Here is a 1,153,433-nt window from a genome sequence, read left to right as displayed (position 1 = left end):
GCCTAACACAATGTCTTGGTAAAGGCCAAATCACGGGAGTCATCTAGGAATTGGGACCAAGTGGCTGCTGGAAGTCAGCAAATGCTTTCACAGCAAATTCAAAATAGCATGGATATCAGTGAAGGCAGCAAAGATTTCAAAATACAAGAATTCAGTAGAGAAAGCCAGCCTATAAAAACATAGCAAAACATCAGCTATTATGAAGCATCTCTGTAAACAAATTTTTCAACTAAAGAGGTAATAAAATCAGAGAAACATGGTGCAGAATTTATCACATCTAAGTTCAAACATCAGCCATTAAGATGTCTCCCATACAACCCAGCTATACTAAGCTTGCTTTACAATCAGTGGGAAGAAGAGACAAGATTCATCTCACTTATTTGAGACACCTGCTTTAGAATGACATGACTTGTGCCCTACTTGTACTTGTTTCTCTCCATTTTCTAAGAAGGGAGTTTCAGTGATTAGCTCAGATGGAGACATCTGCATGTGGCCTCATAACTCCCAGCCAGGGAGTCGTCTTGTGTTTTACCTCCCATTAAGCACCATGCAGGAGGTTGATTGCCATTTTCATATGTTGAAGGCATTTTTTCCCAGACAGCTAAAGTGGCACACGATTATATGGGGCTCTTTTTTCACATACTGTCTTGTAATCAGGAGGGCTGGATTTGGGGTTGATTTAGAACTGTTGGATTGGCTTTTAGTGCACTTCATTCAAAATGGTCCAGGGGAGGTCACTAAGTCAGCAGACTAAAATTTTGATCATCATTTTTACCATGATTTAAAATGGTAAAGAGCTACACTGGCTCTATCTTTAACAGCAGTTGTAGCTCTTTCCATCTGCCTCTCTTCCACATGCTGTGTGCCCCAACGTCATCAGATGGATAATGGCTTCCTGCAGAAGCCCTCAGCAGGGTGGAGGGCAAATTCTTTCATGGGGGATGTTGGTGCCCAGTGAAATCTGCATGAGACAACCCTGCTGGATTATTTACAATACCACGGGAAAGTCTTTAGCTGCAACTATTAACCATATTACTTCTAACTGCAGTAGGGTGTCTAGGTCTCTCCTATCAGACTCTCTGCTGCACAATATTAATGTAACAGAGGAGCAACAATAAGAGAAAGTGAAGTTACATTAACTTAAAAAACAAGTTTATTACAAGTTAACAGTCCTTTAATGCACCCACACAAAGTTCAAATGTTCATAAAGAAAATTATGTGAGGTCAAGTGTGCTATTTTTAAAATATAACAGCGTGATAAACCTTGAGCTAATACCCAAGGACAAAGCTGGTACTGAGATGCTGAACATTCCAGTGAGGAATTAAATATTAATATCAAAGGCTATTGGTAGTTTCTTACAGGTCTTTACTGAATCTTGCAGTAGCAGAGCTGAGAGGCAGACCCTGTGCTCTTTGGTTCCAGACCTCCCCTTAATTTCAAATGGAATCATCCCTCTGTAAAGACTGAACAAAAATAGCAGGACATGGGCCTTGCTGTATTGGAAACAGTGTGAAAACATATGGAAGCTGATAAGTCTGAGACAGTTGCCTTTAGAGCTCCAATTCAAATCTTCCTTCACAAAAAGAGTCGGTATGCTGGGGTTTTCATATACTAAGGAGAAACTTGAAGTAATATGAGTCTTGCAGCATTTTACAAGACATGCTTAACATCTTCATGTGTGTCATGCAAAGATTAAGAGGCAGTGTTATTGCTTGCAAAATCACCTGCTATTTCCAGGAAACAGTCATTTGCTGGACCCATCCTTGTCACTGGCATAAATGTAATGCTTTTCATAATCTCCCATTCCCTCAGTGATGTGTTTGCATCAAAGTGATGGATATGCTATAGCTGCAGAATTTTTTTAAGATCTGCTCATTTCTATCTTGTTCTTCTGGTGCCATCTAGAGGTCTTAGTCTTAAATTCTACAGAACAGAAATAAAGTGGTTTACTGTATTTCACAAATTTTCCTTAAAAACTGTCTGTGCATTAACATCACGTAGAGTACTGTTATCACTGAACCTCTGTCTCCATACAAGAGCAGATTAATAAGGTGTCCACAGTTTTTTGAGTTGTGGAATGCAAGTGAAGCTTATGGGCCAGGAAAAGAGCTACACTAGAGGCAAATACTGTCATAAAAAAAAAATAAAATCTTTTCCTCATAAAAAGCACCTGTAAGCTGGCCTTGTTCTGAAAACAGAACTTGTTTTCAAGAAAATACACAGTAACATATCAAAGCTGATTTGAAGGAAGCAGGTGCTTGGAGAAAAGAAGGCCTGCCAGCCTTGTAGCAGAATGCCAACACGACAGACACAGCCATGAGTTTGGTCCGCTGGCACCTGCCTACCGTGACAAGTCAATGATGCTCAATTTCACGCTAGCACTGTCTAGAAAAGCGCAACATGAAACTCAGAAACGCAAAACTCACCAGTGTGACAGAAAAGCATTCTAATAGAAACTTTTCTTCTTAAAGGTAGCAGAAATAGCTAATTCACTGTAATGGGTGCCTGGATTTGTAAAAATAACAAGCTGGATTCACATCCAGTGTAACTGAGTTAATCTCCCTTGACCACAGTGTAAGTAGGATAATTTGGCATTAGACCTTCTCCAGCGAATCTTGCTTTCTTCTCTTCCCCCTTCAGAATGGTTGTTAATTAAACTAATGCTGAAGCCAAGTCTGTGGAAGGGTGTGTGCAAACACTAATATGCCTCATCATGTATTCCATCTGACTTGATTACCAGAGCATGTTATTTGTCCCTCTAATATGCATGCAATTGTATTGCCCCTCCAGACAACTAGATGCATGTTTGCTCTGAAAAGATACTCCTTTTTAAACAGAGTTGATCCAATTCATTTTCTAGCACTGATAGCAAGATTTTTAAATGTATTCAAAAGAATCAAAGGTACACTGAGCACTGAAAAATGTGAAACAGCTATAAAGAAAGTCTTTTGAATGAAACGTTCTTGTGAATTATAATTTCTGTACTTCAGCAGAGGATTAACTGTCATAATAAATTATTTCTCTTTGCCCAGAAGGAAATAAGTGAAGCTTGCTTAACTAAGAAGGCCAGCTAACGGTACAACTAAGATGAGACTAACCTTGTCTCCTGTGCCCAAGGATACCTCTGAAAAGCTGCCATAACATGCAATAATTTGATAGTGTCAGCTAAAATTAACCTGTGTACTGTAGAAGGAGATAAGAATAATATTAAATTCTTGCTGATACTCACTTTGTATGCTCCGGAGACTGGCTCTGATGTTTTGTAAGCCTGCAATTGTAAGATTTTGAAAGCCTTACAGGCCTTTAATAAGAAATTAGAGTACAAAAGAAGAAAATTTGAGTTATTTTATTGGAAGATTTTCTGAAGGTCTTGGGATGAAAGACTCATATATGAAAAATAAACTCTTATTTTGATAGATTATTCGAGGAAAAATCTTTGTTTGCTTTGTTTCATAAAATTTCCTAATGAAATTATCTTTTGGCAATATCATGGTCTTGAGACTTTAGCCATCTTGGGCACTTTCTTTCAATGAGCAGACACAGAATGTGGTTCCATAGCCACAAGAATTTTTCACCCAGAAGAAGCTTTATTCATCACTGCTCAGTGTAATTCCTTGCTGTTTATACTGTACTTCAGTATAAAGTCACTGTTCATTGGCTCTAAGTAGAAAAATCTTTCAAAAGCTGTTTATTTAAAATCAAAGCATCTTTTAGTAAAGTGTGACTAAAGTTTATTTCCTTTCCAGAGCTGGCCTGTTGTTTTTTATCATAACTACTCACATATATCAGTGAGTTGCAAAGGATCCTTGCAGTCTTTCTTACTTAAGGAATTTGAAACTACAGTGAATCCATCCTCATCATCATCTGTTCATTATCAGCTTCTTAAATCATCTACAGGACCACACCCTCAATCCCTACAATACTGAAAACTCAGATAAAGTACAAGAAATGGAAAAAACTTTGTAAATCTAGCATTTAACATGCTCATGTGAGAAGCAAGCTTCCTAGGTCTGGTCTCTTTTTCAGTTTACTTAGTCAAACTAGTGAAAAAAAAAGGATAAATAGAAGCAGCATTTCCAAATACAGAGAAGTCTGAGGATTAGTACACTGCATTTGGTGTTAAGAAATACAGGTCCAAATCCCCAGTGATGGAGAGGAGGGGGAAGGGTAATGCTGCTTTCCTGTCTTCCAGATGAGTGCTCCAAGCTACTGTATCTCACAGCTTGTAAATTAGCCTCTCATTACCTTTGCTTTTCATCTGTCTCAAAAACTAAAACATTTTTTGAATCAAGTGAAGTATTTGCTTGCCAGACAAAACGATGGAAGGTCTATGTCACTTAGATGAGCAAAACAAAAGAAAAAAAACTGAAACTGTTTGTTCTGATAGTTGTGCCAAATACATTCATCTAGCTTGTCCAGTGAAGATCTTGCAGAGTGCAATTTCTCTTATCCAAGCGCCCCTCTCTCCCACAGTGCTCCTTTTCCCACACATTTATCCTAGAGTCTGCGAGAAGTCAAAAGAGAGGAAGGCTGCATCTGGGATGTTTGTACCATCAGTGTTACTTACCATTAGAAGAATTCTGCTGGAAGCTGAATTACAAAGGTTCATCTAGGTAGATAAATGAAATTCTCTTGAACAGGGAACCTGGTGTGAAATAGCCAGTGCTTCAAGAACTCGTGTTGTATGACAGATGATACGTGAGTAATCTCACTGAAGTCCATTATATCTGATCAATTAATGATAAACATATATAGAAATCTTTGCCTAGCAGGATATAAATTCACCCATGGAAGAGAGTAGAGGAGAATCAAAGACATAATTATCTTAAGTGACTGAATTGTATACATGTCTTTTGGTACCAGTTTAAGCTTGCATCTTGACCTGTATTGTAAAGAGTAAATTAACATCAGAAGTGCCATCCAGTGACTGTGATTAACCATAATTTTTATTCTTTATTGAAAGTTGATAGTCTGCATGCTGCCAGATGTGAAATTGTACAGTAAGTAATAATTAAACAATGAAAGAGAGTAAACAGAACTTGTTAGGTGTCATTTGGAGCAGTGAGTAGCAAAGGTGGCTTTTTAAGTTTTATTATCACACAAAAAAAGAAAACCAACATACAACCATGTGACCTATGCTACAACTACAAAACAATGGTATCACTACCAAAGAGGTGCTACCCACTAGACTTACAGGATCAGAGGCTTCAAAGCCAAAGGAACTGTGTCAAATAAAGCAGGAACTATTTCTGAATATTACCTAACTGAAGTTCTCTACTGATGGGACTTTTTTTGCAGAGGGTGATTGAGTTGTTGGGGGTTTTCTGCAGACGGTTGGGGAGGGTGGAAATGGAGGTTTACTGTAGGTTTGCACTACTTGTCTTTGCATATGGTAACCTCTGGCAGGCTTTTTGCTATTTGTAAGTCACACCCTATTACATGTATTCAAAATGAGACTCTTTCAAATGTATACAGCACCATAGCACAGCTACCTCCTAAAGCAAACTCTTAAAAGCTCAGTTTCCCTCTGGACATTACCAATAAGTTTTGTGAGGGAATACCTCAACTAGAGCTCATGTATTCTATTTTGTTTGTCAAACATAGCATCAAGCTTTTCTTCGTACTGGATGCCGCATTGTCCTAAGGTTGGAGGACTTCCTCTGATGGTGGTATTGGGCTGGGTTTAGCAAGCTGGCCAGGCTTAATTTCAGGCATTTTTTCACCATGTCTGTACACACTTATAGTGACATCCACTTTTTCCCCACCATACTTGTTCTTAACATGGATGCTATATTTGCCTGAATCTTCTGAGGTCACTCCCTTGATTGTTAAACTGGCATATTTCCCTTGTTCCAGTGAAAAAGCATAGTGCTCATTAAGTTCAAAGACCTTGTCATTCTTGAACCAAGTCACTTCGGGGTCAGGATTTCCAAATACAGTACAGGTCAGATTCAGCGTCTGAGGGAGGAAAAATGAAGTAATTTTAAGGATCAGTCAGATTTGTTTAACCAGAATATTCTCAGTATTATTTTCAGGCACTTCTTATTCCTAGTTCATTAAAATAAGACAAGTATCATGTTCCTGAAGACTGAAAATTAGAGGGTTTAATATTTTTTCCTTTTTTGTTTTGTTTTGTTTTTAATTCAGTCTTTCCACCATCATAACAGTGACTGTAATGCAGTAATAGCCTCAGGGTAACATTGCCTGAAGATGGTAAGTTGGACTGTCATTTCAGCCCTGCCTCCAGAAGACTCCTGACAACCCATTAGTCCCACATGAGCTTCAGGCAATGATAGGTTTAAAAACATTCTTGATGTTTCCCTGTACACAACAGGGAGGAGAACTGAGGGAATCTTTTCTGACCAAGGCTTCCTGAGGTTATTGCTTGAGATGATTAAAAATAAATCACTTAAAAAACAGAGTACACAATGTGAATCATTGGACATTGACTCCAGTGCAACTGACTGGTAAAATGGAAATATTTCACAAAGAATAAATAATACATAAAAGTTATAAAAAATGTTACATGCTTAGTGAGAGAATAGCTGAAATGACCTAGTAGTCCATCCTGGTATTTCAGGTATTTTCCAAGGACTGAACTGAGATTGAAGAAGCCCATAAAATTTTCATGGTTGTTCTTCAAAATTTTTATAGTTACTACTGAATCCCATTTTGACCTCCATATAGCGATGATAGAATAAATAACCATTTGAAAAGTAGCACTGATTAGTGCCTACTTTGTCCACCTTTGCTTGAAACTCATTCTGCCTAAAATTCTGTCCTAGATAATTAAGTCAACTTAAGAATTTCACATGTGCACCATTGTGTTGGGGGGGGGGGGGGGGGGGGGGGGGGAAAAAAAAAACAAAAAGCCAAAACCAAAGAAAAATACCACAAGCAATTAGTAATCCAAAACTGATAGTTTCTACCAGAATGTTTCCTTATATTCTCTCCCCTCCATATTCCCCTTTAAGTTTTTCCAAATCCTGACCCAGAGGGACAGAGGAAGTCCATCTGTGTGCATACATGCACGCTTCCATGCAATATTTTTCTTGGATGATGATGACTGAATAGTTGTGATGTAACTCAGAGGGAAAAATGAAACAAAAAGACATTCTGAATGATCAAAAAATTCGTATATTCACATACAGAAGCAGCCTTGCATACTACATGCCTCCAAGGTCAGAGGGGAATGTTGAAGGAAGATTTACTTGCTCTGGTTACAGCCTACAACCTAGTGACAGCGTAAGTGTGTGAGTACTCTTAAAGAAATTATATGATGTAAAGGTAACTAATAGTCCATAGGAACTATCCTTACTATAAAATATTTAAAGGTTTAATAATGCAAACATGAAAATAAAATTTTGGGAAATCATACTAATGACTAATATCATGAGTTTAAATCTTACTGTCCATTCTGTAACTCAGGTCACGTTTCATGACTATTGCCCTTTCAACGTGACTTCATTTGAAAGCAATTAATAATTAATAATAATTAATCAAGTATTAATAAGTTAATATTAAAATCTTACCAGAGAGAATATATATTCCACAGTCATCTTAGATCATTTTGGGCTTGTTCTAATTTATTAAATTATAGATGTGACTTAAAATCATTTATAATATCTTAAGAAGCACTAATAAAGCTTTGTGTCCATATACTTGTTTAGTTATACCATTCCACTGCATGAAGAAAACTTTTTTTTTCTTTTTTTTAATTTTATACTTCTCACACTTGCACTTACACAGCTCTTGCAGGGTACCTGCTAGCATTTAATTTAAAGATGATTTTAAAGTCTCACTTCCTTGTGATCCGTTCCTTTCTGCTTGATTGCAAAAATCAGAGATTTTCTCTTCACATATTCAGTTATTTAATCCTCAATCACTAAGTCTCCTTTGAAAACTTCTGACTCTACACTTTGTCGCATTTCTTTAATTTAAAGTTGTAGGTTTTAAGGTATGACTGTAAGAGGAAACTGCAGCTAGTGTGTGTCAGGGGTGACTCCACTGAGTTGTTTACTTACAGTTAGGCTGTTTAAAGATGTTGTTGCAAACTGCATTACATATAACCTCCTAAAAGACTAGCTCCCTGCTTTCTTGCTGTGAGGTGCCTCTGTCTACCACAATAAGAAGGTCCCTCATGCAAACCAGTATTAGAGACAAAGGAAGGAATTAACCAAAAGGAATATCATCTTCGTATGGTCCAGAGTTGAACACCTTTCAGCATCCAGTATAAGGTCCACATGTTCCCTGTCGTCCTAAAAGGACTGCTCCTGGCTATCCAGAAAATGGCCAGGTACACGAGAGTTAGAAGAACTGTGTGCAACCTCTTACTCCGGTGCTAAGAATTTCCATACAGAGCAATGCAGCTGTAGTCTCTGAAGACTCACTTCATACAAGAGACATAAACAGCCTGATCAACATGCTTTTGATAGCCAGCAGATAGAAAGAGTCACACTGGCTCATGAGCTGATATGCTGTAGTCTGTTGGAATGAAAGTCCATATAGCTCTTTTAGAAGTCAAAAGCAACTGCTTAAGAGAGTACACAAAAATACAACGGGTAAATAACACGATCCTATTCCCAGTATACTTTCCTGCTTTCCACAGATTGGTGACTTTCAAACTTGTTGTAAGACTGATTCCTACTGAGACCGACCTTGCTTGCCTAAGATCTGAATTGGGCTGTGCTTCCTCTCACTGTACAGACAGCTTATAGTACCTTTGCTTACTTATAATTTGCATGTGTCTTAATTAAATGATTACTATTACGTGGTTTAAATTATCTTCCTTTGCTTTCAGCTTCTATGAAATCATCTGCATTCCCTCCCCTTTTACCATAACAGCAAACTTCTCACCAGTCAGCATGATTCTTTGACAAAAACTCTCCTTACCTTCCCGTCCATTATAGTAACGACATCAGGCAAACCACCAATGACTTTACCACGATCTAGAAGTTAAAGAAAAATATGCGGGCCATGTAAGGTTTAGAGTAAGGTTTAGAACTCAAAATTATTCATTTCTTACTAATTTTATGACTTGGCATCATATTAGTCACAACTTTTGTTGAAACTTATCTTTTAAAATGCTAGTTCCTGGATAATTAAATGTATAAACCCACAACTTTTGTGATATTTTGTGTTATTTCTTCTTAATACATTTTATTTTCTCTCTTTTTTTTTTTTTTAGCTGAGATTGTGCTATAGCATTCTAAACTAATACACATAACAACCTTGAAGCTACTGCTGGGCTTGACAGTTTGTGCTTTGGGCACAGAGCAAAGCTAGGAGGATGTTTTTAGCATCTTGATGATATCTAAGATTGAAGCAAGATTTGTTCTGCCATTCTCTTTGTGGACAGAAGCATCTTGTCATTACTGGGGGAACTGATATCAAAGTACCAGAATTCCTAAAGCCCTTAACAGTAATAAGGTTCCCTACTGTGTGCCTCTCAGCAAGCACTGCCCAACAGGAATTAGCAGCTAATCTTTTACTTCATAGGTAGATTTAAATATTCGATATCAGCAGCAGCTTTCAGAGTCAACACTTCCTTATAGCTTACAGTTCACAAACATCTGCAGATACAGGAAGATACAGTGAAGGTTTTCGAAATATTTAAAACTTTAGTGGGTTGCCATTGGAATAAAAAACAAATAAATCCACAAATTAGTATTATTGCAGTATTATATGCCAACAGAGGATTTCTGCAGCCACAGAACTCTGAAAGCTATGGCAGCATATGATGATGGATGCCTTACAGAGAACACTTGTCTAGATTGTAGAACATTTTTGATAAAATGTAAAATAAACTTACTCTTCTCAGCAAAAGCAGCTGCCCTAAAATTGTTGAGGAAGGGGAAAAGAAATAATTATTGTTATTAATAAAATTATTAATGATTTTTTTTCTTGCAAGTAAAGACACTGTTGCTACAGCATTAAAATGCAACAGATGAAGCACTTACTTGAGTCTCTGGAATTCTGCAAATGCATCATCAAAAGCTGTAACAAAACAATTGAGAGAGTTTTGCCCATTAACATAACTTGCACTTGGGGCTCAGTATAAACATTTAAACAGATATCCATGTTAAAGCTCTTTTAAAATCCATACAGGGTTACACAGTAGCAAAACGGAAAACCAAGATTCTGAAGCCCCATGCCATTTGTGGTAGAAACCGATAAAATCTAAAATTATCATAACAGTTATTCAACTAAACTACAACAGGTTCTGACCACATGCCTTCTGGTTTTACCATCATTCCTCACGTTCTTGCCAGTAAATTCTGTTTAATCCAAAAAAAGTCACCATAGAAGTATGGTCTTCTAAATGTACCTTGCCCAGACAGATCAAGTGTGCGTTTGTAGGATTCCTTGTTGCCAAAGATCTCAATGGTATAGTTCCCCTTATCCTTTTCAGTGGGATCACGTATCTGCAGCCAGGCAACATTCTCTCCACCTCCAATCTTCATCTTTTCACTAGAAGAAATCTTAGATTCCCTAGAAAAAAAACAGAAATGTTTATGAACATTCTTCTAATATATATATTCTCCATAAGAGATCATCTGTAAATTACAAAGAATAGCATCCCATTCCTAATCTACAAATTAGGAGCAATTTCCCAGAAGATTCATTTCTTTCATGTAGGGGTATAAAACACTTTGGAGGACTAGCTTGAGCTTAAATGCCAAGGATTTATTTGTTCATCTTCTGCTCATTACCCTTCTCTCCATATATACAATCAGCTTTGTTTATCTTATTGCACATACATGTGAGTATGTGCATAAATTTAGAGTTCTGTACATTTCATACACATTAACATAGAATACATCACAGTAGCAAACTAGAAGCAAAACATCTTTTCTGATGAGTAAAAAAAAACTTTAGCTTTCATTAACTTCAAAAATTAAGAAAACAAAATATTTGCATAGAATGTATTTCTCTTGCATCAAGTCAAAATATAACTTTGGTGGGTTTTTTAAGAACAAGAAGCAAATTTTCTAACTGAATTAATAAAAAGGTTTTAAAAAACAGTGGCATTATATTGACTTAGTGGCATTATATTGACTTATCATCCCTTTCTCAGCTAAGAATATAAGAAATGCCCTACTGATTCAGATCAGGGGTTCTTCTGGTCCATAATCTGTCATGTAGAGTGGAAATAGAAAAAGCTATTTAATGAGAGCATGCAAAGCAGGACACTTTTAACGCCTTGAAGAAAAGTTCTCTTCCACTCACTAACTAAAGAAATATTTCTTTTATCCTTCCTCCCCAAGCATATTAACTGGAATTTTTAATAGATGAAGTCAGCATTAGTTTCCCTTTGATCACGTTTTTTATTTGTCCAGACAGCGCTGATTTGGCTTCATAGCAAAAGTGACTTTGATAGGGAGGGGAATTTTCACTATTTCCTCTTCTGTAAGATGACTGTATTGAGTTTAGCGTACCAAATTAGATACCTGGAGAGAAACTACTACCTTAGAAAATACTAAACATAATATTCCCCAATGTGCCTTGAGAGGATGATCCATGCTGGCTTTAGGACTTGTATTATGTTCCCTGTTATGCAGTGTGTTGGATGATTCAAAACAAGCTAGAAATCTGCATGTTGTGTTATATGATGTGCAGATAATGGTAAAAAAACATAGATTGTCTAGCCTTTCATTTAAAAATAAATTAAATAAAAAGTTGCATAGAACCCCTTTTAAAAAAGCAGGGAAGTTTGGAGAGGCTGGGGGTACTTGTTTGGTTTGTTTGTTTTAGTCTTTGTTTTAGCTTTAATAACTCTGGCTTATAATCACTGTATTCAAGGAAGGACTGAAATTTTATTGGTTCACAATTTGTGTTGAATGATCTTCAAGATCACCTCAAGGGAGGTGTCTGTATGTAAACATATATATGCATACTAATATTTCCAGGTAAGCCATGTAACGTTCTCTGGTTTTATATTTCCATGAACTGGATGGTGGCATGATCTAAGTCACTTTTAAAACTCAAGCAGATATTGTAAAAGGAAGATTTACTGAAAAAAGAAGCAGAACCTACTGAATACAAAGCCGGAGTTATGAGTACAGCTGCACACCCTTTCAGAAGTGTTCTCAAGTTCCCTGAATCTGATAGTCACTGACACTTTTCTGGTGTTCCTGCCTTCGTAGAAATTAAGCGCTGGACAGCATTGCAAAACTAGAACGACATGCTGACAAACCAGCCTCTTCCTTGTCCAAGTCAGACCAGTTCACTGTGTGTCATCTTTGTATGTCATCAAGGAATGTGAAAGTTGAAAATGAAGAGATTTTAAGTCCTTCCAAACCTTAGATGCAGTTTCAAACAAATGAGGGCCTGTCATAGCTAAGCATTTGAGCACACATTTAACTGTAAATACACAGATGAGTAGAGTGCTTCTAAAGTCAAAGATTAATTTAACATGATGGTGGACAAATATCGTGAACTTTAATTTCTGGTTGTATTCTCAGCTCAGAGGGCTACTCTCAAAGTATTTTGTGCCCCACTGAATATTTTTTTGAAGAGGAACAGAATTAAGATATTTTTAATATATCTAAATTAAGATATTTTAGAATCATAGAATCATAGAATAGTTAGGGTTGGAAAGGACCTTAAGATCATCAAGTTCCAACGCCCCCTGCCATGGGCAGGGACACCTCACACTAAACTATATCACCCAAGGCCTCGTCCAACCTGGTCTTGAACACTGCCAGGGATGGAGCATTCACAACCTCCCTGGGCAACCCATTCCAGCGCCTCACCACACTAACAGGAAAGAATCTCCTCCTTATATCCAACCTAAACTTCACCTGTTTAAGTTTGAACCCATTACCCCTTGTCCTATCACTACAGTCCCTAATGAAGAGTCCCTCCCCAGCATCCCTATAGCCCCCCTTCAGATACTGGAAGGCTGCTAGGAGGTCTCCACGCAGCCTTCTCTTCTCCAGGCTGAACAGCCCCAACTTCCTCAGCCTGTCTTCATACAGGAGGTGCTCCAGTCCCCTGATCATCCTCGTGGCCTTCCTCTGGACTTGTTCCAACAGTTCCATGTCCTTTTTATGTTGAGGACACCAGAATTGCACACAATACTGCAAGTGAGGTCTCACAAGAGCAGAGTAGAGGGGCAGGATCACCTCCTTCGACCTGCTGGTTACGCTCCTTTTGATGTAGCCCAGGATACAGTTGGCTTTCTGGGCTGCAAACTCACACTAAAGCTGGCTCATGTTCATTTTCTCATCAACCAGCACCCCAAATCCTTCTCTGCAGGGCTGCTGTGAATCTCTTCTCTGGCCAACCTGTAGCTGTGCCTGGGATTGCTCCGACCCAGGTGTAGGACCTTGCACTTGTCATGGTTAAATTTTTTGAATTTTTAAAATTAAATTTTGTGTTACTTAAAACTATATCTGTTTGGGAAAAAAAGTCCTTTCTTAATATAGGCTTTTAGTAAACTGTGAGAGCAGGTCTTTGGTATTCACCTAGTACCAGAGGAGAATTTAATCCATTTAAAGAAAAGGGCAGCATAGAAAACTATGCTCAAATAGATTACTATCTTTGAACCATACAGACAATATAGTGGACGACAAACAATCTCATGTTGACTAAGAGGCTGGAATACTGTAAATTCTTTTTTTTCTGCCTACTACAATCCTCCTGATAAGTGTCGGTTGGCTGTCTGTTAATATTTGTCTTTTAATATTGGCTGTTAATACTTCTTTTTCGGAGTGTACTATCTATGTGAAAAGAGAATGGACAGAAAAAATCATTAATGTGGTCTAGTTACTAAATAAATGGCACACTGCAGTAAATCATATAAATAAAACCAGTAAAATTGCATAAAGACTGATTTTTTCTCATATAAAATTGAAAAAAATATTCTCATGTACCTGTGAGACCAGTTGATTTTCATTTCTTCATTGTAGTACTTCAAGAAACACTGTAGCGTTATTCCTTCATCAGTGCAAAGGATCTTCAGTGGAGAGGCTGACTTACCTATGTGAAATAGGATATATACAGATCAAACAGGATAGTGGAATGAAAAGGGGAAAGTCAAATGGACTACTTGTACTGTCAGGTCAAAAAATGAAAATAAAAATCTGGACGATTCTCAACTACCTCAAAGAGACAATTGTTCATGTCTCTCAAAGGAGATCTGCTGGTTTATATCATGTGAAAGTTTGGTATAAGTTTATGGTTTTATTGTCATTTACAAGCATTATGACTAGCAAGATCTGTTGTGAAATAAGCTAGTCATGTAATTGCCATGAAACTGTAGTGTCACGATTCTAACTGCACAAAAATTTTCTCCTTGTGCAACCCCTGTTCCTTCAGTGGAATGCCACCCGACTTCTCACTGGGAGCAGGATCAGCATCTTATTCTCTCTGTATCAAGGTTCACTTAGTTATGGGAAGAAAATTACTGCTACAGCATTGTCACAGTATCTAAATCAAATGATCCAGGTGGAATAATATGTTGATCCCTTTAAATAGTGTCAATTAGCAAGGTCAACTGCTAATTCAGAAACTTAATAACATGTATGTAATAATATAAGCATTATGACTCTCAGAGATTTCCCACTTATAATAAAAATTGTCTGCCTCAGGCTCAGGTGACTTTAATATAAAAAACTTATAAGGAAATCCAAGACAGCATTTACTTACCACTGACTTCGCTCAGTGCCAGAATTATATCATCATACACTGAGGAGAAAAAAAAAAAAAAAAATGCGCCATCAAAATTCAATCAGAACATAGTGTTGTTATGTAAAATTTAATTAAAGAAACACGGGAAATTTGCACATCCTTGGGTAAAGAAAACCATTAAAATTGCAACAGGCATATGGGGCAAATTACAGACTGAGTACAACATATGAATTCTGTGCTGCGTCACTCAGTATCTGCACTGTGTGTGGAGTGAGCTGACTGCTGTCAAATCTTTCTCTTTTTCTTTGTACCCCTCAGGCCAGGAACAATAAAAGGTCATTAAAACTGGATAGCTCCCATTCAAAGGACAGTAGAGGGGAAATAGAAATTATGACATTCTAGGTGAAAATAGTTTTCACCTGCTCCCTGTAAGACAGCATTTGACAAATGTAAACCCCTTTAACAGCAAATGAAAAAAATGTCATATTAAGCTTTTGCAATATCACACAGCTGATGGGCTTGCAGGAGGGGAGAACCCTGGAGACAGGGGCGGAAAAGCAAGGGAACTCTTTCACAGCAGCAGAATCCTATTCAATGTCACTGCATAAAATGGAAAGAGAGAAAAAGAAGTGCCATAATCTGAAGAATACATATTCAAGGCTGAAGAATTCTTATAAATAGGGGCAACAGTGAAATGCATGAAGTTCAGAAAATGTTACGTGTATATTTGGTCTGTATTGGTCCCCATCTGCACATTATTTATCTTTCCTAAAATAAATAGTGATTCAGTTCTGTAACCCTCTGCAAACTCCAGTATGCTTCTACTGGCATATTATCATGAGGACATGAATCGCATACTATATACACATTACATTACAGATGTCTGGGAAAGTGGGGTTATATTACTCATGCTGTCTAAATTGTAGTTTTTTTCTGAAAGAATAATGGGCAGAATTTTTACAGAGGAAAAACACCTGAAGGACTATCAAGTGATGATAACCCTTCTGAGGTAAAGTCTGAGTTCTTAAGCTGTAAAGCCACAGGTTAAGAACTGTCTGATATTCATCTTTTCCCCTTATTTCAGGTATTTCCCCAACCTCCTAAAAAAAAAATGTGAAGATCTTTGGTAAACTGAGTTAATATTAAAACATGCCTTTCTCCCTCTATTAGGACTCAGCAAAAAAATATTCATTATTTAGGTCACATGTCTACATGCAGATGGGATGTAATAAGGTTCATTTTGGACTAATTAGTGGGACCTAAGCAAAGAAGCAAAGCTGAATAAAAATCATTTATGTTGGCTACAGATCAGATTTTGTTATAGACTCAGAAGTAAACTAAACTTTTGTTTTAACTGGACATATTTAGCTAGATATAGAAATACAGTAGATCACTGTAATATGTGATAACATGTTAAATGTTATTTATATTACTATCATTGGTATATTTTAGACTAGATTATCTTACCTTTATTTGCATTTGTCTTCATTTGAATATCAATACATACTGAACTTGAACTAACCAGCTCCATAAAATATGCAGTTTTCCAAGGCCCTGTTCATATTAAACTTTTCTGCTTATCTTTTACATATCAAGGTTAATACCACCTTTTAGGAGGCCCACTGTTTGATTTAACACCACAGTTCTCGTGGTTTTGCTGGCTGACATTTTCAAAGCCTTCTGGGGCTACAGAATTAGGCACTGAATTCTCTAAATAGGCATTTCTCAATATGGCAAGACTGTACATTTCCAGCACAGCAGTCTTGCCATAGTTGAAGTATAGACTCTGGAAGCCGGAAGCACCCCGGACCATAAGATGGAGAACTGCCATGCTTTTTTATTATTCCAGTGGTCAGGATATTCCTTACTTGAAAATCCATAGATTAAAGGAATGATATCTGTGTATATCAAAGGACAGGAAGGGAGGAGGTGGCTAATGAGGATGTCCTGGATAGTGTGGGACCTGAGCACCATAAATGGTATGGAAAAAAGGATGGAGATGGTCATTGTTTTGGCTGAGTTAGTTTGCTTCATAGCAGCTTGTATGGTGCTGGGTTTTGGATTTGTGGCTAAAACAGTATGGATGACACACCGATGGTTTTGTTATTGCTGAGCAGTGCTTACACAGAGTCAAGGCCTTTTCTGCTCTCACATGCTCCACCAGTGAGTAAGCTGGGGGTGCACAAGGATTTGGGAGGGGACACAGACAGGACAGCTGACCCCAGCTGACCCCAAGGGATATCCCAGACCATGTGGCATCATGATCAGCAATAAAAGCTGGGAGGAAGAAGGGGGGGTGTTCGGACTGATAATGTTTTGGCTTCTCAAGTAAGTGTTATGCATGATGGAGCCCTGCTTTCCTGGAAATTGCTGAACACCTGCCTGACAATGGGAAATGGTGAATGAATTTCTTGGTTTGCTTCGCTTGTGTGTGTGGTTTTTGCTTTACTCATTAAAATGTCTTTATCTCAACCCACAAGTCTTCCTCTTCCAGTCCTCTCCCACATCCCACCAAGGAGATAGAGGGGAGAGGGGTAAGATGGGGGGGAGAAGGAAGGTGAGAAAGCGGTTGTGTAGGGCTGAGCTGCTGTGGAGTTAACTCACAAAACAGCTTTAGGATTTTACAATCAAAACAACTCTCAATCCCCATTGACAGTCCAATATCAACATATTGAGCACTTTGGTGCTTTAGGGGTTCTTGTAGACATTAAAGCTTAAAAAATCTGAAAGAAAGAGAGCTCTCTACAAAAGATCTCATATAAAAGGGGGCATCTGTTTTATTACAAACTTACTTAATTTCTTGCTTGTTAGAATGATAGAGATTAATCATTACAGTGCCCAGTGTCTCCTTTCCTAAATTGGTGATATGCAGTTCAGGCCTCTATAACTTATGAAGAGAACTGAAACTCAAAGCATCCCCAAAATAATTTGCTAACTTGCTTTTTGCAAGGATAGACCTTTGACACCTCTTGGAAACATGTGATCATTATTTCAATATAGTAAATTGAACGTTACCTTTTCCTGATAATTCAAGAGTAGATACATCATGACCTCTATCATCTGATAGCGTTGCTTTATAAACTCCTTCGTCCTTGCGAGACAGCTACATGGAAAATACAAGATGTTTACTGACAAACTTGATAATACTACAACATTTGCTCAACCCCTGCATGATTTCCTAAATTAAAAAACATACATTGGCTTGTACATGCTTCTTTATGGACCTGCATTTAGTTTTTAAGCCTAAAACATATTCTGATTTCAGTTCAATTGCCTTATGGAACTCTGTTTTTACTCTTGTTCCAGAAAGACAAACAGGATTGATCCTGGTCCATAGAAACTACAAGTAGTACAGTAAGATGTAACAGAGGACAACTTTAACCAACACAAACTTTAGAAGTGCAATTTTTCTTTAACCAAAACTATTACTTTTTTCAATCAATCTATCTATGTAAAGGAAAACAGATTTATACCCTTTAGTTGTCCAAATATCATCTCAGTAGTTTCCATTCAAGCAGCAACTGTAGTAAAATTATATCTATATCAAGTAAAGAATTCATTACCCTTGGAAAGCTCACATTCTTAAAATCTAACACCATGATACTGTGTTTAAGGCAGTAGGAGTTTTTGGTTTAGGTGGGTTTATCTTAATTTATTTTAAAACCTGAAGGAAAATACATGACATTACATATTACATATAGTTTGGATCTTGTCTAATTAATTTTTAGACTTACACAAATCTATAAGCAAGTAAATCATAGTAGAAACATCATATAATTGAATGACAAATAACAAGAGCAATTCAAGACAAGAGGAAAACTTCTTCCCTCCAGAAGGTCTGCTCAAGAAAAATGAAACCACTGGAAAGTCAGTGTCCATTTGCAGGTGAAATAAAGGAAAGAAATTAGAATAATAAGAAACCAAGAAATAAAATAAATATATCAATTAAATGGAATGCACATTAAGCAGAAAATTTCAGTCCAGGGAGGTGCCGGACTTTGAAGACAGCAATTATGCAAGTTAAGGCTTCAGACACCTAACAAGTCAGGTTATCCTGTTTGCATACAGATAAATCTTAAATAGGCATATACCTTAATCCTATTCATTTAGGGCAATAAACCTGAAACACTGTCAGAACTAAGGTGCTTTAACAAACTGAAAAATTAAAGAGTACTAAGAAAGAATGAGACAGAGTTCACCTAATGACACTGAAGCAACTTAAGCATGAACTGTCTGAGCTGATAACAAAAATAGATACTTTTTCACTAGCATTAGTTACTTACCAGATAATTGAAGGATAGCAAATATGCTTTTTCTTAAAATAGTTCACAGAAATCATGATAACTGGTTTAGTGCTCTGCCTGGCAAATCTATAGCATGTCAAGCAGAAACTATCAATTCTAACAGTAGGTGATACTGTACCCCGGGGATACTGAAGTGACATTCTTCCTTCTGCATATCAGGCAGAACATCAACATCAATCCCAGAACCGTCCTTATACCACTTGAAAACAGTCTCCTTCTTCGTGTTCGCAACCTGTATAACAAAAAAGGCACATAAAAGTGACTATGCACTAAAGAAGGGTATCACTCTGTATGTAGTCACACAGGTACTTTCAACAGAAACCAGTGGTAAATCTAAATAACCCAATTTCAACAGAGCCCTACTAAGCAAATCATAGTTCTACAGTATATATTTGCAGGACAGAACTGGTCAGAAGTATACAGCTTGCAGCTCCATAGCCCTGCTAAATCCTTAAAAGCAATCATAGAATCATAGAATAGTTAGGGTTGGAAAGGACCTTAAGATCATCTAGTTCCAACCCCCTGCCATGGGCAGGGATGCCTCACACTAGACCATGTCACTCAAGGATCTGTCCAGCCTGGCCTTGGACACTGCCAGGGATGGAGCATTTACCACTTCTTTGGGCAACCTGTTCCTGTGCCCCAGCACCCTCACAGTAAAGAACCTCTTCTTTATATCTAACCTGAACTTCCCTTGTTTAAGTTTAAACACATTACCCCTTGTCCTATCAATCCTGTCAATCTCTCTTCTCTTAAAGGTTTTTGCACTCTGATTGTAGTTTTTCTAGAAATATCTGTAAGAAGTATCTTTGAAATTAGAGTTCCTAAACTCTCTCCTTTACCTTTTTCTGTTTGAATGTGTCTCTAGAGGGCAGTGTACAGAATTTACCCCTATCTTAGAGAGTCTTCAGTCAATTTGCAGATTTATCCCAGCTATCTAAGCAATGTCTTTCAGGGCTAAACTGCAGAAAGCATCTGGAATTACTATTCTGAAAGCATTTCAAACTTCAAAATTGCAAGCTGCACCAGAAATCCTCTTTTTCTACTACATTTTATAATATGGGAAGTATAAACACTTGAGGAATCCTACAAACTGCAGTCTCTCCCAACACAAAGGGGCTCAATAATACAGTGAAAATGCAGAGAAGTTGCTTGAAAGCCAGGATTTTGCTATAATAGCAGCAGCTCATCTAAGCAATGCAGAAACAGAATACAGCTATACCTCAAGTACTGCTCTAATTTAAAAAAAACCACATTTTATATTGGTGTTGCTTAAAATAGAGCTGGATAAATGACCTCAAACTGTGAATTCAAAGAAATTAAAAGCCCAGTTCTTTCTAGAAACCTTGGCAATATATATATTATTTTTCTCCCTTTCTGAAACACTATGGTTTATCTGACATCTCCATACCCTTCAAAAATCACAAAAATATGATGGCATTTCTGTCTGTAGCCTGAATTCTCAGTGAGCATGGCTTTGGTAGAAGGACAAAGCTGGCAGTACATTTCTCAATCTCCAGGCAGTTGCTTTAAAAAGCCTCCTTAAAAAAGAACCGAACAAATGTATAGAGGGCAGCCCAGAAGTTAATACAGATCTTAAATAGTTTCCAAGTGGCCTGCTTGGAGGAAAAGCATGCACCAATTTCTAACCCCTTTTCATTAGAGAAGTCATTCCATAGGTGAACAGCTCTATGAAAGTTCTCTATAGAGGTGACTAGACAAATAGGGGGCCACCCATTCTCTTTCCTGGGCATCTCTATAAAACCTGCTTAAATTATATATATTGCTGCTTAATAAGCAGTGTGGTTGCTATAGAAAGACTATTTGGGATCACAACCTGGCCCAAAGCAATGCCTTGGTTGAGAAAAAGTGAGCAGCGTTTTACATTTACCAGTAACTAAAAGTGACTATTCCTGTGGTCATGTGACAGTGGTGGCAATTTTATTTGAACAAAGCCTGAAGGAACAAGCCTTTAATGCTTTTCAACTTTTTTTCATCAAAGACTGTTAGCACTCAACCTGGCAATAAACAGACTGAGTTTCAGACACATGCAGTTTGCAGTGCCAAAGTTATTTCATGTTGACATTTGTTATGAAAAGTTCCTTTTTTCACTGTTTACACACACATCAAAAAATCTTGCTTTTAGCAGACACAGTACAAGTAAGGGTCAGAGCTAGACAACAGCAGGTAGGTTCTGAATATTATGCAATTTAGAAATACTTAAGGAAAAATTATAATAGATACTGCCTTATGGAGAAAGATAAACACACAATAAAAAGCAACCACCATCAGATTATCATTCAGATGGACAAACACGGTCTACTAGCATGCAGGGGCTACAATACCGAGAACAAGGCCATCAATTCCAGCTGATTCAGAATCAAATACTAAGTCAATCAAAAGTCCATCAGGTGCAATCACGTAGAAAATAAGCAGTACGTGGAGTGATGCATATTACTTTTGATATACTCTTTGTTCATCATTATTTTTATGGACCTTGATCATACAGTCAGACCTCTGCCCTATACAAGCTTCCAGTTACCCTGGTTTCCTAACTCCCCTGTTTCAAGCCATGGCCTTTGAGAAAGTCAAGAAAAAAGCTTTCTTTTGTAGGTACTTCTTTCACATTATCCCAGGCTCTTTCAAGAGACAAAAACACCTCCTGTGCACAGGAACACTAAAGAGAGCATAGAAGAGACCAGGCCAAGTGCTATGAATATGGCTTGGGGAGGTAGATGCTTTTATTACCATAGAAATAGCCCAGGGCAGCCACGCTTCTAACTTGAATGTCAGGTGTCTGAAGTTCATAGGAAAAATACAGGCTTCATTTTTCAAACTCTTCTTATGTGCAAATATCAGCCATAAACAAGCATAACAGTACCAAGTGAACCTAATAGCCAGTCACATACTAACAGTAACAAACATTGTAAGGGCAATGGCATAGTTAAAATGATGAGTGTGCAAACAGCACACATCCTAGATTTCATTTACATAAAATGTTCTGACCTTATGAACAAAAAGTACACTGGTGAAAAGCATATAATCAGACACTCAGCTTTTCACAGTTTCATTTGCATAAATAGTGTCCACAGTAAATGAAAAGGATAATTTCAGATTAATTTGTAGACAATTAACACTAGTATAACTGATTCAGCAACGTTTAGTTCCCCATGTGAATGAAAGGATAAGCAGGGTTCATGCCTGAAGCAAATCACGTCGAAATTATAAAGTACTCCAGCTATACAGCCTCATACCAGCAAAGGCACCATGTTAGCTAATGGGGGCAGGCAGGCAGGCAGGCAGAATGACAGATTCACCACCCAGGTCAGTTCTGCAGGGAATAAACTGAGGTTAAAGGTCTCCTAATTAGTGATCAGGAAAAAAAGAAGGAAAAAAATCCCACAAATGTGCATGCAAATTACTCATAATGAATGACTCAAGTTAGTCTAGTTAAAAGCCAAGAACTTATTCAAAAGAAGTGGAGAAAATTAACACAAAAGTGTCCATATTACAGGAAAAGGCAACAAAGAGGAGTCTGATGCATGTTGAATTCAATTAACTCAGTTACTCTGGCCTCTAATTAGTCACTCTAGAAGAGCAAAAAAAATGACAATATATCAGTTTATAATGTCATATAAAGATGTTAATAGCAGAAGTTACTCTGAATTCCATGCACATTTGTTAAGATTCAAAAGTCATTAGTCAAGCATAATAAAAAACATGTTTTATAACTTTAGTTCTAGAAGCCTTTTTTGCATGCTTGTTTTCAGGTGATTAAATAAAAGATGTTTTGTGAGAGAAACCTCCAAATAAGAAAACAGTGAAGAAAGAGTTTGAACCCCATTTTTTTGTGGCAATTTTTTGAAGAAGGATGAAGGACCATTAGAGGATGATCTTATTTATTTTTTTATTATTTTTATAGCTCACAATTGTAACAAATGTTTAGATCACCTAACACATTTGTTAATGTCCTGTTTTGTTTTTTTGTTGTTGTTTTAATGAATTCTACTGCTGAAAAGTAGTAATTGAAGTGATTTTAAATATTTCTAAATAAAAAGTTTTACTATGAAACTTTTAATTTTAGATATCAAAAACTTTCCTCACATTTTCCTACCTCAATTTTTAATCAACACATTCTAAAAAAAAATTTCAAGCATGTTTCCTCACCTTACAAGTGAGTAAAACTTCACATTCCTCTGAAACTTTCCAATACAAAAACTCTGAGAAGTGAGGACCTAAGAAACAAAATTGCCTTGAACATGTGGTAGAATAAAGAGTACCAGAAAGATGCAGTGAAAGAAAGAAAAAAGATGACAGTTGTAACATCCTGACACCAGAAGGATGATATGTAAAACAGTGAGACAAATGAGTTTTCTAAATATGTTTATGCCCAACTGCAACTAAGCATAGGAAAGAAACTGAGTAGTTCCAAACAAGTTTACAAACAATGTCTTTAATGCAAAAGGAACTGGAGAATAAACAAATGTATCCAAACACCTAATAAAATGTTAAAAGCAAAAATTCCATGCCAGACATTATTTGACCAAATTCTATAAAGTTAAAAAATGTATTAAACATTATGAACAGGAAATATTCCTTTTACACACTGAGGCTCCAATCCTATGAATACACATATACTCAAGTAAATTAACTGCCGTTCACAGCCTTCTAAAAGTTATTGTGATTACTCATGTCAGGAAATTTATGTTTTAGTGTCTGCAGGATCAGGACCCAAAATTGTAATATCCAGATCAGGAGGTAGCGAAGTCCCAGACTTTCCCTTAAATCACTGAGAACTGAAAGATCCTGTGAGCTTATGCAGTAAGTGTTTTGTTTGGTTTTGTTTTTTTAAATCTACAACTTACACCCCCCCCCCCCAAAAAAAACAAAAAAATAGAATTGCATCACTTATGTAGAGAATCTTAAGCTATTTATAATAAATGTTTTTAATTATTATTGCTGCTTTCATCCTAAAAGCTATCTGCTTGCCAAGCAAAAATTACAAACTAGAGCTCAAACTCAATTTTTTATGGATTTCACAGTGATAGAATTCTGAGTTAGATATCCAACAGTACTTTAATCTGCAAACAATATAACGAGTATATAGCAAACTCTGTGCAGCAGCTGTGCAACTCTGTGCAACAAATATATATTTAATTCCTCAAATTTTGCTTAGACAAAAACCACAGGAACAGGTTTTTAATATTCCCTGACTGACATTATGTTGTCTACTCTTCCAACGATTATATTGAAATGACAATTTGTATGCTTAAAACTAAATGTGTTGAAACATTCTGTTGGATCAGACCCTACAGTAGGCACACTTTTCATAAATAGCAAGTAAAAATAACCTCTTGCAAGTACTCCCACTTCATTTCTTTACTTCGTGGAAGTTCAGCCACTACTTGAATGCATCATATGATAATGTTAGAAAATAAGATCTACCAAGGGTTGAATGTTTCCTCACATTGTGCAGTATATTCGTCTTCTAATGAAATCATTGGAAGCTGGAAGCATTCAATATTCATTAATACATCATTAGCTGCAAACTGTGCCTAAAGTCACCCATCTACTCTGTCTTACCTTGTTTCCTGAGAAATTCCTTTTGCTGGAGCTGAGATTCAGCCAATACTGCCTTGAATGCTAAATTTGAGAAGAGGTGAATGAAAAATGAGTTAGCCGCAAAATTACTCAAAGAATAATTGAAGTTCATTTCTTCATCAGAATTAAAGTTTCAATGTTTCAGTGAACATACCATCTCCGATGAGAACTAATGAAGACTGGTTCTTGGCCTTTCCATCTTGAATCTGCACTGTGTAGGTACCTTCATTGTCAATTGTAAATTGGTCCATCACCATTTCTATAATGCCATTTGAACGGTCACAATTTATTTTATGCCTCTGAAATAAAAATGTAGTAACTTTAGTATAATGCAGATTGCTCATTATTCCTTATTGAATTAATCATGTTTCACACCCTTGCCTTCACACTCAACCCTTTTCATTTCCTTGTAAATTGTAAACAATAGAAACAGGGCTGTGCTTATATACGTGTTGTACAACAAGGTCCTACTGGTGACAGAAACCTCTGTGTGCAGCTGCATGTGGAATCCTCAAGTCATGATAATACCACTGGTTTGGATTTTAAAATAATAGTTTATGGCACTATGCATGTTTGAAGAAAAGCTTTCACATCCAGGCTTTAGCTGCATTACAGCTTCCAGTTCAAGAAGGGGTTTTGCTAGGCTGAAGCAGTATGCCTAGCAGAGTCCAGAAATAGTTGGAAGCATTATGTTCATAGATACAAACATGGACCTCCAAATAAATCCATCACAACAATTTCAAAAGGTCATCACTACTAAATATCTCTGACTCATATGTGGCAGCTCAATATGTGATATTTTTTTCTCACTAAAAAAAAGCTAAATTTAGGAAGGGTATAATGATTTGCTCATCTAATGCTGGTTATCCTTTTCAAAACACTAAAGTGCAAGGCCATGAGGACAGTAACTTGTGCAAAACCAACAAAGTTTCTGGGAATGAAAAGGATCAACCAAGTCCAGCAAAGGAGAATTAGAATTCATCAAAACATATAGTTACCTATTAAACTGCTTGCAGAATACCCAAAACATCAAATATTGACTTGAATTCAGAGTTAAATATGTTGTTCATTGTTTGTGTCCTTTTTGTGTTTGCTTTCTATTAAATATTCCAGAAAGATAAAATATTGGCAGGCATACTCAAGGAAACAGAAAATTGTAGGCAAATATTGGACAGTACTTGCAAAACACGTTTTGAATATGCAAGTATTAGTTTAGATATGATCACCTTTTACTAATAACCTCTTTCATTTGGTGAGTAACAACCATGAAGGCTGTGTCCTACTAACAGTGATGGTTGAATATCAACTAAAAAAATTCCTAAAGCAAAGTAAAAATAATCCACAGAAGTTCCTTGATGAATACTTTTAGGTAAGCATTGTAGCCAAGGATATTGCACACTAACCATTCATGATGGGACCATATAGATGTAGTTCTACACAGTAAATAATAGAACCTGTTACTGTTAAAAGGAAACATGTTGCCACATAAACAGAATGTTTTGGTTAACCTTTTTAATGGACTCCAAACCTAGAAAAAGCTAGTGGAAGCCACAGGTAAATAAAGTTTAGGAAAGGGGGGGGAAAAATGGAAGAAAAAAAAAAAGCTAGTAAAAACCCCACTTATTAAACTTTCTGGGACCACATCCCTAAGTGGGAGAAGATTTAAGTACTGATTCAAAATCAGTAGGAATGAGCCCACAGATATATCTGCTTCAGGTTTGAGGGACACCTCCTGACCAGTCTCGAAAACAGATTCACTCTGGACAACAAGCCTGGAAGAACAGTGTAGACATAGTTATGATATTCAGCATTCATTGCTGGTACTTTCAAATATACAAATACTACTAGTTTTAATCTTCATGGGGTAACTGAAGAATGAAGAAAGATGAAAGATAATGGAATTAACAGAATAAGAGCCAATAGACTGATCAGGATTATAACTTTTTAAATAAATTATTTAGAGGGAAGAGACTGAGGTATAACATTTATATAAAATAGCAGGGAAAAATACTCATATAATTTGGGTATGCACTTTCCTATATATAGTTCAAAGAAAGATAATGTCAAAGAATAAGAAAAGATTTAACTAATCAGGAAATCAGCAGCAAAGTTACTTATATGAGTTCATCTGTAAGAGTTGAGGAGATAGGCATGGTAGGTTAAAAAGAGAAGTCATAGACGTCACAAAACTATCAAAAAATGTAAATTCAAATTCTTCTTACAGAATCTTGTCCACAGAGGTCAAGGACAACAATTGCATTCATTTCATGAGTTTTCAGGAAGAGTGTTAAATTGAGATTTGCCAGAAGCAGAAAAGGAAGAGCAAGATGTATGTTTTAATCTGATCCTTTATCACACTTCTAGAACTTTTTTTTCATTTCTTGCTTTTGGGTAAAGGGAAAAAATATTAAAAGATTAAAATGACAACTGATTAAATGGGGGCTAGTTTATTCCTTTCTTAGATTATTTTGAAATCTTACAGAAACCATTCCTTGTTAGGGCTTACAAGGAAAAGTTTTTCACTTCAGCCAATGTCAAGAACCAGGCTACAATTCACTGGCATATAATGGTCTATTGAACATGTTCAGTGACTGTAGCCCAGTCTCCAGGCAGGCTTTAGAGTGTAATTAGGCTTCTAACTGTTGCCATTATGCAGCAAGATGAAGTTCAATGATTTTATGGGCACCATAAATACTCGGGTTTTATGTGACTTTCCACAAAAATATCATCAGTCTCCAAACGTAAATGTCACCTGTGGGTTACTAATTAAAGAGGTGAAATAATGCAGCTCCCCTTCAAGACTCTCTCTGATGTCAATGCTTTCAAAACATATGCTAACTAAAAATAGCTAGTTCTGTTCCACTAGCATTACTAAAACAGAATATTGTCATTTCAATTAAATCATAGTCACTAATATTCAGGTTGTCAATGCTATAGTTTATTACTTCTTAAAGTAAGAAAAACAAAAAAGTATTTTACTCAGAAACACTTCTTTTTTCCACATGTCACTATATAATTATAATTATAGTAAATGCTCTCTGCTTTATTATGGTATAAAAATGCTGATAAGCTTCTCTGGCCAAAACCAGGCTTTGCATCCTCAGGAATAAACTGAACCTGTCAAATAGCTGCACTGGAGATGGATTCCTCACAGGAAAAGATATTTCCAGCACTTTATGCCCAGTAGATGAATCGTACTCCAGCCCTGAAAACATATGACCTTGTTTTCCTCTCAGCCCAATCTGATCACTTCTTTGTTTCTTTTTCTATGAAAGGTCTTCCTAGAGCTACAAAAATGAAGGAAGGTGGTGGCCTGTCCTTTCATCTCCATTGTAGCCATTTAAAGCCCTTTTAATGTCCAGGCCAAAATAAAAAAAATAAAATAAAAAAATAAAATAAAAAAATGGAAGTAACACCATCTAAAAACTGTATATTTATGGGCACTCTTGCATTTCCAAGTGCCTCCCACTTTCTATGTAAAACTAGTAGCATTATCCTCATAGAGAGGGTCTCTGGGAATAGCATGTGTTGCCAGTTTGGAGTTCAAAACTTGAAACAGCTCTTTTGGTTTGAGATGTTTTCATAAAATATCTATGCACTATTTTTAATCAGGTGTGTTTAATACTGGACTGTGTCTCATTTCTTCTCTATGGCTGTTGGTCATCTACCTACCCAAAATGAATACAGAATTCTGAACCTTAAACTTTGTTGTTTTTGTTTTTTATTTTTGTATGTATAGTCTCACTCTGCAACAGGAAATTAATACTGCAAAAAAGATTCAAGTTAAAGAATGACATTCCTCATGCTACCAGGCCTGTCAGCCTGACCTTGGTGCCAGAAAGGGCTATGGAGGAGATCATCTTGAGTGCCATCATGTGGCACAACTATGTATACAGGACAACCAGGCGATCAGTCCCAGTCAGCATCGCTTTATGAAAGGCAAGTCCTGTTTGACTAACCTGATCTCCATCTATGACAAGGTAGCCTACTTAGTGGATGAGGAAAAGGCCGTGGATGATGTCTACCTAGACTTTAGTAAAGCCTTTGATACTGTTTCCCACAGTACTCTCTTGGAGAAACTGGCTGCTTACGGCTTGGGTGGCTATTCTCTTCACTTGGGGAAGAGTGGCTGGAAAGCTGCCCAGTGGGAAAGGACCTACAGATGTTGGTCAACAGCCAGCTGAATCTGAGCCGGCTTGTGCCCAGGTGGCCAAGAAAGCCAATAGCATCCTGGCCTGTATCAGAAATAGTGCGGCCAGCAAGGCCACAAGAGTGATTGTCCACCTGTATTTGGCACTGGTGAGGCCACACCTCAAATCCTGTGTTCAGATCTGGGCCCGTCCCTACAAGAAAGACATTGAGGTGCTGCAGTGTGTCCAAAGAAGGGCAATGAAGCTGGTGAAGGGTCTAGAGCACAAGTCTTATGAGAAGCAGCAGAAGGAACTGTGGTTGTTTAACCTGCAGAAAAGGAGGCTCACAGGGAACCTTACAACTACCTGAAATGAGTGGTGGACTTGGCAGTGCTAGTTTAACAGTTGAACTCAATGTTTATAGAACCATAGAACAGTTTGGGTTGGAAAGGACCTTCAAAGGTTATATATACCAATACCTCTGCAGACCTTTAAGGTCCTTCCCTACCTAAATGATTCTATGGCTCTATGATGAAAACAGAACAACTATTAATGCAGAAAGGTTTATTAAACAAAATCACACATATATAGTACTGAATATATACTTACATCACTGTTTTCAACTTCTCTATCATTAATAACAAATCTGAAGGTAGAATCTGGTGATAAGCTTTCAGCCTGAATCCAGAAACGAACTTCTCCTTTCTCAAGAACCTCATAAGCTAATTCTGATTTCAGAGGTATTGCTGCAGAAAGAAAAGCAATCAAAAGTCAATAATGCATGAATTCTTGTGAGAAAAAGGACTACTATAGTAAAATATTAGTGTTTGCCTATTATTTATGGAATGCTGGCTATAGAATAAATTTAATGCAGGGAAAATACATCTAAAGCCATCTTTGGCTGATTTGTAAATTGATTTCTCAAAGAAAGAAAAGAATTTGCAGCTTGTAGTTTGCACATTTTTGAAGGAATTGGCTAGCAGCAACCTAGATTCTCTCGTCAAAGTTAAACTGCAAAAGACTTGTAGGTAAAGATTATTTTATTCAGTGTAAGCAATTTATTCTTCTAAATGAATGGAAAGATAAGGAAGCAAGTTGTTCCATGAAAAATGAAGCTGCCATTGTTTCAGGAAGAATCGTTTTGGAACTCCAGCCATTAGTATGTTATTATAATTCTTCTAGAAGTGTCAAATAGATTGAGATCTTCAACTTACTTGGATTCTTTATCTCATTGCTTAATGCCATCAAACGTTCAAACTCTGGAATGAAGAAAAATACTCATGTTTTAATTTATTCTGAAAAATACAGTCAGAGAACAAATATCAAAGAAGGTACATATCAGCATCAGCATATAATATCCTTAAGTCTTATACGTTAAATACCCAACTGTCTTCATAAAATGATGACTAAATAGAAAAAATAATAATATTTGAGAAACTTAAAATTCTGATACATATAGAAAATTTCATTCATTTTTATGCACACCCTCTTATGAAAAATAATATAAACAAGGGATGAAACCTATTTTAAGCTTTCTATTGGTTTTAAACAAAAGATGGGAGGCAATAGCTTCTGAATGCATGAGGTTTCTTTATCTACTGACTTTCTTTCTGACACTGTACCTGAAAAGCTTGTTTTACTGTGGCAGAAAATAAGATTGAGTGCAAGTTAGTCTGAAAAAAGGTACAGAAAGTTCTATTTAAGCCACTGAATCCTAATAAAATCTGTATGAGAGTCTAGAAATCACTTCATTAGAATTTCATACTAACCCTATTTATCGTATTCATTAGTAATAAAGATTTGTAAGATGAACATTACGGCCAATTGCAAATTTATAGATAATGAAAAGACTAGAGGAAATTAGCAGAAATTTATGATATGGCAAAGAATTTAGCAAAATTACAAGAGAATTTATAGCATTTGAGGAAGTAAATGGGGAGTGAAGAAATGGGTTTTGGTGCTAAGATGAATATATGGCACTTGTGCAAGGATCCAGTACAAATAAAAGTGTAATTTTGAATGACAGATATGACAAGGAAAGACATGGGTTAAGTGTTGGATAGGAAGCACCTTCAGTGCTCTTCTACAAAAAAAAAACTTCCACTGACAGTGGCAAGACTTACAGACAGGTTTCAGAGAGATACTTCAAAACTAAACCAAAGGGAAGTTCTCATGATCAAATGTATATCTGCCTTTTCCTACAGTACTCTATGGAAAATAAAAAATATTACAGTTTAGCTTCCCTAGAAGAAGCAGATATTGGTAATAACCAGGAGTCCACATCAATGGTCCATGTCCTGGAGAAACATATTTTTTGTGGCTGCACATGGGTTTATTCTCAACACCTATTATGGGTGGGAGGTTTGACATGGTTCATACAGTGATAAAGCCCGGTCTGCTATCAGGCTCACATTCAGTCTTACCTCGTCTCCTTAGAAAGAAGGTAAGTAGAGGGAATTTCATGCTTAAGGAACTCGGCATACCAATTATAGCCTGTGGACTGGGAAAGCACTGAAGTAATTTTTGCACTATTTGAAATCAGAAAAGTCCCCTGCCTTGCCTTTCATCTCAGCACCTCTCTATGGTAAACCAAAGTCAGCCTAAAGCAAAATTCATTGCAACTCAAATGAAACAAAAAAGCTACAATGAAATAAACCCAAACTGATTTAAATTTAAACCAAAGGGTCATTCAACCCAATGTATTCAGATGTTAAAGGAACATCCTTTTTCTCACATTCTTCTCGCTAATTCTCTGCACCTAAGTTTTATGAAACTATACCTAGATCCGCAAGGTCTGTCTCTATATTGGGCTCCATGGTAAACAAAAATCTGATGGTTACTTTAAAGCTAACAGAGAACCAATTATTATAAAATGTAAAAAGATATAAAGTCAAAGCACAGCAAAAGCAACAAACCAGAAAAAGAGATTCACAAAACAATCAAAAAACTGAACAATTTCAGACATATAATTGAAAGTGTAACAGACATTTACAAACAGCATTATATCCCAGCATAAAAAAAACAATTCTAATTGGACATATTATTTTTTTTCTTTTTTTAAGAGAATATTGCCTTAAGTTATGCCCATTTCCATTATTGTGATAATCAGAAAAATAAGTACTCACACAAAGCTTGTTGTGCATAAAAAAGAACATGAGAGTTGTGGGATTTTTTTTTTCTTGGACAACTTTTAAGGCAGTTGAGGTGATAAAATGAAGAAAGATTTAGCTGATAAAAACCTTACCTTCATCATCCATAACAAAGCTGGATGAAACTCCATCTGTGTCACTAACTGAGATAGAATAAGTTCCCAAGTCTGATTTATCAGGATTTTTGAAGTACAGCTTTGAACTAAAATCACCAATAAAGGATATAATTAGCAAGCTTTCTCATGTTATTGGGATGTTTAACATGACAAATGTCTAATAATTTGGTAGACTGGCAAGACTTACCAACTTCCTTCTGTTTCAATCTTAAACTTATCAAAATCATCAATCTCCTCATATGATTTACCCCACGTAAAATGAGATGCATCTGTAGCTTCTTTGCACTCAAATGCCAGGTAAATATTACCTTCATCATCCACACCTGAAAAGATTTCTTTTGTTCCTGCAAAAAAAGAATCTACTCAAATATCAATGTTGCATTTCTTTTTCGAACTACAATTCAGAAATTACTAAAGCCCATGCAAATTTTGACCATTTTCACTAACAGGTACTTGCAGATCTTACTTGCAGATCTTGAAGCCTGTTTATGTCATATGCTGACTCAGCATCACAAACTAGCACTATACAAGCAAAAAAAAAAGGAATCTTAAAAATAATAAATTCTTATTGAGAGGCAAATATATAAAATGAAAATTAATATGAGATATTAACAGTTTAAATAAATTAATTTCATTATCACTCTTGAAGTTTTAATAAATGTGTAGTCATACTTCTTTTTACTCACAGCAAGTAAAACATGAAGCCTTGAAGACCTCTGTATCCACAATATTTTTTCTTTAAGTTTTAAGGCTAAAAGCTTCTTAACTCTTGAAATACTTGTCTATGCTACAATATCAAATCAGATTGATTAAAGTCATTTCTAAGTATTTCAGTATTTCAGAAGCAGAGGGGGTAAAACAGTTCATTACCTGGCCGTGCCTCGACAAGCACCGGTTCAGATATTTCAGATGACTTGCCTATCCCACCATCATTTACACCACGAACTTTGAAAACATAGCTATGACCCTCTTGTAAATTAGTGACCTTGAACAAGATAAAGAGCAAAGCCAGTTTAAAAATAATCTAAACTCTTATGTTTGTTTATATGAAGATGTTAGCCAAAGTCCAAATTCAAATACACACCTTTGCTGCACTCAATTAAAGGGTTTTTGAACTCAGTTTTGAATTAACACTAACCAATGAAAATATTACCTTAAAATAGCGCTTTGGAGTAGGCTTTTCATTAGCAGTGATCCAGTCCTCTGTATCTACTTCCTTATAGTCCACTAAATACCCAGTAATAGGGCTTTTGCCTTCATACACCGGAGCTTTCCACAGAAGAACCAGGGATGTATTTCTAACTTCACAAATGGTGAGATCATAGGCAGGACCTAAAACATTTAAAACATAGGAAGTTCACTGCAATATAATAGCATTCTACAAACTGGCCATGTAGAGGTCAATTTTGTTTTGACTGTGTTTGCTTTCCAAAATCTCATCCTTTACAATAAACCTGGTGTATGTGGTATTTAGGTCATTTTTCCCTCATGGCTGTATACAGCAATACCTGCTTTATGCAGTGACAGACATTAGTGTTCTGAAGCACACATTCTTAGCTAGATCTCAGTAACTCCATTTTAAGGCAAAGCTAATCATGCAGAAAATCCATGCAGTTTAAAATTTTCCAACAAGTACTAGAGGTTGCTTGTCTATTAAATAATTTCACCAGTCCATATCAAAGTTGCTTCACTGAGCCTGACTCAGGTTCATAATTTATCATCAGGATTTTTATTTTTTGTTGATACACTTGAACCATGACCCTTCAGACTAATCCGATACCCGCTGGCACCAGTGGACTTTGGATCAATCTTCCCATTTCCTGACAGAAGATGATGTGGATAATGATAACCAAGAAGAACTTGTCAAGATGATACATAGTAGAAGAACTATTTACGCCTATGAATAAGTGAGAGCTCATAATTTTGTATCTACTGAATTATGTTCTTCATACTACACTTTCCTTTTCCTTCATTGAACTGTTCCAGTGCCATTCAGTTTAACTTGTGGCATTTTATTTTTTTTTTGCTATAATCTGAATATTTATTTATACTTGTAGACTATAAAGACAGAATTTTATCAGTTTTCTAGAGTGGTGAAAATATCCATGACAAAATACTGATATTTGGTTCAGTTATGTGTAGTTGGAGCTTGCTTCTTGTGCTTTAAATTCAGAGTAAAGAAACCTGAAAGCACCTGAGACTTAGGGATTTTCTCACTGTTGTCAGTTTGGCCAACTTCTTCAGAACAACTCTCACCATTTAAAATAAATAAGAATAAAAAAACCTTCCAAACAAAGCTGATTGCCATTACAGCCTACATGATGTTAATCAATGTTGAATGAACATGAAATTTGTAACGCACGATATTAAGCACATATACAGCAAAAAGGAACCGTTTTCTTTTTAGAAAAATTTTTCCCCATACTAGACAAGCACATTTCAGAAAACAACATTTAAGTACCTGTTACAGACCTTATAAGGATAAATAATAGATTTCTGATGGAAAGACTGCAAGTTTCAAGGAGTCTAAAGCCTTCTTTCAGGGCTCTTAAAAATCCTAATATGAATGTCTATATAGTCACCGATAATTAAAATTCCACTGGCAGATTCACCTGCTAGAAATGTAGACAGTATAAGAAAATGTGTAATGAAATATGTTCTATTCTGAGGATTCTGAGACCACAGATGGTTTATTTTTTCACGTCATGTAAAATATTTCATTAGCTATCATTGCTAACTCACAGAGGCTCAGAGATACCTAATACTAGAGATCTGCAGAAGGATGAAATAATTATGGGCTCTGGGCAAGGAATCCATTACTTATGCTGGAAATCTTGCAAGGGGTTTTGGCCTTTCTAAGGAAATCTCCCTTCCACATCAAGAGGTGGAAGAATATTTCGTTGACATTGGGAGTCTATTGCAGTCATATTACATTAGTCTTCAGTATCTTTGGTAAGCCGGAGAAGAGGGTCAGCCTCTTTCTCTCAGTCTTAAATCTTAATTATTTCTTTTCATTTTTGCTAAGATATTGTTTGAAAACTTATTCTAAAAAGGGCTTGTGAAATATTTTAACAGGTTTGGTAATTTGGAGAGGGATGGGTGGTTGGTTTTCTTAAGCAGGAAGAATGCAATACTCTCTGTTCAACTAGTTTCATAATGAGAACAAAGTAATCAGATAAGGAGTAGAAGAAAGGTCAGATTGTTCATTATGAAAATGGAAATTTCACTCTCTTCATTTCCTGAAAGTGCCTTTTACTTTATTTCTTTATATATACTTTAAAATGAAGTATAATCTTCACTCATTTAAACACTCAGCAGTTTCACTGATATTTTGAAAACACTGTAGAGAGGACAAATCGGAGGTCCTTTAAGGAAAATAATTATTCCACTGAGGATGCATTTAAACTAAATATTACAAGATTATAAGAAAATGTAGCTAACACAAAGGGAGTTAAGGTCAGGAGATTAAACATTTTGTTATTGATAGCTTTGTCATGTCATTAAATCCCGAAGATAAGATATATGAACTCAGAAGAATTTAGCTGGAAAATGTGGAGAACAACTCTCTGACAAGGTTTTGCAGAAAAGAATGTGGGTATTAAAGAAGCAAACTTGGAACTTAGAATAACAGTATGAAATAAATTAAAAAAAAAAAGAAAAAAAGGCAAGTAAAGGATTTGTAAGCAGGCAAACAACTGTGGCGTCTGGAGTTACCATTTCTTTGATCAGTGTTGAAAAATCTTTATTTGAAATAGTGACTCCAGTTCATGCACTGCCATTGGAGAAAGACATGAGCCAACCAGAAAAAGTTCAAATATCAGAAAATTGTTCACTTAGAGATAAGAAATACATGATGTATGAGAAGGAATGCATGAACTGGATTTTGTCAACTTAAAGGGGAAAGCTGTGAGTCTGGAAGTCTTTAAACACAGAGAAAAGTTATTTCAAAGAGAAAAAGAATAATCTCTTCATCATGCCCTTGGTGAACAGGACAAGAAGCAAATTGGCTTAGATTGCAGGAAGAAAGGTTCACGAATACTAGAAAAACTTTTTAAACTGTAAACATATTAAGATTAGGAATATAGAACCTGGACGTTTTCATGGACAGAAGTCTTTAAGGACAAATTAGACAAGCCTCTGTCAACAAGATGGGTATAGCTGATCCTGCATGTGTATAAGCGGTTGAATTATATGACATTTGACATCTCTTTCCTGGTAAATTATTCCATTTGAATCAGCTCATGATCTTACTGAGCTGTTGTTCCAGGCAAGAATTACTTTCTACATATAGCATAATTTTTACATATAAAGAAGAAAACTGACATTTTCCTGCCACGTTATGCTAATTATGCCTTTTTGAAATCACTAAAAATTCCAATAGTTTTGGAAAACCAGATTTAGGGGTTTGATTTTTCTTTTTTTTTTTCTTTGCCAAGAAAATAACTGCATGTACATTTAGGCATGAAACAGATGTGTGCAGGTGTCAGACAGCTACTGATGACATATGCAAGTATTAGAATGGATCCTTAATTGCATGCCAAAACTCAATGTCATAAGTACAATTTGATTTAACACCACAGCAATGTGATTTATTTTACAGCATTTGGGGGAAAAGAAGGAGAAAATATATTAAAGTGGTAGGTGTTTGTGTTTTCATCATGGGCTGTATGGTGACATGCTTTGTTTAGGCAAGCCAGTACCACACGTCAGAAACAGTTTCAGCAAATGTGTTGCTCACTATGGGTGAGGGTCCTAGAGTGTTACAAAATAAGCAGCATGGGCTTTTCAAAACCCTTTCAGAGTTTATTTACAGAACTCAAGCATTACTGATCGGAACCAATTCCCTCTGTGTCTAACACAGATTTAAATGCTCATGAGGTAGACTAAAATTTAACTTTCTTTTTCTGAGGGTCCTGAATTCACAGTAGTTCTTATTTAACATTTTCTATGAAGTCAGTGTTGCAATTAACGGTCTGTAGCTACATGTACACTGCTAAACTACAGCCAGTCTAAACACGGGTTTGAGTATTAACACATAGTCATTCCTACTGTATGTTTGTTATCATGTTTGTTATGTGTCTAATAATCTCTCAGGTAACACCTAGGTATAATCTAGGGGAAATTCATGAATCAGGGCACACTAGCTGAGACTGAAGACTTTAGCTATAAAGTGTGAGCCACACTGTACTACTCGCCTCTATGTCAAGAAACAGGCCCATCCAGCAGAGTTTGCCTGGAACAATACACTGACTGTGCTTTAAGGAGGATGAATTGAATTGAATTTCATCAGGAACTAATAGACTTACCAGGTTCTGGCATAGCCCATGCTTTACACTTAAAATGCTCACTGGGATCTGAAGGTTGACCTATTCCAACCACATTTGCAGCAGCAACTTTGAATTCATAGAAGGCATCTTCTATCAAATCCCCCACCTTTTTTGAGAAAACAATTCAATATATCAAAATCCATAATTTATATTATTTTAATAAACACTTTAAAATGAGCATTACTTAATTAGTTATCAGGCCTTACTGCTGTGCTGGAGCACTGGAAGGATTTATTTTAAAGATTTTACTCTTAAACAGAGTAATGCAGAGATCTACATTGTACTTCCATGTTTCAGCCACATCATCCTAAGAATAACAGCACTCAGTATATTGGCATGAGAGGCTTTAAAAGCTTAGAGCAAAGGTCCAGGGAGCCCAATCAATGAATAGCAACTAGTAGATACTTATGAGTGACTGTTCTAACATGAAATGTCTTCTTGCATTTCTTATGAGTGGCTATTACTAAGCCATTCACTTCAGAAAGAGTTTAAATGGTGTTCTGGTCTAAAGAGTTCACTGTGGACATACCAGGGAATCTAAAGGAAAAGGCAACCCAGTTACTTCCACAGTGTGCTAATATAAGCTTGGGAAATATTCTCTTGGTATTTTTTTCTGGCTTGTATGCATCTTTCTCTTAATATTGCTTACCATTACAAAGTGAGGAAGTAAGCAGTGGAAACGGGACGACCGGTACCCGTGCTATACCTCTGCAAGCATCCCTGGTAAATGAACCCTGACTTACCTAGTAAGTCCATCACATCATCATCTCAGATTTTGAGGTCAAGGTATATAAGTCATGAGCTTCTTAATACACTAAGCACCACATGATAGCAACCCACTTCCATCCTTCATTTTCCAGACTGTCTAAATAAATAAACAAGTCTTCTACACCTCAGTCCTCTGCATAAGTTTCCCAAAGTTATATCTAGTCACATGTCTCAAGAGAAAGAGACAGCTGAGGGTAGATCACATAGTGGAGATATGGAACAGTTTTAGATTTTCATGAATAAATAAACTATCACTATATTCACTGGGCAAATGTAAAAATGTGAGATAAAAAGGAATTTTAGTATGCTTTTTTTTAATGGTAACAAACATGTGATGGGATGATAACAAATATATGATGGTAGTATCAAATACAAGACCAAAGCAAACAATGTAAGCTAGGAAAAGTCAAACACTAGTAAAATTTAGGCAGAATTCCTGAAGACATAGGGCTGTAGAGTGTAATTCACAAGAAAGAATAACAGTTTAGCCTGTAAAAATTATTTCAAAACCTCAGGTTGTTAAAGGAAAGAATATTTGTTGGGTTCCCACAGACTAATTTAATCAGAGAGGGTTAAGCCTTCAGTGATTTCTGAGTGCTCAACTGTATATCTCAGTGCCTTCTCTGTTTGCAGTATGTCATAAAATATTCTCTGCTACTAAAAGCTGTCTTACTTTTATTTCCCATCAGTATTTCAGATTCCAGTCATTCAAACTAATGTATGAAGATGCACCTTCAGGCACAAATATAGTTACTGGCAGGTATGCAAATTAAATATCCAATTAATTAAACTCTGAATGGTTTGCCTTAATTTACATTACTCATTTACAAATGCATTAAAAAATGAAAAGATCTGAAGAGCATTGATTTACAGTACCCTTTCATGCCTACCCTCCGTGTCTTTTTTGATTTCTTAATACCCATGCTCCATCTGCTATGTCAGAGATGCCAGTTATAAACTCACTCACAAGCATATATACACCTGAGTACTGCCAGCTGTGCATGAAACTTTCTTCCTGAGCTCATCTGCGGTATTATTTTCTAATTCAGAGTCAAATATCTGCTAAAAATGCATTTCTGCCTTGAGGTTTACAAGAAAGTTGCTGACTTGAAGAAATACTTTTAAGAAACATTTTGGAATAAAATCTGATTAATTTAAAAAGTATCAGAATAATTAATAAGTTGTTATATTCTATATTCTTAACCTTTTCTCATGGAAGTTCACATCAAAATTTTGCTATTTTAAGGAACATTGAATACATTGCAAGTCCAACTAGAAGTAATTTATTTTAAAACTAAAATTATTACTCTGGAGAGGAGGCAGGAAAACATATTGCTAAGTTTATTAATATACTTCCCTTTCCAGCTGCAGGCAGATTTTGAGGGTAAGAACAGGGACAGATACATTTGTTCACAGCCCATTTGCATTTCACTTGCAAGTCTTCAGTTCTACAGAAAGTGTGGTCATCTGTTCTGAAAGTGCTTCCATCTTTTGTCTGCATGTTATTACAGTAATACATATAGTGCTCATTAATGAATATAGTTAATGAAGCATTTTATAGCTCATCTTGTTCTTTGTGAAGAATGTGCTTCACACCTTTTTCCACAAACATAACCTCTCTGAATTGGTCTCAGAATGTCTTAGCAAAGGAAGCCATTAATTCCCTACAGTTTATAGGCATGTTGCACTCCGAAATACATAATGAAGGGCCTGGTTTTACTGTAGTAAGTATTTAAAGAATTTCTCTGCAAGAAAGTAAAACTCTGCCAAAAGCAAAGAAAGAATACAAATCAGCTCCAGAAATGTAAGTAGTAAAAAAGTACCAACCGTGTAAATTGTCTGGGTAATAAGGGAAGAATTGACTTCGTGCCAGTTTTGATGATTAGCTTCCCGTTTATCCATATAATAACCAAGGATTGGTGAACCTCCACTGTACCTTGGTGCTTTCCAGCCAAGGGTCATTGAATGACCATCGCAGTTCAGAAGTGTGATACCATGAGGGTATGATGGACAAGCTATAAAGAAATAAGCAATCTGAGAGTTAAGACAGAGTCTAAAACATGGCACTGTATAAGCTGTTTAGCACTTCTTATATTCTTTCTGTTTTCTGCACTGTACTGCTATCAGTTGCATATTGGTAACAAAGTAGCTGTATAGCTGCTAATCAAAATTAATTTTATTTCCAAACATAAATGTGGAAGCTTTTGAAACATCCATTTAATGCGCTGCCCATTCAGTAGACAGGAAGAAGGAAGAGATAATCTCTGGTATAGAAATGGTAATGCCAGTGAAAATGTTTTCAGACCAGATATTATTGTAGGAGATTGAAAGGGATCTGAAGAGCTTTTCCTACTAAGAAACCAATAAACTACTCAAATACTTTTGGAATATGGTAAGACCCACACAATGATAAAAAAAAAAAAAGTGCCTATAAACTTCAATGAAATTAAATTATATGACTGTCTTATCTATGGCCTTCATGGTTTTCCCCTCCTATGCCCATATTATATTCCTGCTTCACACTGAGAATGCTTTCTGCCCTATAATGAACAGAAAATATTTAGATGATCACTAGCTTAACCTTTGCTGAGGCAAAAAAGACATTTCCTTAATAAGTCTACCTGTATAAGTTTACTTCCATCTGTAGCAGAAGGAGAAATATCACCCAGGCATCTTCCTAGAGATGCATAAAACTGTTTTCCTTAGCTTTTTACACCCCTACTACTAGCAAACACCCTTTCCACAAAGCACAGTTTTGTATTTGCCATCTGTGCATGAAAGTTTGCCTGAAGATACTCCTTTCTTAACACTGTAGTGCTGCAGCCAGTACAGGCTAAGTTCCTGCCATTAAAGCTCATTGGATATTTTCAGTTGAATTACCAGTATACATTCAGAGAATGTGACTTACCTCATTCAGAACAGAATACGTTAGCAGAGGCCCTTAATACAATTCCTAATTTGTAGCTATACTGGTGATCAGCATGAAAACAGATAGCAATCAGCAAAACTGTCATTTTGTTCTGTTTTCAAAATGCGGCATTATACTGAGAGGCCATAAAGCATGGCCTTTGCAATTATTACCACTTCTTGGTAAATAAGAGCGACCACAGCAAACTCCCAAATGCCCTTAAAATAATACTACAGAAAGATTCTGTCTACTCTAATACAGGTCACCTTTAAATAGCCCTGTGAAAATCCTGTTAAGTCTACTGAAATGGATAAAAGCCATCCACATCCCATAGCTGTGTGTAAGATCCATGTGCTCTGTGTTGAGTGACAAACACCATGCAATCCTCATCTTCAAAACACACAGTGACAAAATAAAAGGTGCAAGTGCATTTATGACATAGGGGTGATATATGTTCAAGTGTCCGTGCACCACCTACCCATATGAGATACACTTTGCCCTAAAAAAATCAAACAGAGTTTGATTGTCAGTAACATCTCATCCAAATTGACCTTATAATAGCCATTCTGAATTATAAACCTGTTAGAAAACTATTTCTGACAAGTATGCCTATGGTCTTCTTCTCCAAGAAGAAGAGGCCACTCAGGTGGGGAAAAGGTGTTCTACTTTAAAATTTTCAATATGAAACTGAAACTGTGCAGAAATGAAAAATGGGACAGAGTAGCCCAGATGTGTGTACTTTTTGTTCTAAGTAATTATCCAGCCTTTCAGTCAGCATGCATCCTACCCACTGAATGTTGCACAATGGATTGTTCTTACAGTGAAATTTTGTTTGCAGGGTGCCAGAGGAGGTAGATTGCTCCAACCTGGAGCAGCCAAAGGGAATTTTCTCTTTGTTTCAGCCACACAGCAATAAATTTTCCTGAAACGCTTCTAAATGAAGCAGATTCTGTGCTGAACCAATCTGCACCACTCCAAATTAGCCAGAAGCTACTTGTCTAACTTAACCAAGACTTACCATTTCTTTATGACAGCTGAGGAGCAGAAACCAACTTGGTCATTACAGTGAATCTGACCCAATATTTGCAACAGACATTATGCATAACATCTTTGGTTTCTAAAACAATTTTTTTTCTCTAGAACACATCCCAGAGCGCAAATGTCACAAAGATGTACTCATTGGCTGCAAAATGTACTGTTACACAAATGAGACCAAAGGAGTTGATTGCTGTTACTCATTCTTGAGTAACAAGAATGTTACTCATTCTTCCATCCCGAACCATTCTATGATTTTATGATTCAAGAAACAAGAAGTGGAGTTGCAGAGATTCATACTTACTAAGGGCTGCCTGTACTGTTATAGCCTCTGACTCCTGTGAATTTTCACTGAATCCTACAGCATTCACAGCTTTCACACGAAAGATGTACTGCTGTCCAGTTTCCAAACCATGAACAACAAACCTGAGTTTAAAAAGAAAGGTATATGTTTTACAGGTACCATTCTGTTCTGTAAAATGAAATCTGGGCAACAATCAGAAAGCTCAGCATCATGAGTGCTTAACAAAGGAAAATATTTCCAAGAGGGAAACCATAATACAATGATACAATGTAGTACAATGCAGTTAGATGGGATGCTGGAACAAAACACAGTACTTAAAGTTGCTATCACTGATCTACCACTTAGAGTCAGATAAACTATAGTATGTTCCCTCTGAAATTTGGCTCACTGAGTTATAATTGGGTTAAAACTTAAACAGGGGAAGTTTAGGTTGGATATAAGAAGGAAATTCTTTCCTGTTAGGGTGATGAGGCACTGGAATAGGCTGCCCAGGGAGGTTGTGAATGCTCCATCCCTGGCAGTGTTCAAGGCCAGGTTGGACGAGGCCTTGGGTGATATGATTTAGCGTAAGGTGTCCCTGCCCACAGCAGGGGGGTTGGAACTAGATGATCTTAAGGTCCTTTCCAACCCTAATGATTCTATGACTCTATGATTCTATAATCTGTTCTTGGAAGGGACTATATTTTTCACTGTGTTTTCATAGTCACTATCAAAAATAGGTTACAGTTTTGATCTGAGGTTCTAGGTAATTATTGTAGCAGATAGAACTATCCTATTGCAGGATATGTTCAGATAAAGCAAATGTTTTGTTTTGGTTTGCGTTTTCTTTTTTTTTTATTATTATCTTTGTGCTCTCCCAGTCCCTTTTATAAGGAATTATTCTCTACTTTTTCTTTGATCAAATTTCTTGACTACTTGATCAAAGGATTCAGCAGAATACAAAGTCACTCAGAATTAATAACTGACAAAATACACTAAACAACATAATGTGCTTGTTATATACCCATAAGAAAATATAAATTGCACATCTAAACTTTGCATTTGGTGAGTGATTCCAGCAAAAGTACGAATGATTGTCACAAAGGAAATTAATTGAAGAATCACATTACAAAGTGTGATGTTTTCAGGAGGGAGTAAGAAACCATCAGAAATACAGACAGGGCTGGCATCATGAAAAGGGAACTACAAACAGGGGCTATTGTCTTTTACCCATAGATGTAGCAGGTCAGGGACCCCTATGTTTCTGGGATGGGACATTTGGATTTCCTGCACAGTAGTATCAGCAGCTGCAGCACTTTCCCTACCATGTTTATAGCAGACATGGCCTGCCCTTTTGGCCTGATGCTCATGGGCTATGGGAAAGCTTCTGAGTTCCCTTTCTTTTTCACACTCTTCCTCATGTGCACCAGGGCTGTTTACCCTGTAATATATTTTAGATTTTAAGAAAGGCATTTATTTTATGCTTACTTATGTCAACACAGAATCATGACTCTATAACCTGCTTTTGTAATTCAGAGTCATGCAATAGAGAAAAGATGGAAAAAAAAAAAAGGGGGGGGGGGAAGGGGGAGGGAAAGTCTGCCCTGCAATCTGAAATGCTTAGCTCTGAGAGTCTGCAGAATGTTTTATCTCACATTCATTCAACATTCATCTTCCATGATAACATCATTGCTTACCATGCAAATTGGCTTAAAACAATCCTACAGTTTTCAAACCTCCCCAAAATATAGAATTATTGTCAATACCTGTTATATTTAATAGGTTTATGGTTACTAGGTTCCCAGTGATTTGATCCCACCACAGAGTAGTCAATATAGTAGCCATATAAATCCTCTTCATGCTTTGGTTTATCCCATTGAACCACAACTGATGTTTTTGTATTTCTTGTAGCCACTACCTGACCAGGTGTAGATGGAGCAACTAAGAAAAAGAGAGAAAACACGTACTATTATGAAATACATAAAAATAAATGGAAGCTGAAGTGAATGAAACACTGTATACTTTCATCATATTTCATCACTACAGACATGACTTCTCCTACCATATTAATATTGCTATATGAGATATATATTTTAGTATATTTTTTTCACTGTAAGTCTGCATACTTCTATATATGTGGGTACAAATATATTTATTTTTCTACTTGTTTTCTTAGAGTAAACTTACGCTAAGCTATGAGTAAGCTACTTCTCTGATTTTATACAGGTTTCTGAGGAGGGAGTTATAGAATCATAGAACAGTTAGGGTTGGAAAGGACTTGAGATCACCTAGTTCCAACCCCCCTTCCATGGGCAGGGACACCTCCCATTAACCATGTCACCCAAGGCTGTGTCCAATCTGGCCTTGAAGAGCATATTTTCAATATCAGTGTGGATAAAGGCATATAGGTATGAAAATGTTCGCTCTCAGAAGTCCTCTCTCTAATATTCTCTCTCAAATAAAAGATTTGTGTATAGCTTATACCCCTGGAGCACAACTGCATCAGTAAGAAATGCACATAAACTGTAGAGGTATTATATAAAGAGCATTAAGAAATAGTGCCTTCCACTCAAATAACAACCCCAGTTCAGAAAAGGACAGCTTTTTAAGGCAGCTTTAAGCATGTTTGAATGCTAAGTGTTTAACTAATCTTAGCTAGATGGATTGCACAAAACCATACGAACACTAGTTAAAAGGGATCTCTGGGGACCATCTAGTCTAACCTATCACTGAAAGTGAGATTATCACTAACACTAAACTGGATTGTCAGTCATGAGTTTGTCTAAGTCGTGAAAAATTCTGACAGCGGAGATTTCACACCTGCCCTGCACAACCTTTTCCATCATTACACTTTCGCACCTTTTTCACCAGAAGAGTCCAACCCGAATTTAGTAAGCTACAATTTATGGCTGTTACTTTTTTCTTCTTTTTTTTTTTTCTATCATTTGGCATTTCTCAGAACAGTTCAGCACAGTCATCTTTGTAAGTCACCAAACGAAACAAGCCCAGCTACCTCCACCTCTCTCCACATCTCACAGCCTCTAGTCTCTGGTTGTCTTGGTTGCAATCCAGTGGACCTCTCGAGGTCCTCTACACCCATCCCTCTAGACTAAGGAAGCCAGAAATGGAATCAATATTCCAGAACCAACCTCAGCAGCACTGAGCAGAAGTGGATAAAGCTTCCTTCAATCTGTGGACTACAGTTCTCCCAACAGTAGGCAGTTCACTTACATGCAATGAAAGTTTAGTTTATATGGAACTAAACACTCTGAATGTGCACAAATAGAACCAAAACCATCAAGATCTAAATGGAAAAAAAATCTTAATTAGGGCCAACACACAGTCTCTATGCTATAAAATATCTGTCCATAAGGAACTAAGGCAGTGTCTCAGTTTTCCTGATAGGTTGAGACATCCAGCACTTGCCTATTGAAGATGGTTTTAGTTTCCTTAGACAATATATTGTGGAGAACTACAAGCAATACATAACAAAAGAAAGGAAGCTTCTTTTCTTTTATTTAGTCTTTCAATCTCAAAATAAAATATAGTACTTATACACTATTGTACTTTATGAAATAAATCTGTAAGATTGGAAAGATTTAAGACATCTCTATTTAGGGCTTTAAGTGTGTCTGTACATACATGTTCTACATGTTCTTAAGCTGCCATTATAGTCAAAGAGGTAGCATTTATTTCAATTACCCAAACAGATTAATTTAGGGCCATTTTAGAACAACTTAGACTTCTACATGGAGCTGACATATAAGACTGAGTACGTACACTCCTCTGAAACAGCAAACTGAAATCATCTGAAAAGGTACTAGATGTCTGTTTGGTCAATTAAACCAAACCTCTGATCATTGGTTGGTAGAGTCCTGAAAATTATTCATCTCACCCCAGTGTAGACATTCCATAGCTAGGTGCCACAGGGCAACTTATGGCAGCACCAGCCACCTTATCCTCCAGACTCCAATTGCCACAGTGAAAGCAGAGACATCTATAACACCTGTCGATGCCTACATGGAAACACCTAAATTTAGATGTTGTTTTCAAACTGAATACTCTTTTACCACTCAATTCAATTGCATAATATTTCATCATTTTGTATGGCTTAGAATACCTCATCCTTATTTCTGCTCAAGAGAGAAAGCTACCCACAATTCTAGTGTAATGATTGCCCTCAGTATGAAGTTACCCTCAGGAATGCCAAATGCTGAGATACCCTTAGCTACCCTCAGGAATGTCAAATGGTGCTACGTGCAGGCTACTAAAAGGAGCTATGTGCTTCTGATGTATTTTAGCTCAGGTGGTAAACTCCACCTCTGAAAAACTGCATTTTCTCTTTAAATATCATCTTCTGCTTTCTGCTTTCAGCTATAGCTATGATTTACTCAGAATGTCTTGTGTTAACCCCTAAGGGATAGCCTATTTTCTGTACTAAGTGAAATAAATACAGTATTTTTCTTCTCTACCTTGGGGAATGTTGAATGGTTTAAATAATTTATATGCATTAATGAGACATCAAATCAAGAGTACATAAAAGCAAAAGATGCCTTTATTTTATCATGTATAGTTACAGATCAAGCTAAACGTGATGGATTCTATTTTTTAAAAATTATAGCAAACGTTTAGAAGGCTATATCTACCAACATTAAGAGAATTATGGCATATCAGATACTGTAAATATTTCTTATATTTTTAGCAAGTGCAGTAGTATAACATATATGTTCTTAAGGTTACAGTTGTCAATACATGGGGCTGTTTCATATGACCTCTGCAAAACAGTAAAAGCAAATCAGATATTTGACAGATGAGCTGAGAAACCACTCTCTAAATTTTCACTTATGTTTATGAATGTGGCCCCAAGATAAACACTTAATTTTCATTTGGAAAGTTACCAATGAATATGCAGATGTATCTTCTTCTGTCCCTGAAATCTACTAATCTGCATGCCCTGGGAATTCTGCACCAGCAGTAATTTGCAACTTAGAATACTGAGAAATAAATTAAAGGATAGCTTATCTATCTGAAACTGTAGGGAATTAGGTAGTATATAATTATCTAAGCCAGACAGTATAATTACCCAAATTGGCAATTAACCTGTATTTTCTTATTCTTTGACAAGTCACATTAATAGAGCACTCTGTAGAATGAATAACTAAAAATAATTTAACTTTTTAACAATTATTGGTCTCAGCAAGGAGACTCGTGGTCATCAGGAAAATATTTGAATGTTTCTAAAGTTTAGCACCTTGGTCTTTCTGAAATCCTTCACAGTATTGAACAACAATTGATTCAATTAGTATTATTGTAGTTATACTAATTTTATTATAATGAGTTGTCTATTTCCATTTTGTAAAATAACAATTGAATTTAACATTGATGCCATAAAGTTTATCTCTTACCAATGGTATCTTCTGGTTGAATAGGTACTGTGATTTCAGATGGATCACTGATGCCATGCTTGTTTGCTGACAAGACTCGGAAAACGTATGGTTTTCCTTCTGCAAGGTCAAACACTGCATAGCGAGGAGATTTTACTGCAACCTGTGCATTGACTCTTTGCCAGCTTCCACTGCCAACCATGGACTACCAAAAAAATAAAATAAATAAATAAAAAAATAAGTGAAAAAAGAAGCTGTAAGTCACTTCTGTAAACTGTAAAGAAGTGAACATATTGCTGTATTGCATTCTGTTACGAATTTATTTAAAACTATGAGAGAAGGATCACTCAAAATGTCTCACTCCACACATGCAAATTCTAACAGCTTATACATTCCATTACCCTACAAAAATGTCTGAATACCTCACTGTCTCCCTGGCTGAGTAGACCTCAATATATGCACACTTGTACATACAGCTAGCCTTCAGTTAGGGCCATGACTGTTAGCTGTGACTGGTTCCAAAAGAATTAATTTCGTGCCATGCAAAACTCACTTAAATGCCCAAAGGTTTGATATAAAGCAAGAAGTTCTAATCCAAATGCTACAGAAAGGTAGAGAGGGGGATGTTAACTTACACAGTGATTTATCTTTATGTAGTTTGGGTTTTTTTTTTAGTAAGGTCAAGTCCCTAAAAGCATTGATCAAATGGAATGATTACTTCTAAATATTCTCAATGCAGCAGCTGAGCTAATCATCACTACAACTGTGCATGGAAGAGAGCCAGCAAACCAGTACTCTAAGAGGTCTGCTGTCCACTAGGTTCCCCAGATAAACTGTTGACCCAAATCAAAAATTAAATATTGCGGAAATTTTAGTCCAAATGCTCAGTAAATAGCTTACATGAAATTTCCTTCAAGCACAGAAAGGTGCATACAAGGTAAATGCTTATAAAATTTTGGAACAGAGAGTCTGGGAACAAAATCTGATAGACTGTGAAGTTCTTAATGGAGGAACAGTGTTGGAAGCTACCCTGTATATAAGAGGCCTACTATAGATATGTAATTAAAACACAAACAGCTGGAGCCCATATATCAAAATCTATTTCATAGATAACAGAAATAATAGCCATACACTTTATTCATAAAAAAAAGATGGAAAATATGAAATAAATATTATTTTGCCGTACATTCTACTTTTGGGCATGAAAAATGTTAATTGTTGCATTTTATTTTCACAGAGGAGAACCAACATCATGTTTAATTCTGTAGTTTCATTTGATTTATCTGTTAAATAATGACTTTAAGAGAATATGTGTATACAGCAGAGAGAACTCATTTTCATTTTGTGTTTCCTGAGGCCTTTAAAGATACATTTTTACTCTTCAGAACTGATGCTTCTTTATTTGAAATAAATTAATTAGAAATCATGCTTTTCTAGAATTGTGCTTTTCTAAATTAACAGATAACTATAGAAAGCAAAAAACCAAACATTCCTCTACAAACTGAGCTATTCATATATATAAACCATTTATATACAAAAAGATTTTAGATTCAGGTATTAATTAGTATAATGCATCATACTTTTTTTCCCCCTAATAATAACTTTCTAGTCCTCATTCCCACTTTCCCCTGCTATGTTTGGCATTTAATTAATTCTTGTTTGTTCATTACTGTCATTGCTCTATACTGCTTTTGGAGCTATATAAAGCTATTCCTGTAAAACAAGCAGATATGCATCTTTTCCAGTTCATATGAAATTCAACTAAGCAAGCGTAGGTGTATTCTCAGCAGAAATCTACATCTGAGCTTTTGGGGGGCTATTTCTGTATATTCTGGAAACAATGAGGTATTTTCATGCCACCAGCTGGTTGAAAATCCTGAAGTCAATATGCTTGAAATTTATAGATAACTGCAGATGTATGCAACTGGGAATAAGTACAAGGAAGACACTATTTTATTGCATAGAGAAAAACCCAGATATTTATATCTATGGAAATATTCATTACTTCTTCTGAATGTGAAAAGGAGAGTGGGAGAAAGCGCAGACATACTTGCTGGAAAATTTAGCTAGTGACTGGACTTCACTTTACACCCATTGGCTCTACATCCAGCAGGTAATGGATGATGAAGAATGCAGAAATGAGATAAAAAGGTCTTTTGAAATTGAGATTTTGATGTTACTGAGAAGGAAAAGACAAGACGGGGGCTGTAAAAACAGAAGTGATGTGAACAGAATGGCTGGCTGAGAAACGAATTTTGGAGGAATGTGCTGAACAGATGTGCTAAGAAAAAAGATTGCATGGTAAAGGCCTGAGAAAAGGCTGCCACAATACTGAAGATGCAAATTGAATGTGTGGTAGTTTTATGGACAGTTTTAGTGCATCATTAAGATGCATATGCTAGAGGCATAATTCATAAAAACTAAGTATAGCTTGGCATGTAAGGGTTTTAGAGGTCAGGTATGAGGCCCCATTTACCTACTGGGGAAACTTTGCAGTAAGGAGAAGAGATTATGACCTCTGGCTGTAATCCAACATACTTAATTTAGAAACCTGGCTCTGGGACAGATGTATCTAAATCTTAGTAGTTTAAATGGGATAAGAACAAACCTCTCCTACTGGGATGACTGAAGTGCCCTGTCAAGTCAAAGGGAAGAGAAAGGCAGCCATTAAGACTGCCAGGGAGCAGTGAACCTGAGACAGGCATCTGCCTCGCTGCTGACCTTACAGGGAATAAATTGGAAATGTCAGGGTATAGCAGAGAGTGCTGTAAGCCTGCAAAAATGAAAATAAGGATCAAATTATGAGTCACTGTTTATTCCTAGATTTTCCACAGGACTACCAGAAAATTCCCTTTAATACAGGCAGACTGCAAACTTCCAGACTTGCCTGTAGGACTGCAAAATCTTAAAATGGTTCTTTTCCATTAAGCCGCTGCCTTACATGTGTAGCTTGTTCTCATTTTAGACATCGGTACGGAAATAGCACAGGGGTGTCCTTTCCCCTGGGCCTTGAATTTCAATGCTCATTAAATCACATAATAAGACATTTGATTCTCCATATTTCTCTGTTATCCCATTACCAAATCCTGTGAGACCACAGAAAGCGTTAGTTTTATTGTTCATTCTGCACTTCTAAAAATTAATTGAATGCAATTGCATACAACAATGAAACACCTTGCAGACAAATGCCAATGTACAGTACAGTACCTTCTCAATGAAATACGTCAGTGGCTCCCTGCCACGGGGAACAGGTGGATCCCAGCTTAGTACAACATATGTTTTGTTGATTTCTGAGGCATGTACATTGGTGGGAGGGCCTGGAATCTGAATATCACCTGGAAGAGTAACAGAGGTAGTGACTGTTAAACAGCAAATCAACCCCTGGGTTAGTACTTATGCTACAGCTCGTCTTTCTGAACTCATACCCTGCAGTGCAATGCTCAGCTATTAGGAGCTATGATATTATCTGCGCAGTTTACTTGCTCACTTCAATTAAATTTTGAGAAATAAGCCATCAGTTTTGAAAGCTAGTTATGTACTTTTTCAGTAAAAGTTATATATGTCCCCTGAAAACCTGTGCATTTGACACATTTTTTATTTTGATCACATTTGAATTACTTCTACCTTCTGGACAGAATGTTGTGGAAAAGAAAATACTCACTATATGCAAACAAGAGATATTTTTTGATCAAAGACAGAAGTCTAAAGAGCTATTATGAGAAATTAGAATATGTCCCCAGCCTTCTGGTGACTCCACCAGCTAGCTGGTTTGGCTTTCTCCCCAGTCACTCTGCAGGGTTATCAGAAACATAGGGCAGAAGCTGTGTATCATGGACCAGGGTGGAGGATTTCAGCATGGCCCTTTGTGACCAACTCATCCACCCAGTGTGTGAAAAAGACAGTTTCGTTATCTGAGGAATTACAACAGTGCACTAGGTAAAAGAGGCTCAGACCTATGATGGACCACTTCAGGCATAGCTACACAGCTCTGAAGAAGCTTCCTTTTGGAAATGGGCCAGAAGTAGCAACTCAGCAGATAGAATCATAGAATCATAGAATCATTAGGGTTGGAAAGGACCTTAAGATCATCTAGCTCCAACCCCCCTGCCATGGGCAGGGACACCTTACATTAAATCATATCACCCAAGGCTTCGTCCAACCTGGCCTTGAACACCACCAGGGATGGAGCATTCACAACCTCCCTGGGCAACCCATTCCAGTGCCTCACCACCCTAACAGGAAAGAATTTCCTCCTTATATCCAACCTAAACTTCCCCTGTTTAAGTTTTAACCGTTACCCCTTGTCCTGTCACTCCAGGGGCTGCTCTCAATCTCTTCTCTGCCCAACCTGTAGCTGTGCCTGGGATTGCTCCGACCCAGGTCTAGGACCTAGCACTTGGCATGGTTAAACCTCATGAGGTTGGCATCAGCCCACCTCACAAGCGTGTCAAGGTCCCTCTGGATGGCATTCCTTCCCTCCAGCGTATCAACCGAACCACACAGCTTGGTGTCATCAGCAAACTTGCTGAGGGCACACTCAGTCCCACTGTCCATGTCACCAACAAAGATGTTGAACAAGACCAGTCCCAACACCAATCCCTGAGGAACACCACTCGTTACTGGTCTCCAACTGGACATTAAGCCATTGACCACAACTCTTTGTGTGCGGCCATCCAGCCAGTTCTTTATCCACCAAGTTGTCCATCCTTCAAATTGATGTCTCTCCAATTTAGAGACAAGGGTGTTGTGTGGGACAGTGTCAATCACTTTGCACAAGTCCAGGTAGATGACATCAACTGCTCTACCCCTGTCCATCAGTTCCGTAGCCCCATCATAGAAGGCCACCAAATTGGTCAGGCAGGATTTCCCCTTAGTGAAGCCATGCTGGCTGGCACCAAGCACCTTGTTGTTTTTCATGTGCCTTAGCATGCCTTCCAGGAGAATCTGCTCCAAGATTTTGCCAGGCAGAGGTAAGACTGACTGCTCTGTAGTACCCTGGGTCATCCATTTTCCCCTTCTTGAAAATGGGGGTTATATTTCCCTTTTTCCAGTTGTCGGGAACTTCACCTGACTGCCATGATTTTTCAAATATGATGGCCAGTGGCTTAGCAACTTCATTTGCCAGCTCCTTCAGGACCCGTGGATGGATTTCATCAGGTCCCATGGACTTGTGCACGTTCAGATTTTTAAGATGGTCTCAAACCAGATCCTCTCCTAGGGTCATCATTCTCATAGTCCCTGCGTCTGCCTTCCATGACTTGGGTGGTGTGGTCAGATCCTTTGCTAGTGAAGACCGAGGCAAAGAAGTCATTCAGAACCTCAGCCTTCTCCAAATCCTGTGTAGCCAGGTCTCCCAAGAGCTTCCTGAGGTGTCCTACGTTCTCCCTAGTCTGTTTTTTATTTGCTATGTACCTGTAGAATCCCTTCCTGTTATCCTTAATATCCCTAGCCACATTTAATTCTAACTGGGCCCTACCTTTCCTAATCTGGTCCCTCGCTTCCCAGACACCATCCCTGTATTCTTCCCAGGCTGCCTGTCCTTGCTTCCACTTTTTATAAGCCTCTTTTTTTTCATTTGAATTTTCCTCAGGAGCTCCTTATCCATCCAAGGAGGTCTCCTGGCCCTCCTGCTGCACTTCCTTCTGGTTGGGATACAACACTCCTGAGCTTGTAGCAGGTGATCCTTGAATATCAACCAAGAGTCTTGGGTCCCCCGGCCCTCTAGGTCTATATCCCACAGAACCTTCCTAAGCAGGTTCCTGAAGAGGCCAAAGTCTGCTCTTTTGAAATCCAGGGTAGTGAGCTTGCACACCAGTATATTTTCTTACATCCTGTAAAGCCCCAAAGCTGGCATGATTTGTAATGGTAAAACATGATGACACAGGCTGCTATCCCAGAATAGCACTAAAAAAGTAAATCCACTTGTGATCTATAAGATCTCTTTTTCAGAAACTCCAATATAGCAGATGAAAGTAATGTCCTATATAAGCAATGATATTTGCATATCCATGCTCCTTTATTGAATTTGCACATTCATGTAACTGAATTCCAAATATTATTCCTGCCTATGCCAGAGTGGCCATTCAATGCCTCTGATCACTTTCAGGCCATCCTGAGAGCAGGAGTACATTCTGTGAAGCCAAACAAGCCACACAAATATATTCTTATAGTATAAAAAGATTCTGATCCTGTAATACCCATATTATTTCACCTAGGGTACCATCTCTGTAAAAGAGAGAAAATTCATCTGTCCTGCCCATGCACTGGGGAAAACATTTAATGTCTGATTCTCCTTCAAATTACACCTGTTCTCACATGGTTTCTCTTTTAGTATGCTATTTTTGGAGATACAGCTTTATAACCTCTGTGGAAGAGAGTAGACAGCCTTATTTTTTAATACTGAGCCATTATAGCTAATGTTTTTGACAGTTTAAGTGAAAAGAAGATCATTATCCAAGCCTAAAAATTATCGTCATATATAGAAACAACCAAAGACAGAAGAAATTGAGGATTTATCTTGGAAGTTGGCAGTGATCTCTTCAGTTTTCCTGAGGAAAAACAATATTTAGTGTATAACCTTAACCTTATGCACAGCCTCTCTACTCAGAGAGATATTAATTAAAGAATTCAGATGGACTGCAGAAGTTTTCATGAAAATGGAAATAACCTGCTCAGATCATCAAATTCAGTATAAATAAGCTATATTTAGCTCTCAGAAGTATAGGAGAAAGGGAAATGTGAGCAATCAGATGCAGTGTTCAGCTGTTTAACTCAGCTTAGCACTAGCCAAAGCAAAAAGGTGAGGAGATGCTGTCAGTATGCTTTTGGGTATGTGATGTTCTCTGTACTTTTAGACCTCACCTTTCACTTGTGTTTTCTCAGCCTTGCAAACCAGAATATCTGTCTTTATTGATTATTACAAAGAATTTACCTACTATGTGGATTTTTTTTAAGCTATACTTCTAATTATAATGCTAAATTCTTGGAATATAAACAGGTGGACTGAAGTCATTGAAATGCTACATACCTTCTAGGTCGTCCTTACTGATCACAATCTTCCGCCCTTCATGCACATGAATAGCTGTTAATCAAAATATTCAATTAGATTCTTGAACCAGTTTAATAAATTTAAAGATTTTGCAAATTATTGTCCAGGACCTGTTCAAAAGCCCATATACCCTGTTACTAAATCTTTCCGAGATGGTTTCAACTCAATGTCCTACACTGGTTCATTCACTTTCACAGAAAAACAGAGTATGAGAAGTACTGTTTAAAGATGTACTTAAAAGCAAGAGTCATAACCACAGTAGATGGATTCAATTCTGCGGCAGATTAGTAAATAGCTGTATCATAAACCTGACATTTTTTTAGGAATTAATCAAAAAGCTAATGGAAACACAGCATATTCATCTCAGATTTTACAGGCAACATTGGGGCAGTGCTCTGCAGTCTTCATAATGAGTTCAATTCCCCTCTGAGTACAAGGAGGACACAAAACAGAAGGTGTGCAAGAACACAATATACACAACTTGTACAGGGGTTTAGGACAAAGCTAAATCAATAAAACTACTCCCCAGAGCAAGCCAGCTTACTCTGTTCATGGAGAAGCTCTCACAAGGCTCCTTTGCAGAATGCAGTGGCCTTGAGCACAAAACCAGCTTTCAGAGAGAGCTTGTTCATTAGATAGATTGATTCTCCATCTGCTAGAAAAGTCACAATCTCAGAGATCCCCCAACCTGTAACACTGGGGGCCTTGTGCCGGTACTGGCACTTCAATGGGAAAAAAGGATGTGGATAAATACAACAGCATGTGAACCAATGTATTCATGTCAAAATCTTTGTTTTTTCTTTAACTAAGACATACTCAATAGCATTTTCAAAAGTTACTATCAGCACACATAGAAGTTTATGGGATCTGGGGGCCCATTTGCCAGTGCAAATGATAAAAGCTTCCAGGTACTTCTTTTGAAAACATTTCTCCTTGTGATAATGAGTATCTAAATTTAAAGCTAAGGAAAAACAGCCATAATTAGATGGAAGTCCCCAGGCCCTGTCTGTATGGAACTTGCCCTTGTAACCACATCCCCCACCTTGAAAGTAGTGAGATATTCAATGAAAGGAAGAAATAAACTCTGCTTCTTAAGCTAACTAAGCAAAGAGAAACATAACAAATAAATAAGTATTAAACGTCTGTTTCAGCCTTGCATAACCTACTTTGTGTTCTCTCCAGGTCAACAGGGTCAAGAGCTGCAACTGGTTCAGACACTCGAGAAGGCCTGCTAATGCCAGCACTGTTCACTGCTCTCACACGGAATATGTAAGAATGTCCTTCGTAAAGACCAGTCACAGGGTACTTGCAGATTTTTACAGGAGCATCATTGCACTGGACCCAGTTTTCCAAACCTACTTCACATCTTGTAATAACAGAAGGCAACATTTATCAGTATCATTCCACAATAAATATATACCATTCTACACAAAATCACACAAGTCATAGTCACTAAGGAGAGGAACTAAACCATACACCTTATTAATGAAAGTCACACACCTATACACTCGCCTGATCAGGCAACCAATTCCCACCATGCTAATATTTATTCATAATGCAATTGCAAAGGTCATTCTATGATTTTTCTTGCATGTTTTTGGCCTTTTCAACTCTCTGCTTCCCTTCCACTTGGTTCTCTTCCTTGTCAGATAAAAACCAAGTTATTCACTTTTATTTTTAATATGCATCTCCACAGAATATGCTGAAGTTGTAACATTCACCCAATCTTTTCCATTTCTTTCTTGTCATATTTTTAAGCAAGAATCATTATGTTTTTCCCTCCAACAATGGTTGGGCCACTGACTGCAGGAGTCATCAAGAAGCAGAGTGATGTTCTCATACTGACTCCTTTGTGTATACATATCTCTTTTGTGTCCTACTACTATAAACTTTTGTGGAGATGACTGCCCTGTGCCTTGGCAGTACCAGGAAAAATAGGGTCATGATCAAGGGCTCCTTGACACTGCAGTAATCCAAGCAAAATGTCAAAAGGCACAGCAGACTAAATTACATATAAAACAGGTGAAATACTCCCACGATCTATGCACTGCACCAATTAGATATAAGTGGTAGAGTCCCCAGGGCTTAAGTTAATTTCCTCATACTGACTGCCACTCATAAGCCAACATTTTCTAGCAATTCCCAGACAGTGGTCACTGAACTAGACCAAATTGCAGGGTAGCAAATAGCAATGAGCTGCAAATGTTGCTTTTAAGTGTAAAGCAGTGTACATTATGAAATCATTTCAGTAATGTTTTTGCTGACTGACAGTTTCAGACACTAAGGATTAGATGTTCTGCTCTGCTTACAAGAGGCAAGCATGCACTTCAGTGGAAGAGAAATGCAAAACAGTGCTTGATCCCCTGTTCCCTGGCTGCCTTCCCTCAGCTGAAACACCAGCAAAGTGAAAAGCAGACTTAAGGAGAGAGGATTGCTATTCTGATTTAAACCAGCAGCTCCTGGGAGCTCCTGGCATACCACAGTTAAAGCAGAAATAAAAAGGTAATGTAGTAACTCCTAGATTTCAGCTTTTGCAGTGTACAGATTAAGGAGACTGAATGTAATTGAAGACGCCTGAAGATTCTGCAATTGAAGATTCTGGCTTCTATAAACCAGTCAGGGCTTATTCTCTGATTTGGCCACATCCATACTATTGAACATTTTTAGTGTCTGATAAAAGGTGTCTGCCTGCACCTGATTACTAGGAATGGCCCCCATATCTTGTTAACTCCCAGACTGTACCTGGGAAAGTGCTAGAACATCTGGGCTACAAGTTTGCCAAGTAATTTAACACAGTAGGCAGCTGAGTTCCAGTGCCAGTGGTTTGTGAAAATATATCTAAAGAATCCACATATTGAATGATATAATGGTAATTCTTTTGTTCTTCAGTGCTTATATGGTTTTGGCAATGAACAAAATTAAATAAATCCCAGTGTTTACTTACTTGTCAACAAAATACCCAATGACTGGGCTCTCGTTGATTGTATTTGGTGGTTTCCAGGTAACAATAACATAGTCTCTGTTAGCATCATGGCATTTAACATCCATTGGTGCCCCTGGTGCTCCTGCGATCAATGCATCAGCATCTGAATCACAAATAAAAATCAATCAGTTTTGACCTCCCTTGATGAAAGGGAAGATTTCCAGTTCACTGTGCTATTTGTTTATATGAATGGGAGCCCAAGGATTTCACTACACACTAATTCACTGCACTAATGAATAAGGTCCATAATATCTACATCTCCACATAGATAAAGATCTTCAGGGATATTTTTGAGGACAGAAAAGCATCTTAGGTGTAAAACACCTATTACTTTTCACGAGAATTAAAAGCCCATGTGGTTTTGATGCTCTTTCCCACTGAAAACTGTGGCTCGGTGGGTTTCTGATCAGCTCAAGGTACTCAGTAAAGAACACGTAGCTGAAGAAAATAATTCTCTTAAGGAATAAAATCTTTGCAAACTCTTGGTATGCTTCTAAGTTTGCTTATTATTTAAAGTCTTACAATATTAACAGGCATAAATAATCTGTGTTCCACCATTAAGATACCCTTCTCTGGCTTCATTTTGAGATGTATTGACTGATGTGAATCTACAATTCCTAATGAAGTCTACTAACAGGTAAAGTTCTCTCTCTTCAAAGAAAGATTTCTATAACACAAAAATACTTTTATGAACTCTAAAATTATACAGCCTAATTACAATCAGTTCTGAGGCGTCTGGTGCACACTATCACATCAGAGGCTACATGAATAAAGGCAAGAGGAAGGCCAACAGAGGACACTAGAGATTCCAGAGGACATAGCTCAAGTCTAAGGTCCTGTGCATGCAAAAGGATCAGTCATAATATAAAATGGACAAATACATGTACCTAAAATAGACCCACCATTATAACAAAAACTCATAGGAAAGTTATTATATATTAGTGGGTCTTTTTCACCTGAGTACTTTCTTTCTTAGAAGGTAATTGGGAAATAGAGAACTGCAGCAAATTGTTTCCAGTGAGATTAGGGTGGCAGAGTGGCTTGTTCAGGGCATACTGCTAAGTTGATGAAGCCCTCATGAAGTCCTGTGATGAATATGAATATCAGCCCCCTGACAACATATTCATGTCCCTCCACTTCATGCCAGTTGTCTGCATGACAGTTCTGCAAGACACATATGTTCCAATACATTTCCAAGAACAAAGTTTAAAATTAATACAGCTCCAACGACTTCAGTAGGGCTGCTCCAGTTTGCCAGCATCAAGGAAGATATATTTAAGAGAGTGAAAGAACTGCTCAACAAGAGATATTTCAGGCTTTCAATGAAAAAATTAATAAGTGAAGACTGGGTTCTGCTCTTAGATGCATCTGGAAGTTCGTTCTCACTTCAGAGAGTTGTGCATGCAAATGTGAAGGAAAATTCTGACCTTTATTCTATTTTAATACATTTATCTCCTCTTCGCTATGTCCCTTGTGAAAAGTGTAATACTTCAGTGAGTTAATTTCTTATTTTGGTTCTTTTCTCTGATTATTGTGGTGACTGTGAGTGGTAGAGTGGTAGGAATATTTCTTTTGATTTCTTCTGTGCCTCCTCCTAAGGCCAGGCACAGGATATGAGAGTCCCCAAAAAGGCTTATTCCTAGTTGGCAATCTCTAGAACTAAAACCATTACAGTGAGGACTGGTAGTATGCAAAGTTGTTTATTTCCTGCAGGGAAAGGAGATGGCAAAGAAAGAAACAAGCTGTTTCATCAAAAGAAGGATTTCTATGGTTCTTCAGGAAAGAAAATGTCCTCAGAAGTGTGCTCTTCTTGAAGCCCCCCATTTATTGACTGATTTTAATAACACAGACTGCTATATATAAATCAAATGACTATGAAATACCAGAAGGCTGGATTTCTTTTGTACTTCCGTCATTACATGGGATTTTTTTAATAAAACTAACCTTTTCACTGTTTTTTTTTTTTTAATTTCTCCTCAAGAAACAGGTGAAAAACTTACCTCTGACAAACAGGTATGCACTGTATTCACTCACGCCACCTCTTGTTACCATGCGCAGGGTGTATAAACCTTCATCATCTTTGTTCAGATGGCTAAAAGAAAGAGCTGCCTGGCCTTCTCCAAAATACAGCTTTGTCCACTTGGAGTCCTTTATCAACACATCTGGAAGAGAAAACCCATCGGACACATTATTATGCTGGCCAGAACAATCTATGTCCTAGTGCAGCCCTGCGCTAATCACCTGCACAAACTAACCTTTATGCTGCCTTTATGCAGAATGATGGTGCTTTGATGTTCTGAAAACTCTACAGAAAGTAAGCTGCATCTCTCTAAACTTATTTGGTCATTGAATTTCAGAGAATATGAGGTCTCAGACTACCCTATGAAGTGCCAACAACAGAATTTCCATCATTATAATTTTTTAAGACATTGGCAGAGGAGGACGTTGCCCACATTTCAAAATAATGGACATAAAAATCTGACATACCCTGTAATGAATGCAGGGTGGAACTTTGTTTCATGTTTAAAGAAGTTTTGCTATCTGTTCAGGTCAAAAGTCAGATTATTCAATTTCTTCCACCAATTTGAAGACCAGATTTCAGTTTAATCTGAAGACTGCTATAAATATGCACCAAAATTAAACCTTCAAGGCATGCCTGTTGAGCAGTGAGTAAAATTAAATCTGAATCTCTCACAGGTGAGAGGTGGTGACCCATGATTAATGCAAATTAGTCTGATTGCTTAGTGGAACCAGAGCAAATGAATGAGCAGGATATTTTATGCTAGCCAAGGGACTTTCTCATACCACCTTTTTTAATAACTGATTGGATTATTTTTTATTTTTAACTTCCTAAGACCTATTTCATACTAATTTATTGTAATCAGTGCAGCAGAACTGTATTTAAAGGAGCTGAATATCTCTAAACGTTTATTATTCTATTGCTTAAATACACTTTGGAGCAGACATTCAAACAACTGCAAAGGAATCAGTTTTCCCACTTACCAGCTGAATTGCATAAGAAGGTTTAAAAAATTACACACATTACATTACACAATAAAGCATCTGGAAGACACACACTACTAAAACTTACAGCAGTAAATTGCACAGTCAGCTAAGCATACAGTTGTTTTCTGAGAAGTGAAAAAAAAGTAAATTTCGTCACACCCCTTCCCATGAGATCCTTAGTAATGAAACCCTTACCTAGAAAACCTGCATGTCCCCTTTCTGTCATGCAAGTCACAGTCGTACTGAGAGACATGTAGGCTCATGAATTACTTTAAATTAAATCAGTAAACATCTTAATCTAGAAACTTCAACCAATTCATGAGTTCTGTGCAAAATCCTGAAGAAAAAATGAAGTTCAGTGAACGGCACCTGAAAAGCTTGAGAGGAATGGTAGAAACTCTAGTTTGAACATACAGAAACTGTAGACAAGCCCGTATTGTCTGTTGAGGCCAGAATCATCCAGTTCCACCCTTTATGTGTACCTGAGACTAGAAACTGCAGAAGCAGTCATGTTCGGTAAGAACAGAAAATCTCTCCTTTACACGAGGCCAAAGACCCACCAGATCCCCTAAGAAACCAGGAGCTCTCTTTTTTAATGCAGTCTGGACGCCTTTCTAGACAAGCCAAGAAGAAGAGTAAATTTTGGACGACACAAACATATTCAGAAGTACTAATAAAGCAAGTATTCATGCACCTGCCATCACAATAATATTACAATTACAGGGTCTCACTATTGCTCTCAATTTCCCAGTCTATTCACTTGTTGGGCTATGTCATTTCTCCTAGAATTTACCAAAGAACAAAATTCTAGAAGACTAACTTGGAGGCATGCGACTCTAGCCTTACATGCTGTTTTAAGTACGTGAGATAATTTTCCTAAAACATCACTCTACTGAAAATTCATATAAAAAACAGGGCATTACTTGATACTGAAGCTTCTTTTCATCATGTCTGCTGAAGTTTCAGCTAAATTCAGCACTCCATTTTTCCCTCTGAATACAATTATTTTATTCTAGCTGACAGTATTAATGGTTGCAGAATACTGGTGCATATAGCTGCATAATGTTTATTTTACATTAGAGATCAATAACAGAAAGCTCCTGCTACCAGCTGAGCTCATATCTGGATTAGATATGCATTTCTCAAATAGTATTTTGATTTAGTTCTTTCAGTATCTTAAATTGTTCTAAGTGGGCTATGAATTATAGATATCATATTTGTGTTTATAAAATCCCAAACCACTTTAGAGGATTTGATTCAGTTGATTTATATTTCCATAGGAGTCTAGTAGATATCCTCAATAAGGCTCATTTGCGTGAAGCTTATTAACGCTGAATGAATACATATTTCTCTTGTGTACAATTATTGGAAGTAAATCATACATATCTATCTTAGGGCTTCAGCTATTATTATTTGATTAACACAAACTCAAAAATTTTAGGAAAAATGCAGTTTGTCTTAATGCAAGAGAGAATTAAGCACTACCTTTCAAAAAGAAAAAAAAAAAGAATATCTAAACCACATGATTTTGAACAAATTATTAACCTTCTCATTGTTCAAACTTCTGCATTGCCTCCAGCTTTCATACTAGTTAACACAGGGAACTGTGCAGCACATAGCAAAGGTTCATAGTGCATGAATTCTTGCTGTGTTTAGGAACAAGTTTGCCAATTGATGCACCTATATACCTCTTGAATATATTGCAATACATGTATAAGCAACAAAGGACAATTCTAAGCTTGTTTGTGTTATTTCATGTAAATATAAGTAAAATAATGGGATGAAAGCCTATCTGACTCAGTAACAAAAACCTATTGGCTTCAAAGAGACCAAGTTTTCATCTCAGGTTTTCATACAGAAAGTGTGTGAAAGGTAAGGAGGTGTGTGAAAGGTAAGAAGGTGTGTGAAATGTAATAAGATAAACTTAAGTCAAATAAGGCAGAAAACAAAGAACATGATACTGTTATACATCAAAAGAGAAATGCCTTGGCATTAGGAAAGGTTAAACTGAAAGGGCTGTAAGCTTTTGTTCACCTATCCACAGTGCAAGAAAAATTTATGAATGAAACATGAAACAATATGGGACAGCCCTTGAAAATTAGCAGTTTGTCATATCTGCAGTTCCAAACCCAAAATTTCAGAGGTTTGGCACCCTGAGAAACTGGGCACAGTAAGAGACAAAGTAAAGGTACTGATGGCTCACCTCAGAGTGAGGTGAGTATTTATGGTGATTACAAATCCCTGTACTTTTCAGTGGCAACAGAATCTGGGTTCATGGATGAGCCTTAGATTTCATGCTATTCACCAAGCCATAAAAAAAGCCATTCTGACCAGCTCATCTTTTTTGTTTTAGTAATGTCTAATAGTTCCCACTGTATCCACAGTGATAGACTAATAGGAATGAAACACTGAGTGCTGAGTAGCAGTCACTCCCTGAAGGATCAAATGGGAATCCAACTAAAACTACTGTGCATATGAAATAAAAAGCATAATTAGCAGCAATAAAAGCATCCTTTTTCTGATTTTAGTAACCTTGGATTCTTTTGACTGTCTTATTAATCTTATAGTCACTTATTTCATGCATTACATTTTTTCAGCTACGGAAGTTTCTGCCTCTTTGCCTAGGACCAGTCTAAACATTAGTCTTAGGAGTCCACCATTCTCAAATGTGGTCCTTTTGGGGAAAGGTCTCACCGTTCACAAATAACCAAAGCTTTCCTTAAATCCTCAGGCAAAATATTTACTTTAGAATCCTACACAGAGATTGTAGTTGGTTAAAAGTGTTAAGCTAAGCTCGTGCAGCGTTTGAATACCATCCACCAGAGTATTTGATATGCTTCAGTTTTCGGTACTTCCAGTTAAGACTGCTTCACGACGTTACTTTCATGGACAAAAGAATCAAGGAAAACCTACCAACATGGCATTTAAACAGAAGAGTAAAGGCATGTGTTCCAGGCCTAGTTTCTATAAGTATTTCTTAACTATGCATTAAATTGATTTCAATATAAAATTCACAATAAATACTGGAATAAGATGCAAGTGGAGGCCTGTGCACACACCTCAGTGCTTCAATCTTTACTATTCTGTGAGTGCCTTTCAGCTAAGTGGTCACAGCATTCAATTATAAATCATGGTCAAATCTAGGAAGTGAGCTTGGATCTCCACCTAGTCAGTAAATGTTTAAATACTGTGTTTAGATAATATGAGATTGCCCCTGTTGCTGTAAATGTGTACTCAAGAAAAGGTTGACCAAGTGATTTAACTGAAAGAATGTGGGTCTATGAATTCTAACCAGAGATATTTGTTTGCTCTATTCCAAATATAATTATGACAATCTTATGTTCTAAGCCTGATCTGTGCCCTCAGTGTTTCTGCCAGCATTTTCCAGGTAGCTTCTACCCAGTGTACTAACTTACCATCTCTATACCACTCAGCACGAGGCTGTAGTCTTTTCAGGTCTGGGGTGATCAACATCGAACACTTCAGGGTCAGTGTTTCACCTTCAGTTGCAAAAGTGACTCCAAACTTCTCCAGAAACTGGACATCAATGTGGGTGAAGCAAACATCATACGACAGGGGTACTATGCATGACAAAATGAAAACATTCTTGAATATAATTGTACTTGGCACAAACAGATTACTATCCAATCTGAACAGGAGGTGGAGCTCTCTATTATACTGAACTCTGATCTAGAAATACAACCCGATAAGCAAAAGGGTCTGGACAGCTCCTATTGTAACTGAATGCTTAGAAAGAAAAGTCAGAAAAAGCCAATTCTTTCATCTGTAAAACATTAATCTGATAAGAGTACATAAACTACCTAAGGAAACCAAAACAATGCTTACAGTGGAAGGGCATTATCCCAGCTGGGTGAGGCTCTTCGCCTTCTCTGTACCCTATAAGATAAACATACAATAAACATTTAATGACATGAGCATTATATTTCTGTCTTGTTTTAATCATGAAGTAGGACTTACTTCGCACAACCACAGCACAATTAGTTGATGCCTGCCCGTGGACATTTGTTGCAACTGCTGAATAGGTAGCAGAATCATCAAAATCAGCTCTGAAAAGGGAAAGGAAGAAAACAGATGGCTCTCTACACAAACACAAATTCTCTTAATGATTGATATTACAAAACAAGTTATGTTGACCCCAAGGAAAGTGTACAAAGCTCTTTGCTGTTGTCACACAATGCAAGAAGTTGATGAAAGGCAATCAGAAAGTGGTGCTGATTTTTACCGCAGTCTTATCACAGTTTAGTGGCAGGCTGCATTAACGTGAGTGAATCAGAAATGACCTTTAGAGGATGATCAAAAGGACATAGCTGGAGGATGCCAGTCTGCTTAGTCCTTTTCTGTATGTAACCTTTTTCCTTAAGCCATCTTGCCCTTCTGCCACATACTTCAAGATGAAGATGTGAAAGAAAAGTATACGTGATGCTTACAGAAATTTCTCCTTCTGTGGCGATTCCCAGAGTGGAATAAAATTTCCTCAATTTTTATGAAAGAATTTAGTCTGAATGAAGTAACAATTTTGGAAAAAAAAAAGCATGATATTTAATTTTTACATTTCAGAATGAATCTTAAAAAAAAAAAAATCAGAATTCTGCTTTCTTCGCATAAACATACTAACTACTTTAATAGGAAAGAAAATACTTTGGGTTTTAATCAAAATACTTTTTATTTGGTCTAATTCAGTATTTTTTCTTGAACTTTTCCATTAGTTATGTATTTTACAACATGTCCATCAAACAAAATTGTTGATTTCTTTTATTTCTTGTAATTTCTATTAATTTTAATTATTAGATAATCAGAGTGCTTTCTGAAACACACACAATTAAATCCTGCCTGTGTGTAGCTCATTTAGTAATGAATTTAATGGAGGTGATTCAGAAATTCCCAGTGATGAGATACAATGATAGTCTGCATGCATACATTTAGTTTCCTCTCAGAAGAATAAATCTGCATTTTCTTGGCAACTGCCATATGAGAGGGATGAGATTCTGGTTCATTTGTCTTCTAAGAGGTCATATATCCCAACTGTGGGAAAAGAAAGCATATGTAAGAGCGTTTGAGGTAAATTGCATAATGGGATGCCAATTTTGGAATATGCAGCACCTGTGACAGGCACATCAGACACCTATTTTGCAGCTTATGCATATACTCTGGACAGTGCCATATCACAAAAATGACTGCCTGTACTGTAATGTCTAAAGCACAACTTGATAAAAGCCCTATTAAACTGAGATCTCTCTCTCCAAACATACAGGGCTAACAGCTCCTCCTGGAGGGAAATCTTCAGACACACATTTCACAAAATAAAGCAGTAAAATGCAAACTTTATCATACAATTAATTAACAAAGACACACGGGTAAGTCCTAAAATTAGGCTATTTAATCAAAAAACCTGCAGTTGGGTATGAGGCCTTTGAGTGCCCTACTACAGACTGGACAGTCAAAGTCTGGGAAAAAAATTGGGCTTGATACTATTACATTTTTTGTTTTGGTTTTTTTTTTTAGGAAGGATTTTTAAAAATGCCACTACCTGTTCACAGATCTATATAAAGCTTAACTGATTCTGGACTTGTCTGAAAGCTGCCAGACTTGACATTCCCTTGCACTAGCTTTCTTCCTAAAAAAGAAGACCTTTCTTATTATCCCAGTTTCACATTATTTAACACTTGGGTGATAAAAAGCCAAAAGCAAGGTAAAACTGCAGTATAGGCTTTTATCCTAAGTCATATTATAATGTCTCTTACTGAAATGCACTTAGTTCATACATTTATCACAGCTCAGTACAGTGCCTTGCTATAATGAAATAAGCTAACAACAAATGAGGCATCCTGGAATTTTCTTACAAGAAAGGGCATTGCAGAATTAACTGTACTGGAACTGTAAGGTTTTCTCTGTACCTCCTTACCTTAAGGAGATATTTATAAAGTAAATAGTACATACTATACAGTATACTTTATAACTCATGTTATGTATTAGCAAATTAAACAGTGTTACATCGTTTGTCCCCAGAAACTGGATCTTGATCACCTTAGTGCTAATGTGTTACAACAGCACTTGGCATACTTCGGCATGCACCAGCTTGTCAAAAGGATGGCAGATACCTGATTAACTTTTCAAAGGGATACATAGCTGTGCTTATTTTGTCACCTCTCCGTAAGGAGCAGTAAAATACATGTCTTGATGAGATCTTCCTATTTGTGGTGGTTTCCAAGGTACAGAAAACAGAATAGGATCCTAAAAGTCTCTAGAAGAGACAGGAGATTCACAAAGGTGGGGTTTTTTTTTAGCCCAAGAAGTTCAATGTCTGAAAGCAACTATTTGACAAAAGTTAGTGATGGAATGATAGTACATTTTCTCAGGAAGAACAAAAGAAAGAAGTTACTGATCAAGCTACTGACCACACTCTTACAACATCCTTTGGTTTCATGAAGAGAAACAAGGTACTTACAGTTATTATGAACAATTCCCCAAGCCAAGCACTTTCTGCTGTTTAAGATCTCTACCCATATTCTGGAGGTCACTGCTTTGAAAGTAATTTACAAATCCTTGCTATGACCTCTAACCTGACACTCGAGAAATCAAACCATCTCACATCACCTATTATTCAGTTGAATGCTTTCAAATATGTTACTAGAAGAGTATAGAGTTAGTGGGTAAGAGCTACACAGCATGTTTGTTTAATACCCACTCTGAAGAAAGTTGAACAGGATGGCAAATCGCATAGGTCCTGACTCTCCTTTCATGCCAGATAATGCTAAGACTGGGGATTATTCTGGCAACTATCTACTTCCCTAAGTAGAGGGTGCTAAACCCTCTTGATTCCCTAAATTGCACTGTAAAGCTCATTGAGTCAAGATCAGTTAGAAATTATATTTCAAGTACCCAAGATGTAAGGTATGGTCTCTCCAACAGTTATTCTTCATCACAATGGAGAATGTGTTTTCCAACCTTTACAAAGGTCAGATAAAATATGCATAGAATACATTTAGATAGCATGAAGTGTGAGTGCAGAGCTGTATCTATCCCAAGGTACTAATATTTTTTTGTGAAAATTAAATTGCCCTGAATCCACACGAGGTTCTGAAGTGCTAATATTTGTGCAGGGAATATTCCCCAGGCAGATACATCTGTTTAAAATGCATATATTCATCCATCTGCCTAGTGTAATTTTAAACACAGGAGTTAAGAGTGAAATAACATTTTTCCCTGAATTGGAACACAATTCAGTGCGTGTCAAGAACAGGAAGCACTGCATAGTAAACTACAGAGTTAAAATTTCCTCCCTTGAATCCAAATGACAAAATTTTCGGTGTTACAGATATATGACATCAAAATGTGGAAATACTGCATGGAATTACCACCTCATGCACTAATTCCCCAGACACACTGAATCTGACTCATCCTTTTTGTTTGGTTGGTTTTTGTTTTTACTGAAGAAGGGACCTCTGTTATGAGGTGGCCACTTCACTACTATTGCAGCTTACAATGGACAGTGACTCACAGGTCAGAAGATCACAGACTGAGGGCTGTTGCTTGCATTTCGGCAAGGAAAGAAGAGCAGGAGTTCAAGCCTGCTGCCTGTGCACTCACTGGTACTGCATACTTGCAAAGCCCTGGGAGCTGCAGTTTATCACCCAATTAACCCTATTCTGCTCAAAGAATCTTCTTTCTGAACTGGAAGACTGCCTTTGCTGCAATGCCTCTGCTCTACAGCTACTTACAGCAGCAGAAAAAGCAGGTCTCACTACCTCTCCGCTCAGATTAAATCATCTCAAATCTTTTGTGCCTAATCAAACTAAAATAGCGCTGCACTGACTGCACAGTGTCATTTGTTAAATAAGAATAGTTAGAAGAGAAGATTCATTCAATTTTTAAGCTTTTTTTTTTCTTTAAAGCCATGCTGGTGGTGCTGAGCGGAGAGCCTGATCTGGCGGCCAGCTCTGCCTCCTGGCAGCAGGTGTTACACTGCACTCTGCCGGCTCTATCACACATTTCTACTGATGCAACCACAAACCTTTTCTGCTGTAATTGCAAGCACTTCTTAAGCGATGGCTTAATGAAACAGGAGAGGGCCCTATTAAAAGACAAAGGGGGTACCAAACTTTGAGCTTTGTATAGGTGAGATTGTGCAATCACATCACACTCACAGAACTCTGGAGAACAGAACCTCCTCCTTTGCTCCTTCGGCTGACCAGCCTTCATCAGCTCCCCTGCCTGCGCACTGTGGGGTGGGGGTCAGGAATGTCCTCAGACAGGAGCACACTGCTGTCCCCTCTGTGCCCCAGCGGATGTACCAGGAAATGCAATGTAGCCATTCACAGCTGCATAAATCTAAGTGATTCACGTCAGGAGTCATCACAGTAAACGAACAAAAACCAAAGCCTGTTGCTAAACAAGTAGTGGCAACTAAGAAATTCAAAGAGCTATGATTTTTAATGACTAAGTAAGTTATACAGTAAAGCAAAATATATTTTGAAGCTATGCTATATAGCAGCAGGACATCTTCATCTCAACACCTCTGATACAGAAATCTTGTATTATATTCCCTACCTATAGTTAAATTAGGTGGGATGAAGAAATATACTTTAAACAAGCCCTCATATTCTCAGATATGTATCAATCACTCCAACTACCAGTAGCCTTCCCTCAGAGGGTTCCTCAGTATTCTCTGAATCACGTATCAGAAGTGAGATGAGAGATGGAATGAACGACTACCCCTGTGCAGGCTGGCAATCTCTTCTCCTATAATTCTGAGATGTGTGAAAAAAAATAGTGAAACTCCAAACCCCTTTTCTTTACTGCTCAAGGGAGACCTTAAGCTCAAGCTTCCATTTGATGAAGTGTAAAAGGAGGAAGAAAGAGGTGTTATATGATAATGACAGTGCTGAATGCATGCAGAAAATGTAAATTGAGTACAGAGCATCATGAAAATATGAGACAGAGAAATGAAAATGATCTGGTTACTGTATAGGCTGATGAACCCTGGAAGACAACAAACAGAGGGCATGAAACTGTGTCCAGTTACTACTTTAAGTTGATGAGGTGACGTTCTGGTTTTGGTGCCTCAAGAATTTTTCCATTGGTATCAAGGAATACTCATAGGAATAAATATCACACTTGCATCAGAAGGAAAAGTTCACTCCTGGAGCCTCACTGAAGGGCCAGAAAGGTAGCCAAGAAATTCCAAGGCCATTCTGAGTGACTGCAGATCAGATGACATGCAGCTCAGCACTTTGGTATGAACGGGTGAGAAGAGCACAGAAGTGGATAGGTAGAAAATCCCAAGAGTTCTACTTTACAGAAAAAAAAAAAAACTACTCCAAATACATGTGCAGAAAGATACGTATGGAAAATTGAGAGCAAATTGACACATGCTTATATAAAAACATTACTTATATATATTTTAACCACTGCCTATACATCCATTGTTTTCAATACACAAATCATCTAATGACAGTAATGCACTATCAAAACATTAGTCCATTTTCTGCATGTTGATTTTCTGTCTTTTGGGACAGAAAATACAGCTGATAGTCAAGTTTTGAGATAAAAAAAAGATTAGTTGTAAATAAACAAATTTAAGGTTAGAAACTTGAATTTAATTAACTGTATCAATCTGTGGTAAATAAATCATAACAGTCCCCAAGGTATTCTTTTAAGAGAAGATGGGAAACCTGGAAGAGAACAGCTAGGTATCTTTAGGTGGCAAAAAGGCCACACTGACACACAGAAGGAAAGAGAAATGGAGCAACGGTCTCTGAAGATGGCAGCTTGATTCAATGCGAGGGAGCCTGCATGAATACCTGAAGGCCTGAGACTAATAAACAAAGGGTAATGATAGGTGGGTGTGGGAACCTGAGTAGGTGCCAATAAATGACTCTGTGGTGTGTCTGATTAAATATGGCTGGGTCTGAACACTCCCAAAGCTGATTGTGGATGGTGACTGAATGACTGATAACAAGCACAGGAAAGAGAAAAAACAGCACCAAGGGGATGTAAGCCACTAGTACTCTTCAGCCTGATGGTTACAGAGGCTCAGAAAGGATCATCAGCACTGATTCTCATGTCTTCAAAAAGCCATTTACTCCCAAAATGTCACAAAAGGAACCTACATACGACATATCCAGCATCTGGACCCTACAAGCAGTTGCTCATGGACACTAACCAAGGGAAATAAACACAGTCAAAGACACCGACTGACTGTGAGTCACAGTCACCAAAGTTTCATCTCCTGACTCACTCACAAATCCAGACAAATGAATTTTCCCTTTTCCCTGCTGCAAGGGAGAGGATTGCAAGAGGACAACCTGGTTTTATCTTTTAACCTCCTGCTCTTATCTCCAAAAGAAATGTTGGTGGGAAGGATCAGCTGTGTTGAGACATCTCATGGATGCAGCAGTCAGCAAGTAATCCATGTCCTAGGGGCAGAAGATTACATGAGTGTTTTAGAAGTACCTGTAAGTACTACTACTCCTTGAGAAACATCCCTTAAGAAGCAGCAACATAGTAATTCTTGCTACCAGCTTCTGTACAGAGGTACATTTCTCCCATCCTGAACAATGAAAAGGTGGGCAGTTGGGCTGACAGGTCATCCCAGACTGCTACAGGACGAAAGGCAAGTGGTCTTTCCCGAAAGCACTGTACTAATGCCACAAGACCGTGCTCAGGGCTGCTTCCACTGGGGACAGATGGAGACAGGATAGAACATGAAATGTTTGGCTAACAAAGTGTTAGCCACAAATATTACAGCTGTTTCAGCACAGCTGATGCTCATGTTCTGGATAAATTAAAAGTGAGGTTTTGTGTCTCTGCTCTACATATTAGCTTTCTTTTTAAACACCACAGTCATATCTTCATTTTTCTTTGGGTTTTTACACTTTTACAAAACCTTGTACCAAGTCACATGAAACATTGTTTAGGACAGCACGGGATTAGTTTTGGGAAGCTGTTCTACCCCAGCATTTTCTATACCGCATTATTTTGAAAAATTAAATTAATTAAATTAGAACCTTTTTAAAAACTAACTTACACTTCCTTACTTTTTGGAGAACAAAAAAATGGAGACCAAAATGCAAACTTACCCTAATATATAATACTAATAACTAGGTATCCTTGTGTGATCAGCTAAATTTTAGCTTACCTTAAAGAACTTCTTCACGGCAAGAACATAAAACACAGACATTTTTCCACTTTGAATGCTGAGAACATATAATTCTAATAAGAAAAGGAACTACCATTCTTCATCTACTTCCTTCGCTTTTTTTATCTTCTTATAGATTGCTGGAGTTAAATAATTGAAATATCTAATTTTTCATTTCATTTTCATGATCTAATATGCAGCAGCTTAGTTAACCTTCTCCAGCCTAAATGTGAGTACCACAAAAAATTGTGCTGAATTTAACAACTGTCTTGCAGCCTTTGTGTGAATTTTTAACTGTATTTGATACAAAATGCTTTGCTTACAGTATACAAAACTGTTGTACATCCTAGAATAATCTACCTGTTTATATGCAACACATGTACTCCATATTTGCTTTCAATTCTGTACTTTGTTGGATCACTTGCAGGGCTAATCAATTCTTCATTTTTGTACCTGAAAAATCAAGAAAAAAAGAACTAATATCTATTAGTCTTCACTGCATTAGCTTAGTAGATTTTTACATCCAGATATCATTCACTATCATCTGAGCTCTCTCTATAAATCTTCTCTACTTGTATAGAGTATTTTCCAGATAGTTACACACTGGGCCATGAAGGCAAAAGGGGGACCATCACTCTAGTAAGCAACTGGAAAGAGAAGATGTGCACCTAAATCGGAAAAGCAGGCAGTGAAGGAGAGAGAAGATGGCATGTGACTTGAACTTTCCAGTCCACTTGCCATGACATGACAAAACACAACACGAAAGGAAACTTTGTCTTAGATCACAGTAAAGCACTTCATCACAAATAAGGGAAGCTGCAACAGGATTGTGCCTCAGGTTAGATTTTCTGTCTAGCCTGGGCCCTCGCATATACAGGACAGCATTTGTCCAGAGAGTAGGGCAGCTTCAGAGACGTTACATTAATGTCCACCTCAAGAGAGGCTGACACAAGCTGAACACAGTTACAGCCCATGACAATAATGTACAAGTTTACACAGGCTTAGCAAGTAGTCTGTCTATTTTGCTATTTGCTACTTCATCATGAGGGAATTCAATGGCCAGAAAGACTGGAATGCCTTCCACAGCCTGCCTTCTGAAATACTTGAGTTTGCTTCTCACATTGCACAGGGCCATTCAGCAAGTTGTCCTCCCACTCCTTCTACTGCAGTATCAACTGCTACAATCCAGCACATCTATGAGGATTATAAAGGAGGTTTAACACAGCCATTATGTATGTGACACTTATCAGTTAAGCCATAACTTACAAATGAAAAGAGCTTAACAACATTTTTAGAGGGCTAGGAAAGTCTCTTACCATTGTACAACAGGGGTGGGAAATCCTTGTACAGTGAAGCAAAGGCTCACAGACATATTTTCCCAGATAGTGTGAGACCTCAGACGTACTAGTATTTCAGGAGCTCGACTTATACTTTCCTCAAGAGCGTGTCTTTCTAGAGCCATGTTTTCTTCCACCTATTAAACACAGGAATAAAATTTTAAAAAAAAACAAAAACACATCTAGCAGAAGACTCAAATAGGGTAGAAAATCTAATCTCGAATCCACAAAGTTAAAAGATGGCAAATCATTATTGCTGTTTGAAACACAGGCCTCAGTTTCAGTATATCTTTTAATTCTGCTTGGATAGGAACAAAAAGGTTTGGCACCATACCATCCTCTGTATTTCAAGTCTGTCCAGATGTTCTCTAGCACGGTGCCTGGCTGTGTGAATCTCTTTTTCCAAAACAGACAATTCATTGGCAAACCGTATTCTTTTCTCTTCACTTGCATGAGTCTTTTGTTCATGGGTTCTGTAGGACAAGAAAACATATCAGGTAAGATTAATTGATACGAAGCTTTAAGACTGTCGTTCATACACATTAGGCAACTGAGAACTCTGAAAATGTGTCAGCAAGATGTAAAACTTCGTTTAAGAAATATTCTTAGAGCCTATTTGCCTATCTTAATGAGCATGTGAAATGAATATGAATTTTCTTTCATTGTCTTTTACCCTGTATATTGGTGCCATAGACAGCTTCAGATTTTGAAAGCTGGCATGATCACATTGATGATGTACCCCACAGTCCTAGTCCTCTGATAATTGAGATCAAGAACCTGCCTGGTTTCCTTCTGGCCCCTAATTTTCCATCCCATCAACATAAGAAGGCAGAGGAGTGCAGGCATGTTCTGTGCCTGTTTGTATCCTAGTAAGTGTTGGGCCTTGCTTATGGTGTGCCTCTGGCCCTAGCAGCTGGGATGCTCTCCATGGGCTGTATCAGCTGAGCTCACCTGAAAAATACAGACCAAGGAGTTCACAAGGATTTGATGAAATCCATGCAAAAAGGCTGTCCCTGGGCAAGAGTAACCAGGAAGTATTCTAGAAACTACCAAGAAAAGACAGCGTTTTGAGAAAATTGTGGGTTGTTCTGTGAAAGTCACGCTCCCTAGATTTCTCAGAATTCCTAAAAACACCACACCCAACTTGCATGCCACAAAGCAAATAAGAAGACTTGCATGAAGTGCAGTGAACAGTGGACCAAGAAGTTATTTGTCCAGTATTTTAAAAAATATTTCTTTTTACCATTTCAATGTATTTTGAATATCAGCCTTGCTCTGCCACATTTTTCTTCTCAATTGATAAAATTTGAGACAGTTTCTTATAAAATAGAGCATACAAATTAGCTTAATTTTCCTAGAACATTCAGGTTCTAAGATATATCTTTCAAAACAATCAAAGTACCAGAACCATATGAATGTATATGATTTTCACAACACATTTTCTACAAATATGGCAGAAATTGTTCTTGTAGTATAAATTATCTATGTCTTTGGTACTGTTACAGGAGAGCATGGCAGAGTACAGTCAAATTCTCAAGCAGGAACACTGCCATCAGCAGCACACTTACTATAGGACTTCATATCAAGGCTGTAACTGAGATGTGACAGTAAGAATTCAAAAAAGTTTAAATTGATTCAAATCAGAAATTTAGGAATAGTGGAGCAGATCTATTCAAAAATTGGTTTGGAATCCCAGACAGATTCTAATTTATTTTGGTTTTAAAGCTGTTTTCAAAGGTCAGAGAGGAGATTAGAGGAACAACTCTGGGGTAAAATATGAGACTGAAAATGGCACTCAGTCATTTAGTACTTACTCCAGGCAAAATAGATTATTGAAGAACAGTGATAGAGAAGCTTCCAGACTTGTCAACTTTAAAAAAGCCCTGGTAGAAGAGCAATATTGAATGGGACCAGGCCCACTACACAGGTCAGGTGGGACCAACAGAGCTTTACCTTTTCCTAGATTCTTGTATTGCTTCATGAGCCAAGCTGCGTGCCCTCCTGGCACATAGTCTGCATGTTGTTTTTCCTAGGCCAGGTAATTCATAATAAGCAGCCCGTCTGGAAGCAGCCCTTCAAATATAAAAGGCATTGTTATAACCCAGTGATTCTGGTAAAACACAAACTTGCAAAAGTCAAAGAAATTACCTTAAATGAGCTGAATACTGTGACTGAGCACAGTTCAGTGAGAAACCCACTTTGCATTCCTCACTGACTGCACTAGGGTTCCACTTCCACTTGTTCTTCAAGGGCCCATCATTATCTGTCACTGGGGATTATCAGGCATTTCATTCTATTAAATTTATATTTATCTCAGTCTCTAATCATTCAAGTTCTACTATAGCACTTCAGTGAACTATGAGTACAAGCCTGTCTAATACACAAGTCACACAGAATCCCTAAAACATTATTTCTAAATATTCCTGCCTTCTTATACATCACAAAACCTTCTGTATTAACTCTTCTCAGCCATAAGGTAAGCTGGACAAGCTAGACAGCTAGCTAGGCTAGCTATGCATCTTTACTGAGAAGGGAGGCCAGTGATTCTTAAGCAACCAAGATCCAATGCTCCAGACTGGGATACAAAGAATGTGTATCTTGTGACTAAAACTCTGATTTTGCATGTGAGAGGAGTTAATCATTTATTTAATTTTTAAAAAGGAAATTGAATGACAAAACTATAATTATAAATAGCCAACTTTAGAAGAAATGTCCTCATATCATATGGAATAATGGGTAAAAAATTGTTTCTGTGATTTATAGTAAATTTCATGGCAATTTTTCTAAAGTCAGATTTTCAGAGTCTAAAGGGAAGAATTTCCAACTTGGAGGTAGAAAGCAGGACAGATCCTGAGCTGAAAAGTCTGTGTAGGTGTGCTGCAATGTAACTAGAAAGTCTAGCTATGCTGGTGGGAAACTACAGACAAGGAGCATCCCAATGAAAGGAACTGGAAAAATATCAGAATAAATTCTGATTTATTCAGAATTAATTCTTAACAAATAACAACTGGGGAGGAGGAAGGAGAACACAGGAAGAAGCTTACTATCTTGATTTTAAGAACCAAAATTAAAAACTCTCTATGCTCTTTATGTGAAATACACGGTACTTACTTTCTTGCTGCATATTCCTCAAGGACGTATCTTGTCTGAATGTTGCGGTAGGACTGATCAAAGTGCTTGTGCCTCCTCTGGTAAAATGGCACTGCTACTGAAGACATATTTCAGTGTGTTACAATCAGTAATTCCTACAGAGAGAGAAATCACATTTAGCCATATATTTCAGACACTTATACTGATATTTTTCTATACGTAGACATGTATGTGTATTGATGAATATATGTGGGCATGTCTATATGTAGACATGTATGTGTATTGATGGATAAAATTCCATCCATTTATGACAAATAAAACCATCAATGGTACACGTGGGTCTCAGGCTATACCTTAACAGACAAGCACTGTAAACTAAGGAATCGTAGATGATCGAGCTAGGAGAGAATTTGTTGGATCACTTTTCCCCTTCTTTGCAGATGTCATTTAACACCTCTGTAGAAATTTCCAGAGATGGAAATTTGACCTTTTGGGGTATTTTTAGGTGTTTCAGCTCTCTGCTCTTCAAAGCTTTTATTTTTTTCCCTGTTGCAATTTGTGCTGTTTCTTGTCCAATTCACCATGACAACAAAAAATAGACTGTATTCACCCACTTTTGCAGAAGCCTCTTGATTTTGCTCACATTTCCTTTTAGCTCTCTTGTTTAAACTAAACAAAGCTGGCTCATTCAGCCTTTTCTCATGGGTTATTTTTTCTAGACCACCTATCCTTCTGGTGGCCTTCCTATGGGCTTTCTCCAAAGCATGGAATAGTTTGATCTGTATTTGGATAGAAGGTTCTCAGAAATGTTCAGGGAGGTCCCAGAAGCAGTGTGGGTTGGAAGAGTACATTTCCCACTGAGTTGGAGTTAAGCAAATTCCCAGCCATGGCGAAAAGAACCTGGAGGAGACCAAATCCCTTTGGTTATTAGAAATCCCTTTGTGCTCATTAGAAATATGACAACTTCTTGCAAGTGGGGAATACTACCAGCTGTGCCCTGAGTAGGTGCCAGCTTGTGTAACTACAGCCTGCTGAATACATCCCATTTACAGTCACAGTGGGATGTGGGGCTTTTTATTCCTGGGCCACTTGGCCTGAATAGTGGTGAGGGATGCCAGGGGGCAACTGAACAGCCAACACCTTCCCCATGAGATGTCTGCACTTCAGTGACAACGGAAACAAATTGCACGTATAAAGTCTATAAGCTTGGGCCAAATCCTGAAGTTTTTCAGTCAGGCAAATTCCTGCAATAGCAATCTTACATTCTTCTTTCTAAAAATATGATGTGCTGTATAGGAAATCTAGATCTCATATTTCAAGAATAAATTGCTGCAATGAAACGTAGAAAATTATTTTTTCTGCATATACAGTCTGGCTAGTAACACAATCAGAAACAACATTAACAAGTCACACTAAAAAATCATGAAAAAGTCTTGATAATATTTGTAATTTTTCAGAAATTTTATCATTGCTTCCCATTCTCAAATGGGGATTTTACAGAATAATTTTTCAAAACATGAGGCGCTAATAAAATATTTCCATTATGTGACAAAAAACATTGTTTTCAGAAAAAGTAATAAACATTTAGAAACTTATTTTCAGCAATATTTTGTTGAAGTACATTGATTTCATGTACTTTTCACAAAGTAAAGATTACTGAAGTAAAAAAAAAAACACAAAAAACAACATGGAATTTGAAAGCTGGCAATGACACAGTGACTGAATTTCTTCAGTTTTGAACTAGATCTCATTTTATCAGAAACCACCTTTTTCCTGAACCAGGAAACTTTAACTGAATTGATAGGAGAGGAAATGAAGGACTGAAATTCTGAATTTAGCAAGTCACTTCATTCTTCATTCATGCTTGTTTGGCATTCTTTTCTGAACTGTATAAAATTAAACTAAAAAAAAAAAAACAAACCCCCCCCCCCCCAAAAAAAAAAAAAAAACGCAACACCCCCCCCAAACAAATAAAATTAAAAAAAAAACAACAGCATGTTTTATGGGCTAAGAAATTGAATCTTTAAATGCAGTAAAATACCCATAAATGCTATATTTTCAGCATATAGTATTTGCCAACAAAAGGAAATACTGGTTATTGACTAAGTACAGTAATATATTTCAGCTGTGTTTAGTTTTAGGTATTTAAAAGTAGAGTCAGATGCCCCCAGTCATGATGTCATGTTTACATCAGCTAGTTTTAATTTTCCAAGAAAAAGGTCTCTGCAGGAGAAGACATTAGACATATTTAATAGCAGGTATATCTTATTAAAAGTAATAAGATCTAAACAGATGAATCTTTACAATTTATATCCTGATAGCTGCATCTTCTGCATAATCCATATTTACCATATATGTTACCTTTCAAGTCTTTTTCAAGAGATAAGAGAATGGCAAATCACACCTTCAGGAATGAGAGCTTTACACAAAATACCAGAAGCTGCAAGACAAAACCAGAACAAGTTTATAACATTACTATGGGACACTAATGAAGTATATTACCACATTTCTAGAGGAACATGAGAGTTAACGTGACCCAAGATAGTACAGTACGGTGCAGCAGCTCAAAGGGATGCTAGCTTAGCTAGGTGCCCTCATGCAATGCTGAGCTGACATGAACATAATGTTAACTAGTCATACGACATGTCTTAGTTACATGACACAGTTACACAGGCCTGTGACTAGCCTTGGCTTCTCCTAGTTTTGGTATCTGTACATGACATTAGGTTATACCTGAAGACATTAAATAGTGGTTTTCTTTACGCTGTCTAACTGTGACTATTGTGTATATGACATTTGACTTCCCCCTTCGTTCATACATCAACTGGTCAGTTAATGGTATAATGTTCCCTCTTTTCTATTTATAGTTAAACTTTTCACCTAGATGAAGGTGCAAAGGGCAAACCAATAGATTAAGGGGTAGCCTCAGCTGTTAAGTGCTACTCATGTTTACATGAGGCCCAGTTGAATAATTCTGTGAATTTATCAACGTGCAATTTATGTGTTGCTATGTATATAACTCCTGCTGAGATCTGACACAGAAGAGTTGCAGAGTAGTGGCCATGTGTTTGGAGGGATCACAGTCTGGGTTATTTTCGTTTTTGAGATAGGAGAAAATATCTTTGCCATTTTCAGTTCAGCCTTTTCCACTATATATAAAATTTACGTTTTAATTGGTGTTTCTTCTATTAATCAGCACCCAAGATTTATCAAAATTGGGTTCAGATGTTTTCACATTTATCCAAACATCCTTCTAATAGAAGCAAGCGTTGCATCCACTTGCAGCCTCCATACAAGCAATTAATGGAGCTTACTAGCAGCCAGACTCGTTTTGCCTTCTGTTAACACAGAGGGGAGCTGCTTGGCAACAATTCCAAATATAATAATCATCACCAGTTAATTACAATGATGCTTGCAGAGTACATATTTAATACTTAATACTGCTTCAAAGACAAGTATCTAAAGAGCAAAATCACAGCCCCACTGCAAAACCAGCTTCAGCAGTCTACAGAAGATGTGGGGTGCCTTGACTTTATAATAAGAGAAGTTTCTATTGTCTTCCTAAGAGGAATGTGTTGACTACTTTCTCAGTTTTCCTCTAATACATATTAATGTGAGATGTTTGAAATAGATATTAATATTTAGTCGACCTTCCACTAACACAGATAACATGATACGCAGGTGACAGCTTAGCCTTACTGAACTTATTGATTTAGGTGAACCATGATATTATTACTGGCAGTCATTGGAAACCTAATTATATTGGCAAGTCACTTGATGACATGACCCAAAGGGAAGATGCAGGCAGTAGTCTGGAAAATGCATTGTGAAATAATGACCAACAATATTTCCCCATGGGAAATTGAAAATTTAATAACAGAAAGAAAGGCATAAATAGACCAAGAGAAAGATAAAATAATTTTCTGGATAATTGTAACATATATATGCCCTGTGTTTCACAAAAAAACTTTGAACTTCATACATGCAGATCCTATTAACATCCTTAGATTTCAAGAAAAAAGCCTGGAGTTACAAGATAAAATGGTCCTAAAATACTTAGTTTCTCACCCAACCTTTATTTTTTTAGTGGAACAGAGCACCATTGTACTCCTACCTTTATTATTATTATTATTATTACTATTACTATTACTATTTATTTCTATGACTGTGAATGCTGGCGACATCAGAAGGATCTAAACTGCACTAATCTACGTACTGTAGAAACCACTCAGTATTAAACCTAAAAAATAATTCAGTCAGTCAAAATGTCCTTAAGAATTAATGATATAAAATACAGATGAATTAGACTGTTCAAATCAATTTACACAAATATACATTTCCACATGCTTAGCAGCCTGTACAATAACAAATTATACTTGGCAAGCAGTTAAAGGTGGAGTTCCTGGCCCAGGATATGTATAGTTTCATGCCATAGTAATGCTGATATGAACAGAAAACAATAATCTAGGACCATGTGACAGCAGGCCACATTCTTGAACAGGGAAGCCAAAGGTCTGATATAGACATGGTTAGTTTGATGTGAGTTAATTTAAGATTTAAAGGACAGGCAGTAAATTCTAGCATGATGACACAGCCTCAGACAGCAGGCACACAACCAAACAAATTGATGGATGGGATTCACAAATGCCATAGGAAGAACATGATTGTGCTCACCATAGATAAGAAACTTGCATTCCTAAACTCAGGAGACTCCTGTCATGAGCAATGCACTACGGCATGTACTTTCTCTGCCTGACCTGTCAGTGCTGTACCATGCAACATGCACTTTCATCTCTGTCCTTGTCCATCAGAAGTGTCAAAAACAATTCATGGGCTCTTGCCTGACCTCATGCTGCCCGTCCTCCTCATTCTGGCTGAAAGATCAGTACATCCTGCTCCTACACATGTATCCTCATTCTTGATCTTCCTCTGTATCTCACCCTTCTTAAATAGCTTTGACCATTTGTATTGACTTTAGGGTTTGTCCTGGTTTTCCCATGATGCCGTCATTGTTTCCTCTACCCCTCTGTAGTTCTGCTGCTTGTTCTCAATATTGTTCAAAGTTAAGTATTTTTAGGAAGTCTTGTTTCACCAACTTATATTTCTATGGTACATTAAAGCTTATGATATTTAGCTGATAAAATATATAACATTCCATACAACCTATATACCACAGTGAAAGATAAACAAAAGGAAATACTGATGACCTTCTAGTCATCAGCTGATTCTGCTGACCAGCTTAAAGAATTACTATACTGCCTCAGAAAACATGTGGTCCTTTCCAGACGGTTGTATCAGTCCTGTAGAAATTGCCATAGATAAAAACATAAGAACATTTTCCCCCAGGGAACTTACTTTGGTGGAAATCTTGTAAAAACAGCATGAATCATTATGCAGCTCATAGATGCTGCAGTCTAAAACAGAATGGGATGTAGAGGGTCTGATACCATCTTTCTCATTTTTGTAACAAACTTTTAAAATGCTAATATATCTCTCCAGCCTTCTGTTTCTGTGCACGTGTGTATTTAGATCTCACACAGAAAATCATGTTCTGTGCATTAAAAAGGATGAACTTAAAAAACACACAATATACTGGCATTTTAAGATGCTTCTGTCCTTTCTATTAAAGAGGCTTTTTCCTTCTGCATAATCAGAATTCAGTTTTAACTTTTTTGACAACAGAATACAAACCCTTCTAAAATCAAAAAACATATGGAATTCTCATTTGCTTAAACCCCACTGAATTCCAGACATTACTTAGCAAGCTTGTCTTTTCTGACATCTTTAGCTACATCACAGCTGGTCTTAAGTTTTACTGATCATATTTCCTTTGTATGGGAATAGTATTATCCTAGTTTCACAAATCAGTTTTAAACAGAAATCTTGTGGACAAGTTCAATCTGGTTCCAATTATCCCCAGAAGTGCATGTATTACTTTCCTCAGTAAACCTTAATCTGGAGTTCTCTCATCTAATTCCAGTAATCCAAATACCCAGCAAAGCACCATTTTCAAGCAGCTGACAATACTGGCCATCACAGATGTGTCTATTCTTTATTAATAATTTTCTAAAAGAGCTTTCTTATGAATTCATGATCTTACATGACTGGGAATTAAATGAGGCTGAATTTGCGCAAATTGAATTGAAACCTTGCCATCCTAACATTGCAAATGCACAAGAAGTTACAACATGTTCCAATGAATTTTTAAGATTTCCCTTCACTTGGCAACTGCATTACATCCCCTCAAATGGACAGCAAGGAATGTGAGACAATGAGATGATGAAAGTCACTTCCCATCATCCCAAATTTCATTATCCTTCATTACAATACTTTCACTGACTCATAGGTATTATCAACACACAGGCATATTTTCAAGAGCACAAACACGATTTCCCAAGGCTCTATCAGTGGTATTTAGCTGGAATTTTCATGTGGCACAGAACACATCACATAGCCTAGAGCAATACAAACACCAGAAATGCATCTTCTGAAGACATGTGATCAGAAGTATGGTAGACAAAATATTAAAGCAGAATTTTTTGTCCTAGCTACATCTTATTCTTCAGCATGCCAAATAGTTTTGCCAGCTACTATAGGATTTTATGCTTGATTATTTACACACATACTTCAGATAAATCATGTTTTGTCTTCTTACACAGTATAGCATACAAGAAAGTTGCATTGCCAATATATGTATAGTTGTGGAAGCTCATATACCAAGAGAGCAATGGATTGGCATTATGTAGATCTTTATATGTAGAAAGAACATAGGAAATGTAATACAGAATAAAATCAAGCTTACTATACACAGAAGGAAACAATTTTACTTTATTTTTTTCCTTATCTTTTCATAAATCAATCTATGTCCTGTTTATTGCTTGCTTTCCCCAAGGAAGGTAATTCTTTTTTTTTTACAGAGAAGTACCCAACACCTCCCACAATCACCCTCATTTGTTCTGAACAAGAAAAACCTAGATGAAAAATGGACTTACCAAGGGATATAGAAAAATTTCAATGCAGAGAGGAAGACCAGCCTTTCCCAGCTTAGTAAACTCTGGCTGAGGAACACAAAAATAATTCCTCTCTCTAAAGGCTACTGCCCCTTCACTCCCATTTAAGGGAAGATGCAGGGCTATATTTAGAACTAACCAAGTGATTCTCCCAAAAGTGAGGTCAGCCTAATAGGAAATAAGGGTGTCATATAAAGGCAGAAGAAAAGTCCTACACCATGTGCAGTTCTACTCTGTGTTTTAATAAAAGATAGACCTTGATCCTAAAAGAAGTTGTTTATATTAAGAGTGGGGTTTCTTTTCACAGCAATATCAAGTACATTGGAAACATTTTAATGTCAGAAAACAGTTTAAACTTTTTATTTAGAAATCATTGATGCTTTAAAATAATCATTAACTTAGAAGACCAGTGAGGAGACAAAAACTCCAGAATCTTATTAGCACAGACATGAGATCCTCTTGGTGTCTTAGGCTGTAAAATGAGCCTCCCTGTTGCCTCATTAAGAGCTCCCTGAATTTGAGAACATGGTTGCAATATGCAAAGGCATAGCAACTTATTGACATGAATTTAAATAAAGACCACTTTCTAATCACTATTTCCATCTCCATAATGTCACCAGTCAACTTGAGAGAGACTTTTCTGTTTTGCAGGTAAAGGAGGAAGAGTTAATATGCATAGAGACATATACAGGCAGAGATAAAAAACACAGCCAAAGCACTAAATTCTCTGAGACTCTGATGGTCTCTGATTACTGCCAACTAAAATGGAGTTTTGGTGTTTGTAGGGCTCCAAGATTTCTATCCAGAAGCTCAAAGGCACTGCTGTGGTGACTCTGACATGTTCAGATGCAATGGGCTAGTGGCACTTTCAGATCTGGTGAGTGAGGGCTCTATCTGCTCCATTCTGGTGATATGCAGCCCCATAGGGATTTTTCCCATTATATGAGCCCCTGTGCAGGAAGAAAAAGAAAGGGAAAGGAAGGGAAGGGACTCTGACAAGGCTTTGTGACAAGCATAAGGAAATAATCACATTCCTCTTATTCTGTCTAGAAATATGACAACATGTCTGGGAAAACCTGGCTATATGGCAGACCTAATCAACCCACGTCTTGGACCATAATGACTCAAATATCCAGTGAATCAGCAATATACAATAAGTAGGGAATTCATTGATATTCAAAGTATTCAAAAATAACAATGTCTATTGTCAATTTACTTATACAGGAATGCAGTCAAGACCAAAGTCACTAAATGACAACTAAGATCATCCAGTGCTTGGTATAAGAAACTTTGATACGTGAACAATGTTCTTTGAAGTCATGCTTTCTTCTTATGCATACACATATGGGAAGAAAAGCAAAATGTGGAAAAGCCTTTAACAAACTGATTCATATCACATCCACAGTATTCATCCAAGTTTTCTAAATAGCTCTGGTAAGGATCTTCTTACTTTCTTATTGTCTAGAACTACAGTTTGCTTGACACAGACTTTTCCCTTCCTCCCATTGGTCTTAAATTATAACTCAGTCTGACAGAATTAGATCTACAGAGACAGACACAGTGGAATGTGTGCATATGCACTGAGCATAAATGCTGCTTCGGAGCAGCTGTCAAAGTAATTAGCATGTAATAATCCAGAGCAAACACACTTTGCTTAACTCCTTCTTTCCTACTGCCTTTTCCCGTGGGAGGTAAAAGGTCAGTTTGCAGGAAAACTTTAAAGTTCTGATTATACTCTCTGCTCTTAATTTCTTGCTCTATATTGGTTAAAGAACTGAAGGAATGTACAGCCTGCTCTGTCTGCCTTTACACTTGATCTCTCTTCTATTTAAAGTTCTTTCTTCAGGGTGTGGATGGATGTCAAAAATGTTAAAGTGCACCCTGAGAGCTCTGGGGAACACACCATAGGCAAGAACAATCCATGCAATGGGGCTAGTCTCAGGTTGTCTGCAGGTAAGTCAATAAATAAATTCTCCTTCTCTTCATAAGTACTCACAAAATAGGATAGAAGAGAAAACTGCACTATTGTGTTATTCAGTGGTGTTGAAATTTAGTCAGCAGAGCACCAAAAATTATCCAGCATTTTAATCACTAAATAATTTGTGTTACATTCTCAAACTTCCTGCCTGACACTAAAGGCATCTTCTGATCCCACTTCCCAAATAGAAGTTCTTCCCTAAGAGGTGGTTTTTTTTAAGCAGAGATTTAGCAGGGTATCAAAAGGATTATTCAAGTGCTTAAAACTGAGCATGTGCTAAAATCCTTTTGTAAATGTGGTATTTTAGAATTATTCTTTATCTTATACCAGTCCTTTGATGTGGGATACAGGCTTGAGTAAGGACTCAGCTACTCCAGTAAACCGGGAGACAAAGACCTGAAATGGAGCTCAGAAAAAAGATGCATTAGCTTTTTAGCTGCTGGAGGAAACATCCATATAGTAATGAAATGAAATGTAAAGGTGTTAGAAGAGGTAAGTTTTTAGCCTGTAAGAGCATCTTAATAGTGGCTTGTGCTTTGAGCTTTATCCAGTTCCAAGAAAACCTGATGCATCTTTACATGGCAGCTTCTGAAGTCCAGCTTTGTGATATGTTAGCTCTTGAATTCTTCAAATGTTTGAAGCATATATATGGTTTCATACAAATTAAAAGCTTGGTAACTAGCAACAAAGTTCCTCAACTCTGAAGCAATCCTAATTATTCACAAAACCCTAGAGTAAAGTTTGCAAGCCATGCTAGAACAATGGATACTGGGCAGTGGTGATCATAGACAAGTCTCTTGGATTTCCCTTACAGCTACCGAGGTCATAGCATCCTGCTTGGTGTTACAAATGAAAGACAAAGCAATGCATGCATTCAACTATTGCTCCTTCCTCAGTTACTGCTTCTGGTCAGAAGTTCAGGATTGTCAAGTATGAGATCCTTATATGTACCAAATAGGATGTGTGATATTCAAAAGAGAATGCTACCTCCTGAAACAAAACATTTTTGGAGGCTGTGCACCTGCTTATAAAGATTAGCAGACAAGAGAGCAGAGACAGATGCACTTGGCTGCTGACAGTACTGTACATGTGTTCATGCAGCTGAGCACAGATCCCCACAGGAAAACACACCTGACTGCCTCTTGTGGGGAGAGACCAACCCTAGCTCTTAAGAAGCTTAAACCCTTCTCTCACTACCTCCTGCTTTCTGCTTATTTTAATTTTTCTTGATGTATTTTCTCTTCCTCTATTAGAACCTTTTAATTTTCCTTCTTGGTACCCAACTTGCAAGTATTTTAAAGCCACATGCAACTGCAAACTGCCAAAAGCTAAAACTCTCCCCAGAAATGAGGATAGGCCATGTGGACATGAGACCACAGAAGAGCCAAAACATTTTGAGCAGAAAAAGGAGGAGATACTTGCAACCAAGAGAAGGCTGTGGAACTCCCAGGAAAGAGGACAATGGCAGCTGAACAAAAAAAAAAAACACTTGCTAGAAGCTGTTTTAATCCCCAGACAGAGATATTCAAGCAGCTATTCAACAGGACTAGACTGAACTGCATCCATTACGTCACTCACTCCTAGTACAAGCCATTGAACCAATACTAAAATACCTGAAAATACAAAATGTTGTGACATTTTTTTTCCACTGCAAGATAAAATAAAGTGAATCTCTCAATAAGTATCCTTTTTTTTATATGTAAGAAGACAAACATACCACTAAATTACAGTGAGTCAATCACTCAGAATATATTTAAACTGTGTCACCCTGCTGCCCAAGGACCCATTCTCAAGCACATCAGACTCAGTGGTAAGGTTTTAGTGACTCAGGAAAGCCCTAATTTATATCCTTCTTAGTTTAATGCCTCCTTTAAAAGTTGACAGAGGGTTAGTTCAGCCACAAACAGAATATACAGAGTTCCCTGTTGCAGCAGAGTGTTTCAACTGCTGCTTTGGTGAGTTACTGCAAGTGGCAACAAGAGTATATTTTCCACTGCTTTGGACAGCATAAAGTACTCTAGAGTTGGTAATAGACTGACAGATATACTTTAACTAAAACTGGGGTTTCAGCCAGTGGGAATGCTTAGCTAAATATGCTTTGCTAAATTTTAAGGTGAGACAAGCAAATTACAGTCTCTTAACCAGTGCTGTGAAGTTATGGCTCAGATTTCAAATGCTGGTGTTTGTTTTTTGTTTTTTGTTTTAATTTAATGAAATGTTTTCGAAGTGTTTCTGATAAAACTTAATGAAAACAACAGTACTTACTACAGTTTACTAACTGTAGTTAGACAAACCATACCATAGGAGATCCCACTATCAATATATCAGCTCAGTGGGACCTCTTCACTTATCATTACAATGAGATCTTTTTTCCAACTAGGTGCAAAGATGAGGACCATAAAGATTTTTGTCTTACCCTTGTATATTTATGCAAGAGTCACAGCATGCTCTGCAGATATCTGCTGCAGCAACAGTTATCTCTATCAACTAATCTCAATGTCAGCAACAAGAAATTAAATCCAGACACAACCACAGGTTGTAAGAGGGAAAGACAGGAAATACATAAGCAGCAGTCATGTGGTGCAGAGGCTTCACCACCCTGGGAAGTGCAGGCAAGAGTTACAAATACAATGCTGGGTACCACCATGCAAAGTCTATTTTAATGCCTTCAGGCTTTACTTGCTGCCAGCTGTAGGGGTTACTGCTCATAACAGCACCTACATACAGGACTCACAGCAGATATAAGCACAAACAAACCAGTCACAGAAGCACAGGATGGTTGAGGTTAGAAGGGACCTCTTGTTGCCATCTTGTCCAGCCCACCTGCTCAAGCAAAGCCACCTAGAGCTGGCTGCCCAGGACCACGTCCAGATGGCTTTTGAGTATCTCCAAGGATGGAGACTACACAACCTCTCTGAGCAACCTGTGCCAGTGTTTGGCCACCCTCACAAGTGAGAAAGAAAACCCACAAATGGGTTTCATGGTGTTCAGAGCCCCTGTGTTTGTTTGTGTCCATTGGCCCTGGTCCTGTCCCTTCTTCCTTTTGGGCTGGCAGACACTGAAGGTCACTAGTGCAGGCACATATATGACACCTCAGGTTCACAAGCACACAGACATTTGCTGTCTGGCCACCTACTCTCTCGCTCTCTGACCTAGGTCAATGCCCACTGCAAACAGATGCACTCACTCATACACTCATCCCACAGGCATTCGATATCTGCAAGTGTCTTCCCCTCCACCAATACCAGTACCTACACGTAGTGTGTAGGAGCACCTACACTCCCAGTCTGACTCCAATAGCTGGCACCCAGTCCACTCTTGACAGTCCCTGGCACTCAGTCCATACACCGCTTACACACATGGGATGAAGATTGAGATTACACAGAGAGATAGTTAAGAAAAGTTTTAAAGAAGATAGGACAGCCTGTGGTAATGAGGTGCAGGGCTCAGCCAGGCAAGCGTACTGACTGGCCCTAGTTTACATCCTTTCCTACCCCTTCCTGCCTGTTCCTCTCTTTGTTCATTCCCCTAAACATTTCTTCATCTCTTTGCACAGATCTACCATTGCCCACTTCTCTGGTCCTCTTTATTCACCCTACCCCAAACCCTCCAGTTATAAACTTATCAGTTTATAAGTTTATAAAAACTCATAAAAGTCCAGGTTAGCTTTTCTGGAATAATGCATCAATTAGTGTGATGAGCAAGGTTTGTTTCTTCTCATAGTATCCGTCATCGTCAGGTCTGTGCCTCTACGGTTTTTGCCTTCACCTTTTCTTATCAACCTGATTTTAGGTGTTCCTTGATCAGATCACTTTTCTGGAATAAGCATTCTCACACTCCACTATCCTTATCAATTAGTGCCACTAACCAAGTTTGTTTCTGGTTATGGACTTTGTTATCACTACTCACTCAGGTTGTTTGTGTGTTCAGCTCTCCCCTTTTCCTTATCATCCCATCTGACACAATCCTTGGTCAGATAATCTTACAGAAAAAAAAAAACATTCTCACACTCCACATATCCTCACATAGATGTCATGGAAATTATCTGTTCCTGTTTCACAGGGAAAAAGGAGAAGGAAATAAATACATAACAGATCACACAGCAGATCACCTGTACGATGAGCCCAATGTGAGAGCTTGAAGTGAAAATGTCAAATGGTATCAAGTTCAGGTATATACAACTATTCAAAGTTATTGAACTTCGTGTGCATACGTCACGTGTAGCTATGCTCCATACGATCTGTACCATGCATGGTATATTATCTGACTTATATATCATCATAAATGTGCTCTAGAGCCTTTAGTGTATTCCTGGAAGCACATAACTCTCATTAGTAAAATGATATCATTTGGCTTCAGGGCTGAATCCACAACAGCTTGAAGGAATGATATTGTGGATGTCTGACCAGGTTTCACTGTAAATGGACAAGAACTATAAGGAATCCAGCCCAGGCATGGTTTTCTTTAGGGACGATTGCAACTGGATCCCTTAATCTCTGTTCCTCACTACTGTTGGATTTCTTTGACTCTTCAGTTGTTATAACCAAAAGGACTGAGCTCACCACAGGTGAGTACCATGGGAACTGTGCTAAGACTCTAAGCTCCAGGCATGCCTCAAATTTACAATTTTTTAATAGTCACTCTTTTGCAGAAGTGCCAGTGAGTCACGCTGATCTTTCTTCAATGGTAGCTTCTCCTCCAGGTCTTCAAGAGCAATGCCATAGTGCATAAAACAAAGCAAAATTTCATTATAGAAAACAGACTGAAGAGTCCTACCTGCTTGTTCCATCCCAGCCTCTAACTACTTTTTCTTTCCATGGTCCATATTCTGGTGCTTCAAATCAAGCTACATTTGGAGGTCACCAGTTGTCACCACTACCCCATTATCTGCAAGTGTTCCTGACAGGGACATTTTGCTGAATTCTTTGTCCATGCCATTTAACTATTTACTTTTCTCACTCTTTGGCATTCACTTGTCACTAAATCAGTCTCCCACTAGCACCATTGGTCCTCAAGTTAAACACTCATTTGATTTCAAAGGGTGCTTTTACTCAAATAGACTGTAGGATTCCCCACACAAAAACACTTCACATTCAAAGACACTGTCTCACGTGCTGGGCTTGCTGAGTATTCCTCAGCAACGATAATTTTATCACAAGGTAATATTTGCACTGGCAACTGAAAAACTTTTTACAGATGTAAGTACATACCTTTTGATTCCCACCTTACTGATATCCAAATCAAAACATTTTTCCATTATTCTTAATTTTAATCTGAAGAAGCTATGGGTCCCAGATAAACAGCTTGAGATAGCAATTTCTTTTCTCTGTGGGCAGTATAGAGACTGTTTCTTTTATTCTGAATTCCTATTGCAATCAGGCAGCACTAAGTACCACTCTGGATTTTACTGTAATATATCCTAAATAATATGTAGGTAGATTCAGAGAGCTTCAAGACCAAAAAAGGCTTTCTTCCAGCTTAATAAATATCTTGAGGCCCAGGTCACATCAGAGCAGTACAGAATGTAAAGCTTTGAATGCTTAGGACAGCTGTCCTCCCTCCTTGCCTCGGTGGCCTTTCTGCTTACACTTGTACCCAATCTCACCCACTGGCAGTGTTCCTCAAGTGACACAAATACTATAGCAGTGCAGGAGAGGAAAAAATCTTGAGCTGAGAGCAGTCGTCAAGATGTCTGGGCATTTACGAGAGGACAACAACAGCAGAAACATCATAACATTACAGCAACCATGGGGCTTGCTTGGGACACCTCAGGGAGTGACAGATCGTTGCTCCTTCCCAGGAGACTGAAATAGCTGCTTGGAGTTTCCAATGCATGGGAACTCTTGGCTGGAAGCATAAAGTTTGAGGCCAGAAGGGTCATCCTGACTGTCTTATTTATACCTCACAGCCTATTCAGTTATGTTTGCTACTTTTGTGCAGTGACACCACACAATTAATAGAGCATGTGGTCAAAATACCACCTGGCTGAAGCATTTGTTCAATAGAAGGAAATCTGTCTTAATTTGGATTTATCCATGGATTAATTCTTCCCCATTGCTTGTACCTTCCTTCAACTCAATTATATTTAGTGTAAAAAAAAAAACAAACACAGAACATTTTTTTTCTCTAATCAGAATTTGCCTACCAATACCTTACATTCAGTAGCTCTTGCTGGCATCTCAGATTAAAATAAATAAATAAATAAAAGTAATATTTTCTTCTCCTGAAGGTGCTCACACACTAACCCTCACACTGCGCCTTCACACTACAATTGCTAGAGAGAGTATTTGTTTCTGACTGTATCATGCTGGTACAGCCTGCTAGTACATAGCAGTCAGGACTTCTGTGAGCAAGGTAGAAATGACCAGAGAATTAGAACAAGTTTGGTTTGTTGATGTTTATAACTGTCATTTTCTAGACATGGGAGAAAAGAGAGTGATCGCTTAGAAAATGCTAAAAGTAGACAATGAAATAACAAGGAATGGCATTATGGGTTGACTTTTGTATAATCAGAGATGAGGGATAAACATAGGTCATGACAAACATGAAGAAATGGAAGAAATAGTTTGCAGTGGTACATTACAAAAAAATAAATCATCTAGAAATAGGAAGTTTGCAGAAAGGGGAAGCTTAAGAAAAGGACACCTTAGAGTTATGATGTTTTTGGAAGCTTTCTGGGAAATACTAAATGAGCAACCTGCATTACATTCCTTATACTGTAATATAAAAACTTCAACTTGAACTTCAGCTGTATGTGTATAGAAAGACAAATATACTTTACAGATGGTTTTTCCTGCTTAATCATATGTGGAATTAATATAAAGATGTAAAGAATGTAATGCTGATTCTGATAGCTGCTGTTTCAGATGCCACCTGACAGCTTGGAAGGTTGTGTCTTCATAGGAATCATGAAAGGAACCAGCAAACAGAGGTATGTGGAAGGAAAAGTAAGAGCTCTGTTCTAGTCTCGGTGAGTTTAGGTGGGCAACAAAAAATGGTGTCTGGTTTTCTTTGATCTGATCTTTGATCAACCACACACTTTAAACTCATGCATGATACATCAAACAGAAATACTGCCTTCGTTTCCAGGTTTTAAAAAAACACAGCACTGAAAGGAGAATATCTCCCTACTAAAGGGGAGATGCACATGTGCGGTGTCACTCCCTTTCCAATGGAAGTATGCCAGCAATTTCCTAGTGTGTTACGTGCCCTGGGAAACAATTGTGCCTCATGAGAGCCACATGGTAATAGTCCATTAAAGCTCCAGCCTCAAGTAATATAGAGCTGCTGTCTTGATAGTTGGACTTCTGATTTGGTGTGCCTTGTTCATTACTTCTATTTTGCTATTCCTCCTGCCCTTTCCACCACCACCACCACCACCACCACCCCACCCCCCACCAAAAATATTCACATGAAGAAAGAAAAGTGAGATGTCCAGATGTCACATTACTAGTGCCAGCCCAGGGAATAAGAGGAAGACAATGCTACCAACTCTCACCAGTCACAGAGACACAGAACAAGCAGGGTTATCTATAACTTACCAGCATAATCATAGAATCATAGAATTGTTAGGGTTGGAAAGGACCTTAAGATCATCTAGTTCCAACCCCCCTGCTATGGGCAGGGACACCTCACACTAAACCATCTCACCCAAGGCTAAATGGCATTATCACTAATGATGATGCCATCCATCAGTCTTCTGATGCCATTGTTTACAGTCACATACCCTACTGATGGACCCCATAGGCACTTGGAACACAGTGGGCTAATGCTGGTCCTGAAAGCATTCCTCACAGCTGCAGAGGTACTATATTCCTCTCATAGAGCCCTTGACCTGAAATTGGATGAGAGGATAGAAACTACTCTGGGGAGCTGCCATAACACATACATCTGGTTTGTTCTTTAAATCCTTCCTGGGGACCTGCCATTTGTCATAGACAGGGAGAAGACACTAAAAGTACCTCTAGGCCTGGTCTAATAAAGTCATTCTTATTTTAAGACAACACTTATAAAATATGCACCAGGGATCTTAAAGAGGAAAAGGTCATAAAATTGATTTGCATTCCAGAAGCTAATGAACATTTTCTTGGTGAATGTAATCTGTTGAAAAAAAAGACTAGGGAACAGCAACTAAGTAAGAAGGAAAGATAAATCAGAGAATGTATAGATCAGAAGAGGATCAGAAGGATCAGAGGATCAGAAGAGATCAGAAGAGAAGACAAGTACAGTGACATCTTTCTAGGTAGAAACATTACAGTTAAAGATCACCAACAAAGTTCAACAACACCCTCCAGGAAATAATTTAAACAGTACCTGTCCAAAGATCGGACTGTCTATATGAGGTGTTTAATAATACTCAGAATCACCTAAGATTTCTTTAAACATTCAAGGAAGTTTAATGACTTCATAATTTTGGCCACTATCATCTGGCATTTCATTTACAATCTTTGGATTTATGGTTATGCACATTATTAAAATTTATATACATAAGCATTTACACTGAAATGCCATGATGATAATTAAGAGATTAGAGCAACTGACACACCAGGAAAGTATGAGAGAGCTTGACGGTTCAGCCTGGAGAAGAGAAATCTCTGGGTATCATATGAACATGTATACATACCTGAAAGGAGGGTGTAAAGGAGATGAAGCCAGGCTCTTTTCAGTGGTGCTCAGAGCTGGAGATCAGCACTGCTCCGTCATCACAGTGGCTGGGGCAGATGGCCCGGGACATGTTGAAATGGGGCCACGGGCAGGGTAGGGGAAGCCCTTATTAACTCCAAAACTACATGTGATAAAGAAATTTGGTAAAAGCCTCCTCCATGCCTCTGGCTTCTCTTCAAACACATTGCATAGTGTTGGACACCAGTAAAACTGCATTGATTAGGAAATGTCTATTGCCTTATAACACAGAATATAGCTTTTATGAGTAAGGAATCAGAAATAACAGAGCACTGTTTCCGTGGTAGTGAATTTGCACTTAGACAATCGGGCCATTAAGCTGGCCAATTTTCTTTTAAAGCCTCATTTAACTTCTGCAATATATTATAATTCACAAAACCTAGTTTCAAATAGGCAGGTTTCAATGAGGTATTATTTCAGTATCACCAATTATTTAAACTCCATGCTGCAATATATGTCAGAAATATCAAAGTTCATACTAAATTTAGTATTTATATTATATGAAATATTAGCTTCCAGTCAACAGAAATTACCTCCACATAAGTACATCTGAGTATATGCTACTGCTAGGAAAGGCTTCTCAGGTCCAAGCAGGAGTTTCAGGCTACACTGAGGATGTATTTACATTGTTTATGAATTCTTAGGCTACACTTCTGCCTTCCCTTTCAGACTGGGAAAGCATAGGATAGCAGATTAGCCCTGGGTGCAGGGGCAGACCTGTAACCAAGCAGTTTGAGGAAGATATGAGAGGTCAGACACAAACCAGGCAAAGGACTGGATATGAGGCTGCTCCCACCAGCCTTATAGCTGTTACTGCTACTGGCTCACCAAGCCTGAGCCCAAGGTCCGAAGATCTTCCTCAGCATAAAGGAAGCATTAGACCATTTTCCAAAGGCATCCTTAGAGGCAGCCTGCCCTGTGAGCTGAGAGAGGAAACAGCCACAGCCTTTGGCCATGCAACTTGAGACTCAGCACTCCACCCTGCATCTGACCATCCTCTGCCCACAGACCCATGTTTTCAGGAGCACCTCTTCTCCTCCTATTAACTTCTGCCTGGATTAAAAAAGGGATTAAATCTTCCCTCTCCAGATGACTCTTTCTGACACTGTGCCCAGTTTCTCTGAAATTTGAATAGTCAAATATCAAATAGAAAATGTTTAGCCAGGAGAACACACAAGAGCCCAAGCCCAGGACTTGACACTCAATACGGGCAAGAAAAGGACTTCCATTTATCACAAGTATCAGTACTGCTTCAATTCAAGAACTTTTTCTGGAACACAGAAATCATAGTGAAAAAGACATTCACCCAGTCTAGAGTGGGATACGGGTGTAACACAAAGGTTCTCTTGCAAATTGTGTTTCCTAAACACCTTATCAGCAGTTACCTCTGTCAACCCTTCATGCCTGTTCCGGGGAGCTGAGCTAGGATGATTGTTTGTCAGTGCAATGGATCTTACGGGACCATTCCAGCTGATGGAACTCTAGCACTGAGCTTCAGATTGTTTATCCTGAAAGTCATTTTTTCCAGGATCACATATTTTGGAAACCATTTTAGGGGCTACAGGCTGAGAAACACAATGAAAAAAAAAAAAAAATAGAGCTTCTCCACACCAGAAATGAATTTAAAGCTTCTCCAGGATTTGCACAGCTAAAGATCTTACTCTCTGCATGAATCCTGAGACAGTGTAAAACCAACCTAGCTATCAAAAGAGGGAGCTATAAGTGTGCTGCAAAATGTAGGATGGTTATAGAAGGCAAAGGACTAAATGAGAGGCTGAAAACCAATATAAAATAATACAAATGGATATGATGTCAGTAAGGAAAAAAATCACTTGCCCATCACTTTCACACAGAGACACACTCTGACACATGCCTCCTTTAAAATTTTTACTCCTTTATAAACAATAAACTGAAGAGTCAGATTTTCAAGGCATGCCAAACTAAGGCAAAGAGGAATGCAAGATCATGGTTCACCAGTTTCATTCCCAACAATACTCTTGTTATTTTAGTCAGACTCTCATTTGTCTTCCAGTATCTCTACCTTGGGAGCTTCATGCAGAGTTTTTAAATAACCCTGCCATGCAGCTTAATGAAAATAATCAGCCTATCCTTTATGAAATACTTTTTTTCAAAATAACCTTGTTATAGAGATCCAGAAGTCTCCATCCCTTAGGATCCTCTCTGAAGACACAGATAGCACAGAAACTCTTCAGAAAGTGCTTTTGTCAGGGTTCATTTAAAATTGAAAGACTGCAAGATAGGTATAGTTACAGACACCCTCTTGCAAATAGCTAGTTCTGTAAAACACATTTGCCAGAGAAAACAGCTTAATCCTTACCAGACAGTTTAGCTATTTTCTTCGTTCTTTTCCTTTTTATTTAAAAAGCAAAAACCAAACAAACTCAAATTTTTAGGCAGCTAGGGCCATATACTCTGTCTAGCTATCCATCTTACTTCCTTGGGTTACATTGAACAACGTAAATGCAAGCAAAGTACAAATTTGGCTCACTAAATTCGTTTGACAGATGGACTAGAAAAATGTCATTTGTAAAACTAACTTGGATATAGCCATAAAACCTTGTTCCACTTCTCAAGCCACTTTCTTGTACATAAATATGTACAACAAAAAGTTCATGTCTGAACATATTTACCGTTTTAACAATCTGATACATGAGCAGTTCTGTCAAGACAAAATACATATTTTAAAAGTTTGGCTCTGACAGACCTTGAAGTGCTGCTGGAATGCTTCCTATTTTCAAGGTTACCTAATAAGCCTCTTAACTTATGGATGACTTCACAGTTATGTTATGAAAATGCTTCAGCACATAATGCCAAGTAACATCATCTGTATGGAGAGACACAGAAACCAAGTATCAGCAGGAGAAGAATGAAAACACAGTGATTTCATTTGCGATTATTAAACTCCGTAGGGAATCTTCAAATCAGCTCCTTTCACTGCTTTTTATTTCTCAAAGCAATACAAATCGAGTCGCTCCTAGTGCTGCTCAGTGCAAGCCACTACCCACTAGATGGGGCCCCAAGGCAAGAAGTTCTCAACTCAGAACGCCGGTTCCGCCCTCAGAACCTCCATTTCCAGAGGAGACTTAATCACAACGGCAAATAGTCGTCTGAAATATCAGAACCACAAAGGAGTGTTCGTAGTTTATATACTGGGCGGGACGCGCTGCGGTATGGAATACCCCTTTGGCTAGTTTGGGTCGGGTGTCGTAACTGCTTCTTCCAGGCTTTCTGTGACCCTCCTCACTGGCAGAGCATGAGACTAAAAGTCCTTGATCGGAATAAACATTACTTAGCAACAACTGAAACCCTGGTGTTACCAGCGTTGTTCTCAGGCTAAAGTCGAAAACATAGCACTGCACCACCTACTAAGAAGGAGAAAAACAACTGTTACAGCTGAACCCAGGAGAGGAGTTTTAAGAGTGCAAGCTGAATTTGTAACTTGGCTCATAAGGGGACTTAAATTCTACTAATAACTGAGCCAGAAAGCAAGCACAGAACCTCTAGCCCCAATTTCTTCGGGATCTACTCCTTAAAAAAAAAAGAAAAAAAAAGTCCCTGCATTCTACCAATAAAAACCAGAAGGTTTTCACATAACTCTGACTATATAGAACTACAGCTTCACCTACCCACAGCAGAGGACATGGACAAAATGAGGTGATACAAGCAGCATCATGTATTTCCTCCCTGTTTGTACAGACAACAGCAATGCCAACATCCCTCAGGAAAGTGTTTCCAACAAGCAATAGTCCTTGGAGACCTCTCAGTTCTGGCTTGGTCTGCTTGGGTGCTCAACCACTCACAGAAATCCATCAGCTTCCCTGCCCTGTTTCTGCTTCATAGATCCACATCTACAGAAAATGCTGATCTTCACCTGTACACAAGGGGTCAAGAAACAAAAATCTCTGCACTTCACAGACAGAACCATAACCACTGATCCAAGACATCATTCTGATTTGTATTCACTTTGACCCACAACTGTTCTTCATCTAATCCATTCAAAGTTGATCCTCAGCTGATGATGTACCATTTTGTAGGACAAAATGCTGTTATTATGTAGCTTATCCCCTCATTTGTACCTGAACTTGTTACTATGGGTTATCTTCACTGCCAGGGGAGAAGGCCACCTCACAAATGGAATTCATCCCACTCTGAAGTAAATGTCTGAAAATTATTTTCCTAGGGTAAGTAGTTTGGATATAGATGTCAAAGTTACAGAGGTCCTAGAGGTAGGCAAAATGGTCCCTGCATCTGCTTCTCAGAGGAGACACATTTTCTTAGCTTTGTGTTTAACAAAATATGCAGTAGTCTTCTGAGGAAAAACATAAGCTTATCTCTCAGGTTCATTAGATTTGTAAAGCAACTTTACAACCACCTACCTGAAAACATCAGACCTTTTCCAGGAGCCTCCCACTGTTCAAGTGACAAAATTTCAGCTTTAACTTAAATGTATAAGCCTAGAGTTACAATGATAAGCCAGAAAGTATTAATTGCAAAGGCTTCAAAAGTTTGAAAGTTTGGAAAATGTGGGCTGGGAGGTTATCAGCACAGTAAACCTCATGCAGGAGAGAGAAGCATAAACCTTGATCTCTGAAGTTAACTATTCTAGGAAAACTTGGTCACATTATGGTTAGACAGTGCCATAAACTGTCCCACACAACTCCATGGTCTGTTTCTGCGCTTATGAAAAATCAGACCCCTGATGTTTACCAACTTGCAGGAAAATTAATTTTTCATATCAGCTCTGCACAGGAGCAAGCATGGTGAGGCTCAGTAGCCCTGCTAGATGAAGACAAACTAGACTTGCTCATGACAAAAAGGACAACAGCCAAGCCAAGGTTGGCTGAGTTGTTAGCCTGTTTATGTCTGCCTGGATCAGACCCTGGAGCACCAGCCTTCTCCAAAAGCAACTTATGAAGGCAGAACACACTGGCTACTCATGAACCTAACCAGAAAGCATGTTAATTCAGTCATCAGTACTGTTACAGTGTTCCTTGGCACCTTTGGACTAGTCCAAATGGCACTTTCGCAGACAATTCCTGAGCAGAGGAAGGATTTAACCTAAGCAAGGCATTGCCCATGGAGGTTTGGATGTGGCCCTCTTGTTCTGCTAGTTAGGATATAGCTTTACAGTGCAGACATGGCCATGCCAGTAGTTCTAGGGATCAGCCATGACAGCCATACCTTGTTAATTTTATTAGTACATATATATGGCTGGTAAGCACAGAACGTGGTAGATTTAAAAATGCGGCACTTACTGAAAATTAAAAAACATGAAGCAATATCAGCATTTGGAGGAGGTCAGGGTGAGAGATGCATCACAGGAGTAGCATGGAGGTGAAGCAGCTTGTGCATGTTAAGGAAAGGTCACCGGTAATCTTGGAAGCTTGTAATTGGAGCAGGGGAGAACAGTATGTTGTAGGATAACTAACAGAATAAAACAAAGGAATTGAGTCATAAACATGAAAATTCAGGATTCAACTGGAGGAAAGAAACCAAAGCAGAGGAGACTTTTCTATGTCCACACAGGCTGTCACAGGAGAAGGAACATGAGCTCCAGATACCTCTGAGTATTTGTGGTGACCAAAATAGGAAACTGCTTCTGAACAGGCAGGCGTGGGGACAGCCAATGACTTATGATAACACTAAGTCTTCCCCATGAGCTGGGAAGGTCAGGTCCAGATTAAAGAATGCTTTCTCCTTTACAGTTCTTTCAAACTAGATCCACCACCTATCCAGTAATTTAAGGAAGGGGGAAGGAGATCTATTACTTCATCCTCATGTATGTTGCAGCTTTTCTTTGCTGCCACCTACACTTCATCTGCCACTGCTTTTATCTGCCCACTCTCTCACTTCCACATGGCTCTTTTACAGCTCTGTTAGGAAGAAATTCCTTCATCACCTGCATGCCTCACTTTGCCAGGTCATTTTCTCACACTCCAGCAACAGTTGCTCCTCCCCACAGTATCTTCAGACTTTTTTTTCATTAATCATTTCATCAATCAATCATTCTCCATGTTTATTTTATTCTCTTTGAGGGTTCTTGATTTTCTAAGTTACTTTTCTCCTGTGTTTTATTAGAGTACAAGCATGTTTAGCTCTCTCCAAAGCTGAGACTCCAAGTTCTCAGACAGTGCTCTCAAGTTAATTAGAAACATAAATTGTTAGAAACATGACATCTTTGTTCAATTTATCTAGAAATTGCTCAGAAGTCCTGTGTGGCCTGAAGATACTTCAAGAATTTACAAAACATAGAGTAAGTGTATCTAAAGCACATTTCAAGCACTGAATTTTTTAGTAATTACCTAACAAAGAAATGAGGATGTTGTGAATCCTTAGGCATGACTACTTTAACAAACTTCTCATAGTACCCAGCCCAAATTGTTTTAGCTGCAGTGTAAGCAAAAATCAATCTGATCTCTTCTTGCACTTCCTAAACGAACAAAGAGAACAACTGATCATTATCTTTAATAGCAACCTTTTACATAATGAAAGACTTCTCATGTTCCCCACTCAGTGTTTCATTTTCTAGATTAGACACAGACAGTGCTCTGAGCCTTTCTTTACTTCCTAAACCTCATGTTCCCTTTGCTGCCCTCTGAATTCTCCCCAGTGAGTCCACATTTCCAGTAAAGGACAATGCCTGAAAGTAGGTGCAGTATTTCAGCTGGTCTCACCCCTGCCAAGAAGAGCAGTGTAATTAATCCCCATTTTACAAATAATGCTGCTGTTCAGACTTTTCCTTAAATAGCAAATTTCTCTTTGGTACATAACAGAATCCCACAGTAAATCAATATCCTTTCCTTTCCAAAATCACCCCAGGGGACTTGTTGGGATTCTGTCACCTGGCCAGCTGCTCCCTACCTCCATTTCACATTTAGTTCTTACCCATAAGAGCAGCATTTTGAGCCATTCATTGTTTTTGCTTAAGGTGTGAGGGAAATGCTCTGCTTTTTACTCCACTTAGGAATAGCCCACAGTTTTCATGCCTGACTTGAGGCCACTTGCTTTCTGCAATATCTAATCACTGCATGACTCCATCCACAGAAGATGCATGCTGTGACACTTTGTGTGATAAAACAGCTCTGAAGAGCAAACTCCCTGTTGTTGTCATGAAATTCATTTTTATCCCCAGCCACTGGATATGGGACAAAAAGACACACTTGGCCTCCACGTGGGTGACGCAGAAGGCAAAATCTGAAAAGGAAGCAGAAGGAAACTGATACCAGAGACAAGCATGAGAGAGACCAAACGGTTAAAACAGGCATAGGTGTTCAGAATCTTGTGGAAGAAAACTAGCCTTTTGTTATGTCCAGGAGATGGACAACTTTGTTCTGGCAGTCTCAGGGAAGAAAACTCACCTTCCAGTTTTTCTACATTTACTGTTTACCATCTTTGTGCTACTTCCCCTTGACAATATTGCAGTCAGTTTGTTCAAGTCTGTCCTGCAATTTCCTACACAATTTCAAGACATTCTGAAAGAGAAGGTAAAGCCAAGGCATTTCATTAAATTCTAACCTGTTACAACAAAGCCCTCCAGAAAAGGCACATTTTTAATATCTCTGGCAGTCATTAAATGAGATTTGCTCCCTGAGGTATTTCTCTTTCTGTGCTTGTTTGCAAATATGGCACCAGTGTGGCACTGACATATGCTTAGTTTCTGCACAAAATAATGCCAGTGAACCCCATGGGTAAAATTCTATTCCATTACAGTAAAAAATGACCTGTTCTCCATTGACTCACCTGGGTATGGCATTTAATAAGTAAGACTATGTTAGTACAAAAAGTTAAGCTAAGAACAAGAGTGCTGATACAGCAGGTATTCTAGTTAAAGTTTGAGGAAATTTTATATGTATTTAGGAAGAAAACTAGTGCATGTGTATGGTACAATACAATAATCTAAAAATTTTTATAGCTATTCAAATGCAGAAAAAAATTAACCATGTTACACAGAAAAACATACTTTCATGAATTGGTTGTGGTTTTAAAGAGTCGGTGTATTTTATATAAGCTGCAATGACCCCTTTGAACAGCAGAGGACATTTAGTTACTCCAATTTGTCCCTTGAATGGTATCCAAAGGGAAGAACAGTGGGAACAGTGAGGAAACTCAGCCTGGGGACGGGCAGAGAGAAAAGCCCTTTTGTGCAGCAGCAGAGGCAGAATCCCACATGCTCATTTTCACACACAGACAAAGGAGGAAGGGGAACATTTATCTTCTCTGGTTTTCTAATTTTTTTGCAAAGTCTGAAGCACAAAATACCCCCCAGGAAAATTAACAAGGAGGAAGCATCCTGCATGGATAGAAAGCGTGAGAATTCTCCTAGGAGGGATACCACTGTCTTGTATGTGCTTAGTAAGGGTCATGACTGCCATGAAGAAATGTGGGGAAGACAGAGTGGTTGGGAGGGGTTCAGGGCATCAGAGGTTTTGCATGCAGCAGGGAACTGCAGCTTTCTGCATAACTGGGCACTCTTGGCATGTCTGTAAGAGCTGATCTGCTTCAGATATAGCCCAGAAAGTGGAAACAGTGTGGAAAGCCAGTAGATTTGTTATCCTGTATATAGGATGTAGAGCTGTAACATGGGCTACAATTCTGTCTTTCACCATGCAACTGAACAAGCTCTCACAGCCAATGTCTCTGCTACTATAGCCTAATCCCTCTCCCTGCCTGCTCTCCTCGGTCTCCACTGCCCACTCCTGATGTGGCAGGAGCTAATGGGAGCAGTACTCAAGGCAGTTAAATGAAGCCATGAGGAACAAGAGAGAGGAAGAGCAGCACACAGCATGAATGTTATGCTATCAGTGCTTTTTAATTTAAATTAAGCCTGCAGTGGCTTATGCAGTGGATAATGCTCAATGATGTTTTGCCAGGGCATCCAAAATTACAAACGCTCTCAAGTCTTCCAAATGGTGAAAAACAAACTATTTGCATTTTTGTAAGCATTTCAGGCTTTCCTCCACGTCCTGATCTGAAACCACAATATATGAACGCTGTGTCTTCTGATGCAACAACTGATTTCAAGGAAGCACAACAGGCAGCAGCAACCAAATAGGTGACCCGGGGGAGGCTGAGCACAGCTCTCAAACACTCAGACATCCATCTGTCACTCTCAAGCTTCCACTCTGTTTATGCTAGAGAGGCATTAGTAGAGTAGCAGTTAGCAATGCTGGCAAAGGAAACTGAAAGCTGGGTGTGGGAACACTCTTCTGTCTGAGCACAGTTCTGATCTTCCCTTGATGCTTATGCTCCCGTCACGTCTCATCTACCCAAGAGATTGTTATCCCCCCGTTCCTGCCCCAGCGCCTCTGCACTGCCAGTATCACTGCAGTATTTGTCATCCAGCCCATGAGTTCACATGTTTATGCACATGTCTTTTGCTTTACTATTGCTTGCTTTATTTAAATTTATATGCCACCTACTAGCAGCAAGGCAATAGTTTTGTTTCCTTCCATAATAAGTAATTTAGTTCTGGGAGAACTTTATTTTTAACAGTGGGAGGAACATTCGTCAAAAGACTCAAAATACTATTTCTTTGTCCTGAGATATTTTAGACAGATATTCCCCCTCTTTTTGTCTACGTCTAGTTCAGTTCCACTGATGCTTGCAATGGTCAGATAGACAACCTAACTTAAAATACTACCACCAGTGCTTGAAATTCAGTCTCATGTGGATCTCTTTGAGCTGGGTTAGCAAGCACAGTACGTACAATCCCAGAGGCCTCTTGGAGCTCTCTGGGCTAGATATAAAACCCCACTATCATCATCATGAATCAACCAGTGATTGTAACCATGTGATATTTTATTTTAAAGATCTTGCAGTACATGCAGTCACTGTCACCTAGGAGATGCTGAACGAGTAGGAGTTTAGCCACCAATAATTATGAAAAGTCATATTTTGCAGGGTGAATCAAACGGTCCTTTCCTTAGCTGGGAAGCTTTGCATGTGACTGTTTTAAAACAAAACCTTAGAATAATTTCACCTGAAAATGTATCTGCTTACAACTGTGCTCACTTCTGGCACTGTAAAAAGAGCAGTAAAAGGAGTTGGGTAAAAGCAGAAAAGAGAAGAATAGTGTAAGACGGAGAAGTAACACAGACGCTAAGGAAATGACTGAAATCATAGTTGCTTAACAACAGACATAGAAGTGAAATTTATGGTTCTTATATATAATTATGTAAACTATTACCACTGGTGCTGTGCCCATAAAAACACCAGAGAATACAACAGGAAGTGTCTTGTGTGTGCAGTCTGCCTAGACACAAACTCCTTGGGGGGGGGGGTAGGAGTAGGGAGGTAAGGTATCCTTTAAAACAAGGTACATTATAACCTTAAGAAAGGGTCATATGAAAAATGTCTTGTTCTTCCAAATAGAATAAAAAGGTGAGGAAAAAGCAAGCCCCTAGGCTTAGCTTTGAGTGTCAACATAAACATTGCCCTGTAGACAAATCTTTGCCTACTGCCCCTTAATTAAAGGAGCTGTCCCACAGTTTTTTTAGATCAAAGAGAGAAACAGAGAAAATAAAACTATATAGGGAGAGAGAAAATAATGTGGTCTCTGTTTCCTTCATGAAATTTACTGGGGGAACTGCATTTCACAGCAGGGCCATAGGCCTTTTCTGTTTACAACTCAAAGCCCAGAGTTAAACTTTCAAAGATGCTTGTGCCAGGTTCTGTTTCCAATTACCTGCACACTGTGCGGTTTCCTAAGTGGGGTTTCTGCTGAAAGCATAATCACTCTAAAGTAAGTAATATCTACAAATGCTGGCTTGGATCAACAGGCTGTCTCCAGCAGCCCCATCCTGCCTGCAGGAAAATGCCTTCTTTACTATGAAAAGAACCCAGCTAAGCTTAGATATCCTCGTGGCCCTCCTCTGGACTTGTTCCAACAGTTCCATGTCCTTTTTATGTTGAGGACACCAGAACTGCACACAATACTCCAGGTGAGGTCTCACAAGAGCAGAGTAGAGGGGCAGGATCACCTCCTTCGACCTGCTGGTCCTGCTCCTTTTGGTGCAGCCCAGGATATGGCTGGCTTTCTGGCCTGCGAGCGCAGAACCTTAATTATGAGCAGACTGCAAAGCACTGAATATCATTTCAGATTAAGGGAGCAGAGAAGAGACTATGAGGAAGAGCTCTACTTTTTCATCCCACTTCTCTCCTGACTATGTGTCCTTCTCAGTATAAAGTATATGGGCAAGAGGTGAAGGTGGAGGAATGGTCTCAGCAGCAGTATTACCACTCCCAAATTGTGTATGTCTGTGCAGTAACTCACATTGTTTCTCCACCACAGATAATCTGTATAGACATCCTGCTGCCTTTCCAGAACCCAGGAGAGTCCTGGCTTCGGGGACAAAAGATCACAAATAGGGACCAAAGTAGGAACAGTTTCACTCCACTTTTACACTGTTCAGCTCAACAAGAAGAAAACATTCTGTTCACATGGAGCAAACACAGTAAAACAATTAAACAGTAAAATAACGCACTCTCTGATAGCACCAACATTCCCAAGGTGCTTTACTGTACTGATGAAAAAAAAAAAAACAAAACAGAAGAATTTATTTCCACTGCCTGGTGGGATTAATCAACTTCCCTTCCATCACCACCCTCACTTTTCAGAGAAAACTGAAACAGCTTTTCTTCAGCAATACATGGAAGTTTATGGCAGAACCAGAAATAAAACCAGGTCTTCCTCATGACTCTTCTTCCTAACGGAAGAGCAGCAGAAACCAGCCATAATTCCATAATTGTATGATTCATCACTCATACAATTATGTCTTTTCCTTTTTCAGACTGAGAATGTGCACACATATGTAGGAGTCAGAAAAAATATATCAGGGAACAGTTTCCCAGGTAATCTGCACCTATGATTTCTTCTTGCTGAGAATGCTTCACTCAAGCCTCCTTTTGCTCCACGCACCTTTTTGACCTTCTGCTGCCGTCAGCAACGCAAAGGATCTCTGCCTAGCTCTGAAAAATGAACTCTTGCAGTCAACTCAACTGGCTGGGCTCATTTGCCTTTTCCAATATCCTCAGAGAGCAGGGCAAGTTCAGAAGAAGTGAACCTATTGCCTGGATCCCTTCACATTTAGGTTGTGCATGAGGAAGCCTTGGGGCTGGTGAGGAGACCTACAGTACATTCCAGCTGTTTCAAATACAGTAGCAACATCAAGAATAGCCAATGCAAATACTGATTTTTTCCACTGCCCCTTCAAAAATAACTTCTTTTACGAGCTCTTTTTTACCACATGTAAGCCGAGCTATTTTCTTGGCTCTTGGGAATGAAGGGCAACCTTGTAATTTGAGTAAGAGAAAGCCTGGAACTGCGCTCTCCCTGGAGACCTACAAACAAGTAACAACTGAGCCGCTGCACCTCTCTTGTTCTTGGGAGAGGGAATACAGGGCTTCGCGCCGTTCTGTGGGCACTGAGACAGGCAGTCTGGTCAGGAAAGCAGTGGAAGCCAGAACAAATTGTGTTTCCCATGTCCTTCCAGTCATTGCTTACAACAGGGAGTATGAGGTGAGCAGCCTCTGCTCCTTCCTCTTCTCTCCTGGAGGCACAATGCCCCTTTCTAGACTGGGATAAAAGCATAATATAGGCATATATAGTGATCAGTGTACAGATATATGCCTACATGCTGACAACCCATTTGAAAAGTCTAACATAGCAATGACAGCAAGGATGTTACGTTAAATGGTGGGATGTGCTCCTTGACACTAACACATCAGACAGCTGCATGAGAGACAGCTATACTTGTATGGACTGGCCTTTTCAAACAAACATTATATACATCAATATGCAGTATCGACATACCTTTATACTCCAACCCTGGGAAAGGCAAGCCAGAGTTGGACATAGCCAGAATCTACATTTCAATAGCACTTAATTAATTGAATTAGTGCCTAACAAGGAGATATGAAGGAAGCTGCAGGTGAATTAAGGGGTTTCTTTAATTTTATTTCCTTAGTATTTTAACATTTCATTTTGTTTTAGGATAGGGTGATAAGAGTACTGTACCTCCAAGGTATTCTATCAAATCACAGTATTTGCTTTCAAAAGGAGCACAAAACTGGAGTAAGAACAGAAAGGAAAGAGGTTCAGCTTCTGTCAATTAGCCTATGATTGTTCTCAAATCACACTGCTCCCAGGCCAGGAGATCTCTCATGTACCTGTGCGATTTTGAGTTTTCTTAACAGCCTAAATCGCATTAAGAAGGCTCTCTGCCTGCTTAGAACTTCATTATGATCTAAAAGCAGACTGGTAATGATGGCAAAAATTGATTGTCTTACTTGCATTCCCTAAAGTTATTATTAATCTCTGCTTTTATTTCTCTGATTCTAATCAAGATTCAACTTTTTTTTTCTTTAATTAGAAAAACTATGGAAGAGACATAATCCATCATTGCAGATGACAGATTCATTTACCCATGCAAAATGGGAAAAAATTGCTACAGATTTTCTACTTACAAACTCTGCAGTCATTTTTCACATGTGCAAAGAACTGCAAAGCAGCAGGGGGGACACGCAACACCCCACTTCATCTGTAGTGCACTAACAAGCTGTTAATAAATTAGGACCCAGCCATGGAAATAATAGTTTCTAAATGGTGTGGGAATTAACTGAATTCTACAGCAGTTTATGCTCTTGTTTCATTCCTCATAGCCCTCCTACATGGTCAATATCTTAATCCTGCAGTTAACTTGTTCTTTGGCTGCAGTGTGCAGTGACAAAAAGCACAGGTAAGCTTAACACAGGGTGCAAAACTGTTTCCCTGAGTCTGTATTACAAGTAATTTAATTGCTCACAGCTTTGTTTATTACCTGAGGAAGCAAACAGCTTCTGGTTTATTGTAGTTTTCTGCCAAGAAGCAGATGGATTAAGTCTTCCCCACTTCATCTAACCAAGGGCTTTATTAAGGGAAAAAATTAGCAGGCTAGGGAAGGAAAGTCTGCTCCTGAGGAAAGGAAAAGGAGTTTCACTGGTTTCCAATAGGTAATTTTTCCAAATTCGCAACCCCTCTGTATGACCTATTGGAACATTCAAGCAGAGAGAGAAATCTGAGTAACATCTGAGAAATCTGTCACATCTAAGTAATAAATGCAATTGGGGCATGGAGGGGAGAATAGAGAGGGGTGAAAAAGAGGAAGGGGGAGGAGAGAGGATGACCTGAGATAAAAAAGGAGAAAAATTAAAAAATAAAAGGAAAATAGAAGGGAAAAAAAAAAAAAGGAAGAAATTAAAAGAAGGAAGAGAAAAAGACATGACCTTCAAAACTCTCCATGAGCAACCTACTCACTGGGGAACTGGGGAATTCATGAGAACTGGTGCTGCCAGCACACTGAGAGCACAGCAATGAAGGGCATGCCATAAGACTGCCAAGAGTACATTGTTTTCTCTCTCCTGTCCAAGGACTTCTAAGAGCTGTCTGACTCTTGGTCAGACAGCTCTCATTCAGAGAAAACTCACTTACTCAGCTCCTTTCTGTCATTGCTAACTACAGGAGAGATCTGACAAGCAGGTATCCCAGTTGTCAGACCACACTCCCTCCCCTCCACAGCTGACCTGACTCACTAATAATTGCTCCTGGTGGTATTTATCAGATGCAGATGCTTTTCACACTTATTTAAAAATGGAGCATGCAGGTACTATCACATCTGAGTAATAAATGCCTGTTGCTCCCCTGACCCACTTTTAGACACGTGGTTTTATTTAGTCTATGAATTCTTTCTTTTGTTTTTACAGGTGCCTAGAATGCACAACCTTGATACGGAAATCAGATTTGTTTCTAGGCATGGTCCCAGTATTGCTAGTTACTAAGTTGGTTGCTTTTGTCCCCACTCACCATGGGTGCATCTGTCCATAGGCTGTAAACACAGGTTTGAAGAGAGTGTTAGAATCATGGAATAGTTAGGGTTGGAAAGGACCTTAAGATCATCTAGTTCCAACCCCCCTCCCATGGGCAGGGACACCTCACACTAGACCATGTCACTCAAGGCTCTGTCCAACCGGGCCTTGAACAGTACCAGGGATGGAGCACTTACCAGTTCTTTGGGAAACCCATTTTAGCACCTCACCACCCTCACAGTAAAGAACTTCTTCCTTGTATCTAACCTGAACTTCCCTCCTTTAAGTTTTAACCTGTTACCCCTTGTTCTATCACTATAGTCCCTAATGAAGAGTCCCTCCCCAGCACCCCTATAGCCCCCCTTCAGACACTGGAAGGCTGCTATGAGGTCTCCACACAGCCTTCTCTTCTTCAGGCTGAACAGCCCCAACTTTCTCAACCTGTCTTCATACAGGAGGTGCTCCAGTCCCCTGATCATCCTCGTTGCCCTCCTCTGGACTTGTTCCAACAGTTCCATGTCTTTTTTATGTTGAGGACACCAGAACTGCACACAATACTCCAAGTGAGGTCTCACAAGAGCAGAGTAGAGGGGCAGGATCACCTCCTTCGACCTGCTGGTCACGCTCCTTTGGATGCAGCCCAGGATACAGTTGGCTTTCTGGGCTGCAAGCGCACACTGCTGGCTCATGTTAAGTTTCTCATCAACCAACACCCCCAAGCATCAGCCCACCTCACAAGCATGTCAAGGTCCCTCTGGATGGCATTCCTTCCCTTCAGCGTATCAACCGAACCAAACAGCTTGTTGTCATTGGCAAACTTGCTGAGGGTGCATCAATCCCACTGTCCATGTCGCCGACAAAGGTGTTGAACAGGATCGGTTCCAACACTGACCCCTGAGGGACACCACTCATTACCTGTCTCCAGTTGAACATTGAGTAGTTAACTGCAGCTCTCTGCATGCGGCCATCCAGCCAATTCTTTATCCACTGGGTAGGTCCATGCATCACATTTACATCTTGTTTTGCAACTTCATTGTTTTGCAACTTCATTGTTTTGCACCCTAGACAATTACTGGGTATGACACGGAAGTTCCCAGGTACACATGACCTCCCTGCTTGTGCTGCCTAGGAACTGAAGCAGATTTGTCTTTCCAGCAAGACTTCTCCATGGGAATGCAAGTCAACACCATCTACCGTCAGATGTTTTCATATGAAATCTTTTGTAATTATTGAAGTCCAACCCATGAACACAAGTGATGCTAACCGCAGGCATTGTACCTGGAAACAGATGAAAATGGGGGATCCTCCATGCCCAAACCAAGAGGACTTTGAAACCTGAGTCCTTTGTGCTACAACTGGTGGTTTCAGTGTTTGAGAACTGGAAAACGAATCTTGTGACATGACACAAACTAGTGGATCGAGCCACATCATTTACCAGACTCTGGATACACTTGAAGCTTGAGCCTGGGGCCCAAGCATCTGGAGAGATGTAGATCCAAAATGGTGAAGGAACCAAGCATGAGTATATATTGGCACTAAGCTTCCCAGTGTCTAGTTCTCAGCACAGAGAAAAATGACACAGTTAAAGAATTTACATTCTGGTAAAGTTAAAAAAAAAAATCCACCACATTCATGTTAGTGACTGCCCAAGTTTTACTCTTATCTGAGCTTTTCTCTTTTCCAGTGAAGGCCCCCAGTAAATTACAAGAGACTCCAAACTCTGGCTGAATGGAATATGTTTTCTCACAGTCTAAGAGATTTGTTTGAGGTATTCCAGAAGGAGTTCTACTCCTGGATTTAAACCACGACAGTTCTTTTCCCGGGCTGCTTCAGCAGCCGCTGGCTCCCAGATTCGCTCCCCTTGGCTCTTCCGCCACCTTCTCCTGCTGCTTGGCAGCCGCCTCCTTCCACTCAACAACCGCCCTGACCTCCCTGGCAGAGCTCCTTCACTCACTCCTGCCCCCCTTCTTGCCCTCCCCCTAAATGACTGCTACTGCTGAACCCAGGACACCTGCCTTAACCAGTGGCAGAATTTGGCTGTTCTGAAGAAGCGTAAGAAAGCTGAAACAGGTAGAGCTTGCGTGTTGGGGCAGCTAAGGAAGTAACGGAAACGACAGCAGGTCCAACCCCACTTGGGTCTCTCTATGGATTGTGGAGTTTTCAAACAGGTGATATGATTTCATTTCAAGCAAAATATCTGATGAGAAAATATGTATATGTAGGAGACAAAGTACAAAATTCAAGTTGCGTCTGATTCTGCTTTTACTTACAATGCTGTAACTCTACTCCAGACAAAAATCTGACATGAAGTAAGATGGAACTGTGACATGAAGATTCCCTTTTGCTTAGCCTTAGAAGCATTTCCTAAACATTTTACTTTTATGATAATCCATATAATTTTGTCTTTGCTTTATAGGAACAAATACAATATTGTAACTGATTGGACAGATGATAAAGAAAAAGCATGAGTTACCCAGAAATCCCTAAGGAGGAGCATAAGCTTTTTGTATGTATTTATTTTATTACAGCACAAGTCTGAGTACATAAAAAGCTCTACCTATATATACTTCAAAAATGAAACTGTTAATACATCAGTTACACGTATAATTCATCTGAATTGTGAACAGTGTCTAAAGCATTTGCATTAGTTAATCTGTTGTCAGTGGCAGCATCGACATTGTTACTTCATGATTTCACAAATTTGCCCAAGGTTTATCCACTAAGATGTAAAAGAAAGCACAAGACGCCTACAAAAATTGTGGTTGTTTGCGTTGTAGGTGCAAAATGGTAACAGTAACAACATAATGGATGTGGTCTACCTTGACTTCAGCAAAGCATTTGACGCAGTCTCCCACAGCATCCTCACAGCTAAATTGAAGTATGGTCTGGATGATCAGGTAGTGAGGTGGACTGTGAACTGGGCGAAGGAGAGAAGCCAGAGAGTTGTAGTCTATGGTGCGGAGTCTAGTTGGAGACCTGTAACTAGTGGAGTGCCTCAAGGGTCAGTACTGGGACCAGTATTATTTAATATATTCATCAACGATTTAGATGAGGGAATTGAGTGTACTATCAGCAAGTTTGCTGATGACACTAAGCTGGGAGGAGTGGCTGACATGCCAGAAGGCTGTGCTGCCAACCAGCGAGACCTGGACAGGCTGGAGAGTTGGGCAGGGAATAACTTGATGAAATACAACAAGGGGAAGTGTAGAGTCCTGCATCTGGGCAGGAACAACCCCAGGTTCCAGTATAGGTTGGGGAACGACCTGTTAGAGAGCAGTGTAGGGGAGAGGGACCTGGGGGTCCTAGTGGACGACAGGATGACCATGAGCCAACACTGTGCCCTTGTGGCCAAGAAGGCCAATGGCATCCTGGGGTGTATTAGGAGGGGGGTGGTTAGTAGGTCGAGAGAGGTCCTCCTTCCCCTCTACTCTGCCCCGGTGAGACCGCATCTGGAGTATTGTGTCCAGTTCTGGGCCCCTCAGTTCAAGAAGGACAGGGACCTGCTGGAGAGAGTCCAGCGCAGGGCAACTAAGATGATTAAGGGAGTGGAGCATCTCCCTTATGAGGAAAGACTGAGGGAGCTGGGTCTCTATAGTTTGGAGGAGACTGAGGGGGGACCTTATAAGTGTCTATAAATATATAAAGGGGGAGTGTCACGAGGATGGAGCCAGGCTCTACTCGGTGGCAAACAATGATAGGACAAGGGGTAATGGGTACAAACTGGAACACAAGAGGTTCCACTTAAATTTGAGAAGAAACTTCTACTCAGTGAGGGTGACAGAACACTGGAACAGGCTGCCCAGGGAGGTTGTGGAGTCTCCTTCCCTGGAGACATTCAAAACCCGCCTGGACACATTCCTGTGTAACCTTATCTAGGTGTTCCTGCTCCGGCAGGGGGATTGGACTAGATGATCTTTTGAGGTCCCTTCCAGTCTCTAGCATACTGTGATACTGTGATATTTGGAAAAAACTTGGGCTATTTAAAAACATTTGAAAAAATCTGTCCCTGTAGTCATCACTGACTCAAGTACTAACTCTGGTTCCCTTCCCTACTGTTTGTTTCAGCTGGATATAGAATAGGTATTTTTTACTCCTAATGCTTCTCTTCTATCCCTCTGCCCCACGCTCCTGTTTCTTCCTACTAATCTATGAAAGGTAGAGAGTCTCCAAAATAGCCTGCTGTCCTGGTTTAACCCCAGCTGGCAACTCAGCTCCAACAGCCACTTGCTCACTCGCCCCCTCTGGGATAGGGAAGAAAATAGAACTGTAAAAGTGAGAAAACTCATGGGTTGAGATGAAGACAATTTAATGGATAAAGAAAAAGCTTCACACACAAGCAAAGCAAAAGAAGGAATTCATTCACCACTTCCCATTGTCAGGCAGGTGTTCAGCCAGGAAAGCAAGGCTCCATCACACAAGGGTTACTTGGGAAGACAAATGCCGTAACTCCATATGTCCCCCCCGCCCCTCGCCTTCCTTCTTCCTCCTCCTCTTTATATTCTGAGCATGATGCCACATGGTCTGGAATATCCCTTGGGCTCCCTAGGGTCAGCTGTCCAGCTGTGTCCCCTCCCAACTCCTTATGCACCCCCAGCTGGTGGTGTGAGGAGCAGAAAAGACCTTGACCCTGTGTAAGCACTGAAACATCCCTGTGTTATCAGCACAGATCCAAACCACAGCCCCATACCAGCTACTGTGAAGAAAATTAACTCTACCCCAGCCAAAACCAGCACACCTGCTGATTCCTATTTTTGACAGATTCGTTCCACCAGCTCTCAGCATTCAGTAGGCCAAAGCAAATAAAAAGTGTGTGATTATAATATTCTGAGTGCACAATTTTCTTAACTTGTGTGTCAGTCTCTGCCTTTATTAACAGTTATGTAAAGCCAGAATAGTTCCAGTAGTCTACTAAATGTGTGGAACTGTTACAAACTTGCATTAAATTATCTCAGAGTAGTAGCTGAGGCAGTAAATATACTTAAATAAAAACATATTTTGCTACAATAATACCCAGGCTCATACTCCTAACAGCTGCACAGCGATGTTCTGTTAAATCCAGTGCAACTCTAGTATGCAGTATAATGGCAGACAAAGAACCAAATTCATTAAATCCTTGTTACTACAACTGCTCAAAGGTACCACTATATCCCTTCTTGTACTTTCTTAAGCTTCCCAGGAGCAATGCCACTGAAAAACAAAAGCCCAAAGATACAATTCTGTCTAAATCTTATAGGTTCATTCAAGTAGAAAGCACTACATGTCAGTGGAGACAAAAAGCAAATCACTCTGGTACCACTGTCAAGTTCTGCGATAATGAAGGGTAACACAGCTATGGAGCAGTCAATGGAATGGACCCTGGAAAGCTGGAAAAGCAATAGCTCCTCATGAATAGCAATAATGGGAATACAACACTGAGAACCAATCAAACGGCACAGGAGAGTTACAGCTTCATGTGAATAATTTATTCTTTTATCACTTTAAATTTTACCAGGTACTTACTTACTTACATAGAATTTTTTTGTGGACAGAATTTACATCACCTACTGCACAACTGTATTCACAAATAGGGTATGATTAGCATCCTTCCCATGTTGCTTAACAGTGCCTCTCTTGATCAAATAGGGTTATTCTTTTGCCAATTATTCCTTTGACTTAGTTTCCAAGTGTAAACAGAATTTTTACACGTGCCTTTGTTGCAACTAAAATCTCTTTTTATTATGGAAATACTTAAGTTCCATCTGTTATTAGCATTTGCTAAGATGGCTTGTTTCTATGTTGAAACGGGGATTCAGTTTTAGATGTGATGAAGGCTTTCAGCATTTCCATGTCAGGCACTGCAGTGCCTCTTTACCAAGGTGTCAGCTATGAGAAGCACCCCAGTTACCTGCTTGGCCTTCCAGTGCAGTGCCTGGCATTCCTGCTCAGACTGGCAACCCTAAATACAGAGCCTGGAAAAGCTTTCCCCACAAGAAAACTTGCCCAATTGCAGTAACATGTACTAAATGTGTCCTGAATTACCCACCAAAGAGCTGGAGCCTGGAATCTACCCAGACCTTGCTGCGCAGAAGCCTATGCGCACTTTTGGAGAATTTGCATGAAAAAGAGCCACAGGAGGCGGTCCCAACACTCCTCTTCTAGTCATCTAGAGTTAAGAACATACACACATGAAGTGGGAGGCCTGAGTTCAGTCCTTACTCAGCTTGCGGGAATTCAAGCAAGCATCCTGTGGCAGATGACCATGAAAACAGGAGTACTCTGGGAAGGAGGAAGCAGAAAAACTCTTCCGCACATCCTATTAATAGTGGGAGAAGGGGACTAGATTCATGGAGAAGATAGACAGTAGAGAGGACTATGTCTCTCCATCTAGTTTCAGATCAGTCAGTGAGGATGAGGGTTTGAATTCCCCTACCTCAATGATTTCTGAGATTTTATGTTCCAATGCAAACACAGTAGCCTTTGGGCTAGTAGATAAAATAGCTCTGTTTTAAAAGCAACATATATGCAAACACAATTTGGGGGGGGAGGAGAGGGGGGGGGGAGGAGAAGGAGCGATGGGCTGGCCCTTTAGCTGGCACCATAAAACCATACTAAACCAGAAGCTTCCAGATCCCATCTAGTCTCAAAGGAGTTGAGGCAGTAGCTTGATAGGTGGGTAACTACTCAGAGGTGAGCAGCTCTGTATGGACAGAAGAGAACCTTTGCATGTCAAAGAGATAGTGGTTGTGAAGAATTCTGGAATGACAATGTTGATTTTCAAACACCTGAATTTCTAAATTCTCGTGTTAGCACCCAGGTTTGGTGGGGGTTTTTGGATATGCTGAAGATATAGCTAGGAGAAAAAAACAACTCAGCAAACCTGCCTCAGGCTCACCAGGGAGAAAACAGAGGCCACACAGTAGGAAACCTGGCTAGCAACATGCCTCTGTTGTCAATCATCAGGCTGTGATTATGCAGAGAACACACAAAGGAAACAGGTTTGACAGACAGCTACTAATGAAGACCAGACTCTGCCCTCATTTACACAGTGTAAACAGTGAAAGTGGGTAAGCACTTGATTCAGCCTTTTCTAATAACAGGAGCTAGCAAAAATACTAACCACTGCAGGTTCACAGAATGCTTATTACTGCAAAGATTATTTCCAAATTTGTTCTTCATGGTGTACAGCAAAAAAATACTGGGAGAAAGGATATATTTCATTCTTTCATGGATGTCTGAAAGAGGGGAGATGTAGATTAGATATTAGGAGGAAATTACTTCCTGTAAGGGTGGTGAGACACTGGCAGAGGTTGCCCAGAGAAGCTGCGGCTGCCTCATCCCTGGCAGTGCTCAACGCTAGGTTCAAGGGGACTTTGAGCAATCTGGTGTCATGGAATGTGTCTCTGCCCATGGCAGGGGGTTGGAACTAGATGAGTTTTAAGGTCTCTTCCAACCCAAACCATTCTATGGTTCTATAGTTCTGTGACATACTTTTTGCAGTTTAAATCATGGTGACTTCCCAAAACTCATTTTAATAAATGCTTAATAGGAATGCAACAGCTGGCTTGATTCATCACTATGTTGTAGTATAAGAACTATATAGTACGTAGTATTTTGAACTATGAAATTGTATTACGTTGAAAGATAGACATTTCCTTGTGTGTTCCTGGTGACTCTGCTAATTCAAAATCTGGACTAGTAGGCGCATAGTTAAACTGAAGACATACACAAGTGTTTCACTACACAGCTTGAAATACTTTCCACAGTTAACATATTGAAGGCAAACACAGATTCTCTCTCCTGCTCAAGCTACAATGCTGTAATTTAATTTAGAGTCAATATTTCCAAGATTTTTTGTCTGCGAATTAAGTCCATCATTCAGTGAATGGTATTAAATTCCGCTGCACCAACCTGTACTGAGGCTAAGTTAAGCATCATACTCTTCAGGCCTATAGCTCTTACGTAGCTGATGCTTTAGGTAGCCCACTAGGAAATAGGTTTGCTTGGCTAAGAACTTTTAGGAGTAGACCACTGTTTTCTACAGGATGGCTAACCAGCTCAGCTGCATTAAACTCCCATGCAAGACAGAGGAAAAGAAGAAAATTAAAAAAAAAAAAACACATGAAAGTGAAGGAAGGAAGTACCTGTAAACTCCACTATTCTTTTTTGTGATGATGGTGTCTCTTAGGACAGAGCCTGCTGCCTTCATTTGGAACTAGCAGTAATGTAAAGGAACACTAATGTCCTGTTTAACAGAAACATTGTCATAAAACATAAAAAGAACTGCTTTTTTTGATGTAAGGTCCCTATGTCATTCTAAAATATGAATCTATGCTACAGCTTTGAATATAAACAATTCCCTTCCACAGTGCGTGCCAGTTCCAGGCTGAATATATAGCAATATACCAGCAAAAACATTGATTTTTTTTTTTTTCAGAAAAGGTTTCTCAGTGATTTACCATAAAGATAAAACATTTGCCTTTCCTATGGATTTTTTTCTTATATAAAATGTATAAAATAAATCCATGTGCCCTTTTCAATATAGTCTGTCTGTGTAGACGGTTTACATGGTTTACACTTTTTCAGTTCTGAGTAACATGACAAAAAGTACACCCCCACTTCCCACAGACAGCAAGAAGCTTTGTATGGTTTCATCTCATTAGGATGGTACTCCACAAACAGTGCTCTTGGGTGGTTCAGAATCTCAATGACAGCATATGCTGTCAGCACATACTGTAATTAATGAGTTACTGATTACAGCAATCATTGGAGTGAAATAAATAAAGCAGTCTCTTAACCAAAAGATAGGGAAATAGCATCATGCTAGTGCACAATACAATCAACATGTGTAGCACATTCCTGTTTTCCATGTCCTTCTCTGATGGTCTTGCAGTAAGTTGGAAAAGCCTCTTGACACAGGATACTTAACACACAGTGAGATATTTAAGCCGTCTGCAGTCAGTTTCAAAGAATTTACATTTGGTTTAGGTTAATCTTCCTTGACCTGCAGTTAATTAAAGAGCAGCTTGAAGTACAAAGTATTTCTCCCAGTTCTAATGGCATACATGGCCATGTCAATCAGTTGCAGTCTGAACAGCTTCAGTTCTTTTCTGTTATAATTTAAAATCTCTGATAAAAAAGGTAATAAAATTATGACTTTCTATACAGAAACCATTGCCTGTTTCAAATAAAGAACATATCAACATTTCATATCTGATATGCCACATTTTAAAAAGGTAACTTGCCTTTTTCTGTTTATTTTTGTTTATTCCAAATATAAACATGTGGCACACATTTGTGTTACTTAAAACTTTAAGTCTGGTATCTGTTAAATCATTTTGTGGTTGAAATTCCTGGGACCACACAGTGCCACGTCTTCCTTAAAGCTTCTATTGCACCAGAAATGAAAGGCTGTGATGGAGATGTTCTTCCTATACTTTTCTAGCACAGGAAATAGTTGGTTTAACCTAAAAACAAATGCAGCTAAACTATGCTGTGTTTATCCCTCCCTATAATCCCAGAAAGAAGGAAAACAAATGGCAGAAAAAGCTCCAGCCCAGACTGCAATTACGTGTAAACACGCAACCAATACTATCAGTAACATCCCATTATGACACTGTTGTCAGGAATCTTTCAGAAATCCAGGTGTAAAGAAGTTGGTTTGTTTTTTTTTCTCAGATTGGGAATTGGGAATTGGCACAAACATAACCCAGAGGTCATCCTTTTTATAGCAGCTTTTCCTTTCATGTGCTTGGCTTTTCACACAAAGCACAGCAAATACCAGATGTGTTACAACCAAGTAGCTCCAGTTCAACATCTTGGGAGCAGAGAGGAGAAAAGGGGGAGTCCCCTCTCTCTGCAACATGGCAGAGAGGGTCCCCTCTGCAGGGGGGAGTTTGTACTCCCCCACAGCTGCAATCCCGCTCCCCACTTGGGAAGCCAGAACCAGGCTGGCCACCTCACAGTGGGAGGGAGCCCTCCTGGTCCCCTGTTTTGTCCAGCCTCTCGGGGAGAGTGAGCACAAAGGGTAGGAGGACACCCTTGGCATCCAACGGAGCTTTAAGAAGCTCTCCATCAAAGGTGCCCTTGAGCCCACCATCTGCTTCCACCTCACCATCCTGGGCTAGGTTGAAGCGGAGGGTGCCGGTCCGGTTGACACAGTAGATGGTGTTGCCCAAGGGGGCACAGCGGAAGGGCTGGATGGGGCCACCACTGGGCCGCAGGCTGGCACACTGTCTCCAGCGCTTGGCCACTGTATTGTACCGGAAAACTTCAACACCACCGCCACTCCCACCACCTGGGCCCTGCTCCCCACCACGGCCACTGCTCACATCGAAGCGATAGATGAAACTCTTGAAGGCCACCATGTCAGCAGAGCGCCGGCGGCTGCTGTTGTAAGGGCACTCCTGCCACTCATCACGTTTGGGGTCATACTTGAGCAGGCGGTAGAAGAGGGAGCCTCCTGATACATAGATCTCCCCGTTGCAGGTGGTGGCCTCATGAGCTACGGCGAAGGCACCCTTGGGCAGGGGTGCCACAGGGCTCCAGCGGTCTGCCCGTGGGTCATACCTCTCCACAGTGAAGAGGCACTCACCCCCCACAGCATAGAGGTAACCGTCCAGGGCCAGCAGCTTGAGCTGCGAGCGGGGCTGAGCCAGTGGCCGCACCTGGCTCCAGGTATCAGTTAGGGGGTTGTAGCAGAAGACCTTGTCAGAAAGTCGGGCCCGGGACTCACCACCTGCTGGCCCCACCATGATGCCCCCAGCTAGGAAGAGGTAGTTGTGGAGGACACACATGGCACAGCCCTTAGCATTGGCCTCCTCAGGCAGGCGCGTCAGCACCCTCCACTCACCACTGGCCTCCTGGTAGCAGTGGATGAGGGAGCCACTCTCCTCCAGTGACACCACGGAGGAGGGGCTCTGTGGCCGGCTGCTCTCCCGGCTCTGTGGCCGGCTGCTACCACCTGGCCGCTCAAAAGCATCGCTGACCTCGGCCACCAACAAGCAGGGCCGGCCGGCTTCCATGCGCCGCTGCAGGATAAGGTCCCGCTCAGTGCCACTGAGACGGCCGTAGACACTGGGCTCCCGCAGCACCTCCAGGTAGTGATCGCTCATGAAGCGGTAGGCAGCTTCCCGCAGTTCCGCCAGCCGCTGCTTCTTGGCCAGGCAGAGGAGCTGGTAGCAGTTGCTGAGGCGGAGCTGGGCACGCATGGCCTCGGCGGCACAGTGCAGGGCACAGGGCATCTGGAGGACGCGGGCGCCGCTCACCACCTCGGCCAGGTTGTCGTGCCGCACCTCGCCCATGCGGGCCGTGTACACATAGTCGATGAGGAGCCGTAGTGCCCCGTAGCTCACTCCCTTCACACGCAGGACGTCCCGTGAGGCGCGGGCACGAAAGTAGTCACTCTTGGCCGCCAGCACCGACTTGTGCGCCCGGATGCGACGCCCCGAAACCTCGATGACCAGATCGGGCTCCTCCGCCGGACGGTCTAGCGTCCCTACCGCCTCTTCCTCCTCCTCCGGCTGGCAGGCGGCGTTGTTGATCTCCCACTGGCTCTCCACCACCCGGCCCCCAGCAGCAGGCGGCTGCGGCTCGGCTGCGGTGGCGCTGAAGCAGAGGGAGGAGCTGAAGCCGCAGGGGGCGGCCGGGGTGGGAGGCGGTGGCGGCGGCGGGGCGCCGGGCCCGGCCCCGCTCTCCTCTTCCTCCGCGGCACTGCTGCCCTCCATGGATGCGCGCTAGCTGTGGCGGCGCCGAGCCGCGCCCGTGAGGAGGGCTCCGGGCCGCAGCGGGGCGGCCATCACCTGCGGGGAAACCGGAGAGCGCTCAGCTTCCCGCAGCCCAGCCCGCCTCCCCGCTATTCCGGCTTAACACAGAGCCGCCGCTCTCGCAGGAGGGGCTGCGTCTGGTTTCCGGGGCTAAACCCGCGTTTCTCCTTTCCCTGGAGGATCCGTCCTGCAGGTCTGCCGCCTCCCGCTGCCCGGGGCTAACTGCACTAGGTCACCCCCGAAAACACGGCCTCTTTCTGGGGAGGGGAGGGGATATCGCCCCGATGAGCACCCCAACAGCCTGAAAAGCAATTCTCGTTTTCCTGTTGCCATGGAAAAATGTGAAGCAGTTTGTACGCACTGCATCTTTTTCATGGCAACTGGTCCCTACGCTGCGCTTGGCAATGAGGAAAAACATCCTTTACAGGCAGGTACTTGGGAGTACCGTCATAATTTATTCACCTTGTGCAACTACTTCAGTGGAAGGTAGTGGCTGCAATCTGCTCTGGAAGGAGATTCCCCACTAGCCAAGTTTTTCTTTACATGACCTTTGTGAAGGTTTCTTCGTATCACTGCTCCTCATACGCATTCTCCCTGTTTAAAAGAAAGTTTAAAACAGCTGATTAGTTTTAAACTTGATAGATTTTCAGCTCACTCAGAAGTTTAGGACTATTAGAGCCATGTTTCTTTTAACAGGATATCTACAGTATCCTAAAGTGACCAGAGTATGCTAATAGATTCAAACTGTTTACAAAATACATCAAAAGGTTTTTTGTGTTGTCATGACAAAAGCAATCTGGCATGTACATAACAGTGTGTGTAGCTGTAACGTATTAGTGACATGTAAATCAGACTTCATAGGGACTGGTTCATGTCTGAAAGACGTCTGAAAGATTTCTGTTAATAAAAAGTAGAAGCGAGCAAAAATTACAATAGATAATTAGAACATGAAGTTTCTTCTGGGAAAATGGCAGGGTACAGGGCATGACTGTGAGTAGGTTAGTCCCTGTCAACACAATCACCACCCAGTTGTATCACCATTTCACAAATGTAGCTTTTAGAATTTCACAAAGTGCTGTTTGTTTGCCTCGTTGTTTGTTTACACATTTCCCAGGCTCGGTTTAAGTTTGCATGAATGATGCATGAAAATTGTCAAATTGTACTTAATTTCATTTAATAAGTATCTGTAGCTCTGATTCTTTTTTAAAGGAGGTTACTAATTTCCATTAAGATCCCTGTTGACAGGTTTTTCCCATCCTCAAGGAACACTCATTTCTATGTAAAATATACCTTGTGAGTTCCTTTCAGCAGAGAGGATTTATTTACCCTATTAAATTAATATTAGGAAAATCTAACTTTCTGATTTTTCTTAATGAAAGCATAATTGGTAAGTGACATTGTCAGGACACTCATGACATTGACATAAAACCTAGAAGCCCATACTTGCACAAGCAAACTTCACTTAAATGACAGGATCAGTTTTCTTCTTACAGGTTTTTATTTTTTACACTTGCCCTGTGAAGGACTTCCTACTACATTTGATCACATTCAGTTAGCCAAGAAATCAATACTGAGGTTTGATTTCAGGATATTAGAGCCCTGGAAACCATAACAAGGTTTGAACAGCATTTAGAAACTCTTTACTTGAATTAGTAGATTTCACAAACCTTGTATTTCTCATCCAGGTGTTTAAAAAAAATGGCATTTTGGAACTTTCTGTGACATTTTATGAACTTTGGAAAGCCTTAGTGGCATATTTTCTGAGGTCCAAACCAAAACTCGGTAGGTTAGGTTTTGCTGACTTTTCTGTAGCTTTAACTAGACAAGGAGAAATGCAGTGATCTGTGTAGACACTCAGTGTGTCTGTGGAAGATATACTGATTCATTAATACTTTAAATGGGGCAACATCCCTGTTGATGTGATTTTGGTTTTCAGTAAGTCTTCACAGTACTGAATTCACTATGTAGTCATTTTAATCCTGATGCATTATGCTGCAGACATTGAGATAAATCTGCTTTCTGCTCCAGGCCTTCTAGAGCCCTGATCTAGCTTTGTTCAAGAACTGCTGCTGTAACTGACAGTGGCAAAATGACAAAGGCCAAATAGAGATGGTTAGAAAAACACCTAGAATGATGTGGTGCTGCTCTGATGTCCTGTTACATTAAGAAAATTGCTATCAGTATATAATTTGTAACATAAGCAATTGAAACATTTTACATCTCCTCTGCTCTTTCTTGGGCTGAGTACCCTGATACTCAATCCTTACCCTGCTACAGCTCTAGAGAGCCTGCCCTCAATTATGAACATGCAAAGAGTGCTAACAGACTTTCCCCCATTGCTCTCACTGTCTTTCCTGGATTCAGACATCCCTCACTTCTGAGACCACTTCTGACTTCTCCTACTTATGTACCCCCTTTACAAGAAGGAAGGAGCAGCTTCAGATAGTGCCAAGCTCTCAGTCTACTGCTTGATTTTACAGGAGAAACAAGAAAGAATGAAAGAGAATGCTACCAAAAATAAAAAGCGTGAGTGACTACATGTAAGAAGTCAAAACCAGTAGCTGTAATCCAATAGTGTCTCCAAATGGTGAAATGTATTTCCTGCACTGTATCTCGAAAGAAAATCACCAGTTAGATATCAAAGTTGTTAAAACCAGCATCCAGAACAAGTGATCTTTTCAACTTTCGTGCCTAATGAAAATAAAAAGGGCGAGATCCTTCACAAACACACTAATCACACCTTTTCCCATATTCAGATGTCTGCTCTGCTTAGACGTCTTCCTTTGCCTCGACACTGAAATGTTATTAAGAAGCTTTCCACCCACCACAGTTAGTCCTTACAAAACACCTTTGTTAACATCTTGAGGAATCACAAGGAGGAAGGACTGATGGTACTGCTTGCTAATGGCAAGCAGCAGAATTCTGAAGAATAATATCTTCTGGTATATTTAAAGCTAACTACCAAGAGTATGTTGAAATTCATGTTGAATATGAGAAAGACTCAAATCAAAGCACTGCATGCAATTTAGGCAACAAGGAACTCTAGAGGGAAGCTTGAAGACTTAGGAAAGATGTAAGAGGGTTTGGAGGACTTTGTCAATGACAGAGCAATGACTGCTCCAGCAATCTCAGAACTTTTGTCTAGCTGAAAACAAAGTGCAGGAATTACACAACGATGAAGCTGAAAAAACAATTCAGAGAATGGTGGAACCTTCCCATTATTGAGCAACATGGCCGATCTGAGTTAAAAGGTCATGGATTTAGTATAAAACAGGAAGCTGAAAGAGGCTGATGGAAATACAATACTGAACTCCTTCATTTGTTTCTTATCAACAGAGATCAAAGAGTTGTAGTGCTGTTCTGGTGACACAGAACACTCAAAAAATACAGAATCACAGAAGATACTTGATAGCTGTGCTGATTCAAAACAATCTGAGCTCCTAACAATCTCATTTGGCTTAAAACAAGTTTGACTTTAGAACCTTTATCAAAAATTCCCAAACAGAACTGGTACTGGAAAAGGAAGCAAGCTGTTTAGAGTACAGGGCATCTGTGGACTGATGTCACCTTTTATACTGGGGACTTTTAAGTCAGAAGCTGAATTACTTGGACTAAAACTGTTTTCATTATCATGGGTTTGGTCTAGGGATGATGTAATATTAATGGACAGAAGAACTGCCAACAGACATGAACTATATTTACAGACTTGGCAGTGACACACAATATCCTGGATGTGTGGCCCCAACCTCAGATGCTGTGAGACATTGCTCAAGTAACAGCACAGATAAAGCCGCACAGCTTTTTCTGACAGAGCAACTGTAATGAAGAGCTGCAGGTAGTTTCCTGGCACTGCATTCATTTGGCAGTTCTGATAAAATCCAATTAAATGCTTGTTTTTTTTTCTTCTTTTTTGTTCTTTTTTCTTTTTTTTTTAATGCAGTGCCAACAACCTTTGACCCTGTCCTCTAGCAAGACCCACTTTCTCTGTGGAATATGCACGTGTAGGAGGGATTGAGTTACTGCTTTCCAGTTCACAAATGAAAACTGCGTTGACTCAGTCTCAGGGTTAATGAAAGTAGTGCTTTCCCTACCATAACTCGAATTTACATAAGCAGGCTATCTTCCCCAAGAGACACTACATCAGAACTGACAGAATGCCATTCTGCTCCACCTCAGTCCAGGAAATGCTTTTTGCAAAAACTTGTTCTGCCAAATTTCATCCCAGTAGAGAATTTCCTCAGGACAGGAGCATCATCTGATTGAGATGACTAAGTAATCCAAAGAGGTAGGATAATCAAAAGAGAGAAAACATTGCTTGTATTTATTTTAAAAACTAGAAGATGACTGTTAAAAGTAGAACTGGCCAGTGCAAAGACATCCAGCTCAGCCTTGAATGCTGGGTCTTCTAGACTTCTAGAGGGCACAGTCAAGTGTAGAGAGGTTTGCATAATTATAAATACATTCTGGTTTTATGCTGCCCATTGAGCAGATCTTTGAAACTTGGGAGGGGTAGGGGGGGGGAAATGGTCTCTTCATAGTCTTCATCACTGGAGAAAACAGGAGCATTGAGATGGGACTTCTCTGAAAGGGCCTGAAGCACTTGAATACTTGCATCCTATTACGCATTTAAACTCTAGATCTTGACTGCTTGATTAACCTCCTGCTTGTAGGAAAGAAAGAAAGAATTGTCTTTCAGTGCCACACCTTAAGAAAAATTGCAGGAAATAAATTCCTTTTTTTTTTTTTTTTGTTGTTGTTGTTTTGTTTTTTCCCTTTTTAAATTAGGGGTTCTCAAAGTTTGGGTTACAATACAATCCTAGTGTGGATGGATGTATGTCTTCTGTATCCAATACTAACTTGTCTACGCAGCTTCCTTGTGACATCTCAAGGTGCTGTCATTTTCTCACATGTAATGGAGGTATGAATGTTTTTATCTCTTAACTGCATTAATTTTCATACAACCATAAAGATAAATAAACATTTAAGAAATACAGCTTATGATTACAGGCCATACAAGAAATATGTGGGCAGCAGTTTTTCATCAGAAACTCAGAGGAAGAAAAGTCTGTGTGTGTCTGGACAGGGAGGAAGAGAGAGAGGAAGTAAGTCATAATAAAAATATTATTGAAAGCCTGATGAAATCAATATTATAGTTAGCAAATCTGAACTAAAAATATACACGTTCTAAGCAGTCATTATGATCAGAGAAAAGGTTTCTTAAGAGTACTATCAATAGAGACAATCTCTAAAAAGGAAGCTATCCTTTTGAGTTCCTTCCAGTTTAGACTCTTCACAAGTAGGGAGGAGCAGTGTCTCTCAGGAGTTCACACACCAAAAAGGAAATAACACTCCCACAAAAGCAAGCATAGCACAGGTTAAGTGCAAGTCCTCTCCAGTATCTCTTAGAAGAAAGAAAGACTAACAAGAAAAGAACAGTCATAAACAAGATTTTGAGTAATTACAATAGCTTCAGGGAAAACTCCAGGGCTGATGTGATGTCTTCATCACCAATGTGCTACAGATCAGAAGATAATGGCACAGCAATACCACACTGCACAAAACAAAACCTTTCATGGAGAACTGGTGCTACCTCTAGACATGACCTCCTAATTACAGTCCTAGATAATGAGAGAGCACGTGGTTGTGTCTGTGATAAACCAAAGACTGGTTACTTCCATTGTATCAGGACGCATCTAACATTATATATACAGCTGTGTATGCTGTATAAAGCTCTGCACATACAGTGTACAGCTGTGCATAACATACCAGCACAATGATACAGCTGAAAAGATGGATGCAGTCCTTGAATGTGTATACTGGGAAAAGGTTACCTTTCACCTACAGATGGATGGATATTCTAGGCTTTACATTTTTGTAGTAGCATTTTGAAATCTGGGAGGATTTCAGACAGATAAAAGTACCAAATTATTTGAGAGCTATAGAAAAACACTTCAGTGAGAGACTTGCAACAGCACTCTGCAACCAGACATGAGCTTACTCTGTCTCCACATAGTGTACACCACTCTTGAGCCAGCTCCCAAGCAAAAAGATGATACCTACCTTAGGCATCAGCTCACAGTTGATGCCACAGTTCCACAGCTTTGGAGAGAAGGCTGCTTGTGCTAGTAGCTTGGAGAACAGGTAGAGCAAGCCTTAGTAAGCCTGAGAAATGCAGTGCTGACACTTCAGGGTTGGTATGCTTGCTCTGTGACTTGATGAGGGCGCACAAGTGTAGGCACATGAAAACTCTGCATACTAATAGCTTGCTTAGGCTAATGGAGAAAGCCTTAAACAAACCAAGGGGGAGAAGCATAGCATAAACAAAGCAAAATATTTACACTACTGAGGGACGAAGTAAAAAAAAACAACCCTACCATAGCATATTGTGGACACTGAAATCCACATTGACTAATGAGAAAGTGAGGAAAGGGCTCGAGGAAGGCAATCTATTTAAGTGACAAAATACATGCTAAACTCTAAAACTGTGTCCATCTTAGTAGGATCCTGAAGTGGAAAATGGTTAAAGTATTAATATTCAGAGATGAAGCAGTATCCCACGAGGAAACACATATTTTTACTCTGCTACACACTTATTTCAATACTGGATTATGGTCCAAGTGTGAGGCAGGACATTAGACTAGAAGGACATTTGATCTGATATGGGAAAACCCTTATTCTTATGCGATGAAGCAGATCAGGAGTGTGTGCCTTGCTGGAAGGCACTTGGGAGTACAGGGGGAATGAAATTTGACAGGAGCAGACTAGTTGATCTAGTGATTCTTTCTGACCTTGAATTCTGGAAATTGCCATACACCAGAACTACTAACCTCAAGCAAAGCATCAGCTTGTGCTGATTAAAAGCCTTGAGTGTTAGTGCAATTAACTGCTGTAATGTCTATAGCAGAAATGTTTCTCAGCATTAAACTGCATTGTCAACAAATAAATAATTGCAAACATGTTCAGAGTCTCCAAGAACACTTTGGCAATGTTGGTACTAATAAAGGGGGATGAGAATATCCACTGAGAGAAAAGTCAAACAAACCAGCAGATTTCTTCAGATAGATTTTTGCAAATAACAGGCTTGGTTTTGTAATCCAGAAGAGCATTTGATCTCCATGAACATACCGCATTCTTGCAACATACCTGCTATGTTATGCATTTGATAAAGAAGATGGGCCAATTAATTTGATGGAAATTAAGTTCCTTGTTTTAAAATAAAGCTGGATTTTGCTTTTAATATCATTATGGAAAAGACATACAGATTAAAGAGCTCAAAGCACCAGAAATCTGCCAAAGTATGTCACCACTGAGCTTGAGAAAGACAGAATTTAAGAAAACAATAGATTTCAAAGGAAAGCCAACATTATGCCTAGTAAAAGAAAGCAAAAGGAAAACTTCTATGAGAGGGAATAATTAAATCACATCTTTTCCCAGGCAAACTTGGAATCAGGTACGTAAGAGAAGAAAAGACTCACTTTTAAAGACTGAACAGGCTCATTCATTTCTTGATGAGTTAAGTAAACAATGCTTAGAAAGGCAGAGGTCCTTCAGATACACAGTGAATGGTACCCTTCTCATTTTTGGAGATCATATATTGTTTCTTTGCCCAGATACTTTTTCAAACTTAAGGTTTACAGTCATTCTAGCTGCAGATAGAAATTACACTACATCTAGTTAGATTTACAAAATAGTTCCAGGTTTCTGCAGACATTATCTCTACACAGACTTTGGACTGGTTTCAAAGATGGAGAGACATGCTGCAATGGTAAGCATGGCAAAGGCTGACTCTGAGGGAAGTTTTATCCAGCAGATGGTAATGCAACAGAAATACAAGACCTAAGACAGCCAGATGAGATAGCAAGAAAAAACTCCAGCATGACAGCCCTAATCTGGAAGGAGGAAAAGATTTAGCTTGCATAGACTTCTTTCTGCTGCGGCATAAATGCTGCTGGTGGAGTTTCCTGTTAGGCCTCTAACTGCTAACTATTACTCATGGCAGCTTGACTTCTTTTATTTATTATTTCATGGAAACCAGGCCAATGTGGAGAGACATGGGGCCATATTCCTACACAGAACTGATCCCAGAGGTGAGTGGGATGCACTTCCCAGTTCTCCTGCAAGGGCAGAGACAGATGTTGTGTGTCTGAGCTGTAAAGTACTGCTGATCTACCTGAAACCAGCTCCTGGAATGGAATCTGGAACACATGGACAGGTTCTGTACCCTTATGCATTGTGTGGGTACAGTTTGATGCCAATTGGTTGGCATCTTCAAATAATGGCATACAAGAACTACCAAGGGCTAGCCAGTAGAAAAACACCGAAGACTATGGTGATGAAATGCTTACCTTTTGTGGTCAGGAGGTGTCAGTTCTTGCTTTGAGTACCTCAGCCAAAAATCCTCTCAAAAATAAACCTAAATTATTTTAAAAGACAGCAGTACTGACTCTTGTTGCTACTTCACCTTTCTCTACAATGGTTAGAGCTCTGACCATGCCCCATGAGAAACCTGATGATGCTCCTTCCTTTGTTTGAAAGGATTAAAAGCTTCAAATGTCAACTCAGTGCCCAAATCATCAAGACAGTGAAAGAAGGGTTACTGTCCTTCAGACTGAAACCGTATTACTTTTCACAGAAACAAGAAAAAAAGAAGTTACAGAGAGAGAGAAAGAAGTATCCTGGGCTCTGTTCCCTGATGAAAAAGAACTTCCCGTACTTATTCCCATTGTCTTGGGTGGGGCAGGGCTCAGTTACACTGTCTGGAGATCCAAGCCATTCTGGCTTGTGCTAGGACTGAAAAATGCTTTTGCTGATCTCAGAGCAGACACACATGCTAGAGAGTCATATGTACTTCTGTGGCAAGACTTTACTACCAGAAGTACCTACAGGCTGTCAGCACAGATCTCACCAAGCAATGGGAATGCTTTTAGCAGCACAACAGCTATGTATCTAGGGGCTTAACAAAATACAAGGCAACATGTGGTCATCAGAACTGAACAGGGGAAGAAGAGAAAACTGGCTGTAATGGATGTTATTTACATTGCTAGAAAGTAACAGTTGCTGGTCATTCAAAGATAGAAATACAATGGGCTTCTATTAAAATACTGTTACTGCTATGGCCTGACACCTTCTGCATTGGACACATTTTTTTTTACCATAATATGAATTTCATATGCTGAGTCTGGGTGTTCAGGCAAAGACCTTCTGGCTGCACTGATTTCTCTGACTATACCGAACTTTTACTTCTAGAAATCAGTGCAAGCAATTTAATACCTCTGGCGATTTTTTTTTTTTTTTTTCTTAGCAGGCCAGATAGGTAACAGTTCAGATGCCTGAAATTAAAGGACAGAAAAGACTGTCTGGTTAGCTAATCTTATTCCTGCAAGAACAGGCCAAAGAATTTTACTCTTGTACCAAGCCAATAACTTCTGGCTGAATTAAGTCAAAGCATTGTTCTGCTCAAGAAGAACAAATCATCTGTCTTCTTGTTTAGTTTTATGATTGTGATTTGGGATGTGTGAGAAGCAGAGATTCAACTATGGTTTCTCTTCTCTCCGTTTCCTATATTACAGTGTAAACTTCTTGGGACACATGGCACTAACTGACTGTAAAAATCTCATAGACACTCTGTTGCCCAAAAGCAACAAAGAATACATTGAATTTTATCAGATGAATACACATGAACACTCTTCTCTCCGTGACATTTCACTTTATTTATTGTTTCTGTATCTGCTGTGAAAACCAAACTCCTTCAGAACTCTTATTATCAGTTGTTACTAATCAAGAAGGTATCTGTGTACTGCCCACTTCCATGGCTTTGGAGAGAATGAGGCTTGTGCTAGTAGCCTGCAGCTAGAAATTTCCACCTAAGTTTCACAGAGCTTTTTGATAAAGCCAGAGTCTGACATCACTTTAAATCCCATCCCCGTTGCAGTCAAGGGAAAATTCCCATTAACTATATGAGCATCTGGATTTCCTACAGTGCTGTACTGGGTTTGCATGGCAAGGTTTTGGCAGCAAGGGGGTACAGGGGTGGCTTCTGTGAGAAGCTGCTATAAGCTTCTCCTGTGTTCAACAGAGCAAATGCCAGCTGGCTGGAAGATGGATCCACCAATGACCAAGACCAAGACCATCAGCAACAGCAATTAACACCTCTGTAGGAGGACCCCATGCCAGAGCAGGGCTGTGACCCCTGGGGAAGTCCCCACTGGAGCAGGCTCCTGGCAAGACCTGTGGCCCAGTGGAAAGAGGAACCCATGCTGGAGAAGTCTGCTCCTGCAGGACTGCACCCTGTGGAAGGGACCCACACCATGAAGAACTGTAGTCTGTTGGAGGAATTCTGGAGGACTGTCTCCTGTGGGAGGGACCCCAGGCTGGAGCAAGGAAAGACTGTGAAGAGTCCTTCCTTTGAGGAGGAAAGGAACAGCAGAAACAATGTGTGATAGACTGACCCCAACCCACTGCACCACTTGGGGGGAGGTAGAGAAAACTGAGAGTGAAGTTGCGCATAGGAAGAAGAGGGGTGGGGGGAAGGTGTTTTTAGATTTTTCATTATCCTACTCTGATTTCATTAGTAATAAATTACATTAATTTCCCCAAGTGTGTTTTGCTCATGATGGTAACTGGCGAGTGATCTGTCCCTGTCCTTATCTCAACCCACGAGCTTTTTTCTTTCCTCTGGAGAGTGACAGAGCAGCTTTGGTGGGCATGTGGCATGCAGCCACGGTCAACTCACCACAACTGTACAATCAAATGTGTATGTACGTGTAGCTTTTTTTTTAACTGAGGCAATGGGGGGAGCTGCAGTAAAGGAGAGCTGAAAGAAAGCTACAGGATAAGAGAAGAGCTCTACCATAAAAAGATTTGTCTTTGACTGACAGAATCAGAACATCTGTTGTTCACACGCTGTTCCTGTAGCAAAGGGCTGGCTTTTGGTTCTTCCCAATACTTCAAAATATGGGTCACAGAAATAATAGTTTATCTCCAGAGCTTGGGGACTGTTCTTCCAATCTACTTACAAGAGAGGGAGAGGAAAGCAGAGCTGCTTCCAAGGAAAAAAACAAAAAAAAATGGAAAAGGAAGAAAAACACTGCAGATCTCTGACATGTTGATGGGCTGAAATGATTCAGGAATCCAGGAGCCTTCCAGCACTTTGAGATCCATATGCAAACCTTACTCCTCAAAATACTTCTGGAGGAATCAGTGTCCAGAAAAACAACAAACAGCTTGTGCTAATCTGTGAATGTGCACGTGTAAGGTAACTTCAATACTATTAATTAATGCAAATCATGTTGTGACAGACAACACAACAGCATGGAAACCGCTTGTCCAATTTATGTGGATTTGTATGGAAAGGTTGTGGTTTCTGATGTGTTTGAGTGAATAAAAAATGGTTGTCCACCTGTCTGGTTTAGCCAGAGGCATAGCAATGGCAGTTCATGAAACCTTGCACCTGAAAAGCATTTATGGGACACATCTTTCTTCTCCCTGCCAGAGTGCAAAATCCGTGGAACTACTGGATGTTTTATTTTAGCTTGCCTTGCATTAAATAAACTGATCTAACCGATCACGAATTCCTACTATCCTCACTGATGATGAGTAAGACTCTAGAAAGTACCAAACATGCAGTGCAGAACGAAGGACCCAGCCAACTCTTTGTTGCATTAACACTCAATCACCCATATACAATAATGACCCAGTCCTGTAACTTGTTCAAAGCCAGAATTGATGGTTAGCATCCAAGTAGCATTTTAGGATAAGGACAGAAAAAATGCCACTTAATTGCTAACGCTATCTAAGGAAAACACACACCAATGTACGGTACTGATCCTGCAGAGTTACATGCAGATTTAAATGCTCTGGTCACAGGACTAGGACCACCACTCATAATACCAACATTGACATATGTCAACTTGAGTGCTTGCTTCATTAACTGCAGGAGGAAGGCAAAATCTCTATCCATTCACTGTACCATCACATGGTTACTAGTGCCGGCACAAGGAAGCTGGCAATAATGTATGTCCCAGGCTAGGGAAGGAGCAGGATCCCTTCCCACCCAGTGACAGATCAGTCATGCATTAGGTTCATCTGGTTGTCAAATCCTGAGCTACCATAAAGTAATTCTTTGTCAATGAAAGGAACTAATCATGCCTGTTCTCTGACAAAACAACACTGAGACCAAAACAGAAGCAGGAAAGAATAGATGATGACAATTCCATTGAAAAGTAACCCAGCAGATATAAAAGTGTCATGTCCTGAGAAGACTAACGAGATCAAAACACAACGAAAATGAGCTCATTTTTTTACATGGGCATTTTCAAGGATGTGAAGTGGTATAAAATAACTTCTCAAATTCTGTTCACAGGAAAGAGATAGCCTAACTGCAATGCTACAGAAACTCTCAGAAGGGATAAATAGCAAAATTCCTGCAAAATCCATACAGGATCTCACCAGGAAAAAAAAAAGAAAAAATGTTAATTCTACATTAGAAGAAATTGCAGGATTTCCTTTCTTGTTTTATTACACCCTTCTTTAGCAGCCAGCTGCCCCTAATACCCTCTTGCAACAAGATACTATAGGATGCCAAAACCCCTGCTAAGTAGGATCTGGATCCAGTCATCTAACCACATCACTGTCTTTATAGTAACCCAGGCCAGCCCCAATACTATAATCCTGCTTTATTATAGTAAAGCCAGTTAATGGCTTTCATTGAATGTTCCTGCCAAGTAATGGTGCTCTAATATTTATGGACATTTCAGATCTGTCCATCTATTTGGACGATTTGTTACACTGAAAAGCAATGCAAGCAAAGCATTCATAGAAGAAAGGAAGCTATTAAGGATTTCAATCTTTTGATATTAACAAGGCACAGTCCTGTGAGCTCCATCTCCTAAAAGAGTCACCGTGACTTCAGTGTCACTACTGCCAGGAGCAAGGCCATGCAGACTGGGGGGAACTGGGGCAGGCAAGGGACCAGTCCTGGGCTCTTGGCAGGTTCTCATCAGAAACTGCCATTAGCAGTGGATGACTGGAGGATCCCACTGGCATGCACTGGATGTCCTAATTAAAGAGTGAATAAATGCTCTGTGATGGGTGCTGGGAAGAGAAGAATGCAGAACAGGCAGGATGAGCCAGAGTTAAACCAGGGGAGCACATATTGTTTTGTCAATACTACTGACAATATAATTACTATTTTCCATAAACATTCCATTTAATTTCTGGGAGACAGATGGTTAAGTCTGAAAAACGGAGCTCTTTAGCTTCTCAGATCATATAAAAAGATTGCTCTATTTTATTGCTATTCTATTTTTTTATTGCCCTACTTTTTTCTAGCTTTTTGTTCTAATTTTCTATTGATGTGGAAAAGCTTTATATAATATTATTTCTAGAAGGTTTTATTTCTCCTAGATAGGTGAAAAAAGTTGGCTATAGGATCTAATACTATCAATTTCTGCCATCTGTAAGTTTGGGTCTGGGAGCTGTCTTTTGCTTTTTCTTTTTTTTTTTTTGCTTTAAAGGACCACACATAAAAAAAAAATATGAGCTTTGGACAAACGAAACTCAGTAGGACTTTTATTCAAGCATCTTCCACCCTGCAAAGCCATGCACTCGTGTGTACACCCAGGGCTCACACCTCTCATGTGTTTTTAATAGGATGGGGAAGCACGCCATGAAGAATTTATAGCGGGAAGCAATCTGATGCTGTTAAACATTTCTATACGCTATTGTAAAGAGTCATTCAGATTTTTAGTAGGTCAGCAGGAAAACAAAATACGCAGGCATCACGTTTGGCTCCTCTGCGACATACAGAGAAGGGATACGGATATATGCTTGGACTTCTCTTCCAGGGAGATGGTTTAAGGGGTACTGAGGGAAAAGCACTATTAAACCTGAGGGTGCTCCGAACCTCCCCACACGGCTACCGTTCTCTCCGCGGCGCCTATTTTACCTCAGCTATGGGCAGATACCGGAATCGATTCTCCCCGGAGGCTCCGAGGCGGGGAGCCCGGAGGGGGTCGGGCATGTCCCGAGTCTGCAGCCGCGGCCCCCCGCCTCCTAGACGTGTCCGACCCCCTTCCCGGCCCGCCGCCGCGCTGCCTCTTCCTTTTCTCCCGGCAGGCAGGGGCTTACCTCTGGGTGACGGCCGGCGAGCCCCACGTCGCTCTGGGGAAGCTCCCTCCACGCCGCCTCGCTGCCTGCAGCGCAGCGGCGGTTGGAGTCGGAGCTGGTAGGGGAAGCTGGGAAGGAGAAGCGGTGCTGGGGAAGCGGCGGTGCGATGCCAGGCGACGCAAATGGCTGAAGCACAGGGGCCGGGCGGCCGCTGCGTGGAGGGGACGCGGGGCCGCGCTCAGCCCCTTTGTTCGCCTGACACACTCCCGCACTGGCGGAGGGAGGAAAAAGCACGGACCTGTTGCTCGCAGCAGCGCCCGGCAAGGGGCAGCCCCTGAAGCGGGAAGCGACGGCGCTCCGGGCCGGGTGTCCGCGCTCCCTCGCTGCGGTGAGGCGGGGCAGGCGGCAGAACGGCCCCACCTGCCCCTGCTGAGGAGAAACTCCCTCCTGGCGCCGCCGGGCGGCGAAACGGCGGGTCCTCACCTCATAGCGGGGTGGGGAAAGCAGTTCCTGAGGTAACTGCTGCTCCCCTTCCTAAGGCAGGGCCCGTGTGGTTTGCTGCAGCGGCGGCCTGATGGGCACGGCGGCCCGGCTGACCACGGCCCCTCCGGCAGCCCGGCCTCCCACCTCGCCTGGGCGCTCCCCGTCTCTCGCTGCGGGAGGGTTTCCAACCGCAGCTGTTGGGTTGTTCGGGTTTCTGCCCGCGGAGACACAGCGAGGTAGAGGCCAGGTGGGTTCCGTTTGACTGCAGTTTGTGTCAGGCTCCCATTTTGTCCTGCTCTTCAACGCTGAGGCCGTCATCGGGATTCCCAGAATTAAACCCATTTCCCAGTTTCTTGAAAAAAGCCCTCGTGTTATATTACTTGTACCCTGGATCTGCACCCAGTGCAGTCGCTGGTACTTAGCTCAAGTCCCACTGCGGGCCACAATCTGACTTCTACCAGGGTAGTAGGCACTGACACTGTGCTATCTAAGCCTTTCTGAACCATTGCTGGTGCCTGGATGTATCATGTTGCCATTGCAATGTATAGTTTTCCTATGATACTGCTGTCTCCAAACACTGTTCATCTGCAGCTTTTCTTTTTCTCTCATTCCACTGACTCCAGGGTCCCGTCAGACTGGTTCTCCTGCAGCCGCCCAGCAAGTGGAGACACTCCTGAGCAGACTTGCAAAGCTACTAGTCTCCTCTCTCAAATTAACCTGACCATTCATTTCCAAACCTGACCGTTCATTTCCAATGTGTTGGCAATGTAACCATTGGGGGTGTATGTTCTTCCAGCATCATAGTGGTGATGGTTAAGCATGATTGGGTGTCTTCCCATTCATTTTGTCCCATTAATCTTACCTTTTTCCTTTAGTTGTGCTAAAACTCATAGGTGTTGAGTTAGCCCTTAATACACTCAAGTGCTTGATATCTAGGTCTTATATAATTACTGTCTAGGTTTGATTGTAGTAAGGACAACAAACAAGAACAAACACACAAGTACAGAATGACTAACGTCAAATGGGTGAGTGTTAAATACAGCAGGTAACTAAAGGGGAAACATGAATAATAATGCAGCCTATTTGAAAGAGAAAAACAGATAAGCTGAGGGGAGAAAAACCTGAAAATGAGAATTCAAGAAACCTCAAAATGTCAGGACTTCATACACCTAAGTTTTGGGACTTCTTTCTAAATAAAATATGTAAACATTTTTATGATTTGACTGCAGCTACATCTTCATCTGTCAAGTCAAAATGGTCTTTATAAGACTAGGCCATCTTGCCTGTCTCCAGACAGCCTTCCAGGAGTCAGATAATTCATATATACACAGTACTTGTACACCGAGTGTACATACTCAGCAGATGAGATACTGGGTAACTGTAGCCACTTGAAACCTTTGGCTTTGTTCATGTTGTGCACTTCAATGCTGTGCTTAACCAGAAGGCTGATTTTCAAGCTGAGGTCATGTCTCATCTCTACTGAGAGAAGCCAGCATGCTTCTTGGTGCTGTAAGATAATTAAGAATCATACAGTATTGCAGGGATCTTAGAATAACTGGTGACCACAACATGTGGCTTTGGCATAATTGTGAATTTCCTGCTGTCCCCTAATTAGGCCCCATTATATGATTGGACTGTTAATTTCTGTATGTGCTTTTATTCTTAACTGGCTGGAAGAAGTTTCCATGTGATGATTTCACAGATCCATTAAAACCTGCCAGAAATAATTCTTCTCTCCTGACGTCAGGAACTAATCTTCCTGCTGTTCCATGTTACTTTAAATACCATATATTTCAAGATGACACTGAAATTAGGCAACTGATACAGGTCTGGGAAATTATTTTCACTTTAAAAATCCCTGTTGTTCTATTCCTCTGTGGAGGATCATGTCCCCTTGAGGTGCCTGACTTCTGTTCAGAACTCTGACTGCCAAGAGTTATGTGACTGTAGCAGCAGTATCATATCTGAGACCATTTGAGATTGTTCTGACTCATGCTTTCTGAATATATGATGATTTTCAGCACAGACAGATTTGCTTAGCTCCTCTTTGGGTTTAACTGGCACATCACATTTCAGTCCATGTGTACACAGAGGTGTCTGAGCAACAGTTTCTGTAAAGGATTGGAAGTCAATGGTGGATAAGAAGCAGCACACTGTGTGTTTAGAGGCCATACTTGCCCCTATGGCTGGAGCCAGTAAAAGACCTACACAGAATCCAGGCTCCATGGATGTCCTAGCCTGAGAAGTCATTTAGCAGTCAGCTGTTGCAGACTTTATCCTCTGCCCTCACTGGACACAGCTAGAAGCAGAGTGGGCAAAATGACCTCAGTTCTGCTTTCTTAAAGTTTAACTTTGGGCAGTGATTCCCTACCTTTGTGAGCCTCAGTGTGCTGCACCCCCTCTTAAGTTTCTTTCTGGTACCCTATAACCCTTTGTCATCAAACCTTTCAGTAAAAACACAGTCAGTAAAAACACAAGTTGCTGACCTATTAGCACAATTTCTCTGAAATACTGCTCCGTCAGAAACCTGTGAAGGATAAGGCTGCTCATCAACTAGCCTTTCAGTTTTCAGTAGAACTGGAGATGATGCTAAAAACTGGGATACCTGTTGTAGAAATCATCTCAGTTCTAGTTTGGATTCCCTACTTAACTCGAGTTCCCTGAAGCTCCATTTATAATTAATGGAAAATGAATAACCCTGTCTGGAGGGCAGTTTTTCTCACCGATCTTAGACACCTTATCTTAGGATGAGGTAAATCATCCTTTGATATTCCTTGTTTCTTTCCATTAGCTGTAAAGTCAGACTGGTGTAGCTACAGACAGCTGTAGAATGATTGTCCCAGACCTGTCCTAAAGAAATCGGGTAATCACACAGCTTACCTAATACACAATTTGGTGTCTGTCTTGTGCTTCTGTAGCCCAGCCAGCATGAAGAATATTCAGAGGGACTAACTGCTTCTAACTGTTGCTACTGGCCATCAACACTTGCTAAGATACCTGTGTTCTGCAAGGGGCAATTAGCCAGGAGCAACAACAGAAGAGTGGTGAGCACAGTGAGGTGAATAAAAGCAGGAAGGGGAGTGTATTCTTTGTCCCAGAAACCTTAGTTCCTGCCCAGTCACACACAGCCCATCCTGTCTTTCACATACCAGGAGAAATGCTCAATATTAAAAAGGGATTACAGTTTGGAACAAAAAAAAAATTATCAGATGTTTCTCTGGTAAAAGAAAAATAATAAAATCCAGATGAAATATGAATAGCAATGTTTTTTCATCTTACACCTTTCTGTCTGTTCAATCTAAATCAGGCAAAACAAAAGATTTGGAATTTCTGCTTCCTAGAAGATGTCAGACTGTGATGACTCTGATGCTGAAATGGACAGTAAAGCAGAATGCCATTCTCACGATAGGGACACCAAATGGCATCCTGAGCCAGAGAGATGTACATCTCCTCAGCGCTTAGCAGGGTTCTGCTCTTCTTGGGAGAGGTACTGCTTTTCTTTTCTTCCTCCCATTGGTTGCAGTAGCAGCTTCATTGCTCCGATTCCCAGCTCTGAGGCTGTTCTGTAGGTCTGGCCTACCTGTTAGCTGGAGCAAATTCTCTGCTCCTCAGTAAAATTTGCCAGCAGATCACATTAAAAATTAATTAGCCTAGTCTCAGGGGGTTGATTCTTGTCAAGTGAAGCTACAGAATTTCTTGTTTAAGAGGGTTAGGAATCATTTAACAAAATTGTTATTTCACCCAAATGAAACACTCAACCCATACCCTATGGACCAAGAGGCTTTAAACCTTCCTAGATAATGGGCTCAGAATGTAGCTCACACACGGGACATGCAGGGTAGCTTTTACAAGCAAGCAAGCAAGGTAGAACTGTGCAGGTAGTGTACCCATGGCATGGAGCTGAGGATGGCGCCATGCTCAGTTATTTACTCGGGCAGTTAGATGGACTTTGCAGCCTTCACTCACTGAGTCCATGACATTGTGGGCACATGTCTAGCACACGAGGTAGGACTGGTGTGCCTACACAATCTAGACTTGCTGCCAGTGTCTATGCAGATGCATAGCTGTTGGTAAGCTATTCTTTTGTGATTTAGATTGGCACAAGGCTTAGAAAAATAAACATTGCAGCATCAAAATTCTGAAACTGGCATAGATGAAACTCCATAGCATTCCACCTGTGCATACCAGAGGATCAGACACATAGTGGCAGTAGCTGGTGGTGGTGGTTCCTGCAGTAGCTGGAGCTCAGGTCCATGTCCAAAAGTCAAAATAAAAAAAACAACCCAAAAGCAAACCAACAACAACAACAAAAAAAAAAAAACAAAAAAGCAAAGCAAACAAACAAAACAACAACAAAAAAACAAACAAAACCCCCCAAAACAAAACAAAAAAAGGCAACAAAAAGCCCAAACAGAAAACCCAAGTCATTTTGCTCACCCTGTGTTTGACAGCTGAACACTCCTACATGAAATGCTTTTTGGTATTATAACACAACATCCTCAAGAATTGTTTTGATGCTATTGCTGCACAGACAAAATGGTTATTGTATTTCTGCTGAGTAGCCAAAGATGCCTAAACTACTTGTGTATTTGCAATACAAAAACCATATATGCTGTAGGTGTGTTAGGTAGGCTATGTTGTGTACACTCAATGCTAACCCTGGCTGATCTGTCTGTGCGTTAGTTTTCACACATCCTTGTAAAATACCCAAATAGTAGAATTGAATGGAAAGAGCTGGTTTTGCATCAGGGGCATTATCAGCTTGTAGCAGATAATTCCCAAAACAAATAATAAAACCCCAAAGAATTTGAAGAAAATAAAAACAAACCCTTGCTCTGTACAGTGCTCTGAGATTATCCAGCCATAACCAGCCATGGGTTGTCCCACCACCTGTCTCATCAACATGCATCCATGACTATGAATTGTGAGCAAAACACCTTGTCATCAGCACATTTCTCCCAGAATACTGGTGTGACAATGAGACCTTCTCGTGTACAGGTGTAGGCTATAGCCACCTTTGTGTGCCCAGACAGCAGGGTTTGTGCAGGGCATGGACTAGCACACGGATCTCACCTGACAGAGCCTCTGGATGTGCATCAGGAACATTCCAAGTGCTCTTGAGTTCAGCAGTGTAGAAGCAGCTTAAGTTAACTGACAGTGTCAGTTGCTTGTGATCAGGATTAAGGGCGTCAGAGACTGCTCTAAGCAACATTGCAGAGAAGCTGTGTTTACAAATCTTGTCCAAACTAGGGGTAATCCTCATTAATGCATGTAGTCTGTACTACCCAACTCTCCAGAAGAAGAAAATAAAAAACACAACAAAACAAACCTCTTCAGTAAGGGAACATTAAAAAAGCATTTAGTGCAGTCTGAGAGGCACATTCTGCAACCTGAAATGCACACAGAAAGAACAAATCAGAAAAGCACACAGGAAACAACTTCTGCCTTTTGCTTTGGAAGTCATGGGTCAATGCATTTTTTTGTGCCAAAATTCAAGGCAACCCTGATGCTTAAGGTGAAACCCCTAGAATTTCTCTCCAATGTGGAATAATAGAAAGCAAAATTAAAATTCTGTAACCGTAGCAAAGCTGTAAATGGTTTCTTGAATTCAAAACCTTTCTTTTTATCTTCATTTGGGCATGTAGAGGTTTTAGTGGAAATTAGGTATGTTGGTGCTTGATAAAACTTTGCTGGAGGCTCACCTGAATCTTTTGATGTCAAAATACTCCTTAAATCGTATTTCCAGTGAATTCTTACAATGATTTCAGCTCCCCCAAGGTGTGCCATTTTAATCCTAGGTGTTCTCACTCATCTTCCAGGTTGGGACACACGTTAATAATAACTATGATTATCCCTGGAGTATAATATATACAACACGAGAACTTGCAGTTCTGCTGTCAAGGCCTGTTTTGCTGGAGGAAAAAAAAATTCTCTTTGAACGCCTTTGAAGGTCATGCTGTGAAAGACTAACTGCCTTTACAATGTGGTTTATGGAGCTTGGCCAATGCACTTGAGGTGTTTTCGGTCATACATCGACATTGTTGCATTTCAAATGGAGGCACACAGTAAATCCTCATTTGCCTAGGAAATTTTCAGAACCTTTCATCTGAAGTTGCTTCAGTGTTGCTATTTTGATTCTTTCTTTTAGGAGACAAAGAGTGTTTCTGGCAGTTTGGTAGCCAGGCGTGCCTTTCAGGAAAAACGCTAGGATCAAGTAAGCACAAGTACAAGGCAGCAGCATATAAACCAATTGGGAAAAGATATTGAGCTAGACTTCTTAAATCAATAGCAGATAGATCCGCATTTGTGCGGAAATGGGATGTAGATTCTACATACAACTATAAATAAACCAGAATTTTGAGCTGTGGCATGGTGCATGCAGCTGAGCTATCACAGAGTAACAAGAAGACTCCTCATCCCAGCCACTGGCACACGTATGTACTGGTATCAAGTCTATGCTCATATGTATTTCTGTCTCCTGACCGTAAGAGACTGGTCTCAAGTTCTAGACTGCTGGCAACCTTCCCATATGAAGTAGCTTGTATAGATACATGTCAGGCCACATTAGCATCAAGACTCCAGAGGCAAAGCGCCTATTATGCAAGTGGGACCACACATTTTACATTCTTGTTGTTAATCAGTACCCAAAATATCCCAGATAAGCAGCCTTGTCAGTGCTGTCTGATGGGAGCAGCCCAGACCAGGCTGAGTTCCAGACAGCCAGCTACTGACTATGATCATAGATCAGTGCTCCTGTTGCTGCCCTTCTCCTGGCCAGTTCACTAGCACAGTCTCAACAACCACGCATACAGGATGCCTGCAAGAAGGAGGCAGTTTAAAGGGCTAATCATGGGCTTAAAGAGCAGTAGTGGCTTTAATCTGTGTACTTTCACAGAGTCATAATGCAGCTTCAAGTCAGGCAAACATTCTTCAACTCAGCTTCTTCCTAGCTACAGATTATATTAATCTGCCTAACAGGACTATTATGTGAAGTATTATTACTATGAATATATATAAAGCAATCTAAAAATACTATATCAGCTCCATGGTATCACTCATTGCAATACAGATGAACTCTTACAGAGCCCTCCAATATAGCTGCACCTTTCAAACCACAGATTTTTCCCCCAAATGCATTTTACAAAAAAACTATTTGTCTTTACGTGCTCAGAAAATTAAACAGGAGGAGGAACATTGAAGTTTAAGCACAGAAGCGTAGTTCAGGAAATACTTCTCAATACTGTCTTCTCTCCAATGGGCAATGTTTAGCTCTCAGCCTCAAACCCATAAATAATGAGCAGTAAATTCCCTGTGGGACAGAATCTGCCTTCAGATGCATGAACATACACTATCCTGCACTCTTGTGATCTGACATTTTTCAGAACCATATATTGAAGAGATGTGTAAGAACGGGAACAACAAGGCAGGCCTCACTAGCAACCATGCACAATCAGTAATTCTTCTTGTTTGTTTATAATAGTGCAGGTACACGCAAAAAAGGCTATTGCTGACTCTGATGAATACAAGTCTCCATATTTAAACACAATCATGGGGCTCTGTATATACTCTTTAGGGCAGATTAATTAGAAAGAATTGCCAGTTAGCAACTGAAAATTAATTTCCTCTGTTAACACTCTGCTGTATTACACTCACTTGGAACATTAATTCCTCTCATTTTTATGCATCATACATGCTGCCCAAATTCAATGTAGACTGCATAGCAGAAATTCTACTGCTTAAACATTATTTGGGTCCACTGATACACCGGTCAAACTTATTCTAAGAGACTGAATCATTTTGAGAAATTCCATTTGCTGGCATTTAAATTGTAGAAACTAAAAACCTAAAAAGATACATCCTCGTTGTCCTAATCACATACCTATTTTCCCTTTCATGAGTCCATTAATATGTATGTTATTCATTAACGCATGGTACAAATTCTAGTCTCCTAGTTAAAATGGTGACCCAAGAAATGTATTTCTGAAGTTAATTTTTATCACATCTTTTATTAAACATTTCTCTCAGTTTATACTTTGAACATAAATACACAAGTTGTATGGCTGATGTTATAAAAGACATTATTATGTGTTAGAAAACATATATAGATACCATAGTGGTTACACTTGCTCCCCTCTTTTCCTAGTATTTTCTATAACTTCTATTTATCTAGAAAAGCAGTATCGGAAAGCAAAATCCAACCTATCTAGCAGCACAGTCTACAATAGCTATAAGGACTATTTGCCAGCTGTAAGAGAAACTTTGGTTCCTGCCTGTTTCCATAATAAGGTAACACCAGTTAGCTAAGTATTAGAAAATAAACATTGCACCTTGTGCTCAGTTAGTTACTAAAAATCTAGTTCATGTCAATGTATATTTATAAAGACATACAGCTTCTTTTTTGCTTCACAGGTAAGATAAGTAGATACATATTTTCAAAATGGCAGTTCTGCTCTTACTGAAGTCATACTGGCAACAGAGGAGCAGATTTATACTTTGTTTCTACTGTTATTGATAAAGCTGAAGAAACTTACATTTCAGCCAGTAGATAGGATGAATTTCACGTTAAAACTCTCATGTGTTACTCCTAGCAGATCCTGTACTAATGCCATGTATGTATTTCCAGTTGAATGTATGGTGGACTCTGCTTACTGCTCCTAAAGATCCACAAGAGTAGTCCCAAAGGCACAGATGTGGAATCCCACGTCCAAGAAGCATGCAGAAAAAAAACTATGGTCTTTTTACTGCAGTGTAGCAAAGGGATACTAGGTTATATATGCTTTATACACAGAAGAATCTTTTAACTTGTTTTTCAATATACATACATTAAACTGTACAAGGTAGTACTTCCACACGGTGGGCAAAGAGCAGCTCCCAGGGCCATAGCTATGGAAGAGCGTAAAAAATGCAACTGGCCTTAATCCCTCAAACTGGGCAAGCCCAGGCAGTAAGCCAGGGAGAAGAGGAAAAGTTTGGGGAAATGTTGCCAGCTGCCTGGCTTAGAGGCACTCTGCCCTATTTATTTTTTTTTCTTGCACCAGGACTCATGCCAATCCTAAGCCCATGCTAACACTGACAATACCCAACTGAAGTCGCAAGATACACAGCAAAAGACACAGAATAAAAGCACAAAACAATAATGAAGACCCTAAGCCTACAATCCCATCTGTAACAAGTGTCCTTCATGACTCATTGAAATTTGTGCTATTATGGCTCAAGAAACCTGTTCTCATAGGAATGTAGGGTGTGGGTAAAACCTCTAAGATGAAACCAGGGTGCTGATCTGATATTTGAAATGCCTGTCTTGGTGCCACCTAGAAGGCAAAGACTGATTGTGCTGGCATTCCCTCTGTCCCATGTACTAGTTGGCAGATGGCAGGAAGACGTGACCTTACTCTGGTGTTCTGTCAAACTTACTAAATCAGCCCAGCCAGTGATTTTGGGGTCACCTTGGTAGAAGTTTGCTTATTAGAGCAAACAGACTGAAAATTTAAGATATACACAAATCTGCTGCAAAATAAAGAAAATAAATTTCAGCAACACTTAATAGTAAAAAACACTACAAAAAAACAAAAAAAAAAAAAAAAAAAAAACAACCCCCCCCCCCAAAAAAAACCCCAACCCAACCAAAACTTTATCTCATATCAAACAAAATAATTCAGTCTCTAGTACTGTTTACCCTGAACTGTCTCATGCTGGGAAACACTCTAATTATGGTTGATGTTGATTTAAACTAGGCAGATTGAAACAAAACATGGTGGAACCAAGGAGCTTGTTTTAGAAGTAGCAGAAATAATTTCAGTGGTACCAAGTAACTTTCCTTAACGGGATATGGAATAATTACGGTAGCAAAGCACCCAGAAGTTTTACTTGATTCCACTCATTGCATATATCTGACAAATGTTCTGCTTCAGATATATTTAATTTGCATTTTACTGTTGGGCAGTATTAGAGTTCTTCACATATTCAGCGGAAACTTAATCATCCTCATTTCTCTGCATTTTTCAGTCTATTGATGAGGGAAAAGGATGTTTCCAGTGACTCAATTCAACATGTTATCTGTATTAAACATATTTTGACTGCAGGATGTGTCTCATCACAACATCTTTGTGAGCTGAAAGCTTTGTCTTGTATTTCACATGTGCAGTCAGTAGCGCAAAAAGCAATTTCTGTAGGAATCCCAAATTCAGAGTTTCTTTTGGAAATACATCGATTCATTAAGAAATGACAACTAGGTCTCTCTTTAGAACTCAGCCCTCTAACACTACCAAAGCAACTGCTTCCTCAGCTGAGTGAATGAAGCTGTGCATGCTATTTTCACAATATCTATTTACATGACCACATTTTGCTGAAACTCTGTCTGGAAAGAGGTGACCACCACTAAGATATGACCATATCTCTGCTGTTGTGCTGTGACATTATTTGACTGGCGTTTGCCTGAGGACACAGCACAAATCAATTGATGTAGGGCCTACACCCACAGTAATTACCCTGTACTTCCTATAGATATTCCAATATTAGTATCTTTCTCCCCAGTTAAAAATTTCATTATTAATTTACTGGATGTGCATCTGCCTTAAAAATGGCATAGTCCATGTCTAGCTTTGGTACTGAGTTGCCGGGGAGAATGGGTTAACAGCACTACAATGAACAGTGGCCCTGTACCTGTATTTTCTGTTTTCTGTAAGCCATAGCATCTTTTGAACTTTCTCTGTGTAATGAAGGTGAGTCACAGATACATTGCACCTACCAAGAACATGAATTTGCATTTTGTACTGCAACATTTTTAATAATACTGAGCATTAGAAATATTAATAATAATTAAAATCTATTTTCTATGTTGAAATAAACAAATACCAATCAATTAATATAACTGCTTTTGTCCAGACCAAACTCTGGCTTTTGATACAATGTTACAAACTATTCTAGTAATTACCAAATTATTATTAGCTTGCATTAGACTATTTATTGTTTAAAAATATTGGTAATTTGTTAAAATCTACAGTCCATGCAATATGCCAAATTGGAAAATGAAACAACAGCTGATTTACATCGGCAAAAACCTGCATGAGACATGGCATGTGTTCCTTGCCTTCTCTAAGTGCTATAGAACATAATTATGATATTTATAAATGTGAATATAAATAAGGTACAGATTCTAAAACCGTTTAAAAGTGTCTAACAGATCCTTTTTGTTCTGAGTATCAAGGACAGCATCAATTGCTGAACATTTTCCGATACCTTAATACTGCAGAATATTCTAAGTATGTAAAGACTATCTTGCAACTCTTAATCCTGTGATCACAGCCTACTGAAATTGCTTCCAGGTGCATAAAGTCTATCCATTTGGGTCCTAAGCTGGCATCTGCTGTAAAAGGATATCAGATTTTTTTTAACAGCAGAAGGTGTCTTGGATTTAGTTCAATTAGATATTTAATAGTGGGACTTGCCAGACCATCACTGAAGACACTAGTTCATCTTGTCGCTGCTGCTTGGTCTTCTTGTTCACTCTTCTGTGTCCTTGGCCACCAGAAATGACTAATACTGAACTTGCTTTCATTTTCTTGGATCTCTGTCTTTTACTTTTAAATGAGATATTTCGATCTTTCAAAAGCTCATAAATGTTACTGTCTTCTGGCCTGTGTTCTAGGGAACTTGATCCATGAGACATTGTAAGGGATCCAGAAGATGATGACAAGTCACTTTTTTGTGCAATGGATCCTACTGAACCCCCCAGCCAAATTGCCGTGTCATGGGCATTACTAAGGGAAGAACCTAGTCTTTCATTGTGCAGAACGTTCTTTTGGTCATCCTCTTTAGGTTCGGAGCCAGAAGGCAGGCTGTTCCGCAATTTGTTTCTGTTCTTCTTGTTTAGAGATGCAGCCAGTACAAGAAACTTGACTGGGCCATTGTGTGCATGATACGACACTATTCCTCTTCCTGAAGCCAAAAGAGAAAGACAATTAAAGAACATTATTTTAGCACATTGTTTCACCATGATTAGTGAAATTTTCTCAGAATAGCGCAACTCTTAAAACCCTATTCTGCCTTGTGTGTACACAATTTACAGAAAAAATAAGCACAAAAAAGTAATTTAATGTACCACAAGTGATTTAGGACTGTACTAGTAAATCACCTGAAACATGGTGTTATAAATTTAATTTGACTTACCTTTGTGCTCTGTTCTCACAAATGTAACACTGAGTTTTCTCCAGTAATCCGTGTTTTTTAATTAATCCTCTTGTCCCTCTGTACCTCTCCAAAATAGAGAGGAACACCTGTTTCACTGTAATAGACCCCTCCACACTATGCAGCAGGAATTAAAACTCATCCTCGAAATGGCTGTCTAGTTACCATGTCAGATTCATAAGGAAATGACCAAACCATTATTTTTCCCCCCCTTTTTTTTTAAAAAAAAAAAAAGTATTTAAACAGTGGGATGTTTGTGGTCCAAGGAAGATTTACACTGTGCAAATCATTAAAATGTATAAAACCCCCAAATTGTGTATGGCCAAATTCAGAAGCTATAACAATATCAGTATGTGTGGCTTTTACAGCAAAAAAGAAGAGGAAAAAAAGTGGGATTCTACAAAATAGCTACAATATGGGAAAGAGCTAGGCTATCAAAGGGAAAACCCCATAACCCTACAAATCACTCTGTCCATCCCTAACTCCCTAATGCATTCCAGGATGTAATAAAACATATCCTGCTTTTATGGGAAGTGCAATGATGTAAAGATGAATTATCACTATTGGAAGCAAAACTGGAAAAATTCACAATTTTTCAGTTCAAATTCCAAACACAATATCAAAGAGTATAAAAATAGATCTCTAAATGTAACGTTGATGGATCTGTGAAATATGACAAATTTTAATCCAAAATAAATGCAAGGACATACAGATGATATAAACCACAACAATGAAAATAGACAATGAAAGAATAAAATGACAGATTTTCTGATTCTGCAACTATGCATTTTCTTGTATTGCATTTATTTTCAACTAACATAGAGGTTCCATATTTATCCTGTGTCATACTGGATTATCACTGCATATTTTGCTGAACACAGAGGATTTAGTTTTCATTTTGCAAAGTTACATAAGCTCTTCCCTCTCTCCAAAGAAGTTTCAGACAGCTTGCCTCAAAACCTGCCAGCTTCCCACCACAGTGCAAAGCTTGAGCAGAACTGCGAACCCTAAACATCCAAAACACTGGTGCAAAGCCCCTACTAACCAGACGTCTAAAATCCTGCTTCTCCTAGTACCTTAAACATTTGCAAAGTGATACAGCAGCATTCATGCATTTGTATTTCAAATGCAGTAATATGAAGTAACTCAACTCTCCAAAACACAAAAATCTTGATCATTGTCATAAAAATGAAAGATATATTCTTATATATTCCAGGTCTCCTGTCTGGGGAGAAAGGGCATAAAACCAGTTTACTGAATAAACAGCTAGACAACACACTATGTTTTCAGCATCTGTGTCTCTAAACCTAATGCATCTATTTTCCCCAATTCTGGAAGAAAGGTTATTTGCATTCTCTTTTCATCCCCATATATTTGACTGTACTCCATCAGGATTAATGCCTATCCTATTCTTATGCCCTAAAGAAAAACAGTTGCTCCGGCTCAAACAACTGAGACAAAACTAGACAAGTGTCTGGGTATACTGCAAAGCTCAGGAAGAACAACAAATATCATTTCATCACAAAGCTCAGATATATATCTAAACAATGCAGACAATTTGGTAGGTTTACTTAAACTACTGTCAGAAGAGAAAATAAATCTTAAGTATAAAACCACTGGACTTGATCTGTTTGAAAATTTCACTCACCAGTTACTTTGGGAATCCCCTGCAAGCGTGGCACTGGTAACGCTACTATTATACCCAGGTTTGTTCCAACCATCAATAAGCCATGGCACACCAGGAGGCTGGTCACAGAAATACGTTGCTGCCCTGCAGAGTTCAGGAAGTGCTCTGTTACCTTACAGCAATAATCTTTGCCTAGATCAAAGTCACTTCAGACACACACAGAGTCAGCTGCATCTTCTCATTCAGCAAAGCACTTATCAAAAAGGGAAATATTTTGCTGGATTGTGGTACTAGAACTTTACATACATGAAAATTTAAATACTATTAAATTTCTGAAATATTCTTCCTAAATCTCTAAACCACAGTATCTAAAAATAGACATAGATTACTCTTAGAAGTACGCTTTTATACATAGACTTTGTATATTCTCAGTAATAAAACTGAAAGGCATTTCACTTCACAGTACTCAACAATATATTGCCATAACACATTATACTCAAGACTCAAAGCTGTTCACAATTACTTTTTTCTCCTAGTTTTTATTCTGTGAAACTGTATCACAAGTCCTGTCTCCCCCTGTTTGAGTTTGGGTCCCCCATACAAGAATGGCATCAGCATACTGGAAAAAGTCCAGTGGAAGGCAAACAAGGCAAGGAGAGTGGAGCACATAGTGTACAAAGAAAAGTTAAAAGAAGTGCTGTCTGCACCTATGTGATGGGAGGGTGTGCAGAAAACAGACAGATTCCATTCAGATGTGCACAGTGACCCAATCAGACAGATCAAATTTGGAATGTGGGAAATTTGGATTGCAAGTAGGGAAAAGCTCCTTCTTTATAAGGGTGGTCAAATACTGCAACACGTTGCTCAGAGGTTGTGGAATCTCCATCCTATCCAAAGATACTAAAAATTTGACGGGACAAGTCCTTGAACAACCAGACCTAATCAGGCCTGCTCCAAGAAGGATGGATGAGATGAACTCCAGAGTAACTTTCCAGTCAAGACTGTTCTATGATTCTGTGATTTTCTACAATATATTATTTATAGGATTGTTATTTTCCTAACGAAAACAAAGGTTTTGCTTGCAATGCTTACTAAATATGTTCAGATGGATTTTCAAAATGGCCTTGACAAGTTTCAGAAATGGAAACTACAGCTCGCCCAATTTTTTTGCCATGGCCTAAGTTTATGTGGAGGAGCATTTAAATTCTGCTGGAATCCTCCAGCTTCAAACCCTGCATGTTCTTGCATTTATGATTTTTTTACATGCAAGAGAGGAGTCATTCCCATCTTCATCACAACTTTCAAGTTGTTAATCACTTCATCAGTAAGTAGGGAATTTGGATTCCACATCTGATACAACTTGGATGAACCCACATGTTCCACACTTTGGAAAAGGACCTTAATTATGGTGTATCAGAAATAAATGCATTTTCCATCTCATTCCTTGAAGCTGAGCCAAATCGCATCCAAGAATATATGAATCACAGACCCAGTGGGAAAGCAGGGGAGGAGCAGCTTGACTGAAGCCCAAAGCACTCAGCTGGAAAGCAGAAGGAAGACCAGGTCAAGTTTTTCCTCACAGAACTTTACAATTAACCCAGCAATGGTGTGTTGTAAAATACACATGCAGGGCAAGACTTGGAATCCCAGCTCTGTCTACTCAAAACCACATCCTAAAATACTCTAAAGGCATGATGATTAAGTCACCCTCTGCAGGTGTAACAAGCACAAGTAAGCTGAAGAGGTTCCATCTGCTCATGCAGACCTTCACAGATACCTATGTTGTTTTCCATAAACTGTAGGTGTTTATGCTGGAAGGACTGCATCATTCCTCCTCAGCTAAACAGTCATGGATGGTCTATGTCTATAGTAAATTAGAAGCCTTTCGAAGTTTGGAATTTGCTTTTTGATGGGGTCTTTTGGTTGGTTGTTTTGTTTTTGGTGGTGTTCTATTTGGTGTGGTGTGGGTTTTTATTTGTGGGGGTGTTTGGGGCTTTTTGGTTTGTTTTTGGTGTGGGTTTTTTGTTTTTTGTTTCATTTTGTTGGGGTTGGGGGGGGAGAATTTGGATTTTTTAAGATATTAATGGGATTAATCTAGTTTCCAAAACAAGGCACAAAAAGCACTCCCTCCTTCAGCACAAAAGGAGTTCAAACCGTGATGCCCAAACACTTCTGTACACTGGAGTTTTCAAAAACTGGTATTTGAATTCCATGGTTTAGAGCTCAGGCTTGCTCAAGTTACATATGACATGCGAGTCCTCTACCACAACCAGTGCCACAGCAAGTGCAAAGTAACTGCAGGTTACCTTACTCTCACTCCATTTTACTTAAAGCTTGTTTTGCAAACTACAAACAGATCAAAGTACAATTTTTAAGCTTTTTTCAAAAGCTCCAATTGTACTGTTGCCTCTCAAAGCCCACACAGAAGCATGATGCTCACAATTTAAAACAAAAGATCTTTAATGCTTTTTTAGGCATTTAAAATGTAAAATTTTATACATTATTTCATACTCCAACCCTGAAGCAACTTCTAACCAATAATTTTTACCAGGTAAAACTGGTTATATGCATTACTGTTTCCATAGGTGAAAACAGCAAATTATCAGCCAGCAACTTAGAATTTTAAACATTGAGCATAACTGCAGGCATAAACCATCTATAGTGAGGTCAAAAGGAAACCACCTGCTTTGAAATCCTGGAAAGGCAGGAAACATCTGCATCTGGAAATATACTTTGAAATAGCATGTAACAACTAAAAAATATATATAAAAATATTTTTTTTTTAAAAAATACTGTAATACTAGTTCAAAATATTAATTTATCTGCTAGCCAAGGTTTGAAATCATATTCTTTAGTTTGGGTTCTTTTGTGACTTTCTGATATATTTCAAATTCGGAAAAAAAAAAATCCAATTCTGCAGAATGCATTATACAGTAAGCACAGAAATTAACAAAAAGGGAAAACGTTAAACCTAAATGCCAAAACTAATCAAATACTCTAATCTTTAAAGGACACTTTTTAGATCACATTGTCCCAATGCAGACAGCTGTTAAACGCTGCAAATGATCTGACCAGAACAACTTTAGGAAGAACAAAGCCAGCAATTACACTTATACATGGACAAATGGCTTTATTGCCTATGTTTTGCTCTTTGTTCAACTTTCTCAGGTCTCAATTACAACCACCACCAGACTGGGTAAATCCTCATGTGTTCCCATATAGATCTTCTGAAGCCAGCCATAGGTGGGTAAAAGGGCATACTGGTGCATACCCCCTTACATGACCATGCTGCTTTTACTATATAAAAAGTAAGCCTACTGTACAGGTCAATTGGGCTGACCTAAAGTTTCCCCCAATATTTTTATCATTTCCCAGTAGTAAAATCATAAACCCACTGCATTTTATGGTCTGACATCTGGTAGGGTGGGGACAAAAGCAAGCTGTAAGCTTCAAAGTAGAGTTTGTTTTCCACGCAGAGGAAATGATACTTCTTTATTTTCTTTGCCTTTCTCATCTGTTTCCAGGAAACACACATACCATTAGGGGATATATGGATATAAACAGAATACAGCACCTTCAGCAGAAATGACCTCTTCGTTGAAAAAGTAACCTGTCATCATCCATACAAGCAATTAAATGATATGTATCAAGGTCACAATAAACACTTTAAAAGGACAAACTCTCTTAAAGCTGAAACAAAAAACATGTTCAAGGATGTTCTTGAATAACGAAATATTGAATGTGACTATGACAAAACAAATGGGCAGCCTATTCATATACAGCATGATTTTGGTTTTGATGCACTGTGATAAAGGCAGCAAAAAGCTGCCTTTGTGGAGATTTCAACCACAGATCACAAAAGATCATAAACACGAAGCATAAACTTGCTTTACAAATGAAGTACACTGCATTAGTAGATATATTTGACTTCAAATGTTAATAGATTTGGGTTTTTTTTCTGCTGTTCAGTATGCCGTCTATTCAGCTAGGAGAGCTGCACTTGGCCACTTGTACTGTTGTTTACTAAATAGTAAAATAAACTGTTACCTGGACCGATAACAATGACACTGCTCTTTTAACCATTCTCTTCATTTCTCATATAGCATTTGTTCTTTTTTGCCGTTTTGTTACAGAACACGAGCTTCTTATACATTATTAGAAAGTATTTCTGATGATATATGAAGTAAAGGTACTGCAGACTGCTCTGGACTAAATATCTACCCCACAGTTACCTCCAGGACACTGGTTTAATTTCCAGTCCTTCATTCCTACACACAAACTTCCCATAACTCCAGAAAGCAAGAGCCCTTCCAGCTTCATTCTTCATAAGTAGACTGCCACAGATTTACAAAGTTACATCCAGCAGATAAAAGATTCTGCCAGACACAGGCCTGCTTTTTGTATTACTAAACCTTGACAAATTGTAAGGACAATCATGCCATTTCCCTTACACTTCATTCCCCTGTGATTCTATCCTGTGGGATTCTCTTCCTCAAGAGGAGAGGTAAATTCCTTCCTCTCCTCTACAACAAGGAGAGCAGACAGTGATATTTAAAGCAGCCCTCTCCTAAGAACAAAACTAGGAAAATCTAATGCTATGAGGACTAGTTACTAAGGTTATGGGAACCTCCTACTCCTCTATCTTAATTAGTTAGTACAGCTGTCCTTTAAATACAGAGCTGCAATTCACAGTGACCATTCCTGACAGCAACGGGATTTTTTTATTTCTACTGTATAACAACAAAATTATTCCATCAACTTCAACGAGTGATACTCCTCTTATTTATTTACATTGCTTTAAATGAAGACACAAACAACATCTCCAAGTGGCCTATCTGGTCAACATTACATAGTGTTGTTCCTACTAAAATCTTGGCAAAATAAGTCCAGCTTATTTGGAGTTATACCAAAATCTTACCCTTTTAAGACTCTTAGCAATATTTTGACACCAATTTCTTCTCTTTCATTTTGATAGAAGTTGAATTTTTACTTGTCTGTTATTTTTTTTGCATATTAAAGAATTCCTGACGGATTTCAGAAAACTATCAGAGCTGTTTCCTTTAAAAATAAAAGTTCTGTAAGTCCTCAGTAAAGGCAAATATGCATCTTGTAAATACATGTCTATTTAATTCCTTTTCTGTTTCACTTTGGGGGTTTTTTGATGATTTTGTTTTTGGTTGTTTTTTTTTTAAATCTCAGAATATACTACACAGACCTTGATTTATTTTTTGGCTGCTTTTAGTTCCCAAAGGTCCTTACTGCTGCTTTATTATGTAAATCTCCTAGTCCTCTGACTTTTAGCTTTTGTTGTTGCAGCACTGTAGGGATCATACAAACAGCCCCAAGAGCTGCTTTGAAATAACTGAATTTCATTTTTAGAATGGATTCTCCCTTGGAACGTTTGCTGTAATAATATTCTACTCCTGAAATAGATTTCCATTTCCATTCATGGCATGCTGTCTGTAAAGATACTGAGGGAAGAAAAAAAAAGGAACTCAGGTAAAAGTGAAACCAAGGAGATATAATTAGCTAAAACTTTCTTAAAGAAGATGGCTTTTTACATCAGCAGTTTTACTGCCATGGCAGTGAACATTAAAGCTAATTTTTATGAAGTTTTTATATGCAGAAAACACGTAAGGGAGGCCCTACTTCCCTTCCCCCCCCCCCCCGCTATAAACAGCAGAACATAATCAAAGTTAATTTTTTTTAATTTTTTTTTTTTACAACTGATTTTGATTTCTTTGCATAACTGATGATTTAATTAAATCACTTATTTGAAGGATGGCCCTTTGCTGCTGCTCAGTGTTGGAACTACAAACACCACACGTAAAAAAACACCCTGTCTAGAACGTAATATAAACTGACACAATTTAAAATAGACCTTATTGCAAAGCTAATGCCATCTGAAAGAAAATATGAAAAGAAGACAAAGACTGAGGAAGTGAATCACTTTTGAAGCAAGATTTATAGCTAACTGTTGTTAGAATATAATCTCAGTGTGTGAAGTGCCGGCTTCTCCTAGAAACAAAGTGACAAAGCTGGTGCACACACTGCCCATAAAAACTGCAGCAGCTCTGTCCACTGCAGTTTATAAACAGGGAGAAACAGAGAGAATGGTTGTCATCTCATGGAGAACTTACACTCAGCCACGCCAGCACCACTTTTCCGTCTATCCCTTTTGCTAGCAATGCCACAGCTCCCACCTGATGTGCTTGCTGATGCTCAGGTCCTAGCCATTCATTTTCAAAACTGATACAGGCCAGTGCAACTGTCTCTAATAAGCTTCTGTTTTAAAACTCTTAAAGATCTGTTAAACTTTATCCCAGCAACCACAGGTTCCATCTTTACTTATAAGATCAACCTCTTTATTCAACAAATTAAAGTTCCAACCAGCAAAACACTGAACACACTCGAAATGGCATCATGTGAGTGCTTCAGCTGAGTTCACTGGGACTACAGATATAGCTAAAATTAAGCAAGTGGGTTTTGGTCCAAATCCTAGGCAAATGGACTCCATTATAGTAAGCTCCAGATGCAAATGCTAAACTCTGCAAAGCAAACACATTTTCATGGTAGATTCCATTGTCCTGCTGCTTCAGCCACAAAAAAACACCCAAAGCCCCTACTTGAACAGAAGAATCCACCTGCTTATCTGTATAATTACATTTATAACCTCTGAGGAGGACAGCTGCTACTCAACCAGCTCACTGCACACATTGCTCTTCTGGGCAAGCAACAGGCTGTGATTTATTAAATCAAATAGTCATGGGACGGTTATCAGACTCAAAGTCCTAGATAGACCTTCTGATTCTGTCCTAATCTACAACACTCTGGAGAGTGTTGTACATAACAGTGATAAAGACAAAACAAAAATGTTATCACGTGATGTGATTCAGCTACCTGTTAACATATTGTGAACAGGTGTGGCAATGTTAATATCTTGGAGGTGTTTCAGTGTCTCAGTGTGGAAGAGGCGAAGCGTAGATCCAGATGTGAAGGCAATCCAGATTCCCACTCCAGCAACAGCCATGTGGGAGATGACCATCCCTTCCTCTTGATGGGCTTCAAAATGGCTCTGTAAGAAAAACAATGACTCTGGGGGGAACTGAGGAACATCACTCAACCTTCTTTATCAGCTTTTTAGTGCATGCATTGTATCTCTGTCCTCCATGTCAAGGGCATGTGTCCTCTGCTCAGGACACGTTTTGACTGTGTATGATGTTTTAATTTTCATCTTACCCTTATTTGAAAATAGATCGTCATTAGCATGGAAGGATTCTCAGCCTAAAGACAGAGTGACTTCACAGCAACTTAGATACTGTAATTATTAAAGTTATTATATGGTAGGGGCTGGCAAGCCTGCAACAGCTCAAACTTAAAAGGCAGTTTTATTTCTTTATTGATACTCCTTTGGGAAAACTACCACAGATGAGGTACAGATGAGTGGGCAGATTTCTTCTTAATACGTTACTTTGATCTACAGCAGAACTCCTCTTTAAACAATAAAAAAATTTCTTGTTCTGTTAGGTGGTCTTTTCACAACACAGATAATAGAATCAAGGAAAAAGTAATTTTCAGAAATAGTAGATAGTTTATGAATATAAATACACAGTTATTTGCTCACCTATGTGAGCCTTAATACTGTGGCTTGCTTTTTGACTCAGACACTTCTGATTTTCAATAGTATTAGTCTGGTGTTTTTTTTTCTGTCCTTCAAAATATTGATACTTCTCATTAGAAGCAACAAAATCCACCTGAAGGTGGACTTTGAGGATAGATGTTTCCCTTGGTCTAGTGCCTTCCCAGTGAAAACTTCTGCAGGGCTCTACGAAGGCCAAAACCTTTCTACATGTCCCTGTTAATGTGCAAGATAGATCTGTAGCAAAGTTCTTCAATTATTAACAAAAAGTAGGGATTTTTTTTCCCCCAGTTTTATATTGAAAGTAAACTGGCTCTGAAGTTAAACACAGCCTTTTAATGTTGTGCCAGCTATTATCAAATACAGAGAGCTATTATGATAAGCATAAAAGTTCTTTGGCTAAATAAACAACAAACTGTTCCTTGGACAGAAATCTCTTTCTAAGGGATATGAAAGTAAATATCTGCTCCAATATTCATACTACATAAAGTACACCTAAATTTTCTATACATTGTAATTTAGAGTTACATTTAGTCATTTTGCATCAAAATCAAAATTACATGTTGCTCGGGATAAGCTCTTAGCCTAAGGCAGCTATATTTTGAGTATATTAGGGTTATAGATACACTGTTCAAGTTCTCCAGCTGAATTCAACAACCAGGCTAAGATCATAGATAAATAAGAGAAGTTTAATCTTTCACAAAGTGTAACTTTTGATATTATATTTAGTAGGCACTTAATATTCTTTTCATGCCTTATTACTCCATAAAGTAGTGCTTTCCACTGAGAAAGTGGCTGCTTAAAATTAAGAGGATTTTTTTTTTTTTTCTTTTCATCTGTTAACACTTCTGCATAAGTTCAGGTTTTAGTAAACGAACAGAAAAGTTTCTCTTCAGCTATTAGGAAGCGGTTCAAATTCCGAGTGTTACTATATTACTTCTTGACTCTCTGTATAACACCACTGTGGAATGCAAGGTAAGCACATCTGGCAGGCACATTTATATTCACTGTTTTCCTCATTCTTTACCAAATGATATACACAATTTGAAAATCATACGATTTATTCAACAGAAGAGCTCACCCGTGAATAACATCTTTCAAAATCAGTAACAGCTCTTTTGACTAAATTTCCTGATACTTTCATGATGCAAAATCCTTTTTTGTTGAAAAAAAAGGTTTTTAAGGACTAAGTTCTGTTTGCAGACTCACACATCCCTACAAAGATGACCAACTGACTTTTGAAAACTTCTCAGGGACAGATCCCAGGCCACTGAAGTGAACCTGACCAGCAACTTGCACTGTTTGAAATTATAAGAAAAACAAAGCGGATCCTAAGAAATTAATTTTCTCTGGAGCTCTCTGACCACAGCTGACAATTCTGCTGGTGCCACTGTAAACAACTTGTACATGCATTTTTGTCACATTCCAATTTATCAGTCAAGTCATTATACTCCCACTTAGTCTGTCCTGCCGTTGTACAGCTGTCCTGGGTTCAGCAGTAGCAGTCATTTTTCTTCTTCTTTGTAGCTGGTGCAGTGCTGTGTTTTTGACTTTTGGCCTGGGAACAGAGCTGATAACACTGATGTTTGTAGGTGTTTCTAAGTAATGTTTAGTCTGACCAAGGACTTTCTGAGTCTCATGCTCTGCCAGGGAGGAGGGGAAGCTGGGAGGAAGCAGACACAGGACACCTGACCCAAACTAGCCAAAGGGGTATTCCATACCACAGCAAGTCATGATCAGTATATAAACTGGGGGCAGTTATCCAGAAGGGTTAGATCACTGCTTGGGTTGGGCTGGGTATTGGTCAGCAGGTGGTAAGTGGTTGTATTCTCTTGCCTTGTTATTTCCCTTATCATTATTTTTGGTGGTAGCAGCAGTGATTTGTGTTATACCTTAGTTACTGGACTGCTCTTATCTAGCCCGTGGGAGTTACATTCTTTCAATTCTCCCGATCCCTCCAGGAGCTGGTGGGAGGAAGGGGGAGAGGAGAGAGAGACTGCGTGGCTGAGTTTAAGCCATGACAAGAGCTGTCTGCTGAAACACATAGACACATTTAAAGTAAAACTGTCAACATCACAAGAAGCATGTAAAAAGAACTATTCTTCTCATTCAAAAGGACTTCCAATATGGAGCAGGAAGATACCGCAAACTTGTATATTCTTTTACAAAAGCACAAGTTTTTGTATGAAGGGTAACTTTGACATATTTTAATTATGTGTCAATGTGAAAACCAGTATCTGGCCTTTTTCTTCATTTGTTTTCTACTCATAACAAGAAATACAAAGGGAAAAAAATGTTAGTCCCTTTGTTAAAAGAAAATTTAAAAAACAAGTAAATTGAACTTAATTTTTCCTTTCTCTTCTAGTTTTTATACCTACATTCCTCTCTAGTCAGAGACCAGCTTTTTCTCCCTCAGGCTGCCTCTTTCAAGCTCTGTAGCAACCGGAGAGCTGCAAAAGATATTCTGGATGCCACAGTCGGCCTGCCCAGCAGCACAGCCCCACTACTTTATAAAGCTCACTATTGTTTCAGCAGCACCAGGCATAGCTGGAGTATTTCTTCTGAGGGGGTGCTTGACTGCGCCAAGAACTGAAACGTGATTTCTCAAGCTTCACAAGAGATGCATAATGGTACCACTGTCCACAAGGTAAAACAAATGACTTCTTTAAAGAAGTTACAGTACTCAGGCACCATACACTTATGTTATTGGGATTTTCATTTGTTTTGTTTCTCCTACTGAACATTTCAGAGGAACTCATGTATAGTTGGCCAAGTTTTAAAAACAAGACCAAACAAACCAGGATGGAATGCCATTCAGTTGGTGACTTTATTCTGTTGAATACTCTGGCATTATCTGTTGTTTTTAAAAAAACTCATACAGCCTTTGCAGAGCATAAGGGTCTACAGGCACAGAGACCACTATTGGATCAAAGTCAGTACCAAACAGCAATACAACTGTCGGATCTAGGTACAAAACTAAGGACTAATTTGTTCTTCACAGGGAGAGTGAAGATATAACAGCAATTGATGTGTTTCTCCCATGTCCCTTGGCAAGGAGATTGAGGCATTGTGCCAGTTTGAGGCACTGTGCCAATAAAAGACATTTCCTACAACATTCTCTTACAGTAACGTATCATTAAAACAAGTGAATTGAGAGCCTTATCCATATCAGAGAAGATAAAAACCAGGAAAAGTGAGTAACATCCAAACCTAATATATAGGATTCCAAATCTGGTATGGAATAAATAAAAAAAAAAAAAAGAAAACCTGTGCTAAAACAGCCCAGCCCAATCTGCAGCCTTACCACCAGATCTAGGAAGAGCTTTGTGATAGGATTAGGCCAGAATTGCCAAACTTATTTACACAGCTCTGGCTGTATGTAACCGCCTCACACAGGAACAATCTGGCTGCAATCTCCTACTGTCACTATGTATTTCTTAGTAAGAATCAGAGATTCATCATCCAAGTCCGTAGGACAGTAACCAGGTGTCCCAGCAGCTACCCTGCCCCCCCCAACAAAGCTAATAAAATTCTGTTTCAAGCACCTACCCACATCACTTTCAGAAATTTTTCCCTCATCATACCATTCAAATTATCAACAAAACAAGCCTTAAAGAAAAACAAAGTAGGAAAATAAATGTTCGGAGCATCTGCTTGATGAAACAAATCCCTCAGAAAGTACAGATACAGAGGAATTAGGATGTTAGCTATTTCCCTGCAAACCCATGACAATGACTCACAGAATCAATTGTACCAAACAGACAATTGTTGGGAGAAAACGCAATCATCAATGAAACAAAAAAGCAGCGACAAAGCACACAAAGAAGGAGGCTGTGAGCTCATCACAACTCCCATTTGAAAGAGCTTCATGGCTGTAAACATCATGCAACTCAGTGTAACTGTACTGTAGGTTGACGAGAGATTTAACTTCTAATGTTTCGTAAACTCTAAACGTTAGACCACTAAGACACTCTTTTGGTGGAGGCTGTAGTTTTGACAGAAATGAGGGCTTAACACTTGCTGGAAAATGTGGTGACAAACATGAGCCTGTATCCTTAACACTCCTCTCCTTCCAGAAAAGCTGACATTTTAATGATTATTCATTGGGATAATGTTCTTATATAAAGCAAATTTTTGTAGCCTACTGAAATGCAAAACTCTGAAGAAATATACTGTGAAATCATCGCAAGGTACAAGTAACATCTAACTATGTAGACGCTGTCTCTTAATTAAACCTTCTTCTGGAATTAACAGGAATTACTACAGCCACCCACTTCTTTGCTGCCTTTACTCAGAACTCATTTTAAGCTCACCTCTTGCCCCAGATACTCTGCAAGTTCTAAGCACCTTATGGAAACCTGGGGGAAAACAGAAGCAAACCTAGGTCTAATGAGGCATCAGCAGAGAGCACTATGGCAGAATTTCAAACTGGAGAGAGTGGCATTTAACAGAACTGAAAACATTTTCCATTAAAAGCTTTGTGAATTGTAAAGCTTCTTAAATAGATTTTAACATTTAAAATATACCACTTACACTTAATAGCACAGTATATGAACAATGATTTTAAAAGTGTTTACCTCTATGGAATGTGTCACAGTGCTGATTATAAAAATTTGCCCACCACATGCAGCCCAAATGGTCTCCTCCATCACAAGCAGACTTCTAACAGGTAGAACCCCCAGTTTAACTATCTTCTGAGGTTCCGCGTTCCAAGTCCCATCTTCAATAAAAAAGAAGAACAAAGGTTATTCACAACAAAATGGTAATCTTTGTTTTAAAACAGTTTTGAAAACACTACCTCTGCAAACCTACCTACTGCTCAAACCTCTGCAAGCTGCCACTTCAAGCTACACTGCTCTTTATGTGTGTTTAATTTTAGCTTCCATGGCAAGTATGTACGGGTAATACAACATTAAAGGGAAGAAACAAAGCCAAACACTCATGTATTTGTTTCTTAACAGATTTTATCTGGATTAATTGATAAACAAGAAATCCACATTGCTGTTCTGTTTTCCTTTCCAGAGAAAATACAGCTGGAAAGCCATGGTTGATATAATTTCCCCCCACTCAGAAGGAGTTCACAACCAACCTATTTCAAGTTTCTAACTAGGACAGAATCATCTTTCATGTGAAAAGTAGTCAGCAAGATTTGTGCTGTAGGCTCTAACGAGCTCAGAGGACTCTCTAAAAGTACATGGATGGAATGAACTTCCTCCTGCTAGATTAAAACTTATTTTGCACCATATCTTCGCTTTTCCTGCCATCTCCCCCCAGCCCCCCACCCTCACTATAGCTCACACTGTTTTCTGTGGAGTGTATTTGGCAGATCCAAATTAAATTATGCATGAGTATGTGGTGCAATCAATTATTCAGAGACCTGATAAAACCTGCACACCATGTCTTACTGCTCTGGTCACTCTCACTTGACATTTCTTTGAGCAAGGATTAGCAGGTTATTTCTCTCCAAAATTTAGGAGCTAGCAACACAGGCTTCTTGACATAGTTGCAGCTATGTCTTTTATAGACACAGATTGACAGACTAAATATGTGAATAACAATTTTAATACTTTTAGTTTATTTCTATTGTAAGCACTCACTGACATAAGGTCTCAAAGGCTGCATTTCTATCCACTATACTTTAGTAATATCAAAATCTGTTGAAGTATCTGTTTTTTAAATTGAGATAAATATGTTAAAAGACCTTATATCCTCTCTTTAAAGCCTTCTACCCGCATAAGCTAAAGAAATTTTCCATCAACACTGGTTTCAACTCATTAACTGCTTACATTTTGATTGACGACACCAACATAAACACATCTTTAGTCAGGCACTGAAGTAAAAGGTTTTTTTTTATTCCCCCCCCCCGGTAACAACTGTATCTTTTATTATTTGCTTAGGCAAAGGGGTATGAAATTTCCTGCTTCACAATAACAGCAGAAACAAACGTAAGAAGCCTCAGTTCTGGAGCACTTCTCATTGCTTCTGCCATCTGCATGATACATCCTTCCCTTAGTCATTCTCAGGATGTGGCTCTTCTTTAAGCATCTTTGTAAAAATGACATTGAGTTTCAGGCTATCTAAATAATTTTCATGATTTTACTTTGCAAGTAAGAAGAGTGCTTCCAGTTATTAGCCTGAAACTCTCCCAGCAATCTCAAAGTCAGTCTGTGTTCTTCATGACTCATATGTACCATTAGTAATAAAGAAACTTCTGAAAAGTTTTCATTTGCTAGCAACCACATTATCCTCAAATTCTCAAGTGGAAGCTGCCCATACCCTACGAATGCTGTAACCACTGTAGGCAGTTCAGTGCAAAGCCTTCAGAGAGCAGAGCTGTGTGCATGTGTGTAGCATAACTTAACAAAGTCAGGATGACTGCAGAAGTTGTAAATGCAACCAGTACATAGCACCCTCGTTTCCTTTTTAGGATAAACCCAGCATAACTCTAGTACATTCTCATTGTATCTTCTGAAGGATAAAGATTCTTCTGAAAGATAAAGTTGTATTTTCACACTGAACACCACATTAATGTACAGAACAAAAAAAAAAAAAAAAACAACACATTAATGGAACTCAACAGCTCTCTTAAATACCTTCAAGCTATACATTAATCTATAAGATACAGTTGATACCAAAGTGACAGGTGAATAAGGATTCTCAGGATCCCAACTGTGGACTCAGACTTAAATTTTATTTAAATTTAATTTTGAGCATCTAATTTCTTTATTTTTATTTTTTAAATCTGGATCTTTGTGCCATTAATTTCCACGCAGCTCCTCAGATGGCTGAGCATTAGGCTGTTAATGTTGATCAAGTCTTATTTAAAAGTATTATCTAACATATGTAATAATTTTGTGTGAAAAGGAAAATTAGTAATGGTGCCAGGTGAATGTCGACTGCAAAATAAAAGTTCTAAAACAACACTGCAAGGTAAGAAGATGAGTTCAATATCACCAGTGTTATGAATGCTATCAGTGTTATGAATATTTGATTCAAAAAATACACGTATCAAAACTCATTTCACACAAATCCATTTTCCGTTGGTGCTGTTAGCAGAGCACTTAAATTAGCTTTCAGAGTTCAGTGGGATTGGACATATGAAAAGGGTGAGATAGAGATCTGTCTTTCCTGTCACCATAACTTCATGTGGAGAAACTGCAATCCCACTTGATATATCAGCTCTGGAAAAATGCAAAGATACCCAGACACCCTAGCCATGTGATAAAATTATTCTGTAATACTTTTTTATTTCTTCCTGCAAATGTTGCTGTCTTCCAGACCAGACAGCATCTGAGACAAATGAAGGGGGGGGGGGGGAGGGAAGCCAGGACAGACAGGGGGAGAACTCTCTAGTCTGGTAATTAGGGCAGTATTTAATGATGGGTCAGCTGTATTCTGGTCCCTGCCTCAGTGAAAGCTTAATTAAGTATACAAAGTGGAATGGCACCAGGAGGAGAAATTAAGCACTGTGTATCTCTCTCCTCTTATTTTGTGGCAGCCAGGGAAATCTCTTGAGATTGGGAAGCACAAGTACAAATCCTCTCAAGCAAGGCAGGGGATTAAGCCTGGTAATCCAACATACTTCAGTGAACACTTTAACCACAGCTGCTGACTAAAAGCAAGATCGTAATTTCATGTTGCTGACCAAGAATTTTATCACTCATCACCAAAACTGCTTAGCAAATATGTGTCTAGTTCACAAGTTGATCCAAGACTATATAAACCACACCTTTAAGAAAACATAATACTCTTCCATCTCTCTCTTCCACTCTCTGCAGACCCCATTCAATACCTGCCTGCAGAGACTTCATGTTCTATTTTGGCCATTTCATGTTATATGTCTGATACAAAGTTCATTGCTTCTAAAATCTAAGTGAAAAGAAGTATTATCTCTACTCTACTTGTGCAAACACCTGGAGGTGCAAGATACGCAAGCAGGCTCAACAACTGACACTGTATATGTGTTTAAAATTAGGTGCAGCACTTGCAAAAGATATGGGACAGCTTTGTTTGATGTTATAAATCTTTGGTTAGTTACAGATTTAAGAAAAAAGAAAAGAAGCAAGAAGAGCAGCTAAAACTTTTGCCAACAAAATCTCAAGGCATGCAATAGGACAAAGCCAGTGCAAGGAGCCAAGCAAAGTATTTTTGAAAAGAAGGAATTGAGTAAAAGAAAAATAAGCAATGGAGATGTATATAATGTGGCCCCTGGAGACCTGGCTGGAGAATACCTACAGGATAGCCCACAGAAGTGTGGCTTGTCTTAAATTCTGTGCAACTGATGCCTTATGTTCTGTAAATAAGCACAGTTTTTATGGTCATCATTGTTTCTAGAATGCTAAAAAGCCATAGACAATAAAGTCTTCTAAGCATATAGATACTGAATGAGATGCAATATGCAGCACATATATCCTATAACCAGAGGCTAGTCTGTATGTGGAAAAAAATCAGTAATCTGCACCCTGAAAAAATACAAGATTGAAGCCTGACACTGGTGGAAACAGGAAGGAAACAGTGGGAGAAGAGATAGGGGTTTTCCTTCTACTTTGTTAGGAAAGCTCATACAAGTAATAACAACACATAAAAATTACTTGCAAGTTTTAGTTGACCGAGATCTTAACCTGACCATGTCAAAGCAGGTAAGGACTCTTACTACAGATACACCAAATACATAGTACACAGGACATGACAATCTCAGGCAACTTCTATAACATGAATGTAACAGAATACAGGCATCTATATGAATTGTAGGTACAGCTATTTCCAGGAATGACAGGCATCTCCAAAATCTGAGAACAGGGTCAAATACAAAAACAATTCTAGGGGCTTCTAGAAATAAGATATCATAACTGCTGATATGTGGTTTTTAGATAAATACTTAAAACATGAGAACACAGTTTTTAACACTGTTCTGTCAATGCGCTAACAGATCTGTGTTATGCCATCATTTGTGATATCCTTTGCAAGTTCTAGCTCTCCAACAGTTACGTGCCATAGTTTATACTCCAGTGTTGAATAGTATCTTGCAATGCCTGTATTGGACATCAAAGTAAAGTACCTTATGCTCATAAAATATTTCTACGCCTTTAAAGAATAAGGACATTATTTCCATTAGTGCATTTTGTTATTAGTCTTGCGATTTTTATGAATTTTAGAAAATCAGTTATCCTTTTATTCATTTACATTTAAACAGATAGCAAAAGTTTTAACCAATGCTCATTTGCTCATTTTATGGGACAGAATGTTGACTATTTATCTTTCTGTGGTTTGCTTCCATAAAACTTAAGGGAAATATTATTTTACAATAATTTATTTAAGAGTTTACCATTATTTAGAATTTTTAATTAATATTTAGTATTCTAAATATTTGATGGTGCTCTGAAGTCTGATAATCGAATAAAATACAGTTTATCTGTCAAAATTTTTTTAAAGTTTGCAGTAGTTTTTTCTTTGCGGTTTCAATTGAGCTGAAACAAACATGCTTTTTTTGTTGGTAGTTCCCTCTCTTGCTTAGCAGTGCTATTGATGCTTTCAACAGGGCTGCCAATACAGCCCTGGGAACAGTGGTTGTTGGATAATTTGTGCAGTGGAGCACAAACATTTTTTCCATCACATGGCACATAACTCAGCACTGTTCAGGAGTAAGATGGTAGCTACAGAAGTAGAAAGTTTAGCACATTTGGAAGTACGACGAGACACTTGGGTCTGCTCTTCTAAACAAGGTGTAACCAGGAATTCCTGTGCTACACATGCATAGAGTAATTCTTTCCTACATATGCAAAAAGTCTTCATGTTAAACAGCTGACAGAGCTCTACCTAAAATTGTAAAGAGGGGTGGTGCTGGATGTTCCAGCATGAGAAACACAAATAAAACCAACAGAATTGTCAACATACTTCTGGTAACAAGTATTAGATGATACTGCTAACAGTGATTACACAGTCAAGACAACAGTATTTATTTCTTTTTCAATATCACTGCTGTAGTCCTCTCCCTAATGCCATTCCCTACTTTTCACAGCAATAGCTCTCACCTTGTCTACTTTAAGTGGTAGATCATGTGCCAGAACCACACTCTTCAGACATGCTGGAAAAGTGCATGGATCCACCCAAGCTCTGAAGATTGGTATCAGTATATGTGGTATTACATTCCACATATTCCTTCTTTTCCACATTGGTCAAAGTACACAATTGTCTTGCCAAATGGATCGAGGTATCTTGCTACTGAACTGACCTACTACCCCTTCACTGTTGTAACTGTTTCCCCCTTACTACTTAATTTCCTTTCAGTTTTGGTCCTTTTCCTTTTTTATTAATGCTCTGATGGAGACAGAGCCTCTCAAGGAAACCTGCTCCTGTGTTTGGTCACCTGCGCAGTGACAAAATGTTTCCAGATGTTCAGAATGAACCTCCTGTGTTTCAGATTGTGCCCATTGTTTCTGGTCCTGTTACTAGACATCACTGAAGACATCCTAGCTCCATCCTCTTTCCACCTTCCTTTCAGATATTTACGAACACCGACAAGATTCCTCTGATCTTTCTCTTCTCTATGCTGAACAGCCCCAGCTTTCTCAGCTTGTCATTACTGGAGAGTCCTCCGTACCCTTCATTGTTGGAATGGCCCTGTGCTAGACTCTCTCCAGTATATCCATGTCTCTTAACACTGAGAAGCCCCAAAATGGGACTCAACACCCCAAGTGCAGCTTCACCAGTGCAGAGCTAAGAGGAAGGATCACTGAGCACACGAAGCACTGTGAAGTTAATTCTGGGGGTGAATCTGCAAGGACTTGCTGTGGGTGCTCTACACACGAGTGAAAGGCTTCTCGTGCCAAAGACGTGCTGAAAGGATAGCTATTGCAATCAAAGCAACATGTCTTTTTTGTGCATCTGTTCTCTGATCTTAATTAAACTCTTTCTGAAGTTACCGCCATTTTAATTTTTGCCACAATCATTCTGAGTTTTTATTTTCTTTTTCCTGTTCCTCTCCATACTCTTTACAAGACTTTATGGAAAGGAAGTAGCTCTTCTATCAGCATACAGAAGGAAGGAAGCAGCTGGAACTGACTACAGAATATCAGGAACAATACACCTATATTATATAAAGATTGTGGTTTCCCTTTCCTAAGATACTGTTGTGAATGGAAGTCAAACAAGCACTGACCTTTTTTGCTATTACATCACTCAGAAAACACATCTGCTGGGCTGTCTGCTATCATCACAAAGGGGGTTTGTTATGTTTTTCAAACAAAACCAGTACAATTACTTTTTCCTTAACATCTTTTAAAAGTGCTTTGCCTGGAAATATTCCTAATAATTAGCCTGAGGCAAACATTAAATGCACAATATTTCAGACTGGTAACTGTGTAAGAGTTAATAGCAATGTAAACAAGTAGTATCAATGTAAACAAGTTCAAGTCAGAAACTTTACAACCAGCATCGCCATCACTCCTGTTGTATATAACAACATTTAATGCATTAGCTGTTTCACCATGCCTTAAACTAGTCTTCTTGCCCACATAAAGTTAAAGATTATTGAGCATAATTATTAGGGTTCCTATTTTTAGGATTAATATATTGGCTGACCTACATCCTAGTCTTTCTGCAAAATTTTCACAGGACTTTAATTTATATTCAAATATATATTCAGGCTTAAGTACTTTTTAACTGGTAAGAGGAAATCTAACTGTGCACCTTCAACTTCCCCACTAATACAGCATGTGTTCCTCAGTTTACTAGACATACTTCCTAGTTTCCATTTTAAATTACTTCAAGTCAAGACTTACTGCAGTCAGCACACTAGTGGCTGCTGATCTGACAGTCCTCTTGTGAAGAAAGTCAGAAGAAAGTGCCTGCTGTTTGCAAACAAGCCAGATATTCACATGCACTGAGCCATCTGAAAACAGGAGGAATTAGAGCTATTTGGGTACTGAACCTGAATGACAGAAGTCATGGGTCTTTGGCTACATACATGAAGGCATCATTGATCCACTACACTTTCTGCCCAGAGAGGAAGACACAAGGATCACAACTCTATTAGAGACTGCAAGGTGGACTTTCATCCTAGAAGAAAGATTATCCTTTTTCATACATGCAGGCCCACACAGGCTGCACAACCATTTTACCTGTGCATCCTATAGCATTTATACTTCTCAGGCTTCAAATAAAGAAGCCTTGTAACACAGTGACCATATTTCACATTGACTTCTAAGTCATCCTTTAATTTCCTTTATGCTGAGAGTCCAAAGCCCAAGTTGAAGGCCATGACTGGAAAGTAACTCCTCTGTAGAACAGAAGGTGACCCTCACGAATTGCACAAAGCTCTCTGGAGGCTGCATTCCCCCTTCCTCCTGTTTCTCCGCTTGGATTCCTTTGTTGGGTAAAATAGGTCAGTGCTCATAAAAACAGCCCTCCAGGGCTCACTGTCTCACATGACCACCACAGCCACCTCTAAGGAATATCAGCGTTAACACAGGAACAGCTGACGTGCACAACTTTCATGAAGCATGTAGAACTTAAATAACACAGACAGACCCAACTGTAAGGAAAGGCACTACAAGATGAGTCGGAAAAACATGAATGTTTATTTCCCATCTCAGAGCTTCAGCAATCCTGATATAGAGACTGCTGCAGTCTCTGAATACCTAGCTGCACAAAACTCCAGCGCATAACATAATTCAGTCTGGTTAACAGCTATGCCCCATGCTTAACATCCTCCATAGATATGCAACCCATGCACCCTTTCATACCTATACAGCCAAGGATGCCACTTGTGGTTTTAAAGTGGTCTTTTCTGGAAGAAGTTGAGTGACAGCAATTACAGTCTTCAAACAGCTTAAATATACCAATCCCTTTCAGACAGGATGACAGATTCACTTTACTACCCTATCCAAGCACAAAAACTGAAACATCAAAAATGATGTTACAAGAGTAGGATCAAGGCCTCACTCTGTGCCTCCAAAACAAAGAAACAGTTACTATACAGTGGTAAGAATAAATAAATTAAAAGGAACTGGTATTGTGCCACTCAAATACAACTGCACTGTTACAGGGCTGTCGTGGTTTAAACCCAGTCAGGTAACTTGTTCACTCACTCCCAGTGAGTGGTGCCGAGCTGACAACAATCGAGGTCCATGTCCCCCCCCCACCGGGGTTCTCCCCTTCCCCACTCCCAGAGGAACGGGGAGGAGGATCGAAAAAGTGCAACTCCCACAGGTTGAGACAAGAACAGTCCAGCAACCAATGTACACAAATCACCATCGCTACTATCAACTACAACAATGATAAGGGAAAATAACAAGGGAACAGAATACGATACCACCGGCCAAGAAAACGAGTTCCACCCGGAAGCCCCTGTCCTTCCGGGTAACTCCCAGTCACCCCCCACCCCGGCCACGACGTGCTGTGGTATGGAATACCTCCCTGGCTAGCCCAGGTCAGGCGCCCCGTCTCTGCTTCCTCCCGGCTTCCCCTCCTCTCTGGCAGAGCATGAGCCTCACAAAGTCCTTGGTCAGGGTAAACATCACTTAGCAACAACTGAAAACATTGACTTCACCAACACTGTTCTCAGGCTGGAAGTCAAAACACAGCACTGCACCAGTTAACACAAAGGAAAAAAAAACATGACTGCTACTGCTGAACCCAGGACATTATCCACCCCTTATTCCATACCATTCACGTCGTGCTCAGATCCCACATTTTCAATACACCATCGCTCTCCCACATATATACATCCACATACATACAGACCAAGAGGAAAAGATCATTTTCTTAGTGCATGGACCAATCCCTATAATGCTGCCGAGTCCATTCGGTCCATGATGTTCAAAGTTCATTCTCTGTTGGGATGATGGCTGGAGGGAAGTCAGGGCCAGTCGCTGGTGACCTGGAGACATCTAGTTGATGGGCTATAAAAGCATTACACAGCAGGCAACAGCACACAATTGAGTTCACTGGCTGTTTTCCCCTAAAATCAAATCCCCTTGAGGTATACATCGGACTTCCCCATCTTCCCGCATTACCCACCAAGTATATCCAGGTCCCTGAGCAAAAGCAATCCCACGAGTGGGTTTGCCTTTACCTGAAGCAGGAATAACCCAGACTGTCTTCCCCAGCAAATTCTTCATATGCACCACGGGAACTCTGTCCCCCTCTACAATATGTAAAAGTTCTGACTGGGCTGGGCCAGCCCTGTTGGCAGATCCTCTGGTGTTGACCAACCAGGTGGCTTCTGGTAAGTGCGTATCCCAATGCTTGAAAGTTCCCCCACCCGTTGCTCTCAGTGTAGTTTTTAACAGCCCATTGTACCGTTCGATTTTCCCAGAGGCTCGTGCATGGTAGGGGATGTGATATACCCACTCAATGCCATGCTCTTTGGCCCAAATATCTATAAGGTTATTCCGGAAATGAGTCCCGTTGTCTGACTCAATTCTCTCTGGGGTGCCAGAAGGAGCTGTGGTTTTTTGCCAATCACTTCCGAAGCAGCTCGAACCCCTTCATAGGCTGCCAGTATCTCTTTCTCAGTTGGGGTATAGCTGGCCTCAGATCCTTTATATCCCCGACTCCAAAAACCGAGGGGTCGACCTCGAGTCTCCCCTGGAGCTTTCTGCCAGAGGCTCCAGGTAGGACCGTTCTCCCCAGCTGCAGTGTACAGTACATTTTTTACACCTGGCCCGGTCCGGACTGGTCCAAGGGCTACTGCATGAACTATCTCGCGTTTAATTTGCTCAAAGGCTTGTTGCTGTTCAGGGCCCCATTTAAAATCATTCTTCTTCCGGGTCACATGATAGAGAGGGCTTACAATCGAACTGTAATTTGGGATGTGCATTCTCCAGAACCCCACTGCACCCAAGAAAGCTTGCGTTTCTTTCTTGTTAGTTGGTGGAGACATTGCTGTTATCTTGTTGATCACATCTGTGGGGATCTGTCTACGTCCATCTTGCCATTTTATTCCCAAAAATTGAATCTCCTGTGCAGGTCCCTTGACCTTACTCCGTTTTATGGCAAAACCAGCTTTCAGCAGGATTTGGATTATTTTCCTCCCTTTCTCAAAGACTTCTTCCGCTGTATCGCCCCACACAATAATGTCATCAATGTCTTGCAGGTTTCTGGAGCTTGCCCCTGTTCCAGTGCAGTCTGGATCAGTCCATGGCAAATGGTAGGGCTGTGTTTCCACCCCTGGGGCAGTCGGTTCCAAGTGAACTGGACACCCCTCCAAGTAAAAGCAAACTGTGGCCTGCACTCTGCTGCCAAAGGAATGGAGAAAAATGCATTGGCAATATCAATCGTGGCATACCACTTGGCTGCCTTTGACTCTAGTTCATACTGAAATTCTAGCATGTCCGGGACGGCAGCACTCAATGGTGGTGTGACTTCATTCAGGCCACGATAGTCTACTGTTAGTCTCCATTCTCCATTCGACTTTTGCACTGGCCATATGGGGCTATTAAAGGGTGAGCGGGTCCTGCTGATCACCCCCTGACTCTCCAGTCTACGGATCAGCTGATGGATGGGAATCAGGGAGTCTCGGTTGGTGCGATATTGCCGCCGGTGCACTGTTGTGGTCGCAATTGGCACTTGTTGTTCTTCGACTTTCAGCAACCCCACAGCAGAGGGATCTTCTGAGAGACCAGGCAAGGTGGACAGCTGCTCAATTTCCTCAGTCTCCAAAGCAGCAATATCAAAAGCCCACCGGTACCCTTGGGTCTTTGAAGTACCCTCTCTTGAGGTAGTCTATGCCAAGGATGCATGGAGCCTCTGGACCAGTCACAATAGGGTGCTTTTGCCACTCCCTCCCAGTCAGGCTGATTTCAGCCTCCAGCACAGTCAACTCTTGGGATCCTCCTGTCACTCCAGAAATATAGATGGGTTCCACCCCTTGACAGCTTGATGGCATCAGGGTACACTGTGCACCGGTATCTACTAGAGCCTTATACTTCTGTGGGACTGATGTGCCAGGCTATCTGATCCACACAGTCCAGTAAATCCGATTGTCCCCTACCTCCACCTGGCTGGAGGCAGGGCCCCTCTAATGGTCGTCACAGTGTTGGACACTTAAGTCGTGGTGAAAGGGATTATTCTTCGTTATCACAGGAGCTGGAGTAAAATCAGCTCTTCCATTCCATCTGGGAAACTGCTCACCAGAGACTGAAGCTGTAGCTCTCATGGGACGATCAGTCTTGGCCCTTGCTCCCCTCTTCAGTTCACTCACCCGTTCCTCCAAAGCTGAAGTAGGTTTTCCATCCCACTTTGTCATGTCTTCTCCGTGATCCAGCAGGTAAAACCATAGGGTACCCCGTGGCGTATACCTCCTGTATCTCCTCTCTCGAACAATAGGACGTCTTTTGTTAATAGCTGAGACGTGTGTTGGTACACGTGAGGAGCTGGATAAATCAGATAGATCGTCCCTCAATTGTTCGAGGTCCTGGGACAGTTTTTTCACAGCTGAGATGATGGAAGGGGTGAGATTGTCTTCGAACTCTCGGAGTTTATGAACCATTTCATCCACTGTTAGTGGTACTATGTCATTCCAGGTCACTGTTGCCAATGAATGGGCATATGATGACGGTGCATTCCGTGAAAGTTTTCGCCACATGGGTTGTGTACATTCAACTTCATCTGGATCTATAGGTGTATCCCCGTTATTCGGCTTGATGTGATAGATCATCTCTACGATGGCCGATTCCCTCAGAGACTGGATGCCTTTGTCTATAGTAGTCCACTTGGCTGAACGACTCGTAACATCGTCCTTGTACGGAAACCTTTCTTTCACAGCTGCCAAGAGCCGCCTCCAAAGGCTGAGGGACTTTTTCTCTCTTGCAATTGCTTTGTCAAGTCCCCCTTCTCTAGCAAGTGATCCCAGCTGCTTGGCTTCTGTACCTTCCAGTTCGTGACCATTGGCCCCATTGTCCCGGCATCGGAGTAACCAGGTGATGATGTGCTCCCCTGGTTGACGGGTAAAATCTTTTCACATATTCCGCAGCGGGGTTGAGGTCCGAGGTCGAGAAGTTACCTCTTCTTCTTCTTCTTCGTCATGTGATGATGACTCCTGATCAGATTCTGGACCGGGTGGTGAATTCATTGGTTCTTCATCTTGCTTCACCCTTTTTGCCTCCTTTTTGCTTGTTCTCTTGCGTACAGGGGCAACCGATATTGGTACGAAGTGGTCCTCTGGTTTGGCTGCAGTGATTATCACTGTGGTTTGAGTAGCGACTGTACTTGTTGCTGGGGGTGGTGTAGCTGCTGTGCTTGGAGCTGGGGTAACCGCGCTGTCTGTTGCAGTTGAAGTTTGAGCAGCTGCTGTACTTGCTGCTGGGGTAGCTGCGCAGTTCATTGCAGCCAAAGTTTGAGTAGCGACTGTTGCTTTGCCCTCAGATCCACCGACATTCTTTTCCTTTTGAAGGTGCTGGATAGTGTTGAACAAGGCCCTGTAAGCATAGGCCAAGCCCCAGCACTTTGCCATGATTTGTCCATCTCTGGTATGGCCAGAATGACCACACACCTCATTTAAGTGTTTTACTAATTCTCCTGGATTTTGCAGTTGTTCGGTAGTGAAATTCCAAAGTACTGGAGGGGCCCACTGACCTAGATACTTGCCCATACTATCCCACACACCCTGCCACTCATGGCTGTCCAGCCTCAGGGAAAATCTCTCGGTCCTCCTACATCGTCGTTTGACCCCAGACAAGACCCAAACCTGAATCTGCTTAACTCTTGAAATCAGTAGTGGGCCAAACACACTCTGTATGCGTGTTAGCATGGTGATTCCCATCACCATCAGCAAACAAGTCTCAACAGCATTAAAATGCCATTCAAAAAATTCAAAACTCTCAAATGTAAATGGTCTGGGGGGACGACTAGGAGGGTAAAAGGATGTCTCCTTCACAGGTTGAGCACCTGAGAAGGAGAAAAAAGATGTGTAATTGCTAAGCACCTCCATCATATACCTCCCAAAGTATACAGGTGGTGACCACACTGGGAACATAAGCCAGATCAGTTTCATGATCAATGATTCTATTGTATTACAAGTCATTACCATAAAGTACAATGGGACAAAAACCTTAGCCCAAGCCCCACACTTGAAAAACACTAATACAGCAAATACCGGATGGACATAAGATATGATATACTGAACCTGTGAGATCAAGAGGAACAACCTTGAGAGCCAATAAATCAGCATTGTGACGAGTGACTATCAATCCAGTCAGATCTGTTCTTATCTCAACCCCTCGTGCCCCACGTTGGGCGCCAAAAAGAACTGTCGTGGTTTAAACCCAGTCAGGTAACTTGTTCACTCACTCCCAGTGAGTGGTGCCGAGCTGACAACAATCGAGGTCCGTGCCCCCCCCCCCCCCAACCGGGGGTCTCCCCTTCCCCACTCCCGGAGGAACGGGGAGGAGGATCGAAAAAGTGCAACTCCCACAGGTTGAGACAAGAACAGTCCAGCAACCAATGTACACAAATCACCATCGCTACTATCAACTACAACAATGATAAGGGAAAATAACAAGGGAAGAGAATACGATACCACCGGCCAAGAAAACGAGTTCCACCCGGAAGCCCCTGTCCTTCCGGGTAACTCCCAGTCACCCCCCACCCCGGCCATGACGTGCTGTGGTATGGAATACCTCCCTGGCTAGCCCAGGTCAGGCGCCCCGTCTCTGCTTCCTCCCGGCTTTCCCTCCTCCCTGGCAGAGCATGAGCCTCACAAAGTCCTTGGTCAGGGTAAACATCACTTAGCAACAACTGAAAACATCGACTTCACCAACACTGTTCTCAAACTAGAAGTCAAAACACAGCACTGCACCAGCTAGCACAAAGAAAAAAAAAAACATGACTGCTACTGCTGAACCCAGAACATGGGCCCACTTCATTACAAAAGTATGACAACCATTGTTATGCAGCTCATGCTAATAAGGTACACCAGATCTCTGCTGGCTCTGTACTTTACAAGGTTAGGTGTCTCTGTCCTAACATCTTAAATACTAAGGTTTAAAACTTTGAGTAAAGCCTTGCTGATTTTGAGCTAACTATACATGTATTTGTTACTGCAGGAAAGTTAGTGAGATACACTGGAAGTACACAGACAGCACCCAACAAGCTCTGGAAAATACAGTTCTGGTACAGAAATATTCTGTGATTCTCCTTTACTCAAATTATTTTAGCCAATTACTTAGCTAGATACAAAATAATACTAAATAACAACAACAACAACTGTGTTGTTAACGGAGAAGGATTTCTACTGTAAGTGGCATGAGCCACGCACACAGAAAAGACTTCCATCTGAACAGTAAAAATGGAGTTGTCAATTCAAATGAGATATACAGGAATCTCCACTAACAGGAAACTTTTGTCTTTCATTTACACTGATCCTGAGTAGTCAAGTGGAATTAGCATTGTGCTGTGTAAAATACAGTATAGTGTCTCTTATCACAAATTTCTGGACTGTTGTAACACTGAAGACCTTAGGCTTTAAGCTAAGGAGTGCACACCAGTTTTCATATGTATCATATGGTAAAAGTAGGAAGAATATCAAACTTTCTACTGTCCTTCAAAACAAGAAAAAAAGTCTTTTCAGAAGTTCTAACATGTACAGTAACCTTAATACAGCAGTTTTACAGAGAATTTTTGGAAAACATGAGTGGGAAACCACTTCTGCCAAAATACAGAGACATGTGAGTTCCTCAGGATGCTATCAAATGATATCACTACATTACCTTCTGCTTTTGTGTAGATTGAAATGTTTCCATTTACCAAGCCAGCAAACAAGTATTGAGACATATATGTTAAGCTCATAACAGTTGACTTCTCAGGAGTGAAGAAGTGCTGGAGTCGAATTTTCTTTGAGCCTTGGCAACTTTTGTAAATAGAAATACTATTAAAAAGAAGCAAGAAGAAATAAACCTGTGAAATGATGTTTTATTCAATTCTTATCAGTATATGCAAAAAAGAAGTTTAGAATAAAATACTGGTGGGGAAAAAAAAAAAATTTCCTTCCCTTCATAGGAAGATGAGTATGGAAAGGAGTATCTTGACTCTCCAAAATGTCTTATGGAGACAATTTGCGATTACTCAACATTGACACATGACAATACTTTTATATTATCTTGTCTAGAGAAACATGAGACTTAATAAAAATTCTGTTGAAAGTCCTTATTATGAGTCTACTCAAAACTTTCTATGAGTTTAAAAAAAGCCAAATAAAACTTCTACTAAATGGCTTATATATAATAAATACTAGAATAAATACTAAAATAGATACTAAATGGATTAAGTATTACCTGGAGTACTAGGGAAGAGAGAAGAAAAGCTTACTACCAGACATCAATTATACTTAGAATTCCCAACCATTCCTAAAGATTATTACCATGGGTATGCTAGGAATATTCAATAGTTAAACATGGAATTAATTGCACTTCACAAGCAAAGATAATCTGTACAATTAGATGCTGGGGTTTCTGGAAACATATTCCTTGGAGAATTTGTTCTCCTTCATTTATACAGGCTAGCAACACCTTCAGAAATCACATGTAGTTACATACTTTTTGCCCTCACTAGCTATAACAAGATCTGTTTTCTTACTGACCTATAAGTTTAGCTTTGTTCTTCGTTACAAATCAAGTGATGACTCAGTAAGGTCACCAGTTCAAACAGAGCAAAATGCTTCATGTCAACAGTTCAATAGTAAACAGCAATATTATTTATTTGCATGACAAATCCTGGACAGTATCACAGTGTAGAAGGTCAATGGGTTCCTCATTAACACTTCGTCATCCTGAAAATTTTCCAATAGCTAAAGATTATGTTGTAACATTATAAAAGTAGTATTTATATTTCTCAAACATGATGTGTGATGAATTAATCCTTTCAAAAATACACATTTTAATTTCAACTACTATACAGTATATTTTAAAATCATGTAAATATATTTCTTTATTTAGATGGAAAGGATAAATTGAGGTCACTGGGATACCACACAGATACTTTTTTTTAAAGAAAACTGTTTTTGGAAGTCTCACAGAATTTTGCTATAGAATAGTGAACCTAATGAGTAAATAATACACCATACACTAAAAATAAGAATTACCTTCCTTCTTCCATGCCAAGGCAAATAGTAGGCATATTAGCAGTTTTTGCAAGAACATTTTCCAAGTCTAGAGCCTTATTTTGCTCTTTCAGTTTCTCCTCCTCTGGTATGTAGACCATGCAGAGAATCCGTGATTCCACATTGAAGCACTCAATAACCTTGGGGCTGGAGTTTTGAAATGAGACTATTGCAATCTGGCCCATTTGATTAGTACAACTGCCAATCTGAATTGGATAGAGGAAATAAAAATAAAATAAAGAATATAAAAATAAAAATACAAAAGATGATCAACTGATACTTGTCTTCAGGAAGATAAGCGTTAATAAGAAGGAATGACTGGAATGTTAATTGAGGAACACATCTCAAGTTAGATGCGTGAATATGATTTTTCATGCATTAAGACATAAGTCAATAATTCAGCACAAATACAAGAGACATCAAAACATTATATACACAAAATTCCCCTCTATAGTCACAAAACCAGTTCTTTTTTGAAAGAAGTAATATTATGTCCTATTCTGATGTCTTACTCATGTATATACATAATGTGATGCAATTATAATAAGCAATGGTAATATATTAATAACCAGTGTTCTAAGTCATCTCAGACTCTTAAAACAAATAATATAGCTGAGGCCTGTCCTTTACACAGTTACAGGTCTACAAATAAATGCTCTGTCCCAACAAAGAGGGATTAATATAAACCCTTTTGTAAAGTTGCTGAAATAGAGTCCTAAATTTCATCCTGATCCAGAACTAAGTATCATCAATATGTCCACAAATCTGTACATTTTAGAGACCTGGGAAAAGTAAAAAAAAAAACCAACAAAAACAAACAAACAAACAAAAAAAAACAAAAAACCACAAAAAAGCCCAACAAATAAATGTCTGCCCAAGCAACAGTGTTTTTATATAGCAACTCTTTCCGTTTATATGAAATGAGAACACGCAGCAAACAGAAAGAACATTTTGTGACAGCAGAAAGATTTTACTGGCATATAGTTGTGATAATTGTTTACAAATAACAAAGCAAAAAGAAATTACATGAATCACCATGAATAAGACCACTGACAAAGACTATTTCTAAATTCTACGTTTATTTCACAAGGGTTCCCTTAAAATTTCAGTATTTTAGTAACAAGAAAAGCTACTGAAATCATTAGGGTTTTTTGTTGTTTTGTGGGTTTTTTTTTTTTCAAGCATTGGCTATCTCACTTTGCTGGAATATCTGCATATATGGGGCTGTTACAATATGCCAGAATATGTTTTTCCTATGTACAGACTTAAACAGATTATTTATGGCTAAAGCATTTTTTAAAACATGAAAACAGACAATAGGACAGTGTGAGCTCATATGGGTTTTAGCAGCCCTCATTGTAAATCAGAACATAACTCACTCCTGAATGTGCTCAGCACTTTGGGATTCATTCTGTGCCACACTAATAAATCTCACACACATACACAACACCCTACAGAGAACAGGGAGATCCCATGGACAAAATTACTAGGTATCCTTTATAGAAGTCCATCTTCAAACAAACAAAACAGAAAAAAAAAAATCCCAAAATTTATTTCAGATCCATATGTTGTGGCGAGTCACAAAAAAATAAAAAAAAAAGCAGAGGAATAGGAGACAGCCCCCTTTTAGCTTTTAAGATTACACTTACCCAAAGAAAACCATGTTCCATGGCACAGGAGTCTGACTCCGTTTCTCCAGAGAGGTATAGTTCAGGGTTATAAGCAGCACATTCAATCTTCAAAGGAAAAGAGAGCAGTCACCACATTAAGAAGATGTGCCTGTTTCTGCGCAATTTAGTCTGTAATTAACTATGGCATTTAAAGATATCAAAGAATCACAAAAGAACCAATCCACCCTAATATCATCCTTGCCATGATCATTAGTCTGTTACTTCTCATCTCTGCCACCACATACCTCCCTTCTGCAGTGTCCTTTTACACATGAGGCTGAAATATCTTGACCCTGTGCGAGTCTCTCCTTCTGGACTATCAACTATTATCAACTAATTACATTTTAAAATTTAAGAAAAATTATTTTTAGTTCTTTATTTTAAATTTTTTTATCATCCCTTTTCCAACTGGCATCTCTCCGGCAGATAAACTGGCTTCATATACTTGAGAGTGCAGAACTTTCTCACTTCAGCAGAGCTGTTAGCAGCAATACATCATGAATATCTCTTCTGAAGCTTGTACACATCACATTGATTATTTTCTCTTTGTAAAAATATTACATTCTTAACCAATCCTTAGCCTACTGGCTTATGAAAAATTAGTTTTATAGACCTTCTACTCAAACACCTCCTTGGTCTGTACTTGTGAAGCTCTTTATTTCTGCCTGAGCATGCTTTGTGTGTCCGTCCTACTGACTATCAGCCCTTCTATTTTTTTATGGTTTTCCTCAAAGTATTTCTCCAGGTGTGTTACTCATTTTGAATGTTAACACCATCAACCATACTACTCCAATCCCTTCCCAACTTCATGTTATCATGTCAGTAAATTAATAACCATACTCATAATCTTATTATGAAAGCCATTTAAGAAAAATCTGAAAGCAACACCAGACTCGATGTATATTTAAATCCACCCCAACTCTGAAAATCATTCAAGCACCAAGGTTCTGAAAACAGGCATTTTTCTGAACAGTCGTAGATTTCTATTTTCCCCAATATCCATGGCAGAGCTCCCTAAAGCTTACATAAGCACTTTAAAATATATAGTATCAATTCATAACTGTGTAGAGAATAAAAAGGTTTTGGATGAGGTGTGACACCTATTTTTAGACAAAATTCTCTATAATTAACAGTAATGTTCTTGTCTTAGACATCAATGTCATGGTGATTATACTGCAGTACTAGAGACAATTTGGTTAGCATTAACTTAGACATCTTCACCATAATGAGCAGGTTTAAGTTAAGGTTTCTAAATTCCCAGTTTACTTAATTTTCAGAAGTGCAATTCACTAGAAGGATAAAAGATGGAAACCAATAGATGGAAAAAAGAACAAAGCACTATCCATGCCAGTCGTAGCATGCCTCATTTAACAGATGCTGAAGCTATTTACTCATAGTGGTGATTTACAGTAGTTGTGACAGCTAAATACATCACTAGTGAAAGACAAGACGGCCTGCATGCTGGATATTTCTTGGGCTGCTTGTTGCTTCTCTGTGTTACATTGCATCTTAGTCAAAACCAGTGATGCGTTTCCACAGTTAAACCCTCATAGTTTAACTTTCAATCTTGAGAGAAGCTCTTTGCCTTGGGGTGTAAACTTGCTCTTATGGGAGTTGTAACACGCTCCTTACACTAGCAGCCTGAGCAGCATGCAGATATGTAACAAGCCAAGAAAAGTGTCTCTTCCCACCCCAAGCTGTGGGCTAACCCCAAACCGTAGCTAAGGCTGAAGGAAACCACCAATAATACTTAGATCATCTTTTTCAGTAATATTGAGGATTTAGGAGAATCAGGCATTATAGCTGGGCTCACACCCACATTATTTTAAGGAGCTGTAAAACTGGTAAAGTTGACTCAAAGCTCAGCTAAATACTGCCACACATTGTATTCTCCTGAGGTGACCAAAGCAAAGGCCATGACCCAACAGTAGGGACCACAGACATGCCTTTCCTTTCAAAAGAAGGAGATCCTGTTGTAACCTGATTACAGGAGTTTAGCCTGGGTCTTCAAGGCTCCTGGCATGGAGCTACAGGACTTACAAACACATAGGCTCTAAGAAGACATAAACATTTTAAGTTTCTGCAGAAAAATAAATTAGCTGGGTTATTTCACCAGTGGTGCTTTTAGAAAGTATTCAAAGCTGACTGTTCAAAAAGACAAGAATAACCATGGTTGTATGGGAGACCAGAGACTCTCAGTAGACTTTGGCTGTTGTAAACAACAGTTCTGCTCTGAAAACCAGTATCAAAGGAATGGTTTGATTTAACACTAGTACACATTTCAAGTGCATTTGCAGCTAGAAATCATTTTCCCCCAATATCCAGGCCTGTATACTCATGCTGGAAGTGAAGCTGCCAGCTGAACTTCCCTCCTGTGTAGGCTGTCCTAACAAAGAGGTCTGCAGACTTACTGCTCTAAGCAGTATCCATGCAATGATGTCAATTTAACATTGGGATTCTAGCCATATACAATTTTACTACCATTAGTGTTATTGCACAAGCTTGACTGATGGTCAGTAAGAAATCCTGATGAAGAATTGTTGAAAAGAGTACCTAGCACCATTCCCTTGCATCTGTTGGTCTGGATATGCTGTACTTATTTTCAGCATTAAAGTCAGGTCAATATGACTTCAAATTGACATATTACCTTAAAAAATGAACCATTAAGACTATTTCTGTATGTTCTGAGTTTAGCAGTAGCAGTCAATTTTTCTCCTTCTTAGTAGCTGGTGCAGCGCTGTGGTTTTGACTTTTGGCCTGGGAACAGAGCTGATAACAATGATGTTTTACTCTGACCAAGGACTTTGCAAGTCTCATGCTCTGCCAGGGAGGAGGGGAGGCCGGGAGGAAGCAGGGACAGGACACCTGACCCAAACTGGCCAAAAAGGTATTCCATACCACAGCACATCATGCCTGAGGAGGTAACTGGGAGTTACCTGAAAGGGCACTCTCAGTCGGGCTCGTTTCGGTGGGTGGTATCTTATCCTCTTCCCTTGTTATTTCTCTTCTTATTATTATTGGTGGTAGCAGTAGTGGTTTCTGCTATACCTTAGTAACTGGACTGTTCTTAACCCATGGGAGTTACATTCTTTTGATTCTCCTCCCCATTTCTCTTGATCTCACAGTTTCAGTATATCACACCTTACTTAGAGCCAGTATTTGCTGTGTTAGCATTTTTCAAGTGTGGGACTTGGGCTAAGGTTCTTGTCTCATTGTACTTTATGGTAATGACTTGTAATACAATAGAATCATTGATCACGAAAGTGATCTGGCTTATTTTCCCAGTGTGGTCACCACCTTTATACTTTGGGAGGTATATAATAGAAGTGCTTAGCAATTACACTTCTTTTTTCTCCTTCTCGGGTGGTCAACCTGTGAAGGAGACATTCTTTTACCCTCCTAGCACGTCCCGCCTCCCCCCCCCGACCATTTACAGCATCATTTGAGTGTGCTAATGAAAATCAGAAATTTGAGGAAGATACTGTAACACAGTCACACGAGTACAGGACAGCTATCATGGACAACAGATTCCTGCACTTTGTAAACTGCAGGACAGTTTGGAGCCTCAAATAAGCACTTGGAAACTTGGAGACCAATTCATAACTCCCAGCAGTTCTGCTTTCATTGAATGATGAGCTTACACCCGAAAAAAGATTATGTACTATATGAAAGTCAACGCTATGTTTCCCAATGCTTCAAAGATTGCAGTATCTTGCATTACTGTAGCCCTCTTGGACCTTCCATTGCAACTGGTTTTACATCAAAGTAGTAACTCAAGAGAAATAATAAATATGAACTAATAGATGTATTTACAATATGGTTTTCTTTAGCAGTTATATCAAAAAAAAAAAAAGCAAGGGTAATCTCATATAGAAATTCTGTTCACCTTAAACTCCTGTTGCTTGGCCATCATCACTGGCATGTGTCTAACAAGAAGAGGATGTTTCTCCTTTTTGATTTGATTTCCATCATCTTCTACACAGAACCAACCTAACAGGTTATCCTCAGCTGCAATGGAAAGAACAAACAACAAATATTCCACAATGCTTACACTGAACATTCACCTACACCTCTCTACGGAAATAGAAAAGAATTCTGTCAGGATTGGTTAATACTGATCAGGCTGTTCTTCTGCCATATATGCATGAATGACAGCATAAAAATATGAGCAAAAATTCAATATAGTAGATCAGATACATATTGATACTGCAAAAAAAGAACCTTTCACTAGGAAAACGTGTTCTCTTAATGATCTTGTCAACCAGGTTATTAAAATAGGACAGAAAATCTCAGGAAATCTGATTTGCAAATAGCATTTCTCTGCCTGTGTGACATCACTACTAACTACTAATCATAACTATTCAAAACTACAAGGATTCTCCTCCTGGAATGATGTAGACATCCATTCTTTCTTATTTTTGTTATTTTGCCAGCCTTCACTGAAATACCATTGAAGTACCATACCACACTGTATTTTGAGGATGTGCTGGTGAACTTTGCTTTCTAGAAAGTGCATAGCCTTCATCTTTCTCAACATGGACATTCAAAATCCCAAGTATCTTTGGAAATTTATGCCCTCTGTGCAAACACAGGGAACTAATAACATCACAGGACAGCACATTCTTTACTGCTCCCATTTAGACCAGGTTTATTTGTGATAATCCTTCTAGTGAAGACTACAAACTTATGTTAAAATAGAAAAACTCCCCCCCCCCCCAAAAAAAAACCTCAAGTTCTACATATCCAACTACAGAAGTAGTGCATTATATTAGAACTACACCCATGAGTTTATTTCCCTTTCAGAAAGCTAACCAAATGAACCCATTGGCTTTACAAGCTAAAATCATTGAGCTAAAACTCAGAAATGTGAATCTGAAGTTCCAAGTTTGTAAAGTTCGTAAGATCTGAAGAAATAAGTTTATAACAGAATAATTCCTCACCTATCCGTCCTATAGGGCATCTCATTCTTTTAAATTTAGATATAATAACTAATAATGATTACCACATTATTAAAGTACTATAGAAATTCTATTCCTTCATAACCCCCATCCTACATATAACATCATTACTTTGTAGTGATACACAATCACTAGTATTCACTGTATTGCAATTTTATTATCTGCAGATAAATTTTTCTCAAAGTAATTTTTCTAAAAAATAAAAATAAATAAACCCCAAACAAACAAACCCTACACTACACACTGAGAGCTTCCTAAACTTGACAGGAAATTTAAGTAACTAAGAATTACCAAGGGCCAGTTTAGCCATTTGTAAGTTGCTGATCCAGGACTGTTTGATGGCAGGGGTAAATGTATTGAACACAGCTGTAAAGAAAGTGGGCCGCCCAGACCTGCAAGACAGAAAAAACCCAAAACAATAAGCCACTGTAAACCCATTGAGTATGAGATTCAGTCAAGGCTAGAAACACTGAGTAAGATGAACCTTCATTATTTTCTAATACTTAGGCAAAGACACAGCTCTGATATAAGCATTCAGGCTATGATTTGCTATACACCCATCTTCTTACACTTTACATGACATGGTACAAGAAGAACACTCCCTTGGTGAAAGAATATAACGGTGTTGCCTGTGAGATGTCACTGTCACAGTTGTTCTCTTCCTGCACCTGGAATGCAGGGCTGAGGAACAGAAAAACTACAATGCTGCCCTGGAACATGCAAGTTTCCAGCATTGTGGCATGACAGCAGAAGTCAGAAGCTAACTGTGGAGACAGAAAAGGGGTAAAACTAAAGACTCCCAAATACTCCCTGATACTTCTATGTCTAATACATAAGCCCATTTAGAAAGTTTTGTAATCAAGATTACTACTGACTTGTCTTGTTTTCCTGGGAGTTGCAGCTGAATTCTACAGCGATCTGCCGCTCTGATTTCATCTTCTTTTTTCAAAATCAGTTTTTGTAAACCTGAGGTCCAGTCATGGGCTACAGATTGGTTTAAATTCTGAAAAATTAGAACAGCTAAGATTCAATACCAGCCTACTGGCCTAGTTCCATCAGGCTAAGGTGATGCCTGCATATAACAATTTCTGGCACCTAGGCCTCACTTAATCCACATTTTAATCATGGAAAATTTAGCCATATTTGAAAACACATTTCAAAAATATCTGTAAAAAAAATTCCAACATATCTGATCTGATGATTGGATTTCACATTGCTCAGTTTGATGATATACAGATGACACTCCCAAATGTTTTTCAGATTATGTAAAGTTGCATCAGATGTACACACAACACTTTTACTTCATTTCAGTGGGTTGTACAAAACCCACAAATCCTGTTTCTAAAGAATATCTCATTAAAACATCTACAAATCATACTGCCAATATGTTTTTGTTCAAATCTTTGATCTAAAATGTTTACAGAGCCATCATGAAAGCTGTCTGTGCAGCTGGAATCTGTTTAAATACGATGCTGAACTAATATCCTGAGTTAATAAGCAAGCAGAGTGGTTGGTCACAGAAGGCAAAAGGACACCTGGGTGACACTTAAAGCATCAATAGTAACAGGTATTCATACACAAAAGTACACTAATTTTCCACAGTCAGAATTTTGTGAAAATCGAGGTCTTTTTCAGAAATAAGGAAGCTGACCTCATTCCTCAACCACACTGTTCTAATTATCTCATATCTAATTATCAATAAAACATCTCTACCTGGAAACATTGATTGAATTTTAAGTTTTCAGAACATAGTTGGCTCTGACTAGAAATACAGGCAGAAAGGTTTTGTATATCTTAATAGAATAATTAGGGTTGGAAAGGACCTTACGATCATCACGTTCCAACCTCCTTGCCATGGGAAAATGGGTAAGGCTCTGACTAGAAATACAGGCAGAAAGGTTCTGTATATCTTAATGGGTGACATCTTATTGTATCTCTGCTGTACATATTCCCAAAAATGCAGCTGAAGTTTACCTTCAGATACTTGTGAAATTTGTCCAAAGACACTGTTTCCATAAACTTCCTTCACAGTACATATTTTCACAAAACTTTGTTTTATTTAATGCCCTTGATTCTGAAGACAAGATATCCCAAGAGAAACTCAGCTTCCATATACATATTCACACACATATATTTACAGCCTGTGGTGGCAGGTAAGAGTTAAAAATTGTGCCTAAGCATACATAAAGCAAGTAAAACGAAGGGCAAAAAAGCATACATACATATATTTTTATTTTTAAGTCTTCAGACTGTGGATAACTTATTTTGAAATTCACTGTTAAATTATTGCATCCACTTGCCAGAATATAAGCTAAATAAAAGGAATGTGAAGAAAGCCAAAGCAAATTACTTTCGAAGTTCCCTTAAGAATCCTTTTCATATTTTTGTGATTTGCACTCAGTTTTAAGAACAGCTCGTCCCCATAGCCAGGATTATGAGCTCAGATGGGCATCAAGAGCTCCCTCCAAATAACCACCCTTCTATTACCTTGTCTAACTGCAAGAATGCATTTTCATAAGATCAAAACGTAATTGTGTTCCCATATAAGCTTATCAGCTACTGAGCAAATGCAGACACTTGTTTTTCTTTTTTGTTTTTAAGTGTAAGTGGATACTACAAGATTAGAAAGACCACTATAATCTACTCATAATGCTAAATAGTTTAAAGTGAATTAATTACTAGAGGTAAAAATTATTACAGTCTACAGAGAGAACTAAAAAATGCCTTACACAGCTCCTAGGGAGAGACAATTATGGTACCTTACAACAGGAACATATTTCAAAAATAAATCCAGCTTTATTTATTACCTGATAGTTTCCTTTAAGGCTGCCTATTAATTGACTAATTTGACCAATTACGGTCAAGTCATGTAAAAGGTTCTGCAGATCATGGTACAGTTGCCCTGGTCCCATATAGAGCTTGTCTAAAATGAATAAAAACATAACGTTATATACAAAGATATAATTCTTGGTTGAAAGAGGAAAGCATGCAAAGATAATATTAACATATATTGCTAATTCTTAGCACTATGAAAAGCAAGGTTAACAAAATCGGTGATGCTCATTTTAGATTTTAAAAGCAACTAACACACCAATGTGCAGCTAGGGTCTTCATTGCGCCTAAAAATCAGAGTGCTTTGTTTATACACATATCACTGATATTCCATTTTAATATCCCTGCAGACAGATAATTGGAAATGCATCTCGGGAAAGTACAGGTAGTAGTATTTTATTTATAGCTTCACACATACAGGCATTCCCATAGACATATCCTTTTAGCTCACCTTACTATTGCCTTCCACAGCTACAACGACAATTCATGTTTGTTCATCTAGTATGACTGAGAGCATTATATATAGTTTTAACAAGCATGCATTAGAACTATGACAAACATTGAAGCTTCACTGGCTCCAGAATTTCCTGCTGACATGGAAGTTTTGCTTAGCACCAAGCAGCAGACGTGCTGTTATTACACCTCAGTTTAAACATCCTTCCTGAAGGCTGCTTTTGGTCACACAGCAAAGCCAAAAAAGCTATTTGTATCCTTCACTATGGTGGTTGAAAACTCAATTTGTTTAATCGATTGCAAGGCAGTTCTGAATCATATACCCACATCCTAACTCTAACATGAGCCTGCAATTTCACTGAATCACTTGAAATTTTATTGCAACCATGGTCAAGTGAAAGAAAGGATTTTCACTGAGACCAGCAACAAATCTTAACAGCAACAGAAACATTTTGCTCTAGCCATCAATAAATACATGTGTTGAAGATAACGTTCATTCCAAAATTATACTGATAGTAGGATAAACTGTCTACTTAAAATGCACAAAGCTTCTTGCTAATACACTCTGACTTACAGACGTGATGTTAGGAGCAGGATGGGTATATAATTCTTGTGGAAACAGCACTCTCTCTCTGTAAAGAGCCCCACCCTGTTTCATACAGAGTCAGCATGTTTCCCTTTGGCTATATGACAGGAACTGGGCTAGATTATCTTTCCAGGAAACCCCCACAGATTATTTAGCTCACAGAGCATAGTATCCAAACTAAGATGCTTCATCCTTACCACAACTTTGGAGCTAATTAGGGGTGGCAAATTTCCCTGGAGCAGAAGGATTTCAAACCTGTGTTGGCAAGAATCTAAATATGATGCTGGCTACCCACTCTGTAGACAGATCAGGAGCAGGGACACAGGCAGGTCAGTGCTGGACTCAGGACAGCTGCCGGCCAAGACATTTTGAGCACCTATGTTTCGTATGTCTGCTACAGGGCCCAACGTATAAACCAGAGCGCAACAAGCCAAACACAAAGCTATCAAAATAATGTAAGCTACAATAAACACGAAAAATAAACACACACAAGACAATTCATCTTAAATCATTAGTATGTTGTCAGTTACATATCAAAATAACTATTTTCTGAAGAAATGCCCCTATTTGGAAGCATCATACAGGTTGAAGACATCACCGGATGGTTTTCTTTAACACAACTCACTGTATTAAGGGAGGAGTCTGCCTTAAACCTTGAAGAGAACAAAATTTAAAGTCTAAAGGAAAATGTTACGGGTTACTTTATCTCTGAATTTTTCACTTCACTGCAGGAAAATGCAACATTAACCTAAGCAGATGAACCTAAACACATTCCCATAAATTTTCAAATTACTCTCTTGCCTTTAAATCTTCTGTTAAATTGAATCAATGAAAGAATTTCTGTGTATTGCCCTTAAGCACTAAATAGGGGAGTGACTTACTACGGCACTTACTACTATTTACCCAGCCAGAAAATAGACGCAACTTTCATCCACCCTTCTTTGCCTGTTCTGAAAGTTAATTAAAAGAACAATCCAGCCTTTCTTACCCTTAAAACCAAATCAGTCCATAAAAAAAGATCATCACATTTATTCCACACTATGAAAAAGAATGACTGCAAGGTAGACCCAAGAGGACTTTATGCCACGGTCTTCAAAGGAGGCCATAAGGAAAACTTTAACTATTTACACAGATGGACTTGCCCTGTGCAGTGTATATATATTTAGCATGCCTGAAAAGAGCTGTCCTCTACAATCCTCTTCCTGGAGCTACAAATACTCTTACAAATATCCTCATTCCAGATTTGGGAATAAGGCATAAATCTTTACTTTCATTCACTAATTGTCATCTGAGTCTATTTTGTCTCCACCATGCATATTTTATAAGCTTTTTATAAGTCAAGATAAAAAGGATGCAAATAACAGTGTCAAAGCAGATAAACTAACCTGGCATCTGAAATTCTGTCACACAGAAAAATGAAACAGAAGTCACTTTAGGCTCATTCATTAAAGATCACATTGGCAGCACAGGAAAGAAAGCCAAAAAGCAGATCAATTCATAATTAAAGGAGCCTGGCTCCATCTCTGATGCTCTACAAAAGAAATGGCCAAATTAAGAAGAAATTTTAATAGTCAGTCAAGGACTAGATCAACAGCTACGGCTCATATTGTACTTTCATGGAATTCCTTAGTGGGCACAAAACCGGAACACAGAAAAATCACTAGGCTTCAGAGATCAGCAACGATGGACTCAGAGGACTGCTGAGAACTGTCCATGTGGTTTGTGTCTGGATAATGAGTTACAACAATTTCATCTGTGAACGGGGTCCTGTAAAGTTACTCTTTACACATAGGATTAGCTTCTTGGTGGTTAACGAAATGTTGACTCCTAGTTAAATAGCTGAGAATTGTCTGATGGAGGGTTCTTCTGGGGTGAAGGAGGTGGGGGCACACTAATCTGTTCATCAGATGTGTTTCTCAGTTCAAAGCCAAAGACTGGCTGCTTCAGCCCACACATGTTCCCTGACCATTTGATTGCTGGCTATCTTGGGGTGGGTGTTCACCTTTTTTTTTTCCCCTTTAGAAAGCACTGAAAAACTCTTGGCTTCACTCCAAAGCAGTTAACGTGGTTGGCTTCTTTTTGTACTTTGAAATGTTTCACAAATGATGCAGCCATTTCCTTCCTATTTCTAAGCTAGTCTTGCTGATTATCAAGCTCCGAAACAATTTATTTTTCCAATGTGAAAAAAGAAAACAAAACAAACCAACCAACCCCAACCTTCCATGAGTTTAGAGGAAGTTCTCCCCAGCTCGACACATCCTATGTGTTACAGGGGACAGTGTGCCCAGGGAGGAGAACACAGTGTGCTGTAACCAATAACCACATCTGGGGTTTTGGAGGCAACATTTTTTGCATTCCGCCTACAGATCAAGGGTGAAATCTTGGCCACATGTAAGTTAGCAGGAATTTTTTTCATCAGCTCCTTTGTTGCTACGATTTTACCAGAGGAATTCGTGCCTCCCTGCAACAGGCAAGATCACTGCCAAACACCAGTAATGCATGCAAAATACCTAATTCCATGCACAGCATTATTGTGAAATATATTCAAGGTTAAAAAAGAAAACAAAACTGCCACTTGCTTTAGAAGGAAGAAAAGCGGTCAAAGTTTAAACTGATTTTTGCTGCTATGTAAAATTGCTCCTTAGCCAAGATACATTTGAATACAGTACTAAACACTTATTTACCTGCTCATTTCCCGGAGTTACTTTCGGCACAGCAGCTTTAAATTCACTAGTCCTGCCTGGTTTGAAGTAATTGTTATTGAAACAGAAGCGATTTTAGCCCATTTACATCCAGGCATTTTCAAAGCCTGCAGCAAATTCCCTGGGTGTGGTTAAAGTCAGTTGGTTTAGGCAATATACGGATTTGGGAAGTTGTGCATGAATACACACAGGTACAGAGTTGTGCATGAATACACACAGGTACAGAGAAGTACCTGTGTGCTAATGCTCGGGTATGGGCAGAGGGGGAGAACTCCCCCCTTTGGCAGCAGGCTGTTTTACTAGGGAGCACAGCCAGCAGCTGAGCTCTCTTCCTGCACAGAGGCAGCTGCTTTAATGGGCACCGGCAGAGCAGCCTCTCCCTTGGGACCGCTGCCTATCCGGTTCCTCAAAATTCTCAATTATCATGGGCACCACAAGCATATTGGATGTTATAATCCTGCGCTGATCACACCCTATCCTTCCTTTCAAAGAATTACTAAGGGACACATCTATTTACCATGGTGATTTGCTACTTGTACACATTTTCCACTAGCTTTTGCTGTATGTTCTGATCCTCACTCGTGAATTACTCATTTATCACAGATTTATGTTACAAAACGGGAAAAAAAAATAATGTTGCAACGCCTAGAGTAGATGTAGTCACCTACATGTCTATTCCTGGGTAAGCAAACACAATGGCTCAGGTGGTCCCTTCCTGTATTAAACTCCTGTTTATTCCCAATTAGAAGGATTTTTTTTTTCATGTAATAGCATTACACAAAAACAAGTGGCATGCAAATAAAATAAAAGCCTCATTCAGTATATTCTCAATATCACAACTATTCTTGCAAGCATTTCTGTATTGTATATCGTGTTAAAGACAAAGGCTGTTAATAGATACATTCGTGGGTATCTCTTTTACTGCAAAGCAACCAATCCTGACAAGATCTGCCTTGAGTATTATTATAGTAATGACCTTTGCTCCACATGGTTCAAAACCACAGTACATCAATACAAACTGCTTTATAAAAAGCCATACTGACATGAAGTGAGAACTGATGCATCATGGGAATTCAAGGTCATTTGAAAGATTACTTTATTTCTGAGACACACAGAGCCTTGAAGTCAACTAGGTGTTACACAAAATAGAAGTTCACAAATGCTCGACATGTGAAAACCGTAACTAAAACTGAGAAAAGCTATATTGCTGACTATAATTCCAGCATTACTGAAGGGTACCACTAAACTACTGAGGAGATTGAAGAACATGCCAGGTCCGAAGGCTACTCTGAAAGGCTGGTAGATCCCAAATTTGACTTGCCACTTGCAATCTGGTCTTTGAGCCTGAGCAAATTTGTATTGCTTCCTCCCACAGAGCCATCTGTATGCATCCAGGCAGCATACTGAAACACCAAGTGTTTGAAGGGAAGAGATTTGGAAAAGATTCAACCCTCACGTTGGGCACAAAAATCACCTGGAGTGGGGGAGAAGTTATATATGTGGGAGGTGACTTCAAAAGTTGCTGTGTCTGAACTAGTACTTGTATTAGAATTACTCACTCAGAACAAATAATAAAAGATTAGGCCCCTTCTGCAACACGTGTCTAAACTTGAGAAGCTTGTACAGTGTTCTGGAAAGCAAAGCATCACAATACCAGATGAATTCTTGATCAGTTCATAATAAACTGGGCAGATGTCATGAGATGGTTAACATGTTTAGGTTAAACTATGACAATGTAGCGTATTATATTTAAAGCTACTTAAGTGCAGTTAGAAATATTCAATTATTTTGTTTTAAAAGTGACTTTTTTCCTGGAAATGTTTCACTGATTTTTTTTTTTTTTCCATCAACCAATGATGGGCACCCCACTGCTCAATTTTAAGATACCCACCTTCATGAGGGACAAGAATGGAGACAGTCTGAGACAGCGTTATACCTGAAGTTAAATAGCTTCCTGTTCTTTGAAGATCTTGATAATTAATGTAAAGAAAGAAAACCAGAAACCATTAATAAAGGCCAAGATTTTATAGCTGCAATTGAAAAATTCTTCCCCTACACTTGGTACTGGATCATGCTCCTGGATCTGGTACACAAAACACACAGGACAAACACCTTGAAGCTGCTCTGGGAAAGAGAACTTGTCAAAAGGAGAAAAGCATTCTTCCTGAGGAGGTCTAGTGGAACTGATTGCCTCAGTGAAAGTGGAAAAGGAGATCTTTATGTGGCATTTCTATATACAAACAATTTATTTCAGTAACAGTTAAAAAGAGCTGGCAAAAAGTTTCTGAATATTTGGAATACCTGGATTCCAATGAATTGTCATTCATTTAGCACTTGATACTGATGCCCATTCTTAAGTACTATTCCCTTTCTCTTTACAAAACCCTCTACATCAGAACACCTAGCTTTTTCTGGAAGGCCAGTGATGAGGATCCCCTGCTGCACCAAAACCTTCTCTTGCACAGAACTTGACAAATCCAAGCACCAGCACCAGAAAGTGTATTTGACAAGGGAGTTGCTCTGTACCTCCGACACCTTCCACCTGGAAATTCTGCATGAGTATTAAAGCCAGTGACAAAGCAGATGAGATTTTATTTTTAGATGCTGAACAACAAGCTTCCTGCACGTTGAGTTATGTAAGCAAAGCCCCTGACAGCTCCTTCAGCACCACCCTCCTCCGATTTGTGTCCTTCCACTTGCTCACTCATGCTGATCCTGTTTCCATAGACACCTCAGAGAAGCATGTGGGTGGGTTGTTTTCTCGTTTCTCCTTTGTGAGAGCATTTTAATGGCCAACTGGAGTTTCAGTGAAATAAATAATAATTAAAAAAAAAAGGTAGTCCTGTGAATCCAAAATCCTAGTTTAAGATGTAAACAAGCCCACAGGTCAATTTAAAGTTCATAAGAGAAAAGCAGACTTTATGCCTTACCCATTTTTTCTCTTTCACATCAAATCCAACTCATGATCTCCACATTTGCACGCACCCAAAATATCTGAGCCACCGTAGCTCAACTGTAGCTCACCTGACTCTCAGGTCCAAACTACACAAATATTTAGAGAGCATACCAGTCTCCAGGTTTGGAAATTGAAGCAAATGGGAAGTCAGGAGCAACCTCAGAAGACAAGTGGCAGCCATAAATGAAAAGCTTAGCAGCTACTCACATGTAACTTTAAAGCATAACCCTAAATTAAGCTTAGTAACTCAGTGCAGAAAGAAGCAGCACAAGCACATACACAATATTAAGGGATAAGCAATAAACCCCCGGAGTAAGCAACCCTAATTAACAATACAGTCAGGACCCATCATCATCAACCAACATGAAGAGCATTATCATAAACATGAAATGACATTATTTAGTCTAATCGTATTTTAATCTTGTACTCACCTAAAAGTAATCTTTGTAAGCTTAATTACTGAGTTCGATATCTGAGCCTCTAAAACTCTTTAATGTATTTATTCAAACTGCCATGCAAGACAGGGAGTTCAAGTCCTGATCACAAAGAACCAAATGCCACCCAGTACACATAGAACAGTGCTGGGAAACAAACCTCCCAAGTCTCAACTCTTACAAAGTATTTTAACAGGCTTCACCTCCCTGTCAGCTGCTAATACCTTGCTTTCAACGGGTAATTACATGAATGCTGAGACCTGTCTCGCTGTATGCTCACTGTATCAGATCTGAATACCGAAGAAACAGGTTGCACAAAAACTACAGTTCAACCGCAAACCTGCTTATTCACACAGTTTGAGCACTATAAAGATAAAATCAACAGCTTGCAACTACAAATACTGAATAAGGTATTAAGTTCATAATGCTATACCATTTGTGAGTAAAATAATGCAAGCACACCAAGGAAATGCAAAGCCTCTTGAGATGGTGACAAGTAGCTCATACATTAGGAACATGGCTTCAGGATTATATTAAACTCCAGTTAATCCTGGCCAACAGGGAATTTCACAGATAAAATGCCATAAATATTTTTCCTGCTGACAGAAGCAGCTGTACTGTACCAGATATGTTGAAGTAAGCAAAAGCAGTAGGGGACAAGAGGGAGAAACACAGGAACCCAAATACGCTGACAAATGCAGACTCCATAGCCCAGCTCCTCAACATCTCTCTAGCCAGGCCAACAGTCAAGTGTCTTCCTGCACTAGGTGCTGACTGCAGGTATGGATCAGAGGAACTCCAGCTCCTGCCTCTATTCCCATGAGGAAGGAAATCTTGGAACCAGAGAATTTAAGAGTGAAAGAGATGTTATGGCCCTTTCCTCTCACAGGTCCCAAAATGAAAGGCTGAGGACATCATGGACCTGGAAGCTCTTGCCCTCTCCCACAGAGGAAGAGGGGCTGTACAGGATCTCCGAGGTGCACCTGCATGGGCATGAAGGGCAAGAGAGGAACCAGATGCAAGAAGATAAGCACTGACTTAAACAGGCAGTGAAAGTACACATATGGAGATGTTTAATGATCAAAGTACTGCAGGGATTTCAAGACAGGTCTGCCGGTGATCGTAAACTGGCCAAGTTGCTAAAGGTTTTCCCTAGAGTTCCCAACAGACTAGTTATAACAACTCAGGCGGAAATTGTGCTGAGGAGCCTATCTCCCTAGTCACACTCGCTTGCTTATAGCTTGGTTTCCACTCATTTTACTACTCTGTCAACTCATCGACAAGACCCCTAGCAACACAGAAAAAGGCTTATAGGAGGTGAACATCAAGCCCTATAACTACACTAACAAATACAAAAGGCAAAGAGAAGACTCTCATCCTAAGTGGGTGAGACAAACATGTAACACCTAATTTATTCTACACCCAAGCTGCCAACTAGAAACATATATCTACTTAACAAGTGAACTATTTAATGTCACCCAGTTGAACAGGCCAAGTTGGTGTTATTTAGATCTCTGGTTTTTTGTTAGTATATGGGCAGAGAAGAGATTCACAGCAGCCCTGCAGAGAAGGACTTGGGGGTGTTGGTTGATGAGAAAATGAACATGGGCCGGCAGTGTGCGCTTGCAGCCCAGAAAGCCAACCGTATCCTGGGCTACATCAAAAGGAGCGTGACCAGCAGGTCGAAGGAGGTGATTCTGCTCCTCTACTCTGCTCTTGTGAGACCTCACTTGGAGTATTGTGTGCAGTTCTGGTGTCCTCAACATAAAAAGGACATGGAACTGTTGGAACAAGTCCAGAGAAGGGCCACGAGGATGATCAGGGGACTGGAGCACCTCCTGTAGGAAGACAGGCTGAGGAAGTTGGGGCTGTTCAGCCTGGAGAAGAGAAGGCTGCGTGGAGACCTCATAGCAGTCTTCCAGTACCTGAAGGGGGCCTATAGGGATGCTGGAGAGCGACTCTTCGTTAGAGACTGTAGTGATAGGACAAGGGGTAACGGGGTCAAACTTAAACAAGGGAAGTTTAGATTGGATATAAGGAGGAAATTCTTTACTGTTAGGGTGATGAGGCACTGGAATGGGTTGCCCAGGGAGGTTGTGAATGCTCCGTCCCTGGCAGTGTTCAAGACCAGGCTGGACGAGGCCTTGGGTGATATGATTTAGCGTAAGGTGTCCCTGCCCATGGCAGGGGGATTGGAATTAGATGATCTTAAGGTCCTTTCCAATCCTAACTATTCTATGATTCTATGATTCTATGTCAATGCTAGTCTATGCTTATGAACACAGTAGATATCCTTTAGTGTACAGTATTATTTTTAATAACTTTAACATAAAAATTTACATTATTACTCCATACATATTTCACAGAGGTGAAAGTTAGTTCAGCTAGCAATTCATGACACATCATCCTTTTAAAACCTTATCACCAACACTAGAGTTGATATGCCTAGACATTGCATTGCATTTCTCCAGCCTCAAAGTGATGATAAAGTTGACAACTTTAATGAGAAATATAGACTTGGGGAAGACAAACCAGCAAAACCGCCTCACTTTAATAGCGATGGCAATCACAGCAGCACAAGCTCCGTTTTTGAGAAATGCTGTCCTTCCACTGAGCAAGACATCAACAGAAACACATGAGCACACTACAGCCCATCAAACATCCACACCTGTTTCCTTGGCAACACTTGCAAACCTAGAAGAAGTAACTGCATCACATAGAAGGAAACTCAGATGAGAGGAATCATGCCTGCACTTCAGGGTTGTGTCACTACTACACTGACAATAAACAAAACCCACGGAGATCAAAGCCACAGGTGAATGGAAGCTGGAGTACAAATGTATTCCTGCAAGTCTGACCAGGAAAGGAGAGAAGCCATGGTTTAGCAGTGCTGAGGTTTGATAATCAGTTAGGATTTATAAACCTGTGAAGCAAAAAAATACCACTAAAATGCAGCCATAAACACGGTAACCCTTTTTTTTTTATTTTACTGTTATCTTGCATCTAATGACTGCATGATACATAGTACAGGTGGGTCTTTTTCTCTTTCAGCCTTTAGCCATATGGCTCAAATTAAACAGTTCTTTGTTTAAGTCATAGGCTATGCTGCATATGTGTCATGATCAGCTGTATAATACTGCTGACAGGCACTGGTTTCCTACCCAGAAATGGCAGGATGCTTAGCTCTCTCCATTTGCTTTTATAGACTCTCTAGTCTGGTCTTCTTAAATAAAATCATTGTGAAAAACTTTTACAGCTCACCCCTTTTGTTCTTGAATGGACAACTTGGGGTGGCTGCTTTCACTGCAGCACCAAAAAGGTAGGCATCCATCTCAGCACAGAAACCACATTTCATAAACCATCAACAGTTTGCATAAAGTGCTGCAAAATCATAATAACAGATGTCAGGAGTCCGAGAAACTGAATCTCTGGAAAGTATATATTGCCTCAAAAGCCAACTAAAAAACCCCAACCCTCTAATAAACCAAAAGCCAAGCAAATAGCCAGCAGATAAATCCCTTCAAGTACTAAAATTATTCAGGATGAAGCAGCATATGTTAACAAAAAAAAGATAACAAACATGTTAATTTGCTTTAAATGCTTACAGCATCTAAAATAAGAAAGACAAAATTAATTAAAAAAATATTTAGCAATAACCTAGTATTTGAATGGTCACTGATTCCTTTTTAAATTCATCTATGAGGTAACATGATATTTGAAGATCCCAGTTACCTATGGACATGTTTAAATGATCAGTGGCCTCCATTAACTTCCCTCTGGACACATTAGATGCTCAAGGTGCTTCCAGTGTTTAGGGTTTCTACCCAGAGCACAGTTTATTTTATACGTGGCGAAACTGAGGTACAGAAGTAGTGAGACTCACCCACAAACATGCAAGCAAGCCCATTACAGTGTAAATACTAAAATTCAGAATAGAGGAGAACAACAGGAATAAAGCAAAAGCACATCAAGGACAGGAGCAGCATAGCAGAATACACTCAAGGAAAACTTTCCTGCTTTTCCCACCATATCCTCAGTCCACACAGTTTCTCCTATCAAAGGACAAAGGGCTTAAAAAAGAAAAAGTGAATTTAACAGCCGCTGAACGTGTTCTCCTCTAGAATTCAGAGACAAAAGACCGGTATGCAAAGCAGAGCTGGGTAGAAAGCTGCAAATTGAGGATTTTGCCTAATAAAAGCCAAGTTCACATAGCCCTTGCTTTCCACCTTAGAACAGTACTAAAGCATGTCCTTGATTTATATGTACCAATAAAACCTATCAACCTTTCAGCAGCTGCATATTACAGCTTGTATGAGATTAATTAAAATTCAGCTATTAATTTCTTTGTAGCATGCAAAGTAAAGTTTGCATCTTTAAAGTATACTATTCTGCCAGAAAGCAGAAGCTCAAGATCGGAGCGTCCCGACACGTAGGAAGTCAAGGAAGAGGGCCAAGAGACCTGCGTGGCTAAATAGGGAATTGCTGGGTATGCTCAGGTGGAAGAGGAGAGTTTACAGGTCATGGAAGGAGGGGCTGGCCACTTGGGAGGAATATAAGGCTGCTGCTAGAGGATGTAGGAAGGCAGCTAGGAGGACTAAGGCATCCTTAGAATTAAACCTGGCAAGAAGGGTCAAGGACAGCAAAAAGAGCTTTTTCAAATACATGGCAGACAAAACTAACACCAGAGGCAATGTAGGCCCACTGATGAACGGGATTGGTGCCCTGGTGACAGAAGATACAGAGATGGCAGAGTTACTGAATGCCTTCTTTGTCTCTGTCTACTCTGCTGCAGGCAGTCCTGAAGAGCCCTGTACCCCTGAGACCTTAGATGAAGTCAGGTCGACGGAGCGGTTTGCCTTAGTCGATGAGGAATGGGTTAGAGATCAGTTGAGCAATCTGGACATCCATAAATCTATGGGTCCAGATGGGATGCACCCGTGGGTGCTGAGGGAACTGGCGGAAGTCATTGCTAGACCACTCTCCATCATCTTTACCAAGTCTTGGGAAACGGGAGAGGTGCCTGAGGACTGGAGGAAAGCAAATGTCACTCCAGTCTTCAAAAAGGGCAAGAAGGAGGACCCGGGTAACTATAGACCAGTCAGCCTCACCTCCATCCCTGGGAAAGTGATGGAACACCTTATCCTTGGTACCATCTTAAGGCATATCAAGGATAAGAGGGTTATGAGGGGCAGTCAACATGGCTTCACCAGGGGGAAATCATGTTTGACCAATCTCTTAGCCTTTTATGAGGAAATAACACGGTGGATGGATGATGGCAGAGCGGTGGATGTGGTCTACCTTGACTTCAGCAAAGCATTTGACACAGTCTCCCACAGCATCCTCACAGCTAAAATGAGGAAGTGTGGACTGGATGATCAGGTAGTGAAGTGGACTGCGAACTGGCTGAAGGAGAGAAGCCAGAGAGTTGTAGTCTATGGGGCGGAGTCTAGTTGGAGGCCTGTAACTAGTGGAGTGCCTCAAGGGTCAGTACTGGGACCGGTATTATTTAATATATTCATCAATGATTTAGATGAGGGAATTGAGTGTACTATCAGCAAGTTTGCTGATGACACTAAGCTGGGAGGAGTGGCTGACATGCCAGAAGGCTGTGCTGCCATCCAGCAAGACCTGGACAGGCTGGAGAGTTGGGCAGGGAATAACTTGATGAAATATAACAAGGGAAAGTGTAGAGTCCTGCATCTGGGCAGGAACAACCCCAGGTTCCAGTATAGGTTGGGGAACGACCTGTTAGAGAGCAGTGTAGGGGAGAGGGACCTGGGGGTCCTAGTGGACGACAGGATGACCATGAGCCAACACTGTGCCCTTGTGGCTAAGAAGGCTAATGGCATCCTGGGGTGTATTAGGAGGGGGGTGGTTAGTAGGTCGAGAGAGGTCCTCCTTCCCCTCTACTCTGCCCTGGTGAGACCGCATCTGGAATATTGTGTCCAGTTCTGGGCCCCTCAGTTCAAGAAGGACAGGGAGCTGCTGGAGAGAGTCCAGCGCAGGGCAACAAAGATGATTAAGGGAGTGGAGCATCTCCCTTATGAGGAAAGACTGAGGGAGCTGGGTCTCTATAGTTTGGAGAAGAGGAGACTGAGGGGGGACCTTATAAGTGTCTATAAATATATAAAGGGGGAGTGTCACGAGGATGGAGCCAGGCTCTACTCGGTGGCAAACAATGATAGGACAAGGGGTAATGGGTACAAACTGGAACACAAGAGGTTCCACTTAAACTTGAGAAGAAACTTCTACTCAGTGAGGGTGACGGAACACTGGAACAGGCTGCCCAGGGAGGTTGTGGAGTCTCCTTCCCTGGAGACATTCAAAACCCGCCTGGACACATTCCTGTGTAACATTATCTAGGTGTTCCTGCTCCAGCAGGGGAATTGGACTAGATGATCTTTCGAGGTCCCTTCCAATCTCTAGCATACTCTGTGTGTGTGACTCCAAGCATGCTATAAACTTCATTTAGTGAATAGAAAATAGAGATATGCTAATGACAGTTGGCTCCTCATAAAAAGGATTTTGGCAGAGAAGAAACTACCATGATAAGAGAAATATAACTAATGACCAGTAATTCTAAGGACATAACCAGAACCCATCAAAAATCCTTGCTAACCACAGCAATACTGTGAGAATACCAGCCTCACAGGGGTCAAGTACTTGACTTTCCCCTGCTACTTAACGCTTTTACACAGAATCATCATTATTCTTTCTCTCTTCAGTTCCTGCAAACTGGAAATGAACTGAATAGAAGGTTTGAGACATGGATCTACATCATCGAAGGAAGATTTTGCTTGCAGCATCCCAAATTGTTCTTGATCATTAGATATTATTAAAACCACATATGATGAGGCCACTGGGATGTGCTTTGCAATTTGTGGTAAATACCCAATAGTCTCACCAACAATACGATAATAAAGATTGTGTCATCATCAACTATAAAATGCAGCATCTTGGTATATGCAAATTAACAAGCAACAATGGACCATTACACAAAGTCTTACCAGTCCCCTTCTCTCTTCAGTAAGGCTGTACTTTCTGAGCTTCTGTAATCTTTAGCAGCCAAGAAGACTGAAACTAAGGGGCAACTCTATAGAATAACTAACACAATGAGGTGTGTATTCAAACTTGTCTATATAGGCCAATTAGACAAGTCTACATTCAGAGTAACAGCTAACGCAGACGTAGCAGTATGTGCAAATGGCAAGGCTATGCTTTTCTGCTTTCATGATCGGTTATATTAATTTTAGTTGGGCCATCTGGCAGAAATGTTTGACTAAAGCTGAGGGAAGATTTATTCATTTGTATAACCAGTATCCTTCATAGCCTTTTTATTTCTTATCTTTTGTTCCCTTTTATTAGAAGGCTGAATACAACAATCAGAACTTACCAAAAGAACAATTAGTTCAGCTCATCTTTTACCTAACTGCCATTTAATCTGAAGGTTGAGGCTACAAATGATGTACAAAGTGTGATATTGTCACTAAACATCATGAAGCTGAAAAAACCTCAAAGCCAAGAGGTTAAATTAGGTTCTAAAGGAATATTTGGATAACAGTTATTTTCTCTCCCCTCATGCTCCGTATCCCCATCTGATCTTGCTGACAGAAAAGGATTTGGTATAATCAGCTGTGAAGCCACTGCACAAAGTTGCAGCAGGAATATTCAACAAGCTGTTCCTCCCACACTCACCTATGAGAAAGACTCCCAGTTCTAAGTAATATGCTCCCTTATTAGACTCCTCTCAGGGTCATGAATACAGCAGCTGGTAAATGATAATAGAAGAGCTTTAATATTGTCAGAGTAGTCCATTAATGCTAAAAGGAGTTGCAAGAATGAAGTCACCCTTGAAATTGATACATAAGTACCTACAAAAATTTTCTATGGCTATTTACAAAGGGAGGAGCAAGAAGACCTGAAAATAACCATCCTGGAGAATACGTGGGGTATTAAATGCTGCATCTGCACCTCAGGCCATCCTGAAGCATAACATTTATGCCTCCTTTCAGCACAACTGTGGGAAAATTCATGACTCCAATGCTGCAATGTTAAAGGAATATAGTGTGAAATAATTCCCTGAGCTAGCACCAAAATTCATGTACCTTTTAGTCCATTAATAGGGATCATAATCTAAATATATTAAATGCACATAAAAGTACAGTATTTAGGCAAAATACAGACTATAAAAATAACATTATACATGAAAGGCTAGCTACCAAGTAAGTTCTTGAAATTCATACATCTCCTGAGGGCAGTTGGCAGGCTTGTAGGAGGGATTAACTACAGAAAGAACTTGCAAACTTCAGAGCTTGAGGTCATTTTTGGAGAGAAACTTGGAGGAAATTACCTATTGGCATATTGCTTCAAAAACATTCATTAAAATGAAAATTCAAGTTTTTTTTCTGAAACACTTGTTATTATGTTGTAAGGGTACAATACTATGTATGGGCAACTTCTACCTTGTCATAACTATTTGTGTCCAGACTCTTATTTCACAGCAATAGGGTGGCCAGTCATTTTTATTGAAACTTCCTTTCTTTAACTATGGGATAAAGAACATATGCATGACCAGCTACCATAGAACAGCCAGCACACAACACCAAAATAACCTTTTTGCACGCCCACACACATTCATGCTTTAAAACTCTATATGCATTTGTGCATCAAACTCTGAACTAGGACAAATAAGAGTAATTCATGTTTCAAGGAAGAAGACTTGCTACCAGTTTATGGATTCAGAGTTTCCAAAGAAAGAAGTTGTATTACGGTTCACGTTACAGAAGTCTTCATGCACAAAATGCTTTCCTTTGCTTTCAGTAGCCCATTGAAATTCAAATATGATTTTAACAAAAAAGTCTGTAAGAGTCAGTAACTCTTGTCACTTACTTGGCTTTGAGTTAATGATGACATTCTCAGCAGAGTGCTGGGGTGGAAACCTGCAGTTGTCTCCTTGGCCCTCACTGCTGCCATACTCTATGACTTCCACTTGTCCCAGTGGTACACTCCACTTCAATAAGTACCTCTGGCCAGTTGTCACGGTGCCACTGCTTTCATAGGAAGAGCTGGAAGGTGCACAAATTACTGCTGTGACAAGCAACTATGTTTAATGCATCCTATTTATTATCTTAGCTTCTAAAATCTGCTGTTTATCAGTCTGAGTGCCATGCAGAACTTGAAACAGATACATGCATCAGGCTGACTTTTGAGACTGACCTTTCCTGAAGTGCAAAGAGCAGATATACAGGTGCAGATAGTCTTGCTTACAAACAGCATAGGACTGCCAATAACAGTCCCTACATTTCTATAACAAAATATAAATGACCATCCTGTAAGACCAATGTGCATTTTGATATCCTAATACAAGTGCTTAGGATGATACTTTGGCTCCATATTTTCCTAATTCTTTTGAAACAGTGTTCAAATGAAGTGACTGCTATGTTTAGAGAAGTATGAATGATGGGACCTTTGAATGACTACCGACAGTAGGAAGGGCAACATAACCCCCCAAGGGCTTATGAGCCAACGTTTCTGCTGAGCCTCACAGCCTAGGATGTCCTCTACAGAAGATCTGCTGTGGCTTCTGAGAGTAATCCCATGTGAGCTGCTGCTAAAGGAAATGTGTATCACAACAGGCATTTCAGAGGGCAGAGCACACTGGAGTAGCTCACTTGGAATAGAAATGGCATTAATACACCTCTTCCTTTGTTTCCTTCATTCCCTTATGCACATTTAAGCACATATATTTGTCATAAAGAGATATTTGTCACAAAAGAGATATTAAAGTGAATAAAAAGAGGTCTATTTCACAGAAAAGAACAAAAGTTAAATGCCTGGGAGAAATCAGCAAAATGCATTTATTGAGAACAGTACCTAAATGCTAATGTTTAGGTTGTTAGCTACCTATTCACAACAGTCATACTTTTGTTTCAATGAAGAGGCGAGTATGAACAAAAACCACAAGTGCCACAGCTTAAGTAAATATTTGTAAACTTTTGATCTAGTTCAGAAGAAAGAAAACAAGACTAGGCAGGACACAGCTGTTCAATCACTAGGGACAGCATGCGCTCTGTCCAACTGCTGCTACTTAAAAGTTGGGTCTCCAGTTTGAACCAGTCATCTAGGCTACATGTGAAGAAGGAGCTTCTGAGGATCATGTACTCTGTAGAAATACATGTCTTTGCCAGCTACAGAGGAACCAGTAGAGGTCCTCAGGCTGCTGGTATGTTGACTGTTTCTGTAAGGGTTGGACAAAAGGTGGTTAAGGGAAGTGAGCTGATACATACTGTGCAGCTACATGTACATGTAAAGCTTCTGAGGTCTACAGCTCCAGAGGAAATCTGCAGGCATGCACCCTGAAAACCACTGTTATAACAGAAGCCTAGCTTAGGTAAGATGCCTAACCTCTATACGGATAAAATGAAGAGAAATAAAGGTCATCCTGCGTGAGCCAAACAGGCAAGTGGCACACTCTATACCATACACTTATTAGAACAAAAACTTCTGTACCAGAAAAAGGTCATGTCAAATCTGGCACATGATTTCCTTCAGTTCCTAACTGTATTTTGCATCACAAAATGTCATGGACACCAGGACACAAAGGTAGTTTCTTCCACCTTAAAAGCAATCCATGAAATCATGAAGGAATACACACACACACCTTGCAGTTGGAACCCCACTCTTTTGCCAAGAAACTCACAAACCTTTGCTAGTGAATAAAGCTAAAAGTGCGTTTAACTACTCTAAAAACTCACTGTTATATAAACAAGCAGGTTTGAAAGCAAACCTTAACTGCTAGAGAAAAACACTATTAAACTTTCTTGGAGTCAGGAAACCCCCATGACACATTCATGCACAATTACCATCCCAAAGGAAGTTGTTCATAACCAGTTAATGTACATAGGAACAACAGTGCTGTGATAACTGGAACTGTTGACTTCATAAGGAACCCAAAAACTTGGCATAACCATGAACTTTTCACATAAAGAATGAAAAGAGACTGCACATTGCCACTTCAGGGACAAATACAGAAAATCCGAGACAATAATAGTATAGAAGAAGATAAAATATGAATGGTTAAAAGCAACATTCTTGCAAACAGCCATGAGAAAATATCCAGGTGGTACTAAGCAACTGAAGAATTTGTAAAGAATTACAGGATAATTTACATAAGCTTGTTAATTTTCTGAAGTGCAGTTATTACATGCATTTCTCACTAACATGAAACCAAGCATTCACATGATTACAAAAATCTGTACTGTATTCATACTTCAGTAATAAATTAAGATACCCACCCATATTATGCTTAAGAAAAGATGTTCTTGGAATATTATTAATGCTCCACATTTTCTCTGTCAAAATGCACCATCACATAAAGCACTTGAATGCGAGTGTGACCTTGGCATGCACAGAGATATAGTAACAGAAATACAGCCAACTAAAACACAGAAGATGCTATGAAAATAAGCTTTTTTCAAAGCACGTCAGCTTTAATCCTTCAACGTTTGCTCTCAGAGATAAAAGCTTTCCCCAGCTGGAACTCTGCTACTGAGTTCCAGGTTTGTTCTGGCCACATGCATTAGCTTTGCGTTTTGTTTTGTTTTTTTTAAATTTGCAGATTATGTCAACTTACAGATTTGAGAGTGTGTGACAGTATGAACTTAAGGAGGAGAAAAATCCTACCTTGGCATGCCTGTGCTCTGCTAAACACTAATACACAGCAATAACTAGAGACCGCAGAGCACTTCTATCTTAAGGACTGCAACAAAGCTGGTTATCCATTTATTATGCCTACTCCTAAAAAGATCATTAACCATAGTAAAAACAACAATAACAATTTTTAAAAAAGCGTTATTTTTTCCAGCTGAATTGGAATGCTCATTTAAAAAGTATGACTTGTCTTACCGAATATTTACTGTTGCACACATCAGCACATCATTTAACATGAAAAGCCGTCGTTCTTTGGTTTTGATAATTTCTCCTTTGTCATTGTAAACCGTCTCAACCATATCATCAGTCCGGATGAGGTATCTGTTTCCACTGCTGAGTAGCTAGATTTTAAAAACAATCAACATTGTATATTATGCAGGGCACATCTAACATCTGGTGCAAAAAAAGTAAAAGAAAATACAGTGGGTTATCACTTGCCATCCTCATATAAGTGCCCACAGGTGGATTTGCCAAGTGAATTAAGCCTCTTTATTAATTTGCTTTTCATTTAGAGAAATAGCAGCTTCTGCTGCCACCAAAATGGCCTGCAGGGATTTTCAGTCTTAATATGGAATGTAATTGCTCTGAGAATCTTTCACACAGATAAAGGTCCCCTAGCAAAAGAACAAGAAGAAGAAAAATTTCCCGTAATTTCTGTGGTTTCCTTCCCTCATCCCACCTTTCACAGCCCATTTAAGTGCTAAATGTGGTTCTAGCTGTCCCAAAATGGGAGGTCAGGGTGGGAGGATCAGACTGCCAAAAAGATCGTATGTACAAGAGATGCATGGCATGTAAGTATCTTCTGCTGTTGGCCTTCAAGGGCTGAAGATCAGCACTGTGTGCAAGTATGAACTAATCCCTCACAGGTCAAACACCACCTTTGGTAGTGGCCAAGAGAACAAAATGGTCCATAACTTCCTCATTTCCTATGCACCTTCTTCACCGCTTGTTTCACTCTGCCTGGCATTGTTCCAAAACTGTGCACCCTTTTCTGATAAATACCTTAAAACAACTGTGTTCTGGTTGACTACTATTATCCTAAAAACTACACTTTTATGCATCACAAAAAAATCCTCCTTGCACTCCTTCAGCATGCCCCCACTACTCCATCCCAGGATGAGTGCAGTGTATAATCATCTGTAACCTCACAAAAGCAATAATTGAAGCATTTATGCCCCATCTCATAGGAAAGGAGGAACCATTTATGATGGAAATAAGACAAGCATATATATATATCTCCACAGTACACATAACTACTAACAAACTCAGATGAAGAAGACTGTTCCTTCCTTCCTACTGAATGCCTTCTACAGTTCTTTAAAGACATTTCTACTGTACGATCCAAATGCATGAGTGAAGTAGACTGGGAAGTTCCTTTAAACAAGACAGCTCTTGGACACATTCAATAGCACATCTGGAACTGACCCGTAGTTGGAATCAATAAAGTATAAGGAACCGGTTCCATCCTTTACATAGGAGTAATTCCTCAGTTCTGGGGTAAATTAATAGTTGAATTTTTCCATGCAGAAAAATGCATAAGACTTTTCTATCCAGCACTGCCACAGAACACCAATACTACTGCTGCTATTTCAGCATGCCACTCACTCCAGCACACAATGGTTTAAGGAGGGAGTCTCTTCAAGGTCACATCTCAAACCTACCACTAGAATGACCCCATGTTGTTGACATTTACGTAAAAATCCACAAGTATCTCTTTCATGTCTGTTTTGGAGATCTCTCAAGGCCCAGAAACTAACTCTTCCATCACACACTCCTACTTTTCTCACCTTGTTCAGATAACGTTCATTCACTGCTTTTGCTATTTGTTTTATTTCACAGCGCTGATCTGCATCCCTTTTCCTTTCATTTAACTTCTCTGCCAGTGTTTCTAGTTCTGTAAGAGCCATCTGTAGAGGTAATCTGTCAGGATGTCCTTTATTAGTGTTTTTCAACATATCCTGAGAGGAAATGATAAAACAAACAAAAATCAGATTTCATTTCAAAGTCAAGTTCAAAAGATTACAGGATGTACAGTTTACCACAATGTTCTTTACCTGAGTACACTAACGAATAAGACCAATGAACACCTAATGAATATTCAGACAGCACATTGCTTACTGTACTATCTTAATAGTTCTTGAAAAAGATACTAAATGGGGTCACATACAGCTAATTTATAGGGCAAAATTACAATGAAGGAACTTGAAAACGAATGTAAAAACTGCAAATGTAGATATAAATGAAAAAAAGAACATAATATTAAACACAACTTGAAAATCAGTATTATAGTATAATATGTAGGTGTCCACAATGACTTAAAACTTTTCTGACATTTACTGTAATAATAATATTGTATTATCTTTATTACTGTTATTATTCCAAACTAACACATTGACAGCATGCTCATCCTCAAGTAGAACAAACCAGTTCATGGTGGTCACAACAATTTCTTAAAGTCTTTCCCTTTTGTATGGATACAGTAGGAACAATTTGAATTGTATTTTTTCTCCTTTCCCACAGCACTTAAAAATCTCCGTGTATTCACTACTGCTTCCTGCTACAATTAATTCCATCTCTTCCGCTACCTCAAAAACTCTCACCATGGCTTCCTCTCTGCATGCTCCTCCCACAGCTACCTCTCTCCCACAGTAATTTCTGGACCTACACCACAAAGCCTTCTCTCCTCTATGGCACCTGCAAAACACAGCTAACTCTCAGCGCTCACTGGGATGGACCTGCCATGATGTGGACAGAGTTACAAATGGCCTAAGCTGGTCTGGAGCAGGTCTACACTGGCGAACTGTGCTGTTTCTGCAGCTTAACTGCCAGCTCAGACAAGACCTGAAGACTCCCTGTCAAACCCTAGTTTTCATGGGAAGGAAACCAAGACGTTGCAGATCAGAAGGAATCTGTACCACACTGAAGCAGATCCTCTGAGCAAAGCAGCCAGGGAGAGAGTGCACTTTCAGTCTATATCCCACATATATTCTGAACTATCTGAAACATGAATTACATCCTTTTGTGTTTTTCTTATATGAGAAGTAATGACACAAAGTCTCTAGTGGTGTTTTTAAGTGTGATTAGATAACAAACTGTTATGAACAAGTAGCACATTTGAACTACGGTTTTACTGCAAAGTGATTTAAAAGCTAAATCTAACCTATCAAGTAACCAAGTGTAAATCTAGTTTAGTAAGATTTTCCTGCTGTGTATTTACTGCCTGTCCCTGTAATCAGACTATTTATTTATCCTTTACCTGCAATAGTAGAATGAACTGTGGAAAGCGCTGGATAGGTTTCATCATTAAACCATACAGTGTAATTCGATCTGGGCTTGACTCCTGGCACTGCTGCAATGCAAAAAAGCCACACACACTGTTTACTTCCATGAATGTATTTTCATCAGTAACAGAATGAAAGTTATTCTACATCATTTATACAGTGGTACTGTAAATTTACTGTTATTTACTATAAAGATTTTATTTTCAAATATTAAATCTTTTTTTCAAAATCACTATTAAAATGTGGCACGTCACTGGCCTGAAATACCTCCTAAAATCAATACAGCTGGGATAAAGCCACACCAGCAATGCAGCACCCATGCATATATTGATACAGTACATTCATGCTTTTTAAATAAGCAAGGCATTGAAACGTCTGCTTAACTTCAAGCACAACAAAGGCAATGAACTTGCTCAAGTTTGAAAAGTGTGATCTGTTGATTTATTGACTGCAATTTACTATTGCTGCTCTATTTCTTGGGGCTAAAAGATTATAAATCTCTACCTACCTATGTGTTTTTAAAAGGAAATCTAAGAAAAACATCATAATCTCAGCGCTATGCAAACAAAAAGAAATTTTCATTTTCTTTATTAAAGGTAACTAAGGAAAAGAACATTGATTTATGCCTCGAAAGAAAAACATTAGAATCCATTACTTTGATTATCAGGACTGGTAGATAAAACCAAGCAAATTTCATCTGCTTGTACAGAAAACCCCTGTTTGTATAATTCGATTCAACATTTGGAAGTATTTTAGCCATAATCACAGCTGACCCAGAATAAGGAGAGTAGAGGAAATATTCAAAACCAAAGCACCCCAAACAATACTGAACTGCCATTGTGCTTAAATTGCCATTATTGCTACAACTATCAAGCTTCACTGCAATTTGTTTCCATGCAAACAGGTTTTTTTTGCCCAAACAGCAGTAGGGAAGATTCTGGTCTTCAATACTGGTGGGCACACACATACAAAAAAAAGAAGGTGTAGAAACATCTTCTGTTGTCAGAGTTCAGCTGTCAGTCCCCAACTCTGAGTAGCAACAGCACCAGCATTGACAAGCAGCGATGAAAGGTATAAATTATGCCTCTATTGCAACAACTCGCTTTTAACAGTGCAAGAGTTACGAAATGACAATGCGCTCATAGAGAGTCTGATCTTCCTGGGGCCAAAGGCTTCCAGCATATGACCCTGTGGAGTGCTGGCCACACTCCAAAAAGCTGTTGGTTAGTTTTAAGATCTGAAGACGTATTAGGAATCAGTCCTCTTTCTAGGCAACATAAGAGCTTCACCATTTGGTTTGCCTAGGGCACCCAATTTCCATGTTTGGTGGATCACTGCAACAGACCTGACAGGGTGCCTCTGAGAGGCACAACTCAATCCAGGACTCTTGGGGAATGGAACAAGCAGAGATTTCAAGCTCCCAGCAGGGTCACAGGTAGCCTAAAAGCCTTGCACTGGATTTTGTATACCCTCTGTAAGATATCAGTCCTAGAGATTCACAGAACTTCTACTGCATGTACCAAGCGCTCTGTGCACATCATCAGAAGCATCATGTTCATCAGGGTAGCAAGTATTCTGCACAGAAATTTTAAATTTCAATCCCAAATTGGAAACACAATTTCTAAAATACTAGGAAATTGTTATGGAACTGAGATCTAGTTACACTACACAAGTTAGAATAAATCACAAATAAGAAGAGGCCTCATACGTTGAACTATTATTTGAAGCTCACCTGACAGCAAAAGAGGGATTCCTTCACAAGTAGTCATGCAAACACCAATAAACTGATCTGAACAACAACAAAACTACTTTGCGCTTCAAAATACATCCTAGATCTAACATCATGTTATTCTCTGAAAATACAGCAGTGGAAGTGAATTCTTTGGGGAGGGTTTTTGTGCCAAATCCATAAAACATGAAACCAAAGTTCATAAAACCAGTGTCCTGGGTTTCAGCAGTAGCAGTCATTTTTCTCCTTCTTGGTAGCTGGTGCAGTGCTGTGTTTTGACTTTTGGCCTGGAAACAGAGCTGATAACAATGATGTTTTGGTTTGGCCAAGGACTTTGTGAGCCTCATGCTCTGCCAGGGAGGAGGGGAAGCCGGAAGGAAGCAGAGACAGGACACCTGACCCAAGCTAGCCAAAGAGGTATTCCATACCACAGCACGTCATGCCCAGGAGGTAACTGGGAGTTACCCGAAAGGGCTGGGACTGCAGGGCTGGAGGAGGTATCGGTTGGTGCTTGGTCAGGCTGGGGAGGGGGGGGTGAGTTAGCAGTTGGCTGGTGGTGAGATGCTGTATTCTCTTCCCTTGTTATTCCATTTATCATTATTATTATTGGTGGTAGCAGTAGTGATTTGTGTTATACCTTAGTTACTAAACTGTTCTTATCTCAACCCGTGAGAGTTGCATTCTTTTCAGTTCTCCTCTCCGTCCCTCCAGGAGTAGGGGGAAGGAAAGAAAGAGGGAGGAAAGGGGGGGAGTGAGTGAACAAGCTGTCTGGCTAGGTTTAAACCACGACAACCAGTCACACAATATGCAGGAGAAAATTTGACAGGTAATACTAACTTATAATTTACACTGTCTTTTTTATATCAAACGCCCAGCTGTTTTAAGATTAAACTCACCTTTAAAAAGTCTAAAAAGGCAGGTTTGGTGGCACATGTTTTCTTGAGAATCCCTACCGCTGTACTGAAGTTGTTTACATATTCACTGTATGCATCCAATACCATAGATTTAGAAAACTGAAAAGAGAAAAGGGTAAACCTTAACTATAAATACAAAAGATCCCCAAAAGCTTAACTAGACAGAATTCAGACTGTTAAGGACTCGCCTTGCTCACAGTTAAGGACTTTGCTTGGCTTAGTGCTAGAGCTACAGCAATACTGGTGATGTTCAAAATACTCTCTGTAGAAGACAGTCTGGAAATCTAAAGATGTAACGGCTGTGAATGATGAAATGTAAATTTACAGAAATAGCTCCATCTTGGCTACAACACTAGGGCAGAGCCTGAGGACTATAGGCAATCAAAGGGCATCCACTGAGATTCAAAGCAGCTGCTGGGATGCCCTGACAATCCCATGTCTGCCTATATTCCAGACTTGGTGAACCAGCAAAGTCCCAGGGCCTTCAATGCCCCACCTTCAGCTGGTAAGGGTTTACCAAGAAAGCAGACAGATTGTGTGGCCTGAAAACAGCAGCATGAAGGGCAAGACTGCTGCCCATTGCCTTAGTAATCCCTTTCTTCTGCAGAGCTAGTCTCGTTAACAATACTTAACTTTCTCAGTCAAAACAGGGCAGGTTTGCTTTAAACAGCAAATCTTTACTAACCACTTCATTTTGACTGAAATGGGGTCAAAGCACTCAGAGATACATAACTCAGCTCTTTTAGGGCAGGCATGAAAAGGTAGTAAACTAGCAGCCAGGCAACCTTTTCCATCCACACACCAGTGGTAGGAACAATGTTGTTCTATCAACCAAGAACATTTCTTGTTCTCTGTAATTCAGTCCTTTACTGGACAGACTTCCATTAAGAGTGGGATACTGTTTTACAAATACTCTTTACCTGTGTCCCAGTCTCAGTTAAACCCCAAGAATTCATGACATCACTTAATATGTTTTTTTCTACTCCCAAAAAGCATACTATGTATGACTACCGACTTTTTAAGAGATGCTAAGCCTCAGTCTCACCTTAATTTTGTTGGGTTTGTGAACCTATTTTCCAAAAATCCAAAACTGTTTACCTAAATGTCTGCAAGCTTGATCAAAACCTGAAATTTCTGCCCTTAATTCTTTCACATCTACCAACCAAGCCAAAGGCAAGTGCTGGTGTCAGTTTCTTTACCCGTATGGTACACACATACTCTGACAGTTGCCACAGGCATTGGAGAACACAGGAATTATGTGGCCAAATTAGACAGAAAGATAGGGAGATAGAACAGCAAGCATAAAATAAAAACAGATTATCTAGTTGGATGCATATGCTTACTGAAGCAACAAAGACATCACCAATCAGTTCCACAGAGTCCCACTCAGATACACGACTCGCCAGCGCAATCTGAAACATGGAATGGCATTGAAGAATTTCCTTAATACGATAAAAGACCATTTTGAGTTTTCTTTCACTCAGTAATTTTGGCTCCATATCTGAAAGGGGCTTCTCATATTGCTGTGGGGAAAACAACAACAAAAAAAGACTTAAATGAAAAAAAACAATTCATGTAGCAGTACACACACAAAATGTCTAAACATTTGGCACAAAGCATCTGTAGCAACATCTATGAAAGTCACACTACAGATTCTTTAAAGATTTGATTATTTTTTCAAATTTCCAAATTACAAAATTAAAAAGATACTAAGGTACCTCCAGGATTCTTTTGAGAGCATCCACATAATTTTTCTCACTGTCAACTACAGAGCCCAAAATATACCTTCTCACAACCTGTAGAAGAAACAAAGGCTTGTCTGAGACTCTAATCAGGTAACATGTTCATCAGAGTTGGGAATGCTGATGATAAAATTCTCACATTAACAAACCACAAGAAACACAAAGCAATAGAAGAAAACTAGAAGAACTGCAATAAAATACCACCATACCTCTTCAAAAGTAATTAAATTTACTATTACTCTAAAATTATTTATTTAAAGAACACAACAGTTATTGTATCTGTATCTATAAACTTTGCCAACTGTTGCAATTCCAAGCTCTACTTTTGAAACTTGTCTTTTAATTTTAGATGTATAAATTTAGGCATTAATATAAATAATAGGTATAAAAATGATGTTGGCTACTTCAGTGAACTGCTGCAATAAAAAAGGTAACCAGTTTTCAGTCAGTCTTCAAGATTAATACTCTTTTTTTGTTAATATGTTTTGTTTTAGAAATTCATTAGGAGTAGCCTGAAGGACAAAAAAGGAAACATTAACTGCCTTTTGGCAAGGCCATATGAACTGTACCACTGAGAAAGTATCTAAGTAAGTCAGCATTCTTTTTTGGGCATTACCATACAAAAGTGAAAACCCTGTCTCGTCTATATTCATACCTACCGACAAAGTAGTAAGAGCTTCAAGAAATGCTATCATATTTCATATTTACAAACTACAGGCTATTTATCACACCTTTTCTATCTCCTGCTTCTGTAATTCAGCTGAAACATACTTTGCATGCATGCGCAAGTGACATGACAGAAAGGACTAGAGAACCATTCTGGTTTAAAATTTAAACTTCTGTTATTGCTGGGTTTAAGGATTTGTGTTCACCCCATCCATTTCCTAATCCAGCTCATTCCAGAGCTTTAAAAAATGAGACTCTGATGGAGAAGACAGCACAAGAGCAGGATGAAACCACTCCCAACAACTGCAAGGGAAAGGAAGGCAAAACTGCCTCTTTTGCTATTTTCAGCTAGCCTAAATGACCATGAAATTCAAGTCTCAGACTTGCTTCTCTCTGCTCCTTATTCCGTGGCCTCCTGCCTTCCCTATCACAGCTGCCTTTAATTCTCCACGATTTGCATTCTTAAGTGCAGGTTATGAGAGGATTTTCTTTTAAGTATTGGCATTTCAAAAGAAGACTTCAAAATTATCTCAGACCTTGCTTAAAAACATATACAGTAAAATTAGTTGGTCTAATTTGTGTTTAAAATGGATTTAGCAGTGTTTTCTTTATTATATCAGCTGCTCTGGTAAAGGAAACTACTTTTAGTCATAGCTCACTCTTCTGAAAATAACAAACATCTGTAGAAAGTGTTTTGTTTTTTTCAGGCTTTGTAATACACAAAATAGATACTTGATAGCGCCTGCAAGTTACTGCAATAGAAAAACAGAACGTACAAGAGGCTTGCATGCAAGTCTTAAATTTATACTCACTTTTTTGCTTGTAACAATAGCACACAAACATAAAAAACTTATGGTAAGAACTAGGGTCCCAGGAGCAGAGGTATCACAACTGAGACCAACCTGGGACATAGTATTTGAACAGGCACCAGATTTTAAACAAAAGCGATCGTGCCACCTGCTGTTTAAAACAAGCATATCCGTAAAGTCTGCTTGTTCGTGGCCGAGCAGCCCAGGCTGGAAGGCGCTCCTGGCCTTTACCTTCTCCACCTGGAATGCCCAGGCTGAAGTGGTTTCCACAGTGACTACGGAGTTTGAGGTGCAAAACTGCAAAATCTACTCTTTGCGTAGACTTGACTTTACTAAAGACAAATTACTTCTTTTTTAAATCAGAAGAAACCTTAAAATACAGCGAGAATACAGGATATTTTCTACATTTAAAATGTAGAAATGTAAAATGATGTCCCACAACATCTACAGAAATGTCATCTGACTCAAAAATGCTTAAACTCTTTTTCATTCAAAATCACTACATTTAGTTTAAGTGTTCAGGTAATGAAACAACATAATTATTAAAATTTTATACTGCAAAACAGCATTTTGCATGTCTGGCTGTGTTCAGGACTGATACGACCATATGCACACATACTAATTTTAAACAAACTACTTATTCAGTTCCGAATTTGATGTCCACTTAATTTATGTTGAACACCAGTATGTCTAAAGAGCAAGGCACCTGGGAGACATGGATATAGAGCAGAAGGGGAGGAAAAAGAGGCAGAAGACCATATTTCTAAAAGCCTACTACCTGCTGTTGTGATAATCCTTCAGGCATAGGAGTCATAATTGCTTCTGTATGCATACAGTCCACGTCAATAAATAAATTTAGCTCCTCTTCTTCCAGACATGATGATCTATGGTCTACAAGGAATTGAACAACCAAAACATCAACTTACACAACGTGCAGATTAAATGAAGAAGAAAAATAAAAATAAAAGATCCTATCATCCAAGCATAATAATTACACAGTCTTATTTTCACTCGCCAAACAAAAGAAATTTCCCAGCACTTCTGTATCACCTGTGAATCACAAATACCATCACTGATAGGCACTCTAATACAGAGCATCTTTCAAAGGTATCCTGACATCCACTTGGCATGAGACAGCCTATCTTTTGCTTGACCTCTTCTCCCTGTTCACAGCCACAACAGGGCTGTCCAGAGTGCAGGGCATGATAACTAGGCTTAAAATATTGCTGCAGTATTTTAACCCTTGTTGTTAAAGGGCCAGCACTTTTGAAATAAATGACCTATGGGAAGAAATTAAAGACACCCACGATATGATCCAGCTTAAAAATTCCACACACCCTTCCATAACTGAACTAATGTAGGTAACCAAATGTACCAAAATGTTGGCTTTTATCACAAAGGAGAATAGGGGGCTCTGCATTGCTCCTCATGTGCAAATTTTACGCAAACAGCAACACCAAAGTGCAGTGACAGGTGGCAGTATACAGCCAGCCAAACAAGCAGACAGGAGCAAATGAGGAATAGAGAACAGTATGAGAAACTGTTTCAGAACAAAAAGGGAAGGGAAGCAGATTTGTCAGCTGGAAGGAATTTGACAAATTTGCCACCAGCTCCCTGCTGATTTGGTAAATGGCTGCGGGTTTAAACCATCCACAGATACACTGTGTCTGCTACCTAACCTCTAGAAATGCAAGGCAGAATGCCAGGTTCACTCAACACTGACCTGCTGAAGCTGATAATTTTCTCCAGTGCAACAGCGAGACACTAAGGATACATTTTTTGATCGCTGAAATCTGTGCAACTAACTTTCTATTTTCTGTCTGTGAATTAGGCAAATTCAGAAGAAGTCAGAGGTCATGACAGGGATATAAGGTGTGTCCTGGTCCTTACAGATAGGATGCAGCTTTATGTCAGCTTGCTTACTAAAAACATCTTGTTCTAGTCTTGCGGCTTTAGCTTCCTAAAATAGTACTCTGAAGTTACAACCATTCAATTAGTTGTGCAGAAATGTGAAGGAAATACATACTACCTCTTGGACTTATCCTAAAGAATGAATAAGTTTGTATTCAGTTACTACCCCCTACCTCTTGCAAAACTTAACTGTGGACTGCTGCTGCTGAGGCTCATGACAAAGGGATGATGTTTATTCTTAACTAGAGAAAGAATAGAAATACTTTTAGCTTTTTGACTTCAACCCACTTTCTGTTTTCCCAATCCAAACTCAGCTTTCATCAGAAATCACCAAACAGTGATAAAGCAGAACGGCCTCTTCCCCCTACTTCAACTCCTTAGCACAGAAAATGTTTGTTATTCCTTGACCACAATAGACTTTTTAAACAGTCAGCTATCACTCCACTAAAAACCATGTCATGACAGCAAACTTTCCTGACGTTCAGGAGTTGCTCAATGGAGGGAACTGGACAGACTTAGTACCTAAACATAATTTCCATACCCCCATATATCAATACCTAGATAGAACCTATGGCACTGTTTTACTGGGATTTTGTTGTTTTTAAGTGGATCCTTCCCTGTGGTCCTCAGGTTTCTCAGACCACTCAGATTCTTGCCCCAAACGTAAAACTGCTAAAGATGCACTGACCGTATTGTCATCTGAACTAACTAGTATACTATCCTTTACTGATATAAAGCTGATTTCATGCATCCGGTACTCACCTCCCAGTACAAAAACCTACTAGGCTACTCACTTACTGTCTCAGAAATAACCAGAAAAAGTAACAAACACTGTAAATGGCACATACCTTGAGAAATGAAAGATTTTGTTCTAATGAAAGAACGACCCTTTTTCACAGCTGCTTTTGTCTTCTCAAGCCCATCTTTGGTACCTTCTCTAGCAGCTCTCATAAGCTTTTGCATCTGTTAAAAAAAAAAATACAGTCTACACGTTCAGTGAATAATAGGAATGCATTTTAGCATGCACACCATGCAAAATACGTTTGATCAAAATACCTTTCAAAAGAACACTGTCAAGTATTTTAGGCTATAAATACAGCCCAAAGTCAAAGTAATATACTGCAAGTACACAGATCCATCAAAGCTCAGATCTGAGCACCTGTACTTTCTCTTAAAATCAAACCTGTAGAAAGGCATTTACTTCACGGCAACGTTGTATGCAAGCCTAAAATAGCAGAAATGCTTAAAAATTTGCACCAAAAATCTGAACTCAAAATAGTCTTAAATGCTCAGATTTACATTATATAATAAACAAATGAACTGTGAACAGGTCATTAATTGCCAGGGTTCTTTCCCATCTTCCAATGTCCTACTAACTCTGCCAACATATTTCTGATCTGAAGATAATTCCCTAGACTCAGGTCTATATTAATTATATTCTTAAACATTGTTCTGAAGAAAACTTCAGAATAATTTCATGACTGAAATAAGTTGATTCAAATTAAGAACTGCATAATTTTGTAGTACATTACTACAGTAAAAAAGGATTCCTGTTGCTTTGCTAAGAAATGTTTATTAAAAGAATTGCTTGGCACTTTTGTTTTTCCAAAATGCCACAACATCAAAAAATCCCCACTACTGCCAGAGCTGTGCTGACATCATCAGTGACATCAGAACACACACAAAGTTGTCATGCTGTAATCAAGCAATTTGTCTGTTTGAGCTGAAGCTTTTAGCAAAACCCCAGTCTTTTCATGCTGGCTCCATTCAGAATGGAGAGCAGGGAGATTCTGACTCCCACAGTTTGATCCCACACGGCTAGAGAGCCAGGGCCAGGCTAACTCTTGGACCTCACTCAGAGCTGTACGCCTTGCTCATGCTCTGCAGTAAGGGCACTGGTCAGCAGGGAAGGACAATGATGCCCTATCACATTTTCTGAAACTGTTACCATTAAAAACAAGCATGAGAAAAGGTCCTTGACAAAGTACTTTTAAGATAAACTGCATAATAATAAACCAGCACTTTCAGAATTAGTTTCATACAAATTATTGCCTGCTTTCTCAAATTATTATTAAAAGAGACAACATTGCCTGTGTTGGAAAAGCAATCAGTTAAATGTAGCTAGTTATAAAAATCAACTACCTTCAGCTCATGTTTTTGCTTTAGTTGCTGAATCTCTACTGCTCCCACAGTGTTTGCCATCAAATCTTTCATCTTTTTCTCATAATGCTCCTTTAAACGTGTTAGGTCATGTGAAAGCTACAGTGTATAAAAAGACACAATCTTTTCAAAAAGCCTGTAGTGCAAACTTCATGCTAAAGCACTCAAGTATATCATGCACATTGCCCCATCTGCCTACTGATACACAGACAACTGAGGGAAAATTATCGTGTAGGGAAGCTCCAACCTGACAAATGGACCATCACTCCTGTGCATCACTGAACTTTCTGAAACCCAGGCAGGCACTTTTCTCCTATGCTGGCAACTATGTGAAGAGAGGAACAGTCACTTAGGCTAAGCTAACTGTGTGTTAACTATATTGTGCACATCTCATAAACTGTATGGAAATAATGCATCAGCTTTAACCATGAGCATCATTTGTTGGAGCACACACTCTAGTGAGCACATTTCTGACTGTCCTTCGAAACAGTGAATTGGAAGAATTCTTAAAGTTTGAAGAACCTGAGGTTGCTGGTACCTGAAAAGATGGAGACAGACAGTGAGTCGGGTAAGGAGATGCTAACAGAGGAGGATACACATTTGTGTAATTTCATCTGTCATAGCCTCATTGTATGACCATGGGTGTAACCATCTCATACATGAGTATATCCATTTGCAAAATAAGGAAACCATCACAGAGAAATGCTCTGGAATACTAATTAATATTTGTTAAAAGATTTTGAGAAGGCCAGATATAAGAGGTTAAAATATAACCAGAAAACCAATAAAAATATTTGGTGTACCCTATGTACCCTATAATAGAAGTCCAATGGAAACCCCCTCAACTTGATGTCAACAGAATCATTTGGCAAGAGATGAAAGCACGAGGAAAGAGAAGGCCTACTGAGTTGAAAACAAGTGGACAGGTCCAGCATTTAGCTCAACTAGGCTGGGTCAGGATGCGATTACTTCCAGCATGAGGATTTTGGCATTATAGCAGTCTAATTAAAAACAGCATCTGGTTCACAGATTAGAAATATTGAATAGAACAAAAGCCTTCCCACCCTTGAATAAATAAATAAGAATCCTAACAAAAAAAGTGATTTTAAGGAAAGTCATACCAGGACTTAAAATCAAATATCCCACCTATAACCTTCCCATACTTTTCAATGGACACCAGTAATAATAAGCAAGGCGAGTCCCTCATAGGCTCTGAAAGGCTATAGAAGGAGATGGATGTTACAGTATTTTCCCAGCGCATCATAAGAGCTGAGAAGCAAGAGTTACTGCAAGGAACGGAAGAGAAAAGGTATGAAATGGAGGGGTTTCCGTATGTGCTGAAGTGCCAGTGCAGGGAGGGTTGAGGAGTTTGTTTTTTTTTTTTTGCATTTCAGCAGTCCAAAAGTTTACATCTCTCCTCACTCTCCACCAAACCCCTTTTCTAGTTTCCTGACTTCTCTACTTCCCAGTAACCCATCTAGGTGCAGCAGCCCCTCTGACTTCTCCATCCACCAAGTCATGTGTTCATAGGCTCCTCATCCCCATCCTCACAAGGCAACCCTCAAAACCTGTTGTCACAGGCTGGAAAAGCCAGCTGCAGGGCAGTACCCCGCAGTACACCTCTTTGCTCCACCACTCCTCAGTCTCTTACTCAGACACTGTGCCTGATCCTAGCACCATCACTCTCAACCGACTGCCAACAGTTTCCTGTGACAGATGAAAGTATATTTACAGTGTTAAAAAATTGCTTTAAATCTCACTTTGTGCACATGTGTAAGTAGAATCCTATGACTATGGCCAAAGCTGAAGTTACAGATAACAGGAAAATATTTTAAAAAACACACCAAAACAAAACTAGAGGATGATCACTCAGCTTACAAAGTGCTGATTTATGTGAGCTCAGGTCTTGCAGTTAACTGCTCACTCTCCGTTTTCCAAATGGTGGGCAACAGGGGATGGAGGTAGGGAGAGAGCAGATAATGTGTATTGGAAGGATACACAGACAATGAGGCTTTTATTGTCATCACAAGAGACTGCAAAACGAAAATAAGGGTATCGCAGAAGAATACCCTGGCCTCTACCCCCACCATCCTCCAGCCACAGGGTGCTGGAGCAGCTAACAGTATGTGGCTGTGAAGTGGTTAGTGGGTATCTCTCCCTAGCCAGCACATACCGGGGGGCCTTGAAGATTTTGCAGTGACTGCCTGTCCCCACTTGTTCCCTGCACCTCCATCCTCCAAGTGTTCAGAGCAGGGGACCAGCAGCAAGAGGCTGCCCGCTGCCCAGGCAAGATTTCCTTCTCACGGAAAGGGCAGAAGGAGAGGAGCCAAAGCAGTGAGAGCGTGGGAGCCTGGTGCTCCTCCCAGTGTATAATCAGATATATGCAGCAAGGGCAGGCACCCACGCCATCAGGGTCTTCCTGCCTCCTGCAGCAGGGACGGAGCCAAAGATGCTAGACCAGAGGTGTGTCACAGACAGATCATTTTAATCAGGCCACCTCTGTTTTCTCTTAATAAATGTTACAGACTTCTCTTTGATCACAAAAACCTTTTATTTTGGGGTTTGTTGTTTTTTTTTTTTTTTGTTAAGCTCAGCTGCCTTCAAGCAAGCAAGGTGATACAGATTTAACACAGAAAGATAGGGAACACTGGTGAACAGTTTTGTGACTTTAAGTCTTGTCAGGCTTACCCCATTTGTTCTTCGCATTGTTTTCCACACTCATTTACCACTTACACTAACTCAGTAGCTGCAAAAGAAGAAAAGGTGAGGAACTGCCCACAAGCAAAAATAATTGTTAATTTCACTTTTATCCAGTCTGAGTTGTTTATTTTTAAGGAGCTTCTGTTGAATGTTTTCATCTTTTCCCCATTACATTTGTTGTGGGCTGTCACACCCACACTGATTCATGTCTCTGTTAAAAAGATGCTGTTGGTATTTGAAACTGAATTGAGACAGGAAATAAAGGTGAGAAAGGCAAATATTGGAAATGAGGGTAACCTCAGTGACTCAACAGCACTGCAGGATACATACATGTCTCTTGTGGTTGCCTCGCAAAAAGGAGCTGGGAATTCCATTTTTACACTCGGAATCACTCTGCTCTTCATAGCTTTCAAACTCACTTGAACTCCACCCATATTCCAGTGAGCTGTTTCCACCATCGTCACCATTTTCAACATCATCATAAATCATTTCCTCTGCAAGAATTAAACCAAAATTAATAATAATAATAATAATTTTAAAAGCCCCATTGAAATTTGTTTGTTTAAACATAAGAAAACTTGCTCAGGATGTACTACAAAGAACTTTAAACTTTGGTACACACATTTTAAAATATAAATTAATTCCAATAATCAAGCAGGCAAAGTAGGTTGCCTTTGTTGAAACAGAGCATTGAAAAAGGGTAGTGTTACAGGTACACACCATGATCCTCATAAAAACACGCCCCACTTGAACTGCACCATTATGTCCACGTCCCACAACATGTTTTAGAAGAAATTCAAAGGAAGTTCAAACTGTAGCTATGAACACACATCTGAGCTGAGAAGCATCCTTCCTTTTGAAGGCTTGTTGTCTTAGGGACATCAGCAGCAGCAGCTCAAACAACAAATGCTAAAACATTGCAAGAATCAAATGAAAATGTCACTACTTCAAGACTAACAGATCAAACTAATTAGAAAATACACTGATATTTAATGACTTATCATTCCTTTAACTCCACCAGCCACTAGGAGTCTCCCATATCTGCAGGTTACCTTGCCCGTAATCCAGCCTGATACTAAAGATTTAAAGAGAGAAAATAAACATACTCAAAAGAACAGCTGACTTATTTTACACATCCACCTAAAGCCTGGATTCTGGGACTAAAAAGTACATTTTTACCAATTATATCATTTTAATATTAATTGCCTTTGTCACAGACAAATATCCTCTAATTTGGAAGAATGAGATCTTCAGAAATTTTTTAAACCTCTATGTATATCAGACTGTCCTTAAAGGGCACTTACTGAAGAAAACATTTTAGTGGCAATCTAGTACAACAAATAGTCATGCACCATAGTAAATAAGTCCTGACTGAGCAGCAGCAATGCAAAGATGTCCTTGCCCACAGCAATGCAGCCCACTGTGGGACCTTCCAGTAATAAGTCACAAATCTAACACAACGACTTCAAATAATAAATTAAACAAATTTCAGTCGTAATTTGTAAACCACCTTGCCTGCACACCACTAAGGGCAAGAAATGAAAATGTTACAGCTTAAAAAATAAATACAGTTTTCATAGAAGAAAGCTGAAGTGTTTTCTTGAATCATTACAATTTCAGTATCAGACTCCTACATCCTCTGAGAGCAAGTAGATACTGAGTTCCCAAAAAGCCGATCTACTCAAACACATCAGTTAATAGCAACCAATCTTTAAGCATAGTTTTCACTATAACCAAAAACTGAAAAACAGATCTGAGTGAGAACTCAAAATAAGCTTTTTGAGCCTCTGCTCCACCATTCCCAATAAAGGTAAAAATATTGGCTCCAGCAACAACTTTAGGATCTGTTCTGTCCCTTGCAAACATGGTCAAACTATCAGGGACTGGATCACTTCAAAGCTGAAATAAAACATTTCTGTAACATCACATTCAGGGTGGTAAAAAGCCGCGCTTCCATCTATCACGTATTTTTATGTTGAAGGAGAACATGCAACAGCATTTTTCTGTACAACCATGACAATGACACGTTATCATACATTATTTAGCTATTTAAAACATCCTTTTCCTACCTACCTTGCCTTCTTTAGGTCACTACAGCTACAACACGCAACACTAATTCTCTAATATAGGGAATTCTCAATCATTTGGGACAGTATCTATAGAATAAAGTGTAATTCAGCTTCTGACAAGAGTGGTGTAGGAGACCTGCTGAGATAAAGGCTTTCAAGCGTTAGTTTAATTCTGAATTTCATAAGACCTACTGATTATGGACAGTCTTTAGCCATTTACATATATTTTAACTGCTTAATTAACACACCTATTGAGTATACACACACATAATTCTGTATTACCCTGCTTTCAACAAGGCTATATTACAAAAACCTCAAACCTGGTTCAGAGTCTGAATTTTCTCTGGGCACGTCATCGTAAATTACTTCATCTGGGTCTAAAAGTAAAATAGAAAAGAAAATAAAGCAAACAACAAATGAGGAAACCCCCTGGAATTTTAATGGGACCAAGTAACAGTGTTTGAGAGGCATTTGGACAATGCCCTTAATAACATGCTTCAGCTTTTGGTCAGTCCTGAAGAGGTCAGGCAGTTGGACTAGATGATCATTGCATATCCCTTCCAACTGAAATATTCCATTCTAAAGAATCAAGGTTATACTGGCATATGTGAATACAATGGAGATACGACTCAAATTCCACTAGCACTTGCCATTACATCCAATCATAAATTCAAATAATACAATAACACACAAAAACAGCATAAGGAATTTGTGAAATTTCACACTATTTTATCTGCATAGTTCATTATGACCTTTGGTAGCCTGCAAAAAGAAATGCAATTCAATAGCAAATATTTCTTTCTCCTTTTACAGCACTATGTTATGTTCTGTGCTTGTCGAGGGCTGCTCATTGACTTACTGAACAGCTGTAGAGAAGCTGTAACAGACTTTTTTTAAAGACCCAAAACTAAATAATGTAACGATCGCTGTGGCACATAAAGAGGTAGAATAAGGATGCAAATTCTCCAGCCCTGTGGAAAGAGCTGAGAACAGGCAGGAAAACCTGCCCAACCACATGGTCTCTATTTTGGTTTAAAGCACAGCTGCCAGCCAAGGGCACAAATCAAGAAGAAGTATCAATTCCTTCCTTTCCACCTTCTCCAAGAGCGTATTTATCAATTACTGCATAAGATATATACAGCCAAAGAGCAGACTCCGAACTGAAGCAAATTCCCACTATACACGTATTGATGGAACCAAATGACTTCCTTAAGACAGTGAAGAATGACTCCGGACTCAAAAAAGCACTCTATGGAAAAGTAAATGTTATCTTTATTCTAAAAGACACACTTTTATTACCATCAAATGTTTTAACTGGTATAACTTGGCTCTGGAACACATACATGCGCATAAGATACACAATGATTTTAGTACATTCTCCTGTAGTTGTACTTTGGTGCTCACTGATACTTACTTTCCATCCATGCTGTATTTGCAGGATCTGCAACCCACTTGGCCAGTGCATCATCCTCTCTCTTAGCCTGGTTATCGTCGCTTGAAAAAAAGCCCATAAAATAAAAACATTAAAAGCTACACCACAATGTTTTTAAACAACTGTGAAGACAAGACAAATATCTTTCTGGCTTTCAGTTCCCACTCTGGAGCTGCTGATTACTCAAAAATGCTGCTGCAGCAGCATGTAATTAGGAAATTATTAATCTATTCTATTTAACAGTCTAACAATTTAGCAAAGGAATTGAAAATGCTTCCTTTCCCATCTCAAGAAATATTTTGCTTCAGAGTTCCTCTACCAGAACACAGAAAATTCAGAAAGCAGTGAAGTGCCTTCCCAGCACTCCCGTTCTAGAGAGCTGTGGAGAAACTGAAGCTACCTCTTGAGAAACCATGGAGAAATTGGACTTGGGGACTAAAGCATAGAAGACATGAGGCTTATTTAATCTGGTGAAAAGGATGCTATGGGGTGATCCAACAGCAGCTACAACTATCTCAAAGACAGCTTTAGAGGTGATGGAGGTGGGGTTTGGGTTTTTTGGTTTGAACTTGGTTTTGAGTTTTAGGCTGGGTTTGTTGAGGCTTTTTTCAGTGTCAGCTGATACACAAGGGGGAATGGTCAACAAACTGCACATTGAAAGACTTGGTTTGGACATTAGCAGAAAGCGCACCAAAGGGTAGCAGGGAAGACTACCCAGGAAAGCTGCAACATCTATATCCTTGGATGTTTTCAAGACTCAGCTACCAAGGCCATGGCTGATCCAACAAAGTGTTGGCAGTGTTCCTTCTGAAAGCAGCAGGCCACACTAAAAGATCTCCAGCAGTCTGTTGCAGCTGACATTGCTGTGACTAAAATTAAACCTAGCTCCTTCAAAAATATCATGCACATTTATACGTATGAGAGCTCCACCAGTGCTGATTTTGGTACACAACCAGAGTTACAGAGTTAGGAAAAAAAAAGTAAACATGGAAGTGTCACACAGTAAAAATCAGGTATTTATCAAGTATAAGCTTTCTTAGGAGTTGAAGCTTTGTAGGTAGTTTAAACATGTTGAATTGACAATCACCTGTTTTGAGGCTCCTCCAAGTTTACAGAATTATAATGACACTCTTCAGTTGCTGACTGAGTACCTGTTAAGTAGAAAAACATATATCATCACCAAAATGTCAGCATGGTTCAGAAGGCACATTTTAGCGTAAGGAACTGATTTTACTAGTTCATTGCTAATGAATAATCTAGTTCTATACAAGATTAAGAAGTTTCTTCAACAATCCATTTTCGCAAATGAAAGAATTCAGAGATGTAATGATTTGGCATACGAGCTGTTAGGAGGAAATTACCATGTCTAATGCATTTAATTCTAACCTCTTAAACGTATATTCCTCTACAGGTAATAACAACCATTTGCTTTTATTTGCCAATATTCCTGGTGGTGATAGACAGCAAAGGTTATATTCAAAATACAAGAAATAAAGGGGGGCAGGGGGAAAGGCAGGATCTGGGGAGCTTTCTGTTCTTCCGGCTCTCTTGAAATTAAGTTGTCAGCTTTGCAAATTCTGGTTAAAAATAGGAGAGCGTTCCTTTTTCTGTAACAACACACAGAACAAACAGAGTTTGTCAAACCTTCAAGGAAAAATCCCACAGCAACACTAAATCCACAAGGACTGGAAAATAAACAAGCAAACAGAAGTGCATATAGGAAAGATAAAAGGGACAGGATCTCTGCCAGGACCCAGATCAAGCATGGTAAAGTGGGAGAGGAAACCACTTGGCCTGAACTATGGCTCTGGAAATTATTTCATTACTTTAAAATGGAATTAGCCTTAACATTCTTAGTGTTAAGGTAAGACAGAAGTCCTCCCTTGTACTATATATGTTGTAATACAGTGCTGGCAAAACAAACCTTTAATGAAGGGCTGAAGAAGTGACAGCGCACATTCATTTTTTCTTATGGAACTTTACTTGGGTATCTCAACCCTTGCACAGCAAGCAGAGTCCTGTAGGAACTCTTTTAAAATATACTAGCATTTTCCTTTCAGGTCTGACAAGAAATTTTAATTCATACTGTAGGAGAGAGTTCTTTTTCTATTTTGACACAAAACTTCCCACGCATATCCAGGCTGAGTGCTCCACAAGAATTTACACAAGCACGTACAAAACGGCACAGGCACCTGAAGTTAAACAAGGATTCCCCTTCAAACAAAGTAAGTTGGGTAAGTACAGTACCTTCTTCTTCTACAGAAACACTGCGTATTATGACAGGACTGGAGTACGCTGGCAGTATCAAAGGTAAATTAGATGGCACAGCATAGCCACAGGGGACAGGAACCGAATACCCACTGAAGTTTGGACTTGCACATTCTTCTTGAGGACTGGGTTCTGGCGATGAGGATGGATCTTTGTCTTGTACTGGTGAAATATTTATGACCGAGTAGGGATTGACTTTGGGTGGAGTGGCTTCTGCAACAGCTTCTGATGTTCGCAGCTTCTCACTGCTTTCTAAATTACCAGCACCTTTAGTTGAAAAAAAATCACACAAAAATTAGTATTTTATTTTTCATACCTGTTCAAGCTGCTTAACATTGCTCTTTGCAAATACTCTAAACACTGATATGATCCTTGCTATACAAGTTGCTTTCAATAGGCAAACTCATAGAATTCCCACACAGTAGTGCTATCCTCCCCATTTTACAGATAAAGAATGCAACAGCAGGGAAGCAAGCTGGGTTGCAAGCATGCCTATGGAAAAACTGGTTTCTAAATCCTGAATAGGAGGATTTCTGACAACTTGTCAAGGTCCTCTTGTACTTATCATAAGCACATGTCTCAAAACAGCCTTAAACCCTGAAGGTTAAAGTCTGGATTCTAGATGAATTTGAATCTTATAAACACAAATTCAAGAAACAGTTTAGGAATAGCCATGAAGAGAGAACAAGGTCACTAGGACAGTCCTCAAAGAACAGTCCTGAAAATTCTCTGTTGAGAGAAGAGAAAATAAAATAATCTTCCAAGTTTTCCACTGTGAAAATAAAGTTTCTGGTATTTCTTGAGACAAGCTAAGGTACAGCAGAACCAAAGGCCCCTCTGAAGCAAATTGTGATCAAAGTGATCAAAGTTTTTGAGCTAAAAGTACAACTTCATAAAAGCACAACAAATTTTCATGGAAAGGGGTATTTAACTTCCAGGCTTTCAAAGTGCATTGTCACCTGAAGAGTTATCCATCTTTAACTGCCATGAGCAAAAATGACTCTGCTTGCAACAGGAAATTGGATCAAAGTCAGCAAAAATCAGCTGTAGTCAATTTGAGCAGAATACAGCAATTTCCAGACTACACCTCAGCACTGAGAACATTAGCATGCGTTGTAAGAAATGCTTTAATAAAATAAGACTTCTGCTTATGAACAAAAATCATACATTCAGACTCCATTTATTTTTTATGCATGTCATCTTAAGATCAGCAACCAGCAAGCTTAGCCGTGAAAGCAGCTTATCTTGAGCCATCCACATGACATTAGAGCTGCAAGGGCATAAAGTTTTCCTGTAGCATGACACTGTGACCGAGCCCAATCCATTTGCTTGGATGCCACACTTGGATGGGAAACCTCACAGGAATTGCATGTGATGGCCATTTGCCTTGTCAAATCTACTATGAGTATAACCAGCAGGAATATTCAGAACACTTGTACGGTATCTCCATGGAAACCTCTTCTTACAAGTAATTTTATTGCATTGTCAAGAAAAGGCATCCTATAACCAACCTTGTCTATTCAGCCTAGTGGAGGCACAGCCCAACAGGCTGACTCACCTGTGGCATTAGCCTCTTGGTGCTCTATGTTATTTCCAAGACCAGCAGAAGGTGGCACAAAGGCTTGCCTGTCTGCTTCTGGTATATCGTCTCCACTGTCAAAGTCAAACTGCTCTCCCTCATCCTCCTCTTCAGCATTTGTACCCACAGCTTTTGGTTCACGCTCTAGAACTGTGCAGAAAGATATTCTGTTGGTTATTTGCTCTTGATAATGATTTCATGGGACCAGTAAGCGTTCCACATTACAAATGAAGCTTATACAATGAGCCCTTCAATTTTCAGGTTACTGGAACAGAACAAAAGCTCCTTGACATGTTGATAACCTCATACAGCTTTCCTTTAGTGTAAACAATTAAATGACTTGGAAAACAATTCAGAAGTGATAATGCAAATACACTTGCTTTTGCCATAATGAACCAAAAGCAAAACACTTGGAAAAACACTTAAGTAGCCAATTCTTTAAACAAGAAAAGTTCACAAATTGATTTATTTGTATAGGGACTTTGGGACTGTATACTTTCACGTCATTTTTCCTTTCCAACTGAAACTTCAAAGTCTATTATTTCTTAACAGTGTCAAAATGACAGTAACTTTTTTCACACACATCACGAGACACCAGCAGATTGGTTTTCCTATTCCAGCCTGAGACAGTTTTAAACCAATGACTTTATGAAATATGCCATTAGCCCTACAACCACACACAAGATGCGCCTCACTGAAGGTAAGGGGATTGATTTTTGCAGTTCTTACCTTTGAAGAAGTAAAGGCTGAAACAATTACACCCTAATACTGCACAGGAAGTGGGAGTGTGGAGTTTTTTTGTCCTTTGCTTGTAAAGACCCTGCAGCACAGATTTGCCACTGTACACTGCTGGGGAGCAGGAAGAAGTGCAGGGCAGTTTCCCTCTGTGCTATTGTTCTTAACCACAGGAGCCTAGACAACTATGAAGATTTAAACCCCCTCATTGCCTTACCTACCATTGTTTTTGCCATGCATTCACAACACAAGCTTGCTCACAGCATCCAAACCTTCTGTCAGAGACACTGCACAGAGGAGTCAAAGGAAAACAAGGTACAGGGAGGGATTCCCCAAACCCACCAGCCTCCTCCCTCCTTCCAGAAGCCTTCACTGCAGCTCCCCAACACAAAAGGACTTCATCCATCCCTCCCTCCCTAGGCCTGCCCTAGCTGCTTCTCTTACCTTCTGGAGGAGAAACTCTTACCAGAGTTCCCCTTGATGCAGAAATGTCATCTGAGGAATTTTTTGGGGGCAAGCTGACCTTCCCCTCAAGCTCTTCCTCAAACCCACGATCAATACCTAGCTTTTACACAGGTGTTAATGTATTTAAAATGTTAGAAAAAAAAAAAACAGGTAACCATAGCATAAAAATATATATTAAAATAAATATGTAAATACACCAATATGCTACAAAAAGATACATGAAGTTGACAGGGTTCCCCCCACCCCTCTTCATGCAGCACAACAGAAAAACACAAAGTCTTGGAAGGACAACTGGGTCTCCTGAGTCATGACGATATTATCAGCTACTCTACCATCCAGGACACTTTTTGTATTTTTATGATAAAACCCACACAAACCATAGCTCCAGGCTGCTTAGATTGTCACGGTAACCAGCATTCCTGCCAAGGCTTCTGTTTCTTCAGGCAGGCTGAGCCAGCATATTTTATCACAGCCACACATAACAAGATCTTTCATGCAGCCTCTCTGCAGGAGAAAAAGTGAACTAATTGCAGAAGTACTAATGAACAAAAAAGGGGTTATCCTACATATATTGTCATGGTTTATGGCTGAGGCAGCAGGACATTTAATTAAATGTTAATGCTTTTTAGAAAACCTTCTGTGCAAAGTCAGCCTTTGGATTAAGGCTTCTCAGTTTTGCTTTTGTCCAATTTTTTTTTTTTTCCCCTAAAAGATGAAAAAAAATATCCTGCAGAGCTCTTCCAAGTGATTCAAGACAATCACAGCATTCTTCCCAATTCAGCATCCATCTGACCAGATTGTACTACTTGCTGTTTGACAGTAATGGGAAAAAGAAAGAAAAAGGGGGTGGTAGCGTTGATTTATTTCTGTTGTTTTGTTTGTTTTCCATTTCTTTGTTTTCAGTATGCCTGCATATACTTGGAAAATGCAAACTTGTGTAATAGTAGTGCTTTTGTGATTACCAGTGTGTGAAATGTTGATAAGTCATGCAGACAAGGGCAAATAAGTAGGTAGATGGCAGTCACAAGAAAGTAACAGCCACAAGCCCAGAACTTCCCAGGTATATGCACTGCTATCTGCCACTCCTCCCACTGTACTATATAAGTGAACCACAGCAGCAACCCCTTCAAATACATAAAGTAGCACTGTCTGCACTTTGTATAGTGGGAGGGGGGAAAGATGAGGTTACAGGAATGAGCTGATCACTCCTGCAGGATTAGGCCACTCGGTACACTGGGGCACTGCTGAAGCAAGGCTCAGCTGAGAGCCATGAACCCACTGGAGGTGAATTCTAGATATCAGCAAAAGAAAAACCATGTACACTTAACAAAATGTTTGAGCCACACAGGGAAAACTGCAGGAGTAGCAGGCACCTCTGAGCTAGGTTAGGGAGCTTCTGGATGCAAGTACTCCCTGAGGGCATATAAAGGTAACTTAGGTATCAGACACCTGACAACTCTCTACTCCAGTACTTCTACACTGATACAATTCCCTAGGCACTCAAGTCCAGTGCAGGGCCATTTGTCAGAGACAGACAAGACCTGCCACTGGCAGAAAAAAGGTAATTTGAGATACTAAAGGCAAAAGGAATGACTCGGGACCTAGGAGCAAAACCTGGGCAATTGATGCACAAATCCCCTTCAACATGCCCGGCCCCCCATTGTCTCTAAAAGAGCAACCGACCCATATTTTATGATTGTGGGAAGAAATCTTAACATAGGAATTTATTTTCTCAATTTGGGTAATTTAAGATGCCACCTAATCTTTTCCTGTTATGGCTGTTAATGCTGCCCTGTTTCTGTTTGTTCAGAAACCTTTACTTTACATCACAAATCAACAAGATACAGAACCCCGTAATTGGGCACAACAGCCTGAAAAGATCTCCTAAACTGGATCACTGATGGGACAGTGGGATAAGATTACAAAGATTATGGACAGAGAGATAAATTCCTTTCTCAGATTGCATGTCCTTTAGAAAGGGCACACTGGAGACAAACACCCCCAACTTCAGAAAGTTTTAAAAGTGTATTTCAGCTTTGCACCACTTCTGCATTTTCTCAATTCTGCAGGTATAAACTTAAACCCTTTAAATTTACTGATCCCTTCAGCCTCATACCTTACAAAAATATTCTCCTTTAAGCTTTTACTCTCAAGGGCATACTATTTCATGAGGGAAGAAGTAGTTTCATAACAAAGGGGGTGGGCAGCTTTTTGCTCCAACTGAAGAGGTGCCCAGCACCTCAGATAAATACCGATTATGTCATACATCTTGCAGAATTTCATGCTCGTGAAGAAATCCCCAGTTCTTCCAACCCTTTACCTGTAAATCAAAAAGATCAACACAAAAAGTGCACTTCCAAGCAACTGTGCTTGCAGAGAAAAACTGTGGTGAAGGGAATTCCCAAAGACAATCCCTTGCCCGCCGAAGTCACACGGAGAACAACTTTTTTCATTTTACCCAATTTTAAAATGCATTTTTATTAATTTTTTTTTGCCAGATTAATAATCAGAAGGCTTGGCAGTACATAGCCTACCAAGAATTACTTTGAATAATTAAATTAGTTACTAAATCGAATTCGCCCTTTCTCCACTACTCACATCCTAAACTTCACATGTGCCAAACAGAGCAATGAGAATACAATAACTGATTAAACTTTTTCATCTTATGCCAATACCATTCTGCAGCATTTGCTTTGCTAATACTTCAGGGAAATTCTTTTGTTTCTAAAAATTTCTATTTAGAGTTTTAAAGCATGAGAAAAATATCTGATAGAGGGGAAAACTTTCCTTCAAGTTCAATTAAGTGTGAAAGTACAAGTGTAGAAGATGGAATATATACTTTCATAATTATTATTACAACACATGGGTTTTCAAGGTTTTTCTGTGGTGTTATTCGAAGAAATTACTTTTTCTTTAGCTTACTTCAAAACCAAGCTAATTTAGGCTGTGTTTACAGAGACCTGCTGGGGCATAAGCAAATTTAAACAAAAATCTGCCAATTGCAAACCATTGTTTGCACCATCTGTTTTCCCATTTGCCTTCCTTAAATTATAGTTCACTGTAATACAGCTAAAGAGTTAGAAGAGTACCATTAATTTTAAAGCTGAGATTAAGTTAGTGAAGCTTCAATAGTAGTTTTCTTCAACAGTTTATTTTAGAGAAGTAAGACAGAATAGCTCTGCACTTACCAAGTGCACTTTGAACACAGTGCAATCACAGCAGGGAGGAAACAGGGGGAAGCATCCTAAAACTGTCCTCTCTTGCAATTGTATAAACCAGAGATGATATTCAAGAAGTCAGCTGAATTTCTTCCATGGAAAACCACAATAAAGGAAGAAAGAACAGAACTCCAAGCATGAACAGTTCAGTTTGGAGCACAGTAACAAACCTGGAAGCCCTAGACATAAATAGGCACACTGCCATCAAAGAATATGAATATTTTATGTTACATTTTAAGGTTTGAAAGAATCGAAGAAAGGCTTCTGTATAATTAGGAATGTCATCCTTGCAATCAGTTGCAGTCCCATATTTTAAAGTTAGCAGGGAACTATGGAACAAAATGAGGAAATTCATCTATTAGATTTGAAGGAATCCATAATAAACAATTTTCTAAAGATTACAGGATATGGCAAACACGCATGTCCTCAGAAGGGAAAACTTTTTCCTTTTTCTCATCTAACACTCACTTTTCTTCCAACACACTTTTGTTTTCTGAGGGGGAGGGGATGGGGGTGTCCCTCTAAAGTATAATCTAGCTTGTATATTCAACAAATGTCAAATTTTCTTTTTTTTTTTTCCTTAATGATAAATATTTTTAGTCGCTTTTACCATATCACCACATTACACTGAACAATGAAGAAAATCAGTGCTTCAGATGGAAAATACATAATTATTATTTAATGGAAAAATATTGACACAGTTGAAACTAAGCAGACGGGCAGGAGCTGCTTGTTCTTATTCCAAAGTGCACTTAAAACATCTGTCTTTTTTACTCATGTATTTTGGACTGCAACAAGACACTTGGGATTGCATGGACCCACCTTCCTTTAAACTCAATTCCCCAAATATTTCAGCTTCTTACATATTCTTGAGTATCTCTTGAGTATCTTGAAACAGGCAGAACTTTTCAGTATAAAAAAATAAAATTTTCCTATCTCAGAATACTTATATGTATTATAAAATTTGATAACTTACAAAGATTGTAAATCAAAGCAAATGGCTAGGCATATCAATCTGAGTACTTATCCTTCATACATTCCAGAGACCTCTCAGGTGAGACGCTTGCCTTTTCAGACCCTTATTTCTAATGGGTTACAATCTGCCCAGCTCTTTATGTAGCGTGCAAGGCACTCAAGAAATGGAAGTATGCAGATACCACGATATAACTTCATTCTTAAAGTTATCATGACTTTTGTAAAACTAACCACTTGGGGCCTAATATACCATGCTGACTGTGCTTCATGATGAATGGGCTCTCAAGCTTTTCACATTTTATTTTGGATGAAATTTTGTAACAGAGGCTTAGCATTTGCCAGGAAGGTGAACCTTTTGCTAGGAACACCCATGCATGCAGACGTTCCCATTTTGACTGACTATGTAAACCTCTGGAAAATGATGGCTGATTCATATACAGCAGGAACTTGAAAAAAAAAGGTTTTAAGAGACTTGATCACCACTTGGACAGCTTCTAGTTTCAACCTGCATTTTAGCACTGATTAGACTGCATTCCTGCAGCTAGAAAGTAACATGGTATTTTCGACCCACTCGCATCTCCCACTTGCTACCACCACTTCAGTATCAGCAGAGGAAGCTAAAGTTAAATAACAGAAGTATCACAGATTGGTTTGGGTTGGGAGGGACCTTAAAGATTATCTAGTTCCAACCCCCCTGCCATGGGTAGAGATACCCTCCGTTAACCAGGTTACTCAAAGCCCCATTCAGCCCGGACTTGAACACTTCCAGGGATGGGGCAGCCACAGCTTCTCCGGGCAACCTGTGCCAGTGCCTCACCACCCTCACAGGAATTTTTTTTTTCTTAATATCTAATCTAAACCTACCCTCTTTCAGTTTAAAACCATCCCCCCTTGTCCTGTTACTATATGTCCTTGTAAAACATCCCCTCCAGATTTTTTCTCCAGGCTGAATAAGCCCAGCTCTCACTCTGGTACCCACACCTCTCTTCTGCCCTTCCCCAAATGACAACTCTACCAGCACCTGCTCAGGGAGAGGTGTGAAGTATGCAGGGTGACAAGGCAGAGCAGGAGGGACCCCATAAAAGCAAACCTGGCTTTCAGGAGCAAGTGCTCCTGCAGACACTGCCCTTCACTGACACTTTCAAGTCACACCATGAGACCTGCCACATACGACTGGCATCCATAAATCAGCTCCTCACACAGTCACACAGGTACAAAGCATCCTTTTTCCTGGGGAGAAGAAACATCTGAAGCAAAACTGTGTATACAAACACACACAGGTAAGCAGTCTTTCCCATGGAAGCAGATTGGAAACAAGGACTTTCATTCCCCTTTCACCTGCAGTTGTGCTAAGCTGGAGCTGCAGGAAACCCAGGTCCCTGGGGTAGAGGCACGCTGCTAATTACAAACAGCTCATGCTCACATCCAAGGCATGACCACAACGTCAGTGTTACAATTCTCTGGGGAAAACAGCGACAGAAAAAAATACAACAAAACTAAACAGTACACATTCATGCTAAAAGTGTTTCCAGTGATGGAAACAAAAGCAAAACCACATGAATTAGTAGGCTCTCCCTGCAAATAAACAACAAACAAACCAGCAAAATTGTCTCTCTAGTATTTCATAAATACATACATTACATACTAATTATGTTGTCAAGCATACACAATAGATATTATTCTTCTGGATAAAAAACAAAACTCAAAATTGAAGTCAAAACCACAATGAATCTACCTGCTCAAGTATCAGAGAGTGACTGCTAACAACAGCATGCCTAATACTAAAAAAACCTTATTTCTTGAAACAAAGCCCAGATCTGTAACTGTTGAGAAAGATTTACAAATACCAAAACCATTGCACCTTACAAACTACTCACACAGCTAAAGATTAAGCCTAAATTTGGCTAAAAATTAAAATAATCAAGTTGAAAAAAAATCACAAGTCTGATCAGAAGTTATCAGAAATAAAAACATCAGATATGAACCAGGCTGCCCAGAGAGTGGCAGCAGCAACACCAGACCAGTACACCTTTAATTCCACAAGTTGTTTGTTGGTTCTGGCTATGTTATAATCAGAAAGGCTGTTATGTAAAAATCAGCATTTCATGACCATTTACTTGAACTGCCCTTATACTTGGCACACTGGTGACACTGGCATTGCCAGCCACAGCCAAAAATGTAGGCTGAGCCTAATCCTGAGCATGTCTTTTCCACCTCAGCACCATATTAGTAAAACCTGCCACTAAAATTTCATCAAGAAGTGTTGCTGATGTGCAGCAACCAAAGGTCTTAAAAGGAGATACTGTAAAGAAAGTATGTACACCCATTATTTGGAAATCTGCATAAATACATGACAGATCCCCACCTATGCCAAAAAAACAATCACCCATAGTAAAAGCTATTAGCTTTCCATCAGTATTAAAAGGCTGTGTGGAGACCTCATAGCAGCCTTCAAGTATCTGAAGGGGGGCTACAAGGATGCTGGGGAGGGACTCCTCATTAGGGACTGTAGTGATAGGCCAAGGGGTAACAGGTTAAAACTTAAACAGGGGAAGTTTAGATTGGATATAAGGAGGAAGTTCTTTACTGTAAGGGTGGTGAGGCACTGGAATGGGTTGCCCAGGGAAGTTGTGAATGCTCCATCCCTGACGGTGGTTGAGGCCAGGCTGGATGGAGCCTTGGGTGACATGGTTTAGTGTGAGGTGTCACTGCCCATGGCAGGGGGGTTGGAACTAGATAATCTTAAGGTCCTTTCTAAACCTAACTATTCTATGATTCTATGAAAACTGATACACACAATACTTAATAGTACCAAGGTTACCACTCTGAATTAGTATAAATGCCACCAGGCATCTAACATGTGGTATAGCAGCCAAAACACAAAAGCTGCCTTTCTGTATGACATGTCTGTTGGTAGAGATAGGTGCCAATGTTGGCCATGTAACCAAGCACAGCATCGGCTACTGTGCATATGAGCTGCTGAACTCACCTAGGACATGCTGCCAAATGGACAATCCACACACGGAACGTGAAAAACACACAGCTATAATAAAACAGAAATGAAACAGCAGGATGACTACAAAGTCATTGGGAAAATGAAACATCCAACTCCAACAGTGCAGGGATGGAGCACGTTGACTAACCACAGCATACAAGTATCATGTGAAGAAAAGGAAAATTTTCTAGAAAATGCAGTTTTGACCATGCAGTTGATGTATTTGTGAGCCAACAACCATTTTAAAGGAAAGTTCCACCAGTGGGAGCAGTCTGGTGTGTTACTTATTTCTTCACATCTTCTAGCAGACATCATTTATCAGTACCTAGTTTTCCAAACAATTACTTTTTACTTTGAAGCACTTACAGTTCAACGGTATGAGGAATATGCATTTTTCTAATAGTCTGTTTCATTCTAATTAGCAACATGAAACTGCTGTATCAACTGATAATACTTTGGGCTGCAAAGACTGCAAGAGTAATTGGGAGTCCTGTGAAGCAGGAAGTGGCAGAAAGAGACTGTGGAGATCTAAAAGAGGGAGTATGAGATTCCAGTTCTACAGAAAAAAAAGCACAGGGTTCAGGTACATCAACCATATATCATACTAAAAAAAGCTGAAACCAATCCAGAGCAAAAGCTTAAGTATTTGGCCTTGGATTACATCTAGCAACATCCTTCTACCAGGCTGACACACTTTTGGATATGAAGTAGCAAGGGATCCGACTTCATTTTTGGATCATGTTTGTTTCCCTACCTTGCCAACAACTGTACATAGTTCCCAGACTGAACCTTCACACGACTTAGGCAAAGGGATAAGTAAATTCTGGGTCATCAGTCCAGGATGAATAACTCTTTATCTAGCAATGTCAACAACTGAAGCACTTGCTGGCACTCCCCAGAGCAGCACTTTGAACACCTAAAAGCACCTGGCCTTCCTTATCAGTATCAGAGCTGTTCATATGCTCAGACTCCTTCTGTGGCAATGGCCCAGCCTGGGCTCAGAAGATGCATGCAGCTTCATGGCTCAATCTATCTTTTTGGACACACTGTCACAGGTTCCTTTTTCCACAACAGTAACTCCATCTAACACTCCCAGAGCACTGCACACAATCTGTTAACATGCTTAAAAATAGCTTAGATTTAACTACTTGTGTTTTCTCCTCAATATATTCTGAGCAAGGAAGCAATCTAGAAATGAACTGTTACAGCAACTTACAGCATCTTCTACTACAGAAGATATTATAGACTGGAACTGAATGGTTGTGTCTTGTAAATCCAGGACAATACTGAAATCTGGTTTCTGACCTAGTCATTTCTGCCATTACCCCTTCACCCAACACTAAACAGATAGACTGATTAGTAAACAAAGTTTAATACATTCAAAGCTTGACAAATCCATTATCCCAGCAACTAATGGGGAGCTTTATAGCATCCCCTTTCTTAGCATTTGTTTTAATTATGTTTTTAATATGTCTTGCTCTTCTTTGCCCTAACGTACTATGGTCCTGTTATACACCTGTGGAATTCAAGTAAACCCAAGAAAACAGTAGCTCTTACATCAAGACTCACTAACTGAAGTCTCCAAAATCCGGTTTTACCGTACCCTTTTAACACAGCATCTAACAGAAATTCTATCACCTTAGACAACATTGGCTTGAGCTGGGCAGTGATGGCATTTCCTTGACCTTTCAGTCCATCAGCCTCACAGTCCTTCTCATTGCTTCATTTTGTTAGGCATCCAGTGGGAAGGAACCCCTCTCCTGGTCCCAACATTGCCCAAAGACAACCACCACTACCAAACTTCATGAACCAGAGCTTCAGCCAGTCCACATGGAAGTCAGGGAGAAATTTCTTCCAACAGGAAGAGCCTTCTTAAGAATTTGGCTTCTTAAGAATTTGGCTGGCAACTGTTCTTCATATGCAAACAAGTGGGTCACCATCAGATATACAAGTGGCAAAAAGCAGTAACAGCCAAAGTTAATTTTACTTCTGCCTTTCTCTGCCATCCAGCAGACTGCTAAGATACTCCAAACATGTTACACTGAACCAATTCACTGCTCCCAGGAGAGCACCTGCATTTCCCTTTGTCTCCCTCAGACATACTGAACTGGGAAATACAGAGACTGGGAAGCCTCCTATCAGTGTCAGCATTCCTGTGGCAGAGGAGCACACGTCCTTCTTCAGCCCCTGAAGAAAACTGTACCAGCATAACAGAAGACTCTTTGCAGGAACTATTATACTTTCACCTAACCAAAGGTATTGAGCTTAACAACAGAACATTTAACAATGAGGTGTATTCCTGCAACAAACTTTCTTTGACAGACAAAAATCACCTTCTGCATTCATTCAGATGAAACTGACATGGCCACATTTCCTGGAAAGATTGTTTCAATGAGGAATCAAAAAGAAAATCTATAGAGGGAGTTGGAGAGTTAAAAAGATGCTTATCAAGTATGGTTTCCTCATACTGCTTGGCATAGTTTCAGTTCCTCTCTGCAGCAAAAGCAAGCAGCACCTAATAAATGTTTCATTCATTAATTCAGATATTTTATTTAACTTATCATAACTCAGGTTTTTACCGGTGCTCATGAACAACATAAAAGAAATAGAACAATGTGTAAAAGCAGCTATTCTCTCAGTAGATTGTAAAGCAGAATCACTACAGAGGCTTTAGTCATGGTTAGTGAATATTTACTGGGATCAGCATCAGCGAAACAGAACTTGAAAAAAGCCACAAAATCCCTCAGTTATTTGGCACAATCTATCCTGGCCAGTTAATAATGCTCAAAAAGAGTCCTAAAAAGGCAAAAGCACAAGAGAAAAAAAATAATTCTCCTTATATGTTGGCTCACTGTCCAAAATTAAAATCCCAGAACTTAGCTTACACAAATACCCATTGAAAGAATACCCCAAAATCACTACAAATTCCTTTGCAATTTGTATTTAAAGCAAACAATACTAGTTGCTCCACACCAAAGGGCTGCAATCCCTTGGAAGCCCTTTATCTCATCCTGAATTGCTCTTTTCGATCAACTTGCCTGAGCCTTGTCCCTGCACACACAGCTAGCACCATCAGTAGAGCCACCTTACAGAGCAGCTGAGTGAATAGGAAAACACAACTGTAACTTACTATTCAGAAAGAAAACACCAAATACTATCAAAGGATGATGTCAGACTCTCAGAAATCTGACAGTAAACCACATTTGATCATTTAACACATTATATTTATCTAGCGAAGACTTTACTGTACTACTTAAAAAAGAGTAAGATATAATTACATTTAAACTATTTTCTTTGTAGATACTAAAACCAGAAATAAGTTTTTAATTAACCTATTCATTTTCTTATTATATCTTGTTTTTCCCAAGGCTCAAATACACTTGGCTAGAAGAAAAACCACATAATTAGGAGTGACATGTGACACCATAGCTGCATTCCTGCAATGGGAATTTTCTTGTTAGCCTTTGTTACACAGCTTGTCTGAACTGTCACACAAAATAATTGATCCTTACCTTAAACAATACATTTTCCTTTATTTACTGAGAGAAATGTGATCTTTAGAAATAAATAAATTGTTCTGTTACAGATGGGCTGTCAGACACCAACAAGCTACAGCCAGCTTGGAAAACAAGGGACCATTCATAACTACAATTCATATGCTGTTCTCATTCTTCTGAAATCTTGGCTCCCCTTTTACCATCATTTGTAACTGTCTGTATGCTGGAAATAGATATCTAACAAACAATGCTGTTTAGCCCAAGAGGAGCTCCATTTTCAGCTACATTTTAATTTAAGCAGTGTTCTCATTTCAATCCCCCAATCACAGTAAGTAGCATCTTTTTATTTTACTTTAGTCTGAAATACAAACTTAGGTTCCCACAGAGTTCTTCACTTCCAAAAAATAAACTGTAAAACATACAGATGCTTTTCTTGCCAGTATCATAAAAGCCCCAATTGAATCGTTTTGTCTCAGACACAAAATTAGCTTTTTAAACAGTTAAAACCTAAATAAACTACGAGATCATTCACTAAACAGCACAAAAGGTAACTAAATAATACGAAAGAAACACATACATGACAGAGAAATAGTGTCTCTACAGCAAAACATGGCAGCCATCCAGCAGCTCCCTATTAAGGTTAACCAAAATTTTTTTCCAAAGTTGTTGTTTTTGTTATTGTTGTTAGAATATGTAAAGTCATCCCAATTGGAACTCTTCCAAGAGCACCGTTGTTCTTATTTCACTGTTATGCCTAGACTCAAGCCAGACTTCCTTCTCAGGGACAGAGGAACTATGACTATTTTAGTGCTCCGGCACTGCCAGGCAAGCAACAAAAAATAACCACGGAAAGACAATCACAGCACTCGATCACATACAGGATATCCAGATTTAAGTCCTTGGCCTCCTTGCTGTGTCTCAGCACATCAGGAACAAAGAAATATGCCACTCACAGCCCTAGGGAGCTGAACATTTACATATAAAAGGTGTACAAAAGGCTTTTGTGATCAGTGTCTAGAAGATACCCTCAGTCTATTTTCAGTTCAAAAGACCAATTTAATTCTATTGAAGAACATCTTAAATCCCAAATATCAGCAGAACAATGTTTCTCACCTACTTTACCCATGGTATTTGGGACACCGGTGTGGGTGACTGAACATCAGCACTCCATGGTCTTTAAGGGCACTTCATACTTCCAAAATGAAGAGTTACAAGTGATCCTCTTTCAGGTGAGGAGAGTATTTGGCAGTAATACAAACACTTTGCTATCAAATTAATTCTCACAATGTCCTTGTATGGACACTAAAATTTCAGTATTTCAGTTTAAAAATTTAATATAAATAATCTGTTAATTCCTATGAGAAAAGTATACTATTTGTTCAGGATTCAAGAACTATACTGTGATGCAGCCGTACTCCAAATCTCACTACCATATACTAGCCTACCTTGATAGGCTCAATTATAAAACAAAGCTTAAAGCTTATTTTAGGTCTTGCAACTGTAACAGACAACTCTGTGTAGGACAACTGAGATGAAATCTTCACAAGTATACTCAGTATGAGGAAAGACATCCAACATTTTCTAACACTTTTCAGAGAGAAATCATACAAGATGTACAGCCATGTACCAGAAGTAGAGAAACAGGCATGTTCAGAAACGAAAATGCAAACCAGAAGCCTATCTGACACAGAGATTACACCCCACCCCAGCTTCCCTTGGGCAAGAATCTGTTTGTCAGGCATCCATCCTGTTGAGCAAAGAAAGCTGGTTTTCCGCTTGAAACAGGCCCTGATAAACACCTCACGCCCATACCTAAAGAAAAGGACTTCCACTTTGCAAGATACTAAGATGCTTTTAAAGTAATGAAAAACAGCCAGAGACTACATATCCTAATAAAGCAGTAATAGCACAAGCACAGGCACACATAAACACCAACCTACCATTAAACATCCAGGCTCCAGTACCAGCTAGCGCAGATTGTTCCTCTACAGGAGAAGCAGTGTGATTCCTGATTCTTGGAATTATCAACTTTTTAATTCTTCCCTGCTTAGTCTGCAGTGCACAGCATACCCTTTTTTGTCTAAAGGGGTTTGGTTAAGGACACACCATGACAGCAATCAGTTACAAACATAATTATAACATACAGCCATGATAAAATTTGCCATTTTCATTTAACTTTTTAAAAACTATTATTTCATAGTTGTTGCTGAGAATAGTAGAATTGTCCTCTATTTTACAAAACAGCCATGGAATTTTTCTTCTAGAATCATAAAAGGGTTTGGATTGGAAGGGACTTTAAAGATCATCTAGTTCCAACACCCTTGCCACAGGCAGGGACACCTTCCACTAGACCAGGTTGTTCAAAGCCCCATCCAACCTGCCCTTGAGTACTGCCAGGGGTGGGGCACATGCAGGACCTTGCATCTGGTCTTGTTGAACTTCATGAGATTCACATTGGCCCACATCTTGAGCCTGTCCAGGTCCCTCTGTATAGCATCCCTTCCCTCCAGCGTGTCAACCACACCATGCAGCTTGGTGGCACCATCAGACCTGCTGAGGGTACATCAGTCCCACTGTCCATGTCACCAACAAGGATGTCGACAAGCACCAGTCCCAGTAACGATCCCTGAGCAATGCCACCTATCACTGGTCTCCTCTTGCACATCATATAATGTATGAAATCTTAAATACCAGCACTTTGTGCATACATTTATATGCACAGACACACTAAAGAAGGGAACACAAACTAGTACTATCATCTCAAGTGTCAATTTTTTTGATTATGCTCTTAGTCAAGGAAGTCTTTGCATCCAACTGCTCCTGGGTTATTAACAAATAAATTCATTCAACATATACAGAGAAAAATACCAGGGAATTTTTAATCACAGCTAGAAGAAACAACTCTTTAAAGTAGCCTGGAGGAAGGAGCATAAGGGCATTAATTTTTCTAAAGTTACTCAGTACTTTACTTTGCTGTGGGGTAGGGGAATTAACTAGCACAGACTTGCCACTACCTAGTTAACAATGCATGAACGGAATGTCCAAACAGCTATGAGCAGATATGTTGTGTAAGCATAATAAATTAATTAAATAAAGGTAAAATATATTATTCCATTCCATTATTTTAGCTCACGTAGTTTTTCCCAATCAAGAAGTGGAAGAAGAAGCCCTGCTACTGACTCTAACTGTACCTTAACTGAAACAAGGTATAGATTCAGACAGTTATTGTTAATGAAAAGACATTATTTAACATGAATTTAATTGCACAGCTTTCATAGACATTCTCACAACATCCCCATGGCAAAGTTGAAGGCTTACCATTAGTTTTCCCCTTCAGATACATTAGGATTGATACAAATAAGTTTGCAGAATTGTTAAAACTGCAGAAACCCACTTGACAAGAATAAAATTGAGATTTACAGTTCAAGGTATACAGCCATAAATGGAAAGGAACCCATGTGACTTTCAATAATGCATCTAGATTTGTTAGGACAACAAACAGGTAAGAGAAAAAAATTCCCGTGAGGTCACAAGAAATAAATAAAAAAATATAAAATAAAAAAACAACCAACCAAACAAACAAACAAAAACCCACACCAAAAAACCCCCCAAAACCAAAAGCCACATTGATTTCATTTGTGGCACCAGTTCAGGATTTTTAAATGATTATGTAAAAGTTAAAAATATTTTTTTATGATGCTGGGTCCTGCACCCAGCATAAGCCTCATCCTCACTGTGAGCCACAATAACCCACCCATGAACCCACCTCTCAGATAACACTGGCTTCTGCTGCTCATCCCTTCTGAGCAGGGACTATGGGTTGCCAGTGTCTATGTATGCCAAAAAAAAAAATCCCTCACTCATTACAAACATCGCACATGTTTCCTTCCTTCAATCGTTATGCGTATTTGCAGTTGTACTTGGCCCTGAAATCCTCACTTATTTTCCACCTGCAAAACGGCTCATGAGAGCTACCTAGGAACTGAACTAAAGTGTATTTTAGTATCCTTATTAAAACTTATATTCACTGATATCCCCTTTATTAATATGCTTTAAGAAACCTAGCGATGGTAAAGTAAAAAAACACAACATACAAGTTCCAGTAGTTTCAAAGCTTTTTGAGATGACAGGGAAAGCATCCACTGACACAAGATCAGGTAGAGCAGAATATTTATGTTAAATAAATTATTTATTTAACAGCCTATTAAGGAGTGACATTTCTGAAGGTAAGGACACAATACACATAGTTCAGCATGTTACAAACAGCTTTGCAAAGAAAGGACATGAATTCTGGAATCATACTGAACTACATCACCCAGTTTCTGTCACAGTCACACACTGACATGCTACAGAAAGCTGGAGCTGCTGCTGCAATTATTAGCTGTCTTTGAAATATGGCAGCCCCTGCTCAAGTGGAAATATTGATTCTTTAGGGATGCCTCTTACCCCACTGCACTACATTGCTTTGGAGATGGATAACCCAACAGAAAGAGTTTCACAGTAACTGTCACTAGACAAAACAGAGCTAAATTCAGGGTCCTGACCACAAGGATTAAGGTAAGGACAGGAAAAGCATTTTTGTCAACAATAACCTCCATGATATCCAATTGAGGTTATTGACAAAACTGTACATAAGGCTGGCCAGAAATCCAACCCATTAAAAGCTGATTTCATAACTTTCTGCTTCTTTCATATTACAAATTTCCTAGGTAGCATCTAGTACAAGATCTCTGTCTGTGGCAGTGTCTAAGACAGAGAGAAAGCAGTTTTGATCTATGATGAAAATTCCCAAACTCCTAACAACAAAACTAAGATAAAGCCTCTTTCATACTTAAGTGGCTTCACATAGGTATAAGTTCTGTGTGAACAACAACTAAAATGTCTTATAAGCAATAATGTATATCATTTATATGTATACATGCATATATCAATATATATAATAGAGTGAAAGTCCATAAGTAATGATGTCGTATATAAGGGACAGATCAAAAATTTATGGGAAAGTCACTACCTGTACAAACTGTGCTAGCACCTTTACCAAAATAAGACCAGCTGTACCAGGTTCAACCACAGGCCTGCAAAACTCATGTCTCCATAAAATTGTGCTTTGGGATGACCATACAATACTTCTCCTAAGGAGTCTCCCAGCGTCTACCTACCAGAAGCCAAATGCTTTTAAGATTTAAAATGCATAATAACAAGCACTCCATAAAGGTGTGTTTACAGGAAATCAAACAGGAAAAAACTGCCACATGCAATATTCTCCTAGAGAGAGCATAAACACTGAAGACAATGACACAGTGTCTTTGCAGATCCTACACTTGTGCTTCTGAAACCTGGGCCATGCCAGTGGCCATACAGCTACCAGCATATAGAAGGCAAGGGGCGCCGAGTACTAACTTTACAGAGCCAGCTCCATAGTCCAGCATACATAATACTCTCCCAAAAATCTGTGTTCTACCACACAGAGGTTCATCTGTGCATGCTTCCCCTCTGCTTCCCATGGGAATGCTTGTAGCTAGAGAACTGCAGCATCAGAAGAAGGTCCTTCAGCTACTGCCCTTAGCAGGCATTGCCCAGATTAAAGTATGCTTGGCTGAAGCAGCACATGCCCTAACAGAAAACAACTTGCCCTCTCTGTCCTCTCAATTCAGGCTCCAAACTTGTCCAGGCATTTGAAACACGGGTCCAAATATCCTGCCCATGCCAAAGGCTTCACTTGTTTTTTCTCTACAGGGTACCACATGCATGAACACTTGAGAATGCCACAGCACATGACAAAGGTGCGATGATGTGGTCCACACAGAAAAACATGTATTTGCAGATTTGGACTATAAGGACAAGTCACTCCCCAGGTTTCTTCCATCATGTTCTCACAACAGCAGCAAGCAAGGTCCAAGAACAAGACAGTAGATGACCGGAGATCATGTTTCAATAAAATATCACTGTGACCAAGTCTTAAGATGATACGGGGAAATGGAGATTTGGGAGTTAAAACAGTTTGGAAATCTTAACAAATGGTTACAAGAAAATTGGCTTTAAACCCCAAGCAACTGCAATTACCTTCTGGTGGTGGTGGAGGGAATTCCTCTGTGTCCATCCTAGTATATCCACTATGCCTTTAGCAGACTGAAAAACCCTGCAGAAATGAAGGGAACATGTTTGTAGATTAACATAGTTTCCAAATACTGAGACACTCCTTTTCAGTTTGGCCAAGCTCATGCATATTAGCTAATATTATTATGGAAGAGAGGAAATGTGCCTGGCCTCTGGCTTCAAAATGCATTTAGTGCAATTTTTTATGTACACAGCCCTCAGTACTGGAGCCAATTCTTTTAATGATCTCAATAAGCCAGCTGAAGAAAGATGAAGTTTTCAAAACTAGTTGGTACTCTGCAGTTCCCATTGTGACAATCACAAGCAGATCACTAAAACATGTTATTTTAGTGCCTGCTTGGAATACATACACTGTTTCAAAATCTTCATGAAGAGGAGAGGGATAAAAATTCTAAGAAACTCATCAGTTTTGATAAAGCTTTTCTCCATTTGGCAAACAGAAATCACAAGCTTTAGGTATACATTTTATACATATAATTAATAGTGATAGTCTAGTGTCATCTGGAAGTAAAGACTGGACCTGCTATGGTGAGCAATGCACACACTCTGCCCCAAACCTATTTTCACTCTAACTCAAGAGACTGAGAGTCAAAAACATTTCAGAACAAGGCTGAGGGGGTAAAGTAAGTTTCCAAAAGCTGTCCAAGACAGTGGAAGAAACAACGCTGAATTTTCTGTCCTACTCTTGCACAGCTCATAGATATTAACCTCAAGAAGCTACCACATCTGCTGGCTACAGCACACAGAACAGCTCTAGCCCTTGGAAAGTCCCCATAGTCAAAGTATAAAACAGTAAGTTGAAGGACATAGTGAAATTCAAGGAACAGTGGAGAAATAATAAACTAAACTCCCCAAGTCATGGAAGGCAGATGCAGGGACTGTGAGAATGATGACCCTAGGCCCACTGTAGGAGAGGATCTGGTTAGAGACCATCTTAAAAACCTGAACACACACACGTCCATGTTGAAATCCATCTGCAGGTCCCAAAAGAGGTGGCAAATGAAGTTGCTAAGCCACTGGCCATCATATTTGAAAAATCACGGCAGTTGGGTGAAGTTCCCAACTGGAAAAAGGGAAATATAACCCCCATTTTCAAGAAGGGGAAAATGGATGACCCGGGGAATTACAGAGCAGTCAGTCTCACCTCTGGGCCTGCCAAAATCTTGGAGCAGATTCTCCTGGAAGGCATGCTAAGGCACATGAAAAACAACAAGGTGCTTGGTGACAGCCAGCATGGCTTCACTAAGGGGAAATCCTGCCTGACCAATTTGGTGGCCTTCTATGATGGGGATACAGAACTGATGGACAGGGGTAGAGCAGTTGATGTCATCTACCTGGACTTGTGTAAAGCGTTTGACACTGTCCCACACGACATTGGAGAGACATCAATTTGATGGTGGATAAAGAACTGGCTGGATGGCCACACACAAAGAGTTGTGGTCAATGGCTCAGTGTCTGGCAGGAGACCAGTAACAAGTGGTGTCCCTCAGGGATTAGTGTTGGGACCGGTCTTGTTCAACATCTTTGTCGCTGACATGGACAGTGGGATTGAGTGCGCCCTCAGCAAGTTTGCCAATGACACCAAGCTGTGTGGTTCGGTTGATACCCTGGAGGGAAGGAATGCCATCCAGAGGGACCTTGACACACTTGTGAGGTGGGCTGATGCCAACCTCATGAAGTTTAACCATGACAAGTGCAAGGTCCTACACCTGGGTTGGAGCAATCCCAGGCACAGCTACAGGTTGGGCAGAGAAGAGATTCACAGCAGCCCTGCAGAGGACGACTTGGGGGTGCTGGTCGATGAGAAAATGAACATGAGCCAGCTTCTGTGTGTGCTCACAGCCCAGAAAGCCAACCGTATCCTGGGCTGCACCAAAAGGAGCGTGACCAGCAGGTCAAAGGAGGTGATCCTGCCCCTCTACTCTGCTCTTGCGAGACCTCACTTGGAGTATTGTGTGCATTCCTGTGTCCTCAACATAAAAAGGACATGGAACTGTTGGAACAAGTCCAGAGGAGGGCCACGAGGATGATCAGGGGACTGGAGCACCTCCCGCATGAAGAGAGGCTGAGGAAGTTGGGGCTGTTCAGCCTGGAGAAGAGAAGGCTGCATGGAGACCTCCTAGCAGCCTTCCAGTATCTGAAGGGTGGCTATAGGGATGCTGGGAAGGGCCTCTTCATTAGGGACTTCAGTGATAGGACAAGGGGTAATGGGTTAAAACTTAAACAGGGGAAGTTTAGGTTGGATATAAGGAGGAAATTCTTTACTGTGAGGGTGGTGAGGCACTGGAATGGGTTGCACAGGGAAGCTGTGAATGCTCCATTCCTGGTGGTGTTCAAGGCCAGGCTGGACAGAGCCTTGGGTAACATGGTTTAGTGTGAGGTGTCCCTGCCCATGGCAGGGGGATTGGAGCTAGATGATCTTAAGGTCCTTTCCAACCCTAACTATTCTATAGTTTTATAAATGAATTGGGATACAGGCGTCAAATCAATAGCCACTTACACAAGATGTGGCATTGAATAGAAGGAAGTGCCTCAGAAAAGGATCCAGTCTTAGGAGGTACCAGGCAATTTACCTCCCTGACATCAAGCATGCAAGGCCAAATTATCAGGGCAGACATGCCAGGAATGATAACAACTCTGGTAGCTCAAGATCCTCATATGATGAGACAATTCTTAACAACTTGCATTTTCTGAACATACAACATTCCTCTTAAATTGTCTAAAGCTTTGTTAATTTTTAAATCAAATAATTAATAAATCTAATAAGTAATATTTAAATAACTTTTTAATCCAGACAAAATCAAGTAGTTTCAGAGCCAAGGCTCAGAAAGGATTCATCCACATTTACAACAATGTAACGCAAAATATTCCATTACAGGCTTCCACTGTACAGTGCCCCTTCTAAAGACTCCCTCTGCAATTTACATCTGCAGAGCTCAGAGGCGTGTTCCTGCTTACAAATGTCTGGAATGTGCCTTGCCACACCAAAACTGTCAGCCAAAATGAGGGAAAATTATGGTCTGAAGAAAATGTGATTGTTCTTTATTCATTTAAAGTTGCATCATCAGTGCGACATAGATTTTCAAGTGTGAAACATGCAATAACCAGGAAACCTGACACTTCAGTCTCAGCATCTCTTCCACACACATCTGTAAGAGTAGCTAAAAGGCCATATTTTTATTTAAATGTAGGGTGCAAATTTCTAAACACCTGTGGAAGTTAACTTCAAAAATGACTTTTAAAATAGGCTTCTTCCTCACTAACAACATGCAGAGCTATGGCAGTTTTCAGCTTGTTTTCTATTTTGATCTAGCTCACAGTGACATGCTTCAAATTACACAAGATTTGTGTCAAGGAAAGACACAGAGCCAGTGTTGGAGCCCTAGGCACTGACCTGCTTGCTCCCATCTGAACAGTGCAGTTATTCACAAGAAGAAAGATACAATTTCTCACTTAAGAATGCCTTAGGTGTTGACTTATGCATTGCATTAATTCATCTTGAAGTTCCACATATTTTTCTCTACTTTTTAGATGCTGAGGAAAACACTGAAACAGCAAAAAGAGCTTGGTATTGTACATTCCAGTAATACCGTCCATAAAAATAATTGACATTTTATGTAGCAGATAGCTTGTTCATGAATGATCTCTGACAGAACCTTATTTCAAAGAGAAGTTTTTCACTCTTCTATTGAGAGGCAGGGGAACTAACTCAAGTCGAAGATGTTTAAATCAAGATTAAGATAAACGATTTAACTTGACTAGCAGCATATGGCACAGTTTGCATTTGTTACTCAACTGGTTTCCCCACAGATTCTGCTGCTAAACCAGTTGCACACCACATAGCTACAGAGGTGCATTCAGAAAACTATCATGGAAATTACAGCTCAAAAGAAGCTGGAAGGGACCTCTGAATGTTCTCACATACGGGTAGCACAGCTGTCTTCAGAAATAGATCAGGTTGCTCAAGGCTTTTTCCACACTAGTTCTGAAACCCAATGAAAGTGGAGATTTCACCCCCTCCCTGGGCAGCCCACTCCTGTGCTGTTCAGACACTCTGGAAAGAGTTTTTCCCTTATGTCCAACTGGAATAACCCTTGCAGCAGCTTGCAACCATTGCCTCTCCTTCTCCTGGTGTGTACCCCTGACAAAAACCTGACTCCACCTTATTTCCAAGCCCACCTTAGGGAGCAGAGGTCTGCAATTCAACCCCATTCAGGCCTTTCTTCTCTAAACAACACAAACCCAGTTCCCTGAGCCTCTTCTGACCTATTCTCTCCCACAACCATGGTGGTGGCAATCACTGGACTGGCTTCAGTTTGCCACTTGTACTGGGACCCAACAGTGAGTACTGAATTCCAGATGCAATGCCATGACCATTGAGTAGATGTTATTTACTTTAACCTAAATTTATTTAGGAAATTGAACAGCTATGTGCTTTTAAAACACAATGCTAAAATTTTGTTCCAAAGGAATTTAGAGACTGCAAATAGAAAATATAATCTATTAAACATGAAACACATGAGCTATTATTATGTTCATGTGTACTGCATTATAAAAATGTGAATCTGAAAACTGAACAACTGCCCTGATGTACTGGATGTGCAAAGCCTTTTTCCCCATATAAAACTTATTTCTCAAAGGTAGTATAACCTCCATTTAATGACTCAAACTGCTCCTTTCCCAGAGAGAAGTCCCATGCAGTTGAAGGAGTCAGACCTCAAATGGCACTCACACTGGAAACCAGGATCAGCTGACTATGAAATGATCCCCAAGGCCAGATCCCCAACACATATCAAAATTTCCACCTTTCAGCCCTCACCTTCGTCCATGAAAGCTAGTCAGACTTCCATGGAAGGAAGTGGAAGCCTGCAATGTCCCACAGCAGACCTTACAGTCTGAGAGTGCTAATAACCATGTAAGAGAGGCTAGTGCCCTGGCATCCATTAGACTAAAATCCCAATTCCACAGCAACAGGCAGTTTTAGCAAGGAAACAAAGATGCCTGCATGCTTGGCCAAAGACTATAGAAGAAAACCAGTGTTTCGCCCTGTGACTCGGTTTCGCCTCTCATTACCTCTGGTAACTCCTTCTGCCTTCAGGGCTAGGCTTCTCAGCTATGGCTGCACATCAGATTTCATTCAATAGTTTCCTCTAATTGTGGGACAAGCAACAAACCACCAGTTCTCAGCTACAGGAATACAAATACTGATCAACATCTGCATTTCCACTTGATCAAAACTATTTTTCAGGAGTCATTACTTGTACAATAGTCAATAGGCAACAGAAACAGGACTGATGCAAACTCCACCAAAACAACAATACAGCACAGCATCCAGACCTCGTGGCACAGGACCTACACACTGAGCTCCCAAGGGGCACACGCTGCCAAGTTTTCCAGCTCTACCATCCTAAGAAATGAAAAGGCAACATACCTTCCCTTTAAGGAGTGTGCACTGTAACTGCAGTGACATTGGGATTCTTCACTCAACACTGCAGAAAGAATGAGCCAGTGAGCGCTTTTTAAAACAAAACAGAAAAATGAAAAGAGGAGACTGATTTCCAAGGAACTGTGACTCATGGAAAAAGCTTAGCGCAGGCAAGCTGCAAAGTCCCTTCTCTGAGAAAGCCTGAAAGCCTACAACTTAAATAAGTAAAGATTAAAAAAAAACAAACCACAAACTGTGAAGACAAAGCCCATAAATGTCTAAAATCCTCCTGTGTTCATGTCACTTACTGAATATTGCTGTGTAATGCCCAGCTGAGTCTTCTTCCAGCTGTAACTACAGAACTCCCACTGGGAAGTAAATCTGGCTGAAATTTTATATATGGACAGTTTTGGGGGTGCAGAGAAGCAAGGAAGGAAGAGAATGAAGGAAAAAAAAAAGAAAGATGAATTTCCTTTTTTCCCCCTGTACCTCAAGAAGCTTTTGTTAAACAGAAAAAAAATTTAAAAATTAGGGTTTTTTTTTACAATTTATTCTCCACTTAAGACCATTCCTCAGAAACACAAACTGTAGGGTATTTTTAAGAAATGTTTTTATACTACAGTGGGTGTGAATGAAGCAGGCATTTATATTATGAGAGCCTATCATCACTGCAAACCATAGAATGAAGCTGTATCAAGGCTGGACATTAGTTCTTTTAATGTATATTTGGTTTTATCCATAGGTAAAAGCCCTATACTGTACTGATTTTATTCTTCAGTTTATAAAAAAAAAATTACCTAAATTATAAGCAATGGAATGATAAGGAACTGCATTCATTCAAGTAGAAAATAAATACAAAGCCCAGTTCCTCACTCAAAGTCAGGGGAAATTCTATTACCAGCTGCAACACAAACAATGTCAGATGCACAGAAAGATACATTTTTCAGACTGCATGCTCAATCCACTTCCCGAAACACTACTTCACTTTATTTTCTGCCACCCTTTTTCATACCAAGCAGCATCCTACTCGAAATTAGAGAACAATGTGGCAGCAAACCCTGGACAAGCAGCAGCAAACCCCAAGAACATGGCTGAAGATTGGTTTTCTATTCCTTCTTTTTAAAGGGTATTATTTGCAACATTTCTTCACCTAAAGCTGATTCTTGCTCAGTACATCATCTGAAGGAGGGGAAAGAAGGAAGAAAGCAAAGACTGCATTTTCAGATATGCCTGAGGGCTCCTACCCACAATACAAGCAGAAGGCACTATGGATTTTTTAGTGTTTATGTTCTTCCCCTCTACAGATTATTACTGCAAGGCAAGATACGGAATCACTGCTTGACAGACTCATTCAAGTTGACAGGTACCATGTAGTCCAACCTGCTGCTCAAAGCCAGGTCATCTATCAGGTGAGACCAGTCTGCTTTATCTACTGAGATCCCAAAAATCTCCAGAGACTTCAAACCTTGCCAGGCAACACATTTTCCTGCTTGGTCATCCTCCTAGACAAAAACATTGCCTTTATACCTAGTTAGAACCACCCTTACTTCTGTTTATGACCATTGCCTGTTGTCCTGCCACCTTCTTGATAACCTGTCAGCAGGCAGATGCAGGCTGCCATAAGGCAGAACAAGCCCAGCTCACTCAGCCTCTGCCACAGGGCAGGGCTACAACCCCTTGACATTGTGGTGGCATTGTGCTGACCCTGCTCCAGTTTATTCACATCTTTCTTGTACTGGGGCAGGGTGGGGTGTGGATGCAAAGCTGGATGCGATACTCCAGGTGCGGTCTGAGAAGCGCTGAGTGAAGGGGAACCTTTCTGTTGGAGCAGCTCCTCTTCCTACATGCACAACCTTGCCTTCATCATTCTGAATTTCACAAAGTTCCTGCCGGCCAGCTCCTCCAACCTGACCATGTCCTCCTGAGAGACAAGCCTTTATCTCAAGCACATCCATTGCTTACCCCTTCTCCCAGTTTGGTGTCACCTGCAAATTTCATGAGCAACTGTAGATTGCTCGACCTGCAATTCACACATAGCATAAAACAGGACACATCTGTTCCAAACAGCAAGGCACACCACCGGTTACCAGCCTCCATGTAAGTTACAACCAACTAGTCATCTCTAACACAATCGCCCCACCAGTTTTGACTCATCTAGTAATACATCTTCCCAGATCATAATGACATTCTGCAGACCTTGCTGAACCCAACATGAACATTGGATTTTATTAAACTCAGTAGCACTATATTTAACTTATAGATGGGAAAGCTGAGACCTACAAATATTCATGGAATGAGAGAGAGTATGGGTAAAAAGTTACTGAAACCAGAGAAAAGAACAAGTTCCTGAACATGTACATAGGGCACCTGAATTCTAGTGAATAAGCCTTTGCTTCTGCCTTTTGTGCTGGCAATGTTTGAATACCCAAAGGAAGAAGAGGGGCACCACCCTGGGTTTTAGAGGCCATCCTGAAGATCAAGTGTACCATAACAATCACAAGCATCCAAAGAATTAAAACTGAATGGTGTCATCACATACTGTTAGTCAGGACTGGTTTAGAGTTTTTCTTCTTGTTCTGTGTCACACAAATTAGAAGACTGCATCACTAGTTCAAGATCATAATCTGTGTTGCTCATTTATTTTATTGCAAAACAAAATATAAATGAATACTAAGAGCATTTCCCTTAGTTTGCTCTAAATTTTACTGCAATCAAGTAATTTCATCTGGAAAATCATATTTGTGAAATTTCCTCTTTTAAACTTAATCGAGACTAGACCCTTTCAATATTGTAAACCAAGTATTACCTTAATTGGAAACATCCTCAGCAAGATTTCTGTCAAGTCAGAGAAGATCCTTCAATGTGGCATAACACTTCAATTGTGTTATAAACCTGCATACGGATCAGCTGCATAAATATTATTATACATATGTAATTATAATGCAGAGATTTATAAATGCTTTTTAATTAAAAAATTGCAAAAAATAGTAATTTATTCTAGTAATTCTGATGAGCCTTCTATGCAAATTACAGTATTTTTGTCAAAGGGAAAATGACCCCTCATGAAACCTATTTTGATTCCCCAGTAAATCAAGTTCTTAGCAAAAGCAGAAAGTCCTAGTCAAACCTGCATTAAATCCATGACCCCTAGTTCTACAAAGAATGGGTTGTCTTTCAAGATACTGATGACAACATGAAAATTTCTATCAGAAGCTCTTTCCCATGACACAAGTGAAATGATACACCAATCTGAAGATCAGTCTTACCATCTTCTGCAAACCTAATCTTGACAGAGACACTTAATACACATTTTCACTTCTTAGATACTACTGTCCTTGAAAAAGTAATCATAGCATTTCTCATCAAGGACAGCCCATTACATATGATGATTACAGAAGTGTCCAATTGAACACATTTATTTCACCTGGTGAATAAAGTTATTAATACAAATACAAAGTCTTATTCCTGTGTTCCTAAAGTATTTGAGTAAAATACTGAAATACATTTCTAATCATACAGTCATAATGCATGCTCTAGAAAAATAACGATTTTCATTTATTTTCTTTTTGTAACACCAAAATATTATGCAAATAAATCAGAAACCAGGTAATGCAGCCATTAAATCATCAAGTAAGAACACCTGCACAAAACAGACTTCAATTTAAAAAAAAGTATAATGTATAAAGCATTTTTCCATGGAAGCCTAAGTTCAGCATCTAGTCCTAATATCTGCCGTCTTCATTCTCCTGTTGATTTGGAAATGATTAAGTAAACCTCTTCTTCACCTTTTGTAGTCCAAAAGTGAAGTTTTAACGACTCAAATTAGTCTGTGGTTTGCAACATTAAATATTATGTACAATAATATTTATTATGTGGTCCTAGAAGGAAACCTAAGTATTGGCATCTACTTCTCTCCGGTTTTAGAGATGAGAATATAATGTTTATCCCATTTCTTGAAGTTTCTGAGATGTATTCTCTATCTCTAAGGAAAAAAAAAAATTCTGCAATCTTGCTGAAAGCATTTTGAGAAAAGAGAGTACATAACAGAAACAACAGTGAATGTTTGACCTTGAGCTTGTATCCTAATAGCCTGCATTCATGGTTCAGTCCCAAGTAACAAGTATTGTACAGTACAGCAAGTCACTGAAACAGATTTTCCCAAGATAATGCCCCTATTCAGCACCACATAAGTAGAACAACTTATTTTCTCGTTAACTGCTTCACCCACACATTTGACATTAAGCTTCAGGCTTCCTGACTGAGCAGCAAACATGCAGGACACGGATCAATGTTGCACAGTTATGCATCACTTCCCACACTGAATCCTGCTGATTCAGGCAATTCAGAATAAAATAGGAGTTAAGTTCTTGATCTAAAAACCACACATTTGAAAACATACTTTTCAAACCTTTTTTATCATTACTTGTCATCACTCCCTTTAAAAGCAAGTTGTACTTCTACACATCCCTGGCTTCAAAATAATCTGAAGTATTTTGGCATTAATAAAATCCAGATTCTTTACTGTAAAAAAATGTCCAAGTGGTTTAAATCTCAATAGGTGCTAATAATGCAGCAGTTGCCTTTCATGGATATGTGACAGATCTTGAGTCTCAAGATTCTGCTCTCTGCAAACCACACGTGCACAGAACAACATTACTGAGAAAGATGTGAAAACATAAAGTATGAAGACAGTTGTATACATCCATAGTGATAACTTCTGTTTATCTTGCTAATGTACCTCCCACCTCCTTATTATAAAGAGTGCCTCCTTACTATAAAGAGCACCTTCATAATATGCCTGCAGTCTCTGTAAGGAATTCTCAGGCTTCAGTTTACAAATCCCCACTAACTTCCAAGCACCAAGGCTTGCAGCTTTTCCACGCTTTAAACTACTTCTAGATTCAGAAACAAAATTACCAATATTAATTTTTCACTAGCAGGTGTAACAACAAAGACTTTAAATGAACAGGAACATGAGTGGAAAAAATAGCTATAATGAATGTTGATTTTAGCAAAAGGTGGTCTTGGATATGGAAAAAGCCTCACCCACATGTTGCAGAATATATACAAAATGAGACTAATTCATACCATTATCACTGAAGCTTCATTTACTGCCCCATCATAACATAGAAAATGTTCAAAAAGTAAGACACATTCAACAACTGCATTCACAGTGTTTAATTTACACTGTAACTCAAAGGAAGTTTCTCTAAGGGAAAACTGCAGCAACAGATATTCCATAAGAAACATCCAAGGACAGTAAGGAAATGCACTTGTGGCTGTAAAAGACAACAGGAAGCTGGAATGACAGTTTCAAAATGTCTTATAGCCTCTAGATGTAAAGACAATTCCCCATGAGATTCCTTCTAAAGTTCTAACCTAAAACTGTAAAATAGAAAGACCTTGACATGCTTGTAAGGTGGCTGATGCCAACCTTATGAAGTTTAACCATGACAAGTGCAAGATCCTACACCTGGGTCAGAGCAATCCCAGGCACAGCTACAGGTTGGGCAGAGAAGAGATTCACAGCAGCCCTGCAGAGAAGGACTTGGGGGTGCTGGTCGATGAGAAAATGAACATGAGCCGGCTTCAGTGTGCGCTTGCAGCCCAGAAAGCCAACCGTATCCTGGGCTACATCAAAAGGAGCGTGACCAGCAGGTCAAAGGAGGTGATCCTGCTCCTCTACTCTGCTCTTGTGAGACCTCACTTGGAGTATTGTGTGCAGTTCCTGTGTCCTCAACATAAAAAGGACATGGAACTGTTGGAACAAATCCAGAGGAGGGCCACGAGGATGATCAGGGGACTGGAGCACCTCCCGTATGAAGATGGGCTGAGAAAGTTGGGGCTGTTTAGCGTGGAGAAGAGAAGGCTGCGTGGAGACCTCATAGCAGCCTTCCAGTATCTGAAGGGGGCCTATAGGGATGCTGTGGAGGGACTCTTCATTAGGGACTTTAGTGATAGGACAAGGGGTAACGGGTTAAAACTTAAACAGAGGAAGTTTAGATTGGATATAAGGAAGAAGTTCTTTACTGTGAGGGTGGTGAGGCACTGGAATGGGTTGCCCAGGGAGGTTGTGAATGCTCCATCCCTGGCGGTGTTTGAGGCCAGGCTGGATGGAGCTTTGGGTGATATGGTTTAGTTTGAGGTGTCCCTGCCCATGGCAGGGGGATTGGAACTAGATGATCTTAAAGTCCTTTCCAACCCTAACTATTCTATGATTCTACATCCCTGCTCATTGCAGGGGGACTGGACTAGATGACCTTTGAAGGTCCTTTCCAACCTGAACTATTCTATGATTCTATGATTCCATAATTCAAGAAAAAGCAAAACATGAATCATAAGTCACTTTACAGAAGAAGAAAATTGTTACTCTACATATGTAAAAATGAACAAAATAAGTATTACACATGGCTCATTTCTCTACCACATACAAAACTGAGACCAGTGTAGTATTATAGATGCATGAACAAACTGACTGCAGCTCTGTACATCGTATAAATTTTAACCTGAAAGTCTGAAACAAAACTACTCTTTCTCCTCCTGGATTGCAGAATTTGCTTCCTGGCTTCTTCAGAAATAGACTAAAGTTTATAATTTTTTTACAATGGGTTCTAAAAATAATTTCTACTTTACATAGAAGCAGTTAATAGACTTCCTGTTTTACAAATGAGTAATGCACTATTCTCAGATGCATTACATTCCATTAACAACTATGAAGTTTGACAAGAGCCTTTCAGGTTTTAGACAAGCTTGTTGTCTTCCTTCAGCTACGTAAGGATTCCTAAACAGCTGAAAACCAACCAAAAAACTATAAAATAACCAAGAAAATGCTGTTAAAAAGAGTAACTTGCTGCTATATCTAACATTCAGCCTACTCAAAACTAAGGCTATACCTTACTGAAGACTGGACTCTTCATTAGTGACTGTAGTGATGGGACAAGGGATAACAGGTTCAAACTCAAACAGGGGAAGTTTAGATTAGATATAAGGAAGGAGTTCTTTACTGTGAGGATGGTGACCCACTGGAATGGCTTGCCCAAGGAAGTTGTGAAGGCTCCATCTCTGGCGGTGTTCAAGGCCAGGCTGGATGGAGTCTTGGGTGACATGGCTTAGTGCAAGGTGTCCCTGCCCATGGCAGGGGGGTTGGAACTACATGACCTTAAGATCCTTTCCAACCCTAACTATTCTACAATTCTATGCAGCTACTAGGTTTAGGATAATCAGAACCTTTTATATTTGACATATGACTAAAGTAAGTGCTTAAACTTGATATTTCAAGCTGGTGTAAGTCAGTACATTTCCACTGAACTTAATGGGCTAGAAGGAAATAAACCAAGAAGCTGAGGTACCTTAGTTTCAATTACAATAAAAATCAGAATCTTAATACTATCTATGTAATACTCTGGATTTTTAAAGTTAAATCTCAATAAATGCTACATCTTGTTTCACATTATTCTATTCTAGGAAATGATTGCCACAGTTTACTGATGAGCAAAACCATATCCCACCTGCTGGGAGTAACCACTTGCTACTGAGAAGAGGACTCCTGTGCATGGACTTTCAGGGAAGCAACTGCCTCCTCACTACCTGGGTGTGCTCACCACTGACCTGTTGCAGGGAGTAGCACATGACTTGTGCATTTGGTCTCAATGTCTCAGAGCTGTGAGACCAGCCTGCACACACCCATCACGTAGCACTACACCTCCTCTCTGTATCCTGTAGTGTATGAACTCCCTAAGCCCCGGTCTACAGGGTCCTGCCAGGTTCTTGCACTCAGCAGGAGCTGACAGACAGCACATGCCTCAAGCATCTATCTGCTTCCACAATCTCTTCTCTCACCACATCCACCCGTGGGTATCAGCCACGAAAGCCAGTGCCTGCCCCATCACACGACACCTGCTGCCACTCACATAGTAAGTCATATCTCACACACAGTACAACAGGGAAGCTCAGAAACCCATGGACTATATTATAGAAGTCTTGAAATCTCACTGTAAAGCCTTCAGAAATATCAGATTTTACTGTAGCACCTAAAGCACTAATGTTCATAACCAGACAAACACATGTAACTAGCTCATGAGCTACTGAGCCCAAGGGTGGAAAGGAAAGAAAAAGACAAGATGGATTAAACAAAGCAAGTCAGAGAGATTATCAAGATCAAACAGATCACCCAAGTGAAAAGAATGACGAGCCCATTGAAGAACATAGCTGAACAGCCAGAACCCCTGCCTGAATAATGGGCTTGCAGTTCCAGCCGCCCAACAAGTCCCATGTTCAGGCAATAAATCTGTGTCGCTTGAGCACCAACAGAAAATTTGAAAGATGTAATACTTCATTTCTGCTGCAGAACGGGACACTCGCTGGGGTTCACTAAGCACAATAATGGCTTTGGGAAAGCATTATTATTGCTTCTTTACAATAACAACAGTCACAAACTAACATACATTGGTACATCCCCTCTGTGCTTAGTCAGCAGAAGACAGTTGTTAAACAGTCAATCTTTCTTATTTCCTGACTCATGCAGGAAAACCCTACACCATTTATGGTAGCAGTTAAATTGTACAATTGAAAGAATTAAAGAAGATACTTTCTATGTTGTAATTATACAACTTCAAACCTGCTAGCACAATAAAAGCCAGGATCCTTGTAGCTTTGGGAAAAAAAAGGGAAAAAAAAAAGGATTGTACAAATTCTTAAATGAAGGAGGAAGGAATTTAGGATGGATAAAATAAGCCTTTAAAATAAGCCTTTACTATGGGCAAATTATTAATAGCTGTCTTTCCAAGCACTCGGTATAGCCTACTGACAGCTAACTTACTGGCCCAGGTGAATGACTAGCCAGCCTTAAAAGCTGCTCTTGCCTTACAACATGGCATCTTTGAAGAATAACTATATGGTCTAGGATCACCACAAGCAACTCTGTAACTCCTCCAACAGTTAAAGTGTTAATTACAAAGAAACCAAGGACAATTTAAAACCTTCTTTAAAAAAAAAAACAACAACAAAAAACAAAACCATAAATGGACATTTGCTACTGTGCCGAAGTATTTATCCCCTGTTTCAATAAACCCAGTTTAGTTGAAGATGCCATCTACACAGCTGGTGTTGAACGCAGTTTCTGAGAAAGGGGATGGAAAGAAACTCACGTCCCCGCAGGAGTTTGGATTTTCAATAGCCTTATCCATACCTGCTGAAGAGGGGAGAGGAGCTGGACCCAGGCAGCTCCCGGTGCCGCGAACACGAAGAGGCAGATACACACAAGAGAAAACCCCAGCGAAAACCCTGGGGAAGAGACTTCACCAGGGATCAAGAGCTGGAAGTTCGAGAAAAGAGTATATGCGCTTGCTAACGATCCTGGCAGCCTCGCTCCAGCAGCTCGCCAAGCCGCGTTACACTGGCAAAACCCGCTTCATGATACATCCCAAACCCCGCGTTTCCTCTCCTCCTGCACCGAGCCGGGCAGGGCAGCCCCTCCGAGGCACCCGCAGCGCCGGGACGGGTCAGGCTGCCCCCACCGAGCCAGTCTCAGAGAACCGGACTTCCCGTGACTAACCCACACCGGAGCGAGCCCCGGCGCTCCCCGCCGGCTGCAGCCCGCCGCAGAGAGAACGAGCACCCACCTCCTCCGCCGCGAGCAACGCCGCCACCGGGAGCTCCGAGGCCGCCACCCGGCCCCCTCCCCTCCGCCCCGCCGGAGCTCCGGCGGCTCCCCCGCTCCTGGACACGTCACCCACCCCGCCCGCGGGCCGCCGCCGAGAGCAGCTGCCGAGTCCCAGCGAAGACCCGCCCGCCGCCGCCGCCGTTGTTGTTACCGCCTCCCCGGGCAGCCGCCGCCGCCATTGGGTCAGCGGGGGACGCCGCCGCCTCCCGGTTGGCGCAGCAGCCCGCCGGTCGCGGCGGGGCGGGCGGTCACCGCCTCCACACACACCGCCCGCTCCCTCCGGACCCCCGCCGCATTCCTGCATCCGCACGTGATGCCGCCGCCGCCGGGGCCCGGCCCCCACGGGCACCTGCGGGCGGAGGCAGCCCCGTGGGAGGGAGGGGAGAAGAATGGGGACACGCGAGACAAACCCAGCGTGCGAGGATGCACCACGGCCCCGGTCATGGAATTGTATCTCATGTTCCACGTGAAAGTCGCTAATCTTCATAGAATCATAGAATGGTTTGGGGTGAAGGAACCATAAAGAGCATCCAGTTCCAATCCCCTTCCACTAGACCAGGCTGCTCAAAGCTGCATCCAACCTGACCGGAAACACTGCCAGGGATGGGGCAGCCGCAGCTTCTCAGGGCAACCTGTGCCAGTGCCTCACCAGTCTCACAGGAAATTTCTTCCCAATACCTAACCTAAATTCATTCCCCCTTGTGCTACCACTCAATGCCCTTGTAAAAAGCCCCTCCCCAGCTTGCCTGTAATCCCGCTTTAGGCACTGCTTTAACATCTCCCCAGCCTGAACAACCCCAGCTCTCTCAGTCTGTCTACATAGAGAGAGGTGCTCCAGCCCTCAGAGCATCTTCACGGCCCCCCTCTGGACTCATTCCAACAGGTCCACGTCCTTATACTGGGTGCGCAGAACTGAACACAGCTCTGCAGGTGGGGTCTCATAAAACCAGAGCAGAGGGGAAGAATCACCTCCCACAACCTGCTGGTCATGCTCCTTTTGCTGCAGCAGTCGTGAAACATGCCCAGGTATACTAAATTCATTATCACTACATGATATGGAAATGGTGGCATTTCAAATGATGCTTGATTAATCCACCTTTTTCCTGCATTTTTTCATTCTACAGTTTGTGAATATGAATGTATGTTAAGTAGCCCATATCTTCATGTGGGTTTATACAACCTGAATTACAAATTAAATATTAAAAAGTATTACTTTCCAAAATGCTTTCATTTTGACAAAGTTACTTCTTTTTAATGTAGTTCATCATAGAGGGAACTTAACATAATTCTCACATAGCTCTATAGGCTCTACAAAAGAAAGAGAAGGGAAAATTGGGTCATATGTAGAGGTGGAGGCCAGGAATACCACTATGGCATTCAGTTCAGTTTCTGGCAGAGAGACCACTTTATCCTGCTGTTTGTGTAATTTTGTTTAACATGTTGCACTTCACTCTCCTGCAGGTATCATTTCAGGAGCTGAAATGGCTGGGAATCAGTCTTGGGCAAACTGTTTCATGACTGCTTATCATTAAAGGCCATGATAAAGAACAGGTACGTATCTAGACTAAGTGCAACTAACTCAATTCCATGATTAAAAATTTACTAGCGATATCCTTCTCCTTTTGGCAGCCAATTCATTATCCATGTGCATTTGGTTTTCTCGTTCATAATTATCTTTCACTGCTAGAGAAACTTAAGATTCTTCCTTTATTTCTTCCCTGAATCCTTTTGATCTTTGACAACAACTTCTTTGATTCTGGTCATCATACATAAATACCCTGTAATTCTGATAGAAGGTTCCTGCGGAAACCTTGTTGGGCAAATCCGACAACAGCAGATCAGCTCATAAAAAACCAAAACTAACTTCCAAAATAAAAAAACTGCAGGAAGAGTGCAAGTTAAGGCAACATCTAACAGCAGTCATAATTAATACCTTAATCATTGCAATTAGAAATTCATTATTTATCCACTCATAATTATGTGTCGATAGCCAGAATTCAGATAACAGCTCTCTCCAGGGTTAACATGATGCTTTTCATAACCAGCTCCTAGGAAGATGATGTTAAAATTTGTTTTACTGGTGATACATATACAAGACCTTGCCAGAATTTACTTCCTGTCATCGGTGCTTACTGGGGCTTCACAGAATCATGGAATTGTTGGGGTTGGATGGGACCTTGAAGATCACCTAGTTCCACCCCCCCACCCCCCCCTCCATGGGCAGGGATAACTACCATTAGACCAGGTTGCTCCAAGCCCCGTCCAACCTAGCCTTGAACACTTACAGGCAAGGGAAAGCAACAACTTTCCTGGGTAACCTGTTCTAGTGCCTGCTTCCCTGTGCAACCCATTCCAGCTTCAGCAAAGCTACCTTTCTTCTCCAAGCTGCCACAGATCCTATAACTACTCCAGCATGCATTCTGGGCATCTTAAGGACACCACAGACACTGAGCAGTGTCCTGGCCCCATGTGACACACTGCTGTGAAAAAGACAGTCCTTTTTTCTACCTCCGTGGAGACTGGGGTGATTGAATGTAAACTGAAATTTATGATGCCTAAGAGTATACACCATTCCTATGGCTTGCTTTCCAAAATGTTGCATGAAATCTGAAGAAAGCAACTAAAATGTAGGTTGCCAGGTTCTCCAGTGCAGCCTGATTTTCTTGATTTCTTCCTTCTCCTTACAATCAGCATTTTCTCTTAGGGAGTTTTCATTCATCCACTAGAAATAAAAAAACCTTATTTCTCCTGTTCTCAACTATCCCCCACCACAAAACAGTACGTCATCTGCTTACCATAATCCTTCAGAAACCACTGAAAGCCAGGACTTCACAAAGCCTTGCTTAACTTGAGCTCATGCTGGAGCCTTGTAAAGTTACAGATCCCCTCTACTGCCCTTACCAAACAAGGCTGAGTGTCAATACTTTTTTAAATTTATATATAAATTTATATATATATATACACCTATGTTCACAAATATTTTAAAAAACAAACCACACAGCTTTCTTAAATTCACACTAGTACATCAAAATAACATTTGGTTTTATAAAAGCATTGCTCACTTACGTTCTAATCAGGTGCTCACTGCTGGTCTGTTGTCCAGGTCTCCCTGAAGAACCAGCACCCCTACTGGGAGAGTTTGTAAATTCTGAGCATACCAGTACAGGTTAACCTGACAACTGAGTTTTATAATACTGTGATGTTTTACCTGCACAACTTCTTTCACAAACGCCTTTAAAAGGTCTCTGCTTACGAGGAGACTTCGCAAGTCGAATTCTCAGACTGCCAATTCAGGCAGACTAGGAAAAAATTTTCCTAAATTTCAATATTCCTTAGCACCAGAGTCCTTATGTCACATCAGCTCCTCATTGTCATGGGTGGTGCACGAGCAATAGTACAGCTGATGCCACAACCTCTTGTGGTGGGTTGACCTTGGTCAGCAGCTGGACTCCTACCCAGCCACTCTCTTGCTCACTCCCCTTAACAGGACAGGGGGAGAAAATAAGATGGAAAGCTAATGGGTCAAAATGAAGACAGGGAGATCACTTAGCAGCTACTGTCATGGGCCAAACAGACCCAAGTTGGGGAAACTGCATTTATTGCCGATTAAAATTAGAGTAGTACGGTGAGAAACAAAGACAAGAGTAAAAACACCTCACATACACACTTCTCCCAGGCTCAACTTGACTCCTTCATTCCCAGCTCCTTTATCTCTCCCACCCCAAGAGATACAGTGGGATGGGGAACCGGTGCTGTGGTTAGTCCACAACAGCTCCTCCCTGGGCTCCTTCCTCCCCACATTCCTTCCCTGCTCCAACGTGGGTCCTTCCCACAGGCTGCAGTCCTTCAGGATAAACCTGTTCCTCCCTAGGCTCCTCCAGAGACCGCAGGGGAATCTGCTCTGGCTCCTGGAGCACTGCCTACCCTTCTTCCTCCTTTCAATACAGTGCCTGCAGAGTTGGTTCTTTCACTTTTTTCCTTACTTGTTTTGCCTGTATCATGGTTTTGCTCTTTCTACATATGCTTCCCCAAGGTACCACCACCTCGCGTGGGGGGCTCAACCATACCCTGCGATTGGACCATGAAGCATTAAGGTCATGCAACCGTGAAAGACAAATGCAGCCTTTGGCTGAGACAGAGCTATTTCCAGTGGCAGAAAAGAAGTACAAGCAAGGTTCTGAGAAGACTTTATATGAAGTACTGTGTATGACTCTAAGCCACCAATATTTAAGGAAAAGGAATTCAAGTAGGAAAAGTGGCAAATAAAAAGTATTAGGATAATAAAAAGAAAACAATAATAAAAAAGGAAAATAAAAGGAAAATAAGGAAAATAAATGAGCAGATTCATCTGTACTCATGAATACGCAAAAGAGACTCCATGGCTAAAATATAATTGTGTAAGATAAAAAGGCAATGATAATACAAGAATACATTATTATAGATTAGAACACACTGTTGGCTCCTTCAGTCTTGGGCAATATACTGCTTGGGAACTTTGATGTCCTAAAAACAATCCTCAAATTTTTCCTTAACCAGTGTCACAGAGATTCTTAAAGCAGTATGCTACTGACAAAAAAAAAGCATTAAAGCATCTCACAGTCTACGTTTATAATGTCTAACTGCAACCTGCTCAGCACTGTACAATGTAATAGTCTCAGCTACCTCATCCCAAAACATCCTAATTTTCTTCATATTTATATCCTATGACTCCTAAGTAAGGCTACTGCTGCTTTCTTCCTGTAAACATGACTGACAAGACAAGATGATCAAGCTGGTGTCAGATGCTCCACGTGTACTCTATGCAAGCCGCTTCTCTGTACTTGTGTAGTTTGGTTGCATGGCTTTGTTTCTCAAGGTAGTGTAGTAGTCACCTTGATTTACTCTTACTGCCCAATCCTGACAGCAGAACTTCATGGCACAGAAATGTAGGAAAGCCAACAAAAGTCCCCCAACAAAATTAGCACTTCTTCAGGTGTATTTCCCCCCCTGCTCAGTGCAAGCCCCATGCTTAAACTTCAGTGAGCACAGCTTTGGTGACAAAATGCAGTGCCCACATGGTAAACTGATTTTGGCAGCAGAAGCAGTAACACAGGAGAAGGAAATTGCACATCTATATAGCAACATAAAAGTCAGTCTGAGTGAGTACCTGGAGCTGCCACAATCAATTATTGGTACTAAGACAAGGCACGTCCTCACTCTAGTCTTGACAGTAAAATGTCAGAGAACATACTGGTGAAAACAGTGTCAGAGGGCTTATACAGACCTCTACTATGAACTAAGCCTTCAAAGGAGCAAAGGCAGCTAGAATCATGAGGAATAAATATTTCAAAGTACTGCATCCTATATTTCATAAAGCTAGTATTAAATTTCCACTCTCTCTGCTCAGGTCATGTCCTTAAGGACTCAGAAGTGACCTCAGCTGACTCATCAGAACATGCACATGCACAGAGCACAACCCATTTCCTTGCTTTCTTTGTGGACATGTGAGCAGGCCCTTCTCTTTTCAAGAGAGGGCTGTCTTCTGCAACCTTGAATACCATTATGTCCTTACACATTCGCTGCATCACTATCTTTTTCAATCTACCTCACTCAGCATGGTTTTACTCAATGGAAAGAGGAAGGCTCTATGTGCTGCACAAACACTTGGTTTCACTCTGTGACACCACTGCTAGCAGAACATGCTAATTCATCAATCAGATCCCAAGCATGTAATGACTCTTCCAACACTGGAAAGCCATCTGGATGATGACACCTACAGAAACAGGAATCATTTACTTTAATGACCATCAGTTACTTTTTGTGCCATGACACGAGACTGAAAAAGTGTAATTGCTGAATAACCTTGCCTGTGTAAGTGTGCTTTTCTGGGAATACAACAAGAGCTATTTAGTAAAATATACTTACCTGTTAACTGAAAACATCTGACTAGCAAAACATCAGTAACATTTAAATTCCTTTTACAGATTGTTTACAAAAAAAAAAGGACTTTATTCATACAAATACTAGCATGCATTCTTCTCATCCCAGTCTGTACCCACACACATTCCACAGTGGAGCTTTACACATGAACATCAGTTAATCTTGGGGCTTCACTACAGGAGCAACTAGCAAAATCATTCCAGCCAGTTGCTTACACAATGCATTCTCAGAATAATAATTAAAAATGCCAGTATCAATGCTTTTTTTAACTCATTAATACTAAAAACCATCAGGAATTAATTCCTTCAAAGCACCATACAATACATAACATTTAACGTTTTAAACTGTATTTTTTTATTTAGCAATGAAACAAGTTTGGGGTTTTTGTTTTGTTGCTTTGTGGGTTTTGTTGTTTTTAACTTAAGGTGGCCCATACTAAAACATGCAGTGTCATGTGGTACCAAATGAAGTGTCTTCACAGTTAGAGCCTAACAAAAAAATGGAACCCACACTTCAAAGAAACAAGTCATAAAGATCACTTCCAAGTGATTCTTTTAAACCATTTTTAATACATACTTACATATGTCACAGCTTCTAGTCATGTAACTAAACAAGCTCCTGTGTGTTAAATATTGTATGTTAAATATGTTAAATTTTGAAGTTTACAAAGTTTCATAGCTATTTACATGGATATGATACTGCCTTTGTCAAGTTTAATGAGTACTTCAAAACAAGTCATTGTTTTAGTGTGTGCACTGCAAAAACTGTTAAAGTAACAAATAGCAAGCAAAAAATAGACATTGTCATGAGTAAATAAAACTCAGGAGACAATTATTCAATAAAATACTTTTATTTATGTACACAGTGTAAAGATGCTGTACCATTCAACAAACTTTTATTATATAAGAGCAAACTTGAATTTGCTTAATACTTCTGAATTCACTTTGAGTGGGAGTCTCCCTGAGGTTAAGAAAGGTGTCTTATTACTGTATGTAACAGCAATACTTAATCAGTGTTACCAGGAAAAAGCAAGAAAACCTGAAAGACTTGGACACTGCACTTAGTGGAGGAAGGGCACAATAGTACATGCTGAAAACTATCAGACAGAGATATCACTGTAGCAATGTGCCTGCTTCAAGATCATGAACTGTACTACAAGTGACAGTAAATATTACTGAAAGATTGGTGGAAGGGAAAGGATGATAGGTTTTGGAAAAAAACTAAGACAGGACACAAATGGAAGCACATGCAAACTGTGATTTAGGAATGCTGTGTGAAGATGGTAAAAATAAGATGTCTGGCCAGGGTGTCTTAGATCAGGCATTTTTCTTAAATACAAACAAAAATATCAGCCCCCGCAACCACTCCCCCCCCCCAAAAAAAACAACAAACAAATGCCAAACACCCCCATCACAGTTTATTCTTTGTTGTGGGTTTGGTTTTGCTTTTTAAAAAGCTTCAGCCAGAAAGGTGACACAAACAGGACTCCTTGAATAGGCTTGTTCAAAAAAAAAAAAAAAAAAAGCCTTTTCCAAATCATGGCAGCAGCACACCTTGTGACCTGATGCAGCCACTACCGAAGCCAAGTGTGAATATTTCAACATCAGATTGTAGACGAGGCATTACAAGAGAGGCCGAACAGGACTGGGGTTAGTTTCACATTAACAAAATTTATAAACAAACTATGGCTAGTCTCCTTTTGGGCTGAAAAGCAGCACTTATTTATACAGGTAATTAGACACCAACTCCCCCAGTTAGAGAACTTTTTTGAGTCTTGTTTCAGAGCAATGAGACAATCAGCCACAATCACAAACCAGAAAATTCCCTTAAAGGGAGCAACAAAAGGCAGGAAAGAAAACACTCAAGTATAATAAAAGTCCCTGTGTAACAGAACTGGTAACTCCAACTCCAGGCCATCAAGATGAAGAATTAAGGTTGGCTGTATTTTATGTCCTGTTGTATTTTTAGGTGGACTGTAAAGGTGCACTCAAACCAACAGAAATGAGTGCTGTTATTTGCTTTATTGCATAGCTCCCTTTTTCTAGTAGATCTAGCAATGTTTAAGTTAACAGGTGATCTGGGGTCAACAATTACATAGTTGAGACATGAAAAAGATTTGAGATATGCCATAACAGTCTTTGCATGAAAACAAATCTTGCTAAGATGCACACTAACCAAACTTCCTTACTGTAGTAATAAAAAACACTTTTAATGAGATATTTAAAATCCACATTAACACTACACAAATTGATAAAACAAAGTACTAAACTTCAGAAGCCTGGTGCCACTCAGATCACACTGAATTTCAATTTTCATTCCCAAATTCACTACTAGCCCCACCCCTTCATATTCTCTTATCTTAGCACATAGAAACTTTACCTCCTTCAGCCAGCCACTATAAGAATCACATACTTGGCCAAAATCTACTTTTCTTTTAATGCTTTCATTTTCTGCTAGGATTCTTCAGAATTCCATAGCTGAAATGTTCATAATTGTTACGTAGTGTCCTGGGTTCAGCTTAAACCACAACACCTAATTTTACTGAATCCAAACCTTCCAGTTTTAAGCTGCACAGAGTACACCAGCATTTTGATACCTGGTGACTTAACCCCTGCCTTCTCCTCTGGAACTCCTGTAAGCGATGTTTGGATTCTGCAAGGTATGTATTTGGATCACATATTTGGGTTGTTCCCAAGGAATCCATCCCCTGCCTTCTTCTAAAGCACTTTCAACATTACTCTCCCACACACAGCTCCTCAGGAGAAGCACATAGTTCTAAGCTTTAGAGAACCCTTTTCTCTGTAGAATGGCATTCATATAGGCTATAGTGCCAAAACACTGTGTTGTGGTTTAACCCCTGCCAGCAACTAAGTGCCACAAAGCCACTTGCTCCCCTCAACCCCACTTCCCCTTCTGGCCTGCTTAGAAGAAGGTAGCCAAAATATAGATTTCTTTATTGAGTATCAACAGAACAACAGACAGGGTTGCTGTGCAAAATTACTACCCTGGTTCTGAATGGTCAGTTTCAGACATTCACCACTTCATCATTATCAACAACATCTAGCCTTATATTTGTGACTTAATAGTGAGAAGTTTCCTCTGCCTCATAGAGCAGCTCTTTAACTCTGTGCTTACACGAACTAAATTAGGGAACACAGCAACCTGACCACTAGTTTCCTCCCTTCACTCAGAATCAAATCAAGCACATTTCCACCAAAAATTAACAACATGGCACTGTTTACACTAAACAGTGCTTCCCTTACATGTTTAAAACGTGCTCCACTACAGAGCAGCACATAAAGCCTCTAACATATGCCTTGACCTAAAATTCTTCATAGCTCGGGCTTGCCCAGTCTTATTGCTTTGGAAAATAAATCTGTGTAGCAGTCACACCACATTATAAAAGTTTCAAACGACAGGCTTTTTATCTCCCTAGCTCAGTGCACAAAACTACTTAAAAGCCTTGTCATTCTCCTGCCACTAGGCGTCACTGTCTTCTGTCGTGATTATTAGACCTTCACCTGAGGTCCAACACTTCACCCTGGAACCATCAGAGAAATGCTATTGAGTGGGAGAACACTCACCACAATTTGCCAAGTCCATATATCTGAAAAGGGACCCTATTCCTTAGGTCAAGGAAAGCTTTAGTGATGTAGCAGATAAAGTGCAAAGGACTGTTAGTGTCACTTTGTATGGTCTTTGAAGTAAAATAAATCAGTGGAAGAACAACTGAACTCTTAAAGGAGGCAATACAGGCTTTCCCCCACAGAGGAGCCTCCCCAGGTTCTAAAACCCTCTGTAACTAAGAAAACTTCAAAAAATAAGAGGAACCACGACAGAAGTACTAACAGAACTAATTACATGACCCCTCACGTGGGACCTACAAAGAAAATAATTTTACTAATCAACCAGCAATCTTTTCAAGCACAGAAAGGGAGCCAAACATTCTGTTGTTGTCTTTTGTATTTTATGGACTTCAAGTCCAGAAGTGACCACTATGATCGCCTGGCTAGACCACCAGCATAATAAATGCCTGCATCCCCACATGCATCTTTGTGGTGGATATGAACTCCTCCCATACTAAGGGCAACCTGGAAACTCACTTTTACAGCGAACACTCAATTATCTTCCTTTTCCTCAAGTGCGCTTAAAATAAGGAAAAAAGAACCCAAAACGAAAAACAGAAAAAAAACCAAACCCCACACTCCAGCCGTGACTGCATTCTACCACTGACCAATTCAGTCACTTGGAATGACTAAATGGCACACAGGAACTAGGTACCCATGCATACCTAACTCACATCATAATTGATCTTAATAAACAATGTAACTTCCATTAACAGTATCTCTGACATGTATGAAATACGATTCAAGCTGAACTTGATTCAAGCTGAGCTTAATAGCCAAATTAACTGTAAAGCCTCTTGGAAGCATTAGGACAAAGGATGCCATTAGAGAGCACATCACTACTAGATCATGAAATATTGTCCAACCTGACAAAATTTTGGTGTATATCTTAAGAGGTTGACTATCTTGTGTGTATGCACATATGAAACAGAAAAAATCCATTAAAATACTTCTGGTGCACACAGAATCCTACCAGCAAAGAAGCACTGTGTTAATGAACTTCATGCAACAGCTTCTATTTCACAGGCAAAGAATTACTCTGCATTGTATTCGTTTGCCACCCTATAAGGAAACAGCTGTTTCAGTGTCACATCCTCTTCTTTTCATGTGTTTCACCATTTAATTTTCCGTTTTCCACTGCTTTATTTTCAAAATTCCAGTCAGTTGGGTTCAGAAGTTGCTGCGTTTTTTTGTACGTCCAGTATGGGTTAAGTATTAGCGTAACAGCAAATAATCCCGAGAATAGAACAGCAAAATGAAGAAGTCCCAAATTTTCTACCACAGAATTCCAATTGAAAATACACACCCACCACATGTGGTAAGTAAGAATCATGCGGCAGTGAAACAGGTGGATCATCACCCACTGGTTTGCTTTCCAGAAAAAGGTGTTAGCACAGCCAGCCTAGAAAAACAAGAATAGAAAGTATGCAGAAGTGAGATTGTTACTTCAACATAGTGAACTGAGGAATCTCTAGAACTAATGCAAATACCCAGCTTTCATGAACACACACTCTCAGGCATTTTTTCCATGCACAGCTATGATTTTCCACACGCATACCACACCCCAAACTCAGAACAGATCTATACCATCTCACTATCCACATGCACACGTTATCGCACAAAAAACCTGTATGAAGGACTACAGAAATATCATGATGACAAAAAGAAGGTATCACAGTAACATGGGTCCCAGTTATATGAATGCAGTTTTACTTAAAAGCTACCTAAAAGAACTGCACAGATTACCTGTGAAAAGTGAGATACATGAAAACTGTTACAAACAAAATTACCATGGTCTTACCTTCAAAAGCATCCAGGAAATGCATGTTGAGGGAGTACTCATCTCCAGCAACATTCCCATCAAAGGCAGATAATGTCCAGATTTCACATTAATCACTAGACCAGCCAAGCCACCAAAAGCTAGCAAGTGATGAGCTACCAAGAATGCATCAAATGTTCTAAAAATAACATTGGACACGTGAACAGCTACATTTTCAAGCAAGAAAAATCCAGCAGCTATTAAACAGTTAAACCAACTCCAATTTTGCTGTGAATACACTTTGTCAGCATGAAAAACAGGATCTACGAGCAAAGCCCATAGCCCAGCAACACAACTCTGAAGTCCGAACACACCACGTGTGACTGCCATATTCCAAAACACCTTCTCCTTTGCATACAAGGCATGATAAGTGGTACTTATCCATGAAGACAACCAGTGAGACAGAAGGAATACTCCCAAATAGATTAAAAAGCCAGCAGCTAAAAATGTCAAGCGAACTTCCCATAAGAGATAGTCCCATTCAAAAGTGGTCCCAAACACTGGATCAGCATTTGTAGGATTCATTTCTTCTTCTTTGACACTTCTCACCCGCACTATAGTCTCCTTTATGCCTATTCAGCCCCTGCTATTATGCAAATCAGAAACCACGAACTCTTCCATCTGGAGCAAGGAGGAAAAAAAAAAAAAAAAAAAAGTGAATTTCTAAGTCATCCATATACATAGGTTCTAAACCATAGAGAACTCACTTCCCCTGCAGTTACAACTTTAGTATTGTTGCATTAGGTACATTCATCCCAAAGACAGGCAGACAGACAAAAAAAAAACAAAACAAACGACAAACTTAAGTGTGTTTAACAACGCATTTAACAATTGGTCTGCAAAATCTGTATTAGCACAAAGTAGTGCACTGAAACAAAAGCTGAGGAGGGCAAATTAGGAAGGCAAGAAAGAGGAAAATACAAAGAAGTAAATACAAAGAAGTAAGCCCTGTTTTCTTACTTACGGAACTTTTACTTCAACAGCAACAAGCAGTTATTCACCTATGCCATTATTCTCCTACTCCCCTGCTTTTATCTCACTGACTTTCCACCACTTCCTATGGCTTTGGGTGCAATTCAGATACAGACCTAGGATATAAAACTAAAAACTTAATTCAGTGAGCAGGACCATGTACATAGAAAAGGGCTTTCAGGATCCTATCTCAAACCAAGACTTTGCAATCAGTCTCTGAACATTAAACCACTTTCCAACAGAAAACATATTGCAAAAATGCAAGAGTATGGAATGCAGACAAGCAACATTAATGTGTATTATTAACAACATTCGTGTCATTAACTGAACAGCCCAGCAGTAAGTGCATCAAGTTACCTGAAACTTCCTGAATACACTGTAGTTCAAAAAACAAGGATTTGTGGGGAGGGAAAAGCCAGGTAATAGACCCACTCAAGTCTGTAAACGCTCCAAACTGCAACGCGTTTGGGAGTTTGGTAGGAGCTAGATGAAAAAGCCACAGCGACCACCGAGTTCAGATCCCCTGGTGAGATGCCCCAGCCTTGGTTCACCATGCAGCAAACGCCACCATCAACCCACACCCCCGTAGAGACCTGTACTCGCAAATGCCTCTCTCCAAGACAGGGGAGTTGGCTGGCAGCTTCTGTCTGAGGACCCCACTCCCGCCCCAGAGCCTCACACCGGACTAGACCGACTCGAAGGTGGAATCCCAGTAGCACCCTCCTCCCCCAATCTCCGGAGAAAAAACAGGGTAAAACACGCCAGTCCGATGGCAGGAGCAGGCCCTGAACAGCGCGATCCACCGGACCAAGCCCAGCTGCAGCACGGCGGCGGCAGCACCTGCGTTCCCACGCAAACACCGGCACAACAACCCCGTCCCCACCCGCCCCGACGCCGCCGAGCCCCTCACGCAGACCTGGGGTGCCGGCCCAGGCGCACAGACCTCGCTCACATCCGCAGTTCCTCATCCACAGCGCTGCCCGAGATGGGGGCCGGCCGTTCCCGGCTCCGGGACTGCCCCGAGCGGCAAAGCCGCCCCCACCGTCTCCCCGGAGCGCCCGGCCCGGACAGACCCGACCAGCCGCACTTCCCACAACCGCCAGGGATGGGGCAGCCACAGCTTCTCTGGGCATCCTGTGCCAGTGCCTCACCACCCTCACAGTAAAGAACTTCTTCCTTATATTAATGTAAACCCACCCTCTTTCGGTTTAAAGCCATTATCCCTTGTCCTATCCCTCCATGCCCTTGCATGAAGTCCTTAAGATTTTATTAAGTCTCTTTAGGTAGTGGAAGAGAAGGGTGCTATAATGATCTTCCCCCAGACTGAACAACCCCAGCTCTCTCAGCCTGTCTTCATACAACAGGTGCTCCAGTCCTGGAAGTCTGACATGTGCTCGGTTTCTAGGTAGGGAGAGGGAAATCTCACCATTCCCTGTGGAAAGCTGGGTCCAGCCACAGTAGCAGGATAACTGGGCAGGAGGCATTTGTGCATTTGCTTGTGATTGCTAATGTGATACCCTGTCCCTGATGGACCCTTCTGATCTCTGTGAAAACTGACATCTGTTCATATGCCACCTCAGTAGTTTAGATATGGGCAGCCAGCCTCAGCAGTGTATGGGAAAAGCCTGGAAAGAAAGTCTACTGCTCATGTCTCCCTTTACTGTGCTGGATGTGGGGCATTACACCTTTCCTCCTAGCTCCTCTGCAGACAGCCCTAAGGGACACCAGGGTTTGGCTGAAGCTGTGCCCACACACCTGTGTGTCACCGCTGTGAATCGTAGGCAGAGCACACCTCCCACTGCACTACCAGAAAGCTCTTCTCTGTCCAGCACAGCAGGCCCAGGCTCAGCAGCAAATACAGGGAAAAGAAATTTCAGCCAAAATACTTATTTAAGGCAGAGACCGCACTCATGATCAAGTGACAGAGATCCTAATGATGTGCGCTAGCAAGCTGGCCAAATCCTCATAGAAGGATTTGTCTTTGCACAAAATGAGAGTGGATTCGTGTGAAGCTTTTGGATATGGTCAGATTCATTTACTAACCCTGAAGGGGAAAAAGGGCTGTAGGGCCTGAGAGATCACTGAGCTGGTAATCTTCCCAATAGAGGATGAAAAATCTGCTGTTACTTAAACTTCTCAAAAGGTTTTAGCCCCCTATTCCCAAAGCTTTAGAAAGCTTGCACATTTGCAGACACAGATCCATGCATATATGAACAACTTGTGCTGACCTGTCATGTAATCCTATATTTTCAGTGACATGCTTCTTGAATTATTTTTTTAAACTGAAATTTGATTGCTTACCACTTATTAATCTGCAGTCTGCATTCAAGTTTATGGGAGTTTACTACTACTTGTGAGAGCTTTGCTTCAAGTCTGTGGGAGGCTTACTACATGCCTGCCTCAAGAAACTTTGTGGCAATACCAAATGTGTAATCTCACTTTGTTAATGTTTTACACCTACCCTCAAAGCTCTCCTGATTCTTGTCCAACAAGTACTTATGCAGTATTCCTACATGCAAACTACAGTTACTCCAAGGAGCACTTTGAACATGCTGGTTTTAGGCATTTTTTCCTATCAGCTAGTAGGAAGCATACTTGACTTCTTTCAGAAAACCTGTATTACAAGGCTTTCATGTGTGCCAAGGATTCAGAAAGACTTTATACTGCATAACCTATTAATCTACCCAGGCTGGTTTGCTTTCCTCAGTACTCAGAGATCAGCACTGGTGTATGCAAACTCTTTTTCTATTTTACTTATGGTCAGTTTTAAATGAGTTAACTCCTTATGCTCCAGAAAGGGAGTGATGATAGTTGCCTTGAAGCACTTGGTAGTCTCAAAATTAAAAAAAAATTCAGTTTGATGAGCATCCAGACTTTGATCTACCAGCTGTGGGGAAAAACTGCAGCTTTGAAACTGGCTGTTTCTACCAGTCTTTCTAGATAATTAAAATAATGTGTGAGAACTGGAGATTTTTTGCTCAATCCGTCTCAAGATTACCCCCTATTTCTCTTTACTTTATGAACAGATAATGAAAATGCTGGAGGCATACAACCACTGTTGAGTAGTGCCATATTTCCCAGTCTCACTAAAAAAGCTCTCTTGGGTGTAGACACAGTTCAGGATGTGTGTCATGCCCATGCTGATTCTGTGACGTCTGGCCATTCCCTGTCCACTATTTAATTGAACCTCACCAAGTACAGCCTTTGGGCAATTATTCCTTCAGTATTTCCTCCCTTCTCATTCTTTTACTTCCTTTCAAGGAAAGATATCCAATCCCTTTTTCTTCTAATCCTGATTTATTTCTGGTTTGATACAAGACACTCTCAAGATCGCTACTGCGTGTCAAATAACTTCTCTCAAGAATTCCTCTAAATCTCAATTTCTCTCTCCTGTTAGTCCTGCAATTAATCTGCAACGCATAAGATGTTGCTGCTTCACCTCTTCTTTGCCCCCTTAAATTCATACCTCACTGCAAAGCCTTCTTAGTCTCTTTCCATTTTGCACGCTTCTCTTTAAGTTCCATGTACCATAAATATGTCTCTTGAATCACTGCTTAAATATGTTTAATCATAGAATTTTTAGTTTTCGTCTTCTTCCTGACTCTATTAGAGCCCTGGTCAGTCAATGGTTCTTCATGCTCCTCCCTGAGGATTTTCATCTCCTAGTGTCCAGCATCACTGGTGTCACTATAACCACTTATTTTACCTTGTAGGAATAATAAGTGATACCAACTGTATCCAGTCCTGGTTATAAATACCTCAGTTGCTTCTGGTTGGCTTCAGGTAACTAGCATGAGGCGATGATACAAGCTTGGGTTTGCAGTTGAACTTTTTTATTCCTCCCTCACCAATCTACATGTCTTAACAATGTTCACTGTCACAAGTTATTCTGCCTTAGTAGTTAGGCTCTTGCTTCACAGCTGTAGTCATGAAGGTTAGTCTAACTGGTGTTTCCTGTTTACCCAGAATCTCTAGTCCTTCTTTCTCATTTTTCACACAGGTGTCTCCAGTGCCTCTTCAGGAATCAAAAGAAAAACCTGTGTCTGTCTTATGGAATGTATGCTTGAAATTTTTGAGCTTTATTTAGGTCCAGGTAGTCTCGCCTAAATAGAAACTAGGGACTTTACCAGCAGGCAAAATGATGTTTGTCAAGTTAAAGCAGCCAGTGATTGGCATACCAGTGTGCATCTAGCAAAGGTTTGATCCCAGATTACAACTCAGACCATCTTTCAGTGTCATGGTTTAAACCCAGCCAGTAACTCAGCACCACACAGCTGCTCACTCAGCCCCTTCCCCCTTCCCCAGGCAGGATGGGAAAGAGAATGGAAAGAACATAAATCCCATGGGTTGAGATGAGAACAGTTTAATAACTAAAGCACAATATACTACTACTCCTAGTAATAATAATAATATTAATATTAATGATAAGGGATGTAACAAGGGGAGAGAATATAAAATTAAAAGGAAATGCACAATATAATTGCTCATCACCTGCTGACTAATACGCAGCCTACCTGAGCAATGATTGCTTCCTTCTGGGTGACTCCCCCTGTTTATGTACCGGGCATGACGTGCTGTGGCATGGAATATCCCTTTGGCTAGTTTGGGTCAGGTGTCCTGTCTGTGCTTCCTCCTGGCTTCCCATGCCCATTCTCACTGGCAGAGCAGGAGAGACTGAAAAGTCCTTGGTTAGGGTAAGCATTAATGAGCAACAACTAAAACATTGGTATATTATCAGCATTCTCAGACTAAAGCCAAACCGCAGCACTGCACCAGCTACTGGGAAGAAAATTAACTATCCCAGACAAAACCAGAACATTCAGTAGAATCCATAGACAGCTTCAAGCAAAAACTATCACGTGAAAACTATCTGAGATGAAGTTAAGGACCTTACAATTACTGTTTGGCAGTGGTGGGCAGAACCCAGGAACATTTCTGTGGCCTCAGCCAGCAATCTAGTAAGTTTAATTTTGTGAATTTCAGTAAAATGACAGAAAATCCATAATGTTGACGAGGTTCTCAACAGCTTAAATGACTTTTTGGGATTAGCAGTCCATAGCAGTGAAGAGGATGGAAGGTGACAAGCTAATTTCCTGTATTCAGCTTCATCCAAGTGGAGACATTCAGCTATATTACAAGTTGCAATACTGTGTAATAGTGACAACAGTATAAAGCAACGATTAATATTAGAAATGGAAAACAAATGGAAAGAAAAATAATTTTTGTTAACACATATTGCTAAGGGTAGTTGGAAGAAATGTAAGATATGTTTAATACCAGCTGAGAGTGAGCTTCCTTTATGTCAGGTTATTCTAGACTTGCAAATGATGTAAATTTTTTTATGTATCCTATTTAAATTTAGAATAAGAAGATGCTAAGTGTTTACCTCAGATACTCCTAAGAAAATTCCACAACCCCATATTAATGTAAGTAAACAGCACTTATCCAATCTCTTACAATATTTAATACAGTTTTTAATTTAACTAAGCTTCTGGTGCTGAAAAACCTTCATAATACCTCATTTCTCCCCAAAGCTAGCTTTATAGGCAGTGGACAGTAGTCAAGCACTTAATGTCTGCCACAAGTCTGTCAGTGTTAAATGAGCCTAGAGTTTTCATCATTGTCTGCTATTTACTTCATTATAGCAACTGTGTGGTGTGATGAAACAGAAGGCATCATCCAGCACATGACCAATGAACTAATTTATACCAGTTTGTGGACATGCCCTGTGTACGCTTTTTCCATTTCATTGTATTCCATCCTTCCTGAATTTTCACTTTCAGTAAAATGTAAACTGGCCTTTGCACTATTTCACTAGACTTTTGCATACTACTGTAGGTTCACACAGTCTAAGATGAAGGGTAAAACTTTGACAAGAGTCATATCCACAGAGGGGAAATAATATATTTTAAGGGTGAGAAGAAAAGAAAGGAAAATATGCAGAGAATTTGCTTCCAAGTTACTCTTTCCTGTTTCTTGCAGGCTTAATCAAAACACCACTGAAATAAATCCTAACAGCTTATGGATATAAACCATTATAGTAGCCTTTAGAGCATTTTAAGGAGATTTAAAGGAAAACACACAGTCAAGAGATGGCAAAATTTTAAAGAAATAAGGTTTTATGTAATGTTACCATTTGCACATCAGCCAACATGAGATTTTCATAGTCCCTTTTGAACCAGTTGGCCAGCATCATCCAAAGCTAATATGTTCTTCAAAGTTTCATAAAAATTAGTTTAAAGGAGCTGCTGCTTAGTACCCCCATGAAAAGAAAGGCTGCACCACAAAACAACGGTTCTGTAGCCTGTTTGGCTACAGGCTCATCAGTTATCACAGGTGGCCCAAAACCCACGGCACCTTGCTAGATGCAGCCACAAGGGCAGCTTGCTCTGCAAGTTGCTAAGAACCATGCAAGACAGCTGGGAGTAGTATGTTGCAGAAATATGAGAGAAATTTATGGGGGAAGAATCATAGGAAACAAGCTTCTGTTACCTTGCTTCCCTCAGAACTATTTGATTTTGTGATTAGCAGTGGCTACTCAGGAGCACAAACAGGCTTTTCAAGCCTAGTTCTTAGAGTAGTTCACACTCAGCTTTATAAAGATTTCAGTGGGATTCCTCACACTGAAAAACTGGAGTCAGTCTTTATGGACTGAGGCTGCAATCTTTTAAATCTATATGTAAATATTTCCTCATGTTCAAAAGGTGTCGTGGTTTAAACCCAGTCAGGTAACTTGTTCACTCACTCCCAGTGAGTGGTGCCGAGCTGACAACAATCGAGGTATGGCCAGAATGACCACACACCTCATTTAAGTGTTTTACTAATTCTTCTGGATTTTGCAGTTGTTCAGTAGTGAAATTCCAAAGTACTGGAGGGGCCCACTGACCTAGATACTTGCCCATACTATCCCACACACCCTGCCACTCATGGCTGTCCAGCCTCAGGGAAAATCTCTCGGTCCTCCTACATCATCGTTTGACCCCAGACAAGACCCAAACCTGAATCTGCTTAACTCTTGAAATCAGTAGTGGGCCAAACACACTCTGTATGCGTGTTAGCATGGTGATTCCCATCACCATCAGCAAACAAGTCTCAACAGCATTAAAATGCCATTCAAAAAATTCAAAACTCTCAAATGTAAATGGTCTGGGGGGACGACTAGGAGGGTAAAAGGATGTCTCCTTCACAGGTTGAGCACCTGAGGAGGAGAAAAAAGATGTGTAATTGCTAAGCACCTCCATCATATACCTCCCAAAGTATAAAGGTGGTGACCACACTGGGAACATAAGCCAGATCAGTTTCATGATCAATGATTCTATTGTATTACAAGTCATTACCATAAAGTACAATGGGATAAAAACCTTAGCCCAAGCCCCACACTTGAAAAACACTAATACAGCAAATACCGGATGGACGTAAGATACGATATACTGAAACTGTGAGATCAAGAGGAACAACCTTGAGAGCCAATAAATCAGCATTGTGACGAGTGACTATCAATCCAGTCAGATCTGTTCTTATCTCAACCCCTCGTGCCCCACGTTGGGCACCAAAAAGAACTGTCGTGGTTTAAACCCAGTCAGGTAACTTGTTCACTCACTCCCAGTGAGTGGTGCCGAGCTGACAACAATCGAGGTCCGTGTCCGTCTTCCCCCCCCCCGCACCGGGGCTCTCCCCTTCCCCGCTCCTGGAGGAACAGGGAGGAGGATCGAGAGAGTGCAACTCCTACGGGTTGAGACAAGAACAGTCCAGCAACAAATCACCACCGCTACTATCAGCTAAAACAATGATAAGGGAAAATAACAAGGGAAGAGAATACGATACCACCAGCCAAGAAAGCGAGTTCCACCCGGAAGCCCCTGTCCTTCCGGGTAACTCCCAGTTACCCCCCACCCCGGGCATGACGTGCTGTGGTATGGAATACCTCCCCGGCTAGCCCGGGTCAGGCACCCCGTCTCTGCTTCCTCACAGCTTCCCCTCCTCCCTGGCAGAGCATGAGCCTCACAGAGTCCTTGGTCAGGGTAAACATCACTTAGCAACAACCAAAAACATCGGCTTCACCAACACTGTTCTCAAGCTAGAAGTCAAAACACAGCACTGCACCAGTTAACACAAAGGAAAAACATGACTGCTACTGCTGAACCCAGGACAAAAGGTTAGACTGTGGCTTAGCCTCACTGCTGACCAGTGGGCTATGGAAGTGGTCTGAAGGCTGAGGTGTGCTATACTTACATACCTATTCTCCTTTCTTTGAACATGATGATGCTACAGCACAATGCTGTATCTGCTTACTAGGTGCACACAGTATGCTGGAGATGAGTGTTGGGTACTGTTTGTTGCATCTTTTTATTTCAGAAGACTTAGGCATTTGAAAATACAGCACAAGGAAAATTAGACTATATTCTGCATAATTCTGCAGTTTTACACTGACAGAGACTCAAAAGTAAAGTGGAAGTTTACAAGGGAAAAGCCCCACTCAGAGACAGAGGTCTTCACTGTAACCAGATGACTTTTTTTTTCTACAAGGATGACAGTCTGGACTGAGCTTTGTACTCAAGTTGCTCATTTTGTGAATTGACAGAAAACTGATACCTGCTTTACCAGCAATTTGGAAAAGAAGACCAAAACCCCTGTATGTCAGGCATATCTTATATATAAGAAATCCAAATGAAATAATTGTCTGGAAAAAAAAAAAAAAGAGAACAAAAAGAGAAGACCTCAACACCTCTGTTATAGGGAGACAGTTTGTCAGTGGCGAGGTGCAGGATCTTTGCTGTTCCAGCATCTCCAATGGAGTCTGTTATCAGAATCTAGATTTTAGCTGCCAAGTTATTCTGATTTGGTCTTGAGGCAAATTCAAGTTTCCTAAGGGAACAAATAAAAGATCCCTCAGGAAATGTTTTTACAGCTCAGGAACAGAAAGGGGTGTAATCTAAATTTACCTACACTACCAGAATTCAAACTGACTGCCAAGCAGATAGCAGGTGTGCTCATGAAATTGTTGTAGGAGAGTTTGCTGAGCATTCAACCCTTCAGCACATATAAAGAGGCTCTGCATTGACAAGGCAATAGATTTCTGTTTGCTAAGGTTATAGTTTCATTCTGCTGAAGTCACTGGATTTAAAGCTGCATGCCAAGGGAATCAGATTAATCATTACCACTGCTGAAGAGGATAAACTCAAAGACAAAAAAATATGGTGAGTACTTCAGAATGACAGATTTCTGAGGAAATCTGATCAACAACATATTGCAACAGAAATAAGTAATAAAATACCATCTTTGCCTGAAGCCCAAACAAAATGATCCAGATACACACTTCTTATTTTACCCCATTTAAGTAGTTATTCATTCACCATTCTCTGTGCTGTATGGAGCTGGCATTTGTAGCTGGAAGCACCATGAAAGAAGTGAGTGAATACATTGGTCATAGCAACAAATTACTTAAGTGCAATCTATTAAGGCTTTGTGACTTGAGTTGTTGTGGCTTGAAAACTCATCATCTATCACATAAGGTAAATTTTCCATGAACAGACCTGAAGAATGGAAGTGAGAAAATACCTCCAGCTTCTTCCGAAGTAACAGTTAGGAATAAGTTCAAGTACTAATTAGAGTGGTACTGCTGCATAATAGAAATCGCAATATAATCAAGACCAGTGTCTTTAGAAGTGAGTGGGAAGTCAATAGTGAATAAGAACAAAGAAGGGAGTTTTTAGAGAGCTCAATGAGCAAATTAAAATTCAGCATTAATAGCAAGGTATGCAGATGAAATTGGATAGGTAGAAGCTGCCAGAGGAAAATCATACTTCCTATTGCTCTCCTTATTTTAGAGAGATGAGAAATCAAGCAAAACTAAACCTGGGGCACATGTTCACTTGAAGCTCTGGCTTTGCTACCAGAAGCTGTTGTCTTTAGCTGAACACCTCTCTTTTCCCCTACCATCTGTGTTGCAGCTTCCTGCACCTTCTGATCTGCTCCTGAGTTGCTTATATGCCCATCAAAGTGAGCTGGGTTACTTCGAACAGTACCCCACTTCTGACCTGTCACATTTAAGTCCATGTATGTAAGGAACAATTCCATAAGCAGCTCAGCTAACAGCTGGGAGGGAACTATAGCAGCTGGCAGGAGAGCCATAATGGCCTTCTAGCTGACATAGCCTGGAGCTGGAGAAGGAGCTGTGTGCGTTGTCTGTCTCTCCACAATTAATGGTGACTTCTGTGACTGCTATTTAGCATGATTTCATATGAAGAAGATTCATTAGCTCTTAATAGCAGAAAAAGCAGTGTAAAAGCTTTACAAAAGAGAAATCCTTGAGCAAATCTGTACACCATAGACCTTCTATTAGGCCAATGTGTGATGCAGCTATAACTGGCAGAAGAAAAAAACCCCAACTTTGCACCAAATGCAACTAGCAGTAAATTGAAGCAGCCTTCTCCCTGAAAATGCAATTCTTATTACTTATACTTGTTGGATGCAAAGCCAGTATCTGCTAACAGATAACTAAGGAAAGCAAGATAGAATTGGGAGACATCATACTGATAAAGTATACACATAAACATAACAGTCCAGTAGCTCACCACATGACCATGTTAATGCTTTTGTCCAATTCCCCAAGCTTCAGTGTATCATTTGATGTATAAAAATGGGATATACTTTCAGTCTTACGAAATGTCTCTTTCTCAGACTAAAGATGAGTTGTCTTTGATGGTTCTTGGCACACAGCAAGTCAGCTCGTGACAAAAATGCTTTTATGCTGCTTGTTCAGTCATCACCAATACAGGTGAAAGAGAAGTCACTATGCTGGTCTATGTGAAATGCTGAGACATAACTTCAAGTTGCAGTGCACTAACATAACATAACCTAATGTTCCAAACCTGCTAGAAAGCAGATTATTGTTGTCATTTGACACATAGTCCCAGAAAGGTTAAGTGTATCACTCGCAGCCAAAAGAAGGCAGAGTGATGATTAGGCTTCCAAAATACCTGGCTGTGTATTAACAGAGTCATGCTTAGATGTATAGTGTCTCGACAAATGAGCACATTGTTCCCAGGCTGCGCTGCAATGCATTTTAAAAGGTGCAACAGTAATAAAACCGTCATGGAACACCTTTCAGTAGGATATAGTTACAGCCCCAGATAATGTCACCTTCTCTGTATTCCTTTTGACCAACAGTGAAAATGTCCCTATCTGATCCCAGTATGATCTCCATGAGGACTCATTGGCAAAGGTGGCAGTAGAATTTAGAGGACGCGATGTGTTCCAGTGGTCAATTTTAGGGTTGTTGCTGGCTGTGGGAAGAAGAATGAATCCTCTGCAAAGGATGTCTTGATATTGTGATTAGGAAAACCAAATCAAGACCTAAGCCTTGTAAGACATAACCAAGCTATGATGTTGTTATTTGCAGTGGATAAAATGAAGAACTCAGTGATTAATATGGCTTTACAGTTATTTATTCCAGACTTTTAAGTAACACAGGTCATTGAACATCCATTAATTAATTTGCTTCAAGCCCAATAGATGTTGCTGAATTAAAGCATGTCTATCAAATAAAAAATTCAATGTTGATTTAATTCTTTTTAGTGATGAGCAATCTTTGATAGATTATTTCAACAGTTAATATGCACACAGATAACTAATGAGAGCATTATTTATGGTCTGAATTAGTTTAGCTTCATCTCCCAGCCACTGAATCTCATTATACCTTCAACAACTAGATTGGGCATTTATAAATTGTGACCAAGGGGCCTTTAATCTTTGATCATTTACATAGATCAAGCTTTTAGGATGATTAAGCAATCTATGACAAGTTTTTGTAGTTTCCATCTTAATTTTTTTTTGAATCTCCATCCTTTTGGACATAGCATTCTTGTAGGTATTTTACCAGCAACCTATAGAAAAATACTATGAAAAGCAATTTCTATTTTCTAACCCCCTGTTTGCACACAAAGATTAACAGAATGCTCTCCAAATTTCTTTCTACAGTTCTGTTTCCTGAACATTATTTTGGAGGTATGTCCTACATTCTTTGTGCCTGGAGTCATAATCTTACTTCTGACTAGGGTAGCTGTGCAGGCATTCCCTATGTGATCAAGCTGTTGCAGCAACCACTTGACAGAAAATGTTTATGCTGGAATAAACCAGTTTTAGCTGTCACTGAACAGTGATTACTCAACAGAAAGAACAGCTAACCTGCTACTGCAAACATTTCTTAATGTGCACCATCACACTGTCAGTAGCTGCTTGCCCAGGAAGAAGGTGTTGGGAGGGTGCTTGTGTGTGCATGGGATGGGCATATGTCATCAGTGTCATAAGGCTTGTCTAACACTCCTGTCATGTCTGCTCCCTTCTTCCATTTTGCAATACCCTCAGGCCTGATGCTCAAACCCCTCTCACCTCACTCCACTGCCCACCTCCCATCTCCTGCTATTGCAAAGTAATACATCCTCAATGATTTTTCTCTTCTGGATTGTTATGTCTCTGGACAACAATCGTCCAGCCTGTAACTCTTGTCTTCCATGTGCCAATCCCCAAATCTCTGCTGCCAAACTATGACCGTTTTCTGTTACAAGGCCCTTTATCCAAAGCTGTGTGTTTGCTCCTGGGTGTCCTTTTCCCAGCATCTCCATGCCATAGTCTTTTAATCTTTTGCCCTGGTATTCCTTTCCTATGATTTGGCTTGCTCACACTTGACAGGTCAGGTTGTATAAGACTACTTTGAAAGATGGAGAGAGAGTGGCTTAAAGATTGACTTCTCAGAGCAGGCTATGACAGCTTAATTAGTAGTATGTTTGCTTTCCTGCTGACAGGATAACAGCTTGAGATGGTCTGAAGGGAATCTTTTGTAGCTAAATCTTAAATCTTCTAAAATTAATGCTTAAAAGAGCTCCTTCTTCACATGAAGAACAAAATTTAAGCAACAAGTGAGGCCTTACTTATTTCTTATTTAGCATTTCCCAACAGCTAAGTGATGTTTCTCCAGGGACTGACAACCCTACAGGAGCAAATGGCTTGATGCTGTATCTGTTTTTAGCCCAGACATCTTGCCAGATGCGCAATAGGATGGCAAAAGATATCAGAAGATAATTCAGCAGAAATGTATTAAATTCAGGAAGAAATATGGAATTGAGCCCATATAAGTCCATAGACATAAAAACATTTATGTGCCCAGTTTTATGAGCTCCTGTGCAATGGTTTCCTTAAGCACCATTTGAGGATTCTGAAGGCTGTACCACACATGATTTACATCATACTTTTCACAACTGCCTGACATAAAGGAGAGAAAATACACCCTGTAAAATTCAAGGAGATTTTGAATTGGAGAGTATTTAAAATACAAATATGTCTGTGTATGAAGACCAGTGTCAATATTTGAAGAGAGTATAGCTGAGAGAACAGAGGTAGTGAGCAGAGCCCAGATAACGTGGTAGAGTCCTCAGACTGTCAGGCAAATGTTTAATGTCTAGGGTTTAACATCTTTTCTGTTCAATACATTACAAGCCTCTGCAGAGGAAAAATGAAAACAAAAAAAAAAAAAAGAGGAGACAAAACTGATTCTGAGGAAAAAAGCCCCAACAAACCAACCAAAAACCTAAACCAACTGAAATGTATTTTAGGCATAATAAATAAAATATCAGTTTTAAATATGTGAACATTTATTGTGGACTGCCTCATTGCAGGGATTTGTATTTAATGTTTCTATTTCTGGTGTGGAAGAAGCACTCTAGAGAAGCATCAGAAAAACAAAAAGAAGAGTAGGAATTTCATTTTTGAGTTTGCGAAGAGTTTCTATATATGGAACTTGTTTGTCCATATTAAACTTGACAGTTGCTAGAAAACAAGTGCAAAATTACTTCAAAACACCCTTTCACACCCTTGTCAGTGTTGCACTTTGATGCCTTATTACTCAGTCTTGCTTTCATATTATAGTTAATAATTGAGATTATGTTCATTGATGTGTCTTACAGAGCCTTAATTTTCAGTTTCTTTATTATGATTTAGTAAATATGCAGAATAAGATAATGTTACAAAATATTTATTACTGAAGTTTGATGGTCTGCTTAGACTCTGAGAAAGCATTGTTTGCCAGCCACTTGCTTTTCTACCACAGGTTTCCCTAACACGTGTTAGCTGTTTTGTTTACATGTTAGTTCGTTTTAATAAGTATATCTTAAATCAAGCATTGATGATGCATTGCACTTTGCTTTGATATGAAAGCATGGTTTGTCCCAGGTAAACAAAAAATGATATGAGTTCTTTTTATCAGCATTTTTGCTTCATTTATCAGTTGACATTATGGAGTTTTCCTTAAGCTAAGCCATGGGCATACACCTAGCAGGTGGAAAAACAAGTAGAAATGTGCTTGTGATTTCTCTCATTTGAATGCATGCTTCAGGCACCTTCTCTGTAAGTGCAACTTGAATATATACTTTTTATAGGAAAGATTGGTTGAAGTAAAGAAAAGGCACAAATCTTCACAGGTTGGTTTTGCCTTTAGACAATTGGTGAGTGGAGGAGAAAAGGAGAATAGAAATCCTAGAGGCTTTCAGGAAGGTTATTAATGGTGTCTAACTCAGACTGATGACCCTTATCTCCCCAGTTTCCCTCTAGTCAATGGAGAGAAAGTGCCTTCTGTAGGAAATGTTTCTCAGCAGCTGAGCTTTGTGTTATCTGGGTCTCAAAAGACACAGAATTACAGAATTATGGCATGAATCATAGAATCATTGAAAGGTTTGGGTTGGGAGAGACCTTGAAGGTCATCTAGTTCCAACTCCCCTGCATGGATAGGGACACCTTCCACTAGACCAGGTTGCTCAAAGCCCCATCCAACCTGGCCTTGAACATTCCAGGGATGGGGCAGCCACAGCTTCTCTGGGCAACCTGTGCCAGTGCCTCACCACCCTCACAAGTAAAAACTTCTTCCTAATATCTAATCTAAACCTACCCTCTGTCAGTTTAAAGCCATTCCACTTGTCCTATCCCTACATGCCATTGTATAAAGTCCCTCTCCAGATTTCTTATAGGCCCCCTTATAGGTACTGGAAGGCTGCCTTAAAGTCTCCCTGGAGCCTTTTCTTCTCCAGGTTGAACAAGCCCAACTCTCTCTGCCTGTCTTCATAGCAGAGGCACTCTAGGCCTCTGATCATCTTCATGGCCCTCCTCTGGACTAGCACAAACAGGTCTGTGTCCTTCTTATGCTGGGGTCCCCAGAGCTGAACACAGCTCTGCAGGTAGGGGTCTCATAAGAGTGCAGTAGAGGGAGAGAATTGCCTCCCTCAATCTGCTCGTCATGCTCCTTTTGATGCAGCCCAGGATGTGACTGGATTTCTGGTCTGCAAGTGCATATTGCTGGCTCATACTCAGTTTTTTATCCACCAATACACCCAAGTCCTTCTCCACAAGGCTGCTTTCAACCTACTTATCTTCCAGCCTGTATCCATGTTTGCAGTTGCCCCAACCCAGGTGTAGGACCTCACATTTGGCCTTGTTGAACTCCATGAGTTTCTCACAGGCCCACCTCTTGAGCCTGTCCAGGTCCCTTTGAATGACATCCTTTCCCTTCAGCGTGTTGACCACACCACACAGCTTGGTGTCACTGCAGTCCATGTCGCCAACAAAGATGTTGAACAGTGTCAGTCCCAATGCCGACACCTGAGGGACACCACTCGTCACTGGTCTCCACTTGGACCACAACTCCTTGGACCACAATTCCTTATCCACTGAGTGGTCCATCCATCAAATCCATGCCTCTCTAGGTTAGAAACAAGGACATCCTCCAGGACAGTGTCACATGCTTTGCACAAGTCCAGACAGATTTACATCAGTTGCTCTTCCCTGATCCACCAATGCTGTAATCTCATTCTAGAAGGCCACATCAAATGATCCAGCATCACATTAGAAGAAGAGGTGACACTTCACATGGATATTTTAGGGCACAAAGCAACCTCCATGACAAGATGGAAACAGCTGGAGAGATTCATGACAACACAGGAGCAGAGTGTCACAGCAAGGCTGAGGAAGAGGGAGAAAGAGAGGTCCTTCTCCCCACCATCTCTGAGGACTTCGGGATTTCAGCCCTTTTCTGGAAGAGATGATTGATCACCAGCTGTACTGAGACTATTTGAGAGACAGAATGAAGATAAATGTCACTTTCATCTGGCACTCCAGATAGCCGTGGACCTGTGGTTGCAGCCCACAGTGACTGCATGTCCAGTAGCCCACCATGCTGTTCAGACTGGCTGGGAACATATCAGGACACATCAGCTGCAAAGCTAATGTGGTTGGCACTTCATCAACTGCCTTGAATTCTCTGTGTACTTGCCAAAGACAGCTTGAAGCAGCAGCTGTTTCTTAATCTACTTGGATCTGACAATTAGAGGCTGAAGAAGAAACCAGCATGATATTATACCTCTGATATAGGAAGCAAAAATCAGCTCATTCTCTCTCACTTTCTCTGCTGACATTCCTTTTTGCCTTTAGACTAATCTGCAGACTTCTGCAGAGTTCTGGAGGTCACTCCAGCTGCTCCAGGCTCTTGGGATCCATAGAGAGTATGCCATCCTGCTCTCCTGAAAGCACAGTCAGGTGCAAGGTATGGCTGGGATAGGACCTGCCAAAGGAGAAGTCTGAGCTCTGCACACACAGCTGATGTGTTGGAGAAGAGCGTAACTCAGGAGACTTTGCCAAGGTAACAGTGCAGTAACAAGATCAATAGCTCCTTAGCTAGCTCACTTGTATGCTCTTAAATAACTTCTTTGTCCAGTTAATTGAATATTTTTGTTTGTTTGATGTGCTTTTTTTTTGTTTCGTCTGGAATTTCTGAGGCCCTTGCTACCTCATTTTTGCCCCTCCTTAGTCTGGAGCAGTGCAGAGGGTAGGTGTCTCTCTTGTGAATATAGGGCAAAGGGTCCAGTATTCAGGGCATAGCTAGTACCAAATGTGTATCTCTGTGGAGAAGGGGGCAATGGAAACAGATATCTACAATGGCTCCATCCTTCAGGGCTTCAGCCTTGTATCCATCAGGATCCCAGGAGACCTTAACCCCCCTAAGCAGGGGTTTAACTACATGAAGATGCAGGCAGAGCCACAGCACACACAGATGCCTTCATAGCACTTAACATTTGTGTCCATGGTGGAAGAGGGCCAGTGGGCCAAAAGGGTCAGCCAGCACAGTCTGCTGATCAGCTGGCTTCCTAATGTCAGGAGTCTTTATCTTCCCATACCACCCATTCATACACCCCACAGCACCGTATGGATGGAGGCTGACTCAAAGCTGAAGCTTTAGAATTCAGACTCTGCTGGGAAGGAAGGAAGCAGCTCAAATTAACATTTTTTTTTCCACGTTTTGTTTGCTTTCTTTAATCAAAATAGATTACTCACAAATCGTACTGCAGCAGCCCCAGATAAAGCAAGTTAAATTCTTTCAGAAATTAAGGTATTCAGAAAACCAAGAGTTTAACATTAATAGTCCAAACTCATCCATGGATATATCTCACAGCTCTTCCAAAGGCTCCCCTAATGAAGCCAAGGGGGCTTAGCATCCAGCTCCTGGAAGCAGCGTTCCTGAGGGATGACAGGAGCTGTGCTCCCCAGGGAAGGTATGACCAGTCTGGGTTTCTGGGTGCAATTTTGGTAACACAGTTCTTCCTCCACCCTGTGGTTGCATTTGGCTTTACAGGCTCTCCCTAAGCAGCAAGGGAGCAGCTCCCATGCCCCTTCCAGAAGCAGTAGGGCCAAAGCCCTCTTAACATTGCCCACCTGGGGCAGGAGGTAGGAGCACAGGAACAGGTTGGGGAATGCGTCTGTGGAGTCCTCCTCTATACTCTCATGTCTAAGTCTACATCTGGTTTGAGGCAGGTGTGAGGGATGCTGCTTTGCCTGGTGGTTGGTTGTGAGGCATAACATCCATCAAACAGCACAGGGTCTGTGGGGCCCTGCATGGCCATGGAGACAAGCAGCCACATGTTGTTCATAAGTGTAATGTAGTGTTACCTGAGAGAGGCCAGTTAAATTCCTGTACAAGAGTTCTGCAATTCCTTTCTGTCACTCCTGAGTGGTCAATTTTGCAAGTTTGTATAATCTAAAAGCAGCCTATAAGAAACATTAAAAAAAAAATAATAATTAATAGTTGCCCTACTATTGTTATCCACTAATGGGTTAAATGCATGATTTGTAATTATTACAAGTAAGGTCAAGCACAGGGCAGGACTCAGCTGTGTAATAAAAGCTTCATAATAAAAACTATCAAGAGCTTCTTATTAGAGGTGGCATAGCTACCCTATAAAAGTAAATATTTAAGACTGAAACTCTTCTGAGTGTCAGTACTCAGAAATTCATTGCTCAGAAAGGATTTGGGTGCTGTTTCCAAAGAGTATTTTGGCTATGAAAGACTTTTCTTGCTATGTCTCACTTGCTAAAGGTTAAGACATAATTTTCAAAATGGCATTACAATACACCACAGCAAGAGAGGTTAATGGGTAACTAAGTGGAATGGGATGGTGTCTTCCAGGTGGATACTTGGTTGTGGCATTCTCTTTAAAAGGCCTGACCCTTTTGTACATCTCTTCATGGGGTTTGTCAGTTTTTGGCAAATTTTCCTTGCCCTAAATTCTCACTGTAGAAGCAGCATTTGCCAGTGGATTCCAGACAGCCACAGCACCCAAAAGCAGCTGAGGCCCTAGGTCACTTTTTGAAGGACTCACCTGAACTCTCAGTTTTCACTGTTGGATTTTTTATTTTTTTTTTTTTTGGGGGGGGGGGGTTGGGGGGAGGTGTTGTTTTGTTTTTAGGGTTTTTGTGTGCTTTGTTTTTTTTCCACAAACTGGTTTCGGTTGGAAGGGACCTTAAAGCTCATCCAGTTCCACCGCCCTGCCATGGGCAGGGACACCTTCCACTAGACCAGGTTGCTCAAAGCCCCATCCATCCTGGCCTTGAACACTGCCAGGGATGGGGCAGCCACAGCTTCTCCGGGCAATTTGTGCCAGGGCCTCACCAACCCTCACAGGGAAGAAGTTGATAATTCCTAAACTAAATCTCCCCTCAATCAGTTTAAAGCCATTCCCCCTTGTCCTGTCCCTACACGTCCTTGTAAAAAGTCCATCTCCAGCTTTCTTATCGGCCCCTCTAGGTACCGGGAGGGGGCTGTATTTGTAGCCTTAGTATTTTTTAATTTTAAAACCCGCTTCCGAGTACAGAAATGAACTGCACTTTCCTCGGCGCTGCCCGGCGGCGCTGCGGCCCTGCCCGTGCCCGGCGCGTCTCCCCGTTGCTGTCTGTGCCGAGAGCAGTGGACCCGGGACGAAGGAGCGGAAGGAGGGACGCGACGACGGGGCAGCGGGTGGCGCAGGGAAGGACAAACAGCCGTAATCCGACAGGACTGGTGTCGGCTGTTTCCCAGTCTCAGCGTTTTTTCCAGTCCGCCAGGAAATCACAGTGCTGTTACTGGAGGCAGAACGCCTTAAACTTCGGTTTAATGCTCAGCAACTGCAAAGCCCCCGGGAGTATTCTGCAGCGCTGCTTGTGTGTATGCAGAGGGATAGAGGGGTGGTGTGTGGATATGATACTCTCTCTCCGTGTTTGAACATAAATCCTGGCTTCTTACAATGAAAGGAGAAAGGATTTGTTGGCACCGGCCCCAAACGGTGAATCAGGGTTGCATCTCTTAGTGGTTCGCAGACTCCTACCGTGGGCCAGACTCATCTTTTGAGACACTGCAGGCTAACTTTTTGATGCCTAAATCAAAGCGCCAGCCTGTGGAGTTTTCAGGTGTGAGTGTAACCCATCTCATTCCAGCACTTTCCTGGTGCCTCAGGGGATAGGCCACTGCTGCCCAGTGTCCCACTCCCCGCCAGCACCCTGCACCATCTGGGCAGCCAAGACTGCCTTGTCTTCCCCAGGCTCTGCAACAATCTGGTGCTGGGAAGGATGCATGAATGTTCCTATCTGGAAGATAGCAGTGCTGCCAGGGTAAGATCAGGACTTATTCAGAAAGCATGACACCAGACACGTGGATATTTAGAAAGCCCCTGTCTAAAAAGGACACAGATCCGCACTTCAGAATGACTCCCCAGGGGAAATAGCACTAGCACTGTTTCTTTGCATCACTTCAACACTTCTCAAGTTTGCCACAATTAACAAATCTGCTTTCTCATTAAACTTAACTCAATGGTAGAAATCATTCAGGAATGGGAGATGCAGTGGGAGGTTGCTTTGCCAGCAGGTATGGTAATACTGCTGAAGAAGATGTAGCAGGCAGTAGGCTAGTGTAGGACATGGATGACACAGATCTGCAGAATTTAAATTCCCCTACTGTTTCAATCAAATAAATAAGCTTTTAAAGCAAACAGTTACTTAAACATCCCTAGTGTTTATTTGTTGGTAGAACTGAAATGAGATCTGAAGCTCCTGAGGAGTCGCTAAAAACTTGTCATTTATCCCCCGTGCCTAAAGCTACAGCATGTACAATGAATGTCTGTTATTTCTGTGGACTTTGTTATGTTAAACATAATGGCCTCAGCTCTCATTTTTATTAATGCTATATTATTGTCAGGGGTTCGTACAGTGAATTCTGTTTCTTATCAAGGTTTAGGAAGGTAGAAAATAGCAAAGCAGTAATAGGCACATGGCAATTTTCTCCCTGTTTTCTGAAGAAAAACATAAAATGGAGAAGAAAAAGAAGGATTTGCTGAATTCTGATCATCACACTGGAATCAAGTACAATGCAGTATTTAGTCAGAGTATTTAAGGATAGATGATATCACTAGAGCGTGTAATCTAACCTCCTGCACATCACAAGCCATTAATAATCACACAGTTGTTCCCTTTATCAGGCTTCATCACTTGAGTTTGACTATGCTTATTTTCAGAAAGCCGGTTATTCTGCTTTTAAAGGCCAGAAGAACAGAAGAATTTGCTTCTTTTATTAGCAGCTTGTTCCAATGACTAATGTCAGTTTTAAAATGTGCACATTTTCCGCAGTTTGGAGCAGCGTAGCTTCCCTGTCCGTGTTGCCTGCTACACTTTTCCTTGCTAGATCAAGAAGTCTGTTAATTCCCAGCATTTCCTCCCTTGGACAATACTGGTATGCTGTAATCAGGTGACATGCCAGTTTTCTGAGTTTGGGTAGGGTGGATTAGATGGGAATTTTTGCATAAACTAAACAGATTATTTTTATGAGCACCTGAAGCGTTTTCTGAAATTTAATATGACTTGCATGACTCTTTATAGTTACATTACACTGGCAAACATGAATGCAAATTGTTCATCAAAAATATCAAGGAACGTTTTTTAAGCTTAATTAAAGATGAACTTACTTTATTACCTGTTTTACATTGTAAATACTTGCTTTAAATTGGTTTTTCTTTTCATCATTCTTTTCATTCCATCAGAATATTCTGATTCATTGGTGCTGATGATTTGCAAAACTGGGCTATTATAGGAAGAAATTAGTAATGGATTGGACAATTCATTGTGGAATGGTTTTTTAAATTGTATTTGTTTCTCAATCTTTGTTATTTTTTATGGTGTAGACAGCATTTATCCAAATAAAGAGGTGGTAATTTTAACGCAGTGGCACTACATTAATCCATCATGGTGCCAGAGAATGGAAGGAAACTTCTGTCAAGATTTTATGGAAGATAACATCTACAGATGGTGAGGAATATCCTTTATCCTCCCTACTCTCAACTAGGATGCCCACTAGTATCCTGGTTAGCATCAGACTCCAGTAAATGATCCTTTATTAGTGCTTTGAGAATCCATTTGTAGCCCATTAAAGTAAATCTTGAACTGTTCTGTGTCTTTTCTCTAGGTGGATAAACACAACAGATTCTTAATTAATGTTTCAAGAGTGGGAACAGCAGATTTTTCCAACCCCAAGTATACTGAATGATGTTATTCTCCTCATTAGAGAAAACCTACTCAGCATGTACTGAAACCAGCCAGTGCAAAGCTGCCTTCAGTGATTCTTCTGCTTGGCCATTGCCTCTGTAGGTGCCCTGGAGCAGAGAGGAGGGGCAATTGCAGCCTTGGAGAAGATATTTCTTCATGCCAGTTTTCCTGTTGTCACAGTTCGTCCTGATTTTTACCACAAATTTTCATTCTCAGATTGTACTTTTTCTTCCCATATGAAATTAACAGCATTTCCACCCCAGTATTCAGAAATGTCTCCCAAATGCTTCTGACACAAGTCCTCATGCAGTCCTTTCAAACAAATAAATGCCTGTTTGTTCCCTAGATCAAAGCCTGAGTGACCATGTACTTTTGTAGCATCTGGTATACCTATCTTGACTTATGTTCAACAAATATACTCCTGGCACTCCCTGACATACTATGACTGATTATGCATTACTGAAATTAAATTACATCTGTGACATTTTATAGTGGGTTTGATCTGTTCATCTTATTTTTCCTTTTAAAGCATTAACAAGATCTATATATTACCTACACCTCTGAGTGGGGTGCTTTTCATAATATGAATGAAAAACAACAAATAAAACAAGAAAAAATTGTTCTATGATTCAGCATTCTTGATGTTTTTATTTATTTATTTATGCTTCTTTGCTTGTCTTCTACCTTGTAATGTGTCTCCTGGCCATTAATTAAAATTATTGAAGTTCCTCTGTGTTGGGATAGGAACCTCATTTAATTTCATTATGTATTTTCTCACTTGCTGTATTGTAAATCTCTGATATTACTTGTAGCTTCTCACACTTGCACATTACATAGCAAAAGCAAAAAGGAGGGAGAGTTCTGAGGAGCCCTCCATGCCCTCGCCGGGAGCTTGCTCATCCTGCTCTCTACCAGCTCTCTTGGCCTAAGGAGAAGCCTTTATTGGGTGAGTGACAGGTTTTGTTTTCTGCTATAAGCACCCTGCAAGTGGCTTTCAGTGCAGTCTACTTAAAAACTCCCATCCCTTCTACCCCCCAGCTAAAATCCATTTCAGTATTTAAAAGGACTTAAAATTCATGTCCTGCCAACATTTTTGCTGGCATCCATGGGAGCTGGTTTCTTAGGAGCACTGAGATATAGCTGAGTACTGATGTATTGTTTTGTCTGAGGCATTGGCTAGGAGTAGCTTCACGTTTATGTTGAGCAGCCCTGGAGTCAGTTTGGGCCAGGGAGGAAGGCCTGCTCCAACTCAGCAGCCGACCTTGGCCACCTTCAACACTTCTTTCACATCTATTTCTGCCTGTTCCCTGGAGCATAACCTTCCTACCCGCTGGCTCTTCTCCTGCCCCTCCGCTCCAAGCTTGCTCCCCTCCCTCAGTATGAGCGAGATTTCTTTGAGTCCTGGGCACTAGACAGCAAATCACAAAGAAGGATGCCCACAGAGAATCCCTGTCTTCTGAAAGCTCCCCAGTTCCTTCCCAGTCTCTTCAAAACTGGGAGAAACAAGTAGAGGGAAAATCCTGGTCTCCCATCCTGCCCTGTGCTGGGCCCTATACGGTTTTTGTGCCCTGGAGCTGCCAAACTCCAGCATCCCATGAACAAACTGCTTGTGTTTTGCTTTCCACACATGGCTCATGCAGAGCTGAGCTTTACTCCAGACACACCATGCAGTTCCTCAGTGCTACGGTGGTGGTGAAATGTTTCTCAGGATGACCATGAGCCAACACTGTGCCCTTGTGGCTAAGAAGGCCAATGGCATCCTGGGGTGTATTAGAAGGGCGGTGGTTAGTAGGTCGAGAGAGGTCCTCCTTCCCCTCTACTCTGCCCTGGTGAGACCGCATCTGGAATGTTGTGTCCAGTTCTGGGCCCCTCAGTTCAAGAAGGACAGGGAGCTGCTGGAGAGAGTCCAGCGCAGGGCAACAAAGATGATTAAGGGAGTGGAGCATCTCCCTTATGAGGAAAGACTGAGGGAGCTGGGTCTCTATAGTTTGGAGGAGAGGAGACTGAGGGGTGACCTTATCAGTGTATATAAATATATAAAGGGGGAGTGTCACAAGGATGGAGCCAGGCTCTACTCGGTGGCAAACAATGATAGGACAAGGGGTAATGGGTACAAACTGGAACACAAGAGGTTCCACTTAAACTTGAGAAGAAACTTCTTCTCAGTGAGGGTGACGGAACACTGGAACAGGCTGCCCAGGGAGGTTGTGGAGTCTCCTTCCCTGGAGACATTCAAAACCCGCCTGGACACATTCCTGTGTAACCTTATCTAGGTGTTCCTGCTCCGGCAGGGGGATTGGACTAGATGATCTTTTGAGGTCCCTTCCAATCTCTAGCATACTGTGATACTGTGATACTGTGATATTTAAAAATACAAACAAAATGCACTTTCTTTTCTTCCTTGTCCTGCTTATAGAAATGGATTTTGTTGCTTAAAAATGTCCTGCCAGATAATTTCATCACGTGCTGACAACTGGCATGGGAAAACTGATCCTGAACTACAGTAGTGGCAAACACTTGTGTAAAGGGAATTTATCATCTATACACACACTTGGTTTGGGGTGTGTGTGTGTGTGTGTGTGTGTGCTGGTGTCTGTGCACACAGATGCAAGCCTGATGTGCATAGCTGTTATAGCAGATGAAGCTGAAGGGAGGAAATGAAATTGAAATTAAAGCAAAGGTGTTTGAATAGCGGATGCGTGGTGCAAGGAAACACTTGCAGAACTATATAACAACCTGAAACCCCCCAGACTCTGAGAAAGAATGGAATCAACACCATTGAAGAAAATTCTTGAATTTGGTGCCTTGCATCGCACCAGCTGCTGATATATTGTTTTGATGCCTTTTTTGTTTTTGCAAGCTCTGTCTACAGGAAAGCAGAATCCTTTATCACAGCAGCATACACTGACTGTCCAGGTATACCAATGCAGTCCTAAATGTAGTATCCTTCTCATCTCATTTTATAGGAATCATAGCTCCCATTGCACCTGCCTGCAGGTGCAGTTGCTCCCAATTGTGTGGTATAATGTATCTTGTCAGGCAGTGGATGCTCAGCTTCAGAGGTTATGAAGACCTGAATTTTTATTTCTGCCCCACTGTGACATGCTGAAAACATCTGGAGCAAAACCCTTGTGGCAGAGGGACAAAGATGAGGCCAAAGTATTCTTGGCTGAGAAAAAGCATACACTGAAAAGAGAATCCTATGTGTCCTGGGTTCAGCAGTAGCAGTCATTTTTCTCCTTCTTAGTAGCTGGTGCAGTGCTGTGTTTTTGACTTTCAGCCTGGGAATGGCGCTGATAACACCGATGTTTTTAGTTGTTGCTCAGTAATGTTTAGTCTGATCAAGTACTTTCTGAGTCTCATGCTCTGCCAGGGAAGAGGGGAAGCTGGGAGGAAGCAGAGACAGGACACCTGACCCAAGCTAGCCAAAGGGGTATTCCATACTACAGCATGTCATGCCCACTATATAAACTGGGGGCAGTTACCTGGAAGGGTGAGATGACTGCTCAGTTGGGCTGGGTATCGGTCAGTGGGTGGTGAGCGGTTGTATTCTCTTCCCTTGTTATTTCCTTTATCATTATTATTATTGATGGTAGCAGCAGTGGTTTGTGTTATACCTTAGTTACTGGACTGCTCTTATCTCAACCCGTGGGAGTTACATTCTTTTGATTCTCCTCCCTATCCCTCTGGGAGCAGGGTGGGGGGAGGAAGTGGGGGGGAGTGAGCGAACAGCTGCGTGGTTTCTGTGAGACAGGCTGGGCTTAAACCATGACACAATGACTCCAGTGTCTGATCACCCTTTGCCTTTGAGAAGCATTTCCACCCTAACCTATGCAGACACACTTCAGAGCCTGTTATTCCCAAATGTACCTGTTTGCTGTGATGGAGAGCTGGGATTCCAGGAAGGGAAATGTGCTACTGCAAATGAAACCTGTTCATCAGGAGTTTGCTATCTCTTTTGGGCAGATGTGCTCAGGTACAACAATGGGTGGCAGTATAAACTTCTAAACCACTGAGGGCTGTGTTCAGAAGCACAGGTCGAGCTGGCTGGACACAGCAGCTGCACTCTGCCTTCTGCCAAGCCCCACAGCCCAACTGCAGCAATTCCACTGCATGCAGCCTGCATTTGGAAAGACACCCAGGAGGGCAGGTTGGGAAGGAGATGTGGTGTATTCCTGTCATTCCTCATGCTTTCCAGACTAGCAAAATGAAACTGATGAATGCTTCTTCCCTCCTATTTGACGTGTCCAAAAAGAACTGAAGAACATAGTGCCTCCCCACGATGTCCCTCTAGATGGTGTTCAAAGGCATCCTTCAATCTGTTTCTGTGTTTCCTTCTTGAAAAAGAAGAGTGGGAGAACCACATGCACACTGGTTTATTATACTGCTTATACTGGTTCAATGAAAGAAGCAGTGAGGTTCCTTCCAGAACAAGGTAAAACTAAGCAAGAAAGGTCAAAGGAGGTTTGCTGTTAACCAGAGCTGCACCGGGAGGGAGCTCCCAGGCCCCTGATAGTGTCTGTTTGTTTAGAGCAAGAGAAAATAACAGTTACACCTCTTGAGAGCTCCAGAAAGGGAGCAGATGAGCAGAGAGAGCCCAGTGGTGTGTCAGGGGGTGAAAGGGCTGACAGCCCCTCTTAAGCTTTCTGAAATCCAGATCTCCCAGGGGGATGTAAGTTAATGCAAGACAATTACAGCAAGTTAGATCCTATTTTGATTACAATCAGCTTTCATTTTTAGCTACTGGAAATAAGCTTGTGACTGAAGAGCAGCTATTGTTCCCTCCTATCCATCTCTGACATCTCCCACCCACTTCCCCATGATAGATTTACCCCATATGTTTTACCTTGCAAACTACACCCTTTCATGAATTGACTCACAGCTATCACTCATCTTGTCTGTGAGCTCACCTAACCTTTCCAGACAGGTGAAAATACAACAGCAGCGTCACCAGAAGCCTTTAATCTTTCTTCACAAAAGTCAATGGTCTCAATGAAGCATCTGACACCAGATAACAAGATATATCATCACAGAAGTTGTTAACAAGTATTTCATTTGTGGCAATAAAGACAAATACTGAGCAGTCCCTGGGCTAGCTATTCTGCCTGCTTTCCAGAAGAGAAAAGTTTGGTCCCAGACAGAAGCCAAGGAGGGGTTGCAATCTGTTAGGTCTCACAAGGTAAGAGTCATGGAAATGAAGCTCTTCACAGATAGTAAACACGCCTCAGAGGATTCCTGCAAGAAGTCTTTCAAGTGGCCATGAAGTGCTGCCATCTGCTCCTTAGGGTCTCCCCTGCACAAACCCCAGCCTTCCATTGTCATAACCTTGCTCTCCTCCAGACATTCAAGGGAGAACCACGTAACCCCTGACTTACACCATTTTGATTATACTTATTTACTTTGATGTTTGGAGACAAGCAAGCGTGTTGCACATGTTCTGTCACAGCTGGTACACGTGGCCTTAAATGACCCTTCAGACTGAATAGATAGAGATTCACATTTAACTCCAGGTATTAGGCTTTTTTCTTCTTTGATTTGGTCTTCAAAATGTAGAATCTAATGGAGTATTACAGCTTCTTACTAATTGTTGCAAATGAGGATGCTCTTGTAAATTGTGTTTAATCTATGTCACATTAAATAAGTCTATTGTTAAAACGCATTTTGGAAACATGTTGGGAGAAGGAAGTCAAACTGAGTGGAGGAATAAAAGATCTTGAGTTATATAGGAGTTTGTCTCTAAAAGGATACAACTACCTGTCCTAATTCAGGCTGAAAGGTGTCAAAATGCATGAATTAGCCCATCCCTCATGCACAGACTGCTTGCTGACACAATACACATGTGTGTATTCAATTTGGGATTTGCCTGTAGAAACAGACGCACAGTGTGAATCAACCCCAAAATGCTTTTTCACCCTGAAGCAGAATTATGGTAAAACCCTGTTTCAAATCAGCTAAAGTAATCATATATTCCTAATAAGCAAAGAATAAGGAAAGTAGCACTTATATTTGATTTTATGTATAGGTTTTCCCTTTCTTCAGCCTTATTCTTCTCATGCACCTTTTCTGGTTCCACTTTCCATAACTTACACAAGCAAATGGTTTTATCCTGAGACACAGACATGCACAAACCAAACCAAATAGAATCTTTTTGCCATTTAAAAAAAAAAGTAAATATATATAAAATTTACAGTTGATTGTCTTTTATTTCTGTATGGATAAATATATACATACATATTATATATATACATATACATATGTATATATATACACATACACACATACAAAACCACATAAACTCTTACAAATATATAAACATTCATAAAACTCTAAATGCCAGCTTTTTTGTAAGATGTTGTCAATGCTTCATAAATTTTGAAATATTTTACAAAATTTACTTTGACATATTCAAACCCCAAAGCATAGCATTCATCTGATTCCCTTACTGCTCACTCGTGATTTATTTCCCTTACTGCTCACTCGTGATTTATTTCCTATCTAGCAAACCTGATTTATCACCGCTATTGTGATTGCTTTTATGTCACATTTTAATACTTGGAATCCTCAATTCTTACCAAAGCTAATTTCCTTTTTAAATTTGTTTGAAGCAGTCTATTATCATACACTCCTCAAGGATCTGCATTTAAATTGATTTGTCATTATTTTCCATTCCATTGACCTAAGCCCTGTCCTCCTCAAGCATTTCAGTGCCAAGCTCTGCAGTGAGTGGTGTGATAAGGTTGACTTGCAAGGAGATGAACCAAGTACAGCAGCGATGGTTGCACAGTCCTTCTGACAGCAAGCCCCTCTGTGTCTTTATGCACTGTCTGCAGGTGAGTTAGTGTGGATCATGAGGAACAGAATAACCACAAACAGCCACAAGGACTTTCTTGGTGATTTTGGCTGATCATGTTAATTACTTCTCCACCTGGTCAGGACCTGAGCTTCCATTCAGTGGTAAGGGCTGAGGTGATGTTTCTCCTCATATGGAGCAGAAACTCTCTTTTGATTTTTCCCTTAATTGCAATATCTCAAGCAGTCCAGTGCCTGCTAATAATGAAAAAGGATATGAACCTTGTGATGAGGAAAGGATGTTACTGACTGAGCAGCTATCACCAATTTTCTACAACTCCTTTACTTAGTATGAAGGTCTTTTATGCAAGGATGGCTCAGCTTCCTCCCTTTGTGATCTGACAGATGGCCTAATATATGGGAGAAGTGAAGATCCAGCCATGCCCCCCTGTGCTGAGGCCTGCAGAGGTAAAAGCAAGCAAGGCGATGCTGGGGAACCAGCCACGGCTGCTGTCGAGGCTAGCCTGGACCTGCCTAAGGAAAGCTACAATCACAACTTTGGTGGGTGAATACCTCTTTTACACTTGCAAATGACCAGTTGCTTATAAATAGGATCATGAGCTAAGTGAGAGGAGGGGACCAGTGATCTGGGCACATCTCTTTCAGAGCATGTGTGCAGCCCATGGAGTTCTTGTGGCTCTCCAGGGGATTCTGACATGTCAGATACATCTGCAAGGTTGCATAGGGTATGCTTGTTACCTTGTGTTATTGAATCCTTGGGCTAAACAGTTTTTCCAGGATTCACTACCAAGCAAACAAACAAAAAGCTAGAATTTTATGGTAATTATAATAATAACCTTCCAGGGAATGGGGAAACAATTACATTAGCAGTTCATAACTGCTGTGTTGAGCCAATTGAGTCTTTTCTTGATCATTTTCTGAACTCTGTTTACTTAGGTCATGCTTTCTAAATCTTTTATAATCCTTGTTACTTTCTTCTGAATTTTCGGTACATGCTTCTCCACTCCTTCAAAACAGGATTTAATCCTCTAACTAATACCTTACCAGTACTGAACAGAGTGAAGCAAGAACTTCTCTGTAGCATACAAGAGAAGTCCTTACACCCCAAGAATCTGGCTTGCCACTTCCTCAGTGGTGTGACTGAGGACTGAGTCAGTGACACTTTTAGATATTCTGAAACACTTCTGCCTATCTATCTCACTTGTTAACATTTTGCATTTGAGCATGTGCCTGAGATTCAGCGGGTAATATCTGCCATCTCAGACAGGACTTGAGTAGAAGTGGCTAAGATGATGGTAGCAAGATTCAGAGAGTTTGTATTCCATCATTGCCCAAACATGACGGTCTGATTCCTAAACACAGGCAGTTCAGTATACAGGAAGCACCCTGCCCTCTGCTGCTGCCCTGTCATGGTTCAAACCTGGGGTGGAGACATGCACAATCTCCACTCAAGTCCTGAAAGGGGCTCAGCCTGGTCTTAGGCACTTGACACAGAGCAAAATGCAGTGCCCATGGCGATGGCTACTGAGCAGCCTGAATGGAGGAGGATGAGCCATGCCTCAGATACCCCAGTTTGATTTTTATGGATCTAAAGACCTCTTCCTTCTATGGGTAATTTGTTTCAGCTTGGCTTGCAATGTCAAGGCCAATAATGTGTGTGTGCCACAATTTAAGATTGTGTATACATGGATGATTACACAGCACAATAATTTGTTAAGCCACGCTAATTTAATGATACACTGATACACTCACTATTAGATTTCTCCTTTCCTTAAGACCATGTGACTTATCTTGTGTTGATTTAGCATCAGGTTGAGTCTCATTTAGCTCATGATCCACCAGAGCCCACATCTTCCTTGCTGTACTCAAATGGATATTCTGTGACAGTGGAGCTTGATCACATCTTTTCAGTATAGCATTTTGCATTTTTTCTTCACTGAATTACATCATATTGTATTTAGAAAGTGTGTCCAGTTTTTTGGGATCATTGAGAATTTTGATCATATCTTTTATAGAACCTGTACCTGCTCCCAGGTTGGCATCACATGATCGATTCAGTAAATCATCAAAGTTTTCAATTAAATTCCCAACTAGTACTGAAAGCAGGTTAGATTGTTGTGAGATTCTCTTTTTCCCTCTCACTTCAAAAGCTTTTCAGATTTCATCATGGGTCAGGGATATTTGTATATGCATTTTCAACTTCATCAGATTTAATTTTCCAGCAATTTTATTTAGGCAATATTTTCCTAGTTTTATATGAAATTGTAACACTAGAGCTGTATCAAAAGCCTTAATGAAGTGGAGCTACTGTTTTTACCTAATCCAGTAGGCCATTCGTCCTGTCAAACAAGAAAATTTAATTGGTTGATGTGACAGGATGTTGGCAAATCAATGTTGCTTGGTTTTTATCATCGTATTATCCTCTAGCTACTCATAAATTGATTTTTTAAGCAATTACAGCAGAATCTGTCCAGGGATTGTGTTAGGGCTTGAATAGGTTATGTAAGGCACTTGTCTACATCTTAGAATTTTCACACTTCAGCTGTGCTGCTGTGGCTTAAACAATAACAGCCTTCCACAAACCCACTAACAGAGTCAGTGCAGTTCAACTGGAATAAATATGCTAATTTCAGAACATGTACTCTGCACCTGATTATTTGGTTCAGCAATTGAAACAAAATATGCCACATGTATGCTTCAGCTTTGCTTGACCTTACTAGTTCATCAGCAATGACTGTCAGCCATCTGTAAAACCACTGTACAAGAAACAGCTTGTTTGTTAGTCCCGAGATCCTTTCCAGACTGCAGGAAGGATCATCTTATTTTAGGGAACTCATGGAGGTTAAGACAAGCTAATGGTTATTGGAATTTCAGCTAGAAGTGATCAAGGCCTTTCTAAGTTGTAACTGTCCGTACAGAACTGCTGTGAGTGATGCTGCAGCTAATAACATCTACTGTTAGAGGACAGACAAAAAGAAGCACTAAGCTGCTCTAATGACCTCTCTAAATTTCATTTTTATTGGAACTGCTGACATGTAGCTGGAAAGTTTTGAGTCTTCCACAACAGTATTAAAGATGAAAATTCCTTTATACATATGGGCCAGCAGAGTAGTGAATCTTTAACTTTATTGGTCTTACTGCCAAGACCTTTAACATTTCTTCATATTTCACCTGTCCATGGTGTCCCGAGCATCATTCATTAATTACAGAGATGTCAGCTTCTACCTCCACTTGACTCATGATGACAAAATTCGTCATCTCTGTGCTAAACTTTCAAACACCTTTCTTGGACTCCCTTCTTGGGAAGAGGTCCCTGAGGGTATCTTCCAACCCTCTTCATTATCCTCTCTTTTCCTGGTGCCTATGAAATGACTGTCAACTGATGCACTGCTAGGATGCTGCAACTACTGCTATTCATTTTAGCTAATAGCATCTCTCTTTTTCCCGTTTTCTCTGCTCTATCTGCCTGTCTGTTGTTTCTCACCTAATAGTTAGGGTGTATACTTTTTTTTTCTTTTTTTAAGGAAAATCTCTTACTTTTGTAAATGTGCAAAGTTATCTTGGTCCATAGCCAGGATTTCTAAGTGTTAGAGTAGTATACATAATAAATGAACAATAAAAATACAATGATTTATACAAGAAAGCACTTTTGTATGCCAAATAAATTTGGATTTATCATAGTAATTTTGGTACCTCCTTTATTCAGACTCAGAGACTCCACACATCTTTGTTTCATGCCTGTTGTGGCTTTTGTCTTAACAAGAAGTGTGGCCAATGCAAAGAATTGATCAAATTTTCTGCTGAGATGCTAAAGTCATTTGCAATAGGAGACTTGTCTGTTCTGGAAAGAGCTAAAAAACATAAAGTGGGCTAAAAGGTCTTCTGATTATTCTGTTACAAATGGCAAAAACCACACAGAGAGGCTCCAGGATTCACCTTTCCAAATCAAATTCTTTCAGTTACTTCTGCCCAATAATGACAGTTTACAAATAGAATCATAAATAATTCAATTTTGTCTGCTTTACATGCAAAAGAGGCTATTATTCTTTCTGTTAACTACACACAATGATCTGATTCAAAATCAGTGCATGATATTCTGTACTTATAGTACTAATGACTATAAATCAAAGTACATCAATGGCAATATATAGTTGATTGATTCAGTTGTTTGCCAAATTCCTTCAGATTTTTAACATGCCTTACTTTGAATTCAGAGAAACCCCTATCAAACTTGTTTTATTGGAAATGAGTTTCCTGACACTCAAAGGGCTACGTATCTAAAGTAATGACTTAGTGTGGTCTACAATTGTCTGACTGGAAATGGCATATTTTAACTACTGCAAAATTTAAAAGGTAATAAAGAGTGTACTCTATTTTTCTCAAAAAATTTAATTGCAGAATTATTTACAGGAGATGAACATAAACAATACATAAACCAATTGAAAGAGGCAGCTTCATAAAAGAGCCATGGGGCAAAATAGTGAAGCACATTTTCTTACAATCAGCTGGAGGTGAGTAGAGAACCATGAAAAAGAATAACTCAATAATAAACCAATTCTCAAATATGTCTTCAAAGTAACAAATAACATTCTGGTAAAGAAGATATTACTGAGAAGCAAGAAATTATTGTAGCAATGAAACAACATTCTGTACATTCAATTTAGGTATCCTGCATGCTACTAAATAGAATTTATCAAAAGAACCATAAAAGCATGAGAAAGAGAATTACATAAAATAGTTTAATTCTAGTGAAGTGTAGCTTTATACAGATGGTGAATATTTGGCACTCAGTTCATCCTCATTGTTGATATGATTTCTTATGTATATATTTTTTATATATATTTATATATACCTTTAATGATAACTAAACAGCTAGTTTCCTGGTTCTAACATTCCTTGAAATTCTATAGGAGGCATTTAATTTAGTCCTTAGGCCACACTTGAATATTTTGGCATGTCACATGGTAAATGGAAGTATGAGTTTTGTCTCTGTACAGAAAATTCTGCACAGTCATAGTGGCTTTTCTTCAGGAAAGAACAGTTCTAGAGCAGTATAAGTCAGGCTACTTGAAAGGGAAATTTTCTTAATTCATAAAATCAATATATAAATTGAACTAAAGAATACATACATGCTGAGCCCTTTTAAAATGAGATGGCCATACTATTAAACCTCAAAATGGTCAGTCAAAGCATGGATATGAGCATGTAGATTCCACAGGTAACTATGAACAAAGCTAGTAATTCTTTGTGAGGACAATCATCAGACACTTGAACCTATTACCAAGTCCTCTGCTTGATTGTGACTTACATGAATGGAAGAACTGTATCCTACAAAGTAATTACACACTCTCTAACTCAAACAGTGCATCCTTTCTACCACAGCAGGACTTGCTGAGTCAGGTATTGATCTCAGTCATACTGATCCAAATCTTACATTTCTTTCTTATTTCAATTTCTTAGTATTGATTCTAAATCAACTGACATCAGAACTTAGCCTGAAGCTCTGCAATAATTTATCTCATTTCACAAAAATACAAACCTGTATGACAGTTCAGCTTTAGGAATTGGAAATGCTGTGTTGAATGGAACAAGAGTAAGTGAAGAAGGAAAATCCTCACTGATGGGCTGTGTTGGTGAATAATGACCATATCTTCAAATAAACCTCTCCCTCATTTAAGTTTAGGTGAAAATGTTCATGGGTTTGTAGTAGAGAAGTAAAAAAAACCTGTCCAACAAAACCAGTTTATAAAAATAATGATTTGGCCTTAATGAAATAGAGAATTAAATTGCCAGCTAATGAAAACTGTTTTGTGTTTGCTAATTTAAAGAGCAAGCCATGTAGACGTACTAATTTACATTATCTACGATCTGACTTTAAAAGCCCAGTTCTGTTTCAGCAATGAAAAGCAATGGGAGAAACACCCATGTGTGGAAAGGTGGGACTATGAACATGGAGTTTTCTTCTGTGATCATCATTTATGAAATGCTATTTGCATTTAATGACAAGGGATCTGGAATATGGTTTTTAGATATAATGAATGCCATGGCTTCTTGCAGCCATTAGAATTTTATTTCATTAAGAGGAGCTGAATCAGCCTAAATATGCTGGGCAAATCCTCTTTTGGGCAAGTTTTCATTTCAATTTCAGTTTTATACTGTCTGTCCTGAACAGCCCATTATGTAGTTAAACAGCTGCAGCATTACGCCATAGAGATATCTGCATTTCAGAGATAAATTAAGCCATTTCTGTATTTCTATACAGAGGGCTTAATTCCTGCCAGGCATCTGTGTGCATGTGAGTATGCCATAAAACAGCTGTTCCCAAAAGATGGTCCCTGGAGGTGAAGATGGTGAGCAGTTGCAGATGGGCTGTGGGGCTGCACTGGGCAGTGGACTCGCCATGTGTGTCTGTGCTGAGACTGATCTGCAAGAAAGTGGCATGGTCTACAGGAACATGAGTGTTGATTGTGGCTCCTGGGTCCTACTGTCTGAGACCATGACACCGACAAATTGTTATATATATATCTGTAGGTGTGTATATATCGCCTTCTTGTTAACTACAGTATGAAATGGCTGCCTGTAGTCGGCTGATCCTGACAGTGAAGAGAGGTATCGCCATTGCTCTGCCATACAAAGAACCCTTACGGTTAGAGCTGAGTCTCAGTGAAGAGAGGCTGCCCAAAACAAAGCATAATCCTTATGCCTAAATCCCACATTAACCCTCCTGTTACATTGTCTAGAGGGCAGACCTGGAGAGACAACACGGTGCTTGGCAGTTGTGCCACACAGGAAGGCTGCTACTGCAGCACGTGCCCCAGATGGATCTTTTCCACTAAGAGCTAGGAGGAAATGAGCTTGTGAAGGAGAGACTTGCCAAGATCCCCTGTGAGAGGGCCCAGCTGCTGGTGCCACCAGCTCCTGCCTCTGGAGGTGGCCAGGGCTCTCCTGCAGCACCCTCCCAGAGGAGCTCCTACACCACAGGGACCCTCACTGCCATCGCCATGGATGGAGAAAGCAGGTATTGTTCTGGAAATTCAATTTGATGCTCTCCATTCCCTGCCTACACCCTGGAGGGACAGTATGAGCCCTGGCCTTGCCTCTGCTGTGCTCTTGGTTCAGAGAGTCTTTGCTTCTCTTCTGGCACAGCCTCAGACCGTAAGGGTCCTCCTGGGTGCTGGAAGAGTGGTGTGGAAGGAAACTTCCCGGCAGGATGGGACAGGTGGGAGAGCCCCCAGCATCGTGCTGTGCTGGCTCACCAGGCCGTGGGCAGGGTAACCTGCCCCAGCTGCAGCTCAGCCTGGAGTTTGTGTGCTGGCTAATAAAGTGCTTGGAGATCCTTCTGGATGAAAGGCACTGTATAAATGTGACAACCTGTCATACACCAGGAAGCAACTCACTAGACATCAGGGGATTTGCTGATATGCCTCACCTTGAACACAGTTCAAATGCAGGTGCAAACATCGTAAGATGCTCTGGGAAGAATAACGAGAGTACTGCTGCTTCGCGTTTCATTTAAGCTAATACTGAGGCTCCTGCTACACAGGATTTCACAGCTTTTCAGCGCACACAGCTTGACACCTGGGGCTGCCAAACCAGCTTCAGACCTCAAATTAACATGCACAAACCACCGCTTGATGGGTCAGCCCCCAGTGTGCTTCCTTGCCCCCAGCCCGAACACTGAAATGTCGAGGAGGATGTCAAACCCACCAACCAGGCAGAGCAGGCTCAAGGCTTTGAATGCAAAGGGCTGAGATGGGCCAATCTGGAGGCATGCTGCTGCTGGCGAGGGGGGCCGAGATGGACCTGCCTGGGGAGGCCCTGGCAGAGAGCGGTGGTGCTGCCCACGGCACATGGGGCCAGGAGCCTCTCAGGGGCATAGCTCCATCAGGGCAGGAGGAGACTGCAGGTCATGAATGGCACATCATAATATAGCAGTTACTTCTTTTTCTTGCAAAACCACCCCAAGACCGAGCAATCCCTCACTTCATAGTAGATGCAATGCTGAAGAAGATGAAACTGGAGTACTAATTTACTGATACAGCAGGACATGGGCTTATTTTAAAACAAATAATTTCCATTATATGAGGTGTATTTTATACATATATATGAAATCCACACACTTTCCTATGCAGGCTTTAATTCCTTCCCGATTGATCTCAAATCTGTCATAGTGACAAGGTTCAAGCATGAATTAAAATGTCAGGTTTTGGTATTAAACTGTACAACATTATTAGTCTCTGCACGCTGCCAAAGGCCATTCTAATCAGGTCAACATGAAATAACAAACCACTTGATAATGTACTTCAGCAATTTACAAAGAATTTTAAATCCAAAAAAATACACAAAGCAAAAATAAGTATGGTGAATATCAACAATTTTATCAGTCAGGTCTTTTTCTTTATTTAAATTTTCATAATTCTGTTTATTATACTTGTGTTTCACAGGTGATGAAGAAATGAACAAAGACTTTCTATACTTTTTATCTGTGAAAATATATATCAGTCCAATTAGTATTTAATTAAACACTGGACTATTTTGTTATATCCAGCTGTTCTGTGTGGGTCTACACCAAGAAGTCTCTTTAGTAGAAAGCATTCCACTTTCTATCTTTGCACTTATTTTTATGTTCCTCCTACGCTGGTTCTGTAAATGAATTATATTTTTATGATGTGTGGTCAGATTACAATTGATCTGTTTATACGTATATTAGGATACCACGTGCTGTGTTTCTCATGTCAGGGACTGAAGCAATTTGACTTTGATTTATTTGCAACACAAGTATGATAAGCATAATGTTATTTTTCTAAACTGACCAGATGTACAACATGTAAATTGAAATGGCTTATTTGCCTTTAATGATAGAATGTTACCTGTACAACAGTTTAATATATTGCACTTTGAAATGTAACATGCACAGATAACATCAGATTTTTCAGTAGGCATCTAGTTAACATTTGATTCTTTTTTCTTTTGGGGGGACAAAGGCAGAACCAACAGAAATCAAAGATATGCAAAGCTTATATTGAACATTTCTCCCATAATGGCATGGGAAATGGGCTGACATCATTCACGCAGGCCTGTTTTTGCCAGAGAACAACCAATAAAATTTCAACACATAAAAAACCTTATCAAAATATGATTCTAAAATAAGGAGTTACATGGACTGCCCCAAGGCAGCATTATTAGGTCAGCTGGGATCTAAGCTTATCTGTAATCTGTTATTTTTACCATTTGTCTTTATAAAGTCTGATTAGTGGCAGGATCAAATACAGCTTGTCTTAATCACATGACCCAGAGCTGTAAGTGGGGATTTTCAAGCGAGTAAGTCAAGTGTGATTTCTCCTTGAATTGTACAGGAAAATTAGACAATATCTATCAGCTGCCATGTATGTATAGGTGTGTCTGTGTCTATTTTAAATTTCTTAAATCTAGGAAAGACACTGGCTTTAGTTTTGTGTGGATATTCCTACTTAGCAGCTCCACTTTGAATAAGACATCAGTTTCCAAGATTAAAGATGCCAATGTCTGCAGGTACATTTTTATTTAAACTAGTACAACAAATACAGGAAGCAGCATCGATATTGTACACTACCTAGGATTCAGCTCTTTCCTTAATAGAAAATGCCTTGAAAACAGGAGGGATGGGAAATATAATGTTTTCATCTATAGAAGAATATCTCAGGGATTTCTTTTTTTTTCTTTTTTTATTCTTTTTTTTTCCTTTTTTTTTTTTTTTTTTTTTGCGTTTTGGAAGGATATACATTCGTCTTGGTTTTTGCTTCCAAATATAGTTTAAGGCTATTTGGTAAAGTATATACCAGATATCAGGCTCGATTTAGAGGGTTTTCTCCTCACAGAAATTTCTCAAAACTTCATCTCTACAAATTCATATCTTGAAGCTAAACATGCCTTATCAGCTGTGCTCCAAAGACAGAACTCATGCTTAATACTACACACTGTAGGAAAAAAGAGAAGGAAAAAGGAAAAATTAAACAAAACAAACCAAAACAGATTTGAAGCAATGTCAGATCTGCATAACCTACAATACTTCATGTTTTCAGTCATCCATCGGGCTGCAGGGTGCATGGGATTCAGATTTAAAGTGCTCATCAGGTGAAGAACCAAAGTGCTTGAGTAGAATTAAATAGCTGTTCTGCCTATGGCTAAATACATTGCATTTGTTACAGCAGAAATACAGGGGATGTGATAGTTGGGGCTGTCTGTCTCACTGGGTTTGAACTGTTTTGACCTAAAGTAGTGCTCAGTAGGATTCAAACCTTGGAATTGGGGGCTGTGGGATTCTCGTCTTATTGCGTCTTCACCTGAAGACTTCTAAGTGCTGGGTTGCTCAGTTGCTGTGGAAGGTAGGTGAAGTGGAATAATTCTGTCTTAATTTGTTTTAAATTAAAGCCTCTTACCTGTGGCAGTTACCACTTCTCTCTTCTGACAATGTGAGGCTCAAAAATATATGATTTTTCCTATATTCCATAACTGGAAATGACTTATCTCTTCAACCACATTTTTTATTTTTTATGTCTGAAGCAAGCAAGAAGCTTCTTCTTGCCATAAATGATACTGCATAGAAAAATAGTTCTAAAAAAAAAAATACAGCTGTAAACCACAGTTCACCTTTACCTTAACATAACCATTTAAACTTAGATATACTTACCACTCACATTCATATTTCTTAAACTGTTTACAACATCACAACTGGCATTTTAAACAAGCAAGATTTTTTTTTTTTCTTTTTTTTTCTCAAGGATACCCTGGAAACTCAATTGTTAGAACATTGTGAGCATTTGAAATATTCCATGTAGCACAGCTCTTGAAATGAAAGAGAGAACATTTATAAAATAAAGGTTAACACGGAAAAGAACTGTTAAAAATGCAATGAGTGTTCCGAAGGAGCGAGTATAACTTTTTCTTTACACATCTTGCTACAGAAGATCTAACTTTTTAAGGCTTCCGTTTTCCTTTCACCCATCACTCAAGTCCTCTTGCATTATAAATTTGCTTACGTTTCAGAGTGTCGTTATACTGCTAACAGCAAACGTTTCTCAGTGGGCATTCCCACCACCACCAGACTTGTACGCTTCTTGGTTTCTGATGAACTTTGGAGTTTTAGTGGCTGGATATCCCTGTTCATCTCCAGAAACTTGACATGACATGAGAGGCCTAATGTTATTCTGCAGTAACAAAGATGAGAAGAGTGGCAGAGCACATGGGTAAATATGTTAGCTGGGTTCTAGGAAAAGAAACTGGAGGTCAGAGAGATAAATGGGTTCTTTCTTTCCTGCTCTTTACATTTGTAGCACCTTCTACTTGGATTAGCTAATGCCTCTAGTGAATGGTGAGATGCACCCATTTATAGTTTGTTATTCTTATCCCTAATTATCACACATTTTATAAAAATATAAATAACAAAAAAGTAAGCTGGGTTCCATCTCAAGAGGTGTTTCTTGTTGTCCTCTGAGAATATATTGGATAAGTCAGGTCTCGACAAGCCCTATCCATTGTAGCTGATTGTAAGTCAGACAATAAATACAAAAAGAAGTCGTTCTTGCGGTGAGCTCAGCAAATTCTGAGGAAATCAAAAGCATTCCACTGTGCTTATGGCACAAAGAACACAACAGCAAGGGCATATTTAGTGGAGAGAATGAGACAAAAATTACCAGGTAAGTGACAAACTGTACAAGCATTTGTTTAAAAAAGGAACTCTGCAGCATTCTGTCTTTAAAGCCGGGTTTGAGCCTCTGGGATATATATCTCGATGCTGTCTGCACGCTCTGTGGCTGAATTCTGCCGGAAAGAGGCTGCTCTCTTAGCAGCCATTAGCCGTCTTCTAGCTTCTTGTCGCTGTCTGTCCGGTAGGTCCAGAGATTTTTCTCTTGTGATAGGGAATTTTCCTTTTGGGGGCTTCTTTGGTACAGGAGGAGGAACTTTTCTTTCTTCCTGCAACAGGGTATTAAAACTGAGGGTGAACTGCGTGCAGAAGATACTGTCAGTAGAGCATGCAAATCAAAGACATGAAATGCAAAATACTGGCTACATACATCAAGCATGCTCAAGTTGTGCTCTCCAGTCAGCTGACTAATAGGTTACATGAATAGCTATCTGCACTAGGGATACTGGCAACACCCTGTTGTTTCAGCAGCCATCACAAATTCTGCAGTCCTGTGCCTTCTAAAAAACTTCTTCTACTGGCCTTGCAGGTATCCGGCACATGCAATCTACATACCTCCCTTTCATAAGAATTTATGAATTTTTAATTTTAGCTGACACATTATTACATCCATTATAAACAGAAACACACACTGGCTCTCCAATAAGAATTCAGCGCATCTGTGTGGTCTGATCAAATGAAAAGACTGTCTAAGATTAGCAGGACAGCATGTTTAATTAAATTAATCATACTGAGTTTAGGCTCAGCTGGATATGAGATAGCAGCTGTGTATTAGTTTAGTCTCCTCCATGAATTGCTGAATGGAAACATGCAACCACCAGCCAGAGAGGGAACATTGGGCTAATTGTTCTGCTTGCCAGCCTGGACCATTTAAAAGAAAATTATAGTGAAGAATTATCAAATTATAAAGTGAGAGTCAGAAGATTTTGGTACCAAAGTAGCTGTAAATTGCTCTGCAGATTTGAAATGAAGAATTGTTTTGAAGTATGAAATTGATATTTTACTCCATTTAGATGGTGAAATATGAAATAAGAGCCTTGAAAAAGATAACATAGAATCAGATGTAGAATCATGCAATACTTTTCATTGGAAGGGATGTCTGGAGGTGATCTTGTACAACCCGTATTCAAAACCCACTTGAAATTAGATGCAACTTTGAAGTTAAAGCAGGTTTTTCAACATTATATTTAATACTGGACTGAATAGCTCCAAAGATGGAGACTCCACAACTTCACGTGTACAGTATTGTTATTATGATCGATTGCTATATCACTTCTTAGAGTAATAGCAATAGTCCAGAGTATGGGCTGTTCCTTATGGAGAACACAGTTAATTTGATGCACAGCAGGATTCAAATAATACAAAAATGGAACTGATTCACCTATGGTTTACACTGCTCAGTGTTCGGTCTTCTTTTTTTTAAACTAATTCTGAGTCTATTGCCAAAATGCTTTAGCCAAGTCTAAATAATTAATGTTATTTAAGAACAGAGTTCTGCAGTCTCATCTCAATAGGAACAGTGCAGCAGCCTAAGATGCTATTCCCCATGACAGCCATCTCTTCCAGCATTAATTTTCTTTGTTTCCTGTTTTCAGACAGGAACATAACGGCTCCATTCCTGCTGTCCCATCATTTTTTTCTTTTTTTTTCCCCTTCACTTTTAGTAATTTCCCTCTTAGGAACATCACTGTTGCTGTCACTATAATAATTTCTTACTTCCAGTTGTCACTAGTAAGCAAGAGTTGCAAACTCACCATCCACCAACCCGTTGGCTGAAAATTAAAATCCAAGAGGAGCATGAAGAAATGAAAGAGTTGTCAAAATGCCTCCTAATTCCTCCCAAACCAAACAAGTATTCACCTGAGGCCAACAGTACTGACTCAAACCAAATGCTGTCTTCATCTGACTGATAAAATACTCAGGAAGGATAATGGGATAATCAAGGTGAGGGGCTGAGCTCTAGAAAGGGGAAGACAGTTTCAGAATTACATTGCTTTTGTGGGCAATATGCCACCTTCGGTTTGTAAGCATCGTGGCTGGGGTGTCTCCCAGGTGGTGGAGTTTTAGGGCAGATGTGCAGGAATGACTCTCTGTCCCCCAGTCTTTGTGGGCCAAGACTTAGTATGACTTGTGCTATGTTTTGCCACATGCGTTTAACTCAGTCCTGTTCTAGTATCAGCTGTGTCGTGCAGGCAGGATTAAACAGTGTAGTGCTCAGATTTGAGCTGCCCCAAATGTAGAACAGTGCTGAGTTTACCTTGATTGGATTCTTGGGCTGTTGTCCTCATTCTGAATTAATCAGGACATATTTAAGTTCTAGTCTTTAGAATGCAAATCTAAGTAATTTGAACAAAAGTGTTACGGAGTAAACTAACTTAGTAAAATCCATTTTATTTGTTACACAATTCAGCTCATCATTGTTAAAAAGAAAAAAACCCTCACATCTGATGAAGGTTTCCACGTATAAATTGGGCCGTACCAATTAGATACTTTCTGGAGTTAGAAACCTATTGTATTCACTGTTGTATTTAAGACAAGGAGACTGCAGGACTACAAATGGGGAGTAAATGGTATTGTCCATGGTCTGCTTACCTTCCTTTCAGGTGATTCTATTATTTTCCATTCATTGAGTTTCAAATGGTGCAGTTCATCAAACTTCATGCTGACGTCTTCAATTGAGAGCTGCAATAAGTCCCAGAAACCTGCTAGGTCCTGGGAAGTTGGCCTCGGCATGGCACTCGGGTCCTGTCACAAAGGAGACAATCTGAATAAACCAGAAGGCTTTAAACAACATGCTTTGAGGCAGCAAAGGCATCACGCCAGATTACATTGCTACAGTACTGCTCAGTGCTAAGTCTACACGCACTTTACAGCCTGGAGCTGTGACTGGAAAGTTGTGCCTCCTACACAGCCCAAAAATGAATGAGTTGGATGTCTTACGCTAGCATTCCTGATTCCATGCAGCACGGGAAGCTCCTTAGCACCATATGCTGTGCTGACCTGCATTCCTAAATAGGAGCAAGCAAGCCTCTGCCTGGTGATTATTAAAGGAAAAGGGAACGTGGTTCATATTCTAGACAGCCTGAAGTCTTTCTGGTTAAAAATTGCATTCATGGTAGCTGATCAGAAGGTAAAATAATGCCACGAAGAAGTAGTCAGCTTATGCTGAATTCAATGTTTGCATTGTTTTGCATTTTCAAATGTATACATAAGGCATGGAATTTTGATGGGGGATGGTAGACTTTTGTTCTCCAGAGAGTCGAATCATGCTCAGGCATTGGGAAGCACTACACACAGGTACTGCAATTAAGTGGCACTATGTGCACAAGACTTAATGGAACAAACAATGGTGGTAACAATTAGCAAGGTGAACCTCCATTTGACCATTAACCTGGTATCAGTTCTGGATAAAAAAGACAATTTTGTATGCAGACTTAACCCTGTGCTCTGTATTGGTACTTGTTCAAGAAGACAGCTTTGTCATTTTAATGAAATAGGGCTTAACTGGTCAACACCTCTGTGAAGATGATGGAGAAATGTCTCTTCCCTTTCAGTGCAGAAGGGAGCCATCAAAGTGTCTACAGAATGGATGGAGTCAAAATCAGGCCAAAGGGACTCTGTATCTCCCCTTTTCTGGGTGAAAGCTGTAATGACTATTTTACCGTTAGAAACACTGGTGTTATTGCTGAAGCAAGGCTCTGTACCCCATCTTTCACAAATGTAGTGGACAAAGAAGCGTTTTAGATATTCAGCACAACTCCATATAGTTGCCTAAAACCCGGCAGGTAAGTCAGAATTTCTGTTGAATTTCTCCCTTGAATATAAGGGTCTTAAACTAGGACTTGCTACTCAAACTTGGTTTGCAGATGCCAATGTGGGAGCTGAGTACTTGGAGCTGGGCACTACAACATGAAGTGTGACCCATACCTAAACCCTTTTAGGAATCTGGGCCAAGAAGCAGCCTAAAAACCTATCCACTTAGAAGTCTTCTTTACTAGAAGAACATCTCCTTTTCTTAGGAAGCTTCAGGGACTCAGCAGACCTGTCCATATAGATTATAACAGACTTCTGGGAAACATGATACATCTCTAGATTAGTGTTCCTCAAAACCAACTTACTTGGGTAGATCCCAATTTGCTCCAAAACCATTTAAAATTTATGTCAGTGTATTAGTTACTCTACAGAGGTCAATATCTCAGGCTTCAGGAACTGACTTTCTGTGCGAAATCTGCCAGGATAGTCCCATAACATTGTATCTTACATTGCAATCTGTTCTCTCCAGCCTGGTCTTCTCATTTCCTCTTCCCAGTTTCCTCTAAACAGTCATGAAATTATGCCACTCATTGAAATGTCATTGCCTTCTGAATCAAGGCCAATTGTTTTCCTGTACCTCTGTTCACCCCACTCTGCTCATTGTGTTTGGGAAGATCGCAACCTCCAGCGCAGCTGCTTGCAGAGGAGTGTGCCATGCATTGCGTGGACACAAGAGGGCTGCCTCCTGCTGCTGTTTCTTATGGATCCGCAGACCATGGATAAACCCTGGCACAAATGATTACTATTACAGCTAACTAAGTTTTGAAAAGATTGGCTTAAACCAGTTCCTTCTCAGAAGCTGCTAATTTGTTTGTACCTTCTTTGGAATTCAGCTCTGCAGCCCTCCTTCTGAAGGAAGCCTAAAGCACTTAAAGCCTAGCAGTATCTAGCAGGTGCTTGAGATGCTCTGGTTTTGCCCAGAACCATGACATATTGAGTGATGACTTCACGAGCTGAGCAGGATCTGTGCTGACTAGAGTGTATGGAGGAGGATATGTCAAATTAAAAACAGGGTGTTACAAGAGATAATGTGAATAATGCAGAAGGGAGTAGTGATTTTTTTTTCTCCAGCAGTTAGTGGAACAGTACGCTGCAGGAGACAGCCAGCCAGATTCTTAAAAACAACTTCATCAAAGCTTATATTTCTATGGATTTACCCTAAGTGAAAATCTTTGGTAAGAAATCTTAACCCACTACATAATCAAATGTGTCACTTGAAGATCCCATGACCCTTTAGAAAAAGTCCATAGATGATGGGCGAGTTTCCTGGTTAAATTTCAGTATAAGTAAGTATATTCCTCTTCCTAAACTACTGCTGCATTTTGAATTGGCATAAGTAAACACCATTGTTCTTTGTCCTACTTTTATGCTTATTGCCGTTGAACAGTGTTAAGAGAAACTGCTGTGTGGTAGTCCCGTAAGTGCTACATGTTTTCAAATGGGGGAAAGGTGCTATCTGGCAGCGCTACTGTGAGGCACAGAGATGCTGCCTTAGGAGCATATATAAAGCCTGCTCACTAAGTGACTATTTAACAACAAACTCAGCTGATAGGCATAGGAAGAAAAGCCTCAAAACATGAATGAGATAAAAGTCTAGTTCTGCAGTTGCTGCTTTCTGCAGAGCCCACTGCTGATTTAATGAAGCTAAGGAATATTCAGAGCCTACATCTTCAGAGTAGGATAAAGCTGCTGTTACGGAGTTCAGAGGTTTATTGTCCAAATCAGAATGAGAGAAGTAAAATCTTGCCAGTTTTTTGGTCATATTGTCTGCAAAACTGTAGATTTTTCAATGTGCTCCTATTGCTTTTGCTGTAATGAATTGCTCACGCTTCCAAACCTCTGACAGCCGTGCTGAGCAGGAGCTGCCCTTGTTATTACAGTAATGCTCTTGAGCACAAGTGCTGGACTCACTTGAAGATAAATGAAGTGGAGAGGAGGTTAGGCTCTCCAAATCTTAGTTTGCATAGCTTAATCAATCAGGTAACGGAGGGCACTTTGAAATTTGCAGTGAGAAACTTTTAGACATTGATGAAGATTTCCTCCTTTCGCTATGAAACAAATGACTAGATAGGGAGCAGACATAATGTATTTCATATTTCAAAAGTGGTCATCTCCTGCTTGCCTGACTTTGCATATTTCCTCTGTCACTCTGTAACAGCTATTAAAATTCTTGTTTTGACAGAGTCTTTGAAGTGGATAATTGGATTCTTTCCTAATGAGGACCATATATCTTACCATTTTCTATCAGAGAGTAGGACATTTTTGGCATGACTTTCTCAGTAATATTTGATTGCATTTTCAGGAATTCTGGACGTTTAATTTTATGGATGGGAAGTAACAAGTAGGTTTATGAAGAATTAACATTTTGCCTTAAGAAGTTATGTGGCAAATACTAGCATGTAAAGAAATGTATCTAACCAGACATAGAGGTCATGTCTGCTATCATGCACACAACAGAATTCAGCCCTTTTAATACATAATGGTGTAAGGGCAGCCAAAAGATGAAAATTACACTTGATTTCCAAGTGAGCCAAAGAAAGGTGCTCTACCACTAGCTGTAGTTAGATGAATTACGTTCTTCTGTTGATTAGTATCATCTTGCCACAATGAGTGTATCACGGATGGCTGCTGTCATATTAATGAAGATAACATTTAGAATTGAATTAGTCTCTAATGCACTTCCAGAACAATAGCAGTTAACTCTCACAAGGAATAGACTGCATCTGTTCTTTCAGCCCTAGGATATCTTATGTATAATTGGCGATGCAAATTATGAAACCCAATTTTATTAACATTATCTATATTCTTGTTTCCAAGATCAGTCCTATTTTCAGACAGGTAGAAAGCTGGAACATGCATTCTCCCCTAATTTGCTATTTTACTGTTCTCCACTTACTGTAGTGCTAAAATTTTCTCCTTCATTACCAGAAATACAACTACTATTTTAGGTACTGCAAAAATAAGCCACAATATTATGTATCAGAAAATTTGCATTTTTTCCTTTCTCTTTTTTTTTTTTTTTATTTTATTCTCAATAAAGGCAGGAAAAAAGTAAAAGACAAAACAGCCAGGCTGAAATTCTGAAATTACGAGTTTTTTTTTTGAAAAATATATAAAAAAATATCCTAACAACATACTTTAAATTAAAAAAAAAACACAAAAAAGGAGCAGTAAGACAAAGTTTGAGACATGAAAATGACATTTCAGAATGCTACTGTTTGGGTACACTATATGTGTTTTTGTTGTTGCCTTTGATGTAAAAATAGTAAATTCTAAAATTTAGTTATATTCTGTGGAATATGTATGGATGAATAGCATTAAACTCTTCAAGAATGGCCAGGCACAGTTACTTACCAGATTTTGCTGACAAAGCCAATAAAATTGCTGGAATTTCTGAGACATGAGGAGCTGAGCACTTCCAACAGCACTGCGGATCTTACCTAGGACTAAGCATGCAGACAAATTATTACCAATAGGTGTTTTTTTGGCAGTAAATGCAAAATGCAGCTAAAAAATTATGTAAATTACTGTTTATTTTATAAGGGAAGTAAATACTTGTTTTTGTTGCTTGCTATTATATATGTAAAATACTTCTGAAAAAGATGGAGATATAGGAAAGCTCTTACTCTTTGGAAAAAGAGATATAGGAAAGGCACCTTATTCTTTGGCAATAACAAATGATATATTGATGTCAGAACAGCTAAGACTGTATTTGCTTAAGGAAGCAGAAAAGGGAGTACAGACAGATTCCTGAAGTGAGCACACATTCATGTTTTTGAGAACAACCTTAAATTTCAAAATAAATTACACCCCCTGCCCCTCCATTTACATTTACTCATGTAAACTGAAATCAGTTGAAATAGTCTTGCCTCAAGAATCAGTTAGATGCCTGTTCCCTCCAATGTCAAAAAGCACTTTACATGTACTTTAGATCTTCTAGTTCTGTAGTCACAAATGACTTCATTCAGTTGCGTGGATGATCCCTGGGTGAGCTGTGTTCTGGGGGTAGGGCTAATATATTACACTGTAACATAAGATATTCCTACCACAAGGATGAGTTCCTTAGAGGAATCATGTCTCTGAAACATGTCTTGGTACCAGCATCAGCAGTTACAGGTTGCCTATCCAGGGAAATACACAAAGTCCTAAGCATAGGAGCTTCCAACAAAGTAGGACAAAAATGAGTGCTTCAGGTCTTTGCTGGATCATGATCAGACCCCACAGTACCTTGAGCTTTCCCTACTGTCAGTGAACTTGCAATTTACAGTGTGCCTAAGCATTGGAGAAAGGGACAAAATTCATTTTACTTGATTTTACTTCCAAGAGTCATCTGTCTAAATCAATATTTCCGGGTGCTTTATGATCAGCAATCCAAGCTCATCAGCTCCTCCATGTTTGTTAGGCACTCACTTTCAGATGAGCTGAATCTTTTACTGGAGATGCCTGTTTCATTCTATTGGCTGGAATGCCTAAGGGGAGTGGCTTATCCCTAGGAATCTAACTCCTCCTAGACTCCCACATTTGCTGGGATAAATACCATAATTTGTAGGTAGCAGTATACTTCTCTACACTTCCTTCCTACATGTTCTTTCCTACACTTCCTTTCTTCCACATCCATCTCTAAGCTGAAAAAAAGCAAAACTTTAAAAAGCATTATAAGCTGGGGTTTCAATAGAAAACTGATTTTTTTCTGGAGAACTTCCAGATCTTTAAATAATAGTTAAGGTAAAGCCTGAGAAAGGCAGAGGTAGGTGTGAGACAGGAATTACTCTGACATCTTTTAATTTAATTGGAAGAAAACAAATTGATAATTGAAACAGGATGCAGAGGGTGGAATGAAGATACAGATAGCACAGCAGAATGGATCTACAGCCTGTGATACAGAAAACATTCAGCTCTGGCAGGGCTTTACATTTTGTTGTTATTTAGAATAAGTACGGGTGGGGACTGAATGGCATGTGGAAACAGTAGTTCTGTTAGAGGTATTAAGTTTTTATGTTGCTTTTCTCTAAACTAGTGAAACATCTGCTTAACCACAGGTAGCAGCAGGAGATAAGCTTTAGGCACAGAAGTTTTAGGCTCAAGTTCTGTAGAAACAGACTCTGTAACTTTCAAAACGTGTTAATATGTAGAGCTGTGGTTCTCAAACTCTATTCCATTTTTTGTTAGACAAACAGTACAACTGCACTGCATCATTAAACATCAGTATGCCTAAATCATCAGTCCCATGTGTCACCTTTTTGTGAAAGGGTGAAGTTGTTCAGGGCTGAGTGAGTAATTCACTGAGGTTTGGTTTTGCTTTGCTTTGCTGGCCAGCTGGAATAAAGCATTTTAATTGGTTTGAGGTTTTTGATCACTAAACCCCTCATCTTCTTCTACAGAGTTATTGGTATACGGAAAGCAATGTTTTGGGTGTTAAAAGCTGAACAAACATACAAAAATCTAAATAATAATAAAAAGAAGAAGAATAATAAATGTTTCATTCTATCTGAAACAAATTGCTTTAATTTGGTTTTTAGTATTTTTAATAAAGGCACAGACTTAAGTGGCAAATAGCCTTGTATTCCACTTTCCCCTTGGTGCTCTGTAGCTCAGGACATAAAATGAACTCCCAGCGTGGGGTCTGAGTCCCTTCTTTGCCAGGATGGGGAATTGTGCTGTAGCAGGTCCCTGACATTGCCTGTTCCACACTGTGTTCAGCTGTTCACTGAGCAGAAAGAGACTGAGGATGATTCTGTAGGCTGATGATTGTAGTGCTTGTTTCAGAGTGAGTAAAGTTCATTTTTAGTATCCTCCACTGAATTTTATAGTCCATAGCTCAAATGCATAGCCTGAATAAAAGGCAGTGTTTTTTGCCCAACTGCAGAAAAGTTGATCTTGACAGAATATTTTTGTGAATCTCACAGTTACCCCAACCCCCATATTAAATAAACATTTGCTTTATCTTCATTATCCTGAAGGAGAATGTTAACAAACCCTGCTGATTTAAAGCCCAGTCAGACCAGACAAGACTTAGACTGGCAATGCAGCATCTTGGTGTGATCATAGAATCATAAAATCATAGAATAGATAGGGCTGGAAAGGACCTGAAGATCATCTAGTTCTAACCCTCCTGCCATGGGAAGGGACACCTCACACTAAACCATGTCACCCAAGGCTCTATCCAGTCTGGCCTAGAATACCTCCAAGTGTGTAATACACATCAGTTGGGAATGTAAGAGTAGTTCTGGGCTACTTGCATGTGTCACTGAGTCACAGCAGTGAATACACATCTGTAATTACAGCCCGACCATTTACTAAAGATCTTTTTCCATTTCAATAAGTAAATCAGATGTAAGAAAACATAGAAGTTACAATCTCTCATATTCATGCTACTCTGCTTTGCTGTAATTAAATTGAAGTATTAAAACACTTCAACTCATAATCTTTAGCACAATGTTAATAGACAGCCAAAGCCTTGTTATTAATTTCATGCATTGGGGAATTATGCTGATGAGTGCAGATTGATTATCTCCATGAAAGAATGATGTATGTTAGAGGCTAGAGAAATTGAGATGTTTGGTAATGCCTAGAAGAATTTGCTTATAGATAAATGAGGATAAAATCTACCAACACACACAAATATATATAACTTTCATATAATCCATATCCTCCCTCCATTAAGATAATGTATTTACTTGAACGTGAGGAGAGTCACACAACAATCATTCTGCTCTCTGCAGCATATGAAGCACTTCATTTTTGTTGTGTGGTCCTGTATGGCTTCTACTCTGAAAACGTACAAAACCCTGCCCGTGACTTCAGTAGAAGCAGACTCAGGATTTATATGCAGCATAGAGATTTTGTAAATTGCCTGTATGCAACATGCACAATTAACACAATGGGGTCTCTTCCCCTTCAATAAGTGTATTACAAAATTGCAAGTAATATATATATATGTTGTATTGGTTATGGAATGCTACAAAATCTTGTAATTGAAAATGGTTTCTTATCACAAAGGTAGAGGGGGGGAAACTAGATCTATGTTGATGAATCAAGATTATAGTCTGATGCTGTAACTCTATTCTTGACAGGTTAAAAGCTTTGCTCAATTGTGCCACTGCTGCACCAGCAATAAGAAACTACTAACGATAAATCTGCTTCTGGCATTCATTACTGCTTATTTAAATGACACGTTTTAATTTAAATTTTCATTCCATTTGATTGTTCCATTTTTTTCTATACTCTTAAATAAATTTCCCCACAAACAATCGAAGTATATGTGCTTGGAAAAAATATTGAAACTGGCAGGCATTTAGTTTATCCTCCTAACTCAAAGCATGGCATAATATTTGGCTAATCTCTAAACCTAAATTAGTAATCTTCAGAAATATATGTCTTACTATCAACACAGCAAGTAAGTGCAATAATAAATGTATAACATTCAGAGTGAGATGACATTTTAGGATGGCACAGCTACAAGTTTGCAATGCTCTGGAGGGCAGGTCAGGCAATGGAGTCTTTGCACACCAATGGGACTTGGTGCAGATTTTCTTTTTACCTTAATGGAGCTGAGATCAAAGAGAAGAAAATTTGAGGAGAGCAATACAAATGTTAGGAGAAATTATCAGATTCCACACTATGGAACTTTAAAGACTGTTCCAGGGGAATTAAGACATTCTACAGTCATTCGCAACATACCAAATATAAATTTCAGTAGTTCCTGAAGGACAGGTTTGCAAAAAGCATTAGGAAATCATGTCAATCACTTCTCTTTGGTTAAAGGATCACTTATATTTGGTCAAACACCTAAGAAAGCTTCTATGGATGACTGATGAATATATTAAAATTAGTTGTAGGCTTTTTTTTGGGTGAGAGGAGGCGGGAGGGTGCGGGTTCTCAAAGCATGGGAGATTTAACTCTATGTTTTCTGTTACTTTTTGGCTCTGTTATTAAAGCCCTTGCAATACTGTGGAAATATAAGCCAAAGTATTACCAAGGAAAAATACAGCATCCACAGAATGAAGGGGTAAGGGGAGAGGAGGGTGATATTTTGAGCTCCCACTCTAATGCCGATTTTCTCCCACTAGAGTTCACTTTACTATGCCAGCTATTCCAGTAGAGCTCCTGACCATAATGCAGATGATACCAGCAAAATATCTTTCTGCCGGCATACTTTATACTATGGTTGGTTTTGTTTGTTTTTTTTTTTTACCTACCTTAGGATTTTTATATAAGAGTAAACTGTGTGGCTGTTCTCCCTTTGAACCATGTACTGAAATACTTCAGTAGCCAAGCATGTGACATTCAGAAGCCCAGCATGTCTCCTGCTTCCCTCTGCTAGATGTTACCTACAAGTTGTGAGCAGGCACTGCATCTCCCTGGGCTTGCCTGCTCTCCCCCTCCCTGCTCTCATCACAGAGCTTACAGGCAGGTGTCAGAGTCCTGCCCCTTTTGGCCTTCAATAGCTTTGTGACAATTGAGAGTGTTTTTCTCTTCATCACTGATACACCACTAAGAGCCAAACACAATTTTCAGGATGTAAAGCCAAAACTCCAGTCAGGACCCTTGAGAAACACGTTATCTTTGCTTGAAGCACCCTGCTAGTGCAAATCATTGGATGACTTACCCTGGGAACAGTTACAGCCACATATATGTTTTATATATCTATATATGTTATAATTAATACTGACAACACAAATAACTGCTCCCACAAACAATATATGAACTCTGAAAGGTTCAAAAATACAATTCATGGCACCTGACCAAATAAGAAAATTCTGTGAAAAAAAGATGTTATTTTTGCTGTAAAGATTATCTTCTCCTTTCCTAAGACCTGATGAGTGAAGGTCTTAAAACAACATTATGGGAGAAAAGCTACAGTGAAAGAAAAAATCAATACAGCAATCAGGCAGCTTTCTGTGATCTCAAGGCTATTGTGTTAACACAAAATATGGAATTGTTTTCTAAAATACAGTTCTATTTTAACTCTTCCCATGCTTAAAACAAAATGGAAATTGTGTCATAAAGACAGCCTTCTCCTAAGGGGTGCAAAGCTATATTTGGTCTTCAGGTACAATTAATATAACCAGGCCAAAAATAAACGATTCAGCATCAGCAATGACAGTCTGAATGTGCAAACTTTGCTGTGAAGTGTTTTGGGAATAGTAGCTCCTGCTGGAAGATGGGAAAACACATTCAGTTGCTTCTGCCTCCACCATTTGCGTATATTTTCTTCAGGGAACTGCCAAATGCTTAAATATGTCAAGATACATTTCATACTGGGATATTGTTAAACTTCAGTTTTCATGGATACATACCTTTCAACCTTCATAGCTCAAACTGGGGATATAAAATATGTCAAAAGGAAAAAAAAAACATTCACACTGAAATTTTAAAATGCTGTGAAACCTATTCCCTTAGTGAAAATAATTCTTTGATAACTTAATTTCACTTGATATAAGCTATATTAGGTTTATATTGGAGCCCATTTCAAAGGCAATGTAATTTGGAAATTATTTGAGGAAGATCTCTTGAAATGAGTCTTATCAAAGGGAAAATCAGAAGTCTTTTGACAATCAGGTGAAGACAAACTTCTAGTTTTGCATATGCTATATAGACCTATTCTATAATAATTTCTTTAATCTCTTAGGGAGGTCAAAATGTTGCCCCAAACACAAGTAATTAACCCATTTTGATTAGTTTAAAAAGGGAATTTCAAGGGTCTATTTCCATTGTACTTTAGTAACTGTGTATCAGGGAATTGCACTTTCTTCTTCTCTTGCAGTGTAGAGTCACTCTGCAAAGGGGGAAATATAAAGTCCTGATACTTTGTTTTCTGACTGAAATGTTCCAGGTTAAAAGGGTGTCACTAACTTCAAATGTCAATAAAAATTACCAAAATCCAATTTGTCTTCATGTCCTTCTGTACAATTTCCTGAAAACTCCCTTCCTAATTTCCATTTCCCCATGCAGCAAGGCGTTTCAGACTATTTCTGGAGTGCAAGAGCATAGCTTCACATGATGGGAGGGACGGTTCTGCATCTTGGAATGGGCAGTCAGCTAAAACCAGCTCCTCCAGGTTTTCTTAACGTAGTACAGTGTCATATTCAATAACACAGCTAACTCCTTCACTGTGCCTTCTAGTGAGGAAAGAGTACTGACATTATAGCCACATTTCATGTGGCTGCAGGTTTGATTAGGGCTGCTCATGAGAAAGAGCTTTCAGAGAGAGGAGGTAGGAAAAGCCCACACCCTTGCCTGCAGACTCCCCACTGGTCTCCTAGGGAAGGAGAGGGGCTGACTGGCTGTGTGTTTCTCCCCTTGGCTCCCTAATAATTTTACTCTTTCCAAAGAGATCAGTCTTGTTCTTTGAACTGCTGTGTCCGATTGTAAGCACTGATATCCCTGCATCAGTAAAAAGCAATGTTGGAAGCAGGTGCTTTGGGATACTTAATGATGGCACAGAAATGTCAGTATTCAGCAGTGCAAAGTTTTGGGGATTGAAAAAGAAGTTGCATGCAGTAAAAAAAAAAATTGTTAACAAAATAACCATTATGAAAGAAGGCTTGGAAATCCTCACATTAGCTAAACAAAGCAAAATATTATATTATTTGTACTATAACAGCCCTTAGGAGGGTTTTAGTCTTCATAATACCAATGCAAAGGGAAAACTGTCAGCTCAGCTCTGCCATGATGAAAAGAAGGACAAAAACCACATTCCAGAAAGCAGAGGAGACTGAAGGAAGAAAAGCAACCATACGCTCTCCCAACCCCTATTCTTGTGTTGGCAGACTTGTACATAACATACCAGAGAAATATGACTGTAAAATAAAAAATGATGAAGTAAAAACCTAGACATTCTTCCTTTTGAAGAGGTCAGTGCAAGAAAAAGAAATTGGCCTTTTAGTCACCATGCAGGCCTGACTCAAGACCTGAGGGTAGATCATGGCAAGAACTCATTGAGGGGAAAAGAAGACGATTAGGAAAGAGTATTCAGTGGCAATGGTGAGATTTGTGAGAGTGCAGGAAAAGATGCTAGTAAGAAAACTTAATATGAACTAATTTGTGATCTGAGAAAATCTCAGATGAGACAATAATTCAGATTGGCAGGGACTGAAATATTTATAAAAACTGAGCCTGAAGAGCAAGGATAATTGACCTCAGAGGGAATCACAGGGAGCTGGCTACTGAGTACTAGGACCACTTTGATATATTACTATCATTAGTGCTGGCTTGGATCTTGTTCCAAAATAGTCTACATTATTTTTCACTTTATCTCATCACTCCTTTCACGATGTTCACAGGATGTGAGAGAGTAATAATGATTCCTGACAAAACTATAATAAGAAAATGCAGCTGAACTATCTAACAGCACATATACCTGTGTAACTGCAGAAGTGCTTTAACTACTGTTTTTGCCTACTCCTTTCTGTACTTCTAGCAGACCCTTTATGACAGGCGGAAGTGCCTGTGTAGAAATGAAAAGATGTTAAAAATGGCTGATCATTAATAAGAGGCAAATGCTCAGGTTTCAGGAAAATGGCAAAAAAAGATGTCCATGTAGGACCACCTTGTGTGCTCTGGCAGAGAGTCAAGCACCGAAGGCATGAGTGGGAATAATGTGTCAGAGGTGGAGCTGTGGGTGGAGCTGTTGCACCATTTGAGCTGTCTCTAATGCCCAGACTTCGATCGTGCACTAGATGCTACAGTTGGCTCCTCAACTGCTACAGAACCTTACTCCAGGAAAAGACAGTTTGTATCATCAGTTGCAGGACATGGATCTTATATCTTTGTTACTACAGAATGAGTAAGGAAAAGATACAGCCTGCAACTTTACCCTAACAGATTTCTTACTGTGGCAGACATCTATAAGAAAAGATACTGAAATATTCTTACTTTCTTCAGAAAGATCATTTTCTTCTGCTTCTCTTTCCATTTCTTTACACCACCCTTCCATTCTCTTAGTTTCAGTATGCAGCAACTTCATAAACCAAGATCCATCCCGTCGACAAGGAGACATTCGACCAGTCTCTACTGTCTCAATGGCAGGCTCTAGCCAGGGTTCTGGTGGTGGAAGGTTTGAGGTGTCAACTGGGGTCCTATAATCTTCTCTGTAACTGAACAGTCCTTGTGTCCGTACAGTTCTTACTGCACTGTATTGGGTGGGCGTGCTGGGCTCTGAGTGCTGCTGGAATGAGGAGCCAAACTGAAGTCCCTTGTCCTCCATGGTGATGTGTCCTGGAAAGCCCTCCAGTTCCAGATCAGCCTGGACAGCTGCTGTTACGCTGTTTGAGCGCTTGAATCGTCCGTGCCTTGGTGAAGAGGGAAGAAAGAAAAGAGATTAAGACATAGAAATACATGTGTGATTATACAGAGACACAGAATGATGTTTCAGTGAATGAATTCTGGTTTTCTCCTTGGACTTTATGTTAAATATGTTTCCTTTTTGCATACCTCACTAAAATAAGACAGTGAGTAGCAACAGAGAGGAAAACCAAAATGCATAGTGGCATCATTGATCTGAGCAAAGATACAAAAGAAAATCATTTAAATTATATCTGGAAGCAAAAATTGATTTATTCTTATACGACAAAGTACCATGTATCACTATTAAATGAACTGGAAATAACTAGCAGAGCTGCAAGGTTACATCTTCTGATAGAAGTCTGTAAAGTACATATATAAAATACTTCAAAAATTAAGAATTATAATTAGGTAAATTCTGAAAATCTGAAAAACTAATTTAAGACTATTACTGTTCTATTTTTACTTGTCTCATAGGGTAACCATTAAATGTTGGTTTTCTATTGTGATATGCCACCAAATAATGACATTTTAGGAAAACTTTATGTTAAAAAGTTAGATAGAGAAGCAAAGATTATTTGTGAAATCTTTTCACATCTGAGCCTATTGTTTCAAATTACTTTTAGTCAATGAAGGTAAAAGCCAATTAGTATGTAGATACTGTCTGACAGCTGCCATGAAATGAAATAATGGTCCCAGTCCAGCACTTAAAGGCTGTGCCTGACAGGGATAACCTGTAGGTTAGTACATTGGCCAGCAGTTTTAAAAAGGTAGAGAAGAAGTGTCAAAGACGATTCTAGTTTAGGATAAAAGTACCATGGGTTTTATCCTAACCATTATCTCCCCCTGTGTGGACTGGAAAAGCCTGGAGCAGCATGAGGGGTCCTATCAAAGGAAGGGTATTCCAATATACAGCTCTTTGTTCTGCCAATAATGAAATTATATTAATCCACTACTTAAATGTAAGACTTTCACTTCCTTCCCTCCAATTAAAAACTGCAAAGTTAACTAAATATTAAGCAACTGCTAAGTAATCACAACAAATTTTGCCAAATGACTGGCATGCATAGAAGAAATTTGTCTCGGAATTATTTAGGGGCAGCACTTGCCAGATGTTTGTTATTAACTCTGTTTACAAATGTGTGCTGTGTTATAAAACACTACAGATTTTTGTACATGCTTGAATTACCTTTTTTCATCTTCCACTTGTACTCCAACAGAGTGGTATTCCCGTAGGCCTCTGCTTTCAGTATCTGAATCAGTTGCTGTTTCCACCTAATTCAACACAAAAAATACATCTGCAGAGTGAGCGCTGACAACTCAGCACTATTTCTACCTGCACTCATTCAAAATTAATGATGTATTTCCTCTCTTACCACTAAGAAACACCTAGCACAGTAAAATAAATGAAATATGCATTCAGACTGGTATCCCTGTTTTGGTGCTGTGTTTGATGAAGCTTTGCACAAGTACTTCTGTTCTGCTGTGCAATTCCTTATTTCAAACCTAAGCAGATGCAATTACTCAGTTCAGTGGAGGCAGGGAATAAGCTTAGTCTGGAAGAGCTGTTCTTAGAATAAGGAATCCACAGGATAGCCCCTTTTTATATTATTATAAAACAGTCTCATTATAGTCTTGATTTACAAAATAAAATAAAATCTCAAGTAGCCTGATAAACTTGCAAGTGATAAAAAGAAACGCTGCAATGAAATTTTATCGACAACTGTGTGGACAAATATAGAACCATTTAAATGATGTGGGGGATACAGCAGAATGCCATATCTCATTTCTTTTAATGACATGGTCTTGAAAATGCTATATCAAGCAAGTAATTTATGCATTTTTTTATAGTATTCTCATTTGAAGCACAGTTACTGAAATATATTCACAGTGGAGTTTTCTTCATAACTAAGACCACATTGCTTTTGCAAGTTTCTGTGGGATTTTATATAACACTCCCCACCACTGCACCACCCCCAAGTCTTTGACACAGACATAGCGAGTGCTGCAGAATTCAAATTATACTGAATCAAGAGAGTCAGGAAAAAAGAAAAAGACTAGGACTGACTTTTTCTTTTGAACAATATTTTCCCTGTTAAATCAAAAAATACCAGCAACCAGTTTTTCAATACATACACTCCACATGTGGATTCAAAGAGTATATCCTGTGATGAAGACAACATAACTTTTCCCCTTGCAGCAGTCACAGGCACCTCTGGAAGGAGCCCAATGGCCTTTGCAGCTGCTTTCAGCTTCATCGTCCCAATCCAACCATGTTTCTGGAAGGATGCTGAGAGAAAGGGGAAGGATGGTGGGAAATGAATATACAGGTGGACCATAATTCTTGAAGAAGCTTAGGTCTCTGTGCACAGCCTCACATGGCAGTGCTTCTGACAAGGTTTAGTGACCTTAAGATTGTAGCGCAGATAGCATGATGAAGTCAGCACACCTGGATTGCTCTAGCTGACAGCTCGGAGTGTGTTGAATAGCCAACATGGCTTCACTAAGGGCAAATTGTGCCTGACAAGTTTGGTGGCCTTCTACAGTGGAGTTACAGCATTGGTGGATAAGGGAAGAGCAACTGACATCATCTACCAGGATGCAATACAAAGCATTCGATACTGTCCCTCATGACATCCTTATCTCTAAACTGGAAAGACATAGATTTGATGGGTGGACTCAGTGGATAAGAAATTGGCTGGATGGTTGCACTCAAGAAGTGTGGCTCCCTATCCAGGTGGAGACCAGTGACAAGTGGTGTCCCTCAGCTGTCCTTATTGGGACCAGTGTTATTTAAAATCTTTGTCAGGGATGTGGACAGTGGGATTGATGCATCCTCAGCAAGTTTGCCAATGACACCAAGCTGTGTGGTGCAGCTGACACACTGAAGGGAAGGGATGCCATCAAGAGGGACCTGGACAGGCTGGAAAGGTGGGTTTGTGAGAAACTCATGAAGTTTAACAAGGCCAAGTGCAAGGTCTTGCACCTGGGTCAATGCAATCCCAAATACACGTACAGACTGGGATGAGACTGGATTGAAAGCAGCCATGAGGAGAAGGATTTGGGGATATTGGTTGATAAAAAACTGAATATGAGGTAGAAATATGCACTTGCAGACCAGAAATAAAGTCACATCCTGGGCTGCATCAAAAGGAGTATGACCAGCAGGTTGAGGGAGGTGATTCTCCCCCTCTACTCCATTCTCATGAGACCTGCAGCACTGTGTTCAGTTCTAGGGCCCCCAGTTTAAGAAGGAAACAGACCTGCTGGAGCAAGGCCTGAGGAGGCCACAGAGATGATCAGAGGGGTGGAGCACCTCTGCTATGAAGACAGAGTTGGGCTTGTTCAGCCTGGAGAAGAAAAGGCTCCAGGAATACTTTAGAGCAGCCTTCCAGTACTTGAAGGGAGACTGGAAGAAATCTGGAGAGGGACTTTTTACAAGAGCATGTAGGGATAGGACAAGGGGGAATGGTTTTAAACTGACAGAGGATAGATTTAGATTAGATATTAGGAAAATATTCTTTGCTTTGAGGGTGGTGAGGCACTGCGTTGCTCAGAGAAGCTGTGGCTGCCCCACCGCTGGCTGGGTTCAAGGCCAGGTTGGATGGGGCTTTGAGCAGCCTGGTCTGGTGGAAGGTATCCCTACGCACAGCAGGGGGGGTGGAACTAGATGATATTTACGGACTATTCCAACCCAAACTATGCTAAGATTCTGACCTATTCTATGATCCTACTGGACTGGGTCCAAAGGAAAGGACCAACATCTTTACTTGTGGGATTATTGATCAAGGTTCTTGAACTTGTTCTGATGAACTGTAACACCATATAATAGTGTCAATGATGCAAGACAGGCTCCACAGCATTACAATTCTGAGAGTTTGAAAAGGGAAAAGAACTTGGTAGGTGTTAGTAGGTGTTAGAAAGCAGCTGAGAGCAGATGGGGACACAGGGCTTCCTGCTTATTCACATGTTTCAGCATGGAGGGACAGTACACTGTGTGTCAGACCAGATCTGAGCTGAAGCCAGACAAAAGAAGCCAAGCTGACATTTCCCCACATGTCAGTCTTCACCTTTAGTTCATAGAATGGTTTAGGCTGGAAGAGAATGCACTTCCTTCATAGACCAACTGCATTTCCCTCATAGACTTCATCTCCTTTATAGTCTTATATCCCTAAAATTACCATTTCTATATCCTATGCTCCTTGGGACCTACTGAATGAATCCTAGGGGATGAAGGGAAGGCCAGATTGCTGGATGTGGAAGGTCAATGACACCATACTTGCGGGGCTAACATACAGCTAGTAACACTGTGGAGGTGAACAGTGGTCAATGGACAGAGGAAAGACATTTGCCTTTCACAAGGATGTCTAAGCAGCTCACAGTGCTGCTGGAAACATGATGGCCCAAAGATATAAGCAAGCAAAGGTCCCCATGAAAAATCAGTTCGACCAATTGATGTTGGTGGAACAAAGCAGGAAGACTGGCAATACACACTTTTCTTCCACAATGCATATCAAAAGCCTATCTGTTTTTGCCAGCTACTTTGTCTGTTTTAGTAACAGATATAGCATATCTCCTTTTGAACTCTGCTTCTGATGTGTGGAGACAGATTTCCCTTTTATGTTTTGTATGGGCTGGTATCTTTCCATTGATTCAACATACTGAGAACTCACGCAGAACTAGTCTCGAGGAGAAAAGACAAAGTAGAAAGGATAGCGCCCCGCCTATACCACCCAAGGAGACCTTTCGCTGTGCTTTTTGCAGCTGGATTTGCCTATCCCAAATTGGCCTTTTTAGTCATCAGCACGCTTGTAGTAAGTGTGGGTAAAGCCCTTCCCAAATTTTTGTTCTCAAAGTCAAGCCATGGTGATGAACATATTGAGAAAAAGTCTTTTTCATCTACTTGTTTTCAAGCACTTCCTTATTGGTATTTCACCAAGATGTATATCCTGACTAACTTGCTCAATATGCAATCGACACCTAGACTTTACAGGCATAAATGAAATAATCTGTTCTAAAATTTTATTAAAAAAAAATTATCAGGAAAATGATGGCCCAGGTATCAAAATAAAAATGACATTAGTTAACTCTAAATATGAACTCTTGCCAAATTATCCTTCCCTTCAGCTTTCCAAGGCTGACACTGACTAAATGGTCTGATGATTGCCTTAATATTTTAATGCTTTCATTTCCTCACTGTGCCTTGTAACAGCAGGAGAATGCCAAATTTTTTTGTGTGTGTAACCTAGGTTTTCAAATATTGTAACAACCTCCATGACCAACAATGACAAAAATCTGGAAAAAGGAGGCAAATACCAACACAAATAGAAAAAAAAAAATTACTTGCATTCACAAAGTGAAAATTGAACAAATAAATTGCATTTCTGAATGACAGGTATTATGAGACTCCTGCTAGAAGACAGCAGGAAACTCTTTAGATTTAATCAGGTTGGCCAGGCTAGATTCAAATGAGCATAGAAGAAAAAGTAATACATTTGGTTAGATAGTGTAGCTCCTGAAACTCAAATAAGTCTTAATGAATCTGGTGTTATTCTCTGTGATTCATTATTGTTTTAATACTTGCATGGGTTATAAAGGGCTTAACATTTGCAAATTGTCCCACAATCTCAGTAAAGAAAAATGATGTGATGAATTATATGTCTATCTAAAAAATAGCCAGACACTGACCAAAAGCAGAAGAAAGTACAGATCTAATATAGCAGGTCATTTTCCTCTCTCTTTGCAAATGAAGAACTAAAACTTCTTTAAAAATGTGGCCCTTTATGCCATGAAAAATGTTGGTTTATGGATTTATAGTATGCCTATAAGGCTTATAATATTCATAGTAACCATAAGGGAGCATTTTGAGATTATTTCTGTCTTATTGGTCTTACCTGTCACAAAGGCATAATACTCCCCTCCATGTTTTTTGCTGCCAGTACAAGGAGAAGACAATACTATTACTGTGAATCCTCTGTGATCAGTCACTGCTGACTGAACCAGCCCAAAATCTGAAAAGTAAGTATCAGATACTGACACTGCCTTGGTAATAAATGATCCGCAAATAAATTATATGAAAACAAAATTATTTGAATAAATGCAAATCATTATTGCAAATAACTTGCTTGTAATAATCAATGGTAGTTTGTTTATAGGCACTCATTCTAGAAAAGTATGCATCAACTAAATTATTCCTTCAAAGTATTTACTAAGCTTTTTTTAGCTGCAAATTTTAACTACTTAAAAAACCTTTATTTCTGCATTAAAGTATTATTCTGCTCTTAAACCTGAGCTTTGCAACATAACATTTTAGTGTCCTATAAATTCGAGTCCAAGCTTCCATATACATACTGTTTCTAAGGGAGGTCTGAAGTTAATATATTCAATGCATAAGAAAACAGATTTAACCTGGTGTCTTTTTCTTCCCTCTCATAAGCATCAGTAATAAGAGTCCTTCAGGCCACATTATCTCTCCCCATGCAACTTCACTGCCCTCAATGGGTTTTCACTGCTGTAACGGATTTGTTCTATAATTAGAATTTAATAAACAACCTCTGTGATGATGCACAGGAAGGGAAAAAATTCACCTTTCCTCTCTTACATAAGCTTCTTAGTGATAACAAGCAAAAAAGGAAAAAAAAACCACTACATTTGACACAAGATCAAGTACATGTAATTGTGAATGCAGATAATCATTCTTGGTCACAGGGAGATCTCATTTGTATGCAGTGACATACACAGTGAAGGTAGGGAAAATACTTCAAATAAAACCATAGTACTAACTGCTACTGCTTTCCTTAGCTGATGGAATAATTTTATCAGTCAAAAAAAAAATCACATAATATTTCAAAACAACTTTTAGGAACTCATCTGAGGCCAGGTTCGACAGAGCTTTTAGCAACCTGGTCTGGGATGAGGCATCCCTGCCCATGGCAGGGAGGTTGGAACTAACCCAAACTATTCTATGATTCTAACAAGCCACCAAACAAACCTACACTTCCATGCCTGAGCGATTTTTTTGTGCCTCACCACGGGGCTTCCTTTTGCAACTCCACTAATTCCCAGCAGAACACCTGGACAGATCAAATAGGTTGTGTGGCACAGTAAGTGCTAATTACCACAAGAATATCCTACAATGGAGTGAAAACTTCTGACGGTCTTTCAAGAAAGCACTAAAAATGCATGCCAGAGTTAGGAACAAGATTTGAGTCATGCTAATATGGGATAGTAACAATGAAATAACGCACGCAGCAGTTGCTGCTCCTAACTTTTTTGGTGCATTTAATGCTAAGTGGCAAATTATTCTGAACAAACAAATATTCTGCAAGGCACCAGTTTGTGTCTTCCCCACCTTGAATGTTTCATTAAGCTAGATGGCAGTTAAGAAAACAAGCAACAGTAATTTGTGAAAAGAGTAAAAATTAAGATGTCTTTAAAATAGCCATTGCTTTAACTTGAGACAAGGAGGCACAGAAGTACAAAATGTACTTGTACAGTTCTAAGTAATGTTAAGTTTGATGGCTTTGTAATGGAAAATAACTGCGGTACTTGAAGGTAGTTGACATAGTTTCAGGCTTTCAGGGCCTCAGTACAAAAGGTGTGAGAAAAGCAGAATAGAAGGACAGGACCTGGGATGGGGAGTATCTGGGACTAGCAGATGTCCAGGATGAGAGCAGTTCAACTAACTGGTAAGTAGAAGGCCAGGATGATCGCTATGTCTGTAACGTTAATTAAGCTTGTTGGGAAAAGTAAACGACCCTTAAAGACCACCACATTTTTGTATGCATGCCGGAAACGTTTTGGAAAATGACGTAATATGCTCAGTGACCATCTAAGGATGACCTGCACAGCAGTCCGGGGACGCACGTTAGGAGGAGCTACCCCCCTTGTCTCCCGGCGCCGCAATAAAGAATACCTGCTTGTCAACTTGAAACTCTGCTGGCAAGTTTGTTCCTGGAGTTTTCTCCGAATCAAACTGTAATTCCAACTGCTAAGCTTTTTGACAAGTAAGGAGACCAAAATGCAACCGCTGGTTGGGAACTCTGCTAACCAGCTAAGCCTGTGAATCCTGACTCATATATATATACACTGTATAGGTCAATGTTAACTATAAACGCTAGGTTATAGCCTCTGTGCCACAGAAAAATTATCAAAACTTTCACTCACTTCTGCAGGCCAAGGATTTCACTCAATGTTCTCACAGTCTGACAGTGTATTTATGAGGAGAATGAACAATGCTTGCCTCTAAAACTTTCGATCACTTATGATCCAAAGACCAGTGTAATCAATGTTAATATTTCTTTTGATTGCTATGTGTACACTTAAGTAGAGCAATGACAAGGATGATATAACCTAAACAATGTAAAGAAAATGTAGATGCTCATCAAAGTAAGTAATGCCATGTGGGTAAAAATGCTTTGCCTTAAAGAGAAATTCCAGCATGAGACTGCAGAGTTTCTTTGACAAGTTTTTATCTTACAATGTTTATAATCTCATTAAATATATATAAAAATACTATGCAGAAGATCCTCTTTTGACACAAAATATTAAGAAGGTGAGTTATTACACTAATCCTCATGAATACAGCTTTGATTTATAAGAACGATTTTTTTAATGAAGATTCCTAGATTAAAAAAAAACTTAGATATTTTGAAACATGATCTCCTGACAATAAATGAAGATGACAGAGTCCATTCTCTATGCTACAATTATCTCTAAAATGTGCTTATCTCTAAAAATACCATCATGAATCAGCCTTCACATTTAAAACCTTTGTTTGCATCTCATCTGCTTCCAGGATTTCTGTTCATTTGAGAAACCTTGATATCTTTTAAATGGAGAAGAAACAAAGGACTGCATGTTTTGAAACACTTGAAATAAATAAGAAGCATCTTCTTGACAGGTTTTCTCATATATTTCACAATCCAAATTCTTTTAATAACAAATGGTTTATAACTACAGCAGTTTGAATGTTAAATATTAGCATATATATAAGACTTTACAAAAGAGCAAGGAAAATCCCTGAAAATATATTAGCAATAACCTTGATTTTGACTTAGTGGTTATTTTACTCTAGACAATCTCTACCCTCCAGTTTAATTCAAATATTTTGATTAGTCTTCTGTTGTCATGATAGAAGACATATGAAGACTATAGCCACTAGAATTACTAGAGTTTCATTCTTTTTTTTTATATATGTATTTTTAAGAATGCTGATTAATTTTTTAATCCCAGAATCAGTATTTCACAATGCATTTGAGTTTAGGCAACATTTTTTCCAGTGCCTACTGACTTGTCTGACAGTATTCCTTTTGATTTAAATATGGCAGTGAAAAAACCCAGCCAAAAGCCCAGCAGCTATTTTCTCGAAAAGCTTTGTTTATAAACCTTTTTTGTTCAAAATTCCCACCTGAAATAGGGCTAATATACTGTGGGTTGGATTACCATATATGTGCTGTTCTCTGTCCATGCAGATGGGATGCTATGATCTTCATAGTAAGTCCTAGTTGCTTGGGCTCCCCATGTGTGTGAGTTCCACCCCTATAGCACATGTCTAGTATGACAGGACTTTTTAAAAGGACTTCTATTCCTTACATGTACACTACAGAAAGTATATATACCAAAGACATGGGAGCCCTAGGCTGTGTGCATAGCAGTTGCACAAGGACAGGCATCGCTGGTCATTCTTTATCTTCATGCCTCTCTGTTCCTGTAAGAAGCTCCATTGGCAAGCATTCTAACACCAATGTGTTAAAGGAATGAAACATTAAAAAATGCTCAAATTAACCATCCTGATAGGAAATTAATTAATGCAAATAAATGCAAATTCAATGCATTACCCTGGCATGGCATGCTAATGAGAAAACAAGTAATTTAGTCAATCAAGGAAATATGCAAATAAAAAACATCCCTTTCTAAGGTGCTTTGATGCAGAAGTCTAAAAGAAATTAAACTCTTCAACTGTGTTTGGGGGAATAAATTACTATTTCTGTAGTTTGTAATAAGAATATTCTACCTTGTATTTTTATTCCTTACAAACCTGGCAACAGAAACAACAAAATGCATTTTCTGCTTAGCAAAGCACAAGGGAGTGAAAGGCATTTTTCACGTTAATGTGAAATTTGAAACTTACTGCTGAAAAAAGCCCGAAAAACTGAAATGTGGCCTCAGGATACTGTGTTGAGGGTGATTTTGCAATTTTAACCTTATCTAATGGCAAATGTTACAACCAAGCAGTTTATACTTCTCAAAAGATAACAAACAACTCACTCATCCTTCTAAGGCCTGCTGTTGCAAAATGTATTTGCCTTCTTCAACGTGTGCACCTGAGGACCAGTATTAGGGGCCAAGTGTTAGGTGCAAAGTTGCTACAGAATATCCGCTGCCTCCATGGAAATCATTGCACAGATGTTTTTGTGCAATATAAGCATGCATTATTAAACTAACCACATACCAAGAAGGGTCAGAGCCCAGTTTAAAGTTACTGGTCATTACCTGCAGTAAGAAACAGGATCAAGTGATGCAATCAAAATTTCAGAATCAATTGCTGAAATACCAGGACTGAAGAAAGACACCAACACTGTTAAATGCTACTGTGCACAGCTGCTGAATAGAAGAGATAAGAACAACGCTAGACACTATTCCTTTTCTGAAGAGAGTTTCAGGTTAGGGGCTAAAAGGTGCCAAAAATTATTTGTTACTTCTTTGAGCTTTTCACTGTTATCTGCTAAGCCCCTCTCTGAACAATTTAGGATACACTAATTTCTTTATAAAACATTTGAAAAGTAGACATCTGAATATTTTACCATTGCTGTTAAACTGCATTCTATTCTTCTGCATCTAGAGAAGATGAAGCAAATGCTTTTTATGTCACAAAATGGACTAGCAGCTTGCTGGCAAAGCCTGTGCCTTCCTATCAGTCTAATACATTGTGGAACCACATAATTGTATCACACTAAGATGTTAAACAATGAAGTTCAATCAGTAGCTGTGATGTGCTTAACCCAAAGACTTTTCTCTGATGCTTTTGTGAAATTAATGGAAAGGGAATTACTACTGTTAAAGAAAAATAGTATGCTTCCTAGTAGATGAGCACTCTCTCACTGGGCTTTGTTACATTACCTTCTCAAGGTCTAAGTTGCTGTCTTCCAAGATCTATGTTACTGTCTCCACACTACCTGTAACAACGCCAAAATGCATGGCATTTTCTCTATAGTTGGTCTGGCAATAGCAGAGGTTTTTAAGCACAGAACTGAACCCAGTGCTGTAAAAGGGGTTATTCACCTACATTAAATATTCAGCAGAAGAGAAGCCTAAATTTATCTCTGCTCCTGTGTCTCAAAGGACTTCACATTCCTCGAAATTCTACTTCCTGATTTTTAGTACTACCTGGTATTTCCTAGAGATTTATACAAATGACCATTGCTACCTATCTAGTGCTTTCCATTTAGTAGAAGGAGTAGCAATCAATCAAAATTTGCATTTGGAATTGCCTTATTTCATTTGGCTGAAACAATACAACGTGACTGAGCTTTCTGCAGTCTGACACATGTTATGTCAGGTAAAGTAAATATTGTGTGTTTTGATGGACAAATGGACGAATGCTCAAAGACTGCTTTCATCAATGTCATTTCATTATTTGCTGTCTGTAATTATGCTCTATCGGCACTAGCACATTTCTTTCTCTTCCTTGGTACCTTCTTCCCAGCACAACTAAAAATAAGGGAGGGACGGGACTCTTTTTAGGTAGAGTAGCTTTAAGATCCAGCAGCATTACACATTTTCCAAGGTCAGAAGAGAAAGATAATGGGAAAAATACAGTCAAGCATTTTAAAGCTGGTGTAATTCTATAAAAAGGACTGTGAATTCATGGAGGGAAGGAGATGAACATGCTGTTCACCTGTAGCTCTGCAGTATAATTTTCATATCAAGTGTTAATGACAGGTAACCTCCTAGAGATTTATTCATTCATTTTCTTCCAGGTACAGAATATCAGCCGAAGACTTTTCTGCACAGCCATGCTGCCATGATGTGAATTACAATTCATGCTAAGCAGCCAGGGGTTGGTTGTTAGATTATTAGAGCCAGCGAAGCTGAACGACTCATTCTATGCTATTTACAGAAAGAAGGCAAGCAATTCATCACAGACAGATGTTATGATAGGTTACCTGGATCCCTATAGAGGAACGTCGACTCTTAAGAAACTCCTCTGCTTTTGACACCAAAATGGCCTTGTCACTGGTTCGTATTGAGGTGCTCTGGCTCTCGGATGCATGGCGCTGCGCAGCTGCAGTTTCCAAGGCAAGATTCATGGCCTTGTTACTGTCCAAACTGTCAGTGGAGTTGTACATCCCTCGCCCGTCCTGCTGCCATGGGGAAATCCTCTGAGTCCGGCTGTCATGATATGCATCTTGGGTGGATTCTGTGCTGCTCTGTGCTGTGACTGATATCAGTGGCTTGGAAGTGGTACGAGGGGGTACCGGTGGCGGTGTTTTTTTGTAACTTGTGTAAGTTACAGCTGTAGAAAGAATTAAAAAAAGGGAAAAAAAAAAAAAAAAAGGATTAATCTGACAAACTTCATAACAGAAATTACCTTAAGATTATGCTACTTAAAATGAAGACAGTGTAACATAGCGCTCTGTGAACTGCACTACTAATTGAAAATGTCCTTTGGAGTCAGATGGGTATTCACGGAAACATTTTATTACTTTATTTCAGCTATGAAACAAGGGGTGCAAATGAGAGTCTCAGGTTACAGTAAAGCTGAGAGAGTCAGTAAAGATTTGTGTGTGTTAAGACTTGCACTGGGCAGGTGCACACTAGGGCTTCTGAGGTTGTTTCAGCATGGGGTAAAGCTGATAAGAGAAATAAAGGAAGATTTGTTTTTTCCCCTTTTGTTATCACCTGAACTATGGGCTGTGTACTGATATAGTGTATTAAGAAAGTAGCATCAATATACTGTTACGAAACTATTCAGAAACTTCTACTTTATGGTATGCAATACTTTAATCTGTAAAAACAAAACACCTCCAGGTGTACTGGCTGGAATTAGGCAAGATTGGCTACTTATACAAGAAGCATATGTTACAAAATTATCCACAATACAGTTAAAAAAGGAATTCCAGGCATGCAAAAAATGTTACATTATATGCAAAGCTGCTAGATACCTGGACAACAACAAGCAAAAACTACAAGGAATACCAAAAGCAGTGACTTTTTATCTACTATCCTACATTAAGCCTTAAATCCTTAGAACATACACTGAAGGGGAATAAACTTAAATGGCGAGAATATGGAAATATAGATATGAAAATAGGTTTGGAACAGTGGGAGAAATGAAGACACATGAGCAGAACTATGATTTTTAGTCTGATGACCAGAACAGGTCTGAGGCTGGTTTAACACAGATTCTGTATTGCAGCAAAAGGCTCAATAAAACATCCAAGAAAGCTCTACAGATGCAGAATTGTGCCATTAGTGCTTTCTGACAAAATTTTAGAGATATCATAGAGATAGATATTTAGTCATTAATATTACACAGCTGAATTTTCTAATTGTCTAAGCCCACTATGATTTGTTGGTATTAATGTGAGCATTTCTGTTATGCAAGTGTTTTTCCCCTAGCACATATAATCACAATTCATAAAATTAGAAACTGATACAAAAATGTGTCATGGTATAGCTGTATGTATTCCTGTACAGGAAAATCAAGTCCAATTAATTTCCCGTGTAATTGCAGGAAGATAAAGAAAATTATTATGCTTTCCCATATCAATGATAGTGAAATAGCATAATGTATACATGCATAGACCGGGATAATGAATGACTTAAGGAAAAGGTTTGCCTTTTTCTGGTGTTGCTAAATGCACTGGACATGGCAATAGTGACTCAGGTAACCTTGGAACTGTGTTTTTGATATAAGGCTATGTTGCAGCTCTCTGGAAAGAAAAAACAAGTTTAGGAATTTGCTAATAATCTGGGACTGCTGGGCCTGTGTTGCCAGGCTAGGCTGTGGGAAAAGTGAGCCTAGACAAAAGATCTCTTAAATATTCATTCTTGATAATCATAAATGAAAGGGTGATCATAAATAAAAGAGAGTGAGGCAGAGCTAGGAAGTGAAAACCTTCAGTTGAAGCGTGTTTTAAATTACTATTGATGCTGCCCAATTCTGGTAGAATTGAAAGGAAGTCTTGCTCTGAGCTAAATTACTCTAAGGGAGTGAAACGTGAAAACATGCTCTTCAGTGTGAAACTGTGCTTTTTTTGAAGTGGTGTTTTGTTGTCCTATCACCAATCTTATCTCTTGTCAGTTTTGTAACCAGCAGTAAAGAAGAGGAAAAACCCAATGTTTTTTAGATGCTTTAGGGAATAGAGAGCGTTTAGAAAGAAGGGAGAGGCTCTAAAGCTTGGATTTTAAGACAGTGTCGTATGAGCTCAAGCAGTAGTTCTTAGCGAATTATTTCAGTAAGAAGAAAGTTGCCATAATACTGCTCCTTCCCCCTGCAGATATAGATGCAAGTGATCAAAGTGCTAGGAAACATCAGAAATAGAGACCATAGGGTAAAATAGGGTGAGTGAAATTCAGAACAGGAAGCTATTTTTACCTATAACATAAGACAGGTTATCACTGTTATACTAATTTGCTTTTTTTTTTACTCTCTGTCTTCATGCAGAAGAAATAGCAGTGAATAATGAAACATATGGTAAATGTGATAATGAAACATCACAAGCAAGTCTATCCCTACTACTTGGGCAGCAGATCACTTCTCTGCCTAATGAATATAAATGTTAAACTTCTGTTGCAACCCTTCATAGCTAACTTAATCTTCATTTACATTTCTAAAAAGGAAAAATTCTCCTTGTGGCAAAACCAAAACTGTCACTTGCCTCCCTCCCCATCCCCAAGGACTGAATACTTTATTCTGGATATTTCTGATTGATTCTGTGGAGTGACATGTCTTAAAGCAGCAAGTATTACAGTTACTGCAGTATTCTGGCAAGCATTTGATCATGAGCACTAAACAGGAATTGAAAACCCCACAAAGGTTCACTAAGGAGAAGAAATCAGAAAGACGGAAAGTTTGTGAGAAACTGGCTACGTATTTACAGTGAAATATGGTAGGAAGAAATGCAATTAATTTGTAAGCTACAGTCCCAGAGATCAAATATTGAGCAGGGAATAAAAATTTTATCTCTACCAGTTAATGAGTTCATATCTGGAACAAGTTTCAGAGTCTCAGAAATCTGGGACTAATTGGAGACTGTAACAAAATCACGTAAGAGGATGGAGGTTTGAATTCGCGAAGCAAACCTTGCCACCCAATTTTATTTGCTTTAATCACTCAAGCAGTTCTAGTGAAGTAAATGGGATAACTGAGATGAATAATTTGATCAAAATTGTCTTAGATAAACTTGGTATGTGTTGCTGACTTAAGTTATGACTACATAATAGATTAGGGACTTGTTAAAGGAGAAAAGTAAGACTGTAATCCATAGTTTACTGTTCATGTGTGGTCTTAGGTCTCTAATAAATAAATATTGGCCTAAGGTTTGAAGCATAAAATTTTATGTCACTTTCAATTTTTTTTCCATTAATCATGGAAACACTTGTGAATGTTCCTGTTATCAACAGCAATGTCTTTTTCTATCATGTTCAATTCTTGGCCTTAGCAGTCACACATACCACATATTATATATAGGAAGAAATATGTTCTTTTCCTAACAGAAAATGAACTTCCTTTTCATTTATCATACCCTTCTTATGCTGATGGACATGAGCTCCTATCAGCTTTGCATCATCCACTACCTCACAAATTTTATTGGCCTTAGTGGTTATTGGCTCAAAGTAAGTATATAAAACCTCCTCATCACTGCTTCATATCTTCTCCATTTTGGGGTCCATCATTCTAGTAACTCCAGAGCTGTGGTGGGTTTTGACATCCTTAGAGGAAGGGCTGGTGCTGGCAATGCAGCCCCAGGGAACTGCGTGCTGGCCAAGGGCAGTGCTAGAGTAACTCCATCCATGGTACTGGTGCTGAAAGTTTGCCTGGGAGAAAGAAGACTGGGACAGAGGATCCTTGTCTTCTGTCAAAGCAGGACAAGCTGGGTGTCACAGCCAGCACAAAGGCCGGGAATGAAACACAGTGTGGGGACAGCGGTGTGCAAAAGCAGAGCACCAGGAGAGCAGAGCTATTGCACTACGACTTCCAACTGATTTAAATTGTGGACTTCAGCAGAAGCAGAGACATGCTTCATGTTTTGACATATAAAACATCAGTCCTGGACAACTGTTTTTTGTTTCTGTGGCTCACAGAAATGCACTAAGGATTTCTGATTTCTTTAGTTTTCTGAGTGGCTTAGCATGCATGTGCTGGGCAGTCCTGATATTTCTCTTACCAATCCTGCTGCTGAGCAATGAGACTCAAGAAATGCAAAAGCAACAGCCTTCTGCCATGCTGTTAATCAATTTGTAAAATCTATAGCTGCTCTGAAATGCAAAGAAAAGAAAGCGGATGGCACAAGAGGTAAATATCATTTTAAAATTTAAAATAAACACACAGGGAACTATGAAAAAGAAACTAAAATTTTCCTGCCAACTATATTCACAGGTTATCTTAGTATAGAAAGCTGATTTTTTTTTCCTTTTTTAATAAAGTAGGAAAAATATTTTTTAATAAGATACAATCTATGCCCATCTGATAGATTATGATTGTGAAACAAAAATTATAAAAATGGTAAAAAACTGTACTAATTCTAAACTATGTGTATATTTCAGACTTCCGTTTGGATCAAAGTATCAACTGTTTAGGTACTTCCTTCACTTCAACTTAAACATGTGCAATCGGCTCCACTGGATTTTCCTTTAGGGAAGGACATTGTTAGAGACACCAAAATGGTTCTGTGCTGCTTCACAGTGGGTTAGACTAAACAATGATGAAAACCAGGTATAAATTGTTTCGGAGAAAGAAGCAGGGAGCAATGCAGCATAACGTGTTAATTTGTCACTCACGCAGGAAAAAGTTACAAACATTGATTTGGTTTGTAAGGATTGATACCTTAAGTGCCAGATGACCCTCACATACACAAGATTGCCTATCAGTGCTGCATTTGGCCCAGAGACAGCTACAACTGACCTGTTCTGTAAATCACAATAATTTCTCTTACATCCTTTGTGATCCTGGCTGGGAAGCACTGGTCAGAACCAGTATCAGATATTATGGCAATACGGCTGAGAAAGCAGGAAGACAACCCCAGCACTAGAGAACAGGCAATTTGATGGTTTGGACACATAACATAGAAATCCAATGAAAGTTTCCTGACCATTCAGAAGTAACAGGATTTTTTTGTTGTTTTTTATTTAATTGATATATAGCTGGAAGGAGAATAAGCCTCCTAATCTACACTCCATTTGAGTAATCTTCCTTAAGGTTACTGTTGCTACAGCCATAGAAATGTCAGTAACTCTGCCCACATTTCAGTGCCAACAGTTAATACTAGAAATAAAATGACTAAAATAATTTAATTTAGAGATAACTTCAGGTTATCTATGGATATTCAAAGACAAAAGGCAGGAGAGACATGATCTATTTGATGAAATATCAGTGGCCGCAGGTGACATTCGGAACACCTTTCAAAAGGCAGCCTTTTAATAAATCACTGCTGATGGTCCATTTGCAAGACAGTTACCTGAGGGGGTTTTACAAATCAGTATAACCACTAAGCACTTAGTCAAAATAACATTATTTAGGCTGAGATCACAAAGTTAACTGGATGATGAATTTACATGAAAGCACCATCAATTAAAGGAAACAGTTGTCCCTAATGACAGATGGCAAGAGTAAACTGGATTTTGTGTTTTATAAGGAGGTTTATTCAGAAGGAGGATAATTACCCTGTAGGGAGTGTGGATCTGCCCTGGAGGCATGCTGCTGCAGGCAGCGCTCCTCGAGGAACCACAGCCCTGAGAGGAACACGGTGCAGACCCCAGGCTAATGCTGAAACTTCTGCTCTCCACAGGGAAGGTGAATGCTAACCCTGAAACGGTTTCTGAAGAAGAAAGAGTCCTTATAATGAAACGACGCAATTAAATCTAATCCTGCATGAAAAGACTACTCAGCTATTAGTATAGTCTTTTGACCATCATAAATACTGTTCTAACCAAAGGGTTTTACAGTACCATCTAACATGCTTGTCCTTGAAATGCCCTGAAATCTCATCCCTATGCTCCACCATGGTCATCAGGACCTCTGAGCTACTCTTAAAATAAAAATATACATATGAATGCATACAGTTACTTCTCAAAACAAAGTGATGAACATTAAAAAGACCATTAAGAAATCAAAGAGATCTTTAGAGAAAAAAAATACAGCCACAAAACGAGTTTATTTGCTACAAATAGAATGAACTCTTGATGATTTTTCTACCAAGCCATGGATAAGAATACAAGTCCCTATTTAAAAGAGAGGAAGTTGGGACACATCTTTTTATATATGCCTTTCATCAACATCCATTATACACTGGTCTCCAATGCCAAGCATAATTAAAAGGAGACGGTAGTGTTGAACAGGCCAGTATAATTTTTAAAAAGTAAATCTGGCTTTTCAGAAAGTCAAATTCTGAGATGTTAGGAAGAGATTTCCTTCTTGGATCAGTAATGCCTTTAAAGTTTAGTTATAACAAGATGATTTAGAAATCCTAGTTTTGACATGTGTAGTCTCTGGCTACTTAATAAGAAAAAGTGATCTGTTAGAATGACGGTAAAAGGTGAAGTTAAATTAGTTTGTTTGGATCCAAGTCTGATGTTTTTCAGCGGCCACCTCAAAGACCTACACCAGGTGATTTGGGGTCTACTTTCTCTTTACAGTGCTGGAGCAGTATGTGCTCAGGCTCTGGATAGAAAACAAGTGTTTTAGTCCATTACCTGATCATAGGCAGTGATAACTGAATGTAAATACAAGTCCTTCAAAGGACTTCTCAAACACACCCACACTGCACTTAAACTGAAACATCAGCACATCATGTTCTCAAACAGTCCAGGCTCCTCCACCCCTTGTTTTTTTTTTGCTTCTCCCTGGACATCTTCGTTTGCTCCTCTGCTAGTGAAAGATCCTGTCATTTCTGAGGGGTGTCCATGTTCAAGCGTTTCTCCATTTGTAAGGTAATGAAACCATTTTTTTGAACTGTAAGAACATTCAAACCTTGCACAAATAGCCATTAAAACTTGCCAATGTCACACTGTGCTTGAAATTCAAGAGACAATTTTGCTTTAAATGAAGTTAATTCTTTTAATCCAATCTTGGATAGACTTCCTTCAAACATAATCAGACACATACTTTAGTTATTAAAGTATCTTCCTGCTTCTTCCCTTTTATCATTCAGCCCTCCACAAAGAATCCCAGCCATTAAAGGGACCAGGTAGTTTCTTAGTAGAGAAAGAGTCTTTCTGCACTTGGTATCCGTGAAAAGAGCCCTGTTTCTTGCTTTCCAGATTAAGCAGTGAGAAACAGCTATATATTCACAGTGGTATTTTTATGAGCTATTTTATTGGAAAGGCTGCTTACACATACATGAATTTTATCAGCATAGCTTATATGATGGGCTGCATTTTATTTAAACTAAATAACCCAAAACAATGCTTCTGTGGTAGGCAACTGTAACTTCCTAACCTTTCACCTGATGAATCATTTTACCTGTATTATGGTTAAGTAAGCCTGGATATTTGTTACATCCTAAAGTAAGATGTTAATGTACAGTCTCATGTTGTCATAGCCCATGGGGTTAAAATGCTGTGTTCATCCCGTGCTGGTTTGTAAAGTAGAATCTTTTAGTAGCAATGAATTATATCATACCTTCAAGACAGTATTTGAGAACCATACATGGTAATCCATCTCACCTCACATTAGTCACTTAAAAAACAGTCATCCAAGTCTAAGTTAGTTGTCTGATCTCTTTTAGAATTACTGGGGGAAAAACAAGCAATCCAGGGTGCAATTCTCGCCCATCTTAGATACTTATTTTACCAGGAAATGAATCATCCTATGCAGGTGCCTACTATTCTTCATCAGCTGTAAAGACAATCAAGGACAACTAGCTCAGATCATATCTAATTTTGAAATGACTAAAGCAGTGAGATAAAAGCTCTGTCTGTGTGACAGCACTGGTAGGACTCTGATATGCACTGGGAAATAACCTCTCCTCTCTTCTGTTACCTGTGTTCATAGTAAAGGCAAGAGCTTCACCTCCTTTGCTCCACATCTCCTCTGAGCTGGCTGTTAAAGCCTGCATTAATGACTGAGTCCTAATTTCCAACTCCTTTATCTCTTCTGCTTGAGGTACTACATACCACCTAGTAATAGTTTGGTTCAAGATCCCTTTGTGTGCCCACAGATGTATTAAATGCAATTTATTTCTGTTAAACTGATTGCACAATATTAACATGCTGTTAATCCCACTGAAGTTGTTGATATTGAAGTCAGTGAAATCAGACCAATTCACATAAACCCAGGATCTGGACCATTATCGTAACATAGTGACATAGATAAGACTTGTGGTTTTTGTGTGTGACTATTTTTAAGAGTTTTTCAAAACAGCACACCACTGAGTCACTGCTGTCAAATGAATCCCATATAAAATGCTATTTTTTAAGTAACATCTGGTTTTGAAATCTCCCTGCTAAACAGAATTGATATAGCACTTGTGAAAAAAAGACTGAAATCCTTAGCATGACACATAACCTCATTCAGAATTTACTGGGGTAAGGCAAAATTGCTGGATGAGTTTGTGGGGTTTTTAATCTGTGCGTGCTCCAGGTTAGACTCGGTATTCAGAGTAGATCCTTTTAGGCTTAAATTCCACACATCTATCTGCTTTTGTACATGAAGCTAGCAATTAAGTGGAAATGTGACCACTAAATTTGGAAAAAGCTGAAGTACATAGTCTCTCTCCTAGGAGAACAGTATTAAAGGAATTACTGTAATCAAGCCATTCAGTGCGTAAGTTGTTACTTCCATACTGAGGAAACTTAGGTCTGTAGGCAGCCCGTATTACATAAATGATAAAATCTGATTTGGCAGTGTAATTAATGTTAGTCACAAAACAGAAATGCAAATCAAACAAGACATCAAGATCAGAAACTGCAAGCCATTGACAAAGTTAAAAGAGATGTGGGCAACACAAACCTCATGGATTGCTGATGGACAAGTTACAAAAGGTTCTATTTTAGATCAGTTAATTAGCGATAAATTATAGCCTAACCAGCAACCTGTAGGCAGCATGGCAAAGTGCTGACAGCTGTATTGCTCTCCTAAATAGTTCCTTTGTGCCTCTAAAATACTGATGTTGCATTAAACCCCACCATCTCAGTTTTTTGGTTTCAGAAAAGACCTTTACCTATACTCTGTGCAGCTCTTCAGGAATACAGATGGCATTTGTCACATCATCAAAACAGTAAGAGACAAAGAGAAAAAAGAGCTCCAAAAGACTCTTACTGGACTCTTACTTTTCACATTGACATAAATAGAAAATTTGGAAACATTTTTCAGTCGAATCAAAGCCATATTGATGTGATGCTGTACTTAAAAATAATAAAAATATCTCTTCTTGAACTCTCACATAGCCTTATCACTCAAGTCACATAATTGCCATCAGCCTCCTAAGCCCACTCATGGACATATGTAGGCTTACAATTGGTTTTGCTTGTGTATTTTCTATTCTCATTCTTTCTGTAGCTACGTGCTGCTTGTTATTTTCTTTAACTTACAGTAAGGAATTCTAAACTGAATAGGAGGAGAAAAACAGTTTATTCACTTAATCTTAGGGAAGTGCTTCACAGTAGAATAATTTTAAGAGTGCATTATGATAATGGTCCTACATTAAAGAATTTAACTGCTTACAAAATATTTTAATTAAAGGTAATTCAATACCTTTAAATCATTCTTTAAATCTACAGAGAGCTACAAGTTTGGACACAATCTCAGAGTGCAGTCTTGAGATTGGTAACAATATAGGCAGTCGTCAAATCAAGATATCATTTTACCCAAGATGCAGATGGAGTCAGTACCAGTGCTAAAATGACTGTTCAGAAAGCTACTTGCAGGCTGCCAGCCCTGTCATTTACGTGCAGCAAATGGCTCTTCTGGGTTTTGAGCTCTCAACCCTGTATGTCACAGCATGGCTTTCTCAGTTATCTTTGTTTTCAGTGGGACCAGGATTTAATCTTTGATTTCATCCTGTAATGCAATTTCAATAGGAGTGATGTTTATCTCAGATTTATAAAAGTTAGCTGGCTATGCTATGCTCTCATTTTAGGCTATTTGTGTAGACAACAGTGAGAAAGAGGGATGTCCAGAAGACAACTTCTTTCATAATAGATACCAGTCCTAAAGGAAACAAATAGCATTTCATTGACTATAATAGGCCATGAATGTGACTGTCTTTGACAGTTACATTTTAAATATACATAATTGATGAGACGAATTTTTATGAATTAAATTTTAATGTGTTTTTTTTTGTTGTTGGTTTTTTTTTTTAGTGTGGGAAGAAAAAGAGTGGAAATATATGTTTTTTTTCTGGACACAGAACTACCCCAAATGGTAACATGTAAAAATAGTGACTCATTAACATATCCTTAATATTCCATTTTCAGGTTTAGAATGCTGAATGATAGGTTACTCAGCTCAAACTCATATCTTCCCTAACCCTGTTTGGAGGTCCTCTAGTTACCCATGAGGAGCAGTAATGAGCTGCTTGTCTTGCTTTTATAATTTTGGTTTCCGGTGTGTATATTTTCATGGACTGTATACTGAGGCTAAAGCTTGGCTCTACAGTGAGTACAGTTTGTTGGTAAGTATTGGGGTGCTATTAAGTGAGTATAAGGCTCCTCAGTGTTCCCTCTGTTGGTGCAATAGAATCCACATGCTACATTTGGTCTGAGTTAAAATCACCTAAACATGGGTTTCTAACACCTTTTTAGAGGTCATAGGCCCTCCTGCCTAACCTACAAGCTGCTTGTCTAAACTGATGCAACTCTCTTGTAGGTCCCAAGTGGGCGTCTCAAACTAATCTGAATTTATTGTCATGGGAATTTAAGATTACTAGTTTGCATGAAAGCATCTCTGTTAATCTGGAAGTAAATCCCACACTATTCAAATAACCTGCCTGGCCAAAGGCTAATTCTGTCTGGTTGTGCCCTTGAAATGTAATCAATTTCAGCATCTTTATTTTCTTTAATCCTCTTACAATTATGTTTTAAGTCTCAGGTTTATCAATTGCCCTTCTAGGGCAGATGTGAGCCTAAATAAAATTCCTGACACAGAAATGGAGACTTAAGTACAAGCTCAGTTTCAGGTAAGTGAAAATAGAGGATGGAAGCTGCTGAGAGGCTGGCAGAGATCTGCAAGTATCCCAAGAGGTTTTTATGTTGAAACCCCCATAAAATTTGCAGGAAGTAAAACTAAAGGCAACTCTGAAACATAGAAAACACTGAACACTCTGAGACATTGAAACCTAGATATAGCTTTATTTAAACAGTGAAGAACTTGTTCTATCTCTACCTTCAGATGCCTCTGTTATTGGGAAGGATTTGGGTGGCAGCTACCTACTAGCATTCTGTTCTGGAAAAGGCAATTTTAGAAGTTAGAAATAATGTTCTTCAGGAGTAGCACATTTTTAAGTGGTTAGCATTAATCAAAATGTCCTTGCCATAAGGCAGAACAGTAGTGAAAGCACCTGAACTTCCCTCCCTAAATGCCTGATAATACATTTTTGGAAATAGCTTTACTAGCCAGTGGACATTTTGGAAGTGTCCCTAAGGAAGTGATATCTGACCTGCTGTAAAGAATTTTGTTGTTATTTTGGAGTGCAGCTTTCCTCCTTCTTACATACATTCTATTGGCCCCTGTGCCATTGCAAGGACTCGCAAGAGAAGAATTCCCTTGTGGCTCCACACACAAGTTTTTGGAAGAATTTTTTTACTGTAAAGAAGGTAGAGCAGAACACAGCTCATAAGCCTCCTGCACTGAAAGCATAAAAAGCCAAGGGCAGTGATTCTGCAATTCTATGAATATAAGGTCAACATCAAGACAGTTATGTATCAGTTACATTAATTGATGGACTGAGGCTGTGATGGATAAAATATTACATGCGAGATAGTAAAAATTAACGTCAAAATGCAATCAAAATGATGTCTGTATACCCAGCACATTAAGCATTGTAGTTCCAGTGCATATCATTTATTATGGCTACTGACATATACGCCTTCAACAAAAACTATGACTAAACATATGCAGAGCTTCTGAGAAGACTCCTTAGAGGTCTTTTTCATTCATGGAGTAAGACAGAAAGAGAAGAACTGGCAGGAAGGGGTCCTGCCTTCTTTTTTATTGCAACTACAATGGAGTTCGATGAACTCCCAGACACAGCCACACTGTGAGCATTTCCCAGCTGCACAGACCCACCTGAGGACAAAACCCTCTGGAAACCTCAAGCTGAATAGCTGGCCTGAGATTCACCTCTGCCATGGTTAATTTCTAGCATGTCAGGAAGGCTTCAAACATTAAGCAGTGAATTGCCTGCCTTGCATGATTTTTTTTTCTTTCTTATACATTTTTTAATATAATATCGTACAGAAAATGAAGCTGAGAAAACTCTGTGAAAACTGATACCACAGAACAGCTTTAAAACCAAATTATGCCAGGGAGAGAGCATGTGTATCCTTTTTAATAAAGAAAGAACCAGCTGTCTGGCAAATCTAATAGGTTACGGAGGAATTATGTCAAGTGCAGAACAGCAGGAGCAAAGGAAAAACACTCATTACACATTTTTCAAACTAACCATAGATGGTAGGCAGTGACATAATTTTTTATCTTTGCCTCTGCAGATCATCCGTACCAAGGAGAATGAAAATTATGAAAAACTCCTGGCTACTGCTCCAACTGTTTCCATGCTTCATCAGTGTGAAGAGACTAAGCGGCCAGGCAGCCCCAATTAGCACAGCCTTACTCCATCTCAGGAAATCTCAGACTTAGGAACAGTTGCAATGGCTCCTTGGCTATCCTCTGTTGAACACCTTGGACTTCTTCCTAGTGAAGGAAGAAGTCACCTTCTTCTTAGTGAAAAATGTAGAGGGACTTTTTACAAGGGCATGTAGTAACAAGACAAGGAGGAATGGCTTTGAATTGAAAAAGGGTAGATTTAGATTAGTTATTAGGAAGAAATTATTTACTGTGAGTCTGATAAGGCACTGGAACAGTTCTCCCCAGGAAGCTGTGAATGCTCCATCGCTGGCAGTGTTCAAGGCCAGGCTGGATGGGGCTTTGAGCAACCAGGTCTAGTGGAACATGTCCCTGCCCATGGCAGGGGGTTGGAAATAGATGATCTTTAAGGTCCCTTCCAACCCAAGCCATTCCATCATTATATGACTCCCTGGGTCACTTCTACCACGTAGAGTTGCTATTCAAGGGCAAGTGTCATTGTAGCAGCAGAACTTCAATCTATTTAGAAGAATTAAAGACTAATTTTCCCCCCCAGATACACGCACAGCCATGAAAATTATGTGTGGGTATTCAAGTGTAGACCAGGCCTCAACCTTTGTTAATATAAGATTTATTCTCACAGTATAGGCACAGAAGTTGGCACAGCATCAAAGTATTAACTCAGGATCCCCAAACGCTCACACAGATCTATGGTATGTTTCCTGCAGAGAGTTAGAGTGACAGATATTTACATAGAGCCCCAACAGTAATTAAGCAAAGTCAACAGGCAAATTATAATTGGGATAACAGCCTTCTGTATCTTATTTGGACTTTTTTTGGTCTTGTGGTTTTAAACATACCTGTTGTAGATACCACTGCTAGCTATTACTTAGCAATGGATACCAGCCAAAACCTCTAAAACTCAACATTTATTTCCATATAGAGAACAGAAATTGTGGAGATGTTACTTCATGCATACGTTTTCCCATATTTGGCTGGGTTTTCCTAGCCAAAGTGGGTTTGATTAAGAATATCTCAGTAGCCACCTGGATGAAGTACCTCATTCTTAAGGAAATGAAAGGAAATCACACATTATTGATAATAAAACATGTTTGTTTTAGGAACTAGGAAGTATGTCCTTCAAATTTTTGTATTTATATATATTTATAAAATCCCCTCTGAGTCTTCTCTTCTCCAGGCTGAACAGTCTCAGTTATGTTATCCTTTTCTCATGGGAGAGAAGCTCAAGACCTTTCCTCTTAGTGGCCTTTCTTCTTAGTGACCCTTCACTGAAATTCACTGAACTCCAATAGCAACATATGTAGTAGCATGATGACTTAAACTTTTTCCTTCCCTTGGCACTTCATATGTTTGAAAAAAAACCTGAACCTAATAACAAACCCCAAAAGAATACCTACTGTCATTAGTGTTCAGATAGATAGCAACCAGAATCAGTCTGCAGGGGTAGCTGTGCCATGGAACAGTACAACTTCTCAATGAAATACTATATTCTTATGCCTTTATGTTTGTAGGTACATGACCATGTAATCTATTTATTGTCAAGGAGGGTTTTGTGGGTAAATATCAAACATGTGCTCTAAAAATTCACCCTATGTAGCCCCATATTTCAAAAATGGAAAGCCAAAAATAGCTTTAAGTCAGGAGAAAGGAAACCTGCAATTCCTCAGGCATTCTGAGTAATTGTATGAGCTGTAATTGAAAACTCCCTCATGCAATGTGACCTTGTTTGAATTAATTGATTTTGGAATCGGTGCTCAATAGCTCAGTAAGCGTGGAATTCTCTGAAGTTTACTCATTGCCAAGCAGAGTCTCACTGGCTGAGAAAAGTAAAGTGGGCAAAAGACTCGTGTTTTCCAGTGGACTCTTTAGTAAGAGTGTGTTTAGTAGAGCCACCTACTATGAATTAGGTAAAAGGAGGTGCGTATACAACTGATCTGACAGGTTTGCAGTATGCTACATTTTCTAGAAAAACGAAGTCGTAATGATGAACATACTGACCACTTAAGGATAGTAACTATATCCTTTGAACTGACACTTAACATAGGACAGAAATCCAGGAAGTCTTTATGTACTGTGACCCAAACCTCACTTTGCTAAAGTCCATAGTTAGGTGTATTTTTTCTATCATTGACCCATTCATCAAAAAATACAGTTGTAGCCAAAATACTTGGGTTAGAGGAAAACGTGAATTTTTAAGAAACTGAAAATGTTGTGCCCTTTAATTTATCAATCAGCCTGAAAGCCGAAGACCTTAACTGAGGCTACCCAGTGCTTGTTGCTGGAGAAGGACTCAGTACCAATGGCTGGAGTGCTTCAGTTCATCCTTATTGGATTTTTAGTCTTTTCTGCTTTAGCTGCTTCAAATGTTCACTGCTCAGATATTCCACCTGATGGCTGAGTATCCTGAGCAGCAGGCTAAAGCAGCAGTATCTCTCACAATATAGGCAAAAGTGTTTTTATACAATGTATACTAATGCCATCAGAAGAAACTGAGTGTGCCTCCCACATCTAAACAGATAACCTGGTGCTCAGGCTATCCTGGATGGCCAAATATACAAATACCAAATGATTCTCTGTCTCAGACAAGGGGTTTTAGCATGTTCTTCTGATTCACAACAGACAATCCTAACTGCTACCTCCAGTACCATTGCAAGTATTTCTGCATTCAGGGTAAAACCAAACAACATTAGCAAGAAAAAAACAAGAGGAAACAATCTGAAATTCTCTATAACATATGGAGTAAGTCATTCACAAGACTCTTTCTACAGACAGGACATGTTACAAAAAAAAAAAAAAATTATGTTCTCAGGTGAAGGTGAAAAAAGGGGTAGAGTTGTTTGTTAATATCTTCCAGACCTCCTCATTGGTTATATCTTCATAGTACAATCCAGAGTTGTACCAAGGTGATTGATTTACTTTTCAATAAAACAAGCTAGGTGTTGCAGGTGGGGTAACATGTTACTGCAGCACTGCTCCCAGCCTAGTGCCCTCTGTTTCCCAGCAGGACTACAGAGCCAGGGCTCACTACACACTGAGCTGGTGGTGGCACAGTCTGATACCTCGGGTAGCTTGTGTACCTCCCACAGTGGTCTGCTGCACTACCCAGATGTTACAAGGAAGGAGACTTCCAAGCTGACAGTACAACATATATACATGTAGATAGGCTTAGACAATAGGGAACTAAGCTGGAACTACCCGGAAAAGTGACCCAGATTTTATGAACTCTTCCTGAAAAGTGAACCACTGTTGCAAGAGTAGCAAAGACATAAGACAATAGTAGTTAGGATGACTACTGCGCTCTGTGACTTCCTATTCAGGAAATTACATGTTGTCTGTGATAGAGGGACGAGGTGGGAGGCAGCAGCAGCTGGAGCTGTATTTTCTCAGCTGTGCATCTGACAGCTGCAACGGGATACAGTTCAGCAACAGAAAGCATGTGCTGTCATTCAGGGCTTTTAACACAAAGTATTTTTCACTGGGTTTATTCTCTCTTTACAAAATGAAGTGGAATGGCTAGAAAAGCCCTAACCACAATGAAATATGAGTCTTAGCGGGGGTCACACAGAGTCCAGATCCAGCTTACAGTGTGCCAGCTATGCTGACTGCCTCCTCTGCATTGTAACTTCTCTCATTCATTTATATCTGAAGCAACAGATAGTGCTTTGTGTCTTATCATACAGTCTCCATCAGAGGTGGAAAAGTTTGTTTCCACAAATTATTAAACTACATGGGTCGGTGCAAAAGTAATGTGTTCATTAGTACCATAGATATTACCAATGGACCATCGGCTCTCTCTGTAAATTTGTACACATTTAAGAAGAGCTAGCTCCTGGTAGTTCTTGTTCCATCTACCAGAAAAGCCTGTTAACAGAGACTATTAATAATGTCTCACATAATGTTCATGATACGCAACCTTACTACCTTCTACAAGTTGTTAATGCATCTAGGGACATTTTAGGAAACTGCAAGCTATATTATTCCATAATTTTGTAATTGAATTCATAGATCAAATACTATTTTTTTTTGTTTTAGATTTTTTTAATATGAATTAATTTTTTAGCTAAGCCTGTGTGTTATGATTTGCTTTACAACATTGATAAGAGGCAGTCATGACCTATATCACTAAAAATTCAAGTAATCATTAAATGGCAATGCCTGTTAATATTCTAAGCAATTGCCTTAGTTTCTTTTCCAAGAAGAGTTTGTTACATCAGAAGCCAAAAAGGAATCAATGTAATTTTCCTAGGAATTCAAAAGTCTGAATTGTAAATGAATGCTGATGTGAAACTTCGACCTTTTTGACATTTATTTGAATGAAGCCCACATAAATGTCAAATATCTGCCAACACCATTTCCACGTTTCAGGTAACTATTTCTTTTGCAATTTTCAGGCAAGGCTGGAGAAGTAAGAGTTTTCTGAGTTATAGCAATGATAGCAAAGGAAGCATCTCCCTCCACAGGGACAGGGCCTGAAGAGACAAATATGGAAGAACTGCACCTGGGGCTTTAAAAAGAACTTATTTGGCAACTGAAATTTTTAACTAAGAATGAACCACAGAATCCTTACTCTTCCTGTAAATCAAATAAATATTTCTAATTTGAATATTTGTCTTACATAGAAGCTGAGGTCAAACTTGCTTAGTCATACAGAGGTATTATTTTGAATACATAACCACACTCAGGACTGCATACAGTGCACAGGCTTGGAAACGGTTTTGGCTCAGGAAAATATCTCACATCATCCTTTTTTGCTCCAGAATGTCAATATCACCTCACCACAACAAAGCAGAAACATTACATATTTGGGCAAGAAAATCTATCTGATAAACCATTCCCAAGATGTGGGAGAAGCCATGAAACGAAGGCTGGTTTTCAAAACCACAGTATTTAACCAGCAGACCACTAATCAATGTGAATCATTTCTCATAGGTATGAAAACACTGGGCTGCAAACATATTTACTGCCTAATCTGGTTGTTTTCCCAAACATATTCTATTATTCAGCTGTTTTTTGTCCTGGAGAAAATAAAATAAATTCCTTTCAGCAAGAATTTTAGGCTTATCTAGCATATAAACTCAAAACAGCATAGGTTAAAACCAATTAACTTGGTAACCAAAGTAATTCTGAAAGTATTCCAGTTCAGTATCTGGAGTCAGACACCAAAATAGATATTTAGTTGTGTCTTTTGCCATGGAAGGTTACTTCTTAATAATCACACAGACATATGACAGAGATGAAAATTAGTCTCTGGGGTAGCAATAAAATCTCATTTTGTATCATGACAGCATCTCAATTAAACAAAGTTTCCCTAGAGGTGGCACTGTAAGCCACAACTTCTGATTTTACACAAAGTTATATACAGCAATTAAAATCCTATGCTTGAGATAAAATAACATTTTATGTTACTTCTGAAATGCAAATTTATGTTATTCAACCTCAGCTTACTTGCTTTATAATCTCCCACTGATCTATCATACAACAGATATGTCAAGCAAATAACTTAAAAAGTATTTTCGCATGATACACCTTGAGCTCTATTTTTACCTTTTGCAGATGGGTAGCCTGCACTGCAATTTCATAGTATGTGACAAGGAAAATATCATCATTAGGAGCTGACATTAATGTATTTGGAGACATAAAAGTGAATTTGGATCACTTAAGAAAGAATATGTATTTCTTATAGATATCGTTTTAATTATTTAATTGCTATGTGTGCAATATTTTCTCTACCAAGACTAAATGCTAATATTCTAAAATGCATAAAGTTATTACCTTTATTAAACAACTCACAAGAGAAATAAAGTTGCTTCAAAAATTTTAGAAGACCCTAACAGTGAATCGTACAACAATGAATAATGGTTACTGATGAATAATAGCTGATGTGTAAAGCGTTCCATAAAGTTTATGATTCAGAGCATTGATAAAACTGGTTAGACCTTTTCTAAGAGTGAGTAGCTAATTACCTGTGTAGTTAATTGCCTGTAAGTATTTAGAGCAAATATTTAAAATCTTGCTTCTCTTTTTTGTTACTTTAAGGGCCTAAATTAAAATCAGTGCAACTGGTCTCCTTTAGAAGATTAATTACTTGAGAGATAAAAATACTTAAAGGTCTGATAATAGCTAAATGATATCATTTGAACTTGCATTTTTATAATTGCATCTGGGTAACTGTCTGTATGGAAAATGGAGGTCAAAATTCCACGTCATTATATTATGTTTACAGGGTTCTCCCCAGAGGGAGCTTATTTTAGGCTGTAGCCACAACAGCATGTTACAAATATAAGAATACTGGTGTCAAAATTATCACTACACAGGGAAATTGTTTCTGGTGTCAAACATCCCTTTACAACACAAGAAGACATATTTTTACATGCAGAACATTGGGTCAGTGTAATTTGCTTACCTGTGGTTGACCTGATAGTTGAGGTGATGTTGGAAGATGCCATCGCAGGTATACATTCATCATCTTGGGAATAGCCTGCCTGAATGGCACGCAAATAACTGTGGCTTCTTGTTCGGAAACATCCAGGGAGGTCAAGGGCATCCATTGCCTGAGCTTCAACTTCACTAAACACTGATTCACACACCGATTCAAATTGCCCATTAACCTCTGCTTCACTCATCTGAATAAACAACAACAATGCATTTGATTTTTGACTTGCTTTTTTGTGATCATCACGGCCTCAACATCTCAAATGGACACCTGTACATTGATGAAGAACTGTTTTAGCAAATAGTTAAAATGTAGTAATCCCTTCTGATCACATTCACATTTTTTTAACTTATATCAGCTGTTTATATGTATATAGTAAGTACATCACACATGCCATAAAATTGATTTTATGTTTAATATTTTTTGGCATATCCAGAGGATTGTAAATGCATGATTTAATGGGAATCAACAGGATCACTCTGTGCTGATAGAAATCCATGTTCTGCCAAGACAGGAGAACAGAAATCAGCTATACTAATATAAGCCTCAAAAGGTGAGGGTGGATTGCCTGGCTTCCTCACTTATCAGCAAAGTTACTGCTCATGTGGACATTTAGCCTGTGTGACAGGTTATCTTCCTCTCACTATAAAGGGGCTCAAGGAAGTATCTCATAGTCAAAAACATGTAAGCTCAGAGGAGGTGATGCTTCTGAAAGGTTTCAGAAATACTGCCTCTAGACTTGTGTCCAGTGAATAAAGAGCTATTGTGTGAAATAGAGTGAAAAGTGGTCAAATGAGAAAATAATGCTTCAGCTGAGAATGGCCCTAAACCTACCTCATTTCCTGGTTACCTGGGTTAGCCATTCAACTACCATGGGAGAACAAAATGCAGACACTACTGCTACTTTTTCTTTAGCATCATTATTTTAAGCCTGACACTTGTGTCACCAGGCGTGCTGAGGATCCCAGCCTGTCAGAGCACCCTGCATGTGCCTACCTGCATCACCTACCAGGTCAGCCCCCTGTGGGATTTCAGCATTCCTCTCCAGCTCCCTGCAGGGCTTGGGCAGGAGACTGCATCTACCTGCTGGTACTGCCTGCAGGCTGGCCATGATGCAAAACTGTACATTTTTAGGTAGCTTTTATGATAAACAGTGTTTAGGCAGGCTGGCCAGGTTTAGGGAACCTCTCAATAGGGAACTGTATATTGCAGTTTTGAAGATGAGTGCCTAAATTCTACCTAAGTTTTTTTAACAAGTTCTTTGAAGTCAGGCCTAACTACTTATAAATGTACTAGAATAATTCAAAATTATGACAATCCAAAATCAAATAGGAAGTTTAACACTGGAGAGACAAATGCAGGACCTCCTGATGACATTTTTGTTTTTAAAAAAGAGAGTGCTGGAAATCAGAATCACTATAAATACCAAGTTAAATTTGTAGCATCACTAAACAGCACATCCAGTTGATATTACCTTTTCTAAACAGCTGCTAAGTGCTAAGTGCATTTTTCATTATTACTGTTTCTAGAACATTATTCATTATGGAAACAGTGAATGCGAATGTTTCAAACATTTGAGGATCTTGATTAAGTAAATGGAAATTTCATATGGAACTTCTGATGATAATGAATAACTGATATTTTAATTTCATGTAAGACATTTTGGCTACTACATCTCCTGAAAGGAATTACATTACCCTTCATAAAATTTGCTTCTAATAAAGTTAAGTAGACTAATGCAATCTTGAAAAGATTAGGAAAAAAAAAATCTTACTCTGAAATACTGTGCATACATCATTGATCAGGGAATTTATGGCAATTTAGTCCATAAACAATTTAAGTCTTAACCACTTCTTTCAAACTAAGGTCATTGACAACAGAAAAATCAAAGTTTTAAAACTTAAATTAAAATATATACATGGAACCCAGTATCTTTCTCGACTATACCCTTAGTCAAGAGTGAAAAAAGATCTCACCAAAAAAAAGGCATTAAAAATACCACAAATTATACAAACTGCTATTATGTGGGACAAGAAAACAATGGCATCATGGAAAAAGAATAGGAAACAGTAAAGGTTCAGAACTTTTTTTGTTGTTGTTGTTTTTGTTTTTTAATCCAGTTACTTTGTGTAGTATCTATTAAATAATTTATTACTGGTCTGGAAATAGCTGGACTGTGAGGTGAGAAGCATGTGATTGACATAAAATTATGCAGGTTAGTGAAGACTGGAAAGGAAAGGAACTATATTCAGCAGGTTTAGTTAATCTGGCCAATTGAGCAATCTACCTGCAAATGAAATCTATGGCGGACATTTTTCCAGGTAATGCACACAGGAATGAAGAATTTTAACCGCTGCTGAAACCCATTAGTCATTATGGACATCTCAGTGAACATATCCATGCACAGCCATGGTCAAAGAGGCAGAATATGTTAGAATAGTTCTGTATTACAGCATTGTTTCATGACAGCCAACAGCACCACTTTGAATGTCGGATCTAATTCTTGTTAAACTTTCTCAAAACCAGAGTGTAATAAAGATAAAAAATAACCAAACCAGAGTAATGAAAACCAAGGCATGAGAATGATGGGGGCAGGTTTCACAAAGGAGCTCTGTAAAATAATGAAAGGTTTGGAAAATGAATTACTGTGTAATTCTGATGTGTGCTATGCAAGATTATATTTAGATTTATCTCACGTAAGTTAAGGAATCTGACTGAAAAGAATCAGTCAGGTGACTAGTCCCTCCCAACTCTCTACAGTCAGTGGAGACAAGCATTTTCAGAGGGCTGTCAGCCCGCTCGGGAAGTGTGTTGCCCTGGAAGAAAGTCTTTCACTCCATTAACTACAGAGGAAGCTTTAGTCGCTGCCTCAGTTAAAAGCCTCAAGTCAGATGAGTTGAATCCAGGCCTGAATAGCCATGCAGTACAAACTGAATGTGAATTAATCTAAAATTTCTTAAAAAAAGACTTTTTTTAAGGTAACCATTTTGCATAATTAGCTACTAAACCCTTTAATGTCTCACTAAATGGTCAAATTAAAGTGAAGTAACACGTCTGAGATGAGAGCAGGGCCCACCTGTCATGAAGTAACACAGGAAAGAAATGGTAGGACCAATGAACATTAGAAACAGTGGAAATTTTATGTAAAGTCCTCCGCTAAGCAGAATATGAACATACTCCATAAGGCTGCTTGCACTTCAGGCCTGATTCATATCTCACTTGAACATGAATTAGTACTAACTAAGCAACATAAAATCAACAGGGTGGAAAAATGTCTCTTTTCAGAAGTCCCCATACATTGAATAATTGATGGGACTATTCTTTCATTTAAGAAGAGTGAGGGATTGAGTTTAGAAATGAATCACTGCTCCTTTGGAACATAATTATTTCCATCTATATCTTAACCTGGCAACCCACATTTACTGAAATGAGAGTAGGTATTTTCAGAGGGTAAGTATTGTAGGAGTGTGCCTCTTATGCTCAGTCTGAGACTTCTTAAGATTTAAATATTTAATATAGGCTGAAAATGAAAATAACAGTATTTATTTTTTAAATGAAAATATATGAAAAATATTGTGTGTGATAGTGCCCATTTGCTTCTAGCATTCAGTATTTCCCTTGAAATTTTGCACAAGGGCTGCATTCCTTAGAACTGAATTACTTTGGCAATTTGCATCCTCAGTTAGGTATTAATTAAAGAAAGCCCAACAACTAAAACCACCCACTAGTAACAACTCTTGCATCTGCAATTAACCTATAAGAAAAGTTATAACAAGAATTTCCCACCTGACTAACACAGCTGGCCTGACTGAGTGTGCTCACTGCTCTCATATAGCTCTGATTCCTTGAGCGAAACTTTGGGGAATTGTAGTTTGCAGAGGGATCCAGGTTGTGACCCCCAGGCACGTCACTTGCAGTTTGAAGGTAGCTCTGACTACAAAGGAAAGAGGAAAAAAAAAAAAAAAAAGGAAAGGGTGTAAAACTACAGATGGAATCAATCAGGATACTAAAGACAGCCATTTGTATGAGACTTAACAAATCCATTCCCCAGGGTCCAAATCTCTCTGTTTATAAAGCATCTGTTGTAGTGAAACACCTTAGCACAGGCAGAGAATCTATCTGCAGATCTGCTACCCAGATGATTGAAATTTTAAGTGTTCACTGTATTTAAACATCATTAATCCTCCTGGCTATTAATGTCGAACTTTCCTAAAAGAGAATGTCTAGGTCAAACAGCAACAAGAAGCAGAGCTAAGGCGCAAACCAAAGTAACTAAAAATCTTTCTTCATAGACAAAATCTGCTACTTGTCATCTGTTTTTCATCAGGGTGTTAGGCATCAAGAGACCTTTTATCTTCAAAGGACTGAAATATTTTTACAAAAGATCAAAATCTCCCATGTTCAGCTAAAAAAAAAAAAAAAGCAAAAGATTAATAAGGTACTCAGAGCAACCACACAAAGCTCTAGAAACACTTTCCTTACAGCACATCTCCCAGTTTGGAAGACAGACCTTAACACACTGAGACCCTTTCAGTGTGCTTTCGCTACAAGGGTATAATAGCGTTCGTAGTTTATGTTCAATATATTGACATTATCCATAATTCCAGGAAAATAAGTAAGTCAAAGAGATACATTGCATTGAATACAAAATAAAAAAAAAATGAAGGTCACAACCAAGGTTTACCAGAGTTCTGAGAACCTCTGAAAATCAGATTTTAGTAGTCATGTGACAGTCATCTCTAGACATCAGTGCATAAATTTATTAATGTTTCAGATAATGCCAGGTTGCATGTGGTAAAAAGGCAGTTTTAATATTTATTCCCTAAAGATAACTTTAACAAAACCACAGTTTCTGGGAACAATACATTTGTGACAGTTGAACATCTGTCAACACTGGCACCAGAGTTATTTCACGCTGAGCTGGCAGAGTTACTCAGCCCAGCAGTGGCTGTGACACATCCGGGCTGTCAGAAATTTCCCTGTGAAAGGGGAAGCTTCCTCTCTGGAAGGACCAGGCAACTCAATGAATGAGAAAGCACAGGTTCAACTCCCAGTGCAAAATGAGGCACAAACCAGGACCTTGTTTCTTAGACCTTATTTCGTCTTACCAAACACTGGGCATGACTGTAGGCTGATGCTTGAAGGAGGACTCAGGTTCCCTCAGTAACTGAACAAAACCTGATTTTGGATTCAGTCCCTGAGGAGCACTTGGTGAGGAATCTCAGACCTTTAATCATGGCTTTGAGAAGCAAATAGTGTTTAGCTCCAGCTCCCTGTGTGGCCATGTCCTTTGATGTTGGACATGTGATGACCCAAGGGCCCCTCAAATCACCAGCTGCAAGAGCATACAAGTTTATTAGATCTTTCTGACCTTATACTTGGGAGATCAGTTCTCAAGCACTTCCATGTGTTCTCCCTGACTTAGCCATCTCAGGGTCAACATAGACATAGCCATGCTTCCACAGGGCATTTGGTAATGGCTGAGTTATCTGCTCCTCTAAGACAGGCTGCCCTTTTCAGTGAAAAAGGATAGGTTTTGTTTTCATCTTGGTGAAAGAAAGGCTTTTTTTTTTCTTTTTTCTAATTCTTCAGAAATTTCCATGGAGAATAAACTATTTTTTTTTGTTCCTGTCTTTATTCAGTGACTTCTATGGAATACCTCTGTAACTTCATGATGGAGGTAAACTATGGTGAAACTATGCTGTAACTGCTAAAACCAAAATGAAAATGCATGAGATTGATGCAGGCATGTGATCAGAGGTTAATTAACTCATTACAGTGGAAGTGATTTGCAGATTAAGATAGCTGATAGTGGTTCTAATTTGGTTTTAGGTGATGAAAACAGGAACTGTAGCAGCACTTTCTTTTTTTTTGTTCCCACAGATATGAAGACAAATATAATAGGACAGTTGAAGTGGTGTAGAGCCTTCCTATGTATATTTTGTTGCTGGATATAAATAAACCTCCCTTCCTGTATAGGCAGCAGGCTGATGTTTATCACCTTCTTTGTGTTATTCTGATTTTTGCATATGCTTTACCAAATCTGCCTGGTATTGTTAATTTAGCATTTTTTAAAACAGTTAGATGAGTTCCCTCTGGACCTTCTGCTTGTCATTAGGTGGCAAAATCTGGGATTCTGAGTTCAGGAACAGTCTTGTGAAAGAGATGTTTGAGGTTTCTTCATTAAAACGTGGGCCACATTAAGAAAAGATGGAAGCAATAATTTTCTAAAATATTTAATAATTAATTAATTTAAACTGGCTCCTGATAACTGTCTCCTTTGCTAAGTAATGCTCAGCAACCTAGTATTTCATTATGCACATTCCAGTTTCTTGTGAGGAATTGCTATCGTTAAATGCAATCAACAATGTCTACAGCAATAATTTCTTAGGGAAAGAAGCCCAGTATTCTATGGTGCTGCTAAGCTGCAGAGTTTTGATGGATGAGTTTGGACATTCCCTGATAGTTAAATAATTTTTCACTTAACAGAGAAGAGCAATTGATTTATAAGACTGTAGCAAAATAAGTGTTACATATATTAGGCTGCAAAAGGAATTTCATATCCATTTGATTAATACTTTGAAATTTTCCTGGTCAAAAGAAATGATTGGATTTCATTTCTAAGATCTACACTCAAATTTCTCTTCTAGGATAAACATATCAATGCATGGTAAAAATGATGACTTTGCTATAAACATGATCCAGAACCAAAACACCAAAGAACCAAAAGTTACATGGGAACATTGGTCTCACATGTCACTATCTGTTGTTGGAACTTTCTTTGTCATCAGCGCTATGAAACACTCACCACACGACACTGGTAAATGCTGGCTTTTTAATGACATCCGTTCTATCTATAAGCTTTGGCCTTCATTCCCAAAACACCACAGCACTATCACTTTGATAAAATTATTTTCTTTTATCCTCTGTAGTAGATTATCTTATATTCCAGAGGATCACTGAAGAAGGGCAAAAGAAACATGAGTAAATGAGATGCCCTGACAGTTCATCTCCAGGACCACAAAACAAATACACACATTAACATCAAGGAGGTTACTCTAAAGTTCAGGACTATGGAAAAAGAAGAAGATGAGACTAATAGAAAATATTAAATTAGTATGACAGCTCTTTCCTCAGTTGCTTTTCCAAAAAGACAAGATTGTAGACATGGATTCCCCTTTAAAAGCTTTTTCACTCTCAAGGGTTGTTTTCCCTTTTCCATTGGCTTCAGAGGAATTCCAGGGCAGCTAGGAACAGGTCATCAATTTAATGAGAAGCATCTTAGCTGTAAGCAAGGCTCAAAGCACAAAGAAACATTTGAGAATGAAGCAAACCCATGTAGTAACCTTCCAGCTCAGATCCTAATCCCTACTGCTCCCTAGAATCCTAATACCTAGCTCACAGCTGTCCTGCTCAAGATCTCCCAAAACACACTCACAGAAGCCAGAATTGAGCCACTTCTCCTACTTCTGTCCTCTGCAGATTACAAAAGTACCCTTAACATCTCTGTCAGCAGAGTCCAGCTCACCCCTGCTACAGCCGTCTAATCCTGCTCTCTCACTGAGGACATTAGCTTCCATAAACCCACAAATTCTTCTCTTTCATGTACAAACTAACTGTTTTGACATGTCTTGTATCAATCCTTAACAGAACTCAGTGCAATAAAAATGCAGGAGGAAGTTTATTTATGTTGTAACCAGAAAGAATTCAGTAATGTTTGTCAAGAGATTTCAGGAGAGGGAAGAGCACATCTTCATCTCCTGATCTTTTCCCTACTTATGCCATTGTAACAGAAGACTTGTAGAACTAGAGAGCTATTTAGAACATGTTTTAATGAAAGGAACAATCATGTAAGCTAATCCAATAGCTGCAATCAAGCACTGACTAATGATAAGAGAAGGACTCTTATTTTCTTTTCTGTAGCCATCTATTATTTAGCCACCGATTTCCTCCTCTATTAGCTGTGCATTTTTAAAAGGAGTAAGATGCTTTCTTTACTTTATAGCCAGTAAACAGCTAACCTTGTTTGTTTTGGTTTGGGTTTTTTTCCTACATTCCATTGATTTATATAACTTTTAGAAAGGTCATATAACCATGGACAGTGCCTGAAGCAGTCCAATGACTTCAGCATATGGTGCAGGGGGATTTGGGGCATTCCCACTGTGATCTGTACTATAGCACCTTGTACCACTCGAAGTCTATCACTTCGTGCAGTACTCATCCCATGATTTGTCATTACTGAGTTCTGATGCTGATGAATACCCAGGATGGTTTGTAGCATCTTTCCTGAAGTCTCATTGCTATATGACAAGTAATACTGTAAGCTAGAATTACAATGCACAACACTGTTCCATAATTTATGCAGCCACTGCATCTTTTTGTCATTTGATTAAAAGGTATGTTTGACAATAAAACAACAAGGTTTCACTTTTAGGACACCTTGAAATGCCATATTTAGAGGCTGACATAGTTTTACAGCTTATAGCTAACTCAGGGTCAAAACAAAACAAAGAACCCCCCTAACTTCTGCCTGAGAAAAAGCACTTGGCAGTCAATACAGCCCTAGTGGGGACATGGGGCATATGGTTCCTGGGAAAGGAATTTCCGTCACATTGCTGCTTTTTTTTTTTTTTTACTATCTGTATTTTATAACAAGTGATTGATATAATATACTTGATATAATATACTTGTTATAAACCTAATACCTTTGCTTAAAAAAGTATGAACATGTTGCCAGCAATGCAGCAAATGTCATACACTTGCCAAGGTCATTTCTTGATCTACTCACATTCAAAATAGCGATCAGCCCCCAGAGTACTTGTTGTCTGTCAAATGTTCAGCCATCAGTGTACCCTGAGTCAAGAATGTACAAAATGTGAATTAAATCTTCCTAGGCCTCTGAAAGTTGCAGCAAGAAAGTCACCTTCTGAGTCTGACTGGGTCTATCAGGTTTATTAAGAAAGAATCAGATATAAAGAAAGTCCATTTTCCATCAAATTAATTTTTGGAATTGTAATAATCTAAAATCATACCTTTTTCTTTTCATGATCATGCCTGCATTTGTCCAAAAATATGAGAATGAATGGGAACATTCAAGAACGTACAATCACTTCTGTTTAAATCAGCATATTCAATACAGAAGTATAATTCTGGGACAAAAGATAAAATTTGTAAAAGAATTCATCTTGGGCACCTAAAAGGGTTGTAGTAGGATTAGCAAGGTAGCATTAGTTATCAAAACCTGCTTGATTGAAGGATTTGCATTTCAATGGATATTCATTTCTCTATCTGGATCTATCTTAACTACGTCTTTTTAGGTAAATGAAACAACTCATTGACCAGAATCTAATGATTAAGCTTAGTGAGCAGTGCCATTGTACAGCAGCTGCAAGTCATACTGTGTCTCTGTGGATCCCTGCTGAAGTCAACAGAGCTCTGCAAAGGGGCACAGATGTGCCTGCATGCAGCCCATTGGAGAGCATAGACATTAAATCTGATTCTCCCTTTGGAATAGCACAGTTAGTATGGTGGCTCTGAAAAAAAAAAAAAGAAAGTACTCATAGATCTGGTGAATTTTTCTGTAGCAAAGACTTATTTTCTAATCTTTGCCAGACTGGAGTTCTCTTTGATCACTGATAGATATGAGAATTTGGGCCAAAATAAATATATATTTCACCATTGACTCATAACATTTTTTTAAAAAGGTGCCTGAAAGATATTCCATATTTGATTTGTTGCAGGAATGTGTTAGGAAAGAGGTGGTGGCTGCTGTTTTTGTCCTTGTGAAATGCCTATTAATCACTGCTAGGACAAAATCTCTCTCGTCAGTAAGTATTTAGGGATTTTGTACAACATGAAGCAGAAGAGAATAAGAGGAAATCATCCAGAATAGTTAAACAGTCTGGTGGTTTGATCGCTCCTTGCAAAGATACAGAGGATGTAGGCTCAATCAAGCCTGTCCTCCAAATCACGCAGGATGTGCGTGTACTAAGAAAAAAGTCTGATGTGGGAAATGTAACCTCAGAGCTGTTGTTTGTAAGAAGTGACAGATGTGCACATGTAGCTAATCCTAAAAGTCTTGTTCCAATATCCTATTTTGAGCTTGCCCTGGAGAGTAGGCAGCAAATTGGTCAGCAACAACAAAACAGGCAGATGTTATGGCAAAAATTAGAGGCATTTAAACATCTTGCAGCGGTTCAGTAAATGGATCTGAGGATCTAAGCAGAACTCATATATTTGCTGTATGTTCCTAAATCCATTATGGAATCCAAAGATTCATAATTTGGTGCAGAAAGCTATCTTTTTTTTTTTTCCCCCCCTTTTATTTGCTTTCGGTATATATACATGTACATATGCAAAAAATCTCAAATTAGGTGGAACAAATATAGACCATCAGGACTCAGTAAAGCATCTGAGCATGAGCTTAATTTAAACATACATGTAAGTCCATTAAAGCCAATAAATGACCTTTTCATGAAGAAGTTGAAGATATTAACGAGATTATGTAATTTGTGGGGGAAAAAAAAAAAGGGTAGAATGAGAACTGAAAACACATACATGATTTCTGCTTTTTAACCAAAGTATCTTAATTTTCAAATCTTTGCCTGAAGAAGTGTTGCTACACACATACTTTACAGTCTCATTTAGTTTTTATTAAATATTTTTTATTAAAAACTAAATGAATGAGAAACACACCTCTCAAATCCTTTCAAATTAAAACTAACAAGTTTGTTGAAAGCAAGAATGAATAAGAACCAGAAACACATTTCTCTTGGATCTCAGTATGTGTGGTTGAGAGACTGGCCTGAATCTTACTGAATTTTCACTGCAGTCCATCACATAATTGTGCCTATCTGACAAAAGCCTGTTTTATTCTTGGGAAGACTGCACTTTGTTAGCCTTAGGATCCCCCTTCAATCCCTAATCCAGGGTAATACATTTCAGCCCTACAACATGAAGCTGGTATTTTCTACAATGAGGCAGGGGATCTGGAGTCTATTACTCCCCAGGTTTCAAACTGTGCTACTTCTAAGAGGACAAGGTTCCTAACACTGCTTAAGAATGTTTCCTATTATTCTGCAAAGGAAGAAAGGATGGGGACACTCTTCTGACACTGTAAAAGATACTTCCTAGGTAGCCAGATGACTAACTGCCCTTCATCAACATTTCCTCTTAACCCTGTGGACTAATCTAACCCAGATCTTAGTGACTGCAGCAGAGAACAATATCACTGTGCCAGTGGCCTACTGATTGCATTATTAGTTGATAAGGCTTTGCAATTAGCCCTCAAACTCTCCTCAGTAAATCTCCAATTTCACCCCTCAGAGACTCTGCGTAGATGCTACTACACTATAAGGCCTCAGAAAGCTACTAATGAAGTGTGTAATGAGGCTTTTTAGAGTCAGAAGATTGAAGAAAAAAAACAAAGATAAATAAAAAGCATATAAAAGATGAAGGTTTCTTTTCTAGTGATTTTTTCCATCTCTTCTATTGAACATATTTCTCAGGAATGGCTTCAAATCCATTCCTAATTTAAAATGCAGAAGAAGAGTTAACGGTAAGTTGAAGTTTTAAAAATTAAAAAGAAGCTTGCATCACTGGTGTGCAGCAATGGATAGCATTGGAATAGGACATTAACTTCTCCAGCAAGGAAGCTGAGCTTAAACTCTCAATCTGTGATGTTTTTGCAGCACATTCATTCATCACATGTGCACATTTACCTACAGCCTGCAGTATCAAGACTTCTTTCTGTCTGTGTACTTACCAAGTGGAATTTCTCTAGGAAAACTACCCACAGATTTGTCCATTAGTTAACAATATGGCCTTGCCACTGTCATGGTCAAAGACGAATGAAAAGACAGAGGTTTCGTCTTATGCTGTGCTTGCAAATTTCTCATTAAGTTTTTCACTTTCTCATGTTGCAAGTATGCTGTGGTTAGTGCTAATGGTTACAAATGCTACTTTTGTTTTGTTTTTTTTTTTTTCCCCCTTTTAAAATGGAGATGTCCCATCTATGAGAAGAGCTTGTGCTAGTCCACGATTTCTGCTGAGCCAAGGGCTCTGGCAGTTAAGTGCTGTCACATCATCTTGTTGCAGTTTAACTCCCTTGCTGTGTGCTTTGGCAACATTTTTGTTGCCATAAAAATCTGCAGAAGTGAACATGTGGACATGCCTTGGGACATAGTGAAGATATTCTCTAAGTCAGCATAAGTTAGTATGGCCACGAAAAGATTCAGTATCTCACTCTGAAAAAGGGAAGAGGAGGCAAAGGTTACTTTTAATTCAGATCACTGATTTGGTCTGGTTTACCATAAGACCAGAAAACATATCAACCATTTCAGGACTGTCTTATGCATATTTGCTTAAAATACTGGATAAAGTGGGTTTTGTGTTGAGTTAGTAGGCTGTGAAGAAGGGTAGCTGAAATATGGACATGCATTGTGCTCTGCAAGTGTGCTATGGGCTTTAACAATATCCAGGGCAAGGTTGCTAAACACCTGAGGGAGGCATGGCTTTCTCTGTGACCTCAACTCCAAGTTTGAGATGCTTTCTTCCATAGGAGGCCAAAACCTGGCAGAGGGTTAGGTGGAGAACATAGCCAAGACAAATTAAAGTACTAGTGGTACTGTGTTGTGGTAGTGTGATACTGTGTGATAGCAGATTTTCCTCCTCATTGAAACACTACATTTTTGTCCTACCTGCTCACTCATCAGCTTAAGGTGTGTGGGCTACCAGCTGCCACAGTAAAGTCTGCCATTAGAGGTTCACAAAGCAAAAGTCCACATTGCTGTGACTGTTTTTATTTTATTGTAACTAAACCTATTTCATCATCATATTTGCAGTATCTAGTTTCCCATGAGTCACTTCAGATCATAATGGAAAACTTCAGCATAGCACAACTATTCATTTGTGTGAGTGATACCAGTATGATCTTCAAACAGAGTATATTTACTTTGGGCTAAATGCTATAGTTTTCCCTTTTGACTAAATGCTTAGGCAGTTTTCAGTCTTTCGCAACACTTCAAAAAGGAGACACTGAAAACGGGACTTGCTATTTCTACAGTGCTCTCCTGTTCATTACATAATCGGTATATTAAGTACACTTTTCCTGAAAAGAAGAAGGACCAAGTAACTGGAGTATTATCTTCAGTCATAGAACTGGTTTTCTATCACATAGTCCCAAATTCTTGGTTTTTTTTTTCTGCTTTCCTTTCTGGATCTCAGTGTCTGTGATGCTTCCATTTCTCAGCTTTGCTTGGGTTTGTCATAAATACAGAGAAATTACATTTACTAGGTTGGAAGGTTACCCTTACAAATCACGTGGGGCAGTCTCTTTTCCAGAATTGCACAAAACTTACTTAGGACAGACATTCTCTTTTTTTTCAGCTAATGGTTCCATAAACCATTCAGCTGTTTTGACCTTTACTGTAAATGAATATACCAACCAGCACACTACCTCCCTTCTACCAACTCCCTTCTGCAAGCTACCTTCCAACACAATGTAACTCCATCTGCAGTAGCATCACAGCACAGCAGAAAACTGGACTGAATTGAAATGGCTTGCACTGCACCTCCAGAAGGCCTGTATTTGTTCAGAGGATACCAAAACTGACATCTGAAAGATTTTGTATGGCTAATCATAATGCAAAAAAAAAAAAAAAAAAGTCCTTTTTTTTTTTTTTCTCTTGGAACTACTGGGAGTCAAGATAATTTCCACAATAAATGGGATTTCTGGTACTGTTCCAGGAAAGCAGAAAGCTGGAAAGGAAGCAGGTTCAAGTATATGTCCTGTCTCCACCACAGCAAGCCTTATCACATTATATTTCACTCAAACACAATTACATAATCATAATAAATTACACTGGCCTTCAACTTAATGTTATAGGACAAAGTAGTGCAACATACTATTTAGTCTTTTGAAAGAGCATCCACAAAGAAAGAATTGAAATGTATTTATTTTCAGTGGGTGATCTAGATATTTAGGCACATTTAATGTAAAAAGAATCCAGCTAAATTTGAGTCAATAAGGCTATAAACTATACTCAGAAATAAGCTAGATTCATTACCTGACCCTTTGCCCAACTGACCTGGAAAGTTACACTTTCTGATCCTATAGAGAAGGTGTCTGCATCCATCAGATTATTCCTGAAATGTGCCTGGGCACTGCCTAGAAGAGAGCCAGGTGGCCTAGGATGAGAGCAGGCTGGGGACCATGCTGGCAGTGTGAGCATTTTAACAGATGTGGTGATCAGGTGGCAGTGGATGGGCTCATGCCCTGCTTCTGTCATCTGCATAAACCAGCAGTGGCAGTCCTTGCACTTTTTTATTCCCACTCAGAGTAAAATGTAGTCCTTTCCAGGAGTAACTCAAAAGAAAGGATTTCAGAATTTTAGTGCTTCTGTTAAATCAGTTACATTTACCTGTTTGCATCTTGTTAAATAAAATTATGTATTTAGATACAAACATGCATTTTTATTGTTTATGAATTTTTAATCTTCAATTTCCTGAATCTTTGAGCAACACAAACCAAACAACTAGGGGCTTACTTCCATCAAAATAGAAGCAGAATTTAAATGGGAAAAAACTCCTTGAAAAGATGCCTGATAAAACTCAGAGAAGAAACATGTACACACGTCAAAGGTCTTCTGTAGGTTAAGTGAAGGCTGTTCTAATTTTCATTTTATCCTAATCAGGATAGTGACAGAAAACTAGGCTTCTTCTTATGAAACCCACCTACATATGTTTGGTAGCCAATACATGCTTTCTTACTGCCACAGCTACCAATATTTGGTGTTTATTACAGGTTTACTGGTATTCTCTCAGACCTCAGTTTTGAGCTATCCTGGCACCCAAGCAGAAGACTAAGAGAGTATTTATTTATATCTATTTTATTTCTATGCATTAGCTCCCTCCATCCTGGTAAACAAGCTAAAAAGCCAGCTAATGCAGCTGACATCTTGAATCATGTAATTTCTCATAATACATGCCAGAAATGCTATTGAGCCCTGCTATACATGCAGGAACGCTGTTCAAAATCTTGGCTTCTGGCTCTGCAGTGGAATCAGTTGTACAAAGGATACTCGGCATGCAATGGGATTACTGAACTATGCTGGAGGAGGAAGGAAGGCTCCATAACCATCATTCCTTGCTACATCCTTCATAGATATCCACCAGATGTAGAAGTATCCACAGTGACAGGTAGACAGAGATGCTCTGGGATGAGATGGCTGGTAGTGAAAACCATGTTTAGGATCAGCCCTTTGTATTCCTGTGAGACAAGACATTTTCTGACTGCTTTAGGACAGCTGAAATTTACAGGTTTTTCTTTTTTTTTCAAGAGAGACATACAAGAACCAGAATAGTTGTCAGATTTCTGCCTGAATTTCACTGGAAAAAAAACATGCATGGTAGACTGGCAGATTCAAGGTGCTGCCCCTCAGTTTAAGGGAAAACCGAGGATGTAAAAGATATCTGCCAGGAGCAGCCTGGCTGCTCAATTATTCCTAGTGCAGTGTTTGTGACAAATTCTCAACAGAGCCCTAATAATATTTCACAGTATTACAAAAAGCTTCCTCCTTTTCTGCCTACTGTTAGTGGTAACTGCCATTAAATCCTTTGGGACCATGAAAAGGCACAGCTGTCAGCGTCAATATACGGCATCAGCATTGTACCTATGTTTTAATCAATTATATTTTGAGCCATGTATTTGCAATACATAGAAAATTGACAGAAGATACATTTGGTATTGACCTACTAATAACCATCTGCCTTCAGGAGTTAACAGTTCTGAGAGACTTTTTTTCTTGAAACAGTCTTTATTTGAATACTTGTGTCTAGATGCTGTCTGTATCTGTTTAGAAGCTGTAGGAGTCTAGGGCAACCCGCCACTCACTGGAAAATTTGTGCTGTTATCTATGTTCATCTGTGGAAGGCCCAACCATAGCCGAAAAAGAACAGAGCAGAAGAATATGTTTTATTCAGTCTAAGTACTTGGAAAGTTAGAACTGCCTCTGAGAAAAATTTTAGTTTGTGGTACTAGAATGGACATGATATACGCTCCAAACTGCCTTCTGGGAATGATCCCTGGCCTATGCCAATGCCCAGGAAACACAGCCTGGCTGTTTGGGACAGTGCTAATAGACCCAGTCGACAAGTTTGCCCAGGAATACTCCAAAACCTTCTCAGTGTACATGATCAGGTTTCTGTACTCAGATCTGTGTTCTGGAAATGTTTAATTTACCATCAGGAAGACAGCTGGTTGATGTGTAGAAGTCTGAGAAAGTCGACCATCTCTTCTCTTCTCATCCTGTTTCCTTCAGAAGGGTCACTCTTAACAAGCCGCAGATGTTAGATCACTTTCACTTAGAACATCTTATCCCACAAGAATAACTGCCCTTTTGCAGGACCCACAGCTTTCAGAACTATTTATGAAAAAATACAGGACTGAAAAATTCACAACACGCATCTCTACCACGGATGATAAATTATGGGCTCCTCATCCTGAAAGACCTCAACTCCCACTGACAAGCACTCACAAGCTGAAAATTAACCACCATTTGTTTCCTAGGGACTTTCACATATTCAGCCTGAACCAGTCAATGTAACCAGCCAATGTAACCAGCATGCCTCAAAAACAAAATTCAGCCCAGATACGATGACTGAGGATATAAAAAATTCAAATGTTGCCTCCACCCATTGTCAGTAAGGGCTCTTCATCACTGGAAATTAGCCAGGTACAGGTCTGCCAGCAATACTTATGTTATGGGCCACATTTTCATCACTGGAACTAATATTCTAGCAAATCTTTCAGATTCACATTCAGAAATTGGCTCAGTTACCTAAACATAGGTCTCTGGCACTCTTTGAGATGCCTTAGGGTATCTTGCCTGAATTTCAGTTGCCAAGGGAGAGCAGAAACCTGTTAGTCTTGTTTCACGGTCTCTCAGAAATCTTACAGCAGCTTATAGAACAGACATCTTTGTACATCTGAATTGAGGCTACAGAGATGTGAGGGTAAGCCATTTGAAACAACAGAGTTGTAAACTGTTCAATTCAGTAATAGTGAAACTTGATGGTTTTCTTCCAGATTGCAAACCAAATAGTTCAATTTAATTAAGCCAAAAGAATTTTTTCCTGAGGTTTTTGTTTTGTTTTATTTTATTTTATGAAAAGGTGAGTCCCTATGGCATACTATACATGGTATTATCTACAGAACAATAAACAACCTTTAATCAAAGGTTTCACTCTTAATTTCTTCATTTTATGTAATCCTCCCAGGCAAAAAGATCAATTTTCTAAGCTGTGAGAAACATCCAGTCAAATTAATAGAAGCTGTAGATTTGAAATCAGGCCACCACTTTGGAAATGTCTTTAGAAATATACGTATAGTGAACTTATAAAAAAGATATACTGAAAAGACAAAAGGGAGAGAAACATATATAACTACACACTTTCCTGTAGCTTTAAAATTTTCTTTAGTTATTTAATAGACCATATTGTAAACAGTAAGAATGAAAAAAGAAAGCCAACAAACAAAACCCACCACAACGTCTTTAAAGGAGTATGATATAGCATAGCTGATACACAAAGCCTTTTACTGATAAAAAAGGTGTAAGATGACAAATATATGATAGAATTATAAATTTGTTATGATCCTAGTGTAGAAGAGCGTGTATTTTCCATTTCAGAGAAAGCAATGAAATAACAAAAACTTATAAAACAATCCTTATAACAATGAAAAATTCAGAATTTTTAACTTTTGATAAAAATGGATATATTTTCTTCAGTAAACATAAAAAAACTCTTTCTGAAGTAGCAGGTTTGTTATATGGATGGAGGAACATGGCAGGTTTTCATCCAATAATCACAAGAAACTGTAGCTAATTTAAAACAAAGACACAAAAGTTAGATATTTAACAACAGCATCATATTTTCTCAGGGATGCTGACCATTAAAACACAAAGAAAAATTACCCAAGTCATGGCAATGTTCAGAAAGATGTACAACACGGCACATGAAACTTACTTTTGATGATCTCCCAGTGGTCTTTGTCCAATGGATTTTAATAATGACTCTGGTCGAACCGTTAATTTTGGTGATGTCTTGGGACTAGTATCAGAGTCTCCACTTTCTTCATCTCCCATGGCCTTAATATAGCTCCCACTTCTCATTCTTCTGCAGGGGATCTCTTCATCTTTCCCACCAGCTGGGTATCCTCCCCATTCATCCTGAGGTACCTAATGGGACCATGAGACAATGTGAAATGTGCATTATTCTTTAATTTGTCATTTTACAAAGATGGGTCATGATTTTTTTATTCTTCAGAAACTGATCACTTAGAAAGAAATTTCTAAGGTCCACAAATGATTTGGAAACATAATTCCAACTTCAAGATTGGAAAAATTTCAGTTTATAAATACTAGAACCTAAGGAACAATCAAGTCATGGTTTGTGAGCCGAGCTGCAATATGTATTTGTAGACATGCTCTACATTGCAGGAAGTACTTTATCTTATATCTTAGCCTCTTAAAAGTTTACGCACAGATTTTCATCTGATAACAGTAAGTTGATCAGGTGTTTCAGATCTAAAAGCTGAGCACTTCAGAGACTTTTATCAACTCCTTTCAGTCTTTAGCAGCTATTCAGGAAGGTGAACGATTTTAGTTAATTTAGGCAGTGATTTTGGCATAAATGGATAGGATTCTGGTTCATGACAAACTTCCGTGAAAAAACAAAACAAAACAAAAACCAAACAACCCAAATATGGCAATTTGTCTTTTTTCTTATTTCAAACTACATAATAGCTTATTTTGCATAAAAGGCTGTAATATACCAGAAACCTAACCAGTTACTTATTAACACATTTGATTGAGGCTGCTTTCATGCAGCTGAGGTGCTTTCTCAAGTAGTAAGATTGGTAATTGGATAAACCACAGCTGGTGGATGGATATCTCTCTGCACCACAAATTGGCAGAGAACTGAGCAGGAGCATATTTTCTAATCCAAAGTGAAATCAACCCTGTTATAAGACTTACAGATAAACTCAGCCAGGCTGCCTCTGACAGTATTCCAGTCAATCTCACCTCTGTGCCTGTCAAAATCTTGGAGCAGATTCTCCTGGAAGGCATGCTAAGGCACATGAAAAACAACAAGGTGCTTGGTGACAGCCAGCATGGCTTCACTAAGGGGAAATCCTGCCTGACCAATTTGGTGGCCTTCTATGATGGGGCTACAGAACTGATGGACAGGGGTAGAGCAGTTGATGTCATCTACCTGGACTTGTGCAAAGCATTTGACACTGTCCCACATGACATCCTTGTCTCTAAATTGGAGCGACATCAATTTGGTGGATGGATCACTCGGTAGATAAAGAACTGGCTGGATGGCCGCACACAAAGAGTTGTGGTCAATGTCTCGATGTCCAATTGGAGACCAGTAATGAGTGGTGTCCATCAAGGATCGGTGTTGGGACCGGTCTTGTTCAACATCTTTGTTGGTGACATGGACAGTGGGATTGAGTGCGCCCTCAGCAAGTTTGCTGATGACACCAAGCTGTGTGATTCGGTTGATGTGCTGGAGGGAAGGAATGCCATCCAGAGAGTCCTTGACACTCTTGTGAGGTGGGCTGATGCCAACCTCATGAAGTTTAACCATGCCAAGTGCAAGGTCCTACACCTGGGTCGGGGCAATCCCAGGCACAGCTACAGGTTGGGCAGAGAAGAGATTTAGAGCTGCCCTGTGGAGAAGGACTTGGGGATGCTGGTCGATGAGAAAATGAACATGGGCCGGCTTCAGTGTGCGCTTGCAGCCCAGAAAGCCAACCGTATCCTGGGCTGCATCAAAAGGAGCGTGACCAGCAGGTCGAAGGAGGGGATCCTGCCCCTCTACTCTGCTCTTGTGAGACCTCACTTGGAGTACTGTGTGCAGTTCTGGTGTCCTCAACATAAAAAGGACATGGAACTGTTGGAACAAGTCCAGAGAAGGGCCACGAGGATGATCAGGGGACTGGAGCACCTCCCAGATGAAGGCAGCCTGAGAAAGTTGGGGCTGTTCATCGTGGAGAAGGCTGCGTGGAGACCTCCTAGCAGCCTTCCAGGATCTGAAGGGGGCCTATAAGGATGATGGGGAGGGACTTTTCATTAGGAACTGTAGTGATAGGACAAGGGGTAACAGGTTCAAACTTAAACAGGGGATGTTTAGATTGGATATAAGGAGGAAATTCTTTACTGTGAAGGTGGTGAGGCACTGGAATGGGTTTCCCAAGGAGGCTGTGAATGCTCCATCCCTGGCAGTGTTCAAGGCCAGGTTGGACAGAGCCTTGGGTGACATGGTTTAGTGGGAGGCGTCCCTGCCCATGGCAGGGGGGTTGGAAGTAGATGGTCCTTTCCAACCCTAACTATTCTATGATTCTATATATTGCTGAGTCTTTGTTGTTTGTTTTTTTTTTTTTCTTTAATCTTCCAAGCTGCTGAGTTCCCTGGTACTAATCCAGAAACACACTTAAGCATTTACTTAAAGGCTATAAGCAACTCTCTGAAATCCATTATAATGACTCATGGTTAAAAACAAGGATGTGACAGAGTACATTAGTGGACCAGGGCTGATGAGCTTGGCAGCATCCAATTCTTTATCAGCCTAATGACTTTATATATATGAAACAGTACAATGGCATTATTTACCAATACATTATAAATCTGAACTTCCAGTTAAAGACATATTAAGGAGTTTCTTCAAAGCAGGATGTTTAATGAAGACTTTCAAACAGACAGAGTTCACTGCAGAGCTGAAGCAAATGCTCCCATTGGTTTCATCAGTCTTGGGGATCAGATTTAAATAACTAACATGATCTGCCTGACATCTTTACTGCCCTGTCAGGATACATGAATTAGTCACACACTAGGTGAACAGACTTGGTGTTTCGAGTCCCAGAAAGGGATCAAGCAGAAAAGGAAGTGTCAAGAAAGGCTGAATGAGTAAAGATAGAGATATTAAATTAAAGAAACAAGCTCAGGAAAGAAAAAAGGAAGATTGGAGAAGAAGTGAGATAAGAAGAGATGAAACAGGTTGCAAAGATCAGAAAAATGTTAGAGACAAATATCAAAGAAAAAATTATGAGTTTTATATAAAGTAATAGGGCAGAGCATGAAACTAAATGATATATGGGTTAGATCATGCAAAGAAACAAACTTCTCATATTATTCAGGTTTGGACGGTGGTTAGGAAGGAAGCACAAATATCTTCCCAAACTTGAAACCTGTAAATGCAATGCATCAGCCTAATTTCTTTCCTATACCTAGTATGCATGAGATTAATGTTGGAGGAAGGTTTTTTGAGATTTTAGAAGTCACATTTGTGATAGTTGTAAAAGCCAAGCTCCCGTAGTATACAAAATAAACATATTTTCTTGAGCTTTTTTCTCGTTATCTGCAGCTGGCAACACAATTAACTGTAAAAATCTGAATTAAAGTGCTATATTAAGAAAAATGAATTTATATAATACAAACCTACCCTCACTTTTAAATCTTCTTTATTACCTGCATGTCAACATAACTAAAACCAAAATACAAATGGTGAAAAAGCATTTACTGGGGTCTACATTGGCCCACTGAAAGCTATACTGCTGAATTTTCTGCCCTGAAGCTTAAAGCTGAATGATTATGTGCAGTCTTAATATTGTGTGGGGTTGTGTTTTTTTTTCCCCAACAATTTGCAACATTTCCATAGAATAATTATTTTGACTTGAAATTTCTTTCCTTCATTTTAGCTTGAAGATAATTAAATAAACAGTTCAAAAAGACATCGATCAATAAACTTTTATTCAAATGCAAAAATATTATGTTTCCCAACTTTCTTTTTTCTGAAATTTCATGTTCAAATAACTAGACAAATAAGGACTGATTTAAATAGTAAATGTAGGCTTATTTGTTGATTGAGGTTGAAATCTTACTTTCAAAGATAGAAATGACTGATTTTTTACATTAAAGTATCTAAAAAGTTAAGTTTCTTCACTGTGATAAGGAGCTTCATGAGGACATATCTTAATTATGTGCCTTGCTGGTTTTTGTTGATTACATTTCTATTGCTTTTTGAATTCATAAGTTAAATGAATTCACGTAAGAGTTAAAAACTGCAAAAGCCCGCTCCATTTGTGCTTGTGATGTACTCACACAGATGCACCAAGAATCCCTTTCTAATCAGAGTAACTTGTTGACTATCACAGAAGCATTTATGGTTGAAAAAAAAATTAATCAAAATTAAAATATGTGTATTTTTTTACCCTTGAGCCATTCAAAGGAGCAGAATACAAGGAACACAAGGAAAATGCTTCTGGATCCTGGCAAGCAAGTTTGACAATGTGTTCTCCCAGAAGGTTTCATGCAAAGCCTAGGAAAACAGCTGCAGTCCTTTTGCTGTCTTCAAAAGCTAATGAAAGGGCCCTTGACATTGTTTCTCCTCATGGTTTGAGAACAGCAAAGCAAAATTTGAGCCCCAACTCAGCTTTGTTCATCATTTACTTCAGCTGATAGATTAAATACTTGGAAAAATCTTTCCAAATCCCGGCCACTGTAGACCCCAACATAGCTTTAAAGAAAAGCAGAAGCATTACACTAGGGCAGGAAAGATTTTTATTTTGAAATATTAATAAAAATGTTCAACAGCATGTGTGAGGGTCATTAAATGTGCATTTTCCAGAACATGAAAAGGGCTTTGAAGCTCGCAGAAATGCTTTCTTACAATAGTTACCAGTCCCTGAAATCCCCATTTGCAGGGCTTGCAGCTGCTAATTTGGAATAATTACCCTAATTATCTACTTGCATATAGTGATGAATGCTGATATTTATAATGTCTAAAAAGGCCTTCCTCCTGTTCTAGATGTTAACATGAAACTTTCTATGGGTAGTTTCTTTCCACAGAGGAGTTAGACTGCATATTACCATACGAATTTCTTTTGTAAGCAATGAGCTGACAAGTTCTGGATCTTTTCATTTAATTTTTGTTACCGGTTGCCGATATGGTTATAACTATTACAGAGAATGATGAGTCTCTTTCATAAATTTTATGCACTGTACCTGTGAGGAGCACAAAGAGCTTCAGGATATTTGGGATTTTTAATTGTTCTGCTGCTGACTCAGTGCGATATCTTACATTAGTCACTTAGCACCAATTTTATTAAAGAACCTGGTACCTAAAAATTCCTACATTTTATGGAGCTGATCCTGAGAGTGACCTCCAGAACTTTAGGTAGGACCCCAAATTCCCCAGAAAAGGCTCTTAGGAGAGTTATCTCCTTCAGAGTAGCATCCAAAAGGTCCCTGTAGTTTGCAACCAAAATGCAAAGGACTTCTTTCTTGGGTTCATTGTATGCGATTACAGGCAGTAGAAAGGCCGTTCTGTATTTTCCCATTCACAACCTAAAACTATGTTCTGACAGAACAAATCGAGATTTTTATTTTCCAAAGAATTGCGCAGCCTTATTCTTCCTTTCCATGATGAAACGGGTATGGAAGTGGAAGATGTTATTGTTCGCCTTCTAATCCATAGCAGTTGAAGTGCTTGGTAAGGAGATTACTTAGGGTTGATAAATAAACTAGCATTTTCTCCTCCTCTTTTTGTAACTCATGGCTTTTTCAGGGAACACTGACAGATTGCCTGGGGAGGGCTGGTTAGAAAATAAGGACTTCATGTACAAAGAAAGGATGTGTTGCTCTGCAACACTTAACACTTAACTTCCAGGTAAGTGTTCCAGACACTTTACCTGGAATGAGGGAGCTTAGTTAAAAAAAAAAAAGTTCCTCCACTCCAAATTGCCTTTCAGCCTGCTGCTCAGAACGCAGTTGGGGGAGCTGAGAAGATGGGGTTTGACCCTTTGCAGCTAAGGAAGAAACTGAACTCACATCTTCACAGTGGGTATTCTAGAAACTTTGCTACTGTGAAAACGATTTTCCTTGTTTTAGAAAGAGAGTCACTATCCTTATGTTTTGCTAGAAGTTTTTCCTGCTGGGTGCCTTGTTTGTGCTCAGATTAGACCTTTCAGAAGAAAAGGATTTTGGACCCCTGACTGGACTTTGGTAATAAGTTTGTCCCCCGATTCTCCAATTGATTGCATAGTCTGCATGTAAGCATCAGCATCCCTGTCAGGGAAAACAGGGATGAATTCACCAAACCTTCGGAGCAAACTAGGAACCATGGAATTGCTGAGGTTGGAAGGGACTCTGGAGGGCTCTAGTCCTGCCTCCTGCTCAAGGTAAGGTCAGGTTCAGGAGGTTGCCCAGGACCATGTCCAGCTGGGATTTGAATGTTTCCAAAGATGGGGGCTCCACAATCTCTCTAAGCAGCCAGTTCCAGTGTTTGACCACACTCAGGAAGAAAAAGGTTTTTCCTTATATCTAATCAGAGATAGAAAACCTAGGCTCCCATCCAGGAACTAGTGCCAGCAGTGTGGGCACCCAATTTTGTATGTCAAAATTGGAAGAACCAATGAAATGCTCATTCTTCTGGACTTTGACCACTGTTAATTCAAGGTTTTTTTTTAATTTCAGTTTAGTATTTAGCTAAAAAAAGTCAAACAAGCAACATTCATTGTCATTTTGAAACAGATTTGCTCCTGTTGTTCCACCCATTTCTATGACATTTGCTCACAGCTTCCATAATTTTTAAGGTGTTCCACCACTAAACTACTGATCTGCTTAAAATCTGGCATATCTCTTTACTATTTAGAATGAAACATTTCTAAATATATGGCTTCAGCTGCGGGAGCTATTGCTTCCTCATCCTTCTCATTCTCAAAGGTTAAAATGAGCATTGCCTACCTCATAGCAGTCCAGTAAAATTTAATTAACATGCAGATGTAAAATGCACTGAAATATTCATTCTGACCTAAATAGTATTTTAGAAATATACATTTCACATTTTACTATCAGAAGCTGTCTGTGGATGAAATTAGATTACTGATGATATAAAGCAGGGTAAGAAACACTATGTAGTAGATATATAATTTTTGTAATTGTATGCTTTCTCTGCCTAGTCAAGAAGATGTCCCAAAAATGAAAAAAATAGGACACAATCTAAAACATAGGTAAGATGTTTTCTCTTAAATCACGCCTTCTTCAAGGAGCCTCAAAAAACAGCCTTTGTGTGCCACTGCAAGTAGATGTAAGTAGATGACAATCTTGCAAGGCAGACAGAAATGCTTTTTAGCATAGTAGAAAGTTTCCTTGATGTTATAATGGGTCGTGGGAGCCGGATCTCCTGTGTTTTCACAAATTTTGCTGGAGAAGGATCACTGAACAATTACTAGGATGTTCTTCTGAAGTTACTAACACTAATGACATTACCTTTTTAAGTGGATGTGGACCCTAGACCCCATAGGTCTATCTGAATATAAAACTTTGTTCCCTCAGTAGCTAACCTTGTGTCTACATCTCAGCACCATTCACAGTGCACATTTTGGACTATTTTTTTTTGTGCTTCTTTCAATCTGCTTATTTATTTATTTTTTGAAGAATATGAATTATACACTGAAGCCATTTCAAAAATCTCTACAAATATACCAGGGGCTCCTCCTCACCACTAACAATGACAATCCTTGTAATTATCTTTAATTTTCACATGCCTCCCGCTACTCCCTGAACTTCTTGACAGCTCAGAAGCACGGAGAGTTCTTGCAGCATTCCCCAAAAGTCTGTTGACATTGTCCATCACAGCAGGAGCTAATCTGAGAAAACAAGAGGCATCTTTGCCTCACCAGCTCTTCTCTCCAGCTTTGCTATTAACAGCCATAGTACCACAGGAAGAGGAATAAAATCACAAAGATCCCAAACAACATTTGCTTTACATTAGGTTGAAAACTACATGAATTCAGGAATTTGGGAGTTGGGAATGGACTGGACACCCATGCAGATCACAGAACACAGACATAATATTCCAGCTGGGAGATGTTCAAATAGGCAAACCAGAACCAGCATTATTTACTGCCTAACTTTAGCTTTTCACATGTAATTCCAAGCAACACACGAAAAGCTACCTGATCCTTGATAGAAAGAAGACTTCTGCCCAGTGTTCTCAAGATTGCTCGGCCACTACTGTATTTTCTACAGAACAGTGTTCATTTAAATAGTTTATAACTTATATCTCAACAGTGATGAACTCAAAGGAAAAAAAAAACAACCAAAAATACCAGCACCATGTTACCTAACTGGTTCTCCAGCAACAATGTGAACTGTAATCTGAGGATGGTTGAATACTGTAAATAGTGTTGTGAGGAATCTGTGGCTTTGCTTATACTGTTTGGATGAATTTTGGCCAAATTCCCACATCATGACCCGCTGTGCTCATATTGCTGGCAAAGACCTTTGCAGTACAGCCACCTGCAAATCCTCTGCTATGTTGCTGAGCCCCTCCGGGACTCTCTGGATTCTGTGCTGTTTTGATATAGTGGAGTGAAGGGCAGTCAGATAGCAGTGGTGGGCTTGTCCATACTGTAACTGATTTTAGCCTGCTAAGCCTGGAGGTCACTGAGATCTTGTGCCAGAACTTTGACATGAGATGAGCTTGGAATAAAGGGAGGGCTTTGCCTGTATTTAAAAAGGAACCTAGATCTATACAGCCTCTCAATATATTTCCTTTACATCTTTTGCTACAAATTGAACTAATTTAACTACAGCACAAAATCTGCTAAAGCCAAGCATCAAAAGGCTAAAGACCTGCTGGAAAGGGTCCAGAGAAGGGCCACAAAAATAATTAGCTACCTGGAACACTTCTATGAAGACAGGATGAGAGAGTTGGGGTTGTTGAGCCTGGAGAAGAGAAAACTCAAGAAGACCTTATTGCAGCTTTTCAGCTCTTAAAAAGGGCCGATAAGAAAGATGAGGAGAGATTTTTAGCAGGGCCTGTCGTGATAGGATGAGGGGTGGTGGTTTGAAACTAAAAGAGGGGAGATCTCACATCAGGCTGGATGTGAGAAAAAATTCTTTACAATGAGGGTGATAAAATACTGGCACAGGTTGCCCTGAGAGGTGGTGGATGTGCCATCCCTGGACACATTCAAGGTCAGGCTGGATGTGGTTCTGAGCAACCTGATGTAGTTGAAGATGTCCCTGCTCATTGCAGGCAGGTTGGACTAGATGACCTTTGAAGGTCCCTTCCAATCCAAATCATTCTATGATTCTGTAATTCTGTGATATTTTTGGGAAAGGTAAACTGAATTGCCCGAACCACATTTGCAGAGTGAATGGAGCCCAGCTATCTGCGCAGCACAATGAAGAAAAATAGCCTGCTTTTTGTGACTAATAAAGCTGTGGGAGACAAGACTCTTGGAGTGCATGAGGCATACACCCCTGCTTGGGCTGGAGGTCACCTGCCATTTTCAGAAATTTAGTCTAGACTCTCAACATTGCATGACCTGTTAGCCAAAATCACCTGTAGGACCCCTGGAAATATCTTTGCCTTTACCACTGCAGACACTTCAGAGTTGTTACCTTATCATTACCTGTGTGAGTGGGGCAAGACCCCACAGACCATTCATGGTCCCAGAAGTATAGAGTAAGAGAAAAAATTCCCTTAAAGAAACAAAAGGGGAGGTGCTCCCAACATAATTACAAGGCACAACACTTCTAAAACACAGAGGTTGCAGATGTAGCAAGACTCCAGTGTTGCAGAGGTATTATAGGGCTAGACAGGGGTAAACACAGTATATCAGGGCCAACCCAAAAGGTGGCCTGTCCTAAACAGTGTCTTGTTTAATCTAAGCAGGAAAGGATACAACCTTTATTTTTTTTTTCTGTTTGTTATAAGGCTACTACAGAAAAAACAGTGCATGTCTTTAAAACATAAACAATTTTAAAGGCTATATAGTATATATATTTGTCCTTCATTCATTGTTCTCATTTTAACTAAAACTTAAGGTTTGAACAGTTAACTCCAAATGACTGTAATTATTTAGCTTACAGAGTAAAATTAGTACTTTTTCCCTATCTACTGCGTAACACTTAACTATCTGCACACTTTTCAGAAGACCAGTTGTCCTGCCAGAAGTACCAGGGCAGTATTATTAGTACCTTGTTTATTGAGACATTCAGCCATTTAAACACACCTGCAACTCCACTTTAACAAACAACCCTTAAGCACAGCACTGTGAGATGGCCAAAACCAGAAAGCAAAAACTAAAACAAAGCAACATTTCTGAATGCTTCAACATTTTTACAGCCAACTACTTGCAGAAAAAATGGCATAGACTGCTCAGGAGAGGATCTAGGTCTGCCCTAAGCAGCAAGCCTGCAGTCATTACAGCCCTGAATGAGTGTTCCTGGCAGTCCTGTTTGATAGATGCGACTGGCCTGAATGTATACAATAATAACTTATTCCTGGCTGAAAACTTCTTCAGACACAGAGACACCTTTGAGTAACAGTTGCAAAGGTCAGCCTTCAGCTTCAGTGAAGTAAATGTTGAAAAACAATTTGGCAACACACTGTACTAATGTTATAAAGGAGGACAATTCCCCCTGATTAAAGGGCAGTGGGATCACGGCCTCCCTTTTCTACTCTGGGCTTTGACATTTCAATGGTAATAGGGACTCACTCGTTTTGGCAGCTTTTAGAAAATACTAACTCAGAAATCTCTCTACTCTTGTTTGGAAAAAAGCTTCAGCAATAATTTCAGTCAATATGAGCGTACATGGGCATGGGAGCAGTACTGTCTTCTATCACTGATTAACACAGTAATACAAGATACCAATAACTGAGACAAGTGTTTGGTCAGAGCTTTACACTATCGTTCATTGAATGTATTAATTTTCTTCCCCTTTTTTTCCTCCTTTTCTCCTTGGATATGGTTTTCTGATGCACAAAACTATCAGCATTCTGTGAATACAGGGAAGTGTCAGCTGTACTAAATCCTCTTTTTTTTTTTTAATGGTGTTAAAATCTGAAGTGCAATACCTCAGATATAATGGGGGAGAGAGCATTACAAGGAACAAGTACTTCTTGAACAGGTACTTCTCAGAACAGGCTGAGCTTCTTGCTCTTTATAGGAGAATTCCACCCTCACTGACCTGGGGAATAACTCCACAGTGGCCCCAGGTGCTGCACGAGAAATTGCATGCTGACATTAACACTACGAATAGGCTGTGGGCCGTTAACTGTCCCATCATTTTCCTTACTGTTTGGGCATTACAGGTCTCTCTTGCACATCTTCACTCCTGACTGGAAGGGCACAGGGCAAGCTGAGACACCTCTGTGGGACTGTAAGAGGGTGTAGAAATCAAAATGGTACAGCACATGTCCATGCTGATTTAGGATGCAGACCACCCAGCTACCCAGCTATCTCTACTAGCTTTTCGTGCTGTGGAAACAAGCCAGTTAATTCTGGAGTGGTGGCTGGTCATAAATCATTGTGAAGACAGCATGGGTGGTAGTGAATGGGGAGCTAGTATCCAAACTCTGCTAGCTCTGGCTAGCTCCACAGTATGCGTCAGTTGGTAGAGTATTGGATGTAGTTTCTCTAGTTCATATATGAGTTTTAAGGCCCCTTCTAACCCAAACCGTCCTATGATTCTATGATTTATGTCGAGCAAACAGACATGATCTAATTTCACAAAGACAAATAGCTGAGAAAAGTGCACTGAGTTAAAATCCACCCCATGGATGGGCAATGGGATCTGTGGGAATCCATCCTGTCCCCAGCAGAGTTCCTGGAAAAATGTAACTGAGGGCTTAATGCCTATCCATCCGTCAGTTTGTCCTCAAAGCTCTTCTCCATGTGGGCATAAGTTAAACCAGCAAAGAACCTTGTTGAAACTACTGCTTTTTTTCTTTTTTTAAGAGACCAACTCTTGTGCTTTTCTTTCATCTTGCAGAGTACACAGCTGACATTATTACCCACATGCTTAGCAGTTCCACTGCTGTAAAGGATGACGCTAGTACTTGCACTAGGAAGACAGGAGTGGGCTGAAGCCATTTTTAGAACAACATGTTATTTTAGTGCTGATTCATTCACTGTACCTTGTGGTATGTTTACCTTGCTTGATTGCTGCTTCACAGGCTGCTGAATGGCTGAGGAAGGAATATTAATCAGTGACACATAACACTGTGCTCCAGAACTTCAGTGATGGTGAGTGCTATGCTCTTGCCAGTCTTTTGGTTTTATTGTAGGAATTACTTTTCTTTAACAAGTATTTCAGTTCTGGAAACTGGAAGCGACACTTTTGCATTCATCATTTTAGCACAGCTATCTAGTTCATATCCATTTTTTATATTGAAAAATTTTTGCTCCTCACTGGTACTCAGAGTGAAATTAATCAAAGTCAGTGCACTTTATATGTGTTGAAATTAATTAGCCAAAACAGCTGATGAAGACAGAAGAGATATCACAACTCATTTATCTTTTTCTTAACATATTTTATATTAAAATTACAATGACACATAAAACAGTAGCAGCTGCTATGGCTAAAACTATATGAAAGCGTGCTTTACTGCATGTGTGATCTACTTGGGCTATTCTGCCTGCTGAGTGAGATGACAGAAGAGTTTGGTGCCTAGAAATGCATTTGTAGCTCAATTTATCTGCATTCAAAACAGAAATTAAAGGCTAATGCATAAAACCTGTTGTTAATCATTCACGAGAACTGATAAATGTTATTAGTGTACAATTACAAGTGGCTGCTGTCTGTTCTTGTGGTGCTAGTTGACCATCTGGTTCACATTACAGCTAAATTGACTTAACAATGAGCTGGAGCCCAAACAAGCTTCCCACTCTTCTGTCCTTTCTTTTTGCATGCTTCCACCACCTCCACTGCGACAGGAGTAATGCAAATCTGATCCAAACTTTAGATGAGAAAAATAATCACTATTTTATGCAGCTTTATTTCTATTAAACTGTCCAAGGCTATGTGAACACCCATGCAAGGCACTCTGGCTGAATCACCTCTTACTTCCAACAGCATACTACTTGTCCAAGAGATCCCCCAGCTGCAAGGACCATCTGTGGAGGAGCAGAGAATGTAAAACTGTAAAAGAGGAGCTCAAAGAGACTGAACTTGGAGATTTACCAGGTTAAACAAACATCTGCATTCAACTCTAGGACATGACAAGCATATAATTTGCAGATATGTTCAAAACCTCTTTTGACATCTCCTGTTTTCAGGTATCTCTGCATTTGGTAAAAGCTTCCGTCTTAGAAAGAAATTTCCTTTGTTCACTCTTCAGAGTTTCAGTTTTAAGGAAGAAGGAGCTCAGTAATTACTCTAGAAGGCAAAATGAAAGCCCAGAAAAACAATACAGACAACATGGTCTGAAGCACGGGCCTAAGACACTGCCATGGTCCTCCCATTTGGGACTTTGTCTATCAAAACTCTTCTGTGGAAAACAGAAGTATCAATATTTTACACAAGCATTAAAAGAAAAAATATCAAGAAGGATACCAGTAGACAGAAAAGTAGGTTGGGTACAGTGAATCCTCATATGGGTGACATGGTCTAGTGTGTGGTGTCCCTTGCCCATGGCAGTGGGGTTGGAACTAGATGATCTTAAAATTCTTTCCAACCCAAACCGTTCTATGGTTCTATATAATTAGGTAACAGAATAAAAGCCATATATATATTACAAATTTATAACATTAATATGTAAAAATAGAAAAAGAATTTTCATTATTATGATGCATGTTTAGGTGTTCATCTATAAGGACTATAATTTCATAGCTTTGCTTTAAAGGCAATTTAAATATATATAGCTGACATCACATGTGTTTTAATATCATGTGTTATAATGCCATAAACACAGAGATCCTGTGAAGGTCCTGGGGTTTTACACTCATCTGTTCACTTGTGCACCTCAGGGAATTCTGCTGCTGCATAATCAACTTCATAATCCCTTGAATTTTCATTGCCAGATATTCTGGAGCAAGGCAGTAAACTGTCCTGGTTAGGGATCCTGACATGTTTCTCTACCTTTCCTAGTTGATGCTTCTTACATTGCCATAAGAAAAGTTAAATATCCTTCCTCAGTTTTGCAAATAGAGTAATTGAAGTGTGCAGTGATTAACAGATTACATTTCCTGGGTCAGAGAGAAAGTTCATGGCAGAGCTAATAATGAAATTTATATCTCTGGTCTTAATGACTACAGTGTGACAGCACAGCATCCCTCAAAGCAGAAGTTTCCAAACTAAGCATTTAGTTATGACATTGACAGAGCAGGGTCCCTTTGTTTGCTGACCTTAGGCTAGTGAATAAGCCATCTACTCAGTCTGAAAGATATCTATGGTCTGAATGGTATATTCAGATTTTGCAGAACATATATTTTATTTTATTATTTTGTAATGAGACTATTCATGTTATAGAATTCCTGGTATTATTGGTTTGAACATGGCTATAGATTCTTTATGGCAGTAACTGCTTACTCAAGTCTTAAAAAATTTCCATTATAGGATCCCTGTGAATAGGGAATGGCAACTATCTTAGCTGTAAAAGGGCTTAAAACCAAAGATCATAAAGTCTCAGCAAAAATTTAAGTTCACTTCGCCTAGATTTTAAGATGGATGAACCTACCAGTGGATGAACATTATTAACATTGTTAAAACAATGAATGCTCCCTAGGCTTGCCACTGAGCTTGATCTAAAGCTTAGCAATAAGCAGGTTAGTTTGTGAATTCAGTGTTTCACATTCACTTGAGGATGCTGATACAAGTTGGGAGGAAGAAGGTGATCCATAAAAAGTGAAAACCAGTGGTTCTGCAAAATAAAATGAGATCTAAAGAAGGAGGAAGAAGAAACAGTGAAACATGATGAGAAGGAAAGCACAAAATTTGGCAAAGATGTAGAGGAACCAGAGCTGCCTGTGTAGGAGTATGCCATGGTAAGCAAAAAGCTAGCCTTCTCTGCAGTGTTGGAGCTGTACATGTGGTTTTAGAACACAGATGCACGTGTAAGTCTCTGCATAGGATGCACTTCCAGTTTCGTCTTGTTGAGTTAGATTAAAAATTTCCAGGAAAGAACAGATTGGTTTAGATACATGATAACTGTACTTGGATATGAGAAAATATCACAGCTGCCAGACAAAATCGGAATAAATTTGCATGGTAATGCTATGAGGGTTGCAATCTCATTTTCCTTTCTCTGTAATAAGGAACTTTCTATGTTTCAGAAGGGGAGACTGATCCTGGATATCTGCATATGTACTTGAAAAGATCTGTCTCTTCAAGTGTGTCTCATTACTATTGGACCCCTATAGCTCAGAGGAGAGAGAACCCTACACAATAAGTACAACAGTTGTCGCTAGTCTGTGCTGGTTTCTGCAGATCCTACCGGAACTGAAAAATCTTGAAATGCATAAATCTGAAGTGGAGGCTTCCAATGTTAATGTGAGAATCAGTTAAGCGATGAATAATGACAAGTTCCTTAAAAAGAAATAAAAGAGGAGGTACTCAGAACAATGTGGGCTTTGTAGGCTGTACTTGGTAAAAATACCTAAGTGAAAATTTGTGTATCATTTTTTTTTTCCAGCAGCAAAGCTTACTGAAGATGTTATCATCCCAGCTATTCACTCCTTTCTGCTCTGCTCCCACTGCAGTTCTCTGTACACTCTGACATGCTAACATCACTTGTCATGGCACTGTGCTGTACCTAAGCCATATTAACAATGTAAATGTCTATAAAAAGTATTTTGGAAGCTCTATTTTTATACCCATATCACTTAATGAATCAGATCATGATGCAGCATCATAATTAGTATGACTTTAGAGTAGCAAATGGCAGCAAGCAGCAGGTATAAGTTTAAATGTAGGAAAAAGAGGGAGCATCTTGGTTGCTGCTAGAGAAAACAAGTGTGCTGAACATCACCACAAATAGTCTGAGTGCCAGGCCTGAAATATTTATCTCCCTAAAGTACCCATGTAACTTTTAACAAGGATAGCTTATAGTATGGTCTCAAACAGGCTCAGTTCAATATGATCTTGGGTGACCCAGTCACTAAAAGGAAGTTTGTGAGTAGCCATCCTCACAATAAAGCAACTGAATAAACCAGCAAACCCATTCTCCTGTAATTTAACAAACACATGGACAAAAGGCATAAAAGAACACAAAACCAGGATTCCACACAGCCTGTTTTTAAGATTGCTCATACACAGATGCATTCAAAACACTTTTTCTAGCCTGCAGACTGCTGGGAGAACTGCCCCTTTTTACTCTGACATATGGATTTTATCAAGATGTTCAGTGTGAGCTCCAAAGATGAAAACACATCCACTGACTTTAATTTATATCACAGCAGTTTTACAGTTTTTAATCTGTCTCTATAAACAAAGACAAAAGTTAGTTTTCTCACTTTCATGGAATATCTGCACTAGGTGAGCCATAGAGACATACAGATTATCCTTGTGTTGTTTTTGATAACTATGGCATAAACTGTGATCCTTTTTCATTACAAATCTTAAGAAAATCTTCCTCTTACCTGAAGGTAATGGCATGGCCTCAAGGAAGGTTTGATTTCCTGATGAACCAGAGGCTTATCTAAGTTCAGTGATGATTTGCGATATGCTTCTTTAGCCTGACTTACTGTAAGCGTGGACCAAGAACTCCTTTTCATATATTTACCATCAGGGGTCATAGCTAGCCCTTCACAAGCTGAACACTTCACATCATTGTTACTTTTGGAAGTCTTCAATGAGAGATCCCCGAAATGCCCCTGGAGTGCCTCAGGATAGCAATGGGATATATGATCTGCATGGTGCCTATTTACCACACTAGGGGTACGGTAAGTGCTATCGCTGTCCAAATTATCATCAGAGCTCCACCAGCTGCTCATTCCAGATTTATGCTTGCTTTCTGGTTTTCGCTCCTTACTTTTACTCCTTTTGCTGTGCTTGGAATGGTGCCCGTGATGATGGTCATCCCCTCGACTGTCTCCCTTTGTTCCGTTAACGTTGCCCTTGGATGATCCTTCCAGAGAATGAGATTTAGTAAAAAGTTTCTGGACTGAATGAACAAGATGGCGTATTCTTCCCGGGCTCTCACTGCGTTGTTCCGCAGCTGTTGAGGTCCTCTGGTACTGTAAAGTGTGAAACCCATCCCGGTGAAGAGGAAGCTGTTTCTCAAATTGGTCCAAAAGGTTTGCAGGAATACGGTTAATCTTAGGGTTACCGTGAGACATGGCGCAGTCGTCTCTGGAGTCGTAATGTGAGCTGTAGTGCATTCTGGGAAAAGTGCTACTTGACATGTGATCGCCCATTACCATGGGCATCATCATGCATTCAGAATGAATGGAGCTGCGTGGCGAGCAACGATGGTGGTCCATCGGGCAGCTCTCCGTGGGGCTGAGAAGATAGGATTGCCTTGGCTCCTGCCCATGGTGAATATGGTCGTGGGTGTGTTCACAATCTTCAGGGGATGCTAAGCCACAGGTATGAGCTGAACATAACTGTGGTTGGTTGCGACTACCAGATAATCCTTTCATATTCCTCGAAGCAGGAGAGTATCTTTCTTCATTGAAGTGCTGAGAAGGTGACCATGAGTACTGCTGGTCTGTCAGGAGAACACATAAAACCTATGTTATATGTCTGATTAAAAGATTAACTCGCAAAATCCAAGAATATTGCAAAACTAATCACTTTTTCTCTATGTTCTTGATGGAAAGTTTGACCATTCATGGAATTTTATTCACCATTGTAAAACTGGTTAAAATTGCTCACTACAAGCAAATTATGGGGTGAATGCAGCCTCCTTCCTGTTTGCAAAATTGTCTGCTAGGAGTGCTACATTTTATGAAGCTATTCATTATGAAAATGTACTCAAATAGATTTAACGGATACACTCAAGTATTCTGTTTATTACTTGATATTTGGAATTCATATGTCAAGCTTTGTGGTTAGTCATTTATGTTACATGGGTCTAGTTTCTATTTCTGTGGTTTCTAAGTTGGGCATCTTAACCTAAGTTAAACCTTTCTCCATGGAGCCATTTTCGTAACACAAACTGAACTTAATTTTCTTAAATGAATCTCAGCTTTAGGATCCCAAGTTCACTGTTCATAAGCATAAATAATAAACAGCAAAGAGAAAAAGAATATGAACATTCTGAAATGAAGTTTTATTTTTATATCACTAAACATGAATAAGCATTTCATATTATTTGAACATCATTTATCCTTAGTCCAGAAGTATTGAACATCATTTATTCTTAGTCTAGTAGCAATAATACCATATGTTTAAGGTCCTTATTAGGCAGTTTTTTCTTCCTTATGTCCAAACTACAAAATATTTGTTTAAATACTCTATATTATTCATGATATAAAGCCCCCACCTTTGGGTACAAGCTACAGGTTTTTATATGCTCAGTTATTTGTTCCTATGGATCATGTGCTCCAAGCTGGGGTTATTAAACAAGCATGATTACTAAGTAATAGTAGTTTGTAAGCAAAGATTTTGATACTCAAGCCTTTGATTTTTTTCTCTCTCATACAATTCCTTGCAGCTGTCAAATGCTACAAACAGAGAATTAAAAAACCCAGAAATGCTTCAATTTGATTTTCATATTCACTTTCTTTCTTCAATTTCGGCTTATTTAAGCAACATTTCAGAAGCAGACAAAGAAATAGGATGCAAGACAATCTTTTAGAGGATCAGACAGATGCGTGGTTATAAAACCCACTTAGTAGAGTTTTTCCGCAAATTTGCCCTAAAGAATCTAAATAATCCTGCACAGGTGCTCAATACAAGGAAGTTGAAGGCTTCAACTAGAATTGAAGCCAGAACATATGTGCTTGTTATATATAACAACGTAACTGGACACTGGAGACCAGCCTGTCGGGATAACACAGTAGCCAACAGCACTCTGAGGGTTTTCTAAACATATGACAAAACTCTCCTAAATCATATTCCTACTGCTGGTAAAAACTCAATAGAGTTGGTCATTAAACAAATCAATACCCATATTTCTTTATTTTTATTCAAATAATAAGTTTTATGTCATGATACCTTCAGTACAGAATGCAAGTTGACTTGCATTTCTCGCAAGTCTTTAGCATCAGCAATCTTATAACCTAAATGCTTTAAATTTCCTATGGTGGAAGATGCTTAGATAATTTTATTGCATCCTAATTTCAACAGAACTCCACATAATGCTTTAAAATGAATGTAGTATTAAATTAAGAAATAAAGTATTCTTTATCCTAGGCACAATTCTGCCACACAAAAGTCAAAAATGGATTTAAAGGTCCAGATCCCACCTCCAGTTTTTATCATGGTGTGAAACTGATGTGTGTGTACATATCTCCTTTTTTGCTTCTGTTTGTTTTGTGTTTTTTTTTTTTATACCCCGCATTCTTTAACTTAATTCTTGGCTACTTTCACATTAAAATAAAAACTTGTAAGTATTGATTACTCAGCCTATTGTACTACTTGGACTATAATAACCTGCATAAATGTAGTTACAAAAAGGAAATAAACTGCTTTTTTGAAATAACGTAATTTTGATTATCCAATTAAAAGTATAGCTGTATATAGATAAGGTAGTAAATTATAACAGTGCATTGGGATTCAGCCACATAAGTAGCACTGTAATTAATGGTACTTAACTCAGCATATTACCAAACATTATCAGGGGACTAATAATGGTCCATATGTTGAACTTTGTCTGTGCTTCCCATAAAGGGTACCCAAAGCATCTGACTGAGACTACTGAATCAGTTCTTACAATCCCAGGAGATGTGGAAGGCACTATTCTCCTTTTACAGAAAAGGAAACTGAATACAGGCAACATTTTCCAAAGTGCTTGTGGATTTGCTGATTTTCATTTTCACAGTGGAATGAGCCAGAGGGAGGTGGAAGGAGGCTCTTTCGTTAAACTGACAGCATGATGAGAGTCAACCCCAGGGCTTTTCATCACTATCTTGCATACCTATGAATGAAGGAACTCTCATACTGCATCCTGCCAATGCATTAAAAAAAAAAAAAAATAAGAGCATGGCAGCATGGCAGACATCCAGAACAAAAGAAAGAGTCACACAGGAATAAGAAACTCATTTAAATGAGCTCCTTTGCATGCAACTGCTAGTCCCTTCTGTAGGCTTCACGCAGCATCAAACACAGCCCAGAAGGCTTTAAACATTTTCATTCTGTTACATCCCTAGGAATATGAGACATCATGATTTGATTGGACTGCAATGGATAATCTAACAACAGCTTTTCCATCCCTCATGACTCCCTGTGATGCTAGCTCAGTGCAACTACAGAAAAATAGTTTTCTGAACATTGCTTTCACAGACTTATAGCATTTTATGTGCCTTGTGGAATATCTGATATTTTTTTTTTTTTTGTTTAAAACACATTATCTAGAAACTGCTATAGGCATTTAATAAACATAATCAAAATAAAAACTGAATTAAGAAGAGGTCATTTTCCAAAAGTAGTTTCCCCCTCTTAAATCTGCCATAGAGAGTAAGTGATAGTAGATAAAGTCCCAAATTGCTTACACATGCATCATCTAAATTCATCACTCTCATTAGGTTTGGGCTCTGCTTGGGACATCAAACCTATTCTATGTCTCGGGCTAGTCCTATGCCCACCACTTCTTCTTACAAACCCTCTGAAAATCTTCAAAACTTTGCATTATAATATATAAGTTTATCAAGGCACCTGTGCTTTGTACTGTTTAGTTAACTTTCTTCAGGAGGCCTGTATCAGGGCTCAAAGAAACAGTTGAGCTTTGGCTGAATGAATTACGGTACGGTACCAGACCAGTGTAATTGATCATGTGCTAGCTCTTAGCCTGCCAGAAACACAAAGAAAAATGAGCTAGCTTAAAATTCAATTAAGCTAGCATGCTTTTCTAGCATTTGCAAGGAGGTAAAAGTGTGTCTATGGTCAATGACTGCAGCTCAGATGATTCATAAAAATTCATAGAGCTACAACAGTAATGTTTTTTTCTCAACCCTTTAAGAATAAATTTAGGATTTTGGTATAATAATACCAGATTAAAGCAATAATGGCAGATTGGACTGGAATTTTAGTCTATGGCTTGAAGATCATAAAATCATAGAGTCAAATAAATTGGAAAAGACCTTTAAGATCATCAAGTCCGACCGTTATCCCAGGACTATCATAGTCATAAACAGCCTTTAATGATATCTAGAAGAAAGTGTAAGCTTTTTGGGAGTGGTGTTTTTTGTGGGTTTGTTTATTGCTTTTTGTTGTTTTTTTGTTTTTGTTTTTTTTTTGTTTGTTTGTTTGTTTTTTTGTTTTGCCCAGCAGCTCCTAAGTTTTCTTAGAGTGATCACTAAAAAATAAAGTAATTGAGAATATCAGTGTCTAGCCCCTTAAAGAAAGTGCCACCATCAGAACCAAAGAACTGGAGGGAGGCAGAAGAACAAATAAATGTAACCCAAATATGTATGTGAGCACAGGAATGGCTTTTTTAAATTTCATCAGAGAAAAATAAAATCTTTCCATTGACTTGGATAATGAGATAGTACAGTGGATAGCCAGATAATACATGAAGACTGGGGGGGGGGGGGGGACCTAGACCAAGATGTAGGTTGTTATGTCAGAGAGAATCCAGTAATTCCAAAATCCTGATAATCCCTTAAACCTCTTCTTTTCAGAACCTACTGTACAGATATGTCAACCTTTAATCTTGACAGATGGGATCCCTTCCTATCTATTTAAACTCTTTTCCTGTTATGCCATGTCCTTTCCTGCTTTTTTCCCCTGTTTTTCCTTCTGGACTTTCTGATGCTAGATTTGCTCTCTTACTCCAAGCAAATGTCCATTTGCCTGTGTCTTAAGGGACTGGTCACATTTTTTCTTAGTTTCTGGAGGACTGTCTCCCATGGGAGGGACCTCATGCTGAAACAGGGGAAGAGTGTGAGGAGGAAGGAATGTCAGAGACAACGTGTGATGAACTGACCACAGCTCCCATTCCCCGTCCTCCTGGACCACTGGTGGGAAGAAGGTAAAGTGCTCAGGAGTAAAGCTGAGCTCAGGAAGAAGGGAAGGTGCGCTTTGGTGGGCACATGGCATCCAGCCAGGGTCAACCCACCACACTGCTAAAGAAAATCTGTAAAACCACTTGAAACCTCTCTGACATTCAAAAGGAGTGCATATCTCCACCAATCTTTTTGTACAAGTCTTATTGTGTGTTATGTATTGAAAACAAGCTTTCAGAGCATAATAATAATTCCTGGAACTACTAAATGGTGCCTGATTTTTGCTTTTATCTGTTCATTTATTTATTTATTTATTGCAAGGCACTTCTTTTTCTACTGAAATATTAACTTAAATTGCTTTAACCTTATAAGCCCATTGGTAAACTGCTTACCTATCTGAAACATCTGTGGATGTTTCTTTTCATTGGAAAAGAAATAGCTCTTTTCTACTAGTGCAACCAGTAAAATGCATTGCTGAAAAGAGATACCTAATCCAGCTTTCAAAAAGATGTGGTATAGAAAACAGGACTGCTGCCTTGTTCTGTTTCATACAGTTCAACTAGTGTTGAAACACACTATAAAAAAAATACACAGTATAACCTATAACCAATACAGATATTAAATAATGTAAAAACAAGTATATCAATCAAGCAAGTACGTTTTAAGTATTAAAATTAATTGTCTGCACAAGGACTGTGGTAAGTAGCATTAGATTCACTAATGTTTCCTCATTAACTTGCTGTAGTATTTTTCTCTGTTTTAGTCTAACCTTGAAAAAGAATACTTCCAGGGATTAAGAGGAGCGACTAATGTGCCAAGTGCAAGGAAGAAATTCTGGAAATGCCTTAAGCTGTTGTTCTGGTCTCCTGAGATTTCCAACCTATTTATATAGCACAGCACCCTTGTATAAAATTTACATAAAATTATGAATTGGGTGACCACCTGACTTTAACCTCCAGCTTTAGAAGATGACTTGTATTTTCTGTTACACTGAGTTGATGCATTTGCACTGCATGCAGTACATTCACCTATCTGTGAACTCCTCTCTAACATCTCAGGCTGCTTACTTGAAATACTGAACATTGAGAGGAAATATTCCCCTCAAAACAGGTAATACTTGCTCTCTCAGGACTATTGCAACAAGGGTACTTTATACACCCAGTCTTCCTGCACAGCCAAAGGAGAGAAGTAGGCAGGAGGACCTAAAGCCAAACTCTAAAATGCCCAAGGTTGTCAAATGCTACCCATGAGCTGCATGTCGATTCCGGTCTTATTCTGACACTTAAGCTAGAAAATGAAATACTTCTCTATTCAGGATCCTGAGCAGTCCTTGTGGTAGGCACCTGCGGCTGTGTTTATACTAGTAGATTAAACAGAGCTACAGGATGTGATCAATCCATACAGTTAAAGTGTTGCCATCATAGTTCCATACTATGTAAATGGAACTCTTCAACATATAGATATGGTTTCAAGAATAATATGGGCCCAAGATTGTTACAAATATGCTGTCTGAATGCAGTTTTTCAGAGTGTGAGAAACTGGCATGAAGTACATACCTAAAAAATGTCAGATGAATAGCACCCTTCATATACATGTTTATCTCTCCTGACTACAATGAAAGCTGTTCTGAGGCAGAAAGATACATCATAATTACATAAATTTAGGTAATCTGAGCCACATGTCTAATGCTAAAGCATGGAAAATGATTTGACAGCCCAAGATAATTCAGTGTTACCACATGATGAATAATGACTAAGGGTAAGATGGTTTTATAACTCCCACGTTAGATAAAAATGGACATGTAAATTATATTCCTAAAACAGCATCAGTGACCAGAACATACCAATTCTGAGCAAAGCCAGAAAACCCAAAGGGAGAAGTAAGTAGCATGTGGAGTGCTGCCATTCACTCCACACAGCCAGAGTTCAGAGCACTGATGCAAATGTCTGCAAATATTTGATGGCACTTAATCATATTGTTCAGCACACCAATTCTGACTTTTTTTCCATCCGTCTTTCAAATACATATTAGTAGACTGGCAATCCAACATCCCAAGGGATTTATTTCTAAGGTAAATAAGAATGATCAGCTAAAAGGGAAAATAGTCAAATGAGTGCAGAATAACTGCTGATGAATGACAACAGGATCTTTGAGGTGATATGGTAGGAGATGGGAGCACTGAATTTCATAGGACATATAGTACAAATATACTGGAAGAAAAGCATACAGAACTGTGATCACTGTGGAAAGCTGTGATCAGTGACATGTTCAAGCAGGGTTACAGCACTGACTGCCTGGCATGGAAAACAGAGCATGCCCTATGTGATAAAGGGGAAATGTGGAAACTTCTTACAGGTGGAAGAAAAGCACTTGGGCTGTATGGGGAGCATGAGAGGCACAATTTTGTGCCCCTGTTGTAACTAAGGACAGGACAGAAATCTATGAGAGGTAATATGGGATTTGCAAGAAGCTCCAGGGATTAAATGGAGGGATGCAGGGAGTCCTCAGGATCGTGAAAAATTAATTTCCATTGGCTTGAAGTGTATGCTGTCCTAGTATTGATTGGTATATGGCACACAGACCTTCACATTGCTTTCAAGTTTGAAGTACATTGCTACTGTACACCTTGTCAACAGTGCTGTGACAGAGGTAAGTCCATTAAATGATTTATGACTAAAATTTTTTCACAGAGTATGTATGTGTCCTGGGTTCAGCAGTAGCAGTCATGTTTCTCCTCCTTGGTAGCTGGTGCAGTGCAGTGTTTTGACTTTCGGCTCAGGAACAGAGCTGATAGAGATGTTTTGGTTTGGCCAAGGACTTTGTGAGCCTCATGCTCTGCCAGGGAGGAGGGGAAGCCGGGAGGAAGCAGAGACAGGACACCTGACCCAAACTGACCAAAGAGCTATTCCATACCACAGCACGTCATGCCCAGGATGTAACTGGGAGTTAGCCAGAAGGGCTGGGAAACTGCAGGGTTGGAGGAGGTATCGGTCGGAGCTTGGTCAGGCTTGGGGGGCGAGTTATCGGTCAGCGGGTGGTGAGGTGTTGTATTCTGTTCCCTTGTTATTTCCTTTATCATTATTATCATTGGTGGTAGCAGTAGTGATTTGTGTTATACCTTAGTTACTAAACTGTTCTTATCTCAACCCGTGGGAGTTGCATTCTTTTGATTCTCCTCTCCGTCCCTCCGAGAGCAGGGGGAGGGCAAGAAAGGGGGGGAAGTGAGCGAACGAATTACCTGACTGGGTTTAAACCACGACAGTATGATATGCAAAGTTTTTGAAAAAATATAAAGTATCAGGATTAGACTGACCTAAACTGACCAGCACAAAAGCTTTCTTCTGCAGAAATACAGCTATATGGAGTCAACCAGGGCTTCACTATGTGAATATCATTAAAAAATTGCTTATAAGAAAATTGGTTATAATGCTTCCAAACACAGAGAAGAAAAGCTAGCTCAGCACCATTAAACTTCTTTTGTTCTTTACTGTGCCTGGCTTTATGGACTTCTTTTTCTGAAGGAGAAAATTTTGCTCCTTGCAGTTACTAGATCAAATATGGGAGACAATCAGTTTCTGTTGATGTCATTAAAACAAACAATTTTCTCAGTAATTAAAGAAAGCCAAATTAATAGGTAGTACATCCTAAAGGAATGTACTACCTATTCCTAAGGAATCTACACAACTTGAAATAAAAGGGAAATCCTTGTCACATTGGTGACAATGACAGATCTCCCATTAACTTCACTGGGGTTTGGGTTAGTTCTAAACATTTGCTAAGAAAAGTTCTTGGTCAGTTTACCAATGAATCCTGGTGTCATTTGAGGAGGATCACCTCTAGTCAGGGCTGTATTTTACAGAAAGCACTATTCATGCACAACCGGAATAAATGTATTAGAAGACTGGAAGGCTCCCCAGTTGATGGCATGAAAGGATGAAATCAGTTCTGCTGAAATACTGCCATTGATAGTGCAATGGCCAAGATTTAACCCCAAGGATCCAAACCACATGGACCAAACATTCACATAAATGGGACTACCAAATCTCTGGGGTTTCTTTTCTAATCATTAATTCTTAATTGAAAATCAAACAAACGGAATTATGATGATATTTATGAACTTCCTTGAATGATTTTGGGGTTTTTTTTGCTTAGTGTTTCTGCAATTCCTCTGAATTTCTCTTTTATTTATGATGCTACATCACAGAGGAAGTTCACCATCCTCTGTAATTCTGAGAGGACTGCAAGAACTAATGTTTTTATATCCAAGCAAAAGTAACTATCATACATTTCTTCTAAATTGCTTTTTATTATTTCTTTAAAGCCTCAATATATTTTAAAGATTTTGCTTATTTTACAGAGTGCTCTTCTGGGAAAGAAATACTCAAAGCATTAATTCTCAAAAGCATTGATTATTGCCACTATTGTCAATCTAAAACACCTATTTCAAAATCCCCTTAAAAAAAAAAAAATTCAATACAGCTTTTAAATTGTCAGAACTGAAGAAAATCATTTGATTTTCTGTTTGCTTCAGCATCAGTTTTTTGTTAACTTTTCATTCACCAAAAAATTTAGGGTTTCAGCCTTGGTCTGACCCAAAACAATTACTTCTTTTACTTTTTGGAGTTCATCATTATCTGCTCAGCTGTACTCCCTTGGTGCTGCCTCTTGCTGTTTTGTCATTGTATTGTGAACTTTTCTGCTCGGCTTAACCCACTGAGATGGAGGAGGTCTCATCCTGGTTTTCCTATGGGGTGCAGGAAGAAATAGTAGCCTGATGACAAGTTTCCTTTTAAACCTGTTGTCATAGTAACAGGCAGAAAATCTCCCTCTTTTCATAACCCTCAGACTGGTTGCTGTCTCTTTTCTGCCTGGCTGAGCTCTGTTTTGGGTCTGTGAGAAACATTGCAAATATTAATTGCCTTTTCCCACAACTAATAGCACCCAGTCTTTCCATGTGGCAGTGACTTTAAACTGCAAGCCCTGCTCCTGGGACAAGGTGGTGGTTGGTGTAAGTACCCTATCTTTGGCTTCTTTGAGACAGGATGTGCTGCTGTCTGATTCTTTATAAACAGAAATGACTTTATAAAAAGATGGAAAAAAACAACAGAATTGCATAAGAAATTCATGGTGAAAGCTGACATCTGAACTCACCTGAACTCACCTGGGCTGTATTTGCATTATTTCTTGGTATTTACCCTGCTGCACTAGTTACACTAGTGCAAATTCCCTTAGTAAGACAAACTGAATCAGTGACCTGCGTGGCCAGCACTGTGGGAGACAGCCATGTTCATGTACCTCCATGCTGGAAGTACTGCCAACTACCCTCATTGTGCCAATACAAATTGTACTGCTCTGCATAGAGCCTAAGCAGCCTATACGGAATAAGGAGGTAGAGCATGGCAACTTTTTTTCTTGGTAAATGCAGACCACACCATTTAAAACACCCGTCATGGGAATACATTTAAAAGGCTGCACATTTTATCCTTTTGAAAGGAGACCATACACTGAAGACAGTTGATGAAGAAGGCAGGCACAGCAAAGCAGTCAGATGAGTCAGTCTCTCATCTTCACTGCAACTGCTGCACACTCTATGGGAAAGTAAATACTGTGGGCAAAACATGCACCCAGTGTTACAGAGGTCACTAGGGCATTAGAGAGAGAGAAAAATGTCCCTCCTTTGCTAACATCCTACATCCCATATGTGAAACTTAACCGAAGCTGTTTTTCACCTTTCATTAAAGGTCTTTCATTGGTTGCAGTGCAGACACTGGAATTAGTAGTCCAGATGTGATATAACAATGGGATGAAGCTTCCCAGTTTGGAAAAAACAAATTTCCTTTGCAACAGAACTTGCCTCCTTAGCCCTGTCATAATGCACATATCATTTAGAACAAAACCATTTCTTCCTTGGCAAAGTAACAAGTTCTTAACCCTCTTTGTATTCTGCAGTAGAAACGGATGAATAATTCATTACAAATAAACTATTTGTTTAATCTTTCATCCTTACAAATATATTCTCCTATTTGTGAACTGACCTTGGGCCTAATGGGATTTTTGCAGAGTTACCTGACATAAAGAGGTTTTTAATTATTAGAAATAGCTTCTGGTCTGCAGATTGTTGGTAAGCATTTGTTACCAACAACCTATAATTAAAATGCAGGATAGGTAGCATGATTTTATGGGATGCTTAGGCCATAGGATATTCTTTTGTTCTATGACTGAGAGTAATTCACAGAATACGCTCTCAAGCATAACTAAAAGGAATTTAAATTTCAAAATTTATTTTCCAAAAAACATTCTCCATTATTTCATTAACATTTTCTGTGGTCTTAATCATCATATCAGTAAACTTCTACACTACTTCTACTAGTTTCTGGGTACAGGAAAAGGAAGGATGTGGAGTGGAATTATTTAGGGGTATGACGGAATTAACAGAAAAGGACTATTTATTCATCTACCTGTCTGTCTAGTCACAATAAGCAACAGTGACATTTTGGGGCATCACATATTTAAAAACTCCTTTAAGTTTAAAAGACTTATATCTCCATACCAAACCACCTGTCTACATATTCTTATATGGAAGAAAAATAACCCTCTGGTTAGAGGATTAATTTGGGAAATCTGCAGTCAAGATTTCTTGTCTAAATAACCCTCTGGTTAGAGGATTAATTTGGGAAATCTGCAGTCAAGATTTCTTGTCTAGCCATGATTTCTTTTTTTTTTTTTTTTGTATGGTCCAGGATAAGGCCATGGGAAGTGATGACAGTGGCCACGGAGAGCCCTGATCTTGCCTCACTGGCTTAAAGCTTTGTGGATCTCTCTTGTAGACTCCCTACCTCAATTCCCCATAGTACAAGAATAAAAGAAACTCTGTATCACCAAGAGTTTGGGTCAGAAAGCAGGGAAACAGACTGTGGGATAATGCCCATCTAAGAATTTCAAATAAAGTATTTGTTACTGTGCCTGCTAATTAAAGGGATAAGTGTCACTGCAGCAGTTTATTCTGTGATCAAGCCCTGTGTCTGCCTGAAGTCCCACCAGCTTCAGTCAAAGTCTACAGCTGTTTAACCATCCCTGGATGCTCTGGGCGGATCTGGCACAGGGGGGAACCAAGCACCCACTGCCAACCCCTTGTCTGCCCTTGGGAAAATTTCCTGTTGTGCCTGTTATATGAAGTTAAATCCCATGAAAAATGCAAAGTGTTCAGACACTGACTGCACTGAGGAGGGCTGGATGACAGACAGTTGGGAAAGTCAGGCCTTTATTTATTTCTTATTTCAAGAATGCCTCTATCCTTTCTTCCTTGGAAGAAACACATAAGGTCATAAAGGCTTGATCATGCAATCAGCAGTGATTGAATAACCATAAGTTACTGACTGACACTTGAACTGTACCAATTAATCAAAAGCATCAACTGCATCAACTGTGAAATAAAAATACATTTTGTAACCCGCCCTTAAACACCCTTACAGTTTACTTTGCAACTGGGGCACATTAAAAGCATTATTAGTAACTGCAACCTGTTTTATAGATTTTAACCTTTTTTGTAACACCAGCTCAATATTGTTTCCTGAAAAGAAAGCAGTAATTTACTGAAACAAAAAACCTTTAGTGTGAATTCTCTTTGCATAACATTAGAAGCTGCCAAGTATTAAACATGTGTAAAATAAATGTTTTCTTACCTATAAAAAGAAGTTTAAATAATTTTCAATAATTTATTTTTCCCTTTTTACTTTGTGCATGTACTACCTATTAAAATCTATATTTAAAGAAAAGTTCACCCCATCTTCCCTGTTCACAAGTTTGTTTTACTATCTGAATGCTATTTGAACATGGCACTTTTCCCATATATTTCTTGTTAAGATTGCACTATTTGTTTTTGACACCCAAAGCAAATTGCTGATTTACCCTATATATACCTAAAGTAAATTAGACAGAAGTTTCCAGCTTGCATAAAAAAGAGTAGTTTCATAACATTTTCTTTCTAATACACAGTCATTATTAATTTTTATAACACCAGCTGAAAGAAAGCTTGGAATTCTAAGAACTCCAGTTTCCATGAGACTTAGGGTGAGCTGCTCGAGTCATGCATGTCAGACTTCCTGCTCCTATCACCATGCCCTCCTACCTTTATCAGGTTGCTTATCTGAGATATTCCTAATGAAAGAATGGGAATTTTTGGTGTGAGTGTGAATCTTGTAACCATGACAATACTTCTCACCCTGAACTCTGTTAACAAATAAATGGTAACGGAAAAGCTATGAAATATATTCTTAAGAGCAGACTATGAATGTCTGGGTAAGCTTTCTTTTGAAGAAATCCATTGTATTTCTGCCTGTTCTAACTAATGAATAGTCTTTTATAGAATCAATAATGTAAAAGAGTTGAGATCAGTCCTACCCCTTGATACCCTTTCCCAATTAAGGCAGTGGATCATTCTGTTAATAACATTATTTAGTGACTATTCAGCATTTTCACTCTGGTGAGATGCTGTGCAAATATTAATTAATCCCCACTAAAGCCCTGAAAGCTCACTAGGAAATATTAAACCCATTCTACAAAAAAGGGCCTGGAGGCAGAGATTTCTCAGTACCAAAGAGATAGTAACTTGAAGCTCCCTGGGACAGCGAGAGTCTAGAATAATGAATGGCCCTGCAGTGAGAGCTACCTTAAAGAATATCATCTCTTCTCTGCCTTTGCTTGGGGCAATTACTTTTTCTCAAGGAAAGCCCTTTCTGTGTGTTTTGCTTTTTTTCAGGAATGAATGTCTCTAAGCAGTCCTTCAGCCTGAGGCTGTTAATACAAAGTAATTACACAGTCATTGAGGTATATATATAGAGTGTGCCCAATAGCCCAGTGATTAGAGTATCAACACAGATTCAGATTTCTCTCCATTGAATATTTAACTTTATACATGTGCAATAGCAAGAAGAAATGGAGACAGAGAAAAGTGTAATAGCTCGTACCTTTTTCACTAATGTTATATTCAGTTCATGGATTTGAACTCAAATCTTCAAGTAACAGAGCACAACACTGGAGCACAGACAGATGTGTCCCAGCTGTTTGTAGAGGTGTTCATCACTAGCACAGTTGTAACTGCAGAGCTTGCCTACACTGAAATTAAATGATTATCCCAAAACTTTTACAAAATTTTCCCAATTTTCATCTTCCATAGTATGCTCCTCCTTGTTTTAGAGTGATTCTCTCTAAAAGAAAATGGGACATCATTTTTTTTTTTTACATTACTGATGGCATCCAGGCCACCTATTTTGGCCATCTACAGTTTGGCAGCTGAGTCAGGAGGACAGGATTTCCTTCTGAGGATAATAAATCCATGTACTTCTCCCCATTCATATGTACTCTACAAAGCCACGTACTTCTCCCCCAGCAATATTTGTTATTTAGTTTCAGAGGACTCCAATAGGGACCAAAAATTCAGGAGCAAGGACAGATCTTTCCTTGCTTTTGGATTTTTTTTTTTTCCCAGTTCTCTGGCCATAAATAGCTGAAGTTTTTGAAAGCAGTTTAGTTTCTTGGTAGTCTGGTTGCAATTTTATTCTTGTTTTTTACTTTCTTGTTCCTCATTCCTGTTGTCTTATCCCCAGTCATCTTCCTAATCAGGATGCTGGATGATTGATCAGTTTAGCACGTATCTTTGATTGCCTGTTTCATACGAGAGTACTTACTCCTGTAGGCACCTGACATTTAATACTATTGACTTATACATCATTTACTCTGCCTTCCAAAATTCTGCAGTTCTTTCTCAACCAAATGGGAAGGAGAATTTTGACATACTTCTAGGGCATGATTCATCTCACCCTACATTAGGCTTCTAAAGTAGGACAAATCTGCTATGTCCTAGAAAAATCTATCACTCATCGACTCTAAAGGAAGACCAGATACATATAGTTTAGACATCTACATCTGAATTATTTTCCAACAGTTAGATGAGAATAATTCTATCCTGGGACACCTGAATTCCTTCCTGTGTGCTGCCAAAAGCGGAAGAAGGGCAAAAACCCCCAAATATCCAAGAAGGCCGAGAGATGTCCTCATTTGTACAATCACAGAATCATGTAATGGTTTGGGTTAGAAGGGACCTTAAAGCTCATCCAGTTCCAATCCCCTGCCATAGACAGGGACACCTTCCACTAGACCAGGTTGCTCAAAGCCCCACGCCGCCTGGCCTTGAACACTTCCAGGGATGGGGCACCCACTGCTTCTCTGGGCAGCCTATGCCAGCGCCTTAACACCTTCATAGTAAAGATTTTTTTTCTAATATCTAATCAAAATCTACCCTCTTTCAGTTTAATTAATTTTTCATTTCAGCTTAATTTGATCTTATTCCATGACCCTGCCATAGGATTCATTTGTGAGATTTTTAGGGAGCTTCATGTTTAAACCTTATCTTCCTTCTTACACTATTTTAATTAAGGCAGAAACTGCCTGAAGGTTCTTCAGTCTCTTCCTTAACACATCCTTCTGTCCGATCTCTGGATCTTATTCCTTAGCCTTTTTTCACTTGTTTTTGAATATTAAGTGAAGAAACAGTATCTGATACAGGTGTTTTTGCACTGAATATTCATGGAACTCCCTGATTTGAGTGTAACTGAGTGACAACACTACTTGTTTTAGAATATCCTGTTCTAGGAGATTATGTAGACCTGACACTTCCTGCCTGAATTTAGTCTACTTGTTGGCTTTTTTTTTCTTAAAATATCAACTATGATTAATCTTCCTATCAATACACACCAATAAGGTCAGGGCAAGATTTTATAATGTGCTTGTCAAATATAAAAATATCATAATAACACAAAATAAACTGTTGAGATGTATTAACAGAAGCATATGTATGAAAGGAGAAAAATTACTGTTACACGAACTTTTGAAATATAAGTATGTTCGTGTTGAGTAAAGGGAGATTTAACTAGCAAACACATGGAAAACTACTTTCAATATTTCTCATGCAAAAATAACCACATGAAATAGTTGCATATAAATCAATATATGCAATGGATGATGATTTCACATAAACCAGAAACTCCATTTTGCACAATCTAAAAGGTATAAACCTAGCTACACTAAAGCCAGTGGGTCTTTTTTCTGCTAGCTTTGTGAGACAGAGTTATAAAGATTTCATTCACGGGCTCTATGAGTTTCTGCCTTCTTCTTACTTCTGTTATTTTTTAAAAGTAAAAGGTAACATTAAAAACTCTCTCTGCAATTATTATGTTCTTTAAGGGGTAAGGCAGGAAGAACAAGACAGAAGAAGGGAAGTTGATAATTTCCTTGAACGCCTTCTTTTGAATTACTGGTCACCTGGATGTTACCCAAATTTGATGCTTTTCTGCTTTTGATTCTCTACCCTTACATAGCAGGTAAGAAATTCCCAGATGGGTTGAACTGAGAGTTTTTGGCCACTCTCATTAACACTGCCTCTCATTAATGCTGTGGGCTTTGTGGCTGGAGAAAAGCTGTACAACAGAGCAGCCTCCTGCCTCCACACCCCTCCTCTGGATGGACAAGCAGTAAAGTTATCTGAGAGATGGTGTCTGTACCTAGCTCCTCCTCTGGCGTCCCTGGAAAACTGAAGCTCGACTTGAGCAGATCGCCACCCTCTTCTTCTGAAAAGACAGAAACAAAGTAGCTATTAAATAACTCTGATATTTTTGTATATCCAGTTATAAACTCTCCAGTATTTTTTAAATCCAGTTAATGATACCTATTACCGTTTGGTTTTGATGCCGTGAAGGTGTTGAGGTGCTACCTGCAGTATCTATTCCTCTTTGCCAGTTTTCTAGCACTCTTCTATTTTTTTTTTTTTTTATTTTGCCAGATGTTTTCGAATCACTAGTGTTATAATATTCATAAATGCCTGTTTTATAACATCTCTTAGATTGTTCTTTTCAGCTTACCTTAGTCACATTGAATTCTACTGCCATTTAGCATTAATGTATTTATTACAGGAAGAATCATTATTGTCAGTCTTCTAGTTGTACCTATAGCTCTTTCCACCTCCAATGAAAATAATGCCACTTGTGATTCTCAGGCCACTCTTAATTCTGTAATTGTGAACTCTGATAATGCTTTCCTGGTGACTTTCTCCTATCAACAAAATTTATTTTTGTGCCAAAGACAACTTCTGCAATTCTGGACAAATATTCAAGCTCAGATAATATGTCTATGTTGTATGACTGCAGCGAGTTGCTCAGAAATCTACATTGCTTGAGTGCAGCTATTTGCTACTGTGCCTATACTGCTTTCAGAACTGCAACTTGTCACCTCTGCATTGCGCTCTTGTGCTGGCACACTAATTAATTTGGACCTGGCACCTAGCTCAGATATTTCTAACATGGAGCTGTATATAGAAAACTGGGTCAGTAACACTGCCTTAAGGTACAAGATTGGGTTGAGAATACACAGATTAGATAGGATACAAAATATCACAGTAAACTATTTCATGTAAGTACATTATAACTATCTTTAAATATTTTAAAAAACATTTTTGCCTTATTATCAATATTTTTTGGTGGAAAAAGTGGAAGCTGAGTATATACAGCTTTCCACTGTGTCCTTTCTTGCCATCTATGTGTGCTGCAAGCATAGACACCTCAAAAGAACAGTGAAAGAGCAGAATACTCCGTAGCCTCTCACTGTATGTTCAACCAGCAATTCTTCAGAGAAAGACAACATCAGGTACTGCAGACCATGTTTCTGTAGTGCACAACAGAAGACTGATGACTCCTAAAGAGCTCACATCAGTTCATATTCCTCATATCCCCACGCAGTTTGAACCAACTCAGACTTTCCTTAAGAGCACCTCAATCCCTGTATCAGGCAAGCTGTTTTTTGTGATTCAGTTCACAACAGACATGCTGTTTTGCCTGTTTCAATGCTCCATTTAACAAATATATGCATTTTGTGTATTTCCTTGTCTTGGTTGCCCTTTTTATTTGATAGCACATTCATATGATTTTTTCCCAATTATCTCACAGTAAGAAAAAATGAGTGAATATACTCATGTAGATATTTTCAAATAATTGATCCTGGGCTTGAAAATTCATGATGTTAAGAATATACAAGTGATAACAATGGGTAGATACTGCATAAAAAATAAGTCCCGAGAATATTAAGAATGTTGAATAAGTTGAGCTGTCAAATAAACATCTTGTTTATAAACTCAATTGTTAAATAAACTCTCTGCTAAAATACAGCCTACATAAGATCTCATTAAGCGACGGATAAAAAGTCAGACACAATTTTAAAAATGATTGGTGCATGAATTTAAATAAATTTCATTTGGAGAAGCAATGGACAACTCTAATTAAATAAAAGTACAAATAAGGCAGTTTCCATGGAGATTTTTCTCACATGATTTGCCTATATTGTGTAACTCATATGCCTGTCCTCTAATTTGGTGTTCAGGAGTATGGAATCAAATGAGAGTTATAACAAAAATATTTGTAAGATTCCTTCACATTAATGTAAGTAGGTAGAAGATCTTACTGTTAACTTCATCATAAAGAATCTTTACACTGGAACAGTAGTTTTGCATTTCTGAAAAGGAAGGTATTAGTTTATTCCAAGGTTATATCATGTATATAAATTCAGAAACCCTAATAGAATGATCCAAAGAAAATAAAATGTGGAACATTATTTCTCCCTGGCAAGAAGTTGGCATTATTCTCACAAGCTTTGGCTAAAACTAGACTATTTTTAGACTAAACATTTATGGATTTGGTGCGTTTGAAAAAAAATAAAAAAAATTTCCTTTTCAAAATGAAAGTGAAAGGTCATGCAATGGGGTCCCTAAGTCAGATTTTGACTTTATTGTAAGAATTCCTGTGCAAATTTGGACAGTTCTGTAAATCTTTTTCTGCCTCTGTTATCCATAGAATTAAGATTAGAATTCATTTCTTTCTGGTAGAAATAAATGAATACATGAATACATTTGTTAGTGTCAGTGAGCCTGTTGTCTAGAAGAGCCTATAGAGAGCACAAAAAAGTTAGAATTTCCATCCTGCAAAAGCTATATTCTATTTTGAATAGAGTCAATTGCAAATCTTTCAAAGGAACTTAGAATTCCTTTGTGATTCCCTTAGGTTTGTGAATCTGCATGAAGGATGAGTAGTTCTTTCTTAGTGATTAGCTTACTTCCTACGCATAAGTACTTCTTATTTCTTTATATTTTATGACTTCATCTATTCACATCACTAATTCATTGTTTAGACTGTCTTTTCAGAAGGCTACTGTCAGGTCCTTCAGCCCTTGAAGAGATTCAATTTTTGTATTCTGCACTTATGAAGCATAAATTAATCTGAAGTCTCAGTGGCTCTTCAGTATTACAAAGATATCTTTGTGTGAGGTCAAACTGTACTTCAAATTCTGCGGCAGACATACATGGTCTGTTTATTCAGTTTACCATTTTCCCAGAAATTACTGTTTTTATTATTGGCCATAAAAATGAAAAGCATATGTCTCATTCATGAATACAAGAGGAACTTTCATATCTCATGGTAATGAAGTCAGTCAGATTATCACAGAATTCTCATGCATGCTGAAATTCAAGTGCCACAAAATGTGTGCATTAATTTTATGTCATTCACCTCCTCTGTCTCCTAGAGCTATAGTATTTTAGCTTGCTCTTTGCCTACTGATAGAATGTTCTACAACAGCAGGCATAGAGGAAAATGGTAGTCTTAGCATGGAATGTTTCAATGGGCAATGAACTGCAGACAAAAATGAGATTATGAAAATAGGATGATTTAAAATTTAAGGTTTTAATGTACAGAACACACAGACCACAGGCAAAGGACACAATTACTAGTTAAAATCCTTTCTCAACATACAAACTACTACATCATAGACTGGTCTAAAAAGAAAGTAAAAACCTGCCTTGGAAACTGAAACTAAACAATAGTGGGAGAAATCTTCACGCTCAGTAGGACTCAAAATAGTGACAAAATATAACAGGCTTAGAAGTGCAAAGATGTCTGCTTCTGTGAAAGCTGAATGTATAGTAAAATGATGCTGTGATCTGCATAAATAGGAGAGCACAAACTTTCATTTACATGCAATATCTCATTTTCTTTTTTCAAAAATGGATCTGTCATGTATTCCAGTGCAACATGCAACACTGCACAAGAGACACTCAAGACTGTGATAGGAACCTTTCACAGCTGAAGTTCTCCAGAATTAAGCTTGGAAATGTCAGTAGACATTGCTTAGCTGGAACTAGATTAAGAGATCCAGACGGCTCATTCAGTCCTGAGGCTATGACAAGTACAGTGGGAAATGATATGGGCCAGTGCCCAAGATCGAGCTGGCAGGGCACAGCTTTTGTCCTCACAACAGCTGGATGTGTCAGGAGTGGGCCCCAGCTTCTGCTGTTTCTTACCCTGCTAAGGAGACATTTCCTAGGGAAGCTCTGGTTGGCTTGGACCTCATCTGGCCAAGGGCCTGAGCTGTGGTAGGGATGACTGCTGCCATTGCTCAGGTGTGTGATGTGTTCCTGATGAGTTACAAGCACAGAGGGAGCCTGAGCTTCTCCTACTCAGGTTTCCATCTCTAGAGAAGAGGTTACAGTCCAACATAATGAAACTGCTGAAGGCCACAATATTACAGCTGTGTGACACTTGCTTAAAGGAGGTGCAGCCAATCTCTTGAGGGTCAATTCTGAATCGTGCCTCAGCTGCACTTGGTACTGGATTGCAGGTCAGTAGGATGTTACTTTGTGTTCTGGGTCAGAGAAGTGAAGTTTCTATACTAGCTAACGGACACACAGTCTCCTCTATCCTGTTCCTGTCTGCCTATGGTCTCAGGGAACATTTTGACAGTCACTGCACAGAAGCCATCTGATATTGCTGTTTTTCCTCAGTTTAATGATGACTTTACCCATCTTTCAAATTTTATCATCTCACTCTTTACCACTCAATCTACTCTCTGAGACTGAGATACCAGTTTTAAATTCTCTTTCTTCACCTTCAAAGTCTTGCACCAAGATATGTTTCTGTGTTGGCGCTCACTTTTTATTCAATCATTCTATCATTCTGCTCTTAATAACCAGACATGCTGTTTCCATCTCCTAACCATACTTCTCCCATAACCTAGCCATCCACAAAATGGGCCCCAGTCTCAGTGGAGTTTTTGCTCACATACTTTAAAAGACTCACATCAGCAAGACTTACAATCAATTAACTACCTTCTCCATCACAATACAAGAGTAAGACTGAACTGCAACTGATATTGAACTTCTCAGTTCATTGGATTTTAATTTATTTATTATATGGCCTTCTCTAGACTTCCCACTGATTTTTTTTCACTGTGTGTGCTTTTCTTTCAGCCTATAAGCTCCCTATGGTAGCTGTTGTTCTTTTCACTCTCTCTTGTATAGCACCTGGCATATTAACTCTGACGACAGATGAAAGAAAACATAGGCCCTAAAATGTCTGGATTAGACAGCAGTTGTGACTTCATTTGATCACTTGATTACAGAGTATAAAATGTGTCCAGAGTACGAATACAGGACTCTCACCAGATCACTACGTCATCTGAGAAAACCGAATCGCTTCCTCCAGACCAGAGATACTCAACGATCTAGAAGAGATATCTCCTGCATCTCAAAATCCACTAGCCTGCTATCCAGTTAAAGCAGGTGACCTTTGACGCTCGCCAAAGACATCCCCAGTCTGCTACATCATTATGTATCACTGAGAGTTGTCATTCGGCCGATCCTGACCTAAGGGAAATGACCAAATGTTTGCATGCCTGGGTGCCACTGTGGCCCCTTACCTCTCCTGAAGGACAGCTAATTGCCTTGGTTTGGACCTTCCCCAAGTGGCCAAAGTTATCTGTGGAAACCTAGTCCTTGATCTCCAAGAGGTTACATGCAATAAATAATACATCATCTCTGTAGTAAATTAGGCATGGCAAAGGTCTCTTCTCTGGCCATGAGGCCAACGGGCAAGGTCTAGCCATATATCCAAGAACAGGCTGCCTCCATTACTACATTAACTTCAAATTGTGACTGGGAATGGTGCTTTGCTTGTGCTAAATCCCTAGTCTAGCCTGCAAATTATTTTGGACAGTGAAAATTAGTTGCCCAAACTTAAAACTGGGACAGGGACCTCTCTAACCAACATTATAAATAACCAAATTCTTATTTGTTGGGCCTTTGTCCTGGCACTGTTTAATTTACTACTACAGATGCAGACCAGGTGGCAATATTGTCAATAGAACATTCTTGTGAGTTGTTTTGATAGCATTCTGGGAAGCAATAAATACACGGAAGCACAGCATGACTGGGAAAATTCTAGTTGAAGCAGAAATTACAGATGATAGTAGGAGATTTAAGGTTACTGAGGCTGCCTTTGTAAGGGGCCTGTGTGAAAAGTATCAACAGTAAAAGGAAGTTGCTGTTCAATTAAGTTGCTTTTGTTTTTTTTTCATCATGCCCTCTCCTTTTTTGTTCTTATTTTTTCTTACACACATAAACGTGCTCCTGATGGATCTGGCAAACATCCGTTTATCCTGGTATGCTGGCTGCAGCACTGTCTCAAAGTGGATGCTGTTGGAAACAAGGCAAATATGTACACTGCTAGAATACCTTTCCAACTTCCTGCAATCAGTGCTTAAGGGACTTCCTGAGATAGAAGTTTAATCTAGACCATAGTTTTTAATAGCCATCAATGGATCTATCCTCTACGGATTCATCTAATCTTCTCTGAGCCCATTTATGCTGATAGCCTCTACTGCATCCTGTGCCAGTGCACCTCACAATTTAATTATGCTTTATTTGAAAAAGAATTTCCTTTTTGTTTGTTTATCAGGATGCCTGATAATTTAATTAGGTATCCCTAGTTCTTTGCTTGTGAAAAATAATGGATCATTGATCCCTATTCACTATGCTTACATAATTTAAAATGTGTAGACATATAACATATCTCTGCCTCAGTCCTGCCTTTTCCAAACTGATGAATAAATCTGTTTAGTATTTTATTATGGCAAAGCTGCTCTAAATCTTTCATCATCCTTCTCTCTTCTCTCTGTACATTTTTGTTACTCTGCTATGCCATTTTCAGACACAGCAGCCAGAAATTCAAATAGCCTTACAGTATGGGTTTTTCCAGCAGCATGATGCGGTTCTCTGCTTTTTTAATATTTTCATTTGACCATTTCATAACTCAGAGAACTCATTATTCATATTAAGTTGTGCCCAAGAGAGACAACTTGTTTGGCTTTCCAAACACAAACACATTTCTCTTATATATTGTGCTAATAAATATTGAAGAATCCCAGCATTTTACTTAGCTCAGGTTACTACCAAGACTGCCAAAACCACAGTCACGCTCCCCACCTCCCCTTAAAAGCAGGACAGAGCAGTTCCTAGTCTCTTGCTTTCATCTGGCCTACTTTTATACATCATAGTTCCAGATAGCAGGACTGTGAAACCACGCTTCAACTATCAGATAGAGTTGCCAGGCATACAGCCTATTGAATCAAGGGAAAGAAGCTGGCTGCATCCCCCAGGTCCTATCTTGGAAAAAGCATAAAATGAAATATATTGCAGGGGATCACAGAAGTTGTCAGGGGTCGTCTTGATCTTGGCAGCACCAACTCACACATCCCAGTTTTGGCAGCTGAAAATCATCCACAAAACATAGGTTGCCTTAGCAATATTGTGTGATCACCCGGAAAGGTTTTGGTTCCCACAGCAGCCTTTTCTGAGCCAGCCAGGGCTGGTTTGCTCCTTGCAAGCCTTTCTGAGTTGCCTTATCCCATTTACCCTAGAGATCTGCAAGTTTTCCCTGCCCCTCTTCAAGTAGTAAATGCAAAAAGGTTTTGGATAATGCAGTGGAGTTTTAAAGCAAATTCTCTCTTCAGTCATTCTAGAATTGAAATTACTAATTCAGTTAAATAATTCTACCTCCCCTTATCAAAATTAACAACCCTAACTGCAAGCAAAAAGAGTGAGCCAGTGATAACACACTGTGCTCAGGCACAGCTGTGTGTGATCGTGAGCTTCAAATAGCCTATGAAATTCCTAAAAAGCCCTTTCTTCCTCAATTTTTGAAAGCTGAATGACTCTGTCAAGTTTCTGAATGAGCCATTTACCTTTTATTGCTTTTCTGTAACTGTGAGAGTAATCCCAACGCTTCAGTTTTAAAAAGTGGGAATATTAAAGGATATATTAGATAATTATTGTGAATAATGACCCTTATTCTGTGAGCCCAAGACTCCTGGATACCCCAGAAAAACCTTTAGCTCTTCCCTCCTACAGCTCTTCGGAATCCATCCTTTTTTCTCACCCTAGGTAAAATGCAACAACTGCCTTTTATATGCATTCATCTTCCACCTCCTGTGAGAGCCCTTAGAAGGACTTGTAGCTGCCTCCACAGTAGACACCTGAGGAGGTCCAAGAAGTTTACCATGGGCCTTGGCAACATGAAAATGCAGGTCAGGAACACAGTTAGAACAATTTTGTGCAGCTGCAAAGGCTTAACTGTGATGTCAGAGAAATAAAATGCTCACTGAGTCTATTAAAACACCTGAAGAAATTATACGAAAACATTATATGAAAGAGACCAAGGTGAGGAAGAATGCCAGGATAAAGTGTAGGACAAAGTCCAGTAGTGAAAAAGGAGTATACTCAGAAAAATTGGCTTACACCTCACAAAAGAATGTCTCTGGACTTCCCTGGTTTGTGAAGATAAAACACAGAAACTTTGTCTTACTGCAAGGGTGTACATATTTAATGATCTTTTTTTCTATCTTATCTTCTTCACATGCATGGAAAATGAAGCATACATTTAGAAAAAATAAACTTAGATGAAATTAACCTTTTCAGTATTCAAATTAATTTCAAATGCACTTTGAGGAAATGCATTTCTTTAAGACTCTCCCTAACAGTTACTGAAATTTCTAATGTCAAACATGGGGTTTGTAACTTTTCCATTTTCTGGTTACAACTACATATGCTCCCACTGTATTTCCTTTACTGTTTGGAAAAACACAATCAGATCTACAACCATTATTGCTAGCAGGTCATGGCATGATGCTTTTACAGCTTTATTTTATGGTAAGGCAGAAGGTCTGAGCACTGTCCCTGTCTTTCAAATGTTCAGTAAATAAGATCTTTTAACATTAGAGAACAACTGCATTTGTTACACCGATCTACCATGGTAGGAGACATATGGCATGAAAAACCTCTGATCCTGCTGGGCTGTGAGGGCAAAGTCAGCAGTTCCACTGAAAACTGAAATTAGCTATTAGTAACTGCAGCTTTGAAAATCTTCAATAAAGTCTTTCGACATTAGATGATGAAGTTCCATATTACCAGAGATGAGATGCATATGGGTTTTTCTATATGTGAAAGGTTGAAAGAAGTGCAGAAGGAAGGCTCAAATATATTCATTCCTACACAAGCCAATTTTGATGATGACTTTTGTTAACACTTAAATGCTGGGTTGGCATGACTGACACCAAATTTTTTTTTAAGTTTTGTAAATATGATTACATAAAATATAATATGTAGCTTCCTTTTGGCAATATAAGCAGATATGGAACGCCAGCGCCTTTTAAATGAGCCATTTTTCCCCTCTCAAAAATAGCAATAACCCCAACAAGGTTACCTCTTAAAGAGAGGTCTGGAGCAGGTATAGCAGGCAAAGACTGATGGATCAGGATACCTCATTTCTTTGTCCTTTGTTTTCATTGTCCTGTGGATACTACTGAAATTATGCTCAGTGGCTCAGATCCATTCCTTAGACTTAATGTATTTTCCGGTGATTGGTCACTAGTTGCCATAGCCTCCTTTCCTCCCTTCTGCCACAGTGCACTTGCAGTGCAAGCCTTGTTCTGTCATCTGCGTCCTTTCATCTTTTTCATCTTTAACCAGTTCCCTTGTCCTATAGCCCTTTTTTTCCCCATCTCCTTCAGAGATCTGCTTTATTTTTTTCTTCTTTTTTTCCTTTTAACCCTCTCCCACCACTCTTTCCTTTCTTTTCTTCCTCTTCTGCTTCCACCCTCAGCCATAATACTGTTGAGATGCAATATTTTACAGGTTAAAGCTCACCCGAAGACTTTGTGCAAGCATGTGTACTCCCAGTTGTATGCTATACTGAGTTATAAATACCACAATGTCTTTAATGAAGGACTGAAAGGAATTAGAAACAGCAAAGAAACTTTTTTCCCCTCCCATAGCAAACTTCAACTTCAAATTAAGTAATCCCGACTTAGACTTAATACAATTGTTAAGAGTCTAAAATGAAAGAAACTTCTATATTTTAAAATAATTCTGTACAGTTTTGAGTTTTTTCACAAGTTAAAAGAGATGTGAAGCAACACACATTCAACCTGGAAAAACTGAAACTTCTAAAAATGTTTTCTGCTGGCTACCTCACCACAGACAGCTTTCTCACTGCATTTACTTAGCAATCTGAACAGTAAGTGCAACCCTCGTCGGGTTCTCTCTGATTGCTCTAGAAACCTTGTAGTACATAGTTATTTCTGTGACTGCCTAAGATACACAGACACACTGACACAATACATTTTAAAACCGATGACACTGGGGCTGAGGTGCACCTTTCTGCTTGGTGGTGGTGCCATTCAACTATAACCTGTGCAGCTGCTACGTAATTTGGACTTTCCCTATGACAAAACCAGAAATGAAGGTGCAGGAGAATCAATTCTGTTTGTGGCCAGTGAAATTGGAAAGTAAAGTGATAAACTGTGCAATCTGGGGTGGGCAGAATCAATATTTAGGATGTTGCAAGAAGGTGTGCACATGCTTGGATCCTAATCCTCAAATTTGCTGGATTGATCTCACCAGAAGAAAGGAATTTTTCATTTCATTTCACAAGCACAGGCTTTTCACTGAAGCACCTTGAAGCCTGGGTACCCTTGCCTTCTATTAATAATGGAGAGGAGGGGGCAGCTCTGGACTGATCACTGCCAAGCCCACCTTTCCAAGGACAAGTGGTGGTTGTGGGTAGGGGGGGATTGGCTGGGCTCTTCACCTGTATTCTTCAGTTGATGGCTTAGAGCAAAATGACATTAAGCCAGATTGTTGTGATTGGTTAAAAAGGAATGGAGAAACTGAAAACAAATATTTGCTCTCTCAGCAAAGGTGGTATTTGTTAAGGTCACCTTCTTATCTGCATTTATGTCTGTAGCTGCTACACTGGGAGGAGGATGACCTAAATTTCTTTCACATTTATGTGTTGCTAATCCTACTTGAGCAACCCAAGTAAAACAGCTTCCAGACCTTGTTCATGAGAAGAATTTCTCATTGAGGTCTGTATGAGGGCAAATACACAGAGAGCCAAAATCACTGACATTAAGCACATGAGCTCTTTTTTCTCCTGTACCCGAAATAAGCTAAAGATACTTTGGACAGGTGTCAGCCTGGCCTTTTCATGCCTTGGCAACATTGCACAGTCAGAAATATATCCAATTTGTTCTTTGGTGGAACTCACACAGCTGACAAATTCAGCAAAAAAAAAAGTTGAATAATAATGCTTTAGATACCTGATCAAATTTTGATGGTTTAGTGTGCTTAAATGTATCAGCTCCGCTGGTGTAACTATCCATCTGCCTGTAAGGTAAGTAAAATCAGTTAAGCCATAGTCTGGGGGTGGTAAAAGTACCTGGAATTAGCTTGTATTTGCTAGGAGTATAATGGTGTAAGCAAGTTCAGTTGCCAAGGCTCACTTTGATCTGGTAATCACAGACACAAAATATACAGGAAATTAACACAGTTGAATTTAGAGTTACATTGGGCAGTATCATTACTGTGAACGCAGTATTTTTCAATTGAAACCTATTTTTTGACCAACCTTACTTTAATAACAGTTCAGGATCTCCATAAACATTTGTTCTTTGCTGGGAAGTTACATATGGTCATTTCACGGCTGCATTTTCTTGTGGAGACAGTGTTCTCACGGGAGAATGCATAATTAATACACAAACTCTGAATAATCCTGAAAGATACAGGAAGGCCATGAGAGGCCCAAAGAAGCTTAAGCAAGCAAGATAGATAAGAAGCTGGAATTCACTGAGTTAATGAGAACTGTGGACTGTTGGCAAGCTTTTGAGGTCAAGTTCTCAAACCTGTGCTTAACCAATTATATGTTAGTCACTAAGGGTCTTCAAGACATGTATCCAATCATAATATGCCAAATCACTGCAAGGGCATGTAAGAAATAGTATATAAGGAGTTAAGGCTTTGTAATAAATTTGGCAATCGTTTGATCACGTTGATCGTCTCTGCATTGTCAGTGACTCCCGCGTCAACATTTTCTGGGGAAGGAGAAGAAATGCTTGCATAAGAGTCTTCAAGCTCACATTGCAAACAGAAAACAAACGATTACTGTTGGGCCCATTTTGCTTCTCCATACCTTTGTTTATTTAAGTCCATAAATAGGGGCACCAGAAAGGGCAGAGAGCTGCAAATGGAATATGGAGATTTTAATTTCTCATGCACTGCTCAAATCAAGTCCAGGCTGGTGGTGACAATCTCATTGGATGAAAACGAATTAGCAAATTCTGTCAATTCCCACAGGAGAGGTGTCCATGACCACAAAACTTTCACCTCTCTTTTGTCATCTCAGAGTAAAAGTGCAAGGGGAATAAAATAACCTGTCAGCTTCTCACCCCACTGAAGTCAAGTGACACCAGCAAGACAGTACTTGCCTCTATACACCCATTATTTACTTATGCAACTGGATATGGTTCCTAGGCTGTCATTGGTATCTCTTAAGGCCATTTGTGAGCGTTTCAGAATGCAAAGCTGTTTTTGTTATATAGAAATCCGTGAGTAAGGCCTCCACATTTTTAGCAATTTGGTCTCCAAATAATGGGATTTAAAATGAGTTTAAAACAGTGCTTAATTTCTGCTCTTTCAGGACAATGGCAGTGATTAGTAGTAATGTTTGACTTCCACTTCCATTTTTTTGTGCAGCTGTAATGCTGCCTGCTTTTGACTGCTGCTTTAATGACTACTAATGGCTTTATTTTGAAAGTAATGCAACTTTTTGTATTCATTCCCTGGACCCAGAACAAAAAGCTAATTTGAGTGGAATTATGCAGTCTGTTCATACAGACCTTCAGTTGGTAAAACTTTATTTTGAGTCAGACCAGAGGAAAATGGCAAAGGCCATTTTTGTGGTGAAAACATACCATGTATTTACATATGGCATGAAGAATATGACTGCATGAAAGTCGCAGCTAAAACTAAATGCAGCAAAAAGACATCAACCTGAGAAGCAGGATTATAATCAATCACTTTATAGGCATCAATTTCTAGAATGAAAAGCATTTAACAGGTTAAAGTTGACTGCTGCATTCTCAGTTCTTATATGTGGAATCATCTCCCACAGGATGTTAGTGTGGATGATCACCTCTGAAAGCAGCAATGGCTATGCTCTGTGCTGTACACATGACTGCAATTTCTTATTCCAAACATGACCTCTGAGCATGCCTTATTGTATTCATCCCATCCTTTTGGATTTCTTGAGGAATTTTTACATGACTTACTCCTTGATGGATACCCAAAGCTTTTGTTGTTGCTTTTCTGGTTTTCTTTTCTTTTTTTTCTAGTATTCTTGGAAAATATCAACTCATTGAGACCTAAGGTTTTTTGCAGCAATGTATCAAGGTCTCTTCTTTCAGTCAAAGAGAGAAGGAAATCTGCCTTAGAAGACCCCACTAATTTTGATATTGATTCAGCCTAGAGAACCAGCTGTCAGCTGTTACTTTATATGGGTCATGTTTAAGGTTAGAAAGCAAGTGCCTCATACTCTTATCAAGTGCTTAAAGTATCTTGACGCTCTGGCCCTGGTATTTTCTAGTTTATTCTGTTAGAGCTATTGAAATGAATTTAAATGAGTAAATATTCGTTAAGACAAACGGAAGCTGATTCAGCATGCCAAAAGACAAGCAATGTCAAATAGAACAGAAAAAGAATGTGTTTGGGTTTGTCATATTGCCATTACTGGCCATACCCCTCTTCAGCCTTTCATAGACAACAGAAAAAATAAAAAAAAAGGAAAGGGAAGAAAGAAGGGAAAAGAAAGGAAGAAAGAAGGGAAAAGAAAGGAAGAAAGAAGGGAAGAGAAAGGAAGAAAGAAGGGAAGAGAAAGGAAGAAAGAAGGGAAAAGGAAGAAAGAAGGGAAGAGAAAGGAAGAAAGAAGGGAAGAGAAAGGAAGAAAGAAGGGAAAAGGAAGAAAGAAGGGAAGAGAAAGGAAGAAAGAAGGGAAAAGAAAGGAAGAAAGAGGGGAAAAGAAAGGAAGAAAGAAGGGAAAAGGAAGAAAGGAAAAGGAAGAAAGGAAAGTTTCAGTTTCTGCTGGGTCCGGCTGGGATGGAGCTAGCTTTCTTTGTGCCAGCCCATACAGAAGAGGAGGAAGAAGTATGGACATTTGTGGTTATGGCACTTGTCTTCCCAAGGGATTGTTATGGGTTGTGAGTCCCCGCTTTCCATAGAGCGTCTGGACATCGGCCTGCTGATTGGGAAATAGTGAATGAATTCCTCTCTTTTCTGTGCTCACACATGCAACTCTTGCTTTTCCTATTAAACCGTCATTAGCTTGGTTCAAGAATACCCTCGCCTTCCTTCTTTTTTCTCCCTGTCCCATGAGCAAGGAATGAGTAAAAAGCTCTGTAGATGGTTTGGCTCCTGGCTGGGGTCAACCCACCACACAGTTTTGTTGCAGTTCTAAAACCTGCAATCCTGACAAGTTGTCTGACAGTGAAAAACTACAGTACAAAGCAAATGTTCAGTCCTCTAAATAATCATAGAATGGTTTGGGTTGGAAGGGACCTTAAAGACCATCTAGTTCCAGTACCTGAATATCCTCTGCACTTACTTCGAAATTACCATCATTTGTACCACCTAAATATATGAGGATATTATTTTACAGGTCATTCTATAAAAGGGATGTAAAAGGGGTCTTTTCTCCATGGAACTTCATCTGAAGTTTTCAGATTTATAGATAAAATGAGAATTATCAGTGGCTAAAAGTTGGCACCTTTTAAATAAATGGAACAGGATATATTTTGGTGGAATGCTTTCACTGGTATAAAAAAAAACACTAAATGTTCCACCTAAATCCATTCCCCAAACTTTACTGCATCAACTAGGTAGTGAGGGCAAGGCTTCCTATGCTGTCAAGCTCACTTCTGTAGTTTTCCATCTACAACATGATCATAGAATCATAGAATCATAGAATAGTTAGGGTTGGAAAGGACCTTAAGATCATCAAGTTCCAACCCCCCTGCCATGGGCAGGGACACCTCACACTAAACCATGCCACCCAAGGCTCTGTCCAAACTGGTCTTGAACACTGCCAGGGATGGAGCATTCACAACCTCCCTGGGCAACCCATTCCAGTGCTTCACCACCCCAACAGGAAAGGGTTTCCTCCTTATATCCAACCTAAACTTCCCCTGTTTAAGTTTTAACCCATTACCCCTTGTCCTATCACTACAGTCCCTAATGAAGAGTCCCTCTCCAGCATCCCTATAGGCCCCCTTCAGATACTGGAAGGCTGCTATGAGGTCCCCATGCAGCCTTCTCTTCTCCAGGCTGAACAGCCCCAACTTTCTCAGCCTATCTTCACATGGGATGATGATTAACTGCTTTGTTTCATCTTCAGGCCTCTGTTCTCATGCATACACACACTTGCTTAATATCCTATGTCTTTCTATTAACAATGGATTAGGGTTTGTTCATAGCACATGTAACTTTAATACAGTTAGGACCCAACAGTTGTTAATAGCAATTTGGGCTTCAGCCACCAGGAATATACACAGGGTCCTGGTAGAACGCTCCCTGAAACCTGAACAGCAGAAGCTTTGTTGCCATTGGTACTGGAGCTAACTACTTCAACTAATCTGTGGAAATCACACTTGATGGCAGTATAATTGTGTCCACTGATAATGTTGTCCAGGACAGCAGGACAGGACAGGGCTTGCTTTGCCATTTGCTAAGTTTTACTACTGGTGTTCTGGATGCATGGAACCAGTCCCAGGTATACCTAGGAGCCTCTAGAACATCCCCAACTGTTCTCTGATTTCTCACATGGCAACATCTCTCTTCTTCTCAAAACTCCAATTAAAAGTTACAAATAACAAGCGAAACTCCATTAAAATACCTCCCAAACACAGAACTAACATGATATCTGTAAATCACTGCTCAGTCTGTGTGTTGTACTCATTTCTCCTAAACATTAGTCCTTCTAGCCATTTGACCATAAATAGAAGGAATATGATACATCTACAGAAAGGAAAAAATCAGTCTGAAAAATGAAACTTCCTTACATTATGATTTATCAGATTATAAGACATAAATTGTACAGGTATAGTGCTAGAAACCAGCTGCCTGCTTGCCAAGCGCAAGTTGGAAAAATCTCTAGCCAGCACACTAAGCAGGAACATCATGTTTATAACAGATTACTAGAGTCCTTCTGTTTGAAATCTTTAAGACATCCTACTGTAGCAGCATATACTTGAGACTGTTACCATCTCCCTGATCCTAAGATCCTTTCCCACAACAAACAAAACCTTTTCCTTAACCTTTCCCACAACTGGTCCAAACTTTTTTAGCCAAGAATATATTTCTCCTATTGTTGATAATTCACACTGAGAAATTATGTATTTTGCTCAATCTCTCCACTGAGCAGGTAACCTTTCAGAAAATAATTGGAAGAATGATTCATAATCCTAATTGCCTAATTACCTAACACCCCATTCCTGGCAGTGTTCAAGAATAGGTTTGATAAGGCTTTGAGGAACCTAGCCTAGTAGAAGGTATCCCTGCCCATGTCAGGGTGGTTGGAACTAGATGATCTTTAAGGTCCCTTCCAACCCAAAACATTCTGTGATTCTGTGATTCTAACTACATGTCTGGCCTGCTTTAGTTGCTGGGATCTCATTGCATGTACCATTTTACTGATTTCTTTCTTCTATTTTTTTTGTTTTAATATGTATCATTTTTTCTAAAGGCTCCTGTATGAAGTTAACTTTCTTTTCGATACATGCCCACAACTCACTTCTACATGAAATAATAGGTCCTATAATAATCTTCTATGTTTTAGGCTTGGCTTTTCTCAGTATTTCAAAGCTACCAATTATCTGCTGAGAAAAGCGACAGGCATTCTTACTTTGTACTTGTGCTGTGCTTTAATTAATTTCCTCATTAGATTGTAAGTAATTAACATTCCCTGGTATTTAACCTGCATTCTTTATGAGATTATTTATCTAAACATGTTCAAGACTTTTTTGTCAGCTACCAACACTGCATTGTTTGTCTTCATTAATCTTACATCTATTTCATCATCCTGAGCCTCCTATAACATGATGTAACAATATACCCAAACATTCAGTACATTTATTATAACAGCTGCTTGGGAACATACCACTGGTGGGAAAAATGTTAATACCAGCAAAATTAAAAGGAATATTATTTTGTCTGAATTTGTTGAAATGGGTGAAAGGCCAACAGTTGCTTGAAAAGTATTTTAGAAGTATAGCGTATAAGGTAAAAGACAACTCATGAGTAGATGAAAAAGAAATAGTTCACACCAATCAAGCACTTGCATAATGCCAAGTATTCATGGCAAAACTGAAAAGAAATCTTGCTAACACCAATGTTGCTTGGAAAAATATCCAGCATTTTCTGGCTCCATTTCACTGGAGTCAAGATATTTTACGAAGATGTTTTGATCCCAACAAAGCTTCACCAGAACTCAGCAGGGGAAACAAATTAATTTTGCTTTGGATCCCTCCCTCTGTTCCTTAGGAGCATGGCTGCAGCACTAAGATCCAGCTAGGCAGAATTTGCAGCTCTGAGACAGGCTCGCCATGGGAACCACCCAATCTGGCTGAAGAATTTAAGACTGGGGGGAGAAGGGTTACATTGAATTACAATTAAGTAGAATTTCAATATCCTTCATCCTAGGTCCAACTACAGATTTTACATGTCTAAACATTGTATATGTTGGGGGGGGGGGGGGGGGAAGAAAAAAAACAAAATGAAGAAAAAGCCCCCCCTGAAAAACAAAAAAAACCCAGCTTTTCTGAAAAGAAACAGGAAAACATATTCCTAGAAAAAGGTGGAGAATAATGCTGAATACAAGTGAGGATGTCTTTTAAAATGAACTGGTATAAGCTTAAGAACCACAGAAGATTTAACCAATTCTTTAGATAATAATAAACAGAATCTGATGACTGACAACTCAGTGCTTGAGTGAGACACTAGTTTATCTCTTTATGTCAAATAATAATAATACCCCTGTACAACCGAACAATGCGATAGTGTCCATCTCCTTCCCCAGAGTTATGACCTAAATGAAAATGGGCAGCAGGTATCTAAGACATCAAAGAAGTATATATAACTGAATCTAGTCTGATCTAAGGAATAGAGGATCTTGTGCTCCATTTTATTTGTCTAGATGACTACTTAAAGAGTAGATATTGCCTTTTCCCCTTAAACATTTAGTGTCTAACTGCAGAGAATTGGAAAGACTTTCCAACTCAACAGTCACTTAAAAATTCTAACGCAAATAAAGAAAAAAAAAACCAGAAAAAACCATCACACCCCAGAAAACCCCAAACAACTTTTAAAAAACTTACAGAAAACGGTGTTTTTTTGTTTTGTTTTGTTTTTTATTACTTCCACTTGCTGAATTAATGTGAAATTTGGAGGCTCTGTGTGAGTTACAAGGTTGCAGTAGGTGATGCTACCACTTGCTTTTTTGTTTTCCTGATTTTAATCATTAGCAATAAAAACAGACTTTAGTTTACTACATGGTTGGAGTCCTGAAACTTCAGATATGTCAACTGTCTTGTTTTGTCTAGGCAAAGCCACCTTTGTGAGAAAAACAAAACAAAACAAAGGAAGGCCCAGAAGACAGCTTTTCAAATCTTAAAAATTTGCTTAAATTGTTTTCCATGTAACTACATCAATGGAAAAATATACTATGAAGATAATATTCTGCATTAGAAATGACTCAGCAGACCAATAATGGGTCTCTTCTATTGCTGCCTTCTAAGATCTCAGAGTGCTTTTCAGAGTATCTCTTAATCTGAGTCAATACTTATTTGGAGCCTATTTGGAGGCACCATGAAAAAAAGTTTCCATCCACTTTCCCATCACTGTCCATCAAAATTAAAATCTGAGATGAAATGGTGCCACATCACAAGCCTTTTTTACTTATCTCCTTTTGTAATTTCTTCAGTGTAGTGCTTTCTTTTCCCTACTCTTCTGGTATTGCCGTTAAGGCCTCTTCATGATTCATACAGGCTGCACTACACTAAAACTCGTAGAACTTGTTTTTTGCTTTCTGAACATCAGTCTGCAGTGCATACCATCTCACTTCCCTCTCTGGGTCTTCTATTTGGGGAGCATTGTGTTTGTAACAGGGAGCTGATTTTCTGCATTTTTGTGTTTGGTGCAAAAGGGACAGGATGCAAGACTTGGGATGTGAGCTCTTCACAGATAACAGCAACAAGGACAAGGCAAACTACAAAGCTTTAAGGGCAAAATAAAAGCAAGTTTAATCATGCTTTGTAAGGTATAGAAATATTTCAAGGGAAACCCAAGAGAAGGAGAACATTGTTTTAATTACTAGAAGAGAACCTCATAAAAGACCTCTTCCTTCATGGTGAGGGGGTTCCTTTGTTCCTAAAACCAAACATGAGTTGATAACAATGACTGAAACGCAAGGGAAGGATGGACAGGATTCAAACAAAGCATTGGCTGAAAGTCTGAAACGACTGAGGAATATAAAAGCATATGATATGTAGGCTGAGCAACCAGAAAGCTGCAAAAAATATCTTTCAGGTTTTACCCAGACCATACACTGCAGAGAGGGCATCTGGGAAGCTGCAGTAAAGGTTTAACTTTAATCAGGTAGGAGTGAGTGGAAGATTCACACATTTTTTTTTTTTAAATGAACTTTACAATGAATCAGAGAGTGCAAAAAGCTACAAAAGAATTCCCTCTGTAAAGATTTTACTTTTGCAGAGCTGCCTCTGAACATGCAAAAAAAGTGCACCTGCAAGTGTGGAAGAATTAATGAAAGTTAAAAGGAAAAAAAAGGTAGAATGTCAATAGGGCCAAGGGGTCGAATAGCAATAGGAGACTGTTTGCTGAAGTAAATGAAGAGTCCACATAGCAAGGTTAAGAAGAAAGTATTTTTTTTACTTCAGCTTTTCTCTGAAGATCTGTGCTGTCTTTTCTGATGCTAGACCATAATGGAAAATTTGACCTTTCAGGATCCTTTTCCCTAAATTTCTTGTGATAAATATTTCATTTTAATACACAAAACTGAGTTCAATATCCTGTTCTCAATTTTCAAGAGACAGGCTTGAACCACTGGCCATGCTTTACAGTGTGTGTCGAGGCTTTCATGCCCTGGGCTTTCAAAGGAAGATGAATTACAATTCACAACTGCAGTTAACTTTCTGAAAAAAAAAAAAAAAAATAAAAAGACAGAAAAAAGATAAAAGAATGGTGAAGTGGCAGCATCCAGGCAATGAGGGAAGGCTGTGAATCATGAACTCAGGGCTCCTAATTACTGGTTTTGTTGCTGCTTTGATTTAAAACCTTGGGCAAGTGGCAGTCTTTCTGCCTCAGCTACTTTATATCTCTTACATGAAATACAGCTGTACCCTTCAAAGAGAGCCCGTGATCTTCTATTTCTGAGTTTATTCAGGCAATCCTTGCAAAAGTGGCTGTGATGGGCACATGGGAAGCAGTGTTGAGGTAGAGTGGGGTAGGCAGCATTGGGTGGAAGGGCTGTGTCTATCCGCCTGTCCTTGCATGGCTGCTCACTACCTGGCACTGCAACCAGGGCAGACTGAGACAGCTGCTGCCTTTACATTTCCCCTGATCTCTGCCTGCTCTTCTCCAGCTTGCAGGCTCATAAATACAATGATTGCAAATATGATGGTTATAAAATATAATAGAAAACAACTATTAGTTATGAACTGTTTTCTTTTTCATGCCCTACATGCTAAACCACACATTCCAGACATCCTATCATACTGAGACAGCTCATTCAAAACTAATAGGGTCAGAAACTTAAATCCTGTTAAATATTTTGGATACAGAATTATATTTCACCCATATGATGCTGAATAGCTAGATGGATAATTTCAAGTATACGGGAAGAGATGCTGCAGTAATGAAGACATTGCAATGTAAAGACTAGATAAAGCATGCAGACACAGAAATCTGTTGGTAGCTGCAACACTTCAGTAACACTTGGAGAAAAAAGTCATGTGCAAAACAAACAAAAGGATGAAATAAGGGAAACAATCTGTTTTTTGTTTAAATTGAAGTAATACAAGTGAAAGTGGAAACACAAGCATGAGAATAAAATGTTGCTATTCACCTAATCCATATTTTACTACAAAAGCTAGTGGGCTTCCTTTGACTAGGCTATCTGCATGTGATCATTTAATTTTTTTCTTTTATCTGCTATCACAATTTCAGTTTGTACTGAAGTCAATGATGGGAGAGGTTTTCAGCACACTTAAAGCTAACTGTATTATTCCTACAGCAAAACAATCGGAAGAAATTTGACTTGAGAATGTATTCAAATAAAGTACAAAAACCCCATCTTACTGCTGAAAGTCAGTATGCATGTTGTTGTAGAATAATAATCTCATATTTCTCTGTCCTGTGAGATAGATCTTCAGGGAGTGGGGGTGGAAAATAGGCAAACCTAAATTTATTGAGTTAGTTTCTATTCCCATGTAAGAATCATTCACATTTAGACTATATTTAACATAATTATTATATATGTTTCGTTAGTCCTACACTTCAGTACCATCCTGCTCAAGGCAATATGTAAGTTCTGTTTCCATGGCATCATTTACCCTCCCCTGCCAGTGTTCTGTGTGCATAACTAGAAAACCCTGAGAAATGTTGCAGCATTGTGCCAGTACTGAGTTACCATCATAAGCTATGAGAAGGTTGACATAAAGCAAAGTGAACCTTATTTCTTGATTTTTTGGGGATCAGTGTTTGTGTTGGCTTTTTCTTCATCTGTAACCACATCGCTACATTTTAATCACAGCACCATCACACTCTTCCAGTCCAGCTGTACCATGCTGAATTCAGAGGAAAAGCCTGCAAGTTGTATAGGTGAGAAGTGCTATCTATAAGCTCTAAGAACACTAATAAATTAAACCATGCCCAGGAACATTCCCACTCTCTGGTGTGTAGTGAAATCCATGGACAAATCATTGGAATTGTCTGCAACATGTGTTTTCACATGCTTTGCCTGTGCCATCTAGCAAAAAAGAAAACAAAACCCAAAGTCCTAAAGCATTTCCAGTAGTGCTGTGGGATCAGAACCTTGCAGGGAGCTGAGCAGATCTCTACCATTCCCAATGGACATTTGGCATGCAAGCACCTATGTGCACAGGCAAGATCTGGAGGCTGACAGACTTACAAAAGGTAAGTCAGACAATGCCAGATGGTTTCAGTGCCCAGCACCATTCCTGGGTGAGTTTAGTTTACTAACATAGATATAGCTACAGTATCTACCCCATGATGGAATGTTAAGGGCAGCAAATGTCAGCCATCTGACCAGTTAATATGAAGACATAAAACTTCTGAACACCTGGCTACATTTTATTGTTCATTTGCAAGATATTATATGTGAGATTTAATTCCTTACTAACTACACAATTACGGTGTCCACATGTGTGCTAGGCATCTGAGCTGCCATATACTCAAAGATTTATCCAGTACAGTCAACAGTCACATTTTTAGCAAAGGCCCCCACTTTTTTTAAGTTGGTTACACTGACTGAATAGAGAAAATTTTCATTTCACTTTAATTGTAAGCAAATTTATTGTGCAAATGATTTTGTAATTCTTAAAATGACATTATTACACATGTCTGACTGTGTAATAGTCTGGGCGAAGACTGGCATCCTGACCAATTTATAACACTTTTCAGATATATTGTCATGTGTGATCTGTACAGGCTATGCAGCAATAAAAACAAAACAAAAAAAAAAGACAAAAAGAATAAAATATTCTCAGTGCACTTTTCCAGTTAGTCTACCAGGTAATGGTCTAGAGGGTTAGCATATTCATAAATACATATATTTTATGTAATTTAATGGCAGGAGTGCACGATTATCCCATTGACAGTATCCCTCATAATGTATTTGCCTTCAGCAATTTACATTTTCTGTAATGAAAATCCTGGCCATTTTATTATGTTTGGCACAAAGCACTTAGATAATATTCAGAGCCTGGAGAACAACATAAGATAAATACTCTGCCATTAATGGAGTAGCTTTTTCCCACTACACTTGTAAGAACTCAGCTGTGCTACAGCTGTTACTAAACTATTGCTGAAGAAATCAAGTAGTTCTCCTTCTACCTTCCCAACCTTCATTTATTAGATTTTTCTTTTTATTCTTCACCAAAAACTAATGTTTTAACATGTGATAAACATTAATATGGAGATTAAGTCAATCTGTACTAAATTACATACTGTTCCAAAATGCATCCTCTAATTCTTTCTTTTGGCTTTTCTTCTTGCTTTTTCTTCTCTAGAAATATAAGATTGAAAGCCACAGAGATGAAAAGGGTCCCAAAAACTTTCTGTGTGGTAGTTTCTTTTTCTACAGGCATTTACTGTCTGCTTCATTTCTGTGCACAACTATATACACTTGTATTATTCTTGTGAAATCAATGCTTGCTTATAATCGATGATGTTCAGATAATAAGGCTCATATCTTTGTTTTGGTGTAGATGTGTGATAACAGAATTTATGCAATCATTTTGACAAAAACTTCCTATTTCCGACTTAGAGCACTCACTTTCAGAGCTAGAGTTACAAGGGTACCTATATTCTCGAATCTAGTCTGACTACCCACATATATAATACAATATAGATGATGCCTATCTATCTAAGCAGGATCTATTTTCTACATAAGAGTCCTAAGATTTAGATCTCAGATCTACACTTGTTACTATCTCTAATGTTCCCTCAGAACCAAATATCTTACCACTAATTTTGTTCATCTGGAACATGCTGTACTAGGTAGTGAGTAGGAAGAACCTAAGCCCCCTCAGGAGACAGAAGCTAGGCATTTTTTTACCTATTTAATCTACTCCCTCAAAATCTATTTGTAATGTTCTGCACTAAGCAGCCATCTCAAGATATCTATAAAATTTCCTATCTTAATATGTAAATGCACTAGATGTTACTCAATAATTATTGTTCAGTGAACCAAGAAATAAATAATGATTACAAAAATATCTCTCTCTAATATGTATCTCTGTCTTCATCAGTACATCTCAGATTTCATGATGGAATAGTCAGCATCATTATCCACAATTTATGAGCTGGGAAACAGTAAAGTAAGGGTTGTTTTTTTCTTTTGACAGAAATCTTGCCACAGGCTACTTTAGTTTTAATAACTAGGTCTCTTGAATCCCTGGTTAATGTATTCTTCAGATAAGCTATGAACACAAAAGAACTGTTAAAGACAGAAGCAATGAGCCAGTTGCTCTTCATAGACTAATAAACAGTCTCTAGCTGTTTCTGTGTTTCAACAGACAAAGGATTTACTCTTGCTCTTTTACGCCAAATCAAAAACTGAGATTTGGGATGCTTTCCATTGAGATGAAAAAGCAGCAGAGGGAAACTCAGTTAAAGTAATTCAGTATCCCAAATCCCTTTCACATTCCATCTGAAGCACACAGTATTCAGGCTTTTATAGGAAAATCAGAGGAGACAGTTGGGCTCAAGAAGTGTCTGCCTCACTCTCATTTCCACCACAACAATTTGGCTCATTATATGTCTGAATAGTTATTTATAAGCCAACATGTGTTTGCTTGTCCATCCTGCATAGCTTATGTTTGTAATATGAAAAGCAATTAGCACAGTGATGAGTCTCAGTTAATAAGCCTGTTGCAAAGGAGGGTATATTAGCTGTGGGTCATCATACCATTAGCCACATTTAAATAACTTTCATTTGCCCTGGAGTAGGACAGGGCAAACTTGTGTCTATTGAGAAAATAGTCCTTTAGACGCAGAACCAGCAAGTGGCTCCCCCAGCTTCACAAAAGGTTTCTGACTATATTGTAGTCAGCAATGGTTCCTCCAAGCTGGTGTTTCCAGATGTTTTGCTGCAGCCACAAAATATTGAGCTCAGGATACAAATAAACAGGTGCATTGTGTAAACCACACAAAGCTGTAGTCTACACTGACTGCTCTGAAATCAGTACTTAATAAACTAGTTTAAAGATGGCTTAGGATGCGTGTGTGATTGGCAGAGGCATTAGAATAGTGCAGACATATAAAGTAAGGCTTATTCTGAACATTTATTATCTCGGTACAGCATCCAAATGACTACTTCAGTATGTCACTTCAAATTTTGATAAAGTAATTAGTCTTGGCTGACTACTTCAAAGGGTAACTATCCTTTGAAGTGATTTTGAGCTTTTACACATCTCTGTAAAACACCTATTACAGCCATTTCCAGGAACCATATGAGGGTAAGACATATACACTCTGTCATGAAGGCTCAGATCCACCTTTGGACATGAAAATACTGCTCTTGCTGAAGTCAGCGGGTTGCATGTGGTACTCACACTAACCAAAAGAAAAGTTTCTGCACCTTCAGCCTGCTATTGCACACATCCCTGAAGCTCCACCCTGATTCTGTTCCCCCCAAGAAACTACCTTTGAAAAATTTTCAAGAATTATGCTATAGTACAGAGCTGTCACAGCCAGCTGTAAAATATACCTAAATTAGCCTCAAATAACACAGCTTTCTAAAATGTCTGTGTTAAGAGTGACATACATACCTCATTACATGTAGAAAGGTACCATAAACCTGAAATTATGAAAATACATGTTTGGATAACCCTCACTGGTAATGGGAAGACATTCAAGTACTGACTTGAGCTGTTTCCTCTGCTTTTCCAAGCAGGCTAACACTTTATCTGCAGGAGTCCCACAAAGAAAGAAAAGACCTTGACTGACTCTAAGTGAGTCAGATCACCTAGCAGAGAGCATCTCCCACGCAAGGCATGGTAGAAGAGCAAAGCTGTTAAATGTTTGTGAGTAGGAAACAAGCTACAGAGGGTTTGCAGCTATGCAGATGCTCCTTTAAATTAACAAAAGAAAAATTCCAAAGCAGCTTCTGGAAAATGGCATCAATAAAGTGTTTCTGACTACTCTTCTCATGGTATCTTTTTTTTTTTTTTTCCTTTTCTCCCCCTATTCTCCCAATCTTATATGCACATATTTACACTCCCTTAAGAAATTCAATTTACTAAATTCACCGGATTTTGCATATTCAGTAGAAAAGAAAGATGACCCAAAATTGCTTCTGAGCAGTTAATTTGGAAGTCTTGCTAGCTAACCTCTTCTTCATAAATAATACTTTTGAAAGAGGCTTGGATCTCAATTTTTATCTTCATTGGAGCAAAAACAAGGATTTAGAGATTTTCTTGAGGAAGATGAGATGTAAACACTGCTATTAAAGAACAGCCAAAAGGCAAATAAATAGTCAGATGCCCTGCTTGGTGCCTATATGCTGCTTGTTTTGAGGCAGGGACTTGACATCTCTCAGTGACAGCTGAGTACCCTAAACACCAGGCTAATGTTATTTTCTCTCCAGCTGAAGCTGTTCCATCTTGTTTAAATAATTAAGTATCCAGTGACCCATGAAGAGTGTGTGTCTCTAATTCAGTGACTAGAACATTTGCCTGGCAAATTGACCTGTTGATCTGATAAGAAAGTATTCTACAAAGACATTTTTAGTCAATTCATCCCTAACAACAAAGCAGAAAGTTGTTTTTTTCCCCTCATCCTTGCATTCATTCTTCAAATAGCCACCTATCTCCTGATTCACTACTGGTTGCTGGTTGCCACAGTGCTAATAACTTAGCAATTCTCTGTGTAGCTGTCCTGGGTTCAGCAGTAGCAGTCATGTTTCTCCTTCTTGGTAGCTGGTGCAGTGCAGTGTTTTGACTTTCGTCTCAGGAACAGAGCTGATAGCGATGTTTTGGTTTGGCCAAGGACTTTGTGAGCCTCATGCTCTGCCAGGGAGGAGGGGAAGCCAGGAGGAAGCAGAGACAGGACACCTGACCCAAACTGACCAAAGAGCTATTCCATACCACAGCACGTCATGCCCAGGATGTAACTGGGAGTTAGCCGGAAGGGCTGGGAGTCTGCAGGGTTGGAGGAGGTATGGGTCGGTGCTTGGTCGGGCTTGGGGGGGCGAGTTATCGGTCGGCTGGTGCTGAGGTGTTGTATTCTCTTCCCTTGTTATTTCCTTTATCATTATTATTATTGGTGGTAGCAGTAGTGATTTGTGTTATACCTTAGTTACTAAACTGTTCTTATCTCAACCCGTGGGAGTTGCATTCTTTTCGATTCTCCTCTCCGTCCCTCCGAGAGCAGGGGGAGGGCAAGAAAGGGGGGGGAAGTGAGCGAACAAATTACCTGACTGGGTTTAAACCACGACAGTAGCACATTTGCAAAGTGTAACAAGATGTTTGTCTAATATAAAATAAGCTTAACATTATATATAGAACATAAAATGGATTTAAAGCAATTCTGAAAATCTTTTTATGATCAGGTTTGGGGATGGGCTAAGGAAGACTGCATATATATACAGCTGCAAAGTGCACACTTTATCCACATATGTATACTTGCTTAGTGTATACTTATAAAGTCTGCATGCAGAGTTTCTGTCTCTCACAGGGTACTAAGTACCAAAGAATGTAGAATGCTTTAGCAGACACAGACCTGGAGGGCCTTCATATGGTGCGGTTGCAGATCACAAAATTCGTTCTCTACTGCTGCAGGAAACACCACCAAATTTAAACTCTTTATGAACTTTATTAAGCAGGAAAAATATCAGAAACACTAAGGATCACATCTGTGCAGTAAGACAAAGATGCTGCTAGAGGACTGCCAACCTGGTCCTTACAGCAGCTTATGCTGTCAGCCCTGCTTAAATGTCTGCTCAAAGTGTAAAACTGTAAAAGAGCACAGACCACATTTATGCCACCATGATGTCTATCTGCTACTAATATTTTTATCTGAAAACTTGTAAAGAGGATTGGAGTGGGCATGCAAATATTGTTCTCATTTCCTCCCCAGGATTCAAATGTTGGCACATTTGGGCTGAGCTGAAGCCTTACTACGGCCCTTTTTCCTTACTAAAATGGATTCAGCGGACGAGGTTAAGGAGGTACAACTGACAACTTTTGCAGGGCTGAATGCAATTCAGGGATTCATGTTACTTGTTGACAACAGCCTGCTTTATTATTACCTGGTCGTTTTAGCTTGGCACCTATGTGTTTGGGAAGAACTGCCTGTAGTAACCTGGTGCTGACTGCCCTGGAAAGCCCCTGGAGCAGCCTGCTCTTTGTCCTGCCTTCCTGACCATGAGACCTGCAGCAGGGCAGGGCTGTCTCCTAAGACAGAAGGAGGGGAAGAAGGGAAGAGCGGAAGAAGGGTATGCATCATCCAGGCTTTAGTTCTTCCATTAGTTACCTATCTCCTGCCTCCTATGCTACAGGGAGGGCAAACTAGACACTTCAGAATACACTGAAGCAGAGTTAAAACATGCAAACCTTAAAAGCCTACACAAAGTCCACTCCTGACAGCCTGGGCAGATTTTATAAACCTCCCCCTGTTGTTTTTCCCTGTGCTGGCTGCTGGCTTATTTTCCTATGTGCAGTTGTTGGGGAAGTGGCATAAGGCTCAAGCAATGCAGTGGTTGCCATGGAGAGAAGCTCGAGTTTGCTCTTTATTTAACTTATTTCTGAATGGCAGTGCTGCAGCATGTAAAAACTGCGTGACTTGCTAGTACACTGGATACCACGGACCTGGGGCTGTGTTTAAGCACAGCCTGTCCTTTGAAAAGCACAATAAAAAGCTGAGCCTCATCTGCAGATGATTCTATTTCTTTTTTTGGGGATTGGATTTCCCTGGGGACTCGTGTCTGAAATGTCCGCTGAAGCAGAATTAACACATACCTCAATTAAATCACAATTTTTTTTCTACCTGATACAAAACCACCTTATGTCAGTGCTGTTAAATACGCAATTACAATAAGACTTTTGGGAGTGAGTGGAGCATGGTCTTTTAATCCTGGTTTTATTTATTTATATAGCAGCTAGAACCACACAGACTCCTTCCTGCCTCTATGAAAAGGACAGAATTTGCCGAGCAATGTTTATAGTTAATTGGCAATGAAAAATGCTACTAAATTTTATCCTTATAATAAATCTTGTCATACTATAGTGACAAAAGAGAAACGTATAAATATGTGAAAATCACTTTCTTTTCAGACTCACTAAATCTAATGACACCAAAGCAGTGTGCAATTGTTCATTAAAAAAACCATGTACGGGATAATTAATCTCTTTGTCCATCTTTCACCCCATCCGCCCAGTTTTTTTAAGTTTTTAAAATGATCATTGTTGGAAGTTAAACCTCACGTTTTTAAAATGACTCTTTACTTGTACCATTGTCATTAAACATATGGATATTATAATTTGCACTCTCATATAGGAAAACATACAGCTTTTCTATATATATACATTCCTTCATAAAAATAAGTTAAATAAAAACATTTACAGGAATATAGTACACTGGGTGTAAGTAGAGATGTTAAAACTTTTTTTCTGTTGTTTGGCTCACTCAGCTATTGTACCTTAATCCTCTGCTTTGTGCATTCCCTGCTGCTGGGAAAACAGGCACACAAAACAGCCATAGAAGCTCTGCAGGCCAAGCACTATGTCTTTATTCTTATCTTCCAGCCATTATATACTGCCAAGTTGCTTTGACAGTGCTAGCTATCTTTTAATTGGTTTGGTAGGTATTATACTGTTTAATCATATGCACTGATGATTAATTAAGCCAGCTCATAACTGTATTTAAATTCAAATCTAAGGAATGATACTAAATTTTGCCCTTCTCTACAAGATGAAATAGAGAGATAATCAAAGGATTAAATAATTGAAAAATATTCTTTTCTTAGTTATAAAGGGATGGAAATTAATAGAACGGCTCTGGAGACTCTGCACTATGAGAGTTATTTAACGATCCACGCGCTTAAACTATATTATAGAATCAATTTTGAAGTAATACCTTTCATTAGCAAAACGTATATATTTGCATTATGTCAAAGAAGTAATATCAAGCCTTCATTGATCCTTACTTAAGTAGGTCATATGTCCTGTTGTCCTTGTGTGGGACAGTAGGCCAATAATTCAAGACTAGAAAAGTTAACATCGACCTTTCCAGAAATTTGCATAGGAGACTTTTAGGACAGAGAAAAGTCCCTGAAAAAGTCAGTCAATAAAATGTCAGTTGTAACCCTATTGGAGACTGTGAAACGAAAGAAACTAATTTATGAATAGCTATGAGATTCAGGCAGCCTTAAACATGGGCATCAGTAGAATCAGCTGCAAAGAGAGGTCAGGAAATTTTCCAGCATCTTCTGCTCTTTACTGGTAGCTTGGTTGGTCAGAAAATTCCCTTCATCGTAACGTGGTAAATGCTTTGAAAAGTTATGGCTGGAGAACTAGACTTCTGAATCCTTCCTGAGCTCTACCACCACCTAAAAATCACATGGCAGGCAGCTGACTTTTTTTAACTTCCTCTAGGATTTTATATTTTAGAGGCACTCGTGATACCACACACTGACAGAACTGGGAGGAGCAGAAAGCCCTGTCATGTATCAGGCAGAAATCCTAGTGCTCAGCAGCTGGGAGCTGGTTGGCAGCATCACATGCTATTTCCCTTCCTGCTCTGTATGCTTCAACATGTGCCCTTTCCTGATCACCTCCTGCTCTGGAGGTAGGCATGGAGAATTGGAAGGCAGCACCTACCACCTGTGGAGCAGAGCTGTGTGATCCCCTGCCAAGGGACTACCGTTTGAGAGTCTGCCCCTACCTTTTGCGTTTTGCAGGATATTAACAGTGAAAACCACCACCCCATGAAACAGCCCTACCTTCAGTTTTCAACAGTTACTTTAAACTTTCAGAAACAGAGCCTAACATTTGATTTCTCTATGCTATGCTTACAATGCCCAGCAATGTGCAACCAGATGCAAAACACAGTTAACTGGTTGAAACTGCAAACAGGAGGTTTCTAGGCTTTCCCTGTACACGTTGCTTACAGCAGGTGACAGTTCAGCTTAAAAGGATACCAGTAAACTTGAACACATGTATTTTTTTTAAGTAAGTTGGTTTGGTTTTTTTCCGCCTACTCCCTGACACCAGAGTGGCTTCCACCTGGCCTTCAGAAGTAGACTGCCTTAGTGAAGTTTGTGCTCCTCCAGACTAGCAACTTGAAAAGAGTTACATACACTAGTCACAGTTCAAGAAAGGAAAAAGAACGAAAAATGCAATTCCTTAGACCAACCTATCGTCCAGACAAATCACTCGTATCAATCATTAAGGAAGACAGTGTCTATTTCTTAGGGGATGAAGGACAGAAAAAGCAAAATCCCACACTCAGTAATATTTATTTGCCAAACAAATCCAAGTGAGTTCTTTGAAAGTGTGACCAACAAAACAGATGATAGAAAGGTGATGAAAGCAATCTGTCAGTGTTTTATCTGGACATTTGATAAGATGTCACATCAGAAATTGGTGGGGAAATGGAAAGACAGGAACAAATTGACATGGTTGATTAAAAGCTAGCTGTCAGCCCAAACCAGAAAATAATACATGTATTTAAGGTAGCTAGTTAAAAGGTGGAGAAGCAAATGTCTTGATGCTGGCATGTCCCAAAATTTGGGTTCATCCTGAGATTTTTTTTTTAAACTGTATTTTACATATGATTTCGTAGGATTTATTTCAAAGAAGTAAAAGTACAAGAACGGAAACCTTAGAAATGAGGACTTGTAACTTCTATGACAGCTACCGCAATCAGGAAAACTATCTAGATTTCACACACTACTTATTTTCTCCTTGTATTTTTATTTAACAGACTTATTCTTCCTCACACTGCAGAAGCAATTCTCCCTGAAGATGATACAAAAAGGCTAGAAAAGGGGGAAAAATTCTATCTGTCTTTTGGATTCAGCAAAAATAAAAAACAGGTTATTGAAAATTATTTTTTACCTTGGGAACAAGACCATGCTATACGTGCTGCACAAAACACTCAGGAGCACAAACAGTAAATTCTCTTTCACTGAAGTAAACAGAAAACCAACACATTGGTCTTAATAAAGCATACACAAACAGATCTTATTCCTGCACCCTACCCAAAGACACTCTAAACTATACTGTTTCCCCAGGTAGTGAGGAACCTCTGGCATGGCTGGAGAGACAGCTGAAATCCAAAGTGTAAAGTGAAGAAAATAAAAAAAATTCAGGACCAACACGTGTTCTGTTCCAACTTGAAGCACAAAAATGAAGAACCTTGAGACTGTTGAGATTCAAAGAACATATTTCTACAAAATCTCTTTCACTTCACTCTCTGTATATGATTTCCCATTTAATTCAGTGCAATTGCAGCATTTCAGTTTTTAAGAGATGTTCATAATCCAGGATCAGATCTTGCACGACCTGTCAGGATTTTAATAACAGATCTTCAGTTTACGTTCAGACTTCAAATCTAAAGATTAAAGTAATTGTGACAGTCTAAAGCAAAGAAATGCACTTGCCTAAAACAAATATCTTCACTTTTTCCTATCCTATTATTAATAATACATGTATAAAGCATATTAAGAACTACAAAACTCAAATGTCACACTCCTTTCTCTACTGAAGTGGTCAAAGTAACTGACATCTCATGAATAACAGCTTCAAAAGCTGTGTAAGGGTACATTTCCAGCTACCTTAGCAATACAAATAGCTTTAATCTAATATCAAGATGACAGACTTGGAGAGATATCACTTGAACATAAAAGTCTAATCAATATCCTTAAAGATTCATGTGTAATGTAATTTTTTAATGTACCTTTGTACAACTGAAAAGCCAATGGATGTGAAAGGTATATATTTCATGTTCATGATACAGAAATTTCCAAATTTGGTCTATCTCAATATACAGCAGTCATTAGACTACAAAATATGTGTTTTGTTTTTTTTTCCCTCCCTTAATTCTTCCCCCAGTGAATATGAGGAATGGTACTCTATCAGTCACATGGAGCTACTACAATCTAAACAGGTACTATTAGCAGAAACACAAATATTATTTCTGTTTAAAAACAAAGGAATAACTATGATAACTCTCACACAGCAAAATTGGCAATGTTGGGCAGGTAATCATACCGATTATATTGCTTGGGTGCTTTTTACTAGTGTTATGCAGCTTGCCTTTCCTGACTGGCAGCAGGGAGGAAGGAGAGAGGCAGCTCTTTCTCATGACCATGTAGTGACCTCATCACCACTTCATGACAGTCCTGCTAGCCAAGCTGCTGTGTGCAAACGATCCTAAATTCCCTCAATTCAGTGCAGTTCCAATGACCTACATTTAATGCAGAATTTCTCCAAGAAAGCAGTACCTTCTATCATCCCTCAGCCGTGACAGCGCTTCTTAGCAGGAACAATTTCAAACAATGAAGAAAGAACTACTGCAACTTTGGAAAAATCAAGGTAATACCAGAAATAAAGTAGATTATACTATTGATCTGATCTTTCTATGTGTGTTTATGATGCTTTTGGATAATAATATCAAAGTGAACAAACATGTACCCTGAAAGTAAGAATAAGACAAAACAGATCTGAGTTATTCAGCTTCCTTTCTGGTGCAGAAAGCTGGATGGAGTTGACCAAATGAATCCAAGGATTCAGCTCAAATTATTACAAAAGCTTTTTCAGAGAAATTACTCTTTTGACTTTTTGTTCGGGAACTTCACCTTCCTGTACAAAGTGCACTAAGAGTCTCATTGTTAATGAAAGGCTTTATGACAAACTGGTGAAAAACTTTGAGGTACTTTTATTTTAAATAATGTGCATCTGTTTTACAAAAAGGGAGCAGAATCATTTCAGTTCCAGGGCCCTTTAAAATGCTTTTCCTTTTTTATTATTTTTTTTTTTTTTAAAAAAAACAAGTTATTCCAGTCTTAGCTTCTGTTTCGGGTTTATATGTATTTTTGGGTGATTCCACCTAGAAAATCCCTTCTGGAATCTGAATGTTAACCCTAGAAGAATACATGTAAATTCATCTCCAAAGCAGGGTTTTAGGAGCAGAACTATACTGGCCTTAACACATAAGGGTAAGTGCTCATATGTGACTCAAAACTTCCAGAACCATCTCAAATCCTGTATTACTTGAAAACCTTCAAATTTGTAGGTGAAAGCATACAATTTACAAAATGCAAATAACAGTGCTTTTGTGGATTCTTTATGATTGAGATTATTCTACAGGACTGAAATTTGCTGTAAGCAAGTTTCCAATTTGATCATTAAGGGAAAAAGCATTCCCCCAAAACAGCTAATGCAGCAAAACTGCTGTTCTTGAATATTTCTGAAAGCATGAGAGCTTATCTTTGTGTGAAAATATTTATATTTCTTTGGTGGTTTTCACTATAATGTCTCAATACTAATTCAGCACCTACTCTGTCTGCACTAAGAAATGGATCAATATTGCAGGACAAGGACCCAAATCTACCGTGATAAATTTTATAATGCATATTTTAAATACCCCATGCATTTCCAAAATTGTTTTGACTATCTTGCTTAGGATCCTGGCCTAAAGCATTATTGCCTTACCCCCATCTGAATTCTCGATGACTAGTATCATGAATATTTGCAAATTTAATGAAATGCTACATGTTGAGGTTTAAACTACAGTTTAAATAGTTTAAACACTATCGTACTTAAGATGCTTCCTTTATACTCTGCTGCTGTTTTACCTGTGCCTCAGTAATGTAACTACATCTGTTTAATGTCACCTTGGGAGTTCACCGAGTTTCATTTAATACCTGATGGGTTTATTTTCATTGATTTCAGTATTATTGGGATCAGGCCTATAGGAATTTTGCCATATAATATTGCTTTCAGAAATAATCATTTATCAGTCCATCTGGAACAGTACTCAAATGCAGAATAAGGTAATATCTGTATTTGAAACACCCAATTCCAAAGACACTTTGAATTGAAGTGGAAACAGCTGCATAGCCACAAACATCTTAGTATACTGACTAAATACTAATCATGTACTGGAAGCTACCGTTTTCAGTGAGAATAACACAAATGCAGTGCATTAATATTCAGAAATACTACATGTATTATTAGTATAATTAACTCCTATTCATACATCCAGAGCCATGGGTTTGGATAGGTGGACTATCCATTCTTATGGGGAATGGAAGATCAGCTGGACAGCTGGATTTGCAGTGTTGTGATCACTAATAAAAAGTTCAGCTGGTGATTGGATACTAGTGGCATCTCCAGAGGTGAAAACGGGGGTCAGTACTATTTAACACCTTCATTAATGTCTGGATGAATGGACAGAGTCCCCCATCAGCAACAGTATCAGTTTAGGGGGAAAGGTCAGTAGGCTGGAGATTAGCACTGCTATTTAGAAGGACCCGACAGGCTAGAGAAACATGACGGTAATAAACTCAAGACAAATGCCAAGTCCCGCACCTGGCATGTAATAACCTCTTGCCACAGCTGAGGTTGGTGGCCAATTGATTACAAGTCAGCTTTGCAGAAAAGGACTTGGGGTTCCTGGTGGATATCAAGTTAAATGTGAATTACAGGGCACCCTTGAGGACTGTCCAACATTGGAGCAAGTTTTCTAGTAAGGCTGCAGATATCTCCATGCTTGGAGATGTTCAGAACTTGACTTTACAAGGCCCTGAGCAACTCCAGGTTGACATTGCTATGGGCCAGATGTTCTGCAGAGGTGCCTTATAATTTGGTTTGTGGTTTGTTTTTTTTTGTGATCCTAGGTTTTAACAAGTGGCTCATACAGATTTGGAATACTGCACATTTGTACTGAAGATTACAAAACTATTAGCTCTGTTGCATAATACATCAACCTTTCTCCATCTTTTATGAGTGAATAGAGTTCTCATACTTGAGTATTCTTTCACAGCATTGTATCTGCTTCAATTTTCACTTCAGAAAAATAAGATGGCATATTTGTCATTTTTAAAGCAAGAAATCTGCAAGTCTGGCACTGGAACAATGAAAGTACAGCTTGCTCAGAAGCCAGATATTTTCTAGCTAACAAGATGCTAGCATCTGGTTTATATGATTTAGTGACTACCCTTTGCATAGAGATAGCACACCATTCATAGCATATGCTCTTTGCTCAGTATGTTTAATAAATAGATTGCCTTCTGTTCATTTGATAACACAAATTTACTTGTCTTAAAAAAATGACTTTGTGTACCCTAAGAAAATATAAACTTGTAGAACTGGATTTAGTCCATAAAATATGGCATTTTTTTCACAGTATCATGCAATTAACGGGCATCTCTCTGAGTGTACACAGCTATCTGGAACATAAGAGTAGTGTACTCCTTTCCTCTGCTATCTGACCTGTTTTCCAGTATACCTCTCCATGAAACTCTGCTTACTGTGCTTTCCTTAAAACTGCTTCTTAGCATCCCATGGATTGTTATCACTTGTAGGCTAAAGGTGTGTCTGCACTTTAGTTAACTTGAAGCCTTTGACAAGAAATTAGAGACTTTACTGTGCTGTAGCTTGGAGGCAGCAAAGTTCTTTGCTATGGAGACATAATATGTGCTTGTGCTCATGTCACAGCATCTGTATAAATATCGAGCTTGTTCTGTGCTGCATGTTGACAATTTTCTGGCTCTGCATGGTATTCTTTCTGTCTGTCACTATGTTCTAGGTGTCATCTTTCCTGCACTTCCTATGGCTTCCCTTTGCCTCCTTTTCTCTCTGACTTGCAACAGCAAACAACAAATGAATGTAAGCTATTATATGACACAATGAATGTGGCTTCATATTGCCTTCATTTTTGTTTATAGTTGCTGTTTTATCATCAGTCATTCTAATTGTCCTCCATGCAGTAAAAATATTTTTATTTTAAAAGAAGGTAAGTCTGGTTACTGACTAGGAAGTGATGAAACTTTAATACCAATATCTACCAATTCAGTACAGTAACACCACCCAGCAACTGAATTACTGACATTACCTCTATCCAAGTAAACCCAATAAAAATAACTACCAGCTTTTGTCCTAAGTCATAGGATTGAAAGCAGTCATTCTCTGAAGTGCTGCTACTGAAGCTACCACTGAGCCATTCTCGGAAGCTCCTCATTATCTGAACTCTCCTAATTTGCACAACAGTTTTTCTTTAACAAAACTCTATATTAAACAGCCAAATGAAATGAGATTTAATTCAGCTGCAATGGTCTTTTTCCTTGATTCTGAGGAATTATGATGTCTCTGATGAGAAACAAAGTACCGAGTGAGATTAAATTTCACACAGCCACATTGACAACCATCTTTCAATGGCCTTCCCCAATTTCAATTAGACTTCAAAGGCACAACAGTGACAAAATGCTGGCTCTGGATATTCTGAATAGGATATAATTCACTGTACAGATTTTGTAATTTGGTGGAATGTTAGGGTTAGTTTATTTGCAATACCGAGTTCTGAGTTTCTCTTTCCAGAGTTTATTTTGTGACACCAGTCATTCCAAAACATCTCATTCACCTGGTGATGGTACATAAGGCAACACAATTCAATTGAGATCACAGCTTTTCCCCTGAGCACATGTCCAAATACTGAGGCATATAAAGACTCCAAAGACAAAAATAACTTAACACATTTGAACATTCAGTTTCTATGGAGACAAATAAAAGTAAAATGTCTAATGTGAGTTCTTATTCAGCCGGATGCCTTACTGATTAGAGGCACTTCACTAAGCCTTAGCGACAGATATTATTCCATAAATAAATTAAATAATAAAAAAGAACCACCAAAATTCCCAAATCCTGTGTTTCTAATATGCACTTGTGTATTCTAGTTGTGTAAGAATTAAAGCTGGCAGTCAGTTCGAGTTCTTCTATTCCCACCCCACATTATGACCTTATTGATACACTTGAGGTATAGTTTGTGTCATTTTCAATAGCAAAATCTTTTTGTTGGAACATGAGAAAACTCAAAGCTTAGGACTTTGAGGCTTTTAGCCCTCACTCCAAGGGTTTAGAGAATAATAGCCACAGAGTTAACTGTTACAGATGCCTGATGCTGCTAGGTCAAAGTAATGAATGTTACATGAACTCTCTGACCTTTTAAGCCAGTATCAGAAAAAAAAAAAAAAAAAAAAAGGCCTGAAAAGCACGGCATCATGATTAGAGCTTTAGAAGTACTTGTGAGACTTCTCTCAGGCAGCTGGATACAGAGCCCGCTTTTTAAAAGTGCATTTTAAGCGGCACTCTAATCCATCTGAAAGATCATATTTGAAGTGGTGCTGCTCAGAATTATCATCAGCTTTAATGGTGTTTTCTGAATCCTGTGCTTCTGCAAGGCTTATTAGTTAGCCCAATGTCTCGGTCAGCTCTTCCTTCATGAAACTGCAGGTAAAATACAACATGAGATTTTCAGTATTGAGGGTCTTGTATATAGCTTGTTGCAAAAATGCAGGCTCTGATGGTTATGTCTGAGCCAAGTTCTACACAATAGCCGTGCAAGTTGTCTTTAGTACAGTACCGGGCTTCAACTCAGTTCCCGGTAGGGTCTTATTAGCTCCATACTGTATCGCACTAATTATGGCCACATGGATTTTTGGCTTGAAACTTGCTCACAAATGACCAGCTTGGAGCCTGAGCAGAATGAATTCATGCATGACTAATAGTACAGAGATACAAAAGAAACATGAATTACAGTGCAGGAGCAAGCCTCAGCCACCTTAAGCTGACCTGACTTGATTTTAACACTGCTAAGCCTATTTATCCACCTGAGGAGCTGCCAAATGTTTTGTGTTAGAAAGGGCCAGGTATCAGCTCAGCTAAAATTTATTCTTCACAAAGTTCACAAAAATCATGGAACAGCAGGGTAAAGCTGGGTCCAAAGGACAGGAGTCCTGCTGAGCTGAACTAAGTAATCCCAGTGCAGAGATTGGTGGGAGCAACACCTTAAGTGTTCCCAAGTGGAAGATAGTTCCTCATGGCAAGGTCTCTTGTGTCTGCTGTGAGCAGCATACAAGGTCTGCCCCTGCTCACTCTCAGCCTGTGCGGCTTGGAACCAACATTTCTCCTGAGAGTCCACTTTCAGTTGTGTTCCCCATGCTCACTGTCAACACTGTGTGTGTCTCAGCCTCCTTCACTGGCAACGAGAATACATAATAACAGTTCTAACACTGGATTCTCAATTAGCAAAGCCTGCATTTTTCCAGGTAAGGATTTACTACGAACACTGACCGAACCCTGTCTTTAAGGAGTATGGATGTATACCTGTGACACTGTGTTATGAAGATTTACCACTCAAATAAATACTAATTTAGGGATAACCCTACTGCATATTCAACAGCATTATTGATAGTAGATGTCCACAACCACAATTTCACTATATATTCTGGTAGTCTTATTTATATATGTCTTATTTGTACTTTTAGCATAGACTGTTAAGAAGATCTGACTTATGCAATGTTTGTCCATTTGTCTGACAATTGGCAGCTTCCCCACTGTCTAACTGAACTCATGGTCTGATTTAAAAGAGAAAAAGAATTCCTAGAGATAATTTGTGAAAATCAGAAAATGAATACAGAAATGCATAACAGAGTCTCCACTGAGATAGAAGGCAGCCATGACACTAAAGCCTGCAGAAGCCAAGGGCCCAGCCGGCACATGGGTATCAGCTGGGCAATGCTCACACAGTTGCAGGGTAGGAACAGCATTGCTACTTTATAGGCTGCTCTGTGGGACAGTAAAGGAGTGCTGGGAAGAGGGGGGTGAAAAGTGAGAGAATGAACACAATTCATGGGAAATTAGACTTCAGTATTTCCATTTGCCTAAATAGGAATTCATTCTGTGCAAGTTACCCTGCTTATCGGTTATCCTGATTAAGACTTGGTTGTATACTTAATACATTAGCAATTCTTATGAAAAATAGCTGAGGGAAAATACATTTTACTTATCATTCATTAAAATCTGCCAAAAGATTTATGTTACCCAAGTAGAATTCTACGAAAATACCAACATACTTTAAAGTACTTTAGAAGTCCTACTTCCTGAACTTTTCTAGTGTGCTTACTTGACTCAACAGGAGCAAGATTCAACTGCCTAAATAAATCTTAGCAAATGGTGTTAAGTCCATATATAGTCAATGTTGAGATAAAGTGCTATTGGGTGAATAGGATGCTATTCATCCAATTCTAAAACAGACATCTTAAATAGGTCAGATGAATCATATCCTGAAAGTACTTGCTTCTCTCCACTCACTGAAAAGTGAGTCTGGGGTAACTAGCATTAACACAGACATTTACAATGTAAATATGTAGTCAGGTGAAATGAATGTCACCTCATAAATTCAAGTGTAGAATAAGGTACTTAATGTAAAGCAAATCACATTAAAGATCTTGATGGGAAATTCCTTGAAAATATAAAAAAACCCAACAAACAAGCAAACAAAACCCCAGGAAAATTAAACACCAGCTGATTTTTTCTTTTTTTTTCTAGAAGCAAAGCCAAAGATTAAAACACTTTTTCAAAACTTCTTGTCCAACACAGAAAAACAACCCCCTGAACACTCAGGCTAACACAAGAGGTACACACACTAGTGACTAATTGGAAGCAGAGTTCTTCCCTGCTGTCTTCTCTTCCAAACTGAGTTCTTTTGCAAGCTCCAAATTTGGCAGCTAACAGCACAATCTTCCATGCCAGTCTGCAGCATACTGGCAAGAAACACCCACAGCCCTTGCCCTCCCAGAGCCCTTTGCATTTCCTGCTCCTTATCCTTTCTTCTCCTTATCAGTTTTAAACCAGTTCATAGGAAGACTTAAAATTCTTTTAGGAAAAAAAAGAAGTGAAACTGTAAGCAAAACAAATACGACAATTAGCTCTAGACTGTAGTTACTAACAATAGTCTTTTGTATCTGTGCTATTTCTTACCCTGAACCCTTCCAGGAGGCAACCTGTACATGCAGGGACACTGATTCACACTGGGAAGCCTTATACCACAGTGCCTATATGAGTCTATGCAGCCCAGCTTTCATTTGCCACCTGACTACAGTCACTGCATGCCCCTGAGACCTGGCCTACAAATTATCCAGAGCAGTAAGTGCTCAGTGTGGGCTAAGCCTCCTATATTGCTGAATAACTCAAAGCTTGGAGGCCAGGGCACAAAAGGTGGGACGGCCACTGCCCTCCCATTTCTCATACCCACACACTTAACAGACTGTGGTGTTGCTCACACCCAGATCTGCAAACTCAGAAGTGAGAGATTCCAGCATCCACAGCCCTGCCACAGGCTATGCTACTCCACTGCCTAACCTGCTTGCTCCAAGGGAGGCCCTATGAAATCCCCCACCCACGCTCATACTTACGGCTATGTCACAGTTGGGTAATGAAAACAGGCAAAGCAGCGATGTAATTTTTAGGGATATTGAACTTTGTGTCAGTGTTTGAGAAAAGTAAGAGTTACCATAACAATCCAGAAGAAAGTTTTGCCAAGGCTGGTCTGGAGCCTCTACAGATTCATAAAACTTCAATTCTTCATACCTTTTAGGAACATTAAATATACAGGCTACCATGAAAACAGTTGAAGACAGCAATAGCTTATACATCTATCTTGTCCTAACATACCCAAAACCTTATCTAGCATTCTTTGCATATCCAGCACTGATGAGAAAAAAGATTAGACTAAAAACTTACTCTTTATACTTAACTATAAAAAAATACCTCAGTTCTTTTAGCACGCCTGTATTTCAAGAAAAAATAATTTGCCGTATTGTGCAAATCAAGTAAGATTTTGGTATCTGAGAAAGCTCCTCTTTACAAAATATACTTTAGTCTCAATAAATAAAAAAGATCGTTCAAAGACATAAAAAGCTTGAAACATTCACATCACCTCCCTAATCATTATTGCAGACATGCTTCCTATTGCATAACATTTTGTCTTAGGAGAGGTTTGCAAAAGGCCATATAAACTGCATGCAATATTTTAAAAACTAAGCACTAAAATACAGAAGAGGTGAAGAAAACACAGACAAGCTACGATCTTACACAGTAAAATAAGAACACCTCATGCAACATTTCAGAGATTACGAGGAGTGAATAGTGCAACGTCTATTCAAAACATGAAGTTCACTAATGTCATTAAAATGTGCAACAATCAACAAACACAGTGATAATCCACCTTGGCAGAAGTTAGTGCATCAAGCAAATCCTGACCTGGGAGTCCTGCCACCTTCTTAATTGGAACAATAACTGGGTTTGCTTGAAAGAACGCAATTTATTCTTCATCTTAAGTGATACCAATCGGTAACAGAAAAATCAAATGGAGCAGAAAGACTGCAGAAATTACTGGAAAACAGATACAGTTGCAGAAAAGCTCTTGGTGACAAAACTTATTTAACTTATAATGCAAGGAAAGTTGTTTATGGGACCATGCAGGAAGGGCGTTTAAAGCTTTTCTTTCAAAAATACATCGGAGTGTTCTGACTTAGATTTTTAATATATCTTCAGAAAGTTCCACAGGTATTAGAGAGCAAGGAGGGTGGACCAGATGATCTTCAGAGGTCCCTTCCAACCCTAATGATTCTGTGATTTCTCAGTCCCTGCAAAGTGTCATGGCTCAATTAATTTCAAAGGCACTACGATAATGTATACCAGGGAAAGAACTGCTCCACAGTTTTGTGTAGGCCCTAAAGGGGAAAACTCAGCTATCTGATGGCCACAGAAGAAACAAATGCAATAGTCAGAATGACAGAATATCTCTGTGAAAGTACAGACTGTTGCTCAGGGTTACCTGCATGGGTTTGGTTTACACATTGTGCTCATTTTGGCTGGGATAGAGTTAATTTCCTTTATAGTAGCTGGTATGGGGCTGTGGGTTGGACCTGTACTGGAAACAGTGCTGATAACACAGATTCATTTTTGTTATTGCTGAGCAGAGCTTACACATGGTCAAGGCCTTTTCTGCTTCTCACCCCACACCATCAGCAAGTAAGGCTGGGGATGCACAAGGCTTTTGGAGGGAATGCAGGCACGACAGCTGATCCCAACTGACCCAAGGGATATCCCAGACCATATGGCATCATGCTCAGCATATAAACCTGGGGGAAGGAAGGAGAGAAGAAGGAAGGGGTGGGACATTCGGAGTGATGGTGTTTGTCTTCCCAAGCCATTGCTTTCCTGGAGATGGCTGAACACCTGCTTGCCAGTGGGAAGCAGTGAATGAATTCCTTGTTTTGCTTTGCTTGCACACACAGCTTTTGTTTTACCCACTAAGCTGTCTCTATTTCAATCCATGCTTCTTCCTACTGTTACCCTTCCAGTTCTCTTCCCCATCGCACCAGCAGGAGCAAGTGAGCAGCTGCATGGGGCTGAGTTGCTGGCTGAGGCTAAACCACAACACATGTAAATAAAATGGGTCTGGGCCATCACACTATCTTTGAGGTAGGCTGATACTATACAGCTTTTACTTGTAACACTGAAATCACTTCATCCCTCTTCCACTTCCACAAATAAGGTGCCTTATCATAACTGTTCTTTTGAGAAAGATGTATGGACAGCCTTAGTTCTTGAAATCTGTGTGAGCAACACAGCATAGTTAGCCGGCACTCAGCTACTTGGGTGGCCACAATGTAGTGCAGGGACTCACATTCCAGCCCACTTCAGTACACTATGGCAGATGTATTCACAGGCACTGGACGATATGGTTCACTCAACTGGTACATGTCAGATTCAGATCAGATGTGTCCAAAAGGGATGACCCTGTCCTACAATAGGAAAGGCTGGATAATTACACCTACAAAGAGGAAAGGAAGGTTTGATCAAAAAAAATAAAGACCAAAGAAACAGTTTTTATTACTACTTACCTTTCCTGCAGGTACAGTAATAAATATTCTAGCAATGACCCTCAAAATGCTTGGAGGAACACTGTGCGAGTCTTTTGTCAGAACATGCCTTGCTTGCGCAAGGAATGCACTTGCTCTGGGATGTCTTTGAGATGATGGCCACACAAGTGAACCTAGATGACAAATTATGGTGGCAAATGGAAGCTGAAGAGTTCAAAGAAGATAACTACTCTGTTTAATGAGGTTATTACATGTTATGACTGAGAAATAGTATCTTTTTAAAGGGGAAAATGCTTCCTATATTTATATCTTAAATGTTTTAGTGAGTGCATCTCCTTATTCATAAGAAATGCTTTCTTCTCATAATATTTACCCATTTTATTTGGATCACATGCTTAATGTGAATACAGTGTTTCAGGGAAAACATCTTTTGCTTGGCTTGTTTCTGATCTCTTGCAGGTACATAATCCTCTATTTAGCAACTACATAATTTGATAAAATAATATTATGGGGAAAATGAGTTTCAAATTCTAATTTGTGATTTGAGACAAATATAGCACTATTTTATTGAGTAAGAAATTAACAGTTACAGTGGGTGCATCTTGCATGGTGTGGAAAGTGAGAATGCAGGTAATTCTCTGCAGGGGAAAAAAAAAAATGTTTGTTTGGATTCCGTGAAAATGCTTTATAAGATATAATAGGAAACCAGGCTTTCTTTAAAATGCATGAGGGCTTAGGCTACACTTCCAAAGCCAATTTTAATATTGAATATTCCTGGCTACATCTCAAGTTAAAACAAAAAAGGATATAAAAGGGATACCGAAAGGAGGCAGGTAAAGTCCTAATTGCAACAACAATAACATAACAACATGGTTAGACTGCTTTTTCCTGTAGCTGTATGTACTTAAACCATTGGCAATGGGGATATAAATCAGATTTAAAGGTTGATGTCTTCCCAATTATGTTGCAATTCAAAAATTGCTCAGTTAATGATTATGAAAAATATTTCTTTGGAATGGTGTATTATTTCAGCAGTTGCTCCTGGGGATTACTGCCCAATGCTGTCATTAAAACAAAGCAAAACCCTGATGGTGGGTGATGTATAAACATTTCTTTATTAGAATAAGATGTCATAAGAATTGTAGTTCAAGCGCTTACATAAAAATTTGTGAGCTACTGTTCCCATAGCAACAGGCAACATAATTTAGCTAACATAGCTGCTTTCCATTCTAGGGGCTTCATTGTCACTGCAGTTTACAAAATACAAAAGTGCTTCTAAGACTCTGACGCGGTAAACAGACAAAACATGTTGGAAACATGTTGAGGAAGGTATTGCTTTTGTTTCAGATGTAAGCTAATAAAACGCTTCCTTCTCAGCTGTACTTCATGGGATTCTCTACCATCCTCAACCCACATGTACTAATTGGTTCTCCTTAAAGTGCAAGAGATCCAGTGAAAGGCACCTGAAGCTGGCCTGCTGTTATGCTTGTCTGATTCTTTTTGGAATGTGCAGAAGCAGCTCCTTTGCTGGCAAAATCCCTCTTTCTCTCCTTCCTCCCCATAGTTACCAGAATAAGATTCACTTCAATGCAGAGAGTCAGCACAACCTATCTGGGGCACCTGTTAAATCTCATATTGAGCCTACACACAGTTACTAATTTAACACACTGCTGACAGATTCCCATAGCCGTCTTTTGCTTCCCCAATGGTTCTGTGAATCTTGTTGTGATTCTCAATCACTTTAAAGTGCTTTTTCAAAACATGACTCCATAGTTTCCAATTTAAAGAAAAGTCTGTGTAAAAGTTTTAAAATAAGAATGTAAAGAAACACTAGACCTAAAATTCTCAATACAGGCACTTGGAAATTCCACACCTTGGTGGCTGTGGTCTAAATGGAAAGATCAGGGGGAGCACAGTCGGATTCTATCTACTGGAAGTTTAGGATTGCCAGCCTGCAATCCTTGCCTTGCAGAAAATAGTATCTCACACTATTTTCTCGGTGATGCTGGAAAAATTCCTTCTGGAGCAGGTATCTAATTGATGTCAGCAAGTGAATCACCTACTGTGCATGGGTAAGGAATGCTTTTGAAGGCAAGCTGTATTGGCCACTGCATTTGATAGACTCTGTAATGAAGTGCTGGCTCTGTCTCCAAGGTTCTCCTGTGCTGAGCCCCTGACAGGAACCCTAAGGAACTCAACTCTTCACAGATCTTTCTTCAACAAGTATATGGAAGATAGATGGAAACACTAAGCTGTTAACTTCACAGCTGCGAATTAATTAAGCATAATATTAGGTTATAGAAAATTTATCCAACTTTGAAGGTATTTTCTTATTGTGGCGAGTTGAACAGTGCACCAAAACCAGGAATTGACACAGGCAGTTGGAAAAGCAGCTGTGGTGCTGGAGCACAATCAACTGTCCTGTAGGTAGGTAACACAAAAACATGACAGCAGAAATTCAGGGATCTATGCGCGAGATGCAATATATGTCACTCATGAACTTCACATAAAAGCTACATAAAAAATATCCATGGCAGCTAGCTGGCTTTTATCAAACTACGATGCAATGCATGTGTTTTTCCAGACAAAAATGCTATGACACAAAGCACTAATTCTCTATTTCTACCTCAATGCAAACAAATACGCAGAACCTGCCTATTTAATTCATACCAACTCAGCATGTATGCTCTAGCACTTTGATGATGGCTTAAGTGTTCAGCTGATATAAAGAAAAAAAGGATTACACCTACTTCCGGAATTACTACAACAGTATTTTTATCCTGCAGTTGAACATGCACAATAAATGAGCATTACTTGAATAGTGCATTAGCCTTTATTGTCCTACAGAACAAATTCTGCAATCCCCTCTCACAGACTTCATCATAGCAATTTCCAGTTATTGACCTGCAAGGCAGGTTGAGTATGCCTGCCAAGCTAGAAACAATAGTAACTATCCTGTTTCTGGAAAAAATTGAGTATTAACCACCAGGAATATAAAAAGTCATCTCTATATTAACTAACTGTGCCTAGTCTTGCATTAAAATCAAACACACATACACAAGTCACTGATCTTGGCAGGGAAGTCTCACACTACCACATCCAAAATTTCTGGGTATAGGAATCACAAACATATTTAGACAGAGATAGAGACAGCTCTGGAAAACACTAGCTGCTATCATCTCTGATCCTTATGATCGCTTCCTGGGCTGAGATCTGAATCAGAAAACAGTTCCAGAACTATGTTAAAAATAAAATTTAAGTTATATCATCAATTTGACTTTGAAATGGCAAAGACTGTGTATGGCATTATAACTTTGACCAGTGTCATTTAATATTTTCAGAAGAATACGTTTATACAGCAGTATGATTTGTTCTTGTTAAGAATCTTGTAAAAGCAATGACATTCCTGACTGCTGATCTATGCAATACATTAAACTTCTGTGCACATTTTGTTGGCTTGTAGAGAGTTATCTGAATATCTATTCTCCTTGGTATAGCTTTCATAATTCAAAACTGAGACTGCTCATTTGGAGAAAGGGGAAAAAAAAGGTCTGAAACAAACACAAATTTCAAAAAATATAATCACATTTAAAGAATATCCTGAAGTGGCATTGTTTTAGATAAAATAATCTTTGAGAAAGCAATATTTAAAGAATAATTAAGACTACAATATAAAGCTATCATTTAAAAATCTTCCTTGTTGCTTACGCACAGAACTAAATTTCATAAAGAAGTGCTGCTTGATCACTTAAGTGGCCATTGAGGATCATAATGGTCATGATTCATATTGTGCCCTGGAAAACAGTTCTAAGTCATAGAAAAATGTGTAATAATATGAACTACTTATTTTATAAAATATTCTAGATTCAACCTTCAGCTGCTACAAGCTGGCCTAAACATGTAATTACCATTGGACAGTACGTAATCACAGTAAATAGAAATCTTGTCAATGCAGTATTACATGCTTGTCTATTTTAAGCAACTACCGAAGCAACTACTCAAATTTTAAAGCATTTTCGATATTTAGCTGTTAAAAAGGCTATATCTTATGCATGTTATGAAAGTGAGGAAATTAAAGGACACAGATTTTAAGTGAGGAGGCAAAGTTTTCAACTAAAATTGAAGGCTCAATAGCTAAGCACAATACTTCATAGATACGTTAGAATTTATAACAACTCCACACTTTGGCAGATTAAGTCAAATTTATGCTTTGAGCCAACATGGCTGTCCTCTTTTCAATTTGAAATCTAAATTATCTTCCTTAAGGATTTGCCTTTGGCTGTAATTCCAGTTTAATATCTTTCTTTGTATGAATTCCTGTGGACTATAGAATTAGTTTAGAACATCTGAATATATTTCTTCAAGGAGACTTTAACAATTCAGAGTCTTCATTTGACCTGGTTCTGTTAACATTATGAAGTGCAGGGGCTATTTAAGATTTTCAACAACATAATAGGCTCAAAACAATTTCCAGCAGCAGTACAGGCTAAATGTAGAGCAAGAATAGTTGAATGACAGCACAGACAAATCACTGCCTTAATAGAACATTTGGGGTAATTTGACAAACCCAATGTCATAATTACTGTTGCCCTTGCAGCTCTCAAATAATTATGTTGCAGATTTTTCTAAAGAGAAATGACTATTTAAAGAAGAATCAAGCCATGAATTCATGTATTTGCAAACTAGAAAAACATCATGTAGCTCTGAAGTACCTAACTAAGTCCAAGCTATTATTTTCTAAAATTTTATTTCCTTTTAATTCTGTTTGGTGGTAACAAATGAGGTATGTAAGTACTCTAATTCTTCCTGTACCCTTAGCATAAAATATCCCAGAACACTTATGAATAATAATTAGTAAAATATAAAAAAAAAAAATTAAAAGTACGATTAAAAATTAATCCTTAACTTGATATTAGATATGACCAAGAATTACGCAGAACTCATCAAGACTTTATATAAGTCATACAAATGTCTAGGTAAGAAGTGGTAGTATCTGTGCCTCTCTACCAAGAGCTATTTATACAGTTCTTGTAGAAGAATTATAAATCATATTGAAGAACTAAAGAAATGACATCAACTAATCCAAAGTTTACAATAAACTCATGTCGCAAAGCACCAGCATCATGTCTGTGGGGAACGCTTAATTTTAAAAGAGTATACAGCTCCTTCTAATTCTGAAATTACTTCATTTTCAAGAAAAGTTTGTATCCCCCCCTTTTTTTTTTCCACATATTAAAGGTGAAGAGGTGAAATTGAGGATAGATAACTTAATATTTAAATAATGAAATTCACACAACTATCAAGTTCCTGTAAAATTAGTCATTTTTGTCTGTTTTCCTGTCTTTGTTACTCCATGACTAAGTCTGCATTCTGGAGCAGGGATACAACATAGCGCTGTGCATGCCCCAGCTCAGCTTCCCCAGTACACATGCTGAATGCATCCAGATTCTTGGAAAGGTTTGCTCAGTGACATGCAAATAAGTTTCTATCCCTTTGAAATAATTTTTTAAGTCTTTCTCCCCAGTGCAAATCCACATATCAGACTTATCACTTTGGTACGTAGTACTTAGTTTTCTACCAGCAGGTTCATCTGGCAGCCTGATATTTTGAACAGCAGGACTGTGCACAGTTACATTCTAATTAAGACTCTAAAGGCAAAAGAAGTATATTGTACACAGAAGCTTTCTCCTTACAGTTTTTACTTGAGACAAAAAAGTCAAGGTGCAAACATAGATGTGTAAGAAATTAACAGTTAAAAACATTATGAAACCTGATAAGGCCTATACCAGATGAAGTGTAATAGATGAAAGAAGGCTTATTTCTTCTTTGTAGCCCTGTCCATTGAATTTTACAGAACAAAGGGAGTTCAACTGCGAGTGATCTGTTTTGCTTTGTCTACTAGCTCATCATACTTCACCCCATTATGGTTTGATGTCTTTCATTTTATGTTTTTAGTGTTGGGTTTTTTTAATCAAGCATGTACTCAGCCTAAGCTGAAATGTCTTGCTCTCTTTGAATTTGGTGTAAATCAAAAATAATGTCACTAGAGTTCAGTAGAAAGGTTAGAGGGAAAGAAAAAACCTACAATCATTTTGCCAGACTTCAATTCATTGGGCAGGCATTTGCCTGGATAAAATCAAGAGGATGGATAGCCAAAAGCATCTGTGAAATAACATCTCCAAAATTTATTCTTTAAAGATCTGTCAACTCTAATAAAAAAATGTTAAATTTTGATATTCTGTTGTTGATATTCTTGTACTAGATACCGCTCCATGTTATTTATTCTAAAACATCTATTCTTCATTAACAATCTACCCAACCTTAGACATGCTTTGGGCAAAGGCAGAGAAAGAGGATAAAGATGAGACTTTCTGCACCTCTGACTCAATACTACAGTAACTGCAAATAATACGGTTGAGCAGACACTTTCAGATAAACTTTGATTTCAGCCACAAAGCCCCTCTACTGATGTAATGAATGAAACGTCCATTTAACTTTTAGACCTAGCAGATCTGTGAATGGGAAAGTGCACAGTTCAGTAGGCTATTAACTAACCTGTGAAATGATGCTTATTATATGGACAAGGTATTATTTTTTCTGGAAAAGGAGCAGGTTGCCAACAACTATTTTGATCAGATACACCCAGGAATTAAAATGGATATTTTTGTTCAAATTTGATTAGCATTTGAGACCCTCTTTCTCTAAACACTTCCCAGACGACTGCACGTACCAAATTCCTATCACAGTTAGAGCTATTATATGAAGACCTGAGAATGCTCATTTCACTTAGCTCTCTTAGGTTTACCAATAGTGCTGAAGACAACAGCCTTTTCCCTAGACTGTTAAATGACTTTCAAAAACAAAAAAGGAAGCATTTTGAAGTTGAAATCTAGCATTACATCTTCCACAATGAAGAACAGTTAGAATAAATAATCAGCCACAGATTTGTCCCTGAGGTATTCTGTAAAACCCCAGCTTATTTAGAAGAGTTGGACAAAATAGAATTCATCATTAACAAAATGAAAAACAAAGTCTGTAAATCTTACTGAAAAGTTTGGATACCTTGGGGTACTAGTAAAGAAAGAAGAAAACACTCTGTGCCAAGGCTGAATTAGAAGTAAATTCAACAGAGGCACAAGGTGCATTTGGATTATCTACTGTAGAGTCCTAACTCAGACAGCAGCTAATTAGTACATATGCAATCAGAACAAGAGTTCACATGCACGCTTCACAGCCATTGGAAAGAAAACCATACAACAGCTATTAGATATGCAGTTGAATGGGCATAACTCAGTGTAGCAATAAATACCTTGGTGCCTTTGCAATTCCAAGGCATGAGCTCATATCTAAAGAAAACCCCAACTAGTATTTTCTCTGTCTACAAAGGGACTTGTGAGAGAGCCATTCTCTATATCTGGGCCATTGCACAGGAATGCAATGAATGCAAGAGCTATGCTGCTGCAGACACAATTCATACGCAGTGTATTCCTAAGGACATACCCCCAGGAGCCAGGGATCCCTCAGTTTGGCCTTTATACACAATGCAGTTTTACGCATCTATCCAAAGTCTTACTATTAAGTCTGTTATATAAAATACATAACTTATTCTTCAAGTAAAAGCTAGAGTCCAAAACACCATCTTTTCCTCACTACTGAGGGAAAAAAAAATTATAAAGAAAGCAAATAATTTATTTGGACAAAGTACTGCAACAGCTTGGACAAGTTACTGCCACCAAAATGTGTTATAAAGCAAATAAATAGAAGACTGGGAACATCTGGGAATAAAGACCTACACCATGGAAGATTCTATTCTGTGAGACAAAGGCCCAAGGAACGCTTTAAATGCATTATAATCTGGCCAGTTTTGTGGCACACTTACATGTTAGATAGAAAAACATAATTCTGGAACCCAGATCTCTCAAGGTTCTACCGTGAAGGCATGGGTGGGATTATGAAGGAATGTAATTATCTAAGGAAATAAGGGTAACTTGCTTAAGAAGACTGAGAAAAAGCCTTCAGTTACAGGGACTACCAGCACCACATTTTCTGTTTAGCAGGCTCCTGAAAGTCAGGAAAAATGTTATATCTTTACAGACTTTGAAGACTTTATCCCTTTTTTCATCCTGCTCCCTAGAGACATATATGCTAGCTAATCCTCCTTTCTCTTTGGAATAATGATCACCCAAATCTAGGTGCCCACCGAGGTATAACTAGATTGGAAGAGGCTAGATTTGCTGTGCTCCAAAAGAGGCATTCCCTTCCTCCTCTTATCTCATGTTGACCCCATCAAACTAGAGGAAAACCATTCTTTCCTATTCTATTAGGTAAATTTTGGGATCACCACTTGGATTGCTTGACACGGACACTGCAACCTGAGCTGGCAGTTGTGCACTGTAGTTAAATGCCTAAAAAGGAAGAGTGAGAAAGGAAGTGTTATGGACAAATAAGAATTTACTTTTCTTCTATATACAGCATTTACAAAATTTCTACATGAACATATTCTTTATAGTTTTTTGAGAAAAATGGAGAGTTCTTCGGACAGCTGTCAGAAAACCAGTCTTACAGTGTGAGCCTTAAAGAGTACAACATACCCAATTTACCAGAAAGAAAGTTGAGAGATGTCTTGACTACTAACTATAATTGTTTAGTAGTCATAAGGGTGTTAAAATTGTGATAATCTAAAGATATGGAGGATCAAGGTTTGCAGATCAAGGCAATAACTTCATTAAGCCAGGTAGCACAGCCAGAAAAGGAACACAGACTTCTATGTGGATCCTTTTCCACGACACTGCAAATCAGTATTTCATAGACACTTGTTCGGAAAACATATCTGAAAAAGGGAGACTTTTCAGTCTTAGCGACAAAGGCATAGCAAAAGGAAGACTGGCAGCTGAAATTAGACAAATTCAACCTTTCCACAACATTGCAATTTCCTAGCACTAAGGGTAATTAAATATTGGAACAGCTTACCAGGGGAGCTGGTGGACTCGCCATCGCTTGGAGCTTTAGGACGAGATTAGATATCATTGTAAAAGAGATGCTTTAATCCAGGTTCTGGAAGTTCTCAACATGCCCATAACACTTGCAGCTCTGCATTAAGACAATGACTATAATCAAATCTCATACTTTAGGGTTTCAGCTGATCAACTGCAAGGGTTATAAAAAATTTATTTTTCCTTTCACATAAAAAACAGACAGATACTTTGGTGTGGTTTATATTCTGATCTGTCTCTGAAGTAGCAGAGATTGCCCACATGTACAGAAAACACAGGGGAAGCTGATACAGTGGCCAGTGGTTATAGGGAAAGTACTTCACCTGAAATTCACCAAGCAGTTACATCCTAATTGAGCTCACATGAATCTGAAGCCATCTGGATGCAAAACACCTGGGAAACGTGTGATTAGGTCAGAAGTTTAGCTTTCTGTCTGGGGTTAGCACCCACTCAGCATTGCACCAGCACAGTTACGTGACTTTTGGAAAGGAGTTGTTTCATGCTTTGCTTTCGGTCAAGGGTCATGTGAAAAACTATTGGATCACCGTACGTTAGCGGTCTTGTTAATGAATCTTGCTGGATTAGCTCAGACAGAGTGCTTTTCCCAAGGTGAGATAACTGTAAATCTCAATTGAGTTTGCTTTGTGTTTGTTCAGTGTGAGATCCAAACCACCTGTTAATACACTAAGATCATCTGGACGTATCTCATCTAATTAAGTAATTGCTATTGAAGAAGCATTTGATTTTTACTGTCTCTTGAAGTTCATATAGAGTTACTAGAGTTAAATAGAATGACCATGTTTACACACAGATAGCAGGATGGATTTAGTGTTCAGTGTTTTCCAGTATAACCAGATACATAAGCATCCCTTTCAATGTTTAATACAGCTACATTTGTAATTAAATATACAGTCTACAATATTTTAGCAGAATAGTGTCATGACTTAATTATTAAATGCAACTGAGTAAAGCAAGACAGGACATTCTGCTGCTTTTACAGTTGTGTGTGAAAAGTGTATGTCTCCACCCTGGCAAATCATGAAATGGGAACTGTTTTCACTAGAGCTCTGTGAGCTGTCCAGTGGCATGGCTATACAGTGAGTCTCCAAATAAAGATCTATGTAAGTCAAGTCCCTGTTTCCAGGCTTTTATTTTTCTCAGCTACCTATACTCTTCTCTTACATCTGTGCTACATAACAGGCCATTTGTGTACAGCTACACCTGGAAGGTAATGCAGGCATATAATTTACCTGTCTAGCAATTCAGGACATTTTCCATACACAATAAGGATGATTTCCCTTTACCATAATTTGGAGCATACATATTAACATAAGGCTCTGTTGTCAGTATAGGCCATTCTCATTATGTTAAGATTGTCATATTTCAGAGTAAGAATGGGACATGCCATGACAGCACTATCTAGTAACACAAAATATTTGTGTAAAAACAAAAGAAGACTCAATTTTTAAAAAGAAAAAAAAAATACACTGATACTGCTTGTCTCAATGTCTATCTTGTTGATACATGCATATATATGACAGCAATTCTGAAGATCATGTTTACAAGATGGACCTATAAAGCAGTACCATGAGTATCCTTACTCAAAGAAAACCAGACTACGCATAGTCTCCTCATCTGGGATGAAAATGGCAAAATCTGCACTTACAGTCTTCTGACATCTCACACAGACATCACTTGTTTGCTGCTGTATTTGAGTACAAATAGCTCTGACAGACTCTGTATCTGGATCTGCTCCACACTGCACACAAATTTCATGATAATAAACTCCTAATAGTTTTTTGATCATTTGTTCTACTGAGATTCCTGCAGCACACCTAATGCCACAGTGAAGGAATGCTTGGGAAACCACAAAAAAATAAATCTACTCTCCCATAGATTTTAAAGAATACTTTTTAAAACAAAAACTGAAGGCGGAATATTATATTATGAAATAGACACTTTAGAAGCCAACTACATAATGAAGACTAATATTGTTCTAATGATATATACAATCACAAATTTTGACTGAATCTAGGGTACAAAAAATATTCCTTAGCTTTCACAACCTATTCATTTGGAGGATTATGCAAGAGAATTTTGAGTAGAGGAAGCATCTGCACATTTGCAGCAGAGATTTACCTTATCTTATGGAATGCTCACTTATATTCCTCCTGTGCCAAAAGTTTTACTCAAGTAACACAGAAGTTCACGTGATCACTGAGCATCAATTTTTCCACTGTTATATTTCTGTGAAAAAAATCCCAACCCCAAATGTTTGAATTATTAAACAATTATAGTTGTAAGATTCTAAAATTTTTAATTGAGTGAATAATTTTTAATTTCCACACAGCATAGAAATGGATGCATACAGGCAAATTAACATAATTGTGTTCTCATCCTTTTTTAATTCTCTACTGAAATTATGTTCTTGCTGTTCAAAACCTGTTTCCTATACATTTCTAGTAAAAGAACTAGAAATTCAGTCTTGTATTTCTTGTGTCTTAGCTTCCCTTAAGAGGTGGTTCTTTTTCTTCCTTACAGAGTCATGTACAAGCTTGAATTAACTTCAATTATTTTCATTAGGATTTGGTATTTTGGATTAATGCTTCTCCCTGCTTTGAATTGTTTAATATTAAAGATACCACAGTTAACATTTAAAGCAGACTTTCAGTTCTATTCTTCAAACTAGTGCATGTAGTAGCTACTTCTTCATCTATCTGAATTTTTAAAAAAATTCTAATAGTATAATTTTGACATGTAACAAAATGCTGTCAGAAGCACACCAATTAAGTTTTACCCCCCACAAAGGAAAACTCAATAAATTCAATATAACCCAGACCAAACACAGAACATAATCTAATCTAACTGTCCACTTTACCTGGAAATGCATGCCCTGTTAGAGAATCCAAATCTGAAATTAAAACAGTGAAAAATAATCTTTAACACTAATTTAATATTAAAAAAATCTGAAAATTCAAAACCAAACCTGATACCAAATATCACATTATCATCAACATCAAATTTTAGTCATATATATATACATATATATATATATATATGAAAAGCAACACCAGAAAACTTAGCATTACATTATGGAGATTTTGCTTTCCACAGTTTTGTAAAGATGTAAAATGAGATCTGAAGATGAAAGTCTTGAACACTTATGAGAAACTCGTTTAATTTAAGACAGGCATATTGCAATAAAATAGGAATTAAATAGGAATTTAATAGGAATTAGTATTTTTTAATGAACCTATGGTCTCAGAAGCTTGCATCTTCAGTGTAAGCATTTCTTCTGAGATTGTACATAAGAACAATATTTAGAAATCTGCAGAATGCTTTTTAGATTATACAATTTTAAAAATAAGATTTTCTTTCTTGATCACAAAAAATAATAGACCTAATTTTGTCTTAGTGTTAATTCTTTCATACATTTTTTTTTTCCCCAAAAAATTAGCTGTTTTAAAAAAAGAGAACTGGAAGTATTCCTGCTTGGCCTTGTAAGGCGTAAACAAGGGCTTCACTGGCTGACTCCCATCTGAAGAGAGAGTGGGAAGGCAGACCAGTAGCGCTGATGGCACCAGAATGATCCCTCTCCAACTTGCACTGGGACCAGAATTCACAGTTTTGTCTTTGAAGTACTTTGTCCCAGCTTTGGAAATTCCATGTTCTTAACAGAACATATGTGTTTAGTAACTTTGAGGAGTTATACCCAGAGATTCATTTGTAAATCTGTAGCCAGAACTAAGAGTAGTTAGCTCTGATAAAGTATGGCCACAAGATCAGTTAGGATTGCTACTGCATTACCAAGGTGTAAGGCTAATTCTCAGACATTCATAGCCAAAACCCCCTTCTGTAGGTAGCGTTCTGTCATGCAAGACAGGGATGTGAGCACATTGCTAGGAGCAGTCCACCAGTTCCCAATTAGCTCGCCGTGATAGCATATGCAACCCTCAGATTGTCTTTCTTCCCATCATTGCACAAGTGGGATGGCAGAGGCATGCAGTAGCTATGTTCTCTTGGAAAAGCACAGCAAGCAGATTGTGACTGACCAATTTACCCTGACATGTGTACACATAAGCTCACTTGGCATTTATAGGAATTAAATGTATTTAGGAGCAGTGCCTGCAAAAAGGTTGTTGGGCAATTTATGCACTTTATTAGGAACTTCTAGCACCATTTTTAAACTACTTTATCTTAAAAAAAAAATAAAAAATTGTTTCCTGATTGCAATAATCAATGCGTACGAGATTCTAGATTAATGGTTTAGGCCAAAGAAAGCCTGAACGTGTAATACAGTAAGTAACTCTAAGAAATTATTGGGAAAATATTTACCAATGAAATCCTCGATATACAACTTCTACTGGAAACAAGAGGAAAATGTGCTTCGCTTTAATAATTTACAACTGTTTAAATGACAGAAATTTCCTGAGGACTGAGAACATTCTTACTGTTGTAAACAAAACAACCCAAAATGTGATAACTGTACTAGACTGAATTACTTTCTGAAATCCAGGGTAGCGAACAGCATGCATTACCTAACACTTCCAGTACGTGGGGTCTCAAGCTTTGATGGAAGTAGATGATCTTAAGGTTCTTTCCAACCCTAGCTATTCTATGATTCTATGATCATAACAAACTTTATTTTAATGTACAGCAGAAAGAAAAACTAATTCCAGCATTTTTCCTTCCAGAGCCTGAGAGACAAAAGAATGTTGTTACTCCCTAGTAACCCATAAAAACCCTACCAAGCCCATATTATGCATAAATGGAGTATCTAGCTATGCAGTCACTGCTGTCTGAAAACAGACTGGATGCAGCCACATAAGGATCATTCAAAAAAATTGTAATTCTTGAATTGCCCAAACTGCTGGCATTGTGCACACACTGTGCCTCAGCAATAATGTGTTTGAAAACATCTGTTCTATGCAATTTTATTGAGGAAGGTATTCTGATGCAGAAACTTAAATTTCAAGAAAGAGAAAGGAGGAAAAAAAAGTCCTCTTCCTCTAGCAGTGAAACCATATTTTCTCAGACACTGGGATTTATAAGAAAAAAAAAGCAACCCAAACCAAAAAAAGTGGGACTTGTACTGAAAAGCACATGTACATATTCTGACTTGCAGCAGAAATCACTGTGAAAATGCTATATCTTGAAACTAATGCAGATAAAATAAATTAATTAGGCACTTGTCTCAGCATAAAACAGCACCGCTTTGTAATATTCTGTGTTAAGCTAATGATGTAAATTGAGGCTGTGTTTATTTTCTAACAAGTCAATCTACACTAACTGAAAACAAGGTAGTTTGTCACCCAAGCACATGTGTCCTTTGTGAACTGTTAAATCAAATCAGACCTACTTTGCTAGCTGAAACCAGAATAGTTTATGGTATACTGAACCCACAAATCATGATCCACATGCCCCATTTCCATCATTACATTTCACAAAGAATGATATGAACTGACACTGCATAGGCTGGCAATGTAAAGTTTCCCATATAAAGATAAATACAGTGTGTACCATTTCCCTGCTAGACTTCAATACATGCAATTACTGCAGTTATAATCGAAAGAAACCTTTTGTGTGACTGAAAGAACGGGAATATTCATCTCTGCCACAAGATTTCTTCTACTCCTCTATGGACTTCACGGGGAGGAGAAAAACATTTTTTGTTATTGTTGAGAAGACTTTGCAGTTTCTTGGACTGATTTTCAACTAAGTAAACCTGGTCAGGTGGAATCCAGTTTGCCTCCGTTCCATGTATTTGATGAATTGCCCTGATTTGGCACCACTCACTTTTATTTTCACACATAAGACTTCCTAAGCAAACAGCAGGAATATGAAATGAAAGTGGAGTACACACAAATGAAGCATGTTTCCATCCTCTTTTTAAGGCAAAACAGTTGGCATGTCCACAGTAGAAATTAGCAATGAATTATATTCATGCAATCCATTCCCAATTCATACTATAAGTCGTTGATTTAAGTAGAAAAAAAGATTGATTTGATGATAAAGTTGACTTCCAGTTGCATAACATGGTATGATTTTTAAAAGGGAAAGAGGGCATACTTCTCAGCAAGTAGTATCTTTGGCACACCACATTCATTTCATCAGCTCAGTTTAAAACAGATGTTGGCAAAGGTACAAGCTTTTCAGGCCAATAAGATAATTGTTTTTTCCTAAGGCTGATTAGCAAGATGTAATTCTGTCTATACCTTGCCTGCAGGGCTCTGTTCCTCATATTTCAAACTGGTGTACACTGCAAAATCCAGTACACAACCTTTGACTTGCACTCGCATGGTACTCCTAGCACTGTGTTTACAGTAAAATATCAAAGCAGGGTATAGCTGCCACTGACACTCATTGGCAGAGTACCAATGCCAAATGAAAGGGATCATTTTTACAGTGCACAGGAAAACATATTTAAGGTGCAGAACACATTTAAATCATTTAACATTAAGGACTCTCCATGGCATTGTCAGTGGGATGATGAAATGCCAAACCATCTCTGGGAACTGATACCTGCTTAGAAAGGTTAGGAGAAGATAAATGAATGTTAAATCATACTCTTTTGAAAATAAATTATTTCTTCCTGCTTTTAAAATATTTCTTCCTGCTTCTAAGTAATAGATATCACAAGCAGGATATGAGTATCTCTGTTTTGCTAAACTTCCACAGTTAGACTCAATCTTATTTCACTAAAAACAAATAACTGGGCAGGAGAGCTCAGGAGCCACTGTGGATGTGCACAGACACCTGGGTCATGAAGTCAATAAAGTTCATGTCTTCTTAAACAAAGGGAAGCTAGGGACTAGGTTAGGAAAGCTAAGGCCCAGTTAGAATTAAACTTAGCTAGAGGTATTAAAGATAACAGGAAGGGATTCTAAAAGTACATAGCAAATAAAAAACAGACTAGGGAGAATGTAGGCCCCCTCAGGAAGCTCTCAGGAGAACTGGCTACACAGGATTTGGAGAAGGCTGAGGTTCTGAATGACTTCTTTGCCTCGGTCTTCACTGGCAAAAGCTCTGACCAAACCACCCAAGTCTTGGAAGGCAGATGCAGGGTCTGTGAGAATGAAGACCTTGGGACCACTGTAGGAGAGGATCTGTTTCGAGACCATCTTAAAAATCTGAACGTGAACAAGCCCACAGGTCCTGATGAGATCCATTCGCGGGTCCTGAAGGAGCTGGCAAATGAAGTTGTGAAGCTGCTGGCCATCATATTTGAGAAATCATGGCAGTCGGGTGAAGCTCCCGATGACTGGAAAAAGGGAAATATAACCCCCATTTTCAAGAAGGGGAAAATGGATGATCCAAGGAATTACAGACCAGTCAGTCTCACCTCTGGGCCTGCCAAAATCTTGGAGCAGATTCTCCTGGATGGCATGCTGAGGCACATGAAAAACAACAAGGTGCTTGGTGACAGCCAGCATGGCTTCACTAAGGGGAAATCCTGCCTGACCAATTTGGTGGCCTTCTATGATGGGGCTACAGAACCGATGGACAGGGGTAGAGCAGTTGATGTCATCTACCTGGACTTGTGTAAAGCGTTCGACACTGTCCCACACAACATCCTTGTCTCTAAATTGGAGAGACATCAATTTGATGGATGGACCACTCTGTGGATAAAGAACTGGCTGGATGGCTGCATGCAAAGAGTTGTGGTCAATGGCTCAATGTCCGGCTGCAGACCAGTAACGAGTGGTGTCCCTCAGGGATCAGTGTTGGGACCAGTCTTGTTTAACATCATTGTCAATGACACGGACAGTGGGATTGAGTGCGCCCTCAGCAAGTTTGCCGATGACACCAAGCTGTGTGGTTCGGTTGATATGCTGGAGGGAAGGAATGCCATCCAGAGGGACCTTGACACTCTTGTGAGGTGGGCTGATGCCAGCCTCATGAAGTTTAACCATGCCAAGTGCAAGGTCCTACACCTGGGTTGCAGCAATCTCAGGCACAGGTACAGGTTGGGCAGAGAAGAGATTCAGAGCAGCCCTGCAGAGAAGGACTTGGGGGTGCTGGTCGATGAGAAAATGAACATGGGCCGTCTTCAGTGTGCGCTTGCAGCCCAGAAAGCCAACCGTATCCTGGGCTGCATCAAAAGGAGCATGACCAGCAGGTTGAAGGAGGTGATCCTGCCCCTCTACTCTGCTCTCGTGAGACCTCACCTGCAGTATTGTGTGCATTTCTGGTGTCCTCAACATAAAAAGGACATGGAACTGTTGGAACAAGTCCAGAGGTGGCCACGAGGATGATCAGGGGACTGGAGCACCTCCTGTATGAAGGCAGGCTGAAGAAGTTGGGGCTGTTCATCGTGGAGAAGAGAAGGCTGAGTGGAGACCTCATAGCAGCCTTCCAGTATCTGAAGGGGGCCTATAGGGATGCTGGAGAGGGACTCTTCATTAGAGACTGTAGTGATAGGACAAGGGGTAATGGGTTAAAACTTAAACAGGGGAAGTTTAGATTGGATATAAGGAGGAAATTCTTTCCTGTTAGGGTGGTGAGGCACTGGAATGGGTTGCCCAGGGAGGTTGTGAATGCTCCATCCCTGGAAGTGTTCAAGACCAGGTTGGACGAGGCCTTGGGTGATATGATTTAGCGTAAGGCGTCCCTGCCCATGGCAGGGGGGTTGGGACTAGATGATCTTAAGGTCCTTTCCAACCCTAACTATTCTATGATTCTATGATTCTAAACAAGAAGAAAGGAGCAAGGTCCAGCCACTCAGAAAATTAGGCTAGTCACAAAGAAGAAAGTAAAGAGCAAGCATACAGCTGCAGTGGCTGAAGATCATAGAATCTTCAGTGATTTGGGTTGGAAGGGACCTTAAAACTCATGTAGTTCCAACCCCCATGCCATGGATGGGGACACTTTCCACTAGCCCAGGTTGCTCAAAGCCCTGTCCAACATGGCCTTGAAGACTTCCAGAGATGGTACATCCACAATTTCTCTGGGAAACCTGTTCCAGTGTCTCACAACCCTCATAGGAAAGAACTTCTTCCTAATATCTAAAGTAAATGTACCCTCTTTCATCTTAAAGCCATTCCCCCTTGTCCTGTCATTACATGCCCTAAAAGTCCCTTTCCACCCTTCCCGTAGTACCACTTCAGATACTGGAAGGCTGCTCTAGGGTCCCCCTGGAGCCTTCTCTTCTCCCCTTTTTCAGTCAGTCAGAACTTTACGAGATCACCATGACTTATCAAATATGATGACTAGTGGCTTAGCCACTTCATCTGCCAGTTCCCTCAGGACCCATGAATGCACCTTATTGGGTCCCATGGACCTGTACACCTTCAGGTTGCTTAGATATTTATGAACTTGATGTTCTCCTTGTTGGTGAGCACAAGGTCCAACATTGCTCCTCTCCTCATTGGCTTCCTTATCACTTGGAGAACGAAGTTATCATTAACTCATTCCGGGAATCTCCTGGATTGCTTATGCCCTGCTGTGTTGTCCCTACATCAGATATCAGGGTGGTTGAAGCCCTCTGAGGATCAGGGGTTTTGAACGTGAGGCCACTTCTATCTTTTTGCAAAGGACTTCATCTGCTCAGCCTTCTTGGTTGGGCAGCCTGTAGCAGATTCCACTATAATGTCACCTGTCCCTGCAACCCTGAAATTCTGAGCTATAAACTCTCAGTTGGCTCCTCATCCATGCCTAGGTGGAGCACTGCACTGCAGCTGGTCATTGACACCCCCTCTATGTGTGAGATGGCTTTGCATTAACCAGAAGTTAATGTACAGTTAACTATAGCTTTGACAATCAGGTCAGTGAAAACTGTTGACATATAATGCCAAGGACTGGATTTGGATTGTGAGTTTGGCTCCACGCAGATTTTGGGTTTAATGTGGTTCTACCCAAATCTAAATCCAGGGGGTCAACTAGGAGTAGGTAAGCAGTTCTTTGCATTAGCCTCTAGAGGGGGAAAGTTTCCTTCATCTTCGGAAATTATATGTATTATTAACTAAAAAGCTGTTTTTGCAGTAGGCAACTCTTACAGAGTCCCGTTGACCAGACTTGGGTCTGCACAATTTATCATTATCCTGCCACTGTGCCCCTAACCTACTGTAGTAAAATTTCTTTTCATACTCTTTCTTATTTTCTTATTTTTCTTTTAGTGTAAGGTGTCCCTGCCCACGGCAGGGGGGTTGGAACTAGATGATCTTAAGGTCCTTTCCAAACCTAACTATTCTATGATTCTATGATTCATTGACATATTATTACATTAATTTACCACTAATTCTGTTAACTGCATGGTTATTATTTTAATGGGAATGTAAACCTTTCATGTGAAAATTTCCCCAATGAGAAGAAAAAAGAGCATAAAGGTTGCACTCAGGAATTCACAGGAGTAGAATCACCATGTCACACACCCACTGCTCACTTGCACTGCTTGTTTGAACTTTTACTCTGGGAAATAATTCAAAGGAAAACAAACAAACAAACCTAGTACCGTCAATCTATTGATTAAAATTTACATCATATTGAGAGAGGCAGATCACACCTGCGGTGTTAACCAGGGTTTCATTTTGTCAGTGTTCTTTACTATGACATCATTAAGAATGGGATAAAAATTTACTTTTCTTCAGTAGAGGTGTCTTCGTGTGAGTTAGGTGCCTGAGCTTCCATTAGCTTCAATGAGGAAATTGAATCAATCAGTTACATCAAAAAGTGGAAATCAGTCTTGGTCAGATGAATAGTTAGAGCAGCTCTTTCCATTGGAAAAAATCTCTCATTAAATACAGTGCATGCTTAGAAGGTTCCCTACATAACCTATAGTATAAGTATTTGGAGCTGAATCTCACTACGAAAATATCTTTAAGGAAAAGAATCTACATATATGGATGTGGATCTGAGATAGCCACAATAATAATATGGGGATGATACAGACATATATTAGCTGGTTTGCAGTTGCTAAATCTGATAGCCTCGTTTTAACTGGCCGTTTCAAAGATCTCAGTCCTGGACAAAACCAACCGTTTTCCTGCTAGCCTCTAGTGTAAAAACTCACGGATGGATAGCTTTCTCCACTCTCTTAGAATCATTGTACAATTGTACAGGATGATGCTTGTAGCTTTATATTTTGCCTTTTCATTTCATATTATTCCACAAGAACTAATAGAATCCAACTATTATTAATGATAGCTGGTAACCATTCACACTGCCCATGCATGTCTGCTCACACAGCTCACTTCTGCGCTTGCACACTGACTCACAGTTACCACTAGTGCATGGCTGGGAGGATAACCCCAGCTGTTTGTGCAGAGGCATGAGGTGGTAACAGCACATAAGGGCTCCTAGGTGGATTTCCACATTGTCCCTTAAAAGATCCTTCATTTCATCAGGTCTGCGTGTAACCCTACATCCTAGTTTCATGTAGCAGCAGCACCCTCTTAAATGTGGTCCTATTTACACAAGTGGCTGTTGATGTCAGCGTAGGCAGGTGGCCAGATGTGGCCTACTTTTGGTGCCCCACGCTTATCAGTTCTTGCAGTCAGTCAGACTGCCAATCACAGGAGCTTATCAGTGTCTGGGACACTGCTGCACACGCTTTCTGCAGCCTGCTGTATCCTCACAAATTTCTCCATCCAGACACCTAAGCACCTATAGAAATCACTCTTACAAGCTCACACAGAAGGCACTTTTATGTAATGCAGCCTCTCCCCTGCTATGTGATATGCTTTAGCAGAAGAAGCCAGTGGGAAACCTAAAATCCTGTTATTCCAGATGTAAATTTATCCTTACATAGTAGTTGTGATAATCACAACTGGTAATACTACCAAAGTACAAAGCTGGTAATACCACCAAACGCACATTATCCTTAAAAGTTTCTATTCAAAACAACGTGATAAGGGAGGAAAATACACTTCCAGATTTACTAAAGAGCTTACTAAAACAAAAAGCTTTCTTAAGACACAGCCAACTTTCTGGGATTCCCTCCCCTTGGGTAACAAATATTAATTAAATATATTGTCCTTAGTTTCAATTCTGTGCTCCTGAAGCTGTATTTAGCAGGGCTTTTAGGTTAAAATGTCACCACCTTCTATACAGTATAAATGCTCATATTTCATTTAATAATATAAAATCTTTAGGTTATATAAATAGTACTTATGATATTGGAGAGAGCTGATTGTTAACATACCCTCCTTGTCTAGTTTGGCTTGACTGAGATTCTTTAGTATGTTTATAGTGATAACATACTTCAGAGTAGAAGAATCTGGGATTTACTGACCCTGGCCACTTTAACTGCATCATGCTCTGATTCTCTTCCTCTACGATTTATGTTTGTCTCATCTCTCTACTAATGTCTTGCTTTAAAAAAAAAGCAAACCAAACCAAAAAAACAAACCAAAAAAACCAACAACAACAACAAAAGAAACCAAAACCAAACAAACAAACAAAAAAAAAAGACCACCAATTAAAAACAAAAAAATCCCCAAACCCCATTTCCTTACATTTTGAAAGCCATCATAAATTCATTTTCTCGTTCTGCTGATCCCAAACAAGCTGTCTTCTTCATGCTTCCTAGTATAATCATGGCCTCAGGACTGGTTTATCCAAACTCATACAGGGTTTTTAAATAACATCAGAAACTGTTGTAGAAACTCCAACTGCATACAGCCATCTTGAGATCAGAACGTTAATGCTTTCCAAAGTAGCTCTCATCAGGAAACTTAAAAGTACATTATGGCTGAAATCCCAGCCCCGGTTTCCTGCAGTGATGGATGTAGCACTGACAATGGCAGCAGCACCAACTCTGCTTGAGTGCAGATTTTAGCCGCATTTAGTAGCAGCATTCACTAGCACTTTGATAGTGATGATGGACAACACCTATCATCAGTACTGTAATTTGGGCTCCCTGCAGTTCACCACAGCCTCACTGCCCCATCTTGAGCCAGGATTTCCCAGAGGATTACCACCACAGGCATGCTGTCCTCATCACATTTGTGATAGTCCCAATGGTTTGAGGAAGGCATTCTGTATCTACAGGGACACTGTAACTTTGACTGCTACAGCTGCTGAATCCCACTCAAGTTCATTGTGTACATACATAAAACAAACTCACACAAATAAATGAAAAAGTTTCTCAGAAACATCAATACAAACATTACTCATACTTTCCCCAGTGACTTCCACTTGTGTGGCTGGTTTAGCCATGAAAGAAGTGAAAGAACAAATTTCCTAATATACTTGACATTTTACATCTGTCTACAACTATGTTTGTCTACAACTACAACTGTCTACATCTATGTTTACAAACATTTTTAAGCTCAGGAGCACTTTTTAAATGATGCATGACTGATCAATGAATAGGCAACACCTTAGAATCATGGAATCAGTGTGGAAAAGACCTTTAAGATCATAAAGTCTAACTGTTAACTCCACCACTAATCCATGACCCCAAGTGTCACATCTACTCATCTTTTAAATACCTCTGGGGTGGTGACTCAACCACTGCCCTGGGCAGCCTGTTCTAATGCTTGACAACCTTTCAGTGAGGAATTTTTTTCTAATATCCAATATAAATCTCCCCTGGAGCTACTTGAGACTGTTGCCTTTCCTCCTATCACTTGTCACTTGGGGGAAGGACCAAAAAGTATTTAGTGTTTGGAGCATCTCTCCTATGAGGAAAAACTGAGGGAGATGGGCCTGTTCAGCCTAGAGGGGAGAAGGCGCAGGGGGATCTGATCAATGTGTGTAAGTATCTGAAGGGAGAGTGTGAAGACAATGGGGCCAGACTCTTCTTGTGGTGCCACGCAAGAAGATGAGGGGCAAAAGGTAGAAATTAAAACACAGGAAGTGCCACCTGAACATAAGGAAGAACTTCTTTACTCAGAGAGTGACTGTGCGTTGGAATAGGTTGCCCAGGGAGGTTGTGGAGTCTTCTTCCCTGAAGATATTCAGGAGCCCTCTTGACACAGTCCTGAGCAACATGCTCCCTTTTTCATCAGAATAGTCTCAGGTTAGATATAAGGAAGAAGTTCTTTACTGTAAGGGTGGTGAGGCACTGGAATGGGTTGCTCAAGGAAGTTGTGAATCCTCCACCCCTGGCAGTGTTCAAGAACAGGCTGGAGAGAGCCTTGGGTGACATGGTCTAGGGTGAGGCATCCCTGCCCATGGCAGGGGGCTGGGACTAGATGATCTTAAAGTCCTTTCCAGCCCAATACATTCTATGATTCTAAATAGTTGCTGCAGTTTCGAGAGTCTATTGGAATCCAACCTATGCATTTAATCTCACTCTCTTTCCATAAGAAAATTTGAAACTTAAATTTATTTAGCATTAATGTGAAACATATGTATTCCATAACTGAGGAGAAGTAATAACCTGATGCACATCATGATATGGTGATACCATGACTCTCAAGCTATCAAACTTTCCAGACCAAAAAACCATACAATAAATGAAATAAAAATATGCTAAATAAAACTTAACTTTTTATGTAATGTTGAGACATTTGTGAAAACTTCTGACGCAATTCTGGAGGGAAGCACCAGGCAAATGAGGAGGCTTGATAATATTATCCCAGAAAGTAAAATAATTAAAAAAAAACCCCAGCAGTTTCCTGAAAAGTGAACTGCAAAATAATGTACCTGCTCAATTTTATTGCAGTCCCTTTCTCAATCTGCTTTCTGCATGAGAAAGGCAAGAAATCGTGTGAAATTCATGTATTCCACTTCACGCCGCTATTCATGTCAAACACTATGACATGTCTTTCGGAAGTTGCTTCTTTGTGTTGTCAGATTTTTTCAGTTGATCTCATTCTTTCTGTTGTTCTGGAAATGCCTTTTCTCTCACACTTTCCCTGTTTTTAGTGACTTTGCTTTTTCCTTGAAATTTCTATAAACATAAGCTCTTGAATCAGCAGGCATTTCTAAACAAAAGATAATTTTCTCTCATTTTCACCTCAGCATCAACTTCCCTTCCTCTAACTCATGTCAGATTGCTTTCAGATTTGTGCGCAGCTTGATCTGGTCTTTCATATATCATTCATTATCTTCTGCTGGCCAAGCCACAATATTTTTTCATATTCATTCTCCTGCCTTTTATGCCTTTTGTCAGATAAGACTGAGCACTTATTATTAAGCAGTCCTTCAAGCCTTTGATGCCCTGCCTGGTTTCAGAAAGGCTAAATAACTATGTTTATATGTTGACATGTAGAGCACTGAAGTACCAAGTTGAGCTTTATACAAGAAAGCTGACTCAGTGACTTACTAAATATTAGGACAGTTCCTGTTATACTAAACAAGCTGAGTCTTTTAAGTACATTAGATTTTCAAAAGCTAGTGGGAAAAAAAGTCTACTTAGGTACTTAAAAGGAAAATAAAATCTTGAAATTGCAGGATTTCCATGCGGCAAGCCCAAGAATTTGCAGACAGATAATGCCTTTCCAGAAAGAAAAGTCAGAAGAGATTTGGCACAGTTTGTAATCTCAAAAATAGGTATACAAGAGAGACTGATTAGTGCTAGAGGAATGTAGCATTTCTACATCCCAGAAGACAAACAAAGGATAAAAAAAAAAAAAGCAGACATTAAATTGTAAAATGTTAATTTGGAAAACCACAACCAAATAACACCCACAAATTAAGTTTCTACATGAAAGGCAAATATATTTCCAATATAAGGACTAAAAATCTTAAGGTCTTAGAATGAAAGCATGAGGAATTTGTTAGGCGCTGGTCTTAAAACAGAATTCAAGGATTACACTAGTGAAACAACACAAATGTAAGTAATGCTGTTTGGTATTTATTCTGCTTCCAAGGTATTTCAAAGAATAATTTCACAGATATCTCAGAGCTTTTAAGACACTGAAGCCTAAATGGATCACTTTGTCACTATACATGAGTACTGTGCAGGAGGTTTAAAGTTTACGTCAGGTCAACAAATACTTGGACTCAGAAAAATATCCTTTCTGGGGTACCAGCTGTATAATGTAGACATGAAGGAAATCAGCTTCCATTGCAAAATGGCATTTTAGCTCTCATGCGGATCTTAGTTCAGAAACATAGTGTGCTCTGACAGCTGCTCTGAAACTGCTCTGTGTACTCTGAAAATGAAGAAAAATTAATCTTAATATTTCAAAGATAATCAGTCAACATATATGCTAAAAAAATATGCTACAATAAAATGGTGATTGTTTGTTTTTTTTTTATTTTCTCATTAGTGCCTCTTCAAACTTCATGTTTAGTTGAACCTTTCCAAGCCTGTGGCAATGTCTGAAGAGACTGTGCTAAAATTAATTAAATCTTTGAAAACGTTTAGCCACAGTCCTGCCCTTATTGAGTTTTCTCAAGAGTGATGTCAATGAGAGGAGTAGCAAGTGTAGGTTTTCCTTTTGCCCTGTTGTATCACAGTGCTCAGTATATAGATGGATTATGGCATAGGCCTATCTTGTGAAAGACAACTTCAAGGGAAAAATGCTAAAGAAACTTTTAATTTAAAACTGATGTGATTTGGTTTCAGGGAAAAAAAAAAAAAAAGACAGAAAATGTATTTTTCTCTACCAGAAGCATAAAGAGCCTGAAAGAAGATAAGAACTATGTTAAGCTACAGACTACAAAAGTTCAAATCACGAAATAGGTACTTCATTTCACTGGTTCCCACACTTTATGCAATGAAGAGAAGTATGGACTAGCCAGGCTATTAAAGAAAGTGGTGGAAATTAGGAAAGTTCATAAATTCCAAGCAAGTTACGTGGCATTGTGCAAGAAGCATGCCTGTGCCTGTGTTTAAGCATGCTAGAAATGGGGGTGAAGGCAAGCATGTTGTAGAGGCCCCTATCGACCCCACGCACAATGACTAGGATCATGAAGTAGCAGAGGCACATTCATGACACATTGCATCTGAGCTAAAAAGCCATTTCAAGATTAATAGCTGTAGTCCAAAGCCATTTGAACTTAGCTGCTATGCTTCAGGGCCCAAGCTGACAGGTCCACATCATGCCAAGCTGTTGCTTTCTTTGAATATGTTTTCCTGGGAGGAAGCCTTTATCAGAACAAATAAATTGATGATCTTTGAGGTCCCTTCCAGTCCAAACTATTCCATGATTCTATAAAATATAATTCACAGAACTTGCTTTCTTAACTAACTGACCTTTTCCCACCGGAAGAGGCCAGCATGGAGACAAAGGGACAAAGGAACTTCCACCATTTAAAAAAAAGAATATGAGAATGGGTCAACAGTCTATAACACAAGGCAGCACACAATAACAATTGCATAATGATGTGCTGCTTATGTGTCATTTACTGAACAATAACCAGCTTCTGAAATGGTGATTTAAAAAAGTTATCAACGTTTTCAGTAATAAACACTAGAGCTCTATCAGAAACGACTGCAGGACTCCCTTTGATTTCACAGGGGTAAAGTCTGCACTGAATTCAGAAAGAAAAGACCATGAAGCAAGAGAAAGGATTTCACGGGGAAAAGTTTGTGATAATGTAATTAAAATCTCTATGCACAAGGGAACAAAGTAAAGGCTGATCTGGCTTTTGCCCACAGGCATTTCCAGATTTGATTGCTTCACTTGATTGGTTTAGCATGCTTTCAGCACAGTTTTGTGCTTTCAACATTTTTCATGTAGAATATAACCAGAGGAGGAAAGTTATTTCATCATATAACCCCCTGAAGTCAGTGGAATCACTCCAGTGCAGGACATGGTTCACCACCAAAAGCATTTAATTTTGCAGATTTTAAATGTTGAACTATTAGATGAAATCACAACTATTTAATCTCAACCTAAATCCTAGGTATGACTGTTTTGAACATTACTGTAGAATCATAGAATCATAGAATCGTTACGGTTGGAAAGAACCTTAAGATCATCTGGTTCTAACCCCCCCTGCCATGGGCAGGGAAACCTTACGCTAAATCATATCACCCAAGGCCTTGTCCAACCTGGTCTTGAAAATGCATGGATGCACAGGTAAAACAGAGCAAACAGTTCAATCACCATCTCTAAACCCAGAATACATACCTGTGAGCCACAAGTTAATTTGGGGCCCTGAAATGCAAACAGACAAGCAGCCAAATTGTCATGGGCCTCTTTCACTTTGACCACCTTCAGCTTTGAAAAGCTGTCCCACAGAAAATGATTGAAACTGCTTTGTTCTGGGAACAGTCTTTAAAAATCAGCAGTTTAAAATGGAAGGAAAAGAATATAAACTACATTACCAGAATATTCTGAAATTAACTGCAAAGTCTGGTCTGCAGTGGATAATTTGAGCTCATCTTTTCTCAACTACGAAGACCCGCTTTCATATTTTACCATATCTACTTATTATATATTCTAGAGTTTACTTTAACACAATAGGAAGGCTGCATTATTTTTTTTCTTTAAAGCCAACTCTGATATGGAAATAGATCTTCATCCAAATGAACTGGTTAAACTTCGTAGAAACAATGTCTTCTCATCTGGGTATATTATGAATATGAAATTCCATGCAACATTAATTTTGATGAGAGCCATAAAAATAAAACCCTCAAAACAGCCTCACAACTCTGGACATCATCCATAAACAAAACAAAATAAATCCTGCAATTTAGAAAACTCAAAGAAACCCTCTGGTAGCACTTGTTTTTATTGGCAATGTTAATGTATTTTGGTAGCACTACTTTCTAATTTTATGTTATAGTGTGCCTATCAGGAACTTTGGTTACAACATAAAAAAGATAAAAACAAAAGGAAGAAAAGCAGTCTAAACAACTTTTGATTCTTGTCTTGGTGTAAAATTTAGCATTTAACCTGATACAACTGAACTTTATGAGAGGATCTGTTGTTAAAATTGTAAGACGTGTAAATTTTACTACTCTTGCTCAGAAAGATTCTGGAAGATCCAGTCATTTTCACACACTTATGAATGAAATTACTTTCATGAAAGGGAGCTATGTTTTCTGTGTCCTACAAATCTTGCAACGATTTAGTTGTTAAAAAAACTACTGCACTGACATAAAGTGGAGAGGATAATATATATCTATCTTTCCCATTTCTTAGTTTAATTGTCTTACTGCAACTGAGTATGACACACAATGTAAGAAAGATTAATGATGAGAGAAAACTGAAGTCAGCAGCCTCAGGCAAGACGGTTTCTCAGAACTGGCTTTATAATCTCAGAAAAGATACAACTTTAAATGAATTTGAATTTTTTACCTTTCTCTTTCTGTTCTGAGACAGCACTACAAGACTTGGTTTTCAAGTCTTTCTGTATTCTAAAGAAAATGTACAACTTTCCAGTTCTTGAATGGTTTTTAAATAAATTCAAAGAGTATTTCACCCAAGCTTCTGCAGTGTCAAGAATTTGATAACATTGATATGTCTTTAACTATGATTGAAGGTATCCTTATCATATCTGCCCTAAGTTACTTTAGTAGATTCAGCTCTCTACTAAAAAAACAACCAAACAAAATGGGTTCTAAGCCATTAGAAGCAGCAATGGTGAAGTACAGTTTGCTCTCAACCTTTGAGGTCCCAAGGACATACACCATCTGTCCCCACATACTTCTCTTCACATTGCACTTCTACTGCTTCTTTCCTTACGAGGCTTGCCTAGTCTTGGCCTCTTCCTTTCCTCCTCACACATTATAAATATAAAATATATTTATTTTTCTCATCACAGAGATATTATGACATTGACAACTCCTTTCTCCTTTTTAAGCCTTTGCTCTGCAGGCAGCCACTGTGTCCTGAGACAGCAGCTGGATGTTATGGCAATGAGAGTGCCAGGCTAGTTAAACCAATGGAGCAACGACTTGTGACGTACAGCTCCAGCTGTTTCACCAGAAAACTACTCCTGGGTCTGTCCCAGTTCCCTTCTGCCCCTAGATTCAGCTACTAGATGCATAACCTATGTATCTGCCCTAATTCTCTTCCTTGTAAAGACTCGTAGTTTTTAACAATGTCTTCAGTACTGCGTATGTACCTTAAGATGGATTATTATCAATATCACTTTATTGACAAGGCTGTTGAAAGGAGATCACGTCACCCTTCTACCAGTGAGACAGCTGTGTGTGTGAGCTCCCAGTTGAATCTCAGATTTTCACCACCACCACCATCATTGGTGCATGGTCCTTGTATGTGAGCACTGCTGTTGCTGATTACATACACAGGAAAAGCATATAAATGAATCTTTGCATCTGGGTTGCTGCATATTCTACATTTGATGGGCTATCTCCTCAAAGAATGGATAAAATGATCAGGCATTGCAAACAGAGAGCCCTCAACCTTTCTGATTACTTCCCAAGGGGTTCCCTTCATTTAAGTAATTATTTTATTACAGAATCCGTTAGAAACAAGATCTGAAAAATTCATATAAAGAACTTGAAAATGCTGAATGGTTGTGCGAATATTCTGCCAAACTTCATCCCTGAGCCCAGGAACCAAAATGCTTCAAGAAAAGAAAGAAAAGGAAAAAAAAAGGGGGAGAATAATATGCTTCATCTTTCTTTGAATTTTTCTCTCCAATAACATTGTTCAACTTCGACCAAGGGAAAAACTACAATCAGTAACATATAAAATACTTCAAAAATCAGAAATCACCTCAATCTCTATAATTAATATATACTATTTCAACCCCTAACTGTGAGGGCAGTTTTCAAAATGATACCTGGTATTTTGGTGCACAGTACTTTATTTAAAGTAGGTGCTGGAATTAAAAATGGCGTAAAAAATAAAACTGAGATACTGCATTACATTTAGCAATGCTCATAATCTGGGAGTTCTCAGAGTCTCAAGGAAAAAAAAGAAATCATTTTCTACACACAGGCATAGCACAGGTTGGCCTTCCTAGATTTTAGCTGCACATTAAATTTTTCCTTTGTAATACAACGCACAAAGGCAACAATAAAAGACGTAGAATGCCAGATCAAGGAATACAGGAAGTGTTGGCCTATTCCCAGCAATACTACTGGTCTGCATATAGCCTATGAAGAGTTAGATATTTAGTATATGCGGAACGTTTAGTCTCCTTCTAGAACCAACAAAGAAAGACATATATCCATGGGGCAATTTATTCTACCTGAAGACAGAGCTGAAAACAACTGGACTAACATTGAGTACAACTATGGAAAATTTGCAGAACAACTTCTTACAGGACATTTATAAGTAGATGGAGGACAAACATATAGTTGTTAGTTACAGAAATTTTTTCCTTTTAATCCAAGGATTGGTTTTTTTATGCCTTTCTATGATTAGCTTTGTACTGTTCATTCTGGCTAGACCCAGAGCAGAGCCCAGGGTAACTACAGACAAATACCTGGAGCAGAGGGCTCCCAGGTTTCTGCTATGGCAGAAGCATACTGCTCCTTGGTAGCTGTGGCTCGTAGGACAAATAGGAACATTTATTTCACATCATAGACTACTAGGTTACTTCAGATCTTGTGGAGAATGGACTAGCTGTTAAGAGGTTACAAAGGGAAAACAGGGCTTAAACCTTTAAAGGGAGAAGGCAGGGAGCACAGGACTAGTCATATAGCTGTACTAATTAGAAATCCTGGAGAAGGGAGAAATTTTACAAGTAATGGTGTACAGGAACTAGGAAGAATACAATGCAATATTTAGTCTGTCTAGAATTGAATGTCTGATCTCTTTTTGCACCAGAATAGTCTCTCAAGAGAGGAGGAAACTTAGGTATCTTTTACATCGACTTTCGTACGGCTTTTGACACTGGCCCACATGACAATGTTATCAAACAGTGTAAAAGACACGTTCTAGATGAAATTAATTTAGATAGAATTGATGGAAAGTCAAAATCTTGTATTGCACTTAGTAGTTCACAGTTGAAATGGAGCGTCCCCATTCAGTACTGGTGAATGGGTGACGGCAATTTGTTAGGTGGGACAGCACATCACTGGGACAGCATGAAGACAGGCTTCCAATTATCTTGAAAAACCAAAGAAATTTCTTGAGGAAAAAGTAAACAAAATAGGATTGTATTCAGTAAGGACAAGTATAAGATAATGAACTAAGGAGGGAATAATTAATTGCTGGACACTAAATAGAAGACAAGTTGTCAAGTGTCTGCTCTACACAAAAAGTGCTTGCTATTACAGTTACAGTTTAGCACAACTTAAATATGAGTAGAAAATATCATGTTATTTCTGGAAAAAATAAGCATCATAGTGGGACACGTATGTAAGAGCATAAGCTACAGGGCATGGAAAGTCATTCTCTTTCCACATCCAGAACAGGTTAGGTCCTCAGCCATGTGCAGATATAACAAGGTAATAGAGTATAGAGGAGAGACTGATCAGAACTCTGGAAAACATGACCTATGAAAAAAGACTGAAACAGCATTTGCTTTTAAGTCTATCAGAGATAAGACCAACAGGGTACAATATCAGCTTTCAATTGCATGAATTGTTGTTGCTGAAGGGAAGGAAGAATCAATTTCAACTTTCATACGCAAAAATTAAGGAGCTTATTTTGAAACAGGGAAGACTTGGGTCAAACAGCTGACCTTTCTAACAGCATGGATAGTGAGGCAAAGAAACAGACCTACTGGGGATGTTATGGCCTTTCCATTGTTGGAAGCATTGAAATCCATGTTAGACCATACATCTGTTCAGCATCCCCAATCTTGTGGAGGCAGGGGATAGACTGGCTGTTCTGTGTTGTTCTTTTCTTGCCCTATTTTTCTGAAAACATATGTTTTGTTTATTACAGGGATCTACTAGTAATACTGTGAATTAATATTAGATGGGTCCTTGCCAGTCAGCCAGTGGTGGACCCTTATATTTTCTGCTCTGTCAACATAAGAGGAATTTCAATGCAATACAGATAGCTTAAAAATATAAAGAAGAGTAAGTTTAAAAGGCTCCTTAAAGCTCACATGAAGGAATATTTGAAGATACATAATGGACTACATATTCACACAGTTCCTGTGCTGATTCAGCTTAGACCAAACTGAAAGAAATGAGTAAAAAAGGCAAATTGAATATCACAATTCAGAACAACACAGAATTGTGGGAAGCACTGTGGCAAACGCTAAAACCTAAATGAAGCACTTGTGTAGAAAAAAAAACAAAAAAAACAACAAAATCTTCTTTTATAGATTACAGTGTGGTTCTTCCTTGAAGCTTCTCATTAAATTCAAAGCAACTTGAGACCAAAAGGAACAGTGTCAGACAGAAACCTTAATACCATAGCAAAAGCAATGGACATAAAAAGGGCTTTGTGTATATGCAGTTTTGCATGTTCTGGTGTAAGTTTACACCTGCTTTATAAGATAAAGTTGAAATGTAATTTATTCCTTGCTTACACACAGGCTGTAGAAATAAAGCCCTGGTTTGCTCTTTCATCTTAAGTCATAAGCAACTAGTAACACTATCATTTTGTTTCTAAGCACACCACTGATGTTATTTCTATGCACGTGACTATAGTTATTTTTAGTCGTAAAGTTTCACCCTTCTCAGGAATGTAACTTTTGATTTCTTAGAAATCTGAAGTCTTGGTGAAGCTTGGGAATGCTGCAGGTAGTCTTCACTAAGGTCAACAGAAAAACAATTGTTAAGTAGTCCTTTGGTGCATCAGAAAGGAAGTCACTGCAAAGATCAGCAGGCCAAAAGTTGCATTAAGAACTTAGGTACAATATGACAGTATTTTTCTTGTCTGCATGGGAGTTCTGCCAGGTCATTATTCCTTTGAGTCCTTAATCTGACTTATTACTAAAAGAACTCAAACAAAACCCATGGTATGATAGGAAGGGTGAGGATTTGAAGAAATTAAGAGAATATATTTTTCCCTTCCTCCAGAATTCTGGTGTGGCAGGGGGTCGGAACATTGCATTCAGGGATGCAAAGCCATAGAAGATGCTAGTTTAACACTTATTTATTTTTCATTTTCTTAAAGTTCAGTAAATATAAATAAAACAAAAATAAGGAGAATGAAGGACATACTCCTGAGGTCTATTTCATGTTAAACTCAACAGTCCTGTTTTCCCTTCTTGTCTTATCTAATGCCATTGAGCTAAAAATTCAGACACTGCTCATAAAGTTTACATTTCCAGTTAGCCATATTTCACCAGCCTATTACTGCTGCTGTGAACGCATATGAAAACTGAGATGATATTTCTGACTGGAAAGGACTTTGAAACTGCCTCTAGCAACAATAGAAACTGCGTGAACAGCTCACACAAAACCTGTGCTCAAGTGTGTCAGAAGTACAGAAATTCAATTTTTTTGTAGCTAAACCAAAACAACATTGGCAGGGCATTGGTAATTGTCAGGCTGTGGGGCTTTAGCTTTGTCTTGAAACCTAGCATGGGGCTTCTAGGAGCAGTGAGTTGAATTTATGATCTGGTACTATAATGGACAAAATATTGGGTGTGCAGCAATTTGTGGGGCTGCATGGTAAATCATGCCATGGAAATTTTCAAAGTTACAAAGACATTATTTGGGGAGGGATCATCTTGGTAATCAGTTTAACATCAGTATTCATACCACAGCCCAAGAACTCCAGGAGGAAGGCTGTGGAGACAGTGAATGTCAATGCTGTGACAAAAATAAGTATTCATGTAAGGAGGCCTAGCTTTAGTCCAAATTGGTCCCCAGAGAAAGCCAAACACTGAATAGCTCCCTAATTTACACCTAGTGAATCACTCCTCTGGAAGTAAGCACCATCATGTCAACAGAGGGGAAAGATCCTTGTGATTGTCTTCAATGACACATGCTTGTCTCTGTTGCCTATATATGGGACTCAGACACTTAAAAAAAGCTAAATTTGATTCAGAAGTTGTGAATATTGTAATGTATTCATAATAAGACAAGCTAGGATTGTCCTAGAAATGTCAGTGTAAGGATTTCAGAAAAGGAAGCATAGTATAATTTTCAATTTCAGCATCTGGTCCCCAGACTGTCTTTTGAAATTTCCTTAAAAAGAAAAATTTTTCGACTGGGACAGAAAATATCTATTTTATTTATTGTTTTTATATGATGCATTCTTTCAATAGGCAATGGTTGGCCAGAGGAGGAAAGCCATTGTTTGCATTCTGGTGGCTGTACCATCCATCTGGTGAAGTGTGTGGAGAAAGGGCAGGGCTGATCCTCTCCAAGAGAGGTTAAAAATGTGCTCTGTGAGAGAGTTCTCCAGCACAGGGGCAGAGGAGGAGGGACAGGAGTGATGAGGGCTCAAGCAGCTGACGGCATGGTCAGTATGCCTGTCAGAGCACAGGAACCCAGCCTGGCTCCATGGAAAGAGAAACTTTCCTAGTTATGAAGAAGGGACTGCATACAATTTGAGGCACTGTAGGACTTGGCTGAAATGTTCCTGGGCTGGGAGCAAGAGGGGAAGAAAAGACCCCTGCAAGGACAAGGAGGCCAGGGGGAAGTCTTTGGACAAGTACTAGTAATTTTAGCCCAGTCATTTTGACATTTTCCGCTTTCAAGTGTTGTTTGCTCGAAATTCTGCTCAAAGAAAGCTTGCTTTAGAATGTGAAGGTCTTTGACAGTGCTTCTAAGGCACCATTAAAGGTGCAGCACAGGTCACGAGGTACACAGCAAAACGTCTTATTGATTCAAGACCCAGTCTGTCCACTCAGATTTTGGCATAATATTCTCATGAAAAATTGCTTAAAGAATGACAAGACTATGCATATGTAAGTGAAACAACTGTTTTGCACCAGTAAATTTCTCTACATGAAAGTGCAGAGCAGAAGAGATAGGTTCTTTAACAAGAATACTGTAGCCAATGTCCCTCTATATAAAACTCCATTCTTATTGTTAAACCACGTTTTAAGGTTTACTTATTATTTCACGGTTTGTGTATATTCTTGATCTCACATGTTTTGCTTTCGCTATAATAATGCTCCTTCAGTGCAAAGATTTTACATTAGCAGTTATTTGGTATATTTTTTAATGGAAGTTCTGGGATTTTGTACTCACCCCAGATGTGAAGGGTGAAGAATTGTTTGTTGGCAGTTTGGTCACCAATTCAGAAAATAAGATTCTTAGGCAACTGTTTAACAGAATAAAGTATGGTATGGAACAACAACTCCAACAATATAAGCTTTCAAATACTGTGCCTAGAGGTCAGGTTTGCAGAGAACGGAAATTGATGGAGACTACTGAAGTCAGTAGAGCTCTTACAATAATCTGGACCTATGTATTTATAAACAGGAGTTTTCATCTATAGAAGAGCTCTTCAAACTCAAACTCTTTGTAGAAAAGAAATGATATTTCTTGAGATAAGAATTTTAAAGGCATTGAAAAACACTTTACTATGCCATACAGTTATATACCTCTTGCCTAAGTACTTGCAATTTCCTCACACCTACTTTAACCACAGAATTGTGAAACAACAGCTTAAGGATCTGACCAAGACCAATCACTTGAATCCTACTAACACCAGGAAGAGGCTGTAAGCAAAACCAGAAGCAAAGTCGGGATCATATTCTGCTGCTATCAAAGTAAGTATGCCAAAAGCTGTGAGTCAACCCAAAGAAAGGACATCATTTCCATTCAAAAAAAGTCGATGCCACCAGAGCTCAAAGACCACACAGAAATGGAGGCTACGCAAGGTAAAGATTTCTTAATCTATAGCAAGGCCCAGTACTGATGCAGCAATAAGAAACAATATAACCAGCCATATTTCTTCCAGAATAAATTGCCTTAAGGCAGGAAGGTTCATCTGATGACATAAAGTCCCTTGCAGCTGGTTTCAAGGTTCACTGTCAATATTAATTTTAATTTAGCTTTAATTTAGTTAACAATTTTTTCCCCCTGGCTGAAATCTGAACAGTTGGGCATCTCTGAAGAACACAATAAAATGAGTGAACGAAAAAAGGGATTTATTATCATTTAACTTCAAGGTATGTCTAGTAACTTTTATCAATACTAACAGTAAAAATAACAGTAATTATTAATGAAATTTATAATCTTAGGCCATTAGTAAAAGTGACACGTTATGAGTATTCACCCTTTGCCTGGTACAAGCAATTACAGAAGCGTTCTACCACAGCGTGGTAGAACTGTAGAAACTTGGAAATCACTCTACTCAAATGGAGGCGTGAAATGAAAACTGAGAATCCCAAAGAAATGTAAGCAGATATTTAAATCCCTCTGTTGAGCTTGAGGAGCTTATATAGCATAATAATGAGATAAAAAGGAAATAAAATTGAAAACAGAGGCAATAATAGGAACTACTGGATGTTACCAGACAGGATATAAATTCCCTAGAAGGGAAAAGAAAGAACATGCAGTAGAGCTTTTTCTACATGGCGTGGGTAAGAATATGTTCTTCTCCTTCAGGTATCTTACTCCCTGCAGTAGAACATGAATTTAAACAACTGTTGCTCTGATCAAGCAGAACAACTCCTAGGTCCAGAAGCAGCACTCCATAGATTCAACAAGAAAAACATCATGAAATTTATCTCTCTTGTAAAGCAAAAATGAAGTCTGTTCTTTTGTCTCCTGCTGATGTTTCTTGTGTCATGAACTTGCACTGTGAACAGGAGGCATCCTTCTGGGAAATATTTGCAAGAGAGCACAGAAAATGAGCGTGGCAGCCGTAACTGAAATTGCTGAAGAAAACACAGGCATCCTGGCAATAAAAGTAATAATGCATTTTCATTTTAGTACAGCGGAAGCTTACAAGGGTGCAACAGTTTCTGAGAAATGTATTAGAAACCTAAACCTGTCTTGCCATTTCATTAGAAAAGTATGCAGTACTTAGCAAAAGACATGGTAAGTGAAATCACCCATTAGCTTCTGCATGATCCACCATGTGACAGGGTTCTTGTAAACGAACATTCAAATGCTGAATAGCAAAGAAGAGAACAAGAGCAAGGTCTTTTGATGTGTGAGGTATTTTTGCTACCAAACTCTAATAAAGCCTCTGACAATTTAAATTAGCACAGGTAATTTCAGTTTAAATCAAGAGTTTTCAAAGTAAATGCATATAGAGCACTAATCCATCAGAATTAGGTTAAAGGGGATACAAATCTTACAACTGCAATTTTAAATCACTAATTAGCTACTCAGTAGAACTATTGCAGCTGTTCTTTTTGCTAACCATTAAACTATAAAGATATGAAGACAATGAAAGGAGAATGACCTTCTATATGTCAAAGAATATTGCCGAAGGCATCTGCAGCTAATGGGCCTGTGCTTGCTGGTGCAGAAAGAGTAAATAGGTTTATTAGCTTACTCAGCTGGAAAATGCTTAGCAGCTACTGGTCATCTGATAACAAATTTAATTCATAGTTCATTTAGCTACAAAGGGAACCGATTTATTTTTTTTTTTATACTGTTATTCAAATGTCCTGAAACATAGTCTGTACCCAGAGGGGGTAAAACTGACTCATGAACCCTAGAACAAAATGTTTTCCACTTGTTCTGTCTAGTTTGCATCCTGTACCACTGCATATGAATTTCTTGCAATTTAAGCACTGATTTCCCAGAAAAAAAAAAGATTTAGTTCTCACAACTAGAGATAACAAATGGAAAAATTGAAAGCTCCTTGAACTCTGTATCAGCCTTGTTGCAACTACATAGAGCTCCTAATTATAAGATGCATTTAAAAAGATTTATTTTTAAAAATATTCCATCTTTTGACCTAAACCAACATATTTTCAAGCTACAGTTTTGCTCTCAAAACACATCCTGGATTTTATCTGTATCAGATTCTTCTGCTGTGTATAAACCACCATTCTTATTTTAACTCTTTTGTACTAGATGTGAAAACACTCTTTACTCAGAACTTCCTCAGAAATTAGTCACAAAATCAGTACTGCAAGTCCACCTGTGTTATTTTGTTCCCTATAGAAACCCAGTCCCAAAGACTGTTTGCCAGACTAAAGCAACTGCCAAAGCTGTCCATAATGTAGCTCAAAGATAACCTCACTGTTGAGGAGCTAGAACAGGGAGGCATTTAGAATCTATACATAAATAGCATGAAAGCAGACTCCAGCATGCATTTTTCATAGCAAGAAGGGAGAAAAAGAGGGAAGAATATTTTACCCCTATTGAAGCAATGACTTTCTTTTTCTTTCCCCAGGGATTTTATCTAGACAATAATATTTGAACCAGGTAGCATTTCGTCCAAACCAATGGAATCTTAAACATTTGCTTTTTGTTCCAGTAATAGGTTTGTCTATTAGTATTTATTTCTTATATAGCCTTCTACTGTCAGTAATAATTCACAGGAAAAAATAGAAGTACTTTTCCTAAACTTGTGGAATATTTATAAAATACATTTATTAATTCTGTGGCCTGAATTATCATTTGTATCTGTAGTTGCCTAATCTGTAAGTTGACCAGTCATTTTCATAACTGTGAAACCCATGAGAAAATTTTCTGTTCTTAAAACACAGAAATGAAAATCAAGCTTGTTGGATGACTGTTGTTGCTTATGACAAGCATTTTTAAGATCCATTTATGTGTTATTTATCATAACTTTAAAACAATTGAAGAAAAAAACTTTTTTTTTTTTTTGCAAAGCTGAAAAATATCACGATAAATCCAACTGAGGGGCTTGATTACAATCTCTGCTCAGCACTACATCTTTAGATATCTACAGTGTTGAATCATGATGAAATAGAAAAGACTATCCATTTGGCATCCTGTTTGTCACAGCTTGATTTTCAAAAAGGGAGAAGTTGTGGCATTTTCTGTCTTAGCTCAGAATAAATCTAACATTAGTTTGACAGTGTGAGCACTTTAGAGAGGTTATGGAGGTGTGAACTTCACTACCACAGCCATATTTCCTTTGGTTAATTCAGTTAACCCACATTTAATGTTCACCCAGGCTGCTTTTTACTCAAGAACTGGCATGATGCTGTTCTGTGGCAGTGCTCTCTTTATGCATTAAATGGACGTATGCATGGGTATTTTCTTTATAAACTCTTGCAGTAGTAACTCATCAGAAGAAATTAAATGTTCAGACTACAGCAGTGTCTTTTATATGCTTTTAGAGATGTCTTGTGGCTCAGGGATGTTTTGCATGCAGACTGCCAGATTTAAACACCCACATGAAAAACATAGTTTATATGTGAATCACGCACTGCAGTAGGAAAAGCTCACCAGATTTCTGAAGGAGATTGCATTTTTGAAGCAGTAAAGATGCATTAGTCTTAAAATAGCAGCAGAGGACAGTAATAAATATATCCTATTTACACACATTGCTCCAGCTATGCACAGCCTGAAGTCAATCAATGCTCTTGTGATTGTTTCTCCCATTAGCTAGCTCTAAGCAAATAGCTTCCCCACCTGTGGGAATCACAGCTAAGAAGAAAGAGCAGATTCCGAGTTGTAGGTATATCTTAGGTTGGTTGAATCAGGACTTCTTGGCTTACTGTAATCACATCTGTCTGCTAGGTGAGAAGTAAAACTCTTTGTACCCAGAGCTGTGCAGGTATAGTTTAAAAAAAAGGTCACTCTTACAACAAGTATTACTCTGTGAAAGACATCAGAGCAAAAACATCAGAAAAATCAAGAAGAATTAGCAAGGAGTTAGAAGTTTCCATTAAATAGTGGCAACCTTGTCTCTTACAGCCTGTGACAAGTAATGAAAAGTTAGGTATTAAAATAGGTATGATCTTACAAAGGAGAGATGAATGATACAGAAATTCAAGCAGTGGAAAGGTGAGAGAAGAAAAGAGAAGGAGAAACTTCTCTCAACAAGATGAAAAAGGTAAAAGGAGAAGAAAAGTCAGCCAAAGACGGGAGGTCATGTCATATTCTGTTTATTTTCTCTTGGGAAAAAAAAAAAAAACAGCAAGACTGAAAAGAGAGAGGTGGAAGCTTTGAGAAGTAATTCAATAGAATAAAGGTTGCTGGAATTGTGGGTATGGCATTCATTTGTGCTGAAGATGTAGAGCTACTGCATTCACATGTACTTGATCATAAAAGTTATAGAGCAATAAAATCTTTTTCTTGCTGCACCCTGCTCTTTTATCATGCCTAGAAATGTGTTTACGTACAGTTCTCTTTTCCAGTGTGGTGCTTTTTGGTTTACATAGCCTAGAAAATCTTCTTTTTTCTTTTTCTTTTTTTTTCTTTTTCCATCATCCTGAAAGCCTGAAAAAGGCTAAAATGAAACTGATGTGGGAGCTCCACATCTTGTAAACAAGCTAAGCTTGCAGTGGTCCTTTTTAACCCCCCAACATGTTCCCTAAATACACTTTACAGAGAGAATAAGAATCAGGCAAACAAAACAGCTCAGTAACTATGTTATGAGAGTTACCACCAGCGACAATTTGGTATTCTGGAATTTTTAATCGATATTAGTAAAAGATAAAAACTAAAAATATTCTATGCATCTTGGCTGGTTAAATTCACTCTCTTCCCTGGTATGAAAGTATTAATATGTCAGTCTGCCTAGTCTGTGCATTTTGTGAGACTCAAAGTCTTTCTATGAGGCTAAACACTAAGGAACAATAATAACAGCTAACTAAATATTTTGAAATATTTTATTAACCAGGAGACTGTATTATTGAAAAACAACAACAAATCTCTCCTAAAAAAATCAAGTGCAAAACAAACCCGTGGGTATTTTAGCTGTGGCAATCTGTATTTATTTGCCAGCATAATGAACTATATGATCTGACAGTTTCAGTGTTTGTTAAAAACTAAAGTAGAAAACAAAACCAAGATATTTTAGCTTTGGCACTGTGTATTTATTGACCAATAGGCTGAATGATTCATAGGGGCTTTATTAAGTGTTTCACATGCCATATTTTTTCCTTGTGGCAAAATAATTTTCTGCCCCCATCGTAATCTCTCAAGTCCAATTCATTTCATACCAAGCTGCCAATGAGTTATAAAGCCACTGTTCAAACAAAACCAAAAAAGGTCCTGAAAAACTACAAGTAGGCAACAAAATCTTTGTCCTTTAAACACAGTGAGCTGTTTTTTTTTTTTGCTGGGACATGAAAATAAAACTAAGGATCATATAATATTCAGTCAACTAGGATTGAATATTTTAAATGGTAACGTCACACAGCCTTCTAAGCATTAAAAACCCAACTAAAGCCCAAGTAACACTGTTCTTCTGAGGATGAAGAAGTTATAAAAGTAAAAGCATGCAATTATACCATGACAGAAACTTCCAGGATATAATAGCCATCCACTATTGGCTAGACAAATGAACACTGGAAGTTACAAAACAGCATACTGGGTTCTTCTTAATTATTTGAACATTATGCTTGACTAATTTCACAAGTTCCATCCTGCCAATATATTCCACCAGTTTTTGTCAAACTGAAAAAATATTAAAGAAAAAACCCTAATATTTTATGGGTGTTTCATGTCTCAAAGAAGTACAAAGTACTGGAGGGAGTCAGGTATGTCTCATGTAACAGAACTCTTCAAAGATGGACACTGAAAGCATACTAATGACTAAGGCAGTATTCAAAACTGTGGGTATGGCTAATCCAGTGTATACTGTACCAGAGGAAAGACTAAACTGAGCTGCTGTCTAATGTTACTCTGCCATATCCTGTAAAAGCAGCCTCCTTTCCCCTAAAAAGGCCTTGTTAGCTGAACAATGCCTGAAGTAAGAATATCAAAAAAATTGTGAGAACATGGAGGTTTTGAATATATCCTATATATTCATCTCTAAAAAAAAAAAAATAAATACAGTCTTCTGAATGTAATATATATAGCAAAAATGCAGTCCATATAGTAACAGGTGTTACTATAATGACCACGGGAACATGACCATGTTTTTAAGGACACAACAAAATCTGCTGTACCTCTGCCCATAAGTATTGATTCATACTAAATATTATCCCTTGGATTACTGATAAGATTATTGAGGTCTATTACCGATTTTAAATGCAGAAAGTCAGAATGATCTTATGTGATAATCAAAGATAATGATCTTCTTTGTGAAGAAAACACTTCTTAATATTGATGTCAGTCTGGCTATATAGTGTCATGAGTAACACAAGGAGATTAGGAAATTGTCAGGAAAAAGTGTCAATTGATGTTTTGATGCTGTCTTTGGGACTTTTCTGCATCACCAAGTAATGTTAGCTCTTATAAATTTTCTGGTTTGGATCAGATGGAGAAAAATACAAAAATGTGTTTTTACAGTAGTACTATACCTACTGGGGGTCCCTTGCTGATTGAGCAATCACAAGATTATAGAGGGTGCCTTTGAGAGTTAAAGCATGATATGATAACTAAAGCTTAAGAGACAAGCATGGTATGGTATTAGAGAGCCTGAGGGTATGAACACAAGCCACAAATAGTTAATAGTCATCAGAGGAATACAACTTCAAGGAATGAGCTGAACCCATTTTAGGGGACAAGGGGACAAAGAATATACATTCAACACACAAACAATCCAAATAAACTGAAAATACAATGGAGGTAACAAGATTGGTTGAGAACAACAGCCTGTGCAAAAATGGGAGCGGAGGAAGAGAGAGAAGAATGGATTCAGCTATGTCTGCCCTGGTTAGGACTGCTGTACCCAGTCAGAGCCTGAGGGTCATCCTTCTCCCTTGACAGAGAAGACAGCTCTACTATTCACCACATTTCACTACTTCAACTCAGCAGTTATACCTAATGTGTTACCTTTTACTATGTAGCAGGGTTAAGCAAATCAGAGTTTGGTAGAACAGCATGTGTCTCTGAGTGGTTTGTGCTTCGATTTTCCCACAGGACAGTGATTGATAGTGTGGAACTAATACACAGTGAAGTGGGATACAACAGGTGAATAATGCTATTGTGTTACTTATGGAGTCTACATGACCTTCCTAGTGCTCTAAATCGTAACTTCTGCATTATTATTGTGAAATCATAGCTAAGTAACACCTAAGTCCTCAGTGAAAAGGTACAGAGATGTTAGTAACTGCAAATGAGCATCAGGACAATACCTGAGCCAGAAAGCTTTTTTTAAAGCTTCTCAGCAATCACAGCAATAGCTAGAGGGGGATTATTTTAACCTGCAAATAACACAACTAATTTACTTGGTTTTGTCAAATGTTAAGTTTTCAACTGGGCCTTTGTGGGGTGTTCACAATGCTTATTTTTAGGTATCCAGACTCCGTAAACTGGTAACAGAAAGAAGAGGTACCTAAATTAGACTCCTACTCCTAGCTCTGGGGAGACCAGATCTATTTCTTGATGATATTTGAGACACAGTTAAGCTAGCTGTCCAATTTAGGCACACACTTAGGAGCTTGAAGTTAGGTCCTGGAAATGCTTCCATATGTTTTCAGGCTAGAGTTATTATTAATTCAATGTATTTAACACAGTAGCATTTGTTGTAGTATATCAACAATATTCTTCGGTGCCAACCTGTATTGTCAAAGAGCTATGGGTCAATGTTTCTGCCTTTTGTGAAAACACTCTCAAAGAAAACGAGAGTAGAAAATGAAAAGCAACATTAATGAGCAGATTTCTATCACATTCTTTAAAAAAAGGAACAGGTCAAGTCACAACCCCAAAGATGGCATCTTAGTATGTATTTATTCCTGAAACAATAAACCTATCTATAACATGTCAGCAAGAAAGAGGCTGCCATTCTACCCTCAATCAATTATAACATGCTGTTTCAGGGTCATATTTTGTTATCCGAGCAAATGAGGTTTTCTGGCTCATCTAGCTGAGCACTGAGCATCGATATATGGGAGAAAAAAAAAAAACACAACACATTAAACCAAACAGAATTGAGGAAGATTTTCAAGGATCAAAGTTTTACAGGTCTTCTTTCGTAAGTTTTTAATCTTGATTTACATATAGAACTTTATAGGAATTAGTAAGAAAATAATTACTACTTACTAGTAAAAACTTGTGTTGAAATCTCTTTTGTAAAAGGAAGGGTTTCTGAACAAAGAATGTCATGTTGAAAAGTGGTACTAAAGCATCTCTTTAAAAGTACATTGCTATAAGCCACAATTCAGCTATGAATGTTTCTTCAAAAACCTATGTGCATGACTTTTGCATTCCAAATGTGGTGAGGACAGCATGCCTGTGGTAGTCCTCTGGGAAATCCTGGCTCAAGATGGGGCAGTGAGGCTGTGGTGAACCTCAGGGGGTTCAGATTACAGTACATGTACCACTTACGATAGGCGTCCTCCATCATTGCTATAAAGTGATAGTGAAAGCTGCCTAAAGTCTCTCTGCGCTCGAGCAGAGTCGGCGCTGCTGCCACTGCCAGGTGTGTACCTGTAGCACTTGGGGACATGTTTCAGTGGTGGACTTGGCAGTGTTAGGTTAGTGGTTGGATGTGATGATCTTAAAAGTCTTTTCCAACCTAAACGATTCTGATTTCATGATTTTATATCTGTGCATCAGTCTTTTGGAAAGACATTGTGATTTTTTGTTATCTTGCATCAAATTCCATGGTTTCTAAAACTGTGCACTGGCTCTACTGGTAAAGGACATATAGGGATGCATCCAGGGATTGCTTTTTTTCAACTAGATGGCTGATTTCAAGCTATTTTTCCATGTAACACAGATTCATAGCCTGTTTTCTTCAGGAACAGGGAAAACTTTAAATGATGGCATGACAGGAAAGAATCCATGCAGAGAATTATGTAGTTTATAATAGATCAAGTTACAAGAGTTTTATGGCAAAAAAAAAAAAGTAAAATCAAATTACAATGAACATTGTTGGCTATCTGAAAAACAGTACTGGTTTCCAGTAAAACCATTTTAACAATTTTTCTGTCATGACATGTTAATATTACATTTTCATTGTCCTTTCCTTCTGAACAGTTGGCTAATGGAAAATAAGAGTTTCTTAAGTGTCCTCAAAAGCAAAAAATGTGAGTAAAGGGTTCAAAAGAGAAGGAGAAAAAAGCCTTAGACAGTATTTGCCATGGAAGAAAAGGAAGATTTGCTCTTTTCTCTGCCCAAATATGTAAAGGGTTCCACAGATTACAGTTACACATGTGAGAAGACTACTGTAATCTGGACCTAATGTAATTCATAATGTACAGAGGGAGAAAAATCTGTTATATACATGAAAATTAGGGAAAAAAGTAGAATGATGCCTGTGACTTTTTGATGAATCTGTATTAAACGAAGTCTGCTGCCACTCTACTATTTTGAATTTTTGTACTTATTGGTTATACAGCACATGTGGTTGCATTACTCAAAAAAAACAGCTGAATGTGTTGGTCCTGCTTCTTCCATTTCCTTCTCTCAAATGTACAATTTTAAATTTAAACATACAACACTCAACAAGGTATTTGTCTGAAAAGGAAGCCAATGAACAAATCGATGTTCACTAAAATATTTCTTAAATTACATTAAAGATTCTTTTGTGAGCATTTTTGATTTGTGTCTCTTACAGAGTTTGCATCTTCAGCTGGCAGTTCATTAAATGAGGAAATCACACAGTCCATCACATCAGGCATTTGACTGAAGGAATGAAAAATGGCAGGCTGTCATCACATCTGTTTATTATTATTTTAATATGAAAGGATCAGCTGCACTGACTAAATTCATTGCTGATTAACACGAAGAAGGCACAGCTTGTGAACAGCTTAATGGGAACATTTGGGGATCTTTCTTACTGCCATTTAAATTAATGGGAATTTTGCCATTGAGTTATATGGAAGCAAGAGCACATCCCATATAGTGCACTCATAATTATACTAATATAATTTCAAATTTCAGTGATAGCAAAGAAAATAGCAAAATTGGTTTAGCGTAGACAGAAACGTGATGTCCCTTTTCTTGGGCTCATAGAGCTTCTGCTAGTGAAATATATCTGTACCTACCTATGTAACTATGCATGTATTTGCATAGTTATATTCCACAGACTTCCAAAGATATCTTTTTCTTTCAGAACAGTATCACCTGAAGTGTAAAACTAGATTACATTAATGAGCATTTGAAATTTTAACTTTTCATACTCTGTCAATGTCCATGGAAACATATTCCTTTCAAGAGAGATGATATCACTACTTTGAGACAGAAAACTTTTTCCCTTCCAGAATTCAGTGCTATTTCTTCACAAGGTCTGACTTTACTTTCTCTTAAGGATTAAAATCAGAGTTAAGAATTTACGTACTGGCATTCTAAGGTACAGTTTTGTCTGTACAAGACTTTGCAAAAATTATTGTATGTGCAATACTTTATTTGTAGAAATTTCCTAATGGTCACAAAGATGTCAAGGTTGATTGCAGCATTGTACAGAAACTGTAACAGTGGTCACTCAGTCATGCACATATATTTGGCCACTGTTTCTCTGCTTCCAAAAGCTCGACCTTTCACTATCATCACTCTTTTTTCATACCATCTGAATGCTAACCTCACTCGGTTGTATGTGTTCCTCCACATGCACCCTCATTTTCTTTCTTTTTATTCCAAATTCACACACCATTGGTTCTGTGATTCTGGAAGGCACCACAGGGGATTTTTATATATTTTAGGTCCTACATGCGGGTCTGTATAGCAGCTAACTCTCCTAAGTCATTACCAGAGTAGTGCAAGTTTCTGGAAGAAATGTCTTTCCCACAACAGGTAAGAGATAAGGTAATCACAAGCCACCTCATAAGGCCGGTAAGAGAAATGAGTGGTAAATTCCACCAAGTTTTGTTTCCTCTTTATTGAATTCCACATTAAATTAGAACACAGACAAAAAACCAGTTTATTCTTGAATCTGCTTACTACTTCAAAGATATAAAGGAGTATTAATAAGGAGAACTACAGGGAAATATAAAACTGATGTTCAAAGCAGAGCTTCATTCGTTCTTTAAGTAAAATTTATTTGAGACACAAATTAAGACTTTTTAGAAATAATGCTTTACTTAAACCAAGGACAGTTAGGTTACTTGGATTATATGACTGTTGTGTCTTCAGGAGTTTTTAAATCTATGCTATTTCCATTAAATTAAGTCAAGATAAAAGTGCATTTTTCAAATTGGATGATATGAAAGGCTTTTTGAATCACAGATCAAATTAAAGGAAGGAAACCGGAGATCATGTTCTGGATACTGGATACATCAGGTTTAACTGATGCCTGCCAGTTTTCTATTGCATTTAGCATGTCACTTGCCTACTGAGTTCCACTCTATTCCTTCCTCAACTTAATAAAATTATCGGATTTTTCTTTCAGAAATATGACTGAAAATATAGTATTGCCTGGATCCACTAATTCATTTCCTCTTATAAAAAGGTCAATTGGTTCATTTCTGTCTCATTCCTTAAAATATTTTTAAGTTTTTTTTATGACAAAAAAGTTTTGCTTTTTTTCTGCTATATCAAATATAATGAGTTAAAATGCATTTTCAAAGTAAATTAACTATTTATATATTTAGATTTTTATTCACTAAATTGTTTATGATGGGAGAATTAAAAAAAAAAGAAAGGAACTCATTTAGGAGGAAAGAAAAACTGTGTAATTTAGAGGTGCAGTTTAAATAATGTTAAATTCCAGCTGCAAAGACCTGGTCAATATACTGTGCTACGAATGGGAAGTTCTAAGGAACTCATCTTTCACAAAAGAATAGTCAAATTAATGTGAGTGGAGCAGATGTCTCAGCAGATCAATAATATTCCCTTGACAGTCACTAACATGCCAAAACATAACATCTGAAAAACAGTGAGGAAGAGCAAGACAATATGCACCTGTTACACTATCCCAGTTTTATCGTCAAGGTGACACCAAGTAGTTCAAACTGAATACAAACCATCCAACAGAAAACTTTCGTATTCTGATTGAATATTTAGTCTAAATTCAGTGGAAAAATAAAACCCCCAAAACGACAAAGACCACCACTGTAGTGCATGGACGGCACTAGTAAAGAGAAAAATAATATAATATCCTGGATTTAAGGGTTCAAATACACTAGTATACTCAAGAATAAATTCAGTTGCAGTTGATGTGGGATTCTGCCAGCTAAATTATTCCAAGGTCCTGATTCTGCTGCTCTTAAATAAGTTTTTCCTTTATTCCTTGAATTTACTTGGTAATATGGGGGAAAATGGTAGAACCTATCTTTAAAATAAGTAATAAAATCAGACAGGAGCGTGTTCCTTGATAGACGTATAAGCACGAACAAGGTCAGATGATAAGAAAAAAGCTATAAGAGTGACTTGCTTAGAAGACAATGGAAGAATTCTAATTCCTCCACCAGTGTCTATCACAAATATTAGCTAATATCTCAACATCAGCAACACTGACAACTCCATCTGGGTAACTACACCAGGCTTGCCAAAACCGTCCAAGTCAAACAAAAGCCTTAACACATTGTTGCTTACTTAGTTTTAGTAAAATATTCCTAACTACACAACTTAGTTTACAAAAATAATATGTTTAATGAATACAATACAGAATTGCGTGCTTGGAATTTAAACTTCTTGTTTCTGAAATAAGAAGAGATTGTATGATAATTACAATGCACCTCTGTGTCTATCAAGCCGGGATTCCTCACCAAGAACAAATGGAAATCATGCACAGTCCTTTATGACTGCTTTTGTCAGGCCCCTGAGGGCACTAACAGCCCTCAACAATCGGCACAGCACCCCATCGGGGTAGGAGGAGCCCATTTCAGCTCACTTCAGCGCCCTCAGTTCCCCCTCTGAGCAATGCTGTGGGTGTGTGGGTGTTTCTGATCCTGTCTCCTTGGTGATCCCAAGACCTGTGCTGTTGATAGCTCATCTTCTCAATGGGTGCCTTGGACAAAGGCTGCAGCCTGTGCTCATTCTGTCTCTGAACCTGGCTCCTGGATGGACTTCGGACCCATGTTATAGCCGTGACTCCAGCCCTGTTTCTGGCTACATCTCCTTTTGCTCCAGGCTGGAACCTATGGGCAGACCCTGGACCTGATTGATTGCTGACCTTGTCTGCATTCGGCTTCCCTGTGAACATGCTCCATAGATGAGGGGACAATCTGCACTGGGTCACCCAGGCTCTCTGGCCCTGAAGAATCAGCCCCCTAACCCCTGACTTTTTTGTTAACCTCTATATATGTAATGACCCATGAAGACATATTAACCACTTACTTAGTGTCTAATTCATCTGTGATCAAAACTTTGAACTTACACTTAATAATCACAGAATAGAAAAACGGGGCTCGAAGGTCATTTAGTTTATCTGCTTAGCCCCCAGGTAAAATAAATGGTATGTACATTGTTTCCAATACCAATTTGTCTGCCTAGATATTAAAAACTTCCAGTAGTGAAGGTTCCATCCCTTACTAAGAAATCTGTGACAGTTCTTCGTTGACTCTGCCATTTTAAAGTGTTTTCCAATACCAAAACAGTCCAAATTTTCCAGAACTGTAACCCATCTCATTAATTTCTTCTGGACTGTCTTCACTGGACCACATAGCTCTTGAAGTACAATGCAGCTCTCTAGTTGGCTAGTCTACCAGATGCTTTATTTATTCCTGATTACAGGGTTACTTCATCTTGTAAGCTATGCTTCAGCCTTGTGCTTGAATTTTTCATAGCACTGTAGTCTCATGCTCATCTTTTTGTGAAAAACTGCCAGTAAAGCAGCTGTCCTCATTGTGTATCACTGCAGTAAATAATTCCTGGTGTATATTTTCACACGCTTTGCCACTTTGTTAGTATCATTTTGAATTCTGATCCCATCCTCCAGTGTATGAGCTGTCTTTCCCAGTTTTGGATCATATGAAGATACAAGAAACTCACTCTCTATTCCATCATCTAGGTTCTTAATAAAAGTATCCTAGACAGTACTGCATCAAATATAAGATACATGACAGCTAGTGCTTTGCTCCTCTACTCTAATTGACTTTTTGCTCAAGAATTTTTCTGAGGATTTATGTTAACTGACAACAATTGCCAGATTGTTGTCTTTGTTCTGTTTACAGTCAAGCAGTGTGATTGCCTTTTTCCAATTCTCTTGATGTCTTATCTCCTTCTGCAAGATCTCAAACATAACTGCAAAGAGTTCTGGATGCAGACACAGGGTGGTAACAGTGTTCATGTCATGAAACCGCATAAAAGAGTGCTGCCTACACAGCAGAAAACCCTAGAGTGCTCTAATCATGAGATACCCATGGCTATGCCAAAGTGGCATAATGTCATGCATTTGTTGCAAAACTAATCACCAGGGAAGATCAAAATTACTTAAATAAAGGACAGCCACACGGGACACAGGGCACATGCTGTGATTGGAACATCATCTACCACAAAACACAGACTGAGCAACGATATTAAGAATCATATTGACTAAACATGACGTTATTAGTCACCAAACAAAAGTTATTCTTTGGAACAAAAATGAGGACAGACTCTTAAAAAGGAATTAAAACATAAAGCAAGCTAAAAACATAAGCAAGCTAAAACAAGAAATGATGTTTTATTTTGAGACAAGGTCTGAATACAGTTAACAACAAAATAGTCAATTAGTCCTCAATGCTGAGATGAGAAAGAGTCACTGATCAAAATCTAGCAATCTTCCACACAACAGAAAACTGCGTGAGACTGGGAGACTTGTTAACAGCAAACAAGAGCAGCTGTGCAGTTCATAAACTCACTAGGGACACAGCACAGGTGCACATTGAAATACTAGGTCTAGAAATGTCAGAACAATGAACAAGGGAATTGCCACACAGCTAGACGCCATTCCTACCAGCAATATTAGTATTTGTAATTAGCAGACAACTCTCAAATCAGTACACTTCAGAACTGGGCTCAAATCCTGACAGTAATCTATTAGCTCTCCTAGTAATCTAGAAAAAGCTGGTAAGAGAACTGTGATCAGACTTTACAGCTACATAAAATATTTGCAAAATCTATGCTGAGAACTAGTATTTAACGAATATATATAAATTTAATCTGTTATTGTTAATTAACTTTTCATTCTGTTTAATGATATCATACCAAAATACACCTCTAATTTGAAAACCAAGAAACAAACCCTGGATATTATTTATTATTCACTGCATCCTGGACAGAAAGAGTCCTGACTGTTCAAGGGGAAAAATCTAAATTTCATCTGACTCACAGAATATAGTTTGGTTCTATATCTATATGTTAAAAAAATAGCTGTCATATCACATGTACTTTCCATCTATATAAATCAAAGGCATGCTTATTAGCAGCAAAGCACCTAACAGCCATGCAGATACGTCAGTGAAGCCCCTTCTTTCTGCTCCAAACCTGAATGCAGTTAGAATGACAGCTAAAACCTGGTAAGAGGTCTTTCATCCACTTAAGTCCCTGTCAAAACATGTAATAATTGCACTTCAGCCAGGATTTTACATCTTAGCTCTTCTTCTTATTCTTACACAAGAGTAGATCTCCAGCCTTACTTTTAAAATTTCTTACAAAGGTAGCTAACCAGAATTTCACTGGAATGATAGATTCCACCAATCTACCACCAATGGAATGATAGATTATGTAAAAGGTGAAAGTTTATGCATCAGGTACTGTAATGTAGTATATTCCCTGAACACTTACACCTGAATGGTATGCAAACAACCCAGAAAGGTGACCTTGGTGAAACAGTCCTTAAATAAAAGTTGTTAGGTATTCATCACACCCACAGTGCCTTACAAACATACGGCAAGACTATATTCAGACATTTGGTTTCCTTCCAGTCTCTCCCTCAAATACTCAGGGTTTATCTGCAACTCTCCAGTTCTTGGAATGTACCTCACAATACCTTTACCTTATTAAAGGTTTCACACTTCATTTTAAAAATAAGCAGTAACTTTTTCCAACAATCCCTTAGGTTTTATGATATTTCACTATCATGCCTTTTATTCTTCCTTTTTAGAATTGGAAAGGTAATGCAAAGAGGAAGCTTTGAAAACATATTTCAGCGCAGGATGTTGATCGAATGCTGGGATGTTTTATCAGTCTTTATTAGCGTCAATCGTTTGATTTTTTTTGGAGGTCCTTCTGTGTTGGGACCTTGCACACGCAGAAATGAAAAGACAGTTCATCTTTTGGAATTTATTGCCTCTTTTTGGTTGGATTACAATTGTGATTTTGAAAGAATAAACAAAGATAAGGGAAAGGTGATGACAAGGTGATTGCCTAATTCAACCTAGAGTCTGCAGAGTCTGTTTTAGGCAGGATATGTGAAAAAGTTATCATAGGCCATACAATCTTGCTGTAAGAAAAATCTTTTTAACATTTTATTAATGGCTTATTGATTACATAAATGTTATCTTTTCCTTTTTTTTTTTTTTGTTATTTGTACCCTATTTCATCTCTTCTCCAGTCTGTCATGACAAAGAAGCAACAGTCAATTACAAAAGCAATCTATAACGCACTGTAAACTGCACAGACACTTGTGAAATGCCACACTGTTAAGATCTTGATGAATGGCCAGTTCAGTGACAAGGGCCTTGTCTAGTGTAGTCTTCCTGTACCACAAAACAAAACAAAACAAAACAAAACAAACAAACTAGCCAGACTGTTACTGAAATCTCTTCAGAACAGGCTGGAGTAGAATGAAATTTCTGCAAGGTATTATACTGTTTGCTATGGCAGAATCTGCTATAATAGAGGTCGTAAAATATTTTCCAATCTCATTCCTGTTTTCACATCATCATTTTAAAATATTCACCCTCTGGGCTTGACATTTTCCAGGCTTCTTTGTTGAAACAAATGTATTTATTGATAACATATATTTGCAAAGACAATCTCTACTATTCTGAATTCTGTAAGAAACAATTTTAAGCTTTTGTCCTTCTAAGAGCTATAGCACAAGTGTCGCAGCAGCACTGTCTCCTTGTCAGTCTTACTGTTGCACAACTTTGATCACCCATGCAAAAGGTAAAGAATTTTTCAAAATAGCCATTTGAGCCAGCAGCCAAAGTCCTATTGTGTTCAGCAGGACTAGGACTTCTCTCAGACTTCAGAAGCTTAAGAAGTGAGGCACAGGTGATCTTTACAGAGGTGAATATACTCTGTCAAGTTTTTTTTCCAGTAAAAACCAGGAGTGTCTGAGGGCTGTATTAAGCATATGAAATACATGCTTGAAAGAAGAGGAAAACGTGGCTCAGACAGAGAGCATTAACCAGAGAGGGTCCTGGGCTGCAGAATATTTTTTCTTTTTTGTTCTCACCTTCAATCTGTTAATTATTGTTTCAAACTCCTTCCAGGATTTGTTTCTTTCTTTCAATAAGACATCATTAAAATGATGTAAAGCCTTGAAAGCTGATTAGAAACTTAACCTTTCTAAAGCCTCATACATTTTACATAATCTGAAATATTAGTCTGCCTTACATTAGTTAAAAAATATATAAATAAAAGCAACACAAATTTGGTGAATAAGTAGCCAGGAGAGAGCATAATTTACTACTATCTTGTGTTTAAGGTTAAATACCAGGAGTCAGGATAATAGTCTGAAATCCCGACTCCTCAGGGTTTTCAAATCTTACTTAGTTTTAATATTTTTTTTTTTTTTTTAAGAATAACTAATAAATATTAGGGAAAGTGATTTTGGCTGCATGTAAACTGAATCATGACCACACTATGTAATACTTTATGAGATCCTGACCTCTGAAGTCATCTGAAACAGAGACTTGGACAAAGCATTGTGTGACTTCTTACCATGTCACAAACTTGGGTATTCTTGCCTTGCAAATCAGGGCACCCAGAGGGCTAGAAAAAAGTGGATGAAGAAGCCATGACTACAACCAAACTCTGAGCTTGAAAGTTTAGTAGCAGTTATAGGACATTTTCTTACTGTCCTTAATATTTTCCTTTTGGAAAGTGAGCAAAATTTCACTTAGGGATGCTAGGAGGTATTTACCTGTGACAGTTATTTTCCTTAGACAGTTAAACAGTCACATAAGCCCAGCATACTTGGTTCACAGGCTATTCTGTGCAAAGTAGTTCTCCACAATGATTTTGCTTCCAAACATAGCTTTTTGAAAGAAAATATTGTTACTTTAAGATTTTTCCTGTAGGAGGGAAAGTTAGCTGGCAAGTGTGTGACAAACTTCAAATAAATTCTTTTATGGAAACGTTGGCAAAAGTTGAAAGCTGAACTGGACTCTCTCCCTGTTGCTACAGCATGTTGTCATAGCATTCTACTTCTTTGTGCTCTTTATATGAGTTATAGGGCCTTCTAGGAATTGATCATAGATCTCTATGGGAATGAAAACAGAGATTAATTAGAAGTCAGGGCTAAAATCATAGGATTGTTTTAGGCTGTTTTCATTCTTCAGATCCTGCAATGACCAGAAGCACTTCAGAGAGGACAGGTATAAAGTGAACAGAAAGGGATCAGAGCATCTGATACAGCTTCCAGGCATGGGATTTGCACAACATAAGGAATCCAGATGACCAGTTCATAACATACATGGCTGTGGACAACTACTGTTACTGTGAAGACAAAGAGACTAAGCAACACACACAATGAAAAACTTGGGATAAGGTCACCCACAAGCAGGGAACCAGCCCAAATCCTGTACCTCACACTGTATTTTCTATTTTGACAGACTTGTAACGCCAATGAAAAGTATTTAAGTAGCAGACATACAAATAGGCAAACTGAGTCTAAATTCATCTGTTCATGCTATAAATAAGAGAGAATCACTATGAATATTACTGCCTCCTTGACCCCAAGTATTTTCTCTTGCTTTATCACTTTTCAACATTCTGGCATTTTGAAAAAGACAAATTCATAATGCAGTTTGCAAGCAATTTGGAAATAAATAGCTCACAAAGCAAAAAAATAATTTGCAGCACCACACTTCCTGTTTGTTTTTTCTTCTAGGATTTAAACATTCCCTACACTGGTGTGGCCCAACCTGGATAAAACACTTGTTTACTCATTAGTGATATTTACACCTAGTTACTCCCAATAGACTTATGCTGGCATGTTTAAAAACACTATTACAGAAGCAGTGCTACACCTCAAAGCTCTTTGCAAAGCAGAAGTAAACAAGAAAAAAATCAATTAGATAATTATTATTTTTTTAAATGGAAATCTATATTTCAGGGAGACATGAGTGTTACCAATTTTAAGAGAAGTACTTAAGCAAATTATAGAATGTGCATTCGTTTTACAGCTGAATGACTGAACAGATGGTTCAAGGATGGTATCAAGAGAACATAACATTTGTGAACTAGACAGAACATGGGCAGAGGGTTGTGTGATTACAGCATTAACACTGACCTACTCAGAAGACCAGTTCTGGTGTTTTTTTTTCACACAGCATGTACTTATATTCTACCTAAGTTCATGATCAGTGGGAATTAAACTGTACAACTCCAGTAGCAAAACCACATTATTAGACTAAGGCCATTAAAACAAAACAGGCCTTGCATTGGTCAGTACTTTTTCAACACAAAGACCAATCCTGTTACCAAGAAATTTTCCTTATACTTAAGAAGGGCTTTTATTTTTGTCTTAACTGTCTGAAAACTAAGTAGCTGATTGGAGATAAGTTTTCAGTCATTAAAGAAAATTTAAAAAAAAAAAAAAAGATAAACTCAGAAGCTGTATTTTTACCTGGAATTTGTGAACAAGAGTTTAAGGCAGAGAAAAATTTTCACATCTCACTAAGCATCTTTAAAAGATGGAGGAGAAATTGGTACCTTTTACGATTGGGTTGACAATAAATACTAATTTACGTTATTGTTTGTGTAGATAATATATGGAATGTTTATCTCCATGCTAAACACCTCACTAAAGAAAAGATAATTAAGTAAGGTGAAATGCTAGGATAATATGCATTTTATTTTTATCTATACTGACAATCTTTAGATTTGGGGAGATGAAGGGGGGGGTAATTCACCTGAGCTAAATAATGAAAAGGAACAAATTATTCCTGTGTTTGAAAGGTACAATTCTTATTTCTGTCCTCAGATTTCACATTGCCAAAAGCTTCCCAATAATACAGAACTATCACAATGACTTCACCTGCAAAAAAGATTTTATAAATATGCTGCTATTTCCCAATTCACTGCAAGTGGTGAATAATCAGATATAAACTGTCAGCAATTGAATATATTTGCAAACTTTAAGTTTGCCACAGTGATCAAAGGTGGATCTGTTCAGAGCATTTAAGGTTTGCATATCCATTCACCCTGCCTGCTCTCTGCCAAGGCAAACCTTTCAGTACATTACTCTTATGCTTTCATTGCTTTTTACAATTCGTTCTCCCCAGCCTCTTACTTCCTTATTCCTACTTATTCTAGTAATAAATTTATCACCTTTCTAGCTTCTTACTCATCATTCCCTCCAGTCAGCACCTGAACAACTCTGAGCATCTCGCTAAACAGGTTTGAAACAGATTCTACCACAGCTTAGGAGTGTAACTCCACACTTTTACTGTTTTATGTGACATGGTTGCTTGTGACATCAGGATATTGAGTGACAGTCTCTTTCTTCAGGTTGTTTCCAGTCCTGGTCCCCGTATCATGCCGTGCAGCACATGGTGCTAGAGAGAGGGGAGAAGTGTGGCAGGTGGAGCCGTTCCCACCCACACTGTTGCCAGAATATCTGCTGAATCCCAAGCTGGCCATCCCAGTAACAACATCCCTAAGCGACCATCTGTAAAAATCTTTTGTTTGACCAGGGCAGGACGACCAGCTTTTTTCTCCATTACACTGCACCACAGTGACAGCAAAGCCACATATCCTTAAGCTAAGAAGAAAAAGTAACAGCAGGGGTGCATAAGTGGGTAATATTTTTAGTATCTGGGCTTACCAAGCACAGCCACTCTAAATTCTCCACACGTTTCACTGGCAGCAGTGTCACATACTCTTAATGTGTGAGAAAAGAAATAAAAGGAAAGAACAACAGGAGGCAGACATGACATAGTGAAAACAGAAAGTTTGGAGATGGAAAGAGACTGGGCATACTCAAGGGGCTCTGACATTCATTTCAGAAGGAAAGCTAATAAAAATTAGTATAACTATTACTTAACTTTTTAACAGCCCATCACAAATTTCAGTCTGTCTTAACACTCTAGTTGTATAATTATATATTAGTAATACTACATGTAAAGGTCTTCAGCACGATGTATGTGTTGTTGAACATATACTCATATTCATCTACAGACCTCATGTCCTCTTTAAGTTTGGCAAAGACACAGATAGACTTTTTATTTAGTACAGTGGAGACTGAAAATCTATATCTGTTTTCTTGATTTCGTCTAACTCTTCTAACCCCCCAGAGCAAAACAAAGCAGCTGACAGGAGCCCTAATTATTCGTGGAACTGTCTGTGTGCTCATAGCTTGAGAAAATGGAGAGGAAAATGGGAAACGGTTGTGGTGCAGGTGTCTCAGCAAGGGTTCTCTTCTCACACAGGATTTGGGCCATGCATTTATGAGTAGATTATGGTTTTGCTTTCCTCTTTTCCTTTTTTTTATTTTTTTTTGGCCTGAAGATACCAGCTTTGGGCACTGTAACATACGATTCAGTTTTGATACAGACTACACTCATTAAAGAGCTGAAAACACATGAAAATTTCAGCACCTGTTCTCTTAGCCTCATATGTTTTTTCTCCTTAGGTTACAAAGATGAACTACATAAATGAAAATTAGCATAGGAAATGCAGGTTGGAGGGGAATAGGGTGTTTCACTGACCAGATATAGATATCTAATACAGACATTGCATCTGCCTTCATCATCTAGGTTCTCTTCAAAGTCAGTGATGAAAAACAGGCAACCCTAAGGCACAATTTTACCTTATCTTAAAGCTGAGGTCAGATGAGTTACACTCTTCCTTCTCTTCCTTGATTATGATGATTTTCTTGTACAACTCATTCTCATACAAAAATCCAAATTGCAAAACCTCATATTAAATCAGATTGATTCCTTCTACCTGCTTCCCCACTGAGCACCAGCACACCTACCCTTTGGCTTAGACGAGAATTTTCAGTGTCTTTTATCTTTTTTAACTTTCTCCTTTCATACACAAACCTACTAAAAGGCTCCAAAGCATCACAGAATTCATCTTTTTCTCTTTAATGCACCAGTTATCTAGACTCATTCTCTCCCTCCCTCCTCACCCCCCTTAACTTCCCAAATTCTTAGTCCTAAAAATAGAAGTTTACCATCTCTCACTTTACTTTGTTTTATAGAAAAACATGAACTTATATCAATCTTACAGGATGGGCAAAGCATAAATCTGCAGCAAAGAAAGGCCAGTAAAAAGACCAAGTGTAGTAAAGAGATTTATCTTTAGACGTGATTATGAGGTAGGCAACAAGTCAGTAAAATTCATCTTCACCTGCTTCAGTTTATGAATCTCTATGTTGAGTATCTTATGATGACCTTCCCCGTGAAGGACGGTTTGTAAAGTAATAGTGTTGCTTTCCAGAGTAGATATTCCTCTCCTCTAAACTAAAGAAATATTTGAAGGACATTGATTTTTTGCATTAGTTCACATGTTAGGTGTGAGTGCTGAATACACCTTTAGGTTAATACACTTTTAGGTTAAGGAATAAAGTAAGCATTAAAGCTTTTGATGGGAATTTGCCCATACAATGCTCAAAAAAACCCTCAAAACAAAAAACAAATAAAAACTCTTGCTCATCATATATGTATGCAGTCTGGAATTCAACCACAGCAGACACTGAAACTTAGTTCTACACGGATTTCAGACAGTATTGTACAAGTGTGTACTAACATATGTATATAACTAATAGTTATGTTGCTCCCATTCTACACCGGTTCTTCTCTAACCGTATTTAACCTTCAGGAACTAGCTTTAATAGCCTGAATATATATGTATACATATATATAAGCTTTGCTCAACTTTATACTTTCATTCTTTGATTATATTTCATTGTCATTAATACACACTGTTTGCCTTCCAAGTTTTTCAGTACAAATCCAAATAGATTTTTTTGTGTAGCCCACTTTAAACACTCTAATGAAGTCTGAATAGACCTGATTGCACCCTACATTCTCTGAGAGTACATGTGGCCAGATTTCTTGTCATTTCTTCTCCAGATATCACAGTCTTTCTTGTGCTCTGCATCCAACTCCGCCAAGGGTACTAACTCTCCTTTGCCCTAAATCAGAATGGGAAGCTCACTTATTTCCCCATTATGCTCTCAGTCATTTTGATCAGCACTAGACATCACAGTATTCAATGAACGAGCATCTTGTGTAAAGGACCTTGAAATGTCATTGCATGTTAAAGTGATACAGCTTAAATAGGACTTGGATAGCAAGAGTTAATTCTGGACATTTAGTGAATCTTCAGCCATGGAAAATGGACTTCACAAGTACTAAGGAGTCAGAAATTAGGCAGAACACAATGGCTTTGCACTGGATGAAATACTAGACCACCACAGAAGACTGCAAACTGAAAGAGAGATTAGAGTTCTCTTACCCTTGATATTTGTAATCAACTCTTGATTATTAAAACTTCCAAAAAATCTTCTCTGTGCTTGTAATCTATTTTTTAGTACTAGATTTTAGCAAAAATCCCAACCCAGTAGTGTACTGACAACATCTTTCAAAGAATGAAAACAGGTAACTTCTTTCCCACAAAGCAGTATTATTTACATATTGTGGGCAGGGTGAAGGTTCTTCCAGTGCTTTATCAAAGGTTAATCAGCATAAACAGAAAGACCTCAGTAAGGACTGGAGAAGCAATGCCCGGTAGAGGAACCTAAGTAACCTAACCAGTCAAAAGTGTCTCACTGGATCTCCTACTCCCTAAGACCACCAACAGGAATGGTTAGCACATAGTCCTGGGGTGAAACCCTCCAAGATGACCCCATGAAAGAAACACCCTTGTGTGAACACCTTCCATGCTGAATGGGTTGGTTGTCTATGAGGAGACTCACTGTGGAATTGACAGGGAAGAATATTTTTGGAGACTGTGTAAAACTTTGGGAGTGAGATAAAGAGATTATGGGAAAGTGTGAACTTTATTATGAGGTGTTTAATGGAAGGACTAAAGGTGGAGAAAGGGAGGTATCAGAGTGGGAACACAGAAGGTAGATGGGATAAAAAGGGTCATTTAGCTGGAAATAGGGGACTGCACAGTATGTCTGTGTGACCATGCTCTGTGCTTTATTACCACAATTTATTCTATATACACATTTAATCCTGTTTTACCTACCTTCTGTGTCGATGCATCTCTGTTCTGAGTGGGCATGGGTGAATGCTATTGAGCATCAAGCTGGACTACATAGCAAATAGGATGAGAGGTCTGCATCAAAGCAACCAGAGCAAGGCTTCAGGCCTCCAGGGCTGTTTTGTCTGTGTCACTTGCTAACTGGGGAGACCTGGGATCCAACAGCCAACTTGTAGATAGACTAAAAGTCTAAGGCCAGTTACTAAAGTGGTCTGTCGTAAATGGGTGTATGTATCTATATATGTATATATGAATGCATATTATATGATATACATGTGTGTGTTTATTTATATATATGCATATATATATGCACAGGTGGAAATAATCAGGCATGATGAGGACAGAATGGAATCATCTACTGTGGTGAGATAGGAGAAAGTAAAAAAATACCTGAAAGGGGAAAGCATAAATCACGAGAAAGAAATGCAATTCCCTCAGGGAACATGACCTTCATAGCTAACTCTTTTCAGAGAAATTATAACTAGGTAGCTCCCCTTTTCAACAATTCTTCACTTTCTGTTTCAAATTATCTCAGTTTTAGGAATAAAGACAGACAATCTCTGCATTTGAAATACTTTGCACCAAAGTTTTAGGTAAATTATGATTTTCCAACATAGCACATACTATTCACAGGTTCCAAAGCAACAGTTTCTAGCCTCTCATCTGACAGATCTTCAATATTTTAAAACATACATGAAAATTCTAGTAAATATTTAAACACAGGTATGCCAACACTTCATATCTAAAGTCCTATGAAGAACTGTTAATACTTATTTAAATAAAGAATAGCCAATTTTGATGAATTGCAAAGCAACTGGGCTACTGCTGAGATTCCAGAAAATACTGTGTATCCATTCTGGGATGAAAGAGTATATGAGTGAAACACAGTGAAAGCCTATTACTCATCCCTCCCACACAGTTCAGAGGAAATGTATTTCTAAAGCAAAGTTTCATAAGGACTTGTTGATGGCTCTTCTGCACTGCTTTGTTGGAGGAAGCAGTTGATTTCACTGGACCTAACTTCTGATCTGTGTTTCAGTCTTGCAGAGTATTTCAGAAATGGCTCTGAGAAGAGGGATGTTCAATCTGACAGAGGCAAGAGACACAATGAACTGTGGTCTCTGAAGTATACCCTTGATATTTTCCCACATGCTCTGTTTTGAGTTTCTTTGCTATTTTATGCACAACTGCCGGCTTGGATTTAGGTTTGTACTATATACCATGGTGAGGTTGCTATGAGAATATTTCTTGGTCCCACTGCTTCATATTGGCACGTTATCTGTAGTGCTCCTCCCCCAGCTTTCTCTCTTGTGGATTATGGTGAGCATGATTCCCGCATAGAATAAATAGATGTCAAGGAAAAAGCCTATGCTCATAACTGAAGTGGTAGAGATAATCTCATCTTCTTCTACTTAGGCCTGTGGTCCAGCAAGCCATACACTGTCAACCAATTGCCAGACTTCATAAGCTGGCACAAGCACTGGCAACAGCTCTCTTAGGAGAGGACAGTGAGGGAAGACATGCCTTTCCACACTTTAGTGTTTTCTTTGGAAGATTTTTTTGTATGTATTCCTAGGTTAATAAATTAGAGTATTCATCAGGCTCAAGTATGTGTCCACAGCTCACAGCTGCTGCTTACAGCTCCTACTGACATATCAGCTGTGGGGTGGGGTTTTTTTGTTTATTTTCTTTTTCTTTTTTTTTTTTTCTTGTTGTTTTGGATTTTTTTTGTTTTTCCCTTTGGACAGAATCTATTGCTCACAGTGAAAATTAGGACAAGCTGCTTGATAGTCTGTAAAGGTACTAAAAGATACCATTTCACATAACAAGTAAAAATAAAAAAAAACAAACCTATTTCCATCAAAAAAAGTGAACAGCATGACAGTTAATTAGACTTTATAACACAAACAACAACCAACCAGCTGCAAATATGTCCACACACACATAAAATGAGTTAAAGACCACTATTTTCATAAATGAGCCTTTCAATAGGAAGTGGAAGAATTAAAGGCTCCTGGGGTACTTCAATTTGCTGCCCCAGCTTTACTGCTCTGAATTACGCGACCTGATTCTGTTTTCCACAGGGTTCTGGCTTCACTCAGAACTCATTATGGTGGGTGCTCACTTAACATGTTCCTAGATAATATTCTACTGTCTCACTGTCAAACATCTGTAGCTATTAGCCTCACAGATTATTCAACTCGAGTTTGAGTATTTCACAAATTGTTTTTTTTCTTTATGCCCCATTTTATTCATGAAACTGAGGAATACTGAGAAAAAAAGTCAGAAGTTTCAACTAACATCAATCTGAACTGCCAAGGAGCCAATCCTTCAGAGAATTCTGTTGTATGTATCCCATCTGATACTCAAAGCAGCCTTCCCAGTGCCCTCTGTCCCAGCTGAGGAAGCTCAGTGTTTCTCAACAGCAGACGCCACTGCATCAATTTAGGTATCAGAAAAGAAAAAAACCTGCATTTGTGACACTTTGTAGAAAGAATAAGTAAAAATGCATCATCTAGGAGCTGCAAGAAGCAGGCAATTTTCCCAGAGTTTTGGCTTCTCCCAGTGTTTTTCTCAGAGTGATTTAGCAGGTCCCTAATGTTTAGAATACTTTTCCTACTTCAAGCATTGAAATCACAAACAATATTCCCCCTTGCTTTTGATAATTATTTAGATTATAAATTGTCTTTGGTAAGTTTATATATCAACTAGTATAAACATATATATATGTTTATATATATATAAGTATATATACACTTATATATATATATAAGTAGAGCCAAAGAGGTTTCTAATCTGTGTAAATGAGTATGCATGAGATTAAGTCTAGCAGAATCAAAACCTATTGAGAATTTCTTATGAAGAAACATGTGTGATGTCTTTCACCATAAATATTGCCATTTGTGGAAACAAAAGTAGACTGAATGTAAGAAAACTAAGCAATCAGAGTAGGGATAGTCACACTTTGCGATTAGCTCTCAAAAAAGCGTATGAAAGAATAGGAATAAATTCACACAAAATACTGCAGCAATGTTTTCTGAATTTACTGCATTTGCAACCAGCATCAAGATAAATGGGGAGATATTATATAAAGCTTTGGAAATCCTTACAATGCTATCTGGCAAAAATTCTCAAATAAAGTGTATTGTTGCCTGCTGCTGCATGATAACATTTTTCCCATAGAGAAGAAAGTGTTTCAGCTGACTGAAAAATAACTAGTGCCCACATTCTGCAGCTTTCAAATTATTTCCTGACTCAGGCAAGTTGCTGCTTGTATTTTAAAGTTCTACTAGACCCTCGTATACATACTTCTTCTCTGGAATTCTTTGTGAAATCATTTTCTCTTCAGACAGAATGTTTTATCTGTCTGCTAAACCATCAGAGTTACAGAAAGATTATGTTCACCATTTCTTTGTGAGACAAATCACAGAACTGCAATAGTAACTTGAGTGGTACGATTAATTTTTTAAGGGCAGGCAAAAAAAAGAAAGTGTTATATTCCATAAGAAGTATATTTCCTCTGAATTCAGGAAGAAGGAAGAGTCCAGTTTATTCAATATCACTATAGGAGGTCTGGGAAGTAAAGAAGGATGGACAGAGCTTCCCTTTAACTGATCCAGCTTGCAGCTACGTCAGATTTAATTTTAATTAATAGTGAAGAATTGAGAATCTAGAGGGAGGAAATTAATTAGGAAAACAGCTATTATAATTAATATTTTAATTAATTAGAAGGTTCAATAAAATAAATAAGGATAATGGACTTCAAATACCTCAAATGTCTCATAAAAGAAAATGTTAAAGTAGTCATATTAAGATAGAGATGCTGGAGAAAGTAGAGGTAGCTGGTGCTATGAAACAGGGCTAATACAAGACCAAGAACTAGGAGTGACAGCATCATCGGAGGCACTAATGAAGGCAACATCTTCCAGCTGCTGGTTCCTACTGAATTCCAGGCTCTGCAGTTGCTGAGAGTTGCTATTTTACATAAAAGAAAGTAACTGATAATGCAATTGACAGCATCTGTCTCTTTGAGAGGTAATATCTTCTAATTCCTGCCGACAGCCTTAACCTTTGGGAACAGAAAATGCAAGCCAATTGGCTAAGCCAGTCTTGATACATTCTGGACCAAAATATCAAGTGCAGAAGAACTGAATGTTCTTGTGAATAGCTATAGAAAACCTCAAACAACTATCAGCTTGCTAATCTAAGTCACTTGGTTTGCTGAAAGCTGCATCTTTTGCTGTTTCTGCTATCATTAATGCAACAAGACGTTTTTCATCTTTGTGTGTACACTTCAAAACCTGTCTTGCTTTTTCTTAGTTAAAAGAAAACAAAGTAGAATATTTAGTAGCTTACTCAAAGAATACATCCCAGTAGAATACATCCTAGTAAGTGTAGAAAAACAGCAATCCATATTTCAATTAATCTGAGCATATAGTTTGAAAATATTCCCATTAGCAAGACAGCACTCTTTGTTATCAAATGCATAAAGACAAACTGTATGTATATGAAGGAAATAGAGGAAGCAAAGTTAAATATCTTCCTGGCTGAGCTAGGAGCTCTTTGATGATCTGAAAGAAGAAAAGGGGGCATAGAAACATATGATAACAAGCACATATCACAGAAGATAAAGAGTAGTTTACATGAAATCAAAAATGCTAAAGTGAAAAAAAAAGCACAACAAAAAGGTACTATTAGAACAAGAAAGAAAAGGCAATACAAAAGGTCCATAATTATACAGGAATGATGAAAACAAAAGAATGCAAGTGTGAATGGAGACCAAATTTCAAATTATAAAAAGGCAGCTAAACTATTCATTGCCTTTTTCTAAATCTTCACACAAATTACAAATTGTGAAGATCCACTTAAGAGAATTAATTTAACAAGGATACTAGAATGCACTGATGAAGAAACTATTAAAAAAAAAGATGTGGATGAGTCAAATGCAAGCACTGGAGCAGAGATTGAAAATATTCATTTTGGAGTTTTTAGGAAATTACCCATTGTAATTCTGAATATTAGTAAGCATTTATCAAGGACCTGTAAGAGAAGGAAAAAAACTAAACAAACAAAAACCTCTCAGGGATAACAGAGAAGCACCTAGTCAAATTAATAACTTTAGAGTTAAGTATTAAACATTATCATGAAATGGCTGATCACCGGGGCTCATCTAGTCCAACCTCCCTCTCAAGCAGGGTCACACAGAGCACATTGCTCAGAACTGTGTGCTGATGGCTCTTGACTATCTCCAGGGAAGGAGACTCCACAACTTCTCTGGGCAACCTCTCCTAATGCTCATTCACCCTCACAGTAACAAAGTTCTTCCTCATGTCCAGGTGGAACTTCCTGTGGTCTAGTTTATGCATACTGCCTTTTGCTCTATCACTTCCCACCACTGGGAAGAATCTGGCCCCACTGTCTTGACACTTTCCCTTCAGATACTTATACACATTCATCAGGTACCCCCTGAGTCTTTTCTAGGCTGAACAGGCCCAGCTCCCTCAGCTTTGCCTCAAGGAAAGATGCTCCAATCATTCTAGTAGTCCTCCACTGGACTTTCTCCAGGAATGCCATGTCTCTCTTTGTGACCAGAACTGGACACAGTAATGAAGGTGGGGCCTCACCAGGACTACTCAGCTACTTAGAGAGGAAGGATTGCCTCCTTGACCTGCTGGCAACGCTCTTCCTAGTGGAAACCAGGATACCACTGGTCTTCTTGGACACAAGAGCACATCCACAGGTTGTTGTCCACTAGGATTCCCCAGGTCCATCTCCACAGAGATGCTTTTCAGCAGGTCAGCACCCAGTCTGTGTTAGTGCATGGAGTTATTCCTCCCCAGGTTCAGGACTCTTCAATTGCCTTTGCTGAATTTCAAAAGGTTCCCCTCTGCCCATCCCTCCAGCCTGTCTAGATCCTTCTGAATGAAAGTACAGCACTCTGGGGTATCAGCCACTCTTCTCAGTTTTGTATCATCAGCAAACTTGCTGAGGAGGCACTCTATCCCTGCATCCAAGTCATTGATGAATAAGTTAAACAATACCATAGCCAGTACTGACCCTTGGGTGGGGGGACAGCTAGGTACAGGTCTTCAGCTAGACTTTGTGCCACTGACCACAACCCTCTGAGACCTGCCATGTAATCAGTTCTCAGTCTACCCCACCATCTGCTCATCCAGCCTGCACTTCCTGAGCTTGACTTTGAGGCAAACCTATTATATCTGTGAGTCCTTAGAAGATGGCAAAACAACCTATATGTGTCTGTCAAAAAGAAATCATGTCAAGCCAGTCTACTTTCTTTCTGTGGCAAGCTAACTGGATAAAGAGGAAGTTGTAGATATGATATATCCTGACTTTTAGTTAAAGTTCTGACACTATTGCATATAATACTCTCATAAATAGGCTAATGCAAGTGATATAATCACCATTAGGTGGGTGGACAACCAGTTGAGAAATTGCTCTCAGCAAACAATTATCAATGATTTGCTGTCAAACTGGAAGAGGATTTCAATTGGGACTAGATTGGGGACTGTAAGGGCTGAGATCTACCAAGCATTTTAATCAGTTCCACTGAAGTAATGACAAAGACAAGCCCAAATTTGATTGCTACATTAAGTGCAGAGGGGTTCTAAGCACATTGGAGACTGGAATAAAAATTACTTTTAGACTAGGACTGAAATTTCAGTAGCTGGTTGGAATTCAGTAGAAGCAAGCACCAAGTGTTGAGGCTGGAAAACAGCAATCAAACACAGTCATAACACACAGAGTAAAAGGGTAAAGCAGCAGCTGAGCAGATAAAGATGCAATAATTGTGCTCAATTCAGCACCAGTGAGCTCCAAGTACTGAAGTGTCCTCTTCCCACAACAACATTTTAAGGAAGATGGAGATAAAGTGAAGAAAATTGCAGAGAACAGTAAAAGGGTTTAGAAAAAAAAGTAGAAAATATAACCTGTGAGCAAAGGTTCAAGCAATAGAATTTTATTAGTTTAAAAATGAGAATACTGAGTAACATTCTTTCAACAGGCAAAACAAAAGGGTGATCTGCTTTGTTCAGTGGCAAAGTTTTCTCAGTTTCCCCTAGAGAAGAAACTTCTCAATTCTTAGGGTAAAAGAAATCAGGAATCATGTATTTGGAAGTTTTTAAGTACAGATATATTGCTGGCACAGTTTGTTTAGGTATAATTTATCCTGCTAGAGCTCAGAGACTGAACTAAATTACTTTTCTCCTTGATGTCATCTATTTGAATTGTCATTTAATATTGTCCACTACAGATGAATCAAGTAGGAGCAAGTAATATATACCACTTTTAACATGAGATTTCTAAACTAACAACTATGGATGAAGCCACCTCAAGCTTCTAATTTATTTGAATCACCAGGATGAATCCATTATAGCTGGAGATGCCAACTTAGTAGCTGCAGACATTCAAGTAATTTACTTAAACAATGAGATGATTAAAGACTGGGAAGAATATAATGGTAAATTTGCCTTTGAAAACCTCTGCTGACAATGCTGTTATTGAAGGAATGCTGGAGGGAAGGAATGCCATCCAGAGGGTCCTTGACACACTTGTGAGGTGGGCTGATGCCAACCTCATGAAGTTTAACCATGCCAAGTGCAAGGTCCTACACCTGGGTCAGAGCAATCCCAGGCACAGCTACAGGTTGGGCAGAGAAGAGATTCAGAGCTGCCCTGTGGAGAAGGACTTGGGGGTGTTGGTTGATGAGAAAATGAACATGAGCCGGCTTCAGTGTGCGCTTGCAGCCCAGAAAGCCAACCATATCCTGGGCTGCATCAAAAGGAGCGTGACCAGCAGGTCTAAGGAGGTGATCCTGCCCTTCTACTCTGCCCTTGTGAGACCTCACCTGGAGTATTGTGTGCAGTTCTGGTGTCCTCAACATAAAAAGGACATGGAACTGTTGGAACAAGTCCAGAGGAGGGCCACGAGGATGATCAGGGGACTGCAGCACCTCCCATATGAAGATATGCGAGAAAGTTGGGGCTGTTCATCCTGGAGTGTAGAAAGTTGCATGGAGACCTCATAGCAGCCTTCCAGTATCTGAAGGGGACCTATAGGGATGCTGGGGAGGGACTCTTCATTCAGGACTGTAGTGACAGGACAAGGGGTAACGGGTTAAAACTTAAACAGGCGAAGTTTAGATTGGATACAAGGAAGAAGTTCTTTACCATAAGCGTGGTGAGGCACTGGAAAGGGTTTCCCAGGAAGGCTGTGAATGCTCCATACCTGGCAGTGTTCAAGGCTGGGTTAGACAGAGCCTTGAGTGGCATGATTTGGTGTGAGGTGTCCCTGCCCATGGCAGGGGGGTTGGAACTAGATGATCTTAAGGTCCTTTCCAACCCTAAATATTCTATGATTCTATTATTCTATGAAACAATACAGTATTGAATGGACTGTGAAATCCATCACATTAAACTATTACAAGGTTGTGGATTTCATCTTTGACATTACCTAACTTTCTGAGATAATTGGGACAACAATTTTATCAAAACGAAGGCATATTACAAAGTTAAATCAGCCTGTCCCATATGTTTCCACTCCACTTCTGAATATTAAGAGCTCTGTTTTGATGTCCAGAAGTGTGGACAAACCAAGACCTTCAGCATGATATTGATTACTCAACTGCTATATGGATATCCTGCTCAAGAATCAGGCTTTGATTTTTTTTACATAAACACATAGTATACTTTAAAAGGGGAAAAACTCCTACTGATGTAGAACTTGATTCAGAACAACCATCTCAAGCTAAAATAATGGGACTCCTGTAGTTTTCCCTACATATGTAACGTTTCTGCAAAAATAAGCATTGTTTCATTTACGAAAGAACAATGACTCTTAAACAAAATAGGGCAGACTGGTAAATACAACACGACAGAACAGGAAACTGAGAAAAAAAAAACCAACAAAAAAAAACCAAAACCCTAAAAGATCGTAAAAAGATATAAGATCTGAAAAATACTCAAAGTACTCAAATTTATGTAGGAGTGGATGTAGCGCAGCTAGAGCCAAAAGGTCATCATTGCTCCCAGGGAAACCACCAGAGACATTTCTTTTATTACAAATAAAGTGGAATTTTATTTTTAAATTGCGTCCTTCTGAAGACATATTGCTTCTCTTAGGGGTGTGCGTACATAAAGAGTTTTATCATGGTTCAAAATTTGCATTGTTACTCCAATCATATCCCTGCGTTTGAACAGATAAACAATCCGCACACCTCTAAGTGATGAAGAATATCTAGACCCTTCAGAGGCAGAACTGAGGTAAGCTGTTATTGTGCTGGAGTGAAAAGCATGTAAGAGCTTTGTGATTTATAATACAGCATTTTGAAGTAGACAAATAGGGAATCAGAATATCATCACAAGTTGTGTTTTTTGTTTTTGTTTTTGTTTTGGTTTTGTTTTTTTTTTCTATTAAAAAGCATTAGTTTGCTTAAAGCAAAGTTCCTCTTTTTCACTTTCTGTTATCTGCATTCTCAGTGAGCTCACTTGGAATTTTGGACCAGACTTTGTTTTGCAGTTTGGGGGAGCTGACTCTCTGGCAACCCAAGAGAGAAACAAAAAACCCATTTGTCTGTGTATAGCTTCCTGAGAAGTTCCTCACCTGGAACTTCTATAGAAACAATTATTTTTCACACAAATGTGTGACAAAACATCAAAAAGTCACCTATGGTAAATTACACTTAATAACATTAATAGCTTGATTATTTATCATGAAATTGCAAAGTCTTTTAGGGGAAAAATATAATCAATAGTGATAGGTTCTAATTGACCTAATATTTTTATTGTTTATAAAACTTTTGCTTATTTCCATACAGAGGTCAGACAGGTGTAGCCTCTTACTTTTACCTTCCACATCTTCCTGTGATTTTCCTGTATTAATTTTGCAACAAGCTTAACTCTCCCTCTGTTTTTTTTTTAAAGAAGTTGGGACAAGGAAGTCACATTTATCATTATGTTATTTTCAGAAAAAATACAAACAAGAATTTGGCAACATTGGAAGTGGATGTTCATACATATTTATTCTGTTGCCTGTTTTCCCTGCTTGCATCTAATAGCTAAATAAAAATTAAAAATAAAATTTAAAATAAAATTAAAGAAGCTCCTAAAACCCACTGTTGTAAATTAGAAAACTATTGCAATACAATTGTTACTCTATTTTTTCATGACATTAAGTTAGTACTCTTGTACCATGGCAGTGAAGAAAAACAGTATCGATAACATCCGAGCTTGTGCAATATGAACCATCTCTCAGCAGTTATTGAATTACACAAAATAGATCTGTTTATTCCATTCAAGCTTTGAACGGTTTGTTCCAATTTAGAGAAAGATAAAAGGACATGTAAAATGAACTGCGATTGAAAACATGTCATACTTTGCAATTATACACTTTATTAAGTGAACAGAAGACTCAGAAGACCTACTTAGATTAAGATTTTGGTTTCATTTAGCTGTGCACAGAAAAAAAAATCAGATTTTAATGTTTTATTAAAAAAAAACCCACAACAAAACCAACAAAAAACCCAACAAAACATCATAATTAAAATACCTTCATAACTTCTGATTTTGCCAAGTACATGTAATTATTCCATTGCTTACTGTAACATAAATACAGGTGACAATCCTAGTAAAAGGTAATTAGCATATCCAGTGATCCATGAAGCACATAGCTTTCAGTATAGAGTTTAATTACCACAGTCTCACACTAGGCTGGATATTATGTTGAGATTTATGAGAAAAATAAAGAATTATGATCTTATGAACTTTTGACACAAATATATTTTCTAGACTACTCAAGTAGACTAAGGAATGTGAAAAGTCTTCATGATGGTACACAGTAAAGCAACAAAATCGTATGTCTGGGGTGTAGAGTCAGAGGGTTGCCACTGTCATAGTACACTGCTAGTACAGTAAGAGTGATTAGTTAACAAACTCATCTAGACCAACGGGTACAATTAATCCAAGCCACACTGTGGACCCTGTCCAGTAGATTTTGAGTCTTACTTGTGTTCAAAGGCACACCGGTGTAGGCACTGCCACTGAGCTTTATCCAGCAAGAAGACACTAAACAGAAATAACCTTGACTGATCTCATAGAGCCAGAAACAACTAAATTCATGATGGAACATATTAATAAAAACTCTAAATTGTATACAAAGGATTTCAGAACATATTCTATTTACTTAGTCCAATCCATTTTTCTCTCTTAAGAGACTTAAATGGCAGCTACTTACCCTTCTTGTCAAGCTAAAATAAATTTTTGCTTTGCTTCTTTGGTCAAACTTTCAGCTGAATTTGCAGGTGAAAAGATAGTGAATGTGAGTAAACAATGGAATGAAACATTGTTCATATGATAAAGCCTTTGTGAAGGTAACTGTAGTATCAGCTGATAGAGCAAATACCTATAAAAGTAGATGAAATACTGTGCATTTTGAATATTTCAAAGGGTTTTGTACTCTGAATTTGTTTCTGCAGTTTTCAATGTCAGAATATATTGCTGTAAAGGAGCTGGAAGGAGTTAAGATTGTATGTTGAGGAACAGGATGCTCAAGCCCAGAGCTTGTATGAAGAGTAAAGATTAGCAGGAAGAATCTTTTGCTTCTGAAATAAATTCTTCCAGGTTCTCCAAAACTGCTTTAATTGGCCCTTGTACACAAACACCGAAATAATTAGAAAACATTTGAGAAAAAAGTTATTTACTTGCAGGTCAAGAACAAACAAAGCAAAATTTTTAGAACCTCAAAACATACACTAAAAAGGAAAATATCTTTTAAATAAAATTGTGCTCATTTACAACACAAGAAAAAAACAGAATCCAAATAGGGTAGAATTGATAAAAATTTGAGCTTTCGTTAGACCACAACCTCTACTGCTAAAAACATCTCCCTTGTTTGATCTACATAACTAATCACATTGGCTGGCTATATATTACCAAATGGATATATAATATGCTATAACCTGTAGGAAATAAAATTTCTTCTTCAGTCACAGAGGTTTCAAAGGTGATTCCCTCCACTGTGCTCTCGCAAGACCCCACCTTGAGTACTGCATTCAGCTCTCGTGCCTCCAACATAAGAACACGGACCTGTTGGAGTGAGTCCAGAGGAGGCCACAAAGCTGACCAGAGGGCTGAAGCACCCCTGCTGTGAAGGCAGAGTGAGAGTTGTGCTTGCTCAACCTGGAGTAGTGAAGGCTCCAAGGAACTTTACAGCAGCTTTCCAGTACCTAAATGAGGCCTACAAGAAATCTGGAGCAGGACCTTTTATGAGGGCAAGCAGTAATAGGGCAAGGGGAAATGGATTTAAAATGAAAGAAGGTAGCTTTAGATTAGATAAATGGAAGAACTTTTTCACCATGATGGTGGTGAGACACTGGAACACTGCCATCCCTGGCAGCGTTCAAAGTCAGGTTGGACAGGGCTTTGAGCAGCCTGGTCTAGTGGAAGGTGTCCCTGCTCATGTCATGGGGGTTGGAACTGCATGATCTCTAATGTCCCTTCCAACCCAAACCATTCTGTGATTCTCTGAATAGAATAAAAATATTTTTAATAAAAAGACCTCATTTTTGGTTTCAAACCCATAAAATATTAGGTCATACTTGAATAAACAGAAATATAACATACGCTAGAAGAAATATGGAATCAAGCATGCTGAAGATAAACAAATATTTTGATCATGAACTAAAGTCTTGCTAAATTATGAAACCAAAATTAAAATACTTTCTAGCATTTACTATTAGAGAACCTAGAAGCATAATCCACATTATATCCAAAGTGCTGAGTTAAGGTCCTAGTATGCCTGTAAGTACTAAACCACTTACTTCCAGTATCAGTGATTACTCTTGTCACCCAGCAATGTATAAGCAAGAAACATTCCCTCCTCTCTAATCACAAAAATGAGAGCATTAGGAGTCTCTGTGGAGGCTCCAGAGGCAGAACTGGGAGATCCAGACAGTATCAGGTCTTGAGCAACTGCTGGGTCAAATGATCCAGGCCTTCCCAGAACACATTTCAAAGAAAACTGGAAGAGTTGCCAAGGGTGGGATTCTTCTGACCAAGAGCTGATATCTGCAGTCTTCTGTGATGACTGCTTCTGTCATGGCTTTTACAGTCAGTGAAGATTCATCTCACCTCATAGAGGTCTTTAAAGAAAGATCATAGGACTTGAAGGCGTGGGAACGTAATGAAAGAAGGACAAGAAGGATTGTAAACACACACAAGTGACTTGCAGGTGGGGTATAGAAAAACATATATATCATACTAATTGTTGTTAGTCTTGCATGCTAAATAAGTAGAACAATTGTGTTTTAAAAGGATAGGGCTGTGATAGACCCAGAGGCACCGTATAAAACATGCTTGGGGTTCCTGCGCTGCTGTGTGAAGGATCAAAGCACAGTGGTGAATTACGCCTGCATGAATCCCTGAAATACATGTGAAAACAGAGGGTTCAGTGATCCTCTAGCATGGACCAAGCTCCACAGTGGCTGCGTTCCCACCTGGGTGCCTTAGCCTGGGTGCTGCTTCAGGGGTCCCCCACTTGGTGAGGAAACAAAAGTAAATTGGCCTGCATTTTAACCATCGTTTTGTAGTTGCCCTGTGCCCTAACTGCTTACACACAGAGTTACTTTTCTTTGTTGTTTGTAGTGGCAGGCAAGCTGCAGTATGCTTGATTATGACTATAGAGTATGAAAAAAAACAAAACGTCAAACAAAAAAACAGAATACATGAGCAATATGCAGAGAGTAGGAGTAGTACTAGGATGGAGTGTGAAGAAAGGATGAGAAAGAGCTTAGAGGGCAGAACTAGAAACAGAGAGAGAAATAAAAGTCTTTTCCAACCTAGTTGATTCTACAATTGTATAAGAAAAGAAATAAAGAGGGATAAGAAAGGTCCCTTACTTGAAAAAAACAAATACATCCAAAAGGTTAATAAATTCTCTTTATTCAGGTTCCTAATTGAATTGTTCATTTTTAATGGAGTGATGTTGATGTTCTTGGCATTTAAGAATAAAGCCAAGGTTCTGTATATAGGAAGTCACAACTTTATTTTTTTTTTTAAATCACTGAACATGATTAACCACTTGCTCACTTAGGAAGACACACTTTTCCATTTGCTAAATCTTCCCATCAGAATGGTTCTTAGATAATAGAGGACAACAGGCTTTGTTCAGCCATAGCACAGGAATTAGTGTTCATATGATAAAGGTATTCTCCTGACACTAGCATAAAAATCCTAACACCATCAGGAAAAAAGAATCCACAAATAAACAATGACTTAGTCTGACCTGGGCATAAAGCTTCTAACTCCTGTAATTTATTTCTTCAGTGACTGAAATAAATTTAATTCCTGCCTGGCTAAAGAAGGTAAAAATTGGGGTTTGGTACTTAAATCCTAGCGAGGCTTCAAAGGTGATTTTGAAGGAGAAATTTTAGGTTGCTTGTAATTGAAGACGGAGGTTGTTCCAGACACAGAGAGAAAGCAGTGTGAAAATACTGCAGAAATTAAAGGTTCTGCAAGGCGGGCAGTCAGTAATGTGCCCAGAGTTCTGGATGGGTGCATTTTAATTAAATCAAAGTAAACAAGTCACAGCAGGGCCAAGTGTGAGCCAAGCTGTAGGCAGGCTTCACATACAAGGTTTGAAGGTGAGTCTGAAGAATCCTGAAGTTGCTGAGGAATGAGAAAAGATGACAACAAAAAGAGAAGAGCTGGGGGAGAAAGAAGGACAATAACTGTATCTGTAAGATGATGAATAGCCTACAGCAGTGAGAGATGAAAGGTGCAGAGGGTGGAGGAGAGTCACCATTACTTGCAGTATGCGGCAGAGATATATAACCCACTAGGACTTACTAGGAATGGGGCTCAGGGTTTACATGTTCTTCCAGTCCTTATCTTTACCAGACATCTAGAGCAAAATACCCTTTTGAATTATATTTTTAAGGTTAATTTATAGGTCACCATATTTTGCATTTTAAAGCAATTTGGTCCACTCATTTTTTAATTCTGTCACTGGTAAGTTGTGCTGCAGCTGAGTAATCAACTTTAATTTTTGGAAACAAGTCTAGGATTAAATTTATGAACATCTATAAAGATTAATAACAAAAAAAAAGTTCCTCAGAATTCCTCCCAGGAATCCTCCAGACTCTGGAGTTTATTAAAAAATTTTAAAAAGAGCTTGTAGCTCTTTCATGAGAGGCAGCTCATTCTTCAGGAACTGCTTTAAGTGACTAAAGGGACGAGGAGGACAAGATGATGGATTGGTGTACAAAAAAGAGTATGCAAAATGCAAAACATATCAAAAATCTTCATCCATAACTAACACGACAGAAGTCATCATCCTGAGCTGTTCCCCTTGCAGAACACGTTTTCCTGATGTTTTCCTGGGAATGACCAGAAAAATAAATAAAAACCTAAGGTAATAACAAATAGCACGTGTGAGCAAGTGGTAGGAAAACTGGTCAAAATATTTTTCCTCAGCTATTTCACCATCATTTTGCAGGAAAAGGTAAATATTAGTACAACTCAAATGTTCAAGTGATGTAATAGTTATAGCTGTGATGTGTTTTGTGTCTAAAATGAGAATATAAGTTTTTAGACTAAAACCATTTAAAACTAAGGCCACTTACACATACAGTACACTGAGTCACACTGAAAGTTATGGACACAGCTGTAGGCACAAAAGAATTTGATGTATATATGGAAAACAGTATCAAATGCTAGAATATTTCCAGAATGCCAGTTTTCATGCCAAAAAAAATACAATTGATTGTAAAATGCTTTTAGAATGTACAGTTAAAATAGAAGAGTTTTGCAGGTCATTCTTCCCACCACAGAAGTCTTACATTAAATAGTAAATGAATTAAATTAAACATGTTAAACTCAAAATTGATTACAGTGATAAAAGTACTCATTTCAGACACATACATGCTTTTGTGTGAATGCCTCTTGCAAGAAAAAGAGACTTTGACTGTTTTTGTAACAGCAAAGACACCTGAAAGGAGGCTTTGTTCAATAGCAAACTAAACTTCATTCTCTGTGTTTACAGAGGATGCATTAACTTCTGGAGGTATCATGGGATATCTGTATATAGAAAATGCACTAGTTTAATAACATAGATGTAATCATCCTGACTGTCAGTTAATAACAGCAGCAATGTTCTCATGGAAAGAGGCTTTTAAAATAGAGGTTTGCATACAGAAACTATTTCATAAACAGGTCCCACTTCAGATACCTTGGGTTTTTACCATTTTAAGATGTTTATTTTTGGCAGTTTGACTACTCAAATACAGCACAGAAGAGATGCATACATGTACCCTCGCAATTCCCAATAGATAGCCCCAAATCCCCAGTTTTATAATCCCATTTCACTTAGCTTCACTCTAGTAGTCAGTTTTACATTCTTGACAATTAAGACTGAATTAACTATGAGCCCAGCCAATACTTTTCAACCGGAATTCAATGGTAGGTGGGGCAGTCCTATTGATCTATGAAATAAATAACATTTCTTTTTTCACAGCTGTCAAACAAATATACCTAATTCAACAAAAAATGCCAACACAGGCTTCAGCCGATTATTATTGAAATGTAATGAAATATTTAAACTTAACTGCTTAAGGCAAATCATGTGCTCAATTGCACAGCTGAGCAGACACCTAAGCAAATAATGTATTAACCTTTCTTAGGTTGCTGGTTGACACTAACCAGCAATTTCACAGTTGAATTTTATATTTGAAATTGCACATGCTGCTCTTGGTTCAAGACCTGACAACCATGCATTTCAGAATGTCTCCTGAGAGCCTGCAGAGGATGGCTGTCATTCTCCTCATAGCTCAGTAGGTCAACAGCAGAATGCATAAGTGTCTTGTGATAATCATCCTTTGACTAACTTAGAAGCCCAGCTTCTATATGGTCTTGCACCAGCAGTATTTTTGGTGCTCCCATGGTGCTTCCTTCCTCTATCCTGCTTTGGTTTGGGGTTTGGTTTTGTTTTTGTTTTTTTTTTTTCCAGTTCTGGATATTCTCCTAGAATAGATTATTTCACCTTCTAGAAAAGGTGTCGATAGGTAGTTTGCTCATCCTCAGCTACTGAAATATTTATCCTGGGGTTATATGCATTCCGGACCCAGCATGGCAACTGCAATTCTGCAAGTGAGTGTTTTTGCTTCTCCACATCATTACTGTGCTTTGGGAACAGCCAAATCTCTGACACGCCTGTATCCTGTAACTGTTGAAGCTACTGAAACGCTCCAGTCTCACCAGAGCTTTAATAGGGATTGCACAGTTGATCAAACAATTGCCAGTCTGTTGCAGATCTTCTGAGAGCTGTGGCAGTTTTCATTCGTCATCACATACCCAAGTAATTGTAACTCCAGGGCAATTCTGTCAAGCATCATACTTTCTAACGTATGACACTTGTGGTGGTATTATGAGTGCAGTTCATGGGCATTTAGGGGGAAGAGGCAGTGGAAGCAGAGAATGATATGAAGGAGTTTTAAAAATATTTACTACTTTTTTCTACTAAAATTTGGAACTATATATTGGTCTGAAATTATTACTCTTGTTGCAAGTTTCTTCTCTGTCCACCCATTGAGCTACCTGATCCTTTAAGTGTACAGACCTGGAAAAAAATTAGTAAACAAAACAATCACAAGTCCTAATACTCGGTTGTGTGATTTAGATTTTTATGAAGTCTACTTGGAAGAAATAAGACAAACAGGAAAACTGAGAGGGAAGAGAGGAAAATAATTTTTAGATCAGTTTAGCCAGGCTTCTCTTGTGCATCAGTTTGAGAAAAGAGACAAATGATGGAATGAATTTGGATATCAAGCTTACTTAAGAAACTGGTATGTCCATTCAGAATTATGTTTAATTTCTGCTATATGCTTAATTAAAGAAATAATGTTACTTTACATTAGCACCTTTTTTTTCTCATTACAAAAAAGAAAAAAACAACCAAAAACAAAACTGAAAACCAACCCACTCAGTGAAGCTTTGATCTGCACTCAGACAGCAGCCCTTGAGCTCACCTTTGTTACTTGATGTAAACATCCAGATGTGTTTTGAGGATCGAGGCTGTTTCACTACTAAGTGCAGTAGAATGGCAAGAGACACAAATTGACTTAAGGGTAAACAAAACATGTCAAAGAACAGAGTACTGTCTTTTTGTTTCTCACATACACTGAAAGCACAAAAATCACATTAAGTGGCCAGACTTGGATTAGTCAGCCATTGTGGGAAGCCACTTGCTTTACGCCCAGTTTTAAATTAACCCTTGGGAGCTGATGAAGGTTGTACAGATTGAGGCTGGTGCAGCAGTTGTCCAGAAACCAGCAGCCTCATTGCTTTAGCCAGGTCTGTATATTCAAGCACCTCAGTGTGCACAGTAGATTCAGTGTCACACTCCAAAGGAAGCTGCTTGTCAAAGAGAATCCATACCAGACAGACTGATATCAGCATCATAAACTCCATTCAGAAACCTACTGGTAACTAGCACAATAAGCTTCTCCTTTTATTGTTCAAAATAATATTCAGCAAAACTGCCTTTGTAAATAGTGAGACTTTACACCTAGTAATCCAGTGTGCAGTCTCTCCGAAACGTGATGTTTCTGCAAATGTCTCTTAAACATGTTGAGATGCATACAGGGAGGCCATGCTTTAGATCTTATTATCCACATTAACTTATCTTAAACTGAAGTAAATCATAGGAACTATTAAAGAGATTGAAATTATGAAAATGGAATAATTCACTGAACAGAGCTGTTGTCTCCATGCACTTCTTCTTTTCATTTTTATTCCTTATAAACAGAACCATAAGAGTTTTGAATTTTGCTTCCATTTCTGGTTTACATGTTTATCTATTTCTCTCATACCATTATGAATAAACAACCAATTACTGTCTCAAAGAGAATTATTGGAGAGGCCACTGGAGACCTGTTCTGCATTAGCCTATAATCCAGACCAGGGCATTTATCTGGAAAATGGACTAAGCTTTAGTCTCCCTCTTCTGAACTAAGTGGAATAGGGACTGAAGGGTCTCTCGCATCTTCTAAAGGCAAGCTTGTCAATCACCTACTGAGTATATTTATTTTACAAAACATTAGTGAGCACATTGTCACCTGAATCCCTACATTTGTATCAGTTTTCTTCTCAATGAGTCTGACCTTTTCTTTAAAAATTAACCTCAAATTAGAATTTCAGGTCACCTCTTTAAAATTAGTCTTAATTATAGTCACTTCTCCTGAGGAGAGATGCTCTATCAATGTTACCCACCAAAAATTACAGTCAGAAAGAAGCTTGCCAAAAGTTCAGTGCTGCAAGGAAGCTTATCACCGTATGAGCAATGACTTCTTCAATAAATTATGCAGCATTTATTAATCAATGTATTACCTGTTCAAACAAGAAACAAAATCCTCCACCGTGCATATATTAACAGTAGACAGAGTATGATGCATTATGCTGCAAGGAAACAGAAAGAAGAATGGTGTGGAGATGTAGGGCACTAAATTCAGGGTGAGACAGGAGAGATGTTTACCACAGAGTGAAAAATGATCTATAAGGAACATCAAAGATGTGAATATTTACAATGCATTTATCTCTTTCTAAGCCAATAAGAGAGGAAGATCCTGGCACTTCCTGGAATTGGCCTGCTGCGCTCCCACATTTTAGTATGAAAACAATTATCATTCATTCCTTCAAATTACATTGAAGTGTTGCTTCTGCTAAATAGTGTCACCTCCACTCATAAATTTCTTTTTTGGTTACATTTGAGCCAGGTTTAGATCATAAAGCTTATTGAGCAGGTCTCTCCGAACTTAACTAAAACATACTATATGTTATCTGAAATTTAGAATTTAGTAACCAAATAATCACTACAAAACGAGTATAAACATCCTGAGTGTCAGCATTACGTGTTTAAAATTAGCTATATATGTAGGTTCCACCTCAGAACCTTTTATTACTGTAGTCATATTTCTGCCTACTGAATGGCATAACGTTGTGTGATGTGATCACAGCTGATTTGCAATAGCTTAAAATATGACACATTATTTTTACTACCTTAAAAAAATAAATAATTAGAAAATCTCCTTGTTAATAAACAACAAAAAATGCCCTTATTTGGGATTCTTATGTATCTTTCAGAAATAAACTGCAGCGTTTAATTGCACTGCTTACTACCACAGCTTTTAAACCTTAGAAATCATCCAAATTTTGGGTTTGTTGTTTGTTTTTTTTTTTAATTCTTAGTTAGAACCACTTAATTCTCTGGCAGAAGTTTTTTCTAGAAAAAATACCTTCTGACAAAGAAAAGATATACCGAAAGCCATATATACTGACTGTAAAATTTTCTTTTTCTAGCTACAATAACATATTATTTAATATGATATATTATTCACTAATAGATCTGTAGAAGTGTCCCAAAATACAATATGGAACATTCCTATCTCTTTTTAATTATAAGTACTGTATTTACATCTCTAGAGTTTGTTTTTTTTTAAAGATTCACCTGAAAATATAATTCATCACATGTTAATGGGTAATCTCATTTTTAGTTGTAAGGATATCTTACATTTGCTACAGAATGCTAGTTATTTAGACCCAATATAAAGTGTACTTTGATCGGAAGACCTTGCAATCAGTCAGCAGGAGCAGTATCCAACTACACAGTCAGCTAGGACTGTAATTTTTTTCTGTTTCAGTCAATGTTCCACTTCGGATCCTCCTCCAACTCTTTTGCCTGTTCTCTCCATCATTCTTTGAGGCAGTAACAAATAGCCTGTTTCTTTCCCCTGTGAGCTGGAATGATTGATTCATCAATGTCTAGTTAAAACTTATTGCAAAGTAAGCCAGATCTTGCACAAGTCTTAATATGTCTTCATATTCAGAGGCTGATCTTTCTAAAAGATAATATTATGAATAGAGCACAGCTACAGGAACAAAGTTTTTGGCCTCACCTGTCTTGTAGAAGAATCCTACTGCAAAATTTCCTTAGCCTTTCCATTTCAAACAAGTTAATAATTTCAGTTTGGGATGCCTAGTCATTCAGACACATCAAATCTGGAGCTTGCTAGCATGAAGAAATCATGGCAGAAAGGTAATACAGAGTTTAGAAGAGAACATTTTCCACAGACATTAAAATGCTAAAATGGCAGCAGATTTACTGCAGGTGATAAACCCACCAACATTTGGGGGCTGTGAGGCTGGGAAAAACTGCATCAATGGAACAGAGCAAGAATTCCAATGATGAAGTTGGAGTTTGTTTGTCTTCTGTTACATTCTCCATTACCTTCACAGTTGATCTTTTCTCCTAGATGCTGCTGTTGTATTTGGTTTCCCCAGTAAGATAAATGGGTGTGTTTAATCTCCTCCCATGATCTCTCTGCTACCACCTCACAGGATAAGAACTTGGAGCTCAGATATGTTGTTTGGGGGGATCAGGAAAAAGTTTGTCTCGCCTTGGGTTGTGGGTAATCTGACTTCACCTTTTCAAGGTTAAAGACGTTGAATGCTAATAGACAAATAAGATCTACGAAGATTCTGCATATAAATCACGCTTAGCTTATTGTGACGTAACTCATGATCCAGAACAAGAAAAGCAGCTTACACTGTGTCATAAAAATAAAACACAGATAGACATCCCCACTCATTCCTTGCTGCTTTTGACCATCCTTTGATGGTAGTGCAGAAGTTCTTTATGGTTTCACAATTCTGCTCTTGTGCAATTCCCACCATCTAAAACCCAAACTTCCATTCCACAACTCTGGTTTCTTCTTTGTTATGTGGAATTCAATCCCTTTGCTACCTGAAGTCCTCCATCAGTCAGTGAATCTGTTGCTTGCTTACTAAAAGTGGAATTCCGACTCCTGAAAAAGCTGAGTTTGCCCTTAGCAATATCTCTCCGTCTGTGTGTGCAACAACTAAATTTATGGTAGTTGAAGTTTATCCCCATACATTGTTAGCCTTGTGTCTAAAGTAAGCATTTCTTCCTTTACCTTTTTTAGGTTTTAGATCAATTAGAAGACATTCAGTAATATAAAGTATAAACAAGCCCCATACCTAAACCAGAGGGCACTCAGAACCTAGTTTTACAGTCAGAGACCTCTGGTATCGAGCAGAATTCCTAAATTACTGGGGCCTCCAAAGTTCATAGCATGTTCTTTTCTATAAGCATTTTTACAATGTGAAATAAATCATTCAAAGAAACCCTCTCCCAAGCTGGGTTTAAGCAGCTAGAGAAAATAATACACACGTAAACCTTACGGTATCAAGAATCAGAAAGGCCAGATTATGGCACATGGACTTTTCTTGACCTTAAAGTGTCTAGCATACTAGCATAGACTAAAAAAGTAGAATATTTTGGCTTAGCTTCCGTAATATCTTCCAGCTCCCCATGCTGTTTCTGGAATACAAGGCAAATATTGAAATGATTAAACAATCACTTTATGAGATACGCTACTATGGCCAGAAAAGCAAAAATTACTATGTCTAGCAGGAACAATATTTTTAAAATAACTTATACACAGTAAATACAAAGGAAAACAAGTGCAAAAAGAAAACACCCACATGTTCTTTATCAGTAAAGGAATTCATTTTCCGATATATCAATATGATGAACTGAAGATTACTGAGGCAAAAATAAAATCTCCATGGTGCCGTTCATGACATTAGCTTAGAGGCTTATTTCAGTTCATGAAACCGATAACTTACAACAATTTACATCAGGAATATGGTTTTGCATTCTCTTACTAAAGCACAAAGACTGTTGAGATGGAATCTCGACACTGTTAGCTGAGAAACAGTTTAAGAAATTTCTTTTCAGAATGGAGTCTGATTTGCAAACACAAACATTCAGTTCTTAAAAAGGACACTGTCATGATACACTTGACAAACAGAAAATGTAATGGTATCATGAGAATTTAACAAAAAATAAAACCCTAAGAAGTTACTGTCTCCACACATGCTGAAAGAAGGATTATTTCCATGTTGTAATAATTAGTCCATCTCATAAAAAAGGTTGATAATGGACATTAGTGAAACTGAGTTCAACAGTTTCTAATTAAAAACTGAGTCCATTCTAAACTGAAAAATACACCTCTTTTTCATCCACATTAAACCATGTCTGAAGTCCTATATATGATAGAATAAATTGTCCCTTTATCTTTGTAAGGGTTACATTAAGTAAAACAAAGTCTGAACCATGACCTTCATGCATCATTAATGTAACTACTTATTCCTTTTATTAAGCATGCTGAGGCACACAGTGGTAGTTGATTTGTACCACTGAGAAAAATTAGCTGTGGGTAGAGAACCCACTGACTCACTGAGTTTCAGTTATATTGTATGGGGTTAAAACCTGTAAATCTATCACTGGATTAGTAACTGCACAGTGGAGGACATGCCTCTAGATGCAGTTGGAAATCAGGCTTTCAAGTCACTGGAACAATACCACACCAAGATTTTTCAGAAATATTTTTCAGAGACAAGCGCTGATGCTTAACATTCAGCTGCACAAACTAATTGCTATTAACAGAGTTGCTGCCATCATATTTTTAATTTTCATGGACAATCAGCAGATATGAAAAAGTATTTCTAACCACATAATCAAAGTTATCTTTTTGTCACATATTATCACAGACAAATGTTGGCTTTAATATTTTAGAAGATGTGTGATGATGCCAGTGACTAAAATTGCAAGGAAAGCTACTGGAAAATAATCAGCAGGTACAGAAGTCTGAATAATTCTTCTTGAAGTTCTTTGCTGTGAAAGTCCTTGCTCTTTTTCTACATAATATTTCCACTAATACCAGTTGTAGCTCTGCATAAGAGCTCAGGATTTTCGTACACTGTTGAGGTGAATGTTGCTAGAAGTTATCTAAGATTTATGCAAATGTACATTCTAGGAGAAGTCAGTATTCCTTCTGCATGGAAATCTCTTCTAAATTAATGCAGTTTTTGGCTTCAGAAAAGGTTTCCTTTTCCTAGTACACTGTTTCTTCACCTTTCCAGATTGATGATCCAGAATCAAAGTAAAAATCATTCATTATCTGCTCAGTCAGAACAGAATGTGTACATGTGTGAAATAATAATCATATAATTTATTTGTGCATAGGGTTTCAAAAGATGGATTGCAAATATTTGATCTTGAAGGTCAGTGTGTGGTGATAAGAAGGGAATTTTTTCTTTGTTTTCTGTTAGAGCTGTGCTGCTCGAACCTTACAACCATTGATTTTAAGACTTTCCTCCCACCTGCAAAAATTAAACACTGATTGAGAAACAGTAACTTAGTCTTGCACACAGAAGATCCCATGATATTATGCAGCACTGCATCTCATTCAAGTTGATTTTTACAACCAGCAATCTGCAGAGGCAGGTGGACCACCTGGGCATGCCCTGAGCATGGGACTAAGGGAGAGATCCAGGGAATGATGTGGTGAAAGTCACACAAAGCTTGCAAGCTGTCCACCCCAAGCTATACACTGCAGAATTTAAAAGTGAACCATAAGATCTGCCACTTCAACTTTACTTGGTCAAATCATAATTAACTTAAATAAGGAATTAATGCTGAAATTTGGTCTCCCTTTAGAAAAAGTAATCTGTATGTTCTTTTGGCAGAAATTCACTATGTTTCTTATCCTACAAAGGCATGGAAGAATCTTTCTAAAATATAAAGTAAGATAGAAGCTGCAGGCAATATTCAGGAGACACTACTCTTCAACTTAAAGAGATCTGCTATGTATATGTACAAAAGAGTTTTACAGTTGAAAGAATACACAAATCCCAAGCATTGCAAAGCATGAAAATTAGAAGCTAAGGGAAACCACAGACAGTTTACACTATAAAGTAAATGTTCTCATTTATGATACAAGTAAAATAACATCTTTAAAAGAAACACGCTACTGCAGAAATTAACATACAGCAAACAAATCTGGCACACATGAGCATACTAAAAACAGGACATTTCATGTAATACAAAAAAGTGCTAAACAGCAAAATAAGAAAAATGGAAAAAAAGAAATTTGTATGCATACATAATTTTATTCAAAGTTAAATTTAAAACATCAGCATCTTCTAGGCTGCACTGACCTTACTCACATTGGTCCCTACCCCAGCAAATGCTGAAGTCTGTAGCACTAAATAACACATGCAATTTACTTCACTGTGGGTAGAGGAAATGTTACTGAGGCTGCATACAGTCTTAAGTGTGTGCTGACCATGACCTTCAAGGCCACCTCTCACCCTTGCCCCCTAAAATCAAATCAGCTTTTCATTTATTTACTCATATTGGAGCAAGAAAGATGAGATGGTCCCTGTGTTTGGTTTTGTTTGTTTTTTTTTTCAATCACAACAATGTAAAATCAATGTACAGATAATACCTTCAGCATCTGGGATTACATCCTATTGTTCAAATTAAATCAGGTTTTTGTTTGCTTGTTTTGTTCTATTTTTTATTTGCACTATCCAGGAGAGTGAATCAGTAGATAGAAAAAAAAGGACGAGAAAGTACCTTTGAGTACAGCTGTTCCCCATACATATGAGGAATAGAAAGAGCTGAACACTGAATTTAGTTCAGCCTGAATATAAATCACAGTTTAAGGCATGGAAAACATTTCTGTAAAGAAAATAATTTATTTTTTTTAAATGCACCTGAGATCTTTTATTTTAGGACCTTTATCTTCAGTTACAGAAGAATCTCTGCAAAAGAAATCTACCAAAATGGAGATCACTATATCTCAAACTTAACTTACAGAGGCCCTAGTCCTTTAAGTATCCCGTTTCTGATTTAAATACAACTAAATAACATGGGTAACTTTATGCCCTGTTATAGGAACTTTATTCCTTGAATATAGACAAAAGTATTAATTTTACTAATGCCATGTATAACCTTGCAAAATATACAAAAGTAAACTATATAATTTAGAAGAGTTCAAAATTAAATCTTTCACTATTTCAAATATATTTAGCCACTGAGGGCTTTCACTGCAACTAAATCTTTCAGAGAAAGCAGCAGGAATACTATAGACAGCATTTGTTGTCTGTCCAAATGCAGGTAACATGAAAATATAGTAGCAACATGTTGTTCAATATTGTTTGAATCAAAGCATCCTCTAACTCTGCTAAAAATCACAATACACATCTCACCTCTTCATTTTGTATAAAACTTAGCACAGTTCAAGACTAATGCATCTGTGAGTATACTATAACTGGTTATCCTAAAGTAATTAATGAGTAAAATATGACAGATTAGCCTAGTGAGAAAGAGATTTGAAATATTTAATTTTGAACATTGTCTAAATTCTGAAGGTTATTTTATTTAAGCAAAATATCTTATGTAACTAACTTGCATATTTCCTTTTGTTCAAAGACTAAAGAAATAGTCAATTTTTACAGACTACACAGTAAGGAATGATAGCAACACATTCCTATGCAACTTGGAAATGTTTACATGAAGAGGAAGTCAAATCACTTAACTTTGAGAGCAGTAGCTAAAATATTAGAGAAATTAAAGGTTGATCAGCAATTCTTGGAACAGGAGGAGGTTTCATACTACCAGTGATTTTACTAGAAACTATTTAACTGTTAACAAGGAAGTTCACACAGGCACCCAAACCTGAGCATTGCCCAAAACCAAGGTGCTGACATACAAACGTGTCAAAGCAGAAAGATCAAAGACCTTGACCCATCATTTACATATTTTTTTTCATACATTACTGAATAAAGGCAGCCTTATGTCAATCACTTCAGATTATTATCATTATTCTTAATGTTGATAGCAGGAACAGTAATCTATTTAACTGCTTCAATGTTACAAATACAGAACAAGAAAATTTCCATTTTGAACAAACAACTGTGATATTTTTACAATTATCAGGAGAAGAAGCAATATCAAAATTCAGCAAAGTAGATTTCATTTAAAGTCAGGAAAATGTGCTCTGAAATGGACTTTGCTTCCTTAGAAAACTTCAGATTTTGTTGTAACTGTTGGTCTAGTAAATACACCATAAGTATAAAAAGACTACAGGACTCTTGAAAGTCATTGCTAACAGTGGTAAAACTGCCAGTTTTCTGTGTGGATTGCTAAGATTAGTGAAATGAAGATTAGCAAAATTCCCTAGAGTTATTAGTATGCCTGTAATAGTTTTCCACTAGATACCCAGGGAAATGTTCATATTCAAAGCCAGAACTACCCAGATGGAACATCATCAATATTAAGACATACTGCCAAGTTTAAGGTATTTTTCTGAACTACCTACCATTCGGATTCTTTATTTTAACCCCCTCCATCAACAATACAAAAAATAACAGACTTAATTTTCCCCAAACCTTAACTAGTATTAACCAGAGCACAGAAGAACCCAAAGCTGGTAGCTCCTGAGATAAATCATAGAATCATAGAATAGTTAGGGTTGGAAACAACCTTAAGATCATCTACTTCCAACCCCCCTGCCATGGGCAGGGACACCTCACACTAAACCATGCCACCCAAGGCTCTGTCCAAACTGGTCTTGAACACTGCCAGGGATGGAGCATTCACAACCTCCCTGGGCAACCCATTCCAGTGCCTCATCACCCTTACAGTAGAGAACTTCTTCCTTATATCCAATCTAAACTTCCCTTGTTTAAGTTTGAGCTCGTTTCCCCTTGTCCTGTCACTACAGTCCCTAATGAAGAGTCCCTCCCCAGCATCCCTATAGGCCCCCTTCAGATACTAGAAGGCTGCTATGAGGTCACCACGCAGCTTTCTCTTCTGCAGGCTGAGAAGCCCCACTCTAATATTGATACACCTGAAAAAGACTTTTTTTCCTCAAGGAAGGTAAGATTTTTTTGTTGGCACTGTCATTTATTTGTATTTGTTGTATTTGCCAAATTCTATTGAATATTTTATGTGTCTTGCGAGCAAATGCAAACAATTCAACAGTACTATGTGTTTTGATTGCAAAAGTGTTCTACTAAAAAAAAACCCAAAATCAATTAAATCCATCCTCAATTTTTATTCAGATTAAAACTCCTTCTATTTTCTTATAAATTTCTGCATAAGTAAATGAGTGACATCCTCTTGCATTACTGTAACTTGGCTAAAAATTTACATAAACTAATTTCTTAGAGAAAGTAAAAATTATGTTGGCATCTTAGTTTGAAAATGTAAATCAATAGTAAAAACCAAGCTTCTGACACTTGGATTTATTGAGAGATAATATATGATTATCAGAGGATTCTCAAACTTCTGAACGAGTTTAAGAAAATAAAAAACCGACAGTGTTCACTTTGAGTTACATTAATAAATATGTCTCATCTAAACTTTCCTTTTACACGGAACTTTTATTTTACTAATTAACAGAAAGTCACTGTTCTGAGGTTGCCATCACAATCTTTAAGCCAACAAATCTACCATCAACCTAGGCAAACTTAATTCACAGAACCACAGAACAGTTTGAGTTGGAAGAGACCTTAAAGATCATCTAGTTCCAACCCTCCAGTGATGGGCAGGGACACCTTCCATTAGACCAGGTTGCTCAAAGCCCTGTCCAACCTGGTCGTGAACTCTGCCAAGGGTGGGGCATCCAGAACTTCTCTGGGCAACCTGTGCCAATGCATCACCACACTCACAGGAAAGAACTTCTACCTAATAGCTAATCTAAATCTACCCGCTATCAGCTTAAAGCCATCCCCCCTTGTCCTGTCACTACATGGCCTTCAAACTGTAGGTGCATACCACTTCCCAGAATGGATCTGAGATACTGAAGAAGAATCTGATTACAACTGCACTTCACTCTATCCCAAATCTGTCATAACATTCTTGCTTTTCACTGAAACATCCAGTGTTAATTGAATTAGAGGTCAATCTCAGAAGTCACATTGTGGCAGCAAGTTCCACAACTGCATGTGCTTTTCGCAGTTATACTTGCTTCAGTCTTCAGTGTTTACATTGTCTGGATATACTATGAAACTGGAATATATGGTACCCATGATCCCATGGAAAACGGGATGTTTCATTTACCATAGTACTAGGAAAATGCAGTAGAGTTATTTTGGTGGGTTGGTTGTTTGTTGTTTTTTTTTTTAAGTGGTACCTTCTCTAAATTACATAAGGCAAACCATGTCAATATTCATTCATGTGGGATTGTTCCTTATGTATCTTGTAAAGTTTACTATGCACCTCTAGATTCCTAACTTCTTCTGTATATTCCTCTCTGGTAGTAGAGGTAAGCAAAAATTCAACTCAGTATTTCAGGCTAGAATAGTTCTAGCATGCACAAGTGGGGATGTACTGCATTGTACTCTCCATCTCATTCCTTACAGATATTCATATTTTGATTGTTTTCTTTAACTATCATCCTAACTAGACATCTTCACTGAACTGTTCCTAATGAAATATGAGTCTTTTTTCTATGACGTTAAAGTGAATATAGATCCCAGAAAAGTAGAGAGTATTGTTAGTCATAGCCTTTGTGCATATTGGTATCTTTCACAATGCATGGTGGGCCAGACTTGATTACTAAATGCTGTGGAATTAAAAGGACATTTGCCACTTACTATCTCCAGTAGAATGAATGCTACAGTCTGTGTTTAGATTACAGGACCAAGAAGTACCAGATAACAAAGTGAACTGTACATAGGACTGCCTGCTACTTACTCAAGAGTCTTTGCATAATTGCTCAGTGTGTTCTACCACTGCCATAATGCATTAGGGGCTTCTACACAGAGAATCTTATTTTCATCATGGAATACTTCTAAATAAATTGGAAATTGCTATCAGCATCACAGTAACAGGAGAGAAAGCTTTAATACCTGCAAGAACATCAACCTGGGTTTTCTCTCCCATGGACGTGCAAACAAATTTCCACAGTTTTTTATCTCAGCTACTAAAATCACAAGTCCTGAACATTGACCCTATGTTGTGGTTTAAATCCTAGCCAGACAGCTTGTTCACTCACTCCCAGTGAGTGGTGCCGGGCTGGAAGCAATCGAGGCACCCCCCCCCCCCCCCCCCCCCCCACTCCCGGAGGAACAGGGAGGAGGATCGAAAGAGTGCAACTCCCACTGGTTGAGACAAGAACAGTCCAGCAACCAATGTACAATACAAATCACCACTGCTACCACCAACGACAACAATGATAACAGAAAATAACAAGGGAAGAGAATACAGCACCTCATTTAAATGTTTTACTAATTCTTCTGGATTTTGCAGTTGTTCAGTGGTGAAATCCCAAAGTATCGGAGGGGCCCACTGACCTAGGTACTTGCCCATACTATCCCACACACCCTGCCACTCGTGACAGTCCAGCCTCAGGGAAAATCTCTTGGTCCCCAGACAAGACCCAAACCTGACTCTGCTTAACTCTTGAAATCAGTCGAGGGCAAAACACAATCTGTATGCTGCTAGCATGGTGATTCCCATCACCATCAGCAAACAAGTCTCAACAGCATTAAAAGGCCATTCAAAAACTTCAAAACTCTCAAATGATGCGATAAATGGCCTTGGGGGGAGGACTGGGAGGGTAAAAGAATGTCTCCTTCACAGGTTGACCACCCGAGAAGGAGAAAAAAGATGTGTAATTGCTAAGCACTTCTATTATACACCTCCCAAAGTATAAAGGTGGTGACCACACTGGGAACATAAGCCAGATCAGTTTCATGATCGATCATTGTATTATATTACAAGTCATTACCATAAAGTACAATGAGACAAAAACCTTAGCCCAAGGCCCACACTTAAAAAACACTAATACAGTAAATACCGGATGGAAGTAAGGTACGATATACTGAAACTGTGAGATCAAGAGGAACAACCTTGAGAGCCAATAAATCAGCATTGTGAGCACTCTGAGCATTCAGAGTGACTATTAATCCGGACAGATCTGTCGTTATCTCAACCCTTTGTGCCCCACATTGGGTGCCAAAAAGGAACTGTCGTGGTTTAAACCCAGTCAGGCAACTCATTCACCCACTCCCCCTGCCTGCTTGCCCTTCCCCTACTCCCGGAGGGACAGAGAGGAGAATCAAAAAGAATGCAACTCCCACGGGTTGAGGTAAGAACAGTTTAGTAACTAAGGTATAACACAAATCACTACTGCTACCACCAATGATAATAATGATAAAGGAAATAACAAGGGAACAGAATACAACACCTCAGCACCAGCCGACTGATAACTCACCCCCCCCGCCTGACCAAGCACTGACGGATACCTCCTCCAGCCCTGCAGCCCACCAGCCCTTCCGGGTAACTCCAAGTTACATCCTGGGCATGATGTGCTGTGGTATGGAATACCTCTTTGGTTAGTTTGGGTCAGGTGTCCAGTCTCTGCTTCCTCCCAGCTTCCCCTCCTCCCTGGCTGAGCATGAGGCTCACAAAGTCCTTGGCCAGACCAAAACATCAGGCTTAAAGTCAAAACACAGCACTGCACCAGCTACCAAGAAGGAGAAAAATGACTGCTACTGCTGAACCCAGGACACCCTATCAACAGAGAGTCAGATGAAAGGCCAGTGTTCCCAGTGTTTTGTCTCCCCTAATTGCCACTAGCAGATGGTGCTAAAGGACTACCTGAAACAAGTTGTATCTTCATCCTTATTTTCTTCTGTTAAAACACGCAACAGATTGAAATGCTGGACAGTCAGACATTGTATCAATTCTTCTCAGACTTCACTAGAAACATCCCGCTTCAGTGGTATTCCTTCTTAATACCATGTCTTCCAGATCTGTGTGTTCAGATAAAGTTTGTGCTATCAAAGAATGTGTAGAGGTGTCTATTTTTTCAAATGTTGAGAAGTACTGATATTGTACAGGACTGCCCGTTCATCTTTAAGAAGGAAAGAAACTGAATAATCGTAAAATAGAGAGGCAAAATCCATGAATAGAAACAGTAACTCAATATTGGAGTTGTGAAGGATATTAAAAAAGACTGGACGAAAAGCTTCCATTTGCATAGGCTTTGAGAAGACAGAGTGGTATACTGAAATCTTAGCTGCCATCAAACTTACTTGTTCACTGCTTTGGTAATACAGAAAATTATATTTGTTAGGATGGTCCTTTCAAAAACTTCTGTGAAGCAATACCAAGGGTTAGAAAGAACAGAAACTTCTGTTTGAGAATTAATAGGCATAACTGTTCCTGAAAGTTCATGGCTACACCAGTCTAACAGAGTACGCTGGCTGCACAATGACTGAGCTAGATGTGTTTATAACATGCCATCCTCACTTAAAATCTAACCGGAAAAAAAAAAAAAGGTAAACCAACCCAACAGTGTTTACCATACCAACATAATGTGTCAACTGCAGATCCCTTCTGCAAAGGCCACTGTTGTTGCTTGTCTGAAAATACGCCATTGCTGCTCTTGCATTTCCAGAAGACGGAGCAGCTCAAAGCATCTACACTAATGGGATTTATCAGAACACCAGCTCTGCCTCCTACAACTTTAGTTTCCTCCCAGTATAAAATAGGCCTCTTGGTCTTCAAACATCTCTGACTGACAAGAATGGTAGCTGATGTGCTTGTCAGTAACTCAGAACAAACCCATAAACTCATGATTTTTGAAACAGAGCACAAGCCTTTGCAGCTCATACAAAAGGCAGATTCTTAGAGACCTCAGTGTTTCCCAACTCATTCCCTTTAGATGGGCTGCAAAGGAGGACACAACACACAATCATCTACAAATTCTACAGGTGAAATGAAATGCTGAAACATAAAATCTGTATTGTGACACAGATCCCTCCCATATCTGTTATTTTTTTGCTCTATATTACACATACGCAATTTGTCCCATAGCTTTGCAACAACATGTATTAGACAAATGCATTTGCTTCCTGAAGTGCAGCACAAACTGCTTGTTTTGAAAGGGGAGTGATGGTTAGAGAAAGGACAAACCATCACAAGAACAGTGAAGACTGCAGTTGACCAATTTCACAACCAGAATTTATGGCTTGCAATACACTTCCATCCTGCCACCTTTCTTGCAGAAGGTAGATGTTCAGAAACTCACCATTAGCTGCCTGTGGGTTTTTTTTTCAATAAATGGCACAAACAGCTTCAGAGGAACTCAGAAAGGGTGAGTTATGAAGCCTTTATCTTTCTACCAAGTGAGGGAGGTTTCTCCAGATCTTCTATTCCATGTACAAGTCTATGCTTACTACTTGGAATTAATATAGGAGGCCTACACCACGGCACATCTGCCCTACAAGTTGGCAATTCATCTTGATATACTAACATATATAAACTTTGAATTCTACTTTTTTTTTTTTATCTGAAAAGGTGTAAAAATGGAACCCAGAGGCAAATGGTATCTACCATTAACTGATAATCTTAAAATTTGCCTCAGATACCAAAAATGCAAAGCACAAGCCACAGAATATCTCAGATTTCTGAAAGCTCCAGAGAAAAGTCAGAAATTCCAATTTTTTTCTTTTTTTTTTCAGAAACTATTCAAGATAATAAAACTGAATTACTTTGGGAACAGCCTAGATTATTATTATTGTTATCATTATTATTGTTGATGTTATTGTTGTTATTATTTTTTTTTTATTTTTATTTTATTAATATACTTTGCTCCAGCATTTGCATTTGCATTTGCTGTTTTGGACTATGTTTCTTAGAAAGACTCCATATGACTGATTTGAAACTAAGGACAGCTTTTTGACATTTTCCTTCTAAGAGCACCAAGGTTAATAAATAAATAAATTAAAGAGATTTTCTTCAGTAATGGCCTACTTTAAAAGTCATGTTCATTTAGGTAAATTGTGGGTCTCATCTTGGCATTTAATTAGTCACCTGGAAATAATACAAACAAAATAAAACACCAAACACCTTCACGTGGGCATGTATTTGCACTGAAAAACAGTTATTGCTTAATTATCTTTATTTCAGAAGTAATATTTATTCACTTCATCTGCTAAAAAGTGTTAGCCTCTCATAGTTATCTGTAAATGTACTATCAATTATGAAAACATGTTCTCATTTCTCTATGTCCAGTCTCTTTGTTTTCCATCTTCAAAGTGATGTCCGTAAATGTCTCTTCACACTGTCTCTGACCTCAAATTAGTTTGACAAACACACAAAAGTGTATGAAGTAAATATTTCAATTTTTGCTCTAATAAGAGTATTTGTCCTTTAAGATATTTCCTGCCTGGAGCATGTACTGTGCTTTACTCAGCTTAATTCAATTCATTTTTGATATTTAACATAGGGAAGAATGTCTTTCACTGGTTCTCATCATTCAGATACTTTTTCCAGGCTATTGTACGTGTGTGTCATTTGAGTCAAGTGTTCACCTCTAGCTGCTCTGAAAAATATTATTAGAAAAACATGCTCACCTTCAGGCTCCCCACAGAGTGTACACTGTGACTCTGCAAAGAAAAAAGAGAGAAATTATAATTTCTTGATTTTAAGATCTGTCATAATTGCATACAAATATAACAAAACTTATAGAACTCAAAGCATGAAAAGTGTAATTGTATTTTCAATACCCATTTTTAAACAGCTGCAAAACAACTTTCAAAAAAGAATTTTTGTAGGAAGAATTTTAAAACAGAACTATATAAATGTTTAGCTACATTTATGTAACTGTCACCTTCACAGACTCCAGTTGAATGTATTCACGTAGCAGGACTTTTTTCTTCTACATGACTTTTTTGTATTTATAGATGTACAATACTGCAATGACAACAGCCACTCAAATAAAAAATCTAAGTCTTCTAATATTCTATTATTAGAGGTAGCAAACCATAAGAGACAGAGTTGCTGTATTTCTTTCTCATAAAAGACTTCCAAGCCCTCCCAGGCAAAAGAAGACAAACAGTCAATGTAAATGTGCAGTTACGCTCTGCAAAATATTCAAGTATAGAAGTGAAGGAAATAAAACTCCATCATAACAAACAACAGTCTCTAAATATACAATTACTGTTCTATTCACACACCACCACTGGGAAGTTGGCTGTCATGAAATTTATTTTGCATAACGTACACATTTATACACACATGGAGGAGAAGCTTTAAAGTATCCCTCGAGATTGAGCTACTTTCAGGTGTTAGCATCAATCTGTAATACAAAGTTTCTGTTTAGAATCTAAATACCAGAATCAATTGAAATCACAGGGAACGTAATCAAGTTGGCAGATAATTCTGATGTACTGGGAAAAGTCCTACTACAGCAAGACAGCACAGTATATTTTAAATCACAACTCTCAAATCTCCATTTTAACACACAACTGAAAAAGATTACATCTCTAACAGCAACGGGTATGCTGAAGCAAATATATATCTGCATGTGAAAGCACGCACACAAACATACACGTGTGCATGGATACACTGTTACACAAATTCAGTATAAAAAGCAATTTAACATGCCTGATATTTATTCAAAAGCTTTCTGAAATTATTTTTCCCCTTGAATGACAAATAGGAGATTCAACTTTGGCTGTGATCTGGAGTCAAAGGCAAAAAAAAAAAAATAATGGCAGAAACCTAGAATGTGAAACACATACCCCTAATAAGTAGATTGACCTTTATAGCGTCATGGTGACATGCCAGTTATTTAGAAGTACTTTCCCCACAGAGACAGGAGACTGTCTCACAGGAGCCTTGTAGGGTACCTGACCCTACGTCTTTCATATATTTTAAAAATGTTAATCATTGGGTTTTTACTACGGCCAGGGGTTGTAGTGTGCATGAAGGAAAGGAACTGGAAAAAATATATGCTTATCCAGGAAACTCTGCTGCTGATAGGTGGATCACAACTTTTAAAACAGCATAAAGTTCCATGATAGAGGAATTGATTTTAAGGCAGTTCAGCACTATGAAACATTTAGTTGAATGATCTTTTGATAGACTAGCCAACGTCCTCAGCAGATCTGACAAACTCAAACCACCCTAACGGCAAGCTTGAGAACCCCCACCCAGTGAAAAGCATGGAAAGTCTCAGGTAGCACAGGCCTGTTTCTTTCACTGCTGGATGAAAAATTCTCTTGCCACAATCTGAAGTGATGCAGAGGAAGCAGCTCAGAAGATTTTTTTTTTCCCTTTTAATTCAAAGACTTTGTGAGGTTCTACTGAGAGGGGCTGCCTGTCTCTGTGCAGTTTATTATCCTGATTAATTAGGAAGAACAAGCTGAGACTTGGTTTCTGAACTTCTTTTTCCTAATCCTCTATGTCTTGCTAACAACTGCTTCACTGGTTTGTTACAATTCAAAGAATCTGCCTGACTTTTTTCAGCTCTGAACACCATCTTCCAAAGGTCCTTACTCCACACTATGAATTGTTAGCTTCCCTCTTTTCCTCACTACCTAACTTAGTGCCAATATTGCACATCTGCAGCAGGGTAGGCAACCTAACTGCAAAATAAGGCTTGCAGCTATGACGGGTATCAGAAAATTGGCCAAAAGCTGGTTAGGCATAAGCACTATCCCTACCATTTTTTGGACTTTTCAGGTGTTTGTTTAAGGTCCATGTTCCTGGGCAAGCTAGGTCTTTGTTCCCCTACCTCAGCATACCTGGGGAGAGTTTAAGGGGGGTATGTCTGTATCTTTTAGTACATTAGTGTATGCCTTCCAGAGGCTGGGAATCAGTTTGAACTGACAGCAATGCCTGTCTCTCTACAGTGGTAAGAAGCCTTCTGCAGATGTGGATGATTCACCAGTAACCCCCTGTTTATGAACTTCCCTATTTGTAGTTTGTAGTTTGGGAGAAGGCTAGATACCCTTTTTGTTGTGCTTGACACATACAGATTGAGTGACAAATAAAAATACAACCACTTCAGCTGGACACATGAACATGACATGGAAGTTGCACTGAGCACTGGTTTCCACAGACCCACTCTGTGTGTGTGTGAGAGAGAGAAAAATAATTAAGTCTATTTAGACCTGTACATTCTATGGTTGTTGTTAAAACATTGTATGTTCTAAGTTTCCAAGACTAAAATTATACAAAACATCACATTCAAGTACTCTTAGGTTTACACTATACAGAAATCTTAGGATCCTGTAAAGAAACTATGTTTTGAAACTTACTACAATGTCTTTTCTCTGTAAGGATATTGCTGTATCATGGTAAGAAAGACTTTTCAGGAATATAGCTCAATACTAAACGTTTACTAATCTGAACACTTTCTAATTTCAGTTCTGGAGGCAGATAATAGCAATGAAGGACATGACAACAGTGCAAAAATTTACCACTCCACCAGGTGAAATGACATTGCTTAGGCTGAGATGCAGCTCAACTAAGTTTGGGTGTCTCAGCATTAATGTTCAAAAGCTAAACTAGTCTTAAATGGTTAAGGTGGCTTTCCAGTTCATGACAAGAAACAGCACCTAACCTGCCTTAGAAACCTATTTCAGCATGAGATACATCAGTAAATCTTTTTTATGTAAGTACACATTCCTTTTTTATGTTGTAAGAGGTCTTAGGCTATGTCTTCACACTAGCATTCACAGAAAGGGAGAAATGTCAATTGTAACAGACCTCTGAAGGTCATTTCATCCAGCCTCCCACTGAGAGCAGGACTGTCACCAACACAGGCTCAGCTCAGCTGGGGCATTGATAATCAAGTCTGAAAGCCACCAAGGATGGAGATTCCCACAGCCTTAGCAGGCAGCCTACTCCAGTGGTGCATCAGCCTTGTGGGGTCCTACTTGAATCACTCAGTCTGCAGTTTGTGGCCATTCTTCCTTGTTACGTCACTCTGCACCACCAAAAAGACTTCGGTTCCATCCTGTCTGTAACTCTTCAAATTGCTGTTGTCTGCTGTGGATCTTCACCTCAACAGACTACATATTCCCAGCTCCTTCAACTATTCTGACCAGAGGGCCCTTTGCTAGAATCCCTCCAATTTCTTCCAGTTTCTGGAGGCAGAGAGCCCCAACCACTGAGCACAGTATTCCAGGTGTAGACTCACCAGCACCAGAGGTAAATAATAACCTCCTCAGTTTGCTGATGATACTCATCTTGACAGCCCAGAATGCAGTTTGCCTGTCTGCAATGAGAACACTGTCTGTTGACCCATATGCAAGTTGGTATTCGCAGTCCTTCAGAAAAAAAAACGGAATAAAATCAAGTCTTAGTGAGACCAGTTCCCTGATCCAAGTCTCCCACCAACTGTAACAGTGATAATGAGTGGCCCATGCTGAATGAAGTGACATCTGAATGAAAGTGCTTAAGGTACTGCATGTTTGGATGGAACAGGAACAGGGACATTAAAATATTTCAAAGACATTTCTAAACTTCTTCTCATAATTCCTAGTAATGGATTATGACTCTACATACGTGATTCATCTAAAGGATACTTTGATACTTTCGCAGGACTTATTTCTTTTTATGTTGTTAACAATGAGTATGTTGTTAATCAGCTGCACTTAACAAAGATGCTCGTTCTTGCAAACACTCATACATTTGAGTAACTTCTTTGTCATTGCTCTCAAAAGTAAAATGACAAAGATGGGTGAGTGTTCAGAGATTTGGGACCCAGTAAATCAATAGAACAAGGAAAACCTGTATTTATATTATTAATCTCACTCTATCATTTTGAAATGGTCTAGCCAACATAAATAATCTTCCCAGATACAAGAACTTGCTGACAAAATAGGTCATGAGAAAGATCTTCTGAAGAAATTAATTTATCATGAAAACACAAGCTCTTTTTCCCCCTAGCTACAATAAAATTTATTTTATTTTGAGAGTTTTTTCTTGTCTAACCTAAATGACAAGTAAAACTAAAAGTAATAAACCAGATATGTAAATGCCAACATACTTTCTCCAAACAGCTGAGTTCAACATTCAATTTTAAATTGAGTAAAGGTAAATTATTCTGCTAAACATGTTCACCGTTCCTTGCTTTATGTGCACTTTTCTTGTATGGCTTGAACAAGTACAATAAAATCTACTAGAAAGAACTACAATAAAGAAAACAACATATGGGCCAGATGAAAGATAAAAAATTGTCATTATGAAGAAATTACAATTCAAAGTAGCCATGCAAGCTTTATAATGCAATAAAACTAAGACAACACAGTATTACTACTATTTCGGATCAGTTTAAAGAGAATACTGGCTGATATTTAATATTTAACCACACTTTAAAGTACACTGGCTTCTCAACAGGGATAACTGTATCCTGGGCTGCATCAAAAGGAGCGTGAACAGCAGGTCAAAGGAGGTGATCCTGCCCCTCTGCTCTCGGGAGACCTCACCTGCAGTATTGTGTGCAGTTCTGGTGTCCTCAACATAAAAAGGACATGGAACTGTTGGAACAAGTCCAGAGAAGGGCCATGAGGATGATCAGGGGACTGGAGCACCTCCCAGATGAAGGCAGGCTGAGAAATTTGGGGCTGTTCAGCCTGGAGAAGAGAAGGCTGCGTGGAGACCTCAGAGCAGCCTTCCAAGTATCTGAAGGGTGCCTATAGGGATGCTGAGGAGGGACTCTTCATCAGAGACTGTAGTGATAGGACAAAGGGTAACAGGTTCAAACTTAAACAAGGGAAGTTTAAATTGGATATAAGGAAGAAGTTCTTTACTGTGAGGGTGGTGAGGCACTGGAATGGGTTGCACGGGGAAGTTGTGAATGCTCCACCCTGACGGTGTTCAAGGCCAGGTTGGACAGAGCCTTGGGTGAGATGGCTTAGTGTGAGGTGTCCTTGCTCATGGCAGGGGTTTGGAACTTGATGATCTTAAGGTCCCTTCCAACCCTAACTAGACTATGATTCTATGATTTATCCAGGTCATGGAGTCCAACTTGGATGGGTTTTGACCAAGATACATGGAAGTGACAGTATGACAAGAAATAATATGGAAACGGGAGATGCAGTGCTGGAGATGACTTGTCACCTTAGCACTGCATTCAGAAAAGGGGTGCAGTCAGCCCTTCTGACTATCCCTTGAATAATACCACATCAGGTTTTGTGCATTGAATAATGGCACATCATTTTGTAAATCAAAACATCAGGTTTCGTATTCCCACTTCATTTGTGTAAAAGATCATGTCTCTTTTCATGGGACAGTACCGGAAATCCTTGGCAGCAACTTTCTGCTGCCACCCTTCTCTGTAGTATTCTAAATCTTAATTACAAACATGTATGCTCTCTATTGCTTATATTTATCTTTTTTCCATCCATCATTGTCTAAATCTATTTACTGAATGCCCAGAAAAAAAGATACCCCTGTTATTTAATTACTTATTATTACTGCCTGTTTGAATTCAGAATTCAGTGCGTGAGGGGAAAGCTAGAAGTGTTTTTTGTCTAACAGAGAATTATGGTTGGCCTCACAGAAAACAATTCTTGATTTGCTTTTTCTTTTCCACTTTCATTTATGCATAATAGTAATAATTTAAAGATCCATGAAAAAAGAGATCAAGGTCCAGAAAGGATATATAGCATATAGTGCTTTAGATTTTGTTTCTAATGGCAAGAAATGCAGCTGTGGCTGACACTATTTCATCAATGTCTCTTTATATCATTTTACTGATGTCGGTGAAACAGAACTCTGTGACGCTTAGAGACATAGGGTAGGCATAAATTATATTGAGATTCACTGCAGCTGAAAAACAAGGTATAATTTAAGGCTAAACTGTGAGGCTTCTTATCATTTTCAGGATTTTAATCCAATATTGGCAACTAAACATGGCTATACATGGCTATAACTGTGCCAATAAAAGCTGTATTATGAACTATGTTTTCCATTATCTCTTTTCATTTTTTCTCCTACATCTTTTTATTTATCTGTAGCTTTTTCCACCTGTTGATATCTTAAAGGTCTTTTCCAACCTAACCAATCCTATGATTCTCTGACTCTATGATATCTCATCATTGCACAATACCATCACCTGAAATGGCAGCGTGACAGACCTGTAGCATAAACAGCAAGATTTTATCATGTCTGTTAGGGTTTTCTCATTCACATTCATCTCCTCTGTTCCACCCTGATGCTATAGCAAATCCCATGGAGGGTCTCCCACTCCATGTTCAGTCATCCATGTAGGTAAGACACTGAGAGACACCTACAAAAAACAACTATCCTTTTCTCCCCTGGAATCTTTCCAACTTAGCTGTATCTTAAAGCTGTAAGTGCCTCATACAGTGCATGACCTGAGCCCTTCAACTGCCAGGAAGAGCAGTATATTTACACTTTTGCAACGTTCATATATTTCTAAGAATGCCACTGGCTTGATTTTGGGCAGCACTATTTTCTGGATTTAAATGAGATCTCATCTCATCCTTATATACAGGAATTTCACTAAAGGTACTTTAAGCAGTTGCTAACGTAAGAATGAAGTCAAGGATACTTTGTTGGTCTGCCTTTGCAGTAAGAGTCCTATTCACATGATCCATGTAAAGCAAGTGAAATCCAGGTGCTCCTTACAACTGTTTGAAACTATGAAGTGGTAAAAATAAGCAAAATGACACTACACAAAACCACTATTTCCTACAGTATTTTGACTGCTGACAAGTCGTATAATAGGAAGAGAAAGCAACTATATTTGGACTCAGATATTGTTTGGGCCTATTTCCATAAACTGTCATAAAAGAAATAAAGAAAAAATATCTCAAGTTATGCAGTCTGAAGAAAAGCATGCAGTTATACCTATAAATGTATACACACATTTACGAGTGTGTGCATATATACACAGATCTGTCTATCCTGAAACCTTTTTTTATTCTTTTTTATTATTTTTAATCCTTCTGAACAATAGGGCTTACACATGAAAATACCAGCCGTCTGTACATCATGCAGAACATACTAAAAATGCAATAACAACAATTGTTTGGAACTGTTGTGGATATAGCTAATAAATGTATTTCATCCCTCTGAAACTACTTCTACAAGCGTTTCCTGCTGAACATAAGAGCCTACTTTCCTGCCTGCCTCTCACTGTTAGTCACTTATTGTATGACCACTCTCAGGATGAGATTCCTTGTGTTTGCAATTTCAGCTTTCTTTAATCTTTCAACTGCACTGTTCATAACAAAGGGCCTTTTACTGCCCAGCATCAGGCCTTGGGTTTAGCAAAACCAAGTATCTACTAGAGTTTGGGTGAATACGAAAAATACAATAGGAAAAGACACTGCCTGCAAGAGATCAGCAGCTGGGCTATATTGGGAAAGTGAGAGCATGCGGAATGAGTAGCTCTGAGAAGGGCAGATACTGAAAGAACGTACTTTAAACAAAAATAGAATACAGAATAGCCATTATTAAAATAGAGTGAGCATAAAGCTTAAGAAAATCAACCAGCCTGGCAGCAAACTTTGTTTCCTTTTGAGCAAATGAACTGACATCCAATGAAATGCATAAAGCAACTACTAAAAGCCCATTCTTTTCCACAGATAAAAATATAAGGCTCATGCTCAAAGCATTGCCAGAACCTATTCACAATACTTGCACATCCGATCCTTCTCCATATGGATTTTACACATTGCCCATGCATTAACCATGCCAAAAGAGATTTGAGAAAAGAATTATGAGATCAGACAATCAAATATTTTCATAGGAAAACAAAAATAATTGAAGCAATAAAAAGCAAACTATAAACCACTCAAAGAAAAGGCAAAAAAAGAAACCAACTAATGTTTCTCTTGGTGATCTGAACACAAATACTTTCTTTTCAGAGGAGCAGTCATAAACACAGCAACACAATTTATGTGCTTTAGCACATTTCTGATACCCATTTCAAATGCACAGTATCAAAGTGGAGAGTCCAAATAACCTGAATGAGTCTAAAAAAGACCAGAAGATGTGTTTATACAGAGCAAACCTACATGTTTATCTGCTCATTTTTACACTCTTTTTGCTAGCTTTGACATTCAAAGGTTAAAGTGAGTCATATTCCCCATAGCTGAGGGGAAGAAACTTACCACCCCTTAATCGCATCGTGGCATCTTCATGAAAAACACCATTGTGAGTAAGGTTGGGGATAAAAAAATGGTGAGAGTGGGGACCCATGAGAGTTCTGTGAAATACAAAACTGAAGACAATCTGCACCAGAGGCTCACTCCAAAATGCCCCTGGAGCTGATGCAATTGCCACTGGGAGTTCTGTAGGTTCATGGTCAAATCTCAACAGTATACTAATGCAAAAGTAGCCTATCTACTAGTAGATAGTAGGCTATCTATCGTTATTCCTTTACTTTCTGCCTTTCTCCCTCTTCTCTCACTTTGCTCATTTAAAGAGATTTCACCAATAATCTCAGAGCATCATAAAAACAAATAAAAACAAATCGAAGTTGAGCATGATATAACAAAGAGCCAAAGATACATGGCAAAAAATGCAGAAAAGGACAGCACAGTCATAGAGTAGATCACACAGTCTGATACTCTGGTACTTTGAAGGTTAAATTGATTTTTTTCACTCTTTTCTTCTTTTCTCTCAGATTTTAAAAGCATTTGAGTGGGGAGTTGACTTGACAGATTTAAGGAGGTAGTTTTAAATACAAAGGGTGTACAAAAAAATATGATGTATCCACTGGAAGGGGGAAGAGATCAAGTCCAGGATGTATCCACACCTGGGCAAGACTGTTGAATGACATCCTTCATGTAAAGCCAGTAATGTATATAAACCTAGAATAGTACAGGTTGGAAGAGGCCTCCTGAGATCATTAGGAGTTTATCCCTCAATTCAGAGCACTGTGAACTTCAAAGTAACATTAGATTTCTCAGGGTCTTGCCCACTCAAGTTTTGAAAATCCACCAGGAAGGAGAATCAAGTCACTCTGGGCAACTGTTCCAGTGTTTAACCACCTTCACCATGAAGAGTTTTTTCCTTGTGTCTAATTGAAATTTCCCTTCTGCATCACCTGTTCCCTCTTGTCCTTTCACTGTGCATGTCCATTAAGAGTCTGACTCCATATGGCTGTAATGACCCATTAAGCAGCTGCAGACAGCAATTAGCACTGTTTTCCTCTTAGCTTCCTCTCTGAACAAATCCAGGCCTCTTCAGTGTCTCCATGTGCATCATATGCTCCAGCTACACATCTTGGTGGCCATCCTCTGGACACTTTTCAAATTGTGTGTCTTATAATGGTGTAGGGGTGGGCAGGGGCCAGAACTGGGCACTACTCCGATTGCAGCATCTGAAGCGCCAATCTCTTTAACCTACCAGCTGTACCGACTCAGGCCAGGGTGTAGCCAGACTTCACTACCGCAGATACACTTCTGAGCTCCTAATGAAAGAGCGCTCAAACACAAAAAGACTGTGACACATGACTAAAGCTTTGAACTCGTTCAGTCCCAAATATGCAGTGGACTCACATCCTAAGTGACTACTTGAGGAGGTTACAGCAGCATATTCTGACATGCCAGGCAATGTCTCCCAACAGCTGGAGACTATAGCTCAAGGAGCGATCTGTTGTATAAGCCTTTCCTACTGTCCTGAGGGGGAATCCACTGCAGACTCCTTCTTAAATACAGGCCCAAATACAGTCTGGGGGAAACAAAGCTTGTTTGCTAGAGCACTGAGCCATCCTCTGTAAGTCTTTCTGTTTTGACTAGTCTATTAACAACTTCTGAGAACTAGTGGTATTTCTAAATGCATCTGCATACCTCAGGAGAAGAGCTTCCATATAATCTCTGCTCTCCATCTGAAACGCTGTCTTCAGGTGGGAATGGGCAAATATAAAAGAAACACAAATTCAGTGTGAAACATTAAACTTGATTTAACAAAAAAAAAAAAAAAGAAACAAAAATCCGTTTCTCCTATATGGCATCTGCTGCCAAATAAGTGTTAATAAACTGAATATGAAAAATATAAAAGTGAACTGACAAAAAATATGCTTCCCTTTCCATCTTGAACATTCTCTGAAAAAAAAACAGTCTGCACTGTTGGTGATTTCAAATGCTTTCATCTCACTGGATATACACACATGTGACCTCTATCATAACCATGACAAAGGGACAAAGACCTCATTGCAGGACTCAGACCTAAGCTCAAAATAACAAGAGTGCTTAAATTTATCTTTTGCATTATTTTCTATAATGATTGATTTGGGGTAACAGAAACTTTCTAGTGAGTCAAGCAAAACAGAAAAAAGTTTCAATTTCTGTAAAACAACTACGAACTTCAGCTCCAAGCTCCTAACTTGTTCTGGTGGGCTGAGCATTCATACCTGGCTAAGCCCTGTTGCTGGAACAAGGTACAAAATTAAGCATATCTGGAAATATGTATACTGTAGTGACAGGACAAGGGGTAACAGGTTCAAACTTAAATGGGGAAGTTTAGATTGGATATAAGGAGGAAGCTCTTTACTGTGAGGGTGGTGAGGCACTGGAATGGGTTGCCCAGGGAAGTTGTGAATGCTCCATCCCTGATGGTGTTCAAGGCCAAGTTGGACAGAGCCTTGGGTGGCATGGTTTAGTGTGAGGTGTCCCTGCCCATGGCAGGGGGTTTGGAAGTAGATGATCTTAAGGTCCTTTTCAACCCTAACTATTCTATGATTCTATGATTGTATAAATGTTTTATACATCAAGTTTTCCATAATGAACATTCATTATCAACATTCATAAACAAAACCAATCCAAAATTCCAACTGAAATTAAATAAACATTAATCAGAACTGTGGACACATCCTTTGACAAAAAGAATTGCAATAAAAAAAATAGAAGTTGAGAGTCTAATGATATTTCATGAAGCTAAAATTGAGATATGGAAATCAGTGACTGAAGAATATTCTAATAGTTTTGCAAAAACACTCATAAATTCAACACTAAACAGCCCAAAGCAAAGCTGAAACAGCAGATTTAAATTTATTATTTCTTTTCAACTGTAGAAGTCCCTTTTCTTTCTTCAGTGCATCATATACACAGCAATGTGTACCTCTTTCAGGCAACCTCACCTTTTAGATTACTGCAGCAAGCTAGCATCCTCTACCACTGATTTGACCTTCACTTCCTTTATCCTTTCGCAATGGTCTGGTGATTTCTTTAATAGTTAGCTACAAGGAAAGCCAGATCTGCAGTGTTAAGAGTCTATGTACAGAGCACAATCATTGAAAAGACCCCTAAGGTTGAAATAAAAATCATTGATATGCACTGTGCCAGAAGTGTAACTGCTAACTAGCACAGATCTCTATGTGTGGCTTAGAAACTTCAAGGAACCTCAAGTGCAAACACCCAAACTCATATGGGATGATTCTGTCCAATTCTTAAACATCACTGAAATTAGAATGTCAGCACAAGCCTTGCAAGTATTTTAGACATTGTTATTAATATATTAAAACCTTCATAAAAGTCTCCAGATTAAATTAATGTATAAAATACTCAGCTAATTAAGTACAAATCACTGGCATTATCATCAGTGCCGCAAATTTCATTGATCAGTCTAGCCTAAGGGCAAGATACTGTTAATAGCCCCATCTGCACATTATTGCCTTTTGGAAATGAAACACTTTGTTGTGTCAAAAGTAAGATGAAATTGTATAATGCACATCACTTTCGAGACAGTAAAAAAGCAGAAGCCCAGAAAAGACACTAGTCCATATTAAGTGTCTGTAATTTCTTACATTAGTCAACTGAGTTTAAAGCAAAATCAATTTCTCCCTGTTCTTCAGAGCTACCTTTTTTTTCTGTTCCAAATTCATTAAATGACATTTTTACTGTGTCTCTTTCAGACTTAGAATAAGAACTTTTCTCTATGCCCTAAGAAGAAACTGGAAGCAAGTTTACATAAAAAAAAAAAAGAAAAGAAAGAAAAAAAAAGAAAATAAGAAAAGAAAAGAAAAGAGAAAAAGAAAAATCACAGATCAGTTGAGCAGTTTCTCTTTACGATCCAGTGTTCAAAGTCTATGCCAAGAAACTGCCATCCTCATTTTGGTTTTCTGCCTGAACATTTAAAAGAGAGAAAATTTGCTTCACTCACAAGAAGTTTGTTGCTAATGCAGCCTTTTCTCTTAGATAACCATAGCAAATGCTGCTGATTGATCCCTAAACAGTCACCTGAGTGACGTTATCTGCAGGGCTGGGCATGAATTTAGAGACTATGAACATGCATGCATATGATTTCTACAGTTTTACTGGCCTCCATCAAATTTACAAGATGTAACTAAGGGGTAAATTCCTGAAAATTTGAGACTAAGGAGATTATTATTAACAAGGAAAGAATATTGAATTACTTGCAAGAGACAAGTAATGAAAAAATATGATCCAACTTTCAACAGTAAAATGAGAAATAATTATACAGAAGGTGCTCACAAATTAATGTCATAAATGAGTAGTTTTTAATGCTAAATTGTCTTAATCACAGAAACACCACGGAATTACTAATCAACAGAAAACAGACATACACAGGTATGAAATGTTTTTTAGATTTAGTACTTCATCCCTAAAAAAAAAAGGAACATGATTTACCATAGCTATAGTGCAGCACTATATACCTAAGTTATTTTCTTATTTAAACTACTTCAGTTATTGGATGATGCAATTGGACAAGCACTGCTTGACTTGAGTACCTCAGGCTGAGGTAGACTATAAGCAGAAACACTTTTCACAATATATATAATTCTTCATTAATGTTTCATGCCTTTTTAATAACTGTACAGTCTTCAGGAACTAATTATGAGCCACTAGTAATAACATAAATTTATCTGTTAGATCTGTAAATTCTTCAGCTTACATGAAATTTTATGGTGTGAGTGGTCCATCCTAGTATTATGCTGCTAATAACAATAAAAAAAAAAATAAAATCATTTAACATCTAAACTACCTGGAAGAATCTGAATACTTTAAGAATATTCATAAAATACTTCTGCACATATTTTTTTTATCATTTCATGTTCTGAAGGCACACAAGATTTTCTCTAGGGTCATAATTTTAGTTCCATTTGGTCCCATAGCATTTAAATAAAGAAATAATTAGATGATTTTTCAGTACAGTAAAATACAATTCTGGATATGAGATTACATCCTTTCACATAATTACACAGGATACAAAACCTACAAAAGCAAACAGGTAAATATTAACACTGATTTCAGCAGAATGAAGTGCTCTTTTATTTCTGAAATGTATCTGCTATGAAATTGGCCCAGATTAAGGAGAGCCTTAAATACTTCTATATCAAAAATAAAGGAAACTTATATTATCTATTCCTTCCTCTTTACCCTATTTTCTGTCCATTAAGAGAGATCACAATGTACATATTCTGATTATGCCAATGTAATAAGTTTCAGCATAATTAAATTAAAAAAAATGGAAAAGACAAGTATTCATGTGAAAAAGTTAAATTATATTTGAGAGGAGAGAAGAAATTATTTCTCAAACAAAGCTTTAGGTAAAACCTCAAATTGGCATTACCTGCAGTTGCAGGCATTGAATGTGATGCTTACAATTACCATTCAACTGATACTTCTTTTTGTGAAGCAGAAAAATGAAGATCAATGGCATCAATTGTACAAACAACAATTAGGAATACAAAAGATCTGGTAGACCTGAGGAAATCCAGGTGGGTTTATAAACAGTTCTTCAGCTTGCTTGGGCAGGTAACTAGAAGCCCCAACTTTGTTTTTAAAAAGGCCTTTGATAAGAGCATTATTCTTGCCGATGCGCAAGATCAAATGTTGCATTAAACCTGTGTTCCCTATGACTTTGTGTCCTTCCCATGAAATTTTAGTCACACTGCTAGAACTAACAATTTACAAGGGTTATGCTTATACAAAACACTTTTCCACAGTGAAAAGATCAGTACTCCATAGTTTGCATGGTAGGTGTCTTTATGCAATAGCTCCAAAATACAATTCAGCTGATTTAAAAATAAAACAGTCTATCATGAAAGAGATTTTCCTTCATAGAATCTAGCAAAAGATGCAGAAATGTACAAAGCTTAAGAATGGACTTTGTGAGAAGGAGCTTGGTAACAAGAATCTATGACTGAAGAGACCAACTCATAAAAAGAACATATTTTTTCATCAAATAAGGTACTTTTCAACCAGGAGGTAACAAACACCACAGAATCCAAGTAAGTGTAAGGCTTAAAATAATTGCAGCAAAATTGTATTCATAAACACTGAGAAGCTGAAAAGAGTAGAGCTAGAAAAAGAAGAAAAGATACATACGAGAATGTAAAGGTGGTTTGTTGTTTGGTTTGGGGGGTTGTTTTTTTAATGTTGTAAGCACTTGGCATTGCAAAACATGTGCAGAAGTTCACATATGCATAGCCACAAATGAATGCTCAGTTCACATTGACTGTCTGGAAGTGCTGCTAACTTCTTATGAATTCCCTGGAGAGAGTACACTCAGGGTATGGCTAAAGGAAATACTCATTCACAGTAGGAGCTGAGTCTAAGTGTGGGAAACACAGCAGCAATAGTGTGTTTGAAGATGGAGAGAAGCATGACTCAGACATTTATTTTTTTGAAAGATGGAGAACTTAAAATATACAACATTAGGAAGTGAAAGATCAGGATCTCAGTATGTGTCACCATGGTTCAGCCAAAATCAAAGGAATCTCACTGGTTTTTATCAATTATTTGGCCCAAGATCTTCCAATATGTGGGTAATAACACAACTGGAGACAGAGACAGTAATTAAAGAGAATGCAATCGGATTCAAAAGGTTTTCCATTATTTTTTGTGACTGGATGAGCAGATGGCAAATGCAGCTTAACACAGAAAAAATGTGAGATAATTAGCAAGGAAACCAAACACCAAGTTAGAGAATATGTACTAAATGGAAATCTCATCTAGGAAGCTAATCAAGAGAGGAATTTGGGGGTTATTATGAAAAATAATTAAAACCATCAAATCATTTCACAGCTGCTGGAGAAAAGAAGGCAAAGATGATAACAGGTTACATTAATAGATAGATACACCACCAAGTAAAGCAATATTATTAGTGTTCAAGGCATTTATTAAGAACCCTCTAGAATTCTCCACCTGGCTCTGGCCTGTGTGGGAGTATGCAGTGAGGCAGGGCACTACAGATGAAAATGTGATGTGCCAGTGCTAGTGCTTTTGAGACTGAGCTTCTCCTAGCCTCATTGATGATGTGACAAATTCCACCCAAGCCTAGGTAGGCTCTTTTTGTTTCTCCTGCTCTTACGATGCTGTTTCAGAGCCTCAGTCTTCGATGGTTATAACCATCCTACTAAATTGCAAACTGCAATTTATTCATGGCCAGTTTATTCTTATGCCAGCAATATCATTTAGACCATATCACCCTACTTTCTTCCTGCTGTTTACCTCCCTGATATATTTATGGAGAGCAATCATATCCCTTCTTGGCCTTCTCCTTGCTGTGTATTACTTGTCAAACCCATTATGTTTTCTCCTGTAAAGTAAGCACTCCTCTTTCTTGATCACTACAGTGCTCACACATAAGTGCTCACTGCCATTTCTGTGCAGATTTCTCCTCTGTGAACAGGTCTCTATCCTTGCAAGAATCACGACATCGATATCCGCAAAGCAAGCAAGAAGCCCTAGGAAAGGTACATGTTGCAGCAGACAACAGGTCTGTCCAAGTGACTTCAGAATAAATCCAGAACATAAGGGCAATGCCTCATCTCAGACATACTGGTGTAAATAGCAGTACCTGGACCTGGCTGGGGAAATAGGTAGGTGGAATGCTGAGCTCAGCAGCATCCCATAGGAGAAGTGGAGGTGGAAAGGTTTGGTACCACAGAACTGGGAGTTTGGGGTAGGAAATAGGACCAAGGCCGGCAACACAGTTTTGCAGGAGCAGGCACACTGTGGAAGAAGAGATATGTGACTGTGGGGCATGGGTAGGGGAAGTAATTGTGGGATCAGAGAGGGGTGAATTGTAGGTAGATCTGGATAGGATGGAAGGAATGGGGTTGCTTCAGAGTAAATCCAGAAATACTGGGGAGTCTCCAGAGCAGTGTTGATGTACCATTAACCTGAAGTCCATCTGTGGACCAGGACACACATACAAGCTGCTCCCTTGCTCCCACTTCGTTCTCCTTTTAAATTTTGCTTTGATAAGGAGATTAAATATATGTGACTAAACTATCTGACCATTTGGCAATTCTCTGCCTCTCCTACACATTATTCCCATCACCTTCATCCACTGGGAAGCTTGACACTTAGAAGAAATTGCTAAAAGATGCGAGGATACTGGCATCTGGGCAGAGGAAACAGAAACCCAAATTAAGACCCCTATTGGAAAGGCAGCCATGCAAGCTCAGCAACTATTAGATTTGTTCGGTCTCCCAATCAGCATAAGTATTATGTTGAAATCAGCTGTTATACAGGCTGCTCCTTCCCCAGCAGCTGGGATTTAGGGCACGTGGGAGAGAGCCAAGCATACTGTGAATAGGGAGGCTTAGCAGATGCTACAGAGGAAGTGAAGACTTCCTTATTCCTTTTTCTTGGGTGGGAGGAAGGTTATTTATAAAGAACAGGAGGAGGGAGGACCAGGCTAGTGTACCATAGGAACGTAGGTCACAAACGTATAACATACTTTCATTAGTTCCAGCATTAATGGAAAAAGTGGTTGCTTTCCAAATATAATGTGGCATTGGAGTGTTCAGCATAAACATAATTTTGAACTAGCAAATCTTGTAGTAACAAGTCATCAGAGTCAATATATTCAGCAGAATTTTAGTATAATGGATGATATGTACCAGGTGTTAATTACAGTTTGATTAAAGAACAGAACACATTTATAAATGTTTTCTTTTATTGCATCCCTTAAATTTGCAGAGAATTAGTGATCTCAAAGTACTTTTTAACCAATATTGAAAAAACAAAGTAATTTCTTTTTTTTTAACAGAACAGAAATCACTGTTCTTCAGAACATTTCTCTAGACCTTGACTGTCCTTTGGAGAACTTTCAACCCACATCCACAAGAAAATATAAGACCTTTACTGTACATTTCTATATGACAACTATTTCTTCCTTGTTCCTTTAAGTGCTTCCTCTTTTCTATCTGGTAGGCAGGAAACATGCAGTCTTATCTTCATATAACCACACAACCATATATTTACCTGTACTAAGCAAAGTAATAGTTTGCTTCTGTTATTACCAGTCATTTGATTAGTACTTCAGTAGGACAATGGGAATGAAGCTGCCTCTGACACAGATTTCATCCCCAGGATGCCTCTAGATTCACATCTTTGAACAGAATTATATTGCCATATTTCCTTCTGAATAATATATTTATTGTACATATTAAGACTAGTTTTAAATTAACATTTTAATTCATTGATGTACTAGGTACTTAGCATCACTTACAAGGTAAGTTAATTAACATATATCAGAATTTCTATCCAATGGAAATCCATGTTCAGCATTTCAGCAATTGCTTGTATATACAACTGGAGCAAAACTAAACCACAACACATTTTGTAGCTTAAATTACACCAAGCTTGGATGAAGCTGAAATGTTTAACTTCAGTTTATCGGAGAAAAAGGAAACATTATTTTCACAGTTTGATTAGTTTGATCATGAGCAACCAATGGGCTGCTCCCATTTCTCAGGCATCCTCTCTCCCCAGCAAATAAGCTTCCTAGCCACTTCTGTGATGCCATATAGTTCCTATGAAAACATAAGACCATGTATACCATGGAAAAAGCCCAGTTCCAGAAAGCTGTTCCATAAAAAGAGCATGGATACAAGGGAGGACTCCATAAAAGTTATTCGCCAGTTCATACAGTTCAGTATCTGTAACAAAAAAAAAAATTTCTGACACAGCAAAATCCTGAAACATGGCTGATCCAGCTTTATACAGAATTTGTTCCTTTTCCTTATGTAAAGTTCAACGAGTTCAAAATCTGGTATGTTTTGATTTTGTGGGGGATTTTTTCCCTAGTCATGAAATACGTAACAAACATCACTGCCCTTCTTCACAGAAATCAACTTTTAGTAATGTTGTCTGTCACAAGCATGATGAAACCTGCAATATGTTAAATACTATGAAAGCAAATTCATGCTTTTACCATCCAACAAGAAGGTTCCTAAATATTATTGATACGTTTATTGCTGTGTCTGATGCAAACTTGTTCTGTTATTTTTGTAAAGAATTTTCTCAGGTAGAAAATGAGAAGCAGGAGGAATCAGATCATGCTGCTTTAATGGAAGCAAAAGGCTGCTGCAATCTGTTATGTCCCTGCCTTTGGCCCTTAGTGAAATAATCAGTGCTGTCTAATCATTCGAAGCTGTCACTCTTTCCCTATCATCAACCTAGCAGCCAGGCAGACTGGCTTAACATAATGGTTCCCCCCATAAAGCAGCTGCATTTTTCTTTCTCTCTGAAGTTGAAGAAAAGAGCGCTGTGCTTGAGTGAGTTAGGTATGTTTGACAAAACTCTGGTGCATTTAAAATCTAATCATAAAATAATGCCTTGCACTCAAAACTTCTTGTAAGTGCTTCCACTGTTTGTCTCCAGTGGGTAACATCAAGTGATTTTATTTTTTTATGTTGACAGTTTACTGTTCAATAAGTAGTTAGAGAGAGGACTGTGATTTTTCTGAATGTGAACAAGTGGTCACTGGAGGATAAAGGCATTATAGTCATGTGGGTATGGGTCAGAATGTCCTAACATACATTTTCACAGAGAACTAAAAGAAATAATAATCTTTCAGTAAACTATATTTCTCTGAAAACCTGTACATGAGCCAGGGCATAATAGCATCTTAAGCAGAATACTGGAAAGAAAAATTCCTCCCTTAGCTTCCTGGTATCAGAGGTGGTCATTTGTTTCTAATTTCATGGACAAAATAAGGTCAAAACCACAGCCAAAGGTGTAAGAAATAAATACTCCTGCATAATAAATACTTAATTTCCTTAAGGAAGGAAAAGAATAATAGAATCATAGAATAGTAAGGGTTGGAAAGGACCTTAAGATCATCTAGTTCCAACCCCACTGCCATGGGCAGGGACACCTCACACTAAACCATCTCACCCAAGGCTTCGTCCAGCCTGGACTTGAACACCGCCAGGGATGGAGCATTCACAGCCTCCCTGGGAAACCCATTCTAGTGCCTCACCACCCTTTTGGTAAAGAACTTCTTCCTTGTATCCAATCTAAACTTCCCCTGTTTTTTAACCCATTACTCATTGTCCTATCACTACAGTCTCTAATGAAGAGTCCCTCTCCAGCATCCTTAGAAGCCCTCTTCAGATAGTGGAAGGCTGCTATGAGGTCTCCACTCAGCCTTCTCTTCTGCAGGCTGAACAGTGCCAACTTCCTCAGCCTATCTTCATACGGGAGGTGCTCCAGTCCCCTGATCATCCTCGTGGCCCTCCTCTGGACTTGTTCCAACAGTTCCATGTCCTTTTTATGTTGAGTACACCAGAACTGCACACAATACTCCAGGTGAGGTCTCACAAGAGCAGAGTAGAGGGGCAGGATCACCTCCTTCGACCTGCTGGTCACGCTCCTTTTGCTGCAGCCCAGGATACGGTTGGCTTTCTGGGCTGCGAGCGCACACTGTAGCCAGCTCATGTTCATTTTCTCATCAACCAACACCCCTAAGTCCTCCTCCACAGGGCTGCTCTGAATCTCTTCTTTGCCCAACCTGTAGCTGTGCCTGGGATTGCTCTGACTATATAATTATGTTAATGGTCATTATTAAAGCTACAAAAGGGCTTCTTGTTCCTTGAGTACAGACTAGGTCTCTATCTGCTTGTCTCTGTCTTTACTGTCATTTTTTGTTTTCCTGAAGGGGCATGAAGAAAGCTGATATGCTGACCAGCAGTGTTTTCTTTAGGTAAGGTGGTTGACGGGCTGGTTGCAGAAAATTAGCTCCACAATCCTATTTGCTGGAAATTCATACCCTTCTATGAGAGTAATCTTATTAAATTTATTTGCTTAATCTCTCATTATAAAGCCAAAACAACACTGTTACAAATCAGCTGAGACCATACTAATATATTAGATTGCATTGGCTGAGAAATAAAGTAGGTGTTCATGTAACAAGAATCATGACATTCAAGTGTTGTCAAAATGGCATAAAGAGCGGTCATTACATTAGAAAACCCGATAGGCACTAATGCCTAAATTTGATAACACCTACCTCAGATTCCTGCCAGCTACCGGAAGAATACTGGACAGAAAAAGAGATCTATCTATTTAAAATATTCCATCTCTAATATAACCTACTGTCTTCCCTGTCATCTGAAGGAAAGCGTACATGTAATGATCTTCCTTTCAGTGCTCATGCTACCTAGAGTAAGAATGTAGTTGTGGATATGCCTGTAGGCAATGGTGAATGCAAGGCAAAGTTATGCTGTCCACTGCGTGCAGTGCACGCACACAAACTGATAGAGGTATGTGAAGCAACTGAGTCACCCAGGCACAAAGGGCACAGAGATTGCAAAGGCTACAAAAGCACCTACCACTGCTTCTCTCGGGTTGCAGAGGCTGCTGTAGAACCAGCGCTCTTTGATGCAAGGCATCATGACAAAGCCATTATGCCAGACAAGTGCTTTTTTTACAGCTGCAATTAAAAAAATATCAGTCTCTCTAGAGAGATATTTTCTTTCCTGCAAATGCATTTTTCTTCCATTCTCTCAGTTTCATTCCTCCCCCATATGACACAATCCTAAAGTAAAAATGTACAAATGGACAAGTGACAGGCTTGACATTCAATATCTGTCAATTCCCACAGGGATAGCAAATGGTACTTCACGTTACTGGGAAGTGAACATACCTCAGAGGATCCCAGCATATGTCTTACAAACCACACTTGAAAGTGAGATTTTTGTTGTTGCTGCATGCAAAACTAGCTTAAATCATTTTAGGAAAGATCTTAGTACTTTCAATTATAAAGACAAAAGCATATTAAATAAAAAAAATTAAAAAACTACCTAATAAGTTTAATCAATATATGATAGAGAATTTCAAAGCTGGGTGGTTTTCTTTTTTTTTCATATATAGTCTACAAAATAATGTAGCATGAAGTTTATGGTACAAGTGTTCCATGCAAATATGTACTAAACTTTCCACATAAAGGCTGACATGAATAGCTATTTTATTCACAATATAACACCTGATTTTTCTCATGGATTTTACCATATATCATAGGAAGTTGCCAGGCAAAAAGAAGATGATAATATAGATGGAAGGAGCAGCATCTGTAAAGTTATCAAAACCATTTTTGTACCCTGAAAAAGCAACAGTATATGGAGCTACTGTGCTCAACTGTAGTGCACTCTGAGATAGCCAAGAAAAAAGACACAAAATGGCTACTGTGTAAACTTAGTGATTAAAAAGCAACTTTGTTTAAGATACATTATGCCTTATCTTTTAGTTTTCCACTTCAGTAATAAATTTCAGCAATTCTTATCCATAACAGTAGAATTTGCTTTACAAAATTGCAAAGAAAACAAGGAGACTTACTTATTAACTGCAGCTTCTCAGAACATTAACAGTGATCTAACCATGCTGACCCTTTTTTACAGAGAAACAGATAAAGCGGTCTTTCTGGGTTAAGGGAAGAGCAACTTCAGTGATGTATGAGTAGGGATGCTGATTGTGGTTTTGTTTGAGCTAAAAGAGAATGACTTGAAGTCAGATTGATGCCCTCTAGTGTGTCAAGTTGCATGGATGGCTTTGGTCTTTTTCATTCAGGCTTTGGTCTTTTTTAGTTTTCTAATTCTAGTTTTTCTGAACTGAATGACATACAGACAACAGATAGGCTTTTGAAGTACCTGAGGTCACAAGAGAGAAGAGATGCAGATGACAAGGCTACCAAGGCCAGCAGGTAAGACAGCAGGGCCAAAGGTACCATTTACAACCACAGCAGTGTCAAAACCTTGTGAATCAAAGCCACTGGCTCCTACCTCCTTATTTGTCTGGTTCAGATGGGGTCACTACTACTTTATCTTATGGCAGCAAGTAAGCATGAAGGCTAAAACTGAGTTTTCCATGACTAGAAACTGCTGAATGTTTCCCAAACATTTACAAGATGGTTTAAATTTTAAGTGAAATACATTTGGTTAGACAATAAAATTTTATTTTCCTAATTGTTTTTATTTTTGTGAACACAGCACACTAGAGTACAGTAGAAAATTTCATCTGGGATCAGCACAATAACAGCTCTAGAGCTGTGATGCACACATACTACATTCTTTACCCAAATGAATGACACAAAGATTGCTTGTCATAGGTGAAGCCAATGAACATTTTATGGAAAAGACATCAGAACAAAGGAGATAATTTGCAGATGATGTTAGTTCTGTGAGAATAAGAGTGATATTTTATCAGTGCCAAGTCAGAACAATAGAAATAATTTGCAGATAAAGTTTGAAAGAAAAGCAATGGGAAAAAAATTATATTTTTATCACAGTTCAAGTCTAAAGTTTGTGATGATTATTTTCCTGAAAGATTAGGATGATTCACTGCGGAAAGAGGAAGCTAAATAAATAATTTCTCTTCACCAAAAAATGTGTCAGAGGAAATCCACAGGGATTTGAAGTACATTGTTCCAAAAGTGGGGGCTATAAAAGCATTTTTCTTTTGTTTTTGTGTTTCCAGTTATGTCCTGACTCCTTACATATTTACTAGTGTATTCTAGGTCCATCCTGTACAACAGTCCCTCATGTAGTAATTCAGTTTCCTTTCATTCTTCTTTAACCTATATTTTCCTAAACTCACCCAGTCTTTCTCCCAGGCTTCTTAATAGCTGCTGCCTGGCTATGTGCCAGTACTGTGTGCTGGCTGCCCAAAAGCACATACCCATTGCTTACACAGCTGACTTTGAAGCTGAGACTGAAGTCTTTCTGTCAATCTGATCAAATTTGTGTCTCTCTCCCTTCCCTAGCTGCTGAGCTGAAGTTGCAAAGTCTACAGACTTTCACAACCTTGAGATCAGTGCATTTACAAGAGTTCTGTTAGGATGTCCATTCCATTCTTCTAGGAGGTCCCTCACTGGCCTTAGGGCAAGCATCTTGGCTGCCAAAGGCAGTCAGACACCAGCATGGCCACAGCAGCAACAGATACAGTGTCCTGTCACAGACTGTACTCATCATGAGAAAGATGCTCAACTGGTACTCCCAAAACAGCTCTAAGTAGATGACTTGCTTCATCTTATACTCCCTTCCCCAACTCTCTTCTCAAACTCATCCCTTGTACCACCCAAATAAAGAGCCCACTCCATTTTCCATTTCTTCACTGGCTCTGGTTTTGCTAACTTTCTACCCTTACTGGTGATTCTGTTACAGTTGCCCTGCTACATCCTGCTTTGGTCCTCAGTTCTGATCACCTAGTAGTTCCCCTTTGTTCATTACTCATACTGTCCCGCTGTCTGTCATGTAGCCATCTTCTGAATGTCACCAAAGGACAGGATGGATCATCTACATGTAAATTACTCCCATTTGGCTACCTCTAACATCCTGCTGTTTCTTGTATCATTATGTCAGATGTTCAGCTCAGTATTAGCCATCTACACATATACCTTACCATTTTAAGGAGAAGATTTAAAGACAGACAATATGATTGTTCATGCTTATTAAGCTTAAAACCTAGAAAAAATGGAACATTGTGCCGGTAAAATCCAACAACCAAGCAATCCCCATGTTAACCCCAAGGGAAACTAAATCTCAAGAATCTCCCTAAAGACCACAAGATAACTGAAAGTACCTAACAGGAAGCAGAAAGTTTTTAGCTGGGGTATGAGGCAGATGAATGATGTCTTGCTATTAGAGTAATAAGTGGTTGCAAGAAGAGCATAGGTAATTACAGAAAACAGAAATTAGACATAGTAGGTAAGGCTATAAGAGAAATAAGAAAAAGTATGAATAATGGAATTTTATCTGAATGTTATGGCAAATGCCAGATATTAAGGCACTAGTAAGGAAAACATAAAAGCATCTATGCATATCATAAATATAACAGAGACACAGTGAAAGAAATTGCTTTTTAATAAGACTGGGCAAGGAGGTATTGAATTGCAAACCTAGAACACTTATTCTGAAATTCAGGAAGAAATAATGACCTATTCAATGTCTCTGGGTTGACCTTGCAAGAGAAAACATAGTCAATGCCAAGGAATACATAGGGGTTTGGGGGACTGTCTGTTGGTTTGTTGTTTTTTTTTCTTCTTTTAGGACACATAATTCATCAAATCTTTAGTGCAAAAGTCCAGTAAGTTTAAAGAGATGGAAAAAGCTACTGGGGAGGACCCATTGTAGGTTCAGTTTTAACTAACAGGGGAATCAGCTGGAAGTGCAGAGCTAATACAGGGTCACCATGAAGTAATGAAGTTTACTGTATGAAAGAAATATTTGAAATCATTGTTCTGAGTGAAAAAAAAAAACAACCAAAACAGATTAAAAGAGGAAAAAAAGCCACATAAAATCTTTCAAGAAGATAACCTAAAGGATAAATGAGCATGCGAGAGCCACTACCTAATGAAAGAAACTACACTGAATACACAAAAGCAGCTGCCTTTTGAAGTGTGTGTAGAAAAAATATGAAGAGACCATTCTAAGTGCATCAGTAGTTTCTTAATAACCTGAAAACAGAAAAAGAGCACATGATTAATGTGATAAGCATAATGGATAGCTTACATGCCCTGTATGTATAAAAATCAAAAGACTGGGGTGCAAAATGTGTTTCAATCACCTACAGACATAAAAGACAATGAGGAAAAAGTCTTAAACACATTAAGCAGTCATGGGAAGACAAAAGAAAGGAAGAGGCTATTATTTAATTGGACATAAGACAAAAATATGGATAATACACAGAGATGTCTGAAGTGCTTAACACTTTCCATCAGTTTTCATACGCAGAAAAAATAATTATAACTAGCTACCAAATTAAATGCATTTTAAACAGGAGGCCAGAAAAGGAAAAGAATTCGAAAAAATATCTTGAAATGTCAGACATACCAGGCTTCAAAGAATGAATAACTGTAAAGAACTTTTCTAAGTAGCCAAAAGCAGTTTCAAACCAGAGAGATCCCTTTCAAAAACAGAAAGCAGCAGCAAATACATCTCTATCTACTGGGAAAAAGAAAGGCTGAGGAAATTAGAAACATATTAATCTAGCTTCGAGAGTCAAAATACTGCAAAATAAGCTATCAAAACATAAGACATAAAAGAAAATAAGACAATCTATAAACAGCTAGTAAGAATTTGCCAAGTGTAATAAAGCCAATCAATTGCCTGCTGATCAGGAAATGTAAGAATGACTTTACTGTTGGTGATAGTGCTGCAAATTCTGATAAACACTGTTGTTAATTATAACCTGAATATAACCACTACTACAGAGAAACACAACAGTGGAAAAAAAAACCCTAAACATTCCTGCCATTATCAAACTTGGAGTCACCAAACTTGTAGGATGTCTTTACTGCAGGCCCAAATCTGGGACTACAATACATTTTCCACAACGATTTACAGAATTGCAGATGATCTGCATTCATATCACTGCAGAGACAAAAAGCATTTTTTCAGATAGCATCAGAATTTAAAATAATCTTGACAAAGTTCAGTGCGTTCAAATTTCAGAAGATAAAATTCAGCAAAGAGTAGGCAAAGTATTGATACTAACATCTGCACTAATATAAATAGGGGAACACACTGATAGGCAAGAACTGGCTGATAGAAATCTGGGCTTTAATAGTAACCACAAAGTAAATGGGAATGCCAACAGCATGTCACGAAAAGGATGTACCTCTTTCTGGGTTGTGTTAGTAGGCAATGCCTTAAGACAGGGTGTCAATCATCTAGTTTCCTGAGTTGGTAAAACCCTCCAGAGATTATTACACCTAAAAAGCCGTTCCTTTTAAGAAAGCTATAAACTAGATCAAGTCGAAATAAAAATCCAACCAACCAACCAAACCCCCCAAAATTCCAGCAACTGAAACCAGCACATTTGAAGGTGCTGTTTTGCCACCAGCACAGTTGTATTATATGGCATGGTGTTTCATGCAGACCTCTTGTAACTGCACCATCGCGTATTCTATTAAAAAAAAAACAAACCTGTAATCAGCACACAGATTTTCATGACAACTTTTAATACAATAAAGAGCATTCTCTGTTCTTTCTGATTCCCCATCAGGGTAATGATCTCAAACTGAAAAAGATGCAGAACACAGTTAAGTAGAAAAAATGTTGCACTGTTGAAACAATGTTTGAATCAGGCCTATTTGGCAAACAAGCTAGAAAGTACGTTACAATTTATAGTAGCATTCTGTTTAACCTTCGAATAGTTATCAACATTTATATACACTGAAGATACCAAGCAGGGCATTTGTGTCATAGAGGGTTGCTATCCCCCCAGGGCTCCACTAACTCTTAAAAAAAAAAAAAAAAAAAAGCCTTATCCTAAATATTTCTATGTTTCCTCCTCTTTCTGTAGTAAAATAAATATTATGCTTCCTTATCAGTACAAAATGTAAAAACATTAATGATCACTATCCACCAAAAGATGAAACACTGAGGTCTAGACTGTTGTATGTGTGAATGTAGTGACTCTTCTGTTACAACAGGAGTACAAGTTGGATCTTGGCAATGATGCATGGTCAACAGCAGCCTTGCAGAGTTTTGTTCGAGTAACTGCTCAGTATGGTTATAATAAAGTCTGTATTCTAGAAGGGGTCCTTGAGAGTAAAACCACAGTGCGATAACAGGTGTCTTGAGAGAACAGATTCAGTATAACACTGAGGCCCAGGGGAGGAAGCACATACTGCAAATGTTCCTAAAAGAACTGCAACTTGGAGAGCTCAGCATTGCTTTTAGAACACAACAAAGAAAATAAAAACCATAAACAAAAACACATAAAACTGGCTACATGTAATAAAAAGTCAAAGGAGAAAAAAAGAAGGTATATAAGATCATAGCCCCTACAAGAATGAGCACAAATGAAAAAACAGGGAGAGCACTGCTCCAGCAGTATCTTTGCTGGTTTAGGATGCCGCGCCTGATTAATGCCTGACACTCCTTAAGCAGAGGAAAATCAGTGTTTTTTGGTTTGCTCTTCACAGCTTGCTTCTGAAATTCAGAAATCCTCTACAAAGTGTTATCTGTTACTATACACTTATGTTAAGTAAATCATAATTTTAAAGTGGTGTGTGTGCTTCATTCATCAACGCTCTCCTACATAGCAAGGTGATTGATACTGCAGCATAATATCAAAATAAACTCAAGATGCAACAGTACATCATATTTAGACCTGAGCTGCTGAAGTTTTGCATAGATGTGTTAAAATAAAATAAAATAAAATAAAATAAAATAAAATAATTAATTACCCTATAACATAATTGGTGCTGATAACTGGTATTCAGCTACCCTGCCATCCTTACTACAATTGTATAAGTTCTTAGATGCCCAATCAGTTCCACAGATGATGTGCTAGTCATGTGAAGCAATGGCAGAACAAACCTCCTTAGGTTGATGTAACCAAGAAAAATGTCAAGAAGCTCCCACTCAAACTAGCAAAAGTCAGGGAGGGGGAGGCTGACAGGTTCTGTCTGAGACTGCATTAGGACTGAACCTGTTTCCTGTACAAAACTATAAGCTGTTTGGTAAAGAAAAGTTAAATTCGTGGATTGGTGCAAAATTTCCAAATTATCAGTCCTCTTTTTCTTGGATGACTGAGCCAATATAAAATGCTTTTATTTTCTCTAGGCTGCTATATCATATCTGGAATCTTCTCTCTAGGGTTTAGTCTGCAAGTGTGCACCCACACAAGAATGGAAGAACCCGGCAATTAGAGCCCTATGCAAACCACCCAGATCTTAGGCCTGTGTGTGTAGGAGTATAGCAGACTTTACCTAGCTGTATCTTTGAAACAGGTGAGCAGAAGAAACATATAGAGGAATAGGTGGAGATTGAAGGCTTTTTCCAGAGCTGTTGGCTGGAACAGCTGTGCCACTGCAGAGAGATACTAATTTCCAGAAGTAAATTACTATTTCCTCAGAGCAGGGAAGAAGTTGAAGAGAAAATGTGATTCAGAGGAAAATCTGAGTCACCATGCTTCCCTAGGCTGGCATTACAATGATGCAGTTCACACACCACCTCTTGCTCAAGGCTATGCCAACAGGCACAATCTTACCCTAAATAAAGAACAGGACAGATGTGTCAGCAACTTACAGTTTCCGTAAGTAAGCTTTATATGCTGCTGTTTAAGGTTTGGGGGAAGATTGAGAATCTAAGAAGCTACGAGACAGAGAATTTGTTATATTCTCATACCAAAATATCCCTGTCACATGCTTTATGCCTTTTCATAGCACAGAAAGTCCCCTCTGCAGAATAAAACCCCAGATTGATCATTTTACAATGATTAGGCATCACTGTTTAAATGTAGACCCCATGAATCACTGCAACAGCTGCCAGTGATTTGCCTTGGAAATAAAAGCAATCATCTACAAAGTTTAAAGAGCTACTTTATGGGGAAGGGATGTGAAGCATGTGTTCAATGAAGAAAAAAAGAAAAAAGACACAAAAATCCAGGAAAGTGAGGTGCTTTAGAAGTTTTGTCAAAATATTCTGTAGTGGTTATAGGCTGCCATCATTTAATCTGCAAGGACCTCTGGAGTCACCTCTGACGGTCCAACTACCTTGGCTGAAATAAGGGCCATCTGGTCCCATAGTATCTAAATCTGATTTACATTACTGAGGTAATTATATTCTTTATTAGAAGAAATAAAAGCAAGGTGCATTAGCATTAACTACTTGGGAAAAAGACCTGTTTGGCTTTTAACAATAAACACACTATACTTTAAAAGACTTTTATTCTGTTTTCAGTTTAGGATATGTAGGTGTAAAGAATTCGCTTGCCATACTTTGGAAAGTCAGAGTGGTTCTATTTTATCTAATTTTCTGATAGAAAAAAGGAATGAGCATAGAAGAGGAAATACAACTGGTACACAAAAAAGTGAAAAATCTACTGTATTATAGTAACAGTGTCATAAAACTATTAAGCTGTTTGCCTAAGAGCCATTAATGGGCAGATGTTGCTGCCATTTTGAGTTTCTAAACCATTATCTCTTCAGCTACATTCTCATCAGAGAATAAGTAGACACGCCCAGAAAGACATGCTCAAAGCTCACTTGAGACACTAAAATCCTTTAATTCAGCAATAAGATCTCAGCATCAGTGGCAACTGCCATTGATAACACAAGGTTGATGAGTAAAAAGGAAGGGAACTGTTTTCATCTTTTTTAAACCAGCCTAGGATTGCCTTTATCCAAGAAGCAGGAAAACAGGTCTCTTTCAAGGCCTTCTTCAGGAAAAGGGATTTTGCTGTCACACCTTTCCTTTCTCAGGAACTTAACCCAGTTATCAGGCTGAAGGAAAGGATAGAGGGGGAATACTGGTCCCATTCTGGCTGTTGCACTGAATTGTAAAGAATTAAAAAATTCACAGAGGTATGTAGCTAAGACACAAGAGGCAATATGATTCTGCATCTCTGTTAGAAGGACATTCAGTTGGGAGCAGAAATATCTACTTTCTTGTCCCTGCACTCAACCTTCTTTATATTATCCTCTGACTAATGAAAATGCAAACACTGCTGTGGGATTTGGAGAATTCACCTTACCACAGTAGAATCATAGAATCACAGAATCATAGAATAGTTAATACATTACAAAAAAAAAAAAAAAGTAGGGAGGATAACATAGGAGTCCACTGTCAAAGATCATAGGTGTAGCCTCAGCACTTGTTACCTGCATCAGTCACTGTAGAAACCGTTGAACTTACTAAGTTATTTCACTGACCTTTGATGATACCCCAGTGTATTCTTACAGCCACAATAGGAAACATGCAGTTTATCTTTGTTCCAGGAAAAAGTAAAAGACTTTGTAATGGGTCCACCTATGAGTTTCATTTTCTCTGTAAGCTTGGCTTCCTGTCCTTCTTCTTCGTAAGTATTACTTGAGTCTTCTTGTGGACTCACTTTGCCCCTGACTCATTCCTCAACTATTTCCTTACCTAAAGAATTTTAATGTCATGGTAGTGATATGGCAAGGCAATCATCATCCCTTTATCTAGGAAGTGTCTACTCATTGAATGGCAGCGGGCACTGGATCTAAGACACTCACCCAAAAGTTGTAAGATTGAGAAGCTGTAGAATACACAAGGAAGATATTTCTCAGCATACTTCCCTAGGAAGCCATCTGGGCTGTTGGTTAGCTCACATTCCGTGATAAACCTGAGCCAAACATCTCCATTCTTCACACAGCTAGAAGCATCCCATCATAGAGATGAATGGCTTAAAAGCCATACAATTCCCATTATCACTGAATTAGTTTAAAGCTGTCTTTCATTTCCAATATGAAAGTCACCTATCTACTAAATTTCTTCATTAAACATCCATGCATAGGATCTTCCTCGATGAGGCACACTCTTATACACAGGCTTCCTCAGGCCTCTAGATAAATAACACTCAGTGAGATGAGAGAGAAAAGTTCGCCCAACCACAAATAACTGTGTTATGGCTGTATTTATCTGATTTCTTTGAAGAAATCGCATCCATTTTGAAATCCTGCTGTGAATATTTAGGCTCAAAATATCTGGCCCTATTAAGAATGCAACATTTTTCTATGGCTATATATTTTTATGGACATTATTATTATCAATGAATGTGATGTTAAATGTAAAAGGGGAAAAAGGAGAGGAACAATATATTCTGCAGACAGCTAAACATAATTCATTAGGTGAGATGGGCAGTGTACAGAATAAGAAGTTAAATCAACCAATGACCTTGAAAGGAACTGCTTTCCCCAGCTAGTCTACTGGATTTTGAATTTACATTGGGGAGGGGTCCTTTTTTATTGTGCAACAAACACTATAGAGTTTGATTCATATAATGAAATGTATATGACTATGTTGAAACATATGCAGGATAGTTGCCTCACAATGAAGACAGAAAATAAAGTCACTTTAAGGGCAAAATTAATCTCATCTGATATACAGACCTGAAAGAAGGCAAACATAAACCCACCTACCTGTTTCTCAACCTTCATTATAAAAGACAGCAGAGGGGATCAGTTCAATGTACAGGCATCTCTATTATACCAGTATTGTGTGAAATTAGTTCATTCAGAAGGACGAAGAAATTCTGGTTTTTATAGCCAGCTTCAGGCATCCAGCTTAAATTCCAACCAGGGATTTAATTTTAGAACTGGGGGATGAGGAACATACCAGATATAATAACAAGGCTTTCCTCCTACCTCCTTCTCTAAAAATATAGTTTGTCTCCCAGTTGCAATATACCTCAAAATGAGCAGACTATTGAATCATTTAAGGGAAATAGCTGTTCTCGGGAACTTCTTCATTTGGGGATTTGTATTCTTTCCAATCATAAAGAACATTTTTATACATCTTGCAAAATCTTCAATACAACTCAAGGAAAACCCTGTGAAGCTAGTGTATAACAGCACTAAATATTATCACAGTTTTTTTCTTTCAAGAAAATATAAAAAAAGTAGAGAAAACTAGCTTGTACAGTTTCTCTCTTAAAACCTTATTCTCAGCTGCAGTCTCATTTGGCATCTGGCTAAACATACTTGAGCTGGCAACATAAAGTGTGTCTAAGGGAGTAAAGAGTCATAGTATCAGGTCCGCACTGCTTCAGAACTGGACATTATATCTGTATATAGAGACAGTTTTCTAGTACTGCTCGATCTGGTTTTAGAAACCAGCATGGCTTGGATTAGCCCAATACAGCTAGAAAACACAGGTGTCCAGCTGTAACCCTGTGTTGTGGGGATTTGTGTGTTGACGCTACAAAATGATTTAAAAATGCATGAGGCACAGTTTTTAAACAACAAACACCAAATGAGCAATGCAATGAAAAATGAAGCTTTCAGAATATAAGATATTATTCATCCGTCAAAAGCACAGAAGCAGCTTCTCATTCATCTTTTTCCTCTAAGACAGAAGTGCTGTGCTACCCACAAAGTATCAGGTAGAGTGCAGTATTTGTTCTAGTTCAGCTACAACAGCAGGAAGAACTTTGAATACTTTACAATTCAACAGTAAATTTCTGTAAATGAAGAAACAATAATATTGGCATACTAGTTCATGTACTATTCATAATTATTTAATCTTATCTGCCCCTGTCTAGTCCATTTCTATGACTTTATTTTTTTCTAATTCATATTAAGTTCTATTCCAGTGACTGTTCCTGTGCTATTCAGCATGCATCAGAAATAGTATGGCAGCAGGACCAGGGAAATAACAATGCCCCTGTACTGATAAGGTTGCACCTTGAATACTGTGATCAGGTCTGTGTCCCTGACTACAGGAGAGATATTTAGATGCTGGATATTAGGAAATTATGATTATTATAATAATATTGGATATTAAGAAAAAAATCTTCCCCAAAAGGGTAAAGCATTGCAACAGGCTTCCCAGGGAAGTGCTGGAATCACCACTGCTGGAGGCACTTAGGAACATGGTTTAGTGCTGGACTTTGCAGTCCAGCCAAGTAATGGCTAGACTTTACGATGTTAAAAGTCTTCCAACCTTGTTGATTCTATGAATATACCAGCATTAAAATGGCTAGAAGACAAGACTATAATGCAAACAGCTGCTTGATTTCCAGTGCCCACTAATTTAAATCCTCTTAAGTATTCTGAATTTTCTTTTTCCTTGTACTGTACAATTTCTTCTTTTCCATGCAGACACCACAACTGATATTCCACATCTTTACAGACATCTTCAGCAGAGCACAATTAAAATTGCACATCCCCAGCAAACAGCCATTTGCAAAGGCATTTAGTCATAGTTTAAAAGTTAATAATTTATTGTCTCTCTTCATTAATTATAAAAAGTTGAAAATTTTGCTACAAATGTCTGTGTTAAGAAGATCTAAGGAAGACAAGCTTTGGATGTGTTATATAAAAGCATGTAAGAGTGGTGTTACATTATTAAAGAGAAAGCTGCCTTTAACACTGGAATTCATCAATATTCACCCTTTTGAGACATTTGGCTAGGAGATGACTGACCTTGAAATAGGTTATGCATCTTCAGTTTAGGATGCATAATAAGTCATGGTCAATTAATACACAACAGAGCCCGTAATCATGGAGATTATTGCCTGATCTAGAGAAAACATACTCAAGGGCATTACAGTCTAATTTGGCATCACAGTCAAATTGATAACTTCGGCACCTCATGTACTCAGAAACCACAGCACTGAGCAATCTGGAAACACACACACATCTCTCATAAATATTGACCCTCTATATTGATATTCAAAGATGAACTCTAAAACATTAATAAAATAAATATTAGATCTATAAACCTCATTTCATAACCTCGCTAATACATAACAACACGGTCCAGAACTTGTTCCCTATTGCTATTTTACAACAGAAAGCAGTCACCCAAGACAAAGAGTTCACTCTGGGCTTCCCCTGGCCAGAGGCAAAGAGATACTGCCTAAGGAAAAGGTCAACTGGCCAGTTCCTCACTGAGACAAACCACTGCATAGCTCAGACTAGGTAAGCACTGGAAACAGTCTTACAGATCTTTAGAACTCCAGACTATGCAAGCACGATGCATTGTCACCACTCTTATCCTCAGTATCCTGCTCTGATCAACTCAACCAGAGAAAAGACCGTAAGGCCCAGATAAAGAGAGTGACTAAAAAGCAGAAAGAAAATTTGAGGCTGCATTTCTATATAATTTAGAGTGTGCAAGAGAGCAGTTTCTTAATTTTTCTTTCTTTTTTTCTTTTAGAAGCACTGAACATCACTAAAACTCTGCTCATTAATTGCCATTGTAATTTTTGTGATTGGTTTTTCAATTCAAAGATGACCCTGTCATCATCCCCCTCCTCCCCCCCAAAAATAAAAATTGATCCTAAATTGCAATTAGTTTGTTTTTTTCTAAATTACAACTGAATTTTCCATATATCCTGAAGCAGCTTGAAATAAATGAATAATAAGAGTGCTTCACACTTGCCATATTTGGAGCTTTTAATCTGAGTATTTCAATAGTCCTTTGAAAAGTATTTGTTAATTAACTTTCACTTTACTATGAACAAGACAACAGCACATGAGAAGTGACCCCCAAAGTTTCAGACTGAGGAGGACATCCCACCCTGGACCACTGTCCTCAAAGAAGAGCTAATGCGTGAATCAGATTGCTGAGATTGCTGGCACCATCATCCTCACCTCCACCAGTGGTTTTAGGGACCAAGCAAAGCAAAGAGATTTGCAGGCAATTCATTCTACTGAAATAAGTGCCTTGTTTTGAACTCTCTGAAAAGCTTTTTCCAACAGACTATTCCAGGACAGGAAAACAAACAAACAAACAAACAAAAAAAACAACAACAAAAACCCCAAACAAACAAAAAAAACAAGACCAAAAAAAAAAAACCCCAAAACCAACAAAATACCAAAACAAAGAACCCAAACCAAACAACTAAAAACCCAACCAGCCAGCCTGACTCAGCTATTCTTTGCCATTAATGCAATCACATTGCTGCACCTTCTTTGTTACTTTCCAGGGTAACTTCCCTCACTCATGCCAAGATGAACTGACAGAAATGAACTCAAATTCTGATTTTTCAGTAGGCGTGTTAGTCACATTCAATGACCTGCTGCTGTGGGATGGAGGTCCAGGAAAGAATAAAGGAATTTAGGAGATTATCTGAGATATGGCTCCTTCTTGTCAGGGACAGCAAAGGGGAAAGTCATCTTGGTCATTGAAAATGCTGATTGAAAATTTCCATGTTGGGACTTATCCTGATGACAGTGAGGATTAGGAATCTACACAGATTGCCATGCACACTATCGGTGCTACGTAAATCATAAAGTTGTTTGAGTTTCAAAAATTATTACAGGGAAGAATAAAATGAATTTTGTAAAAAACAAGCATAGCCCATATGGAAAACTTAAAAAAGCTTTAAAGTTTAATTGACACCATCAAAATAGTAAATGGAACATGTATGGCTATGTATTTAAAATGCATATGTACAAGGGAAACTATATTTCTGATTCAAAATTAAAATAAAATTTCATGGAAGAAGTAGTAAACTTCAACCTATTTATTTAACAATTCACTTAGATCACAGTATTAACCTTATTAAAGTTCTGTATTTATCAGTGTTTATTAGCTCTGTGTTTAATAAAAAAGTTAAGACTGAAGGATACAAAACGAATTGTATAGATTTTATTATTCCATACAGTAGACCATAAACCTCAAACTTTTGGTGTAATTTGTTTACTCATCTCAATTTTTTTTATTGGTTTTCAGTTGTAGCAACCTAAAGAAATATCTTCTTATGACAAGATCAAAAATTATATCCAAGTGTGTTTGTTTGTTTTTAAATCTGAAGCATAAACAATAATGTAGCTATGCAATTTGACTCTCATTCTAACATTCAACATTCCACCTTCCCCACTGCCTGTTTCTCACCACCCATGATCCTTATCTCTACCATCTCTTTTAAGATGCACATCATGTTTCCATGTCTCCCCAGTTACACCTCCATCTTACAGCACCTTTTTGTATTCTACTCAAATTCCACATTTCACACTGCAGTCTCCCTGTTTCATTCCTGTGGCCTGTATGTTTCTCCCTAATAGACCTTTTAACAACACTTTCCATGAGCATTTTGAACTTTGACATCACACCAAGATACTCCATGCACTGTATTTGCATGGAGTATCACACACATTGTGAATATTGACTTGAGTGCTAACATATACAAATTATTCTAACTGAGCTACTCTTCCCTCCCATCTTAGAACTATAAAATCATAGAATCATTTAGGTTGGAAAAGACCCTTAATATCATTGAGTCCAATCACAGACGTAGCATGGCCAAATCCACCACTAAACCATGTCCCTAGGTGCCACATCAACACATCTTTTAAATACCTCCAGAACTGGTGACTCAATCACATCCCTGGGCAGCCTGTTCCAATGCTTTACAACTCTTCCGGTGAGGAAATTTTTCCTAATATCCAACCTAACTTCCCCTATGGCAACTTGAGGCCATTTCCTCTTGACCTATCACTTGCTATTTTGGAGAAAAGACTGACAACCCCCTTGCTACAACCTCCTTTCAGGTAGCTGTAGGGAGCGATAGGGTCCCCTTGAGCCTCCTGCTTTCCAGACTAAACAACCCCAGTTCCCTCAGCTGTTCCTCATTGGATTTGTGCCCTAGACCCTTCAGCTTCATTGCCCTTTTATGGACTTGTTCCAGCTCCTCAGTGTCTTTCTTGTAGTGAGGAGCCCAAAACTGAAAAGAATAATCAAGGTGTGGCCTCTCCAGTGCCAAATACAGGGGGATGACCACTGCCCTGGCCCTGATGGCCACACTGTTTCTGGTACAGACCAAGATGCTTTTGGCCTTCTTGGCTGCCTGGGCACAAGCTGGCTTATGTTCAGCCATCTGTCAATGAACAGCCCCAGGTCCTTTTCCACAGCTTTCCAGCCACTCTTTCCCAGGCCTGCAGCATTGTATGGGGTTGCTGTGATCCAGGTGCAGGACCAGACAATTAGCCTTCTTGAACATCGTACAACTGGCCTCAATCCATCTTGCAGTCTACCTTCTCCTGCCATGGTGAATGAGGTATTCCTCTGTCAACTTTAGCTATGGGTTCATAATGATGAGGGAAGGGATTGTTAGACAGAGTGATCACATAAACCAAGCCTGCTTAGGAAATAAGACCACAAAAACAAGGCTGCAAAAAAAAAAAAGAAAGACTAAGGACAAACAGAACATAAAGCTGAAGAACACCATTTAAAAGAACTACATCATCAATATAAATTTACTCTGAAAACAGATTCACGACTAGCTACTATTACACAGAGCACAGAGTGACGGTATCAAAGGGAGATGTCATTAAGTCATCCTCATTAACAGTGTCTGCCAAGGACAGGTAGAGTTCACCTCATCAGACCTGCAACTCATATCATCCAGGAGCAGGAATGCAAGAGCTGGAATGGTTCACTGCATAAAAATTATTTACAGGGTAACTGGTCAGAACACAGATGACTTGGAATGTGTTAACAGGAATGGATGTATGGCTGGCCTGCAGTGGATGAGATTCGTCTCATGCTTATCTCTCAGCAACGGCAGGATTTGCACTGCCTTTCTGCTAGAAGTGCTTCAACACATGCTGTGAGTCAGGAGCCCATGCAGTCCCATGAGCATGCTGTTTCAAAAGCATTTGGCAGTTTGCTGTGATGCCTCCCACCTGATCTAACTTGGCAATGCTAGTGACTCATTCAGCCTGCTAATCCAAGGAAAGGCAGGGTTTATCTCATGCATGTTCCTGTTCCTCCAATGCTTCACATAGTTATCTTATGATGGATTATAGTGTATTACGAGATGTTGCCAATTGGATCAGATCCGATCATTTTCTTACTCACCTTTGTACCTCCAATTTTGCAAAGACACAGGTGTTTCTGTTTCCATTATCCCTCCTTTCCTACATCTTGGTTTGAAATAAGCCAGTCAGCTTTGAACGGACTTCCCTCATACAAGGCAGGAAGTATGCTATTCAGCATAGAGGGTTTGACTCCCATTTACATCTTTATTCATCATCTCTGTATCACCTCTGCTCTGTTAACATGTTCCTATCAAAAAACACTGAGCATATATATCATATGATATTGGCACAAATTTTTCCATACTTCACTCTAGAATTGCAGTGCTCTCTGGTTTTATATTAGCTAGTCTCTGCCTCTTGACATCTGGAGCTACAATGAGGAAACCTCAGAAGCACATTCAGACAGAATATGAGGCCCTCCATCAATACTGGATGTGTTTTCTGTTGACTCTTTTCTATCTGTGAACTTTACTAGTATTTCTTAATTCCTCGTACTGACACTTTTTTTTCCCAGCATAAATTTATATTAAACTCTGCAATCCAGTACAGACAGTTACATCATCCTGGAGTAATAGAGGCAGGTCTACAGGAGAAAGGAATGATGCTACAACCCAATAAATACATTATCCCATGCAGTGTGGACTACCAGGTTGGACATAGTCATGGAGATGTAACCAGAACTACCTCACACATCTGGCTGGCTCATGGTGCACGCAAAGTAAATGTGACATTTTCTGCTCTGTTATATGCAGACCTAGCTTTACTAAATAAACCCAACTTACAGCCTGGGAAAAACAAGCATTTTCCATTAGAGAGTGCCTTTAGTCTCAGACTGTTTAAAAGACATTGTGTTTTGAATTGAAAATTAACATTGCAGTTTCTACTATGTAGACATCTTAGGCTTTCTTTGCTAGACTTTAGTTTTAAGAGTCACTGCAGATAACAGAGACAGAAAAAACTAATCAGGTCACTGTTACAACCAGTCAATAAAAGATGTTGCACACTCTTTTATTCTTCTTACTCATTCACAAACACTCCAAGTTTGTAGTCTTTGAAAAGGAACTGTGTCACAATAGTTTGTTTTTACTTACACATATGTATTTGGAGCACACAAACAGAAACTGGATTATTTGCCTTCAGATCACTCTTCAGAATTCCAGTTAGGTTGTTCACACTTATACCTGTGCATAGCTCTTAACCATAAAGGTTGGTGTGATTTCAAGTTATCTATTTGTTCATAAAGCTGTATTATGGAATAAGTGATCACAGTAATAAGAACACTTAAATAAACATAGAACAATCTTTATGTCCTCAGGCTTGATCACCTCCTCCTAGATATGAATTCAGTTCAAATCAAGGAATTTTGATATAATGTTATGAGTTTCAATGAAGACTAATTTCCTTCAACAAAGCATAGCACAGATATTTTGGATCTAGAATACCCTCCTTTCAGAATAGTGCTGTGGCAAATTATACAGCATTCTTTGAGGACTTTAGAAATACAAATTTGGGTAACTTTATGTTAATAAAGTTCAATATGACTTTAAGGGCATATCAAGATCTGTCAAAATGGTGTAACTTCATATTTTGTGACAACCTGGGATATCAGTTCAGGACAGAAATGAAAATTCCCAAGTGACTGAAGACATTCATACTGATAAATGTTTATTATAAGAGACATTTAAATCTAACTTTAAAACATCTTTTCTTTCTGACTTCTTTGTATATATTTACACAACAGTCGTCAGAGAAAGAGCAGCTTCAGCTTAAGCATTTTAAGATGTTTGTTTCAGAACTAAGTGCTAGCTTTCTATCTCACAACATCAGAGGTAAAATTTTAACTACCATATTTATAGCTAAATACTTTAGCAGGTGAGATTGCGACTAAATATATTCAGAATATGCTCCAACTGTTCTTCCATTGAAATATCTCATTATGAAAGAGACATCGCTCCCTATGCATCTGGAAACAACTCTTTTCCTGTTGTTAATCAGAACTAAGGTTTTAACAGAAGCCCACACATTCCTGGGAGGCATTTCACAATCTACAGTTTAAAGCATTTTGCACAACTAATCCATTGCCTTTTTCATACTTACAACATGGAAATATGTGCTTTAAAGACCACAGGGAAATGATAGTTAAATGAAAAGTACAATTATTAGTCTCCATCGTATTGGCTATTTGCAAGAACAAAATCTCACCCTGACAGGATTAGATGAAGGCATAAAACACTTGTCTTCACCTTTAGCCTTGATGATCTTGTGATATTTATGTTCTCTTGTAACATAAACTTCTCTTATCTGATCATGAACAACCAACAGAGAAAACATGTTTTGGATTTGCACGACAGATATTGAAGTAATATAGCAGAAGGCTGTGTGGAAGACAAAAAAGAAATATTATTTTATTTATGATCTCTCTTATAGCTGGCCAACTACTCTCTCTTATTGGAACATCTATTAGCATGTTTTCTCCTGAGGACACTTCACTCAAACGTGTCCTCACTTAACGTCTGTTTTCTCTGCTTCAAAATATTGAATTTGCACTGAATCTTTTTTCCTTTTAAGTCACAAAAACAATCATCCTTTAAAAAAATAAAAAAGAAAAAAGAAAAGAAAGTGGTAACAGGCATGCTGTCTTTCCTGGGAAAAAAACTATACTCTAAAACCTTAGGTTATTATATTAAAAAGTACCAAATGATTAGCACTTTTGATGAAAGCAGATACTTTGTGGATTTCTAGTGCACCTCTATACAATGGGTGAGTAACATACAGCGGCCTAGAAAGCAAAGAAAATGTTTGCTTTTGTTGACAGTGAGATAACAATACTTTTATTTTAGTTTGTGCATTTCCAGGTTCAGCATCCAGCTCAGAATGGCTTAGCCCACACTTAGATAAGCTTATTCCTGAATTAATTCCAGATCCACTGTGGTCCATTGTACCATCTTTGCAGCTCAAGATCGGAGCATCCCGACACGTAGGAAGTCAAGGAAGAGGGCCAAGAGACCTGCGTGGCTAAATAGGGAATTGCTGGGTATGCTCAAGTGGAAGAGGAGAGTTTACAGGTCATGGAAGGAGGGGCTGGCCACTTGGGAGGAATATAAGGCTGCTGCTAGAGGATGTAGGAAGGCAGCTAGGAGGACTAAGGCATCCTTAGAATTAAACCTGGCAAGAAGGGTCAAGGACAGCAAAAAGAGCTTTTTTAAATACATGGCAGACAAAACTAACACCAGAGGCAATGTAGGCCCACTGATGAACGGGATGGGTGCCCTGGTGACAGAAGATAAAGAGATGGCAGAGTTACTGAATGCCTTCTTTGTCTCTGTCTACTCTGCTGCGGGCAGTCCTGAAGAGCCCTGTACCCCTGAGACCTTAGATGAAGTCAGGTCGACGGAGCGGTTTGCCTTAGTCGATGAGGAATGGGTTAGAGACCAGTTGAGCAATCTGGACATCCATAAATCCATGGGTCCAGATGGGATGCACCCGCGGGTGCTGAGGGAACTGGCGGAAGTCATTGCTAGACCACTCTCCATCATCTTTACCAAGTCTTGGGAAACGGGAGAGGTGCCTGAGGACTGGAGGAAAGCAAATGTCACTCCAGTCTTCAAAAAGGGCAAGAAGGAGGACCCGGGTAACTACAGACCGGTCAGCCTCACCTCCATCCCTGGGAAAGTGATGGAACACCTTATCCTTGGTACCATCTTAAGGCATATCAAGGATAAGAAGGTTATGAGGGGCAGTCAACATGGCTTCACCAGGGGGAAATCATGTTTGACCAATCTCTTAGCCTTTTATGAGGAAATAACACGGTGGATGGATGATGGCAGAGCGGTGGATGTGGTCTACCTTGACCTCAGCAAAGCATTTGACACAGTCTCCCACAGCATCCTCACGGCTAAAATGAGGAAGTGTGGACTGGATGATCAGGTAGTGAGGTGGACTGCGAACTGGCTGAAGGAGAGAAGCCAGAGAGTTGTAGTCTATGGGGCTGAGTCTAGTTGGAGGCCTGTAACTAGTGGAGTGCCTCAAGGGTCAGTACTGGGACCGGTATTATTTAATATATTCATCAATGATTTAGATGAGGGAATTGAGTGTACTATCAGCAAGTTTGCTGATGACACTAAGCTGGGAGGAGTGGCTGACATGCCAGAAGGCTGTGCTGCCATCCAGCGAGACCTGGATAGGCTGGAGAGTTGGGCAGGGAGTAACTTGATGAAATATAACAAGGGAAAGTGTAGAGTCCTGCATCTGGGCAGGAACAACCCCAGGTTCCAGTATAGGTTGGGGAACGACCTGTTAGAGAGCAGTGTAGGGGAGAGGGACCTGGGGGTACTAGTGGACGACAGGATGACCATGAGCCAACACTGTGCCCTTGTGGCTAAGAAGGCCAATGGCATCCTGGGGTGTATTAGAAGGGCGGTGGTTAGTGGGTGGAGAGAGGTCCTCCTTCCCCTCTACTATGCCCTGGTGAGACCGCATCTGGAGTATTGTGTCCAGTTCTGGGCCCCTCAGTTCAAGAAGGACAGGGAGCTGCTGGAGAGAGTCCAGCGCAGGGCAACGAAGATGATTAGGGGAGTGGAACATCTCCCTTATGAGGAAAGACTGAGGGAGCTGGGTCTCTATAGTTTGGAGAAGAGGAGACTGAGGGGTGACCTTATCAGTGTCTATAAATATATAAAGGGGGAGTGTCACGAGGACGGAGCCAGGCTCTACTCAGTGGCAAACAATGATAGGACAAGGGGTAATGGGTACAAACTGGAACACAAGAGGTTCCACTTAAACTTGAGAAGAAACTTCTTCTCAGTGAGGGTGACGGAACACTGGAACAGGCTGCCCAGGGAGGTTGTGGAGTCTCCTTCCCTGGAGACATTCAAAACCCGCCTGGATGCATTCCTGTGTAACATTATCTAGGTGTTCCTGCTCCGGCAGGGGGATTGGACTAGATGATCTTTCGAGGTCCCTTCCAATCTCTAACATACTGTGATACTGTGATATAAGCTTTAAAATAAGGGTGAATATAACTGATATTATTTTTTACTGTTTAAGAATGTAACTAAGAAGCTGAACCTCAATCTCTAATTTCCAGTGTTCCGAGACACATGTTAAAACTTTCACAAGAGTAACATCTAGTAAGAGTGCCCAAAGCAAGCATTGTCAGACACAAACAAGTATTATTCAAGCTGGATTTTGTTGGTGTGCTTCCCCTCTGCAGTCATTAACCACTTCTTTTATTCAACTCCACTTCTGCTAAATGGTCTCCCATCTCTGCTTCCTAATATCCAATTTTTAAATAATTTAATACATAACTTTCTGTCTTACAGAGAATACTCACATTTTTTGAATGAATCAATTTGGATCCTATCTTCACAGTCTGAGAATACTATTTTGCTGTTGTTTGAAATAAACGAGCAATGCATCATATATATTTTACAGTACTTAGAAATGTGTATTTGCTGCTCCATGGAAGACTGGGAAAAGTCAAGCCCCATGCAGAGAGATTCCTAGCACAATTTCTGCTGTCACAAAACAGATGGTGCTAGCCAACACACAGAGTGGTTGGAGAGCACAGAAATGAGCAGTGCAGAATTAACAACACAAGTTAGGAGAGCAGATTAGAAAGATTTGTTGGTTTTCCTTTGTTCAATTATTATTTCTGATTTAAATACATTTATACATTTATGAAGTCTTTATACAGATATTACTAAACATGGTTAAGGATGAAAGACTGATCTGGAGACTAGTTCCTTGCAGAAGCCAAATGCACTTGCTATACAAAAGGATTAAGCTTAGGGCTAGCGTAAAATATTGAAGGAACCACCACTGTAGCTATGCTATTACTGAACACAAGCTTTCAAGTGTGAACAGCCAACCTACTAGTACTGACAATTACAGGCAACATGGAAATAATTTTCAAGCATCTTATATTGCTAACATGCTTAGTGCTTTGCTTAGTATAAATATAATGCCACAAAGTGACAAAGTTTGCAATAACCAGAAATGTTGCCATGGTAAGTATTACTAAATGTCCAAGAACACTGGAGAGAACTCTTCATGTCTGAATTACTGTAGAAAGCACAGCCAGATAATGGCTTAAATTACTTACCCAGTGTAAGGCTGGGCAAGAAACTGGAAACCTCATGAGTGCATGTGTGTGCACATGGATAATGTCTGTAGACTCACTCTCCAAATGTGATGAGACCTTTCACACTTCTATTGACTTCCCTATGAACAGAAGGCTCTTGGTACCTGGAAGAACTGCACTGCCATTGCCTTGAATGAGCTCATGCATACCAATGAACAATGAGCATTAGGACATGCCTCGGATGGTTCAATTGGATTTCTCTGGACAATTCACATGCATCTGAGAATTTAGGTCTGATTCAGTAAATCAGAAATTACCATGCTGAAAGGAAGACACCTGCCTCAGAAGAGGTTTACGTAAACCAATATACAAGGCCTACAAAAAAACAGCAGTTGGCTATAAAGCACAAGGACATCTGGTCCTTACACTGAAATGGGAATATAAGACTATGCCTCAAATAAAGCAATGTCTACTCCTTTTTTTAACTGACAAAATAAAATATAGTAGTAAGGATTTTAAAAACACTTATATTGATTAAACAATTGTGGCAATTCTGAGCTATTATTATTAATTTAGTTCATAAATTTCAGTAGAGTTCTGCTGAGTAACACAAATGGAAAACCTGGCCAACTGGGTGGATATATGACTCAATTACTATACTGAGACAAAACATCCTGTTAAGTTTCTGCAACATAGCTTACGTTATTGATTGAAATACAGGGATTGTGTAATTCAGATATTCAGATGGGAGAAACAAAGCACTATTACTCAGGAAAGCCCAGAGGGGCAGTAGCTAGCTGGCCTGGAAGACCAACATCAGAGATGGCACTCAAACTATGCCTATGGAAGAGAGCACTAATGCCACCGGGACCTGTCTGAAAAAAAAAAATTTCAGGTCATTTTATAGCTATTCTAACTTTATTAGACATGCTCATTTTTAAAAGGGATATATACCTTTAGGGCAGCCTGGAAGAACAACATCATCTAAAAGAACAGTCATTGATGCTAGTCATTTGCCTTGCATGCTTACGTATCTTTATCCTACCTGAATAGGCCCTTGCTGTAACAGTAATTCCACATTTTAGTTCCACTGAAAACCAAGGAAACATTAAGCAAATGGTAGCCTGTGGCTTTTTCTAGCTATTTCTGAGATCATTTCAAAGATCATCCTACCTTTGGCATTTTTTTAATAACAAATAAGTTCTTAAGTAAGCAAGCCAAAACAAATTTGCAGTGTAAAAAAGGAACACACCTTTAAAAGAAGTAATTTTGAGCAACTTTCCTACAACTAAGGCTTCAGTTTCAGCTCCATCCACTCCACCTCTACACAGGCCACTTTGAGACGTGACCACTTAACAAGCTGACAGGCTATCACTAAATGGTCTCCACAGTGATTAGTATGCAAAAAACAATGACTTTACAGTACGCACTGAGCACAAGCATCAGGGTTCTGCAGCATGGCAAACATCATGCCACTGCTCCATGTGGGATGTTGGGAGGAAGGGTTCCCATGAAAGGTCCTCACCAAAGCAGAGTTGATGAGTAAGAAGGAAGGAATTGCAAAAAGAAGTGATGAGGTCCTGAGCCCATCCTCCTTCACACCCAAAAGGCGTGAGTGTGCCCTGCAGCAGGAGCAAGGGGACTGGAGGCCAAGACACCAGGAGAGATCTCTAGGCTTAGGCCTGAGGAGAAGGGAGAAAAGGTGTCTACCCCAAGTCTTTTTTTAACTGGCTTCTTTGTTCCTCAGTGCCTAAGTCAGAAATTACATTAAGTGGCAAGAAATTAAGTGAACTTCCACAAGTCAAGAAGGCTTTTCCAGGATGCATCATCATTTTAAAGAGCTAATGTTTTATCCCTTAGATACTGTGTGTCTTCTGAATCTCTGATATCCTTTTAAACATTTTTATACATTTTAAGTTGTTCACAGTATCTCCTAACAGAATATATTATGTAACTTCAATCAATATACAAATATACACATTAATAGATTAGTATCACTCTTGGATACATATAGTCACATACATGGCAAACTTCATACAGTGTATACAACTAACACACTTGCTATATGGTATGATCACGAGGGGACTCTTCATTGTCACTCTGTCCACATATCTGCAAAACTGCTTCTTTTGCTTTTGGTCAACCTGTTAAATTTGTCTGTTCTCATTCCTTTAAAAGGAGTGACAGCTTGGTGGTTTCCCCTACAAGTCAGCAGAATTTGCATGTCTCTTTGGAAAATGCAGCAGCCTCAGTTACTGCAGGGCAGAGACATGAAAAGGCAAAGAGAGAGCACACCCAGGTGCTGCAGCTCAGAGAGAGTCTGAATGATTGCTAAGATCAGCAAAGGGTTATGAACAAACCAATAAGATAGTGCCAAGGACCAATAAGCATTGTCAGAGTTTGCAGGAACACAGAAGCAAGGAAATAACTGAAAGGAAAAATCATCCTGCAAGGTCACAGGGAGGAGGTCATCAATCTATAAACTTTGTTTTATTTCCATTCTGCTTCACCTGGCCACTTGGAGTTTTCTGGAGCTTTTATTAATTATTCCAGTTCACAGCCAAAGGGAACCTGGCTTTTTGAACTTCAAAGCCATTTGGATCCTCTTTATAAGGAAAAGATTGAGGCAGCACTACCTCAAAGCTCTGTTAGTTTTGGGCTCCCATACAGCTCTCAGTTCTCAATGAAAGCTTGATAGAAAGTACGCTTTACTGTGAGGAACATAACATCTTTTACAAACTATAGAACAGACCCACTGACAAGTACAACATGAAGAGCTTGCTTGAGTATGTCCTATATCTCCTACAGGTTGATTTACTCAGCCATGCGATTCTCCATTCATGTTGCTGCTCTCAAAAAGGAAAGAGGGGCAGTAGTATCTGTGATACAAAATCTCCAGGCAAAGAAAGCATAGAAAGTGTGAGCAGTAAACCTACTGTGAAGCACTAAAGCTGGAGTCCAAGCTGGGCTAACAAATAACGTACTGCCTTAAAATACAGATACCTGTAATTGTGCCAGCAATTTGTGCAGTTGCACAGCTAGAACTCTACTTCAGTGCCTTAGATAATGCTTTCTGCTATGAATTGCCATTTACATTATTTGGCCTTTACATACACACTTTTCATTTGGAGGCAAGTCAACCAGAATCCATTTGAAGTATACCGAATAAAGGCTGTCATAGCTAGCATTAATTTCCAAACACATACTTTAAAAAAAAAATAAAATAAAATCTAAAGAATATCGTTATGATGAAAGAGTTCAGGTTCCTCACCAGCTCTAGATGTTATGGATTATTGCAATAAATTGTAGAGAACTGAATTACTGGTATGCTGACTTGACATCCCTTCTTAATGTGCGCCAGTGTAAAATATTCTGCAAACATAAAGCACTGAGAAGAATGCTGCACACATGCAATTCCAGAATGTTGAAAGCTGTCAGTTGAACACTAGCAAACTAGCAGGAATAACAGCAAATAGAGAGAGAAAATATCCTTTCAGAGACAAATTCTTTTGATCTCAGTCATGAAAATTCCCTGTCAGATCAATGCTGAGGAAAACTGAAAATTTGGTCCAACATTTTAAAGATAACTTCTTTTTAAAAAGGGGGGAATAAAACAATTTCCTGGTACTGGGGTTTGAGATTATCAAACCAAACATATCTATGATTCTTTTATAAATGTAGATGTGCAGACGAGTCCCCCTGCTACAAAAAAAGAAAAAAGAAAAAAGAAAAAAAGAAAAGTCATTTGACTAAGGAAAGGTTCTCCACAAAAACTGATATTTGAATTAATGAATATTTAAAAACATCCAAACTGCATGATACTATGACTTGGTAACTGATATATTAGCAGAACAATTAAAATATCTGGCTGGATTAATCAGTTTTCTGACTTTACTGATAAGAAAATTCCAATATAAGTTCAAAGCTTTGGAGGATTTGCAAAATATTCAGGGATTATTCTTCTCCAGTGGCTGTGCAATTTGAGAATGAAACTGATGAATACTGACTCAAAACCTCTTACAAATGTTTGGAATTCACTCAGGAAAACCAAACTGGTAATGAAAGGTTTTACACTGGAATGAATGTGAATTTACTCTGCCTCTAAATGTACAGTCCTTTACAGAAAGGTACAAAATGGCATTCGATTTCATTCACCCACAAGAAGACAGATTTCTTCACGGTTCCTGCTGCTATTACTGGTTTATCTTTCAACAGCAGAAGCAGTGGTCATAGCTATTGAGATCCCCAACCATATGGCAAAACCCAGAGTTGTGAATGTGATCTGAGTTGGTAGATTTGCAAAATAGATCACAAGCTGCCTTCCTGAGTGGACAGTGGTTCTACAAAGTGATTGATCTATTAAAGTTACATTAATGGAAGATATGTGGGTATTTCTTCCCACTTTTCTTTAATAATCTGTCTAGATTTCCTCACAACAGTCTACCCACACTACATTAACAACAACAAAGGTTTTGCCCATGCACTACGTCTTTCAATTTATTAGATATAGAAACCATAAGGCAACACTCCCTCTTCTCCCAAATTTATAAGCTTTCAATATGATAGACAGCAGAAGGCTTTAAATTTTGCCCGTTTGTCCAAAACCTTATAGAGGACATATTCTGCTTGTTCATTACAAACGGTCTAAGCATCAGTACCAGTGATGTTCATCACATACAAAGAACTGTGAAGTATGGCTCTTCAGAAGATATAGATGTACTTAGCAAAATTCTGAATGGAAAACTTTTCATAGAATCATAGAACAGTTGAGGTTGGAAAGGACCTTAAGATTTCAAGAGTGTGTTTTTGAGAAATGCAATGTTCTCAAGCAGTTGTGTGGTTATTGATTGCTACCATAAGAAAACTCTCTTGTAATACCCTGCAGTTTTTACAAAGCTCCTTTAATAGGTGAATATGTCAAACTAATGTAGAAAGTAATAAAACAATTACAAATCCTTCAAGCATACCAAGCAAGGAAAAAGATAAATATTGTACTAAAGGGAGATTGCTTTCAGATGGGTATTGAATTCTTCAGCTCTTCAGTGAAAATCTGTGATGCAGCATAGCAGGTTCAAAAATAATAGTGACCTTGACATCAGCAAGTGTCTTTAGAAATTACAGATAGTACTTACTTGCTGTTTTATATAATTACCCAGCACCTGCAACTGTATTATTTGGGTTCTTTTCTGTCCCATTTACAGCTGAGAGAAAAGTATGAAGAGACTAAGTCTAGTGTCACATGGATCATGGCACTCAGGATCAAACTGAGGACTCAGTATTCATATTCTAAGGGCCAGTACCTTGACCATCAAGGTGCTGATCCTCACAAGGGCTCTTACATTCAGTTAGAATCATCTTTGTTTTCTGGTCTGAATCCTGCAAATGACTGACTGATAGCAAACCGGTATTTTGGCATAGAGACATAAAGACTGGATGAAGTCTTCTGGAGAATCATGCTTAGAGTGAAACTGCAAAGGTGTTCAAAACTAATTATGGGTCACTATGCCTCCTAGATAAAAAGGACAGTGCTGTTTGATGTGTCACATGTCTGAAGTGTGTGGCTTGCTCTTATAAGGATAATTTTAAAAAGTGATACAGATGGGTGTGAAAAACAAAAATCCTGACAAAACTTTGAAGGCAAATGCAGATGATACATAAATCATATTGATGTGCTTTGGCTTCAAAAGCATGGGCAAATTCCATGTCTCTGAAACTATATATGCATTATTTCTGAAGGTGCATTCTCACAATATGCCATGGTTTTCATTACATAACTTAAAATGCTATGCAGTCCATGTCAGCACATTTACTGAAGTCCTCATAAGAAAAAATATTCTGTGCAGCTCACGTTATAAATCACATTTACCCTGCCATATGCTGCCATTGCTTTTATAATGTAAAAATTATGCTCAAAAATGTATTTCTAATGGTATCTGGCTTTGAGCATCCACTCTGGCATGGAAGGTGATAGCAAGTAAATTCAATTCTATTAAAATTAATGGAATGGTGTGAAAATGGACCTAACAGCATTTGCAGCTGATTTTACCTTTTTCATACTTCTAAAATTATCAATGTAATCTTAAAAATTAAAACTTCTTAGTTTCTAATGTGATGGTGCACTCCTCATCATTACTGTAGCAAAACTACCATCATTTATATGCAAACATGGAGTTTCCTTTCCTGTTTTAATGATGCCATCCGTACAATGGCATTGCCAGTCGCAAAAAAAAAAAAACAACAACAAACAAATGAAAAACCAAAAAAAAAACCACCAAAGAAATCATGCAGAGATTCTTTAGACTCCTCACAGGAAAAACTCAAAACAATTGATTACATCTTAAATTTATGAGTTTTAACTTTCTGTTTTTCCCCACAGAGTTAATATCTTCCAGTGAAACTTCTGAACTTTTCTCACTATTTATGTTAATGATACAGGCATTTCTGTTAATCATACATAAGATCAATGTTCTTGATTAACTTGGTGGAAGCTACAGCTATAACAGGATGAAAAAGAAGTAATTGTCATTCCTGGAAAAAGAGGTTGAAAAAGTCCAGAGAACCAGGTAGGAGGAGTTGACATAACTAAAAAGAGTGTAGAGATGAACAGTGCAACCTGAGTAAAGAGCTTGTTTTAATGTACATTTGCTACAAAATTCAAATAAGAGCATATTCTGGCTGAACAAGGAGAGTGCAAGCCTCTTTATACATGTCTCATGAAGAAACTCAAAACAATCTCAATCACTACCAAGATGAAGATTTTAACAGAAAGGCTTCACCTATGTTAATAGCTATGGTTCTATTCAAATACTAAAGAATTTTTTTCTAACACTAGGTCTAAAGCATAATTATTGAAAGAGTTAAATGGATTCTTCCAGTTTGTCAACAGCTACAAGAATTGCTGGCTAGCCAGAAAAGACCAAGTAATACATGAAAGTATTGATACGAATGTTTTCACTTTCTTGGACCCTTTTCCTCTTACAATGTTCTTGTTGAATTCAGTGAACTTTTTCCTTCCTCTCAAAAAATAAATAATGAAACTTTAGTAAACAAACAAAGTCTAGTAATAGAAACTATGACAGTACTTTTTGCCTTTTACTTACTAAGCAAAACAATGTTTTGAAACTTCATATCCAAATAAACTGCAACAATGTAAAGAAAGGTTTCTGTAAGAACCAAACAAATTTTCTGATTCCAAATATGTCAGGAGGCTATATCACCACTCCAATTTTTAGATAATTTATACTGATGTTTTATTAAGCCTCAGAAATAAATACTTTTCATGGCATTAAAGTAGTATAATTATTCAAATCCAGCTAGGTGCTTGAGGCCCATTCTGTTTCCAAAACTAACTCAGTGTCGTGGTTTAAGCCCAGCCAGTAACTCAGAACCATGCAGCTGCTCTCTCAAAACCCCCGAGGGACGGGGAGGAGAATCGAAAGAATGTAACTCCCACGGGTTGAGATAAGAGCAGTCCAGTAACTAAGGTATAACAGAAATCACTGCTGCTACCACCAATAATAATGATAAGGGAAATAAGAAGGGAAGAGAATACAACCGCTCACCACCCGCTGACCGTTACCCAGCCCGACTAAGCAGTGATCTAACCCTTCTGGGTAACTGCCCCCAGTTTATATAGTGGGCATGACGTGCTGTGGTATGGAATACATCTTTGGTTAGTTTGGGTCAGGTGTCCAGTCTCTGCTTCCTCCCAGCTTCCCCTCCTCCCTGGCTGAGCATGAGACACAGAAAGTCCTTGGTTGAAGTAAACATTACTGAGCAGCAACTAAAAACATTGGTGTTATCAGCGGTGTTCCCAGGCTGAAAGTCAAAAACACAGCACTGCACCAGCTACTAAGAAGGAGAAAAAATGCTACTGCTGAACCCGGGACGCTCAGTTAATAGGCAAAATCATTCTGTCTGCATTAAGTATGTATGCAGTAATGACAATGCAGAAAGGAGCTCTCTAAAGTTATTAGGAAAAGAACATTTTAAAACAGGTTGCTAATGTTTCCCCAATAAATTTATTGTTCAGACAAAGCCTGGGTTTCCTGAATGTATGGTATGCACACAGACTCAAACCAGAATCTCCCTTTTAAAAATATTCAGGCATTGGAAAATCCATGGCCAGAACAAAACCAATCTGTCAAGTATGACTTTCCCTAGCAGCTGGTCAAATCCACTGGTGTTTGGAGTCCTTTCTCTATTCCAGATGATGAAAGTTCCTGCTATTCACCATCTTAACTCTAACAAAACAAAACCCTAGAAAAACAGCAGCAAGGAATAAGCTGTCACAAGAATGAGTTAGATTTCTTCCTGTTTCAAAGAGCTATAATTTGACAAATGCACTCTAATGATACCCCCAGAAAAAAAAAAAAAATATCCATTGAGGAGGAGGAAAAAGACAACATGGACACAGTGATTTGCCTTTCATTGCTTCAGTTCAGGACATAAGAAGGGTAGTTGTGAGGGTGCCCCCCTGCACTGCACATAGCCTGAATGGAAGACTTGAGTAAAGAGCCCTGTCAGTCTGGCTTCCTTCAGGGCCACTACATTCATTTACACAGAAGATGACTCCTGAGACTGCATAATGTGCTAACAAGAATCATATTTTCCCTGCCAGTGCAAGATCTGATGGTATTATTATCAACCGGTCTCTCCATTCCTTTTACAGGTGGTAAACAGAAGCAAAAGGTAGATTTTTACAGCAAATTAAATATTTCACTGAAAAGTATTTTGAAAAATCATGAATATACATTTTTGAGTAAGCCAAATTTGTAAGGAACTTAATGAACTGCTTTTATATTAAAACTAGCATAATGGTTTAGGTACTAACACAGCACATATCTTTAATAGAAAAAACAAGACCATCTCTAATGACTGTGTCAGTTGTCTGAAGCTGTTTTGCAACATCTTTTAGAAAAAATGAAACCATCCAGTTCTAACAGTTTTCCACTGTCTGAATAATATATGACATGGATCTGAAAGCATCTGCTTGAATCAGAATTCATGCTTGTATATACTCAAATTTGTTAAATATTTAGTAAGAGAAAACATTTCTTTTGTCTTGCCTTTCAGTTTTTTTCCCTGTTTTTCTCAAAGACAATAAGAGGTCAACAACAAAATAACCCTGTAAGAAAAAATCTCCAGGTGACATGCCACTCCTTAACAACTGATGAGATTTCTGATGAAATTACTTATGTCCTAAACTGATTGGTATATAGAAACATAGAATCATTCAGATTGGAAAAGACCTTTAACAGCATCAAATCCAGCCATTAACCTAGCACTGCCAAGTTCACCACTAAACCAAGTCCGCAAGTGCCACATCTACACATCTTTTAAATACCTCCAGGGATGGTGACTCTACCACTTCCCGGAGCAGCCTGTTCCAATGCTTGACAACCCTTTGGTGAAGAAATCTTTCCTAATATCCAATCTAAACCTCCCCTGGTGTAACTTGAAGCCTTTTCCTCTTGATCTATCACTTTTTACTTGTGAAAAGAGTCTGACACATAACCTGTTTCACCAAGAAAAAAGCTGTGATGCTTCATTGTTCTAGTGAGCCATCCTATTGAAAATGCTATGTCTATGTTTTAAGTAATATCAGAACAAATCTACAATTCTAAAGTGATAAGTAAAAGGCAAATGTGGATAATTTAGGTTTGTCTTAATTGTGCTTCCCATGTAATCTAAGTATAACATGTTTCTTTGAACAACACTAACTGTACTTCAGCAGATGAGAATCCCCATTGATTGAAGTGGGAAGGAAGAAAGATCTATAATTTGCTAAAGTTACAGCACTCAATTTCCTGATACCAATTTTGTTCTCAGTTTAGACAACAATGTGGCTATTTGTCAACTGAGAAAGTTCTGCAAGACAACAATATCCACTTTTCACCAAAATATTGAGTTTCGAGTATCTTCCACAACATAATCAACGGATTATTTCCCAGTGCTTTATAGTATGTGTGATTTATAGTATGGACGACTGGAAAAAGGGTAATATAACCCCCATTTTCAAGAAGGGGAAAATGGACGATCCAAGGAACTACAGACCAGTCAGTCTCACCTCTGTGCCTGGCAAAATCTTGGAGCAGATTCTCCTGGAAGGCATGCTAAGGCACATGAAAAACAACAAGGTGCTTGGTGACAGCCAGCATGGCTTCACTAAGGGGAAATCCTGCCTGACCAATTTGGTGGCCTTCTACGATGGGGCTACAGAACTGATAGACAGGGGTAGAGCAGTTGATGTCATCTACCTGGACTTGTGTAAAGCATTTGACACAGGTGAACCACTTGGAGGATAAGGAACTGGCTGGATGGCTGCGTGCAAAGGGTTGTGGTCAATGGCTCAATGTCTGGCTGCAGACCAGTAACAAGTGGTGTCCCTCAGGGATCGGTGTTGGGATCAGTCTTGTTCAACATCTTTGTCGGTGGCACGGACAGGAGTATTGAGTGTGCCCTCAGCAATTTTGCTGATGACACCAAGCTGTGTGGTTCGGTTGATACGCTGGAGGGAAGGAATGCCATCCAGAGGGATCTTGACACGCTTGTGAGGTGGGCTGATGCCAACCTCATGAAGTTTAACCATGCCAAGTGCAAGGTCCTACACCTGGGTTGGAGCAATCACAGGCACAGCTACAGGTTGGGCAGAGAAGAGATTCAGAGCAGCCCTGCGGAGAAGGACTTGGGGGTGTTGGTTGATGAGAAAATGAACATGAGCCAGCTTCAGTGTGTGCTCACAGCCCAGAAAGCCAACCGTATCCTGGGCTGCAGCAAAAGCAGCGTGACCAGCAGGTCAAAGGAGGTGATCCTGCCCCTCTACTCTGCTCTTGTGAGACCTCACTTGGAGTATTGTGTGCAGTTCTGGTGTCTTCAACATACAAAGCACATGGAACTGTTGGAATAAGTCCAGAGGTGGCCACTAGGATGATCAGGGGACTGGAGCACCTCCCGTATGAAGAGAGGCTGAGGAAGTTGGGGTTGCTCAGCCTGGAGAAGAGAAGGCTGCGTGGAGACCTCAGAGCAGCCTTCCAGTATCTGAAGGGGGTCTATAGGGATGCTGGGGATCGACTACTCATTAAGGACTGCAGTGACAGGACAGAGGGTAATGGGTTAAAACTTAAACAGGAGAAGTTTAGACTGGATATAGGGAAGAAATTCTTTACTGTAAGGGTGGTGAGGCACTGGAATGGGTTGTCCAGGGAAGTTGTGAATGCTCCATCCCTGGCAACGTTCAAGGCCAGGTTGGACAGAGCCTTGGGTAGCATGGTTTAGTGTGAGGTGTCCCTGCTCATGGTGGGGGCATTGGAATTAGATGATCTTAAGGTCCTTTCCAACCCTAACTATTCTATGATTCTATGATTTGCAGCCTTCTGAAGTCTTGTTAACTTTTCTTTGAGATCAAATTCACACCTATCATAATAAATCCATTTGCCATTGGGAACCAAAACATTTCTCCAATATTAAAAAAAAATAATAATTAAAAAAATCAGTCTCTACAAACATGCTTTTTTTCAGATTGTTTAGACTTTTGAAAGAAGGTTTTTAGCATAATATTCTATCTCCTAAAAAAATACGCATTTCTTTTTTACATGTTTCTTCCCTCCAAGATGAACACAGATGCAAAAGTATGATTCCATTTCCAAGATGCAAGGATATCATTACCTTTTACTCCTTTTCACTCTGCCATACAATGCCTGCATTGTTGTAAGCTGCCTTCAGAGAGATATAAAAGACTATTCCTATTTTTACTGCGTCTTTAAGCCCCTTTTTACTTCCCATTTTGTATTAGTTTTTATTAAACTCTATAATTTAGGATTATATATTTGTTAGTTTGGTAACAGCCTTGATGATGCACCATTAATAAACAGTTAATATCCTAATTTTATATCTATATATTGCATTTCATTCCAAACAAGTACTTAATTTGGTAATCTACTAATAAATGCAGTTCAAGTATTAAAATGCAATTATGCCTATGGCACAAAAATAATGAACATAACAAACAGTACCCTTCTATTGGGGGGGGGGGGGGAAATCAGTATTTTATTTATTATATTTTTTAAGTTCTCCTAGCTTCCAGCACCTTAGTTTTAAAGGTCTGATACTTACAGTATTGTAAGGTCGATTTTCTTTAGCGTTCTTGTAGTTTTCTGATTAACACTGGGAATTTTATCATGAATTCTAGACTCCTCTTGCACTCTCTGAAATTTGTTGTTTTCCTTCTGTGCTTCTGTCATTAAAGTACATGACTGTTATTTGCTTACTAATGTTTCCAATTAGCAAAGCATTTCCTGAGCTTTCACAATCAATACTCTGTGATGGCAAAACCAGGTCCTGAAAAACTAAAAGGCTGAGACCACCACTTTTCAAATAAGTCATGAGATAGAGTAAAATATATATTCACCAGCTAGATTAATATTTTTAACACATATTGAGAACAATTTTATTGCAACTGGCAAGGGAGCACTAAGCAAAGCTTAATTCCATTAGAGTGAGCCAATATGAATGTATAATAGGAATGTCTTGCATAACTAAGTTGATAGAACTCTTTGAAGATAATGCTGCAGTTAGAGATAAGAAAGTAAGGTGGACGGTATGCATTTTTCAGGAAGCATTTGATAAGGCTACATGTCAAAGATAACGGTTATTGTAAGGAAACCTGACACAAAATATAACAAATTTTAGAGAACTGGAAAGTGCATATTGCCTTTATTACACAAAAAAAAATTGTCTTGATAACCATAAACTATAAAACAAATGTAAGGCTATTACTAGCACAGACACCACACTGGATGTATGAGAACACAAGAGCACCAGCACATGAAATTTAGTAGAGCAAATTTTGCTACACTGAAAGATACAGGTACATACTTTCTCGAAGCTGAAGTCTGAACCATTATTGCGAACAAAAGTGAATCAATCTTTTCAAATATATGCCAGTGCTTCTAAGAAAAATAATGTACATGGAGGTGTAACAATATGTACATGGAGGTGTAACAATGGAGTTGTACCTCTTTTTAATTGGAGGTAAGAACTCACTTGCCTACTAATACTTGTTATAATACTTGTTATCTTCTCTTTTTTTTTGTTTGTTTGCTCCCTTTTGGAGAAGCTGAGCTAAGATTAATTTGAGATTATTGGGAAGCCATACCTAACAGTGAAATTTACTGGAATAATCTTTCTATAAAAATTATAGAAACCTTTAAATGCCTTTGCATAAACTGCAAAAAGCATTATGAAAACATACCAGGGTGACAATTCCTGCAGTGCAGTAAAGAGAGACTAGATGGTTTAAGTGTTCTCTCAGCTGTGAATGATGAGATTCATAGCTGGTCTATCTTCATTGAAATCAAGTCCCCCTAATGTCTGAAGCTCCACAACTGGTTATTTCATATCTTCGTATTTTCAGCATACACTTTCCTTCAAGACTGATGAGTCTATCATTCTTTCGAAGCAAATACATGCAATCCTGCATAGTCAGCTCAGTATTCAGGAGGTGTCATCAACATTTTGTAATTATTGCTTGAATTGTAACAATGCTATTTAGGAGTGATAACTAATAAAAATGCAGTTTATTCATAACCATTAGAAAACCTAAACATGGCCTTTGTGTCTTTGATGAATATTGAAAAGTTAATAGTTATTCTTCACTTAAACTCATATGACAAGTTTTTACATCTAACCTCTGAAATTGTTTCATAATGAGCTCTCTATAATGACAGACTCCACTGATTTACTGTCTCGAGTATCCATTGACTGACTGAACCAATGATGATGAAGCAACTGTTTTCCCAGTAGCATCTATGCTTATAAAGCATATGCAGTAGTACATGTTTGGTTTGATTTTGTTTAAAATCTTATTCTGAATTCTTTTGCCTACTTTCCTTATGTCTATATTTTTACAAGAAATCTGGAAGCATTGAACCTAAGTGCTTATTTTATCTACTGATCCTATTAATCAGCCCTCTACTACATGCTTGCAATGTTTCCTGGATATACTGGGTGTCTACCACAGACATCTTTATTTGGAGTTGTTTTAAAGAATATTTTACAATAAAGTTACTTTAAAACTATACCCTGTTATGCCAATTATTCTACTCAAATGCTGATGAGATTGGAAGGAAAGATGACAAATGACAGAGTTAAAAAAAAATTACTAACCATTATGTTCCAGTGGCTTTTTTACTGCCCTTTTTGCACCAAAAATGAGTAAAACTTCTAAACAGTAGACCAGCAAGGACATGCCTAAACTGCTGAGAGAGCACGAAATCATATTCTGCTTAAACATATATTTTACACAGTTTTGCTAGCTTTGACAGCTTTTACTGTTCTATCAAGTTCCTGTCACATGACTGTTTTTTGGCTCTCACATTTGAAGCATCTGCTTTTTAGCAAAATATGCTAAAAAGCATTAGGAAAAAAACTTCCAAGATGTTCAAGCTTCCCACTCTCACAGATAATTCCTATTCTTTCACAGCTAGAATGTTCCCTTCTTTTGTTCCACAGACATTTTTATCTAGAGAAAGTCCACAGATAAAGGAACCAGTGGGAAATGTTCACCTGAAAGGAAACTAGTTCAAAAATTTGAGTAAGTCGCAAGTTACTCCAGAATTTACAAAAGAAATTATAGTTGGTAAAAATGAGTCTTAGTATGATATGTCAGTCCTTGCTATCATGCTCTTGGGTCTTCAGCGTGGGCTTTAGCATTAATTTTGACAAAAGAACGTTTAATTTCCAGGCCTTTTGTATTTAATTGCATTCATAGAGTCAGTGTTTCCACAGAAGTATGCAATAGCTTATAGGAGGTAGCCAATCTAAACTGTTGCTCAGTTGGATTAATGTCTGGCAGACAGACTCAGAAAAATGTGCTCCTACACAAAAACATGCAATTCAAAGTTACATTTTAGTAGATGTATTCATAGAATTCGTTTGATAATTTGATCTAGTTTGATCATTTTAGATGCTTGGCTTTGTAAAACAGCTCAAAATACATTTTGCCGCCATTTTGCTTCACTGATATATATCAATATATATTTGAATCAGGAAACAAGCTTTTCAGAATGCATGTGAATGAGTCAGAATACATCTGACATTAATACAAGTACACCTGCAAAGATAAATACACAAAAAAATCAAAAATTTCCTTGTGATCTCATTTATATTATCCAAATTATTTATCAGTAAAAAACACACATGAAAAGGACTTCTATTATACTCACTGGCAGTAGCACAGTGACAGAAAAATTATGTTCAGGAAAACAGGATGAACACAATTCTGAAGCATAACTTGTGCTGCATAGTGAAAGAGACAAATTCAGATTATAAAAGACTCATGTCCTTAAAAATCAAGTTAAAACAATTTTTGCACTGGAGAAGAGTGCCTCATCTCCCTTTACTTATTTTATAAAATATTAATAGTTATTAGAGAAAAATAAGTGTTATCATTTGTGGTGATGGTGGTATTGCAACAAGAGATAAATCTTAAAACCTTAAACCATTTTAGTTTCCAGAGACTTCTGCCTAATATTAGCCTTACATATCTTTGGCACTCTAAACTGCTGAGCAGAACGCTACCTTTGCTTACACCTGAGATCAGGACAGTGTTAATATTCAGTGGAATTACAACCATATGAAAAGGGTTTTTTTTTTTGCAATAAACTCGCACCTCGCTTCTCCATTCAGAAAGTTTTGCAGAGTGACGTGAATATTTCTGTTAATGTAGTTACCAAGAATATTAGCATCTGAAAAAATTTCAGGTGTTTCCATCTAACTCTGTGCATGTCCATAAAACGGAATTGAAATATTCCCTCTACAGGCATTGGGGAAAGCCAGAGGTAAACCTCTCACAGGCAGTAAAGGGAGACAACAGAAATTAGGCATTATTACCCCTGCCACCTTAAGCAAAGCTTCAAAAGTTACCTGTAATAAATATTGACTATTCTCCATGTTCATCCCATTGTGTGAGCATGGGATTACCTTAAATTCTTCTTCAAAGACTAAGAAATTATTAATCTGTTAAATAAAGGGGTTTCTTGTAGACAGTAATCAAGCACACTCATATATGAATTTTTACATTCAAAGATCACTGGAATATGTGCAAGCCATCAAAATACATATAGTCTTATTCAGCACTACTCTGATGAAACACTGGCAGCTGCCAAAATGCTCACAGCAATGAAAGAAACCATACTGACTATTTATCCTTTGCACTATGTATAACCCCAAAGAATGACCTAAACTCATGAATTACAGTAACAAAAACTGTTGGCTGTTTTTCATAAAAGATGACAGAGAAAGAGGTTACTGTCAAGAATAACAAATGTGATTCTGAATAGATTTCCCCAGTAAAACATGTATTACGGAATGGGTACTGGAGGACAGTCAAAATCTTTACTCATTTACTGGCATTAATATTGTGTAAATAATGCACAGGGGTTGCCTTCATGCTTAGCTCTAAATGTAAGAGTGGATCATGATGGGGTTAACTTCCTGGGTCATAAGCCACACCTGAAGGCTTTTGTCCTAGATCTTAATCTTCCATACTTACTTCCAAGAGAGAAAGAGCACTCAACTCTCTTGTAGCGAGATATATTTCTGAATAAAGTATGGTGATAGAGACAATTGCATCTACTCTAATCAAAGCTACTGGGATAATCCAGCTCACAAGTTATTCTGAAACAAAGGAGAAATACTGCTGCAAAATTACACAGGACCTGATTTTTAGTCTTATAAATTAGTTGGTTTAGAATGGCATTGAATTCAATTGAGCGACAGTGACCTTTTGAACTTGTTCAGTGAGCACTTTGAAAGTGAAGGATTGTAAACGCACCAATAGGTAAGCAAAGCATTGAGTTCTGATTTTTCATCACATATACTTTCTACTAATTTCAGTCTGCTCTTTTTTCATTTTTTTTTTTTTATTTTTTGTGGAGATTATTGTTCCAGATTAAAAGAACAGAGTAATGATAATAATGATAATTTTATTTATTATATTTTCCTCTGTTTGTTTTGCAAGTAATGAAGTTTTTTACAGTTTACAAATTAATAACTGTCCTGCTGTTATACTTTTCTCAATGGTATAAAGTGACAGGACAAGAGGCAATGGGCACAAATTGAAATACAGGAAATTCTACTTAAAAACTAGAAAAAACATTCATTGTGAGGCGGATCAAACACTGGAGTGTGTTGCCCAGAGCGGTTTTGGAGATGCCATCTTTTGATATACACAGAACCTGACTGACACAGTGTCATGGGCAACCCACTCAGGACCCTGCTTTGAGCAGGTAGGCTTTGACTGGAAAATCTCCAGAGATGCCTTTCAAACTCAACGGTTTCTAAGATTCTATCAAATAATTCCACTTTAAAGCATCTTCTGAACATGCATTCCCAGCATAAAAACCCAAAACATGATTGTGTTCCCACAAGAGAACTGGAAAGCTCAAAGACACCTTTGGCACTGGAGGTCAATACAGTATTTCTTGCCTGATAATCTTGAACTTTGTGCCAACGTTTGTGCTGTGGTTACATGTACAAGGCAGCTTTCTGGGGCAAATGCTGGCAAGGAAAGTCTTTTCCACTCAAGGCAATTTCTTTAAATAAAGATGGTAATAATATAGCAAGCTTATAGCCACAACCTATTTTTTTTTTTTAAAGATGGTTATTAACTGAAGGTTCAGTCAACCTTTTCTTGTCTAATCCTTCTTTTACTGAATGCCACTGGGGAGTGAGGTAATTGGCCAGTGTTTTAAACAACTCATTTTTGTACATAAAGTTTAGAGGTCACTGCATGGTCAGAAAGATACTTCAGTCCTGTTTTATTATTCCATTTATAGAAGCATAAAATGATAATAGTACATAAGCTGTTTTCCCATCAAAATATGTTTCTCTTTCTTCATTACACAGTTTACCTTTGCAGAAGGAATTTGCAGTTTCTTGTGGCCTACCTGAGCATGCTAAGCTACACTGAAGGGGAAGGAAACTATCACAAAATTTAACTCCCTCTTTATTCCAGGCAACCAATACTTCTTCACTGATTCAAACCAAGAGCAGATTCCTTCATCTATCCAAATCCAAGCATAGATACTGTAAGAGAATTAAGAAGCAGAACTTCTTTCAAATCCATCCCTTCCTTGCCCACAAGTTCAGTTTACAATGCCAATCACTTCCCTGCCCATTTATAGCTCATGAGAGCTCACAAGCGCATTGGGAAAAAGGGCACTGGAGTGCATCTTGAATGGCCATAAAAGTCAGGATGGATGTCTGCCATTAGTCGTTTAATATTGATAGGTATGTTAGCGTCACAACCACAGAAAATAACAGTACATTTCCCCAAAATCTGAAAGTCACTTTACAACTAAATACTCAGCTCCTCTTGGATACATGAAAGCTACTATTTAGAACACTTGTTATTTCTTCTGCTGAGAAATTTGGCAAAACTACTCTCAAGTTGTGTGTTAAAGCTTCTTCCTTGACTTCAGAAATATTTATTCTGTAAAAATAAACATTTTTAGTTTCTAAGAGATAGTAAACAATTTTCAGGACTTCTTGCTTCCCCTTCTACTCCACCTTACACTCTTTCAAGGAAAAAGTCCTATAGGGAAGCAAACCAGACCCAACAGTGGAATACATTGTGCCCATACACTGCCAGAACAGAGAACCACACATCAGATTTGCATTGAACTACACCTCTGAATGTGAAAGACCATGAAGAAAAATGTAGTGCAGATTGGACACTTTAATACACTTTGTTATGCAGTAATATTTAAGTAATGTCTTCAGAAATAAGAGTGATCACAATAAAGTGACCTGGCCTTATTTCTGTCTGTGTTCCTAGCAGTGATGAAAAGCAAGGGGATGAAGTTCACATTGGGAACTTTGTGGGTTCCTAACATCTGCTGTGATTACAGAGCCGCACTCACAGTTTCTTTGACCAGGAAGGACCTACTGGGGAAACAGGAAGGGCTGCCTGAGGAGACAGAGGCATTCCCTACAGGGGTAAAAATGGTTGTGGAGAACAGAAGATCTTTTGGGACTTTTTGGCTGGGAAGAAAATAGCAAGAAATTATGTTTTGCTTTTTCCAATCCACTCAGCATTCAAACCTTTCTACCTTTAGTGAAGTGTAATCTACTATGCCTTATGCATAGCATCTTCTGACAGTCTGGATCAGTTTCTAAAAAGAAAAGATTTGTCTTTAGTCCTTTTCTCCACCATTATGCACATTCATCTATTTTCTAACCCTAGTGAACACAGAGGAATACACACTGTCTGGAAAGTGAAAAAATTAGGCATCTATGGATACTTAATAAGGATAGGTCACATATGTTAATAGGGGGAAGATGCACTTCTGGCATGATCTAGGAAATGGACAGAATTTAGCATCATACATGGAGGTACTGCCTGTCTAGCGAGGGCAGCTAGAGGATATAGCAAGGCTCGTAATAACACGTTACTTCAGTTTGCCGTTAGTTCGCTAGATTCTCTCTGCACATTTGTATAAATCCTCTAATAAGCAGTATCAGAGGCAGCTTTTCTTCCCGAAGTGCTGCCAAGCATAACATTTTTAACCGTAGCCTGAATTTCTTCGTGACACTCTACGTCTAGCATCTGTTTTGAAGTGAAGCTGATGCAACACACCTGGTAAATGATGTATCAATACCAAAACATCAACTTGTTTGGGCTGCTGCAAGTTTCCAAGTAAATGAGTCATTTTCACATTTGGCTTTTTTAACAACCTGATTGTACCTCCACTTCTATCCTATTGCATTAGCAATGAGCAAAATCATCTGACTTTAAGAAAATGTCCAAAAAAGGTAACTCTCGATAGTGCTACAGAGAACCTATTTTAAACATTTTTTTAATTCTAGTCCCATACTAAACAGTATCAGCTTAAAAGGGATCCCTTCCTCTTCAAAATGTCCACATAAGGAAAAGAACAAAAACAAATGTCAGGTACTGGGAAGAATATAATTATGGTTAATTCCTCATTTGGATAATTTTGTCTGGTGACGGAGTTGTGACTACATAGCCATTTAATTATTTATTTAATACTCTGTTTAAAATATAGGTCATGGTTTCTAGATATCTGAGGAAAATGCTTTCCATTAATCTTTACAGAACAAAATAAAGACTGCTGGAATCATCAGCTGTCTAGTCTGTCCTGCACAATTTCTACCTTGTCCTTTATTTCTGTTGAGCCACCTTAAGGCTGAAAATTGCACAGGTGCCTTGGGATGCCAAATTCCTATTCACCTTCATAGTCATCCAAGGCCTTTTGGATGTCTGAAGAATTTCTGACATCAGAGTATCTGGATAATGTAGGGGCACCCCCGCCGCCTTTGGGGGTCTGCAACTGCAGCTGCTGCCTGCCTGCCTGCCTGCCTGCAGGGCTCTGTTCTCACTCCCCTTACTCTTGGGCTGCCTGCCAGCCCTCCCTGCCTACTCCTCACAGCTCTCCTCCATCGTAAGATTGCTTAGCCATCGCCATCTTCTAGCTCTCCTCAATCCTGCGATTCCAGTCCTCAGTACCATTGTGGTTACCTTTCTCCCAAGTCTCCTCTCCTACAAAAGACAAAAGATTGCACTTCTTATTATCTAACTCCATGCACAATTCAGAACATTTCTGAATGTGGTGTCAATCTCTGTTCTCTAGTAGGTGCGACCAGTCCTGATCCTATGGAGTCTGGTAGGAGTTTCTGGCTTAACTTACTGGCTTTAATGTCAGTTAGAGCAGAATTAGGCCATTTGATACTAAATTCTCGGGATGTGCCTGAATAAAAATAGTACAAATACTGTGGAATTCAAGCTCTTCATCTATAATAGATTCAACTTCAAGTGCACAGCTGCCATGCATATATTTATGTAACTGCTATGTGTAGAAATATTTAAGCATCCAGTTCAACTCTGAAAAAAAATTTAGAAAAGTTAAGGAAGGCTAAATGGTGACAGAATCCAGTGGAGATAGTCATTAGACAGACGTGTCTTCAGGAGTCAGCAAACCACTAACATTTTCATCTGAATCACTGAAGAAACATAGCATAGCTATACATTTTATGTACAGAGCAGGACGAGGATGACCAGACATATGGAATGGAGGAGAATCTAAGTAGACCACAATTTTTCAGCCTATAACTAGATATCTTAAGGTGGTAATGATAAGCACAGATACGCTATTAACTTTTCACAGTAAAACCACTTGAGGCAATCTGTAAAATCCTCAAACAGGAGGCCTAAACCAAAGACAATGTGATTAATTTATAGAACCCATTTCTATAACATGTTTTCTGAAATCAATAATGTAAACAGCTTAGAAAACAAGACTGGATAAATTCATGAACAACTGAGACATCACAAGCTTTTAAGCACAGTACTACCTCCAGCCTGCAAGGACAAGACACAGCAGAAGCTGGATAAGGATCAGAGAGGAAGGCGGCAACACTTCTTGCAAACCCCCTCTCCTGTATTGTTCTTCACCAACTACTGAGAGCTCTGGTCTTTGCCATTACAGCAGCTGTCACACACTTGCCCTACCTTGTTCCCAACCTTCAAAGAGAAAAGTGCTGCCAACAACCTGGTCCATATATGCAGTAAGCACTAGATATATACTGGAGGGCACAGGAATATCTCTGCCTCCCCATTCTGCCCTTCTGATACAACTATGCAGAACCTCCTTATACCTGCCTCTATTTTTTCCAGATTTCTGTTCCCTTCCTTTCTAAACTCATCTGTGACAAAGTCTTTAGTACCACATGGTGTTACAACACAAGCAGTCACATTAATCAGCAATATTTTTATTCTGTTGCATCTCTGGCAGGCTCCTGGCAGTATAGCAACAAACATACCAGTAATAAATGAGCTTTTAAGTGCACCAGACTTTGCTATTCAGCTGCTGGCATGCGGTCTCTGATCAAAACTTAACTTATACCACCTCTGTATAGGCAGCACACCAAGTAGGAATAGCAACAGCAACAACACTAATAAACAATGTAAGTCACGGCTCTGATCTCAAGTTAAGAACACAGGTCAACTATCTTCCTAACTATATCAAAATCTGTTACTTCAGAGGCTCTTTTCCTAAGCTACACCAATCCACTGCTGAATTACAGTGAGGTAGATAAGTAGGAGCATGATGACCATTAAATCTCCATAAACAATTAACTTTTGCAGCTGAGCTCTACAACAAAACACCTTGCCTGCTGCCATGGGATGTTGCTTCACTTCATGTAGGTTATTGGTAAGGTAATAGACAGTTTTAACCAGCAACAGCAGAAAATTAGCAAAATCCCAGCACAACACATCCTTTGATAGGTCTTAATAAAAATATAGATCAAGTTTATAGCAGAAGAAATTGAAAATAAAGCAATTACCTCACTTCAATGTATTTGAAATGTTTTTAAAGTATATAGAATTTTACTGCTAAAAATACCCCAACAAAACATACATTCAATGTAAAAAAATGCCTTAAACTTACCTCTTAGCTTACACTGATTTAATATATTTTTTCTTCTACTTTTCAACTTTCCTTGCATCTTGGGAATATAGTGGTTTTCTCCACCCGCTTCCTTCCTCTCACCTCCTCCCCCTCCAATCTGGCCTCCTTTCCTTCCTTGGAGGTTTTTAAGCTTTAATTTGAGAGTGTAAAGCTGAAAAATATTTGATACAATTTTTTTTTTTAATTAGAGAATTGAGCTCCTCGGCATGGTTGAAGCATTTCTGGGAACAGCACCAAAAAGCTGGAAGCTACTGCACTGAGTAGCCACAGCATCTCTCTTAAAATCATCACTCATTCATTTTTCCCAGACAACTAGTGTTTCAGCATTTTACTTACAGACATGACTGCAGTTTGGGAGACTAAAGCTGAAAATGAGTCCAAGCCACTTTGTTCAGTTTTGGAACATAAAATCTAGATTCCAAAATTCCAGCATGGGCTCATCTCCAGCTGGAACAGGAAAAAGACTCACCAAGTGGGATTTGACAATGCATGAGCTGAGGATCAAGTTAGTCACATTTTAAACAAGCTTAGAAGGGTATTGGATTTTATGTTCTAACTGGAGGAGGCAGTTGTCAGTCTACCTGCAGCATGCATGTCACCACACTGGGGAAGGGGAAGTATTTTAGAGCTTGTGTGGGACTGGGCTTACTGAATGGAGCACTTGGGAAGTCTCCTCTCCTATGATTTGGATATTGTTAGGGAAGGGGAGGATTTAAAAAAAATAAAATAAAAGAATACGTTGGATCTAACAATTCCAGGACTCTGCAACACGCATTCATGCTGAGGGGTGTTGAAGAGACTCAGCATTTCCATATGCCAGTGAGTTGTCAGCCTACAGCCTATTTCAGGCTTCCGTTGATTGACACTAGGTTATGCTTTACAGCCTCAAAGTATTTATTTTTTAATTCTTGATGTAATATGGTAAGAGGCTGCTTTCACCTAATAAAGAACATTTTCCTGGTATGATATTAAATTAGTGGTAATGCTAAATTAGTAATATTTTTTCTGTTCATAGATATTTAATGCATGAGGATTATACCAGTCTTCCTCTCCATTCCTTGTTTGCTCGGTCATTACATTTCAGTCTTTCCTCTTAAATCAGTCATTCAAACACTGATTTTTATTTGTTGTTTCTTGAACAAAGGCAAATTGCTCCTACAATCCACCTATTTGTGCAGAACTTAACTTAGCAATTTACTCTCTGCGACTACCTAAAAGGAGGTTATAGTGAGGTGCGGGTTGGTCTCTTCTCCCAGGTAACAGGTGGTAGGACAAGAGGTCACAGCCTCAATCTGTGCCAAGGGTGGTTTAGATTGGATATTAGAAAAAAAATTATTTACCAAAAGGTACTGGAACAGCTGCCCAGGGAAGTGGCGGAATCACCATCCCTGGAAGTGTTCAAAAACTGTGTAAATGAGGCTCTCATCGATATGGTTTAGTGGTGGATTTGGCAGTCCTGGAATAAAGGTTGGACTTGGTAATGTTAATGGTCTTTCCCAACCTAGCTGACTGTATGATTCTATAATTACCTATCTGCTCTTCTACACAATCTATCTACATATTCCTCCAAAGACAGAATTGCCCTTTTAGGTATTACGCTGATTGCAAACTGGACTTTCCTCAATCAAGGGAAAAAAAAAAAAAAATAATTATTGTAATTTAGTGTGTATATTTCTGTATATTTTAACATGTATTGGACATAAAAAATCAGTTCTGAACTAATTTATCCCAGCTGCATTAACTTCTCTTTTTACTCAATCTGAATATGATACATTGATAACTCCTCTTGCTCATGTTTCTAATCTCTAAGTATCTTCTATTTTCTGTTTCCTGCTGTTTACATCATCTGCTGACTTCATTAACATGCTGTTCACTTGCTTTCTTTAATACTATTAATGAAACTGTTAAATAAGGCTGAAACAGAGACCAATCATTATAGTTGTTCATTGGACAACTAGAATGTGTCATCAGCCAAGTTTTCTAAGCAAGGCCTAAAAGCCTATTTGTCAAAATCATTCGTTTTAATTGGTTTCAATAAGTTATTATTTGTAGAATTGACTGATGTTTAATTGTGGCATTACCTGCAAGCCATTTGGGAAACCTTGGCATAGCAAAGCTGACTGCTTGTGTATTTGCTCTTGTTTAAGCCAAACCTACAGGAAAGTTTGGGTTTGTTTCAGAATGGGTTTTAAACTATTTACTTCAATTCTCCTTTCTATTTATCTTTTCATCATCCCTATTTCATACCGTAGTTTACCCTTACAGATTTGAGATATTTGAATTAACTCCATGCAATTGGTACAACCATTACATTGCTTAAAAGCTGTTCAGGAGGGTACATGATAACAAACAAATAATATTAAATAGAAGATAATATTTACTTAAATAGACACACATACTGTGAATTGATATGAATGTACAACAGACACACAGTTCAAATACGTTTCCAGCATAACTAAGGGAATCACGAGCGGTGTCTCTCTGTTAAACATCAAAACCAAATAAACATACACAAGGAAAAGACTTATTTTACCTAATAGTTAGGGGTGACCTGCAAACAGACATTTGAGAATAAATTAGGCTAGAAATGAGAAGGTATAACAACCACCAGGAACGTGAGGCTTCAGATAAGTCTTCCAGTACATGTAGCCAAGGCAACGAAACTAATGTCTTTAGTATAAAGCTAGCTTGGTTTGCAGAAGGAAGGTTGCTTGAAAAAGGCAGGTATCCAGCCCTGATCTCAGACATGCCCGTCCCTATGCTCCTTCCATCTCTACAAGCACAACAGTGAACAGCAATGACTTTTAAACCCTAACTTTTTCTTTGAAATTACTGATTGTTCTCAAGCACACTTTCTTTATACTGAAAGTCTGAAACTAATACTGCTCCGTTCCAATGCACCTCAATTGTCTCACAAAATCTGAAAACAAGAAAATAAAATTATTGTCTTACATTACTGAGTAGACACTAGCAACTAAATTTTTAACTGTCCAAATTCTGGCCCCTGAAACATTAATTATCAGTAAATACACAACGGGGAAAGCTTCTCAGGCAAGGACTTCTGAAAACAATGGACTTTCAGCACTGGCCAAGATCTTTGCTGAAAAACTCAAGTTTGCTACTCCTGACATAGAGCAGCTATGTCAAGGTCTTCTGCCTTTCTAGTCATATCAACACAGACCTGGGGAGACAATTTAGATCACAAGAACACACCCTTGCTATTTGTTCTCCTTTTAGTACCCAAAAGCATGGAAATCTCTCATGGGTTAGAAAATAGGAAAAATACTTGAATCCAGGTCCCTGGATCTATTTTGGATCTGTGAAGTGTCAGAGCTGATAGCAAAGGACAACTGGGCACTTTTGCACTCATAACATTTTGGGTATATAGGTCATTTCAGTCTGAGGTTTTCATCTCAGAAAACACTTCCAGACATGAAAAATATTCAGCAGATCCCCTTTTATACATTAAAAATTAGTCTCAATTAAAGAGCATCAAAAGATTTGCTCATGGATATGTATGAGATTTGTATGGAATGAAGTGTTCTTGGTCCTCTTTGGAGCATTCTCCTGTAAGTTTTTAACTGTTATCAGTGAAAGAAAGAGCTTTGGTAAAAAGACCTATTTAACCTTTGTAGTGTGTTATTTACATAGACTACTCAAAGAAAACTAAAAGGCTTATTACTCTAGGTATGATCTCTTTATGCAGCTGAATAGTTATTGGCCTCCGGAAAGCACACGATTCATTGTTTTCATCAGCCTATGATCATAATGATACAAAGAAAAATCACAGTAATTATAGGGCAGTCTTCATAAGAGCTATATTTAATAAGCTATGTTCATCTCTGTTCCAGCTCCAGTAGCTTCTGTGAAAAGCAAGGATATATTTAACCATTATGTGCTAGCTTGCATAGCTACCATTATTATCCTTGAGAAAGCAGTAATGCTCTAGTCCATTTAAAGGTTAAACCTTATTTTCTGTCTGATAACAAAAATACTGAACAGTTGAAATAAATTGAGAGTGCAATAAATATTTATAGAATCATAGAATAGTTAGGGTTGGAAAGGACCTTAAGATCATCTATTTCCAACCCCCCTGCCATGGGCAGGGACAACTCACACTAAACCATGTCACTCAAGGCTCTGTCCAACCAGGCCTTGAACACTATCAGCGATGGAGCATTCACAACTTCCCTGGGCAACCCATTCCAGTGCCTCACCACCCCTACAGTAAAGAATTTCTTCCTTATATCCAATCTAAACTTCCCCTGTTTAAGTTTTAACCCATTACCCCTTGTCCTATCACTACAGTCCCTAACGAAGAGTCCCTCCCCAGCATCCCTATAGACCCCCTTCAGATACTGGAAGGCTGCTATGAGGTCTCCACGCAGCCTTCTCTTCTCCAGGCTGAACAGCCACAACTTTCTCAGCCTGTCTTCATACGGGAGGTGCTCCAGTCCCCTGATCAGCCTCGGGGCCTCCCCTGGACTTGTTCCAACAGTTCCATGTCCTTTTTATGTTGAGGACACCAGAACTGCACACAATACTCCAAGTGAGGTCTCACAAGAGCAGAGTAGAGGTGCAGAATCACCTCCTTCAACCTGCTGGTCACACTGCTTTTGCTGCAGCCCAGGATACGGTTAGCATTCAAACAAAGCATTCTTTCTGAAACCACATATAAAAAAACTCCCTTATTTGTACTTTTTGCTTTTCTGTTTAACTATAAAAATGGTAACAAAAGGCAAGCATATGCGCATATCTGTATGTATGAACGTATAAACATATATAAAAACATACTGGAAAGAAATACTAGTTCAGCAGTGAGTATATTACCAAAACTCTTTGCTTTTCATTGGATTACTAGTTGTTGTAGCATTTAAAAACTACAGTTCAACTTCATAATTCCATAAATTGGAAAAAAATGAAAAAAAAACAAAACAAAAAAAAACAAAAAGGAAGACAAAAATATATTTTTTGTCTAGAAGAGACAACAATCAGCATATGAGACAGCAAGAGGAGACACACAGCTGTGTAGCACAACGAAGAAATGAGAAAAAAGTTACTCAGCATACACCTTGGCACGAGTCCATAAACTGAGCATTAGATGTAATCTGTTGCCATCACCAGTTGGTTTACATAAACATTTATCAGTTATGAGGCCTCTGCAAATGCTATTTTGACTTGTTACTGGAAATGAACGTCAGTATGGTATGAGCTCAGGGCACCAGCATAGCCTGCTGCTCTCTTACCTGTTGAATTTAACAGGGAGAAAATAATTCAGACTACCTTGCAGGAAGAAAAGGCTTGTTACTGACTTCAAAGGGCTCACTAACAGTAGCATACAACTTGAAGTCTCACTGATTCTTAATAACTAAAAACATTGTTTACTTCATAGTGCATTTTAATAATAATAAAGGAATTTACATGATTTCTTTTTTGTGCTCTTTGCAAACACGTTGTGTTCTGCCACACAAGTGTTTACTTTCCACTGTCCCAAAGGGGAAGCCTTGCACACACAGGGAAGGGAAGATACAGCCTGAAGAACTAGAGCTACAGAGCCACCATGAAATAACACACCATTCAGGATGGGAGGGATAAAGGGGGAAATTAAATTTCACATAAAAGTTAGGAGGGAGGCCATACAATGAAGCCAAACAATAACTCAGATTATAGTAAGAGAATAAATTCAAAGATCAAAAAAATATGCTTTAAGGACATGCCAGAACTCCATATGTCCTTCGCATTATTAAAAGCATGAAGTGTCATAAAATCCTCCCATCTCATCTAGTGCATACAAGATATCCATCTTCCCCCCCCCCCCCCCCCCATACAGTTTAGAATTATGGTCTTATAAGTGTCAAGACAAAATGTACTGTTCTGTAAAATAAAACTTTGAAAGTATACCTTGTGTTTATAGGCTGGCCCACAGTCACAGGGATCATATGTGTTTGTGCATGCATATGTAAGTGTACGAGACAAGAGCACCAAACCTATTGATTAATTTCTAATTAACAGAGAAGAGAGTGAAGCACAGGGAAAATTCTGAAGCAACCTTGTATTGTGATATGCAGAAGAATGCAAGCTGCAGTTCATTGGTGTCTCCATAGAAACAAGACATATTGGAGGGCGTAAGACATTGTCAGAGGACTAAAAAATTTCAGCTTCAGCAGAAAACAGAAGAGCACCTGAGGGATTTTTTTTAACCAGGAAAACAAAATTAATCATTCCTTTTCCATATAGGAAGCTTCCATTTTATAGATTAGTTACTTACATCAGGATTAATTTATGGACTGGCTAATTTTATGATTTTCTAATCCATAAAATCTGTAGAAAACGCATGGTTACACTTCTAAGTATAACACTGAAAAGGAATATAAGTAGGCTGTCAATGAATAATTGAAAGCTCTACGCAATGTGCTGTTAATTCTTGGTACCATCTTCACACTTGCTTTAGATGCAGTGTTTATGCATTCATATGAATATTTGTCCATATTCAGAACCCTGTCTTGGCCTGTGTAAAAGGTGTCCATGGGAGAATTAAAGGTAGCAGGGAGATGTTGCTTTGATAAGACACTATGCTCTAAACCTGCTCAGCATCCTTCTTACTTCAAATGGACAAGAGACTCACAGCATGCAGCTGCAGAGACTATTCTTAAGAACTTCTTAAGAAGTTGAGCCAAAACACAGAATCCATTAAAAAAGGCTCATCTCCTTATGCCAGATCTGAAGCTAGAGGCAGAGGGCTCTTTTCATTATGGGATCAAGAGACCTGTGTCAGCTGGGTAGCTTCGCAAGCTGGGTTGCTGTTCCCTGATTTTCTACCCAGTCCTGGCTATAGCAGCTCAGTGCCTGCCAGCTGAACTGACCTCAGCGCCCTCAGGTCCTCTCCTAAAGATGCCCCTTACCCCAGTGACAGAGATAACTCTACCTCCTTTTCTACTGAAATAAAAATGCCAGGGAAATTATCAGTTAGCAGCTTCCCCATCACATAGTTTCTGCTTCATTTCCACCAAAGAGCAGGACTGTCACACTGCCTCATCACCTGGGGTACAGACAAGTTAAATACATTCCTGCATGTGCTATTCAAGCAGACTAAAGTTGACAACTGTGGTTAACTTTTGGCTGGAGGCCCTTGCAGTTTTAGGAGCCTCTCTGGGGACTGCTTCAGGAAAGCGCATGTCAGGCTCCATAAAAGGTCCTTCAGAATAATGAGGTCTTTTCCTGGTGCATTGTGTGCCACAATGCCATGGTGGTGTCTAACCCTTCTACAACAACTAGCTGCTTTAAGGCTGCTTAGTCAAGGAAGATGAGGATTAAAGAAATGGATAAAAACTATGAGACTTCTGAGCTCTAAAAAAGAATTAAGGGCTTAAAAAGATGCATCGGTTTTATTAGTTCTGATCTTCATAACAAACATCCAGGCATTAGAGCTCTGCCAGAGGATGCAGACAGAGTCTATAGCTCTCTGTAGATTTGCATCAGAATGCATCTAAAAACAGAGACAATCCTTTAATTAATAAAGCAATCCTTTAATTCATAAAGCAATCCTTTAATTCATAAAGCAAGGCATCTTCCAGTCAGTTGCCAAAATTGATAGAAAACATGAAAATGGGAGTAACTGCGTCTCGTTCATGTCCAGATGTAATTTTTAGCATTTGTGAAAAGACAGGAACTCAGAAGAGGGTGAATACATAGATGCTCGTTTTACACTACAGGCTCTCCAACCTATGCATCAGGGCTGAAAGCAGTGAACTTGCTTACAGTCGCTTCTCTTTCACAGACAGGATCACAGATACATTTCTGCCTGCAAAAGGACTCCTGGAAAAAAAGTTAAAATTGATGGATACACATGCAAAAGGGAAACATCTTAGAAGATATGTATAAGATGATAAGAAATAGTTAACATTGCTGATTTTTTCTAAAGAGGGTAAGAAATATTTAAAAAAGGATTTATTTTTGTTCTTAGGAGAACTAATGCAATGCCTGTGCAATTAACTTTTGGGCTTCAGATAACCACTAATATCATCTTATACCTTTGCTTATATGTGCCATTCTTGTCCACATAATCAATCTTAGTGATGTTAAGGCCATTTCTCACACAAGTAAAATTTACTCAAGGAGTAAGAGATACCAACAAAAGCATGTTTTTCTGAAGGACATAATGCTAAGCTGCTGTTTTAGGGATCTCTTAAACTCTTCTGTATTACACCTAAAGGAAAAGACAAAAGAGCCATGTGACCTCAAATACTCTAGCTTCACATCCTTCACTGTGATCACAGCTTCCCTCCTCCTGATTACTTACAGACACTGCTGGAAAATCAGAAAAGGATACAATAATTTGAAGTCTCTTTTCCCCTTTCCTGTACCCCTTACCCATTTCCCAAACAAGGTAATGAGAATGGGAAATTATTAATGTTTTTCACTAGCTGTGCTACTTATTAACCAAAGTAAGAGTGAAGGGACACCAGGAAGTAGCACTTAGAAAGGAAGAGTGCACCGTACCACCTGGCACACAGTTGCTGACGTGTACACCATGATCATATATTACTGCAATGGCAGATTAAATTAGATGGAATGGTGTTGACATATCTTAGGAGAAAATTAGTTGTAGTATACCCGATAAAGATTTTATTATCCATGAAGCATGCCTAACACCTATTTTTACTAACTATGATACTTTATGAGAGGCTAGCCAAACCCAAAAACGCTTTATCACAGTTATAGGTGTGTTCTTTGATATTAAAACTATTGCACTAAAAGCACATATCTGCATTATACAGTGGTTGAACTTCAGCATGATTATGACATTACTAATACACACTGAGTTCCCAGTAATGACTTAATGTCATGCTTATGCATGTATGAAGATGACTTGAATGCTAGACAAGCCAGAAAAGACCCTTCCATACATATATTCAGCTAAAAGGCAAATCTATTCCCAGACTTAAATGGTTCAGGTCTGTATATCAAATGTCAGCGGTCCTTACAATTTATTTGGTCCCAGGACTATGTTAGTCATATTGCAGAGGGACCACAGCTGAATATTCCTAATCTCAGTCTTAGAAATGGTGAGATCACAGATGTCTGCCAGATCTTCTCTCCTCGCAGATGCATACAGACCCAATTTTTCCAGAGATTCAAACTACCTAGGTAGTCAAGGCTGGCTCAGTCAGCACAGGATATATGAAATTTTAGCACACTTGTTGGAGAAAACGCATTGGTCGTGCTAGCTGTCATAGAATTTTGTCACACACAGTTAATGGATGTGGGATGAAAATCGTGAATAACTTTTATGAAAGACTGAATACTGCTGCAGTGTGTCCATCATTCAGGTCAGTGTTTATGGCTGTAGTGTGAGACTGGTGAATAATGGGTTTAATTTCATGCTTTGCCAGAGGCTTCTTAAGGGACATGAGAGAAGAGATAGAGCCTCTGTTTAATTCTTAAAACAAGGGTAACGATCTTTCCTCACTTCAGAGGTGTTCTCAGATGAAGACTGGTGCAGGTAGCTGAAGCGTGCAACAGGTTCACATTAGTTGTTCCTATATATATGTGTATACTTACACATACACACACATATCTATGTACATACATTCTCAGCAACGGATCAAGGTCAAGGACCTTGCACAGTGAGTTTTGGTAAGCACATCATAATTACAAGGAGAGATTATTTTGTAAATATAAACAGCTTTACAATATATTTCTTAAATCCATTCAGACAGCATAGTGCAATAGTCTCCCTTTAGTTACTTTACCACTTTGGCATACAACATATTGATTGTGAGAATATTTAAGTGAGTTTGTCTGGGGGGTTGCATTTTGTTTATTTAATGCAAGCTGCTTCAAACAACTTTACTACTTTCCTTAATTAAAATAAAATAAAGTAGAAAATGAACACATTAATGCTCCTGCCAGAGCTGCATTTAGCCCTAAGCACTTTGAGCAAGGAGCAGCGATGCACAATATGTTGCATAGTAGTTCTGCCTGAGCAAAGCTTCTGATATTAATGAATGACCACGCATCTAAGAGACAGCCAGCCTTAGAAGCACAGATTGACACAGTGTGGTGCAACCTTTTTGTCCAGAATCTGGAGATGCCTGCTCGTGAAACTTTGGCAAGAGTAAGTCTGCACCATGTGCATCTCCTTGTAAGTTTAATTGTCTGTATAGATGCTATTAGTCTACCTTCAGGAGTCACTTTTCTTAACATTTTCCTTCTTCTCTTGCAGCATTCTGGCTGTATGAATATGATTTAGTTTAACAAATGAAAGGCAATCTATGGTAATTTGTGGCTTTTGTCTAAGCCTGAAGCCAAAGCTGATGAATGATACTAATAAATATATAAATAAATAGATGTTTGGCTGTAAACCAGCACGGCTATTTCACAGGCGGAATTGCTCAAGGCAGAGGTTTCTGTGCTGTGGACCACAGCTCTCCAAAGCCCACATATCGATCTCCTGCCATCATTGCACGATAGAGCAGCCTTCTCTTGTATTCCTCATTATTATCTCTTCACTGCTGTATATAACAGATCTATGCTTGATGAAAAGGGGTATGAAAAACCCCATCTAATCAAAAGTTGCACTAAGGAAATGGTCAATCCCACTGAAACTGCACAACAGATCTTCAGCAAAATCAGAGATTTTTTAGAAAAAATTGTATGTTGATTACCTACTCAACAGCAATAATCAAAAGAATGCTATATAGATAAATCAAGACACCTACAAAGAAAAGGCATTAACTGAAAATAGGCACAATACATCTTGCATTTCAACACCACAGAACAATAAATCACCATGAATAACATGGTGACAGCTTCTTCAGAAGGCATAACTATCTGCCTGCTAAAAAGGATGATCACACTGTACTATGTCCTGAGTGAGTCTGTTCAGATAGTTTAATTGCATCACAGACTGTACAGATTATACATATTGCTTGCATATATTATCTACATTCCTGTCATCACTATAGTCCCAAGAGATCACAGCCACACTTTTTCTTGGTGTCTGACTTTCTTTTGGAATCATATAGTTTTCTTGCATATTTGTTTTGAGCTTGGTTTCATATAAATCATAGTTTAAACAGGCACAATGTTCATTCTTATGTATCTGTAGGCTACACAAGGCTACATTTAGGCTTCTGTGGACTTACACAAGTGTCACTGACAGCAGAAATCTTAAAAACATGCAAGTGCATAGTTCTGACTTTACTGTGGTACCTCTTTGAAGAAATGAACCATTTTGGTCTCTTTCCTTCCCTGCAGTATGGAAAGGAACTCAGCATTGGTATCAAGTTATAGTCACAGTGATCTGGAAAATAATCGACAACGATACATTGCAGAGCAATGCACATCCAGGGACATGGTCAGACCTACACTTGCAAAGGAGGAGACATGTTGCCTGGCGCTTCCTTCAATGAGAAGCTCCTGGAAGATAGGATGCTGTGCAGTGCCCAGAAGGCAAGTGGACTAGCTGCCTGCCAGTGAGGCATTTCTCCTCAGGCTGGGAGACGTTCCCTGTGAGCAACCACAGCTGGTCTCCTCTGTAGCACCAAGGGAAGACTCCTCCCCTTGTTGTGGGCTGAGGTGAAGACACAGAGACATATAGGCTGCTCTTATGACCATTTCCACCGATTTTTACCATGTTGGATGCTGTACAATCTCTCATGGTCTGGACTATATCAAAGATGGACAAAAAGAAAAATAAAGGCTTGAATCTTACTGCTTCTGCAAATACATTTTCCCTGATATTGAAATATTTTGGAAACAGTTGATCTACAGTGTCAAGGCTGAGGATTTTTCTCTGAAGTATCTACAGGAGAGTAAAATTTAATTTTTATGAACTGAAGCACAATTAAATTTACCAAAACACAGCTATTTTGGAATACTCCATTAAAAAGTGGGTTTCCTCACCTGGAAATTTTCTGTGTCACTTTTAAAAATCAGTTCAACAAAACCCCCAAAGTCATCAGAATAAAATAGATGAGGTTTTAAACAGACGAAATTCAGGACAACTTTGACATTTCAGGTCAAAGTTTCATGTTTCATGCAGGTCTGCCCTATGCTCCTTCCCTCTCATGAGGAAAAGGCAGGATCCCACTGCAGAAAAAACTTGCATTACTGAATTTTCTATTTGGTTTGCCTACACATCATTACCTACACACCAGCCGTGTTACCTAAGGCTCTTTAAATTGCTGCTCCATACAGTGATAATCAGATGTATTAAGAACTTTTGATTTTAAACATTTTTAAACCAAAAATAAAAAAGCACTGTACCGGGTGCAGGTTCACAGGCGCGAACCACAGCGGCTCCAGGGGCCGCTGTGAGGAGAGGCCGGGGCTGCCCTGTGCTAGACACAGCCGGCTCCAGACGGCTCCAACCCACCCATCACCGGGCTCAGCTGAGCCAACCCCGCAGCAGAGGCAATGGTGCTCTGGGGGAAGTGTGTTTAATAAAGGGCAAAAAGTGCTGCACAAAAGTGAGGAGCGAGGAAGGAAAAGTGAGGAAAAGAGCCTTGTGAGAACCAAGGTGAGAGAAGGAAGGGGAAGTGGAGCTGCAGGCACCAGGACAGGGGTCCCCCTGCAGCCTCTGGAGAGTTCCATGGCGGAGAACATATCCACATTGCCTGTGGATGTGCCACAGCCTGTGAAGACCCCATGCAGAAGCAAGTTTATCCAGAAAGATGAAATGCGTGAGGAGCAAGGAGCAGCAGGAAGGAAGTGTTATGGACCGACCCCAACCCCTGTTCCCCATCTGCCTGTGCCACATGAAGTGTGGGAAGCAGAGGACTTGGGTATGAAGGAGTGACGTCGAGCCTGGACAGAATCATAGAATACAGTTGTAGAATCATAGAATTGAGTAGGTTGGAAAACACCTCCAAGATCATACCCAACTTTTAACTCAAGACTGCCAAGTTCACTACTAAACCATGTCACTAAGGGCCTCATCTACAGGTTTTCACAGTTTTTGAACACTTCCAAGGACAGTGATTCTGCCACTTCCCTGGGAAGCATGTTCCAATACCAGATCACCTTCTCGGTGAAGAAATATTTCCTAAAAAAAAAAGGAGTCATAAGTACAAAAATAAATCACAGTTGTAGAGGTTTGTAATCACAGCTTAGAATTACAGAAGACGTTAACAGATGAAGCTTTATCTGTCTTTCATAACAGCAATATTTCAAAAACTTTTTAAAGAGCTTAGTGGAAAATACAGTGTTCCTTGTTATCTCTGCAGGCTGAAAACAGTGAAAGCCTTCCCTGCTCGAGGTTATCTAGCAAGACTCTGATAGCAGCATAGGGAAACTGATTCCAACATTCTGCCTAGACAACTGATTTTGGTATTGGAAAAGCTCATTTAACCTTTGTAGTACACCAGTGACAAGTGAAAGCAGAACACCATGAGCAGAGTAGGTGGGAAACGGGCCATTTTGTATGAATAAGTAATCTAGTTTAAGCTAACACACAGGCAAATCAAATCAATTCTCCAGACTAAACCTTAGATACAGTCATGTAAACATGCAATAATTTAAACTAATGCCTTAGCGATTAAAAAGGTAATCTTCATATAAGTGCTAAATCACTAACATGTCCACCAAACCAGATCTCAGGTTTTACAAGAAGGTGATACATAAACATGTACTTATTAAACTACATCAGTCAATGTTATCTTGCTGAAAATAAGGATCTTTCAGCTCTCAGTTCAGATTTATGCTTCCTTGTTGGACAACAAGCTCACTTCTTTCCCTCTCTCAACAGCGTATGCTACTCATACCTTATTAACACAATACATCTGTTCAGTATCTAGTATACTAAGCTCTTGTTTTTATTTAACCTTGGCACTTCCAATGCAACACCATTTTTGTTTTACTCTTAATAGAGAGAAAAGAAAGCTATAAAAAAGTCTCCAGAAAACATTTCCAGCTGACACAAGGTTGTTATAATCCTGATTTGTCCAGCTCCCATTTGATGCATAAAATGTGAGAGGAAAACAAAGGGTGTTTTAGAGCATGCATTTTAAAACTTTCCATGAGCATCCTCATTAATATTTTGTCTAACCTGGTGTTGAATGTATGAAGAGCAAATAATTCTCCTAGTTTAAGCCCCTGAATATGATTTTTAAGAGATGTTTTTCACAAGACAGTAAGGGCCAAGGCTGTAGCTTTAGGTGGCAATGTGTTGAGCAGAAAGAGCCACATTTATGTTTTCTAGGTGGATATGAGGGTACTCTCACACCTGATTTTGCCTACAAGACAATGCCCCAGTGATTTCACTGAGAGGACCTATAACCTTTTCCTAAAAAAGCAAATGAAAATCACACAAACATGGTTTTGAAAACAATCTATAGAATACTAAGTCAGACCTCTGAATCTTTGTAGGTTTAGGGAAGGTTTGGTAGATCCCTGCTTCCCTTTAATTGGACACATCTTTATTTTACTATTCTCATATTCTGTACAATTTCTCCATAAGAGTGTCCTTCATTTGAAGAGAACAGCTGCTAGCACGGTAATCACAGTGTCCCCTTCTGCGTCAGAAACAGTAGCTAGGAATCCAATTCTCAATTGTTATTTTTCTGTTCATGACACATCACAGCTGCATGAATAAGACCACTTAAATTTAAGCACGAAAACATTAATTTAAAACATTTTGTTTGGATGAATCTCTATTATTCAATACCAAATACCGTTTTGATATGTTCAAAAAATTCAATATCTCTGAAAACATTTCAAGCACATCAGCTTTGTCTGAATTCGCTTGGAGAAGGGGCGCAGGTGCCATACCCACAAGATCAAGGAGTTATGCAGTCCCCCAGCTTGCAATTCCATGGAAATCTTCTCTTTTCATAACTGACTACCCCAGATTGGATTCTTAATGCCGCACTACCTGGAAATTCAAGTGCGGCCTCCTTTATTTTCAAAGTAACCCGTTGGGAGATAGACAGTTAAACTTAATTGTTACGACCATTTAACATGAATGAAAATTCTAGAAAGCAAAAAAAAAAAAATAAATTTATATCATCTATTTTATATTTTTATTTCATTTCACCCTTAAGAGACAGGGGAGGAAATGTTCATATTGTATTCAGAAAACTGGTATTGCTAAAGAAAAAAAATACAATGATTGAATCTCCTGACACCTAACTGCTAATGGAATTTGGAACAGAAATCAGTAAAATAGAAATTGTGCCATTAAATTAACATTATAGCAGTACTCTTTTGAAATACAATTTTAAATATGTGAGTTGATTTTGAGGTCTCTGTGCTACTTGTGGATGTGATCTCACCTCTTTAATCCTCATGTTCAATGCAGTGGGGCACACATGACACCTTTCAGGCTAGCTGGTTTTCTCAGTGCTTCAAAAATAAAATACAAGTGCAGAATGTGTTAAAAGTGTTGCACTTTCAAGTACTTCCTTACAGTAGTTTCAAACCTGATCTCAGCAGTGGCAGTATTTTCCATATATTTTTGATTTCAAAATCTTAATTTTTGGAAACTAATGCAAATCTGCATTCTTTATTATGTCTTTAAGTCTTCTCTTACTTGACTACTGTTATAATTTTAGGTTTAAAATCTAAAGAAATGGAAAATATGGTTGAAGAAGAGATTTGTAATTGAGGGCATTAGTGGCCAGGTTCCCTGTGTGCCTTCACTGGTTTTTGCCTGCAGTGTCTCTTTCACTGGGCGTCTTCAGAGTTCCAGCAAACTGGCAGAAGTGAATCAGTGGAAATGCCTGCCCTTCTGTGAGGGTAATTACCTCTTCCTCAGCACAGACAGGAACATTTATGGACAACATCAGATGCAATTTCTATCAATTTATTTTGGTATTGCTTTCTAAATACATCAGGTGGGCAACTCCTACACTTCTATTTCAGATAAGACAGCCAGCCTTCTGTTACCTGGGGAAGTATAATCATCCAAGAACGACTTGTAAAGAAACTGCATGGCCTGTTAACAACCAAAAAGGTTTTCAACGCAGTCTATATTACTGACAAACTCATCCTGCTCTTCTTTTTTTTTTTTTTTTTTTAAATCAAGAATAATGTATATATCCTAGAATTTTTTACCAAATATCTGAGCGATTTCATAGAATCATGGAGTGGTTTGGGTGGGGAGTGACCGTAAAGCTCATCCAGTTCCAACCCCGCTGCAATATGCAGGGACACCTTCTACTAGACCATGTTGCTTAAAGTCCACTCCAACCTGGCCTTGAACACTGCCAGGGACAGGGCAGCCACAGATTCTCTGGGCACCCTATTCCACTGCCCCACTATCCTCACAGGAAAGAACTTCTTCCTAATGTCTAATCATCATTCTATTATCTGCTGTTAATGGCATGAGCATATAAGTGAAATTAAAATAGTTGAATCGGAGAAATCAATCAGGTAAAAAGCCAGGATGACTGTCTTGTTACTTTTCTGAAAAATCACATATTTGTCCCACAGGGGCCTGGCCTTCAAATATCAGAATAAATAGCATCATTGCTTGAAACAGTGAAGTCTGAAGTATTTACGAACTGGTTAAATTGCAGTCCTGCACGAGCGTTTGGGGAAGTAATTTAATTATTCATATATAAATTAAGATTGGAAATTCTACTTAGCAACAGCGCTACTCACTTCAGAATCCCATCACTATACAATGATTATTAGTCCAAAATCCACCTTTTACTGATTTGGTTATTTAAAATGTAAATAGTTAATGAAAGGGCTTATCTGAGAATTGTGCCCCCACATTTAAAAGAGTTAGGACCAGAACTCGAGTCCATCAGTAAAGCTCCACTGTCAGGCTTGGGCACTGATTGCTCTGTATGCACAGTCACAGTGCGAGGCAATGAGCTGAGTGAGGGTAGGCACCTGGCAGTTGTTAGCATCCTCCCTGGCTTTTGTGGCCCATGTTATCTGGCAGCATCTCAGAGAAGACACTGTTCTTTCTGACTCTCTAAAAGTAAGAGATTGTGTGTATGTGTGTGTGCATACAAATGCCTGCCTCTGCTCAAACATAACAGCATTCCTGTATGAGATCAGGAGGTACAGGAGACATGAGATTCTAGGTGAAGAGAAATCAGAAGTGAATTTCAAGATTACATTATAATAAATATATATGTGTGTGTTCATGCTTGCTGAATCATGGACATAGCCATAAACCCTTGTGCTCAGATCAGACACTGAGGGGTTTAATACAAAGCAGCTACTGTTTAGACAGCTCTGTCCCATCTGGGAATCAGGAGAATAACAAGAAGCAGGCACTCACAGCACAAGTGCATGAGGGATCCATGAAACTAGTACTACAGCTAGCGTTGAGGGACACCAAGCACAGAAAGCTGAAATGACATGGAAAGTCCCAGAAAAGGGAGTTTCCCACGTTAGAAGGCATTTCCCTTTTCCCACAGGGCCTTATCCCAGAGCCCACTAAAACCAAGGGGAAGATCAATCGTTTTCATCTAGTGCACCAAAACTGTTACTACTACTGCTTTCTTTACAAGGAAACATCACATTATAAGACACAATCCTAATATTGATGTGAATTTAGTAAGAACCATGAAGCTTCATGAAGGTCTGAAAAGCACCAAAATCTATAGAATTTTAGAGCATGGTCATGGAACTGCCTTCCTGTGGAGGAAACCCAAAGAACACCCAGAAGACTACACAATGCTACTACATCCTTTGCTGAAAAGTGTCCTCTGCCATAAAACTTCTCTAGCACATATTACACACACACACAAAATTATACCTAAGTGGGTTTGCTGGTATTGTTAGCTCACCATCTTAAATTTGGATTTTACCTGCTTCATCACCCTGCTGAAGCCATTTTGACAGTTGCACTGTAAATGCTAGGGGCAGGGATTCACCTTTGCTTTCTGCTATAGAAAATATGAGTCCTCCTTTTTCATTTGCTTTATAGGAGTTGCTAGAATGGAAGTGATACAATAACTGAGCCATCCTGCTCTGCATTTAGAAGAGAGACACTGTAACAAAGTTGGTTGCAAAAATCTTGCAGATACTATTCTTCTTACAAGAGGTTATTAATTTCTTACATGAATTCAATCTATTTTAGGAATCCAACATTTAGCTCAGGTTAATAAGCTGAAGCTTATTAATATTTCTTTGGGTCTAGATCTAAGAGGTTTTTACTGGAAGTTAGTCTTACTCATAGCTCCAGATATTCTCCCCTATCAGACACAAAAGCCTCAAGTTGTGTTCTGCAACAAGTGATCTGGTGTGCTTTAAAATGGAGCTCTGAAATGGCACATTCAAAGAAAATGGAACTATGCATGCATACAAGAAAGAAAAACAATTAAAAAATATAAAAAAAAAAAGCCCTGTTCAGCTTTCCTCTGCGTAGTTTGAAAAAGCCAGTCTTGTCAAAGCTGCGGTTTGGAGTGTGGCCACAGAAAACAGCCAAGTCAGCACAACTGGGCGTACTTCGGGCAGGGAGTGGGAAGCAACAAGTGTCTGTGGGCAGGATGCGAACTGCTAAGGGAATAATGAGATGGTGACAAAACTTCAGCTAAAATATGGGGGAGATAAATACTTAGGTGGCAGTTCAGAGCAATAGCGCAAATTAATTGTCTAATTGTAAGGTATAATTTAAGCTTTTAGTAACTCTATGAAAATGTATACAGACTACATATTTATGAGAAAAATATGATGACTCCATTTAATCAATAAAACCAAAACTCTCTGTGAGATTCAGCTATTTAACCTGCCAATCTTTATGACATTACAGTATTATTCCTCTTGGTTTGAGATGCTGTCTCCTTTCAGCTGCTACTGTGCCTGCACAAATGGGAAGAAGCCAAATGATTGCACTGAGGGAGCAGTGAGGCAGGATAGATACAAAATGCCGTCAAACACACCACATGAACAGAAAAAATATGCCTTTAATTTCTTTTAGTTCTTGCTTATTACTTGTATCAGCAGTTGTGCAGGGGGAAGGAAAATAAATTAGATGCAAGGATTGCTCAGATGACAGTACCCCACTTAAAAAGCCATTGATCAAATTTATAGGACTAAAAATAAATGAAGAAAATGTGGATTAAAAACCACCTCTGGAGAAATGTATAGAATAATCCCTGAATTCTGTGTGTTCTCCTAGCCATGCAGCCTTTGTGAATAGTTAGGTATGTGAGGCTTGGAGGTGCTTAACCCTGGCCTTGTCTCTAAAAGGAGAGAGACAGCACAAAGAAGAGCTTTCTAAGAACAAGAATCTCCTAGGAAAAGCCCAATTCCCTCAAAACCAAGAACACTGAATGGGACCCACTCCTCAAAGCAATGCCAAGCTCATTGCCCCTCCAACCCTGCCACAAAATTTCTACAAGAGATGAACTACTTCCGTTTGGGTTTCCTTGTCATCATGTAAAGGAGAAGCCACGGCACAGGAGTTACCGTGGCTGTATGCTGACTTAACATCTGGTCATCAACACCTGTATTCCTGTTTGATCCTCCATTCAAAGCACAGGACTCCACCAGAGTTCTGGCAGCAGGGGTGCGATGCTACAGAGAGGCATGCTGCTCCCAGCTGGGCAGCCTGAGGAGTGCTGGCTGCCCTAAGCCACACGCTCCCCAGCTACGCCATCACATGCACTATGTAACAGGAGCATTTATCTTGATGTGTCTGGCCTGCCCTTGCCCCTCCTCTCTCCGTGGGTGAAGCACACGAGGTCTGGAAGAGCTCTTCCTTTTTGTGAACTGCTGTGAGATTTCTGCCCACAGAAAACTGTACCTGGATATGACAAGTGAGAAAGCAGCCTCCTGTTTTCTGGCCTCTATTACTAAATGGTGGGTTGCCCTTAACATGATCCCAGATAAGCCAGTAAGTGTTTTGCCATCAGCTTCAGCAGAAGCATGCTCAAGCCCTAGATACCAAGGATTTGATGATGGCAAGTCACCTAGAAAATGAACTGAAATATATAAAGGATGTTGTTGCTCTCGTGTCAAAAGACAGAGTGGTAAGAGCTGCTAGGACAGACAATATATGTCTGTTTTCACAATACATTACTATACAGATCAGCTAAAACTTGAACCTGATAACCAAGAATGCCTTTCTCAGAAATTGCATGGAAATGCATGATCCTTAAGTGGTTTTCTGCTTGGGATCTTTCTCATTTTCTTTTGATGGGCAATGGTCACCTTTAAATCTGTGATTTTTGATACTGCAAGTAATGACTGCTACCACAAACACTGCAGAAACATGTATTAATTGAACACTATTTCTCTTAAGATGTTAATGGTGACTATGATGAAGTTCCACTTTCCTTCAGTAAAACAAATCTATGAACTACTATGTGGTTTTCTCTATATATCACTAAATGCTCTACTGTGAGGGTTGTCAGACAGTAACAGACTTGTTACCCTATTTGTACCTTGGTAATGTACTGCTAAGTGGAATTAATAGCTTGCTAAGCTGAACTATTTTGCTGTGTTCTGTATGCTTTGCTGGCATTCACCCTGTCCTGTGTAATTTTCAGGCTTTAATATATTTCTTCAAGCGCATCTCTCAAAGAAAATTCAATTATGTGACAGATATAATTTGTATTGGACCAAACCATGCAAATCTTTCATTGTCGCAGATATGAATATTTTATATTACACAATGAGAAACTAAAAGCAATTCTATTGCATTTAGCCATGGGGTCTCCAGTCAAGGATGTGTGGTTTTGCCCTGCCCTTTGCACTGACCTTGGGCAGAATTTCTGAAGTATATATAAAAAGAAAATATGTATTGTCTATGGTATTCAAAGAAAATGAAGCTAGCACTCATAGACCCTGTGATATACTAAGCTCTTATCAATGAACAGAACTTCATTTTTAAATTACTGTAAAAATCCAGCTCATTTTCCTTACTGCTGTAGAACAATTTGTTAGGATTGTATTTTTGATAGCAACTAGAAAATATAAAAATGTGGATCCCATGTTCTTTCCTTTGTGTGCACACTGAGCTCCCTTTATATTCACATCAAAGACATCTATCGGCTCTCATTTATACTACACTTGTGAAACTTGAATGTACAGAAGTCCAGTTCTTTGTGATTTTTACTGATGTACTCCAGCTGAAATTCAAGCCTTTCTCCTTGAAACCAGAACTGAATTACAAACTATATAACTCATTGCAATGACAAAGTTAAGAACGTAAAATTAAGTAGCTAAGAAAAAAAAAATTCCAAGCATATAGATCAAAAAGTTATTCAGAAAAATATAGCTAAGATTTCTAACATATTGGCAGTAATGGAATCCAACAAATAATAGGAAAATTTATGGATCATAACTAATATGACGTAATCTATGTCATAGAGTTGTATGACTCCTGCATAATTTAAAAACTTATGAAATAAAGCAAAAGTGAAACACTGTATTATCTATGTTATGGGCATCTCTCCTTCTCTATATCGGTTTAATTCATTTAAGAACTGTATATACTGTTTTGTGCTTAATGTATGGAATACTTTCAGTTCTATGCCCTTCGGCATGCTTATTACTCCAGTTATTCCTATTAATTAAAATTATTTTATTATTTCTGAAAAGCTGCTGCCAAACCTGCTTTCCTTGTGTAGGAAATTATGAGAGATTCAAATCTGGCAGAAAATTATTAGTGCAATGTGTTTTAAAATAAAATTCCAAATCAGTAGGAGGACTACAAAAACCAGTGACTACACAATCATTTCTTTCTATTTATTCTCTAAAAGATGAACCCTGCAAACTGCTCAATATTTGAAATTTGATCAGCTAATCTTCATAACAGTTCTGTGCCTGTATTACAGAGCATGTAATTTGGCCTCTACGTTCAGTTTATGGCACTTTGCTTCAGCTTTCGTGTAACATGCATAAATGAAATCTGTGGAAATACCTTATTTTTTCCAGATCACTTTAAGAGGCATTTACAGTGAAATAACTTCCATGAAACATATTAAACAGATCAAATTATGTAGCTATTAGAACCAAATAGCTTTTATTCTGTGGGGGTTTTGCTAAAGCAAAGTGTAATGTCAGGCAGAGTGCTGCTGTTTAATAGGTCCATGTGCTGAAGTACCTTCACCTGCCTTCTAGCATTTTAAAATATCATGTTTCATTCAAAAAAGGATGCCAGCAGTCACCAGCTTTGCTGAACACAGAGATTTTAAACACCTAGTAAATATGCAATAACTGTTTTCACATTTCAGAATATACATTTTAAAATGTAGTGCACTGGGCACTATATGATCATGCTGATCACTTGTTGCTAAATAAGAAGGATGCAGGCTGTCTCAAATGACAAGGAAACACGACAGATATGGATCCATTAACTAATAATGAGCAAAAGCAAGAGCTGATACTAATGCATGCCTGTAAAATAATCACACTGGTACTACAGAAATCAAACCTTCAAACTTCTCCACAGAAGTGAAAAAGCAACAGTAATTACAACTTGTGAATTGATAACAGCTAGGCTGTACCTTTGTTCTGATCTCATACAGACTGCACTTTTCTTCCTTTTTGGCTTTGCTCCTGCATAAACTTTTAAAGCGTGAGCTATTTTACCTGAACATCAAAAACCTTTACTGGCAAATACAAATTAACCCATTTATTTGATAGGTATACCAAAAACTAGAAGGACTGGCGCTCAAGGTGGAAAAAAAACCCAAACCTCTACTGCAGAAAAGTTTAAGATATGGGAGGAAATAAAAAATGCATGCAGAGAATACTCCCCATACCAAAACATTTCAAGCAATCTGAACATTGTCCACTTGCTGCAAAGTTGCTGATTCTAAAGCCAGGATTGAATGAATCTCACTAAGGAAGACCCAGTAACCTAGTGATCCTCCAGACCTCTGCTTAAAGATAGGTTTCTCCAAGTAATTCTTATATCATATCTTAACCCTTATTGTAAAATTCATGCTAGCTATCCGAAAGAGTGCATACTATGTGTGTGATCACAACACTATTTTAAAGCTCTGTAAAGAATTATTTCCTTTCGATAGCATTTTTGTTAGCAACATTTCTATAATGTAAAGGCTCCTACCACTGTGCAGCAAATATGTGGCGTTTTCTGTTCTTATCTCATGTAGTGCACTTGATAAGGAGTACTACTGAATCTCCTGCACACTGCATTACAAAGAAAACTGTCTTATTGCAAGGCATTTTCTCTCCACTGCTTTCACATAAAATAAAGGCTCTTGCAACTGGATGTATCTGACTGTATTAATACTCAAATGAAAACTGAAATCCTTATACTTTATCCAAAGTATAAATCCCTGAAAAGATTCTTGCGTTTCCAATTGTGTTCACTGTAATAAAGGTTAATATTGAACTGAACTTGTCGTATTCTAGCATCACGTTAAGTTCCAAATCTGTGTGTATGATCTATTCTTTTTTTTATTGTTGCAATTAAAGACTAGGAAAAAATCTCAGCAATATTATTAAAAATAATAGAGCAAAAGCATTTTAATTAAAGACAGTTGAAACCTATTGCTTTCATGAGGAGGAAAAATAACATGGTGCAAAGTACTGGGGGGAGGGAAGGGAAGAGCATCTGTTGAAAATTAACTACTTCAACATTAATTAACACATAATTTTCTACCTGATGAGATGGTGTTGTAGAAAGTAAAAATTGAAGGCACAAGAGTAAGAAATGAGTCATCTTTGACTTACCGTATCAAAGACTATTGCTGTATTGCAGTCAGCATCCAGACACAGAGTATGAAGCTTCGCACAAATCAGAAAAAATATGTGATCAATGAACAAATCAAATTCATTGTAAAAATAAAGGCCAGAGATCAGAGTATGTATCCAAGGGTCTGGTTAGTCACAGCTTTGACTAGCCTGCTACAGAGCTCTGCAAAACAAGTATACTGCAGCAGTGTGGCAAGCATAGGATTGCAATGCATGTCCCATATATTCAAGCATAATAGAAAACATGGTCTGGAGCTTATTCCATGTGGAAGTGGGGTTTGTTTTAGGCAGGCAGAAAAAAGGTTTTTTTTTTTCCAACATAATAGAATTAGAAATGAAGATTTTTCTTGATTATTGTACACAATAATTCCCCAGGATATCAATTACGTAAAGCAGGTGCCTCTGTCTCCTGTTTCCCAGATAAATGCCTGTAATCTCATTTCACAAATGATCCTATTTAGACAGGAGCCACCTATTGTGATGATATCATTTGCTCTAGTATCCATAAATGGGCAACTTCCTACCCAACGTCATGACCACTGACGACATAAATTTTTATAATATTGAGTGGGCAGGGTGGTTGATGGGGTCCCATCAATCTACAGCAGCTTCTGCTGATGTAATATCATGAATCCTGCATAATCATCCAAAAGGCTGGATATGAAAGGAAACATTAAACCTGGCTGGTGGAGCTCATTAAAAAAACTGGGGAAAAAAAATCCTAGAGAGGTAGTAAAGGCAAATAAACCATAAGTACACAGCAGTGGCACCTTTTAAAATGCCTTCTACAGGGTACTGGTAGATATGAACAAAATCACTCTCAGTTCAGAAATGTAGCTGTCAGTTTCTTTTTAACAAATAATAAAGACTGCATATCCTCTTTCCTTGCAAATGCAAAGCAAAAAGGACCAGTGCTTCAGTGATGCATAAATTAGCCCACTCTTAGAGAATATTTTTAGAATTAGCAACTGCTTGTCACAGTAGCTTGGAAAATGAACTCTGTAACAAAACATCCTTAGACTGTTTGAAATCCAGTCTGCTAGACTGGTTTGCTTCGTGCTCAAGCTACATGGATTTAATTTCTCAGATCAGTGTTTTCTTAAGAGAAACCATTCCATTAATTATACATATTTGGGAAATATTACGATGCAGTTAGCTGAAATTAGTTTCCATCTGCCTGCTTTAACATAGAGAGATATGAGGAGAGTTAAAGGTGATAAAGGCTTCACTTGCTTCCCCACCCTTTCCACAGGGAACTAGTTTGTGCCTAGGGGCTAAAGCAAATTGCTTAAGAACTTCGCATTTAATATTTTTCCTAGCAGAAGTTGGTAAGAAGTTCAAAAGAAAGTCACCAGTTTCAAAAAAGGCCCTAAGGGCATTTTTCCCCTGAGGGCATTTTTTCAACAGGATCTCCATAAATCTGGGTTTACGTAGGCCTGCTTTGAACAGACTGAGCTACATCTAAACAAATTCTTCATACAGTGACAGAGAGGCATAACATTAGGACCCATCCACATTAGAGCTTGAACACTGCAAAATGGAACAACAGTCAAGCTGGGGTTTTGGGGGAGAAAATTTTAAAGTTTAAAAGCACAAAACCCAAAAATGACTTTATACACATTTCCACAGGAGTGGTTCCATCAGAACAGAGTTCACTTCTTGAAAACCATCCTCTCCATTGCAGATGGCCTGTGTTAAAGCTTACATCTGCTTTGTAGTATACCTGGGGCAGGGGCCACCCTTTAGTAATGTCTGTATTACACATAGGGAGGGTCCCAAAGGCAAGCAATGCAAATGTTAATAATAAAAGTGACTCTTGCAGAGTTGATTCCCACCACAGTGACTCACATCAGGTCTAGATGGGGTGAAAACAAAACTTGAGTGCATCATCCATGGCTCCAAGACACAGCTATGCTGTCAAAGCAGAAAAGTGAACAGGTTTTCTAAAATCACCCTCAAGAGAACTACTTCCTCAGAGACTGAAAACAATGGAGAAAGCCATTTCAGAGCACTGAATAGCAATTCAGACACTAGCAAGTGCTTTCCTTCACCCTCTCTCCATCCTCCTTTGCTCATCTTCAAGAGAACACTAGCTGCTGTCGCTAGATATGCTGCCTAGGAAAAGACATAAATGCAGCTTTGACTCTGGGGATCATAACCCCTTCATTTCAGTACTGGGTGGAAGCAGAAAAGCATACACTCTGTGTGTCCAGATGGCATAAATATTTAACATGTGTTTCCATGACAAAAGATAAAGATAACACAAGAAACAGTTAGAAAGTGGAAGTGTGTGTGAGTGTAACTGATGGTCCAGAAGTTTCCCTCTTGGCTAAAAGATGGTAAAATAGGAAAAAACAAAACAAAACAAAACAAACAAAAAAAGCAATAAAAAACCAACAAACAAAAACCCACAAAACAAACAGAAAATAGCAAAAAGAATATTCATCACTGCTCCATCAAATTGAGCATGCCTTTGGAAAAAACATCCGATTTCCTTGATAATGTGCAAAAACTTTTAACACTGTTCCAGGACATAGTAGTAACGTGTGCATTTTCTTAAAACAATAACCTTTTTAACATCTGAGCCAAAGGATCTCACCACTTTTCCTTAAACTAGTTTTGAGCTTACCTCACAGTGATGAGCTTAGAACACAGCTTTCCTATGCAGAAAAGGATGTTAGACATGGTCCAGTGGAAGATGCTCTGATGGTTCTAATCTTTGCTTAAAGGCCTCTAGGCTTTGTAAGAGAGAGTGCTATAGAGAATGGATCATCACTCCCAAATGTTTCCCATTTGTGTAAGGATATACATGAGAGAATACCACATACATATTGCTGTCTTAGGACTGCCTGAAGGACTATACTGAAAGAACAAGTCACCCCAGTGAAAAGAAAGCTGTTATATTTAGTCTGGGGGGAGACTGTCATAAGCCACATCATCTAATTCTAGGCAAGCAGTGGACATCGGACCAAACTGCAGACAACACAACAGAATATTCTACCCCTCTTAATGTCTTTTCTTTACAGTTGGGATGATAAACCTCCCTCAGATAGCCTAACATAACTCTAAATGTCCTTTGGCCACTTTTGAAATTCCTGTAGGCGTTCCTTTCATTTGGCTTATTCTCGCTTGCATACTTGGAAACTAAATCTCTCTAGGCATTAAGGCCAGTCTATAAATCTGCACATTCCTGGGCAGAGAATAAGCAGATTGGATCTACTTTAAAATGTCAAGATTTTCCACAAATTAGAACTAAAACCTAAGTCATAAACCACCTATAGATTATTGAAACTCCATTCTGAAAGGCAGGAGAAAGGAGGATGCTACCTTCTAAAACACCTACTTGTATTTCAGTAGGTTGTTTCTTTAACACAGAGGTGGAACAAACTGCTTCAATTAAATGTGCTTGTCTGCTGGTTCGTGTTGCAAGAAACCCTGTCATCTCCAGTAAAGTGTCACTGTAACTTACTTATTACTTACTTATTAATACACCTGTGGGGAAATACAAAACCAAGAAAAAAATATACTAACAGGAATTGCAATGCTTTCCTTTAAACTGAAAACAACCAACAGTCAGTACAAATAAAATGAATCTTTGCATGTCATCCTTTGCCAGAAACATAGTAGGAAAACAGCTACTGCACATTGCGTGATGCTTCCTTTAATATCATTACTGACATCACCCCTTGTGTATGTCAATTAACAAGGAGCATGCACACTAAGACAATGAAAAGCCTTTTAAGAATTTGCACCTCCACTTGTTTCTACAGCAAACAAACAGGAAAATTAGGCAAGTGTCTTGAACAAGGAATTTTTAGTCTGCCGTCTTTTCTAATGTTTGAAGCCAGGAACACGAAGGACTAAGAAGTGCATCCTCCTCAGTTTAGTCAGGTCTACTTACTGTCTAAAATCTCTTGAGGAGCTGAACCTAACTGATTGGACACATTGAACAGACATTACTACAAGATGCATCACATTGCTGTACTTAAGCAAAGATTCTTCCTTAAATCTCTGAGATTTATCACTATTGCTTTTCAACAGGACATGGAAAATTCCAAAGGGAGATTTCAGCCACATAAGGCTAAATGTAATTTGTCATAATATAATAATAATGATGAAGAATAATCTGTAGTTTTTAATTACTTGTCAAAATCCTATTACCCAACAAAAAGGTAGAAATATCTGTTGCCAATATCACACCTAAGTAAATTCTTAATAATAATAATCACAATAAATTATTACTTAATGGCTAAAACAATCAAGAAAAAGCCCCATTCATAAGCTCATTTCTATATCATCAGCTGTAATGTTGATCTCCCAAAGAAAACATGAATGTTCATTTTAATTTCACACTACATTAGGAATACAGGTGTAAAAAAAATCTATCAAATAAAAAGTGACATGTTCTGATGGGAAAACAAATATTTTTCATTTCCATATCAATATTCAAATAATTGAGAGCAGATATGTTTAAAATTTTTAAGGGGGAGGAGGATGTCTTTGTTTTTCAAAGCCTGGTTAACCCAGCTGTAGACTGATAAGGGACAACCATGGTTTGCATCTAGTGACCCTTGTAAATAAATCACCATTATTTGGGAGATTGGAAGAAATGGATAGAAAAGTTCTGTCTGATGTCATTCAGCATTTGAAACTGTGCATTTTATTAAGTTATTCTCTTTTTAGTGGAACTCCCCATTGCTTTGAAAAGAAGATAAGTTGAAATATTTGTGGGCCGGAAGTTTGGGCAAAATACTATTTATTAAAAGCAGTAACAAAATACTCCTTTCTACCGCAGCCCTTGATACTGTATGATGCCTGGTAGAAAGTGCCAAAGGTCAGATGGTTAGGAGGCTTCATCCTCATAGCCTATAAATCTAATTCTTAGGGCATTTCAGATCAGGATTCTGTATAAATTATACTGTTGAGACAAAACATTCTTGTTGTCAGACAGGTGATTTATGGAAATAGTTTTCTTCATTGAAGATTAAGGTTATAAAATCATCCTAACATTGACCAGCAAAGCTATGGTATGGTCATAAACTTGTGACATGAAAAAAAAGACAGTTCTTGCAATTTAGCATGTCAGAAATTCTTTATATTCAGGTATCCCCAAGGTGGAAGATGTATCTGCGTGCAGGCCAGCTTTGTGAACAACAATCCCTTGCTCATTTGGAGCCAAGACTGCAAAAATTTCTGGCTACACTTCTGTGTATGGGTTGAAGAATGGCAATAATACTGATAAGAAGAAAGACAATCCTGAAAGACCATATAGCAACAATAACACAAAAAAGTACAATTAATGCCTTCTTTTAAAGACAATGAGATTGCTTTCAAAAGTTCATGGTTTTCTTTCTACTAATATCTCCAGAGGGCTTAATTTAGAAGCTTAATAGCCTACCCTCTCTTTGTTCCTTTTCAGAGCTTCCAGCCTTTTATTTGCAGCAGCATTTTCAGAGTATACCCAAGAACTTGGTATCTCAAAATTATTATTGGAAAATAAAAATAAACAGTAAACACTTGCTCTCCCTGTAGAGATGTGCAAGCTTACAACAGTTAAGAAGTATCTCAACTTTTCACTGTTAAATTTTAACAAACCTGATAGCAGGAGCATTATTTTTAACAAACCTACAAATACTTTTCTCAGGTAATACTGCCTCAGAAACCACTGGTATGAGCATACCTGTGTAGACCATCTGAGCTCTTTTTGTTTGGGATAAAAATAGTTACCAGTGACGTGTGATAAATGACAGGTTTTTTATGTTTCTATCTTCTTGTTTTCTGATGTATGTCCTATGACAAACACAATTCTTTCATTTGCAGTCCTGTGTTTCTTGCTTTGACTTCCCTTTACCCTTCTCTTTCCCAATTTTCTAAGAAGTTCAAATAGATGAACAAGTGATATGAGACAATCTTTTCTTATGTGGTTTTGGATTTTACACATTCCTGGCATCTTTGAAAAATGGCCAGGAGACTTCACTTCAAAACTGAAGATGCTGCTCTAAGAAATCATTCTAAAATCTATGGAAAGAAAAAATAACAAAGAGGAAGGATTTGAAGATGACCAAAGGATGATCAGGTTCTGGCTAAATCTAAAATCAAGAAATCTGTTCTCCCCTTAAAAGCTGAAGAACCTAATACATCTTCAAGCAGTACAATTGTATCGGCAGTTTGTCAATGTGATCAGTAGCAGCATTTCAGAGAAAAACACTGGGACCACACTATAGGCTTATGACCTGCTCATGTCAGCAGTTTGTAAGGGGAGAAAACATTTATTTCCTCTGAAGCTAGAACCTCCATTTCCACGTTTGACTTCAGTAATGATGAATTACAACGTCTTGGTTTGAGGCTTTAAGTCTTAAGCGAGTGGCGTAAATGCTTACATGTTTGCACAAGCACTGTAAATAACCAATAATAGTTTTCTCTTATCTGCTGGGAAATTCGAAATCAGGCAAACCCTCTCTATACATATATATCTATACTGCAAAAAGCTACTCTTCACGATCAGCCATAGGTACTAAGATTAATAAGATAACAGTAAGTACCACGATCAAGCTTCTGGTTGATCCAGTCATACAGTTTGAGGTGAAAATACTCCAACTAAATTAAGTCTGAATTCCTGGAAATAATGATGAATAAGATTTCCTCTACTTACCTCCATACCGAGTTTAACTATTTTTACTTCAGTTATAATACAAGCTGGACTCCTGCTCAAAGAGGAAAGGAGGATCTGAGGTTTTAGCCCAGGGAATATGAAAACCATGCCTTTGAGATTTGGTTTTGTGTAAGAAACCAAGAAGAAAAGCATCAGGGAAAAAGAAAAGCAGATAAACAGGACTTAGGGGAAGGCGGAGAGAGACTTGTGTCAGCAGCTGCAGAGTTCAAGGTTTTCACAGGGACTGGCAAGCCCAAAGGAACATTTCACTGATGTGAGGTTCCAAGCAGAAGTGCTGCCGCCAAGTCACAGCCAGAAGTAGATACCCTACAAGTTCTTTTTAATATTTCCAGTCTATTTGCTAATAATGATGTAGTCTTGACTGTCCAGCATGTAAAAAAAATTCTGCTTCACATAATCTATGCTTTGTCATACCTCCAGTATACAAATATGACTACTATTCAAGCCCAATATTAAATGTATGCTGCACTGCAACAGCTGGCATACTAGAGTCTGGACCTTTTGAAGTCAAAACATGCTGTGTGGGTTGATGTCTAACTGAATTATATTAATGCTTCCTGTTTCGCAGAATAAAAACTCACAACATGGGATAGGGAATGAAATTTAATGAAATTATATACAATAATCAATACTGCAACATTCAATGTACAAATATAGAATAATTTCGCAATAATGTTGCCTTTTTCTTTGTTCTGAATGCTATTTAAACATTGGCAGGTGGCCTTATCTTTTGCCTTTTCTATCAGCCTACATTTCCATTTTGCTTCCATCCCAAAAGAAAGTTCCCAAACCATCACGTACTACAACTTCCAATTCTATTTTTTTCTAGCATAACATGTGGCAATAAAAATGGGCAGTGAAAGGACTGTTTAGCATGACTACTAAAAATAGGGAAGTTATTTTTGACATAGAAAATAAAATAGTCAAAATATTTTTTCGGTAGATTATTGCTATTAAGTTTCATATTTCTTGAAGAAAGACAATGTGTCCAAGATGACTCATTAACAGTGCTAAGGAAGAAGTAAAATCCTCTAGCAGTAGTTCAGAAAAGCATATTATAGTACATCTGTCAAGTGGCTCTTCTTTAAGTGTGGCTGAGGGGCCAGAGAATGATATGACAAAAATGCAGTATCACCAATAGGTTATTTAACCCTGCCAGCATGCAAAGGAAAAGCATCAGCAATAACATAAATATTCACAGTGGAAACCCTTTGATTCTTTCATAATTTAGATTTGACCTCAGTGAGACACTTGGCAAAAGACTGTTGTGTTTCTCTGATTCTAGACTTTCATGAAAGGACAATAGCCCTCTTTCATCAACCCTTCATTGATATTGGCCTATACAAACCTACAAATGTTTGATAACTAGGATTTTGCAGACTAGAACTGAAGCACACTGGCAAAGCTGCTATGTGTAGAAGTCACTATGGTTACTGCCTACACTTGCTTTGCTTCCAAGAAAATCTTTCATTTCCATAAGCATTAAAATTCACCAAATGCACCAAAATTATTCAGACAAAAAAAAAATCTCTTTGGTTTATAAGCCTTTTAGCAGTGTTGCTTTTATCTTTTTAAGTTTAGACTCTTAGCTGAGGTATATTATTATTACACATCTGTGTGTGAGGTCAATTATTGCAGCAGAAACCTTGCAGTGGAAATGCTTTGTTAGACCCCATCTTCATCAGTGTGTGTGGAACAGCTCTCTGCTCTTGGCCAGTGCAAAGCCGAAACTGAGAAAATGTGGTAGAGGATGCCAGAAGAGAAGCAGTAGCTGTGGATTTAGCAAGACAAACTCTGAAGAATACTTAGTATTATTGTAAATCTTCCAACTTCCAAGAAAATTAAAAGTTCATCTTCCCTGATTAGATTCCCTCTCTGTTGTAATAACAAATAGCTATACATATTTGTTTGGTTGGTTTTTATTTTGCTTTATCTTACAGTAATCAGTATGATTCTTCCTTTCAGTATTTGTATATAAATGTCATACTGGCTAGGACTTGTAATACTTCTTGAATTCATTGTCATTTTGGTATACCATAAAACTGTTCTTTAAAACTGTGTCCAGTGGTTGTGTCCTTGACAGTCACTAAAAACATTTCTTACTTTTACTCTTTTACTGCAGGTAGCTTTCTACTTAAGTTTCCCAGCATGACAGGTGATTACGCTCCCTGCTATTGCTTGTTATTTTGAAAAGCTTCCTGAACCACCCTGGCTACTGCTCCTACCTCTAAGTAGCCTATTCTTCCTCTTTTCCCCTCAATACCTCCTTACAGCTAATTGCCTTTAGTCATCAGGTGACATATCTGACAGAGGTAAATCAATGCACATTTTATCAGTTCAACTATTTCCCTTTGCTTTCCCTTGTCTCTGATTTTATTCATTAACCCTTTAGGTCCAAGTTCTTAATATTACTCTTTATACTCTCAGTGAGGTCCTTTGAGAAAGTTTCACTGAGAACATTTTTCCTCTTTTTTCAGGAAGAGTAGAGTGCTCACTGGGAACGGGACATGCAGATAGAATACTTGAAACCTTCAGCAGAAATTACACTGAACTATAGCTACAGTTGGTAAAGAAGCAATGCCATCAGAGTCTTGTTCCTACTGCTGAATCAGGATATATAGCTCCCTCAACACTCAGTTGCACATAATCTCTTCCAGCATTGCCAGCCCCAAGTACATAAACAAGACCCCCAAAAGTCACAGGCAGAGCCTTACCAAAATCATAAATGCTTTCCTAAAAGACAGATATGCAAATTTCACTTAGCATTCAAATCGGGTTTCCAACCTGTAAGAACTCTGAATACTGTCTGCTATGCCATTACTTTCTCAGCTCATCTGAAAAACAGCTTTTCCTGTAATCCCTCATTTTCAGACTAACAGACTTTGGCCAATGCATTAAATGTCACATGAAACAACAAATCAGCAGTGGTAATTTTTTCATGCAAAATTTCTATTTACAGCAACTAGGTATATTGAAGAGGGAGGAAAGTATTTCCTAGAAGTTCAAAGGACTCAGCTGCGGTTTAAAAATTAATCCACTGCCTGAAATCTCCAGTCTTCAAGGACAAATATGTCACAGGGCAACTACTTCACGCCTTCAAAGAAGTCATCATTATCTATTTCAGTCATAGAAAGTGATATGAATAGTTCTGAACAATTCTCTGCTCTAAAGTTTTCAAAATAAATAAGAATGTGAAAGAGGTTTTCCTTCTGATGAAGTCTTACTAAATGCAAGTGTGCCCAGGTTTTGGCAAAAGTAGAATAGCATTTTAGCAGGAGCTTATAAAAGCTGAGTAACAGAAAGGTGATATACCAAAAAGCTGATATTTATTGGGAGGGTGCTGCTGTGACTTTTAAGATGTTCTCTGTTACTCTTGCCTAGCTACTTGTGCTCCTGTCTTCTCTCCTGGGAGAAATGCCAAAAAAATAAAGTGACCTCTGTGTACCAACTATTAAGTTACTTAAAATACGTTACAAGCTGGTTGGCACAAATACATATTTTCTTCTGTTTTTCAACACATACACCCAGTGCAATGAAAATTCACAGCCCCAGCTTCTTGGGAACCAGTCAGCCCTAATTATGGTTTCACATAGGGCATCAGCTGCAGCTTTACAAGATATGGCAGAGTATCTTAATCCGTAAACAAGAAAATTTATAATGGGACAATATTTAGACAAACACAGACCTTGTTCCAATTAAATTAATCCAAGTTAGGGATCAAATTACCTGTAAAGCTATAAATTATACTTTAGAAATTATTCAAAGTAAAGCTACAAGCACACAAAAGACATGCCTCTGCTTTACCTAAAGCACAGACACATAGGGTGCAGACTCGTCATCATAACAATTCAGTACACAGTACAGAGAAAACACAGCTATAAAAAAAGTCATTATCGTATAGAACACAGCTGGCAGATAGACTTAAAGAGACAGGGAAGAAGCTGAGGAAATGGCAACTTTGTAGGCCTGCAAGATCTAAGAGACAAAGTGAGCCACAAGCTGTGAACAAGAAGAGGGAGTAGAGAAAGCCTGCAAGAAAACAGCCAGTGATGGAAGCACAGGAAAGAAGTCTGCTATAAACAGGGAAATCTGCCCTGTAGCCTATTCTACCATACCCACATCTCTAAGACAGACAGAGGAGAGTTTATAATTGTTATCCTATATACTTGAGCTGAGCATCTGCTGGCTGCAGGGCTCTGCTGACCATTCTTCCAGGGGAAAGATTTCATCTTCTGTCTGTATGCTTGTCGTCAACTCTGCTGTAACACAAGTGGACAGCTCCATCTAGAGGGCAAATATTCCCTCATCTGTTAAAATGGTGTAATTGAGACTCATATCTTATTTATCCACAGGTCAGCATGTACTCAGGACAGCACTCCAAGCTTGGCAAGGATTTCCATTGGAAGGGAGCAAGCCTCAGCTCCCTCACCTTCTGCAAGGCCTGAACAGCTGAAAATAAACCCAAGCTTTCCCCCAAACCTCTTTCTTTGAATGTTCTCCAACAATAAGCATGCCAGACTGATTTTGTGGCATCCATAAAATGCCACAGATTGAAGGCTATTCTCATTCTGGTGAAGAGAATGGGTTCCAAAGAGAAAGGGTCCATGAACTCCTTACCACTAGCATCTTGTGAGAAATAGATGACCAAAGTTTTTCCCACTAATACACTGATAAACACATCTATATTCAGCAGCAAACAGCATCAATAGTTAATACAAAGTTAAATAAATGTTTTTAAATGGCAAGGCTACCAAAAAGGATGTTTACAATCTTTTCTGTTGCAAGACTTTCTCTACTAAGCAAAGAACAAAGTACTGTGGGATTGAATGTACCTTCAGCAAGTTTGCCAACAACACCAAGCTGTGTGATGCAGTCAACATGCTGAAGGGAACTAATGCCATCCAGAGGGACCTTGACAGGCTGGAGAAGTGGGCCAGCACAAACCTCATGAAGTTCAACCAAGCCAAGTGCAAGGTTGGGGCAACCCCAAGCACAACTACAAGCTGGACAGAGAGTGGATTAAGAGCACTCCTGCAATGAAAGACTTGAGGGTGTTGGTTGGCAAGAAGCTCAACATGACCCAGCAATGCGCACTTGCAGCCCAGAAAGCCAAAGGAGTTTGGCCAGCAGGTCAAGGGAGATGGTTCTCTCCCTCTACTCTGCTCTTGTGAGACCCCACCTGGAGCTCTGCATCCAGACCTGGGGCTTCAACATAAGAAGGGCGCAGACCTGTTGAAGCAAGTCCAGAGAAGGGCCATGAAGATTATCAGAGCTGGAGCTGGAGCTCCTCTCATATAGAGTTGGGGCTGTTCAGCCTGGAGAAGAGAAGGCTCTGGGGAGACCTTAGAGCAGCCTTCCAGTACCTAAAGGAGGCCTACAAGAAAACTCAGAGGAACTTTTTACAAGGGCAAGTAGTAATGGGACAAGAGGGAATGGCTTTAAACTGAAAGATTTAGATTACATATTAGGAAAAAGTTCTTCACAGTGAGGCTGGTGAGACACTGGAACAGGGTGTCCAGGGAGGCTCTGGCTGCCCCATTCCTGGCAGTGTCCAAGGCCAGGTTGGACAGGGGCTTGAGCAACCTGGTCTAGTGGAAAGCGTCCCTGTCCATGACAGGGAGATGGAACAAGATGATCTTTAAGGTCCCTTCTAACCCAAACCAGTCTATGATTCTATGATTCTACTCTTTTCTAACAATTGATGGAACAAATATCTCCAGCAACATACTAATTATGTTAAGGAGCCTGAAAGCACCAAATCACACACATTAAAACTGATAAGCAAGTCTAACGGCATACTCTCCATTGTTGGGATGTCGGGTCTGTGACAAGCTATTTCATAGAAAAGCTCCTCTTCTCCACTGATCAGAAATTTAAAAAAGCCTTTGAGTGGATGTCTCTGAACTCCCCTTTCTCTCAGTCACAGGCCAAAACACGTATCACAATGTCATTTTTTTAAAGCTTCATTCCACTGCAGCTTACTGTACTTCTGTAAGGGCTTATTCAAATAGGCAATCAGTTATATCAATATTGTTCTTCCTGTTCACTGTTTTCAGGCTGACAGGGTATGTATCACCAAATATGCACTTTTTATAAATCAATATATTTAGATTCAGACAAGCTGTGTATCTGAGCAACAGTACAGCAAGGAGAGACTGTTGTCTATGCATTACATTTTCTCAGATTACTCATTTATTATACAGTAGTGTTCTAAATTTTACCCATCACATTGTCCTGGTGATTTTTTAGTAAAGGAGAAAATTTTGACTTAAACAAATTTACCTGTTTCATAATGATGCATTCTGCAAGTTAAGTATAAGCAGCTAATGTGAACCTGTGTAAAACTGCCTAGCTGATTACTGTAAGCAAGACATATTTGTGGGGAAAAAGAAAAAAATGAATGTTCCTTTTCCTATGAAGTTCAATTGCAGACCTGGTTACTCATTTCTTAACATGTTCTCTTTCTTTGCTTTACCCATTAAATACGTATTTTTGCAATAAGAATACAAAGCTAAATAAACAAAAGGAGAGGCAACAGATTCTGCAGTTCTAGGTTTGGGGATTTTGTAATGGGCATATATTTATGAAGCACTGGGTTTTTTTAAGGGCTTCATTGCCTAAAACAAAACCAGCAAACTACACAGTAATTTCTTCACTAACTTTTTTCCTGCTTTAGGAATTCAGATCCAATTCACCTTTATTCAATACAAAATTAGTTGCAGTGATGAGTCATATTTTTGTGGTAGCAAAGAATATAAGATACATGTCTATTTATGTAGCATCTGTATAACAGTGTATTTGAAGTTTTTTAAGGTCTCTTCAAACAGAAATACAAAAGCATGGATGAAAAGCAAACTCAATAGTGGCAAATAGCCCTGTGGACTCACATGTGTTTGCAAACACATACACATATTATTCAATGGCACTGTATCTGTATAAACAGCCATAGATAAAAGCTGAGTATCAATCAAATGAAAGCACTGGAGTTAATCTCCAAGCAGCTCTACTGATTAGCAATCATTTATGCTCAAAGACAATCCCACCTTGCAAGCTCAGCTTCGTCCCTTGGCTTCAGACTCAGGACAGACCAGTCCTCGAGCAAGTCCTGCCTCTTTGCAGTGTCTGGCTTTGCAGTGTCCAGCATTAATTGAAATCAGTGTCTCAAAAACCAGGGGGCTAGGTGTCCACATAAGTGGCACATTAATGTACTGCTGAAATACCCCACAGTCCCAGTCTTTATTTGGGTGGTCCAAAACTGAAGAAGATAGAGGAGGGAGAGAGGGATGGACAACAGACTCATTATTTCAGTGAGTTTTTAGAGGCAGTCTTTTTCTGAAACCTTGAATTAATCTAATCGGATAAAAGAGAAGAATAGCTTAGGTCAAGGGACAGTATTCAGAAAGGTGAATAAAAGTATGAAGGACAAGGTAACATATGTGGAAAGATGGAGGAGATAGTCTATTACGGCATATATCTAAAGAAGTGGCATAAGGTACAGGTAATTTACAAAAAATTAACATAGCCTTCTCTATGTGTCAGGAACATACCATCTGAAAATGGTAGAATATGTGAACAGTGACTTCCGGAAACTGAGCTACAGAAGTATCCATGAGTGCAATCCTAAAACTTCAAATGCCAAAATCAGAAAAAGACTGAGATTATTTCAGTCATTGTAGATCAATGTTCCTGGTCTAAATTAGTCAGCTGCCTGTTATGCAAGATCATCCTCCCTGCTAGTCATTCTCACAGGGTATTTACAGAACACTATATGGGAATGGTGAGAATCTGAGTGAAGGCACTACCAGGAGGAGGCTACTTAAAAAAGAATATACTGCATGCATTTTCAGGCAGACATTTAAGCAGACATTTCTGTAAAGCATTTGCTTTTCCACATTCCATTATCTATGCACACATACATATATACACACATGCATACACTGTATTTACATGTCATTGCAGGCAACATGGGAAAGAAGGAACACATAAATACGTTTTAAAAAATCTTTCTAGAGCATGAATTATTTTGTTACTTAGGGATACCACAGGTTTACTTGGAAATAGCTTCTCTTCTTCTCTTCGGAGAAGAGCATTTCACAAATCAAGGTGATTCTCTCAAAGCTTATATTGGCATGATTAACATTTAATGGAGTAGAAGGAAGAGGGAAAAAAAAATCGGGGAAATTTGGGTTTGTATCATCCCAGTAGAGTTAAACTTTTCCTCTTCCAGGTGTTTGATTCAATGTCCTGAGCAAGTTGTACACCACCTCATTAAAAAGATCATAATCAAATGTACTCAAGATATTTTAGCACAATGATCTGTTGTTTTCTGCTCCCTAGCTTGCACTATCATTTCCTTACCCTAGCTGGTTTGGGGTTGAGATACAGTTTCACCTGTATGGAATAATTCCTGCCTGCTTAACTCTTCCTAAAAGACTCCTTTTTGAAAAAAAAAAAAAAAAAGCATAACAAGTGACGCAAACATAAGGAGAGCTAGCTCAAAAAAACTCTCTAAATTTTGCTGCTTGCATTTTATGACAGCAATGCTCTGTGCACAGAATTATCTCAATTACTGTTCTACCGATACGTTCCTAAAAATCAGCCAGGGAAGAGAAGTGGTATTCTGATTTTTCATCATTAGTTTTACTGAGTTTTTATTAAGTTATAGTGCCTGAATTAAAAAAAGTTTGGATTAATTTTATTTACACAGAATACAATATGCTCTGCACTGATTCAGGGTCCATCTCACTTGCTAAGGCACAGGATAGGAAACTGGGATTGTTGAACTAAGTGAAAACTTAGGCTACTTTTGTTTGAAAAATAGCACTTTTCAATAGCACTTCACCAAAAATGAAGGAGCTTCAGCAAAGCCCGCCAAACTCCAAATGGACTGTCTGATGATTTGGCACAACTTGAGATAACTCTGAAAGCAAGTACGGCCAAATTAGTACTTGCATTCAGTTAAAATGAAATGGGCTATAATACAAATAGAACAAAATTGGGCCCAGATACTGTAATTCACTATGCAGGCAGACTGTCAAGTGCAGAATCAGCATGTTGGTGAGCAGAGATCTAATGAGGAAAACCTCTAAAACAAAAAATTTGTTAGAAGAAAAAGAATTGAAATACTGCACATAACTAGAAATATTTGCTAAATACCAAAGACATTAATAAACAATTTAAGGGCAATTACTTCCAGCCTGTAAATGATTCTCAATGTAATGAAAAGAATTTCATGCAACAATTTGTCAAACTGCTTTAGAAAAAGCCCTAAAATAAGCCTGACAACTATGTTTATCCACAGCAAAACAAGTGTTTTAATAAGAATTAGCCAGTCCAAGATGTGGTGCATTTCCTGAGCACAACACAAGTGACAGAGAATTTTGGAAGAAGACTAAAGATGAGAGTGAAGGAGCGAAAGGTTAAACATACAAATCTCAGAAAGAAAGGAGTCTTTAAATGCTGAGCTTTTTTGAAAATTGCAGCCTACAATGCAGTTCATGTTTCCTCTGAATTAAGGGGAAAAAAGGAAAAACAAGCATTTTGGTATTCTTAAAGAACCAGCTTTATAGAGAAATCTATTTACATTAACATGATAGATTTCATCATGTTATATAAATAAAACCTTATACTGTGACAGAAGGATCTGCTAGGAAAGTCAGAAATTCAATTGAAAGAGATGCTGTGAAAAATCTGCAAACCTGAACACCAAGAAAGAGAATGAAACAAAGAAAACAGAACAGGTTTCTAGACATTTTACAGATAAAAAATATGTACAAATAATAAAGGAACAACAACAACAACAAAAAGCCTTACCATGATGTTTGCACAACTGTGTGTCTGTAGCCCATGCTATAAATGTGAATACCTCCTATTCCCATCATCTCAGCCCCTCTAGTGGCCGGTACCTGAAGATCTTCAGGAGGGACACAATCTGTGAGTATGTACCATTTGCTGCTGCTCCTGTATCTCGTCAGAGATTTTTTTCCTTAACTGTGTAATTTTTTTCTGGCGATATAACTTGTCACCTTTTATTAGCATTTTTGTCAGTGCTGCTGCTGCGTGCATACATTTAATTGCTAAGCAACAAAGAGTAAGCTCTGCACAGCACATTCAATTACTGCATTCCTGGTGCCATGCATTGTTACTAGTGCACTTACATAATATAAAATACAGAAAAAAAAAAAGGTAAAAAATATTTATTTCTGTTTCCATAGCATCTAGAAGCCACAGTCTGGAAATCAGGCTCCATCATGCTAGCCAGCAGACACAGCGCTAACAACTGAAGGTAAGCACAAGTGAAACGATACAAAGTATAGAAAAGTTAAAAGTGGACCTGAGTTTCCGCATCTGCACAGGTCAAGAGGCTAAATTTAAGGCTCAGAGGTGACTACTCACCTACAGGTAGAGAGTCCTGATTGTCTGACAGTGGGGAACTATTTCTGTGGCTAAAATTCCTCAAATACTTGAGACGTGTTAAGTATGGTGGCCTCAGAGCACTGACTGAGAAGGAAGGCTGGACTAGACGACCTTTGGTAGTCCCTTCCAATCTCAACCATTCTGTGAAAGCAGTAACACCTTGCAAAAGCTTATCAGCTTGGAAGAAGAGATACATCTACACTGTATCAAGAAATAATCTCTCTTCCCTTTCCTCTTTAAGGTGAAAAAACAGGGCAGGCAACATTTTCTTGCCAAAAATTACACTTCGCTGTCTACTTTTCTTATCCAAATGCACATTTGCCCCTGCAATTGAAGGGTGCTGCCTCCAAAATCTAAGATTGGCATGCACATGGATTATTTGAGTTTATCATAAAAGAGACTGCAATTCTGTCTTTCATTTACTGAAGAACAGCTATGTTCACCAAAGACTTCTCTTTGCGACTGAAATGTAAAAGGACAGCGACCCATACTTGCCCTTGGCATGATTACTAGCAATTTATACCCATCACAGTCAGTACTTCATTTCTAAATAGCACCTTATCTGTAATATTCAGCCAGAAGAGCAGCTTGGAAAATGAAGCCATTATTGTGTAGGTGTACAAATTTGCACAACTACATCTACTTCTTATCAGTTAGATAGGAATTAGGGTATTGGGTCTGACTCATGCTGTATCCCTTTGACATCCCCCAAGTAGCCCAAATAAAGATGCAAGCTGGCTGCAAAGAACCAGTTGGGAAGACCCCCAAGCTTTATTTCAGGATACTATATACCAAGAATTATAGCAGGTATACTTCAAGCCAGGTATTTGGTCTATCAGTCTCAAGGACCAAGAGGAACACCAGGAAAATAGGCAGTCACTATTAAATAATGGACAGTCACATACACTGTCCTGCCAAACAGCACCAATATTTCCTCTGGGTTCCAACATCTTTACATACAAAGTAACTGAACTTCAATAGTAGCTAATGAGTCCAGTCTCTTTTGGATGTGTTGAGATGTGGGCTGTGGTCATGTTCTGGGCACACCATCATTTACACTCCCATGGGAAGAGCACACAGCATTCTTCTAAATGAACCACAGCAGGACCTCACAAAGAACATTATCAAAATCCTAAGCTAATTAATTAAAACAGTACTTAATCATACAAAGCACTTCTGCATTCAGCTACTCAAAACACTGATTCCTTAACCCCTGAAATACCTTTGTGAATATATTCTTTTTATTGTTATTTCATAAGAGGGGAGACGGATGCTTGGAGAGACTATATATTTCCAGGAACTACAAAGTCAGATCCTGTAGCCTCTTGATCTAAAACAGATACCAGGGAACCAGTTGCCAATTGGGAGATCCCGCTCCTGCCTCTTCGGTGACTTTGTACAGACTCAGCACAGAATTGAGACAGAGATTAGTGAAATAAATACAGAAGAAATTGTCAGATTTTCCAGATACTAGAAGGAGCTTAGTGATTTTCTTACGATCCAGAGTCCCAGGGCTCTTGGAATAAGGGTTCCACAAAAGGTAGCACAGAAAACAAGTCTCATATCACTGGCTTTCAATATAGAAACATTGAAAACCCACTGAATGAGGTAAATTAATGTCATGTTACATTATAGTTTGTGTCCTGATAACAGTAAGAACTTAATCTTTATCATTTAACATCCTAGCACTCAAAAACTACTAAATGAATATATGTGCTTCTACATTTCATAACACATAGCCCATTTCTGAATTCTTACATTGAACATTCAAGGTTTCTCCTGCTTTGCTCAAGACAGCAAGGTTACCTTGTTTGATGGGATTTTCCCCAAGCATCAACCTAAACACCAAACACGTCTGGGCCTAACATAGTTTTCTTGAATGACACAATTTAATGAAACTTTCAGGGTGCAAGTCTTCACAATGACTCCACGCATAAACGAAGCACTTGGTGCAGAACACAGCCTCTGAATTTGAGCTACAGTGACAACATGGGCAATACAACCAACAAGGCAGGAAAAGAAAGGATACATATGACCATTTCAATCACACAATTGACAGCACAGTGTTTTGATAAATGCTTTGTTATTCCCACAGTTTTATAATTGACCTTTCATTCCTTCAAAGAACTGTAGTCATAATCCGTTCAGCTTTGAGGAGTTCAAGAGAAATACATACACATTAAGTGTATGCAAGTATACAGGCCATTAATCATAGAATCATAGAATCATAGAATAGTTAGGGTTGGAAAGGACCTTAAGATCATCTAGTTCCAACCCCCCTGCCATGGGCAGGGACACCTCACACTAAACCATGTTATCCAAGACTTTGTCCAACCTGGCCTTGCACACCACCAGGGATGGAGCATTCACAGCCTCCCTGGGAAACCTATTCCAGTGTCTCACCACCCTAACAGGAAAGAATTTCTTCCTTGTATCCAATCTAAACTTCCCCTGTTTAAGTTTTAACCCATTACCCCTTGTCCTGTCACTACAGTAAATAATAACATGCTTGTCCTTCCTAATGTGATTTTACTTTTGGTCAGCCCTGAACTGATCAAACAGTTGGACTAGATGATTATTGTAAGTCCTTTCCAAATGAAATAACTATTCTGTTCTAGAGTGAGCTACAGACTCCAGGGCAGGCAGCCTGGTGCCTCAGTCCAGCTAGGCGGCTGGACATCTGCACTGGTGAAGCAACAATTCTGGACTAATGGGACTGGGGAGGGAAGGGAACATTTTTCCCCCTATAGAGACCCATTACAGAGCATGCCTCCTTGAATGATAATAAAAGGGAAACTAAGTCTGCACTTTGCAGGCTCTTAGTCTCTTCTATCCAAAAGAGCACTGACACCAGCAGCAGCATTAGCTCATACTTTGCACATCATGCAGGTTAATGGGGCCAACCTTCTAAATGAAGTATCAAGACAAGCCTTACTGGGCTGAGAAAATCATCTTTTTCTGAAAATAATAAGATTGAATAGCTTTCTGTCTATCCCAATGGCATTTTTCAGGGACTGCATCCATCTTACATAGACCATAAGATAATTCTCAGCCAGTACTAAGCTAAATATATATATTTCTAAATCAAAACAACTTCAGAGATGTGTCACACAAGACTGAGTCCAAACCAAATTAGAACTGTGGATTAAAAAGACATTTTCAAAAGGTGTATGTGTAAAAGGCTGAAAGATATTTCTCAGTTCACAAAACAAAATTTGCATTTTGGTTACTTTTTACCTTTGCAGATAGATCATTCAAAGGAAGCCAAAGCCACACAATTACTAAGAGCATGCATAAGGAGCACCCAGTGAGGCTCTTCCTCAATTGCAGTGCTTTAGTCATACTTAACATCAACAGCTTCCACAGTTTTTTCCTGAACTATTATTTTCATTTTTCCTATATCCACCATTTTTGTGAGGTACATCTTTAAAAACAATCTGTCACAATATGTAATTAGTGTTGCCTTTTTTTGCCACACCACTGTGGGGAGAGAATTTTATCCTGTATCCAGCCTGGAAGTACTCACAGGACAGACAGCAACTGAATAAAGACCTGAGCAGTAGCTGTGAATTTTACTGTTGTAATACTATTAAGTTAAGCTTTCTTGAAAATGTGTTTGCTTTTTTTTTTTTTTTAGGGATGGGCATGAAGGAGAGGAGCATTACATGAATTTCTGTAATTTAATACCTCAGAGATGAATAGTAGAGCACATCTCACATCTTCAAGCACTTGTCTCCAAAGCAATGCTTCCTTGCTTCTAAGGTAGAGGCAAGGAATGTTTTATTCACAATAGCTCAGAAATGGCTAAATGCAGCTCAAATGACAGAACTTTTGGAATATGTACTTTACTTAAGCTTTGAACCTGCTAAAAACTCGTAGGATTTACACGTTGCAGAAAAAAAAGGGATCTTCAGCTCCTAAAATAGTGTAGTCAATCTCTATTATATTCTAAAATTTGCTGTCATTATAGTAAATGAAAATCTTTCTCAATCCAAGACGTTTCAGTAAGTTGAAAGTGGGTTATGGGGTGGGGGGAAGGAAGACATCTCATACAGTCAGCATCAATTGTATGGGGTTTAGGGGGCAGCAGGAAAAATCTAGGAATAATTCAAACCTTACAGCAGTATCTCTCTACACAGAGGCAACAAATATTTGATGAAATCTTCTCTTTTTGTAGAAAGTGATTTGTGACGCACATCAGTGAAAGAGGTCTTTGCCGCCTTCATTTGCTCATGGCAACAAGAACAAAATACCAAAACCAGCACATACAAATTTTCAGTGCTCTTTATTAAGACATCCATATATACATATTCAGAGCAAACCTGAAGGCCTCTCTTCTACATTGCCCAGAGGAAAAAGAAGGGAAGAGGTAGGAGTTAAGACTGTTTGGAATGTTAGAACTCTACCCTCTGTAGCTGTTGCCATCTACCAGCTCTTATGCCCATGGCACTAGTTTCATGATATTTGGTAAGTTTGCTTATGACTTGATTTAGTCCAAATTAGTTCTGCAGGGGATAAAAGACAGGAGACCTGCTGGGAAAAAAAAAAACCAAACAGTAATTAGAAACTTTGAGATGTTGAAGATCAGACTGATACTCTTCAGAAAGAATACTCACCAGGCTGAAGAAAGCCTTCACTCATTTTCCAAAATCACAAGTATTGAATGAGGTTCATTGACCATAATAAAAGTGAGAACAGTTTTTTACTGTTCTAATGTGACAAAGAAAACTGTGATGTTCTACTGGAAAGCAAAAAATGTGGTGCTATATTATGTACAATATAAAATTAAGTACAGCAGAATTATGCAGCATGTTGTCCCTTAAGCACCGATAAACATCAAGTGTTTTCACAAATGGAACAATAGCATCCATTATGCTGTCTCAGAATACATATGCTTCATAATTAACATCACTGGAAGAGGAAAACTCTGTTCTGTAAAAGCAGCGCAGTTAAGTGACATTCATAATAGCCACCATGCAGCCCATTAACCTCAGCAATTTTAAGCAGTGTCACAGTCATCCATGGCATTTCAGATTTCTCACAGCTTCAAATCTGTGGGCAGCTTCACAAGCTTTTTGCAAAGTTTCTCATGACTAGGACATCTGTAAAATTCCCTCCAGACCTTTCTTCAATTCATCTCTTGTTACACAGCCAGTAATTCACATCTTTATCCTTATGATAAAGATGCATCCTTAATACCACTTTCTAATAAACACAGTATCTTTTCTAAAAAAGTAATTGATAATTTCAGGTGCTGTAAGGTATTAAAAGTGTACTGTTTCTTAATCTTACCTTTTTTTTTCCCCAATTTCAATGCTGTTTTCTGATGAGGAGCGTTCTCAGCTGAGTCTCATAGTGACGAATGAAAAAATCAATCTTCTGGGTTTTACCAACTAATCCACTGTTTAACATAGGTGTCTCCAAAGGTTTAGCAACTTCACTATTTAGGTGAAAAGAACTGTAGATATATTTTATAGTCATATGAAACATTGCTACATTGCCTGTTGTGTTGCTTAGAGACAACAGCTCAAAGCAGAACCCTAAAATATTCAAGAACTTACAGTATTGTTTGAAAATCAGTGGCTAGTATTTTAATGTCCTGGTTTCATATTTTGTAGAAGTTCTTTTCAATCCGGAAGACAGCACAGGGAATTTCACTTCTCTTTAGGTAAATAGCCATTGAAAGTTGTCTCTTTTGGTTTTTAATTTCCATTTAGTTACTGCTGAGTTTGGTCTCTCTCCTGAGGTTCATTTGCAGAAAACTTTTGTTATTCAATAACTGTGACAGAAAGATTATTAAATACTGCTTCACTGTCAACTTCTCTTCCTGGGTGTGTACTCAGGATATACAGGAAAGGATAGAAGTGGGATGCATATTTTGGCACAGTGGGTTTTGTTCATTTCTTTAATCTACAGAGGAAAGAAATTGGTGTATCTTCGTTAATTCTGATCTCATGAAACTAGCATTCTTTTTGTGCATGGAATTGATTCAGATTTTGTCATCAAAATTGAGACAGAACTGCTGTAAGACACCTTTCGGTTATGCCTCTTACAATGTACTTGTAGTGCTGCTTCTCTGACATAAACACTTTCACATTTCCAATACAGCTATGCTGGAGAGGCCTATCTGAAGAAACAGATGATGTTGTTAAAGGAGTTCAGAAATCAACATGCACGGAAGAGGATGTCAGATCTTCCTCTCTAGCTGGCAGTGCTCAATAATGTCGCACTACATAACTCAGTGTGATATAATATGAAAAAGATATTTATATCCTCAGAGCATGCTAGTGCCTAAGAAAGAAACATAAAATACATTGGATCTTATAGCCCAGGGCATACACCCAATTTGCATTACTGCTAGAGGAGAAGAGGCAATATATGCACTCTCCTAGAAGTCCAACCCTACCTATTCAGCTTGTTATTCACCTTGTGTGATGCAGACTCTAGATATAGAGCCTCAAAATGTCATATGAATGGACAGCTTTAACTGGTCTGGTTTACCCATAAAGAGCCCTGTGTCTGAGCTATTTTAGGGTTTGGAGTTTATGGGTCAGGCTTCAAATTCCTGAATTTTTAAGGGCTAAGGTGTTTCTAGTCTCATGAACAGGGAAAAAAAAAAAAGAAAAAGAAACCCCCAAATTTGTGAATTTGTGATCTGAATACAATATGGGAAATACAGTTGCTTTAGATCTTGGTCGTACTACACAACTGTTGTGGTTTAAGTGAAGTCACTAACTCAGACCCACGCAGCCCACTTCCTCCCGCCCCACCCCCCCAACTTGCTTTCAGACAGACGGGGAGGAAAATCCAAAGAATGTTAACTCCCATTGGTTGAGATAAGAATAGTCCAGTAACTAAGGTAGAACACAAACCTCTGCAGCTACCACCAATAATAATGATAAGGGATAAGGAAATAACAGGGGAAGGGAATACAATACCACCCGTCGATACCCAGCCCGACCAAGCAGTGAACTAGCCCTTCCGGGTAACTCCCAGTTACATCCTGGGCATGATGTGCTGTGGTATGGAATACCACTTTGGCTAGTTTGGGTCAGGTGTCCTGTCTGCTTCCTCCCGGCTTCCCCTCCTCCCTGGCAGAGCATGAGACTCAGAAAGTCCTTGGTCAGACTAAATATTTGAGCAGCAACTAAAAACATGTTAAAAAAACTAAAAACTAAAAACAGCGGTGTTATCAGCGCTGCACCAGCTACTAAGGAGAAAAATGACTGCTACTGCTGAACCCAGGACAACAACTAAATTTGTTAAATTAAATTTGCAATGGCTCATCTCGAGGGGATAGTTATAATTTACCAACTCTAGTGAACACAGGCACCAATGGCTTAGCGTACTTTATTACAGCTACACCATGCCGAACCCCGCTATGCCAGTGGGGTTTTTTTTGGCCTGGCAGCTCTCGTACTCTGTATATTGGCCCTAGACTAACCACACATTTTAACAGAGTGATACCCTAAGTCTCCAGGGATTTCTGGAAAAAAGGCTCTCCAGAAGCTGTTTGAGCCGCAGTGTCCTCAGCCATGCTGCAGAGCCCGTGGAGCCCTGCAAATTGCTGGGGTGACGGCTGCAGCACCACCCTCCACTCTCTGCAGCTCCCACGGATGCCTGAGCTCCGCTCCACAGCCCACGGGGATACTCTGAGTCACAACTTGAAACGTAAAACCTCCATCTGCAAGAGGGTTCCTTCTCTGCAACTATGGGAAATGATACTCTGACTAGAGAAAAAAAAAAGAAGCCAGGCTTTCACCTGAGTAATGACACTGTAGCCCATGTCCCAGGTCCTCAGTCATCTCCATGTTTGATTTAAACTTCTCCAAAATGGGGGGGAAATTTCATATTTGCTTGATGTGCAAGAGCTGACACTTCAAACGGAAGACAAATAATACAGAGAAACGTATTTTTGTACTTTTTAACATACACAGGAGCAGTCTACAAGTCACTTTTTTCCCCCAAAGGGAACTGTAAATGAACTAAACAGTAAGAATATGTTTGATAAAACAGAGTATCCAAATTTGTAAGATACACTTTCTAAAGGTCATTTTCTGTAATGTTACACTGATCACCACCTGATTAAATTGCCTGCTGCTCTGAATTTAATGAGAGACTGAAAATCCTCAATGGTAATTGGGACAGTCAATTCTTTAAAGAGAAAAAGTGAGTGGGTAGCTATTGAGGCACAGAAGAATGCTTATTAGTGTGGAGGTGGAAGATGTCCTTACTGAGAAAAACAATTAAAGAATATTTTATTTAGAAAAAATTGGATTTTTGTTTGTGCTATTTCTCTGGAGCCCTAGAAACGGTATCAATCCTATAATGGGAGGGGCAAAAAAAAAAAAAGGAAGAAAAACTATAACCAATAAGCTAACACTCTCTCTCCTGCCTATAATTGCATACTGTATGTTAAATTTAATGAGTTCACATTTTTCTGTGTAAAAGATCCACAGTTATTGTCAGGAACTTCCCAAGTGTCTTGCCCTGTTTTTCTCAAAACTAAAAAGTTTGCAATTCCAAACAAAGCCATTATCAGGAAACCCAAATACCCGTAAAGACAAAGGTAGTAAATGACTATTTGACTGAAAACTACAAAACCACGACATCAGGAAATATGAAATAATTTCAGCTTAATAAGTAATATAAATTTCCATAAAGGCACTAGGTATTATTTATGCTTTTTTAATAGATACCAAAATGTTTTACTGGGGATTGAAATGGTACTAGATGAAACTATTGTTCAGTATCTGGCTCAGATGTGCATTGGGAACGCAATGATAAAGGGATAGTTCTTATTAAAATGGCTGCATATTTTTAAATCATAATCAGATACTTTTCCTGCCTTACAGTCCATTTCAAGTAAATATTATTTAAAAGAAATCCCATGAACTGCATTTTATAAAAGATCAATCAGGGCAATTGCAATAGATCTTCTGGGTTCATAATCAACAGAATTACTGATATTTTTGTCTTTAAACCTCCAACTCCATCTTTAATATCCATATTTTACCCTGACTGCAAAATGCATATCAAAGGTCCAAACTGACTTATTTGAAATTAAAAAGTGCCATGAAAGCAAAATTTTCATTTCTATAAAAAACAAACAAACAAAGAGTAAGACCCTGTTTTATATATATTATTGAAAAATGGGAACTCAGTAGTTCAGAATTAAAGGGAAAAAAATAGCATGAGGAAAAGCTTTTAAATCTGTTTTAGTTCTGTGAAATAACCAGTCCAGCTGTCAGGAGCTATGATGAGTCTGGTCACAGTCAGGAGGACCACACAAGCGCCTGAGCAGAAAAATGCTCTTTCAGAAGCTGTAATTGATGTTCCTGGTCCTTTCTGTGCCAGAAGCGTGCCAAAATACAGATGAATTGTGGTTCTAGACTGGGATTAAAATCTGTCCTTAAACATATGACTGCAGTTTGCTGCTCAGTTGAAAGGCTGACTTGTTTTCCTTCAGAGCAGGTATTTTATTTAAAGACATATCTAGCTGGATGAAAAGGACAGACAACTCTTATTTATCAGTCTGGCATAAAATGTTTAACAAGGCACTGGGAGAGTGAGAATATGAGCAAAATAAACAGCAAACTCAAGCTATATAAGCATCAGAAAAGACAGAAGCATGAGCAACCACCACCATGAGCAACCTGGCCACTGCTTCCAAGCAGTCAGGAGAAATGGTCTTCAGTAAAATGTTATTTTCCTTTTTTAAGAGAAAACAAGTGCAGATTCAGGCAATTCCCACCAGGTCTATTATTATTTACAATGGAGGCAGACATGGTCTCCTGCTCAAGGAGAATAGCGGAGGGGGAGAGCTCCAACAGCTTTGAGAAGAGAGGCTTTACAGCACAGTCATTCTTATGTGCAATGAGAATGGACTTAATTGCTAATTATGGCATATTAGTGCTAGTGCATTATATGTTGTTATGAATGTTGGGGTTTTTTTAATTAAAAATGCCCAGGCACAGTTGCACTTTCAGATTGCCTACAGAAGGGTTTCAGGTTAGAAAGCACATTCATTTTTTGAAAATCTTCTGGCTTATGCTTCCCTGAAGAGACTGAAATCCTTTTGTCTATACCATGAATCAAAATTACCTTCCTCTAGCCATGTGGTATTAATCTACCTCTACAGATTTGGAGCAGTCCAAATCCTGGAGTAGACCCTAGTCTACTAAAAGGTTTTCTCTGCCCTCAGGTGGAGCAATTTGTAAGGATTTTGACTCCAAATGAACAAGGAACAAATCTTTGCAGACCCCTCTGCTCACAGGAAGGCTACACCCTTGCACCATCTCTTCCCCCCAGCCCCTCATTTCCTGCAGTAGGTAAAGGGACATAGCAGAACAAGACAGTAAGTGCCCAAGTCATGATATTTCTATGACTGTTTCAGTATTGCCCATTTTCCAATGGCATTATAAGATCACCATTCAGTGATCAAGAGTGCAAATTGCTACCTTAGAGAAAGACAATCCCTGACAGAATGCAGGAGGGAGAAAATCAGGTAAGAGCAAGACAGTTACAATTACTAAACTTACACAGTAGTTACTCATTTCACCTCTAAAAAGAAAGCATACTTTATTATTCATTCTGTCTGATCTCTGTTCTCTAAGCCTGGTTCTTTTATACACTGAAGACTACGTTACTGAAGTGCTAAATGAATATAAAGAACATTTACATTCAACTTGTAGATTCTATGTCACAAAGCTTAAGAATGCCGAGTAGATAAAACCAAACAAATCTAATTTCACATTTCATGACAGAGAGATTCAGGAATAATAAAGCATAACAATATGATATTGGAAAGGAAAAAAATAAATCCCTGACTCATATTGGATTTCATGTTATTCTCTGAGAGGTACACATTGCCATTAATTGTGCAGGCTATATACTAAACAAGGACATTTAGTCATGAAATCACTTTCAGCGAACTGGTAACTGTCAAGAATCTGTTCATCACAGCACTTGTTTCTTCTTTATTCGCTTTAACTTTAACAAAACTGAATATTAATTCACAACAAAAATAGTAGTCTCTGCATGCAAAACGTATGTGTTTCACTGAAGACGCCCCCACTTCCTCCTACCAAACAGCTGTGTACAATAGTATATTCCAAAAATTTTTCTTTAATGCTTGAGCACCAAAGAATGGCTGAGGTAAAAGGAAGTCTTTTTGTCAAATGACTTGTTTAGTGAAGATACTTGAATGTATTTTTGTTTAATTTACCAAATAAAAAGCTTCTATCGAATTACGTAACTTATTCCAGGCCAAAATTATCTACAGTAAAGCTATGATCTGAATGAATCTTCACAGAATTATGAGCACTTTCGACACCATCTATTGGTGAACTTGAGGCTAGTTCTGACTAGAAAAATAAGCATTATGGAGAGATGTGAAAACCTGTTATTAATCCACTGTTCATGTGTGCAAGGCAAGCAGACACACGTTCAGAAGTGCAATTTGGACCAAACCAGGAATAGTAAATCTCAGATATGAGTCAAGAACAATAGTTCACAGCCTTTATCTCTTGGCTAATTGATGCACTGATTAAAATATATTGTATCTTGTTATGTGCAAGGACATGGTCTGAAACACAAGGCTTTTGGTAGTTCTGTTACCAAGAAAACTCATATGACGATGATACCTCCTGTGTGGATGTGTTAAGTCTGCAAGCTCATGTTAATGTATTGATTCATTTCAGCCTGCAGGGAGTTTGTGCAAAATGACTAGCCAATTCAGGGTAGTTTGGATACTACAAAGGGTGATTCTAGAATCACACACACAGTATCACAGTATGTTAGAGATTGGAAGGGACCTCGAAAGATCATCTAGTCCAATTTCCCTGCCGGAGCAGGAACACCTAGATAATGTTACACAGGAATGCGTCCAGGCGGGTTTAGAATGATTTATTTCAGGACATGTTTTTAATTCAGAGCAACTTGCGACTGCTTAGTGATGCACTGAAGGCTGGAAGAACACAAGTTTCACCTCGACATGAGGAAGAACTTCTTAAATTGAGTGTGGCAGACCTCTTGAACACATTGCCTAGGGAGGTTGTGGAATTTCCCTCTCCAAAACACGCCTAGACATGTTCCTGTGTAGCCTGCTCTAGGTGTCCCTGCCTTGGCAGTGGGGTTGGACCAGAGGTTCTCCAGAGGTCCATTCCAACCTTAATGATTCTGTGAACATGGAATGACCAGGTGTGCAGAACCAACACCAGTCTCCTTTTATACTTTAGGAAGCTAATGCATGGTGACCTTTTCACAAGTTTGATCTATTTTTACTAGTGAGGCAACTTGGTGATCAACAGCTTACTTTAGATTGTGCACTGGGCCTTTTCATGACTAATTTGCTGTCTGTTATGCACTGTCCTGGGTTACCACTGCTTACTCATCTAGCACCAATTCAGCTTTCCAGCAGAGAGCTGAAGAAGTCATTTCCTTACTGAAGGAACACAAAGCTGCAGCTAACACCCCTGAATGAAATGGCATTGTGCTGAAGCTTTACATCCAAGACAAGCATTATTTGCTCTGTACAAAACTAAAAAAAAAAGAGGGTTAGAAAAATTACTTGTTCTCAAGGATTTACCTTGAAGAAGGGGTGGTCAAAAGTAGTGCATTGCCCGCTAAAGCTCTTGCATCACCAAGCAATGACAGAATTAAGTGACTTCTTAGACCACCATTATGAATTCATACTTCAGCAAGGGGATTTCCAATAACCCAAACTTCTCCATTCAATACAGGCAGAAGTTAGGACCTCCTAGGAAGCACTGCCAAAGATGGCAGAGAAGTTAGGTCAAGTTGGAGCTTGTGCCTGACACTAACATACAACAGCAACAAGAAGCTGAGATGAGAAAAGGATAGGGTAGAAGGAATCTCTCATGTTTTTTTTTAAGGAAAAGAGACATGTTTCCCATGGACAAATGAGGCAGAGCATGCACTGTTAGTTAGCAAACAGCTAAAGGCTGCACAATATGCAAGAAGGAGAAAGAAAGGACAGCCTGTTGGAGATACTGACAATTGCACAGGCAAGTGGAAAACCCAAGACAAGAACTACTCCCAAAATGAAGCTAATGGTCTCTCCACACAGACTTTCCACAAACTCGTGCTCCCCAGGGCTCAGTATTGAGGCCAGCTCTGTTTAATATCCTGGACAAGATATCTGGTGCACCCTCGCTAAGTTTGCAGATGACACCAAGTTGGGCAGGGGTGTTTTTCTGCTTGAGGGTAGGAAGGCTCTGCAAAGGGATCTGGACAGGCTGGAGCAATGGGCCCAGGCCAGTGTTATGAAGTTCATCAAGGCTAAATGCCAGGTCCTGCATCTGGGTCACAGCAACTCCATATAATGCTACAGGCTTGGGGAAGCGTGGCAGAAAAGCACCTGGGAGTGTTAGTTGACAACTAGCTGAACATGAGCCAGCTGGTGCCCAGGAAGCCAAGAAGACCAACAGCATCCTGGCTTATGTCAGAAACAGCGTAGCCAGCAGGGCGAGGGTAGTGATCGTCCCCCTGTACTCAGCACGGGTGAGGCTGCTCCTCAAATCTTGTGTTCAGTTCTGGGCCCCTCACTACAAGGAGGACATTGAGGTGATGGAGCATGTCCAGAAAATGGCAGTAAGGCTGGTGAAGGGTGTACAGCACAAGTCCTACAAGGAGCGGCTGAGGGAACTGGGCTTTAGTCTGGAGAAAAGAAGGCTTGGGAGACCTCATTGCTCTCTATAACTATCTGAAAGAAAGATGGAGTGAGGTGACTGTGGGTCTCTCAAGTAACAAGCAGTAAGACAAGAGAAAATGGGACTCAAGTTGTTCCAGGTGAGGTTTAGACTGGATACTAGGAAAAATTTCTTCACTGGAAGGGTTGTCAAGCATTGGAACAGTCTGTGAAGGGAAGTGGTTGAGTCAACACTCCTGGAGGTATTTGAAAGACATGTAAATGTGGCACTTAAGGACATGGTTTTAGTGGACTTGGCAGTGTTGGGTTAACAGTTAGACTCCATGATCTTAAAGGTCTTTTCCAACCTAAATGATTCTATGACTTTATTCCATACGAGAAGCACTGCTTGAACTAGCAGGCATGGAAGAGAATTTCTTCTCATTTTGGGACTAAGTGTTGCAAATATGATTGTCAAATATCATAAAAGGGCACTTTTTTGCTTTCAGAAACAGCAGTAGCAATAGATGTTTTAAGTAAAAAAACAGACTATTGGCCTCTCGTGGGGGTGGTGGCAAAAACTGAACTACAGTAAAATATCAAATTCCCAGACACTAAACATGATTTAACGACCTGATTTTCAAGAGTTCAGTCAGTTATATATAATTTTCCTGTGCTTGATGTTCACTTTAACTGAGTGTTTATGCTAATTATAACCTCACTGTACTCTTGCTCTCCATGGGACTCCTACTTTGCATAGGGTCACATTTTAATTAAGGACAATGTTTTCTTCTGTGCCACTGATACCCATCCAGACCTCCTTGAAGAGGTTTTCTCTGGTCCAGCTGTGTACATACATAGCAAATGTGTGCAAAGGGGTTAAGTAGCTGCATCTCTAATGTGACTGAAAATAAAAACAGCCTCTCTTTCTCACAGGCTGACTCCTTTTTTTACTTCAACTTTCAGAGCACTGTGAACACTAGAATTAATAATGTTTGCTGCCTCTGCTTTTTGCTAGAGTCATGCTGTAATAGCACTTCTTCGGAAGACTCCACAAAATTCCCATGATGAGAGATACTTATATTAATTGATAAAACTAAAGTAAGAGGAGGAAAATGCCTTCCTCCTCAGGCCTCAAGATTTCACTGAAAGAAATTTGCATTTGGCATTTTCCTTACATGGTTTGGGCTTTTGGGCATAGATCTAACAGGACAGATTACGAGTTAATAATTTCCACTCACCCCAAGATATTCAAAATTTAAGGTGCTGTCATGAATAATGTGTATGGAACCTTAACTGGAATAACAATAATAAGCCTTTTCCCTCTATCCCCAGGTAGCAGAGAAATAATACTAGAGATAACAAGAAAAATATTCTTACGTTAATATTTCATTGAAAGATTTTGCATTAAAGCATTAAACAGAAATTTGAAAAACATATTTCCCATTTGTATCTTGTTTCATGATAACAACCTAATTAAATTTCTGTACATGCTAATCTACATTTCTGTAATGCAATTGGGAGAAAACAGTTCATGCACTAAAAAGTTAACTGTAGGCAAATCCTTTCTACACACAAAGGTCTCTTGCCCTAACTCTGCAATGATCACCAAGGTACTCAATGATCACACAGAAATAGTTTGACTAACCCATATGCCACTGGCCTACGTGACAGGGTTATCATTTTCTGCCTTGCAGCAATAAATCTATGAGTGGAAAAACTGCTGCCTTCTCAGTTCCTCCAAATTGTCTGTCTACATGAAATTTTGCCATTTTCCTTAGATTACAGAGGTAGCTACATGTAGCCCCACTGCAAAATATCTATTTCTGTTTTAATTAAGTTCATTTGGCAGAAGCTGAGGAAGAAGCTGGCAGAATTGGAAATCTCTGGAGGAGATGCAATAACCACTGAGGCACAGGACTGCCCTGCTTTAGCAGGACAGTAGCAGGATCTAACCTTGTCCTTTCCCAGTCCTGCTCATCCATCCTTGCCTGTTCTCGCAGATGCTTGCCAGAGCATTACTACTGTCATAAAATTTAAGCAAGCTGTAAATCACTGTAACTATTTTTCTTCACCATTCAAGATGTGGGTGATTCAGCATCCATGCCCTTTTCAAATCCCAAGTTCCCCCCAGTTCCAGCAGAGGCACTACGGCTGTGCCAAGATGGCACTGTGGAGTGTTCGCTGCAACAGATCCAAGTATTAAAAGGAAGATGAAAGCACTTGAGCAACTCTGGTGAAGAACACACAAACAGTGGTTGAGCCAAGGAAATGGCCAAAGATCAGTACAGAATATATGGCATTAACAAAGTTACCACTTGAAAAAGACCTTTAGAATACTATAGTCTCTACTTTCAGTAGGTCACTGTCACCTTCATTTGCCTTTTTATTGGAGTAACCATGAAGATCTCAGATGTGTGTGTGAACACTGTGAAGAAAGAAGGAATTCAGGGCATATGCGTATCCTGTTCATATTTTAAGGTTCTCTTGAGAGACCTGAATGCCCGCAGTCGAGAATGCCCATTATTATATGTGTATGTGATCACCAAGAGGTTGTGACCTTTTCTTCCAGGCACCAAGTTTTCCACACAGATATACAACTTCTTAAACAGCCTTTCTAGTGCAGTGAGAACACCAAGAATATGTTAACACTTCCTGCCTTAATCCAAACCTATGAAGCTTTACTTGGCTTCGGCAGGCTCAGATCACTACTTAGAAATCTTTTCTTCCCCTCCAAGAATCATATACTCTTATTAAGAACAGCCAAAGTAAGAAACTGGGTTCAAAGCACTTCTGGTTTCCGAGGAACACCAGTGTTGACTGCAACAGGAAGTTCAGGGGTGGAGAATCAGGCTTCCTCAGCAAGGAGCAAATCAGGAGCAGGGAGCCTGACAAGGAGAGATAGAGAGTAACTAAGGAAGTAAGTAGCACTGAAATGGAAAACCATAGCTGGGACAGTTTGGAAATGAGACAGAAGGAATAATTCCGATCACTGTCAGGAATTCAGGATACTCAGGATTACTCTTCTAGTACCACAGCAAGAACCTCCAAATCTAGCTTGCACAAAGACCCGTTGGTATTCAGTCCTAGGCCATAGGTTATAAACAACCTATCCCAATATTGCCTGTTCTGTTCACAAAGATCTGTGCTACATCAACACCAGTATGTAAAATTCATCAGGGAACATCCTTTTACTGTGAGGCCAACACGCACAACCTGTCCAGACAATGCTCTGGACAACTGCTCCAAAATTAGGTTGCTACATCCAGGAAGCTGCTGATGGGTCTTCTCCTTTGCCTCTGCCACCACCTGTCCATGTCTAGGAATTGCCTGAGAGATAGTACAGTACTGCTGAGAGGCAGCTCTGCTACACCAGCATTTGACCATTTGGTTCTTGTGGCTTCGCAGTGGGACTTGCAGCTGCACAGCTGGGAATTAATACAAGATGCAAGACTGAGTTTTAGTCTGGATTGGTTCTTTGTTATTCTTAACTGTGTGCTTGCACAGGTGTTTCCACAAGCTTAGTGATGTGGGAGCATAAGGTCCATCAGCCCAGCTCAGGACTGGCTCTTCCCATGTCCGCACCAATGTACATCAGTTTTAGGATTGCAGGGGAAGGACAGGCAGCCAAGCCCCTCTTAACAGTGCCCTTTTGGAGGCAGCTGCACATATAACTCTGGCAATGTGAGCCCAAATTTGTGGTGCCATCACCAGTAAGTTTGTGGAGACATTAGTAAGAGTAATCAGAAGTTCCAGAAGACCTTTGGGACTACTACAGTACAAAGAAAAACAATATTTTGTTCTCTCTCTTAATTAATTTCTCACTTTTGGATTCTAATATCACTGCTGAAATATGATATTATCAAAGGCCAGAACTGGCACTATGGGAAATAAACTGATGACTGAACATAAGTAATTCAAGATGTGTCCTTCTTTCAGCTACCCCCTGAAAGTGAACTTCATCCTCCAGTTGACCTCCCTTTGCCGCACTCTCAGCATACGTACAAAGGCAGCTCAGGTTTGGCCCTGCTCTCCAAGAGAGTAGTTTCTTACCACCTGCAGTGCCTCTGCAGCACAGCTAACAGACAATTACTGCCTCATCATCCTTTCTAGTTTAAATTATTGTATTTATTTCTCTGAGTCACTGTAATTGCTTTTAGTTTTTAATGATGTCTAAAAGTTCCACTCTCCGAAGCTCAAATTATCATTCCCATTATAAAATTCAGTTAAAAGGTTGTCAACAATCATGGTTTGCACTAATTTTGAATTAATCTTTTTGCCATGCATGATACTGGAACCTGCCTTGCCAATACCTCTATCCTGCAAAGGTAGATTCACTTTTAAACGACAAGCTCATTGGCATAGAACTCATAGGAGAACTGGTCTTCATAGTTGTATGGAAGAGAAATTATTTTACAAAATCCGTAAAGCCTAGGAGCCTTATCAGGTTATTTTCCAACACATCAGATGTGGGGATTACTGTTTTTCTACTCTGGGTGTGCTTGGCAAGGCTACACTTTTATGACAAGACTGAACTTTTATGACTGAGTGACCATTAAGTTTACAAAACATAATCACGTCTATAATAAAGTAACTCCCCTTTGACAGAAAATAAGACATTCTCCTCATTTCCCACTTATTTTTCTCAAATGTGAAATCAAATGTATGTCCACCAATCGCACACATCCCCAGGAACTATTAAGTAAATAAGACCTAACAATGGATCCTGAAATGTCCACCTGCGCCGAAAACCTGTAACCTGTCAGGAACCCGCTTAAAATCTGTACAACTTTACCTGGTTGCATGGATTGTTCCTGAGAAATACCTACAGAAATATTGATTCAAATTCTAATGATACAGTTCATTTAACAGACATACCTTTGCTCTCACATCTGATTAAATTAATTTACATGTTTCTGATTTACCATGTTTGATATTTTCCTAGAAATAGAACCAAATGCAACTAAATGTATTGCTATTGCAATATAGGTTGTTTGCTTAATTACTCTCTTGTGTAGGCAAGGCACTTATGGAGTAAAAATACTTTCAAAAAATTAGGGCTTCTTTTCTTAAAACAACTTCGGACCTGAATTCTTCAGCAACCTGAGCCCTTCTTTATCTAGAATATTATTTTAAAAGTCCCACTGTAACAGTGTCAGAATTTTCATAGACAACAGGAAAAACATTGCACTACTCTGCTCAGGAAACACTTCTTCATGCTTTGAGAAACATGCCTCCACACTTAATCCCATGCAAGTCACAATCATACACATCATAAGCATGTAATATTTGCATACTTTTAAAATTTGACTTTGAATTCAGCTATTAGATACTTTAGAACATAGCACATACATTTTACTCGTGTAAAACTAGACTATAAAAGGTTTTGAGTATTTTGTGATGCAGGATCTCTGAAAGGTGTGGGGGGAGGATGGCTCTAGTGTACAGCTGCACCTCTCAGTGAAGCATAGCTTGACATCCTGTTATTCTGTAGTGCACTTAACATCCAGATTCATTCAAAAGCACTGCTATGAAATTGCTCTTCAGCTTGTTCATCTGCATAACTAATGATCACTTTAGAGGCAGAAAGATCCATCCATGATAATATCAAGATAAAAGTTAAAAGCTCTGAAGTCACAGACAGCTGGGAATAAGAGTAATTTAAGTGTAATTTTCAGGAGAATATGCAGGCTACATTCTACAGGTAACAGGGTGTGATAAAGAAAGCATTTTGGCCTGATCCCGAAGACCATAATTACTACAAAAGCATCTCACATACAGTTCACCGTTTCACAAAGAGCTGGAAAAGGATCATTAAATCACTAGTTCAGTCTCCATTTCTCCACAGACATCTACATTTTACACAAAAACTCCAGTCAACTTGGTTGTCTAAATCATGACCTTTTAAGGAGGTACACACCAGTTCTTATGTAGGTCTTATCGGCAGCTGCATCTGCATTTTGTCCACTGAAACACCAATGCCCAGAGCATTTGAAGAAAACTTACACATAATGAAAAAAAAAAATGTAGATGTGATAATAAAGAGAGGGGAAACAATTCAATATTTTTAAAATTTAGTGCTTATCTCACTACACCTAACATCTAGTTTTATATTCAGCAAAATTGGCAAACAGCAATTACAGTCTTAAGGGCAATCAGTGCATACACCCAGCTGTGCAAGTAAGTAAGTGGCACAGATCTTTAGATTTACCTGAAGTGCATTACCAAGATATTTGAATGACAAGTACCCTGCAAATTCCCATAAACCAAAGTCAGAAAGGCTAGGGAGGCTGCTGTTCAAAAGGGTTATAATTTGGCTAGGTATCATAGTGCATGGCTCACACATATTCTAGAAATACCCCTCTGACTCAAGAGACCTCGTCTCTGTGAGCTGAAAGGGTCAACCCAGGTATGCGACAAAACTGATTTGAGCAGGAGCTGTTCAATGCTGAAGAATTTGCTGTGGAAAATGGGCATTCCACTGGCCATTTCCATCACTGTCCTTATCACGGAAAAAGAATTGCCTATATGCAGTGTCTTGTTCTACTTTTCTCCGATAAATTGAAGAACTTTGTATGATTTCACTCTGGAGCAATGCTCATCCGGTTCAACCAAAATACACCCCTGTTTCTGAAAAGCCAAAGATGAAGCTCTAAGTGTACTGCAAGGCATTTTACTCAAATCTTAAGGGATTTTTTTCCTTCCTTTCTGCATGCCCATCCATTTTTCCAAGATTAGTTAAAAAGGACAAGCAACTGAACTTTAATGTACTAACATCAGTTTTAAGAACACCATTTATAATGCCAAAACCCTCTTCTTCTTCACTGCTCCTCTAAACACCATATCAGTAAGTTAGCCCTTCAGCTCCCAGCATGACCTTGAAATAGCGCGTTGCATCCCTTGTCCAGTACCGCAGAACAGAAAAAGCTGAAACTTCCAAGAACATATTCTTTGTTATTCTAGTACTGTGACCTTTTCTTGCTCCCTGTGGGCCATTTCATCTTCCCCTAACCCAAGATAATTTTGTTGGAAGATGTCCAGCTTACAAGACACAAATGAGATACATTTATACAACTGTTAACTCTATTCATGGTGTTCCAATTGTTCATTTCAGACACAAAGTTTTCAAATTTTTTTTTTTTTTATATATACAATTACTTCCAGGTTAGCACTGAATAGGGCTGAACCTGCTTCCACTTGTTGCACAGTCACTCCAGAAATAGCCCCATTTGACTGCTGTCCAGCCCATTGAGTCTTTGTTCTGCTATAATGGAGCGATGGTTTTAAAACCATCTTCATCATGTTAAACAATTTACAGAACTCTCTACATATTTGATTAATTAACTGAATTTGAAAAATTAACTGAAACCTTGAAGAAAATTTCTATTGGCAAGACCTCTCATAAAACCATGTGAAAACCCATTAGAGAGTCTAAACCTGTAACTTCTTACTAACAAACGAGATGGGACTCAGGTTTTATATCAAATGAAACTAATTTGTTTCTGGAGTCATCCTGATTGTTACTTTGCATAATGCTATGATACTGACACACTTACAGAGTTTTCTCAGTTATCCTTGAATTATTCTATTATTAATAATGAACCAGAAAACTTTCTTAACTGTTTCAAGACTCATGGATGCAAATGATCTGACTCTACAGATATAACATTATTCCTGGATATCTCTGGCACAGAAAGTCCAACTGACTTGCATAAAACAAGGCCTTCAACCTGAAAGGTCAAATACAGAATAGAAATACTCATTTAAACCCTCTAATTTCTTTTATCACCAATACTGTAACTTTCTTCAACCACAGTCAGTGTACTCCTGTGCCAATTTTTTTTTGTTCTTAATTTATTCAAAATCCTCCATTATACATCGTTCTGCCAATAATATTTTTCACCAGTGCCCTTGAAGTAACACACTTTCAAGTGCTTTGATATATCAGGTCCTCATCAGGGAAGGAGTCAGGCCTGCATATACTTTCCATTATTATCTGTGACGACAGCCCAGGAGCCAATTCCATGCCATTTTAATCCACACAGACACATTTGGAAATAATCTTTGCATTTGTTAACCACCAACCCCATGTAATCCTGAGAAAACACAAACTCCTTGAAATTTAAAATATTACATTAGTAGATTCCCCAGAAGCACTCCTGGACGCGACTGACAGAAGACAAAGTTACTTTGGGATTGCAAACTAGTAGTCAGACCTAAATTCCAATAGAGAATTTAATAAAAAAAAAATATTGAAGTAAATGCTTCCAAAGACCTCAAGAAGTTAGAATTCAGCTACAGTTTCTCCAGGCCCCTTCACTCCAAAAAAAATAACTAGCACACACAGGCTGAAAAAAGGTTGATTAGGTTTTAATATTAAGAAATCTGCAGGAGGAAAAAAAATAGATGAAAGTCAATTATGCAACCTTTACTATATGCATATATGCCCTTTAATTCATTTACATAAAATCCTTAATGTTCAAAATCCACACTGCAGCAATATGTCTAACTGTATTTGTTTATTTTGTATAGCATAAGAAAACAGAGTCATTAAGCTCCTACAGATTTACTTCTCAGTGTGTAATTTGAATGTGAACATATTCAATTGAAAACACTTAAGTAACAAAAACAGAAGATTATCACTGGAATGGTAGCTGCATTACGAAAATATAACATGCAGAAATAATCAAAGGTCACTGTAGTTCGTAGACTGGGGATTTTTACTATCATTTACTCATTGACCATTGAACTTCCAGCATTATCTGTGCATCCCAAGTCAATAACTATAACATAAATGAAGCTTTCATGTTAAAAGTTCCAAGGCTGAAATTAATAAGAATAGTGTAGGGTAGGGTACAGCTAAATGTACAGCATTTATACCTTAGTCAAAAGATCAAACAAGGCAACAAAATCAAGTTAAATAATGACAGAATTTTGTAGGAAGCCATATTTCTTCTAAAATGCCAAGCAAAGCTGTCTGTGACAATTAAGGATGCTCTGTAGTTTACTCTTGAGAGTAATTTATCAATAACTTGCATGACAATATGCTAGAAGATTTTTGCAGAGAAATCTTCCGAGAATTGCACAATGTCAAATAGCTAAGAATCTGCCAGCCCAAAAGACTACATTATTCAACTGTAAATATTATCAATATCAACGTAAGAAGTTTCTTACATGAGTAAAAGAACAGAAATAAAAATTCAGGTAATTTATAGAGAACAAAATTTGAAGATAAAAAAGAAAGGCAGCAAAACTAGAGACACAATAATTAGAGACACAATAATAAGCACATAAAATCCTATAGGGAACTGCAAAACATTAGGGATGGAAATCAGCAAAGTAGTTAATAAAGTGCTAAAGCCGTCAAAAAAAATAAATAAATAAAAGGGATAAAAAGAACTAACACCATGGGAGAAGACTGGAGTTATTGACTATCCTGAGTTATGAAAGGCCTTAAGGAAAAGGAAAACACAAAATATGAGAGAACATATCTGTGATCTGTGATGCACTTGCGTTACAACTCAACAAAATAAAACTAATGAAATGGCATAGGATGTCTTCCACAGGGACTTAAACGGTAGAGTTTAAAAAGAAGAACGATAACTACAGCCTCTCCACACATAAATTACTTCAGTAGAAAGACAGAAAACAATGAATACAGCCCAGCAACTATTACTTGTAATGTCTGCAAGGATAGAGTAGTATCTTCATAGCTACAAGGTTGAGATTTTGAAGATGTCCACTGTAAGGCCAAAATCTGCCTTTTACTATGAAGATGAATCTCTCACCAATTAAAAGGGCAAACAGTCAAACCTATCTCAGAATTTACCCTTTTTTTTAATTTTAATTCAAGCAACATGAAGCCAAATCAAGACCAAGAAAAACCATAGAACCTTAAAATGGTTTGGGTTGGAAAGGTCCTTCAAATGTCACCTAGTCCAACCCCCTGCCATGGGTAGGGGCACCTTCCGCTAGACTAGATTGCTCAAAGCCCCATGTGACCTGGTCTTGAAAACTTCCAGGGATGGGGCATCCACAACTTCTCTTCCTCCACTGTCTCTCCACTCTCACTGTAAAAAATTTCTTCCTTATGTCTAATCTAAACCTACACTCTTTCACTTTAAAGCCATTGCCTCTTGCCTTGTCACTAAAGGCCTCAATAAAAAGTCTCTGTCTTTCTTGAAAGCTCCCTTTATATGTTGACTGATGTACGATGCAATCTATTGTTTTTCAAGTTAACCGAAGAAATGGAAAGACAATCATAATGAAGGCTTACAATCTGCCTCCTATGAAAACACAAGATAAAATACGATTATCCCCTTCAAAACCTATCCCGTTCTCTCCCCATGCAGGCTGATCTGCCTTCATTAGCACCTTGAGTTCATAGTGATGATGAAGCTTGTCTCAGCTTGGGAGGCTCCCTCTCTCTGAAGTAGGAGAAAGTACCTGAAGAGCCCCTGTCAAATCCCTGGAGACATTCAAGGTGAGGCTGGATGTAGTCCTGAGCAACCTGATGTAGTTGAAGATGTCCCTGCTCATTACGGGCTGGTTAATGAATGTTTCTGACTCAGGTAGACTATCTCACTCCCTGTAGCAACAATGATATTCAGAATAATGCTAAAGAATCTGAAAAAAAAAAAAAACAACCTCACAGATTGGGGGTTCGGTGTCTCCTACCACCACCAGAACAGCAGGAAGGCTTTGAATGATGATTTGTGTTTCTTCAGAACAAGATCTTTTATTTCTTAGCCTGCCCCATCCCCATCAGTTTCTCTAGATCATTTTTAAAAGCACCTACCATTAAATAAAGCTATCAGTTGGATTTTGAAAGAAAAAGTATCTCACTTATCGCATGGAAGTTCTCTATAAGTTGGTGAAGTGTATTTAGTGTTACAAATGGAAATAAAGGTGACTGACTCATGACCATCCTGCAGCCCAGAGGAAGAGGTCAGAGTAAATACCCAGTTACTGAGGGCCAGTAACCTCTTCATCACACCAAAACAATCTAGGCTTCCACCACCCTAACTCTGGCTGTTAGAACTCTGACTTTTTCACTCCCCATAAACCACTCCAGAAGTGCAGCATAGGTATATCATTCTCTAAGCCACTTGGAAGAATTCATACACAGTTTTAATCTTTGAAAACCTGACTATCTCTTTCAGCAGCAGTAAGTCATCTTGAAAATGGTTTCACATGAAGGAAGGTTCATTTCTAAAACAGAAGGCAAAATTGGTAATCATACAGGAATTTTGTTGCTTGTCTCCTTGACTCAAGCTCCCCGGTTCAATGCACGTGCCTGCAAGACACACTGTCCTCAGCACTGCAGGGGATGCACTGCATGCTCCTGCCTTGCAACCTGCCAGTGCTGCCAAGCAGAGCAGGGGTAGGTGGAGGTCAGCCTCCTTGCAGCATTTGGCAGTCCAGAATATACAGAGATCTCAAAATACTCCAAGGACTGCAATTGTGCACTGCCCCTGAAGGTGACACTCCACTTTGTGAGATACAGTTTGTTCCACGAAAGGCACAGTCTTTATTCTTAGACAGCAGACTATGCCTTTCCAGCTATGCCCCAGAAGACCATGCCGAATAAGTATGTTCAGACGAATCACAGGCAAAAGAAGGGTTTTATTTTCTGCATTAGCTAGCAACAAGTGCACTTCTGCACTTCAAGGTTTTCCTGTTTCTGAAGCACTTTGTAAGTATTACTAAGTACTCTCCTGTGAGCTTAACAAGTATTACTAGCAGTAATGTACTAACCACTGGCACATACTACCCCATCACTGAGTTAGGAAAATGATTAAAGACCAAAGGAAAAACCCCCAAAGCTAGAAGACACATCTTCAGGTGAAAATGAAATATATGACTCGGATTGTCAAATGTACAGTAGCTGTCACCAGAATAAAATTAATGTCCTGCTAAAGAGGAGGTTTATAACACAGTGCATTTGTTTACCGTGTCATATTACTATTACAGTTTCCATAGAAACAGGAGAGAATTAGGAAATTTCAGCACTGGGCAACAAATTCCAATGATTTTTTTTTAAGAATTGTTATATATACATACATATATGTATATATATGGTGCAAATACAATTCATCAGCAGGTCTTATACTCAGGTATATGAAATATGGATCACTATAGTCCCAGCACAGAGGGGCTCATGACTGAACATGACTTCTAAGTCTTTATGGGAGCAAAAGAAAAGACGCATCCTTAACACACATTAGTAACAATCCACACCATGCTGGTCCTTCTACTTCAGGCTTTTCAGTTTCATATTGCTTCCTACAGCTGCTCTCCAAATGAGTATAAAAAGTACTTGAAGCATTTTCAAAATATACTTCCCTTTCCCCGAAGCTTATGTAATATCTTATCCCTTACATTTATAATCACCTACAGCTTAACCATGATGTAATTTCTTATGCCTTGTGGGCTGATTTCTGTGACTCACAACTTCCAAATATATTTGTGAAGGTGGTTCATGAATTAAACTTCTGTCAGCTGAAGCCTCCAGCATTGTTCTGCCCATGTTCAGTATGGAGGCTCCTGGCTCACCAAAAGTTTTAACGGTACAGTAGAGAGATTCAGTCCTCAGTTTAAAAAGGACATTCAAGAAACCATTATATAAGGTAAGACAGACTGCAAATGCCCCCTTGGTTATTCCCCAGTAAGTTTAGGTTTCCTATATAGACCATGGAAAATCTTCAGATGATTCATCCCTGGGGTCTGCTGCCAGATGAGCACAGTTGTGAATTATGCTTCTCGTAGTTTCTCTGGTACTGTACTCTTACCCCCCCACTTCTTCCCCAGTTTGAAGCTGTGTCCAGGTAAGACCTGAAAGAACCTGGGACAGCAGCTTTGGTCAACTACAAATTCACATTTCCCCACTTAAGCATTTAGCTACCTGAGTCTAGCAAACAGACTTTTAATAAAATCAATATAATCTATGAGTAACAACATGTACCTAACCTTGTAGAATTACTGTCACAGAAGTATACTGAAAGATCACCTTCCATTATGGTGAAACACCTTCACCTTCTCTGCCTCTTTCCTGTCCTAGTGATCTTTGACTCAAGAAGGTTAAGCTAATACGACAGGTTTTGCTGTTCCTCAGCACAGCAGAGGCTTTTCCTCTGCTTTTCCCTGCCTAACAGCATCACTCATCTTGGCTGGCAGTTTGGGAGAGATTCTCTGGAGATACAATTGATGTCATACACAATGCAGAGTCATACTGAGACAACTAAGCCACATGTGTGGAAGCATTTGCTACTGTTTAATCTCAAGTGCAGAGGGTGCAGCACTGCCTCCCATAACATACTTCTACAATGAGCATCACAAACAGCTTTGGGGATTGTATACATTATTGGTGTGGAAGTGTTTGGTATTTCTCATTCTGAATGAAGGGAGACAAGTGGTTAAATTATTGACTGTTGTGCAGGGTTGTAGACATTAGCAGCTGCTATTTATAGTACCTATTATGTTATAGTATCCAAACAACAGGAGAACCACGTCATACAGAAATACTAGAAATAAAATCATTCTAGCACAGGAAAAACATTTTAAGCACAGAGAAAATCACTGTAGTTTATCTTTAAATGGAAAGTATGAACAGCTCAGATGTTCTGATAATGAAATGTATGTTTTAGTACTCCCATCCCACAAGCTAATACAAGAAATAGGAAGGGCAGGAAAAAATGTATGTTAATACAGTCAGCTGAAAGAAAACAGGTACGTCTGAATGAGGTCTCCATTAGTACGTCAGTGGAAGTGGGATGTCCTTTTCTGGAAAAGGCACAGCTGGAAGGAAAGAGAGCTCTCATGATTTTAATCATGGAGAGGGTCGTATGCTACACCTTTTCAAACCTATTATTCAATCCTAGGGAGTTAAATACAAGTCCAAAGCATGTGACAGACTATTCCAAATTAAGCATCATGCCATAAAGCAGAAAAACATTGTTCGGGCATGTTACGAAAACGGAAGTTATCTAACACTGTGAGCACCTTAGATACAGAACCCAATCCTCCATACTCTCACACTCTTCTAGTAAAAAGGGGTGGTGGACGGGGGTGTGGGAGTGGAGAAAGACATAATAAAGCAAACCACAGTTTCTCAAAACAGATTTCCTTTTAGAAGTTAGCAAGGTGAATTCTAGTCCTTATTTTTTCCAATTACATTATTTTTGTAAGAAAGCTTTTATGACAAAACCCATTATTCCCACATCCCTTTTAATCTTCAGAACCCTGAGGACCTTCCTCAAAATTGGGGAGTACAATACAGCTGAAGTGAACCTGGGAGAAAGCACTTCTGATGCTGTTTCCACTGCTTATTTCTCTCAGGACAGGGAGTCTTCCTAGGTTTTGAAAGGACATATTTTGATGACAAAAATCCTCTTAAACAGTTGAATTGTGATTTAAGGGGAAAAGGAATACAACCAACATGTTAAGAAATCAATAGCAAATAATACATATCTATTACTTCTATACTTTACACAACTGAATTATGTACGATTAATGCATACCAGCCAAGAGATCTGTCTTTTCTTCCAAGTTTCCTCAAAGCAGTTGGAGAGAAGCAAGACACTACTGAAACAGGGAAGGCAGACACTTCTGTGTAGGCACCCTGAGACCTTTAAAATGCGAGAGAATAGGATTTTTTGGCCTACAAAAAATTATCTGGTAATGAAATATCAGTATGGTCTACTCTACCCATGTGAAACCAATGAATCCAAGGCTCCTCCAGCATTACAGCTGTATTCCTCTGAGATCCAGACTAATTCCCTGTGCTCCACACCACTGACTGGTTCTAGCAAACAGTACTAACATTTTACCTCACTCACTGTATGAGTCTATCTTTCAGTTCCTCTGCTCAATTACATACTCTTTAACTCTACCCACACATTGGACTGTGTTGGCCAAATCATACAGTTTGGCAGTGGACTTCAAAACTATGTTCCTCTGCAAGAAAGTGCATGTGTATAGTACACTGAGACACACATATACACCCCCTCAGTCCGTGTGACTTATATACTGCCTGGGCAACCATTTCACAAATAAATGAAAGCACTAAAAAATAAAAATCCTAAACTCTGACATATAGAAATCAGTCATTCTACATAATGCTTTCATTTAGAAGTATTTAGTCACAGTACGAACATGACCAGTTACCAGAGCTGCCTGCAGTTGCTGCTGCTGCTGATTTGCACTTCTCTCTTCCTTCAGTAACTTAGCTGTACACACAGGGAGTGTTTTACAAAACATTCCAGAAATAAAGGTCAAGTAAGCTTTATTGCAAGAAGTGCTGTTTTCTGGAGAAAATTTCCTTCCTACACACCTTCAGCCACAGGGGCTCTTACGATGTTAGGCAAAGAGACTGCAAACACATATATTCACATTTCTGCCTCTAGAATTAAGCTTCACTCAATAAGAGCCCCTTCTTCAGACCCTGCTCCCTCTACTCATGATGGCAAGACTGCTGTGAAAGTGCTATTTTACAGCTAACGGTTTATATCCAGACCGGAGAGCCCAGGGGCTAGTCAGCACTCACCTTTCAGGGGAGCACATTTTATTGACCTTGGAAATTTTAACTTGACATCTAAACATCAGTGAAATCTCTTGCTCAGTCTTTTCTTTTTAATACTACATAGTTTTGGATGAAACACAACTGTGACTTTTCAGAACAGTACTAAGAGGAACTTTCAGGAGGAACTAGTTGTAGCAGAGGAACTTGAACTCCAAAAAGGACTTCATACTGTGCTAACAGCCAACTAGGACACTGTGCAAAGACTCGAACACCAGCACACTGTACTGTGACCACGCTTTTTACTCCATAAGCAGAATGGCACAGATATGTTCACCAGATGAAGTCTTAAAACAGTTTCATGCTCACACATAGCAGAGTAAGGGTATGTGTCTGCCCTGTCCAATTATTTTATTTGTGTTTATTAGCTCAATGCCTCTAAGTCTTGATACTGAAGTCTGAGGACCTATTGATCCTGATATAATAGACTTGACCCCTTTGAAGCTCTGAGTCTACCCCAAACTGCCTATATTTCTGCACCACAGAGACCATATTTTAGTGGATTAAGATGGAAAGTCCTAGATACAAATCAAATAAGACAAGACAGTCTTCTGGCTGGTTTGAGACTGAAAATTAATAGTTCCTTATTTCAGCTAGACATCTAGCAGAACTAAGTCTAAAATGACCCAGAAGATGCAAACTAACTTTAGAAGATAATTTCTTTCACAGCCTACAGGTTTCCTATTAGCATCACTGCAAACTACCTGGTTTTCAGTGCCAGTCATGGCTTATCCAGATTCATAATCCCTGGGTGAAGTGGAACCAAAGCCCTGGTCCGTTACTGCTATGCTGCCTGTACTGCTGATCTTCTGTAGATATGAGAAAAGCTAGTGGGAACAAAAACCCTAATGGAAAACAAAGTTTGGGCAATAGTCTTATATTCATCTTGTAGGCTGTGGTGCAGGGAAGAGAATCAGGAAATCAGGAAGTGAAATCCCACCCACTCAAATATTAGAATAAAAGATTTTGGTATCTTTACTCAAACCTTCTGGTTTTAGCTATTCAAATTACATTCATCCCTACTGTCCCCTTTCCAGAACTGAACTGGTATTAAATAGTAACAAGCAAACAAAAAAGCATTTCTTTTTCAAGTCAACCAAGTCTTCTGGAACAAGAAACGACACAGGCTAAAGTATATGACAGTTTTTCTGTTTTTTAAAAATAGGACATTAGTTTATCAAAGATGATGCCATGTTTAGGGAACTGTCACGTGCCATGTTAGAGAACTGTTATACCACATGTATTCTCTTCTTAAGAAATCCAGGGGGTGAAAAAAGGCTCCTATTTCAAAAAGTTACAAACAAAACATGCCATGTTTAGATGCATGCTAGTGCAACATACATGAAAGAGGAAAGAAGTGGAACTTGCTAACCCAGATGACAAAATTTAACTAGAGGGAAGACAGGATGAATAGTCTTTAGGCATACAAAAGATATTTGCAAGGATCTTAGAAATAAGAAGCAACCATTGTCCACATAAGTTAATGAGTTTAAGCTGCCACAGGGAAGGCTCAGGATACATATCAGGAAGTTTTCAGCAGTGGGGATGAGGAAGCTGAATAAAAGGCCTGGAAAGGCCAAAAAAGCCTCTGTCAGAAAGACGTAGGTACAGATCATTGTCCTTGGGGCATAATGTATGCCTGCTCCCTCTCCGTTCCTGACTCCATGCTAACTTGACTGGCCACTTCTGCCCAAGATAGAAGAAAGAGATCTGGCCTAAAGATCCTGGACCTTCTCTTCCCAAGGATAGGCTAACACAGAGCCATAGCTGGAGTTCAGCCACTGAGGAAAAGCAGAAGAGTGCATATAAGAATATGCTGCTCGCAATAAGCAGAAATTATATCCCACTGTACCCCCATCTGTACAATGGCTGCCCCACAATCCTGACTTTGCTGGTTGGTAGTGCCAGTAATGTGAAGGAAAAAAAGGAGAGCAGGAATGCCTAGGGAAACATGAGAGCCCTAAATTATACTCTGAATGCATTAGCGGGTATCCTTGGTTTCACTTTCAGCCCAGAGTATTTAAATTAGATGTTCTCCTAACTGGATGGTTTCCTCCCCGGGGTCAAGCAGCACTAGTCAATTAATTCCTGTCAGCATTTTCCACAATGCAAGCCATGTTTGAAAGAAGTTCTGTCACAGGTTATCACCTCTGACTCGCACCCTTTCATCAGTTTATGCTTGCACAGTCCAGTTCTCCCTTCTTCATATTCTTCTGGTGAGTCCTGACACTTCTACAGAGTTATGGTAACAAATATTGCTCATAACAGCTCTCCTGGCGGGTCTTACTTCTTATTTTGCAGAAGTTGGCATTGTATGCCAAGCCAGCTGAAAGCAAAACAACCTTGGTACCAAGCTGTAAGAACTTCCGGATTAACTAGAAGATTAAGAGAATACTTACTTCTGCTTTATTTTCACCCTCTAATTCCCATTTCCATGGAAACCAGGCTGGAAAGTATCAGCAGGCAGCCTGCAGCTGAACATCTGAATGAGAACACTCATGTTGAACTCAGAAAGCAGACAGCAGGTGAAACCTGCAAGAACTGTTTAAAAATCTATAGCTATGTCTTGAAAGTGAAAGGACAATCTCAGTTTAAGCAAAGAACTTCTAAAGAGGATGACACATAACCCTAGTGAATATTCTTGCATTGTACCAGCTGATAATCTGACTTTCGTGTCTACAAAACAGAGGAATAAAATTTTTTTATCTCAATGCCACAGGACAAAAATTCATCACAATTAATTAAGTACTTCAAAATGTTCAGATGGAAGATGACATGCTCGTGAATATGGTAAATTATTCTTGTAAAAGGACTTTGGTTTCTGAACACTGTCTTGCAATTCCTTCTGTGAAATCAAACTGGCTGCTGTAAGTTCATACATACACATAGTCATTTGGATGGCTCTTCCTACAAACATTCATTACAATTGAGTAAATACATATACAAAAGAATTAACTAGCAGTTAGTAAGTAATGTAACTGTATTTCTAGTAACTGTGCTAATTAAAAAACACATCGGTTTTGAGCACCAATCCACAATATAGTTGTAGATTTAGTTAAGTATAAAAGCAATATTAGTTTTCTTATCCAATTTAGTAAACTTTAATGCAAGAATTATTTTTAATACTCTCTTAGATTTTTCTCCTGTTTAGTATTTGATCTTCAAGCAAGAGGAAGAAAAGCAAGCAAGCGAAGAATGAAACATTGCTGTCTTGGGCTATACTTTACCCAATGAAGAGATTAGTTATTATCAAACTCCTGCTTTTGTATATAAAGCAAGTACCGCCCTCTCAAAAAGATATTGTTCATTCTTTGCAGAGGCAGAACACTGGTCTCACCTTTTTTCCAATGTACAGTGGACAAAAGAGAATTATTATAAAGAAGGTTTTAACATCTTGTGCAAGTTCAATGTCATCACTCAAGAGCTGACCTGAAAATGGGTGATGAAGAAACTTCAGACAGCATAAATCAGCACAAATCTTTTTTCTTTCCCTTTTTTTTTTTCTTTATTTGAAAGAGTATTGTTCAAAGTTTAAAAGAGCTATTTATCAGAACCAAGTCAGTACGTTAGGTGTAGATGATGTTCACTGTATCTACATTCTACTTCTCCATGATAGGGTAAATTCAAGCTTAAAGTATCAAAGAACAAATCAACCAAAGAAACTGTTAGTGACTATTGATTCGCTCCTTCCTTTGGGATCTTCAGTGGAAAAAATGAACGCAAGTTTGCAGTCCACAACATTAAACCCATGGCTACAACAGGAAAGGATACTACAGAAGCTGTGCAATTTCCTTGCATGACAGAAAACAATAATTGTGGATCAAGAACAAAACAGCGGTAAATAAGGCACACAACTATCAGCATCTCTACAGCGCAAGAATGTCCATTTAACAGCTGCAGTAATGGTAAATATCGGACAGAGTACGTTTTGTTAGTGAGTCCCATTGATAAGTCAGGTTTTACTGTACAATTATCATAACTAAAAAACTTGCTAAGGGGGAAGGAAGTGGGGAAGAAAAGCCTTAGCATCTGCTTAAGGTTTACAGAAGTGACTGTGCAGTAACAAGAGGGACTTCTGTCTTGGCTGAAGAGTTCCCGTAGGCAGGGGATGGGTTGTTGCTGGGAAATACTTATAAAGGAAATTAGTATTGGCTGTGTGTGTACACAGAGGGTGGTAGATGTCCATCAAAAGGTGTGGGTTATTTTTCCCAGGTGGAGCTGCAGAGAGAGAGATGGTTATAATTCAAGAAAAATAATCAAGCTGCTCCCCACCAGGTCATTAGCACCTTCACACTGTTTCCCCTTATGATCTTGTTAGTAACACCTGTACAGAGCATGTAACTGCTTTGCTTCCAATTAACTTTATAATTGCTAATGCATCCCAGCTGTTGCTGACTGGTTAAGTTACAGGAGATGGAAAGAAACAGAGAAAGGATAGCAATAAAGTTCTTCTACTATTGTCTTGGCATTTATGAAGTAAATGCTGAATAAAGGTGTCTGCTCTGAGATCTTTTGCTTCTTAAGGCAGAGAGTATGTGGCAAATAGAGGTTCTGGGTATCAGTTAACATGATAATGAGCATGCATTATGCCAGTGTATGCCATATGAACTTTTAATTTAGTAATGAAAATACATTTATGATTAATGGAAAGCTGCAAATAACACTGAAGAAATGAAACATCACTATTAGAAAAGCTTAATGCAAGCAGTCAACTAGCAGCTTTATTTAGAGATTGAGATTTTGTAAATGTTTTACATGTTTGAAAAATGAATCATTCTTTAACCTTCGAAACAACTCATCTTGTTAAATATGGGCCTTCTTCCAAGTTGCATTGCTGTGGAATAGCTGAATTACTTTTTTCATCCTCCCTTTTGAAAGCCAAGTTATAAGCACTGAGAACAAAAGTTCATGGTAGAAGTACTGTCACCAGGGGAAGGTGATAGTTACTCAAATGTATCTTTTTTTCCATGCACAGCTCTTTTCTCCAGTTTACAAATACAGAATATCAACAATGACAGAGTAAATCTTGCAACTTCAAACTCTTTACACGGTGTAGAAAGGGACACAGGGACATGCAATTTTCTAGCATACTGACAATCTGGGGCCATACTACTTTTGAGGCTAATTGTATATATTCCCCAAGAATCAAGGTAAGGCTAGGTCTGAAGGGCAGCCAGATGAAGGAATGGCCTGGCAGCAATGGCCCCATCATTCCCAAAGGCTTGTTTCTAAATGTTCAAAAACTGTGTAAATGAGTCCTTCAATGACATGGTTTAGTGGTGGTCTTGGCAGTCTTGGGGTAATGGTTGGACTTGATCTTAAAGGTCTTTTCCAACCCAGCTGATTCTATAATTCTTTCTCTGGGGCTCAGCTCCTGTGCTGACAGTGTAAAACAGGCTGGTTGTGGGGGCACTCCTGAATGAGGAGCCCAGGACCCCCAACCTGGCCATGCCTGAACTGTTAAATAGATATAAACAAGTAGGGAAACTACTGTTGTATATCCCCCTTTTACACATCCCTACTCCCTGCAGCATCTGTGCTCTTCTCTAATGATTTCGGAAGTCTCACCTTAAGCTTCTTCCCCCATCCCTGCCCCTACTCCATTTCTCTTTATCCTTCTCTCCTCATTAGGAAGAACACCTAAGTTTGCACATTGCTAAAGTCCTCCAAATGGCAGCTGCTGACCACAGACATAGACCTACAGCTTTCAATCAGGCAATTTTTCCTGGCTCACGTGATAAGAATGGAGCTGGACAAGATTATACAAGATACATATATTTTAACGTAAATAGCTTGTTCCATATTTATGTACAAATGTGTGTTATTACAAACGTAATTAATGCCTTCTTAGTTTGGACTAGTTGATTCAGACATAATCAAACAAGTAAATGGTTCATGTATCTCATGAACTCAATGGACTCCATGAATAATACTCAAAAATTCAATTGTTCCTCCAGAAAGAAGCTGAAAAATCCACAGTACAGAAATCTGTCTTCTTCTCACTGCCAAGTATTTAAACATCATAAACGGAGAAAATGTGGAAAATGAAATACTGACATCATTTACTTTGCATCTGCTGGCAACTCTCAACTATATAATAGGTAGCCATAGAAATACTTAACTGCAGCAGTCACACAGAAGCAACAGAAGTTACAGTTATTTTCATACCGAAGCATGTTTGAGTTGTACAGCAGTTGTTACATACCAAAACCTGATAGGCTTTCTCTCTTCAGAGATCTTAGTTCAAAATTTGCAAAAGCTAATTTTACATTAGTAAGCTCCTCCCTTCTCTTATGTCCCAATGGAGGCACTTTTGAAGGTGACTGGGATTTTAGATAAATGGCTTTCTTGATATTGATTACAAAGGCATGTTTCTCCCTCTGCAGATAAGTGTTCACAGTCTTACTGCCCAACTCCAGGCCATCACTTCAGGTAACACTAGCCTTGATATCCACTGTATACATATCTGTACAAGTCAAGAAGAGTTGGTCAAAGGAACCTGGATTTTTCTTTTTTCTTTTATTTGAAATATAAGACAATCAGCATGGGACATGAGCACGGGAGCATATAGATTGGGCTGAGGTCATTATATCATGACTCCTTAGTCAAGTTTTCAGGAAAGCTTGACATAAATGTGAATGCCAAAGTCTCTAATCTATTCACTGGTTATGAACTTTCAAATTCTCGCTAGCACAGATGTATTATTAATTGTCTTACTGTGGTACTTCTTCCATAATCACAGATGAAAATGGAAATGAGATTTTTGAATGCAGAACTCATTTGAGCAGTTGCAGGTAACCACAGGTCACACTACATTTCAGCACAGTTGTCAAGTTCTCTATGCAATTACCCTTAGTGCAAACTCAAACAGTGCCTGAAATACAAGTAATAGCAAGCCAAGAAACAAACTGATGTATTTCAATGTTAGCCATTGGGAAAGAGGAAATGATGCCTTAGAAGCCGCAAGCAATCAATCACATATGTTTTATGATTAAAAATAAGCTATATTGTTCCTCCTACTTCTCTGAAATTAGTCTGTTAAACCAAATTCACAATTGCATACGCTAACACTTTCACCCAATTTTAAAATTATTAAAAAGATTTTTAAAAAATTATTTCCCTATAATGAAAAACATAAATTAAATCATCACTTTCTTCTTGTCCATGTAACCGTTCTCAACAACTGATTTGTTTTGGCCACAAACATATTACTTTAAGTCTCCTCCTGCACAATAGCAAGGCATCACTAGTGATACTCCTTCTGTCTACTCCTTTAGTCTACTCCTCTAGTCTCTGAAAAGCATAAAGCAAGCATTCATCTGCAGTCAGAGTTATGCTTAAGACTCAGTGCTTAACAGCTTTACGAATCAACAGGACCAGACTGCAGACTTCAGCGTTAAACCCCTTTCTTGCCAAAATTGGAACTCTATAATTAACAACAGAGATGCTTCAGGGGTTCATACAAATACCTTTAAAAGCAAGACCTGATAGCAGTCTCTACAACAGCAACAGCTCCAGGAAGTTAACAGAATGCACAAAAATGAAGGTAATTTCATCAAAACCACCAAGTTGTCACTCCCTTGAAGAGAACTTCAGTGACCATAAATAGCAAACAAGGCTTCTCAATATTATCCAATTCATGTCTGCATTCCTCCAAATCATGTTAGAATATTAATCATTAAGAAAAAGGTTTACCTGTGTTCCTGTCAGGTAAAATACAGCAATGCTTCTGCAGTATGCCAGGCAGAACCTGTTGCAACAAAGAAACAGATGTTAATGTACATAACATCTGAACATCATATGAACAAGAGCCAATGATTGCTAGAGTCCATATCTGATCAAGCTTTGTGTTCTCATACTGCATCCAAATTAGCTATCATGCAATGCAAATGTGAACCCTGTTTATTAGGAACTGCACACGGAGAAGTCTTACAAAATTAACTGCTTACTACCTCCTTGTAATGTTAGTTTCACCCTCTCCCATAGACTACAATATTAAAAAGTTCAATAAAAGGACGTAAGAACATAATTAAATATGCCCAACTTAGAGAGTATGCTATCAGTCAGTGATGTTGTTGTTCCTGTGATTTTGCACATACAGCCCTAGGGTAATAAGATCTATCTTTTTATAAACCGCTCTGGACCAAACTTCAAAGCACAGCATTTCCATCCTCACATAGCCAGTTCCAGCAGACAATATAAAACTCCAGAACCTAAGTAGGAAACTCAAGGGAATGGTGACAGGGAAGATCCCAGGTTTGTGGTCCACTATGGCCACCATGCTGAGATACTGGTAGTAGCAAGAAACGCTGCAGAAGCCCCTATCATCACTGGTCCCTTCTTATAGCAGGACCTCACCCTTCTTCACAGATTTACACATTGAAGTCACTTGTTCTGGTGTAGGTAATCAGCTTCGGTGCTCCTACCAGAAGCCAGACACCTGTACTTGAAGGACTCAAGACCTTATTTTAATCTGTAAACTTTTAAATCTATAATTTACAACCTCTACAATGCTACCAACATCAGTTAAACTGTAGCTTGAAATTTAAATGCTTTTCTATTTTTGAAAACAAGTCAATTAAAAATCATGCTCTGAGATTTCTTCTTTCCTGGACAAAAAACAGTGGATAGAACTGAGATAAGAACAGTATTGCCCCCAACTCTTCTAAACTCTACTGAAGGCACAGCATTTACATGTAAGCTCTTACAAATGTAATTCACTTGTTCTGGCATAATTCTGAAGTTAAGCTTGTAGATAAAAGGGAAAACAAATTGGTTTTAAGCACCAGCTATTAGGCAGAGGGTAATAGAGTCAGATCCCCAGAGGCACATATCAACCACAATAGCAGGAAACTGCTTTGTTGCAAATACAACTTATGGTCACATTTGGGGCTTTGTCACATTACTACATCTTGCTAAGCACCTTATTTTCCTCAAATTCTTTCTAGAACACTCTTTCACACACACACGTGTAGACTTCTGTCCTGGAGAGGTGTAGGTCTGTCACTGCCAGTGTTTCTGGAGGAAAGCCAGATGAGTGCCTCCTTCCCTAGACATGACCTAAGACCCTGTGGGTTACCCATGGCCACTCTTGAAAGTCCACAAACTTTGAGGGAAGAAGGTAAATGTACAATAGGTTCACAGCCACCTATTTCCAAGATGTGCACCAGTCTTTTACTTCACTCTGTTGCAACCCTGTTTAAGCAGCTCCCACCATGCTGAAGTTAAGATACTTGACATTACGGCTCCTGCCTGCAGAAACAATCTCAGCAGGAGGCAGACCAAGCTGAGGAACACGTGGACATTCCATACTTCCAAATTTCTGCATGCTCAGCTATACCAGCTAATCACCATCCTTTCTCATCTCTTTGGGTCTACACAAGACCTTTCAATTTGCTTCCTTAAGTATAAATCCTTCTCACTTGAAGCAGTCTCAAAGCTAGCCTGTTTGCTTCAGGGCAGACTATTTGAGGGAATAAAGGGGGACTTGAACCAAAGTGTCATCTTGCCTTACCTTGATTCAGAGGCAGCTTGTATTTTAAGAATAATCAATAGCACGAATAACAATCTTCTGAAAAGCACATTCATCATTCCACAGTGTTTCTTACAGTTTAAAATTAAAAACCCCAATAATTCTTAGGGGTACAATGTTACATTGTACACACTGTAGCATTTGCCTTATGGCCATGGATATAAATAACAGCAGAGACTTACAGGCATCAAAATCATAAAAATTAGAAGCAGAGAACAAAGAAATCCTCAAATGAACAGAGACACTCTTTCAAAGCAGTGTAACACAAAGACTGAATTTAAAAAAACACTGTCTTACTCAGACATAAAGTAACATTCAGTTCCTAGTGAATCTGTCACATTTTCTTCCCCACATTCATGAACCATGGAGAAGCATTATGAATTTATTATGAGGAGCCAGTTAATCAAATCAAGACAAATTAAAATAAGAGACAGAAAAAGCAGGTCTGGAGTAGCAAGATAATTTCAATGGGGAAAAAAAAGCTCTAGAACATAATTTTTCCTTCCTGGTAGACTGTATATAGGTAAGAGAATAGTCATACCAAAAAGCATAAGCTGGAAAAGCATTTATTTGTCCATTCCCTTCTCTCCCTTAAGTGTTAAATAGGCAAACAGTATGGCAGAAGCTAAAACAATGCTTCCTTCTCCCCAGCCCTTTCACATGTTTACCCTGCACAAAGCCAGTTTCTGGCTGGTAGGAGTTTCATATCAACCTCCCACTTACTTATCTACAGTATACAGATTTTTACACTGTACCCATCTCCATGGTATCCAAGAGCCTCTTCACACTGCTCTCCTCCCACTTTCTCTCCACTCTGTTTCTCCATAGGGAAAATGACAGGAGAATTCCTCAGCAAAATTTTCACCTTTCCCTCAACATGTCTCTCCTTTCCCCCGCTGCTTTCCTTTCATTCATTTGCATGCTCTAATCCCCAGTTTATTCCTTAAAATGCCTTGTGGCTCACAGCTTTTTTTTAATTTCACAGATAATCCCCAGATTTTGTTGTTGTTGTGGGGTTTTTGTTGTTTGTTGGTTTGTTTTGTTGTTTGGTTTTTTTTTTTGGGGGGGGGGGTGGTTTGCAACTTTACCTGCACAGGTAATTTGAGTGAGAATCTTCACCCAAATCAGACAAGGAATGATTTCTGCTGTAGAAATCAAAACATGGGAGCAACTGGAGGGATTCACATGTAGGGAAATAAACAGAGAGAATAGAATATAGTTTTAGAACAATATTCTTTTTTCTCAGCAAAAGAGAAACAGGTTTCAATTACATTAACTGATGATTTAACCTTCACTTGTTTTATAAGCTCTCAGCTGGGAACTAAGGCATTGCAATACTAAATTAAAACTGGACGCATAGATGCAGAAGCAGAATAAATAATACAGCAGGTGGTATGTCCTTAACATCAAGGTACTTCCCTAGCAATAGCCAAATTATCTCTGGTCTACAGCATACAGTTACACAATCACATTTAGCAGGAACACAGTCTGCTCATGGTGCCAAGTTGAAAGCTTCCTCAAATTCATTGAAAAAGTCTAACTGATGCTAGTGGACGTTGATCAGGACCTGCTTACATTTGTTTTCACTACAGCTTGCTGTGTTTAGAGACATATATATTTGCCATAATTAGTGTCCAGATTTTTACTTGTAGCTATATGTAATGCAGGTATACAGAAAACAGAGCTGTCACATAGATGTTTACAATCTATTAAAGTTCATTCATATTTTTATATGTCTGCTTGGAAACTTTCCTTCCTTTCATAAAAATAAAACATTTGGGTCCTCTGAGTGTTCACCATGCGATACCTTTTTAGCTTGGTTTTAACGAGAACTAGAATTAATTCCTAAAAACATCATGTTAAGTTTGGAAAGTACTAACCTGTAACACAATTAAAAAACGAATCCAAAACTTACAGAGAAGCAGAAACATGTGAAACAAAATGGTTCTAATATGGGAAAATACCTTTATGAAATGGATATCTACTCACTTAAAAAGGATCTGCTGCACAAAGTTGCAGTACTGAATGATTAAAATGTTTGCTTTCTGCTCCAATTATAATTGGACTCCTGATGGCCATAGAAAAGTGAGCTGGATACTGTTTCCCTTGTCCTTTTACATGTTTTTCTGCTGAAAAGTAAGTCAATTGAAAATAAGTGTCTCACATGTCCAAAATTACAGAACACCCAACTCATGATTCTCAATGCTCTGCAGGTGAAATTCAAGGCAAATGTTAACAAGGATTTATACCGTGGTTCTTAACTTGCCAGAAGGAAGCAACCTCAACTTGAATTTCAGGTCCGAAACTGAGATTATGGTATTTATCTCTGCTTTTCATATCCTAGAAATCCAGTGATGCCAAAGACTGGGAAGTCAGAATACGCCCTTTGGCTGTGCCAAGCACTTAGAATTTGGTTGCTCACAGCAGTCGACTACCTAACAAGTCTGTAGAAGTATCTTCTTCATTGTATTTTCATGCCCTTCAGAGGGCATGAAAAGTAGGCAAGGTTTCCTGTTCACAAGCTCTTGGGTGATAGAAACCATCATAAATCACAGGTTTATCATTATAGCATCACCATATTTCTTCTTTCAGAGCAGACGGGTTCACGCAACCAGGTGCTGAAATGCTGCATCAAGCTGTTGACTTCAGCTTCCTAACAATATGCAGTTGAATCAACCTACAAGAAGCTAAATCTGAACTTCATTCCACTCTCTCTCACAAGCATAACTATATTCAGTTATGCATTTAAAGGGGTATGTAGGGAGTGTATCAACAAATATCCGTTATCATTTCAGTTCCTGTAAGAACACAAAAGCAACCTAAGATTACCAGTGGGTCTATTCTGTCTCACTTTAAGCTGCTACCGATGCAACCCACACTGGCATAGGCAACAGTTCCAAGTTACTTGTAAAATCAGTCCTTGAAGTATCTGACTCTGGAGGAAGAGAGCATCAGGATTAAAGGGACCTGCCCTCCCAGGACTTACCCAAGCCCTCATGTGTCACCTGCTTATAATGGCAAAGCTAGTGCAAGCAGACAATTTTAATCAATTTTCATGTGTATCTCATGCTGCTGAAAACAGTAGAGATTTTGCAAGACCTTTCAGTCGTTCCCTGCTAGCTGTCAGCTCCTCTGCCTTCCCAAGGAAACAACCTTTCACCATAGCTCCTGATGAGCTGCACCCTGCTGCAAAGGCAGCTTCTGCCAAAATGTCTCCCACCCACAGCAGTGAGAGCAAGAAGCCTGTCTTGGCAGTTGATTTCATTGTATTCTGACGAGATGGCCCAGACTTGTCCAATTATGTTTCTTCCAGATTTTACTAGATTGCTGTTGTTCAACATCCAATTTCACATATATACTGGTGAACCTTCGTGCTGATTTAACGTCAAAACAGAAGTTGCTAATGATTCATCTGATTTGTGGGATGCTGAGCAAAAGTGTTTTCTCCTTTTACCATCCTTTACCTTACACTGAAAAATGCTAAATTGTATTTACCATATATCAAATACTTTGATATTGTATCAATGCATTTATCACATTTAAATACATATATTGTCTCCTTTGCTTTTTGTATCCAAGGAAATGTTGGGTTAAGGAAGATAAATCTTGCAAATATTCTGAAAACATTGCAGCACCCTAATAATATGTGTTCTTTCAGGTTGTATTATATCTCAAAAAATGGAAATTTTCTAAAGCCCTTTCTGTGATTAAAGGAAGCACTGACACCAACAACAGGAGCAACATTTCTTTAGCAGAGTTCTCAACTAAAAGTGACAGACTTTTAAGCAATGAATAACTCACTGACTGCATAATCTATTTGGTATCTCTGAATCTAAATAAGGAAAACAACCCTAGAAGAAAAGGTATAGTGTTATGATGACCCCTGATAGCACAGCTGAGCTCCATGTACTGTCCTTGGCTTCATTACTCCTTTTTACCCAAGTCCCCATGCAAAGTTAAGCTAAAACACAGGTCTGTTAATTTTTTTAATGGCCCAGGAAAGAAAACATGATTATCAGTATGACACATTCCAGATTCATGTTAGCATGAATCTGCCTTAGCATGAACTAATTATAATTGTTCTATGATTAACAAGTACTTATAAACATGAAACTTTTAAAAATTATCCTCTGAAGTATGATCCCCACACATAGGTTTCATGAGAATATAATATGTAGACTAAATTGACTAACTAGGTAAGCCTGTGGGGAAAAAAACGCTATGCACTCTGGAATTACCAGCACATCTAGCTCTGGACTGATCGAAAATATTTCCTTAAGACAATCTTTTCCCTATTTGATAGTATAGGAAAATAAATGGCAGCACTAGCAACAGCACAAGCCCTATTTCTTTCTGATTTCTTCTTCATTATTTAGACACTTTGAGAACGATATATCAGCAACAACAAAAACTCCTTTATATTTTTCACATTTCAGAAGTTTACTCTTCTTATTGAAAGAACAAGATCCATGCACTTATGACCTCCAGGTTCAATTATCGTAATTGGCTTCACTTACAAGAGAATCCACAAATTATTTAAGATGCCTCAGACTAAACACAGCATGATAAATACAGGTCTACTGGTAAAGCTTCTGTTGGTTGTTTAAATAATAGCAACATTGTCCAAAACTAGGCCTTCAAAACCCTGGAACAAGCAATGTCAAAGTTCTTTGGATCCAAGAGAGGATGATGCTCTCAAAAGTGCTCTGAATCTGAGAGATTTTGACTTTGCCCCTCCCAGGGTAACATTGCTGGGAGAAAGAGATCAAGACCTTTCAGCTGATGCTGTAATTTCTTTTTCCAAAAGCAAATGAACAGGAGGATAACTCTGGGACTAAACCAACTATTTTCAACTTCCCTTCAGATGAAGTATTCCTAACCAACTCATCATATGTACACTCATTGCACTATGCATAAAGCAACCAGCATAAGCAAATTCACTTGGCCCTGGAACTGGACATGAGAAACAGGTTTTGAAGTAAACCAGAAGTCATAAACATTTCATCTGCCTCTTACCACCATGAGCAGCAGTAGCATCTCCTCCCTAATGGTAATACCTAAATGTGAGATACTCTGTCTCTGGTGTAGATCATGTAGATCATGAGGCAGAAGTAACTGCAGCAGATCACTAATACTCCAAAGGTTGATCAAAATTCTCCACAGAGACTCCGCAGGAGCAAGAGCCCAAATCTGATCTTGTGCTGATGGAGGGATGGCCAGTGACTACCCTCAAAGCTGGAGACTGACAAAAACAGAGGTGGAGAGTGGCAGCTAGTGATTTCCAGTGGCTGGAAGATGACTGAGCCTTGTTCACAGGTCACAAAAAGGAAGTAATGGGTAGTAACAGTCAGATATTCCCTTCTGTGGGACAGACACTTATTTGCTGACTGGACCAGCTGCCTCAGGAGTTTACTGCTTGCAAGGAGCACAGATCCTGCATGTCCTACAGCAACTGCAGAGGTTAACTCAGTCCCTGTGCTACACCTCTGAATTCAAGAGGACTATGGAATGGATCACTTGAGATAGAGTTGTTACGATTTATTCATCTTTACATATCTGATTGTGTTTTGAGCAAATAAAAATTCTAGAGGTTGCTATATATATTGGAGTGGAACAAACACCTTCATTTTCATTCTCTAAAATACAAAACATGATAATAATAGTTCCTTTTTCCCCCTGCAGTAATCTATTTCTACACAATGTATTTGCCTTGCAATGTCTAGACTGTGAGGTCTCCTAGTTGGAGATCATGGTACTACAGTGGTAGGGATAAACAATAAAGCTGCATATATGAAAGCAGTCTTCCTGGGGAAAAGAATGCCCTGGTATTATTCTTGTTACCTCAGTGTCACAAGGGTACACAACAAAATGGTGAAGATAAAGTGAGTGTAGAGCAAGGCTACAGCAAATCACAGTAAATGTTTTCAGGCTAGGGAATTTTAAGCCCTTTAGCAGATAGGTCCTGGCTACCTCCCCTCACTTATCACTCGCTGGAGTCGGCTGACAAGCTGTCAGCACGCGCACATACACGCATATGCGCTGCAGATATCACTGCCACCATCCATGCTGCAGAGATTTCTCATCTTCTCAGTTATTTCTCCTGAGTAGAAATCTTAGTCTTCCTCATGGATCAGCTCAGATCCTACATGCCAAGCTGCTCTTTCCAAAGTGCTCAGGGCTGATTCCCCACCAGGCAGATCTGGCTGGGGCTGCAATAGCTTGCAGCAAGCCTACATGGAGATAAAAAATCCTCCTGACTCAGGAACAGTCACCAGCAAGCACACCAAAACCAGTGCTGGAGAAGTGGAGGTGCCTGTCCACAGGGGAGAGGGCTGGACCTGGTGGCATCAGCCTGTACCATGACCCTGGGGCCTCGCTGGGCAGTACTTTACCCCTGACAGGTTTTCACAGTATGCCAGAGATTGGAAGGGACCTCGAAAGATCATCTAGTCCAATCCCCCTGCCGGAGCAGGAACACCTAGATAAGGTTACACAGGAATGTGTCCAGGTGGGTTTTGAATGTCTCCAGGGAAGGAGACTCCACAACCTCCCTGGGCAGCCTGTTCCAGTGTTCCGTCACCCTCACTGAGAAGAAGTTTCTTCTCAAGTTTAAGCGGAACCTCTTGTGTTCCAGTTTGTACCCATTACCCCTTGTCCTATCATTGTTTGTCACTGAGTAGAGCCCGGCTCCATCCTCGTGACACTCCCCCTTTATATATTTATAGACACTAATAAGGTCACCCCTCAGTCTCCTCCAAACTATATCCTCCAGCTCCCTCAGTCTTTCCTCATAAGGGAGATGCTCCACTCCCTTAATCATCTTTGTTGCCCTGCGCTGGACTCTCTCCAGCAGGTCCCCGTCCTTCTTGAACTGAGGGGAAAGTTTTGTTAGAGAGCTAAGGTGTCTCCTTGTCTGCATCTCACCCACACACTGCTGAACAAACCCAGCCATGGCTTGGTCCCTCAGGTTTTAGTCTGCCAGTGTTGTGAAATATGTTTGTATTGTGGCTTGTCACAAGAAGTCTTTTTAATGGTTAACATCCATAACTCTGTGATTCAAAAGTACAGATTATTCATATAATAATATTATATACAAAGTAAATGCCAGGGAATCCCAAGTGTTACTTCTCTTCACTGCTCTGGAGTGTCTTTAAGATATTTGTGTGAGGCACACAGATCTTAACAGATTTTGATAACTGTATTTGCTCTGCAGAAGCAAATCCATTAAACACGTAAAATAGATTAACAGTCTTTCCCTGCATCTCTGTTAGAAATAAACTAATCTTCATTAAAAATTAAAGTTCATGATTTTGTGCTAGGACTTGGCAACAAAACTCTCCCAAATGGCCTCTTTAATTCTAGTGTGTAGGAGTCACAAATATAGAAAGAAATTCTGTTTAAAACTTGTGAGTATGGTGAGAAAGGATGTTTTAAGTGTAAAAGTTACCACAACAAAAATTAAAAAAGAAACAGCCAGTTTACCTGCATTCATGGTCCTGGTATAAAAGATTTTTCCCACTGTGAATCAAAGAATAACTCCTGCGCCAGAAATGGTGAATCATGACTTGAACTAGCAAGGAAGTTAACTAATACTTTGTAATTTATTAGCAGCTGAACTATGACATATGGTTGCTTTTAGAAGCTATTTATTATATCCAACTTCAAGTTTATAAATAGCTACAAAATAGAAGTCACCTTTGTAAGTGGAAGAAACTGAAGTCCCCACTGCATTTGGATCAGAGGCTATCTATTAAAACTATCTGGCATTACCCTTTAAAGGTAGCTTCTATACATTTGTCACTTTGGAGAAGCTCAGACTCCAGACATAAGTAGCACACTCCATCCTTGCTGGGACAACTGCAGAGATGAATGAGATGTCTGCAATTTCATCTGGCCATTTCCCCTGGCCCAATGAAAGATGTCCTGAAAACGGGGAATGACTGCTTTGCTGTTGCACGCAAGTTAAGTCCATTTCGTTATCTTTTGGCCCCACACACAAACTGAAGTAGCAGCACAGTATAGAATTCATGCATGCACGGAACTGGGACATTTCACTCCTGATGGACAACTGCAAGTGACGGCAGAAAAACAGAGAAGGAAAGGTTATTTTTAGGAATACTTATTTCATAGATTGAGGTTACACAATTCTTCCATGCAAAGAGAACAAACAGAGAAGGATGCCTGTGCCTTGTTCGTGCCCTTGGCAATGTTTGATAGCACAGGGGGATATAGATTTCAGAACACAAAGCGACTACCCACACCTCCTTCCCCAACAAGCAGGCATTCTTATAGAAATAATAGCATTCTCTTTAAGACATAAATTTGTCTTTATTACCCATGTTTCATTCAATATTGAACAATATAATAGCTTATTGCAAGGCCCAGTCATTTGGGGAAATTTTGCTGGAGGTGGGATGGAACAAGGATAGGTCTCAGTAAGCAGGTTATAATTTCTTTTTCAATTCCAGTTGAACAGTTACACTTCTGGCAAGGAGTTTTGAGGAGGGAGAATGCATAATTTGTGCAGGCAGCTTTTGAGAACACAAAATGGGAATAGCATCAGGGCAGTTTCAACCTGTGAGCTGACGATACCCCCGTTAAATCTATGTAGCTTCAGTAGGTTGCTCTAAACTTTAATCAGCTTAGGGTCTACATACCACTAGACAACCCAAAGATGCAAACACAGAGAGGGCATTTTTTATGCCTATAAAGGTGAAAACATAGATGTCAAACACGCACAAAGGTGCCTATTTCTCTGCAGTTGATGCTCCTCCAGTGTTGTGGAAGGAGCCAAGAGGAACCTCGGGAATCCCCAGAAGTGTTACAAAGCTGGCAGTCATCAAAGACCTGGTACACACTTGGGGATAGTCTTAAACTGCGCACTGAAATGACAGTGCTGCCTGACATGTAAAGCAATAGGCAACAGAGGCACAACTTATCTACAATATGAGAGACAGCTGCATGTCAATCACCCGCCAGAGATGCCCAGCTCTTTTAAAGGGCTGCCATTATCAGTTATTGTGAGATAACATTTATCCTCTCTGGTGAAGACTTCTTTGATATTACACAATTAGCAACATTTTAGTTAGATCACGAAGAACTCTACAATTGAGCAGTCAGAGGACTTGCTAAGTTCCTGTCTCTTTACTAAAACTCATGTAAGCATTTTGTACAATGCAGAATGACTTTCACGGAGAAATGTCCCCAGAGTTAGAGCATAGGAGTGGATTACTGCATTCTCCCAAGAACAAGGAAGACTGAAGGTAGACACCTCACTTTGAATTAGTCAGAGGAGTATTTGGACAAGTGCTGACCACATCCCAGGACAGCATGCTAAGTACTCACCTATAACAAAACAATTACCCTTTTCTTCAGCTCTGTATGTTTTGGGGGTTTTATAAGACTTGCAAGGGGCAGTGAGGCTGCACAGAGTTAATTGGTTTTCTGACCCAGACAAATCTTTTACTGTTCTTTTGTGACACTTCTTAGAGCCTTCATCTGCCATCAGAGAAATATGTACAAGAACTGGTAGAAGGGTAGGGAAACATATTTTGTTGGTAAACATATACGTGGAATAACAGAGTTTTTAAATATGTGTTTTCTTAACAACAAACTAAAATAAATGTAGCTTTAGAGGTATTTTTTTTTCTTTCTGTCTTGGCTATCCAGGTGAAAACAGCTTATTTACAGCCTGTTTATTTTTAATTCCTCCTTTCATGTTGCTTTCAGGGAAATGTCACCTCCTGAGAAGAAAAGGTTAAGTCACGCAATGCTGCACTATACAATCAGTCTGTTTGACAAGCCTGGTCTGCCGAAAATATGAAAGAATGAGCACTTGACCAGTAGCCAAACCATCTCCATTGACAGAAGTTCCTGCTTCAGTATTTTAATTATTCTCGTGGGTCTTCCCATCTTCAGACACATCAGCACTGACGTTACCTCATCGCTGGTAAACACCAGCAACTTGTTTTTTCCATGTACTAAACTCTCCCTCTTCAGACCAGAACCTAGAATTCACAATGAAATTGCTTCAGCTTGTTCCCATTGCGCTGTCCTGATAAAAGGCTAAGGGGCTCTGCCATTCACTATTTGTATTGCTTATTCTAGCCAAAACACTACTAAAAAAGCTACCAAAAATTCTGGTTTGATACCAGCCAAGACTCCGAAGTGTAAGTGGCCTTTCTATTTACACAAATATTCTGTGCAGCTAATGAAACATCCCACTGAATTTCAGACTGCCTTAGACTGGTTTTTATTATTCAAACACACAAACAGCCATGAGGTAGCTGCAGCTAATTTGCTGTTTGGAGTGTTTGGAGTGAATGTTATGAAATAGTGCTATTAAATGGTTGGATTCTTTGGACATTTCCAAAAATCATTACAACACCAATAGGAAATATTGTGATCTGTGAGCTAGAACAGAAACATTATTGTTACGTGACACAGTATGGAAATTCATATCAATGCAAATGGGGGGGGGGGGAGGGGGAAAGAAGTGTTAAATAAAATAAACTACTACTTCAATACCTATGGGTATTCCCTCTGATCCAGCTTCAGGAAAGGATGCTCCTTTAAATGCCACACTGACTTTTGTGGCAGCTAAGTAAAAGTTTCCTGCCTTTCAAAGGTGAGCTGTTATTTACTGTCCATATTTTCCATACCTAACATAATGAGACCAGGAGGAATAGCAAAATTATGTATATGATCATAAAAGGCAATACTTATTTTTTTCTACATTGTGCTACTGATGCAAATATGTTTGAAGGCCTTTCTCCTACTCACTTATATTAAAAAAAAAATTAATTGATGCTATAGCCCATTAAAATTAATGGATATGACATGTTCTATTCTTCATCACAAAGAAAATATCATGAATATGAATGTTGGTCCACTCAGCAGTGCTGGATTCCTCATTGACATGCACTGTGTGCTTGTCATTTTTCCTAACAACGAATTTGAACAATTGGAAACAGGAAACAGATATTTGGCATTCTTTGCAGGAAATCAGACATTTAAAAACATGGAAAACTGAAAGTCTGAATGTGGTTACAGATTTAACAAGAGGCATTAGGGGTGAAACAATGCAATAAGACTTTGTTTGAGGTATTTGCACAATAATGTCAGCACAACTAAGACTCACAAAAACTGGCATATCACTGGAGTAAGCATGTAACAGAGTAGTATTAATTAGCCGTAGAATAATACAATAAATACTCCAGGGATCCTGTGCTTGCTTTTTGACTCAGCACGCAGACACTCGTTACAATTAAATACTTTGTTGTGATTAATACCCATTCACAAGTCACTGATTCAGCAGTATGCCTACATTTAATCCCATGCTTAACTTTAAAGTATATGCTTTAGCATTTAGTCAGGTTGCAGCATAGACATTATTACTAGTAACTATTAGTAAATGAATAAATCTAGTATCATTCACACATACATGTCTGGGTCACAACTTCAAAACCAATGTGTATATATATTTCAGCTGAAAAATTCAACACAGAAGTGCATAATGAAAAAAAGCATTTTTTGCATTTAAAAAAGCATAACTGTCCCCATTTGCTATTTCATAGAGTTATAAAACTATGATGCTGTCATCAGCACCTATGCAGTTCATATGTTTGACATTCTCTGCAACAGCCTGTAAGTACCAGCCACTTCATGGTGGCCCTGAGCATGGTTTATTAAATCTTTGACACTTCTGGAGCCTTTTTCTGAGAAATAGAAATGCCAGACTGGACACCATAAGATTACAGCTAAATGTCTACTCATCAGCTTATGAAATCCACAAAGAAGGCTTTGATTACTGCTACTTTGAATACCCAACAAATTTCAACATTTCAAACAAGCAAACTGTAGAATACACTGTGCTTGTATTCTATATTTGCTTGTATTGACCTCTAATTATTAGTGCCTCATATATATATTATATAGATGCACAGCAGTATTACAAATGATGATCACCCTTTCATTTTTGCTCATATAAGTAAATGAATGTTCTGAAAGACCTGGTCAGTATTTTTATGTTTAGTGTCTAAGGGCAAAATTCCTCCTTCAGGCACTGCTTTGAGAAAAGTTGGGGGATAACACTCACTACAGCAGAAGCAGTCCCATGAGGATGCTTGTAACTCCAGAACTGTACCAACAGCAACACCACTTCTGATGACTCAGTTACACTGAGCAGGTGCACTTGGAATAAGAGGATAGGTTTGCCTAGGGTATAAAGGAAAATAGGAATATATAGTGTATATTCCCATACATATGTTTATGGGTTTTAGTCCATTTAGGTGTGTGCATTTTATCTGAATGCTTTGGAGTGGGAGAGAAAGGGGGAATGTAATTGGCTTATTTATCATTCTTAAACTAGTGCTGGCTATAATTACTACATTTTTTATGTCCATTAATGCAAATGTGATGAGAACTTGGCCTTACTCTCTAAAGAGCTACAACAATGTAGGAAATGCAGAACAGAAAAAACAACATGCAGCATCATTCCTAGGATGTGGAGGATAGCACTTTGCTCCCTGTTGTTTTGCCCAACATCACAAATGCAGAAGCAAAACCCCATAAAGTTCAAATAATTCAATGGTCAAACATGGCTTTACCAAGTGATGCAAAACAATCATTACCAAAACCAGCTAGAGCATAAAAATTAGTCTGGATATGGTTCAAATTAACCCAGTATATTACTGATGACATTTGTTATAACAACATCTAGGAATAATAACCTTTTGTTCTTGTAGTTTACACATAAAATTTCTGATTTACTACTGTGAAGGACACTACAAAGAGTAGTGGTGTTTTTTCAAGGAGGTGATTAGATAAATAAGATAAATAAGAAGAGCACAGAAAATATAAATGTACAGCCTAAAACCCTGGAATTTTTCATGCTTTCTGATACTTCAGAAAAGCATTATCAGTCTGTGTTTTGCCCAAACACGCAATTAGCTTATATATTTCTATATACATCTTTACATTCTACATGGTATCGTCAATAAATTATCCAATAAACACTAAAAATAGTAGTGGAAATAGACAAAACAGTAACTCCTTAGTCTTCCCACATTTTTTAACTGATTAGACAGCCTTATAGTTTTCACAGCAGCAAATGCTATAATTAAGTCTATTGATTTCATTATAACTTCAGTATTTTCACCTGCTCATTCTCCTTCTCCAAAATTATCCTTCTATAGCTGGTTTAATCCAAAATAGCATCTGGAATGCATGATTATAATTTAGGGCTTATTGTGAATGCTGATTTTAGAAAGTCCATAGAAAACCTGTTCAACCCAGTGAGCTAGGTATATGGGATGAAAGAAAACAGAAGGGCTCTCATGCAGCCTTGAGGATGGTCAGTCTTGGAAAGGCTGTTGCGGTTCCTGCCCCTCACTACCCACACTGTCCTTGTCACAGAAGTTACATCTGCACTAGAGGCAGCTCAGCTGTCAGACCATGAGACAGTAGCTGCTGAGATGCCCCACTTGCAGCACAGAGTATTGGGAGGTGACTAGAAGAGATGAGGTGAGCTAACACTGCTGGTAGAAGAGGCTGACCTACTCCTCTCATCCACTGCCCAGACACCTCTTAATACTCATTTGGCTGTTTGTCCAGCCTGATGTTGAGCCCATTCAGTTCACTGAGCTGGCAGAAAACAAAGACAGAAATAAATGAAAAAAAGAAAGAAATTAACTTCTGCTGGCTTACTGAGCTAGGTCCCGGCCTCAGTGAGAGGGCCAGGATGATGATCAGCCAGGGATGACCAGGAGGTGAGACAGAGCATATTGACCGCATTTGACATCAGCAGGACCAGTGCCTTGAAACAGGTAGGGTCAACATTCTCTTCTGATCTCACCCTAAGTTAAACAAGATTGATTAAACAAACTGATTTCAATAGTAAACACCTTTGTGAGGTGTTTAAAAGTAAAACCAAGTCTTTTAGTCAGGACAACCCTACAGCTGTGGGAACAATAACCTTAGCGGAGGTGTGAAGGCAACGAGCAGGCAGAAGCAGGCCAGGCCGGGGACTCCCTTGCCTGGCTGAGCTGAGGCAGTCACAACCATACTGCTTTGCTTGAGAGAAAACTTAGAACTTCAACTTACATCAAAACTTCACAGAAAGGTAAATAATTACTTTGAAAGAATTGGAGACATGGACAGAATCAGGAGAGTTTTCAGCTGAAACGTTTTGCTCAGTGCCATGAAAATCAGGGACCAGATCTGGCAACATCAAACAGTCCTGGAAGGAACCCATGTCGGAATGCTCATACTGCTAAACTACACTTTGATGGGTATAAAGATAATTTCTCAGAGTACTGATATAGCAATAATAATTTCTTTTTAAAATTGAAACTCAAATTCAAGTTCCAATAAGTTATCTTTGCCTAATACTGAGGCTGTCATTTTTCCTTAAAACATCCCTGAATTTTTTCAAGCCCCCAGGACAGTGAAACTACTCTGCGTGAATGATTCCTTCCTGTGAAAAACCCTCCTATGCTCTGTAAGGATAAAAGAAGCTCAGAAATTATGTCTGACAAAGTGGTGTCTCTTATGAGATTGCCAAAGGAATTTATGTGCAGTTTATGAAATGTGGGTGACGTTATAAAACTGCTGTATCACTGAAAGACTTTATATATGTGATATTTCTAGTAGCATTTCTGCCATTTGTCTCACTGGCCAGAGACAGTGAATGATTATTATACATAAAAGACATTCACATAGGTGAAACAGTCATAAAGCAAAAGGCAGGCTAAGGACCAGGCATCACTTGGTAAAGCAGTTCCCTACCTTTTTCTTTAGAGAAAATATTTGAGGCAGTGAAATTTCGCTGGATGGCTTCCAGATTTTGTTCAATGACTATCTAAATAAAAATACCCAAGGCAGTGCTAGAAGCAGGGTTCAGAAATACACACTTTTGCTCCTGGAGAGCCCTGAACAGACAGCAAAATCTTTATCTTCTCCTGTAGAGTAGCTGAATTTCAACAGAAATGCAGTGCAGAGCTCTTCTCTAAAATAACCCATAGCAGATACAAGACTTATTATGACTCATGTTTACACCTCCAAGGGCTGAAAATTAGACTTCCTCAGCTGCCAGGGACGGAAGCTACTCCATAATAAGCTAGGGCTTAGATACACCTTGTGAGTTCGGCTCCCAGAGACAGGCACCCGACTTAAGATCCTTTTGGGTCTGGACTTAAGAGTATTAACTGCATTTCCCTGGCTGCATCTATCATCTTTCACAAGTGAGCTGCTCCAAAGCTGGTCTTGTCCTTGTACTGCAAACAAAGATCATTTTTCTTTAGGCAGCTTGCTCTTGAATTTAAGATTAGATGTTGTAGCATATGGTCTCATTTGTAGCTAAATTCACAGTATCTTATGAAATTCTGGCAATGGAATAACATTCTGTAGTCTGCACTTTGACCTCAAGAAAACTTCTTCTTCAGTAAGTATTATAATATTAAAATTAATGGTCTCTCATTTTGTTATCAGAGATTATCATTATTACCTTATGCTAACATGCTATTTTCCACATGCAGTGATTTACAAGACTTCCTCATGCCTTGAAAGAAGCCACTGCATACACGACAAAGGCACTATAGCGCTCCGTTCTCAGTCTAATCATATATTGCTGCATCTCTGTTCTTTCCTGAGGGTTGTTTTACAGAAGACCAGGGCTGTAGTTACAAAATAACTAATGTACCTGGTGCCTGTTTCTCTACATCCCATGCAAGATGCCAGAGGACAGCAATAACACATCATTAAAGCCAGAAATACATAGACTCACTTTTAAAAATCCTTATTTTTCTTTTATTAACCAGACAGTTGTCTGGAAGAGGAAATGAGAAACAGTTCTTTAAAGTATCTTTAACAGTTCTTTGTAGTTCAGATCTAGTCTGATCCAAAGCACTGCTGGCAGCTGCACTATTAATGTGCATTATCCAGAGAGAAGAACAGAGCAGATTTCTCCTTTGCTACTCTTTTTGTTTTCCTTTTTCTTTTCTTTCAAAAATGCTCTAAAGCTAATGCAGAAGTCCTGATCCTATGCTCCAGATGGGAGAGCAGAAAGGAACACATAATGGCTCACTCTCTACTTTTGCATTTGGGTTTCCGTCCAACAGTGACGGTCTGGCCTGAGTACTTGGTTGAAAGGACTGAAAATCCCCCAGTTGAAAATCCCCCAGTTCAGATGTGCCCAAAGAAACTCTTATGGCTATATTTACTTTTAGCACCTTGCACAGTCCCCACTGACACACCTTACGCTGATTTCAAAGGGAAATTATATGAATCCATACTGGCACTTTCAACAGTGGCAGTTCCAACACACTGACCTTATGCTTTTATAAATGTAGCATCTTTAGCCCCTCCGTTCCAGCCTAGAAGCAGGTACTGTGGTGACTTGTTTGTGATAGCACTTGCTACCTGAACTCAACTAAGCTACTCATGCAAATAATGTGGAAAGGCTGCTGAGATAAAACTGAGAAGAACTGAATGGGGTGGGTAGGAGGCTGCTAAACAACATCATTTGCTACCATGATCAAGGAGCCTGGGAGACACAGCTGGTCAAGACCGAGTAATAGGGGAATAAATTCTGATGCAAAGTAAAAAACCTGGCATGTGAGAGGGAGAGAAACCACTTAGGAGGTGACCATAATGCAAGTTGCTGAATCTCATTTGGAACCAGCTCTAGCGCAGTGATGCTTTGCCAGTGGTAGGTGGAATACAGGGCTCAATCAGTGCTTTGGCTCTTGGAGCACAGCGGCAACCAGCCTGCCCTTCTCTCCGTGACATGGTGAGAAGGCATGTTGCAGCATGGGGAATCCCTGACTTTCACACCAAACAACAACTAGTTAAGGTGTGCCAGGAGGTGCTGAGCTCTGTCAAAGCCATCAGGAGTGCCTCAGAGCCAGATGAAAAATGCTCTGCCCACAAAGAACTGTAAAACAGGCAGTGGTTGCTGAAGGATGAGCATATCAAGCAACAGAACAAAATCTGAGCATAGACCCATAGTGTGGACAAGACTGGGAAGGGAAGATAATTCTGGAGCCTGTCAGGGGGCCACAGTCATGAAAGACTGCTGTCTTTGCCATCCTCCAAGACCTGATATATATATATTTATCTTACAAGTAAAGAGAGGAAAGGTGCTACAGGGGTGTATGTATTATCTGCTGCCCTCCAAGAACACCCCTACCTGGGTGTAAAAGACTGAGCCACCTGGGGGTACTTCCCTGCCTGTAATGCTTGAAATGACTTTGCCTACTGGAAAAGTAGTTTAAAAGTTGCCCAGTCTTCAAAGTAGTTTGTTTATGACTGCTGCCACCTTAATGAGTGCTGAACTTGTGGAAATGTTAAACTGCATGCATTGCTGGTGATGGGCATTGGGATGACTACAGCCTGTTCTAACACAAATGCCAGAAATAGAGGGACATACAAGTCTTTCCAAAGTTTGTTACTGTCAAGTACAGACAAGCCTTGCAGTACCAGGGGTTAAACAGAAGATTTCAGGAGGTAAGTTCTAGCTAGAATTACCTATAGGGATATTCAGGTGTCTGCTAAAGAAAAGTCAATAGTGTGGACAGAAAAGATCTGCTGGAGAGTAGAGAATGGAGAATACTCAGAAGTTGCTGAAGACTTCACTGGCTATCATTCAGGCTAGGAACAAATCTTCAGAGTTTTCAGTTTTGACCAAAAAGGTTGGCATTTTAATGATCCATGACACAGGGGTGCCAGATGGTTCAAAATATCCTACTGTCATGTTTCCTCTTATTTATCACAATATGTCTTAAATTGGCCTATCTGTACTGGAACACTTCCAGATATAGGCACCATGAAGGCTTGTCCACTACTAGGATAGACTGCTTTGGGTTTCTTTGCTGGCTGGGTGTGCTGTGCAGCCTTATCTTCAGAATATCTGAGGACCTGCTTGTTATTCCTATTTTTGAACAAAAGGTAAAAAAACAAATCAAGCCTTAGAGGGATTAAGAAGCCTGACTCAAAAACTAGGTTCAGTTTGTTTCCAAGATGCATTCAGGAAGGTACAGCAGTTAGGTATTTCAAAGCTGACAATTAATCATTCTTTATAATTCTTCAATAGTCTTTCCTCTAAAGAAAGATGCACTGATAGAGAAAACTAGTTTTGAAAGCAAACACTACCTTAGGATTAGGGGAATTTGATAAAGAAGGTATCTGTGTGAGCAAAAGGATTTGGTCTTCCATGGGATTTAAACTCAGGTTTTGTGCCTTTAACTTAGCTACACCTGCTATTGCTTATAGGGAATTCAAGATGAGTTAAAGATGACATTTACCTTGCTTTCATGCAAATTTCTATTATTTTTACTTAGATTACCTGCTGTAACAGTGACTTTGTATAAACATACTTTCTCTTAGGCAAGAGACCCTCCCTTCTGATTTGTAATGAGCAACACCAAAATGTTAACAGAGTTCAGAACTGACAGATGGCTCACAGTCATATTTAAAGGTTTTTCTCAGCGCAGACTGCCCTTTTGTGCTCCTCCACTATTATATTGGTGGAGTCCTGGTGATGGAAGCAGCATCAGCAGCTTGGAGGAATGGGATGGAGCACAAGGAAGGAAAAAAGTGGCTACATCTCCAGACGCCCTTTGGTGCCTTCAAAACCTGAAACCTAGACACTGTCTGTCTGGTGCCCTCAAACCTAGAAACCCAGAAACCCTCTGCCTGGTGTTGTCACAACAAAGTGAGTCATGAACCAATGAGCTAGTTCTGATGGCAGCGAAGGTTAATTTCTTCCTTGAGGACCACAGGGGTAGAGATGTGGCTGGTAGCAAGCTGGATATCTGGTACACAGTTAAATCCCCCATCACCATTGAAAGGAGGCCACGGGGAGAGAGTGATGTGAGCTGTCCTGGCGAGTAACATATGGAACACAGGTTGGTCACACATGAACTAGGAGAACTCTTTTGGTACATTAAAGCACAAAGATGCCTGAGTGATTTAGCTGTTCAAGGATGGCAGCCCATCACTGCTAAGATTATATATGCGCATTAACAGTGGCATTCACGTGAAAGGCTGATGGCTGGTTCCTTATGAGTGACACAGACTTTTCTGTGGCTTGATCTATTGCCCATATGAGTGAGTTAGCCTCCTATAGGCAATATTTTTTTCCTCAAAAGGCTGCAGGAGCATCAATAATGAAAACTGGAGCCTAGCACTTTTTAGTGTGAAGATTTTTAATGGAATTTAAATAAAAATGGAAAATTGCTATCCCAATTTTTATTTTTTTTTTTTGGTATTCCTTATTTTCTGCATCACAGTTTTCAGTCATTCAGTAAGATAACAGAAAGTAGAGTACAGCACTGTCAGCTCTTGTGTTTTTGTTTTATCTTCCACAATTTCTTCTTGAGGATCAGATCATTAAATCAGGAGACTTCAAAATAAAGATAACTTCCTTTACTAAAAGTTTTATAATCCACACTTGCAAAGAAAAACTTGGAAATGTGAAGTGAATGAAACCTAAAGAAGTCAAGTTAAAAAAAAACAAAAACCTGCAAAAGTACTTTTAATAGGGAAAAAACCCACATCGTTTTTAAACAATCTCATGATTTTTTGAGGCTGACTCATGATTTTGTAATGTTTAAAGTTGGCAGTACTGATACCCTGTGATTTAGATGACTAATCGCACACTGAAAAGCTAATAATCAAAGTAAGCAGTTTGTGAAGTACCCACAGACTAGAAAATATGTATCTCAACTACTCAGCAAAGGCTTGTGCATAAATTGACAACAAATAGAATCAGTTTATATAACTGCTTCACAAAGAGAGAAAAGAGCTAATCAGTTAATCAGTTGTTTTATTTGTATCACATAATACTACCAGCTGCAGTAGTGAGCATGAAGAGGGAAGAGTATGGAATAGAGAGAATAACAGGGTAGCGCTTCAGCAGGGAACGAGGGAGCATGGATGGAGTTTAGCAAGCAAAATGCAAGAGTAAAAACTGACTGAAGGAAGGCTGCAGTTACACTGCTCACCAGACAAGAAAATACCTGGGAGAAGGAGGGAAGCAAGCACAAAATAAAGTCAGGAGAGTAGTGGTCACCTGGATGCAAAGAGTTAAATCTAGGTGCAATGTGCAGTCCATAGTGGATGACTATGGCAAGGATCAAAAAAGAAGTAAAGCAGCAGAGGAAACATTATTTGAAGGCAGGTGGAGGCAACAGGGGTGAATCCTGGCTTGGACCACTTGTTTGTGCGCATTACTTCTCAGCTGGGCCTTTTCCAGTCTTTTATCTTATCTGATACGAGGCAAACGGCAGAAGGAGGTGCATGTAGCACATGCTTGGCACCAAGTATGTTTTCTAACAAGAAGATGGATTCTTTTCTGAAACTGCTCATAGCAAAATGACATCTATAGGAGCTAAAGTATCTACACCTATTGATGCTGCTCAAGCAGCTTAGTTCCCTCAGGATAAAAATGGCAAGGAAGGATGATTTCTAATTTTCAAAAGCTACAGAGGAATTCGAGAAATATAGCTAATCTGGTGGGACTTCATTTATTGACTTGCAAAAGCAGAAAACAAAACCATTTTCAAAAGAAACACTACACATTTATCTGGCTAAGCATTTTTGTAGCTATTTGTTTGCAAAATATAAAGTCTACACAGCATTGGCCTACAAGTTTGTATCCTCTTTATATAAAATTAATATTTTCTTTATTTTATATGCTCTTTATCTAAAATTAAATGGAGCTGTAAGTAGTTTCAGAAAATTCTTCCACAAAGGCATATTTAATTACAAGTCCAGCAAATGTGAGTTTCATTGTCTGTTGAGGAAGCTGTTATAGACAGGATATTGGATGAGTAGGATCTCTAGTATGTAAGCTCCTGCATCCCTGGGAAGAGAAAAAAGAAGCCTGACACTGTTTAAAAATGAAGGTCAAATCGAAGAAAATAAAACCAAGGAACTGGAGTGAATGGAGGAGAACAATCCATCTGTATTAGGACTTTCTATAGCAGCTGTCACCGAGCAGCCATCACTGTAATGTCTAAGGTACTGTGCAATTGGAGTGGATACTAAAATTTAAGGGGAGGTTGCAGACTAAACGGGAAAGACGGAGGGATGTATTTCACAGCTGTCAGCCAAGATAGGAATGATATTCCATTCCTTACTCCAGATGGAGAATGGCTCACATTTTGATGCAGTGAGTGAGGGGGTGACTAAAATGCATAGATTCATTCATGAGCCGCACATACAACGCAGCTTTTTGAAAATGCTGTAGTAATGCACAGAGAAAGTGGGGAGAGGGAATATCCACATAATTAATCCTTTAGTGTAAGAGACAGGGAGGTCACTGGAAGTAACTACTGTCACAGCATACATGCCCCACATTCAGAGCCTGTCTATTCCGCTTTTACATTTACTTTTAACAAATGCTTTTACATTTAACGAATGCCTCAACATTAACTGTGGCTCTCTAGCTGCAGGACACCATTCTCTAGTGACAACTTCCCACTTCTGCTGACATAATTTCTCAACTAACTGGAAGTGTGAGATTTACGGAAAAATACAAATATTTTTATAGGAAGGCATGCAAGCACACAAAGGAAAAATATTTAAACGAATATGTCTGGGGAGTGACAGAAGAGTCAATGGCTAAAAGCCCTAACAATGTGTAACGCTGAACAAACAGAGAGCTCTGACGTAGGCACATTAGGGGGACAGAAGTTGCTACAAAGATTCACAAAGAGCAACTCACTATGCAATGTACTGCCAACGTACTGACAAAACAGCGCTATGTATTTTCAAGGGGAGCTTTTAACATCCAGAACATTTCAATGCATTTATTTGACTGAAACAAACCATTCATAATATTGATGCGAAACATACAAAAATTAAAGTGAAATCAATCTTCATTGTTCTGCCTTGGTATATGGACTTTGCACAGCACATCCTGCTCTTACCATTCATACCATTTAATACACGTTTACATGACACTGCATAATATTTTTTTCAGCTAGCTCACTTCTCCCTTCATGCCTGTAAACTAACATACTGATCTAATGGTAGACATTAAATATGACAGTTTGGGGATCTGCCATGGGGAACTCAAATATTTCTGGTTTATTTCATGAACACTTTGCAAGCTTGTAGCCTTGCTTATGGTTTTTATTGCAACCTTACATCATTTGTTTTGTTTCAAGGAAAGGAGATACTGATGTATGAGGGGTTGTTTGCACCTCTTCCCTCGTGTTTTCCCTAAGAATAAAGTCTGCTTAATGTAATAATGTCTTTACCAGGAGCCTGCCTATCCCTAACTGAAAGTGTCACAGCCCCTGAAGAGTAAAACAGAACAGTCAGCATGGGAGAAATATAAAGGAATTCTGCACAAGCTGTTTGCAGCACAGTCTCAAAACAGCTCTGCCAGGCAAGAACCGCACCACAGAGTTCAGCCCTCCAGAGAAGACCTCAGCCTTGGCCTCTGAATCCTCAGCAGTGTCTGAGTGCCACCAAGAGTCAGGCCAAGGCACCCAAAGGTTTGGACAGAAGTCTGGGAGTCCCAATAAACCGAGACCTTTTCAGTACTAGAGAGGTGGTTATGAGGACAGATCAGGAAAGCAGTGGATGCCACCGCTACAGTAACAGTAGTCCAACAGCTCTACCTGATGCAGCAAGCTCCAAAGCCATCCGCAGAGGAGAGGCTCCCAATAATGTGCTGAAGCGCCACCAAACCCTCCTTTAACCCAGGGAACTGCTCTGCCTTTACAACCACTAGTTCATCGTCGCTGTGTACCTCTACCTGACCAATTTCTTTCTTCCTCAAAAGCTATAAAATTTGGATGCAGAATGACAGCAAAATCCAAAAGTTGGCAGCATTTTATGCATGAATATGAATTCTTGTAATTCAGCCTGCCTGACACCCAACAAAAGCTGCCTGGTATCTACCAGCACTCCTTCCTTGTTTTGTTCCCCATGCTCACATCTCTTCATACTCTGCAGCCTCCCAAATGACCACTGAAGCCTCCATAGGTGGAGTCCTTCAACAGACCTGTGATTTTGGTACAGAAATTAAAAAAACAGGCACAGTATGGGTGGGTACGTGTGAACACTGAGAACTGCCAGGATATAACCCTTAACTCCTCCGCTGGCGATGATGCTGTCAGATCCCCTGACGCACAACTAACAGATTGTTTAGAAACAAGTGACTGTGCCCCCGAGGAAAACCTAAAAGCAGGCAGCCAGCATTGCTGCAACACAACAGCTCTGGGCCAAGATCTGCAATAGGTGAGCCCATCTCCTCACAGCAGTGGTCCCGGAGATGAGACCATGCTGCGGGCAGGAGCCCACCAGGCAGACGGCAGGGACCATGAACAGCCACAGAGAGACTGGGAGTAGCAAAAAGACAAACCACCACAGCTGTATAGGTGCTGTAGATATAGCATGTGCTATTCATATGACTCGTTTTCGTGCTTTCTGTAGGCAACAGAAAGAAGCAGGCACCCTAACAGAGAGATCCAGATGGGTTTCTATGGAAGACAGATGAGCCATCTCTGAAAGCCTGTTCTCTCCATTGACTGCAAAGGCTGACTACACAGGATCCACAGCAGCGTACTCTGTGGCTCAAAATAAATGAAAATGATTCCACCGTAGTTAGATGAACACTATTTTATCAATACACATTTCATGCCAGACTTCTGTGCCTCCTGAATTTTGAAAACAAATTGCTTATTTCTCCTGGTTTAACTATTACAGTCACCTGCTACTCAGGTTTGCATTTTGCTTCTTTTGTGTTACATGATGAAAGGCATGGAAGATTTTTTCATTATAATATTTATAATTATTTACACACATTTATCCAGCCTACATGCACAGAAATGAATGTGAATTTTTCTAAATCCCACTGCAGCCTTTGCTGTCAAGTATAACCGTTTTCTTTAAAAAAGCATTCATATCAATATTTACATTTGAAAGTATGCTACTAGAGATTTACAATATCCTTTCACATGCAGTACCTCAAATGCATATCATTGTATACATCTCATTATTGTTTTTTTTCAGAATTTAGCATAATCCATTTTGTATTTCGCTAGGCTCTTTTGCAGCATTTGAAACATCAATCAATTTGCAGTGATTTCAAGGGGGTTTGGATTGGACTTTGTATTATCTTATTAAGAAAGGCAGTCATGTTTACTTCTATTTTAAATTCTTCCTAGAGCTAGAGAGTAACACTGTCACTTTGAGAAATGCCATACACCCCACCTGAGGGGCAAAATGCACCTCTTGGATGGACATTTTTAGAGATGTAACAAGCACATTTGGAAAGAAAACTGCCATGATCATAAAAGTCACAGGTACTGTGAGGTTGGAAAAGAAGAGTAGTAAATATGGTGGATAGCCTCAGCCTTACTATCTGCTTCATCCTGCTGTGTCATCCATCTTACCTGGCCTGATGTTCACATTGCAAGCTCTACATGGAAAGCTGTGGATAAATCCCCAAGCCCCACACAAAAGCACATGTTAATTTGCCTTAATTTCCAGCTACAGGTTCTTGCTGTGCCTTTGCCTGCAAGGCAACAAAGCATGCCCCTGTCAGACCCCTTCACTTGGCTAAAGGATTTGTGTTCAGCCACTTGGGAACCTCTCCACCATCCCTTCCACAGCAACAGATAATGTTCCTGGAATGCCCCTCACAGAGCTTTGCACCTCTGCTGCTGCAGACAGACCCCCTGGGATCTTCCACCAGCAGCTACACATCTGCTGGGAAATGACACCAGCAAAAATGCAGCACTTGGATGGCCACCCTTCCCATTAGGGACAAAATTTCATAAAACCATAGAATAGCAGGTTGGAAGGGACCTCAGGGATCACCTGGTCCAACCTTTCTGGGCAGAACATGACCTAGACTAGATGGCCCATCACTCTGTCTAGCCAGATCTCAGAAGTGTCCCATGTTACAGAGTCCACCACTTCCCTGGGGAGATTACTGTGAAATGGCTGATTGTTCTCATTGTGAAAAATTATCCTTTTCTGTCTAATCAGAATCTCTCCAGGATCAAATTGTGCCCATCTCAGCTTCTGCCCAATACTGTTTCCTGGTATGACTTCAGTCTTCATTCTCAATTCATTATATTGCGCTTAGATTAATTAAAACAAAATTTTGAACAAAAACTATTTGGAGAAGAATTCACACAATTTCACAGCATCTATGTGCCTTCCTCACACTTTACCAGCCATGTTTTCATATAGAACATTGCCAAAAGCACTGAGCAGCTTTCAGTCAGTAACAAGTCTCTGCACATCCTCTCTAGGAAAATACATGGTCAAACCTGTAAATGAGACAGTTGTTTATTCCTCCTAACACAGCTGTAGGCTTTAATGTAAATACCCTGCAATATAAAGCCAAATACTTTGGAGAAATGAATCTGTTTCTGTATCCCCACAGTTGTTTCATCAACTGATCTGTAATCCTGTCAAAGAAAAGTAATGGATTTATTTGACAAGACTTCCTTGCCATCAAACCGTATCGACTGGCATTATTTATGTTTGTTAACATATCCTTTCTGTTGGCTCTTTCCAAGCTAACTCTTATAATATGTAATATTATACTAAAATCTGTATTCATGCAAAGGGGAGTTTCTAGGTCTTATTTTTTCTCTCTTTTTTTTTTTTTTTTTTCCTTACATAGGAATTGTATCAGCACTTTTCCAAGTCTCTGGAAGTTTCTTAGCTCTGCAGGATTCACACTGGTGGCTCAGAAGCTCCCTCAGCTGTTTCCTCCATAACTCTTGGGGGGTGAAAATTACCCAGAATTGATAATGTCGAAAAGCTTGGAGGATTCCCATCATCCAAGGCAGGCTCATGGCTTTCATGGAGAGCTGTCTGCCTTCTGCTGAGACATCAAGGACAGCTCAGCTACTTCTGCCACAGAAAGGGAAAGACGATGCTGGAAAAGCAGGAGTGCCTGGAAGAGTCAAGGTTGTTGTACACATAGTTGCTGTTCCTGTGTGCATCTCCTTGACAAAGGATGCACACCCTTATTACCATTTTGCCATTTTTCTTCTAAATACAATTGTAATTAGTATAATTATTATTCAAAGAGATCAAAAATTTGCCACTGCTTGATTGTTAGCTGCCTGCCAGGTTGAGCAGAACATGCACACTTCCAGATGGGTTTCTTAAGGTGAAGTCTGCTGGTAATACAACTGCTACTACTCATAATAAATAACCATAAATTCAGTGGGAGAAAATGAGGAAACCTAGCTAGAGCCCCAGTAGGAGAAAATAAGGAAAAAAAAAAAAACCACCAGATTTTATCACAACAACAGGGAGGAAATCAAAGGACACTGATTTGTCTTTTGTCTTTTAAATACAGTATTTTGTCTGTCACATCCATTCATCTTATACAAAGAAGAGCAATAGTATATCTTTCCAAGATAAAATCAATTATGCATTAACTTACAGTTGTACAATCTCATTGTCTACAGAGGCCATAATATGACTGCCCTGGGTTTAGCAGTAGCAGTCATTTTTCTCCTTCTTGGTAGCTGATGCAGTGCTGTGTTTTGACTTTCGGCTTGGGAACAGAACTGATAACAATGATGTTTTGGTTTGGCCAAGGACTTTGTGAGCCTCATGCTCTGCCAGGGAGGAGGGGAAGCCAGGAGGAAGCAGAGACAGGACACCTGACCCAAACTGACCAAAGAGGTATTCCATACCACAGCACGTCATGCCCAGGATGTAACTGGGAGTTACCTGGAAGGGCTGGGACTGCAGGGCTGGAGGAGGTATCGGTCAGTGCTTGATTGGCCTGGGGGGGCGAGTTATCGGTTGGCTGGTGGTGAGATGTCGTATTCTCTTCCCTTGTTATCTCGTTTATCATTATTAGTATTGGTGGTAGCAGTAGTGATTTGTGTTATACCTTAGTTACTAAACTGTTCTTATCTCAACCTGTGGGAGTTGCATTCTTTTCAGTTCTCCTCTCCATCCCTCCGGGAGTATGGGGACAGAAAGAAGGGGGGGAGTGAGTGAATGGGTTACCTGACTGGGTTTAAACCACGACAATGACTTACATGTAGCATAATTCTTACTTCAGACCTCTGAACAAAGCCAAATTTCACTGACAGTTCATTGTACAAATTCCAATTTATGGTCAGTTTTTCCAGTATTTACTCAGAGAGTATAAAATTGGGAAGACCATCTCTGATTAAAAAAGAATATTAATTTTGAAATATAATGAAAATAAAGGAGCAAATTAAGAGAGTCGTTGATTCAATTCATTACATCTCAGCACTTTTGATTAAAATACCTTCCTATATTCTATGTCAGTTTTTTTTAATGAGTGAAAAAGTCTTTGTTCCTCAAAAACTCTGTGGCCATGCTAGCCACACTTTAATTACTTTCTTAATTTATCTGCATTATGAAATAAAATGGGGAGATAACTCTGTTTCTGTGTTCCATTAAAATGTTTCTGTAACAGTTAAAGACTATTTCGTAATTTTGTAAAAATTAAAAATAATACATCACACTTTATCTTCATTTGCCACATTTTGGGAGAACTCACAAAGGTACAGCAGAATTGCTGGAAAATTTGCAGGATTTACAATACTTAACCCATTTTCAAAGGAAAAGATGATCCCTAAACAGTTCATTCCCATTTCCAAGGAGCTTCTTTCAGAAACAGCACACTTTCTTTTTTTCAGCATGAGGAATTTTAAGCAGTTGGGTTTGAGTTTTTTCTTGACTTTTCAAGCTGTGCTCATGTTGTATCTCAAGAGTGCTCTCACTTGCAACACCATGACCAGCCTACAAAAATTTCACTCACTGTGAACAGATCTATTCCCAGGAAGTCATCCTCATGACAAATCTCTGAGAAAAATCAGGAATGGAAGGAAAGCTGCAAGCTCCTGGGAAAGTGAGTCTCCATGCAGCAGGGCAAAAGGCATTTTGAAAGTATGATGTTCCAATAGGTTAAGTTCCTAACCTGTACAAAGTTTTGCTTTGAGAGCATGGACAATGTAAGCTACATTCATTCCGTGTGTCCAGAGTTTTGTTTTTAAAAGGACCTATCACCAAATAAAAAACACCAACCATAGCCATTCTGTCTGTTGACAGAACAGCTGAACGATGTGCATACAGAAGAAATGTGAAGTCTTAGGCAGGAATAAGAGATGTGTCAAACCACCTATGTGAACTGCGTTTTCTTCCAATAAACCTGAACTTCTAACTAATTAAATTTTTTCCAGAAAGTCCTCACTGACAGTATTTTATGTGGGGTAATACATCCAAAATAAAGCGTAGCACATAAGTAATGATCGAAAGAGCATTAATTGCAATGAACAATACAGAATAATGAAGATATACTAAAGTCTGCTTGATGTGGGAGTATCTGATGAGAAGAAGCGACATATACCCAGCAACCCCAGCAAGATGCCAGGGGTAAATAAATAGATTATTTATGCAAAAGAATCTGGCAGAGACTGATATTCATAACCACCACAAGTTCTCAGAAAGTCTGAACTGAAATGCAATGGTCCAAGCTGAAGAGCAAGATTGTTACTGCCTATATTAGAAAGGCACAACATTAAGGTCAATATGCTCAAGACCAGCCACTTGCCAGGCCTGTGGATAACAAGAGATGCTCTCTCCCCTCTCCTTACTAGTTTAGCTTCCAGGTTCCCAGGCAGAGCCACCACCATGCTTATCCCATTTGCTGCCTCTCTGGCTCTAGTGTCCCTCAGTGAACATGGACCAAGCATGACAGTGAACATGGTCCTGCCTGACCAATTTGGTGGTCTTCTATGATGGGGCTACAGAACTGATGGACAGGGGTAGAGCAGTTGATGTCATCTACCTGGACTTGTGTAAAGCGTTTGACACTGTCCCACACAACATCCTTGTCTCTAAATTGGAGAGACATCAATGTGATGGATGGACCACCCGGTGGATAAAGAACTGGCTGGATGGCTGCACACAAAGAGTTGTGGTCAATGGCTCAATGTCCAGCTGCAGACCAGTAACGAGCGGTGTCCCTCAGGGATCAGTGTTGGGACCGGTCTTGTTTAACATCTTTGTCACTGACATGGGCAGTGGGATTGAGCGCGCCCTCAGCAAGTTTGCCGATGACACCAAGCTGTGTGGTTCAATTGATAACGCTGGAGGGAAGGAATGGCATCCAGAGGGACCTTGACACACTTGTGAGGTGGGCTGGTGCCAACCTCATGAAGTTTAACCATGCCAAGTGCAAGGTCCTCCACCTGGGTTGGAGCAATCCCAGGCACAGCTACAGGTTGGGCAGAGAAGAGATTCAGAGCAGCCCTACGGAGAAGGACTTGGGGGTATTGGTTGATGAGAAAATGAACATGGGCCGGCAGTGTGCGCTTGCAGCCCAGAAAGCCAACCATATCCTGGGCTGCATCAAAAGGAGCGTGACCAGCAGGTCAAAGGAGGTGATCCTGCCCCTCTACTCTGCTCTCGTTAGACCTCACCTGGAGCATTGTGTGCAGTTCTGATGTCCTCAACATAAAAAGGACATGAAACTTTTGGAACAAGTCCACAGGAAAGCCATGAGGATGATCAGGGGACTGGAGCACCTCCTGTATGAAGACAGGCTGAGGAAGTTGGGGCTGTTCATCCTGGAGAAGAGAAGGCTGCGTGGAGACGTCCTAGCAGCCTTCCAGTATCTGAAGGGGGCCTCTAAGGATGCTGGGGAGGGACTATTCTTTAGGGACTGCAGTGATAGGACAAGGGGTAATGGGTTCAAACTTAAACAGGGGAAGTTTAGATTGGATATAACGAAGAAATTCTTTCCTGTTAGGGTGGTGAGACACTGGAATAGGTTTCCCAGGGAGGCTGTGAATGCTCCATCCCTGGTGGTGTGCAAGGCCAGGTTGGACAAAGTCCTGGGTGATATGATTTAGTGTAAGGTGTCCCTGCCCATGGCAGGGGGGTTGGAACTAGATGATCTTAATGTCCTTTCCAACCCTAACTATTCTATGGTTCTATGATTCTATTCTGTATGTTTAAAATAATTTCCCTAATACGCAACTCTGCATTTTGCATAACTGTGATATTATATATTTACTGCCTGCTGAGTTCTATATATTTTATTGGTGGATTGGAAGGCAAAATGGGAGACATTTACGGATTCAGGTGCTGCAAGACTCAATAGTTCACTGGTTGCCCACTGCAACCAGGAAAACTCCATTAGGGACCTACAAATGCATTTTCTCTATAAAACTCATGAAAACAGGTGCATAAAATGGGAATCACGAGACTGCTGAAGTGAGCAGGGGCATTGTCTTGGCTGTGGAAATAATTGAGGGAGCAATGTGACCTGAACCTTTGTTCTCTTAGACACTCAATTTCAGGCTGCTAGACTTCCAGCTGGAATTTTCCCCTCTACATGGTTGCCTATGGTAGCTCTTTCCCACAAAATACAGCTGGAATCCTTCAAACTCTGACAGGATTTGAGAAAACAGGATTTAAGTTGTTGCCATAGCTGACCAGATTCAAAAAACCAGCATCCTGTGACACTGAGGTGAACTCTGTTATTATGAACTGCTTGATTCCTCTTACTACACATCTTCCAGCTTGCATGGCCAAATTCTTTTTTCTTGATGTTTTTGGGTTTGTTGGTTTTTTTTATTGTTTTTGACCAGAGAAGGACAAATACATAGAATGGGATAGTTGACTATTAATTCTTCCTGTAGTGTATGGAACTATTGAACATGGATCACTAAGCATTTGTAATCGCGGTGACAATACAGGCATTATTCTCTTGCTCAGACAAGTACCCCCAACAGCAACCTTTACCATTCATTCTTTCTCACCTCATTAAGATTAAATTATTTGTTGCTAAAGGATTTCCTCCAAAAGTAAGAACTAAGACGCTCAGACCAACTGCCAGCAAACTGGAAGATGGGTAGCTGAGCCCTTTCCGACAAGGAGAGAGAACTGAACATCACTCCATGTGGCTGGGAATGCTGCAGCTGTTTTATTGCTAGAAATGGGGTCTGCTCTCTGGCACACTTTCTTTGTACTAGTGGGAAAGCGTATTATCAGAATGAACCCCACAGGAAAATTAATGTGTATTTTATAAATTCTAGAATTTAGGTGGGAGACCTCAGATGCTGCAAAATAACTTTCTATTTCTAGCCCATCGCCTTAAGGTATGGAGCAATTTGGGCTTTGATAGAAAGGAACTGTCTTTGAAGAGCTCAGCTGGAGCATGTTTTGTGGGGATTGCTGTTCACAATACAAACAGGGGAAGGAAAATGATAGTGCAGAAATCAAGCCCAACGACCCCAAGAACCAAAATGATGTAGCAGTTGTCCTCCCTTCCCCTGGGAGACCGCCTCCATCAGCACAAGTCTGAATGCCCCTTCAGAAAATTAATGAAAGGAGCCAGGGTCTTCTGATTCTCATGACACTTGCTCAGTGCATTGGGGGGTTTCTATAACTGTTGGAGGGTTTTTTTCATAGAATCATAGAATCATAGGATAGTTAGGGTAGGGAAGGACCTTAAGACCATCTAGTTCCAACCGCCCTGCCATGGGCAGGGACACCTTATGCTAAACCATATCACCCAAGGCCTCGTCCAACCTGGTCTTGAACACTGCCAGGGATGGAGCACTCACAACCTCCCTGGGAAACCTATTCCAGTGCCCCACCACCCTAACAGGAAAGGGTTTCCTCCTTATATCCAACCTAAACTTCCCTTGTTTAAGTTTGAACCCGTTACCCCTTGTCCTATCACTACAGTCCCTAAAGAATAGTCCCTCCCCAGCATCCTTAGAGGCCCCCTTCAGATACTGGAAGGCTGCTAGGACATCTCCATGCAGCCTTCTCTTCTGCAGGCTGAACACCTCCAACTTCCTCAGCCTCCCTTCATACGGGAGGTGCTCCAGTCCCCTGATCATCCTCATGGCCCTCCTCTGGACTTGTTCCAACAGTTCCATGTCCTTTTTATGTTGAGGACACCAGAACTGCACACAGTACTCCAGATGAGGTCTCACAAGAGCAGAGTAGAGGGGCAGGATCACCTCCTTCGACCTGCTGGTCACGCTCCTTTTGATGCAGCCCAGGATGCGGTTGGCTTTCTGGGCTGAGAGCGCACACTGAAGCCGGCTCATGTTCATTTTCTCATCAACCAATACCCCCAAGTCCTTCTCCACAGGGCTGCTCTGAATCTCTTCTCTGCCCAACCTGTAGCTGTGCCTGGGATTGCTCCAACCCAGGTGGAGGACCTTGCACTTGGCATGGTTAAACTGCATAAGGTTGGCATCAGCCCACCTCACAAGTGTGTCAAGGTCCCTCTGGATGGCATTCCTTCCCTCCAGGATATCAACCGAACCACACAGCTTGGTGTCATCGGCAAACTTGCTGAGGGCACACTCAATCCCACTGTCCATGTCAGCAACGAAGATGTTAAACAAGACCGGTCCCAACACTGATCCCTGAGGGACACCACTCGTTACTGGTCTCCAGGCAGACACTGAGCCATTGACCACAACTCTTTGCATGCGGCCATCCAGCCAGTTCTTTATCCACCGAGTGGTCCATCCATCAAATTGATGTCTCTCCAATTTAGAGACAAGGATGTTGTGTGGGACAGTGTCAAACACTTTGCACAAGTCCAGATAGATGACATCAACTGCTCTACCCCTGTCCATCAGTTCTGTGGCCCCATCATAGAAGGCCACCAAATTGGTCAGGCAGGATTTCCCCTTAGTGAAGCCATGCTGGCTGTCACCAAGCACCTTGTTGATTTTCATGTGCCTTAGCATGCCTTCCAGGAGAATCTGCTCCAAGATTTTGCCAGGCACAGAGGTGAGACTGACTGCTCTGTAATTCCCCGGGTCATCCATTTTCCCCTTCTTGACAATGGGGGTTATATTTTCCTTTTTCCAGTCATCGGGAACTTCACCTGACTGCCATGATTTCTCAAATATGATGGCCAGCGGCTTAGCAACTTCATTTGCCAGCTCCTTCAGGACCCGCGGATGGATCTCATCAGGACCCATGGGCTTGTGCACATGCAGATTTTTAAGATGGTCTTGAACCAGTTCCTCTCCTACAGTGGGCGCAAGCTCTTCATTCTCACAGTCCCTGCGTCTGCCTTCCAAGACTTGGGTGGTTTTGTCAGAGCCTTTGCCACTGAAGACCGAGGCAAAGAAGTCATTCAGAACCTCAGCCTTCTCCAAATCCTGTGTAGCCAGTTCTCCCGAGAGCTTTCTGAGGGGGCCTACATTCTCCCTAGTCTGTTTTTTATTTCCTACATAACTGTAGAATCCCTTCCTGTTATCTTTAATACCTCTAGCTAAGTTTAATTCTAACTGAGCCTTAGCTTTCCTAACCTGGTCCCTAGCTTCCTGCACAACACCCCTGTATTCTTCCCATGCCACCTGTCCTTGCTTCCACTTATTATAAGCCTCTTTTTTCATTTGAATTTTGCTCAGCAGCTCCTTATCCATCCAAGGTCTCCTGGCCCTCCTGCTGCACTTCCTTCTGGTTGGGATGCAACACTCCTGAGCTTGTAGCAGGTGGTCCTTGAATATCAACTAACAGTCTTGGGCCCCTCTGCCCTCTAGGGCTGTATCCCATGGAACCTTCCTAAGCAGGTTCCTGAAGAGGCCAAAGTCTGCTCTTTTGAAGTCCACAGCTGTGAGCTTACTGCACGCTCTTCTCACTGACTGCTGCATCCAAGGCTGCCCTGGAGAGTCACATTTCCAACCAGCCCTTCCCTGTTGGTGAGCACAAGGTCAAGCATGGCACCTCTCCTTGTCGGCTCCTCTATTACTTGCAGAAGGAAGTTGTCTTCCACACAATCGAGGAACCTCCTGGATTGCTTGTGCCGGGCCGTACCGTCCTTCCAACAGATGTCAGGGTGGTTGAAGTCCCCCATGAGAACAAGGGCCTGCGAGCGTGAGGCTTTTCCTATCAGTCTATGGAGTGCTTCATCCGCAGGTTCTCCTTGATCAGGCGGTCTGTAACAGATCCCCACGGTAATGTCTCCCATAGCTCTTCTCCCTTTAACCCTGACCCACAACCTCCCTGTGGACTGCTCACCTGTCCCCAGACAGAGTTCCATACTCTCCAGCCTATCCCTAACATAAAGGGCAACTCCCCCTTCCCGCCTGCCAGGCCTGTCCTTCCTAAAGAGCCTGTAACCTTCCATTCCAACACTCCAGTCATAGGAGACATCCCACCATGTTTCTGCAATGCCTATTATGTCATACCCCCGTAGACGTGCACACATCTCCAATTCCTCTTGTTTGTTCCCCATGCTACGGGCACTTGTTTAGAGGCATCTGAGCCGAGCTCCAACTGAAGCCGGCTCATTAGCTGGAGTGGCGAGGATATCTCTACATTGCTCCGAGCATTTATTATAGGTGCTGGCAACTGACTGGGTGTGTTGGGATGGAATGATGCCCCCCTCCCCCAACACATCTAGTTTAAAGCCTCCTTGACCAGTCTGGCAAGCCTCCTAACAAAACTGTTCTTTCCCTTCTTTATCAGACCAGCTCCACCATCCCCCCCTAGACCTGGCCTACAAACTTGGGTCCCATGTTCAAGACACCCAAACCCCTAACTATGACACCACCCCTTTAACCATTTATTAACCTGGCCAATCCTCCTAGCTTTTTTTAGGTCCTCCCCTGTACCCTGGAGAATTGATGAAAAGACCACCTGAGCTCCAGAGCCCCTAACCACCTCTCCCAGGGCTCTGTAGTCCTTCTTTATGTTCCCCAGGCTACTACTGTCTATATCCCTAGCACCCACATGGATCACCAGGAGTGGGTAATAGTCCGTGGGACTTACTAGAGCAGGCAGCCTCTCTGCCACATCCCTGATCCGTGCCCCCGGTAGGCAACACACCTCCCTTGAGACGGGGTCTGGCCGGCAGACGAGTGCTTCTGTCCCTTTCAGTGTAGAGTCCCCATGAGAGTTTTTTTAAAGCCCCATGAGAGTTTTTGTTTAGTTAGTGGTTAGGACAAGTACGCTATGTGCTTGATTTCATCTAGACTCTGGTGAAATAGCCTTGTCTTGCTGTCTGCTGTGCCTTTGTCTATACACAAACTAGCTAGCATTTCTAGTGTGGTATAATGCAGTACTCTATAAAGGAAGAGTGAGTGGCACCATTTACCACATTAATCAAACTGTACTTTACAAATCTTCCTGCATATATAGGAAACATATATAAAAAAAAAAAGTTATAAGAAATATATTTATGCATACTCTCGGTTAAATCAGCAATGGTAAATCCAACTCAGAACTTTATTTATTGATTTCTTTATTTGAAGCTTAAGAAAATAGCATACAATACACATGATATCATACATTCATTGACTGAATAATAGCTGGGGGGAGAATTGCTCACATAGAAACAGATGAGAAGTAGTGCTGAATTCCGTGACAGGTGCCTTAGCTTCTGTATATATACAGTTACACATATATACATACTTACACAGTCTAGTAGCTGTAGCTAACTGGACTAAATCAGCCCACAAAAGCTCCAGGCTACATAGCTAGAGTTTAAGAAGGCAAAACTAGCCTCTAGGGACATGGTTTAGTGGTGGACTTAGTGGTAGGTTAACGGTTGGACTTGACGTTCTTAAAGGTCTTTTCTAACCTAAATGATTCCATGATTCTAGCTCTGCAAACATGCCATCAAATTCTGTCAGGTAAGCAATTAGGAACCATGATATTTTAGTTAGATTATATTACTTGAGCACGGGATGAAGCCTGACTATTTATGACAAATTCAGCAAGTCACTTTTCTATTGCAGCTTGCTGGACATTTACCAAAAAAGGGTTATGCATCTTTTGAGTGTTTAAAACAAGCTGCCATTTGAAAACTCTAGTCTTGCAGCTAATTTTTGTGTTTGGCATTAATTTAGGATCATGTATTTCATGTTTATTTATAATAAACAAAAGTGTATAGCACAGTAGTTCGGCATCGTATACAGGGCTGGTTACTTATAAAAGAAAACGTAAGAATATAAAGACAGTTTATGAAAACTTTGAAGCATAACATAAACTGCAAAATAGAGTCATTGTATATTGATCCAAATTATGCACTACTTTATAAAGCATTAGCCAGATTCAACAGAGAGTCAGTTAAACTCCGGTACTGCTGGAGTAACTCATTTCAATTTCAACTGCATTAAAATAACGTTAGTATTAGTGTAAGTTACAGACTGTGCAGAGCTTTATGGGGGAAAATATATGCAAAATAAAGTGTAGCAATAGTCAAACAATGTGGTTCGCCAAGGGAGTTCATAGCGTGTGCAGCCCTCTTACAGCATTTCATGAAATCCACAGTAAATATAAAGCCATTGCAGTAAGAGAGGATTTGGGACTCAGAAGGAGTAAGACTGGCTATAGCCAACCATTAAAGATAGATGCACTTCTGGCTTTGTGATGGAAAACTCTCCTTTGGTCACTGTAAGCAGAAAACATGCAAACTGCATAGGTAAGTAACAGCAAGTTACTTACTGAAGAGGCATTTCTTGTCTGCTTTTATGTGCAGTTATGCCCATAACTTCTATTCTTCAGGGCACAGGGCCATAGCTAATGCAGAGTGAACACATGGAAGCTATCAATCCTCTCCTCCATACACACAGATGAAAGAGAGACAATGGCAAAGAACACAGCAGAGCACACATACAGCTCCAGAAATATCTGTGCAAGCCAAAGTGCTGTATATTGAGATCCAGGAAGTAAATTAGGCCCTGGCTAGGGAGCATCTGAGTGTGTGAGGAAAGGGTGGCATTTAGAAAGCAGGTTGGGCTTCTGCAGCTGATAAAAAGGACCAGCTCCAGGATCAGTTCACATCATTTAATTCTGTTAGTCTTGGCCACTGACATGAAACACACTTGAGTCTTTCCATTGGCTGTAGAGAGCCAGATCTGCTCTCTCACCTTGAGGGTGTCCTCCCCATCTCCTTCCTGCATGTCCTGGTGTGCTGGCAGGGGGGCAGGTCCCCAGGCTGGTTTTCCCTATGCTTGCTGCTAAAAGAATGGGGTTTTCAAAATGGGGTTTCCATTCCCTCGTGGTGGCCTGAAGCTGCTCCTCAGCACCAGTGAAGTCATAGAATCACAGAATCATAGAATAGTTAGGGTTGGAAAGGACATTAAGATCATCTAGTTCCAACCCCCCTGCCATGGGCAGGGACACCTTACACTAAGTCATATCACCCAAGGCTCTGTCCAACCTGGCCTTGAACACCGCCAGGGATGGAGCATTCACAGCTTCCCTGGGCAACCCATTCCAGTGCCTCACCACCCTTACAGGAAAGAACTTCTTCCTTATATGCAATCTAAACTTCCCCTGTTTAAGTTTTAACCTGATACCCCTTGTCCTACCACTACAGTCCTTAATGAATAGTCAGTCCATCCCCATCATCCCTATAGCCTCCCTTCAGATACTGGAAGGCTGCTAGGAGGTCTCCACGCAGCCTTCTCTTCTCCAGGCTGAACAGTCAAGAAATCTGGCAGCAGGTGAGATGCACACCAGCAGAGCCAGCAGCAATTCACCATCAGCGCCACCCTCTAGAAAAAGCCGATACTGAAATTGCCACAAAGAAATGGGAAAAATCTGCCCCCACCCCATAAAGCTAGCTAATCCTATCTAAAATGCTTCAGATTTGATACATCCTGGCAACCCAGCAGGAATTTTGGGCATCAAAACCTGCAGGTTCTATGCTTCTCCTCATTTCACTGCTCAGATATAAAACTCAAAACTTTTCTTTGGTTCATGTCACAAGGCAGCTCTTGCTTCATTTTAAGACCGTTTAGATTCTCCTCCTCTACCCACTACCCATGCTCCAGCAAAACAAGCATTTCCCCTTTCCAGTGAGCAAGACACCCGCTAAGCTGACCTGCCACATTTCATCAGAGCCTCCAAACCCCTGGCACACACTGTGGGGTGTCCGTGACCCCCGGGCTACCGATGCTGGGTGCCCAGTGACATGCCACAGGGCCTCTAGCTCCCTCCCTAGACATGGGCTCCACTGCAGATCCTGCACCAGCCCCAGCGAAGTGTCATGGGCATCTCAAGAGCAGCCAGAAGATGTCGGCAGCTGGATCAAGCTGAAAGCTCTGATACTCCTGACACCTGAAGGATACTGCAGCAAGGAGTATCATAATTTACCTGTAAGCTGTAGGCAGAGCCCTCATCTTCTACGTGTCTCAAACCTGCCATTTGCAAGTTTTAGCTGATGTTCCTCTCTTCCCAAGTGGGAAAAAAAGAGGTTTTCCTTGCTCACCTTCTTACACTTGCAACTCTTAGACCTCTCCCAGCTGTTTCATTCCCAGCCTGACTCATTACAAGCTATGTAACAATTCAGAAGCTATTATAGATCTTTCTCTATACTCTTTCTCTTTGCTGTGGTTTTCCCACTACTAAATCTTTATCAGATGACCAGCTTTAGGAAAATCAAAATGTCTGTTTGTTTTTTATCAGTGGTATATTAACTAGAGCCTCCATTTGAGTAATTTCAAGCTTGATTACTATTTATTTTTATTTTGTAAAGGAATGACTAATGGGCCTAGTTTTCTCTGTAATTTGGATTGGTGGTGAATTTCTGTGTGACTGGATTTGAACACAACAGGAGAAGTAAATAAACAGATCTGTATTTGAAGTTTATGGCATGCAAGTCCAGAGGGAAAAGGTTCTTTGTATTGGCCATGAGGATAAATAACACTAGTGCCACGTACACAGAGGTGGTGAATTGAAAGCACGATTTTCGAGGTCATTCCATGATTGCAGCTGGTCTATTTGAGAGAAACCACAGCATTTGTTAGTTATGTAGTTAAGCATCTAGGAAAAGAACGTTGAAAATATTAGGATTTTCATTTAGGTCAGCAAGACAAGCTACAGAAGAAATATGAGACAAGAAAACAATGGCATAAAGAAGATAGCTTTCAAGATTACAGCTGCTGTATATTCAACCAAATATATTTAAATTGCTAGTCTTGAAAAAGGTCATGGTCTTTATGAATCACTCATAACGTATTTCTTACCGGGTTACTTTACATAGGATGACGTGTATCTTCCTCCTTACAAGGACATGTATTTACATCACAGGCACAGCCTGTGAGCGGAAGGCTCTCTGGTGATTTAATTGCTTCTATAACTGCAAAGAGAAGTAGCCTGCTCTAATGGCCAGTGACTTACTTGCAAAGCAAATCAGGAACTGAAAGCCATTAAAACTAACAACCCTCAGCATTTCAAATTTAGTGGATCTATAATATATAAAAAAACAATAAGCTTCACCCAATCTGACACATGCATCTGGAAAACATTGGATTAATTTCCTTTGGTATATTCAAGTTTCTTTCTATGGAATTCCTGTTTTCCAACCTTAATTCCTGAAGAAACACTTCTGGTGTTGAAATGTGTTCTTAAAGTATGGGAGATAAATAACGTAAATTGCATTTTCTACTGCATCCATCACATCTTCACTTTCCCTGTTCATTTTTCACCATGTGTAATCATAGATCAACACCTAGAAAGCAGATGGCTCAAACAGGATTTGTAAATGATGCTGTGATGAGTTTTGGAATGAACTTTAATCCACAGTTTTACATATACCTTTAAATAAAACAGAGTCTACAGAAATATTAACCAACAAAGAGCAACACAGAAGGAAAAAGAAACCTATAGAGCTGCACAATGATCTACTGTATGTGTGTTGTATGACATTTTATTTACAGCTAATGTGGTTTAATGTGTAATGTGACTTTGTCACCAGATACCATAAAATTGTACTTCAGGTCCTGCTCTTGTACTTTACAACACTGTTACTTAATGAATTAACAACTAAAAAGCTCCTACACTTAGTTCAGCTCAAGTGTTTTCCGAATTACAGTAACATATTGATTCTTTCAATGCAATAAAACTAAATCAAATCCCAACAGCACATGGACATTTAAAATGGACTTTGGCCTCAGAGGTTTTCTTTCTTGAGCTGTAAATTCAGTGAAAAGAAAATCTTGCAGTCGAAAACTATTGTAATTTTGCACAATTATTCAGCCCATTTAAGAAAGAAAGAAATAAACTTTAAAGAAATTTAATCTAGATAACACACACTCACAGACCCTTTTTTGTTCCCATGTAAATGTTTTCCTGGCAGGAAAAGGTCAGGCATCTAGAGCCCGGTGCGTTCCTGGCACGGTCTGTGGGGAGGGCTCCCTTGTACTGGCAGAGGCGAGGATGAAAGCAGCTTTCCCCATGACCGCTCGCACTCGAGGGAAGCCGGCACTAGAGGGCATTGCGGTAATGCTGGTAGCTCCGGTGCCTTTCTTCCCACGAGCGCTATAACTGCCTCCAGTTTTAACAGCACTGCTCTGCTCGTTAGCTTGTTGCAACAGCCAAGCACCAGCCATAAAAACTTCCTTGCACGCAAGCAGCCAAAGAGCTTTCTGGAAAACATGTTAATGCGCAGGGGTTTCTGCCAGCCGGCCAGGCGCACCGTCAGGCACAGCCAATTCCCCTCCGGGATGTGAACTGCTGCTTTCTGCCCAGCAGGTGTGCGTCCCTGGCCACAGCCACCCCATAGCACCGACTCACGGGGCGCCCACGATGGCCATGGGAGCACACGTGATGATGGCCACGGGGGCATATGCAATGGCCACGAAGACACACACAGTGGTCAGGGGCACACGCGATGATGGCCATGGCGGCACACACAGTGGCCACAGGAGAACACGTGATGGCCACACACACCTGGGGCTGTTCTGGCTGCCACTGCATGGCAGACAAGTGAAGAAGGCGAAGTTAAGGAAGGTTTCGGAAATGCCACTGCAAGGGCAATGACAATCATCGCCTGGAATACCCACCCCAGAAGCAGCATCACACTGGGTGAATTTGTGGGTGGTGAGATACTGGCACAGGCTGCCCAGAGAAGCTGTGGCTACCCCATCCCTGGCAGTGTTAAGGCCAGCCTGGACAGGGCTTGGAGCAACCTGGTGTAATGGAAGGTGTCCCTGCCCACGGCAAGGGGTTGGAACTGGATGAGCTTTAAGGTCCCTTCCAACCCTAACCAGTCTGTGATATTATGATTCTATGAACTTGACCTTCTCATCCTCATGCTTCGGAGGATGAGAAACCTTAAGGTAAGAAATTAATAGCAATGGGGGAAATGTGATAAAAATGCAGAAGACTCCAACCCAAACAAGAGAAAGAGGAAAAAAGGGAATAGGTTTTAAGCTCTTGTGATGTATGCATAAGGCAAAAATAAAACCACAGTTCCAAGAAGCTTTTAATTTAATTAAGCACAGCAATGTTGCATGAAACAAGCAAGCACAAGGACACATGCTGCATGTTAACAACCATACTATGGAAAACATTTTTGATGTATTCAGCTTTGCCATCATACCCGGCAAATGTTTATAGCATTCCTTTTGCTTCTTACATGCAAGATACAGGAAAAGAGAGACAATCTGTAATTGAATCACCTTGTCATTCATTCACAAGTAGGATGGACTTTATCTGTTGGAAACTCATATAAGCAATTAGATTAAGGAAAGAACTGAGCTTGTTTAGGATAATCAGCATGGCAACATAGGTAATCAGAAGTCCACTGAGTGGAAAATGCAATGTATTACTATAGTGAACACTCCACACAACTCAAGAAATATGATACGACCATAGGAAAAAGAAATGTCATATAGCTAAGAAAAAAAGAGTTTAAAGAATGGTTCTAATACCTAGTATCTCCTCGGTCAAATCAATAAATTCAGCAATGCAGTCAGACAAGTTTTGTATAAAGGTGCATCTATTTGGAAAGGTTGTTTAAATTTCATTTGGAAATTCACTAACAGAAATCCACATGGTAAAACTATACAGTACATTCACAGTGAATCTGAGATACCTGAAATGGATCGGACCTATAGAGGTGACCCTATCTGTGTGTGCCCCACAGACCTGACCCATGCATCAGCAGGCATCATGTCTGAAAGACTGTGCTGTTGTTAAATTAATGCATGTCAAAGCTCTAGGGGTGTCCAAGGGACACTTTGAACAACACGGCAACTCAGCTGACAAGCAGGTACTTGTCAGTGTGCCATAACTCAGGCTCATTGTGTTGTGTACTCACACCCTGCCCTTGGTATGCTAATTGAGGAAACAACAGAAGCTGAATTTCATGGCAAAATTTGATTATCCCCAGCAGAACCCTGAGGGGTTCCCTGGGCAGATGTGAGGAATAGGATGCTGACCCACTTGCAGTTATTTGTCCAAGCATCTGTGAAAGAAGCTACAAAATGAGACAGGAAGAAACAGCTGATAACGTGGACCTGAGAGGACACGATCAAGGCCTGACATAGCACAGACAGCTAGCTCTTCTCCAAGTGATGGTCCAGACACCTCAAATCAACAACATCCAAGAGCCAGTGTTTAGGCTTCCTACACCATATCTAAAGAAATTTGAGGGACCTAAGGATAGGTCCCACATAAACCAAAACATTAAAGCAACTTATTGGAGATCACGGAAATGGCTGAATTTTACTTTCTCCTTTGGAATTCAGGAGCTTTCCAGCAAACAGTGGAAGAAACTCGTTTCTCTTTGGGGATCAAAGTGCTAAGCCATGAGCCCTGGAGCTGCTTTTCTTTGCAAAACTGCAAAAGTATGTCCTTTCTTTCAAATAACACCCAGATAAATCCCACGTGGTAGTGGCAAATGTGGGTTCCAGGAAACATTCCCATGAATTCTCCCTATAAATAAGGCTACTTCAACACCTAGGAGCAGGTGGAGCCTCACCAACAGAAACTTTATCTTTTAGGACTTTTTTGATTTGCACGCCTATCTCCTGCCTACAGCTCTCTGAAGATTTAGCTCTTTACATACACCCTTTGTAGACTGGGCTACACTAAGGATAGAGCTGCCTTACAGATCAGTAATTCCATTTACTGAGAGCACTTCAAAACACTCCTAATGCACTGCAGTGCTAAACTTGGAGTGCACTGGTATTTAACAGCCACAGCATCTTAGCAAGCCCAAAGACTTCAGTCTTCTGTGCCACAATTCCTCTGCAATAGCATTCCCTCCCGCTCACAGTGCTGGCATGAGGATGGGTACCATGTGTCCTGGATGATGCTCAGGTATCGGGAGAAACCCCTGCAAGAACATACAGAAAGACTCAAAAATCCCTACAAGAAAGCAGATTGAGTCATCTTCTCACCCACACCACCCCAAAGGCAAAGACAACAGCTGAAGACTCAGAACCACTCATTCTTGAGGTAAGGGCACCTGAGGTATGGGGTCACCTTTTAATAAAAGGAGCACCTAAGTTCTCTCCTCCCAGAATACAGGGCTGCATCAGAGCAGATCTCAGGGTGTGCTGCTGCAAGCAAGAATTGTGGATATGCAGCAAGAGTAGTCTTGATCTACTGAATTCTGCACATAGCAATGTAGACACAGCCAAACCCACTTGTGTTAGATATATTGGCATTTAAACCCAAGCTAAGATCTTTGGTTTGATTTGCAGTAGAAATAGGGCACTTTTACTTTAGCAAAATTGAATCTAATCAAATTAAAACAAGTTCATTCCTCTTCAGAAACCAGTAAAACACTTTTTTCCCATAGCCTTTAGAAATCAAATGTTAGTTTGCCTTGCCTGTCACCACTGAACATTGAATTACAGCTCCTCTGCTCTTAGCCTAATAAACAGTTTGTAGATACCAAGTCAGTTTGTATGATGCTGGAGAATTCATACATGCTTCCCATGAGTTTTAGTCTATCCAGTGAGGTCTACATTCTTTCTCAGTGTTTATTCCCCATTTGGCTCACAGAGAAAAGGCATCAGCTTACCTGAGCTACCAGGATGGTCTTACATGGGAAGAAGAGTTCAGAATTACAGGATAAAGCAACAATTTGGCTTTCTTGGAATTTTTTTCTCAGATGCAAGAAAAACCAAACACAGATAGCATAGGATCTGATGCCCAACAGCAGTATGTCCACCCAAAGGGTAGTTAATGACAACACCAGCATTAACCAACTGTGCTGTCCACAGACCCATGTCTACCAAGAGTTGGGAAGGAAGCCCACCAGACAAGCTCTGAAGTACAGAAACAAGAGGAGAGCAAGCCAGGAGTGGGGTGAGCACAGCCTGGCCCTACACTTACAACACCAGGTGGACTGACCCACAGACTTGAGGACAGGGTGGGCTTGACCCCTGTGGCAGGGTGGCAGCCACCAGCACCTCATGTGACCCCTCCTCCAAGACCCACGCACACATCCTGCTGGGCTGAAATACTGGATTTTAGGTCTAATCCCCGCAGGCAATGCTCATAAGTGCAGGGGAAGAGGGGCTCACAGGCAGAAAGGGTGGTGGGGAGGAGGTCAGAGGCTCTTTCAGCACCTGGCTGCCCCAGGGCTGCAGCATCTCATTTCTCCTCTGGCCTCAGAGCCAGCATTTCATGCTATCTCCAGGCTGCTGCTCTGTGAAGGAGTGAAGAAACCAAGGCCCAGGCAGCTGAAGTTCAAAACCACAACCATCAGAAACGGGTATGCAGGACAAGAACAGGCTTTCCTGCTCCCCATGACCTGGAGGGAAGGTCTCCCACTGTGTGAAAGCCTTTCATCCCTCTCACCCTCAGCTCTGGAGATAGGCTTGGAGATAGCATGAGAAACAATGTTATCAAAACTAGTAGTTCTTCATTAATAATTTTTGATGCAATTATTTATATTCATCCTTTATACTATTACTTATTGTTTTAAATAACAAATTGGATTTATTTGGATAGGATTGCATTAACTGGGTTAATTTATTTAAATTTGATTTATTTAGTAGTGCTCCCCAACTCCTCAGCAGGCCCTCAGCACAAAAAATAGCTGAGAGTAGTCACTGATTTCAGGCAGGAGGGGAAACTAAAGACAAAATGATGGCTTTTGTGAATAATCCAAGATTCAGAACAGAACCAAAAAACACAGTAGGACAATGGTTTTACTTCAAAATAAAACCTCTGAATAAAATAAAAGGAAGAAAGGGTGTGATCATACATGTTTATAAGAAGTTAATATATTCAAATCCAGAGCAGAGGGAGGTCCCTGCCATATGTATCTAAATCTTGTAGAGGTCTAAAATGTAGGTCACATCTATTTAGGACACTGTGCATCCCTTTTGGCTAGTTCTATACGGCTTCACACCGAGCTAATTGAAGAGCTGCCTGGTTCAACATGCTAGCCACTTAATATCGAATTCTAAAACACTCTCTCCTCACCCCCGGTGATGGATAAAGTTTCTATGGCTTCATCTCAGGACTGAGGACTCTGCTTTTGGGAGACAAGACTGAAAAACAAGCACAGCACTGCTGGGGATGAGAGTGCACATGGCTTTTACAGGTGCTTCTCTCAGATCTCTCAAAGTAATTCTTTGGTAAAGGTGCCTTAAAGTGAGCGTGCTAATTTAAGTCATCTGAACAGCACACATTTCCTTTGTGTAACAAAGAACCTGGCCAATTTTACCTTGACTATTAACTTACTAATATTTGGGTCAAAAATTAGGAAAATTCAACAGGATTATAAAGAACAATTTGTCATAGGAGTATGCATGGCCAGTTGTTAATCCTGAATTTTCTTATTCCTCCAAACTGCCAACACTAACTGAATTCCTCCAAAGAGTTGTTATATCAAAGCTTTTGTATGAACCTATGAATCAAATAATACATTCAATGCTGTACATATTCCTTGCTTGATGCTAGAGCCCCTGCTGATTCAGGAAAATATCAATGTAATTTTAGAGGGTCATTTGGTTAAAGTTCCCTTTGAAGACAAAGGGTATGTAGTAACTCAGACAAATACAACCAATGCGTCTAAGAACTGAACACTAAAACATCCACCAACGTGTTTTCATGTTACTTTCAGCTAATACACTACTAATTGCTTACTACTCTTTCATCTAACAAAAAACTTAGGAAATGTTGAAGTAGGAAATACAGGAGATAAAAGGGAATGCAAAACATCTCACCCTCAGATGGGGTTTTACAGCTATGAGATATAATAGTGTAAATGTTATTGACATATATAAGCTCATTTTTTAACCTGGCAGTCTGGGGAATTGTTTTCAAAATAGATAATACATTTGGGCTTTATTTTAGACTTTGACCCAAGCAGAAGCAAAACTACAAATTGAGAGTTCTTCCTGGGTGTTTCTGGTATTATGTGTCAGAAAGGGCAAGTATAAACAGGGAACAGCAATGTTTGTGAATTAAAGTTTTCTCCTTCTGTATGATAACTTGTTCTAATGTAGGGTTTGGAAAGATATGCTCTCACTGCTAATAGGGAAGGCAGAAGATGTTTTTCAATTCTTTTTACAGAGTAGTTTGTCTATTTATCCATGTGTATCCACCAAAGGCTAAAGTAGTATTGGGTAGCAAAGGTTATCCAAACTTGAGAGAAGGAGCACACAGAAGTGAGAAACAAATTGGCTATAAACTGCTAATTGCTGAAAAAATCATCTTTTTCTTAGGCATACAGTGAAACTGAGTCATTACCTTCTCATTTGCTCAAGTAACCATCTAACACTTCAATTGATTTATTGATGAAGAGCTTAGAAAAAGAGCTAGTAAGCATCTTGGAAACTTTAAGGCACATTTTTATTGCTCACAATTGAGGTCCCTTGAGCTTGCAACACTACTGCAGATGAGTAAGCTGGATGGCCACCATTTTTGTGTCTGAAAATGTTTCTCTGCAACAAACTTACTAACTATAGAACATATTTCCATAGGAATGTAAAAACAATCATAAGTACAATGTATTTCTACAATGCCAGGTCATTGCAATCTTGCCTTTTCATTAATACAACCAGTCTCCTCCTAAACAATCTTTTCCATACAGGAGGTGCTTGGAGAATGTAAGAATTTACAAGTTTAGGCTTCCCTTGCTTATTTGAATTTCACAAACATTCAAGGTAATTATGGCAACTATGTTCTTTTACTGTGGAAGATCCCTATGCACCAGTGAAGATGCTCGTCCTTGTAGCTATAAATCTGTATCTATTGTCTCAGCACATGTGTCTTGGGTCCCGAATAACCTTTAAAATGCCTGTTTTGTTTAGGGTTCTGTATTAACTTATTTGATAGTAGTTTGCAAGGCTTAGTTACTGCTAGCTTAGGCATATCCAGAGCATTATATGGAAACCTTTAATTCCATATCACTGATACTGTACAACTGCTAAGTCATATCTGGGACCATTTATTCAGGAAAGCAAATGAATGTAAGTCTTTTAAAAAAAATAGGAATGAACTTTTCTTGTGTAGATTTCAGGGTGGAATGCACACAGTCTCCACCCCAAAACCACCAGTTTTAACATTCTCTGTAAAAGAATACAAAGATGGCTCCCATTCGCAAAGAAAGAGAACTGAAACTGAGGATGGTGTTTTTGAAAACCAAACTTCTTTACGCCATCTTATTTTTTATTTCAGAATAAAAAAAGAAACCAACTTTTAAGATTTATAGAATTCTTAAGGCAACTTATTTTTTAATAGGCACTTCAGAGTCTTTATCTTCTGGACCCTAAGGAGACCAAGCCCTGGGTATGGTTTGGAAATGCTTCATTTCCGACAATGTTTTAGTAACACTGAACTGTGAGTATATGAGTAGTAGCATAACCTTGTATGTACATTTGAAACGGGTTTGGATGCTATGGCAATTCTTTAGATACTATATTTTTTGACACTGTAATTACAGAAGTAGTGAAATGTTTCACACACACATACAGTAGGTTCGTCTGTAGAATGAGTTTGGTATCTAGCAGTAGCAATGCCTCATCTCTGCTATTGAAATATAAGGGGTAACACTGGCAGAGGCCTGAACCAATGCAGGAAACATAACGATGCTCAGAGGTACCTCATAAATGAAAAACACTTTCAACTCCATGGCATATGTATCAGCAGATTGCAAATTCATGTGTTGGAGGGGCTTCCAAAACAATCTTGCAATGATTGCTGAACACCAATGAAAGGCCAACAATGGCTGGTATTTGAATCTAGCCAGCCCACTGAAGTGTGGGTTTTTTCTGCCTTTCCTCTTTCTTCAAAGAGATGTGGGAAAGAAAGGACAAGAATCTCTCTGAACAGAGAGAATAAAAAGCAATACTCTCAATTCCAGCCTATTAATTTCCACAAGCTACCAGGAGCTACAAAGAACGAAGATGAGAGAACAAAACACCAAGTAACTTTATCCTTTTACCAGCATTTTTGCAACGCGATGGCACCCCTGAGACTTTAATATCATAGCTGAAAGGGATTTTAAGCACTGCACTGCAGTGCCAGTTAGCCTGGAAATCACATTATAACCTTCATTTGCTAGACCAGTTGAAGCTTTTCCTCCTGTACCTTAGCCTGTGACTTAAATGACAACTGAAGGATGCCACTTGCATCAGTTTCTTGTAAACTTTAAGAAAAAGCCTAATAAAACTATAAAAATAAGCAATCAAAAAATACCACATCAACCCTTCCTGGGCTGGGGGAAAGAAACTGCAGTCCACAGTGAAGTTTTAAAAATCAATCCATTTATGAGTCAAAACCATTGAAAATGGACTATTTTAGAAGTGAAACAACTTCTATTTAGTTATCACTTTTATTTGGATGAGATGGTTTCAATAATGAAGTAACATTGAAAATTCCCAACTAAACAGTCCGAGTCTGTGCTGTGACAGTGGACTCACTGCTAGTTAAGTGCAGTACAGTCAAACCATAGCTTTAAGTTGACGAGTTGAACCATCAGAGAGGAATAAACACTTCCAGTTAATTGTCCCACAGACACCAGGTAGCAACCAAAAGCCTCTGATGTTAAATGGGCTGCACCAAAAGAAGTGTTACCAGCAGGCCGAAGGAGGGGATCCTGCCCCTCTACTCTGCTCTTGTGAGACCTCACCTGGAGTATTGTGTGCAGTTCTGGTGTCCTCAACATAAAAAGGACATGGAACTGTTGGAACAAGTCCAGAGGAGGGCCATGAGGATGATCAGGGGACTGCAGCACCTCCTGTATGAAGAGAGGCTGAGAAAGTTGAGGCTGTTCAGCCTGGAGAAGAGAAGGCTGCGTGGAGACCTCCTAGCAGCCTTCCAGTATCTGAAGGGGGCCTATAGGGATGCTGGGGAGGGACTCTTCATTAGAGACTGTAGTGATAGGACAAGGGGTAACAGGTTAAAACTTAAACAGGGGAAGTTTAGGTTGGAGATAAGGAGGAAATTCTTTCCTGTTAGGGTGGTGGGGCACTGGAATGGGTTTCCCAGGGAGGTTGTGAATGCTCCATCCCTGGCAGTGTTCAAGGCCAGGTTGGACAGAGCCTTGGGTGATATGGTTTAGTGTGAGGTGTCCCTGCCCATGGTAGGGGCATTGGAACTAGATGACTTTAAGGTCCTTTCCTTGTATGTAACTTAAGGTCCTTTCCTGAATTTAACAGGCAAACTGTTTGCCTATTTGGCCATTACCTTAGTGGTGCACTCTTGGGCTAACTGGTCAGCTGAAGAACAGAGATGTTTGGCACAAAATAAGGGCTTTTGCCTGAAAAACTTCTGCCTGAGCTGAGTTCAGGCCCAGCTGTGCCTAACTCAGGTGGAATTCCCCAGACTGGGCCCCAGGAGGAACAGGCAGCGAGGCGGCAGTGGCAGAGGTCTGGGGAAGGAAAAGTATCAGGGAAGGAGCAGGGCTAAGCAGGGCTAACCCAAATCCCAGTTTCTGAACTAGGTCCAAAGGGACCCATAGCTGGAAGGAAGAAGCAGACAGGGTCGTGAGGGGAGAGGAGAAGGCAAAATTACTGAGAAATGCCAGAAGAAGTTTGGAGATGTTTCACTAAAAATATTTAACTTTCTTAAAATTAATTGGCTTTATCCCTTGAAAAAATAAGTCACTGGCTTGTCCGCAAAGGGCAGCATAAAATAGTGTATAACCAGATAAACATGTAAACTGGCTGTGGCTATAAATTACTTTCCTCTAATGTTTTGTCTTACTGGCTAATTACTACCCACACAGTAGCTAGAGAACAACAAAATGGAGATCCAGACCCTTCAAACAGACAACTTGAATAAAAACTGAGTAACTGGAATAAGAGCTGGAACAGCACCCAGATTCTGGTCGTAATGTAGGTTAAAGGCTGAGCTTACATCCAGACGCAGGACTAGGCATCAGACCTGACACCTGGAGGATTCATTCCAGGGGAATCAGAAATGGGACAGAGATGCTATTAATTCCGTAACTGTGTCACCAATCTTAAGCAAGGACTCGTGGCCAGAAACTTCATAGAACTATACAAACCTACCTCTCATTGCTACTCATTTATATAATTAAGTATAGATGATTGCCTATATATTTTTAAAAAATCACCAACCATTTTCTGGTCTGCTAATACAGGCCTCTCTATAGGAATAATAGTAATAATACAACAACAGCTGCAATATGGGTGTTCACCATGGATTGCACAGCCCTGTAAATAAAGGTTCAGCTGAAGTAATTAAAAAATTGTATTATTGTCATTCTTTAATAATAATAATAAATAATAATAATACCACCAAGAGTCCTCTTTAGAAAAAGAGGCTGTAAAACTATAAATTTTTCACACAGAGGCAAAGGCTTAATATCTTAATCCTCCCCTCACTGGTTACCAAGAAAAATTGTATAATAAAAACAAAGGATTCCCAATCGCTTCTGAATGCCTTCTGATCAAAAATAAATCACCTGAACTCAAGAGATATTTTTGACAGTGAGCTAAAGGTATATTATGAGAGAGTAGGAGGCTTGGTGGGTGAATATAATCACTGCTTACCTGTGAGGGGTGTAATAGAATCTATAAAGAGAAATGTGTGGTTGCCCTGTCTAACGGACATTAGCCAGAAGAGTAGTCACACAATTCATCTTTGCTAGCAATTCTGGTGAGTATGGTAGGGTTTTTTTGAGCACAGCTATACATCAGCATAAACCACAATTATTCAGCTAGATGACAAAAGCTAGTGGAGCACCTCTACTTCTAGTAAATGCTATTGGGCACATTTTCATAAGCACAGAAAAACCAAAAGAGAGTACACATTTTCATTTTTAGCATTCCACTTCAGAGGTCCTATCCAGATCTTCACGTAGCTAACTCTGTCTTCTCAGTATTTTCTAATAACTTCAAAAGCATCTAAAGGCAAACCTGCAATCAAACACTGACAGTTTGAAAAATATGCTTTGGCCTATTGATAGAATTCCCTTTGAAATACATATAGTGATCTGTTTTAAAATATTTTGTGAAACGGCCATGTTATGTTAGTATACATAATGCATTATATACCAAGCTCTCTACTGAGTCTTGACAAATCAGCTTTAAAAGAGATAGGAATTTAGATAACGTGACTTGCTTATGTAAGCTTATGTTAATTTCTGCTTCTGTGTGGGATCTTCTATAGGGTGGTATTAGGACATGATGCCAGGATTTGGCTTTGGCCAAACTGGGCAATAAGAAGAAAATCAATCACAGTTACAACTCCATTTCAACATGGGCAATTTTATTCAGGTTAGTATCATTCATATAGTAAATTAAGTAACCAGTAGATTCCTTTAATATACTGAATTAGAACTGGTTTAAATATATTCATTAATTTTGAATTACTTCAGCTGAACCTTCATTCACAGGGCAATGCAATCCATGACTAACACCCAATTTACAATTTCCTTCTGCTAAAGCATCTCTTACCTTCAAGACTCATCTTTGCTGAATCTTAGCATCTGATTTGCAAAGCCAGGGATGCTGTCCAAAAATATGTTCCAGTTTCCGTACAGTATGTACTCCCAACAAAGTGTTTCACTTATACATTTTTAGTTAGACCTCAGTATTCCACATTAAGCTAAGCTGTCTCTTCCAGCATTCATAATTACATTGCTTAACCATACAAACAAAGCTGAAGTCTGTTTAGTTTTCACTAATTTGACCAATAAAATTAGCATTTCATAAGCCCTCCTATAAACAAAATATTGGGTCAAATCAATTATTGGTATAACTCCACTGAAAACAACAGAATGACCCCAGAGGATAATTTAGCCTATTTAGTTTTCATTTATTTGAAATGAAAGTGACTACTTAACCTGTAATTGTCTGCTTCTTAAAACATAGCCATATCCTTTCTAGCTGATGGGTCTGGGCCACGTCCGGAGGCCATTCTACCCAGTGGAAGACTGTTCACTGACCTCAGAGAACCTTAGATTGAGTGGAAAATACACTACACTTCAGACTTCAAATTCAGCAGAAAATCCGTTATTCAGTATCTTGGTCACCACACTGAGGGTATTGCCTTAGACTGAGACTTCCTGGTCTGACCAAACAGCCCTATAGCAGAAGAGGATGAACATCTGTCCTTCTCCAAGATCCACAGTTGAAGCAGGATAAAATAGGAAAGGCAGAGTAGGGAAGGTAGAAGTGGGACTGTAAATCATCATTTGAAACGGCAGCCCAGAACAAAAAAGCTGATGAATACCTGGCAGTGTTTATGCCATCCCAATACCCTGCTTTACTGCTTCCCCAGCAGAAGAAACTCTTACACAAGCACCTCCTGTCACAAGCAAATAGGCACATTTCAGAGTTTATAGCAAGAGTCCTGTGCCACAAATTCAAAACCTCGAAGAAAAAGTCAGGAAGCACCTGAATCTCTTCTATGCCATAATGAAAATACAATCGGTTTCCAGGTGGAAGCCAAATGCTTGCTGCAACATGCAATGTCTTGTGTGATTTGGGACTATATCACCTAAGAAATTGCTTCTGTCCCTGTGAAATCTTACTGCAGCCAAGATCTGCAGTGATGCTCAACTGTGGTTTTATGGAATAAATGAAAAGGTGTTTTTTGTGACAGGGACTCAGTTTGGGAGTCACTTATCCCCAAGGTTTCTGAAAGCTCAGGTCTAAGCTCAGGTCTGTTAACCTTCAAAGTGCGCTGTAAAACTCCTCTCTTTTCCTAGGCTGCAGTACAAGGACAAGCGAAAAGCAGTGGAAAATGTTCTATTTATGAGCTATCCTCTAGCACTATTTTATGTGTGTTAATGCATAGAAAAGATAAGCAGAACACAGCTGTACTTGTTGCCCTCCCTGTAATGATAGATTACATATGGAAGGAAGAGAGGTTTGTAGAACAGGTGAAGAAAAGATTGGAGACTAATTAAACCTGCCTAATCAGCACTGGCCACATGTTACGCTTAGAAATGGAAATTCGTCTGACTATTCCGTCTTCTCTGTATGACCACTTCATTGCTATTGTCTTAATTCCTTTTGTTTGAAAAGTAAATCATCTATTTCATTTCCCTTCTCTTCCCCCCCCCCCCCCCCCATTTCATGTCTACTTCTGTTCCTTTTTTCTCTGTAAAACAGTAACTTCTCTTTTCTTTCAAGAACTTGATGACTTGAGGCAGGAATTCTTGGATGAAATTTTAGGGAAGGAAGCTCCCACTATTTGCTGACTGATGGGTGGCAGTCACTGGTAAGCAGTTCCAGAAAATGCCTTATTTTGCTCTGGCAGATGCAATAGTAGACTTCTTAATTTCAGACTTTCATGAGTTTTTCATGAGTTGGCAGTCTTGAGAGGAGCATGGGTTGAGGATCATTGATTGGTCCCTCACCAGCAACATTCAGGAGGCAAGTTAGGTATTCATGGTAGTACTTTCAGCCTTAAATTCTGTGAATAAGTGAAGATCTATCTGTACCCACAGTGTCATCTTTTTTTTCTAGACCATGTCCTATAACATAAGCATAAGAGGTTACCATACCTGCCCAATTGCAGTGCCTCAAGTGGGTGGCTAGGCCATTTGCATGCGCTTACCAGTGGTGGATACAGTGCGACACCTAGCAGAAGCACCATCAGACTTGGAATATTTATAGACAGGATAGAATATTTTTACAAAAGGAAGAGAAGGAAAGCCAAATGATAATGGAAACACTGTAAGTTCTCATGATACTACACTGAACATGTGAGGAAAAGGGATTTCTTTGATAGTGATGCATCTTGCTCACAAGATGAAAGAGTATGAATTAGACCTATCAAGTTACCGTCAACACTCCTGGAAAAAAGAAAAAAATGGGACAGAGGACTCTGTGGTATCAATCACAATGTCTAGGGGAGGAATCCTGATGCAATTAAAGCCTAGAGGGATCTAAGAAAGAAGCTGTACTGTGAAGTTGAGGAAGCTGAAGCAGCATTGAGAGTGTGTGGTCCCAAAACTGCAAACAAGAAACTAACTTTGACAGTTAATTCATTTGAGTGGATAATTCCACAAATAGAAGTAATGTCTGTATTCGGTGCTACCCTTCTGTAGCTACCCTTCCCCGAACGGGGAAGAAGCAGTAACCTTTATATTCCTATCATGTATTAACTTCCAATATAAAATGTTTGCCATTTCCTTTGAAATGCTCTCTTCATAATTTTCTGCAGGTTTCAAACTTCAGAAGGTACATAAATAATGGAAGTACTTTTTTGCCTTGCCCTGGAAAAAAATTCATTTTTACTTGGAGAAGATCACTGAATGCTGACATTTCTTGTCTATGTATCAGATAGCACAGGGCATTGTTGTCAGCCTGATAGCACTCTTCAACTTTTTTTTTCTACTCTGCATACATTGCTTTAGAATTAATTTTAATTTTGGTTAGGAAGAATTTGATAACTTAGATATTTTACTTGGAACAATACTGAGTTCCTAAAACCATTTCTCAAGATAAGAGTGATATTTTAATGCAAGTGGGGAAAACAGCTAATAGTCTTTTATCTTGAGCACTGACTAGTGATGTGAAAATGACAAATTAAGTTAAGCCACTAAATCTATGAATAGTAAGAACTGAATATTGGTCTTCCACTTCCTCAAAAAATACTTTAAGCATCCTGACAGCATGGAGCTGGGTGAGGAAGGGGAGCGCTGTCTGGTATAGCCAAAAAAAAAATATTTGGTTCACTTTATGAAGTTCACTTCAACTTGGAGTTGCAAAGATGTAGAAGAGCTTTCCAAAATACAAAACAAGGACAAACATTAAAATCACCAACAATGAATAAAAACAGGACTTAAATCAGTTTTAACAAGATATATGATGATGTTAGATGTTATCTCAGTGGTCCAAGTGATTCTTTTCAGTCCTCAATGCTGTATTCCTAAGAGTCATTTTTAGTGAAACACTTGTTTATTGAGCACGCCTGTTCCAGCATGTCACTAGAGCAGCTGAACAGCCACACTGGGGGGAAAGGAAGAAAATAACTAACCATCATCAAAAGCTTGTGCTGCATTTTTTATTTCTTCATCTGTTTACCTATTTACTTGTTGATTTGCTGCTCTTCTGGCCATGAGGAAGCTGCATGGCTCTGAGAAGCAGAGTACCTTTCCTTCCAGCTTCATGTCTGCAGGTCCTCTGAATCCTGCCTGCGTCCCAAGAAGCAGAACTGCACAACCTTGTGTGGCACAGTGTCACCTTGAGGAGAAGACACTTGGTTTGTAACCTCAGACACTACAGTTTGAATGCTTCTTTCAGACAGTGTTACACAGATTGTGAGAAACAAACATAGACGGGACCTTTCAACATATGCACTACTGCAATAGAAATAAATAAGGGTAAGAGAAATACAGCAAAACTATGCCATGCAGGTACACTGCCTCTCAAAGTCACCCAGGTATCTGTGTGATGCTACTGTTGAAGGCCTTTCCCACCATTCTGAATTATTACCTCTCTTTTCCCCATGGCTGGTCTAACTAGAATAAAAGCCTTCTCCTCCCCTTGGATAAATGGCATTCTTAAGCATGAAGGTGTGTGGTAGCATGCTGCTGATGCAAAGTCTATAAAAAATAAAAACATTTTTTTTAGCCCAAAAGGATCTAGGAAAGTAAATGAAAATAAAATATTTTAGGTTGTGAAGTCAGGCATCTGAAAGTTGAGAAACAGGAAATGCCTTTATTTGGTCACTTACGAATAAACTTTTAGGATACAACCTTAAATTACACAGTGACTGACTATGACCAAAAGGACTCCTATTTCATCCATTCAATGCAAAAAAAATAATTGTCACCTTGTACATAATGCCATGTTAATGACTGAGGAAACTCCAGTCTTGCTAAGGGTAACAGCAGCCATGCTTCACTAAGCATACATGCAAGAGGACATTGAATTACTTCAGAGAACAAGATAAAGGAAACAACAGGAGCATATCCAGCGTCTAGGCCCCATCCAGAATTGCTCAGAAGAGATTCACGAAGTCCTCAGTGAAAAGTGCAAGAGGGGGTTGAAACTGCAAGCAGGAAATATTTCAGTGTTTCCCAGGAGGGAAGAAAAAAAGACATTAGTTCAGTCTCTAAAATTTAACAGGGAAATCAAATCTATGCTCCAATAAAACAACCTGAAAAGCTCAAAGCAGGAATAACCTTTTAATCTGTAAAGGGATAACAATATGTAATTACAGATTTAGACAGCGAAAGTCTGATAGCCAAAGGCTTACATAGGATACGTTAATTAAAGTAGTTTTGATAATTTACTTTCCTTGCTGATGAGCAATTTTCAAAGCTATTGACTAGGAAGATGACACTGTTTTATGTAAGTCATTCCTAAAGACTAGAATTAAATTCTGTAAGTCCCTAACATGCTTATTACTTTCAAAAAAATCTGAGACAGTAGGACAGAAACTCAATTTATGTAAAGTGCTTTAATTTCTTTAATGCAAATATAAAGATTTTTACTAACTCAGTACTTGGCCAAATGCTCACATCCTTTAGAGATTAAGCCAAGAATGGCTACACCAGCTCAGACCTCAGCCCATGTAACACTAGCACCCTGCTTTCACCCATGGTTAGTAGAATACACTTCAGAAAAGTGAAGATACAGATCGACCCTTATCTGGAGACATACTCCTAGCTTTCAACAGTCAATAGTTTGAGATCCTCCTGACTAGAAGATGCACTTGATCACTCTGTGAAACTCCTGAACTATTCCATGTTCAGGAAAGTCTTTTTTTTTTTTTCTTTAGCAGCAAACACATAGAAATCAAAAGACCAGTTATATGAATGAAATTACTTGCATGTTTAAAAGTCTAGGCCATTACAATGGGCCTTTCTGAACGCAGCCATGTCCACCACTCTTCCGGTTCCTCACTCCCTTCTCAAGTCAGCTTCTCACATGCTATCTTGAGTAAACAGCTGATGACAACTGGTCATAAATAAGTGAAATACAAGTCCCTAACAGCTGGGAAAGCTGTGTTTCCAATAGCATAGACTCTGGGAGGTTACACAGGCTCTTTGAAAAGCACTGCTAACAGAGAAGTTCCCAGAAGCAGAGGCATGGCTCAACTATGAGAACTGAAAGACAAAGGTGTGCAGATAAGAGTAGAGAAATGGATGATTAAGCGTGTGATAAAAAAAAAAGCATGTAAAAAGGAAAATGGCAGAAAGAGGAATAGAGCCACAAGCCATACAATGAAAGGTTTTGTAGACAGTATAAGCTCTCATTTGATGAAGCTTAGTGTTGCATTATGCTCTTTTAATAATCTGATCATATTTTGAACTACTTCTCTTTAACATAATGTAGGTTTCTTTTGTCAACTCTTGATTTTTACAACAGCTATTCACACTTCTAGAGTAATTTTTTACCATACTCATATCCATTATGGATTTCAAAATCTTCATTTTATATTCTTATTATACTGATGTAAATTCAGAAAGAAAATCTGAATAGCAAGCAAAGAGGTTGCATTGCTAGGCTGCTTTTCATTTGCTGTTTAGGACAGAAATGCCTAGATTCAAAAGCAATCACATAAAGACACACTAAAACATTTAATAGAATTGATCTAAAAATATTTCTTGGAAAGAGACAACAATGCTTGACAGATTTTAAGAGATGAAATCACAAACCCATCCATATGTGGACCAGTAAGACTCACAGTGATATTAATATCAGGACTGGGGCTTTGAACAAAACTCCCCTTTGCGTTTATGAGTAACGCCATCACAGCATTGCCTTATAACACTAATAGCATAAGAAACTACGAAACTGCTACAAATTGCACACAACAGGCAATTTGGTTTATCCTCTGTTTAGTTATTTATGTACATCTTCTCTAAGTGAGGGCAAGGTGACTGTAACATACCATCATCCCAATCTGTTTACCCTCTCACCAAGTAAAAATTTCTTCATAAATACAAGACAAAGAAGTGATCCTCCCCTACAGAAATCAAAGTGCCTGAATTAAGAAGATAGGTTAATCCAAAAAGATATTTGCATTTGACATTTTTATAACCCTCGATGAGTTTACAGACACTAAAGTGTTAGAATAAATTCCACAGTGGTGCTAAACATAACAGAGAGATTCTTTTCTACACATTCAATTTGAAATATTAGTCAATTCCTTATAGTTACCTCTTAAATGCCAGTCATGTCATTTCTGAATATGCACAATGAGTTGCTATTCTCCCAAGATACACCCTGGCCAAGCCCTTAAGCTCATCAGCAGAAGTGGCAAGAAAAGACACTAAAAACTGCAGTTTAGCATATTTGTTCGCAGACACAGCAGGGCTTATTAGACTGTGAAGAGCATTGCCCTCATGCAGCTTCACACCTTTTGGATGAGAAGAAATACTACCTTACAGTTTGCTTTCCCACCCCTTCATGTAGTTATGCCATTTACAGTGCTTCTGATGGTGATGGTGAATATAAGGCTGCTGTGCAGACTTACAGGTAAAGCAAACACACACTCGTCCACTGCTCCACTTAGATACACACAGCTTCTTAACATGACTCACATTATTGTTTCTGTAACTCCCACCATTTATTATTTGCCTTTCCTGTGGAGTCCCTGACTGGCAGACTGCTTCTGGCCTTTTTTCTTGCCTGGCATTTTCACTAGTAAGAGTAAGGGCTCTGGAATCAGTACTAAATCCGGATTGGTACTAATGGACTTGCCCTTCCCAATTAACATAGCTTACAATTGAAATTTCCTAAGCTTAAGCACTAACATTTTATGACTGATTTTAAAATGTAAGGTATTAAATACATGCCTTGTAGTTACATCACTTGAGTGGGTTTCAGAATATCTGAGTTCTGTGGCTTGACTGGCCACACTCACTTAGAGCATTTATTCCTTACGAAAAACACCACATGAATCACTTAATCAGTTGCTGTTGCAATTGATATCCCACAATGCACCACTTGTGGTTTCATAGCAAACATAAGGCTTAAATATTCATCCACTTAAATGTGAATTAGCAACATGATGTTTCTTCTTCATATTTAAATCATCTACTGTTTGAATACGGAATGGAATTTCAAAGAATTTTTTGCTGTATTGCTGACTCTTTAGACTTTCCCTACCAGTAAAAGCTGTGTGAAAATTACTATCACTAATTGAATTCCATAGAGATCTGCTTGGAATCTCCAAGTCTTTTGAAAGGTGTCAAAATCCACTAAAATAATTCTTGGATTAATTGGTGAGGTACAATGTCAATATCTAGCTATTGCTGTAGATGTAACATTTGATTCTGGAGAATAACAAAAAAAATATACCATAAATCCTACTCACTTAAAAAAAAAAAACTAATGTATTTTCCCAGCAAGAAAATTGGACATAATTGTGAAAGAAAGAGGGCAGGATGAAACTACAGATAATTAGGATGAGAATGAGAGCTCAGGTCAGGATATCTGTGTTGTTCCAGTGTGGATGATCTGTGCTTGGTCTGAAAATCTCTATGTGGCAACTTATTGTTGAGAATATGATTTTCTTCTAGATGAGGATAACTTTGAGTTTAAAAGATTCAGACATCATTTTTTACACATATGTGCCCACCAATATGCTTAGTATAAAGCTTTTCTTCTACTCAGGTGAGATCCAGGAATCAATACAGCTGCTTAAATGCAGCTGTCCAGTGCTGTTTGAGGTATTTTTGGGAACAAATATGACTTTTGACTCTGAGGTTGCCAAGTTTAGATGCCTTTGCAGTAAGGGAGGTGGCAAGGTAGTTGACCCTCTCCTCCATCTCCTGATTATACATGTTTTGTTACATTAAATGATGAGCTGAATAAATCAATTCACCAGAAAAACATAAACACCTAGTGTACTGGCACCTTCTTATATGTAGACAAGTAAATTTACAGATTTTAATTGTCACGCAAATCCCATTAACTGTCCATTTATTATGTTCAATGCCATTCTGAGACACTCAGGCACCAGTACCCAAGTGTGTCACCTGCACAATGGGAGCTAAGACACAGAACCTATAGGGAGGATCACACCTTCCTTAAGTGCCAGCTGGAGATAAGCATCATTGCATAAGGGCATCTGGTATTGCATTAGATAGGTAGGGAACATGAACAAAGTTCCAAGAGATCATATTAAGGAAGAATGTAGAAATCCTAGAAATTAATAAGCCCTAGAAATTTCCCTCAGTCCTCCACTGTGAAACCTTGTTTATCACCTTGCTTATCTGGTGCTTGCTGCACCAGATGACCCACACGGACATAATGGGTATTGACCTTATGTTTGCGTAAAATAATGGAACAATTATCTGGTATTTTTAATTAAATAAAAATTCTGATATGACAATCTGTGGTAAATTCTTAGAACAGACTTATTCTGAGACACTTCTACATCTGGCGTGCTAACTGCGTTTCAGTAAAGTTAAAAGTATATTTTTAAAGACTAAATCATAGCAGTTTTGCCCACGGAACAGGTAGGATGAGATTCAGTTCTACATCTGAACTTCTCACCCTCATGCGCCCTTTGCAGTCAGTCTGATCTATTCAGACACCTACTTTAGAATGAGATTAATTGTACTTTACAGTGACTAGACCTCCATTGACAGTAAAGAAATGCAAGGGCAACAAGCTCAGATGGAGACATCTGCACTGTATGAATTCCACACATTGTGATAAATGCTAATAAGTGTGCACTCAGTCCCTATAGACATTATTTTTGGCTGCAAAACCACCCCACACTTGCCATTTTAAACAGCAATACCCTTCCTGCTAGCATAGCTTCCCAGCTCCCCACTGAATACAGAAGAAGCACTACTATCCAGCTAAAGTAGAAGGTAACTGTATGAATGATTTTCCCAATGTCTCAGGAAGAGTTTATAGCTTCTTTTTTATTCACTACTCATGCCCACGGACATGGACATAAGCTAACAATACACACTTCACTCTGTTGTGACATAATTGAGATTTGCAAAACACATTTAAAACCTTCAGTGATCCAGAATTGTGAGGTATTTTTATTGTGGTTATTATATAGTTTTTCTTAGGACCTGGTTTCTGTACATGCTGCCTAGCTGTACTCTGATGGGAAGGCTACCATATATATCAGATTACCACACTTCCCAGTTCTGGACTTCATGAAACTGAAGCAACATTTTGGTAGTGGAAGGTCAACAAAGGACTCAATAAAGAGCTTGTACACATGACTTGCCAATCATAGTCCTAGGTATGAACCAGCTTGTATGTTTGTCCATTAAAATTAGTGAGGCTTGTTCAAAGATTTAAGCAGGCACAGAAATGGTATTGTTTGGATTTCAAGTGAAAAGTCATGAATAAGATTTTAAGGCCAAACAGCTGAAAATATTATTTTATGGGAAGGGGTTCTTCAGTTGATAGACTACTAGTTTCTCTTATATGCTTGACAATGAAGTCTTGAGTTACCACAGACAAGTAGCCAAACAAGAAAATTAATAGCCAGATCCTCAACTCACAGACCTACAATGCAGGTTACTGCAGTTATCGAAGTGTCTACACCTCCAGTACAGTCAATGGTGCCTAAGATCAGTGCTCAGTTCAGTTGCTCATGTACCAGTGTCTAGTGTCATCGCAGTTGCTCTCAGATCACAGTATCACAGTATCACTGTATGTTAGAGATTGGAAGGGACCTCGAAAGATCATCTAGTCCAATCCCCCTGCCGGAGCAGGAACACCTAGATAATGTTACACAGGAATGTGTCCAGGCGGGTTTTGAATGTCTCCAGGGAAGGAGACTCCACAACCTCCCTGGGCAGCCTGTTCCAGTGTTCCGTCACCCTCACTGAGAAGAAGTTTCTTCTCAAGTTTAAGTGGAACCTCTTGTGTTCCAGTTTGTACCCATTACCCCTTGTCCTATCATTGTTTGTCACTGAGTAGAGCCTGGCTCCGTCCTCGTGACACTCCCCCTTTATATATTTATATACACTAATAAGGTCACCCCTCAGTCTCCTCTTCTCCAAACTATAGAGACCCAGCTCCCTCAGTCTTTCCTCATAAGGGAGATGCTCCACTCCCTTAATCATCTTAGTTGCCCTGCGCTGGACTCTCTCCAGCAGCTCCCGGTCCTTCTTGAACTGAGGGGCCCAGAACTGGACACAATACTCCAGATGCGGTCTCACCAGGGCAGAGTAGAGGGGAAGGAGGACCTCTCTCGACCTACTAACCACCCCCTTCTAATACACCCCAGGATGCCATTGGCCTTCTTAGCCACAAGGGCACAGTGTTGGCTCATGGTCATCCTGTCGTCCACTAGGACCCCCAGGTCCCTCTCCCCTACACTGCTCTCTAACAGGTCGTTCCCCAACCTATACTGGAACCTGGGGTTGTTCCTGCCCAGATGCAGGACTCTACACTTTCCCTTGTTATATTTCATCAAGATATCACGCCTAACCTCCAACTGCCATTTCTAAAGAACATATACCCTCTTTAGGTCCTGCAATGTAAGTTATAGCCCATGCACATATCTTGGGCAACTTGAAGCATCTGAAAACCATTGGAAGCTTAAGTTCACTGCCCACATAGTGGCTGACCAGCTGAATTTTGTAGTTGCCTTTGCTATACTGACCAGAACTCCATGCACTATAGCAGGATTTTAGGCATGTAGGGATTGAGTCAGTGCATAAAGACAGATGTCTAATGACTTCTGACGCTGCATATTTATTCAAGAGCTCTCCTGAGGCTGGGAGACATTACACAGGACCTAAGAAGGACTGGGGTCCTTTATCATAGTAGCTGAGAGGCACCAGGAATATCATAGGGTTCCTGAAAATATTTGAATTAATGCAGCTGAATCTCCTCATCTGTAGGTAGACAACTATATTCAGGTATCTTAATCATGAACTGACCCTCAAGAATTTGTAGCTAGATTGTAGAGCTGATCATAGCAATAGGCCATAAAGAATGTCATTTTCAAAAGTAAACATTTATGCTCTCAGAACTGAAAAGAAGCCTGACAGAAGCAAGGACAGTGATACACACAACAGTGCCATTTAATAGCTTGGTAGAAAACACCAAGATGCCTTGCAAGTGAACATTATACAAAAGTGCAGTGAAACACTTTTAACCGAAGAATTTACTGCCTGAATGGTGACAACACATACAAGCTACTGTTGTGCAGAAGAAAAGTTTACAGTCATCTTCCCTAAGAAGTATTATTTATCTGCTTAAATCTGATCTATAGATAAGCCCACATCTATATATAGTTAATCTATACAATATAGTTTATATATATACAATATAGTTAATCTATACAATCTATACATCTATTACTTATTTCTCTTTATGAATAAAAAAATGCAAATGTTTTATGTATCTCTACAGTACTAGAATACAATTAATAATGACAATGTTTATGAGGATTGGAAGAATAGTCATGTGCATTACAGTTATCTTCTTTTCCCTCAGTACCCTGCAGAACTAGGCTAAACTAAATATTCCATAATCAAAAGCAACAAAACCAGTTTAGAAGTCAGTTGGACACAAAAAATGTAACCTGCCCATGCAGCTTAAACACAAAGCATACAGGCTCCATGTAGGAACAAAAAGTCCTGGATTTGTAATGCCTTCGGAATACAAGAACCACAAAATTTATTTGATTTCACGCTTACAGGACAACAGAGAAGACTCATATTTATGCATGAACATGTTTATGTTCCAGTTGAGGATGCTGAACTCAGTAGGACTAGGATGACTTACAGAAGTTTCATACGGAGCAATGCCTATATCTATTAGGGCCTTTTTAGCTATTAAAAATATCCAACTACAGAACGTTTTGCATATTTTTTTTTTTTACTTTTATATATTAAAAGTCTTACTCTGAATTATTCCAAGAATATTCAGCTGAAACCTTCTAACATTTACGCAGTTTGAAAGAAACTGTATCACCTCTAAAACTAGCAGCGTGTGCAGTCTGGCAAAACAGAACTTCATGTGCTTTTGAATCCCAACAATAAGGGCTTCATTCATTAAAATGACTTTTAAAACCTTGAAAATTGTCAGATATATCTGCTACTGACAAAGTCAATGGGTATGAACATAATGATGTGCATAATCATTTTCTCTTTAACATTCTAATGGTCAGCAGCAGATTTAGCTTATAAAAATGCCAAAATAAGTTCCACTGGAATTAAAATGTGTAAGAATTGTTCTTTTAAAAGAAACTTCTCTTACACTTTATTTGTTTTGTTATTTTAACTCTGGGATAAGTTAAAGGTAGCACAGTGCTGTGTTGCCACTTAGGAAACCAACAGCAGATCAGTCAAGTAAATGCAGGAGGCATAAGTTCCAAGAGCACTATGGACTCAGCTAGCCTTTACAGGTCGCTATATGGCTTTCCACTTTTTAGCATTTTGAAATCAGAAATTACCTAGAAATGAAAAATCTTCTTGCCAAAAGGATCAGCTTAAAGATCAAAGCTCCCCAGTTCAAATGTAGCTGGTGAGGGAACACAAGCATGTTTCTCAAGATAACTGCTAAACTTCCCTTACTAATACTTGAACCAAAAGCATTTCATATAAGGCATTCCAAGTAAACACTTTTGCCTCTGCCTTATATTCCTTAATTTTTAATTGCACACCATTTCTCTACCCATCTACTTTTTTTTTTATGCTTCTGATATTTTTATGTATTAAACTACAGGCAGCAATTAGAAAGCTGGCACTTCCTGGCTACTAACATTTAAAGCTTCTAACACAAGAGAGAAGGAGCATGTCATGTACTCATAAGGAATAGAATCGTTACCAGCAACTGCTATTATTGGCATGTTCCAAGTAGGCTCCAAAACAGCCTTTTTCTACATCTTAACCTCCTGTTGCTCAGCAAGGAGTAGAATCACTAAGCAGGAAATCAGGCAAAAAATGTATCTAATGATAAAAAAAAAAAATAAAAAAAAAAGAAGACACGAATCCCAACCCTGCTCTTCTGTAGGTCTACTCTAAATCAGACTTTTTTCTGCTATGACAAAAGGGTGTGCATGAGGTAGGACATACAACTTGAAGTTAATGCAATGCTATGGCACAATCTTCAGCTTCCTGCAGAATTCAATGTGTAAGAACAGTGGGTTCAGTTGCAGCCTTACACTAATGAAAAATCAGTTATTTGTCTTTATGCACAGATGCTGATTTTAAAAGCATCTTTAGCAACAGTGAGAAACTACAAGTAAAAGATTCATTCCTTCAAGATTCGTTTAACACTAGAACTGAAATTCTACTGGAATGTATGAAAAAAAGAAAGACCACCTGTAGATTTCCCCAGTGGAATTTACCTCTGAGTTGGCCATCTCCAGCTCAGGTGTTGACATAGCCAGAACTTCTCAGATGTGATGCAGCAAAACTGCTTTAGAGTGAGCTTGCAATCACCCCTTAGGGCTGCTCATCTCACTCCACTCACCACACAGGGAACTAAGAAGTACTGGTAACCGCTTCTTACTGCCCAGATGGAGGTACCTACAATATGCACATTTAGTCAGCTGGATCTCATACCCAGCAACAAATGTCTCAAAGAAAGAACTGGGTCCATGTGTCCACCCGATCACAATTTCTCTTTTCTTCAAAATCCGTTTCTTGAAAGTATGTAAAATGGATCAAATACTGTGAGAAATAACAGTGTAAATTATGAAAAGGAGCTAACATATTTCACAAAGAGACACAGAATTTGCTAAGCAACACTTCCTAGTACCACACATATGGGACCAGCACTATCCACAAATGTAAGCAATGTTCTTATTTATTTCAGAAAATAATACAGCAAACGAAAGAACCAACAGCATTAGAATTATAATGGTGAGGTAAGGAGACAGCAAAGGAAAGCATTGGCAGGAGAAAAGCTAGCAAGGGAGAGCTGCATTATTTTTTACAAAGAACTAAAAAACGCTGCTCTGCTGGGAAAATACAACCTGCTCTGAGACCTTTGACTATCAGAGCAAGGGCAGAGGAAAGGTGATCTCTGTAAGGCAAGGCAAGTGTATTGCTTTACACAACCCGATGCCCACAAAGCTCGGCCGTGCAGTACCGGTATGGAGAAGTTCATAGCAGCACAGGTGAGGGAGGCACAAATCAGGATTTTACTAGACCACTTGGTGGGCTGCATGGACCAGAATTGTGAAGATTTCCTGATGAACATGAGAAATCCAGGAAGAACAAGGTTTGCTGATCTGAGCAATAGGTACTTCGAAGGAGAAAGGGAAGCCTGGAATAGAGGAGGAGATACCACACCTGCACTCATGCCTTTGAAAGACTTCAGAGTGAGAAGGTTTTGCTGGATTTAGTAAGCTGTCTGCTTTACAGAAAGGGGATATTAATTAGCTAATAAAGGCTGTCATAGCAGTCCTGACACATACAATAAATACTGAGGGTCACTGGACTTTTTTTAGCTCACTTAAACTTTGCATTATATTAAATACTGCTTATTGATTTCATTTCAACCAAAAATAATTTCATCTTCTGAAGCAGTATTTAAAATAGGTCACGCCTTGTCAGCTCTTTCAAAGGAAATTTCTAAAAATGATGGAGTAGCACAAGCAGTCCTGTTCAGGGTAAATACTAAATCTGTCCCCCTTCTCGATCTCTACTGGAGATCAGCAGAGAGGAACGCTGACTGCAGTTTTCCACCGTTACCTGAAGGGAAGTTGGTGTCCAAGTGGTGAGGCAAATTGTGGTTTGGCAGTGAAATACGACACGCTGCTCAGCATTAATATAGCCTGAAGACATTAATAATCGTGGATGGAGAAGGCAGGGATCTTAAGGTGCCCTCAAGCACCTCCTTGAGGCTTGTCTGGTGCCAGCAGAGGAATGGCCCAAAATACTCGAGTAATTCCCATTATGCCAGTGACTGGGGCAGCTCTCAGCAAGGTCAGCAAGATGGGGAACTCACTGACACCACCAAAAAATGGGCTTGCCCACTTGCAGACAATATACAGTCAGCCACAAGCCCCAAAGGTGGTATGTGCTTCAACAGTGCAATGGCCAGGCAAGTGCTACTATGACACCCTGTGCAGTGAAGTTTTGGTCTCAGGCACTTGACACACCTTCAGTGGAAGGGGAGGCTAACGAAGGGCACTGCAAACCTTGAGGAAAATATTTGGCAATACTCTCTCTTCAGGCACCAGTAAGCATATATCCCAGACCTGCGTTCTGAGGTATTTGCCTACTTTTATGACAAGAGCAAGAAGAAAATGCTGTTTCCCAGTTTTCCATTACAATAAAAATAGCAAGATAGATTATTTGCTCATATACAACATACTGAAGAGAAAAAATACAGCTTCTGTTGTAGGCAGTCTTCACTCTTTAGGACTTGAAAATGTCCATACTTGCTTTGTCCAAATTACTTGTTTTACTTTTTTTTTTTTTAAAAAAAAAGCACATTTTTCTCAAAGAGTTAATACACTCGAGTCACTCTTTTCTAGGTAAGGCTACAGCTTACTTACAGAACTGAAATATGACACTGCCCAAATACGATGCTAAAACCAAAAGCCCTGCTCACAGCAAGGTGTGTGCTTAGGGATGCCCTCACCAGCTGGCACCCAAACTCAGGCCTGAGTGCAGTGGAAAAACCTTCCTTGTTCACCCGTAACTCAAACGTCTAAATTCAAACATTTCAGATATTTGAGATGGCTAGGAGGCTAATTTGCAAAAACTAAGTACAAATAAGATGAAGTCTCAGCAACTGCAGCTCAAATTTGCACACAGGCAGCTCAATGTTCTACAAAGGTATCTGGAGAGCACTTTACATGTGCACTCATTACATGAAATAACAAACACAAATGCATTTAAATCTCTAGGTTCCATTGGTTCTAAATTTGTTTCCCAGTTAAGTTGTTTCCATCAAAGTCAATGCGTACAGTTAGGTACTGATTCTTAAACAGCTCCTTTTGGTGTGATGGCACCACACATCCAGAGCAGGATTTGGCTGCTTACAAATGGATGCCTTGTGTTATTTGAGAAACCTCAAGATACCTAAGGTTGGCAGATATGTATCAAGTTGTCAGACATGACCCACAGGTTACGTAGGATCCTTCTGCAGCAATGGCTGAAGGATGGAAGGGTGGTTACCTAGAGTCCCTAACGTAGCCCTGAGCGTTTCAGCAGTTGCAAGGGAAGGCCACCCTGGGGAGCTGGTGCCCCCTGAGATGTGCTGGGTGCCCCTGATCTTGACATCAACCAGCCTGTATTGTACCAGCCATGTCTGTATGCATGGGCCTCTTGGAGATGCTGCAGCACCTCAAATGATGCTGGGTCCCAAATGGCAGCCAAATTGCATTTAGCCACTAGTGCAAGCCAGTGCTATCAAAACTTTTTCTCCTGTCAAAAAGGAGGATTCTGCTTTCTCCTTCACCCCCCAACTCTCCCAAATGGCACAGAATCAAACACAGGTAAAGCGAATAAACTGCCAGTGTGCAAGAGAAAGCCTACAATTTTTTTAGGGACCATACCACAAATGGAAACAGAGATTTCAGTTAGCCCCTTTTACTGCATCAAGAAACTAAGCAAAGGCCACTTTCAGGCGCAAACACATGGAAGGTATTTTTATGTGAATTCACAAATTTATCACTTCGGCACCAGCTGAAATTCTCAAGTAGCCTGCTGTGGGAAAAAAAAAAAAAGAAAACCAATGAAAATGTTATTATCAAGGAAATGCAAGAAAATGTTGTTTCCTGGTGACAACAGGCAACATTCCAGGAAATTCTTTTCATTGATTTCTGAATAAAAATGTTAAGTCACACATGAGGAAAAAAAAAATCCTTCGATAACCAGTAAGTTATATTTCAGTTTTTACAGGAATCAGTTCTATTCTGTTTTAGTCTTTCACTTCACAAGGTTTTCCCTGTACTTAGGAACAATTACCTGCCTCCATATGAAAAAAAGTGAAATTATTATTAGGTTCATGTTCATAATGACTCTATGAATACTAATTTGCTATTGCTCAGTACTGTTCATTCACATTATCTTCTGACTTTCCACTTTGTGTTGTTTTCTTTCATTATACTTTAGTCACTTCTTTTATCTTTTTTTTTTTTTCCTATGGGAATGTCTAAAGTACTTTTAAAATTTCTGTGAAATCTAAGGATCCTAAAGGTGTAGAAAAGTTACTGTTAGGTCCGCAGTATTAACCCTTTCTCCACTCTCGTTTGTGGAAGGTATATAAATGCTTAGATGTTACCAGAATTTGTTGCTTATATATACAGTCAATTTTGCTAACAGGTTTATGGTATATAGGCCAGCACAGGTTTGTGTTAAAAAAATACATGAACAATTGATCAATTAAAAAGAACACCACAAAATCCTCTACATCAAACCATACAGCATTAGGAGCTACAGCTAAAAAATAGTAGTACTGGATGTTCAATTTGCATAGATAGCTTTAAAGGAACACATCAAAAGGATTTTACTAACTAATATTTCACTGTATCCATGAATTCTTTCATAACAGGGACATCTTGTATGCACATATATTGCTGTTTACTTTGGAACTTCTTGCAAATCTTTAGCGAGTGGCAGTGATTGCAAGAGCTGGACATATTTACAAAGGGAGGACAAGGCTGGAGAAGGCAGTTTTATGTTTTGCTCTGAAAAAAATATTAAGACTAATAATCGCACTGATGTCTTTCCAAGAAAAATTCACATGGGAACAGCCTGGCTGTCAAGAATACTTTGCTCCTGTGCGCCAAACTCAGAAACACAGGGAAAAAATTGTTCCATTGGTCAAGAAGAACACAGCTTACATGGCAAGTCGTGATAATAACAAGTGAGGTATTTCTTCAGGGTAATTTGGAACAACTCCATGAAAGATATTGAAAAGAGTCAAACTTTATTCATCATTATGTGCAATTATGCAATTGAAATTTAGAGCAGTGTAACATTTTCTTGCAATAAATTATGTCCTGGTTTGTTTGGGTTTTTTTTGACAAGTTATCCTATTTTATGGGTAATCTGTTTTCCAAGTAAAGAACTACAATCACAGCCTGGCAGCTACCTCATATCAGCTGAGCCCCTTTTATACATTTTTACATATCAAGATGCACCTTATGATGCTGATGACTGTTTCTATAGTCTGTGCAGTTTCATCTTGTACACATGAGAATATTTTAGACTGTCAGTCTTTCATGATGCAGTTTGTGAAACATGCACGATACTTCAGGAAAGAGATGTTGTGCCGCTTGTTCCTGCCCTTTACATGTAACCAGGACAAGACACCAAAATAGTCATCCCCTGTACTACCCTACTGGTATATTCCCTTTCATCTATATCCCTGATCATTTGTCTCCTTTTCTTCTGGTGCCAAATTGTATCACGACGTTTCCCTAAACCCTTCCATAACCTGGGCTTGCTCTTGTGTCTGCTCTCCCTTTGGCTGATACCTTGCAAATTAAGAAGTGCAGGAATATGCAAATATTAACACAACAAGCTCCACTTTGAACAATTAATCTTCCAAGCAGTGAAGCAAAATGTTATATTTCATTTCAACACTGTAATCAGAATGTAGGTCTTCACACATTCTCTTGATTCTTGGGCATCACACTAGTTTGCTAAGTTTCAGTGTCCATGTACATGCTGTGGAGTAACAGATGGACATCTGTCAGAACATTTTAAATGAAATTCCATCAAATTAGGAAGCATATCACAAAGTCTTTAAAATAATGGAGTGTAATTTAAATAAATTAATAAAGACATAGAAAATTTTCTATCCAAGGAAGTTTAGAAAAGGCATTTGTTCTCCTTCTAAAAAATGAAAATTAAAATAAAATGTATTACTTATTTGGGTATGCAACGAAACAGAAGGTTACCTACAACCAGATGCTTCTGAAACAGACTGCAGTCTGAATGTGATATAGTTACATAGGAGAAACTTTTCTATTTTATTGATCAAAGCAGCATTCTAAAGCCTGGCATACACTGCACTTCTCTGCTTTGTATTTTGCTTTTTCTGCATCATTTTTAGGACAGCAATTCAAGACAGTTTTGGAAAGTAAAAAGAAATTTAAATTCATAAGCACTTGATCAGAGGCCTGACACTGGTTAGCAAAGGAAGTGTGTTTCATAATTTATCTGCAACAAGAGTATTTGAGAGTGACTTTTACCCTGCTCTAAATCACAAGCACAGTACATGTTAAAAATATTAATGTATCAGATGAGACATTTAATAAGGAATGTACAATCTCCAAAAGCACTAAAATATTAAAATGCTATTTTGAAATACAATATTAAGAAAAAGAATGAAATCTATTTCAGAAAGAAAACTCAAACCCAAACAATATAAAAGAACATTGTCTGCACTATAAATGACCTCAAGAATGAACATACAATAATACTATAAGAGATCTTTTATTGGTGGATATAAGAACATTTCCACTGATTTATCTAACCTTTACTAATTTATTTTAGCTGTGGAGAAATGTTTTTAAGGAGGAAAAAAAGAGAAAAACTTTGGGAAGCACCCAAAATTAATCTATCACTTCTTAATTTGAAAAGAAATATATCAGACCTTCAAACTATTGAATTTAACTATTTAGATCTATTGTAATACTTCAGTCATCTATTTCATTATTTTCAAAGGTCAGTGTATGTACCTTTGAATTCCTGAAGTAATACAGAACCTTCTACATCTCATTGCAGCTGAAATCTTGAATTGTAGATAGTTCAAGTTTTCCTAAGAAAGGTCAACGCAATATAAGAATACATCACTTTACGAAAGGAAGAATAAGACTAAAAATAAGAGAGACAAGTTTTCTCTTCTAGAAGTGTAATATGCATCAAGATTTTGGAGTAGTAATTTCTAAATTACCATTTAAGAAAACTGCTATCGAATTACTTACTATTCATATTATTATAAAACTACAGGATGTCATAACTAATTGCATCCCTCTTCAGCTTCATCAAAATAATTCACTTTTACTCACCTCTTGCATAATGAATAAAAGCTGATGTGCATGGAGATGGGAGATGCTATAGAATCCAATGCAATCCAGGGGCTAGCAGCAAATGTAACGCTGCATTTTCATAGGTACTGCTGCCTTTTCTGCATATAATGCAGATAACTTGTGACAAAATCACTCCGATTTACAAATCTTAGTGCACCACCATTTAAATAAACTGTTGTAAAGGAGTCATGACTGGTCTATATGTAACACTTTAATTTCTCAACATACTAAAACTTTCAGGGAAAAATCAGGAGTCCTGTTTATCCATTTGAATTCCAGAAAGGAAGAATAAATTTAAAATTCTGTTAAGCTACTAAGAAAATGCTTACACTAGTTATTTTTAAAAGAATCTCTTAAATATCAGAGTGGCTCTTTTAAATCCAGTAACTTATCTAGCTCTGAAAACTAATTCTGTATATTTGCGGCATGAATACAAACTATAGTAGCTATTCCTAAATAACACGATTTGTAAACAGACCATCAAATAGGTGATATCAAAATATCAGGCTGAAATAAAAATCAAATTACAGTGTATACAATGCGTAGCAAGAACACTTAATGATCATATTTTCAAAATATCTTACCTTTAAGTACAACATTACGGCAAAGATAACCCCAAAATAGCCAAAAAACAGGCCAGATGCTGGATAACAAAGCCACAAGTCACCATCAAAAAGAGGATCAGTTTCATGTCCTGCAGCTAGCAAGGGCTAAAAACATCAGAGGGCTTGAATATTCCTTCAGAGGGAAGGTGAAGCTTGTGTCACTCTTACCAATGAGAGCCCAAAGGCTTCCCAGCTAGAGGATATTAATATTTCTTACTCGTACGCAACATCTTCCTATGCGATGTCTTCATATCCCAATTAAAAAAAAAAAAAAAAATAAGCATTCTGAAGTCTACATATTATTTCCTCTATATTGTGTTATCATGAGGAAGCCTGGTTAAGGGTGTGATAAAGAATTCAGACAGATGCATACTCTTTTCAAGAAACTTGATTGTGCTTTTTCATTTCCTCTTCTAGCATAAGAAAAAGGCCCAGATTCTTCCTGTATCTTCAACTATGCAGTATTTGAAAGGCTGCAAGATCAAGGAAAGTAAATCAAAAGAAGAAAAGGAAACTTTGTTCTCCTTTCTGCTCATCAGGGAAGATAATTGTTATCAATCCCTAAAACTAAAGAATGTATTTGTTCATTTAAAGTGAAATCTGCTGTTATGCAGAGAATAAAGGTGGCCTTATACTGATGCTCTTTGGAAAGTCTTTCACTTTTCATGAATGAAGCAAAAGTGTTGTCTTTTATCTTACTTGGCCTCTGTTTACACAAATTCAATAGAGGAAGAGTGTTCATGTTCTGTAGCTTTACATCCAAATGACTTACTAAGCCATAAATCAATAATAATGTGAAAATGGCAGATCCTCTGGGATTTTTGTCTTCCTCCCCCCACCCCCTAGTTTTATATTGCTCTGTAAGAAATAAAAGGAGTAGTAACTACTTGAGATTCTCTCTCTGCTGTCTGTCATTCAGGAGGGGAAAAGAGAGTCAAAAATAGCCTCCCACTTGTGGCGATTGAAGCTATTTGTTCAGTGTTATTTTTACAGGCTACTTGTGAAACTAGAACGCAGGCGTGAAAGATGGGAAGTTCTTTCTACTCCTCACTGCCAGTAAAACACACAATCGTACAGTAAGATACTTCTGTACCCCTGCAGCTGCAGGATCTCTAAAAATGACCTTGCAAGAGAGAAATTATTTGGAAAAAGTTTCCTGAAAGGCCAAGTTGATTATATGCATCATTAGTAATACCATATATGATTTCTATGAACAGTCACCAGCCTACCCAGTTGTGAAACTTTGAGAATTGCTAGAGACTTTGCTGATATTATATGTCATTTGCATAATGTTATTAAGGCATTAAGAAGTCTTACAATGCAAGTCATACTGTCAAGAAGTAAACAATCACAGGAAACTAATTCAGGTGACTTCCAATGCACAAAAATAAATCTCATGTAGGAAACACATTAGAACACCCTGGCATGATAAGGGCAATGAGATTCCAGACAAGCTTAAACAATTAATTGCATTTTTCCCCATGCCTTAGGGATTATTGAAAATACAGTATCACCTAAATTAAAGAAGATAGATAAATTAAAGAAGATAGACATGGTACAAATAAATGGTTTTAATTGTTATTCTCAGTACTGACCTGCTACTGTCCAGGACAATGCAGGAGAGTTGATCCATCTGAAAGGCAGCACTCCAGAGACTTAACACCACACAAGCAGCCTTTCAGCTTCCAAGATGAAATATGTATCAGAGACACCTCAAATGACTACTCCACAAGAGACCAGTGTCCAATTTCTCCCTGAATTTGTGATTCTTATTTTTACGCTTTCCTAACTGTTTTCAACTTCATTATCATGACTTAACCTTTACATCTGCTAGAACAAACTTCGGCTTGCGACAACTTTTTGTGTTCAAACTGAGCTCAGGTCAATCTGACAACTCTAAGATGCTCTTTCCTTTGACATAACTAATTTACTTTTTTAAGAGAATATTTAAGATGGAAGCTACAAAACTGAGAGTGGTAGAAGGGTTTGGGTGCAGAAGGAACAGCTATGAAAGACCTAAGATAAGGAACTATAGATAGAAACCTCTGGTGTATATTTCTCTTTTATGCCCCATCCTGGAAGTGTTCAAGTCCAGGCTGGATGCGGCTCTGAGAAATCTGTTCTAGTGGAAGGTGTCCCTGTCCAACACAGAGGCTGGAACTAGATGGTCTTTAAGGTCACTTCCAACCCAAATCACTCTAGGAATCTAGAATTCCATTACTTGTGCATATGGACAGCGTGAATCTCTAAATGTCTGATTTTTGCCTTGTTGGATTTATGTACGTATTTGGCCATATTTTTGACATGTTTCATTACTGTCAATTTATCTACTTTATCTACACACAGTGGTAGCAGCATCTACCAAATAAAACAGATGCCAATTCTCCTTTGAGATAAAAGCCTTTATCTGTGGTATACCTTACACATCTCTGCTAATTGCAGGTGTATAGTATACTGACTACCAAAAGTGGAAAGAAAGTATTTTTAGATCATAAGACTATATGGTTATAAAATGACAAAAAAATTCAAGAGGGCTAAAGGCTGATGCCATATTGGAAGCAATTTGTTGTTCATTTTTCAAACTGGCAAGGACAGAGAAACATGACAAACATAGAATAAAAATGCTTGGAAGATAAGTAAATTTTATGCACAAAAGAAGTATTTAAAAAGTACAGTGAGAAACCGATAAAAGTCAAGTGAGACCAAATATCTATGCATGCATAGAAACACTGAGAAATCTAAGTGCGGTGATTTCCATCCTCTCAACACAGCTGAGCATGTACTAAATGAATAAACTGCTACTTGACATTTCCTAAATAAATATCATGGTAGAGTACTTACTTTACTTTAATGAATCATTTTGGCCCCTACCACAGGAAGTAGCTGTGATGAGCGATAATCTGTTTCGAGAAATATAATTCCAAAATGGAGATATATATGGACTGAAATATGAGAAGTTGTGGCCTTCAACAGGTCTCTGCTTTAAAAAAGGTTCTGATTCATCCATGCCCACTTCTACTTATATTTGATCATAGCTGTTGACATACTGTATCTGCTATGCAGAGAGATATTTCTCTACTAGAGTTAGGAAAGCCATATGGTTCGTGGATGACTATGAATTTTTGCAAGGCAAACTGAACTACTTTTTTTTTTTTTTTTCCCCTGTAGTTATTCAAACATAACTACCCATTTAGCAAACAGAATATTTTCAATTCAGCTGGGATATTCTGGACCATATAATACGTTTCTACGTATGAACTGAAAATCTCTCTTCAATACAGTCATAATGGATGTGCTAACACTAACTTTCTGCATTAGTACTCATCTCGTTCTTTATGTATGGTTAAATAAATAAATTCACTGTAGTGATGAACCAAAGCAGCAAATAAGACTTGTCTTGTTCATGGAGTAGAACTGAAGCAGCTGATTTTGTTTGACTGACATAGTTTGAAAAGTCTGATACATCCCAACAGTACTGTAAGCAGTGAGAAGCAGACAGGCCAACCCAATATGGGTGATAAGTAAACTTCTACTTTATTTGTGACACAGTTCACATATATATAGGAGTGGTATTCAGCCACTCCTCCTTGGCACAACAGTATCGGTTAGCCCCACACAGCTTCCTCCACATTCTCCTCCCATGTCCGGTTTCCGGTTACCTGTGGGGGCCACCCCCTGCCTTGCTCGCACAGTCCTCCAGGGCTCTATGGTCCTGCTCCTAGAGTCATTCTGCAACACAGTACACCTTAGAAAAAAACAGGGGTTTACTTTAACGTTCTTTTTATTACCAAAACTACTCATAGGATTAACATACCTATACAAGGAAATTGCTTTGACTACGTGTAACTGCAAATGGGAAAAAAAGTTCCTGCCAAAGGCAGGGGTAAATAACATTTTACTGCCTTTGTTAATGCATGCAAAACTATCCCAATAAATACTCCAATGTCCGTAATTTAGCCAAAGCTCTCAGTCAAGCTGAAATTTAGTCATTCATACTGCACTATATATATTTCCTATTAGAACATCTGCTGTCAGAAAAAAAAAACTGTTGTGACATGGTACCTTGGCCAGGACAGGTGATTTTCAAGAAAGCCTGCAGAGGCTACCCTCTGGGCGGGATGCTAGGCACAGTGGAACCTGAGTATCTAAGTTTTCCTCAGGATCAGGTATGAATTCCCTATTCGGGGATACATTTCTCCTATCACACCTACCAGCTCATATTAAACTAACTTGTTCCATATACTGGAATTTATCAGAACATAACTTTTAGTTAGCCATAATGTACCTTCTTGACATTTTTGTCTGAATTTGGTAACTTTTTCTTGTAACAGCTTGGCATAGCCAGCAATATCACCATTACTACTGGTGAGACTGCCCTACACAAATGTGAAATCCCAGTCCATTAAGTCATTAGGAATATTACAAGCAATCCTGCAAATCTTGGATTCAACTGTGTGGCTTTATGTGTTCCATTGACAAAACACTCAATACTTCTTTCAAAAGCAATCTGTGTTTGCTGGTTGTTAAATGCTTGTTTGAAGTATTTATGACTTCACTCCAAAAGTAACTTCAACTTGTACCAGAAATTTAAACTCATTTCAGAGGGACTGGAAATTCTGAAAAGTTAACAACGAGGTAAGCCCTACACCATTCCAGAGCAAAGCAGGTATATGTGCAACTAAATGCAAATAGCACTTTATAGTACTAAAATGAAAAGCTAAAAATAATCTAAAATAGAATCTATAAATTCATTTGACAGTCCTAGTTTTTACTTTGTGTATAACTGCACAATGGCGTAATAAATGCATTTAACTTAGGAATATTATGTCAGATCACACAGGATCTGACTACAGCACTCTGAATTAAATCTCCAATGCATAACACTGTAATTCATAAAAATATTAATCATCATCTGAGTCCATTTTAACCACATATCAGACATCTTGAAAGGCAGGAAAAATGCTAGGGAAGGGACACAGCCTTTCAAATATAAATGATAAAATCTGGTTAGCACTGTAAAAATAGCTACACGCAGTAAAATTAAAACTTGTAATTCTGAAAGAAAGTGCTTTGTGCAAACCATCCGGAAATTACTTAGAAGTATAATTGTTTTATTGCTGAAAGCACAGAAATATAAAACCACTACTCTTCCTATTTTACCTGTTTCCCAGATAAAATGCAAAGATGGAAATTAAGCTAATCACAGATGTGAAAGGCTGATGCCTCAACTGCATTTGCATTATAAAATAATATCATCCCCTGCTCTACCACGGAGTTGCTTTTCAAACACAAGCCCGTACAACCAGTATGCACCCCTCACATATCACAAGCTACGGTCCAAAGCATTCAGCAACTAAGACCCCACACGAGATTACTCAGTCACATGCACTCAGACCTGCACTTGGTCCCACTGAGGTGACCCTTCCTCCTAGCAGGAAGCCTGCTTGCAGCCACCTACTACCTAAATGACTACAGATACCCAGTGTTTCAAATTTTGCCAGTGCTCTGCTCGTGATGCTACTCCGAAGCACCCAGTAATACAAGACAAATCCCTCCGGTATCTAGAAGGGCACTTTTGTTTCTCAGCCTTGTTCTTGGGTTCACACCACCTGGAGTGACTGGAGCACTTGATCTCGTCCTGAAGTGCTTTAATTTGGAAGGGATTCAAATACCATCTGCTCCCAAGGCACATTAAGCTGGTGTGAGCCTGTGCCGTACTGAAACACATTCGGAAGCAAACTGCTGCAGATTAGAAACCCTTGGAAGTTTCAGGGAAGTTGGGGCCGAAGCAGTTGCAGATGCGTTACTGCCTCGCTCCATCGCACCGGCACCGCTATCGGAACTAGGGCACCGGCAGTGTCAGAATTAGGTTACGAAGGCGACAGAAAGAGGGGCCGTAGGAGAAAGTCCATACCGCATACCCCGCTTCCCGGAGGACTCCCCCCGCTCCCCGACCTGCACTGCACAGAGCCGGGGGGGGGGGGGGTGCGCGGCTCCGCGCCGAGAGGAGAGCTGGACCGCGCAGCGCTCTTGCGGTGATGCCGGTTAATTCATTAATTTCTCCGGCAGACGGTGGTTCAAGGGGCGGGGGGGACTCAGCCAAGCTGGCTGTTGACACAGTTCTCCTCAAGGGGAAACCCACCCGCGACAGCCCAGGCGACCGCGCTCAGAGCGGGCCCTGCGCCAGCCTCCGCTCCCGCGGACTTCCCCAGCCGCGCCGCGCCCTGCACGTCCGCTGCATGGAAGATGCGTGGAGCCGGCGCGGGGTCCGCCCGCCTCCCTCCCTTCGAGGGGCGCAGGGCGGCCCTTTCGAAGTGCCCGTGTCCTCCGCGGCACGGGGCGGCTGCCAGGAAGGGAAAAGCGGTTATAAGTGCAGGCGGCGGCGCGGCCGCAGCACCGATTCCCCCGGCCCCTCCTCGCGGGGCAGCCCCGAGAATTATTCACTCCCCAAATTTAAATTGCCACCTGTACTCCGGCTCCGCGCGCAGCACCCCTTGCCCCGCCGCTCTCTCTGGCCAAACCGGCCGCACCGAAGATCGGTCTGTCCGTCCGTCCATCCCCGTTCCCCTACTCCGCACGCCGCGGACGGCGCAGCTCGCCCCGCCGCGAGACCGTCCCGCCCAGGCTGTGCTGAAGCAAGACCCCGCCACGGCGAGACCCCACCACGGCCGGCACCGCGCCGGGATGCCCCGGTGCTGGGAGAGGACACCACAACCGACGGCGCGGTCGGCGCGCCGTCCCCGCGCTGCCGAGGCACCGGTCCCCGACGGCGGCGGTCCCAGCGGCACCGGCAGCCCCGCTCCTGAGTTGAGGAGGTGGAGAGGGGCATCCCGCGAGCGGCGAGCCCTGACGGCGGCCCCCTCCCCTCTGCCCTCCTGTCCCTCGGCCTCTCGGTACCTTTTTCAGCGCTGACATTCTAGTGCATTATTAACGCGGCGGGCGCGGGCTGCGCCGGGGGCTGCCGGGTCAGGTGAAGAAGACGCCCGGCCGGCAGCGGGACCGGGACCGGCGGCGGGAGCAGCGCCGCACGCCCAGCATCACCCCGGCGCCACTCACCCCGCCGGGGCGCCGCCGCCGCCCGCCGGCCTCTGCGCAGCCGCCGGGTGGGGAGCGCGGCGGAGGGGGTCTGGAACCACCTCCCCGCGGGAGGGACCCTGAGGTGAAGCTGGGGAAGGGGCGGGAGAGGCGACAGGGGCGCGGCCTCAGTGTCTGAGCCCTCCTAGCAGCTGCTGTCCGGTACCCCCGGGCTCTTGCTGTGCTGCCTGTTGCTGCCTGGGCGTGGGGAGGGAGTGTAAATAATTGCTTCTCTTAATTGCAGAGTGCCTTAAGATGAGCGCCTCTTCTCAGGTGTGCGTGTGTACTCGTTGTTAATGACCGCGGAGCTTGGCTTGTAGAAAGCGAGTTAGCACATTTCCGAAATAACTATGGTACCGTGCTTGCAAAGAAAAGAAAAGCCTTCCTCTGTCCACGCATAACGTCAGTCTGTTTGGTTTGCCTTTGTAAGACATGGCTTTATAAGAATGCAATAATGAAAATACAGGTGTTCTTTAAGTGAAATCTTCTCCTTAAGGGGCGTTGAGTAGGGCTGAGCTGTAAGAGTTGAATGTTTGCCTACTGTAGTGACTGTGGCTGGCTTCTGAGTTTCCAAACGATTCCAGCGTCCTGAAACTCGGTTCCTTCGTGTGAGAACAACATGAGGGTGAGACTTAACAGCAAGGGTTAAAGTTGAAGCTGCTTGCTCTGGCTGACTGCAACTAGTGATAATTTTGAAGGAACTATAAAAACAGACTAGTGTTATCTGTGTTTTAGATGCAGCTGCACTATAAGAGGTTGACAAGATGGAACAGCTGCTTTCCTTCTAGTTTTACTTCCTTTGAGGAAAACCAGAGGATTTCAGGTTGATGTCTTGTAGGAGAAGGGGAGTTGAGTGAGTTCATTCATTTGGAAATAAATGGTGACTCTAGAACTGAGAAGGGGGGAAACAAATTCCAAAGCACTCTAACTGTTCAAAACCCATCAGCAAATAAAGAGCTACTTGTTTCAGTAGGGTAGAAGAGAAAGTTAAAATTATCATGTTGAGTGACTGTGTTTACTGTCTAGAGTTAGGAAACACTCATATTTTCTTCTGCCACTCTAAGAAGTGATGACTTAAGATTGGGAAGAAAACACAGCAAGGAATAGAATGACGTGATTGCCATGTGGTCACCAGGGATGCAGTAAGAAAACTGGAAGAGTTTACAACCTCATCTGGTCAGCCTCTGTAGCAAATAGCAAATAGGAAATTGTTGACTTTAGGTTGTGTGAAACTATATACATTTTCAAAAAGACAGGTGTCTGCAAAAAAAGCTGAAAAAGAAGGTTTAGATGCTTCTCTTGAAGGTTGATTTTGCTGCTGTCTATAGGAGTACGTCAAAGATGCTGAAGATAAACTTTTGTCTGCATTACAAGTGATCACTGACACTTTTTTTTATTTTGTACTCAGCTGGACTATAATACAGAGTAAAGGGATGATCAACAGCTTGTAGGTCTTGGGTCTAGAGAGAAACTAAATAGCAGAAAGACAGTCAGCAGTGCAGGTAAGTGAAATGCACTTTGTAAGGAAAGAGTTGGGCAGGTGCATTCTGAGAGTGCAGAGGTTTTTGAGTTTTGTTGGGCTTTTTAGTTGCTCATGTACCACTGATTGATAACAGGGCTAGGGTTACTAGCAGTTGTCATTATATGCATTACTGACAGGATGTTTATCCTCTCCAGAACAGCTGAATTCAGAATTTATAGCTGCTAAAACATCATCAGTTGCATTTTTAAGGCTGTAGTACTCATGCTTGAAAGTTTGTAGAGCCCTAAGGTAATGCTGTCGTAAAGGATTGCAGAATGGCACTCCAGCTGCTGAAAGGTAGAGTTAAGATACTGGTATGGGTGTAGGACACATTATTGACCATAACCGTTAGTAAGAAGTGATACAAAAGTCAGCATGCTGTATGAAGGGTGATCTAGTGGTACTACAGGGACTTCCTATTTGAGAGATTAAACTGGAAATTAAATACAGTTAATTCATAGTCATGGGTAACAACAGTAGCAGGAGTTTAAACAGTGAGAATATTGCATAGAGGAGTGCTGTTTTCATCTGTTTGGGGCAGGAAGCTTATACCTGTAATAAGGATTGAAATGAGATGTCAATCCCTTAGTTTTAGGGTTTTGTTGCTTTGTTGGTTTGGCTTTTTCAATGGCCATATCTAATACTAAACAGCTTCATTTTTGCAAAAAAACCACAAGAACCTTGAATTTTTTTTTTTTTTTTTTTTGAGGGAGGGAATTAAACTCAATTTTTGGAAAATACTTTGAGGCTTTTTTCTGGAAAGAAAATTTAAAAAAAAAAGGTTAAAACCCAGGGTTTTTAGGGTGGATGTTTTTTCTTTCATGCATATATGTTTATCAGTAAGGGAAATACTGATTAGAAATGGAATTTGATGCCTAACATTATTTTCTTTTGCTCTGGGAGAGGAATCTCACCCCTCACCCCTCAAACAATTAACAGTGTATGTTGCTCTCAGCAGTGATTTATTTCAGCTTAAAGACATAAATTGTATTTGGATTGTAGTTGAATAAATCACAGATGTCTTGTTTGTGATTAAATGTAGAGGTTGCACTAGACCAAGTGTAATTGACTCTGCCATTAAAACCTTTGGGAAAGTGTGGGGGAACATTAGGCCTTTTTTTGTTGCTCAATTCAACATTGTGTCTGGATGAGAAACCTAACCAAGAAGAAAGTCCAATGGTAATGAAAGGAGAGGAAGAAATAATAGATACAATGTATTTATAAAGTCTGAGGGTAACTCATGTTTACACATAGCTGAGTATGTGGAGCCTGATACCATGTGGCCTTTGGGGTTCTGTGTTTTGGGTGGATGGGGGTTGTTTTTGTTTTGTTTTGTTTGTTGGTTTGGTTGGTTTTTTTTTCTTGAGGGGGGAGGGAGTTGGGGTTTTTAGTTGTTTTCTTTTTAGAAATTACGCTTTGGAGCCATTCTTACCTGCTTTCCAGGGAGGCGGGATGGTCCACAAGAGATAGATAGGACTCTGCTTAAACATACTAGGATGTTTTGAGTAACGAGTGTACGTACTTGTGTTATTTATTGAAGGTTGTAGGTGGGGAAGGAGCTGCCATTTTGGTGTGCTGGTTTGGAATTATTTTAAATTTTTAAACAATCAGTGTGCAGTGCCTTTCAGTCAACACTAGTTTTGAATTTATCAGTAGATTGCTGGAATTTATGGTATACCTCAGAGCAATCAATCTAAAGTTAAGATTGTCTCCTTGTTTTACTCTATCTGGCAACTAAACCCCACACAGCTGCTCTCCCCAGTGGGCTGGGGGAGAGAATAGGGAGGGCAGAATTGAGACAACTTGTGGGTTGAGATGAAGATGGTTTAGTGGGTAAAGTAAAAACCACACACACAAGCAAAGCAGAACAAGAAATTCACTCATTGCTTCCCATTGTCAGGCACATGTTCAGCCATCTCCAGAAAAGCAGGGCTCCATCACACGTAAGAGTTACTTGGGAAGACAAGTAACTCTGGATGCCCCTCTCTTCCTTATTCCTCCTGTCTTTATATGCTGAGCATGATGTCATATGGTATGGAATATCCCTTGAGTCAGTTTGGGTCAGCTGTCATGGCTGTGTCCTCTCCCATCTTATTGAGCAGCCCCAGCCTACTCCCTGGCGGGGTTGAGTGAGGAATAGGAAAGGCCTTGGCAATGTTCAGGCTCTGCTCAGGAGTAATTAAAATATCCCTGTACTGTCAGTACTGTTTCCAGCACAAATCCAAAATCCCATATTTTCAGCACAACTCCCATACTAGCTACAATGAAACAAATTAACTCAACCCCAGCTGAGGCCAGTGCAGCTTGTGATTTCTGGTAGGCATGTGTGGTATCTTGTGTTTTCATTTGACTTTAGTTCAAAAGATTGAAAACTATTCTCTAGGAAGTTTGCGTTGCTATTGAGGGTTGCCTAATAGCTTACATTAAAATTTCCTTTATGACTAGAACGAGAAAAAAAAGTTCTCTCTCATTGAAATATACAGTCCTTTTTAATGATGGAAATTGGGTATAATACTGATTTGTATTGTGCATATATGTGGAGTTGCTTACAAAAATTGCTAGATATTATGTTACAATCAAATATTCAAAGGATGATACATTTACTCCCTGAAGAAGGCTATGTAGACATTCAATTGTATTTATATTTTATATAATATGAACTTACGATGATTCCTTTTAAATTAAACTTAAATGACACACAGTCTTGTTGAACTTCTGCGTGTGCTCAGCGATATTACCCCTGCCAGCTTCATGGTTTGTTTTGTAAATTCTGGTATATTGAGTTTATATTTTAGTGTATTTTAGTTTCATAAGAGCAGAGGGACCAAGCTGTCTCTTTAAAGTTTCCAGATTTTTTTTCTCTTCAGTAATCTGAACTCCAAATTACTTTTTTAAAACTGTTTTCAACTATTCTTATGGCAGTGCTTTAGGCCATTATAGTACTATCTGTCTCTTCCATATTAACCCCAGCATCTGCCATAACATTTAACTTTACTACCCATGTATGTGGTGTAGTTTGATGTTCACTTCAAGCTGTATGCTGTTTGCATCTGGATAAAAGTTCTTTAGGTTGCAGTAAGATTTCAACTTTCTGAAATATAGAAAGATTCCAACAGTGCTGGCAGGCAGCTGGCCTTGGTGCCCAGTGATGTTGTAAGTGCACAGCTGCACCCTCCCTGCTTCTTCTTTCCCCCCCAAATCTGTCTCAGAAGAGAGAGGAAAAAGAAGTTGCTTACAGTCATGGTTTAGAGCTGGCCCAACATCGTGTAGCCAGAATTATTATTAATAATTATTAATAGTAATATTCAGCAAAGTTGAGCTTCTCTATTAAGGGTGGGTTAGATATCTTTAGATATTTTGAGAGAAGTCTGTTTAATTACACTGGGTAAGATCAGGCTGATGGTGCAGTATGAGAAATGTATTGTGAAGTATTGTGAAAGATGCTTAGAACAAAGGATAGCACGTACAAATTGAAATAATGGTGAAGATGCTGTATTTTCCCAGCACTTTCCCAGGTTTCTCTACAAGGCAGACAGGGTTCTTATGAACAGCTAGAACAAAATCCTGATGTTCTCACTGTGATGTTTATATAGGTTTTTATCATCTCTGTCATGTCAAGTTTATGAGATGTCTGGGAGCTTGTGGCTGCAATTAAGGTGGCCTACTGAAAGATCTCTAAAGCCTTTGTTGAGACAGGATGGCACGATCTATTAGTCAGATTCTCATTGAACTACGAAGTCATGCAGAATTTGCTGACAGATTTAACACCATTCTTACTGATTTGAAACTGCAGTGTGGCACAGAGATTGTGCTTGGTGAAGCTGAATCCATTTCATCTGAGCTAAGAAGAGAAAACAAATGTCTGCTCTTTGTAGTGAATAACATACTGGTTTTTATCTGCAGTTGCTCTGAACTGTGTTGGCCTGCATGCACAAAGTTCAATCTTTGAGTGGTAAATCACTCTCCCATTGCCACTCACTCCTTAATTTAGGTGAATACATAAATGTGGGATATGTAATCGCTGTATTATTTTCCTTTCCTTCCTTTCTACCCTACTAACATGTGCTATATACTTAAGTTGCTCTTGTTCAAAAGTTGCCTCAAAGGTCGGAGAATGGTATATTATCGAGTATTGGATAGCAAAGTGGTTTTCCATATGTTTTAAAAATCGGCACTAGTTGGAAAGGTAAATGGAGCAATGTTTTATGGACTACAATATTAGAGCAGAAAACTGGCGTATTTTTATGCTATGTGGTTCTCCAGCTGTAATGAAGAATGACAGGAGTAAAGTGTAGGCAATTAGCATCTGTTTTTTATGTTCTAATGGTACATGGATCACCAATATATGCTGTGTCAGTGAGAATGTCAGAGGTCTTGAGACAAACCTTGATATTGCGAAGCTAGTATTACACATGAGATGTGTAGCAGCATCTAAGCTTCTTGTGCAGCTCCCTGTGATGTTCTGGTTAGCAACCATACTGAAACGCAGACAGCTGATAGCTAATATTTCAAGCACAGAATTCATGTGACCTTGAATACAGGTAAATCCCTCTGTTATTGGATTCTCAAACAGTACATGTGGGTTCTCCTTTATCCCACTAAATATGCAATAATAGCTTTAGCAGTTAAAACAATCTATGTTACATGGAGTGTCAATGGTTATAAAACTGGAAAAGAGGACCATTCCCACCTTGTATGTAGAAATTGTGTCAAAAACTGTACAATTTTTTCCCTTTAAGCTGTCATTCAAGTCTTATGAGGCTAGTAGAACTGAAAGATTGTGTAAGGAGCTAGTCAAGTTAAAAATAATAATTTGTGATATCAATATTTCACCATGGCATTCCTACTCAGTCTTAATTCCATAGTTTTGTAGTTCCAGAAATAAGAAAAACAGGCAGCCCACCCTCCTTGACATCTGCTGACCCAGATGATAATAGCTTGCAGGGGAAATGGGGCAAACAGGCTTTGTTCAAAAAGTGCTTTCTTTGCAAAGGCAGATAGTTAAAAGTAAGGTATATGAGGCTGAGAGACTGTGCCTTCCAGACCAAGACACTCATCAGTATCAGAGTTTCTAACCTGTAGAGAGATATTTACAGGGAACAAATTACTATTTAATACAAGATTCCTTAATATAGTAGGGAGAGGCAGAAGAACAACCAAGGCCAAAAAAGCCTCAAGCTTTGCAAATGTAATAAACACAGCATGTGCGTGTGTTATGCTAAAGGTAATTAAGCACGGGGGGGGGGGAATAATGTGAGCTGTTGAGTTCCTCCACTTCCTAAAGGCTCTTCAGTCTTTTGAAATAAATTTAAACTATTAAGACACAAGTTGTTAGGTCTCAGTTTGGGTAGATGTGTAAAATTACTTCTTCCAGTCATTCAGACAAGATAGCCTAGTGCTTTCTCTGGCCTTAATGAGCAAGTGAATTCCACTCTGAAATCTGAAGCTGAAAAATTACTTTGTATCTTTCTCAAGAAAGAATTTAAGAGAATAATAGTGCTCTTTGGAAGCAAGGACTATAAATACACAGATACATGCAGTTAAATCTGACGTGTGAAAACTGAAGATGTAGATAATTTGCAGAATGTCATCTTCTTTGACCAAACACAAGATCATGTAAGATGTTAGCTTCTGTGTTTGGTTACAAGTGCCTCTTCCAATAGATAGCCAGCTTCAGCCTGAATTTTATGTCCTTACTTGTATCCTGTTTTGTCTTTTAGCTACCCTCCTAAGAGCCTGTTACCATCACTTCAATGCAAGATAAGGGTTGCTTGCAGACTGAACACAAAGCAAAATACTGTAAAATTGGAGGCTTCCCATTCCTATTTATATGAAACTGCACTTTCACCACAGCTAGAATTCTGCATATTTCATGTTTCTTCTCACTTTTGGATAGCTCAAATTTTGTTATTCCGGTGACAGTGCTTTGCTTGGGTTTGCTCATACTCTATCTATGGCAGAATGGAAGTATGTCAGTCTTGGTAAAGCTGACCTCATTCATAGCAGAAAAATTATGTTTCCATTTTCTTTCTTCTGACTTGAAGCATCCCTTCTTAAATATAAGATACACACTTAGGATGTGAACTCTCAGGCTATACAGGATGTAATTGCATGTCACTGCATGCTGCTTCTTTTTTTCATATCTTTGTGCAGCTTGAACATTTTTGGAAAGGAGGAATGGGAAAATGATAGCCTGTTCAGCTGCTGTGGAATGCTTTGTTCTAGTTAATTACTCTATTTTACTTTGTTTGCTAATCTGTTGATAGCTGTTGAACTGATATTTCAAGTCTGGGAATCTTCTCTGCAGCTAAGTGATCTCTACTCAAAGATTCATGAAGTTAACGTTTAAAAAGCTAGTCACTGCCCTCAGTGCTAGAACGTGTGTGATGTGCACATACACATACTCTTGACTTAATCCAGGCCTCTGGTCTCTGCCACTTTTAGCAATGGTTCTGGGGTCTTTGAGCTTTCAGCTACATCTTTTTTGTTTTGCTAGTGGGGTTTTGGCTGTGGGGGTTGATAATTGGAGGTTTTGGTTTTTGGGGGAGCAATGCATGTGTAGCTATTCTTGTATTATGAAATTTGGGTCAAGATTAATAAATCTAATTATCCTCAGAGATACCATGTATTGATTTCCTTTGACTATAATGAGGGCTTATATGCATTGCAGTATCATCTGTATTGAGTACATCTCGGACACGAGGTGACTGCTTGGCAGAATTGGTGCCTTGAATACGCTAGGTATCTGAAGAACTGTTTGATGTGTAAAAACAGAGTATAATGCTTTGCATGTGCTTACAATTAGGCATCATAAATGCTACCTGAATTGTGCCCCTAGCTTCTGCAATATAACTAGGTGCCTTTGTCTTTTTGAGACTTACGGAGCTATACATAGAATCACTGTGTATTGGACAAAAAAAAAAATACGGAGCAAAGACCTTTTTTCCATCAGTTTGGCCAGCTGAGCAACTCCTTCAGAAAGAATCCCAAAGACCTAAAACAAGAAATTCTTCCCTGTATGGTTAAAGGGCAAGTATGTTTGTGGGGAGCGGCTTAAGGGAATGGACAGTAGCTCCTAGCCAGAAGTTATCATAAGTCTTCCACCTGCTAGGTGGTAAAAATGGCAGTCTGGCTAACATTCTCTGTATGTAGCAGTCTCTTAAAATGCTTTTACACCCTGTTGCTTTGGGTCCTAATGAAATCCAGGTCTCTCTCTTTCAAGAGCCACTGTTTTTCAGGTGGTCCCCTTGAGCATCTCTGGTCAAGAGCTGACTGTCCATCTGTGATTAGGGAAGAGGAGATTATCCAGGCAATGAAACTGTAATGCCCAACTAGGGAAGGCCCTGCTGTAGTTGAGCTTACTCTGCGCTAGTGGACTAAATGATGTCCAGAGGTCCCTTCCAAGCTTAACCATTCTGTGATTTTTATGACCAACTTTCATGGCCTCTGTAGGAGATGTAATACTTTCATAAGAAAAGAGACTTCAAGGATTTAAATCCTTTTGAATATCAGAGAGTAATTCTGCACTAGCAGAGATGAACTGAACATTTTAATGAAGCCTTGTCCATATGTTCTTCATGTGGATTATCATTCTGTCTGCTCTTTCCATCCTCTTCTGTTCTGCTGTGCTCTTTTCTTCTGCTTAGCAGAAATAGTGTATTAACACATCTTGTACATGGAATGGTTTCAGAAGAAATTCCTGACTCTTCCCTTTTTAGAAAACTTATGTTTGTAGGAGAGATAGACCAAGTAGGGCAATGTGCAAGCTTCACAGAGTTCTAATGTGTTCAGTGCTCTTGATGCCACTGATTTTTATTCTTGCTGCTGCCCAAGTTGGATCTGAGTAGGCAGAAGGCAACCAATTGAGAAATGTGGTGGGGGTGCTTACAGTATGCATGGCAAGTAGCCAGAAGTACGTGGCAAGTGTTCTCCACATAAGTGCTTTTGAGGAAACTGTTGCCTCCTACACTCAGCTGGACAGGAACACTTCTGATGTTGTTCAGAACTTTGTTTAGTTATTCAACATGCTTTTGTTATAGTCTGTGGTATTAACTGAGTTTTAATCATGCTGTCAACCCCAGGAGACCCTTTATAAATCTGCCTTGCTATTCCAATGTGTGTTTGTGGGTAGTCTGCTTATGTACATAAGAAAGTCAGTGGTGTCAATTTAATACAGAGATGCCAAACAGTGCATTTGTTTGAAAGAGACTTTTTAATCTTCTCAAAAAATTGTAGTAGAAATATTCTGGATATTCACAATTTGTATCACAAGCCAGCATGTGTTCTGCACTCTATTTCTTGGAGTTATACTTTGCTTTGTTTATATTATGTCAGACAGTAGAGACCTGGTGCTTTTTCAGTTTTTCTGATGTATTTGCACTTTACTGTTTCCACACATGAGTTGTCAAGAATTACCTATGGAACTACTTTGTACCTATTGTAACTTGTCCTCATTTCTGAAAATACTGGTTCTTTTTTGTCACTGAGGAATTCCTGGAAAGATACATCTTCTGGTGTAGCTTCAGCTCATTGCACAGTAGGAACATTTAGTGCTTTCAATTACATACAGGCTGGGTATTTTCATAGTGTTGCATGCTTTCAGCTGGAAAGTAAAATTGTTTCACTTCTGAAATTAAATAAAAAGACAAGACTAGAATATGTAGGCATTTCATGTTTGTAAATCTGTTAGGATTGAGTTTTTCCTGCTTCAGGCAGTTGGACTAAATGACCATTGTAGGTCCCTTCCAACTGAAATATTCTCTTCCAGCTACAGAAATATACCAGCTACTCTCTTTGTCTTGTGTTTACAGCCCTCTATGTCTGAGACACAAGACCTCAGTGGATTTTTTTTTTTTTTTTTGACACTATGGAAGTACCCACTTACTTCACTGTAAAATGGCATAGGCTCTTGATAATGCTGTGAGAAAAGTTCATGCGTTTAAATATAATTATATTTGAATGAATGCACAAGGGCTCTACAAATTAAAATCATCCACTGTTGGCTGTTAAAAGTGTGTTATTTGCCACTAAGCCAAATTACACTTCCTTTTATTAAGTGGGAAATTTGATGTCAGTGGGATTAATGTGAGGAAGCTGAGCTACAGCTGAGGGTTGGAGCATCTCTCCTATGAAAACAGGCTGAGAGAGTTGGGGTTGATAAGCCTGGAGATGAGAAGGCTCCAGGAAGACTTCAGAGTGGCCTTCCAGTACCTAAAGGGGGATTACAAGAAAGCTGGAGGTGGACTTTTTACAAGGGCATATAGGGGTAGGACAAGGGGGAATGGCTTTAAACTGAAAGAGGGTAGATTTAGATTAGATATTAGGATGAAGCTCTTTCCTATGAGGCTGGTGAGGCACTGGCACATGTTGCCCAGAGAAGCTGTGGCTGCCCCATCCCTGGCAGTGTTCAAGGCCAGGTTGGACAGGGCTTTGAGCAGCCTGGTCTCTTGGAAGGTGTCCCATAACAACCGTTCCCGTAGCATGGGGGTTGGAACAAAATGATCTTTAAGGTCCCTTCCAACCCAAACCATTCAGCTATGATACTTTGAAAATCTTTTCCTAATGCTCTAAATGGGTCATGTTATGCATTTTTTGCGAATTGTCCTTACGCATGACTGTGCCTTAGGAACTACTGAAGCAGAAAGTGAAGTTTGAGGTCTTGGTTAATGCATTAAGATGACGTGGTTTTTATAGCTTATAAAAAAGCAACAGCCGAGCAGTGGGTATAACTTACAACTTTTTCCTTTATGAATGTCTGTCTTGTCCCTCGTAGTGTACCTAATGAAAGTCAATTCACCTGGTATTGTTTGACATGTGATTACTCCTTTTTGCTAGCTTTAAGTTCTTTTTGGTCTAAATTGTCATACAATGGCCTAAATATATAATTAATATAATGTATGTATGTATAATGTATGTACAAAATCTGCTTTTTGTAACAGATCCACCATTATGTTAGGAAAACTTTCCCTGGTGACCTTTGTCGTAACTAAGATAACTTTTTGTCTACTTTTTTTTAAACAAATAAAAGGATCCAATATGATCACATACATCTGGTCTCTGGCTTAGTTTGTATACATGTCAGTAACCAAATGTAAGGAACCCTGGAGTGATCTACGAAGAATATAGTATTAAAAGCAGTCTTCAGTGTAGTTGGTTTTAGTCCTTTCTTTTTGCAGTCAGCCCTGCAGTGTTTGTAGGAGTTAGAGCTCAATATAAGAGACTTCTCTACAGTGTTTTGCTTTTCCCTGTTCGTTTAGTAGAATGTTACAATACTTCTAGGTGCTCATCAGTGTGTTGAGACTGGAAATTCTCATTCACCATTAGTTTCTAATATTTTTGTGTCATGGTCTAATATAAACTTACCCTTTAAAATTCTTTTGGCATTTGTTTGCTTGCACTGAACAGCCCAAGCTCTCCTTGCTGTTCTATGCCTTGTTGGCTATTGTAAAAGCTTTTCTCCATGTCTACTTTAGGTTTGAGTTCAGCTGGTTTGTACACAGCCAGCTTAAGGCTGTACAGGGGGTTTTGTGAGATCTCTTGAGACTCATGTATGAATGTTGTTCATTTTCCTATCTCAGCTTAAAAAAATACTTGCCCAAATAGGGTCTTGAATCACATTGTCATAGTATGTGACCTCCATCACACTAGTGGCTCAGTCTCTCTCATGACTGCTGAAACACAAGATTTCATCTGTAGTCACCTCCATTTTAGTAATCTCCATTTAGGAATGTTTGCTTGTCCCCCTAAGTATGGAGCCCCTCCAAATCCACAAGGCTAAAAAAAACCCACTGGTCCATAAGCTTATATTTCTCTCTTTAATCTTCATAACCTTATTAATGGAAACAGTGTTGCTGGAGCCTGTTTTTTCCCTACAGCAAAGGAGCAAAGATTGTCTTTAAACCTTCAGGATTTGGGCCAGGTATTTCTATTAATATTATTACTGTGCAGTACGTCCTTTTGACCATATGCCTAGCTCTAACACTGTGAAGTTTCCTTTGTATAATCTTGAACTGTTTTCCATCTATTCCACAAAACTGGTATAGCATGCACAACTCTTGCCCCCCCCCCCACCACATACATGTGAACACACAGTCTGATATCTATCAAATCCAGGTAGATTCAGAACACAAAGTCATTTTTAGATGGTGATTATAAAAAGTCTAATGCTTCTCTTGCTTTCATTCACCTTCAGTGTCTTGTTTTCAATGCTAAAAATCTGCCATTGTATTGAAGGCCTGTCAAATTCCTGGACGTGAAAAAGCACACTGAATGTGGCAAAAAGTTCTTTACAGTTTTATTTGTACTTGTGGTTGGACTCTGGAGTCATCAGCAATGAAGAATCCACTCTATTTGGAACTAAAATAGCAACTAAGTCTGCTATCATAACGCAGAACTCCAAAACATGGTGGTCCATGGGCCATCTCATCTAACATAGAGGCGTAGAGCTTCCTCCAGTTGTCACATGTTACCGGGTGTTCAGAGCTATGTCTTCCTTCAGTAACATATAGCTATGAGGAAACTTTTCTTCACATTGCAGAAGAACTTGGAAAACACTTTTAGTCTTCAGTAGGCTGAAAGTAATGAGCTATCAATTAAACCTCAGAGAAATAGAGACACGATAAGCTGCTGTGGTAGTTTTTAAAGACTTACAGTAGTTTGGGTGAACTGGAGTCTTCCTATCATTAATTCTTTCCCTATAAAACTTACTGGATTACCATCTGCTGTCTCAGATTTTATAGGGAAGTAAGAAGAGTTGAAAGCAACGCAGAACTAATGCTAATAAACATTCTGTGTTGCTTTCAGCTGTATCCACATCACTGCCATCCCTGGCCCCTAAACAGCTTAGTTTATCTGCTTTCCTCTCTCACTCCAGGTTTCCATCTGTTAGTTCCAGAGGCTACTTTGTTCTGAGATATGTATCTGCAGTAGTCTGTGCAACAAGGCTTCCTTTTTTTCCCGTGTAATTTGCTTCTTACTGCTGTTCACATTTCTTTCCTGTTTGGTTCAAGGCAATGTTCCAGAGATAATTCACCTCAAAGTATTCTTTTTCTTCCGGACTGGAACACCAGGTCTTGTAATATGTGAATACAATTTTCAAGAATGTCCTCAAAAACATATCCAGTAGAATATATTAAATTTGCTGCCTCGTACCTTGTTGCATTAATGCTGTATCTACATGTGGCAATTTTCATTGCTTCTGACTCCAGATAGTGTATCCCTCATTCTTTTGCGGTCTCCCTCATCTTTTCTTGAGGTCTTTTTAAAAACATGTCTCAATTGTGTATGATTGTTTTGAAACATCAGTCTGCTTGGAAAAGTGTTCCCAGATTGGTCTCTTGAAAGCCCACATGAATCTGCACAGATCCTCCATTGGTTATGTTGACTGGAAAATAACAGCAGCAAATAACCATATGTACTTGGCTGTGCCCCAGGTATGGTGAGAGCAAGTCTTGTTCCACTTTGGAAATCCTATAGCTTAGATATGTCTCTGATGGTGGATCTTTTTTCCTTGAATTTGCTACGCTGCTAATCTCCTGTCAAGAGGTAGTTATTTTTAAGGCTTTGAGCAGTTTTTACCAGATGGATTAATTTCTAATCCCACATAGTGCCAAAGACATCAGGTTAAGCATCATTTTCATTAGGGCAGAACAACTGCTCTGTAGCATCAGACAAGACCAACCTCCTGTGGTTAAGCCAATGCTCAGGGACATCACAGAATTTTATTTTTTTTTTTAAGTAATTGCAGCAATAAGACCCTGAGGAAAGAGCATCCTCTGTCATCTGAAAAATGTTTTGGTAGCTCAGCTCCAAGTCTCTTAACTGCAGAGTGCTTCTTTGGAGCATGTGAAGTTGCTGAGTATGGCAGGAGAGATATTCCTCAGAGCCTAATTTTCTTGTTCATTGATACGCAGGACAAACTTGTTCAAAAAGTTTTGGGCTGCAAGAAGACACTTTTTTTCTTCTTCTTCAGGCTAGAATATATATACTTGGGGTTCCAAATACTTCAGACTGAATCAGTCAGGTTTTGTCACCTGCTTTCTAGTGGCAACACTTCCTTCATTCTCCCAAGGAAGGTGTACTGGGATGCATGGCTTCCTGCTGTCTTCAGAAGCTTGAAATACATCAGGTTCTAAACAGGGACCTTGTGATGCCTACCTGTCACTGCTGATCATTTCCATTCTGCTGTGGTGGTTGGGAATTGCTAGTTGTCTTAGGAGCCAACCTTGCAGTGCTGATATGCACTGACACAGGTGTGAAAGCTTTGCATCAGTAAAGAACTTTCCCACTGCAGCCAGCTGCTTCTTCCTGTGTCTGCTGAGAGCTCCAGCCTGTATGACTGGATGCTGCTTTGGACTGGCAGCTAAACCACATCTTTGCTGAAGATCACTGCAGCTGATCTAAATACTTCTTTCTAAGCAAGAGAGGTTTTGTGAAAGAGTAATTTCCTCAGTATTCACAGCCTCCAAAGGCAGGCTTTATTTCAGCTTGCTTTCTGAAGCAATAAGTATTAGAGATGGGAGAGCCCCATGTGAATGAGAAGGAATGAATGTTTCAAACTGGTTTTGTATTGCTTTTTGAAGCGATGCTAATGTGTGTATAATGTGAGTATAATCCCTATATTTTAAAAAGGAAAGAAAAAGTGATTTTTATTTTTATTTTTTGGTGGGGATAGCTGAACAGATAACTAGAGAAATCATATTTCCAGATGGGGAGCATAAACTCCACTGTAGCTATGAGATGGCTGGCTCTCTCAGCAGATTTGGAGAAAATGTGTTTCCATGTATAGATTCATCAGTATCTCAATCGTTTGCTTGGAAGAACAGCTTCCTCAATAGAAGTGCTTGAATGTTAATTTATGTACTGCTTTTGGCTGTGCTAGAGTTAATTTTCTTCATAACAGTTACGATGGTGCTATGTTTTCTGAATTTGTCATGAAAACAGTGTTAATAATACACCATGTCTTGTTTATTGCTGAGCAGAGCTTGCACAGTCACCACCTTTTCTGCACCTCACCCTACCCCACCAGCAAGTAGGCTGGGGCTGCTCAAGGAATTGGGAGGGGACACAGCCAGGACAGCTGACCCCAGCTGACCCAAGGGATATCCAATGCCATATGGCATCATGCTCAGCATATAATAAGGGGAGATGAAGGAGGAAGGGTGGCTCATTCAGAATGATGCCATTTGTCTTCCCAAGTAACCCTTACATGTGATGGAGCCCTGCTTTCCTGGAGATGGCTGAACACCTGCCTGATGATGGGAAGTGGTAAATAAATTTGTTTTGTGTTGCGTGTGTGCATGGCTTTTCCTTGACCTATTAAACTGTCTTTATCTCAACCCACAAGTTGTCTCCTCCAGTGGGATGGGGGAGAATGAGGAAGTGTCTGTGTGGGGCTTAGCTGCCTACCAGCATCAAACCATGACATTTAGTAACGGCTCTACTGGAGTTCATTAAAATGCTGCAATATTAGTAGCAGTACTCAGGGAAAGGATCCAGGATAAACCTCTAGGATAAGTTGCTTTAGAGTTCGAGATCTGCAAAGGGCAGTTAACTTCGTCTTATTATATTGCTTGTTTCTACCTACTTTCTCTAGTTGTCCTCTGAGGAGAGCAATTGTGGATTTTGTTTTTCTAGCTGTAGAATATCCTGGCAAGGGAATCTTATGAAAAGAATATAGTAATGTGTCAGTGTCTGTCTGTCTTTGAACAGCAGTCTTAACCCATAACTCAAAATTGATTGTGCTTGCTTGCTTACTTGATGGAGGGCATCATTGCAGCTTGTCACAGGTATTTTCATGTCACTGAATGATGTGTAGAAAAACTAACATTTAGGCTTCGCAAGCTTTCTGCACAAGTATCTCTTCAGGCTTACACCTTACCATAGGCCTTTCATAAGGTCACTGATTTTTATGGTATTATGATTATTCAAGAGATTGGACACAAGCAAAAAGTGTTCATGATTTTTATGATATTATGATTATTCAAGAGATTGATTTTTTTATGATATTATGATTATTCAAGAGATTGGACACAAGCAAAAATTGTTCATGTATGCTAGTAAGAGTTAAAAAAAATGTCTAACAAGACATTCTCCCCCATAAATAGTCATTTATATGACTATTGAAGCATATCACCAAGATACACGTGGAGACAAAGTTTGTCCATCAGGGACTGGTGGCTCAAGGATGAAGGTGATTTTATTCAGTAGTAAAGGAAAGCAATTTATTGAAGACAGTTACCTGATGATAGTATGTTCTTCTGTTAGGCTGCAGTAGGAGCCATTTTTATAACATTGTAAGTCCTTTTCTCTTGGCAAAATTGCTTTGTTAAGAATCTGCACGGACTTCCTTGTATAGTCTCCATACACTGTATATTAAAATTGGAGTCTAGAGAGCATGTTTTTCTTCAATTCTCTCTTCTTTTTTTTTCTTTTTTTTTTCTTTTTTCTAACCCTCCTCCTCCCGTCCCACAATATCTGCTTGACTGATTAGAATTCATGAAACTGGGGATGTTTGCAATAGATAAAAACTTTCTTAGTATTACTTGATATTTTCTTATATGTAACTTCAAGTGTTTGAGATGTGCATGCATACATATACTCATCAACAAAACTATCGTCTTTATATTATTTGCATGTATTAGTTTTCTTTAATCAAGTGATGCTTGCATTGAGTAACTAGTAGCAGATTGCCAGTGTCGTCAGAAAGGGGCCCATAAGAGGAAGAGGCGTATAAGAATACTGCTAATTCTGTAGAAATAATTGGGTTACCATGTGTTTCTGCTCCTGTCTACTTCTAGTTTTTCCATGTGATTGAAAAGTTGTAGTTTACTGATTTTAACGAGTGATTCAGTTGCAGTGCCTCTGTGCCAGAAGAGACCTGCATTTTGAGCAGCCTTATAACACTTGTGTAGGAAGGTTTTAAAAGAAATTTAAGAAATTAATATGTATGTTTAGTCTGTAAATGTACTGCATAAATTTATTGCCAAAACGTATTCAAATAGAAGACTTTAAATGTAACCTTGCTAGTGAACTCTGGGGTTTTGAAGCTGCTTTTCTGACTGAAGTTTAGGACTCTTAATGTACTATTTTCAGTTCTGCCTGTGAGAGGTATGGACTACTGAAGACAGACTTGCATGAAATAGGAGGGAAACTATCTTGTATCAATTACTTGGGTTTTTTTTGTCTCCAGTTATTTTTAAAACACTGCATTTCTTTCTGTTTAAAATATTTTTTTCTTACCCCACAGTGTTCATAGGTAAAGTACTGAAAAGACTCTATGCTGAAACTTCATCATCTTCTCTTGTGCATACTTTGAGTGGAAAAGAGGAGGTTGTTCTTGGAAATCTGGGCTCAGAATCCAATGTTCAGACTTCAGCAGATGCTAGCACATCAACTGATACATCCTGCAAATCAGTTCAAGGTGAGACTACATAGTCTTTTTTCTGATAATACACTTTTAAATATAATTACTTGTCATGAGAACAGTGTAGTATCTACTTTTTTAATCTATTGATACCACAGAAAAACTTGAATACAAGCTCTAGTGGTACTTAATACCTAAAATACTTGAGGTCAGTGCTTAAGTCCTGTGAAAGGCAAGAAACAGTGTATATGCATGAATGCAGCGTTCAGCAGCAGCTAATATAAAACTTCAGTATAACCTGTAACTGTCTCTGGTGAAATGTCTGTGGAATAGTGAGAAAATTACTCATACTAGTAGAACTCTGCTATTAGAGATACTCCTAAACATTAGTGGGAATATGTGATACAGTGCTTTGTCTTGCCCTCATGTGGCAGCAGAAGGCCCATGGGGAGCATAAACCCAAGAGAAGTCAAACATCAGTTCAGGCACTATGTTCTGTTAGGGTATGTACCCTGCTGAAGAGCATTATTTTATGTCTGTTTATGCAATCAAAGTGGTACATGAGTATTTTGACAGATAAGTAAAAGTCCTTTTTCAAATGGGTTGTAAAATGTGGATGCTATGCCAAAAGATGGAGGAGTTGCAAAATGAGGTAGCTGTGTTATTACTTGTGGGTGAAAGGCTCTGTGCACCAAGTATATATAGAAGTGTGAGTTGCTTTGTGTTGCAGTTCATCTAAACCCAAATTTTGCCAATACTGAAAGAGGTCGTTAAACTGGCTTGAAATAAAAAGGTGTTTTTCCTGAGAGTACAAAGAGCTTTCTTTACAGCAGGTGCTCAGCTAAACCTCACAAACAAACAAGGATTGCAAATGTGGCCCAGGACAGGAGACTAAAGTCCTGAAAGAAGTGAGCAAAATAAGTGGTGGGATTAGAACCCTTGTCCTCGGTTTTTCTCCTTCGCGGTAGCTGGTGCGCTGTTGTGCTTTGACTTCCAGCCTGGGAACAGTGCTGGTGGTACCGATGTTTTCGGTTGTCGCTAAGTGATGTTTACCCTGACCAAGGACTTTGTGAGGCTCATGCTCTGCCAGGGAGGAGGGGAAGCCGTGAGGAAGCAGAGACGGGGCGCCTGACCCAGGGTAGCCAAAGAGGTATTCCATACCGCAGCAAGTCATGCCCGGGGTGGGGGTTAACTGGGAGTTACCTGGAAGGACACGGGCTTCCAGGTGGGACTCGTTTCTTGGCTGGTGGTATTGTATTCTCTTCCCTTGTTATTTTCTCTTATCGTTGTTGTTGGTGGTAGTGGTAGTGATTTGTGTTGTACATTGGTTGCTGGACTGTTCTTGTCTCAACCTGTAGGAGTTGCACTCTTTCGATCCTCCTCCCCGTTCCTCTGGGAGCAGGGAAGGGGAGAGCTCCGGGGGGGGGAGGCCTCAATTGCTGTCAGCCCGGCACCACTCACTGGAAGTGAGTGAACAAGCTGTCTGGCTAGGGTTTAAACCACAACAACCCTGTACTATGGAAGACCAGATACTTGTCTTGTTCAGGGTTCTGCTTGGTAGCATCAGATGGAGCACTTGTCTGAATTACAAAGGAACTCTGGTGAGCTGGTTGATCTTCAAGAATTACCTTCTACAAAGCACAAGAATGGCTCATTTTGATATGCAGAAAACTAAGCAATTGTGGCAGAATGCTTGACTGAGCTCAGATGTGTCAGGGAACAGCAAGGAGAAAGTGAGGTAACGCTAGCTGGGTCAAGACAGGCACAGGAGCTGTGCCAGCACCATGGAAGCGGTCCTACAGTACCTGAAAAAGGACAGCAGAGCATGTGTGGTAACAGTAACCAGGCTCAGCAGCTGTCCCATGACAGCAGGCAAGTCTATGGTGACAAGGCAGGTCCAAGGTCAAGCCATTGTGGAAAGTCTGTGTCAGAGTGTGCATCAATTAGGGTATGTGCCCAGGCACAGGCATGGCTGCAGTCTAGCTCAGGCTGAGAGCTGCTTAAAAGCCTCAGCTTAAAAGGAGCTCCTGAGTGATGTGAGGTGAGCCCTTTTGGAGGTGGCTTCTTAAAGGTCTTTCATATGCAGCTCTTTCTTCACAATAGTCTGGATGAACAACTCTGTGATATCAGAGACCTGCCATAAGTACAAACAGTTAAGAGGGAGTTCTGGGCCCTTACAACACAAAAGAAGTACAGAGAAGGTCAGAGTGGGTATTTATTAGCTACCAAAGAAAAATACAGAAAAATACAGCCTGAGTATGCTGGAATGGAATTATAAGGCCAGAAGTCAGCTGGAGTTGAAACTCATGAGGGGGTGTAGGAGCAAACAGGAAGTGTGGGGGTAGGGGGGGAATAAATTTTCTGATTATTTTGTTATTTTGGTTTTTATACCTGGTTCCTAGTACAATATTCAAGTTAATTAAACAAAAGCATTTGATTCAGAATCCTAATACAGGTAAAAATGTAGCTCATGGGAAAGGGAACGAACATGGAGCAAAAAGAACAGTTCCGTGTTTAGAATTTTCACAGTGAAGCAACAAGAATGTTCTTAAAATTAACAGCAAACTGACTGAGCTTGTTTTCTGCTGGAGACAAGCAAATCCTATGGTAGTACAGAAGGGATTCTGCCTTGAGTGATGTTCTACAAATGTATACTTAAGAAAAACAAAACAAAAAAATGCCTTGAAGAGGGTTGCAGTGATAAACTTGTAGGAAAAAGAGAAACCAGTTACCATCTATGAAACCAACAGATAATTTAACAGTTCTTCTCTGACTGTGGTTTCATTTAAATTTAAGGAGGTCCTGCATGAATAGTCATATACACATTGTGATTTTATAGCATTGGGCACTGAAAATATATCTTTAGTGAAAAGCTTATAAGATTTGGAGCAATGAGCTGTGTGGTCTTCCATGAGGAAAAACATGAAGACGTTTACTGAATTTTTTTGATCATGTATTTTAAGTAACTTTTCTTGTACACCAAAACTTATAGGCATAATTAGGAAACAGCTGATCATTTCAGTAACAGTAGTCTAAGATGGACAATGGAAAATTAGGTAATTTTTGTGTGTGGATACAGGTTGCTTTCTAGTTTGTAAGTGATTACTTAAGTCCTACAAAATGTACTGAATAATTTAATTTAGTGTCAATAAGAAACTAGGATTTCTTTGAAAAGAAGTTGACTTAAGTCCCAAGTATTTTCTAGGATTAAGTAACAATTTTTAGTATAACTCATCACATTGTTCTACTTGCCTTTAACAGTTATTTTCAAACTGTGAAAATACCATTACTGATTTGCATGAGCTAACACCCCCCAGAGTCTGATATTTATTGAAATGCAGTTTGCAGCATTGCTGTTGAAGCATAATAGGGACTTAAGCCCATAAAATTTAAAGACCATACTCTGATATCCTGTGAATATTTGCATTTATGTTCCTTTTTTGAGCTCAAGTTGAAGTTGAGATGCTTAAGTATTTAGAAGATCAGGACCCATGCTAGTGACTGGTTCTCATTTAATTTGGAAGATCAATAATTTAATATCAGAAAGGGTTGTTCCATAAAGCTCCTCATATAGTTCTGGAACTAAAGCTTATAATAAGACCCAGAATAACTGGAGATTGAAGGAGAAATCTGAAGGACACTGTTCTTTGTGACTACAGAGTGATCTTCTGAGTGCTGTTTGGTTTTGTTGTTTTTTTTTTTTTTTTAGCAAGATGGTAGTTCTGTTAGGGATTGAGAAATTAGGGGGAGGTGCCACATTTCTGAACCCCAAATAACTTATGTATTATCTCTTGAAAATAGAATAATTTTTGATTTTAAATTACTTAAACCCAAAAAAAAAAAAAACCACCTGCCTGTGGCCAAATTTGCCATTCCAGGGTATATTAAGATGTACTTTCCCTTTGGATTGTCCTAAATAGCATTTTGTTTTTATGCTATTCTACCATCAGTGGAAAAAAATGAATGTGACTAAAATAGGAGCTCCTTCTGACCCCAAGGCAATTAGATGAGCCTTGCTAACTATTTTTCCCCTTGAGGAACTTCACTCTTCCATTGCAAAGGCTATAGTTCTTAATTTTAGAAGATGGAAGAAAACAATTTTTCGTGCTTCAACATAAAATTTAAGAGGGACTAGATAACCAGCTTTATTACCTTAAACTATTTGAAGATAAACATACATGTAATAAACCTGAGCCTTCTTGGCAGGCAAAGTATTAAAAGAGGAAATAGAAAACTGAAATGTCCTACAAATAAGAGGACTTAATTTATTCTTCCCTAAGCTAGCAAAGATGCTTCCAAGTCCAGTATTATAAATGCTTAAAAACTCGCACAAAAAAAATAGTGTCTGGCAAAAGACTGAGAAAGCATTTCTAAGGGTGAATTACTCATTTGGGCATGGGTTTTGGCTAAGTTTTGTTCTGAGGATTGGTTTTGTTTGTTTCTGGCCCTTGATAGGTCAGGATCTACTTGCAACAAGGATTAATTTCATGGAGGGTATTTCTCTTGAGGTCTGCAGTTACGTGATTTCTGTTGATACTTTAAAATCTCAGCAATCATTTTTAATACCTTTATATATTCAAATAAACATGTGCTTCTGACCAGATACTTGCAAAATGTAAAGTTGGCTCTTTTAATGGCCTCCTTAGTCTCAGGCCTTTTTCTTGGCCAGAATTATAACTGCTTTTTAAAGGACTTGGGATTTACTGATATTTAGCATCTTCCCTATAAAAACTAAAATGTAAGAGTTGTTGAAGAAGGATAATTGTATGCAATTGAAATGTATAGTATTCAAATTTTCTATAAATTATATAGAATAAAGCATGTGTGTGTGTGTGTATATATATATATATGTAAATATATAGTGTAAAGCATGCTGTTCCACTTTTGGGTTTTGTCTTTTCCCTAATTCTGAAAAAGGAAACTGGAATGCAGAAAGCCTAGTGTCTTGGATCATTTGGAGACAACCTATTTGATCTTTTTTTGTTTCCTTCATTTATTTAAGTAAAAGGTAATGCAGAAAAATACTTAACCGTTACTATTCCTAAGTTTTAGTGGGTTTGGTTGTTTTTATAAAGGAAAACATATTATGTCATATAAATAGATAAAATGCAATTTTTTCCATGTTCATTAAATAAATATCTATCAACTGTGAAATATCCCAGCATTGTTATCCTGTTTACGGAATTCCTGTCAAAAAAAAAAAGTGCAGCTGTGTAATTTTCATAGGTGTTTTTTTGTTGTCCCTCTTAATTTTTCTATTAAAGTTATTAATGCTGACTGTACATTGTGTTTAAGACATCATCACTGGGACACCTGGACTGCATCCTTACTCATCTTAATCCTGTCTTTCTGCAGCCATATAGAAAACTTACACTTGTAACAGAGGTGCCTAGAAGACAGAACTTGTCTAAAAAATTTGCCTGGACAGCCCTGGCTTTTAGTTGATCAAATTGATGAAGTGCATGTATTTGAGAAATTAAACTCTAGCAGTACCTAATGCAATAAACAGCTTCAGAATTGTTAAGCAATTCTGCTTCTTTTTAGTTAATTACTCTGAAAAGCTGTCTATTGTGAATAAGCTAAAGAGCAGTGGAGTTTATAATTATTATGCAACAAAGTGTTGTCACACGCTCCAATATTATTATCTCAAGGGTTTAAAAAATTCTCTCATTACATGCTGTGGCATTCTACTGTGAAAATGGGACAGATAGATCCAGAAGCGAGTATTTGACTGAAGACACCAACCTCTGGTGGCTGTGGTAGAAATAGTGCCCAAGCAGATTTACAAGCTGGTAGCTGTGTCCTTGCAGGGAATGTAGAGATCTGAGGTTTGGGGGGCAGACGCACAAACTACAAACAGAGAAAAAACCCTGTCTCTGCTCAGACTGAATGGGCTGCATGTATAATATCTGTAACTTCTGTTGTGACAGAAGCAGCCTTGTAGTTCAGTCTCCAGCTCCCCTAGCAATGCTTTTTTGTTATTACTTTATATATATATATATATTTTTTTTTTTTTTACCTGTTTCCTGCTAGTTGGCAGATTCTTACCTTTTCCAGTGTTCTCATGTATATACATTCGCTCATTCTGCTCTTCTGCATCTTCATTTCAAACAGTTTAGCTGTCATGGAGCAATCTGCTGGCCTCTGTGATAACTGAAGGCAGTTTAACAAGCAGTTCATCTAGTATGTAGCAGTTGCCTAATTGGAGTAGAAAATGCCAGCTTTAGCTGCAAGTGTAAACAAGCTCTAAACCTAAATGTAGCCAGCTGCAGGAAAACTAATTATCTGGAGAAAGGAAACAAAGGTGGCTTGTGTATGGACTTAATAAAATGGTCGTGTTTCAACTAGAGAAGGGCTGATAGACAGTCCTGAGGTGGCTCAAACTGTAGCATAGTAATTGTGTGTAATAATGTTCTCATTCTCCACCTTGTCTCCCTGTTTGAAATTATTTTGATGTATTGATGACAAAACAGGCTGTGTGAGATGCCTCTCATGTTCCCATTTACACTAGGGAGTTTATTACTTATGCTGCCATTGTCAAAATCATAGTTGTTCTGAGTCAAATTTCATGTTTTCTGCTCTTAACATACTAATTTCCTACTTGTCTTTCCTACCAGCTGTACCCTGTAACCACTATCTGAAAAGTGGAAATGCTTATCTGGACTTAGTACTGAACTATGTTCTGGGAAAATGATTTTTCATATTTTTTTGTGCTCTGGGAGTTTGCATTATTTTTGTATGCAAACAGGAATGGGCTCTTGCTGATGAATTCCAATTATAGAATTAAAAAAGTGTGTGTGTGAGTTCAAAACCTTAAACTTTGTTTATTTCTATTCTGATGAGCACATCTGTTTGTTTTCTGGTCTAGTTCCAGGTAAGTCCCAGTAACGACATAATCACTTAATCAGTGAGGGTAATTAACTAATTGCAATTTACACATGGTCTTTTAGATTCACTGTTGTTGCTTTTATTCAAAATATATATAGAAATAGATTGACAGGGATGTATTTGGCTTTTGAAAAGTGTGTTGAACAAATAAGATCTGCAGCACTAGAAGAAATAATTGAGCTGAGTACTAACTTAAGATAGCTTTATTCTCTTGTTTATGCAGCTAGAATTCTTAGACACTTAATCAGTGTTGCCTATAATCATACACAAGGACATATGAGACACTGGAGCTTTTCAGTAATACTTAGATGAATGTTGATTTCATCATTACCTCGTATATTCAACTTTCACATAAAATAGCTTGTTACCACTTTTTGAATTGATTGTCTTGTAATCTTTAAACTGCCACCTGCCTATTGTCAGATTCTGCTCTGCAAGTGTTCTGTTTCTTGGTTTTCTTGATCAGGGCTTTTTCCCTGCTTCAGTCTCGCTTTGTATTTTGCTTTGTTTTTTCATTACTTTTCTAAGGGAATGTAGATGTTTTAATGGTTCATAGGTAAAAATTCCTCCTCAGATGATGAGTGAGAACAAGAAGAAGAAGGATTTTTACTTTTTAATCTGTCTTTTTTTCTGTCTGATAATGTCTGCCACTTCTGATGTAATGAAACTGAGGCTGGGTTATTATGATGCTAACTCCTGTCTCCAATAAAATAGATCATAATACAGCCTTTCTAGGTGTCAAAAAAATCCCTTGAAGTTAGTGTACATGTGGGAGGTGCCAAGGGAAGTAAATTTGAGTTCTCTTGTTTGACTTTTTTGCGTGGTGGTGTTTTTTGGGGTTTGGTTTTGGTTTTTTTGTTTTTTTTTTAATTGTTTGGGGGTTTTTCTTTTTTTGTTTGTTTTTTTTTTTTTGTTTGTGTTTTTTTAAAGGATTTCCCATCTCAGCTTTAGGCTTTGTAAAATGGGTATATCTTTATTGACCTCAATTTCCTTCTGATGTCTTTGTTTTTCATCAAGCTGAAGAAGACAATGATGAGGAAGTACTGAGGATTTTTTTCAAGTTGTTTACTTCTTCTTATGCTGTAGTCCTCTGAGCATCAAGCCCCCTCCACAAGTTTGACCACGTTAATTTAATTGATAACTTGCAGTTATTCCAATGGAAATATTAACAGAAACCAGAATGGTTTAAAACTGTGTTTTAAATAAACAAGCAAAAAAAAATGCTTGTAAGGTATGAAAAGCAAAAGAAAACAGTTACCTGTTTGTTTGGGTTTTTTTTCTTTGTGGTTTGGCTTTTGTTGTTTTCGTTTATATAGGTATATTTAATGATGTATGGCATAGTTTAAAATAGGAAAAAAAACCCAACTTTTTATTAGTTTTTAGGTCATCTTACACCTGTCTCAGGTCTTAAGAAAAAAATCGAATTCCTGCTGTTCATACACATGAGGCACTGATAAGGCCTGGTATTGAGTGGAAGAGAATGTTAGTTTTATACTGAAGATGCAATCTACACTGAAATAAATACATAGCCATCAAAAGTGTAAGAAGCACAAATGTGTTTATGGAAATAAACTACTAACCTTTAGAGTGAAAGAAAGTTTAAGACAGTGTGGTAAAATGCTATTGTATGGGAAAGACTTACCTGAGCCTGTAGAGGAGGTAAATGAGACAGCTTTGAGAAATAAAGAATTGTCAAGATAACCTGTCACAGGTGTTTGAACTTGAGTACAGTAGATTTTAATAAAATGGAAAGTTAATTTGAATTGCAAAAAAGTATTTAAAAACATAATAAATAAAATCCAATGTAGGCAGCTTTTCGAAAGTACAGAGGGCTTAACAAAAAGGTAACTTAAGTTGGCAATATTTGTAGAAGTGTTTGAGACATTTAATACAAGATGAGTGTATGGATCATCAGTCGTTTGTATGCTGTCATTACTCCTCTTTCCGTTCTCCCTCCTTTCTAATCATACTTATGTTTGAACAGGAAGGCTGAAATGTAGCTTGTCAAATATTAAGTAAACCCTTCTTTCAAGAAATATTGCAATGTGCTTAGTTGAAAAGGGTTGGGAATCCATCCCACCAAACCCATGGGCAGCACTGAATGACTGTATCTAGTTTCACTGAAAATATAATTATCTTAGTACATTGGAAGGGATGAACTGTAAGGCAGGCAGTCAGCTACTCCTTTCCTCTTGCATTCTCTTCAGTTTGCGTGCTCCACAGGGGAGAGAGCTGGGGGTTGCTGCTGTAGGAGGTGGTTCCAGACCCGAAGCCGTAGGCAAACATTAGCTCCCTAGGGATGTGCCTACTGAAACTTTGTACTCATCTGAGCTCCTGAGAAGCCTGGTGGTCATGAGGACTAGCTACAGATGATCATACAGTGGTGGGATGAAACAGAAATCATTTTGCTCATCCATGTGATAACTGGTGGAAGTCATCACAGGCCAAGGAGCCAAAGGCTATGGGTAGAAAAAGAAATTTTCAGTCAAAAGTAAGTCTTGCAGACCTAGCTTTATTTATCTAATCAAGTGTACTGAGTCACCAAGTCATAAAAAGGAATGCCTAGGAAAGACTCCCATAACTCCTGACTGCATTTACTTCATAGTCCTTTCCATTATTTGAGAAGAGGGAGCAACCTCTTATCTGGAGGTTTCTCTTTTTATCTAGACTTTCTCTTTTTAATGAAGTGAAACAGTTCTAGTAATATGAAGTGTCAGAAGGGAGGCTGGAGTGAGCTGACTTGAGTGACAACATGCTACCAGACATAAACGGCACATGTATATCCTAAGAATTTGGAACAGTCTGCTGTAATATGGCTAGGCTATTATTATTATTAATTATTATTATTATTATTAAAACATTATCATAAGTCTGCGAATGCAGTGGAAACATGCTATTTCTTGAACATCAAAGGATAGCAGATTTTTCCTGTTTAAAAATAACTGAATAAAGTAGCAGAAATTAAGGTCAGTCAAAAAAAAAAAACAAAAAAAACACATGAGTACTGTTGCCTCCACTAGTATGTAGTGACCACAGTGTGTCAAAGAGAGTATAGCAATAAAGTAAGTGAGCATAATGTACTACTTCCCCATGGTGTTCTCCAACAGTTCGCTGCTTGTGGACTTTCAGAGCCAGAGAAAAACATGGATCTATTTAATTACCTGATTATTTTTTTTTTTTTTTGCATTAATTTGTTGTTTGAATCTATGTAATTGTGCCCTTTAGGATGGAACTGTGTGCTTTGAAGTTTTACCTGGTGTACAGGTAAATTTACTGTTTAAAGTAGAATAGCAGATATCTTCAAAATTCTAAAGCTGAAGAAACTCTGCAGATGAAAATACCTTTTCAGTATTCTGTTACAGGTACTGGTGCCAATAAAATATGTAACAGTAGCAACTAATGTAACATGAGATTACTGAATGTCTTATGGACATTATTTAGAAAGAGATGAAGAATCCTTGGAAGGAGTATATTTTCTTAAGCCAAAAAGTGGTTTGAGTGACTTTCCTTATTCCAGTAAAGTTCAGGTAATGAGGGGATGGATATTTGCAGATGAGAGAAATTTTTCTATTAGTTAAATTACTAATATTGTGCACTAGAGGTATTAAAACAAGCTAAAGGAATTAGACTGTAAAAGTAAACTATATTTATTAGCTCTCCATAAAGGGATTTCCATAATTTTGTGAGAGGGAAGTTCCTACCTGCAATAGTGAATTTGTACAGAAATAATTCATCAGCTATCCCAATCACCCAGCAAAGCAGCACAACATTTCCATTACTATGTGATGGTTATCATGTTGAGTAAAACAAATGACCATCAGTGACTGTCCATTCTTTGCTAGGTTGTTTATTATTACCATAATTTTTTCTCTCTACCCAATGTGACATACCTAGTATTGAGGGAGAGAATCCTGCCAAAGGCTAAGGTCAAGCAACAGGAATTATGCAGTACACCAAGGAAAAGGATTGTACTTTGTGATTTCACAGAAGATTACTTGAGCTAAAAGGTTCTGACTTTGTGGAAAGCACTGTATTGTGTGTTGATTTGAGACTGGAAAACAATCCTGTAAAAGTCAACCTGTGAGCAGAGGATGATTGCACACCATATAACAGCTCGTGTTCTTTAAATTACTCTGATGTACCTACTGTGACAGACTAACTATAGCTTGATGTTCAAGAATTTGGATATCATCAGACCAAAAATGTATATACACTGGGCAACGGAGTGTGTTTGGGATTAACAGATTTCTTACAGCATTCATGGTGATGAAGGACTATTAATGCCTTCACATTGATCAACTGGAAAAGTACCTATTTTTCAGTACCACAGGTCAGGAGGACCCTCAGTGTGTGTATGTTCTGCTATTAGTCATTGATACCACCTTTGCTACACTTAAATTTATGAAGGTCTTTTGGAGGAGACAAAACTCTCTTGCCTGTGATTTGCATGTGCATTGTCTTTAAAGACACTTGTCTTGCAAATCAATGAGGGAGAAAGTAATACTGGATCCATATTGTGTAAAGAATAAAGAAGGGTTGTATGTGTGCACTGGGGATTGTCATGGTTTTCAGGTTGTAGTCTCAGTAATAAAATGTAATTAAAATGAGGAATAGCTAGAAGATGGTCATGTTCTAGCTTATGTAGTAAGTACAAATATACTTTAATACAAACCTCTTAAAGGAGATAACATACCTTTTTAGAGCCTTACTGTTGTCCATGCTACATCTTATGTAACACCACACAGTAAGTGCCTACTAAGAATAATGACTTTTGTAGAAGGTGTTACATCGAACTCATCTTTCACTTTTCTGTAAAGACCTCTTTTGTGGAGTGAACTCTTCCATGTGGAGAGGTGATAGCTGGGTGTTCCCAGGGGATAATATTGTGGGAAACATCGCAGTTGTGGTCAGGCTAGGCTGACTTGACAGTCGTTTGGGGGAGGTGGCAAGATGTTCTAGCGGAGTTCTGGACTTGAGTAATATATTTGCTCCAGGAGTCCTGCCCTGTGGGAACACAGCAGTGGGTTACCAAGGATTTGAGTTGCAGAGAAGTGCTTCATGGGAAAGAAGAGATCTAAGTATACCATTGTGAAACTCTAATGAGTGCGTACACTAGGGCTGCCCCTCTCCAGACACAGCCAGTTCCAGCTGCATCCAACCCTTCCACTGCAGGGCACATCTGAGCCCAACCCTGCAGCAGAGGTGATGGTGCCTCTGGAAAAACGTGTGTGAGAAAGGAGAGAACACTCCAAGAGAGGATGGAACAAGAAGGACTGACAAGTAGCAGCAGGAACAGAGGCAAAGGAGGTGCTCTGTGATTGATCAAATGTTCCTGAAGGACTGCAGCCCACGGAGAACCCCCACTGGCGAACCGCCACTGGCACGGGGGAAGAGTAGAAAGGAAGAGTCAGCAAAGAGAAGCTGTTACATGCATACTGTAAACAGCTTCCAAGGCCACCTTGCCCTGCCTCACTGCAGGGACTGAGTGTAACCTGAGGTGATAGCTGGGAGGAGAGAAGTTGGGAGTAAACATGAGGTGGAGAGGAAAGGTGTTTTTCTGAAGTGTTTTAATGTTTGTGTTTTTAATTTTTGCTTCTGTTTCCCAATGGCTGAGTCAGTAAATAAATATTTTGAGTAATTGGCACTAAATTAAATCAATTTTTCTGTTTTGCGTACAGCAGTAGTTGGTAAGAGATCTCCTCTGTCTTTGACATATGAGCTCTCTCATTCCTGTTCTTCCCATGCTTTCTGTACCTTACCCTCATCCCGTGTAAGGGGAGTTTGGCTGCTAGCCAGGGTCACCCCACCTTAGAAACTTGGAAGCAATTCAGTCTCTGCCCAGGGTGTAATCAGGCTTACCAGAAAGCAAAGGACCAAGATTATACGAACAAGTCTGGCCAGCTCTGCATTTGAGGTGTGCCTAAGCCTGCTTTGTGTTCTGGAGATCTGAAAACCATGCTAGTGTAATCTGCCACTGTCCTGGGTTCAGCAGTAGCTGTCATTTTTCTCCTTCTTAGTAGCTGGTGCAGTGCTGTGATTTTGACTTTCAGCCTGGGAACAGCGCTGATAACACCAATATTTTTAGTTGCTGCTCAGTAATGTTTACTCTGACCCAAGGACTTTCTGAGTCTCTGACAGGGAGGAGGGGAAGCCGGGAGGAAGTAGAGACAGGACACCTGACCCAAACTAGTCAAAGAGGTATTCCATACCACAGCACGTCATGCCTGGTATATAAAATGGGGGCAGTTACCTAGAATGGTTAGATCACTGCTGGGGTTGGGCTGGGTATCAGTCGGCGGGTGGTGAGTGGTTGTATTCTCTTCCCTTGTTATTTCCCTTATCATTATTATTATTGGTGATAGCAGCAGTGATTTCTGTTATACCTTAGTTACTGGACTGTTCTTATCTCAGCCTGTGGGAGTTACATTCTTTAGTTCTCTTCCCCATCCCTCTGGGAGCTGGGGGAGGAAGTGGGGGGAGTGAGAGAGAGGCTGCGTGGTTCCGGTTTACCAGCTGAGCTTAAACCACAACAACCAGCATTGAGCTGCAGGTAGGGGAAAGTTTAAGGATGCTGAAAACTAGCCTTAAAATAAAATATCCTGCATCTACCTGAGATAATGACAGATTGGGTGGTTGACAGTCTTACGTGGCTGGAAGCTTTACCCTCAGCTCCTTCTTAAAAGTCCCAATACTTGATTGCAGTAGGATAGCATGGGATAACATAGGTAGGCAATTTACTGATATACTGACAGGTGCAACCTTGGTAACAGTATAGTTTAGATGCATTTCTTTACTCTGTGCACAAGGTTGATTTACATGCAAAGGATCTCTTAGTGTGGGGAATATCATGGAGAAGAACATGTATAGGAGACAATTCAAAATATTTATTCTGTATTCTTAGTTTGCCTTTAAGAGTAATGCTTGTTGTCTTTATAGTTTTGTAAATAACCTTTAGATGCTTTTTTTTCTTCCATAAAATAAAACTTCAAAAATGGGATTCATGACTTTTTAACTATTGGAAATGAGAGTATTCTTGAATATCTCCAGTATCTGATTACTTTCATTAATCAAAGAAAAACTTTTTATGTCACATTTTTATAAGCTTAAGCATTTGCTTTGCAGCAATGTTTATGATTTTATACCCAAGCAATCTCAGCCTAAGGAGACTGTGGCTCCAGGCCAAGAAAAGTCTATATTTAATAGTTCGAGATTGGGAGATTTGATACACTGAGATTATACAGTTGTGTGTATATTTTTTTTATGATATGATAGCAGTTTGGTTTTACATACTTGCACAGGATTAGCAAAGACTAGTGCTTGATTTATGGTTTGCAGACTACTTGAAGATGCAGATGGAGTGAATAAATATGGCTTTTGGAGACTCCTGTTTAAACTTGAAATTGCTTTGATTCATCATTCATTTACATAGTAAAAGTTGTTACTGTTCTTTGTAAGATTAGGTTTTACAGATATTTCCCCAAATTCTGTCGTGTATAACTGTTTTGTCCTGGGAAGCTGTTATCCCAATATATCTACTCCTTTTAAAATTAAGGGATTTGAGTTAGGCAGGACTGCTGCAAATTGAGTTTAAAGTTCTCATGGCAATCTTTGCTTTACAAAATTTAAATTCAAATTGGGGAAAAAAACCAGAAAAATTAAAATTGTTTAGAAAGAAGTAACTCAAGAAGTATTTTTACATCCCTGTAATTTAAAACTGTTGCCAATTAGCACTTCATCATTAATGAACCAGGATGGGGGGGCGGAAATCAATGCAAGTACTGCCAGTTCAGTGACTTGGCATCATCTTCATAGAAAGGGATCTGTTGAAGAATTATGCCACATTAATTTTTAGTGGATCTTTTTCCAAATCATGTAATTGCTCTTCATCTTTCTGTATTATTTATTTCTTTTCCTTTCTTATCCTTTAAAATAAGCATCATCAATATCAGTTTGAAATTTTCTGGCTTGTTCAAGGAAAAGCAGTAACTTCCTAATGTATTCTCAAAACAAAATAATTACATCCTGATGATGAAAACAGCTGTGATGTAGCTTTTCAAAAGTACCTTGAATGTTCTGAAATGTAGTTCATCATAGATATCTAAAATGATCAGTCATATTGAACTCTTTGAAGTGTGCTCACTGAGAAATGACAGTGTATAGTTAAATTATGTATTTGCATGCAATGTGTAATAGTTCAATTACACCTCAGAAACAGATGCCTAACAAGAAATTTCTATCAGACTGTCCTGGGTTGGGCTGGACTTCATTTTAAAGGTTTAGTTACTAGTTTGATCATAGTAGCTTCGTAATACATTCAGATCATCTGGGATATTCAAGCAAGCTTGTGGTGTAAGGAAGTTAATTTGTGTCCACCTGCCAAAGATACTATCTTAACCAGTTCTGGCTATGTGTTTTAAAGGAGCAGATGTCTGATAAGGAGATGCCTCTGATAAGAAAGAAAGAAGGGTCATTGTAGTAGGGGATTCCCTTCTGAGAGGAACAGAGGGCCTGATATGCAGAGTTGACCCTCATCATAGGGAAGTGTGTAGTCTGCCTGGAGCCCGGATCAGGGATATCACTAGGGTGCTCCCCAACCTGGTGCACCCAACAGACTACTACCCGCTGCTGGTTTTCCAGACAGGTGAGGGGGAAGCTGCTTCCCGCAGTCTGAGGGGGATGAAGAAAGACTACAGGGCCTTGGGGCGGATGGTGAAAGAGTCTGGGGCTCAAGTGGTCTTCTCCTCCCTCCTTCCATCTTCCACTGATGATGTGGGAAGGAATGGGAAGATTCAGTTCATAAACTATTGGCTTCGAGACTGGTGCTACAGGCAGGGCTTTGGATTTTTTGATAATGGCTGGTTTTATAGGGCACCAGTCTGGACAATGACAAGTGGAAAAGGTTTGTCTCACAGAGGCAAAAGGATGCTGGGGCACGAATTAGCAGGGCTCATTTGGAGAGCTTTAAACTAGATTTGAAGGGGGATGGGGTTGTAGCTGGGCTTGCCCCAGTGGGACAGCACTCCAGAATTGATGAGGACTGGGAGGCCTCCTATAATCCTAGGGTGAAATCGGTGTGCTCAGCTCGCTCCCTGGAATGTCTGTACACCAATGCGCGCAGCATGGGAAATAAGCAGGAGGAGTTGGAAACCTTTGTTAAGTCAGGAGACTATGATCTGGTGGCAATTACAGAGACGTGGTGGGACAGCTCACATGACTGGAATATAGTCATGGAGGGCTATGTCCTTTTCAGGAAGGACAGTCCAGCCAGGAAGGGTGGTGGGGCTGCTCTTTATGTACGGGAGCGACTACAATGCACCGAGTTCTGTCCAGGGACAGATGATGAGCGAGTTGAGAGTCTGTGGGTGAGAATTAAGGGGCAGGCTGGCAGGGGCGATACTGTTGTGGGTGTCTGTTACAGACCACCAGATCAGGGTGAGGAAGTTGACGAGGCCTTCTACAGGCAGCTGAGAGCGGCCTCACAGTCACAGGCCGTGGTCGTCGTGGGGGATTTTAACTTCCCTGATGTTTGCTGGAAGGACCGCTCAGCAACCCAGCCACAGTCCAGGAGGTTCCTCCAGTGTATGGGTGATAACTTCCTCCTGCAAATGGTGGATGAGCCGACCAGGAGAGGAGCGCTGCTGGATCTCATCCTCACTAACAAGGAGGGTCTGGTCAAAGCAGTAAGGGTTGAGGGCTGCCTTGGTTGCAGCGACCATGAGATGGTGGAGTTCAGGATCTTGTGTGGTAGGACTAGTAGAATAGCAAGTAGAATTGCAACCCTGGACTTTAGCAGGGCAAACTTTGGCCTTTTCAAGCAATTGCTAGGGGAAATCCCATGGGCAAGGCTGCTCGAAGGTAAAGGGGCCCAAGATAGTTGGTTGACATTCAAGGACTGGTTTTTCTGTGCTCAAGATCGGAGCATCCCGACACATAGGAAGTCAAGGAAGAGGGCCAGGAGACCTGCGTGGCTAAATAGGGAATTGCTGGGTATGCTCAAGTGGAAGAGGAGAGTTTACAGGTCATGGAAGGAGGGGTGGCCACTTGGGAGGAATATGAGGCTGCTGCTAGAGGATGTCGGAAGGCAGCTAGGATGACTAAGGCCTCCTTAGAATTAAACCTGGTAAGAAGGGTCAAGGACAGCAAAAAGAGCTTTTTCAAATACATGGCAGATAAAACTAACACCAGAGGCAATGTAGGCCCACTGATGAACGGGATGGGTGCCCTGGTGACAGAAGATACAGAGATGGCAGAGTTACTGAATGCCTTCTTTGTCTCTGTCTACTCTGCTGTGGGCAGTCCTGAAGAGCCCTGTACCCCTGAGACCTTAGATGAAGTCAGGTCAACAGAGCGGTTTGCCTTAGTCGATGAGGAATGGGTTAGAGACCAGTTGAGCAATCTGGACATCCATAAATCCATGGGTCCAGACGGGATGCACCCGCGGGTGCTGAGGGAACTGGCGGAAGTCATTGCTAGACCACTCTCCATCATCTTTACCAAGCCTTGGGAAACGGGAGAGGTGCCTGAGGACTGGAGGAAAGCAAATGTCACTCCAGTCTTCACAAAGGGCAAGAAGGAGGACCCGGGTAACTATAGACCAGTCAGCCTCACCTCCATCCCTGGGAAAATGATGGAGCACCTTATCCTTGGTACCATCTTAAGGCATATCAAGGATAAGAGGGTTATGAGGGGCAGTCAACATGGCTTCACCAAGGGGAAATCATGCTTGACCAATCTCATAGCCTTTTATGAGGAAATAACACGGTGGGTGGATGATGGCAGAGCGCTGGATGTGGTCTACCTTGACTTCAGCAAAGCATTTGACACAGTCTCCCACAGCATCCTCACAGCTAAATTGAGGAAGTGTGGTCTGGATGATCAGGTAGTGAGGTGGACTGTGAACTGGCTGAAGGAGAGAAGCCAGAGAGTTGTAGTCTATGGGGTGGAGTCTAGTTGGAGGCCTGTAACTAGTGGAGTGCCTCAAGGGTCAGTACTGGGACCGGTATTATTTAATATATTCATCAATGATTTAGATGAGGGAATTGAGTGTACTATCAGCAAGTTTGCTGATGACACTAAACTGGGAGGAGTGGCTAACACGCCAGAAGGCTGTGCTGCCATCCAGCGAGACCTGGACAGGCTGGAGAGTTGGGCAGGGAATAACTTGATGAAATATAACAAGGGAAAGTGTAGAGTCCTGCATCTGGGCAGGAACAACCCCAGGTTCTGGTATAGGTTGGGGAACGACCTGTTAGAGAGCAGTGTAGGGGAGAGGGACCTGGGGGTCCTAGTGGACGACAGGATGACCATGAGCCAGCACTGTGCCCTTGTGGCTAAGAAGGCCAATGGCATCCTGGGGTGTATTAGAAGGGGGTGGTTAGTAGGTCGAGAGAGGTCCTCCTTCCCCTCTACTCTGCCCTGGTGAGACCGCATCTGGAATATTGTGTCCAGTTCTGGGCCCCTCAGTTCAAGAAGGACAGGGACCTGCTGGAGAGAGTCCAGCGCAGGGCAACAAAGATGATTAAGGGAGTGGAGCATCTCCCTTATGAGGAAAGACTGAGGGAGCTGGAGGATATAGTTTGGAGGAGACTGAGGGGTGACCTTATTAGTGTATATAAATATATAAAGGGGGAGTGTCACAAGGATGGAGCCGGGCTCTACTCAGGATAGGACAAGGGGTAATGGGTACAAACTGGAACACAAGAGGTTCCGCTTAAACTTGAGAAGAAACTTCTCCTCAGTGAGGGTGACAGAACACTGGAACAGGCTGCCCAGGGAGGTTGTGGAGTCTCCTTCCCTGGAGACATTCAAAACCCGCCTGGACACATTCCTGTGTAACATTATCTAGGTGTTCCTGCTCCGGCAGGGGGATTGGACTAGATGATCTTTTGAGGTCCCTTCCAATCTCTAGCATACTGTGATACTGTGATGCCCCCTATGAAGGGAAGGCTAGTTCTGTGTCTGTGTTGGCTTATGGAGCAAAACCAACCAACAACAAAAAAAGCCACCACACTGAACTGTCTGAAATTGCTATGCAGCATCTGGAGGCACCCTTACATCCTGGCCTTCTGGAAAGCTTTTTGTTTTCCTGTGGTTGAGATATACTGCTGAGAAAAAAAAAATACAATATGCTATTTGGACTGGTTTTGTGTAACTGGAGCAGAGATGCGTCTGTTATTCCAACAGAGTTAGTTCTTGTCTGGTGAGCAGATAAAAAGTTGAATGCATTTTTAAATACCTTTTAGAGGGGGAAGAAGTCCCACAAAAATGGTCTACTGCCATCATCACAGATGATTTTCTATACAGTGGAGTAATTAGAAAACTGGTGCTTGACACACTTCCACTTCCCTCACACACATACAGACACAGAAAGAAACAGAGAAAAGATGAAGAGATGCTTGGGCAGCCAAGGGGAAACAAGCATAGGCTATGTTTAAAAGGTCTGCAAATGGACAACCCACAGTTCTGTGATTCTTTTCCTATTTCTTCTATGGCTTTATAATCAGCTTGAATCTCCCCATCCATCTTTTATAAAGCAATTTGTAAAGAAGCAGTGTTTGCTCATGCTGGATGGGGAAAAATGTGTAGAATGTCTCTTAAAATATCACTGTAAATGGAAGTTTCTTCTGAAATTGGAGTAGAAAACTTGTCTGACACAAGGAGAAAAAAATGTTTCTGATGGGAAGAGCTAATCTGTGTAGTATTTAACTGTAGCTGTTACAGATTTTGGTGCAGTTTTGTTTGTCATAGGATAATTTCAGTGTTCTAAACCTGACTTTCTCTCACTTTCTTTTTATCTGTAAGGATTTTTGAGACCACATATTATCATTGCTGTAGTTGGGAAAACATTTGAGAAAATCTATACTGAAATCAGTAGCCAGACGCTTTGTGTTTTCTGTTTTGTAGGTAGTGACAATACAGTTGTGCCTCCAAAGAGAATGTACACAGTGAATCTTCCTCCAGAGGGTTACATTGCAGATACTCCAGATGCTGCTAGAATTTCAGCTTCTGAAACCTCAGAGAGTAGTGCTGACTCAACAGGTAAGTGTGTATGGTTGTTACTATGATGAATTTTTCTCAAGTGAAACTTTTTAACAACTCTTATCAAGTAGACCCAGATTGCAACAATTACTTATTTAAACTGTTGCTGCCAGTGGGTGTCACTCTTTTGCAAAATGAGGATGTACATCCCTATGGGTTGGTTTCCATTGACCAGATTCCTCACTTGGTTATAGCCATACAGTGTCACTCAGCTTACTGAAGCTACATAAAGTTTGACTGAGGACAAAGTCCCATACAGCATCACTCAGCTTACTGAAGCTACATAAAGTTTAACTGAGGACAAAGTCTTCAGCTCCTCCCGCTGAAGTGCCCCATGTATAGCCATATTATGCCTGCTTACAGCCGTATTACTTTTAAGAGTAAATGTTAGATATAGTTGTTCTAATTAGTCTTACATCTGATGTTCTGAGGAATTGGGCAAAGTCTTAACAACAACCTTCCAAATTTACCTCTCCAATTAGAACAGGCATTTGCCTGATTGGAGTTGATGAGGGGAGGTTCCAGACCTTTAGCATTGACAAGTTTTCTGATGAGAAACTGTGACCAGGTAACTTCAAAACCAGTGTTTACTGTTGTCAAAAGATACAAGAGAAGCAGTGCAGGATCTGTAAAGAAGTGGGCTCTAAGTTGGCATCAGTTAGAAACATGGCTTTCTGAATGATGTTGCCAGAATTAAATGAATTCTGTCGGTCTTAGAAGGAAGTCCTAAGCTTAGATAAGACAAGTTAATTTTGCTTTTTCAATTGTGATGCTGCTGTGGATGTATGTTTGTCCAAAATCATTGTCATTTGTTGCTAGGGCAGTCAGTCTACAGCCAACAAAATATCCAGGCGAGCTTGCTGAAGTAAAACACTTGATATGTAGTGTTCATTGAACGACTATATCTACTTCAACCTGGACACTGCCTAACTCTAAGGAAAATCAGAGATGCAACCTGCAGATACAGAAAGGCAAATGCTCCTTGCATTTGAAAGCAGTACCCACAAGGGTGAATTACTGGCTTGGAAATTGGGTCTGCACTCTATTCTGATCTCCATTCTGAACCTGAGTACAAGCAGAACTATCAAAGTAGCCTAAGAGACTGAAACAAAGTACAACATGACTGGTGGCACATCAAGAATGTTCTTTCTTGGGGTGAAATGGTCTAAAGATGGTTTTTGGGTTGAGTGAGAAGTTGACTTTATCAAAACAACGTAACAGTGAGTCTTGATACTGTTGGGGTTATGGATAGGAATCTGTTCTAAAGCACAGCTTCCGGGTTGTACTTTTCTCTTTACATTAGATAGGATTCATATTCAGAATCCAGAGTCTGTTTCAATATTGTCCTTAAATTTTTTGAATTACATAGTTCTCTTTGGACAGTTTGTTGGGTTTCTGTTTCCCAGCACAGAAATCAGTTCCAGCTGCTTATTCTGATAATGAAGCGCCCTTTCTCTCCATGCCATATAATCTTTGTTTATTCTTTGATGTGATCTCCTTTCAAATATTAGAGGGATATTCTCCTTCTTCTGTATTATGCTAATAAAACTAAATGAAGTCTCATCATGCTTTGTAGTTAAATAGACCTGTAACATTCACTTTTGTACAGGGGTAACTTTAGTGACTTCTAAAGCATTAGAACACAAGCCTCTGAACACTGCTGCAAAGGAGGTATATCCTTATTAAGGTTTCAGTCCAGAAGTTCTGTGAGAAATTTACACAGCTGCTGTTGAAAATCTATGAATAAATCCATATGTGGTGCATATTATATGTTGATATATTGCACAGCAGAAAAGTAGACTAGAATTCAGGATTGTGTTATATTGTCCCTTTTTAAGGTCATATAAATATTTGGGTTTACAATGGATAGATTATTGAACAGTGACGAGACTTGCTCATTTTGTAGAGTTAGTATTTTCCTCTAGTATTTCAAAACAAACTTACTCAACTATGATAGCAGTAAGTACTGTTCTGGTGTTGCTTGGTGACAGTATTGACTGTTGGATGGTGATCTCTCTTAGCTGATCCTAGTCTCAGTGTTCAGGAAGAATAGGTTTTGGACTTCAGCCACTTTAACCGTTAACAAATGCATCTAGAATTTTGGGAGAATTGTGTTTGGATTGGTTTGTTCCTTGACTTTGCAATATATCACAGAATCCAGAAAAATGAAGTTCTAAGTGATCTCTGGAGGTTTTTAATTTGTTTTCTTTACAAGGTAGGTTTGACTGTAAATGTCATTTTTGCCAGGTATTTTTCCTAATTTGATCTTAAAAACCCCACATACATAGATTTTTTTTTTATATGCCCTTTTCCATTTGCTCTAGTGTTTCACTACCCTTTAATGCTAGATCTTTCTTCCTGCAGCTTAAGGCCCTTATTATTTATTCTGCCTAAATATGGATTAAAGAATTAAAGATCTGTGCTAATCCTGCAAGGCTGAGGGACATGGTTAACTTTACTTGTGTTTATGTCTCAAATACATAAAATCTATTGCAGGACAAAGGCTGTGATTTCAGATGGTGCTCATAAAATACTAAAGGAACAGTTCAGGCAACCACACTGTGGATTGCTTATTTTGTACATCACCTAGATTTAGTTGTATATCCCGTGGATCTTTTTTTGAAAGGATAAAAGAAAGCCCCAATGGGAGCTTTTGACAGTGAAGAAAAAAGAGGGAGTCTGCATGTATGAGCATTCTATGTATTCTGTTTCATTTAGAAGTGCCACAGGTGTTCCCAAAGAAGCAGCTCCATAAGGCGGAAATGCAGATCTAGTGCTGCATTGTTTTACTCCTACTACTGTCTACGTGACATATTTTGAAGGTTAAGAGGCTATCTTCTGCTGTGTTTCATAAAAATGGAGCATGTCGTATATATGGGTAACAAGAGGCTCTCTTGTTAGACTTTTCTAGTCATTGGACCTAGAAATAGGGCAAATAAATTCTGTAGAAATTCAGACAAATGAAAACCTGATTCAGAAAATAATTTCATTGTTATCAGACTTGTCTAATAAAAATAATCTGATCACATTTTGGGATTAACATGTTTCAGGTGTAACTTTTTTTATGTATCAGTGGGATTTGTTAAGCCTTTTCAATAAATCAGGAAAAGAAAATCCATGTCTATCTGAATTAGTATGACAAGATTATCAAGGAGAATAGATATGCCATTGCTGATAGTACATTTTGTTAAATTAATCTGAGGAAGAATTAAATATTCTGTCACTAGACTATGAATTGAAACATCAACTGGTTTTGAGTTATTTAGAAGTTGAAGTTAATTACAAGTATAACTTAAAATAAGTCCTTGTCAGCTCTAAAATATGTCTGGGCTTCTCCATTATTACTTTTCTTTAAACTAATTGATACATCATGGTTGATATTGTCAGGATGCAGCTAATTTTGTCCCAACCATCTTCTGAACAAGAGAGAAAAAAAAAGGCAAAGCCGGTCTCTGTGAACATTTCAGTTCAGTGTGTCTTTCTCCATCTGTCTCTGCATGGTTTTTTTAGCACTTCAAATAATTTTTCAAGTACTTTTAAATACTTTTTTTCTGTTGCATCAAATAAATTGTGACTAATTATGGTGTTAACATTACGCAGCCCCCTTGCGACACATGGGTAAATGACTAATGGCATTGGGGCTTCAAGTCTTGTGAAGGGTCTTGGCTTCCTTGTGTAATTCTCTCATAAATTTCCCAGAGGTGGTGGGAATAAAGCTGCTTTTTGAGGTTTGTTTTCTTCACGTAAGCAGGTGATTGATGATCCTGTAGCAATGAGAAGAAGAATCTAAGACTGCCTTGTCTTTCAAGAAAATAAAAAATACATTTATCCAACATTCTTAGACTTAGGTGTCTAATTATTTAAAGCTCCCTTGCCTGTTTTGGAGGAATCGAGTCATTAAGATGGTGTGATCATGTCAGCCTTCTGTCGACTGAATTGGGTAACAGGAGTTAAACAGTCAAGGGAGGAAATAGTGTAGTTAATTTCTTTTGGTTTTCACATGATTTTCATATTGACTTTGGTACCTGTTAATGTATTGCTAATTTCCTTTTAGCAATAAACTTTATACTTTTGACAAGGGCATTAAAAATTTATAATGTTCAAGCTACAGGGAAGTTATCACCTGTCAAATTCTGGTCATAAACTCAATATCCCCATAGCCTAAAGCTCTTAAATCAGACATCAAAATGAATTTATTTTTATTATCTATTTATTGAGAAATATTTCTTCAAAAGTCACTTAGAGACACATCATCGTGTTTAAAAAGGCACTCTGTATGAAAGGAGAATCCAAGAAACATTACATGTTCCTTAACTTACTAGGAAGCTGTAGCTTAGTTTTGTTTTGTTTTGGAGTTTCAGTTTAAGAAAATGAACTTAGATTGTGGAGTTCTTGTTTCTTATTTTAATATAAGCAAACATTAGGAAATACTGTATCTTGTATTAAAATATGAAAGCTAAAATTGTAACCATATTCCTTCTAAAAGATAAACTGTTATGTTTCTTTTTCTCCAGCAATGTTTCTTCTTGCATATTTTAAACTATAATCATAGAATATAACATATAAAATTGTTTTATTTGTGCACAAAACAGTGTGCTGAATTATAATTTCTCTCTCAAGTGCTTTAATATTAAATTCATATTCTTATGTAGTCACAAAGTAGTATTTGGTGGGTTTAGATACATGACAGAGCAAATTCCTGACCCAAAGACTGTGAAAAATAAAAAGACTGTGCACACAGGAGTTTAGGAATATGCAGTAGCTGAGGGCACCTGGAAGAATAGATAAAGAGAATTCAAAAAGAAAAGTGTTCTTAGGCTATTTTTCTAATTTTTAATTTCATAACTCAGTCTTTTTGTACTTGTCAAGTTTCATTTCTTCCTTCATATGTTTGAACTTCAGTACAGTATTCATCCTATAATATCCTGTTGTTACTATCTTGATGATAACCTACCCAGTTTTGGTTAAACCCTTTATATAGACAAGGAGCAAGACCTAACTGTGCTTTTTCCTAGCTGCTAATGGCCATGTTATGAGACGGAGTTTTAGCTACAAGTGAGAGTCCAGCCTGGATGCTCTATTCCCATGCTGGGAAGATGTCAAGTTAGAGAAATAAAAGCAAGCAACCCATTTATTTCCTACCTTTTGGTAGCTGGCAAGCCTGAAATACTGTGGAAGGTGGTGCTTCTGTGGGACAGTTCCTCACCTAGTTAAATTTGCTTGTTGGGTTGAGACAGTGCAGTTTTACATGATAGATGCGTACGAGTCAGTTGTTACTGTAGCTGGCCCGTGGGCTGTTGCTTTTATTTGTTTCTGTCAAGACAATACTGAAAAGAATCACTATTACTGCAGCAGGAGGTTCAAGGTGAGGGAATGAATTTAGAGATTTCTCTCATTTACATGCGGGTAAATAGAGTTATTCAAATGAGATGCATCCCAGGAAATGATTAGCCATGTTAGTGAAAAACTGTGACACTGGGGATTGATCCTCAGCAGACCTCGTAAAAACTACTGCATTCCTGGGGTTTGGTTCTGATGGCAAAAAAGTTTGGACTTACTGATCAGCAAAAGATAAATTTGGTAAAGGCATAATTAGGTAGCTTCTTAACTTGGTCTTCAGTGCCTTGATTCAACTAAGTTTTAAGGCAGCCATTTTAGGAAGACAATGTTTAAGCCTGTGTTTGTTGTTAAGGAGATGCTAGTATGAATCATGTGTTGACTCCTTACATTCTTGGCAAGTGGTTGAGAATGTGCTACATTACAGAACTGATATACTCACCACACCAGGGGAGCAATATGTTTTAAGCAGCTAAGGCTGGCAGGAAACCTTTTTGGCTGGTAAGTAGCACCAGTTATGAAACTGAAGCATTATTTATCTTTTTGTAGCCTTCAAACCAGAGGGATCATCAGACCATATAATTTAATCTTCTGTACTTCTGGAAAGGTCTTACCCCATATGAAGCTCAGCAGTTTGTGTTTGAAATGGAGAAAGGAATAGAAACATAGAATGGTTTGCAACCTTTAAGATCATCTAGTTCTAACCTCCCTGCTATGAGCTGGGACACCTCCCACTACCATGCACATTTCAAAGATGTCACAGAGGCTCTAACACTTTCTGGTAATTTGCTCTAGCAGTAAATTTGCCTCCCCATGGTGTTTTTGTTTTGGTTTGGGTTTGTTTGGGTGGTTGTGTTTTTTTTTTGGGGGGGGGGTGGACGGTAATAGTTCGAAAATTCCTTTTTTCTGCCTTCCTCCATTTGAGTTAAGAGCCTTTGTTAAGCAGTGTTTTCCTCCCCCAAAGCAGCATAGTAATCAAGTCACCATCAATCTTTCCTGATTAGATAAACAGATTCACTTGTGTATTGCTAGAAGATATTTATTTCAATCCTCAAGTCACTTTTGTCGTTCTTTTATGTATATCCCTTTTCACAGCATTCTTTTAATCATATGAACTCCAGTACTGCATGTAGTATTTGTGGTTTCAAGAAGTCCATGTGTTGAAAAAAGCCAGGCAAATTGAGGGAACTGCGTCAATTTGCGGGTAAGAACTCTGCATTTGAAAAAAAAAAAAAAGAAAAGGAAAAGCAATAAAGTTGTTTTGGTCCAGTTTTATTCCACTGAAAAAAAAAGATAAAAATCACATATAATTTAAGACTTCATTAAGTATGCCTGAATAATGAAAGGTGTTAAGCAATCATCTCCAAGTAATGAGATGTTAAAGTACAGCTCCTAACTTAGTAGAATAGTGCCTTGCAACACAGATGCACCAAATCATATTTCAAATGATAGCATCAGGAAGTTAATGTGAGCTGCAGATGTCCAGATTTTTCTTACAACTTGCTAAAAATAAAAATAAATATACTTTTCCTGTCCAACATTCAACTTCTTTTGGAACTATTGCTGTAATTTTGTTTTGCTCTTTTCCTTTCCTCAGACTTGTTATCATGGGTCTTTCCTTTTCTAGTATGGATGATTGGCCTTGAAGGTTGAAAACTTATCTTTAAAAGAGTTACTACTTTTACAAGCAGTTTTCAATAATTCAGCATATGGGGTTTTGGCTCTTTTGTATTTCTAGTGGTTAGGCTAAGTCTTTGTTTATTTCTATTAATGAATTCATCTAGTTAATTTGGGATGTTTTGGTTTTAATTCTTTGCCAGTTTGGATGTCACTATTATAAAAGCAGTATCTTTGTGTGTGATAAGAATACAGATGATAGCTTTCTGTAATTCAGGTTTGTCCTTGTAGAAATTCACAAATTCACTGCCAGTTTGTGAATGGCAGATTTTCCTGAGCTCTTAAAACTTCAGGCATTCTCTTGTGTATGTCATCCTCAGAGAGCAAGCTGTAGCAACAATGACACCTCTGTTAAGGCTGTTAATATAAGCCTTTCCATAATGTTGCTGGTGCTTCTAGATTAATCAATAACTTGGAAGGGGAGATGTCTGTGAGGCTAAGCAACTTTCTCCTCTACAGCCAGTTTCTTTTTCTGATTAAGTGTACTTGACATTTGGGAACCAGTTATAGCGAAAGATGCCACTACAAGTAGAGATGCTGGTGAAGAATTCTGTACTTGAGATGTTCCCTCCTTGAACATCCTATCTGCAGACCTTGTACTTGTTGATAGATGCAATGACATTCCTAACAGATAAAATCACCACAGATTTCTTTCTGAAATTGAATAAGATTAAATAAGCATTTTTATTTTCAGAGTAAAGATAAAGTATTTAATCATTTGTTATCTCAGGCTTGATTTAAAAAAATCTGGACCCACTAGTGCCCTCATTTACAGCGACCGATATCACTTGACTTATATCACTGGAATTAAACTGCAAGGGTGAGAAAGACTTGAATCAAATCAACTTATCTAATTAAATATTGCTCTGGAAAATTTTAAAATCTTGTTCTGTCTGAACAGGAGAAGGTTTCCTTTTGAAAATGACACCAAGGAATGAAATGTAAGCTTAAAAGGAAATGCTTGCTGATGTACCATGCTGCAAAAGCTAGCTGACTTCTTTTTTGGAAACCTTTCTTTAGTGTACTGCATGTGATACAAATTATAAACATTTGAGGTAGGTGTAGATTGATCAGTCACTAACAGAAAATATCTGCAGACTACCATATCCTGCAGCAGTGTTAAAAGCAATTTCAGTGATCTGTCAAGCAGCCAGCTAGAATCGAGTAATCACCTCTCTTGATTTCACAACAAACAAGTCTTAACCTTCTGAATGTGACTGTGAAATTCACTGCTGCCCTCTGAGGGTATTTAAACACAGGATGGGGCTATCAATTTAAACTGTAAGTATGAATCACTAGTTTAGGTTTACATACATTGTAGAAACCAGTCATTTCCAACTACCACTTTCTGTTACTATTTACATCTCCTAAATGCCAATATATCCACAAGCATATGGGACTGTTACAGAGCTCATGCTTCATGGTATGGCCTGGGAGTTGTTTAACGTTGCTGAAGGCTTCAGTAGTTCTTGTGTGATACTTTCTAACATTACGACATTGGTAGACCACTAAAAAAAAAAAAAAATAATAAAAATAAAAAGTAAAGAAACCACCACAAAACCCAAAACACCTGTGGAAAATGTCTTTGGAAATGGAATGGCAAAGAATTCTGCCCCAGATTTTTAGTCCAAATTTACGTGTGATGTTACAAAAGGCTGTAAATGCTGAAAATGTATTAAGGAAAAAATAAAGTGTTTAGTAATATGATACATTGGTAATGCTTTACTTTAGCAGTCCATAGCTGTATAGTAATGCTTTATTAAAGATCTTTGATTTGTATTTCTGTAACTGTAAGCAAGTACACTTCTAGATGCTGTAAGTATTAATTAACTTTCTGCATGCTTCTGAAAAAGACTTGAATACTTGAGTAACAGAAATGTACCTCTGAAATGAGATTTCATTCCTATGCTTTTCTGTAGTGCAGAAAACAATGTACTCCTAATCCTGGTTTATGCCTTTATATTTTAACATAGTAAAAAGAATGTAAAAAAACGGCAGGTGTGTGTTTAAGAAGAGTCAGAACTCACCGACAAGTGCATTTTCAATAAGATATGTTTACTCTGGCTGTTACCTTCACTTTCTATGTTGGTTCTTGTCCTTTTTCTTCTTTTTCCACCATGATACAGTCAGGGCCTCAGACTGAATCTGGTCTTGTTTACATGTCCATAAATCTAAAAGTAATTTGGTTGAAGTAGGTTCCACTGGTCAGGTGGCAGTACATGAAGAAGGAGGAGAGGGAGTTAAGGCCTTTTATCTCTCTTGCATTATTTTTTTCTTGCTTTCCGTTTCATTTTACATTACAATGATGACAAACATTTTGGTTGATCATCCCTTAATCTAACAGATGCGCCTCACAGAACGAAGAGGCACTTGTGGCCTCCTGTTCTCTTCTTTCTTGACTGCCTCATTTTAGCTTCCAGTATCATTTTTCTGTTCTTGCCCCCCACCCACTGAGTGCCTTCTCCCCTCTCAGCTGGAGTGTGCTCCCCCTTTCTCCCTCCTTGCAGCTGTGTTGCAGGCTTCCTGTCGTCATAGTGACAGTAGGCAAAGGATCGGAAAGGGTAAGAAATAGAGAGCGGTGCCAAGAACCACCTTAGATCTCTGCAAAAAGCCAGCACTGTTATAATTACTGCCTCACTTGAGCAGACACCCAACACTTTGAATATCTGACACTGTCTGAGTACTTTCACCTCCTTATCTCATAACAAAAACATAATCAAGTCCTAAGCTTTTGTACTTAAATCATCATGGAGCAGCAAGGTAAGGCCAAGAGGGTGCTGGATTAAGGGGAAAGGCATGTCAGTAATCTTAACGGTTTGGTCTCTGGCTGCTCAAAGCCTTCATCATTCTGTATCTTAGTTCGCCACCTGTAAAAGAAGGAAATTTGTTTTGTAGGTCTTGGAGAGGTTTCTGATCACTATTAATAATACATGATATTTTCATTTTGGCTATCAGTTGTATGTTCGGTTGTATGTAAATTCATAACCTCCACTGCTCTGCTATTGCTTGTGAACATGTTGGTATGGAACCAAAGCAGTATGTTGCTGTCCTGCATATCGAGACCCAAATACCCACTGAGAGACGACACATTTGTGAATAATATGCACAAGAATGTGATCCTGGCTCATTCTCTTGCAGTTAGGGCTTATATTGCTCTTTCTCTCTAACAAGATTTGTTCCAATGCAGTATTTTCAAGTCTCTCATTCAAAAAGAAAGAAGGGAGCAGGGGAAGGTGAAAGCTGTTTGAATGCAGCATTTCTATTGTTATATATTGCTGTACTGATTAAATACTCTGGACACTTTAAAAACAGAGTAGAAAGCTTGATTCTAACATGAAAGGGTTTACAATCGGTTTGGCTGATTAGAAATATGGGCCAGGACAGTTAAGATAGCAGGAAAAAGAATGTGTGGGGAGTAGTAGTAACTATGGTTTTGTGTTGTTTTTTTGTTTTTCTAAAACAGTTTTATGTAACTGTTTTGTATAAGATACAGAAAATGCTGCTGTCTCATGTTGAAAGTCGGAATTGGGCCTACCCAATGACCTCATATTTTTGTTGTTCTGTTATAGCAGCTATTGTAATTTCTGGTTGTTTGCAGGCTTACAGCCACACATTGATGCAGTAGTGTGTCTCCATTCAGTCTCCTCTTGGGAAATTTCTTGCATCCTTTGTTACTGCACTCTGCAAAATTCAAGGTAGCAGTCTTCTGAAGTACTGACCCTCTCTAGGCAACTGCAACCCATGCCTTTGAAGGATGCTTTAAATATCATCCTCTGTCCATCTCCCTTTCCCAACACTTTTGCTAAATAATATTATTTGCTAGTTTCATGCTGTCTAACTTCTATTTTATTGCTGCAAGTGGAAATTAGTTCATGACTGGAGTGTGCCTTGCTAGTAATTTGAACTCTATTTGGAGCCTTCTGTATACTAGACCGATGCAGAGAAGTCCCTTATTTCATTGTAGAATCATGATAGCCCAGAATTACATGATTTGTGTTCCACATGCAGTGCATCAGCCTCATTCACCCTTTCTTTTCCCAGCAATCTGTCCCACCCCCCAGAGGGCTGAAAAAAAATGGAAGTTACGTTCATATAGCAAAAGACAGAAATACCAGCATACACAGATTTATTGCTGTAATCTAGCCAAAATGCACTAGAGGCAATGTCAGTGCATTCCAAGAATCCTCAGTTGCTATGAACTACATGTTCTTCTGGCTGACCAAAGCTAATGCAGTTTTTCTTATTGTTGCCAAAGTTGTGTATTGTTTTGCTGCATTTATGTACCATTAGTTTCAGCCCCCAGCTGCTTTGGCAGTATACAACTATGCAAATAGGCATTAGGGCAAAGATACCGCCTCTCCTGATAAAGAGCAAATTACTTCAACAGCTGCATCTGTGGTTCACAGTACTAGATTATTTGTATCCAGCTGATGATGTTCCTCCTCACAAACTCCTCTGCGTGTAATCTGAGTGTTCTCAGACTCTCAGCTGGTTCAACCAGCACAGCTGTACTGATGTGAATGAATCTGCTAGTTTACAGTAGCTGGCCAATGCCAACATCTGACATTTCCCTCCTTTTCTTTATGCAGATATTTTAAACAGTAGTCTTGCATCTCCAGTCTTGGCCTAGCGGGTCTAATGTCAGGTGTGAAATCATACCTGTTCTGCTGAGCCTCCACTATTCCATAAGAATTGGAGTATTGTGTGCAGTTCTGGTGTCCTCAACATAAAAAGGACATGGAACTGTTGGAACAAGTCCAGAGGAGGGCCACGAGGATGATCAGGGGACTGGAGCACCTCCCGTATGAAGACAGGCTGAGGAAGTTGGGGCTGTTCAGCCTGGAGAAGAGAAGGCTGCGTGGAGACCTCATAGCAGCCTTCCAGTATCTGAAGGGGGCCCATAGGGATGCTGGGGAGGGACTCTTCATTAGGGACTGTAGTGACAGGACAAGGGGTAACGGGTTAAAACTTAAACAGGCGAAGTTTAGGTTGGATATAAGGAGGAAACCCTTTCCTGTTAGGGTGGTGAAGCACTGGAATAGATTGCCCAGGGAGGTTGTGAATGCTCCATCCCTGGCAGTGTTCAAGGCCAGGTTGGATGAGGCCTTGGGGTGATATGATTTAGTGTAAGGTGTCCCTGCCCATGGCAGGGGGGTTGGAACTAGATGATCTTAAGGTCCTTTCCAACCCTAATGATTCTATGATTCTATGATTCTATGATTCTAATTAAGTTACCTTACTTTCTCAGAGGTGTTTATTTCAGGGTGGGTTGATGATACTTGGCAAGACTTCCATACACCTCACCCTGCAAACTCTCTGCATCTTGATACTGAGGGAGTAGGAGAGAACTCAGAACCAGTTTTACGCAACTATTTTTGCTTCCTTAGGCGCATGATACCAAATTTTCACCGATCTAATCTAATAAGCATGAATGAAAGGTTTAAGTTGCTTTTTTACAGGGGATTATTTAAAAGCTGAATTCATAAATGCTAGGAGCATTGAGAGAATGCAACATAAATCTAATTCACTGGTAAGTCCAACTTCAAGGTGTGTAGAACAGGATGAAAAATGACATGTGACCTGAAGTCCTGACTGCTAGAAAGAGATTCTACCAATTCAAATTCATTTAGTACATTAGTCTCAGTGGGTGATGTGGAAAGAGGATCAAGGTGTGAATTTAACACTGAACTGAACATCACCATCCTGGCACAGATAGCCGCAAAAAAACAAATGTATTTTGTTGCTTTACTTTTCACTGGCAAATAGAAATTGCACTGTCACAATGTCAGTTATAATATTAGATTAAAACCTTGTTATCATAGCTTGAATAATAGACTAACTAGATTGAATATCTTAACGAAGCCGCAATGGTTGCAACACCTTAAAGAGAACCTAACAAACATTTAATAAAAAAATACCGTTTAAGGTAGTTGCTTATCTGTATGGCTTAGGTTTGTAATATGATCACAGGCTGTTAAATTATGGTAATATTTTTAGTATGCACTCCATTAGTGTATCAGCATTTCTTGAATATTTACAAATGGAAACATCTTTTCTTAGTCTCTCTAAAGATGAGGAGTTAGAAGCAAATACTCTTTGTTACATATATTTTTTTAATAAAGTGCTTTGTTATTCTGCTTATAAAATGATGTGTAAGATACGATTTCCAAGAATGACAAAGGTATGCAGCTGTTTAGTTGATATAAAAATTATTTGCTGTGAAACTTTATGAAAATTGACTATCATTAAATACAGGAATTCTGTCTGTAGTTACCCAGATAGCATTCTAGGGGAAGCAGCAAATAAAGTGAAAATATCTCAAATAGTTCTTAGTGCCCAAGTGTAGCAACTATTCTTTTCCTGCCTTCATTCAATATACTAAAAAGCCTTAGTTCTTCTATACCTAACTAAAAAATTGAAGTTAGTTTTCCATTAAATTTTAAGTTCATTACTTATCTGGTTTCAATTTTAGTTATTCCTTTGTGTCTTTATCTCTGACCATTATCTGTACTGATGCTAACACAGTAAGCTCAAACATCTTTGTGTGCTATTTTAATAAACAGTTCTGTTGGCGTTAGAGACAAGGTAGCTGAATTCAGTGTGTGCCTTTTTTAAGACATTCCCCAGGGAGCTTGACTTTACTGAATGCTTGAATCAACACACTTTTCATATCACAAGCAATGTAAAATGGTAAAGATTCTGCTGTGGAAGCCCAAATATATAAAGACATGAACAATACTATGCGTGTAAGAATGTGATTGAAATTAAGATGGTGTTGATAGATGAGCACAAAGAGGCAGCGACTGTGGCAAACTGCAGGGCTGGTCTGCAGGTCTGTAACACTTCATACGCTGAACTGCTGCAATAGAACAGACTTGTGCCAGAGCCTAATTTTATTCCACCTCTTCACTGAAACTTACAAGAATACTCCTCTAAACTGCTCATTTAGAGAGAAGAGAAGCATCTAGTGATATTATAACAAGTGATGACAATAAAACCTTGCTATGATCAGACTTACCATTTGGAGGAGCCTGTCTCTTTTTACGTGACCACAGAAAGGGAAGTGGGTATTATGGTAGTTTGTACATCCCAGTTAAATGCCTTAGCTGAACTGTAGTATTTTTACTGAAAAGAACATAGTGTCTATGCTTCATGTTCTCCTGCCAGAGAAAAGGATTGACTGATTCTTTGTTTAGCAATTCTTTATTTGGTATATAGGTGAACACTGTAGAGGAGAAAAATGTTAATTTGTGCTTGGTAGAGCTCCTTAAGAAATAGAAATACGTAGCCTTAGGATAGACAGGAAGACTTAAAGTAATAAGACAATACAGCTCTTCCTCTTTCAGCTCAGGATCCAGGTTTAATCTTCTTTTTTTCCAGCTTTTCTCTCCCTTAAAATAAAGGAGATGACAGATTTTCTTGGCATCTCCTTTGTAGCACTTGCCAGTGGAAATCTCACATTTTCCTCCATTACTAACTCACTCTTTCTTGTGCTTTTTGTGTTTAGTTTGGGCTTCCTTCTAACCCCTGTTTTCCTGATCCCCCTTTTGTTTTTTCTGCTCTTCATTGAGTCTTTAACTACATTTGCTTATGATTGTTTTAAGGCATACAGGTGCCTGGTGAAGTAAGTACTTATAGTCTATTCTGAAATGCTGCTTAGCTGAAATTAGGTACTATAATCTTGAATATGTAGAATATATCAAGGAAGGATGAAAGGTTATCATATGTTATATGCAGTGGTTCCTTCACATATGTTACATATATGTTTATCTGTGTTTCTAATTTCAAGAAGATTATAAGGTATTTTAGTGAATGAAAAAACTGTTAAGTTGGATGTTTTTTTACATATCTCTAGAAATTGTAATGGTATTCAGCATCCACTAATAATCAGAAATATTTGCTTTTGAAAATAAACATCACACTTTTAGTGCAAAACTGCATAGATTTGCATAGGGAATTTCAGCAAAAGCTTTAGAGATGGTGTTATAACTTTTGTACATATGCAGAAAAATATCTAAATAAAAATGCAATGGTTAAATTACTTGGAAGTGTTCTGTAGTGATCAACTGCAGTGCTTGTACTTTGCCACTCTAAGTCTAGCATTTTTGTTTGATTAAATACATTCATGATTAACTGTGTATTAAAGTGAAAAGCCTCTAGCAGTTTTATTGCAAGCTGTATAAATTTTCATTGACTGTTTTTTTTAGTCTATTGACTATCTGTTAGTTCACATGGATTTACAAGGGGTTTATACATCCTTTTTTTATACCTTCTTTTTTAATGGCAGTAATTCCATACACTTAAACTTGCTTGTAGTGAAATACTTATTTTAAAGCCAAGTGAATGGAAAGCCCTGAATTATTTTGAGTAGTTTGTGGTCTATTTTCTGGTGAACTTCTGCCAGCTTTTTGTGTCACTGTGCTTGTTAGTACAGTGGAAGTTCTCTGTACCTGCTACAGTATAAGGCAACAGAAGTGAATGTTGTATGAAGTCCTGGTTGGCATGTGTCTCGTACAGAGAATGAATGAGGAGTAAAATTCAGGCTGCAGTCTCCCATGATGTTGCTCAGCTGGAGAAATAGCCAACACCACAGAGCAGGGCACATGTTCCATCTAGGTGGCCCCTATTCCCAGTCCTGCTTTAGAGAGATCAGGGCTCTGGGCCTTTATCTCTAGAGGACCTCAAGCTGTTGCTGCTGCTTATTGGTCATGTTACTGCAAGATTTTTGTGAACTCTTTAGTATTACAGAATTAAAAAAGTCCTGTGAACAAAGGAACTGACTACCAAAGTCAAACCACCAGTTCTTTGAGAAGACAGAAACCTGCACTGTGTGGTCTCTTGTCCAGCTTGATTAAAGATAGCTTTATGAAGGGGTCAGGAGGGGGAACCTAACAACCATTGGTAGCATTCCAGTGAAACCCTAAGAAACTTCGTTTTGCTAATGAGATGTGTTGAGAGCTTGAACTTTCCTGCAGCTTTCTTGGGCTTTATTTTTTATTTAGATAAGTTAATTTTGTTGAGTTTCTGCCCTGCTTTCTCTTTATTGTTCATCAGTGCCTAAGCAAATGACTCTCTTTCTCATGGTCCATTTTGCATCTCTTTAGTTGTCCTTTGGAAAGAATTGAAACTGAGCTGAGCTGTGCATAAAACCTTTAGGAACTGTATAAAACATAGTACATTGGGTTGGGTTGTTCTGGGGTATTTTTCCAGTTGGTTATGGTTTGGGGTGTTTATTTAAAAGCACTTTTTCATAAAATAAGCAGCCATATAAGGTTTTACTTTTTTTTGTATAAAGACTCATGTTTTCCAGGAAAGCAGTTTTGGTCTCCTGTGTCCCCACAGAAAATACTCAGGTTGATGCATATGCAATATTTTTTCACACGCTTCCTGAATAGCATGTGATGTAGCTGTAGAAGCCATGGTAGTATAGTGCAAAAGCCCTTGGATAGTTTGTATAGGTAGGAACAGCAACAGTCATGTAAAATATAAAACTATTATGGAAGTACACAGATCTCTTTAAATTTAAGAGACCTACTGAGCCAGTCTGCATCAGCTCTAAAAATTTGTGTGTTCTCAAGGTGAAAAAGGCCAAATGAAGCTTCAGTTTCTGACTCTAGCAAAACTTTTGCATTTGCAATGAGATTATTTCTCTTTTCCACAAGATGCATTTGTTAGTTAAAGAGACTGTTACTGCTTAAACCAATTGAAAAACTGTTCTCGGGTATCTGTTGGATACACGGGTGTTCCTTGCATCTAACATCCAGCATGTTCACTTTGCGCAACTGGCTTAATAATCAGAATTACAGAATGGTTCGGGGTTGAGGGGACCTTAAAAATAATGTAGTTCCAACCCCCCTGCCATGGGCAGGGACAGCTTCCAGTAGACCAGGTTGCTCAAAGCCCTGTCCAAAGAGACCTTAACACTGCCAGGGATAGGGCAGCCAGGGCTTCTCAGGGCAACCTGTGCCAGGGCCTCACCAGTCTCATTGTAAAGAATTTCTTTCTAATGTCTAATCTAATGGCTCTTTCAGTAAAAAGCCATTCCCCATTGTTCTGTCACTACATGCCCTGTAAAAATCCCTCTGCAGATTTGTTGTTGGCCCTCTTTAGGTATTGGTCTGCCCTGAGCTTCCTCTGCTGTCCTAGTCATGTGTAAAACTGTTATATTGTTATTAATTACTACTAAAAGGTCACAAAGAGCAAAACAAGTCTGAAAGGATTGATGGGACAGCAAAGTACACTGCTGTGCTATCCAGGTCCATCAGGGTTAAACCATTGCTTGGTTACACTTGTTTCCTTCTTTCAAATTGGAAGTGGTCAATTTAGAGTTAAGACAGAGAAAATGGGTTGGTGGAGAGAGGGAGGTGTTTGAAACTTTGTCCTCACTGTTGACGCAGGAGTCACGGACAACGCAGAGATGATCAATGTGATCAAGCGATTGCCAAATTTATTACAAAGCCTTAACTCCTTATATACTATTTCTTACATGCACTTACAGTGATTTGGCATATTATGATTGGATACATGTCTTGAAGACCCTTAGTGACTAACATATAATTAGTTAAGCACAGGTGTGAGAACATGACCTCAAAAGCTTGCCAACAGTCCACAGTTCTCATTAACTCAGTGAATTCCAGCTTCTTCTTACCTTGCTTGCTTAAGCTTCTTCGGGCCTCTCATGGCCTTGCTCTATCTTTCAGGATTATTCAGAGTTTGTGTACCAATTATGCATTCTCCCGTGAGAACACTGTCTCCACACCTTGCTAAGTCCAAAAAGTCTTCAAAACTAACTGCTTGGTCAATGCCATATGTACTGACAGTACCCAATACAGCTTGATGTACTTACAAGTTATAGTCTGTCCCAGGCTATATTCAGTGACACAGTAGTACAATAGCCTCCTATGTCAGAGCTTTGACAGAGCTGCCAAATGACTTGTATCACAATTTCTTTGTCCAAAGCTATTGTCTAGACTGTGGAAGATGCACAAAGGAAACATCATTAAGCCCTAGAGAGATGCTTATTAGGCCTGGATTTATTCCTCCTCTCACAGATTTCTTACCTGCTGCTGGGTATTTCACTGTTGGAGAACATCCTGCCTGGAAGAAAGCTTGTGGGTTCAAGTTAGATGCTTGTGGCAGGATCAGCTCTCTTTGAGAGCCTTTTTATTCCTTCCCTGGCATTTTGTTTCAACAAGGGGATTTACCTTCCTCCCAAGGGGATTAATAGTAGTATACATCAGCCAGTTCATGAAAGCATGTGAGAGATTCATTAGTAATGAACCTCTAAGTACACATATAGATATACCAAAGAAGGGTATGCATATTATGGCATATTATGTGTAGCCTGTGAATTACAGCTATTGATACTAAAGTTCTATGAAGTGGGAAATTAAAATTAAATTTTCAGTTTCTGGACATGTCAGGCAGTGCACTAAGCAAAGAAAAAAGCGATAGCATCACCACTAATTGGGATTGGGGGTGCAGCATGTGATGAAAACTGTTCTGCAAGCAGATGACAGATTTTAAACTTTGTATGAAATATAATGTCAAGTGCAGACAGATGAACACATTTGCCTTTATCGTAGCAGGGTTACTCCACAGACCATGGCGTATAACTGAAGAACAATAAGAAAGTCGCTCTTATTTTCAAGAGAAGATACTATGCTTCAGTGAGATGCAGAGCAACTCCTATTTTTCAATGAATTAAATGGAAACTAAAAAGAACTTGACACTTTATGATGCTGAATAGACAAGTCATTGTGCTTGCTTTGCCATTTTAAGTGTTTTTCTTTTGGGAAGCAGCACAAGAAATCCTGGAAATTACAAAGACTGAATGATTGGTGTTATTCCAGTTGCATTTTGCTGTGCCAAGAAATAGGTGATCTAATAGTATAAAGCTGATGGTGTATAGTGGGATTAATCCCTAGCAAGATAGAGTATATGTGATCTCTTGTTGAGAACATGTGACAATTATTTCAGTCACTTCCCAAACATTTATTTGGGTAGCAGATGGTATCAGTTTGTTGTCTTTTTTTCCATTTCCATGGATAATCACATGTTTATGTCATATATAACGTTTCATTTTTTGAAAAGCTGTAGTTGCCCAGTAGAGGAGCCAGGATGGAGCTCTTGGGATATGAGGAGGCATTTGCTGAGAGAGAATAACTTTCTGGATCATAAAGGACAGACAGGTTGGGGAAGCATGATGGTGGCCAAGGAATAAGCTCTGTGTATAGCAGAGACCAGGTGTCTGCTGAGAACAGCAGGAACTGAGGCTTCAGAAGGACTTTCCCTAGAGACTCAAAGGAGACTGCAGGCTCTTCTGCAACTCTGGAACTCGCTGATGTGCTGGACTGAAAGCAAGCCTAAGCAAAGAGAATTCATTTATGAGAATGTAGTAGGCAAGATGTAGATACTATAATGTATCTACATTAAAATTGTTTTAATTTTCCTCATATTGAGTTTTCTTCCCCCAGAATCACCTGTTGTAGTGTCTATTCTAATAAAACCTATCTTTCCTGTTTAAAAGCTGTTTTGGAGGGTTCACTGTGGGAGGGGAAAAAGGTTTGAGAAGTTTGACCTCACAGCTCTGGCCACAGCAGAGCCCCATTGCAGTGCAGCACATGGTTAAAGCAAACCTGCATCATTGGGATGGCTGTGGCACCAGATTCCTATCTATTACAACTTGGCACATTACCAGCTTATACAACTGTTTAGATCTTCCCTGTGGTTTTTCTCATTTTTATAGCATACTTTTCTGCATATTTACAATTAGCTTAACATAGAGCTCTTAGTCATTAAGAGTTTACTTACATTAATATTTTCAACTATTCTTTAAAATGTAATTAATTTAGATTGTGATTAATAAAAATAAGCTGAACCCTTTTCTTCAAACATCCATGGTTTTACAAAGCTGGTTAGAAACTATGTAATTAAATTTAATTCAGATCAGAGTTAAGATCCAAAGATACATAGACAAAGGAAATAGTTTAAAATAGGTTTACATTCTTTCAGACTTTCATTTCCCAAAGTATTTTGAACTAGAATTTTACTGAAAGGACTATGTAATAAATTGGGGTTGTGGCTGCTCTTTCATATGTGAGGTTAAATGTGATAGGTTATTGGATGCTGTGTAAAAAGTTTAAAATGTTATGACATGCTGCAGAAATTGAATTGAGGTATCATATTTAAATATTTGATAACTGAAATTGATAAATTTGGGCTGGGTTTTGTTGCTGAGTATCTTCATTTTACTATGTCAGTGTCTGTGTACTTTTGGATAGCTCTTGTACAAAAGATTTTACTTGTAGTTTCTGCTCTTTGATACTGCTTTATCACAGGGGAAAACTAGATATCAGTTTTCCATTAGATTGCTTATCATTTAATAGTCTGTGGTCTTGCACTCTAAATAACTTCTTATGCTTTACACTGTTTTAGCTGGTAGATTTGGAAAGAAAATTTTTAATGCTGAACAGGATTTTAAGATTGCAGCTTTTATCATTTCTGTTGTATTCTGAGCAAAGGGAGAGCTTTGGATTTTTTAAGCATTGGTTGAAAACCATCTCTGGGGGGAAAAAAAAATACTTTAAATAAAACTCTGAATGTGTGTTTGTGTCCTGCAAAGTTAAAGGAAAATCAGAGGGTTTAAGTGTAAATATGACATGAAATGTTCAAAATGTTTCCAGGGTTTTTTGATATAAATATTACAAATCTCCTAATTCATGGTGATGCTTTCTGTTCAAATACAAAGGTGTAATCTTATTAGCTAAAGACTAAGAAGATTTCTGTATTTAGTAGCAATTAGTCTTTGTGGCTGCTGAACTGTAGAAACTCCATAGACAGCTTTAGGATCCTTAAGCGTTTCTGATTGAGTAGCCTTCAAAAGAGTTACCATTTGCCATTGAATCTGTTCTTCTTTCATGTCTGTGAATGTACTCAGCTCCGTGATTTTATTTTCCTCACAGAGATACTGTAACTGAATCAACAGTGGTTTAGAGGAGCCCCTGAGCCCATTTAGGAAGTGCTGTGTGATGCCTCTGTACAGTGGTGACTGATTCAGATTGTTTGCACACCATCCCAAAAAAAAAAAACAAAATGAATGAAGACAGTGAGCTTGAAATTTAAAAAATAATGTGAAAGATCAATAAGAGGTCAAAATATTTGCTTTTGTTTAAAAATTAATTCGTTGAAGGATGCAGAATCTGTATCAGAAAAGCTTCTTAAGAAACCTTGGGGGCTTCATCAAGCATGGCTTTTTGCATGAAGTAGCAGGAGGCTGAAACATTATTGTAAAAATTAATTTATTATTTGGAATGGTTTCAAGTATCTCCTGGATGCATTAGGTCAGTGTATGAGTGGCTGAGTCTACATATCAAAACGCAAAGCAAGTTCAGAGTCTCTTTCATCATATATCCAGGTGGGATTGTGAACACTCACTGCTGTGTGCTGAAAGATCAGAGAAGCAGCAGAGGGTAGGTAGTGGGATCTTCCATTTATCTCTGTTCATTTATCCCTTCCATGTATGTTCACGTCAGGATGTTGTGAAAAGTTGATACCCAAGGCATTGGTTAGAGGGGCTCTGAGAGGAAATGTGGCTCTTTGTTCTGGATGGAGTTTGACTCACGAGAGGCACATGGCTACAGCAAGCATTAGGTTCAACATCCTACTCAAACAACAACAGAAAAAAAACAACAAAAAAAACAGCAGTTGTGATCCATTTTGAGAAGGGACATTACACAAAAATAAAGATACTTGCTAAAAAGAACCTAAAAAAGATAAGAGAGCTGTACCAGGTGGTGTGGAAGCTACTTAAGGACACCGTATGTGATATTCGAGGCCAGCATCCACCACCTGTCATGAAAGCCCTGAGGAAAAGTGAAAGGAAAACAGCAGAGCTAGACAACAGAGTAAAGGAAGTTGTTACAAAGAAGTTGGTGTCCTTTAAAAAGCTCAATTCACACCCAAATCATATTTTAAATGTAAAAACAGGGTAAGACAGGCTAAGGCATATTTGAGCAAATGCTACAAAGTCTTCTGAGCCAATGATTGTGCTGTAGAAGGAGTACTTAAAGAGGCCTGTTTCAGAGAAGTTAAAGAAATTCTTTGATGTTATCTGTGGGGAAAAATCGTGAGGAATCCCATGCTGGAACACTCTTTCTTGGGCTTTCTCAGAGGATATGTTAAACTGAAGTGATTTAATGGTCATGCAATAAGATAAACAATAAAATCACTGGTACCAGATTTTATTCACCTAAAATTTCTGAAAGAATTCAAGGGAAATTAAAATGCCTACATTACTTATAGTGCTGCATAACCACTTGCTTTTCAAATTGCCATGTTATCAGAGACTTTGTGGCTGGATAGTGTGATGCCAGTTTTTTTAAACAGTTCTTAAATCATCAGGGACCTGCAAGCCTGTAATCCTGGTGTTTGCTTTAGGCAGTTTAGCACAAATTATAATGCAAAATAAGATTTGTGGATGCTGGGAAACCTGTGATCTGCATGGGAGAGATCAGTGTGAGATTTGCAAAGAGGAAATGTCTAAGTATCTTGGAATTCTTTGAAGAGCCAGGGAATATGTAGATAAGGGTGCTACAGCAGATGTGGTTTCCTTGAATTTCCACAAAGTTTTTGATCAAGCCTTTCACAGGGGGCACATGGACACAGCATGAGAGACAAAGTTCCAGAATAGGTAAATGAACAGAATGCAGTGGTTCTCAAAACAGGGAGGTCACAGCTGGAGGCTTGAGTTTTATAGATGGTCAAGTAAAGAGTGGAGTCCGAAGGTGTCCTGATAGCTACAAAGATATTGACTGTGCTAAAGACAAGAGTTGGGTGCAGCATGATCTCACATTGAGTGATCTTTCAAAAACTGGACATGAAACACATTTTAGATAGTTGTCAAGTGATTTTCTTAGGAAAAAATAACCGGTCAAAACCCACCTGCAAAATGGCTGGCTCAGAACTAGCTGTTGCCAAGCAGGAGTAAGATTTTGCAGTATGATAAATAGCTGTGAAAACATTTCAGCACTCAGCAGCATTCAAAAAGCAAATAAAGCAATGACAATTATTAGAGTAAAAAGTACAAAAGAAGAAACATCATTATACCAATGTATAAATCCTTAGCTTGAATGCAGCTTATGACTGCTGCCTTATAAATGTTATAGTACTAGGTAGATGTTGGTTGTGACCAAGTACAGTTCCTCTTACAGCAGAAGTTTGACATAGCTTATAAGTAAGGCAAATTCATAGGTATATACAGTCAGATAAACATTTAGGATTAAAAACTGTTGCAGACCATGATATCTGCCTTTAACTATTATTGCCATTACTGTTAATTGGATCTGTGGTAAATCCAAGAGGTAGTACTCTGTTGTGCTATGTAGCATTTGCTAGTTTCATATGAATTTTTCACTTGTGAATATACAGACATAGCATGAATGTTCAAAGAAGAGATAGTCCCTATCCCTGTCCAGTCTTTTGCAATTTTCTCTGATGTCAAAAGATTACTAAGACCTTTGGAGTGTGTTTTCTTCTGACTTCAAATTATGATTTGAAACAATTTCCTAAAAAAGTTTAAAAATATTAGTGTCATCTTGTGCTCCTGAGATCTTTCCAGTTTGGCTTTTATTCTAATGAGCCATTACGTTTTATTGCATTTGTTAGCTGCAGCTTTTCACTCTTGGCCAAGTTATAGCTGCTGTTATTTTTAGTTCCAAGTAAGATACCATTATTTTTTTCCCTTGCAAGATCCTAAACCAAAATTAAATTCCTCTGCATTGACTGCTTGGTACACCATGGGAAAACCATCCAGTATATCAGGGAGAAGAAAAGAGTTTAATCTGGGTGAAAAAATAGGGCAGTCATACGTCCTGTTTCATCTGATCAAAAGAACAAAATTACTGTGAGCAACATCTGGAAAGCCTACTGTGGGACTTACTTGGTCCTTGAGCAGGAGAGCCAGCTGCAGTATTGACTGGAGTCAACAGAGGTTTCTAAAGCTCATAGGATATTCTTTGACTATCTTTTCCTTGGTCTGCTGTATTTATTATTTTTTTTTTAATGGGCTGTTCTAAAGGCTTGTTCTACTAATATTTAGGGACCTGATTTTCAAAAATCCCTAGTATTACCAGCTTATTCTCAGATACCCAAAGCCATATATCAGTTTGACACACCGTGGAACTTTATCTGCCTTTTACTTGCAAACACCTAAGTAAATAGCCTCCCACTGTTCATTGTCTTCTGTGATGCTATCCCTGAGTGTTTCCATCTGACATTGTCTGAAGGAACTGAAATAATACAGATATACTTGAGGAAGCTCATCTTTTCAGTCACAGAATTGCCACCAATGTGTTTGTGCTGACGGTTAGTCCGAATGGGAGTCAGCCCACAGTCAGCTGTTTCTCTTAGCTTTGGATTTGATCTATTCATGTCTCCAGCTGCCCTGATGATAAGTACAAACTAACTTGCTAATATAATAGAAGTTAATAAATAAAAATCAGCTTCTTCAGAGTCTTAATGTAAATCACTATTTTTATTATTTTCTGGTTTTCCTTGAAGATGTAAACTGGATGTGCTGACTTTTCATTATCAAAATTCAGTAAGCAGTATCTAGAAACCGAATCCTCTGTTTCATTTCAAGTCTGTTTTTTGGCATATTTCTGCCTTTGGTGTGTTAAGGAGACACACAGTTTGCATGGAGAAAACTTTTTAATGTTTCAAACCAGATGAGATAGACAGTTAGAGGATGACTTTTTTCTTTTGGTGCTGATTTTCCTTTTCAGGGAGCTCATTCCCACTTCCACATCATTCTGTCAGTCAGGCTAGCGTGACTGTGCAGCTGCATGGTCAATTGCATCAGGAAAGTAATCTGGACAAAAACAATCCAGAAAGGGCAAAAGCAAAACCAGTAAACACCAAAGAAATCTGTTATTTTAAACTCTGAACAGTTCTTATGGAGGAAACGTCAGGAAGCTGAAATAAATGCTTATGAACTTATGACTATGGCTGGAAAATGTATATGGGCATTCTGTCTGGAAGGCACTTTGCTCAGTCTGAGAGGGCACCAGGTCCAGACTAAACAGGTTAAAGCCAATTGCTCCTGCATAATTGGATTATGTGATAAATTAGGGCACTTGTGGAGCAGAGGCAGGTCTTAGGAGGGAGAGAGGAGACAGGCTATTATGGAAAAGAAGGAAAAAAAATCATCAGTTTTTGTGGAATTAGGACAAGCTGTTGCTGCAGGTGTGGCTATAAGTTAGTGTAGTCCAAAAGCTGATACTCCTATCAACGTTGCGTGTGTATTCAGCACCTTAAAATTGCTTATGTAGCATATAGTCCCTGCATTCGTTACAATTATGCTGCTTTGACATAGCAAACCTCTTCATACAGAGGGAAAAATTACTGGAACAAAATTTATACCTAGTGACATTCTTTTAGACTTCCCTACTAGTTCAATGTGTAGAGAATCAGTTTTGGTTTTGTTTCATAAAACAGTGGATTTTGTTAGTAAAAATCAGTGTGATGAGCAGACTCGTGTTAAGAAGCACCATCCTCCATATTGTTAAATTTTGTAAAAGAGACTGATTCTTGTCAGTTGTTGAAAGCATCTAGTCCAAATTCATTGTCTACATTTCCTCTGAAGTTAAAGGGAGAAAGAGATGAAGACCTTCAGGGTGCTTTTCTATCCCAGCTGGTTTAGGATGAGGTAAATTGCTTTCCGAAGATGCTAGCATCTCTTGGTTTATCAGAGGGAGCATAGGTCTAAGTATGCACTAAGTGTTTTCTTTTCAGATAGCTAAAGTTGTGGGAGGTGAATCCCACAGAACATTTAATTTGTTAAGATCACTGTGTGGGCTGTGACCTAAACATTATGGTTTATATTTCTTGTACAACTCTTAGTTATATTTTAGCATAGCTGTTATAATCAGGTAGTCTTTGTGGCTATATAAACAACCAGCTCTTGAATCCCGCTAAGCCCTGGGCTCCTGTGCATGGCACGCACTTATGAATTCAATAAGCTAACTGAACTGTTTGTAAAACAAGTACTTTCTTCTATTTGCTTGTGAAACTGCTCAGATTAATTAGATGTCCCCTTGTTCTTGCATGAGGAGACAGAGACAGAGCCCATGTTATTATTCTTTCTTTCAAGTCAAATCATACAAATCTTTTTGAAGTTTCTTTCTCTGGTATCTTCTTTAAGAGTCCTTCTCTTGTCTGCCAGAGTGTAACTATGCTGGGATTATGCTAAGAAACAAGTGTTACAAGCTTGAAGAGTACAACAGATTTGTATAAGGTTTGGAATATTTTTCCTGTTACTTTCCATCCTCTTTCTTATGTATGCAAACAAGGTGTTTGCTGTTTTGCTCACTGATACCCACTGAGCAAATGTTTTCCTTGAGCTTTCCATATGGATGCACAGGTCTGACTTTTGTTTTGTTTTTCCCAAACTGGTAACAGTTCACTCTAATCCTAGCAGTGAGTTGTTCAAATTAATCCCTTTTGTGTGCATTGCTTTGCCATTTGTCAACTTCTAATTTAATCTGTTCCTGATGTTGAGTCACTAGGAGCTCCCATGCATGAAGCAGTAGATACTAAAGAGATATTAAAATATGAGGCAAAGAATGACAAAAACTGCTAGAGGAATGCCAGTTTAAGTCCTCAAGAGAACATGGTAAAGTCTTGTGTTTGATTTGTTTTCTGTGTTGGACAAAACTTAGCACAGTTCTGATTCCCTTTCATTGGGTATTTATCTTAATAACATACACATCAGAAGACTACATTCATTCTGCCTTTTGACAGCTTTCAGACCTTCTGCTGTCCTGAGCTACCAAGGATAAGCCAACTTCTGGATTTGACTCACCTTAAGCCCTGTTCTGCCTTCTGCACCAGTTTTTTCAAGTGTCTTCAAACCAGCTGGGGGCTCTTGGCAGCACAACATACTGTAGTTTTGCTGAGATTTAGTGATTCATGGATGTTTAAAGAGTACATTGGGCCACTTTGCTGAGAGCACAGATTAGAGCAGCTTTATTAGCAAACAGTGTGGTTCAGGTTAACAGAGGACTGAGAAATTTCACAGAACAATATATCTATGTTTACAGTGAAATTCACCTATTATAACATGAAAATCCAAATTAGATCTTAAGATGAAACACTGATATTTTGTTTATGGCATCTTTCACCATTCATATCTGCCTTCAGTTCTGATATTTTATTCCTACAGGACGACACAGAAGTTATTTTTCCCACATCCCATATGTCCAAATCATGTAAAAAGATATTTAGCTCAAATACCATGCATGCAAAACATTCCACTCTGTGGGTATGAGGTGACGTTTGGTGTGTCTTTAACATGCTGTGGTGTTCAATTACAATACAGCAAATTTATTTTTGTGCAGCCTTCTTCATAGAAAGTATGGAAGATTGCTTTGCAGTGAGTCATCTGTCAGCTAAAGAACTAAAAGTCTTGTAGTGATATTTAAAGAGAAAAAGTGGCTCAGAGCTGACAGAGTTCAAGACAGAAAAAGAAACAGAAACGAAACAGAGGGCCTCCAACCATGGAGAAAATAGAGGCAAAGACTGATAGGGGGAGGAGTGATGAGAAAACCAAACAAACCGATAATGTCAGAGGCAGTTCAGGAGATTTTGCATATCATTTGGAAACAAACATTGGGCTTCATGTATCTCTCCTGCTCTGTGTCAAACAAAGATTCTTTGACCGTAAGGGAATGGCGTAAAACTAGGTAAATAAGGGATTGGCATAAAACCAGATAAATAAGAGCACAGGGCTCAGAGCACTTTGAGGAATTTAGAAACATGCAGGTAGAGGCTAAGGAAAGGATAAATGGCTTAACTTCCTAGAGCAAGACTTTAGAGCAACACTGGCATTTTGCGCTCCATGATTGTTTAAATGTCTGAGGAGTTTGATAGGTTGTGAAAGAGGGTATTTCAGTTAATCAGGCAGGAATATGGACTTCAGCAGCACTGCAGTAAAGGGAAGATGGATTCTGGCAGTCTTCCCTTGCTAATGCCAGGAGGGTTTACACTTAGAAGTGAGCGTGTGGGAGGGGCAGCCATTTCAAGGTCAGAGAAGACTTCAGAACTCTGGCTCTGTGTACAGGGATAAGATCTGAGTAAAGAAGCATGAAAGCTGTCTTCAAGAGCAGGAGGGACTTCTTTCCCATGACATTTGAGCCTTTTGAAGAATTAGCTAGGAAGGAAATTATAATGTAGCAAGGGAATGACAGGACCAAGACAGGCTGTTAAGGAGATCAGAGATTACTTGCCAAGGTCACTGATGCCTTGCATGCTTTCCCCATAAAGTTGATGTCCAAAGCTAAGCTAGCATTAAGATATCCCAAAGGAGGAAGATGTTTAAGGAGGAGAAAGTAGAAGAATCAGAAACATGTCTCGTGTTTTTAAGGCACAGCACTATCGTAGAGGGATATAGTAGATATAAACGCTGTCATCTTTTATTGTGAATCATATGCATTCTTCTTGCATTCTTGGTCAAGTCTACCAATTAGTGTTGTGGGGCTCTTGAGGCAGCTCCGTCATTCCATGTGCCTCAGCTTGCCTGTACTGTTTTTTGTCCTGGCAGTTCTTTTGACCTCACTCTCTGTACAGAGCTTTATTTTCTGCCTTGAGAAAGTAAATGCGATGTCAAGTATGTAGCATGAAGGACAGTACAGTCTTTATCGAAAGCAGAAGGGAGAAGAACTTGACTTCTTACTCAATGCATTCATAAAAGTTGGCTTTGACACTGTAGTACTAAAAGGCATTCCAAGCATAAAAATAAGGTTAGAGCCACTCCAACGTCACAGAATTTGAAGGGAGTAATATTTCATTGTATGCAGTTCTAAAATGCTTATTACAGATCTTCTTATTTACAAATATCATGTCTCTTTTAAATCTGCAGAGGAGGAATATCAAGGACAAACCAAGAGAAAGCGCATTCGAAGGAAGAAACAAAAGAGCAGCTTACAAAACTCTAATAATTTACGTGGAGAACAAACAGATTCTGGAATGCAAGAGACTCTTGTTCGAGATAATTTACAGCTGCAGCAGACAGACAGTCCCAAAATAAGCAAAAACAAAAAGAGGAAAATGAAAAAGAAGCGACAGAAAGAAAAAATGAGAGCAGCTGGCTTGGTAACAAAAACTACCGGTGTGGATTTTACTTATCAGCCAGACAAAAACAACAGAGAAGAAGCAGCAGGCTTAAAAGACATGGTTGAAAAGACAGATAGTATTCTGGACTTCCTGCAGGCAACACAACAAATTTATTTTGCTGACAGTATGTACCACTCTTTCTCTTTATTACCACGTAGGGGAAAATAGATGTGCAGTTATTGTTGCTGTAGAATGGGGCAGATCTAATAGAGAAATGTCCCTTTTGAGCTTGGTAAGACATGCAAGTACTTCGTATTCATCCTGTTTTTTGGTGTGTACATGAATATGTAAGAATCCACATCAATATGAAAAACAGTGGTCATAATCTCTTTGTTTCTCTGTCTTTGAAAATATACATAATATTATTTGCTCTTTTTTAAAACTTCCAGCACACTTGGGGTAAGTGTAATGGTTAAAATGGAACAAATTCTTCGTTCCTCTATAAGCAATCATCCAGAAGGATTGGTTGCTTTCAGAGAGCTTCAAATGAGGGCAATAAGTGCTATCCTACACTACTTTCAGCCTTACTATCTCTGAACCAACCTACTTTTCAGAACGTCCTGCTTCCCAGGAGGAAATTGATTTGAAAAATATAAGGAAATCTAGACAGACAGCATCCAAGAGGAAAGGGGAAGAAGCTGTTAGCAATGGGAAAGCATATTGGCATAAAACACTTGTGAATGAGATGAAATTGATGCTCAATGCACATTCCGTAGCACTTTAGAAAGGATTGCGTGGATGTTATCCCTAATGATGCATTGAATTTTCATCTGGCCACTAAAATCAGAGAAATTCCTACTCTATGTTTCTTTTGTTGCCTTCCTAAAAGCTGCTTGTATGGTGGTTATGTTAAATGCTTTTCAGCGATAATGAATTTTTAACGGTAAGTACTATAGTACTTACACGTACATACACCAGATTATGTTGGTATCATCTAGAATTAAAAATGTTTTTCTAAGGGCAACCTGGCTTTAGATGCTTAGCTCAGAACATAGCTTTAAAATGGTAACTGTCTTGTAAAACTGGAAAAAAACAGTGAAAAAGTTTTCAAAGAGTATGGCCTTGACTGTCTCTGTGAAGCTGAATGAAGAATATTAAAAAGCTTACCTATCTGTATGAGTCCATCTTAAGTCAGAGCTATCAGCATCCATTCCCATAAAATTCATCTTTAGACTACAGAATGACTTTAAAAACCCTGTTAAAATGACATCAGGGATTTCATGTTAATTATTTTCTCTTCTCAAGATTTATGCATAGAATTTTTTTGCTTACTGATAACAATTTTCTGCTGTGTCAGGTCTTCATGTTAAGCCTAGAATTGGAAATCCATCCTACTGTCTGGCTAGTGTACCTCCATCACCAAAAATAAGAATTTTGCTACATCTGTTGTATGGCTAATTAAATGTATGCTAAGCTACATGCATTTGCTGTAGTGGAATTCCAGAGTAACTGAGCAAGACTGCAAACTCAGTTAACAGTTCTGCTGTTAATATATGACCCAGAACAGAAGCTTGGTCAGTTTTCCATAATTCTAAGAAAAAGTGTTGAGGTTCCAGCTTTCCTAGAAGTCAAATTCAAGTTTTGGCAGACCCACTGGCCCCAGTGTCAAACTTTCAGATCAGAAGGTTGAGCCAGTGAGGACCTTGGACTCCAGGGAGAGAGATTCTTAGGTAAAAGTAAGTTCATCTGCAGATAAGATGTCACATCCATAAATCAGAGTGTGACTAACTTCCTTGTTAGGCAAATCCCAGTTTATATATAGAACTGACATTATGTTGTTTGCGTTTTCTGGTTGAGTGACTTGAACACTCCCCCATTTTTCTTTAGACAAAATTGGAAGATATTGCTTTTAGCAGCATTTTCGAATGGTCTCGTAGGTTATACTGCTTTTACTTCCATCAGAAAGGTGAATTGGAAAAATTTGTTCTTTTCAGTTGGCTTGCAGATAAAAAAACGGAAGAATTAAAATGAGCCTGGCTAAAGGGACAGACTAGACTTTGTTACTGGAATGGAAGAATGAATTTATGCTTTAGTACTGTAGAAATAATATGTGTCCTTCTCTGCTGTAATACATGCTGTAATATCTGCTCTTTAAACAGAAATGTAAAAGTACAATTACAAGGTGCCTCCAGAAGTGCTTTGCAGCAGAGTTGCTCCCTATCTCCACGTGTGTGTATACTTTTAAAATACACAGTGTGCCAGGAGCGAAAACACAGTACTTTGGCCACAGCAGAGTTTCTTCATTACACATTCTTACTGTGCTAGTCTTGAAAATTTAGATTCCTCTTGCATTCCAATCAGTATGAATACTAAAGTCCTTTTTACTTTTGGAATTTGATACTTTGTCCTCTTACCATTGTTTTAATATTTAAGAAAAAATGGGAGGAGCAAGCTGCTCCTTAGTGTCAGATATTTGTACATTATAGTAAAAAGGAAGATGCTGTCTTTGAAAAGAAATTCTAATTTCAAATATTCTCTGTACTTATTGAACATTTTTAATCTGGCTTTCCAATTGTTTTTTTCAGATAAATCAAGATGCACAGATTCTGCTGTAAATGCAGCAGCTGCCCAAGAGCTTTTGCAGTATCTTGAATCTCGCACCATCTCTTCCTCAGATGTGACACTTCTACATCGGTTGAAATCCCTTGTATTGCTACAGGATATTGAGAGATTGAAGGATGCTTTGAAACAGTTCCAAGAACAATCCATGATGCCTCCTGGTAGGTACCCATTCACTTACATTCATTCTCTGATGTTCTTTATTGTGTGGATTAAAATCCAGATTTGTCCAGTTGGTTGTTTTTTTATTAAGAAGCTATAAGTAGTTACATAGTGGTAAATATATGCTTATACAAGATCTGAAAGCATAATTCCCAGTGAAAATACAATGAGATTCACTGTTTCTTGTTTGGTTATAATCAGTATAGAAACTTTTCATACTTTGCAGCAGCTATAGATTACAAAATTATTCAGGTTCTTAAAACAATATTTTTAAAGTTGTAATTGTTTTACATTCTCTTTGGACTTTTTAAATCACAGGAATTAACTTGTTTATCTTGGAGATTTCACTCATCCAGTTAAACATTAATTTTCCATGCATAAGAATCAATAAAGCTCATCATTTCATCTTGGTCACCTACGTGGCTTCTTTAACACATCAATTTTGCATGCCAAAGTTTGATTTACAGATTTAGTTTTGTTTAAATACGAACTTCTGGTTTAAGTTTCTAAAAAATTTGATTATGTAAAAACATAAAGTCACTCTTTATAAAAAATACTTTAGAAAGTCATTCATAAAAAGAAAAATTATTCAGTTACTAAATCTTTTCATCCCTGAGGCACAAGTCTGATTTCACTCATGCTTCTTTTGTTCTCTATTACAACCCCTATAATTTTAGTAGAATTTCTTCTTGGATGGTTAATAGTTCCTCAAGTGAATGTGGGATCAGCACATGGTGCATTGAAGGTATAACAATTCATTTTACAAATAGTCTTCGTTTAAAAAGTCACTGTTGCTTGTCATTAGCACTTTTGTTGCAGCATCAGACAAATCTATAGATGTGCTGAATTGTCTTGACTCCCAAAGAATTTAATCACAGTTGAGAGCACTTGCTATGGCATGAGGGAATCTCAACCATTTTAGATTGCGACCAAGTCTTTTGACAAGTAATGACTGAGCTGGTAGTAGTGTGGCAACAGAGTAAATATAACCATAGCCATCAGATGCTTAGCAGTAACATTCAAAGAGACTGCTGCTTGCAATATCATTAAATAATTTACTGATACTGGCTAAAGATCCCAGTCAGAACTGGAGCCTACTACATGCTGTGCGTTGTGAAGACAGAAAAGAGAGAATTCCTGCCTGTAGCATTAATCATAGCTGATCACATTTCACATTTTGAAAAGGACACTTTTACAGAAGTGCATATGTATTCTTTAAAATGCTGATATGGAGTATGACAACCCTTGAGGTTCTGATTGATAGATCTGAAATATCCACAGATACATGGACCAAAATCCTTCTGTGCATTCAATAATTAATTTCAAGCCTAGATTCTATGATCTTAATTATAATCAGATAGTCTCATTGGATCTAATACACATTTGCGAACTAAGTAGGACTCATCAGGTCCTTTATTAAATGACCTAATTCAGCTTCTGTCGATTAAATCAAAATGGAACTATTGAAGTCACCACATTCAGGATATTCTTTACAGGTGCTATCCAAATTCTGCTCAATACAGTGGGAATATTGTTTAGCTTTGCAGCCTTGAGGCAAGCTGCTCTGTTTCCTTTAATATAGCAAAACATGTCAAACTGAAGAGAGAAAAGGAAACAAGAAAATTAGAAACAAATCCATGCAACTACCCTAATTTTTTTATGTATACGTCTCTTGAAAAGTAAAAGACAATTTTCTGAGTGACTGTCCTGCTGACAACTAAGTACCACACAGCTGCTTGCTCACTCCCCCCAGAAAAATGTAAACCCAATGGTTGAGATGAGAACAGTTTAGTAATGGAAACCAAATAAAATATAATAATAATAGGAAAAAAGAGAGAGGAATAAAACCCAATTACCCCAAGTGATGGACAATACAGTTCCTCACTACCTGCTGACCAATACCCAGCCCAACCCAGGCAGCAGTTGGTCCCTTCTGGGTGGCTCCCCCCAGTTTATACACTGAGCATGTGTTGTGGTTTAAGCCCAGCTGGCAACCCAGAACCACACAGCTGCTTGCTCATTCTCCCCCTTATCTCCCCCCACTCCCGGAGAAATGGGGATGAGAATCGAAAGATATCGAATACCCTTTTGGCTAGTCTGGGCAGGGTGTTCTGTGTCTGCTTCCTCACAGCTTCTTGTTCCCCTCCCCACTGGCAGAGCATGAAACTGAAAAGTCCTTGATCAGGGTAAACATTACGTAGCAACAACTAAAACATCAGTGTGTTATCAGCATTATTCTCAGACCAAAGTTGAAAACACAGCACTGCACCAGCTACTGGGAAGAAAAATTACTGTCCCAGACAAAACCAGAACAGTGATTTTTAAAATTTCTCCATGTTTTTGATAATACAGCCTGAAGTAGTTACTCTTCCATTTGACTTTTTTTCCTTAGGAACCGTTGTCACTCCAGACTCAGTTCTAATTCATTCCAAGTTCATGGTGTTGTAACAGTAGTAGTTGATTTGATATTCATGAGATACAACAACATAAGAAAGAGGAAAATACATTGATATAAATTATTAAAGGATATTTAAACACCTGGTAGATAATAATTTGCCTCAGCAGAGTTTAACAGTGCATTCTATTTGTAATTCTTTAATTCCAGTGAATGAGAACATAGTGCTCTCAAATTTTACCATGAATAAGGCTTTTAATTATCCTTTTTTTCCCTAATTTTGGCTCAAAAATAGGTTATCTTGCCCTTTTTTTTTTTTTAAACTTTAAATTTCATTCCCAGTGATCAGGTGATAAAAGAGTTATTACAAAAACTTGTTGTCTCAGCAAATTCAAGTTCTTATTATAGAAATACAGGTTAGGGCTGTTTATAAAGATGTACAGTCCACTATAGTAATCTATTTTCTATTTTACAAGTTTTTCTGATTATCTTGCCTTTTTCCTGATTTGTTTGTTTTTACTGGGGCATGACGTACTGGAAGAAAAGGTCATTTCTTATTAGCATGATGGAAAGAAAACAATTTTTCTTAATTTTAGCAAGGTGTATTTTTACAAAAGAAACCTATTTTCTTCCTGGTAGTTCAAGGAGCATTATGTTAACCCTTTTTCCCATGATTATGATTCTACTCTAAGATACCAGCATGAAAGGCATAATGGGTGTTATGTTTTGCTCAGTTTTATTTTTAATTCAAGGAAGGAAAGAGTAGGAGAAAAATGAGATGTGATCTCTCCCTTTCGTATAAGTGTACATTTTCCATTAGTAAACTTCACAAAGTTAACATACCATTATATGTCTTTTATTTCCTCATATATAAATAAATATATATATATATATATACATATATATATATATAAAAAAATATATGAGCAGCCAAGTCTTACTTGGGCGGTAGGCAGTTTGACAAGTTAATGCCTGCTGTTGATGAATTTGCTTTTCTTAGCAACTTTTTACAGACCCTTTAGAGTAAAGCTATGGGCTGCCCAAGGTCTGCAGACCACAAATTGAAAAACACTGTTTCAAGATCATGCTTTGGTATTTCCTTCACACCTATTAGCATGTTACTCATATTGGGAATCATGGTTCAACCAAAAGAAACAATGAAGAAAAAAGTTTCTTTTTTGTCTTAAGCTCCTACATCCCAATATGTGCAGTCAGATCAAATAAAGGTCAAACAAGGTTGGTGGTAGGGTCTGAAAGTAGGAAGAGAAAAACCCCAAGGAGATTAAAACAGACTGTAAAAAGGAACAAAATGTCGTATTACTATTTCCATTTATTTGGTGGTCTTTAACAAAAGGTACTTACCACTACCTAAAGTCTTCTGGAAGTGCAGGGAAGAGAATGTTTAGAAGTCAAATAGGCACACATTTCTTGAGATGGGGGCTTGGCTGATCTCTGTCAGAAAGTTAGTGGCCATTTGCAAAAGGAAGCCAGAGACCTTCATGATCCTGCACAGTGCAGTGAGCAGAGGAGAAGAGCTGTCATTGGAAGTAATGCTCCATTTGCTGGTTGGAAACTGTATCTTTTGAAATGAGGGCTACTTAATTCCCATTTCACATCAATTATTAAAGCATAGGTGATCACCTAATTAAAAAAAAAAGTCATTACCTCCTATTTATTAACTCATTCAGCTTCTACTCATCGACTTAATTCCATTATCCATTAACATTTTCCCTTTGTTGGTTAGTATCAAGTCTCAGATATACTCTTCCCTTGTTGCCTAGGAAATTATCACTCACAGAAGAGCTAGAAGCTTCTTTTAACTCCCTTTTTTAGGAGGCTTGTCCTTTATATATATATCTCCATTGTGGGGAGTGAGGGGGTACATTTGCAGACCGGAAGTAATACGGTCACTGTGTACTAACAATGCACAGGTCCTAAAATTATTAAATTTATACTTTTTCCTTTTTTTTTAAAATTTTGAATGAACATTCAAAGAAAAGGAAATTAACTGTGAAAGCTATATTAGCATAACATTACAGAATCATCTTAAATGTGATATTATGTGATAAGTACTGTAGAAAGTCCTGTCCTTAAAAATAAATAAAGTCACATAGATAATCTCTGAATTAAGAAACCATGGCATTTTGAGGTTTTAATGCAGCTGTCTGTACAAGACAACTCATTCTCAACTGGGCCTTCTGAGTGCTATTGTAAGTGAAATAGTAATGTGTGAAATTACTCTGCAGACAGAAAGGAGTGGAGAAGATTGCACTCTTTAGCCTTACCGATATGATCATGCCATTTGGATCTCCTTTTTTTAATGAATTATTGAATCATACAAATAGGACATTGCAAAATAGAACCAAAATAATTTTCTATACAAGTAACTGACCTCCTAAAAGAAAATGTACCTTTTATCTAGAAATTCATATGTATTAGCCTTTAAGCTCCAATATCTGCATTGGTTTTACTAAAATGCTAATATGGAATGGAAACAGATGTTCATACAGGTCTTTAATGTTCAGAAATGTTGTAAAGGTATTTCAGAAGGAATGTGTTTTCTTTGTTTCAGATCATACCGTGATAATCACGTCTCTGTTTCACTACTGGATTACAGATATCCTTCCTGTGAAGAACAGGAAATAAACCCTTGCCTGTGTCCATATGCACTGGGTTAAAATTTAATATACAAACTCTTAACCAAGTAGCAATTGTTCAGGAAGAGCAATGTCAATGCACATTCTACACCTTCAGGTAAATAAATTATTCTTCTGTGTTACAAACTCCAGAAGACAATAAACAGGGTATAACTAAATGTGATTTTTGATGGTTGGTCAAGAGTATGCATGTTGTCTGTCTTGAGTCTTCAGCTGGATTACTATGTACATTTCACTTTAAGATAAGGGACTTAGCTGGAATGATAAAGTCTGTATCAAGTACTTTGTTTAAAAGTGTAGTGTTTTTTTGTTGTTCATAAATTGATTGTTTCTGGAGATTTTATTTCTTGACTTTTCTTGTTTATCTGATATATCTGTTTATCTGAAAAACAAAAATATATTTTTATATTAAAATCTAAGCAACAATACATCTGTGGAATCCATTTTTACTGCACAAACAACTAAATTATGGAAATAAATCCATTTTTACATGGGAGTCATGTAGGAACTCTTTGGAATTATGCAGAAACTTGAATGGCATTTTCAGAAATACTCCATGTCCCAGTCTGTTACAATGAAATGTGCTTCACTGACTGCAGAATTATGGGTCTCGGTTCTCTTACTGATCATTTTTCAGTCTTTCTGCAACTGAATTTATCCATGTGTAGACGATACGGTAAATAATATCCATGGGTGTAAAATGTTTTGAAATCCTGAATTAAAAAATGCTTCATGAGAGGCTCTTCTCTCAGCTGAGTCATTCACCTGATAGGTGGTACAAAGCAAACCATTTCTCATACCTCTGTCTTAGTTTCCTTATGAATAGGATAGGAGCAACGTATTTATCTCCTTCAACATATGCTTCAACAAGACTATATAAATATATATTTATATATATATGGCTTTTTTGCTTTGGGTTTTTTTTTCATTATTATATTCAGTGATATATTCTATTCCAAAGCATTGTTTTTAGTGATGGCCAAAAACATGTAAGAAAAACACAATCATACATCTTTCTCATTAATTCAAGAAGTTAAAAGGGGTTCAGTAACATGCTAAAGGATTGCAGGTACAGAAAAAGTGGTCTTAGGTGTGGCTAAGGCAGCTGTGTGCAACTCTGGAGAACTTGGTTTGTATCTGCTAGGAAAGATATTTAAAACAGACTTTGCAGAGGGGAAACTAATGGTGTGTTCCCAGTTTTAATGCTCCTGACTTGCTAACACATAGGCACTGAACTGTAGCTGTGACGTTTCACTGAGATGCTGTGTATGTCAGTCCTACATCTGGAGAAAGAAGAACATGCCACTTGAATGTTAAGCACTTAGGTATTCTATTGACAGACCCCACAGGAAGTTAATAATTTCATCCTCAGATTAAAGTTTGAACATCCTGCAGTAGATAAGGCCTAGGAACTGCACAAACAGGATATACTTGTTAGGTAAGCAGCATCTGTCGTATACAATGGGTATGAAAAAATAAATGAGAACATCTAATTAAACAGTATTTTGAAACACAAATACAAATTAGGTCAAATTGGAACCATACAAACAGCTATAGTACCTGTATTTCATGATACTCAAGTGACTGCTGAGGAACGCTATAATGTGGACCCCAGGACCTAGGGATTCTTCCTCCATGTCCTCTAAATCCCAGGCTGGTGCACCTGGACACCGGGATGTCTCTCTGTCCCACACCAGTGGAAGAAACTACAGCTTTCATGTTTCCAGGTTCAGGCTATAGTGATGCTTACCACATGAGCAAGGACACATACACGACACTCACATGGCTGACTAGACAGTCTGCCCCAGGCAGGGCACCACCTTTAACACCACCCATGAGTAACCCTGACAGGACTACAAGTAGTCATCTTCTCTGGCTGACTGGAATTGAAGTTCATGAGTGAAAACACTTATGCCCTTCACTTCCTGGAATCGCAAGCTTACCATTCACAGATCCCTTAAATACCAACACAGGCCACCAGCCTTTCTCATATCCCTGCCTGGATCCTGGGCCCTCTTACCTGCCCTACAGATCTCCTGCTCACTAACTAATCCAGCCTAACACAGGCTATCACACGTTCACACACTCATCTCACAAGTACTCATGCACTTGTCTCACAGCTTTGTTTACTGCCTTAATTTCTCTATGATTCTGTTTCAGTGCTTGGACATTTCATATAATATTGAAGTGAATTTTAAAATTATTCTGAATTTTACATAGCTGTATACAGAAGAGCAGATTTGGGTATCCTTGACAAATGGAAATATTTTGTACTATCAGTAGTCTAATCTCAGGCTGTAAGTAAAATTTCTCACGTCAATATACTTTGCTTGAATTGGCTAATAATGGGGAAAAGATTGCTTTCAGACTCTCTTCTTTCCATTCACTTAATCCACTGTAAGAGCCTTATATTCTGTGTGTAGAAATCAGCTGGTCATAACAAAGAAAGCCTGGGAACAGTTTCAGAACGTAACTAGAGTCAGTGATATCTGATGTCTTTGTAAATGACCTGCGATAGAAGCTGAATCTTACACTTATCAAACCTGCCACTATTACACTAAGAGGGATTATAAAGAGCAGAGGATAAAGTAAAATCTGAGATGTTGGGGAGTTTAGAAAATTGGACCAAATTCAAGCATATAAATTGTAGATTGTCATTGTAGATAAATGCAGTTGCATAAGAGTGCATTTGTTTCTGAAACAAATGTACCAAACAGCGGTGTGCTGAACTGCAATGTGCGTATAAGGACACTTAGGCAAGACACAAAAGAACACAGCAGAAAGATGTAGTTTAAAAGCAAAAGAAATGGACATTACTCGTCCTATAATAATAATATCAATTAGGCAGTGTACTAAAAATGGCAAGAGGGGAGGATTGTTTGGTTTGGTGTTTAACATCCTATTTAAAGTCAAAAAGATTTCAAACACCAGAGTTTTAATGCCAGGCCACTTTTCTGTGCTTCCTCTCTCAAAGAAATGGTGCTGAATCTCCCTACACGTTTTATGATTTATTTGAGAAGTGATGTAACCATAATGGCTGGGATATGAAAACTGAAAAATTTAAATTAATATCCATCAGTGAACACAGTGTGTTTTCCATTTCACTATACATGGCTTCTTCAGCACAGCAATTAAACATTTATCACTTTGGATTTTCATGCTAAACTTCTAAATGGCAAAGGAGATGGCTTTACGGTTTTCCTTCTTCCGCATTATCCAGTCTAATGAATGTGCAGTGTCATGTGGAATTTCTGAGGCATGGGAGAGGGGTTTTTAGTGGACTTTGCATCAGAGAACTTCAGACTAAACTGTATCATGTACATGCTGTTACCAGCATATTTCAAACTTCTGGGAAGATAGAATTTTAAAATCTTGGCTTTAAAACATACATGGGCTCTAACAGTAGGAAGAATGTAAGGATCAGCTAGAAAGAAGCCTGCATGTGGCTTCAAGAGTTCACTTTCTGGTTTGCATAATTAAGCATTACACAGTAAGGAAGGAATAGCAGCACAGTGGGAAAGAAATCAGGGTCTGAGGAGGTGATGGTTCCTTTACCTGGGGTGCATACACAAAGACAACCACAGATGCTGAAGTTGTTTTGGGCATCTGTAGTCATGAAATGCTTGTATATAAGGGTGTGAGTTCAAAGCCATCTCTGTAAATAGGTACATGGTAAGAAAGACCTTAATTCTTCCCTTTTGTGGATATGTAATGTGGGAATCAGTCCCTAATGTTTAAAGATTTTTACTTCTTTGTAGGTGGTGCAATATTTCATATAGTATTTTAACTATCATGTAGAGTTATAAATTCCTTAATGTGCTTTCTATGACAGCTGTTTTTTCTCCCCTGCGCCAGTGCAAGGGGCTGCTATTCAGTAGACTGAAACTCTAAAATGGCATCTGGAAAAAAAAAAAAAAAAGACTTAAAAGACAAGGAAGTAAAAAATTGGTGAGTGGCAGCATGAAGGCAGGAAATGGTTAAGCTGTCTTTGATCAGAGAAAACATATTTCACCCAGTACCATCTGCTATATCATAAAAGCAGTCCGCAGACATAGAGTGGAAAGTGATGTGTGTTATGCTGGTACAGTATGCTACAGGCTAAGTATAATAACAAAAAGTGGTAATGAAAAAAAACCAGCAAAATGTAACACTGGAAAAATACATTCTATTGAATATTTAGGCCAACCTCAGGTTATAGCTAGGTAGATTTTGTGATGAATTGCTTCATCCCTAGATTGCACCTATGGAGAGCTGCATTGCACATGTTTGTGCAGTTAATTTAGCTTCACTGGTAACTACTTTATCTTCTGCATTGCATCTAAGTAAATTTTGTTGAATGGGCTAATTATAAAGTCTCAGTATTTCACAATTTCAATACACGTTTTTCTTAGATGAAAAAAATTGTATTTTTAAACTGGTAGATATATACTGAACTAAACCTTGGGGGGAAAACACTATATATATAAAGTATAAAATATAAAGGAAAAGCAGAAAATTACAAATGCTTATATCATTCCTATCTCTTAACAATCTAGGAAAAAACTTTATATTCTGTGGTCATTTGAAAACAATGTATATGCACCAGAGTCAGTCAAGGTCATTCTTCAAGTACATGCTTAACTTTGTAGAATTACTAGTTTGTAGTCATTTTAATGAGCTGTATACATTTGCAAAATAAATAAGAAAGCTGTAGCTCTCTTCTACATTACTACTGCAATGCTACATCCTGGTTTAGAATACAGAATAAATAAATAAATAAATGTTATTTAAAAACGATTGAGGGGGACTACACAAAAATAGAAAAGGAATGGATCTGTGGTTCAAAAGCTTCTTTTATTTTGCATCAACTCTAGGTCGCCTAAGGTTCCATCAACTACAGACTGCTTTTCTTTACTTTCAAGATCTTGGCCAGTCTTCTTAGTCCCTCAGTCAGTGCACAGGTGATTCCTCCATCCTCTCAGCCTGTGGTACTAGATTCCATCACCCATTTGCCACATTTTCAGATTAACACATTTCTGCTTTTTCCCACAGCATTCTGCAGAGCAGTCTTGCTATTGTTTTCCTTTCATTTTTAAAATTCTCCTATGCCATGATGCTGCCCAGAAGCTTGGCAACAGCTAGGTCAGTAGTGTGATAAAACAACTGCCTACTCTGCTGACTAATGGTGCCTTATTGTATCTGGGTACTCCCACATCAATCTGCCTACTTTCTCATCTGTTTTCTCCCTTTTTAAACTAGTAGCAATCTGATGCAGGGTTTGGCCTGCTGCACAGCACCCAACACAACGAATTTCTATTACATCTGAGGTGCCAGTGCATTATGGGAGCGTAATAGACTTAACTATAATCAAAATACGATAGAATATGTAAGCAAAGCTGCTGATTAGTTAAAAATGGCATAATAATTTTACATTGCATGCATGATCAGTCTGGTAAAACAGGGACCTGGTTCTCCATAGTAGACGCTTTGGTGGAGGCAGTGTTCATCTGCCTAAGGAGAGCTTGGAAACATGCAGGGTGGGATTAATTTCTCCTAACTTCAGATGTCTACAGTGTAGATTTTTCCATCTGAGCTGCCTAAAGAACGTTATAGTCACTGGGATGAAATAGATACTTGTACAGCCCAATAAAACTGACTGCTTCTAGACATCTGTTTTAGGGTAAGAACAACAGTATATATAGAAGAACTTGCATATTTGACTGTTATGGGAGCATAAACAGGTAAGTGAGAAACATCTGCATTGCAGGCATCTGGATCTTGTAAAAAAAAAAAAGAAAAATCATTTACTGCATTTGAGAAAGGGAAAGGAAAGTATGTGTTGCACGACCAAAACATTGCCTGCTTCTGGTGCTGATCTGGCAGTGGCAAGCAACTTTGACAGGGATATGACCCCGCTCTCCTAGCTGCTTTCATATTTACTGTTGGGAAGCCATTGCCTGGGACTGGTAAAAGGGAGAAGGAGAAGAGTAAGGAGCTGTTGTACAGATATGCTTGGAACTCACACAACAGTCTGAGGAGGTGCTTCTCCCACTCTTCCTCCTGTTCCCTTCTTGCGATCATGCACAAAGTGGCCTCCAGTATTTCACAGAAGACTCAGTAAAAGATTGCTGTGTGATTTATTCCTCCTCCAAGTCACAATAATGAAGTGGAAGTGAATGTAAATGCACAGAGGAGTAACCATTGCTAGGAGTATCAAACTGATTACCCATTACCTGTGTTCTAGAGAGTAAATCAATAGCAAATAAATTTTTTACAGAATCACAGGGGTAATCACCTAACTCTCTAGCCATAATGATAACTGTTCGATCTCTGTCTGGCATGTTGGAGCTTAAAATGAAGGTCCTGTTCAAATCTGATTGGAATTCAGAGAAGGCGTCTTAGCTTATTACCATTACTATAGTGCTGGATTCTATTTACATTGGCAAACAGTTTAAAATACTTGACATGTTATTCAATTAAACCTGTGATTGCTAACTGACAGACCAAAGTGCAATGATTTTTCCAACCACATTAAGCTAAGTACGTGGCACAGTGTTTCATTAGCCTGTCTGCTTAACCCTTTCACATTAACTCAATTACCCAGTATAAAATTAATGTGTAAAATATAAATAACTCTAAATTTCTAAATTAGAAGGCATTGCAAGAATATATTCATCTTGATAGTTTCTGACACATATTTATTACTGGATGATTTACCATCTGCTATGGATCACATTATTCAGATGGCAAAAATTACTCAGAAGTTTTTTTTCCTTTGTACTCCCTCAGTAAATTGATAGATTCATAGAGGATAAGACTAAAAAGGACATGAGATTATCTTCTCTGACCCCATGTAGGTCCCTGGTCATAAATTTTCCTTTTACTTCAGGGTGAAGACCAGTAACTTCAGTCTGACAAAAGCACAATTTGTGGGTTTTGCTAAAGCAAGTCTTCTGCAGAGACAGGCAAGCTTAATTTAAAGACATCGAGGAGGGAAGACTTAGCCCCCTTCTCTGATCATCTATTCCAGTACTCAATCACTCTCATGGTTAGAAATACATGCCTTATTTTAAATTTGAATTTGTCTAGATTTAACTTTCAGTCATTAGTTCTTGGTGTGCTTTTCTTCATCCACTATTTTCTGTCTGTGAAAGCTTTGTGAATGCTGCATCAATCATAGAACAGAATAAAATAGGATGGAGAAGACCTTTAAGGTCATCAAGTCCAACCATTACCCCAGAACTGCCAAGTCCACCACTAAACCATGTCACTAAGGGCCTGACCTACATGATTTTCAAACACTTCCAGGGATGGTGATTCTACTGCTTCCCTGGGCAGCCTGTTCCAATGCCTGACTAGCCTTTCAGTGAAGAAATTTTTCCTAATACCCACTATAAACCTTCCCTGGCACAGCTTGAGACCATTACCTGTTGTCCTATTGCTTGTTAATTGGCAAAAGGGACCAGCCACCTCCTCTTTCCACCCTCCTTTCAGGTAGTTGAAGTGAGTAATAGGATCCCCCATGAGCCTTCTCTTCTCCAGATTGAGCACCACCAGTTCCCGCAGCTGTTCCTCGTAAGACTTGTGCTCTAGGCCCTTGACCAGCTATAATGTAACCTCCTTTTTGCTACTGTAAACCTTTAAAGTTTTTTTATTTAAGGCATTTTCTACAGCCTCCAAATTGGTTTTGTGGCTCTCTTGTACATTCTGTCATTTTTTTCCACAGCACTTAGAGGTAAGTATGCTGGAACTACCCATAGAGCTTCATTTAAAATCTCAGCAGTGTCAGCTTTCGTACTCACTACTCCATTGTTTGTGGGTCCACTATAAACCATAGTTTTTTATAGGGAGTCCATCTTGAATTATTTGTCACAGTAAACAAGTACTCTTGAAGTCTTTTGCTTTCTAGGGTTTATTCTCTGGTTCCATACTTCTTGTTCTTAAATGTCACTTTGTGTTTGACCATATTAATGTCAATTTTCTTTGCCTGTGTCTAGATTAGTAAATTGATACAGAGAAAACTCCAGGAACAAACTTGCCAACAAAGTTTTCAAGCTGACAAGCAGGTATCCTTTATTGCAGCACTGGGACACATGGGGGATAGCTTCTCCTAATGTGTGTCTCCCCATTGCCACACAAGCCGTCCTTTTATAGCCAGTGGGCATACATACATATTCATGAGGCTACGTATGGACTGCATAATTTTCCAGAAAGTTCCCCGCATGCATACAGAATTGTGGTGGTGGTCTCTGAGGGTCGTTTACTTCTTCCAACAATCTTCATCACTTCTGGCAGCCTTTGAAGCATGCGCAGTAGATGCTCATACCAGTTTAATTGGTTCGTTAGCACCAGAGACATAATAATCCTCCTATCCTCCTACTTATCAGTTAGTTTAACTGTAGCCCATCCTGGACACCTGCAGTTTCTGGACACTCCTTATCCCTGTGTCCTGTTTCTTCTAGACTGTTTTTCTTAAACTATGTCACAACTATAACGATTTATCTTGTGAGAATTCTCAGTATGTTCTCTAGCTGTACTCTGTCTTTTTCTCTATGTATCATGCACCTCAGTAATTTTCCATTGCTACTGTTACAAAGCCATCAAACTTAACATTACTTAAATCTAATTCTAAAGGTTTCTATATTCCATTTTGTGATTTTGTGCCCCCTTGTTTCAGTAAATGATGGATTATGTTGTGTGCCTGTACTGCTCACATTGATATTGACTATCTGCTAATCTTGGTGTCATCTGCAAATTTTACTAGCAATGATTCTATGTTTACTTGCAGATCATTACTAAAAATGCTGAATGATGTCAAGTACTAGTACTAATCTTTATGGGATCCAAAGAGAAATAGCATCATTCAGTCATGATTCCCTATTTATACTTCCTTTTTGGAAAGAGAAAATTGAGATAATCTAGTGGATTACTAATGTATTTAACAGGTACTTCATTGTCTTCCATGCTGGTTTTGTTTTGATCAGAAGGTTGTAGCGCTAGGTGACTTCACATGAATGTAAATAGCACAAGGTGTAATGGTTATCTGCTGCTGTCAACAAGTATTTCTTCAGTTTTCTACAAGAACAAACTTTAAATTTTTTAGGTATGGATAAGAGCCCAAACTAAATACACTGTACAAAAAACTATAGAATTGTATTTTGGAGTATGTGTAAGGGGAAACAGAATAATTGAAAAGTATTCAAAGTAAACAACCTCTCAAGATTTGTCTTGTGTGTTTTCAATTTGTTGCATGCAGGGAATGATTGGCATCAGTTAAAATAATTGTTGCAAAAGATTCCTTATTTTAAACATCAAAGGAAGTTCTTACTTCTTTCTTTTCCTGCAAGCTGTGCTCCATAACCTTAACAACTAAGGTGCTTAGTGTGTCCTTTTCTGTTGTGTTGTATTCCAGCCACTAATGGAAAATCATTGCAATAAGTTCATTGACTACTGATGAAAAAAAAGAACAGGTTAGAGACTTAGAAGTTTACTTGGGAAGTTGCATTCGCAGTTTTACAGTGGGATATGTAAATTTTCAAGTTTTTACAGAAGCACTTCTCTCGGCAGATTTCCAGGCCAAAGCACAGGCATGTTCACTCTCAATATCAACTGTAACTGTCTAAACCCTGAGCTATTGCTGGAGACCAGTGAAAGGATTTGTCAGCAATATTAAGCAAATTTCAGTCTAATCTCCCAATTTCTGCTGCTAGTGGAGTGCCAGCTTGCAGTCGGTATCATGCAGGCAGTGATAGCATTTCCGTTGGAGCTAGAAATGGCAATGACAAGTCCCAGTTACTTTCTGCCCAGAGCTGTCACAGTCCAGAGGGAGACAGGAATGGGTTCTCAGGAGGATCCTTATGAGACAGAACCACCAGTGGGATTCACAGTTCATTGCAGTTGCTCATCACACTCACTGTTCCCTTTAGTCAAGGCTGTGTCACGGACTGGCCCCAGAGCTACACAGTGGAAAAACAATGGAGTAATAACAACATAGAAGCACAGTACCAGCAAAGCCACAGCAGGGACAGTTAGTACAGTGTCCTGGGTTCAGCAGTAGCAGTCATTTTTCTCCTTCTTGGTAGCTGGTGCAGTGCTGTGTTTTGACTTTCGGCCTGGGAACAGAGCTGATAACAAGGATGTTTTGGTTTGGCCAAGGACTCTGTGAGCCTCATGCTCTGCCAGGGAGGAGGGGAAGCCAGGAGGAAGCAGAGACAGGACACCTGAGCCAAGCTAGCCAAAGATGCATTCCATACCACAGCCCAGGTATGTAACTGAGAGTTACCCAGAAGGGCTGGGACTGCAGGGTTGGAGGAGGTATGGGTCAGTGCTTGGTCGGGCTGGGAGGGCGAGTTATTGGTTGGCTGGTGGTGAGGTGATGTATTCTCTTCCCTTGTTATTTCCCTTATCATTATTATTATTGGTGGTAGCAGTAGTGATTTGTGTTATACCTTAGTTACTAAACTGTTCTTATCTCAACCCATGGGAGTTGCATTCTTTTCGATTCTCCTCTCCGTCCCTCTGGGAGTAGAGGGAGGAACTAGTGAATGAGCTGTCTGGCTGGGTTTAAACCACGACATACAGGAGCTAAATATGAAAGAAAAAGAATTTTAAAACAACTTGCAACTGGAAGTACCACGCCTGCACCAGTTGCAGGAGCCCACAGTTCAAAGGCGGAAGAGAAAATTGAAGTGATTTGTACTAGTAATTGCAAAAGAAAAAGAGACAAGGATAAGAGATATTCAGGACAACACATTAATTTGTTTCCTCAGTGTGAATAAAGTTGGAGAATGCTGTTCTGCTTCTTGCTTTGAGGAAAGTCTAATTGCTCTAGCCAGAATCTGACCTGTGGCTGTATAAAGCTTTCACATATAAAGAGCATAAAGGCTCCAGCTCCCAGATTCTGGCTCTGTGCTACTGCATAATGCACTTCGCAGGATTCTGAAAGGTCCCTTAGCTCTCTGCTACACTGGAAGCCTTAAGGAAAAAAGCAGCATTTCTATCAAAATGCCTTGGCATCATCCTTTCTCCCAGTCCAATTCCCTTATGGAGAAGCAAAAAACATCAAAATTCAGTATCAAGCCAGAAACATTTCATATGTCCTAGTCAAGGTAGCTGAGACACAAAGGCATAGCTGAATGTTATGAGCAGACTTTGGCCTCCTCAGGAACCTGCTTAGGAGGGTTCCATGGGATACAGCCCTAGAGGGCAGAGGGGCCCAAGACTGTTGGCTGATATTCAAGGATCACCTGCTGCAAGCTCAGGAGTGTTGCATCCCAACCAGAAGGAAGTGCAGCAGGAGGGCCAGGAGACCTCCTTGGATGGATAAGGAGCTCCTGAGGAAAATTCAAATGAAAAAAGAGGCTTATAATAAGTGGAAGCAAGGACAGGTGGCCTGGGAAGAGTCCAGGGAAGTTGTCCGGGAAGCTAGGGACCAGGTTAGGAAAGCTAAGGCCCAGTTAGAATTAAACTTAGCTAGAGGTATTAAAGATAACAGGAAGGGATTCTACAGGTATGTAGGAAATAAAAAACAGACTAGGGAGAATGTAGGCCCCCTCAGAAAGCTCTCGGGAGAACTGGCTACACAGGATTTGGAGAAGGCTGAGATTCTTAATGACTTCTTTGCCTCGGTCTTCACTGGCAAAGGCTCTGACTGCACCACCCAAGTCTTGGAAGGCAGATGCAGGGACTGTGAGAATGAAGAGCTTGCGCCCACTGTAGGAGAGGATCTGGTTTGAGACAATCTTAAAAATCTGCATGTGCACAGGTCCATGGGTCCTGATGAAATCCATCCGCGGGTCCTGAAGGAGCTGGTGAATGAAGTTGCTAAGCTGCTGGCCATCATGTTTGAAAAATCATGGCAGTGAGGTGAAGTTCCCAATGACTGGAAAAAGGGAATCACAGAATCACAGAATCCTAAGGGTTGGAAGGGACCTCAAAAGATCATCAAGTCCAACCCTCCTGCAAGAGCAGGATAACCTAGAGTACATCACACAGGAACTTGTCCAGGCGGGCCTTGAATATCTCCAACGTAGGAAACTCCACAACCCCCCTGGGCAACATGTTCCAGTGCTCTGTCACTCTCACAGTAAAGAAATTTTTCCTGATGTTCACATGGAACCTCCTATGCTCCAGTTTACACCCATTGCCCATTGTCCTATCACTGGACATCACTGAAAAAAACCTAGCTCCATCATCCTGACACTCACCCTTTACATATTTGTAAACACTGATGAGGTCACCCCTCAGTCTCCTCTTCTCCAAGCTAAAGAGTCCCAGCTCCCTCAGCCTCTCCTCATAAGAGAGATGTTCCATTCCCTTAATCATCTTTGTAGCTCTGCGCTGGACTCTTTCAAGCAATTAATAATCCCCATTTTCAAGAAGAGGAAAATGGATGAACCAGGGAATTACAGACCAGTCAGTCTCACCTCTGTGCCTGGCAAAATCTTGGAGCAGCCATCCCTGGCAGTGTTCAAGACCAGGTTGCACGAGGCCTTGGGTGTTATGATTTAGCGTAAGGTGTCCCTGCCCATGGCAGGGGGGTTGGAACTAGATGATCTTAAGGTCTTTTCCAACCCTAACAATTCTATGATTCTATGTTTTTTGAAGTCCCATGCCCGTCTCCTTTCTTCTTGCAAGGCTCCACCTTGTTTCACAGAGTGAAAAGCAGTCCCAAACTACCTTGCAGGTACCGTAGGATGAGAACCTGAACATCTGCAGATCCTGAGAAGCAACTGGCAATAGTGACTTACCAAGGTGATGTGAACAGGAGGGAAGAAGGGAGCCATCGTAGGTTGCAGTGGTGATGCATAGACCCATTCTGCTCTGTGCTTAACAACATTCTTGTGGATAACTTGAGGGCTGCACTTTCAAATGAGAGTGGTGGGAAATTCCGGAGGTGAAAGTCACAAAGGTGAGATGGCATTGAGCAAGTATCTTTAAGAGGATAATTACTCTTTCAGATAATAACTGAGGGTCCTCTCTATCCACCTTGATGAAGCTCCAGTTGTCCAAGGCTGATCAAAATCATAGGAACTACCAGTACCCAGAAATCATAGATGTTTAATACAATAGTCTCTTGCATGGTATTTTGTTAGAAGTCAAACAGAAGTCTGAAAAGAGTCCTGTAATACTACAAAAACTGTAAACTGTTGGTTAGAAACCCATACTAGGTCAGACTTTGCCACTTGAGCCCCTAAGCTGACTTTTGGGTTGAGCTAAATACAGCTTAATGGGTAAAGCAAAAGCTGCCCACACAAGCGAAGCAAAATAAGGAATTCATTCACTGCTTCCTGTCAGCAGGAAGCTGTTCAGCCATCTCCAGGGAAGAAGGGCTCCTTCATGCATGACAGTTACTTGGGAAGACAGATGCTGTAACTCCAAACGATTACCCTTCTTTCTTCTTCCCCCAGATTTTATTGCTGAACATGATGCCGCATGGTCTGGAATAACCCTTGGGTCAGTTGGGGTCTGCTGTCCCAGCTGTGTCCCCTCCCAACTCCTTGTGTACCCCCAGCCTGCTCACTTGTGGGGTGAGAGCAGAAAAGGCCTTGACTGTGTGTAAACTCTGCTCAGCAATAATGAAAACATCCCTGTGTTATTAACACTGTTTCCAGCACAAATCCAAACCACATCCCCATAACAGCTACAATAAAGAAAACTAACTATACACCAGCCAAAAGCAACACACCAGGATAAGTAAGTAATCTGAAAAATGTATCTAAATAAAGCATTCTACCTACAGTTGCTGTTCTTCTCTGGGTTCAAATCTGAGTCCGTGGACCCGGATATTATCTCAGCGCATAGAATGGTGTGCTTACATTGCCATTATGCCCTGCAAGGATATTCATTCCCCTTCCCAATCTGGCAGCCTGTGCTTGTGAGCAAGACTCATTACAACTGAGCATGCTGTTCTGTGGTATGCCCTAAGGCGGCGGAAATGACTGTGGTCCAACTCTCAGCTCAAGAGTATTGTGCACCAGGATATTAACTGTAAAACTGGCAATATTGCTTTGGTGCAGAGGCTTCCTCCAGGCACCCACAAGACAGATGGCTTTATCAGTACACAGCCATTCACCTCTGCATTGCATTTGGGAAGAAACGCAAACAAATTCCCAACTATCTTTGCTAAGCAATTTTACAACTATCTGAAATTAAAGCACCCTCCCTTGGCTGTGCTTTGCATTTTTATAGTGACTGTCAGTCTTTTTTCCACAGTGCTACATTCAGCCTTCTACAGAGTTTCTAACGTTCACAAAAATATGTGACACTAAGTTAACCAAGATGAGTGCTTCTGACTGTAGGGAACCAAGCAAAGGAGGATTATGCATAATTGGACATTTCCTATAGGCCAGTGTAAAAAACAGAAGCCTTTCCCGTGCTTGTCTCTAGCAGGGAAAGGCTTTTGTGTAGAAGTTTCATAGGAATGCATTGGTACCCACCTCGTGGAAAGTCTTTGTAGAGCCTGTACAAGGGGCAGCTTTCAGCCATGCTCCTCCTGAAGTGAACTGTGCACTGGTCTTTGAAGTGGTATGAGCTAGGAATTGAAGCAGTGCATTTCCCAGTAACTGAGTATCTGTCTTTGCCTCAAATGAGTGGGAATCCATGAACGTTACCCTCAAGCTGGAGTAAATTTTCTATCAGTCAAAAGCTGGTTAGAGCTAAATTTTGTGATGAAGCAGCCAGGGCATTTGCACCCCCTCACTATGGTAGTATCTGTGCTCCGGTTGATGACACAAACTCCCAGTGAGAGGTAACACTAAACCATGCTTATCTAGTAGTGCCACTTTGCCATCTGGGAAAAGCAGTTGGCTGAGATTTCTGTATGCTGTGAAATGGGAGGAGTTTGCAATCAACTCTGAAAGTAACTTCCAGGTGGGACAATCTGTCCCAGTGGTTCCTAATTCACAGAGAAGCAACGTACTGACAACTGTCTCTCTGCATGCAAACTGGAGAAATCAATGTCTGATAGTGAAGGTCTGTTGTTAAGGCTGTGATGCAGGAAGGAGATAAAAAACTCAATGGAGGGTTTTTTTCCTTTACGTACTGGGCCAGTGAACTGCATTTCCTGCCTTGGAGGAGGAGCATAGGAAGATTGGAGGAAGCCCTCTCTCTAACTCTTTGAGTGAGGAAAGAAAATCCCAGAAGCTTATGTTTGAAACCCTCCCTTTTATCTCCAGGTCTGGGTAAAAACACAGTAATATAGATGGACAGGAAGATGTAGAGAGGAGATAAGGAAAGAGGGAAGAAGAGTAAAAGGACACATCCAACTTGAAGAGTCCTGTTTGCTCATTCATAAAGAAGAAACTTTGCCTACTTTTCTTTATATCCTTTCTGCCCTTTCCTGTATCTCTTCTGAGTCTGCTTCATCCTTTCAGAGATGGGAGGACCAAAACTGCTCATATTATTAAAAATGCAGGTTCACCATGCCTTTTTTGAAGTTTGCTGTGATTTTTTTCTCTAGTCCTTTCCAAGTAATTCAGTTGCTTTTTTGACCCCTTACTGAGTACTGAGCTGACGTCTTCATAGACCTGTTACTTCATTCCTGAATGGTCCTTATCAGTTCAAGTAATTGCATGCACCACAAGTTGTTGGTGATCATAGTGCTCTTCAGCAGCTCTGCACCATCAGCTTTCAATTTTAGTCCCTGTGATAAAAGTAGTAGAATCAGCAGTGTTTGTTACCGCATTATTCATCACCTTTTCCAGGTAATTTAAGACTTTGCTGAGTAGCACAGATCCTAACACAAAGTTCCATAGGATCATCTGAGTGATTTCCTTCCAGTGAGAAAACTTTGCATTCATACTTTTTCTTTCATATCTTTTAATTGCTTATTCATTCAAATAAGGATCTTCTTAGCCCATGAAACTTCTTTTAAAGTGTGGGGGTTTTTTTCCCAATTACTTTAAAAATGCACTTTGGTACACCTTGTCTGCTTGTTTGCCAGTTCCTCACAAAAAAAAAAGCCAAGTATGTCAAGTATGTCATTCCTTTACAGAAGCTTAATGGGGTGCTTCCTTATACATTTTTCCATATGTCTGCTCATTCTTTTCCTTGCAGTGGTTCTACTGATGCGCTGAACAAGGACATCAGGTTCACTGGTCTATAGTTCCTCGGATCACCCCTGGAATCCTTTGTAAAACTTAGCTATTTCACCACCTTCCCGTTGCCTGGCGCTGAGGCAATTCCCTGTGAGAGGTTACACACCAGGGCTCACAGTTGTGTTATTTTATCCTTCAGTTGGTTTAGAGCTCTTAGGTGAATACCATCTGGTCCTAGTGGGCTGTCAGTGTTGTGCCCTGAGAAATACAGTCTCTTAAGAGAGAACTCTGCTAAGTGCGGTTCGTCGTGCTTAAGTACAAGTGCTCACTGCTTTGTCCCTGTTGTTTTGTTTTCCACTCCTAGGTAATTTGAATTCCGTTTTAATCATTTCTGCTTGGCCTCACAGTCAGACAGCCACAGCACTTAATCAGAATGAAGACTGACTAATGAAAAAATAAACATTATAGAAATGCTGCTCTTTTGATTAAAATCTTTTTCATGCTTTCTTGCCCACATAGTTTGTTTTACCCTCTTCTTATGCTGATGAAAGTATCTTGTAGTGTTCACCTAGAGAGTTCACAACGTAAGTCATGTACCTTTATGCAGGATTACGCCTAAAAATAGATTACTGATCATGTTAAATAGCCACAACTGTGCTGGCACAATGCCATGCCACAAATAATAGATGTCTCTTTAAGGCATTAGGACATTTAAATAGGAATATGGATAGTAAGAGATGGGAACCATATGTAATCAGCAATGTGAAAGCAACTACAGGGAAACAAAACGAGGGGACAGGTCAGAAGGTGTGTGATATCAGAAACTCAACTAGCCAGGTTCCCACGAAAGCTATGTAATTTAATTTAAAGCTTTGAAGCATTTCCTATCATACTTGGAAGCCTCCAGTAATTTATTATATTGCAGTTTCAAGTCTTACAAGAGAATTAATAGAACTTCTGTGGAATCAGAATTTGGGGTGGACTGTTTAGTTGGCCTATGGCATTGACAACACACAGCATATAGTAATACATATTCAGGCCTTTATATATGCAAGGAGGGACCAAAGCATTTGCAGTGCCTAAATTAGAAACCATTTTTTGATGTTGCAGATCTAAATATCAATTACCGCTAAACATAAGTAACTTTCCTACCTAGCAGACTGCTAAGGAAGACTTCAGAATCTCTTGATGGTTTTGCTTATGCATTTGCTTATGCAAGAACGGTAAATGTCAACAAAACTCTACATTTTGATAATAGCTCCAGATTAATTTTAACTGTGATCACATGTAGAACAAGTTCCAGCCTTTCCAAAAAGAAGATTCTACAGGTTTGTTTAGAAGGTGGATCAGGTGCCTTTGTAGGATTCATGACTCACAATTTATAAAGCCATATGGAATATAGTAACCCACACATTTTGACTATCTGAAAATTTTATTTGAAAAGAACAGAGATGTACCAGACAAATGATTGACCGAAGTTGTTGTAAATCGGTGCTTTAGAATTTAAACCAAAATTATGGTCATGCTTTGAATGTGTCTATATTATCTTCTTAGAATGAATCCTTTTCCATTCCAGAGTCCTGGTACCCCAAAGATCCCTACTGCAGCTATTGTTTCACACTGTGCCTGTGCTTTGAAACAAATCAAAAGTGTCCCTAGCTACAGAAAAGTGCAGGATACGCTATGTTAGGGTCTTTCTCACACATAAAATATGGCCAAGCCTCACAGACATTCACAGGCATTGCCTTACCTGTATTCAGCTGCCATACCAAAATACCTGCAGTTCTGGAATTACATGTCGGATGGCTGCTTCTTAAGCTCTCTCCTTTGTGTGGTTCACAGTGAAGATTTGGCATGTGGGTAATAGGGTTGCAATGTGGGACATACATAGAGTTGGAGGCAGAACCCTGCTCAATAGTTAGTTGCGTATGCACCTGCCCGCGTGCACAGTTTTACTGTTGATAAAATTCCCCAGTAGCAATATAGAACTTCTGGGAATGATCTGTCCAGCTCTTTACAAATAAGTGGTTTAAATTCGGTAGCCTTTCGACTGTGTGTACATGCACAATGGACAGGTTACAACTCTACGCAGGTCAGTATGGCTGTACACTGCGTATCAGGCTGCAGAAGATATATGGGATGCTGTGATGGAGCAGCTCATGATCTGGGACATTCTGCAGAGGGAGTGAGGGAGGCCCATGGACATGGAGTCTGACAGTCCAGCTTTTTGTCTCATCAGCCACAGAAGCAGCAAAGGACACAACATAAAGAGTTTTCGCCACAGATTGTTGTATCAACTCTGACAGTGAAAAGCACCCACTGAGGACTGACTAGCCATGAACACTTGTTCAGCCTGGCACGGGAGCCGATATCTGGTGGGTGTCTTGATGTAGCCACTGATTTCAGTGGCCTTTGGGGAGCAGAGTGAGAGGATATGCCTTTCTTTTTCACAAGCTCACCCCTCTTTGCTCCTCCTCTTCTAAATGGAAACAAAATTACAGGCTGTTCACAGGAAAGAGCCTAAGAGCCTAATGTCTTGTTTCTTTGCAAAATAGCAGCCATTGTATGTCACTCCTGTAAAGCAACAAATAATACACGGTCTTGGATTAATAGCAGCTAATTGGCACACACAAACACAGGAGTGGATATGCTGTTGAGTAATGATGTGTCTTGTGAGTCTTATGTTTCTAGCTATATCCATAGATGTAGCTTTCATAGGCTTCCCTAGTTGGGTCATCAGTGTCTTGGTGCTGAAAAGTGCCTTATTGTTAAATGATGATACCCACCTTCTTCACAAACTGTCAGGACTGCACTATGTGTACTTCCAGTGTGCTACCTTACTGAAGTGGTTGGTACGTGCTCTGAATACTGGGATCATTGCAAGACAGTGCATTACACTCATGAGAAAAAGGGAGCTCTGCTGCCATCTCTTTCCAGGGTTAACTGTGACTCTGCACTTATACTGAAAGTCTGTCTGCTGCCTGCCAGATGTGATCCTTCCCAGAACAATTGTAATAGAGAAATCTTCCCACCAATATGCACCCAGAAAATTCTTGGGCCAACAAGCACAGCCCATCATGTTACAGCTTTTCTGGTAGCATGTTGTGCTGGTTGATTTCTGAACCTGCCTCAGAAGCAGCAAGGCATAAAGCTGTTGCTCAAGAAAGACAGCTGATTTTCTGCTATTCTTTTGCTGTTAAATTTGTGTCAGTTTCTATTATTTCATCCCTCAATGGCATCAAGGCGCAATGGGTAGGCAGGCTGCAAATACAGGAGTAACTGCTTGGCCATGGAGCTGTGGGAAGAGAACGAGTCAATTCTCACCAGGAAATAAATGAGTAGTTTAAGCTGCTACTTCAATGGTAACTCCATAAACCTCACCAACACGGTCTCTTGCTGCTGCCTGTCTGTAACCTTGGGTGACTTTGAGGACTGAACTATCTGCAATTGTCTGTCTGTGCGTCAGCTCATCTGCACAGTATTGCAGTCTTCTTTTATTGACAGTACTTCCTACTTCCATCATCACCACGTTCCAATACATCCCCCTATTTCTGTGCACCGTAAAGATATTACTGTGTAATGCAACAAGATGACTAACATTGTTCCTGTTCCTTGCCTGCCTTAACATCTTAAAATTCATTAACCACCTTCACATCCCTCCTTAACACTGTGCTTTGGTGCACCGCCTACAACAATTTGGAAACAATCTGACTGTGAGTGAGCTGAGAACATTACCTCCCATGTCAACCAATATACTCTCTTTGTTTCCTGGGCTCCTCCATCTGGTGGCATCCATCTGCCTCCCCATGGATTGTAGGCTCTTTGGGGCAGGACCATTTCTTCCTTCTGTGAGCTGTGCCCATCCTGTTACACCTACAAAGCTGGTGGTTTAGTTGCTGGTTTTTTTAGGCAAAATTCCTTTTAGGTTACCTTTAATTTTTAAGTAATGCACGGTGTCGTGGTTTAAACCCAGTCAGGTAACTTGTTCACTCACTCCCAGTGAGTGGTGCCGAGCTGACAACAATCAAGGTCCGTGTCCGTCTCCCCCCCCTGCACCGGGGCTCTCCCCTTCCCCGCTCCCGGAGGAACGGGGAGGAGGATCGAGAGAGTGCAACTCCTACGGGTTGAGACAAGAACAGTCCAGCAACAAATCACCACCGCTACTATCAGCTAAAACAATGATAAGGGAAAATAACAAGGGAAGAGAATACGATACCACCGGCCAAGAAAACGAGTTCCACCCGGAAGCTCCTGTCCTTCCGGGTAACTCCCAGTTACCCCCCACCCCGGGCATGACGTGCTGTGGTATGGAATACCTCCCCGGCTAGCCCGGGTCAGGCGCCCCGTCTCTGCTTCCTCACAGCTTCCCCTCCTCCCTGGCAGAGCATGAGCCTCACAGAGTCCTTGGTCAGGGTAAACATCACTTAGCAACAACCGACAACATCGGCTTCACCAACACTATTCTCAAACTAGAAGTCAAAACACAGCACTGCACCAGTTAACACAAAGGAAAAAACATGACTGCTACTGCTGAACCCAGGACACACGGAATGATTTGCAAGGACGTACTCTCAGATCTGATAACCATTTGTCCTGGGTTCAGCAGTAGCAGTCATGTTTCTCCTTCTTGGTAGCTGGTGCAGTGCAGTGTTTTGACTTTTGGCCTGGGAACAGAGCTGATAGAGATGTTTTGGTTTGGCCAAGGACTTTGTGAGCCTCATGCTCTGCCAGGGAGGAGGGGAAGCTGGGAGGAAGCAGAGACAGGACACCTGACCCAAACTGACCAAAGAGGTATTCCATACCACAGCACATCACGCCCAGGATGTAACTGAGAGTTATCTGGAAGGGCTGGGGAGACTGGAGGGTTGGAGGAGGTATGGGTCAGTGCTTGGTCGGGCTGGGGGGGCGAATTATCAGTCGGCTGGTGCTGAGATGTCGTATTCTCTTCCCTTGTTATTTCCTTTATCATTATTATCATTGGTGGTAGCAGTAGTGATTTGTGTTATACCTTAGTTACTAAACTGTTCTTATCTCAACCCCTGGGAGTTGCATTCTTTTCGATTCTCCTCTCCGTCCCTCTGGGAGCAGGGGGAGGGCAAGAAGGGGGGGAGTGAGTGAACGAATTACCTGACTGGGTTTAAACCACGACACCATTGAAGTCAAAAGCCCAGGATTAGTTATACAGTTGTGTGCAGAGGAAGATTTGCTGGCTTGTTTTCTTGATATGGTTTGTTTTGTTTATTTCCCTGCAGGGACAGCACTTTGTGATTATTCCTATCCTGCACAAAAAGCCACAGTGGAAGCCATTGGTAGGTTCAGAATCTTGCCCATATTCCTCCACCCTGACCTCTTTAAGGATGGTGAATTTTGGAAATTACTTTAGTTATATATCTAAATCATTTTCAATATTATGACTTCAGAAGAATACATTTTGCTATTGTTGTCCATGTATAGAACGAAAATTGTGTATGCTTTATGGGAAATACTCTTTTAATATGCTGCCCCTGTACCAGTGTGGAAGGCCTAGAGTAAATCAAGCTTAATGACCCTTGAAGCCAGTGGAGATTCTTGCTTTAAGCTACTTTATTGTTCAGAAATGCAACCGCACGTAGGCAGTGCCCTGCAGTGTCCTGCCTGCAATCTTTATCCATCAGGTAGGAGCAGCAGCTGTCGGGAGGCATCAGCTCCAACCACTTGAGCATATAGTGGGTCACAAGAAACTGATGCCCATAAGCATGCACATTTGCCACCACGTGTCCTTTGATGCCTTAGCCTGCATGCTGCCATCAGCCTCCTGTTGCAGGTGTGCAGCCTGCCTTCCCATGGCACTTGCGAGTACCCAATCCTGCTGCTCGTGGGGGAGGATTTTCCCCTCCTTGGTCTCTTGTTCTTGCTCTTGCGCTGCTGTTCCTGTGGCCTTGCCCCAGCAAAGGCAGTAATGTGGCTATGGTGGGTTCTCATAGGAAGCAACTGCAGCAGTGGGAGAATTACCTGCCTTTCTCCTGCTTCTACCTCTATTGCTTGGAGCCCAAATAATACACATGCTTGGAGTGTAGCATTTGGTCAGCAAACACCAGCCCTGGCCAGCAATAACAGCATCACAAGCAGGAACCACCAGCAGCAGCTTGAGCAGGTCCCAGTACAACTTGTGTACGTTCTGCAAGGGACTTTCTGGGCTGACCCTGCTGCACCCAGGCTGTTCACCTAGGAACCCACATAACCCCTCTTCCTGCTGACCACTGAAATATTGTTGTAGAGGGAAATGATGTAGTTGCCATTTTGTCAGGATAAAAGTAAATATGCTGGAAAGGAGCTGGGAAAATGAACTGAAAAATAAGAATCATTGTAAGGAGCACAGGCAGCAAGGAAAACCAGGAGCTGAGCCTGATTTTAGAAGATAACTTATTTAAGGTTCTGAAAGTGAACTCAGGATAATGGGAAAAGTAGCTGTCTCTTTCAGAGAAGCTAACAAAGCCTGGGGCACATAGAGAAAACAAGTCCTGGGATGATTACAGTGTAGTTTGAACCTAAATATCCAAGGCATCTGTCTTGGGGTGGTCAGCAACACGGTCTCAGGGTGGGCTACAAAACCTGTCAAAGGCCTGGGCCCCATGCTACCATGCTTGCCCTGCTGCTTGCCACTGAGCTGTGATGGGTGACACACTTGTGTCCCTGTACCATGCTCCAGAGAGGCAGGGACATGCATGCAGGCAGCACAGGCAGTGCAGAAAGCTTCTCAGGGAGTGCCAGTCCAGGAGGGCTTCTAACAGTGTGAAGAGGAGTTGTTCCTGTTGGTTGATTCCTGCTGCATTTGGTGAAGCAGGCCTTGCTGGTCCTAAAGGCACAGGATTACTGCAGAAAAGCTTTTCATGTCATTACTGATTTCTCCTCTTAATGAAGAAGAACACAAGGTGGTGGATATTGACAGCTGGGTTCAAAGTGTCCATCGTCTTTAACTCTGGGATGAGGAAGATGTCAGCATTTCATTTGCATTCTCATCTGCTTGATGCCTACTAGAAAACAGTGCCTTCATCAGGCAATGAAGGCATTAGTAGAAGAACGAGGCAAGCCATCTGTGTTACACATGGAATCCCCGTGTATTTGCCAAAAAAGCCCTTGGCTGCTGGTGCTTTTCCTCCTCCGTTAGCTGCTCCCCTGGCCGGAGGGGCACGGTCATCTGTGTATTGTGGCAGCCAGGGCTCAAGGGTCTTGAACTTCAGAAGGAACTGAGGCAGCCCCTTGTTTGTTCCAGGTTCTCCCCGAACAGCCTGGGAGGGTTATTCTTTCAGAGTCCCCAGGACATTAATACACATTTGGGTAACACCCGCAATTACAGAAAGCATTCTACAATTCAGATGTGTTGAGCATGGCCAAGAAATCATTTTTAGAGACAGTTGTGGCATTCAAGGCATACTCCTTCCCTTCCCTTTTATTGTTCACACAAAGAAACTTGGTTGGAAAGCTCTCCCTTCCTGAATGCTGTGCCACAGGAATCTCACCACTGTTCTTTGAATGGAAAAAATTACACAGAAAGTGACAGAAATTGTTAGTAACATGTTTTTTGCCACTCCTGAAACTCTGATACTGCAGTATGTACATTTTCCTATGAACACAGGAAAGGCTGGTAACTCAGCATGCTGTGTATTTCCAGAATAACAGGACTCCAGAGCATTAGCCTTGTCCTGTTCTGGGCAGCAAGACCAGGCATTCTCCTGGTTGTGCGGGAAATTAGTGTGGGTCATATGGTGAGAAACAAGAAGAATTAAAAAGCCTTTGCCTTTTTATAGCATAGATTTTCATCCCAAATTCATTTGGGCAGGTACAGTGACTTGTAATTACTGCTATGCTTTCCATTACCATTGGTCAGCTCCCAGTTTTATGTTGTTTCCTGTTAATGCAGTAGTTCCTATAGCTAAGTTACACAGTTCTTAAGGTTTGGCTTGGGATCACTGTGCAAGTTCATATTTAAACAAATAACCAACAGATTGGCAGGTCCCCAGTCTCTTGCTCTTAGCATTTACAGTGATGCTATAGGACGAGTTCAACTCAAGTGACCCTTTTTGTGAATGAGATACAGCTTCACTGGTGTTGACAGGGTTCATATGGTATAAACGTGGTGCAGCGAGAGGTAAAAGAGTTCTGCCCAGTGTGTGCTATGCAAGCCAGAGCCTCTGAAGAAAGCAGCAGCATTCCTTTATCTAACATTAATGAAGCATATGTTATGAAGTTCTGGGAATTCTTGATAAGCAGTATTGTTGTGAAATACCTAATGCAGAGTATTTTTCCAGGTAGAAGCATTTCATGTTTCTGCTCTTTTTATTGCATGAATTTTTCTCAGAGAGTTTTAGGCTGCTGTGGCAGAGACTAAAGGGATATAAATCCACACTGTTCTGTGGAGCACTTGTGATAAAAACTGATGTGGGCTCATGTTGGTGCACTACCACCTAAAGATTTTTACCCTACATGTTTAGAATTATGACTGCAACAGGAGCCAAATTCTGCCTTGCTATCCATATTCAAAGGTGCATGTATTGATAATGGGGAAAAAGAGCTTTGGAGCTTTTTCAGCACAGTCTACTCATGGACACTCCTAAAAGAAGGAGATATTAATTTTTTTTTAGATTATATTTTACCACTTCTTCTCACATTGTGTATTATACGATCACAGAAGCAGAACTGAATCCATCTTATACCACTGAAAGTAAATCACAGTTAACAGAAAGGAGTAATAACAGTAATAATAAGTATTAGATTAGGTATTTTTAGTGTTAAAGCTTTAGCAGTAGAAAAAGGGGCAATATGCTGAGTAAAAGAGAACACTATCAGACAAAAAAAAAAGAATTCATTTTCAAATGTGTCTCCAAATAACTCTGTTATATTAGCACATCTTTTTAACTCGGGTCATGACCACATTAAGCTTCCTACCCCGTCAGGTCATCCTATGGGTATAAATATATGCTCTAAGTTATATAAAAGCCATCCAATCCTATTTGCATTGTGGTTTCACGACACAAAATGCTATGACCTCCTTTTTTATGTCCTGTGCTATCTATAAAGCAGGCTTAGGCCCTTCTGTTCTTAAGGAGGTCAGCTGTCACCCTGCTCTCTTAATGAGCTTTAGGCATTCCTGGAGAGTTTTCCAATATTGCAAGACATACCTGGCCCCAGGCAGGACAGCTACAGCTCTGCCAACACCTAGGTGGTGCAGACAGATCCCATGTGACAGGTTATGCAACAGGAGCTGGGCTTTATATATCCCTAGGATCCTGAGCATCTAAAGGGCTCGAGGGAAAAGATCATCAGGTGAGGAAAAAAATGTTTGCATACTGTGCCTCTTGGAGCGCTTTGGCATTGTAGTGAACCATATTAGACTTAATCTTATGTTTCATTAAGAGGTCAATTTGACAAGAATACCTGAGATGTAGTAATATTTTGTGTGTTTTATACTGCAGGGACTGAAATTCTACTTGCCGTAACCATGCTTTTTCCTCTCCGGAGAATGACACCTGGGTATATGAGGTTGTTACAGGTATGAAAATTCTGTCTTTTTCTCTGCCTTTAATTAGACCTTTGAAATAGCAGTATTTCTCTTGCTCAGACTGATTTGATTTCAAATTATTGCATGACCAACCCAAGGGAACATGGGCTTCTGGTGGGTTAACTTGCATAACAACTCAAAGAAGTCTTAATTAAGCTTCTGCTGAAAAGTAAACGAATTATGATAATTCTTGATAATTGGTATCATGCTGGAATACTGAATGCAGAACACCTGAAAGAAGTTTATCTATCTGCAGTGCCTGAACAGAAACTACTTCTCCATCATTTTCTCTTGCAACGGCTTTTTGTGCTAGGGGCAGTAGGAAAATGTTAATGGGAAGGATGCTGGGTTCCCAAGCGACTCAAATGAGCTGTCAATGAAACACTTCAACCAGCTTCTATGGCTATGATAAACCTCAGTCAGTACTGACCTCTGGAACACTGGGGGACCAGACCATCAATCATTATATGAAGAAAAAAATAAAAGCATGCATAGAAAATGTTTTAAATCAGATGTCCTGGATTTGGAGAAGGCTCAGGTTCTCTGACCTCATAGCAGCCTTCCAGTATCTGAAGGGGGCTTTCAGATGGATGGGGGATGCCGGAGAGGGACTCTTTGTCAGGGACTGTAGCAATAGGACAAGGTGTAATGGGTTAGAACCTAAACAGGGGAAGTTTAGATTGGATATAAGGAAGAAGTTCTTTACTGTGAGGGTGGTGAGGCACTGGAATGGGTTGCCCAGGAAAGTTGTGAATGCTCCATCCTGGCAGTGTTCAAGGCCAGGTTGGACGGAGCCCTGAGCAACCCTGTAACCCTGTCCAGTGGAAGTTACCCCTGCCCATGGCGGGGTGGGGGGGTAGAAGTAGATGATCTTAAGGTTCTTTCCAACCCTATCTGTTCTATGATTCTGTGATAAATAATTGAGAATAAACAAGCCCCAAAATATATATACCAAAGTATATCTTCCTTGCTGTACCCCAGGTTTTGATATTTATGGAGTGTATATCCTTTTGTTGGAAAATCTCACCGCTCTGCATCAAAAATCATAGAATGTAGTAGCGGAGAGGTGATAGTTGAGAGGCTGAGCTAAGGATGCTGTGTTACAGTCCTAGCAGTGAATTTCTTTCACTCCTCCCTGCATATCTTCTGATATTCACAGTAATTTTATTTGGAATGTCTTTATCCTGCTGCTGAAGTAGCCACACTGTCAGCCACATTTATCAAGATCAGAGCTCTGATTATTTAAGCTCACATAAAAAACCTGGAATCTGGAAGTGACCATCAGGCTCCTTGGAATCTGTCACAGTGGTGCCAAGCCTTCTGCCCATGGACTGCAAAGGAAAGCATAAACAAAATAACTATTTGAGGCCTAGTCATCATTTCAGATAAGAAATGCTGCAACTAGAAAGACACATGATATGTTTTAACTCACGGTGCTAATATGTATAGGAATTTATAATTTGATCTCTGGGTAGTCCAGCGTATCACATATACTAAGCAAGCAACAGTAACCTAATTTCTTTTCTGATTGTTATTCAGGTAATCACTAAATAGTTATTTTTTTTTTATCTTTACTTTGATTGGCATTTCCTGCTTCTTTGTTGGACTTGACAAAGAGACTGTGTTAAAACTGCTTGGTCTAGTCCTACCTGCAGAGCTAATAAAAGATGCTACCGATCCCTTTTAGCCTTACTTCCCTGAATTAGTAACTAACATTCAAGGGAGCATCAGTGTGTCGGTAGTTAATCTGCAGGAAGAAAGAGATCTTTGTACTTCACAGAACAAGGAAGTCCGTGGTTGGCCTAAGCCTCCATGCTTGACTCAGCTATCCCTCTCAGCCATGTAACCAGAGGGAACCCCATTAAAGTTACTGAAATCAGTGAGTTACAAATGAAAGAAAAATCATCTCAGAAATGTGTTCTTTCTTTTTCAAAGTGATAAAACAGGAGGAAGTGGGGGGCCTTCCAAAGTGTGCCAAATACTCTTCAGCAGAAAGCAGTCATACTATATTAAATCACTACCTTTTTGTAGGTTCAAAGACCCACGTTTGTGTTGCACTCAGCTGAATCAGAGTGTAACTTGTCATGTTTCTCCCGTAGACTCAAGCTGCAGGAAAACTTGCTACCAATTCATCAGACACAGTGCTGCAACGGACAGCATTGCTACTGGGAATGTTTGGGATCAGTATATCCAGCTACAGTACACACCAGCTAACTCAACAGAAGAGACTTCCCCTGACCCTTTAAGCTGCACTGGGATGTGACCCAAGAAGTAACGGCTTATGTCACAGTGCTGATGAGTGGCTTTTCTGCCTCAGTTGCTGGTGTGGCAGTAATGAGACACTTTGCAGCTGTGATTTCTACATGCAAAGTTAAAAAGATGGAAGAATTACAGACTTCTTCGAGAAAGACAAAAAGAAAAATGACAAGCAGAGGCATCAGATTTCCAGATAAGATGAACTATCTGTAAATACAATGGACTCCTTTTATTATCCAGTGTATACATAGAGAGAGATCTAAAGGTATAAAATACTGTTAAAATTGGAGTAGGTGTAAACAGATTGATGGGGTGCCATGCTTCATTAGAGTCACCTTGTTGCAGCTTTTGCTAATTGACATGCAAAGACTGACTTTGAAAAGGCAAAGTTAGAAGCAACATATTCCTTATTACAAGAGTTAGACCAAGTAAAAATAATGTCTCATAGACTCTCTGTACTATCTAACTTGATATGTACATTTGTGTGGATAACAGAATTTGTGCACCCTAATATTTCCTATTGAATCTTAAGCATTTCTTGATGCCTTTTGTGTTTAAATGTTTGTGTATTGTAGAACAGGCTGGTAGCCTTCTGCAACAGCAGACCAGGTAACTGTCTAGTTGTGTACAGAAACTCTCTACTCTAGAAAGTATCAGTAAAAATAATAGGTTGGGTTTCGCTACAGCGCTCAGTATCTACTTATATTCCTCTGCAAAGCCCACTCAACCCTTAATATATATTCTGATTAAAATAAAGATAGAGATTGACCTTTTCTTTCCCTCCTTTTCCCTTGCTTTCTTGTTCTACTCACTTGATGCAGTAGCTTATTCAGGAATGTTCTCTTACTATTGGTTTGCATTTTTCCAACTGTTTCTGATGCTCTGTAGCTTCTTCATGCATATGTTAGCATTTAAAACCTTTGTTCTCAGTTACTAAATACAAATATTATTTTGAGTTTTTTCCTCTGTTTAAAATTATTTCTTCTGTCCACACTGTTTATATTCAGCCACTAAGGGGCATCCTACACAGCTGAATATTTTGAAGCCTTTTGATTACTCATTGAAACGTTACAAACCACACATAGAATCAGGTGGAAATTTTTACTTTTTTTTAATGTTTAAATTGTTCTTGCCTCTGTCTCCAGTTCTCACAGCCTCCAAGAAATGTCCCTCCGCCCCCCACAACTGCTGTTACACTGAAGAAGATGAGAAAATCAGTGTTTACAAGGTCATTTTTTGTAAAATATCAAGCCACAAATTACCTCCATCTTGTGTGGCCTTCTGCTCATATTGAAATAAACAAAAAAAAAAACATATTATGGAATATTCTGCCTTCACTTACAAGAAATGAAACAAAATACTTGATGCATTTGACAAAAGTAAGAATGATAACTCTGGAAAGCATTTAATCACACTGATTGAAGATATACAGTGTGACCTCCCCACCACCCTCAATATGCCATGGTAATGGCCTTTTAATCAATGCATATGACTTTGGGCAGCTGCATTGCTGTGAACTGATCTGCCCCCATGCAACAAGAATGTAAGATCATTAGCTGTTTTCAGTACCATTACTATGCTAATATGAACTCTTCTGTTAGATAAAAGCTAAGAGTAATAACAGTATAATGTTAAGAAGATATACTAGAATAGAACAAATGATAACTTGACCACTGAGACATTCCCATTTTACTGTATCATGGAAATGATACTCTTGAGGACTATGTATTTTTTCTATGAGAGTTGCTTTGAACAGTTTTGAAAGTTTTATCTGGCACCACTGAAAATGACAGGACAACGCAGGCAATAGACAAATGAAGTGTGGGGAGGCTCAGTAAAGGTATGGGTCTCAGGAACATACAGTGATTGCTATTTGTTAGAGCAAATACTCCTTGGCAGAGGAAGGAAAGGCAACTCACAAAGGAGCCCATGGTGCTCTGCCTTTGCTCAGCATGTTCGGAAGAACCAGCATGGTCCCATGGGCTCTTCACTTCTAAAGGAAGCTGACCATATGAAGTTGTCCCTCTTCCGCATCCGCTACAGCAAGGGGCCCAATGCACAATGAGGACAAGCTAAAGATGTTTTCCTCCTAGTTGCCAACTAGCTAATTTTGTCCCCATCCCTGTGCTCAGTGTGCCATGTGCCTGGACCCTACATACATTTGCCATGTTTATAGACATCTAGGTCCAGCCTGCAGGCTCAGTATGGGGCTAGGCTCCAAAAATCTATGCAGGACACGGACACTGCTCCATGCTGCAATTCCCAATCCTGACTGCAAATTTACTCTTCAAAGGTCTGATCATGGCAAACTTCAAGCATATGTTTATGTCCTATTGAGGTCAAAATGGGGGTTAAGGAACATCCTTATATCCTTTGCCAGACTGAGGTATTTAATCTCTTCCTTGATCTCCCCAAAAAGCATTTACATTTAAAACGTATTTGTACTTTTGTATATGGCTTTTGCTTCAAAAATTTTGGCAATTCATCAACAATTGAATGCTGATTCAAGTCAGGAGCCTGGTGAGCTTGGGGAGGTTAATGCTGCTTTACTTAGTTTTGCAGAGCTTTTAAGAATCAGCAGAAATGGATTTCATTTGGCATATAAATTGTTATGTTTGAGGAATTATGCTCCAGGAGTTACCTTTTACCTTCCCTAGCTTGTAGAAATATTTAACTGGAAGTACCATTTAAGCTAGTAAATATTAAACCTTCTTTACAAATACACTTCAAAAGCCATTTCATAAAATTTATCAGATTGGTTTTACCTCTAATATCAGGCAAATATAAGTTAATATCTCTTGACGCCAAACAATTTTAACTGAACTAATCCACTTCTAACAGCAGTTAACTTCGCTAGGCTAAATGATGTCTTGGTACATCAAGTTAATTATCTTATTCTCTGAGAAGGTATCCCAAGAGATAATGTAGCTGTTTGGTTTGTATACCTGAGTCCATGTCCTAAAGGCAAGTGAAAAGAATGCATTAAATAATCAGAAAATCAAACATGGTCGGTATTTTCTTCAAATAGATGTAGCATGGACTGCAAACTTGTTTGAGATACATGGCTTTGCTAGTGAATATCAGAGAGCATTCAAGCGTGATTTCTTGTGCTACGTGAAGTCTATTATATTCACTTGAATATTTTAGGAAAAACTCTGTTGCATATATATGCACAGTCATCTGAAGCAGAATTTCTGTCTTCTTCCATCAGGACAGAAGACAGAGGACAGACAACAGTAGCTATTGAGGACAACTACTCAAGGTGACATTCATTTACTAATAAGGAAAGCATAAAATGAAGGCAACATCTCTGACATTTTTTCCACACATCTTCTGGAAATTATGTTTCTGCAGTGAAATTATCACTCTAGAACATTATTTATCTCTCAAGCTGGAGATTATAGCGTTGTAGATTGTGCATTTCCAAATATGCCGTAGACCAAGAAGGAAAACTGGAGTAGTTACCAAGTAGTTACCAAGTATTACCAGTAGTTATCAAGAAGCTCTGTCACTTACTAGGCTGTGGTAATGTCACCATGCCACTGAGCCTCTAGTTTGCATATCAAACTAAGAACAGAACACTAACAAGAATATTAACTCTTCCACCCCTAAATTATGTGCATGTCTTTTTATTCAGCAGATAGGCTTCAATCTGAACAGCCAAATCTCTTGGGTGGGCTCTCTTCTGTCCTTCAGCTACCCTGAGGTTCCATGTTGTACAAAGCTGCTATCTAGTTCATAAAGTATCCACTACGGCCCTTGATGGAAGTACCGCATGGCCTGGGGGTTGTTCTGGTAGCATAACCCTCATGCCACTGGTGCCTTGCTGAGGAGCCCTTCATTTTAGACCATGCTTTTTTACAGTGCCAGATGCATGGACATCTGGCCTCAGCTGAGGTTTCAGGTGCTGCTGTAATGGTAATTAATACCGCCAAGAAAACTGGGGTGCTGACGCTGTGTGGGAGCTTCCTTCTTAAAATGTTCTATGTCTGCATTGTCTTTCCAATCACAAGGTGTACTATGAGTTTATCAGTGCAGAGCCGTGTGTCAGTGATAATTCACGTTCCTGGCTCCAGTCAAATGCGGCCACAGGGATTTAGCTGAGAAATGGGTTTAGCTGTGTAGTGCAATAGCACTTCCCTATGAATATATTAGTGATTTAAAAAAAAAGATATTAACGCTTGTCACATCTTTTCCTACCTTGGGTAACAATGACTTTTCCCCTTATAGTTATGAGTTCTCAATGACAACAAAAAATAATGCCCTAAATCAGTCTTGTCTTTCATATTACTTTCTCATTACTCTTCTACAACTATCAGAGTTTAATAAGGTAGCTGAAAGGTGGTTCAATCAAACAGTAGATTAATGGGGTTCCTAAGGCTATGTTCACCTCAGTTTTAACTAGGTGCCTAATCCTGTGCTGCAGTGTGTCACTGATTTTGAATCAGAATGTCCCTGTCTCTGTAATAAGTGTAAGCATAAAACCAGCCAAAAAGGTCCCAGGAAGAGATGCTACTTCACCTCCTTAGCAGCATTCTTGCAAGTGATCTTTTTTAAGAGTGCAAAGTGCTCTAAACTCACTAATCCACACATTTTCAAAGCTTTTAGGAACTTCATGTTTCCCCCACTGAAGAAGTCCATCATGCAAGGGAGATACTGTAGGCAGACTGGTCAGAGGAGGTGTCTGATGTCAAGCAGAATGAGCGCTTGAATTAAGTCTCAGTGGGTACTTCCACATGCTTCTATTCAGAAATGATGGGTGAGATTTACCTCGGCTTACACAGGAGATGGGGAGGTTGTCCGAGTCTGCCAGTTCTCTCAGCTCACTCCACAAACACAGAAAGAGGTCCTGGGGAGGCCACCTCCACCCTGACAGCAGCCTAAAAGGTGCTTTGGGATGAGCTGAAGGACTGTGGATGACTTCCTTGCATGAAAGTCATTTTAATGTCTGGGGTTTCTTTCATATTTTCCTGCAATTTTCCTGGCTGTATCTTGTTGCAGTTATTTAAAGCAGAGTAGGGAAGAAATAGGAAGGCAGAGTGACCCTGCTGCTGAGAAAGGATTTTAATCTTCATAAAAAAAAATTAAAGGCAAATAACAAATTGGTTTGCCCTTCACTCTGTGTTCTTCAGAAATGAATTACAGGAACTTGGAACTCTCAGCCCAACAGGGATGGTGGCACATAAAGACAAAATGCATGAAAGCTTGAACAGAATCATCATTGCCCATGAATAACTCAACCACCACGTACCTTCCCTGGCATAGCTGAGCCATATTTCTTTCTAATAAGCAAACTTTGCTCTAAGGGAAAAGAAAACGCATGGGACTGTGCTCTGCTCCCCCTGGTGCTCTGCAGCTGCACCATGGGAGATCCTCGCTGCAGGTGAGGAGAGGAAGGGTGGAGGAATGGCACCAAAACCTTTGCCTTACCATGACCCTTTGATGCCACAAGAGCCCCTCAGTCGCTGCTTCCAGCCTATGCAACCAGAGTACGGCTGAGCTTTAGTAAGTCTCCGCATCTCTGTCCTGACCTTTTTCTTTCCACTGATTATGGAAGGGCCCTACTTTCTCTGTGCTTCTGACAGGCATCTCATTTCCCAGAGCTAGCTAAGATGAATCCAAGCCAAAATCGATCAGCTTATGTATCAAATTTCTCACCACCAAAAGTCAAGCTGAACTTGCTGTTACAGCAAAAAAATAACATGGCTCTTGACACTTGGTTTTCCCAAGCAACAAAGTCACAGTCATGAACAGCATCACAGAACCACAGAACAGTTTGGGTGGAAAGGGACCTTCAGAGATCACCCAGTCCAACCCCTTTGCAACGGCAGGGACATCTTCTCTTAGACCAGGTTACTAAAAACCCCATCCAACCTGACCTTGAACACTGCCAATAATAAGGCAACTTGTTCCAGTGTCTCATCACCCCCATAGTAAAGAATTTCTTCCTAATGTCAAGTCTAAATCTACTCTCTTGTAGTTTAAAACTGTGTCCCCTTGCCCTGTTACTACAGGCCTTAGTAAAAAGTTTTTCTCCATTTTTCTTATAAGCCCTCTTTATGTATTGAAAGGCCTCTCTCCTGAGAAAGGTCTCTCCTGAGCCTTCTCCTCTCCAGGCTGAAAGAGCCCAACTCTCTCAGCCTGTCTTCATAGAAGAGATGCTCCAGCCCCCAGTCATCTTCATGGCCTCCTCTGGACTGGCCTGAAAAGGTTCGTGTCTTTTTTTTGCTGGGGGCCCCAGAGTTAGATGCAATACTCCAGGTAGGATCTTGTGAAAGCAGAATTACCTCTCTTAACCTGCTGGCCATACTTCTTTTGATGCAGCCCAGGATATGGTTGGCTTTTACACACTGCTGGCTCATAGTTAAGTTTTTTTCCACCAGTACCCCCCAGTCCTTCTCCACAGGGCTGCGCTAATCCATTCATCCCCCTGTCTGTGCTGATATTGGGGATTGCCTCAACCCAGGGACAAGACCTTGCACTTGGCCTTGTTGAACTTCATGAGGTTCACTTAAGTCCACCTCTCAAGCCGGTCAAGGTCCCTCTGGGTGGCATCCCTTCCATCCAGCACGTCAGCTGTACCACTCAACTTGGTGTCATCTGCAGTCTTTTGCAGACAGAAGTAGTGTTAGAAATACCGCACATGCCAGCACCATGTAATGCATTTTGAAAGACGTATGAAGCAGCACAGCAAATGATCTTGCATGTGTCAGCCCTGAACTCTCTCCAGCCCCAGGCCACCTCATATTACTCGCAAGCTTCACTATCATCCCTGAGATTTGATTAAGAAGTGAGCTGTGCTTTACCTAGATTTTCATGGTTCCTTTAAAACTGGATTTCATGAACTCATAATCTAACAAACAGCCCTTTAAATGAAATATTCTTTTGTCAATGCCTATACTATAGTATTCTTCCTGTTAACACAATGTTTGGAGTAAAATGTTACCGGTTATTATATTCTTTAATCCCAGTGACTGGTGAGAAGTTCTCCATAAATAAAAATTGTCATTTATTTTCAATACAGGCATCTCTAAGTAATTGAGTACTATCACTCAGGGTGAATTATCTGCGGGTCTGTGCTGCACTGTAAATAAAATGCTGTGTGCGCTTTGTGTTATGTGAGCTGAGGTTGTGCCAAGAACCTGAAATCATTCACTTCACTTTACCAAGAGAGAGTGAGGAGAGGGAGATGGAGCACACAGCTCAAGCTCTACATTTTGGTCTGATGAGGACCTCCAGTACTTGTTTCATTCCTCACCTGCAATAGGCAGGTAATAGTATTTCCTTTTTCTCATGCTTCTGCTCTGCTGATGGCAGTGGGAGAGGAGCCAGTGGCTCCCCATGCAGGATTTGTGTGCTCCAGGTGCTGGTTCCCCCAGGCAGACACCTGCCCTGATTTGGGCTGAATGGGTTACTCTGGCTGACCACAGCCCCTCAGCTGCCTGATACCATCAGGCACTTGAGCTGGAGACCCTTGGCCTTTGCATGGAAGAATATGAGCAGCTGCCATAGGCAAGAATACAACAGTAAAAAAAATGGCCTGTGGCTTAAGATGAAGTTCTCTTGAATAGAAGTGACGGCCTCCTGAGTGCTGAAGATCCTCTGCTCCTGAGAAAAGATCAAAACCTGCCAAGATCTTAAGTCATCTGACTCCACAGCCATCTGCAAGTGACTCAGCAGTCTTCCCTTCCTCCAGCTGCATTAATAGTGTGTTAAGTGTCCTAAAGCCACAGATGATATCAGTCCCTGATGAATGAACATCTACTACTCTTGTCGCAGAGGTCCCCAAGGTGTCCCTGCTGTGGTATACATGTATTAAACACAATTTCCTGCCCCATTTTACTTTCCACGCAAATGAGCAAGGAAAATTTGACAGGCCACTCCAGTGACCTGTTAGTGTTTCTGGAAAGCCAAAGATGAGCAATGGATTTTTTTCCTGCCTTTTTTTTGCCAGTGGCTCCTAATAAAAATAGCAGGAAAATTATCACTGTGCTTGCACAGTGAGAACAAAGAAACAACTGAATCACTTGGACCATTAACTTTGCTGAAAATGTCCGTGCTGTATTAGATAATATTGGAAGGTAATTATGCAGTGTCTTAGATGCTTCATACACACCAAGTCTGAAACAGTGATATCTAATAGTTCTGATGTCTAATTAATATAATTGTCATATGGTTATTTAAGTATACATAAACAATATTTTAGTACCAGAATCCATTTGCTTCCATTTACCTGAGAGGTGCTGCAGCTGGTGAACACGCATTCACATAATAACTATGCTATTATCATGTGAGCCTGAAGAAATTTGGAGTGGTTTGGAATTCGGCTGAAAGAGTTTCAGAGCCATGAGTGATTGTAGCTGAGGTTCATGAAGGATGGGAGATGTCAGAAGACTGAAAAAAAGGGTAAATACCTTTCATATGGAAAAGCCTAGGATCAGCTTGCCACTCAGCGGTGCTCAGCAAACACTTAACAATACTTGACAAATAATCAGAGCTATCTGCAAACCCAAAGAAAATAAGAGGATAAACAGCAGCTAACTTGTTTACCAGGAATAAACCATGTGCAACCAACCGAGTTTCCTTCTTAGACAATATTACAAGTGAGTGAGCAAGCATCATAATGACTTCAGTAAGATGGTTGCAAACGGCATTCTCATACGCAAGCTGGAGGAAAGCACTCAAATGAACCACAGTAATGAGATTACAGATCTTGTCCAAAAATCTACAAAGAAAGAGTGTCTGTGGGGGGGGGGAAGCCCAGACTGGGCTGCAGCACATTGCTGTGAATGGGGGCTGCCTGATATTTTTACTAATGACTCATGTTATGAGAGTGGGTATGGATAAAACATCAACCTTGGAAGGTCTGCAGGAGCCGAAAAACAGGAGCAGAATTCACAACGATCTGAAATCTGCAAAGTGCTCTCAGATCAGCTGTGGGACTCAAGAAGGACAAGCACAAAACCCGTGATGCTGTGGCAAAAGCATCAGCTGTGTGAACACAGGGTGAGGAGCAGCACAAGGCTGATGGAGTGAAACACAGCACCAGGCAGCACTGTCAGATCCTTGGGGGGCCAGGCAGCAATCCCATGGGGATGTCAGGGGTGGGGGTGGAGGCTGCAGGGCATGTGTAAGAGTCCTTCTGCTTTTGCCTTGTGCTGATGAGGGCCCAGCAGGACCACTGTGTCTCATTTTGAGCACCACCCTTCAAGGAAGACGTGGGCCAGTTAAAGAGAGCTCAGAGGAAAGTGATACAAATAGGAAGTGCAGAAAATATGACCTGCACAGAATGACTGAGCAAACTGGAGAGAGGAAAGCTGATAAATCCCGTGGACCCAACTATCTCCTCACCAACACTGACTGTGGGCACCATGCCTGCAGCATGCACCTTTGCTGCCTTACAAAAAGCAAGTGGGTTTTGTTTCACTGACATACCTTATGTTCTGTGCCACAGCACTCTTGCAAAGCTACAGCTGCCCAGCTTGGTGATGCTTTAGTGGGTTTGCAACATGGACCGTGGTGGTGCAGAGTTAACGGTGGATAAAGCTGGTTTGCACAGGAGGCTCAGGGGTGCCTGATTATCCTGTTGATACAGAGGGTTGTACAAGGGGGTTGTACAGGGGGGTTGTACAAGGGGGTTGTACAAGGGGGTTGTACAAGGGGGTTAGAGGAATTTGTTTAAACAAAAGGACTATCTGTTGTAAATGCCTGATAAGCAGAACAGAGACCTCCGGTCCTGTTAATAAGCAGGTGCCTGAATCTACTGATAAAGGGGAGAAGCAGAGGATTTACGGCTGGGACACTGATCAAACTCTACTGATAAAGGGGAGAAGTAGAGGATTTACGGCTGGGACACTGACCAAACTCTAAGGCCACGCATAAAGACTAAAAAGGTGAAAAGTGCAAGAAGAGGAAGACTCATTTACTTCATCTTGAAGACCCCTACCCAGAGGAGGAAGACTCATTTACTTCATCTTGAGACCCCTGCCCATGACCAGAGGGGGCACTGCGCAGGCACAGAGGACCTTCTGGCTCATTATAATACGAAGCGGGGATAGGACATGAATATGTATAGGCGTATTGTGCAACCTTATGAATATATATAACTTTAGAGAATAAATATACAGGGAAACAACACTGAGGTACGCATGACTTTGAGGAATTATCCCCGTGCGTCTCAGCGCTGAATAAAAAGCATACCTACTTTACAACTTTAACGAGTTCTGGAGTCAATCCGCGCATCACTGTCATCAGCCAACACATGGGCCAACACTTGCTCATCCCCAGAACCCAGCACTCAAAGCACCTGTCTCAGGATGACAAAGGCTGGAGGTGGCACCAAGCTTATCTCCAGGAGTGCTGTGTCCCCAGCTCTGGCCACCTCACAGCCCCATGAGGTGCTCCAGCAGCAGGACTCAGGATAAGCAGGTCACTGCTGCAGAAGAGCTGGACAGGGGGATACCAAGGGAGCAGGAGCTGGAGCATGATTGTACGCAAACAGCTAGAGTGGGAAATGAGGCCAAAAACTTTAACCACAGATCCCCAGCACTGTTCTCGCCGTGACTCCTGAAACAAATGTAATTAAACAGTAAGAGCAGACTGAGCGGACTTCAGCATCAGTAATCTATTAAATTTCATTAATTCCCCTTTCCATGATAAACTCTGAGACAGAGCTGTGATCTTGTCTCTGCTCTGTAGAAAATTATTTGCTAGTGGTAAACAAACATAATTATCTCCAGTGAATACCCAACTGAATACCCAAATAAATAACTGACTGGTCAGTTCAGCAAGTCTGCCATGGCACAGGGTGGTGGTGGATAGAGGCAACTATCACATGTCTACACGTGCCTCCCCCTGCCCCAGCAATGTGAGGTCATTGGACCCACTGCAAGCCTCCATCGTTGGACATCTGGTCTCAGCAGTCACAGCTGCACATCTGCAAGGCAAGCCCTTTACTGAGGCATTTCACACAGATCTCCGTATGAGACTCCGCTGACCAGAAGGTGACTGGTGCAGGAGCCCAGTTTCAGGTACATAAGATATATTCCAAAATATTCATACTTCATACTTAACATATCAAGGCCAGGTTGGATAGGGCTTTGAGCAACCCTGTCCAGTTCAAGGTGTCCCTGCCCACGGCAGAGGGGCTGGAACTGGATGATCCCTTCCAACAAAAAACATTGTGATTTTGTGATCATTCTATAAACACGCTAACAGTGAGCAGGGATGCTTCCACTTGTAATGTAACCGTCCTGCTATGAAACTTCATAGACTCTGCACCTACATGTCCATTTTTAGGCAATAGTATAATAATTTTATGCGAATAACTGCTCTTTTCAGTACTGTTTTTTCTTCCCATCCTGGAGTTTTCACTCTTTCCACTTGTCCATCTTATGCCCAGTTCTAGCATTCAGCTTTAGATACACAGTCCAATTCACTACTCTGATTATTTTTGTTTATCTACTATTCAATATCATGCCTAAGGTAAGGTAAAGTAAAGTTAATGTGATAGCAGAAATCCCTGGTATATTTAGGAATGGAGCTTTTATTTCATGTGCTATTGATCAGCGACAGACAAAATGTTATTGCAGGTTTCCTCTGCAGTGTTCCCACATGACCAGTATGGGGAAATGTATGAAGATCAAAAGAGCAGAGAAATTATATATTTTCTTTCAGAAATTTGGATGCAAGTAGAACCAGTAAAAAAAAAAAAAAAAAGAAGATAAAAATATTTAGTGAAAAGTTCCACCTATCTGTTACTCTCCTGTTGAAATCCAGCTCTTCTTTCGACCAGCTCTAAGACAACTCAAAGGACTTGGGCAAACACCAGACCAGAACTGTTTTTCCCAGTGTTCTGAAAATACTGGATGTCTTTTGCAATTGGACATGTGGAAGAGTTTAGATTTAAATATCTGTTGTTAAAACTGACATCATTTTACCATAGTTGCAAAAGACAATCAATGCCCTTGCCCTGGTGAAGGTGATTACCTCCATGAAAGCCCTCACCAACATGTCAAGTCAGTATAAATGAGCTCCCCATGTGAGTGCAGCCATCCCACAGCCAGCAACATGCTGCGAGAGAAAATGGGTCTGGAGCTTACTGTGCCCTCAGGATCTGCTTTGATTCACTGTACATCATTTTTCCATGTTGCCTACTGAGGCTCTTCCATAAAAATGATGTACATGTTTCATTTTATGTAATCTCTGGTGCCTCACAGCCCTGTTCTTTGAAATAACTGAATCTGAATATCCATTACTGCAAGGTGTTTGAGGGCAGAATTCCAGACTAGATCCTTAAACCATCCCCATAACGTGCCCATGTTCACAAATCCACCTGTGCAAATTCCTGCATTTACAAAAAAAATTTTAATGCACAATTATTTTTGCCAAATCAGGAAACTTTCACAAAGCAGGAACAAGGAAGGATTCAGACAACCCCTGCTAAGCATCTGTGCTTAACAGATGAAGGAAGAAGTGGAAGAGAACAGTCTTGAAAATGAGACTAAACCAACTCCTAGCACCTGCTGTTTACTTTCTATATTCCATGAAAACTGTAATCACAGAATCATAGAATAGTTAGGGTTGGAAAAATGTTAGCAAATTTAATTTTTCCTCCTTTCTACAAGCAATGAGGTGTTTTCTTCTTCGGGAGTCTGTCTGGGTACGACTGCTGTTTACCAGCTGAGCATACAATGAGGCTGAGCAGTTTAGCCAAATGAATCATCTTCCTCTTCCCTGCCAAAAACTGCCTCATCTGTGGAACACCTTATGGGAATAAGGTAATCTCTGTCATTTTGAAACAACTCTAAATATCTTTGAAGTAGGCAGAGGTTATAAACTTGATGCAAAAGTTCCTGGGTAAGGCTCTTTCTGGTGTGCTGAAGTCTCCCACTCTGATTTCACATGTAATACATCCTTCTGTCTGCTAACGTGCTTGCAGGAGGCATGCAGTGAAATACATAGTTATTACTACTGTAGGAAATGCTGGGGGGACTGAATATGAGGGCAAGGCTTTTTTACAGTGGTCTGATTTGCTCCTTTTGCAATATATAGAAACAGAAATTACATCAAGTCTAGAGACATGATGAGCAGCTTTGTAAATCCTATCCATATGCATATGCCATAGAGCAAATCTATTCTATACAACAGGCAGGAGAGGGGATTTCTGGAGTGGATTCCATAGAATCATAGAATGATTTGGGTTTGAAGGGACCTTAAAGCTCATCCAGTTCTAACCCCCTTGCCATAGTCAGAGACACCTTCCACTAGACCGGGTTGCTCAAAGCCCCATCCAACCTGCCTTGAACACTGCTGGGGATGGGGCAGCCATAGCTTCTCTGGGCAACCTGTGCCAGTGCCTCAACACCTTCATGGTGAAGAGTTTTTACTTTGCTCTTGAAGTACTTCTTTGTACAAAGGTGGGAGGAAGGTGTTCAGCATTGGTGTTTTCGTTCACTCTGGACTGTCATTCCAATTTTGAACATTTAGATTTAGTACATCTAGCACAATGCTGATTTACGTACATATGCTTATGCTACCAATATGTTTCTTTAACTGTTTTAATTATTGTTAACAGCTCAAATGTCTCCCTGTGTAACATCCGTTATGGAAGCACAAGGCTCAAGAAATTCCTCTGTGTTGAAACAACCACAAGCAAGGAAGAGATCAGTTGGGATAATGTAGAAAGTCTCAGGTCCTGCAGTGTAGCACCATCTCTCCATTTAAGTTCCCTGAGAGGAAGAGTTAAAACCAATTGCTTCTTTTGTCAGAAACACCCCAAGTAATTTCCATCCATAGAAATGGTGGTCCCCAGTAAGACTCCTGGCAACTGTGTGCCAAACTCATGCTATCGAAATGCCGTGTGAGAGATGTTATTTGCCATGTTATGGCTGAGAGTACCCGCAATTGCCACACGTACCCTCCCTGAGCATTCTGGGTGCTGCAGAACCACAAGGTCAAGCCCACACCTACTTGTGCTACTCCTGCCAGAAGAGTGTTCTCACTCCACAGCAAACCTGCAGCATCACTGGGAGGTTTTGGTATATGCTCAGAGCAAACTCAGCACTCTCCCCTCCACCACACAGCTGTAATGACAACACCTCTTCACTAAGATAGTCCTAGAGCAGCTGTAAGCCAAGTTCCCCCCTATATGATACACATATCATCACAGGATCAAACCCACAGGCAAAATATATAGGTGGTTATTATGGCAAGGACTCAAAGTAACAAAACTAAAACCCATTAACAAGTTTCTCTATATACTTAGTGGCCTTCTAAGTATATAACTGTGTACATGACTCACCAAGAAGGGCCTTTTTACACTTAGTGGTACAACCCAGGGGATGGGGAAGAGTAGTTCTCTGTAATTAACATATGAGCAAATGAAAATTTGCTCTTTAGGAGCAGTTTGTCAGGGAGAAATGCTGAAGTGAAGGGTGACTCCATGAAACATAATTTTCATGGAGCTGTTAAAAAATAAAATCCTTTCTAAGGAACATCATAGAATATAAAGTGGGGAGCAGTTGCAGGACAAAAGCTAGAAGGTATCTCAAAACACACCAAACCTAAATATAAATCCTAATATAAAAGCTCCAACATTGCTTGATGGCTTTGAAAAAATTCAGCATTTACTCACATTGATTCAACCCCATTGCATTTGGTAGCACCCTGAAGCATTCATTACCAGAGGGAATGATTCAACAAGGCAGCCCTTCAGCATCAAAACTGATTTCATTTTTTCCTTGCTTGCACCTAATTGGTAGTCCATGCTGTTTGCTCAGTCTTGACTCTGCAAGTTTCTCCTGTCTGACTTCATTTATCAGTAAGATGCTTTCCGACTACTATGTCCTGTGGATCTACTTAAATGTGCTAAGAGAGAGCAGGTGTTCACCAGTCATAATGCATCAACCCACTGCGAAAACACTCCACAGACAGCAGAGAAGGCCTGCCTGACCACGGTAGTCCCAGTGTTGACTTCACTGAGTTTGGGTCTAAATTCACATAAATCTGCCATCAAATGGCACCACAAACCCCATAATTTTCTGTTTAACTCTTGGGTTCTACAGACTGATTTTTTCCTTATGTTGTAGGGTTGCTTCTTAAGAATGAAAAAATTAGAGACATTATTTAGTGATCCATATTTTTATGTGTTATTATTGCCTTGTCCTTGTAAGAGTATGAACTTTCAAGATACTTAAAAAAAAAAAGAGAAAAACAAACCAAAAAACCCCACATTCCTCGAATTTTGCCAATTTAAATGAAGAAACTGGAAGATCTGTCATAAAATTCATGAAAGTAGTTCCATGGAAACACACAAACACAAAAGTAAAAGGCAAAAAAAAAAATAGACTAGCGTGATTAGATGCGTGTCGTTGTGGTTGGAGACTGGGAAATCAATCACTGCTCTTGGCAATCCCTACACATTTCTACCCATGCCCAGTTGCCTAAAGCTATTTCTGAAAATTCCTGTCTGAAGTCTTGGCCACCACTTCACTGTCTTTTGTGTAGCAATTAGCATTCTGATTTTGTTCCCATAAGAAACAAATGCAATGGTCAAGATATTGTCTTGAAAGCATGAAACAGCACATGCTGCCCAAGAAACATTTTTGGAGTACTTCAGATAATCAGCTCTTCAGATGTTTGTACCGAGACAGCTTCGTGGCACTGAAGAGAGATTTATATCCCAGGACATAAATCTTACCACTTCCAGGGAAATCTCCTACTAACCGCCACTCCCCAGGAAGAAGCCACCTCCAAAAATCTTTATTCAATATTTAACTGAAGGAGGTGGCATGGGGAGCAGTGGTAACATTAAAAGAGCTGCTGTTATCGCCATCAATACATTTTAGCCAGAAAATGCTATCAGTGGAAAAACAGCATTAAAATGAAGAGAAACAAGAGCTGGACACCACAGTGCTGTTTCTCATTTAGAAATTCTATAAGAAGGAATGTTAAGGCACCCCTGCTCTCCTCATGCCTCCTCTTGAGGAGCTACGCTGCACTGCAGTCAGTAACAAAACTACCCACCACTGCAAGAGCACAAGCCAAACCTGCCGGATCACATATTTCAGCTAAGCTTTTTATGTATACACGTATTATTACGCATAATAATATTAGTAGGTATTATAATAGGTACATATAATACATACACCGTGCATTATATGTATGTTATGTGTATTGCAATAAATAACGATATAGAAATTTATCTCTCTCTATATAAACCTATTATTACACATATATAAATATTATATATGTCTATTGATTCGGAGAAAACTCTAGGAACAAACTTGCCAGCAGAGTTTCAAGTCGACAAGCAGGTATTCTTTATTGCGGCGCCGGGAGACAAGGGGGGTAGCTCCTCCTAACGTGCGTCCCCGGACTGTTGTGCAGGTCATCCTTAGATGGTCACTGAGCATATTACGTCATTTTCCAAAACGTTTCCGGCATGCATACAGAAATGTGGTGGTCTTTAAGGGTCGTTTACTTTTCCCAACAAGCTTAATTAACATTACAGACATAGCGATCATCCTGGCCTTCTACTTACCAGTTAGTTTAACTGCTCTCATCCTGGACATCTGCTAGTCCCAGATACTCCCTAGTAGACGCTTACACCAGCTTAATGGGTTTATTAACACCTCAAGCATAGCAACCATCCTGTCCTTTTACTTATCAGTCAGTTTATCTGTGCCCACCCTGGACATCTGTTAGTCCCAGATACTCCCCATCCTGGGTCCTGTCCTTCTATTCTGCTTTTCTCACACCTTTTGTGCTGAGGTCCCGAGGGCCTGAAACTGTCAACTACCTTCAAGTACCGCAGTTATTTTCCATTACAAAGCCATCAAACTTAACATTACTTAGAACTGATTACATTTTGTACTTTTGTGCCTCCTTGTTTCAATATATATTACATATATAAGCATATGTATTACATATATAGTGTATATTATATACTATAGCGTATCTGTATATATCAGTGGAAAACAAGCCAACACTGCGCAGCTGATCACACTGCTTACTTCACCTTAGAACACTGGTGTACAGCTTCTTATAAATGTAATATATAAACATTACAGAATGTATAGATTCTTAGAGCACTGGTTACTTCACCTGATAGCACTTCTGTAAAAAGCAATTGAAGAGCAGAGAGCAAATTGCAACTTAATTTTACTCAGGGCCTCACAAGTTTTACATTTTTTCCCAGAGCACTGTGAGGAAGGAGCTGCTGAGCCGAGTCAGAAAGGTTAAGAAAGTGAGCCCAATTGCTCCAAGGTCATGGGTTTTTGAATCTCCTTCCTGCCCACCATCCATGCACTATTTATCCAAAACCTCCAATATGCAGCTCCTGGAAGACTTATACACATGCACGCACATCCATATATGAACATATAGTGCGTGTGCAGGGGGTATATCTATATATAAGAACTCAAAATGGAAGCCCACTCTCTTGCTAAGATTGCAATCAGAAATGCAAGTGAACTGCTATGGGATGGGGATTTTGAGCTACCAATAAAATCACAAAATCAACACCCCTTCAAAATGCAGTGAAACCCCCCAATATCCTGACGTACTAAAGCTGCAGCTCTCTTCTGTTTAAAGGAGTCGTGAGACATGGCAAAGGCATTTTATGGGCTGGTGTAGCAGAAACCAGAGCACCCTCAGCATGAGCCCGCCACACTGAGGCACAGGCAGGGCAGGCTCAGAAAGAGCATCTGTGAGCTGCTGCTTTCCAAAGGTAAACAGGAAAACCACCAGCACTCACACAGCAGCCTAGAGAAACCAAAGTCAAAACAGGAACTGAAGTATGCCTCAAGATGAGGAAATAAAAGCAACTTTTCCAGCACACCACAGCAGAGAAAGAAGCTGAGAACCTCCAGCATGGATCTGCGATTCCTGCCCTCACCAGGTCAACAGCTGCATCAAAGAACCATCTGGACCCTTCAGCAGTTTCTCTATTATCTAGCAGTTTCTCCATTTATCTAGTAAAAAAGCCTTCCAAGGTATGACTTGTCTTAAATGCACTAGTTCAGAGAAGAAAGCATAACCCTCTCACCTGACACAGCTGAAGGGTTTTCTAAATATACAAACACATGAAAACTTAATTACCCTGTTTACTTAGCATAAGATTATTAGTTATTTCTTTTGTTCCACTCTGATGGGAATCCTAATTAAATTTAATTATTGAATAACCTATTTCTGTGGCTTCCTAAGCCTTTGAACTTGATGCTGCTCTCAGGATTACAGATTTATAGGTATGGTATTCTCTGAATTTACTATGTGTTATCTACAGCAGAGCATCTGCTAATCTGAACAATATTACTCTATGGCAAATATAAAATCATCTAACTTTCAGCAGAAAGCATACAACCTATTTGGAGCTACTCTGTATTTCCCATTGGTAAGTGAAATGTATTTGGGCAATTACTGTTAAGCAGTTAAATGAACATCGCTTGTTAATCTCCAGTGTGGTGATGTCCTCGGTTACATCGATGTGAATCAGGACTAGTTCCCTTGAGGATGACAAGCGAAATCCATCTTCCAGTAGCTCCATAGCCCCATCTGACCTGAAAGGAAGCACCTGCATCTTGCTTCCTTAGAGACTATTGTTGTGAGTGCCTTGGGCTGATGTGAATTGAGAACACCTTTGGTGCTGTCCTTGTTTCCAGCAGACACAAGAGGAGGGATGTACACTATTTACCTGAGGGTCCCTTTCCTTGACTTCTGTAGTCAAGAAGCAAAATGTGACTTCGTGCAGGAGTATAATCATGTAGCTGAATTAGGTGCTGTACCATTACAAATTCTTATTTTTCTAATTATGGTAGAACTAAATAAATGTTTTCCAAACAGATCTCCTCTCTTCCTTGTGCTACCGCTGAGGCCATACTGTCCATGCTCTCTCAGCCTCTTTCTTTGACGCTTTTTGCTCCTGGCACATTGGCATGAAAAACTGTGCTACAATTAAATACCCAAATTCCTGCATTTGGGGTTAGAACCAAATCCTATTCTACCTGCCTAAGCCTTCCTATGAGGCCCAGTATTTTGGCCTGCACTCTGCTATTTTAGTTGTTGTTCTCTATAACAAACTGCCACTCTGGAAGGGTAATTTGCTTAAAAATGTGCAAATATAGACCTGCATAAACCCCTACAAAATTCTAAGATCAGAGCATAACACAGGATATATGACATATATATGTCAAATCAGCGTTAAGTGACCAAGGCTGAAATTCTCTTCCAGTCAGAGAAATAAATCATAGTTCCTATCTTGCAATAGGTCTCTTTCTGGGAAGGATTTCTGTAGGTGCTCTCCCCTGGGCAAACACTGGACTCTCTACGGGAAACCATCAGGTCTGTGTGAAAAGCCTGACCCTCCTTCTGTAGAGCAGTTTCTTTAGAGTGCAAGAGTGATGCACAGGATAGATCAGACACCTAGAAGAGCTGTGTTAACCAGCATCACCTTCTCCAACAACCAACTATTGAGGTCAGACTGGCTTCATCCTCCTGACTGCACATATGCCTTTGGGGAGAAAGAGGGTCAGTGAAGAGGTGCAGGCTTCAGCTGCTGATCTGACATGATGGGAAAGCTGCTTTAAGCCAGCCTGTGCTGGGACCACTGTTTGAAAAAAAGGCTCGGTACGTTAAAGTGCCCTTGAATAAACTCAGGATATCTCCTTCTATCCATGCAACAGGTATGCCAAAACAGTGAAATATTGGTTTGGGGATGAAAGGCTTAGGAGAACACTCGAATTGTCTGTCAGTGGGCTTGTCATCGCTGTTGACTTGTGGTGATGGGAAAGCAGACTATATCTCTATTTCTGTCTGTAATGTGATGGCCTTTTGAACCAGTATCAGGAGACTGTGATAAATAAGCATTGACTTCCTTGGCTGCACGGTAGACTGAAGATGTTTTATTTGAATACGCATAAATCCTTCCTATTGTGGAATTCCATATAACAGCCTGGACTGCCTTGCAATCTAATGTGATGAGTGACAAATTAAACTTGCTCAGGGCTCAAGAACTCAGAATAGATGGCTTTTGAGGCATCTATTTTGAGACCCATTTCCTACAGCTGGAAGTGCCTGAGCAGTGTTTATTTATTCCAAAATTTCTGAGCATGGTATGAACTGGTAACTGCAAAGAAAATCTAATGACTTGTGTGGAACTGGTAAAATACACGTTCTTTCTGTATGTTCAACTGACAGCACAGCGAGTGTAAGTGCAGCCTGGCCAACCCATGTGTGCTTGCTTGCCTGCAAAACCTGCAGCCTATCCAACCAGTTTGGTTTGATTCCTACAGATGCTGCCTGAAGAGATGTCACCTCTGGGCTAGAAAGTCAAGTTTCTGTGGGTGAATTTCACCCACAAGCAGCTCACAGTGTGGCCAGCTCACAGAGGAGTGTAGGGTATAATCTGGGGCAAGACCTACCTTTACCCTGAAAACTATGCAGGTGAAAGTAAACTTGCCTTCCATGTGGTGCTTGGCACTCTTTGAAGATCCAGCATGTTGTGCAGAGACACAAAAAGATACCATGATCTGGCCATGAGCTGTAGATGGAGGGGGGAAAGGTCATCTAGATTAAAAGCTGAAAAAAACCACACAGATTTTCTGAATTCCATCTTTCTTGGAGTAAGGGGAAAAATAGTCTCCATTTCTAGTTACAGAAGGGAAATGTCAGGTAGTGAAGCTTCTTTTTCCTTATTTTGTGGATGTCATCTCCCTTACAGCTCCTGGGCCACATAGGGGGCAGTAGGAGAGCTCTTCTTGACTCCTATTTTATATGCTAATATTTTTTATATTGTTTGATACTTCTTTCCTCAAATAACACTGTGTGTGTGTGTGTTTTTCCACATCCTCTTTTCCTTTCTTTCTCTTTTGGAGGGGATTGTTTGGTTTAGTTTTTTAAGAAATTGTTTCCATTCACTTGAGTGATTGGTACTGCTGGGTACTGTACTCAAGAATTAGTGACTGTGGCACATGTTTCTTGGATATAGCCTTGTACAACTTTTGATCAGTAAGGTTTTCATTGGCAGAAAAACTACTCATTCGATGACTAAATTGCTGCTTTTCTTTCCTGTCACCAGGAGCACAGACCTGTTAACACTGTGATCTTCTCTGCAGATTGCACCTCTTCCATTGTAGCAGTTCATTTACATTTTGCTGTCAGTGGAGCATGCAAGGAATAATCTGTGAAGCTCATTGGGGGGCCTGGATTTTAACAAAGCAATAAACACGTGAAAACAACTTGTAAACTTTTGTAGCTTCACTGCTGAGCTCTCCCCTTTACTATTTGTATTAATGAGAATGTGTGTAAATCAAACAAACATAAATGTCAGTGACAACAGTAGTTAGCAGAAACTTAAGAGTGCTTCCATCTCCTTCTTTGCTGTATTTTCTCCTGATTTCACTACAAAGGAGTAGTAAAATGAGGGACCACAGGATTTCCTCTCCCTTTGTTGAAAAGAACTGTGCAAAGAAGCAGAAAGTTTTAAGCAGGAATGAGAATGATAGGGTAAACGGAGTATGAATTTGGAAAAAGAAGGGAGGAAAATTAGAAAAATGTAATTAGATTTCGGAATATGAAAGAGAAAAGGAAAGCCTCTGCAAGGTAATAATTGTTCCAGGGATTACTTTAGAATTCACTGCTCATCTATTCCTTGTTAAAATGCTTCCTCCGTGTTCATTACATTTCAGCAAGAACAATTCAGCCATCATTGCTACTTAATGTCATATATTAATATTATCAGTGGTCACTTGCTCTAGAAAACACTCGGGCACCTCTACCATTCTGAACCTGAGGAACGGTAGCTTCCACCAGCTGTTTAACCTACTGAAGCCTGTGTGTTACGCAATACCCTTAAAACTAGTAATTAATCTCAGACTAGTCCCATGGGAAGGAAGTTGTTGCAGGCAGAGCTGTCATTTTATGCGATTTATGGCTGTGGGTGATAGAGGCAAGGACACTTGAAGTCTTTGCTAATGACAATCTTTTGCATTATAAGCATAACGAAATATAATGACCTGTTAGTGGTTTGGTATCTCACACTGATGATTAGCACATCCACAACCAGATCAAACAAGCCATGGATTGATTGCCATTCCTCTTGCGGAGGAGATAGGATCTTGGTGTACAAGATGGCTTCATTTATCCTTCAGGAGGTGGGGGATGCTCCTGTCTCTTATAGCCAGTAAAGTCCTGTGCTGCCTACACTTTAATTCCCATTAACTTCATTATGCACATGCCTAATGCATTACAGGTGTTGGCAGGGTACCTGGTAGACAGTGAAATCGTCCTATTTTCAAGTTACCTCATCCCAGTTTCATATGAAAGCCTTTTGTATGAGCTACAGTTTCGTTTCAACATGCAAGAAATACACCCAAAAATCCCATGTAGCAGCAAAAGGTTCTCCACCATTGCAGCTCTCAGCAATTGAGTTTCTGCTGAACACAGCTGAGTGATGAGTAAGTCTGTGCCTTGGCCCGGGCTGCAGGGAGGGCTGCGTCAGTGCTGCCAGGCTGCAGCAGGGCTATAGGGATTTCAGCAGAGCTCAGAGCTAGGATAGCAAAGTTTTCTGATTTCAAGCTAATGTGCAACTTTTAAATACCCAAGTAGAGTCCTGAAATGCAACAGATCAGGTATTGTACCTTCTTTCTTTTCCATCACAAGCACTTGCCTTGTGTGCAGTGACTTGTGCACCCTCCTCAATAGAAGAAAATTAGGACAGTCAGCTGTTTCTTGGATCTGATTATGTTTATTGGCAAATAACGTTCTCATAAGCACAAAGATCATACACGGCCAATTTCCCTTTTTGTATTTCCAAACCTGACCTTCAATTAGCATTCTGACCAAAAAGTGGTCTTCTGATTTTCTTTCTGACTTACAAATGTGGTTCTCCTTGTCTGAATGGCTTTCTGCTGAAATTCTGCCTGTTCTGTAAGCACACACACATATAGACCCCAAACTAATTAATTCCCCGTGTTAGTGTTTATGTTTAGCCTTGTCCTTGGCAGCCACTGCCATTGTTTTAGGTCAGACTGAGCAGTGGGATATTTAATTGTTTGCTCATTTAGTCTGAAGAGAGAGCAGCCAGCATAACCATAAACCCACTGAGAATTCTGTGTGACCAGCTTGAAAAACAAAGATATATTTGCTGGATTTCACCCAACCTCCTGTAATACAATGCTTCAGCAGCGCATTCAGAGCACGACTGCCATCTTCATATACTCAGAGAAAGACTCAATGAGTCTTTCGTGTGGAGAGCACAGATCCTCTACATTACCTCTGTAGCCTACAGCAGCTGGGGGGCTTACGCTGTTCCCAGCCCCTTTGTTGGTGCTTGCTCCTGCCACCATGCATTCCCACCAAGTGAATCATCTTATTAAAAAAAAAAAATAAAAGCAAATAAAAGGATAAATTCTGCAATAGTAAACTATTTTTCCACAGTTATTTAATACACTTCTTTAACTAAACTGGGTTAGTGACCTGTTTGAAAGTGTTTGTATGAGCAACTGTCCAGCCATATCTGAGGAGCACAGCAAGGCTGGGGGCAGTGGATAGCTTAGATAGGGGTGATGAGCATGGGAACGCAATAAGCCAAGCATTGCCATTAGCAGTGCAACTGGTAAATGGACTTCAGAGGAAGGAAACCTTAGAACTTACATCCCATGCCAGTTCTGTGCCTCAGATTGTCCATCCCCATATGTCCGAGGACCACCTTAAGATGTTACTTAAAAGCTCTGAGATTCCTGAAAGGAAGATAATGTCATTTATAACAGAAGTGTGTTTACTTCTAGCACCTAGAGGCTCTACATCAATAGACTGTTTTTGCCACCGCAGTCACTCTGTAAGATAGTGTATAAGTTTCCACTATACAAATGATTGGATGAAGGAATATAATTTGCATAATTATTTCATATCTATAATTTATACATTGTCAATACCCATTAACTCCTGATTCTCAATATCAATTTATTCATTCTGTACTCAGTATTTATCTCTCTGCTGCAAATAGTGGCCTATTTTTGGCCAGGGTTGGTAAAGAAATTAATAGACTAACTTTATGGTTATTTATAACCCTTTGGCCTTCTACGAGAGCCTACGAGCCCTACGAGAGCCTACGAGCAGCTACGAGAATCCCAACAGCCTGACGTGTCTTTTGACAGGCATAGCATTTTACCTTTTGAGTGTACAGTTAGGGAAAGTTCAGCCTTCTTGTTGCTGTGTGCTATAGTTTTATTACAGGCCTAAATATTTGGAGAGCTGTTTATACCACATGCTGTAAAAGCACCTGTTTGAGAGCTAAGTGATCTTCATCAACAAGCAATGGTCAGAAAGTCTCTTCTAGAAAGCACTTCAGAGCACCTCAGCTTGGCAGCTTCTCTGACTTGTCCTTCAAGGGACTGCTGAGTATGGAAAAAGGATAGCTGCCCGAGTACCTTAAGCTTACACACTGATACCTTTCACGCTTTCAGAAACTTGTCTTTATATTTTGTTACTAAAAAATGCATTGAATTGATACTGGTCCTTACCGGAATAAGTACAACAAACTATACATACCGACATCTGAAGGTTCACTCCTTTGGTTTAGTGGTGTTTTTGTTCCTGTAGGCACCTCACTGTGAAGCTGCATGGGGCAAACATGGAAGATAAAAGCTAAAAAGGGCCCCCTGGGCAGTGCCCTTCAGGCACAAAGGGACAGAGCCGACTCTGCCTGCTTTGCACTGCCTGGAGACTGTTGCAGAAATTCAGCAAATTGTTCCTGAGCACGGGGACAGGAGCTGCACAGTGTGGTTTAAACTGGCTGTATCCATGCTGCCTTGCTGGTGAGCCTGGGTTTCAGCCAACGCCTGCCTGCTGCCTGGGTTTCCCTGCCTGAGAAACCTGCTGGCTCGTAGTGGGGTGAACAACCAAGTAATTTTGGTTTAAGTGAGATCTTGAGACCCAAGTACACAGCCTGAGATTACCCCTTGAGAACCAGGGTCCAGCACCCACTCTCAGCACCTGAAAATCCCAATCTGAATAAGAGTGTCAAAGAAATAACCTCCTGTATTATTTCAGCATCCTAAATGGCATTTATCTTCCTTGCCATACTTTAATTGCCCATGAATCATCTTTAGTTAAGTTTAGGGCAATGAGTAACTCAATGACGCAACAAAAGCTACAGCTCAGAATTCATGTCTTCAGGCCCCAGAAATAAAGTGTGATACCTTTGATTGATGTATTGTCAAAATAACTGCATTTTAGAGCAGTGTTTTATTTTAAAGGGTTTTCATTTTATTTCCCAGGACTTCAGCAAAAGGATTTTTCTTCACCTGATTGAGGAAAATACAGGTAGAATGGTCAGGGTTCATTTCCATGTGGAAATACATTGGAAGAGGTATTCCTGAATAACTATATCTGATGCATAAATTACAGCTGTAATTATTATTCCAGAATATATATACGTAAAGTATATATATGTATTTTTTCATGTATGTATATAAAACTTTTAATAGCTGTTTTAAGTCTCCATGCAGCCACACTGTTTCTGAATTAGTTCTGAATATGGGTTACAGTCAGTTCAAAAGGAGCTCGTATTCTGAAATAGGAGCATCCAGTGAGGATGTACACCCAAATAATGTTCTGAAATAGCTGTTTCAGAGACCTTCCAAGCACTGAGGAGCCCTGAGGGCAGGCAATATGAGGTCTTCCAGCAGCATCAAGATAGCCAAGTTTCCCATCACCAAAGTGGAAAGTGCTGTCAACTCTGTGGCAGAGGGAGGGGAAGCTGCTGCTACTAGCCCTTCATGGAGCTCGTGGGAAGGGGTTGATGTGCAGGGTTTCTTGAAGGGAAACAGATCCTGTCCTTGAACACACATTCTGTCTTGCAAATCTCAGTATGCATGATGCTGATTGGGCCTATGGCCATCAGTCCTGCCAGGATATTTGAGGCTGACCTCCTCCCTCTCTAGTGTTTTGGCAGACCTGCAGTTACTTTTACGGAAGTAGCCCAAATACATACTGAATATGCTGAAAATATACATTTAATTTCTGCTTTTCATTTGCCCTGTAACGCCTTACATATAAAGAACTCTTCTGAATCCCTTTTCATAAGGCCAAAATTCAGTATGGGATTATTTTCCTCACCATTCACTCTACAACTGTGTACCTTAACAGTTTAAATTTACATTGTTTATTTTGAAGAATGTTATGGGTGGGGTATCCCACACAAATCTGTGAGTCTAGAAAAAGAGGTAAGTTCTCAGAGAAAAGTTGCTTTTTTTTTCCCATTCCTGTTCTCTTTCCTCACCTGCCACAGAGATTTGAAGAAAAAACGAAATCAAACATCTATATGAAACATTTTTTCTTGGACCAAACAATGAGATAATAATTTGATTTTATTTACAGTATAATTAACGTATAAATGAAAGCTTACAATATTTGCATATTTGTTTTCCTAGCTTCTATAGAAATAAAATTTTCCCCTCTATTGCATTGTAACCTATTTACATATACAATCATACCTTTCCTTTTGCCAGGCACTCAAACAGCTGTGCCTTGTTTTCAGTGTTTCTTTTCCTATTATTGAAGACACATCTTAGCAAGTACAATATATATGTAAGTAACTTAATATTCCTCATAGCTATGAATGCAATACAAAGTGTATTCATCATAACCCAAAATAAAAATATACTTGTTTCTTATAGATATATAGGGTTTTTTTTGATCTGCACAATGTCTATAGTTTCATTTAATCCAAGATATGTATAATTTCTGAAAAACTGAATAAAGTGTGGGTTTAGCCAGCATGTAGCTACTTCAGGTATTTCTAATTTTACCATATTTCCATTTTTCTGGAATCTATTTTCTTCTAGAAATTATACCTCTCTCCCCCCTAAAGAGGCATCCAATAGCCCCCTTGCATCTCTGAATGCAGGCAGGCAGAACTGATACAAGTAAATAGCTTACGGCATATGATGAATCTGAGACTGTGCACCCCAGATGCAGTAGCACTGAGGGCACCAGCAGTGTTATGGGTTGCTATCTGTGGGTACATGCCAGAGGACAGACTAAGGCACTAATTAAGGTGTTTCCTTAGGATATTAATATAGGTTGTTCTACTGTTGTTCTTTAGGAAGTGAGTTGCTTGATTCACTTCTTAACATAGGCATGCAAAAGGTTAAGCAGTAAAAGGAGATAATGGAGCCCCAGGATTCATTGTGTATAATGGTAATGAAATATCAGACAGAAATGAAAAATTAGGGTTTGCTAGGAAATAGCTAGAGAACAAACCAGAAAACATTATGCCATTACAGAAATTCATGGTGTAGCTGAATCTTGAATACCACATACTGTTTCATTTTTCCACCTTATATAGTGAACAGAACCTGGTACAGGAGATGATGTGTGTCTTTGATGGCAACATTTGACCATGGTCACAATGATGCCATAGAAAGCAGAAATGGAAACATCTGAAGGGACTATGTTATCTTGAAAGAGGTAAAAGTGATGACAGATTTGAGGGCAGTCTTTAAAGCCATTAACAGCATGGATTCAAGAAACAGGGAGCATTCACTGAAGTCATCAGGCAAATTTCTGAAATAAAAGAAGAAAGCACTTTTTTTGTGCACTGGAAAACTGAAATGTAAAAGTGCATTGCTGCAGGAGAAGGGTTAACAGTTTCATTAAGAATGAGATTGCTGGAAGCTGAAGGGAAGGTATACTTGGAGAAAAAGCACTTTATATTGTAATACTTTTCCCCTGAGGAACAGCTACTGGCTGTTGTCAGCCAGCAGCAGGCTAGACCTTTGGTGTGACCCACTGCAGCTGCTGTTAGCTCTGTGATGGAAAACTGCTTTTCATCAGTGGCTGCACGGATCTTTCCTGCAGAAAAGTTTCTTCAGAGGTTGTCATATTCTGTAATGTAGGATCACTAATAGGGAAATAGATGCTTCAGACTAGTTGAAAAACAGTAAACCATTTTCATTTGAGGTACTCACAGAAAGCTGAACTATATTAAAGTTATTATTAAAGGTGATGGGGAAAAATCACATTTTTTTCTTTAGTGAATTTACTCAAAGCAGCCCCAGGTGATTCTACAGGACATCAATTGTCCTACTGTTGTTATTGCACAAATTATTGCCTGTATAAAGGGAATCTCAGTGCCTATGGTACAATCCACTCACCTCAAGTTTCATAAAAAAACCCTGTAAGACATCTTCTTTAAGGTTTATGTTTATATATTGTAATTCTCTGAGTCCCTCTACTGACCCTGAGGATGACGGGTAGTAGAAATAGCCGGGGGGGGGATGGTAACAAAAAGACTTAAACCCACAAGTATCTCTTACATCACTGAACTGTGGCACTCCTCCCCTCACTGCTTTCTCCTCTGTGGTCTGTTGCTCTTGTACCTGTCTTTTCAGAGGGATTTCACACCATATTTCACACGAGGTGTAACTAAATCCTAATTTTGAAAAACACAAGATGGTAACACCATTGTAGGGGTACGGTTTCCCTTGCACTCACTGCACTTACGAAAGCAATACAGTGATAGTGCAGAGATAAAACTGTACCGAAACAATACAAACCTTGATAAAGTATGTCTAAGCGTGTGAGTGTGTGCGTATGTGTTGAAATACGGCTCAATTACTGCCTGAAATTGCAAAGAGAACCAGCCATTGTATTTCATACAATCTGTCTTGGAGATGTGAGATAAGAAAGGTTGCGCGGATGTTTGGCTTTTCAATCACTGTTTTCATAAGAACGAACGGCATCTGCCCAGTCACAGAAGCACTTTTATTATATACAGTTGGAGAGTGGGAAAGAGTCCTGTAAAGTGGATTGGATGATTTCTACTTCCTTTCAGATCAAGGTAGGTTCTCTAATCACTGGGTTCCGAGACTAGCTCAGTGACCTTGACTATTCAAACTGCGTGGAGCTGCCCTGCGAGCTGAGACCCACCCCTTGCCAGCCAGGCTGGTGGTCAGGCCACCACACCTTCAATGGGGGAGAAATTGTTCTCTTGGTCTTGTCTGCTCAGAGCTGTCATCCCAGAATCCTGCAGCTTGTGTGAGTGTGATTGCCATGGGTATGAAGGCTTCTTTGGTCCTTCAGCGACAGGGACAATTTTTAATAGTAGATGAAGACTTCATGAGCTCTGGTAGAACACAAATGCAAATACAGATTGGATTTTGTATATTTATAAAAAACCCAAACAACCTCTAGTTCTGCTATTTCCTATCCGGCACTAATTATCAGCATGCTCTGAGTGTATCTGGTTCCCTTCCTGCTCTAAAACCATACTCACTGCCCTGCACACTCTTATAGCTCTAGTTTTGGCTTTCCCTGGAGGATATCCTGTAGACCTTTACCAAAAATAAAACTACCACCCCACTAAGAAAAAGATCTTACCTCATAAAAAAAACACCCTTGTGTTTTCTTTTGTTCCTGGATGTAACCCAACCTTTTGTACTGAAAGAGGGTGCTCTTTCAGGCTTTAATGCAATTCAGTACAAAGTACTTACACACCTCCACTGAATTTTTTCCTAGCTTCATGTAACGATACAATGAACATGTCTGGTTGGTTTGTCTCACCCATCATATTCATTTTGGAAGTTTTAATCCCCTTTTTGCTTATGTTCAAAGACACCAGGACTGCTCTGTCAGCTGGCACTGTGAGAGGAAGAATGTCCTGTTCCTGCAGGAATACCTGAGGTGGAGCCTACAGTTGCCTACAAAAGGCTAAACCTGAGTCTAGAAAATGCTCTTCTCTGGTAATATTGGCTGGGAGTGCAGTTTTCAAGACTTTAACAATTACATCAACAAAACATACTAACAAAATACATACTTTCTCTTTTTTACCTTTTTGCAGTTTGAGAAATTATATTAAGCTCAACAAACAAACCCCCAAAATACAAGGAAAAGCTAAAACCAAGGGGATCTGATGACACAAGAAGGAAACATCATACTGGTAATCAGGTTAATCTGGTGATCCGTTTGGATTGGCTTGCTGTGGTATTTTAATCTACAACCAACACATATCATTTCCTCTTTGAGCTGGCAGGAAATGAGTGCGCGTGATGCATCATTACTGCTGTTAATTCAGTCATCTGTGTACAGAGGTACAATATGCTCATTTAGGTGGTGTCATCTACTTCAGTCACCAGCTATCAGGAACTGAAGAGAAATCAGTAAAGCATTTCACTGGGTCTTTTATTCTCCATAGACTATTAAGCCTTGAAGGGAAGGACCACATGGAGGACGTACCTGTGAGGCAGAAAGGTATTTTCTATTTATTGGTATATAAATCTCAGGGAGTGTCTATTCTGATCTTTGCAATAGCTGGATGCCCCCTGTATGCAAGATATGCTGAAAGTTAATTTGATGCCCTCTGCCTGACCCAGCATGGATGCCTCCCTGGGCCCAGGCTGTCTCTGCAGTGGTTAAGAGGGTGGTCTAGGGTCTCTTTAGGGCTGACAACCTCCACCTTGCATTATTAGTCAATGAGCATCCTAGCTCAGCCATACTCTGGGCAGTACAAACACAGATCTCATTTAATGCCCACCCCACACACTGTGGCTAAAGGTACCTTTTAAACTATTTGGCAGCCAAGCAAATGGAGCCACCTGCTCTGCTCCGCTTCCAGCATTGCTTCGCAGCCTCCAACAGAGCTTTGCTTTATGTTCAACCCCTCACAGCTGTGCAAAAGGGCAGAAAGTGCCTAGAAGTATGCAGAAGGGAGTAAAAGATTACTCCCACACTGCATTTCTTTCCATGAGTTTCAATATTTACAGTGTGCTGGGTCTGCTGACTCCGGCCCAACATTTTTATGTTGGCAGTCAGTATTTCTACCAGAGCATTGCCAACTGTTGATCTGAAAGAATGAGATTTAGGAAGTTATTTCACCATGTAGAAAAGAAGAAACCTGTTTCCTCATGTTTTTACTGCTGTTTACTGAAAGCTGTCTCACAGATCTTCCAAGGTTTAGAAAAGGCTAAGTGCTACTAATAAAGGATTTGGGGAGGTTCATGGTGTTTCAGATATCCAGATGTTACAGACAGCATCTTCAAAACTGAATGAATGGGTTACTTGATTCCATAGATAAGTATCAGGCCAGTTGTTTCCGGGTGCTGGGGGGCTACAGTATTCCTGGCTTCCTTTGAAAATAGTGACATCTGGAATTGTTCAGTGGCTTTAAATTCCACCTCCTTTAGGTGTCTAAGCATGGATTTCTATTTTTATTTTTTTTAAGAAATAATATCTAGATCTTAAAATATTCATCATCCTTTTTTCCCTCCTTAAACATCCTAATACAGTCCTTCCTTGTGCTCACATTTATGGCTAAACCCTGCAAGTTCTCAGTCAAACTCTTCCCACATGACAAACACAGAATTTGATTGAACTGGGTCACTGTCCCTAGTACATGACCTCACCAAAGCTCAGAGTAGCAACAGCAGCAATGAAAGAGGCTCTCCTCTGCCTGTTACTCAGAAATCTCAAAAAGTGCTTCTGAAACACTGATCCAGGTAATGAATGTAACCCAGCTACTAATATTTGGGAGGTTTCTGCTAAGTAAGTAGTACACTCATTTTGCAAGTGAGTGAACTAAGATTTGGTAAGAGTGACAGAACAAAATAAAGTGTAAACTGGAGATAAATACCTGCAGTAATAACAAATAAATAAACACTTTGTATTTCATTTTTGTCATCTGAACTTTCATTCTCTGATGTTTGTTCATTTGATCTGCTTTCTTCCCTCTTTCAGAACTAAGCAAGTATTCTTCTAGATTTGATTAGATTTGCTCCATCTCCATTTCTTGCTCCAGCTTTGTAAGGGAGCAGAATAAGGTGCTTTGTAATACTGAGGCTGTGATTGCCCTGCTTTTCTCTAGCTTTGATTCAATTGCCCAGGGCTTTTTTCAGCCTCTTTTCCCCCTTTGCACACATCTTGAACTTCTGCTTTGTCTCTGGAAGGCTGTGTCTCTATGTGCTGCTAGGTGAACTCACACTTCGTAGGGAGCTTGCCTGAGCCATGTTGTGTCTGCCTTATAGCCTGCAGGTATGGGGGTGCTTTCTGTGGAAAACTAAGCACAAGGAAGGCAAGCCTGCTGCACACTCTGGGATGAGCAGCTCAGGTCTGCTATGAGATCTTGGAGGTCAGGAGCTCTGCTTTGCAGACATAGCCCAGCAGACCTTTAGAAAAGCCAGGTTCTCAATCCTGATAGTATTTGCAAGTGGGAGGGAGGTGGGGGAGGGGGAAGGGTAAGTGGATCAAAACCAACCTAGACTAATGAAGTATTTTTATCACCAGAAAAATGTATTTTTACAATTTGAATGATTCCCTAGAAGAAAAGTACATCAAATAACAGCTCATCTGTGTTGGTTTTCTTACTTTCGTTTTTCCTATAACCCCATGCTATTCCATGCCCAGATCAACATTTAAGGAAAAATGGGGCCACACAAAGCTCTAGGATATGCAACCCTGACATTTCTACCTTGCTCTGTTACACTATATTTGGATATAACAAATTTGTAGCTCGGCCACTTTGCAGGTCACATCATACACCATACACAGCAATTTTGGACTAAATACAAAATTTACCTTTCCTTTTGTTTTGCTTTCTACAGCTTATGTCCTAAACTTAATAATACACATATTTTTTCTGTTACTATACCATAAGTGAAATTATTATCCAAAATCTTTTCAGCAATTCCAGTTCAGTTAGACCTCACTAAACTTCAATACAGTTTTCATCCACAATTTCATAGCTTCAAGCCACAATTTGCAAACCTCCCTAAAGGACTCAAATTTTATGTTGCAGCAGCCTGGTAACAAGAGCATAGCCACTGGCAGTGCTAAGCTTTAGATTTCTATGTAATAGCTTAAAAAGAAATGTTTAGAGCACAAGTCCTAGGAGGAGCAGCTGAGGGAACTGGGGTTGTCTAGCCTGGAGAAGAGAAGGCTCAGGGGAGACCTTATCACTTTCTACAACTAGCTGAAAGGATGTTGTAGCAAGCTGGGTGCTGATCTCTTCTCCCAGGTAACAGGTGATAGGACAAGAGGAAACAGCCTCAAGTTGTGCCAGGAAAGGTTTAGATTGGATACTAAGAAACATTTCTTCACAAAAAGGGTTGTCAAGCCCTGGAACAGGCTGCTCAGAGAAGTGGTTGCGTCATTATTCCTGGAGGTATCTAAAGCACATGTAGATGTGCTACTTAGGGACATGCTTTAGTGGTGGACTTGGCAGTGCTAGGTTCATGGTTGGACTTGGTGATCTTAAAGGTTTTTTCCTACCTGAATGATTCTGTGATTATATGAAAGAGCTACTGATCACTGTAATGAGCAAGAAAAATAACATGTAGGGTCACGTTTCATGAAACGCACCTAACCTCACAAGATATTCATTAGCTGAAAAGCAAATGCTACGAAAGAGTTTGTTTTCTGTTCATGCGAAAATAATCATGATGGACTGCTATTTCTGATAGCATAGGAGATGCACTGTGCTCTCAGATTTTCGGTTGAGACAGTGCAGTGTTCTCATAAAGTGCTCTTTTCATACATTATAATTAACAAAGAAGCATTACTGGTCACACAGAAGTCAAAAATATCAGCAAGAAAGTTTTGAATACGAGTGCCTCTAACTGTGATGAAGAGCATCTTAATTTTTTTTAGAAACTGCATTTGTAAGGCACTGTAAATCATTCTTCAATGCCAAAGTTAAAAAACACTCACTTCCATTTTCTAGGAGATGAATGCTACAGTAAGACACAGTGCAAAACTATTTTCTTGGCATATTTATGCATTTTATAACATTACATACTCATAGATGTCTTACTCATTCACAGAAATTTTAAGATAGCAGATAACAAAAAGGGTAATAGTAATGAGCATGACAGATTTCTTACAGATTATTTTAAACCTAACAACATACAGATTTATAGCACAATACCACACTGATTCTGACAAAGGCATAAAAAACAAGTAAAGATTCCAGTAGACAGAAAATGTGACTCCTTTAGTATGAATAGTCGTTTTGTTCATTCTGAGATTGAAATTATGGATTCCTGCAATGACGACTCTCCTTCATTATCCTGTAGTTGCAGAATTGGAGTCAGAAGTGAAGCTTACCCTTGAAGTGTCTTACCCTGGTACTACACGTTGGTACTACAGATTGTACTCTGTCCTGCCTGTCAATGCACTTGACTAATCTGCCAAGTATCACTTTATCAGTGTAGGAAATTTACTGGCAAAGCCACTGTTTTTTACTAATTAAACTGGTAAAAATTGATGTTTACCCTGCAATCAGGATATTTTGTACTGCTGATCTAACTAATATTGCTTCAGGAGCAACATGTGCTCCCAGAGAAAGGCCAGTACAACCTGGAGAGATGTCATTCTGCTGGAATAATGAGGAACTCTTCCATACAGACATCATGTGGGCTATTGGCTCTCAAGGAACTAATATTCACTTAGACTAGATCACATTTCTAAAATGTAATTCATCATAATTGGCATCTCTAGGAATAACCAGTTAGAAATGCAGCTGCCTTGCCAATACAGGGTGAGTAAGGAATATTCACCATCTAAGTCACTCTGCAGCTGTGTTGGCACGAGTTAGACATAGTGCTTCTCATCCAAGACTAAGCAACATTAGTAACCTCTCCTGCCTTCAGAAAGCAAAAAAAAAAATAAAAGCTCAAGTAAACAAAAAGCCCAAATACCTTTTGGGCATGAAATCTCTGTGACATATTCCCTGACTCACTGCACACATTATAACCCCTGCTTGGGATTGTACTGAATAGTGAAAGCTAGGCTTTATTACTGTCATATTAATTTTTCCACAGACCCTCAGGAGAAGCATCAGTGACTTTTTTTTGTAGAGGGGTGTCAGCTTTAGGATGGGTATTTTTATTGATGAGATCTATTGATTTATATGCTGGTGTAATTAACTTGTTTACTTAGGCATTTCCCAGCAGGCTCATTCAATAGAGAAAATCTCTACATATACTTAGGACTAGCAGGGTTTCTTTGGACTTTTTTTGCAATTAGGTTAAGATCTTCTGTTTTGCTTGCCTACTTATTGTTATGCTTATTGTCAGAGAGAACATAATGGCCAACTTTTAAATTATTGCACAATAAAATTATGCTTCCAGATCTCTGCAGTATACAAGGCTCAAGTCAAAAAAGAAAAATATATAACTTTTTATAGATTCAAGTACATGCCCCCTAAAAAAATGTCATTCTTTCTTGCAGTGGTGGTGAAGACAGAGGCAGCATGACTTCTGATAGGCAGCAGGCAGAGGTTTATAGAAGAGTCATGGAAGAAATTCTTTATTTCTGTGGGCTCAAGTCCTGCCTTTTGGGCACCTCTCCTCAACAGCATGAGGAATACTGGCAGTGGGTTAAGACGGGCACACTGGTCACTGACCAAACTGGGAATTGCTGTACCACCAGTGGGCCTCCTTGTTGAGTCACCCATCCGATGGCATCACCCTTACTGTATCTGTGCAGACTGGAAAGACACTGCAGGACAGACAACCAAAACCTATTTGAAGGAACTTAGCAGAAATAAGATGGTTTCCTTCTTAATACCAGACTGCAAAAGACGTAAGGCAGGCACCAGCCTCCAGTCTCACCTCAACCATGTGCTGCTAAACCCAGGGATGCTGCAGTGCAGGGAACTTGCAAACCCTGTGCTTAGGGAGTTTGCTGCTCAGTTAGGTACCCTGCTCCCAATCTTAGGTTAATGGGATATGCTGCCTTCCCAATGAAATTATCTCGCTGCTGGGTTTTCATCAGCTTAAACAAGAAAGATGTGGTACAATACTGCATTAGGTTGCCAATTCTTTCTTTGCAAAGAAAACAAAAGAAGCATTAAAATCAGCCATGTATAAATTGATTAATTTGGTGGCTTGATAGCTGAGTTATCCTACACTATCTGAAACAGTTCAGTATTTGCCTTTAAAGGCAGTGGCAAACTGATCAGCTGCAGGCTCCTATTCTGCTGAACTCACCCAGAAACCTTGCACAGGATGACTAAAACATGTGGCATTCATTCCCCACAAAAACAGATGTTATTTGCTTTGAAAGACAAAAGAAACTTTACTTACTAGATATTTCTTGAGAGCTAAAGGCAGAATGACTGACTTTGCACACACACATAACAGCTGCTTACCTTCAAGATCAACGATTGCCAAATCTAACATGAAGATTGAAAAACAGTTTTGCAGAAGCAGGATTATGAGATTACAGCCCTATACAACCACATAACAGACAACAGGGAATTATTTGTAATGCTATTCATAAATCTAAACATTTGTCCTCATAAGAAAGTAAACTTACTAGTTTTGATATTGATCTTCACCTTTCCTGAAGCATATGAATTTCTTGATCCCAAGTAACTGATAGGGGTTTTGCTTCCTGTTGCTAGCAATAGATGTAAGTTCCTGACCAAATGTAAAGCTACACTGGATAGTAAATTATCATGATACTAAAAGCAAAAGGATTTATGCAAATTACATACTGGGACTACTAAAGCCAGGAGGAGGATATGGTGGAATTTAAAAAAGTGATTTTACGGGATAACTATAATATTTTAACATGTAAACTCACCATCAGCAGATCAAGTAAAGGAAGGAAAAGCTATGAAAAAAACATTAAATTAACATTCTTTTAAATCTAAATAAAAACTATGCAAATTTATGTTACAAAATTCTTATGAGAAATAAGTACTGGTATGCAAATTTACATCCAGAAGATAATTGAAGCCTTTGTTAAAATCTCTGAACTCTCTAAATCAAAGTAGGCTTCTTACAGCATAAGCAAATTCTCAGCCAGTATAAATCTATGCAGCTTTAGCCTAAACTGAATTCCTAGATTGGAATAAACCCCTTGTGGCTGAAGCAAACTCTATATTCCCTTACTCCCAAACATAAGGGACGTAATCTCTGTTACCTGACTTACATTAAGTATAACACACACAAAGCACTATAAGCTTTTAAAGAGTAACTATCATCTCACCTGTATCTGCTTTACAGTGAACCTTTCTGTCAAGTATGACTGAGCATTTTACAAGTGAACACCTGGGGAAAAATTAATTTGGAACTAAAATTTTAAGTGCTGTAAAAAAAGGGGAAAATCTCAGTTATTGTAGATTGGTGTCTCACTGGAGATACACTATGAAAATTGTAAGGCAGCAAGCTGCCAGTTTCCTTGGTGATCCACGCTGGATTTACATGGTGATGTATTGAGTACAATGACAAACAGCAACTGAATATTGAAAACCTGATGATTTGGGAAGCCATTTGTATTTGAGTCCTGGTTTCAGAAGAATTAAATGTGAGGTTAGAGCCAAGCAAATTTGCAGACAGCCACATAAACTGCTATCTATGTTTCCAAAATGTATCTACACAACTGGATAAAGTATGTAAAAAATCAATAGAATTGCTTCTATGAGATGGTGTCCAAGGACTAACTTTAACAAAAATGTCATGATTAGGACATGCTTCTGCTATGAACTCTAATCCTGGCTACTTTTTATATCTACAGCACTAGACAGAAAACCCAAACCTCCTCAGAAAACTGGACCAGCATTTTCCAAGGGCTGGAGCTCCAGTGAGAGCTGCCTCAGCGTTCAGATAAGATTTTTAAAAGTTTTTCTTTGTTTTTTTTTTTTTCCATTTATAGAGTTGTTTGGACTATTCAGGTCAAATTATTAAAAAAAAAAACCCAACTATGAAATAATTTGAATTTTACCAAAATAAAACTTAAGAGCCTGGTCCAACATCCACTAAACTCTATGTCACTGTTTTCAAACATTCATTCCTTCAGAAATATTTTAGGTAAGTCTCTGCCAGAAGAAATGGGACAAATGCAAGTTCTCTTTTCATGTTATATATCTGGTGTTACTGCTATGATCAAGAGGGAAGAGAGAGGAAAAAAGGTAACTCCTTTAACTAGGTTTTGAACCAGCTGGAGGGAATCATTCTCTTCTGATATGTAACTGGGTAACAAAATCTGGTTTTTAATATCGATCTCAAAAGCATAAGAGAGAATAAAACTACTTAGGTGGATTATCAGTGTTCTTATTAATGGATTAGGAAACTGTAAATTACAAATGTCTTGATCTATCCATAGGGAAAAGTCTTACCAAGAGCTAATCTGCTAAATACCTGCTTAAATTACATTGGTATTCCTACACTGTACATATGCTTTTTTTCTCTCCCTTCTGTATCAAGTTATTCTGAATTATAACACACCTCTGCTAAAGTCATTGAAAACTTTTATTAACCATGTCAATGAAGACAAGGTTCCAGCAAGTTGGTCTAAGCATAGAATAAAAAGCATCTTGGCCTGTGCGTGGGAACATTTTTGTTTTGTGCTAAAGCAAATTGGTAGGAATGGCAAATACTCTAGGCAAATTTAGGCAAATTCTACTGACTCCTGCATATTTTATTAGAAAACTAATTAATAATAAAAAATTGGCAATGACTTCTGTAGAAATATTTACAGGCCTTTTTCTTACTCTGTCATTATCCAGGGCTACAGCAGTTTCCCCTACTTGTGTGTCACACCAGCCTTGATCATGTAGGCACATTCAGGAAAATGTTCTGAACTAACTACAGGTGTGACTTTGAAGTATATTAATACAGCTCCCTTTAATCCTGTGTGGACACTGGTCCAGAATTAAAGCACTTTAATTTAATTTTGCATACTTTACTTCAGAAGCAAAGTAATCAAAGTGAAACCAAGACTATAAATATGAGGGATAAATATAGTTTAATCTACTTTTTCAAGATTTCCAAAGTATAGTAAGGAAATTCTTAATTGCAAAATGCTTTGTTCTGAGTAAGAGATTCACACTGAGGTAACCATAACATGCTTTAAAATTATTTAGAACTTTCAACTTCCATGGATAGCAAGTCTTATGCTACTGAATTCTATGGAAAATATATGGATGCAATTTCATGAGACATAACTCTAACTCCATGTGCCACACAACTGGCTCTGTTTTGCTGCTCAGCTAGTATATTGTTAAGTTTTCCAATTCCCTTCAATCTTTTAATTTCTCAGTGCATTTGACTGCATTCTTTTTTTCAAACTTAAACAGGGGAAGTTCAGGTTAGATATAAGGAAGAAGTTCTTTACTGCGAGGGTGATGAGGAACTGTAACAGGCTGCCCAAGGAAGTTGTGGCTGCCCCATCCCTGGCAGAGTGCAAGGACAGGCAGAGTTCAGGTTGGACAAAGCTTTGAGCAACATGGTCTAGTGGAAGGTGTCCCTGCCCACGGCAGAGGGGTAGAACTAGATGATCTTAAGGTTCTTTCCAACCCAAACCATTCTATAATTAATTCTATGATTTAGCTAAAATTATATGCTTCCATAATATGTTTCTGTATGATGTATAATTCTATACTTGTGTAAATTAGAAACCAAGCATATTTCTCAAATTCTGGATTCTGTATTCTACTGGCATTCTCATATTCACAGATTAAAGACTGTGAAATGTTTAATAGATTATATGTCTGTATCTTATGATGACAATAGGACTTGAGATGCTTAGTAGTTTGGGCTAGACCTTTATCCTTTGCCAGCAATAGAAAAATTACTATGAATTCCATCATACTTTGAAAGTCTTTGCTAAAGCAAGCACATAGCCTAGTGCTGGGCACTCTGGCTGTATGCAGAGGTAGGTGGAAACTAGAGGGCTGTTCAGATGGGCACAGGGCTGTCCTGTGGCAATACACAGGGAACATTTCTAGCAGATGGCATTGTTCCACCAATAGGACTATGACTAGATTTTTGGGGGTAACCTTGTCCCACACTATCATGCTATTAACATTCATTTTATTCTGTTGCTTACAAGCTAAGTTGTCTGTGTGGGACTTGCATCATTGTAAAAGGCAGAATCCATAGTGAAAACTCATGGAAGAAAAGTCCACGTGGTTTTATTAAAACCGAAGATGATGATATGGCCTCTAGAATAGGAAGCTGATGCTGGCAGGATATGCCAGGGCAGGTATCACCCTGAACTTGCTCTGCACCTTTTTTGTTTTCTTAAACACCATTGTCAGAGACCAGATGCTGGGGCAAATGGACTTTTAGCCTGATTCAGCCACATTAAAGCAAGTATTCCTTAACTGTTCCAAAAGGATGTTTGTCTTTTTTAGCAATATTTCTTCTCATTCTTTAGGTTTGCATCTCTTCTGTTTTCCTCATAAATGTGGCTATTCTACAGCTGCACCATAAATAGCTTCACATGTTCCTTTCTCTCTAGGGTGAGGAGATTAATACTCTTTCTTTCTCTCCCAACAGAACCATGGTATTTAAGTGTCTTCTCAATTTATGTGAGGCAATGTCTGCAATGTCTGCCTGCCCGCAGTCTGGGCTAGCAGTGGAGAAATAAAAAAATATTTCTCAAATATTAAATTTTCATATCACATTGATCCTATAGCAACATAAATCAAAACTGCAACAGGAAAATTGCTTTGAGGGAACAAGACATTGTGGAACTGGAAGGTTGTTAGGAAAAATGTAAATGAGGCAGCATCTATGCTTATATACGGCTGTAGACTGGATAAAAGCTTACGTGGCTTTGGGGAGGTTGTATCACTCAGACGAGAAGAATTTGAGGCTTTGATCTCTTAAAAAAAGATATTTGTAGATATGCAGTCTGTGACTACTTATTGACTTCTGCAACAATACTTGCTAGTGTAGTTGTGGTACTGGGAAAGAAAGTGGGCTAGTGGATAAACAGCAAGAATGCAAAGTCAGGAAATTGCTGCTTGCTTAGTAACAGATTTCACAAAGCTTGCTAGAAAAATCTGTGTATTTTGGCTTCCAGTATATATAGCACTTTATTATTAATCACGATTTGTTGTTTGATTCCAGTAATAGCAAACTTTGAAAAAGAGGCAAAAAGATAAGATGTAGTTTCCAGCTATGAAGATATTATTTGAGAGATACATATTTCAGGATTAATTCATTAATACATAAGTAAGCACTTTCAGATCATTGCACTGAAACTGCACTATAAAGGAAGCATGTAATTTGTTTTATCATGTCCAAAGCCCGTTATTAATATAGCAAATAAGGAACACTTTAAATGTCAGGAAAGGGTAGAAGTTACAAGTAAACAAAATTCTTCTTAAGTCACACGTGAGTTATAAAAACCCCTGGCTTTCTTACTGCAGAGCAGTATTTCAGTCCTGGCTAGATTGAAGAACACTTATTCTTCCAACAGATTTTCATTAATGATCATTTGTTACACAATGGCAAATAAACACAGGACCTACTCATCAGTGTCTTCCCAGTCATGGCCAAAGTAGCCTTTCATGACACTAGAAGAAAACGCAAAGGGAGACCGTGCCAACTGCATCACCTGCTTCTAGTCTCTCATCTTCTCATGTCAACATAGAGAGCACTGGCGGGCAGCATCCATCACTTCCTTGGACACATTCCAGGAGCTATTGCTAGTGTTGGGGGCTGCCCTTCTCCACACATTTCCTTTAACCTTTCTTGTCCCCCAGAATCAACTTTTTGTTCTCCTTGTATTTCTTTTTTACTCAGCCCTGTCTCTGCTCAGAGGGCCGGAAGGTTTGGTTACGGTTGGATAGCACCTGGCACTAAAATGGAGAATGACAGCTAACATGGTTTAAATAGGACTTAATTAAAACTTTTTAGCTCCTTCCTGCATGGTCTAGTGAGAGCTTATGCGCTCACTGCATCACTGCAAAATACTTGCAGAATAATTGGCCCCAGGAGAGTCATATACTGGTGTCTTGAGATTCTCCCTCCACAATGAGTAGTTTCCTTTGTTATCTTTCCACTGCCAATGTCAACCAGCAGAAGCAGCATTAAACTGGAGTATTTCTGGAGTATTTTTCTTTGCCAATCACTTTCTTCTGTCTGTCAGATTTTTTTTTTTTTTTGTGAGAACTGGCCTCATAACCCTCTGAGCAAAGAAAGAACATAGAGGTGACCTTTGCACTCTTTAGAGTCCTTGTGCTGTATATTTGGACCGAAACTGTAAGGTAACAGGTATGAACTGTGTCTCCAAAGAAAACTGAGTCTTTCTCTGCTATAGCCTGTCATACCGCCATAGTACAGAGATGTCAGTCATGGCCAGAGCAGCTGCACTGTTAAGATAGCTGTGTGTAGGCAAATCAGTCCCCTTTTTTCCCCCAATACACTTGCTCAGATAACAGAAACCAGAAGCCCCTATCTGCAGTAGAAGTGCTCGGCCTGTTTGGAGTGCTGGTGTATCAGGTTGAGATCACCACTTCTCCAGGCAGAGAAGGCCTAAATCTGCTACTAAAGTTTTACTGTTGCCTCAAATGAAATGCTAGGGAGTTTTCTTTAAATTTAACTCTTTACTAGCTCTCCTGCAAAGCAGATCACTGAGGATCTAGAGGATGATGCATGTTCTATTACATTCAATATTCTTGTGTGAGTCTGGGCTATCTCTCTCATGAGCACTATACCCTGAGGTTTCAATATTCAAAAGTTAGTCTCACAATTTTGCATTTTCATTAGGTTTTGATAAGTCAAAACTGTAAATGAACTAAATATCTTGAAAAACTGCTTCTGACCAATGGCTGGGCTTAAACCATGACACCAACACAATACAAAATGCAGTGCACCTCAAAAAAATGGGGACTACACCCACATCAGACTATGACATTTGTTTCCTGTGCACAATGAAATTTTAGTACTTGCAATCTTCTGAGTGCACTTCAATCCAGTGTATGCATTGCAGAGAACAGCACTGTTTCAGGTCATTTTGGTTAAACTCTTTTGTTCCTAGGAAAAAGTTTGGAAAAAGACTGGTGGAAAAGAAAAGGAATGCAATACCAGAGAGGCTGCTGTGTCCCAGTGGTATGCTTTATCTAATATCCTATTTCCAGTAGAGAATTGATTTACACTACTGCAAGAAATCCTGTAGAAGAAAATAATGGAATATATTCCCATAAAGCTTTATTATTAACATCTAGCTTGTGAAAATTATTATATTTCCTGAAATCTGAGTCTTACACATTGTGTTTGCTTTTTTGTTTTTAGTTGTGTTAACCTGATGTTCTTCTTACCATAAATTTCCTGTTTCTTGAGTACTGATTCGGTAACATTCTTTGGAAATTGTTTCAGAAAGTGTGAATTTGCAGTTAAAAAATATCTGTTTCCTCTTCACTTATAAATGCACTATTTTTCGACTAAATGAATACCTCCTTGTTTATTAGCTGATAAGAAGAAGCAATTCTATTTGGTCTACCTACCTTTCCAGTCTGTTTCTACATATGCTTATTCCATTTCTTCTTACTGATTTCTGGTTTAAAGCATAGTATCAATCTATATTCATAGGAGCATTTTTCTGCGTCTAAAAATCGTTATCATCAGTTCAGGCCTTGTTCTATTTTTGCTATGTCATCCCTGGGGACATAAAATCTCTATAATAAATTGTAATGAAAAAGTATAAATTAATTTAGCATGCATTTAAATGCACTAAGTATGTTTCCTCTAAGACTTTTTGTATTTCTTGAACTGACTTCCAGTTGATTCAACCAACTGTCAATTATTTTAATATGTATATTTTCCATAAGTATGTTGCTTTTCTCTCTTACATATTTTCTTTGGACAAAGGACCATACTGAGTAAGTTATATGCCAGGCCACAAACAGCTTTCTTGTACATGTCAGTATTTTAAATCAAATTGGTTTTGCCATCAGTAAGAATGGAGTTTGGCTAGGGACAAAAGATTTCCTTCCCCTTACAGGGCTGGACCTCACTTTTCTATTGGCAAGGCTTAAAATAGTCACGTAAGAGTTCAGAAAATAAGATTAGACCATTTTAGGGTGTTTTCTGGCTCCTAAAACTGCTATATTTTACCACTTACATTAGTTGGAAATTGCACTTAAGTTCCAAAATCACACAAAGTTCCAAAAAAGTAAAATGCAATCTTCCTCAAATTGCTCTAGAACAGTTTTTCTGTAATAAATGTGACCTATGCATGTGTATAGAAGGGTGAAATAGAAATATTTTATTTGAGTAAGCTTAGACATTGAGATGACTTGCAGAACTCATGTACTGTAGTCATCTAGAATTTATATGCATAAAAATTGCACATCATATCACACAGTTTGTATTCCCTCATACATATTACATGTGTTTTAGCTTAAAGTATTGTTAGGGAGCTGCTAGAAAGTATGGGGGAAAACACAAAGAAAAGAGTCTTGCCCTCCCTGGACTCTGTTATTCCTAGTTGCTGAACCTCTTCCCCTTTTGCATTTTGGAAGATGTAGCCCTGGCATTGCTTATTTTTGTGAACTTTGGTATGGTTATCACTAGATGCCTACAGCAAAAACCTAAGAGAGCTAAGATGAAAAAGACAAAACCACACAGTGTTTTTGTCCACCAATTCAAAAGGGAGAATAACTGAGATTAGACATCCAGGCATTTAAAATTTCATAGGATGAATTCCAGCGTAGGTATCTGGCATTATCAGCTTCCAGAAAGTGAAAAACACTTGCTTCTAAATGGTGGTAGGAATCCAGGAAAGGATATATAGATACTCCAATGCCTGTGCTATGTTCTAGAAAAGTGCCATAAAGACAGTTTTCACCATAAAATGACTAAGAGTGGGCCACCGTGGGAGAAGAAGGTTGTCTCTCTAATGCTTGTGATGCATGCCCAGCACTGCTGGGAAGCGATGAACCTCATCTTGCTGGCAATAGTCTCCAACAGCTTGGTTAAACACTCTGAGTGCCAAGTACAGCTGAGAGGTTGCTGGTGGGGCAGCAATGGTGGATGTGTGGTCTCCAAAGCAGTGTGTCTCACTGTGCCTGGGCTTATTTTTACCTCTTGTTTAGAGAAGCAGCACTGCAGCTGTGGTCACTTCTGCACAGCTTGCAAGAATTTCAGAACAGGCATCCATGGCAAGGTTGTAAAGGGTGGTAGAACCCTTGCATAAAATACTGATTGTGGAAGAGATGAGTGAGTGACACCATGAATATCAACAAGGATTTGCAAGGCAAACCCTGAGAGCTATCGGGATAGATACAGAACCTGAAACTATTGTGGGTGTACCTGACAGCATGGCAGCATCCAAAGGGCCTGCAGCCTGGAGTCACTGATGAACACTGAAGCCATTAAAAGTCATGCAGTTACATGGTATGATGCAGAGGATCATCTGTTTACTGCTCTTTCCTACCTTTCCCATTTTGGCTTTCTGTCTCCTGAAAGCCTGGTGTATTCCGCCAAAAGAACTCCACCCTTTTCTCTCTTGGGTGAGAGCCTGGCATAAAAGAGGAAAGGAAGAACAAGTTTTTCAGTAGCATAAAGTTTTGCCAGGCCATGAAGTGTCTGCTAAAATCATGTTGTCTGGCTTTGCTTCCAAAACAGTTCAGCCTCCCATTTTCAAAAACATGAAACATGGCAGTCAGAGACAAAGGCTGCATTTCCTGTTACTTTTCTTGCTTTCTTTTTTAACCCTGCTCTGTTTTGCATGTCTTAAGGGAGACAGGATGAGCCTTCAGAACAAAATCATCAATTTTTCCTCATAATGATATTTATAAAGATGTCCATAACATTTTAAACACCATGCAAGGAGTTCCTAAAAGGGGATTTCACAGCCTTTCCCTGCATGCAACTGAGGGAAACATAACAATGTAGCTGCTTAGAAGAAGAAAATTTGTATTTGTTTTGTATTCTTTTTCATCCTAGGCAGTTCCAGTCTGTGGGTGTCAGATTATTATTCTGGAAAAATCTTTGGATTATATATGCATAATTAATTTTAAGAGAAAATAATACATTTGTAAGCACAAAGTCTGTAGAACCGAAAGTAATATTCTTTATAGAAGAACAAGAGGCAACGCTCAACCATGCCTTGGGTCTTGGAGACAAATAGAAAATGTGGATTGAAATTCTCACCTCTCTCAGGTCAACTGGATTGATTTTTAGTGACCAGCACCAGGATTTCACACTGAAATCCAAATCTTAAGAGAAAACCTAAGGAAACAAATTAAAAACTTAATATAACTAAAAAAGATCAAAGCCATATAGTTAATTTTGTGTGTATTGGGAGTGCTGTATGGATTTATTTGTGAGAACAAAACTGAGCAGAATCATAAGTATTTGCAGGATTCAAGCCTAATGGTAGAGATGGTGTTTCAGGTAACTGTAAGAAACTTATTTGGTCTTTTCAGTGGTCTAAATACAATACTCAAATCAAATGAAATTGTTGTTTGCTACTTAAAGTTACTCAAACGTGTCAAAGTAAATTATAAACTCTCAGCTCTGCCTACTGAATATTTTTGTTTATAAATTCGAAGAAGGCATGAGAGGTTAAAGATCTAGTTATAAATTGACCCAGCCTTCTAGAAGAAAACCATACTAAACTTGATCTGTCATTCATAACTGAAATGTGTTTCATCTCTTACCCTCTTGAGATGTGGTTAATATTAACACAAGATGTGAAAGGGAATTCTGGTTTTAGTCTTGCAGGAGATGGAATTGAAAATGAGATGAAGAGGATTTTATGTGTAAACATTGTAAAACTATAGGCTTTTCCAGTCCTTCAAACACTTGTGCACTTGCTTTATGCACATCAATATCGTTTTGTAAAGTTCATTTTCAAGACCGAGGTCTAAAACTAAATTGGTGTAAATTCCATGATTTCAGGTTCAAGTGAAGTGAATGTGTCTTTTGTGCAGTTAGGTAATAAATTATAGTTAGCTACACAGCATTCCTAAGCCATTACAGAAATCCTTAATCAGTACAGAAGCGAGATTATAGTTGAAGCCATAATGCCTCTGAAGTTCGTGGTTACGGATTAGGGTGTTTTATTACAGAAAAAGTGGTGTTTTTTCATTAATTTGTAATTGACTCCATGGGTGTCCATATGCCACTGACAGGGAATTAAAACTACTTTCCTTATGCACGGGTGGCACATGGAGCAACCGGCCTGTGGGAGATGGCATTCCAGCCCTGGGGTGAGCCCTTTCCTGGCTTAGCAGGTAGGAGCGCATTGCAGATGAAAACACCCTCAGCAAAGCATTGCTGTGGCTAAATTGCTGCTGTGTGGCCCCCAAGCAGATCAGGCAATCAAAGAAGACTTGTGCGTCTTTCTTGAGGGATGCTTGAGGGTTATGGCCTTTCATTAAATCACAGTAATGTTAAGCAAGCAGAACAACCAAAAATGTCTTTTTAGTATACTTCCATGGTTATTTGGGCATCTAACCTTAACTGCGTGTTGAAAATTATGGATAAATGAGTGCCTGGGTGGGGATTTTTATGAAAAAGTATGGTAGCACATAGAATCATGGAATCACTGAATGGCTAGGGTTGAAAAAGACATTAAGTTCATCTCGTTCCAACCCCTCTGCCACAGGCAGGGACAGTTTGCTCAAAGCCGTTGAAGCCATTTCTATGTGTTTGAAACGAGACGTGTTAAAAATACCAGGTGGTGCATAGGGTATTAAATCCGTATCGTTCAGCGACTTAACTGGGAGCTACTGGGACACACTGGACTCCAACTAGATGCACCAGGCTTTTCTGCCCTGGCTGCAGGCCTCCACGCGACGAAGGAGGCTGGAAGGGGAAGACGTGTGGTGCCTGTCTCGGCCCAGGCTGCGGAGCATAGCTGAGGAGCCTGCCTTTCCTGAGGTGCACCCCACCAATCCGTGGCGGGGAGGGCTCGGCTGGTACTTCTGGACCATCTAAGGTGGTGTCGGGCCGCCTCTGGCGTCGTGGGGGTACCGCTGCCCCAGCACCACGGACAGGCCCGACTGCACCTCAGAGTACCCCGCGCCGATATTCTGCGGTCACCGCTGCCTGGGCAGAGCCATCCGCACCACCCACTGCACCCTGCGGCCCCTCTTCGGCGGGACCTGAACGGGCCCTCAGCGGGACCTTGTTCCTGGGGTCCTTCCCGTGCCAGCAGAAGGCTGCGGGGGCTCTTCACCTGCGGGGCAAAACCCGGGGTGCTGCCAGGGTCTGACTGTAAGGGAGGGCCGACCCCCGCCAGAGGCCCGGCGCTGTCAGAGCTCGGCCGGCACAGCGCCGGTTGCCGGAGTGACGGGGAAGCCCCCTCCCTCCCTCCTTGCCCCCGCCCCGCAAATATGGCAGCGCGGCAACGGTGAGAGGCGGCCCGAGCCGGGAGCGGTGGCAGGTGAGGAGCGGCACAGCGGGGAGGAGGCGCCCCCGCCTCTGCGGGCGGGATCCTCCTCACACTCGGCTCCCCTTAGCCGCCAGGCCGGGTGGGGGGGCCCGGGCCGCTAGCAGGCCGGCGGGCGAGGCGTTCGCAGGGGGCGGGCTCCCGGCACCGCTAGGCAGCGCTCCTCCTTCCCTCCAGCCCCGGGAGCCCCCGGCCGGGTGACAGCCCTGCCGAGCCGAGCCGCCCCGGCCGGGGCCGCGGAGGCATCGCCCGCTGCTTCCTGGCTCCCTCTCCGCCGGGGCGAAGGGAGGCGGGAGCCGCCACCTTCGCGCCCGCCATGTGGAAGCTCAACAAGAGCAGCAAAGTTCTGCTGGACGACTCGCCCGAGGAGGAGGAGACGCGTCCCCGCGGCCCGCCGCCCGCCGCCGCCTGCGCCGCCGCCGCCTTTTCGGCACCCCAGGTAGGAGCGCGGAGCCCGGCGGCGGGTGGGGACGGCCGACGGCGGCGGCGGAGCCCCGCGGCGGCCGAGGACGGGTCGTGAGGCTCGGCCTCGCGCCGTGCTCCCGCTCCTCTACGGCTGCATGAGTAATCACTTTTCTCACCGCTGGATATGCCGGGAGCCTGGCTGTGGCTGGAGAACAGGGTGTTTGCGCCGGGCGTGCAACTCTCACCCCATAATTTGGGGTGCTTATTGGTCTATCCTGCCCTGTTTTCTTCCAGCAGCCGGCCTCTGGCACTGCTGAGACTTGCTGTCCTTCATTCCAGTGGCTTCATACCGCAAGGTACTTTCTCTCCCAGCTCTAGGCAGGGGCTCCGCAACCCGTCTGTTAAGCACAATACATTAAACGGTAATTTGCAAGAACATGATCTTCATTTGCAGATGTGTGCGTGTTTGTGTGAAGCACTGGTGTTTTGATAGGATTGCTTTTTCTATAGTTTCAGTAGTGGTATTTGGCTATCTTTAAATAGCCCTAATCTTATTCGAAAGCTTTCATTGTTAAATGATAAGTTAAATATCAGCAATGACTTTCTGAAAGTACTGGTTGCCTAATAAATACAGCCTGATAAGGAGGGTATGGGTTGGGTATCAGGCAAAACTGCTAAAAGAATTTTTGTTGACTTGCTTTCAAAAACTTAACAAGTAGGCATCAATCCAGCTCGGAAGCCTGTTACATGGGCCAGTACTTCTTTGTTGCCGAACTGATCTTCTGTTGCCACAGAGTATCTGTAGATGTATGAGAAATTGCAGGAGACCGGCATACCTAGCCTAAGCAGTTGCTCAGGGCCACAAACTGGTGAGATTTGTATTCCAAAGAAAGTACAAAAACCCACCTAGTTTACTGCCCTGTGACTCTCCTACACTCCAGCTCTTCTAAGCAAGGTAGGCATCTGAATAATCTACCTTCTGCTTGAGTTTCTGGTTGCTAGCTGCTATGGGTTGTCAGCATGTGTGGCAGCTGCCTCTCCCAGTTGCATCTGTTATTCCCTCCATCTTCCAGTGAGCAAAATCACTGGTCTGCTCCCTAGTCCTCCTTTGCACTGCCCTGAACAGTTTGCATTAGAATTCTAGCTGTTGCTACTTGTTTGGCAGCAGCTATCATATGGATGATTAGGATCTTCTCCTATGAGAGTGGAAGAACAGATGCTAACTTTGGAGACCCCCTTCAGGGAATGAAGAGCTATTGTGGTGTTGGAGGCCACCTGAAGTATCTCCCACAGACTCTCATACAACATCTAACCTCTCTCTACTACAGTTCCTACCTCAGGTGCTTGGAAGCTTCCACTGCTTTCACTAAGCTGCTGGCTTTTGCTATCCACAGCCCTCCTAGACTTGCCAACCTCCTGAAAACCTCCCTGCACACCAAAGGTTAGCTTCCCACTAAAAGTAAATTAGTTAAATTGGTTAGTAAATCCCACTGCTGCTCTTCTCTATCACAAATACTCCAAATCCTCTTTGAGGCTCCTTGACCTTAGCCTCCCAGTCAGAAAATGATTCTTCAGAATCGTGTCTTGTCCTGACAATTCTCCCAATTCTCTACTTTAGTAACAGAGGTTGGTTGGGGTTGTTTTGTTCGTTTGTTGATTTGGTGTGGGTTTTTTTTTTTCCTCCTTTTATTTGGGTTTGGGGGTTTTGTTTGTTTATTTTTGTCCTGTCCAGTTGTATTTACTGTCCTGGACCTCTCTTCCATTAGCAGCAGTCTCAATTTGTAGTGATGATGACAATAATTTCTGGTGCAAATGATTTGCCGTTTTCCTAAATTTTAAGAAAAGTCCTTTCCAACTCCCTCAATGTCTATTACCAATGGCACTGGAAAATAAAAGATGTTGTTTTGTGTTGGAGGAGGCAGGGAAAAAACAAATTATTCTAGGGCACTAAATGAAATATAAGATAAAGGATTTGGAAAAGTTAGAGAGGTTGTAGTGTAGTTTGGCAAAGAAAGTGGAGACCATGAGCTATTAGTTGTGTTGTCTGTTAAAGTCAAGAAGGTTGGATAACTGAGAGGAAAAAAAAACCCAAAACAAAAACCCCAACCCCTCCCTCAAAATATTTAAATTAGTAGTTATCTTAGAGTGTATGTACACTTTAAGAAAGGATAGACTATATTGAAAGCTATGGACACTTGATTGTCATTGTAATACTTGTGATCTACCAAAGGCAGCTTCTAGGTCAGCGGTAGTTATAGTATGTCTAAAACATGGCTTGAACAGGTGTCAAGGAGAAAGTGTGAGGTGCTCGTTCCACTTGTTATAGCTGATTCATTTCTAGGACCTTCCTTTTAGTCTTTGACATCTTTGAGGTTTAATCAGAACCTGGTTTTGCTCCCAATAAAATGACTTCAAGAGAGTGAAATCCAGTAATGTGTAGCGGAATTTGGTAATGATCTGCATTTTGCTGCTGCTGCGTCCTGACCTGTGTTGTCCAGGCCCCTGATTTTGGAGGACAGTAGCACCACCAGAGCTTGGAGGAGTGAGGGGGCAGTTCTCTTGGTACCTTAGCTATACATGAGAAAGTTTCAGTCTTTCTCAGCCTCTGCTCTTTTTAAGCTGTCATGGTACAGCCTGCTTAGACTGTGAATGGAGGATTATGTCATCAAGAGGAAAAGAATCCAGGGCTTCCCTATTTTTCTGTCTTGAAAGCCAAAATCCAGATAATTTGAGTGCTTTTCAGTAACTTAGGAAACCCCAGCATTAGATTTCATGCAGAAGTCTACTGTTAGATTTAATTTCCTCTTTTCTGATATATCATTTGGTAAAAGAGATGAACCACAGTCATCACGTTTTTACTTTGATTTGTGATATGTTGTTTTCCTCAACAGCTATATTGTGTCTTTATTTTTATTTTTAATGGGCAAGTGGGAAGAAAATCCTTAAGCCTGTGCCATTCAAGCTATAAATAATGCTAAAAGTTTCTACTTCAAAAGAAAGAAATGGATAGTCGCATCTGTGCCATTAAAACAGACCAGGTTGAAAGTGTTCCAGAGTAATGAGATGTTGGTGCTATAAGCTGTTTTTTTAAAGCTGAGAAGGAGTGAAGAAGTTCTCACTGTGCAACCTAATAATTAGGACATTGCAGGAACAGACAACAACAAAGAGCTAGGCTACTATAAGTTAAAAAACCCCCGAACCCCAAGAAACAGCAACCCAAAGCACCCTTTGTTACTGTACAGAAATTTTGATCATCTTGGTTGTGAAGCCTGATGGGGGCTTACTCAAGCAGACATTTGAATTTGTAGAATTTTATAATTCTTACATAGAAAAGCTTAGTTTGATCTGAAAAGAGAAGCTTTGACAGTTCTGGTTTTGTGGAATACAAAATGGTTTGATTTTATTCCGGGGAGAACAAAAACAAATTTTAGAGCATGAAAATTGCAATGTGAGGGAATTGTCAGCCTCTGTCCACTTTTTAGCAAAAGTTCCTGCATACATACAAGTGCTTTGAATTGTTAACACTTACTTAAAACAGTAAGGTGTTTCCTGAGATAAGAAAGACAAGTAAATTTTACAACGGTACTTGTGTAAATAAATGCGTATGGGTTTTTTTTTTTTAGACCAGACAGTTTTAGGCTGAATCTTAGAAGTTAATTTTAATTTATGCTTTGAAGCATAAATAGTTTTTAATTCATGCAATGAAGGTGCTTTAATGGCTGAAGTTACAATTAATATATGAAGGCAACTTAACACACACAAATAACACACGTTATGAAATGAAATTAATGTGCCTTTTTTTGTGTGTGTGTCTCTCAAAATATGCCAGAAATGTGCAGTGATGCACGCCAAACTTGCATTCAGTTTTTGTAATATAGTCATTATGTTTCAAGCCGTAGTTATATTTTTGGGAAGGGAAAAATGTTGAGTTTTGGCTTCTGGAAGGCGATGCTGTGGCAGTCATGCAAAGTTCTCCTTCATGCAATCCTGGTATCATTTCATCAGTTCTCAGAGATGCCAATGCTGTGTCAATATTGCACTTAGCTCTGATGTAAAATGGTACTCAACTTCAAAATACATCTGTATTGTAGGTTGTTAGGCTGACCTGTATTATCTAATGCAACTTTATCTTTCATGTAAAGATATTTCAGATCCTTAGCCTTGATCTGTTTCCCTGATAGTATTTTTTGTTATGTTCAAAGAGAATATGTTTAAAAGTATGTTTTATGCTGAGTTTTGTTTAGACTTGCTCACTGGATGTTTTAAAGTTGGCTGTATAGAATTTTAGTTATCTATTTTAATGAAGATGTTTAAGTCTCTGGTACAATTTTAATACTGGCTTTCATCTTGGAATGAGTCGAACTCAGACAGGCCCTGCAGGAATGGGTGGGAGCTGAGCAGCATTTCTTATGTTCTACTAATACGTTGAATGAGGTTTTTTTTTAATTAAAAAATAAAGCAGACAGTGTTAATCCAGCTAATGCCTTTCCTTCATTTTCTAACCATTTCAGTGTGTCTCAGGCTCTGCCTGCAGTACTTTTGTAATTCCTTCATACCTTCTTCTCTCTGCTAGCCTGTTTTTTCCTTTCATCAGAGTTGTTCTTGTGACATTTCAGTGACATTTTCCTGGCTAAAATCCATCACCTGTATTCTGTCATCAGTCTTGAGCATTAGATTGTGGGACTGACAGCTGAGACTTTCCTGAGCCCTCCCTTGCCCTGCCTTTCTTGCTTTTCCTCCTTCTTGTCACGTTCATCTTTCAGCAGCTTCTCGAGTGGGTCCTGTTTCTTTCTTACAGTCTTCCAGGAGACTGCAGAGCTGACTGTGTCTTTTGGGGCTTTAGGCTTTCTTCTTTTTAATCCCCTTCATTTCTGAGGTGCTTCACTTCCTCATTTATACCATCATCTTTACACAGTTGACCTGGATCAGATCTTCTCAACTCTTATCCTCTTGCTGTGGGTTTATTCTGACTCTTAGAAGTCCTACAAAGCACTTACTGTATGGTTGGCCTCCAGCTATAGGCAACATCAGTATCTCTTTCTTTCAGTCAAGCCTGTAAGCTGGAGGTTGTCAGTGTTTTTTATCTGTTGTGCAAAAGAGAATTTGTGTCCGATACTTTACTGCTGTTTCCTTTATAAAAGTCCAAGTTCGGGTGTGTGTTTTTTTTTTTTTTTATTTTTTTTTTTGTAACATTATTATTTTTCTTTCTGTCTAGACAGCAGAAATTCTTGTGCAGACCTTCACTTCCCATCTTGGTGGTGATTACTTCCTCTGCAGCTCTTAATACTTATGCTGCATTTCCCCATCCCCTAGTCCCTGCAAATCCCGTACCTGAATGTTGTTGCTTATGGCATGAAGTTTAAGTCCTCCTTATCCTTTGATATTCGTTTCTTCAGCTGGCCTCCCTTTGTCTCAGGAAATTTACATTTAAATCTCTGTCCTCGCTTTCAAGGTTTTCCTTCGTACATCTCCTTCCTCTCCCCCATTTGTCATTTTTATCACTTGTATCTTTCCTCGAGCCAGTTCTGCTTTACCAATTCCGGTTGCCTCAGTTTGTCATGAGCCATGGCTGTCTTCTCCTCCAGTCTAATACAGAATTATCCCCTTTTACTGATCTACAAAACCACTATCTTCTCAACTGCTTGAGATCCTTAAGCTTTCCTTAAGCTATTTGTTGTGTCTTCATGGAGGTTTGCAAGGTGTTTTGGCACCATATTCTCCTAGCAGTGCTGGACTTACTACTATTTATATATGAGCTAAAAAAATGTGTTCTTTGAAAAAGAATTGATCTTTTATATCTCATTAATTCTTTACTGGCAAAATAGGTTTATATTTCTTTTTCTTGCTTTGATAGAAACTATTTGCCAGATTGCATGAGGACATCTGTAACTTAAGTAGACTTATTAGAAGTCACTGAACACATTGCCAGGTAGACTATCTTTCAGTTCTGTCATCATCAGAGATATACATTACCAACAAGTTTTGCTACTGGTTCTGGAGTGAAGAACTCCAGGATGGGTCTGTGTGAATACTATAACCAAAAATAATGTATTCAACCTGTTTTGCAGAAATTATACTATGAAAATATTGCCATTACTCATGCAAGTACTTTTAAAGATACATAATTTAACTGCAAATGCCATGACCGAATAAAAACTGTATGTCAGGTACTATCTTTTGAGTAAGCATCTGTTGGTTTGTTTTCTGGATCAGAAAAAAGGAAATACGAACTTCCAGTATGAATAAGTTGTTAAAAATAATTATCAGATTTTTCAGTCAGAAATCTCATGAAAATTGAAAACTTCACTAGAATATTTGAATTATTGCAGCAACTAAAGTAAAATTAATTATTTGACTTTAATTTTATTTCATCATTGACACTGATGGTATTTTGATCTTAATACAGGTGTTTCCATTTCTTGAAATATATTTGAAAGATTGTATGTTGGGTAAAACTAAATTCTTAATGAGCTGAGCTTTTTAAATTTTTTTAAGGTGCTTAATCTTTAGTAAAATTCTCCCAAAAATATTTCAGAGAAGCAAAGTCTGCGTAAGAAGTGTTATAACCACTTACTACGGAGATGCACAATAATGTGAACAATTAATAGAATAACCTCATGTATTGATGTAGAAACAGAGAGCACTGGAATCTGGTGTTCTGATGTTTCTCTTTGTAATGCCAATAAAATGCAGAACTGCAAAAGTATTCTTATGTAAATACTTACATTCTGAAATTAATCTTCTCCAGTATGTTTGCCCATTTGTATCAATTGACAGTAAAAATACGGAAATAATTTAGTCTATTTTAAAATGTAGTGGAATGTGAAGCAATAACTGAAGTGGTTGAATAGAACAAAGTTTGTAAAAATGCTAAATGAGTTCTTGACAGCTGTGGATGCTGAAGGAAAGAGCATCATCTTAATTTTGATTTATTCAGTATTAATACTAATTTGAAAGATGTAAACATATGAAATCTGGTTTTCATCTTCCAGTCAGTCTGTTGAATAATAGGTACTTAACAAAGATTAGGGCCTGGAAGATGGAAACATTTCTAAATTCATTGGATGTGTTGTTGGCTGTATCTGAAATAGCAGTCCAGACTTTTAAAGTCAGTGGTCTGATGAATTATATTTTAGAAGCATGTTTCAAAATTAGTGTTGTCTACTTAATATATCTCAAGATGAAAGTGTAATTAACATACTTAGATTTTTAAATTTTCCTTTTCTTTATCATAGAATCATAGAAAGGTTTGGATTAAGAGGGATGTTAAAGATCATCTAGTTCCAAACTCCTGCCACAGGATGGGGCACCTTCCACTAGACCAGGTTGCTCCAAGTTGCATTCAGTCTGGCCTCAAACGCTTCCAGGGATGAGACATCCACAACTTCTCTGGGCAACCTGTTCCAGTGTCTCACCATCCGCACAGTAAAAAATTTCTTCCTAATGTCTAATTTATGGACAAAGCATTTTCAGTTTTGCCCAAGGCTGGCAGAAGAAACATTCAGGATAAGAGTCACTGGCGCTATTTAGTCATAGTGCTGTTTAAAATGGCTTATTGTCATAATGTAGATGGTTTAAGTGTAGTAAGCAGTCTGGAGTGGAAAAGTATTTTCTATCAAAGAGAAAAATGAGTTTAAAATACTGAAATAGTCTTGAGCATGAACAGACTTCAGAAATGCCCAGGTTAACATTTTTTGTTGATGATAGTAATAGGAAATTTTCAGTTTACACCATCTGCCCTGATGGCTAGTTTGGTTCAGTTACTTGCTTTAGGGACACAAAAATGGAAGATTGAGATCTATCAGTAGATGAAATACGGACAAGACTAATGAAATCTTGATTTCAGTCGAGGCTACCTCTGCCAGAAAGAAGCAGAGGCAATTCACAGTTTAGCATGGAGTTATGTTTGCTGGACTCATAGTCTCGTGTTCCAGAAGAAAGCTAGGTATGACTGTGTAATGCATCCTCTATTTGTTAAAGTTGCAAACTTTGTTTTTCCTCAAAGAGCATGTTAAGCTTGGTGTGAGTATTCAGGTATAGTTCAGCTTTATTTTTCAGTAATGTTAAAAGTTCAAAATAGTATACTGGTTTCAGTGCCCATTTATATTTGATCACTGCTGCCTCAATTTCCTGACTTAGAAAGCATATGGTCACACATTGATCTTTTCCAGGTGTGTATTATAGGTGCAATGAAGAAAATGAGGCTCACTGCCACTGATCTTCAACTGATAACTTTCTTCTCACCCATGTTTTAGGGCATTTTGCATTGGTTTTGATTCAGTTCTAAAATTAGGCAGAGTGACATCTGCTCATTTCATTTGATGTTACAGCAAGACCCTACTCAAACCCAAGGAAAAGGTTTCTTTTGTTAGCTCTATTTTAAGATGGTGATCTGGCAGTGTGATCTCCTCTTCCGAATCTGTGCTGTTTCTGGCCAGGCTGTGTATATGTAGTTGTTCAACTGTTTGGTTTGTAATCAGTGTTTTGGGACTCTTTCCAGCTTCAGAGGTTAACTTTCAGGTTTGTGATTTCCTGAGTGATTTTTTATTTTTTTTTTAACCTTCCTGTCTTCTATTTCTAAATTACTTCATGAGGTTTGCGGGATACTGGCAATTCTGTTAAATTCTAACCCTGGATTGTATCTCTTGAGTTTGTTTTGGGATTTTTCCCACTTGAATGATACGTTTGTGGTTCATAATCTAATTTTCACTTACAGGCATGATAACCTAGACTTTAAATTACACTCAGCCCTTGATGGGATGTGATGATAGCCAGAGAGGATATAATAGGTCAGTATAAGGGCAAGAATTTGTACCTAAAGGACCTTCTCTTTTAATAATAGCTTGTTTACTCTTACATGTGCTTGGCTTTGACAGCTAGTGTGTGTACGATAAGAAGGTTCCACAACTGGGTAGAGAAAATCAATAATACACCATTATGTACTATAGCAAAAAAAGGGCATACAGGGTGAGGTGATGCTATTATTTGCCTTAACACTTTGATGTCCAGTGTTTCTTATCTTGGCCTGAATTATGAAAGTGAATGATCTAAAGAGTCTAATTAATTACTTTACCACAAAGGAAGCTGAGGGAAGTAGATTACAATTTTGATCTCTGTACAAAAAGGTTTGTGTGCTAGTTGAATTAATCCCTTGAGTACCTTATGGTTTGCAGTATGTCCAACAAAAGGGCACTTGTTTCCCTATGAAAACACACTGTGCATACCAGCCTTCCCCTGCCAGAACTGGAAGGCTATTCAAGTTGCTGATCAGCATTTCCCACTAGTGTTGGCATTTATTCATCTGTTAGTTACTAAATACTATAATGTGGTCTCTATTTTTCCTTCAAGGTGAAGTAAAAAAATGAACTGTAAACCACCCAGACTAAAATACACTGAGATAATTTGTAAGTGTTGAAGGGCAGCATATTGGGGAGCATGATAAAGTCATCTTCATTCTTTACGTGTAGCTGTACAGTAGATTGCCCCCTTAATAAGATTTGGAAAACCAAATTGTAGTCTCCCTCATCTCAGAATGGTAACAAAAGTAGAGAATATTTATCGGAAGAGGGTGTACTAATGTGTATCACTAAAAAATGTAAATTATTCTGTGGGTAACAAGTGAAGGTGGGTGGTATATGACTTCTTGCCTTTTCTCCTTGACTCTTCCCAGTGAGGACATGGAATGTAAAGATGGACATCACAAGCACACTACTGTTGTCCAAGTCTCATTTTCTTAGGCAGCGGATCTTAAAAGGATACTATGGATACATGATGGGTCTTCTGCTCAAAAAAATGCATTTTAGATATTGCATTCACACCAGTTGTTTTCTTGACGGTTTCATATCTTTTAATCTTTGTGTTTTGTATCTTTCAACTTTGTGTTGTCTTCTTACCACCAGCCTCTGCTGCACAAGCATAGTTACTGCAGAATACTGTCTCATTCCTTATGAGGCAGCACCTTGTATGACCATGAGAAGCAGCACTGTATTAGCACAGAAACACAGCCCTAGTTGTCACACTTTTAAAGCAAATAAATACCTCTTTTTGTTGTCTACTTATTGTGAATTGCATCTTTTATCAACAATGGTATTCACATTTTATTATGCTGGCATTATATTATGAGGTGCTCATTGCCTCTCTCAATTTTCCCCTATAAATTTTCACTGTGAAAGTTGCTTCACACTGTTACTTCATTGTGCTCTGGCTTGCTAGAGGCTGTATGCTTGCACACATCCACTTTTTCCCCTTCTTTGTAGTACAGCATGAAATCTCTATGCGCTTTCATATTTTTATTATCCTTCTTAAGATATTTGGAGAGCTGGAAGAATTAAAATAAGAGGTGCTATGTCTTTGGGAGGTACCAACAGTGTCTTGTGTGTTCTGGAGATGATATTGTTGGTTGTTGAAATGGTAGCTCTGCCAGCTCTGGATGTCTGAGATGAATTATCCTCTTACCATACTTCTCCTTGAGGCTTTTCTAGTTCTTGCTTTTTTTTTTTTTTTTTTTTTTTTCTCCCTGGAAAGATTTGAAGTGTTCTCTAGCTTTCACCCTGTGTCCAAGCAGAAATGCCATCGTGTTAAGTCTAAAACTTTGCAATTTAATCCAAAAGTTTGAGAGCTAACAGTTGAGGAGAAACAAGAAAACTGCTGAAATAGTATGTGTGTGGGTTTCTGTCTAAAACATTGCCAATAATTCTCTTAAAGTGAAAGAAATTAAAGAGAGAAAAGGGGGGCTTAATTTAATTTAATTTTAGAGAAGAAAGATCTTAACTCGTCTTTTTTGGTATCCTATCTACAATAATATCCTCCGTTAAAGACCGCTAACCAAAATCCAGAAGTTAAATAACTTGTTAAGATCCACAGGAAGTAATAGTCTCATTTTGGATAATAGGAGTTCCTGACTTTGTGTTCTGCCCCAACAAGTAAAGCTATCTATCTACAGATTACTTCAACACAGTTATTATTGAACTATAGTGTGATGGTATTTATACTTGTTCTAGAAATGCTCCTAACTCTATCCTTGTCCCTCTTATAATATAAAGGATTGCCTATAAAGTAAGTGGAAATATTAGTAGGCAAATAAAATATTTTTTTTTAATATCAAAAATAAATATAACAAAAAAAGATGCATGGGGTTTGAAGCCTTTTGCTCAAGACAAAGCTCTGGGCCCTGACATGACTAGAAGTATGCTTCTCATGGTGACTTTATCACTTCTTTCTGATGTTGTTAGCAAAGTGAAGGAGCTACGTGGTAATGTGTAGGAGCTGGGATACTACGTGTTTTGGTTCAGTTATAGATAGCTGGCCTTGTTTTGTACTTGGGGACTGTTTGCATTTGCAGTTATATATAAAGCAAAAAAAAACAAAGTAGTGTTTTTCTTACGAAAACACAGGCTGAAGAAAGTGAAAATTACATAATTTCTGTATGCTATGCCCCACTTCTGTATCTTTCTTTGGCCTTTAAAGTACTCCTGACACTGATCTTACCTGCCCAGTCTTGAGAAGAACATTGATAGCAGTAGAATAGCCTGAGTGTACTAAGACGCCAGCTTAATCTAGAGATGGACAGAAATGCTGCCCTACGGAGTTACGTTCAAGAATCTCTAGTACTCTAGTTTTCTTCAGAAATCTTCAGTTTTAAATGGAGGGGAAAGGATGTGGGCCAAAGTCTGTCCTTGAGTTCAGTAAATGTAATGCTTCCTCTCCCCCCAGCCTACAGAGACTGTGTAGACCATCACCTAGTATGGTGTTCAGAAAATTGGCGTAGATATTTTAATTGTATTAAAATTGTTATGATGAAGGTGTTTTCTTGATCTCTCTTTGGGGTGTGGGGTTTGTGGTTTTGTGAGGGTTTGGTTTTGGTTTTTGCATCTGGTGCAACATTTTTCATCATTCTAAGTGTAGTTTTGTTCACTTTTCCTTTTTTAGTAGTGGTGTTCACCGAGTTTTTCATTGTGATCGCATTTTGTCAATTTTCTTTTATGATGGGCTGAACAGAACAAAAGCATTTATGAATACTCTAAAATGTGTCGCTGGTAATTGTCCAACCAAAACTGACTGTGGGCCTTTTTTGTCTTTATCCTTTTTTTGAGAATAAAGACCAGTTTCTTCATGATGAAGTTTCATCTTCAGTGTCACAACTTGCAACAAAGGTAAATACATGTTCTTTGGAAGTGTAACATTTTATATATTTTTCAGTCAATGGATATTAGGAAGTTACCTGTTTTTACAGCCTGATTAAGGAGTGTATTTATGTTCTTCACTGATGATTTTATAATTAAGTATGGTCCTTGGTTGTGGAATTCTCATTGAAGTAGTATCAGCAGTGCAGTATTAGCTAGAAAGCTGCCTTGTTTCCTTTCATTAATGGGAAGGGAAAGGTATCTTAATTTTTTTTCTTCCCCATGATAGGTATTAAAACACAAAATGAAAATAAGATGCCACAGGAATAACTGAAGTCTAAGGAAGCACTAAACTTTAGCTGTAGCCAACAATGAAAACATGAAAAGTAGAAAGGACTTATTTATTCCATTCTGTGTAGCTCAGCTGGTTCTCTGACCACAAGAGGTTAAGGACTTTATCTCATATCACTTTCAGAAAAGAAAAGTAGGCATGCAAGTAAATTTTTTTTTTTTCTTTTTACCTTGATATGCATCCAGGATTTTTTTTTTAATGTTCTTAAAATACACGAGTAGAAGATGAAAGAACTAGAAGTTGTTACGATATGCTAGAGCTTGTTTTGAAATTCCATAGGTAAAGAGAAAAGCATTTAAAAATAGGTTCATTAGTGTAATAGGGTACTTTACATTAATATGTATAAACTGAACATCTGTCTGTTACCTCTTTTTGTTCTACTTCAGCTGCAGCATGATTTTCACAGAAAATAGAAGTCAGATTGTACTATACCTTTTTCTTTTTAGAAGAAATGCATTATTTTTTAATGAAAACATAAATCATGCTGGATGATGAATGTTTAGGAAAAGAATCCTAAAAGTAATCTATTTTATATGGAAACATTTCTGGCCTTTTCTTAGTCATTCAGGAAGGCTTGCAAAGAGTGTGTCTTGACTTTAAAAAGTTACTAAACAGACCACTGAGCTGTGATATTTTTATGTTTTAAAGTCAAGTCCTTTTGTCTTAAAAATGTATTCACAAAAAAGCACCTTCTCCTTCTCATCTTTTTATTTTTTTTGGTATTGTTTTTTCTGAAAGCACTTTTGTATTTTATTTGGTTGTTCTGTCATCTTAGAAGTTGTCAGCACAATGATATTCTAGAAATTCCAAAATCTTTAATATGTTGATAGAAGACTGATGAATTATATGTGTGGCCTTTTCATTATGCATGTCTTAGATAAAACAGTCTTCATGTTTAAGCAGTATGGGGAAGAACAACAAAGTTCTTGAAGAAGATGGCAGTGGATGAAAGGTATGTGTGCCCTTTAGGGAGACAGCCTTCCTGGTCTCTTAAAGCCTGAGTTTTAAGGCAGTCATGATGCCCATTTGCAGAGGAAAGACTTTGGCCTAGATTTCGAGGTGCAAAAGTGGGAGCTAGTCTTAATGGCTAGAGGTGGAGGTTTGAAAATAGTCTTAGTTCCTGCTCATGCAGGAAGCTGCCCAGTGAGGACAGGCTAACCGCAGTGCTGATTTTTTTTCTAGTTCCTTCACAGCTCTCCTGGAAGGCTGGTATAGCTGGTTACAAAGCCTCATGACATCTCTAAGTGAGGAACTGTGAACCGCCTAGTGGTGCTCTGCAAAACAGAGGGATTTGGAACCTATCCTCATGGTGTTCCTGGCCCTTTGGCCTCTGCAAAGCTAATCTTGGGGGTCTCACCTGCATTCTGAGTTAAAAGTACAGCAGAGACTACATCTACAGGTGTCATTAGGCCAGCTTTTGCGAAGAATAAGATAATTTTGAGAAACAAAATACATACTTTTAGTCATGAAATTGGAGATGTTGGGACATTCTGGTAGGGCCAGATTCTGGAGTTTCAATTTATGAGCACCAGGGTAACTGTTGGTGGGCAGACCAGTGGATGGTTGAGAACTCTGCTCTCAAATGCTGGAAGACAATTTTTTTTTTTTTTTTGGGGGGGGGGAGGAGGTGGTGTTTTTTACCTTTCTGTTGTTTAAATTCTTGCATGTTAGCAATAGGTTTCCTATAATGTTGGGAACAAGTTTTTTTTTATTACAAACCACTTAGTTGTAACTTTGTTTAGCTGTGAGGCATATAGATGGAAAATTCCATGTCTATCTTTTTATTTTAGGTTGATTTTTTTTTTTCAGGGGGAGGAAGGAGGGAAGCCGTAGAATAAACAACTGTTTCTTCTCAATCAAGGTCAAGAGGAAAATCCATTCTTTTTGTTTACTTTTATACAGAAAATTCTGCAAGTGATTTGTGGAGGGCTGCTACCTTGCTGGAGGGTTTTGATTCACCAGTTGCCAGTCCTCTGTGAAAATACTTGTGAAGCTCTGCTAAAACTTGGCCAAAATATAAATTTCTGGAAATATCATTTCATACATGCTGAGTAGTGACTTTCTAGGGATTAGCTGCTTAAATGCACAATGGCATTAACCATGCTGATTCTCACTGCAGGTATACAGCAAGAATCCCCTGTAATTTCTCTTTTTGGTTGCTAAGACTGTTATGTGGCTTGTTCTAGCCTACAGAGAATGACTTCTGTGCTCCAGAGCCCTCCTGGCCAGGCAGTTGGGAAGTAAGAAAGTCTAGCAGGAATATATTGAAAATACTGGTACCCACGCATAAAGCAGTACCATTTTAGAGTCAGTAAAATTCAAACTTGAATCTCTTGCTTTGAAATGTAGACAGCTTGTCGTGTACCTGTAACATGGTGTCCCAAATCTTTGCTGTTATTCTTTGACTTGATTGACTTCTGTGGGTTTTTTTGTTTTCCCCATAATACGGTGTTTGTGTATATTAACCACATCCACCTGATGGACAGATTTAACTGTTTTCAGTTAAATTTACATCTAGTCTTCCTCTTTAGTTTATGTTCATCTGTATCTACATGCTTTTTTGTGCAACGTACTTTTAAAATTTGCTTTTAGGACTGATCTGCTTTAGTTTATTAGTTAGTTTTAGTTATTTATTTAGTTAGTATTCCTTGTTCATTGCATTTTAGCCTAATTTTCCATGAACCTTCTTGCCCCCAGTAGGGATAATAATGAACTATGTACCTTTGACAGTAAAATTACCTGAAAAGTCTTCTTGGTGATGCTTTGCTGTTTGCCAGTAGACTCTTTGACTTTCCTTGCCTGTTTGCCTAGTATAGGAAGCTAAATGTCATGTAAAATATTAGAATTTGTTGATATGGTGAAATATGGTACATCTAAAGTAATTTTTTGGTAATAAAACCTTTCAATTCTGTAGTAGACCTCCAATTTAAGAGGAGCTGTCCCTTTCTGGGGCAGTTTATAAAGTAAAATATATATATATGTATATAAAGTAAAATGTCAGTAGACATTTTGTTCCCTGTTTTAGCTAAAGAAAGAAAAACTGTAGTCAACATATGTAATTTATGTACTGTTGATTCACTTTAATACGGGTAAAAAATGCAGAAAAATCTTACTATAAAGCTTGAGCTTACAGAGTGAAACTTTTAGGGGAAGCCTTACTGTATGTACTAAGACGTATATGGAAGAAAGTGAACAGATGGCTGCAACTTCCAAAGGGTGCTTGAGCTGACACAGTAGTTGCTGCTATGAAAAGGTACTATTGCCTCTCACTTCCACATTCTTTGGTGACTGATTCTGACATCTTTTATGAGCTGATTCTTATCACAAACACAAAAGAATCTAAAAATGAATGTATTAAATTTTTGCTGGCTTAGTGAATTAGACTTTATTTTCACATCATCACAGGAGTACAAAACAGTAGGGTAAGGAAGGCAGTATTAATGTGAGCAGGTGAGGGACTGCCTTTTTCAGCAGCAAAACCAGATCTGTCACCTCGTGAGACTTCTCTCTGGGAATCTGCCTGACAGATGGGCGCAAATACTGAAGCACTGGCAAAGAAGAGGGATGGGTAGCGAGGGGGAGAAACAGCAGACTAGGGATACAGACTGCATCCTTTACATGGTGTTCTAGAAGTGACTACTTGTACTCCTAGTGTCAGAAGATACGCTAATTAAATGGCAGCTTTCTCATAGTGGAGAAAGAGTAATTCATAAACTGGAATTTCCTCTACTGAATGGGAAGAATCTGTGCTCTAGGCTTGAGCTTTTTAGGTGTCTGTTGGTGCAGATGGTGATGATGGTTTTACAGTAGTTTGTGAGTTGATGGGTTTCACTTCTACTGATCCTTCTAGGTGACTGCACATGGCGTTGTGCAGCATGGATTTTCACAATCTGAAATGGAAGGTATGGGAGAAACTTTATTAATGGCTATTCTGATGGGCATACTGTATGGTCTTGCAGTCAAACTGGTATGAGACCAGTGTGCAATCCTATGTCACAGAATACTGAAATGGCATCTTGAGAAGTTTCTGCTTTGTTTCTCATTGGCATTTTGGAAAAATCGTAGACTGCAGCATTCAACCTGGTCCTCTAAATGTTTTGACTTTCTAACATCTAGTCCTTCTTAATAGTGCTCTTTTCTTGAGTGCAAATTGAGATAGAAGAAATATCAAACATCAGAAAAAATGTTTTCACCATAAGGGTAGTGAAGCCCTGGAACAGGTTGGCCAGAGAGGTTGTGGATTCTCCAGCTGTGGAGATACTCAAAACCTGGCTGTATGTGATCCTTGGCAATCTGCTCAAGCTGACCCTGCTTTGGGCAGTATGGTCTCCAGAGGTCCTTCCAGCTGTAAAGACTCTATGGGTCTGTGAACTTTGGATGTTGAATTATTTCTTTTTCCACTGCCATGTGGAAAAACTTTAAAGGTTTGAGGATACAAGCTAGTCAGTTATGTATATAAACTTTTGAAAATTTAGGAGTAGTACTTTTGTGTAAACAGTTCCATCATAAAAATGAAATACAGAACTTTTGCAAGTAGCTTGATGCTTTACACCATACCAGTACTGTATTTTCACGCTTTGCATAACTTTCCATTCTCTTTACATAAAATAAACCTCTGGTATGGTGAGGAGTCAGTTTACCAAAACATCATCTCTTCTTTACTTACTGACCTTTCTTAGACATCCGTTTCAAGTAAGCTAATTGGTCTGGGATCTGGGTGTTTCTCCATGTGGTCTGTAAGAATGTAAGAAATCCTCTGAATCAAGACACTGGCCCATCTGCTCTGTCAGTCTGTCCTTGGCTGTGGCAGTGGGAGATGCTGCTCAAGGAAGAGCACAGCTTGGCTAGTCTCTAGGTCCTCTTTCCCAACATCAAGAATCATTGTTTTGAGATACTGGAGGGTGCATCCCTCTAAATAGAGGGTATCCATTTAAGGATCTGCTGTCTGAATTCACTTAATCCCTTTTCTGTGATGATTCCCAGCAGTTTCTGACTATGCAGCTGCTGCATGTCAAAATGATGGTTTTAGAGAATGGTGACTTGAAGATCTCATTCCTGACCTGTACCTCCCAGCAGATACGTTTGTAGCTGTTCCAGCTGCATTGGTGATGATTGTGCTTATCAGAAGGTTAAAAGTCTTTAAGGGACACTGAAAAGAGATATAGAAATGCAGCAGACTGTTCTGAGGGATTATTATTATTTTTTTTTTTCTTTTTGTAGCACATGACAAAGTTGTGTGACAGCTGTAGTCACAAAGATTGTTGCCACAAACAGTAGTTAGAAAAAAGCTTATGGAAGTGCGAAATAAGTATTTGACCTCCTTTTTTGTTAAGGTTTATATTCTTAAGTATTGTACCACTGGGAAGACTACCAAGAGTGAGCTGTTCTCTCCTTTTCAGTTGAGTGAAAAGATGCTTCAGAAGAGCCATGCTGGTGTAATAGGCAGAGGTCCTGGTTTTACTCTTGCACTTAAAGGGTTTCTTTCAGACTAGTGCATTTAATATGCAATAGGCTTTGTGCAATGAGCTTTATCAGATATTAGCAAAATATGGTCTGCTTAGACATTGATGCTCTTATGTAGGTGAACCTGGCAGTGCTTGCTTTGGAAACCCCAAATAAATACACAGGGGAAGTATTTTTTAAAGGTTTAGTATACATTTCCACTAAGGACTAGTAGAGAGAAGAATATATCAGTTAGAATCTGCTACGTAGTTATTACCCTTGTATATACCTACCAAATGCCATGGATCCATCGTGGGCCTACTTACTTATGGAAATATTGAAGGAATGGTACAATAGGAATATACATACTGATTTACATCCAGGGGGAAAGAGTACAGAGCTTGTAAATTTTATCTGGAGACCTGCACATACTATCTGCCTGATGATGAATAGAACGTCTCTAATAATTGTTCTTAAAGATATCTGTTAGTCAGCATCAGGCTAAATGAAATTAGATTTTCCCCATTTTCAAGAAGGGGAATTACAGACCAGTCAGTCTCACCTCTGTGCCTGGCAAAATCTTGGAGCAGATTCTCCTGGAAGGCATGCTAAGGCATATGAAAAACAACAAGGTGCTTGGTGACAGCCAGCATGGGTTCACTAAGGGGAAATCCTGCCTGACCAATGTGGTGGCCTTCTATGATGGGGCTACAGAACAGATGGACAGGGGTAGAGCAGTTGATGTCATCTACCTGGACTTGTGCAAAGCGTTTGACACTGTCCCACATGACATCCTTGTCTCTAAATTGGAGCGACATCAATTTGATGGATGGACCACTTGGTGGATGGCCACACACAAATGGATGGATGGAACTGGCTGGATGGCCACACACAAAGAGTTGTCGTTAATGGCTCAGTGTCCGGCTGGAGACCAGTAACGAGTGGCGTCCCTCAGGGATCAGTGTTGGGACCGGTCTTGTTCAACATCTTTGTCACTGACATGGACAGTGGGATTGAGTGCGCCCTCAGCAAGTTTGCCAATGACACCAAGCTGTGTGGTTCGGTTGATACGCTGGAGGGAAGGAATGCCATCCAGAGGGACCTTGACACGCTTGTGAGGTGGGCTGATGCCAGCCTCATGAAGTTTAACCATGCCAAGTGCAAGGTCCTACACCTGGGTCAGAGCAATCCCAGGCACAGCTACAGGTTGGGCAGAGAAGAGATTCAGAGCAGCCCTGAGAAGAAAGATGTGGGGGTGTTGGTCGATGAAAAAATGAACATGGGTCAGCTTTGGTGTGTGCTTGCAGCCCAAAAACCAACCGTATCCTGGGCTGCATCAAGAGGAGCGTGACCAGCAGGTCAAAGGAGGTGATCCTGCCCCTCTACTCTGCTCTTGTGAGACCTCACCTGGAATATTGTGTGCAGTTCTGGTGTCCTCAACATAAAAAGGACATGGAACTGTTGGAACAAGTCCAGAGGAGGGCCACAAGGATGATCAGGGGGCTGGAGCACCTCCTGTATGAAGATAGATAGGCTGAGAAAGTTGGGGCTGTTCAGCCTGGAGAAAGAGAAGGCTGAGTGGAGACCTCATAGCAGCCTTCCAGTATCTGAAGGGTGCCTATAGGGATGCTGGGGAGGGACTCTTCATTAGGGACTGCAGTGACAGGACAAGGGGTGATGGGTTGAAAGTTAAACAGGGGAAGTTTAGATTGGATCTAAGGAAGAAGCTCTTTACTGTGAGGGTGGTGAGGTACTGGAATGGGTTGCCCAGGGAGGTTGTGAATGCTCCATCCCTGGTGGTGTTCAAGGCCAGGTTGGACGAAGCCTCGGGTGGCATGGTTTAGTATCAGGTGTCCCTGCCCATGGCAGGGGCTTGGAACTAGATGATCTTAAGGTCCTTTCCAACCCTAACTATTCTATGATTCTATGATTAAAAATAGCTGAAGTTAAAAATATGGAAAGCTTGTGGCAAGATATTGATATGATTTTATTCGAGATGGTTTTGGTGGCATTTGTTTGTTTTTCTGGCTGGAGGATTGCTTGGGTGTCCGAAACACTGCAGCAAAGGTTGGAGTTGTATCAGTGAAGTATGCATGAGGTTCTAGATTAAAGGGAAGTGTATGGGTAGGTGTCTTCTTTTTTTACACTGAGTCTTTTTCTGCCTTAAGTGTATGTATGAATGCTTCTCTCCAAATAGTCTTACATTAATGCTGTTCTGTAAAGGCACATATAATTTAAAATAAACTAGTTCTCTGTAGTAAGTTGCTGTCTGAAAAACAGTAACAAGGTGTTTATTTGTTGTTGGGGGCCTTTTTGTTTGTTTGTTTGTTTTTGTTGCTGGCTATTTGTTTTGGTTTTGTTTTAACCTGCAGACTTATTATGTGTCAGTGGCTTGATGAAACATCATTAGTGAAGAGAGACATGCATAGGTATAAATTAGATCACTGATGTATATTTGGACCTTTTTCCAGTTTAAAGACCTAAAGGATTTAAGCAGTAAGAATTAATGTGCTGCTTCTAACTGTGGGTTTGCCTGCGGTAGCAAATGTTCCTTCCCAAAAGGCCTGAAATAGTAGAGTTTGAGTAGGAGAACAGAAGATGAAGTGTTTTTTAACAGATGAAAAGCGAAGTTCTTTCTAGAGTTTCTTCTTTTTTCCCCCCTTTCTTTCTTTCTTTAAACAGATGACTTCAGCAGGTAACTTCTTGGACATTCTTCCTGTTTTTGAAAGTTTGTTGTAGATGAAGTGCCTTGTAGTGAAATGAAGCCAAATCGGAGTTACAGATCCTCATGTTAAACTTGTTACAGAATTTAACCAAACAACAAAACCAGATAATGGCATTAGGCCTTGATTGAGGGTTTAGACCATTATTTACACCACAGAAGCATTAAATATTGAGTACTGCCTGGAGGGGCTGGTAGCTTAAGCGCAAGAATTTTGTATAGCAAGGTATCACCAGCAGCTTGTGTGGTTCTGTTCTATACCATTGACAGTACCAGTCTTCTGTGAGAAGGGTATGGTGAATCTGCCACAGGGACACCAAGTTGAAGTTCACTGCTTACATATTTTTAACTTAATCAAAAATAAACATTAAATTAAATGTAAGGGTTTGTTTATTATAATCTGCACTCACTTTATTCTCACAGTGAAAAAAATATATATAGAAACTGTTGCTTTTCTTGTGAAGCCACGAGGAATGCTGTGGGTTATGGTAAGATTAGGCATGAGTTTAGGAGGAGGTGAGCAGAGCAGTTAAGAGAGTTGTGGTTGTGGTGAACCTAGCTCTCGTGTACCTAGTCTGTCCGTATCCCATGAACAAGAGCTGGAAATTATTCTCAGCTTGCTCAGCCTTCCATCGTCAGAGTTCTCCAGAGCTTTGCCCAAAGATGGATACTTGTTTGTATCTAACCAAAGTGAAACTGAGTCTGTGTCAGACCTTCCTCCTAATCCTAAAAAGGACCTGCTATGCCTCCTGAGTCAGATCAGCTGAGGTGGTTCAGAGATGTGAGTAGGAAAGGTGGGTGAGAAGTTCTCCTGTTTCACTATGTCCTGTACCTTCACAAGAGATGGAAATACTCCATGACTAATGTGCGATAACAGGGGTGCTGGTTTACTCCTGTGGTAGAGATCGTGGGTTTCTGAAGAGTTGAAGGGTTAGCAGTAACACTATATTCCTGTCGGGTGTTTGTGCTCAATTTGCAGGTGATGTTTCACACGTTTGTGTGGCTGTACCATTTATAAACTGTAATCAATTAAAATGTAAATGTCAAATTGATACTAATGTGCACCAATAAGTTCTTCAAAAAGAATGAAGCATAATAATAGGTGATGAATGAGCCTTCACTCATGTTGGCAACTACAATTTTGTTTTGATTGTTTATTATACATCATAAGATATTGTTGCATTTTTTAATGTAATCAAGTACTACTGACAGACTGTCATGCTGCCATTCTTACTAGACCCTGCTTGATAGAACAGCAACTTTCATATTCATGTGTTCAGCATGCATGTATGCATGCATTTCTATTAGAGTCCCTAAGTGTGCTGTGAGAATGAAAACCCCAATACCTTTTCTTTCCACTTTGGGAAGAGCAAATCAAACCTCTAACAAAATTGAAAAGGTAATTTATGCTATATTTTTAATGGTTGCGGTAAATTTAGAGAACACACTGTAGCGCACCAGTGCCACGTGTTACATGTCACTGGTGAGCCAGTGCTCTTGCGGTTTTTGCTTGCAAGGCCAGAAGATGTAGTTTTGGTGAGTTGAAAATAGGAGTGTTGAGTGAAAAGCAGGCTAAATCTTAAAAGTTTCATAATTCAGTCCTGTCTGTTGTGGCCCTTTCTAGCAGTGTTTCATCTGTTTAGCGCAGCTCCTTAGCCTGTTTCCTAAGCTGTCTAGGTTCACTTCTTGGAGTCATATACTAAAATGGAGCCAGCAGCTTGTGCCTGCAGAATAGCATCCAGGAGCCCAGCTGTCCTCACCAACATCACTTGCCAGCCTCTGCAAACCAGCAAGGTTTTATACTCTATGCTCAGCAGGAAAGAGCTCTTGCTGCAGTTAACTCAGCCTATTCTTTGGCCAACTTCTGCAAGCTGTGTAGAGCCACTGTGCTCCTAGCAGCATAGCCCAGCAGAGGCAGGGCCACTGCTGCCTGTCAGCCACCTAGAGTCAGCAAGGATAGCCCTACTCTGTGCTTGTAACTCTGTAATTCACATTCATGAGGATGTTTACTTCTCGGTGTAGGTTCAAGGTGCAAGTTTCCGGGGTTGGAAGGAAGTGACATCTATGTTCAATAAAGATGATGAACAGCAATTGCTAGCAGGATGCAAGTCTCCAAAATCCAAAGGGTGAGTAAAAACAATTGGTCTTTCTGCTATTAAAATACAGAAACTGGAATAGGAAATAGCTGTGCAAAATAGTTAAGATAGACACTGAGAACAAGTAGTGTTCAACTCCTGGAAGTTAAATCGCAGAGCAGGATTTATGTGCATTTCAAAATTGCGTGTCTGTTAAGCTTACAATGAGTCAGGCATGCTGTATTAGGAAAGGATGGTTTTTAAGTCTATCAGGAAGAAAAGGGAATTTAGCTGCATAATAATCTTTTACTGTAGAAAAGGAGTAAAAGTTTGAGTAAGGGGACCATAACCTCCCCATTTCTTTTTAAGGATTAATTCTGGTGAGTTTACAAATCCCTTTTTTTACATGCTTTACTTCTTATTTTGAGGTCTTGCCTACACCTAAAAAGCTTAAGTGGAGTAGCTATATACCAGGATGTGCACTTGTTCACTGTTGAAACTGAGGTGTTTACTTGAAACAGTTCTGCTACAGCACAGACCTCTTCCCAAGACAGAATGTTTTGCTGTTACAAGTGTAGGTAGGCTTTACCTACATGTGCTACCTAATTACCTTGGTTACAAACAGGAAAAAAATGTGACACTTATCAGTATTCCTGTTCCAGCCAAATATTAGCTTTGATAAGACTTGCTGTAATATATTTTGTTTCCAGTTTACTTTGAAATCTAGGTGTTTCAGAGTGCAAGTAGATATGTATAAACAAATTAGAATGTAAATACATACGTTTCCATTTTCATTTGAACCTGTTCAATAAAACTTCCCAGAAGTTCCCAGCTACTTTGCCTGTACAATGCTATGAGTGTTACAAAGATGCTAGGTTGCTTTAAGGGTCTTTTGCAATTGATGCTGTATGTAAGAATCAACCCAATGAATAGAGTGGAAGTATGAAAACAGAGGTACCAAAATGTGGAAAGCTGTTTTAGCATTACTATGAAAACTGCCTGTATTTTAAGGTTGGGGGTATTTTCCTGTAACTATATACCAGGATTTTTCTTTTAAAGAAAAATACAACTTTTCATGTGTGCTACTCACGATATGAGAAAAGCATTCAGAGTCTTGCTGGCTTTAGCAAGATGGAAATTCTGAATAATCCTACATTCAAAATTCAGCAAAGGAGAAGTAATTTTAAAGGTATTGGTTCAGTTGCTTCTATTTAAATATGATAGCATCAAGCTTTAATGGATAAAGCTCTTTTAATAGAAATATTTTAAATACTTCAGTGATGATTTATTTGTGGCTGAGGCATTTATCAGCAGATGATGCTTTCAGTTTGCTGTTTAGCTCATTGAACCCTGAAGGTCGTGTGTTTCACCACTGGTATTCACCCTTTCCCTGTGGTCCATTATTTGATTACCTACACAACCCAGCATATCAACTTATGGGCAAGCATTTTACCTTCTGTATTTTAAATACTCCATGCTGCAGATATGAAATAATTCAGACTGAAGGTTCCTAATGGGATAAGAAATAATTCAGATTGAAGGTTATTAATGGGATAAGAAATGTAATAATATAAGTAGCCTTTCAAATGTCTCTTTGAGAGAAAAATTGCAACAAAGATTGTTTTTTCTTGGTTTTGGGAGGAGAATTTTGGGAGTTCTTACCAGAAATACAAAACAGCTGTTTTCAAAATACAGTGCAAATCGTTATGAAAAAAATGTTGATATCTTTAAAGTCTTAATACTGTGTACATCAGTTATTTTAGGGTATAAGGTTGAACTGGCAAGGTGATAACAGGTGTATGAAACTAAGAAACACAGTGAGTGATTGTTAAAGCTGGTGGTAGACAAAACATTTTCGTATTCCTTCTACGGTCCTATCTCTGGGTTTGTTTTGGGGTTGTTTTTTTTTTTGTTAAAGTCCTAAATTGTTTTAATGCATGCTAAAATGCTTCATACATTTCCAGGGGCAGTTCTTTGCAATTCACCCTGTGGTGGTGGGGAATAAGCTCTTTTATAATAGGAAACAGCCATACTCAGGCGATTTATGATTTATCATTGTAAGATTCTACTGTGTTTAGGCTTGCATGAAGTTTTCCCTGAAGCTGACAGTAATGAATGTGCTGTCATAAGCTGTGTGATTAGCATTCCTTACTGTAAAACATAATAAATCAATCAAATGTTTATTAAGAACTATTACATGCATTGTTAAATGAAGGCATTAATCACCTCATCATTGTTACTTTCTAGAACAAACCTAAAGTTAAAGGAAGAGATGAAGTCTGAAAAGAAGCCAGGTTTTTGGGACAGTTTGGTGATAAAGCAGAATGTCCCATCTAGGAAACCGGATGAGATTGAGGGATGGGAACCACCGCAGATTACCGCTGCTGACTCTACCAGTGATGCAGCAACTGCTTTAAGTGACTATACAGCCTGGTCAGGCTGGGAAGATGAAACCAAAGGCTCCACAAAATACACCAACCTGGCCAGCTCAGGAAACAGTTCTAGGTGGAGTATCAAATCAGCTGGCAAGCTGGTTAGTATTAGACGTCAAAGCAAAGGTAACCTTACAGACAATTGGGAAGAACTAGAATGATACTGATAGTATGAAATACTTTATTGATAAGAAGAGTTCCATGATTTACTTGTATGTTTAAACCAAAATCAAATCTGCTCAATATTGCACCTTTATACAGTACTTTATTTTACTCAGATTGTTACAAATTTTTGCTCACCTGATAGTAAATTTTCTTAATACATTGTTAAATAGCTATGTTTTCCACACTGAAGAAAAGTAGAGAATCTATTTTGTGCCTATATTTCACATTCAGACTGCAGTATGTTAGATTGTTGGTTTTACCAAAAAAAAACATAAATGTTATTCCTTAGTGAATGTATACACTGGTTGTAAATTTGACTGCCTTATGTAGGAGCTTCTACTGGCTTGAGGTCTTGGGGTTTTTCTGGTGTTTGAGGGCCACTCAAAATTTTAGTTTTGATGCTGTCCATTTTTAACTAAGAATACTGATCTGTCACTTGCAGGGGGAATGCTTATACTTAAGACTGTATGGTAGACTGTTTTGCAAATCTTCAGCCTCAGCATATGCTTCAGCTTGTGCACACGAGATGCTCAACTGTCACAATGTGCTATACTGTGTATTAAATGGGAAAATACTATTCTAATGTTACTCCTTCCATCACAGGATCTTCACCAATAGTCAGGTCAAATGGGGTCTTCCAGAGATTTGTTCTGGTGTTTTTGTTTTGATATTGAACGTTGTTTGACAAAGCTAAGCTGCTTAGCTTTTAAGATGCATGTTATGCCAAAAATGATTGAAAATTTGGAAAGCAGCAGTGAGTAGAGTATAAGAAGATCTCAATATTCAGTATCTGTAGTCCTGAATCTAGGGATAAGTTGCTTCTTATGGAGGGCTTATGTTTTCGTTTTTACTGTAGCTGGTCCTTGTGCTACAAACAACTTTCTGGCTTTGTACTGTGCTGTTCCTTCCTGCCCTGCCCCTTAAGCAGTGATTGAATTATACTCTGGTGTTTTCAGGGTAACTGAGTAACTGAGCCATTACTACTATGTGCATGCACACAACTTCCGAAGCATTGTTATAAAGCTCTGTCTTGTTAGCTACTGATACTTTTTTTTTCTTTTTTTTTTTTTTTTTTGGTAAAAGAAGGAGAAGTGTTAAACTTGAGGTTTGAAATGTATATAAGAATACTAAAAGTGCCTCTTTCTAGCATATTGTCTCTCATTAGCAGTGAGGCTGATGCCAGATCCAAAGTTGGTTTCCTTTTTGTTTATATCCTATATAAATACTACTTTAACATTTATGAAAAAGAATTAAACCAAAAGTTTCATAAGAAATTATCAGCAGGCCTTTTCTCTCCTGATTGTTAAGCTGGTGTAACAGAACTGAAGACTTGTTGACTGCCTAGCAACAGGGCCAGTACGGTTGGAAGATCAGGTTAGCATTTCAGAGAAAATCAGCATTTTTCAGGAAAGCCTATACCTTTATATAATGGATGTCTTGTTACATGTGTTTTTGCAAGAAGCTTACACTGATGAAAAGGGGTGCATGCAATTTTCTTCTGAGCTTGTCCCTTGTTTCTGTTTCTGACACATTACTCCTTTCTTAGCTCTCTTTCTCCTCTCTCTTCAAATTCATGTCTAATTTTCCACCTTGCAGTTCCTGCATAGCTATTTTTTTTTTTTTTTTTTTGAGATTTCTGTTGAGATGTGCCTGGAGGGAAACAGTAGCAAAATATTTGTTATTTTTTCTGATATTAATAGGATGTTAAAAAACATTGTTCTTAAGTTTATGTAAAGGAGCATCAGTGTTCTGTGCTGCAAAACAGGATCTTGTAAGTGGCAAATATATTTCTAAAATTGGCATTATGTATTAGAAAAAATACTAATAGAGGAGAAAGGGGTAGCATTTATCTTGCATCATTTAGTCTGTGAGTAAACTCTGTAGTTGCCATTGGCAAGTACATATGCTGAGGTTAATTATAGGAAGGAATTAGTATTCTTGGGTAAAGTATGCTGCATTTTGTAGTTTATGGAATACCCTCTAAGGCATAAGTTAGTATTTAGTTTGGTTCTTGGTGCTGACGTAAAAGAACAGGGAAAAAATCTGCTAACAGCCCTCAATATTTTGCTTTCAAATATGGGCTGAGAACTTTAATTTCCCTCCTGAAGAAACTATTTATACTGTGACCAGTAAAGGTTTTGCCTTGCACATTATACTGTTAAGTGCCTGTTTCTCACCTTGATGATGTGTTTGATGCACAGCAACATTTTTCAGTTTATTTTTAAATTGATATGATAAAAAATATGATCACAAAGCTGAAGTCTGTTATAAAACAAAATTGCATCCAAGTGGGAAACTGAGATATGTAAAATTAGTTTAGCTCCTAGTGCTGAACATTTTCGTGTGCTTTTTAAGTGAGATTTCCTCAGAAATAACCATTCTAAGGGTGAACGTTATAAAATTTAATATAATTTATTGTTATGCTTTAATAATGTATTTGTCTGTTGAGAACTCACGGGTGTGAGCTTTCCTTCTCTTATGTTTATAAACATGTCTGAATTTTCAGAATGGGGTCTGCTTTCTTTTACCTTCTTTAGATGCTTAACTTCTTATACATTTATGGGTTTACGCTGTACTCAGCTCTGTTGTGGATTAAAAGTGTAGAATATGTCCCTTAATATTTGTTTTGAAACTGCATTTCAATCTTTGTGAAATGGTTTAGAAGAAGGTAGCATTAAGACTGTATGATAAGATTGCACAAAATAAAATACAGTTTATATTGCTTTCTTGTAGCCAGTCTGCATGATTGTTGGCGTGGTTTTAACGGGAATTAAAAGCTTTGTGTGGCTGTAACTAGTCACTTCATTTAACTCTAAGCAAGGTTCTTTCTGAGTATTTTTATTTATTAGCATCATTTGCAAAAAGAAAAGTAGTATTTTCCATATGAATAAAGGCTTAGTTTGAACTGAAATGACTTATTCTTTGATAATTTTTTTTGTCCTCTTTTATTTGTCATATGAATCTGTTTCCATCTGCATAGCTGTTACTTGCATCATTGTAGAATACCGCCAAGGAAGTAATAGCTATGTTTGTCCAAATCACGCTGTCTCAGAAGCTGCAGCATCCTAGACTTAAAGCATCACACACTGCTTTCACAATGGGAAGAATTCATTGGTTTTGACAAACTGCAAATATTTTGTTTAACTGGTATTTATTGGTTTAAACTTTACTCTTACTTTTGTTTCATTTATTGGCTGTTATGAAAGCTTGGGCAGAGCAGCATTCCTTCCCTAAATTTCACCAGCTACATGTAAACTGGAAGACCTGGAATGCTCTTGCATATGTGGGCCCCATAACGAGGTGAGACCTGCACATCCTGGACTGTGACAAAAGTGAAATGCAGCCCTGTTACCAGTCAAGTGCTATAGACAAAAGCGTATTGTCCACTTCTTGCTCTTCCACTCTGGTCTGCTGGCTTTCTTGTTGTCTAAATAAGCAGGGAACATTTAGGCGAAATGTTCCTTACCAGAGTGTGCGAACTGTGTCCCTGGAAGTGTTCAAGGCCAGGTTGGACAGGGCTTTGATCAAACTGGTCTAGTGGAAGGTGTTCCAACCCATGGCAGGCGGTTGAAACTGGATGAGCTTTAAGGTCCCTTCCAGCCCAAACCAGTCTGATTCTTACTGGTTTTTACTTTTTTCCCCTAGAATGCTTGATAGTTGGGAAATGAAACCAGCACTATGAAGTAGAAAAATAATGTCCTAAAAGGCTTAAGTTGCTGGTGGTAGTTTGCAAAGGTGTGTATCATTAGATGTCTGTCTATGTCTCTCAATTTCTTGTAGCATGACTGCTCTGCACCATGCAACACAGGAAATCAGACAGCAAGGCAAAGAATACAGTTTAGAAACTGAGAGAGTTGCATTTATTGTTAAGTGCAACCAGCATAATAGCAGGAAAAGATGCTGCTTCTATAGTTTCAAAATAATGAGTATGAAAACAATCAGAAAACAGGGGTGTAAATAATAGAAAATGACATGAAATATGTAACAGTAAACAAAAGGAGAAGATGGTTTTTCAGATGATATTTACTAAATCTTAGCACTAGTACTGAATAAAGGAATGCCTGCTCTGTACTTGGGAAGGAAATCTTCCTTCTCTGTCTAGTATTTACTGAAAGATGCAACAAAGCAACTATAATCTTTTCAAGTCCATAATAATCTGGTAAAAGCCTGGCTGGCACTTCAATTTTTATGCTTTTGAGACCCAGATTACACTACTGAAAGCTTAATAACATTTTGAACTGTGAGTTTGCTATTGGAAAAGAAAAAGCATTACTCACTGCAGAGAAAAATACCTAGCTGTATTTTGTAAGACAAGTTTGTCCACTACTGAAACTAATCAGTGATGTTTTGCTTTTTAGTTGCTCTAACCCCTTGTACTGAGAAGACTGAATAGTTGAGTTTAAAGAATTTTTCTGAGAATTGGCTGGTTTAATTATTTGAGGTATGTAGTAAACCAGCTCTGATTTAGTCTTCTGGTCTATCTTAGCTTTTATCTCTGTCCTTGAAACAGAATCATAGAATGTTTTGGGTTGGAAAGGACCTGATCATCTAGTTTCAAGCCCCCTGCCATGGGATGCCTTCCACCAGACCAGGTTGCTCAAAGCTCCATTCAAACTGGCCTTGAACACTGCCAGGGATGAGACATCTACAGCTTCCTTAGGCACCCCATTCCAGTGCCTCACCACCCTCACAGTAGAGAACTTCTTCCTTACATCTAACCTGAACTTCCCCTAACTTTGAACCCGTTACCCCTTGTCCTATCACTACAGTCTCTAATAAGGAGTCGCTCCCCAGCATCCCTGTAGTCCCCCTTCAGATACTGGAAGGCTGCTCTGAGGTCTCCACGCAGCCCTCTCCACGCTAAACAGCCTCAACTTTCTCAGCCCGTCTTCATAGGGGAGGTGCTCCAGTCCCCTGATCCTCGTCGTGGCCCTTCTCTGGACTTGCTCCACCAGTTCCATATCAAACCCCCAAATGCTGTTGTCTTTGACAACTTGTTTGTCCAGAAGCCTTACGATTCTCCACAAGATCACACTGCAAAATGCTTCTGGTATTGGAGTGGCAGAGAAAACATCGGTGTGTCTGTGCTGGAGAAAGGAAGAGGGAGACTCATGCATCTAGAATCTAAATACTGTACTTGGTATGTTACTATTTTTTTGCTGCTAAAGCATTCTTAGTGCAAAATAGTTAATATAATTACTCCTTGCTTTGGCTTTTGTACTTGTCCCCTGTTAGCTTTTTCTGGGTCACATAGGCAAACATCCTCTCCGATGTACATAGAGACCTAATCTTTGCTGTTCCTCTCGTGATGGACACCTACTCTGAAGCAGACTTTCCTTCAGTTTAATGCCTGCAAACACTTTATCTTTTGAACATTTGACAGGACAAACAAAGGAAAACAAAGTCAAGCATCATTTCCCATTAGGAAGTAAACCATTGTTCGGTAGGATGGAGCACAAGGTTCCCAGAGTCATACTACACATACAGGAATGCTGCACACAGGGAGGGTTATGTTGAAAACTAGGGATTTAATGAAATATACTTGCTTTTCTTTCTTGTTTTCTAAACTCACCTGTCTCCTGAAGCATCTGCCCCTGTCTGCATGGCATGGCTGTTGCTGTGTGTTGAACCAAGTGCCGTGGTCGAGGTGGACAGCCTGTTAGCAGCTTCAGCCACGGTGGAAGATCTGGGCTCCTGACCTGTGTGGTGAGACCCAGCTGCACTGGGGATGGGGGGGAGGTTTCCAAGAGATGTGAAGGATCAGATGGATATTCTGGCATAAAGGAATGAAGCACAGTATAAAGAAAAGTTAAGGAGTCCAGAACATCTGAGAGTGTTGGGGGGGACACGACGGGGGACACCGGTGGAATTACTGTTAATATCTACTATTAGGCTGGAGGTTTAGCGTTTTAGAGAATCAGAACTAACACACAGCTAGTCCTATTTCTTAGTGTTTTTTCTTGGTTATCCTATTCAAGAACAGGATTTTTGGTTATGATGAGCAACTGGAAAGAATGTCCCCTGTGCACAGGGACAAAATGAAGGATTTGGATGCCTTTAACCTTGATGCTCTGTAATTCACAGCAAGCACTTCTCCAGATCCATTCTTGTTAATATGCCTATAAATTAAACTTAATTGATCAAAAATTTAGCAGGTAAGTGTGGGTGATAGAAGACTGTGCCTTTAAACATAGGATTAGTAGGTCAGCTTGCAGCAAGAACTTAAGCGATGGTGGGATTAAACTATTGAAGTTATACCTGAACTAAACAGCTCCAAACAGTATCCTGCTTCTTCAAAGACTGTACTCTCAGCCACCTCCTCTTCTCTGCTCTCTCACACATTCCTGAGATCTCAGAGAGCCTTCCCCATCCTTCCTTGAAATCCCTGATAATTCCCCATTAGTGTCAGGACATTATTTTTCCCCTTAGGGGAGGAATTACATGCTAGGGGTTGATTTTGTTTGTCTGTTTTATTACCTCTAAACCTGTAAATCTGGAAATTTAAGCATCACTTAGAAGTTGCCAATTTTGGAATGAGTGAGACCTGCCCCAGTATTCCTCTTTTGAACACTCAGAAGCTGTGCCAAAGGGGCCTTGCAGACTTAGTCTCAGAATATATGTGTGAGCCTATTACAGCTAATACTGTAATTTGCCAACCATTTCCAAATATTTGATACTGTTTTCCATATGTAATGGTGGTATCTTTTTAATGAATTGGCAACCTTAGCTGAAGAGTAATAGTTACTCATGCCCAACATATGGAAGGGGAAAAATTCTCTTTATCAGGACCACTTACTGGGAAAAGGGGAGGTAGGGCTGTAATCCCCTCTCCTAGAGGGGCATATGCTGGAGTACTTGCACATGGTCACTATGCTGCGACACAGCTGGGCAGGTGCTGCCTGCAGTGGGCTGTGATGCTCTGACCCTTTGCTTCTCTTAGGTGAGTACCTGAACATCAAATAGGGACTGAGGACTGGAAAAAATTTACGTATTCTAAGGGAGTGGCACAGGTTGAGCTGAAATGCCTGAGGAAGAATGGTTCCATGGAAATTATCCCTAAAACTAGTAATTTCTCATTTTGGTTGGATGGGTGACTTTGACTGGCTGACTGCAACTGCTTTAGGAGAGCACACCTGCCTGACTCTGCCTGTAACAGCCAGGACACAGGAGGCCAGAGTGGAGGTTTTACTTTAAGGTATAACCCTAGTCATCAGTTACAGCAAACACTTTGGTTAACACAAGTAAGTGCTGGTATAAAGAGTTGTCAAATTACGTTCTTTACTACAAGTGAGGCATTAACAAAATTATTGTCCTGAAGAGATCAAAACAATCCATCAACATGACTTGCTTAGGTGACATAATTAAAATCTAGCTTCTATGCATCCAATGACTTCAGACCATGCAGTCACTTTTAATCAAGCTCTGGTATTTGCCTAACCTAAGAAATATATTCATTAAATAGTTAAGCAGCTTGTGGAACTAGTCCCAACACTCAGTTTTGCCCAGTGTTAAAAGCTTTTAACAGCGCTCATTACAGTGTGATTCTGCACTCAAAATATTTAAGATTAAAAATAAATTGTGATAGCCCTGCAGTGAAGTGCCATTTGGCATGTGTGCACAGGTTTCTTCACCCCTGTTTTTTTGATGTGGAAGAAAGGTGTAAAAACTCATCTTGCTGGCTTTCAGACCTGAGCACCCTGGTGACCACCAAGTTGAACATGAGCCAACCAGTAGGCCCTTGCCCCAAATAGGTTAACGGTATCCTGGGCTGCATCAGGAGGTAGAGGGAGATGATCCTGACTTTAGAACCTTTCTTTAAAGCTCTCAGAGGTAGCAGGTAGCATCTACATAATAATACTTACAGGGAGTTTCGTTAAGGGTAGCAAAACTGTAACCATGTTAAAGGAGTGATTAATGGATACCAGCCATCACCATCCATTGTCAAGGTTACCTGGGTCACATAGGGTAATATAGCCAGGAAAGCAAGTCTACATGTAATGGTTTATTTAACCATTATATTAATTAAAGAAATGGGGTGCAAATCATTGTTGAAGAGCTGCTGGTTCCCTACCACATCCAGTGGCTTCCACAGTGCTTAGGAAAGTAAGGCATGTGGCACTGTTGTGAATTAACTGGAGTAAGAATGGATGTCATTAGCTCCACACCTGATCATTACTGTAGTCATAGCAGAAAGAAAAAAAAAACCAACAAAAAACCCCACATAAAACCCTGTACTGAAAAATCTACCAATGGGTAAGGCTGTAGTTTCCTCTCCTGAGGAAACAAATATTTTCCTCCTCTTGCACAGCCTAGTCCAGCTATCCTATTAAAAAAAAGTGCTAACTCAACCAATTGCTACCCAACAGTCTCACGTGGACTGCTTGTATGCTGCTCGTTCCATTCCCAGCTACTACAGATCTTACACATTCAAGTTGATTCATCTCTATGCACAGGAAACTTCTATGAATAATAGATAAAAATGTGATTTATTACACTGTACAAAACTAGATTCAGACCAAGCAAGTGCAGAATATAGTATATGATTTATTTTTTTCTGTAAATTACATATTATTTGTTAAGTTTCACTGACAAATCCAAAACTTCCCTAATTTTTCCTTTACCTGCCTAGAGCCAAGCAATTAATTTTGTTCTACAGGATAGAAGAAAACAGCTTCCTGGAGAACTTAGCATCTGATTAACTTGGCCAAAGGTGCTTCAGCTCAGATTGACACTCAAGTTTCCCAGGGCTTGTAAAGAGTTGTCAGGGTGCCTGGTGGTAGCAGAATGTCCTGCCATGGTACCAGTCTAGAAACAAGCAACTCCATTCTCAATGAATTTCAGTAATCTCTTCTTCTTAGAAGATGAATTAATGCAGTTGCATTTGTAGACAAACAATATAAATGAAGGCTGTAGCTACCATCAAGAGAAAAAAAAAAAAAAAAAAAAAAAATCGCTTTGCAGTAGCCCCAGATCTCAAGTTACATAGGGTGTGCTGAGATAGGTTATATGCTTATTAAAGTCTTTAAGAAAAATAAATGCTTTTGTGTAATATATGTACAAAGACTAGTTGATTTCCTTCATTCATAGGTCCAACAACAGATACAACCACAGCTATATTTATTCACTAGCTCACAATAATTAATGCCTCCTTGGTAACTGATATATTAAGAATCCAAGATAATATTGGCTTATTCTTAATATAGTGCAAATTACATGGAGGTGTTTTGAAAACAGCGTCGTAAAGAAAGAAGGATTAACAGAAAACTCCTCCTTTGGTCCCTGCAAAAGTAGCTCAGCTCTTCCATCACATTTTCAAAACTCCCTCACATAATTTTAGCCAACTATTAAGGCGCCAAGAGAATGGATTTAAAGTTGAGATTAAAATGGTCTTTCTTGGACTTGAAAAGAAGTCCACTGCGGATTTCCTGACAAAGAAATTTATTTAATGTGTCTCCTCCTCCTCAGCTCTTTTCTCCCCAAAAGCAATACACCAAATAAACCTGCCTGGTAATCTCCCTCCACATCATTTTTTTGTTTTAAACTACAACAGAACATTACACTTAAATATATTGCACAAAAAGCATAACGCATCCTGCCTGACTCTTCACAGAAATGGCCACAAACACAGGAGAACAGCTATTGAACATCTCAGAATTTGAAGAGATCAATGAAATGCTGAGGAGATACTGGCATGAGACAGGTGTCTGGATCACTGGCTGTGCAGGGGTGTCCCGTATCCTGCAGAATAAAGGAGAAAACAGTAAATTCTCTTTCCACGCTCACAGTCTCCCCCCACACCCAATTAAAAGAAAAAAAGGGTAAAAATTCACAGCTAGGCAGTTGCAACTATTTCCACTGGAAACAAACTAATAGGAACTCACTTTAAGAATTCACCATATTTGTCTTTAACAGCTTAGTCTAAAACAATTAAGAGAACAGGCCTTTCCAGTTTGACTGTGGTAGTGCTGGGGAGCTTCAGATATCAGAAGAAAATCCAACCTCTCTCATCCTACCAGAACCAGAATATCTGAGTTAGAGCACTTGGAAAAACCTCTCATATTCCCTATCCATTATTTTTTGATTAAAAATAAAAAAGAGCAGCTGTTTTGTTGAACCTAAATTATCTGTTTAATGAAAATCTGCAATCAACTGCTACTTCAGGGAGAAAATGAGCTCTGTGCTTCCAAAGGGAAGAGTAGCAGACACTTCCTGAAAGAACTCCTGAACAGCATGTTTGAAGTCCCAGTCATTAAAATTCTTCTGCATTGCTTGTTCCTCCCACCACTCCCTGTTTCACTCCTCCTTTTTTCCCACCTGACAGCACTGCCTTAAAACAGGGGTTAGCATCTAGGCAAGTTGGGAATACAGAAGACAGACAGGATGGAAAGGCTTTGCCATTACAAGTTCACTAAGTCTGCAGTGCTTCCTTTAATATTACAGAAACTTGAACTCAGCACAATTGTCCATTTAAGATTCAAATTCCCCATCAAATGAAATGTTAGAAAGGACCCTATAAAGGAAAGAAATGCTACAGATGTATTAACAGGGTCCCCACAGTTCAGTGGAGAGGCTGAATGCCTGGATCAGCAATGTTGTTAAGGCTCAGGAACTGTCCTTACAGTTCCTTACAATAATCCTTCCTAGGACAGTTCCTGAACCTTACAACAACCCCTTTTAAAGAGTTTCTCTCCCTTTCCCACCAGTATTGATGAATTCACCATGTGGGGCAAGAAAACTAGAGTAAATACATGGTGAGTAGATTGCAGACCACTGCAGTCTTCACTTCTTTCATTTCCACAGGAAATGAAGTTACATGCAATTCAGTTAACAGAAGGAAAGAACCTGTAAGCAAAATAGTTTTCTCACTTGGAAACCTACATACAGAAAGTGCTGTCAAAGATGCCACATTCCCATCCAAAGTCTTTGCAACACCAAAGTACACTAGGTGAAATAAATTCTAAATACTACTCAGCCTTTTAATAGATGTATTATCTGTATTTGGCCATTAAGTCTATACTACATGAAAATATCATGTGGTATCACGTCCTCAGCCTCCCACTTTTTAGCATAATTGCTTTAACATCACCTGAGAACCAATTGTTCGATTCATGACAGAGGGAAAAACAAACAAGGAAACAAGAGAACAGACAAATAGATTAGACCCCAGGTAGAACTGCCTATCTGGGCATGTTGCAGATCAGAAAAAACAGAAGACTAAGACCAGAAGTGTGAAGCCTAACACCTTCATCTTGAGATGACCACTGCAAGGAAGTTTCACCACAGCAGGAAACATGCGCAAAGGTGGTTGCTAATGAACTACCATCTTCTCTACCCATTGCCATGTGAATGTCATGTCATTACTTTCCCAGTTTCCAGGGAAACACACCATTAGAATCAGGATTCTGGGAAAGAAGCTAGGATTTATCCGCTTTTAGTGCTTGCTTATATTGCTAAATATTTTAGACAGAATTTGTAATATGGTATCTGCTTCACTCTGCACATCATCATAAAAACACTTCCGAAAGCTCTGCTCAGTCAGGATTTGAGGCCCAACAAAAATCTCAATAAGATCAGTTCTTGGGGGGTTTTAGTTATCAAGAACAGCAGTAATTTTCATAGTGGGGGAAAAAAAGTGATAAGGACTGAAAAGCAGCAGCACAACTTCCCTGTAATTACGAAGGATGTTATTTCCCTTGAAACTACATTTAATAAATAGTGTTCAAATACTATTGATTTTCAGTGCACTTACTTAAAGCTAAAACAGAACTCTTCTAAATTAACAAGAGAATGCACCAGGAGTGTTTACTGGTAAATGTGTTTTCCTCCTCAAATGTTATCATAACTGGACATTAAGAAGCTCCCATAACACCTTTGAAGCTATAGTCCTTTGCTGTGTAACCATTTCCAGCATTTCTTCATTCATAAAGCAACACTATAACTGCTTCTCCCCACTCTCCCAAGTCATATGCAGTCTGTTTGGGAACCTGCTTTCCTAAAGGTATGTAGGACTACAGCATTCCACATGGAATAAAATCAATTTTAGCACCTTTGCATTAAAGAAAGTTAACTGAGGTTCATGTTACTCTTTTAAGATTTAAATACTGAATGAAATACATTAGGGAGTTTTTAAACACTGCAGATAAACTGACTTCTCAGCAAAATCTGGCTGATGTCACTGATACTATGCACATATATTAATTGGAAGTTGAATTCTGGTCCCTAGTTTAAATGGCATTAACAGGGAATATGGCAATAATAAAAAACCAAAGCTGATGAATAACTGAGATGGGAAGCCAGCATTAACTTATCTAACAGGGAAACAAGAAATAAAGTATTCCTGCTGCTAAACTGACATGGGGAAAGTAAAAATCAAAGCAAAAACAGTATAACCAATTAGAAATGGACACATTATTCACTTTGACATGACAGAACAGTCAGCAATGAAAACAGACGAGACACACAGGAAATACCTTGAGTAACAAAGCAAGGTGGTAGTCCTTTGAGATCGTGAACAAGGAAGCAGGAAGGAGAGCCATAAAGTAAAAGAAGCAGAGTTAAAGTTTACTGAAGCTACTGTTCATACGCCATTTAGAAACAGTCTTCTATTCCTGTGGCAAATCACAAGCAGCTGGAGAACCAAAACCAGCAGAAGCCCCAGGAAGACTAAAACCAAGTGTGAAGCATTATCACTTATGCAAAACCATCTCACTATTGCACATAAAGCCCAGGATACTGAATGAAGAAAAGGTATTTCAGTGTCTGTGATCATCTCTGGGATAACTGAAGCGTACTACTGAGTGAGCTAAGAAAATAAAAGAACTGCCCATAACTGCAATGCTGCCTAGTGGAACAGAAGAAATATTACACACAAAAACCATTCACTGAAGCATCAGTCAATAATCAGTCTGCCATTACTTTCACACTACTGAAATTATATATTTTTCCCCAATTTCATCACAGACAAATCCAAGAAGTTACATCTGAAAGACAGTAATTTAATACAAAGAGGTTTTTATAATCATTCCCTCCTTTCACATTGAAAAGAACAAGATGTTCTATTATAGCATTTTATTTTCCACAGTGAATTTAGGAGTCTCCTTATTGTATTTAACATTACTATGTTCACAGGTTTTAAACAAATACAGGAATACAAATGCCACTTCCTGAAAAGCTCTTACAGATTTGTCAAAAGTAACAGCAACATTATTATAGCCAACTGGAATGTGAAAAGTCATTTCCCTACTTCAGCGGTGTGCTAATTCAAGTCGGTAGCCATCAGTCCTTTCTTTTTCAACGCCTTCTTTAAATGGACACAAAATGCAGGACAAAGAATTTCTTGTGTGTAGCCCTTTCATGTTGCCAGCAATTATATTATCCATTTCATAAACCTATGAGAAGGCTTCTTATCACCACCTAGGCCTGTGCTTTGAGGCTATTTCTGAATCCCACTGCTTAGAAACTCAACTCTCAGCCTAAGATTACCAACTAGTTTCTACAACTTATTTGCACCAAGGAAGTTCATTAGCTTATTAGCTTAAATAATTTCTCTAAGTAGTCTCATGTTTATTCATCCCTTCTCCATCTCTGAGAATAATTTATGGAGACCAGTCACATTTCTTATTAGCACTAACACAGCCAATTACTTTTAACCTCTGCTAGTCTTCTCCATGCCCTGATCCCTCAAGTGCTTTTTCCTCTGCAGCTATTCCAATGTTTTGTTTTGTTCTTGAAGGCTGCGGGGGGGGGGGGGGGGAAGGAAGATGCAATATCAAGAAGTGCTCAGCTCTCTGAAGTTCTTCTAAATGCCCTTGAAAGCCAAAGTTGCCCAATTTCTTAAGTGTGCCATTAAAAGAAGAAACAGTTTTTTTACATATCACAAACTACCTGAAGAACCCAGTGCTTACATTTGTTTAAAGATTCAAACACTTGCTACCTTGCTACTTTTCCCTGTAAAGTAACCGATTTCTTTTTTAAAGTTTGTTTTTCCTTTTTTTTTGATTTGCTTCACACCAATGGAATTAGGCAGAGTAAAATCTTCAGCTGAGAACAGCAATCTGTACATTATAGATACAATTATATGTCAACCACTCATATGTGTTTAATAATGTCTAATCAAGTATGATACTGAAACTGCACAACCTCTGTGGTCACACCATTCCTTTGCTCAGCTGTTCTCATGGCAGGCTCTTAGGTCCTCAAGCCTCCCTGGTTACTTGGCCTTCACCTGAACACTATCCAGTTTATCAGTGTGTCTTCTATACTGGGAGCCCCTAGTGATGCAATATCCCAGGTGCAGTCTAATTTAAAGTGCCAAGTGAAAAGGAATAATCACTTTCCTCAACCTGCTGACTGTGCTCTTGTTAAAACAGCCAATCCTAAAAACCTGCTATATAATTTTAATGCAGAAGCACATAATCTGTAACCACACCATCACTTTTAAGACCTGTCCAAATCTCCAGGATGAGGCAGTCAGCACTGGAATGGTGATCTAGTAGGTACTGCTCACCAATCCAAACAAAGTACCTTCAGAACTTACTGTGTTGTGTTTCCCTAAAAATATAAAACCACAAAATGAGTGCTATTATTCCAGTAGTAGATTGGAGTAGTCAAGGTAACGAGATATCTGCCTGTACAGGTTCACTGCCTCTTACTGGCACATGCCACCTCCAAAATTAAACATTTAATGCCGAACACATTTTATTCATTCCTAATACTAAAGTGCTATGCTTTTAATGATACCAAAATAAGAACGAGAGAAATTTACTCTAGAAAGCATTACCCCTTTACACAGCAAAGCCAGATGAGCCAAACAAATCTGATACCAGAAATTCCCACCTGCATCCATGCTCTGTGCTAATCTTTCCAGTTTCAAAGAGAAAACTTACATACTGAGCAACATTTTTAAGACTTACTTCATTGTCATCAATAGTTCTTAGTCATCCTTGACACAGGTTTTTCAGCAAATGCCCAAGCCTTTCACAAAAGCAGCCAATTCTGACTACCTACCTTCCTACTATTAATTTAGCAAAACATATTAGTACCTGGAAGAACTCCTATGATATCAAGAACACTCAGTTTAAAGATAACACAATTCAGTAACATGCTGCTTGTATGAAAGCCAGCTCATCCTGTTAAACAGACTAGTTTTTTTTTTCTACAGGAAAAGAAAAAAAAAAACCACCCCACACTCACATGGCAACTCCTCCTAAAAATCACAGAAAGACAATACAAGAACAACTCATTTCTGTCAAATAGAAGGTTTCTCAAACATTTCTTTCTCTTTGCTGCCCACTTAGTACTAAGAGATCTGGTCCTTCAGCTATAAAATTAAAGAAGTCTCACTAACTAGAAAGCTAGATTACGGTGCAACACAAAGTAAAAGCAGGACTATGTGTTCACACACAGCTAAACATGAAAATGTCCTACAGAAATTAAAATCATCCTGTAAAACAGAATATGCTGCATGGTAAACATCAAAATCACTGTATTTGAATGGAGTTTCAAACATTCCTCCAAGCTTCATAAAGGACAGAAAAAAGACTATAGAAATAGTTTTACACCAATATGGTAGAAGTAGCATAGTAATAAATTCTCATTAGGGACACATGGATTGCAATGCCATCATTAGAAAAGGTACGTCATAAAATTGCTAACTTCATGTAAGTTCTTAACAGCTTTGCCTGAGGTTAAACAGATACAAGACACAGAGCACAACTCTTTCCACATGTCACTTTTCCTTGCAATTCTAAGTACTGAGGTTATCAGATACCAAGAGATAAGAATGCTAGATAAAGAACAACTTTGGAATTTAATACTGATTTTATATGGAAGTTTTATATATTATTTAGAAGTTAGATATTAGTTGTCTGATCACATTTCACATGAGAAAGCTGACGAGACGATCTTACTACTTCTCCCTTCAGATGATTACCAGTAGCTGTTTGAACTTATTTCTGACTATCTGTTTCAAAGCTCTTACCTTCCAAAACAGAATACTACAGTGGCGGCAGAAATGCAAGGTGTCCCCATACTGTTCCTTTATTGGGTAATATTTCTGTAGTGCAAAGTACATCAGCTTCCAGTCAATGTGACCTTCCTCTGATGGAATCAAATGCCTACAAAACTAGACATAAAATTAATATATTTTTTAAACCATTAAAAATAGTAAACCCAGGTAAAGGTCTGTGAAAAAAAGGTGTTTAACTGGATTTTTGTAACTAGAATTCTTTGAAGTTAGTGATCTGACATCATACATCTTCAAAGCAGTGAAAGACACCTAGCCACAAAAAAAAAAAAAAAAAAAAAAAAAAAAAAAGGTAAACCACTAAAAATAGGAGGGGGCATATTTGCCAAGAAAAAAAGTAGGCCATACACAACTGATCAACTCCACTGTCTTGAAATGACTCTAATTATAGTCAAGAGACAAATAACAAAACCAGTATTTACAGCTGGTAAGTAATTAATTTTATATTAAAAAAAAGTGAGGAGTAAGATTTTAAAAAAATGATTGTGCATTACAAACAGTGGTTTTCTGTCAAGACAATAACAACAGATTTAAATAATGATTTTTCTTTCGTATTAAAGTATATACATGATTATTTTTCATATTTACTTATGATCTTTTTAGGAGGATAACAGTGATACATGTACTTCAAGGACATAATCTACATGTAAAGATGCATAATTGAGCTATTTCCTCTCAGCTTAATACACAGCCAAGGTTTACTAAGTATGCATTTGTAAAAGCTTCTGTTCCACTTGCACTGGATTAATACTCAATACATTAAAGGCTTTCTTTCTTCAGAAGACAGTGCCTAGATGGGCATAATAGCTTTGCCCTTCTGATTTCAGATACGCTTTGTTTCATAATAGCTTCCCTGGGTAGAGTACTCTTCCCCCCCCCCCAACGTGCTCTTCAGTTATTAAGTATAGTTTTGTGGTTGTTAAATAGTTCAACAATATACTGCAGAGGACAGGAAAAACAACCTACCGTGACTCTGTAGCTTATTAAGGTAGGACACTTTTACACAGAAAAAGCAGAATTTTGTATTGGAAAATAAATATAATCATTAGATGCCTATCATTAATAACCTAATGAGAAATGGAATATGGATATTTACAAATACATTGAAAACACCATGTACAAGTGCCCTTTATAAGGCACAAGGTTAGCTGCTTCTAATGAAATGCTTAAATTATCTTTCCCCCAGCATTACCTGAGTATACCAGCTACCTCTCCACCAGTTTTGTCACTGTTCAAAAAGCTTACCTCATCTAGCCTCAAAATCTACTCAAGTGCTACATTAAACTTAAAACTTCTTATACTCATAACTTCACCTTGCATTCTTCTGAGCTGCTTCTGAAGGAAGGTTTTTCAGTTTGCCTTTGTCTATAGTCTCCATGAAGTTCATTCCAAATCCCGTCATCTAACCAAATTCTTATTTGGGTCAACTGTACATTAGGTAAATTGATACTCACTTCCATCATTCCTGTTACAGTAATACTTAATCTGGTGGTCACTGACCAAACGGTACCATTTTTAACCTGTCAGATTTAAGAATGGTTATCTTCACTTCCTCCTGTCTGGAATGTCCTAGGTTTTTGAAGTTCTTCCTCCAGCTCTGATGAGGAAGAACTGATGATTAACTCATCAGTTATCTCAACCAACGTAAAACAGCTCAGATAGAAATGTTACACTGGAAAGAACAAACACAACAACTGCAGTTGTCTCAAAACTGTGGTGTTGTCCGATTTTGCCCCATTATATATTGCCATCAGAAAATGGTTTTGGAGGCATTCCTAGATTACTTCAACGCTTTTTATGACGAAGTGACAGAAAAGTACCATTTTCCTTTGTGTTCTTAATTTCAAAATCTCAAGCGTCTGTTCTGTTCTCTTATGCAAAAATAGAATGTTGGCTTGACCAGACTGTTGTGTAGTCTCAAAGTTTGAGCAATCTGTCTGCCTACCTTGGTTAGTAAAACAAGTTCTACTTTAGGTACTAAAAGAAGAAACACCTTAGAGATAATCCTCTACTGCACCTGTTGGGGACTGTGTGGTTTAAAACAAAACACCTTACAGTAGACAATCTTTTAAATAATGTAAAGAAAGAGCCCAAAAGTTATCCTCACCTCACAGACATGCTGAATACCGTTTTCAGTAAGAAACAAGCCCCCAAAACAGAATATTTTCACCATTACTGCACACCATTACATTTTTATCTCAAAAAGTGCAAGTTTACACTTCATTAGTATACTATATTGCAAAATTCATGCATTTTGATAGAGTTTATTACCTGCTTTTCTGCAAAGTGGTACTGGCAGAGTTTTTTCCATAACTGTCTGTCTTCACTGAGCATGTATAAAGTTGGGGTCACTTGACCCAGAGTAATAACATCCCAGCCATCAGAGAGCCTGTGTAAGATGTTTCTCAGTGTATGAAGAGGGAGATCGATAAGTGTAAGACCATTGTTGACTTGCTGGAAGTAAAAGTTGGAGACTTTTCATTAAAAAACTTCAGTGTAAGGTACAAATAAGATCCTTCCCGTAGAGGTGTCTCAGGTCTTACTTCAGTTTGTACAAAACCACTGAGTGATATCTATGGTTAATTCTGTGATACTTTATCACTTGGCTACCATTCTTCTCTAACTGCTGTTGCTGAAAACTTGTATGATTCAAGGTACAGAAGGAGCTACAGGCTGCAGTTTAATATCTTACAGCTTTTCGACTGTTAAAATAAACATATACTAAATTATTACATTTCAAATAATTTTAAAACGTTTCTCAAAATAATTCGAGAGTATAAGGTCTTGAAAACTATGATATATTCAATTTGATTTTGAGAAGTATGCTAAACCCCTAACTATAATAAAGGTATGCACTAATCATTTATAATTTGTAGGATAACTACAATTTCTCAATTTTTATTATGAAACAGAGCAAATGCCAATTTGCCTTAAGACAAACTAAAGAATTTAGTACAAAGCAACCTGGTCTACTGGAAAAAGTTCCTGCTCATGGCAGGGGGGCTTGAACTAGATGATCTTTAAGGTCCTTTCCAATACAAACCATTCTAGGATTCTATGTAGGACTGAAAAACAGAAATACAGAATGAAAGCATTATGAAAGTCACATGCAGAGGAGTCTGGAGATAGTTCCTAGCATATATAAATGGAGAAAACCGAGGTGGAGGGGGGTGTGGGGGGGTGTGATAGATTAGAGATCTGAGAAAGTTTTCATTGGGAGTGAAACTCTGCTGAACTTTCTCTTTAAGGGTGTAACCTACAGCAGAACTCCTGCATGACTGAATCTGGAGCCTACACTGCCAGAAGGCACAAAGCCCAGCAGGGCAGGAGGCAGCGTGAACAGCTGCCAGCCCCACCTGGCAGAGCTGTTCCGTCATAAGGCACTGGCAGTTCAGCAACCGTACTCCAGCAGGCTCTGACTTCCATCAGTTTATTTCGCAACTATTCATCTCACTTATAGACTAGACTTTCCATTGTGTCACTCATATGTTATATACATCTCTGGGACTGTTGTCCTGTTCAGGAGTGTGAGTATTACAGATGCAAGATGTCTCACTGGTTATTTCAACCAATGTAAAAAAGCTCAGATGGAAGTGTCATGCTGAAAAGAAACAAATACAGCAACTGCAGTGTCTCAAAACTGTCTATGCTGTCGCTGCTTGGCATATGAAAACTGCTGAGACTGGGTGCCCCATTTCTCCTTTCTATTCCAAAATCAGCTGTCTTATTCAGATACCTGGCACACACAGCAAGGGCAATTTCAAAATTTCATAGATGAAAACAAACAGACCAAACAGGTTTATGACTTTACTGTGAGCAGTATCTTGCACCATTTCTTCCTCCAGGAGCAACCCAGACAGATTAAAAAGAATGCCTGCTTATCATCAGAAGTTTCCACTATAAAAAGCTGGAACAGTGCATGCCACATGCGTTGAACAGTCACATGATCAGACTCCAGATGCTGAAGTCATTATTCCATTTTTACAAAAAGCAATTGTGCTAATGAATAACCCTGTTAAATTGCCCCTTGAATATTTTATTTCTGATTTCTTGATTCCCCAGTAACACTGAAGTTTAACCATGCCAAGTGCAAGGTGCTACACCTGGGTTGGAGCAATCCCAGGCACAGCTACAGGTTGGGCAGAGAAGAGATTCAGAGCAGCCCTGCGGAGAAGGGGTGCTGGTCGATGAGAAAATGAACATGAGCCAGCTTCAGTGTGCACTCGCAGCCCAGAAAGCCAAACGTATCCTGGGCTGCATCAAAAGGAGCGTGACCAGCAGGTCGAAGGAGGTGATCCTGCCCCTCTACTCTGCTCTAGTGAGGCCTCACCTGCAGTACTGTGTACAGTTCTGGTGTCCTCAACATAAAAAGGACGTGGAACTGTTGGAACAAGTCCAGAGAAGGGCCATGAGGATGATGAGGGGACTGGAGCACCTCCCGTATGAAGAGAGGCTGAGGAAGTTGGGGCTGTTCAGCCTGGAGAAGAGAAGGCTGTGTGGAGACCTCCTAGCAGCCTTCCAGTATCTGAAGGGGGGCTACAGGGATGCTGGGGAGGGACTATTCATTAGAGACTGTAGTTGATAGGACAAGGGTTAACGGGTTAAAACTTAGGGGAAGTTTAGATTGGATATAAGGAGGAAATTCTTTCCTGTTAGGGTGGTGGGGCACTGGAATGGGCTGCCCAGGGAGGTTGTGAATGCTTCATCCCTGGCAGTGTTCAAGGCCAGGCTGGACAGAGCCTTGTGTGACATGGTTTAGTGTGAGGTATCCCTGCCCCTGGCTCGGGGGTTGGAACTAGATGATCTTAAGGTCCTTTCCAACCCTAACTATTCTATGATCCTATTACTTTTTTTTTTTTTTTAGTAGTAGAACATTTCCTTTGGAACTAGAAATCTGTATTTTTTCTCTATGTTTGCTCTACTAAGAAGTAGTAAACCATAGACAAACATTTTGAAATTCATTTGGGTGAAAACAATGACATCTATATCACAAAGCAGCACTACAGCAGCAGCTCTCATGAGAAAAGAGCTAGTAAAACATTAAAAAATGAAGTTGATTACATTTCAATAAGTTCATATTACTTTGTAAAGCCAAATAAAACAAATGAAACTTTGGTTCATGATTTGTGAGTGAACAATGTTCAGTATAATTCCCCCCCTCCAATTACTTTTCTGGCATGATTTAATAACATACCTTGTTCATCTGAAGGTTTTTCAGTTGTTGTTGCCACAGAAGGATAGTTTCTAATCTGCAAATCCAAATATTGATGTTCCCTACCAACACAGATTTTCCTACTCCTCTAATCAGTATACAGAGAGTAGAACTCAGATCCTGTAGAAGATCTTTGATTAATCGTGGATTATATTGGTCTTCCATGACTGGAAAATGAAACAAAAAATACAGTTTTGGTTAACTGAGTTAACCCAGGTAATACAGTTAGCTCAAGTTAATCAGCACTTTTTTTTTAAGAGGAAATCATTACAACTCAGCTGTTTCAAACAGCTGCCCTAACTCCAACCATGACATTCATTAATGTTGTTCCAACAATTAAGATTTCACGCTATACATTTAATAAACTTAATGCTGAACAAGTACTTACAAATCTAATTTCATCTGTTCAAAGTTGATAGTTATTACATCTCCATTTAGTGTGGTTATCAGAAATGTTTCAATATTATGCAATAGCTGGTTTATTTTAAACAAAGAAAAGCAGTTATGTACTTTAAATCTCAGTGCATCATGCAAACTGAAGAAACCCCATGTTGCTAATATAAAAACTTTCACATTTCATAAAGAGTGTAATTTAATTGCATCTAATAGTTTCTGAATAGAATCTAACTGTCATTTAACAGCAGCAATCTGTTTTAACAGACGTGATTCAATAATCAAGAGAAAACAACTTAATGCAACTGGGGGAATGCGAGTCTGAAATCTTTCACTAAGTTAATATTGCTATTTTGTTGTCTTACAATGTGAAAATAGTAATGAAGTAAGAGGGGGGGGGATGGACGGACCACAAACAAAAAGCCAAACTGGTACTTTAGTCACAGTGATTAAATCCGAACAACCAGATAACAAAACTTTAGGTCTTACCCTTCCGCACAATTTTGTCCAAAATGTTAAAGTAGTTCTTCTGTGCTGCACCACTCAGCGAAGTTAACTGAGATTTTGCAATTAACTGCAAAAGCTAGAACAAAGAATTAAGAGTCAGAGGAATGACAGAAGTAAAGGAGGTCTTCAAAACACTTTCAGTATGTACATTCATCTACAACAGCTTGGAGCATAGCAACCCTATTTTGTGAAAACATGACTACAGAGTTCAGAAAACAAAGTGAGGAAAAACGTGGAAAGCTTTAGGCATTCCCAGTGGCAGCCCGTTAACAACTCATGAAGAGATGTACATTTTCAAAATGTTCAAATACAAATACTACTGTTTACATGTGTGATGCAGTGCTACACGTATGGTCCTTATAAGCTGTAATGAAACAATGGAGGGAGTTTGTTATAGAGGCTCCTGACAGAAAAGTGGTCTTTGATGTGGCCAGGTCCTGAACCCTCTGACAGATTGGGTTGCAAGGAGCATCACCCTGAACAGATACCAACTACCTGACTTCAACTTCAGAGTAAAACTATCATACTGGTCAAACTGAGGTGTGATGGACTTGGTCCACTACATTCTACTAATGGAAAGGTAAAATACAAAATGTATTTTATCTAAACTGGGAAAAAAATTCTGTATTACTCATACATTCAGGTCGCTGGTAGAAGAAACCACAGTAATCTAATAACGACCAGTATACATACTGTATTAGTAACATTCCCTTAACTATATAATAAGGGTCACCCAGCTGTCCACACATTTCTTTCTGAAACCACTGTGACCAGAACAGTGAGAGCAGTGGGAATGGTCTAGGGGCAAGTAACCAGAATAGCTTAAGTTCTTGCTGCATGTGAATCATAGAATTACAGGCTGGTTCAGGTTGGAAACATTATCTAGTTTCAACCCCCCTGCCATGGGCAGGGACACCTTCTACTAGACCAGGTTGCTCAAAGCTTCATCCAACCTGGCCCTGAACACTACCAGGGATGGAGCAACCACAGCTTTCAAGCTGTATCTACTAGAGGCAGCCCTTGCTCCATTCAGACATCTTTGCTTTTTACATTTTAGATTCAGTTTTGCAGCTGATAAGGACTATTTAAAGTGTGGCACTGAGCTTTACAATTGCTATTCATAATGCTGAGTTCAGAACAAGTGTTCTCAATACATCAGAAAGGGAAAGCAGGGAGCAGAAAATAGCATCCCCTACAGAGTGCTCAAAACATTAACCTGCAGATCTGTGTTCTGTAGCATCAACTACTGGCACAGAGGTAGACAAGGAAAAAGCCTGCCAAAAATTATTTTGTATCTTCATTTCTAAAACACTGCTTTGACAGTACATTCAACATTAATTTTCCTTTGGAAGAAGAGAGAATACACCTGTTCTCTCCCTGATTTAATAACGCTCCTTCTGGCTTCTCTGCATGTTCCCTGACAAAACGTTATGTGCTATGAAATGAGGGAATAATTCTCCTGATGTATTTAAATATAAGCAATCTATTTATACAGTTTTTGAGACTAGATATCAGGACCTTTATATTGGCATTTTCAAAGACTTTTAGTTTGATTAATAATTTGGAGCACACATAGAGGTCCCTGGCAGTTTGCCAGTTCAAGCAAGTACGTACATTTCTCTGGATTAATTTTAAAAAATTCAGTTATGTGACTCAGACTAAAGTTCAAATCAGAGAAACAAATTCCACCTGGCTCATTTTAATAAAGAGCTCCTTTTCACTGAAGGTTAATATGGCAGGATTAGGACAATTTTACCAGGTGCATGAGTACAAGCATCTGACACGAGTTCAGTCTTACAGTGCATAGCCATGGCTTATGTTGTCTACTAGAGAGTTTAACTTTGATTGGATCAACTGTTTATTCAAATGGCAACATCTTTTAAAAAGACCATCCATATCCAACTTAATTTATCAGATATTTAACAGGTAAGAAATGATCACTGTATCTAATGTGAGGCATCCCTGCCCACAGCAGCGTGGTTGGAACTAGGTGGTCTCCTTTCCAACCCCAACCATTCTATGATTCTGTATTACAGCACAAACAAGTATAGAAAAACAGCTGATCCCACCTCCTTCCCTCACATCCCACCTTAAAAGGGTACTGGGCAGATATCTATTTAACTTTTAGTAATGATTTAATAATAGTTAGAGAATCAAAATGAATCATCTCTGTGGTCTGGGATCAAAGAAACGCTATCCAGTAGGGCTTGATATTTATCTTGATTTATATCTTGCTATCTTAAATGAAACAAGCAGAACACACATAGAAGTTTGTTATTATTGTGTTTATGTATAACTAAGAATAACTCTTAGAGGAAAAGCAATAGGAACTGCTGCACTGCATTAAATGAGATCTACAGAAAACATCACCACCACTAAAAACTTCAGGGAAGTAAATGAGAACTTATGTACAGCAGATAGGCATGAGATGACCTACTTCTCAGTTGCAAACTGGCTTAAAACCTGATAGAGCAGATTAAGGAACGATTTTATAAATCTGCTGCAACTTCACATATTACTGACATCTACAGATTGGACTGGATTACAGATGCCGTAACTTGTTAGATACAACACCACAAATGTTTCTCGAGTCACCAAGTTCTATGGCTACAGAATAAGCAGCAGCTGTCATTCATGTTGATCATATTTCTTAGCAGCTCAGTAACTTTTAAGGTCTTAGATGTATCATTTCTGTACATCTGTGTCAGGTGGCCTGCATCACCTCAGAGAAACCAAGGCAAAGACATAATTAAGTTTTTGTAGCCATAAAACAAAAAAAAAATTAAGAATTTGCAAATAAATTCTAAAATGTCAAAAGGATTTTGGAAACATGCCTGCTATTTTAAATCCATCCTCATTTCTTCACATCTGCCACTACTGTAGGAGCGGTTTGGATCACAACACCAAACTTCTGAATTTTAAAGTACTGAACCTTTCTCAACAATCTGAAGCCTGGCTAATGAACAGAGGAGAAACCAGTCAATGGGCTGGTCAATGTTAGACTTTGTTCCCACCAAATCTTTTGAGCAACCCAGCTCAGGCACTGCAACATCTCAAAACCACATAAAATTCTAGTTCTGGATTCATTCTACATATTCATCATTCAAGTGAGGCACTAAAGTTGACACTTGGTACTGAAGTTATAACGCAAATCACCTTCTTTAGGTGCTTTTTTTAATTATTACTGTTTGAGGCTGAAAAGCCTTGGGAAAGATCAAGGTTCTTGTTTCTGCTCCCAAAACAGCATTAAACAAGGCAATGTTCTAAACCACAATGCTACATATATCAAAAACAGAACTGCAAGGGAATAAAACAAGCAAGCACCCTACCCACTGGCCTGGAAGCAAATCCTTTTTGCTTTGCTTCCTATGGTCCCACATCTCTTGTTTTTGTGGAAGTATAATACACTGTCCCAGCTTTACAAGGATAGGTAGAAAGTGTTTTCTCTCCAAATACTCTACGACCTAGTGGTAAGGGTGTTCTCTTGATATGTTTATTTAATTTGTGCCTCTTCAAGTTCTGGATGCATTCCAATCACTACATAATTTGTGAACAGCCTTACCGCTGAACTGTAGTCCTGATACTTCTCACATTTTGAGCTTCTCTAAGAGTTGGAAAAAGCACTTTACTACCTCAAGTTAGAAGACAAAAAACTTAGGCTAGAGAAAGATCAGTATCTCCCACAACAGGTACTTCCAAGGAGTAACTGGTTAGACATAGAGGAAATTAAGGGTGGAGGTTCAACTTTAAGGGATATTAAGAAAGGTAAAGGCAGCTATATCTCATCCTAGCTTAAGTGTTCCATGAATCGCAGGACTGTTAAGAAGCTTCGGAAGAAACAAACTGCAGAATATTTACAAATCAAAGAGTCTTCTGGAAACTGCTATTTTAAACACATTTAAAATGTAGTATATTTAAGATGAATTATGCTTTACTATTTTGGGTTGCATAGGAATTATTTTGCCTTTAAAGAGAGTTCACCACACAGACTGATGAACAACAAGAGAAACTACCACCAGTGTTTCCCTGTAAATACACATCACACTGCCCATCACCATCCTCCTCAAGCTATAGGCTTTCACAGAACAATATAATGAATTTTCACCAAAGAAAAATTGCTCAGTTTGAAGTTGTGTCATCAGTATAAATTACATATGAACATGGTATTACAATCACAAATAATCTGCTGTTCAGGGCAAAATTATTTCTTTTATACACATAGGCACATCAGCAAAAGCATTTTAAAAATAGGCATATAAAATAAAGAGCTTACTTTGACCACGTAATTGAACCTTCTGATGTCCTGAATAGCACTTGAAAAGTCTAAGCGGTTAAAAGCTTCTCCCAAAGTGCAATAGCCATGTCTCTGAGAGGAAGAATAAACACACTTTAAATGGAGAGAAACAAAGATAAAATTGAGGAAAATATTCTATAAAGCACTCTTCTATGCAACTAATGCTTATGTATACCATGTTCCCTGGAAATATAATGGATCTAGACTAAAGATTTATTTAGTTTCTTGTAGAACAGATGAAACCAGATATGCCATTTGGTACTAACAGGTGCATAGGCATTATTACTCAACAGCAAGGCCTTTAAATTCATACTAGTCATGCAATCTCTAATCACTGCTATTTGAGTGCCCTGGGAATCTAGTCTACTATGGCATGGGCACGCACTGGCGCTCTCTTCATGGCAATCACATTCCCCATTTGCCTCAGCACAAGGGAGAGTTGTTTGTACAACAGCCTGAGCTTACAACTGTAGGCATTAACTGTCCGAGTTTATGCTCATATTTGAGGGTAAGAACACAGCTACTTGCTCCTGGGGCTGGAAAAACAAATGGTCTCAACATCTAGAATTTATTTTCTGTGTGCTAAAACTTTAGGCACAATTTTTCTTAGGTACCAAGAGCAATTGCATTTTCTTTTGATACTTCTGCACAGGTGACTTAGGGTGAAAATGGAAGTTTTAGAGGCTTGAGTTGTGGAACTACTTAGGGTGGTAGCAGCAGCCTAAAATGACATGGGGTCACATAAGCCAAGTATAGTTAGAGCTACAAAGCCACATAGGTGACTTGGAGTGAACATAAAGAGGCTAGAAAAAACCCTACAATTGGTGATAGAGATAGTTGCAGGGCAGCGCGCTAGTATGGCTCATCAGCACAGGGGAGGAGAGGAATAAATAATTATCTGAACTTTATTCCTACATAGACTTCATCGGTAAATCATGTGATGAAAAGATAGCAGTACAATTCAAGCCAATGAAATCCAGCAACAGGAGACAGTTAACTACCCACTGAAGAGTGGTAGTAATTGCTGCCTATTGGTTAATGACTGAATTCATGATTGCACTGCTTGCTCATCCAAGACTCAAGCATGCTGCATACTTAGAACATGCACAACTTGGCTGGCTAACAGCAGGAATTAGCACTTACAGAAAACAAAAGTAATGTTGAAATTTAAATATTTGTGGCTGTTCTCTGGCTGAACAGTTAGGCTTAAACATGCTAACATGAAGTACATTTCCTTGAACAGAAGGAAGCAGATTTCTATGTAACTTTAGCTCTACCTTTCTCAATGTAGCATTATGACAAAATTACTTAAAGAGCATCTCCTATTTCATTTCAGATGTATACCTGAACTTGTTTTGATTTTATTTTCAGTGCTCCCGCATGGCATGTTTCACATGTTTCTTATCAAGACCTTCTTACTCTTGTCATTTTGCCCTAAAATTCAGTATCCAGTTTGAAAAACAACTTTCCTAGTTGTGAAACAGCCATTTCAAAGTCAAGAAAGATTATAACCTGTAAGGAAAATTACAGTCCCTCTAAATTAGTTTCAGATAAGCTTAAATTGTTGCTTTGAATTTTTTTGGTTCAAGTATGCTCATTCCTTGCTACTTTTCATTCTGCTACTTAACTTTTTACTCTAAACTGTTGGATTTATACAAATACTTGGAAGGGATTAATGATTAATTGTAACCATCCCTATTTTGTTGATTGAGAAGCACAAAGATTGTAGGAATTGACCCACTGCATGTAGGACTTACCTCCCTGGTGCTTTCTTTATGAACATAGATCCACTTTTCACGATAAAAACCTAAAATAGAAATATAAGCCGTTTTAGGCTTCTGCTTTAGAAAGAAGTTGAACAAAACAGACCATGCTCAATAAAATGGTTCATAAGACAGGAGTGATGGTAAAACAGTTTTAACACAGGAAGTTATAAAGGCTGAAGAGAATGACTACAAATTTTCAGAAGTTACATACTTCAAAAAAATAAAGGAAGAATTAAGTAATTTTATAAATCGGAGTTGGCACAGAATTGGCAGATGTAGCACAACTTCTGTCAACTGTGTACCAACAACAGTCAATTTCTCCTATGAAATGCCTCATCTTTTTTAACCCAACAGGCTCTTTAGCATTTAAGACAGTAAAGTACAGAAACAGACAACTTTTTGTTCCTGACTACTCTACCCCTCTAATCTGTTTTCTTCTGTAAAGGTGCCTGCTCTGTACTCACTTGGTTGAACGAGTTGCAGAATACTGCAAAGAAGTCAATTATACAAGACTAATAAAGGCAATTAGGCAGATCTTCACCTTGCAGAACTGTAGCATGGCATCAAATGAAAGCACGCTCTTAAATATAAGCCACTTGAAACTTTTGAAACACTTTAAGCTCAGACAAGCCTGGGGAAGCTTGCAGCTTTCTGCAAGACCATCTCTGTTACAATTTTGGGAATATACAAATAATGAAGATAATTTTTCTTCCAGAAATTCAATCCTGATGAAGTCTTCACCAAGAGCTGTAGGTATTACTACAAAATGCATTTATTTATTAACTGATTCTGAAGTTGCATCACCAATTATAAAGCTGCTTTTGTAAGAAGCTCCCAAAAGCATCCAGAATAATTTAATCTAAAACTAGTCCACAAAATAGTGGTTAGTATTAGAAGACATTTATTATTCAGGAATTACTATTCTTAAATGAATTACCTTTGGGAAAAAACAAACCCCACACAACAGACGATCAATGCCATAGTTCAATTAAGACTTAACCACTTCTGACAGAAGAACTTGTTCCCAATACAGAAGTAAACATAGAAGGCTACTCTATAGATGAATATAAATTAATGGCTATTATACAATTTTGCTGAACCTACAGAAGTCTCCTAAATTAAATGAAAAACCAGCCTTACATTGTGTGTTATTCGTACAATGATCTTTTTTCCTTTTCTTGGCTGCAAACTCACAGTCTTCAGTACTGTATATTGCTTCATCCTCACCATCACCAGTTATGATGCTGAAATAAACACATCTAATTAAAACAGCAGTGATTACATATTTAAGATGCAAATGGCTCATAATTCTCTGTATTAAAGTCTGCCAGCTGGAATAAAAGTTATATTTTTAATGATGATGTCCTACTTGGTGGTCAATAGCAACACATATCTTATGAGAAGCTGTCTTCTTTTCCTCCTAGTGGGGTTGAATTTTGTGTCAAAATTATTAAACACACCACAGTATCTTACTAATGAGTACCTTAATAAGTCATTGCGGACATTTAGGAAGGACTGCTAAGGAGACAGTACTAAGTGGGTAACTGCCTGTCTGCGAAGGTCTGGTGTACAAAAGTTCATTATGTGAAAGGGACCAAGCCTTGAAAAACTGTGCACACAGGTAAAAGTCAACACAGAATTATTGCACATCCTTGCACAGGCAGAAAGCCAGCAAAGACAAGCATCTCTCTTACTACTGTCAACCTGAGAGCAAAGAAAGTCTGTCTTTTAACAAATGCCTAAATCACAACACTGTATGTAATGTAGATGTCAGACTCCTACTCATGCCACTGACAGGTAACTATGAACCCTAACACTGAGTACTATACTGAATAATTATATAGATAGTGTATATATATATATACACACACAAAGAAACTATTAAAAAGGTTTTGCTGGATAAACTACCCTTTCCAAAATCCATTTACACTTAAAAGCTGTCTGTGCTACATAAAGTCTGCAGTTTCAGAAAGTTTTGTTTTCCACTTTTGCAGATAATTAGAAGGACCAGCAATACAGATAAGAATGGGTGCTCATTTTTCTAGCACTGAGAAGAAAGATATTTCCTATGAAGGCCACTCTTGCACAGATAGCCAATATAACTAAGGATATGAAGTAGTGAAGTTTGAGGTACTGCAGGACAACTGGATTTTGCCATTATTATTCCTTGACCAGAAGGTTATATATAAAACTCCTCCCATTCATTACTTTTATTTTTTAACCTGAATTTGTCAGATGAATCTACTTATCAATGTTAGTGAGTAACTTCAAATTTCACTAGCAGCAGCTGAACACTAAAACTGAAAGACACCAGTTCATTCTGAAATTACCTGTATTTGGGCATTAAGTGGCAAAAAAAAATATTCTATTAGCCTGTGCTACTAGCTTTACAATTAAAATTTTAAGGCTTGAACCATCTGTTAGAGAGGATGACTAAACAACACTGTAAAAAAGCCTTGTTTTTTCCATTGCTCTAATCAGTAAACACTACCAACTCAAAAATACACAAGTTAAGAAGATTCAGAAATAGAAAATTGGTTTTGTCTTTGGTTTAAATGCTGGGAAAGAAGCTAACATACCTCTACATCCAGATAGACCTCAATACAAAGTGAGGGCCTTAGTTCATGTCCTACCATTTTTAAAGCAGAGGATAATGACTCAATGACTTCATTATTCTATGCAACACTGCCAAACATTGTATCTGGTCAAACAGCAAAAGTTTGACGAAAAGGAACCGGCAACTGACAAAAGCTGACTATCAACACTGATAAGTTACTTTGATTACTTAACAATCTAATTCATTTGGATTTTTCCAAAGTTATCACAAATTAATTCTCTTTTAAAGCTCACTAAAATGATTAATTTAATTATGGTTTTGCATATTGACTGAATCACCTTGTCATCATGTGAGAAGTTACTGCAGAATCTGAGAAGTTGCTGCAGAATCAGAAATAGAGCCCAAAGCCCAAACAGTTTTATTATCCTAACAACAGAAAAGAGTGGAGAGCTATGGCCTGATACTCTGCAATACAATTCAGGGAGAACAGAAACACCCATGCACATTGACACAGTGCGATGGGGAGAGTGGGGGAGGCAGCATTCCTGAAAGTTTGGATTATAAGAGGAAGGTTATTCTGGCAGGATTCCTTCTTTTGTTCCCAGAGAGGAGAGGAAGTGTCCCTAGAAAGCAAATCAGACCAGTAACATTCCTGAAGTGATTTAAAGCTCCTCTCCCCACCCCCAATAACATGCACTTCCTCAAGCATCAAATAAAAAAGGCAGTTTAAGGACAGTCAATTAATAGAAGGAATTTTGAGGATGAAGAGGGCTATTTCAAACACCTCTGCTGACATTCAAATTCACCTGTGACATTCCTGGAATTCTTCATGTCACTTTAAGGATGAATTTAACTGGTCCCTCTGAGGATCTGCTCATACGAGGCTTTACTTCATGTTCTGTCCCACCTTACATGAAGAGTCCTTCCCTACTTATCCGTAACCATCACCATTCTTCTCAACAAATTTTGAGTCTCTTACCATGAAAAGAACGGTACCATAGACATCAGCAGAACAGGACAGAAATACAGGCACATCCCCAGAATCTGTTAGCCTTCCTTTCAGAAACCTTGAAAGCTGCTCGGTAAGTAACACAGCTGCTCCACCATTTCCAAAAGCAACCCCTTAACACCAAGCTAAGCTACAAGAAACCAAATCAAGCACTGCACCTGCCATATGGTATAACATAAGCCTTAATTTAATGTTTTTACCATAATACCACACATGACATCTGAGTGCACCTGGAAAGATTTAAATACATCCTTAATACTGCCAATTCACAGCTATTCTCACTTTCTTGTCTTGATAATACACTTAAGAAATTATTCTAAAGCTTACAAAAGCAAAGTACCTGGTGTCCTTAGGACTACAGTAGCCTACATAAAGCATCCAAGAATTCTGGCTTTTTCAAAAAAGTAATTTCATAGCAGTATTTAACCTCTTGGTATGACACTTAAAATGCTGGAAAACTAGACAGGGCTATCTGACCTTCCAATTGTTCTGAGTTATTGCTTCTTTTCTCAGTGAAGGAATGCTCTCCAAGTCATGCAATCACCTACAGGAGCACACTGAGTGTTTTAGAAGAGACTGAAAGCCATTTACAGCTTGACCCATAGAAAATCCCGAGTTGCACCAAGTAACCTTACAGAATATTTGTTAAATGCCAAAATTATCTAAAACTAGATTCAAATTTAAGGACTTCTTTCCAGTGCCAAAACCACTTTCATGAACACTGTGTCTCACAGAACTGGACAACAGACACCAGGCTTAAATTACTACCCTGCCAGCCCAAGTAGCTCATATGAGCCTGACCCACAAAAAGAGACTACCACCATTATGAAAATCTAGTCATAGATTTTTGTAGAACCAAAATAGTATGGCTCTTGCTTTCTTTTACCTTAAAAGAAAGTATAAAACTGCTTTGCACCTAAGTTGCAGGCTACTGAGAAGTGTTTATATACAATTCTGTAAGGCAGTACTGCTCTCTCCCCCATCAAGCTTCCAGGACTCAGTGCCATGGCACTGGAAATAAATATCTGTGCTAGAATTTATAGGCACAAATTGCAGGTAGTCATGACCACAGAACTTAAGTGAGCATTGCCTCAATCACATTTTCAGCTCCTGCATACCTTGAATGCAAGGCACTCTCCACTTGTTACATACCATTAATTATCCAAATAAGAGCTGCAGAACTGAGGGTCCCCTTTTTCCCACCTCAGTTTCCATAAATTGAACTAATTTAAAGTGCAAATACTGCAGCATTATTTCAAATTATTTGAATTGCCCCTGCACAAATAATTCCGTTTGTTCAAGAAAACTTCTATCTTCAAACCCGGGCTGACGGAGCTCGTCTAGCCTTGTATGGCCTTCCATCAAAGAGAAGGGCACTCTTACAAAACCTATGACCTGTGGACTTTGCTGTCACCATCCTAGCTAGCTAGGCCTTGGCAGTTAAACCTCAGGTGTAAGAGTGGGGCTAGTTCTGCGCAAGCTGCGCTTCACCTAAAAAATATCCACTGCACAGGCTGGAAGGGCTTAATCTCACTTGTCTGTATGGACAGGCGAGGGTCTAAACGGCAGGTGACAAGGTGCATGGGAAGCTGGAGATCCAACGCTGCATGTGGGCGGACCAGTGCATGGATAGCTCGAGATTGCTCAGGAGTTGACAGTCATGGTTGGACACTTCCTGATTGCCTAAGCAGCCTTTTTTTTCCAACCAGATTTGGATATCCCACATGCCCTTGGTCATCGTGCTTGTAGTAAGCATGGTTAAAGCCCTTCCCAAATCTTTGCTCGTGAAGCCAAGCCATCAATCAATCAATCATTGGATCCACCCCCTTTTTGATTAATTCATCAAATGGGTTCATCACGTCACTGGATAACTAAGATAACAGGGTAAAAATTTTTATTTTAAAAGAAACATATTTTTCAAGTAAATTATTTACATCTTGAAGGTTAATCTGTGAATCTGTTGGTGATACAATCTTCTTAATTTCTGAAGAGAAAGTATTTGTAATGGATAAAAGAAAGCCTGGCAAGTAACTAACTAGGTATATTTTCTCTCACAAGAGAGAACAGAAGTAAAAGAATGTTTCAGTCAACAACATATCTTGAGTTTATTTCTTTTTAAAGGAAAACTGCCATAACTGCTCCCTAGAATGAAATACTCAAGTACTACCTTTAGCAGTGATTCTACAGAATATTTTGATGAAAAATATTATTTATTAATGGGTTAGGACAGCCAGACTAGCTTACACCATGATCCCTCTGCACAGGGCAGTTTAGGAAGAGACAAGTTAAGTATTTATGTATTGTTTATTATGCATTTTTCACAAGGAAGGAAGAATTTTATCAAGCCTCATTCTTACTTAGTGCTACATCATGTTAACAAACATCCTAAGCTGAGCTGTCTATCCAATATACATAGATAACTGTTTCCAAATAGCTTAAAATGGTACACAGAACCATCTGCCAGCAAGACACAGTACACTGCTGTACTTCAATACAGAGTCCCACACATAGGACAGAAGAATCCCATGGCCAGGTATATGCTGGCTATAGACTGGATAGGAAGCACTTTTGCAGAAAAGGAGGCAGGGGTCTTGTGCATAACAAGCTGAACACAAGTCAGCAGTGTACCCTTGTGTTGTACAAGGCCAACTGCACCCTAGTCCGAGTTAACAAAAGTGTATCCTGCAGACTGAAAGAAGTAATCGCCCTCCTTCATCTGACATGAGAAACGGCATCCGGAGTACTGTGCCTAGTCTGGGGCTCAAGGATACAATAAAACATAGTCATACTGGAACAAGTCAAGTGGGGAGTTATCAAGGTGATCAAGTACTGGAGCACATGACACACGAGGGTAAGAACAGAGCTTGTTCAATGTTGAGGTGGTGGTGGAGGGAAATCTGATCACTGTCAATATCTAATATAAGGGTATGAATAAGATAGAGCTAGACTTTAAGGTTAGAGGAGATGGGCAGTAATAAGTCAAGTGGTAATGGACACAGTGTGTGATAAGAGAAATTCTTTTGAGATTGGGGGGTGGGGACAGCGCAATAACAAACAAAAAAAAAAAATCACAGTGAAGGTAATGGAACTTAGAATATGAATCCAGAGGGATTTCCATTTTTGGAAATGCATGAAGCTCAACACGGCAAGGCCTTATACAATCCAACCTCAATTGGTCCTCCTTTGTGCTTAGACCAGATGATAGTCGGATGTCCTTTTCACCCTAAAGGGTTCTATAATACTGTGCAAATAAACATTAATTGCTTTTTAGCAGCAAAGGTTAACTCATAGATCCAAAGTTCAAGTCATAGATATGAAGTTCAAGTTGTAGTCATAGACAGGAAGTTCAAGTGGTAGTGAAATTACTCCTAAGTAATGATACATTGCCAAGAAGTACCAATTTCAATTCTGTAGTCTAAGTTCTGACAACATACATTTTTAACTGAACAGACATAAGCAGCATAAAATTTAAAACAGGGCCAAAGACAATGGTGTGGTTTGGCTTCGCTAAGTAAGCGGTAAGTAAGATGAAGATGAGGAACTGCTACAGATGAGGGCATCTGCCACGCACTAGGTTGGTCCCAGAGTCTGAGATTCTGGCAAATTAGCAAACTAGCCTAAGAAACCCAAATCATGAAAGCTCCCCCCCCCGCCGAGCACTTCACAGCCAGTCCCTTCAAACTAATGTACCTATTTCAGTCCTCTGACCTCTAATGCTCATCTCCTGCCCCCCCCCCCCCCCCCCCCCCCAAGGAGTTAACTTAAAACAGTTTCTAGCAAGACAACTCCAAAGGAGATCATTAGTAAGTTCTTTCAAGTCTAAGAGGGGGGGGAAAATAATCTAGTATTCTTGCTTGAAGAAGCAATAAAAATACCTCATTTTGATCTCTGAAAACATATATATGTATTTATTTAGTATCAGAAGAGCAAAGGTCTTAATGTTACCCATAAAGATACTGATCACTTCTGTCAAATAGCCAAACAATATTAATTGAAGCAACCTACAAGATATAATTACTTAGTAACTGCAAATGGCTATGAAAGCTAAATTAGATTTCCTTTCATTTGCCAATTATATTAAAGATATACAAAAGAGGAAAGAAAAGATTTTTTTCAGGTGTATTTAAGGCCACTTTCGTGTCATAGGCTTACTAAACACTCTTCTAGACAATGTAGTTTTTTGTATCCAGAGTGGCTAGACTGTATAGAAAAATAAGCCCAAGTAAGATCATTGACAAATAAAAAGAAAAAAAAAAAAAGCAGTAACAACAGGTCAAGAAAAGATTCATAATTCTTCACTGCTTGATAACCCTCTTGAAGTTTATTTCACAAATTTAGAATACACAGGTGTACAACTACAGCAAGTCCTACTTTGCCAGTAAATTCCCTCTGAATCAGATCAGTTACTGTATGATTTACTGGACTAAAAACAAAACAATGAAAGTTCCCTTTCCTCACTGTGAGCACATTACACTGGAGTTTAAGACCAAGAATGCTATCCTTGAGAGTTACTTCTTCATGGAGAAACCAAGCAGAAGTTTGTTTGGACAGAGCTACTGACAATCACAGTATCACACCAGTCTGTGGGCATCTGCCACAAGTATTACTTTAGTTGCTTTTAACATATCTTTCTCACCTGTTCTACAGCAGCATACACAGACGTATCTTGTGTTAGAGAATTACCTTAAAATTATGATTACTGTGTATTTTGGACTGCTTTAAACAAACAGTCCTAATCCAACACCCAGTCAACAGAAAGTCTTCATTCATTTCCCATTTCCAGGTAACATTTCAGTATGCCTGTTGCACTTGCAATTTAGCTTTTAAGTAATACTTGACAGGGTTGTTTTTTTTTTTTTTTTAGGACATACAACATAAGATGGGATCCATCTGCCTAAAATAGGCAACCTGCAAAGCAGTTACAAGAGGCAGACAATCTCCATAGGGGTCTCCTGTCTGTCTAACTAAACTAAACACATGGTTGCATTTGTATACTTCCAGAATATGCAGATGATATCATTTACCACAAACATTTGCAGCCTGAAATTAAGTCATTCTTTGTCTTCCCACCTGCTATTAACTCATGCAGAATCATTTTATTTTTCTTTTTAAAGAAAAAAAAACAAACACAAACTTACACAGTGTGACTGATATCCTTCAACTGATTATTCCCATCCTCAAGTGGAGGACTGAAGGGTTCACATCGTTTCCATCCATCTTCTGTTTTAATCCATCTCCATCCAGGGGATCTCCAGTCTTGCCCCAGAAACGGCATGGCTTCTGTAGAAGCAGCGAGATTATTTGTGTATTGTATTGTGTATGCAATTATACAGAAGCTGTAAAACTTCTGTGGATTTTCAACTTTCTCTTTAACCTTAAAAAAAAAAAAAATGATTACCTTGAGGAAAGAAAGTACTCTGTACACTCGTAGAATGGTTTGGGTTGGGAGGGCCCTTAAGATCATCTAGTCCCACCCCCTGCTGTCATGGGTGGAGACACCTTCCACTAGACCAGAGTGCTCACAACCCCATCAAACCTGGCCTTCAACACTTCCAGGGACAGGGCAGGCCACAGCTTCTCTGGGAAACTTATCACCTCACCACCCTCGCAGGAAAGAGCTTCTTCCTAATATCTAAACTAAATCTACCCTCTGTCATTCCCCTTTGTCTTGTCAGTACATGTTCTTGTAAGAAGTCCCTCTCCAGATTTCCTGTAGGCCCCGTTTAGGTATTAGGGTGTGCCCAGAGCCTTCTCCAGGCTGAACAACCCCAGCTCTCTGGGCCTCTCTTCACAGGAGAGGCCACAAAGGTGATCAGAAGGCTGGAATACCTCTCCCCAGAATTACACACAATATTCCAAGTGAGGTCTCAAGAGAACAGAGTAGAGGGGCAGGATCACCTCCTTCGACCTGCTGGTCACACTCCTTTTGATGCAGCCCAGGATATGGCTGGCTTTCTGGGCTGTGAGTGCACACTGAAGCCAGCTCATGTTCATTTTCTCATCAACCAATACCCTCAAATCCTTCTCTTCAGGGCTGCTCTCAACCCATTTTCCACCCAACCTGTAGCTGTGCCTGGGATTACCCCGACTGAGGTGCAGGACCTTGTTGAACCTCATGAGGTTGGCATTATCCCACCTCACAAGCGTGTCAAGGTCCCTCTGGATGGCATCCCTTCCCTCCAGTGTATCAACCAAACCACACAGCCTGGTGTCATTGTCAAACTTCCTGAGGGTGCATTCAATCCCACTGTTCATGCTCCTGTCATGGTTTAAGCCCAGCTGGTAACTCAGAACCACGCAACTGCTCACTCCCCTCCATTTTCCCCTCTGCTCCCAGCAGAATGCAGAGGAGAACTGAAAAATGTAACTCCCACGGGCTGAGATAAGAACACTCCAGTAACTAAGGTATAACACAAACCACTGCTGCTACCACTAGTAATAGTAATAAGGGAAACAACAAAGGGAGATAATATAAAACTAAAAAGGGAAAAAATACCAACAATAAACACAAGTGATGCACAATACAATTGCTCGCCACTTGCCAGCTGATATCAGCCCAACCCCAGCAGCAATCTCAGCCCCGCCAGGTAACTCCCCCCAGTTTATAACACGCTGTGGTTTGGAATATCCCTTTGGGCAGTTTGGATCAGGTGTCCTGTCTCTGCTTCCTCCCGGCTTTCCTATGCACCTCCTCACTGGCAGAGCATGAGACTGAAAAGTCATTGATTGGAGTACGCATTACTCAGCAACAATTAGAACACTGGTGTGCTACCATCATTGTTCTCGGGCTAAAGCCAAAACACAGCACTGCATCAGCTGCTAAAACGAGAAAAATAACTGTTGCAGCTGAACACGGGACAGTCACTGACAAAGACATTAAACAACACCAGTCCCAGTACCAATCCCTGGAGAACACCTCTCATTACTGGTCTCCACTTGGACGTCAAGCCGCTGACCACAACTCTTTTGAGTGCAACCATCCAGCCAGCTCCTTAACCACCAAGTCATCTGTCAAATCCTTGTCCCCCACTTTAGAGACAAGGATGTCGTGCAGGACAGTATCAAACGCCTTGCAAAAACCCATGCAGATTACATCAGTGGCTCTTCCCTTATCCACCAATGCTGTAACACCACTGTAGGAGGCCACCAAATTTGACAGGTTCAACTTGCCCTCAGTGAAGCCATGTTTGCTCCTGTTCCCATGCAGCCTATCGACACTGCCACCACCCTTCTCCTCCAGGCAGGCTCCAGACACCTCCACCAGCTCGTACTGCTCCTCACTCCTAGCTTGTCCCACACGACTCCAGCTGCACACATCCCTCAGACCGAGACCCAAACCCGCCAGGCCGTGCGCACGCTTCACACACACGGTGCCACCGCCCCCCTCGCACGCCGTGTCGCTCACCGCTGACCCCACCGCCCCGGCCATGCCGGCCACCGCTGCGCTCGCCGCGCCCCGCACCACGCTGATTGGCTGTCGGCTGCCGCGTTTGTTGCTACCCGGCGCACGTGTCAATGTTTTGGTCCGCGGGGGCGGGGCGAGCGGGACTTGTGGCTCCTGTGCCCCCTCGTTTGGCGTGTGCTGCTCAATTAATAAAGTCGTCAATAGCTGAGGTACTTTAATAATTGAGAGCTCCCTTCCGTGAATATTCGCTGCTGCTCATACCCAGCTGTTGCAGGTTTTTACCTGCTGGCTTCAGCATGTTTATATTAGTTATACATAAAGGGAGCTGCAACGGTGAGGGTTTTATTTGTGTTGTTTTCTAGTACCCAACCATTTATTATAAGACTCTGTGTACATGTGGTTTCAGTCCAAACCTCTAGAAATCCTGTGCTAATCAACAAGCAGATGTAAAGTGATTGTTGCCCATAGTTAGTGCGAAGCCATCTCCTCTATGGCAAGTTAAGATCTCTCTACCCTTTAACAGAAGTATTTTCGCTCTTTAGTATTTTATATTTAGTGAGGGGTTTTTGTTCTTTTTGTTCTTTTTTTTTTTTTTAACAAAAGCTAATACATTTTCAAATGAGCAAATTTTGACATATTTCCCGTGGAAAGAAGAGTTGCAATCTCAAGAGTCCAAACTCCTACCTGTAAGAAATTCATCTGGGGTATTTAGGTTCCAGGAAGACTGACAGTTATTTTGAAATATTTTTTTTTACGTGTAGCACAAGTCTATGTTAAAAATGTACAAAAGAGAATGTGTTATTTTCTGGTGATGTGAAATAGTAACATAATAGTAGAAACTTGAAACTTTGAAGAGGAAATGAGGAAACTTTGAACACTATTCTAATCAATCTAAGCAGCTCAAACAATTCTTGAGTAATTTAATAACGATTGACAGCATTCTGTTTCAGACATTCTTCATAAAATTCTATGTGGATTTTTCTGTTCTGGTGCTGCAGTCCTCATCTGGACCTTCTCTGTTACATTTTACTTAATGCTAAAGCAGTTTAAGCCTTTGCAGTCGCAATTGAACAAACTGGTCTGCAGTGTAGCTCTTAATTACTTTTGATTATTTCAGAGGGATGTAAAGTCAATATTGCATTAAACCCATATGGTCTCCTGTTCTGCAACTGGAATGGTTACCCTTATTGTTGGTAGAAGGACTATGTGTGTAGTACAGGTGAGACACCAGATCATTGCCACATTGACATGAAATTAGAAGACCTAAATAAAATGGAAAATTCCATCTTCTCTATTAAATTACTTAGAGTATGATTTCTATTTAATAAGTCACAGCAAAGGTGAATTCCCTAAATGACTTTGCGCTGATAGAAAGGCAATCTATTTTGATTTTAGGTTACTTTGCTTGTAAGTGCTGAGACACATGATTAAAAGCAAAATAAATGTGTTACTTAGTGTGGTTTAGGGTAATCTCATGGAGAAGGTAAACAATATTCATCAGTATTAGTACTTCTTGAGATACCTGGTTTGGAAGTAGACGTCATGTTTATAGGATTCCCTTTCACCTTTTCTTAAAATGTACATTATGATAAATGTAAATGGCCTTCTCTCCCTCAGGAGAGTAATTTTCATTTTGCTGAGTAATCTCTATACATATTTCAAAGAATGGAGTAGTTATGCCATATAATACCACAGCCTGATTCAGTTACTTAGCAACATTTAATGCTAACAAAAAGAAATGGGAAAGTGATACAGCAGCGATAAAATCATTAGACAGCAGAAAGGAGCTAATTACTACAATGAACACAGAAGTCATAATATTTTATATGTTAAAAAAAAAAAAACAAAACAAAACGGAAAAGAACACATAATCCAAGCAGCTGTCATTTTTCCAAGGAGCCAGTTGCTTTATAGTTCCATTTTTCAGGAGAGCTCCCAATCTGGGAAAAAAGAGCAAAGCTTAGACAAAAGTATCATTGGCAAAAATATTACTCAATGTGTGATTTGCTGTGTATTACACAGTTCTTCAGAAATTTCATTTGTGGTTGGCATTATTTTTATTAACTCTTTATCATTAGTACTGCCAAAACAAAAGGTCATGATGCTGTTCTTCCTTCATTAGGTTTATCACTCTCCCAGATTGTGAGAAGGTAAGTATTTAAGCATGTTAGGATAACTGTAGGCACATACAAGAGCATCCCCCTTCCTGGAGGCTTGGCTGCTGGGGCTCAGGAACAGCTCAGAGGTGGTACAGCCTAGGGCATCCCACTTCATCATTGGAACAGTGGAGAGCAGTTCCCCAGCCTGACTTGGCCATGCAGCCTGCTGAGCTGGACCCCCATTAGACCTGCATGCTGACTTCACAGCTTGACCTTGGACCTTGGCAGAACCTGGCCACCATCTGTGAGCCTGCGTTTGTCTGCTTGCCCCATGCAGCAGGCCCTGGATGGTGAGGCCCCTGCCTCACCAGTCCCAGGATCCCTCTTGGCTCTTCCTGGTCCACAGAGATGTGAAGTAATAAGAGAAATTGCTCTCCAAAGACCCTTGGTAATGGAAAGCCTTTCTGAAAAGAAACCTCTTACATGAGCTTTGTGAAAAATTGAATTCACAGATATACAGTAGGTTATTAACAATTGCATTCAAAGATGTAATTATTTCCAGCCGATTCACAAACCAGTGTTGGATGTAGAATTTTAATATGAGATATATTTTATTACAGTAATTTGCTGGCAAATGCAAAAAACATATTTATTTTGGGTGGGAAAAACGCTATATAGTATAGGGCAAAGAATTTTGAAAACTAGTAATTATTCTAGGGAAAAAAAAAAAAAGGTTGCAGTTTGCTGGGAAATAACATTAAGGGCAAAACAGGAGAAGTTGCAGTGAAAAACATGATTTTAGTTAAACTCCAGAGAAACAATCTGAAAAGCAGCATGTACCCTATCTTGAGATAAATCTTTAATTGAAAGCACTAGGACACCAGCAGAAATTACACTGCTTGATCAATGACAGGTTGGATACTGCAACTAACTCACTTGCAGTGGGGGAAATGTGAGGCCAGAACTAAGTTGTGGAAAAGAAATTTTCATGTTTCAAAGAATATGAGCTCTGCCTATATAAATGAGAGATAGCTAAGAAAATAAACTAGTTTAGGAATCTGCTGTAGGAGGTGGAATATCATGGCAGTTCATGCTGTAGAAATCAGTAAGAAATTACTTATAAAAGTGAGGTTCATTGGGTTTATGCTAATGAAGGATGGCAAGAGATTTTCTGACCTTCTACTTGAAACCTTACATGAGAAAAAAGCAGTTTTAGAAGCAGACTTGCCTTATTCATAACTTACCAGCTTTTTGCCTTATTTGTATACATCCATCCAACCAATAAATTGTTTTGGATCAGTGGTTTCAAATATGTTCCTCAAAGAAAGTGGTTGCTGCAGCAAAAACTAGAGACATACGGCCCAAGGACAAAATGAATCAAAACTGGAGACAATATTGTTATAATTAAAATAGATATAAAATGAATCTATAGGATTAACAGGAGAAAGATTCTCCTTTTCCTCTTTTCTTCCTTTCAGCTTTTCCCATAGGAAGAGTTGTAACAAAGAAATCTATAATTAATGTGAAAGAGAAGCTTAATCAGTATATGAAGGGGGCTATATGGTGTAGTTGAATCTCACTGCAGGGAAATGAATGAAAACTACTAGAGATACTAGGAAGGCTTAGAAGAATATTGAACTATCAGTCTACTGTTCAACAGAGTGATATGCTTGGTGTTTACTAAAATGCTCAGCTAAAGGAGATGACTGACAGAACTGCTAGCTGCAAAGGTTAGGTTTCCAGAGGCAGGCAGAGATGGAGAGAAATAGAGGTTTCCAGGGAAAGATAGCTAGAGAACAGAGAAATTAGATGTTCATCAGTTTGTCTGGACCTGATAAATTGGGTTACTTAGACAGTAAGCTATCTTAAAGATACTAGCAGAAAACCTGTGGAGGATTGCGGAAGTGGCAGAGCTGAGAAAATGCAAATAGAGTGTCTATTAAGAAAAAGAAAAGAAAAAAAAAGGAAAAGAGAAGAGAAAAAAAAAGAAAAGAAAAAGAGAAAAGAAAGAAAAAGAAAAGAAAAAAAAGAAAAAAGGAAAAAAGAGAAAAGAGAAAAGAGAAAAGAAAAGAGAAAAAAAGAAAAATAGAAACAAGAAATTGTAATTTGTAAATTTAACTTCTGGTGGAAAAATCTGGAACTAACAGGATCTCTCTAGTGAATAGAGTGTATCTATCATAAATTCGTAGACGTTAGAAAACAAGCAGGATCTTTAGGAACGTGGAAAGACCCGCTAAGAATTAAAGATTACGTTGCAGAAGTGGTCTAACAAACAGAATGAAATTTCCTACAGACCTTGTTCTGTATATCTACTTGTAATTGCAACATCTGTCTATAGTGCGCTTCTATCCCATCTAGCTATGCCTGTGATATAACCACTGCTTAATGGAATTGCATAAAACCAATTACTAATGCTATCGATAATGTCTTTATCTCAACAGCAGAAGCTGTATCTGATGTAACAGTAACACTACTTGCATAAACCTGGCCATTTAGGAAATAAACATAAACAAAAGCATTTTGATGAAAAAAAAAACAACACCACAAACGGAACTTAGCTTTTGCTTATACTGGTAAAGCACCCTTAAATAACAACTCTATTAGTCAACTTATGTTGTCTTGTTTATGATAGTGTGAGAAAAGAATCAGTGTGAGAAATCAATCAATAATTGTAAAGGAAGCCAACAATCACATTTTTATCTAAATGTTTCACCTATGTGAGATGTAGAATCCTAACTTACAGCAATTCAAGATAAAAATATATGTGTTTGTGGTTTACACATACATTCAGTTCCTGCACTTCAGCTCAATGGTGTCAAAGAAATGTAGTTCTGGCTTCCTAAACATTGTGTTTCAGGTCTGCTTTCTGAAGTAAACTGCAGATGCACAGTAAGGAAAGAGAAAATGTCTTGTATAATAAAAAGCCTGATTGGAGACTTAAAATTAGTGTTTCTTTCCACTGACACAGTAGACTCCAGAGTAATTTCTAAAACAAGCTAATCAATTTCTTGACTACTTTGATACAATACGTGTGTTATTTTTCAGAACTGGAAAGTCTTCCTTTCTTACTGGAAATGTGTCTCTGGTAAATTTTGCATGTTGAACTGAGCAGCTTAATTTCTTGAGCTTTCGTCGTTTTCGGTTTCCATGTCTTGTTCTTGCAGTTTTGACAATGTAAAAGAGGGAAAGAGTCTGGTGAGAGGTAGGGGCACAAGGAAGAAGGAGAGATGCTGAAATAAAAGCTGTTATTTCTGTAGAAGTAGATAGCAGAATTAGGGTTTGGGGGTAATCACATGATGAGCACTGGAGCATTGTAAATTCTTCTGGTGTGTGTGTCTGCTTCTATGGGATGCAGCCTTTGCCCTGATGCTCCGTTTTTATTACAAATGTAGTTAGTAGCATGGGTTATGTTTACTACCTCATTCTAGGATTTAAAACAAGAACAAAATTGCATGACTTTTTGACATGAAGTGGTGTTTTAACAGCTTTGGAGCACTGAGTCATCATCCACATTTGTGTATCAGATTGGATTTTAATGGCTACTTTCTTTGAGATATGTTATGGCTGCCATTAATAGTGAAAGATAGATGGGTAGATACAGTTTATGCTTTCATCCTTTCCTAGGTGACCTGTAATGACTTTGAAACCTCACATTTTCACTCTCTCGTTTCTCAGGAGGTTCTGAGTTGTGGTGGCTTTCTCTTCAAAGAGAGTTCATTATTAAGCTCAAGGCTGTTCATGACTTTGGCCAGAGGGAGTCACTGTCATATTTAAAATGCACCACCTCCTTGCAGCAGCTGGAAGTCAGTGTTTTTCTCTAGTCTTTGTGCACGTGTAAGCCTGCTTATTAGGCTTTTTTAGAAAAACATTGTGGTTATAAATAACATAATGCTGTTTGGTTTTAAAAGAGTAATTTGCAGTGCTGCAGAAGGAGAGTGGCAGCAATGGTTTATCAGTCTGACCCAGACATGAAACCGCAAGCAAGCTGACAAAGCCTTTCGTTGGTAAGGTGTTAGAGTGATGGAGTTTGGAATAATTTTCTCCTTTCTTGAAAAGATGCAAAGATAAGTGGTTCTAACGAGTGAAACCAAACCTGACAGTTGACTATTATGGAGGTTTTTCTATATGGTGTATATATTGTATATTTTCAGCTAATTTAACTACTCAAAAATCTGCTTGAGATTAGTACATGATCAGAAATCCTATGCCTCATTATTAGTAGTCTTCATGATTAGTAATCCTCTGTGATTTGTGGTTGTAAAGAGTTCCCTGTGGAAGCACTAACCAGAGGAAGTCTGAAAAAGTAATATATTTTGTGAAATAGGAGCACAATATACTTTTATAATCTTATTCATAGTATTGGTCACAATTGTGATCCCTAAATTCACATTTCCAACTGAAGAATATGGAATGGTAGCTTTTTATTGTTATTGTGAGTTTGTCCAGAAAAATAGGTTTACTTTATAGGTTGAACTTACTGCATTTGGTTATTTGTTCTTTGATTACTGTATGAATATGAACACCACTTTGTATGACAGCCTTTCTTGAATGCCATCCAAGCCCCAAGGGAGTCAAGGAATATTTTGACCTTTATTTGAAGGAAATGAATCAGGCTTGTTTATACAGAAGAAAAGCAACTGCATATTTGCAACTACAATTCTAAATTTCATAGTTAAATTCAGTGCCAGTTTAGTAGTAGAAACAGTCATGAAAGATCTGTGCAGATTTCAGGTTTATTTTCTTGCTGGTTTTATTTTTTCTTTTTTTGCCTTGTAAGAAGGAAGGAACAAAAGCAGCATTTTATTCACAGTCACATCTGAGTGTGCATTTCTTCACGTTTAATGGAAATTGATTATGATTTTATTGATAGCTTAAATATAAAATGTAACGAAATGGGAAGGACTTTTTAGGAAACAGTTAAAGGCTTTGTGTGTAACAAAATTTTTTTTCCTCATATTTTGATAGAAAAAGGAAGATTATAATTAAACTAAACATAGTCATTTTCAGAAGTACGTAGGGCTGGAAGACATGTAGATTTCATTCATTATTTGAACACAAGCAATATGCAAAGAATTAAATCATTTTTAAAACCTGGTAAGTTAAGATAAAACTGACTCATTAACACCCATATTAGACTAGAGAAACAGCTGGAAGTGAGCAATATGCCTTTCAAATTGGGAATTTATGTTAACAAATACCAGTAAACAGTGTGAATAGTCTTGCTGATAGCATTGGGAATGCTATTTAGATTGGCATTGCATAGCTAGGTGTACAGTCATCCCACCATTAGAGGCAAGAATCAGTTACACATTTTTCTCCTGCAAACACCATAGTTAAATGAACATAACACTGCAGCAGTGATTGCCTCTTTGTACCCAAAGGATGAATAAATGTCTTTAAAACTCTGAGAATGGAACAGGAACCACATTTCCTTGACTCACATTTGTTTCTTCCCTTCCTTCTGACTCTTTCTTCCTACTGTGACTTTCTTAATTTCAGATAGTGTATACCCCACCCTGCTCCTCAGTAAAATCCCAGAGGACTTGCACACACACAGCAGATGGCTGTGGGCTGGTGGTCTGTCTCCTTTCGGTTGGTTTCTTGGTTCTGTGGAGGCTTTGTTCTTTCCAGTTCTGATCTGAGAAAAAGGCTGCCCTGGACAGTATTGTCTCCCCAGACTGTTGTCATTCTCTGCTCTTTTGAAGAGATGGCTTTTAGCATCTAGATCATCCTGTGGGCCCTTTGAGAAAGCAAAATAGTACCAAATCACTGCATCCACAATGTCATATTAAGCAGCTGGAAAATGAATTTTAGGGTAAAGTGGCATTCATTTACATCTAGTGTAATGTAACAAGCATCTCAGATGTATGCCACTAGTATCCCCCAAAGGAAGCTGAGAGTGTAGAGTGCTTAAAATGTCAGGCAGAACACATCACCTGCTATATGGATCTGACACTCTGCAGGCTTTGGATATTCCAGCTGCGCTTCCAAAGACAAGCTGGAGTACAATTTGTAAGTATCCTTCATGGAAAACAACCAGAAGGCAGGCTGCATGTGAAAGCAGTATGTAAGTCAGAAAGATGGGCTGTCTCTAGTAATCGTTATGTAATTGTTTCACCTTCCCAAAGTTGAAGAATTCATATAATGGGGGAGGTTAGCAGTCACTCCTACTCACTAACAGTATGTCTTTGGGATGAACTGGAATTTGGAGCACTCTATAAAATACAGTGAAGATGTAGCCAATTTGTTTCAAGATAAAGCTAACTTGCTTAAAGGTGGCCCAGTCAGATCCTTTATATTCTATGATTGTTATAAAGGTCCAGTTCTGTGATTTCAGCAGTTGTGAAAACAACAGAAAATACAAGGAATTTTGTGTAGGTAGTGGCAGCAGGATTGTACCCCATAGAATTCTGTTCTGTGGAATCTTCATCACATATAAATCAATTTGCTTGAAAGAACATATTAATACTTGTAGTGATCATTAATTTTTGCTGTTAACCTCTACCCTTACATTAATTTTTCAGCTTTGGAAGGATGCATCAGTTACTTATTGATCATTAAAGTTAGCACATAATTCTGATTTACCTGTCTGAAAGATATTACAATTTGTTGCTAAATTAAAAACAGTTAATTGCTTTCCTGTATTCATTTATATTAAGTAGATAATTTCCTGATTAAATTTGTTGACAGTTCTAAAATGTAAATGCATGCCATGTACTATTTTTATGTCTCTATTTTATAGCATAGTTACATTTTATTCATTTAATTAAATAAATAGTATGAGGAAAGAAGTAATTTATAACTGAGATACTAGAGCGTTCAGCTCCAGAGTTGGGTTTTGACCAAAATGTGTTTGGCATAACAGAGATAAGAGGGTCAGGGGAAAAGTGTTTTTTTAATCCTTAAAGCTGGACTGTGTTGCGTTCCTGTAGTGACAGATGACATTTCATATATGATATGGATATAACTACCATTTTGGATGTTTATTCCTTTGGTGGTCACTTCCATGCTTCTTATGGAAACAACTTTTTCTAGGGAGTGTTAATCCTATGACATTAACTGGAATAAAGTGGTGCTGCAGAGATTACGTCTCTGAGGTGAACTGGGCTCAGTAACTTCAGTTAGAATATGATGGTATGAAGACTGTCCCCAAATTGCTGTTGTTGTGTAAGAAGTAGGAACTGCATCATCTCTTGAATACAGGCTATGTTATTCTGTAACATTATGTCTCTGTCACACTGAAAAAGCTATATGCCAAAATACGAGTACCCAGAATTAGTGGACCCCCCAGGTTATAGAGCCCAGTGATTGTGGATATGGGTGCGAGATTTGGGTTATGTGCTTCTGAAATAGCTCCTATCTGTTTCTCAATGCAGCCTCAATCACATCCCACAGTTCTTGCAGCAGCTGCACTTCTGGAACAAACAGCTCTTAATACTTTTCATGGGATTACAGAAAGTAAATTAGTACTGACAATGCTGTTGTGAATCCAGTGCTTTCCCATGAGGATTCTGAAGGCAGTTTCCACCCATAATCATGCTCTAACTGATTAGTCAACATGGCTAGCAATGTGGCATGATTTTCTTGAGACCTGGGTCGCCTTGTGCTTGGAATGTTCTGGTCTAGCAGCCTTCTTCAGTGTTAAGGATGTTGAGCTACCTGCATTTGCTTGTAACACAAATCCAGAAGTTCACAGAACCTTCCCATGGGTGAAGAAGGAGCAATGAGACAGATGACAGAGTGCTCTGTATGGTTTATCCTCCTTATCTAAGACCAGTGCATCCTTATCCTCACCTTTTATTGTCTCCTAGCTGATACAAGTGCAGTAGAAAGAGAAGCAGCATATTAATTATAGACTTAAAGAGATAAAGACAGGATTTTTCAAGTAAGTCTGTGGAGAATTTATTTTATTTTCATATCAGAAAATGTACTTAATTTAAACCAATTTGAAATTATTTACACTTGAGGCCATCCGTTCTAAAGTTTTTTGTTTTTTTTTTTTTTAATACAATTTAATGTAGTATGTATATGTTTTGAGCATAAAGTCCATCAGGAGATAGATGTTAGCAAAACCTTCACAGCTTGCAGCACTGCAGGATTGTAATTGGCCCCACAAACTGGCAGTCCTGGTGGTGGGAAGAATAGCCTGATGAATTCTAGTAGCAGCAGCAGTTCAGTGGCTGTAAAGCACTGAGTTCAGAGGATGAAAATGCATTAGACAAGTGCTATATACGTCCACTAATCTATCACAGGACAATCTATCATGTGTTTCCCTTTCCTTGGATGAAGTCTCTTTCTAGCAACATCAGCACAAATATTTGGAAGAAGATAGAGAAACATATGGCTTGCAGTACTTCACTGACAAATTGCTTCAGCAGAAAGCATGCCTTTTCATTTACTTTCTCAGCCAATGCCTAGAGTTAATCACAGCAACTGAGTGCCACTGCTGTGCCATATGGAAGCAGAACTAACTGTGTTAACAGAAATTTAAACACACGTGGGGAGAGTCATGGGAATTACGAGACCTGGGAGTGTACATTTAATAGTCAGACAGGAACATTTGATGAAAAGGGAGGAAAAAGTTGCACATTTCTTGAATCTTACTCTTTCCAAGACACTCTCTCTTTTGGCTTAAGCTTTCATCTTGTATGCTCTCCTTCATGTGCTCCATAAGTTGTAGCTACTTCATAGGGTAGGCAGCAGGAACACTGAGAATGCAGTCCTCATCTCACTGAAATCAGTGGCAAGATTCCAGTGGCCTGTGGTGAGCCAAAATTTCTCTTTTAATATAGATTCAATTCTATGAAAACTGATGGCTTAACAAAACCCCCAAACCAAACCAAAAACCCCCAATAAAACCCTTTTTGCTTTTTCTAAATATTTCTAAATACCAGAACTGGATCCTTGTTCTCTAGTTACTTGCCATTATGATGAATTAATGGGTTGTATTGTGCTTTGGGGTTCCAGGTCTAAGGGGGTTGTCTTGGCAGCTTTGCTGTATCTTCACTTTAATCAATAATGTAATGTAATCAAATTGTCCTTCCTCCTTCAGTGTTCTCTAGCCCTCTCTTGAAATGATTAGGAAAGATTTAGAGGATACTAGGTGCCATCAGTGAGCACATAACTCAGAAATCTCATTACCACCCATGAGGAATATTCAGAACAGGGCTGTTAAATGACAGGCTCAAGTCCAAATTTGAACAGTTAGTAAATTCTTTCCAGACCCCATGAGAGTGAGTTGAGGAGGGTTTCATCTCATCTGGCTTTAGCCATCTCTAGTTTAGATATCTCCACCTGAGCTTGCTACCTGCTGCTGGCTATACACTGGGGGGGGGGCGGGGGAGTGACGCAGTGTCGAGATGGGGAGAGGGTTAATAAGCAGTTTTAAGGCACATTAGTAATTTGAATTGTTTTACACGTCTATTTTTGGATGAGATTAGATATTCCCCGAGAGTTCCTCTATCTCTCCAATAACTGGACAGGGAGCCTAAAAGGTAAATGTCTGCATTGTAAATATGTCTTGTTAGGTGACATTCATTCCCTCTGCGATCACCTTTCATTTTCCAGCAGGACATCCCATATTCCTCCCGGCTTTTGGGGAACAATTTCAGTTCCCACTGAGTTTCCAAACTGCTGCAATGCCGAGGTAGCCCAGTGGAACTGAAGCCAAAGCACTGATTCCCACTATCTGACCTTGGAGAAGTTGTGCAGTAGACATGGTAGGAGCTGGGTGGCTTTTATCACAAATGGTTGATAAGGTGAAAAGAGTGGATATGAAGAGAATCAAACTAATTTAAAGATCAGTGGAGATATATGTGCTTAGCCCCATAAAATGGGAAATAGAACTTTAAATGCACCACTGTTTTTTGACACTAGATGGCAACAGTATACATTAGAAATAGTGGATTCTGAACCAGTAAAAATAATTATTCAAAGAATTGAATGAAGGAGAATCACAGAGATTATTTTTAGAATAGATTTTGCATGAGATTAGAAAAAAAAAAATGAAGCATTTAAGTGTACCGTGTTTTTCTGTGATAAACATCCAGAACCTGGAGAAATAGAACTAAATCTAATAGAAAAAGCTTATAATTACTCTGAGGTAGAATCTGCCCTCCCATGAAAAAATGTGTATTAGAGGTTCATCAAGCTAAACAAAGGCTAAATGTAGCTTTTCCTGACTGAATGATTACAAATGGTCTGAAGGTCAAAGGCTCCACTCCTTTGCTCCTCAGCTGCCTAAACAAATTGTTGCATGTGTGGGGCTTGAAGCAGTTTTGTTTTATGATTGGAAACATTTGTGGAATTTATGAACCAAATTTTCATTTCCAGCTCTGAAGCAGAGTAGTAGAGACATTATGCTGTATGACTCATTTAATTAAAAATAACAAAAAAAAATAAAAGACTGCAGAGAGATGAATTTGCAGTGTTAGTTTGGGAGAGAGATCACAGCTGCACTTCTCCTTTCACAGCAGTCTAAACCTTTTAGACCATTTGGTTGGTGTCATTATCCACTGCAGAGGAACAGAAGGATGAGAATTTTTGATGCTGGCAATTCCCTTTTCTTTCCTGATATACTTGAGATGCCAGGTCAGGGATATAGCATAGATATAGTTGTATAGAACTTCCCAGCTGCTCAGGGAAACTTCCCCAGTCCTCAGTGTTCATTGATTTAGGATAATTTTTCTGAAAAAATGTATATCTTTCTCATTGTGATTAGTTTTTAAATAACTACCTCCCTCCCAGTAAGATCCAGTATATTCTCATTTGAACTTGCCAGGTTGCCAATGGTGTCATTTGTGGAGCATCCCGTAACTTGTCAACCTCCCATGAGTGCTGATGAGTCATTAGGTCTGTGTTACTATGGTAGGATTTCTGCAGTAAATGCAAACATTGGACCTCTAAAGAATAGAAGAATGGACTATTTAAGGGTTAAGAAAATGTGGAGTAAAATTCCTAAACTATTCATAAATATGTCTGTTTAATATTGCTGTGATTTACAAAGGAATACTAATTTCCTTTGTAGAATATGCTTCTGAGCCATGGATGAGTTTCCTGTAAAACAAAGTGGGCATTGACTGAATTAGCACACTGTAGAGTTTTCTACAGGGCTAAAGCCACAGCATTATTTGTGGGTTCACAATAAAAGAATATAAAGAGATATTTTGTGGGGGCAGAATGAGAATTACCTGCTTTTTGGTACAAAGCCATACAGTAGACATTGACACATAGGCACATAGGAACATAGGCGGTCTTCCCAACTGCAAGAGCTGCATCTATATTGTCTTTTAAGTGGACTCTTCTTCTACCTTCAAGCAGAAGCTCACTAAGCATCCATATTATCTACATTCAGGTCTGTGCTATGAGGATCCAGGTTCTGATCTTGCCACTAAGTATTTCTGTGGGGAGAGATTCTGTAGCATGCAGGACAGGAAAACTTTTAACCCAGTCTCAAAGGTTCAAAATCCACAGGATAACTTTTGGTTCCCATGTGACTTTGAGGTGAGATATGTCCTAAGGGAAGTATTTTTGGAGTAGAGAAACGATGTTTCTTTACTGTTAGGTGAATATGGTATCTTCATATTTCATGGATGTGGAGTATGAGACAGAAAGGTGAAGTGAACTGCTCAAGGCTATAAAGAAAATTTTGTATCAGAGCCCTGATCAGAAAGGACGAACTGCTGACTCCCAATACTATGCTAAGATACCTCTCTCTGTTAAAATAGGCCTATGAATCATCTTAAAAGCCAACAGTAATGCTTTATGAGTCTCAGCACTGCAGATGCTATTAGTACTGTTGAGAAGAAAAGGACTTCTTTATCAATGTGCAGCAATAATAATTCTTAACTCTTATAAGCATTTATTCACATTTAAAGCATTCACAATCTTGATCCAGCAAAACATGTGGTGTGTCAACCCTGCCTTCCCAGGACTGTCCTTGGATTTGCTTTTATCTAAAAGAAATCCTATTGTTATTATTATTTTTCAAACTCTAGTTTCCAAAGCCTGTCAGAATGACTTTGCAGTCATATCTGTTTCCTGACAATGCCTTTCTTTTCAGTCCTTAGGAGGTATTTATAAGATATTGTAAGCTTCTTGGTGGCAGTGGTGCACAGAGAGAGAAAAATAAAATCCTTATGTGAGCCTTTGTATTTCAGGACATATCTCCATTTGATTCTTAATGATAATACCTGCTTATTTTCTGTCTTCTTTCAGGTATGAACAATTTTATTGTTCCTGTCTGGTGACTAATGTGTCTGCATATGAGACAGGTTCCTTGACACCTGACACAGCCAGCAAGAGCAGAAGACTCATGGTAAAGCTCAAATGATCCCTTCACTAGGGGAAGGAAGAGAATCTGGGATGTCTGGGGATAGCAGGAAGATTCTCCTGAGTAATGTAAAGCTATGCTCCAGAAATTTTTCTGTGTCTATGCAGAAGGAGATTTTTCAGGTTGAACAAGAGCAGACCTGTTGAATACCCATCTACACTAGCTACCCTCTTCATAGGTGTAGGAAGTGCATGAACTCTTAGGCTAGTACATCTCCAAGGACAGTGATTCAACGAAAAACATGCTTGGCATAAATCACATGCAAATCTCTCAGAAGTGGGATATTAGCATATACAAATGTACTTGCCTTATTTGAAGCCTTCATTTGCATAACGATATGAGGCATTTTATTGTTGCTCTACAACTTACAGAGAATATTCCAGTTCCCAAATCTTGCAGGGTATAGCTGGCTTCCCAAAGCTATATGTTGGGACCTAAGGACTTGGACTATAATATTTATGGTGAAATGAAGAAAATATTTCGACAGTATCACAGGTATTGTTTTACACATCTGATTAAAGCTTACAATATGATGATTTGAAAGTAAAATCGAGGTAAACCCAAACACCTCATGCCTGAACTGTTAAAGTATGTTAAGGCACAAGATGATTAAACTGCTCTCTTAATGTCAAATTGTCTAATTACCTATATCATGGAACCAAATATATTACAGTGAATTAAGGAACCACTCTGGAAGTTAAACTCCAAACTGAGGAGGCAGGAAATAGAAATCATCTGTGCTGTGCAGCATTGCTAGTATTCCTCAAAGGGCTTTTCTATGGACGTATTTAACTAGTTCAGAACTGAGGGTTTGCTGTTTAGAGGGCAGGTGCAAATAGAGGGGACAAACAGCAACGTCTGTTCACAAGCTGTGCTCCTATTGCCTCTTGAATGTTAAGAAGTGCTGAAGAGCATCTATTTCCAGTGTGTAGTTGAAATGAGATGATTTTGCTTACACTTACACAGTACTAGTGCTGTAATTGCTTGTGAGGACTGAATATTCTGCCCATGGAACTTCTTTTGCTTCATAAAATCGTAGAATCATAGGGTAGTTAGAGTTGGAAAGGACTTTAAGATCATCAAGTTCCAGCCCCTGTGCCTTGGGCTTCAGTTACTTTCTCATTGTTTAAAATCAGCTGGATAACCTGGGTTGACAAGTTCTAAACCAGATGAATTTGGAATCAAAAGTCACGCTTCTTTAGGTTGCTTACCGGAGTAAATCAGGAATAACTCTCTTAATGGTACTACAATGGTGTATGAGGAGGAAGCAGGCCAGAAATGTCATGGGGAAGGTTCCCTTTGCAATCAGACTCACTTACCTGGATGAGTTGATGATTTTAGTAAAGTTTCGGAAAATACAGTCTTTTATTCTACTGAATAACTTGGTCTTCTGTCTCCCTCTGAACATTGTAAGCTTCTTGGCAATTCTAGATTAGAAGTGTGCATGGGATGTGATGGTAATCCTCAAGTAATCCACAGTTCCCAGGAGTCAAGATTAGATAGCAGAGATGGGTTTAGGGAGGTTTCAGTGTCTGGACTAGCACAGAAATATCTTCAAGACTGTGATGGTGTCTGTTATATTTGAAGAGAATTATTGCTATGAAGGTGCAAGCCCTTGAAGAATCAGTCCTGCAGCTTTATAGGTTATGAAGGACATTTGCATACTTGAGAGTGAAATGCACTAAAGTAATTTGAAGGGAGAAACGATATTACAGGTTGCACACAGCCTTAATCACAAGTAAGCATTAAGCATAAAAGGGATCCAGTAAGATGTCATCCAGATTCAGTGAGCTCGGAAATGACGCTGTTAATTGTTATGGTATCTGATGTCTCAGACAAATGTCCCACCATGTTCTCTCATCTAGAAACAAAAATAAGTTTTCTGTTGTTAGGTTTTCACTTGACTTGCAGACATGAGCTCATGCAAATACTTAGCAAGAAAATCTGCACTGGCTTGTTTACATACAAATACCATAGCTAATTAACTTGATGTCCTCAGAAAATAACTTCTAATGAACTGTGATTTTTTTTTAAATCATAAATACAGTCCCGGATTTTTCATTAAAATTAAATGTTGCATCCCAGGTCTACTTTTGCAACAGAAAGATATGTAATACTCTGTTCTTAATCAATTATTTGTATTTAGTTACCTCTTTGAAGGCTGGTTTGCATTTGTCGTATATACAGTGTTGTATTTTTGTCTTCATTTTGCTGTTATCTTACTGATTGTCCATGGTTAAGTTACTTAATCCTCCATGAGCCACCATCACATGGCTTGATCTAGCATAGGTATTCTGCTTTAAAGCTGCCTTTCCTCTGGAATAAATGTCATACATGCTTTCTTAGTAATGCCACTTCCCGTATGCATTAAGAAATGTGTTAGCATAAGGGCATGTAAGTGTCAAGCATGTTATACTCTTTAGGAATTGTCATTAAAAGTTTTGAATTCAAATTAAAATCAAACAAACATACAAAAAGAACCACAAAACCCAGAACTCTAAAGTAGTATTAGCTGTCTTTTTCAGTAAGTTTGTTTTGTAGCTGCTACAAATCACTTCAGACTGTGTTATTAACAACTCCCGGCAATCAAGTTGTTTGCAACGATCCAGCATGTTGAGAAGAAACTGGACTATTGTAGATAGCGCTGATGATTGTGCAAGTCTGATCCTGCTCGTTCAGATGAATCAGCCAACAGTGCAGCTCCAGTAGCCATTTATTTAGGTTTTAGATGTGACTACTATCCAATCCAGAAGTGATAATACAGCCCAGGAATTAGCAATGAATGAGACCCCCAAAATGAGAGGAAGGTTATTGTGCCAGTAAAGATGAATGGCTGATAGAAAGAATAGTCCTAAATAATTTTACTTATGAAATAATTCATGCCGTTTTCTGAAGATGCTGAAATACGAGTTCAAGAGACTGACTGCCTTGGAGCCTAATTCAAATAACATTATCTTGGATGTGTAAACTGTTGCCCATTTTGGGTAGTATGATATTATTTCTGGACTCAGACTGACTTGAGCTGTTACTATTAATGAAATGCTAAAGGCAACTCAAGAAAACCTTTATATCTGTAGTCAAGAATGATGGATAGTTCATAAAATGTTTAGGCATCCTTCACAGAGAAAAGTGCTGTTTAGGTGTGTGGTATTTTTATTATGGTAGGTCTGTGCAGTTTGTGTATTAAGAACAGCAGTGTGGGAATTACAGTGCTTAAACAATGTTAAATCTGCTATCCTATTATTAGCATGTCTAAACACCAAATGTTTCAGAAGAGATTTAATCAAGTACTTAATTCAGATATAGCTTACTGTATTTCATGGAATAAATCCTTCTAATTATAGTGGTATTGAACCACTATATAAATGCAGAATCAATGTAAGTTATCCACAGCACTTCAGATTACGTAGTCACAGGAAGGCAGACTTCAAACTGGTTTACTACTTTATGAATTTGTGTGTTTAAAAAAATCAAAACTAAACAACTGAATGAAATAGAAACAGTGAATGACCTAAAGTGCTTCAATTCAAATTTGTGAAACTCGTATGGCAACTTCATGAAGAGAATGTGAAAATGCCATTTGAAAAAGGCCCCCAAAGAAGTAACTTAGGGCAGGATGATCAGTATTTGCATTTGTAATATGTGACACATATTACAGATGTATTCAAGGCCAGGCTGGACAACGCTGTGAGCAGCCTGCCCAAGTGGAATGTGTGCCATTGGCAAGGGGGGTTGGAACTAGATGATCTTTAAGCTCCCTTCCAAGCCAAACTGTTCTATGATTCTGTGATTCTATGTATCATACTTCCATGATCAGATGCTATTCTCAGATGATTGTAGTGTCACTACTTGTACCCACCCAAGCTGAAACCTGCAGACTATATTTACACCTAAAGGTGTAAACCTTTACAGCCAGAGCACTTGGCTGCTTATACTGTTAATTGTTAGCCTGGATCCTGGCAAAAAATATTTTTCCATGCCAACCAGCGGTCTCCCAGATGATGTCAGGGCATAGTTCAGCTTTTCTTTTGTTCATATCTGTCACTTTTTCTTGGCCAAGCTACTAGAAAATATTAAGCATGCAAATGCAGACACAGAATGTGGAAGTTAAACTGTTTCTCTAAATCTCTGTTTCTAGTTTATTATCTCACTTGTTGACAAATATTGTAGCTGACAACTGAGCTATTAAACTTCAGCTGAAAGGAAGAAAATAAATGCAAATTCTCTTTTAATTACTTGAAGAATTTTCCACATCACTCACTACCATAATAGCCTTTTCCACCAACATGCATATCCTTATTAATACTTCCATAAAGCAAGGAATAGTAGGCAGTGCAGCCTCCTTCCCTGCTTTCTGGGCCCTTCCTAATTTGGCATTTTTTTGAAAGAAAAGAGTGAGTCCTGCCTAGTATTTGAAGAATAGTTATGCATGTGCTTAAGAGATGGTGCTGAGGTGTGGATCTCTGATACTACATCCCTGTGGCTCCAAAGCAAAGATCCAGCTCCAGAAAAAGGGAGACTTCCGTGAACATCTACCCTGATGGAGTCCTACTGATAAGCTATAGGCAATTATATTTAATTTTAAATGCCCTTTATAAAAGTTTAGCTCTCTACATAGAGATACGCATTTAAAATGTCGGTTCCCATTTTCAGAAACTGCTGTCTAATGTTTAGGTTCCAGTCGCGTTTAACAGGTCTAGCCCATGGGCCTTAAACCAGAGTATGAAAGTCAGAACTTTTTCAGATAACGGGTTTCTTTTCCTGCTCACTAAATCCAGTGAGTCAGTAAAATTAGGAAGCACATTTACATGAAGTATGACTCACTTTTTTAATTAAAAACTTGGCAAAAATAGTAGAGGACATCTTTTCATAGCATTCATTTTTGAAATTGTATTCAACTGCTGCCAAGATATCTGTCATTTCTGTTGGTTATTTAGTCTGATTAGCAGTATTTCTTTTGGTCTGCCAGATCCTAAGGGCTTATTTTTCTAGTCACATGGGAATGATGTGTTCAGGTAATTCTCTTCAGTATAAACTAGAATAAAGGGCCTTAGCCAGGTGTGGATTCTACTAGATTTCATTTGCAGCTGTAGTGATTGTAGCCAGCAGGTCAAGAGGGTTGATTCTCCCCCTCTACTCCACTCCTGAGACCTCCCCAGAGTACTGCAATCAAGCTCTGGGGACCCCAGTATGAGAAAGATCTGAACCTGTTAGAGCAGGTCCAGAGGAGGGACACAAAGACGACCACAGGGCTAGAACACCTCTCCTTGTTAAGAAAGACTGGGAAGTTGTAGCTGTTCAACCTGGAGGAGAGAAGGCTCTGGCGAGACCTTATTGCGGCCTTTCAATACTTAAAAGGCCTGTAGTGACAGGACAAGGGATAATGTTTTTAAACTGAAGGAAGTTTAAGTAGGTTAGACATAAGGAAGAAATTTTTTATGCTGAGGATGTTGAGGCACTGGCACAGGTTTCCCAGAGAAGCTGTGGCTGCCTTGTCCCTGGAGGTGTTTAAAGTCAGGCTGGATGGGGCTTTGAGCTATTTGGTCTAATGGAAAGTGTGTCTGCCCATGGCAGAGGGGCTAGAACTAGATGATCTTGGAAGGTCCCTTCCAGCCAAAAACATTCTATGATTCAATGATTTAGTACTTTCCCAGCAGAGCTCCTTGCACGTAGTTCTTACATACCCAGAAGGGAACAGGCATCTTTAAAACTCAGTTTCAGGGTTTTTTTAACAAAACCTCCAGTTATGGATGTGTCATTGTAACTCAGACCTCTCTGTGTCTTTTTATTATCGGCTTTAAAAAGCCTCTGACAATTGTATTAGTATCAAGTGCTACAATTTTTCTTATCTTTACTGGAATTTGTCCAGCACTTCACTCTGTGATTTTCTTTCATAATTCAAATAATAGAATGCTAGAAAAACCTGAGGCTAAGAAAGAGCTAATGAAAGAAAGCCAATGGACATGACCTGTTATCCTGCTACTCCCTTGCACAAACAGATGATAGCTACATACTTAATGCACCCCATTTTGATGAAGATGTCCAGATGAAGAGAAGTACAGCTTGCAAGACATAGGAAGTAATCCTTTGTCTTTACACAGTGTTAATGAAGTTTCTGCAGAAGCAGAGGCTTCCAGTTAGTGGGAGAAGAAAACAAGAAATTCAGGAGGAGATCCACAAAAAAGGACCAGAGGTCTGGAAAATATAACCTACAGGGAAATACTAGACAAACAAGAGTTGTTTAGATGAAAGAAGAGAGGATTGTCAGGGGAAAAAGACAGCAAAATGAGTGTCAAACTTCAAATAAGTAAAGGTCTTCAGCAAAGGTCAAATAAATTACTTGTTCTCTGTGTATACATGTATGCAACATGATGTAAGGGCTTAAATTACATCAGAAAATTCAGGTGATACACCATGGAAGGCTTATAGCAATATGAATAGTAAAGGGATGGAAAAGCTGCCTAGGGAAGGTTATGGCATCGCTTTCTTTGAAGAACTTTAAGAATAGTTTAGAGAGATGTCTACCAGGAATAATCCAGGAACAGGTGATCCTTCTTTGGTGTATGATGGTGGAATAGAAGAATTTAGGGTCTTTTGTAGTTGCTGTGATTCTGTGAGACTAATAAGAATAATAATGTGTTTGATTCATTTTTGTACACTTGTGTTTTCCAGACAGTCCCTGATGCTAAGAGCACAAAATTCTCCAAAAGATAAGCAGAGATTTTTACAGTACTGGCAAAAACTTAAATTTAATAGAGTAGTTGCTAAGGAATGAAGAAAGAAATTAAGGAGGCTGAGTGACATGGGCATTAAGATATCTTTGTTCCTTCTGTAGGGAAGGAAGTCAAAGAATAACTCCAACTTTGGCTGCAGGGGAGAGGCTGGATCCAGGAAAGACACATGCCCCACCAGAGAATGGCAAGTGTCGCTTTGAAAAGGGACTTGTTGAAAGGAGGTTAGAGTGGAGGATAAATCATTAACTGTGGTCCGGCCATGTGCCTTGGGTTCTGTTCTCAGGAAACTGCAAACACTCTTGTAAATAAATGTAGAAATCGGGATTCCAGCATACCAGTATCACAGAATGATAACGTGCTCACACTGAGAAAAGACAGTGTCCTGAAGGAAGCACGACTGAAAAAATACTTTGTAAAAAGTATTCTGATTTCAGTTGTCAAGAAACTTAATTAAATGGTTAAAATCTAACTTTCAATTGCACTGCTGCAAAGTTTCTTCAGTGAATGTATGTCATGTTTATGTATTGGAAGCCCAGAAGGAAAACCAGCAGCAGCAGCATCAATGTTCCTAGAGGAGCGAGGGCTTCTGGCATGCTTTAAACTCAGTGCTGAGGTCCATAGTGGGGCTGGAAACTCTGCCACATGGGCTTATTATAAACATGCTCCTGCCTGAACATGGAGGCAAGATACTTCAGACAGCTGATGAATCGTCTTGTGCAGTTGTGGCACATGGGGCTCTAGAACCAGTGTGTTCTCTGATACCTGAAGAAACTCAGCAGAAGTGCTGGTGCCTACAGTGAATACAGACTTCTTCCCTCCTTGGCTTCTAGATGAAAATTGGTGGTAGGCTATACATGTTCATGGGGCAGTAACAACAATAATAACAGTAAGCCATAGAGGAGCTTTAAGTAGCTAGGAAACAACAATCTGGTTTTATTTGCTAAACTATAGAAGACTTGGTCAGTTTGTGATCTTTGCTAAAAGAAACTTCAAGCAGTTCTTAGCTCATTACCCATATGCTCACCCTTACAGGCAATAACTTCATCTCATGGTGGGAAGCATTGCTTTATTTTCATGGCAAAAGTTCTGCATAGACTCAAACTAACAAATTTTCATTCAAATTTTCATTTTTCAGGATTTCTTGGGAGGACTCTGTCGCTGATCTTGTAGCATCTAGGAACCATCCCTAAAGATAGGGGTTTGGGGCTGTGTCATGGAAATTCATAGCACAGAGATTTCAGGGATAAAAGTGAATAAAAAGTGAAGGTGCTTTCAAGGAAGACCAGATTCAGGTACCAGATGAATATGGAAATCTATATATAGTATGGAGGGTAGGAAGAACTTCCTACTTCCTACTGCTAGGAACGATGCTGCTATGATATGTGAAGTGTTTTTTTGACATGCGTAGGGGATACAGTAAGAGTCACATTTCCAACCAGTGCCAGAGCTGGTGCTCAACATTTAATCTGTTGGAATTAAGTATAGCAATTGATGGAGTGTTTCCAATTTCTGGGGAAGCTTATATAACATTGTTGAAGTTACTCTAAAATAAGTTGAGAAATCTATGACAGCTGGTCAAATTTATCATATGTGTACTCTACTGAAATGAATCTGGCCCAGACGGCATTTTCAATTTCTTTTGTGTGACCACAGTGCACAAGCTGCAATGGAGAAAAAAAGTCAAGATGTCAGTCAGTTTCTGATATTATAGTGAATAGGTCTGACTTGTGAAATACCACTACAAACATAAGAATTTAGGAATCTTGTCAATATTAGATGTAATGCATTGATTTATTACTGAGCAGTAGGAAAGTTTATTTAATGGGATCACACTCTCTTGTTATTTTTCTGTTGTTAGAAATATATTTCACCATTGTGGTAATGGCCTTCAGATCCACCAAGCATTTTTTTTTTTACTTAACATGATTTGATAATTACAGACTGGAGCCACATAGCTTTAGACAAGATGTACCTTTAAAGCATGAGTTTGTCTGGGCTCTGAGAGCACTAATAGGCAGTATCGGCCCTGCTCAACTTAATCCCAACCATTGCCTGGGGGCTCCATTTCACCTGAGGTCTGGGCATCCAGTCCTGGCCCCAGCTGTGCTGTGGAAAGGCCATGTCTCTGCTCCTGCCTCCTGGGTGGATCTTGGACCTTTGATACAGCCTTGTCTCCAGTACTGTGTCCTTAATCTCCTGATAGTCCCTGGAGGGACCATGGACCTGATTCATGTCCTCACTGTCTGGGACTGACTTTACACCCTGTTACCAGCACTGCTGCAGTGATGCTCTGAGACTGTGTCCTGGTTAGTTGGAGGCACTGCTGGATGTGCAGTCTCCCTGGGCTCCTAGCTCATGTTTCCTTAGGGAATGGCCTCATCTCTTGCTGCTCCCTGACATAAATTTCTCTGCCTGTAAAACCTGAGTGTTAGTATTCTGCAAAGCTTGTTTATTTTGTCTTTAGTCCAGTCCTAGTTAATTTTAAAGACTTCTACTGTTAGTCAGACATTTTGCATAGTATCAGTTAACAGTAGGTTATAATTATGATGGACTCGTAGAGTTTTAATAATTATCAAGGCCTAACACTTTTTTGTGAGCCATAGGCAGGATCCTGCCTCTGAAGTTCTTTGTGCCTGTGCATTGACATTCATGCTGTACTATAGTAGCTGCTTGGCAGGTAAATAGACAAATGATTGTTAGACATGTGTGCCTGTTTTCATGGTAAATATTTAAAATCAGCCTCATGGAAAAACACACTTTGGAAGTGACATTCAAAGGTTATCTAGTTTAGATTCCTGCTCAAAGCAGAGCTATCTTTGAAGGTAGATGGGTTCTGTTCAGGGCTGTTTTTAGCTGAGTTCTAAGTATCTCCAAGGATGGAGATTACACAATTTCTCTTGGCAGCCTGTTCAAGTTACCCTCACTGCAGAGTTTTTTTTTTCCTCATATGTGTTAGGAATTTCCCTTATTGCAGCTTGCATCCTCTCTTGTCCATTCAATGTGCAACTCTGAAAAGAGTGTAGCTCCATTTTCACTATAAATTTCCTTTCAGAGAAAGAAGACTTTTACTAAGTTCCCCCTGCAGCCTTCTCTTCTCCAAGCTAAACAAATGCAGTTCCTTCAACATTTCTTTGTACATCAGTTGCTCCAGATCTTTGGATTGAAGTACCAATGAAGTAACCTTCCACTGGGCTTTCTCTGACTTGTCCTTGTCACTGTTGTGTTGGGGGCCAAAAGTGAAATCACGATATTTCAGGTGCAGCTGCAGAAGTGCTGAGTGCAGAATAACCACTTACCCTTGACCTGCTGACTATACTTTTGCTTATACAGTCCAGTATATGGCTGTATTTGATTTATATATACTTCATTTATATATAAGAACTGTGGCCACGGTTAAGCTCAGGGCACTTCAAAGAGTCTTAGTGTTTCCCCTTTCTGACCAAGCCTGGAGACTGCATGGGACAGGGGTAAGTGATGTAAGTTGTGTGTGCTTGAGCAGGGGCATTGGACCACATGATGGTCAGAAACTGTCGTGGTTTAAGCCTGTTGGCAATTCAGACTCATGCTGCCGCTCGCTCACTCACTGCCGTGTATTTACAGTTTTTGTGCTATTACTGGACAAAAACTTGAAAAATGCTAAGCATCTATAAACTCCCAAGAGGGAGAGAGGGAAATAATCTTCCTCTTCACCTGAAGAGAACTTAACACTTCTCTGTATTTACATTTCAAACACAAAGTGAATGTGTTTCCTTCTCAGTGCTTCAGTTGGCCTTTACTGAAGTAGTTGGCAGTTGTTGAGTGAAATTTATGACATTACTGAATGTTTGAAGCCACAAGCATTTGTGCCTGCATAACAACACAGTATGGTCTGTCCTTTGTACAAATCGGTACACTGCAGCATGGAGAACTGAAATGGCTTGTTCAAGACAGTACAATGGAGAGAGATGCTCAGTGTGCTAACATGCTTTTCATTGTAACTGCCTCTCTCTGCAAGCTGTCAAAGGTCTACACAACAAAAAGTAAGAATGTGGAGTCTCTTATCACTGCTCCACAGATCAAGAGTGCTTCAGAGCCCTGAACAAAGAAAAAAAACATCAGAAACTTGCTCATTTGGCAAGCAGAATGATAAGTCTCTCTTGACAGAAATAGGATTCAAAGTAACTGCATTATTTCTTTATTGCTATTTTCAATATAAATATCAACGGAAAAAATTAAAGTGAAGTGAGTTAATCTGAGGAGAAGGACTTGCAATCTAGTTAATGGTGAATTTTCTAACAAAAGTTTTTGAGGATTTGGGGTTTCTGGGCTAATGAAAGCATTTTTGGATCTGCTTCATTTTTAGCTCTAGCCTTATCCTGCTGAAGGCAGTACATTTGCTACTCAGTTCAAGTTTGGAGAAATACTTCAGACAGGGAGCAGTGTTTATATGTTTATACAATTTATTGCACTCATAAAAAGCAGTGGACACAAGAAATTATTACTGTTGCAGTGAGTGTTATTCACATCCTCTTCAGCTTCCATGCAAACACTATGAAATTAAGGTTGTAAAAATAGTTAAATATCACACTCAAAAAGGTGTCCCAGTGGAGCAACTGTAGTGGGTAGCTTTTATACTGCATGCTTGTTGTTATGCTTTTACTGTAATGCTGGCACCCAAATTAGGTACAGCTGTCCAATGAGGTCTTACCAAAGCAGAGTAGAACAGAAATATTACTTCCTTACGTCTTTAGAGGCATATTTCTGTTTATAGATGCCACTACAGCTTTCCTCCCCTAGCATGGCACTTCTGATTTTTCATCTTAATGTTGATTTCAGTGCTAAACCCTTTTTTGAGAGTATGTACTTGATTACATACATACCTGTATTTTTGCAAATGAGTTTTACTTCAGAAAAGCAATATTCTGCACTTGTACCTGTGTTTTCAGACCACTTCTCCAATTTGTCAAACCCATTTTGGATTACAGTTCTGTCCTGCAATAAAACTTTTCAGCTATATGAAATCTGCACATCTAGGAAGCATTTTCCATCCCTTGAAGAGAGCTAGAGCCAGGAAAAACCACTCCAAAGTTTTACTCAATACATCTTATTTTGAACATGGACAGCTGACTAGTACTCCCTTAATGGTTACACAGTGTTTGAAGGATAGGCTGTAGTATATTATAATAGGGTTTATGGTAGATTATAGGAGTGACGTTTAAAATGCTGCAGTTCTGAAATACAATTTCATGTCTTAATTTTAGAAGCTCTCACCTGTTCTACTCTACTGGGTCAGATGATCCAATCACTCTTTCAGGACCCTTTCTCAGTCCACAATGTTTATTACAGAAATTTTAAAATCTGTAACTTATATCTTTTTTTTTTTCCTGTTGGTTGATATGATATGGTGTATAAAAAAGGCTTGGCATAAAAACTGTGTATTTTTTATATTAAAATTAGTAAGAACTCAAGACAAAACTGCATATGCCAAAACCAGAGACAATGTATATTGCTTTTGTCTTCAGTGTATATGATATTTTAAACAAATGCTATTTTAAACAAATAATAGTAGGAAAATCCTATATTTTGTTTCTCTTCACACCAGGTATTTTGGCATGATTATAAAAACAGTTTACTTTGGACTGAATTTGGCTCTCAAACACATTTCTTCAAGTCTGGAGAAATTCCCACTTAGCTGATAGAGTTACTGGATATTTAAAATTGCTGCTAGTGCCTGCGTTTACTGCAGTATGTATCAGTTTTCCCAGAGATTTCATTACACTTTGATTTGACACCTCCAAATCTTAAGATGTTCTTTTTATATGTTACTGTGTTCAAAATGTTTTCTTATGATAGACATCATGTACACCATCTATTTCTTTAATGTACACACAAATATTTAGCTTTAAAAAAGACCAATTATGTCATTTTATTGTTGCTAATGCAAAGCCCTGGCTAGAGAACGTACCCTGTACAGAAAAATATGATGTTCTATAGTGGTTTTTTTTTTCATATAATTCATTCTTGAATCTAATTTTTCTGTAGAAATTGAACATAGGGACCAAGATCACTTAACGAAGCCCTGCCTTTGTAGTGTTTGACTGCCTGTAGCTAGTATTAGCATATATGTATGCATAAAAGCAGCGTCTCTGGCTACATCTATATTCATAAATTACGCCATACCAGAGTGTATTCCTGGCTATAGCAACTAGGTCTTCTGATACTTAAATTCTTAGAATGTTTTCTTTGACCCAGATCAAGTAGTAGTTGGCAATTCCTGAACACAATTTCAGAGTCAGCACATCCTTCTTGGCATAAGACACCTTAAAATAGCAAAGACCTGAACGTGTACTGTGGCTCTGTAGAAACACTTATCAACAAATGGATTCAATTAAAAATATGCTTCCTGAAGTTAGAAACATAAGCTACATCTATGTTAGTAAACTCTCCAAGGACTGGACACAGTCAGACATCTAAGTCTTCCAAATGACACTGAGGTATAGTTCAGGGAACATCACAGGCCACACCATCACATCCCAGCAGCTAAGACCCTGTTTTGGACTGGAAGAAAGCTTCTCTCTTTGAGTGTGAGGCTCACTGCATGGTTTTGTCTCTGGACTCATTTTGTTTACTAGCACAGATGCCTTGTTTCAGGCATGCTAAGGTATCTAACATAAGCTCTTAGCTACCTTGCAACAGAAACTGGCATCGAACTTTCTGTTGAATTAGAATACTGGGCTCATTGAACCTGTTTAATTATTGTAATGCAATATTTGGTCCACTTCCCCAATATGCAGTGGGTTTCTGCCCCTCACTGAGCAGCTCAATCATTATTCAGGGAAACGTACTGCCAAACGTGGGGAATGACTTCATTTTAAGCAGGTTTATCTGTATGTCTGGGATTAATTAAAAGTGACTTCTCTGCCTGTAGAAATGGAAGTTATTCTAGTAAGACAAGCACTGCATTAAAACATCACTCAGAGGTGATGTAACTCCTAAAAGAAGCTCATGCAGACACAGTAGGACTTGCAGAAGGAACTTAGTTATAATTTTCCTGGTGCTTATCTTTGGGAACTCATTCTCTGCAGTCCTTACCTGTAGACAAAGCAGCTTCCACAATATGTTTGTGAGTATTCAAACAATTTAAACAAAAATGTGTTTGTGGACTGCATTTTTGTTGTTATGGAACTTTGGGAATGTTGGGTCCTGCATTCCTTTTGTGTATCGCACTGTAGCTGAAGTATTAGCCACAACCAGGTGTCAGGGGGAGGATCAAAGAGATAACCTCTTGTGAGAAACACTCTGAGCACAGATTAATTCCTGGCATCTCAGCAAAGTGTTTTTATATCTTATGTCTATTTTAAACTCAATTTTTTGAGGGTGTGAATTTACTAAGGCAGAAGACTTTAGAAAAGAGAGAGCTAATTGCAAACTATAGAGATAAGAAACCTTCCCTTTATACATCCAAGTGCACTAAAGCTTTCTAAGGCACTGGATTAGCTGCACAAGAACAGTTAGGTAGAAGAAAGCTTTAGATGCTGATATGCACAGTTGCATAAAATATTTTTGCCCTCGTGCTGAGTTTCTTACCTGTACCATTGCTATTGCAAATCCTTCAGAGATGTGACAGGATTTGGCCTGACCTACTGTGTAAAATTGTGTTCCAAATTTGAGGCTTCTGGAGACTTTTCCAAGCCATTGGACCATTCTATAAAGGTAGAGAATTTCCATATGGGTCACTTCAGGTAACACATGCTCATTGGTAAAAAACTCCAAAACCCCCAAAACAATAACAACAAAAAAAGAGGGGTTTGCTTACCCAGCAAGCCCTTAAAGGAATGGGATGGATGTTCTGAACCCCTCTGGTCATCTAAATTTATTTTGGGGTAATTTTCCTCATTTATTGAAATGGAAGTAGTGTGTTTTGTCTTCATTCTTTTTCAACTTGCAGAAATAATCACAGGTGGGCTGGTAGGCATTTAGAGAATATCTGGAGGTGTTTAATTTCCTACCTTAGGGACTTCCTTTTGTAGACAGATGTAGCTTGATATCACTGCCATAGTTACATATTTTAGAGAGTGTCGTGCAAAGCACATAGGAAGCCAAATTTACATTTGTCATCACTAAGTAATACCTATACTTAGAACATGGGAACTTAGATGCAAGGATTATAATTTTTGTTCTATATTTGTAGAAAAAGGGCCCTGATTTATGACTGATGTCTGTGCCGGCATTTTAAAAGCAAATAGAATAGAGTTGCCTGTTATGTTACCAAAGGCTTACAGATGAAGTTGAGATTATTATTTTATTGGTCACAGTCAGTGATCACACTTATTTCAGCTGTGGGAGATGAAAATGTTCCTTTTACCCTGAAAACTTTTGTAATAATTTCAGGCTAATGCTATTTCCACTATAACACTGGGGCTTAGTTATGTGGCTAGTAGTGATACATTCTGATGTGAGAGCAATTGCAAGGAGCAGCTGCAGTATTACCAATTTTCTAAGTTACTTGTTTGTAACATTTTATGATGGCAGAAAACAAAGAAACATTATGATAACATGGTCACCGATCAGGAAAACAAAGAAAAGGGCTATTTTTCTTGCTGAGTAGAAAGAAAGTGGGAAGTTTGGCAAAGAACAGGGAACATACCTTTTCTGCAAGCTCGCTCTCTCATATTAATAGGAATTTTCCATTGTTTTTTTCAATGTAAACCCAGTTTGTTTATTTGATTTTTAATTTCAGAGGGCTTTTGGTGCATTGCAGTCACAGTGCACCCCACTGAGATAGCCTAGAAGGGCATTACGTTTTCATGAACAAGAAACAAATAATGCTTTGCAGGCTATAGCTTCTTTAATTTCAGTTAAGGAAAGCACCAAGAAAGAACAGAAAATCAAAATTCTGTGAGATATACAGGAAGAATGTTTCTTTTATAACATATTGCAGAAAGCAAAAGTTAGCATAAAGAAAAAAACAGCACTTTGGAAGTTGCAACATAGATGTGTTTAGTATTGCTTATGTTTAAACTGCATGTAAGAACTCCCACCAAAAGGAAGGGTTAGGAGTCCACAGGGCTTTCACAATGTTTTGTGGTACCATTGAACAACACTAATTTTAAACAGGCATTCATTCAGAAATAGGATTTAGAGAGATTTATCACTGCTGAAAACTTTCAAACCAAAGAAAACCCCCCTCCCCGCTACTTCTGTTTTAATGGCATACCTTTAATGCACCAACTCAAAACTTGTACCCACATGATTACATGACATTAAAGAAAGCTCTTGCAGGGAAAAAGTTTCAACTCTATGTCACAAGTCTCAAAATTCAGATGACAAGTATAAGAAAGACAAGAAACAAAGTACTGTTTTGAAAATATCATGCTTTTAAGCTAGTCACCCAAACACTTTAACTTACTTCTTATGATTTTGAGTAGCTGGGGATAAAAAGCCTAAACCAGGATTTGATAGCTGTTGAAATGTAAAGGAATTTGAAATGCAAGGTTTTTTGAAATATAAGGTTGAAATATAAAGGTTTTTTCTAAAATTCTTATGGTGAAGAGTGCACTGGTCAGCAAATGGCCCATAGGAAAGAGACATAGGAAAGACTGTCTCATCTGACAGTCTCTGTTGTTAGCTCTGAAAGGTCTCTGCATTGTCCAGAGTACCCTGAGCCTGTCCTGGCACCCTGCACACTGCAGAGGTGAACCAGTCACCCTGTCTGGTGCTGCCTCCTTGTGTGAATACAATCTCTCTGGCCTGTCAGGTGCTTTGATAATGCTTTGGAAAATGGGGAGATTATAAGTAAAAGCAAAATATACCAATTATCGTGCTAAAATATAAGATCTGAGAAGTACTATGTTTGGAACAAGGATACAGAAGAAATCCCCATGCGTTTCCAGTTACTGCTAATTTGCTTAGTAATTTCAAGGTGTCCTACGATCCACTGGCCAAAGTGCTATTGACACTCGTGCAGCTCTGCCAGCTGGAGCACAGATATTTAAAACATCTACCTTCACAATTGCATTTGAAACATCAGAATGTCATCTGAGATCATGCCTTTACATTTTGGCCCTTTTCTCTGGGGATTCCATTCAAAATCAAATGTATTCACCTGGTTGTCTTCTATAGGAAAAGCATTTTAAGCCATATTCCAAAGAGTTGGATTTGGAAATGCTGATATCCCCAGGGCATATCAGGCAGAGTTAGCACTTGGCCAGACAGTAAACAAAACACTTGTTAAAGACAACATCGAATGAGTAGCTTGATACTTGACAATAAATAGATCATTTATCTGTTGAGAATTAAGTGTTCTTTGCAGACTTTTAAGGAGTGGTATAAACCTTAGTGCACAACCCTTGATATCATACACATCAGAAATATGTTTTATATAAACATGGAAAGGAGAATTATGAAAGCACCTTATTACTAGTTATTGACAGAGACTGAAAGTGATGACAGCCAAGTAGGTTTGGACTGATGGTATGTTTGGGATGAGAGCCCTCCCCCAGATCTGGCTTTCAGGGAGTAGAGACACCATGGCAACCTTACATAAGTGTGGTAAAATTCAGCCGCATCATTTTTTTCCCCCTTGTCAGAGTGAATTAAGTAACCACTGCCACAGGTTACTGCTAAAATTGTCCTGTAGTCAACATAATTGCCAAGAACAAATTTGTGTTTATAAGGTTTGTTTTAGTAACTTAAAAATAAATTATTTCATATCTGAAGATAACAATATACTAGACAGTATGGGAAAAGGGGATCCACAAATTCTAGAAGTGTTCAAATTGACCTGAAAAGTTCCAAGCATGTACTCAATTAAATGTTGATTAAAAACCACCATACAAATTATCTATGTTACTCTGAAGCAGTTAGCCTACATGTTATCTTTCTTCATCAGTACCTGACTGTTGTTGACATCCACCTGTCTGGAGTTTGCCCAGAGTTCTAAGATTTCTCGAAAGATAACATCAGAAGAATTATGACTTCTTTTGAAAAGTCTTCCAGATTTTTAGGTAGGAGCTATGAATTTTATGTATTTTAATGTCTGTCCCTCATAGATAGCCCTAGTAACTAAAAGGGGAAAGTTTTTCAGTTCCTCTTATGTACACCATCCTGCTTCTCCCCAGACCTGCCCATTAAGCCTGCCATTGAAATAAGCCAAGATTTTGTTTCAAAACATTACTTTCAGGTCAACCTTGGTCAAAATTTTCCACAGTGAAGCAGTAAGTTACACACTTGTCAGAGTGGTTTCCCAAAGTGTCAAATTCCAATCTCTGTATCCTTTTTATTTGTCTTTAATGAAGTTATTTGGTGTGGTGTGAGATCCCTTGGGAAATGGGAAATTGCCACTCATAATTTTAGGAACTCCAGTTGCATTTCCTAACTGGCCCTATAAGATCTCTGTGAGACTTGCATGCTTTTGAAAATTTTACCTTGTCCTGCATTTGCTTGAAATGCAATGTGTTATGTCTGTGATGTTCATGTTGATATACTAAATGCTTTATTTAATCATGTCTTTTTAAGAAAAGAGTGTATTGAGTAATTCTGATGTTGCTTATTTCTAATTAATTAGTGACAAAATATAAATAAAAAGGAGGATGGAAACTGTATCAGTCAATGCCTCTGTTGAGGTTATTCCACAAACATTTCAAATTGCAGTGCAATGAATCCTTTACCTTTGACCGCAGTGCTGTCTTTAGGTTGACAGTTGCTTACAAAATAAACTGAACCTCACTTGTGCTTGAACATAGTTTATCTGTTCAGTTAAAGGGGTTTTGTAGGGCTTAGGGCAACTCCCTTGTGCACATCTGACACGTTGCTACATGATGTGCAGAGATGGCAGCAGTGGGTGATAGGACTGCAGGCTGTGGTGCTGAAGCCTCTTGCCCTGGGAATTTTCTGCTTCACACTTTGGCTTCTGAGACTGAAATTCAAGGTCTGCTTAAGTCTCATTTATGGAATGATGAAGTGCTAAAAGTTTTCTTTGTGTCTTGTTTGTTTGACTTTAACATTACCCTGAAAGAATAAAAAAGCAGAAATATTTTCTTATCATAGAATGGTTTGGCTTGGAAAGGACCTTAAAGCTCATTTAGTTCCACCCCCTCTGCCATGGGCAGGGACACCTTCCACTAGACCAGGCTGCTCAAAGCCCCATCCAACCTGGCCTTAAACACTGCCAGGGATGGGGCAGCCACAGCTTCTCTGGGCAACCTGTGCCAGGGCCTCACCACCCTCACAGGAAAAAACTTCATCCTAATATCTAATCTAAATCTACCCTCTTTTGGTTTAAAGCCATTCCCACTTGTCCGATCACTACATGCCCTTGTAAAAAGTCCTTCTCCAGCTTTCTTGTAGGCCCCCTTTAGGCACTGGGAGCTGCTCTAAGGTCTCAGAGCTGGCTGAACAACCCCAACTCTCTCAGCCTGCGACAGCAGTATTAAAAGTGCTTGTACATGAAATGAGAGCATGCATGCGCCAGCTGTAAGCAGTTAAACAACCAGACACCCATTTTCCCACTTATTAGACCTACATCTTACACAAATTTGAGCTGATCCTTTGATACCTTGTAAGCCTACCAGAAAATCTTGTGTACCATGCAAGTCACGTTCCCGCACTTTAATTTCCAGAAACCTTGTGGTAATCCGAAGATATATGAGTCAGATAATGCATTAAACAGCAAAAGTGGGAGCCTTTTATAATATTCAGTTGTTGCTTACTATGTATATTTTTTCTATAGATCAGCAGGATAGTGTTAGGCACATGGAATGGTAATAAATGAATCTTGGATTAGTTGCAAACAGCCATAACGGACTGGAGATACAGCTTAGACACTGCTAAATAGCACATGTAAAGTGTTTGTGGTTAAGGCTTTGGTTTTATTTACAGTGGAACAAAACTCAAGTGAATCACGGTTTCTTTAATCAACTTACATAAGGAAAGGAGATGAAAATTTTTAGAGGAGAACAGTCCTGCCATGGGAAGCATTCTGCCAGACTGGTCAGATCTAAACATGTAAGTCTGGGCTGTGCTTCCCTAGGCGTCTGTGGTAGGCAAGGACTGGCTCCACTGGCGTCACCCTCTGGACTCCGCACAAACATAAATAGCACCAGGGCCAAAGGCTAGTCCTCTTGGCTAATTCACAGCAGCTGCTGTTTCTGCCCAATAATCATACCTTTTATTTTGGGTTTCATTGACAGGCTGGGGCTTGATCTTTAAATTGGTTTCATCAGGAAAGAGCTAAAGCAGACAGCATGTAAGTTGTAGTCTGACTTGCTGATGCTACACCAGGTGGCATTTTGAAAGGAGGGCCAGAGGAGGTTACAGCACATTCGCATTTTAGCCTCCTGAAGGTACCTTGATGAGCTGCAGCAAGGACAAGGAACAACAGTACCCTTCAGGAGAGGAGCTCAGGTGCTCACAGCTGGTCTCCTACAACTTGTACCAGAGAGGATGGGAAATCTGACCATTTTCTGCTAGTTGTTCATTACCATCAAATATTGTTGTTTATTTTCTTAACACATCTGTCTCACAAAGGAATAGTGAACCCTTTACTTTTGGCTTGGATCTTCATTTCTTTTCTGAGTTTGCAGCCTGTTTCCTAACACTAAAACCAAGAAGTATTCTGCCTTCAAATTATTTCAAAACACGTTGCAAAAATAGCATAATTAAAGCTGAATCATGCTTTTGTCTAGGACCTCAAAGGTATAAGTTGAGTTAATGATGAGACTACTTTGTCCAAAGCTTTACACCTAAGAACGCATACTGGGATTCAGTTCAGATGTTAAGGCACTTACATATAAGTGTCAACTTGTATGCATGTACAAATTAAATATATAAGGATTCCACTATAATAAATAGAGATTTAGTTAATGCAGAGCCAGAGGATAGCTTGGCCAACCCTCAAGCCCATTAAATGAGAATTTAGTTGCCTAAGCATAAATATCTAGTGCCACTGTTGAGTGCTACCTGTAAGCTGGGCAGGAAGGAGTATGTGTGCATGTTTATATGGGGAGGAATGGCTAAACTAGAGGCTGTCAGAGGGGGTGTGACAGACTTGTGCCATATCCTGAGGTGAGTGGATGTGAGAACTGCTGCAGCAGGTGCTTGCCTGGGGAATACTGGCCTGCGCTTCCCTTTGGTGAGGCATTATGAAGTCTCAGGTTTAAAAGGAGAGGCTCCTTTTTCAGAGAAGTAATATGAAATTAAAGTGTTTCACGACTTTTGTTGAAAGTGCTGGAAGAAAGCGTTTAGTCCATTGTCCTCTGTTATTAGAGCAGGCTTTCCTTTTTATTATTTTTACCACTTGTTCTCATTCTTGAGTGATAGGATATTTATGCTCCCTTTGGCAGGATCAAGCAGGCTTATACATGGATCGACGGAGATAGATACTTTTTGTCCCGGCACATTGACTAATGAAAAGCTCCACAGCATGGAAAAAAAGAAAACCTAATAAGATCAGTGGGTTTTGTACAACTAAACTCATTGAAATAATTTTGGTGAATGATCTAGTGCTCCAAGTGGTTTTGTACACTTCAGGGCAAACAGTGTCCTGAAAGGTAAACGGTGTTTTGTTAATGTTTTGATTTTTTTTCTCTGTGCATGAGTAGCTAAATTCTGTTGTTAAAGAAGAAAAAACCAAAGGGATCTGATTTCTTTGGGTCGAGCTTGGCACCATAAATAAAACAGAAATTCTGCTGGAATATCCACTTTTACATAATGAGTCTCACTAATTGGAGTGCTGGAGATGGCTGCAGATTTGCACTTTGTTTTGCAGCTCTGTGCTGTAAAAGTATCATTGATTATGACCAAGCTTAAAAATATCCCCCAAAAGATATGTCAAGAAACTATATTCTACACTCCAGTGAAGATCCAGAGCATAATTCCCCCTGCTATAGATAGGCCTGTTTATCTGTAGAGATATGATGCAACTGAAAAGATTTAGTGTCAGCACCCTGATCTGCATGGTCAGAATTTTTAAAGGAATTCCAGTTTGCCAGTCATGGAGCCAAGTAATATTACGATATGAGTTGTGGAAATGATTTTTAAAGTGGGCTGATGCCAACCTCATGAGGTTTAACCATGCCAAGTGCAAGGTCCTGCGCCTGGGTCGGAGCAATCCCAGGCACAGCTACAGGTTGGGCAGAGAAGAGATTCAGAGCAGTCCTATGGAGAAGGACTTGGGGGTGCTGGTCAATGAGAAAATGAACATGAGCCGGCTTCAGTGTCCGCTTGCAGCCCAGAAAACCAACCGTATCCTGGGCTGCATCAAAAGGAGCATGACCAGCAGGTCGAAGGAGGTGATCCTGCCCCTCTACTCTGCTCTCATGAGACCTCCCCTGGAGTATTGTGTGCAGTTCTGGTGTCCTCAACATAAAAAGGACATGGAACTGTTGGAACAAGTCCAGAGAAGGGCCACGAGGATGATGAGGGGACTGGAGCACCTCCCGTATGAAGAGAGGCTGAGGAAGTTGGGGCTGTTCAGCCTGGAGAAGAGAAGGCTGCGTGGAGACCTCATAGCAGCCTTCCAGTATCTGAAGGGGACCTATAGGGATGCTGGAGAGGGACTCTTCATTAGAGACTGTAGTGACAGGACAAGGGGTAATGGGTTAAAACTTCAACAGGGGAAGTTTAGATTGGATATAAGAAGGAAATTCTTTCCTGTGAGGGAGGTGAGGCACTGGAATAGGTTGCCCAGGGAGGTTGTGAATGCTCCATCCCTGGCAGTGTTCAAGGCCAGGTTGGATGAGTCCTTGGGTGATATGATTTAGCGTAAGGTGTCCCTGCCCATGGCAGGGGGGTTGGAACTAGGTGATCTTAAGGTCCTTTCCAAAACTAACTATTCTATGATTCTATGATTCTTTGAATATTTAATGGATAGCCAAAGTGCATTGCTAATAAATGCCAATAAATTAGAAGGCTTTTAATATTTCTTTTTTGTTTTTTTTTTAAGGCAAATGCCTTGTGCACAGAAAATATTTTATGAAATTGATATGATATGAACAGATTGTTAAAAAACAATGAGATTAACAAAAATATAATTGTATTTTTAATTATATCTGTATGATACATTAATTATAAAGCATTATTATGTCATATAAATTATATTGTTAGATAATGGTCTATATCAGATATGCTATATAATATACATACACATACATATGTTATATATAATATACATATACTCTGTATAATATGTGCAATATATGATATAGACCATTATATAATATAATAATAAATATATAACCTCCAGTAAATATTTTAAGATGACTTTAACAGTCTTAGATTTCTTACATGGCTGAGTGAAGTTAAATGAAGTGGTGACATGGCAGCTGAGATGCATAGCAAGAGGCCAAGAAATTTATTGCCTTAGATAAGAAAAAAGATGTGTTTGTTTGATTTTATTATGAGGAATTTGAACAATGAGCAAAAATAATAGCTAGAAAGGAACAAAATGTGGGACTAAAGACCAAAGATTGGGAATGATTTATGTGACAGCTGTTCACAATACCCATAACTAATGTCAGCTCTTGAAGGTCTGGGTTTATTTCAGCATGTCACGCTAGAATCCTTTGGATTTTTTCATTGTTTCTGGGCAGTATCTATTGTAGACTCTGCAGTTCAGGAATGAGTTGAAATGTACTCTGTGAACCAGAAAAATCACTTTTTTCTCATGGAATAATTCTGTGTATGAACACTAGTTTAAAAAATGTTCCAGTGAACGGGTTTTGCTTAAACATATGAGCTCTATCAGCAGGATTTTGTACAAATAAGCAGATTTCAGCATTACAGACAGCCCAGCACCTCACAAGGTGGACTTTAATTAAATGGCCTTTCTTGAAATTGGAGATGAGAAGACAAACCGATTTCTTCTAGCTCATTTGCTTAACCTAAACTACCTGCTAACGAGCACTCACCAGGAGACGGCTGAGCTATACTGACTTTTTAAAGACATTTTGGAATCCATTCTTGAAAGAGAAGCTTGCCTTGCTGGTAGAAAGGTACAATTGTTGGTGTCATAGAAAATTGCATTATATCTTTTCTGAACTAGTGATCCCTTTAAATCCTCTGTGAACCGCTGGGGCCTGATTTTCTCTCTCATGATGTTCAACATTATTGATGTCAATAGTTTCTTCAGGTTGATACTACAATAAATGGGAGAAAAATAGTTCTCTTGTCACTCTAAAAATGAGTTTTCTTTCTCATCAATAAAAGGGCAGCCAGTAAAGGGAAACAGAGAGTGGTCATTTAGTTCAAGTAGTAAGAAAATCGTTCTGGGAGAGATTTGACCTCTACTGTACCATGGATAGCACTGAACTCTTAAGTTGCAGGCTTCATAGAAATGGCAATTATGGGGTAAGCTGACATTTTGGGAGAATAGGGGGAGAAACGCTTAACCCCATGTTGACAGTGCTGCTTTGTGCTGGTTTGGTTAACAGTGGAAAGTTCACAGAGCAGCGCATTGCCTGCTGTTGTCCTTAGTCTTGATGGAGACTGCTAGTGCTGTGTTTTGGAGTGATTCTGCTGCCAGCAAGTGTGGGGACAGAATGAAGACTGAAATTGCTAGATGTTCTTACAGAGTACCAGGACCTGCAGGTGCTTTGCTCTGCATCTGTAACCTTTTCATATGTGTGCATCCTGAACCTGGGAGGAAAAGTACCCTAGGAGGTATAGACCACCAAACGCTCCCTTGCCTGGCCAGGTGCTCCTCTGACTGTGGCTTGGTGCATGTCTGAACATCCCAGTGGTCTCTGGGTGATATCTCTGCTTTCCGCAAGTACTATCAGCATGCACACAGTTCATAGTATCCTTATTTTTGAAAAGGGACAAGTCAATTCAGCATGTGGAATTTGCCATTTTGTATGTGTATTCCTCAAAGCATGCACAGAGAATACTAAGCAGGGGTGGCTTTAATCTTAGAAAGTGACTGGTTTCCTCTCTATGGAGATAGGGCTCGCAGAGCCAAGCAGATGAAGTGCTGTCTTCTGCTGTTTCTGACACATGCTCCTGAAAGGGCTGCTGCTGCTCGCTGCCTGTCTGCTTGATATCACTGAGCCCATGTCACTGGGCTTGGTGTCACTGATTTCCCATCTTCTAGCAAAAACATTTTCAGACACAGTCCACTGTTTGCAGGCAGGAGAGCTGTTAGGTTGGAGCAGGGACCTCAAGAAAGACGCTGACCTAACAGTAGTCACTATTCAAGAATTGACTCTCTGCCCACCTGCCAGTGCTTCCATTTCTGTATCTTATTATTATTAGATCTCTTCTTATTCTCTGCTATGTTTGATTTTAATTCTCAGTGATCACACTACAGGCTTTCCAGTTATGCTGCTCTTTGTGATGCAGGGAAATAATGGAAAGACAAATTTTCCTTTTAAAAATGCAAGAAAATAAAAAGAACTTCCCAAATCATCATCCTCCAGAAGTCTGAAAAACCACAGTTGAAGGCCTATGGGTAATCCTCAGAACAGCAGTAGCTTAATTCATTTCCATTAAGTTTCAGCTAAAGGTGGCAAAAATGGTGGGAGGTGATAACTGTAAAAGTGGTTCTGAGCTGTGGTTCCTCTTCCCAAGACAGTATCCTAAATTTCAGACTAAGGGTATTCTGAGGAGATGATGCTGGGAGGTGGAGCTGGGTGGGAGAGGGGATAAAGGAAGAGTAGACTCCATTCGTATGATAAAGGTAGTGCATGGGCAGAAGCAAAGATAAAACAAGAATCTGAAGCCCTGTGATTTGGACTCATATAGAGACCCTGCAGGAGCAGAACTACATTTGATTCCCAGCTTCTGCTCATGTTCATGGACCATTGCCTGCTGCTGCCTTGGTGTATATATGTCACAGGGGTAGTGTGCACCTCTCAGTGTGCTGGAATTAGCAACCAGGCAGTACTAAAAAACATATATTCTGGGTTGTGCTCTTGGATACTGCAACATTGGACCCAAGTTTTGCAGAATTTTATTTCTTTTCAACTAACCTTTTTCTTTTGTGTGCCCAAATAGAGTGCTATGTGGCTTTCACAGTTCTGATGAGATCTTTCATGGCATTTCCAAGCATCTCTCTATTATTTCTTGTACTCCAAAACATGAGAAACACATTACTCATAAGAAGTTCCCTGCCTCCCCCTTTCAGTTTTCAGTGAAAAGGCCTGCCACAACTTGTGGGCTTTAGTCCTCATTATTTCTGCCCTATTTTCAACAGCCACTTCTATCAAGGAGTGTAAAGCCTCCAGATTCAACTTGCATGCCAAAGAAAACAACTGCAGTTCACAGAAATCCCTTAATAATTTCAGCAAAATGCTGAAGGAGGAATTTTGTAATTAAAGATTTCATATTTTCTTACTTGATGTTCCATGCTGGGCTGGGAGGATTTTTTCTACTGATTCCATGCACCTCACTGGGGGGAAGGGGGAGAGGGAGGGAGGAGAGAAGGGGAAACGGTTGCACAGTTGGCAAGTATTTTATTGGAATAACTTTGTAATATTGGTGTCTTTTAGATTAATGGAATAAATATTTGTGTGTATCCTTTTTCTGGGCAACCTTCAAATCAACATTTCCCTTATTAAATTGTGGCAGCATTTAGATTAAGTGCTTTGGCAGAAGAAATTAATTCTATCTCAAGTTTGTGGGTTAGTGTTTGGCAAACCTAATACCTAACACCTAAGAAACCAGTGTGATTTTATCAGGATTCTGTGCCATGCATCCTTTGAGCTAATATGCTATGTGATGATGGAAAGAAGCAAAACTTTTACTATAGTGGAAGCTCATATGAATCTGATACCTTAAGAACAACTGCTCTCGCTTCATCTATGATGTGCATGATTATCCTTTCACAAAACCACTGAGGCACAGCCAGTATGAATTTTCTGATGTCTATACTCCCATTCCTGTGTTTCAGGGACATAACTGTGTTTTCTCTCACAAGAATTAAAAAAAGACTGAAATTTATCCAATACGAAATTCAGCAAATGATCTTTTGAAATCATGTAAGGTATTAAATATCTTCCTGACACATAAGTATGGCTGGACAACATGCAGCTAGCTTCTATTGAAGCACACTCAGATGTCTCCTGTACAATTGTTCTTTGTCTTATAGGACATCATTCCTTTTCCCCTTCTTGGTGAAGCATATGCACTTGGCAGTGTGAGCTGGAGCATCTGCATACTCCTTCTTTGTGAGATTTACACAATAATTCTTTACTGGACCCTAGACTAACCTGTTTTGCCCACAGAAACCGGTCTGACATTAAAAGATAACTCAGTCCCTCATTTTCTGAGCCTTTCCTGATAGGAATGCTTACTGCAGAAAGTGCTGAAAGCTCAGTCTTTGGAAAATTGAAAGCTATACAAGCTTTAAGACTTCAAACTGAAAAAAAAGGAGAAAATTCCTATCTCAGTTCATTTGTATGTGTATATATAATTATAGCAAATAACCACTGTCATTGTTAAAGTACATGAATTAATAACAGGAAAGGTTCAATATATTGTCGCAGCAGAATAATGTCTAAGCATACGATGAAATAGTAAATTTAAAGATAACTTCTGTATGTCATAGCTTTATCTTCTTGTCTCTGTTTTGTTTTACTCAGAACCTTAGTTTAGTAGCCTTTTTCTAAAACTCTTATTAAAATGTTTCTGTGAAGTGATATATTCCCTTGCATAATATTGAATTTTAGGACTCGCAGCCTTGCTGAGTCAGCAGAATGGCAAGTGCAGAGTTTCTTCAGAGAAAGGCATCGCCTCACCTGAGTCAGTCTGCCATAGATCTGGAGTATGGCTCAGCCCCAAGCCAGAGACATGGAAAGCTTTGAGGCAAACTTTACTATAAAGGAGAAAAAGGAGAAAGCATAGCTAGAGTACACTAAAGCTGAATTTAATTTGCTTGATTATTGTTGGGGGGGGGGGGGGGGGGCAACACCAAAAAATTTGATCCAATGTGGACAATCTTTTGCAGAACAAGATTGGAATGTTCATGGTTTTAAATACTGAACTTTTTGAGAAAGAAAAAGATAGCAGAAAACTGTGATGTAAAGTCTACCTGAGAAAAACTGGAATATTTGTACAGTTTGCATCCATGTAGATTACAGTACAAAATCATAAGAAAAAAAGTCCCAAATATGTAAAGCAGACTTTGCTCCATCAGGCCAGGTCTCTACATCCATCTCCTTCCATCTTTTAAATACTTTTTTTGCAACTCTGCACTTTCATGGCATCAGCTGTCACCAGATTTTGCTCACTTACTTGGATTTACATAATTTCTAGTGAAGGTTATGTATCTCTATTCATTGTCCATATATAGCTTAATATATCAATATCACAGTCAGAAGTGTTCATACTAAATATTGTAATTCCAAAACCAAAAGTACACAGCTTTATTTCTTATTTGCCCAACTAAGGAATTTAGGCAGTTAGTCTACAAGAAATGACATGTTTCCTTGATCCCCCCCCCCCCCCCCCCCCCCCCCGCTATTTTTTTAGTCTAAAATAGAGAAACCCACTGTGTTCAACAGCACAACCTCTAGAGGCTTCAAAAGGAATGAAGCAAAAATAAATGTTTAGGTTGAGTGCACTCTAACCTGTTTAAAATAATTCATAGCTGCTTTACTGAGGGAGCAGTAATTATTGAGCAGCCTCATTTTTTATTTTTCTTTTTTAAGTGTTGAAGTGCTGTAGCCAGCTGCATTTCTAAAAGGCTTTGTGAACTTGGCTTATTCACTACAGCTCAGCCGCTGCAACGCTAATGAGGCCGCTGACCTTGACAACAGGAAGGTTACAGGCCTCACAAAGTGCATACAGGACACTGAAAGATGTTTGTTTTCTGACATTTTATTAAAATGCATTTTTTTAAGTTTAATTGCTGGTGCAAATAGCAAAGAGATCAGAGCAAGGAGTCAGAGAAGGAGCCACATTCTGTGGATTCATGAGTCTTTCATGGCAGAGCTGTACTGCTGTACTTGGTCATACAAGATGCATTCTGCTAGTGTTGAGAAATTCCTTCTGTTTTCATGAAATGTGACTCTAATCCTTCTTTGACTATCCAGTCTTTTATCTTAGGAACAGTCATCGGACAGGTCAGAAATCCTGCCTTGGAAAAGAAACTCCTTGGTGCCTGCCATAGATTAGATACTGTATTCAAACCAGACTATGTTTAATATTTAGATGTTAGATACCATATTCATATAGAGGATCTTTGGTTTTAATAAATAATTCTTTGGCCATGCATCATAGGCTTTGTTAAAGTGTTTGCCTTGGCAGTGTAAATTTGCTGATATTTCTTATCTGTCTCCCTTTTTCAGCAGCATGGGGATTAGGCAATATTTCCTTTCTTCTCTTTTTCAGCCCATATGAAATACACTCCAACATGATTTTTTTTTTAAATTATATTATACTTTGAGTGGAAATGACAACCTCCCCAGGTGATACTCATTTGTCCTAATATTTAATTATTTAGGGTTCTTCAAATCTTAGTGTCCTTGCTGAGATGACCAGTTAGGATGATAAAGAAATCTATCTGTTCAGGATATAAATACATAATCAGTAGGAACTATACACAGTGTTTCAAATTATAAAGAAAACTAAATATTCTCAACATGAGAGTGACCACTTGTCAACTGTATTTTATCTAGTGGTGCTAAAATTAAACACTGTCTTGCCATCATCATGATTATATTTAATTGTAATAGAAAAGTTATGCAATAAGCACTTTCTGGACACTGTTTTGAAGAACTTGCAGTATGGTGCAGGCTTCCTGCTCATTACTGGCATCCTATGAAGCATTTCTTATGCTTCCTCTGAAAAATCTGATTGTTGCTCTTCAGTCCTAATAGATGTCTCCCAGCCTGCTGTTCCTCTTCAATTCTATAATCCATGTTGGAATGAAGCCTGCAGGAAGCTGATGAGAAAAAGCCAAAATCTAGATATGTCTTGCACTCTAGCTGTGCAGAAAGTGCAGAATGACCACGCGTTTGCAAATAATTTGTCAGTGTTTTTCTTACAAAATCTACAGGCAATCCTTTCTCCCTATTTGATACTGAGTTTGTCTGTCCCTTTGGCTTGTATCTCATGCTTATCAGGGTGAAGATCTGCCAATAGAGGCAATCCACCCTGGCTGATGTGGCTTCGAGCTCCTGCATGGCTGCTCGAGATGTCTGTATGTGATCGCAACCACTGTTGCACTGAATTCCATGCCACTGTCCACAGCATCTTGTCAGATGCAATGGACATGCTTCAGTCAGGCTGAGGGAGTTTGCTCTGCTGATATTTCTCATAGTAAATTGCAGAACAGAGTATTTGATGGGAATAAAGACGGAGGTGTCCTCATCTAGCTCAACTGGCTGCCCCAAGATGGGATCAGGTATAACTGTAGTTTTTCAAAGATTTCTGGGGATGGATATTCAACAATGTCCTCGGGCAATCTGTCTAGTGCCTCACTATCCCTGTCATTAAAAAAAATGCCCAAATGCCTAACCTGAATCTTTCTTACTGCCATGAGATTTTATCACAGTGGGGTTAGCCTTGCTCAGTAAAAGTACCAGCAAAAATGCTAGTCATTTTCTCCCGCGAAATATTGTGTGTGGAAGTTTAATGCATTTTGCAAGCCTGTACCTTCTGCATTTCTAAAGCACTTTAAAGTATGTGTAAAAAGTCAAGAGAAGTTGCATTTCTGAATTTAGTGTTGAAAGGGATCGGTATCTTTTAAGAAAAATGGGAAGTAGCATTCACGTGCAAGGTTTTGTGTTCCCACTGCTTGTAATCATGTTGGGCATCACCATCCCAGGCACAGCCACAAGTTGTGTGGACAAGTGATTCAGAGCAGCCCTGTGGAGAAAGACTTGGGGGCATTGGTTGACAAGAAACTAAATGTGAGCTGGCTTCAGTGTGCGCTCACAGCCCAGAAAGCCAACCGTATCCTGGGCTGCATCAAGAGGAGAGTGACCAGCAGGTCGAAGGAGCTGATCCTGCCCCTCTACTCTGCTCTTGTGAGATTCCACTTGGAGTATTCTGTACAGTTCTGATGTCCTCAGCATAAGAAGGACATGGAACTGTTGGAACAAGTCCAGAGGAGGCCATGAGGATGATCAGGGGACTGGAGCACCTCCTGTATGAGGAGAGGCTGAGAAAGTTGTGGCTGTTCAGCCTGGAGAAGAGAAGGCTTCAGAGAGACCTTATAGCAGCCTTCTAATATCTGAAGGGGCCTACAAGGATGATGGAGAGGGGCTCTTCATCAGGGGCTGTTGCAATAGGACAAGGGGTAATGGGTTCAAACTTAGACAGGGAAGTTCAAGTTAGATGTAAAGAACGAGTTCTTTACTGTGAGAGTGGTGAGGCACTGGAATGGGTTGCCCAAGGAAGTTGTGAATGCTCCATCCCTGGCAGTGGTCAAGGCCAGGCTGGATGGAGTCTTGGGTGATGTGGTCTCAGGTGTGGCATCCTGCCCACAGCATAGGTGTTGAAACTAGATGATCTGAAGGTCCTTTCCAACCCAAACCATTCTATGATTTTATGTCCCAGTTTACTGCGATGAATCAGGCATTCCGGCTTTGTCTTGTACCTGTCAGGCTGAGTAGTACTAGAAGTACTTTTAACTTCTGCAAAAGGGAAAACAAGAGGGGTTGTGTCAGCATTGTCAGCAAGGGAATTGGGAAAGCTGCCTAAAAATTGTCCATGGACCAAGACCAAAACCATGGGATATTCACTTTTAGAGGTGAAAATGGGCATTACCAATTAGAATTGGTTGAACTGTCTGTCAAAAGTTCCCTATAAATTCTTTGATAAAAAAGGAACTGGAAATGCAGACTGATCAACAGCACAATAGTGCAGTGTTAACCTCTGTGCATATCAGACTGACTGATAACTAACTGATAACTTCTGTCAGCTTCTAGTCAGCATGTCAGTTAATACAGTTAATTTTCATTTGGACCTGTGACTATAATTGTGATTACAAGGACGAAATGCTAAAATATGTAAGGGTTGTAATACCTTTAATCTTTTAAAAATGGATTGTATTTTGCTTATTATCTCATATATAAACATGGTTCTGAAGCTCAGTGCGCATATATTATTTGGAGATAAAATGCTAGATTCTGTCACTGGTTATATATAGATTATATTTGTTTCAACAGCAGGTAATGCACATAGATGACCTAAAAACATGTTTGCACAGTACACAAAATTTGGCCCTACTTAACAAAAGAATATTGCTGCCTCGATTGCAAAAGAGCTAAACTCAACAGATAGGCACCATCCTGTGAGCTTTTATTGTCTGACTGTGTCTAATGGCTGAACTGCCAAAATCAGCAGCAGGACTAGAATAAATTATGAATAGATGGAGAACTCTTTCATTCTTGTGGGATAATTCAGAGTTCCTTTACCTATAAATGATGATCCCAGGTTTTGCACATGAGAAGCACAAATGTCATGTGAACAAATGGTAGGAAGATTTTACGTCCTTGTTAGAATGATCTTCTCTGATAAATCAAACACCAAAAACCCAATCAAAACAGGATGGAACACCTGTAAGTTAAATGCCCGTAGTACATATATAACATACTCTACATTCTGAAACTCGGTGTACTTCTGTGTAACATTAGTTTTGTATTAACGAAATCTATTTCTTGTATCCAAATCTAACAATAATACCTTGAGATATAATATATTTTCTTTAGTGTGATGGAATTTGCCAGTTCCTCCATTTTGGTTTATTTCACATACAGGGGCATTGTCCGTGGTATTGAGTACCATTTCTAATACTTCTGGAAATCAAAACATTTCTTACAACAACTGAAGTCCATATAAATGTGATTTTTTGTTTTTCTTTTCCAAAGTAACTGGTTTTACTCACTTTAATCACATAGTTCCTAAGTTAACAGTGTTGGTTTCTGCTAGGAGCAGAAGAACGTGTAGCTGTTGTACAGAATGCACCTCTATTAATTTAGAATTGGAAGTGATAAGAGTGCACCAAGAGAACACAATCAGATATTTGTCTTGGTGTATTTTGCAAAGGATCACTGCTGGATTTTCTTCTGAAAACTGCATTATTTGTAAGGACGGTCCAGTGAGATTTTGAAACTCTGCAACTCACAGTCAGCATTCTCTTTTTAGTCAAGATGAAGCAGGTCCATTTTGCACAACAGATTGCTCAATCTAGAGGCTTATTCACATAAGCAATACCATTGAAATCAATATTTTTTGTCACATTAGTTTTGCTTCCTTGCGGTAATTTTGTCCTCATAAAGACTGGCATACTTATTTAAAACTGCTTATACCAACATCTCTATGCTAGTTCTTTCTTATGTGGATATATACCAGTATAGTTGTTTCCATGAGGAATTCACAATTCTAAATCAGGCAGCTATCCTCATAAAAAATAAGACTAATAAAATGCATATTTGCGCATTTGCTGTATTTGATGAGCAGAAGTTGAAATGGGACTTATGCTTCAAGTTGAATATGACGAGGAAAAAGGCATGTCAGTGGGAAGAGGGGAGAGCCAGACAAGGTGATAGGAAAGATAGGAGGACCTTTAAGAGGTGCATCTTCTCTTTAAGTTTTGAAATGTTCTGGTCACTTAAAATCATTATTGGGAAGAATATATCAAAAGTGAGACTTATTTTGACCATCACATCAGGTACCTGCCGTCCTCTAGTTACTATGGTCTCCTTTTTCATTTTCTTTCTTCATATTCTTTTTTAATCTCTTACATCTAATCTAGCCCAGTCTTTTTTATCCAGTTTATGTACAGGGAGATTCTGGTGCTTGTGGAGCTCCAGTGTGGCATACAGTAAACATCACATCTTTTTAATGGGCAAGAAGTCCCCTACCATGTTTGAATGCTGATGAATTATTTAAAGCAGAACAACTAAGGTATGAATTATTTGCATGCTTACATCCATTTGTTGTCTTGGCCTCTCAACTGTACCATCTGCAGAAATGTCAGTACATATGAGCCTTTTAACTTACATATGATTTGCACATATAGCAAGAAGCTGAATGTGGACCAGGAGCTACAATATACAAATACCATTAAGAGTTCTTCATATATGTGATGATTGAAAAAAAAAGTAATGCAGAAGTTTCATATAGGAGGATCAGTAGATTATCTAGTACAAAGTTGATATGTTGGAAGATACTGTTAGTCACAGACCAACAGAAATTTCCTTTTTTACTTACTGTCTTACTATAGCGTGACCATAAAGCTTGTAAACAATTTCCATAATATGTTAGATATGCTGAGTACGTAACTACTCACATCCTGCATGATGATAAGAATCCAATTGCAGTTATGTATGGAGGGCTCTAGAAATGAGAACATGGGATTTAAACCCCGGCTGAAATATAGAATTCGTGTCTTTGCCTTGTTCTGAAAACAGGCCCAGGAATCATAATTTCGTAGACTCCCTAAGCATGAAAGGTAATTAAATCAATCAGCTATCTAAAGATCTTGCCTAGATGACAGCGTATGAAAATACATAGTGCTTTCAATGCATACCCAGAAAAAGAGTCTTCAATCAGAAAATAAATGCTTCTATGTGGCCTGATAAGGCTCAGTTTTGTTTCATCTGTGAATGTGTCTTTGGCATGATCTTAAGCTGTGCTCAAGATGGTTGAAGTTATGGTGATCTTAGTAATCACAAAATCTCTACAGTATGAGCTATGGGTCAGACTAACTATTCTAACCCTGAGATGCTGTGTCATTCTTTGGATTGATGAGATGCTCTTTTGCCAGTTTGTGCTTCTGAACAAGTAGATTAACAACAGTATGGGCAAATGTAATGCCTCTGATGCTAATAAAATTAAATGAGAAGACTGGGGTTCATAAGCAATTACTGCAGTTTCTTATAACTACCGTTGCAGGAAACTGTACTTTATTCTCAAGATGATTCTGTATTTTTTTTCTAATGTGTAGCACAAACAGGATAAGCAGACAGAAATGAAGAACTGTTACTGGATGCATGTACATTTACTTTTGTATAATGAGAAAATTCAGAAGTGTAGCAAGTCTGGTAGTAGAAGTAAAAGAGATTGATAACAGTTTGTAGAGGGGTGCTTGAAGGAGGCAAAAAAACATTAAAAATACCCAATTAATAAAAGATGTGTATGGAGTATTTGCTATATACCCCCAAAACCAAGGTTTGGAAGATCTGCAAAATCTTAAAATCTACCAAATCAACGTCTTTATTTCACGGCATGTACTCATGGGGTATTTCAGTTCCAGCCTAACAAAAGGGAAAAAAAGGCATCTGCCATGATCTCTGCTTTGATGTTTGAAGAAAAGTGGAGCGGTCAAGGATTTCTGAGAGATTAGTAAAATCACATACACTGAAGTGAAGTCTTGCCAGGCTACATTTTCTATGCAGGATAAAATTGATTTGCAAAAAAGTGGAATATAGATTACTAGATTAATGAATTAAAAGAACAGAGCTTGCTCTCTGCCTTCTGTCTCATGGGAAGAATAAATTATATTCTGTCTACTCACTGGAATAATTAAAATTTTGAGGAGCATGCAGGCATAGTAGTGAAGTTACTCATCAGTTTGCTATTTTGCTGAACTTTCCTTATCACAAAGAACATCAGTCTCTGCACTTAGTCATTAAAAGGAAATAAATGCCCCACTCAAGCCATAATTTTTGCTGCCTTTCCCTCTGATTTAGAGACTGGGCCGAAACTGGGATTTTAGAATTATTATTTTTTTTTTCATTTCTTGCTTCAGGACAATTATTTTTTTCATGGTCCTGAATTGGTTTTGCAGCTGTCAGTGAATGCTCTGAATTTTGTCTGGAAAATCTGTAGGAAGGAGGACATCTCACACAGAGGAAGAATCTGGTTAGAGGTCCTTATCCAGGGCACAGCAAAGCCTGTGAGATCCTTTTTTATGATTTGTGTGGGCACAGAAGCAGGGACAGAACAGCCACTGCTTCTTTCAGATGACAAGGAACTACACTTTTTGGGAGATAACAGTGGAAACAATCAGCCTCCATAAAAAAGGCCCACGCTAAGGCATGTTTGATTGTGTGAGAACAAAACAGGACAATCAGTAAGAAAACTGATGTTTGTTGCATAGTACTAAGAAAATGAAAGACTTGGAGCTTTTGGGCAGGCAGAAAAGGGGCTTTCTGCCAAGGAGAAAGGAACTTTATTGCACTGTTTAATTCCACACATGGGGCTCCAAAGTAAAGGTATTTTGATGGAGGAGAAAAAGCAGTTCCTTGTCTCCAGTTATAGAGAGGTCACATTTTACTGGATGGGCTACTGGAAAGAGGACTACAGGTCTAGTGGTTTTCCTGCTAAATCAGTGTCATGAAGTGAACATGAGTACTTGCATTTTTGTCATTGCTGTTGTGAATAAATGGAACCACACGTAAGAAATACCTGACTTCTTTATCAGTTTCTCTCTCTGATGGAAACAACCTATAGAACTGCAAACCCTTCTGATAGTCCAGACAAGTAATAATCTCTCTATATAGATTCTGTGTGTATTTATTTAAAATATTTCTCTTCTAAGATGGTCCCTCTGCAAAATTCCTATTTCTGTTAGTTTAGATTAGCCTTCTAAACTTTAGAGCCAGCAGCTTACAAGCTTAACAGCACAGCCTTGTAAATCATCTGTCTTTCAAAGGCACTTATGTGGAGTAGCTGAGCATCTCTGAAAATCAGGCCATTTCATTTTATGGGCTATATATGGGTACAGCAACTCAGGCATACAGAAATGTTAGCAATGGGATTTTCTAAAGATTAATTGCTGCTTGGTTATTAGAGCATGCTCCACATGCTTGTCTTGTGCCAGAAAAGATATGATGGGAATATTTCACTAGCCAAATGGACGGAATGACCTTTTTGAAATTACTCCAGCATGGGATGGGACTGACACAGCAGTATCAGTGCATGTGGCTGCATACTCAGAAACTCAGGGGTTCAGCTGACACAGTAGGTAATTTTCAGCTGAGAAGATCAACTTGAGATTTGATACTCACTTGTGGTCACCCCACAGTCCTGAAGGAGAAGTGTGGGGAGCTGGCTTAGGCAGGTTGATGGTGATAAGTGTGTATGACTAAGAGTAGGGGGTCAGGCAACACTAAGCTTGTGCTGAGCCAGAGAATGGGAGGCCTTAAATGACAGAGCATGTCTCTTTCCAACTCAAGGATAATATGCTTGAGGGAGCTGGGATCTTCTGCCTTTCAAAAGTAGCTCTCTCACGCTACTGCTTTAGTAGCTTGCAATCTGGTGACAGCTCAGCTGTTTGGCAAGTGAAATCTGTTATCCTCTGCACCACAGCCTGCTGATTCTGTCACCAGGCCATTTGCCCAGGGATGAATATCTAAGCTCTGCCCCTGAAGTTGGTGTGGTTGCTGCCCATGGGCTCTATCTTGTGTTGAGCAGCTAGTGAGATGATCAGCAGCATTCACAGATATTCAGTCAGCTTCCCACACAGCTCTGAAGATCTATGAAATATCTTCTTTTTCAATGATGAATGGGATAAAATCATATGGACACAAACTGCTGTGTGCAGGACTGTAGTTGCATTTACATGCAGGAAAATAAAACCTATTGAATCAGTGCTGTGTGGCACTTAGCCTGCCCAGTGTGCACTAACCCAGTCCAATGAGCAAAGGGCAGGTGCTGGGCTCAGGATTTTTCAGATGGGACCTATCTGCTCTGCTCCCTTCAGGCTCGTCTCTAGCTGTTGGTACAAGTTACCTTCCATCCAGTGGTTGTGCTGTACTAACTGCAGACATTAACTGCTGCGAACTCCCCAGGGCATAAGGAGGAAAAATGTCTGTATTTTTGCAGTTCTAAACTAATTGCTGTGACAAGCTACTATGAGGAGAGAAGTGTGATCCCCCTATTTAAGTAATCGCAGTCTGAAATGCTTAAACCTTAATTAGTGAGTGGTTCTAATTTGCTCTGGCTTATGGTCTTGGGTGCTCAAGAAATACAGCTAAGCCATGGTTTGATTTGACAATTTGATTGCTTATTTACTAAACAATGGCTTGTGCCTTGCTTGAGGGGTGGGATTCTGTTCTCAGTGAAAGTTTTGTGTGTTTTTCCTTCAAAAGTTTGATTTTAAATAGTGATGATTCAGTGGCGGGGGAATTCTTGCTATGTGTTAGCAGTGCTGTAACAGCTGCAAGACCCAGATAGTCTCACTGTACTGACTCCTTCACTGTCACCACTTTGCATAAGCGTCTGAAAAAAATAAACATCCAAAGGAGAAGGTACTTTGAAATTACTTCCAGATATTTGTGGTTGTCCCTGTCCAACAAGAGGATTTGAAACCAAGACGACTCAGTTGTGCACCTTGGTGGTTGTGTTACAGCTGAGGCCACAGGTGCCTCCTCCTGCTTTTGGAGATCATGCCTGCTCCCCCTGGCATGATGTGATATTAATTTAGTCACAGCACTGGCATGGTTGCTGTAATCTCTGTCTTCCAGCTGCTAAAGGGTCCATTCCATTTAGAAGAAAGAACAGCATCTGAAGTCATTGGGCTGGTAGTAAGAAATAGAAGCTAAGGTGATAATAGTAAATAAATCAGGACTAGGGCACAAGATCCAGCACTGGCAGACAACTGGCAAAACTGGATGTTAGCCTAATCCCTGGTATGGGTTTTGGCATGCAACAACTACCTGTCCCACGAGGAATGCCCAGGCACATCCTGGATGACAGAATCTGTCAGGGACTGTTCCTAAAACATCAGCATGAGCAAGGGAAGAGGCTTGATGCAGATGCAAGTTGTGCTCTGCCAGTTAACCTCAGGGCCCATGGTCCCTGGCCAATGTTACTCGCTGGTACAGACAGAGCTGGAGATGCCAAACATCTGATCCCTTTTTTCTGAGTTTGAGAAACAAGATCATCTATAGTATACCTTAGCCTTGGTACTCTTAATGGCAGAGCTGCCCAGGAGCTTTCATAGCCTGAGATTTAGCGATTTCTTCTGTAATAAATGCTTAGGCTACATACAGTTCTATGCATCTATCCTGGATGATGGCCTTTCTTCCAGAAAGTCTATACCTTTTTATAGAACTTCATGCAATATTTTGTGTAATGCAGGTTCAGTATACCCCTGGTAAAGCAAAAGTGTACCTCCTGAGAGCCATCCTTGCAATCAGAGTCAGTCTGCAGCATTGTCATATATTACACAGCAACAAAAGTGATAAAACATTGTTTTATTCTTTGGAAAGAAAAATGCCTCTTAGGCTGGCTGGGTTATCTTTAATGCCTTTGAAATTTAGCACAGCCATTTTCTTCATCCTGTGGGATTTCATAGTGAGGGATGAGCACAGCTAATGAACCACTTAAAAAGAGTCCAAACTTACCTAAAACTCGCTCATGAATCCCTTCCATAATTAAGAACATCAGCAGAAGGCAGCTGCTAAAAAAGACAAAACCCTGTAGCTTGACTTTACACTGTGTACAAATTAGGGAACTAACTTTTACATTTGATCTTTTAAGTAAAAGGGCAAAATATGGTTATGTTTACACTTCCCTTTACCTCTCATCACATCACTTCTGTCACTACAATTTGAATGGTACTGATTTGTGATGCCACTGCTTCATACATCAGCCCAGCTGGATTTCAGCTACATTACCACATGTTGCCATTGCCGTGTCCTGTCTTTGAACTGAAATGGTTGCAATTTGTCCTGCTGTGGCTTCTCCCCTTGACTGCAATTGCACAATCTAGCAGATATTCTTCCATTCTTCCTGGTTACTGGAGAATGAAATATGTTTTGGCTCTTCTCCTCAGCAGACCAAGTGCCTCTATTTGTTTGCCTCCCGTTTGTTTGCAGTTAATGGAAACTTGAAGCCACACTGCTCCATGAGCTCTATCCGGATTTCACTGAAAACCAGGGATAGGCAGTACTTCACAAAGCTGAGACTTATAAGCTGCCAATATCTTCTTGCAATGAACAGACTATAAAAGGGCTCTGCTTGAAGGGAATCAAAACTCCTGAGCAGATTGTTGTCCTGGCTCTGGCTTCCTTTAATATGCCTTCTTTATAGAAAGAGTTACAACTGGTGTGTTATTGTTGTTTTTTGAAGTATTGCTCTACTGCTATTGTACTGATTAAATTTGTCCATTTGTTAAGCAATCTAAATTGCCTTCATTCCCAGCTGCTGCACAATGAAACTGAATAGTGCAGATTGTTTCACAGAGATGGCTTGATTTTTGCGGTAATGAATTGTTTGTCAGTGAAATTTGAAAGTAAATGAAACAATATATGCGCAGATTGAAGCAATGAAATTTGTGATCACAATAACACTGCTTTTCTGTTTTATGATGCAGCCAATCTGTCTTTCTCTTAAAGATAAAAAGCCAGGTTTGATGACTACTAAACAAAAAAACAGATGTTCATGTTCCCTGCTCAAAGTTGAGTGTACAGAGTGTGAAACTGTTTTGTATGACCTAGTGAGAGTCCTGTAGAAAGATGTATTGTAAAATACTTGGGATCTGGAAAAACAGAAGATAATTATAAGACCAATTTTCTTAAGTTTCAGCACTTAAACACAATCCAATATTTGACTGTAAACTGTTACATCACCTCTCTGAAATTTTTCAGTCCCTTGCTAACAGGAAAATTGGCTCTTTCAGCAATTTTAGCAAGAGCAGGATAGTTGCCTTAAAATGGCTGCAAGCCTGGATGTGGTACCAAGGAGAAATCTACAGGAAACTTTTTTCCTGGCTAGATATTACAGCAGAAAAGCTACCTGGGAATCAGCACTGAAAATTACATCAAAAAGAACTATTTGGGCAAATATTGGTAAAATTTCCTGTGATGTTGTAGCACTTTTCCAGCGAACGACTTGTGCATTCGAAGAAGGATGTCGTTAGAACTTTCTTGGGCAGCTGTTGCTGGTCAGTAACACAGCTCTGCTGTGAGGCATAGGGGACAGGGCTCACAGGGAAAGATGAACCTTCATATGATGCAGCCATCTCCAGCTCAGCTCATTATTTGAGCTCCCTTTACTGTCGACAGAGAGACACTCTGGAAAAACATGCTTCCCTCAAAGTCAGCAAGGAAGAATAAAGACCTCCAGAAAACAACTGAACTTATTTTGTCTAATGTAGGTGGAGGACGAATGCTTATCACCTCCCACTACAGCAAGACTTTCTCTTGGTGACTAGAAGAGGAACCTCAAGTGGCTAAGGTAGATGATTATTGGATAACAAAGACCTGGTGAAATAAATCCTATTCAGGCATTGGTGGCATTGTGTCAATGTACAGAGTACCATACATCTTATTTACCTTCCAAGCATATAAGCACTTTTATCTGTTTATACTACACCCAAATGAAAGGGTGCCATGCCACACCATAGTTGTAGAAATCTTGGCATTATTAAAGTTCTCCAGCATTTGAAATACTTTTAAAGCTTTCCTGCATCTGTAAGAGCAAGCAGTTTTCTTTACACTCTACATTTTCTCTTAATTTCTTCTCTTTCTCATGGTAACTTTAGACTATAGTTTAATTGCTGCCTGACCAGCACTGAACTGATGCCAGGTTTGGAATTAAAAGGTACAAATATTAGAAAGAGATGGAAATATGGAAATATGCAAAAGAGTATGTGTGATTCCATACTTGCCTAAGTAAGGCTTTGGCCTTGAGTAAAACACTGTGAAAGTAATAGACTATGTGTGCCTTCTACAGCAAACCAGGACCTCTTGTTTGCTTTAGGCATTGTTGAATGTTTTCTTCTGCCTCTTAGCTATTTCAGCAATACTGGATCTGAACTCTGGTTGTTAAGTGGAAGGTTTTGGTTTCCTCTTGGAGGCACAGAAAGCCATACCCTAATTGTGGTAACCTGCACTGAAGTTCATACTTCTTCATTAATGGGCCCTGAGTTAACTTTTGTAGGGGCTTGTTACAGAAAATCATCCCATGTTTTTGACCTCCAGATCACTTTTTCCCCCATAATATACTACAGGTTTGAGATGGCACAAAATATCTTCCCTTGCAGTTGGAACAACTCAGGTCCCCTGTGAACTGTACAGCTTTTTTTCATGGTTACCTAGAGACTGAGTGAAAAGAAATATTTGCTCTTTACTGAGCTTACCTGAGACAGACAAAGTAATATGAAGCTTGATTTCTAGTGGAAGAGAAAAAAGAACTGCAGTTTCCATTTGGTGGTATCTGTTTCTTCTTCCAAAACTGACAAAGAGAAGAATTGGATTCTTGCACTACTTGGTACTAACTGAAGGATGATACTCATTCTTACCTTTCATTTGCTCTTAAGGCAATAAAGATAATTTTGATTCATGCAGTTTACAGATTGTTGGCATTTAATATTTTAATTGTTTACCCAACTCATAGGAATTTCCCAAATAAACATACTAAATGCATAAAATGAGGAGGAAATCTCACATTTCATATTCATTTTATTTGTAAGTCCATTTACACACCACCAAAATTTAACAATAGACATAGTCAGGTATGCATCATGTGGCAAGAAAAAATCTTTTGTGACAAATTGCTGATGACTTCTTGTTGGGGGGAGGGGAAGCTAGCATGTAACAGATAAAAACATGTTCTATGGTCTGTAACTCAAATGCCCATCTACAAACATCATGCTGTATATTTACTGAAAATTTAAGAGAGTTTGACAATCTGTAGTTTACTTTTAACACAAATGTTCCAAACAATTTAATCACTCAGTGAATGGACCCTTGTAAAATACATCTGATGAAGGCTGTAGGTTTTATGTGACAAGTTTTATGTTTTCTTTCTCTGATTTTACTCTCTTCCCTAAGTCAACCTTTGAGTAATAGGTTAATGTATTTGGATTATGGGTCTTTAGTAGCAGCCTTGATGGTTTAAAGTTATGAGCTTGCTGAGGTTCACAGGGAGAAACAATATCCTCTATCTATCTGGCTGATTTAATAAGAAAGCTGGGCTGGCTTTCAGTGGCACAGACCACATCTGAAAAGTCAGGTACCTCAATATTTGTCTGGTTTTCTTCCAACATTTCCCTACCTTGATTTCCTTGTGTTCTGTTGATTCTTGTTTTAGTTGCACAGTCATCACAAACAAAGGTTTGTTTTCAAACCTTTTTGCTTTTGTCTGAAAAATATTTAGTGGAAGTAACCACAGGAAGGTTACTGTGGATGGGGTAGTACCTGGTACATAACTTTTGTGCTGAAAATGATCTTTTTAAAGAAGGAAATTCAATATGTTCTCTTTCAAGAACGTAAATGCAGTTTTCCAAATGAAATCCTGGCCATCCTGATGTGAGTTTGGCATTGATGCAGTACAGCTAGGATTTCACCTTTCATCTGGGAGACTTGTTTGGTTAATTACCAGTCACTTGAAGACCAGGATTGTACCAGGTTCAGAAAGAGAACCACCTGCTGGTGTCATGGCAATTGTACCTGTCAGCCATTTACACATACAGCTTTGTGAGTTTATGAAGGATATATGAGTACAGCTCTAATTTTAAGCACTAACACTATAGTTAATTACACATGGAAAGTCATATAACTGTTGTACAAGTGGTATAATACCTGAGGCTACAAGTGGTATAATACCTGAGGCTGTGTTCAGGCAAGTTCTAATCTGTACAGATCCGCTTGACCTCCCTCTGATTATAGATGTATATCAAGTTATAAAGGAAAAAGGTGACCTACAGACCTACAGCTTGAGTATGGGGTAATTGCACATAGTTTCATCTTAACATGTGCTGATTTAGGATATATAATGCTGATTTTAGGATTATTTATTAAGATATGAATGAATGAGGTTTTCTGGAAGAGATGAGTATACTGGATGATTGATAGGGTGCCATGTTTTCTGTGAAACACCCCTCATATTTCTGCATCAAGTTGTATTCTTATTCATTCATCCTGCATCTTGGCATTCTTCGCTGTAAGAACAGGAAAATAAAGTACCTGAAAGTGGGAAGAAAATTGCAAGAAAACATTCTATCTCCAACGCTCTTATCCTTTATAAGTAATCTTTCATCAATTTTTGAGCAAGTAGCACTGTAAAAGGAATCCTGGAAATAAGAAATAGCTTGGTTGACAGAGTGTGCAGACTGTTTGCATTATGAGGAATGACTAGAAGCTCTGGCATTGTATGCATTTATTTCTTGAATTATACAATATGTTAATCCACAGTGGAGAACAAAAAGTTTCCTTTCCAGTACTTAAATGTAACTCAACTCTTTTGCTGTGTTTCTCTTAGGTAGTAGTTACGAATTTTTGAAATTGTAGCTGTCTGCAGAAAATTTCCCAGTGATTTCAAATATATGATTTTCAAACAAAGATCACAATGTAGAGCAAAAATAGGCACACAATTAGATGATCCAGTGGGTGCACAGCAAGTTGCTTATGCAGGTGCATTAATTCAGCAGACTTCTGCACATGCACATACGAGCAATCTCATATGGTTACTACATAGCAGAATGAAGGTAATGGTCTGGATTAGAATTCATACTCAGAAATTTATTTTATTAGCAGAAGAGAGGATACCTGTAAAAATGTGATACAGGCCTGCACACAAAATGCAAGCCATCTATGGACTTTGAACGTGGTGTATTTTGATCCTTAATTCCTCTGATGGTTGTATTACTGTCATCCTCTGTAATATAGCTTAAAGACAGCACTAGTGTGTCTACTCTTCACTGTGCTATGCTGCCTCTCTTTCATGTAGTTTAGGTCAAAAGTTAAAGTTATGGACATAATTGCTTGGCTGAACATGTCGTCATTTTCCATAGAAGAGAAACAGGGGCAGCAGAATCCGCTCTGTGCTGGCTGTTAGCATACCCCAGCTCCACACACGTATTTCAGAAAAGTGAACTACTTGTAGGTTGTATGTTTGTACTCAAACTTCAACGTTTCTACCAATTTCAATATGTGAAGTAAAATACTCTTTAAACATTTTGTATGAAGCAAAAAAATAAACTCTTCCTAAACTTGGGCTGTGGACACGATTTTGGCTTGTGAATGTGTGTGCTGGACATCACAGAGTGAGTTTTTCTTGGCTTAACATGTCAAACACCATGTGCTCCCTGAAACTGGTAAACAAAGACAAAGTGAAGAGAACTCAAAAAAATTAAAACAAAAATGAGAAGCAGACTGGTTCCTTAAATGCTTAAAGAAGATGAATTATATCTGTGGTTTCTTTAAAAAAAAAAAAAAAGTGTTTTATCTGCTTCTTCCACTTAGGTACTATGGAAGCAGATTACAAAACAAAGCAAAAGCAATCAAAGTTATTTGTGACTGGGATTTATTTCCTACTATTAATAGTTTACTCCTCTGTGTCAGGAGTAGGACCCTTTAGAGAGGATAATAACAAATTCTGACCTTTTAAAGTTTGGAGGTGGGTGAAACAGATTGGGAATTTATTCTTGACTATTTGATTCTGTTATGGTTCTTCTGAAGATGCAACTTTTTAAAAAGAGATCTTAATTTCCATCTAACACAGGGCCAGCAACACATAAAAGGGCACTGTGGTTTATGCTGTGCCTTAGATCCATAACTAAAGGTTTTTACAGTGCTGTGTGGCAACCTTTGTGCCTTTCTCCTTGCTTATTAATGGGTCTAGCTCCAGTGTTGCCTTGTTGTATAGTTGATGTGTTTATTTCTGGACCTGTGGCAGAAATTGGCCCAAGGTGTCCCCAGGTACCCACAAGTGAAGCATGCTGGATGTGATAGTGGCACAGTGTGCAGAGCTCCCACCTGCCAGAGGGAAGCTTGGCTGGTGGATTTGCTCACCTGTGGATGTGGAGCAATGCTTTCCTTCCAAGACAGATGAAGCACTTTGTATATATGAAAGATGTAACTTAATGCCACACCAAAAGATTTCCTATCCTTGTAGGATAAGGCAGTGTTTTGGAGTATGGCTCTCTGGTGTTGAAAAGCCTGGTAAGTTCTTCTTTAGGCACTTTCGTAGATCTGGACCATAATAATTTACCCTTTTATGACAGTCATACGGCTTAAGGTGAAGCAAAGTTTTACCTACAAGTGTTTGGAGTGTGCTGAGTTTTGCTGGCCCAGCTGAAACCAGGACAGGAGCAGCTGGGGCACTCTTCATAATTTAATATCTGAATTTAACCCACTTGTAAAGAAACACAAATTGAGGAGGACCCATATTTGCAATGACAGTGAGCTGTTGCTGTAAAAAAAAAATAACAGATACCAAAAATAGATTTAAGAAGAATCAAGAAGGAGGATATTACTGTTTGTGATGGATGAAAGGGAAAATCAGTCGGTGTGTTATATGATGTAACAGCTGGATTAAATACATAAGGACACTTCCTGCTGTTTACATCTGGTTGATATAATGTTCATGTGAAACCCTGGAGTAAACCTTGTCCCTCAAAATCCAAGATTCATAAATTACTCATTGAAAGCCTGGATTTGCTTTCACTGCATCAGAGACAGGAAAATCTAAAGCCAGTCCCTGAAGAACTAAAGTGTTAAACCAGCCAACTCCTTCAAACATGCAGTATATCCATGTGCTGGTTTAAAATTTCACTCTTAGTCATATAGATGTGAAACCTCCCTCTGAAGTAAGTGGAGTTATTCTCAGTTATAGTGATGGAAGACAAAGCACAATATAACTCACTGTCTGGGGAATAAAAACCCTCAAAACTTGCTGTGACTGAGGCAGAAAAAGGCACTTTATTATTTTGTCTGAGTATACCTTGACACTGCACTGTTATTTGAAAATTGCTCCAAAACTTGCTGTTTCTTGAGTCTGTGATATCACCTGCAGGGCTGACATATGTGCAGGGAATGAGACATCTGGTCTGGAACAAAGCTGTCTTTTAGCCCAGAATAAACATCACTTGTTCTTCAACTTCAAACACCAGACAGAGTTAGGGATGAAAGCCAGGTGGATGTTTCATAGTTCATATCAAAAGTGATTATAATAACAAGAGCTTACAGGGCATGCAATTTAATTGCCTCTCCAGAACCCAGGGTGTTTGTCTGCTTTCTGGTTTTGTGGATGCCTCACTGTGGTTAACCAGCTTTGTTTTAGTAGCAGCAGATGACGTTGCAGCCCACCTCATGAAGCTAATGTGTGGCAGGATCTGCATAAAGCCTCTTTTTATCTTCTTAGCCAGTAGCCTGCATTCATCAGACTGAGAGAACATGGTGTGGTCTCTGGAGGGCTTCTGCTCACGTCCCAGTGTGGTGCTAGTATTACCTACTGTGTTGACTATTGGTGATGAAGCCTGGCGGGTCTCTCCCTGTGGAGGTAGCTATCTTGGGTAACTTCGCTTCTGACCTGTGAGGTGTTGGATGGCAGGGAGGGACTGTAGGGCCAGGCTGGGAATATGCTTTCTGGCAGGGCTAGCTCAAATGTGGTACCCCCCGGTGCCAGTGCATCCCCGTGATGTTCCTCTGCAGCTGGCATCCTGGCCAAGCTAGCCACCTTTGTAGAGCACATTGGACCACAGAGCAAGAGAGGTGCCACAGTGTTAGGGGAGCTTTAGCCTCAACTCTGTGAAATGATGATGAAGGAATGAACGGTGTGAGCCTGTCAGTTTATGGGGTTTGACAGAACTATTGAGAGTTGAAGGGAATAAAACTATACAGCTCTTGATATTCTAATGCTTGGCACTCTTTGTGAGGGCACAATACGAATAAACTGGGATACGGCAAAGTCAGTATTCAGTCCCAAGCCTGTCAGGTATTTTCATTGCCCATAAAATCTATAAAATTGACAGGGCTGGAGCATAAAAATTTGAAACAGGTCCAGTAGTTGAAACATTTATGGCTGCTCTCCAAATTAGAAACAATTGGAAGGCTGCTGGCAAAAAATGTGGTTGGTGACTCTTGTGAACTGTGCCATTTTTGATAATACAGGCAAGGAATACTATTTTATAACCCAGAAGACTGTTCTTGAAAAAGAAAATAAAAGACACACTCTCCCCCCAGCTTTTCTTCCAGGTGGCAACATGATCACTCTATGGCAGAGCTGGGTGTATGACAGGGAAGAGACCACAGTTACTGCTCCACCGTTACTTGCTATAAACAAATAACCACTGGAAGGAGAGTGATGACTCGTTTGGGACTGAGTTTGAGTTCTTTTCAGGGTTTGGTCTCCTGGCTTCATATGGCCTTTTAGAAAGGTAGTGAAAATTTAATTCATTTTTAGACACTGACTCTTGGGAAGGTCATTTCAGGGCCTGCTGTGACAGATGGATTTTCTTGACAGAAATATTTTTGCAGGCTTCAGTGCAGTATATACCTAATGGGCTTAATCCATCTGGGAAGTATCAAACCTACTGAGCATGTGTTGATTCTGCATTGTAAGTGAGGCATCATTCTGAGCATGTCAAGCATAGCAGAAACACAGATCACCTATGAAGTCTGTGGACTAAAATCAAGCGCTCCATACTCCCAAAGAATCAGACTTTCGAATGTGTGCTGAAGAGCAACCTTCCTCCTCGATGGTTTCTGGATGCTGGGAAAGCCAGAAGCCATTGGACAAAAGAGGAAATCCTCATATTATGCCCAGGTAACACTTCTAAGTTGGAGAAGTGAGTGTGGCAAGAGACCTTCTTAGAAAGAATTGCTGGAGGAGAGAGGTAGATGGGACCTAAGGGATGTCATGAGAGGCTGCCTGCAGACCTTAAGAGCAAAAATTCTGTGGAAAAGACTTTTTCCTGATGTTATTTCAAGCTGGTCCTGACTAATTTACCTTGACACAGTCTGCCTTTTTCAGGGATGGAAAATCCAGGCAGAAGTCCAATGTTTTGCTTTCAAAGAGCTCAGTAGATGCATTGGCCCGTTGTGGGGACAGCATATGCACAACTAAGTAGGAGATAACAGGATTTCTGTTGTATTTCCACTACAAACAGGTTTTCAGCACAGATATTTTACTGATCTTTAAATATATTACAGTTCATTACTAAAATTGACTGCTCTCTTGAATTCTCAAAGTACTTTTTTACAAGGTTGCCACTAGCATCACCTAAGACACCCAGTAAAGGTAATTGAGACTTGCCTAGAATAGATTTCATTATGCAAGATCAAAGGGAAAGGGATGAAAAGAAGAGGAAATCCTTAGAATAGATTAGCATCACTAGTGTGGCTTTCTGTCTCAGAAGGTCAATGATGTTGACTTCATATTATTTATGTTCAAATTTTACAGAATTTTAGGAGAGTGTGAAAGGTCCTCCCCAGACAACCGTATGCCATTTTTCATTAGTCTTATTCCGAGCCTTGTGATATGGCTTTCAATCCCTGATGGTCTTCTGTTGTCAGCTACTGTTGGAGGTAGCACTGCTGTAAAACAAAACTTCTTGGTATGATGCCCATGCAGAATGAATTTAATAACTGCTCTTACATTTGGAGTCCTTCTATATATAGGTGGCTCTCAAAGCAGCCCTGAGGGGCATTTTTCTCAAGGTACAAGTTGCCCAAGATAGCTGTCAATACATATATCAGACCTCTTAAACACAAATAACCTGCTAAGTTACTACCCAGCAGTTTGACACCACTGAAAGATTTCCCCTCCTTTCCCATTTATCCCAGGTACCAGAAAAAGTGAGCTCCTAAGGCTATGTGAGTCACAGAGAAGCCAGTTTGGCCACCGTAAATTAAGCCTCATAATGGTCCCGTTGAACTGTGATGACAGCTACTGCTGGGTGATGTTAAATGTGTGAAAAGTGCTGGGGGAGAGGGCTGGAGGAAACAAAAGGGAAACATGTTAAAATTTGCAGAGCCAAGTCAGGTAAGAACTGGAAAAAATTGTAGTGTAGGGGAAAAGCTTTATAATAAATTCTGGTGAGAGGTAGGTAATTTCTGCAGTCATACTTCTCTATGTGGATAAGGATCTGAAACTGAAGGCAGAATCTCCACCAGGTAAACTGGCAAAAGGGTGCAGGAGTACAGCTGCCAAAAAAGCTGTACTCAACCCAGATGTGTCCGTACTGCCTCTTATTAGAGTTGCTCTCCCCTCATCTAGGCTTCCCTGTAAAAAGACACAGAGCTAGAAAGAAATTCCCGTGTCCACCTAAATAAGTATCCATGCAGAACAAGAATAAATGCTTTTCAAAAGTGGAAAAAGTCTTAAATTGCAAAAGGCCTTTGCAGGATAAGAAAGGGATTTGGGCAGAGATTAAAGTGCCCATGAATGTTTTGAGAACAAAGTCTAACTAAATCCAGAAATTAAACTGGTTTTTTTAAGTGTAAGAGTAAAAAAGAAAATAGGACTTTATTTTGGTTCATGCTTGTCTTTCCAAAGTGCAACACCTCACCCCTTTATAAACACTAGCAATACCAATGTAAGAAAGAGTGTGATACTCCTACTAGTCTGCAATTAACAGAAAAATGTTTAATGTTTTTAGGCACAGGCATCAATGGCTTTTCAGCGGTTTCTTTAAAAATGAAAGCACACACAAAGAAAATATGGCATGCATTGTTATTATGGAAATTTGGGTCTGATGTTTTATATTTTTTAAAATATGTATATTAGATAGTCTGAATTATTTGTGTTAATTTCATGGCTTGTGCGGTTTTCAGTATTCATTTTCAAGCCTTCCTCCACAGCACTGACATCTGACAAAGCTAATATTTATTACTTTAATGAGCTGAGATTTCCACATAATCACTTAACTTGAGGATTAGGTTTTTAAGCATAGTGTTAAATCTTACGATACAGCTCATGTTATCAGAGAACTCTATTTCCTTCACAAAACTTATCAGGGAGCTATTGCATGCTCCAGCAAGTCAAGTGAAGTGACCTTACATGAGAGGGTCTTAACTGCCAAAGACAAAAATTACCTAAAAAATGACCTGGTTTCCCATGCTTTTGCAGCAGGAACATATCAATATCTCAACAGGAAAGGCAAACCCACTGAGGAGCCGGTCTTATCTCATTTAGGTTACAGCCTTGTGACTTAGAGAAAGAGGTATGGGAACAGCTTTTCTAAAGAGGAAAATCTACCAGTTTAATTGGCCTGCTTGTTTGATTTGAGCAAAGACTATTCCCTTGCATGCCAGCGCAACAGCTCAGAGATTTAGATAAAAAGCTATTGCTTGTTCACTTCCTATCAGTCCAGCCCTGCTATGAGAGAAAACAGAAGCAAACTCCTGTCTGGAAAGTCCTAAGGAACTGGTAATTAATTTCACCAGGAGCCTGGCATGGGACTTAGTGTCTACCAGATCCTGATGACTACTTGATGAATCCTGCGTTTACTTACAGAAAGCTTAATTGAGTTGACACAAAAATATTCCATTTGCGGTGCAAACAAATAAGCTAAAGAAGGCTTAGTTAGACATTCTTAGTGGAGTCAGATTAAGCCTCCATCATAGCAAAGTGCAGATGTTCTGCTTCCGGTTTGTGTGATTGATAGGCAGCCTGTTTTACTGAACAGCATACCTTTTCTTATGCTTAGAAATAAAAAGTTTTGCTTTTCTTGCAGCAGAGTTCAGTATTATAGAAACGGGGAGAACAACTTTAAGTCTGCACTTCAGTAATATTAACATCAACCTTGTTCTGCATCCAAAGTGCTTACCTCAGAGCTACTGGAGATACCTTAGTCAAAAGGTCTTACAGCAAAGCTTTGAAAATAGAAGACCCTTAAAATTAAGGAAAGAAGAAGCCTTTAATAAATATTCAATTTAAAGACAATGATCAAATAGTTATTGTAACCAGTAATAAGACACAGAATTTAAGCTAGTTGTCTCTCCTTTTACATATTTTGACAGGTCATTCATAGGCATAACTACTATGAATTAGGTCATGAAAACAGAAACATGTGACCTGAGATAGCTGCCAGTTTTCAACTTTACAACTATGTAGTTTAATACTGAGACATCTTTCCAATGCACTTAAATAACACATTACCAGGGTAGAATAAGCATCTTGCTTATTCTGCAGATGTGAATTGACTGAGGGAGGGCTGAAGAATCTACCTTACATTGTTTGCCCCAGGTAAACAGAGGGTATTGACCCATATCAGATGATACAGTCTCTGTCATACATGGGGACAGTTTCTCTACCCCATCACAGTCTTCAGGGCTACCACTGCCCCTGTCCTAAGACAATCACATTGAGCAGCTGGGCTCTCAGGTAATGCCCTGGAAGAACTGGGTGATGACAGATGTGGTCACTGCGGAACTTTGCAGAGCCCCATCTGCAGCACACGGAGGTTACTGTGTCCATGTATCTTTTGGTATAAGTCTACCCTTATCATCCTCCCTGCTTTTCAATTCTATTTCATTTGTGGTTGATTTGTTCCTGCAAGTTCTTTGAGAGGCATATTCCTCTGCCACTGCCAGGCTCCTGTTTTTCAAGGTCATTTTGCCCACAGAAAGTGATGTTTCTGCTGTTTCTCCAAATGGACTGTTAAAAAAAATTAAAAAAACAACCAACCCAAAACATAAATAAAATCATTGCACTACATTCAGACCACTGTCCAGATTTACGATCATGGAAACTTGTTTTGATATGGTCGGTCTGAGTGAGGCTGTGTGATCAATCTGTAGGACGGGGAAGGCAGCGTTTGCTATCTTACCTTGGTGTCAGCTCACTACTTCACATATCAGTGTTATGGCTGTAGTTCAGTTCATATTTGTGAAGTCCTGGTAAATGCTAAGCACTCTAGAAGTGCTAAAGTTTAATACTATTTTGCCCTGCAAACACACGGCTACTTCAATAGGATAGGGCAATCCAAACAGGTCTTGACAGTGACTGGATAAGCAAACAACTACCAACAAGCAACCCCTTGTTCCATTTGTTTCTGCAAGCAAAGGACTGAGTGGTGTCTGGCTGAAGGTCATCCTTTTCTCTGTGTGTGCTTCTCTAAAATACCTTGAATCGTGATATAAGTTGCAGGAAGAAAGCTAAAAAATCTGTCTTTATTCACATTTCTTTACAGACCTGATACCTCTCCATGTTTCTAGTAAGTGCAGAAAAGGTATACTTGTGATTTCTTTTCATCTTGGACTAGCACCTGCTGGTACAGGGGAACTGAAGGGGCTGAATGAATGACGGTACAGCAGCAGGCAGCCGCAATGAGGTCAGAGAACATGGGGTTGATGGCCAAAGTTAGGTCTGTACTCCCCATTGCTCTTTCTTTAATCCCATATCTAATACTTACACTGTCTGATTTGAGAAGTAAGAGCTGTGAAAGATGAATAGCAGTTCCAGGCTTGCATTCTTGCCTTCCAGAAAACCTTGTGCAAGTGCGCTACAATCAGCATTTCAGGAAATGCATGCATTTTTTCCATCTAGAAGTCCTGGAAGTGCTTACCCCTGGAATGCCCCACCTCATCTCACTGCTAAAATGGGGTTGTGCGCTGTATGCTTCCTAAACCACATCTCTCCCAGCAAGCCATGGGCACTTAGCCTGATTAGTGGTCTTTGAAATACAGTCTAATGAGTAGTACAGTCAGAAAGGAAGAAAGTAGTTTGGAAAATAACAGAGAGAAAGAGAACAGTACTTTTAAAACACTTTACTGCTGCATTTTCTTCTGCTTGGCTACATTAACAAAGTTTAGTAGCCAAAGACAGAAACAATCCAGATTTTCTCAGCAGTTTCGGAATAAACCACAATGCACAGAGGATTTTTTTCTGTTTGATTGCTTACTTGAAAAAGTTACAAAAAAAGGCTTACCACATCCTCACACCCACAAGAGCCTTTTTCCACACCCACTCTAAGACATGCATAGGCAGAGCAACCCACAGTGCCCACGTTCAGTGGAGGGGTGAGAATTTTGCCCAGACTGCCAGGCCCCAGCTCTGTGTGCAGTAACTGGAGACAAGTACATAAGGCACCTACCATAAGACTGGATTAATTTACCCTAACAAAAGCATCCAGAATTCAGCCCACGTTAAAGGAATTTTCAAGGCTGTGGAATGTACACTGCTAACCTATGGCAGACTTGCCTTCCCAGAAATCTTCTTCCCTACTTTGCCTATGCCCAAAGCCAGCTCTGTGTCGTGATGTGGGTATTTCTTTGAGAAGGACAGTTTAAATTTCCCCTAGCATCTCGCCATTTTTAATTGCATAGTATGGTACAAAATTACTAGACTGAGCATAATACACCAAGTCAATAAGCCATGTAATACACTTTTTAACCTGAGGCTTCAGAAATCCTTGTATTTTTGTAGGTGTGTTTCCTGTACGTGCTTTGAAGCCCAGGACATATATAGCTTAAGGGAACTGTACAACCTGCTTCGTTTTGTACAGGCTGCCTTGTGAATGAATGGAACTTACAGCTTCACTCCACACCTACAGTAATTTTCCTGTGGTTGGGAAATATTCCTTTCTTCAAGTACATGCGAGCATTAAATATCTTGGAGGAACAGAAATAATGACTGTACTTCATGGCTTGACTCCAGAGAGGAGGCTTCTGGCAACAGAGACTCTGCCTACATTTACACCTGCAGAAGAGGCACCCACACCTAATCTTCCTGTTCTAGGAGTCACTGTCAATTTGTGACACAAAGTGAATACAAAGCCAAGTGAGTGTATTCTCTGCCCAAGAAAAAGAATGGTCTGTGGATTATTCCCTTAACTATAGGATGAAAATAACATTACAGCTTTACCAAGATGTTTTCTTCCTGGCCGCTAACGTGCCACTCCCCTGGGGCTTACATGTGCCGGATGGAGAGGCTACCATCTCCAGCATCATTGCCAAGACAGAAGTTACCACCCTCCTAAACCTTTGGCTCAGTGCAGACTCCTTGACCTCCATCATCCAACATAAGAAGGACATGGACCTATTGGAGCAAGGCCAGAGGAGGGCTACAAAGATGATCAGAGGGCTGGAGCACCTCTGCTATGAAGGCAGGCTGAAAGAGTTGGGGTGTTCAGCCTGGAGAAAAGAAGGCTCCAGGGACACCTCACAGCAGCCTTCTAGTACCTAAAGGGGGACTACAAGAAAGCTGAGAGGGACTTTTTATGAGTGCATGTAGTGATAGGACAAGGGGGAATGGCATTAAAGTGAAAGAGGGGGGTAAATTTCAATTAAAGAAGTTCCTTCCTGTGAGTCACTGGAACAGTTTGCCCAGGGAAGTTGTGACTATCCCATCCTTGGAAGTGTTCAAGGCCAGGCTGGATGGGGCTTTGAGCAACTTGGTCTAGTAGAAGCTGTCCCTGCCTGTGCCAGCAGGGTCAGAGTAGATGATCTTTAAGGTCCCTTCCAACCCAAACCATTCTATGATTCTTTGATTCCACAATCACTCAAAGTGAGCTGGCTTAGAAGCCACAGTATTTAAGCCAAAATAGGCCTTCATTATATGCTTGAGGCCAAACTCTGGCTCATTTCACCTGGGATAAGCAGGATGTGAGAAGGCAGTAACCCACACAGGGTCCCAGGCAAGGGCATGTTTCAGCAATGACGGGTGCACGGATGGGTGTGCTTGGATTCTCCCAGGCTGAAGACAACAGCTTGGCAGGCAGACTTAGCCTGGGAGAAGGATAGGGTACACCATTTGTTCAACACTTTGGGGAATTAGCAAGTAAAAGCAACTGGGAGATCACAGTCTAGCAAAGCTTTCATGTGCCTGTTAAATTTTAATCAAATCCATAGCTTGTTGACTTTGGTGGGACTAACGATGTGCCTCAGTTTAAGGCTGTGTTTGTTTGGCTGGATTCAGGTTTGAAACATTAGCTGCTGCTGCGTTTTGTGTATTCTAATGCAGGTAAGTATGGAGAAAACAGAAGGTGATACCACCCCTAACATGAATGCTACTAAACTTGTTTTGGAAGAAACAGGGAATTGCTGTTCAGGGTGCAAAACTAACCATGTTTTGAGTAAGATCATATTTTACAGTTTACTCTCCTTGCTCTCTCTAGGACACTCTGCCATTACTGTACTTAATTTGCCTTGCCCACCTCCAGATCTCTTCTACTTTTTTTTCCTTGTTTCACTGCTCTGGGAACTGGAGTTAAAAGGGAAGAGGAACCACTTTGAATCTGCAACAGGCTGGATTAACTGGGACAAGCAGCCCTCCCTCCCCTGCCCTGCTGTTTGCAGCCGAGTGATAACATCAACCAGTTCCTTGCTCTGTCGCATGTGTTTTCTTCTTCCTTTTTAACCTGTCACTGTCTTTAATTCCACATGCACCAATGAACAGCAGCCACTGACGCTTGATCTAACCACTACACAAGAAAACCTCTTACACAGGCTGCAACCTGAGCTCCTGAAAACACATTTCATACCTCCAGCTGGTCAAGGTGCACCTCTGCTCACATTTCCTTTTATCAGAGGGCTGCAGGAGACTGTGCTGAGTAGACTATTTACTCTGCTCTGTATGCAGACTTGCTTATCCATATCAGGGATAACATATAATATTGGAGATTGCCACCCAGTAACTAAACATGATATAAGTAGTTGTGGGTAAAAAATACTTCTTTGCAGAATATAGTAAGATCAGCAGAGGATCACATACAGTTCATTTACCCAAATGAGCGGGCAGGAACCAGGTAGGGGAAGACTGTCTGCACTGATACCGTCTCCCTGTTCATTTTCAACCTTTTTTTGGCAGCATAGCTGGGAATCCAACATGGGTAAAAAAATAAGAGACCCAGGATCCAGGCCCTCAAAAATACATCACGGTATGGTGGTAAGGTATAACAGTTGACATGGCTTGCTCATTGCCTGGTGTGATTTAGAAGGACTTTGAAAAGGGGTCTGATCATCAGCAGAGGCTGGCACTGAGCATTACTTCTCTATCCAGAGCAGGAAGGTAAGAAAGACCAAACGCCATGAAAAACACAAAAGGAGTGGAGGAAAACCACATGTAAATATGCAGGAGGAACATGAAAAGACTGTCAGGGCTGTTTCCTTCAGGGTTTCTTCACTGCTGTTATTGTCTGGCAAGAAGAAATCACTTTTGCAATGAGGTGGCTGGGATTTGGGCTGTGTCTTATAAGCAGGCTGTGGAGATGCTGCTACTCCTTCCCGAGTGACTGCAGAGGAGGGCAGAGAAGCTCTGTCTTTGCCTCTGCTGTAAGGCATGAGCCCAAACCTCTGCCTTTTTTGTTGACACCATGTATATTTATTGAAGAAACAAAAATGTCCTTGCAGTGTGTGGACATGCTAGGCATCTGCTTGCTCTGAGTCTCCCCAGGGAGTTCTTGTCTAGCATGCATCCTTCTGCATTGCACCACTTTTGGGGAACATTGCAGAGCTCCCTCTTGCATTGTAACCATATTAAGTAAAGCATCTGAATATGCCACCCTCTGAGAAGATATGCAAGCTCCAAGAACCTCATTCAGATATTTCAGATATGATAATGACCCATTTAAAGTACTAATTAGAATTGGATGAATTTCATATGTCCCCCAGCTTTAGAAAAGAAAAATCACAGGCCAAATATAAATTTCATAAATGCTTGATAAAACCTCTGCAGAAAGGAATTTGGCAGAGACCAGGTAATTTTGAACAAATGAAAGAACCTAAAGCAAGACTTTGAAGTCTGACCTTCAGAACATACAATAATAGACTGGATGACAAAGGTAATTAATACCACAGAGTAGGACAAAAATTTATCTAATTAAGCAGTTTTAGCCATGCTTTGGCATTCTTTTCAAATATGCTTCTTACCAGAGGAATTTTCACTTATCATCCAGCTTTACAGTGATGTTAGTTCTGAAAATACGGCTTTCTTTTTCTCCATGCAAAGCAGCACAGCACCTATTATAATCACATCCACTTCAGCTATGTCATTTCCCTTACAGTAGTGGGAAGCCTGAGAGAGCCTTGACTAGTGGTAGTCATAATTTTTCTGAGAAGTATGGGCCAAGCATGTTGTTCTGAGCTTTATGTTAAAGTCAATGGATAAGCTCATTGGGTAGATGCTGCCATGTGAACTGGAACCCCAATTTCTTCTTCTTTGGGTGGACAGACTAAAAAATGTGCTTTCTTACTCTTGCTGTCTTCCCAGAATCATAGAACAGGTAAGTTGGAAGGGACATGTGGAGGTCTCTACCCTGACACCCCACACACTTCTTTACACCCTACACAATGATAAGACCCCCTGAACTTTTCATTCTCCCATCTGAACACTTCCATCTTGCTCAGCCTCTTCTTGCAGGACACATGCTTCAGTCCCTTCATCATCCCCCTGGCTCTTTGTTGTACTCTTTCCGGTATGTCCATGTCTCTGTTGTACTGGAGAGCCCAGAAATGGACACAGGATTCAGATGTGGTGTCACCACTGCAGAATGGAAGGCAGGGTCACCTCCTCTGACCTGCTGGCAACACCTCTTTTAATGCACCTCTGGGGGTTCTTGACCTTCTTTGCTACAATTGTACATTGCTGGTTTATGGTCAGTTTGTTGTCCACCAGGATCCCTCACTGTCCTTCTCTGCAGATCTGCTTTTCAGTTAGTTGGTTCCCAGAGTCTATTGATGCATGGGGCTTTTCCTCCCTGAGGTGCAGAACTTTGCACTTCCCTTGCTGAACTTTGTGAGATTCCTGTCAGCCCATTTCTCTGGCCTGTTCAGGTCATGTCCCTTGGAATGGCAGCACAAATCCCTGGTAATCTACCACTTCTCTCAACTTTGTATTATCTGCAGTCTTGCTCAGCTTTCACGCTGTCCCAACACCTAAGTTATTAACGGTGTTATGAGAGAGTGCCAAAAGCCCTGCTGAAGTCAATGTAAGCATCCACTGCCCCCCACTGCCTCACCTGCTGTTTGTTTTATTGTAGAAGGCTACCAGGTCAAGCCTGATTTCCTCTTTGAAAATCCTTTGCTACTTCAAAAGTAGCAAATTGCCAGCTACTTTCTTGCCCTTCATGTGTTTGGAAAGGGTTTTCCAGGATTATTTGCTCCATTAAGATGATTGATTGAGGTGAGGCTGTCAGGGATGTAGTTCCCCATATCCTCTTTCTGACCATTCCTGGTCATAGTGACATTTGCTCTGCCAGTCCTCATGAACCTTTCCCAATTGCCATGACTTTTGAAAGACAATGGAAAGTAGCCTTGCTATTTGCTCCCTCAGCACTTGTGGGTGCATCCCATCAGCTCCCATGGACTTGGGTCTGTCCAGTGTGTTCACATTATCGTCCTCCAGCAAGGCAGTCTTTTTTTTCCAGTCTTTCCCACTGGTCTCAGGGCCATGGGCTTGCTGAAAGCCAATACCAGTAAAGACCAAAGTGAAGAAGGCACACTGACTACCTAGTTTTTTGTCACCAGGTCCCTTGCTTCATTCAGCAGCAGGCCCGCTTTTTTCTCAGTCTTCCTCTTGCTGCTGATATAACCCTTCAAGACCTTCTTGTTGCACTGCATGTCTCCCACCAGATTTAACTCTAAGTGGGCTTTGTCTTTTGTAACCTCGTCCCTGCATGTTCAGACATCCCTGCATTTCTCCTGGCTTCCACCTCCTGCTTGTTTCCTTTTTATGCTTGAGTTCAGTAAGGAGTGGCTGGAGTGTACCTTTGCTTTTTGCTCATCAGGGTGAACCATTCTTGAGCTCAGAGAAGATGATCTTAAAAACCAAACAGTTCTTCTGGACCTCCCTTCCCTGTAAGATTGCTTTCTACACAATTCTTCTAATCAGCTCTCTGAACAGGCCAAACTCTGCTCTCCTGAAGACCAGGATTGTGATCCTGCTTTTTGCCTTTCTCCTTCCTCTCAGAATCCTGAACTCCACCATCTTGTGGTTGCTGCAGCCAAGGCTGCTCCTGGCCTTCACATTCCTGAGCAGTTCCTCCTCTTTTGTAAGCATGAGGTCCATCAGAACACCCTCCCTCTCTGATTCCTATTTCTGAACTACACAGTCCTCAGTGGGTGAGGGCAGCTAAGTCTCTGCTGGTAAAGCCCAGGAAGGGATTATGAAGCAAACCTTAAAGGCAGTGGTCACATGGAGGCATGGCAGAGGCAAGGTGGATTCCTGAACATTCCTCATTCCCTGCCTGAGCGCTTGGTTCAAATATCCAGCACAGCTGTGCAAAATGATCTTGCATAATTTGTGCTGCTAACACATGGCATGAAACCTTTTCCCAAAAGGCACCCACAGCAAAGCTGTTCTGGCACTGGCCCCATGCCCCAGGTGCTTGCTTCACAAGCTGTCCTTTGTAACTGGAACTTGCAAGGCTGGGAAAAGGTGAGACAAAGCACAAATGGTTTGAGGAGCTTTAGGTAAGGGAACAGAAAAACTTGATATCCCAGGAGGTTTATAGTGCTTATGTCAGTGACCAGTACTAATGAATGCATGGAGAGCACAGCTGAAATTCTGGAGGCTTTCACTTGTGGGATCAGTTCAATCATTTTATGTAGATCTGTGTGCTCTGGATCTGTGTGCTCTGGATGAGCACCTGCTGAAGGAGAAGTGGAGGGGTGCTGAACTGTAAGATGCTAAAGGCCACCTTCCACAAACAAAGTCATGCTGGATGCTGGGACTGGCTGAGGAAGAGGATACAGACTTACACCTGACTCACTGCCCAGTATAGAGTATATGCATCATGCTCTGCAATTGAGAATAACTCTCTGAGGATATCAGAGAGGCTTTCCAAACTAAATGCTGTCATAGGTGGACACTATCTCAATATATATCACAAAAGTCACCATGCTTGCCTCATACTCCAAGACTGAGTATGAAGATGCCATATAAAAACCCGTTAACACTAGTACTTCTGCCTGGTCTTGATACTCACTCATTGCTTTTCTCACTTCTTCCAAGCCACTTTCCCTACCATAAAACAGTTCTTTTCTATCCTCTCTTTGTATTTGATTTCCTCATCTCATGTCATAACAGCACACTGCAGAGTGGACATACTTTTCAGTCTTTGCATAATGTTACATCTCATTGAAAACACCTGCCTATGTGGAAATCAATTTCTGATTGCATACAGTTTGACTAACCTACGTTCCTGATCTGTACAGCAGCACATGATGCTTGGGGAAGCAGTCCTGCTGAAATGAGGACTTCAAAAGGACACTAGTTCTCACTGGTTTTTCACACTTCTCATACAGGCACTCAGACACAAGTCCACCTACCCTACTGAACTACTTACCCCATGGGGAATATCCTGTGTGCCCTTGCTGAAGTCATCTTCGATTCCATCTGTCATCACAAGGTGACACACTTTCTGCAGACTGATGTGTCACCGGGGTGGTAGTGGAAGATGGTCTTTCCTGTCCTCAGGATTTGAATTATGTGCATAAAAAAAGCTTTTATTCCTTGTGCAGCTGGGTGACGTGCATTTCTTTGCAGACTCAAAGTGGTATCTCTGGGGCAGGTGTAGTTTTCTTGCATGGGGACCCAAGTGCAATAGTGGCCCAGCTGTATGGTGTGCCTGTGTGGGACACTCCAGCATCATTCCTGGGAGCTTAGTACAAGTGAAAGACTAGTACAGGTGTATAACCATGGTAATAATTTTACATGTATCTATCCATCTTTACCTAAGATACAAAGGGTGATTACAGTACAATTTGTGAACAGTTTTGCATTCCATGTGTTGTTCAAGTCCCTGTCATTGGTCCTAGAGTTTGCAAAACTCCCCCCAGAATCACTGATCTCCTTGGAATGCCTTGTATTTTATTGCTTAATTCTTTTACATGCCTCCTATTAATTAGCCATTGCTAGTATGTACATGCTTGTGCTCTGCACTGTAACATACACATACCTGAATATTATATAGCATGATTAATGGTGAGTTCTTCTTAAATGCCAGCTTTGCTGGTAGAGAGATTGAGTGTAGTTATCTGGGTGACCTAAATTTCTTCATGAGCTGGGGCTGCTAAGAGAGAGTGAATAAGTGATGACATTATGAAATCATGTTTTCTCTTGTATAGCTATAAATGGCTCCAGCCAAATAACACAGGCTCTAAGTTTTCTTGGGGTGTGGTGAACTCGTATATTTGCAGTTTCTCACAGGGAAGGAATAAAAAAACCCCTTCTCTGAAGAGCTACTTCACTGAATTTAAAGAGGATTGGGCAAGATCTCCATCTTCTTGCTGAAGTAAACATTTGCCAGTTGTATCTGTCCTTTGCCAATGGACATTTTCTCAACTGTTTCATACTAATGGGTTTACAACAACCATTACAAAGCACTGTAGGTGCATTCAGCCAGAGCTCGCCTGCTGTGCCATGAGCAGCGCCTGGCAGCTCCAAACAGTGCCTGGCCTGCAGCAGAGCACCAGAAAAGCAGCTGTTCAAGTAAGATCAGGATAAATCAACTCTTAGCTGGAAAAGAAAGGAAGATTGCTTCTAACATAGTGAGCAGGTATTGTATGGCTTTGCACCTAGGTTTTGTACATCTCTTGTTTATAGTGAATATACATTTGAGGGCTTTTAATTGGTTAAGCAAAGTACCAGTGAGTAAAGGGAATGTTCAAAGCATCGTTTGTGGTACTGTGGATGGGGGTTCTTGAATATCCCAGAGATAATCAAACTGAACTCCTCAAAGACATTTAAATGATTTTCCTGTTTCATGGAAATGCTGATTTTTTACTGTGATAAGGACACATCAAATCCTACATTCTTTCTGGAAAGCAAGCAAAAAATTTGAGGACATATTCCAAGTATCAAGGAAGTTGTCAAAAGTAACTGGAGTTTAAAGGCTATATCCCCATTTCACATTTCCTGTTCTAAGCAAAGACTAAGAATTGGATAAACTCTTTATATGGGGAATCATGGAGCAAATGGAGGGGCAAACTGAAAAGGTACATTTATTAGTAACTATAAAAGAAAAAATATTTCTTTTTAGACTCATTTGCATTGTGGGTTAATCGTGGTAGCTCAGTTACAACAAAACTGGTTGTCCTCAGAAGAGCACTATTGCGTATGGTCTATGGCTTATGTGACTCCAGAGAAGAGCATTCAACATTATGTTTCCATCATCCCAAATGATGAGTGTGGAAAGTTCATTTTGATTCATGGGACACAGAGGGAATCCCCACAATGCCAAATCCAATATTCTGCCATGTAATCCTAGTCATCATTGTCCCCTCAAGGTTCTACAACAGGTTTTACATTTGTTTCTACCTCTCTTGAAAAAAAAATAAATTGCAGTCCTAGTTCTCCCTGATAGTGAGGTTGGAAGCCTCAGTGGCCACAGAGTGTGCTGGTACTTTTCAGAAGAAAGTTCTTAAAATTGTCAGCTTAAACCTTTCAAAATCATTGAAACCAAGTGTTTCAGTGGTTCCAGCATTTTGATCTTGTACAAAATTAAAATTAAACTCATTCATATTCAGGATCAGCTGAATTTCCTTGATAAAATTTTCTTCTCCTAAGATGAAAATCTTATTTTTTTATAGTTTTGAAATAAAAGCTTTTATTGTCTTGCCAGTGTGATATATTCCATACCAATAACCCTGTGATTAGCTAATATTTAAGGGATATATGAATACTGTGAAGACTTTATCAATTTGCCCTTTCTCTTTGGCTTACTGCCTAATTACGAACATGATTTAGATCATCTTCCACTTCAGCAGGCTCTGGTGCTTCTGTTATGTAAACACACATGGAAGTTGCTATACATATCACAATGATTATTAAATCATTAATATCTGCAAACTTCAGAAATGTTTGTGTTGTGATATTCATTTTAATTGCTAACCAGACAGTGTTAATTAGGGGAAATTCATGATATTGTAATTGGTCTGTCAGCTCTTCTTTCTCAGTGAAGAGAGAAGTGAAACTCTCAGGAAAGTCACTGAGGAATTCTAAAAAGAAATTGTTCCTAATGGGCAAAGCATAAAATTGAATGGAAAGAGATATGACAAAGGCATGATAAAATCATCATTTAATGATTTAGAACATTAGTCATGTTTTAAAATTATTTATGTGTCTGCCTCTTTTTCTGCCTATTCTTCTATTCTTTCATATTGCTCTCCAAAAAGTGAATGGCGTTTCTAACTCTGGAGAAGGAAAGAATCCACATGCAGCTCTGTTTTATGTTTCAGGTTGTTGCTAGGGTTTTCAGATTTTATGAACTTTTTATTGATTGATATGTCAGAAATTGGATGAGGGATGCATGTTTACAAACAGGTCTGTCAAAAAAAAAATAAATATGAACAAAATAAAAGGCAATGTAAGAAAGAAAGGAGAAATGTAGATGTATTTCATAATTCTGTTGTGTGCTTGTATCTTTCGGAAGAATGAAACTTTATCAAAAAGAGATTAGAAAGATTTGTCATTGTGAATTGTGCTCCTATTGACTTTTTTTAAAGCTAGGTTCAAATCCATACAATCATTTGATGATATAATATACTTCCCTTCCAGCACTGCTAATATTGAAGCATTGAAAGAACAGTGAAAGCCTACACCGAAACCTAAATATTGAGTACATGTTGATCCTATATTTAAAATATTATAATCAGGAATCCAAACCAAAACTCTCAAAATTTTGAGTTACTAACTACAGGAGACACGTTGTCTAGAAGGGATGGGTTCCTATCTGGACCTACTTGGTTTCAGCACCGGACTGTCAAACCTGTGTGAAGTTAGCCTTTCTGAATCATATCTATTAAAAAACCCAGCTCACTTTTGAAAGGCTCGGTTCTACATTTGTGTTCAGGCAACAAAATGTGACCTCTCCTTTTTTTATTTTTTTTTTTTCAGAATTAAAGAACTTTCACAACCATTAATGCCTTTAGTGAGGACTGTGGTTGAGTAATGAAGTTGCCCAACTATAAATTAAGGTATCTAGCAGTATTTGGAAAATATTTGCTTTGTTTTAACTTGTGCTCATTATCTGTACTGTAGCCATCTGTCATCACTTTGCACCTCTTAGAATGTAAACTGCTTTTGCCACAAATAAATTATTGGTTTGTGTTTGTGCCATGTCAAGCAGTGTGAGCACTTAGGGGGTTTGAAGGCACTCCTGTGTTGTGCAGAGAGCACCATCCTACAGCTCTGGGTGAGATCCAAGCTGTGTGGATGTACTTCCTACAGCACAAAGCCTAGTGCAAAGTAAGTGGCTTCCTGGTGGGTTCACACAAGTACTGAAAGTTGTCCCAGTTACATGTTTTGCCCTTCACAACTTTTAATCTTTGTCAATTTAGTCAAGTTTTCTTCCTCAAAATGTGTGTGGATTTTCTAAAGCAAACAAAATAAAAATTCTGATCCATTTAGTCCAGTATCTTATCCTCAGAATTAACCAGTTCAGGAGACCTCAGAGAAAGAATTAAATGTACAATAAAGAGGAAAGCACCCTTAGGTCTGAAATGCTGAGGAAAAGAGTTGAAAAGCTATCAGATAGCTGATGGTCAATTTTTATTATACAATAAGAGATATTATGGTATTTTAAAATATTATTATTACAAATCTTTATTTTCATGATAATATAGACCATTATTCCCTCTCTGCCAATTCTCCCATGACAAAACATCACATATCTCTCATCACAGTGTTTTTTTCATTCCTTTGATCAGCAATTCCCTTTTAAAATATCTGCTCTCAGCTCCTTCTTTGATCACCTTTCACAGACTGTTAGAGTATAGGGGACTAGTGTATTTAGAAGAGCAATGAAAAATCTCAAGATTCAAAACATATTTATATGAAATACAACATAGACATATCTCCAAAGCAGAAAGTCAGACTAAAAGATTAATGTGCTAGTGCAAGAAAATGGTAGAAGCAAGAAAAATTGGCTGGTCTACCTGGTGCTGCAATTCATACTTTGCCTTGGGGTTTCAGCAAACAGCATCTGCATGAACCTTGATGGCCAGAAATCAATAATATAGATTTCATCTGCAAACAGATGCAATCTCTGCCCCTTTATGGGAGGAGCAGCTAATGCCTCAGGCAAACACAGGGCATGACTTTCAGGTACGCCTAGTGTATGCCCTGGGGAGTGTTGCATAACCTTGTGAGCAGCCTTATTTTCATTATTAGCACAGTGACAAATTGAAGGGTCAGATGTGAGGGGGAAAGAGGGCTGAGGATGGACAAACTTAGGAGCTAATTGTAAAATAGTTACTTCACAAGCATTCTATAAAAAGCATACAAGCAAGACTTAAGAGTATCATTTATTCATTTCTTAGGAAGGATAACTCAGCATGTGACACCCTTGAGCTACCAAGCATTTTGTGGATTCCTATTTCCTAGTCATTTTTATTCCTGCCTAATGCTGTCAGCAATTCCTTCCTTCCCCTTTTCCTTTTTTTTAAATTTTATTTTTCCCTCTTTTCCTTTACAGTTCCCTTTCAGAGATAACAATTTTTCCCTTGAACATCAGCATGTAATTTCTCAGTTTTGATGGAATTTTCATTACTTTTTCTTCAGTTTTCCACTTAGAAATAAAGATAGCATTGCTTAGTAACCCGAGAGGATGTTATTAAGAGTTCCTGGATGATTCAAGAGTGTTTCACGACAGACTTACCTTTTATAAAAGTAGGGATAAAGTGATATCTAGAGAGAGAAATAGACCACTGGCGAAAAAGATATAGCTAAAATTCAAATTGCCTTCCCTCTCTGCTGCAAACTGTAGTTGTTAAATACAAAATGTTGTATCACAGCACATATAAATCACAAGTTTTAGACAGCAGCACAACTGAAAAATGCAGATACTTTTGTTCCAAAGTATCTTTCATTTAGTTACACATTAACAGTGGCAGTAGCTGTATGTTCACGTAATAAGGTATCATCCAATTTTAGAGTTAAAATGAAAGCTTCCTTTTCAGTGCATTACCACTGAAATAAGCATATACATGTAATAAATCTTTATGTAGCACTCTAATGGCCTGTAACATATCTGGCTGACTGGAATGCTAACAAATACTAAACTTTAATATTAATAGACTTCAGAAAGTATATGTATATACTGAAATGTTAAGATTAAGGGGGTACAGTGCCAGCACTCAGTAGTGCTAGTACAGAATGTTTTGGATTAATGGTATAATGAGAGCTCTCTAAAACCCTTGTCAAAGCAGTTCTAGCCTTTACCTATAAGAAAAAAACAAACAAAACCAAACAGTTGTTACACACTAAATGCACTCTCAAGCTGTTTCTTCCTCCTTGCAGTTCAGCTGAACAAGTAATAATTGAGTCTATAAAACTTTTCTGTGACCCCCCTTCCAAACCAACCCCACCCTGAAAATGAGCCTATTTCTATGTATACCAGATGCTCTGGGCATTCTGCTTCCTCTCTATGTATGTGACATTTTGCTTTGACCTGTGGTTCTTCCTGGAAAAATATATTGATTTCCACAGATTTGTAATGTTGTTGGAGAGTAAAATTTCTTTTTTTTTTTTTTTTTTGAAGTAGGGGTGAATTTAGTCAGTGCTTTTGTGAAAAACATGAATTCAATAAAACTCGTTTCATTATGAAATATTTTTGTTGGAAATATTTTGACCAGCCTTACCATTTAGATATCTAGGTTTGTGTACACTTACGACTCACATGTCCTTCCCCTATGGATTCTCAACATCTTTACTATTGTTTTCACTAACTGCTCTTTCCTCTTTCATTCTGAAAAAAATACAAAGGCAGTTGTAATCAATCCTTGACTTGCTTTCCCTTGCCTTTCCAGCAATTGCTTCATTCTTTGGCTTAAGACCCAGCTCTTTTCTGAAATAGGAGCATACGTCTTGCTTTCCAGATTTGTCTTCTGTTGCTCTCTGTCAAAGTGATATACCAAACGTCACCACGGCTCAGTTAGTTAGCACCACTTTAACCTGCAGGTTGAGAGCTTAAATAACTTTAAGAAGAGACTGAAGGGAGCAGGCAACAAAGAACTTATTATAGACAGCTGCACTCCATGGAAATTAATTAATATGCCAAATGTTAAGCTTATCTTTAACTAACTTGCCTATTCCTAGAGAAGTAAGCAAACATTTTACACTTCCTCTTGATGTTAGGGTACCACTGTTGTGACCCACTTCCTGAGCCCCATCTAGCCTGAAGGCACTTGATATCCTTTGCCACATTGGAACCTTCTGCCAATGACCGCATTAGCTCTGCAGCATCTCTTCCAGGAAACTTCAGTTTGGACAAATCTGAAGTTCGCCAAACAGAAGCTTGTTGCAGCCACACCTGGGAAGGGATTTTCAGAACCAGTAGCCACTCTGACCAAAAGGTTTTATCTCAGTAAAGGACTGAAGAAAATGACAGTCCCTCCCTAAAAATCCCATTAGGCTTAATGGCTCCAGGCAGGTGCTGCATTCACAATACTGTAAGTTATGAACATCAGTTGGGGGTGGCATTGCTCTTGTCTAAGTTTAGCTGGTCAAAGTTTAGTAGTTTATCTTAAACTCATCTAGTCCCCCTCTATAATCTGCATTGAAATACAGGTAGCTAGCTGCAGAAGTGATTCATTCCTCATAGCCAAATAAATGTAAAGATGGGATGACTCACTCACTGCAGACAGAGCTCTCAGGGTGTTAAATTTAGGTGAGATGTATTGTGCTGCTGGATACTGTTTGTATTAACCTGCCCTCCTAATGAAGCAACACACCTTAGCTGTAAACTTCCTACAGGTTGGGCTGCATCAGCTCCTGTTTGGAGCAAGGTCAGAGCATACACCTGGACAGTCACGGCAGCTCATAGGACAAGTCCTGGCAGGTTCAGCTGCCATTGCTGAGTCATGTGGCTGAACCCTTAGCACCAGCATCTGTTTGTAAAACTGGCTCTAAGATACTTCTGATAAAGAGAATTATGACTCAGAAAGGTTGTGAGTGTTTCTGAAATGTTACACCATGTCAAGCAGACCAAGATGTTACCAAATACCTTAGCACCCCCTCTTCTTTATTATAGTATCACAAGGCTTTTTGTAGCTGCAATTGCTACCAGAAGTTAATTCATTCATTAACACAGTGATTCTTTGAGCCTGAAAAGCAACATCATATAAAGTCAGCATATAGTCCCTATGACCTCATTAAAATGATTCTCACATCAGCTTTCTTCTACCGCAAAAGCTCATTAGACTCACACAGAATAGTGGACCCACCCCAACTATTTACAAGGAACCTAAATATGCAATCTTTCATTTTGTTCCTGATGAATTTTTCTTGCCTGCTCCACACAACTGAGACCCCCATCATTATCATTACAGCTACATTTTCTTTCCACAGTCTGGGAGCTTTCCAGTTCACCTCATCCCTCGTGTTTTTAATTTTTTGAGAATCCTTTTTGAACTGATTTCATTTTCACCTCCTTGCTTAGCTATGCCAGCTTTGCTCTTACTTCTGATGGATTTTCTGCTATGCAGCACACTTTTTCCTATGGAATACATCAATTTATGTCTGAATATTTTTTGTTTCCATTTGATTTCACTCAGAGCCAGCCATGTTTACTTCCTGCTCTGATGGAATTTGACATCTTTACTTTATGTTTCATCCTTGGTCAGTGAGAAAGGTGTAATCCTGACTATGCAGACCACCATCAGTTTGTCTCCAGCTGTGTCTTTGAGGTTAGTCACAACAAACAAAAGTGTTAGGGAAGGCTGTGAAGGCTGCAGGAAATTGACATAGCATGGTTCTTAATAATGGAAATATTTGTACCAGGCAATGTTTATGTTTTTCAGTCATGGCCAGGACCTTGTCATGCTACATACTATACACCTACATCAAAACATAGCATTTACCCATGGCCAGACACATCACACACTCTAAGTTCCTCACAGAACTTCTGCCTCCTCCACTGAACCGTGAACTTGGATGAAGACCAAGCTTGAAGCAAAATGCAAGAATGGAAAACTGGTGTCCTTCTGTTTGTTGTCCAGATTCAGTAACTGAACAGTCCTAAATGTTTGGATGCCTTTAACCTGGATCATAACTTTGTTTATAGAACCATGAAAAAGTTTTCTTTGAAAAGAAATGTATCCTCATATACCTCAAAAAGATACATATGTATAAGAATGTTGACCAAAATGAGTAAGCTAGACTCAAGATGGAAACATATTTTCAATATATTTAGGACAAATATAGGATTGTTTGAACCAGCAGAACATTCAGTTAGATGAAAAGAAACCTTGTCATCTATGTACGTAGGTATGCATTGTACCTACGCAGCAGGCATAGGCCTTGAAGCTGATATAGCTATCCTTGAGACAATAACTTCTAGTGAGTGATTTTAGAGTCCAGGTCAACCACCCTCTCTTCATAGCATGTCTTTCACAGCAGTCTCCACTCCTTCATCGTCTCCTGCCACATGGAGAATAATCTGAAAAGATGCCCAGGGAAGTGCTAAATCACTAGAGCAGGACTGGAAGTGGCCAGGGTGTGTTATTTTGCACTTCAGCACCCTTCAGAGGCTGTATCTGCAGCTGACAGATGGTAACTAGCTCAACTGCAAGGACATTGCATCTGGGGGGATTTCATTCTGTGGCTCCATCACAGCTAAATAAATGTTCCAGAGCTTCAAGTCTTTTCAGCTGCCTATCTGTCCAGCTGAAATCTGTGGCAAGTTGATTTGAGTTAAATGCAGAGAGGACTGTTGAAGTACAATTGTGAACACAGAGGTTTGCAACATTTTTTAATCAATTTTATTTTAGAATTAAAATATTACAAATGGATTTAAATCCATAGTTGCAATTAAAACCACAGTATCCTGTGCCTCCCAACTGCAGGCATAATCTGAGTTTTATTCTGGGAGGAATCATCCCTTTTGCTATTTATTGCAATTTCCCAGATCTTGCCAGCTCTGCTAAACCACTAGATATGCTGTAAATGCATTTCTTAATGTTCTCTGAGGAAAATGGGCTGATAACTTTGAAGCCCTTTTTCACGTTTGGTTTATTTGAATCTCTGGCTAAGTATTCAGAGTGTAGGATTTACATATTATGTACATGATGAAAGAAAGACAGGAAATGCATCAACTTACATAACTTCCTTGTTTCCTTGAATTTTGTGGGACAGAATTTTTCTTGCATCATATTATTTTTTTTTCCATAAGGAATCTGCCACATTATCCTATGTACTGTGGATTCATCAGCAGAGTTAGAAGCTTATGCACTCCAGCATTTGTGCATAAATTTTACATTTGAGGATTGTTGCTAATATTGGCTAATATTGTCCTTGGGTAAGACAAGATGCTAACAGAACACACAACACACTGATTTATTCTGTAAATATCTGAACATCAGCAGAATTTATTGGTGATAGTTTAACTCAGATAAAGGTAGCTGTAAACAGGGATTTTAGACAAAGTGTCCATTGAAGGAAACCACCATGTTGAATAGTATATAACGAGACTTTGTATCAGCAGGCAGAAAAGGAGTCCTTTTACCATCCCTTCACTTCAGTTCTGCAATGGTTTTAGAGCAATATAAGATGATCTATGGAGGTTTCATGCTCTGGAGGAATGAGGCAGTCTTTCTTCGAACAACTGTAGGGTAGTGAAATTATATCACCTGAATAAATAAAAATTCAGGAAAATTGGAGCATGCAGACTACTAGCCCATTTTCAGCGGTTACATTTAAAGCTTATTCTCAAAAACTGCACAATTTTCAGCCTCTGCATTAGAACTAACATCAAGGAATTGAATCCTTTCCTATAGCAGGGAGAAAGAACAGAGACCTATTCTCATTGCTGCCACATCAGACAGGGGCAGCTCTGAGGGAGCTCTTAAACCCAGTGGATGCCTGGAGAGTCACCTCAACTTGGGTTTGTAGATAAACCTGATAGACTATATCACTTCTTGATGTTTGTTGACTTTATTATGTGATAAACTACTTCTTAATTTTACTTTCCCGCATAAAATAAACGTTGAGTGAGGGCTGGTCCTCAAGAAATAAGGAGTGAGCTGCATCTTTCCCAAAAGTTTAAAAGATACTTTGCTGTGCTGGGTCCCACAGGTAACTCCTTCAGGCAAAGCTTGCCCAAGTTGCTTTCACTGGCCTGATGTTCTTTTTATTCAGCCATACTGAAGTTCCTAGAATGTTTAAGCTCTACTTCACTGTGCAAATATTTGTGATTTGGCATTTGATTTTTCAGTAGCTGTGCTTAGAAGCTTTTTGCAGACAAAAAAGTGTCACACTACAGCTGTAAGAAACTTACCATCTAAAAGACCTAAAACCAAGCCAAGGATGATGTTACAAACAAGTATCAATGAGGAAAACAATGAAAAATTATATGCTAAGTTATGCAGGAAGAGCTGTGTACATGAAAAAGGACTGGAGAGTTGGTCTCTTATCTAGTAAGCCTCTGCTTCACTATGCAACTCGTTCATTTTTTGACTGGTTTTACTTGGTTTTTAGTTTCCTTGGGGTAGCAACAGATTGAGCAAGGTAGAAGATTGAGAAGGATGGGAACATTATTCAGAAAAAAAGACTATAGGATGAAGATAGATGGAATAGTGCCTTGTGTAACAAGACTGGCACATGAATGAGTTCACTGGAAATGTAAACACAGAAAGGGACTATTGGAGATGGCGTAAGATGAGCAATTCAAACTGATGAATAAATGTGGAAGTGGTTAAGACTTCCTACTCAGTGAGAAAAACAGTGATGTAAGAAGAGGTTGGGTTGACAGGAAAGAGTAAGAGCAGCATTCCCCTTAGCATGCTCAGCTGTGCCTGCCTCTTTGTGCGTGCATTTAAATCTTGGCTCTGGTTGGTTCCATGCTATCATGTTGATCATCACCTGATGAATAATCACATGGCTTTATGGGTAACTGCTGACGATTGCTACCCTCTGGTTCTTATTACAACCTATGAAAAAGAACATAAAATTGGTGCTCTTGATTATCAAAGTGAGCTGTGAAACCAAATCAAATCTGTGAGATAGTTTTAATCTTACTAATTGCTGAGGCAACCCACAAATTTTCACTCTTTTCCAGACTTGCTTTGTATCTCGCACTAATATCAGTCAATCAATGATATAATAGGCATCACAGAAACATGGTGGGATGTCTCCTATGACTGGAGTGTTGGAATGGAAGGTTACAGGCTCTTTAGGAAGGACAGGCCTGGCAGGCGGGGACGGGGAGCTGCCCTTTATGTTAGGGATAGGCTGGAGAGTATGGAACTGTGTCTGGGGACAGGTGAGCAGTCCACAGAGAGTTTGTGGGTCAGGGTTAAAGGGAATATAGCTATGGGAGACATTACTGTGGGGATCTGTTACAGATAGCCTGATTAAGGAGAACCTGCAGATGAAGCACTCCATAGACAGATAGGAAAAGCCTCACGCTCACAGGCCCTTGTTCTCATGGGGGACTTCAACCACCCTGACATCTGTTGGAAGGACGGTACGGCCCGGCACAAGCAATCCAGGAGGTTCCTTAGTTGTGTGGAAGACAACTTCCTTCTGCAAGTAATAGAGGAGCCGACAAGGAGAGGTGCCATGCTTGACCTTGTGCTCACCAACAGGGAAGGGCTCGTTGGAAATGTGACGCTTCAGGGCAGCCTTGGATGCAGCGATCACGAGATGGTCGAATTTGAGATCCTCAGGGCAGTGAGAAGAGCGTGCAGCAAGCTCACAGCTGTGGACTTCAAAAGCGCAGACTTTGGCCTCTTCAGGAACCTGCTTAGGAAAGTTCCATGGGATACAGGCTTAGAGGGCAAGGGGGCCCAAGACTCTTGGTTGATATTCAAGGATCACCTGCTACAAGCTCAGGAGTGTTGCATCCCAACTAGAAGGAAGTGCAGCAGGAGGGCCAGGAGACCTCCGTGGATGGATAAGGAGCTCCTGAGGAAAATTCAATTGAAAAAAAAGAGGCTTATAATAAGTGGAACCAAAGACAGGCAGCCTGGGAAGAATACAGGGGTGTTGTGCAGGAAGCTAGGGACCAGGTTAGGAAAGCTAAGGCTCAGTTAGAATTAAACTTAGCTAGAGGTATTAAAGATAACAGGAAGGGATTCTACAGGTACATAGCAAATAAAAGACAGACTAGGGAGAACGTAGGCCCCCTCAGAAAGCTCTCGGGAGAACTGGCTACACAGGATTTGGAGAAGGCTGAGGTTCTGAATGACTTCTTTGCCTCGGTCTTCACTGGCAAAGGCTCTGACCACACCACCCAAGTCTTGGAAGGCAGACGCAGGGACTGTGAGAATGAAGAGCTTGCGCCCACAGCAGGAGAGGAACTGGTTCGAGACCATCTTAAAAATCTGAACATGCACAGGTCCATGGGTCCTGATGAAATCCATCCGCAGGTCCTGAAGGAACTGGCGAATGAAGTTGCTAAGCCACTGGCCATCATATTTGAGAAATCATGGCAGTCGGGTGAAGCTCCTGAAGACTGGAAAAAGGGAAATATAACCCCCATTTTCAAGAAGGGGAAAATGGATGACCCAGGGAATTACAGACCAGTCAGTCTCACCTCTGTGCCTGGCAAAATCTTGGAGCAGATTCTCCTGGAAGGCATGCTGAGGCACATGGAAAACAACAAGGTGCTTGGTGACAGCCAGCATGGCTTCACTAAGGGGAAATCCTGCCTGACCAATTTGGTGGCCTTCTACGATGGGGCTACAGAACCGATGGACAGGGGTAGAGCAGTTGATGTCATCTACCTGGACTTGTGCAAAGCATTCAACACTGTCCCACATGACATCCTTGTCTCTAAATTGGAGCGACATCAATTTGATGGATGGACCACTCGGTGGATAAAGAACTGGCTGGATGGCTGCACACAAAGAGTTGTGGTCAATGGCTCAGTGTCTGGCTGGAGACCAGTAACGAGTGGCATCCCTCAGGGATCAGTGTTGGGACCGGTCTTGTTCAATATCTTTGTTGGTGTCATGAACAGTGGGATTGAGTGCACCCTCAGCAAGTTTGCCGATGACACCAAGCTGTGTGGTTCGGTTGATACGCTGGAGGGAAGGAATGCCATCCAGAGGGACCTTGACATGCTTGTGAGGTGGGCTGATGCCAACCTCATGAAGTTTAACCATGCCAAGTGCAAGGTCCTACACTTGGGTTGGAGCAATCTCAGGCACAGCTACAGGTTGGGCAGAGAAGAGATTCAGAGCAGCCCTGCGGAGAAGGACTTGGGGGTGTTGGTTGATGAGAAAATGAACATGAGCCAGCTTCAGTGTGCGCTTGCAGCCCAGAAAGCCAAGCGTATCCTGGGCTGCATCAAAAGGAGCGTGACCAGCAGGTCGAAGGAGGTGATCCTGCCCCCCTACTCTGCTCTTGTGAGACCTCACTTGGAGTATTGTGTGCAGTTCTGGTGTCCTCAACATAAAAAGGACATGGAACTGTTGGAACAAGTCCAGAGAAGGGCCACGAGGATGATCAGGGGACTGGAGCACCTCCCGTATGAAGAGAGGCTGAGGAAGTTGGGGCTGTTCAGCCTGGAGAAGAGAAGGCTGAGTGGAGACCTCCTAGCAGCCTTCCAGTATCTGAAGGGGGCCTATAGGGATGCTGGAGAGGGACTCTTCATTAGAGACTGTAGTGATAGGACAAAGGGTAACAGGTTAAAACTTAAACAAGGGAAGTTTAGATTGGATATAAGGAAGAAGTTCTTTACTGTAAAGGTGGTGAGGCACTGGAATAGGTTGTCCAGGGAGGTTGTGAATGCTCCATCCGTGGCGGTGTTCAAGACGAGGTTGGATGAGGCCTTGGGTGACATGATTTAGTGTAAGGTGTCCCTGCCCACGGCAGGGGGGTTGGAACTAGATGATCTTAATGTCCTTTCCAACCCTAATTATTCTATGATTCTAATCAGGGCCTGTGTGGGGAAGGCTACACGTCAGTGATGATAAAGTTGCTCTTATTTTTCTGTGGAAGAGCCTAATCTGCACAGCAAGCACCAGTTAGCTCTGCTTCCAGTTGTGTTCAAATGCTGGCCAGTGAAACACTTGTGTCTGAGCAGGTTAGACCATACCAAAATGATAGTTATGCAACTGGAGTGCATTGGCCTGTGGTAAAAGCTCACCGTATGCAACCATTATTTCTGCTGCTTTCTTCACAAAGTACACTCACAGGGAATTAGCATCATATATTGAATTCTTCCTGGAATAGAATCCAGCCAAACATCAGCTTTTTAATAAGATTCTGGAGATAATGTTTTTTTCCAAGGAGATCTTCAAACTCCCTGCTGCTTCGGACACTGGCTGTGATGAATGGGGTATTGCCTGCAGCACACTATAGCTTTTGACAGTGAGTAAAACCAAATATAATACTGATGTCTGGAAAAAACCCACTACCCTTCAGAAATAAACTGTCCATTTTTTCAGCCATATTCTGAGATGAAAAATATTAGAATACTGTGGAACAGCCCTAGCTTCATATTTCACATTTACTGATACCCCGAGCTAACAGTTATCATCCCACCTCCTTACAAGATTACCTGCTTAAGCTCTCAGTCATGGGTCTGGCTATGGCCCAGGGAAGCACTGCACTTTCAGCTGTTCACAGTCTAGTATCAGCTGCACTCACAGAGAAGTTAATTTCCTAATGAGATTCTAACTTTAAAATAATAGTACCCTAATAGAGACAGCAAAGAAAAGTATACTTAAAAAAAAAACATGAACTTTCAGAGTGATAACTTTATTTGTATGCATTCAGTAGCACACAGGTTCTTTCACAGGAATATAAACATAGCAACGTAGAAACATCCATACCAGATCTGACCAGTACTCCATTTCCAAGGATTCAAAAGCAGATGTAAGAAACTTCACAGGAGGCAATTACGGCACAACCTGCTCCCAGGAGAAAGTTTCTGCTTAATCCCCATCAGTGTAATGTTTGGCCCATTTTACCAAATACAAGGACTCATATCTCTTAGAAAAGTAATATATGTATTATAGAACAATCTGTTTCTTGCTTATAGATTTCTGTACAGTAATATTTACAATATATTGCAAAGATTACAGTCTCTCTCTGATGCCTTTATTGCAAATACTTGTTTCCAGGCCATAAAACCCAGACTTTGCACCTTTTGCCTGTTACAGTACAGCCATGGACATTGCCCTCATCACAGCACTGGAGCACCCTGAAACACTTGGGTAGAAACAGCACTTAGCACTGCATGCTTGCACTCCATTTGACTGTTTTAGTTTACGTAATTCTAATCAAACAAAATAATTCAATTTATGACTTGCCTTTGCCCTCAGCCCCAGTTTTAGGTTTCCCAAAAGACTAGAAGGAAAAGATTTCACATGTAACACCAACAGGAGCCGAGTGAAACCCAGAGCTCCTACTCTTTGGAAAAAGTACTGAACTACTCATTCCCAAGATGTACAGAGAAAGAAGGATTGTCATCTATGGTCGATGCCATCTATGCTGGTTCTGGCATACTGGGAAAAGTAGGTTACTGGCTTACCCAGAGGTTATTATTGAATAAAGGGAATCTACCACTTGTCAGGGGAAGATCTTAGATGGGACCACATGGTCTCTGAAGTAAATGATACCTGGGATAAACCGGGGTTCCTACTGGAGTTTGAACAAAGTCAGGGAAATTTTGCCATGCATCAGTGTGGAAAGTCACAGCAACCACACTTGACCTGTTCATAAAGACAAAAAGAGGGGTTAAAAAATATTCATTATGGGGCCAGTTCTGATTTTTCTGACCTCTGCCATAAAACCGCCATCAATTTTGAGAAAGGCTGATGCTCAGTACTTTCAAGCAAATTAAACATTATTTCTTTCTAACATTGAAAACTCACGACCCACACATCTTTCATCTTAACTTTTGGGAGCTGCTCAACTAAAAGAGCAGAAACAAACAGAAGTTTGAAATTGAAAACAAACTTTTTCTTGAAAACAAAAGAAAATAACACTCTTCAGTGGCAGGGCAGTGATTTGTAACACAAAACATTTTTCTTGCAGTCTGAGCTGTCTACAGTCATCCATATTTTCAAAGAAAAGCAGTCCTTAGCTCTGACAAATGCATATGAACATTAATGTAGTACAGCACTTTGCCAAGTGATCATGAAAAGAACAGATATGCCAAGTTGTATTCTTGACTAATAAACCTAGACCTCATCCCTTAAAAAGCTGCACCTTAGGTGCACAGATCTTACCACATTAGCAGCATCTTGGGTTGGACTTTTCTGAGAATCATCCTTTAATAATAATGTAACAAATATACATAGAAAATTCATTATTTAATAAACATATCCCTATGTACTACCTTCCTTTTAAGTTTCCAGAAGCTCACTCAAGCAAACTATTTAATTTTCTCCCAGGTGGAAAGCAGGTTCAACAATTATTTTATCTGGAATTGTTATCCATCCATCCCAAAAACTGCAGATATGTAGACCTTAGTACACAACACTAGAAAATGAAGACAAATGCTCTGCATTCCCAGACCATGTCTGTAACTGAGAACTGCCAAGTACATTTAACAGATATAAAAATGGAGCCTAGATGGTCTTGCTGTGAATTTAGCTCATGTCAACTACACTGCGTGATGAGCACCTGAAGGTCAAACTCTTAGAGTGCACAACATTGTCGTAGGTTCCTCCTACCACCAATGTTTTAATCTTTGATGCTCACCCTTGCCCTTTCCGCTCCTCCAGATGTATTTACCAGGAGTGGTAAACACTTCAGAAACACAGCTTGAGTGCTCAGTTGAGGTCAGCATCCACCCAGCTGTGACAGCAGCTGTTTTGGGTCAGGAGAGGCAGCGGCGGGAGCTGCCATGCTGCAAGCAGGAGGAACGCAGAGAATGAAAGTTGGTGTTTCTGGACTCCTCCTGCTGCCGATCTGACAGTCAGATCGTAAAAAGTAAACTTTTAACCTCTGCAGCACTCTCAGGTCAAGTCACTGCTATGCCAGCTGTGCAGCTGTCATAGAGGGGCATTGGTGCAACTGAAAGGATTTGGCTTTGACTGTTGGGATTTTTTTTGGCAGGGGGTGTGGGAGTGTTGCATTTTTGTGTGGTCTGCAGTGTCCACAAAGAAATGCTTTGGTGCAAGACATTTTTTAGCAAGCAATGACAGACTGAGGTAAATGTTTGAGGCACAGCCAGCAAATTCCATGAGTTATTGTAGAGGCCTCATTCACTACACTGGTGATCTGAAGTACTTTTTATCAGCTTTTAAAACACATTTAGCTTGGCCAGTCCAAATGAAGCATTTTATTGATGATAGTGAGCAAGGTGTTGTTTATGCTGGGCATTCCACTCTACCAGGACATTTAGCTGCCACTGCTGTGCCCTGACATGACTTCTTGCCTTGCAGCACAGGGATGCAGTCCTGCACATCCTAAGCACAGCCTGTACTCCAGAGCCATGCTAGAGAAGTGTGGCCATACATAGCCTGGGATACAGTTTCCTAAGCACACTGCTCACTCATGGTGCATAAAATTAAATGTGCTAAACCACAACCTGCCAAACCTTGCAATGTTTGCAATGTCAGAGTTGAAAACGTATTGCAAAGAGAGTGGAAGAGCCTGTGTACATGTGAATTGTACTGTTTTGCAGCAAGGCAGTAACAATGCAAAACACTCCCTTACTTTTAACTACCTGTTTCTTGGAAACATGCTCCTGAAAATATTTGGGGCAGGGTTTTAAAGGCTTCTCCTCCCCCCTGGCTTGAGCAAGTTGTGAGACAAACTAAATGGATACAAGGTACTCCAGTTTGGCTTGAATACTCTCAGAGAAAGAGAGGCTTGGCAGGGATTTAGCTTACAACATGTTTGCCAAGTATCCCAGATAAAGCTGCCACAGTTAGTCCTCACCAGCCAAACAACATCTAATGATGTCAGAATGAGCCCTGGTCAAACAGCCCTGGCAAGACAGAGCCTTTGAACATCCGGGTGGAGCCTGTCTGTCTGCAAGAAAGTGCCTGACCCAGAGGTCATTGCCACTTCATTCCCACTTTCTCCCCCCATTCTTGTTGACAAACTCATTGCTGGAAAGAGATGGATGCACAACACAGACCTTCTGTCACAGCCTGGAAGAGCATCCTGGGGCAGTGAGCTGATGCTGAATGTTAACCGTGGATGGCAGCCGCTGCCATGCTTTGCTTTTACAGGAGCTTTCGTTTCTTGCTGCCTTGCTGGAGCACAGTTCACAATCTCTACTTGTCATTGTGCTCTTAGAAGCTCCTGTGTTTGTGGTAAGAGGAAGGCGGGCGAGGGTAGGAAGCAATAATAAAATACTAAACTTGGACAAAGCATTCATGAGCTAGATGAGAGAAGAGTTTCTTCCTGTGTCTGGTTTTGTTCGACTTCCAAGTCAAGCATTCTGAAGAAAGAGAAAAAATAGTGTCATTTATTATTTATCACATCAGACAAGCATAAAGTGATACTCTAAAGCTTTTATTCAGCTGCTTATGGCAATTGCCAACATAGTAAATTCCCCTGCCAGGAGATTTCTGCTTGAATAATGAACATCCATATAAGAATGGCACTAGAAACTCAAGGCTGAATAATCTTGATTCAATCCGGGAAGAAGGACACAGAGTGAGCCCCCTTCTTAAGAGTTTGAGGGACTGACAGAGGTGCTGAACTGCAGAGTTTTAATCCAGGCAACATGCCACTGAGAAGCAGCAATGCCCATCTCACTGAGGACCTCAGTTTTCTGAAGCTCTCCACCCATGCTCAGACTCTGCAATCATCACTCTGATGAAACGTGTTAGGGAACCTGACCCTTCAAATAGCTGTTTTATTTACACGGTGCCTCACCAGGTCCCAGAGAGCTTATGAAAAATTAAACGGAGAACATAAAATATGAATGGAATGATCATTGGCCCGTAAGAGCCCTGCAGTTCTTGAAAGACGTTTTACACATAACGAAGGCTGCATTTTAGAAAACAGGTTTCTGCCTTTTTTCCACAGATGGTGCAACAATTTTCAAGCCTCTGTGTAAAATGAGGAACTTTCAAGGATGTACCTGGGAAAGCAAGGCACATTGCTGCCTCAGGCAGCACAGGAGTCCACTTCCCATTAGTAAACAGTAAGCAAACTAAGCAGAGCCAAATATGTGGATAAAGTGAAAACACATGGATGTTTAACTAGATGCTGCATTGTCAAAGAAACTAGGGCTGAAAGAAAAGATGAACATTTTGATCAGAACTACAGGACTCATCCTGCAACCACATGGTGACAACAACTCTCAACTTAAATTCTGCCCAGCAAATGCCCTGGTGAAGCACCTCCTCTGCAGACTGTATGCTCCCTGGGGTGGTCACCAGCATCTCCTGTCTCAGCTGCAGCACTGGAAATGCTTAGCACTGTGCAAATGGATGGGGAAAGGGGCCAACTGCTCCCTCCTGAGCAGGCTCTGCGGTGATAACCGTGGTTCTGGCCCTGGATCCTACCCCCAGCAAGGGCATTTAGGAGCGAACAGGCTTTTATTTTGGTTTCCTTCAAGGAAATATGGTTGGGTTTGTTGCGTGGTTTCTGCTTGTGGTGAAATCTGCCTCCCATCCTGCGTGTATAGCAAGGCCAGCAACTGCAATGAGCAACAAGCTTCACAAACTGCCACCTGCATCGTTTTGTTTTGTGACTCTCCCTGGCCTTTTATCAAAGAAGGATGAGAAAGGAGAAATTACTAACTTCAGGAGAGCCCTGTCTTCCTTCTAAGGTAATCTGGGAAAGGATCTGTTACATAACAGCACTTCTTTAAGCTTTCAGCTGGATACCTGACAACCTTTCTTATCTACAAGGGCTTGAAATGTTTGTGTGAAAATGGCTCTCCCTGCCCCCCCTTCCTCCTCCCTCAACTTGCAGGAAGAAAATAGGCATTTGAGAAAAATTCAATTTTTAAATGTGATCCAAATTTCACATCATTAAAACCAATTCAAAGTAAGTACATGGTTTCTTGCTGTATATAGATTAAAGGAATCAGAAGTGACAGTCCCACATCCACACAGGAAAGAGGCTCAAGCACTACTTATTTCTCTACGTTCATAAGGCCCACAAGCTCTATCAACAGCAATATCTATACTAAATAATGCTCTTCTTACACACCAATTACGAACTGTCAGAAAATATACATGTACTCCTTCGTATCAAGACCTACTCATGCAATTTTTAAATGCCACACTGTAAGTAGTGGTACCTATCCTAAGGGCTTCACATATTGGAAGGAGGAAAAACCTGTTATCTACTAGACCATCAATACCAAAAGCTCCATGAATACAGTTCTTTCTTAGGAAATCAGATGGAGAATAAACACCGCTTTTATTATAACCAGGATATCGACTTTCACCAGGGCTACATTTGTTCTGCTTCTGTCTGCGAAGTAATTGATTTCCAAGTCTAGATGCCACATATTTGTAATAATTATCTCTAGTTTAAAGCATTGAAGTACCCCTCTAACCAAGGCAAACATCACAACGGATTTCCAGCTACCAGTGCCAAACCACATAGCAAAACCCACTGCAGAGGAGCCAAATACGCTACAATCAAACAGGACAGAAAACAAAAGCCTGTGAACGCAAGGGAGCATTTCACCTGGAGCAAACTTTTATGGTTCCAACAGAAAGGTGAAGGGGAAATAGGATTGCTAGCAGGAGCACCGACTCTGCTTTGCCTTCCTGATACTTGGGGGTGCCTATTGTGTAAGGGGGAAGGGAAACAGTGAGGGACAGTAAGGAGAGAAAAACTGTAGCAGTGTAGTATGAATACAGTGTACACCTAATTAGTAATAGTTTCAGTTCTGTCTGTTATCTAAGCAACTGCAATTAAGGGTTGAACATTTTTCTAACTTTTTATTCTACCATTTAATATAGGAGAAATTGGAGAAAACAAGCTATTTACAAAGCAGGAATCTGCAAAAGCCAGACATCCCTCATAGACACTGACTCTGACTCTCATGTATTTGTTTGTATTTTGTAACAACACAGATTTCTGCTTTGCAAAAAGCCTGTATGGGAACACTTTGTGTACAAAGTAGTTCCCTTCAGTCTTCATGAAAAGACTAAAATAAACTAAGAAAAGCCAACCGCTTGCTAAAGAGGAAAGAGAAATACATAAATCAACAGGGTGAGGCTTTGCACACACCTTGAGGCTGCAATGTACGCTGAAAGAAGCCATCATGCCAGTTCCTGGATCATTTTGTTAGCCTCCTTGGCTTTCTTACACGTGTACAGCCATTTGATTATCCGAGCATTGCGCTCAATCACAGAAGTGCTGCTCGGGACCTGCTCTGTGAGTTCATCCTCCAGGAGCCCCTCGTCCCCGCTGTGCCTCGTGAAGTCGCTTTCGGACGTTGCCACACTGATGCTGCGGATCTTGAAGGAGATGTTGTCGGACACCACGGAGAAGTTCTCTCTCCCGAGATCCTCGATGACCTCCTGATCCAGGCCACAGTACTTGAAAAATGTATCAAACTCGGAGAAAGACTTGGAATAGCGAGAGCTGATGTCCGACTGGGAGCGATGGAGACCTCTCCTCTTCACCTCCTTGACCTCCTCAGGAGGTATACTCAGTTTTGAGGGTCCCTCATGCTCTTTTGTACATACCCCTGGTGTTTCAGTGCTCATAGTCATGGCTTGCTCCGCTCCATGGTTGCTCAGCTCACGGTCACTATCTTTCTCTGAGAGAGTCTCTTTGCTCTCGGTGGCTGCGGTGTCCTCCATGACTCTGGGCATCTCAGGGGAAGCCAGCTGCTTCTCCTTTACAGACCCTTGGAAGATCCTCCTCACCAAGCTCCCCCGTGAGCTGTCCTGGCTTTGACCTCTCCCGAACTCGCATTTCTGACGGTAAATCACCAGGGAGTCCGGCCGCATCTGCCTCCTGGGGGTGCTGCGCCTGGCTATGGGGGGGGCGTGCTGCAGGGGCGCCCGGCAGGCGTACACCGCCTTCGACAGCTCCAGCGGCTTCGCGCCCTTCCCTCTCCCGAAGTCCCTGCTGGGTTTCTGGCTCTCCACCGAGCAGGTCTCGCTGCCGCTCTCCGAGGCTGAGCTCAGCACGATGACGGGCTCCTGCGTGGTGCTGATTACCCTCTGGCTTTTTACGTACTTGGCCTTATCGGCTGCTAGCCTCTCCACGGCACTTCTCCTGCCGGGGTTGCTGGCCTCCATCTGCCTGCGGAGGTACTCGGGCCCCTTGTTAAGGAGCCGCAGGGTGAGGGAGGAGTGCAGGTCGGAGATGGCGTGCATTCTCACGGCCCTGCGGAGTTCAGTTGGCATAGCAGTTCCAGGGGCGCGGGTCCTGCTCCCAGTCCTGGCTGGGAACGGGGAAAAAGAAGAAAAACACCGCAGAAAAACTCTACTAAAAGAAGGGAAAAAGGCAAAGGCTCGAACACACCGCGGGCGTCCCGCCGAGGGCCCAGCTCCCGCGCGCACCCGCCGCTGCCGTCGGGGCGCCGCGTGTGCGCGCTGCCGGTCGCTCCCGCCCCGCCGCCTCTCCGCGCACCCGCCCGCGGCTGCGCCGGCCCCGCCGGCAGGGGACAGCCAATGGCGGCGCCGTGCGGGCGGCCCCGAGCCGCCCTGCGCCGGCACCGGGCACACCGGAGCCTCCCTCCGACCGGGACACCGCGGAGCTGTGCCTGGGAGGGGTCCGCCGGCGCCTTCCGCCTCTCCGTTAGCAGCCTGTAAGGCTTACTATGCTGAGAGGTACGCCTGCCGTCGTGATTTTTAGGGAAGGAGGTCGCTTCGGCTTCCAGAGTACGGAATGCACTTAAGAAAATACGGGGCATACGTTTCCAAAGGGGCAGAATTCGCGTCTGGGGCTGGCGGTTCCCAACAGGCAGGTCAAAGCCACTGGATGTAGTTTAAACACCTGAAAATTAGACACGAAAGTCACAGGTGATCACCTGGAGCAGCCTGGGCATCCAGCTTGGACTCGTGATCTCCTGTAAGATGCACCTCCTCTGGGGTCACTGATAACTGACTTAGAGATCACTTTTCTACTTATATAGAAAACAAAAGCCAGTTTAGATCTGCAAAGTTTCTCACGTATAGTTGTGGGTCATTTAAATTACTTCTGTGGGATTATAATATCAGAATGCTTTTGTGGTGATTGACTCACACTTGGTCTCTACAATCACTAAATTGTGGCAAACAAGTCCACAAAGGGAAAAATGAGCTATGGGCTTCCCTGTCCTCGTTACGAAGTTTCAGGATACACCACTTTGCCACCAGGGACAATTTGCTTATGTGGTGGGAGAAAAATCTTACCAAGCATCATTAGTGTCAGGAAAGTATAGGTCAAAATGTTGGGTGCCCATCCCCCTCTTCAACCCTGGGAGCCTCTGGTGCATGGAGCTGCTTTGCTTTTGGATGGGAAAGCAACAGCTTTTGTGCCTATACTCCCTGACAAGAGTGGGACTACCCAGACAGAACTCTGCTATGATGTCTGCACGCAGGGGCTGTGTCATCACCAAAGAGTCGAGCTGCATGAGTGACATCCACGTCATGCTCATTCAGGTATGCGAATGTATAAAGTACTGATGTGTGACCTGAGCAGCTGGGTTTTCAGCAGAGCTGCACTCCCCTTGGCACATGCCTGCCTCTTGTAGGGATATTTCCATGTTTTCTGTGTGCTATCAGGACCATACTAGGGTTCATATAATCATATAATCACAGAATGGTTTGGGTTGGAAGGGACCTTAAAGATTATCTAGTTCCAACTCCCTGCAATGAGTGGTGACACCTTCCACTAGACCAGGTGCACAAAGGCCTGTCCAACCTGGCCTTGAATGTTTCCGGGATGGGGCGTCTACCACCTCCTGGGCAACTTGTGCCAGTGTTTCACAAGCCTCATCATAAAAAACTTTTTCCTTATATCAAGTTTGAATTGACCCTCTTTTAGTTTAAAACCACTGGGTTTTAATAACATTGGGTTGTTGCCCAAGAGACCATGCAAGACATGGGCCAACTTCCCAAGCACGTTGCAGGGCGCTGTATGGTCATTTTTGAGTGTTATGAGCACAGAGTGATTCTCTTGCCAATACGGTTCTACTGCTGGTTTTCTACTTAGTTCCTCTTAATTCCACCTTAAATGTTCCTAGGCATGTAGGTCTGAACTCCTACATGCAGTTCATACACAGATGTGTAAGAATGTATGTGATATTGTTACATATTTAAGTGCTTCGTGGAAGGCTAATTCCTTTTGACAATGAGTCTTAGCAATAAGCCAATAGATGAATTTAGTAATGAGATTAAAGTCTCATTCTCATCCCCATATTGACAAATTTGTCCTAATTTTTTTCCTTCGGGTTTTTCCTTGGAGTTTTATGACACTGTATAATGTAACAATATATATTCACATGCCTCCATGCATTTTAATTCATGCTTGTTCCAATTTCTTGTACCTTGTATCTGTTTATCTTTAAAAGCTTACAAAAAAACTCTCTGCCATGTTTTGTTTGCATTAATTTAAAATAATGAGAAGACTGAATACACATGAATATCATTAAGAGTGGTTTTATTAAGCAACTCAAATTAGTTTCTTTATCAAAGTTGTTTATTCATTCCTTGCCACATGCAAAAGCCACTAGTACGAGCAGATACATTGTTTTGTCTCTAGACAATAGCTTTGTGTTTAGAGTTGATATGCAAAACCAATATTGAAAAATATTGATTCTTTTGGATGGAAATAATGTTTTTAAACATAAATAAATAAATAAACAAATATTTTCCTTCCACATAAAATTCCCTAGGTTTTGAAGGCATGCCTGAAAGATAAACCTGGACACTTTTGATAGAACATTTTTCATTTTCAACCAGTTTTCTCCCCCTGTCACTGACAAAGGAAAATGTGAAAGTTGATTTTCTACAAAGTGCATGTCACAAGAAATTTCTCATGAAAAATCACAGCAACCCTTTTCAGTGAGATACTTCTTGTGAATCCTGGGTGATAACAATGACATTTAGAGTCAGAGAAGAGCCTTCCCAGGGTCAGAAAACATTGTGATCAACAATATTTTTCAACCTTGTCTCCCCTTTGATAAGATACATTAACATAGCAGCTGCACTGTTATGTGATAGTTTCAAATGTACTTAGGTCACATATTAAATACACTTAAGTTTAAAATATGTTTATGTTGTTTGAAATATTTATGTATCTTGGAGCTAGCTCATATTTATGGATACACTCTTACAATGTTCAAAGAAGAGAGAGCCATTGCATTTTTTCTTTCTGGAAAGCAGAGTGAAAGGTAGCATATTACGAGAACCCCAAGCAAACCAGCTTTGCCCCTGGCCCAGCACAGGCTTGGAGCAATAAAACTGAATAAAACCAGACACAGCAGCACCCGTCCCTTAGCCTGTCAGTTGGCATCAGTGTCTCTCTGGCATCAATGCATAAGGCAAGAGAAGCAAATCCTGCACACACTAAGCCTTAGCTGACACTGTGAGTTTTTCCATGGAAGGGGTGTTTTATGAAACACATCTGAGGCAGTTGGTATTTAAAGTTATCACTAAATAGAGAACAGTTGAATATTAAGTGGAGGATGGCAGACTGTGTCTCACACTGTTTATATTAATAAGAGATGTGTCTGGGGCACATTTTCTGGCTGCTGGAGACTGGAAAGCCAGTAAATGAGAGCTACTGCAATGTGACTGCAGGTAAAAAGTATAAAGCGTGCAAAGCAACGCTTAGGTCATTGCTGTCTACTGCTCCCACCTCATTCCCCATGTCAGTGACACTCCTTTGATTTATAGTGGTCAAAGGGCAAAAGCGGAGTTAATGGCAGTGGAAGGTAAAAGGCAAGGAGAAGAGAGGAGGAGAAGGGGAAGCTCAAGCCCCAACACAAATTAGAAGACCATTTTGGACATCCACAACACATCCTGTGTCTCAGGACTAAGATCTCTCCCCTGTAGCAGTTCTCAGTCCTGGGCTCAGGTGTTGCCTGAAAAGCAGGAGCAGCCCAGATCAGAGCGCTTTGGTCTTGCTGTGACATACTGAGCGGTGCCACTGGGTGTCCTGTTTGCTGCATTTGAGTGATGTAAAGCACCCACTAAGTGGAAATAAACAGTTTCAAACCAGCTGTCTCCACTAGGGAACTTTCAGGCCTTCGAGATGAAGTCAGTGAGGTCACAATTCACTCTCAGTTTCTGTACGGTAGAAGATACATGCATGCCTGCACATCTTCAGGTAAAACTTGAAGACTCAGGGCTCGAGTGCTATATAGCAAAGTTTGATAGTGGCAGTCCCCCATCAGTTTTGTGTCCTCTTTTAGCCTCTTCCACCACTGCCAGATTGCTTAGCATTCTTTCCCACCCCTGTAGTTCCAGGTTGTTTGCTTCATTAAACAGCTTAGCAGCTTAGTCAGAAAACATCTTCGTCCTAAAATACATCAGTCATAATTGTCATTGGTGGCTTTATTTTTTAGTAGAACTGTTTTTCAAATCCCATGTGTACCACTTTCCAGGTTGAAGAGCCATCATGGACCAAACCAGGGCTGTGTATTTTACATCTCAGTTTCCAGTTGACATATGGAGAGCCTTATTATAATAAGGAGCAGAAGAAAAGTGATGGAATAACACAGTGAGAACAAGAGATTAAAGGGAGGACAAATGCAATGTGCATTACACCAGGCAGTGCCAATGGAGAAGATATAAGCAATGTCATGCTTCCATTGCTTCTTATGCCCTTTTGTCCCTGCAGTACATCTAAGTGTACTAAGTAACTTCTTTTTTTTTTTAATAACACCTCTGACATGCCTAACACATGTAAAAATAAAAAAAATCCAACCGAAGTTTGGTACCTAATATATGTAATAGTGTATTAAAATGGTGAGATAAAATATTGTGATTAAAAAAGACTGATCTATTTACCATGCTGTCTGAGGGATGAAATTAATTGAATGATATATAAAAGGAGGGGGAAGAACCAGAGTTTTCACAGTAAAATACAGCTACAACATTGCAGAGGAAATGAGTTAACTCCTTGAACAACTCTGCTTGATCCAGAGTAAGACCCTTTCAATTTTGAAGTCTTTTATGAATGAACATATGTTACATGTGCTAAAGTAAACTCTGCACTCAGTAAAAGGTTCTTACTGTTGGTTCTGTCATGTATAAATTGGATAAATGTTCCCACAGTCTTCCCCTGTAACCGCAGTCATAGCTTGCAGTTGTAAAACTGCATCCCTTGGTGGTCGCAAAACACTTCACAAACCAACCAAGCTCATACACAGTCACTTCACCCAACATAGGGAGAGGTCAAGGCACTTCTTTAAGTACTTTATCCATTTACAGGCAGCATTAATACAATCCCTCTCACTCATAAGCATATTAATCCACAGAATTTTCCTTTGGGAAAATACTGTTAGCCTACTCTCATATGTAGCTAGCTTTGGTCATGGAAAAGCCCTTTCACCTAATCTAAAGGTGAACCCAAAAAGGGTTTAAAGCCTTACATATCCATGTTATTTTAAGGAAATTCCAGCAATGGTCCATCCCTGGTGGTGTTTAAGGTCCGGTTGGACAAAGCCTTGTGTGACATGGTTTAGTGTGAGGTTTCCCTGCTCATGGCAGGAGGGTTGGAACTAGATGATCTTAAGGTCCTTTCCAACCCTAACTATTCTATGATTCTATCTGTGTGTCACTGGGATCCTCAAAACTCTCTCTGCTGTCTCCCTGCCCTGTAGATGCCTAAATCAATCAGGGCAAAGTCTTTGTTGCTGTGGTGCCAAGGCTTAACACGTCTACCCATGGGTTCAAACACCATCATGGATCTATTGTGGTCTAGCAGCTGAGAGACTTAGTGACTGCTTATGTCCTGTGAATTCTTCTGCTCATTCTCATACATGGGCTCTCTCAGAGCACACATGCCAGATTAGGAAGCCTATGAAAGGTCACCGATTACTGGACTTGTGACAGAGCACTGCCTGTTACCTGCTACATATAATTTATATCCCAATAGTTGAGCTACTCAACTGGCAAGTGCGTGAGGCCATTTCCTTCTTTCCTTGATTTGGAGCAAAGGTTTCAAATCAGATTTCTTGCTTCCCAGCACAGCAGTTGTAATGTGGGTGCTGTAGTTCATTGTCACTCAGATTCTGCTGATGACAATGGGTTTATTTTGCTTACTTAATTAGAAATTTACTGAAGATAGTAGCCAGAAGATAGTAATTCTATAATTTAGGGTCCATGTATCTAGGAAGTGGGGGATACCATGTGAATTTTTAGTTGGAAGGATATAAATAGGGAAGGTTGAAAATGTCCCACCTTCAATGGTGGTGAAGGTGTTCTCTGGAGATCACAGAATCACAGAATGGTTTGTGTTGGAAGGGACCTTAAAGATCATTTAGTTCCACCCCCCTGTTATGACCCAGCAACCTTCCACTACACCAGGTTGCTCCAAGCCCCATCCCATCCAGCAACCAATTTTGATGTATTTTTCTGAGATGGCAGCAGACATGCTCTATGTTTTCAGTGTCTACTAAGCTCTAGCAGTGTTTTGAGCTGGACAGCTTCTCAAAATCTGTTTGGCTGCAAGGAAGATGGAAACACAAAAAAATCACTGCTCATCATAGAGCTCCTTTTAAATGTAACTGTCCAACTCTATCTATCATGGACACAGCTGCTAGTGCTTCAGGAGATGCATCTATCAGTCAAACACCATAACACTGCAGAGATCACCTGCAGAGCACAGTGCCAAAACTTGTAACATACGGACGTGCAACATACAAAGCCTGTCATCTTCTGTCTAAGATTTTAATGGTAAGTTGGATGAGATAGTGATTGCTTCCTTCCTAAGGATTTCTTGTGTCTGTGAAATACTCTGAAGATACAGCTAGCAGTTGCTCAATTTTCCTTATCAGTGGTTGCAAAGTTTAGCCTCTTTCTTTATGTAATCTCTTAAGATCTGACTGAAGACAACATTTTATCTTCCTATATATTAATGGATATTAATGGAAGAGATCTTGTATGGTCTCTCTAGCAGTTACTGGTGAGTGAGGTCTGCACATTGCCTTTCCACGCCACTGCTGAGATGCCTGGTGGTTTTCTATGATTCTGAGGAGCTTAAAGTCTTTCCCATATTCCTTAGCATGTGGGTCTGCAGTTTAGTTCTTGATGAACATGTGATAGCTGAAGGAGACTGCTGGAGTACAGGCGGTCTAAGGGTTCCCCAGGGTGATTGCGTTTTACTGTTGTAAGCGCCAGAAATATGCAAATCTGGGAAGACTGATAAACGTGTTTCTAGCACAGCTAGACAAACAAGCAAACAGCTTGTTTGCTTTACCCTCTAAGTATTTTCAGATCTCCTTCAGTATTGTGATGCAAGAGCTCCTTTTGGAGTTCAGATGGGAAAATGAACTAATTTATCAAGACAGTTTCCCTGCCAAGGACAAACCTCTACATTTAATAGCCATCAGTCACTCTGTCTCTGAGGTGTGGTGGTTTGTCCTGTCACTTTCTAAAGGGCTTTTGTTCAGATCAGATGTAAAAGGCAAATATCTTCCAAGCTTAAAAGGGAGCCTGCAGTCTGCTCTGTATGTATGTTTCCTTTGCTTAGCTTTAGGAGTTAGCACAGGCTCTTCCCAACTATCTTATTTGGCTAACAAGAGAGTTAAATAGTGTAGATGTGGTGAAATCACATCTGTTTTTATCTCCAGGCCAGAGAGTAAATGTGAGCCCACCAATGCAACGCTGAGTCCTCAGTATAAATTTAATTCATTGTCTGTTTGACCATCTCTAGCTTTTCACTGTAATATGCAACAGTTTTATACATAAACTAATGCTGAGTTTGGCTGAGTCTATTTGATAATTTTCTGCTTGGTTTAGGCAGATGAGTAAGTTTCTCTTACACTACAGAGCTGTGTTTTAACTAAGCTTGGGAAGACCTGTGTTGTAAGTGGGTTCTCTGACACAGTTGTTTACATTGTGAAGTCGGGCCATGTCCAACAAAACTCATGAATGCCATGCCCTTTGCTTCCTAAATGCACCCCAATATCACCTAAGCTCTGCATAACAACAGAAGAGTGTTCCCAATACTTGTGGGATGACCTGACTACGTATTCTTGATTTACAGGCATTTATCTTGAAAGTGATAACAGATTTCTACTCATCTAATTGACTCTGAAGATTAAATAACATCTTTGATAATGAGAGTAAAATGGTTTAGCTGTTCTGTATAATTATATCAATTCCAAAGCTATACAAAACAAATAAACATAAGCCCTGGTATTCAAGCCTCGTTAGGTTTATGTTGCAACAGCTACATTAAACAAAATTACAGATTCAGTTAGATCTTATCATGCTGGTGTTGTGGCAGCTCTGGACAGGATCACACTATTCGTACTGCAGGGCTTTTCTGGGAATCAGGGTCCAGATTCTTCAACAAACAGCTCCACCCCTGCCCTGCAAACATTAACTCAGGTGCTAACAAGATGTTCAACCCCAGCTTAGGATGGGAGATGTCCACTTCTGGCTGCTGGACTGCAAGGATTCCCATGCCACTCCTGTTTCTTTCTGCAAGAAAGAAGACTCAATGAATGGAAAAGAGATGGAAGTGTTGGAGATTTTAATCATTTATCCCATGTGACTATTCAGTGTCCAGCCAGGAATTTACCTGTCAGAAAACATTTTTCTACCTATTTCTTGTTATTTTCTGTTTTTGCAAGTACAGCTGGTACAGGAGCCTTATTTATGGCATCCTTTCTATAAACCAAACGGTATGTTTAAGACTTTCTAAGATATCTTTCATAGAGAAAACTAAAAAGGGAAAAACTTACTGTTTTTTTTAAAGTAGATGCCCAAGGCTTTTGGGTTTTTACTAGCGCCTGGCTTTCATGGTGGTGAGCTAAATCAAGGGATGGGTTGTGACCTGATGTGTATGAGTAGGCCAGGGAGGGAAGGCGAGCTCTTTGTCCCTTTGTTCCCACACTGACTCCACTTTGGGGACATTCAGCTGCCCTTCTCTGGGACACAGGAGTTCCGCAGGTGCTGCTCAGAGAGATTTCTCCTCTGGAGCCCCTCCAGAGGGTTGCATGGATGTGGCTGCCCCAGGTCTGGTTCCTTCTGCCCCTCATCTTCTACAACCTGCACGCCCAGACAGGCAGCCTGTGGTGTGCAGCACTGGTAGTTTACCCTGGCTGACTAAGTACAACCCTTGCTTATCAGATGTTTTGGACAAAATGACCCCTGTCTTGCTCACAGACATGTCAGTTGTCACAGGAGTAACACAGAAGTCTGGGGCAGAGGGACGGAGGGGCTTGAGGTGGGTGTAGATTTGCTGTTGTTGTAGTATAGGTAGCAGCGGTCTGCTTTCACTTGCTGGTGCCCCTGTATACCTTGGGCATTGGAGTCAGCCCCATGACCTGAGTGATCCAACAGTGTAGATGTGCATACTTTGCTCAGAGAAGGGGGATAAATGGAGTTGGTACAGATCGTACCATTGGAAATTCAGGTTGGATGCAACCTTAGAAGATCTTTAGTTCAACCTCCTGCTCCAAGCAGTGTCAGCTGTGACACCAGAGCAGGTTAGGGCCTAGAAGTAAAAATAGTTATGAGGATGGATTATATAAAGACCCAATCGATTTCACAGAACAAGAGGAACAAGGAAAAAAAAATATAAATTAATATCTGATAATTTGATATTCATGAACACCTATTTAATTTCAGTTTTTTCCATGATCCATTTGTGAAATTTTTCTATATAGATTTTAGCTTCTGGATCATGTATTGAATTGGTCTGGAAATTACCTAGAACATCCTTAGGCACAAAATAAGAAAATTATATCAATATTAAAATCAACTGGCACACAAAGAAATGTGATGTGCTGTTTATTTACAGTCTAAAGCAATTATTTATCCCCAGTGAAAGTCAGCCTTCACTGGAGGGAAAAATAAGCTCAGTTTATTGCTCTTTGGCTTTGAATAGAAAGTCTCTGTTATGTTAGTAGCAGCTGAACTGAGAGGGAGACCTGTAATGTACACCTAGTTGATCTAATTTCTTGTTATGGAAAGTTAAAGAGTAACTGCAGTAGTAATTACAAATTAAGTTCCTCCTTAGACAATGGCCTCTATTACTACATTTGCTAACCCCCCCAAAAAAAACTTCACCCCCTCACAGAACCACCTTTAAAATGATTAAATGATTAAATTATAAATAATTTAATGATTAAATATTATGGGTTGGTTTTGGGATTTATTTTTCACATCACATGAAAATTTTTAATTATTTCATTGACCTGTTTAGGATCTGTGCCCAACATCTTATGATCTTATGAAAGTGATAAGAATTAATACACAAACTCAAGTCATGCAGTATGTTGTAGAAAAAAGTTTAACTGAAATCCTAAATCCTTTGGTTTAGGGCTGTTGCTCAGTAATGCATGAACTGATAGTTTTCGTTATTAGCATTCTGGATTAACAGAAAAAAAATATTTCCAAAATCCCATAATTATGAAGTTTTTTAATCCAGGGGTTTGTGCACCCTGTTTGTGTGTGGCTCTCCAATGACCCCAATTACAGAGCAAATGTGATCCTTCCAATTTTGTAACGGCAAGCATCCCACCCAGACTGAACTAAAGCACCTTCCCAGAGGGGAAGTTGCCATGCAAACGGGCACTAGCACAGCTGGTTATGCACAATTTGAGTCTCCTCTTGAGTCTTCAGGTGTCTGTGTGCAGTGTGAGCACTCAGCACCTGGCATGGTCAGCCCTGATGCATGGTTGGGAAAGATGAGGCAGTGGTCGGATTAGCACCGTCTCTTTTCCTGAGCTAAACCCCTCTGAGGCTGGAAGAGCAAAGTCCACCCCTTGAGGACATTTTGCTGAATGGGGGCAGCTTTCGGGGGGGAAAGCATGACTCTGAGGAGTGTGTACCGACCAGGAGCACCTGCAAATACAGCAGCAGCTCTGGATTCATGTGCTTCCTTGTGGTGCTTCGAACTACCCTTGATCTGCTTTCAGCAGAGCCATCGTTTGCTGAAGCATTTGTGAATCACTTGATGCTTGCACAGACTTGTTGAGAACACCAAAGTCATCTGCCAGACCACAGTGTTCCCAGCTTTTCTTTCTTTCCTTCCCTCTTGAGCCTCCTGCTTCAGCCAACTTAAATTGTATGCACATGGCAGGGGTGAAGAGATAGGCTACAGATCGTGAAAAATAACAGCATATCCTCCTCATCATTTTTCATGCAAAAATGAAGACTTTCTGTATGATGTATCATTGAATGTTAAGTTATAAACAGCTCCAGTCCCCACTGGCTTCAGAGATAAGGACACGCAGCACCAGGCAAGTTAGTTTGCTCAGAGATACAATCACTCAAGAAATAAAAATAACTTGAATCCTGTCAAGCTAGCCAAAGACGTCAGTACTTACTGAGCCTTTACAAAAGCTTTTTGAAGAAGATGAATGCTGTAAAGAGATTAACTTATCACTTATTAGAATTATTATTTTTTAATAATTTAAACAAAATTGTCAAAGTATAATCTTTAACTTCTTAGATGCTTGAAAGTACTGTAGTCAAAGCATGCACACAATGAATTACTATTGTCTTATTTGAGATGATATATATCTATTTTGAATATTATGTAGGCATTTCTAGCACTACTGAATAGTAGATATGACATATCAAAGAGCTAGGTTGCATCTCTGAGCTTTAAGGTCAGCACTCTGCCCTTTATGAGTCAATACCACTTTTGGAAGACTGAGATTATACATTGGTCACAAAATTAATTTATTATGTTTTAAAGGATTTTAGAGATTGAAGAGGGCTGATTGGCAAGGATGTCAGCTGGCAAAATCAACTTTCATTTCCATACTGCTGCACACAGCATGGAATTAAAAAAGACTCAAAATCTTTCCTTTTCCAGAGAAAGAAGACAGATAATAGTCAATGTTTTAATGAACACTTAAACAATTTTACACATAATTTGAAGTAGTGACACTTCCAAATCCTTCTGCTAACAGAGCCATTACCTACTGTGGGTCTCGAGTTTCTAGTTGGTGAGTATAAATACAGCATTACCAAAACTTACCCCTTGGTGAGGGCACCACTTGAAGTCTGTGATCCACATCAGTATCCCCTCACCTTCCAAACAGTCCTGACCTTCTGCAGTGATGAATGCATTTTCTTCCACATGAATAGGAATTTTCCTTCCATTTGAAACTGGACTACTCCTGTACATGAAATATTTCTCTTCTGCCTGTCGCTGAGGGTCTCATGGACAGCAGTGGCATAACACTGTGCAGGTCTGAAGCTTGGCCTGTGACCACTGTTTACACAGCACCAGGTTCTTCGTGGTTCAACATAGCAAATAATGGGCACTGCCCATGGAAATAGGGGCTGTGTTTGACAGCACAACAGCAGCAAGGTTTTGCTTCTTTGCCAGTAAGTCACAATATTTATCCCTGGTTTAGCAATGCGTGGCTTGGGGTAAGGAGTATTAGAATATTGGCAGAGTCATTGGACTAAAGCTTTGCCCTGGGGAAGACTGAAATGCATTTATGGACACATGCGGTTGGTATTTTGTTTGGTTTCAGAGCATATAAGCCCCGCTGTCCACCTTTTCCCCTCCCTTCTCCCTTTCAGCTCTTACTCTCCATTGTCACTCCCTCTTTTCATCCTGTCGATCCCTTGCTGCTGTTTTTGGCCAAGCCTTCAGTAGCCTGCAGGGGAAGTGGTCTCCCTCATCACGCTTGTGCTAATTGGGGCCTGATGAGAGGCATTTGCTTTTCCCTTTGTGCTTATGGCTCCCCAGCTGGGGTCCTGTCTCACTCTCCCCTTTCTGTGTCTCTTGGCTGTTCCAGGAGGAGAGCAGATGCTTCCCTGCTCCCCTGCAGAGAACAGCTGGCCACTATCACTGCCATGTCATGGACCAGAGTGTGCTTTGTGCCACCCACCCAGGACACTTGGAGTCTTCCACCGGGATCCTGCTCTGCAGAGAGAGTCTTGTCTGCAACAGAAGTCATCAGTTTCTCTCTGAGAATAAAAATAAACAGCTGAGTCCTTCTCGGTGTTTAAAACAGGACCTCTCCAAGAGCAGATAGCATGTATATTGAAAAACACACACGTTAGTAGGAGATCGCTGTGAAGATTGCTTTTCCATTTTTAAATATAACATGGAGTCTGAAAAGAGCCATATCTGATGTCAAAGGGTAGGAAGAGCACTCATGCACACAGAGCTCACTTATAGGTGTAATCCATTGCTGTGTCAGCATCAATGTTAATTCAGTTCAGGCATGGTTTTTCAATCCAATCTCCTGATCATCCCCTTTCACAGCACTTTGATTTGCACTTCCAAGTGATCTCAGATTTCCTGGACTGGATCCTTTTTGATAAAAGCATACCAGAGTACCATACAGCTCCTAACAGGTAGGTGGATGAATGTGCCCCACTTCTGCTGCGCTGATTACCTTACCCATGTGTCCCCCAGAGCAGCAGGTTCTGGCCTGGCTTCCCCCCCTGGTGGCAGCAGGAAACTGACCTAAAGCCTCTGATTTCACACTGCCTGGCAGATCTGGTTCCCCCTTCTCCAAAAGCACGGTGAGAACACGTGTGGATATGCACGTGTGCTGTGCTGCAGGGAGAGTGTCTTCAGAGCCTTTCCAAAGACGGCAGCAGCTTCCTTCCCGCTCTGCTCCTGGAAGCAGGATGCTGCCAGGGACTCCCCACTCAGTACAGCTGCAATCCAGTTCATCCTCCAGGTGGTTTCTTCACTCCTTTCAGTTAGATCATTCACCCCTGGGAACAGATCTAGTTTAAAAACATGATATGGGAAATTCTAACTCCATTGTAAGGAGTCACTGAAGTTTTTTGTTTTGCTTGCAAGCAGAGGCATGCTAAGTTGGTCATCTTTAACTCACTGTTTGTAGAGCAGCTTGTGGCCATTTGGTCTATGGTCACTGAGGACACACACAGAGGTTCCCTGACAACTCCACCTTAATTAGGAACTGATCTCAGCTTTCTCACAAGCCAGCAGAAACAGTGCGTTTTTGTCAAGTACGAGGAGTTCTCCCAGGCATGTGGGTTGGAAAAGAAAAAGGATAAAAGAGGGAAAACTCTGTTCTCATTTGGATTTTTTTTTTTAAACCTTAAAACACTGCAGTTGGCTTTAATCATTTTATCACTTAACTGTATCAAAGTAGCTGAGGTTAGTGCAAGGTGCTGAACACTCTTCTTGAACAATGCTTCCTTTGAGCTATTTATCCATGCAGTGCTCTGCTGGAATGCAACCACCAGAAATAGTATCTGATGGGCTTGTGCAAAACCCACTTAAGGTATATTATGTTGTCAAGGCAGATATGTAAACTAGCTCTTTCTAACAGGGGCTGTGTGTTTGATCTTAAATCTTCAAAACTTGGCATGTAAGCTGAAAGGAAAAAACATCACTTGGTCCTTGTCCACATCACTTAGTCTTCGTCCATGTCTTCATTGTGTTCAGTGAACCTTCAGACCAGAAGAATCCGAAATCCTATTATCAATACATTTTAGATAGTCTATTATGTATGCACATATGCTGACTCCATGTCTGGATTCATCACATCTAACAGTACCAGTGGGGTTCAGCATAAATCTATACGTTATGTGTCCCAGTGTAGGTGCAGTGAGTGTAAACTGCACCCATGGCCAATAGAGGTCTAGTCAACACAATCATTAGAGAATTGCATGGGCCACCGCAAAGCCCACCCGAACTTAGGTGCTTAGATGCAGGCCTCCTGCCCCATTTGAGATGCTTCAGGGTTATCCCGTGGGATCTCCAGCTGCTGATATGGAGATCACACGCTATATGTGCCATATTTGATGGCTATGTGAGGCCACTTTATACATCCAGTTGTGACTCAAATGGTGCCAGATGCTATGCTTAGGGAACTCAGTCCCAGTGTAACATCAACACTGTAGACTTCTGCTTGAGCTAGTCCTCTTGTGTTATTCCCTTCTGCCCCCCTGTTGTTTTCTGTTGACATCTGTTTTATTATAATATGAACCATGCCTTGTAATGCCTCTTTTATTAGCATCAGGATTGCCCAGGTGATGGGCTTCTAGGCAAATATCTGCAGCTTTTTCTGGGAATATGCCTGCTTTAGGAAGCTGGGTGGAGAAGCCTTTGGAGGATGATGCTGGGTGTAGCCCTGGTGGTGTGCCGGGAAGGCTCTCCAGTCACACCTTGCTCCCACACCACTGCTCCTGTCTTGTAGCTGCTCTTCACCCTTTGGTCAGGACTTTTGGGAATTGTGTAATATGCCCTTGGCTGGTGCAGCTGCCAAGTTCACTGGTGTGTGGGTGCAGCACAGGCACCATTGACACACTCCTGCCCTGAATTTCTGTGAAAATAACACAGGAACAGGAGTTTCAGCAAGTAACCATAGCAACAATATAACAATTGTTGGTTTTAGTTGGGTTTTTATTTGGCTGGGTTTTGTGGGTGCTTTTTTGTCCTGGATTATCCTGAGTTTAAAACAGAAGAACTGATCATTTTCAGTTCTTACACAGTCTTGCAGGCTGCGGACTGTATCAGTATTAAAATAATAATACCGTTTAACTGAGGGCTTTCAAAGCTACTGCCTACACCCTTCTCTACCTTGGGTATTCAGCCATGGCTGACCAGTTTGGAAGTCCGCCTGAGGGTTCTTTTCTACGTCTAAAGGTGTGTCTGCATGGAAAAGGTATTCTGTAGAAAACCAAGGTGTGAATTGCAGTGCAAATAGCAAAATAAAGGTGTCTCCATTTGAACAGTCTTGTTGCCTAACCTAGGCATGTCTGAACTGATGGGGTCAGTGACACCTTGTTCTCCTTTTCCGTGCTTGATTTGGGCAGACAAGGACTAGCTCTACTCCAAAGTGGTGTAAGCATGTCATTGCAACACTGACCATGAGCTAAGGCGCTGGTCTGTGCTGACATACCCTGTGAGCTTTGTGCATATTAATTGCATTTATTTCCAAAATTCATAAAGCTAAATGAGTCAGAGGTATTTTTATTAACAAATTTTCCACCTGAGAATCATCATAACTTGTCATTTTGGACCACCTCCTTCAAAAGAGAGGTCCTAAGAGAAGATCTCCAGGCTTTGTGTTTCTGGCAGATACCCTGCCACTCTGCTAGATGTCAGCAAGATACAGAACTACTCACAGAAAATAAGAAAAGAAGAAGAAAACCCAAACACCCCCCCACCCCCACCCCCCCCAAAACAGCTGTGTTTGGAAATTTAAAGAATCACACTCCTTTCCTAGGAACGCCAAGAAGACACTTTGGTCAGTGGCTGTGTCACAAAAATGAAGGGGGTTGAGGGCAGCTCCTGTATAACCATTCTTTACAACCAACTGGCCCATAGCTAACTGTTCTGCAAACATGAAAAAGGACTTGAGATATTTCTTCTTTTTCTTCATGAGGGCATGACAGCAGATCTAACAGAGCAGTTTGTGCTCCTGTGCCTTGGCTTGTGGCAGGCTTAGAATCAAAATCTTGGTGTTTGTTCTGGTTATATGTATTTTTAGATAATGTTGCCCTGGCAGTGAGTGTGGGTTTCTCTCTCTCTTCTGTCTGTTATGTCTCCACTTGTCAAGTCTTAAATTTCTGTTTCTTTGCTGAAAGGGCTTTTACTCACTTTCACCATAAGATGGCTTCAAGAGGAGGAACCACCTGGGATGCAACAGGGCTGCTCATGCAGTGAGCAATATTTTGTCCTTCTGGGTTAGCTTATACATCGAATAGGGCTTGGCTTTTAAATACAAGGATAAATTATAGCTGCCTGATTACACTAAGTGCATAGACAGTCAATGATTATTTTACATTTGGCCTTAAGCTCAGCCTTTTCTTTCCAGGCTGCTGTGGCCCTGGATTCCTTATACCGACAAAACTCTTTCAGAAGTCCTTATTATACAGGCTATAATGCCTCCTAAAATATATAGAATGCATTACATCTTGCTTCCTTGAATAATATTTGTGTTTCCATCTTCACAATTTCTTTCTTTGTATTTTATTAATCCTGAGAAATTGAAATTTGTAACAAAAAGAATAAAATCAGATGCTTTATGTTTGGCTATTTGTTTAGCTGGGTTTCAAAATGATCGACTAATGGTCCTAAAGTGATGTCATCATAGTGTGGGGGTTTTTCCATACCATTCCATTTTCATCTCTCCATAATTCTTTGAATTTAGGTTTGCTAGCTGAGAAAATCCTGCAGAAACAGAGGATCTTCAGATGGTGAAAGGCTCAGGTAACTGATGCCTTTAAAGACATTCTGAGTGAGTATACACTACAAAAAAGTAAAGAAAAATTCCAAGAGGTGACAGTTTGCTGATCATGGTTTATTTGACCACAGTTATTAATGACATTCTTTAAATAGTTACTTGCTCACTTTTCTTTACCTGAAGTCTAACTAGAAGATATGACCAAGACTCCGTTTGTTCTTTTTTACGTAAAAGGGCAATGTGCACCTTTAAATGGGGTCCAGACACATGCAAGTCATATGAGGATGTCATATATTCAAAGAGATTTTCTGTTTTCTCCTAGAAGATGCTGAAAAATTTATGTATAATATAGCCCATAATTGAGTAGGATGAAACCCAGGTTGTCTTCTCAGCTAAATTCATAGGTGATATATATAATGGTGGTATAAGTTACACATAAGTGATCTGCTTTGTGAAAGTAGGAAACGTAGTTTAACAAACACAAGAGAAGGATGGGTTATAGGAGAAAAATGGATGTAATAAGAATATATGAATTACAATACTTGGTGAGACCAAAGATCCAAGTAGCCCACTATCCTGCTGCTGGTAGGAGCCAGTAATGGATGCTTAGAGAGCGTACTCAGGAATCTGGCAGGGATGCTGCCATGTCTGTCTCCCCCTGATATAAGTACACTTGTTTTCATCAAGTTATAGATTGCTTGCATTGTGCTTAACTGGCTCATCCTGTGCTGACCATGCAGCTTTCTCTGCACTACTTGCAGATTTTCTTTTAATGAAACTTTCAGAAATTCTCCTGAGCAACGCAAAATAAAATAAAATAAATAAAAACTGTAATCAAATAAAAAAAAAAATTGAAAATCCCGCTGTAACTACAGATAAGAAACAAATGTGAAAGCTTAGCAAAGACAAGTTTTAAGGAAGTCTCAAAGAATGGCCATAAAAATAGCAGAAGGCAAAGTCTTCATGCAGTGGAGCACAGGGTGACAGGGGTTTGACATTAAAATAGAATTCCACCATAATCTGACACTTAAGGTGTGATCTCTTAGCTTTGGACTTTAATGAACTATATTAGTACAGCATCAAATTCCTGCAGCAAAAGTGATGCTTGTGTTTACTGGCTGTTGTCTATTGCTAGCACTTCAGATTCCCTAATATCTTTACCTAACCCAACAGCGTTTTCTGGGATGTGGCTGAATACCTGACTGGGAAGAGGGTTGCTGTAGAAGTTTAAAAACAATTCGTAGGAAAGGTGCAACACAGGAAAAGGACCACCTAAGTGCTGTTTATTTCATACAGCTAGAAATAATGCACAATAGAAAATATCAGTGTGCAACTTCTACAGTGAAAACAGTGTCATTAAAGTTGAATGATTCTATAAAACTGGAAATCATTTTTTGGATGGTAAATGGAGCAATAACAGTGTCTAGCAGATAGTCATTTTACTCTTGCCATTTTAAAAAATGCCTACAATACTCAATTTCTGCACCATTTAGATGGAAAGCTGGCCTGCATAACTCAAACTATATTTACATGACGTACAGATCTGGGAAAAATTATTTGACAACAAAAAATGCAACTTCAGCTTGCTCCAGTGTTTTTCAGACCTTATATAGAGTTTCAAATTGTGCCAATATAATGATGTTGAGGTTGAGGAGGAGGACTATGATACTGTCTTACATTTGTCACCAGCAGTGCTTCTTTACTCTTCTGCATGTGACACCATTACACAGGGAGAAAAAGGTATATGGTTTAGAACATTTGGAAGGACTTGCAGCCCAGGGTTCTTATTTTTATCTTGAATTGAACTGACTTATTCTAAATTGCATGGGATTTTTTTGTAGAGGCTACAGGAGCAGTTATAATCTCTGCATTCATCTGAGTATGGAAAATGTCCCCAGGTTAAACCTCTCTGGGTCGTGGTGACTCCAAAGTGAGTCATGGCTGAAAGACCATGCTTGTATTCTGGTTCTTTCCTTAGAGTGGTATAACTTGCTGCCACCCAGTTTGGGCTTTATTGTCATTTTGAGCAATCAGTCTTACAGATCAACTTGAAATACTCACTGCAAATGGGCACCAGATACTTTGCTATGCCACACACACACATAAAATTCTCTCTACCAGATGTAGTAGCAATCCCTGAAATAACAGATGCACTTCAGTGTGCCCAGAGTGTAGTCTCATTGACTTCAGCAGGGCAGTTCATGTGGTTAAAATTGAACAAGTATAAGCACTTTCACAGGTTGCGGTCATCAGGATGTCATTACACACCCCCAGGAACAGTTCAGCTTGGTGAGATCAGTTTTCTTTTGAATAAACAAACAAAGTCTTCAGCCCTGAAAAATGTTTTGAAGAGCTGTGAAAGGAGAGCGACATGGCAGGAATCAGATTTACCAACTTCAGACACAGATGCTGGAGTGTGGAGGGAAAGGCCCTGCACGCTTGGGGGTATTACTGGGGCACAGGGATTAGCAGTACTGGCACAGGGGAGCTACTGCGTCCAGTTCTATTTCAGAGGGTTCTGCAGACCTGTGTGAGCACAGCCAGTGTTCCCAGGTCCAGTGCTTGGTGTGGAGAGGCAGCCCACAGAGCTGGGTGACAGACTGATAACCAGAGAGAGGTGGGGCTGTAGCTGTCCTGTGGTGGAACTCCCGCTGCTTCACTGGCACCTTTTCTTTCGACTAGAGGTTTCATAAACCTGGGGTTAGCTCCCTCCTGACTTACGACATGAAGCATCCTTTCCTTTAATGGCTTCTGTGCTCTAGATTGTTCATTCCTCAATGTACGGAGTTGTTAGAAAGATTGAAGAAAAGTCCTCTGTCTTTGCAATTACCTTTGTATTAATTGATAATGGATTAATTCAAATTTAGGGCCAAAATCACAGTCTGTGTTGGCAATTAATTTGGTTCAGCAGAGTGATGCTATGAAGCTGTTTTTATAGCCACTGATGCTGGGGGCTGACTAACGTATGAGGTAAAGTAGAATAGGAACAGAATATTTTGGAAGCTGAGGCTAACATGGTTTTGTCATGCAACTTCCAGGGTACCAGTTTGTCCTGGGTTCAGCAGTAGCAGTCATGTTTTTCCTTTGTGGTAGCTGGCGCACTGCTGTTTTGACTTCCAGCCTGGGAACAGTGCTGGTGATACCGATGTTTTCGGTTGTTGCTAAGTGATGTTTACCCTGACCAAGGACTTTGCGAGGCTCATGCTCTGCCAGGGAGGGGGGGAAGCCAGGAGGAAGCAGAGATGGGGCGCCTGACCCAGGGTAGCCAAAGAGGTATTCCATACCACAGCACGTCATGGCCGGGGTGGGGGGTAACTGGGAGTTACCCGGAAGGACATGGGGCTTCCAGGTGGGACTCGTTTCTCGGCCGGTGGTATTGTATTCTCTTCCCTTGTTATTTTCACTTATCATTGTTGGTGGTGGTGGTAGCGGTGGTGATTTGTGTTCTACATTGGTTGCTGGACTGTTCTTGTCTCAACCCGTGGGAGTTGCACCCTTTCGATCCTCCTCCCCGTTCCTCCGGGAGCGGGAAGGGGAGAGTTCCCGGTGGGGGGGGGGGGCCTCAATTGTTGTCAGCCCGGCACCACTCACTGGGAGTGAGTGAACAAGTTGTCTGACTGGGTTTAAACCACAACAGTTCTTTTGGTGCCCAACGTGGGGCACGAGGGGTTGAGATAATGACAGATCTGTCCAGATTAATAGTCACTCGTCACAATGCTGATTTATTGGCTCTCAAGGTTGTTCCTCTTGATCTCACAGTTTCAGTATATCATATCTTACTTCCATCCGGTATTTGCTGTATTAGTGTTTTTCAAGTGTGGGTCTTGGGCTAAGGTTTTTGTCTCGTTGTACTTTATGGTAATGACTTGTAATACAATAGAATCATTGATCATGAAACTGATCTGGCTTATGTTCCCAGTGTGGTCACCACCTTTATACTTTGGGAGGTATATAATAGAAGTGCTTAGCAATCACACATCTTTTTTCTCCTTCTCAGGTGCTCAACCTGTGAAGGAGACATCCTTTTACCCTCCTAGTCGTCCCCCCAGACCATCTGTATTTGAGAGTTTTGAAGTTTTTGAATGGCCTTTTAATGCTGTTGAGACTTGTTTGCTGATGGTGATGGGAATCACCATGCTAACATGCATACAGAGTGTGTTTTGCCCACTACTGATTTCAAGAGTTAAGCAGAGTCAGGTTTGGGTCTTGTCTGGGGTCAAACGACGATGTAGGAGGACCAAGAGATTTTCCCTGAGCCTGGACAGTCAGGAGTGGCAGGGTGTGGGGGATAGTATGGGCAAGTATCTAGGTCAGTGGGCCCCTCCAGTACTTTGGAATTTCACCACCGAACAACTGCAAAATCCAGAAGAATTAGTAAAACACTTAAATGAGGTGTGTGGTCATTCTGGCCATACCAGAGATGGACAAATCATGGCAAAGTGCTGGGGCTTGACCTATGCTTACAGGGCCTTGTTCAACACTATCCAGCACCTTCAAAAGGAAGCAGCTTCATCACCCCCAGCAACAAGTACAGTCGCTACTCAAACTTTGGCTGCAATGAACAGCACAGCTACCCCAGCAGCAAGTACAGCAGCTGGTCAAACTTCGACTGCAACAGACAGCGCAGTTACCCCAGCTCCAAGCACAGCAGCTACACCACCCCCAGCAACAAGTACAGTCGCTACTCAAACCACAGTGATAATCACTGCAGCCAAACCAGAGGACCAATTCGTACCAATATCGGTTGCCCCTGTACGCAAGAGAACAAGCAAAAAGGAGGCAAAAAGGGTGAAGCGAGATGAAGAAACAATGAATTCACCACCCGGTCCAGAATCTGATCAGGAGTCATCATCACATGACGAAGAAGAAGAAGAAGAGGTAACTTCTCGACCTCGGACCTCAACCCAGCTGCGGAATATGTGAAAAGATTTTACCCGTCAACCAGGGGAGCACATCATCACCTGGTTACTCTGATGCTGGGACAATGGGGCTGATGGTCACGAACTAGAAGGTACAGAAGCCAAGTAGCTGGGATCACTTGCTAGAGAAGGGGGAATTGACAAAGCAATTGCAAGAGAGAAAAAGTCCCTCAGCCTTTGGAGGCGGCTCTTGGCAGCTGTGAAAGAAAGGTTTCCATACAAGGACGATGTTATGAGCCGTTTGGCCAAGTGGACTACTATAGACAAAGGCATCCAGTCTCTGAGGGAATCAGCCATCGTAGAGGTGATCTATCACATCAAGCTGAATAACGGGGATACACCTATAGATCCAGATGAAGTTGAATGTACACGACCCATGTGGCGAAAACTTACACGGAATGCACCGTCATCATATGCCCATTCATTGGCAACAGTAACCTGGAATGACATAGTACCACTAACAGTGGATGAAATGGTTCATAAACTCCGAGAGTTTGAAGACAATCTCACCCCTTCCATCATCTCAGCTGTGGAAAAACTGTCCCAGGACCTCAAACAATTGAGGGTCGATCTATCTGATTTATCCAGCTCCTCATGTGTACCAACACACGTCTCAGCTATTAACAAAAGGCATCCTATTGTTCGAGAGAGGAGATACAGGAGGTATACGCCACGGGCTACCCTATGGTTTTACCTGCGGGATCACGGAGAAGACATGACAAAGTGGGATGGAAAACCTACTTCAGCTTTGGAGGAACAGGTGAGTGAACTGAAGTGGGGAGCAAGGGCCAAGACTGATTGTCCCATGAGAGCTACGGCTTCGGTCTCTGGTGAGCAGTTTCCCAGATGGAGTGGAAGAGCTGATTTTACTCCAGCTCCTGTGATAAGGAAGAATAATCCCTTTTACCATGACTTAAGTGTCCAACGCTGTGATGACCATTAGAGGGGCCCTGCCTCCAGCCAGGTGGAGGTAGGGGACAATCGGATTTACTGGACTGTGTGGATCAGATGGGCTGGCACATCAGTCCCACAGAAGTATAAGGTTCTAGTAGATACCGGTGCACAGTGTACCCTGATGCCATCAAGCTGTCAAGGGGTGGAACCCATCTATATTTCTGGAGTGACAGGAGGATCCCAAGAGTTGACTGTGCTGGAGGCTGAAATCAGGCTGACTGGGAGGAAATGGCAAAAGCACCCTATTGTGACTGGTCCAGGGGCTCCATGCATCCTCAGCATAGACTACCTCAAGAGAGGGTACTTCAAAGACCCAAAAGGGTACCGGTGGGCTTTTGATATTGCTGCTTTGGAGACTGAGGAAATTGAGCAGCTGTCCACCTTGCCTGGTCTCTCAGAAGATCCCTCTGCTGTGGGGTTGCTGAAACTCGAAGAACAACAAGTGCCAATTGCGACCACAACAGTGCACCGGCGGCAATATCGCACCAACCGAGACTCCCTGATTCCCATCCATCAGCTGATCTGTAGACTGGAGAGTCAGGGGGTGATCAGCAGGACCCGCTCGCCCTTTAATAACCCCATATGGCCAGTGCGAAAGTCTAATGGAGAATGGAGGCTAACAGTAGACTATCGTGGCCTGAATGAAGTCACACCACCATTGAGTGCTGCCGTACCGGACATGCTAGAACTTCAGTATGAACTAGAGTCAAAGGCAGCCAAGTGGTATGCCATGATTGATATTGCCAATGCATTTTTCTCAATTCCTTCGGCAACAGAGTGCAGGCCACAGTTTGCTTTTACTTGGAGGGGTGTCCAGTTCACTTGGAACCGACTGCCCCAGGGGTGGAAACACAGCCCTACCATTTGCCATGGACTGATCCAGACTGCACTGGAACAGGGGCAAGCTCCAGAACACCTGCAATACATTGATGACATTATTGTGTGGGGCGATACAGCGGAAGAAGTCTTTGAGAAAGGGAGGAAAATAATCCAAATCCTGCTGAAAGCCGGTTTTGCCATAAAGCGGAGTAAGGTCAAGGGACCTGCACAGGAGATTCAATTTTTGGGAATAAAATGGCAAGATGGACGTAGACAGATCCCCACAGATGTGATCAACAAGATAACAGCAATGTCTCCACCAACTAATAAGAAAGAAACGCAAGCTTTCTTGGGTGCTGTGGGGTTCTGGAGAATGCACATCCCAAATTACAGTTCGATTGTAAGCCCTCTCTGTCATGTGACCCAGAAGAAGAATGATTTTAAATGGGGCCCTGAGCAACAACAAGCCTTTGAGCAAATTAAACGCGAGATAGTTCATGCAGTAGCCCTTGGACCTGTCCGGACCGGGCCAGATGTAAAAAATGTACTGTACACTGCAGCTGGGGAGAACGGTCCGACCTGGAGCCTCTGGCAGAAAGCTCCAGGGGAGACTCGAGGTCGACCCCTCGGCTTTTGGAGTCGGGGATACAAAGGATCTGAGGCCAGCTATACCCCAACTGAGAAAGAGATACTGGCAGCCTATGAAGGGGTTCGAGCTGCTTCGGAAGTGATTGGCACTGAAGCACAGCTCCTCCTGGCACCCCGGTTGCCTGTGCTGGGCTGGATGTTCAAAAGCAGGGTCTCCTTTACACACCATGCAACTGATGCTACATGGAGTAAATGGGCTGCACTAATTATACAATGAACTCGAATAGGAAATCCCAGTCGTCCAGGCATTCTAGAAGTCATCATGGACTGGCCAGAGGGCAAAGATTTTGGAATGTCACCAGAGGAGGAGGTGGTGCGCGCTGAAGAGGCCCCACCATATAATAAACTGTCAGAAAGTGAAAAGCAGTATGCCTTGTTTACTGATGGCTCTTGCCGTATTGTGGGAAAGCATCGGAGATGGAAGGCAGCTGTATGGAGTCCTGGATGACAAGTTGCAGAAACTGCTGAAGGAGAGGGTGAATCGAGTCAGTTTGCCGAGGTGAAAGCCATCCAGCTGGCCCTGGACATTGCTGAACGAGAAAAGTGGCCAGTACTTTATCTCTATACTGACTCATGGATGGTGGCAAATGCCCTGTGGGGGTGGTTGAAGCAATGGAAGCAGAGCAACTGGCAACGCAGAGGTAAACCCATCTGGGCTGCTGCACTGTGGCAAGATATTGCTGCCAGGGTGCAGAACCTGGTGGTGAAGGTATGTCATGTAGATGCCCATGTACCCAAGAGTCGGACCACTGAGGAACACCAGAACAACCAACAAGTGGATAAAGCGGCTAAGATTGAAGTGGCTCAGATGGACTTAGATTGGCAACATAAAGGTGAATTATTTTTGGCCCGGTGGGCCCATGACACTTCAGGCCATCAGGGCAGAGATGCAACGTATAGATGGGCCCGTGATCGAGGGGTGGACTTAACAATGGACACTATTGCCCAGGTTATTCATGAGTGTGAAACATGTGCTGCAATTAAACAAGCCAAGCGGTTAAAGCCTCTTTGGTATGGAGGACGATGGTTGAAGTATAAATATGGGGAGGCCTGGCAGATTGACTATATCACACTGCCACCAACCCGCCAAGGCAAGCGCCATGTGCTTACCATGGTGGAAGCAACCACCGGGTGCTGGAAACATACGCTGTGCCCCATGCCACTGCCTGGAACACTATCCTGGGTCTTGAGAAACAGATTTTGTGGCAACACGGCACCCCAGAGAGAATCGAGTCAGACAATGGGACTCATTTCCGGAATAACCTTATAGATATTTGGGCCAAAGAGCATGGCATTGAGTGGGTATATCACATCCCCTACCATGCACCAGCCTCTGGGAAAATCGAACGGTACAATGGGCTGTTAAAAACTACACTGAGCAATAGGTGGCGGAACTTTCAAGCATTGGGATATGCACTTACCAAAGGCCACCTGGTTGGTCAACACCAGAGGATCTGCCAACAGGGCTGGCCCAGCCCAGTCAGAACTTTTACATATTGTAGAGGGGGACAAAGTTCCCGTGGTGCATATGAAGAATTTGCTGGGGAAGACAGTCTGGGTTATTCCTGCTTCAGGTAAAGGCAAACCCACTGGTGGGATTGCTTTTGCTCAGGAACCTGGATATACTTGGTGGGTAAGGTGGGAAGATGGGGGAGTCCGATGTATACCTCAAGGGGATTTGATTTTAGGGGAAAACAGCCAGTGAACTCAATTGTATGCTGTTGCCTCCTGTGTAATACTTTTATAGCTCATCAACTAGATGTCTCCAGGTCACCAGCGACTGGCCCTGACTTCCCTCCAACCATCATCCCAACAGAGAATGAACTTTGATAGAACCGGATGAGTTCCGCAGTAAAGGAACGACCAGCATCAGCAGGCAACGATCCAAAACTGCACACAGCCTTTCCTGCCCTGAAAGATTGTTACAAGAGATGGAACCTGACATCATGGACCGAATGGACTCGGCAGAATTATAGGGATTGGTCCATGCACTAAGAAAATGACTTTTTTCTCTTGGTCTGTATGTATATGGATGTATATATGTGGGAGAGCGATGGTGTATTGAAAATGTGGGATCTGAGCATGATGTGAATGGTATGGAATAAGGGGTGGATAATGTCCTGGGTTCAGCAGTAGCAGTCATGTTTTTCCTTTGTGCTAGCTGGTTCACTGCTGTGTTTTGACTTCCAGCCTGAGAACAGTCCTGGTGGTACCGATGTTTTCAGTTGTCGCTAAGTGATGTTTACCCCGACCAAGGACTTTGTGAGGCTCATGCTCTGCCAGGGAGGAGGGGAAGCCGTGAGGAAGCAGAGACGGGGCGCCTGACCCAGGGTAGCCAAGGAGGTATTCCATACCACAGCACGTCATGGCCGGGGTGGGGGGTAACTGGGAGTTACCTGGAAGGACACGGGGCTTCCGGGTGGGACTCGTTTCTCGGCCGGTGGTATTGTATTCTCTTCCCTTGTTATTTTCCCTTATCATTGTTGTAGTTGGCGGTAGCGGTGGTGATTTGTGTTGTACGTTGGTTGCTGGACTGTTCTTGTCTCAACCTGTAGGAGTTGCACTCTTTCGATCCTCCTCCCCGTTCCTGCGGGAGCGCTGAAGGGGAGAGTTCCCGGTGGGGGGTGGGGGGGGGTGGTGGGGCCCTCGATTGCTGTCAGCCCGGCACCGCTCACTGGGAGTGAGTGAACAAGTTGCCTGACTGGGTTTAAACCACGACACAGTTCTAATTCCTGCCTGGAAGAGGGACACTGATATTGCTCCAGAGGGCTGGAAGGATCTGAACATTCTCTGTGTTGTAACATACCGTCCTATGTCAAAATATACAGCTATAAAAGCAGAGAGAAAACTTTTGAGCCCACAGGCTTAATCTACTCAAGTGAATTAAATGTGCTGGAGTTGCCCAGCATTGGGGCTGACCAGCTAAGGCAGCCTATGCACATGGCACTGAACTTGCCCATCCTCCCAACCATGGAGACTGCATGCAGCCTGCTGTGGGGTGAGCCAGCTGCCAGACCATACCCTAAGACAGTTTGGGGGATTGCTAGTAGACCGGGACCCACATGCCAGGGACTGTTCAAACAGTGCAAGCAAATATATTGCAAAGCCTGGGACCACCTAGTATGCTGTTACAAAGATAATCACAGTGTATACTGGGGAAAGGCTCCAATGAGGGTAAATGCTAAGGCACTTAGATCTGTGTATGATGCTAATAGATTACTCTAACTTGCCAGATTTTCTGATGAGTTTTTCGGTTTCTGCTGTGTTTTCAGAAGTTTATCAAGCAAAGGCTAACTTGGCCTTCTGTCTTGTAGGAAACCCACTGATATACATGTAAAGAAAACCTCAACTATCAGAAAGGAGGCTGTAGTGATGTGGGTGTTGGTCTCTTGTCCCAAGTAGGAAGCTATAGGAGAAGAGGTAACCACCTTAAACTGCACCAGGAAAGATCTAGACTGGATATTAGGAAATATTTCTTCTCTGAAATGGTTGTCAAGCATCGGAACAGGCTGCACAGGGAAGTGGCTGAGTCACCACCCCTGGAGGTATTTAAAGGACGTGTAGATGTGGCGCTTAGGGACATAAGTGGACTTGGTAGTGTTTGGTTTATGGTTGACTCAATGATCTTAAGACTTTTCTAACCTAAATCATTCTATGATTCTATAAAATCAAGGCAAAATGATGCTACTCTAGCTCACAAAAATGTCATTAAGTGTTCTGGGTTAGTTTGACAATTTGTCCTAGTTGCGATAGCACATAAAAGACAGTGCAAAGTTTTGTGGAGATGAAGGAACAAGGCCAAACTCTTGCTAACACAGGCCAAATAGACCTTTTGATCTTTGAGACGAAAATGAAACAGTTCAGGGAGCTGCTTGACCTGCTGAGGATGACAAAAGGTGTCCCATATGTCTGTGAGCCTCTTATTCAAATTTATGGGTGCCTCTACCATTGCATTTTCTGAGTAGCTAAAATGTTACTGAGTAGTGAGCTAAAATACCTAAATTCTACTTTTTGAAAGAGAAAAAAATATTCAGAATTAGCTTTTAAGCAGTTCATAGAGTATAAACCTTGTTGTGATATGAATAGATACAAGCATTATGGGATGTACCCCCCTTCAATGCATTATTTTGACAGCTTATTCCTTGGAGCCTACATGAGTTGAAAGTCTTTTATACAGAGACTTCTTCCTCAGATACTGCCTTAAGGGAATGAAGGATTGGTTTGTAACAGTGGATGGGGAGCTGAAGGATGAAAACAAATTCTGTTTACTAAAACATATTTTGGTGCTTAATCTGATCCTATGTGACCTCACACACATAGCAGAATTTAAAGAAACAAAGAGGAAAAACCTTGGCAGCTTGATGAAAGTGATTGCTGGTGTGTGCAGGGAAAGGAGAGAAGGGCAAGGAAAGATTCTGTTGGTGCAAGAATGGTAAGTACTGGAGAAGATGAATTTTACTTTCAAAATAATTACTGTGTCCTGGTCAAGTATCTCCATAAATCTGTAATATAGCCTAGGATTTGAGAACTACATCCTTTCTCTTCCTGAAATAAATTTTTGAGATAATATTTGCAGAGCTCCTTTTAAGAATCTACAGGAAAAACATAACTGGCATGTATGATTTTATTCAGCAAAATAAAATTGTATTTTTCATCACTGATTTAGCTTATTTATTTGCAAAGATCTTTCTGACACCACAAAATTGTTATTCAGAACCAGACCTTGCACTTTGTTCAGAAATGACCTGAAAAAAAAATAGAAACATAGAATAGTTAGGGTTGGAAAGGACCTTAAGATCATCTAGTTGTAACCCCCCCCTGCCATGGGCAGGGACACCTCACACTAAACCATGTCACCCAAGGCTCTGTTCAACTTGGCCTTGAACACTCGAGCATTTACCACTTCAGGCAATCTGTTCCAGTGCCTCACCACCCTTACAGTAAAGAACTTCTTCCTTATATCCAGTCTAAACCTCCCCTGTTTAAGTTTTAACCCATTACCCCTTGTCCTGTCACTACAGTCCCTAATGAAGAGTCCCTAATGAAGAGTCCCTCCCCAGCATCCCTATAGGCCCCCTTCAGACACTGGAAGGCTGCTAGGACGCAGCCTTCTCTTCTCCAGGCTAAACACCCCCAACTTTCTCAGCCCGTCTTCATATGGGGAGGTGCTCCAGTCCCCTGATCATCCTCGTGGCCCTTCTCTGGACTTGTTCCAACAGTTCCATGTCTTTTTTTATGTTGAGGACACCAGAACTGCACACAGTACTCCAAGTGAGGTCTCACAAGAGCAGAGTAGAGGGGCAGGATTACCTCCTTTGACCTACTGGTCACACTCCTCTTGATGCATCCCAGGATAAGGTTGGCTTTCTGGGCTGTGAGCAAGTGAAGTCTGGGACACCATCATGAGAAATGTGCTGTATGGAAAGTAGCTATGAAAAATATCTCCTCCTTTTCATCCCCAACACACAGGCATAGTCCTTGTCCTGCCAGGAGGCACTGTCAAAGCCCCTGTCTGATGCTGATGCCAGCCTGTGCTGCATTTGGTGTGTCTGCCCTGCAGAGCCTGTGTGCAGGCTCCCCATCACTGCCCTGATGTCTGCTAATTTATAGATACAGAACTACATAGCGCTGTGGGCAAGTTTTTTGGACTGTTTTCTGGTCAAATTGTAGGTGCCACACATCTTGACACATTTAGTGCAAAGGAAATGACTGCCAAGTGTCTCAAGAGGCTGCTTTGTAATTGCTCTCACCAAAGCATTGTTATTATCACTAATAAAAGGGCTGGTGTTGAGAAAACAGCAGTCATGTTTGAAAGCTTGATGTGCAAGAAGTAAATGGAGTAAGTAAAGAGATGACAACAGTTGTCAGCATCTGAATTCTCCAGTGGTGGGGATACAGGTGGTGGAATGCTAATTGATTCCCTGGAAGACACCCTCTAATATGGGAATTGCTTATATGAGTCTTCTGTAGTCCTACAAACTTTATTTGAAATTCAAAACCATGTTTTCTCATCAGTGCATACCAGCCAGAGTGACTTTTAATTTCACATTTCCCTACAGACTCACCAAATGTTAATAAGTAGTTGTACGCAGCAGGGACAGTTGAAGGAGCCACTTCAGAAAAGGTTGCAGAAGCGCTTAGTGCCGTAGCTGCTATCAAGATAGTGTCCTGGGATGCAAAATTAACCTCTATTTGTGCAGTTTATTTTCTGTGAGCTTTGCATTTGTGTGGTTTTCCACCTATTAAACTTCTTCCATATAGGAATCCTTCACTGCCTCAGCAGGTCACAAATCTATTTTCTCTGTGATGTGGTGGGAGAAGAAATAAAGGCAGCAGAGCTATAGGGTGGCTACCCAGTCCCTCTGGTCTGCAGGTCAGGGTGGTGAAGGCTATGGCACAGGAGGATGTTAGGAGCTGAGGAGGAGGCTATGCACAAATACCTGATGAAAGACAGTAAGTGCGCTGAAGAATTGATAGTTTGAAGGATGAGATAAATGATGGGAAAAAGGAAGAAGTTCATTCCAAGTGATGAAACAGATCCAGGCAGACCTAGAAAAAAGATCCCAGGACCATCAAGTGTCACACAGCACATATCCTCCGTACGTCGCACTGCCTTTTTGGCATCACACACACAAGTGTCAGCTGTTATGAGAGGTTTTCCTTCTCTGTCTTTTGATTTTCTGCCAGATACTGATAGCAGAGGTCTACATCCACTCTGGGGTTCGTAGCCCACCACTCACATCTGGGCTGGCAAGGCTGAAATGCAGTGAATTATGAAAAGCAGTTTGTGCAGAGACTTGTCTTCTGCCTCCACCACGCACCTGCGAGCAGGAGCCCCCAGATACCCCCCCAAGTTCATCTTGCTCTAATTACTTCGCCAGCTCCTGAGAGAGGCACTGCTGCGCTGAAGGCAGAACAAGGCATCCTCCTACCCTGCAACAGCCCAACTCCTGCAACCACCCTGGGCTGCTACAGCTTTCAAACTCACATTGCTCTGATGGGTTAAAACCTAGTAATAATTTACTGCTGTATGAAGCCTGACATTTCATTCTGGAAATGAAAGAGACATTCACAGGATTATGCAATCTCACCATCTTATATCATCAGTCTTCTGTCCTTTGAATTTTGCCAGCTAGAAACTGCATTGTGTAGTACTTAGGCAAGGGGAACCTGAAACTGAGCAAGGCTTTCAAATGCTTAGTTTGAAGATATGAATCACACAGAAAGGAGCATACAATACAATGCAACTTCCTGATTTTCATATTCCAAAATAATTAACAGAGCTGAAAACATGTTCACATTTCGCTTCAGGTATTTCAAATGATGCTTGCCAACAGGTGTTACAATTGTGTCTTTGGAGGTGTTTTTGAATACAGTAATATTGCAAAGAAAGATTTTTTCTAATCAATTGGACTAAGGTTTAATTTGCTTGTCTCACAAACAGAACTTCAGAGACTCAGGAGAAAGAAGTAAGAATAATAGAAAAATGGAATGTATGTCAAAATATCTAGAAAGATGTAAAAAGCCTTAACAGATGCTTTAAAGACTGCTTTCATCTAAAAAATCAAAGAACTTTGGCTCAAGTAGCCTTAAAAGCTTTTAAAATTCTACACACACCTCTAAACCCAGATGTCCCAGACGTCAAGGTCCAGAGGGACCTTGACACACTTGTGAGGTGGGCTGATGCCAACCTCATGAAGTTTAACCATGCCAAGAGCAAGGTCCTACACCTGGGTCGGAGCGATCCCAGGCACAGCTACAGGTTGGGCAGAGAAGAGATTCAGAGCAGTCCTGCGGAGAAGGACTTGGGGGTGTTGGTTGATGAGAAAATGAACATGAGCCGGCTTCAGTGTGCACTCACAGCCCAGAAAGGCAACTATATCCTGGGCTGCATCAAAAGGAGCATGACCAGCAGGTCGAAGGAGGTGATCCTGCCCCTCTACTCTGCTCTTGTGAGACCTCACCTGGAGTATTGTGTGCAGTTCTGGTGTCCTCAACATAAAAAAGACATGGAACTGTTGGAACAAGTCCAGAGAAGGGCCACGAGGCTGATCAGGGAACTGGAGCACCTCCTGTATGAAGATAGATAGGCTGAGGAAGTTGGGGGTGTTCATCCTGGAGAAGAGAAGGCTGCGTTGAGACCTCCTAGCAGCCTTCCAGTATCTGAAGGGGGCCTATTGGGATGCTGGGGAGGGACTCTTCATTAGGGACTGTAGTGATAGGACAAGGGGTAATGGGTTCAAACTTAAACAGGGGAAGTTTAGACTGGATATAAGGAAGAAGTTCTTTACTGTGAGGGTGGTGAGGCACTGGAATGGGTTGCCCAGGGAAGTTGCGAATGCTCCATCCTTGGCGGTGTTCAAGGCCTTGGGTGACATGGTTTAGTGTGAGGTGTCCCTGCCCATGGCAGGGGGGTTGGAACTAGGTGATCTTGAGGTCCTTTCCAACCCTAACTGTTCTGTGATTCTATACTTCATGTTTCTTGTGAATTATTTCTAATGTAATAGAAACATAACATCAGAAACACATTTACATCTAAATGTAAGCATACAATAATTATTTTTCTGTGAAAGTATTTTTACCAAGAAACAAAATAACAGTCACCAGTTTGCTAATTTTGCTTTTCCCAAAACTTGAAGTTCAATGTCCAAACCCTGCTTGGACTGGAGCCTGTGAAGTATCCATAAACACATCTGTGAAGAATCCATAATCCAGAAAAACCACCTCCCACCTGAGTGTTTTTTCAGTGACCAGCATGTCCTGTGTGACAAATACGTGACAGCCAGCAGGACAACTGAAGACTGGAGAATGATCCAACTAGCTGAGTTGAATTGTTCACTTGCTCCACAATAGATTACAATGTAAGAGTTGCCCACTAAGTAATTTATGTAATTGTGGTAAAACTATCTTGTTTTTATTTCATAGCATTTCTCAGGTTTTGTTACATGTATTCTTTTTATGTATAATCTACATAAAATACATTCTATTCTTTTTTAATATATAGTCTGTTCATTTTTCCTCTTTGACAGCATGATAATATTCTTACGTTTTCAAAAACAGGTCAAATCAGCTTTTCTCTTGAAAATATCAAGCAGGTATCTACAGTCACTTTGCAAGCTGGTACCTCCCCTCTTCTTTGCAGTGGGTTATTAACCCCAGAAACTAATGGTAGACAACTTAATCTCAATATTGTGAACTTTTTCTGTGCAGGTAGTTTTTCCACATTCCTGTTAGAGGCTGTTCAAATCAGAACCCACTTCTAGGTTGGTTACTAAGGGAGAAACACATGAAAATTCCACTGCTCTCTGGCCATACGGTTGACAGAGGGAAAGAAGTGTCATGATCCTGTGTGCCTACATATCTGGCTGGCACGTGGAGGAGAGCTGGGGTGTGTTGCTGGGGGGGACCCAGTCCAGGAGGCAGGGCAGGGGTTTGTCTGCTTGGCTGGCCATCACCATGTACTAACTGGCCAGGTGACTGGCACACACCAAACTCAGACACGGGCATTGCATGAGCTGTCCTCTGACACGCTGGCGTTTGGAGAGCTGAAGATGTTGCTGGGGATGGAGGATGGGTTGTGTGACACTGAAACAGAGAGACATGAAGAGTGCCTGCCTGGGTGGGGTTATGGTGGAGGGAAGGGAAGTAAAAGACCCTGCAGTTGGGGCCACATCAGGCAGTAGGAAAAAAAGTTCTGGGAAATCACACTGGCAAAACTATTTGTGTTAGCATATTTGAACCTTAAACAACTACTGACCTTGAAAGCCAGAAACAAGACTTCTGAAGTAGTTATAATTACCAGATAGATATAAAGGTATAAGAGGCAATAGATGCTTCTGAAGGAGGAAGCAGAGGAGTAGACACCCAGAACCTCTTCTGCGGACAGCTGACTGACCAGCTCCAGGACACAGTGAATTAAACACAATAAATACAGTACTAAAGATGCTTCTAATCTCCAGGGCTTTAATTTTGCCTGAATCAGGATGTCTCTGAAAAGCAGCCTCCCAGTATCTGAAGGGGGCCTATAGGGATGCTGGAGAGGGACTCTTCAGTAGAGACTGTAGTGATAGGACAAGGGGTAAAGGGTTAAAACTTAAACAGAGGAAGTTTAGATTGGATATAAGGAAGAAGTTCTTTCCTGTTAGGGTGGTGAGGCACTGGAATAGGTTGCCCAGGGAGGTTGTGAATGCTCCATCCTTGGCGGTGTTCAAGGCCAGGTTGGACGAGGCCTTGGGTGATATGATTTAGTGTAAGGTGTCCCTGCCCACGGCAGGGGGGTTGGAACTAGATGATCTTAAGGTCCTTTCCACCCCTAATTATTCTATGATTCTATAACACAGCCTCTGGAAAGAGGCAATAGGAAGCTTTAAACTGGAACAATAACTTCTTTCTTTTCTGGCAGAGAAAAGAGCAATTTAATTACCCTGTTCTGCTTTGCTTAGCCATCATGGAGTTCCTGCTGAATACTAAGTGGTGAGCAGGGGTGAAGGCTTAATAGAAGGACCAGCCCTGAGCTGATTTGCTCTGTTTCGTGAAACACATTATTATTTATTTGCTGATACCAGTTTTGCCATTAGCTCTGAGGATCACTAATCTGATCACTTTCTCTGATGCATCCACTGTCTGAAAGTCCTTCCTTAAAATGAACAGTTCCTCTGTTCTTAACTGGAGATGTGTCCTGGTTTTTAATTGCAGGGTTGCAAGCATTCTTGCTGCTTGACTGCCCCCTTGCCTATGGTCACTTTCAGACACTGTTGAAACTTTGTTGCAGCTTAGAGTTTGTATTTTTAATAGACAAAGTATTGCTGATTATATTATTAAGCTTTCTTGTACTTTCCACACCATTTTCTCCCCTGTCTAGAGACTGTATTCTTATGCAATGATTTTAAAAATACCAAAATAGTGATTTTTGAGATAACTGGTTTTGTAGCTAATTTGTCAGAATGAACTTTTTAAAGCTTGTTTGTTGGGTTTGTTTTTTGTTGTTTTTTTTTTTGGTGTGGGGCTTTTTTTTTTGTTTTGCTTTTTTCTTTTTAGGTAAAATTCTCTGTGGTCATTTAGTCCATCATTTTATGCAGCAAATATAAGCTTGATTCTTGTTGTTGCTGCACACCCAAATCAAAGTGAAGAACTCAACAAACATTTAGCCTTTTAAAAAGAAATTGTACAATTGTTGTCAATGAACATGTTGGCTGAAAAACTTTTTTCTTTTTTTCTTAATTTGAAGAATCATGGTCTGCTGTCATTGCTTTGCACCTATTCATAAATAATCTTAATCTTCAAAGTTTATCTTTTCCTGCTCTGAACATTTTCTAAGCAAAGGGAGAAACACCCACACACACTTTAACCATGCCAAATAGCCACTGACATAGGGCTGTTTTCTTTATCTCACTGCAACTTCAGACAGGGGAGTTGAGTCACTTACAGAAGGAATTCTGATGTCAGTATTATAAAAATACACATTTTTCTGCTGGGGAAAGTTCATAAGCTTGGAACTTTTTAAAGCTTTGCTAACATCAGATAAAATCCTGTGAAGAGAAAAATCCTGGCCCGAGATGCTTGTTTATTATTCTTCACTTTTGACATTTTATGATCCCACACAGACTCAATGAGTAATTTTATCAGTGCTAATTCTAACCAGATAATCAAGCAAAGTGTGAGTAAAAACATTGCCACTGTAGGACTCCATCTTCTCAGAGATCTCATTCACATATTCCTTTCTCTGAACCTTCTTTCTGGATCCCATCTCTGTCCTCCACATCCTGTTACCACTGTAAACATATAAAATGACAAGGCTGCGGGATAATCTTTTATAAGAACAACTTCTGTATTTGAAAGAAGCAGATAAGGCTTCAGACACACAAGTCCTTCTTTGGATATAAACCAGAAACAGCAAACTTCAGAGCTAAATCCTAGCTATTCTGTATTTAATTAGATATGTAAATCATTTAAGACAACTGAGAGTGCCTGGGCAGTTTGAACCTCAGGAATAGCATGGGGGATGATAGATAAGAAGGTGATTATCACTTCTGAAAGAACAAAAAAACAACAGGTAATGTATTGCTTAAGGATGAAGGGAAGGTTAAGGTGTGTGGGGGGAGATATCATAGTGTGCCATTAGAAACATCTCTGTTGACTCACAGTTTTACAGATTTCAATTCCTAACACCATCTTTTGAAAGTACTTTGTTTACTTAGTAAGGAAAGCAACAGAAGAAGAAGCAGTGAAACAGAATAAGAAAGGACTGCTGCTCTGTCCCAGCATGGTTGGAAAGCCATGCTTATCTAGGGCAGAACTCAAAAAGTGGATGCAGTGCCTAAAAAGTCAAGATAAATCATTACTAGAAAAGAAAAAGAAAAGTTTGATTGTGGAATGAGTCATTGGTAGAGATGGAAGCAGCTCCACATCTGGTCATCTCCAGGAGGAGGTACAATACAATGATTTTCAGTTACAAAAACTTCTTGCAGAGTTCTTTTGTATGACATTGAATGCATATGCCTAAAGGAGAATTGCCCAGAACAGCTAAGAGAGGACAATTCTTTATGAAATAACAGATAGCATAAAGATTATGAAGATGTAATTTACCAAGAAACATTTATGGTAGAGAGGCTATAAGTGAGATAAACAGTAAGACAGCTTGTTCACTGTACCACACTGTGCATTGTATATCATAGTAACTGCACCCTACTGATATGCCAATGCTTCCAAAAAAGCTTTACCCTGTTGTTTTTCCTCTCTAAGCTCCTGAAGCAAGGAGAAGATCATCCTGTGCTGATAGAGATCCAAGCATGTGATCCTTTAAATGATTTTGCTGGTTAACAATGTAGTAGAAAGTCCCGTCACAGTAAAGTCTATTCTATAGAGTGTTCTGACTGCAAATAAAAACCATTTAAAAGCTTATGAGTCAACACTTTGGCATGGCTCTATTTATAACCCACTCCTCTATATGGAGAATATTTGATTATTCTTTATATTTTGACATTTAAGAAAAAAAGGCTCTTTAGAGCATAAAGCACAATACCATGAAATATTTTACTATTCTTTAAAGAAGACTTTCAAATGCAGCTCCTTCTCCGGGTGCATCTGAGGTGACTGTTAACTGTTTGCCTGCTGGTGTGAAAGCTGAAGGATCGATTCACATGAGCCATGGACTTGGCTTTTTGCCACATGTCAACTGACCTGTATTTGTAACTGCAGAGAGAGTCACGTTAAACTGACAGTGGCAGTGGCAGTGGATAATGCTTTAGAAATTTAATCCTTATCTAACTCAAATGCAAAATAACACCATAAAAGAAACTTAGCTTTAGAGAAAAGGGAAAAGTAAGAGCTTTCCTGATGTGATGCCTCATGTCTGAGGGTAATTCTCCTGCTTATAACCAGACTTTTCATGCCTTTCATTGCTTCAGGACTATTTCACAATATTGCAGTAGAATTAATAGAGAAGTGGGCTGAATGAATCCACAGATCCTGGGCTTTGTAGATTAACTGCAGTTTCGTGCAGTATCCGACAATTTTAACTCTATAGAGAAAACCTACTCTCCTGGACCATTGCTCACAGAGAGTTTAGGAGAGAGTTTCTCCCATAACTCCTGCAGCCGGTATGGCCACATCCTTGCATCTAAAGCATTGCACTGTGCCTTAGCATCTTTCCCCATCAGAAGTCAGACCCACTGCTCAGTTAAAACCCTTCATTGCTCGAATCATCCTAGCTTGAGGGCTTTTCTCCAGTGGACAGTCTGCACTGCATTTATAGAGTAGTGATCTTCACACAGTTTGCTGCCACTGAACAACAAGTTGTGAATCACTTGATGGACAAGGACTGGATAGTCAGAATGGGTTGTTCTGGCTGGAGCAGTCTTGCTGTGGGAATAAGACCTGGTCTTGATCAAAGCCCAAACAGGATCTGTGCCTCTGCCTTGTGATCTCCTTGCCTGTGAGAATAGTGCACTGAAGTGGTCATCAGAAGAGAAGATTTTTTTTTTGCAAACACCCCGAAACTAGAAAATCATTGTTACCTGTGTCTCTCCAACAGTTTTCTTCAACAGTGTCAGTCCTACACAGAGTCTTCTGTTCTGGACTGATCCCACCCAGCCCTTTTTCCCAGGGTATCTGGAAGAAGCTATAGTGCTTGAGCCAGCCCTAGCTGGCACTCAGCTGTCGTAGGTGTCTATGCCACTCTTGTCTGGCACCATTTCCAGAAATACCCTGTGAATGTAAGTGACACTGAATATTTGTGTAACATGCTCTTTCTCAAGCTGTTTCATCCTTAAGCTGTGTTTGGTAGAGCCCTCCAAAGCTGTTGTGGTTCTTGAAGTTATTTCTCTGTCACAGAAAACTTTCTATTGGTTATAAACCACTTCTAAGTTTTACTGGAGTCATCAGTCACTCTCTGGAAGAACACAGTTCAATAAATTGCAACAAGACCCAAAAATAATTTCTGGCAGAAGACACAAGCAAAAGCATGATTAACCCACAGGAGGATAAAAGTAAATTACAAAGCAACCTGGAAAGCTGAGAGCAGTGGGGAGCATAGGAACATAAATTTGACCTTATATAGTGAGAGCCTGAGATGTGAAGCGAAATTAAGATCAAGGTTTGAAAATGATGACTGAGCATAATCAAACAACTACATCCATCTCATTAAAGCAAGCTTATTTTCAGCTCGTTACCTTGATATAACTTTCTTATGTATTCATGTTATATCTTTAGTCTTTGATGAAGAAAGTTGAATAAAACTGTCCGTCAAAGAGGGTTTATCCTTTGAGATATGCTGCCCATATCTGTACCCAGGCAGCAGGGGATCTTTCCCATGGTTCTGTAAACTGGAGGATTTTGTAGCCAGCAGTAACTGCAGATCCATGCCTGAGGCTGTTTCCTTCACACCTACCTCCCACAGCTGCCACTGGGGCAGATCAGGGCATCCTGGCAGCTCCTCCAGATGCAGAATCACAAAATTCATTGTGATCTGAAAGAAGGGGGTAGGAGTGCGGGTTGTGACTGTGCACATCAGGACCACATCAAGGAGAGCAGTGGTGGGTATGAGAGTATCTCTTCTCTTTCATGTGATTATCTACAGGTACATTCACACTGTGGGTCACTGTGAATCTTACCTACTTTCACAGAAAACTGCTATAAAAAAGGCTTTTCTCTTTGAAAGCTAAAGGAAAGAATAGGATGCGTGGATTGAAAAGTCTTGGTTATGAATTGTGTCACAAGTGGGCTCAAGTCTCGCTGGGGAGTCTGCTTCCAGAGGGAAACTCTTCAGCTGAGTCAAAATACAGTAAGATGAGAGAACACAGAGAAACCAACGTTTTGTGGCTGCAAAGCAGATACGCGTTTCTTTCAGCTGGAGGAAGTAGGTCTGCACATTTTACTGGGTAATTATGATGGTCTAAAAGAGGACTTTAATCTATATTTACACCTGGCTGAAAATCTGGTCTATTTGGCCAAATATGTTTTAATAGAACTCCTCCTGCAATTTCTGAGAACATCGTTATGAAGGATAAGCAAGCTTGCTTTAGCCTAAGAGCTAGCCCAGGATCAGCCATCACTCTACTGCTTTTATGAGATCTAGGTGAATTGGATGTTCTCCAACAGCCCTTGCAAATGTGAAAATCTCTTTGGCTATTAGTGCATGGGTATAGAAACATCAGTCATAGGACTGTACCTATACACAAGTGCTTGTAAAGAACCAGTCAGAATGTTTCTTTGTTCCTATGCGTATTCAATAATAATACATTCACTTCTGAGTTGCCTCATTTAAATAGGAGTATCTGCTTGCAGTACAATGTGTTGCTGGAGTAAGGCCACAAAACATGCAGGCATCAACAATATACTGCTTTCTGGCAGCAAGGGTTTGTTAAGTTTCGTTTTCAGCCCAGTATACTGTGTGCAGGAACGGCTGAGCCCTCTGGCTTTTCCTTTAAATTAATGTTTTAAATGAGGCAGAAGCATTGCAGGGGGGAGAAAGTACCTGAAAATCACACACTGTCTGGCATATATTTCTGGTCCATGGTTTTGGTATTAAATTAAATTAGTGTCTTTATTCCTGTTTCCAAAGGAAGATTTTCCATGCTTCAGTTCTTGGAATGAGGGACAAAAGGAAAGAGGAACCAAAGGCAAAAGGAACCAGGGAGGACTTCCATTTGCAAATACCTAGAAAGTTATAAGTACCAAAATGAAACTGAGGTTCAGTGATTATGCTAGAATGATCAACAGGACATACAGACAAAAACAGGGCCTGAAAGATTGATCCAAATATTTAACATGATGTGAAATTCAAAATCTGGAATTGCATTTGCATTGCCTTTGCATTTCAGAAGATGTGTGCAAAGAAATTTCAATTGGCTGGTTTCTCAAATTCACAACCTGACTAAAGGTAAGGAGGAAAGTGATTCTATGATTCTATGATTTAATGATCATTACTCCCTAGATTTGCTTGATATTCCTTCCTTTAACCAAGGAGAAACAGACAATTCAGTGCAACTGTAGAAACTTTATATTTCTTTTTTGTGAGCATTATTCCCCAGGAGGACTCCTGACACAACTGGTAACTTTTCCATAGTCAAGCTTTCTCACAGAGTACATCCTTCAACTATAAGGATGAATGCAGGACAATACCATGGCTGAAGATTAATATGCAACAAAAAGCATGACAGACAAAGCTTTAATTATATTGTGAATGGGCCTTTAGCACCTTCTTTATCAGCTCTGATTATGGGTCTGCCAGAGCTTGGCATCTGCCCTTTCAGAAATGCACAAATGACAATGCACATTAAAGGAAGACAGTTTCTTTTGTCAAACCAAAAAATCATTTAATTTTACCAGAATAAAGGAGGCACAAAAAGAAGTGGGATCTGCAGTCATGTTTGCCTTCTGCAGAGGCAAACTCAAAGATAACCAAAACAGTTTAAAGTTACTAAAATGTTGATGAAAACCAGCATTTTAGTGATTTTAGATTTCCATAGCACTTGAAAATGAAGGAGACTTCTGTTATATCTCTGTTCCATGATCATCCTTTGCTTTTATTGCATAACTTTTTATAGCATGAATGGTTGGAGCAACCAAATGAAACTGATAAAATATAAACTCTGTGTCTGACTTTCAGCTGTGCTCACAGTGGGTGCTGGAGTTACTGATCAACAGCAAAAGGTACTTATGTTAAATAATGGACTTTTGGGTGAATAGTGTTCATGCTGCTTGTTGTGATTTTCATTCCCACTTAATATCTCTTTGGGAAATGAAAAGTGACACTGTAAAAGGCAGTGCCCTCTGTCCAACCCTGCTGGGAGAGGATGTTAAGTCTAGAGTCCTTACACATATAATAATTTGGCTCTGCAAAAGTAATCAAACCAAGTTCCAACTTTATAACATGACACTACAATATATATATACTTTTTAATCCTACTTTGGTAGGAGTTTGCTAATGGATAGCCTGGGACAGATCCACAGCTAACATGAATGGATGGAAATGGGTGAAGACCTCAGGAGGACTTAAGAGCTCCTTTCACAGTAGATGTTCATGTGGTTTTTCACATTCTACTCAGAAACACCCTTATTTTGTTATTTCTGAATCATTCAAGTAAGGTCCTTTGTAGCATAGAGTAGGGAGCAGGGACCAAGGGATTGGAGGCCAGCGGTGGTCTAGCAGGCAGCGGTGTGCTGGGCAGGGTATTGGGATGGATGAGGGGAGGATTCATAAAGGCAAATACAAAATCCAGTTTTCTAAGGCATATACAACCATGTTTTCTCCTTGCACAGTTTGTGGGACTGCTACATTTATTTCCGCCTGTTACTCTGAAATTTTGCAAATCTGGAAGGGTTATGTTTGGTTGTACAGTAAGAAAGTAATGCAAATAAGTTGCTTCTTCCTTTAACTCAGCCTGAAGCACAGTCTTGTTATTTACAGGCCAGTTACAGCAGTTCCTCTTTATCAGCTTGTACTCACAGACATGTTTATTGAATTTACATTTCTGCTTACTGACTGCTAGCCCTGCTTTTTACCAAGGCTGCCAATAGCTGTGTTTTCAACTGAAAGTTATTTATACATGTAGGGTTTTTTCTTTTTACTTCTCCAAGTTCTTCAGAAATTTTCCCTCGTGAAGAAACATAAGTTTTCTCTCCATTAAAAATTGTATTACTTTCAAAGATATTTCAGTCTCTATCATGAGAAGTATCCAAAAAAGTCAATCCCTTTAAAATGCTACTGCACTATCAAGGCTCCTTGTCCTGAATATTCTGGATACTGGGGGATTCAGACTAAATGAGTGGGCTGGCAAGGAAGAAGCATTGGATTTGCTGAGGGCTCACTTGAGAAAAGAGAGTGGGGCAAGGGCCCTAACCAGAAATCACCTTGATTTAACTAACTCATTCCCAAACCAGGCTTTTTGATTTTGCTTTTCAGAGATGCTAGCTGCAATTTGAGCTTGGAGTGAATTTAATCAAAATGGCAGCTGTTCACTACTGCTTGTGAGTCTCCCTGCAATTTCAGAGGGGTTTTTTGCAAGTTGCTTCAACACAAGTGAAATGTATGGGATGAGATATTGCTATGCCTATTGGAAAATATGAAAAACACTGCACTGCAAAGGCCAGTTTGAATTTGTGCGTTGTATACATACATTTCTGAGACTGTACTTCACATTGTACTGCAGTAATTCTTCACATAAGTTAGTGTTTATTTTATTCTTTTTTCATGCAGTTGAAACTTGAAGTCAAACAGTAAGGCAATACTGAAAAAGAAAACATGCCCTGCCCATCCTGATTCCTATTCCAGCACTTCTCTTCTGGTTTGTCATCCAAATTAGTGTGGGCATGGAGGGGAGGCTTAGGAAAGGAGCCAAAAATAGGTGTACCTACACAAATTATAGAAAGCAGAGGAGAAAGAGAGTGTACTATGTCTTCAAATCCCTCCCCCTGCCCAAAGGCAGGTTTATTTATCTCTGCCTCTGCCACTCCTGTTAGTTATTTGTCTAACCTGTTCTTAAAAAAATGTCACTGCTGATTCCCTTCCTTTCTTAGGCAATCTCTTCTGGGAACTGGACTGCAGTCTCCAGATTTGCCTTCCATTGCAGCAGTTCTGGGGAATATCGTTCACATGCTGCTGCCTTGCAGCTAGTTGTCATAAAACTCCACAAGATAAGACATTACATGGCCTGCTGCCTTTCAGGGTGCTTGTCTTACTGGGTAAGGGCAGGAGCTGCCAGAGACTGGAGTAATGAGGGAGGTTTTGCACTAGCTGGTGTAGGATTGGTGCAGGTTGTGTGTCTGCATGTAGAGGTTTGCAGACCTACCTAACTTAAACTCTGGCAACCTATAAATTTACCAACCCCTTGGTAAATTTATAGGGTGCCTGACCCAACTGGAGAGCAGCACTAATGTTGCTGTGGGTATGCACAAGTCAGCAAAGTGTTAGCACAGAGGAAGAGTTTCAGAGGAGGGTCTTTCTGAGAGAGGGAGAGCCACACTAGCTTTGGAGCAGGAGGATAGTGGAGTTAGGAGTGAGCAGAGCATAGGAGGGAAATGAAACTTTGGAAGGGATGTACATTTTTAAGATGTTACAATAAAAAAGCAGTAGGGCTTTTTGATAAAACCTAAGGGATAGATTTTCGATCTTGCATCCCTAATGGCAGAAAATAAAATATTGATAAAACACTTTTTTCATTGAGCCTTGGTGAGTGCTTTTTTTATACCAATCCTTGTCTACCTAGTACTTTTTCTGTTTAAATACCAATAAATGAGTTAATATCTTTAAATCAAGACCAACATGTATTTCTGACCACATTAGCCGTTCCTAGTGACTACAGGTGTTGTAATGTATATTGTATTTTTAAAACTGATGCTTTATTTTGCCCTTTTTTGCACTGGGAGACCAGCCAAATGCATCTGAAGCACTCACTGTAAGTGGAAGGTAATAAGTGAAATGACAATACAATATCTTTTGGTGTTGAAGATGAACAGAATTTCCATGCTAAATTGAAGTAAAATTTCAGCTCAGTCGCTGGATCCTTGTCAAAATGCTAAGGAATTGAAGTTTTGAGATACCTTCTCCAAATTCACTGGGAAGGAGGTAATGAAAAATTCATGTAAGTAAATTATAGCTCCACACCCTATTAGTCATAGAACTTGAAAGTGACTTGAAATCTTGAGTATACATGAATTATTGAACAATCGGTGAAAATGAAAGAAAACGGGGACTGTAGCTTGTACTTCCACGGTTTGTATAAATTGCTACTGTGATCCTTCAGTAATTTCAGGGCAGTGCTGAAAGAGCAGCAGAAACCTGTAATATTTAAAGATAGTAGGATTCTTATTACATAGCAAAGCCAGAAGGCAGCAGCAGATCAAAGGCAAGAGAAGACTTAAAGGGAATGTGCAGCCTTCCAGTTAGTCCCACCTGAGCTTGTGGCTGGGTTAGGTTCTACACCTTTTCAACTGGTTGCCCTCTCCCCATCTGGTTGGTGGAGAAGGCCACCAAAATTTGTTACAGACATCTGGAATAAGCTATAAAAGAAAGTATGCTCTAGCACCATCTCTGGCCGTGGATGTGACCTCTGTCCAAGATCTATGGGATGAAAGAGGAGCAATGAAGCTACAGAAACATCTCAAACACTTTGAATAAGTGCTGTAAGACGAAAAGGAGTCTAAAATATATTTAATCACTGTCGTGGTTTAAACCCAGTCAGGTAACTTGTTTACTCACTCCCAGTGAGTGGTGCCGAGCTGACAACAATAGAGGTCCGTGTTCCCCCCCCCCCCACCGGGGTTCTCCCCCACTCCCGGAGGAACGGGGAGGAGGATCGAAAAAAAAGTGCAACTCCCACAGGTTGAGACAAGAACAGTCCAGCAACCAATGTACACAAATCACCACCGCTACTATCAACTACAACAATGATAAGGGAAAATAACAAGGGAAGAGAATACGATACCACCGGCAGGGAAGACGAGTTCCACCCGGAAGCCCGTGTCCTTCCGGGTAACTCCCAGTCACACCCCACCCCGGCCATGACGTGCTGTGGTATGGAATACATCCCTGGCCAGCCCGGGTCAGGCGCCCCGTCTCTGCTTCCTCCCGGCCTCCCCTCCTCCCTGGCAGAGCATGAGCCTCACGAAGTCCTTGGTCAGGGTGAACATCACTTAACAACAACTGAAAACATCGGCTTCACCAACACTGTTCTCAGGCTGGAAGTCAAAACACAGCACTGCACCAGCTAGCACAAAGAAAAAAAAAACATGACTGCTACTGCTGAACCCAGGACATTATCCACCCCTTATTCCATACCATTCACGTCGTGCTCAGATCCCACATTTTCAATACACCATCGCTCTCCCATATATATACATCCATATACATACAGACCAAGAGGAAAAGATCATTTTCTTAGTGCATGGACCAATCCCTATAATGCTGCCGAGTCCATTCGGTCCATGATGTTCCAAGTTCATTCTCTGTTGGGATGATGGTTGGAGGGAAGTCAGGGCCAGTCGCTGGTGACCTGGAGACATCTAGTTGATGGGCTATAAAAGCATTACACAGCAGGCAACAGCATACAATTGAGTTCACTGGCTGTTTTCCCCTAAAATCAAATCCCCTTGAGGTATACATCGGACTTCCCCATCTTCCCGCATTACCCACCAAGTATATCCAGGTCCCTGAGCAAAAGCAATCCCACGAGTGGGTTTGCCTTTACCTGAAGCAGGAATAACCCAGACTGTCTTCCCCAGCAAATTCTTCATATGCACCACGGGAACTTTGTCCCCCTCTACAATATGTAAAAGTTCTGACTGGGCTGGGCCAGCCCTGTTGGCAGATCCTCTGCTGTTGACCAACCAGGTAGCCTTTGGTAAGTGCGTATCCCAATGCTTGAAAGTTCCCCCACCCATTGCTCTCAGTGTAGTTTTTAACAGCCCATTGTACCGTTCGATTTTCCCAGAGGCTGGTGCGTGGTAGGGGATGTGATATACCCACTCAATGCCATGCTCTTTGGCCCAAATATCTATAAGGTTATTCCGGAAATGAGCCCCATTGTCTGACTCAATTCTCTCTGGGGTGCCGTGTTGCCACAAAATCTGTTTCTCAAGACCCAGGATAGTGTTCCGGGCAGTGGCATGGGGCACAGTGCATGTTTCCAGCCATCTGGTGGTAGCTTCCACCATGGTAAGCACATGGTGCTTGCCTTGGCGGGTTGGTGGCAGTGTGATATAGTCAATCTGCCAGGCCTCCCCATATTTATTCTTCAACCATCGTCCTCCATACCAAAGAGGCTTTAACCGCTTGGCTTGTTTAATTGCAGCACATGTTTCACACTCATTAATAACCTGGGCAATAGTGTCCATTGTTAAGTCCACCCCTCGATCACGGGCCCATCTATACGTTGCATCTCTGCCCTGATGGCCTGAAGTGTCATGGGCCCACCGGGCCAAAAATAATTCACCTTTATGTTGCCAATCTAAGTCCATCTGAGCCACTTCAATCTTAGCCGCTTTATCCACTTGTTGGTTGTTCTGGTGTTCCGCAGTGGTCCGACTCTTGGGTACATGGGCATCTACATGACATACCTTCACCACCAGGTTCTGCACCCGGGCAGCAATATCTTGCCACAGTGCAGCAGCCCAGATGGGTTTACCTCTGCGTTGCCAGTTGCTCTGCTTCCATTGCTTCAACCACCCCCACAGGGCATTTGCCACCATCCATGAGTCAGTATAGAGATAAAGTACTGGCCACTTTTCTCATTCAGCAATGTCCAGGGCCAGCTGGATGGCTTTCACCTCGGCAAATTGACTCGATTCACCCTCTCCTTCAGCAGTTTCTGCAACTTGTCATCCAGGACTCCATACAGCTGCCTTCCATCTCCGATGCTTTCCCACAATACGGCAAGAGCCATCAGTAAACAAGGCATACTGCTTTTCACTTTCTGACAGTTTATTATATGGTGGGGCCTCTTCAGCGCGCATCACCTCCTCCTCTGGTGACATTCCGAAATCTTTGCCCTCTGGCCAGTCCATGATGACTTCTAGAATGCCTGGACGACTGGGATTTCCTATTCGAGTTCGTTGTGTAATTAGTGCAGCCCATTTACTCCATGTAGCATCAGTTGCATGATGTGTAAAGGAGACCCTGCCTTTGAACATCCAGCACAGCACGGGCAGCCGGGGTGCCAGAAGGAGCTGTGCTTCAGTGCCAATCACTTCCGAAGCAGCTCGAACCCCTTCATAGGCTGCCAGTATCTCTTTCTCAGTTGGGGTATAGCTGGCCTCAGATCCTTTGTATCCCCGACTCCAAAAGCCGAGGGGTCGACCTCGAGTCTCCCCTGGAGCTTTCTGCCAGAGGCTCCAGGTAGGACCGCGGTTACCCCAGCTCCAAGTACAGCAGCTACACCACCCCCACAGTCTGGGTGGTGAATTCATTGGTTCTTCATCTCGCTTCACCCTTTTTGCCTCTTTTTTGCTTGTTCTCTTGCGTACAGGGGCAACCGATATTGGTACGAATTGGTCCTCTGGTTTGGCTGCAGTGATTATCACTGTGGCTTGAGTAGCGACTGTACTTGTTGCTGGGGGTGGTGTAGCTGCTGTGCTTGGAGCTGGGGTAACCGCGCTGTCTGTTGCAGTTGAAGTTTGACCAGCCGCTGTACTTGCTGCTGGGGTAGCAACGCAGTTCATTGCAGCCAAAGTTTGAGTAGCGACTGTCACTTTGCCCTCAGATCCGCCGACATTCTTTTCCTGTTGAAGGTGCTGGATAGTGTTGAACAAGGCCCTGTAAGCATAGGCCAAGCCCCAGCACGTTGCTGTGATTTGTCCATCTCTGGTATGGCCAGAATGACCACACACCTCATTTAAGTGTTTTACTAATTCTTCTGGATTTTGCAGTTGTTCGGTAGTGAAATTCCAAAGTACTGGAGGGGCCTACTGACCTAGATACTTGCCCATACTATCCCACACACCCTGCCACTCATGGCTGTCCAGCCTCAGGGAAAATCTCTCGGTCCTCCTACATCGCCGTTTGACCCCAGAGAAGACCCAAACCTGACTCTGCTTAACTCTTGAAATCAGTAGTGGGCCAAACACACTCTGTATGCGTGTTAGCATGGTGATTCCCATCACCATCAGCAAACAAGTCTCAACAGCATTAAAATGCCATTCAAAAAATTCAAAACTCTCAAATGTAAATGGTCTGGGGGGACGACTGGGAGGGTAAAAGGATGTCTCCTTCACAGGTTGAGCACCTGAGAAGGAGAAAAAAGATGTGTAATTGCTAAGCACCTCCATCATGTACCTCCCAAAGTATAAAGGTGGTGACCACACTGGGAACATAAGCCAGATCAGTTTCATGATCAATGATTCTATTGTATTACAAGTCATTACCATAAAGTACAATGGGACAAAAACCTTAGCCCAAGCCCCACACTTGAAAAACACTAATACAGCAAATACCGGATGGAAGTAAGATACGATATACTGAAACTGTGAGATCAAGAGGAACAACCTTGAGAGCCAATAAATCAGCATTGTGACGAGTGACTATCAATCCAGTCAGATCTGTTCTTATCTCAACCCCTCGTGCCCCACGTTGGGCGCCAAAAAGAACTGGGTTTAAACCCAGTCAGGTAACTTGTTCACTCACTCCCAGTGAGTGGTGCCGAGCTGACAACAATAGAGGTCCGTGTTCCCCCCCCCCCCCCCCCACCGGGGTTCTCCCCCACTCCCGCAGGAACGGGGAGGAGGATCGAAAAAAAAGTGCAACTCCCACGGGTTGAGACAAGAACAGTCCAGCAACCAATGTACACAAATCACCACCGCTACTATCAACTACAACAATGATAAGGGAAAATAACAAGGGAAGAGAATACGATACCACCGGCAGGGAAGACGAGTTCCACCCGGAAGCCCGTGTCCTTCCGGGTATCTCCCAGTCACCCCCCACCCCGGCCATGACGTGCTGTGGTATGGAATACACCCCTGGCCAGCCCGGGTCAGGCGCCCCATCTCTGCTTCCTCCCGGCCTCCCCTCCTCCCTGGCAGAGCATGAGCCTCACAAAGTCCTTGGTCAGGGTAAACATCACTTAGCAACAACTGAAAACATCGGCTTCGCCAACACTGTTCTCAGGCTGGAAGTCAAAACACAGCAGTGCACCAGCTAGCACAAAGAAAAAAAAAACATGACTGCTACTGCTGAACCCAGGACAATCACTCAGAAAAATTTCCTGTCATCCAGGAAAATAGAATAACAGAATAGCCATTAAATAAAGATCACAATGAATTTCAAAGGTATCTGTAGACTTCATGTAATACAGGGATGAGCATTACAGAATAGCTGCCTAGAGCTATAGAGTCAGCTTTAAGATGTGATCTCTGAGTTACCTTGAATTTTGGAAAAGCTCTTTTTCTTTTCTTTTTTTTTTTTTTTTTTACCTACTCCCAACAAAATTTTTATGTGGTCATTTACCTAAATAATTTTAGGACCCTTCTTTACATTTTTCTCCTTTTCTTGGTATGAAGCTCAGTAACACCTTTATTCTCTATCTTCCAAGTCTCATTCAATTTTCTGAACTCCTTAGTGCCAATGAATTCACTCATTAGCTCTTCCTGTATCCTACACATTCCCCTTTTGAAACTGGAAAATGTTTAATAAGGGCTCTTTTTGTTGATCTGTGTTGATCTGTGGCCAGAACTTTTACAATAGCCTCATGTTGTCCTTTCCGACCCTAACTCTTCTATGATTCAATGATTCTATGTTCTAACAGGACCAGTTGCAAATCCCTTCTTTGCTCTGGAATTTGTCTCTCAGTTGTACACTGATGAGGAAATTTCTTGGCTATCAAACCAGGTATCTGATTTTCCTCTCTAATTGATATCTGGGAATTGAAAATCTTCCTTAATGATATTCTGCTTTTTTGTGTATTATACACACTACTAATGATATGGTATTGTGTATAATATTTGTCGTCCTGTATTGTTAATATCTTTTCTAGCAATCTTTCTTAAGTAATATTTTTCTATACCATCATCAGTACCAAAGAGGTTTCAGCAGTCTGGTATTTATTTCTCTTTTCTCATTAGCATAAATGCTTCAGTACCAGAGATCTATTTTGATTGCTATTCAACTGTATTTTGTTTTTCCCTACAGTATGTATTTTTACATTCTGCAGACTACTTCCAGTTCCCAGATTTTCTTGTCTGGACTCCTTGAACTTCTTGTACATCAATTTCTCAGTTGTTTCTCACTGGTGCCTTCTAGTGTCCTACATGGAAAGTCATTAACTGTACCTTCTATCTGATGACTTTTACAAGAATTATTCTTTCTCCAAGTTCTGCTTCTGCTGTTTCATTACCCATTACTTTCCTTCCTTCATTCATTTTTTGTCTTCTTTCTGATCAATAACAAGGGTCTACAAAAGCCTCTACCAATCTTCTCCCTTTGGTTAATTAATTAAAATTCCTAGTCACGCACAGCCCTCACACACAGACTTGCTAGAATTCAAGAGGAGTCCTTTCTCTACAAGTGCTTTCTGGTGCTTTCTAATGAAAAAAGCTTTCTTATACCATCAATCCTTGTGCTAGCTTTTCATATTTATTGTTTAGACATGTTACTTTATTAAAATCACACAAGGAACAAATGTCTGTAAATGAGTTTTCTAACCCTGTCTATGGTAGAAATGTTGCTTCACTATTGTCTCTGACAGGATATGATCCTTCAGTTAAAAAAAAATTATGCTGGCTAAAGGCAAAGTTGGAAAAGGCAGACAAGTTGTGTACGTGTTTATTTTACTGTGAGCTGTAGAAGTTAGCTGCAAAACCTCTATGGGAAAGTACAAGCTGTACTTTCACAATGGCCTCACTGGCACAGCCTACAAAGTGCTAGGAGGGCCAAGTGGCAAGCTCACTGCAGTCCTGAACTGCGATATTGGTGATTGCCTGTAAGTAGGCATATGAACCTCAACGTGCTATCTGTTAATTGTCACAAGAGACTTGTATGAGAAGCTTCCAATCAGCAGTTTGGAGCCAGGCCATGCAGCTTAGTTAGCCAGTCTAAATCGACAGTTCACGAACAGGTTAGTTTGTGTAAGTTATCTGGCACTTAATCAGAAGTCAGACTGAGAGGAAACAGGAGTCCATTGTGAATGTTTCACAAACAAGAAAAAAAACCCTAATTTAATCACGCACTATAGAAAATAAATAGTATGATTGGTTCCAGATTAAGCTTGAGCAATGTTATTGAACCAGCTATAAGAATATGAATCCACTTTCATATTGCTTGAATTCACATTTAACTTGCTAGCCATCTGTTGCAAAATTATTGAGCCATTTAAATAAGTAATAGTTCATTTCTTTAGGTTATCAGGGCTCCAGGCAGTAAAAAGACAGCTTGTAAAAAGGTGCTTGGGTAGTTTGTGTGCTTGCTGCGTGGTAAAGTATTTGTAGGATACCTATGGTTATTCCAGGTGAGGCAGACTGCATTTTGCCATGCACGCTACAGTTAACATAGGCTAAGATAGGCAATTGCTTGAAGAAAGGTAGAGTTTTACCCTCCAACTCACCACCAGCACTGAACAATACTGAGAAAGGTCTATTCATCTCAGCTTGTACCTCTGGATAAGTTATAGAATAACCAGTATCCGGCTTCTTCCACATTTGGGCTTTAACCCCATTGTGCAAACCCAGGGAAGAAACAGCAGTGATGAAAGAGATAGATTAAAGACTGGGAAAGGGAGCAGTTTTGGTCTCTGACCCCCTTCTTTTTTTCCTCTCCCAAATTTAGAAAACTAATGCCAAAATTTTTTAATGGGGATGAAGGTGAAGCAATGGGTTGAACCAGGACATGACTTTTAGCTGTGACAGAAAAGGGACATATCTTGCTGTTTCCTATCCACCAAGCCATTTAGGACCTGAAAAGGGGCCCCGTGGGAATTTTATTTGTTTGCATGGGGAGTGACCAGCCACGGTGTGAATTTTCTGTTGTTACTTTATTTAGCACTGCAAAGGAGTTGCCAATTCTATTTGAGGCTCCATCAGTGCTGTTAATGCTGCCACTTTGGGTAGACTGAGTTTATCTCAACAGATAGTCCTCAGAGCTTGATAAATTTAAGTGCTGATGCTAATGTTTGAGAACTAGTTACTCCAGTAGTTCTAAGCCAAATAAGATCCAGATAAGTGGAGCCATTAAAAACAGGGGGTATTACCACTGGCAATATTGTTTCTTCTTTCAGCATTGCCTTCATTTAGACAACAGCACCATTTACTGGAAATAGCAAATAGAGGTTTTCATTAATTATTTACTTTTTTGCATTATTCATTCTTTATGATCAGCATTTCACAAACTGAAAATTGAAGCAAAGGCTTATTTCAGTCCTGAGTTTTAATTGTGTGATAGCTGACATGTCGACACCTGTGTGCACAAGACTGTTCGCATCCCACAGCAAGGGAAGGCATCACCACACAATCCTGCAGGTCTCTCCCAGCTGCTTCCTGCTTTCATACAGCAAATATACTGCCCATACACCAGGACACTGTTGGTGGTGTGGGCTAGGGGAAGGCATTCAACTGTGGTATGTAACTCACTGCTGAACCACCACATCAGCTGGTATTAGTTATGCTACCTAACTAATATAAATCCTGTTTAATATGTTGGTTTTCAAGTATATGAAGGAAGATGGGCATCGTGAAGATAGAATGAAGAAAAGACTACACAGGCACAGGTGCTATGGGCCCTTACTGTGACATACTTGATGCTGTAGGTGCACGCTTATTCTAGCTGTGAAACACCAGGAAATGTTCCTAATTTTGTTCTGCAATCCCCCACTGCATGTTCTTGGCAGCATCTTGCCTTTATTGTGATTAAATAGGGCTTTATACAAAGTACCCAGGGACACAATGGAGCATTAGTTACTACCAGAAGACAAGTATTAAATACCATACACAAAGTAAAGTGAACTAGTACCCAGACAGACTCCCACAGGAGAGGGACATGTTTCCCTGTTCCTCCAGTGCAGGTGCAGGCACAGCAGTGCCACCCTTCCTGCTCCAGCTCCTTCCATGGAGCTCCCCAAAAGCCATCCAGTTCCCTGCTCTCTGGGAACAGAAAACCCCTTTCCTGTCCTTGAAAGAAAGCTGAAGCTTGCTGACAGAGGAATATCTGACTCAGTCAGTGTCTGATCGTTTGAAAGCAGCCCTTTTTGCCCTGGAAGTTAATTTAAAATAAGCTGCATTTTGATGCTGTCAGGAAGCTTGGCTGGTTAGTCCTCAAAGGTTACAAACAGCAAGACTGAAGGCAAAGTTCCTGTTGTGCCATGGCAACTGTCAAAAACTCGTGTACACATTAGCAAGATCAAACGTTTTCCCAGCCTGGGAAAGAGCAGGTAAACACCACGCTAATCCCTCTGGAGCTGAGAGACATGCAGGCTGCCAGGACATGCTGCTTTCGTCAAGAGATGCAAGAAGTCAGTCAGGATTTGTTTCTCTCCTCACAGTTTGTTTATTCAAGGTACTTATGCTCTGATGGTTCATGCTTTACAAGGCTGCTCTGCTTGCTCCTTGTCATGCAGCCGTGCTGACTGAAGTACAAGGGAGCATAGCACGGAAGGAGAAGGAAGCTTCAAAAGCTCAACTTCGTACTAGAAAAACCCAGGGCAAGCTGATAGCAAGGTCCCAGGGGCCTATAAGTCAGGGTCTGCAAATTCTGCTCTTCCTTAACCATAAGACCTATCCAGCTCCAGTAGTGTTTCCAACTTGCTAAACTGGGTGTTGGGGATGCATTTATAGAATATGATAAAAGGCCTTTCAGCCTACGTGGAAAGCACATGGCCACCTAGGACCACTTCTTATGCGGCAGGGGTACCATAAGTGATCGGATGCCTGAATCAGGGTTTCCCCACAGGTGGACTGGTAGCACTACTTCCTCATCCAGACCCATCGGCATCTGAGGAGCAGCTGTTGGACTAAGGTACCTTGGAATATATTAAGACAGTCTCGTCTCTGTGCAAATTGTTTAGGTTTTCTTTTAAAAGTCTTTCCAAACCTGTTTTCCTAGACCCTTACTCAAATCTTCATAAGAACAATTAAAAAAGGATTAATTTTGCAGAGTTCGCTGGATATTAGTGGTGGGCAGAGCCTGCTAAGCCTTGTGGAGGAAACGCTGCTTCTGCAAAGTGAAGATGTTGACATGAAGCAGGGCGTGCAGGGGGAGACCTGCCCCCCTCTGCCCATCCTGCTGGGCAGGACTGCACAGCAAGGGATGTAAGGTAGACAGTGGCAGGGGAGCCATTGCCAGAGCTTAGTGGCCAGGACACCTTGATAAGGTACAGATGAAAGCCAGGCTGCATTCCTGTGTCCTGCAATGTTTACAAATGTTTCCTGTGACAACAGAGAAGAAAAATAACTTGAGTTTGTTAACTTGAAGGAGGTGACACAGGCACAGCTTCGTCCATGCAACCTGGGTGAAGATACAAAATTATACATGCATGGAGCTAAGGAACGTTGGGCCACTCTGCACCTTCTGTATTAAAAATGTCCTCAACTGAGGGGCAACCTGGAGAATATAGTGAAGAATACTTTTTCCTGTCAGAAACTGAGGGAGTTTTGGGGTGGAAGTGCAGGAATGCATCTCAATCCATAAAATTTACTAAACTTCATCCAAGACATTGATCAAAGTCCAAAATTCACTTTCCATCCCTTGAATCTCATGCCCTGTTGTTGTGTAGAAAAAATTATGGATTTGTTATCTTAAGGCAGGAAGACCATGGAGAATTCAGAGGGCTCAAAAGCCTGTGGAAAGGCAGAGTTGATAAACTGGCTGCTAATGAGCTGCCGGTTCCAAGAGAAGGGAGAGAGTGCTCATGCTGCAGTGAGTAGCTGCAGTCAGTCTTGCTGTCTGGTGCTACAGACACCTCACATGGTAAGAAGATGGTAAATGACTCAAAAAAAAAAAAAAATCTGATTTTTCTTAAAAGTGTTCAAGTCACACTTACAACTGGCAAATTTTTAACTTCTGAGGGAAACAGCCAGTCTTTTAGTATGTTTCTCTACCACATAGCAAGTAAAAGGGACCTTAGGCTACATCACCTCAGCATTACTTCCATTGCAATTTGAATCCAGTGAAATGGTGGAGGTTTTCTGGAATAAAACGGCCAAAACTCATAATCAGGCTGAACACCTGAAAACACCAGTGACATGTTCCTGATATGAAAAGTAATCCAGTTTATATTTCACTGTTTACTTTGAAAGGAGGGAGAGCTGTACTCTTATCAGATTTTTCCCTACAGCTTTTAAGAGCAAGATGAATGCATGGCACTTTGTGAATGCAACAGCTGAGTTCAGTTTCATTGCTCTTTAAAATTTTCTCTGCTTTCTTTCTGTTTAAAGAAAATAGAGGGAATAAATAATTACTTATCAGGGATTTGCTTTTTACACTATGAATGCAAATGCACGGTGACAGCTGAGCCTCACTGACATGGGTTCCTGCTTTTAAGGCTTCACAGAACCGTCTTGTAAACGCTAATGGCATTTGAGTCATCTCTTCTGCCTCCTCACAGTCATACAAAAACTATTGAACATTGAGGCTGTGAAGGAGGTAGAGAAACACTTTGGTTTATGATGTTGTCCACAGAGTTACAGCCTTCATGAAAGCTCAGTCTAGCTTAGAAGGTTTATACAGTTTGGAGACCTTCTTTTATCCATGTTTCCTATACCTATATAAACTAAATAAAAAAAACAGACAAGAAAGCTTCCTAATAGGGCAGCCTAGATTTTAAGAGCAAATTAAGGTCAATTCCTGCAAGGAATTCAAGCATGAGTTACTTTTCTCTTTCAAGTAGTTTTACTTATGTTAATAGCCACTGTTCTTTAGTTTATGAATTATTCATGTGCACGAGTCTCCATGAGACTTGAGCCTGCAGGTTACAAACTTGTATTAAGCATTGGGTGGCTTAAAAATATATTGGTAAAGAAGTACAGAACAACTTTTAATCAGTTCTAAAAAGAATAGTGATAGCAACAGTTAATTATTGTGAATAAAGATGGTTAAACAAACACTGTCTACAGAAGGAGAATGCCGTAAGTATCTTCAATACATCTTCAAGAGGCTGTCTTGCATATTATGCTTTCATTTTATGCAGGAGCATTTTAAGGACTATGAAGCCATGTTCATCCAAAGGAAAATAAACACATGTTAAACAGTACATGTCAGGCAGAGGTTTTGGCAGAAGAATGATGACTCCAATTTAATATGTTATTTATTTTATCTTTAAGTCCACCACTGTGTTTCAATTCTTCCAAGCAAAGTAAGCTACAGTTTTGTGGGAATTGTTTGTTCTTGTGATGTTTTTTATCGTGGTGGCAGTTCCTGGTGGTTCCCACTGCTTTGGTGACTAGTGGTGAGCAGTGTCAGCCTTCAGGACCCCGGTCCCCTCTCCCTGCAACCAATCTGTTAACATCACTCAGGATACTGTACAGCTCAAAAAACCAGCATCTTCAACATGTGTGACGAGTCTCACCTGCGAACAGGTGAACCTAGGAAGTCCTGTCTGTATTTGATCCAAAGTTCCTGTTAAACCAGCAGACGTAGTGTGGGAGACCTGATGGCTCCTGCCAGCTGCTGTAGCAGCTGGTCCACAGTCAATCCCCTATGCTTGTAGACTTTTCCCATCCATCATTCTTCTGCATGCTGGGATGAGGGAAGCAGGTGCCAAGCAGGAGAGCACAGCATGGAGGCTGAGATCAGGCAGGGAAAGGCAAAAAACAATGGCACTTGAAGGAGAGCAGGGAGGGTATGTGTCAGAGAAAAACCTGAGGCAGCAGTGAAGATGGGGTGGGAATGTCCCAGTGTTCACAGGATAGTTGTGGAGCTCTGAATGTCTGTGCACGGACACACAGGAAGGAGGCTAAAACAGCATCTCATCCATACCAGAGCTAAAACTTCTGCAAGAACTACAGGTTTCAGTCCTGAATTGATGAGGTCCCACATCAAGTCATTTTTCTTCTACCTTGGCACTTGTTTGTTGGGTTTGTTTTAAATAACTGGCATGTAACAGACTCATCACATGTGAAAACTCCCCAGGAAAAGCTGAATGTGTGTATTTTTTAAGAAAATCTATATACCACATCTGTTAAACACTGTGTGCCAAAAGAAATTTTAATGCTGAGTGACAGGACGTGTGTTTTGGAACTGGAGTGTGCGGAAGAGGTCAACTGCACTTAGCAATGGCAGGTTGCAGCAGATATAATCCAGCCCTTTGCACTCAAGACTTCATCATTTTGAAAGGAAGACACACTCAGAAGAACACTGTGAAATTTCCAAGATATTAAAATTAAACCCCACCTCAGCACAAAGGCAGGTTGTCTACCTCCTGTCATCCTACTTGGCTTGCAGTATGAACACACATTCAAATGGCATTGCAGGTAAACTGGGTGAGAAGGCTCTGGTGTGGCAGAGGAGAAACCAAGCTAGAAATTGCTTCTCTGAAATGTGGGTCAGCGACAAAGTACAGATGAGTGTTCTGGGATGTCCACAGGATGAGGAGGGGCTTTGAGGCATTCAAGTGGCTGCCAACAGTGTGGTGGTTTTGCTACAGCTCAACACACACACCATGTTTGTGCCCAGCACAGTGAAAGGCAACAGCTCTTCCCCCTTTCTCCCAGTGTCATGACTGCTGTGCTCACCAGGTTCCAGTGGGAACCACACTGTGCATCAGGGAGTGCCATGGGGTATGATGAGACTGGTCAAGCAAGGGCTACCACGATAGTGAACACTATAGAGGCAGCGGTTGTACTGGGGGTGGTGGCTCTGATATCCAATTCATTAATAAAAAGTCTCTGCATTTAAAATGTAACAAGCCAGCTGTGTGAGTATGGAAGGAGGTTTAATCCATGCCCTCACCTCAATAAACATGTTTTAGCCCTGAGTCCTTGCCCTGAGTCAGGGGTTGGGGAACACTGCACCCATCAGCTGCAAGCACCTCCAGTAACCCCAACTAAGGGACCTCTGGTCTTTTGGTCTATATTTTCTGCTGAAGCCATTAGTTTTACCATTTGTATCTTTCCTCTTTGGTTCAGTAAACCCAGTAAATACCTCCTCTTCTGTGCATATTATGCCACAGGTTGAAATCTGTCTCCTGCCAGCTGGTGCTGTTTCAGTCGTTCACCTGGCAATGTCTAAAAGCTCTCTCTGGCCCCTGTGACCTGCTCCGTTAAACAGTTGTCTCTGGACAGTAAGGACAGGCTTTAATGACATTCGGTTGCTTCCTGCTGTGAGTATTGGGTAAGAATCACTTAGCATATCTGACAAACGATCAGGAAGGGCAGGACCTTTTCCCCAGCACATCTGAGGGGTCTCTAGGTGCTGGATCTCATTAGCCACCTGCAGTAATGAACTGAGTTATCCTACCTTTTACCATCAGGTTTAAAAGGTCAGGATGGGGATGACGTCTGTGAGTGGGTTTATCACACTGAGGAGGTGACAGTCACCAAATTGTAAGCATGGTTTTCCAGCAGATATCAATGTATTATTCACCTTCACTGGGTGCTTTGCTGACCCCCCTCTCCTCTTCCCTCTGCACAGATGCAAAGGGAGGGTGGGGTGTGTGAGTGCATGGGTGCTATTTGGGACACTGGCTCCACCACAGGTATTTTTCTGATCTTGAGTAATTCACATACCTTCCTTCCTCCAACCCTTCCCCATTTCAATAGTAGCATCAGAAGTAGTAGTCTACTTCTGTAGTCTACTTCAGACTACAGCAGTACACCAAGATACCTGAATTGCCTTCCAACCTCTATGAGACATGAGGTGTATCAGACCAACTGAAATATGATGTCTATATGGCTTAGAGCTTCTTGGCTAGTTCTTTGATACCTTTGCATGACACAGAACTGAGCTGTATAACTGTATCCCCTTAACACTAGTAAGAGAGTAAATCACATTATTCTCAGACTAAAGCCAAATTGCAGCACTGCATCAGCTACTAGGAAGAAAATCATCTCTATCCCAGCTCAACCCAGCACATACCTTTCTCACTTTTGGACCCCTGAAAATTTTCGGGAAAGGCACAGACAGCTTCACAAATGTCCTAGATGCAGTTTTTGTGTATGTGAATGTCCTTCCCGTAGCTACGCCCTACAGTTCACAAACAGGTCAAACCCTCCTGCAGTAAGTACATTAGAATGGGAAATGTCTTTCTTTTTTTTTTGCATTGAGCAAACCATACGCAGTGTTGTGACTGTAAACGGCTGAGCCCAGACAGCAAGAGCAAAGAAAACAGAGCGGCAGGTAATGCTGGTCATTTGAGGACCCCATGGCGAGCATGCACAGCCATCCCAGCCATCTCCTTGCTGTTGTCTGCCCACACTAGGCAGAGCAAGGCTAGCTCAGGGCTGTACACACATATTGCTGCCACACAGATATAGATGTAGGCATAATGTGTTTATGTATTTCTCTACACAGCTGGCCAGGAGCTTGCTGAGATGCTAAATTGTGTCATTATGTGGATCTTGGATTAAATTATGCATTTTTCTCTTTCCTTTCTGGAAACATATTTTCACTCACATGCAGTTTAAAGACTGATTTTTTTTTCTTTTTATCTTCTGCATGATCTTTGTGTTGATGGGTCTGTTGCTTCTAACTTCAGCGACATTCAAAGTTGTGCAAGTGCTTTGCAAACATGCAAGAAGATGAGTCTCTGCTTGACTGAGATCATAATCTTTGAAGGCAACAGCAAACACTGAGCATGTGGATAACTCCTGAAAGCAGGTCTCAGAAAGCTGATCACATACCAACATTGTCACTAGGAGCTAAGTGTTAAAATCCTAAATATTTCAACACAAACCATGTTCTTTAATGTCTCTGAAATTGTCATTAATCATGGTTATTTTTCTCTGTGCTTTCTCATGAACATGTCACAATGTTTCTTAATGTCTTTCCCATTGATTTATTAGAGATGGAGATTTGAGCATGTAAACAGTTTAGTAGCTATTTGCTAATGCTTTGTCAAGATACAGGATGAAAAACAATTAAGTCACTCAACACTTTCAGAAAATAAGAAAAATCTTATGCTGTGAAGAGTTCTGTTTGGACAAAAACTCATTCTTGCCAAAATTATTTATTGTGAAAAAGCCAACTGGCTTTTGTGGCTTATTCATCTCAGAGAGATGGTGCCCTTCAATCTCTGCAATGCAAAGTGTTACCCTAGGCTTGAGGGACAGTTTCCACACCATGATTTCAGTTGCTGCCCAGCAGCTGCTTGAACATGGTTCAGTGTCAGGGAGGCAGGTCCACCCAACCCAAGGCAGAGAGACCTTTCCTGACTCTTTCCCAGCTTTGTAGTCTGTGAGATTGAGCTCAGCTTTATTCATGTGCATCATTTCATTTCTGCCACGGTATTTACAGAGCAACCATACATTTCTTCACTGGGATTTAAGGCTTTACCCATCTGGCCCATCAAAACAGGTTTGGAAACAGGTCCTTGGCCTGGAGGTTGAGAGGCAGCTCGGATACTTTCCACGGGGCTTGACCTGCACTTTCTCAACACCCCAGCTTGTGCCCCTGTGATATCCTTATTATATCTGGAAGGATTTTTTTCCAGCTAAAAATGCCTGTAAAATGTGAGGGTTTTGTCTACTACTTTTTAATTCTTTCCTTTTTTTTCTTGTGACAGGAGGGTGGCTGTTAGGTTTGTAAAACCTGCAGTGTAGTGTGACAGCATGTGGAGGAATTTGTGGGTGCAAAACCCAGGTGTAGGTTGGAAGACTAAGCAGAGGAAGCCCGCCTGATGCAGTCACACCCATGCTGTCTGCTGGGAACCAACCCTTGCACGTGGCCTTTCCCAAACCTTGCTCAAGCAGGGGAAAATTTTATCTGGCATATACCAAACCCTGCCTGGAAGTGTGTTAACAGTTAAACAGGCTGGATAATTGGTGGGCCAGTGCTCAAACCTGCCTCCTGGCCCTGTTTGAGCTGGTGGTGTGGATGTTGTGATGCTCAGGAATAAGAATGCCAGTGATACCAGGAATTGACAGGAGTAAGAAAACTGCAAAACATATTTTAATAACTATTTATTGGGTTCTATTTAAATTATATTTTTGTTTGATGTTTCACTGTTATAAATTGGATCTGATGTTTGTCTTTGAAAATTGCCAATTTTTATTCATTCTCAGCCTCCCGGAATGCTCCATTTCGTTCAAGCACCCTGGGCCTGCAGGCAGCCTCTCCTCTTCGCTTACTCTCTTAAGAAAATTACCAGCTGGCCAGTGATTGTATTTTTTGTTCCCCTCTAAATGTTTTTTTCTGCTACTCTTCAGACACTAGGAAAGTGCTGCAGGGCAAACCCACTACCCTGACTTTATATCACATTAGAAAATAAATGGAGAATATGTATTAAGAAGTGCCTTCTTAATAGAAAGAAAGTGAATGGACCTGGCTTTAATGAGCACTTGGGAATAGACTTTTGTGCCTTTTACCTGGCCCACTGCAATCAGGGGGCTCTTTTAACAGAGTGTTTTCCTTGACCATGCCAGCCTCATGCAAACAGACCTGCTGAGCTGCTGGCCCAGCCCAGCGCTGCTGAGTGTTGGTCTAGATCTGATGGATTTATATTAGCTGATGCTCCCCCCTATTGCCCGAGGCAGAGTATAACCAGGCAATGTTTCTCATGGGCCATTTAGATGATTTAAACATTAGGGAGTTTACATTAGCCTTCTCCTTTTGATGAATTCCTCATCTGCATTCAGGAAAAGAGCCTCATTACCTTAGGACAGGACCATTATTTACCTACTATTTATTTTTCAATATTTTGCTCTCACTGAAAAGCACAATAGTGGTACCTGCAGCAGGAACAGCCCTGAGTGCTGCCCTGGTGAGCTGACAAAGCAATCTCAGTGACCATGCTGCAAGGAGGGATGAGGGCTTTGGAGGGGGAACGGGGGATAACTTAAGGAGGATAATGTGATACAGAATGGCACTTAGCCATAATGCAACAGAGATAAGGAAGCTTTTCTAAAAAAAAAGTTGAACAAGTAAGACATTATTAGAAGACCCTCAACCAATGCACTTCTTGTCATTGTTATGAATCCCAAGATCACTATAACGTTTAAAAGGTATTTAATTTCTGTTTAGAAGCACCTGCCCCCTCTCATGGAACTAAAAGGTAATTTTTCCTTAAAGACAGATACCACGTTTTGCTGGACCAGTGACAGTTTAACACTGCATCTACATCTAGTGGTTTTCTCACAGCATTGCCACTGGCTCCAGCACGGCTGCCTGGGAAATCAGGATGCCCGGGTGTGCCAGCTGGGTATCTGGGCTGCACCAGCTTCCCCCTGCACATCGGTCATAACCCAAGTCTGATGAG

At 39.5% G+C, this 1,153,433-nt stretch overlaps 9 protein-coding genes and 3 long non-coding RNA genes across 43 annotated transcripts; 4 read left to right on the top strand and 8 right to left on the bottom strand.

Moving 5' to 3' along the window:
* Positions 1 to 5,323: 5,323 nt before the first annotated feature.
* MYOM2 (myomesin 2) lies at positions 5,324 to 83,397 on the bottom strand. 3 transcript variants are annotated; one of them, XM_057431836.1, is made up of 39 exons: positions 83,255 to 83,328; positions 81,618 to 81,676; positions 76,284 to 76,417; positions 75,126 to 75,245; positions 73,507 to 73,645; positions 73,152 to 73,309; positions 72,196 to 72,288; positions 64,656 to 64,744; positions 64,524 to 64,574; positions 64,094 to 64,258; positions 59,672 to 59,833; positions 57,633 to 57,774; positions 55,855 to 56,054; positions 54,668 to 54,721; positions 50,848 to 50,975; positions 47,662 to 47,845; positions 44,023 to 44,197; positions 42,278 to 42,399; positions 41,417 to 41,437; positions 39,858 to 40,045; positions 37,242 to 37,368; positions 33,089 to 33,267; positions 32,806 to 32,920; positions 32,123 to 32,279; positions 31,915 to 32,021; positions 29,885 to 29,929; positions 29,280 to 29,416; positions 24,695 to 24,839; positions 24,523 to 24,582; positions 23,107 to 23,174; positions 19,058 to 19,171; positions 17,651 to 17,738; positions 14,654 to 14,692; positions 13,879 to 13,984; positions 10,329 to 10,492; positions 9,961 to 9,997; positions 9,813 to 9,835; positions 8,894 to 8,949; positions 5,324 to 5,959 (listed from the first exon to the last, which is right to left on the bottom strand). In XM_057431836.1, the coding sequence occupies exons 3-39, from the start codon at positions 76,388 to 76,390 to the stop codon at positions 5,642 to 5,644; spliced, it is 4,383 nt and encodes a 1,460-aa protein (XP_057287819.1). In that variant the 5' UTR covers positions 76,391 to 76,417; positions 81,618 to 81,676; positions 83,255 to 83,328; the 3' UTR covers positions 5,324 to 5,641. The 3 variants fall into 3 exon arrangements, with proteins under 3 accessions (XP_057287819.1, XP_057287818.1, XP_057287820.1); XM_057431835.1 differs by lacking the exon at positions 81,618 to 81,676 and having other exon boundaries at positions 83,255 to 83,397; XM_057431837.1 differs by lacking the exons at positions 41,417 to 41,437; positions 81,618 to 81,676 and having other exon boundaries at positions 83,255 to 83,397.
* Positions 83,398 to 118,461: 35,064 nt separating this feature from the next.
* Positions 118,462 to 135,095, bottom strand: KBTBD11 (kelch repeat and BTB domain containing 11). Its single transcript, XM_057431700.1, has 3 exons — positions 134,663 to 135,095; positions 120,998 to 121,129; positions 118,462 to 120,571 (listed from the first exon to the last, which is right to left on the bottom strand). Exon 3 carries the CDS (start codon positions 120,494 to 120,496, stop codon positions 118,730 to 118,732), a length of 1,767 nt encoding a protein of 588 aa, XP_057287683.1. The 5' UTR covers positions 120,497 to 120,571; positions 120,998 to 121,129; positions 134,663 to 135,095; the 3' UTR covers positions 118,462 to 118,729.
* Positions 135,096 to 138,067: 2,972 nt separating this feature from the next.
* LOC130611201 (uncharacterized) lies at positions 138,068 to 147,277 on the top strand. 2 transcript variants are annotated; one of them, XR_008975192.1, is made up of 4 exons: positions 138,068 to 138,168; positions 138,432 to 138,611; positions 143,268 to 143,410; positions 146,999 to 147,277. It is a non-coding gene; the product is annotated as an uncharacterized LOC130611201 (long non-coding RNA). The 2 variants fall into 2 exon arrangements; XR_008975191.1 differs by having other exon boundaries at positions 138,068 to 138,182.
* On the bottom strand, positions 144,739 to 262,335 carry ARHGEF10 (Rho guanine nucleotide exchange factor 10). Of its 2 annotated transcripts, XM_057431697.1 has the most exons (30): positions 261,848 to 261,894; positions 252,667 to 252,724; positions 247,182 to 247,257; positions 229,213 to 229,383; positions 227,634 to 227,921; positions 226,474 to 226,537; positions 225,369 to 225,448; positions 224,275 to 224,331; positions 222,216 to 222,379; positions 219,168 to 219,284; positions 217,874 to 217,988; positions 215,893 to 216,005; positions 213,616 to 213,693; positions 213,241 to 213,420; positions 211,880 to 211,996; positions 209,230 to 209,322; positions 207,761 to 207,931; positions 206,169 to 206,314; positions 203,154 to 203,329; positions 187,109 to 187,224; positions 185,177 to 185,304; positions 184,593 to 184,693; positions 183,230 to 183,351; positions 179,323 to 179,409; positions 177,656 to 177,879; positions 176,286 to 176,443; positions 161,154 to 161,296; positions 155,838 to 156,012; positions 148,959 to 149,081; positions 144,739 to 147,061 (listed from the first exon to the last, which is right to left on the bottom strand). In XM_057431697.1, exons 3-30 carry the CDS (start codon positions 247,216 to 247,218, stop codon positions 146,547 to 146,549), a joined length of 4,059 nt encoding a protein of 1,352 aa, XP_057287680.1. In that variant the 5' UTR covers positions 247,219 to 247,257; positions 252,667 to 252,724; positions 261,848 to 261,894; the 3' UTR covers positions 144,739 to 146,546. The 2 variants fall into 2 exon arrangements, with proteins under 2 accessions (XP_057287680.1, XP_057287681.1); XM_057431698.1 differs by lacking the exons at positions 252,667 to 252,724; positions 261,848 to 261,894 and adding an exon at positions 262,281 to 262,335.
* Positions 262,336 to 272,418: 10,083 nt separating this feature from the next.
* Positions 272,419 to 275,649, bottom strand: CLN8 (CLN8 transmembrane ER and ERGIC protein). 3 transcript variants are annotated; one of them, XM_057431725.1, is made up of 3 exons: positions 275,574 to 275,649; positions 273,668 to 274,306; positions 272,419 to 273,268 (listed from the first exon to the last, which is right to left on the bottom strand). In XM_057431725.1, exons 2-3 carry the CDS (start codon positions 274,208 to 274,210, stop codon positions 272,954 to 272,956), a joined length of 858 nt encoding a protein of 285 aa, XP_057287708.1. In that variant the 5' UTR covers positions 274,211 to 274,306; positions 275,574 to 275,649; the 3' UTR covers positions 272,419 to 272,953. The 3 variants fall into 3 exon arrangements, with proteins under 3 accessions (XP_057287708.1, XP_057287710.1, XP_057287709.1); XM_057431727.1 differs by having other exon boundaries at positions 275,601 to 275,622; XM_057431726.1 differs by lacking the exon at positions 275,574 to 275,649 and having other exon boundaries at positions 273,668 to 274,329.
* Positions 275,650 to 312,409: 36,760 nt separating this feature from the next.
* On the bottom strand, positions 312,410 to 777,332 carry DLGAP2 (DLG associated protein 2). 22 transcript variants are annotated; one of them, XM_057431701.1, is made up of 16 exons: positions 777,152 to 777,332; positions 695,723 to 695,777; positions 551,650 to 551,682; positions 469,292 to 469,324; positions 414,017 to 414,082; positions 396,990 to 398,059; positions 380,576 to 380,787; positions 366,338 to 366,485; positions 362,522 to 362,741; positions 343,298 to 343,647; positions 332,320 to 332,405; positions 330,723 to 331,138; positions 322,200 to 322,291; positions 317,625 to 317,777; positions 316,787 to 316,804; positions 312,410 to 315,301 (listed from the first exon to the last, which is right to left on the bottom strand). In XM_057431701.1, the coding sequence occupies exons 1-16, from the start codon at positions 777,167 to 777,169 to the stop codon at positions 315,083 to 315,085; spliced, it is 3,189 nt and encodes a 1,062-aa protein (XP_057287684.1). In that variant the 5' UTR covers positions 777,170 to 777,332; the 3' UTR covers positions 312,410 to 315,082. The 22 variants fall into 22 exon arrangements, with proteins under 22 accessions (XP_057287684.1, XP_057287695.1, XP_057287694.1 ...); XM_057431712.1 differs by lacking the exon at positions 777,152 to 777,332 and adding an exon at positions 466,391 to 466,510; XM_057431711.1 differs by lacking the exons at positions 695,723 to 695,777; positions 777,152 to 777,332 and adding exons at positions 466,391 to 466,510; positions 658,197 to 658,435.
* Positions 777,333 to 793,083: 15,751 nt separating this feature from the next.
* On the top strand, positions 793,084 to 852,991 carry ERICH1 (glutamate rich 1). Its single transcript, XM_057431919.1, has 6 exons — positions 793,084 to 793,115; positions 794,993 to 795,270; positions 815,005 to 815,139; positions 844,070 to 844,447; positions 846,849 to 847,043; positions 852,012 to 852,991. The coding sequence occupies exons 1-6, from the start codon at positions 793,084 to 793,086 to the stop codon at positions 852,083 to 852,085; spliced, it is 1,092 nt and encodes a 363-aa protein (XP_057287902.1). The 3' UTR covers positions 852,086 to 852,991.
* Positions 852,992 to 857,971: 4,980 nt separating this feature from the next.
* On the top strand, positions 857,972 to 865,819 carry LOC130611223 (uncharacterized). 2 transcript variants are annotated; one of them, XR_008975196.1, is made up of 4 exons: positions 857,972 to 859,123; positions 859,570 to 859,810; positions 860,864 to 861,020; positions 864,761 to 865,819. It is a non-coding gene; the product is annotated as an uncharacterized LOC130611223 (long non-coding RNA). The 2 variants fall into 2 exon arrangements; XR_008975195.1 differs by lacking the exon at positions 859,570 to 859,810.
* A 62,437-nt stretch (positions 865,820 to 928,256) lies between these two features.
* Positions 928,257 to 954,031, top strand: TDRP (testis development related protein). The gene is made up of 4 exons (XM_057431840.1): positions 928,257 to 928,480; positions 940,539 to 940,598; positions 951,107 to 951,210; positions 953,407 to 954,031. The coding sequence occupies exons 1-4, from the start codon at positions 928,358 to 928,360 to the stop codon at positions 953,750 to 953,752; spliced, it is 633 nt and encodes a 210-aa protein (XP_057287823.1). The 5' UTR covers positions 928,257 to 928,357; the 3' UTR covers positions 953,753 to 954,031.
* A 9,024-nt stretch (positions 954,032 to 963,055) lies between these two features.
* Positions 963,056 to 991,335, bottom strand: FBXO25 (F-box protein 25). Of its 4 annotated transcripts, XM_057431786.1 has the most exons (11): positions 990,917 to 991,103; positions 990,657 to 990,798; positions 983,093 to 983,196; positions 981,944 to 981,993; positions 980,166 to 980,258; positions 975,875 to 975,968; positions 974,975 to 975,159; positions 972,052 to 972,234; positions 969,736 to 969,879; positions 966,227 to 966,253; positions 963,056 to 963,494 (listed from the first exon to the last, which is right to left on the bottom strand). In XM_057431786.1, exons 2-11 carry the CDS (start codon positions 990,791 to 990,793, stop codon positions 963,405 to 963,407), a joined length of 1,107 nt encoding a protein of 368 aa, XP_057287769.1. In that variant the 5' UTR covers positions 990,794 to 990,798; positions 990,917 to 991,103; the 3' UTR covers positions 963,056 to 963,404. The 4 variants fall into 4 exon arrangements, with proteins under 4 accessions (XP_057287769.1, XP_057287772.1, XP_057287771.1 ...); XM_057431789.1 differs by lacking the exon at positions 980,166 to 980,258 and having other exon boundaries at positions 990,917 to 991,335; XM_057431788.1 differs by lacking the exon at positions 966,227 to 966,253 and having other exon boundaries at positions 990,917 to 991,094.
* Positions 991,336 to 1,085,517: 94,182 nt separating this feature from the next.
* FAM110C (family with sequence similarity 110 member C) lies at positions 1,085,518 to 1,091,034 on the bottom strand. Its single transcript, XM_057431866.1, has 2 exons — positions 1,089,739 to 1,091,034; positions 1,085,518 to 1,086,976 (listed from the first exon to the last, which is right to left on the bottom strand). Exon 1 carries the CDS (start codon positions 1,090,866 to 1,090,868, stop codon positions 1,089,771 to 1,089,773), a length of 1,098 nt encoding a protein of 365 aa, XP_057287849.1. The 5' UTR covers positions 1,090,869 to 1,091,034; the 3' UTR covers positions 1,085,518 to 1,086,976; positions 1,089,739 to 1,089,770.
* A 7,777-nt stretch (positions 1,091,035 to 1,098,811) lies between these two features.
* On the bottom strand, positions 1,098,812 to 1,100,029 carry LOC130611275 (uncharacterized). The gene is made up of 2 exons (XR_008975207.1): positions 1,099,925 to 1,100,029; positions 1,098,812 to 1,099,103 (listed from the first exon to the last, which is right to left on the bottom strand). It is a non-coding gene; the product is annotated as an uncharacterized LOC130611275 (long non-coding RNA).
* Between the last annotated feature and the right edge of the window lie 53,404 nt (positions 1,100,030 to 1,153,433).

The sequence above is a fragment of the Pezoporus wallicus genome, unplaced genomic scaffold (genome assembly GCF_028554395.1).
Source record: "Pezoporus wallicus isolate ANWC-B61680 ecotype Strahan unplaced genomic scaffold, APGP_CSIRO_Pwel_v1 contig_161, whole genome shotgun sequence".
NCBI lineage: Eukaryota > Metazoa > Chordata > Aves > Psittaciformes > Psittacidae > Pezoporus > Pezoporus wallicus.
This window is presented reverse-complemented; position numbering and strand designations above follow the sequence as displayed.

Excerpts from the sequence above, each read along its gene's own strand:
- MYOM2 (XM_057431835.1), bottom strand. The coding sequence starts at position 76,390 with ATGTCTTCAGTAGCAGTGCCATTTTACCAGAGGAGGCACAAGCACTTT. Across the intron at positions 50,976-54,667 it reads CAGTAAGGACGACCTAGAAG|GTGATATTCAGATTCCAGGC; the intron begins GTATGTAGCATT and ends TTACTCTTCCAG. Across the intron at positions 9,998-10,328 it reads ACTTGATCTGTCTGGGCAAG|CTTTTGATGATGCATTTGCA; the intron begins GTACATTTAGAA and ends GTTTTGTTACAG.
- KBTBD11 (XM_057431700.1), bottom strand. The coding sequence starts at position 120,496 with ATGGAGGGCAGCAGTGCCGCGGAGGAAGAGGAGAGCGGGGCCGGGCCC.
- ARHGEF10 (XM_057431698.1), bottom strand. The coding sequence starts at position 247,218 with ATGGACACAGAGGAATTCCCTCCACCACCACCAGAAG. Across the intron at positions 213,694-215,892 it reads AAGGATTATCACAACAGCAG|GTTGTGAGAAGGTATATTTT; the intron begins GTAGTAGGCTTT and ends TTTCTTCTACAG. Across the intron at positions 161,297-176,285 it reads AATCTACACAAAAGCAGAAG|ATGGGACTTGGAACGCGGAA; the intron begins GTAATGTAGTGA and ends TTTTTATTGAAG.
- CLN8 (XM_057431725.1), bottom strand. The coding sequence starts at position 274,210 with ATGAATCCTACAAATGCTGATCCAGTGTTTGGGACCACTTTTGAATGG. Across the intron at positions 273,269-273,667 it reads TTTCCTGGATGCTTTTGAAG|GCTGGCTGTGCTAACACCTT; the intron begins GTAAGACCATGG and ends TTGTTTTTCTAG.
- DLGAP2 (XM_057431701.1), bottom strand. Across the intron at positions 398,060-414,016 it reads GACGCCAGAGGAGGAGCTAG|ACCAGCAGTACTCATGGTCA; the intron begins GTACAGACACCA and ends TTCTCCTGACAG. Across the intron at positions 317,778-322,199 it reads GGCTTTGTCAGCAAAATCTG|GACCCGAGTGCCATGCCGAG; the intron begins GTAAGTAACTGT and ends CCTTTGTGACAG.
- ERICH1 (XM_057431919.1), top strand. The coding sequence starts at position 793,084 with ATGGCTGAACACCTGCCTGATGATGGGAAGTG. Across the intron at positions 815,140-844,069 it reads GAGTAGTGCTGACTCAACAG|AGGAGGAATATCAAGGACAA; the intron begins GTAAGTGTGTAT and ends TTAAATCTGCAG. Across the intron at positions 844,448-846,848 it reads ACAAATTTATTTTGCTGACA|ATAAATCAAGATGCACAGAT; the intron begins GTATGTACCACT and ends TGTTTTTTTCAG.
- TDRP (XM_057431840.1), top strand. The coding sequence starts at position 928,358 with ATGTGGAAGCTCAACAAGAGCAGCAAAGTTCTGCTGGACGACTCGCCC. Across the intron at positions 928,481-940,538 it reads CCGCCTTTTCGGCACCCCAG|AATAAAGACCAGTTTCTTCA; the intron begins GTAGGAGCGCGG and ends CCTTTTTTTGAG. Across the intron at positions 940,599-951,106 it reads TGTCACAACTTGCAACAAAG|GTTCAAGGTGCAAGTTTCCG; the intron begins GTAAATACATGT and ends TTCTCGGTGTAG.
- FBXO25 (XM_057431786.1), bottom strand. The coding sequence starts at position 990,793 with ATGCCGTTTCTGGGGCAAGACTGGAGATCCCCTGGATGGAGATGGATT. Across the intron at positions 981,994-983,092 it reads TTGTACGAATAACACACAAT|GTTTTTATCGTGAAAAGTGG; the intron begins GTAAGGCTGGTT and ends TTTCTATTTTAG. Across the intron at positions 969,880-972,051 it reads ACCACTTTGCAGAAAAGCAG|TTTTGTAGGCATTTGATTCC; the intron begins GTAATAAACTCT and ends TTTTATGTCTAG.
- FAM110C (XM_057431866.1), bottom strand. The coding sequence starts at position 1,090,868 with ATGCCAACTGAACTCCGCAGGGCCGTGAGAATGCACGCCATCTCCGAC.